The sequence below is a fragment of the Saimiri boliviensis genome, chromosome 8, assembly GCF_048565385.1.
Source record: "Saimiri boliviensis isolate mSaiBol1 chromosome 8, mSaiBol1.pri, whole genome shotgun sequence".
NCBI lineage: Eukaryota > Metazoa > Chordata > Mammalia > Primates > Cebidae > Saimiri > Saimiri boliviensis.
In genome coordinates this window covers 8,679,643-9,778,374 of record NC_133456.1, presented here as the reverse complement: position 1 = coordinate 9,778,374, position 1,098,732 = coordinate 8,679,643, and the positions used below count along the sequence as shown (strand labels likewise).

Below are 1,098,732 nucleotides of genomic sequence, written 5' to 3'. Positions count from 1 at the left end.
GAAGGGGACGCCTACCGGGAGGAGTGACCCTCTGGTGGACGGTGCTGAGGCGTCCGCGGAAGGTGGGGGCAGGTGCTGGGAGACTCAGGCCCACCTCATCCAGCAGGCGACCCCCTGCGATATTGCATTTGTTAGTCCCTCTTTCTACATTGGCCCCATACCCGCTCATTAGTTCATTCTTCAAATTCTCAGGCACCCCACCGCCAGGCAGCTACTGAGAGGGCTGGGGAGCATAGTTCAGACCTGCCTGGATGCCAGGCAGCCAGGTGACCTTGAGCAGAGACCCAAACCCATGGCTCAGCTTTCTCATCAGGGAGAGGGGAGCAGGGCATCACCTACTTGGTAGGCTCGGGTAGGGCTCCAGGGACCTGTTCATCCTGAGCACTTACTGGGGCCTGTGGACACTGCTCGGTCACCAGCTCGCCCGGGCACTCCTCAGCCCTGGTTAATCCCCCAGCCACCTGCCTACTCCTGTGCCTGCCTGTGGCTTTGCTCCCCATTTCCCAATAATCCTCAGGGCCATGTGCGGGCAGTCAGGGGGTCAGGGTTGTGCCCGCCCACCCAGCAGCTCTCCTGGGACAAGGCTCGGATTGGACAGAAGACCGGGCAGGCTAAATGGGGGTCCTTCTCTGCTCTCCCCAATCTCCCCAGGTGGCAGGGGCTGGTGAGGACAGGAGCAAAGCGTCCCGCCCAGAGTGGGGATGAGAGAAGGGGATGGCTCTGCAGTGGCCCTCCTCCCTGTGAGCAGGGCTGCTGGGGACAGGGTCAGATGAGGTTGGGCTGACCAGCAGCTGCTGATCAGTGGCAGTGAGGGGCCTGTGGGGACCCCTGCCACTCCTAACAACGCAGCACCAGTGCCTGGGAGCCCACAGGTGAGAGGCCCTCGGTCCTGGCTCTGCCTGTCTCAGCGCCTGCTGCCTGCCTGGCATGGGGCCCTTGCGGCACTGGTTTTAATCGATCACTTTCTTTCTGCAAGCAGCTCCTGGAGGTGCGGGGGCGGCTTCCCCTTGACTCGAATCTCCTGGAGGATGCAGCTTGACTAAAAATAACTTGAATTACTGAGCTCCCACCCTGGCGAAGAGGAGGGGCCTGGGGGCTGCGGGGGCGGCGCCTGGAGGGAATGTTGCCGCAGCCAGGAGGGGGTTCCCTGACAGGAAATGGTGAAGAGTGTCGGCAGGTGGGAAGGGGTGCAGCTTGTTGAAGGGAGCTGGCCCTTTCTCACCCATTTCTCCAGGCTCAGGCCTGCTCCCTGGGGACAGTATGGGGACGGTGCTTCCAGAGAAAATGACCCCTGCACTTGCATCACTGAGGGTGAGCAGCCTGGCTGCAGAGGGGTGCTTCTCCCAGCACAGACGCCGGGTTGGAGGAGACTCCCCCTGTATATGCTCTGGGCAGGAGCCCCCTCCATGCCCTCCCATGGCACCAGAATGCAAGCCATGTGGGGCATCAGGCAGAGGCGTCAGGTCTGGGCTCATGTCCTGTTTCTTCTGTGTGACACTGAACCCGACTTCCTTAGCTGATAACCGGATGCAACTGCAAAATCAAGCATTGGCCTCCGCCCCCATTCTTTAGGCAGCCTCCCATCTGTCTGAAGCAGCAGCCTCAGGCTCTGTCACTGCCCACCCTCTTGGTGCCTGCAGAGGGGGCCCGCCCTGTGACCACCCTTCAGAGCAGAGTGGGTGCTCTGTCCCGGTTGGGCAGGCAGGACCTGGGTCTCTTGAGATGCAGCAGGGCTGGTCAGGGAGAGTGGGGACCCCAGGGCCTCATGGAGAGTAGAAGGTGACTGCGGGGCCCAGGCAGAATCCTGGGGTCAGGTGGCATAGTCATGACCCCATCACTGCTGCTCCTCTGCCCCACACCATCCCCATCTTCATACCCCAGGGCCAGGCCAGAGCAGGATGCTGCAAAAGCAGTTCAAGGGCAGGTCCAGGGCGGCATGGTGGAAGGGGGACAGCATGGCAGTCCCTTGCACGCACACGGAGGCATTGGGGACATACTGGTGTGGAACCAATCTGTCCTGCAGCAGGGAACAGGCTGGAGGCCCCACACCCCGTCATTGCCTCGGTTTTCTCATCTGTAAAAGAGGTCTGGTTAGATGCTCCCTCATGCTCCTGACAGCATCTGGGGAAGATGGAGCATGGCAGCTGCCGTCGGGAAAACAGCAACAGCTGCGACCTCAGCTTCCCTGCCCTTCCCTGAGCACCTCTGGCACTGAGATGTGCTGTGAGGACAGCAGGGAGGTCACCGCTGTCACACATGAGGAGACTGAGGCTCAGAAAGGGGAACTGACTGGTCACACGGCTTGTACGTGATGGGCTGATTTTGAACCCGGCACTGCTCAACTGCAGTCTATTTTCCATTTCACCCTATTCTAAACGTAGGGCCTGGGGGAATGAGATGTGCTTTTGGGGGTGACTCAAGGTGGGGTGCAGGGGCATCGATCCAGATGGGAGAAGTTCTCTACAGTTACGCCCCTCCCATACCTCCTCCCACCCCCACCCACATTTGGCTCAGGTCACAAGGAGCCTCATTCCGAGGCACCAGTGGGCCTGGGAAGTGGCTGCGCTTTTGGGAGGTGGGGAGGAAGGAGGAGTGTGAACCTGCTTGAATGGGAACAGGATCAGTGATAACAATAATGACAATAACTCCCACCCCCCACCCCAGGGACATTTTTAGCAGCACTGTTCCTAAGGAGAAACTCAAATATCCAGTGACAGGCAAATTGAGAAATCAGCCACAGCTCCCACAGCATCATGGGTGAATCCTGAACCATTATATGAGGCGAAAAAGCAAATTGTAGACTACGTTCAGTTCAAAGTCATTCTTATAAAGACCCCCCCTGAAGTATAACCAAATGATATCATTTTAGGAGTTCAGTCGTATGTGATAGAACTATCTAGAGGCTAGGAAGTGCTAATCCAAGCTCTGTCACACTCTAGGACAGGCAGGAACTGAATAGAGAGGCACAGTCGGGGGATGCCAACCATGGACATCTGCCACAGGCCACAGGGTGCGGGGCACTCTTCGTGATGCTGAGGAGATACAGGAGTGAGCAAGGCAGACCTGAAGCCCAGGTCTGTGGAGCTTATGGTCTAGCCAGGCAAGTTCCATTCCCATTCTGTGTTGTATAGTATGGTAGATTGCAGCTGTCCGTTATACTATTAGGAATTGTCCCTCACATATATATATATATATATATATATATATATATTTTTTTTTTTTTTTTTTTTTTTTTTTTCAGACAGTCTTGCTCTGTCACCCAAGCTGGAGTGCAGTGGTGCCATCTCGGCTCACTGCAACCTCCGGCTCCCAGGTTCAAGCTATTCTCCTGCCTCAGCCTTCCGAGTAGCTGGGATTACAGGCACGTGCCACCATACTTGGCTAATTTTTGTGTGTTCGTAGAGACGTGGTTTCACCATGTTGGCCAGACTGGTCTCAAACTCCCAACCTCAGGTGATCCGCCCAACTCAGCCTCCCAAAGTGCTGGGATTACAGGCGTGAGCCACGGTGCCTGGCCACAGATACTATTTTATATTAATCAAATATTGTTTTAGGCTAGGCATGGTGGCTCACACCTGTAATCTCAACACTTTGGGAGGCCAAGGTAGGTGGATCATTTGAGCCAGGAGTTTGAGACCAGCCTGGGCAACATGGCAACACCCCATCTCTACTAAAAATACAAAAATTAGCCAAGTGTGGTGGTACATGTTTGTAGTCTCAGCTACTTGGGAGGCTGGGGCACAATAATCACTTGAACCTTGGAGGTGGAGGCTGCAGTGAGCCAAGATTGCACCACTACACTTCAGCCTGGGTGACAGAGTGACTCCGTCTCAAAAAAAAAAAAAAAAAACTCTATCTATATTTATATATATCTATATGTATTCTGTTTAAATACTATATATGTGTGTGTGTACATATGTGTATATATATATATATGTATATATATATATACATATATATATAATTTAGTATTTAAACAGATTAAACAAGGAATAAACACAGACTTAACTGACCTTCTCCCCAGTAACACATCCCACCCAAGTGGGTGGGTTCCGGGGTCTGAGCTCCTCTCCCTGCTACCCCTCATGGATATCCCATCACACTCACCTAGAGGGGGTGCAAATCCCAGATTTCCTTCCCCATCCCAATCTCCCAGCCCAGTTGAATGTCCCACAAAGTCATTCTCTCATTCAGCAGCAGGTAAGGGTCAAATATGGCTTGGAGTGCTAGGCCAAAGGTGGAACAGAGTTCCCCACTTCTGGGAGCACCAGAACCAGTTGGAAAGAGAAAGACACGCAGGGTGGCCGGGTGCGGTGGCTCATGCCTGGAATCCCAGCACTTTGGGAGGCTGAGGCAGGTGGATCACCAGAGGTGGGGAGCTCGAGACCAGCCTGGCCAACATAGTGAAACCCCATCTCTACTAAAAATACAAAAAAAAAAAAATTAGCTGTGCATAGTGGCAGACGCCTGTAATTCCAGCTACTCGGGAGGCTGAGGCAGAAGAATTGCTTGAACCCGGGAGGCAGAGGTTGCAGTAGCTGAAATTGTGGCACTGCACTCCAGCCTGGACAACAGAGTGAGGCTCTAGCTCCCAGAAAAAAAAGAAAAAAAAAAAGACATTCAGGGCCTGGCAAACATCCCTCTCTTGGCTCAGTGCTCTTGCACTATATTAATAGTGATAGAGAGTACAGAAGATGGGAGGTAACATGTATGATCTGTTTCAAGCTGTTCATTCCCATCAGAGGCAGGGGGGTCAGGAGGGTTTAGTCTGCCATCCATTAATTCACTCACCCAACCATCCAACCATCTATCCATCCATCCAACCCTCTATCCATCTGCCCATCCATCCATATAATCATTCATCTATACATCTGTCCATACATCTACCCATCCATCCAACCAACCATCTATCCATCTGTAATAGGCAGACTAATGTCCCCCAAAAGATGTCTGCATCCTAATTCCAGAGCCTGTGATTATGTTACTTAACAAGGCAAAGGGGGATTAAGGTTGCAGATGGAATTAAGTTTGCTAATCATCCGGTGTTAAAATAGGGAGATTATCTTGGATTATCTGGGTGGGCCCAGGGTAATCACAAAGGTTCCTAAGAAGAGGAACCAGAGAGATGGCAGCGTGAGAAGGACTTGGTCTTACACTGTTGGCTTTGAAGATGGAGGAAGGGGCCACAAGACAAGAAAAACTGACAGCCCCCTGAAGCTGGGAAGGCAAGGAGGATGTGAATGCTCCCTTAGAGCCTCCAGAATGCAACCCTGCTGACATCTTGATTTTAGCCCAGTGAGACCCCTTTCAGATTTCTGATCTCCAGAACTGTAAGATAATAAATTTATGTTGTTTTAAGCCATGAAATTTGTGGTAATCTGTTACAGCAGTAATAGGAAACTAATACACCAACTAACCATCCAACCCTTCGTGCAACCATCCATCCAACCATCTATCCAACTATCCATCCATCCAACCATCCATCCAACTGTCCATCCAACCATCCATCCAACTGTCCATCCATCCATCCATCCAACCATCTATTCAACTATCAGTTCATTCAACCATCCACCCAACCATCTATCCAACTATACATCCATCTAACCATCCATCCAACTGTCAATCCAACCATCCATCCAGCCATCCATCCAACCATCTATCCAACTATCCATCCATCCAACCATCCATTCCAACTGTCCATCCAACCATCTATCCAACCATCTATCCGACTATCCATCCATCCAACCACCCATAAAACTGTCCATCCAACTATCCATCCAACCATCCACCTAGCCATCTATCCAACTATCCATCCATCCAACCATCCATCCAACCATCCACCCAACTGTGTATCCAACTATCCATCCATCCAATCATCCGTCCAACTGTCCGTCTAACCATCCACCCAACCATCTATCCAACTATCCATCCATCCAACTGTCCATCCATCCATCCAATCATCTGCTCAACTATCAATCCATTCAACCTTCCATCCAACCATCCATCCAACAATCCATCTGTCCATTTAACTAACTATCCACCCATTTAACAAATACTCCCCTTTGTGTCACCTGGCAAGCTGTGAAAGAAAAGTGGCCAAATTCCTGAAGCTCTCCACCATTGAGAGCAATAGACAGGATTTCAGTTCAGGATCCTCAATGCTGTGATGGTAGAATGTGAAACATTTGGGAAAGATCACGGGAGGACCTGTGGCTTGATGGCTTTTGGCAACAGGAACAAGGCAGGGAACACTGTAAAACAATTGTCTCATTGGTTATCTTTTATTTTTTTATTTTTGAGGTGAAGTTTTGCATTTGTTGCCCAGGCTGGCATGCAATGGCGTGATCTCCGCTCACTGCAACCTCCGCCTCATGGGTTCAAGCGATTCTCCAGCTTCAGACTCCCAAGTAGCTGGGATTACAGGCTACTTGCCACCACACCTGGCTAATTTTTGTATTTTTAGTAGAGGCAGGATTTTACCATATTGGCCATTCTGCTCTTGAACTCCTGACCTCAGGTGATCTACCTGCCTTAGCCTCCCAAAGTGCTAGGCTTACAGGCGTGAACCACCGTGCTCAGCCAATTTTTTTCTTTTATTTAGTTATTTTTTTTGAGATGGAGTTTTCCTCCTGTTATCCAGGCTGTATAGTACAGTGGCGTGATCTCAGCTCACTGCAACCTCCACCTCCCAGGTTCAAGCAATTATCCTACCTCAGCCTCCTGAGTAGCTGGGATTACAGGTATCCACCACCACACCCAACTAATTTTTGTATTTTTAGTACAGATGGGGTTTCACCATATTGGCCAGGCTGGTTTTGAACTCCTAACCTCAGGTAATTCACTCACCTCAGCCTCCCAAAGTGCTGGGATTACAAGCATGAGCCACCACACCCTGCCAACTTAAAAAATTTTAAATCATGGCCGGGCACGGTGGCTCACGCCTGTAATCCCAGCACTTTGGGAGGCCGAGGCGGGTGGATCACGAGGTCGAGAGATCGAGACCATCCTGGTCAACATGGTGAAACCCTGTCTCTACTAAAAATACAAAAAATTAGCTGGGCAAGGTGGCGCATGCCTGTAATCCCAGCTACTCAGGAGGCTGAGGCAGGAGAATTGCCTGAACCCAGGAGGCGGAGGTTGTGGTGAGCCGAGATCGCGCCATTGCACTCCAGACTGGGTAACAAGAGCAAAACTCCGTCTCAAAAAAAAAAAAAAAAAAAAATTTAAATCAAAAAAGCCAACAATTGTGAGTCTCTGCAGCCAGCCCCTCACCTGGTATGAGCCCCTCACCTGCAGCCAGCCCCTCACCTGAGACTGCCCCTTGAGGCCACTGTCCCTTGCTGCCTTCGTCCTCGGCCCCGGGTACCTGGAAGTCTTTGCTTTGTCTAAGGAGTAGGGCAAGAGTCCTGGTCCAACCAGGACTGGTCTACCTGTTGTGACTTCCACCTCTTGCTCCCCAGCTCAGGGCTCATGCCTGCCATATCTTCTGAACAGCCCTGGGGCTCTGAGGTTCACTCTTGCTCCCACCTAAGCCCGTAGCTCATCAGTTAGTAATAAATGGCCATGACACCCACATCTTTGGTAGCAGTAAGGAGCACCTGCTCAAGAGTCAGGCTGAGCCTAGTTCTAGGGCTGTGTGATCTCAGGACTACCCCTGTCTGGGTCTTCACATCTTCATCTGCCGAGTGGGAATCATGATAGCTCCTCCTTTCAAGGCTGTAGTCAAGATCAAGACAACTAATGTTGAAGACCAGCCTGCACGGGCCCTGACATACAGGAACCCCGCCACCGTCACCACCTGGAAGGTGCTAGATTGCTATACTGAGGGACGAGTTGTTGGCACTTAGCTCTTCCCCACAGGAAAGGACCAGTTTCCTGTCCCTGAGTTGTTGGCTTTGACATGCCGAGCTATAGCCCTGGGTAGCCTGATCACAGGGGAGCCTGAAGTCCACTGATCAGAGAGCTGCCCAGAATCTGTGGGCCATGGGCACAGTCCTCCCCCGCCCAGCTCATGTCACCATCTTCCAGGAACAGCCTGTACCTTGGCATGGCCCTGAGAAAGAGCAAAGACAGTGTTGCCCATCCTGTTCCAAACTTGTCACAGGAAGGATATGTGTCTGGCCATGTCCAGCAGATGTTTCAGGCCAAGTGTGTAGCCCAGGATAGCTTCCTGGGCAGCTGGCCCCAGGTTGGGTGTGGGGGAGGAGAGGAGAGGGCAGAGGTCAACATTGAGAAGGGACAGCAAAAAGGGCTCAGGGTAGAATTTCAGACCCGATTGCCTAGGGCAGACTGGGGTCAAGGTCTTCCCAAGCTTCTTGCAGGGTCGGCGCCCTGAGGGTCACCCAGGTACCACATTGGAGGCCTGCTTAGCCGACCTCGACTAGATGTGAGTGGCTCTTCTCTACACATCCAACTGAGACCACAAATCCCAGCTGCACGTACCTGCTGGGTCTAGCCCACCCCAAGCCCGGGCGCAGTGTGGCCAGAATGCCACACCATATGCCAGGAGCTTGGTGTGCCAGTCGTGGCTCTGCCATTGCTCTCAGGATGTCACTTTACCTCTCCAGAACTCAGTTTCCCCTTCTAGAAAATGGAGCAATACATAGTATTGCCCATCATCTGTGGAATGCCTGGGGACTGTGCCCAGAGATCTTTTGACACTTGATCTCATTGTTCACCTGATGCTGAGTACGAAAGTTGAGGCTTCAGGAGGAAGCAGGCTGTCCAAGCCCATGATCCATGAAGGCGGGTTGTATGTAGGTCTGGCTGACTTGGCACTGGTGCAGGGAGGAGGTGAAGCTGAGCTGGGTGGCTGCCTGCGGGCTCTGAGACCGCCATGCTGTTGGACTCTGTCTGTTCCACCCCTCCCTCCCCTGGAATGGGTTTTCTACTCAAAAGTTGGCCTCTAAAGGCCAACAAACATATGGGAAAAAAGCTCATCATCACTGGTCATTAGAGAAATGCAAATCAAAACTACCTTGAGATACCATCTCATGCCAGTTAGAATGGCGATCATTAAAAAATCTGGAGACAACAGATGCTGGAGAGGATGTGGAGAAATAGGAACACTTTTACACTGTTGGTGGGAGTGTAAATTAGTTCAACCATTGTGAAAGACAGTGTGGCGATTCCTCAAGGACCTAGAAATAGAAATTCCATTTGACCCAGCAATCCCATTACTGGGTATATATCCAAAGGATTATAAATCCTTTGGATATATTATAAGGACACATGCACACGAATGTTCATTGCGGCACTGTTTACAATAGCAAAGACCTGGAACCAACCCAAATGTCCATCGATGATAGACTGGACAGGGAAAATGTGGCACATATACACCATGGAATACCATGCAGCCATAAAAAACGATAAGTTCGTGTCCTTTGTATGGACACAGATGAACCGGGAAACCATCATTCTCAGCAAACTGACACAAGAACAGAAAATCAAACACTGCATGTTCTCACTCATAGGTGAGGTGTTGAACAATGAGAACACATGGACACAGGGAGGGGAGCATCACACACTGGGGTCTGTTGGGGAGAAATAGGGGAGGGGCAGCAGGGGGTTGGGAGTTGGGGAGAGATAACATGGGGAGAAATGCCAGATATAGGTGATGGTGAGGAAGGAAGCAAACCACATTGCCATGTATGTACCTATGCAACTATCTTGCATGTTCTTCACATGTACCCCAAAACATAAAACACAATAAAATATATATTTTTTAAAAAAAAAAAAAGAAGAAGAAGTTGGCCTCTAAGGATCTCCCACCCGAAGGGCCAAAGCTCTGGATGCTCGTTTTTCCCCGACTGGCCTGGGAGCCTGGTGAGATGCAGGGGCCCCTGTTTCTAATACTTCTCTTCACTCTCTCCTCCTAGCTGTGTACTCTGCCCAGCTCTGGATCCTGGAGGTGAAATCAAATGGGAGAATTCTGTTGGCCCAGGCAATAGCATCTTCCTTCAGATGTGTCACACCTTCCTAGGTCTCGCCCGGCAGCAGGGGCAGAGACTCAGGCCCACCTAGGACCTGGTGACCCACGTTGTTCAGTGGCAGCTGAAGGTGGCGGCACAGACTGGGGGTGTTCATTGTACAGATATCCTTATTTCCTGAAGGGGATCCAGCTGGGATTAGGCTGGGTGCCAGATAAGACAGGCAGCATGTGGGAGCCCAGGACCCGAGTTCAAATCCTACATCCACTAGAGCAGGCTAGGAGAGCTTAGTTAAGTCACTCATCTGTTCACCCATGCATCAACCACCCACAAGCCACACAACACACATTTATAAGGCATCCTCTGTGTGTCAGGCACCATGAGAAGGTGAAAACCTGTCCTCAGAGGTTGCAAAGGTATAAGCATGGGACCAGTCTAATAAGAACAGAGAGACAGCCGGGTGCAGCAGCTCACACCTATAATCCTAGCACTTCAGGAGGCCAAGGTGGGTAGATCACAAGGTCAGGAGTTAGAGACCAGCCTGGCCAACATAGTGAAACCCAGTCTCTGATAGAAATTAGCTGGGTGTGGTGGCGGACACCTGCAACCCCAGCTAATTGGGAGGCTGAGGCAGGAGAATTGTTTAAACCTGGGGGCAGAGGTTACAGTGAGCTGAGATCGCACCACTGTACTCCAGCCTGGGTGGCAGTTCAAGAATCCTTCTCAAAAACAAACAAACAAAAAGAAGAGAGAGATGAGAGCAGGGTACGTGTGCGAACAGGGTCCTGGCGTTGTGCAGGGTACATCTAGGGCCCTAGCGGACAATGATGATGCCGCAGAGGTGGACCCAGAGCCAGCCAGGCAGTCAGGGACCCAAGCTGGGTGCACACAAGTGCATGTGTCACAGGACTCTGACTCTGGGGAGCTGTTGGCAGAAGGCTGGAGGCCCCACATCCCTGTGGTAATCGCCATGCAGCAAAGTAGTGTGTGACAGGAAATACCTCGGCAGCCGTTGCAATTTAGGTTGCAGAGCACAGAGCGGTTGCTCCCTCGATTGTCAGCAAGCCCAGACCAGCAGAAAGGGGTGGAGAGAAGGGGGCTTCCCCTGCTCCGCCCTCAGACTCTGCTCCCAGCTTCCAGCCTCAGGCCACCCCAAGCCCCAGGATCCAGTGCGTGCATTAAAGGAAACCCACAAAACCTTCCCGGCCTTCCCATCAGGGATGGCTTTGGGGAAGGAGTGGATTGGGAGCAAGGCCTCTAGGGGGCCACCCTGGTGTTAGGCTTAGGGATGGAGGGTGGCGTGACTCCTTTGTGGCAGCTCTCATTGCTGGTATCTAGCCTCCCAGTGAGTCCCATCTCCTTCCTGTCTCTCTCCTACCTGTTGTGGTGCCTTCATCTCTGGCTGGGCCAGAACCCCACCGGAAGAGCACAGTGCATCCCTCTGAGGCCCACTCCAGCCACCTGGGTGGGTGAACTCAGCTTAGTCTCTTGACCTCTCTGGGCTGGGAGTGCCCTTCTGAGCAGGTACCTTTGGGCCTCCAAGTCCCCAAGGGAAACAAAGAAAGAGACTTTCGATTCCAGCACAGAACCCAGATGGAAAACAGGTCAGGAAGTGGGTGGCCCAGGTACTTCCTACAGGCTGGACCTTGATGGCAGGAGGCCCCACATCCCAGATCACTCTAGCCTCACTCTAGCCTCCGGGGTGTCCACCCCACTCCCTCCTGGGCTAGGGCCCGTCTAGCCGCCTCCAGCCAGTTGCCTGGTGCACGGTCAGTGCTTGCAGAGGGGTCGCCCTGCCTCGCTGCGCTTCCTGCAGAGGAGGATCCACTTTCAGACCCTCACACGCACTGCTCCCTCTGCCTGGAGCAGTGCACACCTGACCAAGCCTAAATGTCACTGCCTCTGGGAAGCCTTGCAGGATCACTCTAGTCAGGCCAGCCCCACACGCTGGTCTTGCTTTGTCCAGCTCTATCTCCTCTTCTGAGTGAGAAGATTCCCCAAGGGCAGGTCTGGGCCCCCAGCATCCCCTGGGCTGTGCTGGGGCTCTCAAGAGAGCTTTTAACTTCCTTTTATCTGCCATTCCTACTCCTGAACACAGTCCACTATCTTTTCCCTGGAGGACCTGAGCAGGAGGGGAGGCAGCCACAAGTCCCAAGGCCTCTTGGAAGCCCGTTTCTGGGTTTTTGCCCTTCCCCTAGCAGCCATCTTCCCTGAGGCATACGAGGGCTTCGGGCATCCGTCTCCTCTTCCAGAGCTGCCTTCAGCAGGAGAGATCTCGAGCAGGAAGGGAACAGGGCAGGGAAAGGGGGCTGGGAGCTGGGGGCTCCGGGGGAAGATCCCTGAAAGACACGCTGCACCCCAGCTCTCTGTCCCTGCAGCATGCGATGGTGGCAGTGGGTGGGGGATGGGGAAGATGGCAGGGGCTGGTCCTCGGTCCAAATCCAGGTCACTCCCAGCCTGCGCAGCAGCCGCTCGGTAATTAGGGGCCAGCAGGACGTGGGCAGGCGGGTGGCAGGAAGCCTAATTGTCTGATTTTTCAGGTAATTAACGGGCGGCTGTCTGGCCAGTCCCCACGGGGTCCAGCATCCGCCACCCCATCCCCTGGGCAGCCCTAGCTGCCTAATGAGGCCAATTACTGAGTGGTGCCCAGGTCCTCATTAGCCACCTGGAAAGGTCATGTGGGACTGGCACCGAGGGCTGGGCTCAGCCAGCCGTGGTGGAGGCTGGGCCTCTCCCCCAGAAATCGGGGTGCAGATGGACAGGCTGCCGGGCTCTGCTGCTGCCTGTGGAGGGGCAGCCCGTCCAATAGCTGGGACCTCCCTCACAGCTCCCTTTTCCGGACAGCAGCTTTAGGTCAAATGTCAAACTCCCCTGCCACTTCCCAGCTATGTGGCCTTGGGTATGTCAACCCCCTATCTGGCCCTAGGATTCCTAGATCAGAGATGATGGACATAAAGCCCAGTAGGTGCCCTGCACATGGGTGGGTGCTTGCCTTTCAACAGTGCCAACTCCTGACTCTACTTGTGAAGAGCAGGAGGCCAGACGGGATAGAGCCTGAGGTCACCAGCATGTCAGGAGCCCACCCTCGGGGCCCCAGAGGCTGAGGGCAGCAGGGACAGCCCTCTGGGATTCACCCCAAGGGACCTCAGCCACTGGGTGGGAAGTCTTGGGAGGGGTCAGTAGCAGTGGCCAGACCAGGTTGGGGGTGCTCCAGGAGTAGCTGGATCTCCAGGGCATCTGAGCTGGAGGAGGGGAAGCAGCCAATCCCCAGGACAGGAGAGGATTCGGAGATCCTGGTGGAGCCCTCCCCCTACCCCAGGTGCTCGGGGACACAGAGGGAAGCACCAGGATGCCCAGGTGGAGCCCTTCCCCACCCCTGGTGCTCTGGGACTCAGAGGGAACCAGGGTGCCCAGCTCCTCCTGTCCGAGGCAAAAGCTCGTCTTTTCTTGGTTGATTCTCGCCATTTTCAGCCCAGGAAATCGGGGGAGTACTGCAGCCTGGGATGTTGAGTTTTTTGGGCTTCTGTGGCTCTTCTAAGAATTTTGTGACCTAATTCCATGCTGACAAATTCCATGCTGTTCCAGCTCCTGTAATCATCAGCTAACACTACTTTTGGTCCTGCTGCTGGCCTAGAATCTAAGTTAAGGGTTTCCAAAATGTGTCCCCCAGGAGCCCTTGGGTAGAGGCGGAAGCGAGGGGTAGAGGGATACCTGACCCCACAACTGCAGCAGCTTGCCTTTGGTCACTGGGAAATTATTAGTAGCTGCCCCTTCATGAGTTCTTGCCATGTGCAGGGAATCCGCCTCTGTGGTTGCATTTTGTCCTCATAAAACCCCAAACGAAAGATAACATCACAGTCCCATTTCACAGATGAGGATGCTGAGGCTATTCCAGGCTAAGGTTGAGCAGCCTGCCTCAGGTCTCAAAGTTTCCAGGAAGAGCTGGGACTCGGATCCAGTTCCACTCTGAGCCACCAGGAATATGGGTTCCTTAGTTAGAAAGAAAACTAGGTGCAGGGTTGGGGATGTGTGTCACATATATCAAAACTTGTTTCCTCCAAGTTGGGGTGTGGGTACTGGCCTCTCTGTCCCAGGGGAGCATGGTTCTCGCCCAGGACCCCTGCATCCCACCATGAGGTGTGGTGTCTGTGTGTTTGAGGGCCTGTCTGCCTGTTTCCCTTCCCTCTGCTGTGGGCTTTGCTTTGCTCATGGTCCAAACCAATAAGATCCAGCCCAGAAATAGCATATGTTTCCAGCCTCTGCTCATCCAACTCATACATCGCCTGGTGTGATGTGCTCCCGGTGTCAGCCTGCTTCAAGACTCAGGGCGGGGGTGGCTGAGGAGGGAGTGTGAGGAGCTGGCAGGGCCACCTCCAGGTTGAGAAACTTAGAGGTGGGGAGCCGGGTGAGCCCAGGACACAGGCTCAGGAAGGAAAGTGGGGACCAGTATTCCCTAGCCCTGGGGCTGGGTCGGGGGCTCAGCCTGGAAGTCAGAGGTTGATGGCCCAGATTCACCCTGGGCCTAAGGGGTGAGACTTTAGAAACTAGAGCTGAGGTCAGCGATCAGAGGTTTGGGCTCCAGTCTTGTCTAGCAGTCAGAGGTCCAGACCTGGCTTGGAGTCAGGGATCAGAAGGCTGGGGTTGCTGTTCACAGCCTGATGAGGATGAAGGCCCAAGCTCAGTCTGGGGTCAGAGTCAGGGCTCAAGCCAGTCCCAAAGACCACAGCTGCCTGAAGAAGAGGTCCCCAAAGACCCAGAAGCCTTCCTATTATCTGGAGATGACTCAGAGCAGGGTTGGTAGCAATGAGGTGCCTGAGAAATGGACTTCGAGGCTTGAACGTGACTATGGACAGGGTGCTAGCCAGGTGTGGTGCTGCGCGGCTGCAGTCCTAGCTACTCGGGCAGCTGAGGTGGGAAGATTGCCAGAGCCCAGAAGTTTGAGGTTACAGTGAGCTATGACAGTGCCACTGCACTCCAGCCTGGGGGACAGAGTAAGACCCTGACTCTAGAAAGAAAGCAAAGGGCTGGGACTGAAGCTTGTTCCCGAAGGCCTCCAGCCCCAGCTGCCCGCTCTCAGGGCATGCTTCCCCTGAAACCTTGGCTGCTCATCTCCGAAATGCAGGTAGTCACTGGACCCGCCTTCGCAGCCATCGTGCTCCCTCTGTGTTGCTGATTTCTACCGTCGACGCTCTCGGCTCCAGGGACCAGGGGCTGGCTGAGCTAATGAGTATGGATGAGTGTTTGGGGTGGGTCTGTGAGGCACCGGGTGTGGGTTCGTGCTGCTTCCCTACCTCCATGGCATGCGGGCCTCAGGGGCAGGGCTGATCCAAGGCTCTAAATCCCCAGCACAGCCCAGGGCCCCATCACTTCCCAGACTACCTCCGACAGATAGCCCTGCAGTCCGTTCTGGCCTCAACTGTCCCATCTGAGCAGGGGGCAGGCAGTACCGTCCAGGGAACCTTTTCTAGGCCTCCATTCCACCTCTTCTCCATTCTGGGCCCAGCGTGGACAGATATCTGGGGTCCGGCCCACACGGCAGCCAGTGGAGGAGCCAGGGTGGGGTGGGCAAGCAGGAATGAGAGGCCAGCGGGCAGCGGAGAAGTGTTCGAGGGGGAAGCCTCATCACAGGCTTCTCTGTTCTTACCTCCCACGGGGCCTGGTCACAGACCAGCCTCAAGCACCAACCCACAACTGGGGCAAGAGGCCTCCCGTCCCCAGGGGACCACAGGAAGATTCAGCCAAACGGGAAAGCAATCCTGTGTGAGGGGCAGAGGGCTGGGAGCTGGAGAAGGGGAGCACCCCGCGGCACAGCAGTGGTGGGTTCAGGGCCAGCAAGGGAGGAGTGGACGGCAGAGGCATTGCTCTGCTGCCCAGGACGGGAGGCCTCCAGGGTTTGGCTGTCAAAGTCCCGGTCACCTCCTCCAGCTAAGCTATTAATACCCGGCTACGACCCACGCACCCTTGCTGGGAGGACGCCGAGTTCCTCAGGGGACTAAAAATGGTCTCCCACGGGGGCAGGCAAGCCCTCCTCCCTCTCTTCTTGTCAGAGGAGCTGAGGCCAAAGGCCAGGCTGGCTTGGAAGAGGACCGGGGCCACAGTGGGGGTGCAGAGAGAAGAGGGTGGCTGAGGATTCCAGTTGCGAGGAGGGAGGCGCTCAGGCAGCCCAATCCCCATAGCTTAGAGCCCCAAGAGGGAGGGTCTCGCCAGTGGCCCCTTCCAGGAAAGGACCACACCAAGGCCTCCTTGCTGCTCGCCCCCATCCAGACTTTCTCCTTTCCCTCAGGTCTTCGTTTGGTCCTCCCCGGGCTGCAGTGGGGCTGGAGGCTGAGGACTGCCTGTCACCTCCTGCCAGGAGGGGCCTAGAGGGAGAAAGGGGGCTCCAGGGGGAGGTTTGGAGCCTCTGGCAGGAGCTGGGCTGCCTAGAGCATAGCCACTCAGGTTTCAGTCTCATGTGCGAAGTCTTGTTTATCCACAGCATTGTACGAGGAAGGACTTACTGGCAGCGCCATTTTACAGGGGACAAAAACTGAGGCTTAGCCGTCTCCCCAGAGCTCGAGCGGGAAGGAGCCAGGCCGCCTGACTCCAGAACCTATCCTGTGTTGCCTCCTGTTATGAGTCATTGCAAAAGGAGGTTTCCTGGTTTGTTTGGGGGACCCATGGAAGAGGCGTTTCCATCCCAATGTCCTGGTCATCACAGTGTCGATGGAGTGGCATGGGCCAAGAACGAGGAGGCTGCAGGGTGCCCTCTTCTCCGGGGTTGACCGAGCCTCCTGCCTGGACTCATCAGCCACTTTCCCCATTCCTGGGGCTCAACGCCACATCCTCAAGGCCTGAGCTGGTCTTCTGGCCTCCAGGCCACCCAAGGCCACCTGTTCCCTGCTATGTCCTCTTTTCTCATGGCAGATGCTCTAGGGTCCAGACATAGACCCCAGAAGAGTGCAGACTTGGCCAGCCGATTCCAGATGAGAGAGTGGCTGAGAGAGGTGTCAGCCTGGAGGCCCCCCCATGCCGGAAATCCCGACAGCTGCCTGGCTAATAGGTCCTGGGCACCGAGCCCTGACCCTGGACAGGTAGCGGCCGTGTCAGGTGTCCTGAGAAGTTGGGAGAGGTGATGGCTGGAGCCAGGGCAGTCTGCCTGCACTTAGCAAGGCTGTCAACACCTTCTGGGCTGCCAAGGCAGAGTGGGCTGGGGGTCTGGGAAAGGGGTCCTGCTCTGGCTTGGAGAGAGACAGTCTCTGGCCTGGCCATGAGGTAAAGGGAGAGGCAGACCCTGCCCCAGGGGATCTGCGGAAGGCAAAAGGAAGTAGGCTGAAGAAGACCTGGCTCTGCTTAAGGAATCTAAGGAGGGAGACAGGCCCAGCCCTTGGAGCTGGTAGAGGGGGTTTCTTTCCTAAAGGATGTGGGGACTGGAGTGTTGAGGGGTTGTCACAGGCTGACTTCACTTCCCCATTCAGGGAATGAGCTGGCCTAACTATGCCTGGATTTTCTTCAGCCCCTGGGGAGGGTCCTTGCCTCTGAGCTGGGGTAGGGAGGGACTGGACACGCTCAGAGACCAGGTTCCAGAGAAGCCTCTCCCGGGAATGGCCCAGGGTGGCTGCCGCCTCCTACCTGCTCCCCTGCCCCACACACCCTCAGTTCTCCTAATGTCCTAACATCTGCATGCTCTCCTGCTCTGGGGTCACTCTCCAGGCAGTCTTCCTAGATTGATATAAGCCGGGAGGAACCATGTTCCCAACGCCCAAACCAGGCCTAGAGCGCCCCTGCCTGTCCCAGCGCTTAGGAACCCTCCCCAGCAGGGCCTGGCCTGAAGGCCCTGGGCCCCAGCTCCCTCCTCCCATTCTCTCCTTGGCGCTGCCTCTCTCCAGGCTCTCTCCTAGATAGCAGCCCTCCGTTTCTCCCTCGTGGCTTGTTCCCTGGGTTTTATCATCTTTGTCCCTTGGTCTCAGACTCAGCCTGCCTGTCCCGCTGGTTTGTTCTCCATCTCTTCCACTCTCTGCCAGTGGGACTGGTGACTTCTGTCCCCTCTAGCTCTGCCTGGCTCTCTTCTGTCCAGGCTCTGATTATCTCCACCTCTCTGTCATTGCGACCCTGGAACCCTCCCTCCTGGGCCAGGATGCCTGCTCTGACACCTGCTCCCACTGCCACACGCTGGGCCCCGTGACGTAGGGGACACTGTGGTCTCAGCTCTGGCCCAGTGCCAGGGGGGCTGCTGTGATTCCCAGAAGGCAGGCGAGGGAGAGATGAGACAGAGCAGGCCCCATGCCTGCTTGTCCCTTGAGGAGCCTCATGACAGTGAGCCTCCCCCTGCTCAGGCCACTGGCCATGCCCCCGACCCTGGCTCCTAGCTTCTAGTACCACATGGCTCACGGTCAACCCCCACTATGACTGTGCGACCCTGGATGAGTTTCTGAGCCTCAGTTTTCTCTTCTACAGAGTGGAACCAATTCCTAGGCCAGCTTCACCAGACATCAGATGGTTAAATGACAATACACGTGGCAGGCATCTGGCACTGTGCCCAGCACGCTGTCGGACTCGGTAGAGTCCTCGTTACCATCACTATGGCGGCTATTCCTCAGGATCCCCAGAGCCATGGCAAGTCGGATGGGGGCTGGGCGGAGACTCTGCTGCTTGTCCCCATGTGCACCCCACATCCCACGCCCGTCTTTCCTCTGCTGGGCAGTAGACGCCCCCACACGTGGGACCTGCCTGTCTTTGGAGTCAGTCTGAATTGTACAGTGATGCTCACCCAATTAATTTTCACTGGCTTAGGGATAAATTTTTTTAAAGAAGACATTTTTTTCCAGGGGGAAAAACACGCAGGAGCTATAATTAGTTGGGAAGAGGAAAGAAGAGCAGAGTGTGTGAATCACCAGCCCCAGTGACAGACTGTTGGAGCCGAGCAGAAGTTTCAAGAGAAGCCGCTGGGGTGTGGGTGAGTTGGGGTGGTGTGTCGTGGGGATGGTGCGCTGCCCTAGGCAGGTGGGGGTCTTCGAACATGGGGCCCAGGGATAGGAACCTTCACCCCTCACTCTGAAGAGCCTTTCTGCCCTGCCTCTCCCCAGACTCTGCCACCCGACACCCAATCCCAGCTTTCTGCTTCCCTGCAGCTCCTTCCTGTCTTCCCTGACTGACCCAGGGCCTCTCCCCTCCCCAGTGTTTGGTGACACAAGCCTAGGCAGAGAGACTAGCAACTGGAATGAGGAGGGAGAAACTATACAGGATTTGAGCTCCAGGGTCTGGAGACTGTCTAGTTCAACTCCTTATTCATTCATTCATTCGTTCATTCATTCATTCACTTATTCACCCAATATTGAACTACTCCTGTGTGCCTAGCCCATAGACAAGTAAACCGAGGCCCAGGGAAGTGCCAGGTCTTGCCCAAGGCCATATGTCTGTGAGTGGAGCAGCCTCTCTGCCTGTCCCTGCCTGTCCATCATCACTAATTCTGCTGAGCCAGACCTTGGCCAGGGCTCTGGCTACCAAGGTGACCACAACCGGGACCCAGTCTCACAGAGCCCCTAGTTCAATGGGAAGGTAAGGAGCCTGGAGGTGGTTCCTGACCAGTCTGGTGGACATGGAGGACTTCCCAGGGGAGGGGGAAAAGCAGCATGACAGCGGCCATCATGCTAGGAAGGACATTAAGTGACTCAGTGTGCCTGAGCTCAGGGAGTGGCAGGAGTTGGGGTCGGGGTTGCTGGAGGGAGACTTCTTGGACCAGGTCATTACGATTCCCATTTCACCTGCATCTCTCCTGAGCTCCTGCCTGAATGGGCATGGCCTACTGGCCGGGGGCACCCTGGGGCAATGCTCACAGGTGCCCTTGGTCCTGGGGACCCTCCACTGGTTCTTCCTGATGGCAGGAGCACCAGCCAGTCAGTGGAGCAGAGAGTCAGTGACCAAAGAGTCTGGCCCTGGGTTTCTCCCTCCTCCCTCTCCCCTGGCTGAGGACCGACTGCCTGACTCTCTAGGGGACTCAGCTCAGGCCTCAGGGGGAGCATACTGGAGCATGTGGCCTGGAACTGAGAGCAGAGGCCCTGGGTCCCCAGGGAGGGGGTGCTTCCTCCTGGGAGATCATGGCATCATTTGGCACACAGAGCTCCCTTCTAACCCCAGACCAAATTAGCCTTCCAAATTATAGGCTGTGTTTCCTCCAAATTGGAGCCTGAGTGGGAGAACAGAAGCCCAGCTCTCCTTCCTGCTTCCTGTTCAGAGAGGGCCCTCAGTTGGTCTATTCCCAGATCACAGGACCACATTCAGAAGGAATTCAGGACACACACACCCTCCCACCCCTTAGTGCAGGGATCCCCTGGTCCCAGACCGGCATCCAGGGCTCAGGGGAAGCCTGTACTCTTCTGGAGTTTGACAATGAGCTTAGAGCCAGCATGTTTTGGTCAAGGCCAGCCCAAAGTTCTGAGGTCATTTTGGGGGGAAGTCATTCATTCAGAAAACACTTTCTGGGTACATTCTCTGTGCCAGGTACAGGACTGAAAGAGAAGGTGTACAAGTGGCCATGGGAATGCCCGGTGAGGTTAGGGAGGGCTTCCTGGAGGAAAAGGCATATAAACTGAGACCCCAAAAATGAACATGCCCTTCGTGAGGGGAAGAAAGGGGAAGGCAATTATAGGAGGAAGGAGCATTGAATGAAAGTCCCAGGAGCAAAGGGTGAGGGAGTGGGCATTAAGAAGTGGGTGAAAACATTGGTTTGTCCAGATTGAGGGGTGGGGAGGCATGTCAGTCAGCCACATTGGGAGGATTGCATTTCATCAGGGAGGAGGCCTGTGAGCAGGGGTGAGGGGTGAGGGGTGCTGTGCAGAAGCAGGCTGGACCTAGTGCCCAACCCAACCGGAGGGCTCCCTGGGGTCTCTCACATTGGCCTCCCTGAGGCCCCTTCCCTTCCACACAGCCTCAGGCCTTTGGAAAAATCATTAAATTTACTTCCAGGAAAACACGGGACACTGATTTTATTTTGTGTGACCTGAAATGAAGGTGGTTTCCTCTGTTTTTGCTAATTGGCTTGGGACTTTTTTATGGTTTTGTTTTAGAAGAAAATTATTCAAGATGTTGAGAATAAATGCAATTATTGTTTGGTGCTAAATGCAGAGAATAAAAGGAAAACACCTCCCGGAGCTCGCCCACTCCTGTGTGAGAAGAGACGAGTGAGGTGGGGAGGGGAGAGACCTGCGCCACAGGCCCCATAGCCATGGCAGCCACAGTGACTGCTCCAAGGGCAGGAGAGGGATGACTTTCGGGTGGCAAACGGGGCAGAGGATACTTGGTGAGAAAGATCCCCAGCGGGGCAGAAAAGAGGAACTGGGAGATCCTCCAGCTTCTGATCTCACTTGCATATCTCCCCAGACGGAGAGCTCACTGCTTACCAACTGCCTGGTACGTTTACACAGCGGCAGCTGTCAGACAGTCCTTGAGTGAGGTGCTCCTCCCCTCAAGCCCCCAGCCTAGGTTTTCTGCATCCTAACCTCTACCCACCCTCTGCCCCCAACTCTTCGTCTTTACTCCCTCGGCCCAAATGGAGTCTGGGCCAGGATGGACCGCATGGCCAGGACCCTGGGCTTCTGCGGGCTGTATGACACTGGCGGCCTGTGTCCTGGGAATATAGTCCCAGATGGCCAAGGCGGGTTCCAGGCTAGAGCCTCCCCAGCTGGCAGCCAGCCTATGTGCGTGAGGAGAGGCACACAGTCTGTTTCCTGGACCCCTGGCCTGTCATCCTGTACTTCCTGCCTGGACTGGCCAGGTTGAGGACACAAGCCAGTGGATAGAGAGGCAGGGCCAGACAATTTCATGGGCATTGACAGACAAGTGGGGCACCCCATCAGGGACCTTTCTCACTCAGCACACATCTGTTTGTCCCCTGCTATGTGTCTGACCCTGTGACGGACACTGGGACCTCAGAAATGAATTAAGACACAAACCCACACCCTGCCCTCCTAGACAGGACCAGGAGCTCTAGGTCTAGACAGGCATGGGGGAGCCCACAGGGAACAGTAAAAAACCTGCATCCGGCCAGGTGCGGTGGCTCAAGCCTGTAATCCCAGCACTTTGGGAGGCTGAGGCGGGTGGATCACGAGGTCAAGAGATCGAGACCATCCTGGTCAACATGGTGAAACCCCGTCTCTACTAAAAATACAAAAAATTAGCTGGGCATGGTGGCACATGCCTGTAATCCCAGCTGCTCAGGAGGCTGAGGCAGGAGAATTGCCTGAACCCAGGAGGTGGAGGTTGCGGTGAGCCGAGATCGCGCCATTGCACTCCAGCCTGGGTAACAAGAGCGAAACTCCGTCTCAAAACAAACAAACAAACAAACAAACAAACAAACAAACAAACCTGCATCCCCGGCCATAGCAGCAAAATCAACTCCAGACTTTTGGGAGTAAAATCCTACAGAAGCCACCTTCCACCCAGCAGCCAGAGAGGGACCTCTCAAAACCACCCCTGACCTCCTGCTCCTTCTGCATGGCCTGCCATGGTGCTCCAGTGCTGGACCTATGAGGCCCTGTGTGCCCCTAATCTCAGCCACCCTCCAGTCTCCTCCCTGGAACTCGACTCCCTCCCGCCACTCCAGCTGCCCTGAATGCTCCCGGGTTTTCATGGTCTCTCTGGCCATCTGGCCCTTGCCCAGGTTTTTCTCTCTGCTTGGAATATGTTCTCTGTCCTTTTCGCCTGCTAACTCCTACTTACTCTTCAGATCCTAGCCCTCTCCCAGGGCCACTTGCTCGGCCCCCAGACTATGACAGGTCTCATGGCACCTGCTCCTGTAGCCCCTTGCTCTGCTCCTCATGGAACCTGCAATGAGATCCTTCACTGTGTGTTTATTCAATTGGTGTCCGCCCCCACTACAGAAAGCAGGCTGTGTTCTCTTGGTCACTGCTGTATCCCATCACCTCACCACTGTATCCCTTCACCTCACCGCCTGGATTAGCCCTGGAGCACATGCTTAATTAATATATGTTCAAGCCAAGCGCAGTGGCTCACACCTGTAATCCCAGTACTTTGGGCAGATGACTTGAGGCCAGGAGTTCGAGACTACCCTGGCCAGCATGATGAAACCTTGTCTCTACCAAACAAACAAAAATTAGTCAGGCTTGGTGGTGCACACTTGTAATCCCAGCTTCTTGGGAGAACGAGGTGGGAGAATCACTTGAACTCCAGAGGCGGAGGTTGCAGTGAGTTGAGATCAAACCACTGCACTCTAGCCTAGGTGACAGAGTAAGGCTCCACCTCAAAATATAAAAGTATGTGCGTGTGTGTGTGTGTGTGTGTGTGTGTGTGGTGTGTGTGTCAAGTATGGAGTAAATAAATATAAAAAACAGTGTTTTCACTAGTAGAAATTTAAGGTCAGGATATCAGGTCAACAGCATTGAAAATGTCCATCCACACCCCCATGCTGAGGATGTCACAAAGATGGTTACACTCACTCATAAAATGTAACCATCCCTGAGCCAGCCCCAGTGTCACTGGCAGTGGCTGGTTCCAAGGCAGCCAGGAAGCTACTGCAGCAGTGACACTGGCCATGTGTTGGGAGCCACCTGGGCACAAAATGAGTGAGGAATTTTTTTCAATGAAACACATTTGAACGTAAGAACTCGGTATCAAAGCAGGTGTAGCCAAGGTTCACTCATCGACAGCCAGTTCTTCAGTGCCAACTCTGTGCCAGGTGTTGCTGGGGCACTGAGGCTGTGGACAGACAGACCCTGCCTTTGCCCGTCAGGCTGAAGCCAAGAGGCTCAATGGACCTGACCAAAGGGAAGGGAAGACATTTCCTTCTGTGGGAGATGAGCTCTCTGGGCACAGCTGCCATCTACAACACAGCAGAGACTGATCCTGTCCTGCAGGGCCCTCAGGGTCTTGAGCCAGCCTGTGGCCCTGGAACCTCCTGTCCCTCTGCTGGGGGCCTGGGCTGTCACCCATGCCCTCTGTGACCGGCATTTAAGCAGCTGTGATACCACTATCAGAGCAGAAGGACCCATGGAGACAGGCTGGCAGCCTGCCCTGCTCATGCCTTCCCCTTTGGCAGGGCACCCCTCCACCACCAGCCCATGGGATTCAGCCTCCAACCAGCTCCTGCTAATGTCATAACATGAGTCACAGCTCAGAGCAGCCCCTCCCTGCTGCCAGGGCACAGCTCAGTATGTCTTTCTGACCCAGGCTGCGTGGTATGCTTGGTGAGGGTGTGCAGGGGATGGAGGTGCTCTGTGAGGAACAAGGCTTCCCCTTCCCCTCAGACTCCCCAAGCCAGGACCGAGTCTCCCCATCAGACCAACGTCTCCAAGGGCTCTAAGCAGGAATATGACTGGCAGCCAGCTAGCTTCCCTGGGGCCAGAGTCCCTGTCCCTGCCTGGTAAGACCCTTGGGTCAGTAGCCCGGGATCTCAGGGGCCGTGCTGACATGCCTCAGCCTAAGGCTGAACCCAGCTGTGCCCAGTGCAGGCAGGCAGGGCTCTGAATGACACGGACAGCTCTTCCTCTGTCGGACAGTGGGACCATCTATCAGGGAGATAAGCTGTAGCCAGAGGACAGAGCTGGCGGAAGGAGCTGTCTGGAGAAGATAACCTGGGATCATTCAAAGGGCAGCTCATGGCCCCACCCTCAAGCCACCTAAACCAGCATAGCCGGGGCCCTGACACCCTGCCCTCATGCCTGCTGGCCACAGTCCTCGGGTGGCCATACCTCAGCATAAACCCTAAAGCCCTCTGTGCACAGCTTCCTCGGACCTGCAGCCGGCATGCGATGTGGGTCCTCTTTATATGCTGTGTCATGCCAGGTCCCCTATTAAGGTTCTGTCTCACCCATTTACAGACTTTACAGATGGGGAAACTGAGTCCTGGAAGTGGCTTTGGTCTGCTCTGGTCCAAAAGAGCAGGCACAGAGTCCTGACCCCGCCCTCAGCCTCTGAGCATTGGACGGGGAAGAAGCCACGTGGCACTGCGTTATGGGGCATTCATTGTGTGTGTCCCAACGTGCCTATGGGGCATAGCCCCTGTCCTGTTCCCGCTGCCCTATGGACCAGGTCCTCCTTTTCTAGATGAGCACAAGGCCCAGAGAGGTGAGGTCACCAGCCCAAGATCACACCACTAGAAAGTGAGGTTTGAACACAGGCCTCTCAGAGCTGCATTGGGAGCCTCGGCTGACCTGTGAACAGCGCTGTCTGCCCAGAGGGGCCTCTGGGGTCTCTTAGGTGCCCATAGAGACCAGAAAAAACCCACAGGGTAGAAAACAGCTCAAAGCTGTCACCCCCCAAACTGTCAGAAGACGCTGGGTTGCCCTGGCCACCCCTCCTCTTATTTATGAAGTAGGACTCAATAAATCTTTCTGAACAGATTAATAACTCAATATTAAGCAAACACATGGAAATAAGTAATACAACCTTTCCCCTTTCTGAGCCCCCAGAGTTTGCCTGGCCCATCTTTGGGGCCTCACACACTGGTCCTGACAGCTCCCTGGGACACATCTGTCCACCATCAATTGGACTCTCAGGAAGGACCATCAATAATGACAGCGCCACCTGTGGAAGCCCAGAGGAGCCCAGGCCTTGAATCACAGAGACGAGGAGGAGGGTGAAGGAGTGAGGAGCCTCTTGGCCTGGGCTGGGAGCCAGACTCATCATCGCCCTGTGGTGGAGACGTCTGTGGCCCTCACCATCGGGGTCTCTAAGGGCTGGCATGTTCAGATATTGCAGGAAGCCGGGGCCAGTGTTGGGGACGAACCCTGGCTTTCTTCTCTGCTCCAATGTCCAGGGCAGTGGACTTAACCCAGAAGCAGTTGGGAGCTTTCCTGGAAAGTATTTTCCAGATGAATGATGGGAGGGGGCACCTTGGGGAGCCTTGGAATTCATCTGGCAGGCAGTGGGGTGATGGGGGCCTTTAAGGGGCCTGGGACCTTTCTGGCCATGATCAGCTTTGAGGGGCTTCTGGGTCCTCTTTAGCCTGGGCCATGCTGAAAAGGGACAGGTGTTTGTAAAGGGAAGAGTCCCTGGAGCCTGGAGAGAGAGCCAGGGAACATGATGGTCACTCAGAAAGGAGCCCACAGGCCGTTGGATGGGTGCCAGCCCCACCAACCCAGCCCCTAGGAAGCTGCCACACTGAAGCGGGACCTTCTTTGAATCTGGCTGAGGGCCTCCACCTCCACCCAAGGCTGGATTCATGAGAACCTGAGGGTGTGGAAGGGATTTCTTTTGCCACATGACATGGGTTGAGTCACCTCATGCTAACCCAGAGGGGAGACACAAGCCTTCAGTCCTCCTGAATCAGAGACCAGGCCCTGGCATGCTTCTCAGCAAAGCTCCCACTCTTAGGACCCGGGTTGTTGCTGCCTACAGGATCCCAGCCAGACCAGGCAGATGACACTACTGACAATAACAGAAACCTGGGGAACAGCACCCTCTGCTCTTGCTCTGCGGCAGACACTGGCTGAGCTCAGCTTCCCAGCACTCCCTCATTTAACTTCGTTCTCATGATCCTGGGAGATTTGCCCAATTATTTACCACCGTTTTACAGATGAGGAGCGGAGGCCCAGGGGAGTTGAAATTCCTGCCCACAGTCACAGAGCACCCATAACCCCAATACACAGACGCACACTCAGAGGGACCGAGACACTCCGCTCGGCTGTCTCACTGCTCACCAGCACGCTCCTTGAAAGGAGGCTGAATCCTTCGTGGCAAATCCTGGGAAACTGGAGATGTTCATGGTGGGTCTTTGCACAGGACCCCAGTGAGGCAGACATGGAAGCTGGCACAGAAGGCGATGCAAGCTGGTTGTTGGGGGAAAGGCAGTTGCAGCTGGCATCAATCAACCCCACTTATGCAACACAAGTGTCAGAGATAAAAACCGGGGGCGGGCACAGTGGCTCACACCTGTGATCCCCGCACTCTGGGAGACCAAGGCAGGAGGATGACCTGAGTCAGAAGTTCGAGACCAGCCTGGGCAACATAGTGAGAACTCATCTCTACAAAAAATGCAACAACAAAAAATTAGCTGGGCATGGGGGCACTCACCTGCAGACCCAGCTACTCTGGAAGCTGAGGTGGAAGGATTGCTTGAGTTCTGGGCTGCACTGAGCCATGATCACACCACTGCACTCCAGCTTGGGTGACAGAGTAAGACCCTGCCTCAAAAAAACAAAAACAAAGCTAGGTGGCTTGGGGAGCAGTTGGGACACCCTGCTACATGAAGGGTACCCACAGACAGGTCCTGCCTTGAGCTCCCAGAGTGCGGGGATCACAGGTGTGAGCCACTGTGCCCGCCCCCGGTTTTTATCTCTGACACTTGTGTTGCATAAGTGGGGTTGATTGATGCCAGCTGCAACTGCCTTTCCCCCAACAACCAGCTTGCATCGCCTTCTGTGCCAGCTTCCATGTCTGCCTCACTGGGGTCCTGTGCAAAGACCCACCATGAACATCTCCAGTTTCCCAGGATTTGCCACGAAGGATTCAGCCTCCTTTCAAGGAGCGTGCTGGTGAGCAGTGAGACAGCCGAGCGGAGTGTCTCGGTCCCTCTGAGTGTGCGTCTGTGTATTGGGGTTATGGGTGCTCTGTGACTGTGGGCAGGAATTTCAACTCCCCTGGGCCTCCGCTCCTCATCTGTAAAACGGTGGTAAATAATTGGGCAAATCTCCCAGGATCATGAGAACGAAGTTAAATGAGGGAGTGCTGGGAAGCTGAGCTCAGCCAGTGTCTGCCGCAGAGCAAGAGCAGAGGGTGCTGTTCCCCAGGACCACACCGCCACATGTCTGCATGCCTGCACATACACAGACCCCTCTCAACCACTCCACAGGGACCCTCCAAGCCTCTCTCTCTGCCTGGGCCTCACTGCCTACCTGGCTATGATGAAGACTGGTGGGCTGGGCCCAGGTCTAGGGCGTGGTGTCCTGGCAGGTCCACGGCAGTCTGGGGGCCTTGGCTCCGCCCTCTCCAGCATCTCCCTCCTCCTTCCTTCCTCTCTTCTTTTACTCTGCTTGCTCCCACCTCTCTGTCAGAGGTCCCGAGGAGGGGTCCTCAGTGGCACCAGCCACATACATGACACGTCACGCTGTTCAGTCACACACCCCATTCCTGCCCTCAGCCCATAGCAGCAACAGGCTGCCCCGTAAGGGCTTCCCTAACTCCGTCCCTCCTTCCTGACCACAGGGTGTGCCTTAGCCTGGCAGAGCCTCAGTTTCTTCATCTGTAAGAGGCAGAGAATGCCACACGCATCTGGAGAATAGGTGTAGCTCGTGGGATATTTGCAAAGATGCATTGTACACCCCAGTTTCACTGCCTGAAAGATGGAGAGAATAATTTCTTTCCATGAGGATGAAAGCATACATAAGGCTTCGTGCAGAGCTTGCACAGAGCAAGGCCTCACCAAATGGAGACGGTTGATCTCATGATCACACCAGGCCCCGCACTGCCCCACCTAAACCTCAGGGGTTCTGTTCTCACATTCCCCATTTTCCTAATGAGGATTCTGGAGCTTAGCAGGGCTAGCGATGTGCCCAAGGTTACACAACGGTAAGTGGCAGCGCTGGGGCTTCAACCCAGGCTTGTCCTATACCTACAGGCTCAACTCCACTGCGATGGCCTGCTCAGCCCGTGGGGAGGGTGTCTGTGGCCCTCAGTGGAGGGCAGCCAGTTTTGCACAGGGTTCTTTGTCTGAGCCCACAGAACACCAGGCGAGGAGGCTCAGGCATGCCTGCCTGGCTCTGCATTCAGCCCTCTGGACAGGGCTCTGAGCCCTAGTGGGTGGCTGGACAGCTGCCAACTTGCAGAGAGGGGCTGAGGACTCTGCAGGAGCTTCTGCTGCCCCCAGCACCATTCTCCCAGGTCCTGGGGTGGGGTGTGGTGGGGGCAGGAGCAGGTGGCCGTAGGTTAATTCACTCCTTTTCTCGTGTGGGGACCCCTGAGGCCACAGCACCTCATGCAGTGTGAAGAGACAAACCCGGCCTTGCCTGGAGCCAGCTAGGCTCTGGGCAGATGGTCTCTGCGGCTCAGCTTTGGAATTCCAGGCACATCCTGAGGCTGCAGCAGAGGCTGTGGGGGATAAGCCAGGGCCTGGGCCTGTGTGGCTGGGAAAGGCCAGAGCAGACACTCCTAGCACCTGCTGTGGCAGCATGAGTAACCCTGCAAGGTCTCAGGAGGGCAGGCGCTGAGTCCCTCAGGGGCCTCCCCCTGGCCTATGCCCCTCTCCCTGTTCTCATGGCTTCAAGGGCTTCCCCACCCATCACTGTTTATGGGATTATAGCTGAGTTCCTTGGCTGCGTGCCTGAAACTCCCGGTACATCCCAGTTTCATTGCCTGAAAGATGGGGAGAATAATCCCTTCTCATGAGGATGAAATAAGGTGGTATGTGTTAGAACAGAGTCTGGTACACAGGAGGGGCTACACCACGCAGGTTCCTCTTCCTTGAGTCAGTTGGCCTGTGACTGCTGAGAATCAGGTGGCACAACTTAAGCTGCCCAGGGTGGCGCACGGTGCTGAACGGGTAACTACCTTCTCACTGGGCTGCGCTCCTTGCCCAGCAGCCTGTGTCTCTCTGTTTCTCACTCACTCTCTTTTCCTTTTCTTTTCCATACATATATATATATATATATATATATATATATATATATATATATATATTTAGACAGGGTGTCACTCTGTCTTCCAAGCTAGAGTGCAGTGGTATGATCATAGCTCACAGCAGCCTCAAACTCCTGGGCTTAAATGATCCTCCCACCTTACCCTCCTGAGCAGGTGCACACCACCATGCCTGGTTATTTTATTCATTTCTTTATTTTTGGCCAAAGTCTCGCTCTGTAGCCAGGCTGGAGTGCAGTGGGGCGATCTCGGTTCACTGCAACCTCCGCCTCCCGGGTTCAAGTAATTCTCATTCCTCAGCCTCCGGAGTAGCTGGGATTACAGGCATATGCCACCACACCCAGCTCATTTTTGTATTTTTAGTAGAGATGGGGTTTTCCCATGTTGGCCAGGATGGTCTCGAACTCCTGACCTCATGATCCACCCACCTAAGCCTCCCAAAGTGCTGGGATTACAGGCGTGAACCACTGCGCCCAGCCAATGCTTGGCTAATTTTTTAATTTTTTGTAGAGATGGGGTCTCGCCATATTGCCCAGACTGGTCTCAAACTCCTGGTTTCAAGCAGTCCTTCTCCTTGGCCTCCTAAAATGCTGGGATTGCAGGCATGAGCCGCAGCAGCCAGCCACCTCTGTCTCCTGAACTTACAGGGAACACAGGGCAGAGGTTCCACTCACTTCCTGTGGAAAGAATAGACTTTGTAGGCAGCAGAGGCTGGAGACTAGGGAAGAAACCCCCTGAGGGCCCATCCAGCCTTTCAACTCCCCAGGGCCTAGAGAAGGAGGGGAAGAGGGAGGCCTTGCCTGTGTCCAGGTATCCATCCCAGGCTATGCTATGTTGAGGCTGGGAACAGCCAAAGAGGGGGAGCATGAGGCTGACCCATCAGGTGTGCTGTCATGGTGCTCACCCTGTCCCTGTCCCCCTAGGGAAAGACAGCAGCCCTGTCTTACACCCCCCAGAGACTCTTGGAATTCAGCAGGAAGTGGTAAAACAACACTGTGGAGAGTGGAGCCCCATCATACCCATAGGGAGGAAAGAGACCTCCAAAGACATCCACCTGGGGGGCACACAGTGTACAAAATGCCCATGGATGAAATCTGAACAGACTCCCTGGAGGAGGGGGCTTCTAGGAGGCCCATGTTTAGGCAGAGAGAAGCCTCAGTCCCAGAAAGGTGGAGGATAGACAGGGAAGGCCCATGGATGTGTGACACAGGCCTGGGCAGTGGCCTGGGCACAGTGGGCCGCATTCTTTGGGGAGGATGATGGACATGATCCAGTGGGAGGGAACAACCTCACTGCAGGAGGCTAGACCACAGCCGCCGGATCCAGTGTGAACCTGGGATCACAGAACAAGTTAGAGGCTCACTGTGCCACTTCTCCCTTCCTTCAAGCTGTGATTTTCTTAGGGCAGATTCCCAGGAATGGGATTGCTGGGTTAAAGGTTGTGCATATTTTTAGGCCTTTTGATTCAAGTTGCCAAATGGCCTGCAGAAAGCATCTCCAGATCCCCCACCCTTGGGTTATCAGGCAGCCAGTGAGAGCTGAGACGCCATGCCACCCCCACCCCAGAAGATCAGTCATACCTGTGGCCTGGGATGAGGCCACCTGAGCTCCCCTAGGATAAAAGGACCTGCTGTGACATCACAGCCCATGTCACTGCCTCATGGCCCCTTCCCCGGGCTTCCCTTGCTCCCTCCATGGGAACATAGGAGTGGGTGAGCCCGCCCTGTCCTCGAAGGGTCTCATGGGTGTTCCCACAGACAGACAAGCCCCACAGCACCAGGACAGGGTGGTGAGCACAGCGAAGGCATTTAACTCAGCCTGGGGCTGGGCGGCTTACTGGAAGACACGATGCCAGCTCATGCAGGAGGCAGCTGGGGACAGGAGGGAGTCAGGAGAGATGGGCCTCAGGGTGGCCTTGTCTTTACGGCTCTCTAGGGCTGGGCCTGACCACAGGATGGAGCATCCTCATTCCAGCCTGCCTGTCTAGCCAAGGGCTGGGGCTTTGGGGTCCCCTCCCTCATATTCTAAGTCACTGAATTTCTGTGGGCTTCCGTCTCCACACTCAGAGTCTGGTAGGAACCTGGTGGAAGAGTTAGAAGCACTCCTGTGAAGTCTTCAGTTTGACGCAGTGGTCACTGCTGGCCCGGGTGCTTGGGAGGGAGAGTTCTTCTGGGAGGGGAAGCATGGCTGAGCCCACTGGGCACTGGCTGGAGTCCCAGGACACCCCCAGCCCATGGTCAGGCTCAGACTGCAGCATTCACAGAGCCCTGCTGCCAGAGGAAAGATGCCTGAGGCCACCTTCCTTCTGGGCCTCACTCCTGCGTCTCTCTCTGCCCTCTATTCCCTGAGACCCAGTGCCAGGGCAGAGAGGCCCAGCATCCTGCTCCTTCCAGCCACCTGCAAGGGCACCAGACGGTGTCCCCCATCTGCAAGGCAGCATTTCTATCCCCCCATCCTCCAGCTGGGGCTTGCTCCACTATGGTTGCTTAGACAGCCCCTGAAGGTGCATCCCCAGGGCTCTTCTCCCAGCAGCATGAGGCACCTGAACCTACCCCCAGCCCAGAGGCCCCGGGGCACTGAGAGGTGTCTGGGCTCTACTGTTCCCATCCGCCAGCAGGCACAGCCCAGTACCAGCTGCTTTCATCCCCCCAGGGCCTGGTGGTTCAGACAAGTTCCCCCACACCTGATGAGACAGGTCCCTTTATGCTCCCCATTTAAATGAGGCTCAGAGAAGGGAAGTGCCCTGCCTAGGGGCATACAGCTGAGACCTTCTGAGGGTGAGACTGGAAAGCAGTCTGACTCAAAGCCAGACTCTCAGCTGTGCAGAGCTCACTCCACTGGAATACTGCCATATGTGATACCCACCACCTGGTTTGGCTGTATCCAGAGCTTTTTCTTTTTCTTTTTTTTTTTTTTTGAGATGGAGTCTCACTCTATTGCCTAGGCTGGAATGCAGTGGGGCAATCTCGGCTCACTGCAACCTCCGCCTCCTGGGTTCAAGTGATTCTCCCCCCAGGCCACCTGAGTAGCTGGGATTACAGGCGCCCACCGCCATACCTGGCTAAATTTTTTTATTTTTTTTTTATAGAGACAGGGTTTCACCGTGTTGGCCTAGCTGGTCTCAAACTCCTGACCTCAGGTGATCCGCCTGCTTCCGCCTCCCAAAATGCTGGGATTATAGGCATGAACCACCTTGCCTGGCCGCTTTTTTTTTTTTTTTTTCTTTTAGACAAGATTTTGCTCCGTTTGTTGCCCAAGCTGGAGTGCAGTTTTGCAATCATAGATCTGTGGCCTCCACCTCCCAGGCTCAAAGGATTCTCCCACCTCAGCCTCTAGAGTAGCTAGGGCTACTTTAGAGGTGCCATCACACCTGGCTAATTTTTTGTTTTTTGTTTTTGTAGAGATGAAGTCTCACTATGATGCCCAGGCCGGTCTCGAACCCCTGAGCTCAGGTGATCTTTCCACTTCAGTCTTCCAAAGCATTGGGATTATGGGTGGTTTTCAGAGCTTTTGTTCATTGGAGGTCTCTGATCCTCACCACAGCCCTTGAGCAGGAGATGCCCTTACTGCGTAAAGGTGGCAGCTGAGTCCCAGAGACGGGAGGGCTGGATCACGTACTGACCACTCACCCACCCCGGGTGCCAGTGGAATGACACCTATATAGATGGAGGTGCTCAGGAGGTTCAGGGGTGGAGGCTGCTGGGCTGGGGGAAGGTGGGAGGAGGGGCTGGGCTGCAGTGGGCTTTCTGCCTGTCCCAGGCCCACCAGTGCACTTTCAGCACCCCAGTATTATATTGTCTGAGTGGCAAAAAATGTTTTCAGCATAGAGTGCCATGTAAGTGTGGAATAAGGTCTACTAGGCTGGCCTTTTAAGGCCAGGTCTCCCCACCTCTTCGAGGACCCTATCACCTGCTGCAGCTACAGCCCCACTTGCCTTGCCATCAGAACATCATTACCTTTGTCAGAGTTCCTCTTCACGGGAGGACAGGGTCTGAGAACAGAGCAGGATCCCCTCCCAGAAACCCTCAGGACAGGCAGAGTGAGTGTTGGGGGCCTGCTGGTGTGTGCTGTCCAGCAGGTAAGATACAAGAACTTGGAGTGTCTAGACTGCAAGTAGCCCTCTAGAGGAGTCCAGCCAGTGTGCAGATGGGGGACTGAGGCCCAGAAAGGCCAGGGACCTGGCTGCGGGCCCACAGTCCTTCTGGAGGAGAGCTGGAGGCAGAATTCAGAGCTCAGCCTCCTGGCCCCACCGGCGGAGCAACACTCAGGCCAGCTGTGCTTCACCCTCAGGCCCCGGCAGCCTCTACCTAGCACAGCCCAGCTCAGGCAGGTGCTGGCCACCGCAGGGCCTGAACCTAGAGCAGAGGCTGGAGCTGGCTATGCTGGAGCTGCGGCCCCGCCCTGGATCCAAAAGTGGCCTGAAGCCCCATCCCTTCTCCCACCACTTCCTGATGGCAGCTGCCACAGATCATCCAGGGATCCCAGAGGGGGCAACCCCCAGTGTCATGAGCCCAGACTCCCACTTCTCTCCCAGACATCTTGGGGTAGCCTCAACCTCTCTGTTCCTTGGATGGACACAGTTCAGGGGCTACCTTGGAACTGAAGGAGGTTGAAAATGGGCTCAGAGCCCAGGCCTTCCCCTTCTGCTGGGGGCTCAGCACCTGACCCCCTCCCTGGTCTTGGCCTTGACTAGGCTTGAGGAGGCTTTAGGCACCAAGGATTTTAGGCTAAGGTGTCAGCAAGACTGGCAGCTGGGACAGAGTGGCCCTTGACCAGGTCTGGGCAAGAGAGCACCCACTTCTACCCCCGACTGCCTGATGTTGGTCCAGACTGAGCCCAGCACCCTTAAACCAGGGTAGCAGCCCCACCTCCACCGTGTGCTCCTGGTAGCCTCTGCCAAGGAACCCAGAGAGAGGGTGCCAGGGCAGACAGGCTCTAGGGAGGCTGGGCTGGGCATTTCCTGCCACCAAGTGCCAGGCCTCAAATCCCTGAAGGGGTGAGTCTTTAGCCTTAGTCAGAGGAAGTGAGGCAGGGCAAATGGGCAATGCGTGTGTAGTGCCGCTGACCTGGCAGTGACCATGCTGCGGGGATGGGCACCTGGAGGGACTGCAGAGCAGGCCTGGCCCGGCCGGTCTCCCACATCCATGCAGCCATCTCTGCCCTCAGTGGCCATGTACTGCCCAGTGCCCACGGGTGTCACCCTGAGACCACGCCCCTGTGGTGACCAGCCTGACCCCAGCTTCATCCTGGCCCAGTTGCTGAGTCTCTGTTCTGCCCCCCCACCTGCTGTGTGGTTTTGATGGTCACTGGACCTCTCTGAGCCTTGGGATTCTCATCTGGAAAGTGGGGAAGACTTTGGAACCCAAGTGCCCCTGGCGTCCCCCTCCCCAACATCAAGAGTCCACTCCTGAGTTAGAAAGAGCCCACCAGGGTCGAGTCTGCTTGGTTGAGCATCAGGGGCAATCCAGGCCCAGGCAGCAGAGCCTTCTCAAGACAGGATGCCTGGATAGCTTGTTCTGCGCAGATGGCCCAGGGTGAACCCCAGACCCATCGACCTTGACATAGTCATCTGCATCCCATGGGACTCTGCAAATCGGGCTTCCTTGACCACCCCTGGGTGATGAGTTATCAGCACTATTGCCGTCTGCAGGCCCAAGGCTGTGAACACCCTCCACGAGGCCACCAGCCTGTCCCACAGCTCCTGATTCTGAGGATGTGGCTTGTGTCCCCGGTGGCTGAATTCTCAGCCATTTTTCCTGACCCAGCTCTGACCATGCGGGGTGAGAGGTGCAGTTTCTGTCTTGGTCCCAGACTGGGATCTCTTCATCAAGAGCAAGACAAGGCCTCCCACTCCTCTCTCCGCTAGGAAGCCCCCAGCAAACCCAGGCCACATGGAGAAGGAAGGAAGCACGGAGCTCGGGGTCCCAAACCCCTAGTCCCTAATGAAGGCAGGAGGCAGGGCTGGGCATGGGGGAGAGTCTACCCTGCGTAGAGCCCTGTCCCCCTGGGCCTCTGTACAGACCAGTATCCATGGAGGGCTCAGGCTAGCCCAAGTGAGCAAAGATGGCCTTGGGCTAGCTCACATCGTGGAAAGTCACTGGCAACAAGGCTGGGCATGGGCCTGGCAAGGACTCAGACCACAAGGCCCCTTCTATTACCTGTTCCCCGTGGGCTCGGGACCCCTCCCCAGGGAGGCATTGCCCCATCCCATTTCAATGCTCCCTCTTGGGGACAAGGGCTGGCTGGGGACAGAGAGTACAGGTAGAAAGGCTTACACCTGAGAGTCACAGATTAGATCGGAGCCGGGGGTCCGTCTCTCCCAGCCCCCTTTCCACAGATGGGGAGACCAAGGCTCGGGGAGGGGAAAGAGCAGAGCAGAGCCAGGTGTCTTCACAGAAGGCCAGCAGTGAGCCCAAAAGGCAAAGGTGAGGGAAGTGAGGAGGGTCCTGGGACGGATGTGGCTGGGCTAGATAGGAGACAGTCCCAGGCTCTAGCCGGGCTGGGCACTCAGCCTCCCTTCCTGGGCCCGGCTGGGTGGGGGCAGCAGGGCTCAGGCAGGCGGGCTGTTGATCCAGCCCGACAATGATGAAATGGCCCCTTTGTCCTGCGGCGCCAAAGTTGCTGTGACTGGAGGAGGCGTGACGTGAAAGGGTCATTGTTCCCACTTGGGCAACCACTCAGGGAGCTGGAGGACCGGCCCAGAGCAGGCTTCATGCCAGCACTGCAGCCCTGCCTGCTGCCTGTGGCCGGTCGGGGTGTCCTGGGCTCCCTGCTCCTACCCATGGCCAGTTCCTCCCAGGGCCAGGGCCAGCTTGGGCGCAGGTATCCCTCCCCCGCCACGGTGTCCCCCTCCCTTCCCTTCCTTCCTCCTTTCTGGAATACATCACAAATGGGGTACACTACATATATGTGAATGCTGCTAGGTCGGACACCTGCCAGTACCAAGGACAGGCAGGGCTATGGGGGGTAAAGAAGGTGCTTTATCCTGGGACAAGGAAACATGCCAGTGACCTTCACATCCTGAGGCTGTGGCTTCAGGAACATCTCCCCGCTCCCATCCCCTAACCCTGGCACCTTGTAGATGAAGGGAGACAGGGCCAGAGAAGGGAACTGGGCGGCCCCGGGTCATTCAGCACAAGCTAGTGGGCTGATGCCCAGACCAGACCTCGCTCCCCACCAGCCCCCAGACATGACGGACCTCCATTCTCTCTGGAAACCTGAGGCCCCTTCTCCAAGCCCCCATTCCTCCCTCCCCTTCAGTCCATTCTCCCCTGAGCAGCTGTCCCCCGTGAGACTTTTCTGAAACCAAAACTGAATTGGATCCCACCCTAGCTTCAAACTTGCCATGCCACATCCAGAGAAATTCCAAGCTCTCGTGTGTCATTCAAGGCCTTCCCTGCGCTGCAGCAGCCGGCGCTGGGGGCCCATCGGGATCCTCTTTTGGACCCTGTGCAGGAACACAGATCACAGTCAAAACCTTCCCAGATCCAGCCTCCATTCTTTTGCCCCCTTGAGCACACATTTTCCCTCCTCTGGGTCCCACTGCCTCTGGCCGCAGGGCAGGGGTGGTCAGGAGTGGCTGGTCAGGAGTGGCTGGTCTGGGCTGAAGTGAGTCTCCTTCTCCCCGCCCTAGGTGGCCCACTGGTTTCAGTGCCCAGAACTACTCTCCTCTTGGGCTCTCCACTGCCCCCAGCAGCTGGCATCAGGCTCAGCCTGACCCAGGCTAATTAGACCCTCCCCCAGCCCAGAGGAGGCTCTGGCTCCAGCAGTAGACTTTTTTTCCCTGGAGGGACAGAGCTAATTAACCGAAAGGGTTTAATTAATCAATTAGTGTGGCCTCCAGACCCCTCCACTTAGCTGTGGCAGTGGCAGATATTTATAAACAGGAGCTGCCAGACCCTTCTCTGGCTGGAACCTGACAGAGGAGAGGGTAGGCGGTCATGGTGGGCACAGGAGCAGTGAACACGGCTGCAGAGGCAGGAGGCCTGGTCAGAGGTGCAGAGGCACCAGCCCCAGCTCCTGAGCACCACCAAAGGCCTGGGCAGATGCAGTCAGTCACGCAGGGGCATGTGAGGGACACAGTGAGGCAGATACTCCAGGGCCGCTTGTAACACCTCTTTGTGCACAAGTCACACAGGTCTGACACCCAGAGCTAGGTAAGTTCCCAGAGGTGCCCCAGACATATGGCCAGGTTTGCTGATGATGTCCAGCTGGACACAGCACCCTGGCCACCAAGACCTCCAGGGATGGGCCTGCATGGAGGGCATGGGAGCCAGAGGAGGCACCAGAACCCCAGCTGGGGGACAAAGTGAGGGAAGGCTTCCTGGAGGAGGAGACATGTGAGCTAAACTTAGGCAAAGAACAGACAGGCTGGGCACAGTGGTTCGCACCTGTAATCCTAGCACTTTGGGAGGCCCAGGCCAGTGGATCTCTTGAGGTCAGGAGTTGAAGACCAACTTGGCCAACATGGTGAAACCCCATGTCTACAAAAAATACAAAAATGGGTGTGGTGGCTCCTCCCGTAATCCCAGCTACTCAGGAGGCTGAGGCAGGAAAATCTCTTGAACCTGGGAGGCAGAGGTTGCAGTGAGCCAAGATTGTGCCATTGCACTCCAGCCTGGGTGACAAGAGTGAGACCCTGTCAGAAAAAAAAGAAAGAAGAGAGACAGAGAGAGAGAAAAGGGAGGGAAAGAAAGAGGGAGGGGTGGGGGGAGTCTGTGCCCAGACCCCAGTGGGGCCCCTTTCCGACACATGGCTTTACGGCTCTCTGTCTTGGCTTCCTCATCTGTCCATGAGGGATAATACAGCACCTCCCTCTGAGGGCTGCTGGGGACATAAAGTGAGTTCATCATATAAAGCTTGCAGGACACCTGGCCCAGAACAGGGGCCATGGCTATGTTTTTATTATTATGGCTCTCACTGCAATTTGAACTTCCAGGCAACCGACTACATCGGAATGGCTCCCAGGCAGGGCCAGGCATGAGGGGCAGCCATAGCAGGAGCTCACGCCGAGGAATGATTCAGCCCCCGGTGCCTTCCTGGGCCCCTGCCGTGTGCTTGGCACTGCCAACACGTGGCTTCTCTAAATCAGCAACACTAACAGCTGAATGTAAAAGACAAACAACTCTGCTTTCCTTTCAGAAGCCAGTCTGGAGAAATGGAACACAGGTGTTTGTCCCAGAAATGCCACTTCTGGGCACGAGGCCCAAGGAAAGAATTGGAGATGTGGAAGAACCACACCCACACTCCCTGCCCAGAGGTGCTGGTAAGACTACCTGAATCCCAGCAACCAGGGAGGGAGGGTCAGTGGTGTCCAGCCTGCCTCTCTCTCAGCAGCTAGGGAATAGGGCTGCAGGGGCCTGGCACCAGGGGCCTGGGGGAAAGTGTGAGCTGGGCCTTTGCCCCTGTAGTTCCTCCAGTGGGAGCCCCCATGCCAGGTTCTGTGGAGAAAGGAGCGAACTAGGTTCCGAGCATGTGAACTGGGGGACCAGAGGTAGGCTCAAAGGAGTGCAGTGCTGAATTTGAGGGCCAGGTCCCTTGGGGTCATTATTCTGTCTCTCGTCAGTGGAATTGGGGAATTTGAGGACGGAGTGGAGGGGGAGGCTTGTCCGAGATCACACCGAAAATCACAAATTGGCAATGGCTGGGCTGAGAGGCACCGGTCCGCAGGGGTGGGTGGGGAGGCCACAGCTGAATGAACTCACCTGGGCTCCTGTTACCTAGGCCTATCTGAGCAACAGAGCCTTCATCTTGCTGTCTCCTCTTGAATTGGTAACTCTTATCCCCACTGTACAGATGAGGAAACCAAGGTTCTGAGACCGACCATTAGGGCTGTGCTGTCCTGGGGGAGTTCCCAGGATGCATGAGGATCTTGGGGCCCCCTGGCCCTCCCTGGGTGCTCAGCATGTGGCTACACAGTGAGGGCGGGGCAAGCTCCCCTCAGGGGAGGTGAGTGGGGCTCAGGGTCCCGTGGGCCCATGCATGCCCCAGCTAAACTTCGTCCTTCTGTGTGGCACAGCGGCTGGCTTTCGGGCTGTGGATTTGGTGTCAGACAACCTGGGACCCTCTGCTCACACCAGCAGTCTCGATTCCCATGGGGCCCAAGTCCTGCTGGTCTGTAGGATCCTTCTCGCACCCTCTCCAGCCCTCCTGCCCCACCCTGAACGACTGCCCAGCCTCCTCCGTCTCCTGGCCTGTGCACCTGCCCTTCAGACTGCTCTCCACGAAGCAACTAGACCTTCCTTGTGACAGCCTGATCCCAGTGGCTCTGTGCCTCAAGCCCTTTAGGGGCTCCCCTGCCCCATAAAGAGGTTCCTCCCTGGCTCACCACGTCCTGCGGAAGGGCACTGCAGCTTCTCCTCTGCCTGTAGCCTCGAGGCCAGAGGAAGGGGTGAGGGCGTGGAGGGAGGGAGGTGTGTGGAGGCCCCACACATGCCCAGAAGCTGCACAGCAGACAGTGGCCCTCGGAGGTGTGACACCGGATAGCCCTGGGTAGGGGGCTGGCTGCCTGGGCAAACAGGGGTTCTAGCAAGGGCTGGAGTCTGCATCATGGTCACCTGTCGGGGCTCATCTGACCCAGCCACAGACAATGGGGCTGAGGCCTCTAAGAGTTGCTAATGATAGTCTTTAATGGCTGTTCCTGGAAAGGGATGACTTCACCCAGGACACACCCTGATGAGAGGAGGCTACAGTCAGAGGCAGGCGGCGCCTCCATTGCTGTGAGACCTGCATGGGCTTGTCTAGTCAGAGGATGGTGATGCCGTGTGTGTGTGTGTGTGTGTGTGTGTGTGTGTGTGTGTGTGAAGCCTCGGGGCAGCAGGGGGGTACCCAGCTTCTACCTTGCCTCTCTCTATGAGGCAAACCTCTTTGCAAACCTCACCTTCCCCGTTCGCACAGGGCTCGGGAGCAGAGTGATTCCAAGCCTTCCCAGGGCCCTCAGGTCTGCTGGGTCTCAGGAGTCAGGTGAGAGCACTGTGTCCTGGTGGGGCCCAGAACAAGCAGGGACAAAGACATCAAGGACCGGGACCTGGACACCCTCCAGCAGGGCACCCAGAGGTCAGCATGCGAATGTGCTCCCTCCAGAGAAAGCTGGCTCCCACATCAGGTCCTTTGGCTTCTGCCAAGGGTCTGGGGATAGGTGTTGGCGTCCCAGACACATCCATGCTGACACAGAGGGAGGTACAGTGCAGCCATGATGTTGGCCCAGGTGCGCAGCACAGGGGCAGCGGCGGGGAGGGACAGGCTCCAGTGCAGGCTTGCTGCCCGTCACCACCCTGCTCCATTCACGAGTCGTGACTGCCCTCTGGGGAGGGGCCCTGTGGGGGTGGCAGGCAGAGCAGAGCCCTCTCCTACCCCCAGGCTCAGAGCAGGACCGCCCCAGGGAAAGGCTCATCTCTCCCGTGGCCTCCTCGTCGGAACCCATCCAAGGTGGCCGCTCCGCAGCACTCCAAGTGCTGCCTCAGACCAGCCTGAGTCAGTCCTCACATTGCACTTGTTTCATTATCAGAGGACAAGTTGAGGGCCCCATTATCCTGCCACCCCGCGTGACATCACCGAGCTTCCCTGGGGCATGTTCCCTCCCTGGGACTGCCCAGCCGGCACAGGAAATGGCTGCTGGGTGAATGTGCAAGTGAGTAAGTGTCCCGGATCCTCCTCCCATGAGAACACTAAGCGGCTAAGGAGTGGATGAGGTCCCTGGGGCCCGGGCTAAGACAGAGGCAGAAACAGAGACCAAGGAGGCAAAGCGGCTCAGGAGAGCAATACGACTGGGGACAGAGATGAAGCAGGCGCACCCCCAGAGAGCCAAGTGTCCAGGAGCACAGGGCGGCGACACCGAGGGCCCCAGCCACAGATGACCTGGAGGAAGCAGGGCCTGCCGGGGAGAGCACAGCAGAACCAGGGCGGGGTAAGAGGCACACAGGACCAGGAGCCATGAGATGGGAGCCCAAAACCGGGGGTGGGGAACCTCAGTCCTGTAAGCGTGGCCCAGCCCAAGGTCACAGAGCAAGGACCCAGGGCCCAGCCACTCAGCCATGACCTGGCCCTCCTTCCCCCAGCAGGGAACCTTAGCCAGGCCCAGTGCTAAGGTAGGAGTTTCTACAGGTAATGAGGACACACGGTCAGAGAGACCACTGGCCCCAGAGTGCACAGGGCTAAGTGACCGGGCTGGCCCTCTTCAGGCACTCCCAGTCCTTGGTCTGAAGAGCCCGCTCAGGAGGCGGCTGCCACTCCCACCCCCACCCCGTCCTGTGCTTGGGCACGCTGGCACTGCCAGGCACTTACTTGGCTGTCAAGGGCCCAGCCCCCAGCCCAGCACCCGCGGGCTTCCCCAGGCCTGGGCGAGGGCAGCAAGAGGGAACAAAGGCCCAGTCTCTGCCTGCTCAGGCCCCCACCCCCTTGCCTGCCCCTGGCACAGAAGGAACAGGGCCTGGAGGGAGCCGGGGAGCAGCAGCGGCACCACCCCCTTGTCCCCTCCCACCCACACAGGCCTGCCGGACGAGTGGCAGGATTCTTCCACGCTCCAGATGGGAGTGTTTCAGGGGAGAGCTGAGGGACTGGAGTCACACAGCTGGGATTTGCACCCAGGTCCCACAGCAGGCAGAACCTGCCCTCCACCCCTTGCCACAGGCAGCGAATGATGGTTGTGTTCTGGTGCAGAAGAACTGAAGAGCAGAGATGAGGGAGGGAAGAGAAGGACAGCCTGGGCACCCCAACAGGGCAAGTCCCAGGCTGAGCTGCCCTCACCCTCCCCGCCCTGCCCACCCATGTTCCACCTGGGTTCAGCTCAGTGCTCATCACAGTCTGCGGAAGGGATAGAGCTGGGGAATGGCAGAAATGGGGAAACTGAGTCAGCTTCCAGGCTTAAGTCCTTGACTGGGGCTTACGTGATCCAGCCAGAGGAAAGGGAGACCTAAGCCACTCCGGAGCCTTCATTTCCTGATCTGTCCCACAGAGCTTGTTGCCCATTGGGGGCTTGATTTCCCCAGGCTATGGCCACTGTCCTTCTCCAGGTCTCCTTCCTGCTCCAGCCCAGGGCCTTGCTTAGACCCCACCCCCAGGGGAGCCTGGATGGAGGCCGATGCTCACCCTTCTCTGTGCAAGCCTGAGCACGGCTGTTTCCTCCCTCTGAGCTGAGGCCAACCATGTGCTCGTCATGCCACAAAGCTGAAAAGCACTTAGGAACCGGGTGCAATTAACCCAACTTCAGAGATGGATACTGAGGCTGGGGGGCTAAGGGACCTGTCCAAGGCCACCTAGCCCTTAAGAAGCAAAGAAGGGCTGACCTGCTCACTGCCCACGATTCAGTCCCATTGACATCCCAGGACCTGCAGGGACAGGGTTAAATGCAGATTCCCCTTTCCCGCCCACACAACAGCAACAGAAACGGTCAGGATCTTGGGGGCTGCAATCTAGGCAATGCATGAGCAGTCAGCCTCAGGCAATGAAGGGCAAGTCTGGGCTCAGTTGTGTGAACTTGGTCCATACAACCTCTCCAAGCCTTGATTTCAGCAGAAGCCCACAGAGAAAGCCCTGATGCCTCTGCCTACCAGTGCCTAAGGGTTGGGGAAATGCCACCTGCCCCAGCTTCATCTGAAAACCTTGGCTGCTCCTTCCCATCTACGGGGCACCTTGATTGGTCTAACTAAGTGCCTAGCAGACCCCAGGCAGGACCAGGCCAATGCCTCAAACAGAGCAGGCACTAGGATGCCGGTCGACAGCACTCCTTCCTCTCCTTCCCAGGCCCAAAACCCTTACTGGACACGACTCATTTTAAAGAAAAAATAATATTTATTTGCAATATAAACAAAGTCCCGTTGCTGGTTCGGGATATATATATGTATGTGTGTGTGTGTGTATATATATATATATATATATATATATATATATATATATATGGTCACAAATCTTCCTTCATAAGATCATAAAGCAAAACTGGCCACCTTCTGGCACACCCTCATTTACACAAACCTGGTGCATCTTTCTGGGTTTTCTTTTTAAAAATAAAAGAGAGAAAAAGAACCATGTACAGCATGGAAGCTTGTTGTCAATTTCTCGACTGTGGCAAGATTTTAATCTACTGCCCTAAAGAATCCCTGAAAACCACCCCTGTGAGGTAAGAAGCAGTGGGGCAGAGTTTCCGCGGCCTCACTCACATGCTGAGTGCTGCTCTGTCAGGGACCCTGGCCCAATTGCTCTCCCTGCCCCAGGCCCCCATGCAGTCCTGACACCTGGTAGAACTGAGGCTGGAGAAGGAACAAAACTGGAGGAAGATAACGGAATCCGTGGCTTTGTTCTGTGGAGGCAAGGGAGGTGGACAGAGCCTCACCCCTCTTCTGCTGGTCAATCCTTGCCCCACTTGCCCCTGCCTGAGGGTTGAAATGGGTGCAAGTCTCCTGGCAGTAGAAGGCATGGGCAAGATGAGGGCAGGGCAAGCTTCCACGAGGACAAAGGGGCTGGGAGTGGCAGCTGGACCAAAGCGACAGCTAGGGAGAGGGAAGAACCTGGCGGGAGGGCTGGGCCCCACCACCTGAGCTCTCCCCAGCCACTGGGCCTCCACTCCCAGTTACGAGAGAGGAGAGCGGGGGAGAGAGAGAGACAGACAGACAGACAGACGGACAGACAGAGAGAGAGACAGGAGTAGTAGCTAAGTATACAGAAGGGCTCAGAGCCCAGGCCTTCGTAGAGGCTGAGCCCAGAGGGCAGTGCTACTGCCTGGCAGCCCCCTGCGGCCCACCTCCCGTGGGACAGTGGCACGGCCCCAGGTTCCCCACCTTTTGCCTCAGAGAGGTCTGCTGGGACCACCAGAGGGATGGATGAGAGGGCAGAAAATGCAAAGACCACTGTCCAGCCCACCAATCAGAACTTGCAGCAGTCATCACAGGCAAATGCAGGGCCAAGTCAGGCTGGGCCAAGGGTGGGAGGCGGCACGACTGGAGGTCCTGATACCTGAAGAGCAGTAAGCCACCCCTTCAAGAAGGGCCCGTTGAGGAAACAGAGGCTTCACACATGTGCAAAACGCATTTGGTCAAGGTCAACATGGGGGTCTGTCTTTTCCAATAACACGGTACTTGCTTTTTGAAACTGAACGAAAGACAAAACTGAGAACACTTCTCTCTCTTGCAGGATCAAGAAAGGGATGAAATACTGGGTTATACAATCCACTGTTGCATGTAGCCTGAAAATAACACTTTTTTGTTAAAAAAAAAAAAAAAAAAAAAAAAAGGAAGAAAAGAAAGAAAAATCAAGAAGAGCTCAAACACTCTTTGTGCTCCAGGGAGCTTGGATTTACCTGCCAAATGTAAAAAGTAAACTCAGGTCCGTGGATGAGTCTTTAAAAAACAGCCAAACTGGCTGGGCCATCAGCAGAAAGGAGCGTCCTGGGACAACATGAGGCCCTGGTGGACGCCCAAAGCCACGTGTCCGAGAGCCGAGGCCTCTCCAGCAAGCCCTGCAGAGGGAGATCTTGCCTGCGGGCCCCGCCCCCAAGGATGGTGAGGGGCGCTCCGACACACCGATGAGCCTGGGCCTCTGGGCACAGGCGACATCCTGGGGGTTCCTCAGGCCAGAGGCGGCAGGCTTGGGCTCTCCCACCTGGCCCCGCGGAGGGCCGAGAAGGGGCCTGGTGCCATGCCCCTCGTGCACCAGGCCTCACGTGGACTCCAGCGTGTTGAGTGGGAACAGGTTGTGGTTGGCGGGCGTGGAGAAGTAGAGCTGCTCACTGGGCGCGTGGTTGTCGCATGGGCTGCTTAGCCCCAGCGTCCGCTCAAAGTCCAGCAGCTGCCCCATGAAGTTGAAGTTGGGCGAGATGTTGGACTTTTTCCTCTTGACAAAGTCGTAGGCATCATTGAGTGACAGGTTCATCTTCTGCATCAGATAGGCCACAGTGACCGTCACTGAGCGGCTGATGCCTGCCAGGCAGTGCACCAGGACACCACACTTCTTGGAGCGGGCTTCGTCTGAAACACATCAGCATGGGTCAGGGAGGCGCCTCCTTCAAGGAGCCTTCTTACATGGGTGGGCAGGTGGGGCACAGAGGGCAGCAAGACCAGTCACTGGCTGGTCTTGCCTGAGACCTGGCCAAGCCCGGTGTGGGTAGGGCAGCAACTTGAAATAGAGGTCAGCAGCACTGCTGTGGAGGCTCTGCATACTTTAGCCCCAAGGCACTAGACACCCGTGTCTCAGTTTCCTCATCTATCACATGGGCCTATTTATGCACAGTGGTCTCCTAAGAACCTGAGGCAAATGAGGGATCAACAAACATGAATTATGTAATGCCTGTGATCACAGCTAGTCCTACCACCACCAGGTGCATTGCGACTGCTGCCATGGTGGCACCTGCATCCTCTTGAGTCATCCGCACCATAGCCAGTGAGCCCATTTTATCAATGAGAAAACAGACCCAGAGACAAAGTGACAAGAAAAAGGCCACACAGAGGCTCTTCCTAGCTCAGCACCCGCTGCTGCCAGGCCTTGACCTGGGACTGGGGGCTAGGCTGGTTCTCCTGGAGCCGCTCCCGTGGGTTGTCCTTGAGAGTCTCCCAGGAAAGCGGCCCGAGGGAGGCTCCTCTGGAAGGAAGTAGGTGGCTTGGTCCTGCGCTTCACTCTGCCCTCCGCCCAGCTAGTCCCCACAGCCTTAACCCCAGCTCCTGAAGATACGGGGACTAGGACAATGGCCATGCTATCACTTGTGATGGAGCTTCGTAAGTGAGGTGTGCTTAAATGGGGCCCACCCCTGCCTGTTTGCTAGACCTTCCCTAGCAGGCCCATGTGCCACCTCCTACCACAGCCAACTGGATGCAGACAACCTTTCTCTCCCCTTCCCCTCCAACCCTCCCAGCTCCCACTCCAACCCTCCCAGCTTCCCCCAGTGCCACCCTCAGACTCCTTTGGCTGACACATAGTAGAAGCTCAATAAATACTGGCTGAGCTACCAAACAACTCAGTCTTATAATCTCTCCTGGACCCTGGGGCAGCTGCCTCTCTGTGTGCCATAGCTATGCCAGGGACATAGATTCACAAGAGGCAGCCATGGGGTCCTTGATCTCCCCACCACTCTGACTCTGAACCCTCCAGGAGCCAGGCACACAGCTAGCACTCAATCAGTGCCTTCCTACAAGATGACACACAGGCTTACCCACTGTTCTTCATTGCCTTTGTCCTGACAGAGCCTCCTCTCCCCATCTCTGCCCAATCAAGGGTACCAAGAATTAAGCATACAGGAAGTGCTTCATCCAGACTCAGGGACTGACAGGGGGCCCCATGGCTAAGGCACTGGGGCAGGGTCATCAGAGGAGGAGACAGATGTTGCGGCTTCATGTGGAGCTGTGTGGTCTGACCTTGAGATTGGGGGTGGGAGAAGGGGGTGCTGGGACAAGCTTCCAGTGGTGACACCAGGATGTGAGGAACGCCTAGCCTCCAAACCCACCTCCAGGTGATCCAGAGAGAATCTGTTTCTGCTGGCTTTATTTTTGGCCTTTTCCGGGTGTGGCTGGTGACTGATCCTGTCCCACTGACTCCTAAGGGATTCCTGGGCCTCACTCCCTTCACTTGTCAAATGAGGAAAAAGGTCCATCTACCCAGATGGGGAGAGGCCTTCAGGAAGGATAAAGGTACCCACTAGCCAGGCTCAGCCCAGAGAAGCCTGCTTCCCTCTCTCTACTCCCCTCCCTCGTTGGGGGAGTTCAAATGCTGAGGCAGCACCCATAGCCCTCTTGGCCCCAGGGTGGGGGTGGGGTGGGGGTGGAGGGGTGGTAGCAGGGCTGGGAAGCTCCAGGCAGCCCCAGTTGCAGCCCCTCCCCCAGGCCTCAGCTTCCTTCCTTCCTCCCAGCCAGGCACCTACTTTTGGTTCCCAGTAAGCGGATGAGGCGGGGAAGCCTCCCACTTCCTGTTGTTAAAGCTAGCCCAGCCCAGCCGACACCAAAACGCCCTCCACTGGACACAGCCACCATCGGGAAAAGACAGCCCAGGCCACCCCCACACCTTGCCACTGGAGGCTGGGCAGAAACATTGGGTCAGCGGGCTCAGAGACAGAGCATTTACATTCCTCCTGAGCCCCCGTGCCCCTTCTTTGCACCCTGGGCCAGGGGAGATGAACTGCAGTCTCACAGCCTCCAGCTGGCCAAGGAGAAGGCAGTGGAGAACCCAAGTCAGCTGAGGCTAGGGACACAGGGACTCAAAGGGCTATAAGCCAGACAGCAGGACACACTGCTCTAGGGGAGGCCTTTCTCCACTCCCCACCTTCTCTTACACTGCTCCCTACAGTCCAAGTGAGCCCTACAGGCTGCAGAGAGCATCTGGAGCCTGACCAAGCTAGCGGTCACCACATTTCAATGGCTGCCTGTTTGGGGTGTGCCTCTGGCTCCAGGGCTCCCTTTCAGCCCTCTTAGGTACATATTAAAGCCCAAAGAGGCACTGTGACAGCCCCATCCTGGAGAGACACGTGTGCTGAGGTGTGATGCAGAGCAAGTGAGACCCGTGGGAGGTCTGTGCGCTGTGATGTTTCAGCTTGCTAAGCTCGAAACAACATCAACGCCAGGGAAACACAAGCTGGACAGCAGAGAGCCCAGGAGGTGCTGCCAGCTTGGGGGAGCTCAGGTCTCAGGAGGCTGCTCAGGCCCCAACAGGTCGAGGGGCCCAAGGGACTCAGTGACTCACAGTAGGCATGGGTACACCCACGGGCACACGCTGGCACACGCAGGGCACACACAGGTCTCAACAGGCCCAGAGATACCCAGCCAGGTGGGAGCACCACCCAGAGTCCTGCTACACCTTGATGCACCCACCCACCCTGCCCAGCACACAACACCTACCAATGAAGCTGATGGCCTCAGGGAAGAACTGGGAGAGGTTCTGGCTCCAGTGGTCAGAGATGGGGATCTGCTTGTAGGTGAACTCGCCGCCGTGCTCGAAGGCGTTGGGCAGGTTGGGCGTAACATTGAGGATATACTTGATGCCGTACTTGCCGAGCACATCCAGGTTGGTGGAGTCCTTGGCGCAGCCGAGGTAGAGGTAGGGCAGGATCTGGACAGGGAAGGCTGGTTGGCTGGATGGCACAGGGCTGCCGTCCGACTCGGTGGCACTGCTGGGCAGCTCTCGGTCCGACTCGCCGTCAGAGCAGTCAGAGCTGATGCGCAGGCCCCCCAGGCCCAGCACTGAGGTGGGTGGTGAGCTGCTCGGCGAGGAAGAGCTGTCCACATTGGTCTCGCAGTGCTCAGAGTACTCTGTCTGAAACTTGTTGAAACCACCTGTGGCCAGAGTTAGACAAGGCCTGGGTGAGAGATTGGTGAGAGCCCAATGGGCTGCACAAGACCAGGGATGGGCAGGACTCCCCCACACCAAGCACCACCACACCAATGGTCAGCATGGGCCATGCCAAGCATGTTACCCGTGTGCTCTCTCTTGTGTTCTCTCCATCTAAACCATGACCACTTCACAGAAACTGAGGCCCCAGAAGGTGAAGTGACGTGCCTGGACTCCAAACACATACCCATAATACTTCAGGTCCCCCAGCCATGCCACCAGCTTTAGGGCACTTGAGGACAGGCCCCAGCTAATTCCTCTTCTGCAGCTCCCACACACACATAGCACCCATGGGTGTTCAGTAACAGATAAGTGGTAAAGGAAAGCAGACAACCCCATCTTAGCCAGCACCTCTGGGTTGGCAAACTCCTCTTACAGATGATACCACAGGTGCCAGAGCCACATCTGGGTCAGCTAGAGGCAGAGAGGTCCTGGGCTTCCTGGATGGGAGTCTAGTGGTTGCCCAGCCCCAAAACTACAGCTGGAGAGGGTAGTGGGAGGGTATTGGCTGGCCCCTTTCCCCAGCAGGGGCAGGTTCCTGAAGGGGGTCCTGGCTCCACTTTTCTAGAGCACTCCCTTAGAACACAAGCCCCCCCAGCTTTGGACCTGCAGCAGGGGAGGGCCACTGGGGCTATACAGGGACAGGAGAAATAGGGAGCGGCTTGGAGCGGGGTATGGGCCCTGCGCCCGAGGGTGCCGCAGGCCTCCCCTCCCCTCCTGCCCCGCTGCCAGCAAGAGGCCATTTTGGAATGTTAATTGGAAACACCGGCCTCAGCCACTCGCCCCCCGGTGCTGTCTCTCCCTTCGGCAAGCTGTGGGGCAGCAGGCTGGGGACCTGGAGTTCCCGAGAGATCCAGGCCAGGGCCGTGGACACTGCCCATACCCTGACCCAAGCGCCTCCCAGACGCGGCAATTCTCTGGTGTAAAGAGCAATTCTCGGATCCAGGAGACCCCAACCCATATGGTCTCCATGCGCTGGAGATGAGGATGGTGCTATGAAAGGTCCTGATCCTGGCCTTCCATAAACACGAATTCCAGGCTGGACTTGGACGCCCTGCCGCTTTTAGGGTTCCGGGAGGTGGCGCCTCCCTCTTCTGAGGGGCTCCACTGGAGCCTGGGTGCTACTGTCACCCCATCAACAGGAAAAAAAGGAAACCCCAGGCAGGGAAAAGTTTGTTCCACCCACTCGAATCGGGCCAAGAAAGGGGGCGCAGAGGGAGCCCCGCGCCTGCCAAACCCACACGGTGGGGACCCGGCTCCAGGAGGGCGGACGCGGGCCGGGGACGACGTGGCGCCCAACGGGGCAGGCCGAGCGCGTAGAGAGGAAAGTGCCTCCAAGGGGGGCGTCAGGGAGCCGCGGGGGGCCCCGCTCCCGTAAGGAGTCTCGGTGCTGCCCTCACCTTGGAGGTAGTAGGCCTGGCAGCCGTCGTCGCGCAGCTTCTGCAGGAGCAGGCCAAGCACCGAGGCGGGAGCGCCGGGCTCGGGCTGCCACTCGGCTGTGGCCTCGTCGTAGAGCAGCACGGTGGCCGCCTTGCAGCGCGTGGCGAAGCGCTCCTTGTCGGCGTGGTTGGGGATGATGGAGCGGATGGGCAGGTTGCCCTTGCGCAAACGGCGCAACATGAGGCCCGGGATGGCCAGGTTGATGGCCGTCTCAATGTGCGACGACTCGAAGAGCTCGTGCGGCCGGCAGTCCAGCAGCAGCAGGGACGCGCCGCCGCGCGCCTCCAGCTCCTCCTGCAGCCACTCGGCGCTCTTGCAGGGCATGGCCCCTGCTCCTGTCGCCGCGCCCGCCCCGGTGCCTGCGCTGGACCCCGACCCCGCACCGGGCTCGGACCCCGCCCGGGTGCCCCCAGCCGCCGCCGCCCCCGAAGTCGACATGTGCGCCCGCGCTGGGGGGCCGCGGAGCTGGTTTTTCATGGGGAGCGCGGGCGGCCCGGGGCCGGGGCCGGGCAGCCCTGCCCTGGGACGGCGCCCCGGCCGCGCGGGCCCCAGCCGCGTCTCCGGGCGCCCGCCTCCCGCCGAGCTGCACGCCCGCTGCCCCGGCCTCCCGGCCTCCGTCCCGCCCGCCCGGCCCTCCGCGCGCACCGCGGCCTGACAGCCCCAATTAAACAGCGGCTCCGGCGGCCGCGCGCCGAGGCGTTCTCCAGGGGGCGGGGCCGCGGGGCCGGCGCCCGGACTTAAAGGCGCAGCGCCTCCACCGCCCCTCCCCACAGGGTGCGCGGGCCCGCTTGCGGCCCGTGCGCCCGGAGACCCGCGGCGGGGCCCTCCCCTAGCGTTTCTCCGTACCGTCGCTCCCTGGACTAGCCCAGAGCTGACTGCAGTCCTCCTAGGGGGCCCGGCCCAGACGCCCTCACGAGTTCATTCTGCGCGTGCTCCCAAGCTCTTCTGGGCACTACGGGAAGAGCGGCCCTGGGGGTGTCCTATGACTGGCACCTTCACCCTACATTCACAGGAGCAGAGTTATCCCGGGACGGGGCATGATGGTGGGGCTGTCCAGCTGAGCAACTTCTCCTTCTCCCGCCTGTCATCCCCATTCATTCATTCTGTCATCGAGTTCATTCAACAAATGGGAATTGAACGCCTAGTACGTGCCACGCACTGTGCTAGGCGGTCTGTTTCAGGCGACCTCATCGTTCCCCTGACGGTCACAGGTTCCAGACCTGAGGGGGAGCGTCTCACCCCAGCAGGCCTGACTGGAAATCAGGACCTGGGCGACTGGCGGGGTAGGAAAACTCAGGGCCGTGTCACCTTCCGTGGGCAGGGGTGGAGAAATCCTGTTAAATACCAGCTCTGGGAAGGGAATGCTAGCGCTTTAAGAAAGCTTTACAAGCAGGGTGGTGACAGGCGCCCAGCGAAGCCCCACGTGACTTTTCCACGGGTCGGGTGGGAGGGGGATGCTCCTTTATAATCAGCTTTCCTTCCCCTGCCTCCCTCTCAATGGACCAATCAATTTCAGCGGTAGGCGGGCACCTGCCACGCAGATAGCCAATCCTGGCCGAAAGAGGCGGTGGCGGAGGGAGGCAGGGCCCGCCGGGGGTTCCACCCAGCGCGGGGAAGTGGGCGGGGCCTCCGCCAGCCCTGTGTGTCGACTAGCTGGCAGGCGAGGCAGCGGAGGTGAATGGACCCGCAGGTAGCGCTAGAACAAAGCGTCTCGACGCAGGCGGCGCGCTTGCGCGGGACCTGCCGTGCTTTCCCTGCAGAGCCAGGGTGGGAGCCCGCGGCTGGGCCCTGCCGTCCATCTGGTCCATTCCTTTGCCTAGCGGGGTGCCCCTCCCTCCTTGGGGCTTAGGCCCCCCTACTCCGCCCGAGGCTGATTGCCTCTGAGACACCTTTCCCCCATCCCTGGCTGTCGAGGAGCGGTGGTGCTTGAGGGAGGGCCTCTGGAACCCCGAGGATTTGAGCTTTCCGGTAACCTCCGACCAGAAAGCACGGAAAGCAGTGGCTCAGAAGCAGCCCTCGCCCCAGTCTTTCAAGCAAGGGATAGTCTTCCTGAAGGGTTTCATCCTGGACCACAGGGCTGTGTCCCAAAGGAGCAGGGGTCTCTCCCACAGTCACACTCAGGCCACAGCAGTGCAGCCAGAGGTGGTCTTAGCAGTGCTTGGGTGCCCAAAGAGGTGAAAGGAGAAGCAGCTCTCCATCCAGGGTTGTCCTGGGAGTACTGGGCCTGTGGAAAGAGCTTCCAGGGCCCAAGAGGCGAAGACCCAGATTCTGTCCTGCCACTTGCAGATGTGACATGTGACCTGAGTACAGTTCTTTCCTCTGGGCCTCGACAGATCCCAAGCCATCTATGAATCCATCCGGCTGGGAGGATGTGATCTGAGGCCAGGGTTCTTGGCTGGCAGGCTGGATGCTGCATGTGATGGAGTGAGGCAGCACTTAGCAACGAGGCCTGAGCAAACTCCCAGGGGACAGTGAGCTGCTGAGCAGTGCTCCATTCACTCAGCAAGCCTTGTCGAGGGCCTCCTGAGCACCAGACTGCCTGGAGCTGGAGCAACAAGAGTGGAACCTCCGTCCTCCACTCAGGCCTGGCTGTCTCTCCCCTCTGCTCCACCACGGGGTTGGCTGCCGGTCTGAGTGCTCCCCCAGGCCCACCACAGGATGAGCAGAGACCCCTCTTTCTCTAGGGGATAGACTGGTCTTGGTGTTCCCTCCCTACATGGGTCCATGGTAGCTCAAGAAGGTGTCAAATGCCCAATAAGGGTGACATCCCTGTGGGGTGGGCCAGAGTCACATTAACAGGAGGCTTATGCTGTCCTCAAATGAGATTGGGCATGTGTCCCATGGTGCTGAGGCATACTCACTTCTGAGCGCCTGGTGAGGAATTGGCCATTGTTCTCACTAGCGAGGGAACAGCTGAAATGGGAACCTCCTCTAAACCACCCACCCCCAGCCCCCACTGCCCAAGCATGAGGAACTACCACCCTGGAGAGAGGAAAGGGGCCCCGCCATCCCTCTCATTAGCCTGCAGTGACTCGTCTCTCTCTAGACTCCTCTAGCGGGGCATACATCTTGGAGGAAAGATCTGTGAGAATGTGTGGAATTGGAAAAGCTCCCGCAGCAGGAGGAGAGGGCGTCCTCCAACAGGGAGATACAGAGAGGCAGATTTGGATGAGTGCAGAACAGGGAGAATGAGGGGAGGGGATGACAGAGGAAGCAAAGGATTGGCAGGAAAATTAGCCAGGGCCCCTGAGGTGCCAGTGGGACCCTGGGCTCCCACCAGGCAAGTTGGTTGGAGGAAAGTCCCTAAGCCTTGGTTCTCGCTGGAGGGAAGAACCCTCAATCTCAGACTTAAAAGGCCCACAGCAGGGCAGGAATCCGCCCGTGGTCACTCCTGGCAAGAGACCAGAGCTGTCCCTGTCTGGGGCCTTGCCGGCAGCTGTAGGCTTCCCTCAAGGGAGAGGGTCTTTCCTGGCAGGGACCTGGTGCCCTGGGTGAATCCAAGGCCTTGGAATAATGCTTCCTCTTTAGAAATGTGGTCTTTCCTGCCTTTGGGGTTCAGGCCTTCCCTCACCTACAGCCCCCGGGAGGAGTGCCCAGCTCACTAGGGTCTCCCTGAGGGGCAGAGTGGGGGAGTGGGAAAGAGGCTGACAGAAAAGGTCTGTCCCTGGGGATGAGCTGGTTTCAGGAGGGGGAGGGGAAGTGCAGGTGGGACACGGTTGAACCCTCAGGGCTATCCCTCGTTCCCACACAGCCCAGGCCTTTGCGCAGGTATTCTCCCTGCCTGGACAGTTATCACCCTCAGCCTTTGCCTGCCTTCTGATCCCAGCTCAGAGTTGCTGAGCACAGAGGCCTCCTCCGATCATCCAGGCCCAGATTAGCTTCCCTGCTGCATGCTCCAAGGACCCCTGTCCCCTCCTCAGCCCATCTTTGCTCAGTACCCTATCAGTCACTGTCGACCACCCGCTATCATCCACCACCACACCACACTTGTCACGTGGAACACCGGGGGTGAGTCTGCCCTCCCTCAGGCCTGCTCCTCCTCCTGCCACCCCTTCTCATCGTGTTTAGCCAGCTTCCAGGCCCGAACCCACAAGGCACATCTGGAGCTGCCTTCCCTGTCTGCACACATCCAACCCCAGAACCACACAGAGAAGGGGCCTTCCTGGCAGCACCAGGCCTCGCCATGGTGGGATGTTTCATGGCCCTTTACTGTTCCTCTGGGAGGAGCTGAGGGTCCCTAAGAGCAGATGTGAGCTAGTGTGCACCCCCTCCCGCCAAAACACACATTCATGTGGCTGGGTGACCAAGGAGCTGTGTCATCAGGAACAGTCCAAATGCCTAAGAAATAGGTTTTCCTTTTCCCACTGGTGTCCATGGATTTCTTGAAGATGGGCCACCATGCTTCTAATGGACAGGTCGAGGTGAGGGGAGAGTCAGCTCCTTGCTGTCCTGGTCCTAACGAGGTGGCTTTCTGCTATGGGTCTGTCCCACATCCCGCTGTAAGGAATGAGCAGGGTCTGAGCAAGGGCCAGGCACTCCAGTCTGTGGTGCCTGCTGCTGGAGACTAAGCCAGCCTCTGCACAGTGCACCTCCACCAGGCTGGAGATGTGCCCCAATGGAGGCCTGCTGAGACCTAGACTTGCTCTGCTCGCCCTTGAACTTGAGGCTGGAGAGGTGCTCCAGTGGAGGCCTACTGAGACCTAGACTTGCTCTGCTCACCCTTGAGCTTCTTCCCCAACCCTTAGGGGGGTGCCCGCCTGGGCTGGGGTTCAGACAGCAACATCTAAGCCAGGCCAGGAGAGGACTGTGAAGGGCTGGCAACTCCTCTACCCTGTACAGAGCTCCTGGCTGCACACATACACATATATGTGTAAGGATACACACAACACAGGCACAACACACATAGACCTACCCATATAACCACATATGCTCATGGGCACATAAGTGCATCTACAGAAATACACAGATACGGACCTATGTATGTGTGCAGAAATACATAATACACATGCACACATACTCCGTTTTATGTACACACACACACGTCTGGGCTCTCGCCACTCCTATAGGAGGGTTGCCCACAGACATGTCCTCCAGAGGGGTGGTTACCAGGCTGGCGGGATCCACGCTCCTCTCCCCTCAGCCCTCTAGTCACTTAGGCTCACATTGCCCTAGGCTGTTGCTGGTATCTCTGTAGCAACAGGTTCTGGATGGAAGCGGAGTCCATCCCTGCCTTTCCAGCATGGGCCTGCCAGGCCCTGGGTGATGACAGTGTAGTGTGGGAAAGCTGGGACAGCTCTAGGGTGGGGGAGCCACGTGCCTGTTCATCTGCCCCTTCTCCTGCCCAGGTGTGCAGGACAGACCTGGTGAGAGTGCAGGGCCTGGAGGAGCAAGTAGCCCTGGCAGAAAAGAGGGTCACGCCCAGGATGATCAGAGCACAAGACATGGCAGGAAGGAAGCAAGGGTCTGGGAGATCTGTGGGGAATCCTCAAGGCTGCTTGGAGAAGGCAAAGTGGGGAGAGAGGAGAGAGCCCAGCCAGGAGGGGAGCCTCCCACTCCTTGTTCATTCTCATTTTCTCGGCACCTGCCCCATGCCAGGGAGTGTGCAGGACAGTGAAGTGGGGACTCAGATGGCACAGACCAACATAAATCCTCTCTCTCAGAGCTCCCCACCCAGCAGTGACGGAGCAAACCCTTGGCCAACCTCTTCACATGGAGTCCCTGGGGCCACTCACTTGAGTATGTGTGTTTCCAATCACAGCCCATGGAGCCAGCCCAAGGATGGAAAACAGAGGGCACACATCGACCACTCTTCCATGCTTTGTCCCTAGCAGACATTACTAGTCAACCACAGCACATTTTCTTGCTGAGCCATGCCCTGGTCTCAAAACCCTTCTGAGCAGGCATGACCAGCCAATTGTCATAGGTGAGAAAGCTAAAACCTATTTGCTTAGATTCCAGTTCATAGACCAGCTATGCTCTCTCTCCCTGTCCCCACCACCAGCTCAGCTCGTCCTGACTTCCTCCTGCTTGCTCCCCACACTGTGCACCAGATACAGTGTCCCTGTCTCCACATGTGTCCTCATTGCATGCCCCCACCCTCTGAAATCCTCTCCAGCTTCTGAGGGGCCACAGCCTCAGGAGGCCTTCCCTGCCTGACCTCAACAGTCTGCTTTTTCTCCTAATCCTTTAGTATGGGGCCCAGTGTTTTACTTCATTTTGTTTTATTTTTATTATTTTTTTGAGACAGGGTCTTGCTGTGTCACCCAGGCTGGAGTACAGTGTCTCGGCCACAGTTCACAGCAACCTCGAACCCCTGGGTTCAAGCGATCCTCTGTCCTCAGCCTCCCAGAATGCTGCAATTACAGGCATGAGTCACCACATTGGGCCAAGTCCAGCATTTTCTACCCTCTGCCCATTTAAGGGCACTTCAGACTGTAGGATCTAGGATGGGGCTTCACCTCTGTGGCTTCTTCCTCTAGGTTAGCCTCCCTTTCATCATGGAAGTCCCATCTCCCATGAGGTCACCAGGGTCCTGGGCCCCACCCTGTCCTCCACTCCAAGCTCTCTCAGGCATGGGGCCCCCCTCAGCGCAATGGGGATCTGCTGGGCTGGTGAGCCTAGGACGTGAGCATTTAAAGCTCTGCTTGGAGCTGAGTTGGGACTGATGTCAAGAGGGCCTGGTTTCTGTTCTAGAAGAAAGGCCACACCCTGCTTTGTCCCCACTCCATTGCAGCCTCTTGCTTTCACATTCTCAGCCTGTATTCACCCCGGATTCCCCAGTGGGGTGAGCAGAGTAGGACTTGTCTGGCCGTTCTACAGATAGGAAAGCTGAGGCCCAGGAAGGGAAGTGTCTTGTCCAAGGCCCTGGCTCCAGCCCCAGCCAGTTACTCACTCACCCACCGGGCCTGGGGTGAGTCATGGTGGCCCAGGTGATGGGAAGGAAACACATAAACACGGGCAAGAGAGAAGGACAGTCTGCAGGGAGGGTGGATGTCTGCCTCGGGCTCCCGGTGATGAGTTCCCACACAGGCCGTCGTGGGTTTCCTGGGCTTGCACACTCCCAACTGTCTCAAATCATCTTCCCTTCTGGCCTCGAACCCAGGTTTTGCATCAGCCCCGGGAGGACTGCCAACCCGTTTGACAAATGGAGAAACGGAGGCCCATGGCCACACATCAAGTTGTGGCAGGGGGCTGGGCCCAGCCTAAACACCTGGAGCTCCTCTCCCCAGCCTAGGGGTCCCAGCTGGCTCTCACTGTGGCTCCAGTCTCCTCCAGGCTCAAGTACAGTCCACAGGGAGTCCCTGCTCTGCCAGCCCTTTCCTGTCTCTGGGGAGGCCCAGCACTGGCAGGGTGGGAGACAGACTGGGACAACGGGCAGCTGTGCAGGCCCATGAAGAGAAGAGCTCTGTCTTCCACACAGCATCTGTGCTACCAAACGCCTTTTCCACTTCCATGGCAGAGATGGCTAATCCATCCCAGGACTCAATTTCAGAAGCCATCTGGCCACCACCACACAGCCCAGGTCCTTCCCCTTGTCCCCTGAACCACTTCCCCCCACCTCCTCCCCAGGCCTATGCCTCCATCTTGACGGCCACTCCCCACACAGCAGCCAGAGGGATCTTTCGAGAAGGTGGAGGCAGCCTCCCCTCTCCCATGGCCTCCTGCTATGGCCGGCATAGAGTCTACACTCTGTGTAGGATCCACACTCTGCTCTGTTGACCCCTCCCCGCCCTCCTCTCCTCATCGTGGATTCCCCAGCGGCCCCCAGCCCAGGCTCCCTCTGGGGCACCTCTGCCCTTATTGGTCCACCTGCTGAAACCCTCCTTTCTCATCTCTCGCCCTGGACTACCTTCTTATTCCGTCTGCCAAACCCACTCATCCTCTTAGGGCCACAGTGGGCACCTGGGAAGTGGTGGAGCCGGAATTGGAACCCTGGCCTACTTCTAGACTCTTCTCTGTTGTCAGCTATGAGCACATGGTCCTGTACTTTAAAACGTGTTTGGGGCCAGGCACGGTGGCTCACACCTGTAATCTCAGCACTTTGGGAGGCTGAGGCAGGTAGATTGCTTGAGCTCAGGAGTTTGAGACAGCCTGGGCAACATGGCAAAACCCCATCTCTACAAAAAAAATACAAAAATTCGCTGGGTGTGGTGGTGCATGCCTGTAGTCCCAGCTTAGGATGCCAGGTGGTAGGATCTCTTGAGCCTGAGGGGCAAAGGCCATAGTGAGCCATGATCATGCCACTGCACTTCAGCCCGGGTGACGAAGTGAGAAGCTGTCTCAAAAAACCAAAGCAAACAAAACCCACAAACAAAACAAAACATGTTTGGCCCTCCCTTGCCACACTCGATGGTTCCAGAAGCCTCTCACTGCTGTTCCCTTCTTCAGCCTCGGCCTATCCCTTATGACCTGCCCAGAATCACTCAGTGAGAGTCTCTGGAGCCAGAGGGCTCCCTGCCAGGAAGGGAGGCACCTTGGACCATGGCCCTCGACTCCCCCACCCAGGTGCAGCTCCTCCAGCCTCCGCAGAATGAGCCCAAATTCCCAGCTCTTTATGGACCTGAGGGTCCCTGGGCTTCCAAGCCTGGGTTCTAGTCCTACACTCACCCCCACCACTCCACTTCAAGCCTGGAGGAGGAGCTGGGCTGAGTCAGGGGCTCTGACTTACCTGGGCACCCCATCTGCGGACACTGAGGTCATCCCTAGAAAGCCAGGAGAAGCCACTCAAGAGCCTGGGGAAATTAGGTGTGCTGCATCTGATGTCCTCTGACCTCAGAGGCAGGCAGAGGAGAAGGGGAAAGGACTTAGATAAGCCCAGGTGGACTGGGCTCCCTGCCCGAAGCCACAGGTGAGGGCTACACCTACACCCTAGCCTCTCGCGCCCTTCCCCACCATCCTCAGCACCTCTGCCCTGGGATGATCTCTCGTCCTGATGATCAGTGTTCATGCCTTACGTGAACACTGCAGGGCTTGTGGGCAGCACCGCATGAGCCCACCTGGGAGCCTGAGGAATGGGAGCCAGGGCTTTGCAGGAGCAGGAATCCTTAGCTGCATGCCCACCTGGCCACCATGGCACCCTGGGCCCCTGCTCAAAGTTTCTGATCCTTAGAAGGCCACCTCTGCCAAGAAGGGCCTAGAGCCCAGGTAGTTTGGGCAGGAGATTGGGAGGGGAGAGGACATCTCGGGCAGGTATTTGCTCAGCCAGAGCAACGGCAAGAAGCAGTGATGGGGCTGCAGGTTGCCCTGGTTCGTCTTTGCCAAACCAGCCTATGGTGTTTTGACTGGGAGAGCTGGCAGTGGGAGGTTCCTGACAGTGAAGACAGTCCAACCTTTGAGGCAGGGAAGGCAAAAGAGGCCAGGAGTTCCCAGGGCACCAAGTGGGCGGATGTGCCAGGGGCCTGGGCTGGGCCTGCCTCGGGTGGGCAGGTCTCTCTGTAGCTGCTAGGCCTAATTGCCTCATTAACATCTGCCTGCTGCCTGGGCCTGTCTGGTCTCCCTGCCTGCCCATGCAGCCCCGTTTTTCAGGAATCCTTCCTATGAGGCGTTGATGGTGACAGTGAAGGTGACCACGGCGAAGCTGGGAAATGACCTGGAAGCCAGCCAGCCGGCCTGGCCCAGGTGCAAGGTTGCTGGCTTGAGGCCTCATAGTCCAGCACCCTTTCACATGATTCAGCTGGCCAGCTGCCTGCCGGGACCTGGATGTGGGCTGTTCCCAGGTAGGCAGCAGCAGGAAATAGTCTGGGGACTCCTCTTCCTGGCCTGGACCCACCCAGCCTGACTCCGACCACAGGGGCACATGCCCCAAGATTTGGACGACTCCTTTCCTGAAAAGACCAGGCCCTCTGGGAGGGAGGAGGGAGGAGGGAGGAGGGAGGAGGGAGGAGGGAGGAGGGAGGAGGGAAGAGGGGTTCAATTGCTCTGACTCTCAGGTCTCCTAGTGGGGCCCTCCAAGGTGGGGACAGGTGGGATCAGGGCCTACTCCGCCTGGGCCCCTGCCTACCTCCCCGCCCCTCCCCATGGCTTATGTAGTCTCCCAGCAGAGGACAGCACTGCCCTGGCACCCATCTCCAACAGGACAGCCTTCTAGCCTGAGCCCTAGAGGCAGTGGAAAGCCCAGAGCTGGTGGGCTGAGGAGTGTTGGGAGGCATTTGGCTGGAGCTGGAGCCTCCCCCAGAGACCCCGAAGCATCAGCCAGCCCACAGCCCCCAGGCCCAGCCCAAGAACTCAGGCTGGGGGGTAGCTGACACCACCCAGACTTAGTGTTCCCAGAAAAAAGAAAAAGCCTGAGGGAGCTGGCGCCTGTGGAGCTGGGAAAACAGTGCTGCCACCTGCTCTACACTTGGGGGCCTCTGCAGTGCCCCAGCCCCTGGGCCCCAATCTCTCCATCTATAAAGTAGGGCAGTACCTTCTGCCTCCCCTAACTCTCAGGAAGCGTGGCACAGCCAGGAAGGTTGGGCCCAGCAGAGGGAAAGGAAAGGCCTCTTTGTCCTAAGTAGCGGTGAAAGGACCCTCAACTACCCCATGCCCTTTGGGCAGCAGGATTGGCCTTGTCCGGACCTACCTGTGCCGGAGAAGGTCAGTGCTGACCACCTGGCAGGCCCTTTGCCAGGCATAGCAGGACAGCCTCTGGGTGGCCCTCAGGCGACCAAGGTGTGAGTGTGCTGTGTGTGTTGGGGCAGGGCAGGGGTAAGATTGGGTTGGGGTGGTGATGGGGAGCCTGACCAAGACACTTGGTTCCAGTCTTTTTTTTTTTTTTTTTTTTTTTTGAGACAGAGTTTCACTCTTGTTACCCAGGCTGGAGTGCAAAGGCGCGATCTCAGCTCACCACAACCTCCACTTCCTGGGTTCAGGCAATTGTCCTGCCTCAGCCTCCTGAGTAGCTGGGATTACAGGCACGCGCCACCATGCCCAGCTAATTTTTTTTGTATTTTTAGTAGAGACAGGGTTTCACCATGTTGACCAGGATGGTCTCGATCTCTTGACCTCGTGATCCACCCGCCTCGGCCTCCCAAAGTGCTGGGATTACAGGCTTGAGCCACCGCGCCCGGCTTGGTTCCAGTCTTGACCATCACTGGCCTCTCCTCTCCAAGCCTCAGTTTCTTCCTCTATAATGAGTCCCCAAATCCCGGGCTGTGGAGTAAGGACTGAGCTCCGCCTCCTATCAGATCAGCGGCGCATTAGATTCTCACAGGAGCAGGAACCCGATTGCAGACTCCGCATGAGAAGAATCTAGGTTGCACGTTTCATATGAGAAGCAACTGCCTATGATCTGAGGTGGAACAGTTTCATCCTGAGACCATGCCCCCAACCGAAGTCCTTGGAAAAACTGTCTTCCACGAAACTGGTCCCCAGTGCCCAAAAGGCTGGGGACTGCTGGTCTCTAAAATGAGGCTTCAGTCTAGCACGCAAGACTGCTGCGAGGTAGGAGAGGAGCTATGTGAAGGGCCTGGCCCGGCCTTCTGCTCAACCCTCTTTGTGCCCAGAAAGTAGGGAGAGGACTCAAGGGTAGGCAAGGACTCTGTGTGGGAAGCCCAATGGAGGAGAGAGATGGGAGGAAGCCTGTGAGCTGCTGCGCCAGGGAGTGTGGGCAGAGGGGGTTGTGAGCAGAGAGGCTGGCCCCCGTAGGGAGGGAAACGGAGACAAAAGAGCTCTCTGAGCCTAGAGCCTAGATGGATGGTTGATATCCCCATCCATCTCCTGGGGAAGGCCCTGCCTGCCGGCCTCTGCACCCATGCCAGCCCACTCACCTGCCTGTTTGCTCATGGGGAAGAAACACCAGCATAGGGAGAAACTCTGGGTCACCAGGACCCGGCTGGCTCAAGTGAGGTCCTGCCTCCAGGTCTTGGCCACACCAGCCCCTGCTGTCTGTCCTTCACTGTCACCCCCATCAATTCCTACCCTTTGCTCAGACACAGCAGGTAACAATTCCTGATGGGACCCTCAGGCAGCTTTTCCTGCTGTGAGGTTTTTTTTTGTTTTTTGTTTTTTGTTTTTGTTTTTGTTTTTGTTTTTTGAGACGGAGTTTCGCTCTTGTTACCCAGGCTGGAGTGCAATGGCGCGATCTCGGCTCACCGCAACCTCCGCCTCCTGGGTTCAGGCAATTCTCCTGCCTCAGCCTCCTGAGTAGCTGGGATTACAGGCAGTCGCCACCACGCCAAGCTAATTTTTTGTATTTTTATTAGAGACGGGGTTTCACCATGTTGACCAGGATGGTCTCGATCTCTCGACCTCATGATCCACCCGCCTCGGCCTCCCAAAGTGCTGGGATTACAGGCTTGAGCCACCGCGCCCGGCCTGCTGTGAGGTTTTGACCCATCCTTACTGCCTCCTCCCTCTTCTTCCTGTAGCATTTTCTAGAGTGGGTTCTGTAGAATTCCAGGCCCGCCAGGTATGCCGCAATAAAAAGGGCCATGTGGACAGATGTCTGGAAGCCCCGTCAACTCTATGGCCCAGCTGCGCTGCATTGGAGTCTATTAAAGGCTCTGACAAGTCCTTCAAGGACATAGCTGTCTTTACTTTGTCCAGTTTTTCTTGCATAAGCTCCACTAATAGCCCGTGGAACCCGGCCTTCACTGTGTCCTCCAGGGAGGATGTGGCCCTCTGTTGCTTGGTGGCTGTTTTACATACCACATTCTCTCCCCTGGACTTCCCTTCTTGTTTTCCAGATGGGAAGCTGAGGGCCACTGAGTTCGTCACTCAAGAACTCCATACTGTTGGGGCCTGCTCGAGTGGCTCTGGGGTCTACTTTTCTTTTTCTTTTTCTTTCTTTCTTTTTTTTTTTTTTGTAGGCAGAGTTTCGCTCTGTCGCCCAGGCTGGAGTGCAGTGGCGCGATCTCAGCTCACTGCAACATCCTCCTCTCAGGTTCAAGTGATTCTCCTGCCTCAGCCTCCCGAGTAGCTGGGACTACAGGCGTGCACCGCCATCCCCGGCTAATTTTTGTATTTTTAGTAGAGATGGGGTTTTATCGTTGCCCAGGCTGCTCTTGTACTCCTGAGCTCAGGCCATCCGCCCACTTCAACCTCCCAAAGTGCTGAGATTACAGGCGTGAGCCACCACGCCCAGCCTGGGGTCTGCTTTTCACATGCAGGTCCAGCGGCCCTTGTGGGATCAGAAGCCACCCTGGCCCAGCTGCTGGGGACTAGGATGCCTCACCAGGCCCTGGGATGCTGCTGGAGAGGAGAAGAGTGAGGTGAGCAGGCCGCCTGGCCACGCTTCCTCTATGCTTCCTCTACGCTGGCTCCTTGTGCTCTCCAGCCTGTGACTGTATGGGGCCAGACAGAGGCCAGATATGGGGAAGCTGCTGTGGCTCAGCATGGGGGCTGCGGACAGGGCCCCCTCCCCAAGCCTGGGCCAGAGTTGGGTTACGAGCCCTGAGGGTCTCCTAATGAGTTCCACATGCTGGTGGATGCCTCGGAGAGGAAATGGGAAGGGGCTGGGGAGGGGAGAGGGGGCCTGAGAGGGGATTGGAAACATGTGTTTGTGGAGGAGGAAGGGAGAGGGTAGAGGGGAGCGGGAGGTGGGAGGAGGGGAAGACTTTATCCCTCGGAGTTCTGGTGCTCATCCCCAGCGAGGTTGGCTGCCAGGCACACAGGCCCCTGCAGGAGGCCCCAGGCCAGGGGTCTGCTGCGGGAGTGGTGGGAGAGGCCCCTTAGAGGCCCAGTGCTCTCCTTCAGACAGAAAAAGCCCAAATCCCTGGCTCTGCTGGCTGAGCCACTTGCCGGGCCAGGATAGAACCAGGTGAGTGGGAGGGTCTGTGGGGGCATGAGAAAGTGCCCCCCTATCTCGTCGGCCAGGCAGCAGTGAGATGCACACTCGAATCCAGCCAGCCACCTGCACCCTACCCGAGAGGCCCTAGTACCACAAGGCCACTGACCCCTCCATCCCTGATACCCCCTCTGCCCCTCTCAGCCAGCAACCGGCAGGGAGTCTGCCCCACTCTTGCCCTCTGTCCTGTGGGGCTGGACGAGGCACCTGGTTTGGCCTGGTGGTTTGAAGCCTCAACAGGAAAAGGCTGTGCAGGAGTCACGTGGGCATGTAGGGTGGCGGTGTCTAGTGAGCGAGACCCATGGCAGTTACTAAGCAAAGTCTAAGGGCCTTACGGGGCACAACAGCTCCTACTCCCAAGAGCACTGGTTGAGCCCCAGGTTGGGCCAGCGGAGCAGCTGAGGCTGAGCCTGGAGCGAGCCTTGCAGACCGCTGGTAGTCAGCCCCCATTCCCACCTATCTCCCTCCACCACCGATTGCAGCCCAGCAGGGACAATGCCAATTCTTAGCGCTTTGTGCGAATTGTCTCAGCAAGTCTTCCCAACAGTCTTAGGGAGTTACCTTTGCTCTCACCCCATGTTATGGATGAGGAGTCCAAAGCACAGAGAGGTGAAGTCAGAGTATTCCCAGCAGCAGGAACAGCGGGTACAAAGGCCCTGGGGCTGGAAAGTGCCTGACGTGTCCAAGGAACAGTGAGGAGAAAGGTGTGGCTGGAGGAGAATGAGGGCAGGGGGGCAAGAAACAGGGGGTAGGGGTGGGCAAAACCGAGCAGGCCTCAGCTGTGGGGATCACTCCTGTGGCCTGTGCTTGGAGGAGGCTGGGAACTGCCCAGGAGGTTGAGCAGGGATGGCATGAGCTCTCTTGTAAGTGTTCTCACTTGTTACTCTTGCATCTCAGCAGACTCTGGCTACTGTGTGGAGAACAGATGGGGTGGGCTGGGGGCAGAAGCGGGAGACAGGTGGGAAGTGAGCAGGCGACATCTCATGGCTCCTTAAGGGTCTCACTCCAGATAGCCTGAGAGGTGAGGAGGCCTGAAGGTGGGGCAGCTAGAGGAATGCTCACCGGACCTGCCCCAGCCTGAGGCTTTCATCCCCCACCAGAAGGGACCATGGAACTGAGACTCCCCTAAACCAGAGGCATTTATCCCCAACAGATTTTGGGATACCTCTTAAAGGGCCATGGTCATTTTTGTGGGGTCTCACAGTGGCCCTGCTCCTGGGCACACTGTAATTACTTGGGGAGCTGGACCCAACCCCAAGAACCAGGGGCAGCCCTGGAACACAGGTCAGCTTCACAGTTCCAGCCAAGAAGGCTCAGGGCAGCAGCCTAGATATGGACCATCACAGCCTCTGCAACAGAAAGCACCTTCTGTTTCCAGTTAGCAGGCGCGTGAGTGCTGCTGCCTGGAGGGCCAGGGAGGACTCATTACATTGCTTCTCTTGCTCCAAGTTTCAGAGGCTTCTGAGGAACAAATCCAGAGCAAGTTGTCTTAGGAGGGAGGTTCTGGGACCTGAGCTGAGGTGGAGAGGGGATGTGATGGCCCTGGAGAGCATGACCAGCACTCCTATTCCAACCGTGGGCACAAGGATATGCTTTGGGGTGGCTGTGGCTGGGGTCAGAGTTTGAGGGGCTCAGTGCAGAGGTGGAGTAGGCACCATGGGAACTTCTGAGGGAGCTGGATGGTTCTGGAGAGATCTCCAGGTCAAGGCAAGGACCCCAGGTGAGCCTAGCCAGGGAGGGCAGAGGCCTGGAAGAAGATGCCAGGTGGGTAAGGCATCTGCATCTGCAGGGCATATGTGCCCTCGGCCAGGCCGGAGACCAGGAGGACAACACAGGCTGGATAAATGTGGGCCCAGCTCCTCAGGGCCACCCACGGCTCTGAAGTCAGTCCTGACTCCCAAGTTGAGTCCAGATGCCAAGCTGGGAAACATGGAGACGGACAAGGGCAGGCGTCAGTACGTGCAGCTGAGTGACACTGCTCAGCACGGACCTTGGCTTCTGCAGGCCAGGCCCCTGCCCGCCAGGTACCCACGAAAGATGCCAAAGTCCCACTTTGGGGAACACACACTGGTGCCTAAAAGAGAAGCTTAGGGCTGAGAAAAGGAAGCTGTAGGAAGACATCACTTCCTCTCCTGCCAAGGTTCCTCCTAGCAGCATTCTGATTTGTCATGGGTGGCAGGAGAGAGCCAGCAGGGGCAGGACTTTCTGCTGCAAGCAACACTCCAGGCAGACGAGGCTCTAGGTGGCCTCACCTAAAGTGAAAACACTGCTGGCCTTGCTCTATAAATAGGTTCTTGGGAGAGTGTTTCCACACGAGTAGCTCCTGGCAGGAGGAGGGACTGGCACAGGACACGCTTCCTAATGACTTTCCCGCAGGCTCTCTGGGCTGGCTCCAGCCTTGTCTTGAGCATGGCCTTGGGGCCCTGTGGGTCATGGAGGCAGGCTGGATCTTCTAGGGAGGTACTCCCCACAGTGTCCGAGCGAGGGAGCCCAGGGTGCCAGGGTGGCCTGGCTGGGGCGGGCTGAGCCCACTAGGCAACAGGAAGAGGCCCTGTTCCAGGGCGGCAGTGCTTACCGGAAGTGGAGCCATGGCCCAGGGCACCAGGACCTCCTGTCCTGCCACCGCTGCCTTAGTGCATGTGGTTTCGTCAGCAGCCTGGGCGGGCGGAGCAGGGGTGGTAAGGGGAGAACTCCCAAGAGTTCTCTAGGGGGATTCTGCTCCCCCTTAAACAGCCACACAACAATTAAAGTTGGAGCCATCAGGGGCCCATCTCCAGCAAATCATTTCAGAAATGAGGTTAATGACAGGGCACTGGGGCGACAGGACAGTGTGACTCACCATGCCCTCGCTTGCTCAGCGAGCTGGGCTTCTGGGATTTGGGGCAGTCACAAATACCCACCCCCAAGCCTGTGCTCTCCCCAGAGGTAGCCTTAGTGACAGCAGAAGAGGTAGCCTTAGAGTGCTTGCCACCTCAGGTGGAGAGGGGCCCAATCCCTTCTCACCACCGGGACACTCATGGCAGGGGCCATGGGATCAAGAGATGAGAACTCCAGCCACCTAACATTATAGAGACAGTGGGACCGTGGAACCATGAGCCCCTCCATCCCCACTGGCACATGGGGCCAAGTTCCAGGGAAGGGGCCTGAGGCCTGACCCACCAGGCCAGTGGCAGGATAACATCAATGGTCACACACTGTACACACTCACTTGCACCAGCCCAATAAGACAAGCACTATTGTACAGAGGCCCAAAAAAGGTCACAGAACTAGTCGGGGAGAGCCAGGATTTGGACCTGGGCCATGGGTTGGGGGCCTCCTGACCTCACAACTCTGCCCTTGCCCCACAGCGCCCCGACCCCACCACCACCACTAAGAAATGATGATACTGTGACAATCAAATCGCAGGACAGAGGGCCAAGGACTGTGCTGGGTGGCAAGCTAGTCAAGTTCCCATAGCAGGCTGGTGTGTGCTACCTGAGCCTCTGAGGTGGGTGGTGACCCCTTGATACAGCCTGTTAGGTGCTCCCAGGGTGTGGTGACTTGGGTGAGAGGTGGGAAGGCTTGCCACAGGCCGGGGCCGGACTCAGTGGCTTCCACCTGGAAGTTGTCGGCCTTGGTCATCCCAGCCACCCCTCAGCTTCTCCAGCAGGAAAGTACAGGTTCATCCCTGGAGCCCATAGAAACTGGGCAACGGTAGGCAGCAGACTGCAGTTTAAATCAGACATCTACTCTTTTATTTCACATAGGGAAAATTAGGGCATGAAGGGGTTGGGGAGGCGATCGATGGGGAATTGCTGCTGATATGCACTTACTGACAAAAAGAAATACTAACCTAACTTCATCTTCCTAACAAAAAAGAGATTCCTGAAATTTGGTTTTCTGAGAGCTCAGTTACCAAATCCAAAATTAGGAGAGATGACGGCTGAGCCGAGGCATTTGCATTTCCAGAAGGGCTGCTTTTGTACTTGGCAGCAAGAGTGGGGGATCAGTAGCAGCCCCAGCTACAGGGGAGCCATCGGGTAGGGCTGGCAGTGTCGCTTGGGGAGATTCCACAAGAAAGCCTCCATGTGGCCCCCACACCTCGCCAAGCCACCTCAAGCCCACCCAGGCCCCACACTTCTCACTGCCTGTGAGGGCCCTACACTCCCAGGCAGTGTGGCATGCAGTTCAGGGGTTCTGCAGCGTCTCCACAGGGAGGGGGTGGGGATACAGAACTGAGGCTAGAGGGACAGTGTCCACAGCCGTCACAGCTACCTAGGACCTCCGTTTCCCTTCCCCTAGATTCTCAGAGCAGTGAGCTCCTGAGTCAAGCCTCGCATGAGCAAAAAGAACTCAGGAGCCGGGCGCGGTGGCTCAAGCCTGTAATCCCAGCACTTTGGGAGGCCGAGGCGGGTGGATCACGAGGTCGAGAGATCGAGACCAACCCCGTCAACAGGGTGAAACCCCGTCTCTACTAAAAATACAAAAAATTAGCCAGGCATGGTGGCACGTGCCTGTAATCCCAGCTACTCGGGAGACTGAGGCAGGAGAATTGCCTGAACCCAGGAGGTGGAGGTTGCAGTGAGCCGAGATCGCGCCATTGCACTCCAGCCTGGGTAACAAGAGCGAAACTCCGTCTCAAAAAAAAAAACACACACACAAAAAAAAAAAAAAAAAAAAAAAAAGAACTCAGGAAGAACTTAGCCCCAGGTGAGAGCTTTAGTGCCCATCCCAACTCCAGCTCTGCCCTCAGCATGGTGATACACACTGACCCCCCTGGCTTTGTGGAGGCAGTTGCTCTGTGCTTTTTTTTTTTTTTTTTTTTTTTTTGAGGCAGATTCTCACTCTGTCACCCAGGCTGGTGTGCAGTGGTGCGATCTCAGCTCACTGCAATATCTGCCTCCCAGGTTCAGGTGATTCTTCTGTCTCAGCCTCCCTAGTAGCTGGGACTACAGGTGCGAACCACCACGCCCAGCTAATTTTTTTTGGTATTTTTAGTAGAGACAGGGTTTCACCATATTGGCCAGGCTGGTCTCAAACTCCTGACCTCGTGATCGCCTGCCTTGGTCTCCCAAAGTGCTGGGGTTACAGGCGTGAACCACCATGCCCAGCTTTTTAAAATTCTTTTGAGATGGAGACTCACTCCATCCCCCAGGCTGGAGCGCAGTGGCATGATCTTGGCTCACTGCAATCTCCGACTCCCAGGTTCAAGTGATTCTCCTGCCTCAGCCTCCCAAATAGCTGGGGTAACAGGCGTGAGCCACTAAGCCTGGCTAATTTTTGTATTTTTTAGTAGAGGTGGGGTTTCACCATGTTGGCCAGGCTGGTGGTGAACTCCTGGCCTCAAGTGATCTGCCCACCTCAGCCTCCTGAAGTGCTGAGATTACAGGCCAAAGGCTGGGATAGAGCCACCACGCCCGGCCTGTGCTGTTTTAAAGAGCAGCATTCCAAGAAGAACATCCTGCCCCCAAATTCCAGATCTGGCTGGTGGCTCCATCAAGGGAGGTAGGGACCTGGACCACTGTAGCAGAGACCTCCAACAGTCCGTGGAGCTTGAGCATGGGTCTATCCAAGCTGGCCCTGGCTCTGGCCTGTCTCCATCTGGACGGCCCATATCAGGCTGTCCCAGGACATGCTGATATCATACAAGAAGTGTGTGGGGGCGAGTCCTCCCTCCTGACCGCTTACATCTAATAACCAGTGAAGCTTCCACTGGCATCAACAGTTGGGAATAAATACCACACCACTACCCCTAAGACCACCTCCCTCAACTCCACACATCCTCCAGCAGAAAAAGGTGGATTTCAGAGAGAGATTCCAAACTCCATCCTGGGGTAAACTGAAGACAGGGGTGATGGCAATCTTGGTCTGGCCTGAGAGCAAGAGCTGCCACACAATGCCCTGGAGGTATGTTTGAGGAAAGACCTCCCTGGCTGGCTGAGCCCCAAGAAGCCGACGACAGAAGGCATGGACGACACACAGACACAGGGAAAACACTTGCCCTGGCTTCCCCAGCACAGGAGCAGAGGTCGGAGCCTATGAAAGCCCTCAGGAGACAATGGAAACGTGAGTACCTGAGTCCCAACAGAAGCAGCCAGTGGGGCCAGCCAGAGGGACGTGGGTGGCATGCAGGGGCTCTGGCTGCCCTAACACCCCAAATAGCTGCAAACGGGGGTGTCCTGGCCTCAGAGGTGATCCCGGCAGAGGCCCTCCCAACTCACCATTCTCATTCTGTTTGGGCCCTGGGGATAGGAAGATTGATTAAGTCTCACCCAGCATAAGCCACTCCTGCAACAAGTGCAATGAAGTCAGGTTTAATTTTCAGATTCCTCTGCCCTCACACAAGGAGGAGGCCACCTGGCTCCAGTGAACACGTGTGGAACAGAAACCAGAGCCACTGCAAAGCCACCACCCACTTGAGAGGGCTTGTTACTGGACAAACCTGACTCAGATGGGCCTACTTGGGGCCTTTGGTCAGATTTAGAGAAAACCCCTGGCTTATCCAACCAATGTGCAATCAATTTCTATGCCATGCCAGGTGTGGAAAAAGCCAGTCACATGTCCAAATGATGAGTCAAAATCAAGGCATTGTGGGGCCGCCTCCTCCAGAGGGGGAGCCACAGTCTCAGGACCCTGAGGAAGCAGGCATTTTCAAGTGGCTCCTTTACATTAGGCAAAATGTGGTCCTCTCAGTCGGGTCTGCAGCATCATTTGTGTGTGAGCCCAACCCATGGGGGACCTCTGGCTGCCAGGACCACAACGTGGAGAGCCTCCTGGTGCAGATGGCAAGGTGGAGGGCAGAACTGCAAACTGCAGGCCTCCAGTATGGATGTGATTCCCACAGAGTTCAGTCCCCTTTATTAACCCAAGCCCCACAGTACAAATCCCTGGCCTGCCACCCCCAAAATTGACCAAGCTCGTGATTCTTGCTCCCCTGATCATGGTGTCGTTCTCTGCATGATTAGCTGCTGGTTCTCCAGACACTGCTTCAGCTTGTCTTCTGTCAGTGTCAACCGCTGCTCCAGGATGGAGACTGTCTGCAAAATAAATAGTGGTTGGGTCAGAACACAAGAGGGGCCACCAGGCTGCCCTAGGGACCCCCTTGGCCAGTCGCCACTTGGCTGCCTCAGCCACTGCCCAAATGCCAAGAGCTGGCTCTTTCCACCTAGGGATTCCGTCAGGCCCCTTGTCTCTGGTGCTACTGGGACAGCCCTTGCCTTTATGTCTGCTCCTCCAGGCTCTGGATGGCTGATCTCTGATGTTTGTGGGCAGAGGGTAGGGACACCGTGAGGGAAACTAGATGGCAGGTCCCACAGCCTTTGGTTATTTCCCAAGAGAACTAAGGTGTCAGGAATCCCCTGCCCTCATTTACACCGGAGTTCTGGACCAAAACCAGCTTCTTGTCTGAGCCAGGCTCTGTCCATAAACAACTAGAGACCATCAACCACCTCCAATCCAGAGGTGAGAAAACTGCACCCACAAATGACAGCACTCTACTTGGGTCCTTCCCCTCACACCTGGAAGAACCTCCCAGGCTGGCAGGGGACAAAGGCAGAGAAGTAAGCCCCTGATCCCAGGAGGGTCTCTGACTGTTCAAATTCAACCAATGCTACTTTAGGATATGTCATCTGGGAGTTTAGCCCAGGGCAATCACAGGTCGGTGACAACTCCATCTCTCTGAGCCCACTTTCTCCTCCCAGGGCGAAGGACAGCGCCAAGCTCATGGCCGAGGTAACTCAGCAGCCCAGCAGTTGTTCAGCTCAACCCTGTTGGCCACTTTGACCATGCTTGTCATCATGCTGCCTTCCTGAGGTGGGGCCCTTGCTCTCCTGGCCTCTCTTTTTTTTTTTTTGGAGACGGAGTTTTGCTCTTGTTACCCAGGCTGGAGTGCAATGGCGCGATCTCGGCTCACCGCAACCTCCGCCTCCTGGGTTCAGGCAATTTTCCTGCCTCAGCCTCCTGAGTAGCTGGGATTACAGGCACACGCCACCATGCCCAGCTAATTTTTTTGTATTTTTAGTACAGACGGGGTTTCACCATGTTGACCAGGATGGCCTCAATCTCTCAACCTCGTGATCCACCCGCCTCGGCCTCCCAAAGTGCTGGGATTACAGGCTTGAGCCACTGCGCCCGGCCTCTCCTGGCCTCTCTTACACACCCAGCACAATGGCTCACCTGTGGACCTGCCTGCCTGGCCTGCCAAAGGCCCTCAGCCGCTGGAGCTGTGTGTGCTTCATGGACCAGGGCCCGTCTTGCAAACATAGCTCCCAGACAGGCTGGGGAAAGCTGCTCTTCTCCTCTGGCTTTGGACAGAGTGTTAGCAGAGGGGCAGCACTGTCTGGGAGCCTGCGTGCTCGCCCCACTCATCACTTGCGTAGGTTAGACCGTGCTGGCCAGGACGCCTCTGCCGTCATTTCACTTCCCTCTTTAGGGCTGGCTGAGTGCCTATTGTATACCAGGCCCCCGCTGGCCACTGGACGAGCCCACTGTGAGGGTGGCCGCCTCGACTCCTGCACCATGCAGCCCACAGGCATCAGGAGGGCCAGATTAATGTCACCCATGCACTTCCCCAAGAGGTTTCATCCCCTTCCCTGGGGCTCCATGAAGGCCTGGGCCTTGGTCCAGTGGAAAGGAAAGTTTTCCTTCATACATTTAATAAAACATTGAAACATTTCAGGAGGGAGTTTCCTCTCTAAGGCTGCTATAAACTCTCGCAGGGTCCTGCACGGATGTCAGCTGCCATGACGGGTGCTCCGCCTGGTGGCTGGCCCCTTCTAAACGAGCCAATCAGGGTTATGACGGCTCTGATTCCCTCCATCACTGGACAGAGCCTGGAGAAATTGCTACCCATGGAACATGAACTGTACCCTGAGAGGCAGAGCTAAGCTGAAAGAGACCATCACATTCCCCTGGTGCTGGCCAGCCAGCCGGGGGCAGTGGGGGTGTGTGCAGCTTGTAAAAGTGGCGGCGGAAACACCCCCGGCTGGTCTGGGACAGCATTCCTGGAAGTTTCCACTGGCTGCCGTGAAACTTGCAGAGCCAAAAGCATTCTTCATCCAGACTTTTCCAATGGCCCCAAACTCAAGGCCACAGCAGAAGAGCCTGTTTTTCCTCTTCTGCCTTTATTTTTTTTCAAACTTTTCACAGGCACCCAATTTCCAAACGTGGAGATAGTGGACCCAGAAAACGTGGGTGAGGTGCTGGGCAACATCAATATGGGGACCTCCACTGAGTTCCATGGGGGGCCCATACTTCAGCTCAGTAGCAATGTGACCACTAGACTGTCCATATTAAATTCTTTCAACAGAGAAGCATCACCTGTTTCACAACCAGCCCCTGCATGAAGGGTACTGGCCCGGTTGAGGCCTTCCTCTCAGAGCTCTGAGGATCACTTCGCAACACAGTAGACAAACAAGCTTTTACGAGCCCCGACACCCCTCAAGGCAGCACCTCCCCCGCTGCTGCTCTCCACCTTTTCCCCTTCTAGCCTAGCTTCAAAGGAGCCCTGTCGTCTCTGTGTTTGCTGTCAGCTTCCCCTGCTCCTCCTCTGCCAAGGTGCCGGGTGGTGGCCACCATCAGGGAGAAGCCCACCAGGCCCTTCTCAGCACATGTGATCCCAGCCACCCCCACTCTGAGCCAGGAGAAGGCCTGGGAGAGCAGGATGCTTTCTTGATTCCTGTACATTAGAATGCTGTCTGGAATTCTCTGCTCCATGTAGTTAAAAAAAAAAAAAAAAAATCCTACTTTCTTAAATATTTTTATATTTTTCTTTTTTTTTTTTTTTTTTTTGAGACGCAGTTTCGCTCTTGTTACCCAGGCTGGAGTGCAATGGCACGATCTCGGCTCACCGCAACCTCCGCCTCCTGGGTTCAGGCAATTCTCCTGCCTCAGCCTCCTGAGTAGCTGGGATTATAGGCACGCACCACCATGCCCAGCTAATTTTTTGTATTTTTAGTAGAGACGGGGTTTCACCCTGTTGACCAGGTTGGTCTCGATCTCTTGACCTCGTGATCCACCCGCCTCGGCCTCCCAAAGTGCTGGGATTACAGGCTTGAGCCACCGCGCCCGGCCTATATTTTTCTTAAAAATCAAATTTTCTTAATAAAGCATAGAGCCGCATTTTTACAGAAAATGGTGACTCCTCATGGAAAGTGCAACATGGAACTCCGGCTCTCAGACGTTGTTGCTGTGCCTTCCCCCTACAAGGGGAAGGAAGGGGTTCCCCAGTGATAGAAATGCCTTAATGGGCATCCAAGTGGCAAAGTGGAGACACACTCAGGGCTGGTGGCACATACAGGCAGGAGGGCTGGCAGGCCACCTGCAGGGAGTCAGTCTGGACCACAGGCCCACAGCAGCCAGGACAGGCCACCACAGTACCACCGTGCTTCCCCAGCTGCACTGGGGCTGTGGGAGGAGGGCAGAGTATCTGAGACAGCAGAAGGGGTACGTGGGGGGCATCCCTGGCATGGACTGGTTTGGAACCATATCACATGACCTTGTTCAGAATGTGTGTGACCTTTACCTGTTGGTTCAGAACAAAAAGTAAGGACATCCCCATACCAGGGTTCAGAAAATACATGCCGCCTCAGTGTGCACAGGCCGCTGCTGTTCCCTCCTGCTGCCCAGTGACCCAACCCCCAGCGAAGCCCAGCCAAGGAGGCTGCTCTCCTGGCCTCATGCTCCATCCACCCCAGGAATTTTCCTGCTACACAGCACCTGTCCTCGCCAGGCTGGAGACATGGCCACACCTACCCTGGAGGGTGAGGAGGAGTGCTCTGCAGCCTCCTCGGGTCCACACTCCACAGCCCAGCAGCCTCGACTTTCAAGGGCAAATGAGCACTGACCTTCTAAACAGCTCCTTGATCACCCTGCCTCTCACCCTGCTCTGTACAGAGGAGCAGGGGCCAGAGGTCTGGTCCCAGAGCTTCAGAAAGTCCCCAAAGAGGTACAGGCCAGGTCGGGTGCCAGGTGTCAACAAGGGAAACTGCTTTGCCTGATACAAGTGTCCATGGCTTCTGGCTTTGGGGCAGGGTAAAGAGAACCTGAAGAAGGGGTTGAAGAGTCCAGGACTCTGGCTGCTGGGGGTGGCCAGCCTGGGCAAAGTGGCCAGGAAAGATGGCCCATCTCCCAGAACTTCCTCATGCTGGGGTCCAACTCCCCCACAATGCGGCCCCTTCTGCCAATGAGGAACCAGACAGCTCATTCCCTCTGCGCGGACCTGGTGCTGCCCTGGAAGGATTCATAAGTCTCTTTGTAGTTGGGGTGTGGGGCCTAGACACAAGAGGACCCAGCAGGAGGTCCCGGGACTGGGCTCTGGGGGGGTTCTCCCTGATGATTCTTAACCCCCTCTGCTCCGCGGGCTTCTCTTGGCAGCTCACTCTCATGGGCACTCGTGTTGCGCCAAAAACTTCAACAACCTTTCAGGGTAGGAGCTTTTATTATTCCCATTTTACAGATGAAGAAACTGATGCACAGTGATATTAAGTCACTTGCCTAAAGTCACACAGCTTATCAGTGCCAAGCCTAGGCTGATGAACCCAGGAGGCCTGGCTGCAGTGCGCACACTAAAGTACAGAGCAGTGTACATCTTGGCTCTGTCCCCGTCAAGAATGTCAAAGGAGAGACCTGCTGGTGTCCCACCCCACTTGCAGCCCTGATGCCCAAACTCAGGCAGGCTGAGAGGAGAGACTCACGGATCCCTGTCCTTACCCAGTGGCACCTGCTGTCCTGGTTTAGGCTGCCTGGGCCTAGCTGCTCTGAATTAAATGAGCAGAAGTTCTTACCTCAGCCACAGTGGCCATAGATAGCCCTCAGGGTCACTCACCCCTTCACACTGTCAGGCCTCACATGTCACCTCCCCCTGAAAAGCAGTCTCTTACCTGGCTAAACATTTGGGTTTGAAATTATGACAAAGGTCATAAGAATAATTCACCTGAGTCATGAAAACTCAATGTTACAGGAGCCGAAAGGACACACTTACAAGAACCTCCTACTGGATGCGCAACGAGAAACTGCCCCAGTGGCTTCACTGTCGATGCCTTCTTCCAGCGGGCTTTGTGCCACCGCAGCATTACGTGAGCAGTCCCAAAACACGCTGTGGAACTCGCCCAGGTCACTGCTGGGTGCCCCATCCCTCAAAGACAAGGTTCACCTGTAAACAAGGTGCCTCCCTCCCAAATCGGAGTGACAGGAAGCCAGAGTGAGCACCCTATGGCCTGAGCACTATCACTCCTCACCCAATACTGTCCGCCTTCCCGGTCAAGGCCCTCAGGGCCAGTGTCAGGAAGCCTCATGGGGTACAGTCAGCAGGGCTCCAGAAGTTTTATCTTTGAAGTCACATCTGCCCAAGGTTCACCAGGGAGCTCATTTCTGAACCACCTTTTCCTACTCTGTTACCAGTAATTTCTGGGAAGCCATGACCCTTCTCAAAAAACCTTGACTTTCTTTTTTTTTGTTTGTTTTTTTTTTTTTGGAGACAGAGTTTTGCTCTTGTTACCCAGGCTGGAGTGCAATGGCGCGATCTCAGCTCACCGCAACCTCTGCCTCCTGGGTTCAGGCAATTCTCCTGCCTCAGCCTCCTGAGTAGCTGGGATTACAGGCATGTGCCACCATGCCCAGCTAATGTTTTGTATTTTTAGTAGAGACGGGGTTTCACCATGTTGACCAGGCTGGTCTCGATCTCTTGACCTCGTGATCCACCCGCCTCGGCCTCCCAAAGTACTGGGATTACAGGCTTGAGCCACCGTGCCCGGCCCCCTTTTTTTTTTTGTGTGTGTGTGTGTGAGATGGAGTTTCGCTCTTGTTACCCAGGCTGGAGTGCAATGGCACGATCTCGGCTCACCGCAACCTCCGCCTCCTGGGTTCAGGCAATTCTCCTGCCTCGGCCTCCTGAGTAGCTGGGATTACAGGCACGCACCACCATGCCCAGCTAATTTTTTGTATTTTTAGTAGAGATGGGGTTTCACCATGTTGACCAGGATGGTCTCGATCTCTTGACCTCATGATCCACCCACCTCGGCCTCCCAAAGTGCTGGGATTACAGGCTTGAGCCACCGCGCCCGGCAACTTTCATATCACTTGTTTGCCATCAAATGTTGTCATGTTCTGTTGTTTCTCTACACCTGGTTGGCAAACTACAGCCACAAATAGGGTTTTATGGACATGTCCACTGGCTTCCATGTGGTCTCTGGCTACCTTCTGGGTACAACAGCAAGCTGATTAGTGGTGACAGAGGCTGTATGGCCCACAAAGCCTAGAATCTTTACTGTTTAAATCTGCTGACCTTTGCCCTTGCTCTTCCCTCACTCAGACCCTCACCAAGCACCTCCCCTTGCTGGCCTGCGCCTGGCCACACAGGCTCAGCTGGACCCACAGGGTACACCCCAGTTCAACGAGGCAGATGCTACACAGGCGCAGACAGTGGGATGCACTGGGGAGGAGAGGGCAAGGGGGGCAGGAAGAGCATCAGGACCCAAGGAACAGTGTGCACGAAGGCCCTGAGCTGGCTGCGAAGGTAACGAAAGTGGGGAATAGATCAAAGGAGGCGCATGTGCTGGAGCGAGGGGAGGGGGCTTCAGGGGAGGCAGCAGATGGGGCTGGGACCTGCAGGCCATGCCTGGCAGCTTCATCTTCACCCTCAGAGAGGTAGAAGGGTGCTGGGAGCTGCTAGGCTGAAGGGATGTGAGACCCCTCTGGCTGCTACTGGGGACGGTCTGGGAGTGGCTGCATGACTGTGGGAAGGTGAGGTGCAGGCAAGAGAGAATGAGACAGGATGACAGTGGCTTGGACTGGGGCCAGGGGAAGCCAAGAAGGAAAGTGGACAGAACCAGAGATAGCCACAAAGAACGAAGCACCTGTACCTGGTGATGAGTTAGATGGGGGTCTCAGAGAGGAGATGTGCTGCACGGCCAAGAATACAAGACAAGGACTGGCCCTGCAGAAGAGGCAGAGACGGGCTCCAGACTGCACAGCCTGAGTGTGAGGACCCCTAAGAGAGCTGAGAGAGTCTGACAGGCATGGGGTGGTCTGAGAAGCCTGAGTCAGCAGCAGAGTCACTCTGTATTTTTGAGACTTGCACTACTGAGGATCCTCACTACTGGGGGCAGCCAGTGGGCAGGGAGGGAAGGAGGGGTTGAGGAGGGCAGTGGACCCTCGAGGCCCCTGCAGGCTGGAAAGCAGAGTCCAGTGCAGGTGAGCCAAGGGCTCTGCCAAGTCCCAGGGTGATGTCAGCAATGGGTTGAATCCCTCTGGAAAGCTCCTCAGTGGGGACGAAGGAGGGATTGCCCAACCCAGGTGACCCAAAAGGGAGGATGCTGAGATGCTGGGGACTAAAATCAAGAGCACAGTGACCGGCCAGCTTGGGCTAGACATTGGGTCTAGAAGCTCAGGCCAGGCAGTAGGGCTTCCAGCCATGATTCATCTGCCTGAGCTCTCCAAGGCAAATCCTCCCCCTGGAAGAGGCTGAACAATGGCATCCTATTTGAATCCTAATTTTCCTGCTCAGGGAAGAGAAGACACTGATCTGTTCGGTTGGGGCAACATTCAGAGGGCGAGTGCATCTTCTCTCCCTCGCAGTTCGAGATGTGTAAGACGTTTTATGTAACACCTTAAAGGGCCTTCTGAGCGTGGTATAAAAAGAACTGATTTTAAAGTGACAGGCTTTTATTTTTAGCCCCCTAAAAATTGTAGTGATGCCCAAAGCAGTTGCACTGAAATACAAGTCCTCAGAGACATGTCTGGCACCTGGGCCCCCAACTCCAAGCAGAAGAGGAACACTGGGGACATTTCAACAGACACCCCCACTCTGCACCTCACTACCTCAGACGTGTCCTTCTCTACTGATGGAGTTATTAGGTGTCTGCTGAAAACCTGCTATGGGACCCACTGGGCTCCAAGATCGCAACAGTTGAGCCAGATGCCACATCATCCTCCACACCCACCAATGACCCAAACTGACCAGTTCAGGTTGCCTGCCTGGGACAGAGCCTGGGTTTATGTAGCTCTGCTAGCCTCCGAGGTGGCGGAGGGGAGCGCCTTAGTTCCTCTGAGGTATGTGATGGGGACTCTGGAGCATCAAGAGAGGCCAGAGGGGCGTCTGCATGACCCCTCAGCTAGTGAGGGGCACGGGCGGTGTGATGCTCCCGTGGGCTCTGCAAAAGTGTAGGAAGAGTTCTCTGGACAGGAACAGAGGAGGCAAAAGTCTAGTGCTCCCTGAGAGGGTCCGCCCCACCCTTGGACATGGTGAAACAGAGCAAACAAGGACAGATGCAACTCAGCTGGCTGTGCCCCACCCCCTGTGGAGTGACATACAGTTCCTCAGGTCCACCTTCTCCCAAGTCTAGTTACCCCCCAGCACCCTCCCTGGCCTGTGCAGGCTTCTCCTTTGTCCTTCCTTTCTCCTGCTGTGACCTCCCCCTCTTTCAGCCCCAGCCTCTTTTTCTCCCTGGCCTGGTTTCCTCTTGAGGTGGGCTTGTCCTGCATTTTCTTCTTAGTGCTTTTCTCCCGGTTCTTTCTATTTCCTTTCAAGGCCTCTTCATTCCATTTTCAATGTTTGGTGAGAGGACGAGGGGAACAGGAGCAGAATGTGTGTCTGACACCCTGGGACTGAGCTCCAGGTGGAGTCGGGCCCGGAGTCAGGCTCCTGACACGGTTCACCTGCTAGGGGGCTGATGCCAGGGCTGCCTGGTCCGCCTGGCCTGGGAAAGAGAGCACCAGCTGAGAGGAAGGCCTCTGGGAGAAAACAACAGATGGGCTGATGCAAGTGCTTTCCAAGTACTAGGTGCAGCAGGTGCTAAGGCCCTGAGACACACTCTTGGAACTGTCAGGAGGCCAGTGTGCTTGGCCTAAAGAGGTTGAGCAGGGAAGAGATATGGGCCCAAGGGCCCTCAGCTCAAAATGAAAGGGAACACAGATGCCCCCACTCCCTCACACTGCCTCACCAGGCTCAGAGCAGCCACAGCCAGGGAGGATGCTGACCCCACGTGCCTGCGGCCAGTTTGTAGAGCACTGGTTCCAGAATAAACTCTGGTAGAGGAGGCTCGATCTAGGAACTGACCACAGCCACCTGGTCCCACAGGCCATGAAACAGAAGGGAAAGGACTGGTACTTCAGAGCACAGACCAAGGGCACACCCTTAGGGACAGGTCCCTTCCAGCAGCTGCTACTCCTCCCAGGGCCATGGTCATCACCACCTTTGCTGAAGGCCTCCCTCATGCACTCATGTGCAAACACGGTAGGGAAGCGTCTCCAAAACTGAGGAGCTGTGGGACACTCATGACCCTCCTCAGGGGTAGCCAACAACATCATTCACTCCCACACATCTGTCAACACCCAGCACAGGCAGCAAACAAGGGACCCCAGCTCTTGGGGGCTTCCAAGCACTGATGCGGCCACAGTCCCTTCTAGGCTGGGGGAAAGCTACTCCACCACTATTGACAGCAAAGAACATCTTGGGGGCAGGAAAGAACAAGGGTTGCCAGATCCTTAAAAATACTTCCCCAAGTGCAGGCCTCACTTGAGGTTTCCCCACTCCATCCCCCTGCCCCCCAGCTCTGGGGTAGCCCATCTTCCCAGGGCCTCCTGCTCACCCTGGCCAGGGCCCTTCCCCATATCCACATCCTACTCTTAGCAGAGCCCTGGGTGGTGGTACCTGGGGCCTTCTTGGGTGCGTGGTACTGGTTCCTATGGGAGCCTCCTCTGAGCTTGAAGACAGGTGGTGTGGAGGTGGACAGGGTGGTTGGGCCAGACTGATGGATGGAGGCAGAGCCAACATCCAGCTATGTGTCCCACCAACCACTCTGCCTGGGCTGGGGAGCTGCAACTGTCCCAGGCTGGCAGGCTTGCAGGGAGGCCAGGAGATGGGGCATCAGTGGCTAATGGAACAAGATGGGAAGCTGCACTGACGGAGAGAAGGGAGAGGCAGTAGCTGGGTGAAGCCTGGGAGAGGCAGTAGGAGGGTGAGCACACAGGGCCACGCTGTCCCAGGCCCCCCTGGCAGCCACACTGGGCTGATCAGGGTACCATGGGGAGAGAAGTGTCCTTGTCAGACTCAGGCAGACCCCCTTCCCCGTCCCAGCTGGGCTCCTCCTGCACTAGGGCCTCCCAGGCAGGGCTCAGGTGCCCCTCCTGCCTGCTCCTCAGTCCCCATCCTTGGACCTAGGCTTCCGCCTGACTCCCCTTGCCCTACTCCTGGGACACCCTTTACCCTCTGCCTCCTCATTGCTTCTCTCTATGCCCCTCTCCTATCCAAGAGCTTAGGGATAAAGGCCAGACCGAGGCACGGCATTTCTGTGGCCCTCCAGGCCCTGTGCTGACCATCGATACTGCCTTCCCTGCCCAACCCTGCCTATCCGGGGCCTGCCCACTCTCCTACCCCAGGAGCCTCCTTGCCCTGGCCCCAGTGCTCGGATACCTGCCTTCCTCCCCTCATGGGTGTAGGCCTTTGGAAAATGCCACTGAGAGATTCCCAGTGGGGAACCTTTGTCCCGTGTGGTAAGCACATAGACTCCTTAGCTATATGGCCTCGGCTCAAAGATAAACTTAACCACTAACTCGCCAAGCGGCCTTGGGCAAGTTACCTGACTCAGGGCTTCAGTATCCTTGTCTGTAAAACACCTCTCTCATAGTCATGGCAATAGTCATATTAATAACTAATATACATGTAGCACTTGCTCTGGCTGGCTGGGCACAGGCATGCACTATGGGGAACATGACTCCCCTAGCCATTGCCCTGGCTGAGCTCTGGGATGTTGAGGGAGCCATGGGCACAGATGTAGTCAGGTTTGAGCCACTGATGCACGTGGTGGTCTGGCTGATTCTTAAAGTTCTCCTGTGAAGGAAAGCTCCTTTTAATCATTTCCCAGGTTGTGGTTGATCTGGGGTCCCCCAGGAGGCCTCCCTGGTTGGGCTGGAGTCCTCCAGTCTCCTCCACACCAACACAGGAGCCAGATAACTGGGCCAGAGATGGGGTGACCCCAGCTGCTCTGAGTCTCAGGGAGAGGGTGCAGTCACCCGGTCACACCACTGAGGACACTTGTGGCAGGCCAGGCAAATGTCCTGGGCTGGCCATTGACTCAACACGCCCGGTCTCAACTGTGCTGCACTAAATGTCTAACTTTCCTTTGGCTTCATTGCAAAGATGAAAAATATGGAATTAATCTCCCCTATAGCATGGTTTTGACTTCACTCAGATTCTGAAGATCTAAAACAGATGCAATAAAAGGGGAATCTCTTTGCTGTGGGGTCTCGTGAGCTAACAAAACAAAACAGGGCTGCCAGCCCCACTGCCTACCCTAGTTCTGCGCTGTCTCCTCCCAACTCCAGCTTTGTCACTTGGTGTATCCCTGTATGTGTGCACACTCAGGGCCCTGCCTTGCTGGTGGTGCCCTGGCCAGCTTGCTACCACATGTCAGCAATGACTGGGGGGCCAGAGTGGCCAGCCTAGCCCTCTGCAGACAAGGCCTGCTGGTCTAAGCCCAGCCCTTTGCACCACCCAAGGCTCTGCCTCCCGGCCCCAGCCACCACCCAGCACCTAATGGTCTGCAGCTCAGGGGCCTTCACGTCAGAGGGTACAAACAATGCCCCTGGAGCAGCCTGTGACATCAGTCAGTCTGAGTGCCAGTGCCACGAGGACAGAAGTTGTTGTCTATTCTTGCTCATGACTGTCTTCCTGCTCCTAGACAGCACCTGGCACACAGTAGGTGCACACTAAGTACTGGATGGACAAATGCCCAGCCCTGAGTGCTGTGGGAATGCAGGGAACACCCGTCTGGTGCCTGCCAGCCCAGGTCCTCCAGGCCAAAGGGCAGCCCTAATCTGAGGATGGGCCCACCCAACTTGTGAGGAACACTCACCCCAGCGTGGGTCTTGGACCTGGTGGACTTGAAGGGATAGTGGGAGAGGGAGAGTGGGGCGAGCAGGCAGGAGGGGCCAGCCCCCAACAGCTAGTCTTGGGAGGGAGGGAGCCTCATTGCTTTGGCAGGAAGTGGGGGCGGGAGTCAAGGAAGCAGCCCGGTTCCTCCCCTTCCCAGCTCAGTCCTGGTCTGATGATGACTAAAAGCTCCAAAGCCTGGACCTCAGAGGGAAAGGAATGGAGCTCCCCTCTCACGCTGATGTCTGGCGTGCTAACAGGCCCAGGATCACACACAGCCAATTCACAAAAGCCAATTTCTAAAACATTCCTCCCAATCTCTCTATGTTCAGCAACTCCCCCTAACCCCACAGTCTGCTGCAAACAGCGGAGAATGAGCTTTTGGTCCCTTGAGCCTACAATCCGTGGTTCTGTTTCACATTATCTCAGGGATATAGGATTTCTCTGACGGTTTTATGTCCCCCAGCCCCCACCTCTACTGAAGATTAGCTCTCTTCGCGAAGTATATGAAACACTATTTTCTCCTAGTGGATTAGCCACCAGATTAAAGAATCTTAGCTATTTACCTTCCTCATGGCTTTACAGCAACTCCTTTTAAGTGAACACAGCTCTCTTTTCCATATCACTGTTTCCCCCAAAAAGAGAAGCTATAAAAAGTGGGTCCATTCAGACCATTCATAAAACTGGGTGCTCCTGGGACCCATGGGGTGCTGCTCACGCCTGAAGGGAAGACCTGAGCCACAGCCCCACTGACACTGGGGCGGGTTCAAGCACATCTCTGCCAGCCGTGTACAGGCCACCAGGGAAGCCAAGTGTCTGACAGAGACAGGCCCCAAGGTGTAGGCCAGCAGTCATGCTTGGCCATAGACTCTGCTGGACTCTGACTTCAGGGTGAGTCCAAACAGGGCTGAGCATGGGCCTTGGCTGCCTTCTGCATCCCATTTCTTCAGAGACTGACTTTCCTAACAATCCATATAGTTAGTCAACTACTTTCCCAAGACTCAGTAAAATATGATCATTCTAAGCCCGAGAGACAGCTTGATAGCTTGCTGGAGGCCTGGAAGTCTCAGTATAGCCTGGCAAGTTGGGCTGCAGCTACTACCCAGCAAGACCACCTTTGGGAGGAAGAAGGGCATAAGCCACCAGGGATGGAGTCTCAAGGCTCCCCCGTCCTGCCAAGCATCCACCGATCCACAGTGGGGAAACCTGGTCAATCATCTTGGCGGGTTTTCTGGAGCCACTGGCTGGGCCCAGATCAGAAGGGCAGGGGGCACACAATTGCTTCCCAAATGCCGTGCTTAAGTTCATGGCTTCCTCTGCTTCTTCAGCCATGGGCACTGTGGGCATGATGAGGGTCTGTACCCATAGTACAGGCCTGGATCAGAGTCCTTTATAGAGTGCCAGAGAGGAAGCAGCAAGCCCAATTGCAGCCCTTCCTGGCCCTGCTGTGGTGGTGCTTCATTCAGGAAAGCACCAAGTAGCCATGGGGTCAGCTGTGATGAACAAGGCTGTGGCTTGCTTAATCTCAGAGCCATGCAGGCCAGTTTGGGGCTCCTGTCATAACACTCACAGGCCCCTTTCTTGTGGCCTGTGTTTGGCCTTTCCTTGGAGGGCCCTCAGGTCCTAGAGGAGCAAGAGCAAATCACCTGGAGTCCCCTCCCTTCCCCCTCTCAGAACAAGCCTAGATTCAGCCCGAATGAGATGTCTCTGCAGGGGCCTCTCTGCCTGCTCCCAGCCTCTGCTCTCCCCGAGCCACTCCTGCCCGCCATCTCCCAGCCCTCCCCCATCTCCAGGCCTGCTCAGAGCTTCACAAAAGAAATCTCATACAACCGACCATGAACATTCCCAGGCCCCAGAGGTAACCACAGCCACTGCCAAGCCCATCTGGCAGGCAGGGACCTTCAATCTGCAGCCCCTTTGGGAAGCAGGTGCTTTCTGCTGCAACTGCAGACAGGGTAGAAGATGGAAAACCAGAGTTTTCTGCCAGACCCCCAAGGGAGTTGCCATGCAGTTCCCCCTACAAACATGAGCTTGCCCGTTTTTGAGTGCTGCTTGCAGGCTGCATGCCACGAGGGAGGCAGGGTACTGGCCCTGACTGGTGAATTGGGGAAGATGCAGGCTCCCCTGTCCTTCCACATTTGCAAAGCCAGAGGTGCCCTTGGGCAAAATGCCAAAAATAGTAACAGAGCTGGGGTAAGGCCAGGGGCCCAGACAGACATTTCCCCCCATCCCTCTGCTACCAAGTTTGTCCCTGGCACATACCAGACAGTCTTGAGTCCCTTGTCCCCCAGGAAGTAGCCTCTTACCAGAAGGAGAACAAGCCTCTTGTTTCCAAACCCCTACACAGAAGTTCCGGCTGTCCTGAGTATGACTCTGGCCAAAGGGGCAGCCATGCAGGTCCGTAACAAGGAGGGTGGCCACATGCACTCTGGACCAAGTAGGTGAGCTGGCTAGAGGTGCTGACGCAGAGAGGGGGCCCATCTTGCAGAAACAACCCAACACCACCCTTATGGCCCTACCCGCAAGTGGGAGCAGTGTCAGGAGGGCTGCACATGCCTTCCTGGGATCATGGGAAGACGCATCGGATGACTTTCACTCTACACTCTCCCAACAAATTCTGTCTGGCACATGTGGGAGGACTGATCCCGAGGGAAAATGGTGTAACTATAAAACTGGGGGTCTGTTTCCATAAGCAACAGCAGGCCCTCCCAGGAAAGAGGGATAGAGACAACCCCTGAGAGTGGTGAGGCAGCTTGGCCCACATCACGGCCAGGTGCTGCCACCTTCCCCACCAGTGTGGCACCAGATGCCTCACCTGAGCAGCCATCAAACAGGAACTCCCAGGACCACCATGGGGTGGGGGACAGCAGGTTTAAGGTATCTTGAAGCAAATAAGGCCATTCTCTGTCCCCAAAGCAAACAGGCAAAATTCCTTGGCCCTGCTGAGTTAGGACAGCAAAACGCAATGACTTGAACATTTAAGAAAATCAAACGCCAAAGAGACCCAAACATGCAGGGCTGGCGGGCCTGCTCCCTGCCTGCTCCCCACTGCATGCATTTCAAGTCCCGGAGCCCAGCAGCCTCCATGAGTCACAGGAACCGGAACGTGACATCACAGCATTGCTGTGGCCAGCCTGAAACACTGCGTGCCATAAAAAAACAGTTGGAGCAGGAATTTCATGGCTTGGTATTTTTAAAAAGCAGCAAGACGTGAAACTGGAGTCAAAAATAACTTTGCTGTGGGCTTCTGAGGCAAAACCACCAAGCCACGTGTTGGGCCTGTGCCGGGCCCCCTCACAGCAGCCTCCCCAGCTCCTGGGTCACTGTCCACACGTCCGAGTTCCACTCCCCTGCCCTAAGGAAAACCCAGGGCCTCTGTAACTTCCGGACACCACTGGAACCTCTGTTACTCCTGAGGACAGCCAAGCACTGTGCAGCAGCCCTCTGGCCTCTTGAGAGTCCATGAAGGAAGTCACGGAGCCAGCGTAGAGGTGAGCTCCGCAGCAGTGCTATTTGTGGAAACAGCCTCTCCCTGCTCACTGGCAAGTTTTCTGGCACCTGTGAAAAAGACCCCGAGATCACCTGGCAGCACCCCCAAGGGCACCAGGGTCAGGGCCAGGGCCTCTGCCTGCATACCCACTGAGCGCCCGTTCCTGAGCAGGTGGGCCTCGCAGCCTTGGGGTCCAGCCTGGAGTCCTCCAGGGGTGCTCAGAAAGGAGGAGTCTGGCTTGGGGGCAGACAGATGAAACAAGGCCCCAGGGGAAGTCCTGCCCCCTCCACCCCCTGAGAGGCTGACCTCTGCTGCTCACCTCATGGCATAGACAGACAGAGGGGCAGTGCTTAAAATTTCCCCTCAGTGGAAAGTCAAAAAGAGGCAGTGCTGGGTCTGAGCAGCTGCAGCTTCTGACTCCTGATCTGGGTTTTCCTCTGGACCCCTTGGGCCTCTGGACTCGAACCAACTTTCTCAGAAGACTTGAGGCAGGCCCAGCAGGTGAGTGACCCCAGGGCAGCCACAGGACAGGTGTGTGCTCTCTCGGGAGGGGTGGGTCTCAGGACAGGTTCACAGTAGGAGCCTTGAACCTTTAGGACTGGTGTGCCATATTTCAATGGGGCAGAAAGCTCATAGTATATGACGCCCACGCTCCTGACCTCAGGCCTAGCAGCTCCTGAGAATTCCTATAGGGAGCTTGAGGAACAAAAAGTCCTCCTAAGAAAATCCTCAATTCCATTGTTACAAAATACATGTTCCCTAAAAACCATTACAATAACTACATTCAAAAAACGGCTGTCACAGGAAGTACAGTATACATCTTTGAAGAGCTTCCATCTTGGCCCCTGTTGCCTAGGTCCAGGTTCGAAGCTCTAATCTTATGGGCCCTGATACATGCCTGACTTTTAACAGTGTCTACGTGCACCCGAGTGCCTCTGTCACCTCCTGTGTCCTCCTCCTTACTGGGGTTGGGGAATGACTTATTTCTCCCCTCTCTTATCCTCCTGCCTAGCCAGGCACTAGAGTCTCACAGGCAACTCAAAAGCATTCCTGGGACTTCAGTCCAGCGTTATGGAGACTATGGAATGTCCACTCCTGTCATTCCGGTGCCACCAGCCTGTCCCGGTCCTTTCCCATACTGCTCCCCAGAAAACATCGACCCACTGCTGTGCTTCACAGAACAGCTGGCACCAGTCTAGCACACCCAGTTAACCAAGAGCCGCGCAGCAGAGCTCAGAGGACCCAATGAGGCATCTCTCCCTATTTTACAAGGGAGGAGACTGAGGCTCTGGGATTGACATCACCTGCCCAAGGTCACCCAGGTGATGAGTGGTGGAGGTGTGCCCAGGCTGATGGGCAAGTGGCTCACTGGGTGAACACAGCAGCCCCGAAACCCAGTGAGGAACAGTTGTTCCCTGCAGCTGGTGGGGCCGTATCAAGCTGAACAATCCCCAGCTGCTCAAAGCATGGTATCAGCTGGGATCGGGGTCCCAAGAAGCTTAGCGAAGAAACCAGTGATACCCCAAAGAGTAAGCTCACTGTTTGCTGGGGCAAGGAGGGGTTACCCCCACACAGGGGCAGGCCAGGGCAAGGGTGTGTATGCTCTTTGGCTGGTGACCTAAGGGGCTCAGCCTGCTGGGCTCTCTGCTCACAGAGCCCCGGGCAAGAACTGCTGGCCTTACCTTTCAGGAAGGTCAAGTTTAGTTTGTAGACGTTCTTGATGAAGACATCCCTAACTCCACCAAAACTGGCAAGGGAAGCTGGGGAGGCTCTGACCCACAGTGGTTGGGATCAGGATCACCTGGCCTCCTGGAGAAGCCTCTGGGTGGACCCTGAGCCTGGTCCAGGCACAACAACCCATTATTAACATGTTATCTGCACCTGGCATGATACTGCTGCCAGCCGCCAGGTGGGAGGATAAAGTGAGGGCCACGTGGGGAAGTCCCTGCAAAGTGGCAAGCTTCAGCTAAAACCAGGAGGATGCCAACTATGATGAGGATGTGTGCCCCACACTCTGAGGACTTCCCTTCTAAAACAACTATGTGAGGAGACCTGAAGACTGTACCTGCTCGGCTTGCAAGGTCACCCCAAAGTCTATTTTCCCCATATACACTTTTGAAAAATAATGTACAGATTTTATAAAAAAAGGCATTCATAAAAAAGGAAAACACCAACCCCATTTCTGGAATAAAAGGGTTTCTGATGCTGCCCAAGGCCGCCGAGCTAGGCAGTGGGGAAGCCAGGCAAACAAACCCCAAGGGCAATTTGGTTTCCTCTTGGTCTGAAAGGCCTCTTGGCCTGGGAATGCTGGGGGAAGCTGCCCCACTTGCTGGCTTGCTCCAGAGACCAGGAGCCTTGCAGGGGCCAGCCACAGTGCTATTTGTCTCATCGTCCCCAGGGGTGGGGCCACGACAGCATCGCCCCTTGCTCGAGTCTCAACTTCTGTGTGTCCCTATCTCCACTCTACCCCAGGCCGTCAGCGAGGGTCAGGCCTCGACTCTGCTCTGCCTAGTATCCTGCCAGGTGAGGGTGAACTCATGGGCTGCTGCTTCCGCCACCCCACACCAGAGGACCCATGGCCTTGACCTGGTGTCTGGACTCTCACTTGTCTCCAACGACTTCAGCTGCCAGCTCCCCTGTGGAGGCCTGGCTCCGACCTCGGCAGATTCAGTACTGAGTTCTTCCTGAAAGTGGGACTGGGTCTCACACAGGACCCACCATACAGAGTGGGTGCAGTGGATGTGTGTGCAGAGAAGGAACCTGCCACCTCTGCTCTGAGGGCCAAGGAATGGCGAATGGCTCTGCTAGGCAGGGAAGGGTCTAGCTTCACGAGGCAGTGGGGAATTAAGGGAGCTATTTCTGGTGCTGTCATGAAGATTCCCTGGCCCCAGGCCTTGGATAATGACAATGGCAGCAACAGGAGCAGCACCCAACACATCAGCAGTGCACGGCGTTGTCAGGTACTGTTCAAGGAGCTTCCCACACGCTGACACGTTTAATCCTCCCAAGAGGCCTATGAAGTGGGTACTATTATAAGCTCTGTGTTCCAGATTTGGAAAGTGAGGCACAGAGACTCAAAGTGACTTGCCCAAGGCCGCTGAGCTAGGCAGTGGGGAAGCCAGGCAAAGCTCGAGCCACTCCTCTCTACTGGCTCACTCAGCTTCCTGGCTTCCAGGCCTTTCCTTTACAGAGGAGCTGCTGAAGGGGTCACCCTAGGAAGGACTGAAATTGAGTCCCTGACCCTCGGACTGATGCCAGACAGGCCACAAACATCCACAGAGGTGACCTCGCCACATGGGGCCATACCAGCCTGTTGAGCAGGAAGGCAGGCTTTGAAGACTGTGAGCCTCTGTAAAAGGGTATCCTACCCAGGGGCTAGAGGCTCTGCGACTCACTCAGAAAACACCCCTGGCCACCGCCCACTGCATCCCCATGGCTCTCCCCTAGAAGGATGTTCTGCAGGATGGAGGCCTGAAGGACCTGGAAGGCAGCTTCCCTCTGAAGTAGACTTCCCTGTTGGGGAGGGAAGGGGTAATGGCAGGGATAGAGAACAGCACAAATCACATGGATGACTCCGTAGTAGGAATCAGTGTTGGGGTGGCTGGGCACCCCACCCCTCTAGAACACAAAGGCTCTTCAGGACTGGGCAAATGGCGAGGAGTGCTCGCTGATGGGGTAGTACCTGAGACCAATATCCACAGAACAAGTAGGAAGCCCAGCTGAACAAGCCGCTTGGGAAGATGGATGGCGGTGGATGCCTGGCACTAAGCTTCAGGGGAGGGCCGGGTCTGTCTGGACCAACAGAGGGGGTCTGCTGTGGGCCTGCCTCTGCTGGGCCAACGCCAAGGGAAAGGCACAGGGAAATTGTCAGCCCCTGGTGGAGATTGCTCTGGCTGTGGCTGGAACACCTCAGCTAGAGAAAGCCCCAACTCCAGGAGATAAAGCGGGGCCTGGAAGACAACTAACAGCCATGCCCGAGGAGAACTTGGCAGGATTAGCACAAAGGCACTGTGCACGGTTCTGAAAATGGGTTGAACTTTAAGGCCTCAGCTGGCGCTTCGTCTGTAGAACTCTAGTTTCCTTGGGACACACTGAGTCCGTCAAGAACATTCCTCACTTTGTGGCATCCAGAAACACAGACACTGTCAGTTTTGCAAAGCAGGTGACTACCTGATATTGTTGGCATCTGGTTGGGGGTGGTCTGCTGTTTGGAGTTGCAAACAGGCTGAATGGTGTGAGGTAGGACCAGGGTGTCACAGAGGGATTGAGACATCGAGACATCAAGACACCTAGACACCCAGCCATGGGCCAAAGGCCACAGGCTACAGGCCAGCCTTCACTTATTCTCTGTGATGCAAGTTTCTTAAAAGTTACTATCATACTCCTAACTGTGAACACATAACAAAACCTTCCATGTGCACCCCTAAAACACAGTGACAGGAAATGTTTTTAGTGTTATACTCCTCTGGATCCAATGAAGCTATTTTTAACCACCTTCTCAGACTTAATTTCCAATTTTATCCTATAAAGTTCTAATTGATTCCACCTCCCCTAATCTCTCACTTGACGAGGCTGTGAAAAACATTAGGCAGTTGCTGACGGATTTGAAGTGGGGTGGTTTTTTAAGTCTTTGCATGCTGCTCACATCTCTCTCAACACATGCCTTCTTCTCAGCTTAGCAGGCTCTCAGCAAGGTCTGTACACGGTGCCCTGGAGTCCCGGAGCCCCCAGTCATGACAGCTGGCCTTTCCCATCAAGAGTGCTTTCTTCAGTGGGCCCAAGGTGTGCTGTCCCAGCTGGGCTCTGATGACACACCTGCAAGAGCTTTTCTCCCTTAGCCCATGATCCCAAGCTGGGGAATGGATACCATGCCATCTCAGCTCCATTTCCATTAGTGACATCAAGGGTCCTTTGTGTCCTCCATGTGAGCTGGACTGGAGGCCACTCTTCCTGCCTCCACACCCCCCATCCCTTTCTCTTTTCCTCGTGGGCCACATGTGTCCCTCATATAGCCTCACTCTATCCATGTGCTGGCATGGCAGAGGAGGATCTGCAGAGTCCCAGCCTGGCCTCAGGAGCCAAGGACACGAGGCTAAATCCTACCTTGCCCCCCACCCCACCACCACATATCCACACGCCAGCCACCTGGAGCTTTGCTCATCCCCCTGATGTGCCCATGGCCTTTCCAGAGCCGCAAGCAGGCCACTCCCTCTGCCAAGACCACTCTTCCTCCCTCAAGTGAGATGGCTCTGCCGGGTATGCCCCTAGTGCTGGTCACCACCTCTTGTCAGGGCATTCTGCCCTTACTGAAAGTGCTGCACAACGAGCTTGTGTTACGGCTGCCAACCTATACTCCAGAGGGCGGGCCCATATCCATCTCAGTGACGAGGGTGGTCAGGGCCACAGCTAACATTTATTGAGCCACTACCTAGAGCCTGGGATGGGCCAAACATTTCCCAGAGTCATCTCTCTTAATTCTCACCATGAACATGGCAGGCAGAGCCCACAACCACCAGCACACTACAGATAAACATACCAGGGCTTGGAGAACTAAAGGGATTTCCCTAAGGTTTCTCGGAGGATATGGAAAGGGCCAGGCTCAAACTCAGAGCCTAGGCTCTCAGAAGCCCTGACTCACTACTCAGTTCCCTGGTATGCCCCTACAGTGCCCATCTAGCAGAGTGGGAGGAATAAATAAACACGGTGTTACTTTCAAAGCTCTGCAGCAGCCCACGTCAGCTCTGGGTGAGCACATTCCAGGAGGACTCAGCATTGGGGATTTTGGAATCTAGTGGTCTGGCCAGGGCTTGGATGGCGCCAAGAGCCAGGATCCCCGGGAAGGCTCTGTAATGTCATTAATCTGAACTGAAAAACAGGTCCATTATAATTATGTTTTTTAAAAATCCAGCACCTGTTGGCCAACTTCAAAGGGTCCAAATGCGGGACCAAGTGTAGATGATGGGAGAACCCGCAGCGTGGCCTACCTGAGTGAGGACGTCCAGCTGGCCCACGATGTGCTCCAGAGTGCTGGTCAGCGTCTGGGGCATGCTCACGGGCTCCTGGGGCTGGCTCTGCACAGACTCCACACTCCTGCCTCTGCCTGAGGGGACAGGGAAGTCCACTTCTGGCTAAAGACAGAGAGAAAAAAGTCCCTCAGTCTATCCAATGCTTGGAGAAATACTGAGAGGAACAGCCCCTCCAAAGGATTAAAGGGAAAACCACCAGCAAACTTGAAAAGGTAAGCTCCAAGTGTCAGGGAGAAATGGCAGTGTGATGGCATTCCCACATCTGGGTCCACACGCCCACCTTTCCAGGCAGAGGCCATAAATGAGGTGTGGAATCAGAACACCTGGTGGTCCAGGAAGGAAGGTGCCTGAGGAGGGCAGGTGGGCCAGTGAGTGGCCTCAGCCTGTTCTTGGAGGCCTGCAGGGAGGCTGGCTACCCACCATCTCTTCAAGCAGCTGGCACCCACCAGCAGGCATCCAGGAGAGTCCAGAGATGCTAAAGCCTGGCCTGGGCCTGAAGTCCCTCCTCTTCCTGGTCAGCTCAACTCTAATTCCCCACCCTCCACGGGCATGTGCCAGGCTTCACAAATGCCTCTCCCAGTGCCCAGGAGCTATGGCCCAGAACTTGGTGGGAGTGTGGGTGGCAGTGAGAGAGGGGTGTTCCAACCCCACCCCGGCCTAGATCCCCTAAAAAAACAAAGATTTCTGTGTGCATGTCCCAGGCTGGCAGGAATCAGAACTCACAGGACAGGCACACCTGGGCTGCTTCAGATAGTACTCCAGGAGGTGAGGGGCTTAGTGTTTCTGCCTAAGGCCCTTCAGCCCCCAAATTCAGAAAAGTCAGCCCCTTGCTATATGCACAAAGGCTTCTGTGGACCTAGGAAGTGCTGTGCATATGTTCAGTGGGCAGGATGCTAGAGCCATGGGTGTCCAAGGGCAGGGCTGCCAGATGCCCCAGTTCTGGTCTTAGCACCCGCAAGTCCTCTGTGGACTTGTTCCCTGTGGGAATGCAGCTCAGCACGTGGACCCTACCTGCATGTTTTCCTTTATTAGGTAAGCATTCTATTCTCATAGACCACAAACTTTCAAGGGCATGCTGATTTGAACTTGGAATAACGCAGGCCCTCGTGGTGGCTACAGGAGAACTTGAATGAGACACGAGCCAGAGGGATGTTCTTGAGAACATGAGCAGCACCATGTCCACACGCCTATTGTCAGCATGTCGGCCACTTACGTGGCCATTTCATAAGACTTCGGCCATCAGGGCTGGGTCTCTTCCAGTCCTTCAGGAATCAATGTGCTTCAGATATCAATGCTTACCAAGAAGCCCATCCCAAGGCCAGGCGTGGTGGCTCACGCCTGTAATCCCAGCACTTTGGGAGGCTGAAGCAGGTGGATCACCTGAGGTTAGGAGTTCGGGACCAGCCTGGCCAACACGGAGAAATCCCATCTCTACTAAAAATATAAAATTGGCAGGGTGTGGTGGCACATGCCTGTAATCCCAGCTACTCGGGGGCTGATGAAGGAGAATCGCTTGAACCCAGGAGGTGGAGGTTGCAGTGAGCCGAGATCAAGCTATTGCACTCCAGCCTGAGCAACGAGAGTGAAACTGTCTCAGAAAAAAAAAAAAAAGAAGAAGAAGAGAAAAGAAAAAAAGAATCCCATCCCAAAAGGAAATTTCAGAAGCCCAACAGCCCAGCCAGGATAGACTTCAGCCCTCCACAGTGGCCCCCAGACTAAGGTAGTTCTGTCAGGAGACACAGCAGAGTATAGTGGTGAAGGCTGGTGACTCAGACAGTCACTGACCAGCTCTGGGCCTTCACTTCTTCGTCTATAAAACGGGGATGATGACTGGGCCAGTCCTTTAAATGGCTGGGCTGTAAGAGGCGCTCATCGGAAGCCACCAGCAGGCCTTTCTTGAGAAATATTCGGTGCTGTGCCCATTCCTTCCAGAGGACCCACTAACTTGTAGACACGCACACTCTTCCACTGAAGGAAGGGTGTGAGCAGACAGCTCTTCTGTCCCACAGCCAGCACTGTCATGGAATAGGCCAGAGACTGGTGCTGCTGGCTGCCTAGGAAGGAGGGAATGGAAAATCTGAGTGTTTCTGCAGAATGGCCCAGAAATGGACAGCGCTGAGCTCAGCCTCTGGAAGCATAGTGGATGCTGCAGGGAGGCAGGGTGAGTACCACTGACTTTAGCAATAGAAACCCTCCTGGATGAGCCAAAGCTGAGCCAGATCTAAGGAAGTATCAGACAGTAGCCACGGCACTCCAAGCTGGAGAGGTGACCTTTACAACAGAGGGTTGGAGCAGCCACCGTGTTTTCCCATCTAAACCACACTTTCATAGGCTGTCTCCATTTTACAACAAAGAGAACTGAGGCACAGTCAGAAAATGACTGTCCAAAGGTAACCGGTCTCACACTCCAGGGCTGCCATGAGCCATTTCCCTGCCTCCTTGCCCACTCCCATCAGAAAACATCACAGCACTTAACACTCCACCAGTCCAGCAATCGCCATGGTTTACTTGGTCTCCACTGGGTGCCCTCATTTAATGTCACCTCACTTAATACATGTCACCTCACTTCATCCTTATGATGGCCCTTCCCAATAGGCGTTATTAACCTTACTTTTCAGATATGAACACAGACTCAGAGAGGTTAAGTAACTTGTTGTTAGTCACCCAGCAAATGCCAGAATTAGAATCTGAACCCAAAGTGCAGGCTCTTCTTGAACATCAGACAGCCTCTGGCAGGTGACATTGGCTGTAGCTGGGCTTCGCTGTGCACGGCTCCTCTTCCACGTCCCTGTGGAGGCCTCTGAATCCTGGGTCTAATGCTTTTTGCGTCACTTCCCCAACCCAGCTGCTCTGGAATGATTGCCCAGCACAGAGCTGAACTCAGAGCAGGCCCTCCACAAACACTTGACACCTCAAAAAGCAGAGCCCACCGAGGTGAAATTCCTGTATAGGGAAGCCTCCCCACTGTGTGCGCTGCAGCAAAGGGCCAGCGCCCCGCCCCTCATGGCTCTGTAGCCACTCACCTACATGCCAGCACGCTGGAGCTGTGGCATTTCATGAGAGCTTGGCAAATAAGCAAGAAAGCAGAGATAAGAAAATGACACGCAAGAGTGGGAAGAGACAGTCATACCACAGCCATGAGTAATGACAGCGGTAGAGTAACCCAAGCAGCATTTAAATGCAAAAATCACATCAGTATTTTGTCTGTTCAACATCAGAGGCTCCTAGGGGTTTTACCTGGTGGTTCTCAGTTAAATATAACATGAATAAAATTACACCAATAGGCCAGGCATGGTGGCTTATGCCTGTAATCACACCACTTTGGAAGGCCGAAGTGGGCAGATCAGTTGAGGTCAGGCATTTGAGACAAGCCTAGCCAACATAATGAAACCCCGTCTCTATTAAAAATACAAAAATTAGCCAGGTGTGGTGGCGGGCACCTGTAATCCCCAGCTACTTGGAAGGCTGAGGCAGGAGAATCACTTGAACCCAGGAGGCGGAGGTTGCAGTGAGCCGAGATTGCACCTCTGTACTCTGGCCTGGGTGACAAAGGAAGACTCCATTTCAAAAAACAACAAAGTAATTCTCACTAAAATAACAACAAAGATTAACTTACACATATACCTGTATAGATCTACATCAATTCAACAACATTTCACTTTTGCCAAATATAAACATCTTAATACCAAAACAGAAAAAGGTGATGCTCAAGAGATGGTTCTAACTTTGGGAAATACCATGCGGGGTCTGCAGATGTCTCTTCTCATGCAAACCCTGGGGTGGGACTCTGGGCTCTCATAGTCAGTTGATGTGTTGCCCACCCCTCAGTTCCTGTTTCTTCTGCTGCCTGCCTTTCATACACCATCAGGAGTTCAGCACCTCACACACAGCAGGAATTGCCTAAATATATATGGCTGATGCTCAGCCACCCAGACATATGAGGAACCAAGCCATAACATTTCAGTAAAAACAAAAAGGAACAGCTTGTAGATCTTCCTTGTGACAAGAAATCAGTCCATCTGGGGTTGACTTCTTGACAGGTCTCTGAATTGATCATGGTCTCACTCTTCCATCAAGATACAAGTATGGCTAAGGAGCTTCTGCCTAGGATATATAAAGCTGGGGAAAGCGTTAATTCCGTCCTAACAAGAAAAAGACTGACAATCTAAAAGATCTTTTCCTTTTTTTTCTTTTTTTTTTTTAAAAAAAATATGGAACGCTTCACGAATTTGCGTGTCATCCTTGCGCAGGGGCCATGCTAATCTTCTCTGTATCGTTCCAATTTTAGTATATGTGCTGCCAAAGCGAGCACTAAAAGAACTTTTCTTAAAGCAGAGAGATGAAGTCACAGAGCAAACAGTAGACTGGTTTTCCCATCTATACCACACGTTTTCCCATTTTCTAAGGGAAAATGCCACATTGTCTTTCCTTTTCTAAGGAAAGACAGACACTTCCAAGGAAAACAGAAGTGGGCATCAGCTGTGGGTCACCTATGGAAAAGCATGAGGAGAAGAGATACCAAGTGCCATATAAGTGGGCAAGTTAGTTTTAATAAACTGCTGGAGACCAAATGTAGACTAGGTAAGAGTTTAGAACCCCCAGGTGCCATAGACACAGCAGAGCTTGCACTCATGCACCGGTTCTTCTCCACAGACCTCCACTGGGCTTTCATGACTAAAGACAGGGCAGGGCAGTAGATGGAAGAAAACCATCCTTGGAGGTGTAGGCCTAGAGGAAGGGAGTGAGCAAGAAAAGGTATGAAGCCCTGCCAGGACCTCTCCCCTGCAGAATAGCATCCTTAAGTTACTAGGGAAAAGCAAAGATAAAAATACCTCTTCTCTTGAGGGAGAGGCAGGAAACTATCCTGAGCTGAAATTATCAAGATCTTCTTTGAATAAGGGAGGAGCAGGACCACTAAGAACATCCCACTTTTGAGATCCAGGGAGACAGAGTCTGACTAAGACTAAAGCTGGGTCAAGACAACAGAGTCACCCTCCGTAAAAAAAAAAAAAACTAGCAAGCACCAAGCAATAAGCAACAGCAGCCTATCTAGGGAGGAGGGCCAAGAACATGGAAAAAAGCATGCCCCTCTGAGGGGCACACCCACAGGGCAGGCTGAAAGGTGAGAGGAAGATGATTGAGGTACATTAGGTAACACTAAACTAAGCTCAACTCCTGACAAGACTATTTACCTTAGTAAATAGGACCTTACTGTCCTAAACATGATGCCTGGCATTTAATAAAAAATTATGATACAAAAAAAGGTGAGGAAGGGAAAAAACAAAAAACAAAAAACAAAAAACACTGTCAAGAGACAAAGCAATCAGTAGAAGCAGATTCAGATGACCTAGATGTTGAAACTATGAGATACAAACTTTAAAATAATTATGATTAATATGGTAAAGGCTCTACTGAACAACACACATGATCAAATGGAGAATTTCAGCAGAAAGGTAGAAATGATAAGAAAGAGTCAAACAGAAACAACAGAAATAAAAATCAACTAACAAAGAATAATGGCTGTAATGGGCTCAATGGGAAAATAAATTAGTGATCTTAAAGACAGATCAATTCCTCAAACTGAAACACAGAGGGATAAAACAGAACAGAGCTTCTATATGCTATAGGACAATATTGTCACTAACCCATGGGCAATTGGAATCCTAGAAAAATAAGAGAGAGAAATTAGATATTCCTTATAATACAAATTTGCTGGTAAAAAAAATTGTCAGCTTTGGTTTGTCTGGGGGCCAAAAAAAGGTCTTTATTTCCCCATCATTTCTAAAATATTTTTGCTGAGTACAGAACTTTGGGTTAGGAGTTTTTCTTTCAAACTTTAAAGATGTTACTCTTTCAGTTTGTATAGTTTGATGAGAATTCTTCATAATTCTTACATTTTGATCCACTGTATATGTGTCTTTTTTCCTCTGGCTACCTTCAAGATTTCTTTCTTAATCCTTGGTTTTCAGAAGTTTGAATATAACTCATCTAGGATTTTGTTTTGTTTATTTCTTTTTTGAGATGGAGTTTTGCTGTTGTTGCCCAGGCTATAGTGCAATGGCACGATCTCAGCTCACTGCAACTTCCACCTCCCAAATTCAAGTGATTCTCCTGCCTCAGCCTCCTGAGTAGCTGGGATTACAGGCATGCGCCAACACACCTGGCTAATTTTGTATTTTTAGTAGAGACGGTGTTTCTTCATGTTGGTCAGGCTGGTCCCGAACCCCCGATCTCAGGTGATCCGCCCACCTTGGCCTCCCAAAATGCTGGGATTACAGGTGTGAGCCACTGCACATGGCCTTGTTTGGTTTTTTTGCTTGTTTGCTTGTTTTTGTTTGTTTGTTTGTTTTAAATTCCAGCTTGTTCTCTGAGCTTCTTGGAACTATGGTTTGATGCCTTTCATTAGTTTTTTTAAAAACTCTTGGCAATTATCTTTCCTATAGCACCAAAACAACATTAAGTATATATTATTAATAGTTTCCTAGGGCTGCTGTAACGAATTGTCACATTTGATGGCATAAAACAACCAAAATTAATTCTCTCACAGTTCTGGAAGTCTGAAGTCAAGGTTCAGCAGGGCCATACTTCCTCTGGAGGCACTAAGAGAGAATCCTTCCTTGCCTCTTTCAGCTTCTGGTGGCTCCAGAATTCCTTGGCTTATGGCTACATAACTCTAGTCTCTGCCTCTGTCTTCACATGGCATTCTTCTCCTTTCTCTGTGTGTCTCTCTTACATGTGGCTCTTCTAAAGACACTTGTCATTCAATTTAGGACCACCAATCCAAGATTATGTCATCTTGAGATTCTTAATTACATCCATAAAGATGTTTTCCCCCAAGTAAAGTCATCTTCACAGTTTCTGGAGGTTAGGATGTAGACATATCTTTCAGGGAGGCTCCCATTCAACACACTACAAAATGCTTAGGTATAAATCTAACAGCACATGTGCAAAATGTATATGTTGAAAACTATAAAACACTAATGAGAAAAATCAAAGACCTATACCAATGAAGCGATACATGGTATTCACGTATTAAAGGCTCAATGAAGAAACATATCATGTTCATGTATTAAAGGCTCAATGTTGTTAAGATGTCAGTATCCTCCCAAATCATCTATAGGTATCAAGAAGTTGATTCTAAAATTTACATGGAAAGGTAAAGAAACTAGAAAATCCAAAACAATTTTGAAAAAAAGAACAAAATTTGAGGAGTCATATTACATGATTTCAAGACTTAGCCTAAAGCTACATTAGCCAAGACACTGTGATATTGGTAAAAGGACAGACACATAGATTAATGAAACAGAATCCAGAAACTCTAGACCAATATCTGGCCAATTAATTTTTAACAAAGGCATACAAACAACTTAGTACAGAAAAGTTAGTATTTCCAACAGTTGATTAAACAACTGGATACCCACACGCTCCCCCCACAAAAAAAAAGAAAAAAAAAAAAAGAAAGAACTTCAGTACATACCTTCCACAGCATACAAAAACCAACTGAAAATGGATCACAGACCTAAGTGTAAAACCTAAAACTGTAGGTCCAGGTGCAGTGGCTCACGCCTGTAATCATAGCACTTTGGGAGGCCGAGGCAGGTGGATCACCTGAGGTCAGGAGTTCAAGACCGGCCTTGCCAACATGGCGAAACCCCATCTCTACTAAAATGCAAAAATTAGTCAGGTGTGGTGGCAGGTACCTGTAATCCCAGCTACTCAGGAGGCTAAGGCAGGAGAATCGTCTGAACCTGGAAGGCAGAGGTTGTAGTGAGCCAAGATTGCACTACTGCACTCCAGTCTGAGCAACAAAGCGAGACTTCATCTCAAAAAAAAAAAAAAAAAAAAAAACCATAAAACTATAAAACTGATATACATTTTTCCTGTAAAACATAGAAGATCTTTGTGACCTTGGATTAGACATAATCCTTAGATACGACACCTGAAGTGTGATCCAGAAAAGAAAAAATTGATAAAATGAACTTGATCAAAATTCAAAACTTCTGCTCTTTGAAAGACATTGTTAAAAGGATGCTCTATGTTATTAACCATTAGGGGAATGCAAGTTAAAACCACAGTGACATACAACTATATGCCTATTAGAATAGCTTAAAGGTTAAAAAAAAAATGATTATGCCAAGTGTTAGAGAGGAGCTGGAGTAATTTGAACTCTCATATACTGCTGGCACAAATGTAAGATGGCACAACCATTTTTTTTTTTTTTTTTTTTTTGAGACGGGGTTTCGCTCTTGTTACCCAGGCTGGAGTGCAATGGCGCGATCTCGGCTCACCGCAACCTCCGCCTCCTGGGTTCAGGCAATTCTCCTGCCTCAGCCTCCTGAGTAGCTGGGATTACAGGCACACGCCACCATGCCCAGCTAATTTTTTGTATTTTTAGTAGAGACGGGGTTTCACCAAGTTGACCAGGATGGTCTCGATCTCTCGACCTTGTGATCCACCCGCCTCGGCCTCCCAAAGTGCTGGGATTACAAGCTTGAGCCACCGCGCCCGGCCCGGCACAACCATTTTTTGTAAACAGTTTGACAGTTACTGAAAGGCTAACATACACCTATTATATGTCCCAGCCATTCTACTCCTAGGTATTTACCCAAGAAAAATGGAAGCATATTTCCATAGAAAAATACGTACATGAACATTCACAGCAGCTTTATTTATAATAGCCAGAAATTGCAAATAGACCAAATGCTTACCAACAAAATTGTGATATATCCATTTGATGAAATAAAAAGGAATGAACTACTGATACATTTAACAACATGGGTCAATCTCAAAATAATTAGGCTGAGTGAAAGAAATCGGACCAAAAAATATATAACTGTATAATTCTATTTATATCATATTGTAAAACATACAAACTATTAGGCTGAGTGAAAGAAATCGGACCAAAAAATATATAACTGTATAATTCTATTTATATCATATTGTAAAACATACAAACTAATCTATAGTGACAGAAAGCAGATTAATAATTGCTTGGGACTGGGATGAGTGAGTAGATTGACTACAAAGAAGCAAAAAGAGAACATTTTGGGATGATGGAAAGATTCTGTATCTTGATTGTGGTGGTGGTTACATGACTGTATCTGTCAAAACTCAGAGAACTGTTTGCTTTCTAAAATGGTGAATGTTACTATTTTTAAATTAGAAAGCCTAACTGAAAACAAGAAACATGTTGTTACAACTGAAATGTCCTTAGGAGACTAGCCTACCCATCACAGGACACAGTTGACACCACCCATCACTGCCACTCTGCACTCAAGGTGAAAATCACCAGCTCTCCACTGGTTATTACCAATGGGCCAAACCTAAGGCTGAAGACTCCAGGTGAGGCCCACAAAGGCCACCATCAGTCTGGGAATTAACAGTTTCCAAATGCAAAGCCAGAGAGTCACAATTCAATGCTGTTCAATTCCCCAACCCCCAAATTCCAGGTGGGATTTGAGAGACATTCCCAGACAGGGTCTCCTAAGCAGTAGCCGCGCAGTCCATGGAGTGTCAGGTCTCTGCTGCTTAGGAGTCTGTACACAGCTTGGCAGTCAGGAGCAAGGTCTGCACACACCTGGTCAGCAGGCTTGAGCAAAGATGGAACACACCCCTCTTGGGTTGGGGGCGCGGGGCAGGGGGTGTGAAACGGACAATTCTTAACACCTGCTCAAGGTGGAAATTTCTTCTTTTAAGTTCTAACACTGGACCATGCCCTTTGCCCAGCCTGCTTCTGAAACTGAAACTCTGTAATAAACAGAAGTGTCCCAGAACTGGTCCAAAGCTTAATTCTAGGCAAGAGAAGGGAGAGAAGGTGACCTGGGGCCAAGAGCTGGGCTATCTCATGCACCCTTCTTGTACAGACCCAGGTGAACAGCATGTCTGGTCACTGCTCACTGAAAACCAAAGCATGTCACTACATTTCCAAAGCAGGGCTGCCCTGTGCAAAACTGGAAAAAAAATGGATATAAACACACCCCTATGATTAAATCTTTTCAACTTAATCTTCAATTGGACTGTTCATCGTATAGCCTGCTGAGTGTGGACGGGGAGACTCACAGGCACAGATGTTTCTTAGTCCTGGCCTCAGGCCTTTGACTTTGACAATTTGCCTTCATGAAAAGTTGACAGGCATCCATGTCTGTCTACCTCCATGTTTGCTAAACCTGCCCCTGAGGGAGGCAGAGAAAAGCCCCAGAGCTCACTTGGGCTCAGCCTCACGTCCATCTTCTCAAGGGGAAAGGCACGGGTGTTTTCTCAAATCAAAGCTCAAAAGAAGCCTGTACTGAATTCACCACGCATATCTACAGACTAGATACACTGCAGGCTCATTTGCCCTGTAATTTAGAGTTCTGGCCTAGAATCCAACAAGAGAAGAAACTTCTGATTCCAAACATAGCCCTGAACCCAAGAGAATTTCTGGTCTTTTAAAACAATCTAACTTTCGGCAGTCCTGCCATTGTTCTTCCAGGTAGCCTGAGAATAAGGATGGGGTTTCATCCCACTGCCGGCTTTCATCTAGAAGGTATGAACATACAGGGTGCCTTTTCAAATTCCCCATGCCAGACTGTAAGGAGGGCAGGTGCTGGGTCATCTTTGAAAGTTCAGAGACACAGGGCCTGGGGGTCCACACAGCAGCCTTCAAACCAAATCAGATGCTCCACAACCATAGATCACAGGCAGGCCTCACAGCCACCCCTTGACTTCAGGCCCCTGCTGATGGGAAACCAACAGGTGTCCTTTGTACTAAAACTTGTGAAGGGGCCAGGTGCGGTGGCATGCCCCTGTAGTCCCAGCTACTCATGAGGCTGAGGTGGAAGGATCACTTGAGCCCAGGAGTTGGAGGCTGCACTGAGCCATGATCCAGCCTAGGTGACATTGCAAGATCCTAGTTCTAAATAAATAAAATATAATAAAAATCGTGAAGGGGTTGAAAGGTGGGTCTAAAATGAAGGATGGGGAATCTGCATGCCTGACCAACCCCTGGATTCCAGGCCTTGTCACACACCGAACCAGGGCCACCTAGTTCCCAGGACCACAGGTCATCTCACAGTCCCTCCTCGGAAAGTGGTCCCTTTGAGGCAGGGACCATAGGTGCCTGTCATCCTATTTCACCTGGCCTTGGGCATGTGGGAGATGCTATATGCACAAACCAAGACTCCACTCTCCTCACCCAGGCCCATGGCAAGATGGAAGACCCACCCCAGGGCTGTGATGGCCACATCTGGGCTTGACCCCCATCAATCTGCTGACTCCCCAGCCGCTCTCTGCAAGCGTTTCCAATAATTTCCCCCCACACAAGAGGGGTGATTTTTCAAAACAGTGAAAGGATTGCCTTGATAGGCAAGAAATGGGAAGTTACTTGGTGTCCAACATGCCCCCAGAAAGAAGCTGATCTGGGAGGTCTATCTTAGTAAGCGACACACACAGGTGAGGGAAGCCGGGGAGAAGAGAATGAGATGAAGCAGGGAGGTGACGGCTAAGAGACTTCAAACCAGCGGAGGCTGTGAGGAAGCAGCAAGAACATGCCTTGGCACAGTGCAGTTCCTCCCCTGGAGGGGTTCAGAGAGGGCTGGAAAACAACCCCAGCCTTTAGGGGCTGGAACGCTCCAGGTTGTCACACTTATTACAGTGAGAAATGTACACGAGGGTCAGGGCAGCAAGGTGGCAGTGGGTTTAGGAACACAGAGGAGGGGCAGGTGGTGGAGGCTAGGAAGCCTCAGGAGGAAGTAGGTCCATCCTGGGCCAGGCCCATATGCCTGCTGAGTCTGTCCTGGAGTTCCTTGAACAGATGCACCTCTGGAGCATCCTCTGAAACCACCACATAGGCAAGCGGGCAGCCCGCCCTGCCCAACGCCTGTATGGGCACATTCCCTCTCAACACACACGTGCTCCCTTGAGGGCAGCTCTGGTTCAGTTCAGCTCCACAAACATTCCTAAGGGCTCATTCCGGGCTGGCACTGAGTATCTTAGGGTGACCTGCCCCCTACCTGGAGACAGAAATGCCTACCTTCCCCCAGCACACACCTGAACCGAGGCACCCTGGGAGGGGGATCAAGGATTCTGATAAGGCACAAGTACTGACTGTAGATTCTGCTTTATAATAAACTGCTTTGAACTAATTTTAGAATTGGAGAAGAGTTGCAAAAAATAGTATAGAGAATTTCCATATATCCCTCTCCCAGTGTTAATGTCTTACATAACCATAGGACAATGATCAGACCTGGAAACTAACACTGTGACAATACCATTAGCCAAACTAGGGACCCCATTCGAACTTCACCAGTTTTCCTACTACTATCCTTGGATCCTGATGTTCCAGAATCCTACCGACGCATTTATTACATATTTAGCTGCCTCCCATTTGTGTCAGTTCCTTAGTCCTTCCTTGTCTTTCATGACCTTGACAGTTTTGAAGAATATTGATCAGTTATTTTATCAAATGCTTCTTGACTTGGGTTTTAGCATTAGATTCAGATCATAAACTTTGGACACCAGCAGAAAAGTGATGTGCACACTATCACAGGGTTCATGTGCAAGGACTTATTACAGGGAGTGTTGACCTTCATCGATGGTGACACTGACCTCTCTGCCAGGTTTCTCCAATGCAAAGTTACTATCTTTCCTGTGTAGTTAATTTTGGGGGACTGTGGATTTTTGAAAGAGAACGTGTTACAGTCATTACAAACTGTGTGTCAGCCCTGCTTGCAGCTGCCCCACAGATGAGGCATCTAATAAAGACGAGCGGCAGAGCCGACATCTCTGGGAGACGCCGCAGCTCTCAGTGACAAAGAGGAACAGTAGCGGTTTATTTATAGATCCACTTGAAGACAGCTCATTGTAACTACTGGAGTTGAATTTTTAAAACCTCAGAACAAAGGCTGGCTATTTTAAACTCTCCTTGCACTTAGTTCAATGGAGAGTGTTACAGCCACCGACCACACCCCAGGCATCACTCAAGCTCTGTAATTCATATTTTGTGCAGCATCACAGGACATGAGCAAAGCCTGCCAAGACAGATAAACAGGACTGGCTCTGCCCAACCCACAGAAGCAGCAGGCCTCAGATCAGCCAGAGCCCTCCACCAACAGCCCCACGATTTCCAGGGAGGAGCTGCAGGAGGCTGTGTCCCATGCGGTCAAACAGCCTCTCCTTTCCTGGAAAATGAAGTCACAGACAGCTGTTATGAACCAAGGTTACATCGCCTCTCCCCTTCCCTCACCCTGCAGGCTTCAAAGATGCCCAGTGCACCCCAGCAGATGCCTGCCCTAGGACAGCTGGCAGTAGCTGGCCCACCTGCACCTGACCCACCTCCAGGAAGGAGCGAGGAGCTCACAGTACCAAACTCTCCTGGAGGACATCGGGAGAGTGGTGTCAGCCCAGATGCACCCCCTCCTGCAAGCCCAAGACAGCTTCAGGCCAAAGACCTCTCAGCTACTCAGTCTACCAGAAACACGGATGGGGGAAGGGGAAGCAAAGAACGTAGGTTTTCCCAAAGCTTCCTGAATCCTTATTTGAACAATGACACAATGTGGGAAAATGTGAATATAGACTAGATATCTGATATGAAGAAACTATCAATTTTGTTAGATGTGATAAGAGCACTGCTATTATATAACCAAGAAATGGCCTTATTTGGAATAAAAAAATGGTATCTCTGGGATTTTAAAAAATACTCAAACTCTTCTTTAAAATGTGGAGAGAAACAGATGAAATGAGATAGCAGAATGTTGAAGCTAGGTGAGCAGTATGTGAGGTTTGTTACATTATTCTATCTTTTGTGCTAGCTTGAAATTTCCACAACACGAAGGTTTTTCTGTTTTGTTTTGTTTAATTAAAAAAAAAAAAAAAAAAAAAAAAAAGCTTCCTGGTGATTGAAAAGAGCTGTGGAGCTGAGGCCAGGCGAGTGGAACTCCAAGAGGAAGCTGAGTGGGATCACCCCCACTCTGGTGTCTGGGGATTTGCACGCATAGGAAGCAGATGACTTTGTCTAAGTCCATGGAACACTCTGACCAGCCTTTGGCACTGCTACAGAGAAAGCCCCTGATGGCAACGAGTACTCAGCGAATCCTGCAGCAATGTCCGGACCTTCAAAGAAACTAATTGTAAGATAATCTCCATGGAAACCATCTATTCTGATTTTTTTTTCCATGGCAACCAATAAGAACATAAACACAAGCACTATCCAACACCCTTACACCACATGGCAATGCTGCTGTCCAATCTGGAAAATATAAACCACAAAGCATTTTTTTCCATTTAAAATGAAAAGAAGTTCTGAAACTTCTAGTCCAGGCATGCAGACTCTACGACCCTCTGTTGCCCTGCCACTGCCCACACCACCCCATATCATCTGCCCCCCAAACTGACAAATAAGGGCAGAAGGTAGCTTCCTTCTTTTAGTCCAAGACCATCAAAAATGCCAAAAGGAAAGACAACCCGCCTCTAGCCTTACACACTCAACTTATGCTGCCCACAGACATGAGAATGCTTTGACTTCCTGAGCATTTTTTATGTGCCAGGCACATACTGAGCACCACAGCAAGAGCAAGGCCCCAGCCCTCCAGGGAGAAAAGTTAGGTCTGTAAATAACAGGCAACAGGAGAGGTAGGCTGCTCCAGGAAGGAGAGTGCTCTAGGCAGGTGGAGCAGGAAGAACTCACCAGCTGCTGGCCTCCCAAGGAAGGCTGCATGGAGGAGGTGCCATCTGGAAATAAACTAAAAGGATGAGAGCAACCCCAGCAGTGGATGGTGGCCCCAAGAATCAGAGTCAGACTTAAGCAATGGTTTTATTTCTACCTGTGGCTCATTTATTTCATTTTCAGGTTTCTGGGCTTAAAAAAATAGAATGAAAACAAAAGAACAAAATAAGGGGGAAGAAAGGTCCTTAAATGCTAAAGCCCTCAGTTCTTGCCCACCCTCTCTACTTTACAGCGAACAATTGTTACAAGACTCTTCTTGTGGCCTCTGTGGGCCCTCCTGTGGAGAGGTGACAATGGGGATCTAGATTGCCTGTCACCACCATCAGCAAAACAGCAGTGTCATAGCAGTGGCTCCAATGTCTGAAGCAAAAGGTCCTTCGAGGCACACGGCCTGGCTCTGCTTGGGGCCATGTGTGCCTTGTAGGAAAGCATCACAGTGTTGAGACTCCACTGTCTGTCTTGTGACTCAGGGTCATTTCTCCACATGCACATGTGGAATCTCCAATAATCCTGAACCCAGGCTTTGGCTGCCAGGGCAAAAGGAAAATCCAAAACAGTTCTGGGACTCTCGAAAGAGGTAACAAAGCTCTCAAAGGAGTGTGTGTGCCTGGGTTTATATGCCAAATGTGTACTGATGCATGCAGAGCTGGGCCCAAGGGCCTCTGGGCTTTGTCTGGATTCCTGTCAGGTTGTTATGTCTTCATGATACTGTGATTGTCCTAATCTGCTTTTCCCTGGATGTCTGAGAACATACCACCCATTGGTTTAAGTCATTAAATAGGCTTTCCTTCCTCAGCATCATGCGACTCTCCTCTGGAGAGGCACCTACTTTCTTGTGGAATGGATGGCAATTTTTCTAGTGACAAGAAACACCATCAACCCCTAAAAGGGCAGTTCAGAGAAGTGAGTTCTGGTTTCTGTTCCAACCTTGCCACCTCTACCTTAATCACTGTTTCAAGGCTTGTCTCTGCTCTCGCTACCTGGAGGCACCTCTTCAAGAGGCTCTGCAAATAAGACCTTCATCTGGGGGTTCAAATGTTAAGCCATATACACCCAGGCCATCTCCGGCTCAGGTAGAGCCTCTCACCCATCAGCTTCCCTAAAGCCTAGCAGGCTCTCTGGAGATGGGAGCTGGCCTAGGCATCCACATTTGCAGGGTAAGAAGTGGGAGACAGGGACACCAACACAGCAGGGGAGACACCAAGGGTAATGCAGGAGGCAAGTGGTCTGGAGAATGCAGATCCAAGAACAGGTGACTGAACTAATGGCAGGAGTGTTAAGGAGCAGGACAGGAGCTGGGACAGAACAACAGGCCTGGCAGAGGCCCACAGCAGTGAGTTCTACCTTCCTTACTACTGATATCCTCAGCTGGTGATGCCTGCCTATCTGGTTGTAAACTGAGCCTTTGTAGATGCCTTTGGGTTTAAAGGGCCCACAGGGCATCACTGAGCTTTCTTTTTGAGACAGGGTCTCATGCTATCACCCAAGCTGAAGTGCAGTGATACAGTCATAGTTCACTGCAGCTTTGAACTCCTGGGCTCATGCAATTCTCCTGCCTCAGCCCTAAATATCTGGGACTACAGGTGCATGCCACCAGGCCTGGCTGGGCTTTCCTAAAAGAGTGCATGGAAATTAGAACCAAGATCAGCGGGCACAGTGGCTCATGCCTGTAATCACAGCACTTTGGGAGGCCAAGGTGGCCAAGATGGGCGGATCACCAGAGGTCAAGACCAGCCTGGCCAACATGGCAAAACCCCATCTCTACTGAAAAAAAAAAAAAAAAAAAAAAAAACACACACACACAAAAATTAGCCAGGTGTGGTATATGCCTTTAGTCCCAGCTACTCAGGAGGCTGAAACACAAGAACTGCTTGAACCTGGGAGATGGAGGTTGCAGTGAGCCAAGATCGTGCCACTGCACTCCAGCCTGGGTGACGGAGCAAGACCCTGTCTAAAAAAAAGTCCAAAAATCAAACAAAGAACCAAGGTCATACCCTTTTACTCTTCTGGAAAGCAACACACTACAGTAGGCTCCGAGGGACACTGATTTTCTGATTGCCTTTCCCAAGCTGTACCCACAAGTCCTAGAAACTTCAAAGATAAAAATAATATAGACACCAGGAGACTCTGAAGCAGCCCTGACGGGGGTCCACACATAAGCATGCACGTGCACACACACAGGGGAAGGCATGGTTATCTTCCTCCAATTCCCCTGCCCAGGATGCCATGGTCACAATAGGCTAGACTGTTTTCCAAAAAGCCAGTGGTTCTCCAAGTGAGTCCCTGGACCAGCAGCATCAACATCACCTAGAAATCTGTTAGAAATGTGAATTCCCTATTAAATCAGATACTCTGGGTATGGGGTCCAGCAAGCTGTGTTTTAACAAGCCCTTGGAGTGATTCTGAGGCACACTAATGTTTAAGAACCACTGCAAAAGGCTTACTACAACAAACATCAAATGTTAAAAGGCCTGTCTCTTCACTATCACTGCCTAGAAAGCCCAACTAGCATCTCCTAATGGATTTCTGCAAATGCTGTCCTCATGCTTATCAAAGGCAACTCCTCCCTTGCGGAAAATATAGCAATTATTTAACATGTACCTGGCAATAAAGTCAGTGGCAGCCTCTGGAAGAAAAAGGAGCTGGGACCCTGCCCTGGGTCTGGGCAGCCCACTTCCAGAAGCACTGGCATCTTTGGTGCTCCTGGACCTTGCAAATGCCACATTACTCGCCAGCCACTGGCCAAGGGTGCTCTGTTTCAAGCAGGAAACATTCTACAAAATCTGTAGTTTGGGGCTAGGCATGGTGGCTCATGCCTGCAATCCCAGCAGCATTTTAGGAGGCTGAGGTGGGTGGATCACCTGAGGTCAGAAGTTCGAGACCAGCCTGGCCAGCCTGGCGAAACACTGTCTCTACTAAAAATACAAAAGTTTGCCAGGTGTGGTGGCAGGTACCTGTAATCCCAGCTACTCGGGAGGCTGAGGCAGGAGAATCACTTGAACCCAGGAGGCAGAGGTTGCAGTGAACTGAAATAGTGCCACTGCACTCCAACCTGGGCAACAGAGAGACTCCATTTCAAAAAACAAAAACAAACAAACAAAACAAACCCTGTAATTTGGTAACAAATATTGAATCTTCTCTATTTCTAGTATCCGCTCTCTTCCTACTAAGACTAAGAAAGCCAGAGCACTTTCAACGAATTCTATTCAGATAAAGGTGGAGGAAAATGCAGCCCAAGTATGAAATGGGCATCTTGTCTGAAGGCCTCTGCCACCCAAAGCAAAGGCTGCTGTGACCTCCCTTCCGCAGGAAAGTCTTCTAAAGAGTGAGCCCATGAAGTGAAAAATGCACAAAGGATGCAATGCAGACTGGTGGGGAGACAGGGGTGCAGAGAATTGAGACAACCTGTCTGAGTTACAGGAGACACGCCACCTCAGGCTGGGCCCCAACCACGGCTCAGACCAGCATGCTGAGGCAGCGCAGCTCTTACTGCCAACTAAGTTCTTGAAGTGGCTCCAAGAGCTGGAAGTTTCTAGTATGCACCTTCCACCTTCCTAGTGGGGCTACCTGAAAATCCTTTCCAGGAAAGACATGCTTGTAAGCTGCCTGTTCTCATCTCAGGAAGGTGCCCAGCCAGATCCCTGCCATCCCCCATGCTGTGGCCAGCCCCAGTACATCCCATGTAATCTGGAGATGCCCCACAGAACTGGAACTGCAGGGTCTGTGGAGGGGATTACACGGATGACTACAAGGGAGGTGCACTTGACCGAGCACTGTGGGAATGCAGACACCAGGAGACCTCTGAAGCAGCACTGACGGGTCGACACACCAGCATGCATGTGCATATACACAGGGGAATGCATGGTTATCTGTCCCAGAGGTGAGGATGCTGGGCTCCTTTTTCCCATTGAGAAATGAGGAGACTCTCCCTTGCTCTTTTCCAATCTGGGCTCTCTTAGTGTTCCTGCACTTCAATCCCCGGGGCAAGGACTCGGCTGGGGCCCAAGCTATTCACCAGCAGGTCACCTCTGGGCTCAAAGTTTTTCCTCTGTGTGGCATAGGGGCAGGAAAGAATTTTCTCCCAGGAGCCAGAGATGTGCCACTTGGTAAGTCCTAGGAAACACGAAAAGAAAGCCCCTACTGTTCCCAAGTCATCCCATAAAGCCTGGCCCCAACAAAGCCCCACCATCACACGAGGTGGAATGGTGCCCCTCAGAAGAGGATCTGCTTTCCCATTTCCACCAAGCTCTCATTCACATCAATGAAAAGGACTGTGGGCAATGCCAGCTATTCAGTCAAAGGGTGTGAGCCCCCCCCAAAGATGCCGAGTCCAAGGGCACAGGCAGCTTGAGGCATTGGGGGTTTGGGCCCCCTGAAGCCAAGCTTTTTCCAAGTTGGGTAACTTACCTGGGCATTTTCTGACTCACCTGCAGCAGGCAGAAAGCCAGGAGCTCCCTTTATTTTATTTTATTTACTTTTTTGAGACAGTGTCTCACTCTTTGCCCAGGCCAGAGTATAGTGGTGTGATCTTGGCTCACTGCAACCTCCACCTCCTGGGTTCAAGCAATTCTCCTGCCTCAGCCTCCCGAGTAGCTGGGACTACAGGTGTGTACCACCACACCTGGCTAATTTTTGTATTTTTAGTAGGGACAGGGTTTTAACCACCATTGGTCAGGCTGGTCTTGAACTCCTGACCTCATGTGATCCACCCACCTCAGTCTCCCAAAGTGCCAGGATTACAGGCATGAGCCACCATGCCCAGCCATGAGTTCCCTTCTTTCTTTCTTTCTTTTTAAAGAGAAGGGGGTCTCAGTACGTTACCCAGGCTAGTCTTGAACTCCTGGGCTCAAGCCAGCCTCTTGCCTAAGCCTCCCAAAGTGCTAAGATTACAGGCATGAATCACTGCATCCTACCTATTTTAATGGTCTTGAAAAAATTAGGTGCCAGAATTGGGATCAAGTGGAGAAGGAAGGGCCTCCTAAGATGTATAAATCTGGGGTTCACTCCTGCTCCAAACACCCACAAGACTGTGCTTGCCAATAATCCTTTGAACCCACACTTCTCTCCTCTACAGAAAGCAAATGCCAGACCATAAATTTGTGTTGTCCAGTAAGCGACGCAAGTCCTCCCAAATGAGAAGCAAATCTGCTGCGTGGTCTCAAGGTTTGTGTCCCCTAAAATTTCTGTGTTGAAATCCTAACCCCAAGTTGAGTGTATTAGGAGGTGGGGCCTTTGGGAGGTGATTAGGTCATGCAGGTAGAGCCATCATGTCTGGATTCCTGTCTTTATGAAAGAGACCCCAGAGATCTAGCTAGCCCCTTCTACCACATGAGGACACAGTGAGAAGGAGTCATCTATGAGGCAGAAGACAAACCCTCACCAGACACTAAACCCATTGATGCTTTGCTTTGACTTCCCAGCCTCCAGAACTGTGAGAAAGAAAATTTCTTTGTTTATAATCTACCTAGCCTATGGTATTTTATTACAACATCCTGAGCAGACTAACACACAATCTATAAAGCAAGGGATGAGAAAAGACTTAATCAGTATACTGTATATCATTTGGGTGACGGTTACACTAAAAGGTCAGACTTCACCCCTACCAATATATCAGGTAACAAAGCTGCACTTACTTCTGAAATGTATACAAATCATTTTTTTAAATCTATGAGGCAGAGGGAAATGGGTCTCCTCTCCCTGCTTCTCCAACCCTATAATTCCTTGGGCAAGGCACTTGGAGTGAGAACCCAGATCTTAAAAATCCACAGGCACACAGATCCACAGCACAGTGGAAGACCGAGTGCCAAGACAATCTGGGCCAGGAATCAAGGTCCCAAGAACCCCTAAGTGAAGCCTACCCCTGTGGCAGTGCCCCAAAACAGAAACATGGAAGCTGAAGGATGGGTACAGGAAGTGACCGATGCTTTACTCTCAGAATCAGAGGAACTAGGAAGAAGAAACGGGCCATCCTTCGGCACAGATGAGGCCTCAGGTTCAGGTCAGATGTTCTCAACTGACTCAGCCCCCTCTTCCAGAGGACAGTTAAAGCACTGAGGCTCTGGGAGTCCTGGGCATCTTGTCTTGGGGAATCCTGGGGTGGAAGGAAAAGTCTGTTTCCGCCCACTCGCAGATCTGCTCTCTCATCTGAGAGCACAGAGGACTTGGGTTTGCCTTCGGGAAACACAATTTTGATGCCTCCAAGGGTCTAAAACCTCACTAGCCCTCACTATAATGACCTACAGAGAGGCAACAACATGGAAAATTTTAAGTGTTCCCATTCTTGTCTGCTGTCCCTCACTCTAGCAAGTTTTGAACACATAATCTCTTAGACTGGCTTTTAGTCAGGGAGGGGAAAAGAACCTTTTTAAAATAGCTAAAGCTTGGTGGGCCAGGCATGGTAGTTCATACCTATAATCCCACTACTTTGGCAAGTGGAAGCAGGAGGTCTGCTTGAGCCCAGGAATTTGAGACCAGCCTGGAAAAAACAGAGAGACCCTTTCTCTACAAAAAAATTTTAAAAATTAGGCCAGGCACGGTGGCTCACACCTGTAATCCTAGCACTTCGGGAGGCTGAGGTGAACAGATCAACTGAGGTCAGGAGTTCAAGACCAGCCTGGCCAACGTGGTGAAATCCTGTCTCTGCTAAAAATACAAAAATTAGCCAGGCATGGTGGTGGATGCCTGTAATCCCAGCTACTTGGGAGACTGAGGCAGGAGAATCGCTTGAACCTGGGAGGTGGAGGGTGCAGTGAGCTGAGATCACACCATTGCACTCCAGCCTGGGCAACAAGAGTAAAACTCCATCTCAAAAAAAAAAATATTAGCCAGGCATAGTGGGGTGGGGGCACCCTTAATCCCAGCTACTCAGGAGGCTGAGGTACAAGAATCTCTTGAACCCGGGAGGCAGAGGTTGCAAGAGCCAAGATGGCGCCATTGCACTCCGGCCTGGGTGACAGCATAAGACTGTCCCAAAAAAAGTTCTTTTTTAATTAGCTGGGCATGGGAGCACACACCTATAGTCCCAGCTACTCAGGAGGCTAAGACAGGAGGATCACTTCAGCCCAGGAGGTCGAAGCTGCAGTGAGCCACGATCACGCCACCGTACTTCAGCCTGGGTGACAGTGAGACCTTGTCTCAAAAAACAATAGCTAAAGATTGATGAGCACTTGCCATGTGCCAGGTAGATACACGACACATGAAATCCCACAAAGGATGACCCAGCCTCTCCCCATACGACAGAAGAGAAAATCATGCCTCACAGATGTCTAGCCACTTTCCTAAGGTCACATCCCAGGTAGGGTAGAGAAAGGATTTCAACACAGGTTGGCTGGAAGCTAGAACCCAGGCTCTTAACCACAGATGAGCTTTTCTCCTTAAAATGAGATCTTGAGAAGTGAGCGGAGAAAAGCCCTCGGCCCTAAAACTCAAGGTTAATGTGTGAACTGGACAGCAGCCAATCCTTAGAACTCAGGAAGTGGGGTTTGTTTCTTTTTTTTTCCCCCAGTTTCATTGAACTACCTAGAACTCTGTGTTCTCCTCCCACCCCACCCAGCGCAACCTTTCTTCCCAATTGCATAATGGGCCCCCAGACATTTGGAAGGAGGGCAAAAATAAGTCAATCAAGCAAATGCATCTCTGCTATTTAAAAAGTGGTTAAAAAATGCTTCTGTGGTTGAGCTTCTTCTGTCTGTCCTATAGCGGTGGGGTGTTTGGGAGCAGGTGTTAAATTTAAGGCCACCCAAGATACAGGGGTCTTTATGCCTTGTGGACAGGCCCCAAAGGACAGACAGCAAGAAGGTAGACAAGGGCAGAGAGGGGCAGGGTCGTGGCAGGGAACAGAGCTAAGCACTAGATCCTTGAAAACACTAGTACGAGCACCCACTGTAGACAACTCCCAGGGGCTCCCATCCCTTGCCCACACTCACGCCCCTCTGGGAGGTGCTCATTTGCCTGCAAGTTGCTCTTCCATCCTTTCTCCAGCCTTGTAGCATGTCACAAGGCAAAACATGGAGCTTCTATCCACCCTCAGCCCAGAGCATAGCCTGGAATCCTTCTTCTGCAACCTTCTAAGCAGAGAAAATTCCCCAGCCACAGGCCCTGAAATTCCTCCTCATGCACAACTCAGCCAAGAATAGAGGGAAAATGGAACCCATTATTCTCATTCTGAATGGCTGGGAAATGGCTTTTGCTTTTCAACATGAAATGTGCCTAAAAATAAGCTGTGAATTTCAACCAGAGGTTGAAAATAGCTCTGCAGTGAACAGAGCTCTATTCAGAGTGGGCTCAAGGACAACCTTCATTCCAAGATCTGAGAGTCGAAGCGCTGCAGGCAGAGAAAGGGTCATGGGCAGGGGGTTTTCCAGGGCAGAAAGACCATCACAGGCTCACAGGGCTGCCCCTGCTGTGGTCTACTAGAGGGTGAGTAGAGTAGGGGGTCCATGCAGGGTCTGTCCCTCTGTCTTTCAACTGCTATACTGGAATGGGGACATGGTGGGGAATTCAACACCTACACCTGCCCGATTGGCTTCCTAGAATCCTCAAATGCCCAGGATGTTTCCCATGGCTTCAGGCCCAGGGTGTAGACAGAGCTGACATAGGCAGAGGGTCATTAGATTCATGAGTTCTTGGGGCACGGCTGTGGTGCCATGGACTCTTTGAGAAGTCAAGCCACACTGGTCAGCCACCAAACCACTGACCAGATATTCTCCCAGAGCCAGGTAAGCCTTTAGGCAGGAAAGGCAAAAACAGTTTCCAATTTTTAAGTGAAGAAAACCAGGTTGCTAAAGGCAAAAGGTCTTTTTTTTTTTCCATTGTTTACCATCACCTGCAGAAGACTGAGACCAAACAAGATTCCTACAAAATGAGCTTCTGTTAGAAACCCAGGCTGAGAAACCTGGGCCACCACTGCTGCTGCTGGTGAGAGCCCAGATCTGGCCCAACTGAGCAAAGTCCTCACACTCGGGGCTGCTGGAACAGCAGTCCTCACCCACATGCCCACAGCCTCTCCCACCTCATCCCTGTGCTCCTCCCACTGCTAAGAGAGCCCCATCTCCAGACACATTCCCACACTCCTCCCACTGCTAGGTCAGCTTCTTTTCTAGGCTCACCGCTGAGGCAAGACTTATTGCAGTGATTCTCTTATTGCAACTGGGGACAATTCTGCCCACCAGAGGGACATTTGGCAGTATTGGATGACTTTTTTTTTTTTTCCCTAGAGACAGAGTTTCACTCTGTTATCCAAGCTGGAGTGTAGTGGTATGATCATAGTTCACGATAGCCTCCAACTCCTGGGTTCAAGCAATCTTCCCGCCTCAGCTTCCCAAGTGGCTAGGACCACAGGCGAGTGCCACCATACTCAGGTAATTTTAAAATTTTTGTAGAGACAAGGTCTTGCTGTGTTCCCGAGGCTGGTCTTTAACTCCAGGTCACAGGTGATCCTCTAGTTTCAGCCTCTCAAAGTGCTGAGATTACAGGTGTGGGCCACCATGCCTGGCCTAGAAGACATTTTTGGTTGTCATAACTTGGGTTGGGTTGGTGGGAGGGTGAAGATGCTACTGGCATCTAGTGAATAAAGGCCAAGGATACTGCTAAATATCCCACAATGCACGAAATAACTATCCCCCCCCGCCACCCTGCCCACAGCAAAGAATGATCTGGCCCAAAATATCAATAGTGCTGACTGTGAGAAACCCTGTGTTACTGGAAGGCCAGTACATAGACAGAGCTGGTGGGGCAGGGGCTCATCAGACTCACAAGCTGCTGAGACATGGAGCTCCTGCAGTGCTCCTGGGCTCCCTGTGGGTCTAAGACACTCTGGCCAGCCATGGAACCAGTCCCCAGACACCGTCTCAGTGCCATCAGCTTCCCTTCCTATCTCAGAAGAAAACCGAACCACTGAACAGTGTTATAAAAAGTAGCTCTCCTCAGTTTGGAAAGATGAAAATCTTCTGGAAATAGACAGTGATGGTTGCACAACATTGTGAATATATTTAATGCCACAGAATTGTACACTTAAAAATGGTTAGAATGGTAAAGTTTGTGATATATATATATATATATATATATATATATATATATATATATATAATCACAATAAAACAAGGCAAAACAAACTAAAAACCTAGCGTTCCTCTTGGTCTGGGAGTCCTGAGATCAGAGAAGTCCTAAAGGTTTATACCGTATGGCAGGTGTGTGTCAGCGAAAGTGTGTCTGGAAGAGGACTTAACATCCACTCAGGGTCTCAGAGGGGCTGATGACAAATAAGGAAAGAGGTCGGATCTCAACCAAGGATGATTTTAGGATGAACAAGTCACTTGGTGGGGTCTCAAAGCTCATGGCAGAGCCTGCCTATTCAGGTAGCACTGTCGAAATACTGGTTTGGGAAGACCATGTGTTTTGCCTGGGGCCACACATCCAGGGTTTAGACCCAGTTCTCTGACCCCAGGACCCACAGCCTTTCCCCTATTTGAGGCCCATGTAGTGAGGGCCAGTGGGCAGAGCTCTGACTACAACTCCAACGTGAGCCTGTAGATAGTATGGGATCACGTGGTTGCCCTGAGCCCTGCCGAGGTGTTGACCCACCATGCCCCATCCTGCCATGCTGGGATCCCCACCCACAGCTCTGGGAAGCAAAGGTGCCCCATACCTCAGCGCTGAGCCAGGACTAAAGGAACAAGAGGCAGTTCATCTTATTTATTTTCCTAATAACTTATACGAACATGGGATTCTTTTGCAGTTGGTAGATATTAACCATTCCCAAGAGGCAGATGGCAGTGCCCTCCTCTAAAATGGGGAAAAACAGCCAGCAGCCCTCTGCTACCTGCGGTTCCTAGCTTTGCTCAGAGGGGTCAGCCTGGTCCAGGCATCTGGGGAAGGTGACTAAGTCCCAGGTGTCTCATCTGTGAACTGAGCAGTACCCTTACCTACTCATTCTGATAAGGAATAAACAGGGTGGCAAACATAAAAGGCCTTGGCTGTGGCTCACCAGAAGTGCCCAGTGGATAGGGAGTCACAGGAAAGAGGGCAGGATCTAGAGGTCTGCTGGGTCCCAGGGTACCCCAACCCTGCATTGTGAAATGCCTTTCTGGGTGGAAGATGAACCGGCAGCAAGCAGTGCATCATGCAGCCCAGACATCCCCCAACAAACCCAAAAGCTGAAAACTGGCCACTGATTAGCAAGTACAGAGGACAGACAAGGGGCCAGCCAGGATGGCAACCCCTAGAAGGAAAACCATAAATCCCAACTAGGCCAATGCCTAGAGGCAGCCCAGGATACAAAACGGGGCATGTGTGTGTGATGGAATGGGGTGGTGAGGGGTCTATCTGCTGCAACCACAGAAGCCCCGGGATAGACTCAAGAGGCTTCCTGGTTCTATTCTGGGCCCCAGCCTTGACTTGCTGGAGGCCTTGGGCAAGCCGTTTCCTGTTGTTTGGACCAGTATCCGTGTCAGGGAGGCCACACTGCCTCTATGGTCCAGTGAAGAGATATTTAAACAGCCTGTGGCAATAGGAGCTTGGAACCCTGAGGGTTCCACAAGCTTGGCTTTAACATTTCTTTCAGCCCACGCCGAATACAACCTTATTTAATGAGACTGTATCAGTTATCAATTTTTCCCCCAAATAGTTGTCAAAAATATTAACTATTTAAATTCAGGAACACTGAATATTCTTTTACCAACAAAGGTACTAAAAATGGTTTGTGGCTGAGGAACTTCCTCTCCATGGTTAGAAAAAAAAAGTGGGGGAAGTGAAAGCAACAGGGCTGGGCCTTTCCCATTTGTCCCAGCTGTGGTTTCAGCCCCTGAACCCTCTAGGAGCCCCACATTTGTATCCTGTGGCCCAGGGTTCAGTATGGGACAGGTCCGTCGTCCCCTAAGGCCTCAATCAACCAGCAGCGTTTGCCATGGAAACACACCCCCACCAAATGGCACAGGCCCGGGGCACCCAGTAGCTTGCTCTATCAGCCTCTTTGTGTCTCATTCGTTCACTCTAGATGGAAAATAAAGCACCACAAGTGCCAAAGTATTTGGTAAATGACAAGATCTTACCAGGGTCCCTTTCCCGAGATGAGCCTAAACCTCTACCCTCACCATCTCCAAGCCCAGAGCTGTTCACCATGACCTAACCATCAGAGTCACAGAGCTCAGGACATACCTGCCAAGCCACTTACCAGATTCCCTGCAGAGCTGGCCAGTGTGGCTGGGGGCCTTGGCACTTTCATGACTTCTCCATGATCAACAACATCAAAATTACTCTTCCAAACCATCACCTGCCAAACCAACAGGCACACCAAGTCAGGGGGAGAAAATCCCCTTGCCAGTCCATCACTGAGAAAACGGGCTCAGAGCCCATGCCCAAAGTTCTAAGCCATGGTAGGACAGTGGTCCCCACCTGACACCCCAACTCAATTCTGGGACCTACCCCACCCCACTGGGGAGTAGGCATTCTGCACAGGCTTCAAGAGGACCTGGATGTGACCTGGATGAACCACACCGCAGTGTGACACCACCAGGCCTTTACACTTGCTGGTTCATCTCCCTAGGGTGTCACAGGCCCAAGCTTTATGGGGTTGGCTCCTTTGCAGGCTGAAGTGTCTGCTTCAACAGCACCGCCTTCTCAGAGAGGCCTTCTGTGAATGTTTATTATAGCCCTCTATTTATTTCCTTCATAGCATCAGAGTAGGTAGTTATTTAATCCAGCTGTGCCTTTTCCTTGTTTATCACCCGCCTCTGTACTAAAATAGAAGCTCCTGAGGGCAGTGGTCTGGCCTGTTACACTGTGAGAAGTGGTTAACACATGGACTCCTGGCCAGACCCCTCCTTACTGAATAGCCCAAGGTAAGGGTCTCAACTTCGTACCTCAGTTCCTGCATCTGTGAGATGGGGATGAGCCTCATTCCCAGCTCACAGGCCTCACAGGAGACAGCCTGGTGGACACAGGCACACAGGAAGTACTCAGCAACACATCCGCCATCCCAAGGCTAACTCAGCCATGAAAAACACGTCCTAGGCCAGGCACGGTGGCTCACGCCTATAATCCCAACACTTTGGGAGGCTTAGGCGGGTGGATCATCTGAGGTCGGGAGTTCGAGACCAGCCTGACCAACATGCAGAAAACCCCATCTTTATTAAAAATACAAAATTAGCTGGGCATGGTGGCACATGCCTGTAATCCCAGCTACTTGGGAGGCTGAGGTAGGAGAATCGTTTGAACCCAGGAGGCAGAGGTTCTATGAGCCAAGATTATGCCATTGCACTCCAGCCTGGGCAACAAGAGTGAAACTCCATCTCAAAAAAAAAAAGAAAAACACATCCTATTCCGAGTGTCCTCCTATCAGCAGGGCCATGTCCCTCGCATCCTTGAGCACAGATGAGGGAGGCGCCTGGCTGGGAAGCAAGAGCGCCCCCTGCTGGAGGCTGCTGGCCATGCATGACTGCGTGCTTCCAGGGCCACTTTCAGGATGGCTGGCTTGAGTGTCACAAGAGAACTGGGGAGTGTGTGGCCAGTGGTCACCTGAGGCCACAGAAAACCCACCGTATCCACACAAGATGAACACTCCATGAGCTCTGGACACCATCCCTGTCTGTCAGGATGCAGCTGTGAGCCTCGCTCTTTGGGAGGTTCCTCACCACTGAGCAGCACCACTGTTTACTCTTCCAGATGGATGGCACCTAGGGTCGTGCACATGTCACCTTACAAACAGAAGCACACACGCACCCTTGTTTACAGGGTCTTCATGTCACTGTGCAAATCTAACTGCTGAATAAATTTCTAAGAGTAGAGTGGCTATCATGAGTGCAAACAGACAATGCCAAATGTCACTCCGAAAGAGCTCAGAGCAGATATTCAACAGGCAGCCTGGGAGCTGATGGCAGTGCTGCTTGAGGAGGGGCCAGAGTGGGAGGGAGCCTGTTTTCTACCAGGCTGCCTCTCCTACTATGTCAGTTGATTCTACCATGACTCTGTTTACTGTGTTAAGTTACTAGTCTCCCTGTCTTCTAAGCAACAAGCCAGGCCTCACACTCAGGGAAGCGCAGGGGTCGCTTCTGCCTTCCTCCTCCCTCGTCTGCTGGAGCAGGACTGGTGCTGGTGTGGGCAGATGTCTGCTGTCTCTAATCCAGGCTACAGTCAAAGAGCCTCCAACTACCCTCTGCCTTACTAGAAGAGACATAATCAAAATTGGCAGATTTGGCTGAGGCCAGGACTCACATAGGCCAATAGGACTTTTCTAGGCTGAGCAGCCAGAGCTAAGAGGCTGGGCAGCAGTGGAATAAACATTCTCGGCCATCCATCAGGTCAATAGTGGCGCAAAACAGCCACTCTTTCCTCCTTGCCTCAGGGGCTGTAGTTCTCTGGACAGGAGGACCGTATGGACCCTGGTAAAAGACTGCAGGTGGACTCTTCAGTGCTCCTGGCCTCCCCAGTGCCAGGGTCTGGACTAGACCCCAGAAGCAGGGTACCCGCCAGTAGGCAGGTCATAGGTGGTTAGCAGTTAGGGCACAAGGCACCAGGGCTGACAGGGTGAAGCCTCATAGCAGAGGGTGACAAGGTGGGATAGGACCTCTTTACAATGACCTCTCTCTGCAGCCAAAAATACTGAAAATGCTGATCCCTCAAATAGTGTCCAAGTGGACTGGGAGCAAAGGGCAGCAGATGACACAGCAGAGGCTCCCAGGGCAAGAGAATGACTCTGAAGTGAGACAGGTCCCGGTGCCTGCCCCAGCCCTACCATCTGCTGGAACTTAGTTTCCTCATCTACAGCATGGTGAGATGAGAGGGCCTGCCCCACAGGGTTGTCATGAGAATTAGATGAGGTACGAAGCTCTTGTCACACTGGTCATATTCCCAGGCCTGCAGTAAGATCATATTAATAATCATCATTATCTATTTGTTTAGCATCAGGAAGATAACTAAGAAAACAACTTTTCACGACAACCATAGCCCTGCCTCCTTCCACTAAGTGCTAGCCTGAGCAGTGAGGATTCTGAGATGCAGCCATAAGGTCACCACCTGCAGGAGACCCATGCTGGGGTGGCAAGGGCCCTGGACCCCAAGCTCCACCAGGGCCTTTTTAGTCACTGAAAGCCACCAAGGAAGCTGGTGAAACCCAGCCCATCCCCCAAACACTGTTTGGTTCTGAGCAGAAATCAGCTCAGACTCCTTTCTTCACCATTTCATTTGACTGTTCTTTACTCACTTGTTCATCAGAGCCTCCGGAAGCAAAATACTCCCCGGTTCTTGAAAAGGCAACAGTGGTGGCTGGTCCCTAGCAGAACAAAAAAAGAACACACATCAAAGGTCACTCTCGATTCTAAATGCACAGGAAGAAAATGAGAAGTTCCCAAATGAAAGCAGCAGCAAGACAAAGGACTGAGAGCCCACTCAGCCCACAATCCTCAGTAACCTGTAGCCCAGGAGCCTGCCTGTAGCCCAGGAGCCTGCCTACAGCCAGGTGCAAGCACCACCACTCAAGCCTCGGTTCCTGAGCAACAGGACAAGGCCATGCTATGGGACTGTGGGTGACAGAGACGAATGAATGGGACAGTCTGTGCTGGCAGCCCTCCAGGGCTGGTCTCATTGTCCCCACTTTCCCAGTAACAAACCACAAGTCAGAGAGATGCACTGAGGCACCCCAGTTACAGCACTGAGACCAGAACTTGGTCCCTCTGATCCAGACCAACCCCAACACCCAAGATATCCCCAACACTACTCAGCTGCTGACCAGGGAAATAGGGATCTAAAAGAGCCAATGGCTCAAGCAGATGGGGCATAGTTCAGGGCCCAGGTAAGAGGAAGGAGGTTACCAAAGGTGCTTGGGCAGCAGAGCAACGTGACATGTATCTCTAACATGCATTCACTTTTCTTATGTTCAGGCCGTGGGTAGTGATGTGCCCACTCTGGCTTCCCAGATGCTGAAGGTCTGTGTGACCATCTGAAGGGGAATGCCAGGTATGTGCCAGGTCACACTCCAAGGGCCGGAGAGCATGTCCAGGCTCGGGGGAATGCAGGATGCATGATCTCCTGGTAAAGGAGGGTTCTTCCCCATATGCCTAAAACCTACCCCAGAAAGGTGCACAGAGTAAGGATCTGTTTAGCTATGACACCATGACCACAGCTACCACCATTTCCTCCTCCCAGTTGAACTTTTATTGTGGCCAGTACCTGGCATTCCCAAGCAAAATCAGATAAAAGAGGTTCTCTGGTAGAGAACAACACAGCCACCGTCACCAAGTCCACCTCAGTTCCTCCAGACCAGTACAGGGAGTGCCAAGAACCCCAACTTCCCATGAGAGGGACTCTGGCAGCTTATCTACAGCTGACCCATCAGCAAGAGGAACACTGAGAGGCACCTTCCACTCAATGCCAAAAAAGACCAGCCAAGTCGTGGAAGGGAAAAGGGACCTCAAGGCCATGGAGGAAGGCAGCTTTTGTCCCCCAGAAAGACAGGCAGGTTGAGAGGTACCATACAGCCTCAGACACACTGGACAGCAGCGAGTATGCCCACCCCTGCTTCCAGAGTCCACCTTCGGCTCTTCCTCTCGGAGATGCTCCTTACGGGGGTGATGAAGAAACCGAGTACAACACTGGTGAACATCGAGCACTCAGGTGCTCAGAGCACAGCCCTGCATTAACCTGCTGAATCCTCAGAGGACAGTCTGTGGGGTGACCCCTTGTCTTGGTCCATTTGTGTTGCTATAAAGAAATATCTGAGACTAAGCAATTTGTAATGAGTAGAAGTGTATTGGCTCACAGTTCCGCATGCTTGAAAGTCCAAGATCAGGGGTCCAGCAACTGGCAAGGGCCTTCTTGCTGCATCATCTCATGGCAGAAGGGGAAAGAGAAGGTGAGAAAGAAAAGGGGGCCAAACTCATCCTTTCATAAGGAACCCTCTCCCATGCTAATAAACACACTTCTGCAAGAATGGCATTAATCCATACATATGGGCATGGCCTCATGACCCAAATATCCCCCATTACGCCCCATCTCCCATTACGCCCCTAAGCCACCATTAACAAGGATAACAGAGACCCACTTTCTTGAATAGGGGAACAATGCATCCATCACTTGGATACCACTTTCAGGTAGACAGTCACCAAGGGGTTAACAGAGGGGGGGTAGTGTAATTTCAGGTAACTTTTACTTGATTCTTAGAAATGTCATTTTTCCATTACTTTGAAACTTTTTATTTATTTATTTTTTGAGACAAAGTCTGGCTCTATCTCCCAGGCTGGAGTGCAGTGGTACAATCTTGGCTCACTCCAACCTCTGCCTCCCAGGTTCAAGCGATTCTCATGCCTCAGTCTCGCTAGTAGCTGGGATTACAGGTGCCCACCACCACACCCAGCTAATTTTTATATCTTCAGTAGAGATGAGGTTTTACTCTGCTGACCAGGCTGGTCTCAAACTCCTGGCCTCAAGTGATCCACCCGCCTAGGCCTCCCAAAGTGCTGGGATTACAGGCATGAGCCACTGCACCTGGCAAACTTTGAATTTTTTAACAATGAATATATGGCATTGCTATATTAATACGAACACCAAACAACAAAACTACTTTTGCTGTGAGGAAAAACAAAGAGGAAACAGAGAAAAGAGAAGGAAACCAGTACATGGAATGTCAAAAAAGATGGGCCCTTTGCCTGTCCAGAGCTCACTGAGTAATGGCAGGTTTCCAAGAAGTCACAGCAGCTAAGGGACAAATACTTGCAGGTCACTCTCCTTTCCTGTCATGGCTCAACCACCAGATGCCAAGTTGGGAAAAGGTGGTGGAGTCAGAGCAGCAGCAACAGCAATAGAACCAACAAAGCCCTCAGTTCAGCAGGGGTCACGACAAGAAAGTAAGCGCTGGGAGCCCTGCAGATGAGTGCTAGTGCCCCTTCCAGAGACCAAGCCCCAGGAAGCTCCGGGGACGAAGTGAGTGATCAGCTGTGTGGGTCTGCAGTCCTCCCTAATTTATATAAAATTTACCTGTTTACCAAGAGGACCACACAGCTCCTGCTCCAGGTTCCTTCCATAAAGGCTCCTGTTCCTCTGCCTAGGGCTCACATAAGTAGCCCAGGACACTCAGAGGACAGCACAGAGAACACGTGGGCTCTGCTGTGGACCAAAGCCAACCTGTACTGTAGAAGGGACCGTCCACTGCTAACATGCTTCAGGGTCTAGCATTGGAGGCCCTAGACCACTTCGGCCCTTGCCAACCTTCCAGTCTCTCTCCTTCTCCCCACCCTCGTGCTCTGGGCCCACCAGACTGCTCACTGCTCCACAAACAGCATGAGCTAGACAGAAAAGGTCCTCTCATTCTCTATATTCTTTCTGTCATTGCCTGCATCGAGTTCTTAATTCAAGTATTTTCAATCTTTTGTGATTTTATATAAATTCATTTAAGGCTACAAATTTGCCTCTGATGACACTTTCAATGGATCCCAAAAGTTTCCAGTATGCAACATTTTCAGTCATTCACTTCCATATGTTTAGTTTCCACTGTGATTTCCCCTTCAGCCCATCGGTTGTTTGGGAGTACATTCTAGAATTTCCAGGCTGCGCATGGTGGCTCACACCTGTAATCCCAGCACTTTAGGAGGCTGAGGCAGGTGGATCATTTGAGGTCAGAAGTTCAAGACCACTCTAGTCAATATGGTGAAACCCTGTCTCTATTAAAAATACAAAAACTAGCTGGGCATGGTGGCAGGTGCCTGTAATCCCAGCTACTCAGGAAGCTGAGACAGGAGAATTGCTTGAACCCAGGAGACAGAGGTTGCAGTGAGCCAAGATCACACCATTGCACGACAGCCTGGAAGACAGAGTGAGACTCTATCTAAAAAATAAATAAAATAAAATAAAATAAAGTTTCCAAACCATAGGTGCTTGGAGAGTCTCTTCTTATCATCGCCAGCAGCCAGATACGATACATGCTCTTGAAGACTGTTCTGCCTTCATGATGGTTTATTCCTTTTATTTAATCAATCACTCTTCATGCATCAAGGTATTTACTGGAGCAGGGATGTTGCCCAGTGAATCCTCTCCACAGGTAAGGCCTGTCCCTGGGTGCCTCTACACACCCCTGAGGATTCCTCTGAGCAGCAGCTCCACGCTGGGCCTTCAGCAGTGTGGATGCCAGCCTGCCCCCGGCCACCAGAGGTGCCCACCTGTGGGAAGCCCTGGTCTCCCTCTAACTCCAGGCCAGGTCCACTAGCAGGGATGCCTCACAGGCTCAACAAGAGCCTCCCTCCCTCCCTCCCATGAAAGACCAGGTAGAGTCTTCAGGGAGATGGCCCTGGTTAACCAGTCATGAACCCAGATGCAGACTGGCCTCCCTGCTACGCTCCCTGCTAACCAGGCCACACCTGGCCCTGGAGCTTGGCTGGACCCATACCCGTCATTTTACCACACGTCACTCTCCCTTGCTAATTTCCAGACCTAAAGGACCCACAGCACCTGGCTTCTTCAAATGACAAAGTATCAAGAGATAAAGTTTTTTTTTAAGGCAAAACAAAAGAGCCTGTGGTGATTAGATTTCAGTCATGCTGGCTCTCACTCTGCTGCCCCGGCAGCTGACGCTGACTTCGTTGCTCTCTTCATCCTCCTCACCCTCTCCCACCTGACTCTCGAAGGCCCCTGCATGCCTGAACTCTGACTGCATGCCCACAACAGCTATGCTGGCAAACCCACCCCCACCTCACAAGACTGCAAAATATTTTTTGTTGGCTCTCATATGCACAGTCTGCCAGCAAACAAATAGGATTGTCGCACGACATGGCCCTCAGTCAGAGGTAAAAGCAGAGTAGCCATCGCACAGAGAATGGAACTGAGGAGGCCCAACAGGCCTTTGGAGTGAGTGCTCTGGTCTCCGACCCCTGCGCTCAGACAGAGAAATGGCAATCTAGCCTCACTGGGATGCTTCTTCCAGACCCCCACCAAGAGGCTCCTGCACTCACTCACCAGCACCTGCTGTGAGCCGGGCTCTAGTGGCTGAGTAGGGCCCAATAACTCAACGGACAGGGAGTGGCCTCCTGACCCTGGCCGAAGACACCTGCTCCCAGCCCTCAACTCTGGGCTGCTGGCAGGGGACAGAGGGCCAGGCTGACCTCTTGGTTTCTTAGAGTGCAGTAAATGAGCTGTTCTCTCTCTACATGTCCTCTCACCTCTCACAGGAGATGCCCAACCACCCAAGCCAGGCATGACCCTCCCAAGTATCAAAACAGTCCTCCAAAATAAAATGCCTAGACAGGAGCCACAGAGCTCCCACAGAAACAAGGGAGGGGCAGCCCACTTCCAGAGCTGCCCTTCACCTGGGGTGGCCAGATGGATGGCCCACTGGCCCGGCCACTGTCACATGGCTGCCTCCCCTCCTTGAAGGTGCGCCCCCTTTGCTGCTGCTTTCCCAGCCTCAACCTAGGGCCCAGCATGGCACAAGCATCCAGTAAGCATTAGTGGGTCCCCTACTCTGAGCCTGCGAGTTCCTGCCAACTAAGCCTCTAAGCATGGCCCTGAGCACAGACAGCAGCACCTGTGCAGGTCTGGGCCCAGGGCAGGGGCTGCTCACCCACATGGGGTAGGGGGGTAGGGTGGCGGGGACGCGTGGAACCTCGTGCAGCTCAGTCACTCTACAGCGACACGCACACCAACTGCACAGCCACAAACACCAGATTTAACTCCCCACCCACGACCCGCCCACCATCCTCTCCCAAATAGCTCTAGGGAACTTAAACCAAGAAAGTGTGGCTCAAGATTATGTTTCAGAAAATACAGAAAGATAAATCTGTATTTCTAGCACACTTCCCCCCACGCTTGTCACACACAGGGCTGTGAGGGCCTCACATGGGGCAGGAGGCTTCGAATGACAATGGTAGTTGGTAGGGAAGCCCTTCCCTCTCTTGACCAGTGTTCCCTTCCGTAATGTGAGGGGGTGAGATGGGATGATAAGGCTCTATTGCAGCTCTGACAACCCAATCGGTATGACATCCAGCGAGAGCCACAGACTCCCTTTCCTCCTGCTTAACAACACAGTTGTGTCACATTCCCTGACCAAGACTTTCCAGAGCCTCATATAGGGCACTGGCACCAGTGCCACCACACAGGTTTCCTGATCCACCAGCCATCCTCCAGGAGTCAGGCCCTCCTAGCATTTTGGGAGGCCAAGGCAGGTGGATCACTTGAGGTCAGGAGTTCAAGACCAGCCTGGCCAACATGGTAAAACCCTGTCTCTACTAAAAATGCAAAAATTAGCCGGACACGGTGGCGTGAGCCTGTAATCCCAGCTACTCGGGAGGCTGAGGTGGGAGGATTGCTTGAACCCTAGAGAAGGACAGGCCTGACAAAGGGCAGTGCACATGGACCTGTACACCAAGGCACCCAGCAAAGCAAACCCTGAGGACAGCTGGTGGGGACACTGGGTCTGGGTCAGGGAGTCTCCTCAGCCTACCCACCAGGGGACAGATTCCAGGAGCTGCGTGACAAGAGAAGCCAAAGCAAAATGTTCCGGGGAGACAACAACCTAAGCAAAATTAAAAGCCCGATGAACCCAAGGGAGTCCGAGGGTGTGCAGGAGGAGGGGAAACACGCCACAACCCCATGCCAGGAATGGGGCTGCTAATTCACCAGACAACCCCATGCACCCATTTCCCTAACAAACAGACTGCCCACCCACTCAGCATCACCAGAATCGTGCCCAAAACAGAATGCCCTTTTAAAGAGCTCTCACCTAAAACGAGATCATGTCATTTTCCATGAGCTCAAGTGGAGAGGGACTAACATCTGTGAGGACCTACCGTGTCCGGTCCTGGGAAATTCAGGCACATCCTCACCTACCATAAGGCAGACAATGGGATGCCAATCTCATAGAAAAGAAAAGAGGCTCAACAAAGTTAAAGTCTTGGCCAATGTCACATAAAAAGAGGCAACACTGGAATCATCTGACCCAGTGCCCAAGCCCATTCCTCCCCTCCTGAAGCTCAGGTTGTTTCAGATGAACAAGATGGGAGAGGACCCATGGTTTTTCAAAACCAGAAATGGGTGGGTACAAACTGTTTGTTCCTAAAAATACTGGGGTTTTCCTGAGAAAGCTAAGTATCACTCCCCACCAGACAAGGTCGTGTAACCTCGCCAGCTGAATGCATCCCAGCACTTGGCCTCAGTCAAAGATGTTTGCAAAGGTGACCAGTGCAGGCTCTGGTGCACTAAGGGCAAAGGCTGCGGAAGGAGGGCAATGCACCACACCCCACAGGCAGCACTTCCCCATCTGTCTACTATCCTCTCAGGGTGGGCAGCTTTGAGAGGCAGAGGATCCTTTGTCGCCCAGAGTCCTCAAGCCAGGATTGTAGGAGAGAAGCACCAGAATTCTTCAGGGTCACAATAAACTGGTAACCAACGTCCACCCCTGCTATGGTTTGAATGTTTTTCCCCCACCAAAATTGATATTGAAATTGAATCCCCAGCCAGGGATGGTGGCTCACGCCTGTAATCCCAGCATTTTGGGAGGCCAAGGCAGGCGGATCACTTGAGGTCAGGAGTTTAAGACCAGCCTGGTCAACACGGTAAAATCCTGTCTCTATTAAAAATGCAAACAATTAGCCAGGCGTGGTGGCATGCGCCTGTAATTCCAGCTACTCAGGAGGCTGAAATGGGAGGATCGCTTGAGCCCGGGAGACGGGAGGTTGCACCACTGCACTCCAGCCTGAGCAGTAGAGTAAGACTCCATCTCTTTTTTTTTAAAAAAAAAAAAAAAGGGGGGCCAGGTGTGGTGGCTCAAGCCTGTAATCCCAGCACTTTGGGAGGCTGAGGCGGGTGGATCATGAGGTCAAGAGATCGAGACCATCCTGGTCAACATGGTGAAACCCCGTCTCTACTAAAAATACAAAAAATTAGCTGGGCATGGTGGCGCGTGTCTGTAATGCCAACTACTCAGGAGGCTGAGGCAGGAGAATTGCCGGAACCCAGGAGGCGGAGGTTGCGGTGAGCCGAGATCGCGCCATTGCACTCCAGCCTGGGTAACAAGAGCGAAACTCCGTCTCAAAAAAAGAAAAAGAAACGAAGAAAAGAGACTGAATTCCCAAGGTAATAGTGTTGGGAGGTGTGGCCTTTTGGAAGTGACTGAGTTACAAGGGCTTTGCCCTCATGAAGGGGATTAGGCTCGCTTAAGAAAGGGCTTGAGAAAGGGAGCTTGGTCCTTTCCACCATTCCACCTTCTGCATGTGAGGGCAGTGTTCCTCCCCTCAGATGATGCAGCACTCATGCTCCATCTCAGAAGCAGAGAGCAGCCTTCCCAAACTCTAGTACCTTGATCTGGGACTTCCAGCATCTGGAACTGAAATCCTAGCCTGTAATCCTAGCACTTTGGGAGGCCAAGGTGGGTGGATCACCTGAGGTCAGGAGTTCAAGACCAGCCTGGCCAACATGGTGAAACCTCATCATTAAAACAAAGAAAAAGAACTTTCTGTTCTTGATAAGTTACCCAGTCTCAGGTATTTTATTACAACAGCACAAAACAGACTAAGATAACCCCCTAGTCTCATGAAGTGAGCCTGCCCAAACAAAAGGCCCCTCAAATGGGCCAACATGTGCCACTCCTGTGCCAGAGAACCACCAAGCCACCCAAACGCTAACTCCTGGCTGACGAGCTGCCCTCAACACCAGCACACAGATCTACCCCAGGAGACCCAGGGCTGCCCTGGATGATCCTCATCTTAGCTGGCACTTGGCAATTTCCTGTCCTGGCACTCCTGTACCTTAGGAGACAACTGAAAGATATATCGGGGTGAGTCTGGTCTCAACTCAGACAAGACAGTTGCAGCCCAATAGTACTGTGCCCTGACCCTCCTTTCTCTACCCTGAACCTCCCCACAATTCCCCCAGAGGGCTTGCTAGGGCCCTTCTCCTGGCACCTGCAGAGTCCCCATCCCCTGGTCAAGGTCCGTCTCATCCCCACAGCAGCTCCCTGCGGCTGACCTCACTGCTGCTCACCCCTAGCCTGCACCGTCCACTTCTCAGATGGGGAAATGGAAGCACAAGGGAGTTGCTGCACCACCGGCCCTAAGACTCGGTGGCCCTCTCTCCCACAGCTCTTCCAAGGGAACTCTGAGGACACAGCAGGTCCTCTGCGTCCAAACCAAAGTTTCATGGGGTTGCTTCCTGCTGGATCAAAATGGGGTCATGTAGCAGCAAGATAGGGACACAAGCCGCCATAAGCCTTCTTGTACCCTACACAGACCTGTGAGCAAAACACAAAAGTGACATCTGTGGGAGTTACGTGGATCTCATGAAGACAGAGTAGACTGGTGGTTACCAGGGCTAGGATGGGGAAGGGGAGCCAGGGAATGAAGGGGTAAAAAGAAGAGAACATAAATGTATTTATTACCACTGAACTGTACACTTAAAAATGGTAAACATGGTGAATTACATACATATATGTTACCCCAACAAAAATAAGTAAATAAAAACAAGAAGGCCGGATGCAGTGGCTCATGCCTGTGATCCCAGCACTTTGGAAGGCCGAGGCGGGTGGATCACCTGAGGTCAGGAGTTTTGAGACCAGCCTGGCCAACATGGCGAAACCCATCTCTACTAAAAATGCAAAAATTAGCCAGGCATGGTGTAAATGCCTGTAATCCCAACTACTTGGGAGGCTGAGGCAGGAGAATCGCTTGAACCCAGGAGGCGGAGGTTGCAGTCAGCTGAGATCGCGCCACTGTACTCTAGCCTGGGCAACAAAATGAGACTCTGTCTCAAAAATAAATCAATCAATCAAAATAAAATGAGTGAAATCACAAATGGAATTTTAAAAGTCGTATGGACATGTGATAGAAACTGCACAGACACAAGTACTTGTCCCAGCTCTGGCACCCTAGGAGTCATAAGACCCCTACAAATCCAGACAGCTCTCAGTTTCACCATCTGGACTAAAAAAAAAAATGCTTTCCAACCTGCCATCCTCCTTATCCATAGGACAGAAGCCCCAGGCACCTGAGACCTACTCAGGAGCCCAGGGCTACTCAGCCACAAAATTCAGGAAGTGGCTGATAGCAGCTGCGCTCCATAAGGCCCTTGGCCACCAGGACCCCATCACATTGCCACTTCCCGGAACAGAATGTGAAAGATGAAGTCACCAAAGAACCAGCTGCACATCTTACTGGAAGGTCTGGGTGAGTGGGAGCCTATGAGGACGACACACCTGCTGCAGAGTGCACAGGCAGAACCTGGCCCCTTTGTCAACAGGCCCCTGTGATGTGCCCCCCCCCCAGCCAGGCCTTCATGGGTCATGAACATCCTAGGAACCAGTTGGGTGACAACACAGGCCCAGTCCCTGCAGATTTCTCCCCTTGGTTGGAGCGAAGGAGCCACAGATCTCCACAAGCACTAGGTATTCTGTCCAGACAGTGGACCCCGTATCTTAACCAAATGCCCAAATTAAGGCTGCTCGGCTGCACTATGCTCCCTTAGGAAACCAACATTAGCTGACTCTCTTTTTTGGGGGTGTTTCTGTTGAGACATTGTCTTGCTTTGTCACTCAGGCTGGAGTACAGTGGCACAATCACAGATCACAGCAGCCCCAACTTCCCAGGCTCAAACAATCCTCCCACCTCAGCCTCCCAAAGTGCTAGGATGACAGGCGTGACCTACTGCGCCTGCCCGGTTAGCTGACTCTGAATCACTCCAAACCCAGGGGCAGAGCTAAACATGACAAAGAGCCACAGCAAACCCTGGCAGACCTGGGTCCCAGGGGTGCCAGGCTGGGGCATGGAGGTGAGCTGTTCTTTGCTGGAAGTAAATAAGGCCTTCTCTTTGGCGGTCCTGCCCCATATGTGTTCACACACTCAATACCTCAGCCCTCAGCCTGGCTCTTCAATCATGTTGCTGCTTCCACATCATTAGTAAGGAACAGAGATCGGTTCATTTCTCTTCTTTCCTCTGGGCATTGTGAGCCTGGTGCCCCGAAGAAGAAACAACCCAGCGATATCCACACCCTAAATCATCAGCTGTCCCTCAGCCTGGTTCCCTTATCTCTAGGTTTAACAGCAGACAAGCAACCACACAAGGGGATGGACCACGGTCCTTGCTTCACTTCCCAGAGAGAACAATTTCAACAGCTTTCATCTATGTGCTGGATGCAATGCCAGAACACCAGGAATGACATTTTAGATCCCACATTCAAGTGTTCTCAGCGTTAAGTGTTGAGTTCGCTGTTTAAAGAACACTCACAAAAAGAGGTGATCACTTGATATGCATCTGTTTCAAACTGTTCCTGAGTTGTTGTTGTTGTTATTGTTTTTGAGGGAGGCAGGAGAGGTAGCAGCATTCACATGATTTTCAAATGCCCTCATGGGCATAAGGTCCCAAACAGTTACACATGAATCTGAATAACTGGCTTACCAAAGGCTAGCAAAGGCAACTCCTGAACAGGCTTACACCAGGCCAAGCAGCCACCCACTCTGGATGTGCCAGCCCAGGGAGAACAGACTCACTGGTCTTGTGCACTGGGTATGTCCCCGACAGGGAAGGCAAGGGTCACAACAAGGCTGGGGGCAGCAAGCAGCCTCTAGGCCTATGTCCCTATCCCCTAACCATGGCCAAATGGCCCCCAGGTCCCCTAACTAAGATGGCAGTGGAAACCCAAACAGCAGCTCAGAAAAGCACCAAGCTAGACATCTCACACCTAGCTGATGGCCCAAGACATGTAAGCACCCCCAGGGCCTCCCTCAGCCTGGCAGGCAGAGGAGGGACAAACTTGAAATCACTGGACTCCAGACCTCCCATCCCAAGTGGGCAGGAGACATTCTGATGACTGCTCCAGTAGGAGACATTCTGATGACTGTTCTGGTCAGGAGGGCTCGGACACTACTTCCTAGTGGGAGTACCAGGTGTGAAAGGCCTGGACCCAGGCCAACTGCTGGGGAGAGCTGCATGTGGCCTACTCCCCACAGCCAAACCCCAGGGGCCCACACACTGGCCACTCGCCACCCAGGGAGACCAGGGTACCAGCTGCTTTGAAGCTCATTCAGAAAGGAGGCCTCTGCTTCCTTGATTCCATTCCAGGAATTCTCAAACAACAAACATGAAGAGGATTTTCCGTTCTTCGGCCCAGCCCCTGCAAGACACCTGAAGTTGCCTTGGTCTCTAGACACATCAATATCTGCCAGTCTGAGGACCTCCAGGAGACCCTGATGTCAACTCAGAGCATGGGTTCCAAGGCTCAACTCAACCTCTGGACCTAGGGATGGCTGAGGCCGTTAGGAGACAGATTCCATTTAGGCCCCTAGGGGGCAGCTTGCCAACCATGCCCAGATGGAGCCCCCAACCCCTGCCCAATTCAACTCTCATATACGCTTCTCAGATGCACCAGTCCCAGGCCCAGCAATCTGTCCAGGTCACAGGGAAAGGCCTCCATCCCTCTCCCTGCAGGCTGTGTGGGTGACAAGCTTATTTCTGCATCTCACCCACTGTCCAGACTGTGAAGGTACCACCACTCCACACCACTCAGAACCTGGCTGATACCTCTCACCTGATGCCCGTGTAGTGTGTAGAGCAGCCGGCCCTCCATCAGGTCCAGGATCTTCAGGGTTGAGTCACTAGAGGCCGTGATCAGGTAGCTTCCCGACGGGTGGAATGAGAGCGCGTTCACTGCTGCACTGTGCACTGGGAGAAGGACATCAGTCAGGTGCTGGCTGGGAGGCATACGGAGCACAGCTGAAGCCCAGGATGGGCAATCAGGGCTAATTGAGGCTCGGCACAGGCCTGATGGGGCTGGGCCAGGATGGTCATTGCTCAGAAGAGCTGTGGGGAACCCAGCAGGGATTTCCCAGGAGAGGGACACAATCAAAGGACAGGAAAAGGCCCATTCAAAGCCAAAGGCAGGCAGTGGAAGACAGGCAGACGGAAACAGACGCAAAAGCCAGAGACAGCAGACAATTCCTCCGTCCTCTCCCATGGCACCAAGCGGTCAAGCTGGCACAAAACAGAGCACTCAAATATACAAACATAGCCTTTGGTCTGTCCAACATACATTTGGTTTCTTTAAAGAAACCAAATGGGAAATAAAAGCCCTGAAATGTCAATACAATGCCACTGCCATACAGGGAGGACAACATGCGTGGGGGTAGACGAGCAGAAAGCTCAGACATTCTCAGGAACCAGTTAGGCCCATATTCAGACCCCCAGCCTCCTGCCAGCTCACAGCCTGACCTTGAGAAAGCATCTTTTTTTTTTTTTTTTTTTAAGAGATGGAGTCTTGCTCTGTTGCCAGGCTGGAGTGCAGTGGCACAATCTCAGCTCACTGCAGCCTCTATCTCATGGGTTCAAGAGATTCTCTTGCCTCAGCCTCCTGAGTAGCTGGGACTACAGGTGCGCCACCACATCTGGCTAATTTTTGTATTTTTAGTAGAGATGGGGTTTCACTGTGTTGGCCAGGCTGGTCTCAAACACCTGACTTCATGTGATCCACCTGCCGGAGCCTCCCAAAGCACTGGAATTGTAGTCGTGAGCTACCACCTCCGGCCTGAGCAAGCATCTTGACCACATTGAGCCTCAGTTCCTCCATCTGTGCGGGTGCTGTGGAGATGCTACTACGTTAAGCACATAAGGCCTTTGCAGAGTGAGCCATCCAATGCCAACACAGATGTTCCTCTCCTTTGCCCCCTGCATCCCATGCAACTCCAGGTCTTGCCATTTCACCCACTCAACAGCTTGGTCCTGTCCATGACTCTCTTTTCCCTGTCATCCCAGTCTAACCCCATCATCTTTTCTGGTGTCCCTCACTCTCAGACCACCCCATCAGCTCTGTCAATTCCCCCAGCCACAGAGCTTTTTTTACCCCTTGTTTCCAATGGGCCTGGGAGATTTTGCCCTCCCCTGTCCCTGACCTTAAAGCTCAGTACTGGAAGCCACCTCCGCCAGGAAGCCTCCCCTGGCCTCCCAATTAGGGCCACCCCTTCATTTGTCTTTCCAAAGCACCACAAGCTTCCTATCAGTTCACTCTTCACATTTACATGCAACTATCTGACTCGAGTCTGGATCTCCCATGAGACCATGAACTCCAGCAGGCAGGGGTGGTGCTGAGTCTCCGGCTCCCAGCTCAGTGCCAGCACCAAGCAGGACTCAGAAAGTGGTTGGTGAGCAAGTGCTTAAGTTGGGCATACAGAAGCCCCAGCAGATTATACAGCCCTCCCTCAAGGCCCATAGCATGTTCCAGGTGAAGCCAGGGGCAGACCTGGGCAGTCTAGAGCAACTCCACAGCCAATTCATGGATCAGCTGTATCACAGACTCCTAGGGTGACTTCTGAGGAAAACCCCAGTGTCTTCCTTCCCATTACCACAAGCCTGATGAAGAAAACCAGTGGGGCTAAAATAACTGCAACCCTGCCAAGTCAGAATTGCCACCAACATAAAGGCAAACTCAAAACCAACCGTCATCTTAGCACTGGGAGGCTGCAAGAACCACTGCTGGGCTGGTAAACACACCCACTGTGAAACGGTCCTCAACAAAGCCCACGGGGTGCACACAGCCCTCAGATGCCAAGCCAGCTGATGTGCTGATGTGCTGGGGAGTCTGGATACATGTTCCCAAGCACACTTAAGGGGAGACAGCCAAGGCTTTATGTAACATGATATTTATAGCTGAACAACACCCTCCAAGTGCCAGGAACTCTAGGAGGCAGCCTGGAGAGGGAGTGGGGTCTCTGAAGCCAGCTCTCAGAGGCAGAATTCAGAGTCCCCCGGCCCCCTGCCAACAAAGTCTGCACTGGGATAAAGGCCACCCCCACCCCTCCATGAGCAGAAGTTGGCAGAGGAGTAGCCAGTAGCAGGAGGGTACAGAAGGGAGGCCACACTCAGGGACCTCAGGGCTTCCCAGCACCCCCAGGGTGGCAGGGTCAGTGTATGGATGGCCACACCAGGGCCCTCCACCTGGTCAAGCCCATCCAAGAAAGAATCTCTCCCAGAGGAAAGGTATCAGAAGCCCCACTCCACGTAAATGCCAGGAACACCCAAGGCTGGGTGGAAACACCTAGAGCCATTTACTCCAGAAGAGGGGCTAGCCTGGCACACCAGGCTTTGGGGGATGTCCCAGACACCAAGACCCACCTGCCTTTCCCCACTTGCTCTCTACCTCATCCACTGGCTGCGCCAGCCTCTGTTCTCACTCCTGCCTCTGTGGAGGTGGTAGAGAGCGGATAATCTAGGGAGGCCTCATCATAAGAACCATCCCTGCATGAGAGTCTACCATGAAGGCTCCATGAGGGCATGAGCCTTCTGTCATGATGCCTTGAGCGCCAACTGTCTGAGAATGATCCACTTTTTGTCAAGTCCAAAGCCGCAGGCCTCTTCTTGGCTCCATGGCAGATATAAGTGATGACACACACTGCCACCTAGGTGGCAGCTGTGAGCTCATGGCTCTTATCCCCCCATGTCCATCCCAAAGACAGAACTCTGACTCCAGGTCAGAGATACACCAACATCAAACTTCTACAGATCATCAGGGACCCAGGGATGAGGCCACCACAGCCCCTGCTCCCAAACACCAGGAACTAGTCATGGCTTGTGGGCAGCAGGTGGCCTAAGCAGAGACCCAAATACCTACCCTCCATAACACTCTGCATGTAAAGGCCTGGGCAAACCTAGGCCCACTACCTAACAGGCTCCAAACCAGCCGAGGGCCCAGAGAAAGCCTGGGTGCCCAAGCAGGAAGTACTTCTTTGGAGGAGACCATGCCAGGGCCAAGCCCCACCCCAACATCCTTCCACAAAGGGACGACTCACTTTCTCTAGGGTGGTATCTTGTAATGCGCAACTGGTATTACCAGTGACATGGTGGCTCTGGGTTAACAAGAGGCTTTGGATTCATACCACCAAGGTTTTCTGATACCAGCAGCAAAGGACACCCAAAATACTCCTCTTCGCAAATGCCATGTAAATGCTCCCTTCAAGATGGTGGAAAAGTAGGTTGGCTAGATCAGGTGGGCAGCACCACTGCACCCCAATCAACTCTTTCAGTCTCAAAACACCAAGTACAGGGTGCAGGCCTGCCCTGCTAGCTGCAACTACTTAAAACCCTCCAGCTAGGCATGCTGGCTCATGCCTGTAATCCTAGCACTTTGGGAGGCTGAGATGAGAGGACTGCTTGAGCTCAGAGGTTTAAGACCAGCCTGGGCAATACAGTGAGATCCCAACCCCACCTCTGAAAGGAAAAAAAAGACAAAACCCTCCATGACCATGCATGAGGCCAGGTGGGGGTGCAGGAGTACACTAAGGACCAATAGACAGAGAGCCTGGGACTCGGAGTTCTAAGCCCTGCTGACAGCCAGCCAAATAGACCACCTCTCCCAGGGAGCCTGGGAAATAAATGACTAGTCATCGAAGTGCAGGGAACCCAGCATGAGACGGCTGACAAAATGCCAGGCTCAAAGGCCCTCAGGTGGAGACTCAGACCCACAGCTTTCCAGCTGTGTGACCATGGGCTGCACACTCCACATCTGTGAAATGGAGAGTAACCCTACCTTGTTGGCCACCGAGGCCTGTCACTAGATAATGGACCTGCACGTGCTGTAAGCCACGAAGCACATTACAGGTTCTGGGACGGGGGCTGCTGCTCAGACGCCTGAACAGTCTTAACGTGGGCTTAGAGCATATGGAGCTAACCCACCGCCATAGGGATTGGCACTCTCAGGGCTCCACAAGCCCATCAACTCCTTGCTGAATTGGGAAATCAGAACTGCTCCCTGCAGTGATAGGCCAGAGCCAAGAAACTCCTTGCCTGGGAGGAGAGTCAGCCAGTACAAGAAAAATGGCTCCAACTGCCTCCAATAGCCCAAAGCCCCAAGCAGGCTTCAACTCCAACAACCCTAGCCAGAACAGGAAGTGCCCTCCATAGAGCACAATATAAACGGCTGGACGCAGGCAGGTTGGGGCTTGCTAGCCACACACTGCAATAACATTAACCAAATCCTCTCACAAAAGACCATCAGCCTCTGACATCAGAAGGCCACTCTGGAAGTGCCTGGTGCCCATCCAGAGTCACTATGGGAGACACTGGATGTCACTGTGTCCTAAGGTTTCCCTTGGGTTTCCTAGGGATCAGGGAAAGAAAGCAGATCGGGCATCTGTTGCCAGAGTACTGGGAGCCCTTCCTGGGGAATGAGGCTCCAAAGAGATCCCACTGCACCTATGGGGGTGGAGGAGTCACTTGGGTAGAGGGTTCCCCACTAGTTCCAGCTAGATGTTTCCTGGGGAGCCCCTAGACCCAAGCAGACCTGGCCAGGTCCTCCCGTCAGCAGAGGATGAGAAGTATGTTCTCCCTACCAGGTGAGCTCAGATCAACCTGGCTCACTGTGCCTGAGGGTCAGCCTAGAGGCTATGGGATGAGTCCACTATCCTGTGAACAGCTACCACTAGCCATGGCCTTGAACAGGGAGTTCAGGAGGAACCGGCTGTGTTTATGGAGCACTTCAAACCCCACTAAGCCTCCTATCTACACTAGGAGTGGCTTAGGGATGAGACACTGCAGGCCCATTCAGAGACTGTCATAAGAGGCAAGGCCAGAAGCACAAGCAGACTGCAATCTCCCAGCGGGGCCTGTCAGCCCAAACACTCAGCTCCACTAAGGACTTGGCCCCAAGGGCTCATCGGAGTCCACTCACACCTCCCTGCCCTGCCATCATGGAGCTCCACCCCTACCCACCGCCAAGCCTGCTCCCTCAAGGACCCCAGGTCCCTCTCCCCAGCACCCGCCAGTCTCCTCGACTGCTCTGCATCACTCCACCTCCTGACCACCCTCTTCACAAGACCCCACTCTCCTGCGCTCCCCAGCCTCTGCCCTCCTCAGCTCTCCCATGCTGAGAGATGGGGATCATTCCCCTCCCTCTGGCTTACTTTGTGGACCTTTATCTTCTGTGGCCACTCAATTATAGGGACTCAGAATGTGGCCTCAGCCATTCTCACATCCCAGATCCCTGGGGCCAACTGGGTCAGTTTCTCTGCTTCTACTCAATCTCTGCAACCCATTCCCCACTCTGATGCCAGCCCCCACTTTGATACTAGGCATGGCTGGTCCACTAACCCGTCACTGGGACATACCAGCCCCCAACCCCAGCAGGCTCTGGACACCGCTGCCCTCTCAGATGTCTTTCTTCCCTTCACACCTTAAATGATGAGGCCAGTCCTAGTACTGCCTATCCGGCCACATCTTTGGGACCCTGAGCCAGAGATGGCATCTGAGGCCCTTCCCAAGGGGCACCTGCTGATATACCCGTGAACACCAGGCCCAGGCTCCTGATCCATCAGAGATGGGCCTGGACCCTCCCAGGGTCACCTAGAGATCCTCTCCTCCCAGTGTCAGGACGTACATAGCACAAACCACATACCCAGGCCTGTGTTACAGTCTTTAAGTGGCTTTTCCCACCACAGCCTCACAAAGCCATGAGGAAGGCCTATTGCCACCCCCTTTACAGAAAGGAAGCAGAGCATGCGCTCCTGACCACCGTCTTGCCTCTTGCCTTCCCCTCTCATCTCTCCCTGTCCAAGTCCTCCCACCTCTGCACCTGCCCACGTTCCCCTGTCAGCTGTGCAGATGTGCCCTTTACTCAGGCCTGGCCCAGAGCAGAAGGCTGAAGGAGGGATGAGAGAGGTATGGGCTCCAAGTGGAGGTGAGCCCCACTGCTCTTCTGTTCCAGAAGCCTCTGTCTGAAAGTGCATTGGTGACAAACCCCAGGGCTTCCTGTGTGGGTGGGGGAAAAATGTTCTTCGTGGCTGGCCCCTGCCACCTGGTGGTGGTGTAGGGTACTAAAGGCCTTAACCAACCAGGTTGGCCTCACCAGACCAGACAGGACTGAGAGAGACACGGTCATTGTCATCATCACTAACACTGTACCTCCTTCCCTGCTTTTTGTGCCAGCCACCCTCTCAATTCTTAATATCAGACAACTGATTAACCCTCCCAACACCTCCTGTGAGACAGGCCCCATCACCGTCCCAGGGGCCCGTGGAGTCAAATGACCTGCCCAACATCACACAGCCAAGAATGTTTTAAAAACTGGCTGCAGAGCCCACTCGCCATCACGTGCTTTTCAAGACTAGGATCTTCCCATTCTGGGAAGGTCTGCTCACCTCAGTTACCCCCAAGAAAGTGCTGTCCTCCAACACCAAGAGACAGCTAGGAAGGGTGTAGGAGTTTTGGAGCCCCACACCTGTGTCCAGCCATGTCCTTCCCATTTCAGGTGTGGCTTATGAAAGCAAGCCCAAGAACTTTAAGCTTTTTTTTTTTTTTTTTTTTTTGAGGAGGAGTTTCGCTCTTGTTACCCAGGCTGGAGTGCAATGGCGCTATCTCGGCTCACCGCAACCTCCGCCTCCTGGGTTCAGGCAATTCTCCTGCCTCAGCCTCCTGAGTAGCTGGGATTACAGGCACGTGCCACCATGCCCAGCTAATTTTTTGTATTTTTAGTAGAGACGGAGTTTCAGCTTGTTGACCAGGATGGTCTCGATCTCTTGACCTCGTGATCCACCCGCCTCGGCCTCCCAAAGTGCTGGGATTACAGGCTTGAGCCACCGCGCCCGGCCAAGAACTTTAAGCTTAATCCCAGGTCAATGACCACGATTCTTCAAACAACTCCAGCTCTGCCTCCTTCCTGGTCTCGGCCCTGGTCCAGTCTTGCTCATCTCTGCTTTGCCAGCTGCACAATTCCCAATTTCTCCAATGACTCCTCACCAGCTCCCTTCCCTGAGCCCAACCCCAGAACTGGGGTGCCTCACGGCCCTGCCCACTCATACTTGCTATCAGGCCAGTTCCCTACCCCAACACTCTCAGCTAGCTCATCCTGGGCACGTCTAAGTCTGCCCTCGCCCTCCAACTCCCACCTGAGCCTGACATGAGCCCATGTTTACTGCCCACCACCCTGCCTTTCAAGGGCTACCATCCTGGGTCTGACCTCTTAGCTAAGTCAACCCTCCCTATGGCTCACGGCTCTACATCTGTGGAGGACACTGTAAGACCAGAGGTGGCCACAGTCCCACCGATGCTGCCTCCACTGACAGCCCTGTTCCCTTTACCATAGGTCATGGACTGTCACCTTGGCCCTGGAGGGCAGAGCCTCCATCACCAGGAAAGGTGAGTGGCATGCCCCTGAGAAGTGGTCTTCAAGGGAAGCCCTGGCCAGAGCCCCAGTGGACTCCTCATCTGGCCTGCAGTGTGTGTGAGACTCTGCCACTTTGGAGGTGGGCATTGAAGGATTCAGTGGAAGCCAGGTAGCACCAAGCTCTATCTCCTGGCCACGGTTCCAGACCAGGACAGCCATGCCACAGACTCCCACCACTAGAATCCCAACAGACCCAGGACACCTTCCCTCCCAAGGCCATCTCAGGCCCATTTAGCACCGCAGCACGGAACCAACACCAGCACAGTCCCACCAGGGCTGCCCTAGGGCCCAGGACGCTGTTCACCACTTACACTGATAATGTTGCAGCAGCCGGTGAGTCCGCACATCCCACACCTTCACTGTGTTGTCCATGCCAGCAGCAGCAATGCACGTACCACTGGGGTGGAAGTCCACATAGGTGACAAAGCTAGAAAGACAGGGGCCACCATGCACTATAGGAGGCCTTTCCTGGTTCAGGATGGACCCAAAAACATTGAGTGCTTTCCCATCCCTGTGTCCTGCCCATGCTGGTCCCTAGACCTAGACACTCCTTTCTGTCACATTTGTTTACCAGATAGCCAAGGGAGAGCAAGAAGTAGAAGGTGAGAACAGTGGCCAGCAACAAACTAAGGTGGACTGACCAGGGAGCACATCCCACCACCAACTTTAAATACAAGGTAAGAAAGCTATCTTCAAACCCAAAAGTCAGCCAGGCTGTCCTGGGGTTTTCAAAGTTGGAGCTGGTACCCTTGCCAGGGGTGGCTGCAGAGCAGATTCTCCCAGCTGATGCATAGGTGAGAAGGTCCATCAGGGCTACAGGGCCACTGGCCTGCCTCTCTCTAGGAGATAGGCCAAGGACCCTCACTACACCCATATTATACCCAGGCTGGTACCACGTCCAGCTGTCAAAGAGAAGCCCTTGTGGCTCCAGGCCCAAAGGAGGGCAGAAGCCGGGGTCCCTATTCAAATATGGGCTCCTCTCTCTCCTGATGATGTGGCACAATATGAACAGCCACTATCTGCTACAAGAACACAAAGAGAAGTTTGTAAAGCCATCACCATGGGTAACATACCAAGTTTAAAACTACATTTTTAAAATGTAGTTTTGGCGACTGAGTGTCAACTGCTCACAGAAAGACATGTTGTAATACTAAGAACCAGAAAGTGAAGGGGAAAAAGAGGAGCCCAAAGAATTACATAGCGCCAAAGAACTGCAAGGCTTGCGGTTAAGCACTCCTGTTATTTGTGGCATGGGGCTAAAGCTTCCACCCACACAGGAAGAGATACAGAGCTAGGTAGCCAGACCTCAAAAAAAGCACCAGACAAGGGGCAGCAGTGATAAGACGCTGGTCCCATGGCTCCAGCCACTGAAGGCCACTGGCCTCAAGCCCAGGTCTGTGCTCTGTGCTTGAGCGCCTACAAGGTGGAGGACAACATCCGGGGACTCACCCGCCATGCTCACAGTACGAGTGGACGCACTCCCGGCTGCTCTTGTCCCAGAGCTTCACAGTCTTGTCATCACTGGCAGACACGATGAGCCGCCCGTCGGGGGAGAACCTGAACCGGGTGGGGCACAAGTCACACCATGGACTAACAGACGACATGGGCACCAACACCTTCTTCCACAGCCACTCTTCCCTGAGTGCCTTCTATCTGCTTCCAGGAACCACCTGGGGTTACATGCCCTGCTGTGATTTTTTGTTTGTTTGTTTGCTTGTTTTGAGACAGAGTCTCGCTCTGTCACCAGGCTGGAGTGCAGCGGCGCAACCTCGGCTCACTGCAACTTCTGCCTCCTGGGCTCAAGCGATTCTCCTGCCTCAGCCTCCCAAGTAGCTGTGACTACAGGCACGCGCCACCACACCCAGCTAGTTTATATACACATATATATAGAGAGAGAGAGAGACGGAGTTTCGCTCTTGTTACCCAGGCTGGAGTGCAATGGCGCGATTTCGGCTCACCACAACCTCCACCTCCTGGGCTCAGGCAATTCTCCTGCCTCAGCCTCCTAAGTAGCTGGGATTACAGGCACGCGCCACCACACCCAGCTAGTTTTTTGTATTTTTAGTAGAGACGGGGTTTCACCATGTTGACCAGGATGGTCTCGATCTCTCGACCTCATGATCCACCCACCTCAGCCTCCCAAAGTGCTGGGATTACAAGCTTGAGCCACCGTGCCCAGCCGTTTTTATATTTTTAATAGAGATGGGGTTTCACCATGTTGACCAGGATGGCCTCGATCTCTTGAACTCGTGATCTGCCCACCTCAGCCTCCCAAAATGCTGGGATTACAGGCGTCAGCCACCGCACCCGGCCTGTGATTTTTTTTTTTTATTTGAGTACCCTAATATGTCTTTTCAGGAACAAATGCATTGCATCCTAGGCGGCAATGTTACTTCTGTTTATTTGGACCTATCTTAAAATTATACTTTGTTACTGAAAATTGTAACTTCTAGCACTTGATCATTTTTCTTTTTTCCTTCTAAAGAGTTTTTCAGGAACCTGTGACCACATTTTGGTTTTGTTCGCGTTTTGTTTTTTAGACAGGGTATCACTCTGTCGCACAGGCTGGAGTACAGCGGTATAACCTCAGCTCACTCCAGCCTCAACCTCCTGGGTTCAAGTGATCCTCTCACTTCAGCCTCACCAGGAGCTGGTACTACAGGTGTGCACCACCTCGCCCAGCTAGTTTTATTTTATTTTTTTAGAAATGGGGCTCACTATGTTGCCCAGGCTGGTCTCTAAATCCAGGACTTAAAGGATCCTCCCACTCATCCGCCCAAAGTGCTAGGATTACAGGTATTAGCCCTTAAGCTCAGCCTATAACTTAATTGTAAATGTTATAAAAATGTTTATTGAAAAGCCAATAAAAGCCCCTGAGTAAAACTGGCCTCATACCTGTCTACACAGTGCCTGTACAGGGTTCCTGACCTGTGGTAAGTAAAGAATGTCACTTTCTGACAGGCTCAGGAGCCCCAGGTTATCTTGGGACCTCAAGAGGAGACAAATTTACCCAAACTCACATTGGTATTTGTATCTGACAGCACAAACCCAGGGCTGGGCTCAAGGCTTTTAAAAAGTCTTATCTGAGATTCCTTATAAAACAAAGTTCTATAAAAGCCAATTATAGCCGGGCTCGGTGGCTCAAGCCTGTAATCCCAGCACTTTGGGAGACCGAGGCGGGTGGATCACGAGGTCAAGAGATCGAGACCATCCTGGTCAACATGGTGAAACCCCGTCTCTACTAAAAATACGAAAAATTAGCTGGGCATGGTGGCACGTGCCTGTAATCCCAGCTACTCAGGAGGCTGAGGCAGGAGAATTGCCTGAACCCAGGAGGCGGAGGTTGCGGTGAGCCGAGATCGTGCCATTGCACTCCAGCCTGGGTAACAAGAGTGAAACTCCGTCTCAAAAAAAAAAAAAAAAAAAAAATGTTTATTGTATGTTTTTCTTCCTGAATTTGTGAAACTTATTGACCCTTCCTGTTGCTCTTGTTTTTGTTTTCTTACTTAACTTCATGCACAAACAGCTCCCCTCCCATCCCAACAGCTAACTCTGACCAAAAGGAAGAAAGAGTTTTTTTGACCTAGGGGAAAACCAAACTAAATAAACAAAAAGAAAAAAAAAAAAAAACAGTGCCTGCCTCAAGCTGAGCACAGAGCAGCCTCATGCACATAAAGCCCCAGCACGGCCTGTGGCACACAGCACATGGCAACATGCAGCCAGCACTGCCTGCCAGCAACGTTTACAGGAAGGTGGCCAAAAGCTCACCATCAGTGTCATGACTGTGGGCCCAGGTCCTCTGAGTCTACATTTGACTCATGTGTGGGTCAGCAAGACACAACCTGCCAACAAAAGGCATGAGGTCCTGGGGACTGCCACCAAAGGCCCAATACGGACTTGATACCCCAGTCTGCTGGCCTGGCCCCTCCTGATCTCAGGACCCTAGTCATAAAGCCTCTAAGAGCCATCAGGGGTCTCCCAGGACAAAGGAATGGAGGTATCCTGGAGAACAGTATATTGTATGGAGTCCTCAGAAGAACACATCTCAATAGTCCCCAACTTCTGACTCCTGGTTTCCTAGTGTCCCCTGGCACCCCAACCCCTTCCTCTGAAGCAAAGATATATGACCCACGAGGAAGCTCTGTTGAAAAACACCAAATAGGCCGGGCGCGGTGGCTCAAGCCTGTAATCCCAGCACTTTGGGAGGCCGAGGCGGGTGGATCACGAGGTCGAGAGATCGAGACTATCCTGGTCAACATGGTGAAACCCCGTCTCTACTAAAAATACAAAAAATTAGCTGGGCATGGTGGCGCGTGCCTATAATCCCAGCTACTCGGGAGGCTGAGGCAGGAGAATTGCCTGAACCCAGGAGGCAGAGGTTGCGGTGAGCCGAGATCGCGCCATTGCACTCCAGCCTGGGTAACAAGAGCGAAACTCCATCTCAAAAAAAAAAAAAAAAAAAAAAAAAAAAAAAGAAAGAAAAACACCAAATAAGCTAGAAGTGGGAATATCTGTCTGCAATTCTTGGACCTTGAAAGGTCCTTTGGGTCACCTGGCCCCCCATCTGCACAGCACTGGCTCCCCAGCCAGAGGGAAGGTCAGCCTCCAGGCTAAGCCCCCACCTCAGAAGCCTAGGCCCCAATCTGGGAGCTCTGGAGCAAAATCATCCTCTGAAAACACCCCAGAGGAAAGTAGGCAAGCCTTACTGTCAGAAAGGTGGGTTCACACTCCAGCTCTGCCACAGACCCACCATGTGCCCTGAGACAAAACACTACTGTTCTGAACCCCCATTTCCTCATCTGCAAAATGGAAATGATGCCACCTAGCTTGCAGAACTGTCTTAAGAAACAAAAAGAAAATGTACAGTGGTAGTACTGAAAGTACCTAATTGTTGTTTTTGATAATAAATGGCCCCTGTGGACCCAGATGTCAGAGGGTCATCATGGCTGATTACGGACTAACTTATGTGTCATGCATCAGCTCTGTGAAGCTTCTCAACAACCTACAGTGCAGGAGGTACTATAGTGCCCATTTTGCAGATAAGGAAACCAAGGCTGAGGAGCTTAAACAATGCCTAAGTAACTTGCCCAAGATGACAAGTTGGTACCTAGCAGTCCCTGTGCCAGCTCCCAACCCCTAGGGTTCCCCCAAGGGTATCCAGACAGGATAATGCTCACTTGGCACAGCGGACCCAGTTGATGTGCTGGCTCAGGGAGAACAGGAATTTCTGGCGATGAGTTGACCACACTTTGACTGTCTTGTCGTCAGAGGCTGTCACGAAGGACTGGCCATCACTGCAGAAGTGGACACTCCTCACGGTGGCTGTGTGTGCACGAAACGAGGTTGACTCACCTTTGCTAAAAGGACAGGCATCCAAGAGTGAGGAACCCCACACAGTGACATGAAAGCGCACAAGCACATCAAAGCTCTCCCTACTCCTCAAGCGCCATCCCAAAGTCAGCCAAGCCCGAGTACCACAGGCTCCACAAGGGAAGGCCAGAGCTTCTCCAACAGGAGCAGAGCACCGCCCCCAGGCCACCTGCATGAACACAGCATCAGACGGCATTCTTAGGGATAGATGGAGTCAGCCAAGAACTCCTCTCCCAGCCCTGAGGGGAGGGCTCCAATTGCAGCCCGTCTCTGATGGCACCTCTTACAAAGCAGAGAAGTCCCACTATGACCAGTCCAGAGCCAAGCTAAGGGAGCTGGGCGGGGATGGCTCTGGTACCAGGGCCCCAGACTTTGACAAGCCTCCTCAAAGTCTACAACTCACACATTGGGTACCCAGAGGCGAACAGTCTTGTCTCTGGAGCCGGAGGCAAGCAGGTGTCCCGAAGGAGAGAAGTTCACACAGGTGACAGCATCCTTGTGGCCAGTGAAGCGGTAGGCACGTGACTGGGGCTTCATGTGCCAGACCATGAGGCATGAGTCCATGGAGCCGCTGGCTGAGGACAGTGGGTGATGCTATGACCCACAGCGTTAATGGGCTCCAAGCCTCCACCAAGACATTGGAGAGGCAGGGGGAGCAGCTGGCCTAGCTCCACCTTCCCCGGCATCCAGAAACAGGACCATGAGAAGTCTCCCATGGGGCAGGGCACATCTTGAGGTGTGGTCTGGAGGTGGAGAGCCTATGGCCCAGAGTTCTCCAAGGAGCACACCCACATGGGAACAAGACCTAGGTCCTTCCCATGCCAGCCCAGAACTGCAATCTGGGAAAACTCATCCCCATGGGGCCCGGAGTCTCCCCATCAACACATCCTGAGGGCACCAGAGAGCAAGTCCTCTCTGGCTAGGGAGCCAGCCCCTCCCATTAAGAGGGCCTAACTCAGTATGAAGCCTAATGGAGGTCCCCAAAACTGACCAAAAATGACCTCGGTTCTCTCTTAACCTTTAAACACCAGAGACCAGCAGCCTCTGGCAGGGGGCCTTGATGACAGGATGAAGGGGCAAGCCTCTGCAGGAACCAGAAAGCGCAGTCATAAAGGCTGTGTGCAAAACCTCATGCAACCAAGGAAAGGGGGCACTCAGCTGCAGCACAAGGGCAGTGGGGGTGAGAGGGTGCCTGGCCCTGCGCAACAGCCTTCTCACCGACAAGGCTCTTCAACAAGAAGGTGTGCCTTATTACTGTGGGCAACAGAATCAATAAAGCTTCAAGGAAAAGAAGTCTGTTTTAGGGCCCACTCCAAAAGACAGACCAAAAAGGTGGCTAGGGTGTGCAGGAAAAGGCCCAGATCCCAGTCCCACCCTCAAGAGCTGTGTGGCCTCAGCAAGTCCCCTAACCTCTCTGACCCGCAGGCTCTGCATGTAAAACAGAGCTCATGAAGCCCAGTGCCCAAAGAGCTGGCACACAGAGGGGGAGGACAATGAGTGATGCTATGACCCACAGCTTTAATGGGCTTCAAGCCTCCACCAAGACATTGGAGAGGCAGGGGGAGCAACTGGCCCAGCTCCACCTTCCCCGGCATCCACAAACAGGACCGTGAGAAGGTCTCAACAGAGCTGTGTGGTTCTTGCTGTGCTCTGCTCCCCGCTCACCACACCTCAGAGGTAAAAACTGGCCTTTTCAGCTCATAACCTAGCGCCTAGACAAAATGCCTCTTCTTACCCAGCTGCTTCGTTTTGATACTGAAGTCCACACAGGTAACTGCATCTCGGTGGCCCTTAAAATGCCTTTCCAGCGAGGGGTCCTCCTGAGGGAGAGCCAAGGTCAAATATGGGAAGCCTGGGTGAGGAAGGGAGTTCTCCAGGGCCAGCACTCTTCCTACAACAGCCGGGGGTGGGGGGGGGGGCAGCGATATGATCTTCTATCAAGAAAATCCTAAGGAATCCACTAAAAACTATTCAAATTAATACATCAACTGTGGAAAAGCTTCGACAAAAACAAAAAAAAGAACAAATGAGTTCAGCAAGGTGGCAGGATATAAAAATCAAGACACAAAAATAGTCTTTTCTGTACACTAGCAGTGAACAATCCAAAAAACAGAACTATTTAATTTTATATATAAAAAATGAAATAGGAATAATTTAACAAAAGAAGTGCAGGACTTGTACAGTGACAATGACAAAACTTCCCTGAGAGAAAAGAAAGAACACTTAAATAATGGAAAGACATTCCATGTTCATGAACAGGAAGACTTACAAAGATACAATACTCTTCAGATTGAGCTACAGATTCCACATAATTCCTATCAAAATCCCAGGTGTCTTTTTTTGCAGAAACTGTCAAGCTCATTCCAAAATTCACATGAAAATGCAAGATACAGGAGGCTGAGACAGGAGAATTGCCTGAACCCAGGAGGCAGAGGTAGCAGTGAGCTGAGATCGCGCCATTGCACTCCAGCCTGGGTAACAAGAGTGAAACTCCGTCTCAAAAAAAAAAAAAAAAGAAACAAAGAAAATGCAAGATATCCAGAATAAAACAAAACAATCTTAAAAAAAAAAAAAAAAAAAAACACTGTGGAAAGCAATTTGGCAGTTCCTCAAAAAGTTAAATATAGGCCAGGTACAAACGCTCACACCTCTAATCCCCATACTTTGGGAGGCTGAGGCAAGAGGATCACTTGAAGCCAGGAATTCAAGACCAACCTGGGCAACACAGCAAAATCCTGTCCCTACAAAAAAATTAAAGAATTAGCCAGGTGGAGTGGCTTGTGTCTGTAGTCCCAGATACTCAGAAGGCTGAAGTGGGAGGACTGCTTGAGCACAAGAATTCAAGGTTGCCGGGCGCGGTGGCTCACGTCTGTAATCCCAGCACTTTGGGAGGCCGAGGCGGGTGGATCACGAGGTTGAGAGATCAAGACCATCCTGGTCAACGTGGTGAAACCCCGTCTCTACTAAAAATACAAAAAATTAGCTGGGCATGGTGGCGCGTGCCTGTAGTCCCAGCTACTCAGGAGGCTGAGGCAGGAGAATTGCCTGAACCCAGGAGGCGGAGGTTGCGGTGAGCCGAGATCGTGCCATTGCACTCCAGCCTGGGTAACAAGAGCGACACTCTGTCTCAAAAAAAAAAAAAAAAAAAAAAAGAATTCAAGGTTACAGTGAGCTCTGATCACACCACTGATCACACACAGAGCAAGACTCTGACTCTTTAAAAAAAAAAAAAAAAAAAAGTAGTTAACCTGGCACAGTGGCTCATGCCTGTAATCCCAGCACTTTGGGAGGCAAAGGCAGGCGGATCACCTGTGGTCAGGAGTTCAAGACCAGCCTGGCCAACATGGCGAAACCCCCACCTCTACTAAAAATACAAAAATTAGCTGGGTATGGTGGCAGGTGCCCATAGTCCCAGCTATTTGGGAGGCTGAGGCAGGAGAACTGCCTGAACCTGGGAGGAGGAGGTTGCAGTGAGCCAAGATCAAACTACTGCACTTCAGCCTGGCCAGTGGAGTTAGACTCTGTCTCAAAAAAATAAATAAATGAATATATACATATAGTTAAACATGGTTAGCAAATGACCCAGCAATTCTAGGTAAATACTCAAAAGTGTTGAAAACATGGTTTATGCAAGAACTTGTACAAAAATGTTCAGAGCAGCATTTTTCTTAATAGCCAACAAATGAATGAACCCAAATGTCCATCAACACATGAATGAATAAACCAAATGCAGCATATCCGTACTACAGAATAGTATACAGCCATTAAGAAGGACTGAGTGCTGATACTCGCTGCAACATGGATGAACCTTGAAAACATGCTAAGTGAAAGAAATCAAACACGAAAGGCCACATTTTGTCTAATTCCATTCATGTGGAAAGTTCAGAATAGTCAAATCTATAGAGATAGAAAGTATTAATATACTAGTGATTGTCAAGGGTTGGGAGAAAATAGGGAAAGGGAAGCAGCAACGAGCGTGACTGTCACTGAGCATGGGGTTTCTTTTTGGGATGATGAATATATTCTGGAATTAGTGACTATAGTTGCACAATACTGTGAATGTACTAAAAACTACTGAACTGTACACTTTAAGAGGTGAATTCTATGGTATGTGAATATCTTAGTAAAAGCCTAGAGAGAGAAAATAGGAACCTTACAGCATCCCCCCACCCCATCTCAGGAATCAGATCCTATCACCTCAATGCCACCACAGACTGGCCAGTGAACCCAAAAGGTCAGCCCTGGACAGGTCCCCATGGCATCACCACCACCTCCACTCTACCCATCATCAGAGAAAGAGCAAGGCCATTCAGGACATTGCTTAGGAAAACAGCAGAAAGAATATTCCAGAGGCTATCTCCATCCAATAGCAGCTTGTGTCTCAATGCTTGAAGGTTGTAATTCAGCCATCCAAACAACTCCCCCTACTCTAAATATCAGAAACCTCAAGGGAGGGAACATTTTGGGTGCTCCAGGGAGCCCAAAGCCTCCTCCTGGGAAAGGATATCCTTGGGGCACAGCAAAGCCACTGCCACCCTACAGAGCAGTAACTAGAACAAAGGCCCTATGGCCTTGTGCCCAGCTCCACCCCTAACACACCTATCAGAGTCTCCTTTCAACAACAAAGGGAGTAGCAGCTGGGGGACAGCCCCCAACAGAGCCTTCTGCTCTCACCTGAGCTTCTTGAAAGAACATGGGTAAGAGTGCCCGCCTCTAGGCTCAGTGGGAAGAGGCAAGTCCAAGTCCACCCCTGACCGGTAGGTCCCGTGATACTTCTCAACATCACCTCCCCTCTGTATCTCCCTGCATGTGGGCCTCATCTCCCTCAACAGTGGTTTGTACATGCGAGGACATGAAGGGAGGTAGAGTACCAGATTAGGAGTCAAAAGGTCTGGATCCTAGCCTAAACTCTCCGTCCAGGTCCTGAAGTACCTCAGGGCATCACAGGCTACCACCCAGCCTCCCTGACTCTCCTATCAGCCAGAGGGCCAGGCCCGTTCAAAGGAATCTCTCGAAATGAGGATCTCTGGAGGAGAGTGGACTCAAGAGAGGGCGGCTCTGCCCGGCTCACACTGCAGGCCCGGGCAACCCAGTGTCCTGCTGTATCCACGTGTTGGATCAGGGTGTACCCGCAACAGGACCCCATGCAGCCACCCAGTGCTAAGAACGGGGAGAAAGGCTAGAGAGGCACGATACTGGCCCCAGGTCACAAGTGAGTCAGGACGTGGTCGTGTGTCCCTCGCTAGGATGCAAACTATGGAGGCAGAAGCCTGTTTGTTCGCTCCAGAAACCCGGCGCAGGGCCTGGCACGTAGGAAGCGCTCAGAAAGTGCCCGACCCAGCGCCCCCTGCACAGACGGTAAGCTGAACCTGAAGAGGACCACCCTGGAACCCGGCACGTCACCCGCCCCTCGCAGCCATCGTTGTGGCCACTAGGCGCCCAATGTCCCAACGGGGAGACTGAGGTCTGGGGAGCTGCAGTCAGCGGAGCTTACCGCGCAGGGCGCAGCCATGGCGGGGCTGGCGGCACCGGAGGCTAAAGCGGTGGCGGTTGCAGTCGGTTCAGTTTCCGCGCCCCCAACGACCACCAATAGCAACGCGGGCCGCTTAGCCGCGCCACGCCCACCTCAATTAAAGGAGAAGCGCCTCAGCTTTTTGTCCCACGACTGGAGGCAGAGCTGTATGACCGGCCCCACAGTCTCTGTGCCCAGTTCCGTAAACCCAGACAACCCACAGACAGTGCCGCCAAAGGCCTCCGTCAGCCGCCACTCATTCCGCCTGAGAAATTAAGAGACCCAGGATGGGGGTTCACCCCACCGGCCAGTCTTCCGGCTGCTTTAACGGTGAGCGCAGCCTTCTGGGAAACGCAGTTCCAAGCCGCCCGCGCCCCTATGTCTGGAGGAAGTTGGAACTACACTTCCCAAGATGACGTGAGGGCGGGGCGGGTTTTACCACCCGAAGCGACGACCTTAAGGATCCGGGAAGCGGAGGACAAGTGGGTTGCTGTGATCAGGTTGCATTAAAGCATCCGCGCGCACCGGCCCAGCCAGGTTTTCCCGCAGGAACCTATTGATAACTGAGTATTCGCCTTTCGGGAACTCTCAATGGTTCGCCCGTCCGAACGTTCTTAAGACAAGTGTCGATTTTAAAGAACATAAGTTACTTGGAGTCACAACCATGGAGTGGAGAGATCTAGGTTCGATTCCCAGTTCTCGCCCTGATTGGCTGTGTGATCTCAGGAAAAACGCTTCTCCTCTGTCCACCAGTTTACCCATTTGTAACACTAGGGAGTGTGGTGCAGCCCGGCCCTGTCAGGACAGGATCCTCCGTCCAAGTCCTCAAGTGCCTCAGGGCATCACAGGCTGCCACCCAGCCTCCCTGACTCTCCAGTCAGCCAGAGGGCCAGGCCCGTTCAAAGGAATCTCTTGAAATGAGACCCTTCAGGCCTGACAAGCTGTTAGAAATCCAGTCTTTAAAAGAAGGAGAGGCCGGGGACGGTGGCTTACACCTGTAATCCCAGCACTTTGAAAGCCACTTAGGGAGGCTGAGGTAGGTGGGTCACCTGAGGTCAAAAGTTTGAGACCAGCCTGGCCAACATAGTGAAACCCCCATCTCTACTAAAAATACAAAAATTAGACGGGCGTGGTGGTGTGTGCCTGTAATCCCAGCTAGGCGGGAGGCTGAGGCAGAATTGCTTGAACTCGAGAGGCAGAGGTTGCAATGAGCCAAGATGGTACCACTGCACTCCAGCCTGGGGGACATTCATTCCATATCAATAAATAAATAAAATTAAAATAAATAAACAAGGAGGCAATCCAGGGGCCTGGCCACCAGAGGCCATCCTTACTCACTTTCTGCAGTCAGAAGGCCCAGTGTCTGTAAATTTTTCCTTTACCCCGCCTCCCTGCAAGCATTTTCTCAACCTGCAACTGACCTAAACTGGATGTTTTGCAAGATTCAAGGCAGGCCAACTGGGCCAAACTCCAGCATTGATTGCAAGCTGGCCAGGCCCTGAGGTTTCTTGCTACATATTGAGACCTGAGATCGTGTCACTGGATCTGCAAACCAGAGTTCAGTTCAGTAAACTCAGAAACTGGCACATGGAGTTGGCATGTGTCATCACAGCAAAGGCCAGACACAAGAAAGGAGGATACATTTCATCCAGTTATCACTGTGATTTGGCATAGAATTGTTTTTTTTACATTAGAAATGTTCATACTAATTTAACGTAGACACAATCAAATTCTCCTTAAAACAACACACCCTGAAATTGTTCAAAACTGTTCAAAGGACAATTTTCTTTTTTTTTTATGTTTGGCATTCTTTTTTTTTTTTTTTTTTTTTTTTTTTTTTTTTTTTTTGAGACAGAGTCTTGCTCTGTCACCTAGCCTGGAGTACAGTGGCATGATCTAGGCTCACTGTAAACTCTGCTTCCTGGGCTCAAGTGATTCTCCTGCCTCAGAACAGTTTTACTTAGTGTTAGAACAGCTCAGAAGAGTGGGTAGCCCCTCTCCGTAGGCAGGTCATCCTGTTAAGTGCTCAGCTCTCAACAGAGAGGAGGCCCTGGAGAGGGTGGCGCCCGTCCGAAGGCAAGTCATTCGGACATCTCTGCAGGTCTCTGAAGCTCTAAGCAGAGAGGGTAGCTCCTCTCTGCTGCAGGTCACCTCTGAAGCTCTCAGCAGAGAGGGTACTCCTCTCGGCAGCTGGTCATCCCGTCCCGTCGTCTCTGCCCTCTTCATCCTCTGGCCATCCTCTGTTCTACTCTGGCTGAATCCAGGGCTTTTATGGACCTCAAAGGAGAGGTAGTGTGTGCCGATTGATCCATGGGCAGCCATGGGTGGGCCCAGGAGAGGCACCATGAGTCCCCACTCCCCACTCCATGGGACTGGCAGCCTGGCCCCCAGCCTTCAGGCCTTCTCTGGCCTGAAGATGGGGCGTTACTGGGGACCTTTCCCCTTTCATCCAGGACTCTGTCTGCCTCCCACTGTCATTCAAGGCTCCAGGGCTCAGCCCCAACCCTGCTCTGAGATTGGAGCAGGTACCAGAAGTGGAGAGAGGCCAGATAGTGGGAGCAGACACCCCCCGCGCCTGCAGGGATGAGGGCAGCAGGGGTGTCCATCTTGGGGCTCCTGAGGGTGCAGGCTGCAAAGACGTCCAGGTCCTGCGCCTAGGAGGATGGCCAGAGCTGCACCCAGGGAGGCACATCCTGCTTGCTCCTGGCCCTCCCGCAAGAGCACAAGGAGGCTGGGATCCACAGCTGCAGTTTGGGTGGCTGTAGCCCCGCCCAGGAGGGTGGGACTCCTGCCTGCTTCTTAGAGCAGGAGCCTCTGGGCAGCTGCAGTGGCACTCCAGGAACTCCCACCCCAACTCAGAAGGGGCAGGGCTCCCAGGGCTCCCACCAGCTCCATGGTGTGTGCAGCTCGAGCCACGCTTCCCTGCTGCAGCCAGCCTGATGGCATAGCCGTTGCCATCAATATCAAGTGTTTTAAGCTTCGTATATTTGACAGACATCCCAAACGCAAATTATAAGTTCAGTCTGCATTTTTTTATATTAGTCTCCCGAAGTCCTGAAGAGAAATATTAGACTTCTTTGAGATAAGTGATAAAATCACACAGGAAATACTGTCAAATATGAAATGTTGTTTAACCTTCTTTGGATTATATTTATATGAATGTGTTATTATGTGTTCCAGAGTTGTGTGAAATTCCTGTGATTCTGATATGTCTTAGCTTATATTATCAGAAGTAATTATGGGCTGAGCTAGGTGGCTCACCCCTATAACCCAGCTCTTTGGGAGGCCAAGGAAGGCGTATCAGCTGGAGTCAGGAGGTCGAGACCAGCCAGGCCAATATGGTGAAACCCCGACTCTACTAAAAATACAAAAATTACCTGGGTGTCATGGTAGGCACCTGTAATCCCAGCTACTTGGGAGGCTGAGGCAGGAGAATTGCTTGAACCCAGGAGGCAGAGGTTGCACTGAGCTTCAATTGTGCCATTGCACTCCAGCCTGGGTGACAAGAGCTAAACTATATCTCGAAAAAAAAAAAGAAGAAGCAATTTTGGTTATAATGTAAAATTCTTGTATGCCACAGAAGTAACCAGATTTTCTTATTGATTGTGTCTTTAACTGTGACTGATCTCAGACTTTATCATCCATGGTTATTTTACTTTTTCTTTTCTTTCTTTCTTTTTTTTTTTTTTTTTTTTTTTTTTGAGACAGAGTTTCACTCTTATTGCCCAGGCTGGCATACAATGGTACAATCTCAGCTCACCGCAACCTCTGCCTCCTGGTTCAAGCAATTCTCCTGCCTCAGCCTCCCGAGTAGCTGGGATTGCAGGCATCCGGCACCATGCCTGGCTAATTTTTGTATTTTTAGTAGAGATGGGTTTTCACCATGTTGGCCAGGCTAGTCTCAAACTCCTGACCTCAGGTGATCTACCCGCCTGGGCCTCCCAAAGTGCTAGGATTACAGGCGTGAGCCACCACGCCCAGCCCAGTTGTTTTATTCTTATCCTTTCAAAAGATGTTTTTTTATACTCAGCTATAGGACTCAGACAGGTGCTCTTGAATGCAAGTTTTTGATAACTTTGGAGACTGACAATAGAATAGAGAAAAATCTTCCAAGACTCCCATGGAGAGCTGAAGTGTTCATGAATATCAAATAGAACAGGAGTTAACTGTATGGACTAAACTATTGGAAGACTGAAAAAATCCTTCTATGACTTTTTGCTTAAAACATTACTTATCTTTTGTTTTGTCTTTCAGAGCCAAGAAAACCTTTTTTTTCGAGACAGTCTTTGTCTCCCAGGCTGGAATGCAGTGGTATGATCTTGACTCACTGCAACCTCCACCTAACAGGTTCAAGCAACTCTCGTGCCTAGCCTCCCAAGTAGCTGGGAGTACAAAGTTTACCACCACACTTGGCTAATTTTTGTATTTTTATTAGAGATGGGGTTTTGCTGTGTTGGCCAGGCTGGTCTCAAACTCCTGGCCTCAAGTGATCTGCCTGTCTCAGTCTCCCAAAGTGCTGGGATTCCAGGCATGAGCCACCCCCCTAGGCCCTGTTTTGAGCTATTTGCAGCTTTGTGCAGCAGCAATACCACAGACAAAGAGGTTTATCTGAGGCACAATTATTGCTAATTGAAACAATTGAGTAAAGTGTACTGCTATAATCTAAATTTTGATTTCTCTGTACCTGATTTTTCCAAATTTGGAAACTATTTGCGAGTATTTTTAACTTACGGCAAAATATTTATTTGCATAAGTGCAATAAGAATCTGTTTTCTTTTGTAACAGGACACATTGGAGACACTGGTTATTCTATCAAGGCTTTGACTGGAATGGCATGCTTTCAGATACAAACAGACTCCTTTAAGGAATCAAAGTTGACTTATAGAGCCAATAAAAGCCCCTGAGTAAAACTGGCCTCATACCTGTCTACACAGTGCCTGTACAGGGTTCCTGACCTGTGGTAAGTAAAGAATGTCACTTTCTGACAGGCTCAGGAGCCCCAGGTTATCTTGGGACCTCAAGAGGAGACAAATTTACCCAAACTCACATTGGTATTTGTATCTGACAGCACAAACCCAGGGCTGGGCTCAAGGCTTTTAAAAAGTCTTATCTGAGATTCCTTATAAAACAAAGTTCTATAAAAGCCAATTATAGCCGGGCTCGGTGGCTCAAGCCTGTAATCCCAGCACTTTGGGAGGCCGAGGCGGGTGGATCACGAGGTCAAGAGATCGAGACCATCCTGGTCAACATGGTGAAACCCCGTCTCTACGAAAAATACAAAAAATTAGCTGGGTGTGGTGGCATGTGCCTGTAGTCCCAGCTACTTGGGAGGCTGAGGCGGAAGAATTGCTTGAACCCAGGAGGCAGAGGTTGCAGTGAGCCAAGATTGTGCCACTGCACTCCAGCCTGGCGCCTGGTGACAGAGTGAGACTCTGTCTCAAAAAAAAAAAAAAAAAAGCCAATTATAAAAAGAGCTTATGTGATAAATAGTTATACTTGCTGCACTTTATACAAATAATCAGGGCAAGCATAAGACTAAAGCTTATTTTTGCAGACAAATCAGTCCTACCATGATTTGTCTTTTGTGCAAATGGGGACTGGAGAGACAGAAATTATGTTTCAAGATAAACCATAATACACTTGTTAGTAGATTCTAGTCTTGCCTAATGTTTTTCAATTTTTATTATTTGCTACAGTTTGGACTGAATTCTAAAATTTTTCCTGGCTACAAGTCTCCAAAATATTTTCTTTTTTTTTTTTTTCTTCTTTCTTTTCCTTTTTTCCCTATTTTCTCTGATTTGAAATCACTAAAACTTAAGCTGTGCTTTCTTTTTTTTTTTTTTTGAGACGGTGTTTTGCTCTTGTTACCCAGGCTGGAGTGCAATGGCGCCATCTCGGCTCACCGCAACCTCCACCTTCTGGGCTCAGGCAATTCTCCTGCCTCAGCCTCCTGAGTAGCTGGGATTACAGGCAAGCGCCACCACGCCCAGCTAGTTTTCTGTATTTTTAGTAGAGACGGGGTTTCACCACGTTGACCAGGATGGTCTCGATCTCTCGACCTCGTGATCCACCCGCCTCGGCCTCCCAAAGTGCTGGGATTACAGGCTTGAGTCACCACGCCCGGCCTAAGCTGTGCTTTCTTTTTTTTTTTCTTTTTTTTTTTTTTTTTTTTGAGACGGAGTTTCGCTCTCGTTACCCAGGCTGGAGTGCAATGGCGCGATCTCAGCTCACCGCAACCTCCACCTCCTGGGTTCAGGCAATTCTCCTGCCTCAGCCTCCTTAGTAGCTGGGATTACAGGCACGCGCCACCATGCCCAGCTAATTTTTTGTATTTTTAGTAGAGACGGGGTTTCACCATGTTGACCAGGATGGTCTCGATCTCTTGACCTCGTGATCCACCCGCCTCGGCCTCCCAAAGTGCTGGGATTACAGGCTTGAGCCACCGCGCCCGGCCTTAAAATCCACTTTCATACCTGCCTACCAGTGTATGGACTTAAAAGTAATATGGCAAAAGGAAAAAAACAAAAAGACAAAAAAAAAAAATAAGCGTAAAAGGCCGGGCGCTGTGGCTCACGCCTGTAATCCCAGCTCTTAGGGAGGCAGAGGCGGGAGGATAGCTTGAGCCCAGGAGTTCGAGACCTGCCTGGGCAACATAGCGAGACCCCGTTCTCCACAAAAAGGAAAAAAACAAAAAGACAAAGTAATATGGCCTATATCAATTTTCCAGAATTGTTCTTTTTTGTTGTTGTTCATTTGTTGTTGATTTTCTCCTTCCTCCCCATATTGTCTATTTGTAGGATATAAGCCTTTGCAGCCTGCTAAAAACAATCTTTCCTAATAACGTAGGACCAGAGTCTCATTTTCTATTTTTTTTTTCTTTTTTTTGAGACGGAGTTTTGCTCTTGTTATTTATCCAAGCTGGAGTGCAATGGCACGATCTCAGCTCACTGCAACCTCCGCCTCCTGGGTTCAGGCAACTCTCCTGCCTAAGCCTCCTGAGTAGCTGGGATTACAGGCGCGCACCACCATGCCCAGCTAATTTTTTTGTATTTTTAGTAGAGATGGGGTTTCACCTTGTTGACCAGGATGGTCTCGATCTCTTGACCTCATGATCCACCCACCTCAGCCTCCCAAAGTGCTGGGATTATAGGCATGAGCCACCACGCCCAGACCAGAGTCTCATTTTCTTCTTCTTTTTTTTTTTATTGAGATGGAGTCTCGTTCTTGTCACCCAGGCTGGAGTGCAGTGGCCCAATCTCAGCTCACTGCAGCCTCTGCCTCCTGGGTTCCAGCAATTCTCCTGCTTCAGCCTCCCAGGTAGCTGGGATTATAGGCACGCATCACCATGCCTGGCTAATTTCTGTATTTTTACTAGAGACAGGGTTTCACCACGTTGGCCAGGCTGGTCTCAAACTCCTGACCTCAGGTGATCCGCCCGCTTCGGCCTCCCAAAGTGCTGGGATTACAGGCGGGAGCCACCATGCCCAGCCCAGAGTCTCATTTTCTTCTAAAATGCTTTCTTTGAAAGATTTTAAAAATAAAAGGAAGGAAATGTGAAAGGAAAATAAACCTTGGGGCCCCAAAATGACTACACCAAGGAAAAAGTCAAGCTAGGAACTGTGTCAGGAAAACCTGCCTCCCATTTTATTCCTAAATAAGACAACTACAAAGATAAAAAGCCACATACCTCCCTCACAGTGCCCACAAGGAAATTCCTTGGTACATGGCACAGATAGAACTCAAAGTCATCCCTGAGACTCACATGAGACAAATGCAGATCTAATTGCTTCCTCTGCACTATTGTTTCACTAAGCCAGACTAATGCATAAGTGACTATTTCCTCTATCCTTCTTTCATATAGATAAATTGTAGGCCGAGCATGGTGGCTCATGCCTGTAATCCCAGCACTTTAGAAGGCCAAGGTGGATGAATCATCTGAGGTTGGGAGTTGGAGACCAGCCTGACCAACATGGAGAAACCCCGTCTTTACTAAAAATACAAAATTAGCCAGGTATGGTGGCACATGCCTATAATCCCAGCTACTCAAGAGGCTGAGGGAGGAAAATCGCTTGAACCTGGGAGGTGGAAGTTGTGGTGAGCCAAGATAGCGCCACTGCACTCCCGCCTGGGCGACAAGAGTGAAACTCCATCAAATACATAAATAAATAGTGTATTTAGTGAAAGGCGAATCAGAAACTCAAAGGAATGCACTCATTTGTCTCCGATCTACCTAGGACCTGGGAGCCTCCTCCCTGCTTTGAGTTGTCTCACCTTTCTGGACCAAATCAATGTACGTCTTACACATATTGATTGATATCTCATGTCTCCCTAAAATGTATAAAACCAAGCTGTGCCCCACCCACCCCAGGCACTTGTCCTCAGGACCTCCTGAGACTGGGTCACAGGCGTGTCCTTAACCTTGGCAAAATAAACGTTCTTTCATTTTCTTTTTTGAGTGTGATGGCACAATCTCAGCTCACTGCAACCTCCATCTCCCGGGTTCAAGCTATTCTCCTGCCTCAGCCTCCCGAGTAGCTGGCATTACAGGCACCAACCACCATACCCGAGTAATTTTTGTATTTTTAGTAGAGACAGAGTTTCACCATGTTAGCCAGACTGGTCTCGAACTCCTGACCTCAAATGATCCTCCCACCTCAGCCTGCCAAAGTACTGGGATTACAGGCATGAGCCGCCGCACCAAGCAAGCCAAAATAAACTTTCTAAATTGTTTGAGTTCACAATTATAAGCCTAAAACATTTTGCACACAAACTGGTCTTACTATAATTTCTCTTTAATAGAAAAGAAGAGCTAGAGAGGGAGAGAGAAATTGTTTCCAAGGAAAAGTCTAACACTTTTCTTAAGGGCAGATTGAATCATGAATTATTTCTTGACTACAATAACTCTCTAGATGGTACAAGATTATAATGTTTTTTTCTAGCTTTAGTCAGTGTCCTAATGGGATACAGGGTTGAACTCTGACCTCAAGTGATCCCCCAGCCTTGGGCTCCCAAAGTGCTGAGATTATAGGTGTGAGCCACCACGCCTGGTTTGTCTCATATTTCATCTTAAACAATAAGTAAGTTTAGCATCTATTCCACAGTACAGCTGCCTTCTGTTTTGTTTCGTTTTTTTGAGACGGAGTTTCACTCTTGTTACCCAGGCTGGAGTGCAATGGCGCGATCTCAGCTCACCACAACTTCCGCCTCCTGGAGGCAATTCTCCTGCCTCAGCCTCCCGAATAGCTGGGATTACAGGCACGCACCACCATGCCCAGCTAATTTTTTGTATATATTTTTTTTAGTAGAGACGGGGTTTCACCATGTTGACCAGGATGATCTCGATCTCTTGACCTCATGATCCACCCGCCTCAGCCTCCCAAAGTGCTGGGATTACAGGCTTGAGCCACCGTGCCCAGCCTTTTTTTTTTTTTTTTTTTTTTTTTTTTTCAAAGAGAAAGGGTCTCACTGTGTTGCCCAGGCAGGAGTTCTGTGGCTATTCACAGGTGTGATCATAGTACACTACAGCTTCAAATTCCTGGGCTCACGTGATCCTCTGGCTTCAGCCTCCCAAGTATCTGGGACTACAGGTATATGCCATCGCACCAGACATTAGCAGCCTCTTTTTAATATCAAGTTAATATTTTAATTATGGACCAGTTAACTCCAAGTTAGGCTGATACTCAGGAACATGTCCCATTTATGATTTGTGGTTTCATTTCCTCCTCTACATGAGTTTGAGAAGGAGAGTCACAGAAGCATCACTCAGCCGGTCATTAATGGGGCAAGCCAGTCAGGGCGAGGTCCACAGGGGGCTTCAAGCACAGGGTTTCCAGAATCCAGGGAAGAGCTGGTATAAATGCCCATTGCCAGGTCTGTCAGAGTCTGATTTGGTGGGTCTGGGTGGGGCCAGGAACCTGTATTTGTAACATGCCCCTTCAGTGATTCTGATGTGGTAGTCCTGGGACCTCACTATGAAAAAACAGGCCTGCCTTGCCCTCAAGGAGCAAGGGTACTGTCACCTGGCTATGATGCCCTGGCCAGGGACATAAGACTAGACAAGTCCCAGCTCTGACCCCAGCTTGCTGGGGCCCTTCTAGTCTTAACGGATGGATGTGGTTAGGGGTTTCCCTGGAGGAAGTGACTGGAGGCCTCCTTTGCCTCTCCTTCCCCATCATAGCACACTGGCCTCCTCACTGCCCTCCCACAAGCCAAGCTCAGGCCCTCCTCAGGGTCTTTGCACAGCTGATCTGTCTGTTTGCCCTGTTCGTCCGCTAGGTCATCATTCTGCTGGCTAATGGTAATTGAGGCCTCAGCCTGAGCATCACCTCATAGACGCGTCCTCTGATACCACCCCAGCACCCTCACATGCCTCTGTCTTCCTCACTCCTGAAATATCGTGAGTTTATTATTCATCCCTCCCGCCCCTCGCCGCCACCCCGTGACTATGAGCTCCCTGAAGGCAAGGACCACACCCTGCTGGTCATGGGTAAATGCGGAACACTTGGCCCTGGACCGGCACAAAGAAGGGTAACCCAGATTTGTCTGATCAATCCATACCCAGAATCAGTGAGCCTAAGAGCACCAAGGAATCCCTCCCATCGTCTCCAGCTATGCTTCCACTCAGGGACTTTCTGTAGGGTGGAGAACAGGGGATTCAATTCCACAGGCATTTGGGGAATGCCAGCTGTGCCGGGGCCTGTGCTGGGGTCACCAGGCTCCAATGGAGTGGCAGGTGTATACCAGCCCCTGAGCCTGCCTCAGTAGAAGCAGGTGACTAGCACCACAATCCTTGCTCCAAGGAAGCCAGAGAGGAAAAGGGCCACCAAGCAGGTTGAGCCAGGGAGTGTCTTCACAGGGGTTCAAGCTCAGCACCAGGAGTGCCCCTCGGGTGGCAGGATCAGGGGTTTCTGCGAAGAGGAGGAGAAAGCATTTGGTGTGTTGAGGGGGTGTTGAAAGAAAGACAAGCAGGTATTCCACAATGACATGGGTGCCCGGAACATGGAGGGACAAGGTGTGGGACAGAAAAGACCTGTCTGCTGTAGACTCACTTCTGAGGCCTCCTGCCCATCAGCTCCCTTGCCTCTCAGGGACTGTCCTGTCCCCCACAACCCAGCTCAGCTGCAAGGAGCCAAGGGGCTCATTCAGGTGACAAAGGCCTCCCTCTGATGAGTCATCCTTGAGTCCCAGGTAGGCTCAACCCCCACAAGTCAGTCACACAGTCAGTGCCAGAGCAGCCACCCTGTGCAGTGGCCAGACTGAGCCCCAGAGAGAAGGGGCCTTGTCTTCGGGTCCTGGAAGAGACAAAATGGCAACAGATGTGGGATGATTGCACTTGTCAGCCTTCCTGGGGCTGGCTGTGTGCTTCCTCATGCAAAGCCCCTCTGTGGTTCCCCATGCCCTTGGCATGAGGTCAGACTTCCCGTTGCTCACCTGTCCCACCACCTCTTCAGCCTCGCCTTGCACCCCACCCCACCAGGATCACCTCGGGGGTCAGACCTTTCCAGCCCATTGCCTGCTCTAAGCTGTTCGCTCTACCTGGGAGACTGCTGTGTCTCGGCTCTTTAGGGAAAACCCTGCCTCCAACATTGGTTCAGATATCCCGACCTCCCATGTGCTGCCTCGCCTCTCCTCTGGGCCCCTGCCCTCCACCCCCCCCCCCACCCCTAGCCTGAGGGAGGCTCTGGCTGCTCAGCCTCCCTCAGGCTGGCTCCTCCTCCACTATAGCCACAGGAGCCAGATCTTAATCTAGCTGACGATCCCTGTGACCCCTGGAGGGAGGGGCCTGTCAGTTCCCTCCACTGCCCTCTTGATCGTATGGGATGGATAAAGGTGTGTGCACCATGGCTGCATGCATAGCTGAGAAGGCGTTCGTGTCTGCATATGTGAGTGTCTGTGTGCATGCACAGGTGTGCAAGTGCGGGTACAGCTGGGTCTGTGTGTCCATGGCTGCACCTCTGTGTGCATGCATGTGTGTGTGTTTGGCTGTGTCTGTATGTGCATTTGTGTGTGCATGGCTATGTCTCTGAGTGCTCTGTGTGGTTCATGTTGTGTGTGCTGCTGATGTGAGACTCTGCACGTGCTCCTGTGACGGTGTATCTTGGTTTGGGTTCCTCTAGAAGCCAACCCTGGAAAGGATTTCAGAATAATTACACGCCAGGCGTGGTGGCTCATGCCTGTATCTCAGCACTTTGGGAGGCTGAGGCAGGCGGATCACCAGAGGAGTTCGAGACCAGCCTGGCCAACATGGCAAAACCCCATCTCTATCAAAAAATACAAAAATTAGCTGGGCGTGGTGGTGAGTGCCTGTAATTGTGGGGAACATTCCCGTGTGAGACCCCCAAAAGGCGTGAGTCTCACTATACGGTGAGTTTGATCCCAAACACAGTTTCCTACTGGAGGCAGTCGAGCTATCCGGAAAGAGGATCTGAAAGATGAATGATCAGTTTCTAATATCAACCACAATATCGTCTGGGCCTAAAACTATGCGTTGCTGCTAGGCCGAGTGACCCACCCCCTGCCGGCAACCGGTTCCTGCTTTTAACCTTTTTATGACTCTTTAAGAATAAGTCTTAAACCTTACTTACCTGACTGCCTTATACCTAAATAATGGTTTAACTGTCTATTTGCAAAGCAAATGCCACCATAAGGGATGACTTTGATTTCTGACTCAGAGACTCCTGAATGGGGAAGTTGAGATAAGTTGAGTCAGGAGTAGACAAAGGAGAATCCATTAAAAGATATTCTTTTTTTTTTTTTTTTTTGAGATGGAGTTTCACTCTTGTTACCCAGGCTGGAGCACAATGGCGCGATCTCGGCTCACCGCAACCTCCGCCTCCTGGGTTCAGGCAATTCTCCTGCCTCAGCCTCCTGAGTAGCTGGGATTACAGGCACGTGCCACCATGCCCAGCTAATTTTTTGTATTTTTAGTAGAGACGGGGTTTCACTATGTTGACCGGGATGGTCTCGATCTCTTGACCTCATGATCCACCCACCTCAGCCTCCCAAAGTGCTGGGATTACAGGCTTGAGCCACCGCGCCTGGCCCATTAAAAGATATTCTGATGAGCAAAACCAGAAAATCTTTTCACATCTCAGTTCTAAAACAAGATCAAACCAGAGATACCTGCAGCCAGGAGGAATAATGTTTGGATGTAAACAAGCTTTGTGATTACAGGAAATTCTGTTACTTTTTACAACCACTGATTGCATATCTGACTTCTCTATTGTATGTACATTTGCATTTCCTCTTGCTGTGATGTAAACCAGAGCCAAGAAAGTGTATTTATTCCTGGCCTTTGAAAAATAAAATTTGCCGTTTAGGCACAGCCTATCAGCCCTCCAGACGCCTCACTTTCTCTCTGTCTTTATTAATTTTCCAGGCGCACTCCCTCTTCCAGGTATTGGGACCCTCTTGCAGGTCGAGAGACCCCGGGCAGACGTGCCTACCTGTCCCGGACGGTCCACGACATGTAATCCCAGCTGTCCACAGGAGCCTGGACAGTGGCCAGGGAAGTCTCGAATGCCACAGAGGTGAGCTTGGTCTCTGCCCTGCAGGCAGTGGGAAGTGCTGGAAGCTGGACATTCCTGTGAGGAGCAGTCAGTGCTGTGAGCAGGGCTGGACATCGAGCTGTGGGAGGGAAACTAGAAGCTGGAACACCTAGAGAAGGCTTTTAAGAGGAACAGAGCAGCTGAGCACGGTGGCTCACACCTGTAATCCCAGTACTTTGGGAGTCCAAGACAGGCAGATCACTTGAGGCAGGAGTTCAAGACCAGGCTGATCAACATGGTGAAGCCTCATCTCTATTAAAAATACAAAAATTAGCCAGGTATGGTAGTGTGCACCTATAGTCCCAGCTACTCAGGGGGCTGAGGCAGAATAACTTGAACCAGAGAGATGGATGTTCCAGTGAGCCGAGATCAAGCCACTGCACTCCAGCCTGGGCCACAAAGTGTGACTCTGTCTTAAAAAAAAAAAAAAAAAGGAGCAGAGCTGGGCAGATTGCGCAAAGCCCTAAATGTGGCAGTGACTAGCCCAGGGCTGAAAGGGGTGTGCGTGGGGTGACACTGGCACTCCTCTTCAGGGAGGGGTAGTGGCCAGTTACCACTGTCTCGGCAAGGTTTAGAAATTCAGGAGCTGCCGGGCGCGGTGGCTCAAGCCTGTAATCCCAGCACTTTGGGAGGCCGAGGCGGGTGGATCACGAGGTCGAGAGATCGAGACCAACCTGGTCAACATGGTGAAACCCCGTCTCTACTAAAAATACAAAAAAAATTAGCTGGGCATGGTGGTGCGTGCCTATAATCCCAGCTACTCAGGAGGCTGAGGCAGGAGAATTGCCTGAACCCAGGAGGCGGAGGTTGCAGTGAGCCGAGATCGCGCCATTGCACTCCAGCCTGGGTAACAAGAGCGAAACTCCGTCTCAAAAAAAAAAAAAAAAAAAGAAATTCAGGAGCTGTGGGACAGGGCCAAAGAATGTGGCAAGGGGGAGTTGCCAAGTCTCACCGGAAGGGTCTAATGGTTATTGGGCCAGGGGGAGTAGAAGGGGCTATGGAGGAAGAGTAAGAATAAATTGGGAGAGTGTCAAAGAGCAGCACGGACCATATGGAGGAGCTGGGGTGAGACAGGAGGAGCTTGAAAACCCTCAACAAAGCGGGAGCGTGGAGGCCCCTAGGCCTAGAGACCTGAGGAGCAGCAGGTGGAAGGGGCCCGGCCCTAGGGAGATGGTGGCAGTACAGAGATGCAGCAGGAGCACTGGGCAGTGCCAGGCTGTGAGGCACCAGAATTCCTAAATGCACAGTTGGGAGCAGTATCAAGGATTGAGGTAGCTGTGGGGTCTAGGAGGACAGAGAGAGGCACCCCTGATGCCTACTGGGGCAGAGCAGGAGGGAGCTGGGGCTGGAGCTTGGGGAAGCCAGGACCCTGGGGGAGTCTTTAGGAGCTATCAGGGAAGGAATGGGGTCTCCCTTGAGGCTTACAGGGGTGGGGTGCTGCAGAGGGTCAGGGATGGGGTCAAGAGAGAAGGTGACAGGTCAAGGGGGTCTATAGGGCAGAGTTGGGCTCACGGGCTTGGAGTTGCACAGATTGACTCTAATCCCAGGGGCAACGTTTGCTTGCTGTGTAACCCTAGGCAAGATCTTGAACTCTGAGTGGCAGCTGCCTCACGTGAATGGAGATTGTAACTGAAGCCAGGTGTATTATTTTCCAAGAACTGGGTGGCTCAAAACAACAGAAATGGATTCTCTTAAAATTCTGGAGACCGTAAGTCAGAAATCAGGGGTTGGCAGGCTCATCCTCCTTCCAAAGGCCCTGGTAGGGGTGCCTTCCTTGACTCTTCCGGCTTCTGGTAGACCTCGGAGTTCCTGGGATTGTGGCAGCCTCACGCCAATCCCTGCTTCCTTCTTCACATGGCTGGCTTTTTTTTTTTTTTTTTGAGACAAGGTCTCACTCTGTCACCCAGACTGGAGTGCAGTAGTGTGATCTTGGCTCACTGCAACCTCCACCTTCTGGGCTCAAGTGATTCTGCCGCCTCAGCTTCCCAAATGGCTGGGATTACAGGTATGCACCACCACACCCAGATAATTTTTGTATTTTTTAGTAGAGAAAAGGTTTCACTTTGTTGACCAGGCTGGTCTTGAACTCCTGACCTCAAGTGATCTGCCCGCCTTGGCCTCCCAAAGTGCTGGGATTATAGTCATAAGCCATCATGCCCAGCCATGGCTGTTTTCTCTATGTGGCTCTATGTCCAAATTTCTCTCTTGTAAGGACACCAGTCTCCATTTCTGGGGCTCAAGCAATCCTCCCAACTTAGCCTCCCGAGTAGCTGGGACCACAGGTGCACACCACCACACCTAGCCAATTTTTTATTTTTATTTTTGTAGAGATGGGGTCTCCCTATGTTGCCCAGGCTGGTCTCAAACTCTGGGCCTCAAGTAATCGTCCCACCTCAGCCTCCCAAAGTGCTAGGATTACAGGTGTGAGCCACGATCCCTGGCTTGAACTCTGGTGGGTTTTTTTTTCTTTTTGGAGACAGAATCTCGCTTTGTCGCCCAGGCTAAAGTGCAGTGGCTCAATCTCGGCTCACTGCAACCTCCGCCTCCCAGGTTCAAGTGATTCTCCTGCCTCAGTCTCCCAAGTAGCTGGGACTACAGGTGCCCACCACCATGCCTGGCTAATTTTTGTATTTTTAGTAGAGACAGGGTTTCACCATGTTGGCCAGGCTGGTCTTGAATTCCTGACGTCAAGTGATCCCTGCCTCGGTCTCCCAAAGTGCTGGGATTACAGACATGAGCCACTGCTCCCAGCCTGAACTCTTTTTAACTTAGTAACATCTGCAAAGTACCTATTTTCAAATAAGGTCATATTCACAGGTACTGGGTGTTAGGATTTGAATATATCTTTATAACAACCCTAGGCCATAGGGTTGCTGTAGGGATTTAACCACAGGCCTAGAACATAGTAAACTCCCAAAAAAATGATAGCTTTAAAAAGAAGGGCAGATTAGGGGAGGCTGAGGGAGCTCAGTCTGGCAGACTTTCCCTGCATGTGTCCACATCCTCACACATGCACAGGAGGCAAAGCCTATGGAATCCACCCAGGAGGGCCAGGACAGGGGACTCAGGAGCCTCAGCCTGCACTCACCTGCTCAGCAGAGCCAAGCTCAGGGCATCAGCTTCCTGGGCAGAGGGCTGCCAAAGTCAAAGCTTTGCTCGTCAGAAAATTCCTTGAGAATATTGAGCAAGGCCACCACCGACATCATGTGCAAATGCACAGATGATGAATCTGTGCCCCCACACCCAAGGCTACTCAGACCCACAGCCTTGGCTCGATGGGGTGGCAGACACTGTGTGCCACCATAGTGGCAGACTGTGTGCCACCAGCACACCCACCCACAGAACAGAGGGGTCAGGACATAGAATCAGACAGGCCGCGGGGACCCCAGTGAAGTTTTTTTTTTTTTTTTTTGAGTCGGAGTCTCGCTCTTGTTAACCAGGCTGGAGTGCAATAGCGCGATCTCGGCTCACTACAACCTCCACCTCCTGGGTTCAAGCAATTCTCCTGCCTCAGCCTCCAGAGTAGCTGGGACTACAGGCGTGCGCCACCATGCCCAGCTAATTTTTGTATTTTTAGTAGAGACGGGGTTTCACCATGTTGACCAGAATGGTCTCGATCTACTGACCTCGTGATCCACCAGCCTCGGCCTCCCAAAGTGCTGGGATTACAGGCTTGAGCCACCGCGCCCGGCCTCCCAGTGAAGATTATAGGCAGCCACTCCCCACTCAACAGAGGAGTAGGTCAGAGCGGGGTCTGCTATTCCCCCATCCCCTCTCCATAACACCTATGCATCTGGCAGTCAGACAGGCCTAAGGTAAACCATTTCCCCCCAGCTACCCACCGGGGTCACCCCCAAGCCAGGCCAGGGCCAATGCAGGTTCAGTGGAAAAGACAGGCTTGGCCCGAGTTCCTGCGCAACTCAGAACCTTCTGGTTTCTGCCACAGGACACCTTGCGAGCTTATCAGGATCACTGCAGGCAGCTAGGTGAGCTAAGTTCATCTGTACTGCCATGACCTCTGCGCAGATGCATCAGGAACACAGAGTGCTCCAGGTTAGGACAAAGGCAGTGCTGAAAAGGTTCACGGAACCAGTGATAGAGCACACAGCTGCCAACAGGGTCACTCCCCAGTGCCCCAGCCTGGACAACTGTGCTCCCTTTTGCCCTTACCAAGGTGCTAGATGTACATGGGACCAGAAACCCCCCTCTGTGTGCTCCTATGTGAAAGCCCAGCTACTTAGGTGTTTGTGACTCTGGGCACCTGTGGGCCTGGGATTATGTGTTTATTTGAGAGCTATTGAGGGTGTGCACCTACGAATGTGACCAGCAGCTGCCCTGCCAGGGCAGGCAAAGGTACAAGAGTAGGGGTGAAGGAATTGGGGGATGGGAAGAGGTTGCCCCCACCAACATCTGGGGTAGGAACATTATGGGCAGAAGGGACAGCAAGAGCAAAGGCCTGAGGTGGGGATTGGCAGGGTGGGCTTAAGGGACAGAAAAGTTAGTTGTGGGTGAATGTTAATGAGGTTGGTGGGCCTTGTGGACTCCTGTGAGAACTTGGCTACTATTTTGAGTGACGGCAAGCCCTGGGAGAAGGAACTTCACGCAGTTTAGCTTTTAAAAGGTCACTCTGGGCCGGGCGTGGTGGCTCAAGCCTGTAATCCCAGCACTTTGGGATGCCGAGGCGGGTGGATCACGAGGTCAAGAGATCGAGACCATCCTGGTCAACATGATGAAACCCCGTCTCTACTAAAAATACAAAAAAATTAGCTGGGCATGGTGGCACATGCCTGTAATCCCAGCTACTCAGGAGGCTGAGGCAGGAGAATTGCCTGAACCCAGGAGGCGGAGGTTGCAGTGAGCCGAGATCGCGCCATTGCACTCCAGCCTGGGTAACAAGAGCGAAACTCCGTCTCAAAAAAAAAAAAAAAAAAAAAAAGGTCACTCTGGCTGCTCTGAGATAGATCAGTGGTTTTCCAAGTGTGGTCCAACAGCAGCAACTGAGAACTTGCAAAAACGCAGGTTTTCAGGCACCCTGCTGAATCAGGACCCCAGGGACAGGGCACAGAGATGGCATCATAGGAGTCCTCCAGCGATGGCTTATACCCCTCCAACAGCCTCACTCCAGGGCTCCTGGAGGACTCTGTCCCCATTAGACCCCAACAGATGCTCTGAGCAGAATGAGTTCTGTGGTCAGCTGCATGTGGGAAATGAGTAGCTGGGACTATAGGTGCAAGACACCACACCCAGCTAATATTTGTATTTTTAGTAGAGACGGGGTTTCACCATGTTAGCTAGGATGGTCTTGATCTCTTGACCTCATAATTGGCCCGCCTCAGCCTCCCAAAGTGCTGGGATTACAGGCATGAGCCACCGTGCCTGGCTATAATACTCTTTATTAACTTACTTGACTATCAAATACTTTTTTTTTTCCCAAGACCACTTCATGAACATAGGCTACACTGAAAAATGCTACTTCGGGTACATTTTGATTTATTTCTCTGGGCTCCCACACTGCACCTAACACAGAGTGACCACCCAACAACTGCCCTTTGAAAAATGCATGAAACTCTCCCATGGTGACATTGATGGAACTTGGGTGATTACAAACCAACTGACCTTTCCCTAAACTCTGGAAGGACTTGGTGTCAGCCCCTCATACACTGACTTCCTGGGCTTCCCTGGGAGCCCAAAGGTCTGGAAGGTTCCAAGCACAAGAAGGGGAAGAGGGAGGGGCCCTGCCTTGGCCTTCACAGAACAATGACCTCTCTGGTGCTTAGGGTCCCCACCCTACCTGAGCTCAGGGCCAAGTCACAAGGCAGCTTCCCTAGAAGGCTTTTTTTTTTTTTTTTTTTTTTTGCCAGGAGAACCACCCTCTTAGCCCAGATGATCTGTTGTTTGTAGAAAGCTTAAGTGGGTCCCAGGAGGTCAGTCTAGCCAGCCCTTGCCTCCAGGCTGGGCAGCCACTCCTCTGGTCCTTGCAGACAGCCAGGCATCAGGCCTGCCTCAGGGGCCCCTTTGAGGCCTCAAGAACAACAGAGCTCTCCTTTGTTCCCAGGGAAATCTCAGTGGAGGCCCATTCATTAGCAAGAGGCATCTGGCCCATAAAGTTCAAGTGAAGCAGAAGCCAGATGGTCCAGGAAATGGGAGAGGGGCCACAGAACCACAGCTTTCCTCATCAGGGGTGCCAGAAGAGACTTGGAATCACCAGGTCTATGCTTCTATTAACAGGTGAACATGTACAACTATTATGTATCAATGACTTTTTTAAAAAAACAGGTGGAGAATCTGAGGTCCAAAAGGCAGACAGGACTGTTATGGTCACACAGCTTGGCTCTCATGCCCTCAGGTTCTCCCTAGTCCATGCTCTGGTCAGTTTAATAGTTCTCAGGTGTGTACAGAGCCATTGGGACAGGCCACAGGATGAGCAGGATGGCCACAGAGGAGGCAGGCAGAGGGAGAGCCAGTCAGGGGCTCATGATGGACCTGACTTCATCAGGAATGAGTGCAGGGGAAGGGATTGTGATCCCAGGGAGCCAGGCCACACTTGCAAGGAGGCGGAGGTGAGGGGTAAAGCAGAGCAACCCTGTGGCCCTGCATAGCTCAGCTCATGTGTGTGACCCCATGTATGATGACATCCCAATCATGGCACACCATGGCTGCACATGTGTGCCTCTGTGACAATGTCATAGCCCCGGGGCACACTGTGACTACACCATGTATCTACCTGTAACATGGTGCTGCTGCCCCTCTGACCAGAGCAGTTGAGCATGTGGCCATGTCCAAATGGTGTTTGTGAGTCTGGGCACCTGTGGGCCTGGGATTATGCATGTGTTTGAGAGATACGTAGGGTGTGCACCTAGGAATGTGACCAGCAGGCTGCACTGCGAGACACTAGGTCCTTCCAAACATAAGAACCTCCAAACTTGAAATGTCACTTCAGAGTGGCCAGCAGTTTTCTGTCTGCTAAGACCAGGCAGGCTGTGGAAAATGATTTTCTAAATATGGTTACAGAAATGTAGAGTGAGAGACCTTCTGCTGCACAGCTCTGGTCATCTTCTGATGTGGTGGCCAGGGAAGAGAGTGAGAGAGGAACCAGAAGGGGGAATGGGGGTCTGTCCTGCAGCCTCCACCCAGCTCAGCTTCAAGGGGCTTCAGCTGACTCCTGACCACACAGTCCACAGACCAGCCTGAGATCAGAGGTGGCCTATCCCATGGGGAGAGCCCATGGGAGCTTGCATATGCGTGGGTGGCAGTGGAGTGGCAGAGTATCGGGACATGAGCACTTACACCCCCTCCCCCAGGAAGGCTCCTGAAGATGCCCGTCTGGCTCAGCTGGGTACCTAGTAAATGGCCTCACTCCGTTTCCCCTGGCTCTCTCCAGGCCATCTGCTAACCAGCCGTCTGCCCCTAGCTTTCCACACTCACCTCTCTGCTGACACAACCTGCCCACAAATGGCCCCATCTCTGGGCCCACAAATGGCCCTATCTCTGGGGCCTAAGGACTCACCCACACATACTCACTTGCACATAGTTCACAGATAATCGTTTATTTGCCTACTCTACTCATTCATGTGTTTATTCATATGTTCGTTCATTCATTCGACAAATGCTCACCCACTAGGTACCTCCTGTGAGCCACCAGCCCTGCTGAACTTCTCCAACTCCCCAGGTCAGAGAAATGAGGGCACAGTCCCAGTGGACCTCGGTGTGGGCAGCTCAGCAAAGAGGAACCTGGAGGCTGGGTGGGCTGATGGCCGTTAGCTGAGGGAAGCACTGAGGGGTGTCACAACCAGGCCACTGCATCAAGCCGGATGGGCTCTGGAGGTTGAGTAAACACTGTGGCTGCCTTCCCCCAACCCCAGGCTGGGTCTGGCACCATCATCCTAATGAGCCAGAGTTGAGTCCCAAGGCTTCAGAGCTGTCCTGTAATCCCAAAGCCCACAGAATATGACCCATCCCTTGGGCTGGTTCGAAGCGTCCCTTCAGTTGGGCCCAGATTGCCTTAGCTGCCCCCATGCCCCCTTCCCACCAGCTACACCAGATTTTGCCTGAGGGCTTGGAAGACTATGGCCTTCCAGCTCCTCCACACTGTCCCTTCCCAAGGGGACCTGGAGCCCAGCTTCCCAGGCTGCTCACAACCTCCCAACTTCTCTGCTATATCTCCTTGCTGACATTTCAGTCATGATAATAGTAATCATAATCAGATCTATCCAACATCTCCTTGGCACTGGGCATGAATGGGTGATATTTCCAACCCTCTCATATTCCAAAGCATAGTGGCCAGAGCTGGAGGTGGCCAAGAGTGTGGCACTAGATCCCCCAGCCTGGGGCCCCAGTTAGCTTCTGGCCTGCTCCACCCCCAATCATCGCCCAATTGGCTCCTCATCCTTCAGAACTCACCCTGAACGTCCCCTCCTCAGAGAGGCCTCTCCAAGCCTCCAAGCGGAGCAGCCTCTGTCCTTGTCACTCAGAGCACCACGTGAGCTCTCACCCTAACATGATTGTGTGTCTGGATGGCATGTTCCTCTGGACATCTGTCTCCCCCACCAAAGTGTCCACTCTGTGAGAATTGGGACTACATTTGCCTTGTTCACAGCTGCCATCCCAGAACCTAGTTCAACACCAGGCAAACAGTAGGTACACAGTAAGCATTCGCTGAATCAAAAAAGCCTATTTATCCATTTGGATATCCATTTCACCATATGGCCAGGCCTGGCTCAAAGTCCTGACCTCGTCACCCACCTTGGCCTCTCAAAGTGCTGGGATTACAGGTGTGAGCCACCGTATTTGGCCCCCATGTCTCTTAAAAAAAAAAAAATCTGGATATGAATCTCTTCTAGAAATACAGGAAGAAGGCCTGGACACACCAGGCTCTGTTTCTAGGGATAACAATGGCCAGAGCTTAAATGTGTCTGTCCTTCAGCCCAGGGGTCCAAGTACCCACTGTCCTCACCTATCTGGACCCCACAGGCTTCTGCACTGCAGATCCCAGGTTTATGCTGCAAAGCTAAGGCTTATTAGGTCTGCAGAGTGAGGAGCAGGGCTAACAAGGCTTCCTCAAGGTAAGGGGTTGTTACTTAGCTCTCCTTTGCTGATTTCACTCTCAACTCCAAAGGCCCCATCAAGGCTGTGATGACTCTAAGGCAGGTGAACGTTGGTGATGGCATCACAAGCCTGCTAATCTTGCATAAGAACCTGTTGACTCAGTGTCAATGGGGACTCAATGGCCTCTGGTTTCACTTCCCACACCAGGGACTGAGGGTTTTAATAAAATTCAAAGGCAAGTCCTGGAGAAAGGGTGCTACCAGTAGCCCTTTAGGCAGCTTGGTCCGAGGGTCTTGACATGGAGGTGGGTGACAAGGTAAGGACCCAGTGATTGAGGTGCAGCTGTGGGTAGGCAGGCCCAACTTACATCCTGACTCCAGCTCTGAAACTTTGGACAAGTCACCTTCCCGAGGCCTCATCTGGGGCCCACAGCTAATATTACCTGCATGCTGTTTCCAGGAAGAGGTTCCTCCGCCAATCACAGTGGCAGTGTCTCATCGACCTTGTGTAGAAAGTATGTCAGGGTTCTCCAGATAAACAGAACTAACAGGAAAGAGAAAGAGAGTTGGATTTTAAGGAATTGGCTTACATGACTGTAAGCCAAGTTCTGGTAAGTCAGAACTTGGTAGGGCAGGCTGGCTGGCTGGAAACTCAGGCAATATTTCTACATTACATCTTGCGGCAGCAGTTCTCCTTTTCCAGGAAACCTTGGTTTTTGCTCTGAAGGCCTTTGGTTGATTGATTGAGGCCCACATTGTTGATAATCTCCTTTACTTAAAGTCGACTGGTTGTAGATATTAATTACATGTACAAAATACCTTCCCAGCAACATCTAGACTAGCATTGTTTTTTTTTGAGATGGAGTCTCACTGTCACCAAAGCTGAAGTGCAGTGAGTGGTATGATCTCGGCTCACTGCAACCTCTGCCTCCCGGGTTCAAGCGATTCTCCTGCCTCAGCCTCCCAAGTAGCTGGGACTACAGGCATCCGCCACCACGCCCAGCTAATTTTTGTATTTAGTAGAGACCGGGTTTCACCATGTTGGCCAAGCTGGTCTTCAACTCCTAACCTCCAGTGATCCGCCTGCCTTGGCCTCCCAAAGTGCTGGGATTACAAACGTGAACCACCACTCCCAGCCTAGGCTAGTATTTAACCAAACAATGGGCACCATAGCCTTGCCAAGTTGACACACAGCATTTAGCCAGTACAGAAAATATCACTCCCTTTCTGTGCATGAGGAAATTGAAGCTCAGAGAGGCTATGCCAACTGCTTAAGGACATAGAGCATACAGGATGGAGCAGGAAGTTGAACTTAGGCAGCTCGCTGCCTCCACTCTCTGAGAATGGAGCTGCAGGTGGCTGCTTCAGAGGGGCCTGTGAGAGTTGAAACACACAGTCCCTGGTACCACACTACGGTAGAGACACAATTCAATTTGGTAGTGACTGTTATTACTACTACTGTTAACACAGATCATTCAATAAGGGGGTGGCTGTGGGAGCAGGGAGGAGACAGAGAGGAGAGGGCTGTTGGTACCCACCATTGGAGATGGGTTTTAGGGTTACAGAAAACTCTTTCCTCTTTGCAAAAGGGCCACTTTCCTCCTTCTAGGAACCTCCACGGAGGGAGCCAAGGAGGGCGGGAGGCCTCTGCCAGGCTGTGGGTCCTGAATGCTGTGCAACTGGGCCCAGAGCTGCTGGCCAGGTGCAGAGGAGAGACAGTGAGCAGTGTCCACCAGTGTGTGGGGTCTGGAAGGAGTCCTGCCTTCTGAGGCTGTGGCTGGCTGCCCAGAAGTTCCCGGAAGTAGGCAACCTCTCCTGAGTTGGGTGGCCGGCGGCTAGCCAGAGCCTTGGCCAGCCTCCTTGGCTAGATGCTCCCATCTGCCTGCCCAAACTGGTCCTGTCACCCAGAAATAGAGAAATGCCTCCCCTGAGACCTGAGACCCTTGAAGCTGCCCCAGCCTCAATCCTCCCAGCTTCTTCACCTGCCCCCACAGGGTGGAATGCTGGACCAGAAGGCAGAAGGCCAGGAGGTCACCATGCTCCCCACTTGCTAGCTGTACAACCTTGGGCAACTTAACCATTCTGAGCCTCTGTCCCTTGTATGGGTTAATAATTGCACAGACATCTGTAGGGTAGCTGTTCGGGGGACCTGAGGTCGTGCACATAATCACAGAGCCAGGTCAAACATTTGCACACAGCGGCTGCTGCTGCCATCTTTGCTCAGCAGATTCTCATGCTCCCTGGCCTTCTCCTTACTGGCCCTGTCCAGCCAGCACACTTCACATTTACTCTCTCCTCACTCCTCCTCCTCTTTGTTCCAGCTCCCTCATGTCTGGGTAGAAGGGGTCCTGGGTAGGCCTTTAAATGCCAACAGGGCCAGAGAGAAATAAGGTCCCCGAATTGGTGGATAATTACACTGTTGATGATGATGAGATGCTAACGTCTCCTTGCCTGCCTCTGCCACACACCCCTCCCTCTCCCCTGCTCTCTTGACTCCAGCCTCCCTGTCTTCCTCCATGCTCCTCCTCCACATTAGGCTCCCTCTAGTCTTCACTGGGGCCCCTCAGCCTGGCCACTGTTCCCAGGTGGCATCTCCTTGACACCAGGCTGCAGTCCTGAGGTGGGTCCCCCTTCCCATCCCGCCATTCTCTATCCTGGCACCCTTGTCCACCCTGGTCACAGCCTGTCACGACGTCTTTGCTGATGTCTGTCTGCGTAGCAGCTAAGGAGGACAGGGAGGGAGGCTTCCCCACACTGCACATCCTCCTCCCCCTAAGCCCTTGCATGTGAATCAGGCAGACCAGGGCCCCTTGAAGGTGATGGGGCAGAGGCAGGCACTGCTGGCCACAGGAGAGGGCTCAGCCAGGCCCTGCCTCTGCCCCACTATCTTCAAGGGGCCCTGATCTGCCTGATCCACCTCTAGAGGTTTGGGGGGGATGACAGAGAGCCCCTCGTAACTAGCCAGATCATTCCCCTGCCCCTGACCCCAGACCCTCCTCCAGAGGCTGAGTGCGGTGTGGGAGACATAGAAAGCAGGACAACTGGGTCCCCCTGCAACCCAAACATCAGTTTCTGTGTGACCTCGAGCAAGTCCTCTTCTCTCTCTGAGTCTTAGTCTCCCTGGCTGTAAATGGCTTAGGGCTGGGGACACACACTGATGCCTACAAGGCCAGGGAGGTGTTGCTGCTTGGACATTACATTCCTGAGGATTGAGGACTCACTGAAGGGAGGGCTGATAGAGAATTAGAGAGAGCACACCCTGCCTGGGCCAGCCCAGGGGCTCCAGGTCTGCTGATTTCTCAAAAGAAGCTGAACATCTGAGGTTTGATGAGAAATCTCCTGCTGGTTAAATGTTGACAATAAATTCACATTTTATTATAAAACGAGCACTACGTGGGCCACACAGAACTTATCTGGGTCACAGTTTGTGGGTGCCAGGCTAGAGGGCTGAGTTCAGGGGTCCCCTGGGGCTCTCTGGGCATTTTCTGCTCTCTAGGATGGGGGCTGCTGGTCCGTACAAGGCCCCCCAACTCCAGACCTGCCTCCTGAAGCATTTATTGGCTTTGCCCCACTCCAGCCCCTCTCTCTCCTCTCACAAACCAGAGCTCACCCCTTGCTCTGCAGCCATAGTGTGAGGGGATTCCAAAGGCAAGGTTAGGATGAGGCTGATGCCAGAGACCTCAGAACCCTTCTGCTCTGCCAACCCTGAAATTTCATCTCCCATGGTGCCTCCTGGGCCCCATCACTGTAACCCTGGAGCTCATGCCTCCAGCCCTTCAGAGCAGAGCTGAACTGTTTCCAGATCCTCTACCCACTGTGTGAGACTGGTGCCCATCTACCACTATAGAGAAGGGCACTGACACCTCAAGGAGCAGAAGCACCACAGGTTGGAGGTGTCCTATGTCCACCAGGGGTCTCCTTGAGAAGGATGCAGGATTTCTTGCTTGGCTGACAGATGTGGAAACTGAGGCCAAGAAGAAAGCAGCAGGTTTGCCCAGACTGAGCTACCTCATATTCTTGGAGGGGTGCTGCTAAAAATAATTCCTGGGAGAAGGGGTCTCAGCGATGAGTGCCATGTCCTCTCCCTGAGTCCACTCGCCGGCCTGCCACCCTCCACCGCCGCACCCTGCAAACTCACCCCTCTCCTGTGCCAGGAACTTGCTACCATCAGCACCATGCCCTAACAGTATCCAGCACTGACCTGGAAGCAGAAGAAGGAGCTGTCTGACATCACTCACCGCATCGTGGCTCCAGGCAAGGGTGTTCCGGCTGCAGGTGAGTCCACTGGGAACATTGCCAAGGGCTGCAGTCCACTGGCACTGAGAACACCAAGGAGAACTGGCGCTTCTACCACCAGCTGCAACTGATAGCTGACAACCGTGTGAATCTCTGCATTAGGGGCGCCATCCTCTTCCATGAGATGCTCTACCAGAAGGCGGATGATGGGCATACCACCCCCCAAGTTATCAAATCCAAGGGCAGTGTTGTGGGCATCAAGGTAGACAAGAGAGTGGTACCGCTGGCAGGGACAAATGGTGAGACCACCATTCATGGGCTGGATGGGTGCTCAGCACTGTGCCCAGTACAAGATGGATGGAGCTGACTTTGCCAAGTGGCATCATGTGCTGAAGATTGGAGAATACACCCTCTCAGCCCTCACCATCATTGAAAATGTCAACATCGGTGGGGAGCAGTAGCTCATGCCTGTAATCACAGCACTTTGGGAGGCCAAGGTGGGCTGATCACGAGGTCAGGAGTTCAAGACCAGCCTGGCCAACATGGTGAAACCCTGTCTCTACTGAAAGTACAAAAATTAGGCAGGCATGGTTGTGGGTGCCTTTAATCCCAGCTACTCGGGAGGCTGAGGCAGGAGAATTGCTTGAACCCGGGAGGAGGAGTTTGCAGTGAGCTGAGATCGCGCCACTGCACTCCAGCCTGGATGACAAAGCAAGACTCCATCTCAAACAAAAAAAAAAAAAGAAAGAAAGAAAGAAAGAAAAGAAAATGCCAACTCCTGACCCATTATGCCAGCATCTGCCAGCAAAATGGCATTATGCTCATTGGGGAGCCTGAGATCCTCCCCAGTGGAGACCATGACTTGAAGCAGTACCAGCATGTAACTGGAAGGTGCTGGCTTCTGTCTACAAGGCTCTGAGTGACCACCTCATCCACCTGGAAGGCACCTTGCTGAAGTCCAATATGGTCACCCAAGGCCACGCCTGCACTTGGGTACAGAAGTTTTCTCACAGGAGACTGTCATAGCAACCATCACAGCGCTGCACTGCACAGTGGCCCCCCACCCACCCCTGGTCCCTGGGCTCACCTTCCTGTCTGGAGGCCAGAGCAAAGAGGAGGTGTCCATCAACCTCAATGCCATTAACAAGTACCCCCTCCTGAAGCCCTGGGCCCTGAACTTCTCCTATGGCCGAGCTCTGCAGACCTCTGTCCTGAAGGCCTGGGACAGAAGAAAGGAGAAACTGAAGGCTGTGCAGGGGAGTATGGCAAGTGAGCCCTGGCCAACAGCCACGCCTGACAAGGAAAGTACACTCCAAGCGGTCAGGCCAGGGCTGCTGCCAGTAAGTCCCTCTTTATCTTTAATCACACCTAATAAGCAGACATGTTCCCAGTCTGCCCCTCAGCACTCCAGGCCCTGCCCCCTCCCAGACTCTCTTGAAGAGGGGGCCTCCTCCTTGGAGCTCCAGGCTGGCTTGCCCATGCTTCTGCCTCCCTCGTGACAGTGGTGTGCAGTGTTGTCTGTGAATGGCTAACTCCATCACCCTTGCCAGCACACTGCTAATAAACAGCTATTTAAGGCGAAAAAAAATAAAATAAAAATAAAAGCCAGGCGCAGTGGTTCATGCCTGTAATCCTAGCATTTTGGGAGGCTGAGGCAGGTGGATAATGAGGTCAGGAGTTCAAGACCAGCCTGGGCAAGATGCTGAACCCCATTCCCACTAAAAATACAAAAATTGGCCGGGTATGGTAGCGGGTGCCTGTAATCCCAGCTACTCAGGAGGCTGAGGCAGGGAATTGCTTGAACTGGGAGGCAGAGGTTACAGTGAGCCCAGATCGCGCCACTGCACTCCAGCCTGGGCAGCAGAGAGCGACTCCATCTCAAAAACAATAATAATAAAATAAAATAAAATATAAAAATAAAAATATTTCCTAGGGCCCAGAATAAAAAGAGTGAATTCTGGGGGCTAGGATTGACATTTTCCATTTGCCTTGACCATTGGGTGGATACTCCGCCCAGCAGTCCTTGATCGTGACAGTGGTGGTGACGATGATGGTGATGTGGACTCGGTGGGAGGGAAACAAGGCCCCAGCGTCATCCCTGAGATGGGGCCTGACCTTGCCTCAACTCCAGTTGCTCAGGGCCACAGCAAGTGATAAGATGAGTTTGTACTGTAGCTCTGAGGAGGGAGGGAGGGAGGGAAAAAGGAGGGAGGGGTAAGGAGAAAGGGTTAAGGGAAGGAGGGGCAAGGGAGAGAGAAGGAGAGGGAGAGAAAGGGAAAAGAAGATGGGGAAGGAGGGAAGGACAAGGGAGGAGCAAGAGGGGAAGAAGGAGAAGGAAATAGGCCAGGTGGGGTGGCTCACGCCTGTTATCCCAGCACTTTGGGAGGCCGAGACGGGCAGATCATGAGGTCAAGATCGAGACCATCCTGGCCAACATGGTGAAACCCCATCTCTACTAAAAATACAAAAAGTTAGCTGGGCATGGTGGCACACACCTAGAGTCCCCAGATACTCAGGACGCTGAGGCAGGAGGATCACTTGACCCCAGGAGGTGGAAGTTGTAGTGAGCGGAGATCGTGACACTGCACTCCAGCCTGGGTGAAAGAGGGAAACTCCATCTCAAAAAAAAAAAAAAAAAAAAAAAAAGGAGAAGGAAAAGAAAAGAAAGAGGAAGAGGGGGAAGGGGTGGGGAAGAAGAGGCCCATAAGGATCACAACAGGACCCGAAGAGGGCCCACCTCACAGACACCATTAACTAAGACTTAGGGCATGAGGTCACTTGCTTAAGATCTCACAGGACTAGAACTCATGGCTTACGCCTAGTCCTTCAAGGCCTCAAACCTTAAACCACTCAAGCAGCATATCCCAAGATACTTCACCCTTACCTCACCAGAAAGGTGTGCTGGTTAAAATGCAGATTTCTGGGTCAAAATCAAAGGAGTGTGGCCCAGGAATCTGCATTTTGACCAGTACCCTGGTGGTTGTTCTTTGGGTCCTGACACTGGGAAACCCTGTGGCTTATTTAGGGCCTTTCTTAGTGCCACGTCCTGTACTCACGCTGACCTCCAACCACCCCCACAGGGCTGGGCCTTTTCCACTCAAGATTTCACCCACAGTCTCCCAGTCGCATGTAGAACCACCCTTCCAGCTAGCACCCACTTCTCTTCAGGAAGCCTTCCTCATGGTTGGGATCCTCCTCTTTCAGCACCTGTGGGAGTAATAGTCTCCTCCTTCATCTGGAGGTGCTTACCACACTCTATTTCACTTTCCGTGTGAGTCGGCCTTGTTTCCCAACCTTTCTCTATATTAAACAGGAAATTCCCAGAGGGCTGGAGACTTGCCGTTTTAAACAATAAGCCTCTGAAATACATGACTTCATCTGACCCTCCCACCAGCCACAAGTGGCAGGGTTGGGAGAGCTTTACAAATCAGGAAACCAAGCCTTGAAGAGGTTGTGGCCTGCCCGAGTCCATAACCAAGTAAGATTCAGAGCAAGGTTTGGAAGCCATGCCCAACTCCACTATCCAGTTCTTTCTGCTTCGGCTTTGCCTCTGATCACCCCCGTAAAAAACCCTGTGAGCGCTGGGTACAGTGGCTCATGCCTGTAATCCCAGCATTTTGGGAAGCTGAGGGTGGGTCACTTGAGGTCAGGAGTTTGAGACCAGCCTGGCCAACATGGTGAAACCCCATCTCTACTAAATATACAAAAATTAGATGGGCATGGTGGTGTATGCCTATAATCCAGCTACTTGGGAGGCTGAGGCAGGAGAATTGCTTGAACCTGGGAGACAGAGGTTCCGGTGAGCCAAGATTGCACCACTGCACTCCAGCCTGGGCAACAGAGGAAGACTCTGTCTCGAAACAAACAAACAAATAAAAACAAACAAACAACAACAAAAAACCCTGTGAGGCAGGCACATCAGGGATTATGATCCTATTGACCAGATGAGGAAAGCAAGGCCCAAAGATGAGCAAAGGACTCAGTATCATTCTGATTGCGCTCCCACTGCCAGCTGCACTTGGGTCCGAGCACAAGTGCTGACTTTTCTCTCTCATCCTCTCTGGGAAACGGGCACTGCCCAGGATCCCTCAACAGGCTGGCACAAAACTCAAGCTCTCAGACCAGGAGCCCTCATCCTGGACTGGTCCTACTGCCACTCTTGAAGCCAGGTGCCTCCTCTGAAGGTGGAGACTTGCCTCACCTGCCTTGCAGCCAGCTGGGTGCTCAGAGGGAAATGGAAAGTACCTGGACACACCTTGGTCACCGTCATTCTGGACTTTGTCCCTCTTGTCAATGCCCACCTGGGAAAGGAATACCCTCAATGGTCCTTTCCTCAAGACTGGAGGAGAGTACCTCTGAGCCGGGCACAGGCCCAGCCCAACCCAGCCTAAGCCAAGCTGGGAAGGGTGTGGAGCAAGGAAGGCAGACTGGCATTCCTGAGAGAGGTTTGCCAAGCCCTACAATTCATGTGTTGTGCCAGGAAACTCAAGGGAGGTATGGCCCAACGATGACCTCTGGAATGGAAGCCTAAGCCACACTGCTTGTCCAGGGTGGCCAGCAAGGGGCTTCGGACGACCCTGGATGGAAAAAGAAAAATAGTGGCTAAATATCTGTTACAAGCTAACTATTGTCAGATCCTGTGCCTCTCCCTCCTCCCCAAGTGCTCAGAGCTGTGGAATAGATGGGTTCCATCCAGCCCTATTCCTCTGTCCCTCTCTGGATCATCTTAGACCAGAAAGTGACACAGTTGAGTGTCCCGCTTCTTCTGCATTCCTCCAGGTCCACTTCATCTGTGGGCGATCTTCCCCACTTCCTCCGGGAAGCCCTCGTTCACAGCTTCCAAAGCAAGCCGCAGGTGGAGTGGGTCCTGCTTAAGACCCCGGCCCAGAATCCCTTGGATCTCATTCTTCCTCCATGTCCAAGACACCCATCTTGACAACCCTGTAGCCCCCTACTTGGCCCTAGCGGCACTTCGCCTCGACCTTGCCATTTTATACCCCACAACCGGGACGTAGGGTTCTGAAGCCCAGGGTAGTTGGCTGGGAGGCAGCACGAGTGTGCAGGGCGAGGTCGGGAAAAGAGACCTCGTCCGCCCACCTCCTGGTTGCTCCTTCTCCCGACAAGGGAGCCAGGGAATCCCCGGCGCAACGATACCCGCAGAGCCCAAGAAGCGGGCCTCTCAGCCGGGTCCCCGTCACCCACCCCGCCGGGAGCTACGCGGCGCGCCTGCGCGGAAGAAGGCCGCGGCCATCGCGCATGCGCAGCGGTCACTCCCGCTGTATATTAAGGCGCTGGCGGTCGCGGCCTGGGGCTGCTCCTGGACAAGGGTAACGAACGGTTCGTTTGGACTTCTCGGCTTGAGTGCCTTCCGCCGCCTCCGCAGAGTCCCCCGCGCAGGTGAGGGCCAGCGTTGTGGGTGCGGCGCCGGCCGGGGAAGCCCTTGCGTGTCTCGCTAGTCGGAACACCTCTCGCCGGGCACTGGAACCCCATCCCCCACTGTCCCAGTCACCCGCCGCCTGGGTCAGCGTTTATCCTCCGGATCTTTTGCCTAGACGGCCGCCTCAGTTTCCCCTTTCGGCCCCCTCGGGCTATTCCCGGTTGAACCCGCCGCTTTAGAATTCCCTTCCCATATCCCTCTCCTCATTGTCGAGACCTCGACCTCGGGTCACCTCTGACCCCCAGTGCCCGAGGACTGCCTTCTTTCTCCAAACTCAACTCCCTCGACTTTCTAGCCCCTGCACGTTCCCAGTGAGTCCCAAGGCGCTGGCCCTCATACCCCTACCCTCGTTTGTGCCCCTCTTTTCTCAGTTACGCCCAGTGCTTCCCGCTGCGGGGACGCGACGGCGGAGGAATCCTTGCCTCAGGGACACGGAGCCCTGCTGGACTTTTGCCTCGGGTTTAGGAGTGGTTTTGGGGATGTGGGAACAAGGAGAAAGTCAGGATTCTTAAGAGTCTTCCCTGCCTGGATGAATGAGTGGCGTCTTCCCTAACATCCCTTCTCCACCTGGGCGTAAGCCAAGATGTCTTATCTGCACTGTGCATCTCCCTAAGAAACCTCTGGGCTCCCAAACCTGTTCTTGACTTGTCCCTCATCCTTCCACGCTCTTGGTTATTTACTGTCAGTACTTACTTCATTTGGTGAAGTTGCTTTGCAGGTGCCTTTGTGTAGAGCTGGGGAATGAAGAAGTTGATGACCTGGCTAGAATGTGGTCACCATTCCTTAGCTGAGTCTCACATCCGTGCAGTCCTTAGGCATTTTTGAGGGAGAAGTGTTAGTATTCCAGGGTACCTTTTATATAAACTGTAGGTGACACCTGAATCCAGTGAGTTCTCGGTGATATTTGCCTGATTATTAACAAGTGTTGATGTCACTCATCATCAGTCTTTCCACAGGAGCCAGCATACTTATTGAACATGGAGACTGTTGTTCGACGCTGCCCATTCTTATCCCGAGTCCCTCAGGCCTTTCTGCAGAAAGCAGGCAAATCTCTGTTGTTCTATGCCCAAAATTGCCCCAAGATGATGGAAGGTGGGGCCAAGCCAGCCCCTCGGGCACTATCCACTGCAACAGTACACTACCAACAGATCAAAGAAACCCCTCCGGCCAGTGAGAGTAAGTGTCATTGGCAATGAAGGAGCAGATAAGGGTGTTTGTGCTCATTGGTAGACTAGAAGCAGTCCGCAGTGGTGGTGAGGGCCATACTCACTCACAGAGGGCTGCTCTGTGCACCGATTATTTCATATGATTGTCACCCAAGAGTAGGCACTTTTAGTTTCTCCATCTTTAAAAGTGAAACAGTGGCCAGTGTTGCACATACAGGTTTTTGGATCGCATGTTAGTTTCAGTTGGGGTTTTAGTATTTCCTCAGTGCCTCGTTCACATAAATATTAAATTGGAATGTTCTATTCTGACCTTTCTTTCATTAAACATTTGGCCTTCGGCTTTTTATTTATTTAGTTTTTCTTTTTTGAGACAGAATCTTGCTCTGTCGCCCAGACTAGAGTGCAGTGATGCAATCTTGGCTCATTGCAATCTCCACGTCCCCTGGGTTCAAGTGATTCTCCTGTCTCAGCCTCCCAAATACCTGGGACTACAGGCATGCACCACCACACCTGGATAATTTTTGTACTTTTGGTAGGGTTTCTTTATGTTGGCCAGGCTGGTCTTGAATTCCTGATCTCAAATGATCCACCTGCCTTGGCTTCCCAAAGTGCTGGGATTACAGGTGTGAGCCACCATGCCCGGCCACTTTGGCTTTTTAAAATAGTGATTTTTTTTCCTTAAAAGTTTTGTTTTATTGTGATGAAATACACAAGAAAAGATACCATTTTAAGCATTTTTAAATGTACAGTTCAGTGGTATTCACATTGTTGTGCAGTCATCACCACCATCCATTTCCAGAATTTTTTTCATCTTCCCAAACTAAAACTATACCCACCAAGCAGTAACTCTCCATTCCTCTCTCCCCAGCCTCTGGCAACCACTATTCTGCTTTCTGTCTCTATGAATTTGACTACTCTAGGTACCTTATATAAGTGAAATTGTACAGTATTTATGGGTGGGACAAATTTATTTTGGCCGGGTGCAATGACTCCTATAATCCCAGCACTTTGGCAGAGGCATTGGATCACTGAGGCCAGGAGTTTGAGAGCAGCCTGGCCACATGGCAAAACCCCATCTCTATAAAAAATTAAAAAATTAGCTGGGCATGGTTGTGTACACCTTTAATCCCATCTACTTGGGAGGGTAAGACTTGCTTGAACTCAGGAAGCGGTGGTTGCAGTGAGCTGAGATCGTGCCCTATATCTTTATTTGTATATACATTTGTTGTTGTTGTTTACAGCTTTTTATTTATTTATTTATTTATTTTTAGAGATGGGGTTTCACTGTGTTCGCCAGGCTGGTCTCGAACTCCTGACCTCAAAGTGATCCACCCGCCTCAGCCTCCCAAAGTGCTGGGATTACAGGCGTGAGCCACCATGCCCGGCCACTGTTGTTGTTTATTTAATAAAGAGACTGGAGTTAAATTTAGTTTGCTCTGGTTCCACTAGGAGAGAACAAGGCTTTTCAGGTTCCGCTTAATCCTAGAGAATATTTTACAGGCTTTTCTTAGGTGTATTCTCTGGGTGTGGGATTGTAAGAAGAATTTTTTTTTTTTCTTTAAGTAGAAACGATTTAATCCTTTGTAGGGTTTATTTTCAAAAGTTAGTTGTGTTTTTTTTTTTTTTTGAGATGGAGTTTTGCTCTTGTTACCCAGGCTGGAGTGCAATGGCGCGATCTCGGCTCAGCACAACCTCCGCCTCCTGGGTTCAGGCAATTCTCCTGCCTCAGCCTCCTGAGTAGTAGCTGGGACTACAGGCACACGCCACCATGCCCAGCTAATTTTTTGTATTTTACGTAGAGACGGGGTTTCACCATGTTGACCAGGATGGTCTTGATCTCTTGACCTCATGATCCACCCGCCTCGGCCTCCCAAAGTGCTGGGATTACAGGCTTGAGCCACCGCACCCAGCCTTAGTTGTGTATTTTTTACCAAAATGTTTGCAATAGTTATGTTTTAAATAATAGGATTTTTTTCTAGACTTTGTTTAATGAATATGTATTACTTTTATAATAAATGAAATTAACTTCAAAATAATTTTTTTGGCTTTCCTTTATAGAAGATTTTAATGAAAACTGTACTGAGACATCTTACCCAAGTTATAGGAAAGGCTAGCCAGTGACTTACAAGAGTATTCCAGAATGATGAAGAAAGACTTTTCTAGAAAGAAGATGAATGAATTTGCTCAAGGGGAGAGGGAAGTCACTCTAACAAAAGCATAATTGACAGCCAACTGTTTTAAGTCAGCAGTTTGATGAATTTAGATGAGAAGGTAGATGAGGTATGTGAATGTGATATGCCCCTATTTTTTTTTTTTTTTACTGTATTAGCAATCTAAAGACCTAAGTTTTAGTCTAATTTATTTTGTTTAGAAGAAAACCAATAGTTTTTATGTTAAGCAACATGCAGCCTCTTTGTCAAGAATCTGTTTAGAAAATATTAGCAGAGGCCAGATGTGGTGGCTCTTGCCTGTAATTCCAGCACTTTGGGAGGTGAAGGCAGGAGGATTGCTTGAGTCTAGGAGTTTGGTAGCAGCCAAGGGCACATAACAAGACGCTGTCTCTACAAAAAGCAGTAGAACCTGCAGTCCAAGCTACGTGGAAGGGTGAGTGGGAGGATCACTTGAGCGTGGAGGTCAAAGCTACAGTTAGCTATGATTGCGCCACTGCACTCTAGCCTGGGTGACAGAGTGAGATCCTGTTTCCGGAAAAAAGGAAAAGAAAATAATAGCAGAGAAAAAAATGTGTGTGAGTACTTGTAGTTACCTTAGAAAGTGTGTCTTCTCATGAAGTAAGCTGAGTGTAGTTGGGGTAAACATTACTGGAAATGATCCAACTCAAGGATTCCAGATTTTCTAAAACTAGAAAATTGTACTTTTTTGGATTTATGAGAAGAAATACTATGAGTTTAAGAGGTAACTGGAGTGTGCCGATTAACTCTTCACAGGAGCATTGTTTCCTGTGAGGCAGATGAAAAACAAGAGAGATTAGCAGAACCTAATAAAAAATAAGCTTGTGGCTGGGCACAGTGGCTCACACCTGTAATTCCAGCACTTTGGGAAGCCAAGGCAGATGGATCACATGAGGTCAGGAGTTCGAGACCAGCCTGGTCAACATGGTGAAACCCCGTCTCTACTTAAAATACAAAAATTAGCCAGATGTGGTGGCGGTCACCTGTAATCCCAGCTACTTGGGAGGCTGAGGTGCGAAAATTGCTTGAACCTGGGAGGCAGAGGTTGTAGTGAGCCGAGATTGTGTCACTGCACTCCAACCTGAGGAACAGAGCAAGACTCCATCTCCCAAAAACAAAAACAAAAACAAAAACAAAAAAACTTGTGTCTGGATGCTGGGGTAGAGTATTAAGTTTATCTTTGTTGGGGTAGAGTGAGTATTAAGTTTATCTTCAAGGCAATAAGAGAAAGAAATAAATGGTTTCCTTATACAGTGTGCAACCAGACCTGATACTTCATTTTTTCCATTTCCTCTCTCAGAAGACAAAACTGCCAAAGCCAAGGTCCAGCAGGCTCCTGATGGACCCCAGCAGAGTCCAGATGGCACGCAGCTTCCGTCTGGACACCCCTTGCCTGCCACAAGCCAGGGCACTGCAAGCAAATGCCCTTTCCTGGCAGCACAGATGAGCCAAAGAGGCAGCAGTGTCTTCTGCAAAGCCAGTCTTGAGCTTCAGGAGGATGTGCAGGAAATGAATGCTGTGAGGAAAGGTAAGAGATGAGTCGTCAACCATTAGGGTAGTGAAGAGGTCCTTTTAGTTCTTTTGGGCCCTCAGATTTGTGTATGAGCTATTATTAGCTTATTTTTTATTCACATAGTATTTATGGGAACACCTTCCTCTTTTAGGGCCAGGGAGGAAGGTCCTCAAGATAGACAGTCAAGGGACTGTATTGCGAAATAGGAGACTTTCTTTCTGTTGTGTGTGTAGAATGTGACCAGCTTTTATAGTAACTGCTTAATTTCTGAAAATAACTTGCAGTCTTGAGCTGCTACCAGCTGCCTTTTGTCCCTTTGGTCTTTCCCATCATCTGGTGGCATAAAGATAGAAAACAATGGTTTTACTGTAGTAAGTGCTGGTCCCAGGGCTCCCGAGCTATGTGTCTTACTGATGGACATTGAATTACAACCTTAACTCCAGCTGTGACTATATCTGCAGAGCACCCAAGGCTTCCCAGAAGCCTTTCCAGCAGAAATTATACATACGGCCAAAATTGTTTTCTATGAAGAAAATTGAGATTAGAGGCAGGCACAGTGGCTCACACCTGTAATCGCAGCACTTTGGGAGGCTGAGACAGGTGGATCACTTGAGGCCAGGAGTTTAAGACCAGCCTGGCCAACATGGTGAAACCCCATCCCAATCAAAAATACAAAGATTAGCTGGGCATGGTGGTGCATGCCTGTAGTCCTAGCTACTCAGGAGGCTGAGGAAGGAAGATGGTTTGAACCCAGGAGACAGAAGTTGCAATGAGTCAAGATCACACCACTGCTCTCCAGCCTGAGTGACAGAACAAGACTCTGTCTCCAAAATAAAACAGAAAATGGAGATTAAGATTGGGGTGGGGGGGTGGGTGGGATGTAGTGGAGTGAATAAGACAGGCCAGCTAGCAAGAAAGCTTTGGACTTTATTGTTCATTAAAGCTGGCCTGTAGCTCTGAGAATAACACCAAGAGTCTGCCATTGCAATAACTAAAATAGAGGAGATGCTTTGTGCACTCAGTTACAACTAACTTTAGTTATGCTTGGCCTTTTTTGTGAACTAGGCAGTAAGCCATTTTTGACAATATGTCTGGAAGATAATTGTGAATTCAGAATAGAAAGTTGGTCCCATTTGCTTCTTGTTACTTTTGTTCCAGAGGTTGCTCAAACCTCAGTGAGCCCCAGTGTGGTTAGCGTGAAAACCGATGGAGGGGACCCCAGTGGACTGCTGAAGAACTTCCAGGACATCATGCAAAAGCAAAGACCAGAAAGAGTGTCTCATCTTCTTCAAGATAACTTGCCAAAATGTAAGTCTTATTGTTCTTTGCCTGATGTAGGAGAGAATTTATAATTTAAACATACATCTGATTAAATATAAACTATCATGGTGAGGCTGGGCACATGGTTTATACCTGTAATCCCAGCACTTTGGGAGGCTGACATGGGAGGATCACTTGAGGCCAGGAGTTTGAGACCAGCCTTGGCAACATAGCAAGATACTGTCTCTACAAAAATCATTTTTTTTTTTTTGAGGCGGAGTTTCGCTCTTGTTACCCAGGCTGGAGTGCAATGGCGCGATCTCGGCTCACTGCAACCTTCACCTCCTGGGTTCAGGCAATTCTCCTGCCTCAGCCTCCTGAGTAACTGGGATTACAGGCACGAGCCACCATGCCCAGCTAATTTTTTGTATTTTTAGTAGAGACAGTGTTTCACCATGTTGACCAGGATGGTCTCGATCTCTTGACCTTGTGATCTGCCCACCTCGGCTTCCCAAAGTGCTGGGATTACAGGCTTGAACCACCGCGCCCGGCAAAAACAATTTTTTTAATTAGCCAGGCATGGTGGCCCACACCTGTAGTCCCAGCTCTCAGGAGGTTGAGGTAGGAAGATCACTTAAGCCCAGGAGTTCAAGGTTCGGTGAGCTATAATCACGCTATTGCACTCCACCCTGAATGACAGAGAGAGACTCTGTCTCTGGGAAAAACAAAAAATGTCTGGTGAGTTGTGGTTAAAACTCATATCCCTTGCTTGAGTGAGCAGGTGCTCTTGATGGTTGTGGGGACTACAGGTGCTCTTGGTAGCCTACCTTCTGTCCTTTAATACCTACTGTCTACCCACGGCACTGGGCCAAACACTTGACGTACAGTCTCATTTACTTACAAGATGAGGACATCAAATAACCTGCCCAGGATCTCCCTGCTACTCAGTGGCCAAGCTGAGACTTGTTGTCTTTCACCAAAACACAGCTGTGTTTCACAACCACGATTCTGTACTGTCTTTTGTTCAATTTTTAGCTGTTTCCACTTTTCAGTATGATCGTTTCTTTGAGAAAAAAATTGATGAGAAAAAGAATGACCACACCTATCGAGTTTTTAAAACTGTGAACCGGCGAGCACACATCTTCCCCATGGCAGATGACTATTCAGACTCCCTCATCACCAAAAAGCAGGTGTCAGTCTGGTGCAGTAATGACTACCTAGGAATGAGTCGCCACCCACGGGTGTGTGGGGCAGTTATGTAAGTAGCCCTTGGCTTTCAAATATTACTGGTGTTATTTGGCTTTCTTATGGAGATAACATTCAGTAGCTGAAAGTGTGCCATAGCAAAATACTATTCTTAGCTTCTGAAAAATAGCTACAGATTACTTTTAAAGGAATGCTCATGTGCAGATAGCTGCTGGATCCCCTTAGCTTGTGAGGGTTGAAGCTTATAAGCCCAATATCGACATGTGTCAGTTCACTTCCTACTACCCTGGCAAGTGAGTGTGCCTTTAACACCAGGCATTCTTGCATAGAGACATCCTTGGTTGTGGCTGTGAGTGGAGAAATATGAATCTAGCAGTGCTAGGGAAAAAACTACTTCAAAAGACATATTAAAAAGGATGATAGGACATCACTCATGTCCTTCAGGAGATTCACCATCCTAGGGATGCTTGAGAGAGTTGCTTGTCAGAGTCTCCAAAGGCTTGCTAAAGAGAGTCCCAGTTGAAGTTTAATGATAGTGATATATCCTAACATTACATGATTGGCTTGCAAAGGGTAACCACCATCCAGGATGTCTCTCTATAGTTTTCTTTTTCTTTTTTTTTTTTTTTTTTTTTTTTTTTTTTTGAGGCAGAGTTTCGCTCTTGTTACCCAGGCTGGAGTGCAATGGCGCGATCTTGGCTCACTGCAACCTCCGCCTCCTGGGCTCAGGCAATTCTCCTGCCTCAGCCTCCTAAGTAGCTGGGATTACAAGCATGTGCCACCATGCCCAGCTAGTTTTTTTTTTTTTTTTGTATTTTTAGTAGAGACGAGGTTTCACCATGTTGACCAGGATGGTCTCGATCTCTCGACCTCGTGATCCACCCGCCTCGGCCTCCCAAAGTGCTGGGATTACAGGCTTGAGCCAAGTTTTCTTTTTATTAAAATAACATGTTATTGGAAAGAATAATGTTTCTCAGAGAAAAGAAACATTAGTTTCTTAGGAAAGAAACTCAGCTAATACCAAGCACTTAACTGACTGTTAAATGAACATTGTTCTTGATGATTCCTGGGGGTATCATCACCCTAGCATTGACACCCTCTCCCACATAGTCTGAAGATGAAATCAGTTGAAACTTCTGACTCCAGGTTTCACAGTGAGAGAGTTGCTACATCAACATGTTTCAATTGCCTGGATCCTAGAAAGAGGAAAAAATTCACATAGTGTTTAGAACCATGAGCTTTATTTTTTATCTTTTTTTTTTTTTTTTTTTTTTCTTAAATAGGGACACTTTGAAACAACATGGTGCTGGGGCAGGTGGTACTAGAAATATTTCTGGAACTAGTAAATTCCATGTGGACTTAGAGCGAGAGCTGGCAGACCTCCATGGGAAAGATGCAGCCCTCTTGTTTTCCTCATGCTTTGTGGCCAATGACTCGACCCTCTTCACTCTGGCTAAGATGATGCCAGGTAAGGAAGCCTGGCATGGGTGCCTTAGAGCTTTTTGGGTTTCTCAATAATAACAAGAATATTAGCAACAAAGAAGGCTTACCAGAACCTCTCAATTGAAAATAACAGTCCTATCTGGGCATTTGCTCTGGGATTGAGTGCTAACTGTATGTTATGGGTTCCAGTAAGAACATGAAACCAGGGAAGGTTCAAACTTGAAACGTCTTGTCCTTGAGCTAATTGCCTCAAATGTGTTTTGTATTCTGAGATGATCCTTTGGAGAAGTCTCTTAATCATTTTTAGTTATCTCTTGATTGAGGTTGGAGTGAGGCAGCCAGATTTGATATAAGATTAATTGCCTGCCAGAGGGTTATTTTACATCTTTGGGTCTTCTCACAGGGGAAGCACTAGCTACTTATTTTGCCAGGAAGAAACTGGCACATGGTGTCTTTTTCCTACTAGGCATTTTCAGAGCATCATTTCCAAGGAAAAGTCTGTTGTCTCTCTCTAGGAAATAATTTGCGTTTGATGCAGATGGCAATAAATAGCATTTTTGTTGTGTTAGGCTGTGAGATTTACTCTGATTCTGGGAACCATGCCTCCATGATCCAAGGGATTCGAAACAGCCGAGTGCCAAAGTACATCTTCCGCCACAATGATGTCAACCATCTCAGAGAACTGCTGCAAAGATCTGACCCCTCAGTCCCCAAGATTGTGGCATTTGAAACTGTCCACTCAATGGATGGTAAGTGTGGATAGAGATCTATTTGAAACCTAAGATGAAAAACTAGGCCTGAACTCTTTTAATAGTATGGGGTTTTGTTGTACTTTTTAATTTTCTTTTCCTTTCTGCCAGGATTTTTTTTTTCTTCTAACTTTTAGGTTCAGTGGGTACATGTGTGGATTTATTATATGAGTAAATTACGTGTCACAGAGGTTTGGTGTACAGATTATTTCATCACCTAGGTAATAAGCATAGTACCCAATAGGTAGTTTTTTTTTTTTTTTTTTTTTTTTGAGACGGAGTTTCACTCTTGTTACCCAGGTTGGAGTGCAATGGCGCGATCTCGGCTCACCGCAACCTCCGCCTCCTGGGTTCAGGCAATTCTCCTGCCTCAGCCTCCTGAGTAGCTGGGATTACAGGCACGTGCCACCATGCCCAGCTAATTTTTGTATTTTTAGTAGAGACGGGGTTTCACCATGTTGACCAGGATGGTCTCGGTCTCTTGACCTCGTGATCCACCCACCTTGGCCTCCCAAAGTGCTGGGATTACAGGCTTGAGCCACCGCGCCCGGCCCCCAATAGGTAGTTTTTGATCCTCATCCTCCTCCCACCCTCCACCCTCAACTAGGCCCCCAGTGTCTGTTGTTCCCTTCTTTGTGTCCATGTGTACTTCATGTTTAGCTTCCACTTAGAAGAGAAAGTGATATTTGGTTTTTTCGTTCCTGCATTAATTCACTTAGGATGGCCTCCAGCTCTGTCTGTATTGCTGTAAAGGACATGGTCTCATTCTTTTTTTATTGCTGTGTAGTATTGCATTCTGCCAGGATTTTGTAATTGGTAGACTTTTTTAAAATAGATTTGGGTGAAAGTGGATTTTCTTTTCTAGCTTTTACTAGGCTCTGGGACCCCAAGTAACCTAGAAATTGTAGGAAGTTCATTTTCTTTGAATATTAAAAACGATACCTTAGAATATAAGTTTACATTGTTCTGACTTTAAACAAAACAAATTGCTGAAGTGGCAAGCTCTTCAGAGCAGTATCTGGTCTTTCCTCAGGGGCAGTGTGCCCACTGGAAGAGCTGTGCAACGTGGCCCATGAGTTTGGAGCAATCACGTTCGTGGATGAAGTCCATGCGGTGGGGCTGTATGGGGCTCGAGGCGGAGGGATTGGGGATCGGGACGGAGTCATGCCAAAAATGGACATCATTTCTGGAACACTTGGTATGTATACACTGCATCACATACACTCAAATTCCATTATCCTAACAAGGCCAAGGACTAACTAGTCTAACTGGGATCAGATGAAGAGACAGTCTGACAGCATGTAAAGCCTGGGCCACTCTTTCTTTTGGCCCAGCTTAGTGGAATCCCTTAGTTCATGGAAGCATGGCTCTTAGAATCAAAGTAAATCCTGGCCGGGCACGGTGGCTCAAGCCTGTAATCCCAGCACTTTGGGAGGCCGAGGCGGGTGGATCACGAGTTCGACAGATCGAGACCATCCTGGTCAACATGGTGAAACGCCGTCTCTACTAAAAATACAAAACATTAGCTGGGCATGGTGGCACGTGCCTGTAATCCCAGCTACTCAGGAGGCTGAGGCAGGAGAATTGCCGCCTGAACCCAGGAGGCGGAGGTTGCAGTGAGCCGAGATCGCGCCATTGCACTCCAGCCTGGGTAACAAGAGCGAAACTCCATCTCAAAAAAAAAAAAAAAAAAAAAACAAAAAAAAACACAAAGTAAATCCCATAGACTAACAACAGATAGACCATTTATTGCCATCTGAGCTCATTTCAAACATAGTTGTAGCTCTGGCCACATCCCGTGGCAAGAGCCTGTATTCTCTGTGCCTCAGGTTGTTCTTAATTAAAAAGAAAAAAGAGCTGGGCGCGGTGGCTCAAGCCTGTAATCCCAGCACTTTGGGAGGCCGAGGCGGGTGGATCACGAGGTCAAGAGATCGAGACCATCCTGGTCAACATGGTGAAACCCTGTCTCTACTAAAAATACTAAAAATTAGCTGGGCATGGTGGCGTGTGCCTGTAATCCCAGCTACTCAGGAGGCTGAGGCAGGAGAATTGCCTGAACCCAGGAGGTGGAGGTTGCAGTGAGCCGAGATCGCGCCATTGCACTCCAGCCTGGACAACAAGAGCGAAACTCCGTCTCAAAAAAAAAAAAAGAAAAAAGAATTCTAGTACTTTTCTCCTGGAGTACTTGTTAGGTTCAGGCATTGTGAAGTGCTGAGCTCTGTGCCTGCCACGTGGGAATATTCCAGTTCATCCTGGTTTTCCTCTGCTTTTCCTCATACAGAGGCTATGTCTCATGGTAGGTGGGAGCTAGACTTTGGAGCTCTGCCGCCTTCCTAGTTGTGTGACCTTGGGTTGGTAGTTAACTTTTCTATACCTCAGTTTCGTCATCAGTATAATGGAGAAAACAATAAGACCTAAATCACAATTTTTGTGAAGAAGGTAAACGAGTTGTATGCAAACAGTTACTATGACATTCCCTTTGCCTATGAGAACCCTAAAGTGATGAAAATTGTATACATTTGAAGGTTTTTTTTTAAGCCTTCAAAAGTGGATTAGGCAGTTGGAAACCCATCTAGCAGTTAGCTAAAATGCTAGTTTATAACCTACGCTTGGTAAAGGAAGGGCAGGCTTTTTAAAAAGTGTCCTTCAGGCCGGGCGCGGTGGCTAAAGCCTGTAATCACAGCACTTTGGGAGGCCGAAGTGGGTGGATCATGAGGTCAAGAGATCGAGACCATCCTGGTCAACATGGTGAAACCCCGTCTCTACTAAAAATACAAAAAATTAGCTGGGCATGTTGGCGCGTGCCTGTAATCCCAGCTACTCAGGAGGCTGAGGCAGGAGAATTGCTTGAACCCGGGAGGCGGAGGTTGCGGTGAGCCAAGATCGCGCCATTGCACTCCAGCCTGGGTAACAAGAGCGAAACTCCATCTCTTTTTTTTTTTTTTTTTCTTTTTTTTGAGACGGAGTTTCGCTCTTGTTACCCAGGCTGGAGTGCAATGGCACGATCTCGGCTCACCGCAACCTCCGCCTCCTGGGTTCAGGCAATTCTCCTGCCTCAGCCTCCTGAGTAGCTGGGATTACAGGCACGTGCCACCATGCCCAGCTAATTTTTTGTATTTTTAGTAGAGACGGGGTTTCACCATGTTGACCAGGATGGTCTTGATCTCTCGACCTTGTGATCCACCCGCCTCAGCCTCCCAAAGTGCTGGGATTACAGGCTTGAGCCACCGCACCCGGCGAAACTCCATCTAAAAAAAAAAAAAAAAAAAAAAAAAAAAAAAAAAAAGTGTCCTTCAGCACCGTCAAGGGGCATGAGAACCCACTCTGTCACCCAGGCTGGAGTGCAGTGGCACAATCTTGGCTCACTGCCACTGCAAACTCCGCCTCCCCAGTTCCAGCAATTCTCCTGTCTCAGCCTCCTGAGTAGCTGGGACTACAGGCGCCTGCCACCATGCCCAGCTAATTTTTGTATTTTTATTAGATGGGGTTTCACCATATTGGTCAGGCTGGTCTCGAACTCCTGACCTCAGGTGATCTGCCCACCTTGGCCTCCCAAAGTGCTGGGATTACAGGTGTGAGCCACCATGCCCGATGAGATCCTGGGAGTTCTAAGGGTGGAACCCTACCAGGAGAAAAGCACATGGTCATGTGTCCTAATTCAAGAAGCTCTTCTGTTTTAAGGAGGTCTCGCCGGGTGCGGTGGCTCAAGCCTGTAATCCCAGCACTTTGGGAGGCTGAGGCGGGTGGATCACGAGGTCGAGAGATCGAGACCATCCTAGTCAACATGGTGAAACCCTGTCTCTACTAAAAACACAAAAAAACTAGCTGGGCGTGGTGGCGCGTGCCTGTAATCCCAGCTACTTAGGAGGCTGAGGCAGGAGAATTGCCTGAGCCCAGGAGGCGGAGGTTGCGGTGAGCCGAGATCGCGCCATTGCACTCCAGCCTGGGTAACAAGAGCGAAACTCCGTCTCAAAAAAAAAAAAAAAAGGAGGTCTCCTGATGTGGGCTTTTTGAAAGTATGGTCATTGTGAGATGGGAAATGCTACAGAGAGAAACTTTGCACCGTAGGAGATTGAACCAACCCAGCTCTGCATATGGTTTTAGCAAAAACGTTAATTATTGAATGTAACATTAAGATCTATAAAGACTCTTCTGGAGTTTTTTTGTTTTTGTTTTTTGAGATAGGGTCGGTCTCTGTCGCCCAGGTGTGATCACAGCTGACTGCAGCCTCCACCTCCTGGGCTCAAGTGATCCTCCCACCTCAACCTTCTGGTGGGCAGATCACTTGAGCTTGAGATGTTGCCTGGCAAATTTTTGTATTTTTAGTAGAGACGGGGTTTCACCATGTTGGCCAGGCCAGTCTCTTAACTCCTGAGCTCAAGCCCACCTCAGCCTCCCAAAGTGCTGGGACTACAGGCATGAGCCACTGCACCTGGCCTCATCTGGAGTTTTTAATCCTGAAACTTGAGATATAGATTATACAAAGGGACTCAATGAGAATTGAAAACCAAGGCCCTAAATCAATCCTAACAGGTTCTGAGTTTTCATACTTGTCTAGCAAATGCATTAATTGCCAAAAGTTTTGTTCTGATTTAAGTAGGAAATTACAGCAGTCACACTAAAACAGTTAATGCCTCAGCTGGGTAAAATTCCAGCCTCTGGGGTAATGTTCGTAGTGGGAGGATGTTGTGAGCACTGCTGAGCCAGTCTTGTTCCAGAGAACACATGCAATGCAGACATGGGACTGGAGCTGTGCTGGCTCTCAGAGCAGCAAGCTTGGATGAGAAAGGCAAAGCAGAATCAGATGGTGGGAAGGGAGGCAGCGGCTGGGTCTTTGGGCACACTGGGACCAGTCACGGAGGTGTCAAGTCCGGTTGGAAGACCTGCATTTTGATCCTGGTTAGACACCAGGTTGGCCATATGACTTTTGGCAAGATCCTTTTGTAACCTTCCTTAGCATTTTTCCCCTTTTAAAAATGGGTATCTAGGCACGATAGTTCACACCTGTAATCTTAGCACTTTGGGAGGCTGAGACAGGAGGATCACTTGAGCCTAGGAGTTTGAGACCAGAGCTGAGCAACGAAGCATGGCCTCCTCTCTACACAAAACAAAAATTTTTTAAAATTAGTAGGCGTGATGGTGAACACCTGTCCCAGCTACTTGGGAGGCTGAAGTGGAAGGAATACCTGAGCCCAGGAGGTTGAGGCTGCAGTGAGCTGTGTTCATGCCACTGCACTCTAGCCTGGGTGACAGAGCAAGACCCTGTCTCTAAAAAAAGAAAGAGTAGATATCCTTTTATGGTCACACATTGCTTATGATAGGGGATATGTTCTGAGAATTGCATCACTAGGCAATTTCCTCATTGTGCAAACACCATTGAGTATACTTACATAAACCTAGATGGTGTAGCCTACTGCACAGCTAGGCCTTGTGGTATGGCCTGTTATTGCTCCTAGGCTGCAAACCTGTACAAGATGTTAACTGCATTGGATACTGTAAGCAACACCCTGGTGTGTATTTGTGTATCTAAACATACCTAAACTTAGAAAAGATACAGTAAAAATACAATATTATAATCTTATGGGACCACCATCATATATGTGGTCTGTCATTGACTGAAACATTGTTAATGCGGTACGTGACTACTCCAATAAGTCCTGGGACAAATAAAGAAGATAAGGAGAAAAGTCAGTGCTTTGAGCTCTGCATCACCTTGCTGTGTCCCTTTAGAGGCTGTTGCTATAATAAATGAAGCTGTTGCCGGGCGCGGTGGCTCAAGCCTGTAATCCCAGCACTTTGGGAGGCCGAGGCGGGTGGATCACGAGGTCGAGAGATCGAGACCATCCTGGTCAACATGGTGAAACCCTGTCTCTACTAAAAATACAAAAAATTAGCTGGGCATGGTGGCACGTGCCTGTAATCCCAGCTACTCAGGAGGCTGAGGCAGGAGAATTGCTTGAACCCAGGAGGCGGAGATTGCGGTGAGCCAAGATCACGCCATTGCACTCCAGCCTGGGTAACAAGAGCGAAACTCCGTCTCAAAAAATAAAATAAAATAAAATAAAAAATAAAGCTGTTTTCTCCCAGGCAAAGCCTTTGGCTGTGTTGGAGGGTACATCGCCAGCACAAGTTCTCTGATTGACACTGTGCGGTCCTATGCTGCTGGCTTCATCTTCACCACCTCTCTGCCACCCATGCTGCTGGCTGGAGCCCTGGAGTCTGTGCGGATCCTGAAGAGCGCTGAGGGACGGGTGCTTCGCCGCCAGCACCAGCGCAACGTCAAGCTCATGAGACAGATGCTAATGGATGCTGGTCTCCCTGTGGTCCACTGCCCCAGCCACATCATCCCTGTGCGGGTAATGGCCTGTTTCTGATTGGACTTGTTGTGGGCTGTGCCTCTACACATGGTGTGCGGTTGTTCTGCTTCTCACCTTCTTGAAGTTGGGCTTGAGCAGGGTGACTGCCAGAGCAGGGTTGTAGCCAGCCACCCTCTGTCATGTTTCTGCCGTTGGCTGACTTCACGATGAGAAGAAAGCCTTTGAACCCAGCAGGCTGGGACAGAAATTCCCTCTCCAGAGCACTGACCTTAACAGGGTAAACTCCAGAAGCTTGAGCTTGGCCAACTTTGAAGTATGGCTTTCTACTTAGTAAATTTCAAAATAGGTTTTACCCTTCCCACTACAAATGGTAACACCGTTGGTGTCACAGTTGAATAAGTGTAATGAATACAGCTAGTATAATGGAATCTACGCTATACATCCTGGGTATGAACAGAACCAGTGTTTTCTCATTAAAAATGTATTTCTTTTTCATAAGGTTTTGGCTCTCTGGTCTTCACTAAACAACACTGGCTCCTTTTAAATGACAGATGTTTGCGCAGCACCTTCCCTCTCCCCTAGGCTTGCATATGTTGCTACAGTCTGGTCTTGAGCCTGAGTGTTGTGGAGACTATGTTCGTTAGAATCTCTTAAGAGGTAGGCCGGGCGCGGTGGCTCATGCCTGTAATCCCAGCACTTTGGGAGGCCGAGGCGGGTGGATCACGAGGTCGAGAGATCGAGACCATCCTGGTCAACCTGGTGAAACCCCGTCTCTACTAAAAATAGAAAAAATTAGCTGGGCATGGTGGCACGTGCCTGTAATCCCAGCTACTCAGGAGGCTGAGGCAGGAGAATTGCCTGAACCCAGGAGGCGGAGGTTGTGGTGAGCTGAGATCGCGCCATTGCACTCCAGCCTGGGTAACAAGAGTGAAACTCTGTCTCAAAAAAAAAAAAAAAAAAAAAAAGAGGTAGTCCATCCTGTTGTGACCTTATCTTCTGCTCTCATTGAACTTAGGTTGCAGATGCTGCTAAAAACACAGAAGTCTGTGATGAACTAATGAGCAGACATAACATCTATGTGCAAGCAATCAATTACCCTACGGTGCCCCGGGGGGAGGAGCTCCTACGGATCGCCCCCACCCCTCACCACACACCTCAGATGATGAACTACTTCCTTGGTGAGTACCTGGGGAGCTGCCGGTGCCTCTTTGGAGACTTACATAAAGCTGTCTTTGCAGTGTTTATAACTGTAGCCCTTCAGAGGCATTCAGATTTGTTTGTTTCTTTCTTTTTTAAGACAAAGTTTCGTTTTTGTTGCCTAGGCTGCAGTGCAATGGCTCGATCTTGGCTTACTTCAACCTCCACCTCCCAAGTTCAAGCAATTCTCCTGCCTCAGTCTCCCTAGTAGCCGGGATACAGGCATGTGCCACAATACCCAGCTAATTTTGTATTTTTAGTAGAGACGGGGTTTCTCCCTGTTGGTCAGGCTGATCTCAAACTCCTGACCTCAGGTGATCCGCCTGCCTCAGCCTTCCAAAGTGCTGGGATTACAGGCATGAGCCACCTCAGCTGGCCTGTTTCTTCTTTTTCCATGTAATTAAGAATGCCATTAAATGGCCGGGCGCGGTGGCTCAAGCCTGTAATCCCAGCACTTTGGGAGGCCGAGGCGGGTGGATCACGAGGTCAAGAGATCGAGACCATCCTGGTCAACATTGTGAAACCCCGTCTCTACGAAAAATACAAAAAATTAGCTGGGCATGGTGGCGTGTGCCTGTAATCCCAGCTACTCAGGAGGCTGAGGCAGGAGAATTGCCTGAACCCAGGAGGCGGAGGTTGCGGTGAGCCGAGATCACGCCATTGCACTCCAGCCTGGGTAACAAGAGTGAAACTCCGTCTCAAAAAAAAAAAAAAAAAGAATGCCATTAAATGGTTCAAAACCCTAAAAGATATTTATTGTCTGATTCACATCAAGAGGGTGCAGAGTCGTTTTGGGAGCTCTGAGGGAGCCTGGGAATCTGCTCAGTGTTCCCAGTGCCCCCTTGTCTGTGGCTGAAGGATGCATGGTAGTGACTTGCAGGGAGAAGAGGCCTCTGAAGGCTTGAGTGCCTGCTGGCCCTCCAGAGTCCAGCTCATATTTGTTTTTGGCACTGCCCTCTACTCCATGGCATTGTATAATCCTTAAATAACCGCACACCTAATCCCCTCTGATAAGAGGAATTGCTCAACATTTTCAACTGCCCTGTGGTTCTGTACTGCCCAACCCATGTCGAACCTAAAGGCAGAGACTGAAGGGGGCTGTTAGTCACAGGTCACCTCTGCCTCTAAGGTACATTGCCCTCTCGAGCCTGCCCAGCATGGCTCAGCTTCCTTATGGGCTCTCTGTTCTGTTGGAAATGCTGGCTTTAATCCCATGGTGATGTTGGAGCAGCTTCTCCCCTACAGGCCTGTGAAATCAAGCCCAACTCTGGGTTTTATTTTTCTCTTTATTTATTTTTATAAAAGCCTTATTGAGGCCGGGCGTGGTGGCTCACACCTGTAATCTAAGCACTTTGGAGGCCAAGGTAGGCGGATCACGTGAGGTCGGGAGTTCAAGACCAGCTTGACCAACATGGTGAAACCCCGTCTTAAAAAAAAAAAAAAAAAAAAAGCCTATTGAGATATAACTCACATACCATAAAATTCACCTGTTGAAAGTACCTAAGGCCATGATTCTTAAGTGCATTCCCAGAGTCGTGCAACCATCATTTCTATCTGACTCTGGAACATTTTCATCACCTCAGAGAGAAGCCCCTCCCCATTAGGAGTCACTCCCCTTTTCCCCATCCCCAGCCCCTGTCAACCATGGGTCTTTCTGTCTCTGTGGATTTGCCTTTTCTGGACCTATGTCTAAGTGGAATCATACAGTGTGTGCTCCTTTGTGTCTGCCGCCTTCACAGCATCATGTCTGCAAGGCTCATCCATGCTGTAGCATTCATCATCACTTAAATAACCTTCCATTGTACAGATTTACCACATTTTGTTTATCCACCTATTCATGGACATTTGGTTGTTTCTTTTGTTAACTGTGATGAATAATGCTGCTGTGAACATTTGTGTACAAGTTTTTATGTGGACATATGTTTTCATTTCTCTTGTGTATATACTCCCTTTAATAGTTAACTGTTTCTCCTCAGAGAATCTGCTGGTCACGTGGAAGCAGGTGGGGCTGGAACTGAAGCCACATTCCTCAGCTGAGTGCAACTTCTGTAGGAGGCCACTGCATTTTGAAGTGATGAGTGAAAGAGAGAAGTCCTATTTCTCAGGCTTGAGCAAGTTGGTATCTGCTCAGGCCTGAGCATGACCTCAGTTATTCCACTTAGGCCCCATTATCATATCCAGATAGTCTTCAGAGTTGTCTTTTTATGTGAATTAAATTATATTAAATTTTAATCTATAGTAAAAACATAGTCCTGAAAATAAATTCTTGTTTAAGTGGTGGCTCTTTCTGCTGTTGGCTACTGAATAAAATTTTTCATTGGCTGGACACAGTGGCTCACACCTGTAATCACAACACTTTGGGAGGCCGAAGCAAGAGGATCACTTGAGTTCAGGAGTTTGAGGTTGCAGTGATCCCTGATTGCTCCACTGCACTTCAGCCTGGGTGCCAGAGTAAGACCGCCTCTAAAATAAAATAAAAATAATAATTTTCATCATCCTTTTGAGTTCTGTCTGTATTCTAGGAGTGAATAAACAGAATAAAGTGCTGGAGCTCTGGTAATGGCTTCAGAGCAGGAGTGGCAGAACCTCCCACTTCTTAAGCCCTGCTACCTCCTTAGTGCCTGCGGTATCCAGTGGCTGACCCAGCTGCACCCAGCAACTGAACAGTTTTCAAAGAGTGATACCACCTTGGCAGCCAGTTTCACTTTAAACTTCTTACTTCAAACCTTCGGTGGGTAGTCGGTGCTGCCCAGCAGTTCTACAGCAGCTGCCTACCCCCAACTTTCCCTTTCAGCTACTGCCTTGACCCCGTTCTTCCCTGTGAAAGTCTGGGCGTCAGGAGAAGACTGGCTTGTCTGTCACCACCCTGTCCTCCAGCCTGTCAGCTTCCTGCACCTGTAGTTGTGTCCCATCCAGCAAAAGCAGAGGGGTTTGTGCTCCTCACCCTGCCTCTCTCCATTTGTATTTCAGGTCCTGTTGCTCCTTGCACAGTCCTGCAGCCATGTCTTCACTGCAGAATTTCTCCCCCTCTGCTGGTTCATTCTCCTCGGCCTGTAGAGACTTTGTCCCCCTTCTGAAAAACAAGCTCTCTCTGTCTAGAACCCCTTCTTGCTGCCCCTGCCTCTCTGTGCAGCCCCTGTTCTGAGCAGTCTCCCCACTCATCCTTGCATCCCTGTTCTCTAGGAAGGCTGTTCATCTCTTATATTTGCCTCTATCTTGCCAAGTCCAGTGGCCAGTTCTGTCTTGATCAGATCTCAGTGCCATTTGAAGTGGTTATCCTTGGCTTTTTTTTTTTTTTTTTTTTTTTTTTAAATAAATACGGGGTTTTATAAAGGCTAGTCTCAAACTCCTGACCTCAGGTGATCTGCCCACCTCAGCCTCCCAAAGTGCTGGGATTACAGGCGTGATCCACCACGCTCGGCTCCTTGGCCTTTTTGAAGCTTCTCTTCAAAGCTGCTGTGCCACTAACCTCTGCTGATTGTTTTCCCCCCACCTCATGAGCCGGACCATGGTCCATTTGGCTGGGTCTTCCTGTGAATGTTGATGGCCCCACCAGGCTCGTCTCTTAACTACTCAACTCTCCCACCCCACAGAATCTCTTCCAGCCCTGGGCTTTAAGCTGCATCTGTGCACTGCCATCTCTGCCTGGGTGTCAAACAGGGACCTCCAACCACACAGGCACGGAGGGCACCCCAGGCCTGCCACCCCTCCCTGCCTGCTCTTCTTACCTTATCATCGTCTGGCCAGGCACCCAGACCTCTGAGGTGGAAATCACATGCACACTACTAGCAAATCCTATAAGTTCCACCTCTGAAGTGCATGTCAGGCCAGTCATGTCTCATCCCCTCCACTGCCACCACCCTTGTCATGCCACCATATGGCATCTGCCCAACTCACCCCAACAGCAGCCTAAGAGATCTTTTCAAAATAAAATCAGATGGCCAGGCATGGTGGCTCATGCCTGTAATCCCAGCACTTTGGGAGGCCAACGCAGGCGGATCACGAGATCAGGAGTTCAAGACCAGTCTGGCCAATATGGTGAAACCCTGTCTCTATTAAAAATATGAAAATTAGCCAGGCGTGGTGTCACACACCTGTAATCCCAGCTACTCAGCAGGCTGAGGCGGGAATTGTTTGAACCCAGGAGGCAGAGGTTGCAGTGAGCTGAGATCTTGCCACTACCCTCCAGCCTGGGAAACAGCAAGACTCTGTGTCAAAAATAAATAAATAAAATCAGATTATATACCTACCCTGAAGAAAACGTTCCTGGGTCTTCCAGTCACATTCAGATTAAATTCTAAATTCAGGCTGGGCACAGTGGCTGATGCCTGTAGTCCTAGCACTTCGGAAGGCTGAGGCAGGAGAATTGTTTGAGCCCAGGAGTCTGTGAGAGCAGCCTGGGCAACAATGGGAAATCCCGTCTCTACAAACAATTTAAAAATTAGCCAGGCGTGGTAGGCACACCTGCTGTAGTCCCAGCTGCTCAGGAGGCTGTGGCGGGGGATCACTTGAGCCCAGGCAGTTGAGGCTGCAGTGAGCTGAGACTGCACCTCTGCACTCCAGCCTGGGTGACAGAACGAGACCCTGACTCAAAAACTAGGCCAGGCAAGGTGGCTCATGCCTATAATCCCAACACTTTGGGAGGGCGAAGCGGGTGAATCACTTGAGGTCAGGAGTTCAAGAACAGCCTGGCCAACATGGTGAAACCCTGTCTCTACCAAAAATATAAAAAAGTAGCCAGGTGTGGTGGCATGCACCTGTAATCCCAGCTACTTGGGATGCTGAGGCAGGAGAATCGCTTGAACCTGGGAGGTGGAGGTTGTAGTGAGCCGAGATCACACCACTGCACTCCAGCCTGGGTGACAGAGTGAGACCTTCTCAAAACAAAACAAAACAAAAAACCCTAAATTCCTCACACAGGCTGACAAAGTTAGGATCGAGGTCCCATCCAGTTCTCCAACCCCATCTTCCTCCTTTGTTCACTGTTGGGCCTCAAATACCCAGGTTCTCTGCAAATTCCAGGCCCTGGTGTGAGCCATTCTTTCTCTGCCAGAATGCTTCTCCCCTGGATCATGGTGTGGCTGCCTCTCTTCACTCAGGACAGGGGTCCCCAGGGAGACTGTCACTGAGCACAGCTAAGGCAGACAGTCTTGCAGTCTCACTATTGTTTGGCCTCTGCCATGATGCCCTTCAGAGCTCTGGTCACCACCCACAATGACTTTTCCCCTGCTGACCATTTGCCCTGTTGTCATGTCATCTCCCCGAGGACAGGTGCCCTGTCTTCTCACTTCCATATCCTGAAAGTCCAACACAGTACCTGATACATAGTGGGTGCTAAACAAATGTGTACTGGATGGATGAAAAAGAAACCCAATGGCAACAGGTCAAGTTCATTAGAAAGACTGGGAGAGCTGAAGCAAAACCAAGCAGCTGGAGGTGAGCAGAGTCCTTTGACCTTGCTCCCTTCTCGGAGCTCTAAAAATAGCAGCTGTGTTTTCTCCTCTCTGGACAGAGTTGGGCTGGCATCCCTTCCCAGGAAGCTGACAATGGGCTTGGGGCACACACCCTCAGAGCTCAGCTAAGTCACAGTCCCATCAGATAAAACCATACATCTAGGCAGGCTACAGGGCTTGATGAAAACCACATCACCTCAGAACCATGATTCGGTTCCTTCCTGCTCAGGAAACGAGCCTTACTCAGCGTTCCCAGCTCTGCTGCCTCTCAGGAGCTCTCAGGCCTTTCCACTGTCCCTCACATTCCCACGCCCAGGACCCCCTTCACCTCCTTCAAATGGGATTGTTTTCCTCCAGCTGTGGTAATGCTGCTGCCCAAATGCTTAGGAAGACCCACTCTTCCTTCGTAAGACCCACAACCAGCGGAAGCAAGGTCCTCAGGCGCATGTGCCCCTCCCTGCTTCTTGGGGTTGTGAGAACAAAGGACTGGGTGATCTGTGGGAAGTAGGTGGGATCTGCGAACTGCTTAAAAATGGAAGTTTGGGCTGGGCACCATGGCTCATGCCTGTAATGCCAGCACTTTGGGAGGTCGAGGTAGGTGGATCACTTGAGGTCAGGAGCTCGAGACAAGCCTGGCCAATATGATGAAACCCCTGTCTACTAAAAATACAATAAATTAGCCAGGCATGGTGGTGCACACTCGTAATCCCAGCTACTTGGGAGGCCGAGGCAGGAGAATCTCTTGAATCCAGGTGGTGAAGGTCACAGTGAGCCAGGATTGCACCACTGCACTCCAGCCTGGGCAACAGAGCAAGACTCTGTCTAAAAAAAAAAAAAAAAAAAAAAGAAAGAAAGAAAGAAAAGAAAGTTTGGCTTTTATAAGCAACTCTAGTGTGAAATGAAAGTTCTCTAAGGGTATTTAGGAGCCAAGGGCATTAAATAAGGTGTCCTAGAGGGAAAAGGGCAAACTGTATTTGAAATCTTAGTGAACAGACATTCCTCTCCTTGAAGTTTTCCTCCTATCAGGTTGCCTGAGTCTTTGGCCTGCTCCTCTACTTCCTTGTGTTGGGGAGCACTCACTGCAACCTCGGCTCACTGCAACCTCTGCCTCCCAGGTTCAAGCTATTCTCCTGCCTCAGCCTCCCAAGTAGCTGGGATCACAAGCGTGCACCACCACAAGCACTTTCTGCTCCCGAACACGAGGGGGCGACACCAGGTCCATGGACTTTCCCTGGTCCTGCTCCCAGAGAGAGCTGCTGCCCCAGCTTCATGTGCCTCTGATGCAACTGCATCTAAACCCTGTCAGTGCCTTGGGAGGGGTTCCTGGCCCAGAAGGATCATATTCTGGGGGAGAGAGAAATAACAGAAGCCACATCAGTTGAGGGTCCTGCACGTAAATCCCATCACGTAATAACTGAGGCCCCGCTCAGTGTTTCAGACCTCTACCCATATGATATGAATCCTCCAACGTTCTGCAGAGTAGCATGATTCATTCCCATTTATAGAACGAACAAGCTGAGGTTCCGGAAGGGGAGGTCACCTGCCCAAGACAACCCAAATGGCAGAACTGGCAGGCAGGCCCAGGCAATCTGGCCTGAGTCTTGTCTCTTTCCTGGCCTACTGATGGGCAAAGATGGCCCTCCGTGTGGAGGAGAGGGCCTGGAGCCACTCCTAGCATCCTTCCTGACTACAGTGTAGTGGTAGCTGCCTCCCACCCAGCCCCACCCTGACGCCGCTCCAACCACTTCCTGCAAGATGTGAGATAGTGGCACTCAGCCTATCTGATCCCGTAGACCACACAGAGCCAAGTGACACAGACCCCCAGACTCACTTGAGCCGAACCCAACAGCCCTCCACCACGGCCCCTGTGCTTCCTCTCCAAATACTCTCCTGCTTCTCCAGCCCCAAAAGCATCAGGACTGTGAGCATGGGTAGGGGGTGGGGAGATGGAAGGTTCACTGGGAACTGCCAGGGGGCAGGCCTGGAAATCCCAAGAGAGGCAGGTTTACCTCCCACATGCAAAATATGGTTCCCTGGACGGGACTCAGTTTCCAGCTTCCTGTTCCTGCCCCTGATTGTGGCCAGAATAGTCTCAGAGCCACTCAGAAGGAGACTCCCCTAGACTCCAGCCTGGTGGAAAGGACTATTATGTTCTTTTCTCTGCAGGTAGCCAAGAAAGAACAGGTTGGGTCAGAGCACACACGGGGCCCAGGGCTTCCGATTGGTAGGTCAGAGACCCTCCTTCTTTCAGATGAGCAGATATCAGGGAACTCCAGCCCACCACAGGAGCCCCTGTACCCAAGTCAGAAGGAGGATGCAGCCTAGACTTCCCTCACAGCTATGCCCTGGGGAGTGAGGCAAAAGCAATCCCCCAAGGGCTGCCCTTGATCAGCCGACCAAGATAGCTGTCTGCTGCCAGCTCCTGCCCTCCCCTCCAGAGGCCCTGAGTGGCCGAGTGGATCTCAAGCTGGCCTGGGCCTGCCAACCTGGGCCCCAGCCCAGAAATATGCAGGCTCCGACCTGTCAGCCTGTTCCTCAAAAGGCAGGTTTGGCTGTGGTGACGGTCTATGTTGTCAGTCGCCAGCCCGGGAGAAGGCCCCTCAGGGGCTCCAGGCCTGACGCTCCTCATAGCTCCACAGAGTGGAGGAGATCCGGCTGCGGACAGACCCTGACCTCACCACACACTGGTCATCAGGGCTCCCAGCTCTATCCTGAAATCTACATTATCAAACATAGAGGCCAGGCACGGTGGCTCACACCTGTAATCCCAGCACTTTGGGAGGCCGAGGCAGGAGGATTGCTTGAGCCCAGGTTTAAGATCAGCCTGGGCAACATGGTGAAATCCTGTCTCTACTAAAAATATAAAAATTAGCTGGGTGTGGTGACAGATCCTGTAGACCCAGCTCCGTGGGAGGCAGAGGTGAAGCACTTGAGCCTGGAAGGTTGAGGCTGCAGTGAGCTGTGATCCCACCATTTACATTGCACTCCAGCCTGGGTGACAGAGCAAGACCCTGGCAACAACAACAACAAAAAAAAAGAGGCCAGGCTTGCTGACTCACACCATAATCCCAGCATTTTGTGGGGCTGAGGAGGATCACTTGATTCCAGGAGTTTGAGACCAGCCTGGGTAACATAGTGAGACCCTGTTTCTACAGAATAAAAATAAAAAGGTAGCTGTGTATGGTGGTGCACCCCTGTGGTCCTAGCTACTCAGGAGGCTGAGGTGGGAGGATTGCTTGACCCCAGGAGGTCAAGGCTGCAGTGTTCATGCCACTGTGCTCCAGCCTGGGTGACAGAGTGAGACCTTGTCTCAGAAAGAAAAAAAGAGAAAGAGAAAGAAAGAGAAAAAGAAAGAAAGAAAGGAAAAGAAAAGCAAGCAAAAAGAGGGAGGGAGGGAGGGAAGGAGGGAGAAAAGGAAGCAAGTGGCTTGCCTGGGTGTCTCTTTGATATTAGAACAGAGACCCAGCATGTACCTGGAAACAGAAAGGAGTGGATTCTCCTACAGTCTTCTGTGGCTCCCAGCTCCCTGCTGCAGGGATGCACCCACAGGCCTTCCTCTCCCCAGCCTGAACCAGCCTTCTCTGCTTGGCACAAGCATGGCCACTAAAGGGCATAATCACCCCTCCTCCCTCACCGCGATTCATTCTTCCCTTCTGCTTTGAAATGAACAGTCCCCAGAGCTGCTACCGCTCAAGACTTTGCTGAGGACCAGAAGTGAACTAAGCCTGCAGCTTCTCTGCCTTCAAGATATTCCAGACCAGTGGGTGAGGGAGACAGACACCTGAGACCCATACACATCAAAGGGGTGCTGGGCGAAGTCCGGCAGGGGCTGCCCGGTTCTGCATGGGAAAGGTAGGGCAGGACACTCTGGGAGGCGCTAAAAGGGGCCCTGCTCTCTGGAAAGGACCAAGACTACATCCAGTGACCGTCATCAGACTCCCCAGAGAACTGAGCTTAACAGCTTCCTCCCCTGCAGACGTCTGTCCTGTCTTTATGGCAATTTTCCCTAAGCTGCTTCGTGGAAGCCTGGAGAATTCTCCCTTCCCTCCTCCCATCCATGCTTCCAGTAAGCTCAGGGTTAGCCATCTGGCCTTCAGCAGCGTTTATTGAGTGCCTGCTCTGCGCCAGGCGTGGGGTGAGGGAGGCAAGCAGAGGAGGAGCAGGGTAGGCAGAGGTGCGGTGAGCGTGGAGGCCGTGCCGTCAGGGACTCTGGCTCAGGGCTATTCGGTCGTGGGTCCCTGGCAGAAGTTCTGGTTATAGAAGTGGTGGTTGTCCCTGGTCAGGGCTATGCCCAGCTGAGCCCAGAAGCTGCGCTGACCGCTGGGCTGGTGGGGCCACAGGAGGACACTCTGGCGGCAGAGGCGCTGGCGCAGCCGCACGTAGCGGGAGCGGCGGCCGTCGGGGCTCAGGATCACCAGCACCACAACATCCTTGCGGTCCTCCAGCAGGCGCTGCTGGGCCAACAAGAAGCTAGCGCGCAAGAGGCCACTGACCCGGTCCGTGTGGGCCAGCACAAACAGCGTCTTGCGGCTGCCATAGACAGAGGCCCATAGGTTCTCAAAGAGGGTCTTGCCAGGTAGCCAGTCACGCTCCTCCAGGCACAGGCGGAGTGCCCAGCGCCCACGGCGCTCCTCCAGCTGCCTCCGAAGCTCATTGTACACCCAGTCTGCCACGGCGCTCTGTGCCTTGTCGAAGACCACGAAGGCATCGTACGGCAGGGCATCCTCACCTGGTCCACCTCGCCGCCCCCGCCGGGGAAGCCAGGCCAGGCCCAGGTAGAAGCAGTACCAGAGGTCCCAGCCACAGAGTTGATGCAGCAGGGGCACCCCCAGGCCCAGAGCCACAGCCAGCAGCGAGAAGCTGAAACAGTCCCGGGAGAGGGCCTCATCCAGGCAGAGGCGCAGGTCCTGCGCGAAGATGCTTTGGCCCTGGAGCTGGGCGGGACTGCCACACCTCACCCGGCTGGGCAGGCCAGGCACGGCAGCCTGCACCTCCAGCAGGAAGTCCACAAAGGCCGCCCCACAGGCGCAGTGCAGAGGGTTGGTGCTCACATCTAATATTTTCAGGGCGCCCACCAGGGGCCCAAACCAGGAGGGGTCCACTGTCTTGAGGGCGTTGGCGCTGAGGTTGAGCTCTCGAAGCTTCTTGGCCTTGGAAAAGAAGCCCGGGGCCACGAAGCTGATGCTGTTGCCGCTGAAGTCCAGCTTCCGGAGCTGGGTCGCGGCAGGCAGGCTGCCGTTGGTCAGGGCCTTCAGCTGGTTTCCCGCCAGGTCGAGGGCTTCCAATTTGCGCAGGAGGGCGAGGCTCCTCCACTTAAAGAAGGCCAGCTTATTGTCACGGAGACGCAGCACCTGCAGGGTCTTGGGGAGGTTGCCCAGGGTACGGGGCAGGAGGGTGTGCAGGCTATTCTGGGACAAGTCCAGCCAGATCAAGCCGCTCAGGCCTTGGAAGAAGTGCAGATAGAGGTCTCCCTCGGCCCACATCCGGCCCAGCGCATTGCCGCTGAAGTCCAGGGCCCGCAGCGAGGTGCTGCAGAGCTGTGGGGACACTCGGCTGTGGATGTTGTTATGGGCCAGGCTGAGGTACCGCAGGGTGCGCAGGCGGGCCACGAAGCTGAAGTTGTGACCCACGCCCTGCATGCCAAAGGGCTGGCTGTTGTAGCTGAGGTCCAGGGTCTCCAGTCGTGGTAGCTCCGTGAACGAGTGCTCGTGGTACAGGTCCAGCTTATTGTGGGACAAGTCCAGCACGCGCAGATCAGTCAGTGGCAGGAACTGCGAGCCATTGACCGCCTGCGTGATGCAGTTGTGGCTCAGGCGCAGGCACTGCAGGTGCGAGAGCCGGGCAAACATTTCCGGGCGCACGGTCACCAGGTTGTTCCGCGACAGATCCAAGGTGAAGTTGAGGGTCCTGCAGTTGGCCATGAAGTCTTCAGAGCTGGGAGTGTCCACTGGGGCTGGAGCAAGGTGCCCAGGCTGCAGCCAGACCTTCTCCCCACCGTCCGCCTCCCCCATGGTGGCCGCCAGCTCTGAAGCTCCACTGATGCGGTTGTCCGACAGGTCCACACGGCGCAGGCCGGGGAAGGCCCCGAAGATGCCGAGCTGGGCTTGGTTGATGAAGTTCATCTGCAGATGCAGAGTCTGGAGCCTGGACAGGCGGGCCAGCGGCCGGAGCGTGGTCTCATCGAGCGAGCGGAAGAAGATGCCGTGCATGTCCAGCTCCTCCAGTGAGAACAGGCTCCCGAAGGAGGGGGCCAGAGACAGGTGGGCAAAGGATACCCTCTTTTGGTAATTGAAGGACAGGTTGAGCTTGCGCAGCTGTGTCAGGCCGTGGAAGGCCTTGGTTTTGGTGATGCATTCGTAGAGGAAGTTCTCACTCAGGTCCAGCACTCGGAGGTTTCCCAGCCTATGGAACCAACTGGCATTCAGCCAGGAGAGAGAACTGTCCTTCAACACCAGGCCTTCAAGATGGCTCAGGTGGCTGAAGGTATCGGGGTGTAGCTGGGGGAAGTGACGAGGGCACTCCATGCAGGGGTTGGGAGCGTGGTCGCAGCGCCGGCAGTTTCCGCCCACATCGAGCACACGCAGAGCGGTCAGATTGGCCAGGTCCCCAGGCGCCAGTTTGATAATGTGGTTGTAGGACAACAGCAGATACTCCAGGCTGGAAGGCAGGTTGCGGGGCACCACGGTGAGGTTGTTGTACTTGAGCGACAGGTGGGTGAGGTTGCCCAGGCCAAGGAGGGCACCCGGGGCCACTTCCAGTGCCCGCCTGCAGGGGTTCTTGTAGTAACAGTTGCCATCCATGAATAGGAAGCGCAGGGCATGAAGGCCTGCCAGGCTGGCAGAGTCTAGCACCAGGATGTTCGTGTGGCTGAGGGTCAGGGACACGAGGGATTTGGGCAGTGCAGGCACAGCCGTGATGCTGTTGTAGCTCAGGTTTAGCTCCTCTAGGGTGGGCACAGCCAAGAAAGTGTTGGGCTCAATGGTCATGTGGCAGGGGAAGTGCATGGGGCTGAGGCCGACCGGCGGGCAGTTCCACTTGAGGTCGAGACGCCGCAGGCTGGGCAGGTGGGCAAAGTCAGAATCATGGAGGTGGTGGATGCGGTTGGAGGACAAGGAAAGGCTGGTGACATTGCCCCGGGGTGCTGCCACGGAGAAGTGGGGCACCGACTTCAGGAACAGCCAGTTGCAGTTCACCAGGCCATGGGGCTGGAGCTCACAGGGTAGAAAGGCAGGCAAGGTACCCAGGGCCAGAGTCATGGCCAGCACCATGGCCTGCACCAGGAGAGACAGTGGGTACAGGGTGCTGCAGCAGAATCCCTGTAGGGGTGAGAGGGCTGTGTGAGTGGCTGGCCCCCAGCCCCACCTCCACCCACTTCACTTCATGGGTATCTTCCAGCATCTTGCAGCCCCTCTCTCCAAGCCCTCCCTCTAGAAGTTCTTCCCTGTTTGCCAAGTCCCCTTCCCATCCTCCATGGCTTGTGAGGAACCTGAACTCAGTCTCAGATCCAGCCTTGGACTCAGAATTAGGCCTCAGAACCAGGACTGAGACCTGGAATCCAGACTCATGATCTGGAGCTTTCACTGTAACCAATCCCTGGTTATCCAGCAGGGTCAGGCAAGGTGGCCCACAGCCCCCCTGGACTCTCCCGACTTTCTCTTCCTGCTCTTGAGTAAGGTGGCAGCTGGCTCCCTCCCCTCCAGCTGCCCTGAAATCTGCTCTCTGCCCTCCACCAGCCTCCCCCCAACCCCTTCCTTTCTCTTTGGCCAAAACCCAGGCATGCATGAGAGTCTCCCACGATGGTCCAGGATCCCAGGGTCCCTGACCAGGGTGGGCACTGCACAGCTCCATCACTCTCTGCCCGCCTCTCCCAGCCCAAGAGCCCTTGCCCTATGAGTCAGAATAGATGGAGGGAGGGGTGGCCAGCAAGGCACCAGGCAGAGCCCAGCCCGAGCCCAGCCCCAAGCTGCAGGCCCAGTGAGACCCAAGCCCAGGCTCCAGCCGCAGCTCCGTCACTGCTTCAGCCTTCTTGTGCCCTCTGCGGGTTTGGGTCTCTGCTCAGAAGAGGGCTTCAGAGGCTGGGCCCAGTGGCTCACGCCTGTAATCCCACAACTTTGGGAGGCCGAGGTAGGCAGATCACCTGAGGTCAGGAGTTTGAGATTAGCCTGCCAACATAGTGAAAACCCGTCTCTACTAAAAAATACAAAAAAATAGCCAGGCATGGTGGTGGGTGCCTGTAATCCCAGCTACTCGAGAGGCTGAGGCAGGAGAATCACAGGAACTCAGGAGGCAGAGGTTGAGGTGAGCCGAGATTGCGCCATTGCACTCCAGCCTGGGCAACAAGAGCAAAATTCTGTCTAAAAAAAAAAAAGAAGAGGGCTTCAGCTCTGCTGTGTTTGGGGTTCAGTGAGTGTCCCCAGGGCCATGTGGGTGACAAACCCTGTTACTATTGCTTGCAGCTGCCAAGCCCACCCCTCTCCCCACACCTCCCCAGGATGTCCCTTCTCCAGGGGACTAAGAGCTGTTGTCCTACCATGCTGGGGAGCAGGGGCTTCTCCAGAGGGTGGCGGGCAGACTGGACAGCAGCTGCAGGGAAGGATGCTTCACATTCAAGGTCCCTTCCCACGGGGGCAGCAGTGGCTCAGAGAATAGAGGAAGTGAGACTCTTACCCCAGCCAAGTAGCTCCCCCTCCACTCCACCCTGCCAACAGGTGAGGAGGACAGAGTCCCATGAGTCAAAGGCCATTTGCATAGTCAAATGGAGGACAGCCCCTTCACCCCTTCCTCTTTCCACTCCCCCTCAGACAGCCTACATCCCACGAGGGCTGCGCACCTGTCCTCCACCAAGCCCAGGGTGAAGCCAAGGCCCGAGCCCAGGCGGGCAGCAAGGAGAGATGGGAATTTGGGTAGCAGCAGTATTGGGTACACCTGTGCTGGGCCCTCCCCATTCTCAGAGGACTCTTTCACCCTCAGGCCTTGGCTCCCGCACCATAGCTGGTGCCCTCAGGACAGTGGCTCCCGACTTGTCCTTTCCTGCCCTCATTGGCACCATTTCAAGTTCCACAGAGCCTCGCGCTCGGAGGGCTGGGGTGTCGCTTGAGCAGGAGGCTGGGGTGCACCTGCCTTCACCACAGCCTTGCAACCTCTTCCGGAAACAAGGCCTCCTCCTCCGCATTCCCAGAGCCCCTGGGGTCCCATCAGAGCACACACCACGTCACTCCAGACGAGGCTCCTAGAGGCCAGGTGTGCACTGGCCCAGCGGGGCTCCCAGCTGGTCCTCCCCAGCAGTTCTTCTCACAGTCCTTCTGACCTAGGTGACAGGACTCAGATTCCTCGGGCCCAAAGCCTCGGGTGACCCCAGGCCCCTCAGCAAGTCCTGCTGGCTCCACCACGCTGAAGGATGTGCCCACAGCCCGCCACCCCCATGTCGACAAGACCCCATCCTCTCTCCCAGACCCACGCAGGTGCCACTGCCTTTCCGGCTGTCCTGCCCTGCTCTCCACCCACAGCTGGTCATATTCAACCCCTAGAGTGACCTGTTCAAACATAAGTCACACTGGGTCCCTCCTCTGCTCAGACCCCTCCCTGGCTGCCTCAGGAGTCAAAGCCACAGTCCATGGATGGCCACCAAGGCCCTGTGGGACCTGCCTCTCCAGGCACACTGGCCTGCTTGCAGTTGACTGAGTAGCCCCCGGGCTCTCTCCTGCCTCGGGGCCTTGGGAGGTGCTGCTCCCTCTGCCTGGAAGCTCTCCCAAGTCTCACACGGCCCCTCCTTCGCCTCCACTGTGTCTCTGCTTCCACGTCACCCTCTCAACAGGACCATCCAGTCTTCTTACAAACCTCCCACTCCAGGTCTAGCAGCCTGACCTCCTTTGCCCGCTGCGTTTCTCTTGACCTAACATTTTCTGTTAGCACACCGGATCATTGATCTTTCATGGTTCATTGTATATTGTCTTATTACCCTGCTGGAATGTCAGCCTCTTGAGGGAAGTGATCTTTTATCTGCATCCCCAGGACCCAGAATAGTGCCCAACACATAGTAGGTGCTTGATATCTGCTGAATTATGAGTACCCAGCACTCAGCTCTGGGCAGGCACAGAGAGGGTGTTTCTGAGTGAAGGCTGAATGAACAAATGGGGTTGCTGCTGGGAGTGGGCAGGGCTGTACATCTGCCAGCCCGCTCCCCCCAGGCCCACTCTGGCTGGGTGTCATGACAGGTAGGCTCCAAGGCAGGGGTGATGGCATCGTCTTCCTGCCCACCTAGGAGCCAGTGTTTAGGCTGGGCAAGGACAGCCCTACTCTGGGTCCTAGCTAGGGTCTGGGCTATCCTCTCTACAATTCTAGGGGCTTGAGCAAGGGCTCAGAAAGGTGCCAGGGCTAGAACACTGCCCTGAGCCAGGAGGGAGGGCAGTGCCCACTCAGCAGCTGGGCTGCAGGCATCGCCCCACCCTTCTGCCCCTGCATGCTGGGGTGGGAGGCGCCTGCATTCATTCCCTGCATCCGCCTTTCTGACCGTCCTGCCCTGCAGGCACACACCGAAGTTTTGGCTCCTGTGGAACCCCAAACCCAAGACTCTCCCAGAGTCCCTTGGACCAAGAACCCAGATTCCCATACCCAGCAGTGGTCCTGCTTGGAGGCAGAAAACCAGAGAGGCCAGTAGGCTGACAGCGGGGTCTGCACACACATGTACAGACCCATGCACATGGACACACTCAGCCTAGAGACACCAATACCAACATCCACAGAAACAGCTGTCCTGGCCTCAGCCCAGGGAGGCTGGGACCTTCAGGGAAGAGCCCTTAACCCATGCAGGAGACTGCATAAAGCCCCTCTCAGAGATCCTTGCCCTAATTCCCTAAACCTGCCAACACATGACCCTAACACCCCACATGGAGTATGGCCAAAAGGACCTCAAAGATGTGATAAGTTACCCACCTTGAGGTGGGACGGTAGTGGGGGTGGGGAGGGTGAATGCAATCACAAAGTTCCTTATGAAATGGAGACAGAGGGAGATTCAACTCCAAAAGGCCATGGGAGCCCAGGGGCCGAGAGAAGCAGAATCACAGATGTCACCTCTGGCTTTGAAGGTGGACGAAGCAGCCCCAAGCCAAGGAATCCAGACAGCTTCTGGAAGCCAGAAAAGGCCAGGAGACAGGTTCTCCCTCGGGGCCCAGACAGAGCCTGCCCTGCCAACACCTCCACTTTGGAGGTGAGACCCAGCTCAGTCTTCCGGCTTCCAGAACCGTAAGAGGATACACTTGAGTTTCTTCTAAGCCACTAAGTGGGTGGCAATTTGTTACAGCAGCCACAGAAAATGAACATACCCAGGTCCCCCATGTTACAATGGAGGCACGCCTGTCTCTCAGGCAGGGTCCTGTTGACCGGGAGACTGGAGCAAGGCTGCGCCCCTCCCCCCACAGACACAGCCTTTCCCATACAGCTGGAGGCAGAGCACCCGGGCTCCACCTTGAAGGCCGGCAGTCCCCTCTCCCATTGGGAGAGGACAGTTATATGCATAGGGCTGCCCAACTCCCAGGGCCAGAGGCAGTCTCAGGGCCAAACACAAGTCTTGATTTAAAAATATTTTATTCTTTAGAAAATACAGCATTCAACCATACCAAACTGCAGTGACCCCTGCCCAGCCCTGACTGATGCCACCTCTTGTGGCCAAAGGCTTCTGGGCTGTGCTGGGACCCTAGTCTCAGCTCCCCAGGAGGCCAGGTTCACGACAGGCCCCTGATCCAGCCCCCTTGAGCCAGCCAGGCAGAGTTCCCAGACACCCTGGGCACACAGATGAGACACAGGGACAGCAACAGGGAAGGGTCACAAAACACCAGCCCAGTGGCCCTCGGACACTGCAAGTATGTTCAGCTGCCAGCCCTCCTGCCCTCCTGGAAGCACTTTCCTGGGGCCCAGGAAAGATGGTGGTAGGGAGCAGAAGGCAGGCAGTCCTACAGTCGACACACGGTGGCCGGCCCAGCTCCAGCCCCCTAGCTGTCATCCCCGTTCTCCCCGGGGCCGCGGATGAGGCGCTTGTGGCCCCGCTTGCCCCCTGGGCCCTTGGGCTTGGCAAAGGCCTGCTTGAAGGCATGTTGCTTGGGGTGCACCTCGTCGTAGAGGAACTCTGCCGTCAGCTCTGCCCCATCGCCAATCTCAATCTGCATGGGGCAAGGCAGTGGTCACCCCAATGGTAGGGGCTCTGACACATACTACCCCTGGTAGCCCCCACTCCTGGGGTACCCCCTGATCTCATATCCTAGCCCTGGGGTCTCCTGAGGTCTCCCCTTGAAACCCCACCTAGAATGCCACCTTCAGGAACACAACAGCTTAGGGCCTGCTGCCCTGCATGCCTCGGACTCTGCTCGCTGGGGTCACCTCCTCCCTGTCTCCAGGTCCAGGGAAAGGACATGACATAGTGGCCAGGACTTGGGCGTTTCTGAGCCACCAATCAGCTGGGCAGTCTTAGGCAATGCATGTCACCCCTTGGGGCTCAGGTTCCCTGTGATCAACATGGCAGCAACAATTCCTGCTCTGCCATCACCTCAGGACCCCAAAGCCTGGCATGGAGATTGGGGTGACAGGGCCCAGGGAGATGAGGCCCTGGGGAGGACGCCTACTTTCTTGGCGATCTCCAGATGGAAGTCCTGCTCCACGGAGTCGAGGAGGCGGCTCTTGCAGCTGGAGTAGAGCATGCGCTCCTTGATGCTGCACTTGTACCCCGGCATGGAGTAGATGAACACTGCGGAGGACAGGAGGTGAGCCTGGGAGGCCTGGGAAACCTGCTGACCTTCACACCCAGAGCAGGCCCGCCCCGCCGCAGACCAGCCCTGCCCATCCAGCCACAGGCTTGGCGGTCCTGCCATGGCCACTCACCCACAGACTCGAGGGGGTCACCCTCATGGGTGTGCTTGTAGAGGAAGAAGTGGTAGCGGGCAGCATCTCGGGGCACCCGGGAGGGCAGCTGGGCTACATCCGTGGGCTCTGTGTGCACCAGCCCAATGGTCTCCCGCTCCAGGTCCAGCTTCTGCCCGGGGCCAAGGGGAGATGGGAGAGCACCAGGTTGGGGCAGGCCCAGGCCCCTCTCCCTACAAAGCCTCAAATAGGGTTAGCGGGTGGGCAGGAGCCTGACATGACCTCCCTCTCCCAAGACTCCCCTGCAATGGCCATCCCTCTATGGGAATCCCCTCTGAAGAGGACAGTCCTGGGCCCAGCCCCAACTCTGCCCCTTTGAAGGCTGTGCTGAGAAAGAACTCCCATCTCAGTTCTCCACCACCACCTCTCTTGTCTCCGTCCCACCTGTCCCAATGGCATGGGACAGGACGGTGTGGACGGTCTCAACCTCTGGGAGACACTGCCACTGGGCCAGCCCGTCCTCGAGGCCAGGCCTGTGGGAGAAGCTCCTTGGAAGGGAGGAGCCATTTTGCTTGAAAGGGGCAGCCAGAGTGGCCAGCACAGAAGGACCCTGCCTCGGGAAACAGGCTGCTCAAGGAGACTGCAGAGGGAATCTGGGACAGGAAGGGGCTTGGGGCTGAGGGGTCAGTGTGACCCCAGGGGTATGTGTGGAAGGCAGAATGGGGCAGTGTGCTCACAGGTATACCTGCGAATGGGCAGGGCCCTGGGGACAAGGGACCAGAGCACATCTATGTGCATACAGTGGCTGCAGCCGGGACGGAATAGGTAGGGATCAGGGAGCGGTGAGGCAGACTGTGTGTTCCCTCAAGCACATGGAGGAGCTGAAGAGGACATGTGGCAGGCTGGTGGGGCAGGGACTCCGTGCACATCTGCGCATGTGCATGAGCAGGAGTAGAGGTGGCAGCAGTGCGTGCCAGGGTAGGGAGCAGGAACCCACCAGCTGGATGTAGTTGACCATCTTCTGCTTGAGCTGCTGGAGTGCCCGCTGGGCCTGGGGCTGCAGGGGGAAGGCGAGGCCCTGCAGGGTCTGGTGCTTGCTTTCCACGCTGATCTCCGTCTTCACCTGCAGGCAATGGAATGGTGAGGGAGCCCCTCACCAGCTCAAAGCACGTTGTGGCTCCCAGGCAGCACAGGCTGCCAGTGGGCCTGATGTGACCCTGAGGGCTCAAGGCTGGGACCTCTGCTCCCCACCCACCTCATTGATGCGGATCTGCTGAAGCTCTCTCTCGGCTGAGGTCAGTGGGGCAGGTGCTGCACAGGATGACAGGTGTTTCTGGTACCCAGCAAAAGAGAGGTCATCCTGAGGGGGGAAGTGGGTAGGGGTGAATGCTGAGCCATAAATGGGTACCTGCAGGGGGCGACTAGAGGAAGCCCACCAAGCATGCCAACTTGTAGCTCTTGGACTCCCCAAGCGCTCCCATCTTCCTCCTAAGGCTGGCGCTGGCTTGCTCTCTGACCCTGCACAATGACCCATCTCTGTGGGCCCAGGACTATGTCCCAATAAGTCCTGACTTAGAGTTACCTTCACAGTCCCAAAGAGCTCATCCTTGATGTGGCCACCTCCAAACTCCTTTTTCACTGTAGCCCGTGTGGCTGCGTACAGCATCTTCAGCCGCACCTGAAGGGCAAGGGCCAACTGTGAGAGGCCTCTGGGCAGGGCTGCCTCCCCAGGAACAGGCAGGCACCTCTGGAGGGAGCCGGTAGGCTCACTGCACCTGCACACACAGCAGAGAGCCAGGCCAGGGCGAGGGCGCAGCAGGAGACTCCCACCAGCAGGGGGAGCCCTTGCCCAGGCTAACCACAGCCTCCAGGAGCCAGCCAGGCTGATGCCCCAAGGGCGTGAGATACCCAGGCTGCGGGCACAGGGCCTTGTCCCTCTCTGACTCCCTGGGGTAGGGCCTCATGACTCTTCACCCGCCCTCCAGGGGCAGGCCTGTGTCCTCTCCCAGGTCCCCCAGGGCAAGGCCTTGCTGTCCAGCTCAGCCCCAGCTCCCCTCCTCACTGCCCGCTGGCCCAGGACTCACGGGGGAGTTATCAGGTGACCACGCGAGGAAGAGCCATTCAAAGCCCTGAGCATTCTGGGAGTCGAGGCGGTAGAGCAGGTAGCAGGGCTGCTGGGCGTCCAGCAGTGGCAGCACAGCCCTGTCATAGTCCTGGTCCCAGCGGCCCACCGGCTCCTGCGAGGCACCCAGCACGAGCTGCTCTGGGGGCAGAGGCCGGGTGAGCAGCCAGCTCCCAGCTCCCACCAAGCCTCCCGCTGCGGACCTCCAGCCCAGCTGGCTCAGAGTCACCAGCCACCCTTCACCTTCCCTGGAGGCCCCAGGCTCCAGAAGTGGGAGGCTGTGTGGCTAAATGAGTTAGCAAGGGAGAGCACAAAGGTGCCAGCTGGAGGTCGCCCCCCTGCACATCCCCACGGCATGCACACCTGCACACACACCTGAGCACAAATCACTAACACAAACAGCCACACAAAAATACGCAGCCATCAGCCCCTCACGGACTCACTTGAACCCCACCCCCACTGCACAGCTGCTCAGCCCACAGTCCCCATGTAACTGACTCCTGCTCCCCTGTCCCTGGGGCTCCAGCAGAAGAACTGCAGCAGACCCCCCTCAGGACAAATGTGCTGAGGGGCAGGTCACAGCCCCAGGCCACACAGGGAGCTGCAGGGACAAAAGCCTCTGGGAAGGAGGAGCAGGGGCTCCTACCAGACCCTGCACAAACGGACATCCTGTGGCCACCTGCCAGCTACAGTCCCCTCGAAAACATCATAGATCCAAAGCAGCCACCGTCAAAGTGCCTAAGCCTGACAGGACAGGCCTGCCAGCTCCTTGGCTGAATGGAGCATCCAGCTGCACTTGTGGGCTGGGATCTCACCTGGGCACCAGATACCAGCCTGGGTGTCCACAGGTCTAGGCTGGAGCAAGAACTGAGGCAAAGGGGCGATCAGCTGGCTGGGGGTCCTGGCACCAGCCCACCAGGCCCTCCTGATGGGGGCAGGGGCCCCAGTGCCTAGAGACCCCAACAGGCCAGGCCCTCTGAGGCCTCAGCTTCCAGGTGGGATCACAGTCACGGTGACTTCGAGCAGTCATGGTCTGTGTTGGTCCCCACAGCACTGGCAACATTTGTTGCTAAATTTGTTGCTAACGTTTTCTTTTGTTGTTGTTGTTGTTGTTGTTGTTGTTTGGCTAACATTTTCGAATTGGAAAATTTTACATAAGAAGTAGAATTCTCAGCTTCTCTAGAAAAAGCAGGCTCTCTGGCCACATTGAGGCCACCTCAGTTGGAGACAGACAGTGGCTGCCCACTGAAGGCCTGGACCCTCCTGGGCACTCCTAGGTATCCCAACCACTGTCATGCAGAACTGAGATAAAAGTCAAGCCAGAGATTCCTCCTGCTTCAAATCTGCAGGGACCTCTTGTCTGGGAGGCGACAGGGAGGGCCGAGGACTGGGGTCAATGAGCACAACTGCCTCTAAGGGTGAGGTGGCTGTGGTCTGCCCACATGATGAGGTGGCCGTCACTCACATCCTTCCACAGTGACCCCTGCCCAGTCTCTGAGGGCAGCCTTTTGAGACCCTGGGCAAAGCACAGCTGAGGCCCTAAAACTTGGAATGGCAGACCCTGCTTTGAGCCAACTCAGTGTATGAAAAGTCAGCTGAGCACCAGGCCCATCTGGGCAGCCATCCAAAGCGCCCACTGCTGAATGGCTCTGAGAAGAGCTGGGAGGACTTCTGGGGGGCCTGACCCACCCCCAGTCCCAAAGTCTGTACCCCTCACCCAAAGGAACAGTCCCTTGGCATGGAGGAAAGGGGAAAAATCCTCTGTTCTCTGCCTCTGACCTCCCAATCCTCCTCAGTTTAATCCCCTGCCTCCCCAAACCCTCCCCACTTCAGGCCTCAGCTCAAGTCCCGGCACCCTCAACACTGCCCCCTATACAACTCCCAGGTCCTCAGGGGCCAGGCCAGGGCCCAGCCAAGCCTAGAACCCTCCCATCCTGCTCTCAGATGAGCCAGATACTTGTCCCTTCACCCCATCATGGGGGCACTTCTGAGAGAAGGGTGCAGGATCTCCTTAGATCTCCCGGCCAGCAGCTGAGCCAAGCCAGGCCACAAACAGATAGGGGCTGGTGGCACCAGCCACATAGAGCAGTGCCTGGATTCACTTATCCCCTGCCCCTCTGCCCAGCCCAGCTCAGCATCCTGATCAGGCCCATCTGAGTACCCACACAGTCTCTGGGAGGTGGCAGGACCCCAGGACAGGGCTCTGTTTGCTGACCCCAGCTTCAGCTTCCTGCTCTGCATAACAGAGGTGACAATCACACCCACCTCTGATGCCCCCCATGAGGCTCTCCTTTGTCAGGATGGCCTAACACCTGTTTCCAGAGGGGGACACTGAGATCCCAGGCAGGCCAGAGGCCAACATCCACCATCCCCCACCTGTAGAGGCAGCTGAGTCCAGCCCCCAGCCTATGCCCTGGCCTATGGGGGGCACTCACCATCCTCAATGACAACCTTGATGAGCCGCACAGAGCCAGCCCGTGCCTTGGCAAAGAATTCCTTCAGCTCTTCTGTGGCTATAAGAACAAGAAACATGGTGGGGGATGAGTGGGCAGAGTGGACAGAGACAAATATGGGGCCTGCTCTGTCCCACAGGGTCTGGTGGCTGAGCTGGGAACCAGGTTAAATACAGCCCCCCACGTGACTGGGAACCTGAGACAGCCACTGAACACAAGCTCCCAAATTTAGCCAGCAGAGGTGGCAGGCAAGTGGCCGGCCGGCTGGGATAGGTCTGGTGATAGGGCGGGGTGGGCAGGGAGGGGACAGCCCACCCGAAGATGGGGCAGGCTCTGGCATAAGACAGGTCAGCCACAGTGAATAGACTCCATCTGCCCCCTGCCTCCAGGACGGCCGAGCTCTGAGCTGGTCTGGGACACACTCAGCACAGTCATATACGCAAAGGAACATAAAGACAAATTCCCCCACTGTGCCATGACCACTATGCCCACACACAAACACACACACACACACACACACACACACCTCGATCCAGCATGTGCAAATGTAACACATAACACACGTGTGACAGAGAAGCAGAAATGCAAACACCAGCCAAACATGTTGGCTCACGCCTGTAATCCCAGCACTTTGGGAGGCCGAGGCAGGTGGATCACCTGATGTCAGAAGTTCGAGACCAGCCTGGCCAACATGGTGAAACCCCATCTCTACTAAAAATACAAAAAATTAGCCGGGTTTGGTGGCACACACCTATAATTCCAGCTACTTGGAAGGCGGAGGCAGAAGAACTGCTTGAATCCAGGAGGCGGAGGTTGCAGTGAGCCGAGATTGCGCCACTGCACTCCAGCCTGGGCAACAGAGCGAGACTCTGTCTCAGAAAAAAAAAAAAAGAAAGAAAGAAAAAGAAATGCAAACGCCCTCATACATGAACACACGCTCAGTTGCTCAAACGCAAATGAACACACACATTTAGATACGCAAACACACACAGACATACAGTCCCCAGCTTGCTAACACGCACACGGGCAGGCAAGTGCAGAGCTTGGCTGAGACATGTGTGCAGGCAAGAGGATGTACCAAAGTGTACACAGAAGCACATGGACACACTGACACCTGTGTGCGCAGCTCCAGCCCTCCAGGAGCCACAGCCAGCCCAGGCACAACACTGCCAGGGGGCAACACACCCTTAGCCCTCAGGCAGTAGGGACAGCTTCCAGGAGGAGAAGTGGCCCCCTGAAACTCCCTAAGAGACTCCATATTGGTCCTTGGCCTGTAGAGCTGAAAGGTGTGAGCCAGTGAGTGACTAAGGACCCCAGGGCAAGAGGTGAGGACCACAGTTAGAGTGCTGAGCCATAAGTGGTGAATCTCCTAGTGGATGGGAAACCACAGTCCATGTGGGGAAGGACCCTGCTTGGGTCCCTGGGTGAGCAGGGCTAGGCCAGCATGACCTTGAGACTGCCCAGAGGTCAGGGGAATTCCATCAGGAACACAGCTGGAGGCCTGAGGTCAGAGAATATTTATAGGGCCAGGACTGGGCAACTCAGGGGCGGGGTGAGGGGGCCTTTAGGAAAACAAACTCTGGTCATGTCCTCAGGTGCCCCCCTTTGCAGAGTGAATCTGAGACCTCAGGCTATACACCACCCTCCAAGGCCACTGAGTGGGCTGGGGTCCAACTGAGCTCAGCAGACCCTTCTCAGAGAAGCATGGCATGGAACTGTAGCAGGTGGACACTATCCCACTAGGCCAAGACATAACTTTCCATACACAGATCCCAAGCAGGTCCCTGAGGCCCCGAGCCTGGCCTCTGGGTCTCCACCTTTCCCTCAGCTGTGTGACCCCTGACCTCTCTGAACTTCAGCGTATAAAACTGAGATAATGGCCAGGCGTGGTGGTTCCTGCCTGTAATCCCAGCACTGTGGGAGGCCCAGGCAGGTGAATCACAAGGTCAGGAGATTGAGACCAACCTGGCCAACATGGTGAAACCCCGTCTCTACTAAAAATGCAAAAATTAGCTGGTGGTGGCAAATGCCTGTAGTCCCAGCTACTCGGGAGGCTGAGGCAGGACAATCGCTTGAACCAGGAGGCAGAAGTTGCAGTGAGCCAACTGCAGTGCCACTGTACTCCAGCCTGGGAGACAGAACAAGACTCCGTCTCAAAAACAAAAAAACAAGACATAATAGCCCCAAACTTTGCGGGGCTGTGGTGAGGGATAAATGGGAGAAAGGGCTTGATGATGGTGGCCTCTATTAATGACAATTCATCTTTTATTATGATAATATCAGCAAGCATGATTGTGCTGAGCTGCCCCTTCTACCTGCCTAGACTTTCCCAGAAGAGAGGCCAAGAAGTTCCCCCAAGGGACAGGCCAACAGACCCCTTCTAGTATTACCAGGACAAACTGACACCCCAGCAGAGGAAGGCACGTCGCTGCCCACCCCAGCCCCTACACCTGCCCAGCCACCATCAATAATCCAGAGGCCAGGCCTGGGACACCTGAGCCTCTAGTATCAATGATTCATGAACACCCTCCCTCTGACTCCAGTGAGCCTCAGGTTGCAGGTCCCTTCCCTGCCCTCCTCTGAGGTCAGCAGATCCACACCTATGGTCAGGACAGGGTTGGCACTTGGTCCTCCAGGGTGATCTCTCCTGCCAACTCCCCTGCCCAGAAATGAGGACTGGGCAGCTCACAGGCGGAAGGGGGGCTGGGGGCAGCCCAGTCCCCGGTGACCCCCTCAGTGGGCCTGTCTCCCTGTGGGAAATGAGGGAGTGAGGCAGCAGGGAGCGGGTGCGGGGTGTCTAACTTCCTGGGATCTCCTCCACCAGGGTTGGAGGCCAGGAGGCAGCAGCTATGACCAGAAAAAGGGGAAGGAAGAAGCCGGCCAGGAGGCAGTTCCCTCCCGTGGGGCTGAGTCATGAAGCCCGCCTGCCAGCTCCTCCTGGAGAAAGGCTGGCCCATCTGGGAGGCCTGGCCCTGACCCAGGCCCCTGCCTTCGCCGGCCAGGGAAATCTCAGGGCAGTCCAGCCACCAAGTGGCCACAACCGCACCAGGATTCAGGCGGTCAGGCAGGTCGATGGTGGCAGCCCCAGGCAGGGGATCCTAGTGTGGTGGGAGGGGTGGCTGATGGCCAAACCTGCCAGGCTGTCTGGGCAAACAGCCTGGGCCTTCCCCACAGGCCAGGCAGAACCTCCCAGGCCAGTGACAGATAAGGACACTGAGGCCCAGGTAGGGTTAGGGCACCTGGCTTCTGGCCATTGCTTCTCTCACAGCCTGTCCAAGAAGGAAACTGGGACCCCTGGGGGAGGAGGGGTGTGATGCTAGGGGATGGTGAAGCGTCCTAGGGGTGGGGGGTGGGTGGGAGCTGGCCTGGATTACTTAGGGCCAGGACTGTCCCCTATAAACCCCATATCTGGACCTCTTCCTTGTCTGCAGCCTGAAGCTGGGTTCTTCCAACCAGACTGAAGCAGACTCAGAAGGTCACAGTGGAACATGGCAGGGAGGTCAGAGGTCAAGGTCAGATAGGCAACTTTCTCCATCCCACTTAGAAGGCTCTGTCCCTGGTTTTCCCTAGCCTGGGGAGACTGTGAGTGTACTGGGAGGAGCAGAGGTCAGGGCCCCCTCCTTACACACATACGCATGCCCATTCAAGTCATACAGACACATCCAGTACATGCATCCTTGGCAACAAATGCACACTGAGCTGCGCTCCAACTGTGCACACACACACCCACACACATGTGCACACTGCATGAAACACTGATGTCTAAAGAGGGTCCTATGGGACCTACAGTGTGCATTCAAACAGCCACTAGTGCCAGTGCATGAATGACCCTAGATGTGCACAAGCAAGTCACATCCAGAAGTGCACACGCAGGACTGTATACAGGAGACGTGTGCACATGCGTGTACACCCACTCCCGGAAAGGAGCAAAAATATACAGATTGGGCACACACAGCTACATTCACCCCCAGATAAGCACAGAAACTTCCACCCCAGCTGTGTACGTACATGTACACCCACTCCCAGCTATGCACAGCACGTCCGTACTCCCCCACGATGTGCCCACCCCAGGCGACCCGCGGCTGCAAAAGAGAACAGGAAGCTTCTCCTGGCTGGTGCGGGGTGGAGGGAGGGGCCGAGAGCCGAGGAGGGGGCGCTTCCGAGAGCCGAGACCCAGGCCCCCTGCCCACCCGCCCGCCTGCCTGCCATCCGCCCTCACCGTGGATGCCCGTCTGGTGCGCCATGGCTCGGCGCCTCGCTCAGTCCGCGCCGTCGGCTCCCTCCGCTTGGCCCTGGCCCGGCTCCGCTCGCTTGGACCAGCAGAGGAGAAGGATGTGGCGGAGGCTGTAGAGCCTCGCGCAGCTTCCCGGGCGGTGCCGCAGGACCCGCCCCCAGCGGCGCCCCGCCCCCGACAGGCGCGGCCTGGAGGCGGGGACTCGGGGCTGCGCGTGCGCACAGCGTGCGCCTCGGCCCGGGTGGGTCTAAGGCTGGTTGAGGCGCCGTGCGCACAGCAGCGCGTTCCTCTGAGGCCGGAGACGGGCCTGCGTGTGACCGAGCGTGCGTGGGAGGACGCGCGTGTGTGTCGGTGCGCCCTGATCACGGTGGTCTGTGGGTGGGGCAGATCGTGGGTGCGCGCGCGATCTTTGCGCCCCAAGCCAGGTGGGTTTCCGAATAGGAGGGGGGTCCCAGCGTACCCAGGTTTGCACCCAGGAAGGGGTCTGCTTGTGGATGGGTGCGCGCGCGTGCGTGTGCCATGCTTCCCGAGGACCGGTTTCTTGAGCGCCTCCCCAGAGGCCCTTGGCGCCTCGGGGTAGTCATGGCCGCTAGGCTTTGCCCTCACGGTGGGAGCCCAGACCCGCCTTCTAGCAGGCACCCACTAGATGGAGTGTATGGTGGTGAGAGCCCGTTGAGAGAATTTGAGGGGCTGCCAGGAGAAGGCAAAGTTTGGAAACCTAGAGGGAAGAATGGAACAGCCCAGCATAGTGGAGGGAAAAGTTTTCTTTTTTTTCCTTTTTCTTTTTGCAACCGAGTTTTGCTCTTGTTGCCCAGGCTGGAGTGCAATGGCGCAATCTCAGCTCACCGCAGGCTCCGCCTCCCCGGTTCAAGCGATTCTCCTGCCTCAGCCTCCGGAGTAACTGGGATTACAGGCATGTGCCACGACGCCCAGCTAATTTTGTATTTTTAGTAGAGACAGAATTTCTCCATGTTGGTCAGGCTGGTCTGGACCTCCCGACCTCAGATGATCTGCCCGCCTCGGCCTCCCAAAGTGCTGAGATTACAGGCGTGAGCCACCCGACTGGCCGAAAAGTTTTTTTTTTTTTTTTTTAATTTTATTATTGGGCCGGGCGCGGTGGCTCAAGCCTGTAATCCCAGCACTTTGGGAGGCCGAGGCGGGTGGATCACGAGGTCAAGAGATCGAGACCATCCTGGTCAACGTGGTGAAACCCCGTCTCTACTAAAAATACAAAAAATTAGCTGGGCGTGGTGGCGCGTGCCTGTAATCCCAGCTACTCGGGAGGCTGAGGCAGGAGAATTGCCTGAACCCAGGAGGCGGAGGTTGCGGTGAGCCGAGATCGCGCCATTGCACTCCAGTCTGGGTAACAAGAGCGAAACTCCGTCTCAAAAAAAAAAAATTTTTATTATTAAAAAAGAGAGTCTCCCTATGTGGCCCAGGCTGGTCTGGAGCAATCAAGCGATCCCCCTGCGTATGGCCTCCCAAAGTGCTGGGATTTCAGGTGTGAGCCAGTCCTAGCCAGAATTTTTCTGAGAAGAGGGCACTGCATGTGCAAAGGCCCAGAGAGTTGAAAGGGGCCAGAGCCTGATGAGTCTGAGAATTTCCCATGTCCTAATGACCTTCTGTGTCTTGCCTTAATGGTACCAGTACCTGCCTGCTGCTACCAACCAGTCAACATACGGCATCTTCCAGGCCACTGTGATGAGTCAGGGATAAGCAACTGACTGGGGTTGGTCCAATCAGCTAGACCACGGACTTTGGCTAGGAAGACTGGAAAGGAGGCCACCTTTTTGGGCTGGGGTTGCTGAGACGTGATGATGAAGTATGTGGCCTACCTGGCATCAGGCCCCAGCTTCAGCCCTATTTACTGTTTTGCTACCCACCCTTACTACCCTGCACTGAGGCCTCCTTTGTGCCCTCCCCTGAGTTTCTCATCCCTGGAGAGCCCAGCATACACAGACTTGAAGGGTTTTCTCATTCATCTTCCTGTGCTCACCCTGAGGACTGGGCCTGTGTCATCTGCTAACCACTGTCCCCCCAGCACTCACAATGGAAAATGGAGTGCTGTGCAGCCCTGCAGCTTGCCTTCTAGAACAGTTCACAGGCAAGGCCTCCCATGCTGAGCCCTGCCACAGCCAAATGGTGCCAGCAACACAGAGCTCTGGTTACATCAGCTCAGACTAAGCCACATCAACAGGAGCAGCTGGTGATTCCACAAAACCACTAGAGCCTTGACCTCCTAGAAACAGGAATTAACCGGCCGGGCACGGTGGCTCAAGCCTGTAATCCCAGCACTTTGGGAGGCCGAGGCGGGTGGATCACGAGGTCAAGAGATCGAGACCCTCCTGGTCAACATGGTGAAACCCCGTCTCTACTAAAAATACTAAAAATTAGCTGGGCATGGTGGCGTGTGCCTGTAATCCCAGCTACTCAGGAGGCTGAGGCAGGAGAATTGCCTGAACCCAGGAGGCGGAGGTTGCGGTGAGCCGAGATCGCGCCATTGCACTCCAGCCTGGGCAACAAGAGCGAAACTCCGTCTCAAAAAAAAAAAAAAAAAAAAAAAAAACAGGAATTAACCAAGAGTAATGAAATATAAGGTCATGTGCCCTGTAAAAATATCCCTCACTGGATGAACTGTGACAAAGCAGGGTACGGCATGTTCTCCCTGGTTGACCCTCTCTATGGGCCATTCTCTGCTTTTATCACTACCTGGCACATATCTTTACATACTTGTTTATTGTCTTCCCTCCACCAATAGTTAGGTGTCTGCCCTTGCTGTATCCCCAGTGCCTAAAACAGTACCCAACATTGTCGGGTGGCCAATAATTGCAAAATAAGCAAATGTAGGCTGGGCATGGTGGCTCATGCCTGTAATCCCAGCACTTTGGGAGGCCAAGGTGGGTGGATCATCTGAGGTCAGGAGTTCAAGACCAGCCTGGCCAACATGATGAAAACCTGTCTTTGCTAAAAATACAAAAATTATCTGGGCATGGTGGCGTGCACCTGTAATGCCAGCTACCCAGGAGGCTGAGGCAGAAGAGGAGAATTGCTGGAACCCAAGAGGCAGAGGCTGCAATGAGCCGAGATTGCACCACTGCACTCCAGCCTGGATGACAGAGCAAGACTCCATCTCAAAAAAAATTAATAAGCAAATGTATGAATGAACCATTAGAGGCTTTGTGTTGTATACTAACTACCTACTGGGCACATTTATTTAATCCTCATGACAGCCCCTGGAGTAGGTGTTACTGTTTCCATCTTAGTGATAAAGACTCTGAGGTTTGGAGAGGTGAAGTGATTTGATCAAGGTCACATGGTAGTGAGTGTGTCCAAGAATCATAGTTTTCTTTATTTGAGAGTTGGGGGCCAGGTGCAGTGGCTTAGGCTGTAATCCCAACACTTTAGGAGGCCAGGGTGGGAGAATCTCTTGAGCCTAGAACTTTGAGACCAGCCTGGGCAACAACATGGTGGGACTCCATCCCTACAAAAAATCTTTTTAAATTAGTCAGGCATGGTGATGCACACCTGTAGTCCCATCTACTAGGGAGGCTGAGGCAGGAGAACTGCTTGAGGCCAGGAATGCAAGACCAGCCTAGTCAACAAGGCAAGACCCCATCTCTACATATACATATCTGTAGATAGATATGTGTTAGCCAGGCACAGTCCCACATGTCTGCAGTCCCAGCTACTTGGGACAGTAAGGCAGGAGGATCATCTGAGCCCCAGAGTTCAGGGCTGCAGTGAGCCATGATCACACCACTGCATTCCAGTTTGGGTAACAGAGTGAGACCCTCTCTAAAAAATTTTTAAAATACTGAAGAAACAAAGGGAACAGGTTGTAGGATCTTGGAGTGGAGGAAACTGTGTCACCAAACACAGAAACCGTAAAAGAAAACCTTTCACTTTCTAAATTAGGCTATAGAAAAGAGAGAATATCTTAACCTCAATAAGAGACAGAGGCAAGAGCTTCAATCAATCGAAATTTATTGAGCCAGAGCTCGAGCGTGCCCAGGAAAGCAACACAAATCACAGAAATGTCTGTGGCCTGTGCTCTCCCAAGAAGTTTTCAGGAGGCTCAGTATTTGTACATTTCTTTAAAGTGGAGAAGGCAGTGAGGCAAATGGTTATGTTTTTGTGGGACTGTTAATTACTGTCCCGTAAATCTAGGGTATATGGAAGATAGGGTGAACACTTGAAAAACAGGCAGTAAAGGAAGAGCCAATTTTGCAGAGGCCTCGGGGTAGATGGAGGAATAATTGATCTCATCCTATCCTCGTTCTGCACCTGGGCCAATAAACTTGTAACTGACATTGTCACTGTGAAATTTAACAGACTTTGGCTTTAGAAGGTAGGGTTAGGTTCCAGACCTAAAGTTGCAATTGACATGTCCTTGTTTATGGGAGGATATACTTCCTGAAAGGTTTAGGGGCTGGCAAAGGATTTACTGATGAGCAATTTGTGAGGGCAGTCACCTGGAGATGCATGAGGCTTTTTCCATTTTTCTGGGGATCTGACTAATGCAGAATGTTTTGACACAAGGTTGCAAGGTAACAGGTATCCTTTTGGGAAAAGAATGACAGTGTTGGAGAACATAGTTTTGCAGCTTAGAATGACGTGTTGCCAGAATTTAAAAAAAAAGGCCAGTGCGATGGCTCATGGCTCACGCCTGTAATCCCAACACTTTGGGAGGCTGAGGTGGGTGGATCTCCTGAGGTTCGGAGTTCAAGACCAGCCTGACCAATATGTTGAAGTCCCGTGTCTACTAAAAATACAAAAATTAGCCGGTGTGGTGGCGGACACCTGTAATCCCAGCTACTCGGGAGGCTGAGGCAGGAGAATCGCTTGAACCCAGGAAGTGCAGGTTGCAGTAAGCAGAGATCAGGCCACTGCACTCCAGCCCGGGGAACAGATCAAGGCTCCATCTCAAAAAAAAAAAAAAGGAATGCCAGTGTTGCGTGATTTAGTCTCCAAATTTAACTCTCCCTTTATTATTATTACTATTTTATTTTTGAGACAGTGTCTTGCTCTGTTGCCAGGGTGGAGTGCAGTGGCGCAATCTTGGCTCACTGTAACCTCTGCCTCCCAGGCTCCAGCCATTCACCTGTCTTAGGCTCTCAAGTAGCTGGGACTGCAGGTGCTGGCTACCACTGCCAGCTAATTTTTTGTATTTTTAGTAGAGACGGGGTTTCACCATGTTGGCCAGGATGGTCTCAATCTCTTGACCTCATGATCCACCTGTCTCGGCCTCCTAAAGTGCAGGGATTACCAGCGTGCACCACCACACCTGGCCAACTCTCCTTTTAGCGTAATGAATTTGGGGGTCCTGAAATTTTTATTTTCCTTTATAGAAAGATCAATAATCCATTTGCATTAAAAATAAAGTCTGTATGGAAAAAGCCACCATCACAGCCAAAACACAAATAACAAACTGTAACTTGTTACAAACAGCATACCTTGTAACTCACTTCAAAATAAAGAGCTGATTTCTCTAATATATAAAGAGCTCTCATAAGTTAGTAAGAAAAAGACCAATGGTCCAGTAGAAAGTAGGGCAAAGGATACAAATAGACCATTCACCGAAAAAGATAGATAAATAATATCTCTCAGGAAAGAACCTCCCAGTCATCCTTTCTTGGAAAGTTGTTGGAGGATGCACTTTGGCAAAATGAGGGAGTAAACCAACAGACATAGGCTTAAGATCCAGGCACGACTGAGGTACTCAGGATCCCTGGAAGCCAGAAGAGCCTGGTAACACTGAAGGAACACTCAGACCACCTTGGAACAGAGAGGATGGGATTGCCATGGGGCTCCACATGGCTCTGAAAACAGAAAATGGCTAAGCTGGGCAACAGACTGCCTATGACATCTGGTTGCCTAGAGCTTCTGTGAAAATACTTTAGGACAAGACTTTCCCCCACCCAGAGGTGGGTTGGGAATAGAGTGCGTGCAGTTCGTTTCTTCCAATTTTAGACTTTAAAATTCTCTGAGGCATTGACTGGCAAGGGTGAGGAAGTGGCCCCACAGACTGAATTGGGCCTGCCCCACCCTGGCACATTTCTGTTCTGTCCCAGTGACAGTTCTCAGCTCAGAGGTCCTCTGGGAAACTTCTCTAATGTCACCCCATCCCCTTGCCAGCTGGATGAAGCAGCAACCACCAGAACTGCTACCCTCACTGCAGGGGGCTTGGTGGGCACAGGCCTGGCTTGTCTCCATTAGCACTGTGCTCCTGTGCCCAGTGTGGGCCCAGTACACAGTGTGGGTTCGGTCAATCAGCCCGCAGGCTGCTCTGGAACTGAATCTTCCTTCTTGGGCCAGAGGAACTCCCACTGGGGCAGGGCTAGCTGCTGGGAGGAAGTGGGGCCTACTGAGCATCTGCCTGGGCTAGGGAGTGGAGGTGAAGGTGGACTCCTCATGTAGCTCCTATGGGGGCACTAGGCTGTGGAGTGGCTCATGCCTGTAATCAGAGGTTGTAATCAGTTGGCAAGCCCAGGCTTCCTGGAGGAGGAAAGGGGAAGAGAAGTGCCCTGGGGGTGAGGATTGAGTCAGCTGCATTGTCATAATGGAAATAGCACAGCCCTGGGTGTCCAAGACTTCTCCTCTGTGGGCCTCAGAATCCTCCATGTGAAGTAACACTCTTTTTTTTGTTTTGTTTTCTTTTGAGACTGAGTCTTGCTGTATTACCCAGGCTGGAGTGCAGTGGGTTGATCTCGGCTCACTGCAACCTCTACCTCCTGGGTTCAAGCAATTCTTGTGCCTCAGCCTCCCAAGTAGCTGGGATTACAGGTGCACACTATTATGCCAGGCTAATTTTTGTATTTTCAGTAGAGACGGGGTTTCACCATGTTGGCCAGACTGGTCTCGAACTCCTGACCTCAGGTGAGCTGCCAGCCTCAGCCTCCCAAAGTGCTGGGATGACAGATGGGTGAGGAAGCGCTCTGTTAACTCGTAGATGTGAAGGGGACACTGCTGCTGACTCCCCCGCCCCACCCGTGACAGCTAGCCAGTGACTGAGAGACCGCAAGATGGTTCTTTGTCTTTCACTTCCCTCCGTCCCAGGTCTGAACTCGGACCAGCTGGAGCCTTTGAGGGACCAAGGATTTCCCTTTATACACATAAAGATTTCTCTTGTCCGTGACTCACAGTCCAGTGAGGATCCTGCTGTCTATTGCGCGAGGACATCTTGATTGCAGGGACAGCCATTTGGAAGAGTGTCCTCGAGGGTGGTAGCAGCTTCTCAGGATGGGGAAAGCCAGGGTGACCACTAAGCCCGTCTGGGGTGGAGGGTGGCAGGCCGGGGTGGAGAGGGTTGGAGGCGGCCTGAAGGACCCTGTGCTCAAAGACACTCAAGGTGCGCGTCTGACACCTCCCACCACATCCTGTCCCCATCTTCCCCTTCGTCAGGTCCTCGCCCAGCAGGAGGAGGCCCGAGGCTCTGCGCGACGCTGGCCCGCGGGGTGTGGGGGACTTTTCCTCTCAACCGCCGGTGACCCACGCGTGGGTGAACTGTGGGACGCCGGGCGGGCGACTTCTCCTCTCCGGGCTTCGGTTTTCCTGCCTGTCAAATGGGGCTGATGCAAGCGTGGGATTTCTCGAGCGGTCGCGAGGGTTGAGGGTAGACCCCCGGCTGAGCAAACCAGCCGCGCACGCGCTCCCGGGCGGAGGTCGGGGCCCGGGGACTTCGCCTCCCGCCCGCGCGCCCCAGCCCAGTCCCCGGCCCGCCGCTGCCCCGCCCCCGGCCCTGCCCTGCCCCGCCCCGCCCCCGGCCCTCTTCCTCCTCCCGCGGGCGGCCCAGCCCTCGCGCCCCGCGCTCCGCTGGCAGCCCCCTGCCGCCGCACCATGTCCGCCGGCTGGTTCCGGCGCCGCTTCCTGCCAGGGGAGCCGCTCCCCGCGCCGCGGCCGCCAGGGCCGCGTGCCAGCCCAGTCCCCTATCAGCGGCCCCGCTTCCTGCGCGGCTCCGGCTCCAGCCCCGGCGCGGCAGACGCTTCGCGCCGCCCAGACTCCCGGCCCGTGCGCAGCCCCGCGCGAGGACGCGCACTACCTTGGAACGCAGGCTACGCCGAGTGAGTGCCCCTCCCGAACCCTGGCCCGGCCTCGGCCTGAGCCCGTCTCGGGTCCAGTGCCGGCCTAGAAAGCTGAGTGAGTGACAGCCCCACCACCTGTGGACAGCCCCTTCTTATCCTCATCTCTGAACCCTGACAACTTCCCCAACATCCCGACCCAGCGTTTCCCTTGGGATTCCGACCTACCCCTCAGAGATGACAGGAGATCAGGAACGACCTGCAGCCCAGGGGCTTCCAAGATGAGGCCCGGAGACTCGGTAGAGTTCCAGCATGTGGGGCTTTGGCGATTCCCCCCGCCCCCCACCTCCACCATCTCACCCTGGTGGGGTGACCTGTACTGCATGGGACAGGGCTTTGCGCTGTGACAGGGCAGGGAACAGGAAGGGCAGCCCACCCTTACCTTCTAGTCCTGGGTCAGCAGGTAGGCTTCAGAGGAGTTGGGCCCTGACTTTCACCTTAATCATGGAGCCACTAAAGTTAGGAAGCTTACATCGTGGCTGTCTAAGTGTGTGTTAGGGACAGCACTGGGGAGCTGTTGCCCCAGAGGGAGGGGTCCTCTCCCTGTGCTGGCTCCGGTCCCTGTGCCCATAGGGACATAGGTGTGTCCCTGGAGGGCCGCTGACGATTTATCGGCCTCAGGATTATCAATGCAGAGAAATCTGAATTCAATGAGGATCAAGCCGCCTGTGGGAAGCTGTGCATCCGGAGATGTGAGTTTGGGGCTGAAGAAGAGTGGCTGACCCTGTGTCCAGAGGAAGTGAGTGTAGCCTGAGTTCTTGGCCTGAATCCCTCCTACAGTCTGGGGCCAGGACGTGCAAACTGAGGTTCTTGCCCTGCTGCCCCATGTCCTAGTTCTGGTTGGGTCAGGGGACAACTGGGGAAGTTGTCAGAGCCTGACACTGAGCCTTTCCTGTGCAGTTCCTGACGGGCCATTACTGGGCACTGTTTGATGGGCACGGAGGTCCTGCAGCAGCCATCTTGGCTGCCAACACCCTGCACTCCTGCTTGCGCCGGCAGCTGGAGGCTGTTGTAGAGGGCTTGGTAGCCACTCAGCCCCCCATGCACCTCAGTGGCCGCTGCATCTGCCCCAGTGACCCCCAGTTTGTGGAGGAAAAGGGCATCAAGGCAGAAGACTTGGTGATCGGGGCATTGGAGAGTGCCTTTCAGGAATGTGTGAGTGTGTGGCTTTTGGCTGGGGAAGAAGTGGAGGTTTTGCCCCTAGGGATCTCGGGGAACGGCATCTCTGTATATTGTGGTCATCACAGTATACAGCAGTATACAGAGATTGGAAGGATGAGATTGGGTTGGTTGGGTTGTCACTAACAGCCATCACTCTCAGCATAACCCTTTTTTTTTTTTTCGAGACGGAGTTTTGCTCTTGTTACCCAGGCTGGAGTGCAATGGCGCGATCTCGGCTCACCGCAACCTCCGCCTCCTGGGCTCAGGCAATTCTCCTGCCTCAGCCTCCTGAGTAGCTGGGATTACAGGCACGTGCCACCATGCCCAGCTAATTTTTTGTATTTTTAGTAGAGACGGGGTTTCACCATGTTGACCAGGATGGTCTCGATCTCTCAACTTCGTGATCCACCCGCCTCGGCCTCCCAAAGTGCTGGGATTACAGGCTTGAGCCACCGCGCCCGGCCATTTTTTGTATTTTTAGTAGAGACGGGGTTTCACCTTGTTGACCAGGATGGTCTCGATCTCTTGACCTTGTGATCCACCCACCTCGGCCTCCCAAAGTGCTGGGATTACAGGCTTGAGCCACCGCGCCCAGCAACCCCTCTTTTATCCAGCATCTACTATGTGCTGGGTACTTTTACCTGCATCATCTCATTGAATGCCCTGTTAGTCCTTGGTGCAGGGGCTGGTTCCTCTTCTTATTTTGAGTAGCACTTCCCTAGTCTAGATCTTCTGACTGCAAGGATCATGGCTGAACTTTGGGCTGGGACTATCAGGCCTCCTGGTGGAAGTGAACTATAGGGTAGGGTGGGGTTTGAGGGACTAAGTAGTATGGTGGCAGAACAGGCAGCAGCTAAGGTGGCCTCGGTTTGCCCCAGGATGAGGTGATCGGGCGGGAGCTGGAGGCCTCAGGCCAGGTAGGCGGCTGCACAGCCCTGGTGGCTGTGTCCCTGCAGGGAAAGCTGTACGTGGCCAATGCTGGGGATAGCAGGTGAGTGAGTCACCCCTTGGAGGGTGGGCAAGGGTGGGGTGGGGAGGGCACAAGCAGCAGTGGGGACAATGGAAGGTGGCTGGAAGTGGAGGGATAGTAGGAGGGATTGGCTGGCTGAACTAAGTATGTACTTGGCATGTGTGGAGTGTGAGGGTGGACAGTGGCTGCTGGGGAGAGCAGGGACCTCAAGTGCCCCGCTAAAGAGCTAAGCTTCTACCCTTGCAGGTTTTAGGCAGTCATGGAGGACTTTAAGGGATCGTGATGGGCAGAGCTGGGTCCCGATGGTTGGAGGAGGGACTGATAGGAGGGTGGACATTGGTGAGGGTAGAGTCCCTCTCCTAGACTTCTTTCTCTCTTCAACCCCATCCAGGGCCATCTTGGTGCGGAGAGATGAGATACGGCCACTGAGCTCCGAGTTGACCCCAGAGACCGAGCGGCAGCGGATCCAGCAGCTGGTAGGTGCCCTTGGCAGCACAGAGGCTGTGAAGCCCCAACTTCTGGGTCCAGGGCCACTAGAGGGAGTGTGACCTGAGCACAGCCTCCCCACCCCAGGCCTTTGTCTACCCGGAGCTTCTGGCTGGCGAGTTCACCCGACTGGAGTTCCCTCGGCGGCTGAAGGGGGATGACCTGGGACAGAAGGTTTTGTTCAGGGATCACCACATGAGGGGCTGGTGAGTGCGGATGAGGGACAGGTGGGAAGGGAGAGCCCTGGGATCCAGGCTCAGCTGTATGGCCTGGGGAAGCCCCCTCCACCTTGGCAGGGTGGGCACCATGAGGGTATGATACCTGGGCCCTAAGTTGGGGAAAGATGAGATGGGGCACAGGGCTTGGGCTGATGCTGGTTCTGCTCCTGGTAGGAGCTACAAACGTGTGGACAAATCGGATCTCAAGTACCCACTGATCCATGGACAGGGTAGGCAGGTCAGTGCCTGGCTCCCCGCAAGAATCCCTCTTCATTATCACCTACAGAGGTGGGAGCTTCTTTGCCTCTTGCTGGTAGCTGTGGCTGGTGCCCCAGGGTTTGCTCTGAGACCAGGAATTTTCTCTCTCAGTCCAAGGCTTCCAAAGGTGGCCACAGTCCACCTCTCCCTGTGTGCTCTGCAGTGCTAGGGCCTGGTACTTGCGCATTTGCTGGCGCTGTTTGCCATCACCTCACACCTCACTTTCCCTCAGGCTCGGTTACTAGGAACACTGGCTGTCTCCCGGGGCTTGGGAGACCATCAGCTCAGAGTCCTGGACACAAACATCCAGCTCAAGCCTTTCTTGCTGTCTGTCCCACAGGTGAGGGGGCAACACTGTCCAACCCAGCTTCCATCTGCCCAGAAACGCACAGTGAGGCTGGTGGGAGGAGGGAAGGGAGCATGCAGCATCCTCAGGCTTAACTTGTAGGTGACTGTGCTGGATGTGGACCAGCTGGAGCTACAGGAGGATGATGTGGTTGTCATGGCGACTGATGGACTCTGGGATGTCCTGTCCAATGAGCAAGTGGCATGGCTGGTGCGGAGCTTCCTCCCTGGGAACCAAGAGGACCCACACAGGTACTGTAGCTGCTGAGGACCTGCCTGGGTTGGTGCCAGCAGCAAACCCAAGTAGTTATGGCTGAGAAGACAGCACTGACAATGAGCTGGCAGCTGGCCAGGATCAGGGCTGTCTCAAGCTTCTTGGGGGAGAAGGGGAGACTGTGGGTTCCAAAAATCCCTGGATTTAGACTCCTGTGGTCCAGCCCATGGCCCGCCCAGGCTTGCTGCTTCCTTGCTCCACAGTTGGACTGCATGCTTGGGTCCCCAGTATCCAACCTTATGACTTCTAAGGGCTGGCCTTGCCCCTTTGCCCTGCCCCTGAAGTCTATCTGCAGGATGGTCTTCACAGGTTCTTGAAGCTGGCCCAGATGCTGATACACAGCACACAGGGGAAGGAAGACGGTCTCACAGGGGAAGGGCAGGTGTCCTACGATGATGTCTCTGTGTTCGTGATTCCCTTGCACAGTCAGGGCCAAGACAGCAATGGCCCCTGAGGATTCAGACACTGTATCCCAGAACTGCTCCAGTGTATGGGTGTGGTTTGGGCATCCTTCCAGTGTGACCAAGAGCAAATCCTGCCTGCCCTATCCCCAGCCACAGCCCAGTGCTCTCGGCATTCACCTTGCCCACAAAAAGGTTCAAGAGGAACATTTATACCAGGCAGTCAGAGCTGGAAGGGTGTGGTGAGCCCAGCCCACCAGGTCCTGACTTTTGCAGTGATAACCTCTCTGGTAGAGTGACTTTACAACTTAACCAGGAAACCCACGTGAGGCTCCTCAGACAGGCTCTTCAACAGCCCAAAGTATCATTCTCAGATAGGGGCACCCAGGGTAAGGGTATTAGCCAAAGATGCCAGGATGGGCAGCTAGCCCATGTTTAAATACAGGTCTCCAATGCATGGATGTCAGGGCATGTGTTCAACAACCCCCAAAGTCCATGCAAGGTGCCTTGTAGAAACCTTTGGGCAGCCTCATTTCTACTAAAACAGCCATCGTCAAGACAGCCCCTGAAGAGACCAACTCAGGTCCTGCCCTGCTGTCCTTTGCTGGAGAGGAGGAGCCGGCTGTTGGGCTAAGGTTCAGGGTAGTGCACAAGGGACCAGAGAAGCTCCTGGAGTTGGCTGGGTGAGAGGGCTCTCCATTTGCTGCTTGTAGCAGCCTGCCTGCTAACTGGTTGCTTCTCCCTAGTTCCAGCCCTGCCCTGGTCTGATGCCCCAACTCTGCCTTTGCTTTGTTGTTCCCTCTCACCTCCCTATTAAATGTTGTGTACAGAAGAGCCCTTGTGAACTGTGAATTGCTGTATAGCTTGGATTAAGGATACCTTTTGCTGTTTCTTGTCACCTTCCAGTGGATTAGTTTTAGCTCCACCTTGCAAGCCTGCATATAATCAGGACTGTTTTCTTTGCAGTTGCTCTAGTTCTCAGCTTGGGTGAGCACCAGTGAGAGACTTTTTGCCCAGGAAACAGAAAAGTCTCTACCATCTTTTTGAGATGGAGTCTCACTCTGTCACCCAGGCTGGAGAGCAGTGGCATGGTCTCGGCTCACTGCAACCTCCACCTCCCGGGTTCAAGCCGTTCTCTTGTCTCCGCTTCCCAAGTAGCTGGGATTGCAGGCATCTGCTGTCATACCCAGCTAATTTTTGTATTTTTAGTAGAGATGGAGTTTCACCATATTGGCCAGGCTGGTCTTGAACACCTGACTTCTCGTGATCCACGTGCCTCAGCCTCCTAAAGTGTTGGGGTTACAGGTGAGAGCCACTGCACCAGCTTTTTTTCTTTTTTGAGACGAGGTCTCTTGTCACAGGCTGGATGGAGTGCAGTAGTGTGACCACAGCTCACTGCAGCTTTGACCTCCTGGGCTCAAGTGATCCTCCCACCTCAGTCTTTCAAGTAGCTGAGACCACAGGTATGCACCACCACACCCTGCTAACTTTTTAATTTTTTTTTGCTATGGAGTCTCACTCTGTCACCAGGCTGCAGTCTAGTGGCGCAATCTTGGCTCACTGCAACCTCTGACTCCCAGGTTCAAATGATTCTCCTGCCTCAGCCTCCCAAGTAGCTGGGATTACAGGCACGTGCCACCATACCCAGCTAATTTTTGTATTTTTAGTAGAGACAAGGTTTAACCATGTTGGCCAGGATGGTTTTGATCTCTTGACCTTGTGATCTGCCCACCTCAGCCTCCCAAAATGCTGGGATTACAGGTGTGAGCCACCGTGCCTAGCTACTTTTTATTTTTGTAGAGACAGGGTCAGTGTTGCCCAGACTGGCTCAAACTCCTGGATGCAAGTGATGCCCCCACCTCAGCCTCTCTGGGAATACAGGCATGAGCCACTGTGCCCAGCCTCCGCTACTTGTAGGCTCTGGGCCTGAGATACTGGAAGGGTGGTCTTTCACTTAAAAAACAAAACAAAAAAGCCGGGTGCGGTGGCTCAAGCCTGTAATCCCAGCACTTTGGGAGGCCGAGGCGGGTGGATAACGAGGTCAAGAGATCGAGACCATCCTGGTCAACATGCTGAAACCCCGTCTCTACTAAAAATATAAAAAATTAGCTGGGCATGGTGGCGCGTGCCTGTAATCCCAGCTACTCAGGAGGCTGAGGCAGGAGAATTGCCTGAACCCAGGAGGCGGAGGTTGCGGTGGGCCAAGATCGCGCCATTGCACTCCGGCCTGGGTAACGAGAGCGAAAACTCCGTCTCAAAAAAAAAAAAAAAAAAAAAAAAAAAAAAGTAAGGCCAGGCCTGGCTAATATGGTGAAACCCTGTCTCTACTAAAAATACAAAAACTAGCTGGGCATGATGGCATGCACCTGTAGTCCCAGCTACTCAGGAGACTGAGGCAGAAGAACTGCTTGAACCCAGGAGGCAGAGGTTGCAGTGAGCTAAGATGGTGATATTGCACTCCAGCCTGGATGACAGAGCAAGACTCAGTCTTTTTTTTTCTTTCTTTCTTTTTCACACTCCAACATAAGCTGTCATGCTAGTAGACTCAGTCTCAAAAGAAAAAAGGTAATGAGACAGGGTCTCACTATTTTGCCCAGGCTAGTCTTAAACTGTTGGGTTCAAGCAGTCCTCCTAGCCTGTAGCTGGAATTACAGATATGCAATATGACTTTTTCACTTACATTTGAATGCAAATTTCTATAAAGCTAGAATTAGCTGGATAAAAGTTAGGGCCCTAGGGCTTGCTGTTTAATAAGCAGCTTAGTTTTTCATCTTCTCCAAAAAGACTATGCTATTATCTTTGCAGGGCACAGTGGCTCATGCCTGTAATCCCAGGACTTTGGGAGGCTGAGGCAGGCGGATTGATTAAGCTCAGGAGTTTGAAACCATCCTGAATGACATGGTAAAACCCTATCTCTACCAAAAATACAAAAAATTAGCTAGGCATGGTGATATATGCCTGGTCTCAGCTACATGGGAGGCTGAGGTAAGAGGATCACCTGAACCCAGGAGGTAGAGGTCGCAGTGAGCAGAGGTGCCACGGCACTCCAGCCTGGGCAAGACCGTGAGACTCCGTCTCAAAAAAAAAAAAAAAAAAAAACTGTGCTGTCAACTAGAACATACCAAGGCTCAGGTGCTTGGGAAGTATCTGTTGAATTACAAGACAAACCACCTTCATGACCTCAGCTTTACGTGAGCCTTCCCTGATTTACTCCTACTTTATAATTGAGGTGAATTACCTTACCAGGCAACTGATAGCCCAAAATTGCAGCCAAGAATAACATCTAACAGGTCACAGAGCCCATGGTAAAACCTATATAATTAACTTAACTGAGAGGCTCTCAGAACCCACCCCTAGGCTGTTTTTTTGTTTGTTTTTTGTTTTGAGACGGAGTTTCGCTCTTCTTGCCCAGGCTGGAGTGCAGTGGTGCAATCTCAGTTCACTGCAACCTTCACCTCCCAGGTTCAAGCGATTTTTCTGCTTCGGCTTCCTGAATAGCTGGGATTACAGGCACACACCACTATGCCCAGTATTTTTAGTAGAGATGGGGTTTCACCATGTTGGCCAGGCTTGGTCTCAAACTCGTAACCTCAGGTGATCCACCGGCTTCAGCCTCCCAAAGTGCTGGGACTATAGGCGCGAGCCACCACACCTGGCCTCAGACCCCCTTTCCTACCCATTAACTCACTGTAAATTTCATTTCCTGCACATTCTCCAGGAAGATTGGAAAAACGGCATCAGACATTTCCCACTGACTTCAGTGAGCAGAGATCGTGCCTCTGCACTCCAGCCTGGACACTCACTGAACCTGTCCACAGGTGGGCCCTGCCAAAGTAATTGACCCTTGAAGCTCTGGTAGTCTTGCCAGGACTCCTCAGGCAGCTCAAGTGGTGTCCTACCAGCCTGTAGGAGTGCCACTTCCTCTTTCCTCACCCTGCTGCCTGAGCGCAAAAAAAAAAAAAAAAAAAAGCGCGGGCAGCATCCTGTGCCTACTTCTCTTACCCACATCAACTGCTGAGCCAACTTGTCCCCACAGCCTGCTTGCCTGGCTTCCCACCCGGCCTGCTGTTCCTCACATCACAAGGCTGAAGTCTGGGGAGTGGGTAGTCTCTCGGTTGCAAGCAAGCCAGAGACAGAAGTGACTACTCCAAGGGCAGCCATGCTCACCTAACTTGTTCATGTCTCCCAGCAGAGCTGAACATGGCAGCAGCCCTCCCGCCAGGCCAGGAGGGGGTCTCTTCCCACTTACGCAATCTGTGTCAGAAGAGCCTATGCATGGCCTATCACACACAAGTTAGGATGTTCCCTCTGCCACTGTTGCAGAGTCCCATGCGCAATGTGACAATGTGGCATACCCGAGGTTTTCTTCTCTGGTTCAGAGAGGGCAAGGCAAGAGCAGGAAGCAGGTCCTACAGCTCTGAGGATGCTGAACTAGAGCAGCAGCCTCCAGGCAATGGGTTACTGAAAACAACTGCCTTCTGTCAGACTGGTGCTGGGGCCTCAGAGACTCCAGTATCCTTGCCCTCCAGAAGCCAGGGCCTAGCAGGACAAAACTTACTCCAATTAGAGTTTGTCAATCTGGTCAAGGGTTTAGGTAACAGTGGGGAAAGCAAGGCAGCCTGGGGTATGTGCCACATAGTCTCTGAAGAGCCAAGCTGGCTCAGGCTTGCCTTTCTCAGTCACTCATTTCTGGCCCTATGGCTGGGCATTACAGCCTGGGGTTGAAGGTTGGTTCTAGGGGTTCCTCCCACCAGCCTACAAGTCTTAAGTTACCCAGGAGCAGTTAGAGGCAGTCCCAGGGAGCCCAGCAATCAGTTCACACAGCTTTATAGCAAGTGTGAGCCAGGAGAACAGGAGACAACCCAAGCCTCCCTCGAGCTCTGGGAACCAGGCAAACAATGCTACAGAAACTCAATGGAAGAGGCTGCAACCATAAAATTCTGTTTTAAGACTGTAACATGGAAAAAATGTTTATATGTTAAGTACAAAAGGGACATAAAATTTTATATACAGAAGGACAGCTATGTAAACACACCAAAAATCTATGCACAGGTATGTCTAGGGGAACATTTAACACCAAAAGATTAACAGTGGTAGCATTTGGGTGACAAACTGATTCTTTGTAAAATTCCCCAATTTTCCTTAATAAGCAGTAATTACAATTGCAACGGGAAATAATTTTTTTTTTTAAAAGTACTACTCTGGTTGAGCAGTGCAGTGTCACTGTCAAATAAACACCAGTGGCTTTGGCCCTGACTCCTAAAAAGATGGCAAACACTGCTGCCCCACTCCTCACCCACCCCCAAGAGAGCTTGAACACCTTTGACTCTGCTAAGAGCATCTCTGATCCTGCCTTATCCCCCCCACCACATAATCTCCACTCATTTCTAGCTATTTCTTTTCCCTTTCCTCCTTAACTCAGGAGCTTTGCAATCACAGGGCTCAAAGATAGAGGCCATGAGATGGCATGTTTTCAAAGAATATGGTGCCTCAGTTTTAGACATGCAGGAACTCAATTACAATCATTTTCCTGCTGCTGGGGAAGTCATGCTTGGTGGCTGCTCTGGTTGCAGATAAGTGAAGTTATGTAGCCTTTCCTGTTAACCCATGGTTCCAAACACTCTCTCTTAACAATTATTCCTATCATGAATTTTCTACCCTGAAAAACCAGGGGTGGGCAATCACAATTAAGATCATATGGTTTCTATAAGTCCTTCCTCTCTGGGAAAGCAGAGCTATACACAGTGGGTGGCATCCTGCAGATTCTAGTCTACATCTGGGAAAGGTGTACACCTCTGCAATTCATAGCCTATTCCTGCCACTGAACAGAAAATTGTGATGCCTTATTTACTCCCTAGCAGCTATGTATTCTTGAGCAAGTCATAACCTTATTGTGCCTCAGTTTCTGGATCTGCAAGGAGTGTTGCCTGCATAACTGTTTAGGAACTTAGTAAAATGACTTACCACTTTCTCTGCTCTAAGAAGGCCATGAGCCAGCTGTAGCTCATCTCATTCAGCCTGGGCCTGACTAGGGCCCCTTCCTCTTCCAAGAGAGAGCAAGGAAAAGCAGCAAGAAAACAGACATACCAGGTAAATAAGAGTGATCTATCATTGGCAATGAGGCCTCAAACAAACTGAAAATGCTCTGGCTTAAGCACCCTATCCCACAAATGCCACAAGCCAGACACAGAAGCCATGCAAGAGTGACTATCTCTCTCACACACACACACACACACACAGGCACAGACAGAGTACCACCAAGCAAAAAGGGGGCTAATACTGCAAGAGAACCCCAAAGTGCGGCTTGAGGAACACAGGGAGTCATCTCAAGACCCTCACTTAGCTGCCATGGAAACAGCAAACACTATAAGCTTTGCTTCATTCAGTCCTCCGAAATGAAAACATTAATAGGGAAGACTCAGGAACACTTGCGGCAAACACTATTAGCAAGGATGCAGTTTGTCTCCTGGGCTGCGGACTCCATCTGCTTCAGCTGAACTCTCAGAAGCATATATGAGAGATATATGCATACACACACACATATATGCATATCTGTATGCACACAGATGTATTTAAATGAAGGTGCATACACTGTGCTAAAATACAAACAACAGAAATCAAAGGTCATATATAAAAAGGCTAAATATGACATATAACACAGGCCTAGAACCAGCTCTTGGTTGGGAGCTGGGGAAAGGGGTGGTATCATCTGAAGACTATGTACATAATTTGTGGTGGGCAGGGAAGGCATCAGTGTAAACAACTCAGACTCACTTCACAATACTGGCCCACAGGAAAGTGTGATGTATCTCATGTACAAAAATAGACTCCCACCTTGCTTTTGTACAAACCAAGCTTGGTAGGCACCCAGGAGGACCGTGGGTTTGTCTTGATGACAGGGCCCTGCACCAGGCTGCTACTAAACCTTCCAGCTCTAGGAACTCACCTGCTACCCTCACCATTCCTTCCCTTTCAGGCCCTTGGGGGCCGCCTTTTCCCACCCAACACCTACAGCCTGAGAGGCCTGCCCAACCACCTAGCCTCACACAACTAACTGCAGTGACTAACTGGATGGCTTCCTGCAAGCAAGGTTCTTCTGTATCTGTCCCTTTCTGACTCCAAGATATATGAAAACGTTTCTGTAAATGTTTGGCACCTAAGAAACATGATGGTTGTGGATAATGCCACAAGTACACAGGGAGACCCAGTAACAAGACATGCAGGGTGAGGGCAAGGGGCACTGAGCTGCCCAAGCATTTTAAAACCAGGACTGTGGCTTCCCATGCAGTTGAGGGGTAGGAGAAAGGATGTGCAGAACTGATGACTTCACTGGCTCCTCAGCAGCATGTACATTCAAATTGAAGATGTCTTGAGAGCCCCACTATACCAAATCGTGAGCTGGTCACTCCTCTAGCAGAGCTTGGTGCAGGGACAAGTAACAAAGCTGAGTTCCAATTGAGTCTGTTGCACCAACAGTCCTTTTGAAGACGCTCAGCAAAGTAATTATTTCCTTTTGAGCAGATGTACAGCACATTGATGGGAAGGCCATGTGAAAGGATGTTCTCCAGCCCAATCAAATGATCCAATCCCATTACTATCTCAGTCCCCTCTGAGTTTCTTCCTGCTGGCCCCCTCACTGTACAGAAATAGCCGAGCAGCATCAGGGTCAGTCATCAATGGTGGGCAACCAGAAGGCCTAGAAGAACATAAATCAACTTAAAAACAAAGCCAAGCATTTCCTCACTACCAAGGGTTCTTTACATCCCACCCCACAGCAAAAATGTGACCAATTCCAATGGCTCTGGTGGCCCTCCCTCCTGACCAACCAACTCTGATAATGTCTCATCGCCGAATGCCCATGCAGATTTAGGAGATCACAGGGAAAACTGGAGCTGAGACTCACTGATCCTTTGTTCTGTTAGTTATTATCTAGGAAGAGACAAGGGCCTGCAGTTAATTCTAACTGGTAAGTTATGACCAACTATAGAAAGTTCTGGGAATTTGGCGTAAACCAAGAGGAATGAAAAACTGAAACCACAAAAGACTGATTCAGAGTATTTTAAGAAGCAAAAAAGTTGCTAAGTGTAGCCCAGGTAGTCTGGACCTAAAATTAGGGTCCAGGGCAAAAACTGGCCTATGATCTCCTTGGAGCTCAAAGGTGATTCCAGATCACCTCTAGGAAGAAAAATGGGCCGGGCACGGTGGCTCAAGCCTGTAATCCCAGCACTTTGGGAGGCCGAGGCGGGTGGATCACGAGGTGAAGAGATCGAGACCATCCTGGTCAACATGGTGAAACCCTGTCTCTACTAAAAATACAAAAATTAGCTGAGCATGGTGGCGCATGCCTGTAATCCCAGCTACTCAGGAGGCTGAGGCAGGAGAATTGCCTGAACCCAGGAGGCAGAGGTTGCGGTGAGCCAAGATCGCGCCATTGCACTCCAGCCTGGGTAAAAAGAGCGAAACTCCGTCTCAAAAAAAAAAAAAAAAAAGAAAAATGAAAGACAAGACCAGCCCAGCCAGAGATCAAATAATAAGAGGTGAAATAGGGAAACCACCAGTTGGGAAACATGAACTTGGATGGCTATAATGTAACTATGTACAACACAGCTTGCTGTGCTTATTGAGGCACCCACTACCCCAACTGGAAAGGGTCCCTGGGTGGCAGACACCTCTTATTGTTCACATACCATGTTGGAACATGCGCTGGCAAAAGTCATGAACTTGGGGTTGAATTGCAAACAGGTAATTGGGCCTGTGTGTTTACCATCCAACACAGCTACTTTTATACCACTCTCTCCATTCCAGACATGAATCTTGCCATCCTCTGAACCTAAAGAGAATATTGAAGGAAAATCTAACAGTTCAAGGCACAATACAAAGACAACTGGAGACGAGACATGGATTGAGGTCTGAGGACAGGCCAAACTTCAGGACCCATCCCTGAAGCAAAACTGAGAGGGAGGAGAGGCAGTGAAGGAAGGACACTTTAAAATTGATCTTGACTCTGGCTATTTGTTCACAGGCATGTCACTTCCGCTTTAACTTCAGTTTTCTCATCTAAAAAAGGGGCCGAATACCATTACCCTACCAACAGGCACCCCCTAATATGACTGAATGTTGGGTTGTACCAGGACATTAGTATTACTAATAAGGTAGTGCTTGTAGAGTTAACTCAAATGTTGGTCCAGAGAAGACCAACATTAATGCCAGTTCTCTGTACAGAACTCCAAAGTCAGGGCAGTTAAAAGACATTATGTCCTTGGCATAATGTGCTATACAGAAATCTGAGAATATCTATTAAACAGATAATAATAATAATGTCTCAGTTAATAATTTAAACAAAGAAATGCATATAGTACCAGAAAAATAACCCCCACAGGGGATAAAGGAAACTCACCAATCATAATAAACTGAGAGTCTGGAGTAAATGAAGCCTCCAGTGTGACAGCTTTACTGTTGGCATAACCCTAAAACAAAACAGAGCAGTTCTTTTGTTGTTACAGGGCCATCTATAAAAACAGCTGCCTACAAACACTGACTCAGCACATTCCTTTCCATGAAACACTTTTCTTGTCATGTACTAAACCACCAAGCTTCCAAATGCGGTTGTCATCCTTTATAATCCACTCCCACCCTCAACTCTGTATTCAGGTGTACTCAAGGGGGCAAGAAAACTTTATTGTTAGGAAATTATTTTAATTATTTTATATCTAAATACCAAACTTGGGTCACTTGGTGAGAAATGAACATTTACAGAATCCAAGTGAAGTAAGTTCATGATCAGGAAGAAAATGCAAGTGCATGCCTTCATCAGTAAGTCAAGAGTAACTGCTGGTCTCTACCAACCAGCTACCATAATTCTTAGCACAGGAAGTATGAGCATGGAAACAGTCATGCTCGAAGGCTGTCAGCTCACCCCAAACGTGTGCATCACCACTCCTTTGAATGCATCAATGAGACGAATGAAGCTGCCGTTGGTGGAAATGAGGATGAGCTTGCCATCATTGCTGAATTTAAGTCCTGTCCACTCACAAGTTCGATCATACTGCATCTTAAAGGTGGCAAATGGCCCCTGCAAAAGATAAAAAATAGTAGCCCTTTGCCAGGCATGGTGTTTCACGCCTGTAATCCCAGCACTTTGGGAGGCTGAGGCAGGTGGATCACAAGGTCCAGAGATCGAGACCATCCTGGTCAATATAGTGAAACCCCGTCTCTACTAAAAATACAAAAAATTAGCTGGGCATGGTGGCGCATGCCTGTAATCCCAGCTACTCAGGAGGCTGAGGCAGGAGAATTGCCTGAACCCAGGAGGCGGAGGTTGCGGTGAGCCGAGATCATGCCATTGCACTCCAGCTGGGTAACAAGAGCGAAACACCGTCTTAAAAAAAAAAAAAAAAAGTAGCCCCAGGCCCAAGGCATATTAATTATTTCTTCTGCCCGAGCCAATTCCCATCCTATTCCTTTAGATTCCTGTTTGACTAAGGAAAGCAGAGAATGAATTACTTCTCTGCCACTCTCTAATATCTACCATATTTTTCCTTTCGTAGAAAAGGCTGTTACAGGGCCAGGTGCGGTGGCTTATGCCTGTATTGGGAGGCTGAGGTGGGTGGATCATGTGAGGTGAGGAGTTAAGAGACAAGCATGACCAACATGGTGAAACCTCATCTCTACTAAATATAAAAAGTTAGCCAGGCGTGGTGGCACATGCCTGTAATTCCAGCTACTTGGGAGGCTGGGGCAGAAGAATCACTTGAACCCGGAGGTGGAGGTTGCAGTGGGCTGAGATCACACCACTGCACTCCAGCCTGGGCAACAAGAGCAAAACTCTGCCTAAAAAAGAAAAGAAAAGGCTCTTGCATGTCTACTTCACCCTTAAAACTTCCATAACATTAAGATAGCTCAAAGATTCAAAGATTTACCTTATCAAAAGAACGAAGGTCATAAAGTTTGACCATTTCAGAGTTGACACCTGCAGCGAAAATTAACCCTTCTGGATCAAAAGAACAAACTGGTTTCCCCTGAAGATGCATGAGGCCCTAAAAGAAAAGAAGTAAGAAACACACTAAAACACAGATACCACAACCATACCTAGAACAATCAAAGACTGCTAGTATAATGGGGGAAAAAAAAATGAATCGAGAACCTTACCACTACATAATTTACTTTTCCCAATGAAAACTAAGAAAGGCATACGAACATATATCAGCCTACCTACAGAATAGAAACAGCGACGATAGCCGGGCGCGGTGGCTCAAGCCTGTAATCCCAGCACTTTGGGAGGCCGAGGCGGGTGAATCACAAGGTCGAGAGATCGAGACCAACCTGGTCAACATGGTGAAACCCCGTCTCTACTAAAAATACAAAAATGAGCAGGGCATGGTGGCGAGTGCCTGTAATCCCAGCTACTCAGGAGGCTGAGGCAGGAGAATTGCCTGAACCCAGGAGGCGGAGGTTGCGGTGAGCCGAGATCGCGCCATTGCACTCCAGCCTGGGTAACAAGAGCGAAACTCCGTCTCAAAAAAAAAAAAAAAAAGAAACAGCGACGATAGAACTAAAATGAAACTTTCATAGAACAGGTCTCCAGACAACAATTTCTGATCACCCCTATCTACACAACATTATAGACAGAGTTCAAATAAAAATAAATTCCTTGAAGCTAAAAGTTCTAGGAACACTTTTGAAAACATTAAGCCAGCTGGGCATGGTAGTGGCTCACGCCTGTAATCCCAGCACATTGTGGAGGGGGGCCTGAGGCAGACAGATCACCTGAGGTTGGGAGTTCAAGATCAGCCTGACCAACATGGTGAACCCCGTCGCTACTGGGACTGGTGGCACATGCCTGTAATCCCAGCTACTCGGGAGGGTGAGGCAGGAGAACTGCTTGAACCCAGGAGGCAGAGGATGCAGTGAGCTGAGATCAAGCCACTGCCAGGCCAAGGAGAGTGAAACTGTCTCAAAAAAACAAACAACAACAACAACAAAAACAAACAAAAAACGGCTGGGCATGGTGGCTCACACCTGTAATCTCACACTTTGGGAGGCCGAGGTGGGCAGATCACAAGGTCAAGAGATCAAGACCATCCTGGCCAACATGGTGAAACCCCGTCTCCATTAAAAATACAAAAATTAGCTGGGTGTGGTGGTGCGCACCTGTAGTCCCAGCTACTCGGGAGGCTGAGGCAGGAGAATCACTTGAACCGGAGGTTGCAGTGAGCCAAGGTCGTGCCACTGCACTCCAGTCAAGCAACAGATTAAGACTCAAAAAAAAAAAAACAAACAAAAAAGCCCATTAAGCCACACAGAACAATGCAATCTGATTAGAGTATTTGCTTAGCAGCTACCAACTAGGAAAACAGATTTTCTCCAAAGTTTAAAAAGACCCTGGGATTCCAGAATGAAACCATTGTTTTCTCCCTTCATTGAGAGGTAGAGTTTATTACAGTGCCTACCACGGAAAATGCTCAAAAAGTATAACGGTGAGGTACCATTACCTGGCAGTTAGGAGATCGGAGATCCCAGAGTCGAATGGTCTTATCAAGAGACCCAGAAATGAAAGTGTCATCCACAGGTGACATGGACAAGGCCACCACCCTGCAATACATTGAGATAAATAGGAGGTGACACAAAATATTAGCAAAAATTGGATGTGAATTCTAAACCACTCTGGCTACTATATATATAAATAAATATATATATATAAAGATATATTTTTTTATATATATATATAGCCTGTTCTCCCTAAATTGCCATTTTAAGAAACACACTAAAACACACATACCACAACCATAACTGGAATAATCAAAGACAACTAGTATAATTTAAAAAACAAAACAAAACAAAACAAAAAACCAACAATTTAAAGTTACAAAATTAAAATATATGATTCCAATGCAAATCAAAACCACAATGAGCTACTACTCCACAACCTCTAGTACAGCTATAATAAAGAGAGATAACACGTGTTGGTGAGGATGTAGAGAAATTGGAACCCTCATACATTACTAATGGAAATGTAAAAAATGGTACGGTTGCTCTGGAAAAGTTTTTCCAAAAAAACAGAGTTACCATATGACCCAGAAATTCTACTCCTAGGTATTTACCCAAGATAACTGAAAATATATATCCACATAAAAATATACACCTATGTTCACAGCTGCATTATTCATAATAGCCAGAAAATAGAAATAACCCAAATGTTAACTAATGGATGGACAGACAAATTGTGCTATTATCTATACACTGGATTTGGCAATAAAAAGGAATAAAGTACTGCTTCACATGACAACATGGATGAACCTTGGGAACACCATGCTAAATAATTAAAAGAAGCCAGGCACAAAAGATCAGATATTAACTGATCCATTTACATAAAATGTCTAGAACAGCCGGGCACGGTGGCTCAAGCCTGTAATCCCAACACTTTGGGAGGCCGAGGCGGGTGGATCACGAGGTCAAGAGATCAAGACCATCCTGGTCAACATGGTGAAACCCCGTCTCTACTAAAAATACAAAAAAATTAGCTGGGCGTGGTGGCGTGTGCCTATAATCCCAGTTACTCAGGAGGCTGAGGCAGGAGAATTGCCTGACCCCAGGAGGCGGAGGTTGCGGTGAGCCGAGATCGTGCCATTGCACTCCAGCCTGGGTAACAAGAGCGAAACTCCGTCTCAAAAAAAAAAAAAAAAAAAAAATGTCTAGAACAGGCAAATCTATAGAGACAGAAGTCGATCAGTGGTTCCCAGGGGTTGGGGGAGTGATTACTAATGGGTATGGGGTTTCTCTTTGGTGTGATAAAAATGTTCTGAAGTTAGACGATGGCAATAAGTTGTCCAATTTTGCAAATATAGTGAAAACCACTGAATTGTACATTTTTAAAGGAATCATTTACAGTATGTAGACTATATCTCACTTAAAAAAACACAAAAGCGGCCAGGCGTGGTGGCTCAAGCCTGTAATCCCAGCACTTTGGGGGGCCGAGGTGGGTGGATCACAAGGTCAAGAGATCAAGACCATCCTGGTCAACATGGTGAAACCCCGTCTCTACTAAAAATACAAAAAATTAGCTAGGCATGGTGGTGTGTGCCTGTGGTCCCAGCTACTCAGGAGGCTGAGGCAAGAGAACTGCCTGAACCCAGGAGGCAGAGATTGCAGTGAGCCAAGATCGCACCATTGCACTCCAGCCTGGGTAACAAGAGCGAAACTCTGTCTCAAAACAAAACAAACAAACAAACAAACAAACAAAAAACACAAAAGCAGGATTCCTTATCAAATGTTTGAGGACTATATAGATGTTCTCAAACCTGAGGGGCATCAGCAATCAGCATCGCCTGAAGGGTAGGTTGAAACAGATTGCTAGGATCTACTCCCAGAGCCTCTACTCCAGTAGGTCTGAGTTGGGGTCTGTGAATCTAACAAGCCCCCAGGTGATGGGTGAGGCTACTGTTACAGGTACCTCGCCTGGAGAACCACAAGCCTATGCTAACAGCAACTGTATTCCTGATATGGTCCCCTTTTGTAGATATACCCTCAAGAGGCACTCACTTAAAAACATTTTCTTCCAATATAACTCAACTAACATCTGTACCAAATCCTCAACTTAAAATTTTAAAAGATATTGTTAAAAGCTAACATTTCCTGGGAATGCTGAGGAGGTAATAAAACATAACGAGCAGGCCAGGCATGGTGGCTCATGCCTATAATCCCAGCACTTTGGGAGGCTGAGGCAGGTGAATCACCTGAGGTCAGAAGTTTGAGACCAGCCTGGCCAACATGGTGAAATTCTGTCTCTACTAAAAATACAAAAATTAGCCAGGCCTGGTGGCATGTGCCTCTAATTCCAGCTACTCAAGAGGTTGGGGTGGGAGAATCGCTTGAACCCAGGAGGCGGAGGCTGCAGTGAGCTGAGATCGCACCACTGCACTCCAGCCTGGGCAACAGAGCAAGAAACCATTTCAAAAAAACAAAGACCGGAATGAGCAGAACACACGTGGACATGTAATTTTATGGCATTCAGCCCAAGAGCTCAGAGAAGGTACAAGACTCTATGCTAAGAAGTATAGGGAACACATGAACAATGAGCAGAACACATGCAAGGACCCTGACTAAAAGGAAGCTTAACTGTCCAGTCCACACGACTCCAAGAGAACCAGAGAAGGCTTCTGGAAGATACAACATCTGAGGTGGAAAGGATTTAAAGGGAGACAGACACCTTTCTGAAAGGTGCCAGACAGGAAGGCATAAGGCCCATGTTCAAGAAGTAGCTCAGAGTTCACCTTAATGGGAATTGTAGAAGAAAATGCTGGGAAAATGGGTCAGAGCCAGAAAGGGCAGAACCTGACTCTAAGGGGAAGGAGCAAGGAAAATGTAGAGAACCATTGAGGGAGGTTGTGAAGCAAGGTAAGAGACGGGATGATTAATCAGAAGCTAACAATAATTTACCTCAGAGGGCATGAGCCAGGGCAGAAGCAAAGCAGAGAACACAGAGGAAAGTGACATATGAGGTTAAACCTAGGTAGAACTAAGTAGTTTAACAAATCACTGGATATGATGACAAGGAAAGAAAAGTGAACTGACAACAGATGCTTTGAGCCAGAATTGGAAGAGACAGAGAAGAAGAAACAGGAGGAAGACAGAGAGGAGCTGGTCCAAAGAAAATAATGACGATGTACAGAGTATTGGACCTGTAAGGTAGAGGCACAGAAGAGACAGCTACACAGATGTGTATAAAACACATAGGTGGGGCTGAGAGCGGTGGTTCACGCCTATAATTCCAGCACTTTGGGAGGCCAAGGCGGGTAGATCATGAGGTAAGGAGATCGAGACCAACCTGGTCAACATGGTGAAATCCCGTCTCTACAAAAAAAAAAAAAAAACAATACAAAAATAAGCTGGACACGGCGGTTGGCGCCTATAATGCCAGCTACTCGGGAGGCTGAGGCAGGAAAATAGCTGAATCAGGGAGTCGGAGGTTGCAGTGAGCAGAGATGGCACCACTATACCACTTACACTGGTGACAGAGCGAGACTCTGGTCTCAAAAAACAAAAACAAATAAAAACAAACAAACAAACAAACAAACAAACATGCAGGTGGGGGCCAGGCACGGTGGCTCACGCCTGTAATCCCAGCACTTTGGGGGGCCAAGGCAGGCAAATCACTTAAGGCCAGGAGTTCAACACCAGCTTGCCAACATGGTGAAACCCCGTGTCAACAAAAACACAAAAATTAGCAGGGCATGATGGTGTGCGCCCGTAATCCCAGCTACTCAGGAGGCTGAGGCAGAAGAATCACTTAAACCCAGGAGGCAAAGGTTGTAGTGAGCCAAGATGGTACCACTGCATGCCAGCCTGGGTGACAGAGCGAGACTCCATCTCAAACAAACAAACAAACCAACCAACCTGCAGGTGGAAGGTGGTCTGAAATTCGTAACAGACATGAGCTAAAAATACTGATTTGGGAAGCCACCTGAATGGAGGTGAATGAATAAAATCAGTGATGGAGACAGAAAATCACAAAGAGAGTGGATAGAGTATTTGTTTACTTTAGAGTCAAAATAGAGGCCGAGAATTACAAGAATGGAACTAAAATGGGAAAAGTCACCTGCCACAGGAAAGTAAGTGTACTGAGAGGTTAAGCACCAAGCAAAGACTAAAACAGTGGGTTTAAACTAGAGGCAGCAGGGAATGAAGGAAAAAGGTTTGGATAAAGCCTCATAGATGACTCTGGGACAAGTGTAAAAATGATTTCAACAGTGAACATGTGTGAAGAGGTAGAGATGAGAATGTGCAGATCATTCTTCCAAGTTTGGTAGTGAAAAGAAGTGAGTTGTAAGGTCAATAAGTAGATTTAAGATAAGACCAAGTAAATTTGTAGGATCAAGGAAAAGGGCAATTAAGGAGATGGAAGCAAACAGAAAGAGGAATGTTTGTTTTGTCAAAGAAAGGCCACTGCTTTCTCAAGGAAAAGATTCCAAGGAAGAGAGGAATTTAGGTGGAAAGGATAGATGTTTAAAAAGAACTTTATTTCTGGAGACAGGGTGGATACCGTGGCACAATCATGGTTCACTCAGCCTTGACCTCCCAGGCTCAAGCAATCCTCTCACCTCAGCCTCCCAAAGTGCTGATAACAGGCCTGAACCACCACACTCAACTGAAAGAACTCATTTTGTGAGTAGCCTTGATTTTCTCATAAAAGGAGGGACTAAGTCATTTCTCAAAAATCAGAGGTCAAGAGATTGAATAATTGGGAAGATTGGAAAGCATCTGAAACAACTGCATCAACTCTTAATTACAAATAGTACATTTGGGAACACTAACTGGAATACACACAAGCAAAAACATCTACTTATCATGAGCCATCATTTGTCTGAAACTACAGTAACCACTGGCTACCACCATATTTCAGCAACACAAATGGCCTGCTCGTTTGTTTTTTTTTGAGACAGGGTCTCACTCAGTCACCCATTTGGAGTGCAGTAGCGCCACCTTGGCTCACTACAGCCTCTGTAGCCCAGGTTCAAGCGATTCTTGTGCCTGAGCCTCCCGAGTAACAGAAATTACAGCTGCATACCACCACTCCCAACTAATTTTTGTATTTTTTCTAGAGACGTTGCCCAGGCTGGTTTCCACCTCCTAGTCTCAAGCAGTCTGTCCGCCTTGGCCTTCCAAAGACCTGGGATTACAGGCATTAGCCACCACGCCTGGAAGTGCAACTTCTAACAGGAGGTTCTCATACCGTCTCCTGTCAGGGCTCCGTACCATTCAAAACCATCCTGGGTTACCATACATTTGAAAATGTACACAGGAAAAAAATCCCCCAAGTGATTAAAATATTATTCAGGGGAAAATGTGTTTAACATTCAAACAAAAGTTGAAAAATTAGAGAAAACAGTAACGGGTACTGGGGTGAAGAAGAGGGAGAAGCAACCTGCATTACAATATAGAAAAAGGGGCCGGGCGTGGTGGTTCATGCCTGTAATCGAAGAACTTTGAAGGCCAAGGCGGGAGGATCACCTGAGGTCGGAAGTTCAAGACCAGCCTGATCAACATGGTGAAACCTCATCTTAAAAAAAAAAAATAGGGCCGGGCACGGTGGCTCAAGCCTGTAATCCGAGCACTTTGGGAGGCTGAGGCGGGTGGATCACGAGGTCAAGAGATCGAGACCATCCTGGTCAACATGGTGAAACCCCGTCTCTACTAAAAATACAAAAAATTAGCTGTACATGGTGGCACGTGCCTGTAATCCCAGCTACTCAGGAGGCTGAGGCAGGAGAATTGCCTGAACCCAGAAGGCAGAGGTTGCGGTGAGCCGAGATCGCGCCATTGCACTCCAGCCTGGGTAACAAGAGTGAAACTCCGTCTCAAAAAAAAAAAAAAAAAAAAAAAAAAATTATATATATATATATATGAAATAAACTTCTGGATTTTGAAAAAAGGACTTTTCTTTTGCATCCTCGTTAAGATCTTCAAACGGAACATTTTTATGTAGGAGCCTGCTGAAATAGGGGCCATATATGTTGGAAGACCTCATAAACACAAATAGTCCTTTATTAAGGGATATCTGAGATTTGGTATTCCTAAATGCCAAATCTAATTTTTATTACATAGGTTTTCACTGAATATCTTTAATCCACATTATTTTTTATAGTTTTATACATATAACTAGAATATGTATATATTTATATAACTAGAATATATATTCTGTTGTCCAGGCTGGAGTGCAGTGGTACGATCTCGGCTCACTACAACTTCTGCCTCCCAGGTTCAAGCAATTCTCCTGCCTCAGCCTGCTGAGTAGCTGGGATTACAGGCACCTGCCACCAGGACCAACTAATTTTTGTCTTTTTAGTAGAGATGGGGGTTTCGTCATGTTGTCCCAGCTGGTTTCAAACTCCTGAACTCAAGTGATCCACCTGTCTCGGCCTCCCAAAGTGCTGGGATTACAAGCGTGAGCCACCGTGCCAGGCCTAGTTATATTTTAACTGAATTATCTCTGAACACCTATCCCTGCACCTCTACAACCTCAGTAAATCAAGAGTTGACTATTTTTTTTTTTTTTTTTTTGAGACGGAGTTTTGCTCTTGTTACCCAGGCTGGAGTGCAATGGCACGATCTCAGATCTCAGCTCACCGCAACCTCCACCTCCTGGGTTCAGGAAATTCTCCTGCCTCAGCCTCCCGAGTAGCTGGGATTACAAGCACGTGCCACCATGCCCAGATAATTTTTTTTGTATTTTTAGTAGAGACGGGGTTTCACCATGTTGACCAGGATGGTCTCCATCTCTTGACCTCGTGATCCACCCGCCTCGGCCTCCCAAAATCCTGGGATTACAGGCTTGAGCCACCGCACCCGGCCTTACGAGTTGACTATTTAAAAGAAGATGAAGAAGAATGTCAAACAGTAGTGAGGAAGTAGCTTCAGTTCACTAAGAAGATCTCTCTAGCCTTCTATTCTCTGGGTAACCTAAGGGATAAAAGAACTATCTGCTTCTATAATACGTGGGTCTTACCTTTTGCTATGTCCAGGAAAGTATCTGATGTACTTGTTGTCATGCAAGGACAAGTAACGAATAGTATCTGTAAAAAGACAAAAAAGGTATGATGATATCATACTATTTAAAAGAAATTTACTTTGCATTTTCATCTTGAAAAGACAAGGTCAAAGAATCCATTGTATCCTATATCCCAAGCAAGGCATGAATAAATAATGGTGAATAATTCTACTTTGCAGCTGAAGAGTGGGCATGTAGATTTCACCTAACTCAAAAGCAGAGTTCTTAAGTTGACAGAATAGAAAACAGTGTCTGAAATCACCTTTTATTACCAATTTGGCTTCTTCATAATTACAATGCAACTTGCCCTGCAAATGTACCCTGGCGAAAACAAAAAACAAAAACAAAACCCCACAAAAAAGCACAAACAATAATTTTAGATATTGGTCTAGTGTCCACAGAATGGCAAACCTTAAAGAAAAAATACGTGGCTGTTGAGTAAACAGGCTCAAAGAGGTGAGCAGCCATGGCAATTAAACTGAAGATCAGGTTGAACCCTGGCAGCAGTTTTTATCTAGAGTTCTCCATCAGTGTGTTGATCCAACCCCAACATATTTGAATTCTTTAATTGGATACACAAATTACAACGAAAATAAACAAAAGAAAGAGCCGGGCGTGGTGGCTCATGCCTGTAATCCTAGCACTTTGGGAAGCCGAGGTGGGTGCATCACCTGAGGTCAGGAGTTCAAGACCAGCCTGGTCAACATGGTGAAACCCCATCTTTAAAAAGAAAATTAAAAAAAAAAAAAAAAAGAAGAAGAAGAAGAAAGTTAGAGAAGTGATATCGAGGTCTGGGTTAAGATCTTAAGACGTTAAAAAAATCAAATTCTTACACCAATGAGTAATAGCAGTGAGATTTTGACAATATTAGAGAAAAGAACAATCAGAGATTTGTGCTTGGGGAAAGTAAGACACACACTCTTAAAAAACCAAATGATTCTATCTGAAAGAATAACAAACAAAAAAGATGGTGGCGGTAGAGAAATGAAGTGCCATAAAGAATAAAACTGCAAAATAGAAAAGTATTATCCCCTTAAAAAGACTAGGAATAAGGAAAAATTGTTGAGAAGCAGCTAGAATATGGTGCCAAAATGCAGAAAGAAAAGCATGGAAAGAACATTCTGAAGGCTAACAGAACACAGGAATAAAGGGGTTGAAAGCATCAAGTCATCTCAGGGGTTCACAGAGGTGCTTTCTAGTAAGAGGGCGTTTAATTTGGGAGGGGGAATAGGGGAATGGGATATTTGTATGTTCCATAACTTGAACACTACCCAATTTTCCTTGAAAACATCTTCAAACTTCTTGAATGATAACTACAAAGTATTTCTGGTTATTCTACTGCTAACAATGACTCACCTGTCCTAAGAAGAAAAAGACCTCCTCCCCATTACCTGATTTCCCAGAGATGAGCAGGGCGACGCCATCCTCTCAGCCCCACTTGGCAGCTGGCGCGCTGTTCCTGGCAAGGCAGTGGCCTGTACAGTTATCTCCTGTACCGGGTGGTATCGTAGACCCTCAAACTGTACAAACTACTACCTCAGCCTGGAATCAGGCAAAAGGAAACGGAGCGCTGGAAGAACTCTTCAGGATGCACTTGAGACAGGAAAGGGAACATGGGGACATCCTCACAGCAGAGGCCTGGCAGCAAAGCTACAAGTGCCACACATTTGCCTCATCTTGTACCACATTTGCAGAATCCTCATTTAATCACACAGTAAAACAGCCCAACAGAAGAAATAAACCAGTCATTCAGATGATCACATAGACATGTTTCCTCAGGATCCTAAGGTTTTACATTCTTGTCCAAATCATCAACTACACTGCTTCCTTAGAAAACCACTTCTGAAATAGAGGCATGAAAAGTAAAAATGATATACGTACTAAAACTCAAGTACAGGCAGAAGAGTCTCATTTAAAAAAAAAAGAGGAAAAAAAAAAAAAAAAGAAAGAGAAAAGGACTTCTGCTTGTTCTGCTCTAAGACAGGCACAGCCAAATAGCAGTGTAAGCTATCCTTGTGGAATGACATTACAAAAATCTCTTTTTTGTTGTTTTTGTTTTTTGAGACGGAGCCTCGCTCTGTCACCTAGGCTGTAATGCAGTGGTGTGATCACAGCTCACTATACCCTAGACCTCCCGACCTCAAGCAATCCTCCCATCCTCAGTCTTCCAAGTGGCTGGCACTACAGGCAAGTGCCATCACATCTGGCTAATTTTTGTATTTTTTGTAGAGATGGGGTTTTGCCATATTGCCCAGGATAATCTCAAACTTCTGGGCTTGACTGATCCATTCTCCTTGGCCTCCCAAAGTGCTGGGATTACAGGCATGAGCCACTATGCCTGGCCTAAAAAAAAAAAAATCTTACTGCAAAATATGAAGTGATCATCAGTAAATCAGTGAACTAAGTTTTTAAAAAAAAATAATCCTGGCTGGTTGCGGTGACTCACACTTGTAATCCCAACACTTTGGGAGGCCAAGGCAGGCAGATCACGATGTCAGGAGATTGAGACCATCCTGGCTAACACAGTGAAACCCTGTCTCGACTAAAAATTCAAAAAAGTACCCAGGCGTAGTGGCACATGCCTGTAGTCCCAGCTACTCAGGAGGGTGAAATTTTTTTAATAAAGATGGGGTTTCACCATGTTGGTCAGACTAGTCTTGAACTCCCGACCTCAGGTGATCCACCCACCTTGGCCTCCAAACAGATTTCTCAAGATAAGTCCTAAGTTAACAGATTATCTTGGTAACTGAACTGTAACACTTATTTTCATGTTAGTATTCTTTTTATTATTATTTTTTGTTTATTTTTTTATTTTATTTCTCTGAGACTGAGTCTTGCTCTGTCACCAAGACTGGAGTGCAGTGGTGCAATCTTGGCTCACCACAACCTCTGCCTCCTAGGTTCAAGCGATTCTCCTGCCTCAGCCTCCTGAGTAACTGGGATTACAGGCGCACACCACTGCACCCGGCTAATTTTTGTATTTTTAGTAGAGACAGGGTTTCATCATATTGGCCACGTTGGTCTTAAATACCCGGCCTCAAGTGATCCACCCGACAAAGCCTCCCAAAGTGCTGGGATTACGGGTACAAGCCACGCCCAGATTTAAAAGTGTTCTTTGAAGTTTTAGGAAGTACAAATCATAAATACAATTAGTTGCTTCCTTTTTCCATTCCCAACTCTAAACTAGAGACTTAAACACTCATTCCCAAGTCCTTCAAAAGTGCTAATGGCTTGCTTCCAGCATTCCCTCAGTCAAAACAATGTAATTAGCATTACTAACATTATATGAAAATATTTAAACTAAAGTAACTATAGGCAAAACAGAAGTAATCACAAAGATTACATGAACTATTTATTTTAACTAAGGAAACTATGACCTTAACTTCCTAAAAAGGAGGCTTGCTTACCGTCTATTTTGTTAGAGCTGTAAACAACTGTGTTTGCCGCATGAGTGTATCTGATGAGGTCCACACCATATTTCTTACTGTACAGGGTTCTCTTTGGTCTGATAAGGAAATAGAGACAGAAAATCATGAAAATTCTCCATCATCAAAATCTGGGATCTCCATATAAAGAGAACAACTTGAATGATGTGGCAAAGGTGAGGATTTCTGGTAAGTTCTAACACTGGAAAGAAACAATTTTTTCCAAAAGGGAAAAAACAACACTCAAGCAACAGCCACCTGAAGAAGACTTTTACTTCAGAACACCTAATAGCAAGGTTAGTTACGAAGTACAAGTAAATCTGGGGATTCAATTCAGTCTTTACTAGTGTTCAAAAGTAAGCTTTGACAAAAAATACAGTCATGTGCCATGTAACGACATTTTGACCAACAGTCAGCACATGGGATAATGGTCTTATAAGATTATAATGGAGCTGCTCTATACAACGAATATATCATTTTTTTTTTTTTTTTCTGAGACGGAGTTTCGCGCTTGTTACCCAGGCTGGAGTGCAATGGCGCGATCTTGGCTCACCGCAACCTCCACCTCCTGGGTTCAGGCAATTCTCCTGCCTCAGCCTCCTGAGTAGCTGGGATTACAGGCACGTGCCACCATGCCCAGCTAATTTTTTGTATTTTTAGTAGAGACGGGGTTTCATCATGTTGACCAGGATGGTCTCGATCTCTTGACCTCGTGATCCACCCGCCTCGGCCTCCCAAAGTGCTGGGATTACAGGCTTGAGTCACCGCGCCCGGCCCTCCCTCTTTTTTTTTTTTTTTTTTTTTTTTTGAGACTGAGTTTCGCTCTTGTTACCCAGGCTGGAGTGCAATGGCGCGATCTCGGCTCACCACAACCTCCGCCTCCTGGGTTCAAGCAATTCTCCTGCCTCAGCCTCCTGAGTAGCTGGGATTACAGGCATGCGCCACCACGCCCAGCTAGTTTTTTGTATTTTTAGTAGAGATGGGGTTTCACCATGTTGACCAGGATGGTCTCGATCTCTTGACCTTGTGATCCGCCCGCCTCGGCCTCCCAAAGTGCTGGGATTACAGGCGTGAGCCACCGCGCCCGGCTATATATCATTTTTTAAATCCCTTATACTCTTTATTTTTACTGTACCTTTTCTATGTTTACATACACAGTTAACAGTATATTACAATTGTCTACAGTATTCAGTACTGTAGCATTCTGTACAAGTTTGTAGCCTAGGAGCAATGGGTCATACCATGTAGTCTAGGTGTGTATACCATTCAGGTTTGCATTAAGTACACTCTATGATGCTGGTGCAACAAAAACATCATGTAATGATCCTCATCATTAACTGATGCATGGTTGTACATCTACTTGGGGAAAAAGGCACACAGAACAAGTCCTAACTTACAACAAAGAGGGCTATGAGAATATGTCAAACCCAAGAGGCCCAACTTTTCTTAAGACATCCATTTAGAAAGAAGCTTTTATTTTTTTCAAGATGGCAGTCATTTCTCAAAACTGAAACCAGATGCAAAACTGCTTGCCTTTGCCAATGTAACCTGCTCTTGCAGAAGATACCCATCCTTCCTATCCTACAGGTCAAAAGCACTTGTTGAGCCTTTTAGAAGGCAAGCCTAACTTTCTCTAGCAAAACCAGCTAAATAGTTCCTTTGTTTTTACTTAAATGTAAAATCATACATTTCCAGCTGGATGGTAGTGGCTCACACCTGTAATCCCAGCACTTTGGGAGGCCAAGTCAGGCAGATCACCTGTAGTACAGAGTTCGAGACAAGCTGGGCCAACATGGTGAAACCCTATCTCTACTAAAAATACAAAAATTAGCTGAGTGTGGTGTCGCACACTTGTAATCCCAATTATTCGAAAGGCTGAGGCAGAATTGCTTGAACCCAGGAAGCAGAGGTTGCAGAGAGCTGAGATCATGCCACTGCAATACAGCCTCAGCGACAGTGAAGACCCCACCTCAAAAAAAAATAAAAAAATAAAATCATACATTTCCAAGTTAGAGGTTATCAATCTCCATTTGTTGAAGCTCGTTAAATGTCTCCCTCTACAGAACCTGGAAGAGCAAGGCTAAAACTGATCTCAGCAGAACCTGTAACCAAAAACTTAAACACATACTGCTTAAGTTAGAAAAATTTGAGGCCAGGTACAGTGGCTCATACCGGTAATCCCAGCACTTTGGGAGGTTGAGGTAGGTGGATGACCTGAGGTCAGGAATTCAAGACCAGCCTGGCCAACATGGTGAAACCCCATCTGTACTAAAAATACAAACATTAGCGGGGCGTGGTAGCACCTGCCTATAGTCTCAGCTACTTGGGAGGCTGAGGCACAAGAAGCACCTGAACCTGGGAGGCGGAGGTTGCAGTGAGCTGAGATCATGCCACTGCACTCCAGCATGGGTGACAGAGCGAGACTCTGTCTCAAAAAAGAAAAAAAAAAAAATTTGAGACCTTAATATCTACGTAGATCTAGATTCAAATGCTAAAACAACTCTCCAATATGCACCAATTGAGAAAACAGGAAAGCCTTAAACACAATGTCCTACATTTAGGTCTTTAGAAGGATTTCATAAATCCTGTACCAATGTTTACCAAGAGTTCCAATTTATGAAAAGGAAAGTTGACCCTCTCAATGTAAAAATCCTCTCAGAGGCCAGGCGCAGTGGCTCAAGCCTGTAATCCCAGCACTTTGGGAGGCCGAGGCGGGTGGATCACAAGGTCAAGAGATCGAGACTATCCTGGTCAACATGGTGAAACCCCGTCTCTACTAAAAATACAAAAAATTAGCTGGGCATGGTGGTGCGTGCCTGTAATCCCAGCTACTCAGGAGGCTGAGGCAGGAGAATTGCCTGAACCCAGGAGGCGGAGGCTGCGGTGAGCCGAGATCGTGCCGTGCCATTGCACTCCAGCCTGGGTAACAAGAGCGAAACTCCGTCTCAAAAAAAAAAAAAAAAAAAAAAAAAAAAAAAAAAAAAACTCTCAGAATCTAGATGCTAAACAATCACATGACTCAAGCAGTCTTTAAGTCAATTGTTTGCACTTTCAATTTTTGCTAAAGTGAGGTCGAGGGCTTCCCCATATGAAACCCATTTCCAAAAGATTTCTCACTACAAATGCACTGGATTTTCCACATTCTTACCTTTACTGATATAATACTTCACCAATAAAAAGATCAGCAAAGGCTACTTTGCCAAGTCCACTCTCTGGGGTTGTGATGTGGGGTTACTGTGTGGTAACCAGTGAGGGAGGCTGAATGTGTGGCTGTATACTTACTCTCTAGATTATTGACTTTGCTTCTACCAGTGGAAGAAGTTTATACTAGTTACTTCATCCCATCTACAGTCATAAAGACAGAACCTGGTCGGGTTCAGTGGCTCACACCTGTAATCTCAGCACTTTGGGAGGCTGAGGTGACTGGATCACCTGAGGTCAGAAGTTTGAGACCAGCCTGGCCAACATGGTGAAATCCCATCTCTACTAAAAAAAAAAAAAAAAAAAAAAATTAGCCAAGTGTGATGGTGGGCACCTGTAATTCCAGTTACTTGGGAAGCGGAGGTAGGAGAATTGCTTGAATCTGGGAGGTGGAGGTTGCAGTGAACCAAGATAGCACCATTGCACTTCGTCCTGGGCAAAAAGAGCATCTCAAAGGAAAAAAAAAAGACAACATGAAGAGCAAACTCTAACCTGATGAGTTAAAAGGGAATAGTGTAAGGAAAATTTCTGATTTCAGTTAGATCTGGCCTCTTTGTCTCAAATTTATCAAAAACACTAAGTTGAGTTTTTTTTTTTTTTTCTAATAACAGCAATCTATTACCTCATTTCATTTCCTAATGTCATTTTTATCTTTTTGACACAGAGTCTCACTCTGTTCCCCTGGATGGAATGCGGTAGCCCAATCTCGGCTCACTGCAAACTCTGCCTCCCGGTTCAAGACATTCTCCTGCCTCAGCCTCCTGAGTAGCTGCAATTTCAGGTGCCCGCCACCACACTCAGCAATTTTTGTAGAGCCAGGGTTTCACCACATTGATCAAGCTGGTTTTGAACTCCTGACCCAGGTGATCCACCCACCTTGGCCTCCCAAAGTGCTGGGATTACAGGTGTGAGCCACCTCACCCCGCCTCATTTCCTAAATGAAAGCAAGATTATGTTGTACTGCATCTATTTGTGGTTCTTACAAAGTACATGCACGACATTTTTCAAATATTTTGGTAAGCTTCCCTCCTGAAACTATAATTCTGGTGATCAAGCATCAACAAGGAAAATACTACTAAGTTTTCACTTTGAGTAATTTGCTTCACCTACCACAAACAACAGCCTTTATATTCTTCCAAGCTGAAATATCTCTCAATGCGTGAACTCCATTATAAAGAAAATTTAAGTGACCAGTAAACTAGAAAATACTAAGCATACAAAATTTGCTTTACCCATTTTCAAACTCCCATATTCTTTTTTTTTTTTTTTTGAGACGGAGTTTTGCTCTTGTTAACCAGGCTGGAGTGCAATGGCGCAATTTCGGCTCACCACAACCTCCGCCTCCTGGGTTCAGGCAATTCTCCTGCCTCAGCCTCCTGAGTAGCTCGGATTACAGGCACGCGCCACCATGCCCAGCTAATTTTTTGTATTTTTAGTAGAGACGGGGTTTCACCATGTTGACCAGGATGGTCTCGATCTCTTGACCTCGTGATCCACCTGCCTTGGCCTCCCAAAGTGCTGGGATTACAGGTGTGAGCCACCGCGCCCGGCCCAAACTCCCAAATTCTAACATTAATGTCATCTAATAAAGATACCATGCTGGCCAGGCGGGGTGGCTCACACCTGTAATCCCAGCACTTTGGGAGGCCAAGGAGGGCTGATCACTGAGGTCCATAGTTCAAAATTAACCTGACCAACATGGAGTAACCCCGTCTCTACTAAAAATACAAAACTAGCCAGGCACAGTGGCGCATGCCTGTAATCCCAGCTACTCAGGAGGCCGAGGCAGAAGAATTGTTTGAACCAGGGAGTGGAGGTTGCAGAGCTGAGATCCCACCATTGCACCCCAGCCTGGGCAATAAAAGCAAAACTCCATCTCAAAAAAAAAAAAAAAAAAAAAAGATACAATACTATGCCTTCTAAGGAAATACTTCTTTTCTTCTGAGGTTGGTTTGACCTATACTAGTGACAAAATTTTTCATCACATTACTGCCTAGAATAGAAGCTAAAGAGGTTGTCTAATATCCAGAGAAGAGATTTGACCAACGCCACATACCTAATCGCAGGCAAAACTAGAACCTAGTTCTCTCCTACTATGCCACTCCTTCACCACATACCATAATGAAACAAGGTCACAATTAACTGACCAGAGAAAACTCAAAAGAGCATACCCTGTAGTATTGTTATCAATACTAAATTTCCTAATTTGGACAATTGTGCTCTGGTTATGTAAGAATGTCTTTGTGCTTAGAAAATCCATGTTGAGCCGGGTGCAGTGGCTCATGCCTGTAATCCCAGCACTTTCAGAGCCAGAGGCAGGCGGATCGTAAGGTCAGGAGTTCAAGACCAGCCTGACCAACATGGTGAAACCCTCTCTCTATACTAAAAATACAAAAATTAGCTGGGTGTGCTATAATCCCAGCTACTCAGGAGGCTGAGGCAGAAGAATTGCTTGAACCCGGGAGGTGGAGGTTGTAGTGAACTGAGATTGTGCCACTGCACTCTAGCCTGGGTCACAGAGTGAGACTCTGTCTCAGGAAAAAATAAGAAGGAAAGAAAATCCATGTTGAAGTGTTTAGGGATAAAGGGGCTTGATACTTTCAACTTTAAGGGTTGGGGGGAGGCACACAGTATATATAAATATTTACATACAGTAATGAAGCAAATGCAGAAAATGTAACCAGTTATTGAATCATATGGCAGTTCTCTGAAACACTGTTGCAACTTTCTCTAAGTTTGTAATTACGTAAAAATGCTACATGAGTCAATAAATTGCCTGATGTCACAAAACTTGCATTTTACTTTTAACAAGACAGGACTTGGCCAGGTGCAGTGGCTCATGTCTGTAATCCCAATACTTTGGGAGGCTGAGGGTGGATCACCTGAGGTCAGGAGTTCAAGACCAGCCTGGCCAACGTGGTGAAACCCCATCTCTACAAAAATACAAAAAATTAGCAGGCCATGGTGGTGGGCGCCTGTAATCACAGCTACTCAGGAGGTTGAGGCAGGAGAATCACTTGAATCCGGTAGGCAATAGTTTCAGTGAGCCAAGACCGTGCCACTGCACTCCAGCCTGGGTGACGAGAGGGAAACTGTCTCAAAAAAAAAAAAAAAAAAAAAAAAAAAGGCCAGACTCATGTCAAGGTTATACTTCTCAAATAGAAATTATGCCAAATTTGGGGACAAACTGCAAAGAGATGTTATCACAACCTTCATTTTTAAAAATGAGGATATATATCTCCATCCTCATATTCTGGGAAGAGGTTCTAATCTGTGCATAAGCACTAAACGTTTTATGCAAGCCAGCTTCAAATTACTTCTCCAGGACTCCACAACTCCAGCGCTACTACCATACCTTTAAATGTTACTTCCTCTTCTAAACTGATTCAAGTGACCAGACCAGGACAGAAATCTACCTACTAAATGAGTAACACTGACTCAAACTATTTGCCCGGCTAACAATTCCCTCTTCCTTAGGACCACCACTGCAGACCACCCTGCCACATACTGCAGGCAGATCCAGAGCCAGTTACATAATACTTTCTCACAGCCCCAGTGGGAGAAAACTTGGGGGGAGGGGATACCATTCTAGCTCAGCCCAAACTAGATAATCAAATTCACAAATGAAAAGACACGTTCCAAAGAAAGATACCAGTTTAAAAAAAAAGGCAAAAGAAACAGCTGGAGAAGGTAGAGAAAAACCCAAGATCTCAAAAAAACAAGATGTGTTACTACTAAGTAACAAAATCAAGCCTGACAAAACCAGAGGCCACCCATTTAAACCAAACATCAGCAAGCCTTCTTGGGGAAAGGGACTGAGGGTAAAACGATTTAATCTAAGCTAGTTTTGGCTCCAAGGAGCTGCAAGTGCACAGGCGTGCGGTGAGGGGGCTGCCAAGGACCCCCCTCAGGGAAAAAGGCAAAATGCTGTGCTTAGGTTTTTCGAAAAGATGCAGGTGTGGTGGGTCTCCAGATGACTTGGCGGCAACATCGAAGTTTCGTGGTCAGAACTGGAATTCAAGGTGGACCAACATGTGTAATAATTTTTTAAAAAAAGGATGAAAGGAAACCCAAAATTGTTCTACGATGCTTGCTTTGTTTTAACGGAAGCTCACATTCAGGTCAGGATGGGACGGCAAAGTTCGTTTGTATGTGGCAAAAATGAAGTTTTAGTTACTGCTGAGAAGTTCACTTATGAACGTGGGCACCGATTCTGACGGAGTAAGAGAAAGCCTAGGAACAGGAAGAAAAAGCAAGGGGGCTCAAAGAGGCACAACAAATAAACCCTGACAGCTAAGAACTGCAACCCATGCGGCCTGACGGCAGAAAGGTCGCGAGAAGCTGAGGGGCAGGGGATGGGCGGAGTGCCAGGGAGGAATCGAGGTCACAGCGGAGAGGGCAGAAGAAGAGAGCTGCCGAAGGAAGCAGAAGAGCAGCCCCTGCAGTCCTGCGTCGAGGCCGGAGACGACCAGCACCTTAGAGAGCCCGAGGAGCTGAAAACGCTACCTGCTGGGCCCGGGGTGGGCGGACCGGGCGTTTAAAGGTCAAGGTCAAGGTGGGGTTTGGCAAGCGATACATAGCGCTCTAACGAGACCTTAGACATACAAATAATAATGCCATTATTATGACTATCGCAATTTTTTTTTAGAAGACGAAAAAATAAAAGGTCTCCTGGACGGCTGCGGGGTGGAAGTGGCCCCGTGAGGAACGCGTGCAAAATAGGCCGGGGGCTGAAGTCGGGGCGGAGGGCGGGCCGAGGGACCAGTGCTGGGCCACCGGAGGAAGGGAGGGACTGAGACCCGGGCCCAGGGCCTCCGCCTCACTCACTTGCCCTCCTGGCAGTCATAGAGCACGATGGAGTCGTCGTCGCTGCTCGAGATGACCGTCTCGCCGTTGGGGCTGAAATCGAAGCAGTTAATCTTGTCCGAGTTTTCGCGGAACACCTTGGCGACGCGGAAGCTCCGCAGCACGCTGTCGGTCAGCTTCATGGCGGCGGCAGGGGAAAGCAGCGGCGGCGCAGGGCCGGGGCGGGGCCCGGCGGCGAGCGGGCGGGCTGCCGAGGGGCCAACTAGGCGGGGCCGGCGCCGCGCCGGCGGCTAGCAAGAAGTCGGCCGACAGTTGGGCCGCCTCCTCCCCTTCCTCCTGCTTGGACGATGATCTTCTGCCTGGACTGTGGAGCCTCGCCGATCGTTGGTCCTCACAGCCACCTCAGGGGCAAGTAGCGCGTAACCGGCTCATTGTGTCCGCCATCTTGGGGCGACAGGCAGAAGCCGAGGGCGAGGAGCTTTAGCCGCGGCGCACGCCGGGAAAGGGGGCGGGGCGGGAACAGCCGCGCGAGGCGGGGAGGTGGGGCGGTGACGTCAGCGCTGCCGCGGCCAAGTGTAGTGGCTCGGCGGGCTGCTGGGAGGGAAGGGTCGGGAAGTGCAGGGCCTTCCCCAGGGTGCCGGAAGGTGGCGAGTGTCTGGGAGTCGGAGGCCCTTGCGCGGGATTGCAACACCTCCCTACGAAGGCTCGGGTGTCCCCTACAGGCCCCCCAACCGCAAGCCGCGCGGAAGGCGTACTGCGGGGTCGGGAACGCCGCTGGAAGTCCGTTTTGGGGTTGAATCAGGTGAACTGCTCGCAGGCAGGCTTGATCGCTACTCCACCGCAGCGCCCGCTTAGACGGCTTCCACCTCTTTACTATTTTATTGGACTGTGATATACAGTAGACTGCACACATTTTTTTTTTTTTTAAATGAGACGGAGTCTCCTTCTGTCACCTAGGGTGGAGTGCATTGGCGTGATCTTCGCTCACTGCAACCTCTGCCTCCGGGGTTCAAGCAATTCTCTGGCCTCAGCCTCCCGGGTAGCTGTGACTACAGGCGTGCGCCACCATGCCCAGATAATTTTTAAATTTTTAATAGAGATGGGATTTCACCTTGTCAGCCAGGCTGGCCTCGAACTCCTGACCTCAGGTACTCCAACAGCCTCAGCCTCCCAAAGTGCTGGGATTACAGGCATGAACCACTGCGCCCAGCTTCATAACTTTTCTTTTCTTTTTTTCTTTTTGAGACGGAGTCTCACTCTGTCCCCCAGGCGAGTGCAGTGGCAAGATCTCGGCTCACTGCAACCTCTGCCTCCCAGGTACAAGCGATTCTCCTGCCTCAGCCTCCTGAGTAGCTGGGATTACAGGTGCTCACCACCACACCAAGCTAATTTTTGTATTTTTAGTAGAGATGGGGTTTTGTCATATTGGCCAGGCTGGTCTCGAACTCCCGACCTAAGGTGATCTGCCCACCTGGGCCTCCCAAAGTGCTGGAATTATAGACATGAGCCACTGCTCCCAGCCAGAGGATACAGTTTTAAATTCCGAATCCCTTCTTCTCTTCATATGTATGCACGTAAACCTTATAGATGCAACCCTTGCCCCTTTTAGTGTTAAATCTTACACATTTTTCCATGTTACTAAACCGGATTGTTGTTGTCGTTCTTGACTTTTGAGATGGAGTCTCACTCTTGTCAATCAGACTGGAGTGCCATGACATAATCTCAGCTCACTGCAACTTCCACCCCACTAGGTTCAAGCAAGTCTCCTGCCTCAGCCCCCTGAGTAGCTAGGATTACAGGCGCTTGCCACCACACCCAGCTAATTTTTGTATTTTTAGTAGAGACGGAGGTTTCACCATGTTGGCCAGGCTGGACTGCAACTCCTGACCTCAGGTGATCCGCCCATTGTGTGTTCTTAATTTAGGTGGACTTTTAAGTACAGTTAAAAAAAAAAAAAAAAAAAGTGTGTTTAGGCCAGGCAAGGTGGCTCATGCTGGTAAACCCACCACTTTGGGTGGCCGAGGATGGATGATCACTTGAGCTCAAGGAGTTCAAGACCAGCCTGGCCAACACGATGAAACCCCATTTCTACTAAAATACAACAAATTAGCCAGGCATGTTGGTGTGGCTGAGGCTTGAGAAATCAGAAAGGCAGGCCAGGCATGGTGGCTCACGCGTAGTCCCAGCACTTTGGGAGGCAGAGGCGGATGGATCACAAGGTCAGGAGATCGATATCATCCTGGCCAACATAAAACCCTGTCTCTATTAAAAATACAAAAATTAGCCGGGCGCGGTGGCTCAAGCCTGTAATCCCAGCACTTTGGGAGGCCGAGGCGGGTGGATCACGAGGTCAAGAGATCGAGACCATCCTGGTCAACATGGTGAAACCCCGTCTCTACTAAAAATGCAAAAAATTAGCTGGGCATGGTGGGGCATGCCTGTAATCCGAGCTACTCAGGAGGCTGAGGCAGGAGAATTGCCTGAAGCCAGGAGGCGGAGGTTGCGGTGAGCCGAGATCACGCCATTGCACTCCAGCCTGGGTAACAAGAGCGAAACTCTGTCTCAAAAAAAAAAAAAAAAAAAAAAAATTAGCCAGGTGTGGTGGCGCATGCCACTTGAACCCAGGAGGTAGAGGTTGCAGTAAGCAGAGATCATACCACTGTACTCCAGCCTGGGCGACAGAGCCGACTCTGCCTCCAAAAAAAATCAGCCTTTTTAGTGGCTAGTTTTATGTTCTGAAACCCATTTACAGCCATGCAGTCACCACCAAATTCAAAATATATGAGTTGCACTGGCCACGCGTGGTGGCTCATGCCTGTAATCCAAGCACTTTGGAGGCCAAGGCGGGCGGATCACCTGAGGTCGGGAGCTCAAGACCAGCCTGACCAACATGGTGAAACCCCGTCTTAAAAAAAAAAAAATGTATATATATATATGAGTTGCACTATCCTGTTTGTAGTCAACAGGATTATTTTGAAGTTTCTATCAAACAAGGGATTTTTTTTTTTTTTTTTTTTTTTTTTGAGACGGAGTTTTGCTCTTGTTACCCAGGCTGGAGTGCAATAGCGCGATCTCAGCTCACCACAACCTCTGCCTCCTGGGTTCAGGCAATTCTCCTGCCTCAGCCTCCTAAGTAGCTGGGGTTACAGGCACGTGCCACCATGCCCAGCTAATTTTTTGTATTTTTAGTAGAGACGGGGTTTCACCATGTTGACCAGGATTCTCTCGATCTCTTGACCTCCTATTCCACCCGCCTCAGCTTCCCAAAGTGCTGGGATTACAGGCTTGAGCCACTGCGCCCGGCCTAGAAGTGATTCTGTGCCTTAAAAGAAAGTTAATCTCACCAGGCGCAGTGGCTCACTCATGTAATCCCAGCACTTTGGGAGGCCAAGGAGGGCAGATAACCTGAGGTCAGGAGTTCGAGACCAGCCTGACCAACATGGTGAAACCCTGTCTTTACTAAAAATACAAAAATTAGCTGGGTGTGGTGGCACATGCCTGTAATCCCAGCTACTCGGGAGGCTGAGGCAGGAGAATTGCTTAAACCCGGGAGGCGGAGGTTGCAGTGAGCCAAGATCGTACCACTATACTCCAGCCTGGGTGACAGGGTGAGACTCCATCTCAAAAAGGAAAGCAGTATTTGAACAGAAAACAGGAACCAAGCTTCCTAACCTTAACTTTCTGGGCAAGGGGTTAAACTCTGCCAACCCATGTGGGATCTCTAACTTGTGTGAAGCTCCTCAAAAGGTTAATTGCCTGGGATCTCCAACAATGGAGATGGGGATTATTTATTTTTGCTTTCTTTAGCTAAAGAGAAACAAAAATGAGGAAAGGCTGTAAGACATTTCAGTCACTGATGTTAGGAAGGTGTGATATTCAGAGACCTGTGCAATGGTCAAAAACAAAATGGAAACCCTGGGACAGTTGGGGTCTTTCTAGAGAACTAGAGGCTGTATCCCAACCCCCTGGGTAAAAGGAGAGCCAGGATACCTATACAGAGAAAAGTTGTTCTTTAAGGAAAGAGGGCAAGATCCTGGCTAAGTCTGGGGTGTAATTGCCTCTTGACGAAGAACAGAGCTTCTGGCTACAATTTGTTCTGGGGTCTGGAAAATTGGGTTTGAGTGAAACCTGAATGGATGGCAATTTTCCAAACTGCACAGATATGGAAGAAAAGCCCTCCATGCCCAGATCACTCACTTTGCTTCCCTGTAATTCCTGTGCCTTTATTTCAGAAGCTAGAAAGCCTGATACAGAGTCTGCTTTGAATAGTTAGAAGGCAGCAAGGACAGATCTAGTGCCACGTTCTGGAACTGTTGGGAAGTGAATGCGCCCAGTGAGATGATGCCATATTTTGGTCCATGTTAATCTACAAAAATAACCACCGAAACAGCTGTATCTACTGAATGTTGCCAGCCAAAAGAAATCTTTGCAGGTTATCGTTCAAGTATTGCACTTCCTGTATCTTTTCCAGATTTCACTGTTAAGACCAAACCTTCCTCCTGAGACTTGACTTTCTGCATCATTTTTGGAATGCAAAAAGCCTTTTTTTTTTTTTCCATTTTTAAGAGGGTCCTCAAATGCTCATCCTATTTCATATTCTTACTGTTTCCTATTCCTAGCCTGGCTCCCTACCCTATTATAGTGGGGCTCTCCTAGCTTCCAGCCCAGCATCGTGGTTGCCTTAAAGGATGCACATTAAAAAGTGACCCAGAAAGCCGGCTCCAGTGGATGGGTGGATGAAGAGAAAGCTGCAGTTAGGAGTGAATCAGATGGCCTTTAAAAAAGCATCAGACTTAATTTTTTATATTTCCTTTTATTTGTAATCATTCTTTTACTTGTAACATATTCATTGCCAAAAAAAACTAAAAAATACAAATAAATAATAAAAATACAGCATCCAGAGATAGCCAGTTACATTCTTTCATTATAGTGAAATATATATAACATAAACTTTACCAGTTTGATGTAGAACCTTTCTGAAATTTTCCATGAACTCACTCTCTCTCTCTCTTTCTGTGTGTGTGTGTGTGTATGTGTGTGTGTGTGCGCTTTTTGTTTGAGACAGGGTCTTGCTCTGTCACCCAGGCTGGAGTACAGTGGTATGCTCTCGACTAACTGCAACCTCTGTCTCCTGGGTTCAAGTGATTCTCCTGTTTCAGCCTCCTGAGTAGCTGGGATTACAGGCACCCTCCACCACGCCTGGCTAATTTTTGTATTTTTAGTACAGATGAGGTTTTGTCATGTTGTCCAGACTGGTCTTGAACTCCTGACCTCAGGTGATTTGCCTACCTTGGCTGGCCTCCCAAAGTGCTGGGATCATAGGCGTGAGCCACCACACCCAGCCAATCCCTGAAATATATTTTTAATGGGTTCATAGTATATTGTTTATAACTTTACCCATTTCAATACTTTGAACATATTCCAGGTCAAAAAAAAAATGTGTATGTATGTATATATATATATATATATATATATATATATATATTTTATATATATATATACACACACACACACATACACACACACAATCATTTTGAAAGGCTACATTCTAGTCTATGTTTGTAAAGTAATTTTGCTTCCCATTTTGTCCAGAGCCCAGCCAGAGCTCAGTATGTACTAACTGAGTAAGTGAATTTATCCAAAGGATTCCAGATACTTGATTGGCCCATTTATTAAATTTTTATACTTCATGCTACACAATTTAAAATGGAAATTGTCCTAAACAATGTATCCTCTTTCCAAAGCAGAGAGCTCCTTATGAATTCTAATTCTTTGAGGTAAATTTCTGAACTCCAGTGCCTAGCAGCAGGGCTCTTCTAGAGATTGACTAATGTCTTACACAAGCCCTTGGAATAACTAGAATCAAGTGACTCTCTTCTTTGGGACAGTTGCATTGTCTGTGTGTGTGCGCTTAATTGCCAAAGAAGAAAAGCAGAATACTGGAACACAGAATGCCTGGTGAGCTGTCAGGGTCCCAGCACTGGGAAGGAGTTAACCTCACAGGTTGTTTAAAATAATTTTTTTTTTTTTTTTTTTTTTTTGAGACCGAGTCTCGCTGTGTCACCTAGGCTGGAGTGCAGTGGTGTGATCTTGGCTCACTGCAACCTCCACCTCCTGGGTTCAAGCAATTCTCTGCCTCAGCCTCCAAGTAGCTGGGATTACAGGCATCCACCACCACACCTGACTAATTTTTGTATTTTTAGTAGAGACAGCGTTTCACCATCTTGGCCAGGCTGGTCTTGAACTCCTGACCTTGTGATCTGCTTGTCTGGGCCTCCCAAAGTGCTGAGATTACAGGCATGAGCCACCATGCCCAGCCGGTAAAAAGAATTTACTGCCAACAGTATAGGTTTGAAAAAGGAAAGCTTCTTGGAAAGGAAAAACACTGCAGAAGAGTGCAGCAGGGCTCCCCAGCAAGACGACTGAGGGCTGTGGTGGATTTTCCTTAGGCACATTTATGGACCTTCAGGCAGGAGCTTGGGGTTGTAAAATGAGTTTTGGCATGGCATTCCAGAGATGCCTAGAAATTTTAGTACTTATAAAAGTTGAGACCAGGCACAGTGGCTCACACCTATAATCCCAGCACTTCGGGAGGTCAAAGTGGGTAAATCACTTGAGGTCAGGAGTTTGAGACCAGCCTGGGCAACAAGGTGAAACGCTGACTCTACTAAAAAAATACAAAAATTTGCTGAGTGTGGTGGCACGTGTCGGTAATCCCAGCTATTCAGGAGGCTGAGGCAGGAGATTTGCTTGAACCTTGGAGGTGGAGGCTGCAGTGAGCTAAGATTGCACCACTGCACTCCAGCCTGAGTGACAGAGTGAGACTCTATCTCAAAAAGAAAAAAAAAAAGTTGAAAGAAGTCTGGAACCATGCCCACTTCAGATACTAGGGAAGTTTAATTACTTCTAATTTCCCAAGATAAGGAGTTTTTTTTTTTGTTTTGTTTTGTTTTGTTTGAGACGGAGTTTCACTCTTGTTACCCAGGCTGGAGTGCAATGGCGTGATCTCGGCTCACCGCAACCTCCGCCTCCTGGGTTCAGGCAATTCTCCTGCCTCAGCCTCCTGAGTAGCTGGGATTACAGGCACGTGCCACCATGCCCAGCTAATTTTTTGTATTTTTAGTAGAGATGGGGTTTCACCATGTTGACCAGGATGGTCTCGATCTCTTGACCTCGTGATCCACCTGCCTTGGCCTCCCAAAGTACTGGGATTACAGGCTTGAGCCACCGCGCCCGGCCCAAGATAAGGAGTTTTGCCTCTGGATGGCCTGTTGGATGGTCACCAGGTGGTCTTTGCTCCCTTCTAGATTCCTCAGATAAGGGCCAGGCACAGGATCACATCTATAATCCCAGCACTCTGGCAGGCCAAGGCAGGTGAATCACTTGAGGTCAGGAGTTTGAGACCAGCCTGGGCAACATGGTGAAACCCCGTCTATACCAAAAAACACAAAAATTAGCCAGGCATAGTGGTGTGCGCCTGTAGTGCAAACTACTTGGGAAGCTGAGGCAGGAGAATTACTTGACCCAGGAGGCAGAGGTTGCAGTAAGCCGAGATCATGCTCCAGCCTGGGTGACAGAGTGAAACTCTGTCTCCAAAATAAATAAATAAAAATAAATAAATAAATAAATAAATAAATAAATAAATATTGCAAGGATGAAGTAAGCCATTTTTATTTAGAGAGAATAGAAGTTGTCAGGTAAGTTGCGCAAGTAAAGAGATCATCAGGCAGGCTTTGTGTGGGCCACGAGGCCATTGTATTTTGTGCTTTGGTGCAAGTGGGCCAAATTCAATAAAGGAGTTAGGTAAAGGGGGTAGGAAAGGGGACTAGTTATACAGGTGAGGGCAAATGGTCAGTTAAAGGTGGTAAACTATTTTAGGGAGAGGGAGGGTGTCACAGGATGCATGGTCACAAGGGTAGGGGTTATCCATTACAAACAGGCATGATCATAAGGGTGGGGGTTATTGGTTGCAAGACTCTGGGAGGGTGCAGCAAATTACACAGTTACAGGGGAGGGGTCTTGAGAAACCCAATGTCCAGGGGAAATTATGCAAGGCTGAGAAGGAACAATGGTTGCAGGGAGAGAGCAATTAGTTGAGGCAGGAACAAGTTGTTTCATTTCTCTTTGTGGCCATCTGGTTACTTCAGACTTTCTGGCTCCTGGGGACCCTCCAGAGGTATACATGTGGGTTGCCAAGACTATAATGGCCAGACTTGGACTTGGAGGCCTGACATAGTATGTGCATGGAAAATCTTGTGAGATGCACATGAATATTACTAGAAATAATAAATTTAGTTACCAATGTATGTCGACTTTTACTGGAATTCCTCAGAAAGGTCCTGAGACTCCAGGACCAGAGGGCCTGGATAAAAGGCAGGCATGTTTCCCTGGCAGCAGGACCAACTACCCAATTTGTGGAAAATTGCCAACTTGTTAAAAAATTGCCAAGAATCTCAAGATGGCAACAACAGAATATTAAACCAAGTGCAGTGTCCTTCTGACTGCACAGATCACACACCCATGAAGCTGGCTCAAGCAAGGACTAGGACAGCCACAACACTGAGCCTCTCTATAAGCACTGGAAACATTTGATGATGAAGACTCTTGGGAGGCTGAGAGTTCTGAGAGGTTAAGTAACTTTCTCAGGGTCACTTAGCCTGTAAGCACTAGATCTGGATTCATACTCTGCTTCTGAATTGGAATGCTTGTGTTCTGTTTCCAGGGCTAAGGACAAGGAATCATTCACATCTAACAAAGACCACTGTTAGGAAACAATGCCTGCTTAGTCTGGAAGGAAAGGACGGAAATCTTCCCAGATAAGCCTTTACTGCTCAGAACCAGGAGGAACTGCCTAGAGTCTTAGGGCCAAGGCCTGGTCTCTAAAACTACAGCACTGTTTCCAAAGGCTTGAAAACCTTCCCAAACAATCCAACATCCACAGCTTTAGTGGCCCCTCATCAGTGACTTGCCTAGTCATAGCTGAACTGCTTCCTGGTGCTTTGTTATACTCTCCCTAACCCCTCTTTCCAAGAAAAACAGCTTTAAGGTATTTTATTTTTTTTATTGAGATGAAGTTTCACTGTCGCCCAGGCTAGAGTAAAGTGGCGAGATCTCGGCTCACTGCAACCTCCACCTCCTGGGTTCAAGCAATTCTCCCACCTCAGCCTCCTGAGTAGCTGGGATTGCAGATGCAGGTCACCATGCCTGGCTAATTTTTATTTTTATTTTTATTTTTATTTTTTATTTTTTAGTAGAGATGGGGTTTTGTCAGGTTGGCTAGGCCAATCTCGAACTCCTGACCTAAAGTGATCTGCTCGCCTTGGGCTCCCACCATTTTTTTTTTTTTTTTTTTTTTTTTAAAGATGGGGTTTCACCATGTTGGTCAGGCTGGTCTTGAACTCCTGACCTCAGGTGATCCACCCACCTTGGCCTCCAATGTGCTTGGATTACAGACGTGAGCCACCGTGCCCGGCCCTGGGCTCCCACCTTTAAGGTGTTTTAGAGCCCTTACATAGGAAACAACTCCGCTTTACCCTGCCTCCAACACAGCTGACCCTCCCTCCCATGAAGCAACCCTGCAAGCCCAGGCTGGGCACAGTGACTCACGCCTGTAAGTCCCTGCACTTTTGGAGGCCAGGGCAGGAGAACTTCTTGAGCCCAGGAGTCTGAGACCAGCTTGGGCAACAAAGCAAGACTGTTTCTACAAAAAATTAGCTAGGCATGGTGGTGTGCACCTGTAGTCCCAGCTACTTGAGAGGCTGAGGTAGGAGGATTGCTAACACCAAGGAGATTGAGGCTATCGTGAGCTGTAATTACCACTGTCCTCCAGCCTGGGCGATAGTGCAAGACTTTTGTCTCTAAAAAAAAAAAAAAAAAAAAAATTAAATTAAAATTAAAAGCACCACTTCTTTTTCTCTTTCTTTTCTTTCTTTTTTTTTTTTTTAAGATGGGGTTTCACCATGATGGCCAGGCTGGTCTTGAACTCCTGACCTCAGGTGATCCACCCACCTCAGCCTCCCAAAGTGCTAGGATTACAGGCGTGAGTCACGCGCCCAGCCTTCTTTCTTTCTTTTTTTTTTTTTTTTTAAGAGATGGGGTTTCACCATGTTGGTCAGGCTGCTCTTGAACTCCTGACCTCAGGTGATCCACCTACCTCAGCCTCCCAAAGTGCTGGGATTACAGGTGTGAGCCACCATGCCTGGCAAAAATACCACTTCTTTTTATTTTTATTTATTTATTTATTTATTTTGAGATGGAGTTTCGCTCTTGCTACCCAGGCTGGAGTGCAATGGTGCAATCTCGGCTCACCGCAACCTCTGCCTCCTGGGTTCAGGCAATTCTCCTGCCTCAGCCTCCTGAGTAGCTGGGATTACAGGCACGCACCACTATGCCCAGCTAATTTTTTGTATTTTTAGTAGAGACGGGGTTTCCCCGTGTTGACCAGGATGGTCTGATCTCTTGACCTCGTGATCCACCGGCCTCGGCCTCCCAAAGTGCTGGGATTATAGGCGTGAGCCACCGCGCCCGCCTGGCTCTTTTTATTTTTATTTTTAGTAGAGATGGGGTTTCCCCCTGTTGGCCAGTCTTGTCTTGAACTCCTGACCTTGTGATCCGCCCGCCTTGGCCTCCCAAAGTGCTGGAATTACAGGGTAGAGTCACCTCGCCCAGCCAAAAGTACCACTTTTTATTCCTCCCAGCAGCTACAGCATTGGCCCACAGAAGGCACTCAGGAAATGTCTTGAATGATGTCTGAGGAAGGAATAAATGCATGGATGGGTGAAGACAGCTGACTATAACCAAGGAAAACCCATAAAATTTTCAGTAGTTACAACCTCCTCCACATTAAAGAGGGCAATTCCACCTGGGGATGCCTTTGCGTTGATGATGTGGTGGGAAATCATTTGGGAGAAGGATCACAAAGTCTCATATTTTAAAAGGAAAAATACAGGGAGGACGGGTGTGGTGGCTCACGCCTGTAATCCCAGCACTTTGGGAGACAGAGGCAGGCAGATAGCTTGAGCTCAGAAGTTTGAGACCAGCCTGGGCAACATGGCAAAATCACGTCTCTATAAAAAATACAAAACATTAGCTGGGCATGGTTGTGCACGCCTGTGGTCCCAGCTACTTTGGAGACTGAGGTGGGAGGATCACTTGAGCCTGGGAGGTGGAGGTTGCAGTGATCCGAGATTGCACCACTGCACTCCAACCTGGGTGGCAGAATGAGACCCTGTCGAGAGAGAAAGAGAGAGAGAGAGAGAGAGAGAGAGAGAGAGAGAGATATCGAGATCCAGTGAGAGAGCTGGAAGTGGGGGCTGGGGGAGGGGAAAAGTTCATGACAGGAGCACAGCATAGTTTACAGAACTGGAGAGATGTAGCACCTGCCAAAGGGAGCAGGTAGGGAGTGTGAAAAGAAAAGGAAATTTCAGGCCGGGCGCGGTGGCTCAAGCCTGTAATCCCAGCACTTTGGGAGGCCGAGGCGGGTGGATCACAAGGTCAAGAGATCGAGACCATCTTGGTCAACATGGTGAAACCCCGTCTCTACTAAAAATACAAAAAAAATAGCTGGGCATGGTGGTGCGTGCCTGTAATCCCAGCTACTCAGGAGGCTGAGGCAGGAGAATTGCCTGAACCCAGGAGGCGGAGGTTGCGGTGAGCCGAGATCGCGCCATTGCACTCCAGCCTGGGTAACAAGAGCGAAACTCCGTCTCAAAAAAAAAAAAAAAAAAAGAAAAGGAAATTTCAGGAAATGCTAAATTTATAATGTGAAGAAAAAAAGTTAAGCCCTGGAAACTGAGCAGGCGTAGCCTTTTCTTTTTTTCTTCTCTGATGCATGACTGTTGCTTCCTGACCTTTGTGTTGAAATGCTATACATTAACCAGACTCCCTATTCTTCATTCAAACTTAGACTAGATGACATGAGAGAGGGAAACCTTTGTGATTGTTATCTCTTTACAATAGAATGTTAAGCAACATCTTTCAAGTATAATCAATAGTAGCCAGTCAAATCTTGTATTAATGTTAGCCTTTTTTTGGAAAATGTTGTAATTTCAGCACCCTTATTTTTGCCTATATAAACAATCTTCAGCTTTTCCCACACTGGGGAGCACTAATTGCCATTGCTGGGTATCTGTGTTTACCTGGATGGCTGCTCTCACATTTTATGCTTGAATAAATTCTTTTAACTGGATCTCGAACCTTTTGATGATTTTTAGGTTGATGTTAGAAATGTGTTTTTGGGCCAAGTGCAGTGGCTCATGCTCTAGCAATCCCAGTACTTTGGGAGGCTGAGGCAGGTGGGATCATTTAAGGTCAGGAGTTTGAGACCAGCCTGACCAACATGGTGAAACCCCGTCTCTACTAAAAATACAAATATTAGCTGGGCATGGGCCAGCCGCAGTGGCTCACCCCTGTAATCCCAACACTTTGGGAAGCTGAGGAAGGTGGATCACCTGAGGTCAGGAGTTTGAGACCAGCCTGGTCAACATGGTGAAACCCTATCTCTACTAAAAATACGAAAATTAGCCAGGCATGGTGGCATGTGCCTGTAATCCCAGCTACTCGGGGGGCCGAGGCAGGAGGATGGCTTGAATCTGGGAGGTGGAGGTTGCAGTGAGCCGAGATTACGCTACTGCACTCTAGCCTGGGCAACAGAGCAAGACTCTGTCTCAAAAACAAACAAACAAAAATTAGTTGGGCATGGTGGCAGGCACTTTTAGTCCCAGCTACTCGGGAGGCTGAGGCATGAGAATCTCTTGAACTTGGGAGGTGGAGGTTGTAGTGAGCTGAGATTGTGCCACTGCACTACAGCCTGGGTGACAGAGCAAGACTCCACCTCAAAAAAAAAAAGAAAGAAAGAAAGAAAGAAGTGTGTTTGTTGCCTTTTTTTTTTTTTTTTTTTTTTTGAGACAGGGGCCCAGGCTGGAGTGCAGTGGCACAATCAAGTTCACTGTAGCACCTACCTCCCAAGCTCAGGTGATCTTCCTACCTCAGCCTCCCTAGTAGATGGGACTACAGGAGCATGCCACCATGCCCGGCTAATTTTTTTTTCTTTTTGTAGAGATAAGAGTTTCGCCATGTTGCCAGGCTGGTCTCTGACTCCTAGGCTCAAGCGATCCATCCACCTTGGCCTCCCCAAGTGTTGGGATTATAGGCGTGAAACACTGCGCCCTGCCGAAAAACAGATTTTAATAAAATTTTTAGAAAATCAAGTGTGTGATTTGTGACGCAACTCTCCCCTCTATCTCCCTAAGAAAACATCAGTAAAAAACAGTGAACTGGTCTGTGTTTTTGGAGCCTGATCAGGACTCGTCTAATGAATGTGGGAAGGCATCAAGCCAGCTCCAGGTTGGCCCAGGAAGAGAGCAGGAACACCGAGGAAGGACCAGAGTCATTCGCGTTTACATGCAGCTTATGTGCTTGAGGATCACGGAACAGCAACTCTTGCTAAGCCAGAGCTGTATTTGGTGGCCCATGGTGAGAGAGGGAAGAACACTAGTAAGTTGGGGAATTAAAAGCCATGAAGAGAAGCGGGAATGACTTAATTTGGCTCCAGAAGCGGTGAGTTGTGGGGAAGTAGTGACTCTCAGTTCGTTTGCTCAGCCCAGTGCCTGACACCTAATAGGAGCTCAGAGTGCATCTGCTGACTGGTCGTAAAGAATAAAGGAAGGGAGAGGCCGGGCGCGGTGGCTCAAATCTATAATCTCAGCACTTTGGGAGGCTGAGGTGGGGGGATCGCTTGAGGTTTGGCGTTCGGGATCAGCCTGGCCAACAAGGCGAAAGCCCGTCTCTACTAAATTGCACAAAAATTAGCCGGTCGTAGTGGCGCATGCCTGTAATCTGGGAGGCTGAGGCATGAGAATCGCTTGAATCCAGGAGGCTGAGGTTGCAGTAAGCCGAGACCGTGCCACTGCACTCCAGCCTGGGCGACAGTGAGATCCCGTCTAAAAAAAAACCAAACTGCCGGGCGCGGTGGCTCAAGCCTGTAATCCCAGCACTTTGGGAGGCCGAGGCGGGTGGATCACGAGGTCAAGAGATCGAGACCATCCAGGCCAACATGGTGAAAACCCGTCTCTACTAAAAATACAAAAAATTAGCTGGGCATGGTGGCACGTGCCTGTAATCCCAGCTACTCAGGAGGCTGAGGCAGGAGAATTGCCTGAACCCAGAAGGCGGAGGTTGCGGTGAGCCGAGATCGCACCATTGCACTCCAGCCTGGGTAACAAGAGCGAAACTCCGCCTCAAAAAAACAAAAAACTGCAATCGGTGAGGCGGGGATCATTATGCTTAATGGAGAGCTGAAGAAAGTGAGGCCTGAAGGTGACTCCTTCCAGGTCAATTGGTGGCCAGCGAGGAGCCAACACCCTAAATTCTCCATTCCCAAACACAGGCTTCAGCAAGAGCTTGCACCCGCCAGCCCCACTCCACCCACCCACACTTCCGGTTTCCGCTCCGCGTACCGCGACTACTTCCGGCTTCCGGCTTCCGGGGCCAGGCGCTGCGGCCCGGAGCTGTTGGGTGGTAAGTCTGCGCCGCCAGGGCTCACATGGCCTTCAGAATTAATCCCGGGGCCGGGCGACGACGGCTCCCGGTGGCAGCAGGCCCTTCTTTCTCGCATCACCAGGCATTGCTGGACAGCCATTACCCTCGCGGAAGCCGGACCCAGGGATGACGTCACTTCTGCCCCCCACTGGCTAGGGCAAACCGGAAATGGCGTCAGCCCTCTTTGATGGCAGGGTGGAGTCAAAGCCGGTAGTATTATTTCCTTGTTTTGCTCTGGAGCCTCCTGGAGTTTTGGAGCGACCATGTTTTGGGTAGAATTGGGGGACTTTGCAAATAAAAACGCATAGCAGCTAGTTAAATGTTTTTTAAATTTTGAGACAGAGTTACCCAGGCTGGAGTGCAGTGGCGCGATCTCGGCTCATTGCAACCTCCGCCTCCCCGGTTCAAACAATTCTCGTTTATAGTGCTTCAGCCTCCCGAGTAGTTGGGATTACAGGCTCCCACCACCACACCCGGCTAATTTTTGTGTTTTTAGTACAGACGGGGTTTCACCGTGTTGGTCAGGCTGGTCTCAAACTCTAAATTTGAATTAAGATAAGCGACGAACAATTGTCATTAAGTCCTAAACATTGTGTGCGACATATTTTTTATTTTATTTTTTTTGAGACGGAGTTTCGCTCTTGTTACCCAGGCTGAAGTGCAATGGCGAGATCTCGGCTCACTGCAACCTCCGCCTCCTGGGTTCAGGCAATTCTCCTGCCTCAGCCTCCTGAGTAGCTGGGATTACAGGCACGTGCCACCATGCCCAGCTAATTTTTTGTATTTTTAGTTAAGACGGGGTTTCACCATGTTGATCAGGATGGTCTCGATCTCCTGACCTCGTGATCCACCCGCCTCGGCCTCCCAAAGTGCTGGGATTACAGGCTTGAGCCACCGCGTCCGGCGACATATTTTTTTTAAAAGTTACTTGTTGGCTAGGCACGGTGGCTCACGCCTGTAATCCCAGCACTTTGGGAGGCCGAGGCGTGTGGATCACGAGGTCAGGAGTTCAAGACCAACCTGACCAAGATGGTGAAACCCCATATCTTAAAAAAAAAAAAATTTTTTTTAAGTCTTTAAAACGTTTTTTAAAAAATTGTTTACTGCGAGGCAGAGGTTGCAGTGAGCTGAGATCGCACCACCATGCTCCAGCCTGGTAACAGAGGGAGACTTCGTCTCAAAAAAAAATTACTTGTTTATCTGAAATTCAGATTTAACCGTACATCCTGTATTTTCTCTGGCAGCCTTAGCATTGAGCGTCCCCCTGTCCTGTGCTCATATTCAGTGGCAAGGCTGGGATCTTTCAGGCTCTTGTCCATCTGGGAAATAGATATAAAGCTATAGGGACCATCTGTCTTAGTTGCTAGGATGCTTTTAACCCCAAGCCTAATGGGCAAGCCTCACGGGTCCCCCTGGCAAAAACTGGACCCATTTTCAGAATTCCCATGACCATGCCCTCTGTGTTCCCTTTCACAACAGAAGTCCGGCACAGCTGTCTTCTCCTATGGGAGAGCTGAGAACTAGGCAGGCAGAATGGCCAGAGTCTAGAAGTAACCACCTTCTTTGGGTGTGGGGTAAACTGGTGTTTGAGATCGTCTCTGTTAGAGTGGACAGTATCAGAGAACCTGAGAGTGTCAAGGGGAGAGCTTAGTGTTATCTCACCTCATGTCTCATTTTGCTGATGAGGCCAATGAGAGAAATGGAGGTGTCCCAGGCACTCAGAAAACCGGTAGTAGAGCTGCAACCTCAATTCCCAAGCCTCCTTACCCTGCTCAGTCCTTACTTGCTGATGAAGTCAGCTTGCAGCATTTATGGTAGGCATTTATTAAAGTAGGTACAATAGTACATCTGTGGTACAGATGAGCTCTTTGGGTCTTTGTTGTCCCTACACCTCTCTACAGGTTCCTGACCTTCAGCCCAAGGCTTCTTTAGCTTTTACTCTGCCCAGTGGGGAAAACAGCTTTTTGGGCTCAGCTTTGGGAGCTTGGCCTTTGCCTACTTCAGCCCCTGGGCTCTCACCACTGTGGGTGGTGTGACCTAGGACTTGTTTTTGTTGTCTTGGAACCAGAAGGGGTGTTCTTGGCAGGGTTGGGTCTGGCCAGCTATGTGGGTAGAAGGGCATCCTTTTCTGTCCTGCAATTAGGCTTCATGGCACATGGCCTCACATGGTGCCTGGGGACTTTCCTAAGGTTCCACCATGAGCCAGACTTTGTTCCAAATCCTGATTTAAACCTGAACTTCTTGCTAAACTGGTCCAGAATACTGGGATTCCTCAGATTGTATGCCCTAAGGATGTGCTGTGGGCTTAATCTGATAAACTTTTAGCCTCTTTTAGCCTCCTATAGCCCCTGACTTCCCAGGCTCCTAATCCCAGTCTCATAAGATAATAAAATAGAATAGGCTGGAGGTCAATGGGCTCAGGGTCAGCTGGTGGGACAATCAACAGCCTCCTGGCAGCAGAGGTGGTAAAGAGGCAAGGAAAGAGTGCCAGAAAGGGGCGTTGCCCCTGGGTAAGAGCTCAGAAATGCAGGGGGTGGAAAAGGGGTGGGATGGGATCCCACTGGTAGAAATTACTCCCTCTGTCAATGATTAACTCCCAGCCAAAGGGATGGCCTAGGAGGAGGGCCCAGCTAAGAGGAACTTTGGACTTGAGGCAGGGTATCCAGAGAGCCGGCGTGTGGTCTGCAGAAGAGAAGGACATGGCTGAGTGGCAGGGCTGGTCTCCAAGGACTGGAGTGAGATCCTGCAGCTGTGGGCTTCAAGAAGTCTCCTGGGACTATCAGATGGCTCCTTCTTGTAGCAGCAGCTGTGGAGTCCACTGGCCCTGAGCCCTGAGAGGGGTAGCTGTGGGGGACCTCCTGTCCTTTACCTTGCAAGGGCCTCAGTTGTGCTTTTTCCCACTAGGCAGCCATGGGTGCCAGGCAGTGCTGAGAGCAGTGGGGCATGGCTGCAGCCCTGCAGGTTCTGCCCCGCTTGGCCCGAGCCCCCTTGCATCCATTCCTGTGGGGGGGCCCAGTGGCCCGGCTGGCCAGCAGCATGGCCTTAGCAGAGCAGGCGCGGCAGCTGTTTGAGAGTGCTGTGGGTGCAGTGCTGCCGGGCCCCATGCTGCACCGGACACTGTCCTTGGATCCTGGTGGCAGACAGCTGAAGGTGCGGGACCGGAACTTTCAGCTGAAGCAAAACCTGTACCTGGTGGGCTTTGGCAAGGCTGTGCTGGGCATGGCAGCTGCAGCTGAGGAACTACTGGGCCAGCATCTCGTGCAGGGCGTGATCAGCATTCCCAAGGGGATCCGTGCTGCCATGGAGCGTGCCGGCAAGCAGTAAGGAGCCGTCGGGGGCTGTTTCCCGGTGTCTGTCTGGAGGGAAACCTGGGCCCAGACCCAGGCTGGATCAGGGCCTCCCCTCCCCACCCTCTTCCCTTTTCTCCTGGGTCTGGCCTGGCGCCAGGATGAGCCATGCCCCATGCCACCACCACCCCCACCGCCATTTGTACAATTGAAAGATCAGGTGGGAGGAAAGGAGCCCACCCCGTCTCTTGCGCTCTGACCTCTCCCTCCCCAGGGAGATGCTACTGAAGCCACATAGCCGTGTCCAGGTATTTGAGGGTGCAGAGGACAACCTCCCGGACCGTGATGCACTGAGAGCTGCATTGGCCATCCGGCAGCTGGCCGAGGGACTCACAGCTGATGACCTGCTGCTCGTACTGATCTCAGGTGTGGTACCCAAGACAGTTGGTGGGGAGTGCACCAAATATCAGGTCTTTGAGAGATCAGGTCTGAGCCCCCAGGGTCCCAGGGTGAAGTTAGGAGCAAGGGAGGCGGTGAGGAGCCTGGATAGTGACTCGTGGGTTGCCTTGGGCCAGTCATCTGGCCTCCCCTGAGCTGTGGAGTCCTCCCCCTGAGCTGACTTTTCAGGTGACGGTGAGAGGGTGCATGGGGAGCACCTAATCCAGGACCTGATACATCCATAGAGTCCTTGGAAAATGTCACTGCTGTTGCTGCTGTCTGTACTAATGTCACCTGGGGCTAGGCCCTCAGACCTCATGGAGTCCTCTCCTTGATCTTCCATTGTGTCCCCCCTGCCTTGCTTCCTGTTCCAGTCTCTTCAGGAATAGTTCTTCCAGTGTCTACTGAGACCTGGGGTACCCCAAGGCAGCGGACAACCTCAGGTGGCCAGGATGTAGTGACTGTGCACATATTGCATGTCCACACGGGGGCACCCTAACCCCACCTTTCCAGCCCCCCCTTCCCTAATGTGGGCTTGTCACCACAGCTTGCTTGGTTCCTTGGGTTGGGATAGCCCCTCTGCCTCATCCCTCATTATCTCTGCAGGTGGGGGATCAGCCCTGCTGCCTGCCCCCATCCCACCTGTCACACTGGAAGAGAAACAGACACTCACCAAACTGCTGGCGGCCCGTGGAGCCACCATCCAGGAGTTGAATACCATTCGGAAGACCCTGTCCCAGCTCAAGGGTGGGGGGCTGGCTCAAGCCGCCTACCCTGCCCAGGTTTGAGTCACTTCTTCCCCGGGCAGCCCTGGGTTGGTAGAGCTAGGTCCACATGTGACAGGGACGTGGAAGCCTAGAACATCATACAAATTGGCAGGGCCATGGTGTGAAAGACCATGGGGCTGGCTGGGTGACATCATGGGAGGGGTGCCAGAGATGGGGAGGAGGTGCCTGAATAACCAGGTGTTCTGCAAGCTCACGTGAGAGGGGATAACCATGGATAAGGAAATGCACTGAGTTGGGGGAGGTTGTGTGGATACCCAAGGAGCAATTTATCCTTATGGGCTCTAGGGATAGGAGGAAATAGGCCTGATCCTTGCCTGGTGGCCCTTCCCCAGGTGGTGAGCCTCATCCTGTCCGACGTGGTGGGGGACCCTGTGGAGGTGATCGCCAGTGGCCCCACTGTGGCCAGTTCCCACAGTGTGCAAGATTGCCTGCATATCCTCAACCGCTATGGCCTCCGTGCAGCCCTGCCACGTTCCGTGAAGACTGTGCTATCTCGGGCCGACTCTGACCCCCATGGGCCACACACCTGTGGCCATGTCCTGAATGTGATCATTGGCTCTAATGTGCTGGCACTGGCTGAGGCCCAGCGGCAGGCCGAGGCACTGGGCTACCAGGCTGTGGTGCTTAGTGCAGCCATGCAGGGTGATGTGAAAAGTGTGGCCCAGTTCTACGGGCTGCTGGCCCATGTGGCTAGAAGCCGCTTCACCCCATCCATGGCTGGGGCTTCTGTAGAGGAAGATGCACAGCTCCGTGAGCTGGCAGCTGAGCTTCAGATCCCAGACCTGCAGCTGGAGGAGGCTCTGGAGACCATGGCTCAGGGAAGGGGCCCAGTCTGCCTGCTGGCGGGTGGCGAGCCCACAGTGCAGCTGCAGGGCTCAGGCAAGGGTGGCCGGAACCAGGAACTGGCCCTGCGTGTTGCAGCAGAGTTCAGAAGGTGGCCACTGGGACCTATAGATGTGCTGTTTCTAAGTGGTGGCACTGATGGGCAGGATGGACCCACAGAGGCTGCTGGGGCCTGGGTCACACCTGAGCTTGCCAGCCAGGCTGCAGCTGAGGGCCTGGACATGGCCACCTTCCTAGCCCACAATGACTCACATACCTTCTTCTGCCGTCTCCAGGGCGGGGTGCACCTGCTGCACACAGGGATGACAGGTACCAATGTCATGGACACCCACCTCTTGTTCCTGAGGCCTCGGTGATGGCATAGGTTACATTCTGGGAGTTCAGAGGAGGCCTCCAAGGGCAAGGTCAGATGGCAGACCAAGGTTGCTCCTCAGGGCCTCACTAGGCTTTAGGGCCCCTCCTTGGCCTTGGCTGCTTGGTTGGCTGTCACCTCTCACTCAGGGCCTCTGCTCTATGTCCATTCCCCTCCAGCCAGACTGGCAGATGGGGGCTCCCCTCTATCCCTACTCTCTGGATGGCAGCAGGTACCCCTGAGGATGAGGACAAGCACCTCATCTAGTTCACTGTTCCCATGCTTCTCCCTAGACAGCCTTTCTGTTGAACCCCTCACCCTGTTTTTTTCTGTGAAGCGAAAATTTCTGAAATAAATAGGACTATGCCATGGGTTCTCAGTGTGCCTTCCTCAGAGTGAGGCCTCACAGAGGAGCTGCTGGAAGGGGAGCCTAGTATGGCTGCAGCCACAGTGCCAGAGCCTGGCAGAACTCTTAACACCCCTCTGCTGGGCTGAGTTATACAGGACTTGCCTCACATCACGGGAGCCTGTGCCTGTCTCTCTGGAGCATGTGAGGGTTGAGCCTGGCTCCTGACAGCTTTGGTGTGTGTGAGCAGAGACCCTGGGGAGGACAGGCCTAAGGACTGCAGTCTGGGTGACTGGCCACCCACCCAACCATGACTCCGCAGTGGCACCATTACTATGGCCTCTCCGGCCTCAGTCTGGCCTCGTTGGATGGACGTCCCTTCTGCCTTTGGACAGCCCTTAGCTACAGACTGCACTTCTGGTTGAGTTGAAGTTTGTTCCGCTGCCCAGTGCTCATTCCTTGTGACAGCCCTTGTCCTAGGCCGAACATCCCCAGTTCCTTCAGCCACTCCTCTGGGGACCAATCCAGACTCTGATGTCAGTCAACCCTTTAGTGGGGGGTCTCAGCGCTGGGATGGGGTCCAGGTAGTGACAAGGTCCAGTGGCCCGCACCCTTTCCCGTGACCACTGGCGTGCGAAGAGGCAAGTGGGAGTAGAGGAATGGCTGCCTTGGCCTGGCCAGCAGCCTGGGTTGAGAGAGGGAGGTGCCACTGTCCTGCCTCCCTTCGGGCTCCCTTGCTCAGTGTCAGAGCCCTCCGCTGGCTGTCCCCGCCGTGCGCCACGGCTCCAATCCCTATATGAATGAGCAGTAGAATCACATAGGAATAAAAAGCCATAGAGAACAACGGGGCCTGGGGCTGCTCTTGCAGGCCCTTCTTCCACCCTAGCCCTCCCCTCGTCCCTCAACTCTTTCCCCTGGGAAGAGTTTCCCTTCCCCACCTGGGCTCTGGACAGCCTAGCTTGCAGATGGTTCATGACCTGGGGACCTGGCTCACACGGGGCAGGCTGGGGATTTGGGAGGGAGGTGAACATGGTAAGCGGGCTCTGGGGAGCAGGGAGGTTTAGGGAAAAGGGGAGTTTGCACCCTACTGGGATGCTGCTTCCTTTCCTTCTGTGCTGGCGTGGAGTTCCTGCTGACCAGGGTCACAATCTCGGGTTACAGTGATCCTCGCATGATCCTGTGACCTGGTGCTCCTCTGGCAGCCTCTGCACGTAGCCTGTTCCTGCCTCGGTCCTTGCTTTTGGGAGCATGAGTATTGGCATGCTCCAAAAGCATGGTACAAAGTTCCAGGCAAAAGCAGGATAGGAGAGCTGGGGGCAGGGGCTGAGGGCCTGGTGGCTATGTCCCCTGTGTGTGTGTGTGTGTGTGTGTGTGTGTGTGTGTGTGGTGTGTGTGTGGTGTGTGATGGTATGTGTGTGGTGTGGCGTGTGTGTGTGGTGTGTGTGGTATGTGTGTGGTGTGTGTATGTGATGTGTGTGTGTGGCATGTGTGTGTGTGGCGTGTGTGTGTGTGTGTGGTGTGTATGGGGTGTGTGGTGTGTGTGTGGTGTGTGTGGTGTGTATGGGGTGTGTGTGGTGTGTGTGTGGTGTGTATGTGGTATGTGTGTGGTGTGTATGTGGTATGTGTGTGATGTGGGGGTGTGGTGTGTATGTGTGCGGTGTGTGTGGTGTGTATGGGGTGTGTGTGGTGTGTATGTGGTATGTGTGTGATGTTTGTGTGTGTGGTGTGTGTGTATGTGTGTGGTGTGGCGTGTGTGTGGCGTGTGTATGTGGTGTGTGTGGTATGTGTGTGTGGTGTGTGTGTGGTGTGTGTGTGGTGTTTGGTGTGTGTGTGTGGTGTGTGTGTGGTGTGTGTGTGTGGCGTGTGTGTATGTGGTGTGTGGTGTGTGTATGTGTGTGGTGTGTGGTGTGTGTGTGTGGTGTGTGTGTATGTGTGTGGTATGTGTGTATGTGGTGTGTGTGTGGTGTGTATGTGGGGTGTGTGTGTGGTGTGTGTGTGTGGTGTGTGTGTATGTGTGTGGTGTGTGGCGTGTGTGTGGCGTGTGTGTATGTGGTGTGTGTGTGTGGTGTGTGAGTGTGGGTGGGTGGTGGGTGTGTGAGCACACAGATGTTGGTGCTGGTGTACCGAGAGTGGGAATGCATCTGTGAGTGTACATATAGATACTTAGTACAGGGCACATGGCTCTCCACACGCCTGCTGAGGGCTTTGGGTATGGATGGGATTTTGCAGGAGTTTCACCCTGCTCCACAGTGACCCCTTCCGTATACTTCTGTTTATAGGTGTGGGAGGCCAGGGCCTTGATTGGACCCAATAGGGCCAAATAGTTTGTGAGCCTAACCGGTTAGATTTGTTCACTGGCTACCCCAGAGATGATAAAGGATGTGTTTGGCCACAGTCTAGATGATGAAATGAGATAAACCCTGCACAGTGAGTATTTCGATAGGATCATTATTTGCTCCATAAATGTCAATTTTGGATCATTAAAGTACCCCTTCCTTGCTCTTGGCTTCTGTCTCTTCCGGCTGCCGCCGCCCTTAAGCTTACCTCATCTTCATTCTCTAAAGCAGGTGTCCCCAAACTTTTTACACAGGGGGCCAGTTCACTGCCCCTCAGACCGTTGGAGGGCCGCCACATACTGTGCTCCTCTCACTGACCACCAGTGAAAGAGGTGCCCCTTCCTGAAGTGTGGTGGGGGGCCAGATAAATGGCCTCAGGGGGCCGCATGCGGCCCGAGGGCTGTAGTTTGGGGATGCCTGCTCTAAAGCTTCCCCTGGCCCAGCTGGAGGATTTACCATGGAGGGTGTCTGGCCCTGCTGGCTGCAGCAGCCCTCACAGACCCGTCCGTTCTCTCCAGTTGGCATGAGCCGAGAGCACTGGGGCAGTGGGCCTGGGCAGCCCTTTAAGTGTCAGCTAATCCCAACCATTTTGACTATAATAATTGGAGATATAGAGAGCGAAGGTGGCTTATTTGGGACTACACAGCAAGTTAGCCACCGAACCAGGATAAGAATCTAATTGGAAATTGCTTGACTATCCTCTGCCGCTCTCTGGGGCTCAGGGACCCTGGGGCCAAGCAACGGCTCAGTCAGAGCCAGGGAATCTACTTCTGCCTCCCCGCTGGACCTCAATGGCTTGGGATGGCAACACACCATGCTTGGCCTCTCTAGGGATCCACACAGCAGATTTGTTAGATTCTTCTTGGCTCAGAGGGACAGCTCCATTGTGTGTGTGATTTGGCAGAAAACCATGCGCAGTTGAGTGGTGGGCTTCTACATAAAGGTGTGTCTGCATCTGTTGCACATTGTGTGTGTGTGTGTGCACATGCATACACACATGGATACATGTACAGGCATGTGTATGTGTAGTGCAGCCCACAGCCAGTCTGTGAGCTGTGCTCTGCCCCATCCCAGGGTGGAGACACACAGGTGTAGTTAGAGTGTAGGGGATACAGGGAGCAAGGTGGGCAAGGAAGCCCAAGAGACTGACAGGCTAGTGTGCCTGGCCAAGAGAGTTGACTTCACGTTGACAGCAATGGCAAACCTCATAAAGATTTTGGCAGGGAGTAATGTCATGAAGCTGTTTTGGGACTTTGATGCTGAGCGCCTCCTTACTACAGAGGGTGAGAGGTGAGGGCATGCAAGGAGATGGAAGGGATTGCAGATAGGAGAGGTGTATTACCAAGCTCTGAGAACACTCTCCCACCTCTGCTGCGCAGCCTCAGCTCCAAAGCCTTTAGCCAGCCCAGGGAACCCTTTAGATGCCTGCCTTGGAACCAAGGCTGAAAGCCCTGGCTCAAATACTCCTGGGAGTCACTGAGCCCCTCTGTCTCTGGGAATGCCATCAGGGCCTTGAGGATTTGGGGGCAGAGGCTGGGCAGCTAGTGGACACTTTGGTGGGCATGGGGACCCCACTCATGTAGGATCTCATGAGGGTGGCAGTTAAGTGGCTTGAAAGGAGCACTGGAGTAGGAGTCAGGTGGTAAGTCCTTGTCCTGGCCTTCCCACCTTCCTTTCTCCAGGGCTGTTTTCTCATTTGTTTAATTGGGGCAGTATCATTGCCCTAGTGCCTCTTTAGGGAGGTATCAGCGGCAGGTGGATCTGTGTGGAAAAGCTCTGTGCAAGTGGGGACCTCAGGGAGGGAGAGAAAGAAGGGAGAGGTATTGGCCTCTTCCAAGGAGAATCTCAGGAAGCTCTTGGCTCAGGGAGGCCCTCTTCTTTCATGGCAGGACCAGAGTTAGAGCCAGTAGGACCTTGGTGCTCACTGACTGAGGCTGTGAGTGACCTGCTGTCCTCTGGCACTAGATAGGCACCAGCAGGGAATGGTATTTCAGTCTTTAACGGCTGGTAGGGTGTACAGTGCCCTGGGAGGTCACAGAGCTGATGGATGATCAGCTGGAGTCAGAGTGAGCTGAGCTGCCTGGAAGAGAGTCCCCTAATGTCTCTCGAAAATGGGGAGGGCAACCTGCCTCCCTCTGGGTCTTGGTCATGTACGAGGGACATGATGAGGCCCAGGCTGTGGTGAGGGAGGACTGGTTTGACCCCAGGCCAGAATCCCTAGCTAGGTGGGAGGATTGGGATATGCTGGGTAGAGGGGGGAAGGGGGCGTGCAAGGGTCGGGGTCACACATACTCTGGGTGATGGGAAAGCCAAAGACCTAGGCAGGCTGCTTTGTGAGCGATAGAAGCATGGGGCTGTCATGAGCTGTGCCCAGGCCGGGAGGGCTTTCTCCCCAGGGCTGTGGGCCAGACCTCTCCCCAGTACCCACTAGGGCCAGTTCTGAGGCTTTGCTCTCCACTTCCCCTGACTCAGGCTGGTTTGTAGTGGCTGGAGGAGGGTGGGCTGGGAGTTGACACTTAACTTGCCACCAGCTCATGTCCATGGCTCTGATTCCACCTCTCTAGACATGTTGCTCCCACCCCGGGGGTTGAGGGGAGCAGGGGTTGCAGCAGGTGTGGCTGCTGCCTTGCTCAGATGAGGAGGTTCTGGCCAAGGGAAGAGGGCAAGACAGTTGGGTCCTGGAAACAAGTGCCCCATCTGCCCAGTCCTACGGGGCCACTGCCCTTAGCAGCTCTGCCTCATGGGACAACTACTCACTACGCTGTGGTCCACCACTGCCTCCTTGGGGAGCCAGGGAGCGATAGGACCTGGCTCTGCCCCATCCAGACAGCCAGAGGCTGGACCCCAAAAATGCATCCCATTGAGAAGGTCTTCCCTGGTCCCCCACACGTCTGGCCTGGCCTTTCCTTTCCTTTTCCTCCACTAGCAGCCAGCCCAGCCGCTGCCTCTCTCCCTGGGAAGGTGTGAGCTATATACCTCTCCTCATCTCCAGCCCTGCCCCTCCATCCCCAGCACCAGCTGAGAAGGGGGCGGGGCCCCTGGCTCTTGGCTTCTGCCCCTTCAGTTCATTCCCACCCACCTGCACAGCTTTAGAATCTCAAGATCTCCTTGTGGCCTTCACTTGTCTCCAAAAATCACACTTGGAGCCAGGCCTGTCTCCACCTGCTCTCCCCGCCCCATCTACAGAGCCCCCATTCCTCCCTGTCCAGCCCAGTCCTAGGAAGCTGACTGCAGGAATATCTAGGCTCTGGCTTGAAACCCTGCTGTTTGCAACTCCGGGCAAAGCTCTTCTGGGGATGCTGTCTGGAGGGAGCTGGTCAAAGACCCCTAGGGGAGGGAGAAGTGCCTGTCCTTGCCATGTGGCTCTATGGGTCTGGGCATCAGTAGCTTGGAGTAAAAGCTGTGAGCCTGTGGCAGTGGGAAGGTCTCTCCTGCTCAGACTCTCCACCTGGGCAGTGGGAGCAGCCCCAGCACATTCCAGCCAGCTGCCAACACCCCCACTAACACAGGCACTTGTGAGGGTCACAGCCCCCTGGATGGTGCCGCTGCTGCCACCCAGCAACCCCATAGCTGCAGCCCGGTCAGAGGCAGGGTCAGAGCCCTGGACTCCAGGACTGGGCATACACTCAAGCCTTCAGGGGTGGGCTATTCCAGGTAGCCCAGCCCCCGCCCACCCTGTCTGGTCCCCCTGAGGGTCTCTCTCAGCCCAGGGCCACCCACAGAAGCCAGGCACCCGGGCAGGAACAGAGCCTGCCAGCTCCCCCCCAGCCTTGTCCCTCGCGGCTAACTGGCCGCCCCTCTGCCCCCGACTCCTGCTGACCCCGGGACACCTGAGGCTGGCACTTCACTGCTGCTCCCACTGCCCGGGGCAGAGAAGCGTGCTTCCCATTCTCCCCACCTGCCTGCCCCCCAAGGCTCCAGCCCCTCTGTGCTTGTGTCCCCAGATCCCCAAGGCTCACCTCAGTGGCGCTGTCTCCTCACCAGAGGCACTGCAGTGTGGGAACTGTCCCGAGGAGCCGGTTCTCAGCTGAAACAAAGAGGTGGGGGAGAAAGGGGGGGCAGCGGGAGAGGGAGAGGGTGAGTGAGCGGGCGAAGGAGTGGAGGCTGGAGGGGGAAGAGAGAAGGGAGAGGATGAGAGAGGACGGGTGGGGGGGAGAACGATGAGCCCGCTGCCCGCCTGCCCGCTGAGAGAGAAAGCCTGACACCCAGGGACTGAAGGGCCAGCAGAGGAGAGGAGAGGAAATGGGGAGGGGGCGGAGGAGGTGAGGGCCAGACTGAGAGCGAGAGCAGGGAGACTGCTAGTGGGCGGGAGAGCAGGGACTGGGTGAGGAGGTGGTGGGCAAGTGAGGGGCGTGGGCAGGAGAGGGAGTCGGATGAGAGGCAGGTTGCATGGGGCCGGTGGCTGATGGCTGAGCTGCGCAGAGGGGCCCCACCCCTGTCCCATGCCAGGCTCTGGACTCAGGGGAGACCAACAGGACTTGAATGGCAGAAGGCCATGCAGGGAGGGGGACTCGCCAGCCGTGGGGTAAGGGGCTGAGTTGGTGGGCTGCCTGGGAGGACTGTGGCCAGTGGCAAGTCGACAAAGACATGAGAACCACGGTATCTGAATGGAGGAATCAGATTCTGCTGACCCCTGGGTGCCCCAGCCCCGAGCATCCAAGCCAGAGCCTCCTGGAGTGTGGAGGGGGGGGGGTGCAGATCCACTCTGGGGTGGTCCAGGCTCTCAAGTGTTGGCCTGAGGTGGAGGGGAGAAGAGATGGGCTGTGAGGCCAGGCGGGGGTCCTAGTCATTCCCTGAGAGCTCAGAACATTCAGGACACACACCATGACTGACCACACATCAGGATGCTGGTGTAGCTGTCTTTTGGGGGAGGGGATGGTTAATGGGCCTGTCCCTTGACTGAGAACTGGGTAGGGGAAGCCCCCTGTTAGGGAGAGTGTGTGCCCCACCCCCCCTCACCCCTCACCCGGGATCGAAGGGGAGGGGACAGGATCCAGAGCACAGGGAGGGAGGTGAAGAGTGGGGCTGAAAGAGGTAGGGAAGCCCTGGGAGAGAGAGGGGCTGGGGGAAGGAGGCTGCAAGGGGTGGGCCTGGAGCTGCAGGACCACCAAACCAGAGGCTCCCACTCCACACCCCACAATTCTCAGGCTGCCTAATGCTGAGCTAATGAAGGATGAAATAATGAGCCACTTCCCTGCTGCTTCCCTCCTGCTGCCAAGCGCTGCTGCTGTGACAAGCAAGGGCACTGCCTGGGGAAGTCAGCTCTGTGAGTCTGTGTGAGTGTTCCCTGGGAGGGAGGGCAGGGTGGCCTTGACCAGGGCCGGCTCATCCTGCTCTTATCCCAGGCACAGCACCCAGGCCAGTTCAGCCTCCTCTCATGATCAAAGGCATAGAAGTTCTGGCCACCCTCCCACACCTTCTGACCAAGGGAAGTTCCCCTTCTTATCTGAGACTCCTCTTGGAGATTCCAGAACACATTCTTTGGAGAGAAGGATGAGGGGAGGGAGCAAGGGCTTGCCTAAAGCTGTGACAGGAAGACTCCCAGAGAGTGAGCCCCTCAGTGCCACCCTGCATAGAAGGGTCAGAGATGTGTGCCCCTTAACTCTGCCTCCCCAAGCCCGATCACCTCCTCAGGGAAGTCCTCCTGGGCCCACCCAGCAGGGCTACAGTGACCTGGCTGCCACTGGTCCAGCTGTCTCCTCCTGTAGCCTGGAGCTCAGAGAAAGGAAAGGTCCTGCCTTCCTTCTTTCCTTATTCTTCCTTTATTTACTTTTTATTTAGAAATGATTTCAAACTTACAGAAAAGTTGCCAGAATAGGAATAGTACAATAGACACCATGTGCTCTTTAGGGGATATGTTCAGCTACTGTGAATATTGTGCTCCGTTTGCTCTGTGTATGTGTGTGTGTGCGTGCGTGTGTGTGCACGCACGCGTGTGTGTAGACATACATATTTTCTTTTCTTACTCATTTGTGTAAGTTGCAGACATTTGAAAGGATTGCTTGCTATCTGTCTCTGTCTCTGGAGCCAGCCCACGGGAGCCCAGACCACATTATGTGGAATGAATGAAGACCTAAGACAGGCAGGGAATGAGCAGATGTCACCTACTGGGAGCTTGAGACCTGGGGACTGGCCAAGGCCACCCTGGGAGTTGGGCCAGTCCAGGGCTTGGGTTGGGGCAGGGGGCTGTGCTGGGCCTGGGGTCCTGGGAAGCAAGCGAGCAAGCGGGGAGGGAGTCATTGCCCACCAAAGCCAGCAGGTGGTGTTTGCCGGGTGTGGAGCTGCAGCATATGTTTGTGGAGATGGCGGCAGGCAGGCAGGCAGGGTGGAGCTTGAGAGCGCGTGCTGCGGCACCTGGCACACTTGGGAGAATGTGCGCTGTTGGACCCTAAGTGATGTGAGAGGACTCGGCTGCTGGAGGCCCCAGCCCCTGCCTTTGGGACCCTCCCTAAAACACTGTGAAGGACAGGGCCAGGATGGAGTTCCACCTGACCAGCTGGTGTGTGCTGATCTCCCAGAAGGGGCATGATGGGGCTCCAGCCATACTGGGGTTTACATGCCGGTCCCTGACACAGGGCTGCATTCCTTCTGTACCCCCAGTACTCCCAAGTAGGTTGGAATCCCATCTAGAGATCCTCCTTCAGATGGCTATTCTCATTCCTCCCAACTCCCATCCAAAGGTCATGGTTAAGAAGTTTGGTATTGGCCAGGCGCGGTGGCTCAAGCCTGTAATCCCAGCACTTTGGGTGGCCGAGGTGGGTGGATCACGAGGTCAAGAGATCAAGACCATCCAGGTCAACATGGTGAAACCCCGTCTCTACTAAAAATACAAAAAATTAGCTGGGCATGGTGGCACGTGCCTGTAATCCCAGCTACTCAGGAGGCTGAGGCAGGAGAATTGCCTGAACCCAGGAGGCGGAGGTTGCGGTGAGCCGAGATCGTGCCATTGCACTCCAGCCTGGGTAACGAGCGAAACTCTGTCTCAAAAAAAAAAAAAAGAAGTTTGGTATTTAGGCCGGGCTTGGTGGCTCATGCCTGTAGTCCTAGCACTTTGGGAAGCTGAGGCCAGTGGATTGCTTGAGCTTAGGTGTTCAGGACAAGCCTGGGGAACATGGTGAGACCCCTGTCTCTACAAAAAATACAAAAAATCGGTGGGTGTGGTGGTGCACACCTGTAGTCCCAGCTACTCAGGAGGCTGAGGTGGGAGGATCACCAGAGCCCAGGAGAGTGAGAGAGTGAGGCTGCAGTGAGCCGTGATTGTGCCACTGCATTCCAACCTGGGCAGCAGAGTAAGACTGTCTCAAAAAAAAGAAAAATAAGTTTGGTATTATTTAGAAATCACGTCTTAGAGATGACCTACGTTCTAGTGCACTGATATTCTCCCTCCCTTGTAAGTGAAGTCCCCCACCTCCAGAAAGCCCTCCAGACCTCCTCAGAGCATCCCACCTCACATGCCTTCCTGGGAATGCCAGCCCTGTTTGTCCTTTTTGCTAGTTTACATGGGTGCCATCCCCAATAACCGGGGCTTTGCTCAGTTCTCGCCATTCTTTCTCCTGCTGCCCCAGGCCAGACACATAACTGGCATCCATAGATGACCGAACACTGGGCTCCTCTGGTGTACCTGTGCCCAGTATGTCTGAAAAGCTATAGGCCCTGGGCTGGCTGAGGGGAAGGACAGCAAGGGGGCCCACATCAAAAGAGAAAGGGCTTATTCAAGACCACCAGCCTGCCGGGGTCAAGTCAGGCCTTCGACCTGGGTCTCTGACCACTTGATCCAAATCCTTCTGCATCCTCCCCTGCAGCACAGGCACACCTGTCTAGGGCTGTGGTCAGGGGCCCTCGCTGAAGCCCACTGGGTGACCCAGGGAGGGGTCACCCCACCTTCCTCTGTTACCTCCAGCCCACCCAAGTGAAGCTCAGGGGACACCATGCCCATCCCCCTGAAGAGATTTCAGCCAATTAGCACATACAGTATTTACTTAATTAGGGTAATGACATAATTAGTGTAACTTGGGCTCCATCACATGGCTTCAACATGCAATTAGGAGCTGTCAGCGGGAGGCGACATTGTGAGAGTGCTCATTCAATTTTGGTTACAGCATGGAGGCCTAGCAGCTGCCTCTGCTCAGAGGGAGGGAGATGGGTGGGTGGTGGCGGCTGCTGTGTGTGTGAGGTGACTGCAGGCAGCCATAGCCTAGGACGGAAGAGTAAGTGGGGACAGAAAGGCAGTTTCCTGGGCTGATGGAGTCCCTGACTGAGCCTACTCACATCACTGACAGACATTGCCACCCTTGACCCCAGCCCCAGGGCAAGGCAGGGCAGACAGTGGCTGGGCTGGGGTGGCTGCGACTAGGGGGCTGAGCACTGCAGACTCCTCTGCCCCCAAGTTCTCTGCCTGAAATGCCTCCATTAGCAGGCTGTCTTGTCTCTTTAGGGCTTTGCTGTTCGTAAGAGCCACCATCTCACACCCACTAGCCAGTTGACCATTCTCGGTGGCCCTGGGAGGCCACAGACTGGCAGGACTGGGATGATCCCTGTTGTATTCATTGGATTAGTGGGGAAAGTGGGGCTCAGGGCACGGAAGGCGGTAGAGCTGGTCATTGGCAGTGCCAACCCCAAGAGGGAGCCTGTTATGGCTAGAGACTCCCCAAGCCTGAGTATATACCCCATGACCCCCAAGGAGGTCTCCTGCCGCATGGCCTCTTTCCCTAGGAGGGAGTGGGCCTGCCTTTGCAGTCACTGAGGTGCTCCCCAGGCTCCTGGCTCCCTTAGCCTCCCCTCCACCTTATACAAAGCTAGGAGGCAGGGTGCTGACTCCGTCCCCAGGCTTCCCCTTGGTGAACCTCAGAACTTTCTTGGGTTGGGAGAGTTGCGGGGAAGAAGGGAAGAAGGGAAGATGGGAGTCAGGGCCACCATTGTGCAGATAGGGAAACTGAGGCTCCAGGGCCTTCAAGGAGGTTAGAAGCTGATATCAGCCCCCAGTGACCCTGCTTCTTGACCAGCAGGATGACCTGGGCTGACCCTCTTCCTCAGGTGTCAGTTTCTTCTTGTCAAAAGAGAGAGTTTATGCTTCATAGTCTCAGACATCCTGGGACTATCCCGAGCCCACTAGGAGGTGGGGCCCAAGGGACTTGGGTCTCATCCCTCTTCCCTCCTTCCAAATTATGTCCTCATAGCCATCCCTTCCCTTTGTGTCCTACCCCTTTCTGGGTTAGCCCCATTGCATAAATGAAGCAGATGAAGGTCCCTGGTTGCAGAGGAGGGAACCCATTTCCTGGGCCCTGTGATCTCACTTGGACCCCTGTGCTCAGCCTGCAGTGCTGGAACTGGAACCACAGCCTTCTTAGAGGCTAGTCTGGTGTTTAAAACCCCACAACTCCCTGCCCCCACCTCAACAGCAATTCAGGTGAAGTCACCAATGCTAGGTTTACAAGGCACTTCATGCTTCCATTTCTTGGGCTCCACCTACATCCTGCTAAATGACAGTGATGTCTCTGCCTCTTAGGTGGATAAAGTAAGGCAGCAAGACTCAGTAAAGGACAGGACTAAGTCCCAAACCCTGGCCTTGGTCCCTGCGGATCAGTGACTCCCCTCACACTGAGCATCCACAAGTCTGTCCTGCCCTGGCCGCATGGCTCTAGATCCAGGGTGGGAGGGGCTCGGTTGAAAGCAGGGTCCAGCCAGCTGGGACTACTGCTGGTAAGATGGGGTGCCACTGAGTGGGAAAGTCTGGGATGACGCCCAGAGTCCAGGCCTTCCAGATGGGAGACAGAGATTCTCCAGTTCAGAAGGGCAGAGGCTCTAGCCTGGGACAAAGGGAATTGCCAGTGAGAACTGTCTCCCAGGGGCCTAGCCCCTCGGGCAGGGCACAGGTGGGGTGGGTGTGCAGGAGGCTGTTGGACAGCTCTGGTCGAAGGCAATAGTCACAACAAGACTAAAACCCCTTCCCGCTGTCCTATTTCTATGAAGGCTGGGGCATAATCTGTGAGATGGCATGGTGAAGATCCACTGGCAGAGGCTGGGGCTGCCAGGAGGAGAGAGGAGCCCACTCTTACCTCTCAGCAGAGGCGGGGGCTGTGGTCAGAGGGTCACAAGGTCCTGAGCACCCAGACATCTGGCCTGGTGCCCCTGGACTTTTCAGCCTCAGGAAAGAGACCCTTTCAAGCCAAAGAGGTGAGGACCAGCACAGGACGGGAGGCTGAGGCCGAGGAACAAATGGCATAGCCATAGTCAAGTGAAGGGAATGCTGGCTGGCGGGAGGATCCTGAATTGTCTGTGATAGATCTGGGCCTCCTGGGGCTGGGGAGAGCTGGAGGCAGCCTCTCCTCACTTGGGCTAGCTGCCTAGGCTCATACTCAGACCCTAGCCACATCCTTAGCACTGAGATGGGACCCACAGCTGGGGGACTCCATATACCTACCTACCCTCCTTCCTTCGTCAAGTGTTTGCTAAGTGCTGACGCTAGGCCAGCCACCTTGGGATTGGCTACTGTGGCAGGAATGGGGAGCAATGGGCAGGCAGAGATGAAGGACGGCACCTCCACAGGCTCATGTCCTCAGGGTCCAGACAGACAGGCCCAGGGAGTTCTCTCCAAAGAGTAGGCAGAGATAAGTGCCATGAAGAGCCAAGGCTAAGGGCCAAGTTGAGCTCACCTGTTCAAACAGGCGGAGGTCCCTGCCCACTCCATCACTAATCAGAAGCCTTGGGGCAGGCCAGAGTTTCCACTGGCAAAGGATAGGAAACGGGCATTCCAGGTGGTTGGATCTTGTGAGCAGAGGCTAGGGGCCAGGACATTGGATTCAAGGATACTATGCTCTGGCCTGAGGTATTTGGTTGGGCTCTGGGCAGCTCAAGGAAGGGGCTGGGGACTCCAATCGCTGTGGAAAAGTGGAAGCATTCCTTTAACACCCATTTAAGCAGAAAGTCCCTACAGTGTGCCCGGCATACGGTGTTCTAGGCTGGGGGTTCAGTAGGGGTCAAAACAGATGAAGCTCAAGGGAGATAGAAACAACATTTTCAGATGCTAACAGGTGCCATGCAGAAGATTCTAGCAGGGCGATCTAGTAGGTGATGTAACAGGGCTAGGGCCTAGAAGGAAACTTTAGGGTATAGGGCTAGAGAAGGCCACAGTGACATTTAAGCCAAGATCTGAGTGATCCAAAGGTCAGAGGGAAGAGCATTCCAGGCAGAAGGAGCAGCCAGCGTAAAGGCCCTGAGGCCTGGGACATCCTGAAGGGCAGCCCACATCAGTGGGGCAAGGAGAAGGGAAAGGAGGTGGATGGAACCAGCAAGGCAGGTGGGGCTCTGTAGGTTGGGCTAATAGAGTCCATAGGGACTTTATGCTAAGTGTGATTGCAAGTCATTGGATTTTGAACTAGGGAGTGATTTTTTTTTTAAGTCACTGCGATAGTTTCATGAAGACCAGGTTGTAGAGGCTCTATGAAGACCAAGGCAGATGCTGTCAAGATGGGAGAGGACAGTGGCCAGGATTGGGTGCTTGCTGGGAGGTGGTGGGAAGTTGGCATTTGGGGATATCATTTGGAGGCAGGGCCAACAGGACTTCAGGAAGGGTTGGCTGTGGGGTGCAAGAGGGTTGTCCAGGTCAGTTGTTCAATTTATGGCTTAAGCACATAAGCACATGGCATGGCCATTTTCAGAAGAGGGGGATGCTGGGAAAAACAGACCAAGGAGAGGGAAATTGAGGGTTCTGGGTTGTCTGTGTTATGACTAGGACTCCTGGGGCTGGATAGGGCTGGAGGTGTCAAGGAAACAGTTGTCAGATTTAAGCCTGGACTTCCAGAGAGGGGGCTGCCCCCGAGAGAGATTGATCCATCTTTAGCAATAGAGATGTATTGCACCTATACAAGGGACAGGGTACCCCTCCAGTCCCAGGAACCCAGAGATTCAAATGAGCCATTGATCTGGAGGCCCTAGCGGGATCAAGGTAGGGGCCAGTAGGAAAGGACCCTGCTCTTGAAGCCGCCCCCATATCTGTCTAGTGAACCAAGACCCCCTCACCCCACCCCAAAGCTAAAGAAGTTAATGATGCAAACTTGGCCTTCGGGATCCAAGGCCCAACTCGGGGTGGAAGGCGCTGCCGTAGGGACCCTGGAGGCCAGCTATCCAAGTGATCCTCTGCCTATCCTCGCCTGACCTGGTGTGAAAGAGGCTAGACTGCACCCTGACAGGACCCCATCATGGCTTAAAGTGCTCCTTCAGAGGGCCTGGGAGTCATTCACGTCCGTTGCCACCAGTTAGCTGTGTGTCCTCAGGCAAGCCCTTCACTTCTCTGTGCCTTCCCATTAGAGGCAATTGGAGGAGTAACTCTCTGATCCCCTGTCCTCCCCTGTCAGAGGTCTGTGAAGGCAAAAGCCAGCCAGATCATGCCTGTTCCACCCCCAGCTGAGCAAAGTGTGGCTTCAGCCCCAGCTCAGACGGGGCAGTCAGAATGATGGGGCTAGAGCTGGGGGGGTTGCTGTTCTTGCAGCATGGCCTCTGCCTCGCCCGACTCCTGGAACTCTCAGCTCTTTGGGGCCCACTCCAGGCAGAAAGGCATCACCTCCTGAGTGTCCCTTCTTCCGGGAGAGGAGATGGTTGCCACTGACACCGCCAAAGCCATCCTCTGGGTCTTGTGCTCCTCCATGCCAAGCACATTAGGGGATAATTAAGTAAAAATAGGCATTCCGACCAGTGTAGCTCATTAAGGCCTAATTAAGTTAATTAGTTCCAGGTGTGGATGGCGAGGCTCAAGTGAGGCAGCGGCTGTTGTTTGCTGTAATTGCATTTTCGCAGCAGCAGTGATAGTGACAGTAATGGTGTGGCAGAGGCAGTGGCTTTCTCCAAGGCCTGGAAACCCGCCAGGAAGTTCAGGAGGCTGTCGCTGAGCTGGGAGGGGTATGAGGAAGCCAGGGGCCACCCACAGAGAGTGGTGGCTGGAGGTTCGAGGTCTCCCAGCCCCAGGGGAAGGTAGGTGTGTGTGTGTGTGTGTGTGTGTGTGTGTGTGTGTGTATGTGTACAAAGCCACAAAGTGGCATCTTCCCCTATCTTCCCCTTTGGCTGGCTGAGTAGGGGAGGTGCACTGTGGCTGGTCTTTTGGCCTCAGACCCAATTCCCTGACATCCCATCACAGTCCCCAAGAAAGACTTTAAAGTGGCTTTGGTAAAAGGGAATTTGTGGGTCAGAGGGAGTGGGTGAGACTTCTAGGAATCCACCTCACTCACTCCTTCTATTTGGCTTGAATCCCCAGTTCCTGTCCCTTCTGTCAGGTGCATGGATCTTAGAGCTGCTCCCTCTTTGTGATTCAGGGCAGGAGTGGGGGCTACACAAGTCCGGGGCTCCACAGAGGTCCTGTTGGCCCAGTTAGTCCTGCCCAGACATCTCCCTCAATCCACTTTCTTTTTTTTTTTTGAGACGGAGTTTCGCTCTTGTTACCCAGGCTGGAGTGCAATGGCACGATCTCGGCTCACTGCAACCTCTGCCTCCTGGGTTTAGGCAATTCTCCTGCCTCAGCCCCCTGAGTAGCTGGGATTACAGGCACGCGCCACCATGCCCAGCTAATTTTTTGTATTTTTGGTAGAGACGGGTTTCACCATGTTGACCAGGATGGTCTCGATCTCTTGACCTCGTGATCCACCCGCCTCGGCCTCCCAAAGTGCTGGGATTACAGGCTTGAGCCACCGCGCCAGCCCAATCCACTTTCTATCATGGCTTCAGACTCTGCTGTTCTAGGGGACCTGCCTGTGTGGGGCAGCCCTCCCAGCCTCAGTCACACTCTCATTCCTACATTCATGCAGGCATGAATTCAGCTGTCCTTCACTGACCATATCCTCTGTGCCAGGCAGCAGGGCCAGGGGCTGGGGATATAGGCTGGGCAAGACAGGTTGGACTCTGCCCCATGGCAGAGTCTCTCCACAGAGCCGGACATGTTAGTGACTCTGGGCACACAATTTTGCCATGGCTGTGGGCACCTAGGGGTGTTTAACACAGTCCTGGGAGGAGAGATGTCCAAGCTGCAGTGAATGTGATGCAGGTGACAGGGGGACGGGGTGTGCGTCAGGAACTGAAAGGGTTTCCCTATGGCTGGAAGACAACATGAGGGCACTGAGTGTGGCCAGATCAGGGAGGACTGTGGGGCCATGTCGGGGTCTACAGAGAGCTGTTGGGTAGAAAAGGAACTGGCGCTGGTGACTGGGAGGCCAAGGAGGAGGTAACCAGGGCTGCGTCTGTGGATCGAGAGAGGAGTGGGTAGATTTGAGGGATATTTAGAATGAGAGGCAGTGGGGCTTGCTGCACTGGTTGGGTGTAAGGGATGGGGTAGGAGGAGGCTGTTAGCCTTGCAGAGAGGGGCCTTGGGAATGGGGTTGGGCTCTGAGACGTCCCCACAGGTTGGGACAAGGATGAGACAAGGGAAGCGCCTGGAGTGAAAAACTGTAGGAATTTGCTACTCCTGGAGATGGATAATGGGGCATAGTTCTCAGTAGGGTATGCCCCCTGGGCCCTTCAGCCCCTTCCTGGGAGGTACTGTCTTCTCTGTGCCTTCCAGTGCTGGGGTGGGGCCAGGATTGATACCTTACAGCCTCACTTGCTCTGGATAGTTACTCTCTTTCCATTCAGGTGCCTGAATGACAGGTAAGGTGCCCATTCAGCTTCCCCTGGCATGCCTCCCATGACAGGGAGCTCCTGTCACCAGGCAGCCCAGTCTTTGGATGGGACCATTATAAAATGCTGTGTCCTGAGCCCAAATCTGTCTTGTACTGTCTTCTTCCAACAGTTGACTCAGCCTTGCCTCCTACCCTCCCCTACTACCCAGGCAGGTCTGCCAATCCCCTTTCCCCTGCCAGCTCACCTCTCGGAGTCTCAGTGTCCCCACCTGCAAAAGGGGAAACACCTTTTGCACAAAGTAGCCACCACCTTCTACAACTGGTATGAGGATTAAATGACAAGATGTATATAAACCTCATGGCACATGCTACCTTTTCTATTTAATTTTTCAAAGACAGGGTCTGTGTTGCCCAGGCTGGAGTGTGGTGATGTGATCATGGTTCCCTGCAGCCTTGACCTCCTGGACTCAAGCAATCCTCTCACCTTAGCCTCCCAAATAGCTGGAACTACAGGTGCATGCATGTCACCATGCCCAGCTAATTTTTTTTTTTTTTTTTGGAGACAGAGTCTCACTCTGTTGCCAGGCTGGAGTGCAGTGGCTCGATCCTGACTCACTGCAACTTCTGTTTTCGGGTTTCAAGCAATTCTCCTGCCTCAGCCTCCTGGGTAGCTGGGACTACAGGAATGCACCATGATGCCCGGCTAATTATTTTTTATATTTTTAGTAGAGACAGGGTTTCACCATGTTGGCCAGGATGGTCTTGATCTCTTGACCTTGTGATCTGCCCACCTTGGCCTCCCAAAATGCTGGGATTACAGGTGTGAGCCACTGCGCCTGGCCTAATTTTTAAAATTTTTTGTAGAGATGGGGATCTTGCCATGTTGCCCAGGCTGTCCTCAAACTCCTGGGCTCAAACAGTCGTCCCACCTTGGCTTCCCAAAGTTCTGGATTGCAGGCGCGAGCCACCACACCTGGCCACATGCTAATTTCTAAGTACCTGGTTCCTAACCCATAATAAGAATTAATCACTGTGGAGGAGGACACTGTGCTCCTTCTGGCTTGGGCTGCCCAGTGGTGCAGCCATAGCCCAGGCCCCAATACCCGTCTGTTGGCCTCAGGTAGCTGACCCTGCCACCACCCCACTCACATCCAGTGTAGATGCAGAGCTAATGGCAAAGAATGTCCATGGGGAAGAAGTGACATTTTCTTGGGATAGCAGAGCCAAAATGACATGCAGGGTATACCTTGCTGGTATTGAATCAATTATCTGCTCAGCCCCAGCCCCTCAAGTCTCTCATTTAGGGGCATTAGTGGACCTGTCATGCCTGTGAAGCGGCCCTAGTGCTGGGAGTCCGTCCTGAGGCTGAGGGCCCCACTGAGCCCCAGATCCCTTGGAGGGCAGCAGACCCTTTAGAAACACATAGTTGTCTGGGGTGCCCAGACTTTTCCCACGAGGCTGCAGGATGTTGAGCGTGGGGTGAGGGCCTTGCAGGAACCTCTGGCTTCCCTCAAAGATCAGAAGAGCCACCCAAGAAAGGACAAAGCCATCCTGCTGCCTCTTCCTGTGTGGTCCCTTCCCAGAGCCTCTGTCTGCAGCAGCAAAACTGGCTTCTGCAGCGCTCTCTGCTTCTGCTTCTGTTTCCCTGTTGAAGATCAGTACTTGTCTCAAGGGGAGTTCTTTAGATTTAAAGGACAGCAGTGATCATCCTCCCCAAGCCCTAGTGACTAGGGACCACCAGGTTTCTGTCACACGGTAGAGGGCACCACAGGGGAAGGCAACCACAGGGGCAAAGGAATGCCCAGAGCATGGCAGGGCAGCCATTCGGGCAATGCTGCATCATGTGGGTGGGCAGAGGCAATGGGTGGGAGTGGGGCGTGTGGTGTTTGTGGGATTGGCAGTGAGCTGGCACTGTGCAGAGCAGGCCTTACCTCCTCCTTACCCCAGCTGAGGGAGGGCTGACTATTTCTACATACCCCCTTGTTTTTCACACCCGGGACTTGGAGTCCCGAGGGACTTTCCAAAAGGCACACAGCTGGTGGGGCCTGAGGGAGGATGATGGAGGTGGCGCTGCTTATATCCCTGCTGAGTCCCACTGGCAAGGCTCATCCCTATGGGGGCACCAGGGGAGAAACAACTGTGTGGCTCAATTTGCTGTTCGGTTTGGGGGCCTGATAGGCCTTCAGTAGGTCTGGCACTGCCACTGGCTCACCGTGGATGTGATCGGGACCAGGGCCCAGCATTGCTGTGTGCCTCGGTTTCCTCAGTTGCACAAAGCAGTTAAATTCTGGGTTGGATCATGCTTTTTTGCCTCCCAGAGCCACAGTGCACCCTGGGAGAGGGGTCATCCGCAGTTGCAGTTGCAGATGGGAAAATGAGGCCCAGAGATGGGACAGGTCACTCTGGGGCCAGCAGACTCAGTTCTGAGCATGTGGCCAGCAGCCAGGAGAGGAGGCTGCAGGGGAAATGCCAGCAAAGCTCAGCCTTTTTGCATCTCCAGTTTTCTGTAACCTGCCCTCCAGCCTCCTTTGCCTGGGTTGAGAACTCAACCCCAGCTGAGTGTATACTGATGCAAGGCCCGCTTCCCTCCACCCACCAATTATGGCTGGTCACAAAAGCTGGACTGTGACCAGACAAAGGGACAGGGATGAAAGTGCTGGTTGTCATGGCAACCTGGTGGGGTTGCTGGGACCCAGGGGAGGGGCCTGGCTGTGTGCCTGAGCCCAGGCATCAGGGCGACCTCTGAGCATCAGCCAGGGCAGCCTGGCGGCCCACAGGGACCCCCTCCTGCTCTGGGCCCACCAAAGCTCGGCATACAATGGCAACCTCAGCCCCTTCATGGGCAGCACCTGCTCCCTGGGCCTCCCCTGATGGCCCCATTATCCTGCACCTGCTGACCCCCCCCACCTGCTTCGCAGCCCAAACACCCTCCCCAAGGCAGTCCCTGCCCATCCTCAGGCCCAGCTGCCTTCTCTGAGGGCCAGCCAAGAGGGTTGGGGAGCCAGGAGGGGTAGCAGGGAGGGCCCTGGGCAGGGACTGAGGGTCCAGCTGCCTGGACAGCAGCATGTTTGCCTGCAACAAGGCTCTGCTCCAGGACCTCAGTCTCCTCACCTGAAAACTGGGAGCAGCCAATCCTGCCTTCAGGGCCTTCAGGGGCCAGTTTCTCTCTGTTTGGAGGGAGAGCCGAGGCCAGGTTGGGAAGAGAACAGAGAGGGGGGTATCTTGGGTTATACTCTCAGGGTCCCCTCTGTTGGACCAGGTGGAGGAGACCTGAACCCCTCCTGCACACTTCAGAGTTGCTGCTTCAGGTTGGAGAGGACATTTTCCAGAGGCCTCCAAGGGTACAGAGGAAGTGGACAGGGGGCCAGTAGTGCCAGGCTCTTTTTTTTTTGAGATGCAATCTCTCTCTCTTACCCAAGCTAGAGTGCAGTGGCACGATCTTGGCTCACTGTAACCTCTGCCCCCTGGGTTCAGGCAGTTCTCCTGCCTCAGCCTCCCGAGTAGCTGGGACCAGAAGCATGCGCCACCACGCCTGGCTAATTCTTGTATTTTTTAGTATAGATAGGGTTTCGCCATGTCGCCCAGGCTGGTCTCAAGCTCCTGACCTCAAATGATCCACCCAAAGTGCTGGGGTTACAGGCATGAGCCACCGCACCCATCTAGTGCCAGGCTCTTGAATGGTCTATCAGAAGTACTGGGGAAAGAGAAAGACAGTGGGGTGGGGACTCTCCAGGAGGAGAGTGCTCCACACAGGGCAGCATGGAGGATGGCTGGGGGGCCTTAGGGGTGGACAGTGGAGTTCTTCCATAAACAGGGAAACTGAGACCCTAGCAAGTATCAGTGCCTGGCCATAAGGCAGGCCTGCCTGCAGGCTCCCTGATGCTTCACCTCAGGATGGAGTGGAGGAGGGAGCAGGGTGAGAGAAGCGCGAGGCCAGGGCAGATGCCCCCCACCTCCTGTAAAGGGAAGTGGGATTCCCATGGCAACGGGTCTTTGTCTCGAGGTCTTTTCCTTGTGGCTCCCTACCTCCTGCAGGACAGCCCCAGGTTCCCATCCCACTCTGCTGTGACTTTGGTGAGACCCCTCCCTTCTTGCCACCTCCGTTTGTAGACCCAGAGTGTGACAGCGGATTGCCAAGGAAGTTGTCAGCTCTAACTGACACCCCAGCTGTTTGAACATCCCAAGGCCAAAGCAGGCAGGCCATTTGCAAGGGGTGGTGAGGACGAGGGCTGCTCTACCTTTGGGAGTGAGGGATTCCATCTCTTTGGAACAAACCCTTCCTTACTGAGATGCTGGGATTTTCTTACACACTCCCTCCTGGAGATCTGGCAAGGGCAGTGCTTTTGCCAGGAATGGAAGTATTCGGAGCAGGGAAAGTCTTGGTGTCCCTCACACTACTCTGTGCGGATGACCCCAGCGTGATGCTGGGCCAGGTTTCTGTTCCTCACTGTGCGGAAGAAAAACAGCCCTAGCAAACAAAGGGACTTGCCCAGAAGAACCCAGCCCTCCTGCCCCATCCAGAGCCCTTTCTAGGGGTGGGTGAAAGGTCAGGCTGGCAGTCTGGTCCTCAGAGTGGCCAGCCTTGGGGGACAGGTGGATGGGTGGGCCCAGTTAAGCCTCAGCAAACCCAGGCTCCCTGGAAGGTAGGAGTGGGGGCACCTGGTGGGTCACAGGGCCAAGATGATGAAGTCACCCACTCTGCCAAGATATTACTCAGCTGATGCTCACCAAGCTCCTTGGGGCCGAGGGAAAATCAGAGGTGCTCAGAGCCTAATTATAATAAACAGTTTCCTGTGCAGCTCCTGGGACCCCCTGGGAAATGTCCTGTGGAAGATGTCTCTGTCTCAGAGCCTGCCACCTGGTGCTTTGGTCCAGGAAGGTGGGGGCCAGCGGGCATCCCTCCCAGGGCTGCTGCTTCTGGAGTGCAGCGCTTCAGTGTCCTGGACCCTCAGATGGAGGTCAGAGAAAAGCAGGCTGAGGGACAGGAGGTGAGGATGTGATCATGTGGGGTCAAGTGCAGCTGGGCTGGTGTCAACAGCCACTATTTTTGGGGTGGTGGCCCCAAGTGGGTTGCTGTATCTTCCAGTCATTTCTCTGGGTCTTTCCTGGACTGATGCATGGGCAGGCTGCTGAGAAAAGCCATGCCTCTGCCCCAGAACCCCCTGGTCCCACCCATCAAGACCACCCTCCAGTTGGGAGAAACAGCAGTGACCATCACATGGTAGAGAGTGAGTGGTTCTGTGAGCTGGGCTTCCTGAGAGTGGGCCCTTTCAGCTGCAGCCTGTCCATCTGTCCAGCAGCCACAGCCCCTGTGATGTTACCAGCCTGTGGCTCAAGCCCACCCTCCCACTGAGGGACACAGCAGTGACCATTTTAAGGTCATCTGCCCAGTGATACTGACCATGGTCCTCTAGGGCCCTGAGGAGAGTGTGTGTTTTGTTGCCAATGCACTCAGGGAGGGCTTCCTGAGGAGTAGCCCAAGACAGGATGGAAGATTATGGAGAAACAAAGAGGGAGGGGGCTCCGGCAGGAAGGCTGCACAGGAGTAAATGTGGGCATGGGATTGGGTGGGGGCTGTGATGGATGAAGACTGTCTGTTCATGGGCCAGTGGTCTCTAATCCTCCAGCCCCCAAGAAACTTCGTTCTACTCCTTTTTCCTTGAGCTTTGGGCTTTCAAGGTCTTGTCTGTCAAGGTGATCATGTGGATCAAAGGAGAATTAATTTGTCTTCATTTTTACTCATCAAAGAAATGATTATGCTGGTCAGAACTGCTGAGGCCAGCTGAGCAATGGGAGGGAGGCTTATGTTGGGGAGGCCTGGGAGGAGGTGAATCCTAGACCTCACGCAGTCCCATCTCTGACTCCCCACCCCCATGCCTGCAACTCACTTTTGGCATAGCTCAGGGCCCCAGGCCTAGAAAATCAGAGGAATATCCTGGGAGCCCAAGAGGCAGGCTGGGGGCAGGTGGGAAGCAGGTAGCTCGGCCACTCAGTTTGGATGCCTGTCACCTTTCATTCTGGCTGGCCGGCCACATAAAGGGCCCATTCTGCCGCCCATTCACAAGGGGCTTTCATCTCTGCAGCCAGTGAAGCATTGCTCCTATCTCAGCCAGCAAGGAGGCACAGGGTAAGGGTGTGCAGACCTACCATACCCTCAGACCCCATGCTGGAAAGGCATGGCCCCGGGCCAGGGCATCTCAAGCAGCCCATCTGCCCAATCCCCCAGCTTTCAGGCCACCAGAGTCCTCAGCAAGGGAGCTCTGAGCAAGAGAGGGGCAGTGACTCCCCAACTCTTGTAGAAACCCAGTCCTCCCATTTCAACAACAGTAAGGCTGAACTCTCCTGTAGTTTATTCAGGGCAAAAGATGGCCCTCCCATCATAAGAGGGGCAGGAGCCTAGTGGGTCATGGCTCAGCCCCTTGCCCCTTTCCCAGGGAACAAGTAAGTATGGTACCCTTCAGGACAGGGCAAGAAGATCAAGGCCTGAACCTTGCCCAGGCAGGGAGTAACCAGAGCATTAGAGGGTGACTCCTGAGACACAGGAAAATAGGGACTGACTCACAGTATCCTGCCAGGGAGGAGGGAGGCAGTCATATCCACAGCCTACCCTTGAAGAGGGGCGAGGTGGAGCTGGCAGGGCTGCTGGTAAAAGCAGCACCCCCTGGCCCCCACCCCTCAAGTCCATGCTCCAGTTGGGAGAAACAGCGGTGACCATCACATGGTAGGCAGTGAGTGGTTCTATGAATTGGGCCTCCTGAGAGTGGACCATTTCAGCTGTGGCCTGTCCATCTGTCCAGCAGCCACAGCCCCTGTGATGTCACCAACTCACGGTGTTGCTTGGCAACTTTCCAGGATTAGCATTCGGCCCCTCTCATCCCTGACGTCCCAACATGGGCTGATGTTGCCGTGGCAACCCGGATGGATGCTGCAGCTTTTTGGACAGCTGTACCCAGTGTGGGAAGTGCCAGGCAAAAGCAGGGAAGCAGGTGCCTCTCTACAGGCCAAGAGGGGTACCCAGCCTGTACCCAGACCCATGGAGCAGCCAGACTGCCCTGAACAGGGATATAGGGTCCCTGTCCATTCTAAGAGCTGTGGACACCTTGCCTCCAGTTCACCTTACACTCCTTCCTTCCTTCTGCAGTGATCACTGAGTACCTACTGTGTGAATGCCAACAAGAAAAATAAAACTACAGTTTGGGTTCAAGAAAGGTTGCACCAGCATCAGGTCTTGAAGGATGAGTAGGAGTCCTCCCAGGTGCAGGAGTTGATGGAGAGGGAAGTTCTGGACAGACGAAGCAGAAGCCTGTGCAAGGGCTGAAGCAGTGTCTCCAGGCACAGATTACACACCCTGCCTCTGGATTCTTGATGGCCTGGCCTCTCCATCCTTTCCATGCAATACAATTTATAGTGTGGGTAGGGTCCAGTTCAGTTCCTGACACTCAGTGCCCAGCAAAGGCCTGGCACCAAGCCAGCACTACTAAAATGCCAAGTAAAATTCAACAGCAAGGCCTACAACCTCTCCCAACACTAACCGTCTCACCAAGTCTCAGTTTCCCGATCTATGAAATGGGGGTCAGTTTTGAGAAGGCTCTGGGCAGGGGTTCTCAGGTACAAGTGGGGTGATCTTTTTCTTTTGGTTTGTAAACCACTTTTCCCTTACAGAAAAGTTGGAAGACTGGTACAGTGGACATCTGTGACCTTCAGATTCCCTAATCGTTATATTGCAGCACTTTGGCTGTATCTCCTCTGTCTCTTTTTATCTAGCTATACTCACCTGTATACACTTTTGCTGAACCATTTGAAAGGAAATTGTAGTGGACATTCTGCTGTGTTTTCCTGAAACACTTCAGGCCATATCAACTAAGGACAATCTGATACAACTGCAGTAGCATTATCACATCTAAGAAAATTAACATTTCAGTATTCAGAATAGGACAGGAGGATCAAAACCTGTACCTATGCCAGGTCCTGGGAGCAGATGACGGGCATTAGAGGGTGGGCACCTGAGCCAAGGCCTGAGGCACTGGCCTCAGTGGAATCGCTGGGCAGTGGGTGGGTGTGGCTGTGTGCGCCAAGCCCCAGGGGGACCAGAACCCACCCTTTCCGCAGTGCCCTGACCAGCTGTCCCGCAGCTGTGGCTTAAATGCCAACTTCCAATTCGTAAATTTCCCCAATTATTCCTCCCCAAATTATTTACATATGTATATATATTTAAATCAGGATTTAATCAAAGTTCTCACACTGCATCTGGCTGTTTCGTCGCTTACTCGACAAGGGCACAGGAGGGAAGATGGATGGGTAGTGGAGCCTAGAACAGTGGCACTCCCTGGCCGGCCCTAATCCCGGCGCTAGGGGCCTGTGCTGGAACACCCAAGGCCCAGCTTCCTGGGCGGAAGTCACCGAGAGCGGGAGCCGGGGGTAGGCATGGGTTCAGACTGCGGAGGTTCGCGGACGGAAGCTCCCGCCCTGCGGGGCCCATGGCCCCGCCCCTTTAGCAACGGTCCGGCGTCCCTCCCTAGAGACGGGGCAGACGCGTCCCCGCACTGCTCGGTGGAGCCGGTAGGTCGGTGAGGCGGAGGGGTTGTGGGGCCTGTGCGGACAGCGGGACCTCGAAAAGGAGCGGAGGACGAGTGGCCGGGGTGGGGGACCCCGTAGGAGTCTGGACGGAACCTTGGCCAGGGGGAAAGAAGGGAGGTGCACTTTATTTTATTTATTTATTATTTTTGAGTCTCGCTCTGTCACCTATGCTGGAGTGCAGTGGGGCGACCTCCAATCACTGCAACCTCTGCCTCCCGGGTTCAGGCCGTTCTCCTGCTTCAGCCTCCCAAGTAGCTGGGACTACAGTACAGGCACCCGCCACCATGCCGGCGAATTTCTGTAGTTTTGTAGAGACGGGGGTTTCACCACATTGGCCAGGCTGGTCTTGAACTCCTAACCTCAAATGATCCGTCTGCCTCGGCCTCCCAGAGTGCTGGGATTACAGGCATGAGCCCAGCCGGGAGGTGCACTTTAAACAGCCTTGCAGTTAAGTCCTGTCCTTACCAGACCAGTTTTTGGGGCCCATCTCCATGCTGAGCATGTGGAAGTCCCATCAGCTACCCAGTCCCTCTCCAGATCTCTGCCAGAGTTGTTACAGAGGTCACCTTCATTCCTTCCTCCACTTCACCCATCCATTAGGTCATTTGTTCAAACAATCATTCAGCAAGTACTTTCTAGGCACCAGCTGTGTGCCAAGCCCATGCCAGTCCCATGCTAGGTGCCAACTTTCCAGAGATCAATGTTACTTGAAAATGCCTGCCCAGCTGACAGGAAAGGTATGTGCACATATAATACAGGGAGACGTACCCTGGAGGGGAAAGACACAGTCTTGGGGGGCGGTTTGCATCAGGTGAATGCTTCAAAATGGTGGAGAGAACCCCAAGCCTGGGGGAGCACTAACCATTCATGGTATTGTTTGCCTGGTAGCCTCAAGGGCAGAGACTTCCAAAATCCCCTGAAGCCGCAGATCCATTTGTCTGCTTATGAAGAACCCTGGGGTGTGAAATGGATAAAGGTGCAGGGTCCTGTGGAATCGGGTGGGTGGCATAGAAGCCCTCCTGCTTAGGTGCCCCCCTTTGCAAAATCTCAGCACCCAGTTGGAGAACCACTGTGGTGGTGCTAGAACATGGACCTTTGGGTCAACCAGAAGTGGAGACCTCAGTTTCCATTCTGGTTCTGCCAGTGTTCGGTTGTGTGACCTTTGCAAGTTTCTTTACTTTCCTGGGCCCTAGTTCCTCAGTTGTAAATTGACAATAAAAGTAGTACCTGGTGTGAGGATGGAATGCCCCTATTCATCTGTGTCTATTCAGCCAAGTGCTTGGTGACTGGTTGAGTCAATTGGGGTTGAATGACAGTGAATCCAACCAGAAGCTTCCTCTGGCTCAAGGCAATAGGGCTTCCAGGTAATCTGAGTGGGGAGAAGGAAGAACTTGGGTTCACTGTGAGCATCGTTTTCCTGCCTCTGAGAAATGAGAATACTATCAGTTCCCACCTCAGTAGTTTAAATGAGTTGATGCATAAAATAAGTCTAAGCCCACAATAACATGCACCATTCCCAACACTGTGCCCACCAGGGCCACCTCTGCCATCTCACTGGCCAGTTTCCTTCAGCACACAGGGGGAACCGCCCAGAATGACCAGAGGCAGAGGCCTTGCTGGCAACCATGTCCTTCTCCCCCCTGCTGGTCACACACATTTCCAGACAGAGACTGCTGTCACTCGTGGGGCCATGGCAGGAGGCAGACTGGGTCTTTCTGTCTGTCTGTCCTAGCTGCTGCATATACTGCTAATGCACCCGTGCCCAGAATGGGGGCAGAGCTGGAAGGGAGCCACTGTGAAGGGCTGGGGATGGAGGGGTGGGGGGGGAACAGCGTTCTGAGTTTGCAGCTCACTCTCACACCCTCCTCGGGACACACCTCGGTGCATCCCCCCACTGCCAGCTTGTGTGGAGGGAAACAGTTTACCGGGGCAGCAAGTTCATCCATTATGGACTCCTTCTGCCCCCAGCAACCCTGCAGTTTCTTAGACATTTGCACATCTGTTAGCCGAAGATCCTTATAGCTCCTTATAATGCACCAGTAAAGCAAATCAAGCATGCTCAGGCCCATCTGAGAGCTGAGGAAATCATGGAATGGAATGCTCTCCTGTGGAGCTGGGGACCCTGTCCTCTCCAAGCCCTGCTCTCTTGGGTGATTTTGTTCAAAGATGAAACATCTATGGGTTTGCAGCCTGATAAGGCTGAGCCCCAAGGAGTCCCCTGTTCTTTAGGGTGCTCCAAGAAGGGCTGGTGACTGTTAGATAGGTGAGCCAGACTCGGCATTGTCTTCAGCACCTGCCCTGGGAGGCAGCTGGCTACCAGAGACTGGATTCAGGGAGTAGAGTTCTGCTGGGGGAAGCCTGGCAGGCCTGACTGGCTGGAGGCAGCTCGGCCTTTGGGCCAAGTGTCTGGAGCTTTTTGCCAGAGCCCCATCTGCCCTTCTGCGTCCCTCAAGCGGCCTGCCAATTCACCACCCTCTTCTTAGAAATGGGCTCAGCTGCTGCATGTGCTTCAGCACTGCTGGTAGTTTTGCTCTAGACAGCCCTGGCTACCCACAGGTCAGTGCAGGCCAGAGCCCCCTACCGTGATCCATCAGGAGGCCTACACCAGCACAAATACCCAGCAAAAAGAGTGCCCCGTTCTTCAGGTTCTTGGCTCTTTGTCTCAGTATGCAGAAGGAATGGGAAAATGGGACGGGGCCAGGAAAGGGGGGCTTGCTTGGGCTAGGCCTCTATTTCCTTTTGTGAAGATGCTCTTTATCTTTCTTTTCTTTTTTTAGATGGAATCTCGCTCTGTCACTTAGGCTGGAATGCAGTGGCACAGTCTTGGCTCCCTGCAACCTCTGCCTCCCTGGTTCAAGTGATTCTCCTGCCTCAGCCTCTCAAGTAGCTGGGATTACAGGCATATGCCACCACACCTGGCTAATTTTGTATTTTTAGTAGAGTTGGGGTTTCACCATGTTGGTCAGGCTGGTCTCAAACTCCAGACCTCTGGTGATCCACCCGCTTCGGGCTCCGAAAGTGCTGGGATTACAGGTGTGAGCCACCACCTCGGCCTCTTATTTTTTTTAAGTGAAATTTTTATTGAGATAATTGTAGACTTCCTTTTTATTTTTTGCGCTAGCATTATGTGCAAACCTCTTCTTCACCATCCCCTTGTCCAATTTATTGTCATGTTCTCCTACCCAAGGATTCTCTGTGGTGATGAATTTTGAGGTAGCCAAAGGCAACAGTGCCTTTTCAAGGGCTTGCTCCTCCCACAATAAAAACTATAAACTCTTGTCCTCCAGGTGGTGGATGTGCCTGCGCCCCGGGGGCATCTGCTACTCCCTTTGCAAAGACAGGAGGGTGTACGTTTTCTGAGCTGATCTGATCCCGAGAGCCACGGTGGGTGAATATGATTTTGTTGCTGGTAGAGGGATCTGTGGGCCAATGGAGGGTCAGGATTGGGGTCCTGCTGGAGAGGCCATTTAGTCCTTTGGCTCCTCGGGTATGGGGGGAGGTAGAGTGGGCACACACAGGGGAGGCAGGGTATGGCCCAGCACTCACAGGTGCTAGGGAGGCTCATGTCCAACACTGGGAAAAAGCAGGGAAGTCTAGCAGGGCTGGCCTGGAGGTGCCGGGGCTGCTCTGGCTGAAAGTCATTTTAGGGAAATTTATTGGGCAAGTAAGCTCTGGGCCTCCCTCCCCATCTCCCCCTACTGAGAAGCCAGGCCTTGCTCTATAACAGGCGTCCCCAAACTACGGCCCCCGCGGGCTGCATGCGGCCCCCTGAGGCCATTTATTCAGCCCCCCTGCCGCACTTCAGGAAGGGACACCTCTTTCATTGGTGGTCAGTGAGAGGAGCACAGTATGTGGCGGCCCTCCAACAGTCTGAGGGATAGTGAACTGGCCCCCTGTGTAAAAAGTTTGGGGACGCCTGCTCTATAAGATGGGGGAGAGGGGTGGACAAGTGCAGTGGCATGCATGGGTTGGGAGCATCTGCAGAGCTTCCCCTCACTCAGCCCAGAACTGTGGGTGGGCTCTTTTCTCACATGCAGTGTCCAGGGCAGTCCTCACCATCTCCTGGTGCACCGGGTGCCTGTCCAGATTAGGAAGAGACCGCTCCCTCCTCCTTGCTCTTCTGTTACCCATGGGTCGTGGGCTGGGGCTTGTGGTGGGCAACAGTCTAGGCATCCGTGTGTCTTGGGGCTGAGACAGAGGCTGGCAAAAGCTGACTGACGCTGGGATCTTCTCCTAGGAGCTTCGGCTGGGACATCTCCCTGAGAAGCAGCATGGAGCAGCCTAATGGAAAAGGCTGTAGCCCAGGAAGGACCCCTCAGGGCCCAGAGTGCAGCAGTGCTCCTGTGGTCCAAGCAGGGACTCACAGGGGCCTAGAGTATAACCCAGGGAGGATTCTTCCAGGATCAGAATATAGGTTGGGGAATCCTCCAGGCCTTGACCCCAAGCTCCCACCTTTACCCCTGCCCTCGGCCCCACCCACACTCTCAGACTTGGGGCAGCTGCGGAAGTCACCCTTGACAGGCACTGATAAGAAGTACCCGTTGATGAAGCAGCGTGGGTTCTACTCCGACATCCTTAGCCCTGGAACCTTGGATCAACTTGGGGTGAGTATGGCAGCTGTCCCCTACCAAGCCTCAACCCTTCCTCTGGGCTCCATTCACCCATTCTTTCATCCTTCTCCCCATCAGTCAGTTCATCTGTTCATTTAGCTGTCTATCAATCTATCCATCTGTCTGTCTATCCATCTACCCCCATTACCCCCTCATCCAACCTTCCATCCTTTTTTGTCACCATCCATCTGTCCATTCATTTGACAACTCATTACTGAGCTCCTGCTGTGCACCAGGCTCTCTATGGAGCCCCAGAGACGCAGCAGGGATGAGACGCCCTTGTCCCTATTGTCATTGTCATGGGGCAGTGGCTTTGGTAGGGAAGACCGCCTCCCTCGGCTCTGGTTGGAAAGGGTCCATGGATGAGGTGGCGTATTGCTGAGATCTAAGAGACAGGTATGTAAAAGTGGGGTCTGGGAGTGTGTTCCAGGCAGGGGAGACAACAGGTACAAATACCTGGAGTCCCTGAGAGAGGGCATGGCTGGGTGAAGAAGAAGGCTAGAATTCGAGGGAAGAGATCGAGGGAGGAGTCTGGGGGCAGGGGAAAGCAGGGAGGGAATGATGAGAAGAGAATTCAGAGTCTTGTAGGTTCCAGGTAGCCTTATGCTTTAGGCCAGGGAGGGGCTGAGAAAGACATGGTGAGGACCCACTGATATGCATTACATCTGCAATGCCGGTGGCCTTGGGAGAGGAGGTCCGTACAGAGATACCTGCTGGCCTTGCAGTACCTGCTTCATGGCTCAGCCCTGGGATGCACTGCCGAGTGTTCTCAGAGCAAGGAAGAGAGCTGGGTTGGACCAGAATGGGGCGGAGCCAGGATGTCCTGGGTGGCCACAATTCTTTGAATGGAGAATTGTGCGTACCCCCTGGTTCTGCCCTCTCCTGTGCTCCTGGAGTGCTCCCTGGTGGGCCTCAAGGGAGGCACCTGGCCTTGGGGTCCCTCTGGGTCCTGCCTGTCCCTGGGATGTTGACGCACACTCAGGGCTCCATGTTTGTTTTCAGGAGGTGTGCCGTGGCCCCCGAATGAGCCAGAGCCTCCTGCGGCAGGCTGACCTCGACAAGTTCACCCCAAAAGGTCAGTGCTTGGGAGGGCTGTGTGAGTGGGTCCCGGTAGGTATTTAGAAACAGGCCTTTGGCCTCAGGGAGACAGCCTTTTCCTCGCTGAGGGCCCCAGCTTCCTCAACTGTGGAGTGGGGATAGTAAGAAACAGGGTGCTTCACAAGCACCCACTCACGGTGAGTGCTCAGTCAGCCACAGCTGCCCAGTCATTACTCTCAGTGGAGCCATGACCTTGACACTGGGCCGGGCAGGAATGGGCTGCTAGGTCACAGCTTGCTTTCCCTGGCTGAGGTCAGAAGGGCATATGTGTATATTTTCTGTCTCCTCTGTAATGTGGTCCCTGAGGAGGCCCAGACTGTCTGAGTTGCTCCCTGCTGGGGCCGCAGCACCTGGAATAGGACCTGGCTCAGATGGATGCCCGGGAGATCCCTGCTGCAGGAGGAAAGGGGTCCTCTCCTCTCAGGCTCATGGAGAGTCTCAGAGCATAGCGGGGTTGTCAAGGACTGGGACACCTGCAGGGTATGGGGCCTTCCCCAGTGGCAGAGGGGAGAACAGGGGCTCCAGGAGAAGCCCTGAGTGGTGGTGAAGCCTCCCACCTGGCCGACTTTGCCCCTCTCCCCTGACAGACAGGATATCCCCTTGGATCAGGCCCAGATGCCCTGTGGCTCCCCCTGTCCGCCCCTCCTCCCCACCCCCAGGGAAGACCTGGCTCCTTGCTGCCACTGTCTAGGCTAGTCTTCTCGGAGCCCACCACCTTAGAAAACATCACAAGCATGTGCATTTGTGCACTTATCTGAGCATGTGGCCTATTGTTTCCAGTAGTCTCACACAAGTATCTATGATCCAGAAAATGGTTACCAACCGCAGATTAGCACTGGGGGTATTGGGAATGGTGCTCCTGCCACACTTGGCAGGGTAGCTAGGGGGGTGATCTGCAGATGGCAGCTCTGCCCACATGAGAAAAAGCAGCCCCCAGCAGCACAGGTAGTGTCAGTCAGGGCCCTCGGCAGCCAGTAGCCTCCCCTGGCTCTCGGATGCAGCAGGGGCTGGAGGCCAGGCTTGGATCTCTTTGCCCTGGCTCCTTCTTGGCCACTGAGTGGGTCCTGGGGGTGGAGTAGTGTCACCCAGTCTCAAGAGCTTGTGATTAGGGCTCTGAAAACTGCCTTCTTGGCAGCCCTGAGATCTGGGTGTTTTTGATGCAAAGAGGGATGTCCCTTGACTACCTGGCAGCCTGGTGAAAGCAGACTCCAGCTGACGGTGGAGGCTCCACTGAGTCTTGGACACCACCGAGGCCCCACCTCTGGAGCCCTCTGTAGGACCCAGATGCAACTCCCAGGGTGGGCCCTCCTGTAGTATGACCACCTCTCGGTCCCAGGGAGGTGGTGAAGCCTAAGGAAGGGGTCACCAGGGTTCCCCTGGGCCCCTGGGACTCTGGACCCTACTTCTACCCAGAAAATAGAGGGGACCATCAGGTCCCCATCTGGAGGCTGCCCAAAGCCCATCCAGGCCCTGGGAAATGTGGCCATCTCCTCCTGAAGCAAATGCCCACAGCCCTCTGGCCACCTCTGTGGTCTCACTTTGCCTGGGACTTTCTTCTCCATTGACCGTCTGGTGTCAAGGTCAAACTGGGATGGATGGTCACCCTGTCAATGGGTCTCTCCCCACCAACTCTCCTTCCTCCAGGTATGGAATGGAAGCCTCTGTCTACCCTGTTCATCTAAGTAGGGGCAGCCATTTTGTGACTTGAGGGTTCTGCAGGGCCAGAGCGGTGGAGCCACTCACTCCCAGAGTATCCATTGCCTCAAGCTGGCAATGGCCCCAGGGAATGAATATCAGACTCCAGTAAGCTGAGGGGCCTCTGTAGTAAGGGTGGGAAGAGCCCATCCCATTTCATCTTCCTATCCAGTGGTAACCCTCGCCCTTGATGAACTCAGCATCTGGCTTGAGCAATGACCCCTGGTGCTGGTGTCATGGGTGGTATGGAAAGGAGTGGTCAAGCATGCTGGCTCTCGACAGGGAGAGCAGGGCCAGGACAGACCTTCTGGAAGCTGCTCCAGGCTCATATCCCCAGGGCACCTGGTGCCCTGCCTATCTTCTCCCAGCCACTGCCCAGCCACAGGCAGGCCCTGAGCTTCCCATACTCCAAAGCATATTGCCTGGTTGATGATTTGTTTTATGGGGTGGAGGCCGGTTGTTGGGTGCCAGCCCGAATCCCGAAGCCCCTATCTCTGCTTCTGCCTGCAGTCGGAACCTTCCAGGTTCCTGAAGACTTCCAGGAGCGCATAGAGCAGCAGTGCATCGGGTCTACCACCCAGCTGCTGGCCCAGACTGACTTCCCGCCTCAGGCCTATGAGCCCAAGGTGCAGGTGCCTTTCCAGGTGCTGCCGGGCCAACGCCCCCGCAAGATTGAGATCGAGAGGTATGGCTGGGTGGGCTGTGGGGAGACTGTCCGGGAGGCGGCACCCGCCTGTCTCAGGGGTTGAGGAATTACAGATCACCAGGTGACATTGCTCATGGCAGAGTCTGTGCACAAGTGCTTGGATTAAAATCTTCTAGCCCTTACCTGGAGTTAGTATCAGGAAAAAAAAGAAAAAAAAATCTTCTAGCCCTTTGGTCTCTTAATAGGAACAATTTACATTATTATGGAATTGGGGAAGGTGGCATTGAGGTCAACGAATGGGACTTCAGGGCAGGACAGAAGGACAGTTGGACCCCAGGATACCAGCCCTGGCCACCGCATCACTTCCTAATGAGTCCCAGAGGGGTGGAGGGCTCCAGAAGGGTCTCTCGGCCACACCCCTGCCCCCACAACCCCATGGGCCCTTGTGGACACACGTGGAGTCACCTCACATGAGCCAAGCCATTCTGAGGTCCCCTCCCTGCCCTTGACCAGGAGGAAACAGCAGTATCTGAGCCTGGACATTGAGCAGTTGCTGTCCAGCCAGGGCATCGACTCCAACAAGCTCATGCCCAGACACCTGGACCCCCAGCACCGCCAAACCATCGAGCAGGGCAATGACCCACTCTTCCCCATCTACCTCCCACTGAAGGTGAGCCGGGCTTCCCTAGATGGTTGATGGACAGGGTTGCAGAGGTACAGGACCCCAGCAGAAGCCCCAGGGTCAGATCTGAAAGACGATTCTCATGCCAGTCACCAGCAGTCTCTTGTCAAACAGGGCAGGTCAATAATAGGAACCCATTCCAGGTACTTTGAGCATCCTAGATGGGGCCCAGTCCCCCTGGAATGCTGAGTCTTTGCTTCTTCCCTGGGAGCCTGAGCAGCCTGTATGCCTGGCCTTAGCCTCCATGCCACCCATGGGCAACCTAGATGCAGCCCAGCTGGACTGTGGAATAGTCCTCCCTGACCAGGGCCCATCTTAAGGTAGGGAGCTCCTTCTGGGCTCACTGAAACGGGAAGAGCAGGGATGGAGGAAGGAATCAGTGCCATCTCCTTTGGGTATAAATGGGGAAACTGAATCCAGGGAGGAGAAAGAGGGAGCGTGGCCTGGCTCTGGCTTTCACCCACCTCCCCTCCCTTCCTCTCTGTGGCCCTGAGTGTTCTTGCCTGGTGATCCCTGTGAGAAGGTAAATCTGAGTGTAGCCAAGGGCGGCCTCCTGACAGCCCTGAATCTTATCATTTCCCAGTTAGGGTGGGGTCCCCAGGAAAACCCAAGGGCCACCTCTTTCCTTGGGCCTGAGCTAGGTGCCCCTGGGCAGTGGGAGAAAGAAGTCGCTGCCTGTTCTGCTTCTCTGGACACCTCTCTGCCTGAGCCTCAGCTGGCTTGGACAGACGGGGATCCAGGGTTTCACCCAAGCAGAGGCTGTGTACCCCTGGAGCAGCAGTGGAGAGGGTCTACCCTCAGCTCTAGCCTGCAGCTCTCACCTGGGGAAGGGGCTACTTAAGCAACCCATCCTTTGGGACACCCAGTCCCACCAGGACCCCACTAGAGGAGCTGCTTCCTCCCACTGTTGGCCTGCTTTCTTCCAGGTATTTGACAATGAGGAGTTTGACTGCCGGACTCCCAGAGAGTGGATCAACATGGGCTTGGAGCCAGGGTCTCTGGACAGGAAACCTGTTCCAGGAAAAGCCCTCCTGCCCACTGATGACTTCCTGGGGCATGGTGAGCAGGGCCAGTCTGGAGTGGGGGCACTATCTCATTCTAGTAGCAGGTCTGCCACGGACTCCTGGGCTCCCCTGGGACCTGGCAGCCACGGGAGGTGGGGGGTCTTTCAAAACCTCTCCACTGGGAGACGGGCCTAGGAGCTGGCCTCACAGAGCAGGAAATGCAGGGAGAGCATCGCCAGGAGAGCTGGAAAAGGGACAGCTGGATGGTGTCTAGTGTTTTGAAAAATCTTTGATTTATTGGTAATAAAATATGTACATGCTCATTGGGCATGTTGAAATGTGCACGAAGGGCACAGTTCCACTCTCCATCCCTCCGCCCAGAAGCCCCATTGTTGCAGCTCTGACTGTGGCCTCTCAGCTTTCACTTCTGTGTGCACAACACACACTTCTCACAAACACACCTCCCCATCGTCACACACATTCACAAGCATACTCACTGTCACACATTGTCATACACATTCACAAGTACACTCACTGTCACACATCATCACACACATTCACAAGCACACTCTGTCACACTCCCAACAGCCTCACCCATCTACACATTTTCACCACACGGAAGCACATGCACCTACTGTCACCCATCTACAAGCACTGTCCCACCTCACCCATGCCCACATGATGCCACACAGGTTTGCCTTGTCTTTGCCTTGTCTGTATCTGCCCAGGGAGTGGCCCTGGCTGCTTGTTTGGCCTCAGGCTGCCCCAGTGGCCGTGGAGGCTCTCCCATTTCCTGCTTCGGGAAGCAGTGCCAGGTGGTTATCCACGGCTGCCATGTTGGCCTGCACAGCTGGGTCTCAGTGCAGCATCCCAGGAAGGTCTGGGTCATCATTTGGGAAGTTGGAGGTGGCTGTTCCTCTGTGCAGGGATGAAGGCTGTTCTGCTCCCCACCTGTTGGGTGGGCCAGATGCTGTGAGTGGGGAGCGGGCCCAGTGAGCCGGCTCCAGGTGGGAGGCAGGATTGTGAGAACCACGACTGGTTTTAAGACTGTGCAGTGAGTCCATTGAGCAGGCCGTAAATTTATGTTTCATTTTAAAAACACGTTAATGCTGGAATCAATTTCTCTGAACTAGACAGGAAGCCCAGAATGTTCCCTTTACTTTGGACTTAATTACAAAAATAATTTAACTCAATTGTTCCCAGATCTCCAATTCCTGGTGATAAAACCAGAAGGTTTGGGGCTGCATTAACCTTAAATGCACCACGTTCCAGGCTCCCCCGAGACGCTCTGCTTGCACCCCTTCACATGGCCCTGGTCTTGGGTGGTGGCACAGGCGGGAGGAGGGGTGAGCAGGGAGGGGCTCTGCCGGGGACCTCTTGTTTTCTGCTGGGGGCTTCCAGTGATATCTTTTCATCTGAGCTGAGCCGAGACGTGGCCAGCATTTTCAGAAAGGGAATCTACTAGGAAGGGAAGGGAAGAGCAAACTAGACAAGTAAAATAAGTGAGCTACAGGCCTCCTTTACTTATCCTTTACTCAGCTAGCTGTGTCAACAGGTAGGGAGCATTTCCTGGGAATTCCAGCCCTTCCTTCCTCAACACAGTCTGTAGAACTCATTAAAAAAAAAAAAAAAAAAAAAAAAGGCCGGGCGCAGTGGCTCAAGCCTGTAATCCCAGCACTTTGGGAGGCTGAGGCGGGTGGATCATGAGGTCAAGAGATCGGGACCATCCTGGTCAACATGGTGAAACCCCATCTCTACTCAAAATACAAAAAATTAGCTGGGCATGGTGGCACGTGCCTGTAATCCCAGTTACTCGGGAGGCTGAGGCAGGAGAATTTCCTGAACCCAGGAGGCAGAGGTTGCGGTGAGCTGAGATCGCGCCATTGCACTCCAGCCTGGGTAACAAGAGCGAAACTCCGTCTCAAAAAAAAAAAAAAAAACAAACTTTTTTTTTTTTTTTTTTTTTTTGAGACACAGTCTTGCTCTTTCATCTGGGCTGGAGGTTGCAGTGAGCTGTGGCTAATTTTTTTGGATTTTAGTAGAGACAGTTTCACCATGTTGCCTAAGGTGGTCTCGAACTCCTGAGCTCAGGCAATCCACCTGCCTATGCCTCCCAAAGTGCTGGAATTATAGACGTGAGCCACACTGCAGCCGCCTCAGTTTATTTTTAAACCACTGTGTATTGCGGCTGCTCTGCTGGGCATCATGTGTGTGCCTCTTTCTTCTGCAAAAGTTTATCAAACATCGGTGATGTACCAGTTTCCATTCTAGGCCCAGGGACACAGCTGTGACCAAGATGGGACAAAGTGGCTTCTGCCCTTAGGGAGCTGACACTAGTGTGAGCAAGTCAGCCACAAACCAGAAGCTGATATGTAAATAGTGTGACTTTCGGCACTGTGAGGGACGGGACGGGTTAACAAGTCGGAGAGTGCCTGGGACAGAGGTGCCATTTTAGCCACAGAGTCTGCTCCTTGGTGTAGGGAACAACCAGCAGTGAGGCGACCTGAGTGGAGAGTGTTCCAGGCCAAGGACACAGCCAGGGCAGAGGCTCTGCCGCTGAACAAGGTCCAAAGTCACAGGAATGGCCAGGCGTGGTGGCTCACGCCTGTAATCCCAGCACTCTGGGAGGCCGAGGCGGGTGGGTCACAAGGTCAGGAGTTCAAGACCAGCCTGGCCAACATGGTGAAACCCTGTCTCTACTTAAAATACAAAAATTAGCTGGGCGTGGCATGTGCCTGTTATCCCAGCTACTCTGGAGGCTGAGGCAGGAGAATTGCTTGAACTGGAACCTGGGAGGCAGAGGCTGCAGTGAGCCAAGATCCTGCCATTGCACTCTAGCCTGGGCTACAGAGCAAGACTTCATCTCAAAAAAAAAAAAAAAAGAAAGAAAAAGAAAAAAAAAGTCACAAGAATAGCCAGATCTCCAGTGTGGCTGGAGAGAAATCTGTGAGAGGCAGCAGTGGGAGGTGAGCTAAAGTGACAGGGCACAGGCTGTCAGCCCAGGGAACTGGTGGGAGGCCCATCCTGACCGAAGAGCAGCTCCTGCCGTGCCGTGCCCTGTTCTCAGATGAGGGGCCTAGGGACTGAGCAGCCAGTGGCAGCCTGTGGGGAGGGCTTCACCCTGGCCTTGGTCACTTTGAAGGGATTCCAGCTCATCTATGACCTTACAGCTGGGTTCTCAGCAGGTCTCCCGTTAGCTTAGGGCTTTCGTGCCTCCTGTCCCAGCCTCCCATTGGCCTGTGTGTCTCTCTGTCCTGGTGGAGGTTGTGCTGAACACCAGGGCAGAGAAGCCTGGTCTTTCTGGCTCCTCCTGCAGCCTGGGGTTCTTCAGAGGCCAGCTCAGCTGGGAGGAAGCAGGGCCCTGTCTGCTGGAGCAGAAGGGGGCATCCCAGCAGGAGGGACGCCAGCCTGGTGACCTCTGAGACTCATTCAGAGCACTGCTGCCTGCACTCAGAGGCCCCTTCCTGCACCCATGGCAGAGGGCACTGGTGGGGTTTTCCCTCCTGTTTCAGAGGACCCCAAGAATCCGAAGCTAACTTACAAATGGTGCGAGGTAGGCGTCCTGGACTATGACGAGGAGAAGAAGCTATACCTGGTACACAAGACAGACGAGAAAGGCCTGGTGCGAGATGAGATGGGAAGGCCCATCTTGAATGCAGGGGTCACCCCTGAAGGTACGAGCTCCTGCCACTGCCCCAGGCAGACCCCTAGCTCGGTCCTGGCTAGCCTGTGACTGAGGCCAACCCTGCCCAGGGCACTGCCAGACCAGGTCTGGATTCTGCTTTGCTCTGTTTGCCCAACACCCTGACCAGTCAGGACCAGAGGACTCATCACTCAGAGACCCCAGAAAGGGCAAGTGGCTGTTATTTGGCATGTAGGCTCTGAGCCCAAGTCCCATCAGTTAGTGATGCCTGCCCTGGGTATGGCGTCAAGGGATAGGCACTTGAATAGCCATGCCTGTATAACTTCTTGTTCAAATTCTTCCTTCCCTCCCCTCCCCCTCCTCCCCTCCTCCTCCCCCTTCTCTCCTCCCTTCCCCTTCCTTCCCTCTTTCTCCCTTCCCACTCCTCCCCCTTTCCTTCCCTCCCCTCCCCCTTCTCTTCCCTCCCCTTCCCCCTCCTCCCCTCCCCCTTCCCTTCTCTCCCCTTTCCCCTCCTCCCCTCCCCCCTCCTCCCCCTCCCGCTTCTCCCTCCCCTCCCCTCCTCTCTTTTCTTTTCAAGATGAAGTCTGGCTCTGTCGCCCAGGCTGGAGAGCAGTGGTACAATCTCAGCTCACTGCAACCTCTACCTCCCAGGTTCAAGTGATTTTCGTGCCTCAGTCTTCCAAGTAGCCGGGATCACAGGCACCTGCCACCATGCCCAGCTAATTTTTTGTATTTTTAGTAGAGACAGGGTTTTACCATGGTGGACAGGTTGGTCTCAAACTCCTAGCCTGATGATCCACCTACCTAGGCCTCCCAAAGTGCTGGGATTACAGGCGTGAGCCACCACACTTGGCCTTGTCTAAACACTTTCACATCCGCCCATGACACCCTGTGAGATGGGCCAGGCAGGGAATGTCATCATGCCCATTTCACAAATGCAACTGGGAGTCCAAAGAGGGAAACAACTTGCTGAGGGCCACTGGGCATCAGCAGCACAGCCAGCTAGAACGTGGTGCTTTAGCTCAGAAAGCCTGACTGCGTGTCCCCTTCTCCCTCCCACCCGGCCCCCAGGAAGGCCACCCCTTCAGGTCTGTCAGTACTGGGTGCCACGAATCCAGCTTCTCTTCTGCGCTGAGGACCCTTGTGTGTTCACACAACGTGTGGTCCAGGCCAACGCCTTACGCAAGAACACGGAGGCACTGCTGCTCTACAACCTGTATGTGGACTGCATGCCCTCTGACAGCCGGCGCGTCATCAGTGAGCAGAGCCTGAGCAAGATCAAGCAGTGGGCCCTGAGCACGCCCGGGATGCACAAAGGCCCCTTGTGAGTTCCTGCTCAGCCTTGCCCATGCCTGGGCATTTCCTCCTCCAGGGAGCCTTCCATGGGTGGTTGGTGCTTCTCCAGTGGAGAGCTTCCTCAGGGCTCATCTGTTTGAGACTGTCCTGCCTATTGCCCTGTGGATTTATTGGGAACCCAAACAATTTTTTGTTCATCTCTAGATCCCTCATTATCAATATGAACTCATGGATTCTTATTTTATTCAAAGGGTTACAACTGAGTACTTTCAAAAATGTTTGATGCTCAATTGTCCCAGATTTGGCCAGTGGGAGACTTTTCAAGCTAATTCTTGTGTCTTTGTATCATGTTCCCATCGTTCTTCAAAACCATTGGATGATGATTTATTAGCAAGGTGACCCTAAGATAACTTTACTTTCTGGCACAGCAAGAATTTCCAGGCTCATTGTGTACTTTCCCAGGTCCAGTCCTGAAACCAGATGTTTCTCCAAGGAAGTTCCTTTTGTTTATTATTTTAGTTTATTTTTTGAGAGAGATTCTCACTCTGTCACCCATGCTGGAGTTCCTGGAGTGCAGTGGCACCATCTTGGCTCGCTGTAGCCTCAGTTTCCTGGGCTCAAGCAATCCTCCCACCTCATCCTCCCAAGTAGCTGAGATTTCAGGCATGTACCACCACATCTGGCTAATTTTGTTTATTTTTTGTAGAGACAGATCTCCCTATGTTGCCCAGGCCGGTCTTGAATGCCTACGCTTAAGTAATTCTCCCACCTTGGCTTCCCAAAGTGTTGGAATTATAGGTGTGAGCCACTATGCCTGGCTGGAAGTTTCTTTTAGTTGAGGAATGATAGTTAGAAGCCAAGATCTGGGCATCAGATGTGCTCATTGCTACTGAGATTTCATTGCTTCGAGACTCCCACAGCAGACAGATCTGGGAAATATATATACAGATAGTCCCCAATTTATAATGGTTTGACTTACCATTTTTTCTTTTTTCTTTTTTTTTTGAGATAAAATCTTACTCTGTCACCCAAGCTGGAGTGCAGTGGCATAATCTCAGCTCATTGCAACCTCCACCTCCCGGGTTCAAGTGATTCTCCTGCCTCAGCCTCCCAAGTAGCTGGAAGTATAGGTGTGTGTTACCACGCCTGGCTAATTTCTTGTATTTTTAGTAGAGACGGGGTTTCACCGTGTTATCCAGGATGGTCTCAATCTCCTGACCTCATGATCTGCCCACCTGGGCTTCCCAAAGTGCTATGCTGGGATTACAGGTGTAAGCCACCACACCGGGTTTTTTATTCTGAGACAAGTTTTACTCTTGTCGCCCAGGCTGGAGTGGCTTGATCTCGGCTCACTGCAACCTCCGCCTCCTGGGTTCAAGAGATTCTTTTGCCTCAGCTGCCTGGGTAGCTAGGATTACAGGTGCCCGCCACCATGCTCAGCCAATTTTTGTATCTTTAGTAGAGATGGGGTTTCACCATTTGGCTAAGCTGAGCTCAAACTCCTGACCTCAGGTGATCCTCCCGCCTCAGCCTCCCAAAGTGCTGGGATTACAGGCATGAGCCACCGTGCCCGACCAACTTACCATTTTCCAACTTTATGATGGTGCAAAAATGATATGCATTCAGTAGAAAATGTACTTCAAGCACCCATACAGCCAGTTTTTTATTCATTTTCAGTACAGCTTTTAATACATTTCAAGAAATTTTAAACACTTTATTATAAAATAGCTTTGGTTACATAATTTTGCCCATCTGTAGGCTAATGTAAGTGTTCTGAGCACATTTAAGGTAGGTTAGACTAAACCATGGTGTTGAGTAGCTTAGGTGTATCAAGTGCATTTTAAATTTACGACAGATTTAGTTGGAATGTAGCCCCACTGTAAGTAGAGAAGCATCTGTATATTTATAGTCACGCATCGCTTAATGATTGGGACACATTCTAAGAAATTCATCATTAGGTAATTTCATCATTGTGCAAACACCACAGTGTGTACTGACACAGACCTAGATGATATAGCCGCCTGCACCACCAGGATATATGGTACTGACTAGTGCTCCCAGGCTATAAACCTATGCAGCGCGTGGTTACTGAGTACTGCAGGCAACTGTAACACAATGGCAAGTATTTGTGTATCTAAACATAAAAAAGGTACAATAAAAATACAGTATACAAGATAAAACGTGGTACATCTATGTAGGGCACTCACCATAAATGGAGCTTGCAGGACTGGAAGTTGCTCTGGTTGAGTGAGTGGTGAGTGAATGTGAAGACCTAGGATATTACTGTGTACTTTATAAACACTGTACATACTTAAACTACACTAAGTTTATTTAAAATTTTTCTTTCTTCAATAATAAGTTAACCCAACACACCTTAGGGCCAGGCATGATGGCTTATGCCTGTAATTCCAGCACTTTGGGAGGCCAAGGTGGGTCGGCCACGTTCAACACTAGCCTGGCCAACATGCCAAAACCCCGTGTCTACCAAAAAAAAAAAAAATACAAAAATTAGCTGGGCACGGCAGCACACAACTGTAATACCAGCTACTTGGGAGTTTGAGGCACTAGAATTGCTTGAACCTAGGAGGCAGAGGTTTCAGTGAGCTGAGATCGTGCCACTGCACTCCAGCCTGGGTGACAGAGTGAGACTATCTTAAAAAAATATGTATATATATAATAAATAAATAAAACTTTAGCTTACTTTAACTTTTCCATTTTATAAACTTTTTTTTTTTTTTTTTTTTTTGAGATGGAGTCTCACTCTGTCACCAGGCTGTAGTGCAATAGCACAATCTTGCATCATTGCAACCTCTGTCTCCTGGGTTCAAGCAATTTTCCTGTCTCAGCCTCTGAAGTAGCTGGGACTACAGGTGCACACCACCACACTCAGCTAATTTTTGTATTTTTAGTAGAGACAGAGTTTCATCATGTTGGCCAGGATGGTCTTGATCTCTTGGCCTCATGATCTGCCCTCCTTGGCCTCCCAAAGTACTGGGATTACAGGTACGAGCCACTGCACCTGGCCTTAATTTTTTAAGAAACTTTTTGACTCTTTTATAATAACATAAAAAAAATTTTTTTAAGGTTGGATGCAGTGGCTCATGCCTGTAACCCCAGCACTTTGGGAGGCTTAGGTGGGTGAATCACTTGAGGTCAGGAGTTCAAGACCAGCCTGGCCAACATAGTGGAATCTCGTCTTTACTGAAAATACAAAACTTAGCTGGGCGTGGTGGCATGTGCCTGTAATCCCAGCTATTCGGCAGGCTGAGGCAAGAGAATCTCTTGAACCCGGGGAGGTTGCAGTGAGCCAAGGTGGTGCCTCTGCACTCCAGCCTGGGTGACAGGTGAGACTCTGTCTCAAAATCTATCTATATATTTTTTTCTTAAATTCTTATTCTATAAGCTTTTTATTAAAAATTGATTTTTTTGATTTTTAAACATTTTTGTTAAAAACAAAGACACCCAAATGTCCAATATAAATTGGCTTATTTTTAAAAATAATTTTAAAAATTGGTAAAAGTTTTATCTAGCATGCACAAATATTGATTCTTAAGTATTCTTCAGCAGCATTTAATAAATGTATAGGCAGGTACAAGTAATTTCTGTGTATTTTGAGTTAATGTCAAAATCATATGAATATTGCAGAATAAACAGGGGAGTTATAAAAATACAGCTAGAGATATGAAAAAAAAAAAAAAAAAAAACAAAGACACAAGAACACACATTAGCTTAGGCCTGCACAGGGTCTGGGTCATCAATATCACTGTCTTCCAGCTCTACATCTTGTCTCAGTGTCTTCAGGGACAGTAACATGCATGGAGCTATCATCTTCTATGACTATGGGATACTTCCTGAAGGACCTGCCTGAGGCTGTTTCATAGTTAACTTAAAAAAAAAAAAAGGAGTACACGCTAAAATAACAAATAAAAAGTATAGTATAGGGTAGTAAATAAACCAGGAACATAGTCATTTATTACCATTATGACGTATTATGTTCTGTACATAACCATACATGCTATGCTTTTATATGACTGGCTGCAGTAGGTTTGTTTACACCAGCGTAACCATAAACACATTAGTAATGTGTTGCGTTACGGCATTACGATGGCCATGATGTCACTAAGAAATGGAAATTTTTTGACTCCATTATAATCTTATGGGACCACCATCATATATGCAATCTGTAACCAAAATATGATTATTTAGCATATGACTGTCTGTATACGACTCAAAATAGCTATCACTCAGAAAGCTATACACAGAGATCTGTCACTTTCCACCTCCCCATCCTGTCCACGTTCCCTATCTTTCCCACTGTAATCCTACCACATGCCCACAGGTAACCAATATTGATAGTTTCTGGTTTATTCTTTCTGTGTTTTTTATTGCACAAATGAGCAGAAACATGTATATTTCAGACATATATACGTTTTCTTATACTCCTTCCTTTCTCATGTGAAGGGTAGCCTGCTATAGATATTCTTTTGCACACTGAATTGTCTTGGCATCCTTGTTAAAAATCATTTGACTGGCCGGGTGCAGTGGCTCACACTCATAGTCAAATGTTAAAAATCATTTGACTGGCCGGGCGCGGTGGCTCCCAAATTTTAACACTTTGGGAGGCCAAGGGGGTGGATCACCTGATGTCAGGGCGTTCGAGACCAGCCTGGCCAACATCATGTAACCCCATCTCTACTAAAAATACAAAAATTAGCTGGGCATCGTGGCACATGCCTGTAGCCCCAACTATTCAGGAGGCTGAGGCACAAGAATCATTTGAACCCAGGAGGCAGAGGTTGCAGTGACCCAAGATCTCACCACTGCACTCCAGCTTAGGTGACAGAGCGAGATTCCATCTCAACAACAACAAAAAAAGAAATAAATTGGTCTATTTTAATATTTCTACTTCTAATGGAGTCATTTTCATATACATTGTTTCTCTAAAAAATTATCCATCTTATATCTGTTTTGAAATATATTTGCATATAATTCTGTAAAGTTGTTTTTTATTTTCAATTTTTTTCTTGTTTAATATTTACTGCTCCTCATTACTCTTATTTTGTAGAGTCATGCTCTCTTCCTGTTTCTTTCTGGTTTGGGTTTATTAAGTTACTTAGTAGCTTGTATTTTTTTGTTGTTGTTTTTGAGGCAGAGTTTAGCTCTTGTTGCCCAGGCTAGAGTGCAATGGCACAATCGGCTCAGTGCAACCTCCGCCTTCTGGGTTAAAATGATTCTCCTGCCTCAGCCTTCTACGTAGCTGGGATTACAGGCACCACACCCAGCTCATTTTTTATATTTTTAGTAGAGACAGGGTTTCACCATGTTGGCCAGGCTGCTCTTGAACTCCTGACTTCAGGTGATCCACCTGCCTTGGCCCCTCAAAGTGCTGGAATTTCAGGTGTGAGCCACTGTGCCCGGCCTGGTGTGTTAATTTAAAAAAGAGGTTTTAGGTTTATTAATGTGATTGACTGCTTTTCTACATCTCCCTTATGAATTTCTACTTTTATCTTTATTTTCTTCCTTGTGCCATCTTTTGGCTTATTTGTTATGTTGTATAGTTTGTGTGTTGGGGGTGTGTGTGTGTGTGTGTATGTATGTGTGTGTGTGTGTGTGTGTGTGTGCGTGTGTGCCTGCATGTATTAGGAATTTATTTCATTCTTAGTGTCAAATGTGCTTGAGGCTATGAACTTTCTTCTGATAATTGCCTTAAAAGTAGTACACAGATTCTGATGCCTAGTATTTCACTTTTTTTTCTCTTGAGACGGAGTTTTGCTCTGTTGCCCAGGCTGGAGTACAGTGGTGCAATCTCAACTCACTGCAACCTCCTCCTCCTGTGTTAAGCGATTTCTCCTGCCTCAGCCTCCGGAGTAGCTGGGATTACAGGTGTATGCCACCACGCCCGGCTCATTTTTGTATTTTTAGTAGAGACAGGGTTTCACCATGTTGGCCAGTTTGGTTTTGAATTCCTGGCCACAGGTGATTCGCCTGCCTCGGCCTCCCAAAGTGCTGAGATTACAGTTGTGGGCCACTGTACCTGGCCCTTTTGCCCATTTCTCAAATGGGATTATTCATTTTTTCATTGTTCATTTTTGTTTAAGTTCCTTATAGATTCTGGATATTAGACTTTTGTCAGATGTGTAGTTTCTGAATATTTTCTCCAATTCCACAGATTGTCTGTTTTCTCTGTTGATAGTTGCTTTTGCTGTGCAAAAGCTCTTTAATTAGGTCCCACTCTTCAATTTTTGTTTTTGTTGCAATTGCTTTTGAGGACTTAGTCATAAATTCTTTCCCAAGGCCGATGTCTAGAATGCTGATTCCTAGGTTTTCTTCTAGGATTCTTAGAGTTTGAGGTCTGGCATTTAAATCTTTAATCCTGGCCAGACTAGATGGCTGACACCTGCAATCCCAGCACTTTGGGAGGTTGAAGCAGGTAGACGGTTTGAACTCAGGAGTTCAAGATCAGCCTGGGCAACATGGTAGAACCCCATCTCTACAAAAAATATGTGTATATATATGTGTGTGTGTACACACACACACGCGCACACACAAATTAGCCAGGCATGGTGGGGGGTGCACCTGTAGTCCTAGCTCTTTGGGAGGCTGAGGTGGGAGGATCACTTGAACCTAGGAGGGGGAGGTTGCAGTGAGCCGAGCTGGTGCCACTGCACTCCAACCTGGGTGACAGAGCAAGACACTGTCTCAGGAAAAACAAAACAAAACAAAACAAAACTTAAATCTTTAATTCATCTTGAGTTAATTTTTATTTATGGTGAAAGGTACAGGTCGGTTTCAACCTTCTGCATATGGCTAGCGAGCTATCCCAGCACTATTTATTGAATAGGGAGTCCTTTCCCCATTGCGTATTTTTGTCGACTTTGTTGAAGATCAGATGGCTTTAAGTGTGTGGCTTTATTTCTGTGCTCTCTATTCTGTTACATTGGCCTATGTGTCTGATTTGAACCAGTAACATGGTGTTTTGGTTACTATAGCCTTGTAGTATAGTTTGAAGATAAGGTGATGCCTCCAGCTTTGTTCTTTTTGCTTAGGTTTTCTTTGGCTATTCAGAGTCTTTTTAGGTTTCATATAAATTTTAGACTAATTTTTTCCTAGTTCTGTGAAAAATGACTTGGTAGTTTGATAGGAATTGTGTTGAATCTGTAGATTGCTTTAGACAGTATGGTCATATTAATAATATTGATTCTTCCAGTCCATTAGCATGGAGTGTTTTTCCATTTGTTTATGTCATCTCTGAGTTCTTTTAGCAGTGTTTTGTAGTTCTTCTAGAGATCTTTCACCTCCTTGGTTAGATGTATCCCTAGGTATTTTTCTGTGGCAATCATAAATGAAACTGTATTCTTAATTTGGCTCTCAACTTGTATGGAAATGCTCTTGATTCTTGTACATTGATTTTGTTTCCTGAAACTTTACTCAAGTTGTTTATCAGTTCCAGGAGCCTTTTGGTGGAGTTCTAATGCTCTCTGATCTGCATTTTACTTTGCTTGATATCAACATTGCCACCTGACATCTTATTGTTTCATTTGTCCGATAAATCCCTCTATTTTGAGCCTTTCTGAACTAATTTGTTTTATATCAGTTTCTTACTTTCAGAATGTAGTTTGGATTTTATTTGTGAGCCAACTTCTTCTTGTAATAGGTGAGTTAAGCCCATTCACATTTGTTGGTATGGCTAATAGGTTTGACCTCAACTCAGTCATATTACTTCCTGTTAAAATCATTATGTGTATTGTAATACAATGCTATATTTCTTTCTCTACATGGTATGTTTTCTTAGTTCTTTCATTTTAAAAATTTCTTTTGGCATTTAGGAAGGTTTATGCCTTTATTTTAGTGGTTTCTTTTGTAGTCTCCATTATACCCTGCTTTCCTACTTAACCCTTTAATATTTGGCCTGTTTTATTTTTGTTGTTTGTTTTGTTTTGAGACAGGGTCTTGCTCTGTCACCCACACTAGAGTGCAGTAGCACAATCATAGCTCACTTCAGCCTTGACCTTCTGGGCTTAAGCTATCCTCATACCTCAGCCTCCCAAGTAGCTGAGACCACAGATGTGATTAATTTCTGTATTTTCTTGTAGAGACAGGGTCTCCTGCTGTTGCCCAGGCTGGTCTCAAACTCCTGGGCTCAAGCAATCTGCTCACCTCAGCCTCCCAAAGTGCTGGGATTATAGGAGTGAGTCACCATGCTCAGCTCTACTTATTTATTTATTTTTTGAGACAAAGTCTTGCTCTGTCACCCAGGCTGGAGTGCAATGGTGGTGATCTCTGCTCACTGCAACCTCTGCCCACCATGTTCAAGCAGTTCTCCTGCCTCAGCCTCCCAAGTAGCTGGGATTGCAGGCGCCCACCACCACGCCTGGCTAATTTTTGTACTTTTAGTAGAGATGGGGATTCATCATGTTGGCCAAGCTGGTTTTGAACTCCCGACCTCAAATGAGCCTCCTGCTTCGGCCTCCCAAAGTGCTGGTATTACAGGCATGAGCCACTGCACCCAGCCTCTACTTAATATTTTAACTATTAAAATATTATTACTATTTTCTCCGCACTCATCTCCACCTTTTAGTCTTAAATTTACAATAAACTCTGTTAAATGTCATTCTTTTCTTCTGAAGTTTACCGTCATCTCTTGGTTGTATTAAGTTCCTTTTCTAGTAGATTCCTGATGAAGAGCTGAAGGGTATAGAGTTCCTTGAGTTCTCACATGTTTAAAACTTGAAGGGAGGCTTGACCAGATATAAAGTTCTTAGTTCACACTTTTATTCTATGAGTTTAAAAAAAAATGCTCCTCTTTGGTTGCCTTGCCTATGTGTTGCTTTTAAGAATTCTGAGGCCAGCCAGGCACACACCTGTAATCCCAGCACTTTGGGAGGCCGAGGTGGGCGGATTGCCTGAGGTCAGGAGTTCAAGACCAGCCTGGCCCGCATGGTGAAACCCTGTGTCTACTAAAAATACAAAAATTAGCTGAGTGTGGTGGCATGCACTTGTAATCCCAGCCACTCAGAAGGCTGAGGCAGGAGAATTGCTTGAGCCCGCAAGGCGGAGGTTGCAGTGAGCAGATTGGGCCATTGCACTACAGCCTGGGCAACAGAGTGAGACTCTGTCTCAAAAACACAAAAAACAAAAAATGGTGGCTTATGTCTGTAATCCCAGCACTTTGGGAGGCCAAGGCGGGCAGATCATGAGGTCAGGAGTTCAAGACCAGCCTGATCAACATGGTGAAACCCTGTCTCTACTAAAAATACAAAAATTAGCCAGGCATGGTCATGGGCGCCTGTAATCCCAGCTACTCAGGAGGCTGAGGCAGGAGAATCGCTTGAACCTGGGAGGTAGAGTTTGCAGTGAGCCAAGATTGTGCCACTGCACTCCAGCATGAGTGACAGAGCCAGACTCCATCTCAAAAAAAAAAAAAAAAAAAGAAAAAGAAAAAAAAAAAGAAATTTATCTTGAATTATAGTTTTTGAATCTTGGTCCTGTTCCATTCTTTTGTTTTTCCTCATCAAGGATTCCATTATATATTTATATCTCCATATCTTTTTATATATTGCTGCTGCTTTGCCTATCTTCTAACTCAACCACTTTCTGACCCTTTTTAGTTATTTCTTTTTAATTTTATTTATTTATTTATTTATTTTGTTTATTTTTAGTCAGAGTCTGGCTCTGTGGCCAGGCTGGAGTGCAGTGGTAGAATCTTGTCTCACGGCAACCTCTGCCTCCCAGGTTCAAGCAATTCTCCTGCCTCAGCCTCCTGAATAGCTAGGACTATGGCGCGGCACTACCATGCCCAGCAAAGTTTTGTATTTTTAGTAGAGACGGGGTTTCACTGTGTTGGTCAGGCTGGTCCCAATCTCTTGACCTTGTGATCCGCCGTCCTCAGCCTCCCAAAGTGCTGGGATTACAGGCGTGAGCCACTGCACCTGGAGATTTTAATTATTTTTAAAAATTGTGTTTTCCTTCATTTACTTCCTTTATTGTCTCTCATTTTTACTCTCTTGTTTATATTCTGCCTTTCTTCAATTTGCTTCATTAGGCTTTGATTTGACTATTTTCTCTTGGGCACCTTGTAATTTCACCTTCCTCCCTGGGATAATTTTATTTTCTGTTTTTTCCTTGAGCTTGATTAAATCTCTTTTCTTACTGTTATTTGTCCAGTTCTGTGTTTTCTTTTTGAATTTCTGATTCAGGGTGGTTTTTCAGATGCCCAAACACTTGTTTTAGGCTATTTAGCTGAAGTGCTATGTTACAGTTCTCTTCTACTTGGTCCTTGTTTATTTTTTTAGATCAGATGGGAATTTTATCCGTTAAGATGCTCTCGTCTTCTCAAGCATCCAAACAAAGCTAAACAATGCTTTTTTTTTTTTTTTTTTTTTTTGCTTATAGAAAAAAAATGTAGTCGGCGTTCACCTATTCATTTCAGGATTTGGAGTGATTTGCAAGCTTTCTAGTCCAAGGGCGCCCTCTTCTGTCAGTATTGCACACTAGTTGTTTTTGTTTTGTAAATGAGTGTGTGTGTGTGTGTGTGTGTGTGTATGTGTGTGTGTGTGTGTGCACATGCGCGCACGCATGTGCTGGGGAGAGGGATGTGGGTCCTCCAAGGTTTTTGTTCTCTTATCTTGCAGAACTCAAGATTTCACTTTTGCTTCTTTTCCCTTCCCCTGCAGTCTGCAACGGACTCCTTTCCTTTTATCTCCTGTCCTTTAAGTCATGCCTTTCAAAGAATACTGCCTTGAATTGCATGTGCTTAAGTCCCTTCCTTGTCGTAAGTGCTCTGATTTACCAGGACACTTTTTCAGTATTTTTACAGCCAGGGTTACTTTCTCTTTTTTTGAGATGCAGTCTCACTCTTTCGCCCAGGCTGGAATGCCCAGGCACAATCACACCTAACGATAGCCTCAAACTCTTGGGCTCAAATAATCCTCCTACCTCAGCCTCCCTGGTAGCTGGGACTACAGGCCTATGCCACACACCCACTCATTTTTTAAATTTTTTGTAGAGATGGGGTCTCGTTCTGTTGTCTGGGCTGGTCTCAAACTCCTGGGCTCACATGATCCACCTACACTGGCCTCCCAAAGTGCTAGGATGAAAGGCGTGAGGCACTGCGCCTGGCCTGGGTTACTTTCTCTTTCTGGTAGGATTTTATGTATGTATGTATGTATGTATGTATTATATATATTTTTTGAGACAAACTCTTGTTCTGTAATCGAGTCTGGAGTGCAGTAGTGTGATCTCGGCTCACTGCAAACTCTGCCCTCTGGGTTCAAATGATTCTCCTGCATCAGTCTCCCGAGTAGCTGGGACTACAAGCACTCACCACATTGCCCGGCTAACTTTTGTATTTTTAGTAGAGACAGGGTTTCACCATGTTGGCCAGGCTGCTCTTGACCTCCTGACCTAAGGTGATCTACCCGCCTCGGCCTCTCAAAGTGTTGGGATTACAGGTGTGATTCACCCTACCCAGCCTCAGGTAGGATTTTAGATCTGACTTAGGCCTGCCACTATTTCCCTCTTCAGTTTTCCTTAGCCTGCCCTTGTTCTCTGTGAAAACTTGCAACAAGAGTATGAGAGACAGCTCACTGGAGATTAATGTTTATTTTTTAATTTAAAGACAATTTGAAATTTAGGCAGTCTTCTTATTCTAGTTGTGCTAAAGGTGCAGGTTTTGGTAGTGTTAGTTTTTCCTTCCCTCCCTTCCTTCCTTTCTTCCTTCCTTCCTTCCTTCCAAGGATATATTTGGAGATTTGAATCAATGTAGCCACCTTACCATTGCTGTCCAGAATTCTGTTTCTTGAATTTTATTCAATTTATAATGTTTTTGGCTTTAAGTATCAAAGATGCTGGTCTCGGGTTGGCTGAGATGGCAGGGAAGTGTGTTACTGTACCTGCAGCAGGAAAAGCACTGCAGTATGTCCCCGGTTTGGTGCCTCAGGGCTCTGCCTCCAGTGTGTGCTGGCTTTATCTTCAGGCAAGAGGGCAGCGGCAATTTCATGAGCACAGTAAGGGTTGTCTTAGATTGGGTTCTCTAGAAGCAGACCCTGATTTGGGGATTCTTGTGCAAGCGATTGATGAAATCCTCTCAGAAGAAATCTATAAGGAAGTAAGGGAAGCAGGATATAATAGAAGAAGCTGCTGGTGAAATATGATTTTAGAAGTCTAGCCTCAGCCTGATCCTGTGGGAAACTCTGGAGCAAGCATGACACCACCGAATTTGTCCTGGAGGGAGCCAGAATAAGAGGGCTTGATTTTTTTTTTTTTTTTTTTTTTTAGACAGGATCTTGCTCTGTCCCCTAGGCTAGAGTGCAATGGAGCAATCTTAGCTGACTGCAGAGGGCTTGACTTTTATATCTCTGCATAAGTGGTTGATCATAACTGGGATGTGTTCCCCTTGCTAAACCAACTGCAGTCGGGGCAAGCTCCACAAGATTGGCTCGAACTAGCTGAGATGTACCCCTGGAGCTGGGGCTGTGTCATGTTCCCCTGAGTCTAGTGAGGAAGTACTGAATTCTGGAACATAATTGAGGAAGAAGGGAGGGAGTGGATTTCAGGCCAGCAAGCAGCCATGTGTGGAAGTACCCATCTTGTGCCAGGCACTGGGGACATTGCAGTGAACATTTCCAACAAAGAGCCTGCACCCTGGGGACTCAGCCTGGCCAGGAAGACAGACAATGAGAAATCTGGGTGATTCAGCGTTCCGATAAGTGCTGTGAAGACCAAGCGAGAGAAGGGAATAAAGATGTCTCAGAAGGGCTTCTTTCTATTAGGTGCTCAGGGAAAGCCTCCCTGACAGAGGTGCTGTCATTTGCGCTGAGGTCTAAAACAGTAAGGGAAGAAGAGGATTCTGGCAGAGGGAACAGAAGTGCAGAGGCTGAGGTAGGGACAAGTTTGTGGTACTTGAGGAGCAGGACAGGGTTACTGTGGCTGGAATGCAAAGAGAGATGTTGGTGGGGGAGGCTGGACCACACGCAGGCCAGGGCCGAGATGCAGCCACGGGCCAACAGTCTCTGCTCGCCATGGGTGCTACTGAGCAGAGGAGTGGCTTGATCATGTACATGTTTAAAATATATCTTTCCCCCTTGCCAAGTGGAGAATGGGTTGTAAGGGGGCAAGTGTGGAAGCAGGGAGATCAGTGAAGAGACTCATGCCATAATCGTGCCAGAGACCATGATGGTGGCTTGAACCAGAATAGCAGCTGAGCAGCAGGGGAGAAAGATGTATATTTGAGGCTTCCTCAGAGGTAGAGCCAGCGAGAGCTGCAATGGACTAAATGCAAGCTCACCCCAGGTCTGGCGATTTCCAATCTCAGAGCCCAGTTCCAGGGTGAAGTGCAGGGGTCCCCCACCCTCGGGCCCAGTTGTGGTATTGCGCAGCCTGAGCTCTCAGCACCTTCAAGGCACTGCCATGATTGCTCGGTGAAAGCAAAGGAGCTCGGTGGCAAGCATCCTCCACTGAGCCATGGGCAGCGGGCGGGGGTGCTGCAGGGGAGGTGCAGGCAGTGAGTGGGCAGCTCTCTGAGGCTTCCAGGCCCAGGACTTCCTGCACCCCGTCCCACTGCTCTGGGGCCTGCCTTGGCTTGCAGAGACTGGCCACAGAAAATGGGGACAAGGGGCATGAAAGAAGCAGGGGAAGCGCACTTGGAAGTTAGTGGCTCAGGGCCAGGTAGGGGTGTGGCCATGAATCCAGAGGGAAAGCCCTAAATGCATGTCCCCAGGTCCATGCCAGAGCAGAGCCTGGCCCCGGCTGGGATTCACAGGATGTGGAGCCCCTGACGCCTCCGTCTCCTGTCTCCATGGGCAGGGTTCTAGAGCACCTCAGCAGTCTCGCCAGAGAAGTGAGCCTGGACTATGAGCGCAGCATGAACAAGATCAACTTTGACCACATTGTCTCTTCCAAGCCTGAGACCTTCTCCTACGTGACCCTCCCCAAGAAGGAGGAGGAGCAGGTGCCTGAGCAAGGTGAGGGTCACTGGACCAAGACGGGCCCCATGGCCGTCCACGTGGCCGGAGCTACCCCCCAACCCTCCCCTCCAGGATCGTCTGCTCTGCCACTGTGGGCATCATCAGCCCGACACTCCCTGCACCTTCCCTGTCTCCAGCACTTGTCCCACTTCTCCCAGCTGCCTGGAGGGTTCTGGACCAGGGGAAGGGGAAGAAGGCTCTTTTTGAACATATTAGTGGGAATTGCACAGAAGTGGCAAGGTGAATGTGTACTAGGAAACAATGTTTCCACAGTAGATGGAAGGGGCTCTGCTGCTCTGACCTAGAGGACAGTCCTTCCTACAGTAGCAAGAGGAGACTGAGTCTCAGAGCAGGATCCTGGGGCCCGAGAACGCTCCTTGTTTTGAGCTCCCCTGCCAGTCTTCTTAGACTCAGCTTCCTGTGTGTCATGTACTCAGGATGCAGGCTGGGGTGTGGACAGTGGGCATTCCAAGAGGTCCTGGTACCCACATCTTCCTTCCTCGGTGCTCCAGGGCAGGCTGTGGACAGACCTTGAGCTTGTTTGCAGCACAGGCAGGGGTAGATGAGGAGAGGGTCCACGGTTCTCATCTACTTCTCAGAGGAGTCTGTGACTAAGGAGTCCTAGAAGGAGTTCCTTTATCCATCTCAGAGTGGGCACCTCACTAAAGAGCTGCAGCACCACTCTGGCAAACTATGGGAAAAGTGGGGCTCCGGGAACCCTAGTCCCTCTTCCGGGGAGAAGGCAGAAGTCACGGCCCTCCATCAAGCGCCTGTGGATTTGTCCTGTGTCCTGGTGTGGCGAGGCAGGGTCTGATCCTGGCCCTTGGCCACTACCCCTGCAGGGTTGGTGAGTGTCCCCAAGTACCCCTTCCGGGAGCAGAAGGAGGACTTCACCTTTGTGTCCCTGCTCACACGGCCAGAGGTCATCACGGCCCTCAGCAAGGTGAGGGCCCAGTGCAACAGTGTGACCACCATGTCCCTGTTCCACTCAAACCTCTCCAAGTACAGCCGCCTGGAGGAGTTTGAGCAGATCCAGTCACAGACCTTCTCCCAGGTTTGTAGGCATCAAGGACACAGAGGGGCAAGTATAGGGCAGACCCTCAGGGCCGGCAGGCACAGGTCGGGGCTGCAGTGGAAGGCCTAGGTCAACAGGCCACGTGGCGAGGCTGTGAGCTCCTCCTTTTCTCAAAACCTGTCCTCAGCCTCTTCCTAGACGTTATTGGAGGCTGGGGTGGGGACTGAGGTTGACAGCTCATCTTGGAGAGAAAGGGAGAACCAGGGTGGGCTCTATTTCCAATCCCTTTCCATCCCAACTCTGTTTGCCTCTGAAGCAGACCCCTTGTCTTAGAAGGGGAGCAGGAACCTCAGGCACCCCTGTGTTGACCTGCAGATTGGGGTATGATGGGGTGGGGCCCCTCTTCTGTCTCTCTGCCTCATTGTCTATGTCTTTCCCTCTCAGTCTGTTTTTGTCTTGTTCTCTGTCTCTCTGCTTCTCTCTTGTCTCATTCTCTGGGTCTCTGTCTCTCATGGCTGGAGGGAAAGTCCTGCTTCTGCTGCCCCATATTCCCTCTCTCCTTTCTTCCCTCCTTCCCCTGATCCCAGCAGCCCTGAGCCCCCAGGGTCACGTGAGGCTGTTGGTTGGCAGGGCTTGGCAGTAGTTGGGGTAGGGGACATCCCTCCACAGTCAGATGAGCCCTGAGCTTCAAGTGCCCTGGTGCTTTGAGTCTCTGAGTGTGTCTATAGGTGATGGGTCGCCAGGGCGGCCATGTGATGATGCCTGCGGCCACTCCAGGTGCAGATGTTCCTCAAGGACAGCTGGGTCAACTCCCTCAAGGTGGCCATGCGCAGCAGCCTGCGTGACATGAGCAAGGGCTGGTACAACCTCTATGAGACCAACTGGGAAGTGTACCTGATGTCCAAGCTGCGCAAGCTGATGGAGCTGGTGAAGTACATGCTGCAGGACACGCTGCGCTTCCTGGTGCAGGACTCACTCGCCAGCTTCTCACAGTTCATCAGTGATGCCTGCTACAGCGTGCTCAACTGCACCGACGACATGGTCTGGGGTGACGACTTAATTAACAGCCCTTACAGGTGGGGCCCGGCTGGGCAGAGGCACCTGTTGATAGTGGAGCTGTTCCTTGCTAGGCCCCAGTGGTTGGGATGGAGCAGGGTGGAGGACAAAGGCCAGGGTGCCCATCTGTGCCAGGTCCCAGGCAGGAGGGAGAGCTGAGCTCCCTGTAGGCTGCTGGGCAGTGTCCTGCCAGCCCTGGTTTGCATTGCTTCCGGTGACCTTCACTCACTCGGTCATTGAGTTACTCCATGGAGAAATATTCTTTGAGCACTTTCCACGAACCAGGCACGGTTCTAAGGGAACAAGAGAGGCCCAGTCCCTGGTCTCATGGGGGAGACAGGCAGCAAACAGATAAATAAATACACATAGTCATTGCCAGTTTGGGCAGGGGCCATGATAGACACTGGGGGTGGGCCTTTGCCAGGGTGTCAGGGAGGAGATGACATCTGTGCCAAGACCTGAGACATAAGAAGAACCCAGTTGTGATGGGATGCGAGGTGGAGGGAGGTACAGGCGGAGAGAGAGCATGGGCAGAGACGCTGAGGGGAAGACAGGCCTGGCACTGCTCACTCAGCTCGAGGTCATCGTGCAGTCAAGGAAGGAAAGGCTGCCCAGTGTGGCTGGAGTCAGGGAGGGCTGCTCAGAATGCAGTGGGAGAGGTTGCAGGGACCAGGCCAGATCTCACGGGGCCTCCTGAAGTCTCAGCTTGGGGCTGGATTCATTCTAAGTATAGTCAGAAGCCATCAGAGGGCCCCAGCTGAGCTCCAGTCTTGGCTCTTGCTGCATAGCAGAGATCGGAAGCCAAGGAAGATGGGCTCCCAGGGAGAGTGTGGGGGCCACAACGCTAGGTCCTGACAACCTCAACACAGGGGTGGGGGGGCCTCCCTCTCTTGTGGTGCTTGTGGACCTTGGAGCATGTCAGGAGCTGAGGAATCTGTTTGTTCAGCCTGGGTCTTCCTCTCTGGCAACTTGGAGGTGTTTGGGAAGAAAGAAAAGTCAAGGACTGTGTACGGAAGGTCCAAGAGCCATAGCGCTGAGGAAGGGCAGAGGGCCGCCCCTACACACAGGCCTCCTAGGCCTCTGCCCACAGTCAGACCGCCATTGCCTGCAGGCCCCGGAAGAATCCCCTGTTCATCGTGGACCTGGTGCTGGACAGCTCTGGGGTGCACTATAGCACCCCACTGGAGCAGTTCGAGGCATCTCTGCTGAACCTCTTCGACAAGGGCATCCTGGCCACCCACGCCGTGCCCCAGCTGGAGAAGGTACACGCTGCAGCCTGAGCAGGTCCCAGGCCCTGGCTGCCCTGGCTGCCCTGGCTGCCCTGGCTGCCCTGGCTTCCCTGGCTGCTGATGGCTCTCTGCGTCTCAGGGTGCTGCTGCAGTTTAGCTGTATCACAGGCCTTCTGTCCGGCAGGCAGTATGCTCAGCCCTGTAACTCTCAAGTATCTCATTTAATCCTCATCACAGGCTGCACTGGGAACTATTATTAACACCCGCATTCTGTAGGTGAGGCTTGGAGAAGTGTGATACCCTAAGATTGCATAGCTGCTAAGTGTTGGAACTGTGATCTGAACTCTGGGCTTGCTGGACCTCTGCTGCCACGGTCAGATCTGACGCAGACCCCACGTTCTTGATCCCACCCAGCTCCTGCCCTCTCTTCATCTCCGGAGGGGGTCACGGGCCAGCTTCTAATACAGAACCTCTGTCCAAAGCCCCAACTAGTCACTGTCACTGCACACCCCCAGCTGTACACAGCCCACTTCCAGGTCCAAGAGCCCCGTGCCCTAGCCCTTCTTGTCTCCCCTGCTGGTCAGTCACAGCCTTCACGACCCAGTTGTCTTTTCTGCGCCTTTCCTTGGCCCTGGGCTGAGTCAGGCCCAGGCAGGGGAAGATGCTGCTCATTAGTGGGCCTCACAGGGCCTTCTGACCTTATAAAGAGACAGCACAGTAAAACCCCCTCCCCAGCACCCCAACTCTCTGCAGCCACCGTGCCATCCACAGGCTTCAGGCACATCCTGCCTGTATTTGCCCTGCTCCTCGGGAGGAATCTCCACCTCCAGCCCCTCTGCTTCTTCGCCACCTGGCTCATCCAGCACTGCCCCTCCCATGCCTTCCCTCACAGCTGGTGATGGAGGACATCTTCATCAGCGGTGACCCCCTGCTGGAGTCGGTGGGCCTTCATGAGCCACTGGTGGAGGAGCTACGGGCCACCATCGCCAGCTCCATGGCCAAGGCCATGATCCCACTGCAGGCCTACGCCAAAGAGTACCAAAAGTACCTGGAGCTGAGCAACAACGACATTGCCACTTTCCTCAAGTGCGTACGTGTGCCCCTGCGCGTCCAAGGGTGTCCGTGTGTCGGCCAGCGCACATGACTCCCTGCCAACCCTGCTCACTGTCCTCTGCTCCCTCCCATGTGCTTGCTGTCCTCAGAGCCTACCAGACGCAGGGCCTGTCGGCCCAGGAGGTGCGGGAGGTGGTGCTCACCCACCTGCGGGAGAAGGAGATCCTGGACAGTTCGCTGCCCAGCAGCATCATCATTGGGCCTTTCTACATCAACACCGACAACGTCAAGCAGAGCCTGTCCAAGAAACGCAAGGCCCTGGCCACTTCCATGCTGGACATCCTTGCCAAGAACCTGCACAAGGAGGTGGACAGCGTAAGTGCCCACCCGCCCCGCCTCAGTGACCACAGCAGCACACGTGCACCCTCACATACCCAGCAAGATGTCCCCAGTCAGGGTCTGGGGTGTCTGCAGAGCTCAGTTGCCAAGGGAAGGAGCTGGAAACCCTGTCCCATCCCCGCCTGTCTACAGGGAGCTGTCCCATATGGGAGGTCCCAGGAAACAGGAGTTTCTACCTCCTTCCCCAGACTTGCAGAGGCCTGGGAAGCCTCACAAAGGACACCCTTGGTGGATTTGTTTCATGGAGCTGGGGAGTATGAGTGCAAGTCTCAGAAGCCCTGCGTGTATTGGTGGGGCCAGAGGAGGCTGGGAGGTTGAGGTGTGCCAGGTCACACCCTTGGCCCACTAACAGCCCTCAGCAACCCAGGGAGCCCACCAGGAGCACCCCTCTTGGAAAGTGCTGCAGGGTATTGGGGTAGGGGGAACAGTTCCCTGTCAGGAGATGCTGGAGACCAAGGAGGAGGAGCAGGCCAGGGAAAGCAAAGGAGCAGCACGCCACCCTCCCCAGCACCTCCTCCCACTGCCAGATCTGCGAGGAGTTCCGCAGCATCAGCCGCAAGATCTACGAGAAGCCCAACAGCATTGAGGAGCTGGCTGAGCTGCGAGAGTGGATGAAGAGCATCCCGGAAAGGCTGGTGGGCCTGGAGGTGAGACGGGGGCCAGGAGGCACAGAGCCGGTGTTAGAGTCTGAAGGCTGGGGCAGGCAGGGCCTGGGAGGTCAGGACCCAGGAGGCTGAGGGGGAGGTGGACAGAGCACAGATGGGGTTTGGGGGCTGTGAGCCAGGGCTTCAGAGCTCTGCTGTCTGGGTGCTGGGGGCTGGAAGTTGGACGTGTGGCTGCCATGGCTCTTGGAGTCCTGAGCCTGATGCTGCCCTTGCACGCTGGGCCTCCCCTCTGGCCCAGGCCTTTCTACTCTGAAACAGAGCAGCCCCTCTCTAGTTCCCGTCTCTTTGGGGAGCCAGGTCCCAATTACCCACCCTGCTCCCCGGTACACGTGCAGTTCTCATTACCACCCGTCTGTGCAGGAGCGGATTGTGAAGGTCATGGATGACTACCAGGTCATGGATGAATTCCTCTACAACCTCAGCTCAGATGACTTCAATGACAAGTGAGTGGGAGCTGGGCCCCCATGCCAGGTGCAGGGTGGAGTGTGAGGGGAGCTGCTGAGCTGCAGAGGCTCCCAAATGCCCCACCTGCCACAGCCTGTGCAGTCTCCCCAGAAACGCCCCACCGAGATTCCAGAGGCCAGGGCTCCACACATGGGCCAGGACCAAGCAGAGCTAGGTGGCCAGTAAAGCAGAAGGAATTCATTTGGGCCTTTTGGCCTCAGGTGCTCCCCAACCTTGTCTCTGTCCCGTCAGTAGCCAGAGACCCCACACCCAGCACTGCCTCACAGATGGTGGGGGCAGTCAGGACCATCAGGGTCCTGCCCAGGAGCCCGGAGACACTGGCAGACAGGGCACCTGGGTGCCAGGGGGAACTCCCCAGGGTCAGCATCCATAGGCCAGCTTCAGGGGAAAGCCTCACATTCCACAGGTCCCCGGTGTCAGCTGGGCAAAAGGAGTAGGTCTGACATGAAGGCAGCTGGCATGAGGGCCCTGGCTAGAGACTGCGGCTTTGCCTCCTCCAAGGAAAGGCCACTGAGGCTTAAGAGTGGAACTCGACCCCACTCCTCTCACTTCCCCTTGGTCCTGGTCACTGCACTGGACATGTTGGGTCTGCATCTCACTAGATGCAGACTGCAGCTCCCAGGGGGCAGAGCAGCCTCCCTGATGGTGGCGGTAGCTGCCTCCCAGCTCACCTGCACTTCCCAGCTGTCCGGCCCCAAGTGGCCTCCACAGCTGCCTGGATTTTCCCGGTTCCCCCTTCTCTCTGGCTGCCTGGGTACCTGGTGGGATGCCCCTGCCTGGCCTTGCCACCCCACCACTTCAGCTGCGATATTTCTCCCAATCCCCATCCCCATCCTGGCCAGATGGATTGCCAGCAACTGGCCTTCTAAGATCCTCGGGCAGATAGAGATGGTGCAGCAGCAGCATATGGAGGATGAGGAGAAGTTCCACAAAATCCAGATCATGGATCAGAACAACTTCCAGGAGAAACTGGAAGGGCTACAGGTGGGGCACAGCTGCAGGCTTGGTGCTGGACACACCCTCCATCCCACCACACACACGCACAGTTCTCTAGGGCTCAGTCTCACTTCTTGCATTCAGGAGGTGCTGAGTCAACGTGTGATGGGTGAGCAGATAGATGAATGAATACATGGCTGAAAGAATGAACCTAAAGGCCAAAGAGATGCCTGGGCAGCAAGCTCCAGAAAGATTCAGAGTAGTAAAGACCCCAGCTCTTCTGTTGTGACCATGGTGGCCCAGTGGGCAGTGGGCCCAGCGTCAGGGCACTGGGTCTCCCCTGGCCCTGCTATGTTACCACAGGGCAGTCAGCCTGCCTGTGATGGGCTAGGAATCTGCTCACTCCAGGAGAACAGCCTCCTTACACTGGGAGGAGTGGATGTCCTGGGACCTCTGGTTCCCTGGGGTTTGCATGGGAAGGCGTGGACACAAATGAGGCTGCAGGGGCACCTGACCCACTGCTCCTTGGCCTGCAGCTGGTGGTAGCTGGCTTCTCCATCCACGTGGAGATTTCGCGAGCACATGAGATTGCCAACGAGGTGCGGCGCATGAAGAAGCAGCTGAAGGACTGCCAGCAGCAGGCTGTGCTCTACAACAACCGCGAGCGCATCTTCGGCTTGCCCATCACCAACGTAGGCCTCCCGCAGGCGCCCTGCCCCTAAGCCCCCTGGCTCGAGGAAGCAGCTCGTGTAGATGCAGCTGCCAGGTGGCAGGGCTCTGGCATTTAGGGCCAGGGTAGAGCAAGCTGCAGATTGGAGACAGCCCAACCCTGGCCCTCAGGTTGAGGAGGCCCCTGGGACCAGGCAGAAGGTCTGAGGGTCAGCCCAGGTCTGGTGCAACAGCTCAGAGCCCAGCTCTCGGGTGGGAAGAGAAGAAGGGAGACCAGGCCCAGGTCTGTGGGGGCAGGGGCAGGGACAGCAGCTAGGAACAAGGGAGAGGGAGAGGACCTTGCCCAGAAGGGGCAGCATGGAGAGAGACTGGGGAGCTCCCCAAGTCAGCCCCAATCCTGCCCTCCTGTCCCTGCAGTACGACAAGCTCTCCAGGATGGTGAAGGAGTTCCAACCCTACCTGGACCTCTGGACCACAGCCTCTGACTGGCTGCGCTGGTCAGAGAGCTGGATGAATGACCCCCTGTCCGCCATCGATGCTGAGCAGCTAGAGAAGAACGTGATTGAGGCCTTCAAGACCATGCACAAGTGTGTGAAGCAGTTCAAGGACATGCCAGGTAAGGAGCCACCCCAGTGGGTCCCCTCCTTCCCTGCCTCCACTGGCTGCCTCTCATGCCCTTCTGTCCTACCCTGCAGCCTGCCAGGAAGTGGCCTTGGACATCCGGGCCCGCATCGAGGAGTTCAAACCATACATCCCGCTGATCCAGGGGCTGCGTAACCCTGGCATGCGTAACCGGCACTGGGAGGTGCTGTCCAACCAGATCAACATCAACGTCAGGCCCAAGGCCAACCTGACCTTTGCTCGCTGCCTTGAGATGAACCTGCAGGACCATATTGAGAGCATCAGCAAGGTGGCCGAGGTGGCTGGCAAGGAGTATGCCATCGAGCAGGTGGGCAGCCATCAGCAGGCCCACCTACCCCACCCAGGCCCTGCCGGACAGCCTGGCCTCCTGCTCTGGCAGCCACAGCCACTTGGGAGGATGACAGTAATAAGCCCCATGCCTGGGGTCATGAGGCCCAGGAGTTGAGATGCATTCTATTAAGTGAGTTAATAATACACATAAAGTTCTTGACAGGGTCCGCCATTGCCATTATTCTTCAGTTACACCTCTCAAGAGCCTCAGGAAGGAGCTGATAACATTATCCTCAATTTAACAGATGAGTTAGGCTGGGCGCAGTCACATGCCTGTAATCCCAGTACTCTGGGAGGCTGAGGAGGAAGGATCGCTTGAGCCCAGGAGCCTGGGCAACATAGAGAGACCCCCGTCTCTACAAAAAATTAAAATACCAGCTAGGCATGGTGGCATATGCCTATAGTTCCAGCTACTTGGGAGGCTGAGGCTACAGTGAGTGGTGATTATGCCACTGCACTCCAGCCAGGAAGACAGAGTGAGATCCCGTCTCAAAACAAAACAAACAAAAAAACAGATAATCAATTAAGACTCAGAAAGGTTCAGCAACTGGCCAGGGTGACACAGTAAATGCCAGAGGTGAGACCAGCACCCACACTCCTCCTCACCTTAGTTGCCTCCCAACACAGGTACAACCACATGCAGCACATGTGTAAGGGTGAATTGGGCCAGGCGCGGTGGCTCACACCTGTAATCTCGGCACTTTGGCAGGCTGAGGCCAGTGGGTCACCTGAGGTCAGGAGTTCGAGACCAGCCTGGCCAACATGGTGAAACCTTGTCTCTACTGAAATGCAAAAAATAGTCGGGCGTGGTGGCATATGCCTGTAGTCCCATTTACTTGAGAGGCTGAAGCAGGAGAATTGCTTGAACCCAAGAGGCAGAGGTTGCAGTGAACCAAGATTGCGCTGCTACACTCCAGCCTGGGTGATAGAACGAGACTCTATTTCAGGAAAAAAAAAAAAAAAAGAGAGTGCATTGGCCCTGAATTCAGATGAGGGCTCACATGGGACTTGCTGACAGACAAGCTGAGACTGTCTGCCAGAGGGGCCATGTTAAGGTCATGGTCAGGTGCTGTCTGCTGCTTCCCTGGTCAGGGTTAGTCAGATAGCAGCAGGACCATTCCCTCCTGGGACTCAACCTGGCTTGTCCCCTACTCCAGGCACTGGACAAGATGGAGAAGGAGTGGTCAACCATCCTGTTCAACGTCCTGCCCTACAAGGAGACAGACACCTACATCCTGAAGAGCCCAGATGAGGCCTCGCAGTTGCTGGACGACCACATCGTCATGACCCAGAGCATGTCTTTTTCACCCTACAAGAAGCCCTTTGAGCAGCGCATCAACTCCTGGGAGAACAAACTGAAGCTGACCCAGGTCAGCCCTCCCCCGAGTGCTTCCCTCATCACTCCACCACCCAGACAGCCCCGGCCCATGGCTGTCACTGATGGTCTCCGCGTAGGGTTCAAAGCATCACAGCACCTTGCCCCCGTTCACACAGCCCCTGGCTTTCTGGCAGGCCCCGCCTCACTGCATTCAGAGGCAGTCAACTAGGATGGGCTCTCCAGACATGAAGTTCAGCTATTGGACCAGGCAGTTAAGGATGTGGAAGGGCAGCATTTGGTCCCAAAATGTGGCCAAGGAAGGGACTGAGAACTGCCAGTTGGCCTCCCCAGGGCTGCCTGAGCTCGGGACAACCAGGACCTCCAGTACTGACACTTTCTGGGCTGGTTGCCCCAAGGCCCCAAAGCACCTCAGTGCCCTTTCCCAGACTGTCCTGAGCTTCCATTCCCATGTCATTCAAAGCTACCTTAGTTGGAGGGACTAGGCCACACTCAGGGCCTACGCGTGTCTCAGGCTCTCAAGGCCAGAGACAAGAGCTGCCCAGAGAGCCCTGGAGGGCAGACCCGGGGCCAGCTCTGTGTGAGCTGTTCAGAGACCTCCAGTGAAGGCCAGAAGCAGGTGAAGGGGACTCATCAGTGTGCCTGGACTACCCAGAGCTCCCTGAGCTGGTCAGCATTGTCCCAGCTCTCCCTCTCTCATGCTGGCCACTTGACCTGGAGTTCTACACCCACCTTCCATCTCCTCCAAGGTCCAGCACCAAGCAGCATCACCGATTTTCCCTCACCCTCCTTCAAGGGGTTCCCACCGAGGCCATTGGTTGGTGCCTCTTACAGAGTCCACCACACATGCTGGGTCCATGATTCAGGGGCAGAACTAACCCCTTAGTGGGATGTGGACCCCTCAAGGGAAGGGACCAGGCCCCATTTCCCCCCGTTTCCCCTGGTGCCCACCAGGGCTTGGCATAGTCCTGACACTGCTGACTGTGACCCCCATCCCACGAGGAAGAAGTGGATGAGTATGTGAGTTTGTGCTGATGGGAGAAGACCAGAGATAAATCCTGAATGGGGAATATGGAGGCAGAAGGGGGAAATGGCTTATTCTGAAGATGCCTCACTCTTGGACTGATGTTTCAGAGAGTATTTTAGGACTCTCACACTCAAGACCCATTGAACCTCAGAGAATCCTGGGGTCATGGACCCAGAAGTCCTTCTAGGAAGGAGGCTGGGTTTGCTGGGTTCGTCTTCCAGGCACTGAGTCTTTCCTGTCGCTGCAGGCTTTGCTGGCATGGGCGTATTCCTCCCTTTGAGAGAGCAGCTCCCCCGACTCCCTTGGAGGCTTGGGCGTTCCATGAGGATGTGGGACTTCTCTTGAGGGCAGGCATCCCTGTATCCTTTTTGTTCCCTGGGATTTTTTTTTTTTTTTTTTTGAGACGGAGTTTCGCTCTTGTTGCCCAGGCTGGAGTGCAATGGCGCAATCTCGGCTCACCTCAACCTCCGCCTTCTGGGTTCAGGCAATTCTCCTGCCTCAGCCTCCTGAGTAGCTGGGATTACAGGCACGCGCCAACCTGCCCAGCTAATTTTTTGTACTTTTAGTAGAGACGGGGTTTCACCATGTTGACCAGGATGGTCTCGATCTCTTGACCTCGTGATCCACCCACCCCAGCCTCCCAAAGTGCTGGGATTACAGGCTTGAGCCACCGCGCCTGGCTGTTCCCTGGGATATTACGGATGACAGCACCTTCTAGAAATCTCCCTATAGACACAGGGTTTGCTGTCCAGTGCTCTGCCCAGCATGCTGGTGGGGTGAAATGTCTCAGTCATGCAGACAAACCCCAGCTTGGACCCTGACAGTCTGTATCACACCCCTCCCTGCCCCTCCCCTCCCCAGGAGGTGCTGGAGGAGTGGCTGAACTGCCAACGGTCCTGGCTCTACCTGGAGCCCATCTTCAGCTCTGAGGACATCAACCGGCAGCTGCCTGTGGAAAGCAAGCGCTACCAGACCATGGAGCGGATCTGGAAGAAGATCATGAAGCATGCCTACGAGAACCGAGAGGTGAGCTCGACGGGGTGGGAGGGGCAGCTGGGGCCCCCAAGGGCCCTGGTCACATTGCTGGAAGCCTCCTAGTCTATCTAGTCTATTCCCTCCCTACACAGAAAAGGCTGGTGGACAAGCCTGAGGATTTGGTCTTGACCCACGTCCTCCAGAGTGGGCTCCCCAGCCTCAGAGATACTCCTTAGAGGCACTGTCACTGACAGTTTTTCTCTTGGAGATCCACAGCCCACTTTATCTTTTTTTTTTTTTTTTGAAATGGAGTTTTGCTGTTATTGCCCAGGCTGGAGTGCAATGGACAATCTCAGCTCACTGAAACCTCCGCCTCCCAGGTTCAAGCTAGTCCCCTGCCTCAGCCTCCCAAGTAGCTGAAATTACGGGAATGCGCTATCCTGCCCGGCTAATTTTTTTGTATTTAGTAGAGACGGGGGTTTCACCATGTTGGTCAGGCTGGTCTTGAACTCCTGACCTCAGGTGATCCACCTGCCTTGGCCTTCCAATGTGCGGGATTACAAGAGTGAGCCACTGCACCTGGCCCACATTAGCATTTTAGAGGCCCTGACAAGTTCTGCAGCAAAGCAAACTCCTTAGCTTAAGGAGTTTAACTCTAATTTGTTTGACCATGAAATTTGTTTAACTCTAATTTGTTTCACCATAGAATTTTTTTCTGTGGGACTGATGGATGCAGCTGCTGGCTCAGGAGAATTTTTCTGCATCTTCCTTCCCAGGCCCGGCTGAGGGACTCTGGTGTGGGTGCTCTGGGCTGAGCCTGCCTTGCTATCTGGCCCATGCTCACCGCCCATTTCCATGTATGGTCTGGCCCTGCAGGTGATCAATGTGTGTTCAGACGTGAGGATGCTGGACAGCCTGCGGGATTGTAACAAGATACTGGACCTGGTGCAGAAGGGCCTCAGCGAGTACCTGGAGACTAAGCGGAGTGCCTTCCCCAGGTGGGCACCACCTGGCCCATAGCCGCTCTGCCAGTTTCTGCCCATAAGGCTGAGGCACCCAGGGCCCTGCTCAGGCTAGGGTGCAGGGATGTCAGTAGTGGTGGGCAGCTGGGGCCCAGGGAGCCTGCGTGACCCGCTTCCTCACCCCTGTTCCCCCGGCAGGTTCTACTTCCTATCAGATGATGAACTCCTAGAGATCTTGTCGCAGACAAAGGACCCCACAGCTGTGCAGCCACACCTGCGCAAGTGCTTCGAGAACATCGCCCGGGTGGGCAGCTGGGCCCTGGGCTCAGAGCCGGGAACATGGGGCATCTTCCCAGGGAGAACGTCTTTCCTTTTGTGACAAGCGCTTTTAGCAGGAAATTAGGTGGCAAATGACATTCCTAGTCTTTGGAGACACACGCGGGGCCTGTGAGAGGAAGGTCAACTGCAGAATGCCCAGCTCATGGCTGGGGGCCCTGGATTTCCAACTCACCAGGGCTCCCTCTTCCTCCGGCACACTGCGAAACCCGTGAGGCCAGAGGCCTGTGACCCGCCTTGTCCTCCCTCATCTATGCAGGAGGCCGGGGACATGCAGGGCAATCAGCCTCCTTCCCCAAGGCCTTTGTCTTGCTGGGCCTGGGCTGGGGCCAGGCCATGCTGGGGAGAAGGCAGGCCATGCAGCCTGGGAAGGCCCAGCCAACAGAGACTCTCAGGGGGTAGGAAGGCAGGGCTCTCTTCCTGAGGTGGTGGGCCCTGGACAGGCGGGCTCAGTGCTGGGGCTGTGGTGGGCAGGGCATCTGGGGACACCGGGGGTGACCCCACTCATGCTCTCCTGCTGCTTGCAGCTGCTGTTCCAGGAGGACCTGGAGATCACGCACATGTACTCGGCCGAGGGGGAGGAGGTGCAGTTGACTTTCTCCATCTACCCCTCCAGCAACGTGGAGGACTGGCTGCGGGAGGTGGAGCGCAGCATGAAGGCCAGTGTGCGCCACATCATCGAGAGGGCCATCAAGGCCTACCCCACGGTAAGCCGCCCGAAGCCCATGCAGCCTCTGCCCCTGCGCCCGCTGCGCCCTCTCAGTGCCCCTCCTGCTGCAGCCGGCCTCATCCTCAGGCTGCAGCCATGAGGTCCCTGGAGGCTCAGGCGAGAATCTGAAGTCTTTCCCTTCCACATACACTCCAGAAAGTGAGACTCACTCCTAATGATCATTGGGATGGCTATTCCATTCCCAGCACTCACTGGGTGCCAGGCTCCAGGCTGTGCCCTCTCCTGCAGTCCTTCTGTCAGCCCCATGACCGGCAGATGGGCTCTAGGTGAAGCCCTGGCCTGCAGAGTCAGTTCAGAGATATCTCTGCCACCCAGAGAAGCCCAGAGCATAAGGATTTCCCTGCTCTGGAGGGACTGGTGGCATCAACAACTGTAGCCAAGTCTGAAAGGCACAGACAGCATTCAAAGGAAGAAGAGAGAATGGGATCAAGGCTGCGGCTGCCCGGGTCAGCCTGCCCATGTTGTCTTCCCAGATGCCCAGGACCCAGTGGGTTCTGAACTGGCCTGGCCAGGTGACCATCGCTGGGTGCCAGACCTACTGGACCATGGAGGTGGCAGAGGCTCTGGAGGCTGGCGACCTCAGAAGCCGGCTGTTCCCCCAGCTCTGCCAGCAGGTTGGAGTCAAGAGGACCTCTGTCTGTCCCCCTTCACCTGCTACATTGCACAGGAGGGCCCAGGCCCTCCAGGAGCTTTCCCCTATATTGAGCCTGAAAGAGGCCCGGGATTGGGTCTAAAAAGATCAGACACCCCTGAAGTGTCTCACAACCAGCCACCAGCAGGAGGGATGGGCCTGAGGTGATGTCCTGTCCTTAAGGGTCAGTGAGGGAGCCCTGTACCTGGTCCCTCCTGCATGGTGCTGCAGGCACCCCTTGCTCCAGCTCGTCAGGCTCTCCCACCTGACCTTGAGGGCTGCAGGGAGGCAGATGCCAGGCGTATGCCTCCATTCTACTTCCTTCCCTCCCCCTGCCCGGTCCCCACTCCCCTCCCATCCTGGACCATCAGAGCTCCCCAAGATACAGGGACTGTTTGTGGCGAAAGCCCACCCTCTGTGAAAGGGGAGGGTGAGCCTCCTCGTGGCATCCTGATTTTTTGAGTGTCCCCCACTCCCGCAGCTCAGTGACCTGGTGGCCCTGGTGCGGGGGAAGCTGTCCCGCATGCAGCGGGCAGTGCTCTCAGCGCTAATCGTCATTGAGGTCCACGCCAAGGACGTAGTGAGCAAGCTGATCCAGGAGAACGTGGTCAGCGTGAATGACTTTGAATGGATCTCGCAGCTGAGGTGAGGGCATGGGGGATGCCCCCAGAGCCAGAGCAGCTGCCAGGAGGGGGCAGGGGAAAAGAGGAAAGTCAGCAATAAGATGGCCCTGTCCTCGAGGCTCTGGGACAGGCTGGGCATGGGTGCCTTGATGCCCTCATTCCCAAAAAGAACCTTTCCTTGACTATATGCCCTGCCCAGTGGCCCATGGCCCCATGACTAGGCCCCCATCTCCCTGTACCACCAGGTACTACTGGACGAATAATGACTTATACATCCGTGCTGTGAATGCCGAGTTCATCTATGGCTACGAGTACCTGGGCAACAGTGGGAGGCTGGTGATCACGCCCCTCACCGACAGGTGAGGGTCCCCCTCTTGCTCCTTCCCACACTGAGACCCTCCCTCGAGTTCTCTCTGGCCCAGGAGTCCAGGGACCATGGCTACTCTGGGGTGATTTAGTCTATCAGAGCAGTGCAGGGCTGGGACCAAGGACTTTGGGCTTAGACTTCAGTTCTGCCTGTCACAGGTGGAGTGACCTTGAGCAGGTGACTTGACCCCTCTGTGCCTGAATTTCCTCTGAGGCCTTCTCAGGGTGGTAATGAGAATTTCATGAGCTGATATACGTAAAGCTCTCAGCACACGTGTGGCACTCAGTGAGCATCTAATGGGTATGCGAGTTCCTGATTTTATGTCAGTTCCTCCTTTAATGTGCCAGAGGAGCTGAGCTTGACAGACATCATGGGTGAGTCCTTTTCTAACAGTCCTCTCTTAGCTCAGTCAGTCATTTCATCTTGCCGCCCGTATCTAGCACCAGCTGGATTTTCAAGCTGTGTTTTGAGTGAGGGAAGTGAAGTGTGGCCACAGATCAGCCATCCCTGTGGGTCCCTGGGCAAAGCTGGGCCTGGCGGCGAAATGGGACAGGGAACGCGCTGGATAGTGTCCGTAGGCTCCAGTCCTGACCCCAGTGCCAGGGCTGGGCATGCCCAGGGTCCCCGAAAGGGGATGGGGCGAGAGGTGCCTGTCCACAGGACCCTGGAGGAGGAGGATCTCCCCAGGTCTGGATGTCCAAGCCGCGTATGGCCCGAGGCCACCTTCTGTGTCTCCTGCAGGTGCTACCTGACGCTGACTGGGGCCCTGCACCTCAAGTTTGGGGGTGCCCCAGCTGGCCCAGCTGGCACAGGCAAAACTGAGACCACCAAAGACCTGGGCAAGGCCTTGGCCATACAGACCGTTGTGTTCAATTGCTCTGACCAGCTCGACTTCATGGCCATGGGCAAGTTCTTCAAGGGCCTGGCCAGGTGAGGCTGGGTGTGAGGTTGGCACAGGATGGGGCAGGACGGCCAGGCTCTCCTTGGGGAGGGCTAGGTGAGAGCACTGCTTGAGAGGGGTCTGGCAGGCTGCTGGAGGGGACAGAGGGGGTAATAGGCATTGGGGCTTGGTCCCGGGGGCATTGGGGTGTGGAATGGCAGTGGGTTGAGTACAGCTGATGGAGATCGCTCCTGAGAGCTTCCTCCCAAGTGGAGTCGGAGCGGGCCCTTGGAGGGAGGTGCCAGGTTGGGCTCTGAATGCATGTGCCCCACCCAATGTTCTGGCCTCACTCAGTGCCGGGGCCTGGGCCTGCTTCGACGAGTTCAATCGCATCGACATTGAGGTGCTGTCTGTGGTGGCACAGCAGATCACCACCATCCAGAAGGCGCAGCAGCAACGGGTGAGCCGGGGCGCCGCCCTACTCCCTTGGACCTGCCATGCTCGCACCACCATACTGCTCCCCATTGCAGGCTGAGAAGCCAGCCTCTGGGGGCTGCCCTGGGTCCAGCCTCCCTTGTCTAGTGGGCACATGCCCTAGTCTGTGGGCAGCTCCCAGACCAAACTGTGGGGGATGAAATTTGGGGCTTTCCTTGAAGGTCACTACATCCTGACCTTCATGGAAAGCCCCAGGCATTGGTCCTCTTTCTAGCCATGTGCAGGGTAGCCAGGGACCTTGTTCTGGGGACAAGAGCTGAGAGGCTGGCAGTTGCCCCCTAGTCAGGCTGAGCTTGCCTGTGGCTGGGGAGATTCTATGTCAGGAACTAGGGGTGGAGCGAGTGGGAAGCAGGAGATGTGTGGAGACCTCCGAGGGCCTGAAGCCAGGAGCTGGAAGGCCATGGGTAGCCACTGGGGCCTGAAGTTTTGGCCAGATCCTGAGAGAGGGTCCAACCCGTAATCAGGGGTCCAGGCCTGGCCAACCAGCTACAGCCAGGACAGAGGCATCAACAGGAGGCAAGGGGCCCACACAGAGGAGGGGACAGGGCTGGGCACCCTAGTCCCAGGTGAGTCAGACCCTCCCCACTGCAGGTGGAACGCTTCATGTTTGAGGGTGTGGAGATCCCACTGGTGCCATCCTGTGCTGTGTTTATCACCATGAACCCAGGCTATGCTGGCCGCACAGAGCTGCCTGACAATCTGAAGGCAAGTGCAGGCCCAGAGTGGCCCAGGAAGCACCGGAACTCTGGCCTGAGTTGGAGATGCCAAGTCACTTATGCAAGGACACAACTGCTTGGACTCCAGGGACTATGATTCCCTATGGCAGTCCCCTGGCCGTGGAGGAGAGGCCTCAGCTCGTGCATGGGAGAAGTCAGGCTGCCTACAAATGTGGTGTGGAGGGGGATTCTTATGAGACCTGCTAGGCCTGGGCCTTCAGGAGAAACAGGAAAACAGGAACCAAGAGGGGCATCTCCTGGGAGTTGTGTGGGGGCAGGTTTGGATCAACACAAAGGATGCACTCTAATGGCAGAGATGCCAACCTTGGGGGAGTGGAAGCCTCAACCGTGGCAGGCCTGGTGCCGTAGGGAGTCCCAGGACACTGGGGAAGAGGGCCAGGTGAAGCGGGGGTGCTCTGGGGGTGAGCTCTGTCTGCTGTTCACATATGCACCATGTGCCCCAGGCACTCTTCAGACCCGTGGCCATGATGGTTCCGGACTATGCCATGATCGCTGAGATCTCCCTCTATTCCTTTGGCTTTAATGAGGCCAATGTGCTGGCGAAGAAGATCACAACCACCTTCAAGCTGTCCTCTGAACAGCTCAGCTCCCAGGTATGTTCCTGCCCTGATGGGGTTCCAGGGTCTGAGAACCTCTGCCTGCTCCCAGCCCCCAGGGCACCTGCTGAGGGCTGGGCTCTGTCCCCAGTGCTTTACAGGCATTACCTTGTGGGCTCCTCCCAGCAACCCTTAGAGATAGGAGTTACATGCCATTTCTCAGCTGAGGACACTGAGGTCCTAGGGTCTGGCCAGGCTCACACAGTACACAGCAGAACTGGAAATGACACCCATGTGGCTAGTTCAGGTGCAAGGGCCTTGATCATTAGGGCACCAGGAGCCAAGAACCCCACGCTGGGGAGCGAGTGCACTTGGGCCTCATGGGGACCACAGCAAGACAGCCAGGCCCTCCAAACCTCCCAGCACCACAGTCCTTCCACGCAGCATGCTGAGCCCAGATTCCAAGGGCAGATGGGGTGGCCCAGGCACCAGTGCTGGTGGACAAGTTTTGCTGTTCAGCTTGGTTCCCAGGCAGGCCCCCACTTTGCAGCAGCAGAGATGAGTCCCACCTCTGGGCTGACATGCTAGCAACTTAGTTTCTCTTCCATCATGATTTCAGAAAAAAATCCCTGGTGTCACCCTAATGGGCCTTCTCTGGGTCATGTGCTCATCCATGAACACTAATCACTGTGGCCAGGTGTAATCAGTCATACCTTTGGCCAGATGCAGTCCACCAAAATCTATGAGCTGGAAGAGATGTAGTGGGTCACCAGTGAAAGCAGCAGCAGTTCATCACAGTGCACGCCTGGCTGCCAGCACTCCCACACATCCTTCTTTCCAAAATGCTCCCCACCCCCCATCAGAGCAACTATTCAACATGGTTTTGGAAATGCACTCAGCCCTTCCCAAGTAGAAATGACCCAGAGTCAAGCCCAGCCTGTTCATGCAGCTCCAAGTCCAAGATTTCTGGAACATATGCTAGCCTGTGGATTGGGTCAAGATGGAGCCCTCTTGGTTGAGCATCAGGGGACAGAATGATTAATTTAACTATTTCCAACTCACTTGCTGTGTAACGAAGAGACTCGGGGGGAAACCACGGTGGTATGGCCAAAAAGATGGGTCTGGAGAGAGGTTATGGGAGAATGTTAGAAGGAAGCTCAAGGGCCACCGAGGACAAGCTGATTGTTGCACAGATGGGAAACTCCTTCATTCACTTTTCCAACACAACTAGAGTGCCTTCCTGCCCTTGGCCATGTGCTGGTACCGTAACCAAAGGATGCAAGTTGGGTATGAGGTAAAGGAGAGGGCTATCAGGACACTAAAGCAGAGGGTGCCCCAGGAACCCAAAGAAGGTGCACTGCCCAGGCTGGGCATGTAGGTGGTCCCCAAGAGTCTGCAAGGGAAGTGCTGTGAAGCTGGTGATGAGACTTGGCCAGCTGCTAGGTGGGAGGCAGAGTGTTCCAGGCAGAAGCCTCAGAGAGGGACAGTGCTCACCCACGCCTCCTTCTGTACGGCAAAAGGATCACTATGACTTCGGGATGAGAGCCGTGAAGACTGTGATCTCGGCTGCTGGGAACCTCAAGCGAGAAAACCCCAGCATGAATGAGGTGAGCTCCACCCATCAGGGCTCTGGGAGTGGAACTCCAGGAGGACTCCTAGGCAGCTGGAGGGCGGCTGGCCCACCCGCCCTGAAGGCTCGGCTGGCACCTGCTGCAGGAGCTGATCTGCCTCCGGGCCATCCGTGATGTGAACGTGCCCAAGTTCCTGCAGGAGGACCTTAAGCTCTTCTCTGGGATTGTGTCTGACCTGTTTCCCACCATCAAAGAGGAGGACACGGACTACGGCATCCTGGACAAGGCCATCCGAGAGGCCTGCAGGAAGAGCAGCCTCAAGGATGTGGAGGGTGAGCCTCGGGTCCTAGGCGTTTGCAGAGGGGCTGGCCCTGGCCACCTTGGAGCCCAGGTCAGGAAGATGGAGACAGGACAGTCCAGCCCCAGGGCCCTCACACCTGGCCAAGCACGCTGCAGCTCGGGCTCTCAGCCGAGCAATTCAGGGGCAGGGCAGGTGTCCAGCCGGGTCTCCATCAGAATCTGCCTGGTGGTGGGGAACCAGGCGCAGTCCCCTTCCCGAGCCCTCCTTCTTGCGTGGGCTGAGAGTCCTGGGCTGTTCTTGGGCCTTGCTTCATCAGGCCCTGGCCCTTGGTGGGGTGTGACTGGAGCTTCAAGGCCACATTCCTCACACCCCAGGCCACCTCACCACAGCCACCTCTCCCCTCTTCCAGGGGCCTCTTGGCTCCATGCCACTAGCAGGACTTGCCCATGTTCCTTGTCAAGTGACACCCCTGGTGTCATTGTGCTAAAGAAAAAACATCTGGGCCCTTTCTTCACTGACTTGTTGCAAAGGCCACCGTGTGCCTGGGAGGGCTGTGGGGGACACTGCCCTCAAATAGACTCCCTCTCACCCGGAACCCTTGCCCCTCGTAGTAGGATGAGGGTCTCAGTTCATTCCCAGCTGGGCCACCCCCTCCAGCTGGTCCTTTGGTGGGGCTGCGGGAGGAGCTCCTCCAGGAAGCCATGCCCAGTCACCCTGGCCACACAGGGCCCTCCTATGAGCCCTGGGCAGTTGACCTGCTCCTGCCTCTTCCCAGTGCCTTGCATTGTACTGCAATTCCACATGCGGCTTGAATGCTTCCTTCTCTGGTCACCTCCACACTCCAGACCCAGCAGGCTTGTTGAATGAAGCCTCAAACTCTTTCCCTCACAGCCTTAGGTCAGCTTCGCCGGCCCTGACTAACTGGCCCCTGTCCCTTTGGCAGGGACCCCCGGACCTGCAGGGCCATAGCCACCACCACTCTTCTTGGGCCAAAGTGAGGCACTTATTTCCTACCCCTGTGGGCCTGGCCCCTCCCTGTTGGCAGCTGTCTCTGTAGATCTTGTTCCTCAGAGTTTGCCCATAGGAGCCAGCATGCACCTGGGGCGGTGCTCTCAGCAGGCTGGGGCTGACATTGGGGCCTGTGACAACTGGCACTGAGCAAGCTTGTGGTGGCGGGCCACCTGACCAACGGCTGTGAAGGAATGGTGGTCACAGTGGAGATAATGGCTGGCATGTACAGAGTTTCTACTCTGTGCCAAGTTCTGTGCTTCGGGCTTCACCTGCCCCTGCCTATAATGTAGGTGCTACCACTGTCCTCATTTTATAGATGAAGAAATTGAGGCTCAGGGAGTGTGGTGACTCACTCAAGGTCACACAGCTAGTGGTGTGACCAGAACTCAAGCCCATGCTCTAACCCTTGGGCCCCCTGTCATGTTCCCCAGGCTTCCTGACCAAGTGTATCCAGCTCTACGAGACCACAGTGGTGCGGCACGGCCTCATGCTCGTTGGCCCCACAGGCTCCGGCAAGAGTACTGTAAGCAGAGCCAAGCGTGGCAGCCAGTGCCCAGGCAGGGGGCCTTCGGGGGGTGCGGCTTCAACAGCGGTTGGACACCGTTTGTGCCCCTCGCCCTGTATAATATCCCTCCCCTTCCCTGTGGTCCCCAGCCCACTCCAACCCGACTCTCCGGGAGCCCAGAGGCTCAATCTCAGGCAGTCCATCTCCCCAGTGTTACAGAGTCCTGGCAGCTGCCATGACGTCACTGAAAGGGCAGCCATCCATCAGTGGTGGTGTCTATGAGGCTGTCAATTACTATGTTCTCAACCCCAAGTCCATCACGATGGGTCAGCTGTACGGGGAGTTTGACCTGCTCACCCATGAGTGGTGAGTAACCCCCTAGCCCCGCCAGTGATGCCCAGCTCTGGAGGTTGTGGGCCATAGCACCGCTCCCTCCATCAGCCCGGTGGAAGGCTGAGTTCTACAGCCCCACGCCTGAGATTCTTTTCTCCATTCTATTTCCTCACTGAGTGATCCTCCTCACCCCCTGGGCCATGGTTCCCTCTCTGCAAAGTGGGAACAATAATGGCACCATGATTATGGTAAGGCGAGAATGACTTAATGTGCTGGGTGCCTCAGAAGTATCTGGTGGTTGTCATGACCTGAGAGAAGCCGGTGGGCCCTCTTCAGCCCCTGCTCCCAGGCCAGAGTGTGCAGTTTAGGGGAAGTGCACTGAGATGTGAGAAGAGCAGATGGAAGGAGACTGCTGAAACATCAGCACCTGAGGGGCTTTTCTCTAAGGCTAGTCTGTTTGTCCAGAGAAGAGTCTCCAGTTCTCTGCTAGGGGTGTCTGCTTGGTGCCAGTGTTCTGGGAGCCCTGTAGGGGATAGTCACTGGGGAGGAACAGTCTCCCATCTTCCGCAATGTGGACCTGTATTGCTTCCCTCATTTCTGGTGCAGAGTCTCCCCCATATCCACTCCAGTCTCTTATGTAGATAGGTGGGGAGCGTGGGGGTCAGACCAGAAAAACGTCCCCTATTAAAGAAAAATATATATATTCAATGATTCTTTGTTGGAAATAGATGCTTTGTGCCACAAAAAAAAAAAAAAAAAAAAAAAGCACTGAGACAAAGGATCTTTCAGCAACGCAATTTTTACTTCCTGGGCTGCAGGAAGGTTACTCTCATTGGCCAATGTGCCACGTCATCGTGCCACAAGAGTACAATGAACAAAGGAAAACAAAAAAAAATTTATTCCTTACACATTTGGGGTTATCCTTACTGCTGTGTCTGATCTCCATTGGCTGGAATCAGACCTCACAGTCTAAACTAAAACCTGATTGGCTAATAACTGAAAACTTTTTTAAACAGGCAAAAGCAATGGAGAGCTGGGACATGCCTATGAGCACGTCCAGCACAGATATCTTGGTTAAAATACAAGGACGTAGAATGTACTATGTGCCTGTAAGCAAGGCATGTCTAACAGCTACATAAGATAGGGCTTAACAAAGTTATCAGCACACTTACTCTTTAATAAGAAAGGAAACTTTAAAAAGGAACTTTTCTACTTCTCACATTCTTTTTAAAGCATGCCGGGGAAGAACGTATTCAGGAGCATGACAGGCACAGGGTCCATTGCACCAGGGCCTTGTAGTTGTGGGGAGAGATTGGTCTCTGAATACAGCAGGGGCAAGTAGGAATCTCTAGCCAAGGGGCAGGATGAGCGTCAGTAGGTAGAAAATCCAGAGGAAACATCAGGGATGGTGGGGATTCCCGCTAAACCAGCCTAACAGGATGTAACTGAAGACAGGCCTCTGGGTAACCAGACGTGTTGCCTGGGGGTGTGCAGGGGAGGAGTCTCAAGAGTGATCAGATATGAAGGATTCTAGCCAAACTGACTTTGCAGGGTCTTTGCGGAAAGTGGATTTTACAAGGAAGTGTGCCTGTGGGCCTAGGAGAAGGCTCGGGAGCCTAAGGCTGGGCCCAGCAGGGCATCTTTTTCAGCCCTACTGGCCCCTTACTTGGTGGCATGTGCTGCCTCTGAGGTCTGAGTTCTGAGCGCCCCTCCCTGCAGGTCCTCCCCACCCCTGGTTCTGCTGAGGCAGGATCTGGCCACTTCTCATCATGCTGCCTTCTCTGCCCTACTTACCATTTACCTTCCTCCATTCTGTCCACTGTCTCCCGGAGCTGTGCTGTCTCCATCTCTGCTGTGGCCTCCTCCCCTGCTCCCTTTTCACTGTTGGGATTTCACCTTTGATGGGGCTTCAGCAGGGCAGGGACATAAGCACATGTTTTCATTACACCGTGTGGCACCAAACAGTCACATTTTTCCTATTATAATTTTTATTTATTTATTTATTTATTTTGGTCTGGTCTCTGAGTACCACTATTACAATTTTTTTTTTTTTTTTTTTTTTTTTTGAGACAGAGTTTTGCTCTTGTTGCCCAGGCTGGAGTGCAATGGCGCAATCTCGGCTCACTGCAACCTCCGCCTCCTGGGTTCAAGCAATTCTCCTGCCTCGGCCTCCCGAGTAGCTGGGATTACAGGCACCCACGCCCAGCTAATTTTTGTATTTTTAGTAGAGATGGGGTTTCACCATGTTGACCAGGATGGTCTCGATCTCTTGACCTCGTGATCCACCCGTCTCGGCCTCCCAAAGTGCTGGGATTATAGGCGTGAGCCACCGTGCCCAGCCACTATTACAATTTTTAAAAGAGCAAAGATATTGTGGGGAAACGTAAAGCAGAGCTGGCCCACTTGATGGTCAGGCTTCCCTGGGAGCCAGCTATGTGGGAAGCACCGCCTCCCTGGTGTCTCCAGCCCTCTCCTCCCCGGCGCTGCAGGACAGATGGGATTTTCTCCTCGCTCATCCGGGTGGGGGCCATCGCCTCCGACACTAACAAGAAGTGGTACATGTTCGATGGGCCAGTGGACGCTGTCTGGATTGAGAACATGAACACAGTGCTGGACGACAACAAGAAGCTGTGCCTCAGTTCCGGGGAGATCATCAAGCTCACGGAGGTGCGCCCGCCTGCCCGCTCTTCTCCAAGGCTGCGTGGGTCTGGAGATTGCACCACACTGGCAGGCTCTGCCTCCTCACCCCTGTCTCACAGGGCCATGGGTGCATCTCAGGCTGTCACCATGACTCAGCAGGAGCTTAGGCTCAGCTCCCAGTGTCCCTCCCTGGCCTGAGCTCCCACACCTCAGGAGGTCCCCACTGTTGCTCAGAGCACCCTTTACACAGATCTATCTTTCTTTCTTTTCTTTCTTTCTTTTTCTTTCTTTCTTTTTCTCTTTCTTTCTTTTCTTTCTTTTTCTTTCTTTCTTTTTCTTTTTCTTTCTTTTTCTTTCATTGAGACAGAGTCTTGCTTTGTCACCAGGCGCCAGGCTGGAGTGCAGTGGCACAATCTCTGCTCACTGCAACTTCCGACTCCCAGGTTCAAGTGATTCTCCTGCCTCAGCCTCCCAAGTAGCAGGGACTACAAGCACACACCACCATGCATTTTTAGTAGAGACAAGGTTTCACCATGATGGCCAGGATGGTCTCAATCTCTTGACCTTGTGATCTGCACTCCTCGGCCTCCCAAAGTGCTGGGATTATAGGCATGAGCCACCACCCAGCCCAGAACTTCTTTCTGTTGTGCTCTGAGTCCATAAGGATGACTGTCCCACTGCTCCCTGGCTGACCATGCCTCTTACCTCCTAGGCCCACTTTCAGCCATGTCGCCCTATTGGGTTAGGTATGCGCCTGGCCCTCGTAGTGTGCCCGGGGTCTGGGGGATGGGTGGTATAGACCACCACAGGGACCTGCCTGGTGTGTGAGGGGCAGTTGTCAGGGAAAGAGGGCTGTGGCCTGGGTGCAAGAGCAGCTCACGGGTATACACTGAGTCCAGCTCTTGAATCCTTCTAAGAGCAAATACCTGGCAGCCAGTGTGGACCTGTGTCCATGTGCACAGGGGTAGGGGTTCTGGAGCAAAATACACGGTTTCCATCAGATGTCCCCAGGCCTCCAGGAATCCCCAAATGCCCTGACCCCAGTCTGGCCAGCAAAGCCCAGGAATCTCCTGACCTGGGGTCTTCCTCAGGGCTCCAGGGAGAGCCGCATTAGCTGAGGACCCAGCGGTTCCTGCATCCCACCCAGCACTGCCACTGCCCCACAGCCTGCCCACACCTCCCACTTGCAGGACACGCAACCCCTCCCCACAGCCCTGCAGCCCTTTCTCCAGGCCTGGGGACTGGCAGCCAGCCCACTCATGCCATTCATCTTGGCACCAGGCAATGACCATGATGTTCGAGGTGCAAGACCTGGCAGTGGCCTCACCAGCCACGGTCTCCCGCTGTGGTATGGTATACCTGGAGCCCAGCATCCTGGGGCTGATGCCCTTCGTCGAGTGCTGGCTGAGGAAGCTGCCCCCCTTGCTGAAGCCCTATGAGGAGCATTTCCAGGTGCTCTTTGTCAGCTTCCTGGAGGTGAGCGAGGCCATGGGTATGCCTGACCCCGGCGGGGCAGCAGGGCACTGTGGCAGCCCGCCATGAGAACTGGGTGCCTGCCCCCTGCAGGAATCCATCTCCTTCGTTCGGTCCTCAGTGAAGGAGGTGATCACCTCGACCAATGGCAACCTGACCATGAGCCTCCTGAAGCTGCTGGACTGCTTCTTCAAGCCCTTTCTGCCTAGAGAGGTACAGCCCTGAGAGTGAGGCTGGATGCACCTGGTGCCTCTACACCCACCATTCTCCTTGCTCTCCAGGGCCTGGAAGAGAGACTCGGATTGGTGCAACATGGGTCACCAGACTACCTGCCCAAGTGGCTGTAGAGAAACAAAGCTGTGTGGCAGAGGTCAAGACATGCCCCAGCCCCACTTCCTCAGGTGTCGTTACTGTTCCTGATACTGTTCCCTCTATCCCCAGGGCCTTAAGAAAATACCCTCTGAAAAGCTGAGTCGCATCGTAGAGTTGATCGAGCCCTGGTTCATCTTCTCCCTGATCTGGAGCGTGGGTGCCACTGGGGACAGCAATGGCCGTGCCAGCTTCAGCCACTGGCTAAGGTTCAAGATGCAGAATGAACAGGTGAGAGCCTACAGCCCCCGGGGAGGGGGAGCCTCAGTGCTACTGGGTCTCACAGCCTGCTTCTCCTCGTTCCCGGCAGCTGACTCTGCTCTTCCCAGAAGAGGGGCTGGTGTTCGATTACAGGCTGGAGGACGCGGGCATCAGCGGCACCAACGATGATGAGGATGAAGAGGAGGAGCGCAAACAGGTGGCCACAGGCCCATCCCAGAGACTGCACAGGGAGGGACCACTGGGTGGCAGCTGTTCCTGCAATGAATTATGGCCAGAGGGAGCAGTCATGTTGATGGCCACCAGGTCTCAGGCGGGGTTATATGCATCATCTCATGAATCCTCATGGCCTTGCAGAGCGGTTATTACGGTGCCTGTTTTCCAGATGTGGCAGAGCTGTACTTGAACCTGGGTCTACAAGCTGGGCTGAGGGGAGACGTCTGTGTACCTCCCTTCCCAGCCGTGTATACACTGCCTCTTCCACATTAATGCTGAGCCCAGGGATTGGCGACTCCAGTTCCATTTAAAAGCCCCATTTTCCCAGAGCCTGGGCTCCCCAGGGTTGGGGGGCAAGCTCTTGATGCCTGCTTCAGTGTCCTCATCCCCACTATCAGCTAGCAATGGCTCCAGGAGCCCATCCTCATCCCAAGGTCAAGACCCCAGCCCAGGAGGACAGAGGTAGAAAGGCATCTGCAGAGACCTGTCCATTACTGTGCAGGATCCTGCTGGGGGGTCCCAGGGCACATTTGGGTCTAATGGTTAGGACTGTGCCCCATGGGATGTGTTGGTTTGGCCACAGTGGGCCCCCATCCGGGGTTGTCTGCAAGCTGGCTCAGGGATGGCTGTGAGTGGAGGGATTTCTGCAGGCAGGGATGGTGTTGGACCCAGCAGCCTCTCTGCTTCCAGCTGACACCAGCGCCCATGGTTCTGGCCCCCACATTTCTTGTGTAGCCTGAAACTAAACAGCAAACACCTTTGCATTCTGGGTTGTTCAATTCCCAGAGCGTCTCCTTTCTGCAGAGACTCGGGGCCTGGCAGTCCTTAGGGAGCCCCCAACCTGGGCAGCTGCATTCAGGGAGACCCCTTCTATGCAGCTGTGCTCAGAGTCCCTTATTCTTGGCCTTTGCCCTGCTTTCTGTGTCCCCCTCCCGATGAGAAGGCAGGGCACAGGACTTTCCATTTCCGCTGGAAGTAGCCCTGCACCTGGACCCTCTTGCCAAAGCCCAGCAGTGCAGCTCCTGGCCCTGCCACACTTGGCCATAGGGCTGCAGCCAGGAGTGGGGCAGGGAGGGGTTCCAGGCCCACCACTGAGCCACCTGTGGTTCCAGGTTGCCTGGGTGAAGTGGATGGACTCCTCAGCGCCATTCACCATAGTACCAGACACCAGCTACTGCAACATCATTGTGCCTACCATGGACACCGTGCAGATGTCCTACCTGCTGGACATGCTGCTCACCAATAAGAAGCCCGTGAGCACCCCCAGGCCCTGCATCCACCCTCCCCAAGACCCATGTGGGGGTTGGCCAGCCTCCCATACTGACTCAGGGGCAGCTCCTCCTGTGCACCCGGCCTACTGCGCGCTCCTTCTGTGCCCTCCCCACTCTGCCAGGTACTGTGCATTGGGCCGACAGGCACGGGGAAGACGCTCACCATCTCCAACAAGCTCCTCAAGAACCTGGCACTGGAGTATGTCAGCCACTTTCTCACCTTCTCAGCCCGCACTTCAGCCAACCAGACCCAGGACCTCATCGACAGCAAGCTGGACAAGAGGCAGGACACCCCACCCTCCTTCTCAGCCCCGCATCCCCCTAGCCTGGCCCACCCAGCTTGTGTCTCGCCTCTCCACCAAATTATTTGAGCCGGTCAGCGGGCAGGTGGTCTCCCTGGCTGGGACCTCGGGCAGGGCCCTGGGTCTATCTGTGAGAAGCCTGTTGTACGTCTGCCTGGGAGGCAAGATTCACTTTGACGGAGCTCAGACTCAGGTCAGCCAGTCCCAACTGTCCCAGGACACTCAGAATAAGGCGGAGGGTGGGTCAAGACATATAGCAATTAGGAGGAGGCTGAAATTTAGCAAGAGCTTCCCAGAGGCAGAGCTGCCATCCCATTGCCCCTGGGTTCTCAGAGGACCTGGTGCCTGTGGGTGCTGGGCTCACACAGCCCCTCCCCTCAGGCGGAAAGGTGTGTTTGGGCCACCTCTGGGGCGCAACTTTATCTTCTTCATCGATGACCTGAACATGCCAGCCCTGGAGACGTACGGCGCGCAGCCACCTATTGAGCTGTTGCGTCAGTGGATGGACCACGGCGGCTGGTACGACCGCAAGGTCATCGGTGAGTGTGGCCGGCCTCGCTCACAGGGCAAGGGCAGGGAGTGCTGTGCAGGGGCACAGGAGGCGTAGCGCTGAAGACCTACAGTACTTTAAGGCACTACAAACATGTTTTAATTTCTCTTAAAATTAAAGGGGAGGAGGATGAACTTTTAGGACGAAGAAAAATTTTCATGTGTAATATTGATGTTTTGTCTTTATTCCAATACTGGTGTAAAGTATAATTTTGAATTTTTATATGGAGAAGGGGCCACGAGGTCATCATACAGCCCTGGCCAGGGCCCTTCCTGACTTCCTGCCCCTATTCCAGGCGCCTTCAAGAACCTAGTGGACATCAACTTTGTCTGCGCCATGGGCCCCCCAGGTGGAGGGAGGAACAACATCACCCCTCGGCTGACGCGTCACTTCAACTACCTGTCTTTCACTGAGATGGACGAGGTCAGCAAGAAACGCATCTTCTCCACCATCCTGGGCAACTGGATGGGTGAGTGTTGGTGCGGGTGGCACGGTCAAAGGCAGAAGCCCAGGCCAGGGAGGCCACACCAAGGACAGTTAGTGGCCACTGGAAAGTCGACCTCTGGCAGCTCATGAATCTTTCTGAGCCTGTTTCTTCATCTGTACCTACCATTCCAAGTCATGAGGGTTAACTGTGATATTGCATGTAGTGCAGCTAGCATGAAGCCCGGCACATGGTGATTGCCAGATGTATGATACACACATATGCACTCACCCACATACGAACATACATATACATTAGTACTTGCCCAGATACTCTGGTGGAGGCATGTTGCTTTTGGAAATCAGGAAAAGCCACAAGATAGGATAGACAGAGTGTCTCTGATCCTTTACGGGGTTTAGGGAAAAGCTTACCCCAAGATGCTGTTTCCCCACCATCCTACCTCCCTCCCAATGCACACTCTGACTTTTGAACTCTGCTTGGCACGTGCCAGATGATGGGTGATAGAGCTCAGGCCTCCTGTCCTCTGGCCTGGCCTGCCCAGCCTCCAGGGGCTTAGGCAGGACCTACCTGCATGTCCAGCTTGGAAGTGGGGGCACGCTGCTCTGAGGAGGGGTTGGGGAGTGGCAAGTGGCTGCTTTGGGAGCTTCCCAGGCCAGGATGAGCAGCAAGAAGTCCGCCTAACCCCAAGCCCGTATCCCTCCCTCCACCCTCTAGCTGGACTCCTTGGAGAGAAAAGCTACCGGGAGCCTGTGCGTAAGTGAGGGCCTGGGCGGGAAGGGGCACTGGCTCCAGCGTGAGCTCTGGGCTCTAGTTGGGTGTGTTGAGGCTGGGACCAGGCGCCATGGTGAAACATCCTCAGGTTCATGCAGGGACCTTGGGCTGCTAGGTGGCAGAGCGAAGGCTGACACAAGGCACTGGCTGCCCCATAGGCGCATTCAGCCATTCTTATAGTCAGTTGGCCCTTCCATGCCTGCGGTAGTGTCTAGCTGATGATAGGTGCAAAGTCAATGCAAAATGAATGCATAAATAAGGGACTCCAGCAAACTCCCACTCTGTGTGAAGAACAGAACTTGAAGGAGCAGGTTCGCGCAGGAAAGCCGGGGGAGGTTTGTGTGGGCAGGCATCGTGGTGAATCTGCCCGTCGATGCGCAGGGCGGCTGACCACTTCAGTCCCTGTCCTTGCCCAGGCTCACCTCCTCCCCCTGTCCTCAGCTGAAAGAGGCCTTCAGGAGACTGCTCCCTTTTGCGTCCACACCCACCTGCTTACCTGCATCCAGCCCTTGGGGCCCTGCCTTCCCTCCTGTGGCTCCTCCCCGCCACCAGCGCTCCTTTCTCCATTTGGCCTTCCACAAACAGGCCCCATTCTCCATCTTAACCAGCAAATGCAAAACAGCCTCTCTGGGCCCCCTTCCCACCTGTCCCGGGCCATCGCTCTGTCTCTCTGCTCACCTTGATAGCAAAACACCTCCAAAGTGTTATCTCTTCCCGCTGTACCCCTACTCACCTCCTACTTTCCTATGAATGCCCGCTCACCACCCCCTGAGAGTACTCTTGTCACCAGCAGTTTTGTGTGGCCAGATCAGTGCTCAGCCCTTTTCCTCACCTTCCCGGGCATCCGAGTGCTGGCTGGCAGATGACCCCTTCCTGCAGCAGGCTTCTATCAGGCCTGCCCGGTCCCTGGTCTCCCATTCTCAGATGGACTGGGGCTTGGTCTCCAGCCTCTTCTCCCTCCAACCACACTGTCTTCAGACAGTCCCATCCGCCTCTGATGGGGAAAAACCATCTTTGTGCTGGCAACTCCCAAGTCCATGTCCTAAGCCCAGCCATGTCCCCTGAACGCCTGACTCCACACCTCCCCTGGGCTGTCCGCAGGCCATCTCAGGCTGAACCTGACCAGATCCAACGCCTGAGTGCCCTGCACTCCTCATCTCAGGTGCTGGCAGCACCATCCTTCCAGGTGCTCCCAGCAAGACAGAACCCTGGCGCCATCCTGCGTCCCCCTTCCCTCACCCACAGCTCACCTGTCAGGAGGTCCCAGGGGCTCTCCCTTGAGAACCCATCCCAATGAGCCACTGCTCACCACCCCATTCTCACCCACATGGCCAGTGCTGCAGCCCCGCCATGGTCTCCAGGCGGCTGCCTTCACCTGCTTGAGGTCTATCCTCTGCTTGTGGCCGCAGGGACCCATGAAAACATCCCACCAGGCCACAGTCCTCCTCTCTCACCCATCTCATTCAGGCAAGAGCCCAGGCCCTGACAGTGGCAGGCAAAGCCATCTTCAGCCCCCCAACGGCCCTCTGATCTCACCGCCTCCCACTCACTGCCTCATTGTTGGTCCTTAACACGATAGGCCTGCCCCCACCTCCGGGACTTTGCCCTGCTGTCCCCTCTTCCTGGAACAATTTTTCTCCAGTTATGTGCGAGCTTGCATCTCACTTCTCTGCTTGACTGGCCCCTTCCTCAGTGAGGCCCCACCAAGCGCTCCTATAAAATCGCCCCCAAGCCCAACTCTGGCCCTCCCCTGGCCCCTGTCCTGCTGCAGGGCTGCCCATAGCCCTTGCCGCCTGTTGGCTGTCTTCGTTACTTGCTAATAACTCATTGTCACCCTTCCGGACAAGAATGTCTGCTTGTTGAGGGTGAGGAGTGTGTCTGTTTGGGTCACTCTGTGCTCGGTTGCTGTGTCAACAAAACAAGCCCTCTCCTGCCCTTTCTTTCCATTTTTTCCACTTCACCAAGTTTCCACTGACAGAATTTGGGTTCCCAGCACAGAATTGGATAGTTTTCAAAGAACAGGCCAGTAGATGTGTGAACGGTGAAAATGCAGGCTGGGGGTAGCCAGCCCTGAAGTGAGTGGTGAGCCCTCAAGGTCAGTGAGCCCTCCAGGCCTCCACTGCTTAGGCATCCTGAGGCCTGTGTGGACCATGAAACCCTCCCCACTGCCGGGCGCGGTGGCTCAAGCCTGTAATCCCAGCACTTTGGGAGGCCGAGGCGGGTGGATCACGAGGTCAAGAGATCGAGACCATCCTGGTCAACATGGTGAAACCCCGTCTCTACTAAAAATACTAAAAATCAGCTGGGCATGGTGGCGCGTGCCTGTGATCCCAGCTACTCAGGAGGCTGAGGCAGGAGAATTGCCTGAACCCAGGAGGCGGAGGTTGCGGTGAGCCGAGATGGCGCCATTGCACTCCAGCCTGGGCAACAAGAGTGAAACTCCGTCTCAAAAAAAAAAAAAGAAAGAAAAAAAAGAAACCCTCCCCACATGTGGCTCAGAGGTAGAATGTTCAAGTCTGGGCACAGCCTCCACAGGACAAGGCAGTAATGGCCCCACCCAGCACTGACCCCATGAGCGCCCCGAATTCCATGATGAGTCCCAGTGCTCCAACAGGCCATGTCAGCATAAAGATATAAGGGGGTGCAGAGCAGGAGATTCTTCAACTCCCCCAAGCTGGGGGCATCTGAGACAGGGCCATAGAATCCAAGCCTGCAGGCTTGGGGAGGGGCTTGGGGGGCACAGCACAGCAAAGGCAAGGAGGTCAGGACCTGCAGAGGCCACAGAGGGAGCTCCTGGCTGTGTGACCCAGGCCACTCTCCTATTCCCCCAGCCGGAGCCCCCCACATTGCCCACCTCACGGAGCCCCTTGTGGAAGCCACCATCACAGTGTATGCCACCATCACCTCCCAGCTGCTGCCCACTCCAGCCAAGTCCCACTACACCTTCAACCTGAGGGACCTCTCCAAGGTCTTCCAAGGCATGCTCATGGCTGACCCGGCCAAGGTCGAGGTGAGGACCGGACAGGCACCTTCCCCAACGTCCACACTGTCTCGCCATCCTCCCCAGCCCCATGGAGTTCAGGCCTTCCTGCCCAAACAGGTCCTGAGTGGGGCCTCCTGGCACACAGGGGTGCCAGGCCTTCCAGAGCTCAGCCTTGGTACAGCTGAGCCCAGTCTTGTGGGTTAAACCCATGTCAGGAGTGCTGAGTGAGATGGGGGTTGCACGCGGGAGCCAAAGCAAGGTGAGGGAGAAGGGAGGCTTCCGGTGGGAGTGCACAGGAGAACATGTGAGGCACAGGGAGCAGGGTGCCCTCTGGGAACCCAGAACACTCAGGTGGAAGGAGGAGGAAGTATAGCAGGGAGCCAGGTGTCAGGGGCACTGGTAGAGGTGGGACCAGGTGCTAGGCGCAGTGGGCAGACCAGCATGGAGCTTACATTTATCCTTTGGGTGTAATGGGGAGCCATGGGGACGGGCGGGAGACAGACCTGCACTTTGGAATGGGACTGAGCAGCCAGTGTGTGTGGGGCCCAGGGCTGAAGAGATGGGGTGAGCAGGACGGAAGCTGGCCCTCGCCTTATAGCCACCCTTATAGCCAACCAAGTCTACAGAAAAGACTGGGGGCTTCCACAGGGCAGTCCTGCCCCCCAGGGAGATGCAGGGAAGCCAGGACAGAGGCGGCAGCAGAGATGGAGAGAGGGGCCAGGTTCAGAGGAGGTTTGTGGGTCATGTCAGTGTGGCCTGCTGAGTGGTTAGATTTGGGGTGTTGGGAAGGTGTTAGGAGCATCAAGCATCCCTCCCAGGCTTGGGGTGAGGGGAGCCACAGGGGCCTGAAAGGTGGAAGTGATTACTTTGAGATGCTCGCGACCAGCTAGCAGAGCCGGATGCCCACAGGGCACTTGGCCAGCTGGACTTGGAGCTGGGAATGAGAAGGCCCAGGTGGCACTGTGCCATCCACCCCATCCTCAGCTGGCCAGCAGTTGCACCTGCCAGCAGCCCCCACACGGTGGTTGGGCCATGGTGGGAGAGCCAGGTCCACGCTCCCATGCCTGCTGCTTTGCGAGATGGCTGAGGGCACGGGGGCCAAGGACAGGCACTGATGCTGGGGCTACCACAGGACAAAGTGCAGCTGCTGCGACTGTGGTATCATGAGGACTGCCGCGTGTTCCGCGACCGACTGGTGAATGAAGAGGACCGCAGATGGTTCGACCAGCTCCTCAAGCGCTGCATGGAGCAGTGGGAGGTGACCTTCAACCAGGTCTGCCCCTTCCAGCCCATCCTTTATGGGGACTTCATGTCACCAGGCTCCGATGTCAAGTCCTACGAACTCATCACCAGTGAGAGTAAGGTGAGGGGCCCAGGTAGGCGCCCTACCCCTGGTGAGTTCTCCTTCAACCTGCCCCCTGGGACCCAGGCCCCTGCAGTCACCACTAACACACCACCACAATACACCCGGAGGACCAGAACGCGGGGCAAGAAGGCCAGCTCCAGGAGACTTCTGGCATACTCGTGCTCTCTCTGGGTACCAGTTTCTTCGCCTGTCTCTGAGGACCAGCCTGTGGTCCAACTGAGACGGGCTCTAGACACAGGGGCAATCATCCCTCCACAGGGGGCCAAAGGAGGAGCCTGGGGCCACAGGTCTCAGTCAGGACCCCAGGGAGGCAGGGTAGAGGACTGACTTGGTGGCCCGAGAGCTGCATGGCTGAAGCAGGCCTCCTGACAGTTTCTCTCCACACGATCCTCTCCTAGTTCCCAGAGCTCCTGCCAGCGGCCCAGGGCCAGCATAGCGGGTGAGCCCCAAAAGGAGCAGGCAGGGCTCTGACCTGACTCTCAGGCCTCCATGTGTCCCTGGGTCAGGCCTCATGCAGGGGGCCCTGGCTTCTTAAGGCCCAGTGTCCCTCCCCATGCACAGGAGGAGCAGGGTATGCCATGGCGGGCAAGCTCCCCATCAGGGGAGGGAGGTACATGATGTTCTGATCAGCCGAGCCCATGGCTGGAGTTGCCCCAAAAGTGGCAGCAAGCAGGTTCCCACAAGGGACTGCCCCAAGCCATGACTAGATTGGACTGGTTGAGATTCCAAAGAAAGAAGCACGACACGCCAGGGTAATCATTCCTGAGCATTATTAGAGGAACTCATACAGGGGAGAGCAGAGATGTTCTCGTAGCTCAGTATGTCTGTGATGAGGGGGTCATATGAGTTATGGCATTCACATGCGGGCTGAAGGAATTTGGGTGGGCTAGGGGCTAGCTTCTGTGTGTCTAACAACATGATTGATCCCTCAGTGGGTTTCGTGTGTGTGTGTGTGTGTGTGTGTGTGTGTGTGTGTGTGTGTGACTGGGTCTTGCTCTGTCGCCCAGGCTGGAGGGCAGTGGCATGAACTTGACTCACTGCAGCCTCCACCTCATGCACTCTATCAGTCGTCCCACCTCAGCCTTCCCAGTAGCTGGAACCACAGGCACACGCCACCATGCCCAGCTAATTTTTATATTTTTTTGGTAGAGCCAGAGTTTCGCCATGTAGCCCAGGCTGGTCTTGAACTCCTGTGCTCCAGTGATCCTCACACCTTGGCTTCCCACAGTGCTGGGATTACAGGATTACTCGAAAGAGCCACCACTCTAGGCCAGTCCCTTAGTGTTTTGAGCAACACCTAAGCAAGTTTATCAATGTCTGGGAATGTTCAGCTTGGGCTCAAGCCTACAGTGGAAACATGCAGCTGGCCAGGTCACAGAGCAGTCAAGGCACCCTGTGCTTCTCGGTCAGGACAGAAAAGAAAGTGGTAGGGTCAGGGAGGGGGAGCCAGGAGACCCTATAGTAAGAGAGACCTCACCTTCCCCACCCCTGCCTTGGTGCTCAGATGACACAGGTGATCGAGGAGTACATGGAGGACTACAACCAGATCAACACGGCCAAGCTGAAGCTGGTCCTCTTCATGGATGCCATGAGCCACATCTGCCGCATCAGCCGTACCCTGCGCCAGGCGCTGGGCAACGCACTCCTGTTGGGCGTGGGTGGCAGTGGCCGCAGCTCCCTCACACGTCTCGCCTCACACATGTGAGGAACTCCGGGGCGTGCTGGGCAGTGGGTGGCTGGGGCTGGCTGGTCAGTTAGACCCATGCTTTTGCACAGTGGTAGAGGCAAGCCTGAAGCAGGCCTGGACAGCCCACAAGCTTCTGGAAAGACTGGTAGCAGGACCTGGGCTCCAAGGAGAGGCAGCAGCAGTGCCCTGAAGTGCCGTGGGGAGGGAAGTGTAGTGCGAGCATCTCAGAGGGATACTAGGGGAAGGGGCCAAGGCCGCTCTCAGAACCAGAGCTGGGACGATGGAAGGTAAGGGTGTTAGGACTGAAGGAACAGCTTGGGCAAAGGTCTGGAGGTGAAAGAATAGGCTCAGGACCTACAGGGTCTGCAGGTCCACCCAGGTGGGAGCAGGACTCCAGGTGATTGGGATAGGGTGTGTCTACCTGCCACCCTTCAGCGCCAGGCCCCAAGCCCCTGGCATGCTTCAACCCAAACTTCTGCCTCTAGGGCCGAATATGAATGCTTCCAGATTGAACTATCCAAGAACTACGGCATGTCTGAATGGCGAGAGGATGTCAAGAAGGTCCTGCTCAAGGCGGGCCTGCAGAACCTACCCATCACCTTCCTGTTCTCAGACACCCAGGTGCCACCACTACAACAGAGGGCAGGGCTCCAGGGGGACTGGACACAGCCCCATCTGAGTGTAGCACACCGGAAGGTGGTCTGTCCTTCACTCCCAGTTCACTATCAGTCAGGGCAGATCTCAGAGGGACCACCAGGACCAGGTGGGGCCACAGATGGGCAGGTTGGGAGCACAAGGCCAAACCCAACCTCTCAGGGCTAAGGTGGAGCATAGATCATCACTCATTCCCCGAGAGAAAGAAGGCCCTGGTAGCATAGTACCCCATTCATTGGCCAATGGTGTCCCACCTCAAGGACCACAGGACTTGTCCCCGAAGTGCTGGGGATCCATGGCTTCCCTGCTCCCTCTGGGGCTCCCTAGGCATGAGGGTTCTCCCTAGACCTCTAAGAGGTTGTCTGGGGTCACAAGACAGAGCAGGCCACCAACCCTGGCTGGTGGTCCAGGGTTGGGCCAAGAGGCCCAGCCTAAAGCCCCTGAATATGCCCCACCCTGGACCAAAGGCCCTTCTGCTCCCAGCCCTGTCCCAACCCCAGAGCTCCCTTCAAGACAGTCACTGTGTGAGGCAGGAAAGGAAGGATGCCCTCTAACACAAGCCAGGCTCAGGCTGGATGAGATGGGCAAGGACCTCTCTCTGCCTATAGCTATGGTTTCCTCCTGTGAGTAAACTGAGGCATGGAGAGGGGTGAAGAGGAAGATGCCAAATCCCCCACTGAGGACCCAGGGTCCTGCCACAGCCCAGTGGTTTTCAGAGCTTCTGCATGGGGGTGAGTCCCTACTGGGTGCAAGTCCTAGACTATGGCTACAGGCTAGTCTCTGATGAGGTCACTTGTGTGAGCCCTGGCTTCTCTGAGCCGTAGTGGCACAGTCTGTCAAATGGAGCTGTTGTGAAGGTTCAATGAGACTGTGGTCACAGAGTCTAACATGCAGGGGCTTAGCTCCCCAACCCTTCACTCCTCCTCAGATCAAGAACGAATCCTTCCTGGAGGACATCAACAACGTCCTGAATTCTGGTGACATTCCCAACCTCTATAACGCGGATGAACAGGACCAGATTGTCAGTGCCATGCGGCCCTATATCCAAGAGCAGGGCCTGCAGCCCACGAAGGCCAACCTCATGGCTGCCTACACCGGGCGCGTGCGCAGCAACATCCACATGGTGCTGTGCATGAGGTACAGGCAGCAGAGGCGGGTGTGTGCAGGGGCTGGCTCCAGGGACACCGTATGCCTGTGCACTGGGGCCCGAGATGAGGAGACGCGGCCTGGGCCTGGCCATCATGCCGTCAGGCCCAGGCTGCTGTGCTGCTGTGTCCTGGCTGCCATGCCACAGGGCTGTGTAAAGGCCCTGGATCCTGGGCTCCTGGGGGCGCTAGTCAGTGTCTCTGGACCTCATTTGGATTCCCGGCTTCCCAGCCCTATTGGAGAGGTCTTTCGAGCTCGTCTGAGGCAGTTTCCATCCCTGGTCAACTGCTGTACCATCGACTGGTTTAACGAGTGGCCGGCAGAGGCCCTGAAGTCTGTGGCCACCATGTTCTTCAATGAGATCCCAGAACTGGAATCCTCTAACGAAGAAATCCAAGGACTGGTGGGTGTCTTGGTGAAGCTCAAGCCCTTGGGGAGAACTGTCTGGTTTGGGGCATGGGCTCAGGGTCACCAAGGTCTGGATAAGAGTCCCAGGCTCACCACCAAGGGTAAGCTTTTGGTCAGGCAGTGTTGCCTGTCTAAGCCTCAGTTTCTTCATCTGTCAATGGGCAGTGCCATAGGTCATCACAGTGACTAGGGTGCTGGGCACACAGCTGCACGGGTACTGTTTCCCTATTCCCTGGGGGCCTCATGACTCTTTCTTCCAAGAACACCAGAGACCACAGGTGGGGGTGTAGATTTGCCTGGTCCAACCCGAGACAGCGACAGTCCCAACATTTCCCTACCCAGCTGTGCTGAGGCCTTGGGCCCTCTCTCCCCCTAGATCCAGCCTCTGAGGCAGTAACACCTCAGGCCTCTCAGAGAGAGGCAGGGCATGGGGCTGTGACAAGAACACTGGGCCAGGAGCTGGGAGAGAGCTGGGTCCAAGTTCAAAGCCAGCCCTTCCTTGACAGCTGTGTGAACTTGAACTAATCCCTGGACTTCCCTGGGCCTGGGGTTTTTCATCTGCACAAAAGATGACCTCGACCTGGAAGTCGTGAGGCTCACAGAGTGAGTCTGCGAGACATGGAGGTTCCTGCCGTGGCCCGCTCCTCGGCCCAGGCTGCAGTGGCTGTGGGCACCCAGTCCCAGTCTTTGCTGGGGCCTCCACCAGGCCAGAACCTGTGATCTCCCTCCTCCAGATCCAGGTCTGTGTGTACATCCACCAGTCAGTGTCCAAGAAGTGCACTGAGTACCTGGCAGAGCTGGCCCGTCACAACTATGTGACCCCCAAGAGCTACTTGGAGCTGCTTCATATTTTCTCCATCCTCATTGGGCAGAAGAAACTGGAGCTGAAAACTGCCAAGAACCGCATGAAGAGTGGCCTCGACAAGGTGGGTCTCAAGCAAGACCCTGTGGACGAGGCCAGCTGCCTGCGGGCTGGCCACTCACGCAGCCCCGATGCCAGGTGACACTGCACTCAGCCTTTCAAACCACAGGCCACAATGTTGAAGTGGGTGGTTTCCCTCCTTGTCAAAAGAATAAAAGTTTCCAGTCAAGGGCCAGACCAAAGCAGGGCACCCCACAGATTCTTGGGGGACTGACACCCTTCCTCTGGAGTTGGCTGGGCAACCTGGAGGCCACAGAAGCTGCTGGCCCCACAGCCTCTCTCTCATGAATGAGGGCGGCCCAGCAGGCCCGGTGTGCGGTGTGCTGTCTGTGCCCTGCCACACCTGTTTTCCTCTCTGTGCCCTGACCCCCAGCTGCTGCGCACTTCTGAGGACATAGCCAAGATGCAGGAGGAACTGGAGATTATGCACCCCCTGCTGGAGGAGGCTGCCAAGGACACCATGCTCACCATGGAGCAGATCAAGGTTGGGGTACTCCCAGGCCCCTCTCCGATGCCCGACTCTGTCTGAGGAAGCTTGGCATCCCCACGCAGGCACAGGCTCGCTAGCTGCCTGGCCACTGCAAGTTGTCTGGCCTCCGAGTGCCCCAGCTTCCTCAGTCAGTAGCCATCTGTTTAGTCATGGAATGTCTGCCCAGGAGCTCTTCTACACCAGGCACTGCACTGGGCAGGGGGTCAGTGAGGAGCAAGGCAGAGGAATCCAAATGATGCCAATAACCACAGCCAAGATTTTGCCCAGCACAGGGCCCTGCGTTGAAGGGCCTGATCCCCACAGCAGACTTTGCAGTTTATATATTCCTCATTACAGCTTTCTGGCAGGAATAGTCAAGTGTCCTGCTCTGCAAAGTCAGTGCACTGCAAAATTTCCCAGCAGATAGACAGAAGCTGGAGGAAAGGCAGGAGGAGGGTCTTTGTCTTGCATGAAGGTGCCTGTGGGCTTAGGGGGCCCTGCCTGTGGGGCATTTATATCCAAACTTGTAAGTCCCCAAGCCACATGCCAGGCCCATGGTGAGCACTCAGGAAGTGGAAGGGGCTTCTGGTATTTCCAGACCTCTCTGGCCTGTCACAGCTAGGGGGCCTTTGGAGGACAGGGCACCCCAATGCTCATTTCCTTCCATCTGGGGAGACAGATTCAGAAGAGAAAAGGGAGGAGGACATGCCTGTGTCTCCCATCCCCAGGTGGATACGGCCATCGCCGAGGAGACTCGGAATTCAGTGCAGGCAGAGGAGATCAAAGCCAATGAGAAGGCCAAGAAGGCACAAGCTATTGCTGATGATGCTCAGAAGGACCTGGATGAGGCGTTGCCAGCCCTGGACGCGGCACTGGCCAGCCTGCGCAACCTCAACAAGAACGATGTGACCGAGGTGAGCAGCAGGGCATCTCCTGGCATTCTCTCTCATACGCCTGTCCTCAGGCCCTCCCTCTGCACATCCCCTGGGACCCAGCTGCCTGCCCCACCCTCCTTGCTCCAGTTCGCAGGGCCTAGGTAGGAGCATGGGTACCTGGGTGGGGGAGCAGGAGGAACTGAGGGCTGAGGCCAACCTCTGTGGATCTCTGGATGTGCCTGTGTCCTGTGGTAGTAGGGACTTGGTTGGTAGGGCCAATCTTTCTGGCAGGGTCCCTGCCCAGGGGTGCCCACTGAGTGTGGGTCTTCCCCACATGGTGGCTGGTCCCGCAGGTACGTGCCATGCAGCGGCCACCCCCAGGTGTGAAGCTGGTCATAGAAGCTGTGTGTATCATGAAAGGCGTCAAGCCCAAGAAAGTGCCTGGAGATAAGCCAGGCACCAAGGTGGACGACTACTGGGAGCCCGGCAAGGGGCTGCTGCAGGACCCAGGCCGCTTCCTCGAGAGCCTCTTCAAGTTTGACAAGGTAAGCATGCCACACCCTGGCCAGGCGGTGAGTGAGGACAGAGCCCACCGGCAGGACAGTGAAGCTGGAGAGGAGTCTGCCCCCAACAACAGCATCTGCATGTGCAGTGCTCTCTGTCCCATCTCTCTCTGTCTGTCTTCCCACCACCATCACCACACAAGGCCCCAAGGGCCACACAGATGGCTGGAACCAGAGTCTGGCCCCAAGGCGCTCTCAGTCTGGTAGGTGACAGACCCACCCACAGAAGGATATTGAGGAAATTGGGACCTGGACAGGCCCCTGTGCCCCATAGGATGTCACCCATGGTCATTCCAAGGCTCCACAGCCTGCAAATTGTCTTTCATGCCCTCTCATCCCAGCAACCCCCAGGCCTCGGCCAAGACCTTTGCCATCTGCCCAGTCATCCCCTCTCTCCCTCAGCCTCAGCACTTGGGCTCAGCTATCCAGTCTCTGGGTTTCTCTGTCCATCTGGGGCCATCAGTATTCTTTCGCATGTGCTCTCTCAGAGGCTGTGCCATGGCTAAGTAGCCTGGAGCTCATAGTCCCTTTGGGGGGGCTCCTCTATAGCCCAGAAATTAGCTAGGGGACAGCTGCCTGTCCCACACAGGCCACCATCCACTGTGTGTCAGTATCAGGCCCTGGGCACATCCCACACCCATTTCAGCAGCATCTGGACCCCTTATGGGCTACTCCATCCCTCCTTCTCTCCCATCAGACAGGAAACTAGAGGCCCCACAGGCCCAATCAAGTCCTTCTGAGAGAAGCACCCAAGTCAGGAGTGCTCAAGCCAGTGCTTAGGCTCCCCTGGGCCCAAGCTCTGACCTTTGGGAACTCATGAGCAATGCAAATACCTGGGCCTATTATGAACTACAGGGCTGGACTCTCCCTGGGTGGGACAAGAGCCCCAGGGCATAGGGTAGGCTCTTGAGGTTGAACTTGGGCCTGGTTGGCCATCAGAACCACTCACTCATCTCAATACCTGCTGATGGTCTTGCTTTCAGGAAGTAGCCCTTGCCTTTAAATGAGCCTTTTTTTTTTCTTTTTTTTGAGGCAGTGTCTTGCTCTGTCCCCCAGGCTGGAGTACAGTGGTGCGATCTCAGCTCACTGCAACCTCCACTTCCCGGGTTCAAATGATTCTCCTGCCTCAGCCTCTCGAGTAGCTGGGACTACAGGTGCATGCCACCACGCCCAGCTAATTCTTTATATTTTGAAGAGAGACGGGGTTTCACTGTGTTAGCCGAGATGGCCTCCATCTCCTGACCTCGTGATCCGGCCACCTAGGCCTCCAAAAGTGCTGGGATTATAGGAATGAGCCACCGCACCCGGCCTCAAATGAGCTTTTAAGTGGAGCCTTCTGTATTATGAAATCTTTAGGCTGCCACAGTGTCCCAAGACCTCCCTAATCATCTTATCTAAAATCCTGGGCACCGAAGTTTCCTTTCTGGCCAGGCTGTCTAGGCTACGTTGTTCCTTCAGAAGAAAGAATCTATACTGAGGCCTGCACAGGGCATAAAAGCCAGGGTGTCCCTCAGCAGGCCCCACCTCCCGGCAGAGCCCTTCCCCTGTCACCCTTGAGAAGCACCCTCTTGAGGCCCAGGCTTCCCACCTCAGGACAACATTGGGGATGCGGTGATCAAAGCCATCCAGCCGTACATTGATAATGAAGAGTTCCAGCCAGCCGCCATTGCCAAGGTGTCCAAGGCCTGCACCTCCATCTGCCAGTGGGTGCGCGCCATGCACAAGTACCACTTCGTGGCCAAAGCCGTGGAGCCCAAGCGGGTGAGGGCTGAGTGGAGCTGGTGGGGGTGGGGGTGGGGGTGGGCTCCCCTCCTGGGGGTACTTGGCGAGCTAGCCCTGTGTCCTCCACCTTGCAGCAAGCCCTGCGGGAGGCCCAGGAAGACCTGGAGGTGACGCAGCGGATCCTGGATGAGGCAAAGCAGCGCCTTCGTGAGGTGGAGGATGGCATCGCCACAATGCAAGCCAAGTACCGGGAATGCATCGCCAAGAAGGAGGAGCTGGAGCTGAAGTGTGAGCAGTGTGGGCAGCGGCTGGGCCGTGCTGGCAAGGTGCGAACCCTCCTCCCGCAAGGGCTTCAGCTATGCCCAGCCCAGACAGGGGCCAGAAGGGACCAGGGTGTCATGGCGGGGGGGGGGGTGGCCGGGGTGGCTGTCCACACCCCCTCCCTGGCAACCCCAGGTGTTATAGTGGGTAGGGCCAGCCCCAGGCTCCCAGCCCAGTCTCCAGAGACCATCCCACATGGCTGCCCCTGCAGCTCATCAACGGGCTGTCAGATGAGAAGGTGCGCTGGCAGGAGACGGTGGAGAACCTACAGTACATGCTCGATAACATATCCGGCGATGTCCTGGTAGCCGCTGGCTTTGTGGCCTACCTGGGCCCCTTCACGGTAAGGAGTCCCCACTTCTGTCTCTAAACAGCCTCGCCTTCCCAAAGAGGCCCTTCTTCCTTGAGGCCTTGCCTCCATGACAGGCAGCCTACAGGCGACTCTTCCCTCACTCAGTCATTCAGCAAGCACTTCTCAGGCACCTTCTCTGAGCCAGGCGCTATAGACCTGGGGTTACAGCAGTGTACAAAACGGCCAGAAAAGCCACCTCGTGGGAACATGGAAGAGCTCACATTTCTGCACTTGCTGCATGCCAGGCACCGTTCTGAACATGCCATCTATGTCTCATTTAATCCTCATAGCCGCCGTTATAGGCAGGCATCGTTAGCATTGCCCATTTCACAGATGAAGGCTGAGGTTTGTGGAGGCCAAGGAAATCACCCAAAGTGGAATTAGAATGCAGGTGTCTGGCTCTGTGTCTGACTCAGATCTCTGCAACTGCCCAGCGCTGTGGTGTAGTGGGAGTTGGGAGGTCTCTGTGGGTGTCGTGGTGGGGTGGTCCTGAGTTCGGCATCTCCCCAGGGCCAGTACCGCACGGTGCTCTACGACAGCTGGGTCAAGCAGCTCAAGAGCCACAGTGTCCCGCACACCTCCGAGCCCACGCTAATCGGGACGCTGGGAAACCCTGTGAAGATCCGCTCATGGCAGGTGCCCACCCCAGGGACAGGGCCTATGGCATGGTGTAGGCAGGGCCAAGAGCCTTCTGCTTCCCTCCTACCCTGCTTTCTGGGGCCTGGCTTGGAGCTGCCTCTGCTGAGCCCTGCTGGGCCAACAAGCAGGTGGTGGGTAGGAGAGGAAAAGAAAGCTGGGCTGAGTGTGGCACAGATGCTAGCTAAATGTGGGGAGAGGGATTAGGGGTACTTTCAAGAGCGTGGGGTGGAGGTTGAGAAGCTGTGTCCAGAGTGAGGGTTTAGAAGGGTTGTCTGGCTGGATGCAGTAGCTCATGCCTGTAATCCCAGCACTTTGAGAGGCCTTAGCAGGTGGATTGTTTGAGCCCAGAAGTTCAACACTAGCCTGGGCAACTTAGCAAAACCCCATCTCTACTAAAAATTTAAAAATTAGCCAGGCATGGTGGTGCATGCCTGTAGTCCCAGCTACTTGGGAGGCAGAGGTGTGAGGATCACCTGAATACAGGAGGTAGAGGCTGCAGTGAGCCAAAATCATATCACTGCCAAAAAAAGAAAAGTAAGGTGTTCTAAAGGAAGAATCTGAGCAAGACTCCAAAGGGCAATGAGAGTTGGTAAAGAGAGAATGAAGAGGCTGTAGGCAGAGGCCAGGTGTGGGCAGAGGCCAGGGGGGTCAGTGAGGTATGGGCTCCATGAAGGCGGTCTCACCAAGCGAGCGCTTGGTAGGCAAGAGGACAGAAAGGTGAAAGAGGACCTTTCTGTCTGCGGGTTTCTTTGTTCATCTGGGGCCATCAGTGTCCTTAGGCATGTGCTCTCTCAGAGGCTGTGCCATGGTTAGGTAGCTAGCTCAGGAGCAGGGAGAGGCAAGAGTCCTGGGGGTGAGGCCTTGCCCACATTGTCACCTGCCCTGAGCCTCCAAGGGGATGCAGTAAGGAGAGGAAAGTCCATAGCCAAAGCACAAGGCCAGGAGAGGCTGACGACCCCAGCGACCCTCCTTGCAAGAAAGCCCTGACCCAGTCCAGTGCCTGGGTCTCCACAGATTGCTGGCCTCCCCAATGACACACTGTCAGTGGAGAACGGGGTCATCAACCAGTTCTCCCAGCGCTGGACTCACTTCATTGACCCTCAGAGCCAGGCCAACAAATGGATCAAGAACATGGTGAGCCCACCCACCAGGCACCACCACCCCACCCCAGCCAGGCATAGCAAGGGCAGTGGTGAGCAGCAGAGCCTCAGGCTGGCTCTCAGTCCCCACAGCCCTCCCTTTCCCCATTCCCTTGCAGGAGAAGGACAATGGGCTAGATGTGTTCAAGCTGAGCGACCGCGACTTCCTGCGCAGCATGGAGAACGCCATCCGCTTTGGCAAGCCATGTCTCCTGGAGAACGTGGGCGAGGAGCTGGACCCAGCCCTGGAGCCCGTGCTGCTCAAGCAGGTGGGTCTGCAGAGGTGACGGTAGGGTGGCTGTAGGCCTGAATAGGGCACTGCCCTTCCCCTGCCCCACTGGTGATGCTCAGTCCACAGCACCCACTGGTCCCACTTGCCACAGACATACAAGCAGCAGGGGAACACGGTGCTGAAGCTGGGGGACACAGTCATCCCCTATCATGAGGACTTCAGGATGTACATCACCACCAAGCTGCCCAATCCACACTACACGCCTGAGATCTCCACCAAACTCACCCTCATCAACTTCACCCTGTCGCCCAGGTAAGCCCCGCCGCTGGGGACCCCCACACATCAGCTCTGCTTCTGCCTGCCAAGCTGCCCCTCTCCCAGCCCCAGGCTGGGACTCAGTGGGGCTTTCCCCCACTCAAAGTCTTTGCCAGTTTCCCTCGCCGGGCACTCACATTCCAAGTCTTTCTAGCCCCTCTACCAGCTCCTCCTACCTGCCACTGTTTCCACCTAAGAATCTTCATCCCACCTCATCCAGATCCCTGGTCAGGGTCCCCAGCCTCTATGTCTAGTACTAGCCTCACCTCCTCCAGGGACCCCTTCTCTCCTGCCGAGCCCTTGCCGGGCCCTGTACCCTCATCCTCAGAGCTGCCCCAGAGCCCTGAGGTGGGCACACTCTGGCTCCCTGAACCCAAGTGTCCTGCTTCCTATCCTTGCTGTCATGAGTCCAGGCACTGTGGTTTTCGCTGGCCATCCATAAACAGCCCACAGCCCATAGGCCTGCTTTGTGCTAAGGCCTCCATTTCAGTGGTCAGTGTAAAATTCTCCACAAAGCAGGAGATGAAAACACCCTGTCTCTGTGTATCACCCACAGCCCCCTCCTGCCAAGGAGGTATTGTCTGGAGACCCTAGCAGGTCACACATTCAGCTGGTCAGCCCCTTCTGGGATTCCAGGCTGCCACCCAAGGGCTCACTGAGAACTGGTGTCTTCGAGGGCAGGCCCTGCAGTAGCCCTGCAGTCTGAGATGGAGGCTAGGCCTCCTAGGCCAACACTGGCAAGGATGCTGGGCTCTTGGAGCCGCAGAAGCACAGGTGGATAGGTGAGCAAGTTCACAGCTAGTCCTCCAGGGCCCACCAGGTATTACAGACTTGTTGTCCCTTGCCCCTGGCAGTGGCCTAGAGGACCAGCTACTGGGCCAGGTAGTGGCAGAGGAGCGACCCGACCTGGAGGAGGCCAAGAACCAGCTGATTATCAGTAATGCCAAGATGCGCCAGGAGCTGAAGGACATTGAGGACCAGATCCTGTACCGGCTCAGTTCCTCCGAGGGCAACCCCGTAGATGACGTGGAACTCATCAAGGTGCTGGAAGCCTCTAAGATGAAGGCCGCTGAGATCCAGGTCAGCACTGCCTGCCCACCCACCTGCCCTGGGCCTGCCCCGGGCCTGCCCCCACCTCTCCCTGCCTGCCCCCCAAGCCCCCTGCCTTCTCTTTGACCCCTCCCCCACCCACGGCACCCACAGGCCAAGGTCAGGATTGCAGAGCAGACGGAAAAGGACATTGACCTGACCCGCATGGAGTACATACCCGTGGCCGTCCGTACCCAGATCCTCTTCTTCTGTGTGTCTGACCTGGCCAACGTGGACCCCATGTACCAGTACTCCCTCGAGTGGTTTCTCAACATCTTCCTCTCGGGCATCGCCAACTCAGAGAGAGCAGGTAGCACCGGGATGCCAGGCTCCTAACCCTGCACAGAGATGAGCCATGTGGACACATTTCCACTGTGGGGCACACACAAACTCAGCTGTGTTCACTGGCATGCCCTCTCCTATCAGACTCACAATACGTAAGAATGCACACAGCACTGCCTACCCTCCTCCCAGCCCCTTCACTGGGAACACCAACTGCCCCAAAGGGAGACCCAGGCTGCCCCTAGGCTGCTGGAGAGACTGGCTAGGCTGGGCTGGACCCGCGGTGCTTCCTTCCTCTCACCTCTCCGCACGCCATCACTTCTCCACCCATAGACAACCTGAAGAAGCGCATCTCCAATATCAACCGCTACCTGACCTACAGCCTCTACAGCAACGTCTGTCGAAGCCTTTTTGAGAAGCATAAGCTGATGTTTGCCTTCCTGCTATGTGTTCGCATCATGATGAACGAGGGCAAAATCAACCAGGTGCTGGCAGAGACGCCCAGGACAGACATCCTGAGGGGTGGCCCTGTGCAGGGCCTGAGAACAGGGCCGAAGGAAAGAGAAAGCCAGGCATGAGGGCACCGCAAAAGTAAAGGGGCAGAGGAAACAATTCCTTGATTAAAAACAGCTAGGGCCAGGCACGGTGGCTCCCACCTATAATCCCAGCACTTTGGGAGGCCGAGGCAAGCAGATCACGAGGTCAGGAGATCAAGACCATCCTGGCCAACGTGGTGAAACCCCATCTCTACTAAAAATACAAAAAAATTAGTTGGGTGTGGTGGCACGCGTGACTGTAGTCCCAGCTACTAGGGAGACTGAGGCAGGAAAATTGCTTAAACCCAGGAGTTGGAGATTGCAGTGAGCTGAGATCGTGCCACTGTGATACAGCCTGGGCAACAGTGCAAGACTCTGTCTCAAAAAAAAAAAAAAAAAAAAAAAAGTCAGGGCCAGGCACAGTGACTCACACCTGTAATCCCAGCACTTTGGGAGGCCAAGGCGGGTGGATCACTTGAGGCCAGGAGTTCAAGACCACCCTGGTCTCTATTAAAAATACAAAAATTAGCTGGGTATGGTGGTGCATGCCTATAATCCCAGCTACTCAGGAGGCTGAGGCAGGAAAATCACTTGAACCCAGAAGATGGACTTTGCAGTGAGTGAGATAGCGCCATTGCACTCCAGTCTGAAAGACAGAGCAAGACTCTGTCTCAAAATAAATAAATAAAACAGCCAGAAGACCCTGGGTTAATTGTGGTCCAACCAATGGCTCGAGACCCAAGAAGGCCAATGCTGTGAGCACAGGCCTTCTCAATCCCTGAGTGTGCTGGTGAGCATGAAGACTGTCCCCAGGGACAGACTGCCCTGAGCCTCCCACACCTGCTTGGCCAGGAGCTCACACTCTCAGGAAGCCCTATGCATTTTGTGGTGCAGTGGAAAGCCCTGCTGAGACAGTGAGAGTGACAGCCACCACTGCTGGAGCCTTAGACGGTGCCTGGCACAGGGCTCTGGACTGGGAAGCAGTGAGCCTTCTGATTCTTCCTACTCTCAGATGAGGAGGCAGATGCCCAGAGAAGTCAAATCTCTTGCCCTAAGGTCACACAGCCAGGAAAGGCAGGGTGGGAACACTAACCCAGACCTGTTCAACCACCACCCCCAAGGGAGACTCAGTTTCTCCAGGTGAGGGGATTAAGAGAGGCACTACTGGGTGGGGGTGCCCAGAGAAGGAGGAGCTGGCCAGGGCCTGGGCACCAGCCTCCTCCTGTCTCCTGGCAGAGTGAGTGGCGCTACCTCCTGTCCGGGGGCTCCATCCAGATTGTGACTGAGAATCCAGCACCCGACTGGCTGTCAGACCGGGCCTGGCGAGACATCCTAGCACTCTCGAACCTGGCAACCTTTTCCTCCTTCTCTTCCGACTTCATGAAGCACCTCTCAGAATTCCGAGTCATCTTCGACAGCCTTGAGCCCCACCGGTTAGCTGGGCCCCAGAATATGGCAGGATGAGCACATTAAGGGGAAGAGCCCCTAGGAAATGGCTTGTCTGGGAGCCTTCTCTAAGGAGCCACACAGGGCTTCCCTGTGGCTGTGGACACATCTCCTCTGTGCCTCCAGTGTCACACCCCTGGGATAGCCCACTTTCCCCTGCCCAGCTGGCAGAATCCCTAGGGTCACCAACTTCCTTCCAACAGACTGGCTCTCAGTAAGGTATGGGCCACTGTTGCAGGGAGCCTTTGCCTGGCATCTGGGACCAGTACCTAGATCAGTTCCAGAAGCTCCTAGTCCTCCGCTGCCTGCGCGGGGACAAGGTTACCAACGCCATGCAGGACTTTGTGGCCACCAACCTGGAGCCACGCTTCATTGAGCCCCAGGCAAGTGCTGGCCCCCTGGCAGGACTGGCACCTTGGGCTCATGCCTGTCCCTAGTCCCAGAGCCCTGGCCGCACCTGGATAGACTACTTTGCAGGCTTGGCCAGGTCAGGACACCTCCTTGCTCCCTAAAGGCTCTGAGAGGTTCCAGCCCCCACCAGAAAGCCCATCAGGGACCACTCTGAGAACCCCAGATCCCCCTCCCTTGCCCTGATCTCTCTGCAGCCCCAGGTGGTCTCAGCATCTCTCCCTGCCCTTGCAGACAGCCAACCTGTCAGTGGTGTTCAAAGACTCCAACTCCACCACGCCCCTCATCTTTGTGCTGTCACCTGGCACAGACCCTGCTGCCGACCTCTACAAGTTTGCTGAAGAAATGAAGTTCTCCAAAAAGCTCTCTGCCATCTCCCTGGGCCAGGGACAGGTGAGGGCTAGGCAGGGAGGAAGGGAGTGGGCTGGGGTTGGGCCAGCTGGCCCCACTGCTCAGTGCTCCTGCTCCTGCAGGGCCCTCGGGCAGAAGCCATGATGCGCAGCTCCATAGAGAGGGGCAAGTGGGTCTTCTTCCAGAACTGCCACCTGGCACCAAGCTGGATGCCAGCCCTGGAACGCCTCATCGAGCACATCAACCCAGATAAGGTGTGCTGCCCTGCCCATCACAGACCCACTGGGGCCTCCTCTGCATCCATCAGCATCTAATGAGCCAGAAATTAAGAGAATAATGCAAACCACTCCGCCCAGCCTCCAGCGTGTAGCAAGTGCTCAGCAACTGACATATGCCACACATCGACTGGATTAATCCTCTCAATCCATCCCCCACCCCCAGTTACTGGTACAAGTGGTGATGCAACTTGCCCAGGGCCACCTAGCACAGATCAGTGATCTGGGACTTGCCAAAGCCCAATTCTTTTTTTTTTTTTTTTTGAGTTGGAGTCTCACTCAGTTGCCAGGCTAGAGTGTAGTGGCGCGATCTCGGCTCACTGCAACCTCTGCCTCCCGGGTTCAAGCAATTCTCTTGCCTCAGCTTCCCCAGAAGCTGGGACTACAGGCATGCACCACCATGCCCAGCTAATTTTTGTATTTTTAGTAGAGACAGGGTTTCATCATGTTGACCAAGATAATCTTGATCTCTTAACCTCATGATCCACCCACTTTGGCCTACCAAAGTTTGGGAATTACAGGCGTGAGCCACTGTGCCTGGCCTGCTAAAGCCCAATTCTTAACCAGTTGTCTGCGTAGCCTCAGCTGGCCCGCCTCAGGGGTGCAGTCAGCTGAGGGTGGGCCCAGGGTCCCTGGGCAGGAGGGAGCCTGGTGTCGTGGTGGCCACCAGGTATGGGTCTCAATGCTCACGGGGAGCCATGGCCACTAGGTGCACAGGGACTTCCGCCTCTGGCTCACCAGCCTGCCCAGCAACAAGTTCCCAGTGTCCATCCTGCAGAACGGCTCCAAGATGACCATTGAGCCGCCACGCGGTGTCAAGGCCAACTTGCTGAAGTCCTACAGCAGCCTCAGCGAAGACTTCCTCAACTCCTGCCACAAGGTGAGGCACACTCGGTGCAGGCCTGCCCTACCTGGCCCCTGGCCCCGCTCCTCACCTCCCCTGCCTCCCACCTCCCGCAGGTGACAGAGTTCAAGTCTCTGCTGCTGTCTCTGTGCCTGTTCCACGGGAATGCCCTGGAACGCCGTAAGTTTGGACCCCTAGGCTTCAACATCCCCTATGAGTTCACAGATGGAGACCTGCGCATCTGCATCAGCCAGCTCAGGATGTTCCTGGACGAATATGATGACATCCCCTACAAGGTGGGCCTGGGCAGACTGGGACCTGGGGACTGGGCACTTAACGGGAGCCCTCACCCACCCACCCCCTAGGTCCTCAAGTACACGGCAGGGGAGATCAATTATGGGGGCCGTGTTACTGACGACTGGGACCGGCGCTGCATCATGAACATCCTAGAGGACTTCTACAACCCTGACGTGCTCTCCCCTGAGCACAGCTACAGTGCCTCGGGCATCTACCACCAGATCCCGCCCACCAACGACCTCCACGTGAGTCCAGCCCAAAGGGCTGCACAGGAGGGGTCTGCCAGGCTGGGGTTCTGGGTGAGAGAAGACGCAGCCCCCACCCTCCATCAACTTTCTTTTCATTGATCAATCCATCCCACAAAGACAGCCTTGGCAAGGGAGTCAGTCCCTGCCCGCTGGGGTTTGCTTCTGTGGGTGAATACCTGGTCAGCCACTCCCTAGGTGGAATTACTCAGTGAGGGCTTGAGGCAGCTCCTCCAAGATGGTAACCAGGCCCAGACTCTGCAGTCAGGGAGGGCTGCCACAGAAATGATGCTTCCCCTAAGATGTGTGGGAAGCCATGAGCTGGGGCTGGGTTGCGTGGGTCATCAGTGTAAAGGGCCTGCACCAGGAGGGAGCCTGATGGGTTTGGGCCACTGAATAAAGGGGCAGGGAATGGGTGGCGGTAACAAGGGGGCTGGGAGGGAACACCATATAATGCCTCAGAGGCCTGGAGTCCCAAGAGCAGGGACATGCATAAGGATTGTAAGTAGGGGTGACGAGTGAGGGATGTGACAAGTGGGGATGTGCTCCATTGGAGGCTGACTCTCAAGGCTGGGGTGGAGCAAGCCAGGGCCTTCCATTTTGGCTTCCTCCCTCCTAGGGCTACCTCTCCTACATCAAGAGCCTGCCACTCAATGATATGCCTGAGATCTTTGGCCTGCATGACAATGCCAACATCACCTTTGCCCAGAACGAGACGTTTGCCCTGCTGGGTGCCATCATCCAGCTGCAACCCAAATCATCTTCTGCAGGCAGCCAGGGCCGGGAGGAGGTGGGTGGTGTCAGAGGAAGGGGCCCAAGGGCTGGATGGGCTGAGCTCCACCATTCTGCCCACTCCCCTGTGAGATGCGCTCTGTGCATGTGGAATCCCACAGGGGATAATGGGGGCCAGCCTTGACCCCCAGTGTTCCTTTGCCCCTGCAGATAGTGCAAGACGTCGCCCAAAACATTCTGCTCAAGGTGCCTGAGCCTATCAACTTGCAATTGGTGACGGCCAAATACCCAGTGCTGTATGAGGAATCAATGAACACAGTGCTAGTACAAGAGGTCATTAGGTAATCACCCTGCCATACACCTGCCCCGAGTCAGCGGCCACTGGACTGTAGAGAAATGACAGCAGGAGTTACTATGGACCAGGTGCCATTTATTATTCCCATTTTATAGATCAATAAACTAAGGCCCCAAAATGTTCAGTAAGCTGTCCAAGTTCAACTTCACACATTTACTAAGGGCCAGAGCTGGAATTGTACACAGTCCACCTGACACAGCTCTCTGCTCTTAGCCTCTATGTTCTGCCAATGTTTTTCAGTCTGTAGCCTTGAACTGGGGAGCATAGCCACTGCCACACGACCCCAGCCCATTGCCTGTTCCCTTGCCACTGGCCTCATAGGTACAATCGGCTGCTGCAGGTGATCACACAGACACTGCAAGACCTGCTCAAGGCACTCAAGGGGCTGGTGGTGATGTCCTCACAGCTGGAACTCATGGCTGCCAGCCTGTACAATAATACTGTGCCTGAGCTCTGGAGTGCCAAGGCCTACCCATCACTGAAGCCTCTGTCCTCGTGGGTCATGGACCTGCTGCAACGCCTGGACTTTCTGCAGGCCTGGATCAAAGGTGGCATCCCAGCCATTTTCTGGATCAGCGGCTTCTTCTTCCCCCAGGCTTTCTTGACAGGCACTCTGCAGAATTTTGCCCGCAAATTTGTCATCTCCATCGACACCATCTCCTTTGATTTCAAGGTCTGGGCACAGCCAGGGCCAGGTCAGGTGACCGGCTAGGGTACACCCCAGGCAGAAAAGACTGAGGCCACAGTTGGTTGGCACTTGGGGAATCCTTAAGCCAGGGCCTGGGAAGACCCAGGCCAGAAGAGGCCATGAGTCCCAGGAACAGGATTGGGCTGGGTCCATCAAAAATCCACGGGGGCAGGGCACAGACCACAGACCCCGGGCTAAAGTGGTAGATAAGATGATTAGCAGGCAGGCAGCATTAGGCAACAGTCAGCTCTCAGAAGGGAGTTTTGTGTCTCCTGATCAAAATCCTAACCCAGATTCTGGGTATTGGTATGTATGTGGGGTGTGTCTGTGTCTACCCACAGGTGATGTCTGAGGCATCATCGCAGTTAACACAAAGACCCCAAGTAGGGTGCTATATCCATGGACTCTTCCTGGAAGGTGCCCGCTGGGATCCGGAGGCCTTCCAGCTGGCCGAGTCTCAGCCCAAAGAGCTGTACACAGAGATGGCTATTATCTGGCTCCTGCCAACACCCAACCGCAAGGCCCAAGACCAGGACTTTTACCTGTGCCCCATCTACAAGACACTGACTCGTGCTGGTATGAGGCCTGGGGTGGGAGCCTATACTACAGGTGGGGACCCAGGACTAACCCAGCCCAGCCCAGCCCAAGCCAGTCAGACTGACCCAGGTTAGCTGAACAAGGAATGAATATAGAGATTTGGGCCAGACCAGCAAGCTGCAAGCAGGTTAATGCCCAAGGCCTGCCATCCAGCTGTGGGGAGCACCCTGAGCTCCTATCCTTCAGCAGGCCTACCTTGGGTCCTAGAAGCGTACAAGCCCAAGCCTGTTACTGAGAGTAAAAAGGGTAACCGAGGCCCAGAGCAGGAACTTGTCTGGGCTGGGTCCATCAGAGAATGAAAAGTAGCATCAACTTTGCCATCTCTATCTTTAGTCCCCAACACAGTAACCCTGGGTAGGCTTGAACCCCGGCCAGACCAGCTCATCCGGCAGGCTTCCTCTTGGGTCAGGGCCCCCCTCCCTGTTCTCATCTTAGTCTGCCCACTACCCTGCCCCTACACTATCCCTGCTCTAGTAGTAACGGGGCATGACCTAACCTGTCCCCCTCCTTGCCCATTCCAGGAACACTATCAACCACAGGCCACTCCACCAACTATGTCATTGCTGTGGAGATCCCCACCCATCAGCCCCAGCGACACTGGATAAAGCGTGGTGTGGCCCTCATCTGTGCCCTGGACTACTAGACTCAGACAGAAGGGTTCAGGCCATTAAAGCTGAATTTTCTAAGCAGTCCAGCTGTGCCTCAGCTGCTTGCATGACGGCCCCTCTGGACTCACTGCCAGTGGGGTGGTGAGGGGCTACAGCAGCCTCAGCAGACAATGCAGTCAGCAGGGGAGAGCAGGACAGAGGTGGCAGCTTTGACCTGCTATGCCTGTACAAACACAAGGAAGAGACGCCCAGCGCCCTGCCAGGGAAAACACACCAGGCAAGATTAGAGGCAGCCCTGCCTCTTTGAGCAGGAGTCCCACCACCTCTCCAGGTTGCAAAGCCACAGATTTGGTGGAAGCCCTCTCCCTAGAAAGCGTACCCTGTCCACAGCCCACCTGAAGCCCCTCCTTAGCTCAGATTCTAAATCCCACGTCTAGGGTCCCAAGGATCTCTGGCCCAAGACAGCTGGACACTCAAGGATCATATACTTCTTGCCTTTCTGGTCCCAGGGCCCTGGACCCACAAGGTCTAGTCTCTCCCTCCCACCACCCACATGTAGCCCAGCCTCCACATCAGGCCAGCAACCACAGGAGGGTTCATATCTCAGGAGATTCTTAGGAGAGTTTTATTCATTCATTGATCCACTATTTACAGGGGCTAGAGGGGTCAGGCTGTGCTCTGCCCAGAGGCAGCTGTCACACCTGCCAACACCCCCATTCAGTCACTATGTACAGATAAGGGGCCTGCTTGGATCACCTTCAAAACCGTCTGGCAGAGGCCATGGGGCTGTGTTGGGGCCTGGGCTCCAGAGGCAGGGCTGGGCCCATTACCCCTTGGCATCAGGCCCTCTGGAACACAGGGCTCCAACTGGTTGTCTTGATCCTGCTGTCCCCCACCCTGAGTGCCTTGCGGAGGCTGAGGAAGCTGGAGTAGCAGGGAGAGCTGAGTGGTGCCAGTTTCCTACAAACAGCCCTGTCTCTACCAACCCTAAGAGGAAGGAGACATGGTAATACTGAGGGGCTGGGCAGAGGCTCCTCTGAGCCCCAAGCTCCAAGGACAGAGACCCAGAGCCCAAGTTAGGCCCATAGCTAGGGCCACAACACTGAAGGCAAAAAGCCCCAGAACCTTGCTGTGGAGCAGTCTCGAGCAGCCTAGCTAGAACAAGGAAGACAGTTCACAGGGCACTGAACAATTTCCACATGCTCCGCTCAGGCCATGGGATCCCAGCAGGCTGCTCGCCCAACCCCCACTGGGACATCCCACTCCCAACCCAGCCCAGTGCTGGGTCCCTGAGTTTTTGGCACTCTCCTAAGAGGAATGAAGAGAGTAGGCCTGGCTTCCTTACAACAGGGACAGGCCGGTGGCTGGGACTAGAGCAGCAGGGCCCAGTGCCCACCCAGGCCCCCAGCTGGAACCCTATAGCTGTGACTCTGGCATGATACAAGGACCTGGGCCAACCAGGACAGCTGTTAGGAAAGAAAGCACAGTCAGGCAGGAACCTATGTCAACATGGTGGCAAGATGGGTTGGAGCCCAGAAAAATAGATGTCTCTGATAGGTAAAATATATATTCTGCTGCCCCAGCAGAAGGGCCAGGTCCTGCTGCTCCACAGCCGGCTGTGGAAGAAGCTACAGTACCTCGTTGTGCCCCAACTCCATATGCTGCCTCCTGAGCACTAAGGGGCTGATCTGCCCTGTGCCAGGCCTCAGGGCATGATGCAGGGAATATGGCCGGGTTCCTCCTATTCCCAGGGCCTGGGCTCTCTGGCTGGGACTATTCAGTAATACTGGGAAAGGGGAAAGTGGGGCAGGGAAGGACCCTGGTGAGGGTCACGCGGCAAGAGTGGGCTGCAGAGTCAGGGCCAGCAGTCCTCACTGGCGCTTGGCCTTGTAGGGGCGAGAGCGTTTCCGTCGGTCAGGCTTCCGCTGCTTATGGAGCCGGCCGATGCTGACCCCTTGGCGCCGCCGCACGGAGATATTCTGCTCCACTAGGTTGGCCAGCATGCCTGCAGAGAAGCAGAGACCCTAGAGCAGGTGCTGGCTGCCTCAGTCCAGGAGCTGAGGCTCTCAGGGCTCTCCCTGTGCCCCAAGTCTGCTCAAGCCTCAGGAGAGGCCAGGGGAGGGGCGCTGAAGAACATGGCCCTCAGCAGGGCATGCCAGTTAAGACCACAGTGCATCCCCTCACCTTCCTGAGCCAGCATGGAGATGAAGGTACAGATGAACTCATCGTAGTTGTGGGTCCTTCTCTGGTCATCAATCTGTAGGAGAGAAGAAGGTTGAGAGCACTGGAACCCATCTTGCCAGAGCAGCTACCAGCAGACCTCAGGAGGGGCCAGATCAGGGGACTGGAGAGATCACCCACCTTGAACTTCTTCCTCTTCTCCACCTCCTCCTTGAGGCATGCCTCATAGTTTGCAATCTCAGCCTCCACACACTTCAGCAGTGCCAGCAGCTCCTGCCAAAACCCAGCATTGCACGTCTGATGGGGGCTGGCCAGCAACAAAGCCCCATGAGCAATAGGCAGCTAGAGGCAAGGATGAGCAGCGAGTCCATGCCTACAGAGGCCCCTGCCACCACCCAACCCAGAAAGTCTTCCTGGCACCTAGCTCCAGCCACCAATCTTCACACCAAAGTTCCAATCAAGAACCTAGCACCTGGGCAGCAGGAGCTCAGGCCCTATCCTGCTCCAGGATTAAAGGAGAAAGCCACAAAGGCTCACCTTGGGTGAGTACTTCTCCCCACTCAAGGGCTCGCCAGGTCTCACCAGCCCCATCTTCTCTCTGCTGTCCGTGGCTTCCACGACCTCCTTCTCCACTGGGCTGCTGGACCCCTGGCTGCCTTGGATCTGTCTGATGGAGGGCGAGGAACCCTTTCCACCCTCTGGGAAGAGAGTTCACGAGAAAATCATCAGAAAGCAGGACATTTTGTGGTCACTAAGCCACTTCCCTCCTCCCTCCTGGGTGCACCAAGTAGCCAGTGAGCCAGTCCAAGGCCCACCTGTCAGTGCCAGGGGACTCAGCACCCCATCCTCAGCCAGGTGCAGCAGGCCTGTGCTGATGACAGGACCCAGATCACGGACGGCACGGTTGTAGCGTATGCAGTCAACACGCAGCAGGCTGTCATCCTCTCCAAAAAGCACCTTCGAGATGTGGGAGGTGACAGGGCTAGAGGGCCGCGTCGGGTTGGCTGAGCGGATGGGCGAGCGCAGTGGCGAGTTGAAAGCACTGCCGATCTCGGAGGCCGTATCCGTACTCTCGTTGCTGGGGGTGGGCGAGGGTTGCGAGTGTGTGGGCACTGCCACAGCCGGACTCCCAGCTCCGCTGCTAGTCTTGATGGACAGAGGAATTGAGAGGTCCTTCTGGGACTCCTTGAGCTTCTCAGCCAATACGTTGATGGTGTTGGGCTGCAACACTGACAGCTGCCCATCAGCAGAACTGCTCAATGCCCCTGGCTTCCCTGTTCCCTTCCGCTTATACCTGTGGGGCACAAGAAGATGTGAAGCAAGGGAATAGGCCAGGTGACCATACCCAGCAGTGCCCAAAAATGGCTTGAACGCATCCTGACCTCCAGAGACTGACCCAAAAACTTCTTATACTTGGTCCAAGCAGCTTGACCCAGCCATGCAAAGCCTGGCATCAAGCTCTGTCAGCTGCAGTCAAGTGTCCTCAAAGGATACCTCCTCTATTCCAGCTATCTCACTCGTGGCCTTTTGCTAATGTCTTCTGTTCCAGCAAAGCTGCCTTCCTACCACCCACATCTCCTCCATCCCTGCTCCAACCAATCTTTCAAGGCCTGGCTAAAAGGTCACTTCCAATAGGACATGATATATGCTATGTACTCAGCCTTGCCCCCAAGTCCACCAAAAACTATTTGGGGACCTGGGGTTAGCCCTATCATGCCAGCGTCCCCCAGGGCCCCATACTCCGCAGGTGCTCAACACTATCTGCTGCACGGCATTCTCAGACACGGACTGAGATATTCAGGATGGGATCTGAAGCACCCAGAGCCTGGTAGCCTTAGAAAGCTGGGGCTAACCTAATGGCAGAGCTGGTGTTCTGCACGTCATCCTCCTCATCATCCTCATAGTCGTCCTCATCATCTGAGTACTGCTGGGGTGGGCGGACTGGAACTCGGCTGCGGCCCACACCTGCCGCCAGGTCTTCTTCCTCCTGGGGCAGAGACCAGGGCAGTTACAAACAAGCACTGCTCAGCCCAGGCTGAGCCTAGACACAGCCAGAGAGAAAGCCAACATGGTTTTCCAGACTGAGTCAGCTGAACTCCTCCGGGTGTTCCAAGGGCTGTCCTTGGCTCGTAGGGAGGCTGCCACCCACTTACACTGCATAGAAGCCCACGGAGGGCTTCTAAGAGAAGCAGAGTGCCCTGAAACACATGCCTTTATTTTGTCAGTAAAACCCAATCCATCAAGTTGTACCAAGGAGCGTGCCCCAAACATTTAATCCCACAGCCGTGTAACTAAATTCAAAGGGGAAGGAGCTCTCCCTGCCTCCCTAACCCCTGCTGTTGTGGGGGCCTTTTCATATCAGGCAGAGGAAGCTAGCAACTCAGGCCCAGGCAGCTCGACCCAGCCATGCCAAGGGGGAATACCAAGGAACCACATGGGGAAATTGCCTGTTGCGGCCTCTCAACAGACTCAAGAAGAGAATCCTGCAAGGGAGCCTCCAGCTTACCTGCATGGGGGACTTGGCATAGTTGTGATTGTCTAGGAAGGCCGGCAGCCGCTGGACAATGGGAGTGGGGTTGGGGGGAGCCCCATTGAGGCTGCTGCCTGGAGGCTTCATCACCAGCTTGGGTTTGCTGGGAGGGCTGTGGGTTGGGGCTTGTGTGCATGAACCAGCCGCCTCCTCCACACCATCTGAGACAGGGTAAGAACACAAGCAGGACCTCCAGTAGGGTCTCCAAGAAAAGCTCACAGTCTCCCCAGCCCTGTGAAATAGCACTTCCCAGAGAGGAACAGCTGAACCAGCTGGTGGAATGGGAGTCAGCAAGCTCTAAGTCGTGATCCCGCAAAGAGACAAGGAAAAGAATGAGATGGGGGAAAAAGGAGGCAGAAAAAAAAAAAGCCTCTAGAGAAAACAAGAAAGGGAGTATACATTACAGAGACTGGCCCAGGGGCCTGCGGTAACAGCAGCCCTTTACAGGTACCTTTCTTTAGCGAAGGACTGCTCTCCCTCTACCTTCTGAGGGGGGAAGAACACTGCCCAAGAACCTCCCCAGAAAAACACTTGCCCTGTTTGGGCCTCCCAGGTCAAACTATCAGGGGGTGGCTCTGAGGCCCATGAAAGATCCCAAACCCCCCAGTACCTGTGTGGGTGCCCTCAGAGGCTACAGGGGCCCTGTTTGCCTCCAGCACCAGCGGGGACTTGTTGCTGGCTGGCTTGGACTCCTCAGGCAGCTGTGACTCTTGAGACTTGTGGGTCTGAATCAGCTCTGGCTGTGTTACTCTTATCAGCTAACAACAGAATCCAAGGCTCAGAGGAGGAAGGGTAGACCCAGGCCTCTACCTTAAACAGCTAAGGGCTGAGGGCCTGAAGAAATAATGGCCTTGGCTCTACCCATTCACTCACAGGGAAATAAAACAGCCAAACCCAAACTTCCTTTTAGAAGCTATTCTTCCTCCCCACTCCAAATCCCACCTTTCCCACGAGGAGAGCAAAGAAAAGGAATGGTTAGCTGAAGCCCAGATCTACAAGAGACAGTGTTCAGGAATCAGAAACAAATGCTGTGGGGGAAGTAAGGAGGAGTGCAGGGAGGGTTGGGCTGGGCAGGGGCCAGGCAGAAGGGGCACCTACCTGCTGCAGAGCCTCTAGTACTGTCTGACGGTTCACTTTCAGCACGTGCAGCCTGGCCTCATACTTGATCCTGCGGTCGGGCACCACTGCCATCAGGTTGAAGCGGATGTCGTGGTAGGGCTCCCTGCAGTCACAGCCGCAGCCGTGAGAGCAGCTCCCGCCCTGGCCCCGCCATCAGGTTGAAGCAGATATCCTGTCAGGGTTCCCTGCAGTCACATCTGCAGCTGTAGGTATAGGCCCCACCCCAACAGGTGGGCAGCGACTAGCCATGCACGCCAGGCACCTCAGCTGGTACCTTCCAACAAACTGTATAAGGGCCTATCAGGAAGTGAACCAGCAGACCTGGGATACCTAAGGCTCCACTGGGGCCTGCCCCTCCCCCAGCCCACCCAGGAACAGGCCACAGGCAGCCTAGGCAGGAACTGGGACAAGGAGTTGAGAACCCATGATCTAAGCCTGGTCTTGCCAGATTCACCATATGGCCCTGCAATTTACAAATCACGTGGACACTCTCTGTCCCTCCCAAAGTAGATACAGCTCCAGAGGGTAGAAGAGGGTAGGCAAAGGGCCCTTACCCTGCAGTGGCAAGGCCGATACGCTCCATGATAACCCGCCGGGCCTTGTCTGTCCATTCCTCATCCTCTCCCCAGGGCCCTAGTGGAGATGAAACAAGGCATCAGTGAGGAGGAAACCCTGAGTTTGGGCAGGCCAGGAGTGGAAAGGAAGACAGAGAAGAGTAGTTGAGCCAGGGAGTCAGGAGCTGGTCGGGAAATAGGGTAGAGGGTCAAACACTGGCCAGGGCCGGGTGTCAGTACCCACGACCCCTGCCACTGGGTCCCACACACCAGAGGGCCCTGATCCCCAGCTCCCTAGGAGGTAGGCAGAGACATCCAACAGGCCTCCAGCTCATGATGCTTACCATGGTCAATGGGGTAGACCTTCAGCCCGTCCAGCTCAAAGAGCCGGCCTGTGATAGGCACATAGCTGACAAAGTGGAACGCCTCCATGGTCCGCACTGCACTAAGGCCATTCTGCTTTTCAGGGAGGTGGCGCGGCTCAGGCCTGGAGAAGGACAGAGTCAGGGCCCCCAAAATGATACTCCCCCTACTCCCACCCCACATCAGCTCCCACAGCTCCCACACACCTGGCATGGCTATTATGTGCCTTGGCCAACTCCGGGGCATTGCCAATCGCATATCCTTTGCTCTACGGGGAAGAAAATAAGGCCATATCAGAATAATTTCTCCTCAGGTAGGACTATGGGTTGAAGACAAAGCTTCAGACAGCAGGCCTGGAGGCATTCCAGGAATCAGAAGGAAAACACACGAACTTTCCTAAAAGGCTGGTGGTGGAGGAAAAGAGCTCTAGAGCCCCAAAGAGATGGATTATGCTGGCCTTGCATGGTAATTATTGGGACACTAGAAAGCAACATGGCCTGAGAGAAAAAGTCCTGACACAGAAGGTTCTGACATGGTGACTTAAGGAAAGTCTCCACCCTCCCTAGGCCTATCTCCTTTCCCCACAACTGGGCCTAAAAACAATGACCTTACATAATTAAAGGGTCAAATTAAAGGGTCAAACATAATAACAATCATTTGAAAAAGAAACAGCCCAATAGTAGCCAATATCATGTGGTAGCATTACCAGTGGCCCTCAGGGTCAGGTCTGCCCAGCTGGCTATGAGCCAGGATGAACACACTGCAGCCTACCTACCTCAGGGCTGAAGCCTTTGGTGAAATCCTTCATGCGACTCAGGGTAGGTCCCAGGTCCACATTGCTGCAGTTCAGGAGCACACTCAGCAAGGCATGAGTGGCACAAGAGTTGGGTATCAGCTGTGAAAACAAGAATAGTCACCCATACACAGCAACCCTCACCGCAAGCCCCAAGCCCATATACATCAGGAGCAGGGATCCAGAACAGGTCAGTCATATCTGGACAACTCCCCTTTCTCAGCTCCCTTCATCTTTGCCTAATGTTTATTCACTTAACAAGCACCTACCAAGTACCCACCAGGTATCTGAGGACACAGAGAGTGGACTCAGACACCACCCTACTCTAGAGCTGTTCCCTTTAATGAATTAGAGCTCAGTTCCTTCTGCCAGAGGGTTCCTGTAGCCACCATGCCTAGAATCTGCTTATCTCCTCCTTCTGTCTTCCTCCACTTCCACTTCCCAAGCAAAAAAAAAAAAAAAAAAAAAAAAAAAGGCAGCATCCCACCCTCCAAACAAAGCACAGAGCCTAGCAGACCTGGTGGGCAAAGAACATGTTATTCACAATATCGTCATCAATCACGGACGTATCATCCACCAAGGTAGAGACCTTTCGCCGTGACCGGCGCTCTTCGATCCATTTGAACAAGAAGATAAATCCGTATACAGGGCTGGGGGGAGTAAGAAGCAGAGCTAAATCAGCCAAAGGGCAGAAGGCAATCAGCATTCCCTTCTTTCTCCCCCTAATCCTTTGCACTTCGTCATCACTCAAGTGTCCTTGCTGTGATCCTCCCTCTCCCTGACTTCTTCCCAACACTCTCTGAAGTGGCCCTGTGCCCTCAAACACCAAAGGCCTTTCGCAGGCAGAGCAAAACATAAGCTTCTGGCTGTGATGCTTCAGGAGTCCACCCAGTCTCCTTATGAAGTCTATGGTTCCGGGTAAGAGAAGAAAAGCTGCTACCAATGGTCAAGAATGGGATAGGGTACGAACACAAAGTAAGACAAGAACAAAAACTGACGAGGAACTGAGGCACTAATTCTCTCTTGGGGACCCCAGTGCAGTCAGGAAAGCACTGACTGCCCACATCAGTGAACACCCACACCAGTCTCTTCTGTTACAGGAAATTAAAGCAGACTTCTTGGTTCAGTCACTGTAGCAGTCTCTCTTACACCTCTATTCTGCAGGATCACCCAGACAAGACCCTAAGTGTGGGCACCCAGGAGGGGCCTTGTCACCCCAACCAATCAATACAGGATGACTGCGTGTCAGGATTAAAGCCAGGCACACATGGGCACACTGAAATTAATACATTACACAAATGCACAAAAGGCACTGTGTGACCGGGGTCTTCCTGCTGCCAGGCCAGAAAAGCAGCTGAACCAAAGGATGGCTAGGGGTAGAAGGAAGCTGCTACAAAAAGGGAAGCGCTGAGGAAAGATTGGGAGAAAAGGAAATACCAGTTTGATCAGGAGGCCAGCACCCAGAGAGCGGGCTGCTTCTTAACGTGAGGTTTTATAACGTAGCGTTCTTGGCACTGCCTTCCCTAAGGGGCCCTCTTCTCTGAGACCTTTCCCAGCATTCTGGGTGTAAGGGGTGGCCCTGGCGTACAGCCACTCACCCCTGGCATTTGCTCTGAAGGTCGTAGATCTCCTCCACTTGCACCCCTTTGACACCTGCATCAGGAAAGGAAAGCAGTCGGGAAGGATAGACCCTGGTCCTCGAGCGAGGGAGCAGGGGTGGGCCCCCACAGCCCCGGTCCGGCAGGTAGAAGAGGCTCTTACCGAAATCTTCCACCAGCAGGGTGAAGAGGCCTGGGTGGGGCGACAAGAGGAGGGGGTGATGGTCAGGCAGGCGCGTCCCGGGCCCATCCCGCCTCCCCTGCCACTGGCCCTCCCGGCCCCCTCCTCACCCGGGTCGCTCTCCAGCTCCAGCCAGCCCTTATTCATCTTCCCGCGGGGCGGCCCCTCAGCGCCATGTCCAGGCCCTCCCGCCCCACTGCAGCCCCCACCGGGAGCCCCCACCGCCCCCGGGGCCCCTCAGCCCCACACACAGACAACGGGCCCAGCCGCGTCACCCGCCCGCGCCGGCGGAATAGCGTCACCAAGGCGCGACGGCCTTGCTCCGCCTTTGGGCTAGTCTTCCGCTGGTCAGACTGCCAAAGAGGGCACGCGTTCGAAGGCAAACGCGCACGCGCAGAGGGGCGGGCGAGACGGGCGAGCGGGGAAGGGACGGGGCCAGGCGGTGCTGGGCGCAGGTGGTGCGAGAGGAGGGGCGGTCGAGCAAGAGGAAAAGGCGGGGCCGGGCGGTGCTGGGCACCAGTGGTGCGAGAGAAGGGGCGGGGCGGGTGAGTTGCGGGGGGGGAAGGCGGGGCCAGGCGGTGCTGTCCGGAGGTAGTGGGAGCGGAGGGGCGGGGCGGGCGACGGGAAAAGGAGGGGCCGGGCGGTGCTGCGCCTAGAGGCGCGAGCGGAGGGGCGGGGCGGTGCTGGGCGCTGAGGCGCTGGAGGAGGGGCGCGCTCGGCGCGCGGCCGTTAGCAGTCCTGTCCTACCAACGGTCGGCGTCGCCGCCGTTCCCGAGGGTTACAGTCCGCGGGACCGCCCCCCCCGGTTTGGCCGCTCGCCCCCTTCGCCGGCGCAGTCACCGCGCGGGGCGGCCGCCCGGAGGTAGCTACCACGGCCTGTGTCAACGACTAAAGCTCCGGACAGCGGCGCCCTCAGCGACAGCTGAGAGGGCGGCCCCGGCCGAGAGCGGCGGCCGGTGAGCTACCCCGAGGAGGAGCGGCGGAGGCGACCTCGGCCCGGCCCCGCACCAGCCGCCCGGCCGGCGCGACATGAGCCTGGTGCGGTATCCGCGGGATGCTCCTTGAGCCCCTTTTCTGGCTGTTACCTCCGGGGGACGGCTGCGGCCACACCGACACGTATTTTCCAAATAAATCATTCTTGCGGCGGCGGGGCCGAACACGTTGATTTATTTTTTATTTTCTCAACAAGCACTTACCCAGCACCTGTCCAGTGAAACAACTTGATAAGCGTTTCGAGGAGCCTCCGCCGGGTTAGGAGGCCACGGCCTGGCGACTCGTGGAAGCCGCATTTGCAGCGCCCCGCTCAGATGTTCTGAAGATCGTGGCGTCTTGTGACTAGCCGTGTGTGCACAGAATCCTACTCAAGGAACGTCTTGGCCCAGCGATGCAAAGCACTGAAGTTTCAAGGTTTTATTTCTATTGCCGGATGGTCGGGGTAGCCCCAGTAACTGGGGACTGCTCCGCAATCCGCTCACGTGGACCCCTGTGGGAATAGCAAGGTCAGGACACGCCCTTCTCCCTCCTCTTCCAGCCTGTCCAGCTTTCGCTTGAGGAAGAAGACATCAGATGCCATTGCATCTGCAACTCATGGCTTAAAGGAGGAGACAGAACAAGCACGAAGAAGGAGAGGGCAGGGTGGCTTTGGTTTTCTGAGCACTCGTTTCCTCAGTCGTCCTTATTCATGCAGAATAGTTCAAAGTCCCTGAAGAGGGCTGGGCGTGGTGGCTCACGTCTGTAATCCCAGCACTTTGGGAGGCCGAGGCGGGTGGATCAAAAGGTCAGGAGTTCGAGACCAGGCCTGACCAATATGGTGAAACCTTGTCTCTCCTAAAATTACAAAAATTAGCCAGGCATGATGGTGCATGCCTGTAATCCCAGCTACTCAGGAGGCTGAGGCAGGAGAATCACTTGAACCTGGGAAGTGGAGGTTGCAGTGAGCCAAGATCATGCCACTGCACTCCAGCCTAGGCGAGAGAGTGAGACCCCATCTTTTAAAAAGTCCCTGAAGATATTCCCCATCATACTGGAATGTCTCTAGAGTGATCTGATTCACCCAGCGCTCGTTCTAAGAAATGCTGTCCCTGACTAGACAGGATCTCTTTCCTTTTTCAGGGATCTCCCCCTTTACCAGTGAAAACTATACATTTGTTTTACAGTTTGTTTACCACTGAAAACAGGTAACAGCCAAAGTTGGCTGACATTGGAAGGAGGAGGCAAGGTATCTTCTGCACTTTTGGGTATTGTACTTGGCTCAGGTGGAGACAAAGATTGGGGACAGACCAAATTTCAGTGGGCACCTGAGCCTAGGTGAAAAGAATTGATGGGAGAGACCAGGCCTGGTGGCTCATGCCTGTAATCCCAGCACTTTCGGAGGCTGAGGCAGGCAGATCGTTGAGCCCAGTAGTTGGAGACCAGCCTGGGCAACATGGCAAAACCCTATCTCTATAGAAAATTAGCTGGATGCAGTGGCATGGCACCTGTGGTCCCAGCTACTTGGGAGGCTGAGTCAGGAGGATCGTCTTAGCCTGGGGAAGTGGGTGGAAGCTGCAGTGAGCCATGATCACACCACTGCACTCCAACCTGGGCAACGATGTGCGACCCTGTCTCAAAAGAAAAAAAAAAGGTTGGGCGTGGTGGCTCACGCCTGTAATCCCAGCACTTTGGGAGGCCGAGGCGGGCAGATCACAAGGTCAGGAGATCGAGACCATCCTGGTTAACATGGTGAAACGCCTTCTCTACTAAAAATACAAAAAATTAGCCAGGCATGTTGGCAGGCATCTGTAATCCCAGCTACTTGGCAGACTGAGGCAGGAGAATCGCTTGAACCTGGGAGGTGGAGGTTGCAGTGAGCTGAGATCATGCCACTGCACTCCAGCCTGGCGACAGAGAGAGACTCAGTCCAAAACAAAACAAAACAAAGTGATAGAGCTTAGTGGGTGTTTGTCAGTGTTACTTCTTGTCTCTCACTAGAGGGAGCCCTTGGTTTTAGGCAGCCTAAATCTCACACACAGGCTCCTTTGCCTAGGTAAAAGCTACCTTATCTAACTTCTTATTTTATTTTATTTTATTTTTTGAGACGGAGTTTCGCTCTTGTTACCCAGGCTGAAGTACAATGGCACGATCTCGGCTCACCGCAACCTCCGCCTCCTGGGCTCAGGCAATTCTCCTGCCTCAGCCTCCTAAGTAGCTGGGATTACAGGCACGCGCCACCACGCCCAGCTAGTTTTTTGTATTTTTAGTAGAAACGGGGTTTCACCTTGTTGACCAGGATGGTCTCGATCTCTCGACCTCGTGATCCACCCGCCTCGGCCTCCCAAAGTGCTGGGATTACAGGCTTGAGCCACCGCGCCACCTTATCTAACTTCTACTGGGTAGAATTAAGGCACCCATACTTAGGTACAAAAGAAGACTTTTTTCCTGAGTGCTACTTCATGTATTTCTTTGTAGACACAAAGAAAAAAGAACCATTTAGCTAGTCACGTAATGGTTCTAAGTTCTTTTGCTACTGTGTGATAGCAGTATAACCTGAGAGTTAGCGTTGGCCTCTGGAGCCAGGCTACTTGAGTTCAGATCCCACCTATATCACTAACTCTCACCTTGGGCAGGATACTTAAACGTTTCTGTGCCTCAGGGCCTTCATCCTGAAAATGGGGATAATAATGGTACCTACTGCATGGTATTTTTATGAGTTAACACATGTCAAGTACCTAGAACAGTCCCTTTTATTCCATCACATGGATTGGGAGGTGAAGTGCACCATTGCCTTGACCCTGGGGGACTTGGTAACCAAATATATAATTAAATTTCTTATCAAGCCCTATTTATAATTATAGCTGGAAGAGCCTGTGTTGTCTTCACCGTAGTATAGAAGAATTCAAGATAGGAGAGAGAGCAGCGAATGAAGACTGTAAAAGAAAAGGAATGCCAAAGATTGAGGTAGAAACATAGGGAGTTTGGGATAAATTGTCCAAAGGCCTGTGGTATCTGCTGCACTTTTTGCCCCCTTTGTCATAGTCTTGGGGGTTGGGGTTGGACTGTGTGGAAGCATACATGAGTGGTCTCCTGGAAGCTGTCGTACCTGTCTTCTCAGTGCTGTCCCCAGTAGCAAAATGCTGACTCTAGAACCTTACTTCCCAGATTCATATCCTGGCTCTGCCACTTGCCAACAACTGTGACAGAAGCCACTTCAATTTCTTTATGCCTCAGTTTCCTCATCTGGAAAATTACATAATAATGGCACACACGTTTTAGAGTGTTCTGTAGATTTATTGAGACAATACATGTAAAGTCCCAAGAATAGTGCCTCACAACGGGAAATGCTTTTATCAATTTTGGTTTATTTTAATATGCTTTGTAAAGGTAGTGCCACCTGAGATTCAGAGTAGTTGGCAGAAGAAACAGTAAAAAAGTAAAAGGGGGTTTGCTCTTGCATTCATTCAGTCAACATAGACAGTACAGGCATTGGGGAAGAGAAAGATGCTTACAGTCTGGTTCCTGCCCTTAAATAACTCAGTGAGTATGTTTTGCACTTTAAAAAGAAATATGAAGTATGGCCAGGTGCAGTGGTTCATGCCTGCAATTCCAGCACTTTGGGAGGCCTAGGCGGGTGGATCACTTGAGGTCAGGAGTTTGAGACCAGCCTGGCCAACATGGTGAAACCCTGTCTCTACTAAAAATACAAAAATTAGCTGGGTGTGGTGGCATGTGCCTGGAATCCCAGCTACTCGGGAGGCTGAGGCAGGAGAATCACTTGAGCCTGGGAAGCAGAGGTTGCAGTGAGCTGAGATTGTGCCACTGCACTCCAGCCTGGGCAACAGAGCAAGACTCCATCTCAAAAAAATATATATGTATATATGAAATATGAAAAGAAACTAATGTCTTAGGCTTTTGATATTTTGGTCCTTTACTGGACCCGTGAATGGCATTTTAAGGGAAATGCTACAAAGGTTATAGACAAGGTCCCCAAAGAACACCTCATGCTTCTTGTTTCTCTTGTATAGAAAATCTGCCAAGACTAGGAGGGTAACCCAGAGGAAACCGTCTTCAGGGCCTGGTAAGAAAGACTGGAGCTTGTGTTCAGCCACGGCCTCCAGCCCTCAGCAAAGAAGGCCACCTGTGTGGGGCAGTACACTTGCTTCTCTCATTCTCAGCCCTACTTCCTTCCCAGATTCTCTAAGATCCTGAAGACTTAGGAATCATCATTTTAAATTACCATGTCTGAAGTTCAAGAAACAAGTTATTAAAGTCACTTTGGACCAAAAAAAAAAAAAAATTAAGTGAGCATTTGTGGCCAACTTGTTCAATGTAACCAGAATTATGTAAGCCTAATTAATACCAAATAAGACCTCATCCCAACCTTCCTCTTTGCCGAAGTTACCCTTTTCCTAGTATTCTGCTCCTTCCTGTCTTAGAGGAGTGGTTACATTTTCACCCTTCTCTTCCATTCTTAATGGTCAACTTGAGCCAAAGTCTGAGTGTCCTCTCTTCCAGTTTGCTGGCTATGCCTTCAAGAACCTGGGGATCCCGAAAAATTGGGGGAATTTCTTCAGAAAGACAGTATCAGCGTGCATTATTTCTGTCTTGTGAGTATGAGACCTCCTTTGCTTTGAATATCCTATGGCTTTTGATGTACTGACTGTTCTTTGTTTTTACATCCATCCTCAAATCCACGGCTTTTTTTTTCTTAATAGCTTTTTTTTTTTTTTTTGAAACAGAGTTTTGCTCTTGCCACCCAGGCTGGAGTGCAATGGTGCGATCTCGGCTCACTACAACCTCTGCCTCCTGGGTTCAAGCAATTCTCCTGCCTCAGCCTCCTGAGTAGCTGGGACTACAGGCTAGGCCACCATGCCCAGCTAATTTTTTTTTTTTTTTTTTTTGTATTTTTAGTAGAGACGGGGTTTCACCGTGTTGACCAGGATGGTCTCAATCTCTTGCCCTCGTGATCCACCCGCCTCAGCCTCCCAAAGTGCTGGGATTATAGTCTTAATAGCTTAGGCTGGGTGCAGTGTCTCATGCCTGTAATCCCAGCACTTTGTGGGGCTGAGGCAGGAAGATCTCTTTTAAACCCAGGAGTTCAGGACCAGCCTGGGCAACCTTATCTCTACAAAAAAAATCTTAAAAAAAAAAAAAAGCTGGGCATGCTGGCAAATGCCTGTAATCCCAGCAACTCAGGAGGCCAGCAGCTCAGGAGGCTGAGGCAAGAGGATTGCTTTGAACCCTGGAGGTGGAGGCTGCAGTGAGCAGTGATCATACCACTGCACTCCAGCCTGGATGATAGAGCGTGATCCTGCCTCAACAAAAGAAAAAATATATGTGTCTGTTATAGAATCCTGACAGTGTAAAGTAAATACAGTAAAAAAGTCTCTTCCCTAAATAATATTCCCAGTCCTTTCTCTCTCTCCCCAGAAACAAATGCTGTCAAATTATTAGCATCCTTCCACTTTGAATTATTCTTTTTTTTTTTGAGATGGAATCTTGCTCTGTCGCCAGGCTGGAGTGCAGTGGCGTGATCTCTGCTCACTACAACCTCCAACTCCTTGGTTCAAGTGATTCTCCTGCCTCAGCCTCCCGAGTAGCTGGGATTTCAGGCCTGTACCACCACTCTCAGCTAATTTTTGTAATTTTTTTAGTAGAGACGGTTTCACCATGTTGGCCAGATGGTCTCACTCTCCTAACCTTGTGATCCACACACCTCAGCCTCCCAAAGTGCTGGGATTATAGGCGTGAGCCACTGCGCCCAGTCCCTAATGTTCTTTTTTATTAGTTATAACTTCCATACTGTAAAATTCACCTTTTTTTTTTTTTTTTTTTTTTTTTTGAGAGCAGAGTCTCACTCTCATCCAGGCTGAATGCAGTGGTACGATCCTAGCTCACTGCAACCTTTGCTTCCCGAGTTCAAGTGATTCTCCTGCCTCAGCCTCCTAAGCAGCTGAGATTACAGGCAACTGCCATGACGCCAGCTAATTTTTTTTTTTTTTTTTGAGACGGAGTTTCGCTCTCGTTACCCAGGCTGGAGTGCAATGGCGCGATCTCGGCTCACCGCAACTTCCGCCTCCTGGGTTCAGGCAATTCTCCTGCCTCAGCCTCCTGAGTAGCTGGGATTACAGGCACACGCCACCGTGCCCAGCTAATTTTTAGTATTTTTAGTAGAGACGGGGTTTTACCATGTTGATCAGGATGGTCTCGATCTCTTGACCTCGTGATCCACCCGCCTCAGCCTCCCAAAGTGCTGGGATTACAGGCTTGAGCCACCGCGCCCGGCCGAATTTTGTATTTTTAATAGACAGGTTTCACCATGTTAGCCAGGCTGATCTTGAACAAAATTCACCAATTTTAAGTACACAGTTTGTTAAGTTTGTTAAATGCCTGTTCTCATATAACCACCACCCCAATCAAAATAAGTAACATTTTCATCATCCCAGAAAGTTTCCTCCTGCCTGCTTTTCCGGTCAATCCCACTAGACATAATCACTGTTCTGATCTATAGATTATTTTTGGCTATTCTTTTACTTCATATAAATGAAATCATACAGTTTATCATCTTTTGTATCTGGCTTTTTTCTTTCAACACACTGTTTTGGAGATTCATGCATGTTGTTGCATGCATTTGTAGCTTGTGCCATTTTATTACCTGGTAGTATTCTGTTGCATGGATAAGTTACTATTTGGTTGTCTGTTCACCTGTTGATGAACATCTGAATTGTTTCCATTTGAGGAGTACTATGAATAAAGCTACTATAAGCATTCATATACAAGTCTTTTTGTGAAAATGGGTTTTCACTTATCTTGTGCAAAAGCCTGGAAGTGGAATTACTAGTGGTATGCTAATTAGATATTTAATTTTATGTGAGGTTTTCTTGTCACTCTCCAAAGTTATTGTACCAGTTTACACTCCTACCAGCAATTTATAAGAATTCCAGTTGGACAGTATTTTTGCCAAAACTTGGTTTTGTCAGTGGTTTTAATTTTAGCCATTCTACTGGATGTGTATTGGTATCTCCTTGTGGTTTTAATTTGCATTTTTCTGATGACTAAAGATGTTGGGCTTCTTTTCATGTGCTTATTGGCCATTCACATATTTTCTTTTGTTAAGTATCTGTACAAATATTTTTGCCTATTTAAAATATTGAGTTGTTTTAGTATTGAGTTGTAAGAATTGCTTATATATTCTAGATACAAATTCTTTTTCAAATATATATATTGAGACTATTTTCTTCCTAGTCTTTGGCTTGCTTTTTCATTTTCTTTTTTTTTTTTTTTCTTTTTTTTTTTTATACTACCTCATTAGAATTAGATCCAAATTTTTTGTTTTTTAATATCCACTTGATATCTGATGTCTTTTCATTTTCTTAATGGTGTACTTCAAAGAACAAGTTTGTAATTTTAATGAAGCCCAGTTTATCCATTTTTTCTTTTATGGTCAGTGCTTTTTGGTTGTCTCAAGAAATCTTTGCCTACCCATAAAATTACCTTTGTCTAAATCAGTTGACCATATATCTGTGGTTGTGGATGATCTATTTATGTCATTGATCTGTGTATCTATTCTTACACTAATCCCTACTGTCTCGATTATTGTGGCTTTATAGTATCTTGAAATTAAGCATTGTTAAGTTCTGCAATCTTTTCCAAGATTGTTTTGACTGTCAGGTCCTTTCTTTATAAAGTTTATATTAAGCTTGTCAATTTTTCTTTAAAAAAAAAAATGTCTGCTGGGATTGTGATTGGTATTGCAGTAAATTTATAGGTCAATTTTTGGAAGAATTGAGAAATAATATTGAACGTTCCAATCCATGGACATGGTATATTTCTTCATTTGTTTGGGTCTTTTAAAATATATCTCAGCAATATTTTGTAGTTTCAGTGAGAAGTCTTGCACATCTTTTGTTAAATATATTACTAAATATTTTGTGGTTATGCTATTGTAAATAGTATTTTTATTTCATTTTTAAGTTTATTGCTGGTATATAGAAATGCATTTTATTTTTGTATGTTGATTTGTATCCTGTAATCTTGTTAAAATCAGTTTAATTCATTGTTTTTGTTTTTATTTTGTTGTGAATGCCTTGTGTACACAGGATTCCCTATGCACATAACCATGTCGTGTGTGAATAAAGACAGTTCTACTTCTTCCTCTCAATCTTTCCTTTTTATTTCTTCTTGCCTTGTTGTATTGGCTAGGACCTTCAACCTAACATTAATTAGAAGTGGTGTGAGTTGTTATCCTTGTCTTATTCCTAACATCAGGGGACAGCATCTACTTTTTCACTATTAAAGTATATTAGCTGTAGGTTTTTTTCATAGATGTTTTTGTCAGGTTGAAGATCTTTTATTCCTATATAGTTTGCCCAGAGTATCATGAATGGGTATTGAATTTCATCACCTTTCCTGTATGTGTTGAGATTATTTTGATTTTTCTCTTTAATGTAGTTTGTTACATCAACTAGATTCTCTAATATTAAACTAATCTTGCATTATTGGTATAAACCCTACTTGGTCATGACGTATTGTCCTTTTCATACAGTGCTGGATTCAGTTTGCATCTGTTTTGTTTGCTTTTATTATCTATGCTCATGAGAAAGATTGGTCTGTGATTTTCCTTTCTCCTAAGTCCTATCAGGTGTCAGGGCTTAGTTATAATTTTGATGTATTTACAGGCATATACATTTTTTATATAAAAAATTATACAGAGTGCTTTGTATCTTGGTTTTTTCCCATCATATATATTTTGGAGATCTTTCTGTATAGAACCTAGAGGTTTAGTGTGTTCTTTTTAATAGCTAATTGGTATTTCATGGTATAGGTATGCCAAAAAGTATCAAAACAAGTCCCTCTTCAAGGACATTTAGACTGTTTCTGATCCTTCCCTATTGATTTTTGTTCATAGAATCAATACATGCCTATTGCAGTAAACATGAATGATACTTAAAAGTATAAAGAAATCAAATCACTTATATTATCCTAAAGCCCTGAGATAATGTTTTAAAATATATATGTTTCAACTATAATTGGAAGCACACATAATCTAAGTTATCCAATATTGTACAGTCATCTTTTCTTATAATGTTAGGATAAAATGACCTGAGCTGTCATTACACATTCTGCGTAATTACTGCAGAAAGAATACACCCTCCCTAGTATTTTTGGAAGATTCTTGGAGTAGGCGTAGGGTACTGACATTCTCCCAATGTATGTAACAGAACAGTTTAGCTTTTTTTTTCTTGATTTCCCGTTCCAGATTCTGCTTTGTGAGCTTTCCAGAAACAAAAGGTCCTTTAAAGTGTGTTTTAAAAGTCCAATTCCGGCCAGGCGCAGTGGCTCACACCTGTAATCCCAGCACTTTGGGAGGCTGGGGTGGGTGGATCACAGGGTTGGGAGTTGAAGACCAGCCTGACCAAGACAGCAAAATCTCATCTCTACTAAAAATACAAAAGGTAGCCAGGCATGGTGGCAGGTGCCTGTAATCCCAGCTACTTGGGAGGCTGAGGTAGGAGAATCACTTAAACCTGGGCAGCAGAGGTTGCAGTGAGCCAAGATCACACCACTGCACTCCACCCTGGGTGACATAGTAACAATAATCAAAAGATATTAAAACCTATTTTTCTTCCTGTAGTACTCTGAAAAGAGTTTCTATCCTGTACTAAGAGGTGATGCAGCAGGAAGGGTAAGAGTGTGGATTCCGTGGGCCTAGGTGTAAATAGCCAGCTTTGTTCCTCCTTGCCCTGTGACCTGGGCGGGCAGTGTCACTTGCCACACTGCACCTCGGTGGCCTCTTCTGTAAGATGAAGGTCTTAATAGCATCTGCATTACAGGATTTTTTTTAAGATACTCTCGCTCTGTCACCCAGGCTGGAGTGTAATGGCACAATCACTGCTCAGTACAACCTTCGCCTTCCTGGTTCAAGTGATTCTCCTGCCTCAGCCTCCCGAGTGGCTGGGATTACAGGCACCCGTCACCATGCCCAGCTAATTTTTGTATTTTTAGTAGAGACAGGGTTTCACCATGTTGATCAGCTTGTCTTGAACTCCTGCCCGCCTCAGCCTCCCAAAGTGCTAGGATTACAGGTGTGAGCCACTGTGCCTGACCAAAGATTTTAAGCATAAAATGAGTAAATACAAAGGCAGTGTTTCCCCAAAGTGCCAGCACACCATAGCAGCCCTCAGTAAATCAGAGGCAGCCTTGAGCAAAAAGTAAGAGTCCAGGTTCCAGAATTCTGTGTCCTTGAGCAAGTTGCAGCATCTCTCCTATAAAAGGAGAACAGTAATAGAGTACCTACATCCAAGAGCTGTTGGGGGATTCAATGAATTAATATTAGAAAGCACTCAGAGGCTGGGCGCGGTGGCTCAAGCCTGTAATCCCAGCACTTTGGGAGGCCGAGGCGGGTGGATCACGAGGTCAAGAGATCACGACCATTCTGGTCAACATGGTGAAACCCCATCTCTACTAAAAATACTAAAAATTAGCTGGGCATGGTGGTACGTGCCTGTAATCCCAGCTACTCAGGAGGCTGAGGCAGGAGAATTGCCTGAACCCAGGAGGCGGAGGTTACAGTGAGCCGAGATCACACCCTTGTACTCCAGCCTGGGTAACAAGAGTGAAACTCCGTCTCAAAAAAAAAAAAAAAAAAAGCACTCAGAGTACTCAACACATGGTTAGTGCTATATAAGCATTCATTAAATAAATTACCCTATCAATGCATATATGTTCCACTAAGTGCTATTTAGCTCTCTTACCCTGTCCTTCTTCTTACTTCACTGCATTCTTTCACTGATCACGGATGTTAACTACTGCCTCCAGATCTTATCTAGTAAGCTGCCTCAGAGGGGCCAGTCCAACAGAGGTTTCCATGGATTCCTTCCTGAAGACATCAAAAAGGAGGTAGCCCGGGCTTCTAGGAAGGTTAGAATCCCTTGAAGCGAGAACCTCTTTTTATACCTCACCCATCATTCCTGTTTCTATTCTCTTCCCTACTTCCTAGTTTAGAAGTCAGAGGACTCTTAGATTTTCAGCTAGTTCTTAAGTCCCATATTTCTCTGGGATATGATGTCCTAAGTGAGAAGAGGGAGAAACATCTTGAGAAAACAGGGAAGAACTCAGTGCTGCTTGAAGCTCAGCTTCCGAGTGCCCCAGAGCATTCAGGACCACTGAGGAAAGGGAATGGCTATTTCATATAACTCCCATTTAATAGAAAGATGTGCCACACTGTGTCTCTTTGCCTTTCTTGGGGTCCTGAGCACTGTCTGGGATCTCATTTGCAGATCTGCTTTGTGTGCAAGAAAAAGGGAGCTGCTATCAACTGCCAGAAGGATCAGTGCATCAGAAACTTCCATCTGCCTTGTGGCCAAGAAAGGGGTTGCCTTTCACAATTTTTTGGAGAGTACAAGTGAGTGGGGAAGGGGAAAAGCCCGGCTTCCATTTTGCAACTTACTATTCAGCCATTAGTGAAATCAGAGTCCAGTTCTCACAAGCAGGCCTGTTTTGATTCACCAGTGATTCTGTCCCTCCATTCAATAATGAGAAACAGTGCCTTGACTTGGAGATTTCACAGGGGTTTCTTCTTGCTTCCTGCCCCCTCCTTAAATTACAAACAGCTGGGGTTCTTGGACAGCTGCTCTGCACTAAGTGGGGCTTTCAGGAACTATAGGCTATGGAGACACTCCTGGGAGCTTTGCTCAGTAGGAAAGCAGCCCTGAGAAGGCATGTGGCTGTTCTTCACCCTGCTTCTCCTCCTCCCCATAAGTGTGGAGGTTCACTGGGCACCAGCCTGGGTGGCTGACTGCCCCTCCTAGAGTGAGCCATTGGGAAACTGCATTGATGACAACCCCGAAACCAAGTCTGTTTACCTGCCACAGATCATTTTGTGAAAAACATCGCCCAACACAGAACATCCAACAGGGGAATGTAGGGGAGGAAAGCTGCATCTTGTGTTGTGAAGACTTATCCCAACAGAGTATTGAGAACATCCAGAGCCCGTGTTGTAGTCAAGCCATCTACCACCGCAAGTGCATACAGGTAGGGCTTTTTCTGCCCTGAGGTCCTTCCATGATTGCCCTTGTTCTCTGCCTGGTACCAGAGCACCCTCAAGCATGCCTCAGCTTTGGTACTCCATGCTAGATGCCAGTATGCAAGGCTGGTTTCAGGTAGTTAAAGTCAGTCCAGTCTCTGGTTATCCCTGGCCTATAGGACCTCACTCATAAGACTTAGACTAAGCAAAATCCTTGGCATTGCTAGAGCAAATGGGCTTATCCCAGAATGAGCTGAGGAGCTTCCATGTCAGCCTCACTTCCTGGGATGAAAGAAAAGGGAAATGGCCAGGCAGGGTGGCTCACACCTGTAATCCCAGCACTGTGGGAGGCCAAGATTCAGGGGGATCACGAGGTCAGAGGTTGAGACCATCCTGGTTAGCATGGTGAAACCCAGTCTGTACTAAAAATACAAAAATTAGCTGGGTGTGGTGGCACAAGCCTGTAGTCCCAGATACTCAGGAGGCTGAAGCAGGAGAATCACTTGAACCCAGGAGGCAGAAGTTGCAGTGAGCCAAGATCACACCACTGCACTCCAGCCTGGTGACAGAGCAAGACTTCTCAAAAAAAAAGGCTGGGTGTAGTGGCTCACACCTGTAATCCTAGCACTTTGGGAGGCCAGACGGGTAGATCACGAGGTCAAGAGATCAAGACCATCCTGGCCAACATGGTGACACCCTGTCTCTACTAAAAATACAAAAATTAGCTGGTCGCAGTGGCTCACGCCTGTAATCCTAGCACTTTGGGAGGCCGAGGTGGGTGGATCACCTGAGGTCAGGAGTTCAAGACCAGCCTGGCCATCATGGTGAAACCCCATCTTTAAAAAAGAAAGAAAGAAAATAAATAAATACAAAAATTAGCTGGGCATGGTAGCACGTGCCTGTAGTCCCAGCTACTCAGGAGGCTGAGGCAGGAGAATCACTTGAACGTGGGAGGTGGAGGTTGCAGTGATGCAACGAGCCAAGATCGCACCACTGTACTCCAGCTGGTGACAGAGTGAGGCTCTGTCTCAATAAAAAAAAAAAAAAGAAAAGGGGAAACATGTACCCAGGTACCTGACCCCTACTTAGTACTGCAGAGCCGCATGGCCAGAGCTGACGGCTGAGGCACTCCTGGGAATTCTCTTGAAAGTATTTTGGTCCTAGGTCTGACACCTGAATTTGCAGCCCTCAACCTAGCCCAGCCAAACTCCTTTTCCTGTACCCTCAGTCAAGCTCTCTTAGCAACATCCTCTTTGTGGGGTTGAGGGTGGGAGGGGAAAGAAGGTAGTCAAAGGGTTTTTACAAACACAAAGCTCTTCCCTGTTTCTCTTACAGAAATATGCCCACACATCAGCAAAGCATTTCTTCAAATGTCCACAGTGTAACAATCGAAAAGAGTTTCCTCAAGAAATGCTGAGAATGGGAATTCATATCCCAGACAGGTAGTGGGAACTCCAAAGCAGAAATGGAGCCAGGGATTGGGTTGCCTAGATTTCTAGAGAGGCTGTGAGAGGATAGCAGAGAATGAGAGCAGCAGAGGCACTGATAGTGAAGAAGGAAGGGGAAGAGGGAATGCTTTTCAGTTATCAAAACAGAAGGGAGGGGGAAAAAGTTTGGGCAGGGATGCGTATTGCTAAAAAGGGCATTTGGAGAATCAGAATTCCCTAGAGGATTGAATTCTTGAATTCCAGAGTGGAACTAAAGAACCAGCATGCATGTTCCATTCATCCTGCTTCAACCCACTCCCACTGCAAGGCCACTTGACAAGCCTTGTTGGAAGTGTTCAGGTAGCCTGCTGAACAATTACTGTGCTTAACTTGGGTTCTTCCTAGCTCCTCCCTGATGGACAAAAGTTTCACCAACCCATCTTGTTCTTATTCACTGTTTCTTCTCTTACTGCAGAGATGCTGCCTGGGAACTTGAGCCAGGAGCTTTCTCAGAGTTATATCAGCGCTATCAGCACTGTGATGCCCCCATCTGTCTGTATGAACAAGGCAGAGACAGCTTTGAGGATGAAGGGTAAGGGAAGGCTTCTGGCTAGAAAGAACTCTCATCAGTGTTATCTTAGAGTTAGACCTTGACACAGTTATGAGAAGCAAGAAATTCACTCTTGCATGCAGAACTCAGGGTAAACACAATTGCCAAATCTCATTCTTGGCCAGCCCCTGACTCTCTTGTGTGTAAGTGAACAAGTCTCTCCTGCAAGGTCTGCTTCACCTTGTGCCCAGTGGAGAGACACTCAGAGCCAATTCCTTTCCTAATCTACCTTTCAAGGGGCTATGACTGATGGCAGGCTTCTGGGATCAGTACTCATCCTCTGTGCCATACGTTCATCATGGGTAAAATGTGCTATAAAACATGCCTGGCCCATAGCAAATATCCAAGAATGGCAGTTAGTGTTCTGCATGTCTCCACAACCCGTCCTGGGCTCTTCCTGTAGGAGGTGGTGCCTCATTCTGTGTGCTACATGTGGATCCCACGGAACCCACAAGGACTGCTCCTCTCTTAGATCCAACAGTAAGACATGGGAGTGTGAGGAATGTTCACCTTCTGCTTCAGCCACAGGTGAGGCTGGAGGGATGAGCTGGCCTCAGAGCAGGGAGGAGGCTATAGGGACTTGTGGTGCCTGGGAAAGGAGGAAGGCATGTCACCAGACGGGGATTAATAGTTGGTGCCTTTGACTTTGGAAGAAAAGTGGCTAGGGTGGGGCTTAAGGACCTGCACCTGAGAGAAGCAGAGGCTTGAATTTTCCCCTCCTGCCTTTCTCACCACAGACTACATACCTGAAAACTCAGGGGACATGCCTTGCTGCAGTAGCACCTTACACCCTGAGGAGCATTTCTGCAGAGACAACAGCCTGGAAGAAAATCCAGGCCTTTCTTGGACTGATTGGCCAGAACCTTCCTTATTAGAAAAGCCAGAGTCCTCTCATGGCAGTAGGAGCCGCTCCTGGAAGTCCAAAGGTGTCAGAATCACTAACAGCTGCAAAAAATCCAAGTAACACCTTCTGAGTAGCTGCTATCCTGCACAATAGGGTATGAAGCTGTGCTCCTCCATCTGGTTTGGGGAGGGAGCACTCTGAGACTGTGAGACAAGGAAGCCAGGCCAGCAGTGAGACTATGAGCCAAGAAAAGAGAAGTCTCAGGGGAGCGTGAGGAGGGAGCAGTCCATATGCCAACAAGGAAACACGTGTATGGCCACAAGAGTGCCTCTGCTCTTCCTCCTGGATTTCCAGAAGGCCCTTTCTCCTCTCCTCCCACCAGGATTCTTCCACCTTAATCTGGTTCTCATATGCCTCTTGTTACTTCACCCATGTTTGTTACACAAATAAAGATTTTCTCTCCATTGGTGTCTCCTTATAAATTCATTCTGAAATTTGTCTGGGTAGTAAAGATTCTAGAGGGTAGAGTATGAGAATAAGAAAACACCCTCCTAATCCATAAAATTCAGGGAATTAGTGTAGAACTTTCAGCTTAGAGGGAAAGAAACCTGTTTATACAGAAATTGGCATTACAGAGGCAGAGAATCTTCATCAATCATTGTGCAGATAATAAGTACACAGATTCTCATTAGGGAGGTGAGCCAGCATAGCAGTCCACACTGAACGGAGAATAGGCCCTTTTGTTGCAAGGCTTGTGGCCCCTGTCAAGGACTCCCAAATAGGTCAGGGACAGGCATGCTCTCATACGGGTCATAAGGGATTCCATTCTTTCCAGGCTGGTGTGGGCTTCAGCACACCTCCACAGCATGAGTGATGGTCAAACTCTCACTCTGGTAGTTCGAGCATTTCTGTCCAGAGTATAACTCTGAATTTGCATACCTGGACATTCAAATTAGGCAAGGTAGCCAGGGATGGTGGCTCACACCTGTAATCCCAGCACTTTGGGAGGCCAATCACTTGAGGTCAGGGCAGATCCCTTGAGGTCAGGAGTTTGAGACCAGCCTGGCCAACATAGTGGAACCCCATCTCTACTGAAAATACAAAAATTATCTGGGTATGGTGGTGGGCTCCTGTTATCCCAGCTACTTGGGAGGCTGAAGCAGGAGAATCACCTGAATCAGGGAGATGGAGGTTGCAGTGAGCCAAGATCATGCCACTGCACTCCAGCCTGGTGACAGTGCAAGACTCCATCTCAAACAAAAAACAGGCAAGACAACTAGGATGGGAACTTGGCAGAAGCCTTAGGGAGAAATTGAATAAAGCCTGTCTTACATTTGTATGTTTTTAATGATTTCATGGGATTTGGGTTAGTGGGGAGAACTCAGAACCATTGCCAGATAGTAAGTTATCAACATCTCACCACTGAATCATTGCCACTAATGGTGGAAGACAATGTTCTCATTCCAAACATTGCAGACCATGAAGATTTACATCCAAGGTGTATATGCAATGAGTGCCTTCAGATTTGAGCAAATCCACTTGAAATCAGATGGAGAGTATCTGTGTCTTTTCATTATCAAAGTATACAGACAAAGTAACATAGACTTTTAAAAGTCTAATAGTACTAAAGGGATTATAATGAAAAACAGTTTTGACTTACCCTTCCCTACCTCCATTCCTACTCTCTAAAGGCAACTACTTTCCATTTTTTTAAAGCTGTTTCTTAATTTATTAATCTTAGACATTATTGACTTTCTATTATGTCACATAACGATTTAGCAACTTCAGAATCTTCCCGGTTTTGGCCAGGCATGGTGGCTCATGCCTGTAATCCCAGCCCTCTGGGGGGCCGAGGCAGGCAGATCACTTAAGATTAGGACTTCAAGTCCAGCCTGGCCAACATGGCAAAACCCCGTCTCTACTAAAAACACAAAAATTAGCCCAGCACGGTGGCAGGTGCCTATTATCCCAGCTACTCAGGAGGCTGAGGCAGGAGAATCGCTTGAGCCCGGGAGGCAGAGGTTGCAGTGAGCTGAGATGGTGCCACTGCACTCCAGCCTGGTTGACAAAGCAAGACTGTCTCAAAAAAAATTTAATTTAAAAAACAGAATCTTCCCATTTTCAGTCACCTCAGATGATTGCATCACGATTTTTGTTAAATTAACTTTCAATGTTTATATTAATATGATGATAGAAATACTGGTTACCACAGAGTCAGGCAGTACATTATGATTACCTTTCCTCTTCTGCACAATGTTTTTAATAACTGCTCCTTTTTCGGTATATACCTATTGCTAATTCTTCTCAAATGTTGCAAATGATCAACAAAATGTCTCAAAATGCAATTTTCCTCATAGGCCAGGTAATCAAATCACTATCAGCTGCACTTCTTTTCCTGAAGACCTGCCTCCCGGAGCCACCACCTCCTGGGCTGGTAGCCCCTTGGCCTCCTGCCCAGCTGTCCTCCTAGGACTCCCCACAATTATGCACTTTTTCTTAATTTCCTTTCTTGTGGGTTTGACTACTAAATATTATCCTTGCTTATCTGGGCATCCAAGAAGATTTTGTCAGAGCTCTGTAAGTGACAGGAACATTTTTAAATGTGAGCCTTCATATAAAACACAATATTTAACCCATTCTAAAAATTCAACTCTTGCAGTGACAATTCACAACTGAAAGATGTTCCTTAGATTGAGACTTTAGTTTCTAAACCTAATTTCTGTAACTTGGGGCACCAGGCACAGTCTTAGGGATCTGTGTAGTATTAATATCTTTTCTTAAGAAGTCTATTTGCATACTCAAGTGTGAGAAACACTATCTTAACTGAGTGTAATGGCCCCTAACAGTGCCCTCTCGACTTCAGCTTCACTGGGTGGAAGGGGAGCTTGGGAGGGGGCAGTTTTGTTACCCAGATGTTCAGCTGCCCTACTTCTGCATACAGTTGGCTTTGTGGGTACTTGCTTAGTTAACAGGACAGTGCATGTGCACGCACACACACACCCTATTAACTATTCCTTATTATTTGTACTTTTACTCTCCACTGATGTTAACAGCCAATCCTATTTTTATAGGCTGAAAAGTCCAACTTTGAAATGTTCTATTCTTCATCTGGGCATAATCAGTCATTCTCCAGTAAGTAACTGGCTTATTTCTTATTCTTTTTTTTTTCCTTTGAGACGGAGTCTTGCTCTGTCACCAGGTTGGAGTGCAGTGGTGTGATCTTGACGGCTCACTGCAACCTCTACCTCCTGGCTTCAACGATTCTCCTGCCTCAGCCTTCCAAGTAGCTGGGACTACAGGCATGCCCCACCACCCTCAACTAATTTTTTTTAATTACTTTTTTTTTTTTAATTGAGATGGTATGTCACCATGTTGGCCAGGCTGGTCTCGAACTCCTGATCTCAGGTGATCCACCCATCTCGGCCTCCCAAAGTGCTGGGATTACAGGCGTGAACCACCACGCCCGGCCTAATTTTTGTATTTTTAGTAGAGAAGGGGTTTCACCGTGTTGGCCAGGCTGGTCTTAAACTCCTGACCTTGTGAGCCACCCGCCTCAGCCTCCCAAAGTGCTGGGATTATAGGCATGAAGCCACCATGCCCGGCCTCTTTTTGCTTTTTTCTTCCTTCCTTCCTTCCCTTTTTTTTTTTGTGATAGGGTGTCATTCTGTGTGGTCATAGCTCACTGCAGCCTTGACCTCCCTGGGCTCAGATAATCCTCCTACCTCAGCCTTCTGAGTAGCTGATACTACAGGCATGCACCACCATGCCTGGCTAATTTTTAAAATTATTTTAGAGACGAGATTTCAACATGTTGCCCAGGCTGGTCTTGAACTCCTGGGCTCGAGGGATCTGCCCACTTTGGCTTCCCAAAGTGTTGAGATTACTTACAGGCATGAGCCATCGAACCCAGCCAGCTTCTTCTTTTTTTTTTTCTTTTTCTTTTTTCTTTTTTTTTTTTTTTGAGACAGAGTCTTGCTCTGTCGCCAGGCTGGAGTACAGTGGTGCCATCTCTGCTCACTGCAAACTCCGTCTCCCGGGTTCAAGCACTTCTCCTGCCTCAGCCTCCAGAGTAGCTGAAATTACAGGCACCCATCACCACACCCAGCTAATTTTTGTATTTTTAGTAGAGACAGGGTTTCACCATCTTGGCCAGGCTGGTTTTGAACTCCTGACCTCGTAATCCACCAGCCTTGGCCTCCCAAAGTGCTGGGATTACAGGTGTGAGCCACTGTGTCCGGCGTTTCTTTCTTAAATAAGCTTTTAATTTAGAATAGTTTTAGACTTATAGAAAAATTGTAAAGATAGTATAGAGTCCCCATATATCCCAAACCCAATTTTTCCTACTGTTAACACATTACTATAGCAAATTTGTCACAATTAATGAACTAATATTGATATATCATTATTAACTAAAGCCCAAATTTTATTCCGATTTTCTTGCCTTTTCTTTTCTGTTCCAGGACGCTACATTGCACTGTGTCATATCTCCTTAGGTTCCTCTTGGCTGTGACAGAGTGGCAGACTTTCCCTTGATTCTGAAGACTTTGACAGTTCTGAGGTATACTGGTCAAGTATTTTGCAGGGTGTCTCTCAACTGGGATTGTTCCAATATTTTTCTCATGATTAGATTAGGGTTATGGGTTTTGGGGAGGAAGACACAGGTGAAGTGTCATTTTTATCACATCATATCAAAGTTACATAGTAACAACATGATCTGGCACTGTTGAGCTTAACTTTGATCACTTGGTTGAAGTAGGCTTTGTCAGATTCCTCCACTGTGAAGTCACTCTTTCCCCATCCCCACTCCCAGCTTTTCTTTTTTTTCTTTTTCTTTTCTTTTTTTTTTTTTTTTGAGACACAGTCTCACTCTGTCACCCAGGACAGAGTATAGTGGCATGATCTTGGCTCACTGAAACCTCTGCCTTCCAGATTCAAGCGAATGTCCTGCCTCAGCCTCCTGAGTAGCAGGGATTACAGGCGTGTACCACCACACTCGGCTAGTTTTTTGTTGCTTTTTGTTTTTTGTTTTTGAGACGAGTTTCCCTCTTGTTGCCTAGGCTGGAGTGCAATGGCACAATCTCAGCTTACCACAACCTCTGCCTCTCAGGTTGAAGCGATTCTCCTGCCTCAGCCTCCCAAGTAGCTGGGATTATAGGCATGTGCCACCATGCCTGGCTAATTTTGTATTTTTTAGTAGAGATGGGGTTTCTCCAGGTTGGTCAGGCTGGTCTCAAACTCCCAGCCTCAGGTGATCTGCCCGCCTTGGCCTCCCAAAGTGCTGGGATTACAGATGTGAGCCACCATGCCTGGCCTTTATATATATATATATATTTTTTTAATAGAGACAGTGTTTCACCACGTTGGCCAGGCTGGTCTCTAATTCCTGACCTTATGATCCAATCACCTTGGACTCCCAAAGTGCTGGGATTACAGGCATGAGCCGTTGAACCCGGCCTTTTCCCTCTTATCCTACTGTACCTTCCAGAGAGAAGTCACTATGTGCAGCCTACAGTTTAAATAGGAATATTTATGCAACCCCTCCTTGAGGTTGGAGTAGCTACATAAATTATTTGGAATGGTTCTGGAGATTTATTCTCTCCTGCTTATTTGTTTATTTGATCATTTAGTATGGACTCCTGGATATGTATTTTATACTTGGGGTTACAATGCAATAATACTTCATTTTGTTGCTCAAATTGCTTTGGTCGTTGGGTGTTCATGTATCCTTTTCACACATCCCCATCATTGTGTGTTTCATTTGGTTTGGTTTTTGAGCACTTTCTTACTTTCTGGCACTTCTAGATACCCCTAGCTCATCTTATTTTAAATGCCTGTTTCGTTACAAATACATGTTTAAAAATTTTAATACCTATTTTCATAACTGATGTGTCTTATTAGAATTAATTACTATTTTATCACTAAGGAGCTGGGACAAATTAGTTCACTTGGGGAGAGTAGAAATAGATGTTAAATAAAAATTTCCCAAAGCACCTGCTCCTCTTCTAGTCCTTAACTTTATAGGAACAGAAACCTCAGAATTTCATTTGGCTTCCCTCTCTGCTCAGCCAGCCTCCTTCTTATCAGTTTGACTGTTTTTCAAATGTTTGCCTTCCTCTCCTTCCCATTGTCAGTGCTCAGCTCAGACCTTTGTGCCTCATAGGATGGCAACAAAAGCCTTCTGTCTGCATGGTTTTCTGTATCCACTTGCTTCTCTGACACATCCACCCTTTTCCCTTCTGCAAATTACCATAAAACATCTGCTAACTCTTTGCTCGAAATGGCCCTGCTGAGATTGGCATTCAAGACCTTCTACAAATAGGGCCTTCCATAGCTGCATCTCCCAGGACACCCCACCCACAGGCATTCTGTCCTGATTACCTCAGAATACTGGCATCCATCCTCAACTTGTTAAACACAATATAAGGGCTACTTCTTCAGCCCTAGAAACACTTACTGACTCTGTTTATATCCCTGTTATAGCCCATGTCATTCTCTGTCTGTACTACAGTTGTGGGTCTGTCTTTCCTGCTAGATCAGAAGCTCCTTACTAACAGGGACCGTCTGTCTTATTAACCTTTCTTCCCCTTGTGATACCTGGTCAGGAGCCCATGTTCAGAGGCAGTTTAATGTCTACAAAATCGATGGATGCTCCATACCCTGTATTCATAAGCCTGTGTTTTGCTGCAAAACACCAGATGGCACTGTTAGCATGTTGATGAAGATGATTATAAACCCTCAGACGGGGAAGGCTGGGAATGGCGTATGGAAATCACGATTATAAACTGTCAGACCTAAAAGGCTGGGAATGGCTTATGGAAATCACGATTATAAATCGTCAGACCTGGAAGGGTGGAAATGGCTTATGGAAATCACAATTATAAACCCTCAGACAGGGAAGGCTGGGAATGGCTTATGGAAATCTTGCTTCTGTTTTGAGATTGTGTAAGACTTACTGCTTCTCACTTATTCTAAACACATCTGTTTGAGTTTATTCATAAAGCATGTTCCTGTTGAAGTTACACATGAGTTTGAAAGATACCATTGGCCGTGCGTGGTGGCTCACGCCTGTCATCCCAGCACTTTGGGAGGCCGAGGCGGGTGGATCACGAGGTCAAGAGATCGAGACCATCCTGGTCAACATGGTGAAACCCCATCCCTACTAAAAATACAAAAAATTAGCTGGGCATGGTGGTGTGTGCCTGTAATCCCAGCTACTCAGGAGGCCGAGGCAGGAGAATTGCCTGAACCCAGGAGGCGGAGGTTGCGGTGAGCCGAGATCGCGCCATTGCACTCCAGCCTGGGTAACAAGAGCGAAACTCCGTCTCAAAAAAAAAAAAGAAACATACTATTGATGCCTCCCTCTCATAGGTCAAATCCTCAGGGAAGACAGCCTTCATAGTCTCTCCAGACCCAAAGCGGCCCTCCTAACCCACCAAAAATATCTCCCAATTACTCATTGAGAGGCACCCAGCTGCCTAACTAATTCCAACCCACTGCTGGCAAAGAATTGCTGGCTCTGGGCCTCCCTTCCCTCCTCCTTTTACACTGCTATTCCTGCCCTGCCAGCCACTGGGCGACCTCTTCCATCTCCCTCCACCTCTGCACCTCTTTTAACAGTCCCCACCTCCCATAGAGCTTCTCTATTTCTTAGATAAGTTTAGCAAACTTCCCCAGACATTTCATACCAACAAGCTGCTATACTTCTCAACTATTTGCAGTAAGTCTCACCTCCTATTAACTCCACTCCACGCATGTTAGGACCCCTTACGACACAGACAACCATCCCTACTCCTGCTCCTCTATGTATTTCCCATCAACAAACCACTGGAATTCCCTTGGGTAATCTTCCACCTTCTAAGTGCTCCTTTACAAGTGAGGACATGAAGGATAGCTATGCAGTGAAACATGTGGTCTGGTTGACTTGAGAGAAAAGGAATGTCGCACAAGGGTTGTGAGTGTGGAAGGGGGAATGGAGGGATGGAAGCAACATTGGGATAAGCTCTCATGGATGAAGTCTGGTAAATTAAAAGTATAAATGAATGGGTCATGAGTGTTCAGAGGCAGGAAAGAAAGGTTTAAATACTCCTTACTCTTCATCTCCAAAGCCCTGACACACATGTTAATATGACTTTAGGAGCATACTCACTTTGCTTCATGGACAATCAGCTATCACTACTAATAAGCCCAAAATAGTAACAGTCATTATTGTCTAGGTCAACACCTTCCCTGTCTCTCACTCCATCCTTGGCCACCCTCTCCCTGTTCCTCAAACTCTCCTCCTAGCCCATCTTCATGCTTACTCATACCCAGCCCTACAAATGATAGCAACAGACTATTTGTTGATACTACGCGCTTCCTCATACATTATGAAAATCAAACCGCCCCCATCACACAGTTAACTCATCAATCTCTCTTTCAACCCCTAACTGCTGCCGTTCTTGCTGGATCTTTAGGAGTTTGAGTATCTGACTCCCCTTGCAAAGATTCCTCCCACCTTTTCATCCTACACTTTCAATTCTGCCTTGCCCCAGGCCTCTTCTTTTTATGTGGCTCTTCCACTTATGTGTGTCTACCCACTAACTGGACAGGAACCTGTGCCTTAGTCTTCCTTATTCCTAAAATTCAATTTGCCACATGGTAATAAACAACTGCCTGTCCCCCAAATAATACCTACTCATCAAAAAAGAGTCATCCAGCTAATTCCATTACTCGTGGGAATAGGGCTTGCAGTCTCCACTGTGAGCCTTGGAACTGGCATAGCCAGGGTCACCACCTCTCACAACATTCCGCAGTCTGGCTACTGACTTCTCTGCCAGCATTACAGACATGTATAATACTTTGTCTGTCCTTCAGGCTCAGATTTACTCTAGCTGCAGTCGTCCTCCAGAACCGATGTGGCCTCGACTTACCGCAGAGAAGGGAGGACTCTGCAGATGTCTAAGTAAGGAATGCTGTTTTTACTTAAACCAGTTCGGCCTAGTTTATAATAATATCAAAAGGCTCAAAGACAAGGTCCAAAAATTTGCTAATCAGGCAAGTAACTATGCTGACCCCACCTGGCCATTTTCTAACTGGATGTCATGGCTCTTTCCAATCCTCACTCCCCTAATACCCATCTTCCTTCTTCTTTTATTTGGATCTTGCATTTTCCAATTAGTCTCTCAATTCCTACACCATATCCATAGCTGGGCGCAGTGGCTCACGCCTGTAACCCCAGCACTTTGGGAGGCCGAGGCGGGTGGATCACGAGGTCAAGAGATCATCCTGGCCAACATAGTGAAACCCCATCTCTACCAAAAATACAAAAATTAGCTGGGTATGTTGGCAGGTGCCGTAGTCCCAGCTACTGCGAGGCTGAAGCAGGAGAATCACTTGAACCTGGGAGGCAGAGGTGGCCGTGAGCCAAGATCGCGCCATTGCGCTCCAGCCTGGCGACAGAGCGAAACTCCGTCTCAAAAAATAAATAAATAAATAAATAACTTATCCAGGCCATCACTAATCACTCTATAAGGCAAATGTGACTTTTAACAACCTCACAATTTCACCCCCTGGCCCAGGATCTCTCAGCTGCTTAAAGCAAAACGCCTTGCCAACCCTCCCCGTTCATTTGCCTGTCATCTCCCCAGCCCTATTTCACAGCCGTCACCCTTCCAGGAACAACCAGATACACCAACCCATCACTCGTGAGCTCCAGGCAGTGTTCGACTACTGTCAAAATACAACCTAACCTGCACATATCCCTTTCCATCCAAGTCTTCTGGGATCACCCCCTACCCTGGACCAAGCCTTCATCACCACCCCCCATCTTAAAGCTATTATGCTTCCAATGACTTAACCAAACACTAAATTACAAAAATCACAAACTTTTCTTTTAGGTGTCCGCACAGCCCCGTCACATTTTTCCAAAAAATGGCATGGCAATTTGAAGCCACAAACTGAAAAATTGATTTATTCACAAAACAAAAAACCCTTGCCCTCACTTCTCCCTAGCAAACCTGCCCTAACCCTGGGATCCCTGAGCAACGTGACAGTATGAAGTCCAGATGGACAGGGAAAGGCCAGGGGCCCCTTCTCCTTGTTTTGGTGTAAACTGGCTTCTTGACCCTTCCCTGCACACACTCAATAAACAGGAAGGGACCCACGCTATTAGTGTCCATCCTTTTCAGAGCATCTGAGACCTGTTTGAACCATCAAAGCCATCTCCAGCCCCCAGGAGCATACTGGAGGAGACACCAACCTCACCAAAACAATTCTCCATTGTGTTCCTCCCCTTGGAAATCATGGGTTTGTAAACAGCCCCTTACATTTAGACAGGTCCTGCCCTGGCTTTGTGCTGGTGTGTTGTTTTTTCTACCCTGAACAATGTGCTTTTCAGTAGGGCCAGCCGTTCACACCATTGTCTAAGACCCTTGGACTACAGGAAACAGCACCAGATTCTTATCAGCTGGGGGCAGGAGTGGTGGGGGGGGGGTGGAGTGGCGGGGGGGGTGAACACATGAGATCATGTCCATAGAGCAAGTGGCTGGTGTGGCACGTCATTCCCTACACCTTCATCTGTGAGAGCAGAGCCCACCTCACCTTCCATCAATCCAGGCTTCCTGTGTCCCTAGTCCAGTCCCCTCCATTTGGTGGTGGACACCTGGGCTCTGTTCCAGACCTTTGTTGAGTCATTTTGGAATCCTATCAGCCCACAACTGTCCCCTTGCCCTGGTCATCCCTCACAGCAGTGAAACAGGCCCTGTTGGGTGGATTGGGGGGTACTCTGGTCATCATCCTCTCTGGGGTAAAGAGGTCAAGACAGATCAGCTGAGTCCTCCCATCAGCCGAGTCCCTGCATGCAGGCTATTGGCCAGCTTTGGGAGGCCGGGCCCAAGGACAGCCTCACATGGCCTCCCTGGAGACTTTGCAGCAGCCCTGTCCTCAGGGAAGAGTGATTTTTTAAAAGGCTACATGAGGAACCAGGAGTTTCCTTAATGGAAATCCAGCAAGGAAAGTGAAAGGCTTCATTAGGATGCAGCCTCTAAGGGAGAGGGCCCAGTAGTGGTACCCGCAGTAAAGGTGGCCAGGGCCTGGGCAGTGGGAACAGGCACAGGGTCACAGCTGCCTCGCCTTGTCTCTTGTGTACCCAAGGGATGGCTGAGTACAGAAGGAGAGCCAAGGTGGGGCCCAACAATTTCCAGTCACCCTTATCAGTTTTTTTTTTTTTTTTTTTTTTTTTTTCAGTCTTACTGTGTTGCCCAGGCTGGAGTACAGTGGTGCAATCTTGGCTCACTACAACCTCTGCCTCCCGGATTCAAGTGATTCTCGTGGCTCAGTCTCCCGAGTAGCTGGGATTACAGGTGTGTGCCACCAGCTAATTTTTGTATTTTTAGTAGATACCGGGTTTTACCATGTTGGCCAGGCTTGTCTCGAACTCCTGACCTAAGGTGATCCACCCACCTCAGCCTCCCAAAGTGCTGGGATTACAGGCATGAGCCACTGTGCCCTGCAACTTTAACAGATATTGTGTCTGAACCCACTGTCCTTCTCTCCAAGTTTAGAGTCTTAGAAGACCCTGGGGATTTGTTCTTGATGTGTATTGAACTTTCTTGTAGAACCCTCTGCAATCCAAGACTTAGGCGAGGCTAGGATGGGACCTTAACTGGGATAGGAATTGGGCTATTTCTGAGCAACTACTTCCTAGCTCTAAGATGAGAAGCACATGAGTCAATTTTCTGGGGCCCACCTGGCTGGAGCTGCAGCTGGACCCCCTGCCAGCCCACAAAAAGCCTGGCAGGAGGCACACCAGGTTCCTAGGGGCCGCTACCTGTCCACTCCTCCAAGCAGGGGATTCTAGGGCTGTCTAGGACCTCACCCTGAGCTTAGCCAATGAAAGAGACGCCCAAGAGTCATTTGAGAAAGCGGAAACTGCTGTTTTCCTCTCTTATTCTGACTCCTCCCTGCCCCCCACCTTCTTAGAAATGAGTCTGTTGAACGGCAGGATAGCCACAGACCAGGGGTGAATGCTAGCCTTTCACTGAGGACCATGCCAGACACAGGAGGGGCCAGAAGTAGGCTGGGCATGGGAGGACGAGAGCTGGTGACAGAGCACAATCCAGGCTCAAGGGGCAGCAGATTGGCCACTTGGCAGCCCTGTCCCAGGGTGGCAGAGTCTAGTCCGGCGACGGTCATAGGAAAGCAAGATGTGGCTATTCTATAAGGAGGTGGAGGCTTCCAGAGCCTACAGGCTGAGAAGGCAATTACTAATTAATCAGTCTCACGTGTTAAGGGAGGGATTAACCTAATCAACATTTTCCTAAATGTGTTTTTTTTCCAAAGTGTTTTTTTCAAAATGTTAGAAACATGAGATCTTTGCTTCTCCATGGGAAAAAAGAGAACCAAATGTTTTGGAAAAGCACACAGTACATAGTAGGCATGCACATTAGCAAGAGATCATCACGGACTTCTCAGGGCCTTCACAGGGCAAGCCAGCAGGCAGCATCCCAGTTCTGTCAAGGCCAAAGGTGCAGAACGCAGGGACCACGAGATCGTGGAGGGTCCCACGCAATTACAGTTATATCTTGGAACCCCTGGGCCAGTCTCACTGTCTGATCCCCTTTCCAGCTCTAAACCTGTTTGGGAAGTCATGGAACAGAGGCCCAAAGAGCAGAGGAAGCACGAGATGTAGAGGAAAGAGCTGTGACGAAAGACAGAGAGAAGGTAAAATCACCGAGGCAGGAAATAGGGATCGAGATGGGAGGGGAGGTGGCGTGGACCAGGGAGAAGTCTGGTCCAGAGGCGTCTCCCAGGCCACCCTGGGGAGAGTGGTGCATGAGAGAAGAAGGGGGCTCTGGAGGCCACTGTCGCACACCCCTCCAAGCCCAGCACTCTGTGCCAGGTGGGTGCCCCGGTGACGCTTCTCAGTCAGAGGTGATGATGCCTCCTGGGGTGGGATGACAGGGTTTCAGGTTGTCAGGCCTAAGTGATCATGGAGGGGGCAAGGAACAAAAGGATAGGGCCAGCTCCAGGACCCCGGCTGCAAAATGAGACTTATGACTGACCCGTTAAGACCCCCACTCTACAGCCCAGATTGAGGGGTCAATCCAAGCAAGAGACCCAGGGAAATCTCCTGGGAAGGTGGGGTTATGTCCCTTCTATCTTCCTCCAGCACCAGTAGAGTCTGCTCTTTGGGCTGGGATCTTAATGTCACTGGGGAGTGGGAGCCATGTCCAGAGGGACCTCCTGCAGTGTGCCCAAAGGTCAGATGTTCCGGGCTTCCTTTCCAGAAGCCACGGTCCCCCAAGCACGGCCCCAGTCTCCCAGCCATGAGGACTTAATATCCATTGGTATGTGGCTTGGGATGAAGGAGGAACCATGCCAAGTGTCACTGTGACAAATGTCAAGTGTTGTTGTGAAAAAGGAGCAGAGCTGCCTACGTGCCCAGCTGCCCTTTTCAGTGAATTTTCTTTTTCCTTTTGGTTCAAGATCCTCCTGAAGTCCCAAGTTACAAGCCCACAGGCCAGGGTGTTTCTCATTTAATGAGCAATCTCCGCTTTGTAGACAAAGCCCTCCAGTGCCTTCTTTCCCCTGATACCCATCTTCCTCCTCTAGAAAGCACCACCCAGTCTCTTTCTCTAAGTCCCTTTCCAGCTCCATAACCTGTTTGGGAACTCGGAACTCAGGCAACAGAGGTCACTGGGGGTGACCTTCCTCCTCACAGAATGGATGGGAAGGCGCTTCATTTTCAGCTCACGTGTGCAGCATCAGTCCATTTAGTACAGAAATACACAGACACACAGTAATGATATAATTATGTGATGTAAATTTTAACTTCATCCCTTTCCTTATAAATTCAGTTTTTCTCAACCAGAGCTCAGGGGCAGGCATAATAATAAAAATAACAATAGTAATCACAAGAAATGTGCTCTGAGGACAGAGAAACCACAAGGCCCATCTCAACATACAAATACAAAAACAGAATTCGCACATACAGGCTTTTCCAGGAGTTAGTAGGGTACAGTACCATGGGTGGAGTGGGTTGGCAGAAGCTGTTCACTTTTTCCAAGTGCAAGTGTTAGCTGTTGAGGATCTTGTGCTCCTCTTCTCTTCATTTTCTGGGGTAACTTCTCAGAGGACCCTGCCTAGAGCCTGCCAAGCCGGGGTCCAGCCTAAAGGCCCCGGAGGACTGGCTGATTCTTTCTGGCCTCCCTAGGGTAGAAGGCAAAGCTGGCTGCAGCTCTGACACCCTTTCCAGGAGCTCCGCATTCTCTCCTCCCTCTTTAATCCCGTCTGTCTCCCCTGCCTTCTGTTCTTCAGCCTCTATCATTTCCTCCTCTCCTCCTCTGCCTTAACCAGCTGACCTCCCGGCAGACAGCACCGCAGGCAGGAAGGCTTCTCAGGATGTTAGGTTAATCTCGGTGCTTCTGGTTCACTTACTACCAGTCAAAGGAGAAAAGCGGGAGCTATGTCAGGTCTCAGTTCTCTGGAGGTGCCAGGGGTAGGGGGGAGGTAAAACCCAAGGCAGTTTGGGTTTGAGTTTCAGTGGGGCAGGAAGCCTGTCTTGCTTTTCATCTTTTATTTTTCCCCTCCTTTCTTTGTCTTGGTTGTTTTAATGGAGGGAATCTCAAACCCAGCGCTCTCAGCTCCTTCCAGTCAGTTTTGTGCGTCATGAATGTGTTCCCGTGCAGGCCGGGAACAACTTTTCACTGAGTCCTCCTCCTCCCCTCTGTGCTCCCAGCCTGAGAAACTGCTGATGGCAAAACACCTCCCCTGCACGCCCAGGCAGAACGCGTCCTTGCCATCCGAGTTCACCCCCAAGAATCGGCAATGCGTCTTCGCTTTTTTCCTCTACCTTGGTTCCCCCTTAAAAGAAAAGCAGTCTTCCTAAATCCATTTAGCACAAAACTGAGATTCCAGGTCTTCCTGGTTAGCTCAGAAGAGGCATAAACTGCTACAGCCTCCGGGTAGGGCTCAGGCCTTGCGTTGTAAACCAGGTGGGGGATCTCACAGCCTGACTTCCCTTCCCCCAGCCTGCCCCTGCTGGGATGCCAGTCCCTCCTGAGAGGACCCCCTCCCCACTATCAGGCTGTCCATGCCCATGAGTGGGCATGAATGTCCAGAGAAACGCTGGGTCTTCCTGGTGGCCTCTGAGCTAATTGATGCCACCTTGAGTCCTTGTGGACACTTGCTCCTGCCTGGGTCCCACAGCCCATCCTAAGGGTCTCCTGCCCTCTCCCATCTCCACAGCCGCTCTCCATGGTCTGCATGCCTGGCCCTGATTCTGAGGACTGCAGGGCTCACAGAGCCTCCACATTCCCAGACTCCAGGGCTAGGGTGCACTTGTGTCGCCCCGGGAAAGACAGCCCACTCCTCCCGCCCACACACTTCCCCAGCTCCCCCGCCCTCCCTCTAGTCCACAGACAGGAGGGGCAACAATGCCCCAGAACCCACCCCTCCCCGATCATGGGCATGGTTGGCCTGACGGTGGGGAGGGGGTCCTCACAGGAGGGGCAGGCGTCCGGGCAACCCTGGCCTGGGGAAGGGAAGTCAGGCTGTGAGATGCCCCACCTGGTTTACAAAGTGAGGCCTGAGCCCTGACCACCCCAGATCCCGGAGGCTCTAGCAGTCTATGCCTCTAGATTCTCTATGCCTCTCCATGATTCTCAGATGGAGAAGAGGTGGTGGGCAGTGGCAGGGAGCCACCAAGATATCACAGCACCACAGGAGGGGAGGTGCATTGCTGCTCTACCTCCCCAGAACCCCCATGTTCCCTCCCCAGGTCAGTCAGGTAGGCTCTTCTTAAGGGGTGCTAGTGGCTTAGAGGCCACTTCCATCCTCCTCTGGCTCCCCAAGGGCCCCCTACTGGGACACCCGCTAGACCCACCCACACACCCACTCTGAGGGTCACTCAGAATGGCCATTGTTCTGTAGGCTGGGAAAGAACCACCCAACCCTCTTGCCTCTGGGCACACCCGGAAATGTGCTTCGGAAGCCAGGCCATCTCTGAGAACAAATGGCAGATCCCTTGGGGTTGCCAGTGGCCAGAGGGTGCCAGCTCCTGCCAGGTCTGAGAGCACAGGGAGGGACAGGGACCCGGCCTCGGCCCCTCCATCAGGCCCTAGTCTTCTCTGTAGGTGACCCAGTAGCACTGTGGGGACAGAGACACCCATCTCTAAGAGGCAAACAGACGTCCTGACCCCCTCTGCCCTAGCTGGGTGGGTGGGAGATACTGGGGGCTGCTAGGGGCCCCCCAGTCCATCCTGACCACCCGTCCTCTGCCCTCTTCTACGTGGCCTCCACCTCCCGGGGCGTCCGATTGTGCTCAGCCTGCACCCGGCTCTTCAACCTCTTGCCCAGCTCCAGCTTTGCCCAGCTCTTGCCCTTGGCCTGCTTGCCCTGGCTCCGGCTCCGGAAGGACCCCGAGCATTCCACAGTGCCCCTGCACCACACACGCCCACAGTACTCATCCACCTGGGGCAGGTTGGCGAAGCTGGTGAGCTGCAGGATGTCCTTGTACCAGGCCTTGGGTGGGGCAGAGGCCAGGCCTCCACGGGCTGGGGGCTCCTCTGGCCTTGGCTCCGGAGGGAATAGGCTGTCTAGCTGTGAGGCCACAATCACCACCAGAGCCAGGCGGACCACAGTCTGGGAGAAGCCATGCTCCAGACTGGTGCAGGTGTAGATGCCCGTATCGAAACGGCTGAGCCTGCGGAACAGCAGCCCCCGCTCCGTGTGCAAGACTCGCTCATCCGTCTTTACCTGCCAGGGGCGGGAGGGCATGAGTGGGGTGCAATGGGAGTGAACCATTAGCTTCTCTGCCCCAGCCTTTCTGCCATCCTTCGGACCCAGTGCTTGGGCACTTCTCCTTGCCCTGTTCGCTTCCCAGGAGGGAACCAGTAGCTTGGCAGTCCGGGCCTCCTCTAGACCACGAGGCGGGGCCTCGCTTTCCCATAGCCCAGGAAGGGGCCTTCTCAAGGATTTGACTGGCCAGATTCTCCCCTAGTCAGAGGGCACCAATCTTGGCCTCGGAGGCCCCTGGCACGCATTCCCAAGGAACAGAGGGGCTAAGATGTTTCAGCCCCTTAGCCCTTCTGGAGGTACCTTCTGATCTACAGACTTTTCTCAAGGGAGGGGCTGTGCCCCTGGGCCCAGGACTAGGCTTTAAAACTTCCCTATGCTGGACACGCATGCACAAACACACACATCACACCACACCACACCCACACCACATGCAACCACACACATACTGCACCCACCCACCACACACACACACCCACACACCACACCACACACCACACACACCCACCACATACACACCGCACACGCCACACACACACACACCACACCCACCACACACACACCACACACACCCACCACACACACACCACACACCACACACACACCACACACACCACACACATACATCACACACCCACACACACACACCACACACCACACACACCCACACACACACCACACACCACACACACACACACCACACACACCACACCCACCCACATACACACACACACCACACACACCACACACATACATCACACACACCACACACCACACACCACACACACCCCCACACACACCATACACACCACACACACCACACACACACACCCCCACACACACCACAAACACACACCACACACACCATCCCCACACACATCACACACCACACACACACACCACACACCACACACACACACACCACACACACCACACACATACATCACACACCACACACACCACACACACCCCCACACACACCACACACACCACAAACACACACACACACCACACACACCATCCCCACACACACATCACACACACCACACACACACACCACACACACCACACACATACATCACACACACATACCACACACACACCCACACACACACCACACCCACACACACCCCCACACACACACCACACACCACACACAGCACACACACACACCACACACACCACACACATACATCACACACACACACCACACACACACATACACCACACACACCACACACACACCCCCACACACACACCACAAACACACACACACACCACACACACCATCCCCACACACACATCACACACACCACACACACCACACACATACATCACACACACATACCCCACACACACCTGCACACACACCACACACACCCACACACACCACACACCACACACACACCCACACACCACACACACCACACACACACACACATATATCACACACACCACACACACCAAACACACACCCCACACACACCGCCACACACACACTCACACAACACACCACACACACCCACACAAACTGCACACACCCACCACACACACACCCCACCACACACACACACCCCACACCCCACACACACCACACACACACAACACACACATCACACACCACACACCCACCCACACACACACACACCACACACACACCACACATATACCACACATACCCCCCCCCCACATACACTCCCCCCCACACACACAGCCTTCCCGTCCAGGTCTGTGCTGTTCACTCCCCTGACGGTGTGAACAGGGTGGGCTGAGCACCCATCACAGCGTGGGAAGTGGGAGAGCCGCTCTGATCCCAGCCCGCCTCTGGCCTGGACTCGGCGCGGGCTTTAGTCTGCACATCTGTGTGCTGAGGCTGCACTGCTTGGGCCATCAGCTAGTGTTGTGAAACACCATCTTGTTTCTCCCCTCCTCCCCTGGGGAATCTTCTCCATGCCCAGCCCAGCAGCTGGCCTCCCCCAGTTCCCAGGCTGGAAGGAGAGCCCCTCCTGTAATCAACCCACTCCTGTCCCTCCCCTTCCCTGCCCGGCCAATGCCATCCTCAGGCCCCAGACTTAAACCATCCATGGGGTTGACAGGCCTTTTCAGATAGGGGAGGAGAGGGCCTGAGCAGATAGCTGGACTCCAGGGAGGAAGTCTGGGGCCAGGTTTTAAGAGTGGAGGGTGAGGGCCAGTGGTTAGGGACCCTGAAGGTTCTCTTGTGTTGTGTGTGTGTAGCAAGATTCTGAAGCCTAGTCCTGGGCCCGGGGGCACTGCCCTCTCCCTTGCCTGGGGCAGAAGAGAACCAAGAACCCCTAGAGAAGAGAATCCTTCCAACATGAGCCATGTGTGTAAACATGGAAGAATTACTGGCCAGCTCAGACCCCCTTTCCTCTCTTCCATGGCCCACCTCTCAGACTCGGGGAGTTGCAGCCACATCTGGCCTGGGCACCTCCTTCTAGCACTCCAGGAGCCTAATACACATTTTTCTTAGGTTGATCTTGGCTGGTTCCCCACAGAACCCTTCCTAGGGCTCAGGTCTTGGGGTTCAGGATGGGAGGTGTCCTCAGGACATATGGAGGCTGGAAGCAGGGGTCTCCTCACCCACCTGGTCAGGCCCCTCATCCCCCGGCCTCTGCAAGAGCCAGCGCACAGCAGCCTGGGGAAACTTGGGCAAGCACTCCAGGAAGGTGCTGTTGTGCTCCGTGCCGTAGACCGTGGTGGCTGCCACAAGTCCCACCGCCTCCTCTGGAGAGAGGCAGAGGTTGGCTCAGTTTGGGAACTATGGGATCCAGATCCCCATGCCACCACCTGACCCCCACAGCTCAGGAGCCCCACTATATGACAAGAACTTAGACAACCAGAGAGCCCCCAGCCAGTCACTGTGTCCAAAGACCCTGCTTCCTTCCACGCACTAGCAAGAGCTACATGGATAGGGAAACTGAGGACTGTCTGTCATGACAAGACCAGTTGGAGGACACACTTCACAGAAGTGGAACCCAGGCCACAGGGGTGAGTTCCAGCCCAGCCTGTGCCCTCCCCGTTGCTGCCACTCACCTTCCTGGCTCTGGTCCAGGCACTGCAGGGCAGGGTTACCGTGTCGGATGTCCTGGCGGCGGGACCGGCGCTTGCCAAGGTTAGGGTGGTAGTGGGTACAGGAGGCACCGTCCCAGGCACAATATGGGTCCCGGGCCAGGCAGCACTCCACACAGGCAGTGCCATAAGTCTCACACTGGTGCAGCCGCAGCTGGGCCACGCCCAGCCGAGAGACCACGTAGAGCATTTGCTGGGGAGGGACAGAAGCAAGAGTTGGAGGTGAGGCCGAGGTGAACTGGGATGAGCCCAGGCTTCCCCCACACGCAGCCAGGCTCTCAGCCCCTCGGCTTCCTGAGACCCTCGCCGCTTGCAGGAAGTCTTCATTCACAAAATAAAAAATGTTTATTACCCACCTGCTGCATACCAGATTCTGCGCCAGGGCACAGAAAGGACGGAGGCAAATCAAGACCTGAGACGTTTTCCCTCAGGGGCTTCGCCAGCCCTCCCAGCTGCTGACTGTGGCCCTCTATCCAGGGGCCTTTCTTCTGACTTGCCTCTGATCTTAGAGGCACACCTTGCTTTGAGCAATTCCGATACAAAAGTTAGGATTTACACAAAGATGCACTGGGGCAGATACATGTGGGGAGACTTGATTTGCCACCTGACAAACATAGCACACCTCTAAAAAGTGGCCTTCTTGGATTTAACATCTGGATCTTGTTTTCTTGTCTTTTTTTTTTTTGAAACAGAGTCTCACTCTGTTGCCCAGGCTGGAGCGCAGTGGCATGATCTCAGCTCACTGCAACCTCCACCTCCCGGGTTCAAGCCATTCTTCTGCCTCAGCCTCCAGAGTAGCTGGGACTACAGGCATGCACCATCACGCCCGGCCAATTTTCTGTGTTTTTAGTAGAGACAGGGTTTCACCATGTTAGCCAGGATGGTCTTCATCTCCTGACCTTATGGTCCGCCTGCCTCGGCCTCCCAAAGTGCTGGGATGACAGGTGTGAGCCACTGCGCCTGGCTGGATTTTGTTTTCAAGCACACTTTTGCCTCCCTTAGGAACTGGCCTTTGTGGCTTACGCGGTGCCTCCAATGCCCGCTGGCCACTGTTGCAGGAGCTCATCGGGCCTGCCTCAGCACAGCTTTCCCCAGACTACAGGAGGCTGAGGAGCAGGGCAGAAGAGGGGCGCAAGGGAGGGTGGCAGCTGCTCTTACCCTTTTGACAGAGATCTCCATTTCAGTGATGGGTGTTGGCACCTGGGGAAGGAGTAGGGTCTCGGCGTGGGTGGTGTGGACCAAGACCTTCCCCTGCAACCCCACTTTCAGTCTCCTCCAACCTTAGGGTGGGAACCACCTAGCTCCCAGCCTGGGTCATGCACTCCCTGGCAGCTAAAGCGAGACAGTCTTTCCCGGATGGTAGGTTTCAAGAAAGGCCCCCGGTCCTGGCTGGCCTCCAAACAGGAGACTTCGCTAAAAGCACAGAGCTAGAGTGTTCTTCCCTCAGCCTGTTCCCCAGCAATGAGGCAGCTGTCCTAAATTACCCAGCTCAGGTCCTGGGGGTACAGTAGGCCCCCAAACACAAACGACCCCCTGCCTGAGTCTCTAGAGGGGCCAATAGAATGTCTGGGGACCTTGCTGGTCTCAACCATCTCCTCCTTGCAACTCGAGCCCAACAGGGTTTTGCAAAGGGTTGCTCCCCTTGACCAGCCCTCCCAGCACCTGGGGCCCATCCAGCTCACAGGCTGCAGCTCTGGGCCTGGAGTCATTCAAAAGTGGCTACAAGGCCTCTGCCACAGCAGGGTTGGGGGGGCATCTCTTTCTGCACCCCTCTCCAGCATCCTGCCGGCTGCAAATTCAGTAACGACAGGCTTGCTCCTGTATCCCTGTAGCCAGGCTCAGACCCAGAGATGGGGCTTGGAGGGACCCTTCCGTCAGCCCCTTGCTCACCTTAAACACCTGGAGCTCCTCCAGAACCACCTCCTCAGGTTTAGCTGAGGCCCCTTCCTGGAGGGCAATGACTTTGAGCACGGAGCCTGAGTCTGGGGCCAGGGAGGAGGCATCAGCGGGACAGGAGGGGACAGCCAGGGACCCCACACCCCTCCAGCCTGGCCACCCCTGCTCAGCTGTCCTACCAGTCCCCAGGAAGATGACATCATAGCTTCCATCCTCTGCCTCCACGCGGTCCACCGCAATCTGATGCAGCTTCTGGGCCAGGTGGGTCTTGACAAGGACAGGGCGGCCAAGCCGAGGCCGCACAGGCCGGAACATGACGGGGTGGGCCCGGGTGAACCGCAGCACCTCATCCGGGTAGTCCCTGGTGCTGCCAAAAGACCGTCCTGGTCGCGAGGTCATCTTGCTGGGGCACTGTGGGCAGCAGGGAAAGGAGTGCCTGAGGCATCCTGAGAGGGCGCACACCCCCCACTGCCATTCTGTTTCCACCCCAACCAGGGAGCCCTCTCTCAATGCAGGAGGCCTCTCCTCTCCCCCCACACCCACCCCTGCCCACCCCACCCAGGCCCTCTGCAGCTCAGGCTCAGCCAACATCTGCTGCCGTGGGGCTGCCTGGGGACGTGGGGCTGCTCTAAGCGGCCCTTCCCCACATCTGCTCAGGCCTCGCTTCCCTGGCCTGGCCCCAGCAGATACTCACCACGCCGGGGCGGGGAAAGGGCACCTTGCCCTCATAGGGCCTCCACTGGTATTGAGGTCCATCTTGGTGGGCAAAGGGCCCGTTGAAGACCTCCCAGATGTCTGCCATGTGGTACACACAGATGGCGAAGCCCTGGAACACGGCACTGCCAGGCACACAGGACAGTCAGGCCAGAGTGGCCATCAAGGACAAGAAGGGGACAGCCTGGTTCCACGGGCAGGACAGAGGGTGACAGTGCCTGCAGCAAGCAGAGACTCTGAAAAGCAGAGGCACCAAGGCAAAGGCAAAGGCCAGAGAGAGTCAGAGAACACAGTCCCAGGTCACTGAGTCAGGGACAGACAGGGCCTATGGCAAGGCCGGGGTGGCGGGTGCAGGGACGCTGGGTATGCCCACCTGATGGTGCTGAACAGCGCATACACCTCGAGGCTCTTCCCAGGCTTGGGCCACAGCAGGAACACGTCCTCTGGGGTACAGAAGGGAGCATGAGTGTCATGGCCACTGATGATGCCTCAACTCACCAGCTCTCAGCCCTCCTCACTCCCGAGCCCCCAGCCTGCTTGGCCATGCCCTCACCCAGCTGGTCAAAGTGGGTCTCGGCACTGCCAGGGCCAGGCACCGAGCAGACCAGCCTGGCCTTCAGGAAAGTGCTCCATCTGTTCACCAGCACCCGCTGGCCCCCGACGTCATTCTGTGGGATAGGGGGCCAGAGTCAGCCTTAGGCCCTACAAGGATGGGTCCCACCATCCACTCTGCCACCCTCACCCACTAGAGCAGAGGCATGCATGTCAGCTGTGTATCCTTGCCTCAGTTTCCCTACTGCTGGCCAAGGGTGCGGGGGAGAAAGGTCTGGGAATGGGAGGGTGCAGAGGGGACTTGAACCTCACCACCCCTTCCCAGCCCTCACCACGCAGACGCGGCCCACGCGGCTCACAGTGACGTGGCTTGAGTCACCATCGAGCGAGGGGACAGTCTCCGTGAAGAAGAAGTACACCTTGTCATTGTCGTGGTCAGAGTTCTCAGGGATCCGGGCAGCCATCACAAACCGGGGATCTGGAAGGGGGACAGGGTCACGCTGGTGGAGGGGCTGCACAGGGCAGGATGGGAGCAGAAGCCAGTGGGGAGGGGGATGGCGGGGGCCCCCACTGGAGGCTGGTGTCCTAGTGGGAAAGTAGCCTCCTCTCCCCTGCCAGTTCCAGCGGCAGGTCTCACCGTGCAAGAGGCTCTGGTCAGGGTTGGAACTCAGGGCCGGCCGAGGACCGCCACTTCGGAAGATCGTGGGCTCTTGCCCCAGGAAGTCAACGGTGAGACCCGTGTACTGCTCCCTGCCTGCGGTGGAGGTCAGGGAACAGAGTCGGGGACGAGGCCCAGGCCCAGCAGCCGGGTCCCCCCCGTTCCCAGTGACATAGGCCAGCTCCCACCATCCCTGTCCCCGCCCTGGCCTGGGCATCACCCACCTACGAAGGTGCTGGCGAAGGGATGGTTGGGGTCGTAAGGGCATCGGCCCCGGCCACTTTCCACACTGCCCGGCTCTAGGTGGAGCACATGCTATGGGGAGGGAGGGAGGGGCGTCACCTGGGAGAGAAGCACCAGCAGCCCACACACAAGCAGCAGCCCTCATGTGCATGTGGCGGGAGGGCGGGGGCAGGAGAAGGCGTCCTCATCCAGGGCCCCTCTAATGGGGTCAGCTCCCCAACACAAAGGCGCCTTTCAGGCCCCTGCCCCTCTGTCCCTGCCCAGGCTCAATGGGAACGTTCAGGCAGCCGGGAGGAAATGTCACTGCCTCCCAGTCCCCTGTGGGGCCCGGCCCAGGCTCACCTCCCCACGGTAACCCACTGAGATGAGGGTGCAGACGGGCTGGAAGGCTCCGGTGCCACAGGCCAGCAGGTGGGTCCGGTTGTGAGGCTGCAGCACCCGCACGAAGTTGGCACACTCTGTCTGCGGGGAGAAGGAGGGGTGGCTGAGGGGTGAGAGGGGGTGCTCACCATCTCCTTGGGCCCCAAGGCTCAGCCTTGTCTGGCAATTGGCTCTGGCAAAAGGGGTGGGTGTGACATTCTCAGCAGACCTTCAAAGGCCCTCAGGAACTGCTCCAAATGCCCCCGGTAGAGGCACCAGGGGGTGTGGCCACAGACTGTCCTGGATGTCAGGTCAGGGCATCAGGTTGGGGGACCATCCCTCACTACAGCACTCACCAGGGGATCTTTTCCACTGCGAGCACACTCCTCCCTCTGTCCTGGCTGCGGTGGCCACAGGACCTGGAACACAGCCTGGCTCATCTCAGGTCTTCCCTGACCTCACAGCCTGTTTCCCCAGCTGGCCTCCCACCTGGAGGTGCCCAGCTCTCAAATAGACCCTCTTCCCTGCCAGTTCAGCTCACCTCCTGGGGGTCTGGCCATGCCTGGTTCAGCCGCAGAGAGTAGACGGCGTCCAGGCCCCCCAGAAAGAGGCGTTCCCGGTACTCATCTAGGTACATGGCCTGGAGGTTCAGGGAGCCCCGGGGGCCCAGAAAGACGGCAGAACGGTTGGCAGAAAGGAGGTCTAGGAGGGAGTACCGGGAGGCGGATCAGGGCCACAGCTCAGCCGAGCTCCTCAGCCAAGGAGGGGAGGTGGAGGCCCCGCCGAGCATCCCCTGTCGCCCCCCACCACACACACTCACATCTCACATCTGGAAAACGTTTCCATCCACAGGTGCTAGAAGGCTCCTGGAGGCAGGTGGGACAGGAGGCTCGGAGCCTCCCACCTGGCCCAGCCTACCCTAGGGTAGGTACCCTGCCTCCTGCCCTCCATTCCTTAGCCCTTCATTGTGCAGATAACATCTTCCCACTGTCCCATCTGTGCCCTGCCCAGTCCCCAGGGACCCAGGGAAGATGGTGCCAACCAGCAGAAACTAGAGCAAAGTGCTGGAAGAGCCTGGAGGAAGGGCGGGAGTCTGCAGGCCTGACTCAGCTGGAGGGTGGGCCAGCAGGGGAAACTGTTCCCAGCATAGGGGACCCCTGGCAACAGCCTGGGTGCAGGGGAGGGCAGGTGTGGCAGGAAGGGCTCCCACCTCCAGTCTAGGGATGTGGCCGAAGAGGAATTTCTCCCCATAGATGCTGGCCATCTCGGCCCGGAGGTGAGAGCAGGAGCTGCCTGGGGACCTTGGTCCCAGGAGTTGAGGATCTTGAGGTAGGGTCCTCCAGGCTTGGTTGGGGAGCTGGAGGTAATGGGGGCAGTAGGATGTGGTAGGAAGGGGGCGCTGGCCACCCTCAGGAAGCCCCAGAGTGTCCTATGCCCCTCCGACAGAAGCACCTCCGCCCAACACCCATTCCAACCCCAAAACTCATCAACAGCCTCTTCCAGGAAGACCTCCTTGGTTGACAGTACCTCGGGAACTTTCCCTATTTGGAGCTTCTAGCAGTCTGACCTCTCACCAAAACCACAGCTCCCAGGACAAGACCACATTCCCCTCAGCCTCTCCAGGCATCTCCCCTCTCAGATGGGGCTTCCCAGGGGAAGGTGATCCCCGCTCTGGTTTCCCCAGGAAGGATCTGCCAAGAACCTGTCTCAGGGCCTGGCCTTCCCCAGGGCCCGTCCTCGGAGGCCTGAGCCAGCTCACACATCTAGGGGAGAACACGGGAACCCCTAGCCTGAGATGGGCAAAGAGGGGAGGTGAAAGTGCCCCTGGGATCTGAGGCACTTCTTGGGTGCAGGAAGGAAAGCCCACTCTGGCAAGTGAGCCGCAAGGGGGGTCCTCCCCTTCTCTGTGGCCCCGGGACCAAGGGACAGCGTGCTGCCCACTCATTCTCCTATTGGCCGCCCTGGGCAAAAAGTGCCAGCTGAGCCCAGACAGATCCTGCAGCCCCACCCTGTCTGTCCCTCTCCCCTGCCCTGTCCCTCCCTCTGTCCCCTCCCCATCTTTACTGAGCTCTCTCAGGGTATCCATCTGCCCCTTTCTCAGCAGTCCCCCTCAGGTCCCTCCCACCACCCTGGACCTGCCTCCCTCCCACTCCCTGAAAGCTGCACAGGGAGAGGCTGCCTCCCCTACAGCTGGCCAGGTGCCCAAGAGCCCAGGGCACTCAAACAGGGCACATGCACACAAACAGGGCGCACAGAAGCTAGTACCTTCGTAGGAGAGCCGCAGGCGGGGCACGCTGAGGCCCAGGCTGGGGCTGGAGCTACCCCCATGGGGCAGGAGACCCCCCAGCAGCCAGCAGAAGGCCCAGGCCGAGGGGGCCATGCTGAAGAACCGAGGGCACTGCTGCCGCCTGCCTGCCGAGCCACCCTCTGGTCCCACTGGCTGCCGTCGTTGGCTCAGCTGCCACCAGGCCACCACTTATAAGGCAGTGGCTCCACCCAGTCCTGGGCGGGAAGAGGGGCGGGGGACAGAAGGAGGTGGGGGGGTGAGTTTGAGGCCTGGTTTATTGCCCAAAGATAATGGACAAAAGCGGGAGGGAGGGTGTCTGGTCCCTGCCCTCTATGTGCTGGGGCCCAGGGCATGACCTCTCTTGCCCACCACCCCCCTCCCCATCCTCTCCCCTCCCCCAGCGGCCCTGAGGGCAGACCCCCGCCCCCCCAACACACACTCATTCTGGAGCCCTGATCTTATCCTAGCAAGGAGCAGTGAGTGTGTGGCTGAGGTGGGTGAATTCAGAGGCAGAAGAAAAGAGGAAGCTCAGCCAGGTGAGGCCGCTTCTCCTTCTGCCTCGCTGGCCCGGCGCATGCCTTTGTGTCATCCTGGCCAGTTCCCCATCAGGAAGGCCTTCCCAGCTGGGGCGTGGACAGTGTGCACAGAGAGATGTCCACACATTCAGGTCCTCTGGCTCCAGCAAAGTGACAAGGTGGGAGAGAGCCTGGAAGCGAGGTCAGGGATCAGAGGTCAAGGTTGATGGGCTGAGTAGGGGCCTAGCTGGGCTCTGCCTTGTTCTCTGACCCTCCAGTGCCCACAGCAGAGACCCCTCCAAACTGGCCCTGCCCCAATTCCAGGATGTTCTATTCCCCGGAAACCTGAGCCAGACTCCCCAGCTCCCCTGGCTAGGGGTGGGGGGTCATTCCCAGCCCAAGCGGCTCCATGTCCTAGGCAGGTGTTTGAGGACCCCATGCCGAGGGAACTTCCCAGGATGGAGTGCTCCTGCTTCTGTTTCCCTGGGGAGGTGTGTCCAGCGCACTGCCCAAGCTAACTGGAGACTGAGCTGGGAGCCCTTCAGCTAGCGTGTAGCCACCAGCGACAGGCAGGCGGCCAAACATTCCTCAGCCTGCCAGCCCACCCTGGGGTCTCAGCTCAGCCAGACGCCCAGCAGGGGCTGCAGGGAGGCCTGGGTCTATTGGGGCAGGGTGTGGGGGCAGCCTGCTCCACGCTGCGGAAAGAGCCTGTGGCAGGCTGGGAGTCCGAACTCTCCTGTTAACATATGTGGCCTCAGTCAGATCCTTTCCCTCTCTGGGACTCAGTTTTCCAGGCTGAGGGGCAGGGGATAAGGATCATCTCTGAAGCAACCCCCACCTCCACCTGCCAGCTGCAGGTGGGAGACACCAGGTGTGCTGTGAATTAGTGGAACAATAGGCCCTGACACGGACTTTGTGTGCCATCTAGTGGACAAAGAGGAAACTGCAGGAGACCCCAGAACTGCTCGTTGTGTCAGGCCCTGTGTTGGGGTAGCAGGGCCACCCAGCAGAAACCACAGCCTCTTGAGGATGCTAGCAGTAACCAGGCAACCACAATATAAAGAAGTAGAAGCAATAGAAGATGCTCCAGTGATTGCTTTTGATGGAGGAAATCAAGGGAGGCTTCATGGAGGAAGCACTATCCAAGCAAAGGATGACCCAGCCCAGAAACAGAGAGGACGCAGTGAAACAGGCAGAACTAGGTGATGCATGCAGGGTGCAAAATGCCATGTACTGGTGGGAGATGGTGAGCTGGGCTGACACCTATGTGAAGTACGTGTTCATGCAGCAGGTGCCACCAGGTGGGTATGTGGAGGGTCACAGCCCAGCCTCTCCCAGCCTGAATTCTGGAGTGGGTATGCCTGGAAGGAATGGATGTCCCCAGTCCTTTCCCCACCAATTTCATGGATGGAACAGGGATATTGGGACAATACCATACCCCCTCCACCCCTACGCACCTCCAGCTGCTTGCAGAGGGTGAACCCTCATCCCCGCCACCTCCCATCGGCCATCCTTCACAGCTCCTACCTCCCGACCCCAGCCCTCCCACAGTGTCCTCTGGGATTTCCATCTGTAAGCAGGGCCATTCATCTCCACCTGTCCCGGGACCTGTCCCCCTCCCCTACAGCTAATGAAGAGAGAGCCAGGACACGGCAGAGCCCTCCTTCTCCCACTGCCCCTTCCTGACCGTCCTTACTCCCTTCAACCCGAGCACACGTGGCCCTTGTCTGAGGCAGCAGCCTGCCCCCAAGATGCACCCTCTCTGTAGCTGGCCCAGCCACTCTCCTGTTTCCTTCACAGAGGGCTTCACTCTCTTCCCCTCCCCAGTCCCATCAACAGCCCACATCCCCTGGGTTCCTCCCAGTCCCCTGGGTCACTGTCCTCCTCATTGTCAGTCATTGTCCACCTCAGCTACCCACCCTCCAGGTCACCACCAATATGGGTGTGACCCTTTGCCTGTCTACATGGAAAATCCCTTCCTCTGAACATTACCATCAGCAGCTCCGCACTGCCACTGCCACATCTTTCACTCACTGAGGACTGTCTGCCTGCCCCTCTTTGCCTTGAGCCCCCTCTTTGTCCTGGCCCAGCTTGTGCCTGCGACTGGCTCTAGAGCCAGGCCCTTGCAGACACTGCCCAGGGGCCCAGGAGCCACCGGCCTGCTGCAGAGCTGCCCTGCCCCTCACGCGGCCCTGTTCCTGTTTCACTGGGCTGATTCCACCAGCATACAAGGCTCTCCCTTATCCCCTTTTTTTTTTTTTAATAGCGATGGGGTTTCACCGTGTTGGTCAGGCCAGTATCGAACTCCTGACCTCAGGTGATCTGCCTGCCTCAGTTCCCAAAGTACTGGGATTACAGGCTTGAGCCACCACACCCAGCAGATTTTTTTTTTTTCCTTGCCCCTTCTTAAACAAGCTTCCCTGGACCCCACGTTGCCTGAGCTCGGGCCCCTTTCTCTGTTCCCTGGGGTGTTGCCCACACCCGCCTTTACCCCTGTATCTCAGCTCACTCCTGTCTGGCTCCCATCCCTCTGTTCCACGGAAACCCTCTTGCTCAGGCGGCCAATGCCTCGGGGCCTGCAAGTTCCCAAATCCTGGGGACATCAGCTGTCACCCATGCCTCTTCCTTCCCTCTTGGCTCCCAGGGCACTCTCCCGGCCTGCCCACGCAGGATGCCACCTATCCACAAACTTTCAACCCAGGGCCCTTGTTTGTGACCACGGCCAGGAAACGGCTTCCTACTCTGATGGCATCTACGTTCACAGGGCTCACTCTGCCCCTTCCCTTAGCTCCTGTCTTGCTTTGACCTTACCATCAGCCTGTCTCTGGGGCATCTCAACTTTGACACAGACCAAAAAAAAAAAAAAAACCAAAAAACCCTCCAGGCCAGGCACAACAGCTCATGCTTGTAATCTCAGCACTTTGGGAGGCCCAAGCCTGATGACTGCTTGAGCCCAGGCATCTGAGACCAGTCTGGGTAACACAGGAAGACCTCATCTCTACTAAAAATATAAACATTTGCCAAGCACGGTGGCACCCATTTGTCGTCCCAGCTACTTGGAAGGCTGTGGTGTGAGGATTGCTTGAGCCCAAGAGATCAAAGCTGCTGTGAGCCACGATCCTGTGACTGCACTCCAGCGTGGGCAACATCGCAAGACGTGTCTCAAACAAACCAACAAACACTCCATCTTTCTCGTGATCAACCACCAAAAAGGAATCTAGTCTGGACAAAGCCAACGTAAGTGAGAGTCTGCAAGATAACGGGCCTGAGCTCTTCAGATGTGATGAGGAAACACAGGCCCGTCACAGGTTGGTGGGGAGTAAGGAGACAGGAGGACTAGTGAGGCTAGTGCCGTCTGAGGTTGGCTCGTCTCCAGGACAAGAACGTAGGACAACTGACAGAACTTCCATAAACTCTGCAGATTCATGAACGGCTTCATGTTAACATTCATTTTCCCTATTTGATCCTTCTTTGCTTAAAACGTTAACATTTAGGGAAGCTGGGGACCTGTAAATGGGAATTCTTTGTACTATTTTTGCAAGTCTGGAATTTCAAAATGAAAAGAAAAAAACAAAAAACCCTACTAAGGCCTAGTGTTGGGAAGTGGCCTTCACCTCCCCATACCCCGAGGCTGAACCTGTGCCTCCTCCAGGCTTCCGTACCTCAGGAAATGGCAGCTGAGCCAAAAAGCTAAGGGTCATTTTGGATTCTCTACCTTCTCACCCCTCACATTCAGGCCTTCAGCAAATGCAGTCCATTCTAGTTCCAAAATGTGCCTTGAATCCGTGCACCCCTAGCCCTCTCTCCCCAGCACCCCACTGTACTGGGAGCCACCAGGCTTTCTTGCCCAGAGCCTGCCCCCACTTCAGGCCAGCTCCTGGCTCCCTCTCTCCCACCCCTTCTGTCCTCTGCAGCCCTCACCCCTCATATAAACTGGGTCCTCAAGAGGCCTGGCACTGCTCATGTCTCCCAAGACTGGTGGGGCTTGGCTTCCAGCCCAACACTGCCTTTCTGCTCCTGAGATCTTCCCAGTCTCTCCCCATGGCTGGTTCCCTGTGGTTCCCCCGGATCTCAACAGTGTCAGCTCCTCTAGGGAGCTTTCCCAGACCACTCTCACTCATGGGCCCACCGTGCCTCCAGTCTCCACTCTAGCCCGTGCTGGTTTTCCCACTGTACTCATCTCCTTAAAACTCCACCAGATTGGCTGGGCACAGTGGCTCACGCCTGTAATCCCAGCACTTTGGGAGGCCAAGGCAGGCGAACCACTTGAGCTCAGGAGTTTAAGATCAGCCTGGGAAACATGGTGAAACCTTGTCTCTGCTAAAAATAAAAAATTAGCCGGCTATGATGCCAGGGGCCTGTAATCCCAGCTACTCAGGTGACCGAGACATAAGAATCACCTGAGCCTGGGAGACGGAGGTTGCAGTGAGCCAAGATCATGCCACTGCACTTCAGTCTGGGTGACAGAGTAAGAGTCTGTCTCAGAAAAAGAAAAAAAAATTTCATCAGATTAGGGACTGGGCCTCACTGTGACGCCCCAGCATCCAGCCCTGCGCTGGGCACATGGTAGGTATATGAATGAACCACTGAGTGGCACACTGGCTGGTGGTGCTGCTCAATGTGGCCTTTCCTTCTCTCCTGGGATGTCGCCCTTCTTGGGTCACTCCGGGTGTCTGCAGAGGTCCCCAGTTCTCCAGCTCAAGAGCAGGCCTGAAGGGACTCCTCTCCTCTCCCCTCAGGTCTCTCCAGAGTCCAGAAAGCTCTTGCTAGCTCTGGCCTCCACGAGAGGCATCTTTAGAATTCCAAGACCATCTCTGGAATGCCGGGCCTGTCTGGGGAATGCCAAGGCTGGGGCACAGGTGCAGAGAGAGTGGAGTGGCTGGGTGGGGCAAGGACAGCTGGCAGCATTCTGGCTGCAGCCTGCGCACTGCTGGCAGCTGTCCCTCCTGCGAGCACCGCCGCTGACACCTCCACTTCCTTGCAGCCCCCAATGCTCGTGACCCTGAGGCAGCATCACTGTCTGGCTGCAGCTCTGGACTGGGTGCTCCCACTAAGCTGAGAGCTGCCAGGCCCTTGGGCCTCCGTCCCTGTCAGGGAGAGAGACTGGGCCACAGGAAGCAAGCCTCTGAGGTTCAAAGGAACTGGAAATCAGGCCCATTTGGACGCGGCCCAGCCAACAGGGCCCTTGGCTGGCAGCCAGGTGGCTCTGCTCTCTCCCACACTCAGTGGATGACCTTGACAGCTCCCTGCACCTCTCTGGGCCACAGAGTCCTCACCTGTCAAACAGGTGAGGGGAGGTAGAGCCGAGTCCGTGCCCCTCTGTCCCTGGGAGTCAATGCTGCTGGCAGGAAATATAAGTCAGAGGGCAGGTGGACTGGCACTGTGGGCCTGCAGGGACCGCACAGGCTCAGCTCCACTCCAGCCATGGCTGAGAGGCAGTGGGTGGTTGCTGTGCCAGAGAGCACCCAGGGCCTAGCTGTGTACCACAGTGAACCCTCTCTCCAAGTAGAGGACTCCTAGGCTGCCAGAGTGGTTGACCAAAGTGATGACCCCCAGGAACTTGTTAAAATGTAGGTTTTAGACACCCCCAGACTCCAGATGCTGACTCCCAGGAGATAGGACCTGGGCATGAGGAGTTATAGAGGGCATGCCACACAGCAGTCTCCAATCTCATGTCACCCGCCGCAGAAGGCAGTGTGGAGCCGCGGTCAGGTACCAGGCTCTGCAGTCACCGTGCCTGGGACAGGGAAGGAAGTGGCCCTTGGGTAAGAGTGGGCCCTGGGGAGAAGTCCATGGCCCGGGGACACCAGAGCCAGACAGCAGGCCTCCAGGGAGCAGGCTTTATTTGCATCCCCCAGGAAGGGGCTGGGGAGGGAGTCGAGGGATCTGGGGTTGAGAACATGACCAGACTCAGGTCCTGGGACCCCGACCCGCTCCCCAGCCCCAGGACTCGGCTGATGTTGAAGCCTGGGCATGGGCAGCTCTGGGTGAAGGTCAGCGTCTACTCCACACCCTTCATGAACTCCAGGAACTCTGTGGAAAGAGGGGCAGGTGTGGGTCAGGGGTGGGGCTGGCAGGGCACAGAGGCAGGGGGTCAGCCCACCCACCCGCTTACCGTCATAGTCGATGCGGCCGTCATTGTTCTTGTCTCCATCCTTCATGAGCTCCTCAATGTCGTCCTCCGTGATGGTCTCGCCTGTCGCCTGCAGCATCATCTTCAGTTCCTCCAGGTCAATGTAGCCATCAGCGTTTCTGTGTGGAGGGGGCCCAGGGTAGGGCTGCAGGGAGGGCATGAGGCAGCACAACCATGCCCCCTAGGCAGAGCAGGGACGCTGGGAGATGGGGCATCCCTCTTCCCCATCAAGCAGAGGCTGCAGGGTCCCCCAGGCCTAGAATCTGAGACTGCCCTCCTATCTCCAGCTGGGCTTGAGTGAGGGTCAGGATCAGAGGTCAAGGGTCACATGCTCACTTGTCAAACATGCGGAAGAGGTCAGAGAGCTCCTCCTCAGATTTCCCTTTGCTGTCGTCCTTCATGCACCGAACCATCATGACCAGGAACTCATCAAAGTCCACTGTGCCGCTGCCTGGGGGGCGGGTGGCATGGTGGTTACAGAGGCCAGGTTGGAAACTGCAAGTGACTCAAGCCCAAAGAGTGGCCACAGAAGCCTGGCATTTGCATCCTCACACCAAATGCCAGGCTTCTGTGGCCATTATGCCTATTTTATAGATGAAGCAACAGAGGCTTGGAGGGGCTAAATCACTTCCGGCTAAGCAGAGCCAGCATCCCAGCCCCCAGCCGGCTGGGCTTCCTCTGGAGCCTGGGGAGGAGGGGCTCACCATCCTCGTCCACCTCGTCGATCATCTCCTGCAGCTCCTCAGGGGTGGGGTTCTGGCCCAGCATCCTCATCACCTTGCCCAGCTCCTTGGTGCTGATGCAGCCATCCTCAGCGCCCAGCACGAAGATGTCGAAGGCTGCCTTGAATTCTGTGTTCAGGGGTTGGGGGGCACAGTAGCCACGGCTCAATAGCCAGCACCTCAGAGGGCCAGACCCCTGGGGCCACCTGCCAACCTGCCCACCTCCCTTGGAGACCTCTCTGAGATCAGAGCAAGAGGGACCTAGCCTTTGGTCTCCCGTCTGGGGTCCTCTTTCAGTAAGGGGTCCCCACATTCCCCAGCCTGGTCTCCCAGCCTAGCCTGCTGGTCTCCCGCATGTGTGATAGGGTTCTCACCATTTTTCTGCTCTTCTGTCAGCTGCTCTACCTAGAAAGGAAAGGGACTCTCAGGGCTCAGCCTCACGCATAGCTGCTGCTGCTGAAACCAACCCATTCCACAGGTGAGAGCTGGAGCCAGGGAAGGCAAGCTATTTCCAGGCCACAGAGCAGAGGTCTCAGTCCTCCCTCCCTCCCGCTAAAGCCCTGATGTGCCCCAGCTAGCCTAAGACTGGGCTCAGGGCCAGTGTGACAGGTGGGCACCCTCTTCAGGGCCAAGGTGACCCTCAGTAACAATAGTCAGTGACCACTCAATACCCTTTTGGCCCCTGATGAAACTCAAGCTGGGTGGCCCAAGGAACAGCTGTCCCTCAAGTTGGGACAATAAACCAACGTGGGGGTAGGCAAGCTACCCGCTGTAACCTGACCACGGTGGCCACTGGGCTATTTTTAACGAGGAACAAAGTTAAACCTGGTGATTGTTCTGGGGACTTTGGCATGCAGGGGGTGGGGCGGTGTTATCTGGCCCCCTGGCCTGCTAGTGCCGCCTCAGGAGCCAAAATTAGTCCCCAGCTCCGCCAGGCCTTGTATGGGCACTGGATGGAGGGCTGCCCCCACCCTAGCTTCATGGACTCCCACAGGATAAGCAGGCATGCCCCCAGAGCTGGCTGTAGCCCTTCCCTGCCCAGAAGTGAGCGAGACTGAGGGAGGGGTTCCCCTGGGACAGCTATCCAGGCCAGGATGTCCTTGCTCTGGGGTAGTGGGAGGTCACCACCATCGAGGGATGTAACAGCATCTGAAATCCCTCAGTGACCCAGGAGGCTGCAGGGGCTTGGGGTGACCACTCCCTAGCCCTCATTCCCTCATTCTCACCCCTAGCGAAGCCACTGAGCCCCGAGCCTGCCAGACACGATGGGGCTGGGGCCGCAGTTCTGTTCCTTCTCCCTTGGTTCTCCCTCATGTCCAAAACTTCCCTGCCTGGAACTTCAAAGCCCCATCTCCAGCCCAGGACTCAGGCCCCTCCTCGCACACCCTCCACCCTCCAAAGCATCTTCAACCAGCCAAAGGGCTGGAGTTGGGTGGCAGATTGTGCGTGTGTGAGAAGCAGAATGTGAGGGGCAGAAATGGAGGTTGGGGACAGGGAGACAGTCACAGAGACTCATAGAGACAGCTTAGGAGGAAGAGCGATGAAAAGAGAAAGGCAAAGATGCCCAGAGACAAATGCAGAGATGTGTCTGAGAGACAGTGCCACAGACCACAGACACTTGGAAACAGAGTGAGACATGATGCTGAAAGCAGTGACCTCCTCCACCACCCTGCGTGCCTCAACTCCCACCCCTTCTGCATCTTCAAACACCAGCTTCCCTTCAGACGCTGAGCCCCTACCCCTTCTGCATCCTCAAACATCAGAACCACTGTCCCTGTGAGGGCCTGGGTTGAAGGTGCAGAGGCTCTCTTCTGGGTCCCCACTGCTTCCCTGGGCTACAGCCCCCCATTCTGAGCTGAGCAAGCCCCCAGTGGGCCTGCCCACCCCAGCCCTACCCAGCCCTGTCCCTCACCGCAGCCTTGTAGATGTCATCCATGCTGGCGGCTCACAGGACAGCCTGCTGGGGTTGCCAGCCGGCCCACGACTTAAATAGTCCTGCCCCCCTAGGCCGCATTCCCAGCCAGCCCAGCCCACCCCTGCGTGTAGTATCCTCCAGCCCCTCCTCTGGGCCCAGTGATGTCAGGCTGGCCTGAGTCCCTGTGTCCTCAGCTCAGGGCAGGGAGCAGATTAAGTGCTACAAGAACCAGGTTTCTTTCCCTCCTGCCCCCACACTCCCCAAGGGACTCTGAAAAGGTTTCTGGAATGAATGAAAGCATGAGCCCAGGGCAGGACAGGAGCCACAAAGTAGTGGGCCCCAGGCGAAGCCCCTGCAACACAGCAGCTCAAGCTCCCATCCAACCAGGGGGGCACGTGCTATGACCCCTACCTTCCAGATAAGGAAGCTGAGGCTCCGGAAGAGTGGTGGGTGGCTTGCCCAAGATAGCCCCTGCCTTTAACTCAGCCTCTCTGGAATAGGGGTGCAACGTGTAAGGAGGGGTTGGGAGTACAGGACCCTGCCAAGAGAAGCCTCAAATGCCAAGCTCAGAGTACGATGTTGTGGAACTGGGGAAGTAGGAAGTCACTGACCCACCTTAGGATAGGGTGGTCAGGAGCCCTTCTGCCAGAGGTCCCTGCCCCAGACCTTCCATCTGCCCAGGGAGAAGTGCCCCCCCCTTCGGGCTTCAGTCAGCTGCTCTCAGTTATTCAACAGCACCCCTACAGACGCCCCATCTGTGCCAGGCTCTCTTCCTCCTCACCCTCCAGTCAGATTACCACCTCCCTCTTCTAGGTCTCATCTTCCCCTGGTTTAGGACTCAGTTCTCTATTCCAGCACTGTAGTTCATGGGTCCAGGTCAACCTGTCTCCCTCTTGTTTTGAACTCCGGCAGTCCACCCCGTGGGGTTCCTGTGCTCATTGGCAGCACACACCCCTCCCACCTCCATCTCTGCCCTCTTGATAAACACACTCCCTGCTTCCAGCACTACTGCATGCCAGGCCGCGCATGAATCAACCCATTCCGTTGCCAAGGAGCCCCACTGACAGGAGCTCTCCGAGTCTCGGAGAGGTTCGCAACTGGCCCAGAATCACTCTCGCCCTGCTCTGGCGATAAGCACAGGTCCTATTACTCCCTCCAACCCGCCTTGCCCTAAAGAGAAAGAGCCCAACACCCAAGTCAGGCGCCATTATGGCCTCCTTTATCAGGAGGAGTAAACTGAGGCCAGGAGGAGCAGTGACTTGCTTCGTGTTGCCCGGAGGCTCGGGGCCTTCTGTCCTCTCTTCCCGAGGGACTAAGGGGCGATTCCCAGAGCGGTCACCACCCGAGATCTCAGTTTCCAGCAGGCTGCGCAGGGTACCGTTGGTGACGCCACGCAGGTAGAGATTACGCAAGCGAACGCTGCGCACGCGCGCCGTGGGCGGTGCCTGTCAATCACGCAAGAGGGGCGGGGCGAAGGCTCTGGGAGGCGGCCGGACTAAGATGGCGGCACGGCGCGCGGTGGGGGCGTGGGGCAACGGGGGCCGGGGGGCGGTGGGACGTTGACCCCGCCCCCTGCTGCGGCCTGTCTGCGCCGGGCGGTGGTGGCGGCGGAGCCCGGAACATGGCGGCGGCGCGCAGCTTCGGGCCCGAGCGGGAAGCCGAGCCGGCCAAGGAAGCGCGCGTCGTGGGCTCCGAGCTCGTGGACACTTACACGGTGTGTTGGGGGCGCGGGCACCCGCAGCGGGAGTGATGGATAAAACTGGGAGTCCGACTCGGAGGGCTTGGTGAGGGGTCCGGCATCCGCAGCTTGGAGGAGAGGGTAGAGGGGTCTGCGATTGCGAGGAGGGGGCTGGGCCCCGCAGGTCCGGGAGAAGGGTTGTTGGGGCCCGGGGAGGCGGTCTGGAAAGGGATACGCGATCAGAAAGGGAGGCTTGGGTTGGGGGCGGCATCTGGGGATAAAAAGGAGCCTGAAGAGGGGGAGTGTCTAGATGAGACGGAATCCCTCTAGGACTGGAGGGGCCCGGGTCTGGAAGACCGTTACTGGCGTCCGGGAGGAGGACGATGGGGAGAAGGTCTCTAACGGATGGAATCAGGGAAAGGGGTCAGGCTCCGCAAGCCTTGAAGAAAGAGGAGCCTCGACCCTGGTCTGGAGAGTCTGAGGTCGTGGTTGAGATTTCCTCTGAGAAGTGCCGGAGCGACCTGGGGACCTGACGCCTTGGGGGTCGGGCGGAGACCGGAACGGAGGAGGGGTGGAGCCCAGCTATGGAGAAATGGGGATGGTCTTAGTGTTGAAACGCGGGCCCCCGAAACCTTAGGAATCTTCGTGACTTTGGGCTGTGGGAGCGAGAAGGGGCAGCAAGCTGCTCCCACACACCTCTAGGCTATGGGGGAGACAGGACAAATGGGGGGTAGTCCTCGTCTCTGATGGGGTTGGATGCCAGGCCTATGAGCCTGGAGGGCTGCCTGGCAAAAAAATGGCCCTGGGCTACGCTTTGAGCACCTCCCTGCCTCCTGCCCTTTGTTCCCGCAGGGTAGGGAGTGGGTTGGGGCCTTGGCCCTCCCTGCATCCCTGTCCCTCATCCTAACGTTATCCTCTGAGGGCCATTCTGCTGGCTCTTTTCTTCTTTCCTGAGGGCAAGGGGAGGGAATCAGGCCGGATGGGAAGAGGAGGGGGTGGATCCTGGAGCAACAGGCCAGCCTGGAGAAATGGCTGCTCCTCAGGGCTGAAGGAGGCTTCAGCTCCATGCTGCAGAGAGGATAGGGAACGGAGGCGGGTGAGGTCTCTGAGCTGATGGCTGGCTGGCCACCAGCTATGGGCACATTCAGCCAGAGGGCCATCTTCAAAAAGCTCTCCTTATTCTGGGCTGCGCCCCTCCTCTGCAGGTATGTCGGGGGAAGTGGTGATCTAGGTTGGACCCTACCATCCTCTGTCTCCGGGTGTGCCGAGTTGGATATTATTAACACACCTACCTTTTGAACACTTGCCGTGGGTCAGGCCCATGTACAAAGCATTTTACATGCATTGCCTCACTTGGTCCTTGATTCTAAGATGGAGGAACTGAGGCTCAGAGAAAACTTAGGCTCCAAGTTACTTACGTAAGTGACACATAAGCTGCAGCCAGGAAGTGGCAGAACCAGCTTTCGAACCTAGGCCTTCCTTAATCTCTAGGCCATACTGCCTCCTGTTAGAGCTTGGTTGCCACCACTCCCTCCCCACATCGGCTGCTTGTGCCTTGATTGCTGGCTCAGTAGCAGAAGTCACAGCCATGAACCAGTTGAAAGAGTTGGAAAAGGACTTGCTTCCAGGAGGTAGTCAAGGCGCCTGGAAAGAAGTACAACAGAGAAGATGCTCAGGCTAGAACTGGCCCTGCTCTGCCTCCCTTGGAAGAAATGGCCTTGCCTGCAGCTCAGGCTGGCTTCTGAGTTACCTAGAAGGCAGGAGGTAAAAAACTAAAGAGGTGACTTGTGGTGATCACCTTTTTCTTTTATTTTGAGACGAAGTCTCACTGTTGCCCAGGCTGGAGTGCAGTGGCACGATCTTGACTCACTGCAACCTCTGCCTCCCAGGTTCAGGCAATTCTCCCGCCTCAGCCTCCTGAGTAGCTGGGATTACAGGTGTGGGCCACCACACCCAGCTAATTTTTGTATTTTTAGTAGAGACGAGGTTTCGCCACGTTGGTCAGGCTGGTCGTAAACTCCTGACCTTGTGATCCACCCACCTCGGCCTCCCAAAGTGCTGGGATTACAGGCCTGAGCCACCGCACCTGGCCGACAGTAATCACCTTTTTCATTCCTTACTGATGGTTGGAGCCACAAGCTTGTCCCGAGTGCTTCCCAGCCCTAGTGCCTGGGCCATGGAGGAGGCTCAGAGGGGACCTGCTGCTCAGCAAGGGCCAGGTGCAGAGGCTGGTGGGCTAGGGCAGCCTGCTTTGGATCTGAGTTGCAGAGAGAAAGACTGATAAAGGATAATTGGGAAAGATAATTGAAGCTTTTGCTGCAGGAGGAGGGGAGGAGACTCCTTGTTGCCGGCTCCCTTGTCACAAGGACTGTCGGTTTCCCCTTTTAGGTTTACATCATCCAGGTCACTGATGGCAACCATGAGTGGACAGTAAAGCACCGCTACAGCGACTTCCATGACCTGCATGAAAAGGTAACTGCTAAGAGCTAGAAGCATGTATCTCAGGGCCGGAGGCGGCCTTTAGGCCCAGTTTCCATTGTGCCGCACGTTAGTTTTAGGGCAAAACAGGCTCCATGTCTATAGTTCACTTCTTTAATATAAACTACTTTGTTTATATAACTGTGTTCATCAGTATAGCATGTAAATGTTAGTCTTCAGCTCTAGCATAAGCCAGTCTGCTAGGAGCATATTTGAATTTCAGTTTTAATTTTTCCAGTCCTAGCTTGGATATGAGATGCTGAGACAGTTTCCTGGGGAGGGGACAGGTTTGAACTTGTTCGACCAGCTATAGCTATCCCAAAGCCTGTACTTTAATATCTGGCTGTGATTCCATCTTGCTCTTTGCTTTTGGAAATGTTGTCTTTCTTTGGGTCATTAGCAGCGTAGGTGTTTGAAAGACACACCACTGCCCTGTTAGGTTTTTACTCTGGCTTGGAAAAGATGGCATTTTTAGGGGCGCAAGGTGTTACTTCTCTGAATGTCTCCAAAGACTCCAGATGAATTTCCTTGTCTGGAATTGTATTGGTATTTCTGAAGCTAATTGGATTTGAGGATGTCAGATCCCAGGTGCACTGGTTGGTCACTGATCCCGGTACTGCTTCAGAGTGGGGCTGTGCGAATGCTGAGGAGCGTCTGCCCTCAGGCTTCTTGCCTTGGCCCTCTTAGTCTGTGGTTGATGTGCTTATGTTTTTTTTACAGCTCGTTGCAGAGAGAAAGATTGATAAAAATCTGCTTCCGCCCAAAAAGATAATTGGGAAAAACTCAAGAAGCTTGGTGGAGAAGAGGGAAAAGGATCTGGAGGTCTACCTCCAAAAACTCCTGGCAGCCTTCCCTGGCGTGACCCCCAGAGTGCTGGCCCACTTCTTGCATTTTCACTTCTATGTAAGTTCCTCATCGGGTTTTCACCTCTGTTTGCAAACCCACAACTGCTAAGCTTGAGGCAGCAAAGCAGGGTAGACCTCAGCTGTGAGGAGAGGTGGGCCGGAGTTAGACCCTAGGTTAGAAGATGGAGGAACCTCACCCTGGTTAGGGATGGGCTGTGGGCAGAAGCACGTTTGTTGACAGATTTGCCTTAAATTAGACTTAGTGTGGCTACAGAGACACTTTCCTCCACCACAGGGCGTTTTGTTTAGCAAAAATGGCCTGTGGGTGTTTGAGCTAGGTTTCCATCCAGATGGATGAGGCTGGATTAGAAACAGCTGACACCTGGCAGAGACTATTGTTGAGTTGTTGGTTCACAGCTCAAAACTAATTAAAGGATTAGTCTGTGATGGTGGAATATCACCATCTCCGGGCATGTCGTCAGGGTCCAGGCTGCCAGGGTGCTAAGGCTGAGGGTAGACACCTTTCTCTGTTGGGAGAGTGTGTTGTAAAGCAGCTCTGTGCTCTGTCCTGGACAGACAAACAACTTTCATGGGTTGCTGGAGACAGAGCAAGTTGTTAGACTTCAAGAAGGGTGCTTTGGCAGTGTGAGATCACATTTTTAAAAATTTTTTTATTTGTTTTTGAGACAGAGTCTTGCTCTGTCACCCAGGCTGGAGTACAGTGGCATGATCTCAGCTCGCTGCAACCTCCGCCTCCCAAGTTCAAGCTATTCTCCTGCCTCAGCCTCCCAAGTAGCTGGGACTACAAGGTGTGCACCACTACACCCAGCTAATTTTTGTATTTTAGTAGAGACGGGGTTTTGCCATGTTGGCCAGACTGGTCTTGAACTCCTGACCTCAAGTGATCTGCCTACCTCAGCCACCCAAAGTGCTGGGATTACAAGTGTGAGCCGCCAGGCCTGGCCAAAACCGTAATATTAAATAGCAGTTCTGTTGTGAGAATTTCTTCTAAGGAAAACCAGGCAGTAGCAAAAAGGATATGTGAACAAAGATAGTCATTCTAGGATTGTAATAAGATAGTAAAGACAACCCTAAAGTATAGGAGGAAGAAGTTAAAAAAAAAATCAGAGGCCGGGCGCGGTGGCTCAAGCCTGTAATCCCAGCACTTTGGGAGGCCGAGGCGGGTGGATCACGAGGTCGAGAGATCGAGACCATCCTGGTCAACATGGTGAATCCCCGTCTCTACTAAAAATACAAAAAATTAGCTGGGCATGGTGGCACATGCCTGTAATCCTAGCTACTCAGGAGGCTGAGGCAGGAGAATTGCTTGAACCCAGGAGGCGGAGGTTGCGGTGAGCCGAGATCGCGCCATTGCACTCCAGCCTGGGTAACAAGAGCGAAACTCCGTCTCAAAAAAAAAAAAAAAAAAAAAATATCAGGCCAGGTACAGTGGCTCATTCCTGTAATCTTACCACTTTGAGAGGCCAAGGTGGGCAGATCACTTGAGGTCAGGAGTTTGAAACCAGCCTGGCCAACATGGTGAAACACCATCTCTACTAAAAATACAAGAATTAGCAGGGTGTGGTGGCGGCTGCCTATAATCCCAAGGCTGAGGCAGGAGAATTGCTTGAACCCATGAGGCAGAGGTTGTATTGAGCCTACCACTGCACTCCAACCTGAACAACAGCAAGACTCTGTCTCAAAAAAAAAAAAAAAAAAAAAAATGGTACAGCCAGGCTGAGCACAGCAGTTCATGCCTATAATCCCAGCTGTTTGGGAAAAGAAAAGAAAACGAAAAACAAATCTGCAGCTTCACCATCATTTTCCCAGCAGCACACCAGTCTTCCCAGCAGACACTGAAAAAAATTCACCTTTCTTAAGCAGTATCCAGTTGTATGGCTGTACACACACACACACACACACACACACGCACGCACGCACACACGCACACACACACACTCACACGCTCGCTTGCTCTCTCTATATAAAATATAGAGATTTAAATTTATATTTAATTTAAATTAAATTTATATATAGAGATTTAAATTTATAAGTATATAAATTTACATTTTAAATTTATAAATGTATATAAATTTATATAATTTATATAAATTTATATATATATATATATATATGTTTGTTTTGTGTTTTTTTTTTAACAGGCTCACTGCTCACTCCACTGCCCAGGCTGGAGTGCAGCAGCCTGATCATGGCTCACTGCAACCTCAAACTCCTGGGCTCAAGTGATCTTCCTGCCTCAACCTCCCAAGTAGCTGGAACTACAGGTTCATGCCACCACGCCCAGCTAATTAAAAAAATTTTTTTTGTAGAGTTTGAGTCTTGCAATATTGCTCAGGTTGACCTCAAATTCCTGGGCTCAAGCAGTTCTCCCACCTCCACTTCTCAAAGTGCTTGGACTGCAGGCATAAGCCACTGCACCCAGCTGACTATGGTCTCATTTTTATAAGAAACAAGTTGATATGGACATACTTGTCTAGGAAAACTCTAGGAGTAAGTTTATGTACACCAGAATGCTAAGAGTAGTTTTCTCTGAGTGAATGATTTTCAGATCATTTGTTTACTTGTTTTCCCTTTATATGATGAAGACAGAGAAGAATCCATTCCCTTTTCAGGCTCACCTTGAAGTAACCTGTCGGTAATGGTCCTAAAAGCCCAGCTGTATTTAAAATACAAGTTTCTTGGCTGAGTGCAGTGACTCACGCCTAATCCTGGCACTTTGGGAGGCCAAGGCAGGCCGATCACTTGAGGCCAGGAGTTCGAGACCAGCCTGGCCAACATAGTGAAACCCTGTTGCTACTAAAAATACAGAAATTAGCTGCATGTGGTGGCACACACCTGTAGTCACAAATACTCAGGAGAGAAGCATGAGAGTTGCTTGAACCTGGGCAGGGGAGGTTACAGTGAGCCGAGATGATACTACTGCACTTCAGCCTGGGCCACACACAGTGAGACTCAGTCTCAAAAAAAAAAAAAAAAAGCAACTTCCTCAAAGTCTTTTCAGAGTAAGATGGCTGAACCTTTCTTGGATCACTAAAGAGCCTAGATATTTGGTGGCAGTGCTAACCTTGGGCCACTGAGCTTGTCACGGACAGGTGGAAAAGTGGATAGCATTCATAGATGGGACCTGTGTGTATGCTTTGGATTTTATTCAGCGTAAACCAGCAAGTATAGGGTTAGCAACATACCCTTTTGTAAACCTGTGTTTAAACTTATGTGAGAAAAAATTTGCATTCCTTATGCAAGTCTTTCAGATAAACTTTACTGGTTAGTATTTTAAGAAATACTGGCCGGGCACGGTGGCTCATGCCTGTAATCCCAGCACTTTGGGAGGCTGAGGCGGGTGTTTTTTGAGACAGGGTCTTGCTCTGTTGCCTAGACTGGAAAACAATGGTGCCATCTCGGTTCACTGAAGCCTCGACCTTCCAGGCTCAAGCGCTTCTCCCACCTCAACCCCTGAAGGAGTTGGGACTACAGGCATATGCCACTGTACTTGGCTAATTTTTGTACTTTTTGTAGAGATGGGGTTTCGTCATGTTTCCCAGGCTAGTCTTGAACTCTTGGGCTCAAGCAATCCGCCTACCTCAGCCTCCAAAGTGCTGGGATTAGTGAGCCACCACACCCAGCCTGCGGTGTGAATTTGAATGACATGGAAAGAAAGCACTACTTCTTTTCCAGTCTGCTTTAGGTGGGAGTGCAGGGGGCTGCTACCTGTGTGATTGAGAGACACACTGTGACACTGGCTGTTACTGTGCTGCTCTCCAGATTGCTGTGTCCTGACCCTCCTGAACACATGGTGACAGGCCTCATCCCAGTTCTCCCTGGAACAGAGGTTTTCAAACTCAGTGAAATGAATCCCACCTGGAATTCTAGCACACCATGTGGGGCAGGACATCCAACAGTGGTGGATTTGGAGGCAGGCCGAGGTAAATTTCCACCCCAAGTCAGTCATTTAACTTGTCTCTGAGCTGGAGGCTGGTGAGCCGGGGCCCTTGTGAGGCCTGCAAAAGACTGTGCAGTGAAGGTCAATGGCTTAGAAGAGTGTTGAGCCTGAGGTTAGAGTTGACCACATGCTGGCCATTACTAGGTGGTTTGGGAAAGGCAGCGGATTCATTTCCCTCGAAAGGTGTTTATATTGTTGTCTTCTTTTACAGTTAGTTGGCTAGAACAAAGATGCTTTTCAAAATTTGGAATCAGGCTTCGTTGAACTGTTAGTCTTAACATTGGCTTTAGCATCCAATTTATTTCCATGATTTGTTTTAGTTGCAAAGTACTGAGGCTGTAAATTATAACCGATATTCTTTTCAACTTAGTTTTGCAACTCTCTTCAGCTAAAGTTGAGATTTGAATCCATCAGTGGGGAATTTTAGCTTAAAGTTGAATCATACGTATTATGCCTGACTCCTGCTAGAATGCCTCATCACCAGCATAAAGTGAGACGAGGATTCCAGCCCTTAGCATGTGTGTTTCAGACATGCTTGGGGGATGGCCTCAGTGACATGTAATTCACTCCCTGGTTAGTGCCCCACAGATAAGCACACTGCTGGGGTGTGTGCCAAGCCGAAGCATTTGGGATTGGCCTGGGGTTTGCATCAAGTGCAGATGTGCATGTTTTGAGGTACACTTGGTTGCAGGGCACGTGTGCAGGCACGCTCAGTCAAGGACGAAGCCCAGCTAGTGTTTAGGTGAAGCTCAAACCTCTGCCTAGGGCTGCACACCAGCACAGAATCCCGGCAGGTGGTGCAGCTGTTGCCTTGATCAGTAACACATTGGGAGGGTGAGTGTTACAGTTTGTAAACATAGCTGATACTAAGTTTCTAAAACATTTTTTTTTTTAAACGAGTCTAGCTCTCGTTGCCCAGGCTGTAGTCTAGTGGTGGGATCTGCAACCTCCACCTCCCAGTTCAAGCGATTCTCCTGCCTCAGCCTCCCAAGTAGCTGAGATTCCAGGCTACCACCATGCTTAGCTAATTTTTATATTTTTAGTAGAGATGGGGTTTTACCACGTTGGCCAGGCTGGTTTGAAATTCCTGACCTCTCGTGATCCACCCACCTCAGCCTCCCAAAGTGCTGGGATTATAGGCATGAGCTACTATGCCCAGCCTTATGTTTTTTTTTTGTTTTTTGTTTTTTTTAATTGAAAAACTTACATTGAGGTATAAAGAATAGAATGTCCGTCCGTCCATCTGTCCGTCTGTCCGTCCTTCCTCCCTTTCTTTCTTCTTCCTTTCCTTTTCTCCTTCCTTCCTTCCTTCTTTCTTTCTCTTTCTTTATTTTTTCAAGAAAATATCTCACCCTGTCACCTAGGCTGGAGCCCAATAGCACAGTCTTGGCTCACTGCAGCCTCCGCCTCCAGAGTTCAAACGATTCTCCTGCCTCAGCCTCTAGAGTAGCTGAGGGTATAGATGTGTGCCACCATGCCCAGCTATTTTTTGTATTTTTAGTAGAGATGAGGTTTCACCAGGTTGGTCAGGCCAGTCTTGAACTTCTGAATCCACCTGCCTCAGCCTCCCAAAGGGCTGGGATTACAGGCATGAGCCATCGTGCCCAGCCAAGAATGCCCTTTAAAGAAATACATTTCAATTCGGACATTTATAGCACCCCAAAGCAATTCAAGTCCCTTCAGCACAGATGGGGTAGGGCATGTGGGCTCTGGCCACTGATAACCCACCTGCCTCCTCCTGGCGTGGGGAGGACTGACTCCTACCACCTTTACTCATAAGCCCACCATTTGACCAGGGAGCCCTCTGAGGAGGCCCGTGTGCTAAGTTTGAGGGCTGAGGCATTTCTGTGTTCTTCTCTGGTTCAGTCTCTGTCCCCAAGGTGCAGGGCAGCCTGGAAAACCAAGTAGAAAGTGTTGCAGAGTATATACTTCCTGTACCTTAGACAGCAAAATTGTTACACAAATTGCTTTGAGATTCCTTGGAAGAGAAAGCTTTCTTTTTGCTTCGTAGGAGCCGGTGGCCCTTATACTCCCTCAATTTTCTGTGTGTTCCACAATTCCAGCCCTATCCCCTTAGAGGGGCTAGCATCCAGGGTGATTTCTTTTTCCTTTTTGAGAGACAAGGTCTTGCTGTGTTACCCGGGCTTGACTCTGAACTTACGGGCTCAAACGACCCTTTTGCCTCAGCCTCCTAAGTAGCTGGGACTACATGCCTAGCCCAGGGTGATTTTTTTTCTCTGTGCTCTTTCTGAACTGACACCAGCTACCTGAAGAAATGTGCCATTGGCCAGGTGCAGTGGCTCACACCTGTAATCCTAGCACTTTGGGAGGCCAAGGCAGGCAGATCACTTGAGGTCAGGAGTTTGAGACCAGCCTGGCCAACATGGTAAAACCTGTCTCTGCTAAAAATACAAAAATTAACCAAGCATAGTGACGCAGGGGCCTGTAATCTCAGCTACTCAGGAGGCTGAGGCAGGAGAATCGCTTGAACCCTAGAGGTGGAGGTTGCAGTGAGCCAAGATTGCTCCGCTGCACTCCACCCTGGGCATGGAGCGAGACTCTGTCTCAAAAAAAAAAAAAAAAGAGAGATGTGCTGTTGAAAGTGAGGGTTGTTCAGTACTGATTGTGAGGAACCCTTTCCCCTTAGATAACTGTAAGAGCCTTGTGTCCTGAGAGGCCCTGGAGCTATTCTTGGGGAATTGAGGTGGGCAGAGATTGGGAGCCCCTGGGACCTGCTCAGCTCCAGGTGGTCTGACAGCAGGGAGGATTGTGAAGTGCAGATCTGTAGACAGGGCGTGGTTCTCCAAACCATCCGTGGAGAAACAAGCCTTTGGATCATTCCAGGCTCTTCCTAATCTTCGCTTCTTCACAGCTGCCAAGGAAAATGTCATTGAGTTTAAGTAGTTGCAGGAGACTGAAGTTGAACTTCAGAGCACACCTGCCACCTCTGTCCTCACTTCCAGCTGGAGCCCTGTCCTGCTCTGAGCCTGCTCTGCCCCTCTCGGCCCTTTTCCATTTGGCCCTGCACCCGCGGGTCCCTTAAAGCTGAGGCTCTGTGTGCTCATTTTGCTCCCTTTTTGTCCAGGGGGTACAGGGAGGAGTTATCCTCACACTGTATATAAACTGAATTTCAAGCAGATTAAATGAATAAACACACTTTTTAAAGATACCATAAAGGACCAAAATAAAAGTAATAGTTTTATGATCTTGGAGTTAGAGAAGAGGCCCAAGAAGTCATAAAGGAAAAAAAAAAATTAGGGCTGGGTGCGGTGGCTCATGCCTGTAATCCCAGCACTTTGGGAGGCCATGGTGGGCAGATCATGAGGTCAGGAAATCAAGACCCTCCTGGCTAACATGGTGAAGCCCCATCTCTACTAATAATACAGAAAATTAGGGTGTGGTCATGTGCACCTATAGTCCTAGCTACTCGGGAGGCTGAGGCAGGAGAATGGCTTGAACCTGGGAGGCGGAGGTTGCAATGAGCTGAGATTGCACAGCTACATTCCAGCCTGGGCGACAGAGCATGACTCTGTCTCAAAAAAAAAAAAAAAAAAAAAAAAACGTTAAACAATGTAAAAATGAAAAATCTCTGTCAGAAAAAGCACCGTGAACAAAGGTAAAAGGTATACACAGACTGGGAGGAAATATTTGCAACAAATAAACTACCATTAAAATGGCCACAATGTATAAAAAATGAAAAACAGACAACCAACCAAAGAGAAAAAACAGGAAAAGGACACCCTGTCTCCTGTGTCTTTAGAATCCCATAAACACATGAATTGCATGTCCTATGAATCCCTTGTCCTGGCGGAAAGGATGGACCCAATGTTCCTGTGAGTTATGAGGATTATGCAGCCTCCATCTGGAGCTGTTTACAAAAAGGCCTGTTGGCTGCCTTCTGTCGATGAGTTAAAATTCTTACCTATGGGATGTGGGGGTGTGGGACTGAGGGCCTTGAGGGGCCCTGCCAACCCTACCATTACACCACTGAAATGCTGAGGCAACTGGTTGTATACAGAGAGGCCAGGCCAAGGGCTTGAGTGTGGCTTTGCTGGGTTTTATCTATGTAAAATTGAGATTCTCAGCACTTGTCCACCTCAGTTTGTTCATTTGTGAAACAAGGTTCAAGATAGAAGTTTCCAGAGCTGGGTGCAGTGGTTCATGCCTGTAATCCCCAAAATTTGGGAGGTCAAGGTGGGAGGATTTCTTTATATATATATATATACACACACACACACATATGTATATATATATTTTTTAATGTGTATTAAGCATTATTTTTTTTTTTTGAGAAAGAAAAAAATAAGAAAAAGAATAAAGAAGAGGAAGAAAGAGAAAGAGGAAGAGGGAGAGAGAATGGGGGTATTGCTTTATTGCCCAGGCTAGAATGCAGTCTAAATATGGGTATGCCTATAATTGTCCTTAATAATGGAGACATAAAAGAAAATGAGGGAAGAGAAAAACAAGGAGCCAACCAACATTTCGTTTAAACTTCTAAGTTGATAATGATGTGGTACTGATAAGAGTGTGTATTTTGTGTAAAGTGGAGAGTTCTATAAATGTTAATTACGTTTACTTGTTCCAGATCTGAGTTCAAGTCCTGGATATCGTTGTTAATTTTCTGTCTCATTGATCTGTCTAATATTAATGTTGAAGTCTCCGACTACTATTGTGTGGGAGTCTAAGTCTCTTTATTAGTCTTGTATGTCTGGGTATTCCTGTATTGGGTGCGTATATATTTAGGATCTTTAGCTCTTCTTGTTGTTGCATTGATCCTTTTATCATTATATAATGTCCTTCTTTGCTTCTTTTGATCTTTGTTGCTTTAACGACTATTTTATCAGAGGCAAAAATTGTAACTTCTGCTTTTTATTTATTTTAGCTTTCTGTTTGGTTGGTAAATCTTTCTCCATCCCTTGTTTTGAGTCTTTGTGTATCCTTGAATGTGAGATGGGTCTGGATGCAGTATACTGATGGGTTTTAGTTTTTTATCCAAATTGTCTGTCTTTGGATTGGGGGATTTAGTCAATTTAAATTTAGAATTAACGATATATGTGAGTTTAATACTGCCATTTATTATTAGCTGGCTATTTTGCCCATTAGTTGATGTAAATTCTTCATTATATTGATGCTCTTTACTTTTTGGTATTTTTTAGAAAGGCTGATACTGTTTGTTCCTTTCTATGTGTAGTGGTTCTTTCGGAAGCTCTTGTAAAGCAGGCCTGGTGGTGATGAAATCTCTGAGTGCTTGCTTGTTTACAAAAAACTTTATTTTTCCTTCACTTATGAAGCTTAGTTTGGCTGGATGTGAAATTCTTGGTAGAAAGTTCTTTTCTTGGGCCGGGCGCGGTGGCTCAAGCCTGTAATCCCAGCACTTTGGGAGGCCGAGGTGGGTGGATCATGAGGTCAACAGATTGAGACCATCCTGGTCAACATGGTGAAACCCCGTCTCTACTAAAAATACAAAAAATTAGCTGGGCATGGTGGCGCGTGCCTGTAATCTCAGCTACCCAGGAGGCTGAGGCAGGAGAATTGCCTGAACCCAGGAGGCGGAGGTTGCGGTGAGCTGAGATCGCGCCATTGCACTCCAGCCTGGGTAACAAGAGTGAAACTCTGTCTCAAAAAAAAAAAAAAAAAGTTCTTTTCTTTAAGGATGTTGAATATTGGTCCCCACTCTCTTCTGGCTTGTAGGGTTTCTGCTGGGAGATCTGCTGTAATTCTGATAGGCTTCCCTTTGTGGGTAACCTGACCTTTCTCTCTGGCTGCCCTTAGTATTTTCTCCTTCATTTCAACCCTGGTGAATCTGACGATTATGTGCCTTGGAGTTGCTCTTCTTGAGGAATATCTTTGTGGTGTTCTCTGTATTACCTGGAGTTGATTATTATCCTGCCTTACTAGGTTGGGAAAATTTTCCTGAATAATATCCTGAAGCATATTTTCCAGCTTGGATTCATTCTCTTCATCACATTCAGGTACACCTATCAAGCGTAGATTAGGTCTTTTCACATAGTCCCATATTTCTTGGAGACTTTGCTCGTTCCTTTTTATCCTTTTTTCTCTAATCTTGTCTTCTTGTTTTATTTAATGGAGTTGGTCTTCAACCTCTGATATCCTTTCTTCTGCTTGATCGATTCGGCTGTTAAAACTTGTGCATACTTCACGTAGTTCTTGTATTGTGTTTTTCAGCTCCATCAATTCACTTACTTTCCTCTCTAAATTGTGTATTCTTGTTAACATTTCATCAAACCTTTTTTCAAAGTTCTTAGTTTCTTTGGATTGGGTTAGAACAAGTTATTTTAATTCACAGAAGTTTCTTATTATCTACATTTTGAAGCCTGCTTCTGTAATTGGAACACACTCGTTCTCCATCAAGCCTTGTTTCGTTGCTGATGAGGAACTGTGATCCCCTGCTGAGGGAGAGGCATTCTGATCTTGGGTATTATCAGCCTTTTTTTGGCTGTTTTCTTCCCTTCGTTGTAGATTTATCCATCTGTGGTCTTTATAATTACCGTCTTTGTAATTGGGTTTCTGAGTGGACGTCCAACTTATTGATTGTCAGCGCCGAAATCTGAGCAACCCACTGCGCCGACTAAATCAGCGGCGTTAAGATTGATGGTGCTTGTCTGACTCTGCACCAAGAACCGACGCTCCAAGGCGCCGGCAAAACCACCTTGCCGATCACAAGAGTTGCGCTGGCGACCTGTGGGGCTCTTCCGCTGGGAATCTCCTGGTGCGTGAGCAACAAGAATTCATGTGAAGGTGTGGCGTCCGCTCGTTCTTTGTGCTCTCACTGGGAGCTACAATCTCGAGCTGCTAGTGATCAGCCATCTTGGATCTCTCTCGAGGTGGGAGGATTTCTTGATGCCTGGAGTTCAAGACTATCTTGGGCAACATGGTGAGACCCTGTCTCTACAAAATATTTTCTTAAAAATTAGTGGGTTGGGCTAGGTACCGTGACTGATGCCTTTAATCCCATCACTTTGGGAGGCTGAGGTTGGTGGATCACCTGAGGTTGGGAGTTCAAGACCAGCCTGACCAACTTGGAGAAACCTTATCTCTACTAAAAATCCAAAATCAGCTGGCCGTGGTGGTGCATGCCTGTAATATCAGCTACTCGGGAGGCTGACACAGGAGAATTGCTTGAACCCAGGAGGTAAAGGTTGCAGTGAGCCAAGACTGTGCTATTGCACTCCAACCTGGGAAACAAGAGCAAAACTCTGTCTCAAAAAAAAAAATAAATAAATAAATAATGGGTTGGCCGGCCATGGTGGCTCACGCCTATAATCCTAGCACCCTGAGAGGCTGAGGCAGGGGGATCACTTGCGGTCAGGAGTTTGAGATCAGCCTGGCTAACATGGTGAAACCCCATCTCTGCTAAAAATACAAGAATTAGCCAGGCATGGTGGCACACGCCTATAATCACAGCTACTTGGGAGGTTGGGGTAGGAGGATCACTTGAGCCCAGGAGTTCCAGGCTGCAGTGAGCTATGGTCATCCCATTACACTCCAGCCTGAGTGACAGTGCAAGACCCTGTCTCTATTTAAAAAAAAAAAAAAAAAGTTTTCTTTTTTCCTCTTGTAGGACGTTGGGGAGGATTAAGGAGCCTTTAGTGGCTTAGGCTATGACCCAGTATGAATTAGGATCTCAGCCTGTTGTTTGTATGGCTGGAGGCTTGGCCTCGTCCTGCCTCCTTCACCACATCAATTTAAAAAGGAAATTCTTCCCACTTCTTGTGACCCCGGGGCTGAGTGTTACTATGGTGAATCTGGAAGGGATGAGCACAAGAAGAAAAAATGTTCACTCTTTTCCTGACATACATATAAAACATGAGAGAAAGTTGAAATGGTCATTCCCAGGAAGAATTAGCTCTAGGCAGTCCATCCCACCAGGGTGATAAGAGCCTCTTTTCCAGAAAAAAAAAATTGGACTTCCTCTCTGCCACACATTCTCCTAGGAACACCCAGAGCCAGTTTTGGGAGCTGCTGGCTTCCCAAAAGCCCTTAGCATAGTACAGCTCTACTGGGCCACAGTGCCCTTGGCCCTATGGACTGGAGTCATAGCATTAGGCTGGTTTCCCTTCTACTTTGGAGGAGATGTTGCAGGTGTCCATATAACTAGAATATTTAGTTTCTTCCCCTTTTTTTTTTTTTTTTTTTTTTTTTTTTTGAGACAGAGTCTCACTCTGTCACCCAGGCTGGAGTGCAGGGGCACGGTCTTGGCTCACTGCAACCTCCACCTCCCAGGTTCAAGCAGTTCTCCTGCCTCAGCCTCCTGAGTAGCTGGGACTACAGGCATATGCCACCACACCTGGCTAATTTTTTATATTTTTAGTAGAGAGGCATTTCACCATGTTAGCCAGGAGGGTCTGTCTCCTGACCTCGTGATCTGACTGCCTCGGCGTCCCAAAGTTCTGGGATTATAGGTGTGAGCCACCGCGCCCAGCCTTAGTTTCCCTTTCTAAGCTTCTTGCTTCATTGTAGGTCTATGCTGTCTTTTTTTTTTTTTTTTTTTGAGATGGAGTCTCGTTTTGTCACCAGGCTGGAGTGCAGTGGTGCAATCTTGGCTCACTACAATCTCCACCTCCCGAGTTCAAGCAATTCTCCTGCCTCAGCCTCCCAAGTAGCTGGGATTACAGGTGCACACCACCATGCCCAGCTAATTTTTGTGATTTTAGTAGAGATGGGGTTTCACCATGTTAGCCAGGCTGGTCTCGATCTCCTGACCTTGTGATCCGCCTACTTCGGCCTCCCAAAGTGCTGGGATTACAGGTGTGAGCCACTGCACCTGGCTATATGCTCTTCTTTCTTTAAACTTTCCAGAGAGCTGGCACTGCTACAACAAAGAGGGTAGATAGCAGGGACTGTGCAAATCCCAGGGACTGGGAGCAGATGGCCTTTCTAAGGGCAGGTTTTGTGTTCTCTGCAGGAGATAAATGGCATCACCGCGGCGCTGGCTGAAGAGCTGTTTGAGAAAGGTATGTGGCCACAGGTCCTTGAAATACTGGGCATAAGTTGTATAGTTTTATGAGGTGGCCAGACACACAGGGTGGCACAGAAGTCATTCTGGAGCTTTATAGGGTCCCGCCTCCTTAGAGTTACTCAGATCCATTGACCTGTTCATAGCCAAATCTGCCCACCTGCCTGCCCTATAGGTGGCCAGGTCAGAGGAGCTGTGGTCAGTACTCTTGATTACCTGTGTCAGGGGCTCAGTCTAGACTTGGGCTGTGTTCCAGAGCCCTGTGGTGGGTGCTGGAAGTTGGGTAGCATGCGGCTCCCTCACACCTGGTTTGTGCTTGCCTGAAAGGGCTCAGATGGCAGATAGAAGCTGAGCCTAGGCCCCATCCCTGCCAGAGAGCACAGTTACAGTAGCTAATGTGTGATGAATGCTTCCTGTTAGCATCTTACTGCTTTCCCTCAGGAGCCACAGGTATAGGTGAGGACACAGGGTCAGAGGCCCAGTTACCACTCTGAGGGCACTTGGCTGGGGGGAGTGGAGCCAGGACCAAGCGCCAGTTGGGCTTAGAACCCATCTTGCTCCCAGGCTCTGCATTGTGCTGGCAGCCTAGGCCTGCACCTGACCTGGATGTTTGCATTTCGGAGGTTGCAGCGTAGGTCTGTCACCCAGAATGTTCTCTCTCGGCAGCCTCACTCTGGCTCAGTGCCTTTGGTCTCGATTCAGCCTCACTCCTTGGTGGCTACACAGCCCTACAACCCTGCCCTCCTCTGTCATCAACTATCTAGGGTTGCCCCATGCCTAGCGTGCACCCAGAAGGGCAGCAGTTCCTGCACGCTCAGGGCCATGGCTTTGCCCTGACACAGTGGGTGCTTGCCAACTGCTTGTTGACAGAAAAAATGTGGCAGTCCCGGCCGGGCGCGGTGGCTCAAGCCTGTAATCCCAGCACTTTGGGAGGCCGAGGCGGGTGGATCACGAGGTTGAGAGATCGAGACCATCCTGGTCAACATGGTGAAACCCCATCTCTACTAAAAATACAAAAAACTAGCTGGGCGTGGTGGCATGTGCCTGTAATCCCAGCTACTCAGGAGGCTGAGGCAGGAGAATTGCCTGAGCCCAGGAGGCGGAGGTTGCGGTGAGCCGAGATCGCGCCATTGCAATCCAGCCTGGGTAACAAGAGCGAAACTCCGTCTCAAAAAAAAAAAAAAAAATGTGGCAGTCCCGTCTGCACAAGGGCTGGGGCTGGGGCTGGGGCTGGACACTTATCCCTCAGGGCATGGCTCTTGCAGGAGAACAGCTCCTGGGGGCTGGCGAGGTCTTTGCCATTGGACCCCTGCAGCTGTATGCCGTCACGGAGCAGCTGCAGCAGGGAAAGCCAACATGCGCCAGCGGGGATGCCAAGACTGACCTTGGGCACATTCTGGACTTCACCTGTCGCCTTAAGTACCTTAAGGTAAAGCTGTAGCAGCTCAGTCATGGAAAGCTCCTCAGTTGGTGGGGTTGCAGCCTTCGGGGGACTGGCTGGCAGTGTGTATGAGGGAGACCATGGGAAACTCTTGGTGGAAGGAAGGCTGCCTGGTTATTCTTGACACTGTGCTTGTAGCTGTGGGCACCAGGGGGCAGTCGTGACCCAGTGTCCTGTTACATTAAAGCTTGGCCTGAGCCTGCTTTGTTGAAGGCAGAGTGGTCAAAGTTGTCTTTGACTTGTTAGATGCTGCAGCACTGTCCGATGGGTGTACAGCGCTGTTCCCAATTCAAGCTTTATCTTTGGCCTCAGGTTTCTGGCACAGAAGGACCTTTTGGGACCAGCAACATTCAGGAGCAGCTCCTGCCATTTGACCTATCAATATTCAAGTCCCTGCATCAGGTGGAGGTAAGGCCCAGGGCTGCTGGAGTGCAAGGAGGGCTGAGGCCCGCGCGGCATCCTCTCGCTCCCAGCTCTGTGGCTAGGGAGTGTTTGTGATGTTGGGTGTCCTGATTGAATCATAAGGTGCTGTGCTTTCGTGTCTGGCAGTGTGTGACAGGTTCTTCCTAGGTAACCAGGCCCTGTGAAGGCGGAGGAAGAGAGGCCTGTCCTGTCCCTGGCTGGTCTGCACGTCTCTACCCTAGCATGAGCATAGGGGCAGTTAGCCAAGGTGGAGCACCAGCACCTGGCTCCTTCTGGGTCTCCTTATAGGGGCAGGGGGCATGTTAACTTCAAGTTAAAGTCCTGGGAAGTCATCCCGAGGGTCATACAGAGCCAAATACAAGTCTGTATTTCCCAAGACCGATTGGCAAAGAGCTTCGAGGTTGCCCTGCCCTCTGGGGCGCCCACACAAGAAATGCTTTGCATTCGTTACTACTGGACTCCTTGGTTTGTAACACCAATTTTACCATTTTTTTTTTAAAAAAAGGAGAGTCAGTAATGAAAACGAAAACATGTTTCAAAACATAATTTTTTGAGCATGACTTTTGTGTACTCCCCTGTGTCCCCATGTTTCCTTGATTGAATCTTTCCAGCAGCCCTGTGAAAAGGATATTTTTATTCCCATTTTACAGTTGGGGAACCTGAGGCTTGGGCCAATAAGGACATTTGGCCAGGGCCACACAGTTAGTGAGCGGAAAGCTGGGGTTTGAATTCAGCCAAGTCTCCCTCTAGAGCCTTTGCTGTGCCCTGGGCTCTTCTGCCTGCAGCGGTCTAGGCTGGAGGACCACTCCCTCAAGGAGTGCTTTGGCCACTGCTGCTGAGTGAGGGCTGGGAGGTGAAGGGGAACCCGGACTCAGCCCTGCCGAGCAGCCTGAGGGTCTGGATCCGGGTCTGTGGGTGTGCTTGGGCCTGTGCCCCGCCCCTCCTTACCATAGGACAGCTGAGTTCTGTGGAGTGGGGGCTGGGCAAACGGGGGACCCACCCCACTCACTGTGCTGTGGAGGCCCCTTGTTCTCCCGAGCAGTTTCCATGACCCACACTTCATGTTCACCTGCCAAGCCCCAGGCAGCTCTTACAGAGGAAATGGAATTTGTGGTCCGTTTTGAGTCTGAGAGGCCAGGCACCTTTCTTACTAGATTCCTGAGAAAATGTTTGGTCAGCACTGACACTGGGAAGAAGAGAGACTTCAGTCTTGAGTGGCCTCCCGTCTCTGAGGATTTGGGTTGCCCATCCTTGTGCTTCTTTTTTTTTTTTTTTTTTTTTTTTTGAGACGGAGTTTCGCTCTTGTTACCCAGGCTGGAGTGCAATGGCGCGATCTCGGCTCACCGCAACCTCCGCCTCCTGGGTTCAAGCAATTCTCCTGCCTCAGCCTCCTGAGTAGCTGGGATTACAGGCACGCGCCACCATGCCCAGCTAATTTTTTGTATTTTTAGTAGAGACGGGGTTTCACCATGTTGACCAGGATGGTCTCGATCTCTCGACCTCGTGATCCACCCGCCTTGGCCTCCCAAAGTGCTGGGATTACAGGCTTGAGCCACCGCGCCCGGCCCTTGTGCTTCTTTTGTATGGGGGTAGGGAACACCTGTGTCTAGGGACTTCTGATGGAGCAAGGATGCTGTTTCTGAGATGTGGCCATTCTTGTTCCAGATAAGTCACTGTGATGCTAAGCACATTAGAGGGCTGGTCTCCTCGAAGCCCACCTTAGCCACTCTGAGTGTCCGCTTCTCAGCAACTTCCATGAAGGTAAGTAAGCTTCACGTGTATTCTGCCTGGGGCAGGGTCTGTAGGTCAGTGTCCTGGGCTGTGGTCTTCAGCCACTGAGAATGGGTGTAGACACTGCTATGTTTGTCAGTATTCAGAAGTTGGACTTTCTGTGGGGTAGCCATATACTCACAGGGGGCCTCTCAGCTCTTGACACCCCCTGGAACACTTCAGTTCACATCTGCATAAAAGTCTGTGTTGTTAACGAGACATTTTAAGGAACTTGGCTTTTTTCGCCAAAAAATAAAAAATGTTATTGGTCAAACAAAATGTCGTTTGTCTGTTTGTTTTTGTTTTGAGATAGAGTCTCACTCTTTGGCCCAGACTGGAGTGCAGTGGTGTGATCTCAGCTCACTGCAACCTCACCTCTCAGGTTCAAGCAATTCTCCTGCCTTAGCCTCCTGAGTAGCTGGAACTATAGGTGCCCACCACCACACCTGGCTAATTTTTTTTTTTTTTTTTTTTTTTTTTTTTTTTTTGAGACGGAGTTTCGCTCTGTTACCCAGGCTGGAGTGCAATGGCGCGATCTTGGCTCACTGCAAATTCCGCCTCCTGGGTTCAGGCAATTCTCCTGCCTCAGCCTCCTGAGTAGCTGGGATTACAGGCACACGCCACCATGCCCAGCTGATTTTTTGTATTTTTAGTAGAGACGGGGTTTCACCATGTTGACCAGGATGGTCTCGATCTCTTGACCTTGTGATCCACCCACCTCGGCCTCCCAAAGTGCTGGGATTACAGGTGTGAGCCACCGCACCTGGCCCCAATTTTTGTATTTTTAGTAGAGACAGGGTTTCACCATGTTGGCCAGGATGGTCTCAAACTCCTGACTTCAGGTGATCTGCCTGCCTCAGCCTCTCAAAGTGCTAGGATTACAGGCGTGAGCCACTGTGCCCGGCTGTCATTGGTTTTTTTAATGCACAAATTGCTAAGCTGTGGCAAGTGGCAGGACCTATTAATTAGATTTATAACTAAGCTTAGATGGATCCTCTAAGCTTTAACAATCCCTGGCTTCATACTCATTTGTATCTTTTTCTCCATGGAATTGATTAGAGGGTGAGGTTGTAGAAATGCTAGACTGTTTACATGTGGGCAGCAGAAACATTCAAATTGGGAATGTAGGTTTCTGTTTACCTTTTTATGGATTATATCTTGCTAATGTTAAAATTCTGCTCTGGGTATAGAAAAGGGATGTAGCAGCTAGTATTGTGACTTAAGGTGCCTGATCAAGACTTAGCTTTGGGCCAGGTATAATGGCTCTAGCATTCTGGGAGGCTAAGGCAGGAGGATTCCTTGAGTCCAGGAGTTCGAGACCAACCCGGGCAACATAGGGAGACCTTGTCTCTTTTAAAAAAAAAAAAAAAAAGACTTGGGTTTGGTGAAAAATTTTCCTGTTGAAGCTTGCGGAGAGAGTGTTGGACTATCCAGTCCCTCTCCGAGCATGTCTCGCTGTCTTGCTGAAGGAACCCAGGGCAACCCATTGTGAGAAGAGAGGTCTCATCAAATGAATAGGCCTGCCTTCCTCCATTTTGATGGTCTCTCCTCCCCTTGTCTTAGCATTGTCTGACTTCATCCCTCTAACATAATGGTTTTAAAGACCTGGTGTCCACAGTGAGGACCACATCATCAGCTTGGAAAGCTCAGTTGCCTGGAAACTGAATTCTGACCTTCAGCCTCTGAGAAGCTAGAAAAGATGGCTGGCTAGTAGCAGTGGCTTGACCCATAATCCCAGCACTTTGGGAGGTCAAGGCGGGAGGATCACTTGGGCCCAGAAGTTTGAGACTAATCTGGGCTATGTAGGGAGCCCTCGTTTCTTTTTTTCTTTTTTTTTTTTTTTGACGGAGTTTCGCTCTTGTTACCCAGGCTGGAGTGCAATGGCGCGATCTCGGCTCACCGCAACCTCCGCCTCCTGAGTTCAGGCAATTCTCCTGCCTCAGCCTCCTGAGTAGCTGGGATTACAGGCACGCACCACCATGCCCAGCTATTTTTTTTGTGTTTTTAGTAGAGACGGGGTTTCACCATGTTGACCAGGATGGTCTCGATCTCTTGACCTTGTGATCCACCCGCCTCGGCCTCCCAAAGTGCTGGGATTACAGGCTTGAGCCACCGCGCCCGGCGCTCGTTTCTACAGAAAAAAAAAAATTAATTTGCTGGGCAAGGTGGTGTGCGTCTGTAGTCCCAGCTACTCAAGAGACTGAGGCAGGAGGATTTGCTTGAGCCTGCTGGGAGTTCGAGGCTGCAGTGAGTCATGATGGCTCCACTGCACTCCAGACTAGGTAACAGAGTGAATATGTGTCTCAAAATTCAGCTTTGAATGATTTCACAATCGTTTAAAGACATACAAACCAAAGGTCTGCTTTAATGCAAGTTTACTTCCATGTGCTAAATATGCTCCAACCCTTCCTTAAATTCTGCAACTACTGTGTTCCCAGTTAGTGTTGTGTGAGGGCCCAAGTGTGGTGCTCAACAGATGTTTTTCTGCAGGAAGTCCTTGTTCCTGAAGCCTCAGAATTTGATGAGTGGGAGCCTGAAGGCACGGCCCTAGAAGGCCCTGTGACAGCCGTCATCCCCACTTGGCAGGCATTGACCACGCTTGACCTGAGCCACAACAGCATCTCCGAGATCGACGAGTCTGTGGTATGCTCTCAGCAGCAGGTGCCAGGGGTTTCTCTGGACCCACCAAACCCTGAGTTTGAGTATTTAACTCAGCTTTTTCAGGAAGGATCACAGAAAACCTGTATCTAGTGCTCTGCGCAGTGCCTGCAATTTTAAGTTAATTTCAAAATGGGGGCCGGGCATGGTGGCTAACACCTGTAATCCCAGCACTTTGGGAGGCCAAGGTGGGAGGATCACCTGAGGTTAGGAGTTCGAGACCAGCCTGACCAACATGGTGAAACTCCATCCCTACTAAAAATACAAAACTAGCTGGGCGTGGTGGCACACACTGTAATAATCCCAGCTACTCGAGAGGCTGAGACAGGAGAATCACTTGAACCCGGGAGGCAGAGGTTGCAGTGAGCTGAGATCGCGCCACTGCATTCTAACCTGGGCGACAGAGTGAGACTCCATTGCAAAAGAAAAAACAAATGAAATCGTTTAAAATCGGTGAGATAGTGCTTAGAACCAAATAAAAACATTAATTTCATGTAAATTTAATAAACTATAGCCACACTAAGTGATGACATTTACTCCAAAGAGTGGAGCAGAACAATCACTCCATAGATGACAGATGTGCCCATATAAGAATGACATCCAGAGGACATTTGGTCAGTAAGAGTGTCGTTCCTGTGTTTGCGCTGCTCAGGGACTGTGGGCAGGGATTAAAGAAGGACAGACTCCTTTCTGTCTGGGACCTTGCCGTGTGTCATTTTCACAAGGCAAGTGTTCCATGAAAACAACGGGTAGTGCCCAGCATTGGGGGCCCTGTGTGTGCCTTTGGATATGCTACTGGCTGGGCAGCGGGAGGTGTCCCACCAGTGGTCCTGCAGGGATGGCCCATGGGAGTCCATGGTCGGGAGAAAGTGTCCTGGGGTGCCCCTCTACCATGTAGGGGGCTGTGTTTGGGGTCCAGCCTCCTACAGTAACATTGAGTGTTCCTTTTTTTCTCCCCCCCCCACAAGAAACTGATCCCAAAGATTGAGTTCCTGGACCTGAGTCACAATGGATTGCTGGTTGTGGACAATCTGCAGGTAGTCCCTTTGGAGACCGGTACTGCCTGCCCGCATTCCCAGGGTCTCATTCTGAGAGTTCAGGAGGCTGACGCAGCCTTGGGAATTTGTCCATACCCAGGGGTTGAAGGGCAGGGGCTGCTGCCTTCCCTTTAGGATCCCAGCAATGCACTGAGTGACTGTTGCTCTAGTTCCAAAGAATTAGGAAACATGAGTAAATAAAAACCAGGCATGATGACACATCTCCGTCCTGAAGGTGGACAGCTATGTTTGCAACCGCCACCCCAACTGTCTGTAGGGGTGCCACTGTGCCGTGACATGTGCAGCAGAGAAGAGGGACTTCCCTTCCTAAAATACCTGTCAGAGTGACTTGCAGAAGTGGGTAGTTTGGGTTGGAAGGCCCATCTTGCCATTAGTGTCAGGCCCCTATCTTTGGAGACTTGACCTGAGCCACTTTACATTGTTCTCCACGCCGCTGCAGCACCTGTATAATCTTGTGCATCTGGACCTGTCCTACAACAAGCTCTCCTCCTTGGAAGGGCTTCACACCAAGCTGGGGAACATCAAGACCTTGAACCTAGCAGGCAACCTCCTGGAGAGTCTGAGTGGCCTGCACAAGCTCTACTCACTGGTCAACCTGGATCTCCGGGACAACAGGATCGAACAGGTGAGCCCAAGGACCTCACGGTTCTGGGACTTGTGTGCCTGGTGTGTATCATGTTAAAGAAGAATGTTAAGATTCCTTTCATTTAAAAGAGGCCATGAAATGTGTTAGCATGTTGCCGAAGTATTAAGAGAAGGGACCAAAGGGGATGGAACTCATACCTTGCAGATGGAGGAGGTCCGGAGCATAGGTAGCCTCCCGTGTCTGGAGCACGTGTTTCTGCTGAACAACCCTCTGAGCATCATCCCCGACTACCGGACCAAGGTGCTGGCTCAGTTCGGAGAGAGGGCCTCAGAGGTGAGCCCCAGTGCAGCCTGAGGAGCCCAGGGAGACCCTTGGGATATAGTCAAGTCTGCATGGGCGGTAGGGATATATGTCCATTGTTCTACCCTGCCTCAGAAGGACGTTCTGTCCCTTGAGGGCTTTTCGGTTCTGGGAAGTCCACTATCTCCCCAGGAAAAGGCTCCCTTGCGTCTCCTGCCCCTCCTGTCTGGGATAACACTGTTTATTCTAGGAAAGGGTCAGAAACAAGATCCTTAAAATATTCCTGTCTCCTGGACAACTTTTGGCCGTAGTGCCTGATTGTAAACCCAAAGGATTTGCCTTTGCTAGTATAGCCCAGCCCGGTGTCTGCTGCCCCTGGCTGTGTTTGTGCACCTGCCACGATGCTGAGCAGACACTCCTTAACCAGGTTCACCCATTGCCTGGGCCTCAAGCAGGCCCCCTAAATCTCTCATTGATTGTTGAACTTTCTGTTCTCGCGAAATCCCAGGCCAGAAAATACTTAGGAGTCTATTTGTGTCCACCTCCCTCTTTTTGGCCCCAAGTGCCCCTTCCTCCACATAATCACAAGACCATGAGATGTCATCTCCTCCCCTCCTGGGCTGCAGACCTTGGGAAGCTCCCAGTCCACAGAGTATCTGTTCCTGCCCATGTCCTTGGGACCTTCCCTCATTCAACCACTCCACCCAACCCCCACTGCCTGCCAGCCACCACTCCCTCCTGCATTTGCAGGTGGGAGCCCTGACCTCTCCCACCGCTGGTTACCTTACCCGTTGCTCTTTAGTCTGGCTCCTGCCTCTAACTGGGGGCCTAGTTCAAGTTGTCCCCTTTCCCTAGTCCCAGCTGCCCAAGAGCTTGCTGCCTCCTGTTCTTGGTGAGGGACTCCAGAGACAGATGTGGGACCTTCCTGGGGTCCTCCAAGGCACTCCCAGGTCAATTCTGTGAGTGGTGAAGAACCACCTCCAAGCAAGCTGAGCCTCCCTCAGCCTGTGGTGTCCTCACAGGGCCTATCCCACAGCAGGTGCTCACGCCCCATCCTCAGCAGGACCCTGCCATCCTCCTGCCATGTTTGCTAGTCCCCATGCTGATAGCCACTTTCTGGATGCTCTAGGTCTGTCTAGATGACACAGTGACCACAGAGAAGGAGCTGGACACTGTGGAAGTGCTGAAAGCAATTCAGAAAGCCAAGGAGGTCAAGTCTAAACTGAGCAACCCAGAGAAGAAGGTGGGTGGGTATGGCAGGTGGGAGGGCAGTGGTGCAGAGCCAGCTCGGGGGGCCTGGGCTTTGGGATTGCTCAGGGCTACTGAGTTCCCGCTGCATCTCCCTGGTTGCATGACCTTGGGCAAGTTGCAGCCTCTGTGTTCTCCTCTGTGGGTTGGGGACAGTAATAGTTCCTGCTGTAAGGGTCGGGTGAGACACTCTGCAGCACCCAGTTTGTGAGAACTGTTGTGCTCCCTCCTCACTGCCTTGGCCTTGGGGAGCTCTGTGCTTCCTCTTCTCTCCTGGGCTGACTCAAGCACTTGTCCTCAGGGTGGCGAGGACTCTCGGCTTTCAGCTGTCCCCTGTGTCAGACCCAGCAGCTCCCCTCCCACCGTGGCTCCCACATCTGCCTCCCTGCCCCAGCCCATCCTCTCCAACCAAGGTAATAGTGTATGTGTCTTGCTCTTAGTGGAGCCACACAGCCCTGCCTGGGTCCCCTGGCTGGGCTGGGGTTGGGGGAGAGGTACCACCGCCTGCTTCCAACAGGGTCAGACACAGGGAGGGCGGTGCCTTCTGTAGGCTGGTCCTCGCAGGGGAACACATGGCAGGGGTGCCCGGCCTGATGCCAGCTGTTGCTTGCTTGGTGAGGACTCCCGATTGCTTTGACGCCCACATCGAGCTCCTCTAGGAGACCGCAGGGTGTCTGATGGGCCCCGAGGCTGCCCTCTGAACAGGCTTGGGGCTGTTGATTCCTGGTTACAGGAAGCCGGGCCTTTGACTTTACTGAGTCTGAAGCCTGAATCCCTGCACGGGGAAAACCTTGCTTTTATCATTGCCTCATCTCTGTGGCGTGACCCAGCCTCAGAATACTGTGTTTGTGGGGCCAGGATGGGCCATCTGTGTCCCTGTGGACCCATGGAAGACAAGGCCCATTCGTCTGCCCACTGTCTTAGCGTTTTCAAAGGGCTTTCACCTCTGAACCCAGGCATCCTCGGAGATGAGTGAGTGAAGCAGGTCCCATGAGCGTGTCTGCTGGCCCGGCCCCCGCGGAAGAGGGGAGGGTGTGCCGTCCCGAGTGGAGCCGAGGCTCGGGACACGCAGGAAAGGACGCCGCCTGCCCGGGCTCCTGGAGACGCAGAACTTGGTGTGAGGTCTTGGGAAAACAGTTCAACCCGATGTTTTAAGAGCCAGAAAAACATTCCCATCCCTTGACCTGGTAACCCCACTGGTGGGGATTTTCTCTTAAAGGGATAAAATACCGGGAAGGGGAGGTGAAATGCTCATCACTGCCAAAACACGGGCTGCAACTGCAACGTCGGTGGATGAGAGGGAGAGTCGGCTGTGTGTGCCCTCCCAGCAGGGACAGGAAGACTGGGCAGGAAGAGGGGAGAAGCACTCGCATTAAGGCAAAAGGCCCGACGCAGAGCAGCCCAGAGGTCACACCTATGAGATGTGGAAGAGAATTCCTGAGCACAGAGCGATGGGGTTAGGTGGCAGGGTGATTGCCCATTTTGCTTCTGTCAGACTCTTGACTGAGGATTTCTGGTTGCATTTTCTTACATAAAAACCAGGGAGGTTCTATCACGGTGAGGAAGCTTCCCTGACACCGCCTCCTACAGGGGGGTCAAGCGAGCCTGTGGAGGCATCATATGACTGTAGGCTTCTGGGGACAGGGAGCTGCATCTGCTTCTCAGGGTCAGGGACATAGCCGTTTCTGCCGGCATCTGTTGATCAGTGAGTGAGTGTGGGCAGGCAGAGCAGGAGCCGGTGAGGAGCAGGCCCTGGGCGTGCAGGGGTGCACTGTCCCCCCAGGCTGCAGCTGCAGGCAGCCCCCACATTGTCGGTGAAGCCTCTGCACCAGCTCAGCCCCCTCCTCACTCCCCTCGTGCCCTGGGGACACTCTGCAGAGGGGCACTCTGCAGTCTGTCCCTCCCTGCCATCACTGGACTTCTGGATGTTGCCTCCAGATTTGCACCTCTTAAATAAAACTGCAGTGGATGTCTTTGTGTGCACCTCTCTTTCCTTTTGGTGAGAAACAGCAAAGGTCGGACCCCCATCTAAGGACTCTCCTGATATTCCCGTTCTATCCACTGAGTGCCCTTTCTGACCACTTGTTGGTACAGGCCACGGTCCGGGATGGGAACAGATAGACTGTCCCTGTTCACATTTCCTCGTGTCCAGACAGGGCTTTGGGGGGTGGGTAGTGGCAAAAAATGTTGGTCTTTTTCTCACTGATTCGGAGGCCTCCTATGTGTTTGTTCGGCCGCGCGTTCCTGGGTCTTGCCTGGATGGGCAGGGCTTTTTAGTGGAGGGGAGCAGCTTTGCTGACCCATGCCTGTTGCTCCCAGCCTGGTTCCCCAGAAGGGAGCCTAGTTGCTAATGAACTGGGTAGTCAGGGGCCTGCCTGAAGGGGGCACTGTCCAGAGAACACCCAGCCTCCCGTGGTTGTGGGTGCTGTCGGAGCCATGGATGATTGTGACTGATAGGGGTGGTCGCCTGAGGTGCCGGAGTTGATTGTCCAGCCAGGCCTGGGAACTGAGAGAAGGCTGTGTGGAGAGGTGGTCAGGACCCAGGGCTCTGTCAGCTGAGTTTGTGTCCCAGCTTCCTAGCTGTGGGACCTTCTCAACTGTGAAGTGGACGCACCCTACTTCATTCATTCTAAGAAGCACACATTTCCACCTTGTGACTTCTCTGAAATTGAGGTGCGTCTTTCAGTCAGTGGCATCTCATAGTTGCTGTCAGCCAGCTGGTATTCGAGATGGAGTCATGGAAAATCCGTGGACACCTTCCGCTAGGACCAAGATGGCTCCACCTGCCGCATCTTAGATTTGATGAAATGTGGTAAATAACGAGAGGCATGCATGAACGAATGCTGGGGAGGCGCTTGGCACTGCTCAGAGCTCCACAGGGGTGGTCAATGAAGGCTGCCCTTTCCCACATCCTTAGTGGGGAGTTCAAGATGACCCAGATGGTGCCCCTGGGGAGCTTGGAGCCATGAGGGAGGATGAGCCATGTGCCAGAGGAGAACAAGGCAGGATGATGTGGGGCTTCTATAGACTCTAGAGCAGAGGTCTGCAGTGGAGGCGATGTCTGAGGTGAATCGAAGGATGGGTAGGAGTTGAACGTTCAGCGGGCAGAGGGTGGATTGCAGGAGAGCAGCAGCCTGGGCAGGTGACCAGGGTGGCCCATCATGGTGCTTCATGCATGGCTGTCTGCTTGCCATTATTCCTGCCTGCCTAGCCCCTGCTGCTTCACTTTGGGGGGTGCATCCGAGCTTGGGCCCACCTGCCTTCCTCGCTGTGGGCAGAGGACCCAGGCTGTGTGAGTTGTCCTGTCCTGGGGAGCAGCTGAGCTGGAAGGGGTCTTGACCTGTGGGGCTCAGAGGGCTTGGAGTCATTTCACTGGACCATGGCAACGCTGGTCTGTGGAGGCAGCTGGGGCTCCTGTAGGCCTCCGTGAGACTGGTGGCCGATGCCGTGTTCACCCTGCTGGCTGCAGTCAGGAAAGTGTTCACAAAGGCTTTCCCTTCAAGTGGTCTAGAAGTGATCTGGAGTGGAGTCACAGGTCCAGATAGGCTATGTTCATAAAACAGCTTCAGTAGGGTTTAGGAACACTGTGCATTTACAGGGTGCATGGGTCAGAGTGCTGCTGTCTATGGGAGGTGGCCGCAGGGCAGGTCAGTGGGTGCATCCTGCAGTAAGTGGGACTGTGGATGCGGGCTCAGGCTGGACTCAGCATCCCTGCTGGAGACCAAGGCCTGCAAGGGCTGGCCCCCTGGTGAATCGTCCCGTGCACCGTATGTCTGTGAGTCCTGCAGAGATGACAGATCAGGGGACAGAGTGATGTCCAGTCATAAGATGCTCCAGGGGTGAACACATTGTGGGCTCTTAATAGATATACCTCCAAACTACTCTCTGGATGGGTGGGCCAGCTCGCATGCCTGTGCCGGCTGTCCAGTGAGGTCGGGGCAGGCCACACAGTCAGTCTGAGTTTTGCCGAAGTTGAGAGGCAGTACTGGTGTCTTGTTTCAGCTTGCCTTTCTTTGTGTACTACTGAGAGTGGGCATTCTTTTCATGTTCTGTCTTCTGGCCATTCTGCAAATGTGTGTTCACGTCCTTGTAGTCTGTGAATGGGGTTTCCAACCTTCCCCCGTTTTTGTAATCTGTAAGAACTTTTTACAGACTAGCGATCTAAATCTTTGTCAGATACTGCAAACACTTTTTTCTCATTTCATCTGGTTTTAATTTATCCTTTTTTTAAAAAATATGTCTATGGAAGATTAATTTTTATGTAGTCACACATCAGTTTTTTCCATTGCATTTATTCTCAGAATACCTCTCCCTGCTCTGAGATTAGATAAGCAGTCATTTGTTTTTTCTTGAGTTATTTTGAAATTTCAGTTTTAACATGTTCTTCTATAATCCATATGGCTGGGTTTTGGGGTCTGGCTAGCCCCCGGCCATGCCGGTAGCCTGAGGAGCCCAACCCCACTTGTTGAACGGCCACTCTCCCTGCCCTGCCCACCCTCCTGCCTGCCCACCCACCCTGGTCTCTCCAGGAATCATGTTCGTTCAGGAGGAGGCCCTGGCCAGCAGCGTCTCGTCTACCGACAGTCTGACTCCTGAGGACCGGCCCATTGCCCGGGGATGTTCTGATTCCTTGGAGTCCATCCCTGCAGGACAGGTAATGCCCTCCTCCTGCTTCTGGGGACCATATGGCCATGGGTGGACTCTTCCACCTGGGGTTGTGTACAGTAGGAAGTAGCCTGGCTGGAGCTGAGGCAGTTGCTTCCAGGGTTTGGCGTCCTCTGCTTTGCCCCACTGTCTTTCTCTTGGACCTTTCTCTAGTTGAGTCTGTCTTCCTGACAAATCCAGTGGTTAAGGGTTTATTTTCGGCCTCCCTCCTTCCCTTCCCCACCCTCTTGGTTGATGGGAACAGGCAGTTCTCTGTCACTGGGCCCAGGGCACGAGGGGGCAGGTGGAGAGGGTGGCCCTTGACCCTGTGAGCAGGCTCTCCTGGTGAAGGTATTTCAAAAGGCCCTTGTGCAGGGACTTGTTTGGGTTTCTTCTCTGTTTCCTGGCACCCTTGGGGCCACTCAGCCCCTTCCCGCATGTCACCCTGGTGATCTGGGAAACAGGATAACTCCAGCACCTCCTCTGTGGTTGTTACTGAGAGTTTCGGAGCCCCTTCCTGTGTCCTGAGAAAAGAGAGGAGGAAAGCAAAGGTGCTTGCTGAGTGCTTGGGGAATGTGCTTGGTGCCTGGGCCTCCCTCCAACCCCGTCCCTGCAGCAGTACAAGGTTATGGCCTTGTGACACTGGGACAGTTTGCGGAGTCCTTGTCTGTCCTCAGCACTGTACGGTACTCTCCCACCACCCTTCCCAGGGTGACACAGCAAGAGATTTCCAAGCCCTAGGTCTTCCCCAGTGCATAGAGACCATTGGGAGGGACTTTTCAGGGCTGTGTCCACTACTGGCCAGTTATGGTCGGACTGAATTTGTAGACTATCTACCTGGACCCTTGGGTGGCATAAGGAGCAGTCAGATGCCAAATCCCTGGAGAGTGGCAAGAGACTGTGGCCCTGGGTTGTGAGTGTGGGAAACCCAGCCCTGCTGTGTGCTGGTGGGATAACCAAGTGGGTCTCTGCCCTTCTTGGTCCCAGAGTGGGGGCCCAGGGTAGAGCATGGGATGGGGAGGAGCCTCCTCAGGGCAGAGATGGAGAGCAGAATGCCCAGCTCAGGGTCTGGAACCCAGTAAATGCTAGGGCTGGCTGCAGCAGGTGGGCACTGACTGCGTTTCTTTCTCCATCAGGCAGCCTCCGATGATTTAAGGGATGTGCCAGGAGCTGTTGGTGGTGCAAGGTAAGGAAGAGGTTGGAAAGGGACCCCGGCCTGGCTGCACAGCCTTCTGCACATACTCCACTGTGGACCAGGGGTGGCCAGTCAGTTTCTTTTAAAAATCTGCTCACAGAAGTTCTGCAGAACTCTTTCTTCCTCTAAAGAGACACAGATAAGATGGACTCTTCAATCTGTTTCCAAATTCTGATACCTAAAGTCTGCCCAGCACGTTACCCTACACCAGGGGTTGGCACATCAAGGCCTGTGTGTGGCTCACAGCCTGGGAGCTAAGAATGATAGTTACATTCTTTGTTTTGAGACAGTCTTACTCTGTTGCCCAGGCTGGAGTGCAGTGACGTGTTCTTTGCTCACTGCAACCCCCGCCTCCCAGATTAATGCAATTCTGCAATTCTCCTGTCTCAGCCTCAGCCTCCTGAGTAGCCCAGACCACAGGCACATACCACCACGCCTAGCTAATTTTTTTTTTTTTTTTTTGAGACGGAGTTTCGCTCTTGTTACCCAGGCTGGAGTACAATGGCGCGATCTCGGCTCACCGCAACCTCTGCCTCCTGGGTTCAGGCAGTTCTCCTGCCTCAGCCTCCTGAGTAGCTGGGATTACAGGCACGAGCCACCATGCCCAGCTGATTTTTTGTATTTTTAGTAGAGACGGGGTTTCACCATGTTGACCAGGATGGTCTCGATCTCGTGTGATCCACCCGCCTTGGCCTCCCAAAGTGCTGGGATTACAGGCGTGAGCCACCGTGCCCGGCATGTATTTTTAGTAGAGATAGAATTTCACCATGTTGGCCAGGCTGGTCTCAAACTCCTGAACTCCAGTGATCCTCCCACTCGGCCTCCCAAAGTTCTGGAATTACAGGCTTGAACCACCTCACCCGGCCAGAATGACAGTTTACTTTTTTTTTTTTTTTAGATGGTGTCTTGCACCGTCGCCCAGGCTGGAGTGCAATGGCACATCTGAGCTCACTGCAACCTCCACCTCCTGGGTTCAAGCAATTCTCCTGCCTCAGCCTCCCAAGTAGCTGGCATTACAGGCACCCACCACCACCACGCCTGGCTAATTTTTAGTAGAGACAGGGTTTCACCATGTTAGACAGTTACTTTCTTAAAGGGCTATTAGAGATCGTATGGACAGGGTAGCCCATAAATCCCGAAATGTGTACTCTGACCCTTTACAGAAGTTCACCAACTCCCATTCTATATGCAAGGGCTGCAGTGGCCAAGAAGAGCTGGAATTTAAGTATAAAGGTCCTAAGACCTGCCCCGTCCCGCTTCCCTGCCCTAGAGGCCACCAGGGGCAACAAATAGATTCATGCCCTGGAGTGTTCATTCCCTCCAGGGCTTATAGCAGCAGCTGAATGACTTACCAGTCCATGGGAGTGCTTCTGTCGTGGGAACCCGTATGGTCTGGGTATAGCTGTGCTGGGCACCTATGGTCCAAGCCCCTGGAAGCAGAAACTCTGACCAAACTGGTGACCCAGCCTTCCAGCAGGCAGCACTGGCTCCCACCAGGGCCCTCATCCTGGGAGCTGACTCAGCTGTATGGGAGGCTTGGGAGACCCATGGGTTGGTTTCTCAGGGTCAGGGCGTTGCAGCAGGCTTCAGATGTGGGATATGGGAAGGGCCCCTCCCAGCATGCCGCTGACATGGCCTCTCCCTGCACAGCCCAGAACATGCCGAGCCAGAGGTCCAGGTGGTGCCTGGATCTGGCCAGATCATCTTTCTGCCCTTCACCTGCATTGGCTACACGGCCACCAACCAAGACTTCATCCAGCGCCTGAGCACGCTGATTCGACAGGCCATCGAGCGGCAGCTGCCTGCCTGGATCGAGGCCGCCAACCAGCGGGAGGAGGGCCGGGGCGAGCAGGGCGAGGAGGAGGACGAAGAGGAGGAGGAAGAGGAGGATGTTGCTGAGAATCGATACTTTGAAATGGGGCCCCCGGACGTGGAGGAGGAGGAGGAAGGAGGCCAGGGGGAGGAAGAGGAGGAGGAGGAAGAGGAGGATGAAGAGGCTGAGGAGGAGCGCCTGGCTCTGGAGTGGGCCCTGGGTGCGGATGAGGACTTTCTGCTGGAGCACATCCGCATCCTCAAGGTGCTGTGGTGCTTCCTGATCCATGTGCAGGGCAGCATCCGCCAGTTCGCCGCCTGCCTTGTGCTCACCGACTTCGGCATCGCTGTCTTCGAGATCCCGCACCAGGAGTCTCGGGGCAGCAGCCAGCACATCCTCTCGTCCCTGCGCTTTGTCTTCTGCTTCCCGCATGGTGACCTCACAGAGTTCGGCTTCCTCATGCCGGAGCTGTGTCTGGTGCTGAAGGTACGGCACAGCGAGAACACACTCTTCATCATCTCGGATGCTGCCAACCTGCACGAGTTCCATGCAGACCTGCGCTCATGCTTCGCGCCGCAGCACATGGCCATGCTGTGTAGCCCCATCCTCTACGGCAGCCACACCAGCCTGCAGGAGTTCCTGCGCCAGCTGCTCACCTTCTACAAGGTGGCTGGCGGCTGCCAGGAGCGCAGCCAGGGCTGCTTCCCCGTCTACCTGGTCTATAGCGACAAGCGCATGGTGCAGACTGCCGCTGGGGACTACTCGGGCAACATCGAGTGGGCCAGCTGCACACTCTGTTCTGCTGTGCGGCGCTCCTGCTGCGCACCCTCTGAGGCTGTCAAGTCCGCTGCCATCCCCTACTGGCTGCTGCTAACGCCCCAGCATCTCAACGTCATCAAGGCCGACTTCAACCCCATGCCCAACCGAGGCACCCACAACTGTCGTAACCGCAACAGCTTCAAGCTCAGCCGCGTGCCGCTCTCCACCGTGCTACTAGACCCCACGCGCAGCTGCACCCAGCCTCGGGGTGCCTTTGCTGACGGCCATGTGTTGGAGCTGCTGGTGGGGTACCGCTTCGTCACCGCCATCTTCGTGCTGCCCCATGAGAAGTTCCACTTCCTGCGCATCTACAACCAGCTGCGGGCCTCACTGCAGGACTTGAAGACTGTGGTCATCGCCAAGACCCCTGCCACAGGGGCCAGCCCTCAGGGCCCCTTTGCCGATGCCCAGCCTGCCAAGCGCAGGGCCAGGTGAGACCCAGCACAGCTCTCAGGAGCCGGGGGCCATGGGTCTGGCATGTGTGTGATCTCAGCATCTGCGGCTCATGTGTGGGCCAGGGGGTTGGCCCAGCTCTCTCGGGGCCCCCTCCTGCCACTTGCCCCCAGCCTTCCTCTATATCACCAGCCCAGGAAAGCAGTCCTCTCACCAAACGGGTTGCCCCAGGCTCCTGGCACTCATTCAGGGCCGGCCAAGGGGGTTTGCCTGCCCAGTGGGAGAGCCACAGGCTGCAGCAAACCAAGGCCAGGAGAGCTGTCGCCCTGGCTGCTGTGCTCTGCTGGGCCCAAGCATGGCCTCTGGGCACTGCTCCCACCAGGGTCACGGTCCCATGAATAGCTCTGTGGGCCAGGATATACTTTAGGCTTCATCCACCTCAACATCTTGCTGTGTTGTTCAGGGTGGTCTCGAACTTTGGGCTCCAATAATTCTCATGCCTCGGCCTCCCAAAGTGCTAGGATTACAAACGTGAACCACTGTGCCCGGCCATGCCGTTTTGTTCTCCCTTAGAGAAGCTGGTGATGAAGTCCCCAGGTGACCCATGGATGATGTGTGATACACACAGTCTCCTCACGCTGAAGCCGCACGTGCGATGTGAATCTTCATTTGGGGTCCGCTGTTAACATGGTGTTTCTTGGGGGTTACAGCAATAACCAGTGTCCCCAGGAGGCCCCAGCAGAGGCTCTGGCCCCAGCCCCAGTGGAAGTCCCAGCTTCGGCCCCTGCAGCAGCCTCAGCCTCAGGCCCAGCGAAGACTCCAGCACCAGCAGAGGCCTCAGCTTCAGCTTTGGTCCCAGAGGAGACCACAGTGGAGGCTCCAGCCCCACCCGCGGCCGAGGCCCCTGCCCAGTACCCGAGTGAGCACCTCATCCAGGCCACCTCGGAGGAGAATCAGATCCCCTCGCACTTGCCTGCCTGCCCGTCGCTCCGGCACATCGCCAGCCTGCAGGGCAGCGCCATCATCGAGCTCTTCCACAGCAGCATTGCTGAGGTAGCGTCCGGGTGCGGATGCACAGCCAGTCCTGAGGGCAAGGCCAGGCAGGCTTGGCTTCGGGTCAGCCTCAGGTCCTTGGACTTCTCGGATGCTAGGGAGTCCTCAGCTGAGCTGCTCACAGTCCTGAGTTGCCCTCCTTGGGCCATTTTTGCTGTCACCACCTCCTGTGCTACTTCCAGCCCCAGGTAGACTCCCCACAGCCATCTCCCACCCCTCGCTTCCTCTCTGCCTCTGAAGTGTATGGATGCACTGGTGAGCGGAGGGGAGCTTCACATGTCTCCTTGTGGGAACGGTGGGCATGTCCCTGGGATGCGCAGGTGGCTGGGGTGGTGGAGCTGACAGGAGGCCCCCCATCTCCAGGTTGAAAACGAGGAGCTGAGACACCTCATGTGGTCCTCAGTGGTATTCTACCAGACCCCGGGGCTGGAGGTGACCGCCTGCGTTCTGCTCTCCACCAAGGCTGTGTACTTCGTGCTCCATGATGGCCTCCGCCGATACTTCTCGGAGCCACTGCAGGGTAGGCACAGGGCCTGCTGGGGAGGAGCTTGGAGTGTGTGCTTGTGGTGGGCTGGGGGCCTTTTCTGGAGCCAGCTGTGTGGCTTCAGGCAGCAGTCAGCAACTTGACTGCAGTGGGCTGGGAGTCCTTGTCTGAGGAAAAGGCGCTGCCATGAGGGAGGGGTCCATGGCCAGATGTGAACACAGAATGCCCTGAGCCAGGGCCCAGTGACTGCTTGGGAATGGCCTGTGATGAGAAGGGGTTGGGCAACCTCTGCTGCTGGGGCCACACAGGGAGCTTTAGCCAGTGACCTGGTGACTCCCGTGAGCCTGGGAGAGGCTCAGACTCCAGCCCGCATTGCCCTTGGGCCTTGCGTAGGTGGAAGTGGGAATGGCTCCTTGCCAGGCCTCACCAGGCCAGGCCAGCCAAGAGGACCTGTTCCTGGTGTATGTGCTACACACCTAGGACCATTGTCCTTGCCTGCCCCCACCTCCCTCAGTCCCTGTCTCCATCACACAGATTTCTGGCATCAGAAAAACACCGACTACAACAATAGTCCCTTCCACATCTCCCAGTGCTTCGTGCTAAAGCTCAGTGACCTGCAGTCTGTCAACGTGGGGCTTTTTGACCAGCATTTCCGGCTGACGGGTGAGTGACCTTCTGCGCTTTGTCCTATTTCGGGTGAAGGCCAGCGTCACCAGTGGGCTTCCACCTTCCTTACGTGGGTGCGTTATCGTAGGCAGTTATCTCTGTCCTCAAGAGCCACTTCTTACCCAGGGTGGGAGGAAGCAGCTTCAGGAACTGCTGAGAGAGCAGAACTCAGTCTCCAGGGCTCGGGCAGGAGGCAGCACTTGCAGCCAGCACTGGCCCGGACAGAGGCAGAGTAGGCCCTGGTCTTGGGCAGGATGTTTCTGACTCATACTTCCTGAAGAGAGAAAGCTGAGCTCTTTGCCTAATACCTCTGTCTCCCCTTCCAGAAAAATCCCTCAGCTCTTCCGGCCTGAGGAATGGCCTCCTCCCACACCCCATGATGCTTTCCTATGTGGGCCTTCCTGGCCCTGGCCTCTGGGCTGAGGCTTGCTGGGGACTTAAGTTGGCTCTAAGGAGCAGGGACAGGGTAGGGGAGCAGTAGCCTGTGGCTCTGACCAGCCCCCACCACGCCTCTTGCAGGTTCCAACCCAGTACAGGTGGTCACGTGCTTGACACGAGACAGCTATCTGACGCACTGCTTCCTCCAGCATCTCATGGTCGTGCTGTCCTCTCTGGAGCGCACGCCCTCGCCAGAGCCTGTTGACAAGGACTTCTACTCCGAGTTTGGGAACAAGACTACAGGTACCCCTGTCCACCTCAGGCTGCAGACAGGCTGTCTGGACAGACATCACAGGCCCCAGGGCACTTCTCTGTGCCCCAGAACCCTCTCTGCCTCTCCCTTTTCTCTTTTCTCACTTAGCTGGCCAGGGTTTTATGTGGGACTTTCAGATGGCAGAGTCTCCACCCTGGCAGTCCCTCAACCATCTGGCAGACACAGCCCCAGTGCCTGCTCTGGGCTACTGGCCTGTGGGCCCCGCACTTCGAGTATCCTCTCCTGCCTCTCTCGTGCTGGGGTCTCTTGGTTGGCTTGGGGCCCTTGGCACTCCCAGCCCCACTGTGGGCCAGTTCCAGGCTATAGCCCTGGTGGCATCTCTCTGCAGGGAAGATGGAGAACTACGAGTTGATCCACTCAAGTCGTGTCAAGTTCACCTATCCCAGTGAGGAGGAGGTTGGGGACCTGACGTTCATTGTGGCCCAGAAGATGGGCGAGCCAGAGAAGGCCCCAGCCCTCAGCATCCTGCTGTACGTGCAGGCCTTCCAGGTGGGCACACCACCCTCTGGGTGCTGCAGGGGCCCCCTGCGCCCCAAGACACTCCTGCTCACCAGCTCTGAGATCTTCCTCCTGGATGAGGACTGTATCCACTACCCGCTGCCCGAGTTTGCCAAAGAGCCGCCGCAGAGAGACAGGTACCGGCTGGATGATGGCCGCCGCGTCCGGGACCTGGACCGAGTGCTCATGGGCTACCAGCCCTACCCGCAGGCCCTCACCCTTGTCTTCGATGATGTGCAGGGCCATGACCTCATGGGCAATGTCACCCTGGACCACTTTGGGGAGGTGCCAGGTAGCCCGGCTAGAGCCGGCCAGGGCCATGAAGTCCAGTGGCAGGTGTTTGTCCCCAGTGCGGAGAGCCGAGAGAAGCTCATCTCACTGTTGGCTCGCCAGTGGGAGGCCCTGTGTGGCCGTGAGCTGCCTGTTGAGCTCACCGGCTAGCCCAGGCCACAGCCAGCCCTCACCGTCTGCTATGTCCAGCCTGACGCCTACTGGGGCCGGGCAGCAGGCTTTTTTGTTCTCTTAAAATGTTTTCTCCTCCCTTTTGGTACCTTAATTTGACTGTCCTCACAGGGAATGTGAACATGCGTGTGTGTTGTGTTAATTCTTTCTCATGTTGGGAGTGAGAATGCCGGGCCCTTCCAGGGCTGTCCGTGTGCCGTCAGCCTCCCAAGGGTGGCGCGGCCATGCACACCAGTGTTGTGTCTGTTGTTGTGCGACTGTTGTTAGCGTGTGGCGCTGTGGGTCTTTCTCTTCCACACGTACTCTCCTGAAGTGTCAAGTCCAGTTCTTTGTTGCTGTTGCTGTCGTTGTGGGCATCTTGCTGCTAATCCTGAGGCTGGTAGCAGAATGCACATTGGAAGCTCCCACCTCAGATTGTGGAGTCTCCCTGGTCCAGACAAGTGGGAGAGCCCGTGGGAGCAGGGGGCCAGGAACTGCCAGCACCAAGCGTGATTCTTGCTGCCTGTATTCTCTATTCCAATAAAGCAGAGTTTGACACCATCTGCATCTTCTGAATCACGGGTCACGGTGGTCCCAGCAGGGCTTCCATCCAGGGCATGGTTGATAGGGGAGAGGGTACCCTGGAGACACAGAAGGGTGAAGGGCTGGGGGAAAGGAGGGAGCAGCCTCCAGGAGCCAGGTACTTCTTGGAACACGGGAGGCGTGACAGGGCCATGGCCTCTCTGGACAGGGCCATGCTGGACTGTGGCTAAATTGCAAGCCCAGGGCAAACAAGAAATCTGTGAAACTCCTCAGGGAAGCCCTGATGCAGCAGCCACCACCCCTCTGCCTGGGTGTAGGGCATGCACCCACTTCAGGCTGTCCTGCAGGTCTGTGTCAGTCACCCCTACACCGGACCCCACCTGTCTCACACCTGTGAGGAGCAGAGGAGGGGTCAGGGGGACAGAGAGCCCAGACTCTGAATGGCTGATGGGGGAGCCAGGGCATCTCACCAAGGTGGCCCTTGAATGGCAGTAGGGGAGGCCCGTGGGGAGGTGGACCCAGGTGGTGGACAGTGGAGGGAGGGCGCATGCCCATCTGTGTCTTCACATCCCTGAAACATGAGGCTCGTGGGCCCCTCCCTGAGGGTTGTGTCAGGGAACCTGCTGAGGTGGGACCTGGGACTTGTTTGGGAGTCAGCCCCATGCTCCACTCTTCCCCAACCCCACTCCTGCCGCCAGAGCAGGGCCCATGAGCCTCACGTAACTCATCCTGACCTAGCCAGGAGCCTCAGTTCCCAGGACCTTGGGGCTCCCAGGCCAAGCAGGGCTGTGGAGAGGTGGGTGGAGTGGCCAGCCTGGCTCCCAAGCCTGCTTCTGCTCCCCAGTTTCCCTCAGTGCCAGAAGAGTAGGGGTCCTACCTGGAGGACCCTTCACCCTCAGGAAGGCTGTGGGTATGGGGGATGGGAGGAGGGTCTCCACTTGCAACCCCCATCCCAGCCAGATCTCAGAGGCCTGCCAAAGACCCCTCCAACCTGATGGGAGTGGAGGCGTGCTGGGGAGAAGAAAGTCCCCCCGCCAATCTGGCCTTTCCCAAAGCATTTACAGATGGCCACTGGGCCCTGGCCCACTCCTGTCTCACCCCAACTGTTACACCATCTGCAGGTGGGGGTAGTGACAACTGGAGCAAGGCCCACCACACACAGCCCTGGCACACAGAGGCCCTCAGCCTGAGTCCACTGCACCTCCTGGGAGCTGGCTACGTGGACAGTGGTGGCTTTGCAGGCAGGATCCCTGGGATGGATTTGAAACACTGATTACCTCAGACAAGCTCCCCAACCCCTCTGAGCCTTGGTTTCCCCACCAGTAACATAGGGATAGTACAAGGAGCCACCTCCATTCATTTATTTCTTCTGCATATCTGAATTGAGCATCCACTGTATGTACCAGCCAGATAGCGTCCCTGCTCTCCCTTAGCTGATGTTTCAGGGGGAGACAAAGGACACTAAACCCAATCGCAGCTGGTGGCCGGTGCCGCCAGGAGGTGAGCCAGGTTCAGGGCCACCTGCAGGCTGAGACCAGGGAGACACTCTGAGGTGGTAGCCCTTGACTTGAGACTGGGCCTGTGAGAAGGAGCCAGTGTGTGACAATCTGGGGTAACAGCACATGCCAGGGGAGCTCACTTTGAAGGAGCAGACAGGCCTGTGTGGCTGGAGCAGACCTAGTTGGGGAGAGTCACGAGAGACCAGCTGGCTGGAGAGGGGCTTGGAGGTGCTGCCAGAAGCTGCCAAGCATGGGCTGAGTTGCGGGCAGATAGGGAAGGAGGGAAGGGGGATGTGGGTTGGCTGGCAGGACCAGCTGCTCAGGAGTGGTGGGAGCTGGTGAGGGGATGCGGGTCTGGCGGGTTAGCAGGGTGCTGGCAGTGAGTCAGAGCCCCATGTGTGCCCTGGAGTTGGGAAGGTGGAGGCAGGAACAGACCCATCCAGGGACTACCCTGCCTTCCGCCAACCAGAGCCCCCAGAGTCTCTGGATGAAACACACTGGGCTCCCAGGCAGGGGGCGGTGGGGCGGGGTGGTCGTTCACATGTGCCTTTGGATTTGCTTCAGAACTTCTGATAAGAGCCCAGGTCCCAGGGGCTTATGGTGGCCTGGGCTTTCAGGTTGTGATGCCAGGAGGGTCCTGGGCCGGGAAGCCCTGAGCAGGGCCCAGGCCATCCATGGGGGGTCAGTGGCCAGCACCTTCCCTTCCGCCTGCAGGCTGCTGATACGCAGGAGGAAATCCTGGCGGGTTCCTGTGGGGGTGAGCTGGCGGGGCCTCCCGGCTGCTTTTAAGGCCTCTGCCCGCCCCGTCCCGCCTGCCTGCACTGTGCCTGCCTCCTAGAGCTCATTCCCTACGCCACTGGCTGCCTGACGCTGTCCTGGACAGCGTGCCCGCCAGCTATGGCAGGACCCCGGGGCCTCCTCCCGCTCTGCCTCCTGGCCTTCTACCTGGCAGCCTTCAGCTTCATCAGAGGGCAGGTGAGTGTGAGCCAGTCGCAGGAGCACACAGCATCTGGGCCCTGCTGGCCGGTGGTGGGAACAGGGAGGAGCTGGACGTGGAGGGGCATGGGCCTGGAGAGACCACAGCTGGTGCCTCTCTGACCTCTGAGCAGGCCCAGGGGGCAGCTGTTGTGCCCACCTCCCCAGGCTGAGGTCTGCATCTGGCCACCTGGGGTGCAGGGGTGTGTCGGCCACCTTCCTCTGACTATGCCGGGCCAGGGCTCCCCAGCCTGCAGCTGAAGGGTACAGAGGCAGGCCCTTCCTGTCTCTACTGCCCTTCCAGCCCAGATGGAGGCCCAGGTCTTGTGTGGCCCTCACCTGGGGGTTGGTGATGTGATCACCTCCAACCCCTGAGGACAACAAAGATTGACGTGGGGCATGTATGTGCACGTGTGTGTGCCTATGTCCAGCCCCGAGTGCTGGGAGGCAGAATGAGTCACTCACCCCAGTGCCCAGGGTTATGAGCAGCTGACAAGGACACACTCCAGCCTCAGAGCTGCCATGGAGCAGCCGCAGCCTGGCAGGTCCCCTCGAATCCTCACAGCCTCAGGGCCACTCCTCCTGTCCTCCTTATGAGGAAGCCAAAGCCCTAGGATGACAGGGCCAGGCCATTCCCACTCTGAAGTCATGCTCCAAACTCCTGCCTATGATTCCGATCCGTGCGTGCTGGCCAGGCAGGGTGCTGGGATACAGCCACAGCCAGCCCCTTGATCAGGTCCCTGTGATAGGCTTTTGGCTGCAGGTCTGCCCAGGCCTCATGGTAGAGGCAGTGTTTCTCCTGGAGCTTCTGGAAGAGTCTCCCACTCTGGTGATGGAGGTAGTCTCTCTCCTGTGAGGCCAAGTGTGTTTGCCTCTTGGAGCAGCTACCACCATCCCCATGGCACAGTTGGGCAGACAAAGGTCCAGAGGGAAAGACCTGCCCAGGATCCCACAGGCAGTCCAGCCAGGGACCCAGGCTTCCTGCCACCATCAGGTGCTTTCTCCTGGATGCCTGTGGTCCCTCAGAGAGCCAGCAGGGAGAGGGGCCTCACCAGCTTCAAGACCAGGCCAGGGCTGGGGACAGGAAGATAGGAGGCTGAGAAGGCAACAGTGATGGGGAAAGACTGTGCTGAGCGCCCTGCAGGTGAGCTCCTACAGGAGCTTCCTCCCCTTAACTCAGTTTCCCCATATACCATGCAAGGGAATTTCAAAGGCCTCTGCCACCTCCTCATGCTCTGGGCAGTGAGGACAGAGGTCAATGAGGGGCCTCAGATTAGAGGTTTTTCCTTGTCAGAGACCTGTGGCTCTGGCCACTCCTTGTGGATGGGGCTGCAGCAGTGCTGGCCCATCTAACACAGCCAGGTGGCCTCTGTTCCAGCACCCTGAGTAACTAAGAGCCACTGTATATACAGTTGGCCCTCTGTATCTGTGTACTCTGTGCGTAGGTTCAACCAGCCCCGGATTGAAAATATTCAGGGAAGGCCGGGTACAGTGGCTCACGCCTATAATCCCAGCACTTTGGGAGGCTAAGACAGGCAGATCACGAGGTCAGGAGTTCAAGACCAGGCTGACCAACATGGAGAAACCCTGTCTCTACTAAAAATACAAAAAATTAGCTGGGCACGGTGATGCATGCCTATAATCCCAGCTACTCAGGAGACTGAGGCAGGGAATCACTTGAACCTGGGAGGTGAAGGTTGTAGTGAGCCGAGATCGTGCCATTGCACTCCAGCCTGGGCAACAAGAGCAAAACTCTGTCTCAAAAAAGAGAAAGAAAAGAAAAGAAACAAAGAAAATATTCAGGGAAAAAGTGCCGAACATGTTCAGACTTTTTTTGTTGTTTTTTTTTTTTTTGAGATGGAGTCTCGCTCTGTTGCCCAGGCTGGAGGGCAGTGGCACAATCTCAGCTCACTGCAACTGCCGCCTCCTTGGTTCAAGCGATTCTCCTCTCTCAGCCTCCCGAGTAGCTGGCATTACAGTTACGTGCCACCACACCCAGCTAAGTTTTGTATTTTTAGTAGAGACGAGGTTTCGCCATTTTGGGCACGCTGGTCTCTAACTTCTGACCTCAGGTAATCCACCTGCCTCAGCCTCCCAAAGTGCTGGGATTACAGGCGTGAGCCACCATGCCCAGCCCCATGTTCAGACATTTCTATGTACATAGCGTTTGCATTGTATTCAGTATTATAAGTCGTCTAAGGATGACTTAAGGTATATGGGAGGATGTGCATAGGTTATATGTGAATTTGATGCCATTTTTTTTTTGTTTTTGTTTTTTGATGCCATTTTTTTTTTTTTTTTTTTTTTTTTGAGACAGAGTTTCGCTCTTGTTACCCAGGCTGGAGTGCAATGGCACGATCTCGGCTCACCGCAACCTCCGCCTCCTGGGCTCAGGCAATTCTCCTGCCTCAGCCTCCTGAGTAGCTGGGATTACAGGCACGTGCCACCACGCCCAGCTAATTTTTTGCACTTTTAGTAGAGACGGGGTTTCACCATGTTGACCAGGATGGTCTCGATCTCTCGACCTCGTGATCCACCTGCCTCGGCCTCCCAAAGTGCTGGGATTACAGGCTTGAGCCACCGCGCCCGGCCATTTTTTTGTTTTTGAGATGGTGTCTTGTCTGTTGCCCAGGCTGGAGTGCAGTGGCATGATAGCTCACTGCAACCTCTGCCTCCCGGATTCGAGGGATTCTTCTGCCTCGGTCTCCCAAGTAGCTGGGACTACATACAAGCGCACGCCACCACACCCAGCTAATTTTTGTATTTTTAAAAGAGGTGGGGTTTTGCCGTATTAGCCAGGCTGGTCTCGAACTCCTGACCGCAGGTGATCCACCACTTGGCCTCCCAAAGTGTTGGGATTACAAGCATGAGCCACCACACCCAGCCTCCATGCCATTTTATATCAGGGACTTGAGCATCCGTGGATCTTGGTATCCGAGGAAGATCCTGGAACCAATCTCTCACAGACACCAAGGGACAACTGTGTATTAGGAATGGCAGCTCTGAGGGGGAAGTGAGGTCCCGGGTCACATGTTCATAAGCGGGGGCAGCAGGACAGGAGTGCAGATGGATCTAGGCAACAAGGCAGGAAGGCTTCCCAGGAAGGGTCTTAGCACTTGCCCGATCAGCAGCTTTTCAGCTAGGGCACGTGGCTAGACATGTGCAGTGGAACCTGCAGCAGGAGGGGAGCGCAGTCCAGAACCCAGCCCTGCACCCTCCCTGATCTGACCAAAGGTAGGGGAAGCAGTTTGTGGTTCCTTCCTCTCTGACAGGGTTTGGATTCTGGAGTCTCAGCCTTAAAAAGTTCCCATGAGCCAGGTCCCAGCTTGGGAGAATTTCATCCACCTTCTCACCAAAGGCTTCACACTCATGTCTCCTCAACTTCCCCCAGCAGCGGCTCTGTGGTAAGCCGACGCTGCAAAATCAGGTCTGCAGGGGTGCGGCGGGGGAGAGACAGCACCCGCTCTGGCTGAGTCCCGAGGTGCCCCCAGGAAGGAGGGAATCTGACTCAGCACTCAGGCTGTGATCCAGCCTCACTCCACCCAGCCGGACTACCGGCAAGATGTGGGCTCAGACCGCAGATGCTCCTTCCAGGCCACAGGGCGGAGGCAGAGCCCCTCTGTGTGGTCCCGGAGAAGCACTAATGTGGCAGCCAGCTTACCATTCATCAGCATTTCACACATGTTCACAAACACCTAGGTCCTGTGAGCAGATAGCCATACCAGGCTCTAAAGCTCTTGCTACCTTCTGCGCCCTGACTGTCCCAGGGTGCAGACAGTACAGTCTTAGCCCGGGCCCTTAATCCAGAGCTGACCACTGTTCCTCCAAGAGCTGGTCCACATCCAGAATGGCGACCGCACTGGCAGCTTTGCCCAGCTGGCCAGGTGGCTTTGAGGGGAGCTTGCCTCCTGCCAAGCCTCTGCCCTGAGCCAGCAGCTGCTCAGCCTGCAAGTTACCCAATTTCCTAGTCACTCCCTGGCTCAGCAAAGGCGAGCCTCAGGATAGGGAACAAGCCTACAACATCCCAGCTCCGCTGCTCCACGCAGACTGCTCCCAGCAACTTCCCTGTTTGCAGACCGCAGAGGCATGAACGGAAAAGGCCAAATCACAGTAGCACAGAGGCCATGGGGCCCTGGTGTTTGCCAGAAGAAAGCGTTGAGGGCACCATTTCTCCTTTTCTCTTGTTTTGAGAAAGCACACATCTGTAAATTATTCTTGGAAAAGGATGTTCTGGGGTCACTCCCTTTGGACCACACTGTGGTCAGCATTTTTCAAGATGAGAATGTCTCCGATTCTCCAGCCTGTGCCCTAAGCCTCCCAAACACCTGACCCCTCCCCACCATGCCCATTCCTCCCACTATAACCAGGAGTTTAGTTCCACTCCTCCTGGGTTCAGTGCTGAAGTTTACTGGGACTTCATTACCATAGAAGGCAGCCCCACTGGTGGACTTCCAGGAGCTGTGGGAGGCCAGTGAGTGGGACTCCAGGGCTGGGGCTTTCATCAGCATCCCTGCGCCCATGCCATGGTGGCAGGCTGGACTCCTCACATTTTCCGTGCCCCACCCAGTTGCTGAGACCTTCTCCCAATTTATCTTACCACCTCAAGCCCTCTCAAATCTCTCCCGATCCATTTCCACTGTCCCTGCCTTGGCTGGCCCAGGCCACCCTCAAGTGATGGCCTCTTTCCCACCTACACCTGCCCCTCAACTCTGTTCTCCATGCAGCAGCCCAAGGGCCAATTTAGAACAAACTGGCCAGTGGCACATGCCTGCAGTCCCAGCTACTTGGGAGGCTGAGGCGGGAGGATTGCCCAAGCCCAGGATCACACCACTGCACTGCAGCCGGGGCGACAGAGTGAGACCCTGTCTCAAAGACAAACAAAAACGACAAACTGAGTCACGGGGCTGCCCTGGACTCTGCCTCACCCAGATTTACAAAACTCCTGCACCCGGGCCGCCAGACCCTCTCCAGTCCCCACTGGGCCACGACCTGCTTTGTCACACATCTGTTTACTTCTTTCCGCTCCCAGACTTGGCTTCTGCCGTCCCCTCAGCCAGAAGCGCTGTCCTTGGCCAATTCGAAAACATCCTTCAGGTCCCAAGTCAATGATCACCCCAACCAGGAAGCCACCTTGGGCCCCAGCCAGGGTGCCCTGGGTTTCCTCAGAGGCCAGCATGGCCCATTGTCGCCTGTGACTGCCCAGCCCAAACACATGTGGACCAGAGACCTGCACATAGCTGCTCACATGAGCTCAGCCTCTCAGGGCCGGGCCCTTAGTCTCTGCCCTCTGGGCAGCGGAGAAAGCGCTCAGTTAGAGAGGGTTATTTGGTAGCAGTGTGGGAAAATGCTCAGAGCAGATGGTGGCTGGAGGCCCAGCCCCACGGTACATGGCTGGAGCTGGCATCGTGCCTGTGCCCATGAGTTGAGGATGGAGTCACCATGTGCTTCCAAGACAGCATCAGCTCTGTCAGGTATTATTATTATTATTGGTTTTTTTTGAGACAGAGTCTGGCTCTGTTGCCAGGTGCCAGGCTGGAGTGCAGTGGCACAATCTCGGCTCACTGCAACCTCCACCTCCCGAGTTCAAGCAATTCTCCTGCCTCGGCCTCCCAAGTAGCTGGGACTACAGGCACGTGCCACCATGCCCAGCTGATTTTTGTATTTTCTAGTAGAGACAGGATTTCACCATGTTGGCCACAATGGTCTCGATCTCCTGACCTCGTGATCCGCCTGCCTCAGCCTCCCAAAGTGCTGGGATTACAGGATTGAGCCACCGTGCCCAGCCCATGTATTATTTCTTTATCTTTAAACAAAGGGCCAAAGTGAGCACTAGGCTGGGAGTCAGTTCTAGTCCCTGGTTCACACCCTGTTCCTCACCTGAAATGTGGCTAGATTCTCCAGTGTCAGAGGGCATGCAGTCAGAGCCTTCTGGGCAGGCACATAGGGACTTGCTGTGACATTAACAACTTGTGACAGACAGGGTTCTCAGGGCCTTCCCCACAGCACTGCACTCCCACTGAGCACATGGGAAGCAGCGGCTGGAGGGGTATGAGGCCTGACCGCAACGAGGACAGAGTCGGGGCTGGGTACGGAGTCCAGGCCCCTGACCACATCCCGACTGTGGCCCAGGGGCCGTCCAAACGCTGTGATGTGAAAACCACGCTTGCCACTCACGTACCCTGCACCTCGTGCGCGGCCGTCAAGAAGCAGACGTGTCCCCCAGGCTGGCTTCGGGAGCTCCCGGATCAGATAGCCCAGGACTGCCGGTGCGGGCCACCCCCCCACTTGCCTGTGTTCAGGAGTGTCCTGTGGGGTGGCAGAGGCTGGGGGAGCCTGACAGACCCACAACATGAGGACAGGCACTCACTTATCCATACCCCTGTGGCCCCTTCTGGGTGGCAGAGACAGATGGGGAGGAAGGGGTAAATGTAGGGGGCAGGAGGGCTGTATGGGGCACCTGCTATGTGCTAGGCCCTGTGCTCGGCTCTGGGCCAGGAAGAGCGGGTGTGGGGGAACCCTGGAAGCCAATGTGGGGAGGCTTGGGGGCTGTGGATGGGAGCCTTCCCCCTCACCCCACCCACCCTCTGCTTCCAGCTACGAAGTACAGCTGGGGGGCTCTGTGGTGTCCATGAGCGGCTGCAGACGGAAGTGCTGGAAGTACATGGTGGAGAAGGCCTGCTGCCCTGGCTACTGGGGCTCCCAGTGCTACGGTATGGGTGACAGGGGGACCCGACTTGCTCCTCACACCCACCCCCAGCTCTGGGCAAGCCCTCCACAGGAGCTACCTGCATTCCCCTTCAACTTGTTCATTTCATGAACACTCCCAGAGCACCTCCTCACTCTTGCTGCCCTGGAGGAGGGGCCATGTCTGGGCTTGGGTTCTAGTCACAGAGCTGGGTTCTGCCGGGTCCACAGAATGCCCTGGCGGTGCCGAGACCCCATGCAATGGCCACGGGACCTGCTTGGATGGCATAGACAGGAACGGGACCTGTGTGTGCCAGGTAAGGGCTGGGCAGGGTAGGGTGAAGGCTCGGAGGGGCCACGCTGACTCACTGCATCCACTACCAGGAAAACTTCCGTGGCTCAGCCTGCCAGGAGTGCCAAGACCCCAACCGGTTCGGGCCTGACTGCCAATCAGGTGAGTGCTTGCAAGGCAGGAGGGGAGGGCCGCACCCACTTGGGGACCCAGGAGGATGCAGTCCCTGCAACCGGCGCCCACCTGTCCCTTCAGCCTCTATCCCAGGTCCTTAGCCTTGCACGTCCCTTTCAGGAACATGTGCTTTGCTTTGTCACACCTCCAGCCCTTTGCACATGCTGCTGCCCTGAGAGGCCTTCCCCAGGAAGCCCCAGGTTGGGCTCCCACCACCCCTGTGGTCCTGCATTACAGTCCTGTACTCTATTTTTTTGGCGCAATCTTGGCTCACCACAACCTCTGCCTCCTGGTTCAAGCGATTCTCCTGCCTCAGCCTCCGGAGTAGCTGGGACTACAGGCATGTGCCACCACACCCAGCTGATTTTTGTTTTGTTTTGTTTTGTTTTGTTTCAGTAGAGAAAGGGTTTCACCATGTTGGCTAGGATGGTCTAGATCTCTTGACCTCATGACCCGCCTGCCTACCTTGGCCTCCCAAAGTGCTGGGATTACAGGCGTGAGCCATAGTACCCGGCCCACAGCTCTGTACTCTTAAGTACAGCTCTATACTCTGTACTCAGCTCTGTACCTGCCTGAACTGAGTTCTAAAAATACAGAGAACAGGGACCCAACATTCCGATGTGTGCCTGGGTGAGGCTGGGGTTCCATCTGTCTCTGTGTGTCCCTCCCAGTGTGCAGCTGTGTGCACGGTGTGTGCAACCATGGGCCACGTGGAGATGGAAGCTGCCGGTGCCTTGCTGGATATACTGGCCCCCACTGTGATCAAGGTGAGCAGTGCCACTGGGACAGCCTGGGGCAGCAGGTGCCCCATGGCCCGAGCAAAAGAGGCCGACTGGTTGAGGATGGAACCCAAGCCTCCGCAGGACTTCTGCCTGCAGCCTTGTTGGGGAAGGGGTGTCATCTGAGACGTCCACTGTCCAGAGGCCCAGCAAGGGCAGGGCCTGCTCCGAGTCACACAGAACAGGCAGGGTCCCTTTGCCCCTGTGTTCCTCCCCAGTCTGGGCTTGGGCCCATCAGTGCTCTCTCCCCTCTGCTCAGAGCTGCCCGTCTGCCAGGAGCTACGCTGTCCCCAGAACACCCAGTGCACTGCAGAGGCCCCCAGCTGTAGGTGCCTGCCCGGCTACACACAGCAGGGCAGTGAATGCCAAGGTGAGCCTGGACTCAGAAGCCAGGGACTTCAGCTCAGGGTGGGCAGGGGCTGGGAGAGCATCCTTTAACCCAGCAGGTACAATGTCATTCACAGGGAGGGAGAGCCGTCTCTAAGGGGAGCCTATCCTCAAGCCACCGAGGGAGCTGACCCTCGGTGGAAGCTGTGGTGGAGACAGGGCTCCTGGGTGTTTGGCTCACTTGGGTTCTCTCTCCGCCCTGGCAGCCCCCAACCCCTGCTGGCCATCACCCTGCTCACCACTGGCCCGGTGCTCGGTAAGCCCCACGGGGCAGGCTCAGTGTCATTGTCCTGAGAACTACCATGGCGATGGGATGGTGTGTCTGCCCAAGGACCCGTGCACCGACAACCTTGCTGGCTGCCCCAGCAACTCTACCTTGTGTGTGTACCAGAAGCCGGGCCAGGTGAGCCAGGGTCTCAGGCTGGAACTGCCCCACAGGGTACCCACTCACACTGGCTGAGGGGCCCTGAGAAAGTCACGGGCCTTCTGGGAGCCTCCGTTACTCCATTTGTAAAATGGGGAGAGGATGACGGTCCTCTTCGGGGAGGGACTGAGCAGGGCTCTGTGGGTAGGGCAGATGCTTGTGGTTCTCGGGGTTGGACGTGGTATTCCCCTCCCTCCCTGTCGGGGGCCAGGCTTCCTGCGTCTGCAGGTCAGGCCTGGTCAGCATCAACAGCAATGCCTCTGGGGGCTGCCAAGCCTTCTGCTCCCCCTACTCGTGCGACCGGTCGGCCACCTGCCAGGTGACCGCTGATGGGAAGACCAGGTGAGCATGGGGGGCCTCAGAGCAGAGACAGTGGGTTGGACAAGTGTGCCCCTGTGGGGAGGCGTGGGGGGAGGGGCTGGGGGGCACAGCCTCTGCCCTGACTGGCTCTCCCTGGGCTCCCAGCTGTGTGTGTAAGCAGGGCGAGGTGGGGGATGGGCGTGCCTGCTACGGACACCTGCTCCACGAGGTGCAGAAGGCCATGCAGACAGGCCGGGTGTTCCTGCAGCTGAGGGTCGCCATGACCATGATGGGTGCGTGACTCCACTGCCTGCCCATGACCTACCCCTCACTCCCAGCACAGCTGGCAGGGAGGGAGGGGCTGCCTCTGCAGATTCCCCCAGAGCTGTAGGAACAAACGGTGGGCTATGGGAGTGCACACAGCAGGTGGGAGCTGCCCTCCAACCCTGAGGCCCCCATCTACCCTAAATCTAGGCCGAGTACCCCACCCCAACTCCCCCACACCTAGGACTGATGCCCGAGGGTCTTCTGAGACCCCCAGGGTCTCCCCAGCTCCCTTCTGATGCTCCCTCACCCTGCCCCCAGACCAGGGCTGCCGGGAGATCCTCACCACAGCAGGCCCATTCACCGTGCTGGTGCCGTCCATATCCTCCTCCTCCTCCAGGACCATGAACGTGAGCCCCTCCCCCTGGCGGAGCTGGCCCCCAGCCCTCGCCTCCTCCCCTGGATACAGCCCAGTCTTCAAGGCCTGAGAACCTGGGAGGCATCAGGGACTGGGAGGCATCCTGTCCTCTCCATTGCTTGAGTAGGGGTGACGTGAAGAGGACCGGCCCCTCCACCCCGGCTCACTTGGCTCCCCACCTTGCGTCTGCAGGCGTCCCTCGCCCAGCAGCTCTGCCGACAGCACATCATCGCAGGGCAGCACGTCCTAGAGGACACAAAGACCCAGCAGACACGAAGGTGGTGGACGCTGGCTGGGCAGGAGATCACTGTCGCCTTCAACCAATTCACGGTGAGGGAGGAGGCTCAGCCTGGGGACAAGAGGAGTCACAGCCTGGCAAGGGTGTGCAGGTGGGAGGCAGCCTCCGGACAGGGGGCTGTCCTATGGGATCTGGCCAGACCTCCTGTGTCTCCCCAGAAATACTCCTACAAGTACAAAGACCAGCCCCAGCAGACATTCAACATCTACAAGCCCAATAACGCAGCAGCCAATGGCATCTTCCACGTAGTCACTGCCCTGCGGTGGCAGCCCCCCTCTGGGATCTCGGGGGATCCCAAGGTGAGCCAGAATCCTCCCCTCTGCTGCTGGGTGACCTCAGACCCCTGCGGAGAGCAGGGAGTGGGCAGGAGCCATTCTGCTCAGGGCTGGAGCACAGCTTCCTCCCCCGGACTGAAGCAGCCTCAGCCCCTTCCCTGGGGCCCTCACACTCATCCCTCCTTGCAGAGAACTATCAGTCAGATCCTCGCCTCTACCGAGGCCTTCAGCCGCTTTGAAACCATCCTGGAGGTGAGCTGGTGGGAGGAGCCCCAGCCCATCTGGGCTTCTGGGCTTCTGGGCTTCTGGGCCAGGACTCATTATCCTAGAACCCACCCCACAGTGACCTGGAGTTCTGAAGTAGCGTGGCCTCTGCCCTGTCCCATTCTCAAGTCTGCGGTAACATGGGCCCATTACCCATGTCTCCCACTTTACTCAGTGGGAGTTTCCTGCAGGCCAAAGGTGGCAGGGCCCAGGCAGGACTCAGAGGTGGAGGCTGGCCATGCAGCCCTCTGAGCCTCCCTTGCACCGCCACAGAACTGTGGGCTGCCCTCCATCCTGGACGGACCTGGGCCCTTCACAGTCTTTGCCCCAAGCAATGAGGCTGTGGACAGCCTGCGTGACGGCCGCCTAATCTACCTCTTCACAACAGTAAGCTCGGTGGGAGAAGGGGCTGCAGGTATGGGGGTACCAGGGCCTCCACGCGCCCCCCCAACAGGGCCTCTGGGAGCCAAACCCTCTCTCCCCTGCCAGGGTCTCTCCAAACTGCAGGAGTTGGTGAGGTACCACGTCTACAACCACGGCCAGGTGCGAGACCTGTCTCTGGGGGGTGCCCAGCTCGCACCGACTAGGGCTGCCTGCATCTCTTCTCCCCTTCCCTCCCCTCCTCTCCCCTTCCCATCTGTCCTGCTGTAGCACAGAGCAGAGCCTGGGGACCAAGGGGGTGGCTGTGAGCCTCCTGGGTAGGACCGGGTATGGCCCCAAGGTGTGGCCAGAGGCCAGCCTAATGCCACAGTCTCCCTCACTCCAGCTGACTGTTGAGAAGCTCATCTCCAAGGGCCGGATCCTCACCATGGCCAACCAGGTCCTGGCCGTGAACATCTCTGAGGAGGTGAGGCGCACGGACACCTGGGTGGATGGTGGGGCTGGCGGGGACCAGCTGCCCACTTGACCTCTCAGCCCTGTGTGCTCAGAGCCCCGTGGTAGGCAGGACAGTGCTAGGCCCTGGTGCGGTCATGGGGAAGGAAGGAGGCAGAGATCAAATTCCTCTGCTGCGGCCCAATGGGGGCGAAGGGGGAGGACTCCACAGAGGAGCGTGGGACACACGGTAGGGCTCCCTGTGGCAGAAGCCATGTAGGTAAGTGTCCCAGGGCTGAAGGAGTGTCATTGGCCAGAGCTGAGGGAGAGGTGGCTGGCACAGCTGGCGGGGCCTTCAGCATCTCACTGAGCTGCCTGCTCTAACTGCAGGGGTGGAGGTGGGCAGCCCCACCCAGCCAAGGTCAGCTGGGCCAGGGGTTGGCACCATGGGTCTCTGCCACAGGGGCGCATTCTGCTGGGACCTGAAGGGGTCCCGCTGCAGAGGATGGACCTGCTGGCCTCCAATGGTGTGATCCACATGCTGGATGGCATCCTGCTGCCCCCGACCATCTTGCCCATCCTGCCCAAGCACTGCAACGAGGAGCAGCACAAGATCGTGGTGGTGAGCCTCGCCTGCACAGCCACGGCCCTGCTCGCCAACCACCCCCCAACCCCGCCCAGCACTGCAGCAGCTGATCCTCTTGCCAGGGAGAGGCTCCAAGTCAGGGCTGGGCTACCGCCGGTTCTGAGGCACTGCCAGCAGACTGCCAGGGGCCCACCTGTGCTTCCCCCACCCTCACCCTCACCCTCACCCTCACCCTCACCCTCACCGGGACTGATTCCACCTTTGAGATAATTTTTTTTTTTTTTTTGAGACGGAGTTTCGCTCTTGTTACCCAGGCTGGAGTGCAATGGCGCGATCTCGGCTCACTGCAACCTCCGCCTCCTGGGTTCAGGCAATTCTCCTGCCTCAGCCTCCTGAGTAGCTGGGATTACAGTCACGCACGACCATGCCCAGCTAATTTTTGTATTTTTAGCAGAGACGGGGTTTCACCATGTTGACCAGGATGGTCTCGATCTCTGGACCTCGTGATCCACCCGGCTCGGCCTCCCAAAGTGCTGGGATTACAGGCGTGAGCCACCGCGCCCGGCCCCAGATAATTTTTTTTTTTTTTGAGGCAGGGTCTTGCTCTGTTGCCCGGGCTGGAGTGCAGTGGCACGATCCCAACTCACTGCAATCTCAGAATCCTGGTTCAAGAGATTCTCCTGCCTCAGCCTCCTGAGTAGCTGGGACTACAGCATCTACCACCACACCTGGCTAATTTTTGTGTTTTTAGTAGAGATGCGTTTCCACCATGTTGGCAGGCTGGTCTCAAACTCCTGACCTCAGGTGATCTGCCTACCTCGGCCTCCCAAAGTGCTGGGATTACAGGTGTGAGCCACTGTGCACGGCCTGAGATAACTCTTGCATCCTCCACCACTCTGTTCCCTTTCACTTGTTCTGTGCCTGCCTCTGGTCTCTCTGTTGTTTTCCAGAGATGCTGGCTCTCCCCAGCTCAGGGCCCTGCTCCTGCTCTCCCCTGCCCTCCCCCCCAACCTGCCCCACCCTCCCCCGTCCTCCCCCGCTCTCCCCTGCTCTCCCCTGCCCCTGCTCTCCCTTGCCTGAAACGCCAGCCCTGGGATTTCTGTGGTTTACTCTTCTCATCCCCTAATTCCCATTCAATGTTCCCTTCTCTGGGTTTGCCAAGTAAATAATGACTAACGCCTCTCCCCGTCCTGCCCCTGCCCTGCCCAGGGCTCCTGTGTGGACTGCCAAGCCCTGAACACCAGCACTTGCCCGCTCAACAGTGTGAAGCTGGTGAGCATCCCTTGGCCCAGCCCTCAGGGCCTCCTGACTGCCTGTCGAGGTTTCTGCCCTGGGTCAAGGGGGCGGGTGGGAGAAGCAGAGGCTGGGGGACGAGACCAGACCTGGAGGCTCAGTGCTGCCCAGCCCCACTGGACCAGGTGGGAGCTCTGGACCCAGGGAGCAGAGGACCCTTGACCAGGGCTGCCTAGCAAAGGGGCCAGCCCAGGAGCCACAGCTGCTGACTGGCTTTGCACGGCCCACCCAGGACATCTTACCCAAGGAGTGTGTCTACGTCCATGACCCAGCTGGGCTCAATGTGCTAAAGAAGGGCTGTGCCAGCTACTGCAACCAAACCATCATGGTAAGCCTGGGCCCGGGTGCCCACTCCATGGTCACCTTGGCACCTGCTGCTCCACAGGGGCCCCCAAGCTGGGGCTGGATGGGTGACTGCAGACTAACAATGGAAAAGGGGGGCCTAGAGAAATCTCATTGACTCCCTGGCTCTGGAGATGGGGCCAGGGAGCACAGGCAGCCTGGGCAGGGAGGGCATGGCCCCAGATGGCCTCTTGGACCTGCTGTCTCTTCCAGAAACAAGGCTGCTGCAAAGGTTTCTTCGGGCCTGACTGCACACAGTGTCCTGGGGGCTTCTCCAGCCCCTGCTACGGCAAGGGCAACGTGAGTTCCATCCTCTCCTGGGGTGAGGAATGGGGAAGGCAGGGACTCCTCCACAAGTTGGCCAGCGACTGGCTGTGTGTCTGGGTCAAGCCTGCCACGCTCTGGCCTTGGGGTCCTCACATCTAGGCAATGGAAAGTTGAATGAAATTATTTCTATTTCAATTAAAAATAGAGAGGCTCCTCTGAAACATGGGCATAAAAGAAAAACTAAATAATAATAATAATAATAATAATAATTAGAGAGGCTCACACTTGTAATCCCAGCACTTTGGGAGGCCAAGGTGGGTGGATCACTTGAGGTCAGGAGTTCAAGACCAGCCTGGCCAACATGGCAAAACCCTATCTCTACTAACAATACAAAAATTAGCCTGGTGTCATGACACAGCTACTTGGGAGGCTGACGCAGGAGACTCACTTGAAGCCAGGAGGTGGAGGTTGCAGTGAGCTGAGATTGCCCCACTATACTCCATCCTGGGCAACAGAGTGAGATTCCATCTCAAGTAATAATAATAATAATAATAATTAGATTTTTTTGTCATTTATTTCCAAAAAGCTACTTGGCAGTAGTTTTCTTTTGTGTTCTGTTTTTACCACTTTGTAATATCAGGGTTGCTTTAGCACCCAGCTATAGAAGAACACGAGAGTTATGTGTTTCTGGATTGAGCAAATGTCACTCATAAAGCCTCCAGGGCCAGGTGCCTTTTAGGGGCTAGGTCTTTGGCAGCATCAGTGATTTTGAAGAGCCCTTCCAGGGTGAGTTCTCATGGGGAGCATCAGAGCCAGCTCATGAAAGAAGGGAGTGTTGGGAGAGGGGATGTAGAGAGTCCCTTCCCCATGACTAATCCTGCCTTCTGCTCACTCTCTAGTGCAGCGATGGGATCCAGGGCAACGGGGCCTGCCTCTGCTTCCCAGACTACAAGGGCATTGCCTGCCACATCTGCTCCAACCCAAACAAGCATGGAGATCAGTGCCAGGAAGGTGGGTTGTCCTGGCCCAGGCCACCTCCTAGGGAGAAAAACGTTCTGCTTGAAAATGGATCTGGGGGCTCTCAAGAAGGGAAATGAGGCCCCAGGAGGAGGAATGAAGGCCAGAGGGAATAGAGGAAGATTTGGGAACAGAAGGAGATGCAGTCCCTTTCACCCATTCCAGGAAGGAAATTGTGGCTTAATTTAAAACATGTGGGACTTAGGTCAGACACACTGAAGAACTTCCTGATGGTGGTGTTGGGATTAAGGCAGCTGGAATGGGGTGACTGAAAGCTCAGAATGCCCCCCTCACATTTCATCTGCCTATCAAGTCTGAGAAACCCTGATTTTTCGTCCCGGAAGTCCAACCTGTATTGGCTGCCCTGCTCCCTGTATCTCCCAAGCCCATCCAGCCAGCCCTGCCTCCTGCTCCTCAGCTTCCCTGCTCCCATCTACTACCTACAGACTGCGGCTGTGTCCATGGTCTCTGCGACAACCGTCCAGGCAGTGGGGGGGTGTGCCAGCAGGGCACGTGTGCCCCTGGCTTCAGCGGCCGCTTCTGCAATGAGACCGTGAGGTACTGTGGGCCCATAGAGATGGCTGTGCACTGCCACCTGCATGCCCACTGTGTTACCCAAGGGGGCTTTGCCAGGTGAGGACTCACATTTTCTCTCTGCCCCACCCATGACCTTTCACACCTGTCTGCAGCCTCTAGCCTCCTCCTGAGGCTCACTGGAGGCCCCTCCTTCGCCCACCCCCAGGTGTCGTTGTCTTGATGGCTTTGAGGGCAATGGCTTCTCCTGCACACCCAGCAACCCCTGCTCCCACCCAGACCGTGGCGGCTGCTCAGAGAATGTCAGTCCCCTTGTTCCTGCCCTGAAGTTCTGACCCACAGGCAGGAGGTGGGATGCCCTGGCCCTCTGGCTACGTCCCTATGTCCCTGAGTTATTTATCCTTGGCTCTCATAGGCTGAGTGTGTCCCTGGAGCCCGGGGCACCCACAACTGCACATGCCACAAAGGCTGGAGTGGGGATGGCCACATCTGTGTTGCTATTGATGAGTGTGAGCTGGACACGAGAGGTGGCTGCCACGCTGACGCCCTCTGCAGCTATGTTGGCCCTGGGCAGGTGAGGTGCAGCAGAGAGGGGGTGGGGGCCTTGGTGCTGGGGGAGTCTCTCCCTGCCCCATCTGACTCCTGGAACACAGAATCAGGTGCTCAGGGTCTGGAACCTCAGGTGCAGATGATAACCCAGTGCTGAAATGCTGAGTAGTAGCAGCTGGGATTCGCTTCTTCCTCCATCCACTCACTGCTTTCCCAGGTGTTATCAGGCAAGTGTCCCGTGCTAGCCCCTATTCTAGATGTAGGGAATTCGATACTGAACAAAGCAAGAAGAGCTCCCTGCCCATGGGAGTAACTTCCCCAAAACTTTAGCCTCATGGAAATCCAGCCCTGGAGCTTTGCAGTGTCTGAGTCTAGTTACGGGAGCTCAGAACCTGGAGCCTTCCGTGCAGAGCATTTCAGAACTGGTGAGTCTGCATTTGAACAGGCATTGAAGACTGTCTAATGAGTCAGCTGGGAGGCCAGGCCTGGCTGGTCAGGGTCAGCCTCCGCATTTGGCCCAGGCCTGGCTGCTCAGGGTCAGCCTCTGCATGGCCAGGCCTATGGGGCTCCCTGTCCTCCCAACTCCAAGGTGGCCTCTAGGTACCAGCATGTGGAGCCTTAGCAGTAAGTACTGACAGGTGTAAGAGCGGTAGCTCCAAACCCCATAAGGGCCTTACAATTCAGAACGGAGGTGTTGAATGCGCCAGTGAGATACCCCCAATGTGCAAACAAGGGCACCTGAGATCTGAGGGGTCTCTCTGGTCACTCACCTGCAGTGTATGCAGGCCCAGGGGCACTAGCATTTGGTGGGAGGGACCAGAGCAGCTGAACAGGGTGGCAGGGGTGGAGGTGGGATCTGAGCCACTCTCCTGGGCTGGCCTTGGCAGATACCTGCCCACTTGCCACAAGCTAGCTGCTGGCCTCAATGACTCTGACAGAGCCGCAAGCTCAAAGTATAGGGGCAGCAAGTCTCCATGGACGTTTCTCTGCCAATGCGCTCACCTCTGGGGACTCACCCTGAGAGCCAGTCTCCCCTTAGGGCCTCTGTCTCCCCATCTAGAGCACAGATCTCCGAGAGTAGGGCTGGGAGAAGTTCCTCTGGGGTCTGGCAGGCCTCTCCAGGGGCAGTGCCCAGTGAGAGCCAAGTAATGGAGGAAGGAAGGGTCGGATGCTCATCATGAGACAAGGCTGTCTGTTCCCAACCTCTCCAGAGCCGATGCACCTGCAAGCCGGGCTTTGCCGGGGACGGCTACCAGTGCAGTCCCATCGACCCGTGCCGGGCAGGCAATGGCGGCTGCCACGGCCTGGTAAGGGGGTGCAAGGCTCAGAGCCCTGGGGAGGCTTTCTGGGTGGGCCTGGGCTGTAGCTCTCCCTCCCTCCCCATCTCTGGGTGTCTCTCTGTATCCTGTCAGGATGAAGAGCTTTCTAAACTTCAAATCCAACCATGTCACTCCTCTTCCCCTTCACCTCTCCTTACTAGGGCGCCGCCCCTGCCCAGTCTCCTCTCTCTGTTCCACTCCTGCCCCTGTTCCACAGTCCTTAGCTGTGCTGAACTCCTCGCTGTCCCCTGCCCTTGCTCCACCCCACCACACCCCTGCCTCTGTGAGCGGCACCTGGGCCTGGCTTGCTCCTCCTGCTCTCAGCTTGGGCTCCTGAGAGTGCAGGGCCTCCTGGGTGCTCCCACAACCCTGGGCTTCCCAGAACTCACCTGGCATGGGTAATGCTCATGTCAGATGCCCAGTGATCCTGGGTGGCAGGGCTAGGCACACCGAAGGAGTGCCACCAACACAGACCGAGTGGCTGCAGAGCAAGGGGTGGGGCTGGGGCTGGGTGGCTGGACAGGCAGAGAGTTGGGGGAGGGAGGGCCCAGCTGCCATCTGGGTCTGAATGGAGGCCCTTTCTCACTCCCACTGCAGGCCACCTGCCAGGCAGTGGGGGGAGGTCAGCGGGTCTGCACGTGCCCCCCTGGCTTTGGGGGTGATGGCCTCAGCTGTTACGGAGACATCTTCCAGGTAAGAGGTGCTCAGACTCATTTTCTGTCTTCCCTGTGCTTGGCTGGGGAGGAGCCCTCTCCAGCACCTCAGGTGGGAAAGGGGCGCTGCTCAGGACCGGTGGTGGGGAAGGGGCTTGAATTTGCCTTTGGTCTTGTGACCTCAGCCTTTTCCCTTCCCTTAGGAGCTGGAGGCAAATGCCCACTTCTCCGTCTTCTACCAGTGGTTCAAGGTAGGACAGGGCAGAATTCTGGGGTTGGGAGTTCAAATCCAGGAGGCCTGCCTGGATGGAGGGGTGCCATATAACATCTCCAAGAGCAGGAGGTCGGGGGCAGGCCTGGAGCCTAGAGCAGGGGATCTGAAGATGGTGGCTGCTTTTGTCACTCCCACCCTGCTCCCTGTGTGCATGCAGAGTGCCGGCATCACGCTTCCTGCCGACCGCCAAGTCACAGCTCTGGTGCCCTCTGAGGCTGCCATCCGTCGGCTGAGCCCCGAGGACCAAGCTTTCTGGCTGCAGCCACGGATGCTGCCGAACCTGGTCAGGTGGGACCACCATTGCCAGGCTACAGGAGGGGCTTCCTGCAGGACCCCGCCCCTCCCTGGCAAGTCGTCAGCCTGGCAGGCGCTTACCCACTGGGATGGGCCCAGTACCAAAGGTCTCCATAACTTACACTAACTGATTCCATGACCTTCCCAAACTGTGCCCCCTCAGGGCCCACTTTCTCCAAGGTGCCTTCTTCGAAAAGGAGCTGGCCCGGCTGCATGGGCAGGAAGCGGCCACCCTGGACCCCAGCACACACTGGGAGATTCGCAACATTAGTGGGGTATGTGGTGAACTCTGGGCCACAAAGGGGACCAGGTGGTGCATGGGAGGGAGCCCCAGTGGCTACAGGCTCTCCCACAGCAGGGATGAGATTGGGGTCCCCTTGCTCTGCCCAGAGCTGGGCTCAGAGGACGTGCTCAGGACACATTGCTGATGGGCGCTGAGTCTCTGGGCCAAGAATGACTGGCTGCTGGGGGCCATCTGTCCATGTGAGCTGCCCGTGCACACCCACCCTTCTCGTTACATGCCCTGTGGAGTCTGTGTGCTTAGCTGGTGGATCCTGAGTCTGACTCGGGATCAGAGTCGGCTCCTGGGAGGAGCTTCTGCGCAGGACCCAGCCTCTGGGCCACCCTGGGGACCACCTGTGGGTACCTGTGTGCCTGGCAGGCTCTCTGTTGGGGCTGCCCCACCTTTAAGGGTCTATCTGTGCCCACCTGTGGCTGAGCACTGCTGCTGCCTTCCAGAGGGTCTGGGTGCAGAATGCCAGTGTGGACGTAGCTGACCTCCTTGCCACCAACGGTGTCCTACACATCATCAGCCAGGTATGGCTGGAGGAGGGTGTGTGCAGGGAACCTCGCAGGCAGGCCATGAAGCAGTGACATGCTGACCAGGCCCCTGTGCTCTGTACCAGGTCTTACTGCCCCCTCGAGGGGATGTGCCTGGTGTGCAGGGGTTGCTGCAGCAGCTGGACTTGGTGCCTGCCTTCAGCCTCTTCCGGGACTTGCTGCAGGTAAGGAAGGCTGGCAGGAGGGGACATGCTTGCTCACGGGGCACTGTGCCCCAGGTCCAGAGGAAGCTGGCTGGCTCCCAGTGTCAAGACTGACAACTAATATGCCCATCTCTGACCTCCACCCCATCCCTAGCACCATAGGTTGGTTCCTCAGATTGAGGCTGCCACTGCCTACACCATCTTCGTGCCCACCAACCACTCCCTGGAGGCCCAGGGCAATAGCAGCCGCCTGGTGAGCCCATGGAGATGGGGCAATGGCAGGGGGGAAAAGGCACAGAGGGCGAGCCTCCCATCCCACCATGAAGGGACGCAGTGGGTGTGGCGGTCTGTCCAGGGCACTTGGTTATCCTGGAGTCCCCTGAGCTTTCTCTTTCCCTCCCAGGACGCAGACACAGTGCGGCACCACGTGATCCTGGGGGAGGCCCTCTCCTTGGAAGCCCTGGGGAAGGGTGGGCACCGCAACTCCCTCCTGGGCCCTGCCCATTGGATCGTCTTCTACAACCACAGTGGCCAGGTTTGGGGGGCAGGGAGCAGGGAGACCCTAGCCTGGGCTCCTACTCCTGAAGATCTCTTCCTTCCCTTTGGAGTTCCCTCATCTGGGAGCCTCTAATCTCTGCTCCGGGAGCCACGTGGCCCTGGAGTGCCACCTGACCTTACAGCCCTGCCTGGTGAGGGTGGTGGGAGGGTGGATTCAGCTTCCATCTCTCTCCCCAGCCTGAGGTAAACCATGTACCGCTGGAAGGCCCCATGCTGGAGGCCCCCGGCCGCTCGCTGATCGGCCTGTCGGGGGTCCTGTCAGTGGGCTCAAGCCGCTGCCTGCATAGCCATGCTGAGGCCCTGCGGGTGAGAGGCTGGGGCCAGGGGAGGGCTGGCATGGGAGTTCAGAGCTGGGAGCTGCTGGCTAGCCTGACTGGAGGAGCACATGGTCAGGGTGTCCTCGAGGAAGGGCAGGGGTCCAGCCTGGATTGCTTGATGTCCCACCCGTTTTGGCCTAGGAGAAATGTGTAAACTGCACCAGGAAATTCCGCTGCACTCAGGGCTACCAGCTTCAGGTGAGACTGGCTTAGCGCAGCTCTGCCCCTGTGCTGCCTGCCCTCACTTCTGCCAGGGTGCCCAATCCTGTTACCTTCCAGCCCAGCTCTGCTTGGCCCAGGCATCCAGGCACAGGGAACTGGGTGGTAGATGGCCCCATAGAGGCCTGGAGGGCTGGTCTGCTCTTCTTAGAAGACTCCCTCAGACTTGCAGCCCGAGGCTTCGATTCTGTCTGCCCTCTCCCATCGGTCAGCCTGTCTTGGTCCCTGCCTGACCCTTCTGCTGTCCTGCTCATCTGCCTGATACCTGTAGTCCATCTGTCTGTCTCCCTATTCACTGCCCTGCCCCTGCCCAAGCCACTGGCTGACGACTCCTGCCTGTCACCATTTCCAGGACACACCCAGGAAAAGCTGTGTCTACCGATCTGGCTTCTCTTTTGCCCGGGGCTGCTCTTACACATGTGCCAAGAAGATTCAGGTCTGCCCTGAAGCCCCCACCCCAAGCCTGTCCAGAGAGAGAGGGAGGTGGGAGTTGGGGAGGGCCAGGGAGGAGCCCAGTTGGGATCTTAAGGGCAGAGGCTGGGCTGGGACTAGGTTGAGGCCAGAACCCAGACAAAGGAGAGGGGAGAGAGGTTTGAAGTCAGAGGGCGAGTGTTTGTCCCTGTATCTGCTTCCCCAGGGAGCGGAGACAGGGAGAGGAAGAAAGGGCAGTCCAGAGCTGGCTCCATCAGCCAAAGCCCAGGGGCAGCAACTGGACCTGCTCGGCCCCTCACTGTGGGATCTGGGTGCAGCCCTTCCCTACTTGAGCCTGTTTCCCCACCTTGCCAGAGGGAGGGTTTTAGGAGGCATCTCTGTGTCTCTCTTGGCTCTGACGTGCTCATCTCTGAGTCTGGGGTTCCAAGGGGCTTTGCTCCATGGCTCTGTGGCCCTGAGATGCCCCTGTTCCCCTTCCCCCTGACATCCATACTCGGCCTCTCTCACCCTCTCTCCCACACCCCCTCCAACAGGTGCCAGACTGCTGTCCTGGCTTCTTTGGCACGCTGTGTGAGCCATGCCCAGGGGGCCTGGGAGGTGTGTGCTCAGGCCACGGGCAGTGCCAGGACAGGTTCTTGGGCAGCGGGGAGTGCCGCTGCCACGAGGGCTTCCACGGAACAGCCTGTGAGATGTGTGAGCTGGGCCGCTATGGACCCAACTGCACCGGAGGTGAGGACAGGGAAGGGCAGGGGTGGGTTCCTGGCAGCAGAGAGCAGTCTGGAGACCCCAGCCAGGACAGGATAGAGGCACTGGGTAACTCCTGTCCTCCTTCGTCCCATTGCAGTGTGTGATTGTGCCCATGGGCTGTGCCAGGAGGGGCTGCAAGGGGACGGAAGCTGTGTCTGTAATGTGGGCTGGCAGGGCCTCCACTGTGACCAGAGTGAGTGGGTCCCCAGGGGGAGGGGGCAGGTGGCTACTAAGGAGGCAGTTCCTGGGTCCGAATGACCAGAGTCATCCTCCTGCCCCCCAGAAATTGCCGGCCCGCAGTGCCCTAGGAAGTGTGACCCCAATGCCAAGTGAGTGGGCCCAGTCTGGGGCAGGTGGGCGAGTGGCGGAGTCCCTGGGGGTCAAGGCGCGGTTGGACAGGCATGGGCTGAGCCGCTGCCACCCCTCCCAGCTGCGTGCAGGACTTGGCCGGAGCCCCCACGTGTGCCTGCGCCGCAGGATACTCCGGCAGTGGCACCTTCTGCTCAGGTCCAGCCACATGGATACTCGGGGCCCTCCCTGAAGTTTTGGGGTGGCCGTCCCCACAGAGCCCCTTCACTCCCTGTAGGCCCAGCTGTTCTCGCTGTCCCATCTCGGGCCTCACCCTTCCCTCTGACTTTTTCCTTTCTCTCACGCCCTCCTCTCCTGTCCCCACCTGGCCTGTGCCTGCTCCTTACGACTCTCTGGGACCATCTCCTCTAGAGGTGGACCCCTGTGCCCATGGCCACGGCGGCTGCTCCCCCCATGCCAACTGTACCAAGGTGGCACCTGGGCAGCGGACATGCACCTGCCAGGATGGCTACACAGGCGATGGGGAGCTGTGCCAGGGTGAGACTGGGACCCCAGCCTGGGTTGTATGTGGGGCTAGGGGTCTGGCTTCAGTGATCCTAGTCAGACTAGGAAGGGCTGAGGGGCATGGGGACATGTGGGGACTGGGGGTGCTGACAGAGGAGGGGTGGGACCTGAAGGTACAAAGGACAGATGAAGGGGGTGCTGCTGCTAACGGCCAGCCCCATCCCAGTGTCTCTTCCCTCAGAAATTAACAGCTGTCTCATCCACCACGGGGGCTGCCACATTCATGCCGAGTGCATCCCCACGGGCCCCCAGCAGGTCAGCATGGCAGGGGTGGACATGAGGGCCATGCCGTGCCCTCACAGGGTGGAGCCTCCCTTCAGGGCAGGCCTGGGGAGGGGTGACCCTTTTACCCAGGGTGCTGGACAGCTGTTGGCTCCCAGCAGCCCCACTGATTGAAACTGGGGACAGGTCTCCTGCAGCTGCCTCGAGGGCTACAGTGGGGATGGCATCCGGACCTGCGACCTCCTGGACCCCTGCTCTAAGGTTGGGCCCCTAGTCCTGCCCTCCTTCACAGGGAGAGGGGACTGAGGCAGGAACCAGCCCTCCTCACTTCCAGCAGGGTCCTAAGAGCTTCTGCAGGGTGGGCCATCCTCCCTCAAGCTCGAGTTTGATCAGTGGGAAAGAGGATGTGAGGGACTGAGAAGGGGCCTTCAAGCCTCTTCCACAGGGCTGGGTGGAATAGAAAAGTCCCGGAAGCCACTGATACCTTCCTCTCCTGTCCCTGCCTCAGAACAATGGAGGCTGCAGCCCTTATGCCACGTGCAAAAGCACAGGGGATGGCCAGAGGACCTGTACCTGTGACACAGCTCACGTGGGGGACGGCCTCACCTGCCGTACCCGAGTCGGCCTGGTAATGATGCCTAAGTCAGACCCCTGATCTGGTCTTGGCTGTGCCCCATGGGCCTGACCCATGGTCTTGGCAAAGACCTGATCCTGATCCTGGCCCTGACCATGACCCTGAGCCTGACCCCTGACTCTACCTGGGTCTGACCCCAGCTATGACCCATGAAACTACCCCTGACCCCAACTCAGACCCCCCCCGGCTTTCCTTTCCTCATGTCTGCCTTGGCTAGACCTTGGGGCGCAGGTGCCGGGACAGGCACCAGGCCCTGAATGGGGGCCGCCCCAAATCTGAGCTGACCCTCGCCCCCTCAGGAGCTCCAGAAGGATAAGCATGCCTCATTCTTCAGCCTCCACCTCCTGGTGAGTGGCCAGCCTGGGCCTCTGTGACCTACAAGTCCCACCCCTCGTTGGGCTTCTGTTCCCATCTTGTCAGGGGGTTGGCCAGTGTGCTTTCTCTGAGTTCAAGTCCTCCCCAGGAGATCCATGGAGGCCTCAGGCTGCTCCCCTTCCATTCATGCCATTACCCCCTCCCGCAGGAATACAAGGAGCTCAAGGGCGATGGGCCTTTCACCATCTTCGTGCCTCACGCCTATCTAATGAGCAACCTGTCGCAGGTATGCAGCCCCCAGAGCCAGGCTGGGCAGGGCTGGGCGCTCCGGTGGCAGCCCTGCATAGGCTGGGAGGGGGCAGTCAAGGCCCCCACTCCCCTTGCGACTCTGCTCCAGGATGAGCTGGCCCGGATTCGCGCGCATCGCCAGCTGGTGTTTCGCTACCATGTGATTGGCTGCCTGCGGCTGCGAAGCGAGGATCTGCTGGAGCAGGAGTACGCCACAGCGCTCTCGGGGCACCCACTGCGCTTCAGCGAGAGGGAGGTGAGCCCCGGCCCTGGCCTGCCCCAACCCGCCCGCCTGCCGGCTCCCCCGCTGCATGCCTGTGCCTGGCACTCACCCACGAGGTCCGGACCCTCACCTCCCCCAGCCAGGGGGCATCTCCGAGAGAGGGAGCTGAGGCCAGGCCGGGACCCCACCCACGATCTGTGCCTCGCCTACTACAGAGCCCTTGGGTGCTTCTGAGAACAGAGCCCTGCCCCCTGCCCTGACTCCCCCCTGGATCCCACCCACCTCCAGTCCTGGTCTCGAACCCGAACCCTGGACTGCCTGCACCCTAAGACTCGCCCAACCCAGGCTCCGCCCCATCTCAGGCCCAGGCAGCTCCCGAGCACCCCACCCATTGGCTTCATCAGCCCTGTGCCCCGCCCCCAGGGCAGCATATACCTCAATGACTTCGCGCGTGTGGTGAGCAGCAACCATGAGGCGGTGAATGGCATACTGCACTTCATCGACCGTGTCCTGCTGCCCCCTGAGGCACTGCACTGGAAGCCGGGTGATGCGCCCGTCCTGAGGGTATGATAGGCACAGGCCTAGGAGCTGGAAGGCAGGCAGCTGGGGGCCTAGCATCCTCCCTTCCTGCCTGGCCCAGCTGTTTATCAGTGCCTTTCCCCAGAGAAACGTCACCGCCGCTGCCCAGAGCTTTGGTTACAAGATCGTCGGCAGCCTCCTGAAGGTACTGGTGGGCCCGTCTTTGTGAACATATATGCACATGTACACTTGCGCATGTGTGTGCGTACCTATGCTCCAAAGCCTGACCAGGGGCTGCCGCTGCAGTTGGGTCACACTACCTGTGTGCAGACTGTCCTGTGTGAGGCTGTATGTATGAACTCACGTGTGTACAGGCCACATCTATGTGCATGAGCCCCCCAGAGTGAGCACAGGGGTGTGCTAAGTGTGTGCCTGCATTCCTGATAGCAGTGTGCACGGCTGAGATGTGTGCATGCTCGTGCCTGCCTGGGACAGCTACAGATGAGTGTGGGTGCCTCTGGAGCCCCTTCCACTCTGTGGCACAGCCCCCAGCCTTGGCTCACTAGTCTCTGACTGGGCTGCAACTACCGCATCTTTGCTGTATCCCACCAGATGGCTGGGCTCCTGCCCCTGCTTCGAGACCCATCCCATAGGCCCTTCACAATGCTGTGGCCCACAGATGCCACCTTGCAAGCCCTGCCTCTGGAACGTCAGGCCTGGCTGTACCATGAGGACCACCGTGACAAGCTAGCAGCCATTCTGCGGGGCCACATAATCCGCAATGTCGAGGTGGGTGCAGCCCCCAGCCTTGGTCTCGCTGTCTGCAGCTCAGCCTGCCTCTCCACCTCCAACCATGACTCCACCTGCTAGGCCTTGGCATCTGACCTGCCCAATCTGGGCCCACTTCGAACTATGCATGGGACCCCCATCTCTTTCTCCTGCAGCCGAATGAGGCCCGTGAGTCTGGGGAAAGGGCTTGGATGAGGGGAGTAGGAGGCAGGGGCCCGGGCAGTGGGGGCTGGAGTGCACCTGTGACCCTCGAGTACCTCACTTTCTCCCCTTGCAGGGTGAGCTCATGGTGGGTGAGGATGATGCCCACATTGTGCAGCGGCATTTGCCCTTTGAGGGTGGCCTGGCCTACGGCATCGACCAGCTGCTGGAGCCACCTGGCCTTGGTGCTCGCTGTGACCGCTTTGAGACCCGGGCCCTGCTACTGGTGAGGGAGGCCAGAGGCAGACGGGCGGGAGGCCACCCTGCCTGTGGTGTCTGTCCACCTGACTTTGCTGTCTTGGCCTCACTCCCTTACAGAACACTTGCAGCATCTGCGGGCTGGAGCCACCCTGTCCTCAGGGGTCACAGGAGCAGGTAGAGAGATGGGGGGCTGAGGGAATCGGGTGGGGGATGGATTGGGGATGGGCAGAACCCAAGGACCACTAAACTCAGAACCACGAAACTGCGGCCTCGATCCTTCGGCCCAGGGCAGACCTGAGGCCTGCTGGCGCCTATCCTCCAAGTTTTGGACGTCCCCTTCGCTGCACTCTTTGGGTCTACGCAGTGTCTGGGTCCAGCCCCATGTTTGGGTTCGGCCCCGAAGCGTGGGCAGGGGCTGCCGCCGCAATTGTGTCACCACCACCTGGAAACCCAGCTGCTGCCCTGGTCACTATGGCAGTGAGTGCCAAGGTGAGCCCTAAGACACTGTTGACCTGCACCTCTATTCCCCAAGAGAGCCAAGGCACAGCTCTGGCCATTGTCCCTAAGAGAGTGCTGGGGTATTTGGGGCTGAGGAGCTCTGGGTGGTTAGATTTTACTAGCGGAAGTGCTGGGAGAGGGCAGGGCCGAAGAGTGGATGGTGCAGAACCTGGGGAGCAGTGCTGGAGGATCTGGACGTTCTCCAGGTCACGGGCCTGGAGGGATCTTAGCAGTGTGGTGACATGGGTCAGGGACAGATGGCAGGGCTAGGCTGGAGGTACATGTGCAGCAGTCCTGGTGAGAGCCCCTGGCCCCACCTCACTTCTCCCACCCTATCCCCTAGCTTGCCCTGGCGGCCCCAGCAGCCCTTGTAGTGACCATGGCGTGTGCATGGACGGCATGAGTGGCAGTGGCCAGTGTCTGTGCCGTTCAGGTTTTGTGGGGACAGCCTGTGAACTCTGTGCTCCCGGTGCCTTTGGGCTCCATTGTCAAGGTGGGCCATCCCCCGCCCCACCCCACACCCCGATTCCTTTGGCCCCGATGGGCTAATCTTTATCTTCCCACTGACTCTCTACCCAGCCTGCCGCTGCACCGTGCATGGCCGCTGTGATGAGGGCCTTGGGGGCTCTGGCTCCTGCTTCTGTGATGAGGGCTGGACTGGGCCACGCTGTGAAGTGCAACTGGGTGAGTAGCCCCGTGCTCCTGCCCACCCTGCACACTTATGTACATGTGCACACATCAGTAAAGACACTAAGGGTGGGTGGAACAGGCAGAGGCCAAGAAGGCAACTACTAACCTGATTCTGGGGGCTGGGCCCTGGGGGGCAGAGCTGCAGCCTGTGTGTACCCCACCCTGTGCACCTGAGGCCGTGTGCCGTGCAGGGAACAGCTGCGAGTGCAGCCTGGGCTACGAAGGGGACGGCCGCATGTGTACAGGTAGGCAGGTGGGCAGGGACATGGAGGTGGGAGGCCCCCACTCCCCTGCAGCCACCAGGTCCAACCACTCCCTCCCTGCCCTCAGTGGCAGACCTGTGCCAGGATGGGCATGGTGGTTGCAGTGAGCATGCCAACTGCAGCCAGGTGGGAACAGTGGTCACTTGTACCTGCCTGCCCAACTACGAGGGCGATGGCTGGAGCTGCCGCGCCCGCAACCCCTGCGCAGATGGCCACCGTGGGGGCTGCAGCGAGCATGCCGACTGCCTGAGCACCGGCCTGGTGAGCAGGTGGGGGAGCTGAGCAGCCAGGGTGGGGAGGCTCAGCAGACCTTTCGGCCTCTGAAGGGCACCCACTGCTCTCCCCAACCCAGAACACACGGCGCTGTGAGTGCCACTCAGGCTACGTGGGTGATGGACTGCAGTGTCTGGAGGAATCGGAACCACCTGTGGACCGCTGCCTGGGCCAGCCACCGCCCTGCCACTCAGATGCCGTGTGCACTGACCTGCACTTCCAGGGTGTGTTCCCTACCCATTCCCAATACCCCTGTTTCATCCCTCAGAGCCAGCCCGCTGACCCTGCATACCTCCCTTCTGCAGAGAAACGGGCTGGCGTCTTCCACCTCCAGGCCACCAGCGGCCCTTACGGTCTGAACTTTTCGGAGGCTGAGGCGGCATGTGAAGCCCAGGGAGCTGTCCTTGCTTCATTCCCTCAGCTCTCTGCTGCCCAGCAGGTGTGTGGGGCCCAGAAGTTGGGGCCGAGCCTTTGCGGGAGGCCTTAACTGGGTCTTGGGGGTCTCAGCATCTCCTCTTGTTCCTACAGCTGGGCTTCCACCTGTGCCTCATGGGCTGGCTGGCCAACGGCTCTGCTGCCCACCCTGTGGTTTTCCCTACGGCCGACTGTGGCAGTGGGCGGGTGGGCATAGTCAGCCTGGGTGCTCGAAAAAACCTCTCGGAGCGCTGGGACGCCTACTGCTTCCGCGTGCAAGGTGCGTCCACCCGGCCAAACCCTACTTCCCCAGCTCTGCCCCTTCCCACCAATCCACTGAGCCACTGACCTGCCTTTCCTGCAGATGTGGCCTGCCAATGCCGAGACGGCTTCGTGGGTGACGGGATCAGCACATGCAACGGGAAGCTGCTGGATGTGCTGGCTGCCACGGCCAACTTCTCCACTTTCTATGGGGTGTGTGGGGCCCGGCCTTGGGGGTGGGGGGTGCAGAGCAGCAGGTGTCCCTGAGGAGGAACCCTGCTCACAGCTCTGCCTCTCCTCCGAGCCAGATGCTGCTGGGCTATGCCAATGCCACCCAGCGTGGTCTCGACTTCCTGGACTTCCTGGAGGATGAGCTCACCTATAAGACACTATTCGTCCCTGTCAATGAGGGCTTTGGGGACAACATGGTAACCAGCAGGGGTGTGGGGAGACCAGAGTCCGAGTCAGCTGCCTCCAGCTGGTCCAGGCCAATAGGCCTTGCTCTGCCCACAGACGCTGAGTGGTCCAGACCTGGAGCTGCATGCCTCCAACGTCACCTTCCTAAGTGCCAACGCCAGCCAGGGGAAGTTGCTTCTGGCCCACTCAGGCCTCAGCCTCATCATCAGGGACGTGGGCCCTGACAACAGTTCCTGGGCCCCTGTGGTGAGTGTGGCCACCGTCCCACCCTGCTGGCGCTGGCCCTCACCATGGGGCCTGACTCTGGTCTCCCTGCAGGCTCCAGGGACAGTTGTGGTTAGCCATGTCATCATGTGGGACATCATGGCCTTCAATGGCATCATCCATGCTCTGGCCAGCCCTCTCCTGGCACCTCCACAGCCCGTGAGTTGGGGAAGGGGGAGGCAGAGGCTTTCCTGCCCACCCCCGCAACCTGTGTATCTGGGGAACGGGGTGGGAGAGCTCCCACCAGGTCCTCAACACACTCTGTTTGTAGTGGCTGCTGCTGGCACCTGAAGCCCCACCTGTGGCAGCAGGTGTGGGGGCTGTGCTTGCTGCTGGAGCCTTGCTCGGCCTGGTGGCCGGAGCCCTCTACCTCCGTACCCGAGGCAAGCCCACTGGCTTTGGCTTCTCTGCCTTCCAGGTAGGGCTGGGTTGGGGCTTCCATGGTAGGTACTTGGATCTCACTCAAGGAGCCTCACCACTCACCCCTCTGCTGCTCCCAGGCGGAAGATGATGCTGATGGCGTCTCACCATGGCAAGAAGGGACCAACCCCACCCTGGTCTCTGTCCCCAACCCTATCTTTGGGAGCCATGACACCTTTTGTGAACCCTTTGACGTGAGCATGGAAGTGTGGTGGATGTGGGATGGGTCCAGGCCCTGGTCACGCCCACCACCAACAGCCCTGCTCTCCTAGGACTCGCTCTTAGAGGACGATTTCCCTGACACCCAGAGGATCCTCACAGTCAAGTGACAAGGCTGGGGCCGAAAGCAGAGGCACATGCAGGGAGGAGACCATTTTTATTGCTTGTCTGGGTGGATGCCCTGGGTAGATGGGGCAGGACGGGTGGGAAGCCTGTCTGGGACAATAAAGGTACCCTCAGCGGATGTGAGCCATGTCGCCGAGGAAGGGGGTCTTCATGCAGCCGGTGCAGAGCTGGTCCATCCAGAGCGGGGCCTCATGCTGCAGGGGTGTGCGGCGCGGGTAGAAGGTGAAGTCCACGCGGTAGTTGAGCAGGCAGCTGAGGGAGGCCATGTAGAGGTCAGAGAAGCGCACGAGGCGCCTCGAGAAGTAGGTGGGGTTGTGGAAGGTGCGGAAGATGCTGCCAAACTGTGCGTTGAACAGGGCCTTGGTGATGCACCTGGTGAGGGAGACAGGGTGCACTAGAGGGGTGGGCCTGGGGTGGTGGCTTGGCCGGGACGCCTGCCCTGGCCCCACATGCTCACCTCAGCTCCTGCCGCTCTTTCATCCAGGCAGCTAGCACCTGCCTTGACTCCGCGTCCTGATAGGTCTGGGGACACCGGGTGTGCATTGGGCGTGTGCACCCAGGAGGTTACAGTCCTGGCCCTCCCACAGCCACCCCGGCCTGCACCTGCATGCGCTCCAGCAGCCCTGTGAGCGCCTGCTGCCACGTCAGCGAGTGCATGTACTGCTCCGTGTTGATGATGCGGATCTCACGCTCCAGCTCGGGGATGATGGCGCCTGTGCGCCAGCCATGTCGCAGCATGAGATCCTGGTGGGTGGGGCAGCGGAACTGGGCTGAGCACCAGTTGGTGGCGGGTGTTCTTGGTCCTCCCCACCTGCAGCCCAGCCCTGCTTCCCTCACCGCCAGGTCACTATAGAGGTGGTCCCCGAAGTAGAGCACGCGGGGGCCACGCCATTCCGTCAAGCGTAGGAAGTCAAAGAGGTTTCCCTGGGGAGAGGAGGGGAATGCTGCTGAGTCAAGCGCCTTGTCGTCCCCGTCCTCCCTCCCGAATCCCAGATCCAGCCGGATGCTGGCTGCCCTTTCCCGTGGCCTTGCTGCTCCCTCCCTGGGGCCTTTCCCCTCCTACTTGGGAAGGGGAATCTGCCTGCCACAGGAAGGTACCCTGTAGGCTGATGTGGTACCCATGCCTCGAGGTATCCTCCCTGTGGTCTCATACATATGCCAGGCTAGGGATTGAGACCCTGTTTATAAGAAAATAACTGTAGGGAAGACTTCACAGCCCTGAACTCCTTGCTGGCTTCCCCTGCCTCAGCACAGAGGGACCCAGCAGAACAATGGCAGACCTCACCAGGGACACCAATGTCTTGGAGCCGTAGAAATTTGGAGAAGCTCAGCCAGGCCCACACATAACTGGGGAAGCTCACAGGGCAGCAGAAACCGAGGGGCCCAGAGCAGGAATCAGCAGACCAGTGCTAAGGCTGCAGCCACCAGGGCAGGAGGCCACACCCCAAAAGCGAGGAATTTGCACCCAGGAAGCACAGTTCAGAGCAGTCTGTGCATCCAAAGCCTTAGAAGTGGAAGTGCTGGGGGAAACAGGTGGGGTGCGAGAATCGAATTGCTAAACTAAGTTCAAGTGGAGTGGCAGAGGCCCAGGCAGGCCCTGGACCAAGAGAAAGAATCTCAAGGGACAGGAGTCTGAGAGACTTAGTGACAGGCAAAAATCCAACACACAGAGTAAGGCAGCTTCAGAATATTGGGCATAAAGAATCACCTGAAAGCTGCCAGGGGAGAAAGTCATGCATTTCCCACAAAGGTGCACAACTCTCTTCAGCTGGGGCCAGATGCCAAGGCCGGGGAGAGCAGTGCCCTCAGAGCTGAGGGGATACACCTGAGCCTGAGGGCCGTGGAGTTTGGGTACAGCAGGGTGGGAGGTGGAACAATGGGCAGGGCTGAGAGGGTGGGAGCGTTTCCTGCAAGTCAGGCCTGGGTATTGGCCACCCCACACTGCTCTCCTGGCTAGGTGCTGGCTTCTCCCTCCCTCAGCCCCAAGGCCTTTAGAACCCCTAGCCTGAAGAAGCCCAGCTCAGCCAGGATTTCCGCATTTCAGCCAGGGCTAAACCTTAATCACTGCCTGCTCAGCGACACCCAATCCCCCAACACCAGTCCCTCTCATTTTCCTAGCCAGGTAGGAAGGAGGAGTTTCCCTAGAGCACCCAGTGAGCTGCCCCCAACCAGACGTTTTCTGGCTGCAGCAGAGAGTGCTCAGCCCCAACACATGACACCATTCATCAGGCATTTCACAATCTGACCATTCTTGTCTTTTGAAGACAAGGTGTTGCACTGTTGCCCAAGCTAGAGTGCAGCGGTGTGCTCAAAGCTTACTGCAGCCTTGAACTCCTGGGCTCAAGTGATCCTCCCACCTCAGCCTCTGAAATAGCTGGGGCCATAGTTGCATGCTACCATGCCCTGCTAACTTTTTATATTGTTAGTAGAGATGGAGTTTCGCCATGTTAGCCAGGCTAGTCTCAAACACCTGAGCTCAAGAAACTAACCTGCCGCCTCAGCCTCCCAAACTGCTGGGATTAAAGGCTTGAGCCTCTGTGCCTGGCTCACTGGCCATCCTGAGGGCTTTATACCATAGCTTCAGTAGAGTATTACACTTTTTTGCAGACAAGGGAAGCAAGGCACAGAGGTCAGGCAACCAGCCCAGGCTCCCTGTGCTGAGTAGTGGAGTTGGAATTCAGAACCAGGCAGCCTGACCCAGAGGTCAAGCTCTTGTTGCCACCCAGACCTGCTCCCTGCCGGCCATTCGCTGGGAGTCCCTGGCTCCAGCCCCACGGTATGGGGCTGCTTAGGGCTGAGGAGCTGTGCTGCTTCCTCAGAGGCTGCCTCTGCACAACCTGGGGACCTGGTTAAGCCCTGTGCCCCACCACGTGTTGCTCTCCCCAGATGGCTCTCACCTGCCGATAGATCTTGCCCTTTTCCAGGCGGGTGATCCGGTCCCACTGAAGCGAGCCCTTCTCGTCGAGTTTTCTGAAAGGCCTGGGGTGCAGGTAGAGTGCCTGACTTCCAATCTGTGGCAGGGCCACAGGCCGGGCAACCCTCATCCCTCCTCTGTAAAGGCCCACCTGCTTAAGTGGACCCATGCCAGCAAGGGGGTGTCCTCACCCCAAGCACACTGGGCAGTGGGCAGGAGCCACGTTGGCCTCCTGCTTTATTACCCTGCCTGGCCCTGCGACACCCTCCAGGCCCATACTTGCGCCGGTCAGTGAAGAAGCTGGGCTTATCCGCTTGGACGATGACCACATCGAAGAGCTGGCGCCAATCGGGACCCACCATGTGCCGCATCCCCTTGTCTCTGTGCGGAGGAGGTTCAGGTGGCAAGTGGTCTGAGGGTGGCTCTGTGCCTACCCTCCCCACCCAGGGCCCTAGCCCTGCTGTCCCTCCGTCCACAGGGGGCTGGACTCACACGAAACTGAAAGGACTGTTGGTGATGAGGAACAGCTGTTTCCCATGGGCCACCAGGCGGCTCAGGACGGCAAACGTCTCATCCCCTCTCAAGATGTACTTTTCTAATGGGGCAGACGGGACTGTGAGGGCCAGCCCTCCCACCTGCTCAGGCCGGCCACGGCAGGGCTTCTGCCCACCCTTACCCATGTCCTGCTCGATCCACTGGTACATGAGGCCCTTTACATGCACGTCTCGGATGGCATCCTGGGGGCAGTGGGGAATAGTGAAGGTGCAGCAGGGCCCAGGTAGACCTGTCCCCGCTGTGGCTGGACTTAGCCGTTCCTGCCATCTGAGGGCAGGCCCGGCATCCTCACCGTCACGTCCTTGTAAAGGTGTGCTTGGTCAAACTCCAGGCCATGGCCCAGGAAGTAGTCCACCACACAGGACAGCAGAGCCATCTCTGGCAGCGAGAAGATGTCCATGAACTGCTTAATGGAGGGACCCTGGGGCGGGGGAGCAGGCGTAGGACATGGTCTCAGCCACCCTTTGGGGCCACACCCCCTTCAGTGCTAGAGATGAAGGCCCCAAATCTGCCCTGGGACATGGGCATGGCCCATGGGGCGGGCTGGCTACTGCTGGGGTATGGAGTACCTTGCCGTAGAAGCCGCTCGTCTGGTACAGTGGGATGTGCTGGGTGCCCCCGTATAGCTCGATCACTTCCTCATCTGGCACAGGCTGGAGGCCCCTGAGCAGACCCACAGACGCCATCAGTCCAAGGCAGTCCTGGTCCCAGGCAGCAGCGTAGGGTGGGGCAGGGCTGGGGACAGGGCAGAGCCAACTGACCTGTAGGCTGTCCCCAGCTGCACGTAGTGGTAGGCGTCAATCTTCATCAGGAGGCTCTGGGGGCACCAGGGATTCAGTTTCACCATACCCCAAGCCAGCCTCTTTCAGCCCATTTCAGAACCCCAGCTGGATGGTGCTAAGGGGTAATGACCATACCAAGAGGACACCAAGGAGGGAGCCCCTATGCAGGTCCTGCCACTCACCTTTGGAATGTCATAGTGGAGGCCACGGATGGCAAAGCTGGGGTTGTAGTCATATTTCCGAATCCCCTCTGGGTACTGTTGGGGGAAAAGGGCTGGGCCTAAGCCAACAGCACTGCCAGACCTGCTGGCTGGGTGGCCACCCCAGGGGGTCATCCAGCCACTTGTACAGGGCAGCTGCCAGGCCAGAGGGCCAGGGGAGCCCCATGACTCAGCCCTGAGCTTAGGCCAAGGCGGGTCCTGCCAGCCTCCAGGCCCTGGTTTGTGTTGGTGGCAAGAACCCCTCTCACCTTGTAGTGCTCAATCAGGATGTTGCGGGCGGCGCTGAAGATCTCGGGGTGCAATGCGTCTGCATACTGAGCCAGGGTGTAGTCATAGTCAAAGCCATAGACCTCAACGTCACGTAGGCTGATCTCGTTGTTGGCATAGATGGCTGCTGGGTTCAGGAGACTGCAGACCTCAGGGGGCAGGAGGTCTAGTGGAAGGAGACGCAGGGAGGCAGTGATGGAATGATGAGCACTGCAGCAGCTGTGGCTCCTGGGGATGCTTTGGGGGCCCAGCCCTGTGAGCCTCAGAAACACCCCGCAATGGCAGCTCTTATTCCAGTGCTGCAGATGGTCAAACAGGCCCAGGGTCACAAGGTTAGGGTAAGGTGGAGTTGGCAGTGGGCAGGGCCCATGGCTGGCACTCCTCCCCATGGTTACACCTGCCTGCATTACACTATCCCCTGCAGCCCACCAGGTGCACTGAGCCCATGACTACTCCAGGATCTTACTACCTAGCCCCATCAGACACAGGGCCGTGCTAGAACCCTGGCAGCACTCACTCAACTCCTCACTGCCTAGCTCCAGAATAGCTGCTTTTGGGATGCTCTATAGTGCAAATCCTCCCACTTGCTCAACACCCATGCAGGAGCACCACTGTGTGGCCCCCTACAATCCAACAGCTCTTCTGCTCCTCTCAGCTCCTCTGTGCTGCCCTGCCCTCTGGCCTCATCTCTCAGCCTCCCTGGGGTTTTTATGTGTGAGGATAGCAGGTAGGCACTGAGGACTCCAACCCAGAATGGCTGGCTCTGTACGGCCAGACTAGGGGGCTGAGGCCATGGATGCTGACTTTCTACCCTGCCCAGAGCTGGGATTGGAGCTCAGGAACATTAGTAGGATGAGAAGCCCCTCTGCTGTCAGACTGCCAGCTCTGTGCACCTCCCACAGCCTGGGGAGAGTGAGGCCCCTCTAATCAGATTTCAGCTGCCCAACAGCCCATATAATGACATTTGCTGGCTCTAGCCAGGGAACATTGGTAATTACAACATGCAGGACGTGATGTCAGGTTCTGGGCCATTATCCAGGCTGCTCCTTCTGGGGATGTGGTCGTGGCCACCCCAAGTCCCTTGTTGCTCCCAGGAGGTTGCAGTGGCTTGGAGGCCCACAGCCGGAAGCTGAGCAGGTCACTGTGCAGCATGGGCTCTGGGTCCCAAGGAAGCAGATGAGGCTGAGGGGCCCCATGTTACCCGCCTGGTTTCCCTATCTGTACAATGGGGAAAGTGGAAGGGAAAGAAGATGTGCTGGGAAGGCCGTGTGCAAATGAAGTCAGGCAGGAAGACCAGGCCCTCCCTCTTATGGCTGTGACTTCAGAAACATCACCTCATCTCTTGGGACTCAGTTTCCTTTTTTCTAAAAGGGTAGGAAAAATTGTGTGAAGTGGGGCATGGTGGCGCACACCTATAGTTCTAGCTACTCAGTAGGTTGAGGTGAGAGGATTGCTTGAAGCCCAGTAGTTCAAGACCAGCCTAGGCTATATAGCGATACCCTGCCTCTGCAAACATTAAAAAAAAATTGTACCAACCTAGAGAATTACTAAGAAGGTCATAAAGAAGGTGCTGCTCTGTGCAGCAATCCCACTCTGCACCTGCACATATACAGGATTAAATGGGTGATATGCTTCCTGAGCTCCTGAGCATCTTGTCCCCAATTTCCCAGTGTCCCTCCAGGAGCAGGGGCTGCAGGGAGAAGGGAGCAGGCAGGACTAGGTACACAGGACACTGCCTTGCAGGGGCCCCAGCTCTAAGCCTCCAGGGGATCCCTGTCTCAGCCACAACTCCAGTCCCAATCACAAAGCAGAAGCTGCCAGGCCAGAGGGCCAGGGGAGCCCCACAGTGTGCCTGGCAACGGCTGTGCTCAAGTCAGACACCCCACTGATGTGCTTCATGCACCCTGGGAACACAGGGCTCCATCCCCACCCCTTTCCTTTGGAGCCAAGTTCAGGGTATGGGTGGGGGATCAGGTGTGGCTGGTTTCCCAGGCCAGCACAGATCCATGGGTAAAGACAGGAGTCTTCACATGGATGCAAGTAAGGACTGTCAGCTGCAGCCCTCTGGGGAACTGCTTCTGAGCTGCCCTTCAAGGCCCAGGGTCCTGGTGTCATGAGGACCCTAGGCCTTGCCCTCCCCATGGCCCTCAGTTACCAACTGTGGTTGTGACTCTTGGTGATCTTCCCAGTACAGTCCCTTGCTGACAGAGTCCTGGCTAGGTCCAGGCCTTCACCTTTGCCCTTAAGGATATTCCCAGGAGCCAAGGGGCAGATAGTCCTCCCAGGAACAAATCAGGATGGGTAACTAGCCACAGGGCCTGGCCACCTGGCCTGATTTCTGGACTAGGAAAACCTTAGGTCCAGGGCAACAGTGGCCTGCTCCCTTCCACAGGTGGTGGTGGTGTGGGGGCCAGCTGAGGGTGTGGCCCACCCAGCACGTCCAGCCCTTGCCCTCCTTTCTCAGCCCCAGCTCCCACACCTGCCCATGGCTCCAGGTTCCAGGGCCAACTGCTCTCTAGCAACCACGACACCTGTGGATGCCTTAGAACAGGCGTCCCCAAACTTTTTACACAGGGGACCACTTCACTGTCCCTCAGACTGTTGGAGGGCCGCCATATACTGTGCTCCTCTCACTGACCACCAGTGAAAGAGGTGCCCCTTCCTGAAGTGCGGCAGGGGGCCGGATAAATGGCCTCAGGGGGCCGCATGCGGCCCGCAGGCCGTAGTTTGGGGACGCCTGCCTTAGAGGGCTGTCTCGTTCAATCCGCACTCCAATCCTTTGAAGCAGTCCCACTTATTCCCCCATCATCCAGAGGAAGAAACGGGGGCTCAGGGAGATGAAGTCACTTGCTCCAAACCACTAACAGGCAGCGGGGCTGATCACCATTCAAGTTACCCCACCTGCGTTAATCACTCTGCCCCCTCAGCCTAGCCGCTCAACATCAGCACATTGAGACCAGGTGGGTGGGGGCTGGGGGCCTGCTTCGCTCCTCTCAGCCCATGGGCATTAGCCCAAAGCAAACCTTGGTGCCCAGAGGTGTGAAGCTGGCTCCGGCTGGTGGCCACCATGGGATCTCAGTGGAAATGACTTTGCTCCTTGCATACGAGGAGCTTAGAGGGCTGTGAAGCTCCAAAGGTGCAGGCAGGCCCAGGAGGCCAATGTCCAGTAGATCCCCATGCTCCTCCCTGAAACCTCCAAGGCAGGCTTCTCAGGCCACTCAGAGGGTCTTCTCCAGGCCCAGAGCAGAGACTTCTTAAATAGCGCTGGGGCGCCCCTCCACAGACACAAACTCAACCCAGAACTTCGAGGGTGGACAGATGCCCAAGGCTTCAAAATGACCATTCCTCAGTGGCCTTTACCCTCCTGCTTTCACTTGTCAAGAAGTGAGTCTCTGCCACCCTACAAAGCCGGAGTGAAAGCCCCCGTCTAGCCAGTTGGAATCTTCCAGACAGGGCCACTTTGTCTTTCCAGGCAATGAAAGCCATGTCACCCCCTGGGGGTTCCTCCGGAAGCTCCCCTGCCCCCACTTGGCCTGGTTCCAGTCGTCACCCAACCCTGGGACAGAGAGGCCCCCGTTTCATGTTTGAGAGAGGCTGAGGCCTGCAGGGGGGCCACCCAGCTGGTCAGTGATAGGGTCACAACCCACATCGCCTGCTCCAGAGCCACGGAGACAAGCGGGCCGATGTCCGGCACTCTCAGCTCTGGGGCCTCACTAGTGCGCCCCGGTCGGCCCTCTCCGAGAAGAGGACTCAGCCTCCCCAAGCCGCTCCTCAGAGGGAGAGAGCAGGCAGGGAGGTTAAGTGCCCTGTGCGGCCCTGGTGTGAGCTCCAGGGGGCGGGGGTGACTTGGTTCCTCCCAACCTTCGCTTCCCGGGCTGAGAGGGGGCCGGACCTCTTGGGCGACATCGAAGTGTGTCTGGGACGTCCAGCCGGTGGTCCCCGTCGGTCCGGCCGTCCCTAGGAGCCAGTTCCGCCTAGCGCCGCTCGCTGGCTTTGTCCACAGCGCACTCCTGCCCCAACTAAGAGCCCGCCGGGAACAAGAGGCTGGGGGAGTTTCCGCCGCAGCCTGACGGCGGGCGGGACCCCGAAGGAAGACGGTGAGGGCCCAGCACTCCGACAGCCGCTCTAGGAGCCCCAACCTCCCGCCCGCCCCTGGCCGTCGAGGCGCCCCAAAGGCCCCCGGGATGACCGGCAGAAGCCTCTCGCGAAAAGCTGCCGGGCCCTTGGGCTCCGGAGCCCTGGGGCTCCGTCCGTCCGTCCACGCAAAGACACCCCGGCGCACGTCCCGCCCCGGCTCACCCACCGTGCACCAGTCTCCGCATGTCCTGGTAACGAGCCCATAGGTGCGCGCTGAGGTCGGCGCCGCCGGCGGGTGCCGGAGAGCTCGGGCAGGGGGCGCTGGGACCTGGGGGGCCGCAGCCAGGGCAGGAGGGCGAGGACGAGGCAGCTCGCGGCCCGCCGTGGCCTCCGCACAGTAGCCAGCGTCGAGCGGCCGCCCGCAGCCCCGGACCCGCCATGCCCACTGCGCGCCGCCAGCAGCCCGCGCTGCCCTCAGCCCTCCGGCCGCCCGCCGCCCTCCGACTGCGCGCCCGCCACGGTGGCCTCGTGCTCCTCACCGCGGCCGGCCAATGGGTGCGGTGCGCGGAGCCCGGCCTGCCAATGGGCGCGCCCCTCGGGCCGGGGGGCGGGAGGCCCCGGACCCGGCGGGGCGGGGCGGGACGGGCTCCCCAGCCCCCTCCCCCAGTCTCCCGCGCGGCCCTGGAGGACTTTGCGCCCCCCCTTCGGCCGTCACGCCGGCGATGGCGGCGCCTTTCCCCGACCCCAGCCCTGGAAGTCAGAGGGCTTAAGAGTGGCCGTCCCTGAGAGGCTCCGGATGGCCAAGGCGCCGAGAGGAGACAGCCGGAGAGCGGCGGGTCTCCCCCGACCCCCTGGTCCTCTGCCTTCCTCTCCGCTCTCGGGTCCGCCCGCTTCCCTGCGCCTCTGGATGCTTCTGACCCCTGATCATCCGCCCCTCCCCCTAGTTCTTGTGCCCTCCTTTCCTGGGGTCCTGGTCTCCCGAATCCGGGCTTGGACTGACTGCTCACTGACCAGAGCCCGGGCCAGATCACTCACTAATCTAACAAAGAGCCCTTCCCGCGTTCCCCGGTGCCAGGCCCACGCCGGGGGAGACCGAGGGGCCCGCAGGGCAGCCGATGTCCACTAAGGCAGACTCTTCTCCCGCCAGGGTGACCCCTTCTAATTCAACCAGGTGACTTGGCAGTGCGCTGCAGGGCTGTGGGTAGCGGTCACTGTGCCCACTTGGTTCTGACCGCGGTAACTGGCTGCACCGACCTGCCAACTCCCCGTTTCCCAGTGCAGGACCCTCGTGAGATTCTGCGGTATTTTCTAGCTATGTTGCCAGGCTTTCCAATGAAATTCTTCTTTCCTGCTCAGAGCCCCTCTTCACTCGCATTTCTTTTGCTCGGATCCGTATTCTGAGCCCGCACGCATACCAGGTTGTGCTTCGGGTCCGGAGGAGGCGACGCAGCACCCGCGGCCCAGGTCGCAGAGGAGCCAGCCAGCTGGCACCCGTTGTCTCCTCAGGTGGCCTCGCTGGCTTTCAGGGTGTGGGTATATTCGAAACTCCACTGAAACTTGATTGAAGACCTACAGTGTGGCAGCCCATGGCCCGGGAACTGGTAAAGAATGAGGCCATAGGAGGCGCTAGAGGGTGGTGCCCCCAGGGCCCCAGTGAGCTAGTGGGTGTGCTGGGAATCTGGCCACACGTGAACCTCCTCCAGGAGAGGGGTTGCCTGCAGTCCAGCCGTCAAAACCACCTGCAGAAATGGGAGCGAGCATCAAACCTGTGTGTGTGTGCCTGCTTGGATGGAGTCGACCTGGAGGAGAAAGAGGCTTCCTGGCTGGCTCTCTAAAGCCGGTTGTATGGGCGGCAGCTCAGGCTGCTCACACTGCAGGCCCTATGACACTTTCTGGGGCCCTGCTTGCTCTCTCCTCCAGTCTGCTTTTGTATATTTTGTGTCCATATCGCCAAATCGTCTCATTGGTTCTAAGTTTTCATTTACCTTCCTTATATTGTCTAATGGTTGTCTCCCTTCTCAAAGCTGTTCCTGCAGTTGTTATCTTATCTCTAGGTAATGGGATGACTGCCCCTTTCAGTTATCTTCAGCAAGCACAGCAGCATGAGAGGACGAAATGACAAGCGAAGTTTCTTAAGCCAGAGCCCTGCTTCTACCTGGCATAGTCTCTCAAATTTTCAATTAAGAGAATACATGTAAAGAATACACGTTCAGGCCGGGCGCGGTGGCTCAAGCCTGTAATCCTAGCACTTTGGGAGGCCGAGGCGGGTGGATCACGAGGTCAAGAGATCGAGACCATCCTGGTCAACATGGTGAAACCCCGTCTCTACTAAAAATACAAAAAATTAGCTGGGCATGGTGGCGCGTGCCTATAATCCCAGCTACTCAGGAGGCTGAGGCAGAAGAATTGCCTGAACCCAGGAGGCGGAGGTTGCGGTGAGCCGAGATTGTGCCATTGCACTCCAGCCTGGGTAACAAGAGCGAAACTTCGTCTCAAAAAAAAAAAAAAAAGAATACACGTTCAGACTGAACATGGTGGCTCACGCCTGCAATCACAGCACTTTGGGAGGCCAAGGCAGGAGGACCTCTTGAGCTCAGGAGTTTGAGACCAGCCTGGGCAATCCCTCATCTCTACAAAAAATTTAAAAATTAGCTGGATGTGGTGGTGTGTGCCTGTAGTCCCAGCTACTAGGGAGGCTGAGGTGGGAGGATGGCTTGAGCCTGGGAGGAGGAGGTTGTAGTGAACCGAGATCGCGCCACTGCACTCCAGCCTGGATAACAGAGTGAGATCCTGTATCAAACAAACAAACAAACAAACAAACGAAAACCATGTTTGGGAATACATGTGGAGAACAGGGGCGCTGCCAATCATTATCATCATCATAATGAATATTATAACTAATGTTAATCAGTTACTATGCTCCATGACTGTGTTCAGTGCATCATTTATATTACCGTACTAAATCCTCACAGCGTCAGAGCAAGGAAGGCCTCCATTTTACGGCTTAGAGAATTGAGGCACACATGGGTTAAGGGAGCACCTATAGAGCAGGGATGTGATTTGACAACAGAGCTTGGGCTCCTTAATTATCGTGCTCTTCGGCGATTATTGTGACTAAAGCACCTACAGGTGCCTGTGGAACGGTAAGTGCCCCATACAAGGTAGCTTTTGTTAATTTTGGGAATCTCAAGCGGCGCTTACTTAGATTTTTGCTGTGATAATTGACAAAGTTCAGCGTTCAACACTCTATATCAAATTCTGTTACTTTAGAAGTCTAGGCACCGGCCGGGCGCGGTGGCTCACGCCTATAATCCCAGCACTTTGGGAGGCCTAGGCGGGTGGATCACGAGGTCAAGAGATCGAGACCATCTTGGTCAGCAAGGTGAAACCCCGTCTCTACTAAAAATACAAAAATTAGCCGGGCATGGTGGTGCACGCCTGTAGTCCCAGCTACTCAGGAGGCTGAGGCAGGAGAATTGCTTGAACCCAGGAGGCGGAGATTGCGGTGAGCCGAGATTGTGCCATTGCACTCCAGCCTGGGTAACAACAGTGAAACTCCGTCTCAAAAAAAAAAAAAAAAAAAAAAAAAGAAGTCTAGGCACCAATCACGCCTCCGAAATAAACGCAAGTCAGTGAATAACTGCATTTTGGAATATGGTGCTGTACATACTTAGTCCATGAGAGAGGGTCATCACTTCTATCAGGATGTTAGGAATAAAAATGGCGGTGGCCGAGTAGAGGGTAGTCTCTTAAACTCTCTCCCGCACCGGGGCGGCCAGGAGGCGGGGCCGGGCCGGCGCCACGTGGGCTGCCCTCCCGTTTGGGCCGCCCCACCTCCAGAGCTGAGGCGCCTGCGCAGCTGCTTCAGGCCCTGCTCGGCCTCACGGAGCACGCGCGCCTTGCAGTACTCTGATTGGCGGCTACGCCTCGCTGTCGAAGGTCACCGCCCAGCTCCGGCGCTCGTGCGTTTACCAGACAGTGGCGGAGGGCGGCGCTCGCTTGTTGTCCAGGCCGCCGTACACGGCGAGAACGCGCGGAGCGGCCTCGGCTGCGTCCGGGCAATCCAGTGCTTGGTTCCGCCGTACCCCTTTCCGGGACCTCGTTCGAGCATGTTCCCCAAGGCCCAGGTGAGACGGATTCTGCAGCGGGTGCCCGGGAAGCGGCGATTCGGCATCTACCGGTTCCTGCCCTTCTTTTTTGTCCTGGGAGGAACGATGGAGTGGATCATGATTAACATACGCGTGGGCCAGGAGACTTTCTGTAAGTAAGGGGGTAGCAGTCTCTTTCAGGAAGACACGAGGCGGCAGGGATCCGTTTTTCTGGGGAATATTCTCAGATTGCAGACCGCGCATTGCACTCAGAGCGCTGGGCAAGTGCAGTCCCATTCGCTTGGCAGTCAGGGCGGCCCGGCTCTCCTGTAGGCCAGGCACATTGCCGTCCAGCCTGGCGACCTTCCCTGCACTTAGTAAAGATCACGTGCCTCCAGTCCTGCCCTTCACCCCTGCCGGTGACATCGTTTGGGCCTAAGGAACAGACTTGCTCACGACAGTTGTATAAGGGGGTGGATCTGAAGGTTCAGGGAAACTCCTAACTGGCTAGTTCTCTTTGGACTCTTCTGTCCAAACTCTGGAGGAAGCTGTCCTGTCTGGCTTTGCTAACTACCATTGTCTTTACAGGGCAGTCATTGGCATCAGATCTTTGGTGTGGGTCCAGATGATCAGCACTGTAAAGACAGTGGTAATGCGCCGGGCGCAGTGGCTCATGCCTGTAATCCCAACACTTTTGAGAAGCCAAGGTGGGCGGATCATGAGGTCAAGAGTTTGAGACCAGCCTCACCAACATAGAGAAACCCTGTCTCTATTAAAAATACAAAAAATTAGCTGGGCGTGGTGGTGGGCACCTGTAATCCCAGCTACTTGGGAGGCTGAGGCAGGATCACTTGAACCCAGGAGGCAGATGTTGCAGTGAGCTGAGATTGCGTCATTGCACACCAGCCTAGATGAGAGTGAGACTCCATCTCAAAAAAAACACAAAAAACAAAAAACGGTGGTAATGCATTACTGACCATTAACTCTGGACAGGCCATTTCCTTTCAGGAGGACTTCCCCATCCCGTCGGCCCTTTCTGCTTTGCCCCTCTCCTGAAACAATATCACTTGTGAATTGCCAACCCACATTTTTTTTGAGACGGAGTTTCGCTCTTGTTACCCAGGCTGGAGTGCAATGGCGCGATCTCGGCTCACCGCAACCTCCTCCTCCTGGGTTCAGGCAATTCTCCTGCCTCAGCCTCCCGAGTAGCTGGGATTACAGGCATGCGCCACCATGCCCAGCTAATTTTTTGTATTTTTAGCAGAGACGGGGTCTCACCATGTTGACCAGCATGGTCTGGATCTCTTGACCTTGTGATCCACCCGCCTCAGCCTCCCAAAGTGCTGGGATTACAGGCGTGAGCCACCGCGACCGGCCGCCAACCCACATCTTAAAGAAATGTTGCCGGGCGCGGTGTCTCAAGCCTGTAATCCCAGCACTTTGGGAGGCTGAGGCGGGTGGATCACAAGGTCGAGAGATCGAGACCAACCTGGTCAACATGGTGAAACCCCGTCTCTACTAAAAATACAAAAAATTAGCTGGGCATGGTGGTGCGTGCCTGTAATCCCAGCTACTCGGGAGGCTGAGGCAGGAGAATTGCCTGAACCCAGGAGGCGGAGGTTGCGGTGAGCCGAGATCGCGCCATTGCACTCCAGCCTGGGTAACAAGAGCGAAACTCCGTCTCAAAAAAAAAAAAAAAAAAAGAATTCAGGAGGCTGAGACAGGAGAATTGCCTGAACCCGGGAGGCGGAGGTTGCGGTGAGCCGAGATCGCGCCATTGCACTCCAGCCTGGGTAACAAGAGCGAAACTCCGTCTCAAAAAAAAAAAAAAAAAAAAGGAAAAAAAAAAAAAGAGATGTGCTAAGACATGATTCTATCTTTCAAGACACCCACTTTTACCCTATTTAGGTCTAGAACTCCATTAATGTAGTCCTCATCTAACTCAAGTTTTGCTTTAAATTTATTTTGGCATTGAGTTAAACATTAATGCCGAGATTCAGAAATAAGTGGCAGACCTAGACTATTGATTAAATTACGCAGATTGTTTTTAATTTTAAATGTTTCTTAAAAATCTAAGCAATTTTTTGTTTGATACAGATGATGTCTACCGTAGAAAAGCCTCAGAAAGACAGTATCAGAGAAGGCTGGAAGATGAATGAGACTGAACTTCAGCAGTCAATAAAGTCAATGTGAATTTTTACTAGTGGTTTCAGTGCCTTTTCAGATTTCTTGTTCTGACACAGCTTGTCCTTTAGCAGCTGCACAATATTACAGTAACTGTCCTTGCAAAGAATTTTTATAATTCTGTCTCTGCTTGAGTACTTCCCAAGTCACTGCTGGACAGCACTTGTAGGAAAATTATTTCCTCCTAAAACACTTATTCAATGAATCAAGTCCATGAAATAGTTCTTAAACAATTCAAGGATCAATCAGGATGCTTTTCAGTGCAGCCCGAATTATTTTAGGCAACTAATAACCTTATTTACTGTTTTGCAGAATTCAAATTAAATTATGGACACATTCTCCAATGCAAGGTCATTTAAACCAAGATCATTATGCAGGTTACATTTCTGCCAGCTACTAGATTATAAACTTTTTGCTAGGGTGGTGGAAATTACTGACTATACATTTCTCATGCTAGTATTTTTTTTTTTGAGACGGAGTTTCGATCTTGTTACCCAGGCTGGAGTGCAATGGCGCGATCTCGGCTCACCGCAACCTCCGCCTCCTGGGTTCAGGCAATTCTCCTGCCTCAGCCTCCTGAGTAGCTGGGATTACAGGCACGAGCCACCATGCCCAGCTAATTTTTTGTATTTTTAGTAGAGACGGGGTTTCACCATGTTGACCAGGATGGTCTCGATCTCTCAACCTCGTGATCCACCCGCCTCGGCCTCTCAAAGTGCTGGGATTACAGGCTTGAGCCACCGCGCCCGGCGCTAATATTCTTTTGAACAGAAATAAGCCCCTCCCTTGCTTGGCTCCACTAAACTTCAAGGGCTGGACCTTCATGAGGATCATGGGCAACAGGTTTCACCCCACTCTGTGATGAAGATGCTTCCATTCAGCTGCTAGAAACAGTTGCTCCTTCTTTGAGAAAGTGAACCTATACAGTTTAAAGCAATCCCAGACTTGACCTAAATCAGAGGCTCAGTCTACTGAGTGATTTGGCAATTTGACCCAGTGTAAGTTTGGATCAGCCTGGTAGAAAAAGCAGATGGTGGCCGGGCATGGTAGCTCATGCCTGTAATCCCAGCACTTTGGGAGGCTGAGGTGGGTGAATCACAAGGTCAGGAGTTTGAAACCATCCTGGCCAACATGGTGAAACCCTGTCTCTACTAAAAATACAAAAATTAGGCTGGGCATGGTGGCACATACCTGTAGTCTCAATGACTCAGGAGGCTAAGGCAGGAGAATTGCTTGAACCTGGGAGGTGGAGGTTGCAGTGAGCTGAGATCATACAACTGCACTCCAACCTGGCGGAGGAGACTCTGTCTCAAAAAAATGAAAAAAGAAAAAGAAAAAGCAGACACCTTTCCATGCTTGGATAACCACATCCAACATTGTTTCAAGCAAGAAAATACGTACACACTAAAAACTAAGTTTCAGAATAGTTTCTATTGCAGGAGAATAAAGTTGATGCTTAAGGTCAAAGGATATCCTCAAGTTAATGATCTCTGCCACAAACATGTCTCCTCTAATTTTTTCTAGAGATTTTTAATTTTAGTCCACTTACATTAGAACCAATTCAGTAAAGAACCATTAACTACTCAGATCTCGTTAAAGCACTACCTACACTACAGTACAGCAAGCCCTTAGTCATGGCTGCAAGATAGCTTCAATGTGAAAGGCCGGTAATTACCTATCCACCACCAGGGAGGGGACAGTGGTTCATCGTATTCTCATGCCCAGTTGTGTCATCTAGGATTCCTGGTAAACCTGATGAACCATTTTTAGTGACTTGCCTGCTGTATAAAATATATCATTCTCTCGTAATAATTACATGGCCATATTCTCTGTTTGCCCTCACCCACCTTGCTTTAGGAGTTTAATAGTTGACACAGGTAGAGAATATGTCATACCTCTTACAAATAGTAATAGTAAACACTAATAAAACTACTGGCTAACTTCTGTTCCTGCTGTGGGTTCATTCCCTGGCCCATCCCTCTGCTTCCACCCCACCGAGAACCATTAGACTGAATTTCATGTTAGCTTTCCCTAGGGCTTTCCTCTCCATTTCTTTTTCTTTTCATTAGAATGTTAATTTATTGAAGGACAACAGACTTTGAAAATGACGATCAGGCATGGTGGCTCACACCTGTAAGCCAAGCACTTTGGGAGGCTCAGGTAGGAGGACTGCTTGAGGCACGGAGTTCAGGGCCACAGACTCCATCTCTATTAAAAGAAAAAAGAAAGACTGGACAGCTTCTGACTTTAGGCAGGTAGACTACCAAAGCAATGACTGTATTCGATGGAAGACAGTTTTTCAGAGCACATTAGTTTGGATGCTATGAGTGAGAACTCATTTGTTAACCAAGATGTAAGCTTTTTTTTTTTTTTTTTTTTTAAGATAGGGTTTCACTGTCACCCAGGCTGGAGTTCAGTGGCCTGATTATAGTTCACTGCAGCCTTGAATTCTTGAGCTCAAGTGATCCTCCTTCCTAACCTTCTCCTGTAGCTGGGACTAGCCAGCTACCATGCCTGGCTAATTTTTAAAGTTTTTGTAGACACAGGGACTTGCTATGTTGACCAGGCTGGTCTCAAAATCTTGGGCACAGGTAGTCCTCCCACCTTGGCCTACCAAAGTGTTGGGATTACAGGCGTAAGCCACTGTGCCCAGCTAAGGTAAAGAATTTTCCCTTTAGGCCGGGCGCGGTGGCTCAAGCCTGTAATCCCAGCACTTTGGGAGGCTGAGGCGGGTGGATCACGAGGTCGAGAGATCGAGACCATCCTGGTCAACATGGTGAAACTCCGTCCCTACTAAAAATACAAAACATTAGCTGGGCATGGTGGCGCGTGCCTGTAATCCCAGCTACTCAGGAGGCTGAGGCAGGAGAATTGCCTGAACCCAGGAGGCGGAGGTTGCAGTGAGCCGAAATCGCGCCATTGCACTCCAGCCTGGGTAACGAGAGCGAAACTCCGTCTCAAAAAAAAAAAAAAAAAAGAATTTTCCCTTGGCCGGGCGCGGTGGCTCAAGCCTGTAATCCTAGCACTTTGGGAGGCTGAGGCGGGTGGATCACGAGGTCAAGAGATCGAGACCATCCTGGTCAACATAGTGAAACCCCGTCTCTACTAAAAATACAAAAAATTAGCTGGGCATGGTGGCGCGTGCCTGTAATCCTAGCTACTCAGGAGGCCGAGACAGGAGAATTGCCTGAGCCCAGGAGGCGGAGGTTGCGGTGAGCCGAGATCGCGCCATTGCACTCCAGCCTGGGTAACAAGAGCGAAACTCCGTCTCAAAAAAAAAAAAAAAAAAAAAAAAAAAAATTTTCCCTCAAAAATATTTTTAACTCTCCTACTAGGAATATGACTCTATCCTACTTATGGGAACTTAAAGCCAGGAGTGGTGGCTCATGTCTATAATCCCAGCACTTTGGGAGGATGAGGTGGGAGGATTGCTTGAGCCCAGGAGTTCAAGACCAGCCTGGGAAACATGGCGAAACCCAGTATGTACAAAAAGTACAAAAAATTAGCCAGGCATGGTGGTGTGCACCTGTAGTCACAGCTATAACCCTGTCTACAAAAAACAAAACAAAAAACAAAAAACTGCAGTGCCACCAACTATAAACTACAGAAAATAAAATTTTAATAAATTTCAAAAACTACAGCACTTTTTTCAGAATGCTGAAAATCTAATTTGCATTTATTGCTACAACTCGACCTCCACGGTGTTGGGGAAAGAACATCGGATTTTGAGTGTTACTTTATCATCTGAATTAATAAAGTACCTATAAATGGTACAAGGGTATTACAGCAAAAAACAAAAACCACCTAATAAATTAGTTATTTTTGTTTATCTAGCAGTTCTATTTTGGAAGTCTTAACCTAAATCCTTGATATGATACTTAATCTCCCTTTCTTGCATGTGTTCAAATTTTTCACACTGAATTAACTCTTTAAAAAGATACACACTCGGGCCGGGCGCGGTGGCTCACGCCTATAATCCCAGCACTTTGGGAGGCCGAGACGGGTGGATCACGAGGTCGAGAGATCGAGACCATCCTGGTCAACATGGTGAAACCCCGTCTCTACTAAAAATACAAAAAATTAGCTGGGCGTGGTGGCGCGTGCCTGTAATCCCAGCTACTCAGGAGGCTGAGGCAGGAGAATCGCCTGAACCCAGGAGGCGGAGGTTGCAGTGAGCCGGGATTGCGCCATTGCACTCCAGCCTGGGTAACAAGAGCGAAACTCCGTCTCAAAAAAAAAAAAAAAAAAAAAAAAAGATACACACTCTTGGGCCTGGTACAGTGGCTCACACCTATAATCCCAGCACTTTGGGAGGTCAAAGTGGGCGGATCACGAGGTGGAGAAATCAAGACCATCCTGGCCAACATGGTGAAACCATCTCTACTAAAACAAAAATTAGCTGGGCGTGGTGGCACGTGCCTGTAGTCCCAGCTACTCAGGAACCTGAGGCAGGATAATCCTTTGAACCCAGGAGGCAGAGGTTGCAGAGAACTGAGCTTGCACCACTGCACGCCAGCCTGGAGACAGTGAGACTCGTCTCAAATAAATAAATAAATAAATAAAAGCTCTTGGACCTTGTGTTTTCCAAAGTAACTTATCTCCCTAGTAAAGCATATCAGTGCTTTATCTTCACGCATGTATTAAATCTGGAGTTTGTCTCATTTATGTGCAATATGCAAGATAGAAATACCATGAAATAGCTAAAACAGGAAAAAAGGACAGTCCATTAATTTGTTTAATTCTGAACTTTCATTCAGCTGATCTAGCATACTTCCAGGCTAAAAAGGAACAGAGTAGGCCAGGTGTGGTGGCTCACACCTATAATCCTAGCACTTTAGATTGAGGCAGCGGATCATTCGAGGCCAGGAGTTCTAAACCAGCCTGGTCAACATAGAGAAGCCCTGTCTCTACTAAAATACAAAAATTAGTCAGGTATGATGGCACATGGCTGTAGTCCCAGCTACTCAGGTGGCTGTGGAATGAGAATTGCTTGAACCCAGGAGGTGGAGGCTGCAGTGAGCCGAGATCGCACCACTACATTCCAGCCTGCGCGACAGAGTGACGTTCTGCCTAAAAGGAAGAAGAAGAAGAAAAAAGGAACAGAGTAATAGCAGTATTTGCTCAGTGTTCAGATGGGATGTCTAGCTATACAGCAACTGATTATTCAAAATATGCTCAGGGGCACAGACGCCAGTTTTACTATCCTAAATTCAGGAGAACAGAACCACAGGGATTTGCAAAGTGATATTAGAGGAAAACAGTTGGTTGATTTTACCAACACTTTCTACTGAAAGCGTGGTCATGTTTTAAGAGCTTATAAAGATGTTAGGCTGGGCGCGGTGGCTCAAGCCTGTAATCCCAGCACTTTGGGAGGCCGAGGCGGGTGGATCACGAGGTCGAGAGATCGAGACCATCCTGGTCAACATGGTGAAACCCCATTTCTACTAAAAATACAAAAAATTAGCTGGACATGGTGGCTTGTGCCTGTAATCCCAGCTGAGTACTCAGGAGGCAGAGGCAGGAGAATTGCCTGAACCCAGGAGGCGGAGGTTGTGGTGAGCCGAGATAGCACCATTGCACTCCAGCCTAGGTAACAAGAGCGAAACTCCGTCTCAAAAAAAAAAAAAAAAAAAAAAAAGATGATAAAGATACCTCGGCCACCTGTTTCTTCTGGCCACAGAAAAGCTATTTGAAGTGGGCTACACTGCTTTATGATACTTTCCGCCTTCAGTAACTCTCTCCAATTTTAACTTCAACCTGCATTTCTGCCCATGCTGGGACATGTTAGGAATTCCTTGACTGCCAGCCTAAGGTGTGGTGTGGGGCACTTCAGGCTGCAGTCTGAGTACATGTGGCTGTGTTAATGTGGCCTGAGCCCTGAACCAGGGGTCTGGACACTGCCTTTCTTCTCCACCTGTGGAGATTTATTCTCTTAAATTGGCAGCCACATCCGTGTCAGCATGAGATCAGGGCTTGCAGGAGTTAAATCTGCTTGAAACTAATATCTGACACAGCTAACAGAACAACCAAACCTGGTTAATCCAAATCACTTTGCAAACTCCGTATTTATTTGGATTAAAAAGCTTTAGATGAACAACAAAAAATGATACATACATGTTATAAGACTAGTTACCACGTAAACCTCAGATGATATGATACAGAAATTAGAAGAAACCAAGTTTTAATCAGGTCTGAAAACATTTAAGCTCAAAAGTCATCAACACCAATTTGGGGATTTTACAGAAATAAGTGCCCCCCTCAAATCTTCCTCATAGGAAGGGAAGAGTGCGTTTTAAAAAAAACAGTTAAAGGCCTTTTAAATCAGTTGGCTGAGAAACATACTATTTTAAACCTATAGTTTCCCCTCTGTCCCCCCACCCGAAATATAAACAATTCTCCACAGGAACTTACATTTTGAAAACATTTAGTCCATTATACTTTCTAAGCCACATTACTAGTTCCTAAAACTTATGAAAAAAAGATGTATAGTTTACTTGTACTTTCTTAAGTCAGAATTTTTTTTTTTTGGTTTTTCTTTTTTGAAGATGGCCAACCTCAAATCTTATATCCTAAATATTAATGGATATCCTCCAAGTTAATATACAGAAAGACATGATTCTTAAATAAATACATAGGCTTTTTTTTTTTTTTAACTTAATTAGGGCCTGTCTAGTGATGCCCTGGGCCAGCGCCGCACTGCCTTAGGGAAGCCCCTGGCTTGATCTCTGTTTCCTACAGCACCTCTAGGCACTGGGAAGGAGCCTGGAGGCTTCTCATGACCCACGTGGCCCCCGGTGAAGAGTTTTTTTTTAGAGGCTCCCCAAAGAAGTCTCATCCAGACCTTAAAGGGAAATAAAATGAATGCATGAAATAAATAAATAATTTAACCACAACTAAATTTCATGTTCTTTGGTGTAATTCAAGGATGTCTAGAAACAAAATAATCTGATTGCATTATACAGTCCATGATGATTCAACTGCCCAAATAACCAGGAACTGAAGATTTATCTGACTCAGTTTAACAGTAAGGTACTGACACACTACTGCAATACATTTTTTTAAATTCAAAAATTTTTAGAATACTTGATGCAAATTGAAATCCAGTGGTTGACTAAAGGCAATTAAGTTAAAGGGCCTCCTGTATTTAAAGTATCTAGATACAAGAGACTTTCTTCCATTCTACACTCTTTTGCCCTCATGATTTAATAAGTACAGTAATTAAACATCTGGGTATTGATTCATAGCAGATTAAAAGGAAAAAAGCATCCTCTGAGAGTGACTCTCAGCTTATACACAGAAGTGGAAGCTCTGCCACAATGGCAACCACCCAGTTACAATAAAGCAGGTTTCAAAAACATGCCGCTAAGTGAAACAGTGTTCCTACTGTCTGCCATCCTATGCTGCCTTCAAATGTTTTATTCTAGGGTCATATAAGAAAGAGGGTCACCAAACCCAAGTGTCTGGGATCTGTAATGGTCCTTCTAATGAGCATTTTATTAAATTATGATTCCCTTCTGCAATTCAAAAGCACAAGCTAAATTTTAAAAATATTTTAGAAAGTATTAAATTTCTGGTTGAGAATTACAACGTTGAAACTTAGAAAAAAAAAAACATCTGATAATGAGGAAATAATACTAAACATACTTGTATATGAAAGCAATCTACCCATTCACAATTATGCTTCTTACACAGCTCATATCTAGTTACATATTCACTTCCCCAAGTTAGGTTAGGTGTTATGTTTAAAAATAAATCACCTCCATGCATACCTTAATGCTTTCTTCAAGATGAACTTCAATGTTGTTCAATGTAACAGGTTTAAAATTTTAAATCATCTGATATTTATAGGCATACATTGTGAATTCATTATAAATAGATCAAAATACCCTTAAACGTACCTGCCCAGACTAAATATACCTCAGGGTTGTGCACATGTTCTGCAAAAATCACTGACACCATCGTCTACCTCATAGGTGCCTAATTCAGCACAAGAAAAGGTGCTTTTTCCCCTCCTGGTGTGCAGGAGGCACATTATCTGCAGACAGATGCACAGCACTGATTACAGATTTCTGTAGTGAGCCTCTGAGTTAACAGACCAAATGTGCCATGTCTATCAAACATCTAAAACCTAAATAACCACCTTTCAAAGAATGCACTTCAACTTTAAGAAACAGCTTTTGCAGAAAGTGGCTTAAGATATTCAGGCACATGAAACAAACACAAGTACACTCCCCTCTCTAAGATGTAAACTAGGACAAACTTCACATTTCATTATCAATTTAAACTAATCTGTAAACTCGTGTGTGTACTTTTTTTTTTCATTTTGTTCTTTTATATATATATAAAAAAAACCCCAAAACCAAAAAAACCAAAAACCCCAAGCCTAGACAAAACCTCTAATGGTTTCAGTTCCATGGCAACAAGTAAAAAGATAAAACTCCAAGTCTACATATACAACCAATTATGAAACTGGTTTTAAACGAAGGAAACATATGCAAAAAAATCTTTGTGTATTTGATAAAGTCAACTTAATATAACAAAAACAAATTGAAATAGCTTATTAAAAGTGTCCTTATATAAAAATGGCCTTGTGATGTACAGTAAAATGCAATAAAAATTATCCTTTGTTCCTTTCCCCCCACCCCCAGTAACTAAAATGGCTACTGTTCCACGACTCTTTATGCTTCTATAAAAAAGAAACGTAATTATGTGATTAAACGTTTTCTAGGTTGTATGCTTGGCGAATGTTGAGGGTGTCCCGGAGCATCAAATCTCGAAGGCGCCAGAGGGCATCTGCCATGGTGGTGTGGGCCCCTTTGCTTTTCAGCCAGTGAGAGGGTAGGCGGCTCTCCTGTTCTTTTGACAAATGGACATCACGTCTTCGAGCTGAAAATTAAAGTACAGAGAGATAGAAAATGGAATTTTAAGTTCACAAAATTTCCCTCAGTCTAAGGTCTGACAGACTTATTGAAACACAAAATATTTGATATTTATTAAATATTACAAATTTTAACTGCAGAATATTTCCGGGCACATTTCTTACATCATTTTACTAGGCACTAAAAGATCTGATGTTATATATATATATATATATATATATATATATATATATATATGAGATGGAGTCTCACTCTGCTGCCCAGGCTGGAGTACAGTAGCAAGATCTCGCTCACTGCAACCTCTACCTCCTGCGTTGAAGCGATTCTCCTGCCTCAGCCTCCCACAAGTAGCTGGGATTACAGGTGCCCGCCACCATGCCTGGCTTATTTTTATATTTTTAGTAGAGACAGGGTTTCAACATGTTGGCCAGGCTGGTCTCGAATTCCTGACCTCAGGTGATCTGCCCACCTTGGCCTCCCAAAGTGCTGGGATTATAGGCATAAGCCACCGTTCCTGGCATGATCATTAAAATTTTTTTGTAGGCACCCCTGATATTTAATAATCACTTCAATGTTAACAAAAATTCCTAAAAAGGTAAATGTGAAGAAAGGGAAAAGAAATGAAATTACCAAAGTTGGTTTAGAAATTAAGAACAAGTAGAAACTTGTAAACTTCTCTCCATAAACTACACAAGTACTTTAGTACTTAACTGAAAATACATTAAGTATGTTACACTAAATGAAGAGCCTAATAGGTTTCTAATATTTTTTTCCTTTTGTTAAACTGAGGTAAAATAGTTGTTTTTTTTTTTTTTTTTTTTTTGAGACAGAAGTCTTATTCTGTTGCCCAGGCTGGAGTGCAGTGGTGCAATCTTGGCCCACTGCAACCTCCACCTCCTGGGTTTAAGGGATTCTCATGCCTCAGACTCCCAAGTAGCTGGGATTACAGGCACTTGCTACCATGCCTGGCTAATTTTTATATTTTAGTAGAGATGAGATTTCACCATGTTGGCTAGGCTGGTCTTGATCTCCTGACCTCAAGTGATCTGCCTGCCTCGACCTCCCAAAGTGCTGGGATTACAGGTGTGAACCACTGCTCCCAGCCCTCATCTGGAGAAGTTTTAAATTTTTTTTATAGAGACAGTGTTTCGCCATGTTGTCCACGCTGGTCTCAAACTCCTGAGCTCAAGTAATCTGTCCACTTAAGCCTCCCAAAGTGGGAGCCACTGTGCCTGGCCAATAATTTTTAATTTACCCAAATGCATCTATACTAATGTCCAAATACCTGGAAAAAAATAAAAATATACTTAAAAAGATGGCAGGGATGTTTATGAGAACACTAGGCAAAAAAAAAAAAAAATTTTTTTTTTTAGGCCAGATCTGGTGGCTCATGCCTATAATCCAAGCAATTTGGGAGGCCGAGGTCAGTGGATCACCTGGGGTCAGGAGTTCGAGACCAGCCTGGCCAAAATGGCGAAACCCTGTCTTCACCAAAAATACAAAAATTAGTCGGGTGTGGTAGTGAACACCTGTAATTCCAGCTGCTCAGGAGGCTGAGGCACAAGAATTGCTTGATCTTCTTACGCTGCTTGATTTAAAAAAAAAAAAAAAAAAAAAAAAAAAAAAAAAAAAAAGAATTGCTTGAACCCAGGGGTCAGAGGTTGCAGTGAGCCGAGACTACACCACTGCACTCCAGCCTGGGCAATACACTGAGACTGTCTCAAAAAACAATTTAAAAAACCCAAAAACCATTTTCAGGTTGGGCACAAGTGGCTTACCCCTGTAATCCCAGCACTTTGGGAGGCGGACAGATCACTTGAGGTCAAGAGTTTAAGACCAGCCTGGCTGATAATGTGAAACCCCATCTCTATTAAAAATGTAAAAATTAGCTGGGCATGGTGGTGCATGCCTGTAATCCCCGCTACTCTGGAGGCTGAGGCAAGAGAATTACTTGAACCCAGGAGGTGGAGGTTGTAGTGAGTTGAGATTGCACCACTGCGTGTGATGTCAACATGCAAAAAAACTCCAAATCATTCTATGAACTATGCAATTTAACTATGTAAGAAAAAGGGATGTTTATTGTATGAAATAATATACTAATAGCAGTGAGACAGCTTTAAGGAAGCATGTATTTCACAAAGGCTTATTTAGAAGGAATCTCCTTACCTGCCAGTGTCTGATCCCACTTGCTAATGCTGTTGGACTCAGCACTGAGTCCTTCAATGTATTTCAGGTAGGCCTCTGAGTGAAGAAGCCGCTGGGTCTTTGGTGGGGGAGCTACAAACATGGGTGTTGTTGGCTGCTGTATGACGGGGGGTCCAGCTGGATGTGGGCCGGGATATGGAGGTGGTGCCTGCTGCCCAGGAGGCCCCAAAACTCCCACCTGAAAGAGCACAGGGCCACATGGTGAGGCAAAAAGATACTCTGCACATGCTCTGAGGATAAATGGAATTCTGTCAAGTCCTAGAAAATCAAATTGGGAGGCTCACCTGTTGTCCATATGGACTTCCACCTGGTGCTGGAGTCCCTACCATAGGGGCCACTCCTTGGTTTATCACACCTATAATTCAGAATGCAATGGCACAGTTAGAGGCTCTGGGTTGAAATGACTAAAAAACTACTGTCTGATGAGAAATGATGCCATTCATAATTCAAACCTATGTACCTCTGCCCTTGAATCTTTGTGGCTAGGAATCCTAAGCACCCCAACAGGATGTTAATAGAAAGTTCTTTTGTTTCTAGGTATTTAAAAGTATAATACTAGAACGATCTGCAGATGTACATCTATTATGGCTTAGAAATGATTCGAACCCTGCATAAAATTCTAGTATTTCTCTAGGTAAGCTATTGTCAGAATATTCCCCTAAACTGAAGGTGTTTTTCTTCTGATAACACATTCTCCTGCAATTGAGGCCTGTATTTAATTTCAGCAGGAATGACACTGGAATCAGGCTCAGCAGTAAGCAATGTGCTAGGATAGTAGGGACACAAGGGAAGAGGCTGTGGAAGTGCATAGTTAAATGAGCTTTGTGAAGGCTGAAGGCACAGCCTTGCTATCCCCTTCCAGACCACCAGCAGCTAGTTCTAAGTGGAGTCACTAGTGTTGGCAGAGAGAGAACACCTCAATCTGATAGAATATCACTCTGAAAAGGAATCATCTGAAGGGCCGGGTGCAGTGGCTCACACCTGTAATCCCAGCACTTTGGGAGGCCCATGTGGGTGGATCATGAGGTCAGGAGTTCAAGACCAGCCTGGCCAACATGGTGTAACCCCGTCTCTACTAAAAATAACAAAATTTAGCTGGGGGTGGTGGTGTGCACCTGTAATCCCAGCTACTTAGGAGGCTGAGGCAGAAGAATCGCTTGAACCTGGGAGGTGGAGGCTGCAGTGAGATCTTGCCACTGCACTCCAACCTGGGCGACAGAATAAGACTCCATCTCAAAAAAAAAAAAAAAAAGAAAGAAAGAAAGAAAAGGAATGATCTGAAGTGAAGTAACCTTGTTGCTATGATTTTATATGCAAAATGACAAAGGAAAGAGAGACTTCATGGCCCTACTATATTTGTTCTGTATCTCTGATGATAATTTTGTAAGCTTCCCTCAGTGAATGCTCATGAGCAATTGTTGTCTCACAGGCACTAGTTGATAATAACGAGATGTACTAAATTTAGTGTCCAAGGCTTTTTTATTTCAGGGCACATATTTGCTATTCTGATAAAATACAGAAATAGGCAAGGAACCCAGTTAATTAAAAAGAAATAAACTTACAACTGTGGTGAACTGTTCTTGAAAATGTAAACAAATCCTGCTGGCAGTGTAGAAGGATCGAGAGAAGGTAACTTCATAGTGTATAGTCCCTCTGGATTAAAGATCATGATATACTGTCCAGGCAGAAGCAGCTCATCATTAAGTTCAGAAATGTTTCATGAATTTCCATGTCATCTTTGTGCAGGGGCCATGCTAATCTCTGAATTGTTCCAGTTTTAGTGTATATGCTACTGAAGTGAGCACTAAGGTTCAGAACTGTTTTTTTTTTTTTTTTTTTAATTAATTTTTTTTTTGAGACGGAGTTTCGCTCTTGTTACCCAGGCTGGAGTGCAATGGCGCGATCTTGGCTCACCGCAACCTCCGCCTCCTGGGTTCAGGCAATTCTCCTGCCTCAGCCTCCTGAGTAGCTGGGATTACAGGCACGTGCCACCATGCCCAGCTAATTTTTTGTATTTTTAGTAGAGACGGGGTTTCACTATGTTGACCAGGATGGTCTCGATCTCTTTGACCTCGTGATTCACCCGCCTCGGCCTCCCAAAGTGCTGGGATTACAGGCGTGAGCCACCGCGCCTGGCCGGTTCAGAACTGTTAAATGCCACTTCCAGGAAGCATAAGAGAGCCTATTTGTTAGAAAATAACAAGTAAGAAAGCTGTTTAAAAAGCAGGAAGTTTTATATTCTAAGTACCCTGAAGTGCACCTGGATCACCAAAGGAGGATCCTGATGATTATTCATGAATGAAGAGCTTCATGAAGAGGTTGTGGTGGGTAAGCTGCTGCTCCAGCAATTATTATTAACCTCTGTGCCTATCCCCTCCCTGCGCCCTGGGATACTCACCCACCTTAGACTCCACAACATGGTGTGGCTCCCTAAAATGCTTAAATCATTGCTTTGCAGGGCAGCAAAAACAAATCAGCAAACTCTTCTGCTTCCTCTCTTTACAAATGTCATTCTGGGGCAGGGGGTGAGAATGTGAGCTGAGTCACCAGAAGAGCTCACTGAATCCCCCACTCCTCTAAGCCTGCTCGGACGTGCATTTGTAGGCACTAAGAGGGGGTCTTCCCTGTCTCCTCAATTCTCTCTTTTTAAAAATTAAATAAAAATAGACATGGGTTTCATCATGTTGCCTACTGGTCTTGAACTCCTGGGCTCAAGCAATCCTCCTACCTTGGCCTTCCAAAGTGCTGGAATTACAGGAGCTGAGTCACCGCGCCTGACCCTGTCTCTTCAATTCTAAGCAGGTGTGTTGGGCTTCTCTCAAATTCAATTTAGAATTTCAGGAAAGGGGAAAGGAAGACAGCTATGCCACAACATCCACCAAAAGACATCTGCAACCTAGAGGGTACTGGCCTTAGACATGGCTCTAAGTCATGGTTAGACTAAGTGCACTTAGAAGGTGTCAACTCCAGCCTGGTCTTACTGACTCAGTGATACCCTGTGTCAAGGTGAGAGGGCAAAGAATTAAGGCCAAGTCTACCTGCCATATGGGAACATTCATCTTATGACTGACTCCTACTGCAACAGCAATTCACACACAGTTCACTGTTTTCATATGAAGCACCTAACTCTACAAACAATTCCTCCTCTGGGAACACCTGGAGCAAATGCTTCTGTGGAATTATGGCCATATTCTAAGCAACACTCAACAAAGAGTGTGGCTGGAGGCTCCAGGCCAGGCCACGAAGTTTGCTCACCCTGCACACTGCTGGATGCACCCTCCAAAGCATCATTTGGTACCCTCCAAAACCCTATCGCTGGTAGGTCCAACACAGGTATAAGCAAGTTTAATAAAGTTTCCACCCACATTTTACCATCTGGTTTGGGTCCTTAGCTGATGTTTTAGGTAATGGACCCAATGCTTTCCAAGTCTTCCAAAGGTCACATTCCCTCCATCCAGATTATAGCTAAGAGTTCTTTTGCATATGATGGCAATTAATATGGGAACATGTGATTTTCTTTTCATTTTTCTTCAAAATAATTTAAAACTTGCTAATTCATTATAAAGTGAAAATGAATGTAGCTATTTCTGGACTCCATTTATATATTTCTTTTTTTTTTTTTTGAGACAAAGTCTCACTCTGCCAAGGCTGGAGTGGTGCAATTGTGCAATCTGGGCTCACTGCAACCTCCGCCTCTTGGTTCAAGTAATTCTTCCGTCTCAGTCTCCCGAGTAGCTGGGACTACAAGTGTGCACCACCACACCTGGCTAATTTTTTGTATTTTTAGTAGAGACAGGGTTTCACCGTGTTGGCCAGGATGGTCTCAATCTCTTGACCTCATGATCTGCCTGCCTCGGCCTCCCAAAATGCTGGGATTACAGGTGTGAGCCACTACGCCTGGCCTCCATTTATGTATTTCTATATGAAGGAACTTCTAAGTTTCTATTGGCAGACAAACCAATATCTAGAGCTAGGAGGGTAGACTAGGCTGTTCTTTAATGTCAGGCTTTTTTTTTTTTTTTTTTTTTTTTGAGACAGGGTCTTACTCTGTGGTTCAGGCTGGAGTGCAATGGTGTGATCACCACTCACTGCAGCCTCAGTCTCCCTGGGCTCAGGTAGTTCTCCCACCTCAGCCTCCTGAGTAGCTGGGACTATAGGTACATGTCACCACCCCTGGCTAATTTTTATAGAGATGGGGTCTCACCAGGTTGTCCAGGTTGGTCTTGAACTCCTGGGCTCAAGTGATTCACCTGCCTCATTCTCTCAAAGTGCTGGAATTACAGGCATAAGCCACTGCACCTGATATGTCATGCCTCTTAGGGAACTCACATACAGAACAGAAAACTAATTCAGTGAAAATTCATTCCCTCCCTCCTTTTTGTTTCTCAGACAGACTGAGTGAAAGATTTCTGAAGAGTTCTATATTAGCAGCTCTGCGATCTCCTTAGAAAGGCTGCTTGAGAGAAGTAGGAGATGGAACAGGTACTCTATACCCTGTGAGATAAGAATTGCACCAGAGGGAAAAATGCAACTCAAGAGCAAAAAGTGCTATTATATGTTACTCTGAACCAGCAATCTGGGAAACTTCATTCACCGATAAGAGGGCACAGCTTTCTAGGCTGTCTGGCTTTTTGAGGATACGCCAAATTAGTTGAGTGGTGATACAGTATGCCTGTTGTCCCTTGGTTTGCTGAGTCTGGCCTCTGCCATGTGTACTATGCTGCTGCCAGGTAGCCAGGTACACAAAGGCATAAGTGCTGGGCCACCTGCTCAATGCACAGCACATGCCCCACTGATGACAACCTTGGGATTCTCAGGGAAGGAAGGCCTGGCAACAATGAGCCACGGGTGCCTCCTGGAACAACTGGTTGAAAGAGGAAAAAGAGAATATGAAGATGAGATTAATGAGTGAATGAGGATGAAGTTCTTACCCGGTGGTGGGATGCCTGGGAGGCCAGGCACACCTGGCGGAAGATGGTGGGGTGGAGGCCCCCCAGGGTGAAGTGGCTGCATGCTGCCCATGCTAACAAGGCCATCAACTGGGCCCTGCAAAGGTGGAAGGCCTGGCGGATAGCCACCCATCATGCCTTGAAGGACACAACAAATTTCAGACATGCATCATTAACATGCAACACGAGCTAAGTAATAACAACCACCCCCCACATGCACTACCAATGAATAAAGCACCCTTAGTACTGCATGATATAACAGCAATTAGTGCAATTATTTTGTTGCAATAATGAACAAAATAAAAAGTTACAAATATGAGACCCAACACTTTGAGATAAATTAGTACTTAGTACACTATTATTTGTAGTTATTTTCCCTGGGGTAAATAAGCTGTATGTTTTCAGTTAAATAACTGTAATAAGTGCTAGTAACAGCCTTCCCAAAGTCATAAATTATTGCAAGCTGTTCAAACAGAATGACCAGTTCTGCCGACTGCAGTTCTAACTGAATAGTATAAACCCCATCATTCCACTCTGCCCACACTCATATGCCTATCATGGGTACACATGAGGGGAAACAGGAATGGAGTGAAATGAGGCGCATAGTCCTGATCACAAAGCATGGTTCTCCAGCTTAGGGGCAAGAATTTTTCAAGACTTCTACATCTACTCCTTCTCCTTTCTAGCCTTACTACTACTGGTAAGAATGGATTGTGTTTGGCCTTGAGCCGGGGAACAGCTTCTAAGAGCCATCACAGTGAATGGTATTTCATTCTTTAGATCTAAAAATGTGATAAAGATAAAACCTAAACCCTCCCAAACAAACCAAGCCCAGGTCACTCAAGAGCCTACACACACACACACACCTTACAGAGGAATGGCTGGAGAATCAGGCTCTGCTGATATGAGAAAATGCCAAATGTCATCAGTCTCCAAGCTCAAATGTCCTCATATAAAACTTAATAGGGAGCATTTTAATTTGAGGTACACAATTTCTGTGAACAGAGAGGCTTTTATTTCTTTATTTTCAAAGTGTACCTATACATGACAAAGTATTTTCTACTGGCTAGAAAAAAGTTTCAGCAAACAAGTATTTTTCGGCAGAAGAAATGAACGTTAAGAAAAAAAATTCAAACTGTCAAGGACCTATCAAAAGACCTTTAAAACCACATGGCATTTTTTTTTTTAAACAAGAAAAACAACTTGACTTTTCTGGGATTTGTAATGATCATTATGAACAAGAGCACAAAGCTCCCCCAAAATGCAGTCACCTTTGGTCACAGCTTCTTGCAAAGGGAGGGTTGAGGGACTGGTGCCAAACCTCATTTTTATAAAATACTCTATAGAGGGACTCTGTCAAACAGTGGAAAACTTCAGATTCTGAGAATTTTACTCTTTGACTTTCCCTGAAGATTTCAAAGATACTTATTTATAGAAGTTTAGTCTTTCAAGGTTATGAAATTACTAAAAATTCTGAGATCGATTCACCCTGCTTCATTATTCATACCTAAGCTGACTGATAAACTTAAAATTACATGTTTTAAACCAAATAACAAAAATCTGAATAGTAATCTCTCTATACATAAAATAGAATTATAAGTTTTATTATTTTTTTAAATGAGAGTTCGGAGAGTAAAAACTACTTTTGAACAGACACCATCATCTTAAACATGAGATCCAATGCTACCAATATACCTTTTAACCACACCACCAGTTATAGCTTTTAGGGATAAATAGGTGGGAAATTTAAGGATGTTAAGAGGCTTTGCTTTCAATTACAAAAGCCCATCTGAACGCAGCCTTCACAGGCTGTGGTTGAAGAAATTAAGAACTGAAAGACATGACGCTTGTCTTCATTAAACTGTACTTTGGCATTTATTATCCCAGTCACATGTGTTCAAATGAGCTTCAATGCTTGTAAGCAAAGCTGGTCTCAAGACAGCAACCAGGCTAATAAGTAAGACTCAGGCCCTAAGAAACCTGTAAGACCATGAAAAATCATCCTCTTAGCTGCAGAATTCCCCCTGAGGACCAAAGAGTGGTTACTGTAGAGCATGCTTGCTTTTCACTCCCAGGGCCCAGAAGTCTAGCCAGCATACCCTAAATAATGGAGCAGGGGCTTTCTGGAGGGCCCAACTTCCTCATCCATAGAGTTCTATAATGTTATTCCCCAACAGGGAGCTAAAATGCTGCAGCTGCTGTTTTTTAAAAAATGTTTTTAGCTGTTTGTATTCATTTTGTTAATGTGTCCCTGGGTTTTGAAGTCAAGGGCACAGTGCCACAATGTCACACATCAAATAGAACAAAACAGGATGTCAATGAGGGAATTCTAACTTTCAAAGTCCCCATGTTCAAGGCCTGATTTCTAAAAACCTCTGGAACCCCATTAACCAAAATGGGCCATGGAATAGAGCAGGCGATTATGAGATTTGTTAGATCAACATCAGTTACACTGAAAGTACCGAAAGCCATGATTCAGATGTGCTTTGGCGAGTGCAACTGCTGAGTTCAGCGACAGTGCATTATAGAACTTGCCATCACAAAAGTTAGGAGCAACAATGGAAAAGTTATCCTATGCTACTCTTCCTTAAAAAGCAAAAACAAAAACAGCAAAAACAGCATCTCACCAAGCCTGCCTTGAACAACACTATCTTGGACTCCCTGTGAAAAGGTCAGACTTAAGAAGAAACACAGGTCGCTGGTACAGACCTCACCAGGCTTGGAGAGATCTCAAAGAAGGGGCCCGAGAAGTGGTCTGCAGGCTTCTCATTGGAGACATGTCAGACAAAGATATTCAATTCAAGAAGAGTCAGATTTGCTATGACTACCAGAACCAGAGACAACACACACAGGCAAACCACATTCATCATTTTCTTTTTTTTTTTTTCTTAAATATGTGACTGGGATACTAACAGAAAATGCAGTTTAATGTAATTAAAGAGAAAAGCATTACAGAGTGGGCACAATGAATTGAATAAGGACTTTGTATTCTATTTAGCAGTCATGCACATTGGTGACCAAGAAAGGATTTACAATTCATTGTCAAAAAATCCTTTTAAATGGTCAGTCTTTTAAGGATGGCTGCAGCAGAACAAGGCAAACTGAATACTGGAATGAGACGGGAAAATCAACACCACCTAAAGATTGGTTTTGTGTTTTCTCTTGGGAGTCCCTCTAGAACAGAATTAAGGGTCTACTTTCATATTTTCTGCTATAGTGCTCTATCAAGAGCAGTCTGGGGTAGAGAACATCACCAGACCATGTCCATAGCCAAGGGAAGAGCTGCTCCCTACCAATTCCCAGGGTTGGGCCCAGGGCCCATTTCTGGGGCAGAGGGGAGGCATTGCCTGTATGGGAAAGGCAATATAGGACAACATGGATGACTTCAAACTTTGAATCTGTCATGAGAAAAGGCAATAGACTGTGGCCTACTCCTTATTGGAGAAAAAAAAAAATGAAGGAATTTCTTAAAGTGGAAAAAAATGGTCTTAGCTCCTGTTTTTACCTGCAACAGGTGTCAACTGCTGATTGAGCATCCCCATTGGTGTTGGTGGTGGCACCACCCCCATGAGAGCCCCCACAGGGGTGCCTGCTCGGGGAGAAGCACTCGGCTGCTGTTGCTGTGCTGCTCGCTCTCTCTCCTGCTGCTCAGCAACTTTAGCTGCCCGCTCTGTAAAGGCATTTCAGATTTTCAATTCTGTTTTTAACCCAGGAATTCAAAATACCATCCATTGCATTCAACAGGACTAGTAAAAACACAGGCAACAGTTCTGTCTCAATGGAAGGAACAGTAGATGACTAGTCTCAACACAGGAGGAGTCGGGCCGATTTCACTTGGTAACCTAGAGTCCAGCTTTCCTATCCCATCTTGAGAACTGGTCTGCAAAGATTTCAAGAATGTTAAGACTGCAACACACATTCAGAAAGCACAGGTTTTATGTAAACACGTCACCAGCATAACCACCATGGTTAATCTCACGAGGCACCCTGAAGATGAGAAGCGCTACCATTATTCTAGTATTAATAGCATTACAGATTATTTATAATTTCAACATGAAGCAATTCCATGGCCCATTATATTTTTTTGTACAATTGTTACTTACTATATGTATTTCCTGATTCTTTGTACCCAATTTTACTAAGAATTGAGGACTCATCATTGAGTGTCATGGGGTTTAGCAGCTGAAGAAAATTAACTCTGTAAGGGAAAAGTAGCTGACTGCCTCCTCCAGAAGGTTTTAGGGTAACAACTAATTTCTACATTCTAATGAAGCAAAGAAGTCATGTTTAATAAACCCCAAGGGAAAAAAATGCATTATATTTCCGGCTACAATCAACAGAAGCAGAGAATTACATATATATACATGTATGTAGCAATGGACAATGTACTGAAAGAACCAGGTTTCCCGAAGCTGAGCAGTTCGATACTGACCATAAACCACCCTAAATCAGTGAAAATTCTAGAATCCTTCTTATTTCATTCAAAATGCAAAAAGAGCATTTGCTGTGGCAGTTCTGGGCTGTAGAATACACCCTGCTACCTTCCCCCTTCCATGCCCTGAGCAACTCTGTTTGCATCTCCAGAGCCAGCAGCTCCAATGATCATGTTTCCAGTGTTTTGAGGAGCTAGTGGACTGGACCCCTACTGAAGAACTCCTGAAATGTATTTCTAAAGCTCTCACCATATAGAGCTTCTTGTTTCACCATTCATAAATAGAAAATCCACCCCCACTCATCACATAGGCAAATGGAGGCTGGGAGACAGGCAGTCACTTGTCCAAGGATACAGAGAGAACCAGCAACCTATGGCCCTAACTCCTCATATCACACTCCAACTGCCATACATAAACCCTCCAACATGGAACTCAACACCACTGATTTTAGGAGGGGGAAAATAGCGCGAGGTCATATGACTTTACAGAGAATCAAGAAGCTACAGCTCCAGTCCTCCTTCAAAGCAAGAACGTGAAAGTCAAGCAATCAAAGGCTTCTTCGCTGTGACAGAGTTGCCTGCATAACCTTATCATTACTAAGACTGTCCTAGTTTACAGACTGTTTGTATGATGAGTATGACAGACGAAGGCCATTTGAACAAACTATTTTCTTGAGCTAGCGGGAAAAAAAAAAATCAATATAAAGTCCCACTTCAAATTATACAAATGACACAGTAAAGCGGGAAAGCAAAAAAAAAAAAAAACAAACAAAAAAAAAACAAACAAACAAAAAATAAGGCCTGCGGATTGAATACTGGTCTGGCTACCCAAACTCCAAACTTCGGGTTTTGAATTCAATGGGAAAGAACATGAAAAGTTCAGATTTTATGTCTCAGGAAGATGCTGCTGTATCATATAACTTTACCTCATTAAGTTCTCACTCATTTTCAGACTCCCCTTTGAATTTGGAAGAATGTTCCAGGTTCCAGATGCCATCACCTCTCCCTCTCTTCCTGATCCAGTGTTTTTACCTTTACAGTATCTTCAGGTATCTCTCTCCTGCCCACACTCTAAATAACCAACCACCCAGCACTGGCTTCATTTGCCTTGCTGCTGCTGCTGTGCTGCTTGCTCAGCAACATCCATGTGAGCTTAACTTCCAACGCTCCTCCAGCTGAGTGGTACAGTAGGTCTTAACTTCCACTAAGGTCAGAAATATCAAAGCTCCACAAAGTTCTAGGTTCTTATGGAACTGACTAGGGTTTCTGAAAGAATATTCTTCAAAATATTAGTTCTTGAAGATATTCATAGGTACTACATAAATACCTGGTCAAATTTCAGAAAATGCCAGATAATAAAAAACAGGTTATTTACTGTTGGTCTTAAAGTCTTTAATGTGGGAATAGGCACCATAAGTTCCCAAGAGAGAGAGTTTGGAATGCTACTCAAACTGGCTTTGCCACAAAATGTTTTTTGACTAAACATCTTGCAGGATTAGAATTCTCTGCAGAAGATCCTTGGGGAAGCCTGTCAGATAATTTCATAATAATCAATCAATTATAATAAATGAAAGAAGTAAAACTTTTTTTTTAAGTTTTTTTGGAGACTTTATAAATTTTAATAAAGGGAGTAGCCTAAATAATTTATGTTTGCCAGAAGATAACAGAACTGTACCCACCTAAGAAGAGTAGTAGTTGGCCATCGTAGAGAGAATAGCTCTAAACTGGCAAAATGAACCAATATATAAAATTCCAGATGGAAAAAATACAGCTCAAAGGGTAATAGTCCTGCCTAATCTAATGTTTACTACTAATTTCTTTACTAAATCCATGTCTGATATTAAAACAAAAACAAAAACCCAACAACAAAAAACAAAAAAATTTCAAGTATTTGTCCCTAAATGGCTTGAATGAAAGCTCATTGCCCAAAGTGATTTAATTAGAATAAAAGGAACATAAAGGCAGTTGAGCTTTATCAAAAAGACCCAAATACCTTAAAAATAGCTATAAATACAGATACAGTATAGGCTAGGACTGACCCAGAAAACCAAGCACTTTAGTATAAAGACTCAGCTTGGAGTTTAAATATATGGCTTACCAAGAGCTGTAACAGAAGATTACTGATTTTAAGAGGCCCTTTTCAGATGAATTTTAATTAAAATTATATTTAACATCATTGTACAATCATTCCCTGGCTCAGCATGTGTGCTTACAGGGCTCAATGAAAGAAAAAAATCATGCAATTTTTAATAGCAAAATATTTTGGAGATTATAAAACTATGAGATCTTGAAAAAAAAAATATCTTGGAGAAATCTGCAGGGGAAAATCCAACACCAGGATCAGAGGCCAAGTCAGGGGCAGTGCTCTGCTCAGTCAGGACAAGGCTGGCATCTAAATTACTGGTTGGGTGCCATTTGGAATAGTCCCCAACATAAAGTTCATGTGCAAGTAGTAAGAACAAGAGAGTAAAACCTGTCTATGCACGTGCATTCCTGAAAACACCCCCTTGCTTAGAAAGACAGTTGTGCCCAGGCTCTATTTACCTTCATATTCCGCTTTCTTGGCTGTCTCAAGGTTTCTCCATTCTGTCCCCACCAGGCGGCTGAGCTCCCCGAAAGAGTAGTCTGGATGCTGGGCCTTAATCACAGCCCTCATCTCACTGCTAAACAGGATGTAGCCACTCATGTTGATTTTCCGTTTGGAGCCTTCCTTCTTTGCACTGCCTTTGGCAGACTTTGGGGTAGACTGTAAGACAGAAAGCTCTTATGGTGCATCAGAACATTACATTTGGTTAACTGCTCAAAATTTCAGAAGCCAGGAACATGTGATTCAATAGTTACTGCTTTATAGACACATTTGGTTTATAGCTGGCTATTTTCTAGGTCAAAACACACCCTTTCTTTGCCTATTACCATGTAAGAAATAAATGAAAGTTTCACTGAATTCCATGGCTGCAATCTGTACTGGTGACCTCACAATTAAGTCTTGAGAAAATTCTTTTTTTTTTTTGACACAAGGTCTTGCTCTGTCACCAGGCTAGAGTACAGTGGTGCAATCATAGCTCACTGCACCTTGATCTCCCAGGCTCAAGCGATTCTCCTGCTTCAGCCTGCTGAGTAGCTGGGTCTACAGGTGTGCACCACCATGCCTGGCTAATTTTAAAAATTTTTAGTAGAGATGAGATCTCACTATGTTGCCCGAACTCCTGAGCTCAAGTGATCCTCCTGTCTTGACCTCCCAAAGTGCTGGGATTACAGATGTGAGCTGCGGTGCCTGGGCAATTCTTTAAAAAATTCTGAATGAGAAAAAAATGTCAACAGAGATGACCTCAACCAAAAGATGAGGTCCTACAGAAGAAGAGATTAAAAAGACATGGGTAATAAAAGCTAAAGACAAACAGGGTGATGTTGCTCCTTATTGCTTTTCTTTAGCACAAGGAAGAGTCTTCTTTTTTTTTTTTTTTTTGAGACGGAGTTTCGCTCTTGTTACCCAGGCTGGAGTGCAATGGCGCGACCTCGGCTCACTGCAACCTCCGCCTCCTGGGTTCAAGCAATTCTCCTGCCTCAGCCTCCTGAGTAGCTGGGATTACAGGCATGTGCCACCATGCCCAGCTAATTTTTTGTATTTTTAGTAGAGACGGGGTTTCACCATGTTGACCAGGATGGTCTCGATCTCTCGACCTCGTGATCCACCCGCCTCGGCCTCCCAAAGTGCTGGGATTACAGGCTTGAGCCACCGCGCCCGGCCAGGAAGAGTCTTCTAACTAAGCCTGCCATTATGAAATTTTTAAGAGATATTAATTCTAAATTATTAATGGCATTAATATGATAGATAAATTATTAATGGCACAGTAACATGATATAATTGTTGTCAATTAAACATAAATGAATAAATCATAGCATTGAAAAATTAAAATCTATTCCTTCTTGTAGAATTCTAAGTTAGAGCTCACATATCGGGGGGCTGGATGTCTCTTCACTTTGGTGTTGAGTCTCCTGCAAACCAAAGGTGGGAATAAGACAAGTAACAGGAACTTGTCACCTTCACCTGTGGGGGTGTGTAGGGCATGAGGTCCAGCTCACTGGCCAGAGGGGTCTGAAGCTGAGGTAGAGAAGGAGGTTCAATGACCTCACTATCTTCTTCTCCCATCTCTTCAATATCATCATCTCCACCTTCTAACTCGGCAAATTTAGCTTCTAGCAATTGGATCTTCTTTTCCAACAAAGGTGATGGCTCCTTCTGAGGAACAATCGGTTTTCTGAAAAAAGTGACATAAAAAAACCTAAAATTAGCTAATGCTCCCCCAGAATGAGTCAGAAAGCAGCGTTCCACCACCTTAACCACTAGAAGTAACTTCTGGCAATCTGCAATGTACACTCTAAAGGCAGCATGGAAAGAGTTTAAACGTGTATTTATGAAATTATTTCTACTTAGAGATGCTTGTTTTTAACGAATTCTGCTAATACCTATAAAAGCACTGTGTCCAAGGTTGGGATCTATTTGCCTACAGCAAAAAGAGTTTTTGGCCGGGTGCAGTGGCTCACACTTGTAATCCCAGCACTTTGGGAGACCAAGGCAGGTGGATCGCAAGGTCACGAGTTTGAGACCAGCCTCACCAACATGGTAAAACCCCGTCTCTACAAAAAATACAAAAATTAGCTGGGTGTGGTGGCACATGCCTGTAATTCCAGCTACTGGTGAGGCTAAGGCAGGAGAGTTGCTTGAACCCGGGAAGCAGAGGTTGCAGTGAGCTGATATTAGGCCACTGCACTCCAGCCCAGGTGACAGAGCAAGACTCTGTCTCAAAAAAAAAAAAAAAAAAAAAAAGTTTTCATAGTCTGTGGAACTGAGAAATCTCCTAACAGACAGGATATGAACCAGAACCAAGCATTTCTACCTCATCCCACAGTTACTGATGTCTAAGCCAAGGGCACTGCTAAGTAGCTACCAGGACCCAGCAGATTATGAAGCTTTTCCTTTAATCTTTAACTGAATCAATAAATATTTTCTATTTGAAATATTTACTATTCTAGTTTAAGATCTAATGAAAAACTAAAAACACTGGACTACACTACGTTGACATAAGTTAATGGAAGTGCTCCTTTTTCTTTAGTTTTTCAAGCTTTACCTGAAGTAGTAAATTTCATCATCTACCACTTTAGCAGAAAGTGAAAATCTCTTCAATCCTTTGAATTTCTTCATCTGCTTGTCGCTCTCATTGTAGCGGCTCTCACAAAGCAGAATGTCATTTTCTGGTATTTCAGTTGGCCTGCAGGAGAGGAAGTCCTTGAATGACAATACAGCACACTTTCCTGAAAGAGAAAATTAGAAAGAAATTAAAGGAGTAAACTATGGTCATAGTTAATAATTGTTTTAACATTTTATTACATATTATTATTTATTATTTTTTTGAGATGGGTTTCGCTCTTGTTGCCCAGACTGGAGTGCAATGAGGTGATCTGCTCACCACAACCTCCACCTCTTGGGTTCAAGCAATTCTCCTGCCTCAGTCTCCCAAGTAGCTGGATTACAGGCATGTGCCATCACGCCTGGCTAATTCTGTATTTTTAGTAGAGATGGGGTTTTCTCCATGTTTCCCAGGCTGGTCTCGAACTCCCAACCTCAGGTGATCTGTCTGCCCTGGCCTCCCAAAGTGCTGGTATTACAGGTGTGAGCCACTGTGTCCAACCAACATTTTATTATTTTTGGATGAATACATTCATATAATTAAAAATTAAAAATAAATAAAAGGGGCTAGTTGTGGTGGCTCATGCCTGTAATCCCAGCACTTTGAGAAGCTGAGGTGGGCAGATCTCTTGAACTCAGGAGTTCGAGACCAGCCTGGGAAACATAGTGAGCCCCCCAACTTCTACAAAAAACACAAAAAATTAGCGAGGCATGTGGTACATGCCTATAGTCCCAGCTACTCAGGAGTCTGAAGTGGGAATCATCTGAATCTGGGAAGCTGAGGCTACAGTGAGCTGTGATTGCACCATTGCACTGCAGCCTGGGTGACAGAGTGAGACCCTGTCTCAAAAAAAAAAAAAAAAAAGATATAAAAGGATATGTATTAGCATAAGGATAGAATATACAGGTAAATGGAATAGAACTGAAAGTGTAGAAATAAACCTGTGTAATAGGGCTTTTATGGGCAATTGGTTTTTGGTAAGGGTTCCAAGATAATTCAAAGGGGGAAAGAATACTTTTTTCAAAAGATAGTACGGTACCAGGACAACTAGATTTCCATTTCTGCACATCAATGCAGTTGAACTCCTACCTACTATCACATATAAAAATTAATTCAAAATGGGCTGGGTGTGATAGCTCTGTAATCCCAGCACTTTGAGAGGCTGAGGCAGGAAGATCACATGAGGTCAGGAGTTCGTACAGCCTGGCCAACATGGTGAAACCCTGTCTCTACTAAAACTACGAAAATTAGCCAGGCATGGTGGTGGGCACCTGTAATCCCAGCTGCTCGGGAGGCTGAGGCAGGAGAATTGCTTGAACCCAGGAGGCAGAGGTTGTAGTGTGCCAAGATTGAGCCATTGCACTCCAGCCTGGGTGACAAGAGCAAGACTCTGCACCCCCTCCTCAAACCACACCCCCCACCAAAAAAAATGCATAAGCAACCAAAAGAAATAGGCTGCATCAGATGCAGTGACTCATGCCTATAATCTCAGCACTTTGGGAGGCTGAGGTGGGTGGATCACCTGAGGTCAAGAGTTCAAGACTAGCCTAGCCAACATGATAAAACCTTATCTCTAATAAAAATACAAAAAACAATTAGGTGGGCGTGATGGCACTCCCCAATAATCCCAGTGACTTGGGAGGCTGAGGCAGGAGAATTGCTTGAACCTGGGAGGTGGAGGTTGCAGTGAACCAAGAGTGCTCCACTGCACTTCAGCCTGGACAATAGAGCAATACTCATTGTGCTCCAAAGGATACTATCAAGAAAGTGAAAAGATAAGCCATACAAGAAAATATTTGCCAATCATATATCTACTAAGAGTCTACTATCCAGAATATATATTCCTACAACCCAACAGTAGGACAAATACATAACCCAATTAAAAAATGTGCAAAAGATCTAAAGTGACATTTCTCTAAAGCCTACAAATGTCCAATAGGCACATGAAGTAATGTTTAACATCACTCATCATTAGAGAAATGCCAATCAAAACCTCAATAAAATACTACTTCACACCCCATTAGCATGGCTATATTAAAAAATATATATATCCAAAATGGAAAAAAACAAGTGTTGGCAAGGATGTGAAGAAAACTGAACCCTTGTATCTTGTTGAAGGGACTGTAAAATGGCGCAGTTGCTGTGGAAAATAGGCAGTTTCTCCAAAAATTAAAGAGTTACCATATGACCTAGCAATTCTACTTCTAAGTATACATCCAAAAGAAACCAGAAGATCAAACAGATACTTACGCAACACTGATAAGAGCAGTTTTATCCACAATAGATAAAATGTGAAAACAACTTACAACTCCATTAACAGATGTAGTATACATATAATGAACATACAGCCTTAGGAATAAAATTCTGGTATATGGTACAACAGGGATGAACCCTGAAAACATTATGCTAAGTAAAATAAGCCAGATGGGACAAATATTACATGATTCCACTTATATTATGAACAGAAAGTAGAACAGAGATTACTAGGGCCAGGGGGAAGGGGAAAATAAAGAGTTGTTTAATGGATACAAAGTTTCTATTTGGGATGATGAAAAAGTTCTAGAAACGAACAGTGGTAATGTCTGTACAATATTGTTAAAGGACTTAAAGCCACTGAACTGTACACTTTAAAATGGTTGAAGCTGGGTGTGGTGGCTCATGCCTATAAAATCCTAGCACTTTGGGAGGCCGAGGCAGGTGGATCACCTGAGGTCAGGAGTTTGAGACCAGCCTGGTTGACAAGAAAAAACCCTATCTCTACTAAAAATACAAAAATTAGCCAGGTGTGCCCCTGTAATTCCAGCTACTCAGAAGGCTGAGGCAAGAGAATTGCCTGAACCCAGGAGGCAGAGGTTGCAGTGAGCTGAGATTGTGCCACTGACTCCAGCCTGAGTGACAGAGAAAGACTCCATCTCAGGACGAAAAAAAGAAAAAAAAAAAGGTTAAGATGATGAATTTTATGTCATATATTAAAACAATAAACTCCCATAAATGGCAGCATTATCACTTAAAACTGTTTTGTATCTGAATTTTGTCACAAAATAACATGGCTTGGAGATCATGGCTTTTATTATTCAACTAGTTCCCTATAGATGAATAACTAGGTTGTTCCCAATTTTTGTTCTTCTACTGATGCTAAACAGCACTGAAATAAATAATTCAAGACATCAATTTTCACATAGGTGAATACATCTGAAGTATAAATTTCTGGAAGTATAAAAGCTGGGTCAGGGCGGGTCACGGTGGCTCATGCCTACAATCCTAGCACTTTAGGAGGCTGAGGCAGGTGGATCACCCGAGGCAGGTGGATTGTGTATTGTGCCATTGCACTACTGCAACCTGGGCAACAAGAGCAAAACTCTGTCTGAAAAAAAAAAAAAAAAAAAAAAAAAGCTGGGTCAAAGGATATGTACATTTTTAAAATTTGTTAAGATGCAGTCTCACTCTTGTTGTCTAGGATGGAGTGCAGTGGCGTGATCTTGGCTCACCACAATCTCTGCTTCCTGGGATCAAGCGATTCTTCTGCCTCAGCCTCCCCAGTAGCTGGGATTACAGGCACGTACCACCACACCGAGCTAATTTTGTATATTTAGTAGAGACAGCATTTCTCCATGTTGGTCAGGTTGGTCTCGAACTCCCGACCTCAGGTGATTGACCCGCCTCCCGAAGTGCTGGGATTACAGGCGTGAGCCACCGCGCCCAGCTAAATTTTTATAGGTATTATACAATTACTTTCCATAAAGGGTGTCCTAACTAGCAGACTACCACAAAGTAGGTAAATACCATTTCCTCATGCTCTCGTCAACTAGTGAGAAATGTCTTCTGGATCTTTGACAATTTGACAGGTAATCTCAAAAAAGAAAAATCATCTGGGTAGTTTAACTAGCATTTCTCTAATGGCTGAGGTTAGCTATATTTTCATTTGTTTAAGAATCACTGGTAGTTTTTTTTTTTTTTTTTTTTTTTTTTTAATGGAGTCTTACTCTGTCACTCAGGCTGGAGTGCAGTGGTGCAATTTTGGCTCACTGCAACCTCTGGCTCCTGGGTTCAAGTGATTCTCCTGCTTCAGCCTCTGGAGTAGCTGAAACTACAGGCGCCTACCATCACACTCGGCTAATTTTTTTTTTTTTTTTTGAGATGGAGTCTTGCTCTGTTGCCCAGGCTGGAGTGCAATGACATGGTCTCGACTCACTGCAACCTCCGTCTCCCAAGTTCAAGCAATTCTCCTACCTCAGCTGGGATTACCAGCAGGCACCACCACACCTAAATTTTGTATTTTTGGTAGAGACAGGGTTTTACCATATTGGCCAGGCTGGTCTCCAACTGCTGACCTTGTGATCCGCTCGCCTCAGCCTCCCAAAGGGCTGGCATTACAGGCATGAGTCATCACACTGGGCCCTAGTAATTTCTTTCTGCTCTCTTATCTTTTTTGCCCATTTTCCTGCTGGATGTTTATCTTTATCTAATTGCTTTATAGGAGCTCTTCATATATAAGAAAAATCAGTTCTCTGTCTATAATAAACACTGCAAATATTTTCTCAAATTTTCATTTTTGTTTTTGCCAGTTTTGGTCACGTAGATATTTTCTATTTTATTGAATTTATCAGTATTTTATTGTATGAGTTCTGGCTTTTATGTCAGAGATTAACAAAATTTCTTTCCCATGGTTTCTTTTGATCTTTGTTGTTTAATTTTATGTTTATTTAAATTTATGATTCATCTGGGAATCTATCCTGAAGTTAAGATGTGGAATTGGCCACAATTTTATTTTTCCAAATGGTTGAGTTTCCAAAACCATTTAGAGAAAAATACAATTTTTACCACTAATCTGATATGCCACTGTTACATGTTTGCTAAACTTTCTATTTTGTTTAAATAACCTGTTTGCTCATATATCATATAAATAGTTTTAATTATTGTAGTGCAATAATGTCTTAATATCTGGTAAGGATAGACCCCCTTACACTATTACTTTTTAGAATTTTCCTGAGTTTCTTTTTCATTTTTTGAGAAAGGGTCTCACTTTACTGCCCAGCATGGAGTGCAGTGGTGAGATGATGGCTCACTGCAGCCTCAATCTTCTGGACTCAAGCAATCCTCGTACCTCAGCTCCCTGTCCTGAGTAGCTGGGACTATAGGCGAGTGCCACTCAGCTAATTTTTGTACTTTTTGTAGAAATGGGATTTTGCCATCTTGTCCCAGCTGGTCTCAAATTCCTGGGTTCAAGTGATCCTGCAGACTTGGCCTCACAAAGTGCTGGGAATGATAACAGGCATGAGCCATTGTGCCCAGTCCTAAGTTTCTTTTTCCATAAGATTTTTAAAATGAGTTCAGGTAGTATAAATTTCTTCACAAGCAAATTCTCATTGGTATATCTAATGGGATATTAAAGACTAATTTAGGGAGGATGGACATCTTTATGATGTTGAAACCTATCTAAGAATATGATATGCTTTACAATGTGTTCAAACATTACTTATATAACATTTTAAAACATTTTTCATACAGATGTGGCACATATCTTGTTAAGTTTATCCAAGGTATTTTATCTTATTAGTACTGAATCTTTTAATAAAATAGATATATTGTTTATTTTATTTTATTTTTTTTTTTTTAAGACGGGGTTTCACCATGTTGGTCAGGCTGGTCTTGAACTCCCGACCTCAGGTGATCCACCTGCCTTGGCCTCCAAAGTGCTTGGATTACAGGCATGAGCCACCACACCCGGCCATATTGTTTATTTTATATTCATTCACCTTACTTCTCTGTTTGCCATGATTTCTTAGTTGATGCTCTTGAATGTTCACTTCCTTACTTTTCTTATTTTAGACTTCTGTTTCTTCTAACTGCACTGGCTAGTGCCTCTAGAACAATGTTAAATAAGTGTGATAAGAATGTCCCTATTTTTTTTGCAAACTCCACACCTCCCAAGTTCAAGCGATTTTCCTGCTTCAGCCTACCCAGCAGCTGGTATTACAGGCACCCACCACCAAGCCCAGCTAATTTTTTAATATTTAGTAGAGACGGAGTTTCACCATGTTGACCAGGTGGTCTCGAATTCTTGATCTCTTGACTTGTGATCTGCTTCACCTCGGCCTCCCAAGTGCTGAAATTACCAGGCATGAGCCACCATGCACAGCCAGGACATCCCTATTTCGCTCTTGACCTTAACACGAATATTTATAGCTAACACTTATTAAACATGTACATGAAAAACAGGTCAGAAACATTTCCGAAACTTAAAATAGCTACAATTACTATCACTGCTTTGAATGCACACAAAACTTTATTTGCATAATTCAAAGGCCTTTTAATTCAGAAAAGGGGCAATTAATATTTTTCATATTTTATAGAAAGAAAAATAGACATTAGGAAAAAATAATTCTGGTCACAGCCAGAAAATAAAAGTGACTAGTGGCTTTGGAATGGAGGTGGTGTCTCTGTGTCCTGACTTGAGGCTCCTACCAAGCCCCCCAAAAGACAGGGAAAAGATGAAAGTTTAGAAAACTTAATTTAATAAAGTACAAAAAAATTATCAAGACCTATCAAGACCTGCAATGAACCTACAGATCAATTTGGGGAGAACTGATATCTTTATAATACTGAGTTGTCCAGCTATAAACATGATGGATAACTTTGTCTTTAATTTCTCAAAAATTTTCTTTGAGACATGTGTGTGTGCGCGCACGCACCCACGCGTGTGCAGGTGCTTTATGCATCTTTTTTGTTTCTTTGTTTGGTTTTGTTTTTTTGGTAGGAAGAGTCTCCTTCTGGTGTCCAGGCTGGTCTTCAACTCCTGGTCTCGGGTGACTCTCCTGCCTTGGGCTCTCAAAGTGCTGGGACTACAGGTGTGAGCCACTACATTGGCTATCTTTTAAAGATTTATTCCTAGGTTTTGAATGCAAATGGTAATAGTTTTCTTTTTCTTTTTTTTTTTAGACGGAGTCTCACTCTGTCACCAGGTTGGAGTGCAGTGGTGTGATCCTGGCTCAGTGCAATCTCCACCTCCCAGGTTCAAGAGATTCTTTTGCCTCATTTTCCCAAGTAGCTGGGACTACACGTGCGTGCCATCATGCCCAGCTAATTTTTGTATTTTTATTAGAGACAGGGTTTCACCATGTTGTCCAGGATGGTCTTGATTTCTTGACTTGTGATCTGCATCGCCACGGCCTCCCAAAATGCTGGGATTACAGGTGTGAGCCACCGTGCCTGGCTGGTAATAATTTTCCAATTGCCCATTGATGGGATACAGATACAGAAATATAAATATTGGGGCCAGGTGAGGTGGCTCACACCTATCATCCCAGCACTTTGGGGGATGCTGAGCAGGGAGGATGCTTGAGGCCAAGAGTTTCAGACCAGCCTGGGAAGCAGTGAGACCTTATCTCCACAAAAAATAAATTAAAAAAAAAATTAGCTGGGAATGGTGGTACATGCTTGTAGTCCCAGCTACCTAGAAGGCTGAGATGGGAGGATTGCTTGAGCCTAGGAGTTGCAGGCTGCAGTAAGTTATGATCACACCACTGCATGCCAGCCAGGATAACAAAGTGAGATCCTACCTCAAAAAAAAAAAAAAGGAAACAACTTTGTATTTTCATTTACTAATTTTAATAGTTTATCTGAATATCTCTTGGATTTTCTACATAACTAATATTTTTCAAAAAAACTAACTCTTGTTTTTCCTTTTAAAGCTTTAGGTATTTTCCTTGCCTTAATGAGGACAGTTTTTTTTAAATTAATGAAATGTTATAAAAATCTATTGTGAAGGAAACAGAATCTGCAAATAAATTAGTACTTGGTATGTTTCAAGAGGCCAGGTTCCTAGAAATTTTATCACCTAAGGGGTTACGGGTAGAGGTACTGTCTGCCAGATGTGGCCATCTGATAACTGTTTAAATTCCTTTTTTTTTTTGGAGACAGGGTCTTGTTCTGTTGCCAGGCTGGATCTGCCTCCTGGGTTCAAGTGATTCTCCTGCCTCAGCCTTTTGAGTAGCTGGGACTACAGGCACATGTCACCATGCCCAGCTAAGTTTTGTATTTTTAGTAGAGACAGGGTTTCACCACGTTGGCCAGGATGGTCTTGATCTCTTGACCTCGTGATCTACCCACCTTGGCATCCCAACAACGTGCTAGGATTACAAGCGTGAGCCACCTCGCCCAGCCAAATTATTTTTTGTTTTTGTTCTTTGAGACAGAGTCTCACTCTGTTACTCAGGTTGGAGTGTGGTGGAACGATCTAGGCTTACTGCAACCTCTGCCTTGCAGTTTTAAGCGATTCTCCTCCCTCAGCCTCTTGAGCAGCTGGGACTACAGGCATGTGCCACCACATCTGGGTAATTTTTTTTGTATATTTAGTAAAGACAGTGTTTCACCACGTTAGCCAGGCTGGTCTTGAACTCCTGATCTCAAGTGATCCACCTGCCTCAGCCTCCCAAATTGCTGGGAATATAGGCATGAGCCACTGTGCCCAGCCTGATTACTGTTTAAGTTAATGAAAACAATTCTTTTTTTTTTTTTTGAGACGGAGTTTTGCTCTTGTTACCCAGGCTGGAGTGCAATGGCGCGATCTCAGCTCACCGCAACCTCCGCCTCCTGGGTTCAGGCAATTCTCCTGCCTCAGCCTCCTGAGTAGCTGGGATTACAGGCACGTGCCACCATGCCCAGCTAATGTTTTGTATTTTTAGTGGAGACGGGGTTTCACCATGTTGACCGGGATGGTCTCGATCTCTCGACCTCGTGATCCACCCGCCTCGGCCTCCCAAAGTGCTGGGATTACAGGCTTGAGCCACCGCGCCCGGCATGAAAACAATTCTTTAACAAAACTGATGAAAGAACATAACTGCTGGAAAAACAGGATTGTCTTCTGCATATGTAACAGAAGATGAAAAAGTGATACCTCATCTAATTATCTTCAAAACTTCTATTTCAGAGACAAAGAAGTGCAAAAATATGATTTATATTTAATAGTGTGTAAAGTTAATACAATTAAATTATAAATTCTCTAAAGTTTATGTAACAAACCCTTTTTCCTTGGGGGCTTGGGGACAGTGAATTCCACAAGCTAGACTGAAATCCCACTTTGTGATTACTAGATTCATTTTCTTTTAGGTTTTACCTTATATTTCATTGTATGCCTGTTGTCCTACCTAATATTGCTGGCATCTCCTTTGATCATCACAAGTGTCCCAGCCAGCTGTAGACCAGCTAAAGAAGTAGTAGGAGGGCTGGGCGTGGTGGCTCACGCCTGTAATCCCAGCACTTTGGGAGGCTGAGGCGGGTGGATCACGAGGTCAAGAGATCGAGACCATTCTGTCAACATGGTGAAACCCCGTCTCTACTAAAAATACAAAAATTAGCTGGGCATGGTGGCGCGTGCCTGTAATCCCAGCTACTCAGGAGGCTGAGGCAGAATTGCCTGAACCCAGGAGGCGGAGGTTGTGGTGAGCCGAGATCGCGCCATTGCACTCCAGCCTGGGTAACAAGAGCAAAACTCTGTCTCAAAAAAAAAAAAAAAAAAAAAAAAAAAAATGTAGTAGGAAAACCTAGGTTTTAGTTCTGGCCCACTCCTTGAGTAGTAACTTCGCCTTTCTGAGAATATCATAATCTTTCTTTCTTTCTTTTTTTTGAGATGGAGACTTGCACTGTCACCCTGGCTGGAGTGCAGTGGCATGATCTCTGCTCACTGAAACCTTCACCTCCCAGGTTCAAGCGATTCTCTTGCCTCAGCCTCCCAAGTAGCTGGGATTACAGGTGCCTGCCACAACACCTGGCCAATTTTTTGTATTTTTAGTAAAGATGGGGTTTCACTATGTTGACCAGGTTGGTCTTGAACTTCTGACCTCGTGATTCACCCACCTCAGCCTCTCAAAGTGTTGAGATTACAGGCGTGGGTCATGTTGAGAATTTAATGAGATCCTAGATATAAAACTGGTATATAAACTGTAAAATGCAACACATTTTCTTTTTTTCTTTCTTTTTGCTCTGTCACCCAGGCTGGAGTGCAGTGGCTTGATCTTGGCTCACTACAACCTCTGCCTCTTGGGTTCAAATGATTCTCCTGCCTCAGCCTCCCTAGTAGCTGAGATTACAGGTGCATGCCACCACACCTGGCTAATTTTTGTATAGTAGAGATGGGGTTTCACTACATTGAACAGGCTGGCCTCAAACTCCTGATCTCAGGTGATACACCTTCCTCGACCTCACAAAGTGCTGGGATTATAGGCATGAGCCACTGTGCCAGGCCAGAATGCAATACGTTCTAACAGGAATCTATAGAAAGAAATTACGTCAGTTTCTGTCAGTGAAAATGGTGAGCTCTAAGGACCATTTCCTTCAGAGAAACAGTGAAAAAGCAGAATAAGCTTTATTGAAACTCTGGAAGATAGTCAAAGGTTTACAGCAACCAAGCAAATGCTTAAGGAAGAAAAAAAAGTGACTGAAACTTGGCAGGAGAGCTTTGTAGCATTTTAACTTATCCTCACTCCATCCCTTACTTTCTGTCCCAGTGGTAGTCTTGAAGATGGCAGCCTCCAATCCTGTTGTGAGATTCTGGTGATAGAGGAAGCAATGTGGCCCTATGCTCAAAGAACTGTGGTCATCTGTTTTGACCTGTCAGGCAGCTTTCTAAACACTAATGCAAAGTGCTTGCCTTTATTTTGCTTAACTTGGAATTCTCTCAGGATGGAGAAGTGGCTAAACTTCTTTTGTCAAAAACATTATGTCTTAGTCTATTTGTGCTCCTACAATAAAACACCACAGATTGGGTAATTTATAAAGAACAGTTGCCTCACAGTTCTGGAAACTGGAAAGTCCAAGAGCCATTCATAAGACAGGGCAAACCCATTTACATGAGCACCCACCCCTCCTTTTTTTTTGTCGCTAGGCTGGAGTGTGGTAGCACAATCTTGGCTCACTGCAACCTCTACCACCCAGGTTCAAGCAGTTCTTCTGCCTCAGCCTCCTAAGTAGCTATGACTACCGGTGCCACACCACTGTGCCCAACTATTTTTTTTTTTTTTTTTTTTTGTATTTTTAATAGAAACAAGGTTTCACAATGTTGGCCAGGATGGTCTCCATCTCTTAACCTCATGATCTGTCCGCTTTGGCCTCCCAAAGTGTTCGGATTACAGGTGTGAGCCACTGCCCTGGGCCTACATGAGCCCTTTCTATAACAGCAATATTGTATTCATAAGGACAAGCCCTCATGATCTAAACATCTCCTAAAAGGCCCCACTTCCCAACACTGTTGCACTAAGGATTACATTTTAACTCATGAATTTTGAAGGGGACACAAATATTCAAACCACAGCACATTTAAAGTCAAATGAACCAGCTGCTGCCAGCTGGGGCAAAGGGTATGAGTTGGGGCCAACAGTAGATATGACAAAAGGCCTCAGAGGAAAAGGTGAGATGCTTAGGGGAATAAGGGTTCTGAAAAGTTTCCATATATCACTGGGAGCTTAGAAGGCCATACACATGCCAACAATAGCGTACATGCTCAGAAAGGACCATTCTGTGAACGAATGGCCCTTAGAGCTTGCCACTCCTCCATTTAACATGCCAACAATAGTGTATGTGCTCAGAAAAGACCTAAGAAAGCCCTAAGATCTCATTTCTGGCTGACTTTCAAGTTCCGTACAAGCAGAAAGTAAAGGCAAAGCAGAGTTATAATCTGCATGGCTGAGTGTTGAAGGTGTGCTCCAACATACACAGAGAAATCAGCTGTGAAGATGGGGAGTTTTGTGGTTTTATTGGCGCCAGGCATTTACGAAAACCTCTGTAAAATCACTGGCTGATCACTAAGCTTATTGAACAGAGAATATAGTGACCACATAAAACAACAACAAAAAAATCTTTTTTCTTTGAGACAGGGTCTCACTCTGTTGCCCAGGCTGGAGTACAGTGGCATGATCATGTCTCACTGTAGCCTTGACCTCCCTAGGCTCAGTTGATCCTACCATCTCAGCCTCCCGAGTAGCTGGGACCATGGGTACAGGCCACCACACCTGAGTAATTTTTGTATTTTTTGTAGAGAAAGGGTTTTGCCATGTTGCCCAGGCTGGTCTCGAACTCCTGGGCTCAAGTGATTTGCCCACCTCAGCCTCCCAAAGTGTTGGGATTAAAGGTGTGGGCCACTGTGCCCAGCCAAGAATACCAAAAAAAAAAAAAAAAAAAAAGAGTCACTGAACAAACCACCATACCTATAACAAGTAGTAAGAACAAAGCCTGAAGATGGGGAGAATCGGATTTCCAGAGTTATCACATTGTAATACCCAAAATGTCCAGTTTTCAACGAAAAATTATGAGGCATGCAAAGAAACAAGAAGGTATAGTCCATTCATAGGAAAGAACAAAATGAATAGAAATTGTTCCTGAGGAAGTCCAGACACTGGACTTACTACATAAATACTTTATTTTATTTTATTTTTTTATTTTTTATTTTTTTTGAGATGGAGTTTCACTCTTGTTATCCAGGCTGGAGTGCAATGGCGCGATCTCGGCTCACCGCAACCTCCGTCTCCTGGGCTCAAGCAATTCTCCTGCCTCAGCCTCCCGAGTAGCTGGGACTACAGGCGTGCACCACCATGCCCAGCTAAATTTTGTATTTTTAGTAGAGACGGGGTTTCACCATGTTGACCAGGATGGTCTCGATCTCTTGACCTCGTGATCCACCCGCCTCGGCCTCCCAAAGTGCTGGGATTACAGGCTTGAGTCACCAAGCCCGGCTACATAAATACTTTAAATCAACTGTCTCTTTTTTTGAGACAAAGTCTCACTTTATAATCCAGGCTAGAGTGCGGTGGCATGATCTTGGCTCACTGCAACCTCCACCTCCCAGGTTCAAGGCAATTCTCATGCCTCAGCCTCCTGAGTAACTGAGACTACAGACATGTGCCACCATGCCCAGCTAAATTTTTTGAAATTTTGTTGCTGTTGTTTAGCAGAGAGGAGGTTTCACCATGTTGGGCAGGCTGTTCTCAAACTACCGACCTTAGGTGATCTGCCCACCTTGGCCTTCCAAAGTGTTGGGATTACAGGTGTGAACCACCATGCCTGACCTTAAAGCAACTGTCTTAAATATACCCAAAGATCTAAAGGAAACCAGTAAAATATCTTAGCAAATAGTGAATACAAATGAGACAAATTATAAAAAATAAATAGAAATTCTAAGGCTAAAAAGTACAATAACTGAAATGAAAAATTTATTAGAAGGGTTCAACAGAAGATCTGAGCAGGCAGAGAATGAGTACACCTGAAGACAGGTTATTTGAAGTTATGCAGTCTGAGGAGCAGAAAGGAAAAAAAAAAGGTAAAGAAAAATGAAGAGTCTGAGAGACTTGTGAGCCACCATTAAATATACCAACACAACTATAATGAGAGTTCCAGAAGGAAGCAGAGAAAGGAGCAGAAAGAGTATTTGAAGAAATAAGGGCCCCAAACTCCCCAAATCTGATGAAAGACACGAACAAGGCCGGGCATGGTAGTTCACACCTGTAATCCCAGCACTTTGGAAAGGCAAGGCAGGTGGATCATGAGGTCAAGAGATCGAGACCATCCTGGCCAACATGGTAAAATCCCATCTCTACTAAAAATACAAAAATTGGCCGGGCGTGGTGGTGCACACCTGTAGTCCCAGTGACTTGGGAGGCTGAGGCAGGAGAACAGCATGAACCTGGGAGGCGGAGGTTACAGTGAGCCAAGACGGCACTACTGCACTCCAGCCTGGTGACAGAAGAGACTGTTTCAAGAAAAAAAAAGACATGAACAAAAAAACTATCAATGGAGAATTCTATACCTAGCAAAACTATCCTTCAGAAATTAGCTGGGTGTGGTAGCATGCCTTTGGAAAGGTAAGGTGAGAGGTCTGCTTGTACCCTAATTACCAGATATTCTATATTACTGACTCCCCAACCTTTGCCCCAACATAAGAGAACAGAGATTTAGATTTAGGCACTGCTATATACCTAACATCTAGAACAGCACCTAGCACAGAAGTAGTAATCAATTTTGATGGAATAAACATGATTAAATAAAAAAGCACAAATACCTACCAAGAATACATGTCATGGGGCAGGTTTCTTCCAGATTACTCAGAAATACTTCTTTTTTGTAGAACATTTTTGTGGGCTCATGCTCCGTCTCTTCTGGGTGAATAAAGATGGGGCCATAAAAATATGCAGCTCCATCTCGAACCCATACTTTTTCGATTCTTGGGGAGAAAAATATAGAAATTACATTAAAATAGCTTCTTTCTTGAAAGATTAACAAAAATTCCATTAACCAAAACTTAGTAATGTGTACCATTTAGAGAAGTTTCATTGGCTGTTTTGATAAGATGTTATTAATTTTTTCCCCCATTAAATACATGAAAAGATACTAAGAAAAGAGAGAGAAACATTTGGCTGTAAGTCCAAGGGAAAATTTTTTTTAACATAATATCAAGGCACAAAACTTAATAATTTTATGTAACAACCAGGTTTTCTTTCTGAGATGTTCATGATGAAAACAGAACTAAGCATCTGTCATTAGGCTTATAAACCAAACAAAGACACAAACCATCAATATTTTGGGTCAGATTACATGAGTGGCAGACATTTCTTTAAGATAGTGGTTTATAATCTTTTTGAAGGTCAAGATCTAATACCCCTGGCTGGGCGCAGTGGCTCACACCTGTAATCCCAGCACTTTGGGAAGCCAAGGTAGGCAAATCCTGTGAGCTCAGGAGTTCAAGACCAGCCTGGACAACATGGTGAAACCCCATCTCCACTAAAAATATAAAAATTAGCCATGCATGGTAGGGAACACCTATAGTCCCAGCTATTTGGGAGGCTGAGAAGATGGCTTCAGGCCAGGAGGTGGAGGTTGTAGTGAGCTGAGATCATGTTGCTGCACTCCAGCCTAGGTGACAGAGCCAGGCACTGTCTCAAAAAAATAAATAAATAAAAAAGAGATCTAGTACCCCTTCATCCCTTGAGAATTTGATGAAAGCCAGTATTCTTGACAACCAACCCGAAAAGATGACATTATTATTGTCCCATATTCTTTTAAGTCCTGATATGAAGTATTGTACTTATCTCAGTTAATAATAACCGTACCCTTTCAGATCCTCAGGCTTACACACAGAAGTCACCCCTGACTTATCTTTCTCAGACCCTACATCCCATTTTTCAATAATACTATTAATTTGACCTTCAAAATACCATCTTGTGCAATCACCCTGGTCTCAAGCACCATCATTCTTGCCTGGATTATTGCAACCACCTCCTAGCTGGTGGATCTCCTTGCTTCTACTTTGACTTTTTTTCTTTTATTTCTTTTTTTTTTTTGAGACAGTCTCACTGTCACCCAGGCTGGAGGGCAGTGGCATGGTCTTGGCTCACTGCAACCTCTACTTCCTGGGTTCAGGTGATTCTCCTGCCTCAGCCCATGTGCCACCATGCCTGGCTAATTTTTTTGTACTTTTAGTAGAGATGGGGTTTCACCATCTTGCCCAGGCTAGTCTCAAACTCTTGACCTCATGATTCACAAACCTCAGCCTCCCCAAGTGCTGGTATTACATATGTGAGTCACTGTGCCTCGCCTACCTTGACTCTTTATAGTCTATTCTCAACAGCAAATAGGCAGAGAAATCCTACTAAGATCTAAATCAAATGTCACTTCTGGTGCTTGAAACAATCAGATGGCACTCCATGAAACTCAGTAAAAGCTCAAGTCCCTATAATGGTCTCTGAGGCCCTATGTGATATGGACTCTACCTTCGGCACTTATCTTTTACTAACTCATGAATGGCTCACTCTCCTAGCAACAAACAGGCCTTGCATACTTCTCTCTCAGGTATTTATATTTGCTGTTCCCACTACCTGGAATCTTTTCTCCCTGGATATTCACATTACTTATCAGTTTCTTCAAGTGTTGGCTCAGCTGCCGACTTCTCTGTGAGGCCTATATAAACAATTCTCCCTGCTCCAACCATGGACACTCTTCTCCCCCTGTCCTGCTCTATTTTTAATACAGCATGTATTATAATCTAACATACTATACACTTTACCTATTCAAGATGTTTATTGTTGTCTTCATACTAGAAAAAAGCTCCACAAGACATTTATTCACTAATGTATCCTCAGAGCCTGGTAAACAGTAATAAATGCTTACTGAATGATGAACAGATATGAGAAGGAAACTGAAGCCCGGAGGGGTAAATCATTCACTTAAGGACCTAAAACTAGCAGAGCTGGGACTCAGGGAACCAACTACTGTTCTTAACCAGTATCCTCTCCTGCCCAACCCTACACGACTCTGCTGTGTTTGCCATCCAACCATACTGTCATTCTTTTGTCATTTACTTGTTCATCAAATATCTGAGCCCCTACTAAGTTTCATGCACTATGATTTGACAATAACATAATGAATGCCAATATGTGATATGTATGCTAAGGAGAAGGAAATATGTGGTGCTCTGAGAGTGTGCAACAGGGAGACTTAACCCCATCTGCAGGGGACAGGAAAGACTTCCTTTTAAGGAAATGCCATTTCAAATTTATGTTAAAGGAGTTTATCATATGATGTAGGCAGGGAGATTTCTGAACTGAGAGTTCTGTAAATAGTGGAAGAAAACAAAAGAGCCCATGGGAGTAATTAAAAGAAGAAAGTGTGGTTGGAAGGGAACGTGGTGTGAGAAGCTGGAGAAATTGCCAGAGGAAGGACTTGTAGCTTCATCGGAAGGGTGATTAATTTCAACTGGGTCCCGATTTCTTGGATTCAACCTCATCTTCCCTATTTGAATGATACTCACCTGCCCACACGAGGACGCACGAGGCCATGGGACTTGATGAAGACACAGTCGCCAACCTTCAGCCACATGTCATTGTAATGGAGCTGCTCAAAGTAGTGGCAACCTGGTTCACCATTGGACATTTCCACAGGGACATCTTCTTTTTCCTGTTGTAAAGAAAACTGGCTGAAGAAAGGTAGCTGATAATCAAGAAATAGAGAAGGTAAGAAAGGAAAGCAGACATTCTTTCACATTAACTAAAAAGAAAAAACAACCATTGGTCAGGTGCAACAGTTTACATCTATAAGCTCAGCATTTTGGGAGGCCAAGGCAGGAGAATTGCTCGAGCCCAAGCGTTTGAGACCAGTTTGGGCAACATAGTGAGACCTTGTCTCAACTAAAAAGAGAAATTAAAATAAAAAATTAGTCGGGCATGGTAGTGCACAACCGTAGTCCCAGCTCCTCAGTAGACTGAGGTGGGTAGATCACTTGAGCTTGGAAGGTCGAGGCTGCAGTGAGCTAGGATAACGCCACTGTACTCCAGCCTGGGTGACAGAACAAGACCCTGTCACACACACAAAAAAGTAAATTAAAACAAAAAAAACACATAACTAGAAACTTTGAAGGAGGCTATGAAACCAAAAAATTAGATTGTTGAAATAAACTAAGTCTTATCAAGTATTTATTTTACATTTCTAGTTAATTTTCCTAAAATGTTATCCCAAGATGCTTTTTTCCTGTCTTTCTCCTGTCTTCAATTCCCACAGCCTTTAGGGAGAAAAAACAACAACAACAAGAACAACAACAAAAACTGGAGAGGATTTATCAGTATTTAAAAGCAGACTCAGGCCGGGCGCGGTGGCTCAAGCCTGTAATCCCAGCACTTTGGGAGGCCGAGGCGGGTGGATCACGAGGTCGAGAGATCGAGACCATCCTGGTCAACATGGTGAAACCCCGTTTCTACTAAAAATACAAAAAATTAGCTGGGCATGGTGGCACATGCCTGTAATCCCAGCTACTCAGGAGGCTGAGGCAGGAGAATTGCTTGAACCCAGGAGGCGGAGGTTGCGGTGAGCCGAGATCTCGCCATTGCACTCCAGCCTGGGTAACAAGAGCAAAACTCCGTCTCAAAAAAAAAAAAAAAAAAAAAAACAAAACAAAAAAAAAAAACAAAAATAAAAGCAGACTCATTCATGCATTACTGGAGTATAAGGTGCAAATTCTACAAATGCTTCCTCTCTATCACATTTACTGAGTTCCCTTAATGTTTTAACATTAACAATTGATAGACTTAGGCCAGGCAACAGTGGCTCATGTCATAACTCCCACACTTTGGGAGGCCAAGGTGGGAGGATTGCTTGAGCCCAAGGAGTTCAAGACTAGCCTGGGCAATATACTGAGACCTCATTTCCAAAAAATTTTAACAATTAGTTGCCCTTGGTGATATGCACCTGTATTCACAGCTACTTGGGAGGCTGAGGTGGAAAGACTGCTTGGACCTGGGAATCAGAGTTTGCAGGGAACCGAGACTGTGCCACTGAACTCCAGCTTGGGAAACAGAGTAAGACCCTGTCTCAAAAAAAACCAAAAAAAACAACTAATAGATTTAAAATGTTTACTATTTTGATTTGTTCCAACATGGAAAGGAATAGCATAGCCTCTGTCACATAAACACGTTCTGTTTTTTAATAAATTACAGCATCTGTTACCTACTGACTGCTACAACCTTGGGACCTGACCTCTTATGCCTTAGTTTCCTCATTTGTAAAATGAAGACAACGATAGTGTGGACACCAGATAGGGTTGTTAGGAAGCTTAAGTGACATAATCCATGCTCAAGTACATAGAAAAATGCTTGACTCATAACAACCACTTAACAGACATCATTATTTTTGTTGTTTTATAGTCCTGACTAAAAAAGAAAGCAAAAGGAAGATATTTTTAACTAATGTAAATATAGTAAAGAAGAACCATCATTTACTGAGAACCTAACAGACAATGGGCACAGGATGAGATGTTATAAACTCCAAAACATATATAGCTGAGAAAACTCCAGTGACTCCAAGTTTCTATAGTATCTTCTGGTGAATATTTCAACTTCACACTTAAAAAAAAAAACCCTCCAATGTCCCTGCAATGTCCAAGTAATTTAACATTCTGATCTTTATGACTTCAAATGTGATACTGAAGTGGTATTCTTGGAAAATCATTAAGAATGAGGGAAGGCCGAGCATGGTGGCTCATGCCTGTAATCCCAGCACTTTGGAAGGCAAAGGCAGGCAGATCACTTGAGGCCAGGAGTTCGAGACCAGACTGGCCAACATGGTAATACCCCATCTCTACTAAAGATACAACAATTAGCCAGGCATGGTGGTGTGTGCCTGTAGTCCCAAGAACTTGGGAAACTGAGGCATAAGAATTACTTGAACCCAGGAAGCGAGATTGTGCCACTACATTTCAGCCAGGACAGACCTTGTCTCAAAAAAAAAAAAAAAAAGAAATCAGAGAGGTTCCATATATATGACGGGAAAGGGACACATGAGAGTGGAAGCTGTGAAGAAAATAACCCATGAGATTAATAATACCTTTTCCTTTAAGGAATGGGTTCTACTCTAAAGTTATTATTGAAAGAAGTTCCAGCTGGACGCAGTGGCTCTCGCCTGTAATCCCAGCACTTTGGGAGGCCAAGGCAGGTGGATCACCTGAGGTCAGAAGTTCAAGATCAGCTTGATCAATACGGTAGAAACCCATCTCTACCAAAAATACAAAAATTAGCCGGGCATGGTGGCATGTGCCTGTAATACCAGCTACTCAGGAGGCTGAGACAGGAGAATCACTTAAACCTGGATGGGGAAGTTGCAATGTGTCGAAATCCCACCACTGCACTCCAGCCTGGGTGACAGACTGAGACTCCATCCCAAAAAAAGAAAAGAGTTCCTGAATGACCTGTCTTGGTCATGTAATATTAAAATAAAGATATGAGACCACAAAGACCAAGTAACTCATATACAAAGAGTTCATAGGGACTTCCAAATATCAGATTAAGAAATCTAAGTTAATTATCATGTTGGCTTCCACTGATCATTTTTTTTTTTTTTTTTTTGAGACAGAGTCTTGTTCTGTTGCCCAGGCTGGAGTGCAGTGGTGTGATTTCAGCTCACTGCAACCTCTGTCTCCCTGGTTCAAGTGTTTCTCCTGCCTCTCCCTCCCAAGCAGCTGGGATTAAAGGCGTCTGCCACCATGCTGCCCGCCTCAGCCTCCCAAAGTGCTGGGATTAAGGTATGAGCCACGAGCCTGACCAGGTAATTCTTATTTTAAAAGAAATTATTTTATGATTCCCACACAATCCCATACTGGTATAATAATTTTAAAAATCACATTCTTTCCCATGCTCTCTTTCTTTTTTTTTTTGAGACGGAGTTTTGCTCTTGTTACCCAGGATGGAGTGCAATGGCGCAATCTCGGCTTACTGCAACCTCCGCCTCCTGGGTTCAGGCAATTCTCCTGCCTCAGCCTCCTAAGTAGCTGGGATTACAGGCATGCGCCACCATGCCCAGCTAATTTTTTGTATTTTTAGTAGAGACAGGGTTTCACCATGTTGACCAGGATGGTCTCGATCTCTCGACCTCGTGATCCACCCGCCTCAGCCTCCCAAAGTGCTGGGATTACAGGCATGAGCCACCGCGCCCGGCACCCATGCTCCCTTTCTAACACAATACTGTTAGGACATTAAAATGTTATGTTTTCTCTACAACACTAAGAACTCCATATTTTTCCAGTTTTCACATTAACAATTTCACAACTCCATTTTTCTTGACTTTATACAATATATTTGTTTGAAATAATTAAAATATTAGAACATGCAAAACTTAAAATATAAAAGTCTTCCCTGATCCAACCTCAGAAACAATCACCTGGTTTAGTATATAGTACATAGTTTTTTATGTTGTTTTCACATTCGTATATGTGAATTACTTTTTTCCCCCTTAAACTTGTAGCACCTGGTACAAGTAGAATCATATCCAAGTATTAACTAGGCTTAACTCTGTTTAGTTTCTGGGATCACATAAGACCAGGCACATTTACGGTGGTATGGCTGCAGCCATCTACTTTATTCCTTTCACTGGCTGCAGAGTATTGCATTATATGATTGTATGACAACACATTAAATTCTCTGGTTTTTTTTTTTTTTTTTTTGAGATGGAGTTTCGCTCTGTCACCCAGGCTGGAGTGCAGTGGTGCAATATGGGCTCACTGAAACCTCTGCCGCCTGGGTTCAAGTGATTTTCCTGCCTCAGCCTCCTAAGTAGCTGGGATTACAGGCCTGTGCCACCATGTCCAGCTAATTTTTGTATTTTCAGTAGCTAAGGTTCTTAACCTGACCTCAGGTAATCTGCCCACCTCGGCCTCCCAAGGTGCTGGGATTACAAGGGTGAGCCACTGTGCCCAGTCAGGGTTTATGCTTTTATAAATAAGTGATGTCGCCTTTTATTGAGAATCCTTTGGAGCACCTGTTTGAGTTACTATCATTGGAGCACATTTTTTGCCATCAAACTGCTGGGTCAAAGACATCAATAGCGCTGGGTGCACTGGCTCATGCCACTAATCCCAGCACTTTGGGAGGCCGAGGCAGGTGGTTCACCGGAGGTCAGGGATTTCTGACAAGCCTGGCCAACATGGTGAAACCCCATCTCTACTAAAAATACAAAAATTAACTGAGCGTTAAAATACAAAAATTAACTGAGCTACTTAGGAAACTGAGGTAGCAGAATCACTTGAACCCAGGAGGCAGAGGTTGCAGTGAGCCGAGATCATGTCACTGTACTCTAGCCTGGGCAACAGTGAGACTCTAGTGAGACTCCATCTCAAAAAAAAAAAAAAAAAAGACACCAACAGGATAAAAGTGTGTATGGTCTTATCCTGTACCAGGCTACACATATTATCAATCTTTTCTTTTTTCTTTTTTTTTGAGACGGAGTCTTGCTCTGTTGCCAGGCTGGAGTGCAGTGGCACCATCCCAGCTCACTGCAACCTCTGTCTCCCAGGTTCAAGAGATTCTCCTGCTTTGGCTTCCCAAGTAGCTGGGACTATAGGTGCGTGCCACCATGCCCAGCTAATTTTCGTATTTTTTAGTAGAGACAGGATTTTACCATGTCGTCCAGAATGGTCTTGATCTCTTGACCTTGTGATCTGCCCACCTCAGCATCTCAAAGTGCTAAGATTACAGTTGTGAGCCACCTTGACTGGCCTATCAGCCTTTTCAACTCTTGCCATCCTGTCAGGCATTATACAAATTATTATACATGTTTTTGGCTGCCTCCTTTCTGTAATTTATCTATTTGGGCCTCTGCTCATTGTGTAGTGCTACTTTCCCCACCAGACTCCAAAGAGTTCTTTGCATATTAGAAACAGTAGTCCCTAGACTGTTTCACTAACCTTACATTTTCAATCATAAATCAATAAAACAATCAATGGTTTTACATAATGCACAGAAATCCTTGTCTATTCCAAATTATTGAAAAAAATTATAGGTAAATAACTGTTTTCTAAATAAAATAAAATTTTAAAATTTTTCTGTAGAGACAAGGTCTTGCAAGCTATGTTGCCCAGGGTGGTCTGAAACTCCTGGCTGCAACTGATCCACCTGCCTTGGCCTCCCAAAATGCTGGGATTACAGGCGTGCCACACTGTACCAGGCTTCAATTTTGTTTTTTAACTGTACTTTTATAAAATTGAATAAATCTGGTAGGGCAAAGCTCTCTAATTTTTAAATTAAAAAAAAAAAATCCTCAGTTCACTGTCAAAGGGCAAAGCTCTCTTTCATGCCCTTTTCCCCCCACCCCCCTTCTTTTCTGGTGACTGTCACATATTTATTCTAATAAGAATGCTACAGGCCGGGCGCGGTGGCTCAAGCCTGTAATCCCAGCACTTTGGGAGGCCGAGGCGGGTGGATCATGAGGTCAAGAGATCGAGACCATCCTGGTCAACATTGGTGAAACCCCGTCTCTACTAAAAATACAAAAAATTAGCTGGGCATGGTGGTGCGTGCCTGTAATCCCAGCTACTCAGGAGGCTGAGGCAGGAGAATTGCCTGAGCCCAGGAGGCGGAGGTTGCGGTGAGCCGAGATCGCGCCATTGCACTCCAGCCTGGGTAACAAGAGCGAAACTCCGTCTCAAAAAAAAAAAAAAAAAAAGATTGCTACAATAATTTTGTCAAGTTTCAAAAACAATTTATGCAAGTCTTTTATGTCCTTCAGTAAATTTTCTTCCCAGAGGTTCTATACATTCCTTGTTAAGGGTATTTCTTAATGTATTTCGTTGTTAGTGTGAATTGGATATTTTCTTCCGTAAGATTTTTCTGACATTTGCTAAAGCATATTCAACACTTTCACTTTACTTTCAAGTCTTACTTGTTCATATAAGAAGACTGTTCATTTATATATGGATTTTGAAATTTCTACTTGCTAAATTTTCTGTTTCCAAACCTTTCCAGTTCATTTCCCCCAATTATCTGCAAAAAAAGTAATCCTGCTTTTATTTTGAGACAGTCTCGCTCTGTTGCCCAGGCTGCAGTGCAGTGGTGTGATTTCACCTCCTGGGCTCATGGGATACCCCCACCTCAGCCCTCCAAGTAGTTGGGTGTATAAGTGTGTGCTACCATGCCTGGCTAATTTTCACATTTTTAATAGAGACAATCCTAGGCTAGTCTCAAAATCCTGGACTCGAGTGATCCACCTGCCTTGGCCTCCCAAAGTGCTAGGATTTGGGGCTATTTGGGCTTCTGCTCATTTTTGTAGCGCTGAGTGTGCACTACACACTTTTTGTAGTGTACAGGTGTCAACCACCACACCTGTCCTCTTGCTTCTTTATTGTCAATATTTTTACTGCTTTTGTTTATCTAACTACATTGGCTAACTTCAGAAAAAAAAATTAAGTAACAGTAGGACAGCAAGCCCCTTTGTCCAGTGTGTAACTAATTTGTTTTACGGGCTTTAGGCTTGAGACACAAATATGAATTACTTAAAAATCACACTTGAGGAAATACCTATTGAAAGACTTTCAAAAAATCAAGATGGGTTCTTCACCAAATAATTTTTCCTTTATCTAATGAAATAATAAATGAAATTCAAAGATTTTCCTAACTTTGAACAGTTCTTGCATCCTTAGAATAAACTCCCACTTCTTGATCACGTTGTTCTCAAAGAAGTAATTTCTTTTTTTTTTTTGAGACGGAGTTTCGCTCTTGTTACCCAGGCTGGAGTGCAATGGCGTGACCTCGGCTCACCGCAACCTCCGCCTCCTGGGTTCAGGCAATTCTCCTGCCTCAGCCTCCTGAGTAGCTGGGATTACAGGCACGTGCCACCATGCCCAGCTAATTTTTTGTATTTTTAGTAGAGACAGGGTTTCACCATGTTGACCAGGATGGTCTCGATCTCTTGACCTCGTGATCCACCCGCCACGGCCTCCCAAAGTGCTGGGATTACAGGCTTGAGCCACCACGCCTGGCCATCAAAGAAGTAATTTCATTTCACTTACTTTATTTCCCCAAGTAATTCTGGCATCAATACATATGAATAAGACTGAGTTGCAGTTTTTTGTTTTCATTTTTCATGTTGTAGAATCAAGATTATTCGGGCTTTGCAAAACAAACTGGAAATTTCTTGTTCTCCATGCTGTGAAACAGTTTAAACAGCCTAATAATCATAGGACCCTTAAAAAAAAAAGTCACCTACCTGTAATCCCAGCACTTTTGGAGGCCGAGGCAGGCAGATCATAAGGTCAAGAGACCGAGACTGTCCTGGCCAACACGATGAAACCCCTATTCTACTAAAAATACAAAAATTAGCTGAGCGTGGTGGCATGGGTCTGTAGTCCCAGCTACTTGGGAGGCTGAGGCAGGAGAATCGCCTGAACCCAGGAGGTGGAGGTTGCAGTGAGCTGAGATCACACCACTGTACTCCAGCTTGGCAAAAGGGTGAGACTCCATCTCAAAAAAAAAAAAAAAAAAAGTCACCTATGGAACTGTCTGACCTCAGTACTCTCTGGAGTCAGTTCTATGATACTTAAAAAAATTTCTTCATGATGTTGTACATTTCTGTATTGTATCTCTTCTTGATTCCATTTTGGTAATTTGTAATATCCTAGACGATTAGCCATTTATTCAGGTTTTCAAACATACCAGCAGAAATATACAGTCTTTATATTTCTTCCACATTGATTGACTGACTGAGATGGAGTTTCACTCTTGTGGCCCAAGCTGGAGTGCAATGGTGCAATCTTGGCTCACTGCAACCTCCACTTCCTGGGCTTAAGCAATTCTCCTGCCTCAGCCTCTGAAGTAGCTGGGATTACAGCTGCCTGCTACCACAATCAGCTAATTTTTTGTATTCTTAGTAGAGATGGGGGAGTTTCACCATGTTGGCCAGGGTGGTCTCGAATTTCTGACCTCAGGTGATCCATCCACCTTGGCCTTCCAAAGTGCTAGAATTATAGGTGTAAGCCACCTTCCCTGGCCGCCTTCCACATTTTATGTCTGAGCTGAACCCTATTCTTTTCTCATTATTCGATAGGTGGCAGTTTATCTCATTGGACTTGGCAAATAGCTCTTAGATTTACCTTTAAATTATTTTTTTTTTTTGCCCAGGCTGGAGTGTAATGGCGCAATCTCAGCTCACTGCAACTTTCACGTCCTGGATTCAAACAATTCTTCTGCCTCAGCTTCTGGAGTACCTGGGATTACGGGCATGCGCCACCAAGCCTGGTTAGTTTTTGTAGCTTTTTAAGTAGAGACAGGGTTTCACCATGTTGGCCAGGCTGGTCTCAATCTCCTGACCCAGTGATCTGCCTACGTCAACATCCTAAAGTGCTGGAATTACAGGCATGAGCTACCATGCCCGGCATTTTTTTTTCTTTTTTTTGAGATGGAGTCTCACTCCCGCCCAGGCTGGAGTGTAGTGGCATGGTCTCGGCTCACTGCAGCTTCCACCTCCCAGGTTCAAGTGATTCTCCCGCCTCAACCTCCCAAGTAGGTAAGATTACAGGCACACGCCACCATGCCCAGCTAATTTTTATATTTTTAGTAGAGATGTGTTTTCACCATGTCGGCCAGGCTGATCTTGAACTCCTGATCTCAGGTGATCTGCCTGTCTCAGCCTCCCAAAGTGAGAGGATTAGAGGCATGAGCCAATGCAATGCAGCCTGATTTACTTTTAAATTCTAATGCACTGTTTTCAAAGTGTAAATTTCTTTCTTTCTGTTATGGTTTCCTTCTGTTTGGCTAAGGTTTTGTGTTGTTATTCTTTCTGAGTTTGAATACTTTATTCATTTATTTTCCGGAATAGATATTTTGAGATGTAAAATTTTTTTCTGTGTGGCTATTTTCTGCATACCTTTTCCAATTTTAGTATATGTGCTGCCAAAGGGAGCATCTGCATACCTTTTCCAAGTTAAAATTGTCTTCCGCTCGACTGTCCTCTGAGTTGTCTGTATTCTTCTCATCATCACCTTTATCGGCATTTGCAAATACAGAGGCCACACGAACCACAGGCAGAGGCACATCCCGAGGGACAAACCTAACTGAGCTGATGGGCATGGTCCACAGTTTAATTTTCTTAAACGATTTGGTTTTGGCAGAATACCGTGATTCACACACAAAAACATCTTCATCTCGGAAGTTTTCTGGGCATAATTTAAAGTATTCCTGGGGGGTGGAGGAGACATAAGAATAAAACTAGTTAGGTGGATTTTCTGAAAACCAATCAGAGGAAAAAAAAAGAAAAAAGCAAATAACCAACCACACAAACAAAAGCTAAACTGATCAGACCAGGCATCCCCAAACTACGGCCCACGGGCCGAATGCGGCCCCCTGAGGCCATTTATCCAGCCCCCTGCTGCACTTCAGGAAGGGGCACCTCTTTCATTGGTGGTCAGTGAGAGGAGCACAGTATGTCACAGCCCTCCAATGGTCTGAGGGACAGTGAACTGGCCCCCTGTGTAAAAAGTTTGGGGACGCCTGGATCAGACTTTCTGGCAGTTAACAAAAAATAATAAATGACTAGAGATTTAGAAGTATTTCCTTGGCTACAGAATAGACTTATTAAGATACAAATTCTTTAAATTATAAAAATAAATAATTCCACTTAGCTTACAAATGCTCTTTGAAAATATATGAACATTTCATATAGCTATAATGTTCCTTAAAGCTTTGAAGAGGGATCATGTGTTTGTATCAGACATATACACAAAAAGCACACATTATTAGCTACAAACCAAACTGAAAATTTGTAATGATTATCTTTCAAAAACCATCATACTTAAAAATTAGCCTGGCAATATAAAAAACTTAACCTAATTGCATTATAGCCAAATAGTGTAAGCAGTAAGTCATCTTTCATAACCATGTTCAGGTTAATTTCTTCCCAAATCATTACATACAGCTATATAGACACAGCTTAAAAAATAGTTTAAAACAGAATTCTTAATTTTGTAAATATCAGTATTTTCTGTGTTTTAAAATTTTATTCCTAGGGAATGAGTGATACTTTTGGGTTTAATGAGTTTCTTACCTTGACAAACATGACCACACACTTGCCTAGAATTTTACTAACGGGAACTTTGTTGTAATAGTCACTCTTAAAAACTTCTTTTTCCAGAAATTTTCGTGTAGCCAGGTGGAATGTTTCATTTGGTCGGTAAAACCAACAGCCATACAACCATTTTTCACCTCAAAAATGGGGAGTGAGGGAGGGAGAAGAAAAAGAGAATCACTGTTAACAGAAATCCACCTTTTTTTTTTTTTTTAAAAGAGACAGGGTCTCACTGTGTTGCCCAAGCTTAACTTGAATTCCTGGGCCAAAGTGGTCCTCCAACCTCAGCCTCCTGAGTAGCTGGGACTACAAGTATGTATCACTGTTCCCAGCTCAGAAATCACATATTCTTTGCAAAATTAGGAAATACACCATTAATCCATTCTGCCATGATCTGAACCTAGCACTGTGCTTATTATGCTACAGTTTCTTAATATAATTATCTATAAGAGAAATAATACACAAAAATAATAAAGTGTAATGAGACCTAAAAAATGAATGCTGCTTTCCTCCTCTCTCTATATATGCAACCTTAACCTCTTGGGCTCAAGTAATCTTCCTGCCTCAGCCTCTCAAGTTGCTGGGACCATAAGCAAATGCCACCATGCCCTGCTAATTTTCTTAATTTTTAGAGAAGGGGGCTTGCCATATTGCCCAGGTTCTTCTTCATATTAAAAGCCATATAAAATATATAATGAGGAGGACAGGTGATGAGACCTGCTCCACTCAGCTATGGTTAGTACATACCTAGAGTTGTGCACTTTAGTAAGGATATAGATATACTACTGAAGCACATATTTAGCTCTCTGGTGAGGGAATACAAAACTATTTCATGTTAATAGGCAGCTCAAAGAACTGAATCACATTTCCACCAGCTTTTGGCTTCATTAATTTCTATTCATACTCCAGTTTTCAATTTACAGGCAATTGTTCTGGAAAGCCTTTTTGAAAACAAATTCTAAGCCAAGGCACGTCATTCTAAAATAATTTATTTTTTATTCATAATCTTCCTTACTGGAGTAGTTTTGCAGGGGAAAAAACATGAGCTTTTTGTTCTTCTGAATCTCTGTCATTCTACCTAAAGTTTGGCTCAAAATATGTTTTCAGTAAGTATCAATTGAATGAATGAATCTCAACCAGACTTTAGGAAGTTGTATTTCTTTTGACTCAGTTGTGACACTTGCCCAATAGGTCCTATGTTTTTCATATGATGGGTGCTTACTTACATTTATTGATATATTGAACAATTATTATGGAAAGGCATAAAACGTCTGAGTTAAAATTTTCTTCCCTGAGGAGCAAGGAGGAGTCAAATACTCGTATCTCACTAAATTGTCTTTTGATTTAAAACAAACTTACCAGCTGAATCCTCCCACAGTCTTTCAATACAGACTATATGTGGCTGTAGGTTGGCCTCTGCAGGTTCCACATAGACATAATCTCCAACATGGTACATGCTGTTCTTAAAGCTACAGTCCTGGCTGTATGTGCGATGTAAGCCTGAGAGGCCAGCAGCACCAGAGGAATCTTCACTCTTTTCAGCTTCTTAGGTAAATAAATAAATAAATAAATAAGTAAATGAAAAAGTACTCCATAAAGAGATGCTGGAGTCAGATGTAGGATTCAAACAACACATGCTAATAATACATTTTCCATTTGCAACATTCAAGGCAGGAATCAGCAATAGGATGATCTTCACATTCCAAACAGCCCCTACCCAAAATTGTATTTTTGAATTACAGCCACCATTAATTTAAATGAATATATAAGTATTCAAAGGATGTATAGAATAAAAACATCACCTTACTAATATATGATCATGTGGTCGTTTTGGGTAACATTGAAAGGCACAAAGAAGTACATACGTCCTTTCAAATTAAGTAATTCTAGAGATAATCTCTGGTATATTTCATCTCCACTTTAATGCTTCTGAATGTTTCATTTCACTAAGTTATTATATGAATATGACACATTTAATGTAGTCTTAGAATTGAAGAAATATAGAATACATATATTCTACAATATACTATAAACTACATATATTTAATATATCATGAACACCTGCCCTGAGAGAAAATGCTTTTCAAAGTGTCTTTCATTTTCGATAAGTAAAACTTATTAATAGTTCCAGTACAAGCTATCATTTGCAAATATCATAGGGTTTTTATTGAGGATAAAGCTTTGCCCAAATCTTTGATTACTTCCTTAGGTTAACTTCCCATAAATGGAAGAGCTAAGAATAAGCATTTTAAATGTTATTTATTCTTCCTGAAACAACATTAAATGCCTTTTTTCTTTTTCTTTTTGTAGATGAAGTCTCACTCTGTCACCCAGCCCGGAGTGCAGTGGTGCAGTCTCAGCTCATTGCAACCTCCCATGTTCAAGGGATTCTCCTGGCTCAGCCTCCCAAGTGTAACTGGGACTACAGGCCCACACCACTAGGCCTAGCTCATTTTTTCTATTTAGAAGAGACAGGGACATGGCCAGGCTGGTATTGAACTCCTGAGCTCAAGTGATCTGCCTGCCTCGGCCTCCTAAAGCACGGGGATTACAGGAGTGAGCCACTGGGCCTGGCTATCTAAATTTTAAAATAGTTTTCCTAGTACTGTAAAGAATGTTATTGGTAATTTGATAGGATTAGCACTGAATCTGTAAATTGCTTTGGGCAGGATGGCCATTTTAAGGATATTGATTCTTTATATCCAAGAGCATGGAATATTTTTTCATTTGTTTTTGTCACCTCTGATTTCTTTGAGCAGTAATTCTCATTGTGGGGATCTTTCGCCTCCTTAGTTAGCTGTATTTCTAGGTATTTTATTCTTTTTGTGGCAATTGTGAATGAGATTGCATTCCTGATTTGGCTCCTGGCTTGGCTGCTGCTGGTGTATAAGAATGCTAGTGATTTCTGTATACTGATTGTGTATCCTGACACTTTGCTGAAGCTGTTTATCAGCTGAAGGAGCTTTTGGGCTGAGGCTATGGGGTTTATTAGATACAGAATTATATCATCTGCAAACATGGATTGTTTGACTTCTCTTCTTCCTACTTGAATGCCTTTATTTCTCTCTGTTACCTAACTGCCCTGGCGCGGACTTCCAACACTGTGTTGAATAGGAGTGGTGGAAAAGAGCATTCTCGTCTTGTGTCAGTTTTCAAAGGAAATGTTTCCAGGTTTTGGTCATTTCAGTATGATGTTGGGGATGGCTATGTAATAGATGGCTCTTAATATTTTGAAGTATGTTCCTTTAATACCTAGTTGAGAGTTTTTAACATGTCAAAAGCCTTTCTACCTATTGAAATAATGTCGATTTTGTCTTTAGTTGTTTGTTTTGTTTTAGATAGTCTTGCTCTGATGCCCAGGCTGGAGTGTAGTGGTAGCAACTCAGCTCACTGCAAACTCTACCTCCCAGGTTCAAGCAATTCTCCTGCCTCAGCCTCCCGAATAGCTGGATTTACAGGCACCCACCACAATGCCTGGCTAATTTTTGTATTTTTAGTAGAGGTGGGATTTCACCATCACGGCTAGGCTGATCTTGAACCCCTGACCTCATGATCCACCTGCCTCGGCCTTGCAAGGTGCTGGGATTACAGGCATGGCTTTATTTATTTATTTTTTTTGAGACAGAGTTTCATTCTGTTGCCCAGGCTGGAATGCAGTGGTGCGATCTTGGCTCACCATAGTCTCTGCCTGCGGGGTTCAAGTGATTCTCCTGCTTCAGCCTCCTGAATAGCTGGGACTACAGGTGCACACCACCACATCTGGCTAATTTTTTATTATTTTTAGTAGAGATGGGGTTTCCCCATTGGCCAGGTTGGACTTGAATTCCTGACCTCAGGTGATCTGCCCTCTTTGGCCTCCCAAAGTGCTGGGATTACAGGCATGAGCCACCACACCTGGCCATCTTTATTTTTTTATGTGATGAATCACATTTATTGATTTGCATCCTTGCATTGCAGGGATAAAGCCTACTTGGCCATGGCGGATTAGCTACTCGATGTGGTGCTGCATTTGGTTTGCTAGTTATTTTCTTCAGGATTTTTACATTAGTGATCATCAAGGCTATTGGCCTAAAGTTTTTTCTGTTGTCTCTGACAGGTTTTGGTATCAAGATAATGCTGGCCTCAAAGAATGAGTTGGGAGGAGTCCCTCTTCCTCAGTTTTTTCGAATAGTTTCAGTAGAAATGGTACCAGCTCTTCTTCATGTATCTGCTAGAATTTGGCTGTGAATTCGCCTGGCCATGGGCCTTTTCTGGTTGGTAGGCTATACACTATTAATTCAATCTCAGAGCTTGTTATTGGTCTGTTCAGGGATTCAATTTCCTCCTGGTTTCAGTTTTGGAAGGGTGTATGTGTCCAGGAATTTATCAATTTCTTCTAGATTTTCTAGATTGTGTGCACAGAGGTGTTGACAATAGTGTCAATGGTTATCTGTATTTCTGAGGGGTCAGTGGCAACATCTGCTTTGTTGTTTCTAATTGTGTTTACTTGGATCTTCTCTCTTTTCTTATTAGTCTAGCTAGTGTGTCTATCTTACTAATTTTTTTCAAAAACCAACTCCTAGATTTGCTCATCTTTCGAATGTTTTTTCCTGTCTCAGTCTCCTTCAGTTCAGTTCTGATTTTGATTACTTCTTTTTTTTCTGCTAGCTTTGGGGTTAGTTTGCTCTTGCTTTTCTAGTTCTTTCTGTTATGAAGTTAAGTTAATGTGAGATCTTTCTAGCTTTTTTTTTTTTTTTAAACAGAGTCTTGCTCAGTCACCCAAGCTGCAGCACAGTGGCACGATCTCAGCTCACTGCCACCTCTGCCTCCTGGGTTCAGGTGATTTCTGTGCCTCAGCCTCCAGAATAGCTGGGACTACAAGCATACACTGCCATAACCAGCTAAATTTTGTACTTTTAGTAGAGAAAAGACTTTGCCATGTTGGCCAGGATGGTCTCAAACTCCTAGCCTCAAGCAATCCACTCTCTGGCCTCCCAAAGTGCTTGGATTACAGGCGTGAGCCACTGTGCCCAGCCACTGACCTTTCTACCTTTCTGATATGGGTGTTTAATGTGATAAATTTCCCTCAACACTGCCTTAGCTGTGTCACAGAGATTCCGGCATGTTGTGTCTTTGTTTTCATTCGTTTCAAAGAACTTCCTGATTTCTACCTCAATTTCATCATTTACCCAAAAGTCATCAAGGAGCAGGTTGGTTAATTTCCATATAATTGTATGGTTTTCAGTGATTTTCTTAGTCTTGATTTCTATTTTTATTGTGTTGTGGTCAGAGAGAGTGGTTGGTATAATTTTGCTTCTTCTGCCTTTTTTAAGGATTGTTTTATTGTTCAGGATTGTTAACATATAATATTTTTAACATAAATATTTTTAAGGATTTTTTTTTTTTCTTTTTTAGACGGAGTTTCGCTCTTGTTACCCAGGCTGGAGTGCAATGGCGCGATCTCGGCTCACCGCAACCTCCGCCTCCTGGGTTCAGGCAATTCTCCTGTCTCAGCCTCCTGAGTAGCTGGGATTACAGGCACGTGCCACCATGCCCAGCTAATTTTTTGTATTTTTAGTAGAGACGGGGTTTCACCATGTTGACCAGGATGGTCTCGATCTCTCGACCTCGTGATCCACCCGCCTCGGCCTCCCAAAGTGCTGGGATTACAAGCTTGAGCCACCGCGCCCGGCCTCTTATGAAGGTACTTTTTATGTGTGTACACTGTTAAATTTGATGTTCCTATGGGGAGGACAATTGGTGGAGGCTTCTACTTGGCCATTTTGCTCCATCTCCTACTTGTTGGCATTATACATATATTTTAAAAGTTCTGCCAATTTTGGTGAAACTTGCTATCAATTGATTAATCAAGTGAATACACAGCAGATCTATATGGTTCTTGAGAATTTGAGCAGTAACACTGTCAGTTGTACTGAAAGGGAAAGAGAGATTAGAACTTTTTTTTTATTTTTTACAGGCAGAGTTCACCCAGATTTCAGGGCAGTGGCACGATCATAGCTTATAGCAATCCCAAACTCCTGGGCTCAAGTGATCCAGCGATCCTCCCACCTTAGCCTCTCAAATAGCTGAAACTACAGGAATGTGCCCACTACACCTAGCTAATTATTATTATTTTTTGTAGACAGGTCTTGCTTTATTGCCTAGGCTGGTCTTGAACTTCTGGACTCAAGTGATCCTTCTGCCTTGGCCTCCCGAAGTGCTGGGATTACAGGTGGTTTCAGCTGACCTACGAGAGCACAGAATACAAGAAGGCTGTCCAAGCCCCAAAATGCTAGAAATAGGAAACAAGTTGAGAAAACTACTTAGTTGCAAACATGTGCTATCTTTCATGAAAAAGAAAGATTCAGAGAGTGTTAAGCCGCAGAGGAATATTATTAGGCCTAGAAACCCAATGGATTCTGCCCATCTGGATTTCAAAATTGCTTGGAATAGGTGATATTTTCTACCATTTTTCCTTTTTGAACAGAAATGTCCTGAACTTAGCTCAGGCATCTCTGATCACTGTATTTTAAGGAGAGAGAGAACTTGTTTTCTTAACTTTTCAGTTCCTCACATAAAGGAATTGTGTCCTAGAATAGATCATACCCAGATCCTGACTCATATACCTAGTTTAGACAATTTAGATGATGAAATTTGGAACTTTTGAGCTGATAATATTTAGATGAGATTTTGGTACCTATTACAGGGATGCTGTGGTAACAAATACCTAAAAAACATGGAAGTGACTTTGAAATTAGGCAGTGAGCAGAGACTGGAAGAATTTTGAGAAGCATGACAAAAAAAGCCTAGACTGCCTCAACTAGACTGTTAGTAGAAAATTGGACATTAAAGATTTGTCTTTTTTTTTTTTTTTTTTTTTTTTGAGACGGAGTTTCGCTGTTGTTACCCAGGCTGGAGTGCAATTGCGTGATCTTGGCTCACCGCAATCCCTGCCTCCTGGGTTCAGGCAATTCTCCTGCCTCAGCCTCCTGAGTAGCTGGGATTATAGGCACATGCCACCATGCCCAGCTAACTTTTTGTATTTTTAGTAGAGACGGGGTTTCACCATGTTGACCAGGTTGGTCTTGATCTCTTGACCTCGTGATCCACCCGCCTCGGCCTCCCAAAGTGCTGGGATTACAGGCTTGAGCCACCGCACCCGGCCTAAGATTTGTCAATCTGAAGGCTCGGAAGGGCTGACGAAGATGTTACTGAAAAGTGAAAGGAAGGGAAACATTATTATACAATGGCAGACAGCTTGGTGGAATTATGTCCTATAGTTACTTGAATTCTGGTCTGATCTTTTAGTTATCTTTTTCTTCCTTTATTTCTGTTGCTGTTGTTCTACTTTTGGGAGACTTCTTCAACTTTGTATTCTAATATTTCTCTGAATAAAAAACAACTTCATATAGATATAATTCACATACTACATAATTTACCTATTTAAAGTTCAATGGTTTTTGGTATATTACATTATTAGTTTTTAATAATTGTAGTAAAACATATAATACAAAACATTTATCAATTTGACCACTTTCAAGTATACCATTCAGTGGCAATAATTATACTTAGTGTTGGGCAACCATAACCACAAACTATTTTCCAAAACTTTTTCATTACCCCCAGCAGAAACCCTAATCACTAAACAACCATTTCTCCACTTTGCAACCTGGCCCCTAGCAACATCTATCTTTCTTTCTGTCCCTATGAATTTGCCAATTCTATATACTTCAAGGAAGTATAATCATACGGTATTTGTCCTTTTCACTTTGGCTTATTTCACTTAGCATAAGGTTTTCAATGTTCATTTACATAGCATAAATGTCATTCCTTTTTATGGTAGAATAATATTCCATTGTATGAACATACCACTTTTTGGGCTTTTGTTATTTTTCACTGACACATAATCATCATGTGGCTCATGTCTGCAATCCCAGCACTTTGGGAATCTGAGAAGGGAGGATCCCTTGAGCCCAGGAGCTTGAGACCAGCCTGGGCAACACAGCAAGACTTTGTCTCTACAATAATTTTAAAAATTAGGCCAGGTGCAGTGGCTCACACCTGTAATCCCAGCACTTTGGGAGGCCAAGGTGGGCCAATCACTTGAGGTCAGGAGTTCCAAATCAGCCTGGTCAACATGGTGAAACCCCATCTCTACTAAAAACACAAAAATAAGCTGGGTGTGATGGTGCACGCCTGTAATCCCAGCTACTCAGGAGGCCGAGGCAAGAGAATTGCTGGAATCTGGGAGGTGAAAACTGCAGTGAGTCAAGATTGCACCACTGCACTCCAGCCTGGGCAGCAGAGCAAGACTCCATCTCTAAAATAAAATAAAATAAAATTAGCCCAGTGTGGCACATGCCTCTAGTATCAACTACTCAGGAGTCTGAAGCAGGAGACTTGCTTGAGCTAAGGAGGTCAAGGGTGTAGTGAGCCATGATCGTGGTGCCACTTCACTCTAGCCTGGGTGACGGAATGAGATCCCATCAAACACACACATATACACACCAAAATGTATTATGTGTGTATGTGTATATATATATATATATATATATATATATATATATATATATATATGTATATACATACATATATATACACACACACATTTTATGGGGTACAGTGTGATATTTCAATATACGCACACAATGTATAACAATGAAATCAGGGTTGGGACGGGCATGGTGGCACACGCCTGTAATCCCAGCACTTTGGGAGGCTGAAGCAAATGGATCACCTGAGGTCAGGAGTTCAAGAGCAGCCTAGCCAACATGGAGAAACCCTGTCTCTTAAAAAATCAAAAACTAAACAATCAAATCAGGGTAATTACCATATTTATAACCTCAAGCATTTATCATATCTTTATGTTGAGAAGACTCAAAATCTACTCTTCTAGCTATTTGAAAATATACAATAAATTGTTAATTATAGTCAGCCTATAGTAGTATTCAACACTAGTAACTTGTTCTTCCTATCTAGCTATAAACATATAGATGGTCAACAGGTATATGATAAAATGCATATCAAATTTAAAAAAAATTTTTACTGTCAATCTCACTTGTATATGATAAAAATATTTTTTATAAAAACAGTATTTCATGGATATATTTTTAAACACATTTTAAAATTGTGATAAAAAATTAATAAAATCTGCCATTTAAATCAATGTAAAGTGTGCATTTCAGTGATATTAATTGCAATCACAATTTTTGTTTTTTCATTGATATAAATACAGGAGACGTGACATTTTGTTGCATGAATGTGTAATGATTAAGTTAGGGTATCTGGGGCAACTATCACCTTGAGTATCCTTTCTATGTGTCAGGAAGATTTCAAGTTCTCTCTTCTAGCTACTTTGAAACATTCAATACAATTGTTGCTAACTATAGTCATCATATTCTGCGGTAAAACATTAAAACTTGTACCTTCTATCTAACTCCATGTTTGTTGCTCTTTTCATCTGTACCCCACCCATCTTTCTCAGTCTTTGGTATCAATCATTCTACTCTAACTCCATGAGATCAACGTTTTTAGTTTCCACATGTAAGTGAGAACACGCAAAATTTGTCTTTCTGTGTCTGGCATATTTAAGGTAATGATCTGTAGTTCCATCCATGTTGTTGCAAATAACGTGATTTCATTCTTGCTATGGACAAATAACATTCCAGTGTATACATACCACCTTTTCTTTATGCTTTCACCCACTGATGCGCACTTAGGATGACTTCGTATCTTTGTTATTGCAAATAGTGCTGCAATAAACGGGTTAATGCAGGTATCCCTTTGATATACTGATTTCTTTTCCTTTGGATAAACACCTAGTAGTAGGCTTGCTGGATCATATAGTTCTATTTTTAGTATTTTGAAAAATCTCCATACTGTTTCACATAGTAACTGTAGTAATTTATATTCCTACCAATATTGTGTAACAGTTCCCTTTTCTCTGCATCCTAGCCAACATCTACTACTTACTGTCTTCTTTAATTAATAGCCATTCTATCTGGGTAATAAGATGATAATACGATAGTTTTGATTTGCATTTCCCTGATGATTAGTCATATCTAACATTTTATATGTGTTAACCATTTACATACCTTCATTTTAGAAATGTCTATTCATGTTCTTTGCCTATTTTTTCATGGAATTATTATTATAGTTTTTTACTGTTCAGATCTTTGAATTCCTAATATTCATCTGATAAGGGACCTAATATTTAGATATCTGAATATTAGGTCCCTTACCAGATGAATAGTTTGCAAATATTTTCTCCCACTGGGCAGGCTGTCTCCTCACTGCCTTGTTTCCTTTGCTGTGCAGATTTTTAATTTCATATAATTCCACTTGTCGATTTGTGTTGTCTGTGCTTTTGAGGCCTTGGCCATAAAATCTTTGCCTAGATCAACGTCCTGAAGTATTTTCTTCTAGTTGCTTTATAGTTTTGGGTCTTACGTTTAAGTCTTTACTCCATCTTGAGTTGATTTTTGTATATAGTAAGAGATAGGAGCCTCGTTTCATTTTCTACATCTGGATATTAAATTTTTCCACTACCATTTATTGAAGATGGTGTCCTTCTGCAGTGCATGTTTTTGATGGTCTTGTTGAAAACTACTTGGTTATAAATATCTGGATTCTCTTCTAAATTCTCTATTCAGTTCCATTGGTCTATGTGTCTGTTTTTATACCAATACTGTGCTGTTTGGTTACCCTACCCTTCTAATATATTTTGAAGTCAGACAGTGTGATGCCTCCTGCTTTGTTCTTTTTGCTCAGGATTCCTTTGTCTATTCAGGCCTTTTTTTTTGTTCCATCCAAATTTTAGGATTTAAAATTTTTTTTAAATTTTATTTATGTTATGCTGAGACAGAGTCTTGCTCTGTTGCCCAAGATGAAGTGCAGTGGTGTGATCTCAGCTCACTGAAACCTCTGCCACCCGATTTCAAGTGATTCTCCTGTCTGTCTCCCCAGTAGCTAGGATTACATGCATGTGCCACCATGCCCAACTAATTTTTGTATTTACTTATTATTATTATTTTTTTTTTGAGATGGAGTTTTGCTCTTGGTGCCCAGGCTGGCGCACAGTGGCATGATCTCAGCTCACCACAACCTCTGCCTCCCGGGTTGAAGTGATTCTCTGCTTTGGCCTCCTGAGTAGCTGGGATTACAGGCATGCACCACCACACTGGGCTAATTTTGTATTTTCAGTAGAGACAGGGTTTCTCCATGTTGGTCAGGCTGGTCTCGAACTCCCAACCTCAGGTGATCTGCCCGCCTCCGCCTCCCAAAGTGCTAGGGTTACAGGCATGAGATACTACAACCAGCCTAATTTGTCCATTTTACTAGAGACGGGGTTTCGCCATGTTGGCCAAGCTGGTCTCGAACTCCACACCTCAAATGATCCACCTGCCTTGGTCTTTTTTTAAAATTTTATTTATTTTTTTTTAAGATGTAGTTTCACCATGATGGCCAGGCTGATCTTGAATTCCTGACCTCAGGTGATCCACCCACCTCAGCCTCCCAAAGCGCTAGGATTACAGGTGTGAGCCACCGCGCCCAGCATGCCTTGGTCTTTCAAAGTGCTGAGATTACAGGTATGAATCACCATGCCCAGCCCAAATGTTTTTTGGTATTTCTGTGAAAATGACATTGGTATTTTGATAGAAATTGGAGACTGACTCTGTAGATTGCTTTGGGTAGTATTCTCATTTGAATACTAATTCTTCAGATCCACGAGCATGGGACGTCTGCATTTGCTTGTGTCCTCTTCAGTTTCTTACATCAGTGTTTTATAGTTTTCCTTGTAGAGATCTTTTAACTCCTTAAATTTCTTTGTAGATTTTTTTTTTTTTTGGCAGATGTTATAAATAGGTTTGCCTTCTTGATTTCTTTTCTTTCTTTCTTTTTTTTTAAGACAAATTTTGCTGTTGTTGCCCAGGCTGGAGTGCAATGGCATTATTTTGGCTCACTGCAACCTCTGCCTCCCAGGTTCAAGGGATCCTTCTGCCTCAGCCTCCCAAGTAGCTGCGATTATAGGTGCACACCACCACACCTAGCTAATTTTTGTATTTTTGATAGAGACAACGTTCCACCATGTTAGCCAGGCTGTTCTCAAACTCCTGATGTCAAGTGATCCACCTGCCTCAGCCTCTCAAAGTGCCCTTTTTTTTTTTTTTTTTTTTTTTGAGACGGAGTTTCGCTCTTGTTACCCCAGGCTGGAGTGCAATGGCGCGATCTCGGCTCACCGCAACCTCCGCCTCCTGGGTTCAGGCAATTCTCCTGCCTCAGCCTCCTGAGTAGCTGGGATTACAGGCACACGCCACCATGCCCAGCTAATTTTTTGTATTTTTTTTAGTAGAGACGGGGTTTCACCGTGTTGACCGGGATGGTCTCGATCTCTTGACCTCGTGATCCACCCGCCTCGGCCTCCCAAAGTGCTGGGATTACAGGCTGAGCCACCGCGCCCGGCCAAAGTGCCCTTCTTGATTTCTTTCTCAGCTAGCTCATTACCAGTATATAGAAACACTACTGATTTCTATATGCTGATTTTGTATCCTGCAAGTCACTGAATTTACTTCTCAGACTTAAGAGTTTTTTTGATAAAGTCCTGAGGTTTTTCTAGATTTAAGATCATATCATTAGCAACGAGGGACAATTTGACTTCTCCAATTTATTTCATTCTCTTGCCTGATTCTCTTAAAGTACTATGTTGAATATGAGTGGTAAAAGTGGGAATATTTATCCTGTTCCAGTTCTTAGAAGAAAGGCTTTCTTCAGCTTTCCCTCATTATGCATGATGTTAGCTCTGGATCTGTCATACACGGCCTTTATCTTTTTTTTTGTGTGTGTGTGTGCTTTCTCTAGACTGCTCAGCAGGAATATATAGCCTTTATCGTGTTTTAAAACTTATTTATTTTTACAGACAGGGTCTTACTGTAAACTCGAACTCCTTCTGCCTCAGCTTCCAGAGTCGCCAGCTGGGATTATAGGCATATGGCATACTGCCAGGTTTTTTGTTTTGTAAAGTCAGATCTCACTATGTTGCCCAGACTGGTCTTAAACTCCTTGTCTCAGGTGATCCTCCCACCACAGCCTCCCAAAGTACTGGGATTACAGGTGTGAGCCACTGTGCTCAGTCCCTTTATTAAGTTGAGATGTGTTCCCTCTGCCTAATTTGTTGAGTTTTTGTCATAAATGCTTTTTCTGCATGTACTGAAATGATCATACGGTTTCTGTCCTTCATTCTGTTAAGGTGACATATCATGTTTATTGATTTGGATATTTTAAACTATCCTTGCATTGCTGGGATAAATCCCACATGATTGCGGTGTATTTTTAAAAATCCATATGCTGTTGGATTCATACTGGAAGCATTTTGGTGGGAATTTCTGCATCTGTGTTCATCAGAGATACTGGCCTGTCGTTTGTTGTTGCATCCTTGTCTGGTTCTGGTATCAGGGTAATGCTGGCCTTTGTAGAATCAGTTAAGGAAAACCAGTCCTCGATTTTATGGAATAGTTTGAGGATAACTGGTATTAGTTCTCTGAAAGTCTTGTAGAAATTTCTTTGAAAGTTTGACAATGAAGTCATTCAGTCATGGACTCTTCTTTCTTGGGAGACTTTTTATTAGTGATTCAATCTCCTGACTTTTATTGGTCTGCTCAGGTTTTGCACTTCTTCCTGATTCAATCTTGGTAGGTTGTATGCATTCAGGAATTTATCCATTTCTTCTAGGTTTTTGGGTCTGTTAGTGTATGGTTGTTCGTAATAGTCTTTAACGGTCTTTTGTATTTCTGTAGTATGAGTTTAGCATTTCCTTTTTTATTTCTGATTTTATTTACTGGCTAGTCTAGCAAGTCTAGCAAGCAAGCTACTGGTTTTGTTTTCTTTTCAAAAAACCAATGTCTTGTTTCGTGATCCTCTGCATTTTTTTAGGCATATTTCATTCAATTGTTCTTCATTATTTCTTTTCTCCTATTATCTTTGAGTTTAGTTTGTTCTTGCTTTTCGAATTCCTTGAAGTGAATCATTAGACTGTTTATTTGAAATCTTCCTACTTTTTTGATGTAGGCATTTATTGCTGTAAAGTTCCCTACTGTAAAAAGCACTGCTTTTGCTGTATCCTATATGTTTTTTTAGGTTATGTTTCAATATGTTTTTTGTTATCTTACTAAATTTCTTCCTTGATACATGGTCATTTAGAAACATGTTTAATATCCATGTATTTGTACAGTTTCCAAAGTTCCTCTTCTTATTGATTTCTAGTTTTCTTCTATTGCGGTCTGAAAATATACTTTATGTAATTTCAATTTTTTTTTTTTGAGACAGAGTTTCACTCTTGTTACCCAGGGTGGAGTGCAATGGCGCAATCTCGGTTCACCGCAACCTCCGCCTCCTGGGTTCAGGCAATTCTCCTGCCTCAGCCTCCTGAGTAGCTGGGATTACAGGCACACACCACCATGCCCAGTTAATTTTTTTGTATTTTTAGTAGAGACGGGGTTTCACCATGTTGACCAGGATGGTCTCGATCTCTTGACCTCGTGATCCACCCGCCTTGGCCTCCCAAAGTGCTGGGATTACAGGCTTGAGCCACCGTATAATTTCAATTTTTAAAAAATTTTGATAGAGATGAGGTCTTGCTATGTGTCCCAAGCTGGTCTTGAACTCCTGAGCTCAAGTGATCTGCCTGGCTGGGCCTTCCAAAGAATAAGGATTACAGATGTGAGCCACTGCACCCAGCCTGACTTCAATTTTTAAAAATTTGTTGAGACTTGTTTTGTGTCCTCATACATGGTCTATCCTGAAGAATGTTTTGCATGCTTATGGGAAAAATGCGCATTCTGTAGCTGTTAGAAAAAATGTTCAGTAGATGTCTGGTAGATCCATTTGTACTAAAGTACAGCTTAAACCCAATGTTTCTTTGTTAATTTTCTGTCCAGATTATCTGTCTAATGCTTACAGTGGAATGTTGAAGTCCACAACCACAGTCTATCTTGCCCTTTAGATATAACAATACTTGCTTTATGTATCTGGGTGCTTTGGTGTTGGGTGTGTTCATACTCAGAACTGTTAGATCCCCTTGCTGAACTGATTCCTTTATCGTTATGTAATAACTTTTTTGGGGTCTCTTTTTTACGGTTTTGACTGTTTTATCTGATAAAAGCATAGCTACTCCTGCACACTTTTGGTCTCTATTTCCATGAAATATCTTTTTACAACCCTTTATTTTCAGTCTATACATTTTCACAGGTGAGGTAAGATTCTTGTAGACAGCATATAGTTGGGCCATATTTTAAAAATATATTCAGCCAGCCTACCTATGTCTTTTTTTTTTTTTTTTTTTTTTTTGAGACAGAGGTCTCACTCTGTTGCCCAGGCTAGAGTGCAGGGGCGCAATCTCAGCTCACTGCAACCTCTGCCTCACGGGTTCAAGTGATTCTCCTGCCTCAGCTTCCCAAGTAGCTGGGACTACAGAAGAGTATCACTACATCCAGATAATTTTTGTATTTTTTAGTAGAGATGGGGTTTCACTATATGTTGGCCAGTCTGGTCTTCAACTCCTGACCTCAAGTGATCTATCCACCATGGCCTCCCAAAATGCTTGGATTATAGGCATGAGCCACCATGCCTGGCCTAGCCTATGTGTTTTAAGTGGTAAGTTTAATCCATTTACATTCAGCATTATTATTAATATGTAAAAGCTTATTCCTGTCATTTTATTACTTGATTTCTGGTTAGTCTGTATATCATTTGTTCCTTCTTTCTCTCTTATTGTTTATCACTGTGGTTTGGTAGCATTCTGTAGTGGGTAACATTTGAATTTTCTCTCTTCCTTTTGGTATGTTTCCTCTATCAATGTGTTTTAATGATGGTAGTTACTGTCTTATACTTCCAGATATAGCAATCCCTTAAGCATTTCTTTTAAGACCAAGCTATTGGTAATGAATTCCCTCAGCTTTTGCTTGTCTGGAACTTTACTTCTCCTTCATTTGCATAAGATAATTTTCCTGAATATAGTATCTTTTGCCAACATTTTTTCTTTTTCTTTTGGCACTTTGAATATATCATCTCATTCTCTCTGGCCTGTAAGGTTTCTACCGAGAAATCCACTGTTAATCTGATGGGCACTCCTTGATAGATGACTAGATACTTTACTGTTGCTGTTTTTAGAATTTTCTCCTTATCTTTGACTTCTGACAATAATGTACCATGGGGAAAACCTTTATCAGTTTTATCTATTTGGGGATCTTTGAGTCTTCTGTAACTGGATGTCTAAATTCCTTGATACACTTGGAAAGTTTTCATCCATTATTTTACTAAATAGGTTTTTCAACCTTTAAAATTTCCTCTTCACTATAAAGAATACTGAAAATTTGAATATTTAATCACTTTATGGTATCCCTTACGTTAACAAGCTTTGCTCATTCTTTTTTATTTTTATCTGACTGGGTTATTAGTGTATGTGTGTATATATATATGTATATATATATATGTATATATGTGTGTGTGTGTGTGTGTATATATATATACACACACACACATATATATATACACACACACATATTTTTTTTTTTTGAGACAGAGTCTTGCTCTGTTACCAGGTTGGAGTGCAGTGGTGCAATCTCAGCTCACTGCAACTTCCACCTCCTCAGTTCAGGTGATTCCCCTACCTCAGCCTCCCAAGTAGCTGGGACTACAGGCGTGTGCCACCACACCTGGCTAATTTTTTTTGTATTTTAGTAGAGACAGGGTCTCACCATGTTGGCCATGATGGTCTCAATCTCCTGACCTTGTGATCCACCTGCCTCGGCCTCCCAAAGTGTTTGGATTATAGGTGTGAGCCACAGGTGCCCAGCTCCTGAAATTATTTTTTCTGCTTGTTATAGTCTGTTCTTAAAGCTTTCAAATATCTTTTGTATTTTATTCAATAAATTCTTCAGTTACAGATTTTTTTTTTTTTGAGACAGAGTTTTGCTCTTGTTGCCCAGGCTAGTGTGAAATGGCACAATCTCGGCTCACTGCAACCTCTGTCTCCTGGGTTCAAGCAATTCTCCTGCCTCAGCCTCCTGAGTAGCTGGGATTACAGGCATGTGCCACCATGCCCAGCTAATTTTGTATTTTTACTAGAGACAGGGCTTCTCCATGTTGGTCAGGTTGGTCTCAAACTCCTGGCCTTAGGTGACCCGCTGCCTCGGCCTCTGAAAGTGCTAGGATTACAAGCATGAGTCGCCACGCCTGGCTGAGTTCCAGAATTTTTTAGTTCTTTTTCATAATATCTATTTGATAAAATTCTCATTCATATTCTAAATTGTTTTTCTGATTTCTTTGTATTATTTCTGAGAATTGTCTTGTATTTCACTGAGCTTCTTTTATATCAAACTTTGAATTATTTTCCTGGAATTTGATAAAATTACTTTGTTGTTGAGACGGAGACTTGCTCTGTCCCAGGCTGGAGCGCAATGGCGAGATCTCGGCTCACTGCCACCTCTGCCTCCCAGGTTCAAGCTATTCTCCTGCCTCAGCCTTCCAAGTAGCTGGGATTACAGGTGCATGCTACCATGCCTGGCTGATTTTTGTATTTTTAGTAATGACAAAGTTTCACCATGTTGGCCAGGCTGGTCTCCAATTCCTGACTTTGTGATCCCCCAGCCTCAGCCTCCCAAAGTGCTGGGATTACAGTTGCAAGCCACTGTGTGCAGCCAATAAATTACTTTTTGATTTGAATCTATTGCTAGAGAATTATTGGGTTCCTTTGGAGTTATCGTATTTTCTTGCTTTTCTTGATTTCTGTGTCCTTACATTGATATGTGTGTGTTTGGTTTAACAGTCACTTCTTCCAGTGTTTTGAATTTACTTTCATAGAAGAGGACTTTTCCCTGAAGATGTACCTATGGTGTTGGTTATGCAGGGTATTTTGGTTTTGATTCTGGGTTGTACAGTAGTGTAATCTCTGTTTGATTCCTTCTACTGTAAACAGAATCAGTGGTATCCATGACTTCCTCAGTGGCTTAGGGCAGCCCCCAACCTTTTTGGCACCAGGGGCAAGTTTCATGAAGACAATTTTTCCATGAATCGTGGTGGGGTTTGTGGGGGTAGGGGTTCAGGGTTGGGTGGGATGGTTTCAGAATAAGAGTGTTACACCTCAGATCATCAGGCATTAGAGTCTCATAAGGAGTACACAACCTAGATCCCTCACATACACAGTTCACAATATGGTGAATCTATTGCCACTGCTGCTCTGACAGGAAGCAGAGCTCAGGTGGTAATGTTCGCTTGCCTGCCACTCACTGCCTCCTGTGGAGCCCAGGTCCTAATGGGCTGTGGGGGTCTGGAGGCCCCTGGATTGGGGTGCAGTTGATAGTGGAGACTATGGTAAAGTATTGCTGGGGACTGGGCTGTCAAGTGGGTCTAGGTAGGCCAATTCTTGAGACTCTGGCTGGCTTGCTGGAGTGCCAGGAATGGCAGTGGTGGGTTCCTGAGCCCCTGGGCAGTGGACATGGCAAGGGTGAAGGCAGTAGCAGTGCTGGGACAACCCTCTGGGACCCAAGTGTTATACAACGGTGCTGGCAATGGCTATGATGGGTGGGCTAGTACTCAGATGGACAGGTAGCACATGAAGATGGGTGCCAGTTATGGTGGTAGTGGCAGGCTGAGTGGCTCTGACCCCAGACCCTGGGAAAAGTACTCAGCTATCACTGGTTGTCAGTTGGGCTGGACAATCCCCAGGCCCCTGGATGGGATGTGCAGATAATGTCGGTGATGAATCAGTTGCTGCTTTCAAGATTGTCAACAGTTTGATTATGATGTATCTAAATAGGATTCTCTTTGTGTTTCTCTTAGGTGGAGCGTAGATTAATGTTCTTCATCAAATTTGAGAGATTTTCAGCTATTACGTCTTCAAATCCTTTTTCTCCCTCTTTCTCTTCCTTCCTCTGGAGCTCCCATTACAGGTCTACTAAGCAACTTGACACTAGGGGTTGCTTCTCTCTCTCTCCAGCAAATGACTTAGGTGAAGGTCAAGCTCATAAGCATTACCATCTGCTGCTAGATCTGTGCATAGTTGGGGGATGAACTCAAAGTTGCATCAAATTTTCAAGTATCCCTTGGATTTTTGCTTTTCACCAGGTTCTTTTGCATCTTCCCCCACAGCATGTATAGTTTTCCAGTTGGCTGGGAATGTGTGGAGAGCTTATCTCACTCCTTTTATAGACGTCTAATTCTGAGAATATTCTTTAACTTGGATTATCACCTTGGGCCATCAAAGTTGCAGCTTTACTCCATGCATTTCTGCATCAACCACTTTTAGCTGGCAAAGTCAGATTCCTCCCTCTCCTAAACCCCACACATATATACTCACTATCTTCCTGAATGAGTATATCTCTTCTGGTGGCAAAGCTGTTGGTTTTGCAGTTAGTTCTATGCTGGCAAAATTACTATTCTCACCAACCATGTTTCTTTCACTTCTTTTTCGAGTATGCCATCACTTAGAAGAATTTGCTTCAAATTAATCTATTAATCTATTTTGTTTTCTTGACAAAGGGAAAAATATCTATGGAGGAAATTTGATGCCAAAGACTAACATAACTTAAAAGTCACATATTCTAGGAATCTATGTGAACTTGAACTTTATCAGAAATAATCCAATTTGTAACAAGGTCCTGTTATCAAAATATTTCTAAATTATGTCAAGTGACCCAAAGTAACATTTTATAGTTTGATACAATTAAAATAAAGCTTTTCTCCAGGTATGTGATTTAACCAAAACGTCATCTACTTGTTTGGCCCAGAGTATCTATGAGGAAAGCAATGCTACTGTATGATATGGCAAAAACTTGATGAACTCACTGTTGAAAATGGTTTCTAGTTCCAGCTGGCCTCCTTAGATTGTGATCTATCAATAATATAAAGGAGCATTAAGTTCCCACACTTGTGAATCAACTGATTCTTTTCTTGTAATACTAGGATAACAGCTGTGGCCCAGGTAACTTTCAATCTTTCCTAAGTCTGATAACCAAATTGACAACTACAAAAACATTTTCATCTCATTGTGTCCACTTAAAAATAGTCAATACCCTGAGTTTTCATTCATACAAACAGGACTCTTTTCCACAGCTAATTATGAGAACAGTTAGAAGACAGTATATTTCTTCATATTCAATAAAATGAAAAGAAACCAACCTCTTTTTTCTTCTTCTCTTTTTAGTTTATCTTCCTCTATTTCTTTTGGCAATTTTTCCTTTTTCTCTTTCTCCACATCATTATGCAAATGTTTTGTGGTATAGCTGAGTGCTGGTGAAAGAAGAATCTCTCCATTTTTGCAGAGTTCATCACGAATTTTAATAAAAAATTGCTGAAGTTCTACCGCATCTTCATATATTTCTGAATCTGTCCTATAACGGTATCAAGAGTATCCATTGACACAAAAGCTGTTTCTTCTAAACACCTCAATTATATGTTAAATTCTATTAAATGCTTCTTTAATTGATATAATGGTATTTCTGTACGGATCTATAAAGGGTATCTTTCTGAAGTTTGTTAGAACAAAATCCAGTGTCATTTTACCATGGTAAGTCTCATACCCACCATTTTCCTTTACTTCAAGGCTCACTTCTTGTATAGCTCATGAAAAATGAAAGGCCTCACATATTTTCCCTTGGAGATACATGGCACATGCATCAACTGATTGTAGCAGGGGAAGGTGGCTGCCAGAACCAAGAATTGTACCAACACTCCACAGTATGTTCAACACTTTTATCTATTCTTTGGATTTTTACTTTCTCTCTTTTTTTTTTTTTTTTTTTTGAGATGGAGTTTCGCTCGTTACCCAGGCTGGAGTGCAATGGCACAATCTCGGCTCACCGCAACCTCCGCCTCCTGGGCTCAGGCAATTCTCCTGCCTCAGCCTCCTGAGTAGCTGGGACTACAGGCACGCGCCACCACGCCCAGCTAGTTTTTTTTTGTATTTTTAGTAGAGACAGGGTTTCACCATGTTGACCAGGATGGTCTCGATCTCTCGACCTCGTGATCCACCCGCCTCGGCCTCCCAAAGTGCTGGGATTACAGGCTTGAGCCACCACGCCCGGCCTTTACTTTCTCTTAATAGCAGACAAGTATATTATTACATAATAGGCTTTATCTATTTTCTTCCTTTTGGTCCTACATCGTGGTTGCCTAAGCTAGTGAGAGCCTGTGAATATGTGAACCTAAAAAAAGGCCATGAAGGAATTCTGTAATGGTTACAGGCCTCAGATTTAGTGTCCACTTTAATTTCCCAGAAATAACTGTGTAATTCTGGAGAACAGGCAAAGGCAACATAATGAAAGATGGAAAAAAGATTATCTATGTCGTATCCAGAACATTTGAGTCTCTTTCCTCATTTATGAAATAAGGGGGCCAGGCATGGTGACTCACACCTGTAATCCCAATGCTTTGGGAGACTGAGGTGGGAGGATTGTTTAAGGCCAGGAGTTTGAGACCAGCCTAAGCAACACAGCAAGACACTGTCTCAACAAAAAATTAGCTGGGCATGCGGGTACACATCTGTAGTCCTAGCTATCTGGGAGGCTGAGGTGGGAGGGTTGCTCGAGCCCAGGAGTTCAAGGGTACAGTAAGTTATGATGGCACCACTGCATTCCACCCTGGGCAACAGAGCAAGACCTTGTCTCTCAAAAAAAAATAAAAATAAAAATAAAAAATCAATAAATAGGCCAGGTGTGGTGGCTCATGCCTGTAATCCCAGCACTTTGGGAGGCCAAGGCAGGTGGATCACTTGATGTCAGGAGTTCAAGACCAGTCTGACAAAAATGGTAAAACCTCATCTCTACTAAAAATACAAAAATTAGCCAGGCATGGTGGTGCACCCATGTAATCGCAGCTACTCAGGAGGCTAAGGCAGGAGAATCGCTTGAACTCAGGAGGCAGAGGTTGCAGTGAAGCAAGATCGTGCCACTGGACTCTAGCCTGGGCAACAGAATGAGACTCTGTCTCAAAAAAACAAAACAGGGCAGGGCGCGCTGGCTTGTGCCTGTAATCCCAGCATTTTGGAGGCCGAGGTGGGTGGATCACCTGAGGTCAGGAGTTCAAGATTAGCTGGCCATCATGGTGAAACCCCATCTTAGTAAAAAAAATTTTTTTTGTTTTTCTGGTTTTTTTTTTTTAATTTTAAATAAATTATTTTATTTTTATTTAAAATAAATAAATAAATAAAACCCCAAAAAACAGAACAAATAAAATACAGGGAATCGGCAATATAAACTTTAGAATTTAGACCGGAAGAAATTTTATTACTATTTCTAGTCCACTGTGGTCTGAGAAAGGTTTACATGTAATTGTGTTTTGTTTTGTTTTGTTTTGAGACCAGGTCTTGCTCTGTCACCCAGACTGGAGTGCAGTGGCGTAATCACAGCTCATCATAGCTTCAACTTCTTGGGCTCAAGTTGGCTAATATTTAATTTTTTTGTAGAGACAGGGTCCTCCCTATGTTGCCCAGGCTGGTCTTGAGCTCCTGGCCTCGAGTGATCCTCCCAATTCAGCCTTCCAAAGTGCTTAAATTACAGGTGTGAGCCACCACACCTGGCTGGCTTAAATAGAATTCTGTTAAGTAAGAACACCAGGCCGGGCGCGGTGGCTCAAGCCTGTAATCCCAGCACTTTGGGAGGCCGAGGCGGGTGGATCATGAGGTCGAGAGATCGAGACCATCCTGGTCAACATGGTGAAACCCCGTCTCTACTAAAAATACAAAAAAATTAGCTGGGCATGGTGGCGCATGCCTGTAATCCCAGCTACTCAGGAAGCTGAGGCAGGAGAATTGCCTGAACCCAGGAGGCGGAGGTTGCGGTGAGCCGAGATCGCGCCATTGCACTCCAGCCTGGGTAACAAGAGCGAAACTCCGTCTCAAAAAAAAAAAAAAAGTAAGAACACCAGAGTCTAAAAACGTATTCACAAAACTAACCACAAAGGTCTTAGCAGTTACAGAGACACTCTGGTCAGGAGTGTGGTCAAGTTAGCCACCTGTTGATATATGCCACTAGAGCATCAAACTTCAGAGAAGTCCCCAGGATGCCACTCCCCATCAGCAAAGGTGAACTGGCAAACAATTAAAAGACACTATCAATAACCTAAATGGTGTTTCTGGAAAGGGTTTTCTTTCTTTCTTTTTTTTTTAAATGGAGTCGTGCTTCTGTTGCCAGGCTGGAGTACAGTGGCATGATCTTGGCTCACTGCAACCTCGACCTCCTGGGTTCAAGCGATTCTCCTATCTCAGCCTTCTGAGTAGCTGGGACTACAGGTGCACACCACCATGGCTGGCTAATTTTTAGTACAGATGGGGTTTCACCATGTTGACCAGGATGGTCTTTATCTCCTGGCCTCGTGATCTGCCAGCCTTGGCCTCCCAAAGTGCTGGGATTACAAGTGTGAGCCACTGAGCTCAGTCTTTTCTTTTTTTTTGAGACGAGTTTTGCTCCTGTTGCCCAGGCTGGAGTACAGTGGTGCAATCTCAGCTCACTGCAACCTCTGCCTCCCAGGTTCAAATGATTCTCCTGCCTTAGCCTCCCAAGTAGCTGGGATTACAGGCACCCACCACCACACCTGGCTAATTTTTATACTTTTTTTTTTTTTTTTTTTTTGAGACGGAGTCTCACTCTTGTTACCCAGGCTGGAGTGCAATGGCGCAATCTTGGCTCACCACAACCTCCGCCTCCTGGGTTCAGGCAATTCTCCTGCCTCAGCCTCCTGAGTGGCTGGGATTACAGGCACGCGCCACCATGCCCAGCTAATTTTTTGTATTTTTAGTAGAGACGGGGTTTCACCATGTTGATCGGGATGGTCTCGATCTCTTGACCTCACGATCCTCCTGCCTCGGCCTCCCAAAGTGCTGGGATTACAGGTGTGAGCCACTGTGCCCAGCCTAATTTTTATACTTTTAGTAGAAATGGGGCTTCACCATGTTGGCGAAGCTAGTCTCAAACTCCTGACGTCAGGTGATCTGCCTGCGCGGCCTTTCTAAGTGCTGGGATTATAGGCGCGAGCCACTGTGCACAGCCTTAGAAAGGTTTTAAATATATTTTGGGGTCACGGAAATGTTAGTACTTGTAGGAAAGCAATAAAAATAAAACTCAGCAAGGGAAGACACCCATGAAATACTTTTTTTTTCTTCTTGAGACATGGTCTCACTCTGCTGCCCAAGCTGGAGTACAGTGGCACGATCGTGGCTCACTGCAGCCTCAATCTCCTGGCTCAAGCAATCCTCCCACTTTAACCTTTCAAGTAGCTGGGACTATAGGCACATGCTACCAAGCTTGACTGATTTTTAAAATTTTATTTTAAGTAGAGATAAGGAAGGTCTTGCTATGTTGCCTAGACTCATCTGGCACTCCTGCATGCAAGCCATCCTCCCAGCTTGGGCTCCCAAAGTGCTGGGATTACAGGTATGAGGCACTGTAGATCAAAATTAGAAGGAAATTTAAGTTTAATGTGAATCTAAATTTGACTGCTTCTTATAGAACATTTAATGTCTTCAGTAAGCTCTTAAAGTGAGAAATCTGAGATTTAAAAAAAAATCTAGGGTAGGCGTGGTGGCGCACGTCTGTAATCCCAGCACTTTAGGAGACCAAGGTGAGTGGATCACGAGCTCAGGAGTTCGAGACCAGTCTGACCAACATGGTGAAACCCTGTCTGTAGTAAAAATACAAAAATCTGCCAGGCGTGGTGGCACGTGCCTGTAATCCCAGCTACTTAGGAGGCTGAGGCAGGAGAATCACTTGAACTTGAGAGGTGCAGGTTGCAGTGAGCCGAGATCATGCCACTGCCCTCCAGCCTGGGTGACGGAGCGAGACTCTGTCTCAAAAAAAAAAAAAAGTCCCATGAATTACTTAAAATGGTGACCAAATTTCTATCAGTCTAACCTCAGATCAATGCCTTAGAGCTATTTTATTTAAAGGATTCGTGGATTGAAGCCAAGCTCTGTAAGAAAAATGCTAAAATGCTGTTACTATTTCCAATTCCTATTTCAAATTAGAAACATTTATCTGGCCAGGCGCGGTGGCTCAAGCCTGTAATCCCAGCACTTTGGGAGGCCGAGGCGGGTGGATCATGAGGTCAAGAGATCGAGACCATCCTGGTCAACATGGTGAAACCCCGTCTCTACTAATGGTGCAAAAAATTAGCTGAGCATGGTGGCGCGTGCCTGTAATCCCAGCTACTCCGGAGGGTGAGGCAGGAGAATTGCCTGAACCCAGGAGGCGGAGGTTGCGGTGAGCCGAGATCGCGCCATTGCACTCCAGCCTGGGTAACAAGAGCGAAACTCCGTCTCAAAAAAAAAAAAAAAGAAAAAAAAAAGAAACATTTATCTTTAGGCCGGGCGCGGTGGCTCAAGCCTGTAATCCCAGCACTTTGGGAGGCCGAGGCGGGTGGATCACGAGGTCAAGAGATCGAGACCATCCCGGTCAACATGGTGAAACCCCGTCTCTACTAAAAATACAAAAAATTAGCTGGGCATGGTGGCACGTGCCTGTAATCCCAGCTACTCAGGAGGCTGAGGCAGGAGAATTGCCTGAACCCGGGAGGCGGAGGTTGCGGTGAGCCGAGATCACGCCATTGCACTCCAGCCTGGGTAACAAGAGTGAAACTCTGTCTCAAAAAAAAACAAAACATTTATCTTTTTAAAAAACACATTCTGTGACAGGCTGTATTTTAAATTTATGCTTTTCAAGAGATCTTCAATTTTCTCTTCCACCTCATTGGCCATAATCTAGATGACTTAGTAGCGTGTCTTCTCTTCCCCATAGAATATACTCACTCTTAAGTAGTTCTGGCTAATAAGAATTCAGAATAGCATGCTACCAAGTATAATCATGTACGTAAGTGGACATAATACATCAAAGCAATATTCTTTCATATGTTTTGTATTAAATAGCACACATCTTCAAAATGAAAATGGCTTTGAAAACATACCGATTCATCCTTCTTGCCCTTTCCAGTACTTCAAACATATGTTCTTGAAATAAATCAAGCCGTCGGTAGCGATTATTTTCAACATTCTTCCTAATTATGTCAAATGTAAGGGGTGGTTTGTTAGGAAAGTTGGGATCCACAGCAGGAATTTCTGCTAAAGAATCACTGTAGCATCTTCCCTCATCATCCTGATGACTCATGACTGACACAAAAAGATTGTGGATAAGCTCTTGAATCAGCAAAGTCACATTTGGGACATGAGAATCCTCATCTCCCTCCAGGTCTCTGCGTGTTTCAAGTAGGACCTTGTGTAGGACAAGAGCATCTTTGTAGATCAAAGACTCAGGCTCATTGTATGTACAGGCATTATTAAACATCATGACAAAGTCCTCAACCATAGAGTCAATATCTTGGTACTTGTTTGCCATCATATGACTTCTAATTTTTTCCATGTCCATGGGCTTTTTAATCGTCAGATAGTAGTCAGGCAACTCAGATCTGGAGGGAAGCCTCAAAAATATGGCACTGAGGCGGCGACCCCTTTTATCAGTATAGTTCTTTACAGCTTCATAGACCTCATTGAGTTTCTGCTGCATTGGAGTCATGTATTTTGATTTTTTAGGAGAAATGCCACTCTTCCTACCTAAAGAGAGAGATTTAATGTTAAATGAATAAATTAAATGAACCTAAATTTGCATATAGATGGTAGCATAACCACAAGAGACTATTCCAAGTAATCTGTAAAACCCAGCAATTAGCACATCTATAGTGAAATATAACCTGCAGACCAAAAATAACTAAAAAAAATTTTTAACTGTTTTCAGTAATCATATTTTTCATGGGAGACTAAGTACTGTAAGGTTGAGAAAGCTGTGACTAAGGAGGAATAAAGCAAATGAGTACCTATGTAACATTTTATCACCTCTAGTATCCCTGAGAATTGAGATTTTCAACATAAGAGATAACAGATGTTAAAAACATAAGACATTACTAATTACCGTGAGGCCTTTAATCTCAATTGAAAGTAACACTATGAATTTATGATATATTTTATCTTTAAATATAAACAAACACACGCACACAAATCTCCTAGCTCTATCCACTGAAAATCCTAGAAACAGTAACTACCTCGGTAGCAGTACAGCCTACATTAGAGTTTTAAATACTAATTCCAAATACTAATATTGAGAAGCCCTCACCTTTTAGCAGAAATATGTAAAAGGTACGGCTCCTTGGCAAATGGCTGATTCCCAGACTGGTATGTCTTCAGACACTAGACAGTAAAGAATCTCAATGACCTCTTACCCTGACTTCATGTCAAAAGAACATGGGAACTGGCTGGGCGTGGTGGCTCACACCTGTAATCCCAGCACTTTGGGAGGCTGAGGTGGGTGGATCATCTGAGGTCAGGAGTTCAACCAGCCTGGCCAACATGGCGAAACTCCGTCTCTATTAAAAGTACAAAAAATTAGCTGGGCATAGTGGTGGGCACATGTAATCCCAGCTACTTGGGAGGCTGAGACAGGAGAATTGCTGGAATCCAGGCAGTGGAGGTTGCAGTGAACTGACATCGCATCATTACACTCCAGCCTGAGCGACAGAGCAAGACCCTGTCTCAGGGGGAAAAAAAAAAAAGAAAGAATATAGGAACCAGCCTGAGTATCAATAAGGAGAATAACATCAATTACAATTCAGTCATATGTTTAAGTCTGGTAGTGCTTAATAATATATGAAAACGAACAACAAAGTGGGTAAATATTGAAGGATGTTAGTAAAGCAATGCATTATTTTGAAAACTTGTAAATAAAGGGGAAAACAAAACAAAAATAAGCTTTTATCCTTTTAAAAAGCAAGACACACAGACAACACTGTACCACTGGGTAATCAAATATTAGATAAGGCAAAGTTTCTCTATATAGAAGTATTCCAGCTAATAAGTAAGGAATAAAATTAAAAACTATCACAATTTTACACCCTTTTCATGAATTAATAATTAATGAAATACCCAACAACACCTGTTAACAGAAAGACATAAATAGATTTAACATGTACCTGATGGAAGACCATATATTACCTATGAAGTCACTTTTTCTGCCAAAGGGAGAAGACAGGGGATCAGACCTAAATTTGATCAAGCCTCTGGCTCCAACTACCAATTTATAGGAGATACAAAGGACAGAGGTACACATTAAAGTACAACATAGTGGGCCGGGCACGGTGGCTCACACCTGTAATACCAGAACTGTGGGAGGCCAAGGTGGGTGGATCGCTTGACCCCAGTCTGTCAACATGGCAAAACCAACTTTACTAAAAATACAAAAAAAATGAGCTGGATGTGGTGGTGTGTATCTGTAGTCCCAGCTACTTGGAAGGCTAAAGTGGGGGACTGCCTCAGTTGGGAGGTGGAGGTGGCAATGAGCCGAGATTGTGCCACTACACTCCAGCCTGGGTGACAGAGTGAGGCCCTGTCTCCAGAAAACACACACACACACACGAATGCAATTAGCAAAACCCAGACTATGGGAAACTACAGCACAAACCTAATTTCTTCAACAGATAAATGGTAAGGGGTAGAAAAAGAGAGATGTGGAGGGGAGTTAGTATTGGGGCTGGGCACAGTGGCTCATGCCTGTAATCCAAGCACTTTGGGAGGTTGAGGTGGGCAGATCACAAGGTCAGGAGTTAGAGACCAGCCTGGCTAATATGATGAAATCCTGTCTCCACCAAAAATACCAAAAAAAAATTAGCCAGGTGTGGTGGCACGTGCCTGTAGTCCCAGCTACTCGGGAGGCTGAGGCAGGAGAATCGCTTGAACCCGGGAGGCGGAGGTTGTAGTGAGCCAAGATCATGCCACTGACTCCAGCCTGGGTGACAGAGCAAGACTCTGTCTCAAAAAAAAAAAAAAAAGGAGTATCAATCAGTTGTAATATGTGGACTTTATCTAGATTCTACTTTAACCAGACACTACCTCAAGACATGATACAACATAATGGCAGTGAACCCCTTATGAAGTATCATAAGCACCACCAAGCTGAAACGTAATCTAATCACACCTTCAAAGTTAACTTGCATTTATAAGAAATAAGTGAAACAAAGAAAAAAGTTAGACATCACAAGGAAGCAAGCCTGTCTAAGCCAGAACTTGGGACACTGTTCAGAAAAGATAACCTGATTTCTTCAATGAGTTTGGCATGTGGAAAGAAAAGGAAGGAGACTGCTCTAGATCATGGGTTTAAGAGCATGATAATCGGCCAGGCTCAGGGGCTCACGCCTGTAATCCTAGCACTTTGGGAGGCAGAGGTGGGCAGATCACTTGAGGTCAGGAGTTTGAGAACAGCCTGCGCAACATGGTGAAACTCCATGTCTACTAAAAATACAAAAGACATTAGCTGGGTGTGGTGGCGAGCACCTGTAGTCCCAGACACTCTGGAGGCTGAGGCAAGACAATCACTTGAACCCGAGAGGTGGAGGTTGCAGTGAGCCAAGACTGCACCACTGCACTCCAGCCTGGGCAACAGAGTGAGACTCTGTCTCAAAATGGAAAAAAAAAGTATAATAATCAAATGTATTAAATAGAACTGAATGAGAGCCTGATTTGAAGTAATCAACTAACCAACTATAAAAACATATTTGTGAGACAATCAGTAGAACTTGACAATTTATCATGTATTAGATGAAACAAAGAAACTACTGTTAATTTTGTTAGGTGTGACAATTACTTTAATGTTATTTATGAGAAGTCTGCATATTTTATTTTATTTTTATTTGTTTTATCCTCAAAGACAAAGTTGCGGATATCTGCATATATTAGAGATGCATATTGAACTATGCAGAAGTAAAATGACATAGTTGGATTTGTTTCAAAATAATTTAGGAAAAAAAGAAGAAAAAGGGGCTAGGAAATAAGTGTGTCAAAATTTTGACAAATAATCAGTAGTAAGTATATACAGGGGTTCATTGTACTATTCTTTTATTTTTGGAGGCAGGGTCTAGCTCTGTTGCCCATGCTGTAGTACAGTGGCATGATCAGGGTTCACTGCAGCCTTGACTCCCAGGCTCAAGCAATCCTCCCACTTCAGCCTCCCAAGTAGCTAGGACCACAGGCACATACATATGCCATCATGCCTGGCTAATTTTTTATTTTTTTGTAGAGACAGGGTCTCCCTATGTTGCCCAGGCTCGTCTCAAACTCCTGGGCTGAAGTGATCCTTCTGCCTTGGCCTTCCAAAGTGATGGAATTACAGAAGTGAGCCACCGCCCCTGGCCACTGTACTTTACATTTATGTATGTTTGAACTTTTTCATTAAAAAACATAGAGAAATAAAAAGGAGGCCAGGCATGATGGCTCACACCTGTAATCCTAACACTTTAGAAGACAGAGGCAGGAGGATCACTTGAGCCCAGGAGTTCAAGACCAGCCTGGTCAATACAGGAGACCCTGACTCTATTAATTTAAAACAGAAGAAATAAAAAAGGAAATTAACATTCCACCTTAAAAAGCCCTTTAGGCTGGGCACGGTGGCTCACGCCTATAATATCAGCACTTTGGGAGACCAAGGTGGGTGGATCACAAGGTCAGGAGTTTGAGATCAGCCTGATAAAGATGGTAAAGCCCTGTCTCTACTAAAAATACAAAAAAATTAGCTGGGCATGGTGCATGTGCCTACAGTCCTAGCTACTTCGCAGGCTGAGGCAGAAGAATCGCCTGAACCCAGGAGGTGGAGATTGCAGTGAGCTGAGCCATCTTGCCACTGCACTCCAGCCTAGGCGACAGAGTGAGACTCCGTCTCAAAAAAAAAAAAAACTAAAAAAAAAAAAAAAAAAGCTCTTTTAGCCTGAACTTTGAAAAATGCATATGTGAATTTATTTATTTAAATGTGTATTTATATAGTCATTGTTAAACTGTTATTAGTTTCTTATGAAATCAATTCTAGTTAAAAGGTATTGTGTTCCTATAAAGTGGAATGAAAGTTTTACATTTCTGCAAAACTTCTGTATGCTTTTACAATTCCATGAAAAGATAAATGCCTTAACAAGAAGGATTTGGCCAGACACAGTGGCTCACACCTGTAATCCCAGCACTTTGGGAGGCCAAGGCTGGCGGATCACGGGGTCAGGAGATTGAGACCATCCTGGCCAACATGGTGAAACTCCATCTCTACTAAAATACAAAAAAAATTAGCTGGGCATGGCGGCATTTGCCTGTAGTCCCAGCTACTTGGGAGGCTGACGCGGGGGAATCGCTTGAACCGAGAGGCAGAGGTTGCAGTGGGCTGAGGTCATATCACTGCACTCCAGCCTGGTGATATAGAGCAAGACTCCATTTGAAAAAAAAGGATTCATCACTTAGCAGTAAATCATACCCAAATCTAAATCCAATATCAAATTTAATTTATAGTCATTTCAGTTAAAAAAAAAAAAAAAAAAAAAAGCTAGTCTGGGCCAGGCGGGGTGGCTCATGCCTGTACTCCCAGCACTTTGGGAGACCGAGGTAGGAAGACCACTTGCGGTCAGGAGTTTTGAGAGCAGCTGGCCAACACGGTGAAACTCCATTTCTACTAAAAATACAAAAAATTAGCTGGGCATGCTAGCATACACCTGTAGTCCCAGTTACTTGGGAAGCTGAGGGAAAGGATCACTTGAACCTGGGAGGCCGAGGTTGCAGAGAGTAAAGATCATGCCACTGCACTCTAGCTTGGGTGACAGAACAAGACTCTCTCAAAACAAAAACACAAACCAAAAGCTAGTGTGTTTGTTATCCCCCTTTTCAGCAAATATTGCTCTAATGAATATCATTATCCAAATTGCTTGGTATCTATTTTATTTACATATTTTAAAGAAGGCAGTAACCTTATCTAATGGTACTAATGACTTTTGCCGTCTTATCTTCCAATCTTCTTCTCTTTTTTTTGCTTGAGACAGAGTCACCCACACTGGAGTGCAGTGGTGTGATCTTGGCTCACTGCAACCTCTGCCTCCTGGGTTCAAGCAATTCTCCTGCCTCAGCCTCCCAAGCAGCTGGGATTACAGTTGTGTGCCGCCATGCCTAGCTTATTTTTGTATTTTTAGTAGAGACAGGGATTTACCATGTTGGCCAGGCTGGTCTTCAACTCCTGACCTCAAGTGATCTGTCCACCTCAGACTCTCAAAGTGCTGGGATAAAAGGCATGAGTCACTGTCCCTGGCCTTCTCTTACAACTTTTAATAAAACAACCAACCACAGACTACACTCAAATGACAGATGAGTATAATGCAGTAGCTAGACATCTCTAAGTCCTCAAATTCTGTCCAGTTGGAACTGCTGGGATTCATTTTTAACTCTAGTAATTGTCATACACTCATAACAAGAAAAGAAAATTTGCTACTATACTCTTAAAGCATTATATGTAGAGAAAAAATCTATTCTTACTATTTAAAAGTTAACAATGTCCACTGCACTTAAGAAAGTAAGCAAAACCTCTAAAATATTTTACTCCCCACATGCCTGTCACAGCTTAGCTACTTAAAGTACAGTATACAAGAGTGTTTGACAAGAAGAAAAAGACTCCATGCTGGAGTACAGTGAGTTCAAATATATTAATCATTTAATTAAATATTATTTCAGAAAAATCAGCATCTCTCCTTGATAGACTAAACTAATAAAAAGTGTGAGGCTGCCTTACTCAGCTTAAGTTTGGGAGAAGCCATGTCATCATCATCTGGTAGTGGGCCCAGCTCTTTCCTTTTCTCCTTGAGTAACTTCTCCAGGATATGTGCATCATTGTATACCTACATTCCAAACATATATTTAAATTATTTTCTAAAAACTTTGTATTAAGGTATAAAATGCATCCATAAAGAAGTTTTTAAAAAAACAATTTAGGATAGTTGGGAGCTTAAAGAGAACCAAAAACAGGCTCACAACAGAGCAATAAAATCACTGTATCTGTGGGAAAGCCTAGGCCTTAACTGGTTTATTTTTAAGCTTCCTGGGTGATTCTAATGCGCAGACATGCATGTTAATGTTTGAGAACCACTGTAGTAGAATTACTGCAGGTTTTACTAGAAGTCTTGAAACACATTTACATGTGTTGTTTTCTTCAAAAACCTTTATTTTTCACTGGACACTCAAGGTAGCAGACTTTAGCCCAATGAAAATTAGAGACTAAAAATATCTGATAGTTGGAGAGTAATTATCTCAATATCTTAAATCCCAAATCTGAGTTCACAGTCTGAAGCTTAATCTATTAAAAAAAAAAAAAAATTATCCTTGCTTAGGGATCTCTCTCTGAGGACTTAGCCAAGAGGTAATATGTAGTCAAGAACAAGGTTACTTATCTTATGACCTTTTAGTAGAGATGGGATCATAAGCTCCCTCCTCTTACCTCCCCAGCAGAGGCTATGTCCTCCCTTGGCCACCCACCAAAGCAGAGAAGTTGAGGGAATAAGTGACCTCTCTTGTTTGGCCACCTCTCTTAAAGGTGGCTTTTTCTTCTACCAGTGGTAGACAAGTGATACACTGGCCAATGACACTGAAGACTGTGTAAACTCCTAAGATAAAATCATTTTTTTTTAATCTATAAGCATCCTCAATGCATACTTTATAATCAAATGTAACTGCAGAGGGAAACAAATAACTTGAAAATTTTATGTTATTTCTGGGAGATGTAAAGTGGATAAAAAGATATCAAATAGAAAATGTTTCAAAGAAGGAAGACGGTATCTTAGTTATGCTGATAAAGAACTAAACAAGCCGGGCGCGGTGGCTCAAGCCTGTAATCCCAGCACTTTGGGAGGCCGAGGCGGGTGGATCATGAGGTCAAGAGATTGAGACCATCCTGGTCAACATGGTGAAACCCCGTCTCTACTAAAAATACAAAAAATTAGCTGGGCATGGTGGCGCGTGCCTGTAATCCCAGCTACTCAGGAGGCTGAGGCAGGAGAATTGCCTGAACCCAGGAGGCAGAGGTTGCGGTGAGCCGAGATCGCGCCATTGCACTCCAGCCTGGGTAACAAGAGCGAAACTCCGTCTCAAAAAAAAAAAAAAAAAAAAAAAAAAAGAACTAAACAAGATGCTTCATAGTAAAATCAATTAAATCAATTATTTAGAGGTGCATTTATGAGACTATTATGTTGGTATATAATTATACCATTTTCTATATAGGTTGTCTTTGGAGAAGTATGGTTGTTGAGGATATAAATGATGATGATGATGATGAAAGATTTTAATGCTATTGGTTTTCCTTTGAGTGCTTATTCAGTACCAGGTACTCTGATAAATGCTCGGTATACATTATTTCTTTAAAGCCTACAACAACCCTAATGCAAGTACTATTATTAATCCTAATTTACAGATGAAGAAACTGAGGCTCAGGAAGGATAAATCACTTATACAGAGATTGGCAGAATGAAATTCAAATCTAGGATGTCAGATTACAAAGTAGGAACTTTTAACCTTTATAATATACTGCCTCTGATTTTAAACAATGAAGAAAAATCAAATCAAAATCATTTTGGTGACTATTAACCTAGTCACCAAAAAGAATAATCTACGTTAAGCTTCTAGAGCTGGTCTCTCAAAATGCATTATTTTACAAGCACCCCCCTCCCTCAAAATGTGCCTACTTCAGGACCCCTGCCCCTCACCTGGGAGCCCTCCTCGTTGTAGTGCCTGGCATTCCGGAACATCAGCTTCATGTCTTCTATCATTCCCTCTTCACCTGCATATTTGTCATTGCGGATGTTATGCTCAATTATTTTCAAGTCCATTGGCTCCAAGATGATTTTATAATAATCAGGATAGTCCTTTTTGGATGGTTTAACCATAAATAGGTCACAAAGTCTTCTGCCTGACCCTGGCTCTCGAGCTTCAAGAACAACATTGAATAAGATTTTCATTCGCTGCTTTCTTATGTTCTTTTTACTGTTGAGGGGGAAGGTAGAAAAAGGGAAAAATGAGAATAGGTTCAGTTTTCTTAATATAAGAACAACCATAAAATGAAACAAATTATTTGTGGTCGGGTGCTTTATAATGATTACAATTTATTTATTACATATGCTACAAACACTAAACATGCTGGAAGCTATAAGCAAATATTAGAAAAATTTCAAAAATAGTTAAAATATAGTGATCCTGGCAGGAGCAGCAAATGAATACCAAAAAAAACTTTATATAGATATTTCATGAAATGCAATGTTGGAAACAAAGATCCTCTCTGATACCAAAAGAAAATGAAATTATATAACCAACTGAAATATATTTTTTGTTTAACGAAGAGTAGAGCAAATGTACAATAAAACTAGCAGTTCCCTATTGTTAGCAATATCCTCACTTTTGAGCACAAAAACAAAACAAAATAAAAAAACTAGAAAGAGAAGTGTTTCATCTCTTAAGACAAGTACTCCAGAACACTTGTAAATTTTGGTTGTCTGAAAACAAAAGGAGACTGTCTGCAAGACTAGTGTCTTTACAGTGGGTATAAGCCTTTCTGTCAGGGTCGTCCTTGCTCTCTCCATCGGCATCATTCCACAATTCCAACCTACTTTAAAGAGTAAGTGGTAAGGTTCATCTGAGTTTTCTAGAGTAAAATTTTTATCCTTGAGCATGAATCCCTGTCTTGTTCTCCAAATTCCTTCAGTGAGTTGTGATGCTAAGAAACTGATTTGAGTAGTGTGGAACAAAGCATAAAGGACTATAGATTAGATAAAGAGTTCAAAAGGGCTTCAAGAGAGCAGACGGTCTTATCTCTTAATTGTTGAAAAAACTGGCTCTGAGAGGGTAAAGGACTTGCCCAAGGTGAGCTTCCTAGGAAATTATTAGAAGAGATGCTCTTCCAATATGACTTCTGGTTAACTGTTGTTATATACTCAGGAAACAGATAAATTCTAGACAGACAAAGAAATTCTAGTCAGACTAACCAGCAGTCTCCAAGTGAACAGTCAAGTAAGCAATAACAAGAAATGACTTATGACTTAATTTCTATTAAAAAAAAAAACCATTTACTAAGATCCTACAATATAGTACACTCATCCCTTGGTATTCATGGGGAATTGGTTTCAGGATTTCCCTTGGATACCAAAATACACAGATGCTCAAGTCCCTGATATAAAATGGTGTATTTGCAAACAACATATGCACATCCTCTTGTATGCTTTAAATCATCTCTAGATTACTTATAATACCTAATACATTATAAATGCTATATGCTTGTTTTGTTATACTGTACTGCTTAGGACATAAGAAAAAAGTCTGTACATGTACAGTCAAGATACAATTAAAAAATTTTTTTCTATCCGTAGTTGGTTGAACCCCTGGATGTGGAAGCCATGAATATAGAGGGCCAACTGTACTTAAAGGTAAGTATTTTTTTTTATCTGTTTCCTATCCTGTAGGTAGAAGAAAGTTCATTCTTCAAGCAAACTATGTGGCTGTATAAGTCTTCTGGTCCAGTCTGCTGACTACTTGCACTACTGCTGGGTCATGAAGAAGCCAAAGGCCAGATATTTTCCTCTCCTAGGTTCAGAATACACTCGTTTAAAACACAGAAAGAAAAATAAATAACAGTTGAGAAAATAAATATCTATCCTTAAGATTTTTTTTTTTTTTTTTTTTAGACGGAGTCTAGCTCTGTCACTCAGGCTGGAGTACAGTGGCATGATCTCGACTCACTGCAACTTCCACCTCCCTGGTTTAAGGGATTCTCCTGCCTCAGCCTCCCAAGCAGCTGGGACTCCAGGCACCCGCCACCATACCGGGCTAATTTTCTGTATTTTTAGTAAAGACAGGATTTCACCATGTTGGCCAGTCTGGTGACCTCCTGACCTCAATAGAACTCCTGACCTCATATGATCCGCCCCCTTGGCCTCCCAAAGTGCTGGGATTATAGGCATGAGCCACCACACCTGGCCTATCCTTAAGATTTTTAAGCTTCTCAGAAATGCCTATCTTCCTAGCATCATGGAACCTATGGCAAACAAAGTGTTTAATTAGGAAAGAAACAGACAAAAGCCTGTTTCCTACTAGAACTGGGATCATCCTCATAACTCGTGTCTTCACTCTTACTGCTTATTTCCTGCTCATTGTAGACCTTAGACAATTCCTGCCATTTTCTCCCCTCATTACTTTTTTTGTGTTAAATAAGTTTGTTAGATAATGGCAATCTAGACATTTTATCTAGCAGAAACTCCTTCTCCAAGGAGACATCCTGGGACAATGATGGAACAGGAAGAGTTCTCTCATAAGTCTTTGGCAAGTGGATAATACAAGGGAAGTTGGGACAAAACTCCAATACCACAGAGCTCCACATTTGGGCAGAGATTAGAACACAGATGACTTTAACCTTCAGGGGTGTCTAAAGAAAAATTTCAGAACCTGACTTTGAAGTCAGATTGGCTTTGATTAGGTCTTGCATGTAGGGTGGACTTTAAAAGGAAGACAGAGGAATTCAGTGTTGAAGCTCTAAGCTTACAAGATTTCTTTAATAAACAGGACAGAATAAAATCAGTTCTCATTCCAGCAATTTCAAGAGGCTTAACAGTTCAGTCAAGGCCCTGACCTGGACCATAAGGTGCTCATCCCATTCCCATCTGGGTTTCAGCACACCAAGCCCAATTATCATCAGGATTTTCTGTATGAAGCTGCAAATATTCTCAGATGGGAGTAAATCTAGGGCAGATTTTTATAAGATTTTTAAAGGCGAGAGTTTTCAACTAAATTTTGCCAGTGAAGTAAAAGAACGGCAAGTGGTCCATTCTTCTAATGCCAGTAATTCTGATACTTGGCAGCTTTGAGTGAGACATACTCAGAATGTGGAAATCTAGTTGTTTATAAGAAACTGCTCTAATTTAATAACTAAAACTTACTGTGTTTTTTTTTTTTTTGAGATGGAGTCTGAGGCGAGAGGACTGCTTGAGCCCAGGAGTTTGAGACCAGCCTAGGCAATACAGTGAAATGCCATCTCTTAAAAAAGAATAGCCAGGCATGGCAGCACATGACCGTGATCCTAGCTATACATGAGACTGAGGTGGGAAGATTGTTTGAACCCAAGAGGTCATGGCTACAGCGAGCCATGATGTTGCCACTGCACTCCAGCCTGGGCAACAGAGTGAGACTGTCTCAAAAAAGACAAAAAGGCCAGGCATAGTGACTCAAACCTGTAATCCCAGCACTGTGGGAGGCTGGGGTGGGCGGATCACTAGCCCAGGACTTTAAGACCAGCCTGGCCAACATGGCAAAACCCTGTCTCTATTAAAATACAAAAATTATCTGGGTATGGTGGTGCATGCCTGTAATCTCAGCTACTCAGGAGGCTGAAGTAGGGGCATCACCTGAACCTGGGAGGCGGAGGTTGCAGGGAGCTGAGATTGCACCACTGCACTCCAGCCTGGGAGACAGAGCAAGACTCCAACTCAAAAAAAAAAAAAAAAGGACAAATAAATACTTAAGAGGACAACAATTCAGATCATAGATACTACTGTAATAAGTACATTAAAATTTTTGAATTTCATAGGAGATGGGACATAAAGGGTTCTGTGCTATCAAAATAAGTATATTATAACAGTTTTCCAGTTCATGCAAGCCAAGTGTCTTGAGAAATGGCTGCTTATTCTAACTTACACAAAGTTTATGTGCTAGCAGAGGCTATGCTGAATCCCTGATGTGAGATAGCAAATTGATTTTCCAGGATCACCATCAACACTATCCTCCGGAACTCAATCCAACCTGAAACACCTAAATCAGTCACTTTTTGCTCCCCCAGGCTGATAACCAAGTTCTAGAGGACTTACACAACCCTTCTACATCTTGTTTTCCTTTTAATGTTTCATGCCACAATGTTAGAACTTGGCCCTCATACTTTGTAGCTGACCTCTTTCTCAAATGCCCTTATCAATATCTTCCTCTAATTAGAGCTACTATTTATTATTATATATACACGAATATTTACAAATACATATACACCAAAGTCCTGTTTACAGTTATAAACTATAGCTACTAATACTTCTACCAAATGCTAAACACTGTGCACTCTCATTTAATCATCAAATTCAGAATCAAGTACAATTATTACCCCAACTATGCAGATATAAAAACTGAGATGTAGAGACAGCAAATGGATACCTAAGGCCATAAAGCAAATAATCAAAATAGACATTTGAATCAGCTGATAATCACCATACTGGTTTTATGTCCCTTCCTTTCCCAAAAGTTGGCGCAGCCCGGCACAGTGGCGCATATGCCTGTAGTCCCAGCTACTCAGGAGGCTGAGGTGGGAGGATCACTTGAGGACAGGAGTTTGAGGCTGCAATGTGCCATGATCACACCTGTGAATAGCCACTGCACTCCAGCCTGGGCAACAGAGCGAGGCCCTGTTTCCTAAAAAAAAAAAAGGTGGCACTTACCAATGGCCTCACTAATCAAAGTCAACTCTGTTCACAGGCTTTTAGGTCTCCCAGCATTTAACTCCCTTGCCTTAAGAGCTTCAGTTGTACTTACTAGCAAGTAAACCCAAAGGTTCTTGCTTTTACAAGCCAGTCTATATTTAACCTAAAGTCTTCAAGAAATAAAACCTTTTCATTCATCTTTTCCAAGGAATCTTCCCAGAGGAGTAACATCTGACTAAAAACAAAACCAAAATCTACCAAGTTCTGATGTCCATTAATGCTACTTCAGGAAAATAATCACAGCTACATTTACTGAGTATTCACTGCATCCAGACCCAGGTTCTAAGGGCTTTAAACATATTAACTATTTGGGTCCTCACAGCAATCCTATGAAGGTAATAAGCTTCACAGTAGCCAGGTAATTCGGTAATTACTTCAAATATTATCTATAAGAACAACTAGGATTGGAACTTAGGCAGCCAGGCTCTAGAGCTCAGGGTTATAACACTACACCATGATGCCCCCTCCATTTCTATTTTTACTACCACCTAGTTTTAGTGCCATAAATTATGAATGATATGAAAGAATACAATCCATGGTCTTTTTCTTAATTTTACCATTTAATTAAGAAAATTTTTCTTTAGGAAAATATTAGGAAGATGACAGTGATAACATAGCAATTTTACTGAGTGGAATACATATGGTAGTAACACGTAGGTAACCTCAGGACACTTAACTTTCAAGGGAAAGTATGGTAGGGAAATAATCTTTCCTAAAGCTATCCGGGCAATCATAAAACAATCCTATACAACTGCTTAATAGTGTACCTTATGCAATTACTTTACTACATTTCTTCCAAATAATTTCATTTGTTTTCAACCTGCCTCTTTCCTTGGCCTATATGTTCCTGGCAGGTTAAAGAGGTGACTAAACGTTCTCCTTTACAAACTGTTTAAGAGCAGAGTTTAGTGTTCTGTAAGCAACTGATACTCTGTGAACATCAGAAGGCAAATGTGAAAACAAAAGCACTACACAATTATTACAATTACTATGACATGGCAACTCACAGGTTGTTTTGAAATCATAAGTAACATGCAAAAGAATAAATGCTTTTTATAAAAGACATGAACAAGATCAGAGACTGAGGAAATGTATTCATGCTCAAGAAGCACTGACCCACGCACAGTGTCCACATGCACTGATGTCACTTGGACTGTGAAGCTGATTTTGGTCCCTCCACCACCCTCAATCTGTAAAAGGCACCCCTGAAAGGGAGTCAGCACCTGCCAGTCCTGGTCACCAGCACTGCCACCTTCGACCTTTTGCTACAGAAACACAGCCACAATGATTGGTGAGGGGGCTTTCTGTCTCTGGCAAAGCTAGCAACAAATTAAGGCTACTCCTGAACTAGGCTAATTCTGATTTATTTTACTAATAAGATTTTTAAAACTGTACTACTTTGTTTATTCATAAAATAAACTGGCACCCCCAATAAAGACTTTTTTTTTTTTTTTTTTACATGCTTAAGGCTTCACTTTTCACCTAATCAGTACTGATCATGCCACAGAAGATACACTTTAAAAGAATGTTTACACATAAAAAAGGACTGCACACCTGGATAGCCTCCTGAGACCCAACATCTCACTGTCATGAGTGTTCCTGGGAAAGCAGAAACAAACATTACATGTAAAGAGAAACAAAACAAGCAACATTGGAGGGTCATGTATAAACCATGCGTGGTTGAGGAAAAAGAAAATTATTCAGTCCAAAGTATCAAAGATAATATTTGAAACATTTCAACAAGGAAGACAGAAGGTGGTGGAAAGAAGGCACCCTCAGAATGAAGAGAATTCAATTTTTTTTACATTATTTGGTATTTAAAGAAATGGCAAAGGCAGAATCATACACAGCCCTTAGAAGTCAAGTTAAGTGTTACTTGGAAAACTTAGCCGTGACTTCTGTGGCCAAGATTAGCTTAATCTTCTAGGCTGCCATCTGCCTGACTGCTGAAGAAATCTCTTATGACCAAAACCTCTCAACATAACCTTTATCGTGTTATTTCCTTTTTCACAGTCCAAAGTAGAAGACTTAATTCTTTTAATCTTTTAACGTCCACTCATGTCTACATTTGAAACCCAGCTTCTTTTATTATTTTAGTGGATGATTTATACTCTTAATTTGTGCTTTTCACTTCATTTGTATAAAACACTTTCTAAGAAATCTGATCATAAACAGACTTTGTCTGAAGTGAGATTTTTTATTTTAAGAATATAAAGCTTAATGGTTTTTTATAGGAGGTTTTAGGGGAAACATTTTTCTGTTTTTTGAGATGGAGTTTTAATCTTGTCACCCAGGCTGGTGTGCAATGGTGCAATCTTGTCTCACTGCAACCTCCGCTTCCCAGATAAGCGATTCTCCCGCCTCAGCCTCCCAAGTAACTGGGATTACAGGTGCACGCCACCACATCTGGCTATTTTTTTTTTTTTTTTTTTTTTTTTTTGTATTTTTAGTAGAGATGGGGTTTCACCACATTGTCCAGGCTGGTCTTGAACTCCTGACCTTAGGTGATTCAACCGCCTCGGCCTCCCAAAGTGTTGGGATTACAGGCGTGTGCCACTATGCCGGGCCAAAAATTTTCTTTTAATCTATTTGGGTGTCCCACAAACAGCTAGCCACAGAGATATATAATTTTGAGGATCTGGCCTGGGCTAATGCTTCGTTGGAACTGTTTTCTTAAGGCTCAACTAATTCAAGATCTCTCTGTTCATCCAGTGTTGGCACTAATTGTACCATCACTTTTGCCTCCATTACCTTCTTTTGCCTGAGAAGTTTTTATCTTTGACAGGTGACTGATCTGGAAAACACAGGTGATGCTGTAGTAGAGTTACATAATTACACTCAAAGTTGTTCTTGATTTGATGTCTTTGATCTGGTTTCACACCTTTCCTCCGTTGTCCCTGGTATAACAAGGAATTAAGAACTTGGAAGGATGAAATTCATAGGCCAGTAATGGAGGAAACTCACATCTCAGGGTACACCAATCAATTTGATTAACATGGCAAAGCTTAAAAAATCATCCAAAATGCTATCTATAAGAAGGAAAGACAGGACAGCTTCTCTTTTTTTGAACCACTTCTTAAATTCTTCTGATCTTAGTAGATCTTTTAATGCATGTACAGACTGTGCCAACAGTTACCAAAGACTTCATTCAACTTTGAATCTTCATTCAACTAAGCCAAGCCTGGCTATTAGTGATTAGCTTATTCCTTATTTAAGGTATCTTCCTTGGACTGACTGTTGCTGCAAAGACGGTGAGGCAGTCATGATTAAAGGACAATACAGTGTTCCACAATTATCAGGCGAGAGAAACTCTGTGTGGGAGGTGTAGACAGAAGAGATAATTTTGCACAATTCCTTATAGGATCTCATCTTCAGAATCTCACAATAAGATTCCCTTCCACAAAACCCATGAGAAGGAGAAAAGGTTAGGGAAGTTGAGAGAAAGGTTAGAAAGGGGGAAAAAAAAAACCCAAAAATCTAGCTCAGCTTTTTATGAGCTATAGGAAGTTATGATTTGTTATCTTACAATCTGACATTCTTAAAATGGCAAACAACAATGAGGTAAACAAGGATAAATAAAGGGATAGGAGCAATGGCTTACCTCACTGCAGTGGTAGTATCAAACTTCTCCTTACCTTTACTAATTCAAACTGCGTCTTTGTAATTTGCCATGTAGAAATTACCCAAGTCAGATTTAAGTGGCATTCTTAAAATGCCTCATTAAAAATAATAACCCGGACAGCAAAAAGAATAACACATGTTGCCAAGCTACATATGTAGTAGGCATTTTTATTTGAGTCATCTAAAAGTAACATGGCACTCGAACCAAAAAAAGGTAATCATCCAATTGCAAATGATTTTTAAAAGATAACACGTTACAATATATTTAAAACTTACAACTTGATAGCTTAAAAAAAAACTATTTTCTTCATTTATATAAAACAAAACAAACAGGAACTGAGATGTCCCCAGTTAAACGAAGAGTATATACCTTTTTCTTTTGGCACTACCAGTATCAGAGGTGGCTGAAGATATCATGCTGTCTCCATCTTCAATCTCGTCTCTCCTGGCAAGCTCTTTCTTCTTTGCCTAAAACAGAGCAGATCTCAGGAGTCAAGCTCACTCTGCCAAACACTCCTCTGAATATATGAATTTTAAAGAGCTAGACATACCAGATTCAGAAAAATACAATCACATGCAGGATGTACAAAATGAAAGAGCCATTAAACATTTTCAATAACCACTTTTAACAAAAGCCTGCATGACAAAAAGAGTAGGTTAAAAAATGCATCTACAGAGTTGAGGAGTCAGTGCCAGCCACAGCATTTAAGACTACAATGAGTGCTGACTGGTTAAAAGCACTGAGGCAAGCTGTAGGAGCATCCTGCTCTGGTTGCCCTATTTAAGTAAAACCAACTCAAAGAGGGCCTTTGGTACTCCTGACTTCTAAGGGGCAGTGTGGCTAAGAATAAAGTTTAATGCAAGAAGTAAAAGATCTACTTTTCAACACACACGTTTTAAAAGACCTTCTGCCAGAGCTCAAAGTAAAAGCACAGCAGGCTTAGGGAATGTACAGAGTACTAAAAAGGTAATACATGAAAGTTAGCACTAAGGTTCACTGTTAATCACATAAAATGAAGATTCTACAGGTAACCTAAAAATGCCTTTGCTGCTTCCTTGTTCAGAGATTTGCCTTTCCAGAAAGATTCTACCAAAAATTGTCAGATAGACCCAATTTGTGTTTCCTATCTACCTTTTCATCTTAAAACTCCTAGATGAACAATGACCTGAGATGTCCTTTCAAGGGGTTCTCAGAGAGGATCTGATAAATTCATAGACAATATACAAAGATTAATAATTAGCTTTCAGCTGTCCTTTCTCATAGGACCAGCCCTACTTTAACAGGGACAAAATCTGGAACCAAAGGAATAAAATCCAAATGATGGAATATCATTCATGATTGGAGGGTGACTTCACGAGAATCCAAAAATTACTGCACAAGGACCAGTCCCTGCTTCCTCCAATCACAAAGCTAACCCCATCTAAACTATTATTTCTACTCTATATGGCCATGACAACTCCAAAAATATATTCAGGCCAGGCATATTGGCTCTTTAATACCAGCACTTTGGGAAGCTGAGGCAAGCAGATCACAAAGTCAGGAGTTCAAGACCTGCCTGGCCAACATGGTGAAACCCTATCTCTACTAAAAACACAAAAAATTAGCTGGGCATGGTGGCATGCGCCTGTAATCCCAGTTACTCAGGAGTCTAAGGCAGGAGACTTGCTTGAACCAGGGAGGAGGGTATAAAATACACATATATGTGTATATATATATTTTTGAGACAGGGTCTCACTCAATTGCCCAAGCTGGAGCACAATGGCACAATCTCAGCTCACTGCAACCTCCACCTCCCAGGCTCAAGAAATCCTCCCACCATAGTCTCCTGAGTAGCTGGGACTACAGGCATGTGCCACCAGGACCGGTTACTTTTTGCAGTTTTTGCAGAGATGGGAGTCTTGCTATGTTTCCCAGGTTGGTCTTGAACTCCTGAGCTCAAGTGATTCTCCAGCCTTGGCCGCCTAAAGTGCTGGGATTACAGGTGTGAGCCACTGCACCCGGCCAAACAATGTGATATTGCTAATGGTGGGGGGGATCACACATCTTACTAGAACACATTCAAAACATGCAAAATTATTTTAATCATATATACAACAAACTCAGCAAAAATAATAAATCACACCTGCATAACTTGCTGCAATTTTAGAACTCGCTTGTAGATGGCTGAATTGGGCACATTATAGCGTTTGGCATTTTCAAACATTAAATTCAGATCACACTCCAAATGATCTAAAGTTTCATATTCTTGATTCTTCAGCTTTGTTCTGTGAAAGACAAAGAAACTGCTAGAATTTTCCATCATAAAAATTACAAAACATTCTTCCTGAAAGTCAATGCAAAATCTCTACAAGGACTAGATGGTATCTTTACTAGTAATACTGATTAGGAACTTAAAAATGACTTGAGATATAAAGGAGGCAAAAGCACCATTACATTAAGGCAGTATGACAGTTTACTTGAAAATCCAAAAGAATAAATTAAAACGCTGTAAGAAATAATAAGAGGACCTAGTAAAGTGGTTAATTACAAAGAAAATATTCTACTTGGAAAAACCCTAATGGAAAAATCCTGGTAATGGTTAATAAGTGAACCTTAGGAAGGGATGAAAATGAGGGAAGTTTTAAGTGACCTGAAAGAAGAATCATGGTGATCTAAACATTTCTGAAAACAGAAGACCATTCTAGTTCATAAGGGTTAAAGAGACAGTACTGACAGTGCAAAGAAATATTTATAAGCAGTAAAGAGTGGTCTTATGATGGTAAAAGAGAGATAAATATGTCAGACTCCATTCACTTCTATTTTTCCAATATAAACACATAACAAATATGACATTTTAAAGTTGGGATTTTTACTTAAAAGTCTTAAGAATTCAAGTATCTCCCTTAGACACTATTATTTATGTCAATGATCATAAAGCCCTTATGTACTTTATACAAAGTACAGTCACTATTTGCTCTAACAGTATACGGATGTAGACAGGATAGACTTTCAATCTTTTCATTATAGCATTTGCATGTTAACCATCAAAATCACTAAGATAGCAACAATATGTATAAACAGCTTCAGAGAATAAATGAATTTTCTCTTAGGATGGCATCTGCATGTAAAGTTTTATCCAAAATTTACCGAAATCATATTCAGATTCTGTGTTGTGCTCCAACAGAGGAATCTTAGAGAACATCTCTGTGAAGAAGCAAACAACAACTAAGTACAAATTCAGCTCTCAGTACCAGGTTGTATAGCTAGTACCTAGAGTTTAAATTACAGCCTCAGACTTATTCCTGCCAACTCAAAGGGTGGAGTGCTAGATGTCTCAACACCCTCAAATAGACAGAAAACCCAAACTTGCAAATGACAACAAATAGTAAACCTGCAGATATTTATGAGGTGACTATTAATCAAGGGTAGCAAGGAGAGGAAAAAGAAAAGAAAAACCATAGTGGGGACAAATCTCAGTACAGCAGAAGGCAGCATATGGAGCCCACAATATCTAGTTCTGCTTACTCTTCCATTTTTGTTGCTTTTGGGGAAACTCAAACTATATTCCTTCTGCCAATAGATCTTCCTAGGAGCACACTATACAATATTGTAGCCTCTAGCCATGTGTGGCTATTTAAATTAAAATTAAATAAAATTTAAAATCTAATTCCTTACTTGCACTAGCCACATTTCAAGTACTCAATAGCTACATATGACTAGTGTCTATCACATTGGAATATTGGTAATAAAACATTTTCATCATTGTGGAAAGTTCTGTTGAATAGCACTGACCCTAGACTTCCCTGTTGCTCTGTAGAGCACAATGGAAGGGATCCTAGGTACAGCAAGGCTCCTGTCAGGCCTCACTGGCTCACAGTCCTTGGAAGGCAGCAATATTAGACGTAATAGTTGACCCTTCAGAACTTAAGTGTGCTGGGCTTCAATAACTTCCCTATTCCTTACTCTCCCGTGTGCCACACACTTGCCATTATAAATCAGAAAGCAGAGGGGAGATACTACTGACTTAAAGCAAAGTTTGCATTAGAAAATTTCAATTTGGAAGAAGGCTGTGTTGGCAGAGGACTGAGCTGGCTAAGGTTTTGTCTTCTTTTGAACTAAGCTATATAATAAGACTATTTAAATAACGAAAAAAAAAAAAAGGATGGAGAAAGGAAACCAAGAACAAAAATTGTTAAAAATTTTGAACGGAAACTTCTCAACATCTGCAAGAGTATCACCATCTTTTTCCAAGGCAAGGAATATAAAAGATGTATTTCTAGGCTATTTTCCAAATAAATGTCAGGCTTAATTTCTGTGTTATTTAATAAGACCAAATAAACTATTTTTCTGTATCCTACTTGCACCATAAATCCTACTGATCAAGACTGTGTGTGGTGACTCATGCCTGTAATCCCAGCACTTTGGGAGGTTGAGGTGGGCTGATTGCTTGAGGTCAGGAATTTGACACCTGCCTGGGCAACATGGCAGAACCCCATGTCTATTTAAAAAAAAAAAATTCTTACTGATCAAATGGTGAAAACAAAAGTTACAAAGGCAAAAGCATGAAACATACTTTGTTAGCCAGCTTTATTTTCTAGAATCCAGCAAGCACAAGAATTTTAACACCTACCATTTGGAAGCTTAATTATCTGCCATGAAGCCAACATACTGTTACTTAGCTAAGGTGGTTTTATCTGCTTCTTGACTCTATCTGGCTATTTTGTTATAAAGTATCATAGTTTATAATACTACTTCTTCCTTTTTGTTTTTGAGACAGGGTCTTACCCTGTTACCCAGTGGCATCATCGTGGCTCACTGCAACCTCCATCTCCTAGGTTCAAGCTATTCTCTGGCCTCAGACTCCCAAAGTGCTCGGATTAGAGGTGTAAGCCACCTCGCCTGGCCAACTTCTTTTTTTAGTTTATTTTTAATTTAAATAAACAAGAAGGCAGAGCAGAACCAAATAAACTCTGCTTTTCCGTTCTTTATACTAAAAAGTCTCAGAATTTTTATTGATTTCCTGAAAAAAATAAATATTTTTGAAAATTTGTAACATAAAAAAGGAGCTTGGAATGTTTAGGTAGTATGAAGATTCACAAAGAATAGGCCGGGAGCGGTGGCTCACGCCTGTGATGCTAGCACTTTGCAAGGCCGAGTCGGGTGGATCACGAGGTCAAGAGATAAAAGACCATCTTGGCAAAATGGTGAAACACCGTCCAAAAATACAAAAATTAGCTAGGCATGGTGGTGGGTGCCTGTAATCCCAGCTACTCAGGAGGCTGAGGCAGGAGAATTGCTTGAACCCAGGAGGCAGAGGTTTCAGTGAGGCGAGATTGCACCACTGCATTCCAGCCTGGCAACAACAAAGCTGAACTCCATCTCAAAACAAAAACAAAAACAAAAACAAAAAAAGTTTCACAACAAATGATTAAAGGATGGAATGCAAACCAAGTGATTTTGAACACATTCATTTGATTCCAACCTAAGACTGTTGGTTAACTTTTTTTGAAGATATTTATTTTTTTGAATGTTTTGAATTTTTGTAATTGTTAACATTAGGTCAGGATCTATTTAAAAATAAATTAAAAGTGGATGGGCATGTTGGCTCACGCCTGTAATCCTAACACTTTGAGAGGCCAAAGTAGGCAGATCAAGAGGTCAGGAGTTCAAGATCAGCCTGACCAATATGGTGAAACCCCATCTCTACTAAAAATACAAAAATTAGCCAGGCATGGTGGTGCACGTCTGTAGTCCCAGCTACTCAGGAAGCTAGACAGAAGAACTGCTTGAACCCAGGAAGTGGAGGTTGCAGTAAGCTAAGATTGCACCACTGCACTCAGAGCTACAGAGAGAGATCTGTCTCAAAAGAAAATAAGTGAATAAAATAAAATAAATTAAAAGCTCATGAATTTTGTGTCTGTCTGGAAAACAGGGTTTGATTTTCACAGATATAGAGAGTCCAACACATTATCATATAGAGTCCAAAAATGTACTCCACGAGACTATGGATTTTTTTTTAGCTTTCACAGAAGAGATTTTAAAAGGCCAGGTGTGGTGGCTCATACCTATAATCCCAATATTTTGGGAGGCTGAGGTGAGAAAATTATTTGAGGCCAGAAATTCAAGACCTGGGCACCAAGCATGACTCAGTCTCTACAAAAACATTTTAAAAAATTAGCCAGGCATGGTGGCATGTTTCTGTGGTCCCAGCTACTTGGGTGGCTGAGGTAGAAGGATCCCTTGAGCCTAGAGGTTCGAGTTGAATATGCCAGCTTGCACCACAGAGCAGAGACCGTCTCTTTAAAAGAAAAAAGCAAATTTGATATTGGGAGGTCTGGATAGAAAATGGGCAATAAAGAAAAGGTTACTTTTCCCCTCCAATGTGAAAATTTTTGGTATAATACACAGAACATAAAATTTACCACCCTGATCTTTTTTTTTTTTTTTTTTAAAGAGATGAAGTCTCACTCCGTCACCCAAGGAGGAGTGCAGTGGCATGATCCAGGCTCACTGCAACCTCCACCTCCCGGGTTCAAGTAATTCTCCTACCTCAGCCTCCCAAGTAGCTGGAATCACAGGCTTCCCCCATCACATCCAGCTAACTTTCGTATTTTTGGTAGAGTTGGAGTTTTACAATGTTGGTCAGGCTAATCTCAAATTCCTGACCTCAAGTGATGCATCCACCTCGGCCACCCAAAGTACTAGGATTATAGGTGTGAGCTACTGCACCTAGCCTACCTTGACCTTTTAAGGTGCACAGTTCAGTAGTATAAAATACATCCATAAAGCTGTGTAATTCACATGACCACCCATCTCTAGAACTCTTTACATTTTGTAAGACTGATACTCTATACCCATTAAACAGTAACTTCCTGTTTCCTTATTCCCCTAGTCCCTGGCAATTACCATTCTACTTTCTGTCTCTGATTTTTTTTTTTCAAATGTTCTGGATCAGTGTCTATGTCTCTATGACTCTGACCATACCTACACTCATATCAATAGACTCATACAGTATTTGTCTTTTGTGACGGGGTTACTTCACTTAGCATAATGTCCTCAAGCTTCATTCATGCTATATAGCATATCAAAATTTCTTTTAAAGGTTGAATAATATTCCACTGTATGGACATACCATTTTGCTTATCCATTCATCTCCTGATGGATACTTCAATTACTTCCACGGTTTAGCTATTGTGAACGCTGCTGCTGTGAACACAGGTTTACAGATACCTCTTTGAGACCCTGCTTTGATTTCTTTCGAGTATATATGCAAAATGGAATTTCTTAATCACATGGTAATTCTGTTTTTTTTTTTTTTGAGGAACTGCCACACTGCTTTCCACAGTGACTATACCACTTCATATTCCCACTATCTGCAAAGAGGTTCCAATTTCTCCACATACTCACCAGTAATTATTTATTTATTTTTTAAAGTAACCTTCCTAACGAGTGTGAAGCAGTATCACAGAATAGTTTTGATCTGTATTTCCCTCATAACTAGTGATGCTGAGCATCTTTTCATGTGCTTATTAGCCAGCTGTATATTTTTCTTTGGTGAAAGGTCCATTCAAGTCCTTTGCCCATTTCTGAATTGGTTTGTTTTTTGTGGCTGAGACTTCCTACTATTTTTAATGATACTACTGTGATTTAAGTGCTCTCTGGTAGAATTTCCAATGATCACTTTAACATTTTCTAAATAGAAAAAGAAAACAAGATGAATCATCTTTCTGGTATGGTTTTAGCTAATGAAATTTCCAGGAACTATCATCATTCTGGGGTTTCAACTATAGATATAGAACTTAAATACAAATTAATTGCCATAATTAAAATAATAACAGGTGTAAGCTGAAAGATGTTTGTAGTTTGCTCAGTTATAAGATAACATAATAATTAAGGCCAGGCTCAGTGGCTCACTCCTGTAATCCCAGCACTTTGGGAGGTCAAGGCATGTGGATCACGAGGTCAGGGGACTGAGACCTCCTGCCTGGTGACAGAGTGAGACTCTCTCTCAAAAAAAAAAAAAAAAAAGATCATGAACAGTCAAAATTTGAGGTTAAAAAAACCATTTTTACCTTTATTATCCTTATCCATTTTAGGAAGAAATACATATGTGCAGGCTCAACCATAAGAAAATAAAATTATACTGAAAAATGTAGAAGACATCTTACCGGATCTGTTGCAGTGATATGGGCATTTTAATTTGCTGGTAATAATCAGGGTATTTTTTCTTTGAGGGCAAATGGAAAAAAGGTTCAGCTATTAGCTGCCCTTGGTTATTCCGACAACTCCTAACTGTGTCATAAAGCTGATAAAAAGGATTTGAAACATCCATAAAGGAAGTGATGCTTTCTGCTTCTGACTCTCCCTCTTCATAACGTGCAGCTGGAAAGACAAAAAAAGTATTTATAAGGGGAAGAATGAAATGAAGAAAGAACCATACTTTAAAGTTCATTTAACAACCTTCTAGACTGAATTATATATATTTGAGACTTATTCTTATCATTTTTGAGACAAGGTCTGGCTCTGTCACCCAGGCTGGAGTGCAATGGCGCAAATCTTGGCTCACTGCGACCTCTGCCTCCAGGGCTCAATTTTCCTGCTTCAGTCTCCCGAGTAAGCTGAGACCACAGACGAACACCACCAGGCCTGGCTAATTTTTTGATTTTTTAGTAGAGATGGGGTTTCATCATGATGCCCAGGCCTATTTCAAGCTCCTGAGCTCAGGTGATCCACCACCCTCAGCCTCCTGAAGTGCTGGGATTACAGGTGTTAGCCACCAAGCCAGACCCTTTTAAAAAAAATTTTAAGATAAATAAAATAATTATTTGAAAAAAAAAAACAGTCTCTAAGGCTGGGCATGGTGGCTAACACCTGTAATCCCAGCACTTGTGGGAGGCCGAGGCAGGCGGATCACAAAGTCAGGAGGCGGGGACCAGCCTGGCCAACATGATGAAACCCCATCTCTACTAAAAATACAAAAATTAGCTCGGTGTGGTGGCGTGCACCTGTAATTCCAGCTACTCAGGAGGCTGAGGCACTCCTCTTTTTCATATGAGAAAACTGGGCAGGTGAGGTTAATTAATTGCACAAGTTCAGCCACCACATAAAGCAGTTAAAGGGGACTGGGAACCAGAGTCATGGAACTAGAAGCAGGTTAAGAATTTGAAACTAGTCTTTTCTGACTCTACTACCTCTGATCTCTCCCCTACAGAGCTTGGAGTTGGATTTACACCTAGATATATATTTTGTTGCTACTGTAAGCTGCATCTTTAAAAAAATTATCAACTGTAATCCTTACACAGCTTTTTTGATCCTTATACCTTCACTGTTGTCATTGTAGGCTGGCTAGTACTATGACTAACAAAGCTAACAGCATTGCCCTGCTTCTACTGGTAAGGAAAATGCTGTTATCTTTTCTCAGTTAAAAATGAAGACACCTTTGGTGGGCATGGTGGCTCACATCTCTAATCCCGACAATTTGAGAGGTGGAGGTGGGTAGATGCCTGAGCTCAGGAGTTTGAGACCAGCATGGGCAACATGATGGAACCCTGTCTCTACCACAAATACAAAAAATTTGCTGGGTGTGTTGGCACATGCCTGTGGTGCCAGCTATGCCAGAGGTTGATGTGGAAAGACTGCTTAAGCCAGGGAGGTGAAGATGGCAGTCAGCTGAGATTGGGCCACTGCACTCCAGCCTGGGCAACACAGTGAGACCCAGTCTCAAGATAAATGGAGGCTGGGAGCAGTGGCTCATACTTGTAATCCCAGCTACTTGGGAGGCTGAGGCAGGAGAATCACTTGAATGGGAGGAGGAGGTTGCAGCAAACAGAGGTTGCAGCAAGCAGATACTGTGCCACTGCACTGCAGCCTGGGTGACAATAGCAAAACTCTGTCTCAAAAAAAAAAAAAAGATAGTCTGTATCAATCCCCCTTCTCTTACTAATTATCAGGTAATTTTTATCTTGAATGGAAACTGAAATAGTTATCAAATGCATCTGCTGAGTAAATCATATGATTTTACTCTTTTGTTACTGTGGTGAATTTACTTTTTTTTTTTTTTTTGAGACGGAGTTTCGCTCTTGTTACCCAGGCTGGAGTGCAATGGCACGATCTCGGCTCACCGCAACCTCCGCCTCCTGGGTTCACGCAATTCTCCTGCCTCAGCCTCTTGAGTAGCTGGGATTACAGGCATGTGCCACCATGCCCAGCTAATTTTTTGTATTTTTAGTAGAGACGGGGTTTCACCATGTTGACCAGGATGGTCTCAATCTCTTGACCTCGTGATCCACCCGCCTCGGCCTCCCAAAGTGCTGGGATTACAGGCTTGAGCCACCGCGCCCGGCCTCGGTGAATTTACTTTTTAAAAAAATTTTTATTTTTATTTTTTATTTTTAATGAAGCACTGTGGTTTGTATGAATTTACTTTTTTATCTTTTCTAATGCTAACCCCAACTGTGTCATTATATACTATCTTTTAAATACACTGCTAGACAGTGTGCTTATATTTTGTTCGGCTTTGATGTCTATGTTTCATTAGAATCACAGGTTATATTAGATTCATAGAATGAACTCGGGAGCTCTTTTTCTATTCTCTGCATTGAGTTTATACAAAATTCTATTCCTTAAATGTCTGGCCTGGTGTTTGAGACAGAGTCTCACTCTGTTGCCAAGGCTGGAGCGCAGTGGTACAATCATAGTTTAAGGTAAACTCAAACTCCTGGGCTCAAGCAGTCCTCCTGCCTCATCCTACCAAGTAGGTAGGACTACAGACACGCAACACACCACGCCCAGCTAATTTTTCTTTTTCTTTTTGTAGAGATGAGGTCTCACTATATTGCCCAGGCTGCTCTTGAACTCCTGGATTCAAGTGATCCTCCTGCCTCTGCCTCCCAAAGTGTTGGGATTACAGGCGTGAGCCAGCCTTTTTATTCGGGAATCCATTTTACACATTTGTCATTTTCTAGAATCTGTTCATCTAAATTTTAAAATTTATTTTCATAAAGTTATTCACACTATTTTTTAGGGGGGTATGGGGGACGAAGTCTCACCCTTGTTGCCCAGGTTGGAGTGCAATGGCACAATCTTGGCTCACAGAAACCTCCACCTCCCAGGTTCAAGCGATTCTCCTGTCTCAGCCTCCCAAGTAGCTGGAATTACAGGCATGCACCACCATGCCTGGCTAATTTTGTATTTTTTTCTTCTTTTTGAGACATAGTCTCGCTCTGTTGCCCAGGCTGTAGTGCAATAGCATGATCTTGGTTCACTGCAACCTCCGCCACCTGGGTTCAAGTGATTCTCCTGCCTCAGCCTCCCAAGTAGCTGGGATTACAGGTGTCCACCACCACATCCAGCTAATTTTTTACATCTTTAATAGAGACCGGGTTTCATCATGTTGGCCAGGCTGATCTTGAACTCTTGACCTCATGATCCGCCCACCTTGGGCTCCCAAAGTGCTGGGATTACAGGCATGAGCCACCATGTCCAGCCCCCTAATTTTGTATTTTTAGTAGAGACAGGGTTTCTCCATGTTGGTCAGGCTGGTCTCAAACTCCCAACCTCAGATGATCCACCTGCCTCAGCCTCCCAAAACGCTGGGATTACAGGAGTGAGCCACCGGGCCTGGCCTTATTCACACATTCTTTTTAAAAATTCTGTATGCTCTCCTCCCCACCAATATTGTTTATTTATGCCTTCTTGATAATCTCACCTCAGATTTGTTTAAGGGTTTTGACAGAATAACTTTTGACTTTATTGATCTTTCCTGTTAAAGGTTTCCTTTCTTTTCTTTTTATTTTTTTGAGACAGGGTTGGAGTGTAGTGGTAAGATTCTGACTCAATGCAGCCTCAACTTCCCAAGCTCAAGTGATCCTCCCATCTCAGCCTCTGGAGTAGCTGAGGCTACACATGGCTAATTTTAAAATTTTTCTTGTAGAATTAGCTGGGTATGGTGGCAATGTACCTGTGGTCCCAGCTACTTGGGAGGCTGAGGCGGAAGTATTGCTGGAGCCCAGTGGTGGAGGTTGCAGGGAGCCGAGATCAGACCACTGCACTCTAACCTGGGTGACAGAGTGCAACCCTGTCTCAAAAAAAAATTTTTTTTTTTTTGGTAGAGGCAGGGTCTTTCTATGTTGAGCAGACTGGTTTCAAACTTCGGGACTCAAGCGATGCTCCTGCCTCATACTCTAAAACTGCTGGGATAACAGGCACAAGCCAGTGCACCAGCCTGCATTGTTTTAAGCCACTAAGTTTGTGGTACTGTGTCAGCAGCAATAGGAACAAATACATACATGACGAAGTGTGTTCAAATCTCTATCTTCATTGGTTTTCTGTTTAGCTAGAGGGAAGAGGGCTCTTAGACTAAGGGTAGTGCTTTAAATTTCTCTGTAAAGTTTAATCTGCTTGTTTTACGAATTTTGAGCTCTTCCACAATTTATCTTGCTGAAGAAATTAACCTTCTACCACTATCGGGCAATCCTTTTTTTTTTTTTTTTTTTTTTTGAGACGGAGTTTCGCTCTTGTTGCCCAGGCTGGAGTGCAATGGCGCGATCTCGGCTCACCGCAACCTCCGCCTCCTGGGTTCCGGCAATTCTCCTGCCTCAGCCTCCTGAGTAGCTGGGATTACAGGCGTGCGCCACCATGCCCAGTTAATTTTTTGTATTTTGAGTAGAGACGGGGTTTCACCATGTTGACCAGGATGGTCTCGATCTCTTGATCTCGTGATCCACCCGCCTCAGCCTCCCAAAGTGCTGGGATTACAGGCTTGAGCCACCGCGCCCGGCTCGGGCAATCCTTTTTATTTGTGTAATGATCTTTGTTTGCAGGTCCATCTTCTTAAATGTCAATGTAGCTCCTCCAGTTATTATTTGCCTGGTGTATCTTTTAGTCATCCTTTTTTTCTTTTCTTTAAGACAAAAGCCCAAATTTATTATTTTTATTTAACTACACATGGCTAATTTCAATTTTTTTTAATTTATTTTTTGAGAAGGGTCTCACTCTGTTGCATAGGCTAGAGTGGAGTGGTGTAATCACAGCTCACCGCAGCCTCAACCTCCCTGGGCTCAGGATCCTCTCACCTCAGCTTCCCAAGTAGCTAGGACTACAGGCATGCATCAACACATACGAAAAAAAATTTTATTTTTTGTAGATACAGCATTTGGCCATGATGCCCAGGCTGGTCTTGAACTTTTGGGCTCAAGCCTCCTACCCAGGCTTCCCAAAGTGCTGGGAGTATGGGTCTGAGTCACTGCACCTGGCCTTATCCATCCTTTCAGATTCAACTTTCTTATGTTTTTATATTTAAGAAGTGTCTCTCGTAACCAGCCATATAACCTATTTTTTTTTTTTTTTTTTTTTTTTTTAGAGAGAGTCTGGCTCTGTTGCCCAGGCAAGAGTACAGTGGCGTGATCTCAGCTCACTGCAACCTCTGCTTCCTGGGATCAAGAGACTCTCCTGACTAAGCCAACCAAGTAACTTAAGACTATAGACATGCACCATCAGGCCTAGCCAATTTTTGTATTTTCAGTAGAGACAGGGTTTCACCATGTTGGCCAGGCTGGTCTTGAACTCCTGACCTCAAGTGATCCACCTGCCTCAGTCTCCCAAAGTGCTGGGATCACAGGTGTGAGCCAATGTGCCTGGCCATGTGTCACTTTTATAATCAGTAAAAAAGAAGGCTAACATAGCCGGGCGCGGTGGCTCAAGCCTGTAATCCCAGCACTTTGGGAGGCCGAGGCGGGTGGATCACGAGGTCGAGAGATCGAGACCATCCTGGTCAACATTCTGAAACCCCGTCTCTACTAAAAATACAAAAAATTAGCTGGGCATAGTGGCACATGCCTGTAATCCGAGCTACTCAGGAAGCTGAGGCAGGAGAATTGCCTGAACCCAGGAGGCGGAGGTTGCGGTGAGCCGAGATCGCGCCATTGCACTCCAGCCTGGGTAACGAGAGCAAAAACTCCGTCTCAAAAAAAAAAAAAAAAAAAAAGAAGGCTAACAACAAGATAATACTTTTTTCAATTTCTGATAAGACCAGGCCCAATTTAAATTTAAAAATACTTAATTCTGTAGATCAATGTGTCAAAAAGGTAAATTTGTAAGTAATGGTGTATAGTGATTATAAAACTTCTACAGAAGATTATACAACTGGAGAAATCTGTTGTATAACATTCAGTTGTAAAATTGACAGATATACCAGAATAATTTAGTGAAACAAATTTTATCTTTACACATAAAAAAAAAAACTATGGTAAAAGGGAAAATATTATATAAAACTTAAGAGAAAGACAATTACATCAAATATACCTCTACTACTGTCCTTTAGGATGTTATTTATTAACACATGGTGCTCTGTAACATTGATTTCTAATGCCTAATAATGCCCTTTCTTGGACTTGTTTAAATGACAATTTACCACACTGCTTTCTGATTATAACTTATAACTACCTTTAAATCATAAGTTCTAGCCAAGAAGAAATTAGAACCTACCGAAAATGTAAGCTAAAGGCCTGAAAATCTAGTATGAATGTGGATTTCTGAGATTTTCTGATGCTTTTACTAGTTCTCACTATCATTGTAGGTTTTAAATCAGGATCTCCTAGATTATCAATTACTTTTGCAGAAGTATAATTTACCCAAATATGAGTTTAAGACAAGATAAAGCATTAAGCGTTTGATAAGTCTGACAACCAGGGTACAATCTAATGCAACAAAATAGTATGTACCTCCCAAACCAGCAAACTCTAGGCTAGAAGAAAATCACTACAATTTCCTTTAGCCAGAAGGATCCACTGAGAAGGCATTTGACTACTGAAAACCTCATGCCTACCAGCTAAAGCAGCATCTTCTTCACTTTCTGAGCCATACTGAAGTGCCATCGTAATTGCTGATAAACGACCTCCTTGTACTGCTCTTTTATTACTACAAAAAAAAAAAAAAAAAAAAAAAGGCCATCAGAAGACAGGGAAGGATGTTATAATAATTAGGTTACTTTACAGGAAATAGGAACTGTTAACAATGTGTTAAGGTATAAGAAAAATAATTTCTATTCAACTGCCTTCTTAGTTTCTTCCTGTACTTAATGGTCCTCAAAATCAATCTTTAGCCAAGGAAACTTTTTTCCTCTTAGAAAAGAGGGAGTGGAAAATAAGGATTCAGTCACAGTTGCTGATAATTCTCTTCGAAGACATTAGTATTTTACAATACAAATTCAATTGTAACGCTAGACATGGTGGCTCATGCCTGTAATCTCAGCACTTTCGGAGGACAAGGCGGGTGGATCACCTGAGGTCAGGAGTTTAAGACTAGCCTGGCCAACACGTCGAAACCCCATCTCAAAAAAAAAAAAAAAAAAACCTGCAAAAAATACAAAAAATTAGCCAGGTGTGGTAGCAGGCACCTGTAATCCCAGCTATTCAGGAGGCTGAGGCAGGAGAATCACTTGAACCCACGAGGTGAAGGTTGCAGAGGTTATGTCACTGCACTCCGGCCTGGACAAAGACAGCAAAACTTCATCTCAAAAAAAAAAAAACCAAAAAAAAAAACCCACCCAAAACAAATTTTATTCTGAATTTAAAAAACCTAGGCCAGGCACGGTGACTCACGCTTATAATCTCAGCACTTTGGGAGGCCGAGGCAGGTGGATCACGAGGTCAAGAGATCGAGATCATCCTGATCACCACAGTGAAACTCCGTCTCTACTAAAAATACAAAAATTAGCTGGGCATTGTGGTGCACGCCTGTAGTCCCAGCTACTCGGGAGGCTGAGGCATGAGAACTGTGTGAACCCAGGAGGCAGAGGCCGCAGTGAGGCGAGATCGCACCACTGCACTCTAGCCTGGGTAACAAGAGCAAAACTCCGTCTCAAAAAAAAAAAAAGCCAACTATTAGTATTTAACTTCACATTTTATTGGTAACTAACATTAAACACTGCCTCACAAATGATGCTTAAGCATTATCTGAGAGGCGATGTATGGCTTACTTTAGTAACTCAACCTTTTTTATTTTGAGGCTGAGTTTCCCTCTGTTGCCCTGGCTGGAGTGCAGTGACATATCTCAGCTCACTGCAACCTCCGCCTCCAGGGTTCAAACAATTCTCCCACCTCCGCCTCCCAAGTAGTTGGGACTACAGGTGTCCACTACCACACCCATGGGGTTTCAACATGTTGGCCAGGCTGGTCTCGAACTCCTGACCTCAGGTGATCCCCCACTTCAGCCTCCCAACACTGCTGGGATTACATGTGTGAGCCACCAAGCCCGGCCTAGTAACTCAACCTTTTAAATAAACCATTTGACAACAAATTTTCATAACAACCCAACTATACCCAAAATATTCCTTCAAGATAGCCACTGGGAAAATATTAGTATGCATATCTTCATAAGCACAGGTCAGCTCTCAGACTAAACACTCTTTTTCTCACCGATAATACTTGCTAGTGGGATTTCTCTCTTCACCAAGGCTGCCTTTACTGTGTGAAGGACCTGTCAGTCTGGCTGCAGCCAAGTTTGTTGGAGTCCTATCCAGAGATAAGATAAAAAAGCTTAGAAACCTGGTAGCTATGTGTGGGTACACACACATAAACACACACACACATTTTCTTCTCATCTAAACAGAAATACTAAAATACTTCTGAACTTCTACTATGCAGCATATTCTGCTTCAGGCCCTGGGGACTCTGCAGGGAAAAACAGATCAGGGGTGGTCCTAGAGAGCTTCTGGTCACTGCAGTGACCAAAACACCTGGTACTGAAACAATGTTAAGGCTAGAGGAAAGCCTTGGAAGTAGTCACCCAACCTTCTCATTTCAGGTAGGGGGAAATACAATCCTAAAACTAAGACTACTTCAAGATCACAGTTCTAGTATAAGGAAAAGCCAGGATGAGACTGTGGATTTCCTGATAACTAGCTAAATAGCCTTACTGAAAAAATGAATATAAACTGATATTATATATAAATACTGTACTATTAAATACATATTTATTCTGTATATTAATGTATAATATATATTACATATATATTCATACTGTACAAAGCAATAAAAGTATATAGTGATGTTAAGTTTTTAAAAATGCTTACTTTTAAATAAAGCCCTTCAGCAACAATGAAGGGGCTGGCTAAGAGCTACTACTATCTTTGGAATCATCTTATCAACTGTATCATCTTGAAATGCAACAGCAACCATGTTTATGTTTATTGATTTAACTACCTAGAAAATTCAGCAAATATAAAGGCAGGGGGTTTTAGACATTTTATTTATTTATTTATTTATTTATTTATTTATTTATTTATTTAGACAGAGTCTTGCTCTGTCACCAGGCTGGAGTACAGTGATGCGATCTTGGCCCACAGTAACCTCTGCCTCCTGGGTTCAATCGATTCTCCTCTCTCAGCCTCCCAAGGAGCTGGGACTATAGGCATGCCCCGCCATGCCCAGCTAATTTTTCTATTTTTAGTAGAGACGGGGTTTCACCATGTTGGCCAGGTTGGTCTCAATCTCTTGACCTCGTGATCCGCCCATGTCAGCCTCCCAAAGTGCTGGGATTACAGGTGTGAGCCACCACGCCTGGCCTAGACATTTTCTTAAACTTACCTCATTCGAAGACTTGACTTAGCCATTTCATGATGTTCAATTTCAGCCTTTTTCATATAAAATATTTTTTTAATTGAATTTGCATCCTGTCAAGACGAAATTACTTGGCTTAAAAAAGGAACAGATAAAAGGACAGCTAAAATCCCCAACTCATGCTCTGGGCACCTTCTATGGCATTCTTTCCACTTGGAGCAAACTTTCATTCAATACCCACAAATCTGCATCATCTAACCTTTCTGCAAGCTTCCAAAATATCTATCTTCATAAAGCTGTCACTAACTAAATGTAAGTTAAAATGCCTCCTAGTTCTTTCATGATTAGTCAAGTAATATTAAGACAAAGATCTCATGGTATAATACAGTAATGCTCCATTGTCCATGGAAGATATAACAACACCCCCAGTAGATGCCTGAAACCTTGGACAGTACCAAACCTGGAACACATTTCAGTCTATGACTTCCAGCCATAAATTTAATAATTTTTCCATCTTAACTAAGCACTTTTCATGCACTGTGGCTATAACTTTTTGCAGTCTAAGGTGCAACAATAAAACTAGCATACTTCGGCCAGGAGCAGTGGCTCATGCCTGTAATCCCAGCACTTTGGGAGGCAGAAGCAGGTGGATCACGAGATCAGGAGTTCGAGACCAGCCTGGCCAACATGATGAAACCCCATCTCTACTAAAAATACAAGTATTAGCTAGGCATGGTGGCATGTGCATGTAATCCCAGTTACTTGGGAGCCTGAGGCAGGAGAATCACTTGAACCAGGGAGTCGGCAGTTGCGGTGAGTGGAAATTGTGCCACTGCACTCCAGCCTGGCAACAGAGCAACAGTCTGTCTCAAGAAAAACAACAAACAAACAAAAAAAACAGCCAACTTCTTTTTCCTTCTTTACAGTTTCATGAATAGCAGATTCATCTTTCTTTCTTTCTTTTTTTTTTTGGTGGAAACAGTCTTGCTATGCAGAACAGGCTGGTCTCAAACTCCTAGCCTCAAATGATCCTCCTGCCTTGGCCTCTCAAAGTGCTGGGATTACAGGCCTAAACACAGTGCCCAGCCAGGAGATTCATTCTTACTATAGAGCTTAGCAATCTCTGCATACTTTTTGTTTTTTCCTTTCTTAAGTCAAGAACTTTCACCTTTTCACTAAAAGGAATCACTTTGAAGCTTATTGAATTGCCAGCATCATAAGCCTTGTCCTTTGGTGCCATTATTAAGTTCAATAAGGTTACTTGAACACAAGCACTGTGATACCACAACAATCGATCTGATAACCAAGATGGCTACTTAGTGACTAATGGCAGGTGGCATATACAGCGTGAATAGGCTGAACAAAGGAATGATTCATGTCCCGCGTGAGACAGGATAGGACAGAGGTGGATGGCATGAGATTTCATCACAATACTCAGAATGGTGTGCAATTTAAACTTATGAACTGCTTATTTCTGGAATTTTCCATTTAATACATTTAATATTTTCTGACCTTAGAACCACAGAAAGCAAAACTGCAGATAAGGTGATGAACTATGGACAATGAACTCTACTTGTGTACACTGACCTAAAAATCAAAATAAAGATGCACTTTTAAGATTAAAGATTATATACATAAGTTTAGAATGAATGTACTTGCTTAAGTTTCTCTTTTCCTTAAAACTTAAGTTAGAAAAATTAATTAGACCCAAAAGTAAAATTCTCAAACAACTAGCACTGTACACTATCAAAATGTCCTATCCTGATATTCACTCGGAATTTCTTTTTTTCTTTTTGAGACAGAGTCTCACTCTGTCTCCCAGGCTGCAGTGCAGTGGTGTGATCTTGGCTCACTGCTACCTCTGCCTCAGGTGCAAGTGATTCTCCTGCCTCAGCCTCCCTAAGCAGTGTGGTGCATGTCACCACGTCCAGCTAATTTTTTATATTTTTGGTAGATGGGGTTTCACCATGTTGGCCAGATGGTCTCAGTCTCTTGACCTCATGATCCGCCCGCCTTCGGCCTCCCAAAGTGCTGGGATTAGAGGCGTGAGCCACCACGCCCTGCCCAGAATTTCTTAAAATATGAAAAATAAAAGTTATCATTAACTACCAACAGCAATTTTGAGTATTTGAGTCAGCATTCAGAAAATCTAAATGATTTAATTCCCAAAAGATTTTCTGAGCATCCTTTGGCAAATTCTCAATGATATATGATTAATTCAGTAAGTTTCTACAAGCAATTATTCATTACAGAACTATAAAACTTCTAAGACGGAATTTGCAGAGCAATGAAACAGTCATTTTACATTGTGTATTTTTATATACACAGACTGCTTTTTATATTTATAAAATTTATATGCTGGGAGTAAGTCAGCATTTAACTAAAAAATGGGTTCAAAACTAACCAGGTCTGGCATAAGGACAGAAATTCAGGTGAGTGGAACAGAACCAAGAATCTAGAAATAAACCCATACATCTGTGGTCAACTGATTTCTAACAAAGTTGCCAAGACAATTCAATGGAAAAAGAATAATCTTTCCAATATATGGCGCTGGGATAATATCTCATGTCAAAGAATGAATTTGGACTCCTACCTTACATGTACCTCACACATACTAAAATTAGTTCAAACTGGATCAAAGATCTAAACATGTTAAGAGCTAAACTATAAAATTCTCATAAGAAAGCACAGGTCTAAGTATTTGTGATTTTGCAGTAGTCAATGGTTTATTTGATACGATACCTAAGCATCAGCAACTAAGGAAAAAATAGATAAAGTGGACTTCATCAAAATTAAAAACTTCTGTGTCAACAGACAAAATCACAAAAGTCAAATGACAAGAGAATGAGAGAAAATATTTGCAAACCATTTATATGATAAGGGTATAATATCCAGAACATATAACTCTTACAACTCAACAACAAAAAGACAGGTAACACAATTTTAAAAATGGGCAAATGATCTGAACAGACATTTCTCCAAAAACATATGAATGACCTAAAAATCAAAATAAAGAATGAAATGAAAAGATGTTGAGCATCATTAATCATTAGGGAAATGTAAGTTAAAACCACAATGCACAACGCCATATCACTTCATACCCACTGAGATAGCTACAATAAGAACAAAAATAAAAATGAAAAACAAGTGTTGGTGAGGATATGGAGAAATGGCAACACCTGGATATTGCTGGTGGGAATGTAAATGGTATAGTTTGGAAAACAGTTTGGCAGTTCTTCAGAAAGTTAAATATACAGTTACCACATGACCCCGCAATATCATTCCTAGGTTTGAATCCAAGAGGAAAAAAAAAAAATGTATAATATATGTATTTATATGTCCACATAAAAATTTCTATGTGAACATTCACAACAGCATTATCTATAATAGCCAATAAGTAGAAACTATCTAAATATTATCAACTAATGAATGGGTGAAAAAAATACAGTATATTCATATAGCAGAACATTATTCAGCAATAAAAAGAACATAGCACTAACAGATACTACAACATGGATGAACCCTGAAAACATGCTAAAGTGAAAGAATCTAGTTGCAAAAAAATCCATACCCCATATTTTATGATTTCTTATGTATAATATGGCAATAAGCAAACATATAGAGACTGAAAACAGACTTGAGGTGGCTTAGGGCTGGAGATGTTGGGGGGACATAAAAAGTGACTGTTGGCCGCGCGTGGTGGCTCACACCTGTTATCCCAGCACTTTGGGAGTTCAAGGTGGGCGGATCACAAGGTCAAGAGATCAAGACCATCCTGGCCAACACGGTGAAACCCCGTTTCTACTAAAAATACAAAAAAATTAGCCAGGCGTGGTGCCACATGCCTGTGGTCCCAGCTACTCGGGAGGCTGAGGCGGAAGAATCTCTTGAACCCAGGAGGCGGAGGTTGCAATGAGCCGAGATTGTGCCACTGCACTCCAGCCTGGCGACACAGCAAGACTCCGTCTCAAAAAAAAGTGACTGTTAATTGACTGGAGTAATGGCTGCACAGCACAACTCTATGAATATACTAAAAACTATTAAATACTTTAAATGGGTAAAGTGGATGGTATGTGAATTATATCTCAATAAATCTGTTATATAAAAATTATTGACCTTAAATTAAACTATCTACTATTACCAATGAAAACAACAACAACAACAAAAACTAACCTTGAATACTTGAGAACCAGGCTCATTATAAGTTTTGGCATTTTTTGCTAGGAGATCTATATCTTTGGCCATTGCATGAATACTTTTGTAGCTTCCATTCTACAGTAAACAACAAAATACAGCAGTTCCTTTTAACAAGTCAGTACAACCTTTAAAAAAAAACCTCCACATATTTCCTAAATTGTCACCATATTCTAGGACTTTATTGGAAAGTACACAGATTAACAACATGTAAAGTCATTTTCTTTTTCATAAATTATTACTGTACCCATTTATAAGTAAGTTTCTGAGATAGGTAAAACCAGAGTTGCACTATTCTTATAAAAATAAATTACAATGTTTAAAAAGTCAGGTAAGGTAAAAGTTTTATTTCACATAGTGCTTACTATGTGCCAAGCACAGTTCTAAGTGCTTCATGAATACTAATTCTTTCAAATGGATTTAGTAGTGTGAAGCAAATCTCCCTCTAGTTACATGGACCACTTGGGGTAAAATATGAAATCAGTCCAGCACAGAGGCTAACATTTTGTGAGCACCTACTGTCTGCTACAGCTGTCACATCCCAAGCTCACTCAATCCAAAATGACCCAGGAATACTCATATAGTTGCCTAAATTTACAAATGAAAGAGGGACACATTTTTAGGTAAGAGGCACACATGACTAATGATAATTACACAGAAATGAAAAAAACATGGTTTAGAGAGAGTAAGAAAACCAAACTGAGTGAAGTGGAAGATGGAGAAGGGTAGTAGAACCATAAGCACAGACAGGGTAAAAACAAGAGGCACAATCCAGGCAAAGTAGTGTAGCTATTCATCATGTGAGATTACCCAACAACTATGCAACCTTTGTATACCGAGGGAATCCCAGCACAGGCGTAGGGAGGGCTCTACTTCCCACAATGAGGATAAAAGTGGGCAGATGGTCACTTTGTTAGCAGCCTGGCAGCCAGGGCAAGGGGAAATAACCACAGGTCAGCTAATTCATGCTTAAGTCTAGAGGGACTAATGCAATGGCCAGGATTCATTCCTGACTCCTGCAATGGCAAGAATTCATTCCTGACTCTTGAAGGGGAAGAGAGTCTAGCAGTGGAACAGCAAATATCCAGCGACCGCAGTGGCAAAGGACAGTAGTAACAGCAATGGCACCACAGAGGCTGTGCATAATTTCAGCTGTGCCATGATGTTCCTGAGTTCTGCTTAGTATTCAAATGCTAGTTCTTCAACCTTCCTTCCCAATAATTCTATGAGCTATCCAATAAGCTTTTCAAAAATTTTTTTTCTCCTTAAGTTAGTCAGAGTTGGTTTTGTTCAACTGGTACAAAGAGTTGTGACAAGCTTTAGCAGGCATTAGAAAACAAGTGAATTAAGTCTCTGAGCAAGGGACTGGTAGGAAGAAAGCCAAGGTCAGGAGGCAAGATACAGAAAGGACTAGAAAGCTTTTCATCAGAGAGGCAGGACAAATTATTCCAGTGATTTGGACATAAGAGGACAAGGACCTTGAATTGAGTGACAGCAAAAGGCGACTCTGAGACTTTTGGAAAGAAGAAAGGACAAGATAAGGTAAGAAGTCAAAGAGAGGACTGGGGTTGAGGTACAGATGATTAAAGATCTGATTCGATTTCCAGGATTATGAAAACATAATCCCCCTACTCAGATGTTAGAAATTCCAGGGATTTAGGAGACTTGAGTCATGCTCAGTATTAGTTATTGGGATGATTTAAAAACCAGATGAGGCTGGGCATGGTGGCTCACACTTGTAATTCCAACACTTTGGGAGGCCAAGGCAGGTGGATCGCTTGAGGTCAGGAGTTTGAAATCAGCCTGGCCAACATGCTGAAAACCAGTCTTTACTAAAAATACAAAAATTAGCCAGTCATGTTGGTAGGCAACTGTAATCCAATCCCAGCTACTAGGGAGGCTGAGGCAGGAGAATTACTTGAGTTCGGGAGGTAGAGGTTGCAGTGAGCTGAGATCACATAACTGCATTCTAGCCTGGGTGACAGGGCAAGATTCAGTCTCAAAACAAAAGAAAACACCATTAATAAAACAGATGATACATCAGGGAATCGCATTTTATCATTCTGTGAAAATTTATCTGTGGTACCAGTGATTATACACTGCTACTCTTTACTAATCTCTTAGAATTTAAAGCCAAGAACGCCGGGCGCGGTGGCTCAAGCCTGTAATCCCAGCACTTTGGGAGGCCGAGGCGGGTGGATCACAAGGTCAAGAGATGGAGACCATCCTGGTCAACATGGTGAAACCCCGTCTCTACTGAAAATACAAAACATTAGCTGGGCATGGTGGCGCATGCCTGTAATCCCAGCTACTCAGGAGGTTGAGGCAGGAGAATTGCCTGAACCCAGGAGGCGGAGGTTGCAGTGAGCCGAGATCGTGCCATTGTACTCCAGCCTGGGTAACAAGAGTGAAACTCCATCTCAAAAAAAAAAAAATCAAAAAAAGCCAAGGAAGTTTCTCCTTCCTGGCAAACCACAGTTGCTATCACTCTCATTTCTCAATGAGACTATGTAACACATTGTTTTCCTTTTTGCCTTACCTCCTGGGAGCAGCAGACCCTCCTTATCCTGGAAAGATCAGTGACTCATATTTTTTTTGGCGGGGGGGCTCATGCTGTACATTCTATGTGAGATGATTTATCTATATCATCACTAACGTCTATGACTCTGCAAAGTGGTGATGCTACACGCAACATACAGCAGAGGAAACAGGCAAATCACCTGACCAAAGTGACACAGCTGGTAAGTAGCAGAGCTAGAAAAAGAACCACATCAGTTCTACTCTAAATACTAAATTTCTGTACAATTTAGCTCTTTCTCCCTATATTTTCCCTTACTTCTTATCATCAAATTTTAAATCCTAGTCAGTCACACAGTATTTATTAAGCACCTACTCTGTGGAGAAACAGTCAGTGTAAGGGTTGAGAATATAGACTAGAGTCAGACTGTCTGGATTCAAATCTTACTTCTCCTTACTAGGTGGTGATTTAGTTAAGTTACTTAACATCTCTGGGCTTCAGTTTTCTACCTGCAAAATGAGAATACTAAGAGTACTACCCTGCGGAGTTTTAAGAACTAACTAGCTAATTCACATAAAGCACTTAAAATAGTACTAGTTATATAGCAAGTCTATGTGATTAGTTGCACTATTTACTGCTAGGGATACAGTGAAGGGGAGGGTAAAGAGAGCAAAAGAGAAAAATGTAGCATCTAATTCCACTGACCTTACACTCTAACATCCATTGTGGGTACCTTTTATTCTAACGTACCCTAAAGCTATTTAGAAGCAGATAAAAATAGACCACAAGTTACCCTGTCTACCCTGATGTGATTATTATGCATTGTATGCTTGTATCAAAATTTCATGTACCCCATAAATATATACACCTGCTATGCACCCACAAAAACTAAAAATAAAAATTTAAAAATTAAACAACAAAGCTTTTATTGCCAATATATCTTTTATAATCAGAAATGTCAGTAACCAACGCTTTTTTTGTCCTAAGATGCAATCCAAAACTACAATCAGTAACACTATTTTAATTTGTTTACATGATTTGCTACTAACCACTTACACAGGCATCTAGCTCCTCTGTTTTCTAAAAGCTCCTAGGAAAGATCATAGGCCAATCTGCTCTAAACCACACACATTTACATATGGTCACCTTCATACCTGTATCCTCTGAGCAATGGTCTTGAGATCTATAGGCTCCTTAATTATTGCATAATAATCTGGATATTGCTGGAAGACAAAAAGCCAGGCATGCTCAATAAGTTAAAGTATTCAGCCAATCGGAAGAGAAGGAAGTACACTGACAATCTCTTGTTCAACCAGTTAAGCAGCTTTGTGAGACTCAAGGCTAAAGACACAGCTATACAGCATGTTTATTGTATCTGAAGCAGAAAGATTTTGATTTTAAGAAGCTTCATGACCTAACAGCACGACACAAAAGTTAACACTTGGTATTGAGAATTATTATGCAACTAGCATACTATAATTTAATGTTTTTAAAAAATTCTAGGCCAGGAGACGTGACTCATGCCTGTAATCCCAGCATTTTGCGAGGCCAAAGCAAGCAGATCACAAGGTCAGGAGATCGAGACCATCTGGCTAACATGACGAAACCCTGTTTCTACTAAAAATACAAAAAAAATTTAGCCGGGCATGGTGGCACACGCCTGTAGTCCCAGCTATTTAGGAGGCTGAGACAGGAGAATCACTTTAACCTGAGAGGCAGAGGTTGCCATGTGCCAAGACTGCGTTACTGCACTCCAGCCTGGGCAACAGAGCGAGACTCCGTCTCAAAAAAAAAAAAAAAAAATCTAAATTCACAGAATTCTACAATTTTTCATTGAAGGTGCAGAAAAAATGCTCTTCAAGAGTTTGTTACAGCTGTTTTAATTTTATAATCTAACATAATTATATAATATTCACATAAAATTTGATAGGATTTATAAGTCAAATTGCAAAATTTGTTAGCTTCATGTTTAACTTGATGCTTCTGCTTATTTCAATCAAAGTAAGTTTTTTCAAAACAAAATACCTTTTGAATGAAACTTTGTTATATATTATTATTACTAAACTTAAAAAAAAGAATGAAACTTTGTTAAAGAAATGAAGCAGGTTGGGCACAGTGGCTCACATCTGTAATCCTAGCACTTTGGGAGGCTGAGGTGGGTGGATCACCTGAGGTCAGGAATTCGAGACCAGCCTAGCAAACGTGAGGAAACCCTGTCTCTACTAAAAATACAAAATTAGCCGGGTGCATTGGTGCATGCCTACAATCCCAGCTACTTGGGTATCTGAGACAGGAGAACTGCTCGAACCTGGGAGGTGGAGGTTACAGTGAGCTGAGATCACGCCATTGCACTCCAGCCTGGCAACGAGAGCAAAACTCCATCTCATGAATGAATGAGTGAATGAATGAAGGCAAAATTATTATCAACTTCTGATTTATCAAACACTAGCTCATCCCAAAAAGTTGAATGTATTGAGGAATATCACTGAAGCTTTCACAACAACCTAGAATTACTCACTGCCCTCAGGCTTTCCTACAGATTTTCTTCCTTGGAGGAAATAAGTATAGTTGCCCAAATACCAAAAGTTGGTCTTCTCGGGTGGTTGAGGTTCAGGGGAAGCCAGATAGTGCTCTCCCAGCTCTTCCAACCTGTTCAAACCCTACTGAAGCCCAAATAACAACAAGAAAAGCAGCCTTCACTCAGTTACTAGGGTGAACATCTGTCCCCTAAGCTTACCACGACTTTCTTCACCCTACTCCTTCCTTTACTTGGATCAATCTCTATTTCTGCCCCTTCTCTTCACCAGTTGTACTTCTGAGAGTAAGTTCAGAAGACAAAATATGGCAAGGCCACCCAGCATTGTGTACAAAGTAACCAGAAGTCATCCAATCCCACATATTCCCAATCTACGTCTCCCTCACAGGCAGCCTGCTTGGGATGAACTTATTAAGGAAAGGTGAAAACTGCCCTGCTCCTTCAGGTCTCAATCCTTGTTGTCTTTCAAACTGTCACACCCAGGGGAACCAATAGAAACCTGCTTTTCCAAACCAGCTCCTTCAAGGTGACCTTGAAGGTAAAAATGGGGAACTAATTATTGATATTTCATTGTCCCAAATCACTGTTGACTATCAATTATTATCTTCTGCATAGTAAGAATAAATCTTGAGCAAAGACTGTACTTCTCTTCTATTGTGTGCATGTATGAATGACAGTGAAAGAGAGTGAGAGAGAAGAACAGACAGTCTCTTTCTGTTGCCAAAGTTGGAATACAGTGGCATGATCAGAGCTCACTGAAACCTTGAACTCTTAGGCTCAAGTAATTCTCCCAAATCAGCCCCCAAAACAGGTATGACTACAGGTGCACATCACCATGCCCAGCTAATTAAAAAATTTTTGTTTTGTAGAGACAGTCTCAGCTATGTTAGCCTCTGAAAGCACTAGGATTATAGGTATGAGTCACTGTACCTATCTTGTACTTCTTTTATAATTCTTTTTACTGTAGTAAAATAAATTTCAAGTAGTAACATGAAATTTACCATTTTAGCCATTTTTAAGTGTACAGTTCTGTGGCATTAGGTACACTCAGGCTGCTGTGCAACTATCAACAGCCACCTCCAGAACTTTTTAATCTTGCAAAATGGAAACTCTGTACATACTAAACAACTCCCCTTTCCCTCCAGCCCCTGGCAACCACCATTCTACTTTATGTCTCTAAGATTTTCAGTATTCTAGGTACCTTATATGAGAAATCATACAGTATTTGTCCTTTTGTGACTGGCTCATTTCACTTAACATAGTATCTTCAAGGTTCATGCACGTAGAAAGTTTCAGAATTTCCTTCCTTTTTAATGCCAAATAATACTTTACTCTATGTATATGTCACATATTGTTTACCCATTCATTCACTGATGAACACCTGAGTTGCTTCCATTTTTTGCTATTTTGAATACTGCTATGAATATGGGTATACAAATATCTCTTCAATACTGTGCTTTCACTTTCTTTGGAGTATATACTCAAAGTGAAACTGCTGGATTATATGGTAATTCCATGTTTAATTCTTTAAAGAATCATCACACTGTTTTCTACTTTGCTTAAAATTTTAAGTCATATGACCTATATACTAATTAGATCTTTCTAATAAGATTCACACATAGGACAGCAGTGGTCAGATGCTTTATTTCTAATGTTGTAACTATGCTACAGCTCGTTAAGGCACACCTTTAAATTACCAGTCTTTCCAATGACTGATGAGGAAATGCTAATCATTAGTCAACAAGAATCTTGCATACCTATGACCTACTGGGTTCCAGTTACAGACAAAAACACAAAGGTAAATACAGCATGGTCACTGTCCTCAAGAAACTCAGGGAGTAGAAAAGAAGGTAGACACAAGAGTAAATGATCACAATAGGGCTAAGTGCTGCCACAGAGTACTTCTGAAAGTAAATCCTTACCTAGAAATACAAGAATGCTGAGGTCATGAAAATATTTGCAGTTTCATAGGCTAATGTGAGTCAAATATATATGTTAATTATCTTTTGGGTATAAAGGCATAAGGAGCTCTGATACTTGTTAAAGGTCTCACCTGTCTAGAAAGCCCATTTCTTTTTCAGGTAGAAGAGTACCCTCATTTTTCTCTTTTTAGAATCACCAAGAGATCAAAGAGAAGTAAAAGGCAGAAAAACTCATTTATCTTCCTCTTACTCTATCTTCTGTACAAAGAGAAAGTTTCCACTCTTAAAATGCAAGGTGTAGGCTGGGTGTGGTAGCTTATGCCTGCAATCCCAGCACTTTGGGAGGCTGAGCCAGGTGGATCACTTGAGGACAGGAGTTCAAGATCATCCTGGCCAAGATGGTGAAACCTTGAATCTACTAAAAAATACAAAAATTAGCTGAGTGTGGTGGTGCATGCCTGTAATCCCAGCTGCATGAGAGGCTGAGGCAGGACAATCACTTGAACTCGGGAGGCAGAGGTTGCAGTGAGCCAAGATCATGCCACAGCACTCCAGGCTGGGCAAGAGAGCAGGACTCCATCTCAAAAAAAAAAAAAAAGAAAGAGAAAAAAAGAAAAAGGCTTAGTTAAGGTGTTTATCATTGAAGAATTGCCAATCTTGGAAACAACCCAATGTCCAACCCATTGACTGATCAATGAGTAAACAAAATGTAGTAAGGCATGGTGGCACAAGCCTGTATACCCAGCTACTTGGGAGGCTGACGTAGGATGATCACTTGAATCCACGAGTTTGAGGCCAGCCTAGGCAACACAGTGAGACCCTATCTCTAAACAAAACAAAACAAACGAAACACCCCAAAAAAACTTATAAACAAAATGTATTATATGTAAATAACAAAATACTATTCAGTGTTAAAAAGGGATGAAATTCTGATTCGGGCTACAATATAGATGAATCCTGAACATATGCTAAGAGAAATAAGGCAGTCACAGAAGGACAAATATTGTGTGATTCTTCTTCTATGATATACCTAGAATAGTCAAATTCATATACAACAGAACTGTGGTTGCCCGAAGCTGGGAGAAGAGGGGAGTGGACTTAGTGTTTCATGGGTATGGAGTTTTGGTTTCGTAAGACCAAAAAGTTCCATAGAGTGGTGATGGTTGCATAAAAATGTGAATGTACTTAATGCCACAGAACTATACACTTTAAAATGGCTAAAATGATTAATTTTATGATATGCATCTTTTACCATAAACAAAAATAATTATCAATCAAAAAACATTAAAAAAAAATCACAACTTTCTGATCATGTAAAATGATAGACCTTTTGTACTGCTGTGAAGAGGATCTCATGGCTGCCTCAAACATCTTCCTTCTATTTAATTTTTGAGATGGAGTGTCACTATGTCACCCAGGCTGGAGTGCAGTGGCGTGATCTCAGCTCACTGCAACTTCCAGGTACCTCCCAGGTTCAAGCAATTCTCCTACCTCGGCCTCCTGAGTAGCTGGGATTACAGGCGTCCGCCACCACGTATGGCTAACTTTCATATTTTTAGTACAAACGAGGTGTCACCATGTTGGCCAGGCTGGTCTCTCCTGACCTCAGGTGACCCACCCGCCTCAGCCTCCCAAAGCGCCAGGACTACAGGCATGAGCCACTGTACCTGGCCCAACATCTTCCTTCTAAACTTACTTTATTTATTAGTAACTAATAAAATTATTGAAGTACTGAAAACAAAACACTGTAACTTACCTGTTTTTAATTGCATCACTTACCACTTTAGAAGGCAGTTTCTGAAAAAGTTCGCTAATGAGACGTCCCGATGGATTTGTAGCTACAACTATGGCTTCAAGAAGCTGCTCCAGGATCTCCTTCAAGTAAGTTGGAGAAGACTGGTAATGAGGAGAAAAAAGTACTTTGTAAGAGAATAAAATGTTGAATATTACACAGCTTCTAAAATTGTAAAGCTAATTCAAAAGAGCAACTTTTTTTTTTTTTTTGAAGATGGGAGAGGCTGGAGTGCAGTGGCATGATCTCAGCTCACTGCAACCTCTGCTTCCTGAGTTCCAGCAATTCTCCTGCCTCAGCCTCCCGAGTAGCTGGGATTACAGGCAGGCGCCACCACACCCAGCTATTCTGTGTATTTTTAGTAGAGACAGGGTTTCACCAAGTTGGCCAGGCTGGTCTCGAACCCCTGACCTCATGGTCCTCCCACCTTGGCCTCCCAAAGTGCTGGGATTATAGGCATGAGCCACCAGGCCTGGCAAAAAAGAGCAACTTCTAAGCAGTGCTTATTTTAAGTCCAAATTTCAAGAATATCCCATAATGTTCTGATGCTGGACACAGGCATTGTATCCCTAGAACAACCTATATGAAACTAATGAGGCTCCTTATATTATTTTTTCAATGAAATCTCTTCTACTAGGTACTTCTACTGAAACTTTTTCTACAGTAAGTATTGTAATGGCAAAGTTTAAGTGCCACAAATGTGAAATGAGCAACTCAGCAGGAGAAAACATGTCCCATAATAGCTGGTCATTTCTATATCTGCTGTTCACATCTATTAAGTCTTCATATTCTTACAGGACAATGATTAATTACATACTTTTAACCACGGGGTGCTCTACCAGGTCTAACAACAATTCAAATTAAGTCAACACGAAACAGCAATTAAGTAAATCAATGTGCACCATTTCTGCTCTTCAGATTGACTGGTTTATACCTAGCTTAGTCACTATTTCAACAAAGTATATGCCTCAAAGAGTACTTGACCAGGGAGGGTCCAAGTTTGAAGCAAGTTTCTAGAATAAGCAATGGGATGTCTCAGTCAAGGATTAAATGATGCTTCTAGTCCAGTCATTATTTATGCATATAAAATAAACAGTAATGGTTATTTCTGGTTTAAATAATCAGAGCACTGGCATTTTGTCCCAATCCAACAGAAGCTCTTTTTATTTAGTATACAGGTAGTCTCAATTTTAAGGTCCAACACTTTTTTTTCCCCGCTCTGTCATCCAGGTTGGAGTGAAGTGGCGTGACCACGGCTCATTGCAGCCTCAAACTCCTGGGCTCAAGCAATCCTCCTACCTCAGCTTTTCAAGTAGCTGAGACCACAGGTGCGTGGTTTTTTTTTTTTTTTTTTTTAACTTTTTGTAGACATGAGCATATCACTAAATTGCCCAGGCTGGTCTCAAATGCTTGGGTTCAAGCGATCCTCCAGTCTCAGCCTCTGAAAGTGTTGGGATTACAAGCGTGAGCCACGTCACCAGTCCCAAGAAAATCATCCTTGATTTAAAAATCAGAAGCCTGAAAATTTCTTCTTCCTCCATGAGAATTGTAGAGCTAGAAAGAAGCTTGGGGTCTGGCAAGGTGGCTCATACCTGTAATCTCAGCACTTTGGGAAGTGGAAGCGGGCATATCACCTGAGGTCAGGAGTTGGAGACCAGCCTGGCCAACATGGTGAAACCCCGCCAATATTAAAAATCCAAAAATTAGTTGGCATGGTGGTGGGCATCTGCAATCCCAGCTACTAGGGAGGCTGAGGCAGGAGAATCATTTGAACCCAGGAGGTAGAGGCTGCAGTGAGCCGTGATCGCACCACCGCACTCCAGCCTGGGTGAAAGAGCAAGACATCATCTCAAAAAAAAAAAAAAAAAATCTGAAAGAGGCTTGGGAGGTATAAATGTGAATGTACAAGATCCTCCCAATTTCTCATCAATTGTGTATTACAAAAAGAAATACAGGCAAGTCTTAAATGTAGGGATTTTAATTTTTTGACTACAGCCCTGCAGGCCTACACTAAGCATGGGGCCTCTGCAAGCAGTGTTCTTCCCAAAAAAGCATGGGCTGCTTCTCCTGTATTCATAATCAGAGAGTAAATTTCCAGGGAATTCCTATTTTTAGCATTCTATCTAGTTCCAATCACTTAATTACTTAAAGAAACTGACAAGGTGCCAAAGAACTCTATATATATATAAAATAGATATAAAATATATATATAGGAACTGTGTGTGTGTGTACATGTTTTTTTTGTTGTTGTTGGTGGTGGTGGTTTTTTTTTTTTTTTGAGACAGTCTCTCACTCTATCACCCAGGCTGGAGTACAGTGGCATGATCTTGGCTCACTGCAACCTCTGCCTCCCAGGTTCAAGAAACTCTCGGCCGGGCGCGGTGGCTCAAGCCTGTAATCCCAGCACTTTGGGAGGCCGAGGCGGGTGGATCACGAGGTCGAGAGATCGAGACCATCCTGGTCAACATGGTGAAACCCCGTCTCTACTAAAAATACAAAAAATTAGCTGGGCCTGGTGGCACGTGCCTGTAATCCCAGCTACTCAGGAGGCTGAGGCAGGAGAATTGCTTGAACCCAGGAGGCGGAGGTTGTGGTGAGCCGAGATTGCGCCATTGCACTCCAGCCTAGGTAACAAGAGCGAAACTCCGTCTCAAAAAAAAAAAAAAAAAAGAAACTCTCAGGCCTCAGCCTCCGGAGTAGTTGGGACTACCAGTGCCCGCCACCATGCCTAACTAATTTTTGTATTTTTACTAGAATCAGGGTTTCACCATGTTGGCTAGGCTAGTCCCAAACTCCTGATCTCAGGTGATCTGCCTACCTTGGCCTCCCAAAGTGCTGGGATTACAGGGGTAAGCCATAGCACCTGACTAGGAACTGTATTTTGAGACTCTAAGAAGTAATTATATTTTTGAGAAATTCACCCATCACTGCTTCTCTGTGTTCCAGCAAAAGGCCTATGTAGGTAAGTTACAGAAGAAAGGACAATATTCTGCATTGTGCTTCTTACAATTTAGCTGTAAAGACTTATGATCCCTATACTATTCTTTTTTTTCTTTTCAAACATGTCTTTTTTGGTTTTTGTTTTTTTGAGACAGTCTCACTCTGTGGCCCAGACTGAAGTGCAATGGTGCCATCTCGGCTTATTGCAACCTCCACCTCCCGGGTTCAAGCGATTATCCTGCTTCAGCCTTATGAGTAGCTGGGATCACAGGCGTGTGCAACCACACCCAGCTAATTTTTGTATTTTTGGTAGAGATGGGGTTTCACCATGTTGGCCAGGCTTTCTTGAACTCCCAACCTCAAGTGTTCCTCCCACCATGGCCTCCCAAAGTGCTGGGATTACAGGTATGAGTCACCATGCCTGGCCATCAAACATGTGTCTTTATTTAGTAAATATTTATCAGTACCTACATGTCACGCATAGTGTAGATATCAGGAATAAATGAGCAAGAAGATACCTTCTGAGGAGCTATCATTCTACTTGGGGGAAGAGAGAAAAACATGTAAACTAGTATGTTATTTCATATATAGCGACATTATAAAAACTGAAGACAACCCTGTGATGACAGGGTGGGGTAGGGGCTGAACAGGAGGAAGGGAGAGCAAACAATTTAGACAGGGTGGTCAGGAAAGTCCTGTCTCAGTTGACACCATTTGAGATGGTGTCAGAATAATAAAAAAGAGCCCGTCATGGGAAAAGCCAAAGGAGGAGTTTTCTACGCTGAAGAACAACTGCAAAATTCCAGAGGCAGAAACACACCTGGTATGTTCTAGCAACATTAACCTTTATTACCTACAGAAATATTCCTCACTAAAGTGATTACACTCCAACTTCTAATCACAACACTGCCTTCCCTTACGTGATGTCTCAATGTAGCAATACTGGACTAGTCCTTGATAATATCAAGATTCTCTTTAAAACTGAGTGGGAAATATGCATTAAGATAAGTACAATTCACGAAAATCACCACACATGGCATACATTGTCCAGGATATCCTAGGAGCCCTTAAGAATGGAGTGGGGCTTTCTGGCTGAATATCCTTTTACCCTCCCATTTACCAATACAATTGCACAGGAATTCCTGTTGCCCACAACAGCCCAGAGGGAATCATAAGAAGGGGCGCTCTCTGCCTTCCAAAAGCCCATCCATCACAAGTTACAGCTGCACACTTACTCCTTCAGTCATTGTGCCTTGATTGTCTTGCCCATCTTCATCATCATCTTCATCATCTGCTTCTCCTTTCTGAACAAACTCATTTCTTGTTCGAAGGTACAAATCCCAGAGTTTGCAAGCAGCTTTATATTCAGGAGAATCTGGCTATATGTTAACCAAAGGAAAAAAAAAAATCACTTTAGTAAGGTATTGGAAATCAGTTGCTAATTTTAAAGCACCCTGTTTCCGCAAAGACTAGTATTTTAAGACACAATTTTTAAAATTCTATTACAAATGTTAATATCTTCATGATTAATACTTCTATTTTGAAATTCTTTAATACGCTGTTTGAAGATGTCTGTTCCTGAAGTACAGTGAGCATGACAAACTTTTGACTAAAACCTTCTAGTAAAAACAATGTCAAATGCAATGTTTAAAAAATAAAATAAAACTTTAAATATGCATCCATGGGATGCCAATAGAATGTAAAGATGTTCACAGAAGTAAGGAGTAAAACCAGGAACCCAAATGAAAACCCAGAACACTGAAGTCAAATGTTCACCTTGAGGGCATTTATTTGTGATAAAACCAAGCTTTGGTTTCCAACGCTTCTCTGGGCAGCAAGAAGGAGAGACGAAAGTTAAGTTCTACCAGAAACTGGGAATCCAAAGGCCACAGCTGCACTGCTAGTGGAAATTCAAATCAGTGTCTGTATTGCCAGGGAACATGGAAGACTGCCCATCTCAATCTCTACCTATCTAAACTCATACCTATCTCAAACCATGGCACTGAGAGGAGAGGAGAGGCATGAAATGAATCTCCTTTGAGAATTCTTCATCATAACTTAGCCTTAACAAAGGCCAGTTACCCTGGACAAGCAGCAAATCATCTCTGGATGAAACCAACTTCAATTTAATGCTTCAGTGATCTCTAAAGTTAAAGTTCCAAGAAATAGGAGTCCATAGTCAAAAGTCATGAGCCACATAAGAATCAAAGAATCACAAGAGAAAGCTAGCAAAAATGACAGTGAAACAAATATATTATATATTAGAATTCGAATATTAGATTATCAGAATAATCTGCCATAGAATAAAAAACAGGTATGTTAAAAACGTTTAAAAATTGGGCATGGTGGCGCATACCTGTTAGCTACTTGGGAGGGTGAGGCAGGAGGATCACTGGAGCCCAATGAGGCTGCAGTGAGCTACAACTGTGCCTGTGAATAGCTAGTGCACTCCAGCCTAGGTGACAGATCAAGACTTTATCTCTTAAAAAAAAAAAAGTTTAAAGAAACAATGAGTTTGAAAATATGAGTGAAGTTCTAGAGACTCTAAAAAAGAAGCTACTTCCTATGTATAGAAAAAATAAAATTAAAACGCAAATACGAATTTTGTATGTAACTGATTTAAGAGATTTCACCAAGAAAACTGAAAGAACTAAAAAAATTATCTAAAAAAGCAACACAGACACAAAAGCAGAAAATACGAAAAGTTAAGAGAAATGGAGACCTGTGGGAAGTCTAATATAACATCCAGTCAGAGTTTCTACAAGAACAGAGAACAGGGCAAAAGCAAAATGCTAAGACATGGCTAAAAGCTTTCCAAAGATGGGCAAGGCACGATGGCTCATGCCTGTAATTTCCGCACTTTGGGAGGCCAAGGTGGGCAGATCACGAGGTCAAGAGATCAAGACTATCCTGGCCAACACGGTGAAACCCTGTCTCTACTAAAAATATTAAAATTAGCTGGGCGTGGTGGTGTGCGACTGTAGTCCCAGCTACCTGGGAGGCTGAGGCAGGAGAATTGCTTGAACCTGGGAGGCGGAGGTTGTAGTGAGCCAAGATCCTGCCACTGCACTCCAGCCTGGCACCTGGCTACTGAGCAAGACTCTTGTCTCAAAAAAAAAAAAAAAAAAAAGAAAGAAAGAAAGAAAAAAAACTTTCCAAAGACAATGAGAAACACCAATCTAAGATTTATGAAGCACTACTCCTCGTAAATTCTATAAATAAAAGGATATCTAAATAATTTATCACAATGAAACTGCAGAATACAAAAGAGAAAAAGATACTGAAGATAGCCAGAAAAGAAACAGATAACCTTTAAAGGAACTACAATTATACTGATGAATGACTTCTCAATAGCAAAAAAGGAATGAAGAACAAAGAAAGTAGTAATAATGGTACTGACTCCACAAACCAATAGTATTATTATTAATGTTTTTAAAGACAGTATGTCACTGTTGCCCAGGCTGAAGTACAGTGGCATGATCACAGCACACTGCAGCCTTGAACTCTCGGGCTCAAATGATCCTTCCACCTCAGCCTCTCAAGTAACTTGGACTACTGGTGCACTCCACCACACTTGGCCAATTAAAACCTTTTTTTTCCCCATAGAGATGGGGTCTTCGTACATTGCCTAGGCTGGTTAAAGCAATTCTCCTGCCTCAACCTCCCAAAGCACTGAGATTATAGGCATGAGCCATCATGCCTGGCTCAATTATTTTACAGCAGGGGTCCCTAACCCCCAAGCCACAAACAACTACCAGTCCATGGTCTGTTAGGAACTGGGTTGCACAGCAGGAGGTAAGCTCAGGCAAGACAGCATTACTACCTGAACTCCACCTCCAGTCACATCAGCAGTGGCATTAGATTCTCATAAGAGTGTGAACCCTATTGTGAACTGTGCATGCAAGAGATCTAGGTTGTGAGGTCCTCATAAGAAATCTAATGCCCAATGATCTGAGAAGGAAGAGTTTCATTTTGACCCGGCCCCCTACATTCACCACTGTCCATGGAAAATTGTCTTCCACAAAACTGGTCCCTTGTGCCAAAAAGCTTGAGGACCACTGTTCTATGAGATTCAAAAACTGCCATAAAAGAACTAAAGTACACAGCACCAGCATTATAAATAAGAAAAAGAGTGATCAGAGTTGAATTATTTTAAAGTAATTATACTGTTTGGAGAATTAAGATCCTGATTAGCTTCTGGCTTTGATGAGTTAATGATGCATAATAAAACTTCTTGGGTAAGAACTAAAAGGTTATCCATAGGTGTTACAATTTCCAAATTTTAGAGTTAATAAGAGAAAAAACCATTTTCAAATAAACAAAATCAAAAGAAGGCATAAAGAAAAAAATAACAAAATGCATTGAAGAGTAAGATAAAGAAACTGAGCAAGGTAGTGGGCACCTACAGTCCTAGCTACCTGGAGGCTGAGGTGGGAAGATTGCTTGAATCCAGGAGTTTCAGGCCACCCTGGGCAACTTAGTGAGACTTCATCTCTTAAAAGGATTTAAGGCCAGGCACGGTGGCTAATGCCGATAATCCTAGCACTTTGGGAGGCTGAGGTGGGTGGATCATCTGAGGTCAGGAGTTTAAGACCAGTCTGGCCAAAATTGTGAAGCCCCATCTCTACTAAAACACAAAAATTAGCCAGGCATGATGGCGGGTGCCTGTCATCCCAGCTACTTGGGAGGCTGAGACGGGAGAATTGCTTGAACCTGGGAGACAGTGGTTACAGTGAGCTAAGATCACGCCACTGAACTGCAGCCTGGGCAGCTGAGTTAAGATTCCATCTCAAAAAATATATAAAATAAAATAAAATAAATAAAAAGATGAGATGAAAGAAAGTAGAAATTTAGATTTCAGAAATATATCCAAACAAAATGATAATTACTAAAACTGTAAAGAGTTGAAATGCCCTAGTTAAAAGGTAAAGATTATACACTGGAGTAACAGAAGTTCAGATATATGTTTACAAGACATACCTAAGCACTGAAAGAATATGAATGTATTAAAAATATAAAAATGAAAAAAACAAACTAGGTAAATACCAAAACAAACTAATGTAACTACATTAATGTCAGACAAAATAGACCAAATAAAATACTTTACTAGTAATAAAAAGGGCTATCCCATAACGCCAAAAAATTCAATTTACTAGGACAGTAATTTTAAACTTCTATTTTCCTATTTGCATAATTTCAAAACATACAAGCAAATATTAACAGAATTATAAGGAGAAACAGACATATCCATAATGAGAGTAAGAGATTTTAAAACACTGAATTCAGTAAGTGGATAGTTTCATACAGGCAAATCAGTAAGGATGTAAAAGATTTGGCTGGGCGTGGTGGCTCACGCCTATAATCAAAGCACTGTGGAGGCCAAGGTGGGTGGATCACCAGAGGTCGGGAGCTCAAGACCAGCCTAACCAATATGGTGAAATCCTGTCTTTAAAAATAAATAAATAAATAAATAATAAAAGATTTTAAAAGGGCTGGGCACAGTGGCTCACCTGAGGTCAGGAGTTCAAGATCAAGATCAATATCAGCCTGGCCAACAGGGTAAAACCCCATTTCTACTAAAAATACAAAAATTAGCCAAGTGTGGAAGCACACACCTGTAGTTCCAGCTACTCCAGAGGCTGAAGCAGGAGAATCACTTGAACCCGGGTGGTGGAAGTTGCAGTGAGCCGAGATCATGCCACTGCATTCCAGCCTGGGTGACAGAGTAAGACTCTGTCTCCCCCCCCCCAAAAAAAAGGTTGTTCATAAGATTTCCACGATTAAAAAAAAATGATTGTAGCAACATAATTAAATAGCAGAGCATGTGATCCAATGAACACAAGCAAAGCATTGTGTAATATAAATGGTACTCTGGTTATGTTCACATTAATTCATAGCAGCATAACTCATAATAGCTAAAAGCAGAAACCAAATTTCCATCAACTAGGGAATGGATAAACAAAATGTGGTATATTCATACAATGGAATATGAATCAGCCATAAAACAGAAAGAAGTACTGATACACAGTTGCAACATGAATGATACCTAAAGACATTATATTCGCTGAAAAAAGCCCATCACAAAAGGCCATACACTGTATGACTATTTATATGCAATGCCTGAACAAACAAATCCATACAGTAGGAAAGTAAATTAATGGCTGCCAAAGGCTGTCACGGGGGAAAGGGAAGTGCCTGCTAATGGGCATGGTTTTCTTTTATATTCTAGAGTTATATAGTAGTGACAGTTGCAAAATTTTGTAAATAACTAAAAACTCCTTAATTCTACATTTTAAGATGGTATATAAATTATATTATGTCAATTTTAAAATACATATATATATGCTGGGTGTCGTGACTCACATCTGTAATCCCGGCATTTTGGGAGGCTGAGGCAGGTGGATTACCTGAGTTTAGGAGTTCAAGACCAGCCTGGGCCAAATGGTGAAACCCCATCTCTATACTAAAATATAAAAAATTAGCCAGGCATGGTGGTGTGCACCTGTAGTCCCAGTTACTCAGGAGGCCAAGGCAGAATTGCTTGAACCCAGGAGACGGAGGTTGCAGTGAGCCAAGATTATGTCAATGCACTCCAGCTTGGGTGACAGAGCAAGACTCGTCTCAAACTAACAAAAACAAAAACAGGCCGGGTGTGGTGCTTCACGTCTGTAATCTCAGCACTTCGGGAGGCTGAGGCAGGTGGGTCACGAGGTCAGGAGATCGAGACCATTGTGGCCAACATGGTGAAACCCTGTCTCTACTAAAAATAGAAAAATTAGCTGACATGGTGGTGTGTGCCTGTAATCCCAGCTACTTGGGAGGCTGAGGCAGGAGAATCGCTGGAACCAGGGAACTGGAGGTTGCAGTGAACCGAGACCATGCCTTTGCACTCTAGCCTGGCAACAGAGCAAGACTCCGTCTCAAAACAAAACAGAAACGTTTATAATTTCAAGAATAAACTTAACAACATATTTGTAGAATCTTTAAAACATTTAAAGCTTTACTAAGACACTTTTAAAATTCAAAAAATAATTTTTGTGTGCTTGCTGACTTAACACATTAATGTAAAACGTGTAGGAAATGGCAAAAGGTCAAGTACAGTTAACCTGCTTTCTTACTCGATAAAGAATTAGAAAGCAAGTTGGGCATGGTGGCTCATGCCTGTAATCCCAGCACTTTGGGAGGCTGAGACAGGTGTATTGCTTGAACCCAGGAAGTTCAAGACCAGCCTAGGCAACATGGCAAAATCTCATCTCTACCAAAAATACAAAAAGTCAGCCAGGTGTGATGTTTGCACGCTAACTGGTAGGCTAAGGTAGGAGGATTGTTTGAGCCTAGGTGACGGGAGTTGTAGTGAGCCAAGATCAGACCACTGCACTCCAGCCTGGGCAACAAAGGAGACTGTTGGAATTAGGTTGGGCACCGTGGCTCACGCCTGTAATCCCAACATTTTGGGAGACCAGGGTCAGGAGATCGAGACCATCCTGGCCAACATGGTGAAATCCTGTCTCTACTAAAATACAAAAAAAAAAATGAGCTTGGTGTGGTGGCACATGCCTGTAGTCCCAGCTACTCAGGAGGCTGAGGCAGGGGAATCACTTGAACCCAAGAGGCAGAGGTTGCAGTGAGCCGAGATCGTACCACTGCATTCCAGCCTGACGACAGAGTGAGACTCCGTCTCAAAAAAAAAAAAGCCAAAGTAATTATGATAGAAATAGAATGACCTAGTAACAGATAAACTGGTCTTTGGAACAGAATAAAAGGACAGAAACAGATCCATGAATACATGGAAATGATGACAACAGTGACTGTGAACAAATGCAGAGAGAATAGTGTTGGCTATACCTGTGGGAAAAAAAACAGAGTCCTATCTTATAAAAGACAAAAATCAATCCCAGCTGCATTAAAGGCTTATATGAAAGACAAAAGTATAAAACTTTAAGAAGAGTATACAAGAGAAGAAAGAATATAATCTTTGGGTAAGAGGAATCTCTGAAACAAGCTACGAAGAATAAATCAAAGATTGATAAATTTGATTATATTAAAAGAAAACACAGCTGAGCACGGTGGCTCATGCCTGTAATCCCAGCACTTTGGAAGGCCGAGGTGGGTGGGTCACGAGGTCGAGAGACAGAGACCATCCTGGCCGACATGGTGAAACCCCATCTTTTCAAATACATAAATGCATACATACATACATACATTTCTGTTCATCAAAAAACACCATGCATGGTAAAAACCCATCTTCAAAAATAAATAAATACATTTCTGTTCATCAAAAAACACCATGAAGGGTGAAAATATAGAAGATAACTAAAACATACAAAATCAAAAAATAAAAAAAAAACACATATAATCAAAAAAGGATTAGTATCTACAATAATTTAAAAATTTCTATGGCTGGGCACTGTGGCTCACACCTGTCATCTGAGCACTTTGAGAAGCCAAGGTGGGTGGGTCACTTGAGGTCAGGAGTTGGAGACCAGCCTGGCCAACACAATAAAACCCCGTTTCTACTAAAAATACAAAAAATTAGCCAGGTGTGGTAGCAGGCACCTGTAATCCCAGCTACTCGGGAGGCTGAGGCAGGAGAATCGCCTGAACTCAGAAAGCAGAGGTTCCAGTGAGCTGAGATTGTGCCACTGCGCTCCAGCCTGGAGAACATAATGGGACTTCGCCTAAAAAAAAAAAAAAACTTCTAAAGCCAGTAGTGGTGGCTCATATCTGTAGTACCAGCTACACAGGCTGAGGCAGGAGGATTACTTGAGGCCAGGAGTTTGAGACCAGCCTGGGATAGTGACACTCTGTCTCTAAAAAAAAAAAGAAAAAAAAATTCCAGAAACATGAAAATGACTAACAAACCAAGAGAAAAACGGGCAAAAGATCTGAGCAGACAGAGGAGAAATAAGAATAGCTTATAATCGTATGAATATGGGCTGGGCACAGTGGCTCATGCCCGTGAACCCAGCAACTCAGGAAGCCAAGGCAGGTAGATCACTTGAGCCCAGGAGTACCAGCCTGGGCAACATGGTGAAACCCCCAACACTACAAAACATACAAAAATTAGCTGGGCATGGTGGCACACACCTCTAGTGCCAGCTACTCAGGAAGCTGAGGTGGGAGGATTGCTTGAACCTGGAAGGTGGAGGTTGCTGTGAGCCGAGATCTCACCACCGTACTCCAGTCCCTGTAACAGAGCAAGACCCTGTCTCAAAAAGTCAAAAATTAAAATAAGTAAATATATAAGAAATAAAAATCATTTGAATATTCAGTCTCTTTACAAATAAGACAAACATAAACTCAAGCCACAAAAAGAAACCACTACTCACCTGCCAGATTTATAAGTATTAGAAAGCCAGACAATAATCAAATTGGGAGCTTCCAAATTTCATAATTTCTTACCTTATAATAGGCCTTTGCATTGTTAAAAAGGAGCTGGAAGTCAGCAGTCAGCAAATTAACATCATCATACTCTTCCATTTTTAGTTTCTGCTGGATTTTCATCAAATCAATGGGCTGAGAAACCACTTCATAATAGTCTGGTTGATTTCTGTTACAATTTAGATTTTTTTAAAGAGATATTAATCTGAAGCTTACAAGAAGCTGTATTTCAAAACTATTATGATAATGTTCAACATTCCAAGTGACAGCATATTAGAATCTTTCATGGACTTTGGAGCTTACTTTAAAAAAAAATCTGCCAACAAACTCACATTATTGGAACTAAAAGAGAGTAACAAAAGCAAGATGTATATGCATTCCCTTTTCAAAACATACGTTAATGACATAAAAACCTAAATTAACATCTGTGAGGGTCTTTTATGTGCTAAATATTTAATGTTTACAGCACCAATGCTAAACCTATGTTGATGGTATCTTTTATAAATGAAGATGACTCAACTTTCATAGTGCTCAAAACTGTGAAAATAGAGACGTGTTTCAACTCTCTTCATAAACTTACAAAATGGATTCTTTCTTCAGTGAGGGACCACATACATTTTTTTCTACCAAGTTCTATCAAATGCCTATTACAGAGTCTGCTTTAATAGCAATTACTATAATTACAAAGGAGGAAGATGATCCCTTGGCTTAAGTAGCTTACCAAAGATGAACAGATTTAAGAAACATCTAAATACAACCAAACTCTTGGAGAGAAAAAAAAAAAAAAAGCATGGGACTAAGAAACACAAAATTTAGCTTCACAGTTATACCTTTCAGGAGGGAGTAGTAAGGAACACACAAGAAACTTTGAAGGTAATTATAATGACACAATTTCTTAAAATAATTTTTTTCTTAGATTTCTTAAGTAATTTTAATGACAATTATCTTAAGTTCCCAAAATAACTATTTGGGTTTAGGGTTCATGGATATTTATTATTTTTTCTGGCTTTTTTCAAATGAAGTTACAGGAGATAAGTAAGCCTTCTAAAAATCGATGTGAGTGACTATTTTCTCAATTCTCCCACAGGGGTAAGTATTCTGCCCCATTCTAGATGCATAAGAGATAAGTTATTACAAATAATATCATGGTGATTAAGGCTTAAATCTCTCTTGGAACTTAGCTGACAGGTTATAATCATTCTTTTATTATATATACTTAAATTATTTTTTACTTTTTATTCTGACATAAAAGTTGTAAAAATAGTACTTTTTTTCTGAACCATCTGAATAAACTCTGACATGATGCCCCATCATTCTTGATCATTTAATGTTTGTTTGTTTCCTACAAACAAGGACCACAACTCAACCATCAAAATCAGGAAATAAATGTTAATACAGTACCATTGACCACTGAACTGTGCAGGTCCACTTATATGCGAACTTTTTTCAACCAAAAAAATTCAGAGAGAATCTTGAGAAATCAGAGAAAAAGCAAAAAGAATACTAATGTTGTCAGTGGTATCAAGGGACTTTCTCGGTTTTGGTTTTTTGTTTTTTTTTTTTTGAGACAGGGTTTCACCATGTTGCCCAGGCTGGTCTCGAACTCCTGAGCCAAGTACAGCTATCAGCCTGCCTCGGCCTTCCAAAGTGCTAGGATTACAGGTGTGAGCCACTGTGCCCAGCCACAGGGGACTTTCTCACAGCCAACATTAGGGCTTTGATAACCTAATATCCAAAATGGTCTTCTTCATGTGGGCCTACTCTCCTTGCTGATGCAGGACCTCAGCAGTCTCTCAAGTTTAGGGGATTATCCATAGATATCTGAGAACTCAATGAGGACATGTGCCTAGAAAGAACACTATGCCCCAGAATCACTGCTACTAGATTACTCACATTTTTAAAATTACCACAAACACAAAAGAAATATCAGGATCCCAACCACTCACTCTGTATCATATGGTCAAAACAGGGTCCTCTCATTTTAAAATGAAAGAGTTTTACTAATTTTTTCCACTGAAATCAAACATACAGAAAACCATCAAAAGTAAAAATCATCCTTATAATCCAGAATAAATAGCACTATTCATATTTTCATAGACATTCTTCCAGACTTCCCTCTAGGCACATGTACACACAAGCCAAATTTAACATAAACAGGATTATATTGTATGTTCTTTCAAAACAAATTTTCTCTTTCAACAACAGGTGAGGGCAGTCTGGCATATGGCTGCAAAATAGCCAAAACATCAAGTTTTCATCAGAATAGTGAGAAACACTAGCCCTGGTGTGCAGGAAGCCCTCTGGCTACTCCCTACCCCATTCTCCTTTCTTCCCAGGATGACAGCATTGTAAGATGCTGCATGGCTACTACAGACCATATTCTCGGCTGGGTACAGTGGCTCACACCTGTAATCCCAGCATTTTGGGAGGCCGAAGCAGATGAATCATGAAGTCAAAACATTGAGACCACCCTGGCCAACACGGTGAAATCCTGGATCTACTAAAAATACAAAAATTGGCCAGGCGCGGTGGCTCAAGCCTGTAATCCCAGCACTTTGGGAGGCCGAGGCGGGTGGATCACGAGGTCAAGAGATCAAGACCATCCTGGTGAACAAGGTGAAACCCCGTCTCTACTAAAAATACAAAAAGTTAGCTGGGCATGGTGGCGCGTGCCTGTAATCCCACCTACTCAGGAGGCTGAGGCAGGAGAATTGCCTGAACCTAGGAGGTGGAGGTTGCGGTAAGCCGAGATCGTGCCATTGCACTCCAGCCTGGGTAACAAGAGCGAAACTCCATCTCAAAAAAAAAAAAAAAAAATTAGCTGGGTGTGGTGGCACGTGCCTGTAGTCCCAGCTTAGACAGAAGAATTTCTTGAACCAGGGAGGCGGAGGTTGTAGTGAGCCAAGACTGCATCACTGCACTTCGGCCTGGACGACAGAGCGAGACTCTGTCTCTCAAAAAAAAAAAAAAAGAAAGAAAAGACCATATTTCCAGCCAGCATACTGTTGCATGCTCGTAGTCCCAGCTAGTTGGGAGGCTGAGGGAGGACTGCTTGAGCCCAGGAGGTCAAGGCTGTAGTGTGTAATGATGGTGCCTGTGAGCAGCCTGCATTCCAGCCTGTGTGACATGGTAAAGCCTCATCTCCAAAGAAAAAACAACAAAAATGCTTAAAGACCATATTCTCCAGCGTAACTGAAGCTAGCCAACACGAGAGCTGAAGTATGTCATATCCAAATCATGTCCTTAACACTCACTCCTTCTTTTCCCATACTGGCTGGAAGGTAGTTGTGGTAGTGAGGCATCTCAGACCATGCAGACAAGAGTGATATCACAAAGATAGCAGAATGGAGTTAGCTAATACTTGGACCTTGACAACTTCACAGAACAGGACTTTTACACGAGAAAGAAATTTCTCTTTTGGTTCAGCCATTGTTGATTTCGATGTCCTACTACAAAGTAGCCAAATACAGTAACTAAAATGAAGTATCAAAAAGGGATTCACAAACTGTGTAGCTCTGAGCACTACTACTTCTTATAAATATTTGAGAAAAAATATACACTCCACATAGGAGTGTCAGAGAAAGGCACCATTATCTTTGAGATTGTAACATGACAGTAGTCCAGCATGCAAGGTCTGTATGTATCCTCTGCCACTCAGCACTAACCTGCTAGTGAAAAGGAGGCAGCAGAGGCATGGTATCTTCTGTAAAAGGTTTTATATACTTCAGTATGATGCTGTTACTCTATACCACATAATGGTTAAGAGCACAGGCTTTGGAGTCAGAACAACTTTAGTCTAAACATCAGCTATCTTAGTAGTTATAAGAACTTGTGCAAGTTCTCAACTATAAACTGTGATAGCTCGGAATTTTAAATAAGATATAATCTAAAAAATGTTCGGTATTGTGTTTAGAATGTGGCAAACAATAAATACATGCTCTTAATACTTTATGCTAATTAAATAACAACTTTGAGAAGACTATTACTGATAAACCAACTCAAACACGAAGACAGATACCTCATTTTAAAAACAACTCTTTCTTTTCGACCATGGCTAATTTACAGGGCTCTACTAATTCAGGATGGTGACACTGCACTCTCTGGCTCTGCTCGTTGAGGTGAGAAATTTGCCTTCCGTTCAACTTAGAGTTTGGTAGCTACCCACTGTACTATCAGCAATTATGAATGAATCTAAATCTTTAGTTAACTCACTGTATTAGCATTCGCAAGCTGCTGTAACAAATTACTACAAACTTAGGGGCTTAAAACAAAACGCATTTATTATATTCATTCTAGACGTCAGAAGTCCAAAATAGGTCTCACTGGTCTAAAATCAAGGTATTAGCAGGGCTGCATGCCCTATGGAGGTTCTAGCAGAGAGAATCTAGTGAAAAAGGTTTCCTTGCCTTTTTCAGCTTCTAGAGCTCACCTGCATTCCTTGGCTTGTAGTCTCCTTCCTCCATCTTCAAAGCCAGCAGTATAGCATCTTCAAATCTCTCTCTGACTGAATTTGTCTCCCTCTTCCCCATTTAAGAACCCACATGTATAATCCAGGATAACCCCTCCAATTCAAGATCAGCTGATTAGCAAACTTAATTCCCCTCTGCCACGTAACACAACATATTCACAGGTTCCAGGGATTAGAATGTGGAAGTATTTGGGGACCAGTTTTCTGCCTAACACACTCATGTATGTTTTCAGAACAAATAACTTCAATTGCCAGAGGTTTTTTTTTTTTTTTTTTTTTTCCCTGCGACAGTTTCACTCTTGTTGTAGAGGCTGGAGTGCAATGGCGCAATCTTGGCTGACTGCAACTTCTGCCTCTCGGGTTCAAATGATTCTCCTATCTCAGCCTTCTGAGTAGCTGGGACTGCACGTGCATGCCACATGCCCAGCTAATTTTGTATTTTTAATAGAGATGGAGTTTATCCACGTTAATCAGGCTGGTCTCAAACTCCTGATCTCAGGTGATTCGTCTGCCTTGGTCTCCCCAAGTGCTGGGATTATAGGCATTAGCCACTGCACCCAGCCAACTGCCAGAATTTTGAACAGAATAGTGATTATATTTTGACAGCAAGAGAGGAAGGATGTTCCAGTTAGTGGTGCAAGATATGAAAGGCATGTGCAAGATGCCTCTCAATGTAATTTGAAAAACGGATCCCTTTTAACTATCACTATGAAAACTTCAATATTGTCTTAAAATCTATTCATTTTATTTATTTATTTATTTTTTTGAGATGGAATTTTATTCTTGTTGGCTAGGCTGGAGCGCAATGGTGTGATCTCAGCTCACTGCAGCCTCTGCCTCCCAGGCTCAAGCAATTGTCCTGCCTCAGCCTCCCAAGTAGCTGGGATTACAGGCGCCCGCCACCATACCCATCCAATTTTTGTATTTTTAGTAGAGATGAGGTTTCCCCACGTTGGCCAGGCTGGTCTCTAACTCCTGACCTCAAGTGACTCGCCAGCCTCAGCCTCCCAAAATGCTGTAATTACAAGGTGAGTCATGGTCCACAGCCATAGGAATTATTAATTTTTATGCTGCCTATGTGAACCGAGTGTTAAAAAACAAAATGAAACAAAAAAATTAAATAATTAAAAAAATATGCTTCACTGTCGGCTAGGCACGGTCGGTCATGTCTGCAATCCCAGCACTTTGAGAGGCCAAGGCAGGTGGATTACCTGAGGTCAGGAGTTCAAGATCAGCCCAGCCAACATGGCAAAACCCCATCTCTACTAAAAGAACAAAAAAAATTAGCTGGGCATGGTGGTTTGTGTCTGTAATCCAAGCTACTCAGGAGGCTGAGGCAGGAGAATTGCTTGAACCCAGAAGGTGAGGTTGCAGTGAGCCAAGATTGTGCCACTGTACTCCAGCCTAGGCAACAGAGTGGGACTCTGTGTCAAAAGAGAAAAAAAAAAGCACTCTCAACAAATTAGAGAAAGAACAAACTAAACTTAAAGCTAGCAGTAGATAATAAATAGAATGGAGGCCCAGGTGGCTCATGCCTATAATCCCAGCACTTTGGGAGGCTAAGGAGGACAGATCACTTGAGGCCAAGAGTTTAGACCAGCCTGGGCAACAAAATGAAACCCTGTCTCTACTAAAACACAAAAACTAGCCAGGCATGGTGGTGCATGCCTGTAATCTCAGCTACCTGGGAAGCTGAAGCATTAGAATCACTTGAACCTTGAAGGTCGAAGTTGCAATAAGTTGTGATTGCACCACTGCACTCCAGCCTGGGCAACACAGCGAGACACTGTCTCAAATAAATAAATAGATAGAATGCAGATAAATGAAATTAGAGAACAGAAAAATAATTTTAAAAAATAAACAACGATCAATACAATTGGTAAGACCTTAGCTAGATTAAGAAAGAAAAAGAGGCTGGGTGTGGTGGCTCACGCCTATAATCCTAGCACTTTGGGAGGCCAAGGTAGGTAGATCACTTGCACCCAGGAGTTTGAGACCAGCCTGGACAACATAGGGAGACCCTGTCTCTACAAAAAAAATAGTAATAATACACATACACACACACACACACATATATACACACACACACATACACATATATATCTCCTTACCTAGCATTATATACATTTAAAAAAATATATGTACATAGTGTTAGGTAAGGATTCAACATACATATTTTCATATGTATAAATAAAAGATACATATGCAACATATTTTTTATGTGTTTTATATATACATAGGCCAGGTGTGTGGCATGCAGGTGACAGGACTGCTTGAGTCCGGGAGGTTGAGGCTGCATTGAGCTGTGACTGGCAGGGCACTCCAGCCTGGGTGCTAAAGCAAAATCCTGTCTCAAAAAAAGAAAGAGGAGGGAGGGAGGGAAGAAAGAAAGGAGAAGAGAGATGCAAATAACTAAAATCATAAAGAGGAGACATTACAACCAATGCCACGGAAATAAAAAGGATTATGAGAGCGCTCTAGGAAAATATGTATGCCGATAAATTAGAAGAAATGGATAATTTCCTAGAAACACACAACATACTAAAGAAATACAAAGCCTGGGCTGGGTGCAATTGCTCACACCTATAATCACAGTATTTGGGGAGGGCGAGGCAGCTGAATCATGAGGTCAGGAATTCAAGACCAGCCTGGCCAAGATGGTGAAACTCCATCTCTATTAAAAGTAGAAAAATGGCCGGGCGCGGTGGCTCAAGCCTGTAATCCCAGCACTTTGGGAGGCCGAGGCAGGTGGATCATGAGGTCAAGAGATCGAGACCATCCTGGTCAACATGGTGAAACCCCGTCTCTACTAAAAAGTACAAAAAATTAGCTGGGCATGGTGGCACGTGCCTGTAATCCCAGCTACTAAGGAGGCTGAGACAGGAGAATTGCCTGAACCCGGGAGGTGGAGGTTGCGGTGAGCCAAGATCGCGCCATTGCACTCCAGCCTGGGTAACGAGCGAAACTCTGCCTCAAAGAAAAAAAAAAAAAGAGTAGAAAAATTAGCTGGACGTCGTGGTGGGCACCTATAATCCCAGCTACTTGGGACGCTGAGGCAGGAGAATTGCTTGAACCCAGGAGGTAGAGGTTGCAGTGAGCTGAGATCACGCCACTGCACTCCAGCCTGAGCAACAGAGCAAGACTCTGTCTCAGGGAAAAAAAAAAAAAAAAAAAAGGCCTGAGTAAACCGGTAACTAGTAAGGAAACTGAATCAGTAATTAAAAAAAAAAAAAAGTCTCTCACAAAGAAAAGCCCTAGACTGATAGCTTCACTGATGAATTCTACTAAACATTTCAAGAACTAATACCAATCCTTAGGAAACATTTCCAAAAAATTGAAGAATAGAGATCACGTCCTACCTTATTCTATGAAGCTAGCATTACCCCAATACCACAGGCAGACAAAGACACAACAACAAAACCACAGATCAGTATCCGTTATTGAGATGTGGGTTACCTTTGCGGAAGTTTGACCTGCAGACTCTGACTTAACCAATAAATGAATGCACTCTTAAACCATTACAGCGTTTTAAGTGGACTAGGGATGGCCATTGGCTGCTTTTAGAGGGCGAAATGTAACCAATTGACCTAGACTCCCTGTTTATCTACATATTTATTCCCTAGACATTACAAAAGAGGTTCTAAGTTAACACACTTGTGGATAATTAACATATTTAAAAGAGTGGTTATATGACTGGTAAAAGCTTTAGATTCTCAGGCCCAGAGTAAATGCTGTTAACATGTAATTTCCCTTTGATCCTCCCCTCCCACCCCAATAAAGCACAAAACTAACATGAGTAAACAGAGTGGAGACAAATGGGTGTGGGGTAAACAGACTTAACTGGGAAGGCCTTTGATTATTTTTATCTCTTCCTAACTTAGTAGACTGGCCTTTGGCCTGCCCCAGTAAAACCTTTAGGCCTTCCAAAAGGTTTGAGACTATAATCTGCAACTTTCCCTAAATATTTTCCATAATATTTTGCCAAGTGAATAGCAATACCTTCTGAGCACTGATGCAAAATTTCTCAGTAAAGTATTAGCAAACTGAATTCAGCAGCATATTAAAAGAATTATATACCATAACCAAGTGGGATTTATTCCACAGTGAACATGGTGTTGAATAGAAGTGGTGAAAGTGGGCATCACTGCTTTGTTTGTGATCTCAGAGGAAAAGCTTTAAGTCTTCTGTTACTGAATATGCTGTTTGCAGTAATCAAAATAGTATGCTGCTAGCATAAACAGAGAGACCAATGGAATACAATGGAGCCTAGAAATAACCCTCACATACATGGTCAAATGAATTTTGACAAAGGTGCCAAAACCATTCAATGAGCAAAGCACAGTGTTTTCAACAAATGATGCTGGGAAAACTGGATATACATATATAAAGAATAAAGTTGGATCCTTACCTAAACACTACATATAAAAATTAATTCAAAATGGATCAAAGGCCTAAATATAAGAGCTAAAACTATAAAACTCTTAAGAGGAAAACTGATATTGTCTGGCTGTGTGTCCCCCCATCCAAATCTCAACTTGAATTGTATCTCCCAGAATTTCCACATGTTGTGGGAGAGACCCAGGAGGAGGTAACTGAATCATAGGGTTGGTCTTTCCCTTGCTATTCATGTGATAGTGATTAAGTCTCACAAGATCTGATGGGTTTACCAGAAGTTTCCACTTTTGCTTCTTGCTCATTTTTCTCTTGCCACTGTAAGAAGTGCCTTTTGCCTCCCACCATGATTCTGAGGCTTCCCCAGGCATATGGAACCTCAATTAAACCTCTATCTTCCCCATTTCAGGTATGTCTTTATTAGCAGCATGAAAACCAACTAAAACAGTAAATTGGTACCAGTAGAGTGGGGTGCTGCTGAAAAGATACTTGAAAATGTGGAAGCGACTTTGGAACTGGGTAACAGAGAATTAAACAGTTTGGAGGGCTCAGAAAAGTACAGGAAAATGTGGGACCATTTGGAACCTCCTAGAGATTTGACTGGCTTTGACCAAAAGCCTGACAGCAATATGGACAATAAGGTCCAGGCTCAGGTGGTCTCAGATGTAAATGAGGAAGCTGTTGGAAACTGGAGTAGAGGTGACTCTTGTTACATTTTAGCAAAGAGACTGGGGGCATTTTGCCCCTGCTCTAGACATCTGTGGAACTTTGAGCTCGAGAAAGATGATTTAGGGTATCTGGAAGAAGATATTTCTAAGCAGCAAAGCATTCAAGAGGTGACTTGCGTACTGTTAAAAGCACTCAGTTTTATAAGGGAAGCAGAGCATAGAAGTTTGGAAAATTTGCAGCCTAGTTCTGTCCTTCTAAGGTAACCCTAACTAATACAAAAACATAAGGGAAAGCTTCATGATACTGGATTTGGCATTAATTTCTTAGATATGACACCAAAGGCACAGGCAACAAAAGAAAAAGACAAAGTAGGCCGGGCGCGGTGGCTCAAGCCTGTAATCCCAGCACTTTGGGAGGCCGGGGTGGGTGGATCACAAGGTCCAGAGATCGAGACCAACCTGGTCAACATGGTGAAACCCCGTCTCTACTAAAAATACAAAAAAAAAAAAAAAAATAGCTGGGCATGGTGGTGCGTGCCTATAATCCCAGCTACTGAGGAAGCTGAGGCAGGAGAATTGCCTGAACCCAGGAGGCGGAGGTTGCGGTGAGCTGAGATCGTGCCATTGCACTCCAGCCTGGGTAACAAGAGCAAAACTCCGTCTCAAAAAAAAAGTAAACTTCATGAAAATTAAAATCTTTTGTGGATCTAAGGACACCATACAGAATGAAAAAGCAACCTACAGAATGACAGAAAATATTTACAAATCCTCTATCGATAAGAAATAACCAGAATGTACAGAGAACTCCTGAAACTCAACAAAGAAAAACACCCCAATTTAAAAATGGGCAAAAGATGTGAATAGACATTTCTCCAAAGAAGATGTGCAAACGGCGCCAGGTATAGTGGTTCACGCCTGTAATCTGAGCAGTTTGGGAGGCCAAGGCGGGCAGATCACCTGAGGTCAGCAGTTCCGAGACCAGCCTGGCCAACATGGTGAAACCTTGTCTCTACTAAAAATAAAAAAGTAGGCTGGGCATGGTGGCCCACACTTGTATTCCCAGCACTTTTGAGAATCGAGGCAGGTGGATCATGAGGTCAGGCATTCGAGACCAGCCTGACCAACATAGTGAAACCCCATCTCTACTGAAAATACAAAAAATTAACCAGGTGTGGTAGCATGTGCCTGTAGTCCCAGCTACTTGGGAGGCTAAGGCAGGAGAATCACTTGAACCTGGGAGGCAGAAGTTGCAGTGAGCCGATATCACACCACTGCAATCCAGCCTGGGCAACAGAGTGAGACTCTTGTCTCAAAAAAAAAGATGTGCAAACGGCTCATAAGTGCATGAAAAAATGCTCAATATCACTAATACTAGGAAAACGCAAATCAAAACCAATGATCCACCAACTCCTATTAAGATGACTAGTGTTAAAAAAAAAATGTGGAGGCCGGGCGCGGTGGCTCAAGCCTGTAATCCCAGCACTTTGGGAGGCCAAGGCGGGTGGATCACGAGGTCAAGAGATCGAGACCATCCTGGTTGACATAGTGAAACCCCGTCTCTACTAAAAATACAAAAAATTAGCTGTACATGGTGGTGCGTGCCTGTAATCCCAGCTACTCAGGAGGCTGAGGCAGGAAAATTGCCTGAACCCAGGAGGCGGAGGTTGCGGTGAGCCGAGACCATGCCATTGTACTCCAGCCTGGGTAACATGAGCAAAACTCCGTCTCAAAATAAAATAAAATAAAATAAATTTTTAAAAAATGTGGAGAAAGTGGAACCTTTGTGCACTGTTAGTGGGAATATAAAATGGTACAGTTGCTATTGAACACAATATGGCAGTTCCTCAAAAAAATTACAAACAGGCCTAGAGTGGTGATTCACATCTGTAATCCCCAGCACTTTGGGAAGCTAAGGTGGGCAGATCACCTGAGGTCAGGAGTTCAAGACCAGCACGGCCAACATGGCAAAACCCTGTCTCCACTAAAAATACAAAAGTTAGCCAGGCATGGTGGCATGTGTCTGTAATCCCAGCTACTGTGGAGGCTGGAACATGAGAACTGCTTGAACCTGGGAGGCAGAGGTTGCAGTGAGCCAGGATCATGCCACTGCACTCCAGCCTGGGCAACAGAGTGAGACTCTATCTCAAAAAACAAACAAACAAACAAATAAAAAACTACAAATGCAACTACCATATTATCTAGCAATCTCACTTCTGAGTATACATCCAAAAGAATTGAAAGTAGAATCTCAAAGATATATCTGCACACCTATGCTCACTGTAGCATTATTCACATGTTGGTCAGGCTGCTCATGAATTCCTGGCCTCAGGTGATCTGCCCACCTAGGCCTCCCAAAGTGCTAGGATTACAGCATAAGCCACCATGCCAGGTTAGTACTCTTTTTTAATATTTATTTTTAGACAAGGTCTTGCTCAATCACCCAGGCTGGAGTGCAGTGACACTCATGGCTCAATGTAGCCTCAAATTCCCAGGCTCAAACAATGCTCCCACCCCACCTCCCTAGTAGCTGGGACTACAGGTAATCACACTTGGCTAATTTTTAAAAAATTTTTTTGTAGAGATGAGTCTCACTGTGTTGCCCAGGCTGGTCTCAAATTCTTGGCCCCAAGAGATCTTTCTGCATAGGTAATTTTTTTTTTTTTTTTTTTTTTTTTAAGACATAGGCTCGCTCTGTCACCCAGGCTAGAGTACAGTGGCACAATCTCAGCTCACTGCAACCTCCACCTCCTGGGTTTAAGCAATTCTCTGCCTCAGCCTCCCAAGTAGCTGGGATTACAGGCACATGCTACCACAACCAGCTAATTTTTTTTTTTTTTTTTTAAAGAAGAAACAAGGTTTCACCATTTTGGCCAGGGTGGTCTTGAACTCCCGACTCTGTGATCCACCCACCTCAGCCTCCCAAAGTGCTGGGATTACAGGTGTGAGCCACCACGCCTAGCCTTGTTTTTATTTTTAAGAGACAGGGTCTCATTAGGTTGCCCAAGCTGGTCTCAAACACCTTGGCTCAAGCAATTCTCTTGCCTCAGTCTCCCAAGTAGCTGAGATTACATGTGCATGCTCCTGTGCCTGGCTCAAAAAATCAAGTAGCTGGGATTACAGGTGAATGTTACTGTGCCTGGCCCAAACAGATTTTTAGTTAAAAAAAAAAAAAAGCTTCACTACAGCTTGATTACTAAAGACAAAAATTGGACCCCAGTATCATTTAAGCCATTCCTCCCAATAAAAAAAAAAAATCAATTTCCAAACACTTTAAACATGGACTCTGGACCAAATGCCCCGCACTCTACTTATGGGCTTCCAACTCACCTTCGCTTTGGTGCCCTAATGAAGAGCTCACAGAGAAGTCTGCCCTGTTCATCCTTATAGTCTCGGATGGTGTTATAAAGTTCATGGCACACGGCAATCTACACATTAGCAAAGGAGAAAAATCATCAAAAAAGTGAACAGAAAGCCAGTGTAGGAATAAAAATTATTTTCTAGGCAAGTAGATAAGAAAAATGATGACTCTCAATATTACCAAACAGGCTAAAATATGCTGACAGTATGTCTCCTTTTTTTTTTTTGAGATGGAGTCTCGCTCGGTCACCCAGGCTAGAGTGCAGTGGCACAATCTCGGCTCACTGCAACCCAAGCCTCCCAAGTTCAAGTGATTCTCTTGCCTCAGCCTTCCGAGTGGCTGGGATTACAAGCACGCGCCACCACACTCAGCTAATTTTTGTGTTTTTAGGAGATGGGGTTTCACTATGTTGGTCAGGCTGGTCTGGAACTCCTGACCCCGTGATCTACCCACCTCTGCCTCCCAACGTGCTGGGATTACAGCCATGAGCCACCATGCCTGGCAAGTATGTCTCCTTCCAAACGATCAAGTTGACTAACTTTTTGGTATCTTCCATCACATTTATGCTCCTGGTGATTTTGTCTTTTAAACTAAATCAGTTCATTACTCTCTTGCTTAAAGCCATCCAACAGAAGGGTTTCTCAGTACATACAGAATAAAACTCTAAACTCCTAATACTGCTTGTGTGAGCCCTACATACTCTGAATGGGTGGAGCTTGCCAATTTCCTTCTCCTTCCTGACCATCTACTACTCTGTAACCATGACACACTAAACCCATCCCTGACCCAGGCCCTCAGCACTGGTCCTCTGTCTGGAACTCTCTTCCAGGGGATTCACACCACAGCAGCCCAAATCACCCAAAATTTTCTTCTTAGCACTTATTACTAGCTGAGGGTACATTATTCTTTATTTGTTTACTTGTTTACACTCTACTTCCCCCACTAGAATCTAAGTTCCATGTGAAAAATGGGCTTGTTTCCCACACGGCTAAATCCCAATCATGAGAACAGTACTTCCACATGATAGGCACATAGTTATTTGCTAAATGAATATATGATGTAACACACTGAAATTATTCATAAGACTATACTATTACTCTAAGACTTAGCTGAATACATACCGTTCATAAGACTATCAATCCAGAGAATCTTAAAAAAAAGTGGAGATGCCTTGCACTGTAACCATTTTACCATTAAAGGGAAGATAGGGTAATCGTGGGAAAAGCAGGCAGAAACCAGGTGAACCAAGTTACTCACAGGATCTACAGTTGGAAGATTGGAAAGTCTCCTTCTTTTCCTGCTTGGGCCTGGTGTGGACACAGAATGGTGCCCATCATCAAAGTCCCCGCTGACACTGCTGGAAGGGGAGGTAGCTCTTCTTCTCTTGGAACCCATGGAATCCAACTTCTTCTAAAAGAAATAATTAGCCATGTTCTTACATTTAAATAGACTCTGTCACCAAGCCCTCAGCTGGTCACCTGCCATCAAAATCCTGGCTCATTTAGGAGGACATTTTAACATGTTATAGTTTAACTAGCTATAAGTTGTTTTTTTTTTTTTTTTTTTTTTTTTTTTTTTTTTTTTTTTTTTTTTTTAAGTCCTGGACTTCCTTGTTGCAGTGTTTCACTTACCAGAGTGCTATACCTTCCATTTTGATGGGACAGATTCAACAAAAGTATATTCATTTGTGTATCACCAATCTGAGTGACTCAACAACTTCTGGTTCCAAATTTGCCCTAGACTGGAGTTTCCCAACCTACACGTAATAGTACATTAGTGTGCTGAAGGCATTAATCCTTTAGCCCCTAGATGGTCAGGCAGGCCTGAGGTACAGAGGCCCCAATATATCCACCTCTGGAGCCAGCACCCATCTGCTTTGCCATGTGCCTTACAATTATGATCATTTGCTAGGTGGGCCACCACATGGAAAAGAGTAGGAAGCAGAGCCTAGGACAAATGAGTAATGCAAAAAGGTGAGGGGACAGTGGACAATTAACCTTCTAGTATTTTAGATGTACTCGAAAAATAATATCCTGAAAATGAATGTCCTCCATTCATTAAGGCAGGATCCACAAAACATATCCCTGGAAAACACTTAACGTGACTTGTTATATGTAGACAGAAGTACAGAAAAACTGTCCTTTGAAACTCTTCTGTTAATCCAACCTAATCTCCTTTTCAGTGATATGACGTACTCTATTGCCCGTAAATTTTGAAATCATAGCTTTAAATTTTAGTAGATCCTCTCAAGAGCACCTCATACATGAGCTTTTAGGTCACAAATAAATATCTGCTCTCGTTTGAGGCTGGCTAAGAAACTAATCTTAAGACCACTTTACGAACACATGCATTTAACTGTAACACAAGAAATGCAACCACTGAAATTGTCTGCTACAGATGGACAGTATATATTCATGAAAGTCCTGCAATGCTTATATTGTAACACAATCTTAACAATATTATCAAACAGTATATTGTGATTTCAAAGGCCTTTTTCTAAAGCTAAAAGATCCCAGTTTCACTCACTGACACTGAAGGTATTGATCCTTCAGTCCCTGAGATAGTTGGGCAGATCTGGGGTTCAGAGGCTCCAAGGTATATCACTTCTGGAGTCAGTGCAGCATCTGATTTTCCATGTGCCTTAAAATTATGAGGTACCTCATGCAACTAGATTACCTCATAATTGTAAGGCACAAGGAAACACTGAATTTCAGGACACTATGATACCAGGAGATTAGAATGATTAGAACAGGAGAGCACTAGCTGCCAGTGGTATGGAGAGAAAAGTTGGGGATTTCCAGAAAACAGAAAGAAGGAGCAAAACAAACACATTTGAAAATCCTGGTGAGCAATTAAGAAAAAAGAAAAGTCTCATCTCTTTCTCCAAACTAAAGACCACATAGTGTTTGAAACAAAATCTACCATGATGATGTTCCTTACTCTAGGCTTCAGTTTGTTATATGGTATTATTAGTTTGAAGTGGCTAAAAGTGGTTAAAACCATCAAAATGCTTAGCCAAAACTTAGCCAAGTTTTGCTGATTTTTGTTCTTTTTATATAAAAGGCTGATAAACTGGGCTCAGTTTGTTAAGATAAAGAAATTAAGGACCAATCCCTTTTAAACAGGCTATGACAAAGACACAAGTGAATTTGAGGGAACCTTTATGGAAGGGGTAACAAAAATTTAAGAAAGGTGGAAGGAAAAAGGCAAGGAAGGACAGATAAGGGAAAGGGTGTAGATAATCAGTAATTTACCAGCTTTACCAGAGCACAACCAGCGCCTCGAAAAGCCAGTCTCCTCATTATGTCTGAAGGCCAAGTGAAGCCAGTGGGAGAAGGAAGGGCTTTAGAAGTACTGATTCAGTGTTAGTATATTCAAAACTGAAAAAGAGAAGAAGGCAGAGAAGGGGGAAATAGAAAAGGGTCAGAAGGAGTAAAAACGAGTACGAATAGACAGAAAACATTCAAATAGAACTGCTAAAGGAAGATACAGAGAATGGAGAAAACAGGCATATCAGCTCTCTTGTAACTTGCAAAGGCTCAGGCATTAACAGTACCTGACAGTTCTTCCATTTTAAAACCAAATGCTTTCATATGTTTAAAGATGTCTCATGGAGGTTCCCCTTTACTCACATTAGGAATGACTGTCAATTCCAGGAATGAAGCATGCCTGCCCAACTGCCCCCTAGTCAATAAGAGCAGAGTTCAATCACAGAGCTGGAATGGAGAGTGAATACATGTGGGAGGCTCACATGTGACACCAACTGTTGGCAAGCTGGAACAAACCAAGAACGGCTCATGTGAGCAAAAGGTCTAGAAAACACCCACCCCCACAAAAAAATTCAGAGAAAGAACATTTATTTCCAAAGTCCTAGCTGCATTGGAGATACCATATAAAAATTTGACAAGGTTAAAAAAAAAAAAAAAGCCAACCATTTTGTCAGGAGTTCAAAATTACTTTTATAAACAATTCACTGAAAATCAAATGACAAAAAAACATAAATTACCACCATATGTATGTAGTTTAGATGATACGATATCCCAAAATCCTTCAATCATTAATTTACTCTGGTAGACAAGAAAAAGATTCAACTTAAGGATAATTTTTAAGTACTTTTTTAACCAAGGAACGTTTTAAAATGTATTTTGGAAGTATGGCAAGACAGGCAATGTTATGAAGTAGGAGCAACCACGGGACCTTTGCACATATGACCAGAATAGGAGTCCCAAGTCTTCCACCTCTGATTATCAGCTTGATGTTGCCTGAGTGACAGCCTCTCAGATCTGTTTCTTCATCTTTAAAATGAGAACTTAATGCCAGGCACGGTGGCTCATGCCTGTAATCCCAGCACTCTGGGAGGTCAAGGCCAGTGTATCACTTTGAGGCCAAGAGTCTGAGACCAGTCTAGCCAATGTGGTAAAACCCTATCTCTACTGAAAAAAAGAAAAAAAAGAAAAAAGAAAAACCAAAAAATAAGTGCTGGGAGGCTGAGACAGATGGATTACCTGAGGTCAGGGGTTCAAGACCAGCTTGGCCAACATGGTGAAACCCTGTCTCTACAAAAAAAAAAAAAAAAATTAGCTGGGTGAGGTGGTACATGCCTGTAAACCTAGCTACTCAGGACGCTGAGGCACAAGAATCGCTTGAACCCAGGAGGCGGAGGTTGCAGTGAGCCGAGATCACACCACCACAGTCCAGTCTGGGTGACAGAGCGAGAGCCTGATTCAAACAAAAAGAACATAAAGTGTTCCTATATCTGTCAGATTGTTGGAACAGTGAAGTGATGTCCATGAAATCACTTCTGCATGTTCCCCAGGCACAGGAACAGTATCCTACTCATTTTTATAGCCCTGTCTTATAGAATAGTATTTAGTATAGGTTAGGTGCTCAATTTATCTTTTAATAAATGTGTTAAAAGTACGCTCAGAACCAGGCACAGTGGCTCATGCCTGTAATCCCAGCAATTTAGGCCGAGGCTGGCAGATTACCTGAGGTCAGGAGTGCGATACCAGCCTGACCAACACCGTGAGACCCCATCTCTACTAAAAATACAAAAAATTAGCCAGGCGAGGTGGTGCATGCCCATAATCCCAAATACTTGAGAGCCTGAGGTGCAAGAATTGTTTGAACCCAGGAAGCAGAGGTTGCAGTGAGCAAGGATCACACCACTGCACTCCAACCTGAGGGACAGAGTGAAACTCTGTCTCAAAAAAAAACAAAAAACAAAAAACAAAAAAAACCTGCCCTTAGGTGGGACTTTTGAAAAAAGAAGTTTATTTGTATAGTTTAAAAGGCCTGAGTCAGGCACAGGGGTTCATATCTGTAATCCCAGCACTTGGGAAGGCTGAAGCAGGAGGATCACTTAAGGCAGAGTTCAAGACCAGATTGGACAATATAGACTGACCTTGTCTCTACAAAAATAAAAATTAGCTTGGTGTGGTACCGCACATCTGTAATCCTAGCTACTTGGGATGCCATGGTGGGAGGGCTGCTTGAGCCTAGGAGTATATTAAGGCTTGAGCCATGATCACTTTACTTGCATTCTAGCCTGAATAACAAAGTGAGACCCTGCCTAAAAAAAAAAAAATTAAAAAAAAAAATAAAAAAATAAAAAAATAAAGCACTGTTAAGTATCCCTTCAGCAATTTTATTTGTTTTTCCATGAAGAGGAAAGACAGATTCCAGAGTTCAATTCCAAGTTTTAAAACAGCCTTGATTATAGTTACAAGTTCAAAAATCTGACAATCAATACTGTAATTGATAGTGGACAGTTAAGAATACTTAGTAATATGCAACTGGGAGAATACTGACAGTAGAGACAAATGCTGTATTTTGACAGTTTATGAACTTTTAGCCCTTTCATATATTTCTAGTGATATTTAGCACTACAATACATGCTTAAAACAAAATCTTGGAAAACAGGACTCAAAGGAAAAAAAAAACACACCTATAAACCTGCTTCAGAGAAAAAAACCATCCTTAGCGTTGTCATTCACAATTTTTGGTATTTATCTATGCCTTAGTTACCTGTTATTATTTTACCAAAATGTTAACAAACCAAGTGTATTATTCTACAGCCTGTGTTTTAACTTAATGAAGATTCTCCCAAGTCAACATTCTTCCTAATCACGTTTGATAGCTTGATACTAATCTATTATACAGCTATATCACAATTTACTTATCTTGGGAATTTTGGTAGGATATTAACATTTGAGGTGTTTTGTACATTCCCAAAGCCAAAGAAAGCGGTCAAGCCCCTTCCATTCATCCACACACAAACTCTTTATTGTTTTAATCTGAAACACCTCTTCAAAACATATTTTTCCAATCTTCCATTTTGGAGCTCAAAATTAAATATGGGCAACCTGTAAGTAATAAAGCAAAAATTACGCTACTCTTTCACGTGCACGAGTCCATCTGCACTTTTTGAGGAAAAGTACATAGCCAAATGGGAGAAAAAAAAATACCTGAAATTATTTGTCGATAGTCCTAGTGTGTGGGAAAATGAGTTAAAATGTTTTACTCCAACACACGCTTCTATAATTGTAAGAATTTCTATATCCACCATACCGTGTACTTATTTTTCAGAATTTTTTCTATATTTTCGCATGCAACTTTCTGCCCCTTTAAATTAAAACTTCTCCCTTATTATAACAAAACTGTGCTTCCCCAAACCAAGAAATACACAGTTCCCAAAATCCCGGATTCTTTGCGTTGTTGAGATGAGAAGCTGAAATATCTGGCCTCTACTATAAATACAAGTCCCATTGATCAAAATACTCGGAAAAAAATAAAGAAAGAAATCACTAAGAATTTGTGTCGAACCGTCAAGAAACAACAATAACAAAAAAGGAGGCCCTGAGTAACCGAGGAAATGAAGGACTTTCCCGACCTGTCACTGGTATTGGGGGCTGTGGGAAACGTTGACAGCTTTGAAGCTGCCCCACGACGAGCGGGAAAGAGTGGCGCGGGGAGTTTCCGGGCCGTAGTACGCCTTTGTCCCTGCCGGCAGGTGCGACAGGGTTACCGGGCCTGTCCCGAGGCCCGCCGCCGCGCCCCGCCCAACCCCGCGCGCCCCGCCCGACCGGCGCGTCTCCCCACGGCCGGGGCGGGGCCTCCGCCGCGGCTCCCGCCCGCCCGGGCCCACACAAAGGCCCAGCAGCTGGTCGAGGGGGAGCGGCCCCACCCGCCCTGGGCCCGGTCTTACCCAGCCGCTCCGCCGCCTGCAGCCCCGGCCGCGGTCACTGACCGCCGCGCCCCGCCCCGTGGCCGCCACGGCTGCTGCTATAGCTCCTCCGGCCACGGCCGCTGCCGTCGCTCCGGCACCCGCCGCCCTCACCTCCCTTACCCCTCCCGGTGTCGCTGCAAAACCAGCCCCGCCGCCGCCAAGCGATTCCTGCTCCGCGCGACACTGCGTGCGCGCGCACCCAGAGAGGCGGTGACGCACTTTACGGCTGTAACGTGTGTACGTGACGCTCGTCGTTGGCCTCAGTTCACACGTGGCGCCAGCGGAGGCAAGTCGTCTTCCTTGTGTTACTTTCTACAACCAACATGAAGCGGCCTAGTAAGTGGGATCGGAAGGCGGGCTTGGAGGGACCCATGTCTGGTAGTTGCTGCAGCCACCACGACATTCTTCTACGGCTTGGTTTCTGCGGGCATGGAGGTGGGAGCCTGCGCGTAGGCCTTGGCCCCGTTTTCTCGTAGAACCGAGTTGGAAGGCTCTACGCCGATCCTGTTAATCGCGCGGGCTCATTCTGCCGAAGGAAGCCTGGCGGAGGGTGGGCAAGACTAGGCTAGATTTTCAGAAGGAAGCAGCGTCTAAGCTAGGTTTCAGGCCCAGTGTTTTCCCTTCCCTGGTCACGTGCATACTGGCCCAGGTGAGAGCTGAGAATCGCCTCCCAGACTCACAGTTCCTTTCTTGGATTCGTGCTGTTTGACACGAGGTGGCTGTCATATTGGGTCTTATACGCTGCTGTGTATGATTCCATTCTAATATTGTAAGACTAGGTGCAGAGAACTAGGACTCCATTCTGGATCGACTGAATCAGATTCTCTGGGATTTGAGAGTGGGCATGTATGTCTGTATTAGGCATTTCGCATTAGTCTTAACGTTAGCTTTTGCAGCCAATAACATTTAAAAAGGATATAACTCCGTAGTGCGTTCACCCAGAACTAATCATTTGCATTAACACATTTGTAATGTGATTTTTTTTTTTCGTAGAGTTGAAGAAAGCAAGTAAACGCATGACCTGCCATAAGCGGTATAAAATCCAAAAAAAGGTAAGTGTAGTTGGGAGAGCTATACCAAACACATTGCTGAACTGATTTTGCCCTATTCATTTGCAAAGGGAAAGTCTGCGTTAACATGATTTGGTTTCAGGAAATGGCATTGGATAGACTGATCATGGTAGCTCTTAAGCATCAAAAGTGTAGCTGTGACAAAGTGCAGTGATTTGGTGATGAGTCTGTAAACTTGTTCAACATGTTAATTTCTGCATAGAGAGCCTTCTAATGACATTTTCTTGCTGTTTTATACTTCCGTATGCATTACTCTGTAAGATTCCAATTAAAGCCCCATTTTCCTAGGCTGTTTTATAGGCTTAACTAAATTCCAGCTAGATTGGTTTCTCACTTGAATTCTGCTTAAGTATAAAGATATTTTTGTAAGCAGACAAAATCTCTTTATTATAATAGGTTCGAGAACATCATCGAAAATTAAGGAAGGAGGCTAAAAAGCGGGGTCACAAGAAGCCTAGGAAAGACCCAGGAGTTCCAAACAGTGCTCCCTTTAAGGAGGCTCTTCTTAGGGAAGCTGAGCTAAGGAAACAGCGGGTAAGTTATGTTAGTCAGAACTTTAAATGAGTGGGGTAGTGTGTTATGTGTGATGTTTTTCAGAGTAAGGTAACAACACTAGTCACTGATTCACCTATGTCTCTTATGACTCCAACACAGCTTGAAGAACTACAACAGCAGCAGAAACTTGACAGGCAGAAGGAACTAGAAAAGAAAAGAAAACTTGAAACAAATCCTGATGTTAAGCCATCAAATGTGGAACCTTTGGAAAAGGTATACTGATTAGGTCTTTAGGAATGAGAGATGAGGGGTTTTGATTTTGTTTTTGTTGCTTGGGCCTGACTGTAGTCGCACAATGACAGCTCACTGCAACCTTGACCACCCAGGCTCAAGCAGTCTTACCACCTCAGTTTCCGAGTAGCTGAGACTACAGGAGCACACAGTCGCACCTGGCTAATTTTTTTTAGTAGACACAGGCTTTCACCGTATTGCCCAGTCTGGTATCAAACTCTTGAGCTCAGGTTATCCACACATTTCTGCCTCCCAAAGTTTCTGATATTACAGGGATGGGCTGTTGTGCTTGGCCAAGAGATGAGTTCTCATGAAATAAAAGCGCATCCACAGGTTGCTGAGCTTCTTGGAAGGAAGACAACTGAGTTCAGACTTTGTTTTATATATTTAACAACTGCAAGTGCTGCTTCTCAGCTGTAGAAAAATGGAGATACATGTTACAACTGCTGTACTTCTAATTTTGTGTCCTTTCCCCCCTTTTATCCTCTAGGAGTTGGGGCTTTGCAAAACTGAGAACAAAGCCAAGTCAGGCAAACAGAATTCAAAGAAGTTGTATTGTCAAGAACTTAAAAAGGTATCTTAGCCTAGGTCAGTGTCTGACAGTGCTAATGAGGTTAAAAAGACTGAAGTCATTTTTTTTTTTTTAACCTTTTAAGATCAAGGGTATGTGTGCAGGCGGGTTTGTTATATGGATAAACTTGTGTCATGGGGGTTTGTTGTACAGATTACTTCATCACGCAGCTATTAAGCCTAGTACCCATTAGTTACCTTTCCTGATCTCTCCCTCCTCCCACAAATCATGTCATGACTCCACTCTAGCTTGTCCTGTTTAATACCTTTCCTGCTATGTTTAACTGACAGAAATAGTTTCTAAATATTTGCACAATACCGGTTCTGCTTGTAAGCGTGATTTACAAAAGTGGTACTTTGAGTTAAAAAAAAATGTTGGCATAGTATTGAGATTGAGAAAAGTACATTGGAATAAGAGGTGTCAGGTTAAGGGTCTCTAAAGTACTCTATTGAAACCTAAGTGAAAGAAGGCAAGAAGGTGGTGTCTCCTTGTTGTAGTTGCTCTCCAGCACTCCCATTCCCAACATCCATTTTCCCAAGCTCACTCCCCTGTGGACAGAACCTGACTGCCACTCAGCAGCTATTGGCAAGGCCAAAAGGGCCTATCAAACTACATAATTCACTATGGGAGGATTTGGATAGTTAGAGATATTTTCATTTTTGAAATCCATCTTGATCAGAGGCTGCTGAGCAAGCCTCTGTTTTACTTTCCTGTGTGAGAAATGATGAGGGTCAACATTCTTCATACCAAAGTGAAGACATGAGATCCAACTCTGAGCTCACACTGTTGTCAAATGGACAATGCCAGTACACTCTTGTTGAAGGTATTACCAGAGCAAGGGATGTAGTTCTAGTCATTTTTTCCTTGATAGGTGATTGAAGCCTCAGATGTTGTCCTAGAGGTGTTGGATGCCAGAGATCCTCTTGGCTGCAGATGTCCTCAGGTAGAAGAGGCCATTGTCCAGAGTGGACAGAAAAAGCTCGTACTTATATTAAATAAATCAGGTGAGTAAAGAGCGTACCCTTTGTCTTCCACGTACATTGGTGAGGTATGAGGAAAACATCTGAACAGTCTGATTGTCGCTGAAGACTGATAAGATCCAACTCTGACCTCAGCAGAGACAGAGTACGTGCACTTTGTTTGCCAGAGACAGTGCTGGACAGTGGGGAGGAAGTGATTTTTACAACCGACTCAACTGGTTTCTACTGTTCTTTTGCCATTCAGTATTTATCATCTTTTAAAATAAGAGTGTAGGCCGGGCGCGGTGGCTCAAGCCTGTAATCCCAGCACTTTGGGAGGCCGAGGCGGGTGGATCACCAGGTCAAGAGATCAAGACCGTCCTGGTCAATATGGTGAAACCCCATCTCTACTAAAAATACAAAAAAAAAAAAAGTAGCTGGGCATGGTGGCACATGCCTGTAATCCGAACTACTCAGGAGGCTGAGGCAGGAGAATTGCCTGAACCCAGGAGGTGGAGGTTGCGGTGAGCCGAGATCACGCCATTGCGATCCAGCCTGGGTAACAAGAGCGAAACTCTGTCTCAAAAAAAAAAAAAATAAGTGTATGCTTCACTACCCAGCTTATTGTGTAGTATATTTCATCTAGGATGTGATGACAGTATGCCAAATTCCCCACACCTACACAATGTCGAGTAGTTCAGTAGTGAGATAAATTGGAATATATGTGACAAAATATTTAAATGAACTGCATAATTATGCATCTGAGTTTGAGAAGCAGGAACAGGAAAACTCAAAACAGAATTACAAAGCAGAAAATGAGAATGAGATCTAAAATTATTGTTGGGGTTAAGGACAGTTGGCTGCTTGGGAGGCCAAAGCGGGTGGATCACTTGCAGCCAGGTCGAGAAAAGCCTGACCAACATGGCGAAACCCCATCTCTACTAAAATACAGAAATACGGGCATGGTGGCAGGCACCTGTAGTCCCAGCTACTGGGGAGGCTGAGGCAGGAAAATTGCTTGAACCCAGGAGGCAGAGGTTGCAGTGAGCTGAGATTGCGCCACTGCACTCCAGCCTGGGCAAAGAGCGAGACTCCATCTCAAAAAATAATAAATGAGTAAAAGAAACAGTTGGCTGCTAGCTAAAGGTAAATTCTGGAAACATAGCTCTAGGGTTATTAGGGTTGTAATCCAGATGTTAAGTCTCCTGAAAGAGTAAGTAATTAAAGGGGAATTGAAATAGAGAAGTGTAGATGCTGAGCTCTGTAAAGATACAGGCAGCATGGTAGGGGAGCTTACCCTCTTTGATTTTCTAGTTAAATCCTTTTGAAAAGATGGGAAAATGTAAACCAGAGTAAAATCTTTAGTTCCCAGATTTTGCAAATGCATCTCAACAAAATAGCCAAATTGGAGCACATGTCTGATTTCTACTTCCTATCAGATCTGGTACCAAAGGAGAATTTGGAGAGCTGGCTAAATTATTTGAAGAAAGAATTGCCAACAGTAGTGTTCAGAGCCTCAACAAAACTGAAGGATAAAGGGAAGATAACCAAGGTACCTTTTATTAGTAGTAAGAAATGCGGTTCTTTCAGACTGAGTGGTTGAAAAATGATGAGTATACAAAATCTTGATTTAAATAAGTGAAAAATTACAAGATCCAACTCTGATTTCAGCCAGAGATCATCTGAAAGGCAATGTAGTTACTTTAAGAGCTGGGCTCTGGAGCCTGATTGCTTGGGGTGTGTTGAAATAATTTATCAGGTAAGTTATCGGAATAATTAAACTAATTATTTTGAATTTTAGCGTGTGAAGGCAAAGAAGACTGCTGCTCCATTCAGAAGTGAAGTCTGCTTTGGGAAAGAGGGCCTTTGGAAACTTCTTGGAGATTTTCAGGAGACTTGTGGCAAACCCATTCAGGTTGGAGTAATTGGTGAGTTTCAGGTCATCACTTTTTGCTTTCTAAGTGTTGAGATACTTAAGAATTTTTCCCTGTTAAAGCAGCAGTGTATGGAGTTGTTAAGTAAAAGGCTCGCTCACATACCAGCTTCTTGCCTATACCTTACTGAAAACACATAACCAAACACAATTTAAAGAACAAAACTTAAACAACTGCTGCCAGATTCAGGTTTTTTGTTGGGACTGATCACTATAGGAAATTAAGTTTCTAAAAGCTCTGGGTTTATTTGAATTGATAGTATTTTCCTGCCTTTTCATTACTTATACAAGAAATGAAGAAACTAAAATTGGTTATAGTATTGAAGATGCTGATATCCAACTCTGATCTCACCCTAAACTTTAGGGAATTGGAAAATTAAGCAGTGAAAATTTCATAAATGCCAATATATAATGCTTTTTATATCTGGATTTCCCATTTATTTGTAGGTTTCCCAAATGTGGGGAAAAGCAGCCTTATCAATAGCTTAAAACAAGAACAGATGTGTAATGTTGGCGTATCTATGGGGCTTACAAGGTAAACTGAGCTATCCATAATTGTAATATTTTATTATAATGACATACTGTTTTATTTTGGTTATCTCAAGGAAGGTGATGTGTTTCGAGCTGGAGTCTCGCTGTGTCACCCACGCTGGAGTGCAGTGGCACGATGGCTCACTGCAACCTCTGCCTCCCAAGTAGCTGGGATTACAGGCACGTGCCACCACATTTGGCTAATTTTTTTCTATTTTTAGTAGATGGGGTTTCACTGTATTGGCCAGGCTGGTTTCGAACTCCTGACCTTGTGATCTGCCTGCCTTGGCCTTCCAGAGTGCTGGGGTTACAGGCATGAGCCACTATTCCCGGCGTTTTTTTTTTCTTTTTTAAAGCTTTTGGTGAAAGAAGAGATTTAAGCCAGTGCTAGGCTTGGGGAAAAATTGGAGTGGACGGCTGCCCGTGATTTAGTCTGAAAGACAAATGAAGCAAATAGATGGAGAGAGAGGAAAGCTGCCTCAGAGAAAGTGATGTTTGAACCTGGCCTTGAGAAATTAATAGAAATTTGCCAGATAGAAGGCTGCCACTGCACCTTCACTATATTGGCCAGGCTAGTCTCAAACTCCTGGCCATTAGTGATCCTCCTGCTTAGGCCTCCCAAAGTGTTGGGATTACACTTGTGTTGGGTAGCATAAGCCACTGTGCCTGGCCAACTTTTAGATTTTTTTTTTTCTTTTTTTTTTTTTTTCTGAGATGGGGCCTCTCTCTGTTGCCCAGGCTGGAGTGCAGCAGTGCTATCTCGGTTCACTGTAACCTCTACCCCAGCCTTCCAAGTAGCTGGATTATAGGCACCTGCCACCATGCCCGGCGAATTTTTGTATTTTTAGTAGAAACAGGGATTCACCATCTTAGCCAGGTGGGTCTTGAACTCCTGACCTTGTGATCTGCCCACCTTGGCCTCCCATAGTGCTGGGATTACAGGCGTGAGCCACTGCACCGGGCCAGAAGGTGTCATATTTATAACAAAAGAAACAGCATGTGTTTAGGTTGATGTAACTATATAAGCTATTATAACATGCAGTGTTTCTCTTTAGAATGGTCAGGTGTGCTGTTACAGTTTTAAATAAATGTGAAGCAAATGATGATAAACTGGATCTGACTGACTGTGCTGAGTCTGTTCAATCCAACCCTGAGCTTCATGTTCTGTCTCTTGCCCTCCAAATAAACCAGTGCCCCCATCAATTCCATCTCTCTTCTTTCAGAAGCATGCAGGTTGTCCCCTTGGACAAACAGATCACTATCATAGATAGTCCAAGCTTCATCGTATCCCCTCTTAACTCCTCCTCTGCACTTGCTCTGCGAAGTCCAGCAAGTATTATAGTAGTAAAACCAATGGAGGCTGCCAGTGCCATCCTTTCCCAGGCTGATGCTCGACAGGTAAATGGATCCCTTCTCATGAGCTCCTTGGAGCCATTTTCTTCCATCATAAGCATTTTGAGTAGAAAAACTTTGAAGTTTTTTAAAGTACTGGCATGATGTCAGATGGACTTTTTTTTCTTAAGGTAGTATTGAAATATACCATCCCAGGCTACAGAAATTCTCTGGAATTCTTTACTATGCTTGCTCAGAGAAGAGGTATGCATCAAAAAGGTGGAATCCCAAACGTTGAAGGTGCCGCCAAGCTGCTGTGGTCTGAGTGGACAGGGTAAGCTTTCTCTTCTGTTGTAATTTTGGTGACTTCTGGAATAAACCTCCTTTTGACACATCTTATTTTTAATATCAGTGCCTCATTAGCTTACTATTGCCATCCTCCTACATCTTGGACTCCTCCTCCATATTTTAATGAGAGTATTATGGTACACATGAAAAGTGGCTTCAATCTGGAAGAACTGGAAAAGAACAATGCACAGAGCATAAAAGGTGAGAATTGTGTCACTGCTGTCTTCATCAGCTGATAGGCCAATAAAGAAAGGTCTTGGCCGGGCGCGGTGGCTCAAGCCTATAATCCCAGCACTTTGGGAGGCCGAGGCGGGTGGATCACTAGGTCAAGAGATCGAGACCATCCTGGTCAACATGGTGAAACCCCGCCTCTACTAAAAATACAAAACATTAGCTGGGCGTGGTGGCGCGTGCCTGTAATCCCAGCTACTCAGGAGGCTGAGGCAGGAGAATTGCCTGAACCCAGGAGGCGGAGGTTGCGGTGAGCCGAGATCACGCCATTGCACTCCAGCCTGGGTAACCAAAGTGAAACTCCGTCTCAAAAAAAAAAAAAAAAGAAAAAAAGAAAGGTCTTAACTGTTTACATGGATTTTGTTTCTTTCCCAGCCATCAAGGGCCCTCATTTGGCCAATAGCATCCTTTTCCAGTCTTCTGGTCTAACAAATGGAGTAATAGAAGAAAAGGACATACATGAAGAATTGCCAAAATGGAAAGAGGAGAAGAAGGATGACAAAGACCATGACCAGGAAATTGTTGAAGTCGATGTAAGTCTATCCTCCATAAGTTGTTTAAAACTTAAGTTTTGTAGCATTATAACACATAATGTGAAGGAGCTGAAGGTAGGAAATATTTGAGGCTTGTGATCTGTTAGCCTTAATATTGCACATCCTGTCATAGGTACCTCCATTGACTTAATTTTTTCAGGTACATAATTATTTAGATTAAATGAGCAAACAAGGGCTACTAATCCAGCACCATTTTTCTTTGTCACACAGGAAAAGAACTCAGACATGTTCGCTGCAGAAGAGACAGGGGAGGTACTGCCTGAAGAGTCTACAGCAGGTAAGGCAGGCAGAGGAGTTCTTCTAACAAAGCAGCATAATGTAGAATCCCTTTTACTTTTTGAAAATAAAATCTTTTTATTTTCCTGCAATATAGGTGGACAGTCTACAAGGCATTTTATCTTGGATAAAATGATTGAAGAGGATGATGCTTATGACTTCAGTACAGATTATGTGTAACAGAACCGTGTCTTTTTTTTTTTTTTTTTTTTTTGAGATGGAGTTTCACTTTGGAGTGCAATGGCACAATCTCAGCTCACCGTAACCTCCGCTTCCCAGGTTCAAGTGATTCTCCTGCCACAGCCTCCTGAGTAGCTGGGATTACAGGCATGTGCCACCACGCCAGGCTAATTTTGTATTTTTAATAGGGATGGGATTTATCCATGTTGGTCAGGCTGGTTTTAAACTCCCAACCTCAGGTGATCCACCTGCCTCAGCCTCCCAAAGTGCTGGGATTACAAGTGTGAGCCACCACGCCTGGCCCAGAACCATTTCTCTTTATAAGAAGCTTTTTTTAAAACATTCTAAGGAGACTGCTAAACTGTCCTGTGTATAATGTGTTGTGGCATAGATGAGCTGTGTAAATTTTGTGAATATGTATTAAATTGGAATCCCTAAATTTTGTAAAAAGACAATTCTTATTGTGAGTGGAAGTAGTTACCCAGAAATAAAAAAAAAAAAGATACTTATTGAAAAATGTGAGTTTTATTTACATATCAGGCCACAGGTTACACAATTGAAACCAACAGCAGTTTTGAATTATCTGTACCAGCTAGCTGAACTAGCCATATCAGTTTTTTTTCCAGTCATTCAGCATTATAGTAAGAAAACACTTGGTAAGGCAGATGGAGACATATTTATAGTCTATCTGGGAAGCTGACTGCCAGACAGGGCAGTTTGTCATCTTTACCCAGCTGAAACATCTTTTTCCATGGGTTGCTACAGATTGGCATTGAAGCCTAGCAACTGTTACTTCCCACACATGCCATCTTCCAGGATTTCCTGAGAAATGCTTATAGTTTAAATTCTGTTTCACTTTATGTTTGAGATCTCAGTATATCTTCGGATTAGGTTGAATTTGCCTGTTGGGTCTGGAATATACCATTTTTCCCAGACATCAGCATATGAAGCAGTCCTTCCCCATGGCTTAAAATGTCCATTCCAATGGAGTAACTTGGCAGCCTTTACAAACTGAGGTGAATATCGTTTTCCAGCACTGGAACCTTACATTTGAGACAAAAAACGCCAAAAGGTTGTGCCATGTGAAATTGTACAGAAAAGTTAAGGGAAACAATATATCCCATCCCTCAGGATAGTTCTTTAGATATCAATTAGTTACTAGCTTAAGCCACTGGTTAATTCTACTTACCAAGGTGGCGGACGTTCCACATAGGATCAATGGTAGAGTGCTGTTGGTAAAATACAATAAGCAGAGGAGGTGTTGTGATACTGCCAGCCAGGGTTCTGCTGTACAATCCCTCTCTTGGTGGGACAGAAAACAAATGTTAGTGAAGAGTTCTAACTAACTCCTGTTAGTCAAGACTCCCAGAATTGAAATACAACGGTTTTTCACAGTGAGACCAATTACATACTTACTCTACATTGAGTTTCATCCATTTTTCCAGTTGGTTAGTTATATTCTGTCGTTTCCATTCCGTCAGGTTTGCAACAAAAACTCCAGGATTAAATGAGCAGGTGCTGGCTTTCATGGAAAGCTTACGAATTCTTTCCTTTTTATAGTCAAGATAGCCAATGTAATTGTACTAAAAACACAAATAGGATATATGTATTTACTGCTTCAAACAGAAAAGAGAAAATTTTGGAGCCAGTAGAGAGAAGAACTGTTAATAACTTTTCAGATTAGAAAATAGATACTTGAGGCCGGGCGCGGTGGCTCAAGCCTGTAATCCCAGCACTTTGGGAGGCCAAGGTGGGTGGATCACGAAGTCGAGAGATCGAGACCATCCTGGTCAACATGGTGAAACCCCGTCTCTACTAAAAATACAAAAAATTAGCTGGGCATGGTGGCACGTGCCTGTAATCCCAGCTACTCAGGAGGCTGAGGCAGGAGAATTCCCTGAACCCAGGAGGTGGAGGTTGTGGTGAGCCAAGATCGCACCATTGCACTCCAGCCTGGGTAACGAGCAAAACTCTGTCTCAAAAAAAAAAAAAAAATAGATACTTGAAATTCTAAGTTAGAATAGGAACCTAGATGTTGACATACTAAACCAGATGTTCAAGAACAATTAGGCTGTCATGTCCATGAACAAGTATACAGAAAAGGAGCCTTGAGTTGGGATGAAATGATTAGGGAATGTAAACTGCAGCAAAAGAGTTCCCTGAATTTGCAACCTCTTCCCATTAAATGATAATGTAGGAAGAGTGGGTGTCTGGTAAACAATTTACCTGGTTTCCTGCTCCACGGATGATAACTTTAGTAGAGGCTGAATCACAGTCTTCTGAAAATGCAGCTGCATGTCCTGGCTTCAGCGGTGTATTGTAAAGGGTAAGAATATCACCTGAAATAGACAAGATGTTAAGATTTACATTTCAATTGCCTTGAGAGTTCCCTGTTACTCCCACTTCTCCCTATGTGACCTTTTATAGACTATAAATAAAACAACCACTACAGCCCACTGTAGTCCATTGTTTTATTTAGCAATTGTACTCAATCTGAATGGAGAACAGCACTCATGGTAACATTTTTGATACCTTGCACAATTACATCATCATCCATGTATATGGCCTTCTTTGCGCTGGGAACCAGAATTGGCAAGTAGAACCTTGCAAAGGTTAACTGAAAAAGGAAAGAATAATTGGTACAGGATACTGCAGTGGCTATGCTTTTATTTACATAGAAACTCCTAGGATGCTTTCAGTACCCATTCAGAAGAAAGGACTCTCAACAACCACTGAAGATTTGTCCCCAGGAAAACTGCTTGCACTATACCCCCAGTTATTTCCTATGCTACCAAGTACAAAGAAGGACACATGGAACTCACTGGTTTCATGGATTCTCCCTGGTCAGGATCCTCTTTTAGTTTCCCTTCCAAAAGTTTAGGGTCAAAATTCACAATTTTGTATCTGATGCTTTTCAGGGAATCACTGTTAAGCCAGGATCTGATGAAGATAAAGCATTAAATTTCAGTTTTTAAATAATGTCTCCAAACCAATGAGGATAATGCAAGAGAAACCCTACAGACCAAATAGATGTTTTCAAGTTCCTTTTATCTCTGAGCTTTGGTTTTCTCATCCGAACTGAGGGTAATTCCCACAAAAGTCTCTCCCCAAACCAAGAGTATAGGGTAATTCTAACTCTAAAACGACTCTAGAAAAACACAATATAGAAGTAGGAACATCTCAGCTGGGTGTGGTGGCTCACACCTGTAATACCAGCACTTTGGGAGGCCGAGGTGGGCAGAGCATGAGGTCAGGAGTTCGAGACCAGCCTGACCAACATGGTGAAACCCCCATCTCTACTAAAAATACAAAAATCAGCTGAGTGGTGGCGCACACCTGTAATACCAGCTACTTAGGAGGCTGAGGCAGGAGAATTGCTTGAACCCTGGAGGTGGAAGTTGGAGTGAAACTCCAGCCTGGGCCACAAAGTGAGACTCTGTCTCAAAAAAAAAAAAAGAAAAAAAAAATTACCACCTGGACCATTCAACTCTTAACCCTCTAAATATACTGGTGAAGAATTACCACCTGGGCCATTCAACTCTTAACCCTCTAAATATACTGGTGAAGAATTACCACCTGGACCATTCAACTCTTAACCCTCTAAATATACTGGTGAAGAAAAGGAGTCAAAGTGACAGCAGTGAAAGCTAATTACCCACAGAGTAATCTCTTATCTACAGGCTACTTTTTTTTTTTTTTTTTTTTTTTTGAGGCAGTCTCACTCTGTCGCTAGGTGCCAGGCTGGAGTGCAGTGGCACAATCTCAGCTCACTGCAGCCTCTGCCTCCCGGGTTCAAGCAATTCTCCTGCCTCAGCCTCCCGAGTAGCTGGGACTACAGGTGCACATCACCACGCTCAGCTAATTTTTGTATTTTTAGTAGAGACGGGGTTTCACCATGTTGGCCAGGATGGTCTTGATCTCTTGATCCGCCCGCTGTGGCCTCCCAAAGTACTGGGATTACAGGCCAGAGCCACCGCACCTGGCCCAGACTGACTTCTTAATTCACTGTGGTGACCCTTAGTAATTCTGCCATTCAAGTCTAAGGCACTACCTGTAAGAAAAAACTGCTAAAGGTGTACTGCACATTTTTTCTAGGTTAGTTTCAAATCAGCATTTTGTGGATACTTGGTGTTATTTCTGTAGTCTATTTTAGTACAGTTTTTGTTTGTATCAGATTTTATAACTTTAAAAACTATGAACCATGGAGAAAGCCACAAGGACCAACATATTTTAGAAATTTGATAACTGGTTAATCTATTAGACAAAATAAGTCTTGTCTTAGTTCACTTTCAAAATGGATTGAACTGTCCAAATTTCCCCAGATCACTCTGGGCCAGGATTTGGATCAGGATCTGTGATCAGCTTCACAATACTACCTTGCCGTTGTTGCTAAGTCCCTTCCCACTCTAGACCAGAACTCCTCAGAGCATGTCCATAAAGTAAGGAACTTGTGACTTGTAAATCAACATTTACTGCTTCCTTCAGTGAGAAAGTATTGCTACGAAAACAACATCAGGTGGAGTTAACATTGTATAGTGACAGCTGACTTCCTGTCATGAGCTCCTTGTATCACTTCTGCTATTATGTGGATATGCTCATGATACAATCCTAAAAAAATATTTCATTTGTACAGTTTATCGGCAGTACAATCTCAATTATATAAAACAACATATAAAACACAGAAAACCATGGATTGCCAGCTGGCCAGCTTTAGAGCATCCTCTAAAAGCAGTCTCAGGTAAGCAGAGCTCACCGGAGATGGTCTGCTGTATTGTTGAGAGTAACAATGTAGAAAATCACATTGGAGCGAGTATTGTGCTGAATGCTATTTATGGCTGCAATGGCCCCCCCAAGCCTGTCTTCAGATGCAGCGATGACCACAGGAATCTCTTCTTCTCTCCCATCTATTGCATGCCGGAGAGCACTTGGGACAAAGTCTATAGGTTGAAGCCCCACAATTCCTGAATCTGAAAAGAACACAAGGAAGGCAGTGTGATACAATCTCTGGTTGATAGAATCCAACACATGGAAAAAGGGAAGGTAAGGATTATGATAATGATTTACTTCATTCTCCCCCATTAAACTGTGAAGCATATAGCCCTGAAACTCCCTATATGTAAACAAGCTTTTGGAAAAGTGGAGGAAGCATTTTTTAAAATAGGCTGACAGCACTTTGATACCTACTGGTAGGAAAATAACAGGACCTGTTAGAATGTATTGTGGCAATTTGTATGAAGAATTTCCTAAGGACAAAATCTGAACCATAATTGAAAGAATTTTACTTAAATTGTGAAAACTTAGCAGCAAACTAAATCAGTGTTTCTTAAGTCACAAATCATAAGTAAGCATGAAACCAATTGAGTCACAACCAATTTATATAGAAAAAGTTTCTGGATTGCAATAAAAAACTGAAGTAGAGGCCAGGGGCGGTGGCTCATGCCTGTAATCTAAACACTTCAGGAGGCTGAGGTGGGTGGATCACTTGAGGTTAGGAGTTCAAGACTAGCCTGACCAACATGGTGAAACCCTATCTGTACTAAAAATACACAATTAGCCAGGTGTGGTGGTGAACACCTGTAAACCCAGCTACTTTGGAGGCTGAGGCAGAAGAATTGCTTGAACCCATGAGGTAGAGGTTGCCATGAGCCAAGATCATGCCATTGTACCCCAGCCTGGGCAACAAGAGTGAAACTCTGTCTAAAAAAAAAAAAATAGAAGAAGAATTAGAATACCAAAGAAAATACACAAGGAAACTGCAAGTTCTGTCCTGTAAATATTCTGCAAGTATTGTCCTGTAAATATTCTTGCCTTTCATATATTTTTTATTCCTCAGTGAACCCTGGTATCTACCATATGCCAGGCAATATCTAGGCACTGGGATTATAGTCATGAATAAAACATCCCTAACTTCCTGAGGATAGACAGCCAATAAACAAATACACATGTATGTATGTATGCTGCATGTAATGTGTTTCCCATTGTAGGGCTGCCATCAAAAAGTCTGAAAGTTGTTGTACCAAAAGCTGTTATCCTGTGGAAACAAACTAATAGACATTAAAAATATATATGAAAAGTTTCTACCATCACAGTGAAAAGCTTATGATATACAGAAAAACATGTCATGTACAGTTTATATGTAGTACAATCTCAACTGTACAGAAAAAAGATGTGCAGGAAAAAACTGGAAGGTACTAAGCCAATATTGTAATAAATTACCTCTAGACAATGAAATCATTCATTCAACCACTATTTATTGAACAGCCAGTACTGGCCACTATCCTTAGGCACAAGAGATAAAACAGATTGCCCTCATGGAGCTTGAATGCTGTTCTCTTTTTTTCCTTTTTTTTTTTTTTTTTTTTTTTTTTTTGAGACAGTGTCTCGCTCTGTCACCAGGCTGGAGTGCAAAGACGTGACCTCAGCTCACTGCAACCTCTGCCTCCCCAGTTCAAACAATTCTCCTGCCTCCACCTCCCGAGTAGCTGGGACTACAGGTGCATGCCACCACGCCCAGCTAATTTTTGTATTTTTAGTAGAGATAGGGTTTCACCATGTTAGCCTCGATCTCCTAACCTCATGATCTGCCTGCCTCAGCCTCCCAAAGTGCTGGGATTACAGGCGTGAGCCACCGCACTCAGCCGCTGTCCTCTTCTTCATACACTTTCCAACCAGGAACATGCATTCCTTTATATCATACATGTATACACATGATAAAACATGCTATCAAGGCAGGGCACTCCGTGGAAGTCAGGGGAAAGCTATTATAGACTCACTCTGGTCAACTATGGTGGGTGGCAATCCAAAAATGATTTTTGACAAACAGGCCTCAAACATCTCTCAATACCAAGGGAGAACAGTATGAACAACTAATTCAGTTTACTGTGCAATGTATTATACAACAAAGTGATTTTCAAAGATCACTTGACAAACTTTTTTTACTACAGTCCCACTGATGAGCTGCACGAGTTGAAGGACAATAATTAGACTGACACTCTAGTAACTACAGCAGGCATCAAACACCAAGGACACTTGCCTGCCCTCACTTTCTGAAGCCCTGTCCTGCTGAAATGTAAACAGATGGCAGCCCTCAGAGGCTCTTCTAAGGCCTCTGATTTGGTGAAAAGGAATATTCTGTCAGACCAAACCCTTAACAAACAACTGCTAGTACTATTAAAAGAAGAAGAACTTAGGATGTATGACACAGAGAGTACCAGGTCCTCAAAGATTCTAAGGCATTATTAGTAAGGGTTCCCATACCTGTAATCTCATTTCTTAACAAACTGCTCAAGCCAAGCAAGTTATGGTGCAAAACCAGTAAGAAGAGAGCAACAGCCAGGACCAAGATGATGATGTTTACTGAAATAGATAGGGAAAACCGATGTTACACCTCTTTTATCTTTGACCAGGCATAAAAACTTAACTTGTAGAAAGAGCATACCTCTACGGAATGACATCTTTTTCTTCTGTTGTATAAATATTAGTTATTAACCCTACAAAACAAAAACAAGCCCCAAAGTCATTAAGTACATGAGAATAGACATCAAAATGCCCTAAAACTTTTTTTTAATTCAGTGTGGGTAGCCTCCCATATAGGCACCGAGGAATGAGAGCTAAGCAGAACCCTGGCACAGTTAGGGCTTGAGGAATATTTCACTTTATAGTGTTACTACTCAGCTATTTCCTTTTATATAATCCTTTACATAACCATATATTAGTTTATAGAAATAGGGCTTGAAGGCTCCCTTTATATAATCCTCTATATATAATCATATAATAGTTGATGAGTACCTGAAGAATATTTCTCTACATATATACCTATAATTATATCTTAGTTCATAATCAGAGGAATGCCTAGAGTGGACACAGTACACAGCATGAATTAAGGAATAAGCAGCTTCTAATCGGAGGAATGCCTAGAGCAGACACAGTGCAGAGCATGATTTAAGGGAAAAACAATTATACCAGGACAAGAATCCATGGCCCAGGTGGCAGTGTTCAGTATCGTAAAGATACCTGCTGTATGGCAGGCTTGAGGCGAGAGCCACTCCTCCTGATAAAGGAGTTGTAGGACCTTGCTCCAGCTCTTGTGGAAGGCTGTCCTCAGACCAGCAATACACCTTCATGTCTGTGAACTTTATCAGCTCTTGCTACTGTGCTGCTCAACAATCATCTTCCCATAGAACCCACTGGAAGCTGCCAGAAGGTGGCGGTAACCTTGACAGCTCTGTCACTGCTATGTGACTTAAAGCATCCTCCTATAAATCTTTTTAGAAGTAGTTTTCCCAGAGATAGAAGTATTGCACACTGCACCCTCTTCACTTCGCACGGCCCACATTCAAGCCTTGGTGACCTAATAGGAGTGGACCCCTTACTGCACACGGCCCCTGCCTTCATGGGAACGGGCCCCTTGCTGTGCACTGTCCACCTCCTGGCCTAGGTGACCTAATGGGGGAGGACCCTATGTTTTATTGCTCATGACCCTATCACTGTCCTTAAAGATGATTTCACTCACTGCCCTGCCCCATAACCTATACACAATAAATACTCATGCTTCTGGACATTCGGGGCCTCGCCTGACTCCGCTTGTAGGCTGCATTTTCTTTGTACTTCTGTGTCCTATCTCTTTATTTCTCAGATCCTGCGCCTCAGCACAGCATAAGGCTCACCCCACAACCCTGTGGGGCACTCAGCCTTACATCTGGCTCCCAAAGTGCCCTATAATTCAGGATCTGAAATTTTTTTTTTTTTTTTTTTTTTTTTGAGACGGAGTTTCGCTCTTGTTACCCAGGCTGGAGTGCAATGGTGCGATCTCGGCTCACCGCAACCTCCGCCTCCTGCCTCCTGGGTTCAGGCAATTCTCCTGCCTCAGCCTCCTGAGTAGCTGGAATTACAGGCACGTGCCACCATGCCCAGCTAATTTTTTGTATTTTTAGTAGAGACGGGGTTTCACCATGTTGACCAGGATGGTCTCGATCTCTTGACCTCGTGATCCACCCGCCTCGGCCTCCCAAAGTGCTGGGATTACAGGCTTGAGCCACCGCGCCCGGCCCCAGGATCTGAAATTTTTATGGTAGTCATAATAAAAAACTTAAAAATAATTTGGAGAAATACATAACCTTAGCCTTATACATTATACATCACAAAATGAAAAGCAAAAGAAACATTTAAGAATTAAGTTTCTACTTAAAATTCCTAGTTAAATTAGACATGGATTCAGCTTGTCTATGACCAAGTAACCTGAGGTCTTAGCTTTATTAGTAAAAACATCCCTGTTCAGAGTTGTATCCCATTCACCTTTTAACCTTTTAACATGAGTGTCCCCAAAGAAAAGAACATTATCCAAATTCACTTGACAAACCCACAGCACAGAAAAAGTTAGAAAAATTCACAAAATCCAATTGCTATCAAAGTTTGGAGTGCATTCTAGGCCACTGTAACTAGCAAAAAAAAAAAAAAAAAAAAAATTTATTGCCAGGCACAGTGGCTCATGCCTGTAATCCCAGCACTTTGGGAAGCCGAGGCAGGTGGATCACCTGAGGTTGGGAGTTCAAGACTAGCCTGACCAACATGAAGAAACCCCATCTGTACAAATACAAAATTAGCTGGGCATGGTGGTGCATGCCTGTAGTCCCAGCTACTCGGGAGGCTGAGGCAGAAGAATCACTTGAACCTGGGAGGCAGAGGTTGCAGTGAGCCGAGACCATGCCATTGCACCCCAACCTGGGCAAGAAGAGCGAAACTCTGTCTCAAAAAAAAAGTTTATTTTATTATTTTACTTTTTGAAGTGGAGTCTTATTCTGTCACCCAGGCTGGAGTGCAGTGGTGCGATCTCAGCTCACTGCAACCTCTGCCTCCCGAGTTCAAGCAATTCTGCCTCAGCCTCCCGAGTGGCTGGGATTACAGGCGTGTACCACCACACCCAGCTAATTTTTGTATTTTTAGTAGAATGGAGGTTTCACCATGTTGGCCAGGCTGGTCTCCAACTGTTGACCTCATGATCTGCCCACCTCAGCCTCCCAAAGTGCTGAGATTACAGGCATAAACTACTGCATTCAGCCAAAAAAAAAAAAAAAAAAACATTGAGTGCTATTCTCAAAAACCATCTCTGTTAGATAGCTACTCATCTCTTAAGAAAGTGGTGTCTAGTTGTCACTCTGTCCCGGTTAGTCCTCAGCTTATCTGACTTTCCACTTTTTCTTTTTTTGTTGTTGTTCTTTTTTTTTTTTTTTTTTTTTTTTGAGACGGAGTTTTGCTCTTATTAACCAGACTGGAGTGCAATGGCGTGATCTCGGCTCACCGCAAACTCCGCTTCCTGGGTTCAGGCAATTCTCCTGCCTCAGCCTTCTGAGTAGCTGGGATTACAGGCACGTGCCACCATGCCCAGCTAATTTTTTGTATTTTTAGTAGAGACGGGGTTTCACCATGTTGACCAGGATGGTCTCGATCTCTTGACCTCGTGATCCACCCGCCTCGGCCTCCCAAAGTGCTGGGATTACAGGCTTGAGCCACCGCGCCCGGCCCCAGGATCTGAAATTTTTATGGTAGTCATAATAAAAAACTTAAAAATAATTTGGAGAAATACATAACCTTAGCCTTATACATTATACATCACAAAATGAAAAGCAAAAGAAACATTTAAGAATTAAGTTTCTACTTAAAATTCCTAGTTAAATTAGACATGGATTCAGCTTGTCTATGACCAAGTAACCTGAGGTCTTAGCTTTATTAGTAAAAACATCCCTGTTCAGAGTTGTATCCCATTCACCTTTTAACCTTTTAACATGAGTGTCCCCAAAGAAAAGAACATTATCCAAATTCACTTGACAAACCCACAGCACAGAAAAAGTTAGAAAAATTCACAAAATCCAATTGCTATCAAAGTTTGGAGTGCATTCTAGGCCACTGTAACTAGCAAAAAAAAAAAAAAAAAAAAAAATTTATTGCCAGGCACAGTGGCTCATGCCTGTAATCCCAGCACTTTGGGAAGCCGAGGCAGGTGGATCACCTGAGGTTGGGAGTTCAAGACTAGCCTGACCAACACGAAGAAACCCCATCTGTACAAATACAAAATTAGCTGGGCATGGTGGTGCATGCCTGTAGTCCCAGCTACTCGGGAGGCTGAGGCAGAAGAATCACCATGTTGACCAGGATGGTCTCGATCTCTTGACCTCGTGATCCACCTGCCTCAGCCTCCCAAAGTGCTGGGATTATAGGCTTGAGCCACCGCACCCGGCCTGACTTTCCACTTTTTCAAAACAAATAATTCAGTGGAAACAAGACAGTAGGTAGAACTTAATTAATTAATTAATTAATTAATTTTGAGATGGAGTTTCACTCTTGTTACCCAGGCTGGAAATAATTCAGTGGAAACAAGACAGTAGGTAGAACTTAATTAATTAATTAATTAATTAATTTTGAGATGGAGTTTCACTCTTGTTACCCAGGCTGGAGTGCAATGGAGTGATCTCGGCTCACCGCAACCTCCGCCTCCTGGGTTCAAGCAATTCTCCTGCCTCAGCCTCCTGAGTAGCTGGGATTACAAGCACGCGCCACCATGCCCAGCTAATTTTTTGTATTTTTGGTAGAGACAGGGTTTCACCATGTTGACCAGGATGGTCTCGATCTCTTGACCTCATGATCCGCCCACCTCGGCCTCCCAAAGTGCTGGGATTACAGGCTTGAGCCACCGGGCCCAGCCAGAACTAAATTTATTAAACAATTAAATCCCTTCAACACTTTCTGGGTAAAATGTTTCCTTAAAGACATTTTATGCAACCAAGATACTGTGAACCTATGTTTTAACCCTTTCTTACTGCGTCTTCACCCACAGTAGTACCCAACACTTACGTAAGACTATTAATTTTACAAAGCATTTTCAAACATAGCGTATTTCAAAGAAAGTTAGTTCATTTGCTTTTTTAGACAGGGTCTCACTATATTGCCCAGGCTAGCCTCTAACTCCTGGGCTCAAGCAAGCCTCCTGCCTCAGCCTCCCAAGTAACAGAGACTACAGACAAAGTAAGTTTGAATTAACTTCATCCTAGGTAAATTGTGTGCATATCAGGCACTTGATTTCTCAAGGCCTTTGTAAAGAAGGAAAATATATTGAAGAGCTGTTTAAAAAATTGGGGGCTGGGCACTGTGTCTCATGCCTGTAATCCCAAAACAAAAACAACAAGGCCAAGTCGGGCAGGAGGAGTTCAAGGACAGCCTGGGCAACATTGTGAAACCCCATCTTTACAAAAAACACAAAAATAGTCCCAGGTATTTGGGATGCTAAGACAGGAAGAACACCTGAGCACAGGAGGTCAAGGCTACAGTAAGATATGTTCATGCCACAGCACTCCAGCCTGGGTGACAAAGCAATACCGTCTCAAAAAAATAAAAAACAGTAAAAACTGGGGATCAGCCAGCTGATGCCTACAATCCCAGCTACTCAGGTGGCTGGGGCAGGAAACTGCCTGAGCCCAGGAGTTTGAGACCAGCCTAGGCAATATAGTGTGACCCCTCCTGCCCCTCACCCCATGTCTAAAAAATTTTTTTTTTAAACCGAGATCACAGGACAGATTACAAATATGGGGGAAAATACATATCTTCTTTTTTTTTTTTTTGAGCTTTTTGTTTTTGAGACAGAGTCTCGCTCTGTCACCCAGGCTGGAGTGCAGTGGCGCCATCTCAGCTCACTGCAACACCGCAACCTCTGCTTCCTGGATTCAAGTGATTCTCGTTCCTCAGCCTCCTAAGTAGCTGGGACTACAGGTGTGCACCACCATGCTCGGCTAATTTTAGTAAAGACAGGGTTTCACCATGTTGGCCAGGCTGGTCTCAAACTCCTGATCTCAAGTGATCCACCTGCCTCGGCCTTCCAAAGTGCTCGAATTACAGGCATGAGCCAGCAGGCCCGGCCCACAATCTTTCAAAAGCAGTATATATGAAGTACAATGTATCAGTGAACTTCCTCTCTCAAGAATACACATTAGTATATACCCTAAGTCAGGCGTACCCAAACTTTTTACACAGGGGGCCAGTTCACTGTCCCTCAGACCGTTGGAGGGCCACCACATACTGTGCTCCTCTCACTGACCACCAATGAAAGAGGTGCCCCTTCCTGAAGTGCGGCGGGGGGCCGGATAAATGGCCTCAGGGGGCTGCATGCGGCCCGCGGGCCGTAGTTTTGGGACACCTGCCCTAAGTCATGTGCCTCTGTCACATTATGGGCTGACCTTATCTACAGCAGCCAGCAGAAAGGGAGTTTTTCGGACAAAGCCCCAACATCTGCCTGTGATGAGGCAACTTCTACCACCACCGAGAAAACAATCTTGGACTCAAATAGATCCCAGTTAATGAATGGTACAAGAGACAATGTTTTTAGTTTGTTGACTTCCAGGTAACATTTATGGGATCAAGAGGCACACGTGAGACATCAGTTGGGTGGAAACAAGAAAACCACAATTCTATCAAGTATCTGACATATTTAAGTAGACTGGCAAAGCAGAAACCACTTGCTCCTAAAAATTCCAGTTACCTATGTGCAAAATGCCAATTATCATGGAGTATGTCTAATCCATATTGTCTTTCCTGGGGCTATTCCTGGTTAGAGAGCTTTCCTGATCTGGTTAGAAGGAATTATCAAAACAAAATTGCACATAGACCCCGGATCTGTAATAGTAACTACATTTTCGTAAGAGTACATTTGTGTACAATTTGATTAGCAAGAGTTGGTCCTCAGTATCGGTCGGGGATTGGCTCCAGGACTCCCCTTGTATATGAAACTCCATGGATGTGGCCAGGCGTCGTGGCTCACGCCTGTAATCCCAGCACTTTGGGAGGCCGAGGCAGGTGGATCACCTGAGGTCAGGAGTTTGAGACCAGCCTGACCAACATGGAGAAACCCCATCTCTACTAAAAATGCAAAATTAGCTGGGCATGGTGGCATGCGCATGTAATCCCAGCTACTCAGGAGGTTGAGAGAGAAGACTCACTTGAACCCAGGAGGTGGAGGTTGCAGTGAGTCGAGACCATGCCATTGCACTCCAGCCTGGGCAACAAGAGTGAAAACTCCATCTCAACAACAACAAAAGAAAATCCACAGATGTTCAAGTCCCTGTGTAAAATGATGTATTACAGTCAGCCCTCTGTATCCCTGAATTTCAATCTGTAGTTGGTTGAACCCAAGGATACAAAACCGTGGATACAAAGGGCTAACTGTATTCAATCGTTCACTATAAAAATGAATTATTTCTTTTGTTCAGAAGAACACACACAAAAATTCTCACACACTCACAAAAAATTAAACACAGGCACACATGCACCAAGGTCAGGCATATGCAGAAATATGAAAGAAACCTTCGAGGAAAACAACACCTTAACTTGCTAGCTAGCAGCATTTATACCTATGTTCTCAAAACTTGTGCCCACCTTTTCTGTTTCCCTCCTGTTACTATGGGTCAAATACTTCCATGAAAAGGCATTACACTGGTGCTTTGAATACTGTAATTGTTTCCTCATGTAGCATCAACCTCCCTTGCTCTCTACTGGATCATACCTATCAGCATGCAATCATGCTCTGGTATCTTCCAGTTAATTAAAAAAAAAAAAAATACCATCCCTCCCACCCCACGAGGCCAACCCATAGACCCATTTCTCTGCTCCCCTTCACTCTAAAAGCTTGGAAGAATGTACAGTTTCTAGCTCCACTTCCTTTCCTCTCTTTAGCCTCCTCCAACCAGACTGCTGTTCCTACATTCAAACTGCTCTTGTGGAGGTCACCAAAGACCAAGGTCAACTTTCTGTCCTCCCTCAGAAACCATCAGGAACCTCTCAGAAAACATCAGGGAAGTTCACCATACTCCTCATCCTCAATGACAAAATTATCTCATTTGTTTACTTCTGTCTTTCCTGGCTAGAATGCAAGCTCTACAAAGCTTGCATTTGGGGCCCCCTAAATAGGGATTCCAACGAAAAAAAAATTTTTTCTTTAAGATGTAGTCTTGCTGTGTCGCCCAGCCTGGAGTGCAGTGGTAAAATCTTGGCTCACTGCAACCTCTGCCTCCTGGGTTCAAGCAATTCCTGTCCTTCAGCCTCCTGAGTAGCTGAGATCACAGATGCATGCCCACATGCCTGGCTAATTTTAGTATTTTTAGTAGGGACAGAGTTTTGCCATGATGGCCAGGCTGGTCTTGAACTCCTGGTCCAGGCTGGTCTCAGGTGATCCGCTCGCCTCGACCTCCCAAAGTTCTGGGATTACAGGCATGAGCCACTGCGCTGGCCCCCTTTACATCTCAAATACCATAAAGTCTCTACAGCAACTGCTGTCACATGAAGTGCATTTTAAGACAGACCACAGTGGGCCACATGTGGTGGTTCACGCCTGTAATCTCAGCACTTTGGGAGGCTGAAGCAGGTGGATCACGAGGTCAGGCTTTTGAGACCACCCTGGCCAACATGGTGAAACCCCATCTCTACTAAAAACACAAAAAATTAGCCAGGCGTGGTGGGTGCCTGTAATCCCAGCTACTTGAGAGGCTGAGGCAGGAGAATCACTTCAACCTGGTAGGTGGAGGTTGCAGTGAGCCGAGATTGTGCCACTGCACTCCAGCCTTGGTGACAGTGCAATACTCCATCTAAAACAAAACAAAACAAAACCACAGTGGTTGGACACAGTGGATCACGCCTGTAATCTCAACACTTTGGGAAGCCAAGGTGGATGGATCACTTGAGATCAGGCATTTGAGACTAGTCTGGCCAACACAGTGAAAATCCGTCTCTACTAAAAATACAAAAATCAGCCGGGGGTGGTGGCGCATGCCTGTAATCCCAGCTACTCAGGAGGCTGAGGCAGGAAAATCGCTAGAAGCCAGGAGGCAGAGGTTGCAGAGATTGCACCACTGCACTCCAGCCTGAGCGACAGAAAGTCAGTCTCCAAAAAAAAAAAAAAAAAAAAAAAAAAAAAAAAAAAAACCACACACACACACAGATATATTTATTTATATACACAACAGAAAGTCTGTTCAAACACACTAAGAAATACAGAGCATGAGAAGGAAACAGGAATAAATTCTTACCCATCCCTCTTTCTGCCTTCTACATGTCCTGGCTCCTTCTGAGGTCAGAAAAGTGTCAAAGGTGTCTGCATTTTAGCGTTTATAGGAATATGGATTTTTTTGTTTGTTAACTGCTTGGCCTAGCCAAGTGCAACGATGAAAGGGCACTGAGATATACAAACACTTTCATCTGGCTAGCTCCCACTTGGCTTTCAGAAATCAAGGTAGCCTCCTCCAAACTCCAGGTAGAGCTGCACCTCCCCTGAGCTCCCACATCTGGGCCTCCCTCTCCCAGGGCTAATCCAGCTGTCATGTATTTCTGGCGTGATGTGGCTGTCTTCCTTGACACACTCTGGGCTCTTCTAAGGCAACAGCCTGGTCTTGTTAACAACTGTGTCCTCGGTGTGCTGTCTGGCACAAACAAGGTGCTGTGAATATTTGCTGGTTGCATGAATGAGGACAGTCCCACCCTGTCCCGGGAGTGCCTAGAATCTCACTGTCTGTGGCTAACCCTGAATACACAGCATGGAGGCCGGAGAGCCAGCTGGGACCCAGAGGCCCGGGTTCCTCAGATCGGTTTCTCTCCAAAACGTGGTCATTCCACCTGGCTCACGGTAACGGTGGAGGCTCTACGATTTACAGACAAACCAGCCTCGATAGAGGCTGAGTGAACCTTTGGCTGGCCTCCATCGGGAGGGCGCAGCCTGGGTCTGTGAGGGTCAGTAGAGCCGGCCAGAGCGTGAAAGGGCCGAGTGCGGGAGCCCCCGGACGAGGGACCCTCCACGCGGATGAGAGGGACAGCCGAGGACCGGGGTCCTCTCTCCAAGGAAATTCTCTTGTGGATGCCGCCTAGGGTAGCCCCCCTAAATTCCAAGGGTCAGGAGGGGCCCCCTTACACTTAGAAGTGATCGGGAAGTGATGTGACGCTCCGGGGATCCCGCCAGGCTCAGAGGTACCCTGGGTTAGGGCTCCGACCAGTCGATCCCCTCAGAGGCTCGCCGCAGGTGCTCTCTCGGCAGGCGGAGGAGGAGACGCGGATGCAGCACGCTCCCCGGCCCGCCCTGCCAGCTCAGCGCCCGCGCCGCAGGTCCTGGGGCGCAGCCCGTTGTCTGGCCGCCCGTGGCCCCTACACACTGGGCCGAGCCCACGTGCCCTCTAGCTCCGTGGCAGCCGCGCAGCCCTGCAACGTCCAGCCAGCACGTTCTGTGACCGCCACACCGTCGCGCCAAGCAGGCGCCGCGGGGCAGCCCCGCCGCCGGGGGTCCTCACAGAGAAAAGGCCGTCGCCATGGAGACGTGGCGCGCGCCGGCAGCCGTTGGGCTGCTCAGGCACTGTTGAGGACAGTTTTCGGTACTGGGGCCTCGGCTCCAGGCACCCAACAGCACTGACAGCGTACCCTTCACGGGCGCTCAATGCCTCGATGCGGCCGCTGCCGCCACCACCTCAGCTTGCCTCGCGGGCAGCACGCCGCGGCAAAACCTCACATCGCCTAGCGATGGCGCGGGGCGGGGACACGGACTGTGCCTGCCCGTCGGAGACTTCCGCTTCCGGGGCCGCGGCCATAGCTCTCCCGGGCTTCGAAGGCTCACCTGGCGACGTGCAGTGTCACACCTTGGTCCTCAGGGCCCCAAAATCTCGATCTCCCTCGCCTCGCAGCCTGCCACCTTCGCTTGGCTGCCCGCCTCCTCAGCCAGCCATGCTGGAGCATCTGAGCTCGCTGCCCACGCAGATGGTGAGGGCGCAGCCTGGGGACCTCCGCACGCCGCTCTTGTGCCTGGCAGCTTCGAAGCCCATGTCCGAGCACCGACCCGATGCTGCGCTGTTCTGGGCCCAGATGGGTACCGTCCACCCTCTTTCCCGACTTGCTTCCTTGGTCCCCTTCTCCTCCGCGAGGATCTCCCTGTCCATTCTCCGTGAGGGTGTTTCACTTCCTCCCGGGAAACCCAGAATTTAATTCCTTGCCCAGGTCCTTAGGATAGCGGGAGCCCCTGACATTGGGGTTACCCTGGGCCAAAGTTGTGAGGTCAGGGCAGAAATTTTATCTCCTCGGCGGTGGAACCAACTCTTTTTTTCGTCTGCTTCTCCCCAGGATTACAAGGGCCAGAAGCTAGCTGAACAGATGTTTCAAGGAATTATTCTTTTTTCTGCAGTAAGTATTGGTTTCACATTTAACCCCCGCCCCCACCGACCCCCTTCAACCCTCAGTTTGAGTGTGTTTAATATACTTCATTTACCTCTAGATAGTTGGATTTATCTACGGGTACGTGGCTGAACAGTTCGGGTGGACTGTCTATATAGTTATGGCCGGATTTGCTTTTTCATGTTTGGTAAGAAATTTGTGGGTGTGTGGGTGTTAGTGGGAATTGGGTTTTGTGAGTCGGGTTGATTTGGTTACACCTCAGTAGTGAGACCCAAACCCAATGTTTCCCTTTGCTATCACTGGAAGAATAGAATGTCAAAATAGTGTCAGATGGTATGAACTATGTAAAAGGGCACAGCTTATTTCCTTTGGCAGCTACTCTGGGTAATAATCTTACGGTAAAAGCTAACTGGAGTTTTTCATGGTGCTTACATTTTCCCCTCACCTTTCTTCTTATTTTTATTTTTATTTTTTTTGTATGTGTATATGTGTGAGACGGAGTCTTGCTCTGTCACCAGGCTGGAGTGCAGTGGCGCGATCTCGGCTCACTGCAACCTCCGCCTCCTAGGTTCAAGCGATTCTTCCACCTCAGCCTCCCGAGTAGCAGGGACCACAGGCGCGTGCCACCACTCCAGGCTAATTTTTGTATTTTTAATAGAGACGGGGTTTCACCATGTTGGCCAGGATGGTCTCGGTTTCTTGACCTCATGATCCGCCCACCTCGGCCCCACAAAGTGCTGGGATTACGGGCCTAAACCACCGGGCCTGGCCTCTTTCTTTAAAATTTTTTGAGGCGGGGTTTAACTCTGCCGCTCACGCTGCAGTGCACTGGGGCGATCTCGGCTCACGGCATTCTCCGCCTCGTGGGTTTAAGCGATTCTTCTGCCTCAGCCTCCCGAGTAGCTGGGACTGCAAGCGCACACCACCATACCCATCTAATTTTTGTATTTTTAGTAGAGACAGGGTTTCACCATGTTGGCCAGGCTGGTCTCAAGCGATCCATCCACCCGGGCCTCCTAAAGTGCTGAGATTACAGGCGTGAGCCACCATGCCCGGCCCCTTACCTTTCTCTCTTAGGTCTTAAAAGCCACTTGTGTAGGCAGTGAGCCTGTTCCCATCATCTTATAGGATCTTGCATGAGTGGTGGCGCAGAGCCTTTATAGGAATATGGATTTTTGTTGTTGTTGTTCCCTCAGCGCAGGAGTGGTTTGGGAACCAGGCATTATATATACATAATGATTTTTTAAAAACTTTTAATAGCTGTAATTGATGCATTTTCTCTTTTCTGGCCCAGCTGACACTTCCTCCATGGCCCATCTATCGCCGACATCCTCTCAAGTGGTTACCTGTTCAAGACTCCAGCACAGAAGACAAGAAACCAGGCGAAAGAAAAATTAAGAGGCATGCTAAAAATAATTGAGGTTTTCATGATTCAGCACCTGGCTTTTGTTTCCTGTGAGATGAGCTAAATTGCTTTCATACCCCAAATATGAGCTAAAACCACCTAATGCTCTTATGGCGCAGCTGTGTATAGATTTAGTTCTCTCTCTCTTTCATTTCTAGCCCAGTTGGGTTTTGATTTATGTAAGTAGTTTTGATCTTCTCTTCTTAATCTTGCTCTGAAATGAGGAAGAGAACCCACGTCTGCAATTTCAGGTGTAAATAATGAAGAATAAATGCCTCATCAATGATAATACAATGTAACTATCAAAGTTTTATAATTCATTAGGAGTTGTTAAACCATTTTAATGTTTCCAATTAAAACTCATAGTGCAAGTTCTTTGTCTAAAGGGTCTATTGTTCATTATTCTGCAAGGAAGATAATTAGTAAAAGCCGAAGTTAGAAGTTCATGGTTCTGGCCAGGTGCAGTGTAATCTCAGCACTTTAGGAGGCTAAAGCAGGAGGATGACTTGAGTCCAGGAATTTGAGATAGTTCATGGTATATAATTAATAGTGTTGCAGGCCTGCACTTTGGGAGGCCAAGGTGGGTCAATCACCAGTCAGGAGTTTGAGACCAGCCTGGTCAACATGGTGAAACCCCGTCTTTACTAAAAATACAAAAATTAGCCAGGTGTAGTGGTGCATGCTTATAATCCCAGCTACTTGGGAGGCTGAGGGAGGAAAACTGCTTGAACCTGGGAGGCAGAGGCTGCAGTGAGCCAAGATCGCACCACTACACTCCAGCCTGGGCAACAATGAGACTGTTTCAAAAAAAAAAAAAAAAAAATTACTGACATTTTAGAACTAATGTCAAAAGAGTATCACATCAGAGTCTCTGAACTGTGGCCAAAGGTATAGTCAGAAGAAAATCCATAGTCTTAAGGATGTGTTTTAAAATTAATTTAGCGAGATAAATTAAGCATTCAAGTAAAAACCACAAAACAAAAGTGGGAAAACACAGTGCTTAAACAAAAATGTACAGCATGGGAATAAAAGTATGGGAGAAGTCAGGTGTGGTAGTTCACGCCTATAATCCTAGCACTTTGGGAGGCCGCGGTGGGAGGATGCTTGAACCCAGTTTGAGACCAGCTTGGGCAACCCAGTGAGAGTTCCTCTCCACACAAAAAAATTTTCTTTAATTAGCTAGGTGTGGCGGTGCATGCCTGTGGTCCTAGCTATTTGAGGGCTGAGGTGAGAGGATCACTTCAGCCCAGGAGGTCAAGGCTACAGTGAGCTATGATCACCCCACTGCACTCCAGGCTGGGTGACAGAGCAAGACCCTGTCAAAAAAAACATATATATTGAGATTCCTATAATTCTAAAAAAGTATCTATTTTATACCAACACATTAGAAAAATTAATAAAACTGATGACTGTCCAGAAAGAAGTGGATTTCCAAAACATGCAAGGAAAGGCGAGTAGCTCAAGGATACCAAGTTTGCCAAAGATTTGCTCCCAACTGGGCATTGGGACTTGATGGTTTTGCAAGTTGAGTTCTAGCAAACCCTTCAAAGTGAAAATAAGAGTTATCAGAAACCAGGCTGTGAGCACTGTAAAAGGGCAGGAAGTATCTTTATTCCCCACTATATTCCCAGCTCCTGGCAGATAACCTGGGACATAATAAACGCGACATAAAAATGTGTTAAGTGACTTTAAAGGGAACATTTTATTAGAGTATTTGTGTGTGTGTGTGTGTGTATAATTTTCAAAGAAAGATACGTTTTTAGTTACAGAAACTGAAAACAGGGCTGGACACAGTGGCTCATGCCTATAACCCAGCACTTTGGGAGGCTGAGGTGAGTGGATCACTTGAGCCCAGGAGTTTGAGACCAACCTGGGCAACATGGTGAAACCCCGTCTACAAAAAATACAAAATTTAGGTGTTGTGGCACATGCCTATGGTTCCAGTTACTAGGGAGGCTGAGGCAGGAGTATCATTTGAGCCCAGGAGGCGGAGGTTGCAGTGAGTCAAGATCATGCTACTGCACGCCAACCTGAGTGACAGAGTGAAACACTCAAAAAAAAAAAAAAAAAAAAAAAAAAAAGGTTGGGCGCGGCGGCTCACGCCTGTAATCCCAGCATTTTGGGAGGCCGAGGCGGGTGGATGACGAGGTCAAGAGATCGAGACCATCCCGGTCAACATGGTGAAACCCCGTCTCTACTAAAAATACAAAAAATTAGCTGGGCATGATGGCACGTGCCTGTAATCCCAGCTACTCAGGAGGCTGAGGCAGGAGAATTGCTTGAACCCAGGAGGTGGAGGTTGCGGTGAGCCGAGATCACACCATTGCACTCCAGCCTGGGTAACAAAAGCGAAACTCCGTCTCAAAAAAAAAAAAAAAAAAAAAAGCATCTGAAAACATTTCTGGAGCAATATTTTTTTACTTTATTAAAATACTGAGATTTCACATGTATATTTTTGTCTCCCCACCATTTCCATGTCTGACCACCAGTACTACTATGTCCTATCATAACATTCCATACATACTTAAAACCAAGCAAAGGGTGGAGGTCCCATCTGTAAAAACTACAGGCATTTTGGACAACACATTCTTGGTAATGGAATCTGGACATTTATCAAACACGGTAGGGAAAATTCTCACTCTGCATTATAAAAAGGACAACCAGATATCAACTGTTACAGAAATGAAATAAGATGGAAAATTTTTAACAAATTGTTTAAACTATTAAAGAGACTTCCTCCACTGCCAGAGATCTTGAATAGCCTCCTGGTCAGTCATCCAGAAGCAATTCTTCACATAATTGATAAACTTGGCTTCCACTTTGGGAAGAGAACCACCATTTTCTATACTTGCTTGCATTTTTGCTTTAATGTCTTCTACAGAACTAGGTCCTTTTGGTGTTTTAGGAGTTTTTTTCCTGTTTTTTGAAGGATTCTTGTCCTTTTGATCTTGGTGTTGATGATGGTTTTGAGTCGTTTCCATTCTGATTTGACTTTTGTGCATTTTTGGCTGGAGTACTGCATATAGATTTCTTCACTGGCACTTTTTCTTCAGTTTCCTCATCATCAAAATCATCATCATCATCTTCATCAGCAGCAAGTTTTACTTTTTTTTGTGGAACCTTGCTACCACCTCCAGGGGCAGACCGCTTTCCAGACATACTTAAGAGTTTCACATCTTCCTCCACAGCTACTAAGTGCTGTCCACTGATGTGCCTGGCCCTGAAGCATACTTCAATCGTAAGACCACTGGTGGTGGTATTTCAAAGCCCCCAAGGGAACCTGTTGGCCGTACAGACATTTTCTAAGTTGCCAGTGTTACTTTAATTGGACTGCCTTTGTAATTCATTGCCTCTGCTTCAACAATGTGCAACTCATCCTTTGCACTAGCTCCTACACTGACCGTTCTTAAAGATAATTGGTGCTCATTTTCATCATTATCCACCTTAAAGTGATCATCTTTGTCGGACTTTAGTTCACAACCAAAAAGATAGTTCTGGGTCCTCAGGGGGCTCATGTCCATGTCCATCGAATCTTCCATCGGGTGGTGACACGCACTTAGGTGGAAAAGAAGGTGGACGGAGATAAACGACTACTGCTCAAAAGAACAGCCGCTCAGGACGGACTCACACCAGGGGCAATATTTATTTTTAGTATCCCTTGAATGTACTATTCAAGACTTGTATTTAACTATAAAATTCCTTTCCTAGATGGGTAGTACCTCTTATTAAACAACTAATATGTGATATATAATCATACATTTAAAACATGGAAAGACAGTATCTTAAAGCAGATGAAGACAAACTTCAGAGACAAGCATTAAATATATCCAAAAACTAAGTGGACCTGGACTTTGCTTACATATTGCTTAAATGGAAATGAAATTTGTGTTTAAGAAATGTTTTTTCACTGATGGAAAAATAAATCTAACAAAACCATTATGTAAAAACATACTGATTTACAAAGCCAATGTGTCTCAGTTTTAATTTGTAGATACTGTAAATGAGGTTTACATTAAATGAAAATAATTTTTTTTTTTTTTTTTTTTTTTTTTGAGATGGAGTTTCGCTCTCGTTACCCAGGCTGGAGTGCAATGGCGCGATCTCGGCTCACCGCAACCTCCGCCTCCTGGGTTCAGGCAATTCTCCTGCCTCAGCCTCCTGAGTAGCTGGGATTACAGGCACGCGCCACCACGCCCAGCTAATTTTTTGTATTTTTAGTAGAGACGGGGTTTCACCATGTTGACCAGGATGGTCTCGATCTCTTGACCTCGTGATCCACCCGCCTCGGCCTCCCAAAGTGCTGGGATTACAGGCTTGAGCCACCGCGCCCGGCTGAAAATAAAATATTAAAAGTCCATCAATGTGAAGAAAAGAAATTCAGTTGCTCAGGTACTAGCTAGAACTTCATATTCTTTAAATCTATTTCCAGAACTGTGATATGACTTTTAAAAATTTTATAATTTATCAACTACTCACTAAGGTTATTAACAATAGCAGGTGTAATGACTGGACATAAGTAATTTGTTTCTCCTATCACTTTTATCTCTATATTACAATATAACATTTTCAATCCAGTACTTTATAGCCCTGTGTTTAAGCTAATTAGTACCTTAGAAAAATAAAATTGTAGCTATAAACTTGGTGGTTTAAGGCTCAGTAAACAGTAATCAAACAAACAACAGATGTGTCCTCATAAATAGAATATGAAAGTCAAAGGTGTTTTTTCTTTTGTGATCCTGCTTCATATTGGTCTGTTCTGTCCAATTTCTTTTCTGTAAGAAAACTCCAAAGAGATATAAAACAGTAATGAATGGCCTCCAAATAACCGTTCGCCCTTGTTTTTTAAGTTAAAAACCTCTGAAAATAGGTCTTTAATTCTGGCAGCAGATTAGGACAAATGCTCAAAAATTCATGTTTTCTTCAAAAAATTTCAACTGGCGAGCTTTCATACTGTAACTTGTATATTTTTCACCCATGTGCTCCTGCAAACGTACCTATTTGAGAAACAAATAAAATGAAAATCAGTATGTAGTAGGAAAAGATATTTCTGTAATCTTAAGAAGAAGGGCTTCTCTAAGCATGACATCAAAGGTGGAACCCATACAGGAAAATGCTAATAGTTCAGTTTACATACAAATTTTAAACTTTAAGATTTTTTTTAAAGTCCTAAGAAATTAAAAAGCGCCGGGCGCGGTGGCTCACACCTGTAATCCCAGCACTTTGGGAGGCTGAGGCAGGTGGATCACAAGGTCAAGAGATCGAGACCATCCTGGTCAACATGGTGAAACCCCGTCTCTACTAAAAATACAAAAAATTAGCTGGGCATGGTGGTGCGTGCCTGTAATCCCAGCTACTCAGGAGGCTGAGGCAGTGGCGAGCCGAGATCGCGCCATTGCACTCCAGCCTGGGTAACAAGAGCGAAACTCTGTCTCAAAAAAAAAAAAAAGAAATTAAAAAGCAAACAAACTAGGGGAAACATTTGCAACATTCATGCCAAAAGAGTAATAGCATTCATATAGAAAGAGTTATTTGAATCAATAAACCCAACAATATTAGAATTGGTAAAATATAATCAATTTCACAGATAATTCAGCAAATTCATATATATGTATGTAAATGTAAATCCTATATATTTACAAAATAGTCATATAAATAACCACTTAGTGAAATGGGAAAAGTTCCCTTGTCCCCCATCGCAGGGCATGCAATGTGGGTGTGGCTCGCTTCTTCAGCGCCCCACTGCTCAAACCTCTAGGGGAGCAGACAGACAGGCAGGTTGTGGGGTTCGAACCCCACAGCAGTATCTCCCTAGAATGTTTATAGCTGAAGCCCGAGTGGCATGTGTTACAGGGTGCTTTTTTAGTTTAGCCATCCATAGCTGGCCTGTGTTAGCTCAATTAGACCCTTGCCTTATCGCAAGGACAAAGGGTTTTCTGTACCCAGGGTTCTTGCCTTGGTTTATTGGAAGAATTGGATTACATGTGGGCTTGGGATATGAGTGCAAGGTTTTATTGAGTGGAAGTAGCTCTCAGCAGATGGGGGAGCCGGAAGGGAGATGGTTTTCCCCTGGAATCCGGCCGCTCAGCAGGGGGTTCTCCTTCAACTGCTCTGGCCAAACTCCACCTCGTTCTGCCAGTCGAAGGATTGTTGGCATGCTGGCATCTGTCAGTGTGCTCTTCTGCTGGCATGCTCCCTTCAACATCCTCTCAATGTCCAGCTGCTGTGTCTTCTTCTGCTGATGTGTTCCTCTCGACGTCCAGCCTCTTGTGTATGTGTTCCTGCTAGGGTCTCTGCGACTTTATAGGCACAGAATGGGAGTGTGGCAGGCCAGGGTGGTCTTGGGAAATGCAACATTTGGGTGTAAAGGCAGGAGTGCCTGTTCTCACCGAGGTCTGTGGGCACAGGCCTGAGGGTGGAGCCAGAGGCCATGCCCTCCTGTACCTAGCACTTCCCTGACCCTTTTCCATACCATGAGCATACATAAAATTCAATCTGACTAGTAATAAAAAAGTACTAAGTGACAATCAATATGTGCTTGTTGAAAGAACTGTTCAAAATTAAAATAACAGCTAGCATGTTAAACAGATACTATGAACCTCCTGATACAATGCACTGACCATGGTACTTGGCCAAATAGTTAGTTTTTAAAGGAATTTTCACCAGTTTCACTGAAAGTGGTGGGAGGTTTACAGAGCTTCTCGGAGCAGTGAGCCATTATCATGCCACTGCACTACAGCCTGGGCTATAGAGCAAGACTTCAACTCAAAAAAACAAACTCAAGTCTCTGGAAATGGTGCTAAGAGAATATGGCATATGAATTTTAAAATAAAAATTATAGGAGCCCACTGTTTTGGACTAAACTCCTGCACTAGTGATGGCAGCCACAAGCCATCAGGAACAGCCACTACCATCATGCTGGCAGCAGCAGGAAGGTGTGAACAGTGATGGCAGGAGCAGCTGCAGGAATAGCAGTGGCACTAATGGAACCCTGTGCCCTGTGTCCCCAAAGCAGGTAACCAGGCCATGCCCAGGGGTAGCTATGACACGCCAGCCCCCTGCGGCTTTGTCCCCCTCCAGATTTTGGGCTCCAACAAGCGCAGGATGGCAGAGGCAAGCTGAGGGGGTGAGGAGGGCAGCTTGGCATCAGCCTGCATACCCTCTCTGCTGAGGAGCTCAACACTCATCAAGATGACCAGCTGCATAGGAGACAGCCTGGCTATGGAAAGGAGCTGCCCACTATGGGTCTCCTCTGAGCTGTTCTCTCAATAAAGTTCCTCTTTGTCTTCCTTACCCTTCACTTGTCTTCGTATCTCTTCCTGGTCACAGGACAAGAACTCCGGACCGACTGATTGGTGAGGCTAAAAGAACTGTGATGTAAACATGTTAGGGGTTGAAACATGCCACCTTCTCACCATGCTGCATGTGAAGAGGAGAGAAGAGCTGTGGCCCTTCAAGGAGCCCAGACCTGGAAGCCCCCCAAGCCAAGTGATACCTCAAAGATCCCATAATACTAACCCTCTTTGGGGCCCTGTGGTTCCTGGCATCTCCAAGCTTAGCCAGTATTCCCCAGTGCCAGCAGTGGAAGCTGCCTGAGGTGCATCTGGTCTGGCTGTAGCCTCACAAAGGGCCAGTGCCCATGCCGGCACCTGGAGATGCCCACCCCGCTGCGGCAGCTGGAGTGTCTGTGCAGTGGCTGGACACCATGCTCACTCTCACACCCCTTGCTGCTCCACGCCTGACTCTCCCTTGGCAAGCATGGGATACAGGCTGGTAATATGAGCTGAATGCAATGCCAGGCCATCGGCAGAACAAGCCCAGTGGGTCTGAGCAAAACTCAGGCAAAGGGGCCATCAGCCACAGATATTTCTGGCCAGAAAAGTGACACCTCAAAGATCCCATAACACTAGGCCCAACAGTCCAGACTAAAAATCATAATGGAGTCACTCATGCTCACCAAACTGAAACTGAGCAGTCATCTGGCCTTTCAAGTAATTGAGAGACTGAAAGAGCTAACAGCCTAATTTTCCAAACAGGCCAGTTTCAACTGACATCATGTGAAGTTTCATCTGGAATAACCTGATGTTAACCAATCAATTATTTTTCTATTATTGTGTCTCTTTGTCCCCACCCTAAAATGACCAATCCACTTTTTTTCTGGAGCCACCCTATCAACTGAGACAAATCTACTTTTTGTTCTTTTTTTCTGCTTTATCCAACCCCTTTTCTGTCTATAAAGTCGATCTCCTCTGCTTCCCTCATTAAACATTTATTCTATTTTATAGAATGAAGTGTTCCCCAATGCCAGAATCACTAAAACCAATTGAGATCTTTAAACAAAATGTGTTATAATTTTGTCTTTTGACAGAAGAAACATTTATTTGAGCAAATCTAAACTTTAGTATCAGAACAGTAAGAGTCAGTGGTATGCAAATGAAGACCAACTGCTACCTTTCTCCACCCTACCTAAGTGAGGCAAAAATTCTACTCCAGGCCAGTGAAGCCAAGAACATAGGCCTTTGTTTCCCTGCAGCTTCCAGTTGAACGGCTATCTTCTTGGGAGGGCAGGACATCAGCAGATCTCATCCTGCTGCCTGCTGTTGAGGCTACATTTCAGGAGCATGCAGGCAAGAAGTGGGAGCTCCCTTCTTCCACCTAGCCCAGGGTACTAGGATGTAGGCTTTACTTTGGGTAAAGGACTGCTAAAAATTATGGGGCCCAGGCCAAGCACCGTGGCTCGTACCTATAATCCCAGCACGTTGGGAGGCTGAGGTGGGTGGATCACTTAAGGTCAGGAGTTGAAGACCAGCCTGGCCAACATGGTGAATCCTCCATTTTAATTAAATGGTACAGTGACACAATCTCAGCTCCCTGCAACCTCTGCCCCCAGGTTCAAGCAATTCTCATGCCTCAGTCTCCCAAGTAGCTGGGATTACAGGCACCCACCACCATGCCAAGCTAATTTTTGTATTTTTAGTAGAGATGGGGTTTCATCATGTTGGCCAGGCTGGTCTCAAACTCTTGACCTCAAGTTATCCACCCACCTCGGCCTCCCCAGATGCTGGGATTATAGGCATGAGCCACTGCACCTGGCCTCAATTATTTAATTTAATTATTTATTTTTAAATTCCTTGTTTTCCCATTCTTCTTTTCCTCCTTTTCCCACTTCCTAGTTAGCTCTTTAGAAATATAACTATAGGTCAGGCATGGTGTCAAGAGTATGACACCAGGTCAAGAGTACAAGTACAGCTTGGCCAACATGGTAAAATCCCGTCTCTACTAAAAATACAAAAATTAGCCAGGCATGGTGGTAAGCGCCTGTAGTGCCAGCTACTTGGGAGGCTGACAGAGATGAGTAGCTAGGACTACAGACGCACACCACCATGCCAAGAACCCAGGAGATGGAAGTTGCTGTGAGCCAAGATTACATCACTGCACTCCAGCCTGGGTGACAGAGCAAGACTCCATCTTAAAGAAAGAAAAAAAAAGGAGCATATTTTTTTTTTTTTTTTTTTTTTGAGACAGAGTTTCGCTCTTGTTAACCAGGCTGGAGTGCAATGGCACGATCTCGGCTCACCGCAACCTCTGCTTCCTGGGTTCAGGCAATTCTCCTGCCTCAGCCTCCTGAGTAGCTGGGATTACAGACACATGCCACCATGCCCAGCTAATTCTTTCTATTTTTAGTAGAGATGGGATTTCACCATGTTGACCAGGATGGTCTTGATCTCTTGACCTTGTGATCCACCCGCCTCGGCCTCCCAAAGTGCTGGGATTATAGGCTTGAGCCACCACGCCCGGCCAGAAAAAAATTTTTTAAAGAAATAATGCCTGAATACTTTACAATTTATTGAAAAACACTGATCTACACATCCAAGAAGCTAAATGAACTTCCAAGTAGAATAAACTCAAAGAGATCCACAGACACATCAGGGTTAAAGTGCTTAAAGTCAAAAACAGAAAATCTTGAAAGCAGCAAGATGAAAATAACGTTATCAGAAGGCAACACCAATAACATTCACAGTTAATGTCTCCTCATAAACAATGGAGGCTAGAAGGCAAAAGGATAAGATTCGAAGTGCTCCAAAAAACTGTCAACAAAGAATCCCATGTCTAGCAAATCTATCATTCAAAAATAAAAGTGAAATGAAAAATTCCCAGATAAACAAATGCAGAGAATCTGTGGCTAGCAGACCCACATAACAGGACACACTAAGGGACGTTCATCAGGCTAAAAGGATAAGACCCTACACAATAACTCAAAGCAATGTGGAAACACAAAAGGGTACTTACTGGTAAAGGTAACTATGAAACACAGGTACAAACACATAATGCCTCTCTTAACTAATTTGAAAAGCTATTGTATGAAACAGTAGTATAGAAGATGCAGAGTAAGTATAAGTAGCATAAGGAATCCGTCTCCTCACTTAGGCAAAAATTGTACTGACAGAATCTCTTTTATGTAACTATTTAAAAACTCTGGATTCTACTGAAGGCCGGAAACATCTGGGGAAAGTCTTAGAAGTTAAATTGTGGTTAATTTCATCCCTAAGCACCCTGCACCCAGTGGCAGACAGTCATACTGTCTGTTCCTGAAGTAGCCTGCATGATGCCTGCAAGAAGCAGGGTAGGCAATAAGAAACCAGTCCTCCAAATATCAGGGATCTGTGTACTGACAGCTGCTTCTGATCACTGAGGTATGTATACACACAGAAGCAGGAAACCAGTGTTGCAACTATCACTGACACTGTTGCAAACCTCTCTCCCTCTAGCTTAAGTGACTTCCTGGCTATTTAAAAGGCTGGTGACTTTATTTCTCCCCTTTTGTTTTTCTCTTTTTCCCCTTTTGGGGACCATACATGGAAGGAGCAGGATATTCCAAAGCCACTGGGTACAGTGGCTTATGCCTAGAATTCCAGATCTTTGGGAGGCCAAGGCAGGAGAATTGCTTGAGCCCAGGAGTTCAAGACACACCTGGGCAACACAGGGATACCCTGTCTCTACCAAAAAAAAAAAAAAAATTATTAGCTAGGTGTGGTGGGACATGCCTGTTGTTCAAGCTACCAGGGAGGCTTACAGGAGAACTGCTTAAGTCTGGGAGGTTGAAGCTGCAGTGAGCTGTGAATACGGCATTGTACTCCAGCCTGGATGACAGAGCAAGACCTTGTCTGGGATCACTGGCATGTGCCACCGTCCCTAATTTTTGTATTTTTAGTGTATGGGGTTTCACCATGTTAATCAGGCTGGTTGAACTCCTGACCTCAAGTGATCTGCCTGCATCAGGCTTCCAAAGTGCTGGGAATACAGGTGTGAGCCACTGCACCCAGCCTGAAAAAAAAGAAATTCTAAGCTGAAAAGTACAATAACTGCAATGAAAAAGCAGATCTGAGCAAGCGGAAGAAAGAAATAGTGAACCTGAAGATCGAATAATTAAAAGTATCAAGTCTGAAGAACAGAAGTAGAAAGACCACAGAAAGTGAACAGAGCCTAAAGGACCTGTAGGACACCACTGAGCAGCCCAACGTATGCAATGTGGTAGTCCCAGAGAAAGAGGAGAGAGAGAGGATCAGATAAATGATCTGAAGAAATAATAACTGAAAAATTCACAAGTTTGATGAAAGACAAATATTTAAAGAACAAAATAAATATAAACATCCAAGAAGCTCAACAAACTCCAAGTAGGATGAACTTGATTCCATACTGAGACACATTATAATCAAACTGTCAAACGACACAGCCAGGCTCAGTGACTCACACCTGTTATCCCAACACTTTGGGAGGCTATGGCAGGCAGATCACTTAAGGTCAAAAGTTCAAGACCAACCTGGTTGATGTGGTGAAACCCTGTCTCTACTAAAAATACGAAAATTAGCCCAGCATGGTAGCATATGCCAGTGATCCCAGCTATGCAGGAGACTGAGTCACAAGAATCTCAAGAACCCAGGAGGTGGAGGTTGCCACTACACTCCACCCTGGGTGACAGAGTGAGACTTTGTCTTAAAACACACCTACACACAAACACATAAACACACACTGTCAAAAGACAAAGACAAAGAATCCTGAAAACAGCATCAGAGAAGCAACTTGTCACATACAAAGGATCCCCAATAAAATATTTCCAGATAAAAGCAGACAGAATTCATTAACACTATAGATTTTCCCTATAAGGAATATTCAAGGGAATTCTGCAGGTTGAAATGAAATGACACTAAGTAATCTGAAGCTTTATGAAGAAAGAAAACTCTCTAAAAACAATCAAATTAATCAAATTGATAGGAACAGAGAGGAAAATGGTGTTTACCAGAGGCTGGAGGGTGGGGAGAATGGGGAAGTGGTGATCCAGGGTACAAGGTTCAGTCATACAGAATAAGTAAGTATTTTAAGATACACTGCACAACATGGTGAATACATTTAATAAAAATGTATTACATATTTCAAAATTGCTAAGAGAATTTCAAATATTCTCATTGCAACAAAATGATAAATACTTGAGGTGATAGATGTTGATTAGCTTGATTTAATCAAACCACATTGTATACCTATATCGGAACATCACATTGTACTCTATAAATATGTACAATTACGATTTGCTGATTAACAGTAAAAAATATATTTATAAAAGAAATCCCTTTGGTAAAGGTAAACAGATGGGAAACTACAAAAGATAGTATTGTTTTTTTGTTGTTTGTTTTTTGTTTTTGAGATGGAGTCTTGCTGTCGCCAGGCTGGAGTGCTGTGGCATGATCTCAGTTCACTGCAACCTCCACCTCCTGGGCTCAAGTGATTCTCCTGCCTCAGCCTCCCGAGTAGCTGGGACTACAGGCCCGCACCACCACGCCCAGCTAATTTTTGTATTTTTTAGTAGAGACAGGGTTACACCATGTTGGCCAAATGGTCTCAATCTCCTGATCTCGTGATCTGCCTGCCTCAACCACCCAAAGCACTGGGATTACAAGTGTTAGCCACCCCGCCTAGCAAAAGCTAGTATTATTGTAACAATTGTTTATAATTTATTTTTTTCTTACAAGATTTAAGAGGCTAATACATTACAAAACAATTAGTCTAAAAGCTAATATTACTGTAATTCTGGTTTGCAATTCCACATTTTGTTTTCCATAAAATTTAAGAGATTAATGCATTTTAAAAACCAATTTTTAGTTTCTGTTTTTAAACATAAAATTACAAAGATATACTTTTGTGACATCAATAACTAGAAGGAGTTGGGGCAGAGCTGTTAAAAGGGCAGAGTTTTTATATGTTATTGAAGTTAAGCTGGTATAAATTCAAACTAGAGTATTATAATTTTAGGATGTCAAATATAATCTCCACTGTAATCACAGAAAAACAGTTATAGGATATGTTATATATTATATTAAAATTTTTCACTACAAAAAATCAGCTAAACACAAAATAAGTCAGTAATTAAAAAACTATAATGCATATATAACATAAATTAGTAAAATTACAGACGTCTCTCCTTATCAATAATTACTTTAAATGTAAACGGATTAAACTCTCCAATCAAAAGATAGAAATTGGTAGGATAGATTAAAAAAAACTCATCATCTACCTATATGCTATCTATAAGAGACTCTAGATCTAAAGACACAAAAAGATTGAAAGTAAAAATTTTGAAAAAAATATTCCACACAAATTGTAACCAAAGAAGATTAGGGATGGCTTTACAAATATCAGACAAAATAGTATTTAAATTTAAAAAAGTTATAAGAGACAAAGAAAGAAGACGTGAACAAGAAGATTAGAACAATTATTAACATTTATCCACCTAAGTGTACAAATGAAGATACTGATGGTTTGTTTCTGGGTGTAAAAAACAAACCATAAATAATAATTGGAGACTTCAATACCCCACTCTCAATAATAGATAGAACAACCTGGCAGAAGGTAATTAAGAAAATAGAGAACTTGGCTGGGTGGCTCATACCTGTAATCCTAGCACTTTGCGAGGCTCACAGGAGTGGACTGCCTGAGGTCAGGAGTTAGAGACCAGTCTGGCCAACATGGTGAAACCTCATCTCTACTAAAAATACAAAAAAAAAATTTGGCCAGGCATGGTGGCATGTGCCTGTAATCCCAGCTACTCGGGAGGCTGAGGCAGGGGAACTGCTTGAACTAGGGAGGTGGACGTTGCAGTGAGCCATTGTGCCACTATACTCCAGCCTGGGCACGAGACTCCGTCTCAAAAATAAAAGAAGAAAGAAAGAAAGAAAAGAAAAGAAAATAGAGGACTTGAACGATGCAGTAAACCAACTAGATCTAACAGACATCTAAAACTTTTTTTTTTTTTTTTTTTTTTGAGATGGTCTTTCACTTTTGTTGCCCAGGCTGGAGTGCAATGGCTCAATCTTAGCTCACTACAACCTCTGTCTCCTGGGTTCAAGCGATTCTTCTGTCTCAGCCTCCCAGGTAGCTGGGATTACAGACATGTACCACCACGCCCAAGCTAATTTGTATTTTTAGTAAAGACAGGGTTTTTACCATGTCAGGCTGGTCTCGAACTTCTAACCTTGGGCGATCCACTGGCCTTGGCCTCCCGGGATTACAGGCATGAGCCACTGAGCCTGGCCTACATCTAATACTCTTTACCCAACAGAATACACATTCTTCTCAAGCGCACATGGGTCATTCTCCCAGACAGAGGATACTGTAGACCACAAATTAAATCTCCATAGATTTTAAAGGAAAGATATCATACAGAGTATCTTCTCCAACTACAGTGGGATAAAATTAGAAATCAGTAACAAGGAAAACTAAAATATACAAATTTGTGGGAACTAAATAACACTTTTTTTTTTTTTTTTTGAGATGGAGTCGCCCAGGCTGGAGTGTTGTAGTGTGATCTCAGTTCACTCCAACCTCCACTTCCCAGGCTCAAGCAATTCTCCTGCCTCAATCTCCTGAGTACCTGGGATTTACATTTGCCCAACATCACAACCAGCTAATATTTGTATTTTTAGTAATGACAGGTTTCAGATATCGGCCAAGCTGGCCTCAAACTCCTGACCTCAAGTGATCCACCTGCTTCAGCTCCCAAAAGGCTGAGATTACAGGAATGAGCCACTGTGCCTAGCCTAAATAACACACTCTTAAATCACCAATGGATCAAAGAAGAATCAAAAGGAAAATGAGAAAAGAGACAAATGAAAATTAAAAACGATATACTCAAACTTTTAGAATTCAACAAAAACAGTGCTAAGGGGGGAATTTATAGCTATAAACACTTACATTAAAAAAGAAAGATATTGGGCTGGGCAGTGGCTCATGCTAGGAGATCAAGGTGGGAGGATTGCATGAGGGCAGGAGTTCAAGACCAGCCTGGGCAATACAGACAGATCTTGTTTCTACGAATAATTTAAAAAATTAGCCAGGCTTGGTAGCTCATGCCTGTAATCCCAGCTTTGGGAGGGCAAGGCAGGTGGATTACAAGGTCAGGAAATCGAGACCATCCTGGCTTACATGGTGAAACCCCGTCTCTACTAAAAATACAAAAAATTAGCTGGGTGTGGTGGCACTCGCTGGGAGTCTGAGCTACTTGAAAGGCTGAGGCAGAGGAACAGCTTGAACCTGAGAGGTGGAGGCTGCAGTGAGCTGAGATCATGCCACTGCTCTGGAGCCTGGCAACAAAGCGTGACTCAAAAAAAAAAAAAAAAAAAATTAAGGGGCCAGCCATGGTAGCTCACACCTGTAACCCTAACACTTTAGGAGGCTGAAACAGGTGAATCAGTTGAGCCTAAGAGTCCAAGACCAGCCTGGACAACACAGTAAAAGCCTGTCTCCACAAAAAGTACAAAAATAATTAGCCAGATGTGGTGGCCCACACCTGTAGTCCCAGCTATTCTAGAGGCTGAGGTGGGAGGGTCACTTGAGCCTGGGAGGTAGAGGTTGCAGCAAGCCAAAGCCCAGCCTGGGGGACAGAACGAGATCCTGTTTCAAATATTTTAAATTAAAAAAAAAAAAAAAAAGGCACAATGGCTCACACCTGTAATCCGAGCACTCTGGGAGGCCGAGGCAGGTGGAACACCTGAGGTCAGGAGTTCAAGACCAGCCTGACCAATGTGGGGAAACCCCATCTTTACTAAAATACAAAAATTAGCCAGGCATGATGGTGAGGCTGAGACAGGAAAATCACTTGAACCGGGGAGACGGTAGTTGCAGTGGGCCAAGATTGCACTACTGCATTCCAGCCTGGGGTGGCTGAGCGAGACTCCATCTTAAAAAATATATATATTGCTTCACTTGACTTGCCTTAATAAACAGACATGCCTCAAATTTACTAAAATAAGAAAAAAATTAAAATGAACAGATTACTACCAACTCTACAGAAATAAAAAGAATTATAAGAGAACGAACAATTTTATGCTAACAAGTTGCATAAACCTAGATGAAATGGACACATTCCTAGAGACATAACCTACTGAGACTGAATCACAAAAAAATAGAAAACCTGAATAGACCCATAACTAGAATAAAGAGAATGAATCAATCATCAACAAACTCCCAAAAAGGAAAGGTCCTAAACCTGATGGCTTTGCTGGTGATTTTACCAAACATTTGGAGAGGAACTGATGCCAATCCTTCTCAAACTTTTCCAGAGAGTTGAGGAGGAAGGGGCAATTCCTGGTTCATTCTATGAGGCTGACAATGCCCCCGGTGCTAGGGCCAGACAGGGACACCACGGAAAAAGAAAAATGCATATGAATATCCCTTATAAACAGTGTTTCGAAAATCTGTAACAAAATCCAGATGATTCAAGTTTTTTCATCTCTGTTTATGAGAGATATTGATCTGATATATTTTTCATATAGTGTCCTCATTGAGTTTTTATGTCAGAGTTATGCTGGTTTTGTGGATAAGGTGGAAGTATCCCCTGTTAAAGTATTCCAGAAGACTTTGTGTAGGATTGGTGTTCTTTCTTAGATGGTTGGAAAAATTCACCAGTAAAGCATCTGGGCATGGAGCTTTCTTTGTGGGTAAGGTTTACTTTTATGTTTAGGCTTTGTGTAAATGATTAGAATAGTCAAATTCATAGAGACAGAAAGTAGAAGGGTGGTTGCCAGGGGCTGGTGAGAGCAGGAAATGGGGAACTATTGTTAAATGGGTGTAGAGTTTCAGTTCTGCAACGTGAAAAATGTTCTCATGATAGATGGTGGTGATAGTTGTATAACGTGAACATACTTTATACCACTAAACCGTATGCTTTAAAATGACGAAAATCATATATTTTATGTCCATTTTACTATAATTTTTTAAATTGTATATATTGTTGAGCCTATAACATATAGAAATGTAATATATTTCACAAAGGAGCTAAGTGGGAGCAAAGCTGTATTAGACTACAGAAATGACTCCACATGGAAAGTTGAATGCAAAGAAACAAAAGAGATCTAGAAATGACAGAATTTCAATAACAAAATCTACAAATATACTTTCCTTTCTTTGCTCAACTTCTTTAAGACACATAAAGTCATATAAAGTAATTATAACTATGTAATGTTGAGTATGTAATATTTATAGGTATGTTACAGATAACAATAGTATCACAATAAGAGTGAAAAGAGAGGCCAGGTGCAGTGGCTCATGCCTGTAATCCCAGCACTTTGGGAGGGTGAGGCAGGCAAACTGCCTGAGCTCAGGAGTTTGAAGCCAGAGTAGGCAAAATCCAAAAAATACAAAAATCAGCCAGGAATGATGGTGCATGCCTGTAGACCCAGCTACTTGTGGGGCTGAGGCAGGAGGACTGCTTAAGTCCAAAAGGTGAAGGCTGCAGTAAGTCAAGATGGTGCTACTACACTCTCTATCTCACTAGAATTAAGTTAGTATAAGTCTGAAGCTGATTCCAGTAAGATGTATATAGGAAGCCTTAGGGCAACCACTAAGGACACACCTCGAAAGTATACAGTTTAAAAAAAATAATAATTAAGGAAATTAAAATGCTACCTTGAATCAGATGTATCTGTATGCAATTGCAAATGAATATAAGAAAATTGCAAATGAATATAAGAAAATTCCAATTATAAAAGACCAAAAAAAAAAAGAAAGAAAGAGAGAGAGAGAGAAAATTCCAATTATAATGGCATCACAAAGAATACTGAGGAAGTCTGGGTGCAGTGGCTGACATGTGTAATCCTAGCACTTTGGGAGGCCGAGGTGGGCAGACTACTTGAGGCCAGAAGTTCAAGCCCAGCTTGGCCAACATGGTGAAACCCCGTCTCTACTAAAAATACTAAAATTAGCCAGGCGTGGTGGCAGGCTCCTGTAATCTGAGCTACTAGGGAGGCTGAGGCAGATAATTGCTTGAACCCAGGAGGTGGAGGTTGCAGTGAGTCAAGATCACATCACTGCACTCCAGCCTCTGTGACAGAGTGAGACTCTGTCTCAAAAACTAACAAACAAACAAACAAGACAACAAAAAAGAATACTTAGGAATAAATTTAACAAAAGTAGTACAACATTTATAGAAAACATTGTTAAGAAATTTAAAATCTAAATAAAATCATCTTCTGTTCATGGATCCCAAGATCTAACATTGCTAAGACGGCACTATTCTTCAAATTGATCTATAGATTCAACAAAATCCCTAACAGAACCCCAGCTTGCTTCTTTGTGGAAATTGACAAGCAAATTCTAAAATTCATATGAAATTGCAAGGGACCCAGAATAACCAAAACAATCTTAAAAAAGAATAATAGTGGAGGACTCACCCTTCCTGATTTCAAGTCTTACTCCAAAGCAACAGTAAACAAAGTGTAATAGTGGCATAAGGATAGATATATAGATCAATGGAATAGAACTGAGAGTCCAGAAATAAACCTATGTGTCTATAGGCAACTGATTTTTAACAAGGTGAAAAAATAATCTTCGCAACAAATGGTGATGGGACAACAGGACACCCACATACATAATAAAGTTGGAGCTTTACTTCATGCCATATACAACAATTAACTCAAAATGCGTCCAATGAGACCTGAAAATGGATCACGTGGAGTGAAGGTTACGCACAGTGCATACAGGAGCCTCGCCATGTTACCCAGGCTGGTCTCAAACTTCTGAGTTCAAGCAATCTGCCCACCTTGTCCTCCAAAAGTACTGTTTGGCTGTGTCCCTACCCAAATATCATCTTGAATTGTAGCTCCCATAATCCCCACATGTCCTGGGAGGGAGCTGGTGGGAGGTAAGTGAATCATGGGGGCAGGTTTTTCCCATGCAGTTCTTGTGATAGTGACTAAGTCTCACGAGATCTGATGGTTTTATAAAAGGCACTGCACCGGCACACACTCGCTTGCCTGCTGCTACATAAGACATGTCTTGCTTCCCCTTAACCACCTGCTATGAATGTGAGGCCTCCCCAGCCATGTGGAACTGTGAGTCAATTAAACCTCTTTCCTTTAAAAATTACCCAGTCTCGGGTATGTCTTTATTAGCAGTGTGAGAACAGACTAATACATGCTGGGATTACAGGTGTGAGCCACCATGCCCAGCCAAGTATTAAGTATTTATAAAATCTACAGCAGTGTACAGTTATGAACTACCCCGTCACATGCACTCACCACACACTAACTTACTTGCCCAGAGCAATTATCAGTCCTGCACGCTCCATTCATTGACTAATTTCTAAAGAATCATGCTATGTCACGAAGTCCAGAAGAGAGAGGAAAGAAAAGGAATCAGAAATGGCTGTTACTCAGGGTCACTTGACACTCAAACGGATGTGGCCATTGAATTCTCTCAGGAGGAGTGGAAATAACTGGACCCTGCACAGAGGGCTTTATATAGGGAAATGATGTAGGAGAATTATAGGAACCTGGTCTTCCTGGGAATCTGTCTTCCTGACCTGAGTAATATCTCCATGTTGGAGCCAAGGCGAGAGCTCTGGATTCTGCAGGGTGAAAACAGCAAACAATCCAGATGGCAGGGAAGGCATCAAGGGTGTGAACACAGGGAGGAACTATATATTGGGAAGCAACGCAGAAAACAAGCCTATTAAAAATCAATTTGGATTAACTCTTCAGTCACATCGGCCTGAACTGCAGCTATTTTAAGCTGGAAGAAAAGTTATGATCGGCTGGGCATGGTGGCTCACACCTGTAATTCCAGCACTTTGGGAGGCTAGGACGGGTGGATCACAAATTAGGGAGTTCAAGATCAGCCTGGCCAACATGGTGAAACCCTGTCTCTACTAAAAATACAAAAATTAGCTGGGCGTGGTGGCAGGTGCCTGTAGTCCCAGCTACCTGGAAGGCTGAGGCAGGAGAATTGCTTGAACCCAGGAGGCAGAGGTTGTAGTGAGCCAAGATTGTGCCACTGCACTCCAGCCTGGGCACAGAGGAAGACTCTGCCTCAAAAAAAAAAAAAAAAAAAAAAATTATGGAAGTAATTAAGTTGAAAAGTTTACAAACCACAGTTCCTCAGTTCCACCACTTCAAAAAATTTCCTCTAGTGTCAAAACACACATTTTAAATAAATAAATGATTTTATTGATTTCCCATCACTCCCACAAGAAAATAAAGCACATATTAGAGGAAAACCTCATGAATGCAGTGAAGACAGCAAAGTTTTTAGAGTGTCTGCAAGCCTTACTAACCATCAAGTAATCCAAACTGCAGATAAACCTTACAAATGCAGTGAATGTGGCAAGGTCTTTAGTTGCAATCCACACCTTGTAGAACACTGGAGAATTCATACTGGATAGAAGCCTTACAAATGTAGTGAGTGTGACAAGGTGTTTAATAACAATTTAAACCTTGCACAACATCAAAGAATTCATACTGAGAGAGGCCTCACAAATGTAACAAATGTGGCAAAGCATTTAAAGAGTGTTCAGGACTCACTGCCCATCTTGTGATCCATACTGGAGAGAAACCTTACGAATGTAATAAGTGTGCAAGAACTTCAGGCACAAATTTTCCCCAACCAATCAAAAGAGAAGTCACAATGCAGAAAAACCTTACAAATGTAATGAATGTGGCAAGGTCTTTGGTCAACTTTCATGCCTTGCACAGCATCAAATAATTCATAGTACAGAGAAGCCTTACAAATGTAACGAATGTTGAAAAGCATTTAGCATACGTTCAGGACTTATGGCCCACCTTCTAATCCCTACTGGAGAGAAACTTTACAAATATAGTGAATATGTCAAGGTCCTCAGGTGCAAGTTACACCTAGCCAACCATCAGATAATTCATACTGAAGAGAGACCTTACAAGTGTAATAATGCATGTGACAAAATTTTCAATCAAAATCTACACCTTGCATGACATTGGAAAATTCATACTGGAGAGAATTTACTGCACACCTAACAGATGCAATAAATGTAGCAAAGTCTTCAGTTGCACTTCATAGCTAACACAACATTAGAGGACTCACACAGGTGACAAACCTTACAAATGTAATAAATGTGGCAAAGAATTTAGTCTGCATTCAAGCCTCAGTACCCATCTACTGATTCACACTGAAAGGTAACCTCACAAATGTAAAGATAACATATATAAAAATAATATATAAAGAGAGAACAGTTGGCAGGGTACAGTGGCTCACACCTGTAATCCCAGCACTTTGGAAAGCCCAGGTAGGCAGATCACAAGGTCAGGAATTCGAGACCAGCCTAGCCAATATGGTGGAACCCCATCTCTACTAAAAATACAAAAATCAGCAAGGCGTGATGGCACACACCTATAGTCCCAGCTGCTTGAGAGGCTGAGGCAGAAGAATTGCTTGAAATCGGGAGGTGGAGGTTGCAGTGAGCTGAGATTGCGCCACTGCACTCCAGCCTGGGCGAGAGAGCAAGACTCCATCTCAAAAAATAAAAAAGAACAGTTAGAGTAGAGAGTTTAATCAAAACAGTACAATTCATCCCACCAGTGGCCGAGTCTACAACATTGAATTCAACCCTCCCGCAACTGTGGGCATTGATGATTGACTGGGTAGCCTCTTATTCAGCATGAGGATGATAAACCAGAGATGGTTATCAAGAAACTAAAGGCAAACAAAGCCAGTCTTTGAATATTACCAGAAAAAAGGCGTATTGGAAACATTCTCCAGAATGGAAACCAAGAAGATTTGGCCCTTTGTATATGCTTTCCTACCAACTAAAGTTGCACAAACAAGCCAGAAAGCTCTTCAGTTACTCCGTGAGGAGAAACACATATAACAAGTAAGATGAGTAAACCTCCTAGTCCTTGCATTTAGAAGCTGCTTTTCCTAAGACTTCCAGTATGTATGAATTATTTGAAAATTATATTACTTTTATTTCTATTAATTTATTCTGGATACTAAGGAAGTGCCAAATGAGACAGATACTGAGACCCATCTTTTGAAATCATCTAGTGTGTTTTATCCAGTTATTTTAAAAAACATCAGAGATGTTTAAACTTTTAAAACATGTATTAGAGCAAAACTAAAAGAGAAACTAGTAGTAATTTAACTTTTTGATCGGTAAGAAAAAGTAGTTAATAAAATTCTGAGAAAAAAAAATTACATGCCATTTGGGGAAAATATCAGAAATTTTTGCATAGGCCAGGCAGGGTGGCTCATGCCTATCATCTTAGCACCTTGGGAGGCCAAGGTGGGCAGACTGCTTGAGGTCAAGAGTTCAAGACCACTCTGGTCAACATAGCAAAACCCCATCTCTACTAAAAATACAAAAATTAGTTGGGCATGGTGGCACGCACCTGTAATCCCAGCTACTCAGAAGGCTGAGGCAGGAGAATCGCCTGAACCCAGGAGGCAGAGGTTGTAGTGAGCCGAGATTGAGTCACTGCACTGCACTCTAGAACCTGGGTGACAGAGTGAAACACTATCTCAAAAAAAAAAAAAAAAGAAAGAAAGAAAGAAATTTTTGCATAGATTGATGCCAAAAAAGTCATTTTTAGTATTGTGGAACATGGTGAGACACTATATAAAATTCCAGAAAAAAAGCAATTGGGGCCAGGTGCAGTGGTTTATGCCTGTAATCCCAGCACTTTGGGAGGCCGAGGCAGGCAGATCACAAGGTTAGGAGATCGAGACCACCCTGGCCAACATGGTGAAACCCCAACTCTACAAAAAAATACAAAAAGATAACTAGTTGAGTGTGGTGGTGCACACCTGTAGTCCCAGCTACTCGGGAGGGTGAGACAGGAGAATTGCTTGAACCCAGGAGGTGGAGATTGCAGTGAGCCGAGATCGAACCACTGTATTCCAGCCTGGGCGACAGTGCCAGACGCTGTCTCAAAAAAAAAAAAAAATGCAATTGGATTTATAGACTTGTTGTAAGATACAAATTCACTTCTGCCTTTATACTAAGAAATGTATAAGCTAACCACATACACTTTATTTATTTTGGTGTTAAACATATTTTCAGTTTACTCAGAATTTTCAATTTGCTATAAAAATGTACCAGTTAGCATAGATAAAAATATTACTTGATCACTTGTTTTCTTTTGAAAATACATATGTACTGAGAGTTATGAGTTATATCAGAAATTATGTTAAAAGTTCTTGGATAAGCATGAAAGTTGAATGAATTTTCAACAAAATGTAATTAACATCTATGTTTTCAGATGTTACTTAGGTTAAGAAATGTGTTTTAGGATCTACTTACTAGTTTCTCTTTTTGATGCAAATGTATGATCTGCCCTGATAAATAACAAGGTATACTACTCCCCTCCCAAAAGTAAAAGAAAAAGAGAAATCCATGGCACTATGTAAAGTAAGCACACTTTGTCACTGGTAAATAGATCAGGTGTGTCCGGAGAATGTTCCTTTGCTATAAATAGCAATCAATCATAATTAGTATGCCGATAAAAAGAATTTACACGATAGATTAACAAAGATAGGAAAGTAAGTGAATTTCCTGAAGGAGCTGTTTGTTCCTAATCAAAGAAATTGATACCTGTTAGCATTCACTGATACCTTATCTTAAAGGGAAAGAACCTGGGCCGGGTGTGGTGGCTCAAGCCTGTAATCCCAGCACTTTGGGAGGCCGAGGCGGGTGGATCACGAGGTCAAGAGATCGAGACCATCCTGGTCAAAATGGTGAAACCCCGTCTCTACTAAAATACAAAAATTAGCTGGACATGGTGGCGCATACCTGTAATCCCAGCTACTCGGGAGGCTGAGACAGGAGAATTGCCTGAATCCAGGAGGCGGAAGTTGCAGTGAGCCAACATCGCGCCATTGTACTCCAGCCTGGGTAACAAGAGTGAAACTCCGTCTCAAAAAAAAAAAAAAAAAAGGGAAAGAACTTTACTGGTGTCATCTGACCAGCCATTTAAAAATTGGAATCTGGTGGTGCCTGGACGTACAATACCACTTCTGCTGTCACAGTAAAGTTCACCATCAGAAGACTGAAGGAACTGAAAGACCAGTAGATGCTCCTTTACTCTTTGAGACATCAATGGCCTATAATAATAAATGGGTTAATTTATGTAACAACAAAAGTAACAAAAAAAAATGGACTCTAAAGTGATTCCTTAGTGGAGCAACAAGGATGGTTGCTGATGTACTGTGGTCTGTAGAAGTGGGGCAATATGAGAGGCGAAGGAAAAACTCAACTATGTCTTCCATGGCATGTTTACTCTTAATTTACCTGGTACTAAATCAAATGAAACAAGCCCTTGTACCAGCTGTTATCCATTGCCTTTAAAAATCTGTTCTATTTTTCTCCAGGTACTTAAAATACAAGTGCCAGTAAGTGGTTCTTATGTATTTTGGGGGGGAAATTTTATTTTCCTTTTCTTCCGATATTTTAAAAATTCATCGATCTGGCTGGGCACTTTGAATGGATTTTCTCTTTTTCTTTTATTTTTGGGAGGGGGGTACTATGCCTTGTTACTTATCAGGGCAGATTATATATTTGCATCAAAAAGAGAAACTGGTAAGTAGATCCTAAAACACATTTCTTTTTTTTTTTTTTTTCTGAGATGGAGTTTCACTCTTGTTACCCAGGCTGGAGTGCAATGGCACGATCTCGGCTCACCGCAACCTCCACCTCCTGGGTTCAGGCAATTCTCCTGCCTCAACCTCCTGAGTAGCTGGGATTACAGGCATGCGCCACCACACCCAGCTAATGTTTTGTATTTTTAGTAGAGACGGGGTTTCGCCATGTTAACCAGGATGGTCTCGATCTCTTGACCTCGTGATCCACCCGCCTCGGCCTCCCAAAGTGCTGGGATTAGAGGCTTGAGCCACCGCGCCCGGCCCCCACATTTTTTCTTTTTTTTTTTTTTTTTTTTTTTTTTGAGACAGAGTTTTGCTCTTGTTACCCAGGCTGGAGTGCAATGACACGATCTCGGCTCACCGCAACCTCCGCCTCCTGGGTTCAGGCAATTCTCCTGCCTCAGCCTCCTGAGTAGCTGGGATTACAGGCACGTGCCACCATGCCCAGCTAATTTTATTTTTTGTATTTTTAGTAGAGACAGGGTTTCACCATGTTGACCAGGATGGTCTCGATCTCTCGACCTCGTGATCCACCCGCCTCGGCCTCCCAAAGTGCTGGGATTACAGGCTTGAGCCACTGCGCCCAGCCACATTTCTTAACCTAAGTAACAACTGAAAACATAGATGTTAATTACATTTTGTTGAAAATTCATTCAACTTTTGTGCTTATCCAAGAACTTATGGCCCAGTGTTTTGGGAAGCCAAGGCAGGTGGATCACGAGGTCAGGATATCACGACCATCCTGGCCAACATGTTGAAACCTCATTTGTACTAAAAATACAAAAATTAGCCGGGTATGGTGGTACACGTCTGTCATCCCAGCTACTCAGGAGGCTGAGGCACAAGAATCACTTGAATCCAGGAAGCAGAGGTTTCAGTGAGCCGAAACTGCACCACTGCACTCCAGGCTGGCAACCGCGTGAGACTCTATCTCAAAAAAAAAAAAAAAAAAAATTCATCGATCTTTCAAGATGAACCAAGGTTTTTAAAAATAATTATGGTAAACACTTCAATCTGTTTTTTTTTGTTGTTCCAACCCATCCCTGCCCAACCAGCCCTTCATTCTTTAAAAAACTTCCTAAAATGCTTTACTTGCATGTTAATATTATGTGCGTTCTAAAAATGTTGTGAACTACCAAACTTATAAATTATCACTAGGTTATCAGGCATACATTAGTCTTTATCAGAATAAGATAAAATTTCATTTAAAAAAAAACTACCAGTATAGAATTTCTTGAGTATGATTCACATTTACTGCTGACACTACAATTTGTAACTCTTTTAGAATGTATATAGTTCTCATGTTTTAGGCAATAGGTAATACAGTTTATTTTATTTTACTCTATTTTATTTTGAGACGGAGTCTCACTCTGTCACCCAGGCTAGAGGGTAGTAGTAGGATGATCTCAGCTCACTGCAACCTTTGCCTCCCAGGTTCAAACGATTGTCTTGCCTCAGCCTCCAGAGTAGCTGGGATTACAGGTGCACACTACCATGTCCAGCTAATTTTTATTATTTTTAGTAGAGATGGGCTTTCACCATGCTGGCCAGGCTGGTCTCGAACTCCTGACCTCAGGTGATTCATCCATCCAAGCCTCCTAAAAGTGCTGTGATTACAGGTGTGAGCCACCAAACCCAACCTAAAGTTTAAATTTTCCTTAAAAAAAATAAAAAAGTGTCCAAAGACCTAAATGTAAGGGCTAAAACTAAAAAGCTCTTAGAAGAAAATATACAAATAAATCATCATGACTTCAGATTTGGCAAAGGGGATCATGGGAGTGACTACTAACGGGTACAGGGTTTCTTGTCGGGTAATGAAAATGTTCTAATATTGATTGTAGTGATGATTGTACAACATTGAAAACACATTAAAAACCACTGAATTGTACACTTTAGATGAGTAAATTGTATGCAGGATTTATATTTCAAAAGGTTATTTAAAAAATTCTATATCATAAGCAGCTTGATACAGCTAGTAAGACGCTCACCTCTCTCTCGAATTCATCCTCCTCTTCCAAAAGATCATACACCTGCTCTAAAAGCTGAACTCCCAGGCCCCGAATTACATCAGCTCTCAAGACTTCAACTAGTCTCCTGATCTTTTCAGAACCTGGCACGATAGCTAAAAGGGAACAACAAACACAAAGGGAAAAATAAACACTTTTACCACTACAGTAAGAACACCACAATTTTTTTTAACTTTGTATTTTCTTTTTTTCTTTTTTCTTTTTTTTTTTGAGACGGAGTTTCGCTCTCGTTACCCAGGCTGGAGTGCAATGGCGCGGTCTCGGCTCACCGCAACCTCCGCCTCCTGGGTTCAGGCAATTCTCCTGCCTCAGTCTCCTGAGTAGCTGGGATTACAGGCACGTGCCACCATGCCCAGCTACTTTTTTTTTTTTTGTATTTTTAGTAGAGACGAGGTTTCACCATATTGACCAGGACGGTCTCGATCTCTTGACCTCGTGATCCACCCGCCTCGGCCTCCCAAAGTGCTGGGATTAAAGGCTTGAGCCACCGCGCCCGGCCCAATATATTTTATTTTTTTCTAAGTGACAGGGTCTTGCACTTTCATGGGGATGTCATGCACTGTGACCATAGTTCACTATAGCCTCTAACTCCTCGGCTCAAGCCATCATCCTGCCTCAACCTCCCAAGTAGCCAGAACTACAGGAATGCACCACAACATCGAATTAATTCTTTTTTTTCTTTTTTTTTGAGACGGAGTTTCGCTCTTGTTACCCAGACTGGAGTGCAATGGCGCAATCTCGGCTCACTACAATCTCTGCCTCCTGGGTTCAGGCATTTCTCCTGCCTCAGCCTCCTGAGTAGCTGGGATTACAGGCATGCGCCACCATGCCCAGCTAATTTTTTGTATTTTTAGTAGAGATGGAGTTTCACCATGTTGACCAGGATGGTCTCGATCTCTTGACCTCATGATCCAACCGCCTCGGCCTCCCAAAGTGCTGGGATTACAGGCTTGAGCCACCGTGCCCAGCCCGAATTAATTCTTAAATGTTTTGTAGTGATGGGGTCTATGCTGTCCAGGCTGGTCTTCAACTCCTTGCCTCAAGCAATCCTCCCACCTCAGCCTCCAAAAGCATTGAGATTACAGGCATAATTATACCACATCAGGCCTTTTCATTTTTGTATTTTATTATTTTATTTTTATTTCATTTCATTTGATTTTTTGAGGCAGGGTGTTACTCTGTCGCTCAGGCTGGAGTGCAGTGGTGAGCTCATGGCTCACTGCAGCTTCGACCTCCTGGGCTCTATGAATCCTCCCAACTCAGCCTCCTGAGTAGCTGGACTACAGGCATGAGCCACTTATGCCTGGCTAATTTTTGTAAACACAAATTTTCATCATGTTGCCCAGGTCTCAAACTCCTGGGCTCAAGCAATCTGCCCTCCTCTGCCCCCCAAAGTACAGGCATGAGTCACTGCACCCGGCAGGCCTGTTTTTAAAAAAAGTCTTGTTATACTGACAATCATTTTCCCCTATGACAAGAGTTATTAATGACTTAAAATTTACATATGAGCTTAAGGTTCACTACCATCTCTTAAACCTAAAAATACCACAACTGTCTAACTTGAAGAAAAGTCACATGAAAAACCACAAACATTTATCTATTTATATTTACGTTTAAAAATCAATTTTCATGCAACTTTTCAGGAATCTCTCTGTTGCATAACACAGGATATACCTTTTATGGAGATAGGCAAATAATTTTAAAAACACAAAAAAATTTATGGGCATCAGTTCTTTGTTTTGACACATTTCTCCAATAAACACATGCTCTCCAGTTTGCTATAGAATAAACTGGGCTAGGCATGGTGGCTCACACCTGTAATCCCAGCACTTTGGGAGGCTGAGGTGGGAGGATCACCTGAGGTCAGGAATTTGAGACCAGCCTGGCCCACATGGTGAAACCCTGCCTCTACGAAAAATACAAAAATTAGCCGAGAGTGGTGATGCATGCCTGTAGTCCCAGCTACTCAGGAGGCTAAAGCAGGAGAATTGCTTGAACCTGGGAGGCAGAGGTTACAGTGAGCCAAGATAACGCTATTACACTCCAGCCTAGGTGACAAAGTGAGCCTCCATCTCAAAAAAAAAAAAAGAAAAAAAAAAGAAAAAAGAATACACTGATCACCTGAAGGTAGCTCTTTAAAATGGAGTTCCTCTGCCTCTTCTGCAACTTTCCCATGAAGCATCAGTGTGTCCCGAAACTTCCGATGAAGTCTGAATTCTGACACTGGATTTGCTACTAGGAGATCTTCACAGTTCTCTTTAGAACCCAGTTTCAGGGTCTGAGTCATCAATTGTACCAAGGCATTAATTTCATTTGTCTGATCTTTCCTGGGGGAAAAATATCCCCTTGTTATTTAATTGGCTTCATGATAATTTTTCATTAAAAAATTACATGCAAAGCGACCTAAAGGAGTTTTGCTTTCAAATATCCAAGTAAGCTCCTACAGACTGACCCTTCCACAAATAACAACTACAAACTCTGGACAAAACAGAAAACTCAAAAAACTAAAAGCAATGCAGAATAAACAAAACCTGCAGGCAGATCTTGGAGAAGAGGCAACATCTTTTAGCCTAAGTATATGCCATAAACAGATCAAAGTGCAAGAAAACTCACAATCTTTCTATAGAAAGGACAGAGTTCAGAACAATCACTGTCACTAGAAAGTGAGAGAGGAATCTTGGAGAAGGTCTGAAAGAAACAGCCTCAGCTTTTGTGTACAAATTCTGCCCAACCATTTCCAAGTAACTTAGCTATACTCAAGTATAAAGCTCAAGAATATTTAAAGAAACACAAAATGCCAGCTTCCAATGAGGTAAAATTCAGTATTTAGCATCTCATCAAAAATAACCAGATGTGCAAAGAAGCAGGAAAATACCATACATTCATGAAGAAAAAATCAGTTAATAGAAACATATCCAAAAGTGACACAACTGATAGAATTAGTAAATGAGGACAAGAAAATGGGTACTATAAATATATTCCATATGGCCAAGGTAGAAGAAAACATGATCATGTTAAGGAAACACACAAAGATATAAGAAAAAGTCCCAAATCAAATTTCTAGAGATGAAAGATACAATATAGTAAATAATGGGATAGGATTAATAGATTAGACACTGCAGAAGAAAAGATTAATGAACCCAAAGACATAGCAATAGAATCTATGAAATATGAAACAGAAAAAAAAGTAAAAATAGGTCGGGTGCAGTGGCTCGTGCCTGTAATCCCAGCACTTTGGGAGGCCAAGGTGGGCAGATTACCTGAGGTCAGGAGTTTGACACCAGCCTGGCCAACGTGGTGAAACCCGGTCTCTACTAAAAATACAAAAAAGTAGCCAGGAGTGGTGGCATGTGCCGTAATCCCAGCTACTCAGAGGGACTAAGACAGGAGAATTGCTTGAACCCGGGAGGCAGAGCATGCAGTAAACCAAGATCATGCCACTGCACTCCAGCCTGGGCGACAGAGTGAGACTCCATCTCAAATAATAAATTAATTTAATTTTTTAAAAAAAAGTAAAATTAAACAGAGCATCAGTGAGCTGTGGCACAAATTTAAGGAGTCTAATACACATGTAACTGGAATCCTTAAGAGGGCAGGAAGAAGTCTAAAAAAAAGAGTGAAGAAATAATAGCCAAAGGTTTTCTTCTTTCTTTTCTTTTTTTTTTTTATTCTTTTGAGACACAGTTTCGCTCTGTCGTGGAGGAGGCTGGAGTGTAGTGGCGCGATCTTGGCTCACTGCAACCTCCGCCTCCTGGGTTCAAGTGATCCTCTGGCCTCAGCCTTCTGAGTAGCTGGGATTACAAGAATGTGCCACCACGTACAGCTAACTTTTTTGAATTTTTAGTAGAGACAGGGTTTCACCATGTTGGCCAGGCTGGTCTCAAATTCCTGGCCTCAAGTGATCCACCTGCCATGGCCTCCCAAAGTCCTGGAATTAAGGTGTCAGTCACCATACCAGGCCAGCCAAACTTTTTCTAAATCTGATGAAAACTATGTATCTATAGGTCTACGAAGACATTCTTGAAGATTTCTAAATCAAAATCAGATGTGCAGCCGGGCAAAGTGGCTCATGCCTGTAATCTCAGCACTTTGGGAGGCTGAGGCAGGCAGATCATGAGGTCAGGAGATCAAGACTATTCTGGCTAACATGGTGAAACCCTATCTCCACTAAAAATACAAAAAATTAGCCAGGTGTGGTGGTATGCACCTGTAGTCCCAGCTACTTGGCAGGCTGAGGCAGGAGAATCGCTTGAACCCAGGAGGAGGAGGTTGCAGTGAGCCAAGATTCCGCCTCTGTACTACAGTGTAGGTGACAGGGTGAGAGTCGGTCTTAAAAAAAAAAAAAAAAGAAAAAAGAAAATCAGATGTGTGCATAGAAATGACATTTTTTTACCTTTTTGGCCTGGAGTGGTAGGTCATACCTGTAATCTCAGCACTTTGGGAAGCCGAGGTGGGCAGATCACCTGAGGCCAGGAGTTTGAGACTAGCCTGACCAACATGGAAAAACCCCATGTCTACTAAAAATACAAAATTAGCTGGGCATGGTGGTGCATGCCTATAATCCCAGCTATTTGAAAGGTTGAGGCAGGAGAATCTATCTTTTTTTTTTTTTTTTTTTGAGACAGAGTCTTGCTCTGTTGCCAAGCTGGAGTGCAGTGGCATGATCTCAGCTCAATGTAACCTCCGCTGCCCGGGTTCAAGCAATTCCCCTGCTTCAGCCTCCCAAGTAGCTAGAACTACAGGCACGCGACACCATGCCCAGCCAATGTTTTGTATTTTAATAGAGACGGGTTTTCGTCATGTTGGCTGGGATGGTCTCAGTCTCCTGACCTCGTGATCTGCCTACCTCAGCCTCCCAAAGTGCTGGGATTACAGGTGTGAGCCACTACGCCCAGCTGGCAGGAGAATCTCTTGAACCCAGGAGGCAGAGATTGCAATGAGCCAAGATCACGCCACTGCACTGCCGCCTGGACAACAAGAGAGAAACTCCCATCTCAAAAAAAAAAATGAGAGACATTTTTAGCTCCAGCATGTGCCACAAACTATTTATAAATTTATCAGTGGGAATACTAGAGATTTGAATACTTTTAGTATTCATTAAAACAGAAATGTACATTTAGTATTCATTAAAACAGAAATAGTTTATAAAGGGAGACAGAAAAATAAGAACTTACCCTTCCTTGGAATCCCCATCTGACTTATCAGTTGAACTTGTAGAAGAACTTAACTCATCTTCAGAGAGACAATGAATCAGTTTCCTTTCCTATTAATGTTTGGAAGAAATAAAATTCTACATGACAACACTACCAGAATGTGATAGTTGAAAAGTCTTAGATGCAACAACTAGACACAATACATTCCTAGGTGCAATGTAACAGGAGAAACTAACAAATACAAAAATTGTTCCCACATGTTTAGTGGCAAAAAGAAAAAAAAAAATCGAAGGGATTTTACCCATATGATATCCCAGTTCACCCATAAAGTTCATAAGAAAGACTGAAGAACATCAATGTGAAGTTTTACAAGGGTCTTTGAGAGTCTCAGCTGTGAAGAAATTTCCAGAGGGGAATGGATGGCTAGTTCTGGTGTATCAACTTCTAAGCAGAGGGCTTGTTCCATAGGAATGTTGGCATTTTAAGTTACCTAGGCAACTTCAGCTTGCTTTTGTTTTTGTTTTTTTTTTTTTTTAGATACAGTGGTCTCACTATGTTTCCCAGGCTGGTCACAAACTCCTGGGCTCAAATAATCCCCCTTCCTTGGCCTCCCAAGTAGCTGAGACAACAGGCAGAAGCCACCATGACCAGCTTCAGCTTGCTCTTAATGTGAGACTGTTAAAGTGCTTTAAAGGATTACCTAATAACACACATAAACCTTGCAACTCTGGGATATGGAGGGTAGCCTCTATTAGTGAACAAACTAAATGATACGGTTAAAGAAATAATACATCCATTACTTTCAAAGAGCAAGAAGACTTTCCAGAGTATTATACAGAGAGGTGAACATGGATTAGAAACCCAGCAATTACCCATTTAGCCACCAGATGGTGGCTCTACATCATCTACTGGCAAGAAGGTAAACTACACTGACACAAGAAACTGAGGAATGAGTAGCAAGTGAGACTCAGATCTGGCGACTCAGGTGGGTATATTGGTATCACAGCAGAATGAGCGAACTGTTGCCTAGTGCAAGCCCTTAGAAAGTTCTGATTTATTTGTTTGTTTATTTATTTATATTTTTGAGACAGGGTCTTGTTCTGTCATTTATTTATTTATATTTTTGAGACAGCATCTTGCTCTGTCACCCAGGCTAAAGTGCAGTGGTGTGAACACAACTCACTGTAGCCTCGACCTCTTGGGCTCAAGCGATCCTCCCACTTTGGCCTCTTGAGTGGCTGGAACTACAGGTGTGCACCACCTTTCCAGGTAATTTTCTTTCTTAGAGACAGGGTCCAAACTATACTGCCCAGGTTGATCTCAAACTCCTGGGCTAAAGCAATCTTCTCACCTTGACCTCCCAAAGTGCTAGTATTACAAGCGTGAGCCGCTGCATGAGGCCAGGAAGTCCTGTTTTAAAGACCTACCTACCTAAGAAATATTTTTAATTAGGCTGTCAGTTGTTTATGAGTACCTGGAAAACGTATTCCCTTAATGGGTCAAACATAATCCTTTTGATTATTATTTACCAGTTCCTTTCTTTTTTTTTTTTTTTTTTTTTTGAGACGGAGTTTCGCTCTTGTTACCCAGGCTGGAGTGCAATGGCGCGATCTCGGCTCACCGCAACCTCCGCCTCCTGGGTTCAGGCAATTCTCCTGCCTCAGCCTCCTGATTAGCTGGGATTACAGGCACGCGCCACCACGCCCAGCTAATTTTTTGTATTTTTAGTAGAGACGGGGTTTCACCATGTTGACCAGGATGGTCTCGATCTCTTGACCTCGTGATCCACCCGCCTCGGCCTCCCAAAGTGCTGGGATTACAGGCGTGAGCCACCGCGCCTGGCCTCCTTTCTTTATCAAGAGTGAAAAGATGTAACAAGCTGGCCCTGCCCCAAAAATAAATGAAGCTGACATTTATAAGGTTTACTGCATTAGGCCTGCCAGATGTAGACTGTCCACCTTCTCTTCTGGGAGTACATAATGCACCTGAGTGACACTGCAGTCAGAACAGAGCCGTCGGGCAGGCACGGGCTGGTCTTCCTCCTGGGGTTTCCCTGGCACTGCTGCACTCAGAGAAGCTTTCCTCACTGAAGGGCCTGAAAAAGCAAACATCCCCAGTAATTGTTTGTGGTGGGCTACCCCAATTGAAGAGGGCTTTGTACTGGGTATGGCACATATCCCAGCAAGAGCTGGCCCAGAAGTAACTCAAATAGCATATTTATCTTTACTCTGGTGCCTGATATCTCAGTTGAAATCTTAGCTCTGGGTCCACCAGCTCTGTGACCTTGGGCAAGCTGCTTAACTCCTCAGAGCCTCTGTTTCCTCAGCTGCAAAATGGGGATAATGCTGCATATTTTTGTAGTTATTGTAAATATGAAATGTGATAATGCCCTTAAGATGTTTACCATAATGCCTGAGACATGGTCAGCATTCAATAAACGGAAACTGCTAATACTATCTTTAAAAAATAATAGAAGAAATGAGCATAGCCCTCAGCCTAGGACAGTGCCACTCCCCCAGTAACCTCCCTCTGTTCCTGAGATGAAAGCAATTCTCTGACCAGAAATCATTCACTTGATTTCTGGTCTGAAATCTCCCAGGAGTTACTGCCACTGAAAGCCCTCTCGCTCTTTTTAAAATATCTTCCTCCTCTGATATTTGTTCCAGATTCGACAGCCTATAATGATTTCTTAAAAGGCTTGACTAAGAAATTTCATAATCTCTTCTAAATCGATTTCCTACATGGATTACTGCTGCTGGAAAGTTTCTACCTCTCAGAGTCAGAACCAGTGCTTCTGTCCACGAGCCATACCCTCAACTGCCAATTAGATGAAGAAAGAAGTCAACTTTACCTGAAGAGAACATTTCTTCCTGTGACTGCTTTAGTCGCCTCCTCTCTCTGGCTGATAATGGTCGATCCTTTAAAAGAAAGTCACAGAGTCACTTCCACTCCTACTTGCTATTCTTGTAACACCTACAAAGCATGATATATCATCCAACATTAAGAAAAAGGTCTTGGCCGGGCGCAGTGGCTCATGCCTGTAATCCCAGCACTCTGGGAGGCCAAGGCAGGCAGATCATGAGGCCAGGAGTTTGAGGCCAGCCTGGCCAACATGGTGAAATCCTGTCTCTACTAAAAATACAAAAATTAGCTGAGCATGGTGGCGCACACCTGTAATCCCAGTTACTCGGGAGGCTGAGGCAGAACTGCTTGAATCTGGGAGGCAGAGGTTGCAGTGAGCCAAGATCATGCCATTGCACTCTAGTCTGGGTGACACAGCAAGGTTCTGTCTCAAAAAAAAAAAAAAAAAAAATGGCCAGGCACGGTGGCTCATGCCTGTAATCCCAGCACTTTGGGAGGCTGAGATGGGGGGGATCATGAGGTCAGGAGATCAAGACCATCCTGGCCAACATGGTGAAACCCCATCTCTACTAAAATACAAAAAATTAGCCAGGCGTGCTGGTGTGCACCTATAATCCCAGCTACTCAGGAGGCTGAGGCAGGGGAATCGCTTGAACTAGGGAGGCAGAGATTGCAAAAAGCTGAGAGAGTGCCACTGCACTCTAGCCAGGTGACAGAACAAGACTCTGTCTCAAAAAAAAAAAAAAAAATAGGAAAAGGTTTTATTCCAGCCTGGGTGACACAGCAAGACCAAAAAAAAAAAAAAAAAAAAAAAGTCTTGCACTGGACCTGGAGGAGTGTCCATTGGAAATCAACCCGCAGCAGGGTTATAGCTACTAGTGAGAAATGATCACAGCCTTCGTTTCTGGGAGGTACTCATTTTTGGAAGGGCAAATAAGGACTTTCACATTTACCATATTCAGAATCTACTTGGTTTCCTTAATTCACTAGAAGCGACTATCTCTGAAACCACAGAATCTGTCCATTTCAATCAACGATTCTGCTGAGTATGGGCGTGGTGGCTCACACCTGTAATCCTAGCACTTTGGGAGGCCGAGGCAGGTGGATCACCTGAGGTCATGAGTTTGAGACAAGCCTGGCCAACATGGCAAAACCCTGTCTCTACTAAAAATACAAAAATTAGCCAAGCGTGGTGGCTGGCACCTATAGTTTCAGCTACTCGGGAGGCTGAGGCAGGAGAATTGCTTGAACCCAGGAGGTGGAGATTGCAGTGAGCCAAGATCATGCCACCACACTCCAGCCTGGGCAAAAGAGCGAGACTCCATCTCAAAAAAATTGAAAAAATAAAATAAAATTCTGCTGAGATCACACCTGTCCCATCTGTCCCTTCCAGTGTTTGGCAAGCAGCAAAGGTAAGGTGTTTTAACACAAAACTTCACAATATACACAGGATTTTATAACCAAAAAGCTTTATAAGAAGGTTTTAGGGGTTTTTGTTTTTGAGACGGGTTCTCACTCTATCACCCAGGTTGATCTCGGCTTGCCTCAACCTTCCCCTGTTGGGTTCAAGCCATCCTCCCACCTCCGTTTCATGAGTAGTGGGACTACAGGCATGTGCCACCACATTTGGCTAATTTTTAAATTTTTTGTAGAGACAAGGTCTCACTATATATTGCCCATGCAAGTCTTGTACTCCTGGGCTCAACTGATCCTCTTGCTTCAGCCTCCCAAAGTGCTATAAGTTTTTTTTGTGTGCATCAGACATAGTCTCACTCTGTCACCAGGCTGGAGTGCAGTGGCTTGATCTCAGCTCACTGCAACCTCCACCTCCTGGGTTGAAGTGATTCTCCTGCCTGAGCCTCCTGAGTAGCTGGGATGACGGGTGCATGCCACCAAGCCCTGTTAGTTTTTGTATTATTTTTAGAAGAGATGGGGTTTCACCATGTTGGCCAGGATGGTATGGAGCTCTTGACCTCATGATCCACCCACGTTGGCCTCCCAATGTGCTGGGATTACAGGCATGAGCCACCACACCCAGCCGGCTATACGTTTTTAAAAATCCAACATATAGTCCCACAAACCTTTGATGATAACATCCCACTGCTCCTTGAACTGCTCACAGACCCAGTGACCACTCTACATTGGTTTTCAGCATCTTTTTGTGTTGATGTGATATTCACTTTTCCAACAATGGGATGAGAGGGCAAAATTCGAGGTGACTCTTGGAACTTAAATAATTAAAAAAGAAGATTAAAGGTTTCATATATAGCCCCTTCCAATGTTCCCCTATCAGCAGGTTCTCTATGTATTTGTCAATGGTTTGCTCTTAAAAACTTCAAAACATTGCATTTTTTGGAAAGACTCTGCCAAAAGTAAATCATCTAAAAAGCTTATGGAGAGGATACCTGTGGAAGTTACTTCAAAAAATGATATGTCAACATGATTCTGTGGAGAAGCTGAAGAAAGAACTGTTCATCACTATAATATAGATGGAGTCAAAGGTTTACTCTCATTAGCCTGTTCCTTTAACTTTCAAAATTATCTGTCCATCTTTGCTAGAGAAGATAAAATACTTACTCTGCTTCCAACTCACTAATATTTGAAAACTAGCATTTAGCCTATTGCCACTGTCACCCTTCTCTATATGTTCCTTGCATTTCCTACATGCCTTTTTGGCAATTGTTACCTGCTCTAAATAGAAATTGAGCTTCCTGAAGTCTACCTCCCAAACAAAAGCAAAATGACATACAGCAAAGAGATCTCTGCCAACCTGTCTCTTTTCCCCTCTGTGCTCAGTCTGTTCTCTCTTCTTCTGCCGTTGCTGTCGAGACAGGGAAGGTTCAGATCCAGAGTTGTGTGGCTGTAAATCTGGGTGGATTCTGCCCTGTTTTTCTATAATACATTCACCAGCAACTTGATCCTTAAAAATAACAAAATGACATTTTAAAGTATAGCAGCAACCTGGTACATTATAATCCAATGTAAGGTGCCCATATAAAGTGGCTTTCGGCCGGGCACAGTGGCTCACAACTGTAATCCTTTCACTTTGGGAGGCCAAGTGGGGGGCAGATCACCTGAGGTTGGGAGTTGAAGACCAGCCTGACGAACAGGGAGAAACCCTGACTCTATTAAAAATACAAAATAAGGCCGGGCGCGGTGGCTCAAGCCTGTAATCCCAGCACTTTGGGAGGCCGAGGCGGGTTGGATAACGAGGTCAAGAGATCGAGACCATCCTGGTCAACATGGTGAAACCCTGTCTCTACTAAAAATACAAAAACATTAGCTGGGCATGGTGGCACATGCCTGTAATCCCAGCTACTCAGGAAGCTGAGGCAGGAGAATTGCCTGAACCCAGGAGGCGGAGGTTGTGGTGAGCTGAGATCGCGCCATTGCACTCCAGCCTGGGTAACAAGAGCGAAACTCTGTCTCAAAACAAACAAACAAACAAACAAACAAACAAACAAAATAAGCTGGGCATGGCAGCACGTGCCTGTAATCCCAGCTACTCGGGAGGCTGAGGCAGGAGAACTGCTTGAACTCAGGAGGCGAAGGTTGCAGTGAGCTGAGATTGCACTATTGCACTTCAGCCTCAGCAACAAGAGTGAAACTCCATCTCAATAAAAAAAAAAAAAAAAAAAAAAAGTGGCTTTTGTCTTTAGCATGAAGACCTTCCACAGGTTTAAAAATTGTTCCCGGCCGGGCGCGGTGGCTCAAGCCTGTAATCCCAGCACTTTGGGAGGCCGAGGCGGGTGGATCACGAGGTCAAGAGATCGAGACCATCCTGGTCAACATGGTGAAACCCCGTCTCCACTAAAAATACAAAAAACTAGCTGGGCGTGGTGGCGCATGCCTGTAATCCCAGCGACTTAGGAGGCTGAGACAGGAGAATTGCCTGAGCCCAGGAGGCGGAGGTTGCGGTGAGCCGAGATCGCGCCATTGCACTCCAGCCTGGGTAACAAGAGCGAAACTCCGTCTCAAAATAAATAAATAAATAAATAAATAAATAAAGTAAAAATAAAAATAAAAATTGTTCCCATATTGCAATTTAAAGTATTACATGGAAGTTCTAAAATGACCCATCATGATGTAAAGTTCACAATATGGTTCAAATTTAACAGTGCAGAATTAAATATAGAGGCATATATAAACTTCCTCTTAGAAAACAAAATCAGTTGCAATTTCAAATTTTTGCGCGAGGAGATTAAATCATAATGCAACAATTTAAAAAAAATAATAAAATGAAGCAAACACATACAAAAACACAAAATAATGAAAAGTCTTTTGAACATCCAAATGGCCAAACTCTCCATGCCTACTTTTAAAATTGTAAATGAAAATGAGAAGAAGCTGAGTATGGTAGCTCACACCTGTAATTCCAACGCTCTGGGAGGCCAAGTCAGGAGGACCACTTGAGGCCAGGAGTTCAAGACCAGCCTGAGCCACATAGTGAGACCTCCATCTTCATTAAAAAAAAAAAAAAAAGTCAGATGTGGCGATATGCCAGATAGTCACAGCTACACAGGAGGCTGAGGTGAGAGGATCGTATGAGCTCAAGAGGTCGAGGCTACCATGAGCTGTGTTCATGCCACTGTACTCTAGCATGGGTGACACAGCAAAAGTGTTTCAAAATAAATTTTTTTAATAAATTAAAAAGAAAAAAATTAATTAATTAAAAAGAAAATGAGGAGTTATCTTTCGTAAAATGAATGTTTATTTGCAGTGTGGACAGGTAAAGACAAAATGTCAACATCAGTTATCCCAATGCTCTTTTTTCTCTTCCTTCAAATAAAAATAATTTTTTGTTGTTGTTGTTTGTTTGTTTGTTTAGACGGAGTCTTGCTCTGTCACCAGGCTGGAGTGCAGTGGCACACTCTCAGCTCACTGCAACCTCTACCTCCAGGGTTCAAGCGATTCTTCCGTCTCAGCCTCCCGAGTAGTTGGGACCACAGGTGCATGCCACCACGCCCGGCTAATTTTTGTATTTTTAATACAGACGGGGTTTCACTATGGTGGCCAGGATAGTCTCGATCTCTTGACCTCGTGATCTGCCCACCTCAGCCTCCGGGATTACAGGCCTGAGCCACAGTGCCCAGCTGATAATTGTTTTAATTAAATCACTTAAATTGTGGCTAATCTGAAACTATGGATGTTTGATCCAGTTATTTAAAAAAAATATATCTTTATAACTTTTCATAGGTTTTCCATTTTGAAAATGAACGAATATTTTAATGAATTCCAATTTAATACAAATTTATTTCCAAGGTAAATATCAATTATTTGGACACACCCTAAAAAGCACAGTAAAAAGAGCACTGAGTGCAGGTGGATCATGAGGTCAGGAGTTCGAGATCAGCCTGGACTATATGGTGAAACCCCACCTTTACTAAAAATTCAAAAATTAGCTGAGTATGGTGGTGCACACCTGTAGTCTCAGTTACCTGGGAGGCTGAGGCAGAAGAATTCCTCAAACCTAGGATTCGGAGGCTGCAGTGAGCAGAGATCGTGCCTCAGAAACCTCCACCTCTGGTTCAAGTGATTCTCCTGCCTCGGCCTCATGAGTAGCTGGAATTACAGGTGTGTGCCACCATACCTGGCTAAGTTTTGTATTTTTAGTAGAAACAGGGTTTCACTATGTTGGCCAGGCTGGTCTTGAACTCCTGACCCCAAGTGATCTGCTCTCCTCAGCCTCCCAAAGTGCTGGGATTATAGGTGTGAGCTCCTGGCCAGGAGATAATATTTTCAAATGCTGTAACTAATAAGGAACCGGTATCTAGAATAAAGAACTCTTAGAATTCAACAATAAAATGATAAATAAACCAATTTTAAAATTGGCAAAGGATTAGAATAGATTATTTCTCCAAAGGAAGTATACCAATGGCCAAAAAGTAATAAAAAGATGTTCAAGGCTAGGCACAGTGGTTCACACCTGTAATTCCAGTACTTTAGGAGGCAGAGGCAGGCTTATCACTTGCGGTAAGAAGTTTCCAGCCTGGCCAACACGGTTAAACCCCATCTCTACTTTAAAAAACTATAAAAATTAGCTGGTCCTGGTGGCACACACTTGTAATCCTAGCTACTCAGGAGGCTGAGGCAGGAGAATCACATGAACTCAGGAAGCAGAGGTTGCAGTGAATCAAGATCATGCTACTGCACTCCAGCTTGGGTGACAGGGCAGGACTCTGTCTTTAAAAAAAAAAAAAAAAAGATGCTCAACATCATTGGTCATTAGGGAGATGCAAATCATGACCGCTTCACACCTACAAGGATGATTATGTTCAAAACAATAAACAGTGAACAAGTGTTGGCATGGATGCGGATAAACTGGAACCCTCATATATTGCTGGCAGAAGTAAAATTATATAGCTGCTTTGGAAAACAATTTTGTAGTTCCTTAAAAAGTTTAATACATAGAGTTACCGTATGACCCAGCAATTCTACTCCTAGGCACATACTCAACAGAACTGAAAACATATGTCCACACAAAAATGTACACAGGTGTTCATAGCAGCATTATCCACATATAACCTTCCTCTCAGAAAACAAAAGTAGCTAAAAAGTAGAAACAACCCAAATGTTCATCAACTGATGAATGAATGAACAAAATATATACAGGCTGGGCATGCTGGTTCACAACTGTAATCCCAGCACTTTGGGAGGCTGAAGCGGGCGAATCACTTGAGATCAGGAGTTTGAGGCCAGCCTGGCCAACATGGTGAAACCCCATCTCTACTAAAAATACTAAAATTAGCTGGGCATGGTGGTGCACACCTGCTATCTCAGCTACTCAGGAGGCTGAGGCACGAGAATGACTTGAACCCAGGAGGCAGAGTTTACAGTGAGCTGAGATTGCACCACTGTACTCCAGCCTGGGTGACAGAGTGAAGACTCTGTCTCAAACACACACACACACACACACACACACACACACACACACACACACAGACATATACAAATACAGTATATTATTTGGCAATAAGGAATAAGGCAGAGTGCAGTGGCTCATGCCTATAATTCCAGCACGTTGGGAGGCCAAGTTGGGAGGACTGCTTGAACACAGGAGTTGAGAAACCAGCCTGGGCAACATGACCATGGCAAGACCCTATCTCTCCACAAGAAATAGAAATAAAAAAATTAGCTGGGCATGTTTGTGGTCCCAGCTACAGGCAGGAGGATCACTTAAGCCCAGGAGGTCAAGGCTGCAGTGAGCTGTGTTTGATCACTGCACTCTAGCCTGAGCAGCAGAGTGAGACCCCATCTAAAATAACTTTAAAAATTATTATTTTTTTTTTTTGAGACAGAGTTTTGCTCTTATTGCCCAGGCTGGAGTGAGATGGCACGATCTCGGCTCACCACAACCTCCGTCTCCCAGGTTCAAGAGATTCTCCTGCCTCAGCCTCCCGAGGAGCTGGGATTACAGGCATGTGCCACCACGCTCAGCTAATTTTTGAATTTTTAGTAGAGACGGCATTTCTCCATGTTGGTCAGGCTGGTCTTGAACTTGCGACCTCAGGTGATCTGTCCGCCTCAGCCTTCCAAAGTGCTGGGATTACAGGCGTGAGCTACTGCACCCGGCCTAAAAATTAAATTTTTTTACAAAATGAGTAAAATGTTGGTACATTTTATATAAAATAAATGAACAGGAATAAAATGTTGCTACATCATAGATAAACCTTGAAAGTATCACGTTAAGTAAAAGAAGCCGAACACACAAAGCCATACATTCTATGATTCCATTTATATGAAATGCTTAGAATAGGCAAACCCATAGGGACAAATGTTGCTAGGAGTTGTGGGTAAGGGGAAATGGTGAGTGACTATTACAGGGTACTAGGTTTCTTCTTGGGTTGATGCAGATATTTTTCTATGTTTAAACTAATACACAGAATAACTGACTTTCCTAAAATGACAACAGAACCCACACATTTACATCTGCACTTTCAGTCCTCTCTCTGAAACCAATACCTCACGTGTGCATATTACTCACCTGGTCTTTTGGCTTTTGTTCTTTGATTAGGGGCTGCAGAGGCTTCAATGGTTCATTCTTTTCCCCAGTGATGTCAGAGGACCACATGGGAATCAGGTTTTCAGGCTGAGCACTGGATTTAGTGTTGTCCTGCAGCATCTCCTTTTCCACTTGAGAAATATTGCATTTACCTCCTAACTCATTAGAGGCATCCAAGTGTGTTGGCTGATTCTCCTGAACAAAGCCATCGCTCAATGAGTCCTTCCCTTTTGCAGGTAAGATGTCAATATTTACCCTACTGATTGTGGCTAGTTCTGTGGTATTGCTCAAGTCCTGTTTGCAGGTATGGGCTTTCAGGCTGGCAGGTGACTTCAAGGGACCAGAGACCCTGGGTTTCTCCTCAGACAAACATTTGCCTTCAACCTGAATGAAAACATGTTTGGAAATTATTACAGTACAGCTCACGTCACATACAAAAATCAACTCAAAATGCAACAACACCTTCTTCAAAAAGTTAAACATGGAATTACTACCATATGACTCAGCAATTCCACTCCTAAGTATGAACTCCAAGGAACTGAAAGCAGGGACTCAAGAAATTGTACACCAATGTCTACAGCAGCTTTATTCAAAATAGCCAAAAGGTGGAAACAACCCGAAAGTCCATCAGCAGATGAAGGGATGAACAAAATGTAGCAAATACTGCTGGGCATGGTGGCTCACACCTATAATTCCGGCACTTTGGGAGGCCGAGGCAAGTGAATCACTTGAGGACAGGAGCTGGAGACCCAGGAGCTAGAGACCCAGCAGCTTGAGACCAGCCTGGGCAATATAGTGAAACCCCATCTCTACTAAAAATAGAAAAATTAGCTGGGCATGGTGGTGCACATCTGTAGTCCCAGTTATTCGGGAGGCTGATGCAGGAGGATTGCTTAAGCCTGGGAGGTAGAGGGTATAGTGAGCCGAGAGACCACCACTGCATTCCAGCCTGGGTGACAGGAGTGAAATCTTATTTCAAAATATATATATATATATATATGGCAAATACATACAATGGAATATTACTAATCCATAAAAAGGAATTAAGTTCTGATACATGCTAAAACATGAATGAACCCTGAAAACATGCTAAGTAAAATAAGCCAGGCTGAGTGCAGTGGCTCATACTTGTCATCCCAGAACTTTGGTAGGCAGAGGCAAGAGGATCGCTTGAGCTCTGGAGCTTGAGACAAGTCTAGGCAATATGGCAAAACCACATTTCTATTAAAAAAAATTAAAAAATAAAAAATTAGCCGGGCACGGTGGCTCAAGCCTGTAATCCCAGCACTTTGGGAGGCTGAGGCGGGTAGATCACGAGGTCAAGAGATCGAGAGCATCCTGGTCAACATGGTGAAACCACGTCTCTACTAAAAATAAAAAACATTAGCTCGACATGGTGGAGCATGCCTGTAGACCCAGCTACTCAGGAGGCTGAGGCAGGAGAATTGCCTGAACCCAGGAGGCGGAGGTTGCGGTGAGCTGAGATCACGCCATTGCACTCCAGCCTGGGTAACAAGAGCGAAACTCCGTCTCAAAAAATATATATATATATATTAGCTAGGCATGGTAGCAAGTGCCTGTAGTCCCAGCTACTTGGAAGCCTGAGGTGGAAGGATTGCTTGAGCCAGGAGGTCAAAGCTGCAGTGAGCCGTGATTGCACCACTGCACTCCCCCTGGTTGACACAATGAGATCCTGTCTCAGAAAAGAAAAGAAATAAGCCAGGGCAGGAAGCAAGCAGAGGCAGGACTGGCACTGTGGCCAGAGACGCTGCTAGGCCGCAAAGGCAATGGGCAGCTGGGAACTCTACCTTGAAGGCACAGAGGTAAGGCACAATGACCGGAAGGCTAGTAAATTGAATGCTGAGAACAGAAGAGTCTGATGACAGACTACTGAATTTCTTTGGAGTACAAATTATGAACCCTTTCTGGATCAGGAACAAGGCAAGAATGCCTGCTTTCACCTCTTCTAGTCAATATAGTACTAGAAGTTCTAGCCAGAGCAATTGAGCAAGGAAAAAAAAAAGGCATCAAAACTAGAAAAGAAGAAGTAAGATTATCTCCTTTTGCAGATATGATCTTGCATGTAGAAAACCCTAGATTCCACACACAAAAACTGTTGGAACTAATAAATGAATTCAGCAAGGTAGCAAGAGGGAAAGTCAATAAGTAATAATCAGTTGCATTTCTATACACTAATAGACAATCTGAGAAGCAAATTATAAAAACAAATCAATTTACAATAGTATCAAAAAGAGTAAAATAATTAGGAATTAACCAAAAGGTGGAAGAAAGACTTACACAGTGAAATCTACAAAATAGTGCTTAAAGAAATTTAAAGAAGACATAAATGGAAAAACATCCCATATTCATGGGTTAGAAGACTTAACATTGTTCTTTTTTTCTATTTACAATTAGGCATCTCCTTGAGGAGAGCTTAATGTTGTTAATATATTAATACTACCCACAGCAATCTATAGACTCAATTTAATCCCTATAAAAATCCCAATGACATTCTTTGCAAGAACAGAAATATCCATCCTAAAATTCACATGGAATCTCAAGGGATTCCAAATAGTCAAAGCAATCTTGAAAAAAAAGAATAGAGATGTAGGACTCATGTCTCATGATTTTAAAACATACTACAGAACTACATACGCAAAACAGTATAATATTGGTATAAAAACAGACATTAGACATAGAAACCAATGGAAGGTAATGGGGAACCCAGAAATAAACCTTCACATATATGGTCAAATGATTTTTGACAAAGGTGCCAAGATCATTTGATGAGGAAAAGACAGCTTTTTCAACAAATACTGCTGAAAAAACTAGATAATCCACAAACAGAAGAATGAAGTCAGACCTCTACCTAACACCATATATAAAAATTAATGGCCAGGCACGGTGGGTCACGCCTGTAATCCCAGCACTTTGGGAGGCCAAGGCAGGTGGATCACCTGAGGTCAGGCGTTCAAGAACAGCCTGACCAATATGGAGAAACCCCATCTCTACTAAAAATACAAAAAAAATAGCCCAGCATGGTGGCACATGCCTGTAATCCCAGCTACTCGGGAGGCTGAGGCAGGAGAATTGCTCGAAAGCAGGAAGTGGAGGTTGCAGTGAGCCGAGGTCGCACCATTGCACTCCAGCCTGGGCAACAAGAGTGAAACTCTGTCTCAAAAAAATAAAAAATAAAAAAAATTAACTCAAAATGAACAAAAAACCTAAATGTAAGACCTAAAGCTATAAAACTCTCAGAAGCAGACATAAGGCAAAGACGTCACACCTTTGGATTTGGCAATTATTTTCTGGATAGGACACCAAAGGCAAAAGCAACATAAGAAAAAGACAAATTGGATTTCATAAAAATTAAAAATTTTGTGCATTAAAAGATACTATCAACAGAGTAAAAAGGCAACCCATAAAATGAGAAAAAATATTTACAAATTATATATGTGATAAGGGATTGACATCTTGAATGGGAGAACTCCAGAAAGAGCAAAAAATGAATGACCCAACTCAAAAATGGGCAAAGGACTTGAATAGCCATTTCTCCCAAAAAGATATGCAAACAGCCAATAAGCACATGAAAAATGCTCAACATAACTAATCACTAAGGAAATGCAAATCAAAACTGCAATGAGATACCACCTCATGCCCATTAGGATGGCTATTATTAAAAGATCCTAGAAAATAACAAGTGTTGGTGAGAATGTAGAGAAACTGGAACCTTCATGCACTGCTGATAAGAATGTAAAATGATACAGAAGTTGTAGAAAACAGTTCTGCACGTCCTCGAAAAGTTAAAAGTACAATTACCACGTGATTACCTTCTGGTTATATACTCAAAAAAATAGAAATCAGGGTCTTGGCTCATGCCTGTAATCCCAGCACTTTGGGGGGCCAAGGCGGGTGGATCACCTGAGGTCAGGAGTTTGAGATCAGCCTGGTTTCAACATGGTGAAACCCCGTCTCTACTAAAAATACAAAAATTAGCTGGGTGTGGTGACAAATGCCTGTAATCCCAACTACATGGGAGGCTAAGGCAGGAGAATCACTTGAATCCAGGGGGCAGAGGTTACAGTGAGCTGAGATGGTGCCACTGCACTCCACCCTGGGTAACAGAGCGACACTCCATCTCAAAAAAAAAAAAAAAAAGAAAGAAATCAGGGTCTCAAAGAGATATATGTAGACCCATATTCATAACAGCATTATCCACAGTAGTCAAAAGGTGAAAACAACACAAATGTACATCTGCAGATGAACTGGATAACAAAATGTGGGATTTACATACAACTGAATATTATTCAGCATTAAAAAGGAAGGAAATTCTGACATACATCACAACATGGATGAACCTTGAAGACATTATGTGAAATGAAATAAGGCAGTCATGAAAGACAAATACTGCATGATCCACTTATCTGACGTACTTAAAAACCATGGATACAGAAAGTAGAATGGTTGCTGCCAGGGACTGGGGTAGTAAGGAATGGGGAGATATTGTTTAATGGGAACAGTTTCAGTTTTACAGTATGAAAGAGTTATACAGATGAGTGGTGATGGCTGCACAACATTGTAGATGTATTTATCACCACTGAACTGTACACTTACAAATGGTTAAGATAGTAAATTTTACATTATGTGTATTTTATCGTAATGAAAAAAATTAAAACTAAAAACTGGATCCACAACCTAAACATAAGAGTGAAAACTATAACTATGTTTTAGAAGAAACTATGGCATAAACATTCAAGATGTTGAATTTGGCAAGGAATTCTTAGCTATGACAACAAAAGAAAAAAATAGATATATTGGACTTCATCAAAATTAGAAGCTTTTGTGAAAAGGACATTATCAAAAGAGTGAAAAAAACAAAAAAATTATTTTTAATTATAAAAGGAAAGCAAAGACAACTTAGACAATGGAGAAAATATTTGCAAGTTGTCTGATAAGGGACTAGTAACTGGAACACGGATTGAGAACTCTTACAACTCAACAACAAAAAGACAAAAAACACCCATTTAAAACTGGGTAGGAGCTGGGTGATGTGGTTCGTACTTGTAATCTCAGCACTCTGGGAAGAAAAGGAAGAATTGCTTGAGCCCAGGAGTTCAAGACCAGCCTAGGCAACATAGTGAGACCCACCTCTACAAAAATAATAAGCCAGGCATGGTGGTGCACAGCTGTACACCCAGCTAACTAGAAGGCTGAGGTGGGAAGATCCTTTGCATCTAGGAGTTCAGAGGTTGCAGTGAGCTATGATGATGCCACTGTACTCCAGCCTGGGTGACAAAGCAAGATCCTCTCTGTTAAAAAAAGAAAAAAGAAAGGCTGGGCACAGTGGCTCATGCCTGTAATCCCAGCACATTGGGAAGCCAAGGTGGGAGGATCACCTGAGCCCAGGAGTTTGAGATCAGCCTGGGCACTGTAATAAGACCTTGTCTCTATAAAGAAAAAAATTAGCCAGGTATGATGGCATGCTATGGTCCCTAGCTACTGAGGAGGCTGAGGTGAGAGGATCATTTGATCCCAAGAGATGGAGGCTACAGTGAGCCGTGATCACACCACTGCACTGCAGCCTAGGCAACAGAGTAAGACCCTATCTCAAAAAAAAAAAGGCAAAAGCTTTAGCAGATATTTCTCCAAAGAGGACATACAAATGGTTAAAGAGCATGTGAAAAGATGTCATTAATCATTAGGGAAATACAAATCAAAAATATAATGAAATACCACTTTACACCCACTAGGATAGCTAGAATCAAAAATTTAGAAAATAACAAGTGTTGACAAAGCTGTGGAGAAACTGGAACCCTTGTGCACTGCTGATGGGAATGTCAAATGGTACAGCCACTGCAGAAAACAGTGCCAACAGTTTCTCAGAAAATCAAACCAAAATTACCATTTGACTCAGCAATTCCACTGCTAGGTATATATCCAAAAGAATGGAAAACAGGTACTCAACTACTTGCACACAAATGTTCATGGTAACAGCCAAAAGGTGAAAAAAAAACAAATGTCCACTAATGGATGAATGGATAAACAAACTGTGGTATATTCTTACAATGGTAGCCAGACCTAAAAAGAAATGAAGTATTCATACACGCTACATGAATGAACCTTGAAAAGACAGTGGAAGACACCAGAAACAAAAGGTCACATATTTAATGATTCTATTTATATGAAATATCCAGGACAAGTAACTTCACGGAGAAAGAAAACACACTGGTAGTTCCCAGGGACCAGGTAAAGGACTGTTAAATGAGGAAGGGATTTCCTCTGAGGTAATAAAAATGTTTTAGAACTATATAGAAGTGATGGTTGTACAACATTGTGAATGTACTGGCTGCAGTTAATTCATCACTTTATTTAATTATTTATTTTATTTTATTTTATTCTTATTTTTGAGTCAGAGTCTCATTCTGTCACCCAGGCTCGAGTGCAGTGGTGTAATCTTGGCTCACTGCAACTTCCAACTCCCGGGTTCAAGCAATTCTCCTGCCTCAGCCTCCCGAGTAGCTGGGATTACAGGCGCCCGCCACCACGACCAGCTAATTTTTTAATTTTTAGTAGAGACGAGGTTTCACCATGTTGGCCAGGCTGGTCTGGAACTCTTGACCTCAAGTAATCTGTCAGCCTCAGCCTCCCAAAATGTTGGGATTACAGGCACAAGCCACTGTGCCCAGCCTTAATTGTTCACTTTAAAATGGTTAGTTTCACCGGGCGCAGTGGCTCAAGCCTGTAATCCCAGCACTTTGGGAGGCCGAGGCGGGCGGATCACAAGGTCAAGAGATCAAGACCATCCTGGTCAACATGGTGAAACCCCGTCTCTACTAAAAATACAAAAAATTAGCTGGGCATGGTGGCGCATGCCTGTAATCCCAGCTACTCAGGAGGCTGAGGCAGGAGAATTGCCTGAACCCAGGAGGCGGAGGTTGCGGTGAGCCAAGATCACGCCATTGCACTCCAGCCTGGGTAACAAGAGTGAAACTCCGTCTCACACACACACACAAAAAAAAAAAACGTTAGTTTCGTTGCATAAATTTCACCTAAAAAATTCTTAGTTATTACAGCACTGACTTCATGAACAATTTGACAGCCCAATTTGGATAAATCTAAATCAATCACCTAAACTAAATACTGGTGATTTAGATTTATCCAATTTGGGTAAATCTAAATCACCAGTATTCTTTCCTTGCAATAAGGAATTAATTGTACAATAGAATCTTCAGTAAAGCATAATCATTTCACATATAATAATTTACTTAGATGGCCTATTTTTCTAAGTGCAGTTTCTAAAACACATACCCCTTAAAAAGAAACGTACCATTATATATGTCTGAGAACCTTCAGAAGAGTGTGGTTGAGGGTGGATTACTTCATGATTTGATTCTGACTTTCTGGAAACCACTGTAGCAACAGGCTTGGATTTAGAGTCACCATTCTTAATGTTATTTTTGGAGGTTTTTCTTTATGAAGGAAAAAAGAAAATTATCAAGACATCGAAGATTAAGGGTTTTTATGTATATGTGGGAGTATGTGTATATACAATGAATTCCCTTATAGAATTGGAGGACCATTTATAGAGAATAGCTTTCTAAAAATCTAAGGCATCCTACAAAACATCTGACCAGTAGTCTTTGAAACAATCAAGGTCATAAAAAATAAAGTGAGAGGCTGGGCGCGGTGGCTCAAGCCTGTAATCCCAGCACTTTGGGAGGCCGAGGCGGGTGGATCACGAGGTCAAGAGATCAAGACTATCCCAGTCAACATGGTGAAACCCCGTCTCTACTAAAAATACAAAACATTAGCTGGACATGGTGGCGTGTGCCTGTAATCCCAGCTACTCAGGAGGCTGAGGCAGGAGAATTGCCTGAACTCAGGAGGCGGAGGTTGCGGTGAGCTGAGATCGTGCCATTGCACTCCAGCCTGGGTAACAAGAGCGAAACTCCGTCTCAAAAATAAAAAATAAAAAAAAAATAAAGTGAGAAACAATCATGGACCCCTGATTAGATGTAATTGGATCCTGGAACAGAAAAGAGACATTAGAGAGAAAAAAACTGGTGAAAGCCAAAGTAAGTCTGGAATTTAGTAAACAGTAGTATTTCTTTTTTTAAAAAAAAATTGAGACAGTCTCACTCTGTCACCCAGCCTAGAGTGCGGTGGTGCAATCTCAGCTCACTGCAACCTCCACTGCCTAGGTTCAAGTGATTATTGAATCTCAGCCTCCCAAGAAACTGGGACTATAGGTGCATGTCATCACGCCTGGCTAATTTTTTTCTTTTTTTGCTGTTTTTAGTAGAGACGGGGTTTCATCTCTTTTAAATGTTGGCCAGGCTGGTCTCGAACTCCTGACCTCAGGTGATCTGCCAGCCTCAGCCTCCCAAAGTGCTAGGTTTACAGGCATGAGCCACTGCTCCCAACTAAGTCAACAGTAACATTTGAAACCAATGTTGGTTTCTCAGTTTTGACAAATGCATTAGGGCATATAATCACAGAAGAAACTAGATGAGGAGTATACAGGAACTCTCCACACTAACTTTCCAACTTTTCTGTTTATACAAAATTACTCCAAAATACAAATTCTATGGGAGATTGCCTCACACACGGAAGTACCAGGATAATTTTTGTTTTCAAATTTTACATGTTTATAATAGTAACACAACTGCTTGGCTAACTTTGAGAGTAAAAATGATTGGTATACTTAGTCCTGACTCATAGAATAAATGTATACAGGAATAATATCCCCAACTATTTTAGTGTGTTATTTCTAAAACTGGGCTAAACCTCTGGAGAATTCAAGAGGAGCATGAAGATCAGTGCATTGGAAGGCCAAAGGTCTAGTTGGTGGGAAGTTATATAGACAATGTGCACAAAAAGATGGTTCTTTTTTATTTCCTGAGGCGTCTCTAGCACTGTCTCCTCTCTTTCCAAATTTAACATGCCACAAGGCAAGAAGGGAAGCCAAACAGATTATAATAGTTTTGTCCAGCCCTAAGTCTTAGATCCTGGAACACCTGTTTAGTAAAGGTAGAATCTGCAAGTCAAAGTAAAGAATTCTTCTCTTGGGAAGTTATATGAATAAAGAGAGAACTTTATAAAAGCTCTCAGACAGGCGAGCACTACTTTTTAAATATTAGTATCTTACATAGTGAGATGTATAGGTTTCTCAAATACTCTCTAATTCTAATTTCTGAAACATATGTCATTTAAAAAAAAATTATTTGGCTGCTCCTTGCAAACAGGGCTAACCCATAGGCAGTGTACCCAGAGTAGTACATATGTCCTTTTAAAAAAAACCTTACACTATATGTCTTAGAACCCTCTGAGGAATGTGACAGTGGTTCTCCAAACTTCTGATTTTAGCAATTAAGCAAATATATTTGAAGACTGGGAGAATACGCCATGCCAAAATATGCTACTTTGGCATAAAGATTATTTTGGCCTAGGCCGGGCACGGTGGCTCAAGCCTGTAATCCCAGCACTTTGGGAGGCCGAGGCGGGTGGATCACAAGGTCAAGAGATTGAGACCATCCTGGTCAACATGGTGAAACCCCGTCTCTACTAAAAATACAAAAATTAGCTGGGCATGGTGGCGTGTGCCTGTAATCCCAGCTACTCAGGAGGCTGAGGCAGGAGAATTGCCTGAACCCAGGAGGCGGAGGTTGCGGTGAGCCGAGATCGCGCCATTGCACTCCAGCCTGGGTAACAAGAGCGAAAACTCCGTCTCAAAAAAAAAAAAAAAAAAAAAAAAAAGATTATTTTGGCCTAAGGCGCTTTAAAAAGTAAGTGCAATAAGGGCACTCTGACCTTCCCTTTTTCTTCTAGAAAGCAGGAGATAAAGCTCCCATATGAAACATGTCCTCCCTGTACCAGAAGGAAAGTAAAATTCTTATCATCAAGAATGGAAAGTTGAAACTGAGAGAATTCTAAAAACAGACCTTATTAAAAACAATTCTTATCTTCCTTTAGCCTCTCCACATAGTTTAGTTTCCCACAATTGCCTCTCTTTATTGAATCAAGTACAAAAGCAATTAGGTTTTGCCACTTCTTTGGGTCTTCATTTCCTTATGAGGGCTCCTGTGTCACATAAAACTTATTCAGGTATTAAATAAATCTATATGCTTTTCTCCTGTTAAATTATAAGTCTAATTCTCAAGCTCAGCCAAGAAACCCTAAGAGGGTAGAATTTTCTCTCCTCTACATATGTAATCATGCCATTTTATTTCTTGTTTAAAAAAACTCCCCATCAATTTTTGCATATGAATACTGTAAAAGCCACCTTCTTTTACCCCATCTATTTAGCCCAGCTATTTGCAAGGGAAGTATCTTACGTCTTTGTGGCCTCCAAAAAGGAGGAGATTTGGCGCTTGATATAAGGCTGCCTCAGAATGCTCCTCACAGACGGCCTTTCTTCAGGCCTTTTGCTCAGCATTGTTCTTATCAGTTCTGCCAGCTCTGGGCTATAATCTCTTGGCATTGGCGGCAGCTACAAAGAAAAATAATACTGTAAATAGACTAATGGTCTTGTGAAACAAAGTAAAAGCTGGTAGAGGTTTCCCGATATTTATTTAAAGTCATATATCCACATAAGCAGAAAACAATCAGTATATTAGTCTACGGGAAGTATACTGGCATCCCAGTTGTGAGATAACAAGTTGTAAAATTGTAAAAGTATATCCTTCAATCCAGCAGTCCCATTTGATGACTCTCTCATTGAGGAATAAGAGCATGAGTTTCCTAAAGACTTATGGACCAGGATGTTCGATGCAGTACTGTTCTTGCAGTAGTGAACAATTGGAAACAACATAAGTGTTCATCCATAGGGAATTTGTAGAATAAATTATCATACATTCTTCTTATAGAAACTAGGTTCAGGTGCGGTGGTTCATGCCTATAATCCCTGCACTTTGGGAGGCAGAGGCAGGCAGATTCCCTGAGGTCAATAGTTCAAGACCAGTCTGGCCAACATGGTGAAACCCCATCTACACTAAAAATACAAGAAAACTGGCTGGGTGCAGTGGCTCACACCTGTAATCCCAGCACTTTGAGAGGCCAAGGAGGACAGATCACGAGGTCAGGAGTTGGAGACCAGCCTGGCCAATATGGTGAAACCCTGTCTCTACCAAAAATACAAAAGTTGGCAGGGCGTGGTGGTGGACCTGCAGTCCCAGCTACTCAGGAGGCTAAGGCAGAGAATCACTTGGACCCGGGAGGTGGAGGTTGCAGTGAGCCAAGATTGTGCCATTGCACTCCAGCCTGGGTGACAGAGTGAGACTGTGTTTCAAAAACAAAAAATTAGCTGGACATGGTGGCATGCACCTGTAATCCCAGATACTCAAAAGGCTGAGGCAGAGGAATTGCTCAAACCAGGGAGGTGGAGGTTGATGTAAGTCAAGATCATGCCACTGCACTCTAGGCTGGGCGACAGATTAGGACTCCGTTTCAAAAAAAAAAAAAAACACTAGGCAGCAGGTTAAAAAATACAAAACTTACAGGTACCAACTTGGAAAGATGTCCCTCATATATAGAGTCAAAAAAACAAATTATGTATCATATTAACAGCCCGATTCCATTTCAGTTTCTTTCAAAAATCTGTGGGTGTACGTACGTGAGCGCACGCACACACACACACACGCACGCACACACACACGCACACACACACACACACACACACACACAGAGTTATGTCTGTATAAAGACAGGAAAAAGCCAGAAAGGCAATGAGCCAAATTGCTAGCAATAGTCATCTTCCAGGGAATGGGCATAGAAAGAGAAAAGAATTTCACTCACTTCTTGTTTGATTCTTAAGTAGTGGCATTATGAGAAAATTTTACTTCTGTGTCTGTTTTTCAATGTGTTTCAAATTGAAAAATTAAATGAGTTGTGAGATACTAAAATCAGTAGGTGATTCATGGCCTTTAAAACTTAATGGTACATTGGCTGGGGGCAATGGCTCACGCCTGCAATCCCAGCATTTTAGGAGGCCAAGGCAGGCAGATTACCTGAGGTCAGGAGTTCCAGACCAGCCTGGACAACATTGTGAAACCCTGTCTGTACTAAAAATACAAAAATTAGCCAGGTGTGGTGGCATGTGCCTGTAATCTCAGCTACTTGGTAATCTGAAGCATGAGAATTGCTTGAACCTGGGAGAAGGAGGTTGCAGTGATCTAAAAAAAAAAAAAAAAAAAAAAAACTTAACGGTACATGGATGCCTGACACTATAAAGGGCAGCTAGCCTTATGGAACTAACACATAAAACCAGTCACTTTGGAGTCCATTTCAGACATAATGCTTTCTGAGGTTCTTAATTAGCTACTGATTATTGTGATGATTATCAAAGGAATGTCAAGTTTGAACAGAGTAAACTTATTTTAAAGGTAGTTCATTGAATCATAGGTTGCTTAGAAGAAGATATAAATAGCCTCTCAGGGCATCTGCATATCCTATGATTATAGGCATATGTTTTCAAAAAGCCAATTATTTTGAGCCATTAAGCCATCTTACAGATTAATATTAAGATATGATTCATCGATCCCTTTTACTCTAGTCTGACTTTCCCCACAGAAGGGACCCACCATTCCTAACTATCAACCCAATATCAGGTATTACTCCATGACTCATCAATATCATCAATGATTTTGCTAGTAGCTATTTATAAGGCTGCACTATAGAAACACTACTCAATTAGTTCTAGATTATTCTTTACCTTTCCTTCAATAATCCGATAAACTAAAGAATTCATATCTTTTGCATTGAAAGCATGCTTCAGGGTAGCCATTTCATAGACACAGCATCCTAGAGCCCAAACATCAGACTAGAAAATAAAAATAGTAAATGGTTAAATGTCAGAATCACTTATTTAAATTTTTTCCTTTAAAAAAAAGAAAACATTTTCCTTAAACAGATTCACAGATAGTTCTCTGATGTAACTAATTTCTGAAATTATAAGTACTCTCCCAGAGACAACGTGAGCCAGCATACAGAGCCCAGTCCTACCTTATAGTTGTAGGGTTTGTTTGAGAACAATTCAGGGCTCATGTAGTAGGGTGTGCCAATGAGGGTGCTAGCCATGTCACAGTGGTTCTCTAACACTCGGGCAATTCCTAGGTCCCCCACTTTGATGATGTTTGTTCTTGTTAGGAAGACATTTTGAGTTTTCAGATCTCGATGAAGGATGTGCTTTTCATGTAAATACTGACGAAAGAAATAAGATTTTATTACATATAAATAGACTTAATTACATATTTATTCCTGCCTTATTATATACCATCAGCAATGGCATGAGTTAAGAGTCTTTGACCATGAACAGTAATTGACCACAGGCCAGGTACACTGGCTCATAGCTATAATCCCAGCACTTTGAGAGGCTGAGGCGGGCAGATTACCTGAGGTCAGGAGTTTAAGACCAACCCGATCAACATGGAGAAACTCCATCTTTACTAAAAATACAAAATTAGCCTGGCATGGTAGTGCATACCTGTAATCCCAGCTAAGGCAGAGGTTGCAGTGAGCCAAGATCACACCATTGCACTTCAGCCTGGGCAACAAAAGCGAAATTCATCTCAAAAAAGAGAGTAATTGACCATAAAGAGTAACCAACCATACAAAATTATTTTATTCGACCAACACCTACCAAACATTATTGCTTCATAATCTCTAAATAAAAGGTCTAATTTACAATTTTTGAAATAAGAAAATTAAGTTCCCTCCATTGACTTGCCCAGTGCCCCTCAAAACTGCTCCCTGGTAGCTTGAAAACAATAGATTTTAGCATTACATAAATCCAGTTTAAAAATATGCTCATAGGCCAGGCACAGTGGCAGCCAGCACTGTGGGAGGCCAAGGTGGGTGGATCACTTGAGGCAGGCGTTCAAGACCAGCCTGGCCAACATGGCAAAACCCCATCTCTACTAAATAAATACAAAAATTAGCTAGGTATGGTTGCACATACCTACAATCCCAGCTACTTGGGAGGCTAAGGCACAAGAATCACTTGAACCTAGGAGGCAGAGGTTGCAATGAGCCATGATCGTGCCACTGCACTCCAGCCTGGGTGACAAAGTGAGACTCCATCTTAAAAAAAAAAAAAAAAAAAAAAGCTTACAAACTCCCACTGAAGGTAGGACAACTTATACAGTCAGATACAGTCCTCTCGGACCCATAAAATCCTCAGCTTAATAGTATTTTCGAATATATCAAGAGCATTTTTATTAGAGAAAGTATCTTAGAATTTAAACAGGGTCAATTAATTCTGAACAAGTCTGCCCAGTTCCAAAATAGTATTTCATAAATAAGTCTCACTTTTGAGTTATGTGTATATTAAAACACAAACTTCTAGGAACGCTTATTCCAGCTTATGGAATAAAGTGTTGCCCAATTCTAAAAAATAAAAAAAAAGAAAACTTGTTTTGCATTTCCATCTGCCGTACCACAGCAGAGTGACAGATGAAATCACTGGGCATATTAATTAACCTAGTCACCTTTCAGCATGACATAGCTGACCAACAGATAACAAACATAGTCACTCTTTGCTCTTGGTTGCCTCAGGGTCCTTCAAATTGACTTTGCTATTGATATTAAAAGACTGGGCTTCCCCTGCAATTAGATATGAAATCTATTTTAATATAGGTATCACTTGCTAGAAAAGTTCCAATGTTACAGCAAAAGTGATTGGGTACATTTCTATATGTAAGTATTTGAAGAAAACATTTTCCCAAAGTATACCTGCCATCTCCTTGCCATATGGGAGCAAGCTGGGATGCCATTAGTCTACACCAGGCGTCCCCAAACTTTTTACACAGGGGGCCAGTTCACTGTCCCTCAGACCGTTGGAGGGCCGCCACATACTGTGCCCCTCTCACTGACCACCAATGAAAGAGGTGCCCCTTCCTGAAGTGCGGGGTGGGGGCCAGATAAATGGCTTCAGGGAGCCGTAGTTTGGGGACGCCTGGTCTACACAGTACCTGTAAAGCCATGGCGATCTGTACAAACCACTCTACCACCTGATTCTCAGGCAGAAGCTGCCCTTTCTGTTCCTTGAGCTTTCGGTACAGATCACCTCCTTCACAGAAGCCCATGACAATGTAGAGTAGACCGTCTCCTCCCTCCCAGGACTCCTTGTAGGTGACAATGTTGGGATGCTTCAGCTGAGACAAGAGCTGGGCTTCCTGTTCAGCAGCTTGCCGCTCTCGGCTAGAGGCATTTCGGAGGTTCAGTTTTTTGATGACGTACTAAAAAGAAAACAAGTATTTTACAATGTGCAAATAAACATAAGATTTGTGGCCTCAGAGTTACCTAAGGGCTCTCAAGAATATCCTCAAACACTTATAAGCTTTATCAGGTTCTTAAAAAAAAAAAAAAAAGGCCGGGTGCGGTGGCTCAAGCCTGTAATCCCAGCACTTCGGGAGGCTGAGGCGGGTGGATCACAAGGTCAAGAGATCGAGACCATCCTGGTCAACATGATGAAACTCCATCTCTACTAAAAATACAAAACATTAGCTGGGCATGGTGGCACATGCCTGTGATCCCAGTTACTCAGGAGGCTGAGGCAGGAGAATTGCCTGAACCCAGGAGGCGGAGGTTGCGGTGAGCCAAGATCGCACCATTGCACTCTAGCCTGAGTAACGAGCGAAACTCCGTAACAGAAAAAAAAAAAAAAAAAAAAATCCTCAAAAACAACCTTGTGGCCCGTCAGATAACCTATTCATTTTGTTTCTCACCAAGTACAAAATCAGGGAAAATATTTGCTATTATTCATTGTAGAAAGTAAAAAGTTCCAGCCGGGCGCGGTGGCTCAAGCCTGTAATCCCAGCACTTTGGGAGGCCAAGGCGGGTGGATCATGAGGTCAATAGATCAAGACCATCCTGGTCAACATGGTGAAACCCCATCTCTACTAAAAATACAAAAAATTAGCTGGGCATGGTGGCACATGCCTGTAATCCCAGCTACTCAGGAGGCTGAGGCAGGAGAATTGCCTGAACCCAGGAGGCGGAGGTTGCGGTGAGCCAAGATCGCGCAATTGCACTCCAGCCTGGGTAACAAGAGTGAAACTCTGTCTCAAAAAAAAAAAAGAAAAAGAAAAATTTTGGGAGATGAATCCAAGATGGCCAATTAGGAGGAGCTCAGGATTGCAGCTCCCAGAGAAATCACAGACGGTGAGTGGACACCGTATTTCCAGATGGATTTTTATTGTCCACAGACCAGGAGACTCCCAGGCGGAGGAGCCCCACAGGTCGCCAGCACACCTGTTGGCCGGCGCCCTGGCCCGGCGGTTCTCCATACAAAATACATGGGTCCGGGTGCCATTTTAGCTGGCAATTGGAGCTCCTGGGAGACAGAGTCACCCATTCAACTGATAAAAAAGGGGACTGAAACAGGGAGCCAGGCCAGGAGATTCCCAGGCAAAAAAGCGCCACGAATCTCAGCAGCTGTTTCAGCAGGCGCAGTGGGTCGCTGCTCGGGAAATCACACAGATCCCGGTGCCTTTTCAATAGGTGAGTGGAACACCTGGGAGGCAGAGTTGACCATTCAACTTTAAAACAAAAAGGGGGGGGGGGGTCTGAGGTAGGGAGCCAGGTGATCAGGCTCAGCTGGTCCCACTCCCACAAAAAAAAACAGCAATGGGAAACGCTCTAGATTGAGAGTTTCACAGTAAGCACAGCTGAAGCTGGGATGGTCCAGCTCTGTGGGGGAGGGGCATCCAACATTACCGAGGCAGTCCACCACTACAGAGGTAGTCCACCATTGCTGAGGCAGCATGCCATTAAGAGAGAGTCCACCACTATAGAGGTGGGCCAACACTGCCAAGGCAGTTCTAAATACCTGTATAAACAGGACTGCAGGGAAGTTCACATGGCAGCTGGGCGGAGCCCACAGCAGCTCACCAAAACCTCTGCAGGCAGACAGTGACTAGGCTGCCTCCTTGCTGGGCAGGACAGCCCTGAAAAAAGGCAGCAGCACAACAGAAACTCATAATTAAAACCCTAACTCCCCAGGACAGAGCACCTGGGGAAAAAGAGGGGGTTTATGAGTTATGCTGCAGCAGACTTAAACGTACCTGCCCAGCAACTCTGAATGAACAACGGAGCTCACAGCTCAGCACTTGAGCTCCTATAAAGGACAGACTGTCTCCTCAAGCAGCTCCCTGATCCCCGTATATCCAAAGAGTCACCTCATAAAGAAGAGCTCAGACTGACATCTGGTGGGTATCCTTCTGGGACAAAGATAACAGAAGAAGAAACTGGCAGCAACCCTTACTGTTCTGCAGTCACTGCAGGTGATCCCCAGACAAGCAGGGCCTGAAGTGGACCTTGGCAGTCCTATAGCAGAGGGGCCTGACTGTCAGAAGGAAAACTAAGAAACAGAAAAAATAACTTCATCATCAACAAACTGGACATCCACTCAGAGACCTAATCTGAAAGTCAACAACTACAAAGACGACAGGTGGATAAATCCACAAAGATGGGAAGAAACCAGTGCAAAAAGGATGAAAACACCCGAAACCAGAACGCCTCTCCTCCTACAAGGGATCACAATTCCTCACCAGCAAGGGAACAAGGCTGGATGGAGAATGAGTGTGATGAATTGACAGAATCAGTCTTCAGAAGGTGGGTAATAAAAAAATTCTGTGAGCTAAAAGAACATGTTCTAACCCAATGCAAAGAAACTAAGAACCTTGAAAAAAGATTTGACAAAATGCTAACAAGAATAAACAACTTAGAGAGGAATATAAGTGAATTGATGGAGCTGAAAAACACAACACGAGAACTTCATGAAGCATACACAAGTTTCAAGAGCCAAATTGACCAAGCAGAAGAAAGGATATCAGAGGTCAAAGATCAACTCAATGAAATAAAATGAGAAGGCAAGATTAGAGAAAAAAGGATAAAAAGGAATGAAAAGAGTCTCCAAGAAATATGGGACTATGTGAAAAGATCTAATCTACGTTTCATAGGTGTACCTGAATGTGACGGAGAGAATGAATCCAGGCTGGAAAATACTCTTCAGGGTATTATCCAGGAAAACTTCCCCAACCTAGCAAGGCAGGCCAATATTCAAGTCCAGGAAATACAGAGAACACCACAAAGATATTCCTCAAGCAGAGCAACCCCAAGGCACATAATCATCAGATTCACCAGGGTTGAAATGAAGGAGAAAATGCTAAGGGCAGCCAGAGAGAAAGATCGGGTTACCCACAAAGGGAAGCCCATCAGACTCACAGCAGATCTCTTAGCAGAAACCCTACAAGCCAGAAGAGAGTGGGGGCCAATATTCAACATCCTTAAAGAAAAGAACTTTCAACCCAGAATTTCATATCCAGCCAAACTAAGCTTCATAAGTGAAGGAAAAATAAAATCCTTTACAAACAAGAAAGTACTCAGAGATTTCATCACCACCAGACCTGCTTTACAAGAGCTCCTGAAAGAGGCACTAAACATAGAAAGGAACAACCAGTAGCAGCCGCTCCAAAAACATACCAAATGGTAAAGAGCATCAACACAATGAAGAAACTGCATCAACTAACGGGCAAAACAGCCAGCTAGCATCAAAATGGCAGGCTCAAATTCACAAATAACAATATTAACCCTAAATGTAAATGGGCTAAATGCCCCCAATCAAAAGACACAGACTGGCAAATTGGACAAAAAGCCAAAACCCATCAGTGTGCTGTATCCAGGAAACCCATCTGACATGCAAGGATACACAAAGGCTCAAAATAAAGGGATGAAGAAAGATTTACCAAGCAAATGGAGAGCAAAAAAAAAAAAAAAAAAAAAAAAAAAAAAAGCAGGAGTTGCAATTCTCGTCTCTGATAAAATAGACTTTAAACCAACAAAGATCAAAAGAGACAGAGAAGGACAGTTCATAGGTAAAAGGATCACTGCAACAAGAAGAGCTAATGATCCTAAATATATATGCACCCAATACAGGAGCACCCAGATACATAAAACACGTTCTTAATGACTTACAAAGAGACTTAGACTCCCACACAATAATAGTGGGAGACTTTAACACTCCATTGTCAATATTAGACAGATCAACCAGACAGAAAATCAACAAGGATATCCAGGACTTGAACTCAGACCTGGAACAAGCAAACCTAATAGACATTTACAGAACCCTCCACCCTAAATCCACAGAATACACATTCTTCTCAGCACCACATCACATCTGCTGTAAAATTGACCACATAATTGGAAGTAAATCACTCCTCAGCAAATGCAAAAGAACAGAAATTATAACAAACAGTCTCTCAGACCAGAGTGCAATCAAGTTGGAACTCAGAATTGGGAAACTAACTCAGAACTGCACAGCTTCATGGAAACCGAACAACTGGCTCTTGAATGTTGACTGTATAAACAATGAAATGAAGGCAGAAATAAAGATGTTCTTCGAAACCAACAAGAACAAAGACACAACACACCAGAATCTCTGGGACACATTTAAAGCAGTGTCTAGAGGAAAATATATAGCAGAATCTCTGGGACACATTTAAAGCAGTGTCTAGAGGAAAATATATAGCAATAAATGCCCACATGAGAAGCAAAGAAAGATCTAAAATCAACACCCTATCATCAAAATTGAAAGAGCTAGAGGAGCAAGATTAAAAAAACTCAAAACCTAGCAGAAGACAAGAAATAACTAAGATCAGAGCAGAACTGAAGGAGATAGAGACACAAACAACCCTTCAAAAAAATCAATAAATCCAGGAGCTGGTTTTTCAAAAAGATCAACAAAATAGACCACTGGCCAGATTAATAAAAACGAAGAGAATAATCAAATAGATGCAATAAAAAACGATAAAGGGGATATCACCACAGATTCCACAGAAATACAAACCATCATCAGAGATTATGACAAACAACTCTATGCACATAAACTAGTAAACCTGGAAGAAATGGATAAATTCCTGGACACTTGCATCCTCCCAAGGCTAAACCAGGAAGAAGTTGAAACCCTGAATAGACCAATAACAAGGTCTGAAGTTGAGGCAGCAATTAAGAGCCTACTACCCAAAAAAAGCCCAGGTCCAAATGGGTTCACAGTCGAATTCTACCAGACATACAAAGAGGAGCTGGTACCATTCCTTCTGAAACTATTCCAAACAATCCAAAAAGAGGGAATCCTTCCCAAATCATTTTATGAGACCAACATCATCTGGATACCAAAACCTGGCAGAGACTCAGCAAGAAAAGAAAACTTCAGGCCAATATTCACGGTGAACATAGATGCAAAAATCTTCAATAAAATACTAGCAAACTGATTGCAATAGCACATCAAAAAGCTTATCCACCACGATCAAGTAGGCTTCATCCCGGGGATGCAAGGCTGGTTCAACATACGCAAGTCTATAAATGTAATTCACCACATAAACAGAACCAAAGACAAAAACCACATGATTATCTCAATTGATGCAGAGAAGGCCTTTGACAAAATTCAACAGCCCTTTATGCTAAAAACTCTCAATAAACTACGTATCGATGGAACGTATCTCAAAATAATAAAAGCTATTTACGACAAACCCACAGCCAGTATCATACTGAATGGGCAAAAACTGGAAGCATTCCCTTTAAAATCTGGCACTAGATAAGGATGCCCTCTCTCACCACTCCTATTCAATATAGTATTGGAAGTTCTAGCCAGAGCAATCAGGCAAGAAAAAGAAATAAAGGGTATTCAAACAGGAAAGGAGGAAGTCAAATTGTCTCTATTTGCAGACGACATGATTGTATATCTAGAAGACACCATCATCTCAGCCCAAAATCTCCTGAAACTGATAAGCAACTTCAGCAAAGTCTCAGGATACAAAATCAATGTGCAAAAATCACAAGCATTCCATACACCAATAACAGACTTAAAGAGAGCCAAATCAAGAACAAACTGCCATTCACAGTTGCTACAAAGATAATAAAATACCTAGGAATACAACAAACAAGGAACGTAAAGGACCTCTTCAAGGAGAACTACAAACCACTGCTCAACGAAATAAGAGAGAACACAAACAGATGGAGAAACATTCCATGTTCACGGTTAGGAAGAATCAATATCGTGAAAATGGCCATACTGCCCAAAGTAATTTACAGATTCAATGCTATCCCCATCAAGCTACCAATGACCTTCTTCACAGAACTGGAAAAAACCACCTTAAACTTCATATAGAACCAAAAGAGAGCCCGCATAGCCAAGTCAATTCTAAGCAAAAAGAACAAAGTGAGAGGCATCACACTACCAGACTTCAAACTCTTCTACAAGGCTACAGTAATCAAAACAGCATGGTACTGGTACCAAAACAGAGACATAGACCACTGGAACAGAACAGAGGCCTCGAAGGCAACACCACACATCTACAACCATCTGATCTTTGACAAACCTGACAAAAACAAGCAATAGGGAAAGGGGTCCCTGTTTAATAAATGCTGTTGGGAAAACTGGCTAGCCATGTGCAGAAAGCAGAAACTGGACCCCTTCCTGACACCTTACACTAAAATTAACTCCAGATGGGTTAAAGACTTAAACATAAGACTTAACACCATAAAAACCCTATAAGAGAATCTAGGCAAAACCATTCGGGACATAGGCAAAGGCAAGGACTTCATGACCAAAACACCAAAAGCATTGGCCACAAGAGCCAAAATTGACAAATGGGACCTAATCAAACTCCACAGCTTCTGCACAGCAAAAGAAACAGTCATTAGGGTGAATCGGCAACCAACAGAATGGGAAAAAATTTTTGCAATCGACCCACCCAACAAAGGGCTGATATCCAGAATCTACAAAGAACTAAAACAGATTTACACGAAGAAAACAAACAAGCCCATGTAAAAGTGAGTTACTTTACAAAAGAAGACATACATGAGGCCAACAAACATATGAAAAAATCCTCATCACTGGCCATTAGAGAAATGCAAATAAAAACTACACTGAGATACCACCTCATGCCAGTTAGAATGGCAATCATTAAAAATTCTGGAGACAATAGATGCTGGAGAAGATGTGGAGAAATAGGAACACTTTTACACTGTTGGTGGGAGTGTAAATTAGTTCAACCATTGTGGAAGACGGTGTGGCGATTCCTCAAGGACCTAGACATAGAAATTCCATTTGACCCAGCAATCCCATTACTGGGTATATATCCGAAGGATTATAAATCGTTCTACTGTAAGGACACATGCACACGAACGTTCATTGCAGCACTGTTTACAATAGAAAAGACCTGGAATCAACCCAAATGCCCATCGATGATAGACTGGACAGGGAAAATGTGGCACATATATACCATGGAATATTACGCAGCCATCAGAAACGATGAGTTCGTGTCCTTTGTAGGGACATGGATGAACCTGGAAACCATCATTCTCAGCAAACTGACACAAGAACAGAAACTCAAACACCGCATGTTCTCACTCATAGGTGGGTGCTGAACAATGAGAACACATGGACACAGGGAGGGGAGCATCATACACTGGGGTCTGTTGGGGGGAAATAGGGGAACGACAGCGGGGGGTGGGGAGTTGGGGAGAGATAGCATAGGGAGAAATGCCAGATATAAGTGATAGGGAGGAAGGCAGCAAATCACCTTGCCATGTGTGTACCTATGCAACAATCTTGCATGTTCTTCACATGTACCCCAAAACCTAAAATGCAATTTAAAAAAAAGGAATAAACATGAAGTGAAGGCATGAAAATAAAAATAAAATAAAATACAAATTTAAGGCCAGGCACGGTGGCTCAAGCCTGTAATCCCAGCACTTTGGGAGGCCGAGGCGGGTGGATCACAAGGTCAAGAGATCGAGACCATCCTGGTCAACAAGGTGAAACCCCGTCTCTACTAAAAATACAAAAAATTAGCTGGGCATGGTGGCGCATGCCTGTGATCCCAGCTACTCAGGAGGCTGAGGCAGAAGAATTGCCTGAACCCGGGAGGCGGAGGCTGCGGTGAGCCGAGATTGCGCCATTGCACTCAGCCTGGGTAACAAGAGTGAAACTCTGCCTCAAAAAGTAAATAAATAAATAAATAAATAAATAAAAATAAAAAATAAAAATTTAAGTTGTTAGCCAATTGGGTTTAGCTTAGACTGTGATGTCCAGCTCCAACCAATGGAGATAAGACACAGCAGTAAGGACCCAATGCAGTAAGGAATTAATATTCCTGCCTTTCCTTTGTTCATTGTGCTCTTGTAGCATGATTGCTGATGGGTAGCACCCTTTCTGCATAAAATAAAATTGCCTTGCTGAGAGATCCTTTGTCTCAGTGCTGATTTTTCTTTGCGTCACCAAGCATCTGTTTCCAACATTCATGATACTTCTTATAAGTTAGATTTACAGCAGTCTAAGGCCACAAAAAATTACCTTTTCCATCTGCATTTCACAATTTCATTAATAACTAAAAAAGGGAGTTCAAGACAACATGCCATTGGATCAATCATTAAACCTGTGTTAGAAATTCCTTAATATCTGGCTGGATGTGGTAGCTCACACCTGTAATCCCAGCACTTTGGGAGGGTGAGGCAAGTGGATCACCTGAGGTCAATAGTTCAAGACCAGACTGGCCAACATGGTGAAACCCTGTCTCTACTAAAAATACAAAAACACCTGGTATGGTAGTGTGCACTCATTGTCCCAGCTACTCAGGAGGCTGATGTAGGAGAATTGCTTGAACCCAGGAGGCAGAAGTTGTAGCACTGAGCCGACACCACGCCACTGCACTCCAGCCTGGGAAACAAAGCAAGACTCCATCTCAAAAAAAAGAAAAGAAAAGAAAAGAAAAAAGAAATTCCTTACTATCTCAGCTCCCCCAAAAAGGTGCATAAAATACGGCCTGAATATATATTTGCAGACAGAATGGTCTATGGATTACATTAGATACTCAAAGGGACCCATGGCCCAATAAGTTTAATAGTCACTGATCCTCAACATACAAAATTATTCATACTTAAAAGAAATCAATAGTCTCTAACACCTAATACATTGCCCTCAATCAAGTCAAAGACCATACAATTCATTTCTTCAACACATATATAAATGTGCTTTGTGAAGTGTAAACTAAAGCTCAGATAACTATTTGCTAGTTTTCTATTATCAGCCCCAAAATCCAATGATCCCCCAATGCCTGCTGAATAAATCTCTTATGCACGAGCTTGTGTTCCAGGCTGAGCAACGAGAACAGACAATTGGGCCCTATATTTAAGAGAGACATCTCTCAGCTTGCCTGGAGCCTTTCAGTTTCAAAATTGTCCCAGTTTGTACAATACATTATATTGTCATCCTATTAATAAACCACATCAAAGAACTGATTCGTTATCCTGAGGGTAATGGGATAGTGTTTTAAACAAACGAGGAGTAACAACATCAGATTTAAATTTTAGAAAGATCACTGAGGTTGCAATGAAAGTGATGGATTGGAGAAAAGCAAGTCAAGTGGCGGTGACCAGCTGGGAAACCTGGCCATAGCTTAGCTACAGAAAACAGGGTGTCCTGGATTCGGGTGGTACCAGTAAAGATGAGACTAGGCCTATTGTCTTAGTGATAGATGAATATAATCAGTGTCGGGGGGCGTGGGGAGGCTTAAAAATGACTCTCAGGAGTCCGGCCTGGGCAACTGGTGGGTTGCTGGCGCTCTTCACTGAAATGGAAGACCTAAGAGGTTTGACGGGAGTTTTAAGTGAGTCCAGCAGTCTACAGTAGAGACGTTTGGGGCCCTTCATTCAAGAACTCATGCTTGCTAGGCGCCGTATTAAGTCCTGGGAAAGCATGGTCCCTGTCTGTTCTCATGAGATTATCGGGGTGGGAGACAGATGTGTAGATCAACCATGCCAGTTAATACAACAAAGAGGTCGATAGGCAGACACTGAAAATTTTTACATAAAACGAAGAATCGTAATTAAAGACAATGAAAACTAAAAGGAAAAAAATTTAATACAACAAATTAGTAGAGGAAGTTTGGGGCGCGTATTACAGGGAGGCCTGGCCTCGTGTTGGTCTGGGACCACTTCCCTGAGGAAACGCCATCCAAGCTGGGCCCCTTGCGACCACCCCCGACCTCAACAACCGGACGGCGCCCCCGGCGCCCCCCTGCCCGCCCCGCCCCCTTACTGGGCCGCACCGCTGCAGACCTGCTTGCCGTCCCGCCGGTGCTTCACGAGTGTCACCTCTCCGTAGCTTCCCTTGCCCACGACCCGCAGGTAGCAGTAGGAAGCCAGAGGCATGTTCCCAGCGGGGGCCCAGAGTCGGGATGCAAGGGCAACGGCGGGTAGGGTAGCGGGAGGCAACAGAAGGCTCGGTTCATGCCCGAGAGGCTGCAAGAGGGGCAGCTGTTGAGGCAGCCGCGCCTGGGCAGGACCGCGGCGCCCGGGCCCACGAAGACGCCGCTACCATAGTGATCGCGGCCGGGAGCAGTCCTGCGCATGCTCCTGCGTCCCCGGAGGACCGCCATAGAGCGGACGCCACGAGAGGCCAGAGCGGTTCCACCGCCCCGGGAGGACCCACCATAGAGCCGAGGCTCCAGGAAGCCAGAGCGACTCCGCCAGGTCCCGCGCATTTGCTGTGCTTCTGTTCCACCGTCCGGGTTCCTGCCGCAGCAGGGTCGAGAAAGCTTCCCGTTTTTGTGCACTCGTTTGTCCTAAGCCCGTTAAAGTATTGTTCGTTCATTCTACAAATATTTGTTGACCGCCTATGTGCCAGGGCCGACAAAGTCGCTGCCCTCCTCGAGTTAATGTTTTAGTCATTGGGTGACGACTCTTTTTTTTTTTTTTTTTTTTTTAAGAGACGGCGTTTCACTATGTTGGCCAGGATGGTCTCGAACTCCTGACCTCGTGATCATCCTGCCTCGGCGAGATTACAGGCGTGAGCCACCGCTCCCGGTTGGGGGACAGACTGTCTACCAGTAACATTTGCTGTGTCCGGTTTATCACCTGCCGTCTGCATCCAGCAGTTCATCCTCTTTTTTGATACAAAGTAAATTAGAGATATCAGTACCTTTCATACATAAAAACTTTCGCCTGCTAATTGAGAACTGCAGAGAACCCTCAGCATTTAAGGACTGCCCGAGCCACTGCCCTAAGAGACTTGACTAAACTCTAGCATGGCTTCATGCTCAGTTAACAGCCTAAGACCTGATCTCTAGGGAAACCTAGGCCCCTTTAAAATGCCTGCGAGAGAAAGCTCAGGGGTGCCAAAAGAATTCACCATTTGTTTCAGCCAATGCCTCCCTTTCCTAGAGCGCTTACTCTTTTTTTTTTTTTTGAGACAGGGTCTCACCCTGTCATCCAGGTTGAAGTGCAGTGGTGCAATGGTGCTCACTGCTGTCTAGACCTCCTGAGCTCAAGCCATCCTCCCAACTACAGGCACACCCCTCCGTGCCTGGCTAGTTCTATTTTATTTTTTCAGAGTCAGGTCTTACTATGTTGCCCAGATGGGTCTTAAACTCCTGGGCTCAAGCAATCCACCCACGTTGGCCTCCCAAAATGCTGATATTTCTTTTTTTTTTTTTTTTTTTTTTCTTGAGATGGAGTTTTGCTCTTGTTACCCAGGCTGGAGTGCAATGGCGCGATCTCGGCTCACCGCAACCTCCACCTCCTGGGTTTAAGTAATTCTCCTGCCTCAGCCTCCTGAGTAGCTGGGATTACAGGTATGCGCCACCATGCCCAGCTAGTTTTTTGTATTTTTAGTAAAGACGGGGTTTCACCATGTTGACCAGGATGGTCTCGATCTCTTGACCTCGTGAACCACCCGCCTTGGCCTCCCAAAGTGCTGGGATTATGGGCGTGAGGCACCGTGCCCGGCCTGTGCTATTTCAGGTGTGGCCATTGTGCCTGGCCTCCTTCCTTTTTATGGCCAAATAGTATTCCATTGTATGTATCTACCACAATTAGTTTATCCATTCATGCAGTCAGGGACACAGATAGCTTCCACCTTTTAGCTATTATGAATAATTCTGCTATGAACGTGGGTGTATAAATATCTGTTTGAGTTCCTGCTCTCTTTTTATGTTGTTTTTTTTTTTTTTGAGACGGAGTTTCGCTCTTGTTACCCAGGCTGGAGTGCAACGGCACGATCTTGGCTCACCGCAACCTCCGCCTCCTGGATTCAAGCAATTCTCCTGCCTCAGCCTCCTGAGTAGCTGGGATTACAGGCATGCACCACCATGTCCAGCTAATTTTTTGTATTTTTGGTAGAGACGGGGTTCCACCATGTTGTCCAGGATGGTCTCGATCTCTTGACCTTGTGATCCACCCGCCTCAGCCTCCCAAAGTGCTGGGATTACAGGCTTGAGCCACCGCGCCCGGCCCTGCTCTCTTTTTAATTCATTTGGGTGTACACTCAGAAGCGAAATTGCTGGATCATATGGTAATTCTAGTTTAATGTATTGAGAAACCACCATACCATTTTTCACAGCAAGCTGAACCATTTGACATTCCCATTAGCAATCCACAAGAGTTCAAATTTCTCCTCATCCTTAATCTACATCTTGATAGGAGTTTTGGGTGTATGAATTTGTCAAAATTATCTAATGGTACGTTTAATATTTGCATATTTTACTCAAAGAAAATTTCATCTTCACTAGAAAACCAAACAAAAAGGACCATAAGATAGAACTCAAGTTAATGATATTATTAAAGATATTAATAATATCATTAATGATAGTATCATTGATATTGTTAAACAAGCATTAAAGTGGTGAAAATAGATTTTATTCGGTAACTACTGACAGTAGGGGAAAGAGCTGAACTCCATTCTATTTGTGCAGTGGTGATTGGGTGTTCCATAGGAGGGGGAGTGAGCAAGGGCTCACTTAGAGTCTGGGAAATGAGAAATTAAAAGGATTGGTTAGCATAAATGTCGCTAGGCCAACTTGTCTGCTAGCTGGCAGTTAGGGAAGTTAGGATCCTGTCTTCCCACATAGACTGGGAGACATGAGCCGTAGCTTTCTAATGATTACGTTTCAGAGGAATGGATTTCAGGTTATTGAGAAAGACGTTCCTAGGTTGTAGAAAATACATAGGTATATATCTCAGAGGGACCGAGGAAGGATTTATAATTGTAAAATTGTAAACTTTCTTTTTTTTTTTTTGAGATGGAGTTTTGCTCTTGTTGCCCAGGCTAGAATGCAATGGCACGATCTCAGCTCACTGCAACCTCTGCCTCCCGGGTTCAAGTGATTCTCCTGCCTCAACCTCCTGAGTAGCTGGGATTACAGATATACAACATCACGGCCAGCTAATTTTGTATTTTTAGTAAAGATGGGGAATTTCTCCCTGTTGGTCAGGCTGGTCTTGAACTCCTGATCTCAGGTGATCCACCTGCTTCAGCCTCCCAAAGTGCTGGGATTACAGGTGTGAGTCACTGCCCCTGGCCAGCTGTAAGCTTTTTAAAGTACTTGCAACATCATGGATGACCCTTGAATATATTATGCTAAACAAAATAAGGCAGTCACAAGAGGATGAAAGTATGATTTCACTTATATAAGGTACCTGTAGTGGTCAAATCGTAGATTCAGAAAGCAGAATGGTGGCTGCCAGTGGCTGGGGGAGGAAGGAGTTGGAGGTTGGTGTTTAATGGATGCAGAGTTTTAGTTGGGGACTTTGAAAAAGTCCTGGAGATGGATAGTGGTGATGGCTGCACAACATGAATGTACTTATGCCACTGAACTGTATTCTTAAAAATGGTTAACTAAAATGTTTTATGTTTTGTATATTATACCACAAGAAATTGTGGCACACTGCTCTTGTAATTGCACCTACTCAGGAGGCTGAGGCAGAAGAATCATGTGAACCCGGGAAGTGGAGATTGCATTGAACCGAGATCATACCACTACACGCCAGCCTGGGTGACAGAGTGAGACTCCTTTTTTTTTTTTTTTTTTTTTTTTTTTTGAGATGGAGTTTTTTGCTCTTGTTACCTAGGCTGGAGTGCAATGGCGTGATCTCGGCTCACCGCAACCTCTGCCTCCTGGGTTCAGGCAATTCTCCTGCCTCAGCCTCCTGAGTAGCTGGGATTACAGGCATGCGCCACCATGCGCAGCTAATTTTTTGTATTTTTAGTAGAGACAGGGTTTCACCATGTTGACCAGGATGGTCTCGATCTCTTGACCTCCCCTTGTGATCCACCCGCCTCGGCCTCCCAAAGTGCTGGGATTACAGGCTTGAGCCACTGTGCCTGGCGAGACTCCTTTTTAATAAATAAATAAATAAGTAAATCTATCATTCCTTCTACAGACATTTAGCAAGGGTCTACTAGCCTGGCCCTAGAAGACAACTATGAGCAAGATAGACAAGGGCCTGCCCCTGTGGGGCTTACAGTCGAAGGGGGAGATGGCCATTAGTCAACAAAGCATAGTAACAAGTTACCCTTGCCAATGGAGGTCAGTACTGTGCAAAAAAGCTGCCAGGCCCAGCCTGGCCATCCAAGGGAGGTTGCCCCAAGCAAGCACCACATGAGTGGAAGTTTAAAGAAAAACTTTCAGGCAGAGGAGCAACATATGTTAAGACCCAATGGACTCATTTCGGGCCTTTACCTACATACCTCGGTGTAAACTCCCTAGGACTGGGCCAAGCCTGTCTGCTTCAACACCCTAAGCCAGCAGGTGTAAATGAAGGAACTGGGGGTTGCTGAGTGAATGAGCGGAAAAGCACCTGCCTACCTGGATCTAGAAGTCTCTGCAGTTGAAGCTGAAAGACTCAGAGAGGCCATGGGCTGGGTGACATAGAGGGGTCAGCAGGGGTCATACCACTCAGGACAGGGTGTGTGAGACAGGGAAAGGCCTGGAGCAGAACTGTCCTTTGTAAATGGCGACTCTGGCTGCTGCCTGGAGCAGAGCAGAAGGAGGGGATCGGACATCTAAGTGAGGGATGAGGGCGGCTTGAACTAGGTGGTGACTGGGAATAGGGAGAGAAGGGAGTGGATTGGAGGGATATTCAGAGGGTAGCAGATGGGGCAGAATATCAAGGAGAGTGAGGAACCCAGGATGCCACCCAGCCTTCTGGCTTAGATGGCTGGATGGATGGCGGTGGCCTTCACTGGAGTGGACAACGGGGGAAGACCTGGCTTAATAGTGGAGTGTGGGGAGGGGAAGAAAAAGGTCAGGAGTTCAGTTTGGACGTACCAGATGGAGAGGCTCTGGGCACTCAAGCAGACAGTTGCCTGTGTGCAGGTGGAGCTCAGATAGCAGCACAGCTACCCGCCCCATTCTCCATCCTCAGCAACCATACCTGCTTTCTGTCCACCCTGGCCCCTACCTCCCACATGCATAGGGTGGGCCAATTTCTTCTCTTCCTCTGTACCATGAGGATAATATTAATTATATCTGTCTCTTGGGGGAAGTTGTGAGCAGTAAATAAATTCAGACACAAACGATGCCGAGAAGCATGACAGGCACCAGTCATAGTTAACTCTCCCCATCTCCTGTCCACCCTCCCGCTGTGCAAACATGCTTCCAGCACCTCACATGGACCGGGCCTGCTGCTAGCCACCTCTCAACAGCCCAGCCTTGAACTCATCCCACCCTTGCTCAAAAGATCTTTAGTATCTCCCACCCAAAAGGCTAATCACTTTCAGACCCCTGTGCCAGCTGGTCCCAAACTCCTTCCCAGCCACCTTCACCCTCTTCATCAGTTCCTGCTCCCATCACCCAGACACCTCCACCTTCCCCAAACACACACCCCACTTGCCCGTCTGCTTTTCTCTCCTCCCTTCACACTTTCCCCTTGCCAAGCATTGCTCTTCTTTCCAGGCACCCCATGCAGGAACCTTCTCCTAATCCCTGTGGGAGATGAGCCCCGCCCCTCCAAATTTCTACCTCTCCAGCTTCTCACCACTCCTTGGGATTCAGTGGGCTCCCTTTGACTTGTATGATTCCCTTTTCCCCTGACATCAGCTCATTGAACACAGCTGGGCACCAAGTTTCTGCATGGTGGCGAGTCCCAGTGCCTGACATCGTGCCCAACGCACTGCAGGGCTCGGTCAATACTGGCGCAGGAAATAAGCAGAACTTCAAATGTACAGTGTCATGTTGATCCTGCTCTTCTTCCACGAAGGCCAGAAAACAGGCCAGAAGGTGACCCTGGCCTAAGGACAATAAACCCTTCCCAGAAGCTGCTCTGTGAGACAAAGTCCAGGACAAGCAAACAGAGATCAGTGGGGCTCCTGAGCCCCTCCTCTTTCAGGGCCACCGCAGCCAGTACATCCCACCCGAGTCACAGACCAGACTGGCCAGGGCCCTGTCTGCCCTGTATGCTCTGGCTTGTGGGGAATAGGGTGGGTTGGGGCATAAAAATTAAGAAACTGCAGGTGCAAGATGGGTCTCTGGGAACTCCTGTCTCTAGGATCTGCAAGCCTGCTTCTCTGTCGTTGCATGAGAGGCTTGGGCTTTGGAGCCTGAGAGACCTGGTTTGAATCCCTGTTCTGTCACTTGGTGTGGGGCAAGGACAAAAATTAGAATGTTCTCCAGGGATGTCACAAGGACAAAAATTAGACAATAAAGTGTTTAGAAGAATGTACGACACAAATGAGTCCTCAATTATGAAAACATGTCATTCATCCATGTCATTCATCTTCAGCTCCCCTTTATCTGCCAGGCATCCCTGCCCAAGTGCAAGAACGAGGAAGCTCACTTCTGTTCTTTCTAGATCTGGGTAAGAACCTCCAGAGGGGTGAAGCAACTGACCTAAAGTGTGGGTCACCCAACCGTCCAGACTGCCCCTGACAGAGCTAATACCAGGTTAGCACTGTGAGAGTCACCAGCATGGTTAGACATCACACACTTTCTAGTCCGCCGTGTCTGCCTCCCTGGTCAAAGCATCACTGAACAGTTTGTTGATGCTTAAAGATTTTGGAAACAGTCTGGGCAACACAGTGAGACCCTGTGTTTTTTTTCTTTCTTTGTTTCTTTCTTCTCTCTCTCTCTCTCCTGGAGTACAATGGCACAGTCTCGCCTCACTGCAACCTTCACCTCCCGGGCTCAAACAATTCTCCTGCCTCAGCCTCCTAAGTAGCTGGGACCACAGACACGTGCCACCATGCCCAGCTAATTTTTGTATTTTTGGTAGAAACAGGGCTTCACCATGTCGCCCAGCCTGGTCTGGAACTCTTGGCCTCAAGTTATTTACCCTTAGCTTCCCAAAGTGCTGAGATTACAGGCGTGAACCACCTCGCCCGACTGAAACCCTGTTTCTACAAAAAATAAAAATAATCATCTGGGTGTGGTGCCACCTTCCTGTGGTTCCAGCTACTCAGAGGGCTGAAGTGGGAAGATAAGTTGAGCCTGGGAGGTCGAAGCTGCAGTGAGCCAAGATTGCACCATTACACGCCAGTCTGGGCAATCAAAGAAAACCCTGTCTTTAAAAAAAAAAAAAAAAAAAATTTGAAATTAAAGCCTAGCCGGGCACTGTGGGTCACACTTATAATCCCAGAACTTTGGGAGACAGAGGCAGGCAGATCACCTGAGGTCAGGAGTTTCAGACCAGCCTAGCCAATGTGATGAAACCCCATCTCTACTAAAAATACAAAAATTAGTCAGGCGTGGTGGCGGGTGCCTGTAATGTCAGCTACTTGGGAGGCTGAAGCAGGAGAATCGCCTGAACCCGGGAGGTGGAGGTTGCAGTGAGCAGAGATCACGCCATTGCACTCTAGCCTGGGCAACAAGACCAAAACTCCTTCTCAGAAAAACAAAAGCCTCCCGGGCCTGGTGGCTCACGCCTGCGATCCCAGCACTTTGACAGGCCGAGGCAGGAGTATCATAAGGTCAAAAGACCGAGACCATCCTGGCCAATATAGTGAAACTCTGTCTCTACTAAAATACAAAAATTAGCTGGGCATGGTGGTAGGTGCCTGTAGTCCCAGCTACTCAGGAGGCTGAGGCAGGAGAATTGCTTGAACCCGGGAGGTGGAGTTTGCAGTGATCTTGCCACTGCAAAGATCTTGCCACTGCAGTCCAGCTTGGCACCTGGTGACACAGCAAGATTGTCTCAAAAAAAAGGAAAGCCTAATGAAGTTTAGAAATCCATTTTAAACTGTTGCTTCTTGCCACATGTCACGGTGTTACTGGTGTTGCCCTGTGCCAGCCCTAGGATGAGATGAGCCATCCGGGGGTCTCCCAGACGGACACTGAACCTGTCTCCCACACAGGCTCAGTGCAGTCCTTCACAGAAGGGCAGTGTCTGGAGCCTTATCAGGAGTTGACGCTGCCCAGAGCTGGGAACCCCCCCAGGCAAAAAGCTTCCACTGCCAAATTTTGCTTCCTCAAATTGTGTTCGGTTGGTGCAAAAGTCATTGCTGTTTTTGCCATTAATATTTGCCTGCCCCTTGTCTAATGTTTAATCCTGTTTATCCAGCGCTGTATTGATTACTGGTCTGAGTGAGGTGACAGCAGCAGAAGCCTTAGAACATGGTCGATGCCATGGGGCTTCGGGGCCTGCCGCTGTGCGCGTATCTGGTATCTCTCCTCGCCCTGCAGGCCATGCCCGCCCTGGCCTCGGCTACGGGCAGGTCCAAGAGCAGCGAGGTAAGTGGCTAAGCCCACAGGGCAGAAATAGGCTGCCGAACCTGGATGGGGCCCGGGCGGGACACAAGACCCCCCACTCCAGGGGCAAGGGCCACCCCCGCCACCTCCATCACCTCTGAGTGGAGAGCTGATCTCCCAGCAGCAGCGAGGAGGTGAGGGTGAGGGGCAGAGGACACAGGCTGCGTTCCACTCTTACCCCTGAACCGACAGGCTGGCAGTCCCTGAGTTTCCCTCTCACACCTGACCCTGATTTTGTTTTGCAGAAGCGACAGGCTGTGGACACTGTGAGTAAGAGTCCTGGCAAAGGGACCTGTGATGGAGCCCTTATGATAGCTTGCTTTCCGCCAGCCCTCGGGGCCAAACCCTCTGTCAGGGCCATAGGCGGCTGGGATTCTCCCGGATCCTGGAAATCGAGGCCTGTTCCCACCTCACTTCATACCCCATGGTACAGTCTCCGCCAGAGAGCAGGAGTCTTCCTGGGAGGTCTGGCCTGTTCTTCCAGCATCGGGCGCCATGCACAGGAGCTGAGTGCCCAGCCCCTCCCTGACAGAGGCCCTGTTCCAGGCCACAGCTCCTTCATGTCTCACTTTAGGCTGTTGATGGCGTGTTCATCCGGAGTTTGAAAGTCAACTGCAAAGTCACCAGTCGCTTCGCCCACTATGTTGTCACCAGTCAGGTGGTCAACACTGCCAGTGAAGCCAGGGAAGTGGCCTTCGACGTGGAAATCCCCAAGACGGCCTTCATCAGTGACTTTGCCATGTGCGTGCCTGCCCGACTCATGCCCTCGCCCAGGGTGTCTGCTCACTAGTCCCGGCCTCGGAACGAGGCTCAGAGTGGCTGGACGGTGCAGAGCATGTCCTCATTCCAGAAGGGCCACAGACCAGCCCTGGCTCTGAGGGGAGGAAGAAGCCCTTTAGGTCTGTGCTTGGCTCCCATCTTGGAGGCAAACGAGGCCCCATGATAGCATGTCTCAGCCTAGAACCCAGGAGCCACGGCCAGCGTCTGAGGGTTCTTGCTGGCCTCCGGCCTGGGCTCCTCACCTCACTGTGTCCATGGACCCCTAAGTTCCACCTCAGGCAGTGGAAGGCCGGTCAGGAGACGCCCTTAGCCAAGGGTTCCCATGGACAGGCCCTCTCAGGACCTGTGTGGTCAGGAGGCTCATCTTTCCTGGGGGTATCCTTCCCTTCCTGCAGCACGGCAGACGGAAACGCATTTATCGGGGACATAAAGGACAAAGTGACAGCATGGAAGCAGTACCGGAAAGCAGCCATCTCTGGAGAGAACGCCGGCCTTGTCAGGTAAGTCCTGGGCCCTGCTGGTCTCATCCCTAGGGCTGCCCTCCCCAGCCAGGACAGATCTGAGGGCGGGTGGCTTTGGTGGAGAACAGCCAGGACGATGGAAGGGAGCGCCAACCGCCCAAGCCGGATTCCAGCACCGTGCCCTGAGCAGGTGGCTGCGCAGTCGCCCTCTTCCCAGGTCTGCCCCTGGGAGAAGTGGATCCTCCCATCCTTGGGCCCTGACCCTGATCAGCCAGCTGACACATTTGTGAGCTCCAGGGAAACCTGGGAGCGGCACTCATCTAAGAGAAATAAATCTTGAGGGCCACGTGTTAGGTGACAAGGACCCACATGTCATTTACCCTCTGTCTGTCTGCTGTTGCCTCTGGTGGCACATCCAGGGCCTCGGGAAGAACTATGGAGAAATTCACCATCCACCTCAACGTCAACCCCCACAGCAAGGTCACGTTTCAGCTAACCTATGAGGAAGTGCTGAAGCGACGCCTTATGCAGTATGAAATTGTCATCAAAGTCAAGCCCAAGCAGCTGGTGCATCATTTTGAGGTAGATCACAGGTCCCAGGGCAGGGCTCCTGCCCTCTCCGTCACCATGGCTCCCAACACTGGTTGAGCACCCACCATGTGTCACCCAGGCCTGAGAATACAGGGATGGAGACTAGCTCCTCAGGGTGAGCTCTGATGCACTCTTCTTGGGCAGGGAGCTTCCTGAACTCTTTAACTTCCTCTTTATCTCTGAGCCTCAGTTTGCTCATCTGCTAAATGGGGATTCCTGTGAGTCCCAGCACCGCCACAGGGATCACGAGAAGTACTGAATGTCCAGGTAATTTGTAAACCAGAAAGTCCTGCACAGCCTGAGGACCTGGAATTATTGCTGGCACCTAAGTGGTGGCTGAGTTAAGGGGTGCAGGCATGCACACCATCATTCGGTCAGGATTTTTGGAATGCCTACTGAGTACCAGGCCCTGTGCTCAGGGCTGGGTGGGTGCTGCACACAGTAGTCAGGACACATGTTGGCTCCTGGCTGAGACTTGGTGATTGGAAGCCGTAGTACACAATTTGCTTCAATGTGGTGTGAGCCCATAACCCTAGCTATGTGGGAGGCTGAGGCAGGAGGATGGCTTGAGCCCAAGAGTTTGAGGCCAGCCTGGGCAACATAGCAAGATCCCATTTTTTAAAAAAAGAATTTGCTTCAATCATGCAGATTGACGTGGACATCTTCGAGCCCCAGGGAATCAGCAAGCTAGATGTCCAGGCCCCCTTCCTGCCCAAGGAACTGGCGGCCCAAACTATCAAGAAGTCCTTCTCAGGGAAAAAGGTACACAGGACGGCAAACGGTGGTGGTGGACCCTTTGGTGACTTCTCACCCTGCCCACCCTTTATGGAATGTCCAGGCTTAGCCCAGAAACCAGGCAGGGGCTGTGGGCTGCCCTCCGGATGAGAGAGGCTGGTGTCATGTGATTGGTTCCTAGGAGAACACAGCAATCCAGTGGGGTTTTTTGGGTTTTTTTTGAGACGGAGTCTTACTGTCGCCCAGGCTGGAGTGCAATGATTCGGTCTCGGCTCACTGCAACCTCTACCTCCCAGGTTCACACGATTTTCCTGCTTCCCAAGTAGCTGGGATTACAGGCACATGCCACCACACCCAGCTAATTTTTTTTTTTTTTTTGTATTTTTACTAGAGACGGGGTTTCACTATGTTGGCCAGATTGGTCTCGGACTCCTAACCTCGTGATCCACCTGTCTCAGCCTCCCAAAGTGCTGGGATTACAGGTGTGAGCCACCGCGCCTGGCTGCAATCCTGGTTCTTAGGGCAATTTAGCAAACACCTGCATGGTGACGTGGAGAAGGAGCCAGCTCCAGCTCCACCACATGCTGGCTGTATGGTCCACGGTGAGTCGCTGACTTGCCTGAGCCCCAGTGCCCTCTCTGCCTGCCTCACACCCATGGGGAGCATTCAGGGAAATATCCAGCACATAAGCAAACCTCAGATGCTGCTGTGATTAGGACTCCAGGCTTCAGGTTTCTTGGAAACATAAGAAGTTTGGAAAGACCTTTGTACTACAATTCATTTAAAAGAAGTGCTTCTTACAGTTTAAAGGGCTTTCCTTTTAAACAAAATACGACACCTCAGAGTGTTAGCAAACACGCGTGCTTTCTGTGGGGGAACAAAGGGATGGGTCCTTGTCTTCCTAAGAATTTTTCGAGGTTCTATTTTATCTTCTTCCTTTCTTTCCTCCTCCTCCTCCTCTCCCTCCTCCTCTGCTGCCGCTTCTCTTCTACTTCTTCCTTCTGCATCTGCTGCTTTTTGATGAGCTATCTTACAAACAGAAAGTTCTTTATAGAAAAATGTACGAAGTCCAGAAATATAGAAAGTATTGAATAAAAACCACCACTAGCTTCCCCAAGCACACCAAGCACTCCAGCCAGACCTCAGCTTCCACTCTGGACCCTTCCTTCCACTCTCTGTGCTTTGTCACCCAGGCAGCTTTTATGTCCCGGCACAGGGTTCTGGTGTTGCTTCTTCACTCAGCAGTTTGAGCTGCCTAATGTCTCCCATGCTATCACATTGCTATCACTTGGTTCTTATTTATATACCCAAAGTGATCATGTTCATTGTAGAAAATCCCAACGATTCAGAAGCGAATAAGCAGGGGAATGGGTTGTCTCTCCCACCACCTACAGATGTGTGCTCCCAGCAGCTAGGAGAATGGCCCATCAAACTCATTTCTGTGCCCATGCACGCACACACACACACTCTCACACACTCACACACTCACACATGTCTTCTTACATTGTGTTTGCAAACACCCTGTTGGTGGTTGCACAAACCAGTAATGGCTCACACTCTCGGCGGTTCCAGGGTCACGTGCTGTTCCGCCCCACCGTGGGCCAGCAGCAGGCCTGCCCCACATGCTCCACATCCTTACTGAATGGGGACTTCAAGGTGACCTATGATGTCAGCCGAGACAAGATCTGCGACCTCCTGGTGAGCCCTGAGCTTCTGGCTCAGCACCCAGAGGGCGGGCCGGGGGGGCCCGTGAGGACAGCCTCACCCGTTCTCCTCTATTTCAGGTGGCCAATAACCACTTTGCCCACTTCTTCGCCCCCCAAAACCTGACAAACATGAACAAGAACGTGGTGTTTGTGATTGACATCAGTGGCTCCATGAGAGGCCAGAAAGTGAAGCAGGTGAGCCACAGCTTGAAATGGCTCCCCGAGGCTCACTGCATGCCAGTTTTGCTACCAGAGTCTGGTTTGGGATTTATGCTCCTGGTCAGAGGCAGGGAGATTTCACAGAAAACCCCAGTGCTTAGCATCTCCAGAATCAGCACCACCTCCTCACTGTACCATTATGAAGAAGTGTATTCACCGCTCCTCAATGGCAAAAAAAATGGGAATAACAATGGCGTCTGCAGGGTCATAGAGTTACCTCCTGGGGACGTGCTTAGAAGAGGAAAAACTGCCAGGGATAATGATGGTGGTCCATGGGGAGGCGTCATACAGCAGGGAATATCTCTCCACCCGCAGGGCTTGGAGTGCCCTGTCCATGGTGCAGTATGTACACGGCTGGATAAGCAGTGTTCTAGAAGCACAGCTCCTGGGATACTTTCTCTTAACCCTGCCCCTCCTGAACTCCTGATTGTTCCTTCTCCCCATGCCGGGTTCCTCTGCCTTCTCCACCCTCTCATCCACCCCAAGGCTGGGCAAGACGCTTCTGACTCAGAGCCACCTGGCTGCTTGGTCTACCCTGTGGACTCTGAAACGGGTATCTGGAGTTGATGGAAAGTGCTGTCCAGGGGCCACCCTGGGGCACTGTCCCTATACTGACTGTTCTGTCCTTGCAGACCAAGGAGGCACTCCTTCAAATTCTGGGGGACATGCAGCCAGGGGACTACTTTGACCTGGTCCTTTTTGGGTCTCGAGTGCAATCGTGGAAGGGCTCGCTGGTGCAAGCATCTGAGGCCAACCTACAAGCGGCTCGAGACTTTGTGCGGGGCTTCTCCCTGGATGAGGGTAAGGGTGGGGGGTCTCAGGCCACCTTGATGTCACCTCTGTCTCCTCAGAATGAGGGCATACACTGGTCTTTCTCTCCTTTGCAGCCACAAACCTGAATGGAGGTTTGCTCCGAGGAATTGAGATCTTGAACAAAGTTCAGGAAAGCCTCCCAGAACTCAGCAACCATGCCTCGATTCTCATCATGTTGACAGACGGCGATCCCACAGAGGGTAAGCACCTTGAGGGCTGCCTTGGGAGGTGGTGATCTCCTTGTCACCAGAGACATTCAAGCTGAAGTTGGAAACCCAGCCATTGGAGATGCCATCGGGGGCAGAAAGGCTCAGGGCAAAGTCAAGCACTGGTCTAAAAACACAGTTCAGACCACAGCGTCTGCAGGAGCTCCAAGGTTACCTCTGTCCTGTGAGTTGAGAAATTGGAGCTGTTTCTAAATGACACAGGTCTGTACAAGTCCCTGGAGGATGGGCAGGATTCCATGCTTCTGTTTACAGTTTAATGAACATTTATCACCTACTGTGTGCTGAGCACAGGGCTAGGGACTGAAATACCAAGGGAACAAGGCGTGTCTCTGCCCTCAGAAAGCCCAGGGCCTACTAGGAGAGGCAGATCCAGAAGTAGACACTGCTGAGAGCCCTGAAAGAACAGGATGCCTGAGGCTGTGGAACCATAGACAGACACCTGACCCAGGGGGATGTCCAGGAAGACTTCCTGAAGGAGGTGACTCCTGAGCTCAGTCTGGAAAGAGGAGAGAGGCAGAAGGGGCAGCTTAGGTCATAAAAAGGGTGTGTGTGTACTGGCAGGCCCTGCCCGGGAACCGTGGGCATGTGCAGAATGGGGTGAAACAAGGGTGGGAAGGTCAGCAGGGATGCGCAGGCCACGGCAAAGGGGCCATGGCAGGTTTCCGGCAGAATCAGACCTGCTTGTGATGGACCCACGTAGCTGGGCGGGGTCTGTGAGGAGCTGTTGGTAGCTGCTGCAGTCTCCCAGGAGAACCAGGAGGAGGCGATGCCTTAGGACCCCCATGGAGACTGGAGAAGCTCTGAGATGGAAGGTTGAGCCCCAGGAGCCCCCTCATGCCCCACATGCCTGTGGGGGAGCATCCCGTCACTGCCCAGGTGTGTGGCTGCAGGGGTGACGGACCGTTCCCAAATCCTCAAGAACGTCCGCAGCGCCATCCAGGGCAGGTTCCCGCTCTACAACCTGGGCTTTGGCCACAATGTGGACTTTAACTTTCTGGAGGTCATGTCTATGGAGAACAACGGACGGGCCCAGAGAATCTACGAGGACCGTGACGCCGCCCAGCAGCTGCAGGTCTCCCCTCACAACCCCATGTCCCTCCTATAGGGGACTCAGCTTTGGTGGCCCATCAGCCTAGAGGAGCGAATAAAGCTCAGTGCAGAGTTCAAATCAGCTGCATAGGATGGGCATGGGGGCTCCCGCCTGTAATCCCAGCACTTTGGGAGGCTGCATAGGACGGGCGCGGTGGCTCAGGCCTGTAATCCCAGCACTTTGGGAGGCTGAGGCGGGTGGGTCACTTGAGGTCGGGAGTTTGAGACCAGCCTGGCCAACATGGTGAAACCCTGTCTCTACTAAAAATACAGCAATCAGCTGGGCACGGTGGTGGGCGCCTGTAATCTCAGCTACTTGGGAGGCTGAACCCAGGAGGTGGAGGTTGCAGTGAACTGAGATTGCATCACTGCACCTCCAGCCTGGGTGACACAGTGAGAATCTGTCTCAAAAAAAAAAAAGCAGCTGCATGACCTTCAGCCAGCTACTTGACCTCTCTGACCGTCAGATTCCTTCTCTAACTTGAGGATTCCCCAACATTCCACTTTGTGGACAGGCTTCCCATGAGGGGCCCAGGGTGCTCAGCTCTAAGGCTGCAACCTCTATCCCTGCAGGGTTTCTACAGCCAGGTAGCCAAACCCCTGCTGGTGGATGTGGAATTGCAGTACCCCCAGGATGCTGTCTCGGCCCTGACCCAGCACCGCCATAAACAGTACTATGAAGGCTCAGAGATTGTGGTGGCCGGGCGCATTGCTGACAACAAACAGGGCAGCTTCAAGGCTGACGTGAAGGCCCATGGGGTAAATGGTGGGCCATGGAGGGGGGAGAGGCCAGGTGGCACCCTAGAGGCCCCAAACCCACACTGTTCCCCATTCCTGCCAACCCCCAGGGGCCTCTCTTTCCCAAGAGTGGTGCCCTTGCCCCCACCCTGCCACATACACCAGGCCTGAACGTCCCTCCATGCAGGGATCTTGGGAGCTGAATCTGCTGCAATAGGGCCAATATGGCTTTGATCAGTTGCAGTCTCTTGGCCCCCAGTGACCAACTGTTACGTCTCATATCATTCACCCCAAGGCACAAGAGAGCCAGAGACCAACCTCTTCCTTCTCATTTGACAACCATTTCCTGAACAGCTACTCTGTGCCAGGCTTTGTGGCATGGCACAGTGCATGCATGTATGTGCACCTATGTGGTGGTGGGGACAGGCCTGTGAGACCTGGACCCTGCGCTCCAGGACACAGAGAATGCCCGACAGTGTGATGGAAGGTTCAGGACTCAGGCTTTGAGTAAGGAGAGTTGAGCTGGACCCTAGTTCCCCCCTGACCAGCTGGGCACCCTTGGGCAAGCGGATCCAGTTCTCTAGGCCTCAGTTTCCTTTTCTGTTCCATACTGCACTAGAGCATTGTGTGGAGTAAATGGAATAATCCACATAATACCCGAAGACAGCGGCTGGTGCATAGGATGCCCTTGGGAAGTGGTGCCCTGGTTAACGTAGCTGGATGGAGGAGGCACATTCACGTGTTGTGGGAAGTTGCAGCAGGTCATAGTGGAAACAGCTGGGTGCTTATTGGCCTCCCCCAGAGAAACTCCACAAGGCAGGGCCTGGTTCTCCCATCCCATGGGATACCCAGGGCCCAGGCCAAGCCTGCCTCACAGAGGGTGCTTGGCAAGAATAGATGAATAGGATGAGGCAAACAGGCTCAGGGAAGCAGATGATGCTGAGAAGGAAGATGCAGAGACCAGATGAGATGGGCCCTCGGAGCCCCAAGCACCAGCCAGGGCCTGCTCAGCAAGGCGCAATGCCTCTCTCTGCACCTCAACTCTCAGGAGGGACAAGAATTCAGGGCCACCTGCCTTGTGGATGAGGAGGAGATGAAGAAACTGCTCCGAGAGCGTGGCCACATGCTGGAGAACCACGTCGAGCGCCTCTGGGCCTACCTCACCATCCAGGAGCTGCTGGCCAAGCGGTAAGGCCCTGCAGCTGCCCCAGGTGGGCAGCCCACCCCAGATTCCCCTCACCCCTTGGAGGTGAGCAGCGGAAGGGTGATTCTGGGGCAAGTAGGTCAGATTTACTTTCCTCTTCTGCTTTGCTCACTGACCTAATATCAGCCAGTCAGTCAACAGCCGGAGCGGGCCCACCAGGGCACACAGCAAGCCGATGTTTGCCTGCACTCAGCACACTGAGGCTCGGTGAGGTCAGGCCTCTTGACCCGGATCTCACAGCTGTTAACTTCTCTGCATCTCTCTGAGCATGCTCCTCAACTCCACCAAATCTCCAGGCGATCTCTGTAGGAGGTCATTAAACCTGGAGGCCCCTGAAGACGCAGCCACTGCACAGGATACCGTGGGGGCTTAATACATATGTGATAAATGAATGAATGAATTGGTGAGAGGATGAGAGCCAAGTCCACCACTGCCCACGCTGCGGGGCTTGGAGCCAGCTTCTGTCTCAAATGCAGGATGAAGGTGGACGGGGCAGAGAGGGCCAACCTGTCATCCCAGGCCTTGAAGATGTCGCTGGCTTACCAGTTTGTGACCCCGCTGACCTCCATGAGCATCAGGGGCATGACAGACCAGGACGGCCTGAAGCCCACCATCGACAAGCCCTCAGAGGGTATAGGCTGCAGGGGTCTGCAGAGGGGTAGGCCATGGGCCAAAAACCTCCAGGACTTTAATTATTTTCTCTTGTCCTCCCTTCCAGATTCTCCGCCCATGGGTGAGTTTCAAATTGCATTGGTTTCAGCTCTGGGCTTCGGTGGCCGGGCGCATGGCAGGTGCTCGGGGGCCCAAGCACAAAAATCCCTATCCCTCCTCTTCTCTGACTCCACCCCTTCCTGTTCTTCTGTCCCCTGAGCCGCCCTTCTCCACGTCACTGTGAACTCCTGGCCGCATCCTTTGCACTTTGTGAGCTTTGGTGCAGCCTGAACCCTCAGCAGCCTCCACCGGGCCCCTCTTGATGTGAGCGTGTATTTGTGAGGAGGCAGGACTCCCGGGGAGGGCTCAGACCCCCAGGGGGAGGGCTGGCCCAGGCCTGTTGTGGACAGAGCTGCATGCCTTTTGTGTGGGGCACAGTGGGTGATGTTATCTTCTATAATATGTCCTTGTCTTCTACAGAGATGCTGGGACCCAGAAGGAGTAAGTGGCAGCCATCCTGGCCATTCACATCTCTACCCCTCCTTGATTATCACCCAGCTGGCTTTCTCCCTCCGTTCCAGCTGTCTTCACTGCCTGTCACTAGGAATCCTTAGAACAGACCCCTGAACAGCCTGGCTTCCCCAAACCAAGGTCCCTATAGGAGGAGACAGAACGGGGACCAGCCAAACATGCCAGGCCAAGCTTCTGTCCCCAGATCCTGAGAGAGCCAATCAAGGGCACGTGGTGTTGAGTGGCCATCCCAGCTTGGCCTCAGTCCAGCTCCCCAGCTCTGCCTCTCCTGTTCCCACACTCCCCCGCCAACCCTGCCAATGGGGGAAGAGTCATCAGAGAGATCAGCAGCTCTAGGGAAGGCCTGGCTGTCCCGATTCTGAATGTCACTCCCCTCCCATCAGCATTCGTGCTATCAGCCTTGCAGCCTTCTCCTACTCATTCCAGCATTCCAGACCAAGTGACTGGTGGTGAGTCCTTGGGAGGGTCTGAGGGACACCCCTGATTGGGACCGACCCTGCCTGGCCATCTCTGTCTCTCTCTCTCTCTCTGGGACCTGCTTAGCTGAACCCCAGCCCCTGACCAGCCCCATCTGCCAATGTCCAAACTAATGGATTCCATGCTGTGCCCCCAGTGGACACAGACCCCCACTTCATCATCCATGTGCCCCAGAAAGAGGACGCCTTGTGCTTCAACATCAATGAGGAGCCTGGTGTGATCCTTAGCCTGGTACAGGACCCCAACACAGGTATGGTGGGCATCACGCCTCTGCCAGACAGGGCCAGGGCTCCTCTGCCCTCAACATTCAGCCATGAACAGGACTATGGCCAGGGGCTCCATTGCCCTCTGCCTGGGTACTATCCACCTGGCTGGGCTCTGACCACTGCCTTCCCACTCCATCCTCCTGGCTGCACCTACATGGGGCTGGCTTCAAGGGCATGTGACTGGGGCAGGCACAAAGGGACCCTGTACTAAGTTACCAGGTTTAATGCTTTTTTTTTTTTAGATGGAATCTTGCTCTGTCACCCAGGCTGGAGTACAGTGACATTATCTCTGCCTCCCAGGTTCAAGCAATTCTCCTGCTTCAGCCTCCCAAGTAGCTGAAACTACAGACATGTGCCACCATGCTCGGCTAAGTTTTGTATTTTTAGTAGAGACAAGGTTTCACCACGTTGGCCAGGCTGGTCTCGAACTCCTGACTTCAGGTGATCCGCCCACCTTGGCCTCCCAGAGTGCTGGGATGACAGGTGTAAGCCACTGCACCTGGCTGGTTCAATGCTCTTTTGTTGCTGCCTTGAAACCCTTAACCCTTTTTAAACAAGGGGCCCTTCATTTTATTTTATACTAGGTCTGCCCCACCTTTCCCCCACAGCATGGCTGAGCAGAGCCTCAAAGCACCTCTCTCCCAGCAGTGCCCGGGTGATAGGGACCGGCTGCCTCTCCATCTCTCAGTCTCGCTCCCTGCTGTCTGCCTCCCTCCCCATCCAGTCAGTGCACCAGCCAGGGGCTGGGAATGCAGTGGGAGCCAAGACAGTCCCTGCTTTCACGGAGTTTAGGGAAGGGGAAGACAAACAGCTGAACACATTCTGAGATGATCATTTCAGAGTGTGAGGTGGGCTGTGTTGGCAGAGTGAGGGAGGTGGGTGGCTTTGTGGCTGCCCAGGTCAGCAAAGACCTCTGTGAAGAGGTCCCACAATGCATTTCCAGCACGATGGGAGCCTGTCCCTGTGTGAGGGGCTGGGGCCACAGAGAAGGAGCAGGCCGGGTCCTGTCCTCAGGGAGGCGAGACCTCCGTCAGGCCCAGAAGTGAGGGCTGAGTATGGGATATCTGGCATGGCAGGAGGGGTGGAGAGGCAAGGGAGGTGGCACTGTGTGCAGGACCAAACCTGGAGACCTCAAGGCAGGAGACTCTCAAAGACGGAGTGGCATAGGGAGCAGCGGTCTCTGAGGAAGGAGGCATGGCCCTGAGCAAAGGCAGGCAGGCCCCTTCCCAACCCAGATGCCCTCTTGCTCCACTGCAGGCTTCTCGGTGAACGGGCAGCTCATTGGCAACAAGGCCAGGAACCCTGGGCAGCATGAGGGCACGTACTTCGGGCGGCTGGGAATCACGAACCCTGCCACAGACTTTCAGCTGGAAGTGACTCCAAAGAACATCACACTGAACCCCAGCTCTGGGGGGCCTGTGTTTTCCTGGAGGGACCAGGCTGCGCTGCGGCAGGACGGGTAACCTGCCGGGGCCTGGGCGAGAAGGAGGGAGAAGCATGGCCTCGGCCAAGGACTCTGCTGTCTGAGTCTGCAGGGCCCTTGTCCCCAAGCCATGTCTGTGGGTGACACCCATGTGGTCTGTGCAGACATGTCAGACTCCATGGGCCACTCAGCCCTCCATTTCCCTTGGTTCCTGGACATGAGCTCTGGGCCCGGGTGCGTGGCGCCTGTGCTCCCATGCACCCTCGCCCTGAATGCCACCCCTGTCTCCACCAAACAAAGCCAGCTCATCCTCCCAGGCCCAGCAAATTAGGCCACCTCTTCCCGGCAGCCCTCCTGCTTTTTTCCTCTGCTGAACTCCAGATTTCTCTGGGCTTCCCATTTGGCCTCTGTCTTAGTATGCATTGTCTCATGATTTTTCCTTCCTTGACTCATTCATTCATTCAACAAACTCTGCTGAGCACCAGAGCAATGCTGGGCAGCAGAGCTATAGGAAGAGGTGGGGAGAGTCTGCTGTGGAAGTCACAGGTGATGAGTGGGAGTCAGAGAATGTGGACTTTGATATGAGACAGCCTTAAGTCCGAGTTCTGGCTCCACTGCTTATCAGCTGTGCCACCTTGGGCAAGTTACTTGACCTCTCTGAACCTCAGACTTCACAGGCTCAGAGTGAGAATTGAATGATGCCATTTGCATAGAGGGCTTAGCACAGGGCCTCCCACTTGTAAGGACCTCATGCACAATAGCAGCATGTAGGAAGGGGTGTGGAACAGGCAACAGCTGGCCATCTGGGGATGAAGGCCTGGGGAGGTGTGGTCATAAGGGTGACAAGGGCAGATGACAAGGGCAGCAGAATGGAGAGGGAGGCAGGGTGGCCGCACCTGCCCTCATGGCCACCTGGCTCTGCAGAGCGGTGGTGACCATCAACAAGAAGAGGAACCTGGTGGTGTCTGTGGAAGACGGTGCCACCTTTGAGGTTGTCTTGCACCGAGTGTGGAAGGGGAGTTCGATCCCCCATGACTTCCTGGGCTTCTATGTGCTGGACAGTCACCGGATGTCGGCGCGGACGCATGGGCTGCTGGGTACGGGTGGCCAGGCTGGCAGGGCTGTGGGGGAGGGGGTTGAAGCCGGAGGACATGTGGGACCTGAGGCCATGGGTCAGCTCTATAGCTGGGCGCCAGGACAGGCCCACCTCCAAGGCACAGAGCCGTCTGAGGGGCTGTCTTGGTGAGGCCATGATCAAACACACAGCGAAACAAACACTTCAGTGAGCCTGGGAGCAAGAGAGGGGCAGAGGTCCGAGAGCAGAAAGGCCCCCAGGGTTCCCAGGGACCTTGTGAGTAGGGTGGGCCACCGACCGCACTGCTCCTGTGTGGCCTTTCCACAGACAGTGAGCTCTACGCGCACCTGCCCCTCAAACCTCTCTCCCCAGCCAGATCCCATTTTAAAAGACAGGAGGTAGGACCACCCAGAAATGTATCTACTTCTCTACAGCAAGTGAACCAAAGGTAGCTTTTTGTGCTGGGACTTTTAGCAGAAACAATCAAGCCGTGGAAAAAAGCGTTGCCCTAACCCCGCAGTGAGCACCTGCTGAGTGCAGGGCAGGAGCGAGTCCCCAGGAGGGTAACTGCTGTCTTCAATGCTCCTTTCTAGGGCAATTTTTCCACCCCTTTGGTTTTGAAGTGTCTGACATCCGCCCAGGCTCCGACCCCACGAAGCCAGATGCCACGATGGTGGTGAAGAACCGCCGGCTCACGGTCACCAGGTGGGGGCGCTGCTCGCCCAGCACTTGTGCCCTTCACCACTTTGCAGTTCTTCCGGGTCTTCCTCCAAGTGTCACATGGGTGGGGTGAGCTTCCTGGGGCCGTGCTGCCCTGCTGGTCTGAAGCGAGACCCCAGCTGACTTGTCTCCACACAGGGGTTTGCAGAAAGACTACAGCAAGGACCCCCGGCATGGGGCCGAGGTGTCCTGCTGGTTCATCCACAACAATGGGGCTGGACTCATTGATGGCACCCACACTGACTATATCGTCTCCGACATCTTCTGAGCCCTCTGGCCAGCACGCCTGTCCTCCCTGGGGCCAAGGCAGAGGAGAAGGATGACATTCTGACCTGCCGCCCTGGCTGCACCTCCTTAACGAAGCTGGTTCCTTGTGTCAAAGCACCTCATGACTTCCATTAAAAAGAGACCATGTCCACCCCAGTGTGGCTGATTTTGGGGAGGGAGGATGGCAGGGAGGCAGCCCAAGACGCTGCCCCTCAGAGGGGCTTGGGGGTTACAGCAGACCCAGGGACAGGAGAAGCAGGTAGAGGATGGGAAGAAAGCTCACGCCGACTCTGCCCCCACCCACTCCACCCTGTTCTTGGCAGCTGCCTGGCCCCATGCCCTCTGTGTGCCCTGAGTGCCCCCTGCACTGCAGGCAGGTCCAGGGGCCAGTGGCCACTGCCATCAGGAACAGTCACAGTGCTTCTGCTAGTCAAGCCCTGTTCTAAGTACCTTATTTGAATTCACTAAGTCTATGTTCCCAGCAGCCCTAGGGGACACTTTTATCACGCCCATTTACAGCCAGAGAAACTGAGGTGAGGCCATTTCTCCAAAATCTCTCAGCTTCTAAGTGGCAGCGTTGGAATTTGTACCTGTGCTGTCTGATGTCAGCATCTGTGTACTTAACCACCCCCGTATGAATACTCCACTCCAGGCAGTCAGGAGGACGGCCAAAGCTTGTTGGGATTTGGTTCGGGATATTCCAAAGTATCACTTTTATTGAACAAATGAAGGATCTATTTATAGATGGAGTTGAGTCCTGACAAAGTCCTGCCGGGAGCGGGAGGCTGCAGCCCCATTTCCCTGCTGAGGGTTTGTAACGTCTGACAGCCAGACTGGTATTTTCCAAAGGCAGAGATGTTCCCTGCACAGAAGCTGTGATTTCAGGGGGCCAGGAGTGGCATCCTACCGTCTCCTCACGTGAATGCCTGGAATTCCCCCATCAGGGCCCCCTCCCTTGGCCTGGCCCTGGGACCTAGTCAAAATGCAACATCACAGGTGCAGGGGGTGAACCACGCTTCAGAGAGCTGCGTGTGTGAATGTGAACAGGCCTCTACCCGCTGCTTTCCAAAGGGGTTCTGCTTCTTCTCTGCTAGTTTCTGTCCAGTTCCCACTACAAATGAGGCTTACAAGGGACCAGACAGAACAAGGACTGGTTTTGAGGGCCTGGATCAATAACACAAATGCTGAGCTCTAAGGCTGCCCCAGGCCTGGGAACACAGAGCCCCTGGCAGCAGGCTGTGGGCCGGCCAGCTCACCTTCCCAGGTATCCTGGGATTCTCCAGGACAAGCTGTGAGCTGCCAACTGTCTGGGTCACCCTTGGCAAGGCCTGCGCAATGGGGGCCTCATCTTCCTCTCCTGTAGAATGGAAAGGGGAGAACCCTAAGATCTCTTAGATTCCGTCTAATTCTAAACTCTGCATGATGACACTGGTTCCTCCAAATCCCCAGCCATCCCTCAAGGCCACTTGAGCAGCTCCAGAATCCCTATTTCGAGTTGTCCCTCTCCCCAAAGTCCAAGCACTTGGGGATGGGGTCATGGTCCAGATGAGAGAGGACAGCAGAAGCACTGCAGTCCGTGAGGCGGAGCCGTCGGGCAGCGGCGCCGGCCACCCAGTGGCCAGCAAGCACGGGACTGAAAATGACCGCACACGTTAAGACACCCCCAGAACCAGGAAGTGAGGCCAGATGACAGCTCTGAGGGTCTTCTCTGCACACCCAGGTGTCAGCACCTGCTGGATTTGGCCTCCGTCAGGCCCAAGCTTGGTGCCTGGTGCCAATCAGGTTGGTGTAAGTGTTCAGGAGCCCTGAGGGAAACAGCTGCCCAGCCAGACACCAAGCACAGGCCACATCTGCCCCTCAGCCATCATCTCACTGGCTTGGAAACTCTGTCTTGTCAATTTTATTTTATTTTATTTTTTGAGATGCGGGTCTTGCTCTGTCAAGGGGGCTGGAGCGCAGCGGCATGAACCCAGCGTCCACTGTAGCCTTGAACTCCTGGGCCCAAGTGATCCTCCAGCCTCAGCCTCCCAAAGTGCTGGGATTACAGGCAAGAGCCACAGCGCCTGGCTGATCTGGCAACTCTCTGTCATTGCTCTGCGGCTTCTGCCTCTTCCCACCATTAGACCACACCCCCCTTTGGGCTTCCGCTGCCCCATGGCATCTGCCTGCTGCCTTCTAGGTGCCTCTGCTCCAAACAACTCTCTCTGCACATCTCCCAGTCAGCACCAGAGCTTTCAGCTGAGGCCACTGCATACCCCATAAATCAGCTGTCCTGAACCCAGCCATCCTTGTCTACTGCATGCAGTAGTGGGCTGCCCAGTGGGAGGGTCACAGGGTGAGCTTGGCTCAGAGAAGCCATGGGTATGGTGGGCATGCAACGGCTACCCTGAAGGGGCTAGGTAGGTGGGGTCCTGGTGTGGCTCCAGAGGTCCCAGCCCCCACTGAGAGAGCCCAGGTTCTGCCTCTAAAGCTCTGTCGTTCTGGAAGCTGGAGTCCAGCCTCACTAGAGGCTTTTAGGGCAATGATTCCCCAAAAGGCTGAGGGCAGCCCAGCCCCTGGCTGGCCCTGGAAACACAGAGGGAAATATGACATGGCCCAGCCCCCGAGAGCTCTGGGCCCAGAGGGGGCAGGCAGACCTGAGCACAAGGTAAACAAAGCAGACCCTCAGAGGGCTTGGGGCTTGGAGCAGGGATGTCCCATAGTCCTCTAGGGGGTGGCCGGGGAAGGCTCCACGGGGAGAGGCACTGGGGCTGGCAGGGAGATGAAGACGTCCCATGTGCAGAACGGGAGGCTGTGCTGGTGCAAGACAGTAAGCTCAGCAAAGCAAGCTGCGGCCAGGTAGCAGGGAGAGCTGGGCTGCAGGGACCATCGTGTGTCCGGTCCCTGGGGCCCTGGGGAACATAGCAGGGTAGTGAGGGGCACCACTGTGGAGGTCTGAGCCTGCAGGTGACTCTGGTTTCATGCCCTGGCTGCCTTGAGAAGGGAGGGGCTGCAATCCAGGAGGACAGACAGAGGCTGTGCCAGTGGTGGGGACAAGAGGCAACAATGCGGAGGCGCCCTTTGCTCCAAATGCAACTCCACACCCCATCTCCATCACCCACACAAGGCGTCCCAGGGCCCATTTGTTGACACACAGCTTCCGTGTTTCCAGGGAACTCCTCCAAGTCCCCTGGTCCCTCAAGAATGAAGCCCCAACACTGTTGGCCAGAGCCACTGGGCCCTCTTCAGACACATACATCAAGGGACCCGTATTCCCACCCATGCCCAGCCTCACGGAGGCCCCTCCCGCCTCCACTCCTCCTACCCCCGCTGCGGGTCACTGACCCTGTTTGGAAAACACCGGACTTGTTCATATAAGGAGTGTGAGCCAGGCCTGGGTGCTCAGCGATGGCATCTGCGTGGTGGCCCTGTCTCATCTTGGCTCTGTTCTCCGGCTTGGCAGCCTCTGGCTTTCCGAGAAGCCCCTTCCGGCTGCTTGGGGTGAGTCTGCCCCCTCTTTGCCATCTGGGGCTTGGTGTGGAATGGGCAGAAGGCAAAGGCACCATGCTGGGCAAGCCTCTGAGTGGGGTGAAGAGGAGGGAGAGGGCTGGGTGCTGAGCTGCTGGGAGCAGTGTGGATACTGGGAATACTTGGCTCCAGCTAAGGCCTATGCTAACCTGCTCTCTACCCCTGGAAAGGCTCTTAAAACTCCCTGGGCCTCAGTTTCCCCATCTGTCAAAATAGCAACACACTATGAACTGCTTGTTTCACTGAGGGGCAATGAAGGTCCAAGTCTCAGATGAGTGTGGCTTCTTCAAAACGCTGCGTTGAGCCCTGTTGGGTGTGGGGGGCAAGGGTGCTCTGGAAGGAGGCCTAAAGGGCCCTGGGGCCAGGGAAAGGCAGAATGGGAGACAGGATGAGGTGGGGTACGTGGGGTGTGAAGAGAGCCCTGGGGTGAGTTCCCCCGCCCTGCTCTCCTGGGTAACCTGGAGACCTGCCCCTCTCTGTACCTCAGTTTCCCCATCTATTCAGAGTTCTTCCTACTCTAACAGGTGGCTCTGGGAGGGTCCTATGTCTGAGGGCACTCAGATGTGTGTGGAGCAGGGTGCCACTGAACCCCTGGTCTCAGCCCAGAGCCTCCCAAGCCCTGTGGCCTTGGCGCTGGCCTTGGCCTGATTCCTCTGTTTGTTTTTGTTTTTGCAGAAACGGAGCCTCCCGGAAGGGGTGAGAACTTTCACCAGGGGTGGGGCCGAGTGGGGTAGGGCAGGATGGAGCTGGTTGCCCAACTGCTGAAGGCGTGGGACATAACAGCAGACTCCTCACAGCTAGCAAACAGTTTATGGCCCCCTGCCCCGGCAGCCCTCAACAGCGCAGGACTCCTGGGAAAGAGCGACGTAGAACCACGACCCCTCCAAACTCGCAGGAAGTAGCCCCCCACAGGCATCCCTCCCTTCCAGACACTTCCTGAGCACTTGCTGGCACCTGCCTCTGTGAAGCGGCTCTGCCACACCTTCATGAAGCATCTGAATATCCCTAGTAGGAGGGGCCGGGACACCTCCCTAGAGCCTCTCGCAGTCCATCACCCCTTTTGGAAAGAGGGGGTCTGGAGACTTCCCTTGGCACAGATCAGTTCCTCTTTGGGAGAGAGAATCAGGCAATTACCTAAGGACCCAGGAGGCAGGCTGGGCTGTGAGCCTGAGGGCATGTGAGGTGTGCAGGATGAGCAGGAAGAGCCGGGGCAGGTGCTTCAGGGCCAGCGTCCGGATGTGGCTGGAGCGCAGGATGCCTGGATGCGGGAGGGCAAGCTCTCGCTGGCTGCAGTGGTGTGTAAACAGGGCACAGAGCTGAGGAGGCAAGACAAGCATCCGAATAATGGTGGCCTCCAGCATGTGGGGACTGGGGACGCCACCAAGGCTTCCAGCGTGGCAGACTGTGGGAGGATGAGGGTTGTGTGCCAGGCAGGGGCCTCAGAGCCTGAAAAGGAATTTGCAAGAGAGGCGGCTGGGCTGCAGACCTGGTCCTCCAGGGTCCCCATCTGGCTGATTCCCCACCTACCTCCCCAAAGGTGACCGATGGTATCGAGGTCTACAGTACCATAATCAACTCCAAGGTCACCTCCCGTTTTGCTCACAATGTTGTCACCACGAGAGCCGTCAACCGTGCAGACAAGGCCAAGGAGGTCTCCTTTGATGTGGAGCTGCCCAAGACGGCCTTCATCACTAACTTCACCTTGTGGGTACCGCCATGGTGCTGGCTCGGGGCTTGGGGTGGGGGGTGGGGGCGTCTGACCCAGTGTAATCCCCTCAACCCCCAACTCTCTGTCCCTGCAGGACCATCGACGGCGTTACCTACCCGGGGAATGTCAAGGAGAAGGAAGCTGCTAAGAAGCAGTACGAAAAGGCCGTGTCCCAGGGCAAGACTGCCGGCTTGGTCAAGTGAGCGCGGACTCCCAGGGCCTTCAGGGCTGTAAACAACAATAGCTATTATTATTGTTAGAGCAGAATGTGCCCATAATTTTGCCATTATCCCATGTCATGGCTGAGGCAAGCGAGGCTCTGGATGGCTAGGGACCTCCCTTGCCAAAGGACTGGGCCTGGGGCCGAGGGTGGAGCAAGGGTGAGCTCCTGCAGTCTTTGAGGGAGTCACCATCTTGTACCCTGTTCAGGGCCTCTGGGAGGAAGCTGGAGAAGTTCACAGTCTCAGTCAACGTGGCTGCAGGCAGCAAAGTCACCTTCGAGCTGACCTACGAGGAGCTGCTGAAGAGGCACAAGGGCAAGTATGAGATGTACCTCAAGATCCAGCCCAAGCAACTGGTCAAACACTTCGAGGTAATCCACTGCCCCTGCAGCCCTGGGGGGACGGCAGCGCGGTGCAGGGACCGGCCCATGGGACAGACTCCGATGGGGGTCAAAGATGCAAGAGCTCTGCCCCACTGCATCCCCACCCCTGGCTGGGAAGGCTGGAGGAATTACAGTGGTTCTCGCCACAGCACCTGGGGCTGAGGGGAAGAGGCTGGGACGGACTTGGCAGAGGCAGATTCGGTGCTGGGCCCTCGAGGGCAACACCAGCAAGTGCCTCTGTAAGGCTTGTAACTGGGCACATGGGCATTTTTCCAACCTCAAAGCTGAAAGCCAAAGGAGCGTCAGTGGTAGAATTTCAGGCACATACGGCAGGCGGTGGTAACGCCTCGGCATCGGCATGCTCTTCTCCAAGCCCCTCTGGTCACTTTCCTGGTGGGAGACTCCAGACTTAGCCCTCAGCACGGTCCTAGAGGGTCCCTGCCTCACCACAGACCCATCTCATTCCCATTGGCCTTGTTCTGGGAGCTGGCCTCTGCAGGCACTGAGTGACATCTCCTTACTTTGGCCATTTCAGATCGAGGCAGACATCTTTGAGCCTCAGGGAATCAGCATGCTGGACGCGGAGGCCTCATTCATCACCAACGAACTCCTGGGAAGCGCCCTCACCAAGTCCTTCTCGGGGAAAAAGGTGGTGTCGATGCCTCTCAGACCTGGTGGGGCAAGGGACAGGAACACTGACCCCAGAAGCACAAGCCTGCAGCCCAGGGCTTAGCTGCTGCAAGCAGTTGGAATTGGGGGATCAATCTACAACCACCACCTTCTTCCTTGCCCCACTGACAACGACCTGCCAGAGAAGCCATTTACAAAGCCTGGTCCCCTTCGCCCTTGGGAAATGGATAGGGCAGAGCTTATCTTCCCTGTTTTACAGGTCAGGAGGCTGAGGCCCAACAGAGTCATTTAGATCTACTGACTCCACAATAAGGAGTGAAAGATGAAAGGGAACTCCATTCTTGGTGCTGGGTGCTTGGCTCCAGTCCCCAAGGCCCCCAGCTGTCCCAGGGGCCTTACTGGCGGTGGACAGTGGGTGAATACATGTTTATACAAACAACAAACCAGTCATCCAGGACTTCTGGGGCGAGGCCTGAGAGGCACACCCTGAGAGGACTGCGGGTTCCTGCAGGGCCACGTGCTGTCCGGGGCCCCTCTTCCTCCCCACTGTCCTCCTTTCTCCCTCCCCTCCTCTTGGCACCCACACACCAACATTCCGAACCACCCACAAGAAATTCCTTTTTTTTTTTTTTTTTGAGACAGAGTTTCGCTCTTGTTACCCAGGCTGGAGTGCAATGGCGCGATCTTGGCTCACCGCAACCTCCGCCTCCTGGGTTCGGGCAATTCTCCTGCCTCAGCCTCCTGAGTAGCTGGGATTACAGGCACGCGCCACCATGCTCAGCTAATTTTTTGCACCATTAGTAGAGACGGGGTTTCACCATGTTGACCAGGATGGTCTCGATCTCTTGACCTCGTGATCCACCCGCCTCGGCCTCCCAAAGTGCTGGGATTACAGGCTTGAGCCACCGCGCCCGGCCAAGAAATTCCTTTTAATGGTGCAAAACTCCCTTCCCTAAAGCAGCTTCTCAGTGCTGAGCTCCAAGATAGGCTGGGCTAAGGGGTGTGTGAGGCCAAGAAAAAGGGAGATGGAAGCTGAATCAGACAAGGCCCCTGCCTCGCCAGGAGCCCTGATCTCCAAGGGTGAAAGTGGTGCTTGGAAGGGCTGGAGCGTGGTAAACGGTGCCCTCCGGTGAGCCAGTCCTGGGAGCTGCAGAGCACACCAGGCGGGCAGGGCTGCCCAGGCCTCCAGCTCTTGCTAGCCTCTGCCCCGCTAAGGGCTCCTCCCTGTGAGGCTGCCCCTCTGCTCCCTGGGGCTGAGGTCTGCGGGTGGGCAGGCCCTGGCCGAGCTGAGTAAGGTCTTTCATCTCCGTCCCTCAGGGCCATGTGTCCTTCAAGCCCAGCTTAGACCAACAGCGTTCATGCCCAACCTGTACAGACTCCCTCCTCAATGGAGATTTCACCATCACCTACGACGTGAACAGAGAATCTCCGGGCAACGTGCAGGTACCTGGGCTGGCCGGTTCACCATCATGGCGGGGCGAGGGCTGGAGGGGGAGGGGCTGCAGCTGCATCTAGTGCCATCACCCTGGGCCCTCAGCCCAAGGCTGTTTTCCTACAGGACATGGGACAGCTGATGGCCCAGAGCCTGGTGCAGCACCCTGTAGAGGGTGGGATAGGAATGTCTTTTTCTTGGGCTGGTAAATGTCTGGCTTCTACCTGTAAGAATAGTCACTGTGGTTGCTAAAAGGACTCTGGCCTTCTCTCCTCTCTCCAGATAGTCAATGGCTACTTCGTGCACTTCTTTGCACCTCAAGGCCTTCCAGTGGTGCCTAAGAGCGTGGCCTTCGTGATTGACGTCAGCGGCTCCATGGCTGGTCGGAAATTAGAGCAGGTACTCAGCGCCAGTGGCACGGCCAGGACTCGGTGGAGTGAGGGGTAGAGGATATATTTTTTTTAAGTGGAAAAAGCTGATACTTGTGGTGAATGAGGAGAAAGGGGACAGGATAAGAGAAGGCTCACGGCCTCTGCCCTCTTCTGTGGCAAGCCTCAGGCGGGCTCGCTGGTGCAGATGGCAGGGCTGCACCACCTACGGAGCTGAGAAGGGCCATCACTCTGCTGCGGCTTCTCCTAACTCTTTGTCTCTCTCTCTTTCCTCCAGACAAAGGAAGCCCTTCTCAGAATCCTGGAAGACATGAAAGAGGAAGACTATCTGAATTTCATCCTGTTCAGTGGAGATGTGTCCACATGGAAAGAGCACTTAGTCCAAGCCACACCTGAGAACCTCCAGGAGGCCAAGACGTTTGTGAAGAGCATTGATGATCGAGGAAGTAAGAGCAGAGGCGGAGCCCACGCGCCTCCTAGCGGCTCCTCCCTCTGTCCCTGAGCAGCCTGCATCCCCCATCTCAGGGCAGGGACTCTGCTGGTCTCAGGCCCTGCAGATCTGAGCTGGGGTAGAGATGGCAATGGATGGTCCTCAGGCTTGGAGACACGGTATCAGCTGTCCTCTCTGTGGTCCAGGGAAACTCATTCTTTCTGTTTCTAATCCATGATCCTGGTATCCCACAAGTCCCAGCGAGATAAGGCCATAGAGAACCCATCTTCTTGGCCCTGTTTTATATGGAAAATGACACAATGTCTACACTGCTCCCCTCAACCCAGCAAGAGGGGCTGGGAGTCCATTCAACACTTTGACAAAGAGCTTTTACAATCACCATGTGCTTTTAGTCTTCTGGAAACCATTTCATCCCCATTTGAATGTGTAAGGTTTTGCTTTTTTTAGATGGAGTCTCACTCTGTAGCCCAGGCTGGAGTGCAGTGGCCCAATCTCAGCTAACTGCAACCTCTGCCTCCCAGGTTCAAGCGATTCTTCGGCCTCAGCCTCCCAAGTAGCTGGAACTATGGGTGCTTACCACCATGCCCAGCTCATTTTTGTATTTTTAAGTAGAGACGGGGCTTCACCAGGTTGGCCAGGATGGTCTTGAACTCCAGACCTTGTGATCCACCCGCCTCAGCCTCCCAAAGTGCTGGGATTACAGACATGAGCCACCGCGCCCAGCCAAGTTGTTTGTTCATGTGCTGGTTCATTCATTATTTGCTGAGTACCACCATGGGCTGCCAGATAGTGTCCTTGGGCACATGAGTGGGGCTGGCTGTCCCAGCTCCTCTGCTCCAGCCTCTCTGCACACAGGCACCCTGAGGACACCCTCCCACGGTACTGTCTGTTTGTGTCCCAGTGACCAACATCAACGATGGGCTGCTGAGGGGCATCGGTATGCTGAACAAGGCCCGAGAGGAGCACAGGGTCCCGGAGAGGAGCACCTCCATCGTCATCATGCTGACCGATGGGGATGCCAATGTTGGTGAGGAGCGTGGGTGTGGCTCTGGACCAGGGCTGGAGAGTTTGGCGGCTGCTCCTGGCTCTGTAGCTGGCTCATTAAAAACCAGGGGCAGTTCTTCCCAGGGTTCCCTGTGGTCTGGGAGCCCCTTGAGGGCAGGGTCCTGCCTCCCTCTGCCAGGGTTCTCCACCACCTGCCCCACAAGGGCTCATAGTTGTGATTCTACCAGCTCTGCATGTGCACAAGTCAGGTCTCCCCAGATAGAGCTGGTCTAGACTGGCTCTGAGGCTGGGGCTGGAATGTGAATACCCCCTTCTCCAACAGGTGAGAGCAGACCCGAAAAAATCCAAGAGAATGTGCGGAATGCCATCGGGGGCAAGTTCCCCTTATATAACCTGGGTTTTGGCAACAATCTGAATTACAACTTCCTGGAGAACATGGCCCTGGAGAACCAAGGGTTTGCCCGGCGCATTTATGAGGACTCCGATGCTGATTTGCAGCTGCAGGTATGCCTCATCTTGCACACTTCTGACATTAGGCACTCACTACCTCCGCAGACAGCTGATGCATACGGTGACCGTTTTAGTTATGAGGAAGAGCTTCCCCTTGGGTCAAAATCCTCCTCTAGCTCTTACCCGTCAATAAAGACTCTGATCTTGTCCTTGGGCTACACAACAGGCCTGCTTCTTCAGTAGGATTATCATAGCAAACACAGGATGTGTGGTTAAATATGAGTTTCTGATAAAGACTGCATTTTTGTAGCGTTTAAGTATGCCTCGAATATTGCAGAGGACATTGCGCTGGTGTCCTGCGGCTGCTGTAACAAGTACGTCCCAGACACATGTGGCAGCGGGTTGGTTCCTTCTAAGTGCTACGAGAGAAGACCTGTTTTGGGCTCTTTCCTTTTCTCCATGGCTTGTCAGTGGCTGTCTGCTCCCTGTGTCTGTGCCATGTCTTCCCTCTGTAGGTCTGTGTCCAATTCCCCTTTTTACAAGGACGTCAGTCCTATTGGATTAGGGCCAACACTAATGACTTTATTTTGGAGACCCGATTTTCAAATAAGGCTGAACTTTAGGAGCACACTATCCAACCCATCACACACATACCTGTACTAAAGAAGTATTCATTGTTCATCTGATCCTCAATTTGGCTGCATGTCCTGTCTCTGTATTTGCTGAATCTGGCAATTCTGTTCCTTCTCTAGGCAGGTAACGGCATCTCCACCTCTGCAGGGCAACCACCCCATCCCTTTCCTCCTCTGTCTCTGGATCTCTGCGCTCCTGTCCCTGTCACCTTCTCATCTGCCTCTGCTTTCTTCCTTCTCTCCTTCCTGCTTTCATTCCAACAGACATTCCTTAAATACTTCCTTTGTGCCAAGAACGCTGTCCTTTAATATTCTTCTTTTAAATAGGCAAATACTTCTGAAACTGCCATTTCTTTAGATCTAGTCTTCCTCGTGTCTACCTGGGAGCAGGGGGTGGGTGAGGCCCCCACAGACTGAAGGATGCAGTCAGGTACAGGCAGAGTGACCATGAGAAGCCAGGATGGGCCCAGCTCTGGGACACGGATGGCCAGCTGCAGCATTGTGGGAGCCTGCCCAGGGGCCTGGGATGACCGGCCCTGTCCGAACTTCAGGGCTTCTATGAGGAGGTGGCCAACCCACTGCTGACGGGTGTGGAGGTGGGGTACCCTGAGAACGCCATCCTGGACCTCACCCAGAACACTTACCAGCACTTCTACGATGGCTCTGAGATCGTGGTGGCCGGGCGCCTGGTGGATGAAGACATGAACAGCTTTAAAGCAGATGTAAAGGGCCATGGGGTGAGTGGGGCCGGTGCCTAGAAGTGTCCTGGGGATGGGGTATCAGCAGTGGCAGAGCTCTGGCCTCCTGAGGGTCCAGGAGTGATGGCCCCTGAACCTGGCCCACCCAGGCCTCTAGTCCCTTCCCTCCTTCCATCCCCACCCCAGGCCACCAACGACCTGACCTTCACAGAGGAGGTGGACATGAAGGAGATGGAGAAGGCCCTGCAGGAGCGGGACTACATCTTCGGGGATTACATCGAGCGGCTCTGGGCCTACCTCACCATCGAGCAGCTGCTGGAGAAGCGGTGAGCAGGGCCCAGCCCCAACCTGTGCCCACCTCAGCTGTGCTCCGACGGAGCCCAGGAGGAAGACCCAGCCACACACAGGGACGGGCACCCCCACACGCAGGCCCAGCGGTCCGGCCCTCTTCTTGGCCCAGCCAAGGACCTGTCTGCAGAGCCGTCTGTAAGGAACCCAGGCCACCACTCCTCATCCTGTTGTCCCCAAGGCTCAAGCGGGCAAGCCCCGTGCCAGCAGCCTAGGAGTGCCCTGAGGCGGGGGGGCCTCAGCATCCTGCTCCCCACACCAGGCGAGGCCCAGGGCTGGTGAAGCTGAGTGGAACTGAAGGCTGGGGTCCCAGCCCTCAGGTCCCAGAGGGTAGAGCTGGGCCCACTGAGGGCGTCAGTGTTCATGTGGGTGGGATTAGCCTGTGAAGCCTCTAGTATACAATCTGGCACAGGCTGAGCTCTCCACACGTGGACATCATTGTGAGTGGCTGCTGTTGCCCCTAATTTACTTATTTATTTTTGAGAGGGGGTGTCCCTCTGTCGCCCAGGCTGGAGCGCAATGGTGCGATCTTGGCTCACTGCAACCTCTGCCTCCTGGGTTCAAGCGATTCTCCTGCCTCAGCCTTCTGAGTAGCTGGCATTACAGGCACCTGCCACCATGTCCAGCTAACTTTTGTTTTTAGTAGAGATGGGGTTTCACCATGTTGGCCAGGCTGGTCTCGAATTCCTGACTTCAGGTGATTCAACTCCCCCCGCCCAGCCTCCCAAAGTGCTGGCATTACAGGCGTTAGCCACCACGCCTGGCCGGCCGCTGTTTTATGGGTGGGGAAACCAAGGCCCAACAAGGAAACAAGGCTTGTCCACATGCCCCAGGGAGCTGTGAGCCAGTCTTCTCTGAGCCCAACTGGGCTGTACCCTGGGGGACCCACAATGGGGAAGGTGGAGCGGAGATCCCCAGCTGCGTCCAGCGCTCCTGGCTTGGTTCTGGAGCCAGCACAGCGGGAGGAAAGCAGGGCACTGCTCTCTGTGTTGCCCTCCTGAATGGCCCCTCCTCACAGCAAGAAGGCCCATGGCGAGGAGAAGGAGAACCTCACGGCCCAGGCCCTGGACCTGTCCCTCAAGTATCACTTTGTGACTCCATTGACCTCCATGGTGGTGACCAAGCCTGAGGACAATGAGGATGAGCGGGCCATCGCCGACAAGCCTGGGGAAGGTGGGGGTAGGGATGGAGGCTGCAACCTGGAGGCCTCCCTCTAGGACCCTGAGCTGGGCACCCTCCCTGGGTGTCCAGTGGAGGGGTGGGCTGGGCTGGAGAGACCCAGATCTGCCGAAGCAGGGCTGGGGAAAGCGGGGTGGAGCATGAAACAGTCAGCATGGACAGTGGGGTACGGGGTGAATGGGAGCCTCTGTACCTCTAAAGGGACGTAAGTAAAGGGGACACACTGCCCAGGGGACCTTTCAAGGAAAAGGGCTGAGGCTGCAGCATGGAGGGGCTCAGTTAGACAAGAAGCAGCACTTCCAACATGAAAGCCAGCCCTGGAGCACGCTAACAGGCACCTGGAGATTGTCAGGGGAAGAGTCCCTGAGAGTTGGAGGCTGGGACCCCTCAACCAGACCCCAGACTGCCCTACTCAATAGGGGGTCCCAAATGCCCACTGCCATTGGGCACAGGGTCTGTGTGTGGTGGGGGAGGGATGGCATTGGGAGACACGGGAGGCAAATTGCTGGGTCCAGCCAGGCCAGGCCTCTGGCTTCCAGGAACTCCTAGTTCCAGGGGACACCCAATGGGGGAACAGCTGGCTGCTGGGAGGCCCAAGACCTGGGCCGCTTGGCCAAGCAGCCAGCTCTGGTCCCTGCTCACCAGTGCTCTTTGGCTTCTAATGCATTTCTCCTCTTCCTCCCTCGCTGCACCTGCAGATGCAGAAGGTAAGCTTTAGCCAGCCACCGGGTGGGGATTATGGAAAGGAGACAAGAGAGAATTGAGGAGGCCTTTCCAAGCAAGATAGGACCCCCAGCCACAGGGGCACAGTTGGGACACCTGGACTGAGGCCCAGCCCTATTTCCAAATCATGACTCTGACCCTCCCTGAGCCTGAGGATCCCTGTAAGTTATTTGGGGGTGGCTTCCCCTGCCCAAGGAGAGACAATCAGTATGATAGTATCTGTGACCTGCAAAAATGAGCCAGTTAGCATGTCAGCCACTTACACTCCATTGATCCCATAGCAATCCTCCAAGACGGTCCTTTTGTGATCCCCATTTTACAATGGGGAAATGGAGGCACAGGGGGTTAATTTGCTCAGTCTATTTGCTCACAGACTCAGTAGACGGCCAAGCTGGCACTTAAGCCAAGACAGTCTGGCCCCAATGCCCATGCTGGGATTGCTGGGGATCACAGTCCTCTGTGCCTCTCTCACCACAAAATTGGAACCTCACAGACTCCCTGCCTCTAGGCAGGGCCCTCCAACCCCTACTGGCCTGGCCTGCCCCACTTCCGTCTATAAGTGGGGCATGTTTGGACATGTACCAGTGCGTGTGCGTGTGCGTGTACGTGTGTGTGTAAGTGTGGGAAGTAACAGCGGTGAGCCTCACTCATCCCAACTAGCGGGTGGGGAGCCCAGGGGTGGGGCAGGCGTATGCTGTGAGCATTACTCAAGAGAGAGAAGCTGATGACTTAATGGCTTGTATTTCAGCCACATCAAAATGCCCTGCCCCAGCATGGGAACCACACTCCCCTTGCCACTAGTCCCATAAAGGACCTCCCTGGATGTGCCCCATTTCTAAAGCCTAAGCTTTGGGGTCACATCTCCACCTCTATCTGCCAGTGTTGGGGTCCCTCTGGGGCATAGCAACACTAAGACAGGCAGAAGGCACGGGGCTGGGGGAGAAGGAACCCCTAGATCCTGCTCATGGCTGCCCTTTGGCTTCTTTTCAGCCATACCGGTGAGCCCCGCCATGAGCTACCTGAGTGAGTACATGCTGGCCGCTGCCCTGCTGTCCACTGCCCAGAGCCTGCCCCTGCCATGTGCCCCTCCGAGGTGGCTACTCACTCAGCTCTCCAGGACAGGCAGATGGACAATGTGTCCTGAGGAGACTGAGGGGTGGGAGGGTAATGGCATTAGGGAGAGGGAAAGGGAGGGGCACAAGCTGAACTCCAGTGGGGGCTGGGCACCTCCCTGAGCTTGCTTAGCTCAGCTCCTCCTCCCTTTGCATCCGCAGCCAGCTACCAGCCTCCTCAAAACCCCTACTACTATGGTGAGTCCCTGGCTGCTCCTGGGGAAGGCTCAGGAGCCTGGGCACGTGCTCCTGCCTCTCTTGGAGTCCAGCCCACAGAGGCCAGGAGGCTGGGGAAGGATCCAGGTATTGTGAGAGGCCCCGGGAGCCAGCCCCTTCTCTAATGTGTCACCAGTGGATGGAGACCCCCACTTCATCATCCAAGTTCCGGAGAAAGACGACGCCCTCTGCTTCAACATCGACGAAGACCCAGGCACAGTGCTGCGCCTTATTCAGGACCCCGTCACAGGTGAGGCTTGTGGGCTAGGGCCAGGGCCAGGGCCAGGGCCAGTGGCTCTTCCTGGGAGGGCTTGGGTCCCCCCAGGTGGGCACATGGATCAGGTTCTCACTCTGCCCAGTAAGGAATCGTCTTCACATGTAGAGAAACCCCTGGGAGAGGCGAGTGCCCAGGTCCACAGGCTTGCACAGCCCCCACACGCCACTGCTCTTGGGAGGTGATTAAAGTGAACAGGCCGCCTAGGTCTGGGGTAGGACCCAGCCTATGTCTGGGGAACAGTTTTTCCCTGAAGAACACTCCCTGGCTCAGGCAAGGGGCAGAGCCACAGTGTCCCAGCGTGACCCAAACCTAGCATGTCTAGGAAGGAACAGGCTTGGGCTCTGAAGTCCTGGTCTCTCTCTGTTGCCCCCACTCTGCTGCCCCTCACTCAGCCTAGTTGAAGGGGAAGGCACATCCCTAAAGGCAATCTAGACTCAGAAGTTCTCGCTGGTCTCTCTCCCTGCCCCATCCCTCTGGCAGGCCTCACAGTTAATGGGCAGATAATTGGCGACAAGAGAGGCAGCCCTGACTCCAAGACCAGAAAGACTTACTTTGGAAAACTGGGCATTGCCAATGCTCAGATGGACGTCCAGGTGGAGGTGACGACGGAGAAGATCACCCTATGGAACAGGGCCGTGCCGAGCACTTTCAGCTGGCTGGACACAGTCACAGTCACGCAGGATGGGTAAGGTTCCCACAAGGTCTCCAAGGTGGCCTACACGCTGAGGGTCTAAGGAGGCTCTTGAGGGATTTGAACAAATCCCAGGACAGGAGATCCATGGGGCTCACAGGAAATATCAGAGGCCCCAGAATTCAGTCTCCTGCCACAGGGGAGGGTGACCACGGTGGCCACCAACCAAACCTAGAGGCCCATCAGAGCCAGAATTGGTAGCTGGGCAGTTGGGCTGGTTGGGTGAAGGCGTCAGGTGATAATGGCTCCCATTTGCCTCTTCTGTGGCTGCTCTTGTCTTCCTTGCTCTCCTGTCTTCAGATCCCCCAGAGCCTCCCACTGAGCCTCAGGAAAGGTGTGGAGCCTGCCCAATGTCATGGAGGAGTCAGTGGCTGAGCCAGGGCTGGACCGCAGGCCTCCAGACTCACAGGCCAGCCCTCCCTTTCCCACTTGCTACTCACGGGAGGCAGACAGTGTGCATGAGGCATCCTCTTTCCAACGCCCCTGAGATAGTTTCTGGAGTCCGTGGGCCCTCGGATGCCATGTACAGAGGAGGCCCCTCCAAGATGCCCTTGAGTCTGATGCCCAGTGTCACAGCTCCTGGGCCCCACAGCCCCTTTCTGGCCTCCTCTCGTAGGCTGTCCGTGATGATCAACAAGAAGAAGAACATGGTGGTCTCCTTTGGAGATGGGGTTACCTTTGTGGTCGTCCTACACCAGGTGTGGAAGAAACATCCAGTCCACCGTGACTTTCTAGGCTTCTATGTGGTGGACAGTCACCGGATGTCAGCACAGACGCATGGGCTGCTGGGTATGAAATGTTCAAACTGCAGGCTGTTCAGGCCTGAGAGCAGCATGAGAAAGACATACACAAGGCCTTCCTAGCCACCCTGTACCCAGCTCACGATGCCCCATTCAGCCTTTGCATCAACCCTCAAAGGCCAGTGGCCACATGACCTGTGGCAATGGCGAGGTGCTGACAGTGTGAATATTTTTGTTCCAGGGCAATTCTTCCAACCCTTTGACTTTAAAGTGTCTGACATCCGCCCAGGCTCTGACCCCACAAAGTCAGATGCCACACTGGTGGTGAAGAACCATCAGCTGACTGTCACCAGGTGAGGAGACTTCTCCAACACCCTCACCTGCTCAGCAACGAGAGGAGGAAGGAGTCCTCTCTGCCCAGGCACATTAGCCTGGTGGGCTTTTGTCTTTTGTGGGGTATCCTTGTTTCCCTTTGAGGTCTTGGCCCCCCCCACCAGACTCTTCCTAATCATGAAAAAGCCCAAACTTGGCTTCCTAGAAAGATAAATCATGTGACCTGATTCTTGACCAAACAATTCTAGGCTGTCAGAATTGCCAACTTCTGACCCTTTTTCAACCTCAGGTCCACGAGCCTAGCAGCCATCTTACCCACCCTGTGTACTGCAGCATCTCTCTTCTTTCTCCAGGGGCTCCCAGAAAGACTACAGAAAGGATGCCAGCGTTGGCATGAAGGTTGTCTGCTGGTTCATCCATAACAATGGGCAAGGGCTGATTGATGGTGTCCACACCGACTACATCATCCCCAGCCTGTTTTGAGTAGACACGCCAGCTCCTGTTGGGATGGCTGGTCCAGCTTTTGTGGCATCTGGAACATGGGCACAGAGAAGGGCCTGTGGGAGGGGCTGGGAAAATAAAGTCCAAGGTGGAGACCAGACAGTTGCCAGCCTCTACATGCCTTCATGAGCCTCTTCTTCAGGGAACAGGCAATTGGGACCCACAGCAGCTCAAACAAGGGGATGGCTAGCAGGAAGGCAACTTTCTTGGGCCTCTCAACTGGCACAGCTGAGAGACAGAGTTGGTTGGACTGGAACTTTAGGGAGTCAAATGTATGACAGCTTGGGGAAAAAAGAACTCTGAAGGAAAGGGGCTCTGAGAAGTCAGGAAGGGTTAAATGCATTTCAGTCCAGGAAAGGCATAAGATAAATAAATGGTCCTGGCTCAGGAGCTCCAATCAGGATCTTTACAAGTAGATAATACTCCAGGACAGACACAGCCCACATCTAAATGGGGATGTCAGCCACCCTTCCATCTATCCATCCCTCTACCCACCATTCACCCACCCATCCATCCATTCACCCACCCACCCATTCACCATTTGACCTTCTGTTCACCCACACATCCACTCATCCGTCTATCCCTCCACCATGCATCCACCCATCAACCCAACCTCTCCATCCATCTCTCCTACCATCTGTCCATTCATCCATTCATCCCTCAGCTACCTATTCATTATCCAACTATGCATCCTTCCACCCATCCATCCTACCATCTGTCCATCTCTCCATTTGTCCATCCATCCATCCATCCATCCATCCATCCATCCATCCATCAGTTCATCCACCCATCCACCCACATACCCATCCATCAATTCGGCAGATAAACACAATACCCTGGGCCAGGATCCGGGGGTACAATTGAGTAATCCAGTTCCTATTTTCATGAGTGCTCAAGTTTGTCTTCAGCTGAGCCAGGCATCTTTGGGATCCTCTGATTATACCTCATGATGACCACTTGATGTATCCTCCCAATGAGTCTGGGGTGGGTAGAGGGTCAGAGAGAGGTTCCTGGAGAAAGGGCTCTGAGAGATCTCCAGTCTGAACAACCCTCTCCCACCTGGACAACTGCAACTGCCCCTTCCTGGGTCTCCCTGCCTCCCCTACTGCTTCCCATAGAGAGCTTTTCACAGAGCAGATGTGATCACCACTTGCTGCCTAAATCCCTACAAATGATATCTTCCATCCTTTGCTCTTGGACCATGACAAAAGTCCTTCCTATGGCCTCTCCAGCTTCCCCTCATACACCGGGTGTTTCCCTTACCTTCTGGGTTCCAGATACACAGGCTGCTCTTGGCTATGCAAACATAACTCCTCCTGCCCACATCCTTTGCCTCTGCCATTCTCTCTGCCTGGGAGCAGGGAGGGGGTAAAGGCATGCTGGGCAGAGAGCACCCGGTTGGAGAACACAGTGAGTGGCTTTGCCTGATGTCAGAGCAGGGGGCACAATAAGGCTGAAGGAGGTTGGAATCAGACTGGGGAGAGCCACAAATGTTAGCGGGGCATGGCATGTGGCCTTGGGTTGTCCTGCCTCCCAGTGCAGGGGCCCCTGGAGAGAGGACTGGAGGCCATGAAGGGTGGCCTGGGGGAAATGTGTGTCACCAGAGGAGACCCCAGGTGGCTACAGGATGTTAATGGCAGACTGGTGCCTGTTGCTGCTATAGGGAGGGGGCCACATAGACATGGCTCCCATCTTGAAGGCCTCCTCAGAGCCCCAGGGTGAATGTGGCAGAGGGCCAGGCTGAACTGGTCAAAAGGTCCCAGGCCTGAGAATGGGCCCCTCCATAGTGGGCAAGTCCCACCATCCTGTTCAAGCCTGGGCTGATCGAGGAGCCATACAGCTATTTTTTTTTTTTTTTCTTGAGATAGGGTTTCACTCCCATCACCCAGGCTGGAGTGGTGCAGTGGTATGATCACAGCTCACCGCAGCCTCGACTTCTTGGGCTCAGGTGATCCTCCCACTTCAGCCTCTAGAGTAGCTGGGACTACAGGCATGTGTAATCACACTGGCTAATTTTTGTACTTTTTGCAGAGACAGGGTTTTGCTATGTTGTTCAGGCTGGTCTTGAACTCCTGGGCTCAAGTGATCTGCCGGTCTCAGCCTCCCAAAGTGCTGGGATTATAGCTGTGAGCCACTGCCCCAGCCCACATAGCTTTAAAACAGTCATCTTGAGGTCAGTTTCCACATCTATGAAATGGGGAGAAGAATCCTGCCAGGCAACAGATGTGAAAAGACAGCCTGGTTATGGTTTCTGGTCCTCCTGAAGTGCCTCCAGGACAACAGCTCCAGGTAGCAGCCACATGAGCAGGCTGTGAGGCAGGAGTCGCCTCCCCTCAACCCATAGGCAGGGAGGCCACCCTTGCAGGCAAAAGCGAGGTGGACTCTGCCTTCTCCCCATTCCATGTCACCTGTCCATGCCTGGCGCTCCCTCCCCTTTCAGGGTAGAAGCTGTGCTCCGTGGTGATGTGTGCACCACCTGTGCTGGCCTGGCACCCCTCCCCTTCCACCTCATCCAACAGCATCTCCTTCCCTCATCCTCCCTGAACTTGGCACACAGTGTCCTGGCTCTCGGCCTGAGTGCATGCTGTTCCCACCACCTGGTGTCCTTGCCCTCCGTTTCCACTTGGCTAACTTCTCTCCATTTTTCAAATCTCAGCCCCCACGACATTACCTCCAGGAAGCCTTCCCTGCCACCCCCAGGCTTCCCGGTCATCTCCATGCTAACCTCTGGGCTCCCGCAGCACCCGGTTATTTTCTGGGTGGCAGTTATCACCACAGGCCTTGTGTCTGCCATGGCGTCCAATGTGCCCATAGCACTCAACCCAGGGCCTTCCCCAAGCTGGAAAGCACCTGCTGGATGACAGTGAAGAGCACAGGCTTATTTCCAACTGTTCACAGAGAACACCTGCCCTGCAGGTGCCGGCAGGGCCAGAAAATCAACTGTGATGCCCCTGCTGTGGCACAAATTCAGCAGCCAGTCCAGGAGGTCATGTCCCAGAGGGGTGAGCTTGGGGTGGGCATTCCCCTCTCATCCCTGTATGTCAGGGCTAGCCCCACAGCAAAACCCCCTGAGCTGCTCTCATCTCACACGGCCCTGGCCTGAGCGCCCCAGAAAAGCCTTTACAAAGTGACTCTGCCTGAGACTCCTATCTGCCAAGGAGGCTCGATGGGGAGGCATCAATGCAGGGAGGAGCATTTCTGTATGTTGGGCAAGCCTGCTGCTGGTGACCCCTCCCACCAGCCTGTACTTTGACCCTTCTAGAAAGACCCATCCAGCAAATACCCTCTTCTAGCTCAAGAGCTGGGAAAGGACATTTCCCTGATGATCTGGTGTTTCTTTTTAGCAAGTAAATGAACTCAGTTTCTGCTTTACCTTGGCTTCCAGGAAGCTCAAAGCAAAGCCTTGCGCTCAATCACTGCTGCAGCTTCCCCTACCCTGTCTCTGAGCCCTCTCCTTCGGCTTAGCTCTTTTATCCTTATACTCACAGATTTTGATTTTATTCTCTTTGTGCTTTGTAAGTGACAGACTCATATCCTTTTTTCAGAAGTAAGTGGGGTAATAGTAATTTTTTTTATTTCTCTGAGACAGGGTCTTGCTCTGGTGTCCAGGCTGGAATGTAGGGGCATGATCATGGCTCACTGCAGCCACGACCTCCCAGGCTAAAACAATTCTCCAACCTCAGTCTCCCAAGTAGCTGGGACTACAGGCATGCGCCACCATGCCAGCTAATTTTTGTATTTTTTGTAGAGGTGGGGTTTCATCATGTTGCCCAGGCTGGTCTCAAACTCCTGAACTTAATTGATCCTCCTGCCTTGGCCTCCCAAAGTGCTGGGATTACGAGTGTGAGCCACTGCACCCGGTCATAGTTTTTAAAGTATATGTTGCCTGTATAGGAGCTGGTGGAATCTTTGGGTTGCCTAACCCTGGGGCAGGAACAGGACAGGAGACCCTCCACAGCACAGGATTTAGAGTTGGGACCCAGATCAGCTCCATCAGACTAGAGGTTCCTGGGAACAGGCCCTGTTTCCCTGCTGCACCTGGGGCCTCGCCTGTGTCTCCTTCGAAGACCCAGCGCTCCCTTACAAGACAATGAGCAGACAGGCCTGCCCCTCAGCACAGGTGTGAAACTCAAATTGTGTAAAGCAAATCCCATTGCAGAGCGGTCCAAAAGCTCACTAAGAAAGTCTAGGAACTGGACTAGAAAGAATTCCAACCTAGTTCACTCTTCCAACCTAGTTCACTATGTTCCGCAATGCTAAGGTTCAGGGTGCAAGGCTGAGGCCCTGGGATTTGGCCACACGGAACCAGAGACACCCACTTCCTGGGCTCACACCACCTTTCTTTATTTGTAATGAGTGAGACTCTTTCTCCCTATGGTGGTCCAGTCCCCAGAGGCGGCCCTGCAGTTGCAGGGGCAGCCAAATGTACAGAGTGAACACAGTTCCTTCCATCAGAATTACAGCTCCACAGACCAGCAGGAGATCTCCACCCCTGGGGGTCCCTCCTGGTAATCCAGCTTGCGCTTTCTGAAATGGAAAGACAGACAGACAGATATGCAGGTGGTCAGAAAATCACAGGTGCGGTGGGAAAAGGGGGAGACAGCTGGGGACAGAAACGGAGGGTAGGGAGTCCTGGGTCCCTCTAAAATTCCCTCCAGCACAGGCCAAGGCCCAGTCACCTGGAGCGTTACCCTAGAGAAGCCACTATGTGAGGTCTCCAGGGTCTAGGGCTCTGGGAGTTCAGGGTGTGGACAGGGAGAGGTTCCCAGCGTCCCCAACCAATCCCAGGGATCTCAGGGCCCATGTGTGTTCTGTGGCTCTGAGATGGCCATTCATCTTCTGTGGTGACACTGAAAGCTGGCTTAGACATGTCTAAAGGATCAACCTTCACCGGACTGTGTCTATTTCCTGGACAAGGACAGAAAGAGGGGCCCTGCAGTGCCAGGCTCCCGGTCCCCCAGTCCCTACCCCACGCCAGCCAGGCTCAGCGGCCTGGTTATGCCGGGTCACCTGGTAGCAGAGTGGTCAGTGCCCTGAACCCTCAGCATGCGTCTGCTGTCATCTGATGGTGCTGGAGACCCCCAGAGCACCTCCTGGTAAAACTGGCCTGAGATACAAAGGGTGAGTCAGTAAGGGTTAGAAACAGAGGGAGCCTGGGAGACATGCACAGGGGAGGGGTGCCGCCTGTTCCCAGGCACAGCTGGTTTTTGAGGAAGGCCTGGGCCCTGGCAATGGGCACAGTACCAAGGGTCCCACCAACGTGGCTGGAGAAGCGGTCAGTGTCACGCAGAAAAATCCGGAGCCCCTCCCCAGGGCCATCCCAGGCCAACAGGCCAATGGTCACTTTGTCTGGGTCGCTGAGCAGCAGGAGACCTGTCTTGTCCATGGTCATCTTCAGGCTGTGGAAAGACCCAGAATCTTGAGCAGGAAGGCAGAGACGTGTGCATGGAACCCCAGTAGTTGGGGTGGGGAGTGGGCTGGGGTTCCCCTCTCGTCCAGGAAGTCATGGAGTGGCCTTAGGTGGGAAGGCCCTTAAATCTTCTGGGTTTCAGTTTCCTCACTGGTAAAATAGGACCAAAGCTGACTTAATGATGTCTGGTTTCCCCAGCACTTTGTTTTTCCCTCTTTGGGGAGACAGAGTCTCTGTCACCCAGGCTCCAGTGCAGTGCGATCTCAGCTCACTGCAGCCTCTGCCTCCTTGACTGAAGTGATCCTTCTACCTCTACCTCCCAAGTAGCTGGGACTACAGGTACACGCCACCATCCCCAGCTAATTTTTTTATTTTTAAGAGAGAGAAGTTTCATCACGTTGCCCAGGCTGGTCTCAAACTCCTGAGCTCAAGCAATCTGCCCGCCTCAGCCTCCCATGGTGCTGGGATTACAGGTGCGAGCCACCGCGCCTGCCTGGTTTTCTTACAATTTGGTTTCTCATAAATAAGTTTTATATGATTGAAGGCGTTTCTCTGATGCGTCCACTCCGTCCCTTTTGTTCTGTAGCTGGTCCATTCTCTTTGGATGACATGTGTTTAATGTCTAAAGGGTAGGCCTCTTCTCATTCTGTCTCCTCATGATACAAATATTAGCTGGGTGTGGTGGTGGGCGCCTGTAATCCCAGCTACTGGGAGGCTGAGGCAGGAGAATCGCTTGAACCCAGGACGTGGAGGTCACAGTGAGTCGAGATCGCACCACAGCACTTCAGCCCTGGCAACAGAGACTCCATTTCAAAAAAAAAAAAAAAAAAAAAAAAAGAAAAGATGTGGCCTATTTTTCTTTCTTTCTTTCTTTCTGAGACAGTCTCACTCTGTTGCCAGGCTGGAGTGCAATGATGCGATCTTGGTTCACTGCAACCTCTGCTTCCCAGGTTCAAGCGATTCTCCTGCCTCAGCCTGTAGCTGGGACTACAGGCGCACGTCACCACATCCAGCTCATTTTTGTATTTTTAGTAGAGACGGGGTTTTACCATGTTGGCCAGGATGGTAACAATCCTTGACCACATGATCCCAAAGTGTTGGGATTATAGGTGTGAGTCACTGTGCTGGTCCTAATTTTTGTATTTTTAATAGAGACATGGTTTCACCACGTGGGCCAGGCTGGTCTCAAAACTCCTGACTTTAGGTGATCTGCCCACTTCAGCCTCCCAAAGTGCTGGGATTACAGGCATGAGCCGCGGTGTCTGACCTATTTTTCTTTATTTATGTCTTCTGTAGCTCATTAAAGTATCTGGACTTTCTCTCCCTACAATTAATAGGAATTTACTTCTATTTCATTTTCTAGGCATAAAAATGCTATTGATTTTGGTGAATCTACCAGATAACAAGAAATTTTAGATCTTCTCTTTTTTTTTTGAGACAGGGAGGGTCTCACACTGTTGTCCAGGCTGGAGTACAGTGGCATTATCTCAGCTCACTGCAACCTTCATCTCCCAGGTTCAAGTGATTCTCAGCATCCTGAGTAGGATTACAGGTGCCCGCCACCACACCTGGCTAGTTTTTGTATTTTTAGTAGAGACAGAGTTTCACTATGTTGGCTAGGCTAGTCTCAAACTCCTGACCTCAAATGATCCACCTGCCTCGGCCTCCCAGAGTGCTGGGATTACTCTTGTGTTGAGTGGTGTGATGGCATGAGTCACCATGTCTGGCCAACTTTTAGATCTTTTATTTTCTTTTTTTTTTTTTTTAAGACAGAGTCTCGCTCTGTCGCCCAGGCTGGAGTGCAGTGGTGCGATCTCGGCTCACAGCAAGCTCCGCCTATTGGGTACAAACAATTCTCCTGTCGGCCTCCCAAGTAGCTGGGATTATAGAAGCATGTGGCCACACCTAGCTAATTTTTTGTATTCTAGTTCCAGACTCTGGTCTTGAACTCCTGAGCTCAGGCAATCCGCCTGCTTCTGCCTCCTAAAGTGCTAGGATTACAAGTGTGAGCCACCGCACCCAGCCTAGATCTTTTATGAAATGGGAAGGTTTGTGGGTGAGCCCTTGGATTAGCCAGGTGTGAACCATCTGTCAAGTGCAAGGGAGTCCCCTCGGAGGGCTGGGTGAGTCGGGGCTGGACAAGGTTCCCCATACTTGGAAGAGGGTGAGCTATGGCTCACTCTTTCCAAGGTCGGGGGTTCAGAGGGCACTGCCCACAGAAGATCAGGGCCTCAGTCCTTCCTTGAGGCCCCTCATGATCTGCAAAGCTGGAGGACTGTCCCTCAAAGTCCACCGTGAAGCAGCAAGCTGCGCCACCCAGAAGAGGTGGGCTTCTGCCTTAATTATTCACTAGCTGCTCAGTATTTGAGGCCACTGACTTCTGTCTCCTTAGCAGAGCTCCAAGGATATGCTAAGAGAATGCTGGTAACCTCCCCTGCCAACCGTGCTCTCCAGCTTCTCATCATTGTCATCAGAAAGTCAGTCACTACAGAGACAGAGCTATCCTGTGGGGTGCCTGGGGCACCTTATCATCTGGTGGCAAAGTGCTCGCAACTACACTCTCTCATTGGGTTCTCCCCCAGCCTTCTGACTCTGGGCCAGGATGATTAGTCCTGGTTATCAGTGAGGGAACTGAGGCTCAGAGGGACTAACTAAGCTGCCTGCCCAGGATCACAAAGGATTAGCAGCAGAGCTCTCTGCTCTTTGCCTCTCCTGTAAGTGTAGCCACTCCATTCATAGGTGCATGGCCTCAGGCCACCTGCTAGTACCATCATCAGCCACTGTAGCCTGAAAGGTCTACCCTTGCCCTTGCCCCAGCCTGGGCCTTACCTGGGCATCACTGAAAACAGTGTCTCCTTCCACTTGTATGCAGAACTTCTTCGGTTCCGAGTCACCACCACTTGTTTAGGGGATGCGTGAACCCGTACTGGGGGGTTCTTGAAGGTCACTTCGATCCATGAGAACCCAGCCTTCTCCATCTGGGACTGGCCAGTCACCTCAACCCCTGGGAGGACCAGACCAGAGAGGTCAAAGCTGGTCCCCAGCCAGGGCTCTGACACCCTTCCTGTCCTCCCTGATCACACCCCCTGGAGTTCTACAGCAGCTCTTCAGGAGGGGCACCCGTCCTCAGCATTCTTCTACACGGGGGACTGGCTCCCACAATCCCGCCTCTCATCCTGTGTTGTCTATGGCTTTGGAGGGTCCCCTAAATCCTCGGTGATGGCCACCCTCAGATAAGGCCTCTGAGAATTGACTTGTCTCCAGTCAATAAGCCTTCAGAACACCCCGAGGAGCACCTGGCCCTGAGCTAGATGCCTCTGCCAAGGGTGACATGGAGAATCAGTGTTCCCTGCCCTCAGGACAGACACTCTTGGGCCTGACTGAGGAAGTGGGAAGCCACATGCATCTGGAAGGAATGAGAAAGCTGTGGATGTCGCTTGATTTTGAGTGGGGCAGGGCAGTGTGTCCCCATGTCTGGTCCAGGATCGAAGGGGCGGGGCCCAGCCAGCAGCCCTGTCTCTTGCTGCCATTCCCCTTATCGACACCTTCCAGGGTCCCATCTTTTGGGGCTCTGTACTCTGTGGGTACTAACTCCTCCATCTGGAGCATCCTCACGCTGGTCTCTGTGCACTGCCAGGGCCCTGCCATCCCTGTGCAACCGCAGACAGCTCCCCTGACCCTCGCCTCACCCTGGCTCCTCCTCTGGGCTCACCTGCACATGGCTGCCACATGTATCTGTGCCCAGGCCACTCACACCTGCACACAGTGTACCCAGTGGAAGGTCCCTGGGGTGGCTGTGTGAGTGTGTACCCTGCCAGGGCTTGGAGGCAGGACCGTGCTATAATCTGGGGGGCCTGCGTGAGGCCAGGCCTGTGCACGCTGTGTGTCTCTGTGGGCAGGTGGTGGATGTGTGCCAGTGGTGTCTGGGTCTCTCTGGCTGTGCCCCTCTCACCTTGCTCAGAGTCTGAGAGCAAGTTCACTGGTCCCTGGAGGTGTCTGGGGTCCACACAGAGCCGCTCCACACTCTGCCCAGGCAGTGGCAGGATGGCAGAAGGAGCCTGTATGAAGGCTGGGACAGCGGGGCATGGCTCCTGGAGCAGCGAGGGCAGGCTGGGGGCAAGAATGGGGAAGGGGGCCGAGGGGGCTGGAAACTTACCTGGGGTTTGGGCTGTCATAAACGTTTCTAAAAGAGAAAGTCTGGGTTTAGGCAGCCCTTCCTGGGGAGTGGGAGGCTGAGGGAGGGAACAGGGACTAGGTGTGGCTGGGTTCCCGATGAGAAACTCCCCCTCCCAGGAGCCCCCAGCTAGGACAGGGTCTCTGGCCCTGGGGGCACCTTTGGTTTCGTTTACACCAGACACAGCTGAATCAGGATTTGAGGGGGCTGGTGGAGCTGAAGCGGGTATCAGTGCAGGAACATCCGGAAACAGAAAGGGGGAAGGAAGGCAGTCAGGAGGCCAGAAACCAGCAGCACTGCCACCCACCGTGTCACCAAGCTCCAGCACCCCCATCCTGCCACACATACACTCCACCTAGAACAGCCTTTGCCGTGGGAGAGTTTCAAACAGAAGCGCATGCTGTCAGGGGTAGGTCCAGCCTGGCTTTGCGGTTGTGTTCGAGTGCAGATTTGGGGATCAGAAACAGTTCAAGGGACCCCTGTTGGCTTTCTGGACAGAGGAAGCCCTCCCTTCCTAGAAGGTTTCCTCATGAGTCAGCCTCTAGTCTAGTGGATCCTACTCGGTCGACAGAAAGGACAGGTGAAGTCCTGCCTTGGGGAAGGGAGGCACTGGGGAGAGGGGCCTTTGGAGGGAGGGAGCTGGCAAGGACTGCTCCAAAGAGCGCCGTGATGTGTACTCTTGGCCAGTCCCTGGCCCTCTTGGGGCCTAGGGTTCCCTCTGAACAAGGAGCGTGGGAGAGGCTTTTCCAATCACCCGCCCATGGTCTGACAGCGGAAGGAGCCGGGCGAGCTCACACCTGCAGAGATGAGACGCTGAGGACAGGGCAGGGGTGGCTGTAGAGAGCTGGGAAGGTGAGGACAGCCTCCTCAGGAAATGCATCCCACCCCAGCCCCAGGACACGATCCCAGGCTGAACTGACGCAGTGACTTCACATCGTGCCCTCGGCAGCCATCCCTGGCCTGGCCCTGTGGTTCATGCTTTACCTCACCCCCCTCTATGGGCAGGCTCAGGGACCACCGTGGGGAAACTGAGGACCTCATAGGGCTGGAAGGTGGCTTACACAAGGCCAGAAGGCGGAAGGGGTGGAAAGCTGCAAGGTCAGAAGTACCAGGAAGTCCCGGCGGTCCAAGTTTCCTGAAGCCGAAACCCCCAGTTCCGAAATTTGTCCGGAATCCAGAAATTCCAGCTTTGGAGAAGTTGACAGATGCAGTCTTGTCTCAGGTGGTGTGTGGGTCCTCATAGTCAGGGCTTGAGATCCACCCAGGAGTGGTGTGGAAGGGGCAGCTAGGTCCCCCCTCCCCACACCCAGCCAACTTGGGGAGCCTCTCCCCTGACAGCGGGAGATGATCAATGCTGGAACAATAACGGCCGCCCTCGAACCCCTCCCCAGGGATGTCATGCCTCCCCCTGCACCCCTCAAACTACCTTGTCCACTCGATCCTCTTGCTGAAGAATGTAAATACCCTGTGTGGCACCATACTAATCAGATACAACTGAACTGAAGTCCCAGGGCAGTCACCAGCCAGAGGAGCTGGGCAAGGCACTCCCCCTCCACAGCCAGGACCCAGCCAATCTGTCAATCTTCCCTCCCCTACCTCCTTCTTGGTCACCTGTTTTTGGTGTTTTTGCCCGTGGGGCTCCCTGGACATGATGTCTGAAGAAAGCACGACCTGGAAAACAGTGGGACCTCGGTTTGCTTCTTGCACCCACCTTCCTGTGGCCCCGCTTGGACAGGGACTGTGTTCCTAGTGCTGGGGCCAAGGCCTGAGGGGCAGCCAATATTCCAATGCACAGGTGACTAAATGCACCAGCATGCTGGATCACACTCTGCTGCTTCCTGGCAGCAGGGCTGGGCTGGAGAGGCCTGGGCGAACCTGGCTCTGGCCAGCAACCTCACAGGGCTGGTGCCTGAACCCTGTGTTAGCAGACCACCACCCAGCACAGCCTTGAGGATGTTAACTGCTTACCTGGGTGGACATTCCTGGATCTACTATCTGGATGGGAGACAGAGAGAGCGAGAATATTACTGTTTCTAGTTTCTGGATGAGAGAGAAAGAGCAAGAGAGTGAGTGAGTCAGCTAGAGAGAAGAGGGAGGGGGAGAGGAGAGGAGAGGGAGGGGAAGGGGAGGGGAGGGGAAGGGGGAAGCAGGGGAGAGGTGGGGAAGGGAGGCAGAGGGGAGAGGAGAGGAAGGGAGGGGAGGGGGAGGGGAGAGGCAGGGAGGGGAGAGGCAGGGAGGGGAGGAAAAGGGAAAGGGAGGGGGAGTGAAAGGGAGGGGGAGAGGAGAGGAGGGAAAGGGAGGGGAGGGGAAGGGGCAGGGGAGGGGAGGGAGGGGGGAGAGGAAGGGAGGGGAGGGAGGGGGAGAGGCAGGGAGGGGAAGAGAAGGGAAGGAGAGGGGGAAGGGAGGGGGAGAGGAGGAGGGAGAGGAGGGGAGGAGAGGGGGAGGGGAGAGGAAGGGAGGGGAGGAGAAGGGAAGGGGAGGGGGAGGGGAAGGGAGGGGAGAAGAGGGGAAGGGGAGGGGGAGGGGGAGGGAAAGGGAAGGGAGGAGAAGGGAAGGGGAGGGGGAGGGGAAGGGAGGGGAGAAGAAGGGAAGGGGAGGGGGAGGGGGAGGGAAAGGGAAGGGAGGAGAAGGGGAGGGGGAGGGGAATGGAGGGGAGGGGAAGGGAAGGGGAAGGGGAAGGGAGGGGGAGAGGAAGGGGAGGAGAGAGGAAGGGAGGGCAGAGGAAGGGAAGGGAGGGGTAGGGGAGAGGAGGGGAGGGAGAGGGGAGAGAGGGAGGGGGAGGGAAGAGGAGGGGAAGAGAGCGGGAGGGAAAGGGAAGGGAAGGGAAGGGGAGGGGATGGAGGGGGAGGGAGGGAAAGGGAGGGGGAGGGGGAGGGACTGTCAGGGTGGTTTTCATCAACCTAAAGCACTTATGTTCAATCTTGCTCCCCAATCCCGGGAGATAGGAGATGTGGCCTCACTTTCCTCATCAGTGAACAGGCTGAATCTCCCAGGGGGAGTCTGTGGGGGGCCGGTTGGGGTCTTGGTCAGGATGCAGGGAAAGGTTGGGGAAAATGCTGGGTTTGAACTCTGCCACCTGGGAAGCTGAGATCTCAACCCCACACCCACCGCCTTCCACTGGCTTCTCAGCAACTTGAGACTGTTCTTGGTCTTCAGGTTTGGTGACTACCATAGATGTGAGAGGCGTGACAAAGCTGTAGGCAAGTGACAAGTTCAGTGCTCGGGTCTGCAGGACCTGCCGTTCAGCATCGGACGCGGAGACACTGCAGGTTGAGGACATCAGGGCTCAGGAGGTCTGTGAATTCGGGAACAGATTTTCCATCCAGCCCCTTCTGGGAAGATCCCTCTGGGAGAATCTGGAGCTATACCAAGACCCCGCTCTCTCCATGCTTAGGCACAGTCCCATGCCAACTGTGCCTGCCTCCTAGCGACAGGCCTAGGGAGGTGCTGATGCACTCACCTTCCCTCCAGCAGCTGCTGGATAGTCAGATATGCCCAGAGCCTCTCCATGAAGTTGTGGAATATATATTTGGGGCTCTGGAACTCTGCCTCCTGCTCTGCCACACTGGACTCCGTTTGGAAAGTGACATTCTGCGTAGTCTGGAAAGAGGGGCCCAGCCAGGGCAGGAGCAGTGAGGGCCCGACATCTGCACCTGGCCTGGCACTTCTGAGCTCTTCCTGATTGGAGCTGGGGCAGGTCCCGTGCACCGACTGCGAGGACTGCATTTCCTTTGAGTAGAGTGGGGGTAAGGAGGGGGCTTAGGGGTGCGAGGGGCTCAGTCACAGAGCATACAGGGATGAGAAGGAGGTAAAGTAGCCCAGGTGCAATGAGGCAGGCATAGAGCCAGGACTCAGATCAGTCAAACCTCTGGGAAAGGTATGGGAAGCCCAGGGCAGTGTACAAACAGCAGCAGGAAGGATTTGCAAGTGCAGTGTAGAGCAGGAAGGGTCCCTAGCTACAGCCAGCCCTTACCCCAAAGGTGGGGGAAAGGAACAAAGAGGAAGGACCTTCCCAGGGGTCAGAGGCAGAGTTGAGAATGGAACTCAGAAGTCATGACTCCGGGTCTGGGGCCCCATCCACTCCAATAGCTGTCCCTGCCCAAGCTGGCCCCTCTGCTGGGGCTGGCCACTGCAGGATGGTGACAGGGAAGTGTGCACCCAAGCTCTGTGTGAACCTGCTCCTCCTCCCCCAGGGGAGGGGCCTGTGGTCTCAGCCTACCCAGCTCACTGTCTGGAAGATGGGCTCCTAGGGCAGAGAAATCCCAGGCCTCTCCCACCAGAGCTCCCAGAGTGGCCAAGAGACCTTTTCACAATGTGGATCAGACCCCATGTGGATCAGATATGCCCAGAGCCTCCACTCCCACTGGAAGCAGCCTGTCCCTCACCCAGGACCTGGCTGGCTTCCCAAAGCTCTGGCACACATAGGCTACCGGCACGAATTTTGCCCCATCCACACATATAGCTCCAATTTAATTGACATTTTTCCTTAAATGAACTTTAAATGGGCTAACAATTTTTACTTGGCTTTATCCCAGGCAATAACACCCATAAAATTTTAGGTCTGAGGTTTAGGTCTTATTTTTCAGAATACACATTAAAATAACTAAATAATTACTGAAACAAAGCCATGTCTGTCTATGAACTCCCCTGAGTCACCTTGGGTACTCTACATTGGGGGGCCCTGGCCTCCAGGCTCAATCAGCTGCTTACATGTATGCAGTGCTTACGCTGGACCAGACAGCAATCCCACAGTGACTTTAGGAGGGGGGCGTGTTGACGTATTCCCATGTTTACACAGGACGAAACTGAGGCACATGGAGGTTAAGTGACTTCCCCATATCTCCCATCTGGGAGGTGGCAGAGCTGGGCTGGAAGCCATGTAGGTTGGCCACGTGGCCTGTACCAACAGTCATATGACACTTGGCTACTTGTCCTGAGACAAGGCCATGGGCCCCCATCGTCCACTGCTATTCTCTTCACATATACTGCTCTCATGCCACAGGGGCCTAACGTGTTCCTCCACTGCCCATCTGGATTCTGCCCACTTTTCCTACCTATCCCTTAGTCTCTGCTGGGCCTCCTCCAGGAAGCCCTCCCTGATCCCCAGGCCAGGATGGGGCTCCTAGTGCTGCTGTCCTGAGTCCGGAGTTAGATCCCAGCCTGTAGCTCCTTGTTTGTGTGATGATATGTCTTTGGGCTGTCTCTCCCATGAGGGCACAGAGGGGTCAGCCTCATTCACCCCTGCACCCCCAGGGCCTGAAGAAGGCCCCACCACAGAGCTGTGCTGTTTCTCTTTGTGGAACGACAGGGGGGTCCCTGGAAGGAAACAGGGAAGGCCAGGCAAGGACAGGGCACCATGTGGCAAGCTGGGCCCAGGACAAGTTGCCTGCCCTGCCTGGAGTTCAGTCTGCTCATCTGTGAAATGGGAGCGACCCTCCCTGCCTGACTGTAACCTGAGAGGGTTGGTACAGGACAGGAGGGGATGACAACTAGGAAGGAATCCCTGTCCTCCCCTGTGCTCGAAGATAACACAGACCAGCTGCCGAGTGCCTGTATGTGCTGGGCACAACACAGGTGGTCTCATGAGAATCACTCCATTGTCTCGTCGAATCCCTGGCATGTCCCTGTGTCATCCACAGGCAGCAGAGGGGAAAGCTGCAGGCTGGGGGCCCCTTGAGGCAAGCTGGAGCTGGGCAGGTCTGGGATTTGAACACAGCTCTTCCAGCTGCAAAGGCGGAGGCTGCCCTTCCACTCCAGGGTGGTTTTGGCCACACTCACCAGGTGCCCACTGACTTTGGCTGTGAGCACATCAGGCCCCTGGTCCCGGAGCTTCCCAGCCACCACCATCTCCGAGCCCTTGAAGAGGAACCGGAAGTTGTCCTGAGTGACCTCCTCCACGGCATTGCTTGGGTACTCGAAGGTCACCGTTGTCAGCAGTGGGTTGGCCACTTCCTGGTAGAAATCCTGCAGGGTTGGGAGTGTCACAAAGGCAGGGCTGGTTCTGCCCACTTCTCTGTGAAGTCCACCTTGGGCATGCTGGCACCTGGAGCTGCAGGGCGGAGTCTGAGTCCTCATAGATGCGCCGGGCCAGGCCACCGGTGTCCAGCGCCAGCTTCTCCAGGAAGGCGTAGCTGACATCGAAGCCAAAGCCCAGGCAGAACAGGCTGTACCGGCCACTTACAGCTTCTCGAACGTTCTTCTGGATGTTCCTGGGGTTAGTCTCCCCTGGACCCAGGGGTTTGGGATGAGGGTGAGAGAACAGTGATTTGCTCAATGAATATTTCTGGAACCTCAGAGGTGGGGGACCTCAGTGACCCCCGCTCCCTGCCCAGATCCCACAGCAAGCCCAGGTGCAGCCCCAGCCGCCTCCCCTGTGCAGCGTGTCTTGGAGTCGCTGGCAGGGCCCTCACCCACGGTGGGGTCACCGTCTGTGAGCAGGATGATGAGCGAGACGCTCCGGGTGGGCAGCCGCTCCTCACGGTTGCTGCGGTCCAGCAGCTGCACAGCCATCAGCACCGCATCATTGATGTTGGTACCTGAGGAGCACACAGACTCAAGGTGGCCCCCAGACAGGAGCTCTGAAGCCCCCACTCTGCAGGGCCTCAGAGGCACTCACCTCCCAGGGCGTGGATGCCAGCAGCGAAGCTCCTGGCCTTGTTCACATTCTCTGCTGAGGCTGGCACCAGCGATGGGCTCCACTGGGTTGCTTCTGAACTGAAGGTGATGAGGTTGAACTGGTCTCTGGGGCTGAGGTCATCCAGGATCTTGATTAGGGCTTCTTGGGTCTGGTTAGGCAGAGGAGACATGTGGGTGGTGCAGAAGGGCTCCCTGAGGGCTCGCATCTCTGGACTCCTGTCTCAGGGGTGGGGTCATAGATCTTCTCTGGGAACAGGGGCTGCCTTAGGCTCTGGCCCACCTTGGCTCCTGAGAGCCGACCACTCCATGCCGCCAAAAGATGGAGGAAAGGGGCTGTCTGCCAGGCCACAGCTGACGGTATGAGGGGTCTGGGAGTTTTCAGGGCCCTGCCCTGGCCCACAGGACCTACCTGCTGGATTTTCCTGCCACTCATGGAGCCGCTCTGGTCAATGACAAAGACCACATTCTTGGGCATTGTGGTTAGGCCCTCGGGGGCAAAGTAGTGTACAAAGTAGCCATTCTCGATCTGTGGTCAGAGGGAGACCCACCCAGGCCATCAGAGCTACAGCTGTGCCCTATCCCCATGTAGCCCCCTTATCCCAAATTCTTGGGTTTCCGTGCTCTATTCCATCCCACTGTTAACCTCCCCAAGACCTTGCCCTCTTTCAGGGTTCAGATCAACCCCTTTCTTGCAGAAGCCTTCCCTACTCATGTGTAGCCCACTAGAACTCACCCTACAACTTTTCCTCCATTTTAGTATTTCAGATGGCCTATACTGAAAAGTTCGGACATCATAAACTGGATAACCATCAAGAGGGAAGGCTTCAAAAACATGGTGTAAAAGGGAAGTATAATAATGGCAGAAATGGCCGGGTGTGGTGGATCACGCCTGTAATTCCATCACTTTGGGAGGCTGAGGTGGGACAATCACTTGAACCCAGGAATTTTAAGACCAGCCTGGGCAACCTTGCCTCTACTGAAAAAAGAAACAAAAACAAAAAAACTAGCTGGGTGTGGTGGTGCATGCTTGTTATCCCAGCTACTAGTGATGTAGTGAGGCTGAGGCAGGAGGATCATTTGAACGCAGGAGTTTAAAGGTGCAATGAGCCATGATCACACTAAATAATAATAATAATAATAATAATAATAATAATGCCAGAAACTAGTGTGAAAGAAACTACTGCAAATGTGTGTAAAACTGAGTTGTGAGCCTCCTAGCAGCAGAGGCAAAGAGGGAAACCCCACAGGGCAGCTCTTCTCAGAGATAAACCTTTTCTGCATGGGAAAGGGAATAGTTTCAGGGACAATACAACTAAACCATGTCTTCTATGCCGGTCCCTGGTACACACTGCTAAGTAAGGGTGCTTCTTTTCCTCTTCTAAAATACCCAAGTTCAGGCCTTTGTGGGTGGACAGACTTCCAGGCTGCTTTGCTTTTGCCTGGAGTCCACCCACCTGAATGGAGCCCCCAGAGTCGGCTCGGTCCACATCATAGCGGATGATGAGGTAGCCGTCCAGGGCTGTTTCTTGCTGCTCTGGCGACTTTTGCTGCTGGGAGAGCGTTGGCTTTAACTGGATGTGAGCCTGGAGGAATAATCTGGGCTGAAGTTGGGAGCAACAGCAAATCCAGGCCAACACCCTCTACCCCTGTCTGTATAATGGGAAATCAGAATTCCAGGAAGCAGCCTTGGGTCCATATTCCAGGGCACTTTCTCTCAGGCTGAGTTATTGATGGGCCACTTTCACACAGTGGGGCAGTGGAGCGGGGGTGTGATGAGCACCCTGTTCCTGGAGCTGCACAAGCAGAGGCTGTTCCAGGATGTGTGCAATCTGGCCATCTCCTCCTCTCCAACTGGCCCCAGGACCCTCACATCAGTCTGTTTTCCAGCCCCTTCCCAGACAGGTCTTGGGGCTCACATGAGGACCCCACAGTCCTTCTATAATCTTTGCCCTCTCCATCTGCCAAATGACAGTAAGGACGCAGAGATCTCAGGAGCCTCTCCAGCTCACGGCATCTGCCTATGCTGCTCTCCGGAAATCCCGGTTCAGGTTCATAGGACTGGTCTGAAGGCAGGGCCCTTGGTACCCTCACCTGCTGACCACGACAGGCCCACCTTGGTTTTATTCTGTGAGGTGATGAGGGCATCTCCCAGCTCGTTGGTCATGAAGGTGCTCTCTGTCTCCAGGAAGCTGATGCCCTGGGGCTCAAAAATGTGAATGTCCATCTGGAGGTAAGATGTGGGTCCCTGGATCAGCCAGGAGCCTGGGCTGAGGCTCACAGGAGGCCCAGAGGCAAATAGGGGCTTCCCTTAGCAGGGCAAGAGTCACCCAGGAGACCTCCTGGAAGAGGCAGCAGCAGGTACCTGCAGGTGCTTGACTAGCTGCTGGGGCCGCACTTTCAGCAGCAGCTCATACACCCCCAGACGCCGTTTGAGCAGCTCCTCATAGACCAGCTCGAAGGTGATCTTGGCATTGGGAGCCGCACTGACCGACACCTGGAACTGCTCCATGTTTCTCCCAGAGGCCCTGGGGAAGGAGGGTATCAGGCCTGCCCCTCCAGGACAGGTGGGTCAGGCTGGTGGAGGAGGGAGCAAGACTAAGGGGACAAAGGCAGGGTGGCCTCCATCTAGACCCTCCCCGCTGAAGCGGCCCGCTTGCCAGCTCACTTGACGAGGCCAGCACTCCTTCCCCTGGCCACTGCTGTGCTGTACTGCGCCTGGGCTTCGTCCTTCTCCTTGATGATCCCTGGGTAGGTCACGCCGTCGATGATCCTGGGGGCAAAAGGGTGGGAGTTGTTGAGAGCCTCATGGGAGGGGCCCACTCCACTCTTACCTCCTCCAGAGAGCCTTTCTAGACTCAGTGTACCTCTTGACACAGTGACTCCCATCTGCCTGAGCCCAGTGGCATTTATTATGCACCTGTTGGATACAAGACTCTGCAGGGCACTCTGCAAAGTGCACCAGGCCTCTAGCTCTCTGAAGTGTGCATGGTAACAGCAAGCATTCATTTTATAGAAGAGATGAAGGGAAGGCTGCAGAAGGGCAGGCCCTAGCTAAATCCTGCCTTCTTTCCACCTGTCCAGTCTGGCTCAAGCTGGACTGCATTCCAACCTGCTCCTTCTACTTCACAGGCCGTTCCAGGGGAACCAGTTCATCACCAGCAAGAGCTGTCTGAGTCGCACTTGTTCCCAGCCCTACATGCAGTCCTGTAGGGCCAGGACTGAGGAGGATGAAGATGCAGGGCTGGAGGCTCTGGGCCCTTTCCCCTAGCAGCGGTCTCCCTCTTCCCTCCCACAAGGGGCAGGCACCCCACAGGGAGGCTGGTATATCTGGAAGGAGGTTTTGGACAGCTGGTAGATGGGACTCCTGGGTGTGTGGACACACTCCTAGCAGCTATCTTTTGGGTGCTGAGAAAGAATGGCCCAGGCCATTTCTCAGAGAAAAAAATTACTTCTCCAGAGCCTCCTATGGGGTGAGCAGGGATGTGCCTGGTCAACTTTGCCTGCTCCATCTGGGGGTGGTATGAAAGTGCGAGAGTGTGTGGCAGTGGGCAGGAGGGGGAACAGCCAGGATGTCAGGACTGCCTGACCTTCCTGGTTATAATTTAACTCTAGCCCCAGGTGGGGCTGGTGAGTGGGCAGTGGGGCTCCTCCTCCTGGGTGGGCAGTGCTTGATCTCTCCAGATGCCCAGCTGGGGCTCCTGGCCAGGTCAGGGAGCAGGAAACTCTGCTCTTTGCTCCCATGACTCATGCAGCAACAGGATCTGGGTCCAGAGAAAGCAAGTGACAGTCTTGGGCTCTCAGCAGATGCCACGGGCCTAGACCTGGCAACTGCTGGCCCTGGTACCCATGTTGAAGGCTGGCAGAGCCTGTGGGGCTTGTGCTGCAAGCTGGGCAGCATAGGCCTGGGCTCTGGGTTAGGAAAAGTAGGGGCTGCTGTGGAGTAGGGGGATGTGTAGGGCCCAAGGGAGAAGACCAGCTCCCACTACAGTTTTCCAGAGGCCCCAGTGTGGGACCGTGCATGCGTGATGCTCCTTCTCTGCCCCACCACTGCCCTCTCTGTTTCTGGGAAGAGTCTTACCCCTGTCCTAGATCACAGCTTCTCCTGGTGCCAAGGGATAGCCAGCATCCTGGTGCATTTAGCAAATATTGCAAAACAGAATTGGGAAGGGGAGGGGAGGGCAGCAGAGGGCAAAGTGAGGACCATCACAGGCTCACAGCGTTCAGAGAAACCCCAGGTGTTCCTCATGCAGCCTGACCAAAAACGCCCTCTGCAGGATCTCAGCTTGGGGCATAACTAGGAAAATCCTCCTCAAGCCACTCTCTGCTGTGGGGAAGCCATGGGGCTGGGAGGTTTTCTGTACTTTGAGCCGGAATCTGCATTTTGGTGACTCCCACTTGCCTGGCCTGGCTTCAGGAGGCCTCAAGTCTGCTCCTCAAAGGCAAAGTCACAATGACACTGTGGTTCTCTGCCTGCCACCTGGGCAGCACTTAGGGATGATGAGTGGCGGGATGGAAGGATGGGGGCATCTCAAAGAATAAGCCCCTTGGCAAGCCCACGTTCCCTGTGTGTCTCCCAGGTACAGGAAGATGTGCGCCCTGGCCTGCCTCCCTTCAGGAAGAGGGCCTGCTGGCACAGAGCTGATGGAGTGATAGCACCGGGGGGCGTGTAGGGGAGGAGGGGAAAGGCACCTACATGGAGAAGTTGGTGATGAAGGCTTTCTTGGGCAGCTCCATCTGGAAGGTAGCCTCCTGCACAGTATCGGCCCTGTTGACCACTCGGCTGGTGACGACTGTGTGGGCAAACCGGGAAGAGACTCTGGAGTCCACAGTGAGGCTGTAGATGTCAATATCATTCTGGACCGGCAAAGGAGAAGGGGGTTGCAGGGTTTCAATGCCACCTCAGCTAGGGGTGACACTCTTCAAGAGTTGGCCCCAACTCTGGCTTCAGACCAAACCCTGGCTCCCAACCCATCTGAGCCACTGACCAGGACTCAGGCTGTATCCAGTGAGCATCTCATATGTGAACATTTGTCTCAGATAAGAGGTAGCAGTGTGCTTCATTCCGTACCCTATGGCACCACAGGGCAGGGGCCACGTCCTTCATGATCTATGGGGGCCCAGAGCACTCCTTGGAGAAGAATAAGCACAAAGGGTTGGGGCTGGTGAAGCCAGAGCCCAAGTCTAGGAGGGACATCACACTTAGCCTTTGGGCAGGGGTGAGGGCCCTGGCGGGGTCAGGAGGCTTTGCACGCTGGCTTAGCTTTGCCCAGAGAAAGGGCAGTGACCAGGTCCTTTGATTTCTGAAGACTCTGGCCTCTTGGCAATAGGGAAGCTCCCACTAGTCTCCTACTAGGAAGCCCTGGGAGCTGGGAGAATTCAGAGGTAGACAAGAGTTGAGTCTGTAAGAGTTGGGAATCTTCCTCCTCGCCCCGCAGTAGAGCCTCCCCAACTCAGCCCCCTTCTGCAGGGCATTCCCCTGGCATGTGCCACTTGCTCAAGGCCTGTGTCCTCCAAGGAAGGACATACAGGCACCTCTTAACCTGCTTGTGTGTGCTTCGCTCGTGGGTACCGACTGGTTGGCTGCATGCAGCTGCCTGAACACAGTTTGGTACAGAGGTGCCAAGTGGCTTATGTGCTTGGGTATTTGCTCTGGGACAGGCACTGTCCTAAGCACTTTACAGATACAACGGGTTTGGTTTTTACAACTGCCACCCTCTAGTTTCTACTATTACCCTATTTTACAGATGAGGAAATAGACATAGCATAAATCATTCCCTGGAGGTTACATACTAGAAAGTGGTAGAGCCAGGCTTGTAAAACTGTATTTCCTCATTTGCAAAACGGAAATGATTGGATCATGCCCTCTATTAGGTAGGAGAATACCCATAAGACCCCTGGGGTAGTGCCTGGTGGGTGCTCTGCACCATTTTCTTGCAAACACACTGATGCACATGCACTTGTGCTGACACACTTGCACATGCGAAGGCTCTCCCCCACTTCCCAGGCACGCTCTCATCCCCCAGCTCATGTCACACCCGTGGACACTGGCTACCTGTTGGGCGGTGGTGGTCTGGTGGATGGCCAGCAGTGAAAGCAGGACCAGCACTTTGCTGCAGGTATAGACAGGCCCTGGGGGCTTCATCGTGGCTCCAGTGACTGCCAGGCGGCTTCTGAACTTGAGAGCAAGTGGGGAATAGATTAGTAACTTGTTTGCAACCTCACCCACGTGGTGGCAGGTTCTGGGAAATTGGGATCTACAAGCCAAAAAAACCACAGTGTCCTCAGATAAGCAAATGACGAATGTCCTGTGGACCTTGGCTGGGGGCAGGAATGTACACCAAAAAAAGGTAGGCTCAGGTTGGAGTGGGGGTACTATGCCTCTTCTGCAAGGTACAAAACTCTTCCAGGCACCAGGACCCTTCACACCAGGCATTCCAACAAGCTCCATAGGATGGTGGGGAGCGGGAATCGACAGTGAAGATGCCAGTCTGCTCTCCTTAAGTCCAGCCTGGAGGTGGGGGGGGGGGAACAGGGGGAGGGCAGGGAAGATTAGGGCTACAGGGCTACCATAGCAGCGTTCTGGAGGAAGGGGGCCTTGGCCACCAGGTGAATGTGACTGGCTGATGGAAGGGCCCAAAGGCATTGGGTAACTCTGGGAGGTGTCTGCGTGGGGAAAGATCTAGAGTCAGGATAGATACAGCTTATTTCTGAAGTGAGAGGTGCTGGGCACAGGGCACCTCCTTCTCTCTCCTGGGGTCCCAGGCTGCTGTTGAGTGCCATGAACCTAGCCAGGGCTTTAGGCTCAACCCAAGCAAGGCCCCCAAAACAATGGCAATTAGGCAATACAAGAGTCATAAAGCTGCCACATCCTGTGGCACAGAGGTCTCCACACGGGAAGTTTATTGACAGGAGAGCATGGAACAGAGGACAGAGCTGACAGTGCCAGCAGCTCCTGAGGGGTGACTGGGGTGGTGGCTGGTGGAGCGGAGAGAGCCCAGGAATCGCCGGTTGAGAGAGGGGGGAATGCTGTTTTCATGAGACAGTGCTGCAGCCAGACCCAGGGGAGTGCTGCGCAAGGGCCTGGGTTGGGTCCTGGGCTTATTAAAGTTGAAGCACTCTGCTCGTTGTGAAGTGCGATCCAGTGAGTACATATTACGCGCTCTGGGTGCTGCTGGGGCTCATGTTCCCTGGTGGCTCTGCGGAGTCTGTGGCCCCAGATGGGTAAACATGAGTCACAAATGTGGCCAGGTGCCAAGTCCTGGATAAGGGAAGGAGGACAGCTCTGTGACACCAGCCCTGAGGGGGCCAGCTGCCTTAGGGGCCTATGGGGGACCTTGGGGCAGCCAGAGGCTGGAGAGGGTTTTCTCCACCAGCCCTGTTTCCATTAGAGGCAGCAGCAGGCCTGGAGCAAGGGTGTCACAGACTGGAGCTATTTCTATAGCTGTAAAGAAGACGCCCCCCTTCCTTAGCATGACTGGCCAGAAGCCTCTCTGCGCACGTCTCCACTGCTCACCCTTTCAGCTCTGGATATGATTGGGACAGGGGAACGCACCCCTGTCAGTGTCTGGGGGGAAGAGCCTCCCCATGGGGTCCAGCAAGTAGGACCAGGCCCTTCCTCACAGCAGGTCTGCTCTCTTGGGGCACAGAGGATGGGGCTAGCCTAGACCCAGGGCTAAATAAGGAGGCCAGGCTGGCCAGGACTGCAGGAAAGGCTCTGGGCAGCTGGCTCCCCTGGTGTTGGGACAGGAGGGCATCCCCAGCAGGCTGCAGACCCGAGCCAGACACCACAAGCCCAGGCTCTGCCAGTCTATCTCCAAAAGGAGCCACTGTCAGTCCATGGTCTTGCCATCACAATGGGACAGGCCTCTATGTGTCTTTTGAATCTGGCGGTTCCAGGCACACGGGGGACAGAGGACTGGAGAGGGAAGGGTCCTGCAGGCTGAGAATCTGGTGTTCCCATGCCGCAGGTAGCCTGGTTGGCGCAGAACATGGGAGGCTTACCCTGCTGTTTAGAAGAGACAATGGCTCAGGAAACTGACTGCCAGAGAGGAATCTCGATCTGGCTTTGTCCTGGAGGGGACAAAAGCTGGCAAGGAGGCAGTGTGAACAAAAGTGCAAGGAGAGGGGTTTTGAGGTCCCTAGGAACCGCAGAGCCTGAGGGTGCTTGGCGGCATCTCAGCAGCTTCTGTGGAAGTCAGAGGGAGAGGTGGTCCCTGAGCCCCACCCACTTCACTCTGAGCAGTGTCACCATGGCCTGCTTTATGGAATAGGCTCCAGCTCAACTCCCCTGTCGTATGAAAGGGGAAATTGAGGCTCAGAAGAATCTGGTCTGAAGTCACAGGTCAGCACCGGGTCTCCATGTCCAAGGCAGCATGTGCAGTGGCCATGACAGCACCTGTGCTATCCCCTGGGAGCCTTCCAAACGAACATGTTCCATGATCCCACCCTGTCCTCCCCCTCAATAGTGGCCACAGCCAGGGATCAACCAACACCTTCCAACTGCTGGGGCCACTTGTGCATCCTCTTTATTGGGGCTTCAAGGTGCCGGTGCAGAGCCCTTGGCTGAAGGGCCGGGACTGTGGGGGAGGGTGGCAGCCCCAGAGACGGCAGGGGACAGGAGGTGTTCTGGCATAAAAAAGAGTTCCTGGGAAAGGCTGCTGTTTCTGAGCATTTGGGCAGCAAGGGGAGTGGCATGCACTTCTCAGCCGAAGACACTCTTGGCGGGTCCGGTTTTGGGCTTCTCAAAGACAGTCTCGGTGCCTGTGCGGGTGCGGCTGAACACCGATGGGGCGGCCGAGCCAGCTTGCTCTGTGGGAAGGAGGTACAATCAGGGGCCAGCCTGGCTTCCTAGGTGGGAAGGCCCCTTATGATGGGAGCACCCTTTCCTGAGCCCAGGAATGCTGGATTCTCAGAAAAGGATCCTTGACTGCCTCCCCCAGCTGACACATACCTGTACCCCCAGCCCAGCCCCAGCCAGTTTGGGGACACTCACCACACTCCCGCATGACCTGGTAGGTCTTGGACTTGATTTCCTGGTTCTTGGTCAGGTTTCCTCGGGCCCCCTTCAGGTCCTCCTCCTTCACAGAGGGGCGCTTCTTCTTGATGGGGGCTTCCTGAGCACCAGCCTTGGAGATCCAAGAGCCTCATCTTACTAGCTGAGGCCTCAAGGTGGGGACCCCTACTTCTGCGCCTTGGCCAAGACCCCTCTTCTCTGCTCACTAAACCCAAGCCTATTCAAGGCTCCACTCCTCTTCCAGAGAAAGCCTTCCCAACTATATTCCACCTGCCATGAGTCTCCCAGCTGTCTTGGTCTGACTTGTCCCTGTGCCCTTCCCCCATAGCCCAGGAGCTTCTGGGAGCAGTGGCTGCTGTAGCCTCACACTGGTGTGTCTATCTGCTCGGCCAAGCTCAGGGCTGGACACAGTGGGGAATGGCGAAGGGGACTAGCTCTGAGGGTGAGCAATACAGGGAATTTGGTTAGTTCCAAAACCTGCTGAGTGGCAGTGTCCCTCAAGGATTGCCCCTCTCCCAGAAAAGCACCAGTATTTACTGTGTGCCTTTGGGAGTGAAAATGGGGTAGAAGGACTAGATGCCCACAGAGCAGGCAATAGGAACAACCCCTTTCTCTTGACAGACTGGTCTGTCCCTCCAGGGTGGAGGACACCCAGGCTGTGTTTACCCTACCCCATATCCCCAGGCGCCTATGAATCTGAGAACTTCCTTCCTATGCCTGGGTGCAGGTGCAGGAATTCCCTCCCTCAGCCTGGGCCAGGCTCCTCAGAGCAACACACCATACCCCTGTACAGGATGCACCCAGCTGTGTCCCTACAGCCTCCCGTGCACACACAAACAGCTTCCTGCATATACCATACACATATAGAGACAAACCTATGCGTGTGGCTACAGAGTGCATAGCTGCAGGGGCTGTAGCTACAAAGGCACAGAGCTGTACACACTGAGCTACATCAGCAGCACACACACTTACACACATACAAAGGAAGAGATCTAAGCCCCCACGTTTCTCTTCACTCTTCCCAACAAACCATGGAATACCACCAAAGCCACATAGAAAAGTGGTTTCTCAGGGGGGTCCTCCCTGAGCTCCCATCTCCCAGGGCTGCAGAGCCTCCAGCTCATACTTGGGGCTCAGCTCATGACACAGCTGCCAGAGCTGAAAGTGTCCAGGACTCCACCTCCACTCCCTCTGGCATTAACACAGCCCATGCTGGGCCCTCCTACCTGGGACATGGTGGGTGTTGTATAAGTGCTGGGTCTCCGAAGGCACCTCTCTGGTAAGCAGCAGCCGCTGGAAAAGATCTGAGCAGAGCCCAGCCTTCTGGAACTTATATAGCTTGCTTCCTTGTCCGGGAGAGTCACTGCCCCTCCTCTGACAGGCTCCCTGATGATTCAGGTCCGCAGGGTTGCTAGCTTCAGAGTTTATTCTCGGAGATGAGAGGGACTCTGAGTACTGCTGTCTGAGGGCTGCAGCCCTGGGGAAAGCAAATGGCTACAGAGCCCTGTGCCCTCTGGGACAGCTGCTTGATTTGCTGGGGGGAGGTGCTGGCACTGGTGGACTTGGCTGTGTTTACGGATGTGGGTCCTGGAATGTGTGACATCTGAATTGTTCCTCTGCAAGCGCTCATCCCAGTGTGTGGTGGGTGTGGGGTGTCCCTGAGGAAACAGAAGGCCCTAGCCAGGTTGGACTGCTCCAAGCTTGTTTTTCTTTCTCTTCCATCTCTTCCCCTGGATTCCAGTGGAAAGAGATTTTCCATGCCTGCATGGTGGCAGAGCAGGAGCTTCCCGTGTCGGCTGCATCTGCTCACGGTGAGCTCACTCGGCCCTCACAGCAAACTCAGAGAGGGGCTACCACAGGTTCACAGGTGGAGAAACTGAGGCCAAGGGGAGCCTGGGGAGTTGCTCATGCTTTTGCTGATGTCTTTGTCCTCTGTCCTATTCCAAATGCAAGTTTAGTTAAGTGGGGAGTAAGGGGTCTGGAAAGGACAAGGGAGGAAACCACGCTCGATGGTCAGAGTACTGATGAGACAGAGATAGGAAACAGGCTCAGGCTCAGGCCTCTGGCTAGATGAGGCCACTGCACTGGGGCTGGCCTGCAGGACAGTTTCAGTTGCTCAAAGAGGGTAGGGGAGAGTGCAGCCCACTCCAGAAATCGAGCTGCAGAGACAAGAACAGGCCCAAAGGCTCCCCCTGAAGGTCACTTAGCTGTCCTCTGCTAGAAGCTCTTAACATGCATCTCCTTGCAAGGGGAAGATCCCCCAGGGCACAGGATGACCCTAAGCCTGGGGTGGGTGTGGGGAACAGATGTACGTAGGAGGTCAGGGCCCTCCCAGTGAGATCAGACATATCCAAATCCTTTTCAGTCTATGATGGAGACTATTTTTATCCTTAAAAGCTCCAGGCAGATGGAACCCAACCAGGAACTGACATTTGGTTATCCCAAATGCCACTCCACTGCTGTCATACTTTGAACCCCACCCCATTCCCCATCCTGCCATCCTGGCTCCAGGAGGCCAACGTGAGGACTGCCAGGCTTGATCTGAGACAAGTGCTGACATGAGGAATGCCCAGGATATGGAACATGAGCCAAGAGGCAGCCAGGGGCAGGCCAGGCCTCATGGGGGCTTTCCACTGGCTCCGGGGGTGCCCTTGCAGATGGCACCTGATGCTGCGGCTGCCCAGGCACCTGTCTTCCAGCCCTGCAGCCTCAGGGACGAGGATGTGGGCTGCTCACTGCTTCTCAGGGAACTTGCTTTAATTCTCACTAGCAAGGAAGTGGAAATGGCAAGAGTATGTTTGTTTTTTTCCTGGGCAGATGCTGACTTCCACTTCTGCCATGGAGCTTTGTAAGATTCCTTCTCACTCTGGTCCCTGGGGAGAACCTTCTAATTTACAGGGGAATCATTTGTGACCCCGCAGTGCTGTTTCAACTCCAGAGAACACACAACCAACAACCACAAATGTGACTGTTTCTTTTTAAAAAAACTGTAATAAGATGCCAAACTTTATTGTAAACCATTTTACAATGTAAGTACATCATCTTCCCTTTCATTTCAAAAACATGTTTCTATGAATCCTAACACCACTGATTAAATACCCCCACTGGATGGCAGCTAAAGTGGGCCATGGTTTTGCTCGCATAAATCTGACTTCTAACAAACTTCAGGAAAAGAAAAATCAAATTTAAAACAACCCAACCAACCAACCAACTCATCCATCTGGGAGCTCAAGGTGCTCGTGGCAAATCAGACCATAAGTCTGCTACCAAAAGCCAAGCTCCTCAGAGCTGCCAATTTCACAAAGTGAAACAGACAGCTCTACACTCTTAGCTACAAGCGTGTGAAACTTCCTAAAAGCCAGCCTCACACTCTAGAAGGCAGCTGTTCTGGCCGGAGGGAAGCTCCGAGCACTGCCTATCTTAGCCTTGATGTGAAAAGGCCAGTGAACTGCAGTCTGGAGGGCAGCGTGGGCTGCCTGCTGGGTACTGCTCCCTCCAGGGCTCGGAGGCAGCCTTTGAACATCAACTTGGGGCTACAACCTCCAGGCTTACACTGCTTAGAGGAAGCCACAGCTTGGATTTGAGCCTTTTAATATTTTCCCTGAAGAAAGAGGCATGACAGGTGACATTAACCCATGACTCCCTGTTGCCAGGGAGGGCACAAGTTAAAGCTTGAGAGGCCACCCTCCTCTTGCATGTGTTCAAGCCAAGTGGACCAAGAAGCCACCATCACCTGGGCTCACCAATATCCCCCCTTGCCATTGTCAACATCCCTCTGACAGCAAGAGGAAATCACAGTACCAACCACCTCTTCTCTTCAGATATGGCAGTTCTACCTCATTAGTTTATTTCCAATAGTTATAAGAAGTTTGTTCATGACCTTGTCTTGCATGGTTCCATCATAGCTGGCTCGGCTGAGGTCCAGATTTGGACACACTGGATTGATAGCACACAACATCCAGCCAACGTCTCATAATTTCTCAAGTACGATGATGGACGCCATGTGGCCAGGCGAAGAGCTGCACCTCGTAAGGCACCTTGGAGCAGGTGGTGAGGAAACTCATCCCAGGGAGGGAGGGCAGCTCGGGAGGAAGTCCTGACCACGGCCCTCTGATCTGCTCTCATGGGATGGTGCACCACGGAAGAGCCCCCAGTGATGGCAGGAGGCACTCCTGGGGATACAGACTTGTATGTATGTACATGTGCGTGCATGTACACACACACACACACACACACACACACACGAGAAGGGGAAGACCAAACATGAGAGGCCATACTGTCCAGGCCCACACACCAAGAGGCACCCTTTGTTCAGACACCCTATTCGACCCCTGTACCCTGGTCAGCCATCTACACTGGATGCAGCTCAGAGACTAAAGCCCTTTCTGAAAATCAGGATACAGGGGAAAACCATCACTCACCAGCTACCTCTTTATTCCCCAAACCCACTGCTCACCGGGAATTGGGCTGAGCCTTCAGATGAGATGATCTGAGGTCTACATAACCCAGAGTTTGTTTTATAGCTTTCACAGATTATGGCTCTCCTATCCCCTGCCCTGTTTGGAAACATTAGGAGCTCAAGACTGAAAATGAAGCTCTGATTCTGAGCTCCAGGAAGGCGGAAGAAACAGTTGCAGGCACAGGTTGTTCAAACCAAAATGAAACAGGAGGGGAGGGATTAGAACTGAGTCAGTGATGCCTTGAGGGAATGACTGTCCTGTCAGGAACATGAGTCCTCATCTTCCCAAATTCAACTCAGAATGGCCTGGTTCCAACCACTCTTTTCTACTGGAGAGCTGGTGGGGAAATACCGACTACCATAGCTGTGAGATGGGAGGGAGCACAGAGTCATTTTGAACAGGAACGACGCAAGATCCCAGACAGGCTCCAATCTCAGGCACTGCCTGGCCTGCTGGCCACGAGGCCCACACTGGCAAAGTTGCCTCCTACTGCAGTTACAGTCCCTGCTCCTCTCAGCACCCTGGCTCTGTACTCCTGGTGGAAGATGGGCTGAGAAGGCCTCCCTAATGCTCGCCTCCAAGTCCAGGACAGGCAGGACTCTGAGAGGCAGACAGTAGTCCCCGGGTGCCTGGTTTAACAGCTGGGCTCTCTCCACAATTTGGACCCAATGTGCTTAAGTGAAACACATATTCATGCAGGTCTAAAAGGAAGGTTCTAAGTGAAGTGGCCTCCTCTGCACTTGTCTCACTTAAATTCCAGGCTGTCTCCCTTCTAGCTCATACCTTAGCACTGTGGCTTTCTGTTCCTAACCATCCATGGCTGCCTCTGAGCTTGACAAACCATGAAGAGCACCCCTACCTTGCTGCTTCCAGAGCAGGGAAATTGCTGGGATGAGCCCATTTCACAATTACCCAGCAAACTCCCAAAGCCACAGGGGCCTGTGGCCATGCTGAGGAGCAGGGGCCACGCTACAGGGAGGGGACATGGCCTAGAAGCACCTTGCCCTGCCTGTGGTTTACAGAGCGAGCTCTCTCACCCCTACCTGCCTTAGCCACCTCAGCTTTGGAGGGCGTGGAAAACAGGATCACTCTGTAAGGCAGATGTTCTCCAGAACGCTATGCAAAACAGATGACACTTGGAATGACAGGTACCAGGGCAGCATAAGAGGAGGTTCCTGGCGCTGCGTCCATAGGCTAGCTCTGAAGGCTACAGCAGCAGGGGCTGAAAGGCTGAGACCATTTTAAACCATGATGGGAGGCTCTGCAGAGACTCCTCTTCTGCATAAGAGTCTGCTAGTCTTGAGTCCTCTGGACACAAAGATCTCTTAGCTAAGCTCCTTTCTTGGTCAAGTTTAACCAAGACCTTCTAATCTGCCAGCAGAACACTAGAGCTCGTGGGCCCTGGGCCCTTCCTGTTTCACACACTCTGCAGCTCCTGGATCTGCATTGAGACCAGCAGTGCCAAGCTTGAGTCTGACCTTCACAGAACCACTGGGTTTGCTCATTCCAGAGAAGGGCCATCCTCCTTCCCTCCCCAATCATCTGTCTCATCTTATGGCAGGGCATCACCAACTATATTTCAAACTAAAAACTCCCAACCTTTTCCTCCTGCCAGCCCACACCCCGTGAAAGGCAAACAAACCCATTTCTTTGGGAATTAAAAAGTTTTTAAATACAATAGTATGAAAATATAACTTAAAAATATAAAAGTCAAACAGCATACGGAAGACTTAAAAATCTCTGTTTTGCCCATTAGTCCCATAAGTACTTTGTAGGAAATAAACATACCCCCAACCCAGTAACACTGTCACAGCTCATAAAACCAGCTTCAGAAATCAATAGTTACAAAAGCCATTCCGAGTAAGAAAGCATTCCGGTTCCAACTTGGACAATGAGTCACTTTTAGCCTGAAGGTGTTCCGAGTTGCACTGCCCCAGCCCCGGTGAGGGGACCCACCCATGGCCTGTGTGCCTGTGCTTCCTTCCACCTTGCCACCCGGTTGGACACGGGGCAGGGCCTCGGGTAGCTCCCAACACTGTCTGGGACAACAAACACACACAACTCCTTCCTTGCATATTTGGTCAGTGTCTGTAGTGCAACTGAATGGGGACCTCCAGCTACCTGTGGCCCCCTTGGGCACTGGCTCCTCTTCCCTCTTTTGAAGTCACAGTAGTAGTCTGGGGCAGGCGAGAGCGGGCAGAGACAGCAAGAGGAGCAGAGGTAGAAAGGAAGGGCAGAGGGGGGGAAGGACGACGCTGCAGGATGACCTCTGCACACCGGCGGCTGGCAGGGCCCTCCCGTCACCCCCAGCATGGGATAGTGTCATACGGGCAGCCCGAAGCGGTGCTTCTTTTTCTTCACAGGCTTGAGAGGGGTCAGTCTGCGGAGGTCCTCCTCCACGTCGGACTCCTCCATCTCGTCATCCGCTGAGATCAGGATCTGAGGTAGTGCAGAGGCAGGGCCTGAGTAACCCCCAGCAGGGCCTTCTTCAATTCCCCTCCCTGGACCCTGTGCCCTTCAAGTCTCACGTTTTTGTTTTGTTTTGTTTTCTTTTTTCTTTTTTTTTTTTTTTTTGACAGAGTCTCACTCTGTCACCCAGGCTGGAGTGCAATGGCATGATCTCGTCTCACTGCAACCTCCACCTCCCGGGTTCAAGTGATTTTCCTGCCTCAGCCTCCTGAGTAGCTGGGATTAAAGCGGTGTCTCACCATGCCCAGTTAACTTTTTCTTTTGTACTTTTAGTAGACACAGGGTTTCACCATGTTGGCCAGGCTGGTCTCGAACTGCTGACCTGAAGTGATCCACCTGCTTCAGCCTCCCAAAGCGCTGGGATCACAGGCATGAGCCACTGTGCCTGGCCAAGTCTCACATTTCTTTATAAGACAGTGAGGGGACGCTCCCTGTATTCAATGAGATATGCTAGCCTCCAGGGACACTCATGGGCTACTGAAGCCAGTGCAGAGTCGACAGACCCCTCCTCTGCTAATACTCCCCACTTCTCCGTTGATCTCTAGGGGAACCAACCCCCACCGGGGCAAACTCAGCAGGGATCTGCAGCCTAAGGTCACCCTGGCTAAAAAAGCTCAACCATGACACATGGAGTCCTTGAAGTTGCCTTAAATACTGCAGAGGCAGACTGAAAAGCTTCTTTCAAAAGGAAGAGAAAACATCTGTGGGCTGGGGGAGTCCAGCGTGGCTGCTCTGAACCAGCTCTGTAACTGCTGAAAACAAATAGCAACACTTTGCTGTCCTAAGACCCTGGAACGACTCAGCCACGCAGCCGGGGCAAACACACTCATCCCCCATCCACCCACCCACCTGGCTCCTCAGATCCAATACTAGGGAAAGGTTGGAACAGCTTATGTCAGGATCAGAAGGTTCAAAGCCCACCTGTGCAGGGAAACACCAACTCCTTCTATTCTAGGGCAGGGCAGGCAGTCTTACCTCCTCTTCCCTGCACCGTTCCTCTGCGGGGCTTCCTGCCTCCAGTCTCAGTCCCGACCACCACACTCCCACTGCTCCCACCGCCTGTATGAGCACGTCCTATGCCTCAGCCCAGATCACATGGCATTGCCCACCTAGCTCAGCCTGTGTCTCACTTCTTGCCATTCCATCCTATGCTCCAGAATACATGCCACAGTGCATTTCACAATATAGCCCAGACAGCAAACCATGTGACCGTGAATGCTCGTAAGCTGCTGCTTCTGCCTTTAACACTGTCTGCCACTCACCTAATGTTCACCAGGCTCTCGAATGACAGGTGCTGGCCAGATACTAGGGACAAACACCTAGCTAAGACTCGGCTTCCCCTCTGTCCTACTCATCTATTCATCTTCTGAAACTCCCTCCAGACTGGCCCAGGGCCCTCACTGGGTTCTGTCTATGCCTCAACCTCAGAACACACTACAGTGTCATGACAAGCTACTTATGCATCCACCTGCACCTCACCCGCACATCTGAAGGCCTCTCGGGGAAGATGTTCATCTCCGCTTTTCTGTAGCTCCCACCTGCACACAGTCCTCTCTGCCTCAGGAGCTTCCCAGGCCTCCCATGAGCTGGCCCTGCATGCAGATGTGGGGTGAGCACTGCAGGGCCACCAGAACACATATCCTGGCCTCGGTGCCGCTATTCATGGCCACCGTTCTTCCCTGACGTCCAAACCTTTGAACTCAGAAGACCAGAAAATAAGGGGAGATGAGGTTCCTCCTACAAGAGCTGGCTACCCCTATATTTTAGACGTTTCCAGCTGTCTTACCCAGCACTTCCTTTGCTCTTTGGTGGTGAGATTCAAATACACTACTACTTGAAGGTCAACCGTTAGGCCCATGACGGTCCTCGTCAGCTCACCAAACGAGGAAGCACCTCCCTCTGCTGTCTGTCTGCTTCACTGACGGAGGGACTGTCACAGGCAAGTCACCCCCATCTGCTCTGCCCTCCTTCCCTAGGCAGGCCCAAGGGACAGCAGGAACGGATCCTGGCTGGACAAAGCCATTTATTCCTCGCTCATCTCCGGCTTTGCCTCTTCTCCCGCCCTCTGGTGGCACTGTGACTCAGCACTCAAGGGAAGACCAAACATAAACACGAGACCAGAGGCCTCCTCGAGCCAGTGGTGCACCAGTTTGGCCCTTGGAGAGTTGGGGAGGCCCTACCTCAGACTCAGACTCCTCATGGGATGCGGCCCTCCGGTAGCGGACCTTGCTCCCATTCCTGGAGTCCTGGTTGGCTCCCCTTTCTTCTAGCTTAGCTTTCGTCTTCCCCTTTCTCATGAGGAAATTGTCCACTACCCAAAACATCAAAGCCTGTGGGAAGGAAAAGTGCAGGTTACTTTGGGATAAACCATTTTTCAAAGCAGAGTCGAGCAGCCCCCTACCTACCCACTCCCATTCCAGGTTATGAGAGCCAGAACTATGGAAAGAAAACCGCAGTCCAATTGCCGGGCTATCTCCCAAAGCTTAGAAAGAGATTCCCAGTCTCCACTTCCTCGAGTTCAGTTTTCTGATGAGTGTGTGCAGGGAACGTGCCCTGAGGGGTTTCTGTTGTGGTAACTGGGGAGACAGCCTGTTTGGGGCCTGGAAGCAAGGTCTCTGGACACCTGTTATGGGCCCCCCCACAGACTGCGTGTGGGTGCCTGGCACACTCTGCCGTCATCTGTTTGTTCCAGCTTCCCTCACCACTTCCGCTTCCTAACTTCTAGCCATTGTGCTTGGGAGCTTCTCAAGATCTGTGGCCAGGAATGAATGATGGGCACATTTGAAATGATTCTAAAATAGAAGCCGGTGCTATACAAGGGTGGGGCTTCTTGGCTCCTCCATTTTGGACAGGGGCCCTGCCTTTTAACGGAGTAATCCCACCACTTCCAGGTCTGGGGGTGGGAGAGGTGGCAAACGGTCACACAGAAAGACCTGAGGGCTACAAGGTAAGCTTTCTGTCAAACTCAGAACTTTGGACAGGAACCCTGGCAGGCAGGGAGCAAACTGGGGTGAAAATACAACATGGCACTGACGTTGACAAAGAAGGGGACAATCAGCATGACGATGGCCAGCTTCAAGTCTGGGTTTTCAATGGGATTCAACAGGGCCACCTGTAAAGAGAAGCAGACCCAGTGAGGTATGGAGAGACCACTGAGAATGTGCCTGGGGTGGGTGGGTGGTACCCACAGGCCCTGAGGGAGCCTTAGCTTAGATGCGTCCCCCACAGCTCCGTGGGAGCAGCACTTCACGCCCAAGGCTGCAGAGTTCCCAGATGAGACTGTCCACAAGGGACCCCTGGAGTTCACATTGAGCAGCTGGTGCTTTGGCAGCTTTCCTTCAGTGTGGACTTGCAAAGAGCACTGGGCATACAGTCTCCGAGCCAGAGCAAAGCAGGGTCCACCGGGAGAGTGGAGTGTGGGCTTCAGGGGGCTGGAGGGGTGAATGCAGTGGATGCTCATTACAGACACTAGCAATGAGGCCCCAGACCACTTTCTAACAGAAATCCTGCACCCTAACCACCCCCAAAACACAACAGCTCTGAAAAGCCTTGGCTTATTTTCTTAAATAAATTCAGCCACAAATAAAACCCAAAGGGGGCCAAGCTCTGAGCCACTTGTTCTCAAAGGCTTCTGGCTGGTCTCATATGGGCATGCGGAGATGAGGAGTTGGGGGGTTTATCTACACAGAACTGGGCTCAAAGGCCAGAGGCCAGGGTAGGGGAGCCCATGGGCTGGCCAGGAGATCACCACCTTGATGGTCACAGACTGTGGAAGCTGCCCATGGCACCAAACGGCTTAAACTACCAGCCAAGAGAGGTGTGTGACAAGACATTTGCCAACGTAGAAACATGTACGGTTGCAAGGCCTAAAAACCAACATTAGACGGTAGTCAACCCGAGGGCAGGGACTGTAATTCATTAGTTTTATACATCCCAAGCCTTCATCTAGAACAGACATTTGAAGTGGATGGATGCTAAGAATGACAAGCTCTTTGGAGTAGCTGCCACATCAGACCAAACCCAGGACTTATTCACAGAGGTAAAACAGAAGTTTGGTTTTCCTAGAATTGGCATGTGTGGGTGATGGGAGGAAGTGCTGCTTGCTCAGTGTGGCAAGGAGCTGCTAACACAGGGATGAAGCAAACCTTTTTCCACTGAAGTATTAGGAGGACGATGAAGACGACAGATTTTTCAAAAATCATGATCACGATGTAAAGAGCGCACTGCCCGACCCAGGCTCCACACTGCAGAGGGTCTCCTGCAGGGATAAGCGGGTGCTTAGTCACATGGGGCCCAGGCATCCGAGTAAGACATTGCCCCCACCCCACTCTCCCACACGCACCCAAGAACCCTGGCTCCGAAGGTACTTTATGAACCCCGGCTCCGAAGGTACTTTATGAACCCCCCAAAGCCCAAAAGATTAGCTCATCCTTAACAGTCAAATGCAGTGTTTCAAATAAAATCAGAGAATTCCTTATTTGAAGATACTAAAATGGCCTTTAAGAGATTCTAAGACAGAATTAAAAAGCACTAAAGTTAGGAAGTGCTCATTGCTGGGAGCTTAGAAAAGCTGTTCTTTCTGCCTGCTGGCAGCAGAAGCTGGAAGAATCAAGACTGCTATTCTTATCCATTGTTGATTTTTCCAGTGACGGCGGGGCTGCCCCTCCCTTTTCTGTCCATGAGTGGACTGATGTTTGTGGATGATGAAGCAGGACCCAGCGCTTTGTCTCCCATCTCCCCACCTCCTATCCCTTACCCCACTCCCTGGGCTGTCCCTGATGCCTCAGCCTTGAGAGAAGGAACCTGAATCTGGAGGAATTCAGACTCTGATTGTCCAGCACGGGTCACCCAAACACCTTGGCCAGGGGAAAGGAAGAGAGAGACTCTTGAGGCAAGGAGGTGGGAAGGATGGGCCAGGGCCCAGGGCTGTGACAAAGGTCCACCTGGGACCCATTTAGTCACCATGCTTGAGTAACCAAGGGACCTAATAGTGGAAGGTGGGGGACGTGCAGGCCCTGGAGTACCTCCAGGGCGTTTTGAAAAGGACCTGACAAAGAGAAGAACAGCCTCTTCAGGGAATGATCCTGTGACACAAAGAACCCTACTAGGGTAGCCCCTGGGAGTCACACAGGCCTCCCCAAAGTGGGAGACCCAGGGGAGAGCAGAGTGTGGGAAAGCTGCATGGGGCTCACCTAGGAAGCTCTGCCAGAGTGCCTGACCACAGCTGGCCAGTAGAGGGGGTACAGGGTAGCATTTCGGGGGGCACGTGGTGGGTGGGCTTTTGCCTAATCCAGGCTATGAGAAGAGAATTTGGTCCAAAGAGAAATCTCCAGCTTCTCGTTTGGCTTTATCATTTCTGTAGCAAGCACCCGTGCTGGAGGCCCAAACCCTGCCCAGGCTTGTCAGCTGTACACAAGGGAATGCCTTTATGCAGCTGTAATGGACAAAACACCAGGCCATTCCCTTTTCTGGAAAACTCTGGGAGAAGTGTGGCAGAAAGCAGGCAGAAACATCAGTCGCCTCTTCTGAGGTCTTTCTTTCTACTTTCACTTAAGGGATAGGAGACATTTGAGCCAAAAAAAACCCATTTCAGAAGCACAATCCCTCCTTGCTAGGTTGTTAATGGGTTTTGCAATCCTTCTCCTTTTGGTAAGTCACTTAACCTTATTGAGAACAGCTCTTAAAACAACAGATAAACTTATTTGTGAGAAACCATTAAGTTTGAGGATGGTCGGACAGAGAAAGTGTCGCTAGGAAATCTTTCTGCTGAGTGTTCAGGAGCCAGCAGAGCGCATGGCACCGCTTATTTACTATCGAAGGACGTCCGCTCACTCAGCGTGCTCACTCCATCTGCTCTTCGGTTTTCAGTGACTGACAAGGAGGAAAATGCTTTTCCTCCCATCTGCCTCATGTTGCCCCAATGTTCTAAGTTTCTGCTGTGCAACTTAGCTGCAGCTATGTCTTTAATTTAGATGCTAAAATAAGGAAGTTCAGAAACATGTGAAGAGAAAAAGCACCTGTAACTCCCTCGGGCACACCATTTCCTCTGGGCACCCAGATCTCACACAGCCATGGTCGGGAGAAGTGCATGTGGCTGCTGTGTCTCCTGAATCCTGTTTCACTTGTGAGTCTTTCAAACATCCCCGTCTCCTCTTTAAAGGACAGACATGCCAGGCAGTGTTGCGTGTCTTGCTTTGTCATTGCTGTTACTGTTTTCTTTGAGATGGAGTCTCACTCTGTCATTCAGACTGGAGTGCAGTGGCATGAACACTGCTCACTGCAGCCTCAAACTCCTAGGCTCAAGTGATCCTCTCGCCTCAGCCTCCCAAGTAGCTGGGACTAAGGATGAGTGCCATCATGACTGGATAATTATTTAAAATTTTATGGTAGAGACGGGGTCCTGCTTTGTTGCCAAGGCTAGTCCTGAGCTCCTGGGCTCAAGCGACCCTCCCCTCTTAGCCTCCCAAAGTGCTGGGAATAACAGGTGTGAGCCACTGCACCAGGCCTTTGTGTGTCTTGCTTTTTACCACAATGAACAACCTCAGGCACGTGGGTGTTTTGTTTGGGTTGAATTATTCCCTCAGTGTAAGTCACAGGAATAAGAGCCAAAAGGAGGGAACACATCCGTGGTGAGAGGCTTCCAAAAGGGAGTGTTTGGTCAGGGATGGGCAGCAAGGCCCATGAAGCACGGTGACCCAGCTGTCAGGGGTTCTGCATGGGAAAGAGTGGCCTGGTAATCAGAGTGCAGATACCATGCGTCACCTGGATCTGGTCTCAACCGCCGGGACTGTGTGTCTTATTTCCCTGAGTTCCACATTCTCATCAGCAAGCTCATGGCCTTTTCTCTTCTAGGAACAAAAGACCCATTCTAGAAAATAAGCCCCTCTTCTTCACTTGCACGAGAAGAGAGCTGTAGGGCCTCCTGGAATTACTGCCTCAAACGGATGGGCAGGATAACAGGTATGGAAAGCAGAATAATGACCCCATCCAAATCTCTGGAACCTGTGAGTGTGTAGCGTCACACAGCAAAGGGGAACTGAGGCTGCAAATGGAATTAAAGTTGCTAGTCAGCTGACTTTAAGACAGGGAGCATATCCGGGGTGTCCAGGTGGGCCAATGTAATCATAGGGACACTTGAAAGTGGAATGCCACAGGAGGTCAGAGCAACTCGATGTAGGACAAACCTAGTGACCATTGTTGGCTTTGAAGATGGAAAGAGGGGCCACGAGCCAAGGGTTATAGGCAAACTCTAGAAGCTGGAAAGGGAGAGAAAACAATCTTCCCAGAGGCTCCAGAAGCCAGCCCCATTGACACTGGGACTTTAGCCCAGTGAGACTCATGGCAGACTTCTGAACGAAAAAAGAGAATCCACTTGTGTTGTTTCAATTGTGCCATGAAGTTTGTGGAAATCTGTTATAGCAGCAATAGAAAACAACAGGTAACTGAGCAGACAAGCTATCCTTCCTCAGCCTGGGGAGGACTCAGGATGGTCCCTGCAGCTTGATTTGGAGACATTTTGGCTTGAAGACTCTGGCCTCAAAGGCAGTGGTGGGATGACCCAGGGGCAGGGGGGCAGGCCAAGAGGTTGAGAAGGAGGCTGAGACACAACCACTGCCTTCTTCCTTTCCGTCCATCCTTGGGGATGCAAACAAAATGTGAGGGAACAGCTGGTAGCGATAATTCTTAGTGTATCCGAACCAGACCTGATCTTCACTCCCAAGTGACAGAGTGGCACGTGACCTACTGTGGTGGATCCACCTTAGCACTGGTCAGCTATAATAGAGATAGGAGCCCCGCCTCCTAGAAGCTACCTCAACTGCAAAGGAGTAGTTGTGAGCACTGTCCGTGGAGGTGGTGGGAGGGTTTAGGTATCCTGGTGCAGCAAGCCTAGGCTCCCACAGCCATGCACTGGCTGGGTAAGCTTCCTGCATACTTAACTACTCTGGGTGCCCATCTATAAATGAAGAGGATGCTGTGTTGGTCCCTCTGCTGTGGTCCATTTTGTTCTGCAGCTGAGGACTCAATGACTTGCAGCTTCTCAGAAGCCTTCCCTGGAGCCACAGGAGGCACATGCTGTGTGCTGGACACTATCTTAAGTCACTGACTCATCAGGCATCAAATAACGGGGCTAAGAAAAGCCCTCCCCTGAGCTCATCTCCCCTCAACAGAGACAAACAATTACTTAAGATGTCTAGAAATACCCAAGGTACTCACAGCCAGCTCCATGAATTGGCTCCCCTTTTAAACTGTCAATGCCTTGTGAATCTTTAGCCATCCAGGAGTGAGTGGCCTTGAGCCCAGAGCCATGAGCTCTTTGGGAGGCATGACCAGGAGGGGAGAATGGGCATCCCAAATTCCCTCTGCTCTTCCTCCCTCTTGTCCTGCATGCCCCTCTCAAGGCAATGGCGCTATTGATGCTGCTCCACCTGCTAAGAGGAGCTCCTGCCTGCAGACAGCCAGGGCCAGCTGTGGGGGTGAGGAGAGCTGACACTACCCCTAACTGTGCTGAAACCTCAGAGGGCAGTGAGGGCCTGAGGAAGGCACCTCTCACTGGCAGCCCCCACTGAGGCCACATCCAACTCAGAACCAGCACATGCTCAGAACCAGCACAAAGGGAGCTTCCCACCCAAGCTGTATCCCATGGAGTCTGAGATGGGAGTGGTTCATGGCCGGGCCAGCATCATAGGTAACTGTTTTAAGCTGTGTCTTTGAGTGAGTGACAGGTCCATGCCAGATGTTGGGTGGGGTGGGCCTGGAGTCAGGAGACAGCAAGGCAATTTGGTCCCAGAGGGGAGGCACCCTCCAGTACCAGCCATGTGGAATGGCCTAATGACAGGACAAGCACAGATGTGCAGCAGAAAGAGGGACAGGGCTTGCCACCTCGCTAATGAACACAAAACGAGAGCTGCCCCATCTCTAAAACCTGGTAGGTAGGTGGTGTGAGCTCTACAGGAAGCTTGGCAGAATGAAGAGGCCATTCAGCCCTATGTGTGGGACTACTGGTGTCTTCTAGTAGAAGGGGCAGACATCTAGCTCTCTCCCTGCATCTAGTGTCTCCTGCCTCCTGCCACCTTCTCTGCCGTAAGGTGATGGCTTTGGCAGTGAAGCAGGCACCCACACTCACAGGAGGGTGTGCTCATACCCAGAGCAGCCCCTCAACCACACAGAGGAGACAATGGCAGCTCCCCAGATATTTCTGGATCTGTTTGCCTGGTGGGCTGCATGGGGCAAGGAGCAGAGACCCCCAGCAGTCCCCTCGCACCCTGTCCGGCATCCACAGTGTTACCGTATTCGCCGAAGCGCAGGGACTCCCACTGCTGCCACTCCACCAGGACGCTGACAGCGCGCACCCCCACGTAGATGAGCAACATGCCCACGGTGGCGTCCAGGAGGAAGTTGATGAGGTACCTGTGAGGACAGGGCACATGCACTGTCAGGGCAGAAGCTATGAGGCCAGAAGTCATGGCTGACGCGGGGGTGGCTTAAGGGAAGTGGACGGACTCAGCATTTGTCTGGCCCCATTCTGGGGGCTGGCAGTGCTCATGTGCCAGTGCAGCTCTCACTTCTAGATGCCCCCCAACCATGTGCCAAAGCTCATCAGGAGCAGAACAAACTGAGGGAGGTGGCTGAGGGACAAAGAAACTTTAAAACTGCCAGTGCTCTTGCCAGGCGAAGGTTCAATGGAAGACTGAGTACCTGGAAGCAGCCAGGGAAATCAACAGGAAAACAGAATTTAACTGATGACAGAAACACTTGTGCAGTGATTCTGCTCACACTCTGACAGTCCAGCCCATGAGGCCCCGATGGTGCTGCTGCACCTGAGAGTTTGAGGAAAATAGCCTCTGGGGTTTCGGAGACAATGAGGGCACGGCCACATGGCCTTCGCCCTTCCCCTTCTGCAGTCAAGCACAAGCAATACTTTTACACTTTTTTTGAGATGGTGTCTTGCTCTATCGCCCAGGTTGGAGTACAGTGGTACAATCTCAGCTCACTGCAGCCTCGACCTCCTGGGTTCAAGTGATTCTCCTGCCTCAGCTTCCCAAGTAGCTGGGATTATAGGTGCATGCCACCATACCCAGCTAATTTTTGTATTTTTAGTAGAGACAGGGTTTCATCATGATGGCTGGTCTTGAACTCCCAGCCTCAAGTGATCCACCTGCCTCGGCCACCCAAAGTGCTCAGATTACAGGCCTGAGCCACCACACCTGGCCTACACTTTAAAGAGAGACCTTTACTCCCAGTGGGAAAAGGCAAGATAACTGCGGGAGAGATAGGAGTAAGCTCTGAAGGACATGCCACATGGAATGTGTTCTTGTAAGGTCTGTTTCCATCAGACACAAAATCTTTTCCCTCACCAGACTAAGGCCCTTTGTTACTCATCCTCTCTTGAGGGCCTTGTTCCTGATCCAGCTGAGCCCTGCTGACCATAAGCCCCAGCTTTCTATGGCAGACAGAGAGGAAAACAAGGGCACTGGGTCCAGTATTGACCCTCTGTGAAACCACGTGGCTCTGAAATCCTTGCAGGTAGCTCCAGGACACCACACGCCCCACCTGTGGTGAGCTTTCCAGTTACTGAGGCTTGAGACATTTTGCGCAGCCTCACAGCCTCCTATGCTGGGCTGGGGCTTTGGTGGTGTGCATAGCACTCTGATGTCAGAGGGCGCACCCTATGCTAGGGTGGGTCAACAGGAAAACCAGTGCAAACAGGGAGGAGACATTTCTCCTGCCTGCCCTTCCTCTGTAAAATCACAAGGGGTCACTCTCAGACCAGAGATGGCAGGAGCAGCAATTGCTTCCAAGGAAATTTGTCTCTGGCCTGAGGCTATGCTGCTCTCAGACGCCTAAATCTAATTTGTGTCCAGAGCATCTCATGCCTTCCAGAAGAACAAGGACATGTGATATACATACAGGCCTTAACTTTCATTCACTCACTTAGCAAACATTTACGAGCCTACTGTGTGCCACGCCTTGGGAATAAAGAAAGTTCTATGTTCCATACTCAACACAGGTGATTCTGGCAGAGAGCAAAGCATCATGAGAGCCATGGAGCCAGACTGGCTGGGCTCTGTGACTCCTGAGAGGTGTGAACTTACAGTATATATAACCTCTCTGCCTCAGTTCCCCAACTATAAAATGGAGATAATCAAAGTCTCTATTAATATATGGCAGGCTGCTATGAGGACCAAGGGAGGAGGAAGACAGAGCCAGGATGAGGTAGGCAAGCCTCCTCTGCCATTCCACCTGCTAAGAGAAGCACCATTTGGGTGCCATCAGCAAGGAGGACAGAGTATCATGGGTGGATTAAGGTCACAGATGGATTGCTCTGGGGGCTGTATGGAAGGCACGTTGCAGTGATAAGGTGAAACAATCCATGGTGTAGGTCAAAGAGGTCACTGATGGTCAACAACAGTTTTGACCCTGAATGGCTGACATCACAGAGAAGCCCTGGTGTGTCCTGGTTCCAGCGTAAAGACACTCCTGTAGGGCATTATCCTTCCTTGCCAGGGGCTGTTTGGAAACTGGGAGACATAAGGACACGAGAAAATCAAAGGACAGAACTTGGATTGATAAGCAGAAAGCCAGTGCTTGGGGAAAGTGTCACCATGCAAAACCCTATGAGCCAACTGACAGCTGTGTATGTGAGCTCCAAGACGGCATGCACAGGACGGTCTCTCAGAGGAGCACAGAGGAAAAGAGGAGCACCCTTTCCCCAATCCAGAGGGAACAGGACCAGCAGCAGAAAGCAAGGCCAGCCTGTGTTTTCAATGGAGGGGCAGCTGTTGTTTGCACTCAAATAGGGGCCACTTACAGTGAACAAGGGTCCTCTTCAGTGAGATCTGCTAGGTATACATTTGCAAAGTGGATGAACAGCATTCCTATGGCTTGTTTGGAAGTATCTAAAAACCTGTACAAAATAAAACCAGCACTGGTTATCAGCCTGACAGGAGGGCAATACCTAATTTGAGGAAAATGAGAAGTCTGAAACAGGAAAAAAGCCACCTCAACCTTCCAATCACTGGTCATCTCTTCCTGGGGTCTTCTGTACTAACTCAGGTTTGGCATCTTAGCCACTTTTTTTTCTTTTTTTTTTTTTTGAGACGGAATTTTGCTCTTGTTACCCAGGCTGGAGTGCAATGGCGCGATCTTGGCTCACCGCAACCTCCGCCTCCTGGGTTCAGGCAATTCTCCTGCCTCAGCCTCCTGAGTAGCTGGGATTACAGGCATGTGCCACCATGCCCAGCTAATTTTTTGTATTTTTAGTAGAGACGGGGTTTCACCATGTTGACCAGGATGGTCTTGATCTCTTGACCTCGTGATCCAACCTGCCTTGGCCTCCCAAAGTGCTGGGATTACAGGCTTGAGCCACTGCGCCCGGCCTTGTTAGCCACTTTTTAAAGCCTTCAATAACACTGCCTTTGAAATCCCTAAAAGGTCGATTGATATCTAAATTTTAAAATACATTTTTAAAAATTTTCATTTTCTTGCTTCAAAAATAAAATGCTTAATCACTGCTTGGTGATGAAGCCCAAGGTGCCTCTATTTTAAAGAGTTCCTGTTCAACTTCACTCACAATGCGCTAAATTACGTGCAAAATTAACAAGACTTGCACAAATCCCGTACTGCAGCTGGATCCCTAAAGAAATTTCAGCTGTTGCCGTTTAAACAATGGGCTGGATCAGGGTAGGAAAATGTTTTCTATCCTGAATAAAAAGGACCAAAGAATACATATTTGAGGTTTTGTGTACCATAAGATCTCTGTCTCAACTCCTCAGCCCTGCTGCTGGGGAATGACAGCAGACAAAGACACAGCTATTACAACCATACACACAGGGCCTGTGGGCTGCAGTGTGCCAGCCCCTGGACTAGATGACAAGCATTTCAAAAAAGAAAAAACAAGGACATTAATATGTGAGAGGAGCTATCCCTCCGCCCATGTAGCAGGAGGATAGTGGAGATAGCGTATGCCTTCAGTATGTCCTCTGTCACCAGCACTAGGCAGCCACTCTCCTCTCTGGTCGAGGGATCTCTTGGACATGGCTGCCTCTCATAGCCTACCAGTTGGGCAGGGTCTCAGGACTGCAGAGATTACCCAGACTGACCCAGTGACAGTGTCTGAAAAATCATTCCCTACACTCATCGGAAAGAGGAGTCACCAAAAGACAATGTATGTAAGACTCAGAAATCCCAAAATCTAGGTATCTACCAGGTCCTGCTGCAGCCTTGAGGTAGGAGTCACATATTCTAAAGTTAACAGGGTTTGAGAAAAATCAATGGAAAATAAAAGAATTATCAACATTCGGCAGCAACACGTTTAAGAACAAGTAAATACATGTTTTAAAATTTTATCGGCGTGATTACTGATGTTTCCTCTGAAGGAGAAAATGATTATTTTGTTAGGAAAGCTGAAAGTCCAGGGCAGCAGTCTAAAACAGGCAGCTTCCTGTGGACATGGTGCTGTCCTGAAAAGCTGTCTCCTTTTAAGTGATGTATTAGTTTGGAGTTTTGTCCTTAGAATCTACTTCTGAAGCTTTACTGCCATTTTACAAAGGAAAAACTGAGACCGCAGGATTATTGTCTATGAAATAAATATGTGTCTGATATGTATCAAAGTCTATATAAGAAATATATATGTTTGGTCTCTGTCCTGGTTTCCAACACAGAGCTCCTAAAACACTTGTAATCTCCTGAGTAACAGAGGTGCTAAGAAGAGTTTTTGTTCTAGTATATGGTCTCTGGCCTTGGTCCTGATATGAGCACCTAAACCCCATGGAATTTCCTGGAAGACTGGAGCCTTTTACGCTAATGAATCAAGTCTTAGTGGGCTCCTGGATAGCTTGAGGATGGGCTAGTCACCAAAAATACCCAGTCATGTTTAGAAGCTTTGAACTTTCAGCCCTAATCGCCCATCCTCCAGGGAGAATGGAGGGGCTGGAGACTGAGTTAATAATCAATCGTGCCTCCATGATGAACTCTCCATAAAAATTAGTAAACAATGGGATTTGGAGTGCTTCCAGGCTGGTGAACACGTCCACATGCTGGCAGGGGGGCATACCCTAATTTCTGCGCTCAGGATCCTTCTGGATCTAGCCCTGTGCACCTCTTCATTTAGCTGTTCATCTGTATCCTTTATAATAAACCAGTAAATGTAAGCAAATGTTTCCTTGAGTTTTATGAGTCATTCTAGCAAATCAATGAACCTTAGTGGGGAGGTGGGGGGTTGTGGGAACCCCTGACTTTACAGCCAAATTAGACAGAAATGTGGATATTCTGAGGACCCGACTACTTGCAACTGGCATCTGAAGAAGGGAGCAGTTTGTGGGATTGAGCCCTTAACCTGTGGATTCTGTTATAACTCCAGGTAGTTAAGTGTCAGAAGTGAATTAAATTATGGGACACCCACGTGGTGTTTGCAGAGGTGGAAAACTGGTGGATGTTGGGGAAAGAGAATGATCATATATTTGGTGTTTGAAGTATTTTTAGTAGAGAAATAGTTTTCCTTTATGCTAAGACCAAGAAAGACTTCTTTTGGAGAGAGGAGCTATGTTTGACTGATCTCCAAATTTAGGTTAGTTTTTGCTTGCACATTATACACTACAGAATCTAGGAATTTAAACCAAATCTAACAACAGGTAGACACAGATTAAGGAGGCAGCAACAGGGACTGATGTATTTGTGTATCTTCCGTCTTTCAGAAGTGGAAGCAGAGTGATTCTAAAATAAAGGGAGGATCAATAGTTACCTGCGGAAACAAAAAGCCTTTCATAATATACATAGTTCCTGATGGATTTAACTCAGGAATTTCAGATACATTACATATCATTGCTCACATTCCATGCCCTTCCCACCCCCACCCCCACCCCCAAGACCCCCAATATAGTCAAAAGCACTCCAGAATGAGTTAATACCTAAACACATACCATATCCGCCACGGACGTCTTTCATGCTTTGGTTCTCTGAAGCGTTTGACTGAAAGAAAAGACAGTCATCAGTAGTTTTCCAAAGTAACATAAAGCAAGACGCACACAACGAGCTGGGTTATCAGTCTATTCACTGTGTACATAACCAAGGTAAGGTACTTTCTCTTTCAACACATAACAACATACGGTAAGCCCAGCGAAGGTCACTGAGGTCCTGTGTTGCTGATGATCGGTATGGATTCTACGGCTTAGGGAGAAGGGCTCCTCGTGACCTGTGTTAAACTGTATTTTCTCCTTTGTGACACACAAGGCTCACTCAGATAAGGACTGGTAACAACAAAGTGCAACACAGCTGCTTCTAACTTCGGGATGTGCTTATCCAAGGACAAATCCATCATCCACTGAGACATTTACTGAGCACCTACTCCAACCCAGGCACTGAAGATACAAACGTAAAACCAGTTGTCTTGCAACCAGGGGGCTAGACACATACATATCACATACGGTGTGATATGTGCTAGAGAAGAGGAAAGTCTGCGGCAGAATGACGGATGGCGCAAGGGAAGGATGGCCAGCCCTGCTGAAGAGATGGCTAAGGACCAAAGTGTCTGTATGTCTTCTATCTTCCAGTGAAGAAGAGACTTCACTGATGGGGTACGGTCAAGCCAAGCCATGAAGACTGGCTAAAAGTTTGGCAAATAGATCAGGGAGGAGAGAGAAGATATGTTCTGGGAAATTATCACAAGCCAAGAGGTATAGGAACAAAGCATGGCAGAGCGTGTTTGGCCTAATTTAATTTGGCTTCAATACAGCAGGTAACAAGGAAACTTCCTGGGGGAAAAGCAGGTAACAGGGTGACAAATTGAGTAAGGGCCAAATGAGGGAGGGTCTTCAATGACAAGCCAAAGAAATGGCAATGAATCCTGCAGGAAAGGAAAAGCCATGAAGAGTTCTGAGCAGAGTCAAAGATGTGTTGGGACTAAGTTTTAGAAAGGTAGCTCTATGGCCGGATGTGATGGCTCATGCCTGTAATCCTAGCCCTTTGTGAAGCTGAGGGATGACGATTGCTTGAGCCTGGGAGTTCAAGACCAGCCTGGGTAACAGAGTGAGACCACATCTCAACCAAAAAAAATTTTTAAGTATGCGCGGGTGGTGGCATGCACCTCTGGTTCTAGCTACTTGGGAAGCTGAGGTGGGAGGACCACTTGAGCCCTGGAGGTTAAGGCTGCAGTGAGCCAAGACTGCACTGAGCCAAGACTGCACACCTCTGCACTCCAGTCTGGGCAACAGAGCAAAAAAAAAAAAAAAAAAAAAAAAAAAAGCGGCTTTGTTAATTGAGTAACAGTGGATGTCTGGGCACTCATTCAGCAACACCCTGATTGGCCTTGGATGGCAAAGAACTCACCCGATTTATGTTTGAACCTTGGGTCTGCAGACCTGACGGCCTGAACAAGAGAAAATGAAGTTTTGAAACTACGCATCCTCCAATGAAGCACTAGGCAAGTACTTCCACAATGATTCTATCTACTAAAACCAACACTGAAAGTGCTGCCTGTGTGATGTTTTCCCACAGAAAAGGAAGAAACAGATGTTGACACAAGCCTGAAGAAGATGCCTTGTTACTCCTGGTGGCAGGCAAAAACCAACTTCTGGCCAGCAAGGGTGCAGGAGAAGGGAGACAGGGAGGGAGAAAATGGTAGCCAAGACAATAACCCCTACTCTCTGAATAAACACAGGCAGTCTGCATTTGCCAGGCAAGGACTGCCTATACAAGAATTACAGTCACAAGTCTGCTGTTGAGAGACACATGTTGATACAGAGACCAATGAACAGGTAAAGTTGTGAGGTCTGCCATCTCGTTGTCACATCACAGATCCCAAACCTCAATGCCAGAGAATCTGGAGTCGAGGCCAAGAGGTTCTGCTTGCCCGAACAGCTCTTGGAAGCAGGGGGCCCCTTTCCTAAAGCATGCCAGGTCTCACCCAGGGGCTGGAACTCAGGAAAGAGATGGGAGCAAACTAGGCCAGGACAAAACCATCAGGAGAGAATGCCCCCAGTCAGGGCCAGAGCCACTGCATGCTCATTTCTCCTTCTGCTTCAAGGGAATCTGTCCCCAGCACTATAAAATAAAGGATATCAAATATATCCTGAGGAGCATGTCCTTGTTCCTAGGAGATGCATGCCGAAGTAACAGAGTGGCTGCAATTTACTTCTGAGTGGTTTGGAGGAATGTTACATATTATACATTGTAATTATATATAAGAAATGTATCACATTATAAATGGTTTTATAATGATAAATAATACAACAAATTATATAAATCTGTTATAATTATATCAACATTTTATATATATATATAAAGGGAAAGAGAAGCAAATGTGGTATTATAGGCTGAATTGTGCCCCCTCCTTCCCTCCTCTAAAGTCGTATGTTGAAGTCCTAACCCGCAGCCCCTCAGAGCATGACTATTTGCAGACAGGGCCTCTGAAGGGGTAATTAAGGTTTAATGAGAGCATGTGAGCAGACCCTGCCCTAATCCAGTATGACTGGTATCCTTATAAGAGGAGGAGATTAGAACACAGATGTGTGAGTGCACCAAGAAAAGACCATGCGAGAACTCAGAAGGCGGCCATCTGCAAACCAAGGAGGGAGGCCCCAGAGGAAACCCAACCTGCTGACCGACACCTTCATCATGGACTTCCAGATTCCAGAACCATGAGAAAATATATGTCTATTGTTCAAGCCACCAAGTCTGTGATATTTGGTTACAGCAGCCTGAGCAAACGAAAACACTCAGCGTTGCAATACTGGCAAACTTAGGTGAAAGGTATTTGGCTATTCATTACACAATTCTTATTTTTTTTTTTTTTTTGAGACGGAGTTTCGCTCTTGTTACCCAGGCTGGAGTGCAATGGCGCGATCTCGGCTCACCGCAACCTCCGTCTCCTGGGTTCAGGCAATTCTCCTGCCTCAGCCTCCCGAGTAGCTGGGATTACAAGCACGTGCCACCACGCCCAGTTAATTTTTTGTATTTTTAGTAGAGACGGGGTTTTACCATGTTGACCAGGATGGTCTCGATCTCTTGACCTCGTGATCCACCCGCCTTGGCCTCCCAAAGTGCTGGGATTACAGGCTTGAGCCACCGCGCCCGGCCATTATACAATTCTTTAGACTTTTCTGTAAGTTTAATATTTTTTCCAAAAAAAAAGTTTGGGGAAAAACATCCCAGAAGAATGCACTAGTGTAACCATTCAAACGTCAACATGGGCTGGGTGCAACGGCTCACACCTGTAATCTAAACTTAGGGAGGCCAAGGCCAGTGGATTGCTTGAGCCCAGGAGTTTGAGATCAGCCTGGGCAACACTGTGAGACTCCACCTCTACGAAGAAAAAACAAAATTAGCTAGGTGTCTTGACACATGCCTGTGGTCCTAGCTACTTGGGAGGCTGAGTTGGAAGGATTGCTTGAGCCCAGGAGGTTGAGGCTGCAGTGAGCTGAGATCACATCACTGCACTCTAGCCTGGGAAAGATTTGGTCTCAAAAAAAATAAAAAAAACAAAGAAACAAAAAACAAAGATCAACTTGGCAATATCTGTCAAAATTTTAAATGCCCATGCTCCTTTAATCTATAATGCATGCCAGATATATACAAGTATTACTGCAGGTATGCTAGGATGTATAGGAATATTCATTGCAATATTGTCATAACTAAAACTGATGCCTGTCAGTATGGGGTTAGGTCTATGTGACACAGAACATATGTTCAATATGTACTGTGTTGCCTGGGCAACATAGTGAAACCCTGTCTCTACAAAAAATTTAAAAATTAGCCAAGCATTGTGGTGTGTACCTGTAGTCCCAGCTACTAAGGAGGCTGAAGTGGGAAGATCATTTGAGCCCAGGAGTTCAAGGTGCAGTGAGCTATGATTGCATCACTGCACTCCAGCCTGGCCAACAAAGCTAGACTCTGTTGGTAGGCTAGGCGCAGTGGCTCACGCCTGTAATCCCAGCACCTTGGGAGGCTGAGGAGGGCAGACCACCTGAGGTCAGGAGTTCAAAGACCAGCCTGGTCAACATGGCAAAACTCCATCTTTATTAAAAATACAAGAAAACTTAGCTGGGCTTGGTGGCATGTGAGTGTAATCCCAGCTACTCAGGAGGCTGAGGCAGGAGAATCACTTGAACCTGGGAGGCGGAGGTTGCAGTGAGGAAAAGATCTCGCCCTTGCACTCCAAAGGCGAGGTGACAAGAGTGAGACTCCATCTCAAAAAATAAAAAGCAACAAAGTAGATCTATACGGACGAATACAGAAGATTTTCAAATTAAATTAATAAATTCTAGAATAATATGCCTGCTATGATTCTGTTCATGTCCATTTTGAATAGATATACATTTATGCTGGTATTACGTATATTTTTTCCTAGAAGAATACATAAATGACTATTAACAAAGGCTATGTTGGGTGTGGTGGCTCACACCTGTAATCTCAGCACTTTGGAAGGCCAAGAGTTTGAAACCAGCCTGAATAACAAAGCAAGACCCATGTCTCCAAAAAAAAAAAAAAAAAAAAAAAAAATTTGTTTTTGCTGGGCATGATGGTATGCACCTGCAGTCCCAGCTACATGGGAGGCTGAGGTGAGAAAGGATTGCTTTAACACAAGAGGTTCCTAAACGCAATAGGTTAAGCTCAAGAGTGCCACTGCACTCCACCCTGGGGAACACAGTAAGACCTTGACTCAAAAAAAAAAAAAAAAAAAATGACAGAAAGGAAAAAGAAAAAAAATCCAAGGGCTACTTTTGATGAAAGAAATTATGGATCAAGGAATTCACACTGCTTTTATTTCAGAATTTACAAAAGAAGACAAACCTATCTCAGAGATTTGAGTCAATATAGCAAAGTGGGATGTGAGAGAATCAGCATGACCTACAGCTGGGCTTCAGACAAGGAATGAAGGAGAATGGTGTGCCTGTGCCCGTGGGTGCCCTGGGACAGCCACATACAGGAGCACCTTTGATTGAGTTCAGAATGGAGTCAGAGTCTTCTGAATCAGAGCAGAAGTGTGTCTCCTGCCTCCTTTCTCTCCACCTCCTATCCCTTTCCCTAGAACAGTCCAGAGTCAATTTTTTAAATTAAAGGAAGAGGAAATACTAAGCTTCTTCAAATCAAATTTGGTAAAGGGAGAACAAAACCCAGAAAAATTCATTCATACAACGTCATGTGTTATTGAGAGGCCTGCCGTATGACAAACCCCATTCAGCAGGAAATGAAATGCACAAAACCCTTGCCTTCATCACATCCTAGCTGGGAGAGGAGTAACATATGGAGCATGGCAGATGGTGCCAAGTGTGGAGGGAAACACAGAGGCAAGTGAGGAGAGAAGAGGGCTGGCACGTGGGGTCTGAACTGTCAGTGAGGAGATATGAGGGAGAGCCCAGGTCTGGGAAGGTGCAGGGCGAGTCACGAAGGTCTTGGGAAGAGCCGTCCAGGCAAAGGGCTGGAGGCAAGCAGGGAGAGCAGCAGGGCGTGCAGGAGAGGCAGCTGGACCTCTGCCCAAAGCCCAGGCTAAGGACTCTACCTGGGCCTGGGTGTGGTGGTCAGGCAGCCGCAGCCACAGCCCAACAGGCTCCCTCTGGCTGCTGTGCCAAGAGCAGCCCACAAGGACAGTGTGGCAGCAGGAGGCCTGCTAGAAACAACCACCACCCCCCTGTCCTGTTCCCCCACAGAAACCAGGACCACAGGCTGGCATTGACCGGGGCAACAGGAGAGGAGAGAAGAGGCCAGATTCCAGTTGTGTCTCATGTTGAGCTGAAGGCTCTGCTGCTAGTGGACACGGGTGTGGGAGAAAGGATGGTTGGGGCTGACTCCGGAGGTGGGAGTTTACTGTTCCATGTGGTGGCGGGGGTTGGGGGGACTTATCTCTAGGTAACAAACAAGGAGGGGTCTCTGTGTGCCTTACAGTCAGGGAGCCAGGCACTCACTCCCATGGAAACGGTTGCACCTGGCAGCTGCTCCTGCAAAAGCCCTGTCATGCTCAGAGTGGCTCAGGCGGGGTCCTGGGACCACAAACCTCTCTTAATTAGTGGTGTTTTGCAGAATGCAGAGGACTTGCTCAATGGAGCCAGAGCCAGAAAAGCATAAATCACTCTTTCTAACACATCCCCATCCCCACACCCCCGAGGCGGAGGCTAGTGGAGGGGAGCAGCCACACCTCAAGTGAAGGTCGAGCTCCTGATCCCAGAGCTGGAAGCCAAGGCTGATGGAGTGGTGCCTGAAAGAGTGAGCAAAGAAAGGGTTGAGATGGGGGAGGTGAAGACCGAGGCCTGCAGCACTCTGTGGCACTGCCTGCACACACAGGTCCCATTCCGTTGCTTTTGTGATACGGTGCACCAACTGTCCCCAAGACACAGTGGGCTCCTAAGCAGACTTGCGGCCTTTTGTGTACAGGTGTCCTGAAGACAGGCACAGGTATCATCAGCCCTGAAAAGGAGGAGTGGTCGACAGCCTGGGCACAGTCAGCCAGGTGTGGCTTTGAATCCTGCCTTTGCTACTATCTGCTACGTGACTTTTGTATACCACAAGAAGGGGGAAGTGGGGGCTGCTATGACCTGCCAGGCAGGTTGTCTCCAAGATTAAATGAGAAGACAGATGGAAAGGCCAGCAATGAACATGTGCTCAGGACAGCAAGCCTCACTGTGGCGTCCCCACTCTGCACCCTGTGTCTTCCCTCTTCTCCGTGTCCGTCTTCCCCACTCCCGGGGCTGAGCCACCCCTGTCCTGGTTTCTGTGAAGTGTGAGACCTTGAGTCTGCCAGCTACAACCTGATTCCTCCATACCAGCCCCTCCTTTGGCCCTCCAGGCCGCAAAGGGGCCCAATTCCAGGAGGATCCTATGATTCCCCAACCATGCTCACCTCCCTGCCACCCTCCCAATGCTCTGAGAGCTCTCCTCTATTTCCTGTGGTTCTGTCCTCCTTCCACAGCCTCCCCTTATTCCTCTTGACTCCTGGGGAGAAGGTCCCCTCTCAGGGCTTCTACGCTGAGGGCCTGCCAGCTTCCACCCCCGAGCCCTGGCCTCCCAGTGATATTACAACTGCAGGCTGGTCCAGTCTGCTGGCCCCTCATAGCCGAGCTGTCTCCTGCCCAACCTGCTAGTCCTGCCCAGCTCTGCCATTTCTTCACGGCATGGAAGTGTCCTCACCCTGGGGCTCCTTACTCTCCTCCCTTCCTCCCACTCAGCTGTCAATCTCCCCTGCTAAGCTGCAACTGAAGAGTCTTCTGAATATGCACCTTTCCCCATTTCTACCAGCAAGCTAGTCTGGGCCCTCAGGATTGCTTTCCTGTGCTGATGAGAATACCTCCTAACAGGTTTGTCTGCCCTGATCTCTTTGACTGCCTTTCCTATCCATCCACCCATCCACTCCACCTGCACGGAACACTCTATGCTGGGGATACAGTAATAAACGATACAGACATGGTCTTTGCCCTCAAGGAGCTTTCAGTCTAGTTATGTTGCATATCATCTAACTTGCCTAAAAACTTGCCTCATCTTAGAATTAAAATACATTTTTTAGAAAAGCTGACTATATGGAGAATATATAAATTTAGAGAGTATATTCTTTCAGTAGTATTGTATGGCATTTTTTTTCAATCTCTCTTCCTTCAATTTTATATTTAAGTGTAAGAAGCATATAGGTGAGTTTTCCCCCCAAAATCTAGTTGGCAATGATAGTGGCTGAATGGTGGTACCCCACATGGTATGTTCCATAACTTTTTTGGAAAAACAGTCTTTGCAGATGTAATTAAAGATCACGAGATGAGATCATTCTGGACTAACTGGGTGGGCTCTAAATCCAAGTACAAGTATCCTTATGAGAGACAGAGAAGTAGAGACGGAGGAGGAAGAGAAGAACATGTGAAGATGGAAGCAGAGACTGGAGTTACGCAGCCACACACCAAGGAATCCTGGAGCCACCAGAAGCCAGAAGAGGCAAAAAAGGGTCCTCTCCTAGAGCTTTTGGAGGGAACATGGCCCCACTCACACCTTGATTCTGGACTTTCAGCCTCCGAACAGTGAGAGAACACATTCCTGGTTTTAGGCCAAGAAGTTTATGATTATTTGTTATGCCATCTCAAGTAAACTAACAAAGATTCTTTTCTCTTTTTCTTTAAAATAAATTCAAAGAGTACATGTATTAGCCCACTGCTGATAAAGACATATCTGAGAGATTGGGACGAAAAAGAGGTTTAATTGGACTTATAGTTCCACGTGGCTGGGGAGGCCTCAGAATCATGGTTGGGGGTGAAAGGTACTTCTTACATGGCAGTGGCAAGAGAACATGAGGAAGATGAAAAAGTGGAAACCTCTGATTAAACCATCAGCTCTCATGAGACTTACTACCACAGTGGGGGAAACTGCCCCCATGATTCAAATTCTCTCTCACTGGGTCCCTCCCACAACATGCGAGAATTATGAGAATACAATTCAAGATGAGATTTGGGTGGGGACACAGAACCAAAACATATCACTCTGCCCCTGGCCCCGTCAAATCTCATGTCCTCACATTTCAATACTAATCATGCCTTCCCAACAGTCCCCTCAAAGTTGTGACTCATTTCAGCATTAACCTAAAAGTCTACAGTGCAAAGTCTCATCTGAGACAAGGCAAGTCCTTAGGATTTTACAGGCTCATGGCTCCACCATGAGCCTGTAAAATCACAAGCAAGTTAGTTACTTCCTAGATATAATGGGGGTACAGGTACTGAGTAAACACACTCGTTCCAAATGGGAGAAATTGGTCCCAACAAAGTAGTTACAAGGCCCATGCAAGTTCGAAATCAAGTTGGGCAGTCAAATTTTACAGCTCCAAAATGATCTCTTTGATTCCAGGTCTCACATCTAGATCACATTGATTCAAGAGGTGGGTTTCCACAGTCATGGGCAGCTCCACCCCTGTGGCTTTGCAGGGTACGGACTCCCTCCTGGCTGCTTTCATAGGCTGGCATTGAGTGTCTGCAGCTTTTTCAGGCTAATGGTGCAAGCTGTTGGTGGATCTACTATTCTGGGATCTGGAGGACAATGGCTCTCTTCTCAAGCTCCAGTAGGCAGTGTCCCAGTGGGGACTCTGCATGGGGGTTCCAACCTTCCATTTTCCTTCCATACTGCCCTAGCAGAGGTTCTGCATGAGGGCCCTGCTCCTGCAGCAAACTTCTGCCTGGGCATCCAGAGATTTCCATACGTGTTCTGAAATCTTGGCAGAGGTTCCCAAACCTCAATTCTTGACTTCTGTGCATTTGCAGGCTCAACACCATGTGGAAGCTGCCAAAGTCTGGGACTTGCACCCTTTGAAGCCACAGCCTGAGTTCTACATTGGCCCCTTTCAGCCATGGCTGGAGCGGCTGGGATGCAGTGCACCAAGTTCCTAGGCTGCACACAGCATAGGGACCCAGCCCATGAAACCATTTTCTACTAGGCCTGTGATGGGAGGGGCTACTGTGAAGACCTCTAACATGCCCTGGAGCATTTTCCCCATGGTCTTGGGGATCAATATTCAGCTCCTTGTTACTCATGCAAATTTCTGCAGCCAGCTTTATGGTCTCCTCAGAAAATGGGTTTTTCTTGTCTATCACATTGTCAGGCTGCACACTTTCTAAACTTTTATGTTTTGCTTCACTTATAAAACTGAATGTCTTTAACAGCACCCAAATCACTTCTTGAATGCTTTGCTGCTTAGAAATTTATTCCCCCAGGTACCATAAATCATCTCTCCTAAGTTCAAAGTTCCACAAATCTCTAGGGGAGGAGCAAAGTGCCACCAGTCTTTTTGCTAAAACATAACAAGAGTCACCTTTGCTCCAGTTTCCAACAAGTTCTTCATTTCCAGCTGAGACCACCAGCATTTTGGGCAAAGCCATTCAACAAGTTTCTAGGGAGTTCCAAACTTTCCTGCATTTTCCTGTCTTCTTCTGCATGCTCCAAACTGTTCCAACCTCTGCCTGATACCCAGTTCCAAAGTTGCTTCCACATTTTTGGGTTATTTTTTCAGCCATGCCCCACTCTACTGGTACCAATTTACTGTATCAGTCTGCTGCTGATAAAGATATATCCAAGACTGGGAAGAAAAAGAGGTTTAATTGGACTTACAGTTCCACATGACTGGGAAAGTCTCAGAATCATGGAGGGAGGCAAAAGGCACTTCTTACACAGTGGCAGCAAGAAAACACGAGGAAGATTCAAAAGCAGAAACCCCTGATAAACCCATCATGTCTAGTGAGACTTATTCACTACCACAAGAACAATATGGGGAAAACTGCCCCCGTGATTCAAATTATCTCCCACAAGGTCCCACCTCACAACATGTGGGAATTATGGGAGTATAATTCAAGGTGAGATTTGGGTGGGGAAACAGAGCCAAACTATATCAGTACAAAATCTATTCAGTGAAAAGTCTCCCTTCTGGCTGACATCCCCAGTCCCTCTGTTTCCCTTCTCAGGACCAACTACTGTCCCCAGAACTTACATACCCTTTCCAAGATCTGCTAGGCAATCACATAAATGCACAGATCTGGGTGAGGAGGGTACAAGCCATCACATGCTTTACACGGCGTCTCACCTGTGCTGCTCTTACCTACTGTACACGTGGCTCCATGTCTTTCATTAGAAGCTGCATGGCATCCCATGGTGCGGCCGTGCCATCTCATTTGCTCTATGAACTGCTGCCGCGAATGTCCCTGCCATGTGCTGTCTCTGCCTGTGCAGGCCCATATCTGAGGGACAGATTCCTAGAGGCACACTTGCTACATCTAAAGTTATGTGCAGCTTATTCTGGGGCTCCGCTCTTCACAGAGGCTGTGCCAACTCACACTCCCACTAATAGCACATGGGTGCCCATTCCCACATTCTTGCCAGCATGGTGTACTAGCAAACCCTTCTCGCTCTGATCATTTGATAGCTGAAAAGGCTGTCTCAGCATGGCTGCAGCATGCACCCATCAGGCCACTTGGGTGCCAGGGCATCTGCGGGGCTTGCCACCATCTACTGCCTTGAGTGGCTTGGCAGGGCTCCCAGTCCCACCCCATCTCACCTGCTCTCTCCTCTCGGACATGGGCTCACAGACCCTCCTATTCCCTACGCTCATGCCCTCCCCTGAGGATAGCAGGGTGTGGTGCTCACTCTCCCAGAAGTTTGGTCGGTGCTACTGGTGCCACACATAGGATGGCAATTATGGATGACTCAATTCTACCTGTCTACTTCACACAGCACCCCGGTCACTGACAATGCTCACCTAATGCTGTGTTGTTTGGTTTTCCACATGCCACTCTCACTCAGCATGTGGAGGGCGGGGACCAGGCACCCAACTCCACCATCCTCCTCAGAGCCCAGTCTGGCTGGGGCTCCACATGGACCTTCTCACTGGCAGAAGGAAGTTGGAATTTTACACTTTATGTCAGAGTGGTGGGATAACAAGTCAAAAAGCGTAGGTGTTGGAAGGGATATAATTTCCAGGTAGCAGCTGCAGCCCTGTTTAGAAACTGAGTCATAAAAAGCACAACCATCTTGAGACTAAACACACAATTTAAGGGAACTGTCTAGTCAATGCCAGATGCAGCCCAACAGATGCAGGGATAGGAAGAATGTGGTGGGCTCCTGTCAGGTGCAGGGAAAGAACGGCATGTGCCTGCATGAAGACAGGGAAGCCAGGGTCTCCTGGCTGCAGCCCTGGCCACCGGCGGTGCAGTCCCTTGCACCCTTCTTATCAGATGGCATTTTTCAGACCAACAAGATAATGGGTGGAAAATCACCCCCTCTGCTGAGGATATAGAACAGGAAGAGGCTCATGAACCCGGCAGGACTCTTGGCAGAAAGCTGCTCTTTGCCATGAAAATCCACTGAGGCAATTCAGTTAAATAACTGTATTGTTAAATCTACAGTGTAACCTTAAAGAAGGAGGGTGATCACAGGCCTCCCGGTGGCCACTTTTGCTTCTGACTTTCCAAAAGCAGAAACAGAAGATGCTTTGGATCACTCCGCCTCATAGACAGCAGGAAGTCAGTCACAGGCTCTGCTGGGACATGAAACCGCTGGTCCTTGTATGAAACGCTGGACCTTCGTGTGTGAACAGGTTTCCCAACTCTCAGGAAGGGGGTGCTCTGGAGGCCATGAGCTCACATGCCATAAGCCTGTATGCTTTCTTGTTCATCCCTGGGGAGAAATACTCTTTAGACGACCCAGAGGCAGAAACACAGCCATAGTTTGGAGCCCTCTGCCCAGTGGCATGTTGCTGAACAGGACCACTCCCTGAAGGCCTCGTTTCTCAAGCGGTCTCACAGGCCAGTGCCTCCTGCAGCACAGGCAAATGCTGAGGCAGCAGACTCTTTCTTCCCCTGGGCAAGTGACAAGAAGTGCCACCTACAGATGAGTATTAGCTCATAAACTAGGCAGTGTGGCTCCCATTCAGAGCCAGAAGGGTCACTGAGTGTCCAATCCCCTCCAGTGTAGGTTGTGGAAAACAGTAGGGGAAGAAGTGACTTGTCCAGAACCATGGCAGCAGTTAGCAGAGGAACCACGAAGAAAGCCAAGTCACCCGAGCCAAACCTTTCTCTAACCAGCAATGGTCAGGCCAGTGACCTCAAGCCATGCCTGGCTGGTCCTATGGAACCCAGGAGCCCTCTATGCAATTCTTGACCAGGTCTCCAATGCTCCGAAGGGCAGAAACTGTCCTGGGAGGTGAGCAAATATATCTGCTGGAGGGAACCAGCAGTCAAGGAAAAACCCAGAATTGTTTCTGTACCTTCCCCAAATTATAAACGAATATCCCAACAATGAAGCCCCATCTCAAACCTCCTCAATGTCCTGTAGTAGGGCTAAAAACCTGGAAGTGCCCAGGGAAAAAGTCCCCAGAAGTCACTGAGGTAGACTGCTGGCTGCTTCCCCAAATCCATTCTCTCCTTCTTCCTTGCTAAGAGAACTCCCTGGGTCAAGCAACTTAAAGACTATGTTTCCCAGCCTCCCCTGCTGCTGATGTGGCTATGTGACTCAGTTCTAGCCTAGAGAACTCTAAATCCAGGTTGGGCCACTTCTTAAGGAGAAATGGAGGTCCAGGTGATTCTTATGGCAGGGAACAAAAGGCAGTCAAGTTGGGAATAGCCTGAAATCTGGTTCTAGTTTTATCCAAAATTTTATGAGTTTAAGTCAGTTACTTAACTTTTCAGAGTGTTTCTTCAGCTGTCGACTTTGTGGGGTCAATGTGGGGAGAAGAGTAGCTGCCACTCTGGCTATCACACGGTCACCACTTTTTGAGTACTCACCTCGGGAATTTTATTATTTTACTATTTTATTTTTTGAGACAGAGTTTCGCTCTTGTTGCCCAGGCTGGAGCACAGTGGTGTGATCTCGGCTAACTGAAACCTCTGCCACCCAGGTTCAAGGCAGTCTTCTGCCTCAGCCTCCCAAGTAGCTGGTTCTACAGCTGTGCACCACCATACCTAACTAATTCTGTATTTTTACCAGAGATGGGGTTTCACCATGTTGGCCAGGATGGTCTCAGACTCTTGACCTCAAGTGATCCTCTTGCCTCGGCCTTCCAAAGTGCTGACATTACAGGTGTGAGCCAACGGACCTGGCCACACCTCAGGAACTTTGTATCAATGCTTAATCTTTATGACAACCTGGAAAAGTATCATCTCTATTTTACAGATAAGGTCATGGGGTTTGCCATTGCCAAAGTGGCACCACCAAGAGTTGCATCCAAGTCTACCTGAACCCAAAGCCCACATTTCCCCTGCCATCTTGAGGGGAATACAAAACTGACTATAATCATCCGGTGAGAAATCATCCAACTGATCACTCAAGTTGGCAGAAAGGGTGCTGGTCTGGTGCTCAGAAAACGCCCAGAATCAAGGCCATCCCTTTGCCTTAGCAGGTCCTCCTGAGTCCAGTCCTCTCCCCTGAATCCACCCTGACACTGGCCCAGAGTGAACCGAGCATGCTGCTCCTGGCCTAAAATCCTCCAGTGCCCACCCCACTTCCCCTTTATCAGAGAACATAAGACAGGCTTCAGTTGGCAAAAAACGGCCCCCCACAGCCTGGAATCACCCACCTTAGTGCTGTCGTTCATACTGTCTTCTTGGTGTGGGAAGGACCCTCCCTTTCTTCTCTTGGATAGTTCTCAGGCATTCTTCCAGATAGTTCCCATCGCTCTAAGACATCTTGCTTAGCTCCCTGCAATTGAACCAAGTCCCCTCCCTTCTCCTGGCTTCCCAAACTCTCTTACGCACATCTTTGGACAACACTTCATATACAATACTAAGTATCTGCCTGTCTCCCACTAGACAACTAGTTATGGAGGGACATAGAGACCTGGTCTTATTCCTGTTTATAACCTTGGCACCCAGTCCAGTACCTGGAATGAAGCAGGCACTTAATTACTAAACGAACAAACAGAGCAGAACATACTGGTGCCGCATCACAAGTCAAAGGTGGCACAGCCCAGTGTCTGCAAGTATCAGCTCTGGGTTCAAAATCTTGCTTTACTGCCTACCGTGGGACCAGGGAGAGTTGCTTAACTTCTTTGGGCTTCGACTGGACTCTATAAAATGGAAGAAATTATAGTACACAGTCCACAAGAGTATTATTAAAACAATATACTTAAGACTATTAGAGCCATGCTGTTGTACTTGGCAAGCACCATGCACGTGCCAGCAAGCAGCAGCAGCTAGAAGAACTGCTAGAGGAAGAGGAAATCTCTAAGCTCACAGTCCAGCTGCAGGAAACAAGAAAGCGCACATCTGGTTACCATTTGTGGCTCCAGGGCCTCCCTAAATCTCATTTTATCTTTGAGATGGAGTCTCGCTCTGTGCGATTCCTGCCTCAGCTTCCCAAGTAGCTGGGATTACAGGCACCAGGCATCATGCCTGGTTAATTTTGTATTTTTGTAGAGATGGGGTTTCACTATATTGCCCAGGCAGGTCTTGAACTCCTGACCTCAGGCGATCCACCCACCTCAGCCTATCCACCCACCTCAGCCTCCCAAAGTGCTGGGATTATAGGTGTGAGCCACTGCACCTGGCTCATTTCTTTTAAATTATACCTCATTGCAGTAAGTTTGTAAACCAGGGAAAAAGTTATCTAAAAAGTCACCATCTGAAAACAACTAAGATCACTGGTTGTTGTATCACCGCAGTTGTGGTTCCAAATCTGGCCTGTACTTCCCACATGGAAATGAACCCAAGAGACATCAAGCTACTCCAGGCCGGTAGGCCTCTGTTAGCCCAAAGGCTGGGCACTGGAAGAACTGTGAATACTGGTGCTGGGAGGTGAGCACACGAGAGTGGCAACAGGAACAGCCTGGGCCCACATGAGAGAAACACAAAGATATCAAGACTCTCAAGTTCTAGGCCTGCCACCCTCTGCCCAGGGCGAGGGCACTACTGACTCCATGCAACATAGATGCACGGCACCCCACTGTGCATCCGGGGCGGCCCCACCGGAGGAAGAGTGGCAGGTACTCCCCACACTGGGCAGGCGCATCCTCTCCTCCAGCCTCACCAGCAGCAGGGCAGGGGCCTGGGAGGTGCCCAGGAAACACTGCAGGACTGACAGGGAGGAGGGCTCAGGACAAGAACATCTCATGCTCTTAGCTGACAGCAGGAGACGACCTCAGCACAGTGCTGAGGTCAGGGGTTGCTAAGGTGCTCTGAGTGACTGTGTCTCCTCTCACCAGAAGGACTGGAGGAAGGCAGGGCGGTGCCTGAGGACCCTCTATCACCTTCTCAACACTCCCATGGCCACTCCCACAGCTTCCCACTCAGGACCTGAGTGCCCACCCCACATCCTTTTCCCTTCACCGTTACGTTCGGAGGCAATTTAATCCACTACCGCCGCCTCCCGTTACATAGAATAGTGACTCATGATAGCTTTACAAGCTCAAAACCAACACATTTTTGTGCTGGAGTTTTAGGTTCCAAAGGGTGATGGAAAAGCTCTCTGAAGAGAAACCTTTTTAACAACCCTCAAGAATCGCACCATATGGACAAACATCCACAGGCTTGTCCTGTTGAGAAGGCCACAGGACTCACAATCTGGACAGAGAGGACGCTGGGGGCTGGGTCCAGTGGAGGAATGGAACCCAGGCCCAACCGCTCAGGACAGTCAGCAAGCAACTCATCTGTGTGGGAGCACCTACAGGGGACTGCAGCTTAGTCCCCCAGTTTAGTGGGAGCCAGCCAGTACATGACCCTGGATTCCAAACCCACTCCTCCTGCCCCACCTTCTACCCTCTCCCTCTAGCAAGGACAGCTTCAAATGCCACCTTCTGTCACTCTTTTCCACAAGAGGCTCAGAGCAGAAACCTCAGAGCCTCACTATGTTTATTAAATAAGATGGGACTAGGTAGGGCATGGTGTCTCCCGCCTGTAATCCCAGCACTTTGGGAGGCCGAGGCGGGTGGATCACGAGGTCAAGAGATCGAGACCATCCCGGTCAACATAGTGAAACCCCGTCTCTACTAAAAATACAAAAAATTAGCTGGGCATGGTGGCACGTGCCTGTAATCTCAGCTACTCAGGAGGTTGAGGCAGGAGAATTGCCTGAACCCAGGAGGTGGAGGTTGCGGTGAGCCGAGATCGCGCCATTGCACTCCAGCCTGGGTAACAAGAGCGAAACTCCGTCTCAAAAAAAAAAAAAAGATGGGACTATTGTTCACTCACTTATTCATCCATCCATCCACCAACCCATCTATCCATCCTCCACACAGCTCTCAGTGGGGTCTTTGTAAAGTATAAAAAAATTATGTCACCCTCCACTCAAAACTTCCATGATACAAATCTGTCAAAAGTCAAACTTCACACTTAAGATCTGTGCAATTTACTTAATGTAAACGATATCTCCATAAAATTGGCAAACACACGACCTCCCCATGCCTTCCCATGGCAGGTAGAAGAAACGGCAGGCTCCTTCTCTGGCCAACGTCCCACATGACTTAGGCTCTGCCTGCTCCTGTAACCATATTCCCTCACTCACTCCAGCCACACGGGGCTTCTCTGGATGCAGCACCCACAAGCCCCATCTGGCCCCAGCCCCTACAGCTCATGCTGCACTTCCTATCTGGAACACTCTTCTCCTGGGTCACCACCAAGGGGCTGGCTTCTTTTCATTCCTGTCTCAGCTATCAGGAAACCTCTGACTGACTCATCCACAGGTGCGCTTGTCCCACCTTTCCCCAACTCTCAGTCTCATTTCCCTGTTTGGTTTTCTTCATAGCAATCTCAGAAATCCCTAAACGTTTTCTTGCTACTGTCTTCTCCCCACTAGAAAGTAAGCTCTGTAAGACTGGGATCGTCTGCTCTGCTTACCTCTGTCTTCCTAGCACCTAGAGGAAGCCTGGCTCCAAACAGGTAGCTAAACAGTCTTTGTTGAACAAAAGAATTTATTCAGTCTGTCACTTTTAAGCCATATTTATTGGGTCCTGTCCAGGTATTTACTGTCAATTCAGCAAGTTCGAAGAATTTTCGTGATGGGTTCTCCCAGAAGCAGAGTTTGCAAGTTATTAGTCCTACAACAGGAAGGACTAAATTGCTTTGGTTATGGATGATACAAGCTGTCTGCAAGACTGTCAGAGGCCAACTACCCTAAATCTTTCTTCCTCATAGCTGGAAGGCAGGGTTATCTGACCTTATTTAAAAAAAAATTTTTTTTGCCGGGCGCGGTGGCTCAAGCCTGTAATCCCAGCACTTTGGGAGGCCGAGGCGGGTGGATCACAAGGTCGAGAGATCGAGACCAACCTGGTCAACATGGTGAAACCCCGTCTCTACTAAAAATACAAAAAATTAGCTGGGCATGGTGGCACGTGCCTGTAATCCCAGCTACTCAGGAGGCTGAGGCAGGAGAATTGCCTGAACCCAGGAGGCGGAGGTTGCGGTGAGCCGAGATGGTGCCATTGCACTCCAGCCTGGGTAACAAGAGCGAAACTCCGTCTCAAAAAAAAAAAAAAAAAAAAAAAAAAAAAAAAAAAAAAAATTTTTTTTTTGAGATGGAGTCTTACTTTGTCACCCAGGCTGGAGTACAATGGCGCCATCTTGGCTCACTGCAACCTCCGCCTCCTGGGTTCAAGTAATTCACCTGCCTCAGCCCCCTGAGTAGCTGGTATTTCAGGTGTGCACCACCATGTCCAGCTAATTTTTGCATTTTTAGTAGAGACGGGGGTTTCACCATGTTGGCCACGCTGTTCTTGAACTCCTGACCTCCAGTGATCCACCCGCCTCGAACTCCCAAAGTGCTGGGATTACAGGCATGAACCACCGCACCTGGCAACTACATCTGACCTTAAAAACAAGAAGCAGATAATCCGGGTTTGTAACCAGTCTTAAGTGCTCATGAACATTTTTTGGCAAGGATTTAACTTTTTCTGAACCAGATGAAGTCCAGGTTCTAAGTTTGCCAGCTTTAATTCTGCTTCAAGGAAGTTTGGCCAAAGGATGAGAAAGAAGTAACAAAAAAAGCAATCCCCCCCTAAAAAATTGTCTAGCAAATAAACACGCTAAATTCTCTGACCACAGGCCTCCTTGAAACCACTGCTTTCCCCAGGAGCAGGGCTGTGGTGCCATCTGCTAAAACAATCATGGCAGTAGAAGCAAAGGGGGCATTATCACTGTATGTGTGTTCTACAGGGGATTCTATTTGATGGAAAGAATTACAAATGGCTGATGAACACACAAGAAGATATGCAGCCTTAATAATAGCAATTTTGAAAATGCAAATTAGTAATGATTTTTGCCCAGATTAGCAAAGATTAAAACATTTGGTGAGGATATTAGGAAACAGGTACTCTTAAACTACTGGTAGAAAAGTGAGTTGTACAACCGCTTGATAAGCGTGGGGAAGTGAATTTGTAATCCTGATTTCCAGAACCACCCAGGTTAAAGAGGTCATTAAACTGGTGCCAAGGGTAGCCTCAGTGAACAGAGCCTTCTGGAAACTAGAGACACGAGAGGAGGAGATGTCAGAGTTGCTGCTCCAAGAGCCCTGGGGGTAGAGTGGGAGGTGGAGGGATGAGGCTTCCAGGAGGTAGAGTTTGACCTAAGAGCCAAGAGGTGCTAGGGACCTGTAAGTACTTGCTAATGAGGGCTTGTTAGTGTTAAGTTCTTCCTGAATGCTGATGGAAGCCCCAAGTATAATCAGGCTGTCCTGGAAGGACCCTATCCTGTGAGCCAGTGTCCTGGGCAGCTGGGGAACTCACAGAGAAATGCTGCATCTGCTCCTGCTTTGCATCACCACTACACTGCTAATCCCAATTCCCTGGACAAATCAATTCAGGAATTTCATTTAACCTCATAGCAGTAAAGATGTGTGTGTGTGTTTTCCATCACTCCACAAAGCACATGAAAAGTTGCATCAGGTATTTTGGCAATATCTATTATGATTTTAAATGTTTAGAAACCGTGACCCAGAAACTCCACTTCTAAGGTGTTTCCTCTATAATTATACCTCCACAAATGCCCACAAGTCTGTGTTGAAGAGCATTCACTGCAGCATCCTAGTTAAGAGTGGAAGATTTAGAAACCAGTTAAAATATCCATTGATAGGGAAGTGGTTGATTATGTGTGATTATGCAATGGAAGTCAACTGTGAAGTATACTTACAATGCGTGAATTTTATGGTACATAAATTATACCTCAATAAAACTATTTAAAAAGTGAGGTAGATCTATCCGCATTAAGATGGAAAAAATGCTCACGGATAAATGAGAGGGAAAAGCAAATCATCAAAACAGTCAGTGTGTACTGTGAACTTATTTTTATACATCAACAAAAGACACACACACACACACACACACACAGAAATTCAGAGGCATATACAATAAACTATTAACCATGGTTAGCTCTCTAGAGGATGGAATTACAGTGAACTTTCACTCTTTATGCTGTCTTTTCATGTTTTAGTTGCTTACAGGGAACATGTATTACTTTTGTAATAACAACAAAAAATAGGCCGGGTGTGGTAGCTCATGCCTGTAATCTCAACACTTTGGGAGGCTAAGGCAGATGAATCACTTGTGGTCAGGAGTTTGAGACTGCCTGGCCAACATGGTGAAACGCCATCTTTACTAAAAATTAACCAGGCATGGTGACACATGCCTACAATCCCAGCTACTCAGGAGGCTGAGACATGAGAATTTATTGAACCTGGGAGGTGGAGGTTGCAGTAAGCCAAGATTGCGCCACCGCACTCCAGGCTGGGAGACAGGGAGATTCTGTCTCAAAAAAAAAAAAAAAAAAAAAGAAAGAAAGAAAAGAAAAGAAAAGGTCTCTGCTGTTAAAAACAATAATTTTAAAATGACTAAATTATAATTTTACACATTAGGTAATTAAAAACCTTCCTGAAATTCAACTCATTTAGAAAATCTCCTTCTAAGAGAAAAGCATTCGGCAGGCAGAACTCACGAGAGATGGAAAAGTGCCACTTCAGTCTGCACTTCATCGAGGAGGGTCTAGGATCACTGCTGCGCTGTTATCTCTAGTAGGTGGGAGGTCCCTGTGCTCCTGTTTGCTAATAGGCATAAGCTGGAATAAAATGTTCATTGTATATGTTTCTATTTTTTTGTATTCCCCAGTTTCACTACCTCTTAATAGTTAACTAACAACTAGTTCTACTTTGTGTTGGATAAGAGGACCTTGACTATAAAGTTTTATTTACCCAAAGAACCAACCTTCACTGCAACATAGTGGTTAGTCAAATTCTTAGAAGCCATGGCCCTGGAGTCTGCATTTCTCAGATGTAACACAGGAAGCCCCTGGCCGGCCCCACCACAGAGGCTCGTCCTCAGCTCAGGCAGCACAGACACTCACCTCTCTGCCTTCTACGGTCAGAGGAGACACCTGCTGGCCCCATCACACAGCAAATCGCAGGTTAGGTTTCGGTCCCTGTAACCCAAGGCTCCGACACCATTCTAGCTGCTTAGAGTGGTCCCAATGTGGCAGAGAACAGAGTGAATAACGGGTATGGACAGGGTTACTTGTGATGTTGTTTTTACTCTTTGAATCTGGAAGGGAAGGGTGGGAGTCTTGGGGTCCACCTGCCAAGAGTTAAGTCCAGAAGCCAAAGGACATCAAAATTGCCAACTCACTTAACTGGCTCACTCAACTCACTAGGAGAAATCCCCAATGCAGTGTTGCTTCATTCATAAAGATGACTCCACCTGCCCTCTTGCCATCTGTAGGTCAAATACTTTAAATGCTGCAATGAACATTTGTGCGCACGTGTCCTTATAGTAGAACGATTTATAACCCTTTGGATATATACCCAGTAATGGGATTGCTGGGTCAAATGGAATTCCTATTTCTAGGTCCTTGAGGAATCGCCACACTGTCTTCCACAATGGTTGAACTAATTTACACTCCCACCAACAGTGTAAAAGTGTTCCTGTTTCTCCACATCCTCTCTATCATCTATTGTCTCTGGATTTTTTTAATGATCGCCATTCTGACTGGCATGACATGGTATCTCAATGCAGTTTTGAAACACTGTTTACAATAGCAAAGACCTGGAACCAACCCAAATGCCCATCGATGATAGACTGGACAGGGAAAATGTGGTACATATACACCATGGAATACTATGCAGCCATCAAAAACGATGAGTTCGTGTCCTTTGTAGGGACATGGATGAACCTGGAAACCATCATCTCAGCAAACTGACACAAGAGCAGAAAATCAAACACCGCATGTTCTCATTCATAGACGGGTGTTGAACAATGAGAACACATGGACACAGGGAGGGGAGCACTACACACTGGGGTCTGTTGGGGAGAAATAGGGGAGGGACAGTGCGGGGTGGGGAGTTGGGGAGGGATAGCATGGGGAGAAATGCCAGATATGGGTGATGGGGAGGAAGGCAGCAATCACACCGCCACGAGTGTATCTATGCAACAATCTTGCATGTTCTTCACATGTACCCCAAAACCTAAAATGCAATTAAAAAAATAAATAAAAATAAAAAATTAAAATTAAAAAAATACTTTAAATGCCATTCCCCGGCAGGGGTGGAGGGGCCACTCAGCTAGGCTCCTCCCTCATCGAGAAGCCCTTGTGAGCACTGAGAGGTGTCCACGAACAGCCAGATCACCTGGAGAAGCAGTGTGAAGGTGACTAGCAAGGACAGGCTCACCAGACAAGGTCCCCAATAGCACCCTGCTCTACCTTCAAAGACAGCCTCCTCTACTCTCTAAACCCAGTATGCAATCAGCTGAATGCCCACGAGGTGATCTGAGAAAGTCTCATCACATAAGGTATTATCAACATCAGCAATACTGATGGCCCCAGGCACTGAAGCTAAATTAATTCAATCATTCCTCACTCAACCCTAGAAGGCAGATAGAATCATCCTAATTTTCAGATGACAAGACTGATGCTCAGAGTAGTTAAGGACTTGCTGAAGTCCAACAGGCAGCAAGTACTAGGTTCAGGACCAGAACCCAGGCCACTGCTGACCCTCACCCATCACTCAACAGTGAGGCACCAACATCAGGACTGATGGGAGTCTGGCCCCTTGATACAAAACGCAAAGCTTGTGAAACCTGGGCCTTTACGTGCAACCTGGAAAGCATTATCAAAAATCAAGAATGGCGTCTAAAAGAGAATTAGTTTAGAAGAACACGAGTTTGAACTGCATGGGTCCACTTATATGCAGATTTTTCCCATTCCTGCCATCCGACACAGCAAGACCAACCCCGCTTCCTCCTCCTCCTCACGCTTCAACTTGAAGATGAGGAGGTTTTAAGAAAACCATTATGAACACAAGTTTTCAGGATAATCCACTTCCATTTAATGAATAGCAAACATATTTTCTCTTCCTTATGATTTCTCAATAACACTTAATAACATTTTTTCTCTAGCTTACTTTATTTTAAGAATATAGTATATAATACATGTAACATATAAAATACGTGTTAAATGGCTGTTTTTGTTATTGGGTCAGGCTTCTGGTCCACACTAGGCTATTAGTAGTTAAGTTTTTGGGGAGTCAAAAGTTGTAGGTGGGTTTTCAAGTGTGTGAGGTGTTGGCTGCCCTGACCCCCACATTGTTTGAGGATCAACTGTGGGTGGAAAAACAATTCAAGAATGTCATTCTAAACTGGGGGGGCTAATGTCTACATTTATATATATACACAGTCCAAAATTTCAAGGCTTGTGATAAGAAGCCAGCCTAAGTCTTAGCGCAGGTTAAAACTGAGGATGGCCATTGAAATTCACTGGCACAGGCCACACTGGCTGATTCGTAGCAGGTCTCCTGCGACACAGTCTGCCTGTGGCTGCTTCTGCCACCCTCCTTTAACACAGCTCACGCTTTTGGGCAACCCAGTGCCTGCCTCTGCCAGACCAGACTGAAGCTGGGCGTGGGAAGGAAGAAAGCCCATGTTTCCCAAGAGTATGCAACATCCCTCCACCTTCACCACATGCCCCAGCCACCTGCCACTGGCTGCTGCTCCAGGCTGTGTTCTTGGGTTGTCACGGCCCAGTGGCACAATGTCAGGAAGGTCAGTTCGCAGGTGGGAAGACTTCCCTTTCTCATGCCAGAGTCTAGAACAAACTCCCTGGACAAACCAATGAGCATATATAAATGTGTGCTGTGGCAGGGGGCACAGAAACAGCAGCAAGACTAGTTGCTGAAGGGGAAAGGGCAGAGGCCTAGGACAGAGGACATCTGGGTTCTAGTCTTCGCTCAGCATCTGACCTGCTGGAAAGTTTAGGTGAGCCATTCAATCCCTCCAGTTATACCTGTACATGAAGCCTTGGTTTAAACTATCTGTATTTTCCCAATTCTAATAACTGATGACATGGCATGAACTGTCCTACCTCCCCAGTGTTGTGTGCCATGGAGGCCAGTCAGCCAAGGTGGACCTCAGGGAGCTAACACTCACTTAGCACCCACCCTGCACTCGGCTGTGCCAAGTGCCGTATCTTGCTTAATTCTCACAACCTAAAAGACAGGTAATCACTTCCCCTATCTTGAAAACAACAAACAGTCTCACACAGATAAAGTCAGGCAGCACTGGAAAAGACTACCATAATGTAGCCTGGTGGTCATGAGAAGTGAGGGCCCAAATTTAGGCAGGTTGATGCTAGACACCATGCATGTGACCACCAGGCTGTACCACCTCTGTTTCCTGGTCTAGGAACCCTATGGTCCTGGATGGATCATTTTTGTTTCTCTGTATAGAAATCTTACATTCCTGGCTATACTATCTCTGTTCCCTGGTCCTTTTGGAAGACAAAAGACTTGTCTCCCTGATTGTCTCCTGAGCCTACCTAAATGCATTTTTGTTCTGATAGCACTGCCCAGAAACATCTCCACTGGTTTTCCAAGAGCACACACCTACAACCAAGAGAAACTGGCTGGTTATGAAGCTACATAAAGAAGTCAAGGATAAGTCCGAGTTCAGAGGACCAGCTCCCCAGAGTTCCAGAAGACCATATCTAACCTTCTCAACAGACAAGAGCCGATAGAACACTGCCTTCAGAAGGAGAGTGGGACTGCCAATAGCATGGCGGGCAAGCAGTCTATCGAGAGGCTCCCAGGGCAGTGCAAGTGCAGGGATGCTGCCATAGCATCCATTGGCTTTGCAAGGGTGCTACACCTTTACCCAAGCAGAAAAACTCCTCCACTGGGAACACTGGGCTTTACCTTAGAATTTCACTGGTGGAAGCGAATTAATAAGCACTGTTGGCAGAACAATTAATGGAAGATCAGCTCTTCTCATGACACGAGAATTATTAAATTACACATAAGACCTTTGCCCTAACTCCTCAGCCCAGTGAAGCTGGCACCCAGAGTCTTCTCTTTTCAAACCATACAAGTTGTGTAACCAGGCAGAATCTGAGAAGAGAAACAACAGGGCTCATGTCCTCAGTCACCAGGCCTGGGAGTCAGGTGGCCAGAGGCAGGGCAGCAGAGAGCAGTCAAGGCAGCCTTCATTTTACAACCATCACCTGATTGCCGGGAGGCTTGGGACCTTAAGAAATCATCACCCAGGCCGGGCGCGGTGGCTCAAGCCTGTAATCCCAGCACTTTGGGAGGCCGAGGCGGGTGGATCACGAGGTCAAGAGATGGAGACCATCCTGGTCAACATGGTGAAACCCCGTCTCTACTAAAAATACAAAAAAATTAGCTGGGCATGGTGGCACGTGCCTGTAATCCCAGCTACTCAGGAGGCTGAGGCAGGAGAATTGCCTGAACCCACGAGGCGGAGGTTGTGGTGAGCCGAGATCGCGCCATTGCACTCCAGCCTGGGTAACAAGAGCGAAACTCCGTCTCAAAGAAAAAAAAAAAAAAAAGAAAAAAAAAGAAATCATCACCCACTACAGCTAAAATATCTGTAGCCCTCCTTGGCTGGCAAAGGGAATCCGTTCCAGAGTGGTCTGATGGATATCTCAGGAGCCTTGGGGTTCTTCTCACAGCTACTGACACCTCTTCTCCTTGGGAAAAACAGGAGGACTAGGAGGGAAGAAAAAGTGATACAGAGGAAGTATGCACACCAGCACAGCAGGATATACAATGTAAATAAATCACAATCCTGAGAAATGGGAACACAGGCTGCAGGCGGAAAGGCAGGGTCTCAGTCCGAGTAGGATTCCTCAACTTCCAGTGCTCACTTTGTTCATCTCTCTACTTGGATCTCAAAATTTCCTTCCACAAAGGAGCTGGAAAAACCACTATCACATAGCATGGAAGTCATAAAAGACACTTCAAATCAGGTTTTTCCACCCCTCTTGTCCTATCACACAGAGTGCATGGTGAGCACGCCAAGGCCTGAGGCTGGCAGACAGTTTGCTTAAAGAACACAGGGAAAAGGAGCTGTGCCTTCTAGCCAGCCTCCTTCCCTGTGGGCTCTGAACCCTAGATACATGAAGTGAAGAGAGGAAGCCACCTGAGCCTCTGAGATTTTGGAGAGGGGCTTGCTGGGTGATGTTTTTGGGGTTGTGTCACAATGGTGTCTTCCTTTGATTCCTGCCTTCCTAAAAGTCTAGAAAGAACATAAATCAACCCGAGAGAATCAGCATGTTCTGGCCCTGGTATTTCTCATTTGAAACAGGCTGGCCTGTGCTAACTCCCACTCAGAAAGGCCAAGAACAATCCATGAGACCCCAGGAAAAAAGGAGGCATAGATCCTAGGTGGGGCCCTCCATCCTGTCCTCAGACTCTCCAATCAGGCAACGGTGCTGGGGGTGTGCATCAAGCAGGTGAGAGCCCCAATCAGCACGCATCCTTCTGACGTGCTCTTTGCCAAGCCACCTTGGGAGACTTAGCTTCACACAACTGATGCTATATAAGAGGGGCCAGATGTGGGTGGGTAAGCACAGAACCAGAGAAAGCAGATTTAAAACACTGTCAAGACTGGACCAAACAACAAATATATACAACTATTACATATCCATTATAAGTATAAAGAAAAAAAGACCAAACCATCTGCTACAAGAATCTGGAGAGTGGTGACTGCGTCACAGCACATTCTAGGGACAGGAGATGAGCAGGTGGCTGGGAGTGCTCATAGCAGAGAACAAAGACTCAGCCAAGCTCCATTCGCAATTCTGTTCCCACAGCATTGGAGACAGAGCTCCTGGAGCTGCTGGTACCGTCAAAAGAGCTCGGAGGAAAAGGAAGATCCATCAACTGCCTCCTTCCAAAGAAGGTACTGAAACAAAGCCACACACCTGAGAAGACTGAAAATGTGTAGAAAGTCACCACACATGGAATGAGCTGCCTCTTTCAGTATTAGCCTGTTTGACTCTGACATTCAACTCAAAGGCTCATTATATAACAAAGAGAGTCCGAAATTTATCTTTGTTCAACAATCCAGTGTGGACTGTAGAAATTCAGATTTCCTACCAGTTAAAATGTAAGCAGTGAGACTGGGGGTGGTGGCTCACATCTGTAATCCCAGCACTTTGGAGGCCGAGGCGAGTAGATCACTTGAGGTCAGGAGTTCAAGACCAGCCTGACCAACATGGTGAAATCTCGTCTCTACTAAAAATACAAAATTAGCCAGATGTGGTGGTGCACACCTGTAATCCCAGCTACTTGGGAGGCTGAGACAGGAGAATCTCTTGAATCTGGGAGGCGGAGGTTGCAGTGAGCTGAGATTGCACCACTGCACTTCAGGCTGGGCAAGAAGAGTGAAACTGTCTCAAAAAAAAAAAAAAAAAATGTAAGCAGTGAGAATCAGGTAGGCTTGCTAATGGTAAGGCACATATAAGAATGTGATAAACTGCCTCTCTGAAATCCTTAAGACTGAAAAAGCAGCTGAACTTGGGAGGCACAGCAATGCTACAACTCACTCTGGGATTCTGACAGCCCTGCTTGCTAAGATGAAATCCAACTGTTAAGTCCAACAGGTAAATATACATGAATCAGCCTTTGCCCACTTAGCATACAAGCCTAGAATAGTTAGTTACTTGTTCCAGTGATCTGCCTTCTTAAGCAGGCTGTGGACTCTTAGAGAACAGGGATCAAGTCTCCTAACTTCTCTCAAAGCTTTGCTATGTTAGTTTTGTACCACTGTGTCACGAATTACTATAAAACTTCACGGCCTAAAGCAGTGAACATTTACTATTGACTGCATAGTTCTGGCTCATGTTCTCTCGTAAGGCTGCAGCCAATCTGTCAGCCAGGGCTACATCACTAGTAGTCTTGACTGAGGCTGGAAGATGTGCTTCTGAAAAGGCTCATACAGGGGAGGGGGCTGGGGTCCTTAGCTCCCCACCATGTGGGTCTCTTCACAGGATTGCTGGATATCCTTGAGACATGGTGGCTGTCTTTCCCCAGGGCAAGGGACCCAGTAGAGAGCAAGCAAGCACTCCCAAGATGGAAGCTGCAGTCCTCATAATAACCTGATCTTGGAAGCCACAGGCCTTCACTTCTGGCATCTTCTACTGGTCTCATAAATAAACCTTAACACAATGTGGACAGGGACTATACAGGGGTGTGAAGATCATGGGTGGGGATGATTGGGTCCATCATGGAGGAGACCTGCCACATTTGTCATTCTAAATTCTCAGGACATTTTTACTGGATGCGGCATGGATGCATCTTTCAAGGCGGGAACTTGAAGCTGCTGCTTTGCTTTCAAATTCAGTCCTGGCTGACGCACTCATGCTCTTTGCTGACCTACGTGGCTAACAGGTCTTCAAGGTAGGATAAAAGAACAAAGCACTAGAAGTCGTGTTTTCTAGTGGACAGTGTTTCTGTCCACCCCTAAAGCAGATTTCCTTTCTACTATTCTACTTCAACAACCAAAAAAGTTATTTTAAACTAAATTTGGTTTCTCATTTCCCCAAACAAGGGGCATCCTATCAGTGCAATGAAGAGTCTGCTAACAAGGGTGGTTTGGACAAAACTGGTGCCACGGGGGGTATGAAGAAGGGCTTAGCACCTGGCCCTCAGAGTCGGCCACAGCAGTGCATGGGAGGATGGAGAAAGGGATCATAAACAGGAGACGCTGAGAGCACATGATTTCCCAGCATGGCTTCTAGCACAGGCTTCCCTGTACTGCTTTCTCATTATTGTGGTGGCAAGCAGTTTTTAACTAAAGAAAGCAACTCAATTTCTTCCAAATGTCTGTAACTTGTTACTATCACATTTAACTCTTGAGATGGTAACTAAAGGTATCAAAACTTATAAAGGGGCCAAGGAGCTGAATTGGAAGGTCATTACCAGGTTTGAAGACATTTACTTTGGCCGAGGAAGTATCAAAGTGTTTTCATCCAATTTTTAAATCTGCCTTCATTTATAAAAGGTATTTCTCATTGACTACAGAATGCTAGATTGACAGGCTTTTACTTTCAGGACTTTAAAGATGTTGTTCCATTGTCTTCAGGCTTGAATACCTTGACAAAAGGTCCATATTAGTTCTTATGTTTATTTCTCTGTATATAATGTCTTCTTTTCCTCTGGTTGCTTTTACAGTTTTCTTTTTATCATCTGTTTTCAACAGTTTGATTATGATATGGCTTAGGGTGATTTTTGTTGTGTTTATCTTGCCTGGGGTTAAGTTTCTTAGATCTGTGAGTTTATAATTTTCACCAACTTTGGAAAATGTTCAGTCATTATTTCTTCAAATATTTTTCTGCCTTTTCCTCCCCTTCCTCTTTAGGAAATCCAATTACATTTTAGACCTTCGATATTTGACCATGAGTCACTAAGGCTCTGTTCCTTTTTTGTTTTTTTCAAACTTTCTTCTCTCTGTGCTTTAATTTATAAAGCTTCTGTTGCTATGTTTTCAAGTACACTATTCTTTCATAGTCTAATTTTCTGTTTATAAGTCCATAAATTTTTCAGAAATTGTATTTTTAGTTCCAGAAGTCCCATTTGCTTTGCTTTTCTATCTTCCATTGTGCTCATTATAACCCAATTTTTCTTTAAGCTTTAGCATATTTATAACTATTTTTCAATCCTTTCTTAGTGATTCTAAAATCTCTGTAATTTCTTGGTCTATTTATATTGGCTGATTTTTCTCCTGATAATAGATCACAATTTCCTGTTTCTTTCTCTAACCTGTCTAGAAATTGTTGACTGGGGCTATACAGCATGGTTGTTAGTTACACTGTCAAGTGTTTTGTCTGCCTTTAGTGAGCACTGAAGTTTGTTTGGCCAAGCAGTGAACTCTGTAGAGCAGCTTGATGATTTCAAGACTTTTTCCCCCCTTTTCTTCTAAAACAATCCTGAGGTAAAATTTACGTAACAAAAATGCACTTACATTATGCATACAGTTCAGTGAGTTTTGAGAAATGTGCACACTGATTTAACGCTATTACAATCAAGATATAGTAATTTACAACAACCAAAAAGTGTTTTCCTTTTGTTGTTTTTTTGAGATGGAGTCTTTGCTTTGTCGCAAAGGCTGGAGGGCAGTGGCACAATCTCAGCTCACTGCAACCTCCGTCTCCCTGTTTCAAGTGATTCCCCTGCCTCAGTCTCCCTCCTGAGTAGCTGGGACTACAGGCATGTGCCACCATGCCTGGCTAATTTTTACATATTTAATAGAGACAGGGTTTCATCATGTTGGCCAGGCTGGTCTCGAACTCCTGACCTCAAGTGATCCACCTGCCTCAGCCTCCTGAGGTGCTGGGATTACAGGCATGAGCCACCATGCCAGGCCCCCAAAAAGTTTCTTTGAGTCCCTTTGCAGTCAGTCCCATTCCTACTACCCCAAGGCAACCACTAATCTGCTGTCACTATAGAATTCCCCTTTCTAGAATTGCATATAAATGGAGTCATTCAGTATGTATTCTTTTTATCTGGCTTCTTTTGTTCGGCATACTCAACCATGAGATTCAATCATGTTGTTGGACATTTTAATAGTCTGTTTCTTTTTGCTGCTGCTATTTATTCCACTATATGAATATATCATGACTTGTTTGTCCATTCATGTATCATTGAACATTTGAATTGTTTCTAGTTTGGGGCAACCACAAATGAAGTTGCTATAAATATTCATGCCCATGCCCTTTTATGGCCATGTTTTCTCTTCTCTTGGGTAAATCTCCAGGGGTGAAACTGCTGAGTTGTATGGTACATTTAATTTTCTTTTATAAGAAACTTTCTAACAATTTTCCAAAGTGGTTGTACCATTTTGCATTTTTACCAGCAAAGCATAGGAGTTCCAAAGTTCATATTCTATTCTAATCTTTGTATTGTTGGTCAATTTTATTTTTATCCATTCTTGTCTTGTGGGTATGTATTGGTATCTCATCATTATTCTAATTTGCATTTTCCTGATGAGTAATGATATTGAGCATCTTTTCATATGCTTATTGGCCATTTGTTATCTTTTCTGGAGAAACGTCTTCAGATCCTTTGCCAATTTGTAATTGCATTTTTTTTCTGAGTTCTAAGAATTCTTTACATATTCTGGTTATTAGCACCTGGTCAGATAGTCATATTTACAAGTATTTTCTCCCAGTCTGTGACCTATTTCTAGTCATTTTTTGTATATGGCTTCAAGACTTGTTTTTAAACTGTACTCTTCTCTAGAGCTAGACAAAAGCTAATATGAAGGCATGATGACTCTTTGAGGGGTCTACAGGGCATCTCAGGTGCTCAACAATGTCTCTCTGCTCCATCTGGAAAGAACTCAAATGCCTCTCAGTCCTGGAAGCAGTTCCACTTACAGTTCTCCAGCAGCAGTTCTTCAATTTGCTGCCTGAGTTTTGCCTCACACAACGGATCTGTTCATAAAAAGTCTCAAGAAGACCCCTAAGCTAAGGTAGAGAGCTTTTCTTCTGCATAGCTCTTTTTTCTCCCTACTGTCCCCTGCAAATTCCAATTGCTTTGGCCTCCTCAGATCTGTCTTCTCAATGCAGCAAGACTGCTGGGCTTCGCACAGGTTCCTCCTAACTGCTCTGAGATCTGGAAACTGCCTCCAGCAGAATGTTAGTGGGAAGACCATAGGGCTCACCTCATTATTCTTTAGGCTCACTGTTCTGATGCTGCTGTCCAATGTTTGCAAAGGTGCTTCATATATTTTTGCCTGTTTTCTGGTTGCTTACAGAAGATGGGCAAGTTCTGTATCTCCTTCATGGGCAAAAGCCGCCTCATCCTTTAGCATAGGCTCAAATGTTAAATTTATCCACATGGGAAGGATTCCTCGGGCTTCCAGGACAAGGCCCATGGACTCCAATCTCAAAATGAAAAGCCTTTGGCTTCTTCCCAGTTTGTCTATCATGCCTAGAAAAAAGGTTTCAGTGAGGCTCTCTGTCAAAAAACCAAGCAGGTCAGGGACAGTGGGGACTACATGGTGTTGAAGATGCTCCACAGGCAGAGGAGAGGAGCCCGCAGAGGTCGGGTAGCAGTGTCGTGTGTCCAGCAGCACACGTGTACGCTGCCCATGGCAGCAGGCAAGCAGAATGGCAGTGGGTGCAAGGCCCCAGCACAGCAGTGAGGCCCACCGGGTTTGAATTCCAGTTCTGCCACTCAGGGGTTGTCACAGCCTTAGACAAGAGCCTTAACCTCTCAGTGCCTGTTTTCCCAGGTATGAAATAAGTTGGTATGAGTGCTCATCTCATAGGGAGAATACGAAAAGCAAACGAGTTGACATATGTGAAACATTTAAAAGACTTGGCATGTAATGAGTACTCTACAAATGTGACTCAGTATTGTCACCAGATAGTTACCAAATAAAAAACTGGCCAGAGGACCTTCACTCTATATCTGCAGCTCCCTCCCAATCGGGGGAGGCTTTCCAAGGAAGACTGAAAACAGATCCTATATTTACATTGTCTCAAAATACCTCCCTGTAAATCAGTTATTAACTACAAAGGAGAAAACTGTAACTTCACAGTGGAGAGAGCTGGAGGAGCAACCGTACCCAAGTTATCAAAGAAACCTTCGTCAATGCTGGAATCAACTGACACACTGGGTAGGCCATGGCATCACATATGCAGGCAGCAGCCCTGCCAAAAACATGTAACCTGAATGTAATCATGAGAAAATATCAGACAAACCCAATCTGGGACCAGAATCACTGGTCTGTACTTCTTGAAAGTGTCAAGGCTAGGAAAGACAAAGAAAGGCTAAGGGACAATCCTAGATTAAAGAAGACTGCATCAATGTGGCAACTAACTGCCAAGTGTGCCCCTGGACCAGGAAAAAAAAGCAATGACAGTATTTGTGCAATTGATGAAATGTGAATATGGACTGTGGATTGTTAATAACATGTTAACGTTAAATTTCCTGAGTTTTGATCACTATATTGTGGTTAAATAAAATAACACCCGTGTCCTTGGAAAATGAATTCTGAGGTATTTAGTGGTTAGAAAAGAAAATAATCCCAGTCTCCTTCCACCTCCCAAGATCTCACTGCTCAGGAGCAAACATGGACTGAAGGAGCACTTCGCCAGAGCATCATCAGGTGGCACCGTGTGCCAGTACAGCCTGGCTGCCGCCTAGACCCAAACACAAGCAGAGGCCTACCCTGTACAGGCCTACCTGTACACAGACTGGACATCCTACAGACTTCAAAGAAGAGCAATGTGGGCTAAGACCATTAGGAAAGGTTTCTTGTAAGATGAATAGGATGGAGTTAGGTGGGGAGAAAGGAGAAAAGGAATGGGGAATATTGGTAAGTGGAGGAGGCAGGAATGGGTTTGACAGGTATAGGGCTAGGAGAAGAGCAGCCCTGTGGCATTCTGCTGGATCCCAGAATCTGATAAGGTGGCTGCTCTCCTGGGTTGGCCCAGGATGCAAAATAGACCATGGTGGTACAATGTTCGCAGCAGAGGAAAAGCTGGGAAGAGGAGGATGAGGGCAGTAGGCTCACAAGCGAGGCTGTCCTGCAAGACACAAGGATGCTGCCTTAGACCTAGGCTAAGAGGAACCACAGGTAGCACCACAGCAGCTACAGCCAGTGGGAATAAGCAGCAAGCAGCTTCCTGGTATGGCTCAGTGGTTCACATGAAACGGAATGTGGGCTAGCAAATGCTATGAGACAGTGCCTCTCCTATCCACCACTCGCCTCCATGCCCTTATGCCTCACATCACCCCAGTCCAAACTTCATCCATCACCAAGTCCACACTGGCCTGTCCCGAGGACCTCCGTGACTGGGAGAATGAGATCTCACTATAAAATGGCTGTGCCCAGGATACACTCCCATCCACAGCAGCAACATTCCAACCCAGCTCCACGGTGAGACTATGGCATGTGTGCTAGACGTTTCCCTGAAAGGTTTTACCTATTTAGGATACTAGTAAATGATTTATTTAAACACATTGGGAAAAATCAATATGTAATCTGCTAAATGGATTAATAGGCAATATAGCATCCCTGTTTGCTCTAACTTCATATAACAGAATCAGATTTTTGTTTTTTTGTTTGCCAGTAATTGATGAGATTGCTCACAGAAATCTGATGTTAGAATAAAGCCAGGGCTCTTGACAGAAAAAAAAAAAAAAAAAAACACACTTGACTCTCCCTATACTATGTCTTCAGGACTGCAACACACGTCCCTCATCTCCAGCCTCTCAGTGCTTCTGGACGCCCAGATCCAGGGTTTGGACTGAGGGTCAGGGCACAATGGAATGGCAGACTTATAAAGCACAATGGGCTGCCTCAGACACCCCATGGCCAAACCCCGTCAAGTGAGGGGTAGTCACATCAGTAACATGCTTGCTTAAATGCACCCTGAGCAAGTCCTCCTGACACACTCCACTCCTCCCGTGCGAAGACTGGATGCACACAAACTGCATGCAGAGAGTCCTGCTTGATGTAACCACCCATAGATATTTCTGCCCAAAACTCCCCAGCCAAATAGAAAGCTGCTCTAATGATCCAATGGTACACACAGCACAGGGCTCTGGGTAAAAGGACACAGCATGCACCTTGTGGCTGTGTTTGAACTATGCCTATAGGACAGTGTCTTATGCTTAAGTTATTTAAATGCATCATGACTACCTCATCCCTCTACATCATTTCGTAAGTCAAGATATCTTCTAACAAAATGGAAAAGCCCACAAAGAACACAGATGAGCTGAAGAGGTCTGGAAAAGCCCACGGACTAGACAAAAGCTTGGCGGAAGAAGCATTTCAAGTAAGATGAATGTAGGAAAAAGCAGAGTTGGCCCCATATGTGTCTTGACTTACTCTGTATACAAGAAATAAAGAAAAAGCATGAAAGCTGTTGATGCCTATCAATGGTTGGTGATAGAAAACATACCATGAATACACAACACCACATTTTTTTTTTTTTTTTTTTGAGACGGAGTTTCGCTCTTGTTACCCAGGCTGGAGTGCAATGGCACGATCTCGGCTCACCGCAACCTCCGCCTCCTGGGTTCAGGCAATTCTCCTGCCTCAGCCTCCTGAGTAGCTGGGATTACAGGCACGCACCACCATGCCTAGCTAATTTTTTGTATTTTTAGTAGAGACGGGGTTTCACCATGTTGACCAGGATGGTCTCGATCTCTTGACCTCGTGATCCACCCGCCTCGGCCTCCCAAAGTGCTGAGATTACAAGCTTGAGTCACCGCGCCCGGCCAACACCACATTTTTAAAAGAAGTTTTAAAGCCAAGAAAAGCACTGGTTGGGTATCCCCAGCCTCTCCCTCCTTCCTCATGCCACCCCGCCCAACGTCCCCACCATCAAACCTGACCTCAGTGTACTGAGCTCACCAGCCTCTGCCTCCTCCTCCCCAAAATGGCTTGAGTGGAACTGCTTATGGTACAAAATGCCCCTTAGAATGAAGAGGGCACAATAAACAAGAAGATGTGCAGGGAGGACATATGATATTAGACAGGGCTGTGTGAAGTCAAGGGAGAGGGCTTCTCATAGGCACCAAGGCGATTTCCGAGCATGACAGTCCTGCCGTGGACAGAATTTTCAGAATGAACTAACAACTGGACTTCTGTTAGAAGTGTTCTGTAGTGAAGCCCAACTCCTCCAAAGCCTGAGACCATGCTCATTGGGCGACAGCGGTTCCCAGGGCTTGCTGGCCCAGCATGACATGGTGCCCATACTTTAACAGCTGCACACAATCCATAAAAGTTAACATAAGGAGCTGCTTTGTTACCATCAGAATGGAAGGTCTGCACAGCCACAATACCTAGTTCTACCACTTACTGGCTGTGAGACTTTGGGCAGGTTACTTAACCTCTCTGTGACTCTATCTCCTCATCTGTAAGATGGAGACAGCACCAGTCCCTACTTCTCAAGCTGTGTGGGGACTAAATGCCCAGCCCCGGTGAGCAAAGCATGTCTGTCCACATCACCACCGTCTATCTCAGAAGGCACTGCCAAGAGGACAGGGGCCAGGCGGTTATGGGGTGCCCTTTTTCTTCTTCTGCGGCCCCAAAGATAAACAGTGTATGTTCCTCAGGGACTGCCACATGAGATATAAAACTGCTTTTAAAGAAAGGTTCTCAGAGAAATAATCCAAACGAAGCATGCAGTAAATGCAAACCCTGACTTGACACCCAGTAATTTAATTCATCCTCTTTAAATGCACCCGTAAAAGAGGCCTGAAATGGAATAAGGAAGCCTCTCTGGAAAGCCTCTGAGTACACTGCCTCTTTTTTCTGAGACCCTCTGCCTCCACCCTCTCCAGTGCTGGTCCCTTCTATGTGAACCTTCAGCATCACCAGCGCCCCCCCCACCTCCCCACAGCTTGAGAGCCCTCAGCCTTGTACTCAGGTGGATTCCTCAGGGACGCTTCCTCAAGTCCCCAGGTGGAACCCCTTATTCCCCCTCTCCAGTGTGTTCACACGTCTACAACCCTCTTCACGCTGTATTGGAATTGCCTGCCTACCTGCAGCCTGATCCAGCTGTGAGCCCCTCAAGGACTGGGGATCAGCCTCAGCTTTTCATCAAGGAAACATCCAATACTGGGCTTGGCACTAAAGTACTTAAGAGATCCTAATAGTCCACTGTTCTTATACTTTGGAAACAACACACTGACCTTCTAATCTGCTCTTCTAGAGCAAATAATGAGTTTGCTGAGTAATTCACAAACTGAACTGATGCAGTGGTTCTTAAACAGAGGCAATTTAGCCCCCCAGGGGACAGCCAGAAATGTCGGGAGACATTTTTGGTTGTTACAATGAGAGGTGCTACTGGCATTTAGTGGACAAAGGCAGGCTGCTAAACGCCTTGCAATGCACAGGACAGTCTTGCACAAGAAAGAATTATCTCATCCAAAATGCCAGCAGTGCCAGGCGGAAAAACTCTGGATTCAATGGATATCTTTCTTTCCCAGCAGTGGAGTAATCCAAAAGACACTCAACAACTGCTTCTATGCATGCATATATGCATATGAGGAAAAGGCTAACTCTTCAGGGTAAACCTCAAGATTATTAACGACTTTCCTTATGGAGGAGTCATGGCAAGCAACAGGGAAATAAACTCCATGAAAATCAGCAGGCAACCTGAAGCCACCCAGAACCCTGGAGACCCCTCCTCACCAGTGAGAAAAGGGACTCCGTGCAAAGGGACTCTGTGCTCTGGGCTTCTGCTGCTCTGGGGTAGGTCGGAGGTGCCTCCACCTCAGATGCTAGACCTCAGCCTTGGGGCAGGATCACCACCTTCTGCCCAGCCAAAGAAAACCTTCACAAAGGCCCAGAAAGGCAGACCTAAGGTGTGACTCATATACGCATGATGAGTCATTTCAAATTTTATTTGTAATGTTATCAAGTCATAAAACAATAATGCTTTAAATAAAATTACTTAAATAAAAATAATTATCAGCCAGGCGCGGTGGCTCACGCCTATAATCCCAGCACTTTGGGAGGCCGAGGCGGGTGGATCACGAGGTCAAGAGATCGAGACCATCCTGGTCAACAAGGTAAAACCCCGTCTCTACTAAAAATACAAAAATTAGCTGGGCATGGTGGCGCGTGCCTGTAATCCCAGCTACTCAGGAGGCTGAGGCAGGAGAATTGCTTGAACTCAGGAGGCAGAGGTTGCGGTGAGCCGAGATCGTGCCATTGCACTCCAGCCTGGGTAACAAGAGTGAAACTCCATCTCAAAGAAAAAAAAAAAAAAAAAATTATCAAGAAAGAAAATCAAAATTGTTGAGATAGAAAAAAATGAGGTGAAGCAGCTATAGATACAGAGCAATCAGAAAATGCACCTGTGTGGGAAGAGGGGTGGAAAAAGCAGGCAGGCAGAGGAAGTGGTTCAGAGTGTCTGGGGTCCCAGGGACCCGGCTGACATTTCAGGTCTGCTCTTACTCACCAGGAGCCCTTGTACAAGACACTTCACCCGCTCACCAACTATTTCCTATACAGGGTTCCTGTGAGTGAGCCAGCACGCTGGGGACTCAGTGAAGAGCAAGCTGCAGGAAAGAGGCCATGGGCCCTGGGCAGAGAAAAGCCAGCAACTTGAAGCAAGTTGATCACCTGGAAGTGGGGCAGCCCCAGACACCCACTGCTCTCTCTCTCAGAGCCCATATGGGGCCCTTCGGGTGAAAACACAAGAAAGGTTAGGTCAAGGAAGATTATTATGGTCACTAAAGCCACACAGTTTTGGCACATGCTAATCTGGATTTACACTCACTGTGCTGGCTGGGCTAAAGGTGTTTTCTTTTTCTTTTTTTTTTTTTTTCCTCACTATTATGCACTCTATGAAGAGGGGTAAAGGTAAAGACACTGTACAAACAAGAAAGAAAGGGAAATGTTTAATCTAATTCAGAAAATAAGTTACTTAAGCATTTGTGAAACATTCTTCAACCCAGCTCATCAATACAAATAATGTAGTAACAAGGATGAAGACACACCCCCACAGAGGGCCTAACATGTGCCTGACACCAACCCAGCTTCATTCCAGACATTCTTTCCATCTCCACAGCCCCAGAAAAGACAGATTATTGTCCACGTGTTACTGGGGAGGAAACTGAAGCTTTGAGAAACGCAGAAGTTGCTCAGGGGCACTACATGGCAGAGTGACGCAGACATAGACGCCAGGTCAGGCTGGATCCAGAACCAGGGATCCCGTTACTTTTAACCACTTGTAAATCCCCTTTGACAAATCTTCATCTTTGCACAGATATACTAACTCCAAAGGACTTTAAACAGATATTACAGCAGCAGAAGCCTGATAGACCCCAATAGGGGTAACATGTGGCCAACAGAGAGGTGTTTAAAAGTTTAAAAAAATGCATTTGATGAGTTACTGTACAACTCAGATTGTCCCCTAATTCAGACAACTTCCTCTTGTCCTTATTTTATTCCAAATTAATGAAGTTACATGATAAATAAAGCAATAGATCACCATTATGGACAAATGCTACCAAATAAACAAACATTTAGAAAACCTGAAAACTTTCTAAAAATAAAAGCTCTGAACCAGCCAGTGTGCTAACATTGGCCACACACCAGCCTGAAATGGAAAAAGGGCTATTCTTCCTTTGGCTGTGCTGGCACTCCAGAGGGAGGAAAGGACAGCAACACTGATTGAGTCTGTGCTGGGTGCCAGACCCACAGACAGGTGCCTTCACTCATTAGATCCAGCTCCAATTCAGCTGTCACTGTATTTTGTTATTTTACCAGGAGGAGGTGATCACCGGATGAAAGCCTATTGGGCAACAGAGTATTCACATCATATCAAAGTATTATCACTGCAGAGATCCCTTATTGATTGCCCAGGGGAAGATGTACCTTTACAAAGGAGAGGCTGAGAGGTCTTCCATCCACCACCACCACCACCAAGTCATTAACCTTATTAACATTAATACGGGGGCAGCCTGGTGTCACATGCCTCCAGGTGGAATGTAACATGAAATATACAGCACCACTTATGGCATATTCTTGGCATAAAACAGGGTATCTGAATCTAATAACTGCTCCAGACCAAACTGCTCCAGTTTGGAGCAGTTATCAGAAAACAGGGGTCAATGAAACAATTCAAACACCACAAGGAAATAACCAGACAACTCAAGAATGTGGGGCACTCCACACAACAAGCAGCCAGGACTCCTCAAAAAGTCAGAAACATTAAAAAAAAAGGGGGTATGTGTATGTATAGGAGGTTATTCTTCTAGAAATAAAAGTGACTGAAAATATAACCAAACACAACGTGTGGACCTTGATTGGATCTTAGTTTTTAAAAACTCCAGCTATAAAAGACTTGTGACATTTGGGGAAATGTGACTATGGACCGGATATGAGTTGGTATCATGGAGTTATTATTAATTCTCAAGTTTGATGATGAAATTGTGGTTATGTGGGAGACTGTCCTTATGTTGGGGAGACTTAGCTGAAGTATTCAGCAGTAAAGTGTGATGCTGGTTGCAACTTAACTTCAAACGGCTCAGCCAAAAAAAAAAAAAAAAAAAAGGCATAAAGAGATAAAGCAAATGTGACAAAATGTGAACAACTGCTAAATCTAGGTAGACAGCAGACAGATACTCAGTGTATTATTTTTCATCTTTTCTATGTTTGACATTTTTACAAATAAAAACCAGAATGGGGTGGGGGGAGGTGATCACAGGGAAGGGTGTGCCAACACCAGTCGGTTCATGTAGAGCACACAGGGAGGCCAGTTTACCTGCAGAAAACTCTAGAAACTCTCATTTAAGATATCAAAACTGGGTGGACTGGTTTGTGATTTTACTTTGGATCGCAGGAAAAAACCTATCACTTCTCAATGTCAGCAGTATTTTTGTAAAACACAGACACATTTCTCCCAGTTGGTTAGCCCCCATGTCTATAATAAAAATAGGCAGGCAGATTTATCCAAGCTCTCAAAATGCTTGTTTTATTAAAAACCAATTCTGTCTACACTTCAGCCCAGAACCCTGACTGTGCACGGTGAGGGAGGCTTGAGTTTGCTTTACATTCACATGTCCTAAGAGTAAATACCCCCAAATGCCAACACACACACTGGCCAACATGACCTTTGGCTGACAGCTGGGTGGCTACCCGGCACTGGAACGGTTTGCTGAGCTCTAGGACTGCTCAGCTCTGTTCTGTTGAAACCCTAGCTGAGCAACTTTGTCAAGTCACAGACTATACACAAAGCCACCAAAACGAGGAATTGCTTGGCAGGCAGACTATGACAAAGCCCCCTTGTTTAAAGCATGTCTTTCTACGCAGATACCTAGTAGACACTTCAGAAAATTCTAGGTGGAAAGTATCTTCATAAGCTTGACTCTGAATATGTCTGCCTTTCCTTGTGTACACAGGCTACCTTAGCTGCAGCCTCTAGAAAGCCCTCCAACTCAACAAAGCAGTGCTGACACCGGGACATGTGTGTGGGTGGTGGCCTCTAACAGTCTGTGTGTTTATGCAGCATGAAGAACAGGCTACCATGCATGACCTGGCATATACGTTCTGAATGGCCTGGACAGAGAGGGTCTATAAACCCTACACAGTAAGGCAAGAAGTCTATCAAAGCATCAGAATGAGAAATCCTTGCAGAACCAGAATCCTCCCCAGAGACATTAACATATATAAGTAATCTTCCTTCAGGACAACAGCCCCCACAAGGTGAAAAAAACACAGCAATGTGTAAGTGGAGAAAAAAGTAATTTTTCTGGATAGAAAAAGGAACATAGAGACAGTCGTCTGAGGAGTCACTGAAATCAGGGAGGTGATGTAAGGAAAATTACCTCACAGCTTGTCTGCAGGGAAGTGGGTTCATTCTACAGTCAGAGCTGGTCCAACAGGAAACAACAGTATTTGCTGTCTGGACTGGGGAAGCATTCCAGAAGAGAGGCACGGAGCCCACTGCCTTGAGGGCCACAGGTACCCGGAAGGAGAAAAGATTTTAATCTCAAAAACAGCCCCTGAAAGGATAGAGGTATTTAAACTGCTCAGAAGAAACTGGCTGGTATTTTAAATGTTTGAAGATGATAACAGAACTGAGGAAGGAGGGAGTGGCCTCACCTTAACATACTGACTTCCCTTTCTCAAGGGGGAGCCTCGTCGGGGGAGCCTGGCCTTTACCACATGCCCCTCCTGGCAGCTCCGCCAGACTGAGAAGGCAGACTCTGATTGGGAGGACTAGAAGCCCAGGACAAAGCCAAATAGCTCACAGATGTACTTCCTTATGGCTACCTCCATCCCTTTCCTCTTCCACCTTAGAGATTGCTTCCTATTCCCAGCAGTTTTACTTCAACAGGACCAAGAAATCTGAGAGATAAGAAGGGCCCCACCCTGACCGAATCCCAGTCAATGGGCTTCTCCTTGTCCAGCTCCTAGAATGTGATCGCCCTGGCCTGCTCTGTCTGCTTCTAGGCAGGGGGAGGAGGCTCTTGCTCTCACCTCCATTTATGCATCAGGGCAGACATGGCTCTAGCCTTTCCAACTCTTCCCCCCATCACTCCTACCCCACATCACCCCAGGACCCACCAGCCATTTCCACGAGCTCTGTCCAGGTCAAGCCTCACACTGAACACGAGACTGCTTTCTAGTCCAATTTCTGCACACAGAAAGTATCAACCACAGTGGGATTTGCACATGTGCTCACACTGAAGATTAAGTAAAGAAGTGAGTATGTCCCTGAAGACTCCACTCTGAACACATTCAACCCGGCACACTTCTCAGCTGCAAGCAACTCTGCCCTGTCATAATCACATTTCCTTCTCTGAATCGCACGTGTCAAGCCCTAGGGGATAAGCTGGGCCATCAGCATCAGTCAAACCCATGGAAACAGCCAGAGCTAGGCTGAGAAAGCTCAGGTTAGGGAGCAAAATAAAAATGTAACCTACAGTTCCTTCACAGAGAAAGGAAGGGTGTCTGGAGGAGAGAGAAGTAGGAGGGGTGTGAAGACCCACTCACCATGTCTTGAAAACACACACATACAGTACATGTCCTCAAGTCAGCAGCAGATTTTGGCTAAGTTGTCACAAATTATTACTGTGGGAACAAGTGGGTATTTGTTTATCAGAGAAAAAGCAAGGCAAGTTGGGACTAAAAAGGAAAGAAAAAGTGGCAAACACAGACAGATGGGGACTTGTAAGACTCAACAAGTCCAGGCCACCGGAAGAAAGCGGTATCCATCATCACAGCCTCTTTAGGGTTACCTAAAGCCTGAGAACATTCACTCAAAGAAACCCCAAGTTATAAACAAGCAAGGTGGCCACTCCAGCAACTGAACCCTAGAAGACATAGGGACACAGCTGCAGGATCCCTCCCGAGTACCCCCAAAGCATACTTTCTGCAGGAACTCTCCACGCTGCCCACACAAGCACAGAGGGTAAGTTTTGAGAACAAGTCAATTTTGGAATTAATGACTCTGCACTATCATAACCTTTCCTCCCTTCTAAAACTCAATCACAAGGGCACTCCTAAGCTTACATGCCGAACAAAACTTCTTGTTACTTTAAGAAGGGAAGAATGTACACGAAGAAAAGCAGAAACCCCTACCTCACAGCTCACATGACAACAGGGTGAGGGCTTCCTTCTCTATTCAGCCACTAGGTTGCCCAAGTTTCATGGAAAAGGAAACTTAAAATATAAAGAATAAAAGTGGGTTGGGAAAGGAAACAGCCAGGGGAAGCTATAGATGCAGCTTATTAGGAAAGCTTGGGACAGAGATGAAACAGGTGGGCCTGTTCTGGAAGAAAGGAGAGGAAGGCGATCTCGGGAAGAAGTCGTCTAGGTGGTCCTGCCCTGAAAAGGGGGAAAATAAAGCTGAGGGAGAAGGGCCACGCTGAGGGAGGCGGGGGCTGGGAAACGGAAGGGAGAGTCCTAACACTCCAGGTGTCGAGAGGGATGCAAAGTAGCAGGATTTAAATGTGAACAGGTGAATCCTTGAAGAGTGAAGGAGCAGAAAAGAGCTCAGCATCCCACTGGGGATTGAGGGATGGGGGTTCTAAGCACGAAGAGCCCCTGAGACGGGGCGGACAAGGGGATGTCACCCTTGCGGGTCATGACTCCAGGCTGGGAAGTGGGGTAACAATTCGAAATGGCAAGGTGGGAGGTGGGCGAGTTTTAGGCTGGCATCTCAGAAGACAGACGTTTAAGGTGGAAACGGGAAGGGTCACTCCCAGCTGGAGGCTACAGCGAGTAGGCGAGGGGCTCAGAGTAGGCATACCCCCTAGTGTGGGAATGCCCAGCCTGGGTTTGCGGGAGAGGAAGGATTCCGGTCCCCAGGCCGGAACTCTCCGCGCAGGAGGGGCCCCGGGGGCGTCTGGGCCGCGGCTGCCGCGCAGGGCCTCAGGAGGGGAGGGGGTCCCAGACTCACGCATTAACGTGCTGAAGGCCACGACGCCGAGCAGCCCCTGCAGGAAGATGCCGAAGCTGTGCATCAGCGCGCCGCTCTCGCAGCGGCCCGCCCCGGACGCGACTGTGGAGGGCGGCCCGCCCGGCAGTCCGCGGCTCGCGTTCCCGGCGGGGCCCTGCATGGCAGGCCTGGCGGGAGGGGCGCGGGGGCCCAGGGCCCGCCCGGCCTCGCTGCCTGCCGAGGCCGCGCCGCCAAACCCGCAGCCGGGAGCGGGAGCCCGAGCCCCAGCCCGAGCCCGAGCCGGTACCTTAGCCCGGCGGCCGACTCCGCGCCGCGCGTAACCCGACGTCTGAGACCGCGGCGCCTAATTGGCGCAGCCCTGGCTGGGGGCGGGCCTCGGCCGCGACTCCTCTCCCCCTAAGGGGCGGGGCTTCGGCCGGCCCAGGGGGCGGGGTCGCGGGTCACACTCCCGCCTCCAGCAGCGCCACGCCCGCAGGTAGACAGGCCAGGTGGGCCGCCAGCACAGACCGGAATGAGAGCCGGGAATCACGAGCTCCAGGTCCGGAGGTAGGAGCTGGGACGGCCTGTGGCGAAATTATTTTCCCCTCTAAGGCAAATCCCTTATATCCCGGATAATTTATTAACGTTCCTGGATTCCACCCTCAGTGATCCCGATTCAGTAGTTGTGGGGTGGGGCCCAGTAGTTTGCAGCCTGGATTATTCTGAAGCAAGTGAATAAGGAAAACAATCTAAGACTGAGCACAGAAGTCTTCCTTCCAACCCAGACATTAGTCTTTTTCCTACTTCCCTAGCTCAAGGCTTATCAAGAGTCTATTTTCTTTTTTTCATAATTTAAATGATCACCTGAATCCAATCACTTTCATTTTGAAATATACAAGGTTTCACACTGAAAACCTGACATGCACATATCCCACCTTATTCACTTAGGGAGCACAACTACCTTTTGAGCATAAAAGACAAATGGTTGGTATTTGCCAGGCTCCAACTCCCCCTGCACACACAGACTCCCATTTAACCCTTTCCAACTCCTCAGAACCTGCACTCTGCCTTTTCCAAGAGCCCGAATCCCCATTCTCTCTTCCAACCCGCCCGGTCTAATCTAGGCTCTCTCTGGACACATCTTGTTGGTGCTCTAGAGCCCCTGACCTTCCTGCTGCAGAATGTCAGTGAACACATGGTGTGAATCCAGTTGATGCTGAGCTACATGTTTTCAACAATAAATATCATCTCTAGGAAAGAGTTTCCCTATTAAATAGCTCCCCCCCACAATTCCAATTACCTAAGAGGGTTAAATGCTATCTAAAAGCTCTCTTGGTGAACAGGAATATTAACTTGATTAGAGAATAAAAATGCAACTCTCCAGCCTTCTCTTAACATTTTCACACCTCTATGCCTTTGCTGCATGGATGCCATTCCGTTTTCCCTGCCCCATGAACTGCTCCTCATGTGTCAAGGCCTATCTGACCTCTCTCTTTCCCTCTTGCTCCCACATTACCCTGTGTGTACTGTTCCACCAACACTTCTCAGACTGCTAAGTTTGACAGCTGTACAAATGTCTCTCTCCTACAGCTATGTGTGAGCCTCCTGAGGGCAGGAATGGTTTTTATTCACCCTTCAATTCAAACTCAACATAGTGCCTGGCACAGAGAACATGCGACAAAATGCTTAATTTAAATGGAATTTTAATTTATAAAATTTTAAGCTCTCCACAAGTACTGGCCGTGGGCAAATACAGAAAATCAGATTAAGAAAACAAATGGATAAGGGAAAATTAAAATTCCATGACTGTCTTTATTCTAAGAGGGATCTTATGAGGATGCTCAACAGTTAACAGTTCAGTTTAGAGAGAATCAAACAAGAGGCTACATCTACATCTTAAAGCAGAAGAGACTATAGTTGGGCATAGGAGATTATTGATTGAAGACACAGACAGCTCAAGAAAAACTGCACACAGAGCTGAAAAGTGATGTTTTTGACAAAGAATTGTTCTGCACATCCAGCTGTGGAGGAATCCTTAAGGCTCACAGAGGAACAAACAAGCAGTCATCAGAGATCAGAGGCAGAATCCCCAATGCCAGGAGCAAGGTTGCTGTGGAGAAATTCTGCTCTTCCTATCTTTCCTGAACTGGAATTAAAAAGCACCTAAATCCAGAAGGGAAAGGTTGAGACAGCAAGAGAGGGGAAAGAATTCTGGAATTTTATTAAAGTAGGAAGGAATTTCTCATCCATTTGGAAATGATTCTCTGAGGTCCCACTGGATAGAGTTTTGAAAAATTTACTCTGGCCAAAATGCCTTCCTTGTTGTCAAATCAGCACAAAGTTAAGGTTAAACACAGCTTAAGACCTGTTTTCCCTAGTTTTCTCACAACCACTTAAAACTGTCATAATGTACCACAAGTTTATATACAATCATATTTACAAAGAAACACGCAAAATATTAATCCAAAATAGTTTTTTTAATCCTTTGAAATTATACCATCAAACTTGATGGGAGTTATTTTAATAGGTATTCTTGTGCATACTTAAGTGTACTTCTATGTTCAATGCATAACTTTTGAAATTAAGAGGAAAAACAGCGAGGAAGGATACAATGCAATAAGCATTTGATTTTGTTCTAAATGAGCAGCTTAAAAAAAAAAAAAGGCAAAATACATTAAACAAAGTGCATCAGTTCCAAGTTAGTATTAAAAAGAGGCCTAAGGGCAGTGCTGGAACCAGCCAGGAGTCCCTCCCTGGCAGGCCTCTGATTGTCTTTTGAGAATATTCAACGGAAAAAAAAGAAGAAAGGAAGGGAGAGAGGGGAAAAGGGAAAAGAAATGAGCACTTAAAATCTCAAGAGAAACATTCAAACTACCTTCTCCAGAGATTCTTGCAAAGGAGCTAAGGGACTGCCCAACTTTAATTTTGCCTAAGCTTTGTAACCTCCCTCAAGCATCTGCTTTGTGACTTGATTTGCCCTAAAAGCCTACCCTCATCCTTTCAGCACTTTTGTCCACGTCCATTCTGCCAAGCTAGGTATGCAGTTAGATTGAATGAACCATGTAGAAACCCTTAGGCCTGAGTTTCCACACACCCTGAGAACAGGCACCCCCATTAGCAATGGTGGCACCATTTCACTAGAAGGCACCATTTGCCTCCAGAAACAATGGGAGAGGCTCTTGCCTCCCACAGATCAGGGTCCATGCTTTTCTGCTGGTGTTGGGAGACTTGTCCGGCAAGGCTGTGGCTTCTCTCTTAAATCAGTCCTTTGTGATAGGCCATAGCACCAGGACAGACCCAAAATAAGTCAAAATAAGTATTAAGTCAAAAAAGACGTAAGAGGGAAGTTTTAGGCCTACTTCTCTATCTCCCCAACTCTCCACTCCTGGTTCTGCTGGTTCTTGTGAAAATCTCAGGCTTCTTAGATACCATGCCCAAGAAAATGACTCTGCAGTGCATTTGCCACCAACCACCATCTGCACCTCCTCGTAACGCTGCCCTCAGAAACAACGCTACCTGTGTGGTCTGAGACAAACACTGAAAAAACATCCTTGGAACCACCCTTGGAGTGGGCCTGGAACCAGATTCGTTTGGACTGGGCAATGAATTTAAAACTTATGCCCAAACTCCAAGTCATAGGTAGCTTGTTTGGATAAATTCAAGTTTCCAAAGTATGCACATTCTCACATAAGGGGTGGGAGTCATCAAAACTCATTAGCAAAACATCTAAAGTGAACAAAGTCAAAGAATTATAGTAAGATAATAGCAAGAAAGTAACATTTCTTTTTGGTTTTGCAGGAGGCTCTCTGTCCTATGATTTCTGAGTCAGCACCACGATAAACATATGGTTGTTTACAGTGGACCCAGGGACAAGGAAATCCAAGCTTGAAAAGGGGGCATCTGGTCCCCACCAAGATTTATACTTCATTGTTTTCTAGGGATGCCTTCTTCTCATTCAGCTTCATAAGGCCAACAGATTTCCTACTGATAATGCAGAACACTTTTGAACCGGTGTGTGCACACACACGGCACATCTTCAATACACAGGATCAGAGTTCAAATCCAAGGCGTGTTCCACTGTTGAGGCTAAACAAACAACTCTCTCACAGCTTCTGTGGGAATCAACTAAACCAGTAAATGGTGTCTCAAATAGAACAATCTTTGGTGACACAAGTGCCAAGAAAATAAAATTGCCTGTGACAGTTTTCCCAATATTCCCAACTAGATGACCAGATGTTCTGTGTCCCTCAGAAACACTTCTTGGCTTGAGAGAGGGAAATGATTCTGAGTCCTACCCTTCCTAAGGCTTGCTAAAGCTTTTAAAATGTATTCAGGTACCACATTAGTGACTGACTTGGTACTAAAGAGTGAATAAAATGTATCCAGGTTCTCTGGAAGCTAAGGTCCAATGTCTTCTCTCTCATAGTGAAAATAATTTTACTTCCAGGAGAAAAGGCATATTAAGGCTAAGTTCTGAACTAGTTTTCTATGTTTGCTTCTATTATAAGTCAATAAATATTCATCAAGAAGTTCATCTTTTCCAGAGGTTGGTGTACATACCCTTCCCTGACCTCACATATCTTTAACATAAATGCTAGGAGCCACCTGCGTTGCTGAAGAAAGGGGGCAAGATTCCACTAATGCATTCCCTGCGTTAGCCACTTCAACTCTGCTTCAAATGAGAAGGATTAAGATGGTTTACAAAGGAAAGCAGCACAGTCCCCAGAAGCCCACAAAATATGGTCAAAAAGTCATAGAAAATCTTCATGGGCAGCAAAAGGGTTTCCCTAGCACACTAACATAGCAGTACTAGTCTAATATTGGTCAGCCAGCTTTTCAAGGTCCAGGAGGATGAAAATAGTCCATTAACTGTCTTCTAAACTTGTCAATTCAGGATAAAAAAAAAAAAAAAAAAGAGTCATGAGAAATTTTTTGACCTCCGACAGGCTGTGGGCCCAGCTGTAGGTGAAATCCAGACAAATACAGTTCCCTCACAATGTAACTGTTACAAATTTAAGAAGCTGGTCTCTCTAAAAAACAAAGTTCATGCACCTATGTGCAACATACCAACATTTTACCCCAACATGGTGAGCTATGATCTGGCTTGAACTGTTTCAGCATCACAGTAACCAGATCATCATTATTATCCAGCCCAGTCCCAACAGTTTTATGAGGTAAATGAAATCCAAATTTTAAGTTAAAAAAATGCCCTGTGCTAAATTCCCAATTATCTTCGCTTACATAATATATGGGAGTCAGGGCTGGGGGATATAATTCTTTATGCAATTGCCTAATAAACTATCTTAGTAGGAGAATGCAAGAAATATTAAGGGAAATCCAACTTACTTGACTATTTAGAGTCAGCCTTTCTATAGGAGAAAAGCTGAATAATCATGATGTAAACAAGCCTGTCGGCTCTGACTCTGCCCAGATCAGAGACTACTTAGGGCTGTATGTTTCCCCCTTCAGGGGCTTCATCCCTTCACCTGTGAAGGGAGGTGATTCTAACATTCCACGGTTCCTGGAGAAGTCAGAAGAGAGACAAAATAATGCAATCATTGTTCTTGTGTTTGGTGTATTCCCTCTTATATTATTTAGGAAAACATATTGCATTTTCCTAAATAAGATAATAACAAAAGGCCCTAAACATTAATTCCAGAAATTTTGTTCCACTGTTCTTCCTCAAGGGGCCATCTTTGCCTTAGTGCCTTGATTGAACTCTCAGGAAATTTCAATAAGCAAAATCACCACCACCACCACTACTACTCACCAAAAGCTTAATGTTTAATGCTAATTATTCCTTAGCATTCCCTATATATCCTTCTCTTCCACAGACACAGAATCAATCTAATTTTTAAAAACTGGATCTCTATGTTTCAAACATATTAATTTTTACTTAAATGAAGCTTCCTCCCAGATTTATCTGGTAGGCACCTAAGCAAAAAGTTAATGCTTTAATGTATGATTTAGTTGCAGGGCTTGAGTTAAGCTGGTCCATGAATTATCCAATGAAGAGAGGCTCCAGACTATTTGCCAGTGTCCACAAAAATAGCTTGGCATGGTGGGGAATGGAAAAAAAATCTCAATTAAAATTTTCTTTATTACCTTATATTTGTAGAGCTGTTTAGACTTTACCCAGTTTGCAGGCTTAAAACATTTTCAAATCCTGAGGAAGAATGATTGGGTTATAAATTTGTAGGTGATTAAGATTTTTTAAAAATTCAGCAAAGCAAACCATTTAAGGGAGGCAACCTATATGTGTTTTTCCTCACTCCTCATGACTGGAATAGTACGGCAAATGCTATTATTCTATAATAGCTAGCAATGGAATCATAACTGAAAATTCACCTGGAGTTTCACGTTAACTTGAGCTGGGTTAGAGATAAAAGAATACTGAGTTATTTAAATGGGAATCCTCAGACTAAAGATTATATTCCATTTAAAGGATTAGCTGAAAAGAGTCTAAGTGTGGCTAGGCAAAGAGGTTTCCAGAATCCTTAACGACGTCTCAACATTTATCCAGCCACTGAGGACACTGCTACAGAAACTCCATGCTCTGTGTTACCCTCCAAAACATGTTTTCTGTGCTGTGCTTCTACACTGGAGACACCTGGAAAGGACAAATAGGCTTCACTGTGGGTCCATGGAACACCTACTGATTTTTACCCAAGGTAAAGATCCTAGAAATGAAATAGAAGTAGACAAACAACTGTAGAGAAAAGTAAACACAAAATAAAAGTCACTGAAGTCCCTCTGAGAATGAAAAGGGAGAGAGCAATTAAATGGAAATACAGTCTTTGTGATGTTACTTAACACAGGCAGCCCAGGCTGGGTCAAGATAGATAACAGTAACAGTAAAGTTCTTAGATGGGGTCAGTTAAGGAACTGGTGTAAGTGCCCACATAATGTTTTTAAGAAAGCAAACAGATTCCCCCCCTCCAAATTCTGTCATAATTTTAGTGTTCATGTAGCTTAAAAATGGCATCATACAAAAAACCTCATACATGGCTGTAAGCTCAATTATCAACAGAGGTAGTAAACAAAGGAACTCCTAAGAATAGATTTTAAAATGGATCAAAGTGTGACTATACATTCAAAACCCTAGAGCCACATAATCATCCCCAAAATGAACTGTTTTAATTTTAAAAAGCTTAAAAACACAATGACAAAAGAAGCACTGATATGCCTTAGGCACAGTCCCAAATCAGTGCTGACTTAAAGCTATGTCCTCTCTTTCCAAGAAAAAGAAAGCAGAGAACAAAGTTCAATCTACAATGGGAAGGAACAGAATGAAAACAACCAAAAGGGTGCTTTCCAGCAGCCTAGGTTCTTCTTTGTTTTCAGGCCACACCACTGGAAATGCTTTTCTTCTTATGTAAGTCTTTTCTTCACAACCTTTATTTTTTTAAAACTGCCATCTGCTGAACAAGAGATGTCCACATTTCCACTGGAAGGCGATCCACTTCTGTGCACAGTTTTTGCTTCCTCACTGTGAGTCTTCCTTCCCCGAAAGTGCAAAGAGAGCAAGCTGACACCTGCAGGGCCCAGAGCCCCAGGACTATTACAGCTCCACTTATAAAGCAGGGTGAAGGATTTGCTGCATTTGTGCTTCAAAGATCCAGCTCGCTTTGGTTGTCCTTCTCAGTTGGCAAACTGCTCATAAAAAGCAAACTTGATCCTTTCTATGTGATGGCAAAGTTTGATGGCAGGGCCCAATTTTAAGTCCATGCACTCTTGAACAGTGGGTAGGGTAAGGAGCAATAGGGCCTGCCCATCAATTTCCTGTTAAAGCACAAAAGAAAAATTATGATGTACACATGAAAGACAGCTTAATCATGACAGCCTCTCCTCACTTTAGCTTTGCCAGCATTAAAGTCCCTGTGCTTTTCTTTCCTTACTTTTTTGTCTTAGGTATCACACACTGCTTTTCAAGTGACTCCATGGTCCGCCATACTAATAAAGCTTCAGAATTAACAAAGTTTTACTGAGCACAATAAAGTTTTACTAAGGATAAGAATCCATTCCACAGAGTCTATGCCCCATAGAAATTTAGTAAACTAGCCCTGTAACTGACAACTAATTGTGCCATCTTTTTAGAGGGCTCCTTCTAAATCTGCAACAGTATTAACTATAAACTTCAATGTTTTCTTACTCTGTAACATTCATAAAAACCTGATAAGCTCTTGAACCTTCCTAATTATCTAAACAAAACTTATTTCAATGTTTAAGGCCACTGAATATTTGTGTTTCAGCAAGCTTGCCTTAAAACTGACCACCACTCTAGAGCCTAACATTACAGATGCTAATTTTTTTTTAAACAAGCCAATCAGCCAGGCGCGGCAGCTCAAACCTGTAATCCCAGTACTTTGGGAGGCTGAGGCGGGTGGATCACGAGGTCAAGAGATGGAGACCATCCTGGTTAAAATGGTGAAACCCCGTCTCTACTAAAAATACAAAAAACATTAGCTGGGCATGGTGGCGCGTGCCTGTAGTCCCAGCTACTCAGGAGGCTGAGACAGGAGAATTGCCTGAACCCAGGAGGCGGAGGTTGCGGTGAGCCGAGATCACGCCATTGCACTCCAGCCTGGGTAACAAGAGCGAAACTCTGTCTCGAAAAAAAACAAAAACAAAAAAAACCAAGCAAATCATTATTTTTGAAAAGATGAGGTCAATTAAGCATGGTATACTTGATACTGGATGGATGGAATAAAATTCCTAGGAAAAATTGGAATGCAATGATAATCTGTTTCAACTATGCAGCAAATCTGATAAATAACTTTTTATTATCTTTTGACCTCTAAAAATGGAATTAACACATTCTTTTCTTTTGGATCAAAACATTTTTCCTAAAACTTGTAAATAAATTGTTGACTATTATATCCATAATTCTTTGCTAAAGAGACATGACTAAAAACTATAGGGATCTGTGGTTACCTGGTCTAGGAATATTCTTGCTAATGGAGCACAGTCAGTGGATCTGATGAACCGCACAACGTCTGCCACACTCCACTTCAAGGGGTTACTGTCCAGGTGAAGCCTTTCAGCAACTTCAATCCTTATTTCCTTCATTCCCCACAACACAATCAAACCAAAAGGTGTAAGGCTATTTTATTCTAAAACAGTCTCTCCACATAAATGTATAATTTTTCAAGACATGATTTAAAGTGGTCTTAGGACATGATTTCTCCCAGCAAAGACGGCAAAGACCCACATGCATTAGGTGCTCAGGAAATGTTTGCCTTTTATAATACAAAATATCAATGGGAATTAATTTCCAAGTTTCAGCATAGATAATTTGGACAATTTAACAAAGAAAAATAGAACACTAACTTAATTCCTGTTCCTTAGTGTTGTATATATGTTATATAATGTTCATATGTATATAGTAAATACACTAAACCAAATGGCTTACCCAGAATCAAAAGGATAATTCTTTTTCTACAAATCATATATATTATGAAAAATATTAAAAAGACAGTTTTTCCAAAACTAAATGACAAGCTAAAAATAAGCTAGCCACGGAGCATTTTTTTTGTTTGCTTTAGTTAAAACAAGCAGCTACTCTAGGGCAGACTTCTCCCCTATAAGTAGGTGACCTCAACTAATCCTTGAAACACATGTAAATCAATGCATTTGGGATCACTTTACAAGAGATCCTGGAAATTCTACATAAGTTTGTATTGAAAGAAGTAGAATGCCAATATCATTAATAACCATATTCCAGAGGGAAAATCTAGAGAGAAAGAAATGAAAAAGAAACTATTTTTTAAATGGTACCTTTGGTGAAGGAGGTTTATTTTCATCATCAGAAAATGAAAAGGTGCGAAGCTCCCTTTTTCTCCTTTGTCTATCTGGAGGCAGCGATGTGGACATCTCACTTTGGGTGGGTGAGGAGGAGCATGACTTTTTTTCTGACATTTCTGATTCTTCCTGTAACTCATCCTGCTGCTCAGATGTACTGCCTTCACTTAGGGAATCATCATCCCCTTCATCTGGGTCATCCTCATCTTCACCCCCACTTCCCTGCAGGAAAAGGAGACAAGTCTCATTGAAATTCAGGACATCAATCTCAGGTTTCATATAATTAAAAAAAAAAAAAGGAAAGAAAGAAAAGCAATTCAGGACAAACCAGTTCCTGGGACACAAAACCATCTTCTGTTGGCCAGAGGTCTGAGTTAGAAAGACCTGCAGGTATTCTGTGTCCATACTATAAAGCAGTGGTCACTTGGCTTCAAGACATTATAGGCACATCACAGATCTCATACCTGGGGAGAGCCCACTGGGGTATTATCAACAGATGCAGAGGAGCGTTTCTTCTTATGAACAAAAACATTTTTCCGCCTCTTTCTCCTCTTACTGGCTTTTTTCAGGGCACAAGCTAAGTTACTATGACCACCAGGTGGCCTCCCAATTCTTTTATTTTTCTTCTTTCCATAATAGTGTGCTAAATGGGGATGACAAAGAAAAATGAAGTAGCTTCATTATTTCTGTGTACTTCAAAACCACAAGAGATTTTACTAGCATAGCAAAAACCAGGCACATTGTATTTGATTGAGGTTTAATTCCATACAGTGGAATAAACAGATCTGAACTGCACAGTTTGACTTAAATTACTGACAGATGCATAAACCTGAATGATCCCCCCATATCAAAGTATACAGAACATCTTCAACCCAGAAAGTTCCCATGGTCCCTTCCCAGTCAGTGCCCCTTACTAGAAGCCATCAACCACTATTCTAAACATTATCACTGTAGATTAGCTTTGCCTCTATGGAACTGCACAGTAAGCACCTTTTGGTGTGTTCCTTATTCTACTAGGCATAATGTTTTTGAGTCGTGTATAAGTAGTTCATTCCTTTACCTTGAATAGCAATCCACTGTATGAATGTACCAGTTTACCCATTCTTCTGCTGATAGGCACTTGGCTGCTTCCAGGTTTTGATGATCATTAATTAAGTTGCAATGAACATTCCTATACATGGCTTTTAATGGGCATGTTTTCATTTCCTCAAATAAATAACTAGGAATGAAATTGCTGGATCATAGGGTATGATTAACTTTTAAACAAACTACCAAACAGGTTTCCAAAATGGATATATAATTTTACACTCCCACCAACAATGCATGAGAGATCTAGTTGCTCTACATCTTTACCAACATGTGGTAACTAGCGGGCATGTAGTAATTTCTCACTGTAGCTTTGACTTTCATTTATTTTCCCTGATGACTAATAATACTATGTACTTTTTCATGAGCTTATCAGCCATTTGTATATCTGCTTTCATTAAGTTTATGTTCAAGCCTTTCATTCATTTTTTAAAATTCTGTTTAAAATGTTTTTTTGAAATATAATTCACATAACATGAATTAAGCATTTTAAAGTATACAATTCAGAGGTATTTAGAATACTCACAATGTCATGCAACTACTAGTTTCAAAACTTCTCTTTCTATTACTGAGTTGTGGGAATTCTTAATATATTCTGGAGAGAATTTTTTTGTTGGATATATGCATTAAGAATATTTCTCCAAAATTGTGGCTTGTCTTCCTTTTTTTTTTTTTTTTTAAAGAATGGCATTATTTAAAGAACAAAAATTTTTAATTTTGGTGATGTCTTATTTTTTAACTTTTTCCTTTATGTTAGTGTATTTCTGGGTCCGCTCTAAGAAATCTTTCACTATCCCAAGATCTTGAGGATATTTCCTTTTTTTTCTAGAAGTCTTATAGTTTTAGCTATTACATTAAGTCTATAATACATCTTGAATTAATTTTTGTGTATGCTATGAGGTAGGATCCAACGAGTTATGTTTTATTCTATGTTTTCCCCCTTATTTGGATATCTGGTTGTTATCAGTGGTATCTGTTAAAAAGAATTTCCTTTCTCCATTAAATTTCCTTCTCTCTTGTTGGAAATCATTTAACCATGTTAAGTTTGGCTCTATTTCTGGACTCTGTGGTCTGTCCCATTGTTCTATTTGACAATTTTTTAATGCCACAGTTTTGATTATTACAACTTTATGGTTAAAAAAAGAGAGAGACTAAGTCTTCCAACTGTATTCTCTTTTCCAAATTGTTTCAGCTATTTTAGAACCTCTACATTTTCACAGAAATTTTAGAATATACATTCCAGAAATGAAACACACATATTCTAGCTCTGAGTTATATATGAGTAACATTAATATATTAAAGTAATATCAAAATATAATTTTATGAAAAAAATTGAAAATTTCTAAAGGATAGGAATCCATTTGACATCATTCAAATTACTAATTTGAAATTAGTAATTTAACAAAAAGCATAATAAAAGCTACGTACCTTCCTTCCACATATTTCTTTCATAGTAGTGTACTTATACATGTACTTAACAGTATTTTTCACTCAGCTCCTAATAATTGCAGTTTCCTAAACTAAGTGCTGAATCTGATACAAAGAGGCCAAGATAATTCCTACCCTTAAGGAGTTTATAATCCAATAAATATAAATAGAAACTAGAAGGTTAGACTTACATGATTTTGTAATTCAAATACTGATTAGAAAGCTTCTCGTGCTAAGTATGGACCTTGGATTAGCAGCATCAGTGGCATCTGGGAGCTTGTTGGAAATGCAGACATACTCAGGACCCAGATACCCACAGACCTAATACATCAGAATCTCCATTTTAACAAGATCCTTTAGGGATCTGCATGCACTCACTATAGTTTCAGAGGCACAGATCCCTAAAAGATCTTTCAATTTTAACAAGGTAAAGATCCTCTTCCATACTCATTCTCCCAAGTGACATCAGGGCTTGTAGGATTTAAGGAAAGATAGGATCAGAATTCTGCGTTTGGGTGGCAATGCCCTGACAAGTCTTCAAATTGTAAATTTCATCCTATATGACTCCTGCCCCAGTTTCACAAAGGAGAAGATAAGCAAGGACAGGGAACAGGTGCTACGACAGTTCAAGGTGAGGCTGCAACTACCTCCTCTCCTATTTCCACCTCCCCAACTACTGTGGCTTCTTTGCTGCTCTCCAAAGACACTAAGCAAGCTCCTGCCTCAAGCCTGTGCCCTTGATGCCCCCTTCCCAGAACACTCCCACCCAGCTGTCTGTACTGCTGGCTCTTGTTTCCTTCAAGGTGTTACCTGTGGAAAGACTTCCCTGACCCCTTGCATAAACAGCACCCTACCTCCCACTCTTCCTCACTCTCCTTCTTTGCTTCCCCACCTTGCTTCACTGTTCCCCACAATACTTCTCTCTCTAAATTTCTTCCCTTGTTCCTTATCTGTCTCCCACATTAAAGGTAAACTCACTGAGGATGGAATTTGTTTTCTTTATTGTATCCCAGTGCTAGAACAGCAGAAAGACACAATAAGCACGACATAAACACTTATAGATTGTATGAATGAATTACATATCGTGTTAGATAAAATGACTAATTTAGATATACGCTATATGAAAGTTCCTGTTAGATACAATAACCAATTTAGATACATGCTATATATAAAAGTTGGCACATTATGGACCAACTCTGGCCCAGGACCTGTTTTGGTATAGCCCCCAAGCCAAAAGTGACCCTTACATTTTTTTTTTTCCTGAGACGGAGGCTTGTTCTGTCACCCAGGCTAGAGTGCAGTGATACTATCTCGGCTCACTGCAACGTCTGTCTCCCGGGTTCAAGTGATTCTCCTGTCTCAGCCTCCCAGGTAGCTGGGACTACAGGCATGCACCCCCACACCTGGCTAATTTTTGTATTTTTTAGTAGAGATGGGATTTCACCATATTGGCCAGGCTGGTTTCGAACTACTGACCTAGTGATCTGCCTGCCTTGGACTCCCAAAGTGCTGGGATTACAGGCGTAAGCCACTGTGCCTGGCTGACCCCTACATTTTAAAAAGGGTTCTTTTTGGTTGTTGTTGAGACAGAGTCTCACTCTGTCACCCAGGCTGGAGTGCAGTGGTGTGATCTTGGCTCACTGCAACCTTCATCTCCCAGGTTCAAGTGATTGAACCACTTTCGCCTCCAGAGTAGCTGGAATTACAGGCATGGGCCATCATACCCAGCTAATTTTGGTATTTTCAGTAGAGATGAGGTTACATCATGTTAGCCAGACTGGTCTCAAACTCCTGACCTCAAGCGATCCACCCACCTTGGATCCCAGCTCCCACAGTGCTGTGATTACAGGCACGAGTCACTGAGCCCAGCCAAAAGGGTTCTTAAAAAAATGAAAAAACAACACAACAAAAAAGAATATGTTATAGAAAGCATACAACTCACAGCATGAAATACTTCTCATCTGACCCTTTACAGAAGATTTTTGTGCCTCTACTATATATGAGTTATCTGTAAAGTAAAAAACTTTCCAAGATACAAGATATGGTCAGCTGCTATAGTTAACACATTGGAAAAACATGACTCACTGTATTTGGTCTTTGTAAGTACAGAACAGTTCTCAGAACACTTATCCAGAACCATCCGTGGACCGAAGAGGTTAGGACAGCATTCCAGTTTGATACAGGTTTGCCGGCAGAATTCAGTCACCCGATCTGCTGTTTTCACTATCTCAACAGTAGCCCGATAACTCTTTCCTTTATATCTGCCATTAGAAGATATCAGATGCCAAATGAATTGGGCTAATGATTACCCAGAGAAAAATCAAACATACTAACATACCTAAAAAATATTTTTGCTTCTTGGAATATTCTATGTCCTTTATAATTTGAAGACCCTGAAAACAACAAGGAAGTTCTGCATATTGAACTTAAATCAAATTAAATCTGGTAAGCTATGACAACTAAAAGTTGAGTTATTTAAATTAGCAAAATTAAGTTCCAAGTTCCTAAATTAAGGTTTTCAAATTTCAAACTCCTGCCACCCAGGCTGGAGTGCAATGGCATGATCTTGGCTCACTGCAATCTCCACTTCCTAGGTTTAAGCAATTCTCCTACCTAAGCCTCCCAAGTAGATGGGATTATAGGTGCCTGCCACCATGCCTGGCTAATTTTTGTATTTTCAGTAGAGACAAGGTTTCACCATGTCACCTAGGCTGGTCTTGAACTCCTGACCTCAGGTGATCCACCCACCTCAGCCTCCCAGAGTACTAGAATTACAGGTGTGAGCCACCACACCCAGCCTTAAATTTTGTATTTCTTATAATTCACTGTATCATATCTTATAAATGTATTGATTCATGAAAGAATGGAAATATAAAAAAGAAAGAAAAGTCTGGCCTTTCACCACAAATAGCTGAAAAAGCCCTGCCTAAAGAAACATAAGGCTTCTGGTAATTATCCACAGAACTGATTCTGTGAATTTATTTATTTATTTATTTTGAGACAGAGTCTCGCATTGTCACCCAGGCTGGAGTGCAGTGGCATGATCTCTGTTCTCTGTAACCTTCGCCTCTCGGGTTCAAGTGATTCTCCTACCGCAGCCTCCCAAGTAACTGGGATTACAGGCATGTGCCACCGTGCTTGGCTGATTTTTGTATTTTTAGTAGAGACAGGGTTTCACCATGTTGGCCAGGCTGGTCTCGAATTCCTGACCTTGTGATTCGCCCGCCTAAACCTCCCAAAGTGGTGGAATTACAGGTGTGAGCCACCGTGCCCGGCTGGTTCTGTAAATTTTTAAAGACAAGTAAAAGACAAGTAGTCTACTTACTTGGCTTTTAGGACTTCCCCACATCCATGCCACACAGAGTCTTTGTCCAGCTGGAGCTCCCGAAGGACACGGCTGGGTTTGTAGGCTGCATTGATAAGTAAAGTGAGGACCTGAGCTCAGTTTTAAAGCAGAAGCACAGATTGGGAAGGAGAAAAGCAGACCATTAGAATTTTGTCATCTCTCTCTTAAAATGTTAAGGTCACTTAGAAAGTTAATTCTAGTCACATGAATTAACAAATGTTTTATTTGTTTGTTTATTTATTTATAGCTCATTAGCTATCATGAATTAACAAATGTTAACAAAATAATAATATCAGAAATATGACAGACACCCAAAGATGCAAATAAGAGGGTAACCAGATCCTCTTCAACATTTTCAAAATGTTACGGTCAAAAAAAAAAAAGCACCATGATTTTCCTTTTTTTTTTTTTTGAGACGGAGTTTCGCTCTTGTTACCCAGGCTGGAGTGCAATGGCGCGATCTCGGCTCACCACAACCTCCGCCTCCTGGGCTCAGGCAATTCTCCTGCCTCAGCCTCCTGAGTAGCTGGGATTACAGGCATGCGCCACCACGCCCAGCTAGTTTTTTTTTATTTTTAGTAGAGACGGGGTTTCACCATGTTGACCTGGATGGTCTCGATCTCTCGACCTCGTGATCCACCCGCCTCGGCCTCCCAAAGTGCTGGGATTACAGGCTTGAGCCACCGCGCCCGGCAGCACCATGATTTTCAAATTGCTCCAGAATATGCTTTCAAATGCTTTCCCAGCCATGGTACACACAGAAAATTATATTTGTTTGGACCACTGTGCAGACAGCTGAGCCTTCTTGTGGCTAAAGGAGTCTGGTCCAGAGGCTCTGGCTTCCCCAGACCCTGACTTGCCACCCTGATGGCTGAAAGGTCTCTTATCTATTACTTGCAGTATATCACCCTGGCTGGGAAGCACAGAAAGCCCGGCAGATGTGCAGCTTTATCACGGCTGCTAGGTTAATGCCACACAGCCTCTCAGTCATAGACTCACAGTTCTCTTTTGCACAGTTCTCTTGGCTCTCTGAGAGAAGACCTTTCTACCCTGACCCAGGTGAACCTGCTTTGTGAGGAACTGTTTATGTGAATGTTTCCTAGGGAGTAAAAATAATTACATGCCCTCTTCACTATCCAAAACATGAGGAAAGTTAGTCACTTTTGATAAAACCTAGAACTGTCACATCTATGGCATGTGGCTCCCTGCAGAAATGACCCTAGCAGAATGCTGTGAAATTTCCAAGTTATTCTGTTCTAGGCCAGAACCTTACCTCTCTAAGGACTAGAACACAGTTCCCAGGTCCCACACATTGAGGCAGCTCAGCAATTCTTCCTTTGTTAAGATATGGCCCTGAGAAGCAACGGTGGTTGAAGTATATCTTTGGACAGCAATATTTTCCATTAATCATAACTGGGAAATGAAGAGAAACAAAATATTCAAAACAGTCATTCTCCACCCCATGTTTCCAAAGCTGAACTACTGAGGAGGAAAAAACAAGCACATGTATCATTATATTAAGACGAAGTTTGGAATTACTTATTTTGACGCTTAACATGTTATCTGAGAATGCTCTTAAAATAACTTACAGAGCTTCTCACTCTGCTGAACTCAAACAGCGTCCTGAATTATATGCTAATTAGTTCCTAGGTTACTGCAAAATTGATAGAACCATGTCTTCTTCGATCAATAAAGTGGAGGGTATATTTCAAGAACACATGAAGATTCTGGATGATCAATGATTTCTTTTCCAGGTCTTCAAAAACCAACTATTCAATAATCTATCCTGGAATATTTATGGAAATTGTTGATTATTATTTAGAATTACAGTTTGTCTCCTAAAAAACCACCAAACTAGTATGTTGGCAGCCTTTGATGTTGTAAGAGCTCTCCCATCTCTGAGATTGCTCAGAGAGCTAAAAGTATGCTGTAACCACATCTCTAAAATTCAAAGACACTAAAACACTGCTTTTTTTTGTTTGTTTGTTTCTGAAAAGCTGTAAAAAACACTGCTATAAAACACAGAGAAGCTCTTCTAATAGATATGCTTGTTAATCCAATGTCAAGGAAAGATATGTGCATACTGCCCATTGTTGATAGGATCCTGCAGTTCATAATGTTCTTTTTTTTTTTTTTTTTTTTGAGATGGAGTCTCACTTTGCCACCAGGCTAGAGTGCAATGGTGCCATCTTAACTCAATGCAAACTCTTGACTCCCAGGTTCAAGCGATTCTCCTGTTTCAGCCTCCCGAGTAGCTGGAATTACAGGCATGTGCCACACACCCAGCTAATATTTATTTTTAGTAGAGACAGGGTTTCACCATGTTGGCTAGGATGGTTTCAATCTCCTGACCTCATGATCCACCCACCTCGACCTTCCAAAGTGCTGGTATTAAACGCGTGAGCCACCATGCCCGGCCCAATGTTCTCTCTTAATTCAGAATGTTCATGGCCAGGTGTGGTGGCTCATGCCCATAATCCCAGCAATTTGGGAGGCTGAAGTGGGAGCGGATCACCTGAGTCCAGGAGTTTGAGACCAGCCTGTGTAACATAGTGAATTCCCATCTCTACAAAAAAAAAAAATCAGTTGCACATGGTGGCATGTGCCTATAGTCCCAGCTACTCAGGAGGCTGAAGTAGGAGGATGGCTTGAGCCCAGGAGATGGAGGTTGTAGTGAGCTGACATCACACCACTGCACTCCAGCCTGGGTGACAGTGACACAGCAAGACCCTGTCTCCAAAAAAAAAAAAAAAAGGAGGATGGTCTATCACAGTGGCCAGTATGCTGGTACCCACATTTTCAGTTGAATCCTGCAACCCAGATCCCTCTCTTCAGGATTAAGGCACTCATGCCCCTGCTGCTTGGCATGCTGGCAGAGTACAGCCCTCAGTTTTAAGTCTATTCTGGAACTGCCCGGAGCTGGGTACTTCTCTCAGCAGGAGAGGGCCATCTTGTCCCTTGTGGGGTGGGGAGAGAACAGTGGCTTACTTCCAATAACTGGTCAGTAGAGTGTGGCCACCACACCTGAATTGGGATCAGCTCTGAGTGGTTAGATGAGCTTCAGGGCTCTCAGTGGAACTAGAAGAAACCATGAAGCAACTGCATCATGGTTCAACTTATCTCTTTGCCCAATCCTACTTCCTTTACTCCTTGCAAGGAGCTGTTCCCCAAAATACTCCCCAGTGAAACTCCTGCATGCATATGTCAGAGTCTCAGACTCCGTTTCCCAGGGAACCTGACCTATGATGAAACCCAAACCAAAAGGACTTGGCTGAGGTTGTGTATAAGATATTAATGTCTTAAATTCTGTGATTTCAGTAGGCATTCGAATGGCCAGCAATGCATCAAAAACAAGGACTTACACGGCCCTAACCTTCTATGTACAAATGATGTAATGAAAAGGCAATGGGTAGAAGAGATGGAAGTACAGGTTTCAAATTTGTGAAAGACTTCAGTTTCGTTTCTGGGCTTTCTACTCATAAGCCGTGTGATCTGCCTGAGCTTTGATTTCTCTTCTAGGCATTTACTAAATATCATGTGAATACCCAATCTGCGTTAGAATACACACAGCCAAGATGCTAAACATTATATAACCAGCACAGGGAAGTTAAGAATAGTTTAAGGGCCAGGCGTAGCAGTTCACGCCTGTAATCCCAGCACTTGGGAAGCCGAGGTGGGCAGATCACAAGGTCAGGAGTCTGAGACCAGCCTGACCAACAGGGTGAAACCCATCTCTACTAAAAATACAAAAATAAGCCAGGCATGGTGGCACATGCCTGTAATCCCAGCTACTGAGGAGGCTGAGGTAGGAGAATCGCTTGAACCTATGCAGAGGTTGCAAATCTAGGCAGTGGTTGCAGTGAGCCTAGATCACACCACTGCACTCCAGCCTGGACAACAGAGTGAGACTCTGTCTCAAAAAAAAAAAAAAAACAGTTCAAGAGAGAACCCTAAACCTCCAGCAAGATCTTTCAGCAAAAGCTTGAACCCCCAGCAAAGATCTTTCTCTCATTATCAGGCATTGCCTCTGGGACAATCTCTTTTACTGGTGCATTATTTATTAATTTTTTTAACATAAATTGTGAAATTTATATTCAAAGTATGCATATCATAAAAAGGGCTTTAAAAAGAATAAAACTCTACCTCTCAACCACCTAGCTTAAGAAAGAACACTACCTGGAAAACTTCAGGTTCTTTAGCTAAAGTCAAGGATGATAACATTGACCTTCTGAGCCGTTGGCACACAATGAGTGATCAGTGAAGAACAGCTACAATTATTAGAAATGTATGGAAACATCAGCTTAGAGATGATTATTAAATTAAACATATCCTAGACAGTTACAACTCTAAAGTCACAATTAAGAGACCCATCTATGAAGTCACATCCTATAAATCAAATGTACTGTTTTAAGTTATTTTCAGATATAGTCTATTAAAAGAAACTAAGTCTTCTTTTCTGTAAGATGATGTGCTTATACCTGACTCTGTGGAGTTCAGCTCCTGATTCCTCAGGCCCTCGTGGACAGTCCTCGAGGATGATACTCTGGGACAAGAAAACACAGTAAAATAGTGAGATAATCCTTAAGATGAGTAAAGTATGAGGGTTAGTTTCCTTGAAATCTAAGAAGAAAGCAAATGTGGCATGCTGCAAAATCTATAAGAGAAGGTAATCCTTTGATAATACTTTTTTTTTTTAAAGTGCAATAATTGCTTTTAAAACTGTATGTAAGACATAATAAGCCAATGGACAGTCTATTTAATAGCACTGTGATACTACATGTTCAAATTTTCTCTTCATTCATTGGGCAAAAAATTACAAAATTTCTTGTGAGATGCTTAAACCACAAACAAACTACTCACTTTTCAAGTCAAAGAACAGATATTTTATATAGGTTCTGTTTTCTTTATCCATTGGTTTTCAAATTAAAGAAAAATTATATTATTTTTAAAAACCCAAAGACTTATTTTGTATGTAGCAATCACTGAAAAAGACTAATTTTTTTTTTTTTTTTTTTTTTTTTTAGACAGAGTCTCACTCTGTCACCCAGCCTAGAATGCAATCGTGGTCTCTGCTCACTGCAACCTCTGCCTCCTGGGTTCAAGTGATTCTCCTGCCTCAGCCTCCTGAGAGCTGGGATGACAGGCATGTGCCACCATACCCAGCTAATTTTTGTATTTTTAGTAGGGATAGGGTTTCACTATGATGACCAGGCTGATCTTCAACTCCTGAACTTGTGATCCACCCACCTTGGACTCCCAAAGTGCTGGGATTACAGGCGTGGGCCACTATGCCTGGCCCTAATTTATCTTTTAGAATGCATCCTAACTAAAGCTTTAGATCAGTTTTGGCAACTAAGTCAAGGAAAATCCAAGACCAGTCTTTTTTTCATTGTTATCTCACTTCTCTACCTGGGATAAATGCCTATGGCCTTTCTCTCTACTTCTGTTGTTAGTTTTATTACCAACATAGTTACAAAGGTTATAGAATTTGCTATATACAGAATTGTTCCCCCTACTCAGATTCTTATATTGAAGCCCTAGTGCTCAGTGTAACTGTATTTGAAGATAGGGGGAGGTAATTAAGATTAAATGAAGTCGTAAGGGTAGGCTGTAAGCCAATAGCATTGATAGCCTTGTAAGAAGAGAGGGGCTGGGCGCAGTGGCTCACGCCTGTAATCCCAGAACTTTGGGAGGCCGAGGCGGGTGGATCACGAGGTCAAGAGATCAAGACCATCCGGGTCAACATGGTGAAACCCCGTCTCTACTAAAAATACAAAGAATTAGCTGGGCATGGTGGCGCGTGCCTGTAATCTCAGCTACTCAGGAGGCTGAGGCAGGAGAATTGCCTGAACCCAGGAGGCGGAGGTTGCGGCGAGCCGAGATCGCGCCATTGCACTCCAGACTGGGTAACAAGAGCGACACTCCGTCTCAAAAAAAAAAGAGAGAGAGGGTTGTGGGGTGTCAGGGGAGAAAGAGATCTTTCTACCATGGAAGGACACAGCCAGAAGACAGCCATCTGCCATCCAGGGAGAATGCTGGAACCATTTGGTTCTCACCAGGAACCAAATCCATTAGCACTTTGATCTCAGATGTCCCAGACTCCAGAACGTGAGAAAATAATTTCTGTGGTTTAAAGCAGGGGTCCCCAATCCCCAGGCCATGAACCAGTACCCGTCCATGGCCTGTTAGGAATGAGGCCACAGAGCAGGTGAGGGAGCATTACAGCCTGAGCTCCGCCTCCTGTCAAATCAGCAGCAGCATTAGATTCTCATAGGAGTGTGAACCCCATTGTGAACTGGGCATGTGAGGGATCTAGGTTGCATGCTCCTTATGAGAATCTAATGCCTGATGATCTGAGGTGGAAGAGTTTCATCTTAAAACCATTCCCCACCCTGGTCTGTGGAAAAACTGTCTTCCACGAAAAGTAGTCCTTGGTACCAAAAATGTTGGGGACCACTGGTTTAAAGCTGCCCAGTCTGTGGTATTTTGTATGGCAGCCCCAGCAGAGTAATAGAGAATTCAACACCCAATGTTCTAAAACACACATATGCACACAGAAACCTTTGTACTTTTATGGTTTGAAGACACTACTAATTAACTATTTCTCAAAAGCTGTGTGTGCAGGTATGTTACAAACAAATAATTTCTTGATGGGCACAAAGCCACTCCTTTTGAATGTGTCTTTTCTTTTAGAGTTGTCTTCTATCCCAAGCTTATTTTTTTTCCACTGTGACAATTCATATCCTAATTTACAATTTTGCTCTCCCTTAATGAATACCAGCATTAGGACTCTTATTTTCTTTTACTCAACTACCTTAAGGCTCTTTCAATTTAGAGACCATCTTGAGAATGCATTTTACTCTTTTGTATATAATGCCATTTTAGAAAATGTATATACTGCAAGGAGAAGTATACAAATGATCAAATGTTAAATTAAAAAATTATGCTTCTGTCTGAGAAAATGAGGAAATATACCTCTAAAATAGTTATTTCTTTTTCTAGATATTCTAACTTATAAATGTCAACTGTTCAGACATGTTATTACATTACTTACTGTTTTTCTGGCTGAACCACTGCAATTTTCCTCTGTTTATGTACTGTAGAAGGAAAAAAATATATAAGTGCCAAGAAAAAGCAAAAGCAAAAGGAAAAGGAAAATTTAGATGTGTATCAAGGTTACATTACCATATTTAAAACCTGGTTCTGTGTGTGTGTGTCTACGTGTGTGTGTGTGTGTGTGTGTGTGTGTGTGTATATATACATATATATATATATACAACTATAAATTAATGCTATGTCTGAATATCTAGACTGAGGCAAATTTTCTTGGTAGGAGTCTTTATACAAAGAGCAAAAATAATATTTTCAAGGCTCCCTGGATCAGTAAGTGTTGGGAAAGCTGAATATCCACATGAATGAAGTTGGACCCTAACCTTGCATCAGCGGTCCGCAACCTCTTTGGCAACAGGGACTGGCTTCATGGAAAATAATTTTTCCATGGACCAGGGGGTTGGGGGTGGTTTCAGGATTAAACTGTTCCACCTCAAAACATCAGGCATTAGATTCTCATAAGGAGCATGCAACCTAGATCCTTTGCATGCACAGTTCACAATAAGGTACACGCTCCTATGAGAATCTAATGCCCACCCCCCGCCCCGATCTGACAGGAGGTGGAGCTCAGGCACTAATGCTCATTTGCCTGTCACTCACCTCCTGCTGTGTCGCCCAGTTCCTAACAGGCCATAGGATCAGCAGTGGTCCATGGCCCAGGGGTTGGGGACCTCTGCCTCATATCATGTATAAAACTTAACCCAAAGGGGACCAAAGATCTAAATGGAAATGTTAAGGGTTAAAACTATAAAACTCACAGAGAAAAGCACCGGAGAACACTATAAAACTTATTCTTAATAGTCAAAAAGTGGAAACAATTAAAATAACCAAATAGATAAACAAAATGTGTTATACTTATAGCATGGAATATTCTTCAGCTATATAAAGGAATAAGGAATGGATACACACTACAACATGGATAAACTCTGAGAGTAGTATGCTAAGGGAAAGAAGCCAGTCACACAAGACCATGCATTATATGATCCCATTTATATGAAATGTCTAGGATAGGCAAATCTATGGAGACAGAAAGTGAATGTGTGGATGCTAGGGGTGGGGATTGACTGCTAATGGGTATAAGGTTTCTTTCTAAAATGATGAAAATGTTCTCAATCTGACTGTGGTGATAGTTGGTATATCAATTATATCTCAATAAAGCTGTTTACAAAGGGGGAAAACGGGTTGCTGCTTTTGAGATTAGGTTGCAGAGACTCTGGCTTCCATCTTCCTCAACCTCTCTTGCTCTTTTGCCTCCTCACTGTAATAGAAGCCAGGTGCCATGTTGTGAGCTGCCTTATGAAGAGGCCCATGTGGCAAGGAACTAAAGGAAGGCTCCAGCCAACATCCAGCAAGGAACTCAGGGCCTCAGTCCAACAGCCCACAAGAATATGCATTTTTGCTGCTATGGTCTGAATGTGTGTACTCTCCAAAATTCATATTGAAACTCATCCACCAATGTGCTGGTATGAGAAGGAGAGGCCTCTGGAAGGTGAAGAAGGGAAGGTCAGCCCGGACACAGTGGCTCAAGCCTGTAATCCCCACACTTTGGGAGGCCGAGGCGGGCGGATCACAAGGTCACAAGATCGAGACCTTCCTGGCCAACACGGTGAAACCCTGTCACTACTAAAAATTAAAAAAAAAAATTAGCTGGGCATGGTGGAGTGTGCCTATAGTCCCAGCTACCCGGGAGGCTGAGGCAGGAGAATTGCTTGAACCTGAGAGGCAGAGATTGCAGTGAGCCAAGATTGCGCCACTGCACTCCAGCCTGGCACCTGGCAACAGAGCAAGACTCTGTCTCCAAAAAAAAAAAAAAAAAAAAAAGAAGGGAAGGTCAGAAGGGTAGAGCCCTCATGATTGGATTAGTGCTCTCATAATCTCAATTACTAGCTTTTTGGGTCTAGTAATCCCTTCTACCATATGAGGACACAATAAGAAGGTGTTAACTATGGACCAGGAAATGTGCCCTCACCAGACACTGAATCTGCCGACACCTGGATCTTGGGCTTCCTGGTCTCTAGAACTGTGAGTAATTTCTGTTATTTATAAACTTCCCAGTGTACGGTATTTTGTTACAGGAGCTAGAATGCACTAAGACATTTGCCAATAATCACCTGCGTATAAACCTGGGAGCAGATCCTCCCACATTGAGCCTTGAGACGACTTGAGCCCTGATGCCTTGAGCCCAGCCCATGAGAGACTCAGATCCAGAGGACCCACTTAAGTTGCACCCAAATTTCTGATCCACAGAAACTATAAGGTATTAAATATTTGTTACAATAAATAATTTCCTATACAGGAACAGATAACCAGAATGTCATTTTGTTTTTCTCTGAAATGTCTAGATTAGTTTTAATTGGTAACAGCCACACAAAAGATTATTAAACAATCAATCCTCTAACCCAGAAATAGATACCTCGTGCTCGGCGAGGAGTGCTGAGGGGGTGGCCGTTGGTTTCACACCAGCCCAAAGGAAATATATCCATGGACTCCACACTCACAATACATTCAGGTATAGGCTTCTTAGAACCTGTTTAGATTAAAAAAAAAATACATACATCCTTTTTTATTTTTTTGATTGGAGCATAATCACATTCCTTCATTTAAGTATTTTCTTTTCTTTTCTTTCTTTTTTTTTTTTTATTGCATTTTAGGTTTTGGGGTACATGTGAAGAACATGCAAGATTGTTGCATAGGTACACACATGGCAGTATGATTTGCTGCCTTGCTCCCTATCACCTATATCTGGCATTTCTCCCCATGCTATCTCTCCCCAACTCCCCACTCCCCACCCCCCACTGTCCCTCCTCTATTCCCCCCAACAGATCCCAGTGTGTGATGCTCCCCTCCCTGTGTCCATGTGGGCTCACTGTTCAACACCTGCCTATGAGTGAGAACATGTGGTGTTTGATTTTCTGTTCTTGTGTCAGTTTGCTGAGAATGATGGTTTCCAGGTTCATCCATGTCCCTACAAAGAACATGAACTCATCGTTTTTGATGGCTGCATAATATTCTGTGGTATATATGTGCCACATTTTCCCTGTCCAGTCTATCGATGGGGCATTTGGGTTGATTCCAGACACATACTTTTTTTTAGACCATTAAATAACCTTCTTCATAAACTATTTCCTAGATAATATTCTACGCAGACACAAGTTTCTTGACACAGAAGTCATACATTTTCATGTATGATAAACATTATTAAAAAAAAGTAAACTGTCTCCCATGTAAAACTGTAATAATAGGACCAAAATGGGTAGTGAACATACAGGGTAACACTTAAGCTAGGGAATAGGAAATAAGAAACTGGAACTACCACTGGTATCATTCAGATGGTTAATAAATATCACAGTCGGCCGGGCGCAGTGGCTCAAGCCTGTAATCCCAGCACTTTGGGAGGCCGAGGCGGGTGGATCACAAGGTCGAGAGATCGAGACCAACCTGGTCAACATGGTGAAACCCCGTTTCTACTAAAAATATAAAAAATTAGCTGGGCATGGTGGTGCGTGCCTGTAATCCCAGCTACTCAGCAGGCTGAGGCAGGAGAATTGCCTGAACCCAGGAGGCGGAGGTTGCGGTGAGCCGAGATCGCGCCATTGCACTCCAGCCTGGGTGACAAGAGCAAAACTCCGTCTCAAAAAAAAAAAAAAAAAAAAAAGTATCACAGTCACTTCAGATAAATATGGAAACCAAGTGGCAAAAGTGACAATTGTACTCAATGAGAACATTAGTTCTGGTACTTTGGGAATAAGCCAGAAAAGAAAAACAGTGAATTCAAATCAGAAAGTGATTTGGTAAGTTGATGAACAAGGATTGAATAAAAGTCTACATTCAATATTATCCTTGACATCTGCATTAAATGCCAATTCTACAGGTCAGAAACAGTAGGTACCTTCTCAAAGTCTATTTGGCAGCAAGATAAAAAAGCAGGTCCTTGATCAGATCAAAATATATGATATTTGACTTATATTTTCTCCTTCCAGAAAATGGGGGACTCTGTAGTAAAAGATTTTTATTCATATTCATTTCCTAAAATTTGAAATTTGAAAGCCAAAGACAGGAAAATAAATGTTTCACTTAGAGTCTTGCATTATACAAGTCTCTGGAGATCCCTATTTAACCAGTCCATTAAGTTTAACAGGCCACATTACGGGAGTAAACAGAACTCTCAAAGGACAGTGGCTTCTGGAGACGGTACTCACCCTCCAGCTGGAGCCACAGGTAGGAGCCTCTCACTGCAGTGATGGTAGCAACACACACTTCCTCAGGGAGAAGGGGGTTCACTGCCTCAAGCTTCATGTTCTCCTTAAATTCGTGCTCAGAAATTAACTAGAAAATGAATGAATCAAATCCATTTACTGAATTAACACAGTATTAACTCATGTGCTCAGCTAGAAAACCTTTTCCAAGTAGTATTTAATCCCTAAGTTTAATTCAAAGATATAAATTTATTTTGCACTGTTTTGCTTTTTAATGAAGCAAAAGGAAAATGTCTGCCTTTCTTGGTGTTACAGGAAGCATGCTCTTTGAGGTCAGATATTCCCGCATTACTGCTACCTGTAGGACCTTGCTCAAGCTGTATAAATCTCTTTTTGCCTCAGTGTCTTCACCTGTCAGATGAGGTTGAGAATTCCTATCTGACTGTACTATTACAAGGTATCAATGAAATAAAGTCTCTAAGGCTCTATGTCCTGAACCAAGTGGCTATCAACACTATTGACTCACTTCCCCTCATATAAAGCACCCTATCATACCACAAACTGCCTGGTTCATAATTGTATGTGTATCATAAAAGGCATTCAGGATAAAGAATGCTTATCAACAGTGGCAAAGGGTCATTTAAAACAGAAAAATATCCAGCATCCGAGTCAAAATGGACAACTGAACATTTACATTTGAGTGTTTTCTCTTCTGACATCTAACTTAAAAACTAAAGTTGTTTTTTGTTTGCTTCTGTTTTGAAGACAAAAACTTAACATCTATCTTAAGATGGATATAACAGGAGAGAAAACATTTTATAAGTTAAAATTTAGAACAGGGAAACTAAGTTAAAGAAAGGTGAATCTAAGCTGGCAGTAAAGAAAGCTAAGAACTGGAAGAACCAGGGTCTAGGCAACTGGAGGTAGAGGAGAAATAGTCAAAACAAGGAGAATCTGTTGAAAACATTTAAGAAACATATAGGACATGCCATTGGCTCCTCGACTCCATGCATCAGTGAAAGCGGCCCTTCCTCTTCCCTACAGAAGGTGAGGTTTATCTTCTGGACAAGGTCAAACAGAAGATGCCTAGGCAAGGGGACGCAAGGAGCTGCTGAGGGCATGCATGTCATGACAAAAATAGTGGTTAGCCTATAGATTGCTGAGAGGTCCAGCCCTCAGCCTCTACCCACCAGACAGGGGACTAGAAGACACTTCTTACGGTGATAAGATAACCCCAAGAAGGAACACATAATGATATGGATTCAGGTTTCTCCAAAAAATGGCCAACCAGATTCCACCCTATAGGAAAATTCAAGGTTGACAGGTTCCATCTCCCTGCTCAGAACTTCCAATCAGTTTTTCCTTTTAGTCACCCATTCTTAAATATAGCAACAACTGACAATTACCAGATACCTAGGAAGATGAAAGTTAGACAAGCAACTTGGAAAAAGCAGTGATTATACAAGAAGAAAACTTCCCAAAAGGTAGAGGGGTGGGATGGATTAGGGGTGTTAATTAACATCCTTTGAGAGATAATAAAAACTATTGCATCCTTAGAGCAAGAATAGTATGACATTAACAATAAAGAACTATTCAGAGTTCCAGAAAATTTAAAAAATGGTGTCAAAAATTAAAAACTCAAAAGGCAGGCTGAAAGAGAAAGTTTAGGAAATCTTTCAGAAAACAAAGCAAACAGACTAAGAAACATAAAACAGGAGATAAAAAGGTAAGAAAAGCAGAGGTTTTGATCCAGAGGGCCAACAACCAAATAAAAGAACTTCAAGAAAGAAAAAAGAGACAAAACAGAAGGAAGGAAATGAAAGAAGTGATTCAAGAAAATTTCCCAACACAGAAAGGCACGAATGTCCAGAGAGAAAGTGACCAATGAGAACCCATCACAGCGATGAAAACAGGCTCACATCAAGGTTCATCGCTGTGAAAAGTGGTTCTACAACCTTACAGAGAGCAGGGGTGGGGAAAGCAGGTCATCTACAAAAGATCAAAAATAAGAATGGCTTTATAGCTTTTAACTTCTTGACAGCAACACTAGGAATCAGAAAACAACTGAGCAATGTTTTCAGAATTCTCAAGTAAAATAACTTCCACATTGAGCCAAACTGTGAATCAAGTTAGTGGAGTGAAGACATTTTCAAATATAGTGTCAACAAAAATTTACCTCCCTTGCACTCTGTTACAAGAAGCTACTGAGAGATGGGGATCCATCAAAACAAGGAAGCAAACCAAGAAAGGAGAAGCCAGGAGAGTTCTACAGAACAGGGGACTCCAAATCATACAAAAGGGGAGTGGGCAATTCCCTGGGTGACAAGGGCATTTCCATGATTAAAACTACATGGTGAGGCTGGGCACAGCAGCTCATACTTGTAATCCCAGCACTTTGGGAGGCTGAGGCGGGTGGATTACTTGAGGTCAGGAGTTTGAGATCAGCCTGAGCAACACGGCGAAACCCCGTCTCTACTAAAAATACAAAAATTAGCCAGGCATGGTGGGGGGCGCCTATAATCCCAGCTACTCAGGAGGGTGAGGCAGGAGAATTGACTGAACCTGGAAGGTGAAGGTTGCAGTGAGCCGAGATTGCATCACCATACTCCAACCTGGTGACAAGAGCAAAACTGTCTCAAAAAAAACAAAAACAAAAAACCTTATACGGCAAGCCTAAAGGGCAATCCATCCAGAGAGACAGAGAGTGGAGGGTGCTAAGAGGGATGTCTCTTTAACAAAAGTGTTAGGAATGACAAATTTCCTGATGTGAGACTACTGGGAGGTATGAAAAGAAACAGCAACAGATAAAAGAAAATTAAGTAAATTAAAAACAAGGCAATCATTATTGAGGATAATTTTTTTAAAAAAAGAAACAAGCATAAAATACTGTAGTGCTAGGTGTGGTGGTTCACACCTGTAATCCCAGCACTTTGGGAGGCTAAGGCGGGTGGATCACTTGAGGTCAGGAGTTCCAGACAAGCCTGGCCAACATGGTGAAACCTCGTCTCTAGTATAAAAATGAAAATTAGGAGGGTGTGGTGGTGGGCACCTGTAATTCCAGCTACTTGGAAGGCAGAGGCCAGGAGAATCGCTTGAACCCAGGAGGCAGAGGTTATAGTGAGCTGAGATCACGCCACTGCACTCCAGCCTGGGTGAGAGAGCAAGACTCCACCTGAAAACAAAACACTGCAGTATTCAGCTGTGAGTAATATCTGCATGCATATTATAATGTAAAAATTCATTTCATATTTAACCAAAAATTGTAACATAACTCTAAAGGAGGAAGCTAAATTCTAATTTATCATAATATACAACCAATAGACTCGGCACCATAAGACAGGGTGAATTTAATTTGTTTTAATAAAGTCAAAGTTTTAAAATTAAAACCAACCAACATGTCTAAAATAAATGACTGAAAAGATAGAGGCTTTTTTTTTTTTTTTTGAGACGGAGTTTCGCTCTTGTTACCCAGGCTGGAGTGCAATGGCGCGATCTCAGCTCACCGCAACCTCCGGATAGAGGCATTTTATTTCGAAAACGAAGAAATACAAATACCAGAATTACAGTGAGAACAGGAAGTAGTTACTTCTGGGAAGGAAGAGTGTGAAAAGGAGTAGGACGGGGACTGTTCTTTTACCTTCTAAGCCTATTACTGCTACATGGCTTTTTAAACCACATGCATGTATTATTTGAGGAGAAAAAATATTTTTTTTTTGAGAAGAAATATTTTTAAATAAGCTTAACAGTTTTTCTCCACTTAATATTTCAACGGTTTCTCCTATTACTGAATCATGAAAAATAATCATACATTTTCAAATTCACATGATTTTAGCTACAAAAAAATAAAACCATAAACTTGTAAAACTAACTTAATTAGCAAACTAACTGATTCACGTCAGCAGTAAATGTATTTTCCTTTGGACCATGCGATTATAATCACCACTGTGCTCATGTGCGTTGAGCAAGATGATTATCTTCAGAGGAGTAACCATGGAAGAAAGCAAGGGAAGCACAGCAGTCCCTGCAGCCCCGGACAGTGGCCATGAGGCCGTGGGGGTCCTCACCGGAGGGAAGCACCTCTGGGGAGCAGCTTCAGCACCACACTGTTTGAGGTAGTCAGCCCAGTCAAAGTCCTGGCTCGGGTAGCCTATGTGGGGACAAAGGAACAATGATTTACATCACCACACTGTACACGCTTGCCTGGCTTCACCACTCTCCAAAGGTCCACTCAACTTCCAATGCTGCTAGTTTGACAACTTCAATCATTTTAAATTTTCAAATTTCAAACTAGGTATTTATTTTGAACACTATTTTATTAGTTGCTGGTAATTTACCAAAATTATTTAAGACAGTTATGACTGGATTTGATTTGTATATATAAATCCACTCTTACTGTCAATTCTAAAGGGACTTAGGCTCTTAAGGAAAAGAGACAGCAAACAGTACTGGTTAGTCTGCAAACACAGACTTTTTTCTTGATAAAGCTATTTCCTGAAATGTGTCTCAGATATCACTGATACAAATGCTCTTGTTATTTTCAGATTCATATATTACAGAATATCAATGCTTATATAATCTGAATCATGTGTTTATTTCAGAAAAAACCAAGCTTAGTGCCCCACTTAAGTCTACTAAGGTTCTTGAAGGAAGCATTTCCAAGCTGCTGCTGACTCAGCACCATCTGCATGCAAAGAGCTGAGTGAGGCCCAACTGCCTACTGTGCCTGAGTTGCTTTCAGCCTCCAGAGAGCTTAATGTCTCACAGGAAAAAAAAATAGGCTACTCAAGTCTATGCCCTCTGACAGCCTAACAGTCCCTGCCCACCTGAGACTGGCACCAAGTTCTCCTTTGCCCCTACCTCAATTCCTGATAGTACATTTTCTGCCATGTTCAGTTATGTAATCTATTACCTTCTCTCTGTTTACAAAGACACAGTTGACTTGTCTATAATAACACTGAAAGCTTCAGTATTTTTAACAATTGTTTCTTCTTTTTCACACAGAGGAGGCAAGCAGAATAAAGAACTTGGGATATCCAGAGCCTTCCTGTAAAGCAAAAACTTCCTTCTGTGGCTGTTCCACACTACGCCCTTCAAGCAGGCACTAATCTGCTGTGTTCTCTGATGGAGGAGAATCTAGGAAGTTCTATTAATATTTCCCCTATTTGTTCCTTAAAGGGACTGGGCTGTATTCACTAAGCTTGTCACTCTCCCCAAGGACAAGGTCAATGCCTGGGTTATAGAAAACATTACATAAATGTTTGTTGGATGAATAAAGGCTGAATGAAAGACAAAAGGTTCTGAGTTTATGACCCTTGTTAACGAGAAAGAGTACCTCTAGCCCAGGCGTCCCCAAACTACGGCCCGTGGGCCGCATGCGGCCTCCTGAGGCCATTTATCCGGCCCCCCGCCGCACTTCAGGAAGGGGCACCTCTTTCATTGGTGGTCAGTGAGAGGAGCGCAGTATGTGGCGGCCCTCTAACAGTCTGAGGGACAGTGAACTGGCCCCCTGTGTAAAAAGTTTGGGGATGCCTGCTCTAGCCCATTGTTGCAGCAGTCACGATTTAGAAAGTGATGCTATGCTTTCCTGAAAACCTACTAATAACATATACATAGACTGCCAGTCAAATAATCTGATTTGCTAATATTAAAAAATCAGATAAACATCTAACACTTCTAGATTCTCTAAGTTTAAAAATATTAAATATTTCAGTGAAGCTCAACTAACCCATTAATTAAGAGCGTGGATTAAAGGACCAAAGACTCTATTTTGCAAAGTTGCAAATATCAGGAAAATGAGCTTTTATTTTCCTACCTACTGTTTGAATCCTACTCCTTACCGTAAACATCTCTCTAAAAAGTCCTGTCCATGATAAGGCCCAGACACCTAAAGATAATCAGTAATCTACCTTCTAACTCTGGGTCTATGGCCTCTTCTCAAAAACCAGCCCCCTAATGCTCACTGTGAATCCAAGCCCACTCCTTTGCCACCCCTAACAGACATAAAAGGGACTAAGGAGCCAGCACAGAACTCAGGTTAGAACCTGGCCTTCTAGAGGGTTATGAGGACAGAGATATCAAAGTCAGAGGATAGATAGAACATACTCTCTTTAACAGTTCTTTAGCTCAATGTATATATAACATTCAAATATGTAAATATACGGAATCTTTCCTTATACTTGTCTCAGACCCTAAAAACATTGGAACAGGCTGGGACATCAGGAGAGGAACAAAAGATTTAGGGAATGCCATCTGACATGTCTTATTTCAAGGAAAAGCTCTCAAGTAACAACTCAGAATAGAGTAAATGTGCACCTGGAGGGGGGCTGATGTTTAGGCCATTCTTCAGACTCCACTGCACGGGGAAGATGCCAGGACTGTCAGCATGGCACACAAAGGATCGCCGGGTGCGGTTCTCAGGTCGCAAGTCATCCATTTCCACCAGAAAGTACTTCTCATCAAAAACCTATACATGCAATTAATAGACGAAATAGACAAAAGCACACATACATGCGTGCTTTTTCCTTGGCACAGCCAAACACATTACAAAAGCTCATGGTCATGCTGGGTATTAATACTAAACATTTCATAAATGTTAGCTCTGTGTTACAGAATATAAAAACATTAATTACTGTTTTAATTAAATGCTTTTCATGTATCAATTCAGTTTTAATCTTAACAATCTAATGAGGTATCATTATATAATCTTTTTTTTTTTTTTTTTTTTTTTTTTTAAAACAGAGTCTTGCTCTGTTACCCAGGCTGGAGTGCAGTGGCATGAACGTGTCTCACTGACGCACTGCATTCCGGACTTCCTGGGCTCAGCTGATCCTCCCACTTCAGCACCCCCCTCCCCGCCGAAACCGAGTAGCCGGGACAACAGGCATGCACCATCACACCCAGCTAATTTTTTTTATTTTTGTAGAGATGGGGTCTTGCTATATTGCCCAGGCCAGTCTTAAACTCCTGGCCTCAAGTGATCCTCCTGCCTCAGCCTCCCAAAGTGCTGAATCACAGGCATGAGCCACCACACCTGGCCCAAGTACCATTATCAACTCCATTTCACAGATAAGGAGAATAAGTTCAAACAGAGATTAAATAACTTGCCCTACATTACAAAACAAGGAAGAAGCAAAACCTGGATCCAAACCCATGTAGGTGGGCTCCAAACAAAATATAGTTTAAGCTTAGTGAGGAGCTTAGTTTAAGCTTTTGCTATTATGTATTAGTTTTTCAAATCCTAGCCCAGTTTCAAATGCCAAAGAGAGAACTTTATGAATCTCCTCTGATTTCTTCCCAGCCCTCCCTTCAGACTCTAGATAGGGCCTTCTGATCCCACTTGCAGGCTCAGAATCCCTCCTTGCTTTGAGAATAACCTTCTTCTAAGACAGGGAAAACTTAAATTTCAGTAAGTCAGATGATTTAGCATCCAAGCAACTATTCCTCCTCTAGTCACATCCAACTCGGCTTCTATTTTCAGTAAATGTGCTTTTGCTCTAGTTGGAAACTGAAATTCTCTCACCAATGCCTCTGTTGTAGTGACTCAGCAGGGCCTTGATAACCTGCTCAGTTCTTGTGGTTACTCCTGTCAGTCTTCCAAAAGATTAAATCTGAATCTGGAATACATGGTACAGCCAGTCCAGTGCCAGAACTTTTAACACTGATTGCATGATCCCCACTCATCTCCTCATTCCAGTGAACTCTGATTTGATTAGACGCTTGATGACATTCCTGCCTCCAACTTTATAGATACCATGGCCTCCTAAAGGAGTTAAATCTCCTTTACTTATATATAGCTAGGCCTGTCCCAAAGAATGTACCCCCCCTACTAGCCTAGTGCCCAGGCCCAAGTCTGCTTTGGCTATGGCTACCAAACTCCACAGCAAACTGAACAAATACAAAATGTGCACAGAAGTAATGCTAGCTGCATAGTTTAAAAGAAAAAATGGGTTGGATTAATACAGCTCAAAGATCAAAACACTACCAATTTCCTAAACCAGTCACCTTGACAGGGATTTTTACCAACAGCGTTATCCCCATTTTACCTTAACAACTGTAGCGGGAGAGATCGCAAAAGGAGACCAGGGGTCCACAGCTTCCAATTTCATGTTTACAGAGAATGTATGAATGCCAATAACTTGTTTGTCCTGAAATGCAGACACCAAAAGGGAATGAAAATATAGGATCTGTATAATTTTTACACTCAGCTGTAGCTGAATCCTACTGTGATTAATAGAACTGTCCAGCTTCTGGTAAATCCTAGTTTTCTTTTTTTTTTTTTTAATGTGTAAAACCAGCCAATATAATTTTCTTCTCTGGAAAAAACTATCCAGGAAAAAACAAAACAAAAACACAAAGTGCTTCTACTCTCTACATTCAAAGACAAGAAATACCTGGAGGAAAAAACAAATTTATTTTATAAGTTAGGGCTGTGTAGTTAAGGATAGAAAAGATTCAAACTCTTTTAGGAGAACATGGGGAGAAAATCTAGACAACTGTTGGAAGGAAACAAGGATGATTATCAGTCTAGCCTTAACCCCTCCTCCTCTTTCAGGCACCACAGCATTCTTACCGATTGCAGGGGCTACTTTATACTTTCACCTCCCTGAGCTGCTTCACATTCTGTAAAGGGAGCAATACCGATCCATCACATGCTTGGTTTTTACCTTAAATAAGTAAGATGGTAATGGCTCTTCCTCTTCCTCTTTCACTTTAGCCAAAATCTCTTGCCACTCGGCTTCACTTTTTAGATGTCTGATGGCTTTAATAAAACAAGTTAACATGCTTTAGATGATGAGAAAACTTATACTTTTTACTTGTCTTGAAAGCATTCATGTAAATAAAAAAAAGTCACTTTCCACTGGAAATAGAAAATGGTTCAAGTTCCACTTACATCCCTCTACACTCAAGCAACTTGCACCTTAACTTCAGGACTTTGCTTTATATAGAGCCTGAATAGCTTGGTTTTATGAAAATACCTACAGTAAGATCATAAGGATTGCTGGAATCCATAAAATTGTAATATAACATCCAAATTGGGGCACATAATAATAAATGCAAACTGATGTAAACAGTAACTTCTGAAACACCAATATTATTGGTATTTCTTTTAATCAACAATTTGCTGTGACCCAATTTTCTATATACCCAGCTAAATGCTCCCTAAATAATTTTTTCTTTATCTTGGTAAAGGGTCAGTATGGGTTGGGACAGAAGTCTCTGAGGTATATCAATATGTGTGGCAAATTACAAAAGCAATAAAAACAAAAGAAAAATAGGCACTTGTCTAGGTGCGGTGGCTCACGCCTGCAATCCCAGTACTTTCAGAGGCCAAGGTGGATGGATCACTTGAGGTCAAGCCTTCTAGAATAGCCTGGCCAACGTGGTGAAATTCTGTCTCTCCTAAAAATACAAAAATTAGCCGGGCATGGTGGTGGGCACCTGTAATCCCAGCTACTGGGGAAGCTAAGACACAAGAATTGCTTGAACCCAGGGGGTGGAGGTTGCAGTGGGCCAAGATCACAACATTGCACTCCAGTCTGGGCAACAGAGCAAGACTCTGTCTCAAACAAACAAACCCCAGAAAAACAAAACAAAACAAAACAAGAAAAATAGGCATTTATTTAACCACTCCATATAAACTACTTTCTAATACCTCTATTATGAGAACAAAGGTTTTCATAATATGCAGAATATATTTTTTTAGTCTCATAGATATTAATAACATAGCATGTTAATGTCACAGAAGAAAAATGTTCTAGTACTCCTCACCTGAAGGGGGTTGAAGCTCATATCCCTGTTGAGCAGCCCAACCAACATGATGAAGAAACGGATCCAAGTAATATAACCAATGTTCATAATTGTCAGAACTTTCAAGTCCTTCATAATGCAGCTTCAGCCTTCCCCCGATGTTTTCTACCACAGTAACAATCCAAGTGCTTAAAGAGTCCTGGAAAGCCTGACATTCTAATCTGGATCCTGGAGCAATGAGATCTAAAGGATTCCTCCCATTACGGAGCTGTAGGATTAAAAAAATGAAACAATTCAGTAGGGGAAATTAACATAATATTTTTGAAAAGCCAACTTCTAAATGATCTCAAACCAGCCTTGGTATTTTATACCCATTCAAAAGCCAATGACATTAAATGTCTACCATCATGCAAGCCTCTTACAGTATTATTTCTAGGTGATATGAAAATGTTTATCTTAAAGAAAATCTCTCTATAATGCAGTAAAATTACTCTAACACATCTCTGTCTCTAAGACTATGTCATGTAGTTTCATTTAGTAAGAATTTAAAAAATATCATCATCACTTTGTCTATTATAAAACAAATATGGGCCAGACATGGTGGCTCACACTTGTACTCACAGCACTTTGCGAGGCTGAGGTGGGCAGATCACTTGAGGTCAGGAGTTCAAACCAGCCTGGCCAACATGGTGAAACCTCATCTCTACTAAGAATACAAAAATTAGCTGGGCATGGTGGTGGGCACTTGTAGCCCCAGCTACTCAGGAGGCTGAGACAGGAGAATCACTTGAACCCAGTGGCCAAGATCATGTCACTGCACTCCAGCCTAGGCAACAGAGTGAGTGAGACTCCATCATAAGAAACAACAACAACAAACACACAAATATCAAAATATCATCATCATTAAAGGAAAAAAAAATCAATTATGCAAAAGTCAAAGTCCCCTATAATCCTGCCTCAAATAAAGAACCATAATAATACTTTGGCATACACTCTTCTTCTACATACAAGTCAATATCCACCTCTGCCTGTCTGTCTGTTCCTATTTTTCAGAAATGAAAGCACTGCATACTGTTTTTTGATTTGTTTTTCACTTAGTACATGATAGGTATCTTTCTACAATAGCATATATAAATCTTCCACATTTTATATTTATGATATTTTGCATTGCAAATGGGCAATTATTTATCCGTCACCTACAGATGGTATTTCAGTTGTTTCTGTTTTTTTGTTCATTTCGTAACAATGTTCAAATGAACACAGTAAAAGCTTTTGATTACAGTGATGGAAAGGAAAAGTTTAACTCTCATTATCTAGAAGTATATTAAAAACTACAATAAAGAAAAGAAATTCACTATGAAGTTAACACTTAACCATTTTTAATACACAACCTTATATTTTTTCCTAGTAAAAACTGCTCTATAACACTTACATATCCAGATATGCAAAAGAACATATGAACAAATGGAGGAAGAGATTCAAAGTAAACGTCAGCATGGCAGAGTCATGGTCAATGCAGAGCAGAATAGTTTACCCATTCATTCATTCAAATGTTACTGAGTGTTTAGTATGTGTCAGGCTCTGGCTAAGCACAAATAAATGAGTCAGAGTATAAAAAACAAAAACTAGTCTGAAATAGAGGATTCACCAATCAAATTTAAAACGGAATGTGAATGGATCATAGAACTAAATGTAAGGCCTAAAACCATACAACTCTTAGAAAATAGAGGAGTAAACAGTGCTGCAATGAACATTCGTGTGCACGTGTCCTTATAGTAGAATGATTTATAATCCTTTGGATATATACCCAGTAATGGGATTGCTGGGTCAAATGGGATTTCTATTTTTAGGTCCTTGAGGAATCGCCACACTGTCTTCCACAATGGTTGAATTAATTTACATTCCCACCAACAGTGTAAAAGTGTTCCTATTTCTCCACATCCTCTCCAGCATCTGTTGTTTCCAGATTTTTTAATGATCGCCATTCTAACTGGTGTGAGATGGTATCTCAATGTGGTTTTGATTTGCATTTCTCTGATGACCAGTGATGATGAGCATTTTTTCATATGTTTGTTGGCCTCCTGTATGTCTTCTTTTGTAAAGTATCTGGTCATATCCTTCGCCCATTTTTGAATGGGCTTGTTTGTTTTTTTCTTGTAGATCTGCTTTAGTTCTTTGTAAATTCTGGATATCAACCCCTTGTCAGATGGGTAGACTGCAAAAATTTTTTCCCATTCTGTTGGTTGCCGATTCACTCTACTGACTGTTTCTTTTGCCGTGCAGAAGCTGTGGAGTTTGATTAGGTCCCATTTGTCTATTTTGGCTTTTGTTGCCCTTGCTTTTGGCGTTGTTTACGATAGCAAAGACCTGGAACTAACCCAAATGCCCAACGATGATAGACTGGATAGGGAAAATGTGGTACATATACACCATGGAATATTACGCAGCCATCAAAAAAGATGAGTTCACGTCCTTTGTAGGGACATGGATGAACCTGGAAACCATCATTCTCAGCAAACTGACACAAGAGCAGAAAATCAAACACCGTATATTCTCACTCATAGGCAGGTGTTGAACAATGAGAACACATGGACACAGGGAGGGGAACACTACACACTGGGGTCCGTTGGGGGGAAACGGGGGAGGGACGGGGGGGTGGGGAGGTGGGAAGAGATAACATGGGGAGAAATGACAGATACAGGTGAGGGGACGGAAGACAGCAAACCACACTGCCATGTGTGTACCTATGCAACAATCTTGCATGTTCTTCACATGTACCCCAAAACCTAAAATGCGATTAAAAAAAAAAAAAAAGAAAATAGAGGAGTAAATCTTGACCTTGAGTTAATCAAAGCCTTCTTAGATATGATAAAAAAAAAAAAGCACAAGTAACAAAAGAAAAAAATAGATAAATTGGATTACATCAAAATTAAAAATGTTTATGCTGCAAACAATAAAACGACAAGCCACAGAATGAGAAAAATTTTTTCAAACTATGTATCTAATCTGTACTGGTATCCAGAATGTGTAATAATACATTCAACTCAATAATAAAAAGACAACCCAATTTTAAAATGGGCAAAGAAGTGTCTCCAAAAAAGGGGACAGAAATGGCCCATAAGCACAAAAGACCACACTCAACATCAACAGCCATTAGGGAAATGTAAATCAAAATGAGACGTCATTTCATACCAAGTCAGGTATAACAAAAAAGATAACAAGTGTTGGCAAGGATGTAGAGGGATGGGAACCCTCATACACTGCACTTCACATATGCCATAAAGAATTTTACCAATATGACAGAAAGTGGCAAGATACAACTCAGAAATGTCATAACCAATAAATCCACTTCACAAAATCAAGAGATCTATATTCACTAACAAGCTCAAAAGCTACACTGATTTAAAAAGACTGCTGAAAGCATGTGGAAGGCAGGAGTACAATAGGTCCAATGTCTTCTGAGCAAAAAAAAAAAGCGGGCAGGGGAGGTCTCCAGTCACCGGGTATGGGAGTTACAAATGTCTACCCTGAAGTAGAATCAAACCTTGCTCAGTTTCAGAGTAAAAGCCCTCAGAAGGTCCCATTTTCCAACTGTGTAAAAGAAGCTGGGAAATTAGATTTTCTATGTGTTAGCAATTAATTCAGAAAATATTTAGGCACTAAGCAAGCCACCAGTTTGCAACCTCTCAGGGTCAGCTTAAACTTACCAATACCTATGCCTATGTCTCTAATAATAATGTTTATTTGCTTCAGAGTGGTAAATAAGCAACCAATTTTAAGATTCTTTGAAAGATCAGATGGGTTTTCCATGCCGATGTGGCATGTGGTAATACTCACGCCCTCTAGCAGCGGAACAGGAGGACTACATGCTCCTATCAAGGTCTGCCGCAGAAATGCATCCCAGTCAGATACTTTATCTCTGATGCCTAGACAAGGGAATAAATGATTGATTACTCCAAATGCCAGCCAACAGAACGCAAGGAAACTGAAACAGTGGAGACAGTTTAGAACTATTTCTCATTTTAAGATCTAAGAGTCCAACATACTGCTTCTTTGAGAGCTTGAAAAGATAAAATGAAACCAAAAATGCTTCTCTAGATAGAGCTACTTTCTGGTTAGTTTATTCAGTTGTATACAAAACAAAGAGCATAGGCCCAACTACCTGTTCCTATAACTTCATCCAAAAGGTACTTACTTTATTTTTTATGATGGAAATTTTCAAACATACAAAAAGAAGAAAGGTCTAATGAATCCTGTGAGCCCTGGCATCAACAACTGTCACCTCATAGTCATTCTGTTTCACTGAAACCAGGAGTCACAAACTACAACCCGTGGGCTTAACCCAGCTTGCTGTCTATTTTTGTAAATAAAGTTTTACTGGAGCATGGCCATATCCATTTGTTTACATAATGTCTATGGCTGCTTTCACACTACAAAGGTAGGCTTTTAGTAGCTTTGACAGAGATTGTATGACTAGCAAAGCCTAAAGTATTTACTATCTGGCCCTTTACAGATAATTTGCCAATTCCTGGCTTAAACCCTCACACTCCACCCATGCCTAACCAATGATCAGTTAGAAGCCAATTCCAGATAGCATATAATTTCATCCATATATATATATTTCAGTACATATTTCTAAAAGAAAATGTTTTCTTTTTTTTTTTTTTTTTTTTGAGAAAGAGTTTCGCTCTTGTTACCTAGGCTGGAGTGCGATGGCGCAATCTCGGCTCACCGCAACCTCCGTCTCCTGGGTTCAGGCAATTCTCCTGCCTCAGCCTCCTGAGTAGATGGGATTACAGGCACACGCCACTATGCCCAGCTAATTTTTTGTATTTTTAGTAGAGATGGGGTTTCGCTGTTTTGGCCAGGCTCGTCTTGAACATCTGACTTCATGATCTGCCTGCCTCAGCCTCTCAGCATGGCTAATTTTTTTGTATTTTTAGTAGAGATGGGGTTTCACTATTTTGGCCAGGCTAATCTTGAACACCTGATCTCATGATCTGCCTGCCTCAGCCTCCCAAGTGCTGGGATTACAGGCATGAACCACTGCACCTGGCCAGAAAATATTTTCTTAAAATAACATAGTAACAATATCATCACACCTTTAAAAAAATTAACAATAATTCCTTAATATCAAATATTCAGTCTGTGTTCAAATTTCCCCAATTGTCTCATAAATGGTTTCGTCAATTTGTTTGATTACATCAGGACCCAAATGAGATGCACACATTGCAAATGTCTCCTTCTCCTTCCTCCCCTCCCTTGCCCCTACTCTCTCTCTTTTTTTTTATGGCACATTTGTTGAGACCTGGCCTTTGTCCTCTGTGGGATATTTTTTAGAGTCTGATTTCCTTGGTTGCGTCCCTGTGACCAGTTGTTCTACTGTTCCCTGTATTTGCCATAAATCAGCATTCAGAGTTAGAGGCTTGATCAAATTCAGGTTAGATTTTTGGGGCGAGGGTGGTGAGGGCAAAAGAATACTTCACAAGTAGAATAAGTGATACCCTTCCATTAAGAACATGAAGAGGCACATACGGTCTGGCTGTCTCTCCCTTTGTGACACTAGCAGCTTTTAATGGTCACTACATAGATGCACTGATTCATGAGGGGCTCAAAATGGTGATATTCTAATTCTATTATTCCTTCTTAATTTCCTAACCAAAGAACTTCTATAAAGAAAAACTTTTCTTCATCAACTATTTGATTACACTGAGGTAGAGTTTGCAGAAAGAAGGCCGAACATATATACTTGATTGTCTTTACTCTTTCCCTATATTTAACACCCTTTAAAATAAAACAGTTGGTTCACAGGCAACTTCCAACGGTGACTAATGAGGGTTTTGTTTCAAAATTTCACTATGAAGTCATATATTAAAACAAATACATTTCAAGCCATTACAGCTGTTGTCCTTACTGGCACTCTTCAACCAGAGGCAGTCTCTTCAGGTTGGCTCTAAGTCCTTTTGGCATGACACTAGTAAAGAGCCATGGATAACTTTTTTGCTTTTTGATAGGACAAGATGTTCCAGGCTCATCTAGGAAATTGTCTGCCCCAGTGCAGGACTCAGACTCAGCTACTTCTGCAAGAAGCCCCAGTTTATTTCCATGAAAATGGTGTTTAGAGACCCGGAGTGCTCATTTTCACTGGGTTGTTTCTTGGCCTTTTCAGTGTGTAGAATTAATGCATTTCTTCTTTTCAGGATAAATTCCATCACGATACTTCCAAAACAAATTCAGAAAGATAGTGCTTTTATTTAACTCATCCATCTAAGCTCTATTTATTTGCTTTCTATCATGCTGAAAATCCTAGTTCTCAATTACACATTTCACCATTTATTTGCTTTGCCTACAATACACAAACAACTATTTCAAAGTAACAGCATGAAATCTACCACCAACCATAGTATCACTAAAAATAGGTTGAGTTTGGCCGGGCACGGTGGCTCAAGCCTGTAATCCCAGCACTTTGGGAGGCCAAGGCGGGTGGATCACGAGGTCGAGAGATCGAGACCATCCTGGTCAACATGGTGAAACCCCGTCTCTACTAAAAATACAAAAAATTAGCTGGGCGTGGTGGCGCGTGCCTGTAATCCCAGCTACTCAGGAGGCTGAGGCAGGAGAATTGCCTGAACCCAGGAGGCAGAGGTTGCGGTGAGCCGAGATCGCGCCATTGCACTCCAGCCTGGGTAACAAGAGCAAAACTCCGTCTCAAAAAAAAAAAAAAAAAATAGGTTGAGTTTTTCTTTGCATTTTTTTGTTATTGTTATCCTTAGAGTATGTATCTCTAACTGGGGATGTACTTTCACATTTTACTATATTTTAAAGTCACCGATCCCAGCTACTCAGGAGGCTGAGGCAGGAGAATTGCCTGAACCCAGGAGGCGGAGGTTGCGGTGAGCCGAGATCGCGCCATTGCACTCCAGCCTGGGTAACAAGAGCGAAACTCTATCTCAAAAAAAAAAAAAAAAAAAAGTCACCAAAATAATTCCTCTTTGTGTGGTTATCCCAAAAACTACATACAAAGTTAAGTTTCATTGATTTTGTTTTTGTTTTTAAGAAACTGCTTTCTAAACATTTAATTTTGCTTTCTAGTTACACATTTACAGGGTTCAAAAGTCAAATCTACAAAATAAAATAAGTACTTTAATAAAATTTAGCTTCTATCCCTATCTCCTTCATTTTACTCCCTTCTTTTCCCATAACTTTTCTAAATGATTATTTTGAAAAAAATAAGTTCACATACACATACATTCGTATCATCATACCCTTCCGCTCTCTTCCTCCTCAAGTCTGTACACATTTTTCATACAATAACATAACCTGTAGCCCACTCCTTGGTTGTGCGTAAGCACTCCTCCTTTCTGTTTATTGTTGCCTATAGCTGCTTTTCTTACAAAGTACCTTTGTCAGCTTTTTTATTGGCAGTTATGTGTGTGTACAACTTTGTCTACCTTTTATTTTTACCCTTTCGGAGTCTCTCTGCTTAGGTATGTCTCCTGTATGAGGACAAGAATGGATTTTGCTTTATAATGAATTTATTTGTTTACTCCTATTAGAAGAGTAAGTCCATTAACACTTACTGATATTATTAATATGCACAGTCTCAATTTCATCATATTGTTAAATGTTACATAATTTGTGTGTATGTAGTTTTTTTTTTTTTTTTTTTTTTTACTATGTGATCTACCCTGTAGTAGAAACATACAGTTTCTCTCTCTCTCTGTTTTTTTGAGATGGGTTCTTGCTCTGTTGCCCAGTCTTGAGTCCAGTGGTGTGATCTCAGCTCACAGCAACCTCCACCTCCCAGATTCAAGTGATTCTCCTGCCTCAGCCTCCAGAGTAGCTAGGACTACAGGCGCATGCCACCACACTCAGCTAATTTTTTGTATTTTTAGTAGAGATGGGGTTTCTCCATGTTGGCCAGAATGGTCTCAATCTCCTGACCTTGTGATTAGCCCGCCTCAGCTTCCCAAAGATCTGGGATTACAGACGTGAGTCACTGCACCTGGCCTATAGTTTCTCTAAGACTCTTTTGACACATAGAAAGGTTCATATTTTTGTGCTACTGATTACCTTTAATAACACTTTTAGTCCTATTTTTGGACTACTTTCTACTTTGTTGTTGTTGTTGCTTCTATAAACAATATTGAAGTTAACTACAAGCCCTTTGTTTCCTCTCCTGGAGTATTTCAGGTAATATCCTTTTACTCCCAGTTAATACTTAAAAGTTAAATAGTAAAATTACATGGCAATAAAGCTGTTTTTTTTTTTTAAGACAATGAGTGGGCTTATACTATTATTCACATTTTCCTCATTCTTGTCCCATACTTTTTATAGTAATACTGTAACTACATTTTCAGAGCATGTATATGGCATATAAATATTATATACCATAGTGTCTCCCTTTCAACCATCATTTAGTTTAAGCTCTATAGTTATACATGCATTTGACATTTCACTACCATTTCACATGCTAACATTACCTCATTAATTTGGTTGTCTGAAGCTCATTCCCTAGTGGACTCCTTAGGAAGGGCTCATGGAAACAATATTACTTGACTCCTTACCTGTTCAAAACAGTTTGCATACAGCTGTTATATCTGAAGTTCGGCTTGGCTAGATATGAAATCCTTGTCTCATATTTTCTTTCATTAAATTTCTTAAATATATTACATTCCATTGTCTTTGGCATAAACCATTATTAATAACTCTGATTAAAATCCTATTTTCCTTCCTTTTTATAAGAGACTTGGTCTTTTTTTTCCTAAATAGCCAAGCTATTAATTTTTGCTTTAAAGTTCATTACTTTCATTAGAACACATTTTGATGTAGCTGCCCTCATTTCACTTTCCTACACACACAGTAATCCCTCTCAGTACGTATTACAAGTCCTCCTTTTGTTCTGCAAGATTTACCTGAATTATGATCCAGCACAGTAGCTGGATCACACCTGTAATCCCAGCACTTTTGGAGGCTCAGGCAGGCGTATCACTTGAGGTCAGGAGTTAAGACCAGCCTGGCCAACATGGTGAGACCCCCTCTCTACTAAAAAAATACAGAAATTAGCTGGGTGTGGTGGTGTGTGCCTGTGGTCCCAGTTACTCGGGAGGCTGAGGGAGAACTGCTTAAACCTGGGAGGCAGAGGTTGCAATAAGCCAAGATCAATCCACTGCACTGTCTCAACAAACAAAGTTCACCAAAATTATAGTTTATATTATTTTATTGTTTCATTGCTTCAGTTTTCTTCTTCAAGGGCTTCTACTTCAGGTATGTTAAATCATTTTTACCTAGCTGTATAAGGTGTTTCTCAAGTCCTTTTTCTTTGTTTGCTTTTTAAAATTTCTTTCCTTTTTAAAAAATCTTTTCTCTTCCGACAGTATCCATGGTTCCGATTCACTCCTGTGTTCATTTTAACTTAGTCTTCATTTCCAATATTCTTTTATTTCCAGTTCTTGCCTAAGTTCTACTTTTTCTCTTTTCACATCTTCCTTTTTCCAATCCTTTCATTTCTGAATGTTTATAAATTTACAGTTTTTTCACTGTTTCTATTATTACTACTTTTCTGTTAGCTTATTTTGAAATGTTTCTAACTGACACAATGTTCACCTCTTCTGTGGTTGTTTCTATTCTTTTTTCACTATAATAATCTTGTATGAGATTTAACTGAAACCCTTTTCTGTTGTTTATATTTAAATGAGATGCATTTTGCTACATACTTAGGATGAGATGGTAGGCCAGGTGGCTTCAGGTCTCTAGAGCTCCCTCTTCTATTGTTTCTCACAAAGTAAAATAGCTTCACAAAGGAGAAGCCTACAGACATCCCAGAACCCTAACACTCAGATCTTCATTTCTAAATATGATTCTTCACTAAAAGAAAAGAATTCTTGGGGAAATGTCTGATGATTTCAGGGATGAGACAGGAAAATGCTTCTTGAGCCAAAAATAAGAAACTGCTCAAAGAATAATAAGGACATATTAAAAGAACACAGTAGCCAGCTTGAAGGGGTACCCACTCACCAACTCTAGGACAGTTTTAGCATCAAAAGAAATAATGACAGTAAAGAATTATAACCCATTAAATAAAATCAGAATTATGAGTGTACACTGGTGTACACAGCTAAATATACATATGCATATATAAATGGTAGAAAGGGGGAAGCTCTTTCTATAGTAGAAAGCCAATTAAGAAATGTAGAAGAAATTTTTAAAAACATCACTTGGTAATTACTGGAATAATAATTGTTTCAGATAAAATTTATGAATGGGTACTAAAAATAGTGGGTGAAAGTATGAAAAGTAATGGGATAGTTTCATAATCTCCAAGTATCTTCCAACAAGACACTTACTAAAAAGCATAAAATAATATCTTTACAATGGAAAAACTTGGTGTATATGAACCTATTTGAAGTTAATTTTACCAGTAATAAGAAAAATCATTAGCATGTTATCTTCTGATATCATGCACTGGAATGGCACAGCTTTTGCATTTTTCCTACCAAAAGTGAACAACCTGAATGTAAGGAAGCATCAGCCCATATTGTGGGCAATTTGACAGAATGACTGGGGTGTACTCTTCGAAAATGTCAAGTTCAAAAAAGATAAAGAAAGGTTAAGAAAACTACAGAGACACTAAAACTAAATGCAATGTGATTCTAGATAGGAATCTTGGACCAGGAAAAGAAAAGACCATAGTGAACATTATTGGGACCAGGATAGAATGAACATTGGAAAAACCTGCCTGTACCTTTCGAAATATCCAAGTCATGAAAGACGGAAGCCTGAGGAACTGTTCCATATTATAGGAAACTTATGAGACATGACAACTGAATGTAATGCATGATCTGGGATTTTTCTTTAGTTAAAAAAAATGTTATTAGCCAGGTGCAGTGGCTCATGCCTGCAATCCCAGTACTTTGGGAGGCGGAGGCAGGCAGATTACCTGAGATCAGGAGTTTGAGTCCAGCCTGGCCAACATGGCAAAACCCTGTCTCTAGTAAAAATGCAAAAAATTGGCTGGGCAGGGTGGTGGGTGCCTATAATCCCAGCTACTTGGGAGGCTGAGGCAGGAGAATTTCTTGAACCCGGGAGACTGAGGTTGCAGTGAGCTGAGATTGCGCCACTGCACTCCAGCCTGGGCGACAAAGCAAGACTGTCTCAAAAAAAAAAGTTTTTGGGCCAAGAGTGGTGGTTCATACCTGTAATCCCAACACTTTGGAAGGAGGAATACTTAAGGCCAGGAGTTTAAGACTGGCCTGGGCAACACAGTGAAACGCTGTCTCTACCAAAAAAAAAAGTTTAAAAATTAGCTGGTTGTGCTGACACACACCTGTAGACGCAGCTACTGGGCGAGACTGAGGTGGGAGAATTGCTTGAGCACAGGAGTGCAAGGCCACAGTGAGCTAGGATCACACCACTGCACTCCAGCCTGGGTGACAGAGAGAGACCCTGTCTCAAAAAAATAAAGTAGAACAGAATTATTTTAAATGTTATTGGAACAGCTGGTAAAAACTGAATAAGGGCCAGGCATGATGACTCATGCTGTGGTGCCAGGTATTCAGGAGGTTGAGGCAGGATAATCACTCAAGCCCAAGAACTGGAGACCAGCCTGGGTGATATAGCAAGACCCTGCCTGAAAAAAACAAAAATAAAATACTAGAAAGTGATATAAAGATAAGACCATGTTTATTAAACAATGCTTCCTTTTTAAAAACCAAATATAATCTGTAGATTAACTGAATGCTATCTGTAGATTAAACTCAATACTATCTGCAGCAGAGTTAATTTCCTGATTTTCATATTTTACTGTAACATGAATACCTTGTTTTTAGAAATACACACAGCATTTTTGAATAAAAAGGCATCATCCCTAAAACTGACTCTCACATGGTTAATTAAAAGAACATATGTAAGCAGTGGAGACAAGATAAAGTAAACGTAATATATGTCAACATCAACATTTGGAGAAACTTGGCAGAAAGTCTCCAGTAATTTTCCATATGATTTTCATAACTTTTTGATAAATCTGAAATTATATCAAAGTAAGAAATTAAAGAAAAATACCAAAAGTCAGGGTTTTTTTTTGGAGACAGTCTCACTCTGTGCCCCAGACTGGAGTACAGTGGTATGATCTTGGTTCACTGTAACCTCTGCCTCCCAGGTTCAAGGAGTTCTCTGCCTCAGCCTCCCAAGTAGCTGGGACTACAGGTGCACACCACCACACCCAGGTAAATTTTTATATTCTTAGTAGAGATAGGGTTTCACCATGTTGGCCAGGCTGGTGCTGGTCTCGATCCCTTGAGCTTGTGATCTGCCTGCCTCAGCCTCCAAAAGTGCTAGGATTACAGGCATGGTCCACCATGCCTGGCTAAATTTTTTTGTATTTTTAGTAGAGATGAGGTTTTGCCATGTTGGCCAGGTTGGTCTCAAACTCCTGACCTCAGGTGATCCACCGGCCTCAGCCTCCTAAAGTTCTGGGATTACAGATGTGAGCCACCTTGCCCAGCCAACTCAGGTATTTTCTTAGATGTGCAGTCCTCTTATCTTTCCCCACATTTGTCTTACCCTTCTCTTTCTTTTGCCTTTGTCTCTCTTCTGCTTAATTTGGTTTATACTCCTTCTGAAATGGTGCTTGAGTTGGTTCATTTTAAGAGTTCCTAGTTACCATATTGCTTGAGGGTATGAGGAGAGAGGACAATAAAAACAGAAAAGAAAATCAACAGCATATCAGTCTGGCCCAATAGGCTTAAAAACAACCAGACCTACAAATCTCAAACTCAGAGAACCTCATAGTCTGAAAGGATGACAAGCAGCTGGTGTTCCCAATGAGCATCATAAAAACCTGAGGCTTTATGGAGCAAATAAAATAATTTCAAACGACAGGGAAATGTGTATTATTCCTTATAAATATTTTCACTCAAAATGCTAACCTAGAAAAGTTGGGTAAACCTATATGCTCGAGAGACTGAAAGCATCAAGACTGTGGACAATCCAAATTTTCTTACAGTAAATCACGTCACATCTTTTGTTGTTATTTTCTCGTTTTCTATTTTTTCATGTCACATCTTGATCGGAAGCATTTTATTACCTTCTGGGGCTTCGAGGGTCTTCTTATTCTGCTCACACCACCCAATGGGGTAGAGATCAGCTTTCCTGATGTCACACCAGAAATCTGCTCTCCGATCTTCTCCATAGCCATCATAGCGGAGAAGGAGCAACTGCTCACAGGTGGTGATGATGGTAGCAACCCAATAGGTTTCAGGATCTGTTCTCACAGCCACCTCCAGCTTCATCCCAGGAGCAAATCCATTTTGCAAACGTGTGTCCACCTTAACAGGGAAATGTTATTAAGTACCAGACAAGTAGCTTAAATGAGTATTTCTTTAACTAATGTTCTTTTTTAAGACTTAGAATTCTGAAGCACTAAATGCAATAAAATCTCAAGGGAAACCTGAGAAATTCCAATTCTAACTCACGGAAGTAACCCAGACAAAACAAATGAGTAGCAATGCTGCTCTGTTCCGTCTCACAATAAAGGAACTCAGTATTTTCACCGAAGCAGTCTATTATGATTACAGAAAATGCTTCCTTAAGGATATTAATTACTAGTCACCATATTAATAGCTTTCAACACATTGTTTTCAAGAATAATTTCTGCATCACTCAACAGGAAATTTATAAAGCTAGATAAGTGAAAAGACAAAAATAAACTGTAATGATAATAAATTAGTACAATATGTACCATATACAGGGAGCCCATATTTCCCAGTTTGCCTAAAAGTCTATGTTTCTACCAATTATTCTTGAATAATAATAACATGCTCCCTTTCCCTCTCAAAACCGTTCTAATTTAGATGAAATATTAAATGGTCACAAAGGTCTGGGTTAGCAAATGTAGAACTATTAATATTTTATGTGTATACTAACATTAAATAAATATACTGTGAATAATAAGGGCCAAGTTTCTCACTATAGGAGAAAGAAGTGACAAATAAGCAAAGGAAACCTGTGGTGTTGGACTGGAATCAGATATATCTGAGTAAGGACATGGTTTATTGGTAGATAGGTAGAGAGAGATAGACATACAGACAGGTGGGTGGATGGATGGATGGATGGATGGATGGATGGATGGATGGAGTAATGAAAGAATAACAGAGATGGAGACAACCATACACATGTATTCCCAACTCTGCGAAATGAGAGGAACTACAAATAATGATATCCAGTAGAATAAACAAATTTAGTGTCCAAATTTTGATCTCTTTTTTCTTTTTCTGAGATGGAGTCTCGTTCTGTTGCCCAGGCTGGAGTGCAGTGGCATGAGATCTTGGCTCACTGCAACCTCCGCCTCCCAGGTTTAAGCAAATCTTCTGGCTTAGCCTCCTGAGTAGCTGGGATTACTGGAATGCACTACCATGCCCAGCTAATTTTTGTATTTTTTGTAGAGACAGGGTTTCACCATGTTGGTCAGGCTGGTGTCGAACTCCTGACCTCCCTCGTGATCCACCCACCTTGGCCTCTTAAAGTACTGAGATTACAGGCGTGAACCACCATGCCCTGCCCTTTTCTTTTTTTTTTTTTTGAGCCAGTGTTTTGCTCTGGTTGCCAAGGCTGGAGTGCAATGGCTCACTGCAACCTCAAGCCATCCTTCCACCTCAGTCTCCTGAGTAGCTGAGACCACAGGTGTGTGCCACCATGCCTGGCTAATTTTTGTGTTTTTTGTAGAGACGGGGTTTTGCCATGTTGCCCAGACTGGTCTCAAACTCCTGACCTCAAGCAATCTGTCCATCTTGGCCTCTCAAAGTGCTGAGATTACAGTCATGAACCACTGCATCTGACCCAAATTTTGATTTCTAAATACCATCTTCCAATTAAAAAAAAAAAACAAAAAAAAAAAACAAGGGCTTCAGGGAAAAATAATTTATTCTGATTCTGGAATAAGAAAAACATAATTAGAGGCTGGAATATCTTGTGATGCCAGAAAATAAGGAAATGATCAAAAAATTATGGGAGTATGTTGAAGGAACATACAAGACAACTAGCAGGATCTCACTGGCTACATCTGGGATAATTTGAGCAATAAAATAAATAGTGAGAGTAAAGCATTGAAACTAATAGATTTAAATAAGTATCCATGAGTCTATACTGATATAAATAAATAGGGAAGAGGGGACAGTTCTTCCTTAAGAGTAGAAAACCAGTTAATAGATATTGGAAAAAAAGATGGAAACAGAAAATCACTATTAGACAAACACCACAGAGATAAACATTGCAGGCAAGAATTATTGATGTAGAATACTATGATGAAAAACAGGGTATTTGCAAAATCTCAAAGGTTCTCCCAGTAAGATTCTTATTAACTTCAAAGGGGAAATCAGCAACATTAGAGTGAAAAAATCTGATAGATGGCACATAACTAACCAATCAAAGTTGGCATCAATATCATGTATCCCTGATTTCATACAAGATAACTACATCATTCTACCATGTTATTGCCAAAAATCTGCACAAATTAAATCTAATCATGAGAAAAAACAAATCCAAATTGAGGAATATTCCACAAATAACTGACATGTAATATAGGCTCTTCAAAAGTATCAAGTCCAAGAAAGACAAAGAAAGAACAAGGAACTGTCATACACCAGAGGAGACTATGAAGACATGACAAATAAATGCAATATGGCAACCACAACCAATGGAAAATGTGAGGGGAATCCTGGAGAGAGCCAGTGAGGGAAGGTCCCACGTTCTGTGTAAAAAGTCTTCCCCTGCTAGTCACCACCTGTTCTATCCTAAGAGGTAACCACTATCCTGAACACTATGGCTCAATATCAACTATGTTTCCACACTATCTTAATAAAATTATGAAATGTGAATACTTCTTGAGTGGAGCTTCTCTTGTCGAACATTACTTATGAGATTTATTCATGCTGTTGCATGTAACAGTAATTTATTTCTCACTACTGTGTAGTATTCCACTATATAAATATGTCACAATTTATTCATTCCACTTCTACTAGTTACTAGGTATTTGGCCAGTTCAGTTTTGGAAAGCTACAAACAATGATGCCATAAACATTTTTGCTTGTCTCTTGGGACATACATACATGAATTTCTGTAATAGATAACAACCAAACTGTTTCCCAAAGTAGTTGTACAAATTTAGTTTCCCAATAGCATACAGAAATCCTTTTGCTCCTTTTTTTTTTTTTTTTTGTGAGTCTTGCTGTCACCCAGGCTGGAGTGCAAACTCCACCTTTTGGGTTAAAGCAATTCTTGTGCCTCAGCCTCCCAAGTAGCTGGGAGCACAGGCACGTGCCACCACCCGATTGATTTTTCTATTTTTAGTAGCGACAAGGTTTTACCATATTGGCCAGACTGGTCTCAAACTCCTGGCCTCAAGTAATTCGCCTGCCTCGGCCTCCCAAAGTACAGGGATTACAGACGTGAGACACCACGCCCGGCTGCTTTTTCTGTATTTTTAAACAAATCTTTTCCTATTCTTAAAGGTCATAAGGATAATAAACTATATTATTATCTATAAGCCTATCATATTTAGAACTAACATCCACCTGAAATTAATCTCTATGTGTCAAAGTTAAATATGGGTCAGTGTTTATCTGTTTCAACATGTGTATACAATTAAATAAGCACACCTTTCCCAACCACTATACATCACCACCTTTGTTATAAATCAAGTGTCTCTACAAAAGTAGATCTGTTTCTAATTTACTTTTCCTTAGAACAGCACTATACTATCTTAATTAAACTTGATATCTAGTACAACAAGTCTTCTCATTTTGTCTTATTCTTTGGGTGTGTCTGGCTATCCTTAATCCATTATATATCCATATAAAAACCAGAATCAGCCTGTAAATGTCTACCTAAAATTTTACATATACATATATTTAATATATAATATATATATTATATATGCAAAATTTATATATTTAATATATAAAATATAAATTTTAAGTAATATTAAATTATTTTTACATATTATATAATTTATGTATTTTACATATATTATATATATTTATATGTAATATATTATAATATATATTACATATAAATATATAATAAAAATATATAAATATATTTATAATATATATTTATATATTATATAATATATATATTATATATTAAATATATATATATATTTAATTTGTTTGCAGTAAATCTACAGACCTAGTTAGGGAAAAGTGGTATTTTCTTCACAATAGTGACCCTCTCATTACATGAATAAGGGGTATCCCTTCATGTATAAAGGTCTTTACCTTACACCAATGATGAATTGGTGTTTCCCTGCAAGTTTTTTTTTCTTTTTTTGAGACAGGGTCTCTTTCTGCCACCCAGGTTGAAAGTACAGCAGCACAATCTCAGGTCACTGCAACCTCTGCCTCCTGGGCTCAAGGGATTCCCTTGCCTCAGCCTCCCATGTAGCTGGGATTACAGGTGTGTGCTGCCATGCCTGGCTAATTTTTTAAATTTTTTTTTTTTTTTTTTTTTTTTTTGTGGAGGGGTACAAAAAGTCTCAGTATATTGCCCAGGCTGGTCTCAAACTCCTGGTCTCAAACTCCTCAAGCAATTCTCCCACCTTGGCTTCCCAAAGTGTTGGGATTACAGTGTGAGCCACTGCACCCAATCTCCTTGCAGGTTTTCTTGCATTTAATCCTAGACAGTTTATGTTTTTGATGTCACTCTATTTTCATTTAGTTCCAAGTATTTCTAAGTTTTCCCTGAGATTTCTTCCTTTATCTATGTGTTATTTACAAGTGTGTTGTTTAATCTCTAAGTAACTAGGGACTTTCCAGCTACCTTTCTGTTATTGATTTCTAGTTTAATTTCACTGTGGTCTGAGAGCAGACACTGCATGATTTCTATTATTTTAAATTTGTTAAGGTGTGCTTTCCGGGCCACAGGGCGGTCTATCTTTCTGAATATGCTGTGTGAGCTTGAGAACAATGTGTCTTCTGCTGTTGCTGAAGCAGTCCATAGATGTCCATTATACATAGCTGATTGATGGTGTTACAGAGCTGAACAATGTCCTTACTGATTTTCTGCCTGCTGTATCTGTCCATTTTTGACAGGAGGGTGTTAAATTTTCCAGCTAACAATATTGAATCCATTTGTTTCTCCTTGCAGTTCTACCAGTTTTTGACTCATGTATTTTTACATTCTGTTGTTAGATGCACACATTTTAAGGACTGTTATGTCTTCTGGAAGAATGGGCTCCTTTATTATTATATAATGTCCTTCTTTATCCCTGATAACTTTCCTTGCTTTGAAGTCATCTCTGTCTGATGTTAATATAGCTACTCACTCTTTCTTGGTGTTAATGTTAACATGGTATATCTTTCTCCATCCATTTACTTTCAACCTATATGTCTCTTTATATTTAAAGAGTTTAATTACAGATAACATAGAGTTGGGTCATATTTTTTTGGTACACTCTGAAAATCTCTCTCTTTTAAATAGTACATTTAGACCACTGACATTCAAAGTGATTACTAATATAGCTGGATTAGTATCTACCATATGTTTTAGTGTTTTCTATTTGTTCCTTTGTTTTTTGTTTCTATTTTGTCTTCCACTCTTTATCTGCCTTCTGTGGTTTGAAATAGGCATTTTATATTATTCTGTTTTGCCTTCTTGGCATATAGTATTTCTTTTTTTTAACTGTTTTTAGTAGTTGCCCTAGAGTTTACAATATAGATCTAAATTAATCCAAATCTACTTTATGATAAAAAAAAACCCTTATAATAACAATTCTAATTCCACCCTCTCTTCCTCTGTATCACTGCTATCATTTATGTACATAAGCATGCCTTAGTATATATTTGTACATAAACATACATAATCAAATACATTGTTGCTGTTGTTACTTTTTTTTTTTTTTTTTGAGACGAGTCTCACTCTGTTGCCCAGGCTGGAGCACAATAGCCTGATCCCAGCTCACTGTAACCTCTGCCTCCTGGGTTCAAGAAATTCTCCCACCTAAGCCTCCCAAGTAGTTGGGATTACAGGCATCCACCATCATGCCTGGCTAATTTTTGTATTTTTGCAGAGACAGGGTTTCACTATGTTGACCAGGCTGGTCTTGAACTACTGACCTCAGGTGATCCACCCGCCATGGTCTCCCAATGTGCTGGGATTATAGGCGTAAGCCACTGTACCTGGCCACTGGCATTATTTTGAATAAATTGTATGTTCCCTCAATAAATAACAAGAAACATTAGGCCAGGTATGGTGGCTCATGCCATAATCCCAGAATTTTGGGAGGCCAAGGCAGGAGGTTCACTTGAGGCGAGAAGTTTGAAGCCAGCCTGGGCAACATAGCAAGACCCATCTCTACCATATATATTATATATCGATATATTTATACTATATATACAAATATTATATAGATTATATATATATTTAGTCAAGCATGGTGGTGCGTGCCTATAGTCTCAGCTACTCTGGAGGCTGAGGCAGGAGAACTGCTTGATCCTGAGGCTGCAGTAAGCTAGGATCACACCATTGGACTCCAGTCTAGGGAACAGAGCAAGACTCTATCTCCAAAAAAAAAGAAAGGGAGGGAAGGAAGGAAAGAGGGAAAGAGAGGGAAGGAGGGAAGGAAGGAAGGAAGGAAAGAAGGAGGAAAGGAAGGAGGAAAGGAAGGAAGGAAGGGAGGGAGGGAGGGAGGGAGGGAAGAAGAAAGTTAAAGGTTTTCTTTCGCATTTAAAAAAAATCCTTCTCTAACACTTTCTTTTCCCTTCCTCAGAAACAATGCAAGTAAGAACAGAGAGGAGTGAAATATTAAAGGTATTTAAAGCAAAGAGTCAATAATTTAGAACTGTGTGTAGCAAAATTATCATTAAAAAGTACTAAAGATTTTCTCAGGCAAACAAAAATTAAGGGATTCTCGCCTGGCAAGAAATATTAAATTTTTTTTTTTGAGATGGAATTTCACTCTTGTTGCCCAGGCTGGAGTGCAATGGTAAGATCTCGGCTCGCTGTAACCTCCGCCTTCCAAGTTCAAGCAATTTGTCCTGCTTCAGTCTTCCCGAGTAGCTGGGATTACAGACGTATGCCACCACACCTGGCTAATTTTGTATTCTTTAGTAGAGATGGGTTTTCTCCATGTTGGTCAGGCTGGTCTCAAACTCCTTACCTCAGGCAACCGCCCACCTCGGCCTTCAAAAGTGCTGGGATTACAGGTGTGGGCCACAGCACTCGGTCAATTTTTCTATTTTTAGTAAAGAAGGGGTTTCACCATGCTGGCTAGGCTGGTCTCGAACTTCTGACCTCAAGTGATCCTCCCACCATGGCCTCCCAAAGTGCTGGGATTACAGGCAGGAGCCACTGTGCCCAGCCCAAGAATTCTTTACAAAGAAGAAAAACCGTATCAGTCAGAAACTCAGATCTACATAAAGAAAGGAAGCACATTAGAAAAGAAATAAAAGAAGGTAAAATGAAATCTTTAATTTTTCTTCTTCTTTTTTTTTTTGAGACAGAATCTACTGTTGCCCAGGATGGAGTACAGTGGCACAATCATAGCTCACTGCAACCTCAGCCTCTGGGAGTCAAGCGATCCTCCTACCTCATCCTCTTGAGTAGCTGGGACTACAAGTACATGCCACCATGCCCAGCTAATTTTTAAATTTTTTGTAGAGACAGGGTCTCACTATGTTAATCAGGCTGGTCTCGAACTCCTGGGCTCAAGTGATCTTCTTACCTTGGCCTCCCAAAGTTCTGGGATTACAGGCACAAGCCACTGTACTCAGTCTAATTTTTCTTATCCTAATTGAACTATCAGATAACAGCTTGTTCAAAATAATAATAGCAACAAAGTATTTGGTGATTATAGCTTATGAACATTAAAGCTTCTACTCAAGCTTGTAATCCCAGCACTTTGGGAGGCCGAGGCGGGTGGATCACGAGGTCAAGAGATCGAGACCATCCTGGTCAACATGGTGAAACCCCGTCTCTACTAAAAATACAAAAAATTAGCTGGGCATGGTGGTGCGTGCCTGTAATCCCAGCTACTCAGGAGGCTGAGGCAGGAGAATTGCCTGAGCCCAGGAGGCGGAGGTTGCAGTGAGCCGAGATCGTGCCATTGCACTCCAGCCTGGGTAACAAGAGCGAAACTCCATCTCAAAAAAAAAAAAAAAAAAAAAGCTTCTAAACGTATGAATGACAGGAATTTATAAGAGACATGAGCGAGGAATTTGTATAAGCTATTTGCACTACCTGTGAAGTGGTATAGTGTTACCTGAAAGAGGACTTGGAGTAGCTGTCAATTCATACTGCAAATTTAAGGGTAACCACTAAAAAGAAAACTGAAAGCAAGTTTTGTTAAGAGCACTGTGTTAAGTTAAATAAGATAGACAAAAAAGGACAAATACTACATGATTCTTATGTGAGGTACACAGAAAGAACAGAGGTTACCAGGGCATCAGGGGAGCACAGAACAGAAAGTTAGTATTTAGTGTACAGTTTCTATTTGAGATGATGGAAAATGTTCTGCTGATGGATGTACAACATTGTAAATGTACTTAATGCCACTGAACTGTGCACTTAAAAATTATTAAATGAGGGCTCACACTTGTAATTGCAGCACATTGGGAGGTCCATGCCGGAGGACTGCTTGAGCCCAGGAGTTCGAGATCAGCCTGGGCAGCACAGTGAGACCCTAGCTCTATAAAAAATACAAAAATTAGCCAGGCAAAGACCACCATGCCTATAGCCCTATCTGCTCAGGATACTGGGGTGGGAGAATTGCTTGAGCCTAAGATTTCAAGATTACAGTGAGCTATGATTGCACCACTACATTCCAGCCTGGGTAGGGTATTATTTTTATAAGACCCTGTCTATAAAAATAAATGATTATTTTTAAAAAATTGTTAAAATGGCAAATTTTATGTATATTTTACAATAATTTTTTTCAATTTAATGGCTGCCAAAAGGTTTTCAATATGCATCTTTAATTGCAGTCTACTTACAAAGACATTTTACCACATCACATGTTGTGTAAAGATCTTAGAACTAGATACTCCCAATCCTCTGTCCCATCATTTGTTATTATAGTTACATATGCTATAAACTCACAGCAAATTTCTACTAGTTTTGCTTCAAAGTTATCTTTTAGAGATAGTGAAATTTGAAAAAACGAACTTTGTATCTACCTACATTTATACCACTCCCGAAATTCTTTGTGTAGATTCAAGTTTCTGTCTTATATCAAATTCCTTCTGTCTTAAGAAGTTTCTTTACTGTTTTTTGTACTGCAGGTCTCCTGGTAATGAACCCCCTTACTTTCTGTTTTCCTTTAAAAAGTCTTTATTTCTCCTTCACTTTTGGATGAAATTTTTGCTAGATACAGAATTCCGAGTTAAGTTATTGTCTTTCAACATCTTAAAAATCTTACTCCATGATCTAGGTTGCACAGTATCTGAAAATAATTTTCCTCTTTCTCGTTGGTTCTCAGTAGTCTGAATATGATGTATCTGGGCGGGTTTTTTTGTTTAGCAATTACTCTGTTTGCATTCTCTGAGTTTCTTGGATCTGTAGTATAGTATCTTTCTTTCTTTTGAAAGTTGTCTATCTTATCAAATATCTTTTCCTCACTCTCCTTTTTCCTTCTGAGATTCCAATTATAAATCTATTATACTTTTTGATATTATCTCACACTGTTGGTTGCTCTGGTCTTTTTTAAATTCTCACTTTTTTTTCTCTTTGTGTTTCAATCTGGGCAATTTCTATTGATCTGTCTTCAGTTCTCGGATCCTTTCCTCAGCTGTGTCAAATCTACTGGTGAGCCAGCCAAAGGTATTCAACTCTGTTATCACATTTTTCATTTTTATTATTTCTATTTCATTTTTTCTAACAGTTTTCATCTCTGCTGCAATTCCTTTTCTGTTAATGCACATTCTCCACCTATTCCGCTAGAGCTTTTAACATATTAATCACCGTTGTTTAAAATTCTGACATCTGGGTCATATGAGTCTGGTTCTGTTGATTGCTTTGTCTTTTGACAGTTTGCTGTTTGTCTCTTGCTTCTTTATGTGCCCCATAATATTTGGTTGGAAGCCAGACATTATGTTTAGAATAGTCAAGACTGAGGCAAATATTATTTATGCCTAGAAATGGGCATGTTTCTTCTTTTCTTAGATCTTTAGTTTGAGAGAGAAAATTAAGTCAATCTAGTCAGGCATGAAGCTGGATTTGCATTTTATTGTGGCTATGGTACATTCACGAGTGAACCACAGGCTTCACTCTCCTCTAGTATCATCTAGTATTTAGGGTAGAGGCTCATTTGCCAAAGGGTTTTTCTTTTATCTCAATGTCTGCTGTTCCACCCTCAGATTCAGGTCTTTTTTTTTTTTTTTTCCCCAGTGACTGCACCTCAGAGACCATCATTCTCCATGCTCTTGCCTCTCCCATACAACAGACTGCCATTTTCCAACACTCAAAGTTGGTGGTAGGGGACAAGTAGCGGGCAGCGCTCTGAGATTCAGCCACAGTCTTGGAGGCTCTGTGTCCCTGGGTCTAGAGGGTGGGAACTTCTCAGTGATTGTACCTGTCCCTCAACTGTAGAGAACCCATAATGCTCCAATATGTATTCCTATCCCTCTTCCAGGGACAGAGGGCTTATTTTCCCTTCTAATCTATTTTCCAGGGTATAATGGGTCTGTACCTTTGTCATAGGATTAAAAAGAGTTTGTAATCCTTCCCTAACAGTTTAAAGCTTTTGTCCTAGAGCATCTAGGTAATGCTTAGTGCCTTTCTCACAGTGGGTGCCATTCCTTCCACCAGAATGCTCATGAGCAAGGCTCTTTTACTCTTTGAGACCCTTTCTCCCTGGAAATCTGATTAACCTCTAATTCCTCCTTCCTGTGTTCCAAATTGGATCCTGTAAAATTCTGGCCATTGGGCTGCATATTCATCTCCTTTGATTTGGAGATCTGAGTTCTACCAGCTTTGCCTATGATTTGCTAGCCCCAAGCATCCCATCTCAGAATGTTCCATGCTTGATTTTCACTGTATTTAGCAGCCCTTCACCATACATTATGATTTGGATTTACAAATATTTCCTACATTTGCCAATAAAGTATGCATTTGTTTTCCACTCTCCTGGTTGCTCTGTCATTCAAAAAGGAAGAGATGAAATCTGTTTCTTTAACATGACATTTTTAGAACCAGAATCTTTGTAAGAAAATTTGTTCTCCATTTGATTGGTACAAATAAATAAGCTTGGGTAAGTACATATCAGAATAACATCAAAAACAAGAATTCGAAGGTATTATATAACCACTAAACAGACTTTCCATGTTATTACAGAATACTGAAAACAATTACAAAATATTAACCAATGCAATATGAAATAAAATCCTCATCTGAAATACATAATTCTCACCACTTTAAAAGAGACATAAATGAACCAAGAATGATCAAAAAGGGCAGCTAACATGACTGAGTTTTCACATGAGGACAAACTAAAAATAGTGGAACTTGCTGGGGCTGGTGGCTCATGCCTGTAACGCAGCACTTTGGGAGGCCAAGGCAGGTAGATCACCTGAGGTCAGGAGTTTGAGTGAGACTAGCCTGACCAACATGGTAAAACCCTGTCTCTATTAAACACAAAAAACTATGTGGGTGTAGTGATGCACTCTTGTAATCCCAGCTATTTGGGAGGCTGAGGCTAGAGGATCACTTGAACTTGGGAGGTGGAGGTTGCAGTGAGCCAAGATTGAGCCATTGCACTCCAGCCTGGGCAACAAGAGCGAAACTCCCTCTCAAAAAATAAAAATAAAAATAGTGGGACTCTTTGGCACATAAAGACAACAGCTAAAAGAATATGGTCAAACCTCACAAAGTCACAAACAACAGTGAGTGTGCTGTGTCTTTATTTATGTAAAGATGCAACATCAGTGTCTTAACAAATCCTAGAACAAAAAAACTATGCCCTATTGAACACTGCTAAGGGCTGAACTGTTCACCCCAAAATTTGTATGTTCAAACCCTAACCTCCAGTCTGACGCTGTTTGGAGACAGGCCCTTTATGAAGGTTGTCTTAGTCCATTTGGGTTGCCACACCAAAATAACTTAGACTGGACAATGCATAAACAATAGAGCTTTGCTGTTCACAATTCTGGAGGCTGGCAAGTCCAAGATCAAGGCCCCAGTAGATTCAGGATCTGGTGAGGGCTCACTTTCTGCTTCAAAGATGGTGCCTTCTTGCTGTCTTTACACGGTGGAAGGAGCAAACAAGCTCTTTCAGGCCTCCTTTATGAAGGTGTTAATCCCATTCAGGAGAAAGAACCTTTATGGCCTAATCACCTACCCAAGACCCCACCTCTTCATACCACCACAATGGGGATTAGGTTTCAACATATAAATTTTGGGAGGACACAAACATTTAGAGGGCCTAAGGTGGAGCCCTGATCTAACAGAATTAGTGTTCTTTAAGAAGAGACATCAGAGAGCTCTCTCTGTTTCTACCACATGAGGGCACAGCAAGGTGGCAATTATCTGCAAGCCAGAAAGAGAGCCCTCACCAGAAAGCAGCTACACATCCTAATCCTGGGCTTTCAGTCTCCAGAACTGTGAGAAGATAAATGTCAGTTGTTTAAGCCACCTAATCTATGATATTTTCTTATGGCAGCCCAAGCAGGCTACGACAAATATGAAATAAGGAGTTTTGGAATCAATTATTCTGTGTGTTTTAAGAGGGAGTTAGGGTAAAAACTAAGTCTACGATGGGCACAGTGGATCACACCTGTAATCCCAGCACTTTGGGAGGCCAAGGTGGATGGACTGCTTGAGCCCAGAAGTTTGAGACCAGCTTGGGCAACATGGTGAAACACCATCTACTAAAAATTAGCTAGGTGTGGTAGTGTACACCTGTAGTCCCAGCTACTTAAGAGGATGAGGTGGGAGGATCACCTGAGCCCAGGGGGTTGAGGCTGCAGTGAGCTGTGATGGGCAACAGAGTGAGAACCTGACCTGCCCCGCCAAAAGAAATCCAGGTCTAGATATAAATTATGAACAAAATTTGGGGTACTTTCTTACATTCTAAAGTCATTACACAGGTCAAGTATGTTGTCATTGACAAAGCATTAAACTGGGTTGTTAGAGAATAAAACTGGCCTGCATAGGCCACTAATATGATATATAAGTATGTATGTCATACTTACGATCTGCTCATTAAGAGTGACAGCAAATAATGCTATTGAAATTACTTTCAATGAATGCAACAAAATAAATGCAATAAAGTGCAATAAATAATTTTCTTCAATTTATGACAAGGTTTTTTGTCAAAAACAAAGGAATATCAATGAACAGTCAAAAAGATAAATCATGGATTGAGTGGCAGAAAATATACAGAACTAAAATGATTTTAGAATATGGCAAGGGTTCTTACTAAGGGTGGCAGGAGGAAAGAAAAAGCTCTTAAATTCTTTCTAGTACCACGAATTAAAATAGCTTTAAATTCTCTAATGATGATACAGAGATTTGAGATAAAGGAATATAACACCAGTAGGGCAAATATAGTTATTGCTTACATGTTTAAAAGACCCATAGGGAACTGCTGTGGACCCTGTTTCTTCTAGATAATCTTCCCAGCTTAATTCTACCTCTTCCATACCAGAGCCGGCATCTAGAATGAAAAATGAAACAAAAACAGGTGAATTCCAATTAAAGAAAAGTCAAGGTATAAAAACATAAACATAATAAACCTAACTTTACAGAATTTACTTCACAACTGATTTTGCACAAAACAATTAAGTAGGGTTTTTGTTGTTTAAATATGTGCCCTTAGTGCACTGATTGTCAAAGACTCTTCACAGAACAGTAGTTTGGCATGCTGTCTCTTGCTGAAGAGGCACCCAAATCCAGAGTTCACCAAATGGATCATACAAAGCTGGTGGGAATATAAACCACTACTATTATGTTGGACTTAAATTTAGTATTCTAATGTCAAACATTGAAGATACTTAATAGGCATTTCAAACTTAAATTTTCAGCTTGATTCTTTCTTATTACTCTCTGAGTGAAAGATGCTCCTAGTAAGTATTTTCCCTCAATCAAAAACAAAGTGTTGTTATCCTTGCTTCCCTCCCTTTTTCTCTATACCTTACATCCAATCTGTAAAATAATTCTGTAGGTACTATCTTTAAAACATACCCCAAATGTTAAGAGAAAAATTTATAGCACTAAATTTCCCACATCAAAAAACCAGAAAGATTGCCTAACATTGCAACTAAATGAACTAGAGAACCAAGAGAAAACAAACCTCACAGCTAGCAGAAGATAAGAAATAACCAAGATCAGAGAGGAACTGAAGGATACAGAGACATGAAAAACCCTTCAACAAATTTCAACAAATACAAGAGCTGTTTTTTTTTAAAGAATTAATGAAATACTTGTAATCCCAGCACTTTGGGAGGCCAATGTGGTCAGATCACTTGAGGTCAGGAGTTCAACACCAGCCTGGCCAACATAGTGAAACCTTGTCTCTACCGAAAACACAAAAATTAACCGGGCATGGTGGCACATGCTACGTAATCCCAGCTTCCCAGAAGGCTGAGGCAGGAGACTCTCTTGAACCCAGGAGGTGGAGGTTGCAGTGACCCAATATCATGCCACTGCACTCCAGCCTGAGTGACGAAGTGAGACTCTGTCTTAAAATAAATAAATAAATAATAAAATAGACCACTAACTAGACTAATAAATAAGAAAGAAGAATCAAATGGACACAATAAAAAATGATAAAGGCATATCACCACTGACCCCACAGAAATACAAACAACCATCAAATAATACTATAAATAACCTCCATGCAAATAAACTAGAAAATCTAGAAGAAATGGATAGATTCCTGGACACATACACCCTCTCAAGACTGAACCACAAAGAAGTTGAATCCCTGAATAGACCAATTATGAGTTCTGAAATTGAGGCAGTAATAAAATAGCCTACCAACCAAAAAAAAGCCCAGGACCAGATGGATTCACAGCTGATTTCTACCAGAGGTACAAAGAAGAGCTGGTACCATTTCTTCTGAAACTACTGCAAAAAGCTGAAAACAAGGGACTCTTCCCTAACTCATTTTGTGAAGCCAGCATCATCCTGATACCAAAATCTGTCAGAGAAACAACAAAAAAAGAACTTCAGGCCAATATCCCTAATGAACATCGATGCAAAAATCCTCAATAAAATACTGGAAAACAGAATCCAGCAGCACATCAGAAAGCTCATCCACCACAATTAAGTAGGCTTCATCCCTGAAATGCAAGGCTGGTTCAACATACCCAAATCAATATACATAAGTGATCACATAAACAGAACTAAAGACAAAAACCACATGACTATCTCAGTAACACAGAAAGACCTTCAATAAAATTCAACATCCCTTCATGTTTAAAACTCTAAATAAACTAGGTATTGATGGAACATATCCCAAAATAATAAGAGCCATTTATGACAAACCCACAGCCAATATCATACTGAATAGGCAAAAGCTGGAGGCATTTCCCTTAAAAACTGGCACAAGACAAGGATGCCCTCTCTCACCATTCCTATTCAGTGTAGTACTGGAAATTCTGGCCGGTACAATCAGGCAAGAGAAAGTGACAAAGGGTATTCAAATAAGAGAGGAAGTCAAACTGTCTCTGTTTGCAGATGATATGATCCTATATCTAAAAAATCCCATCGTTTCAGCCCAAAATCTTCTTAAGCTGAGAAGCAACTTCCACAAAATCTCACGATACAAAATCAATATGCAAAAATCACAAGCATTCCTATACACCAACAACAGACAAGCAGAAAGCCAAATCATGAATCAACTCCCATTCACAACTGCTACAGAGAATAAAATACCTAAGAATACAGTTAATAAGGAAAGTGAAGGACCTCTTTAAGGAGAACTACAAACCACTGCTCAAGGAAATCAGAGAGGACACAAAAGGAAAAACACTCCATGCTCACGAACAGGAAGAATCAATATCGAGAAAATGGTCATACTACCCAAAGTAATTTACAGAGTCAATGCTATTCCCATTAAACTACCATTAACATTCTTCACGGAATTAGAAAAAAAACTTTTAAATTTCAAGTGAAACCAAAAAAGGGCCTGTATAGCCAAGACAATCAAAGAACAAAGGTGGATGCATAACCCCACCTGACTTTACACTACAAGTCTACAGTAATCCAAACAGCATGGTACTGGTATGAAAACAGACACCTCGACCAATGGAACAGAACAGAGAACTCAGAACTGCTTATCTACAATCATCTGATGTTTGACAAACCTGACAAAAACAAGCACCAAGGAAAAGATTCCCTACTTAATAAATGGTGCTAGAAGAACTGACTAGCCCTATGCAGAAAATTGCAGCTGGAATCCTTCCTTACACCTTATACAAAAATTAACTCAAGATGCATTAAAGACTTAAATGTAAAACCCAAAATTATAAAAATCTTAGGAGAAAATCTAGGCAATGCCATTCAGGGCATAGGCACAGACAAAGATTTCATGACAAAAACAACAAAAGCAAAAAAAAAAACCTGACAAATGGGATCTAATTAAACTAAAGAGCTTCTGCATAGCAAAAGAAACTATCATCAGAGCAAACAGACAACGAATGGGAAAACATTTTTGTAATCTATACATCTGACAAAGGTTTAATATCCAGAATCTACAAGGAACTTAAACAAATTTACAAGAAAAACCCAAACAACCCCATTAAAAAGTGGGCAAAGGACATGAACGCTTTACAAAAGAAGACACTTATGCAACCAACAAACATAAAAAAACATCGGCTGGTCCACTGTAGAAAATTGTAGAGCAAAATATTTTTAATTATCATATTATCTATCTATTTATGTCTGTCTGTGTATATACCCAAAAAGAATTAAAAACAGGAACTCGGCCGGGCGCCGTGGCTCAAGCCTGTAATCCCAGCACTTTGGGAGACCGAGGCGGGTGGATCACGAGGTCAAGAGATCGAGACCATCCTGGTCAACATGGTGAAACCCTGTCTCTACTAAAAATACAAAACATTAGCTGGGCATGGTGGCACATGCCTGTAATCCCAGCTACTCAGGAAGCTGAGGCAGGAGAATTGCTTAAACCCAGGAGGCGGAGGTTGCGGTGAGCCGAGATCGTGCCATTGCACTCCAGCCTGGGTAACAAGAGCGAAACTCCGTCTCAAAAACAAAAACAAAAACAAGGCCGGGCGCGGTGGCTCAAGCCTGTAATCCCAGCACTTTGGGAGGCCAAGGCGGGTGGATCACGAGGTCAATAGATCGAGACCATCCTGGTTAACATGATGAAACCCCGTCTCTACCAAAAATACCAAAAATTAGCTGAGCATGGTGGCGCGTGCCTGTAATCCCAGCTACTCAGGAGGCTGAGGCAGGAGAATTGCCTGAACCCAGGAAGCAGAGGTTGTGGTGAGCCGAGATCGCGCCATTGCACTCCAGCCTGGGCAACAAGAGCGAAACTCCGTCTCAAAACAAAACAAAACAAAACAAAACAAAAAACAGGAACTCACACATGTATTTGTACATAAAGGTTCACAGCAGCAATATTCACAACAACCAAAAGGTGAAAGCAACCCAAGTGTCCATCCCCAGATAAATGTGGTATATACATACAAGGGAATATTATTTAGCCTTTTAAAAAAAGGAAATTCTGGCCGGGTGCAGTGGTTCCTGCCTATAATCCCAACACTTTGAAAAGCCAAGGTGGGAGGACAGCTTAAGCCCAGGAGTTTGAGACCAGCCTGAGGGAAATCTCATGTCTACAAAAATATTTTTTAAAAGATAGCTGAGCATGGTGATGAATGCCCGTAGTCCCAGCTACTTGAGAGGCTGAGGTGGGAAGATCACTTGGGAGATTGGGGCCACAGTGAGCAGTAATCTCATCACTGCACTACAGCCTGGTCAACAGAGTGAGACCACATCCCCCGCAAAATAAAGTTCTGACATACAGTACAACATTGATAAACACTGAAGACGTTATGCTAAGAGGAATAAGCTAGTCACAAAAGGACAAATACTATAAGATTCCACTTAAATGAGATACCTAGAGTAGCTGAATTCATAGAAAAAGAAAAGTAAATGGTGGGTGCCAGGGGCTAGGGAAACTGGGTAATGGGGAGTTATTGTTGAATGGGTATACAGTTCCCATTTGTAAATTTAAGGAGAGGGATGGCAGTGATGATTGCACAACAATGTGAATGTACTTAATGCCAATAAACTATACAATTAAAGACTGTTAAAATGGCCTGCAGTCCCAGCTACTGAGGAGGTTGAGCCAGGAGAACTGCTTGACCCCAGGAGTTCAAGACTGTAGTGCAATATGATTGTGCCTGTGAATAGCCACGGCACTTCAGCATGGGCAAAGTTGCAAGAGCCCATCTCTTTAAAAAAAAAAGAGGTGAAAATGGTAAATTTTACATTGTGGACATTTTACCACAATAAAAAAGTAAAAACAAATATTGAACATTAACATTTATTAAACATTTATGCTAGGTACATGGCTGTTTTGTTACAGTCTTTTCCATAGTTTTAGTGTATTTGAAATGTTTTCATTAGAAATACAAGCCAATAAAGACTGCTTTGATAACATCTTGAAAGCATAGGTCAGTAGAAAGTCAATTTGCATTACTAAAACATAACAAGGCTGGGCATTCGTGGTCCTTAGCAAGGACTCTAGGCCCTTAAATAGCATGTTAATTTAAAAATAAAAAATAAATAATAATTAAAATGATGAATCACTCAACTAAAATCTCTCACACAAAGCTGAGAAGAAACAAGACTAATGATGCAATGAGATAATGAGCAAGATATGAGTTTATAAAAAAGAAATGAATAATCCTTAAATACATGAAAAATGTGCATATTTTATTTTAAGAGAAATACAAATAAAAATGACAGAGATATCAGATTGAAAAGAATTCCAAAGTGTGACAATACACTCTATGGTGAGGCTGTAGTTAAACAGGTAAAGCATAATGACACAACCTCTTGGAAGAAAACTTGGCAATATCTAACAAAATTACGTATGTATTTACCTTTTGATCCAGCAATCCCACTTCTAGGAATCTATCCCAAAGATATGCTGGCAAAAATACAAAAAGACATATGTACAAAGCCATTCATTGCAGCACTATTTGTAATACCAAGACTGGAAATAACCCTAATGTCCATCAATAAGGAAATGGTTGAATAAATATGGTATATATATGCAGTACTGGTTGCTGTAAAAAGCAATGAGAACAATCTCTATATACTGATGTGGAATAATCTCCAAAATATACTGTTAAGAGAAACCACACTACAAAACATTAGTTTTTTTTTTTTTAATCCCCACTTTTTGTATAAGAGGCCAGGCGCACTGGCTCACACCTATAATCCTAGCACTTTGGGAGGCCATGGTGGGTGGATCACATGAGGCCAGGAGTTCGAGATCAGCCTGCCCAACATGGTGAAACCTCATCTCTACTAAAAATACAAAAATTAGCCTGGTGCCTTGTGGTGTGTGTCTGCAATCCCAGCTAATCAGGAGGCTGAGGCAGGAGAATCACTTGAACCCGAAGGCAGAGGTTGCAGTGAGCCAAGACTGTGCCACTGCACTCCAGCCTGGATGACAGTGAGACTCTCTCTTTTTAAATTTAAAAAAAGAAAAAAAAAAAGGAGAAAGATATGAGTATGAGTATATATGTGTATATACTCACATATATTTGTTTGTATTTTTAAAATGAACAATAGGAGAATAAATTAAAAAGTAATAAAACTGGTTATATATGTGAAAAAAGAGAAAAATGAGTAATATCAGGTTGAAGTGTGAGGCTTGTTATATAATTTTGACTCTATCGATTTACTTATTTTATTTATTTATTTATTTATTTATTTATTTTTGAGAGGGAGTCTCACTCTGTCGCCCAGGCTGAAGTGCAATGGCACGATCTCAGCTCACTGCAACCTGTACCTCGTGGGTACAAGTGATTCTCCTGGCTCAGCCTCCCCAGTAGCTGGGATTACAGGTACATACAACCACACATGGCTAATTTTTACATTTTTATTAGAGATGGATTTTACCATGTTGGCCAGGTTGGTCTCAAACTCCTGACCTCAGGTGGTCTGCCCACTTCACCCTCCCAAACTGCTAGGATTACAGGCATTAGCCACCACCTGGTGAGCCACTGCCCAGCCAATTTTGACTTCAGAAGTATGCAGACTCGTTATACAAATTAGAAACAATTAAATCAAAATAAAAAGTTCTATAAATTGCAATGAACTGAAACACATGAGCTAACTGTTGGTGGGAAAACCATAAGAAAATAGAATTCCTTTAAGTAATATTATTTATTTTTGTTTTTGAAACAGGCTCCTGCTCTCTGTTACCCAGGCTGGAGTGGAGTGGTGCAATCAAAGCTTTCTGAAGCCTCAATCACCCTGGCTCAAGCAACTTTTCACCACAGACTCCCAAGTGGCTGCAACTACAGGCACATGCCATTGTGCCTGGTTAATTTTTTTTTTTGGTAGAGACATAGTCTCCCTACGTTGCCCAGACTGTCTTGAACTCCTGGGCTCAAGAGATCCTCCTGCCTCTGCCTCCCAATGTACTGCATTACAGGTGTGAGCCACTGGGCCTGGCCTAAGTCATAATAAAATACAATACTGTGACTGTAAATACCAGTGGAATATATTTAAAAGCAAAAACTAAAAAGAAATCTTAAACTGCACACTGTGGTTGATATATGAAATGTTGGTATTATTATTTTAAAATAATTAGAGAACTTTTATAGAACAAAAACCAAGAAGTAATAACATTACCATCATTAGCAAACAAGACATTTCTAAAAGGGAAGAGATAAAAGCATAAAACGAAAGAAGAAAAAACCTTGTAACCCTGTTTCTTTCTCTATTTTTGGTTTGTTATTGTTGTTGTTGTTTTTGAGATGGAGTTTCACTGTGTTGTCCCACCTGGCCTTGAACTCCCAGTCTCAACCCACTTCAGTTTCCCGAGTAGCTAGGACTACAGATACATGCCACTGTGCCCAGCGAAAACACTGTAATTTTAAATTTCAATTGTAAATATCAATGTAAAACCATTATTTTCTTTACTCTTCAAAAGATATGTATTTCCATGGCAGTGCATGGTGGCTCACACCTGTAAATTTTAGCATTTTGGGAGGCTGAGGCAGGAAAATCACTTGAGGACAGGAGTTTGAGACCAGCCTGGGCAACACAGCAAGACCCCATCGCTACAAAAATAAAAAACTGCTGGGCATGGTGGCATGTGCCTGTGGTCCCAGACACTTGGGAAGCTGAGGTGGGAGGATCACTTAAACACGGGAGTTTGAGGCTGCAGTGAGCTCTGATTGCACCACTGCACTCCAGCCTGGGTGACAGCAAAATTTTGTCTCTAAAACATAAAAAATAAGTTTAAATATGTATTTTCTGGCTATGTCTATAAGTAAGTCCTAGAATAAATGACAACCTAGTATCAAATTAGCACTCCAGCACCCAGATTGTGGTCTCTAAATACCATACCTACTTTAAAGAAAAAGAAGCTCCTCAGAGAAACAGCAGATTGCAAGTTTGGGGCAGGTAATGTTCAGGAGGTACTTGGGAATCTTACTGGTCCAGAAGGCAAGGACTAACTATATCAAAGATACATCACTTCAGAAGAGCACAGAAACCAGTCTCACAGAACTCTTGCTGCTCTAGAATTTGATCATCAAAAGAATGATTACAGCAATGAATTCAAACTCATCAAATGCATATATATACATATATGTACTTGAATACATGAGTTAATAATATTTAAAACAAAAGAAAAATCAACTTCTGAAATGGCAGAATGATTACCTCAGTGAACCCACTCTCACATAAAAGAACCAAAAGACTGGCTAACCAATGAAAATCAATCATTTCAAAGTTCTAAAATGAACCAAAGGCACAGAACAAACAAAAATCATCTATTCAAGATAAGCCACCAAACCTCAGTTAGAAGAGCGAAATTTAACATTTTAAGTTGGGGCCATTATCTTCCCTCTTCCTTCTTCAGCTCAAAAAGAAAATTTTAGAACTGAAAATAATCCAATTAAAAAAAAAATCTCTATGGGTAATTTCAACAGCAAAATGAAGCAGACAAGAAAGAATGAGTAAAACAACAGAAAACACTCAATCTAAACAACAGAGAGAAAACATTTTTTTAAAAACGAAGAGGGTCTGAGGGACCTGTGGGACAATAAGAGAAGCTCTGTTAGTTTTATCAAAGTTCCAGAAAAAGAAGAAATGACGACTGAAAAGTATTTGAAGAAATAATGGCTAAAAATTTTCTAAACCTGTCAAAAGATATTAAGTCCATAAACTCAAGAAGCTAAGTAAACCCCAAACAAGATAAACCCCAGGAAATCCATAAAAAGATATACTGGGCTCAAACTTCTGAAAACTAAAAAGAAAAAAAAATCTTAAAATTAACAAAAGAGAAACCTCTCTTAAAGCACAGAGTTGGTGATGGGGAGTGTCCAATGACAGCAGATTTCTCATCAGAAACTATGGAGTCCAGAAAGAAGTAGCACAATATTTTTTGAGAGCTGAGAGAAATGAACTTTCAACCCAGGATTCTATATCCAGCAAAAATATCCCTCAATAACAAATGAGAAAATCAACACATTATCAGATGAAAGGAAACAAAGACAATGCTACTAGCAGACCTCCTTTAAAAAGATGACTAAAGAAAATTCTCTAAATAGAAATGAAATGACAAAAGAAACTTGGAAAATCAGGAAAAGATAAATGACAACAGAAACAGTAAAAATATTGAAAAATATAATTTTCCTTCTCTTAAGTGTTCTAAATTATATGTTTGACAGTTTAAGCAAAAATGTTAAGCATGCTGGGCGCGGTGGCTCAAGCCTGTAATCCCAGCACTTTGGGAGGCCAAGGCGGGTGGATCACGAGGTCGAGAGATCGAGACCATCCTGGTCAACATGGTGAAACCCCGTCTCTACTAAAAATACCAAAAATTAGCTGGGCATGGTGGCGTGTGCCTGTAATCCCAGCTACTCAGGAGGCTGAGGCAGGAGAATTGCCTGAACCCAGGAGGCAGAGGTTGCGGTGAGCCGAGATCGCGCCATTGCACTCCAGCCTGGGTAACAAGAGCGAAACTCCGTCTCAAAAAAAAAAAAAAAAAAATGTTAAGCATGTCTGATGTGGTTCTCAAATATGTAGAGAAAGTATTCAAAGCAATTATAAATAAAAAAGGATAAAGATGTAAAAGTACGTAAGGTTTCTATACTTCAAAGTAATAAAATGACGATTGTGATAAGTTATATATATATGTAATGTAATACCTAAAGTAATCACTAATAAGTGTTACAAAAGGATATACTCAAAAACAGTACAAATCAAAAATCTAAAAAAAAGTTCAAGTAACCTACAGCAAAGCACAGGGGAAAAAAAGAACACAGGAACCAGTCTGAAAGAACTCTCACTGCTCTAGAGAAACAAACAAACAAAAACAGAAAAAATAAAGCAAAAAAGGCAGATGTGAATCAAAACATATCAATAATTACATTAAGTATAAATGGTATACATATATCTTATAAGGCCAGAATTTTTAAAATTGACTATATACTGTTTCAAGAACCTTATTTCAAATATAATGACACAGGCATGTTGAAAAGAAAAGGATGAAAAAGATACATCATGTAAATGTTAATAAAAGAAAGCATGAACAGGTAAATCCATAGAGACAGAAAGTAGATTATGAACGCCAGAGTCTGGGTGGAACAGGAAACAACGGCTAATGGTATGTTGTTGGGGGTGATAGAATGTTCTGGAATTAGCAGTGATGGTTGGACAACTTCGTGAACAGACTAAAAACCTCTGAATTATGTACTCGAAAAGGGTTGATTTTATGGTATGTGTATTGCATCTCAAAAAAAAATCATGCTTCAATAAAGCTTTTTGAAAAAACAAAAAACCAAAAAACCCATAATCCTTATTAATTAAAAATAAACCAGGCCGGGCGCGGTGGCTCACGCCTGTAATCCCAGCACTTTGGGAGACCGAGGTGGGTGAATCACAAGGTCAAGAGATCGAGACCATCCTGGTCAACATGGTGAAACCCCGTCTCTACTAAAAATACAAAACATTAGCTGGGCATGGTGGTGCGTGTCTGTAATCCCAGCTACTCAGGAGGCTGAGGCAGGAGCATTGCCTGAACCCAGGAGGCGGAGGTTGCGGTGAGCCGAGATCCGCACCTTTGCATTCCAGCCTGGGTAACAAGAGCGAAACTCTGTCTCAAAAAAAAAAAATAAATAAAATAAATTTAAAAAATAAAAATAAACCAATTAAGAATGAGCCAAATACATGAAGAGATATTTCATTGAAGAGGATATAGAGATGCCCAATAGGAACATGTAAAGACGTTCAATATCACTGGCGGCCATTAGGGAGGTACAAATTAACACCATGATGAGCTGTCACTACCCACCTATCAGAATGGCTTAAACAAAAGTAAAGACAACACCAGATAATAGTAAGGATGTGGAGAAACCAGATCTCTCATATACTGCTATAGAAAATGTAAAATGGCACAGCTACTCTGGAGCATAATTCTGCAGTTTTCTTTAATGATCTAGTGATTGTACTGCTGGGTATGTACCCCAGAAAAATAAACTATTATATACATAATTGTTGATAGCAATCACTTGTTTGTAACAGCCAAAAACTGGAAACAACCAAAATGTACTACAACAGATGAATGGTTAACCAAAGTGTAGTACATTCATGAATACCACTCCACAATAAAAAGGAACAAACTGTCAACGTATGCAGAGCTTGGATGGATCTCAATGGCATTATTTTGAAAGAAAAAAGCCCATCTCAAAAAGCCATGTACTGTGTTATTCTATTTATGTAACATTCTTTAAATGACAAAATTAGAGAGATGGAGAACAGATTTACAGTTGCCTGGGATTAAGGAAAGTAGGGGGAAGGAGCATAGGTGGGGGAGCTCTTTGTGGTGATGGAATAGTTCTGTATCTTGACTGAGTGGATGGTTCCAGGAATCTACATATGTGATAAAATGACACAGAATTACACATTCTTTATACAAATATCAATTTCCTCAGTTTTATATCATACTATAGTAACTAATGAGAGAAACCAGGTGAAAGGAACATGAAATCTGTAAGTGCTATCTTTGCAAACTCCTGTGAATGCTTATTGCTTCAAAATAACTAGAAAGTAATCATGAAAATTTTAATGCTATTTTAAAAGAAGAGTCTGTTCATAACAGTTTCTTATTTTTTCAGCAAACATTATTAGTAACCCCCTAGTGCCAGGTTCTCTGACAGGTAGGTACAGAAGATGGCAATGAAAAACAACCTACAACTTCAAAGAACTTCCACTTCAGTGGTAGAGAGATAAGTCAGACAATGTAACACAGGCAAGTGATATAATTGTGCATCCTGGAGAATAAATTCTGAGAATTAAACCAATACCTGCATCAAGCTGCTGCTCCCCGTTCATTTCCACAGCATATAGGCTATATCCTCCCAACACAAAGGAAAGGCCTATGGTTCTGCTAAGATCTGAAGATTACTTGCAGGTTTCAATCTGTTCAATGGGTATCCAAGGGTCCAAATGAAAGTGCTGAAAAATGAAAAATAACACATAAACAGCCTGAAGCCCAAGTGTGTTTACTCGCTCATAAAATATGGCACTCCACTAGCTGAGAGATAAGACAAAAACACTGGCAGAATAGATGGGATTAGAGGAAAAAATTGACATCTTTTCTAATTTTGAAGAGTCTATATGTGTATTTGTGGGCGCATGTATATCTGTGTATGTGTAGGAAGTACATGCTATTGAGGATCTTGATAACAAATCTAAAACTCACAATAACCTAAGATACATATGAATCATTACCCTTTAAATTTACATTACCATACTTAGCACCATGATTCCTACCCACAAAACTCCAATTCCTAACTGTTTCCTAAGGGGAGGGGGGAGTTGGCTTTCAATGCTGTCTTACCCAACAAATATGATTCAGGATACAATATATTACTTCATCTAATTTTTCATTTCATTTCTCTAGATTATGCAGAACCATAAATATGATCTGTATTAACCTACAATTATGAAGATAATTCCTCCAAAAAAAGCTTTAAACCTGTTTATTCTTTTTTGAAAAAAACAGTTCTAGGGCTGGATGCAGTGGCTCACACCTGTAATCCCAGCACTCTGGAAGGCTGAGGTGGGAAGACTGCTTTGAGTCCAGGAGTTTCAGACCAGCCTAGGCAACATGGCAAAACCTCATCTGCACTAAAAATACAAAAACTAGCTGGGCATGGTGGCACACGCCTGTAGTTTCAGCTACTTGGAGGCTGAGGTGGGAGGATGGCTTGAGTCCAGGGGACGGAAGGTTGCAGTGAGCCAAGATCACACCACTGTACTCCAGCCTGGGTGACAGAGCCAGACACTGTATCAAAAAAAAAAATTAAAAAAAAAACAACTCCAAGCTTGATTGAGATATAATTCACATATGAAAATTTCCCATTTTAAGTGTACAAATTAATAATTTCTAGTGAATGTGCAAAGTGTAACCATCATCACAACTGAATTTGAGAATATTTCTACTACCCTGAAAAGAAGCCACAAGCCCACTTGCAGTTCCTTCCCATTCCAACCCTAAGCTCAAGCAACCACTCATCTGCTTTCTGTCTCTACAGATTTTGTGTTTCTCAAACGTTTCACATAAATGAAACCAACTGATATGTGGTCTTTCATATTTGGCTTTCTTTCGCTTATCATGTTTTTGAGGTTCATCCCTGTTGCAGTATGGATGAATCTATTTATTCATGCTTTACATACATGTAAAATAATCTAAGATATTATCTTAATATGTGCTTAATACATTAGAAAGAGTAAATGAAAGGTAGAAAAGAGTTGGTACAGGAAAGCATGGCATGAACTAACTGCAAGAGTGACAATACAGAAAACTACAGAATTGGGATGGGTACTTAACAGCACAGCTTCGGGGGTGATATCCTGCAGGATCAAGCAATTCTATAACTCTCAAAAGTTGTGAGTATGTATTAGAGCCCCAGTAAACGATTCTCATAAGCAACTTTAATCACAAAGAAAAAGCTTGGATTTTATTTTAATTAATTAATTAATTATTTTTATTTATTTATTTTTTTTTTGAGATGAAGTCTTGCTCTTGTTCCCCAGGCTGGAGTGCAATGGCACGATCTTGGCTCACTGCAACTTCTACCTCCTGGGTTCAAGTGATTCTCCTGCTTCAGCCTCTTGAGTAGCTAGGATTACAGGCACCTGCCACTACACCCAGCTAATTTTTGTATTTTTAGTAGAGACGGGATTTCATCATGTTGGCCAGGCTGGTCTTAGACTCCCAACCTCAGATGATCCGCCTGCCTTGGCCTCCCAAAGTGCTGGGATTACGGATGTGAGCCACCACACCCAGTCAAAAACTTAGATTTTAATACATCTTTATATCACTTTTATATAACTGAAAAGGTATCAGCTACCTAAAGGACAATACCTTAAAATGGGTAGGGATGGCAAGGCACGTGGCTCATACCTGTAACCCTAGCACTTTGGAAAACCAAGGTGGGCAGATCACTTGAGCCCTGGAGTTCAAAACCAGCCTGGGCAACACAGCAAAACCCTGTCTCAAAAATATATATATATAAATTAGCCAGGTGTGGTAGTGCATGCCTGTAGTCCCAGCTACTTGGGTGGCTGAGGCAAGAGAACGCTTGAGCCCAGGAGGCTGAGGCTGCAGTGAGCCTAGATTACACCACTGCACTCCAGCCTGGGCAATGGGAGTGAAACCCTCAAAAAAAAAGGTCGGGGGGGGGGGTAAAAAAACCTAGGTGATAGTGCCCCTCTACTGATAACTAGCTAAGCAATCATGATACATTACCATATTATGTCATTTTTTTACCTGTAAAATGAATAAGATCTTTTTCAGATTTTAAATTTTCATTTCATAATGAGGATAGAAAAAGTTTTTAATAACTATTAAAATTGTGGATATCCCACTTGAGAAAAATGCCAATTATCCCAAATCATATCACAGAATATAAGCACTGAAACCCCCACTTTCAAAGATCAGAACAATCGAATCGAAATTTGAGAGTGCTATTAAAGGCTTCTAAATGTGCTCTCTTCCCTCAGTTTACGTTTCTACCCCAAGCCCAAAACATTCAAACTGTATCACTCCATCTACTAATGTATTCATTCCCCACACACTTATCAAACACCAGCTCCTTACCAATCGCTATTCTCGGGGATGGGGTAAAGCAATCAAGAGAGACATGGTTCCTGCTTTCATGGAGCTTATTTCCAACTGGAGGGAGACAAATTCAGCCAATAATTAAAAAAAAAATCGTGGCCGGGCGCGGTGGCTCAAGCCTGTAATCCCAGCACTTTGGGAGGCCGAGGCGGGTGGATCACAAGGTCGAGAGATCGAGACCAACCTGGTCAACATGGTGAAACCCCGTCTCTACTAAAAATAAAAAAAATTAGCTGGGCATGGTGGCGCGTGCCTATAATCCCAGCTATTCAGGAGGCTGAGGCAGGAGAATCGCCTGAGCCCAGGAGGCGGAGGTTGCGGTGAGCCGAGATCGCGCCATTGCACTCCAGCCTGGGTACCAAGAGCGAAACTCCGTCTCAAAAAAAAAAAAAAAAAAAATGTTTAAATTGCTATGAAATAAAAGTACTGGGTGATAAGACAGAATATAAAAGCTGGTCAAACCTAACACGATAGGTCACTGACAGTGTCCCTGAGAAAATGATACAGCAGCTAGGCAAAAGGGGGAGAAAAGGAGGACTATTCCAAGCACCAAGAACAGCATATACCAAGGCTCTACAGTGGGAAGGACATAAAGGCTGCTGTGGCCGGAGCATGCGAACCAACAGAGTACGCGGCAGACAAGCGATCGAACAGGAAGAGAAGGGATAACAGCAATTAATCTTTACTGAGGACTGCCTACGTGCTGGGGCACTGTTTTAAGCAGGTTGTTGACAAGTTCAAGTTCCTACGGCTCTAATTTTGTGGATAATCTCCATATATAAAGTCTTGACACTTCAACATGGTTTTGACAGAACAAGTCAGTCCTAAATAAATATTGGTTGGGTCACTAGGCTTTGAATATGTCATCTACTGTTTATGTTCATAACTCTTAGAACATGTTAGAGTATTTTGTGCAGAGAGCCACAAAGTACAAAAATGATAATTAATGAAGCTTCAAAAGCCAAAAGCCATGAAGTAGGAGAGATGCAAGTCTCATGCAGCAGAAAGCTAAGGCTGTGACATTTTTTCAACCTTACATCATCATTTAGATTTTAGCCAATGAGCAGTCAGTTCATCATCTTAATAGAATCGTAAGAAATAAACTGTGAAGTCTTCTGCTGTGGAGTATTTGTTAATACCCTCTCTTTATTGTTAGCCTATGCTGTCATTTTACACAGTAAAGAAAAAAAATGGTAAAATAACCAGGAGCTTGTATATAAAAATTTAATTTTCCTTTATTTACTGTTCATATTAAATTATTTTACTATCATCATTTATTTTATCACTTATTTTGGTATTATCACCCCTCCTGTGAACAGAACACACTAAGAGTTACTCATTTAAGGCCTGGTGCAGTGGCTCATGCCTATAATCCCAACACTTTGAGAGGCTGATGCAGGCGGACTCTTTGAGGTCAGGAGTTTGAGATGGACCTGGCCAACACAGTAAAACCCCATCTCTACTAAGCACACACACACACACACACACAAATTAGCCAGGTGTGGTGGTGGGTGCCTGTAATCCCAACTACTTGGGAGACTGAGAAGATAATTGCTTGAGCCCAGGAGGCTAAGGCTACAGTGAGCCAAGATTGTGCCACTGCACTCCAGCCTGGGCAGCAGAGTGAGACTCCATCTCAAAAAAAAAAAAAAAAGAAAAAAAGAAAGAGTGACTCGTTTAAATTAAATGCTTATAAGGTTGGGCCCAATGGCTCACTCCTGTAATCCCAGTGCTTTGGAAGCCTGAGGCGGAAGGATCTCTTGAGCCCAGGAGTCTGAGGTTACTGTGAGCAATGATCACACCACTGCATTCTAGCCTGGGAGACCCTGTCTCAAAAATAAATAAATAAAAATTAAGACATTCTCATGAATGAACTGATCTGGATCTTACTCATCTAATTTAATACTTTAGTGAACTAAACAGGTGCCTAGATATTTGGAGGTTCTAAGAAAATATACTGAAGCTTGGAGAAATTTTAAACACTTCCAAGAAACAGAAATAAAAATTGAAAAGGCAAAACTAACTAGAAAAAATATGCTCTCAAGACAAATACTTAAAAAAAAAAAAAACAGCTAAACTTGGGCATAAAAACCAAAATGATTTCATTTTTTAAAATTGTACTTTAGGTTCTGGGGTACATGTACAGATCATGCAGGAATTGTTTCATAGGTACATACATGGCAATGTGGTTTGCTGCCTCAACGATTTCATTTTTAAGTGGTTCATCAATATAATATAAAACTACCATGGAATTTTAACAGATTTTTAAAAAAGACCTAAAAATCATATGAACAACAAATATGTTATACAAAAATTTCCCCTCCTATCTTGGTGGGGTTTTTTTTAGACAGAGTCTCGCTCTGTTGCCCAGGCTGGAGTACAGTGGTGCAATCTCAGCTCACTGCAACCTCTGCCTCCCAGATTCAAGCAATTCTCCTGCCTCAGCCTCCTGAGTACCTGGGATTACAGGCATGAGCTATCACACACAGGCTAATTTTTGTATTTTTAGTAAAGACAGGGCTTAACCATGTGGCCAGGTTGGTCTTGAACACGTGACCTCAAGTGATCCACCTGCCTCAGCCTTCCCATCTCGTTTTAGATTACACATACGGTCCACACTCTAAGCCTAGTAGCAGTAACCTCACTTCATGTTAATGCCCTTTGTTTTCAAGGCAAACATAGACATTGAGTTAAGACAAGTGATTCCATGGGGAAGTTGCAATAATGCAAGAGAGATTTCTGTGGGAAGTATCCTCAGCCAAATGATTTAACGTGTCTGACATAAGTAACCTTTAAAGGGATTAAGAAGGACAGGACCTCAGTGTGGTTCTAAAGATCACTGATAAGTACGGTGGTTGTAAAAAAATAATTTAATTCAATAAATACCAGGCAGTTAGCAAGAAAATTCCTACTGAAATATTTGAATTTGTACACTTATCCCTCAACTCAACAGGTGTAAGTCCAGCAATAATTTCAAGTATGCTGTTAAATATAGCAATTGCAACAATTCAGCAAATCCAGATGCTCCACTTTCAGCAGAGCTGCAAAGTTAACTCTGACCTTGACAGTGCAGTTAGTGGTAGAGTCAACTTATATTTTCTGTTCCCGTTCCCCAACAGGTGTAGCTTTCTGTCAGCCTTTCACTCTTCATTATAGCCAAATGTCACAACACATTTTATTTGACTATCTAAATTAAACGTTGTCTTTCCATCTGTCAAATGCCAGTGTAACTTAGGGGCAGAAATATTCCATTGTTTCATTAACGTTGTTTGTTGTGTCATTTTTATTGTTTTAACCCACTGCTACATGTCTGACTAGAGAGAGATTAAAAAATAAAGTATGATAAAGTCAAGGTTTTAGTTCAATTCTGAGAGAAAAATCATAGCCACTCATATATTATAAATTAAATCTGAGGCCAGGCACAATGGCTCATGCCTGTAATTCCAACACTTTGGGAGGTCAAGGTGGCAAATCACTGGAGCTCAGGAGTTCAAGATAAGCCTGAGCAATATGGCAAGACCCTGTCAATATAAAAAGTAAAGAAAAAAAAATAGCTGAGTGTGGTGGTGCATGCTTGTAATCCCAGCTACTCAGAAGGCTAAAGTGGGAAAATTGCTCGAACCCATGGCAGACATTGCGGTGAGCCAAGATAGCGCCACTGCACTCCAGCCTGGGTGACAGAGCAAGACTGTGTATCCAAAAAAAAAAAAAAATTCTGAGGGCTGGGCGACTCACGCCTGTAATCCCAGCACTTTGGGAGGCCCAGGCAGGCAGATCACGAGGTCAAGAGATCAAGGCCATCTGGCCAACACAGTGAAACCCCATCTCTATTAAAATACAAAAATTAGCCAGGCATGGTGGCATGTGCCTGTAGTTCCAGCTACTCAGGAGGCTGAGGCAGGAGAATTGCCTGAAACCGGTAGTCGGAGGCTGCAGTGAGCCGAGATCACGTCACCGCACTCCAGCCTGGCGCCTGGTGACAGAGCGAGACTCTGTCTCAAAAAAAAAATTCTGACCCATATCTTTCCATGATTCTATAAACCCAATGCAGGACAAATCCATCTCAGTTGAATAAATTGGTACTAATAAATTTATAAAACCAATGAAAATTCTAAACAAAACCCAAATTCAAGAATATCCTAAACTGGAAAAAAAAAAATAGGCCAGGCGCGGTGGCTCAACCCTGTAATCCCAGTACTTCGGGAGGCCGAGGCGGGCGGATCACAAGGTCAAGAGATCGAGACCATCCTGGTCAACATGGTGAAACCCCGTCTCTACTAAAAATACAAAAAATTAGCTGGGCATGGTGGTGCGTGCCTGTAATCCCAGCTACTCAGGAGGCTGAGGCAGGAGAATTGCTTGAACCCAGGAGGAGGAGGTTGTGGTGAGCCGAGATTGTGCCATTGCGCTCCAGCCTGGGTAACAAGAACGAAACTCCGTCTCAAAAATCAATCAATCAATCAATAAATAAATAAATAAATAAAGCCAAATTGTAGAGCTGATATTTTTAAATAATTTTGGACAACAATGAGAAATTGTTAAGTAAAATATAGCACAAACATACAATGTACCATACATGGCCAGTGAAATTGTGTTAGAGAAATGGTTTTCTCCCCAAAATCCTAATAGGGCATTTTTTTCCTTCTGATTCTCTGGTTGAACCAATAGGCCATTTTATTTGCCTTGATAAGCTAATTTTAAAATAAGCCAGGCATAGTGGCTCATGCCTGTACTCCCAGCACTGTGGGAAGTCAAGGTGGGAGGATAGCTTGAGCCCAGGAGTTGCAGACCAGCCTGGGCAATACAGTAAGACCTCAACTCTACAAAAAAATTTAAAGAAACAAAACTAGCTAAATGTGGTGGCACGTGCTAGTAATCCTGGCTACTCAGGAAGCTAAATTTTTTTTGTTTGTTTATTTTTAGACAGTCTCCTTCTGTCACTGGAGTGCAGTGTGTGATCTTGTCTCACTGCAACCTCCATCTCTAGGCTTAAGCGATTCTCATACCTCAGCCTTCTGAGTAGCTGGGATTGCAGGTGTGTGCTACCACATCCAGCTAATTTTTGTATTTTTGGTTAGAGACAGGGTTTCACCACGTTGGCCAGGCTGGTCTTGAATTCCCAACCTCAGGTGATCTGCTTGCCTCAGACTCCCAAAGTGCTGGGATTACAGGCATGAACCACTGAGAGCCTAGCAAAGAAGTTGAGAATTGCTTGGGCCTGAGAGGCAGAGGCTGTAATGAGCCAAGATCATGCCACTGCAATCCAGCCTGGGTGACAGAGCAAGACTCTGTCTCAAAAAACAAAAATGAAACGCATCTAAAAGAAAAAATGTATAGTCCAGTTACATTTTTGCAAAAGATGACATAAGGCAAGTTCCTTCTATCAAAATATTAGGCCAGACACAGTGGCTAATGCCTGCAATCCCAGCACTTCCGGAGGCCAAGACAGGAGGATCACTTGAGGCTGGGAGTTTGAGACCAACCTGGTGAGACCCCATCTCTACAGAAAAAAATTTCTTAAATCAAATTAGGGTAATATTAGAACAAGAAAAGACAAACATCAATAGAGTAAAATAAAGTTGCACAACAGATCAACTTTTATGAGAGTGTAGTTTGTGATAAAGAGGGCATTCCATATTAGTCATGAAAGGATGCAAATAGTGTTAAGGAATTGGCTATCCATTTCGGGAGGAAAAAAAATTAGAAGCTTACTTTATGCTGTCACACAAATAAATTCCAGGTGAATTAAAAGAGAAAATCGGCCGGGCGCGGTGGCTCACACCTGTAATCCCAGCACTTTGGGAGGCCGAGGCGGGTGGATCACGAGGTCGAGAGATCGAGACCATCCTGGTCAACATGGTGAAACCCCGTCTCTACTAAAAATACAAAAAATTAGCTGGGCATGGTGGCACGTGCCTGTAATCCCAGCTACTCAGGAGGCTGAGGCAGGAGAATTGCCTGAACCCAGGAGGCGGAGGTTGCGGTGAGCCGAGATCGCGCCATTGCACTCCAGCCTGGGTACCAAGAGCGAAACTCCGTCTCAAAAAAAAAAAGAGAAAATCATGAAAAAGAAGACTCCAAAGAAATTAAAAGAAAACATAAGTGAGTATGGTTATAACCTTGGAATAGCATAGATTTCCTTAAGCAAGGACGCCATAAAATGGATATATTTGACCAAATAAACATTTAAAACTTTAAACTGGCAAAAAGAACCATAAACAAATTTAAAAGACAAGCTACAGAAGAAACTGTCTCCAGCATATATTGCAGACAAAATGTTAATAGCCATAATAACAGCACCTGTAAATAAATAAGAAAGACCAAATCTAATAATGTGGACATTTTTTAAAAAGGTCAGGTATGAATAACAATCCTAGGGAACGACCAATTATCATATGAAAATATATTCAAAATTTTATTTTGAATATATTTTCAACAGCTAAAATTTTAATTTTCACCCAGATTGGCAAAAACAAAAGATTAGTAACATGGAATGTGGTTGAAGACATGGAGAAATGGAAGCCATCATTATCAGTTCAGGAGCACAAATGGATATGGCCCTTTTAGAGAGAAATTGTATTCCATCAAAACTTTAACTTGCATTCTCTCTACAACCCACCAATTCCACTTTCAATGTATTTCAGAAAAATATCCACAAACAATAAGGAAATAAGTAGCACAACAATGTCAGAGAAAGAGTTTAAATTGTCTTCATTCCAGAGCATACACAGAGAAATGTCCCCATGTGTACAAAGTAGCAAGAACCTAAATGTTTTCTTGAGCAATGCCTGTATTAAGAAAAAATTGGAGGTCAGGCATGGTGGCTCAGGCCTGTAATCCCAGTACTTTGGGAGGCCGAGGCAGGCAGATCACGAGGTCAGGAGTTCTAGACCAGCCTGGCCAAAATAGTGAAACACCATCTCTACTAAAAATACAAAAAATTAGCCAGGCATGGTGGCACACACCTGTAATCCCAGCTTCTCAGGAAGCTGAGGCAGGAGAATCACCTGAACTTGGGAGGTGGAGGTTGCAGTGAGCCAAGATCATGCCACGGCTCTCCAGCCCAGGTGACAGTGCGAGATTCCATCCCCACCACTCCCAAAAAAAAGAAAAGAAGAAAAAACCAGAAACCTCAGGATCAATCAGTACATTATGGCACACCCACAAGGTGAAAGTAAAAAAGAATAAGACAGCTTAGTGAGCATAAAGTTTATGCTGGGGTGATGAAATAAGTTTTGGATTTGGATAGTCGTTTGATACAGACATATACATATAACCTGTATCTACATAAAGCCAAACAAAAACAAAACTATGCATTTCTATAAGTACACATGTATATGTGCAGATACCTTTAACGTGGTCAGGAAGAATACATCCAAAGATTAATAACAGGAAAGTAAGATTCAGGGGTAGGGCAAAAAGGAATGTTAGTTTTAACTGTAGTGGGTAAACCTTTTAAGATAAAACTGTACTCATTTTAAAGTCTTAAATGTCTACTTAAAATGTCTTAAAGTCTTAAATGTCTACTAAATGTCTAATTAAAATGTCTAATTCAATGATTTAAAATTTTATTTTAAGACAAAAATGCATTTATTGACATGGAAAGCTATTCATTCTTTCAATAAATACTTATTGGAAACTTACTATGTGTCAGGCACAACAAAAAATTAATGCTTTATCAGTGAAGAAAAAGAAAATCTCTACCCTCATGAAGCTTCTATTTTAGTGTAAGGAAGAAAGTATAATACTCTTTCTAAATGTCGTGATAGAGCTGGGAAGGAATGACAGCGTGGGGTGGTTAAATTGGGTAGAGAGAGGGGAGACTTCACTGAGAAGGTAACATATGGACCAAGACTTGAGGGAGCTTTAGAAGGAAAGAGAATGCCAAGCAGAGGGAAAAGCCAGCACAAAGGGCCTAAAAGTGAGAGCATGTGAGTGTGAGCTGTGTTCTAGGAATAGCAGGGAGGCCAGGGTAGTTGGTGCCAAGTAAGCAAGCAAGAATAAGTAGGAGAAGAGGCAGGAGAGAGGTCAACTTCACACTGCCTGCCACCCCCAGGTCCCTCTGTGAGCACCCCCCACCTACAGCACTTAAGGAACTACACTTACCAGGAAACCCTACTCCTCTGGTGGTAACAAAATGTCAGGGCAATGTTGGTGGGGATGTAAAATGATGCAGCCACCTGGGAAACCAGTCTGGCAGTTCCTCAATGTTAAAGTTCCTCAATGTTAAACATAGAGTTACCATATGGCCCAGTATTTCACTCCTCAATATATACCCAAGACACATGAAAACACATGTGCAAACACAAACCTGTTTGTGAATGTTCGTAGTAATATTATTTATAATAGTCAAAACTAGAAACAACCCAAATATATCAACCAATTAATGGGTAAATATAACGGAATATTACTCAGCCATAAAAAGAAATGAAGTACTGATACATACTACAACATGGGTAACTTTGAAAATATTGTACGTGAGAAGACAGACACTAAAGGCCACATATATACTTCCATTTATACAAAATGAATTTGCCAGAATAGGCAAATTCACAGAGACAAAGGGTAGATTGTGGTTGCAAAGGGCTAGCAGAGAAAAGGCAACGAGTAACAACTACTAATATGTACAGGGTTGCTTTGAGGGGTATTAAAACACTCTAAAATTAGACTGTGGTGAGAGTTGTACTATTCTGTGAATACAATAAAAATCTACCTAACTGTAAACTTTAAGTAAGTAAATTTTATGGTATGTTAAATATGTATCAGTAAAACTATAAAATTAGTACTTACATTCAAGGATACAACTGTGCTTTTAAATAACACTTCAAATATAGAAGCCAATGACAAAAAAAGAGACAAGATATCTGCGTTATCCTTAGGATATACAACAGAAGCAGAAAGAAAATAATTTGGCTATTATTGGTTTGTATCAGTTAAGGTGCTTAACAGATAAATTTCAATTTTATGCTTTAACAGATAAATTTCAATTTTCAATTGCTTAATCCAACAGATATGTATTTCCCACTCAGATGAAGTCCAAATGGGTGTTCCTAATCTAGGCAACTCTCCACTGTGTGATTTTTCGTGAAGCCAAAAGCCTTCCGCCACATAGCTCTACCATTTTCAACAAAGTCTTCACAACTCATTCACCATAGGGTATCACACATGGGAGGTTTTCAAGGGCCAGACCAAAAAGTGGTATATTCCTTCCACCCACATTCCACTAATTATAATCCAGTCACAGGACCCCATCCAACTACAAAGAAAGTTGCAAACTATAGTGTGGCACTTCTCACCATTAGTAACAGAGTGCTTAAATTAGTACTGCCATTCACCACAACTTACATTAACAGCTAACAGCAGTTACTTTATTTAAAGGAGGCTCCATGAATCAACAGTAGTGACACTATGAACTGTAACGGAATTCCTGCTGTCAATAAATATTTACTGAGACATATTATCATCACACCACATTTGTTCTAGGTGAACAAATATTTTAAAACCTGCCCTCACGAATCTCATAATCTAAAGTGTTTAGATAGCCAACAATAAAATAAATACAGTTAAGTCTTGAACAATACAGGTGTGAACTACACGGGTCCACTTACAGATTTTTAAAAACAACTATATTGGAAACAATTTTGGAGATGTATGACAACTTGAAAAACTTGCAGACAAACCATGTAGCTTAAAAAATATGAAAAAATTAAGAAAAAGTTAGGTGTGTTGTTAATCCACAAAATACATGTAGATATTAGCCTACTGTATCATTTACCACTTTAAAATATATACAAATCTATTACTAGAAGTTAAAAAAATCAAATTAATATAAACACAGACTGTACATGGTGTCAATCTCAGTCCCGAGAAATATAAACAAACCTAAAGATGTACTTTGACATAACTGCACAAAATTAAGTGTAGTACATACTGTACTACTGCAATCATTTTGTAGCTATCTCCTGTTGCTACTGCCTTGAGCTCAAGTGTTGCGACTATCTGCTTAGAATACTGTGTGACACTAATCATCTCCACGTGGGCAGTTCATCACTCCAGTAAAATGGGTTATCAGAATAAAAAGTGATCTCCCATGGTTCTTGAACATTTTTCATGATGCTTAGTGCAACACTGTATTTACTAACACCCTAAGACCCATACAAGTACTGCTAGAGATGCTAGACATGCTCAAGAAGCAGAGATAAGTCATGACATTGTATGAAAAAGCTGAATTACTTGATATGTACAATAGATTGAGGTCTACAGCTACAGCTGCCTCCATTTCAAGATAAGTAAATCCAGCGTAAGGACGGTTGTTGAAAAAAAAAAAAGGCAAAGGAAATTTGCAAAGACATCACTGCAGCTACGCCAGCAGATGCAAAAGCCTTGCATTTTGTGTGAATTATGTTTTTACCTCAGGTTGAAAATGCAGTTGTTATGTGGATGCACCGATTGCTGTAGGAAACGCAGGCCTATAAACTTACATACAATTTGAGAAAAAGCAAAGTCATTATATGACAACTTAAAGCAAAAGAAAGGTGAAGGATCTAAAGCTGGAGAATTTAATGCCAGCAAAGGATGGTTTGATAATTTTAGAAAGTGGTTTGGCTTTAAAACTTTAATAGGAGAAGCAGCTTCTGCTGACCAAGAGGCAGCAAATTAGTTCCCCGATGCCATTAAGAAAATCATAGAGGAGAAAGGATTTCTGCCTGAATAGGTTTCTGTGGAGTTTTTTTTTTTTTTTTTCTTTTTTGAGATAGGGTCTTATTCTGTCAGCCAAGCTGGAGTGCAGTGGCATAAGCTCAGATCACTGCAACCTCCACTTCCCAGGCTCAAGCAATCCTGCCACCTCAACCTCCCTAGTATCTAAGACTACAGGCACCATGCTGAGGTAATTTTCTTTTTTTTTTTTTTTTTTTTTTTTTAACTTTTCTACAGAGATGAAGTCTCACTATATTGAGCAGACTAGTCTGGAACTACTGAGCTCAAGCAATCTTCCCACCTTGGCCTCCCAAAGTGCTGGGATTTCAGGCATGAGCCACTGCACCCAACCCGAACAGGTTTTTAATGCTGATGAAAGTGCTCTATTTGGGGGGGAAATGTGTAAAAAGAACACTTATTAGTAAGGAAGAGAAGAAAGCACCGGGATTTAAGGGAGAATGGGATAGGCTAACTTGACTATTGTGAGCAAGTGCAGTTGTGTTTATAATCAGGACAGCCTTCTAACCCCCAGGCCTTAAAGGGTAAAGACAAAAGCCAGCTGCCAGGCTTTTGGTTGCACAATAAGGCCTGAACAACCAGAACACTTTTTCTGAAATGGTTCCATTAATGATTTGTACCTGAAGTCAGGAAGTACTCTGCCAGTAAGATTCTGCTTTTTAAAGTTCTTTTGGCATTTGACAATGCCCCCAGCCACCCGGAACTCTGTGAGTTCAAAAGTGGTGAAGAAAGTCTACTTGTCCCCAAACACAATGTCTCTAATTCAGTCTCTAGATCAGGAGCTTATAAGGACCTTTAAGGCTCATTAAACACATTCCTTTACAGAAAGGATGGTCAATACTATGCAAGAGAACTCTGACAGAACATCATGAAAGTCTGGAAGGATTACACTATTGAAGATTTCATTGTTGTTATAGAAAAAGTCCTGAAAGCCATCAAGCCTGAAACAATAGACTCCTGCTAGAGAAAACTGTTCAGATGTCCTACACAACTTCATAGGAATGATAACAGAGCCAATCAAGAAAATCATGAAAGAGGTTGTAGATATGCCAAAAAGATGGGAGGTGAAGGGTTAAGATATAGATCATGGGCCAGGCAAGGTGGCTTATGCCTGTAATGCTAGCACTTTGGGAGGCCAAGGTCAGCGGATCACTTGAGGTCAGGAGTTCAAGACCAGCCTGGCCAACATGGTGAATGAAACCTTGTCTCTACCAAAAATGCAAAAATTAGCTGGCATAGTGGCATGCGCCTGTAATCCCAGCTACTTGGGAGGCTGAAGCAAGAGAATCACTTAAACCCAGGAGGTGGAAGTTAAAGTGAGCCAAGATCGTGCCACTGTACTCCAGCTTGGGCAACAGAGCAAGACTCCGTCTCCCAAAAAAAAAAAAAAAAAAAAAGATACAGATTGTGGAGAAATTCAAGAGCTAACAGACACCACACCAGAGGAATTAACAGAAGACAACTTGATGGAGGTGAATAATTCCCCAGTGGCAATGAGGAAGAAGACGTAGAAGAAGCCATGCCAGAAAATAAATCAATATTAGACAATATGGCAGAAGGGTTCTGATTTTTCTGGACTGCTTTTATGACAGGGATCCCTCTATGATATAGCATTAAAACTAAAGCAAACAGTAGAAGAGGAGTTGATACCATAAACACTTTTAGCGAAAGGAAAATGCAAACATTCAGACAGAAATTACAATGTATTTTTGCAAAGTTACACCAAGTGTACCTGCCTCTTCTTGCCTTCCTTTCCGCCTCCTCCCTTCTTCTTCTGGTGACCTGTCACCCTGAGATAGCAACACCAACCTCTCCTCTTACTCCTCCTCAGCCTACTCAATGTGAAGATGACAAGGATCGAGACCTTTATGATGATCCACTTTCACTCAATGAAGAGTCAGTATTAATATATCTTCTCTTCCTTATGATTTTCTTTGTAACATTTTTTTCCTCCAGCTTACTCTATTGTAAAGAAAACAGTATATAATATATATATAACATATAAAATACGTGTTGATCAACTGCTTATGTTATTGGTAAGGGTCAATAGTAGGCTATTAGTAGTTAAGTTTTTGAGAAGTCAAAAGTTATATACAGATCTTCAACTGTGTCTGGAGTCAACACCCCTGTGTTGTTCAAGGGTCAACTATAGCATGCATGTTGAATATTAGGAGAAAAAAACTGAACCAGGTAGGAGGACAGGGAGTCCTACTTTCAACAGAGTGATGAAGTGATTAGTGTTGAGGTAACTGGAGGAAAATGAGGAAGTGAGCCATGTGTGTACCTGCAGAAGAAGATTCAAGGCAGAAAAACAGAAAGTGCAAAGTCTCTGAAGTGGGAGCTTGTGTGACATATGTGAGTCCACAGAGGCCGGAACAAAATGATCACGGGATAGATGCTGGGAGATGAACTCAGGAAGCTATCAGGGAGCCATATTTTATATGAACTTGCAGGCTGCTGTGAAGATTTTGGCTTTGGGGAAGCCATTGAAAGACTATGAGCAGAAGAGGAACATACTTGCATTTGTCTTTTAAAAGAATCACTCTGCAGCTATGCTGAAAACAAAGCAAAAACAGAAGCAGGAAGACCAATTTAAAAGATCACAGAATAATCCAAGCGAAAGGTGTTGGTGGCTAGGCCCAGGAGAGGAGAAGTGAAAATGTTAAGGAAGATGTAAGAGGGATTTGAAGTGTGAGAGAAAGAGCAGTATCTGGGTTGACTGAAGTTTCTGGCCTAAGCAACTGGAAGGATAGAACTGCCACTTATGGAAAAAGGGAGTCTGAAGGAGGAGTGGTTTGAGGAAGAAAAATTATAATGAGCTTCAGTGCAAAATAGGGCAATATGATTACTTCCCTCTCCACTAAAGGTTTACTCTTGAAGTTTTCAGGAAAATGTTTTCAATCAACAAAAGTATAATTATTATACTCCTTATTTGTATAGTATCTCCAATTTATAAGCTTTTTTTCATCCACAATGCTTCATCTGAACACAATAAAAAACTCTTTTAGAAAGCAAGAATGGGGCCAACTCTTTTTTTATCCCTTGGGAACCTCCTTGTCAGCTTCAATCCTATCTTATATTTCACCCTCTCTAGGTTTACCAATCAGCCTTGAAGGCATTTCTCCATATCAATTCAGTAATTTATGCTGCCTTATTTTTTATTTTTTTTTTTTTTGAGACAGAGTTTCGCTCTTGTTACCCAGGCTGGAGTGCAATGGCACGATCTCGGCTCACCGCAACCTCCGCCTCCTGGGTTCAGGCAATTCTCCTGCCTCAGCCTCCTGAGTAGCTGGGATTACAGGCATGTGCCACCATGCCCAGCTAATTTTTTGTATTTTTAGTAGAGACGGGGTTTCACCATGTTGACCAGGATGGTCTCGATCTCTCGACCTCGTGATCCACCCGCCTTGGCCTCCCAAAGTGCTGGGATTACAGGCTTGAGCCACCGCGCCCGGCTGCCTTATTTTTTTAAATTCCAATTTCAACACCCACGTACTTTCTAATACAGGCACTTCAATGACAATTTTTCTAAGTTTTCTTTAATGTATGTTTTCAATAATCTCAAGTATAAATAATCTTTAAAAATTCATACTATAGTGAATATTATACTAAATATATATAATATATAATATGTAATGAATATTATACTGAATACTATGAATATATATGCTCATACTGTATGAGTCTGGAAATCTCAGGCTGACCACCCTATAAATCCCTGGTCCACAGTTGCTAAGTATGACTCCTCAGCAATTACTGATTAGTACCAGGATACCGAGCACCTCCTCTGCGCCAGATACCAAATAAATCACGGTTCTGAAATTATCCTTCACTGTGCCAAAATACGACAAAAGCATTTAAAAGTCATTTCTTTATCCTTATATTATCTTATAGGTCAGAATGGTAGCTCTTCCAGAGTTCAAATATGATCACATTTTTCACCAATTAAATGATTTATTTATGGGAGCCAGTAACATAAGCACATGTTGAAACAGTATGTCTTTGTTCTGATTAAATCAGGAGCTATTTGATTCACCAACATAAGCTGTCAAAATGCACCAATTCCAGTAGTAGTATAAAAAGATTATTGGAAAAGACTACATTCAGTTATGAAAAGACTATCGGAAAAGACTACATTCAGTTATGAAAAGACTTGAAACTATTCTGTAATTTCATGGTTGCTGTTTCTCAGCTTTCTCATGTCAAGTCACAGATCAAAAACCTCATTTCAATGGAACAAATGCTTGTTAACCATTTATCAAGAAAAAAGACTATTTGAGTACCTACTCTGTATGTGCCTGGCGCTTTCATATGCTAAATAATTAGGCACACAGAACATTGTACAACACATGATAAGCCTCATATTTTTTGTTGTTGTTGTTCAGCCTATTTCTAAGCCAGGTAAGCTTCATATTAAAGTGTTTATTATTTTTTAAATGATCTCTTATTTAATCCTAGCTGTTCTGCTTAACTCATACAATGATAATTCCATTTTACAGATAAGGAAAAGTTAACAAGTCAGTTCATATACAGTCATACATTGCTTAACAATGAGACTGTGTTCTGAGAAATTTGTTGTTTGGCAATGTTGTCATTATTTGATCATAACAGGGTATACTTACACAAACCTAGATGGTGTGGCCTACTATACACTTGGCTATATGGTATTTAGACTACTGCCCTTAGGCTACAGATCTGTAGGCAACTGTAACATGATGGTAAGTATTTGTGTATCTAAACATATTTAAACATAGAAAAGGTACAGTAAAAATAAGTCATAAAAGATAAAAAATGAGGCTGGGTGCCATGGCTCACGCCTGCAATACCAACACTTCAGTAGGCCAAGGAGTTTGAGACCAACCTGGCCAACATGGTGAAACCCTGTCTACTAAAAATACAAAAAATCAGCTGGGTGTGGTGGCGTGCGCCTGTAATCCCAGCTACTTGGGAGGATGAGGCAGGAGAATTGCTTGAACCTGGGAGGTGGAGGTTTCAGTGAGCTGAGACTGTGCCACTGCAACTCCAGCCTGGGTGACAAAGTGAGATGAAGTCTCAAAAAAACACAAAAAAACAAACAAAAAAAATGATAAAATACGCAACACTTATATAGGGCACTTATCATGAATGGAGCTTGCAGGACTGGGGTTGTTCTGGGTGAGTCAGTGAGTAGTAAGTGAATGTGAAGACACAGGATATTACTGTATACTACCATAGACTTTTTAAACACTGTACATGTAGGCTACATTAAATTGGTTTTAAGAATACTTTTCTTCCTTCAATAATAAATTAACCTTAGCTTACTATAACATTATAAACTTTTTTAGTTTTTAAAAATTTTTAACTTTTTTGTAATAACATATTTTTTAAAATACAAACACTGTATAGCTGTACAAAAATATTTTTTCAGTTGGGTGCGGTGGCTCATGCCTGTAATCCAACACTTTGGGAGGCAAGGTGGGCGGATGACCTGAGATCAGGAGTTTGAGACCAGCCTGGCCAACATGACAAAACTCCATCTCTACTAAAAATACAAAAAAATTTAGCCGGCCATGGTGAGTGTGTGCCTGTAATCCCAGCTACTCGGGAGGTGGAGGCAGAAGAACTGCTTGAACCTGGGGAGGTAGAAGCTGCGGTGAGCTGAGATTGTGCCACTGCACTCCAGCCTGGGCAACAGAGTGAGACTCTGTCTCAAAATATCAACATATATGTGTGTATATATATTTTTTCTTTATATCCTTATTCTATAAGCTTTTTCCTATTAACTGTTTATTTTTAAAACTTTTTTGTTAAAAACTAACACAACAGTCTAGGCCTACACAGGGCCAGGATAATCAATATCGTTGTCTTTCACCTCCACATCCCGTCCCACTGAAGATCTTCGGGAGCAATAACATGAATGGAGCTGCCATCTCCTTGATAACAACGCCTCCTTCTGGAGTATCTCCTGAAGGACCTGTCTGAGCCTGGCTTACGTAATATTTTTTAAATAAGTAAAAGACATACACTCTAAAATAATGATAAAAGTACAGTAAATACATAAACCATAAACATAGTCATTATCATGATCAAGTATTATATACTGTACATAACAAAATATAAAAGCATATGTTTTTATATGACTGCCAGTGCAGTAGGTTTATTTACACCAGCACCACAACAAACACGTGAGTAATGTATCTCACTGCGACTTCACTATAACATCACTAGGCCATAGGAATTTTCCAGCTCCATTATAAATGTACAAGACCACTGCCATATATACAGTCCATCATTGACTGAAACACCATTATGCTGTGCATTAAGGTAGACAGGAAGCAGCAGGGGCAGCATGTGAACCCTCATCTGCTTCTAGAGCCTGAGCTTCTCTAGTCTTTCTGGGCTATAGGGCTTTTCTTGGAGCTCAGAGAATAAAAGGATAATTATGAGGTATGTCTTACATCACAGAGTAACGGCCCTAGATGATCTACACTCAAGTTGTTTTGCTCATTCATTCATTTATTTAACTTCTAAGTTCCATACTGTTCTACTTACAACAGTGAGTAACCAAGAGTCTGGATGGCACCTAGACAGATGTTGCATTCTATAAACTTCTAAAATCTTATTCTAATAGGGTCCTAAGATAGATTAATTCATATGAAAGGATAAAACCAAAACCAAACCTCTAAATTAATGAATACCTTACTCTTATATACACTTAGAAACTACTTTCTTCACAGCAATGTATAAAGTTAAGCCCAGTCCAGATCCAATTCTCTACAATTCTGTTCTGTAATGGTTACTACTAGTAGCCTCATAAGCCATTCCCGCTACCTCTTTCTCTTTGCCACCAAATTCCTCATTTGTTTGGCTGGCAAAGTTCTACATACTGGATTGTGCCAGTCAATCTCATGCCTCTTTGTCAGATAATTGAGTTCTAAGTCTTCCTTGTGGCCTTGTGACCCAGTCCTGGCTAAAGAGAAGAGAAAGTTTGCTGAGGAGCTTATAACAAATACATGTTCATTCCTAAGAGAGGTAAGATGGTTTCAAAAATGCCTTGAGTCTGTTTAATATCACCGATGTTCATTTGACAGTGGTAATTCTCACCACTCAGGTCAGCGAACACATCACATTAAAATGCAGCCTATAAATTCTACTTCTCTCAGAACCCATGGCTATTATGTGCCAGGTCCTGTTCTAGGCACCAGGGTAGAATAACGAACAAATCAGACTAAAATCTCTGCTTTTGAAACATAGTTGGTACTCAATAAATACCTGTTTAAATACTTAATTGTAAATTCAAATGAATAATAAACTAAAACTTTAATAGAATAAACCATTTATTAGTTGTAAAATAGTTAAGTTTAACTTAAACTCATATTCAGATAATTTTGTATGCTGAACCTCCAAGACCAAGTGATTTTTGCTATTCAGCTAAAAATGTATCTTTTTGACACCAGAAAATATTGAATGTAAAAGTTATTGGCAGGCAATCATACTTACTACAAGCAAACTGAGTAATTTCTGATTTTCCAACAAAAAATATATGTATTCAAATTGAAAGGGAAAGTGCCCCTTTAGTATTAATTTTGCTATACCTCTAAGGAATATGTCTGAGGAGTACACCAAATACAGAGAAGTACTCAATGAAGATTTAAATCAAATTTCAGAATGTGATTTCTGGCAAAACAAACAAAAAACTTGTGAAAGAAAAAAAGGGAAAGTGAAGCTGGGAAACAAAATAATGAACATTTTGAATTATTCATGGATTTTGATGTCCTTCCCCTAATCTCTTTCCAATTATCATGATCAAGAACAGGGCATATGACTGATTTTGACATTTGGTAGGGTAGCCTAAAGCTCTCTGGCACTTCATCAAATTTACATTAAGCAACAAGGAGTCTGGCAATGGGGCACTTTAATCCTTAAAGAGAGCTGGGAGAGACCAATCAGGGACACTAACATAGTTTAACTGAAAGAGCTCAGCTACCCACAGAACAAAGCAGAAACTTGAAATAAAGGCCTCCAAATGTTTTTGAGGTTCTTAGTTTAATATCACCTCCAAATGTTTTTGAGGTTCTTAGGTTAAGGAACTGACCACAAACCAAAGAGAACTAATTCTAACCAGTCCTAGAAAGATACTTAATTGTCTTTACCCCACAAATAGCTTCCTCTGTGCTCATCTCAGTATAGCCAGCCCCCTCAAAAAGGAAGACAACTGGGAGAAGAGAAGAGGAAGAGGAAAGATTTGAAAGCTCCCTGATGACCACAATTAAAGATCAGAAAGGTCGATTAAAGGAGATACCAAGTGCACATACACATGCCTGGAAAAATGATAGCTTCAGACAGGACCAAAACAAAACTCCATTTGACAGTCTTCACTTTTTTCACCCACTAAATTCCTTGTTGCCTCAGATGTCATATTATGTCTACAAATTCCCTGGCACATGAACTATTGAGAAACAACTGGAAACAACATAAAAGTCAACTACATTTCATTAAAAGTAGATTACTTTCCTGAGGAGGTTGAAAAATCAACTGCAGCAGAATACGGAGTATAACTAAACTTGTCCTACCCAAAGCTTAGCATAGTCAGTATCTCGGAAAAGATCACTTACCAGTAGAGGTGCTTAAGATGAGAACACGTTTTTTGACTTTGCACTTCTGTCTTCGTCAGTTGGGCAAAATAATTGTCCAAAAAGTGAACAACAAAACTCACATGCTGGGAAATGGCCACTAGTGAAGTAACAGACTAGACTAACCATAAAAATGAGACCCAGCTTAAGTTGCACAGTCTACCACTTACCAGCTCAGTTTGCTTATCTGTTACATAGGGAATATGGTGAAGGGTTGTGGTGAAGACTAAAATGATTTATGTAAAATACAGCACCATACAAACAGCAAGCATCTAATAATACTTATTAGAATATTAAAAGCATGTCTAAAACCCCTCATATTCTCATACAACCGTGTCTCCCAGCTAAGGGAGTTAGGGGTCATAAATTTTAGAGGCTACTGAACCTAAGCTACAACTTTCCAACCTAAAAACATTTTGGCCGGCCGTGGTGGCTCACGCCTGTAATCCCAGCACTTTGGGAGGCCAAGGTGGGTGGATCACGAGGTCAAGAGATCTAGACCATCCTGGTCAACATGGTGAAACCCCGTCTCTACTAAAAATACAAAAAATTAGCTGGGCATGGTGGCGCGTGCCTGTAATCCCAGCTACTCAGGAGGCTGAGGCGGGAGAAATGCCTGAACCCAGGAGTCCCGAGGTTGCGGTGAGCCGAGATCGCGCCATTGCACTCCAGCCTGGGTGACAAGAGCGAAACTCCATCTCAAAAAAATAAAATAAAAATAAAAAATTTTAAGTGGTTTACTTAGACCTCAAAACAGGAGAAAATCAAGATATATGAATGATAACAACATATCAAAAGTAACCGGGCAGTCCTGGCAAGGAAGCATGTGGTCTTGGCAGCCGGACGGCTGGGTGTGAGTCCTGAGTACCCAGCTTGCTTGCTATGTGGCCATGGCCCAGTGAAGTAATCAGTTCATGCTTCAGTGTCTTCATCTGTAAAATCCAAATGTTAACAACAGTACCTATCTCATAAAGTTACCTTGATTATTCAATTAATGTACAAAGTTTATAGCATAGTAAGTCCTCAACTATTACTGCTGTAACAAGTCTCTTACTAGAATGAACGTTTACTGTTTCAGATGATTCTCAACCCATAAGGAAGTGAGATGCCTTCTTTTTATTTCCTCACCAAGTACCCTTCTAACTTCTCCTAGCAAAGTTATACAGTACACATTTTGAAATTAAAACACATTTCCTTATTCTTTAATGGAATGGAGTAACACTGAATTGACAGAGCAGCCAAAAGTCTAAAAAAAAAAAAAATCAGTGTAATAAACAGCCATCATCAAAAATGTCAGAATCATCAGGAAAGCAAAAAAAAAAAAACAAAGTCTTTTCCCAAGGGAGTAAGAGGCTCTGCCTCAACCCAGAAGAGAGCTGAGGGGAAGTTATAGTGATTGACTTAGAGAGACCCATGGGAGGTCCAAGCACTCACCAAGCTTTAACTCGTGATTGTAATGCAGGATGCTCTAGAGATTTTGCTGCTTTGTATTGTTATACTAAACATACAAGCATTTTTTAAAGCTCTATGTTAGAATTTAGATTCCTGGACTATAGACACATACACTGTAAAATTAATTCACTGGAATTTTTTTTTAAGTTTAAGTCTCTAAAAGAACTAGATTACAAATACTGAGAACTTTTGGATAGGCTACCACCCTTCAAGATCACAACAGTACCACCCCTCAAGATCACGACAGGCAACCACACAGGTCAGTCTCTCAAGAACACCTCAAGAACCTGTCTCTCAAGAATCAGTTCCTTAAGAACCAGACCCTCAAGAACATCTCCCAACTCCAGGGTAATGCTGCTGCAAAGGCATCCCTGGGGAAACATGATGGTGACTGTCTGCTGCAAAACACTGAGCCAATTGGTAATGGTCTGCAAACCTAAAAGGTATGTGGAACATTTAACAACAATGATACAAAGAACAAGTATTAGTTATTTACAAAACTATAAATTATTTAGAACATGAAACAACTCTTCAGTAGCTTTTTAAAATAGGTGCTTCCAAAAAAGGAGTAAATCTCTGGTTACTCCTAGCGATGTACTACAAAACACATTAAATCTATAAAATAATTTGGTGCAAAAAGTTAAATAGACATGAGAAAAAAGAAACAGCCTAAATTATGATAATTAATTAGGAATCTAATCAGACTCATATGCAAGATGTAAAACCAAAACCCTAACTGGCAGAATAGCAGTCTACTGACTTACCTGTCATTTCCTGCAGGAGGACATCTGGCAGCCTTCCATTTGGTTAGTATTAGACCCTACTGACACCTTAATATTTGTTTTTATAGACTGCAATACCCACATCTTTCAATCTAACATATGTAAACATTCTCTGAAAACCAAAAATATCTATGTTAAATACATAGAAATTTTTGGTTGACTCTCTATACCTGTTAAACAGAAAGATTCCTCTTCCTGTTTTCTATTCTTTTCTCCACTTTTCTATTCTTCCCCTAAAAATAATTTGGTTTCTTTCCCACCACTAAATTGTTATTTTAGTGAACTTAAATACAATATTACAAAAGTGGCCAGTTTTCTAAGATTAGCACTTACCAATTCTACTTTACAGTGCTTAGTACAAAATTATTGATTCAATTGTCAATCCTTAATAATACTAAGCTACTAATGGTCATGTTCTCATGTGTTACAAGAAACATGCCTTCCATAAAAACTATTCCTACTAATGTTCATGTTTTATAAGAAAAAATAATTTTTTCATAATGTATAACTTCTTCCAGTCTTAAACAAAACTATCACTGAATCAGACAGGTACCTGAAGTCATCCCAACAGGCCTATAAGAATTTTAAACTGCATTATTTGCAAGTTAACAACATGAAAGGTACTCTTGAGGCAGACAATTGGTTTTCAATGTCTCCTTCAAAGGAAAAATAATTCCAGCACCATCTATCAAAACTGTTCAGATATATTCCAAAGGCCAGTTGTTTTTTTTTTAGGATTTTTCTTGGGAGGGGTTGTTATTTTAGTTGTTCAAAAAATAAATGGGCTTAGTAGGTCAAAACACAACCACTCACTCAGGAAAATCATCATCATAAAGGTAAAAATAACTCAAAGCATACACCTGAAGTCATTAACAGGTTTTTCCTCAGTTTTCTCTTATAATATGTGAGATAAATGCAGTATTATTCTCTATTAAAGTATAAAAGACAACTCGACTCAGTTGTTTAACTCACATTAAATTCCTCCAAAACGGTATTTTGAAGATTATCAAAGGCTCAGCCACATCAAGTTTGGAATTTTGTGACAGAGTCAGATGACAGACAGGACACTCAGTCCTTCCAGTCTTGGAAACCAAATGCTTGAAGAGGCTTAATGTAAAATCTAACTATCCAAAGTCTTAAGCTTACTTCAAATTCATCTCAAAGCAATCTTTAAAGAAAAAAAAATCAATAAGCCATTCAAACACCAGAATACTACTTTTCTCAGAATCTTTAACAAAATGTCAAACAAATTCAGATTGTTGGACAGTTAAACTTCAAAGAGCCTCCTTATTATCTGAAAATGTCAAAGAAGAGCAAGAAAGAGAGGAAAGGGAAGGAGAGAAGAAGGAAAAAGGATAGATGGAAAGAAGAAAAAGTTTTCTCAACTTTGACAAATACTATTATGAGAACTAAGGAGTTTTGGCCTTGGGAATTCAGACATTATGCATAAAGCAAGGAAATAAACCTAGTGAACAAACATTACTATAGGGTGACGTCAACCTTGAAATTCTGGAAGGATGTTAATGAAGTGGGGTGAAGTACAAAGAGTATAATTTTTTCACTTCAAATGATGAGTAATGAAGTTCAACATATAAACTTTTTTTGTTTGTTCATTTTTTCCAAAATAACTACTTTACACCCACATTACTGTCTTATTTGCAAACATTTGCAAAGTGTCTTCAGCAACTATACCTAACATTGTACTTTTACATACATTAAGCCAGCTGCCTGGATTTTTTTTTTTTTTAGACGGAGTTTCGCTCTTGTTACCCAGGCTGGAGTGCAATGGCGCGATCTCGGCTCACCGCAACCTCCGCCTCCTGGGTTCAGGCAATTCTCCTGTCTCAGCCTCCTGAGTAGCTGGGATTACAGGCACGCACCACCATGCCCAGCTAACTTTTTGTATTTTTAGTAGAGACGAGGTTTCACCATGTTGACTAGGACGGTCTCGATCTCTTGACCTCGTGATCCACCTGCCTCGGCCTCCCGAAGTACTGGCATTACAGGCTTGAGCCACCGCGCCTGGCTCCTGGATGTTTTTTTAAAATTGCTCTTTGTTTTCACTGAATAACTGAGGCTGGTCACTCTAAAAGTTAGGAAAAACTTCAGTAACACCCAGTCCAACAGTCCTCGTCAGTTCTGTGTTACACACAATTCCCACGTGCCCACATTTCCACAAATAACAGCTCTCCATTATCCTATAGTGCTTTCTCTAGAGAATTCTTCCCTACCTGCTGTAGTTTGAATGTTGAGTCCCACCCAAAATTCACATGTTGAAACTTTTTTTTTTTTTTTTTTGAGAAAGAGTTTCACTCTTGTTTCGCAGGCTGGAGTGCAGTGGTGCAATCCCAGCTCACTGCAATCTCTGCCTCCTGTTCCGCCTCCTGGGTTCAATCTATTCTTGTGCCTCAGCCTCCTGAGTAACTGGGACTACAGATGCATGCCAGCACACCCAGCTACTTTTCGCATTTTTAGTAGCGATGGGGTTTCACCATGTTGGCCAGGCTGTTCTTGAACTCCTGACCTCAGGTGATCCACCAGTCTTGGCTTCCCAAAATGCTGTGATTACAGGTGTGAACCACCTCACCGGACTCACAACGTTGAAACCTAATCCCTAATATTTCAGTATTAAGATGTGGGGCCTTTCAGAAAGTGATTGGATCAATCTGACATTCCCTTCCACCTTCCACCACGTGAGGATGCAGTAACAAGGCACCATCAATCAGGAAGGCACCTCCCCAGAACTAAATCTGCCAGCACTTATTTTCGGACTTCTCAGCCTCCAGAATAGTGAGAAAATAAATTTTTATTATTCATAAGTTACTGAGTCTCAGGTGTTCTGCCATAGCAGCACAAATAACTAAAACATCACCCATCCCTGAAGAGGAGGTTGTCCATTTCTGTGTTCCAATACCATCAATGCCACAGTGATGAAAGACTCCCAAGACTACCTTCTGGGATAATCTACTCCATTTCTAAGCAGCTCCACCACAAAGTCTGTCCTTAACCTGCTGCCAAGTCCCTATGGCTTCTGTCCATTGCTGTTGCCTACTTAGAACCAGTCTGTGCTCATTCACTCACACAGAGCCCTTCATACAGCGGAGAGAACTAACATTCATCAACTGTTCTTCCTAAATAGGTCCCGAGTTGCCTCACCTTCCTAGTCCCTCCTCTAAAATACCTTTCAGTTTATCTGCAGTCCAAACCAGAATATAAATGAATAAAGTAGGCCGGGTACAGTGGCTCACACCTGTAATCCCAGCCCTTTGGGAGGCCGAGGCAGGCAGATCACGAGGTCAAGAGATCGAGACTATCCCAGCCAACATGGTGAAACCCTGTCTCTACTAAAAATACAGAAATTAGCTGGGCATGGTGGCACGTGCCTATAGTCCCAGCTACTCAGGAGGCTAAGGCAGGAGAATCACTTGAACCCAGGAGGCAGAGGTCGCAGTGAGCCAAGATTGCACCACTGCACTCCAGCCTGGCAACAGAGCAAGACTCCGTCTCAAAAAAATAAAATAAAGTATTTTTTATAACACAAAGGATAAATGTTTGAGGACGGATACTTCTATTTTACATTATGTGATTATTACACATTATATGCCTGTATCAAAACATCTCGCATACCCCATAAACATATACACCTCCATGTAGCCATGAAAATTAAAATTAAAAAAATTTTTAAAACAATAACTTAAAATCTTAAAGTGATTTTGATTTCTGCTCTATATCGTGTATATCTGTGACTAGGCAAAATAGGTCATGGGTAAATTTGCTCAGTTAATTAGACTTTGATATTGAAATACTGGTAATCAGTTTCCATGGAACAAAAACTACTCCTTCCTCAGTATGTTTCCTTAAATGAACCAATCATTTTATAAAAGCAGATCATCTTGCAGAAGGAAAAACTAAGGGAAGTCATAGGTGGGTTAACACATTCCACAATGTAAAACAAACAATAAATATACATTCCCATGCAGAACTCAATTCTCCCTCTTCAAAATTATCGCAGCATTTTGTGGGACCCCCTAGAAGAGCATTTCACCTAGAGTGATCCAGGCCCACCTTCTCCTCAGGGTCTGGGCCCCACCTTCATCTTTCTCTATGATTTTACACTATGCCTACATTGGCAAGTTTGCAATTTCTGTCTGAAACTGATCAGGGGTAGTTCTGACACCCATTTAAATAGAATTGTAGTCTCAATACTCATTACTTGTCATAATCATCCTTTAATTTAAAAGGGGGCCAAGAAAACAAAATTATTTAAATATTTCCCAATTTCTGAAAATATAATACCAGTTTAAAAAAAAAAAAAGCTCAAAAAACAGCACATAAATGGAGTAAAATGGGTAGGAACATTTTTTTTCTATGCAAAGGCTTTAACATTTATAAACTTCAAACAAATGCCCATAAAAAACATGTAGTTTTTGCACTGTATAGTCCATATGCTAAATTGACATGTTTAGTTACATGTTTCTTGAGTAGTACTTTTTATTTGTAGCAAAGCTATTTCATCTAACATATTTACACATAAAAGTCCATTTTAAACCAAATTACTTCAAAATTTGACCTATTTTACAACTGGCACAGACTAGCTGTTCTGCTATACTGTTTAAATGCCTCCTATATTCGCAGCAATTACTTTAAACACATCATCTGCCGGGTGCGGTGGCTCAAGCCTGTAATCCCAGCACTTTGGGAGGCCGAGGCGGGTGGATCACGAGGTCGAGAGATCGAGACCATCCTGGTCAATATGGTGAAACCCCGTCTCTACTAAAAATACAAAAAATTAGCTGGACATGGTGGCACGTGCCTGTAATCCCAGCTACTCAGGAGGCTGAGGCAGGAGAATTGCCTGAACCCAGGAGGCGGAGGTTGCGGTGAGCCGAGATCGCGCCATTGCACTCCAGCCTGGGTAACAAGAGCGAAACTCCGTCTCAAAAAAAATAAATAAATAAAAAATAAAATGCATCATCTTTATGTGCTGGCACTAAATTTCTATACCTTTAAGGGATAATTCTAGGCTAATCAATTAGTATACCAACCTTCCCTATCCCCGACCCCATTCATTCACTTAGTCCTGACCATTCTAAGCATCTGTTACATATAACTCCTAGTAGGAGGTACAACTACGTAGGAAATATTACAAAGTTACTGTGACATTATAGTTAAAACAGATGCACTGACAATCAAACAAGGGAGGGGAATCCCATTCAAAAATTCTGAAAACAGACTTAACAAGATAGAAAATAAATGTAACAGCAAAATAGCAAAAGCTCAATATATCAATTTTGTAACTTTTCTTATTTATACTTACGATCAAGGAAAGAACAGAAAATCCTTTTATAACAATAAAACAGTATACGACACTGAAGTATCGTAAGTCAAAGCTAAAAAAAAAAAAGAAAGTAACCAACTATTATATACTCATAAAATACTACACTGGAAAAAGATCAAAATTGTAATCGGCTTTTATAAAGCAGTATTTTACAGTTTAGGCCTGTAAAGCACATCTTTATAATCCAAGAACACTTTCATACAGTTTCCAACAGAAGGGTTTATTCATAAGCCATTACTGCAGAGGAAAACAACAACAAACAAATCCTCAACCTGCTAGTAAGTAAAAACAGTTTGTCAATTCAACTGGGAAATAGTGTGTTAGAAAAAATACCTACTTTTAACAAAGTTATTGCATTTGTAACTAAAAAGATCACACACAACTGTGCCACCTGGTCACAAAACAGAAACCAAGGGTAAGTTTCTTTTTATAAAAGTATTCCAACTAATAATGAAGGAATGACAGAATCTCCATTAAATTACTGGATCTCGGTGTTGACCATCAATAACAGAGACACTTGTATCAATCACAAGAGACAACCTGAACCATTATGTGCCTCCTAATGGAAGAACACAACACCAACTATTAAACTATCTTTCAAAAAAAAAAAAAAAAAAAAACTTGAATCTGATTGAGCTTCTAGATATCACAAAGAAGTTAGAGGAACATGTTTATTTTATCTTATTTTATTTTTTTGAGACAGAGTCTCACTCTGTGGCCCAGGCTGAAGTGCAGTGGGGCGATCTCAGCTCACCACAATCTCTGCCTCCTGAATTCAAGCAATTCTCCTGCCTCAGCCTCCTGAGTAACTGGGATTACAGGCATGTGCCACCATACCCAGCTAATTTCTGTATTTTTAGTAGAAACGGGGTTTCACCATGTTGGCCAGGCTGGTCTCAAATTCCTAACCTCAGGTGATCTGCCCACCTTGGCCTCTCAAAGTGCTGAGATTACAGGCGTGAGCCACCACGCCAGGCCTAGAGGAACATGTTAAACACCACAATGGTGAGCCAATTAGCAAAATCAAACTCTGGAAAACACTGTAAGACAAACTACCTGGTTTTATCAAATAAATTGGGAGGAAAAAAAAGAGTAAGAAATTAAGGACACTATAGATTAAAAGGGATTTAAGATGAAATTTTTAAAACTATTTGAAAATCTATTAAGGGAGGGGAGGGGAGGGGAGGGGAGGGGAGGGGAGGGGTGGACTCGCTCTGTGGCCCACGCTGGAGTGCAGTGGGGCTATCTTGGCTCACAGTGCAGTGGGGTGATCTCAGCTCACTGTAATCTCCACCTTGTGGTAGAGGGAAGGGAAGGGGAAGGGGAAGAGAAGGGGGAGGAGAAAGAGGGTGAGGGTAGGGGGAGGGGAGGAGAAAGGAGTGGAGGGGGAGGGGGGCGGGGCGGGGCAGGGCAGGGCAGGGCAGGGCAGGGCAGGAAAGGGAAGGAAAGGTCTCAACATTTAAACTGGAAAATATGGAAATAGTAAATCTTCTGAGCTTGGATTGGCAAAGATTTTTTTTTTTTTTTTTGAGACGGAGTTTCGCTCTTGTTACCCAGGCTGGAGTGCAATGGCACGATCTCGGCTCACCGCAACCTCCGCTCCCTGGGTTCAGGAAATTCTCCTGCCTCAGCCTCCTGAGTAGCTGGGATTACAGGCACGTGCCACCATGCCCAGCTAATTTTTTGTATTTTTAGTAGAGACGGGGTTTCACCATGTTGACCAGGATAGTCTCGATCTCTCGACCTCGTGATCCACCCGCCTCGGCTTCCCAAAGTGCTGGGATTACAGGCTTGAGCCACCGCGCCCGGCAGCAAAGATTTTTTATTTTTATTTTGAGGCAGGGTCTTGCTCTGTTGCCAAGGTTGGAATGCAATGGCATCATCACTGCTCACTGTAGCCTTGACCTCCTGGGCTCAAGCAAACCTCCCATCTCAGCCTCCTAAGTAGCTAGAAGTACAAGCATATGCCACCATGCCTGGCTAACTTTATGTTTTGTAGAGAAGTGGTCTCACTATGCTGTCCAGGCTGATCTCAAACTCCTGAACTCAAGTGATCTTTCTGCCTCAGTCTCCCAAAGTGCTAAGATTACAAGTGTGAGCTACTGCACCCAGCCTGGCAAATAACTTTAAAATATGACACCAGAAAAAGCACAAACAATAAATTGGGACTGTATCAAAGTTTAAAACTTCTGCTCTTCAGGCACTTTGGGAGGCCGAGGTGGTGGATCACCTCAGGTCAGGAGTTCAAGACCAGCCTGGCCAACATGGTGAAACCCTGTCTCTACTAAAAATACAAAATTACTATGCCTCCTTGAACCTGGGAGACGGGGGTTCTGCAGAGCCGAGATTGCACCACTGCACTCCAGCTCTTGCTAGAGAGTAAGACTCAGTCTCAAAAAATAATAATAATAATAATAACTGGCCCGGCACAGTGGCTCAACCCTATAATCCCAACACTTTGAGAAGCTGAGGCAGGTGGATCATGAGATCAAGAGATTGAGACCATCCTGGCCAACATGGTGAAACCCCATCTTACTAAAAACACAAAAAATTAGTTGGGAGTGGTGATACACGCCTGTAGTTCCAGCTACTAGGGAGGCTGAGACAGAAGAATTGCTTGAACCTGGGAGGTGGAGGTTACAGTGAGCCGAGATCACACCACTGCACTCCTGTCTCAAAAAACAAAAACAAAACAAAAACAAACAAAATAAAACCTTTGCTCCTCAAAAACACAATGAAAACAAGCTAAAGACTTAAAAAGAAATTTTTTTGCAAAACATGTACCTAATTAGGATTTATATCAAAAAGCTCTTAAAACTCAATAAACAATCGAATTTTTTTTTTTTTCCCAGAGACAGGGTCTCACTCTTGTCACTGTACTGGAGTGCACTGGAGCCATCTTAGCTCATGGCAGTCTCAACCTCATGGATTCAAACGATCCTCCTGCCTCAGACCTGCCAAGTAGCTGGGACCATAGGTGCATGGGTACATGGCACCACACCCAGCTAATTTTTCTTTCTTTTTTTAGTAAAGATAGAGTTTCGTCATGTTACCCAGGCTAGTCTAGAATGCCTAAGCTCAAGCAATCTGCCTGCCTCAGCCTCCCAAAGTGCTAGGATTACAGGCAGGAGTCACCACACCTGGACAATAATCTAATTTTTTTTAATGAGCAAAATATTTAAATAGGTACTTCAGCAAAGAAAATAAATATACGAATGGTAAATAAGTACATGAAAAGATACTCAATTAGTCACTAGGAAAATACAAATTAAAACCACAAGGAAGTATCATTAGACACCAACTAAAATGGCTAAAATAAAAGATGAACAATACCAAGTTTAATAAGGACGGAAATTCGAGTCCTCATACAACACTGGTGCAAATGTAAAAATTGTACAGCCATTTTGAAAACGGTTTGTCAATTTCTTAAAAAGCTAAACATAGACTTATACAACCCAGCAATTCCACTCTTGGGGATCACCAAAAAGAAATGAAAACAACCACACAAAGACTTTAACACAAGTGTTCATTGCTAAGAACTAGAAATAATCCAAAAATTCATCAACTAGTGAATGGATAAACAAAATAGGTTTTACCTATAATAACAAGGATGAATCTCAAAAACTTCACACTATATGAAACATGCCAGACACAATACTGGATGATTCTATTTATGTGAAATTTCTAGAAAAGGCAAAATTGTACAGAAAATACATCAGTGGTTTCCCAGAATCAGGATGCATTGCCTGTAAATGGCTACCTTTTGGGGGTGATAAAATGTTCTAAAACTAAGTGGTGGTGATGGTTGCATAACTCTATACAATTACTAAAACTCATCGAGCAGGTCATTTACAATATAAAATATGCTTCAATAAAAAGTTTTTTAAAAAGAGAGCTATCAACCAAACGTGTTGGTCATGTAGATCCTATAAACAGTATTTCTTTAAATTTACTTTCGTTATTGCAAAACGCACATAAAAATTTACCATTCTAATCACCTTAAATGTACAATTCTGTGGCATTAAGTACATTCACAACGTTGTACAGGAAAAAATTTTAAATTACAGCATGTGTAACAATGAGAACTGAGCTCTGCTTAGATTTTAGTGTTCATAAGAGAAAAATGTAGCTCAATAATAGTATTTTGCTGATGCCTTGGGGAGAGTAAAGACTGGGTGCAGCTTCAAGCTTAGCGCCATTCACCATGCTCCCATCGTGGCGGTTCCCAGGGGCTGAAGGGCTCAGCCATAGCTCTCGCTCTTGGGGAGTCCCTCCAGGGTCTCTGCAGTTTCCTACCCCCAGGGCCCCTGCTGTTTCCTACCTAGGAGCGGCTGCAGCCATAGCTAAAAAAAAGCGACAGCACCCACCCACGTGGGCCGGGGGAATGGTTCTGTTCGTGCTATACTACTTCCGCTCTTCGCCATCTTGGCGCTTCAGAAAAAACCCCATGGAGCTCGTGATCTCCTGGGTCCTGCGGGTATTATGACCGGGGAGCCAGCCCTGTCCCTCAACCCTGGGCAGCTGGTGCTGTGGGGCAACCTGACTGGTCAACAACGTCTTCAGCTACCACTGCGAGGGCCCGCAGGGCGACGGCTGCGCAGCGCTGCTCGCCTGGCTGTGGATGGCCTGGCGGCCCCAGAGCACCACGGAGGGAGAATCCAGCTGGTGTGCAAGCTGGGTACTAGATTGGCTCTACCGCAAGCCGCCCTCGGCCCCGCCATCTCCTCTTACCCCTCGTCCTCCACGCGAGAGCCGGGGAAGCCCGAGGACGTGCTCTTCACCCAGATCCTGCGGCGGCGCCTACTGATGTTAGACCTGCAGCACAGCGGCCGTCATGGAGCTCCAGGCCTTCGCTGACAGCGGCCTGCGCTGGTGCCAGGGAAAGCCGGGCCGCGCAAGGACCTCACGACCGGCTGCTGGGCCAGGGCGTTCGTGGGGTAAAGGTGCATAAGCAGCTCACCAGGGGCTCCTGGAGCTCCAAGTGAAGGAGGCCAAGCGCAGGCCTGCAGGCTGGGAAAGGAACCGCCACCCACCCTCTCCTCTGACCAGGCCTGCGGGGAGGAGCCACCCACGCGCCACAGCTAGTCCTGGCCTGGCCCTGCATTCCTGGGTGGGGCAGGAAGGCTGGATTCTGGGAGAGCTGCTTCCGGGTTGAGCTGAGGGAGTCAAAGAGCTCAGGAAATCGCAGGGGAGGCAAAAAAGCCTTGGCTGGTGCCCTCTTAGTGTATCTCTCCAGCTTCCAGAGGGCAAGCCACATCCTGATGCTATGTTCAAGGGCCCTAGAAGACAGGAGTTCGTGTCTTTGCCCCCAACCATTGCTGTGGGTGGCACTGGCCAAAGGTCATGAGGGGAGTGGGCCACACTGAGTGGCCACTTGCCATGACTCCCTGAGGAGAGTGAGCCCCAGGCAGCCTGTGCTATGCTACATTTCCGCCCAGGCAGCAGGGTAGAAGGCACAGTGAAAGGCTGCTCCTCTGCCTCATGGACTCCCCAAACCTACACGCCAAGAAGGGAGACCCTATGGCCCATGACATTCAAGCATCTTGAAGTTTTTACTCTAATAGTTTTCAAAGTTTTTTGCTTGCTGCTTTAAGCATGCATGACACTTTGGTCTCATTCCTCCCTCTGTAATCCTTTTTTCTCTTAAGCCATTTTTTTTTTTTTTTTTTGCAATGCCTTTCTCTTTGAAAACGTAAAAAAAAATAGTATTTTGCTTATATTTTAACAACAAAGAGTCCCTAATGTTTGGCATACTAAAATACCTACCAATAAAACCACCTGATATTTGGAATTTTTTTTAGGTTTTAAAAGTGTGATCACTGTACTGTGATCACACAATTACGTTAGGAAAATGTTTGTTTTTTTTTTTTTTTTTTTTTTTTGAGACGGAGTTTCGCTCTTGTTACCCAGGCTGGAGTGCAATGGCGTGATCTCGGCTCACCGCAACCTCCGCCTCCTGGACTCAGGCAATTCTCCTGCCTCAGCCTCCTGAGTAGCTGGGATTACAGGCACGCGCCACCATGCCCAGCTAATTTTTTGTACTTTTAGTAGAGACGGGCTTTCACCATGTTGACCAGGATGGTCTCGATCTCTTGACCTCATGATCCACACACCTCGGCCTCCCAAAGTGCTGGGATTACAGGCTTGAGCCACCGCGCCCAGCCCGGAAAATGTTTTATTCTTAGAGATGTACACTAAAGTATTAAGAGTATTAGGTCATAATGCCTGCCATAAATTCTCAAATATTTGAGAAGGAACTATACACATACATACATGCCTATATATACATATATTACATATATACACATATATAAAAGAAAAAGAGAAAGTAACAGTGATTCTAGGTTAAAGAATAAAAGTGAGAATTCAGCAAACACGTAAATTAGTACAGGTTTGTTGGAAAGCAATGTGGTGAAATCTCAAAAATGGAAGAAAACATGCATAATGCAAGCTCTTTGACCAGGATGGTCTCGATCTCTTGACCTCATGATCCACCCGCCTCGGCCTCCCAAAGTGCTGGGATTACAGGCTTGAGCCACCACGCCCAGCAGGAATTTATCTTTAAGAAACTTACAAAAGACCACAAAGAAAGAAAGACGGTATTAATTACAACATAAAAAAAAAATGGTTTAATACTCAAATATTCACCAATAGGTGGTTGGGTAAATAAGCTACTGCAAATGCTTAAAAAGAAAAAAATAATATGAAAGGAAGAAATGAGATGCAACAGCATTGGTTGTGAGTTTATTACAGAAACAATCTTTGAATAATGAATATTTGGATGTTTATCTCACTGTTTAGTGGGATCCGTCTGTGCCCCTGCTGCTCTGCGGGCCGCCCTCTCTGCCTCTGCGCCTCTGACCTCAAGGCCCACCCGGCTGACCTGTGCACGTGGCGGAGGAAGCAGAGACCGTAGCACCTGCGTGCAGCGTCGCTGCTGCCGACACCCAGCAGTCCTGGGTTCCGTGAGCATGAATTTGTGGCAGCGGCCCTGGCTCTGGTGCTGCAATGCACGCACGTAGGACCCATGTTATCTCTGTTGCTCAAAATATATTTTATGAATCATTCTAAAAAAAAAAAAAAAAAACTTTTACATATGCTTGACATTCTCCCTAACAAGTCAAAAACAAAAAAGAACCACACAAAATTCCAAGGACAAAATTCTTTACAAGTGGTCATTGACCCCCTTTCTTTCCCAAATTAATAACATCAACATGGGAGGTAAGGTTCTATACTAAATAAACAAGTACATATAAATATTAAGGTTATTTCAGCCTAGGCAACATAGTGAGACCCTGTCTTAAAAAATGATTTTTAGTTAGCTAGGTGTGGTGGTACACACCTGTAGTCCTAGCTACTAGAGAAGCTGACACAGAAGGACTGCTTGAGTCCAGGAGCTTAAAGTTGCAGTGAGCCATCATCATGTGTTACTTTAGCATGTGCAACAGAATGAGACTCCAACTCTTCAAAAAAAGAAAAGGTTCTATCACTCTTCATTTTTCTTAAATCCTCAAGTCACCCTCATCAGAAGAGTTTTGCTTTCAAGCATCTTGAATCCAGCAGTAAGCAGATGGCAGCTCACACTTACTGTGCCCTCACCAGCAAGCAGCTCTTCATTTCTAATAGAGGAACCACACTGCTCTAGCAAAGGAAAGAAACAAGTGTAGAAAAAGCCAGGCACAGTGGCCACACCTGTAATCCCAGCACTTTAGAAGGCCAAAGCAGGATGACCACTCAGGCCTGTAAGTTTGAGACCAGCCTGGGCAACCTAGGAGATCCCATCTCTTTTAAAAAAAAAAAAAAAATGTAAAAAATTTGCCAGGCGTGGTGGCTCATGATTGTGGTCCCAGCTACTTGGAGAGGCTGAGGCTGGAGGATCACGTAAGCCCAGGAGGTCAAGGCTGAAGTGAGCACTGATCCTACCATTGCATTCCAGCCTGGGCAACAGAGCAAGACTCTCTCTCACACACACACATACACACGAATGAATGAATGAATGAAAAAAATTATTGCCTGTTTTAAACTTTGTTTTCTATGGAGTTGTTCAGCTTTTCCTATTATAGGTTCAAACATGTACACTACATATTGTGCCATATCTGAGTTAAAACAAAAGCAAGAGAGCTTGGAAATCACTCAGCCCAATATCTTGAACTTGAATTAACAAACAAAACTATCCAGGCCCAAAGTTATTACTTCAAATTATAATAACTTCAGTATTCTGTAGTTAGGAGGTATTCTCCTCAGTCTAATTTGAATAAACGAAGTGCTCACTGAACACTTGCCGCAACGAACTGTAATGAATAACGAGCAAAAATTGGAAGTCTGTCTTGAGGGTGCTAACCTCATAGTCCAAGGCCACAGGCTACCATCCAAAACCCTAGAGTCACTGGGCTCAAGAGCTCACAAACTCAACACCTGCTCAGCACCAGCCTGCTTAAACTAGAAGCAGAAATTTTCAAAACAGCCTCTTCTTTCTTTCAACAAGTGATATGATATTCATTAAATTTCAAAGCAATGATAGAATATAATGTAAGTTAAAATTAACCAAGACTGATATTATATGAAGATTTCTAGTTATTGTTTTTCACCCCTCTCTAGTCTTGGCCAAAGCCATCGGATCACTTGAGGTCAGAAGTTTGAGACCCACCTGGCCAATGTGGTGAAACCCTGCTACTACTAAAAATACAAAAATTAGACAGGTATGGTGGCACATGCTTGTAATCCCAGCTACTTGGGAGGCTAAGGTGGGAGGATCGCTTGAACCCAGGAGGCAGAGGTTGCAGTGAGCTGAGATAGTGTCACTGCATTCCAGCCTGAGTGACAGAGTGGGACTCTTGTCTCAAAAAAAAAAAAAAAAAAAAAGATTATAGTGTTTAAATTTTCATTCCAGAAACAGGGTTATTCTTTCTATACTTCAATTTCAAAAGTATATGTTATGAATCACAGCCAATACCACAAATTAAAATACATTCTTCACATGACAGAGAATTTAAAATAATGATGATACAACTAGATATTTAATATTAAGGAATTATTCATTTTACATGTCATAAAGGTATTACAGCTTAAAAAGTCATCATTTTAGAGATACTGAATAATTTATAAAGTGATATAATACTTGAGATTTTCTATAAAACAATGCAATGAGGGAGGCAAAATTTTGAATGTACAGGACAGCAAAGTGTAGATAAAACAAGTGGACCACGTGTTGACAATTGTGGGAACCAAATAACAGGATGTTCTGCTTTTCCATATATATTTTTTTAAATAACTTTTTTTTTTTTTTTAAAGACAGGGTTTCACCATGTTGGTCAGGCTGGTCTTGAACTCCTGACCTCAGGTGATCCGCCCGCCTTGACCTCCAAAGTGCTTGGATTACAGGCGTGAGCCACTACGCCTGGCCTCCATATGTTTAAATACCTCCATAATAAAAAGTAAGCCATAAAATTATAGTAACAAATCAGCATTCTCAGAGCACCTATCACAGAAGCAGTAGCACCATCATTAATTGTTGTAAACACAGAAATTGAAGAGCACATGGTAACTGACAGCATTACATTCATGGATGCTACTACTCTGCTGAAGAAACTGCTGCATTTCAGTCAATACCACAGGAAAGTTTAAAAAAAGAAAGAAAAGAAACTGCTACACTTCAGCAGTGGGAGAGGCAATTCTCATGACTAATGTCCAAAAATTACATGACACTACATCCAAAATACGTTTTGTATCTTAGAAATCTTTGAGAAACCAACAATACTTAAGAAGTACGGAATGACTATAAGATCATCACCATTAGCTGGTTATTTCCAGTTTCTAACAATTCTTTTCCTCAACAACCTACTCCTTCAACAATGAGTGCTGAAGCTAGAATGGTAAGGGAAAAAAAATGGTCACTGGAAATTCATCTTTTAAAGTTATAGATACGACGTTTTAACTCAAAAAGGAATTTCATCAATTATTAGATCATATTCAGTCACTAAAACAAATTCATATTTCCTCATTTCATGTTCTCATGGCACAAAATACTTTACCTTCATGGTACTCAGGAACATTTCTTTTTTTCTTCTTTAAAGAATTGCATTTAATGACCTAGGTGGCTTTATTCTGATTTTCACTTTTAATTATGGTAGATAACCAAATGGTAGAGTTCTGAAATTTTGAGACACAACTTCTTGTGTACAAAGAGAAACGCAGAGTTCTCCATCTTAAGCCCCTGACGCCTTCAGGAGCACAATCATTCACCTGTAACGTGGGGCCTCCATGCTGATGCCAGCCAACATACACATCTGCTGAGTGAAGCAGCCATCCCTGGAACCAGAAAGGATGACAAGGGAACACAACTGTCTCAAGTTAGAGGCTTCCTTCTTGACAATACTATATTCACAACACAAAGGTGTTCATCTTCTGCTCAGAGGAGAAACAAACTTTTCACAAAATGCACAATTGGTATGAAGTTTAATAATGCTTTCCTTCCAGTGTAAATTCAGTTTGTCTATTGCTTTGTAGTTTTGGAAAATCAGGAGTTCTTTTTAAATTCTTAGGAGTTGGTCTGAATGCAGTCAGGTCACTTTTCTTAACAACCAGCAAAAACTTATTTAAGACTACATAAAAATGGGGAATATAGAATTATGTAACATATACATGTTACATAGAGTCCCTACACTTTGAGAGTATGTTATGCCAGTTGGAAAAACCTAACAGCAACTTAAGATGACAAATGACAGGCCGGGCGCGGTGGCTCAAGCCTGTAATCCCAGCACTTTGGGAGGCCGAGGCGGGTGGATCACAAGGTCGAGAGATCGAGACCAACCTGGTCAACATGGTGAAACCCCGTCTCTACTAAAAATACAAAAAAATTAGCTGGGCATGGTGGCGCGTGCCTGTAATCCCAGCTACTCAGGAGGCTGAGGCAGGAGAATTGCCTGAACCCAGGAGGCGGAGGTTGCGGTGAGCCGAGATCGCGCCATTGCACTCCAGCCTGGGTAAGGAGAGCGAAACTCCGTCTTAAAAAAAAAAAAAAAAAAAAAAAAAAAAGATGACAAATGACTACCAAATGCTCTGAATACACTGTATGAACGATGTGAGTAAAGTGAAGGGGGGTTTAAGCCATGTGGCTTTTTTATTTAAGAGACAGGGTCTCACGCTGTCACCCAGGCCGAAGTGCAGTGGTACAATCATAGCTCACAACAGCCTTAACCTCCTGGGCCCAAATGATCCTTCTACCTTATCCTCCCAAATAGCTAGGACTACAGATGCATGCCAGCACACCCCGCTAATTGTTTTTGTAGAAACAGGGTTGGGTCTTACTACGTTGCCCAGGCTAGTCTCAAACTCCTGGCCTCAAATGATCCTTCCATCTTAGCCTTCCAAAGTGTTGTGATTACAGAGAGGAGCCATGGCCCCCAGCTGGGATTTAAATTTGAAACAGAGTAGGGGAAGAGAATTCCAGGCAGGAGGGTAAAAGTATACAGATGAGAACACACAATATGCGTTTCAGGCACAGTGACTAGATCAATTTGGCTGGGATATTTTTTTCTCCTTTGTGTCATCTTTATTTTCCTACCTGGGATGTAAACAATGTGAACCTGGGTCAGAAAAATCAGCTGCACACAAACACTTCAGTCAATTGTTAAGACAGAGGGAGGGAGGACATGCATGAAGCAGGAGAGGGTAGCAATTCCAGACCAGCCTTCCGAAAGAGCTTGTGGTCCAAGCCTGCAACCGAGGGCACTCTCGGCAGGGCAGGCAGGACTGTGCAGTGTAGACCCTTGGAGGAGGGAGGAGAAGGAGCAGTCACAGCAGATGTTGTGGCTAAGCTCCAACAAGTTTATTGGACTCTGCCTTCATGCTGCTGCCTGAAGAAGTTGATTAGCCCACTGGCGGAAGCATAGTGAGAGATCACTTCAAGGCAAGTAACGAGACTGGAAAGCTAGATTGGGGTTAGCCTGGAGGCCTTATATATCAAGAGTTTGAACTTTAGACTGAAGGCTTCTGAATGGGATTAAAATGACAGCAGTGCACATAAAGAGATGAGAGAGTGATGTGCAGGATGGAGTAGGGTGGAGAGCCTGGAGGTTAGTTCTCAGGGGTTGTTTACTTTAGCAATCATAAAAAGAGTCCAGATACCAGAAGATGGAGTGATGAGAAAAATATACAGTAGGTCCTCCACATTGACAGGTTCAACCAACAGTGGATCAAAAATATTTAGGGGAAAAAAACAACAATACATATGCATCTATTTGCCAGACCTGAAGCAGTTATTAACTATCTGTTGCTAAGGTTTCCACTATAGATTCAAGAAAACATGTCTTTGGGCTTTCTGTCTCATTGTGGCAACTGAAACTGAATAGAGGAATACAGGGAAAAACAAACAAAAACAAAACAACAACAATACATTAAATAAAAAATAGTGTAGAACTATTTACATAGTATTTACATTATATTCAGTACTGTAAGTAATCCAGAGATGATTTAAAGTATACAGGAGGATGTGTGTAGGTTATATCCAAATATTACATCATTTTATATAAGGGACTTGAGCATCTATGAATTTTGGATATGGAGGAGTCCTGGAACCAATCCCCTGCAAACACCAAGAGAAGACTACTTCATTTATGTAACCTTCTACAGTTTACAAAGGACTTTTGCTTATATAATCTCATTTTACCCTCAGAACAATTTGTAAAGTAGGACATTTGCTATATTTCACAAGTGAGGAATTGCTGCTCAGGGCAGTTCCTTTTATGACCATCATTCCATGTTTCATTTTATGGCTTTGTCTCTTAACCAGTAGACTGTAAGCTCCATGAGGGTATGCAGGGACCACACTGAATTGTTTGCCTTTATAGCCCTGGCTGCCTCATGAAGAGCCACAGTCCCTGACCCCAGTAGACACATGCTCACTAAGTATGTAACAGATGGGTGAGGAGCACATCCCCGCTCCCACTCTTGTTTCAATGATACTGAAATGCTTTTTCAATCAAAAGCGTTTGGGGGCTTTTTGTGTCTGTTTTCAGTGATTGTTCTGACAGTGAAAAGGCTTTGACAATTTTAATACCTCTAATTAGCACTTCCTAGACAACACTCATCTGCCCCACTAGGCAGGAAAAAGAGAAAATACACAAAAAGGAATATTGGGCTGCCTGCCACCTTCATAGTTCTATCAAAGTCACTCTAAGTGATATATTAGACTAAGGACCAAAAAGGGTATTTGCTAATTATTTTTTCAAACATGTTCTATTTCTTTGCATAATGGAATGTATGTTATGTTGAGACAAATAACCACACATATGAATATCTACAGTCCCAGAGTTGAGAAATTCTGGCCTAGACCACTTGTGCCAGAAAACAAGAAAATGCTCCAAGAATAATGGAGACATGTCACAAGGACAAAGAAGCAGCTTGAAGGGGCTCCCACTGGCCAAATTTGAGACAATTTAAGCAGCAATACAAATAATAAAAGATTGTATAGCTCCTTGATTAAAATAAAAAACACGAGTTCATATTAATATAAATTAATAAATCAATAAATTGAAAATGTGATGAAGAATGAGATAGTTACATAGTTCGGAATACTTATCCATAAAATACCAATTAACTACAAATGGAAGAATAATTTAGCAGTGAAAAAATGCAAAAAATTGAAATTATATGTCACCTATTAGAAGGCAGTAAGACACTGCATTATTTCTGTGATATTCCTGCCAAAGACATGCAACCTGAGTTTAATCACGAGAAAACATCAGATAAACCCAAACTGAGGGACAGGCTACAAAATAACTGGTTTAAAATTTCCAATCCATCAAGACCATGAAAGTCAAAAGAAGGCCGAGAAAGACTTGACAACTAAATGCAAAGCATGTAAATCTGAACTGAATCCTTTTGCTTGTCCAAAAAAAGAAAAAAAAAAAAAAGGCAGTGGGAAAAGGGGCTGGGGGGACTTTATCGGGACTATTGGTCAAACTTGAATGGGGTCTGAGGAGTATTTGATGGTAATATATAATGTGTCAATGTCAATTTTCTGCTTTTGATGGTTATCTTGTACTCGTATAGAAGAATGTCCTTACCATTGGAAATACACATACTAGGGTAATCCCAGAGTGATGGGGCATTAGGTGGACAACTTATTACTAAAGGTTCTAGAGAAGAAAATAGAATTTTTCTCTACTGCACTTGTAACTTTTGTTTTTCGCTCTTTCGAAAGTTTTCAAAAAATATTTTTAATGGTTAGTATCTCTCCATAATGAAAGCAATGGATACAATCTTACTACAGATACACACATTCTTTCCAATAAGCATATTCTCTTTATAAAAGTACTAAGTAAGTCTTCCATTTGGTCACTGGGGAAGCAGTGTAAAATAGTGCTGCATTAACAAAAAAGAAAATCCAGGCTTTACATATAATAGCACTGACTTCAAATTTTAGTTCATCACATATGAATTTCATGACCCTAGGAAGATTTTTTTTTTTTTAACCCTACTGGGTCTTTATATCCTATTCTGTAAAGTGAGAATACCAACTGGGCATAGTGGCTCATGCCTGTAATTCCAACTACTTGGGAGGCTTGAGGTGGGAGATTATTTGGGCCCAGGAGTTTGAGATCAGCCTGGGAAACATAGCAAGACCCTGTCTCTATAAAAAGGAAGAAAATTTAAAAAGAAAAAACAGGAAGCGAGAATACCACTTTTTGGCTGGGCATGGTAGCTCACGCCTGTAATCCCAGAACTTTGGCTGGTGGAGGTGGGCAGATCACTTGAGGTCAGGAGCTTGAGACCAGGCTGGCCAACACGGTGAAACCCCTTCTCTACTAAAAATACAAAAATTAGCCAGGTGCGTGGTGGCACACGCCTGTAATCCCAGCTACTCAGGAGGCTGAGGCAGGAGAATCACTCGAACCCAGGTGGCAGCGGTTGCAGTGAGATGAGATCATGCCACTGCACTCCAGAGACTCTATCTCAAGAAAAAAAAAAAGAAAAAAAGAAAGAGTTCCTCATTTTGAACAACCAAAATTGTTAATCTGCTGAGAATATAGGAGAATACAGGGGCAGGAAGAAATCTGGTGCTAGACAATATGATCCCCTACTTTCAGTAAGTTTGTGTTTTAAACATGTGAATCACTTATTCGTTCAACAAATATACACAGTTGACACTTGAACAACACAGGTATTAGGATTACCAACTGTCCTCCCTGGAAGAAATCTGCATATAACTTTTGACTCTCCAGAACTTAATTACTAATAGCCTATAGCTGACCAGAAGCCTTACTAATAATATAAACATGGATTAACACATTTTGTATATGTATTACACACTGTATTCTTAGAATAAAATAAGCTAGAGAAAAGAAAATATTAGGAAAATTATAAGGAAGAGAAAATATATTTACTATTCACTAAGTGGAATGGATTATCATAAAGGTTTTCACCCTCATGGCCTTCACCCTGAGTAGGCTGAGAAGGAAGAAGACGGGTTGGTCTTGCTGTCTCAGGGGTGGCAGAGACACATAAAGTGGACCCGTGTGATTGGACCTGTGTTGTTCAAGGTCAACTATACTTGGTTTCTATACTCCACTATGTAGCAGCTACAGAGACTTAAAACATGATCCCTTTGCCTCAAGCCAATAGGAAAGGAGTTAAAAGCATACAACCATAATGAAAAGGAAGAATGTTTTAAGTAGTAAAGGAGAAAGAAAAAACAAACTCAAATAAAGTCTCTCATTCTCAACAAACAAGCAAGTGAAACATGGTTGGGTAAAGGGAGAACAACCAGAAAGCTATTCCAGCTCTTCATTGCTCCTACTACAAGAAGTGCAAGGGGGTGCGGTGCTGGAAGCCTGAGCTACCTATCCCAGGGAGGACAAAGGGAGACAAAGGCATCAAGAGGGAGCAGCTGGGCAGTGACAGAACATGACTGCCAGGCCAGGGGAAAGTAGCTCATGGGTCCTGATTGAACCCTCTGTGGGGCTGGTAAGCACTTTCTAGTCCAGAGATGCTTTTGGGAAGGGAAAGTGAATGGCAGAAAGAATATTATATCAGCTGGGCACAGTGGCTCACAACTGTAATCCCAGCACTTTGGGAGGCCAAGGCGGGTGGATCACGAAGTCAAGAGATCAAGACCATCCTGGCCAACATGGTGAAACCCCGTCTCTACTAAAAATACCAAAATTAGCTGGGTATGGTGGCACGTACCTGTAGTCCCAGCTACTCGGGAGGCTGAGGCAGGAGAATTCCTTGAACCCAGGAGGTGAAGGTTGCAGTGAGCTGAAATTGCGCCACTGCACTCCAGCCTGGTGCCTGGCAACGGAGCAAGACTCTGTCTCAGAAAAAAAAAGAAAAAAAATTATACAAGAAATTTTCTTAACATTCTTTACACAATATAGATGGGGAAAATGCATAAAGGGGTAAGTGTGAAGCCATGTTTCAAAGTAAGATGACATTCACAGTGTGTCTGTAATGACATGTTATTTATAGCACAGTATTTGTTTTACAGTAGCTGACTGAGAAAGTGACAAACATCTCTGTATCTATAGAACTTATAAAACATGTTTAAATAAGGTAATTTGCCCAAAGCTTCTCCACTGAATTTTAATTCCACAATTATTTGTTATACTATACCAGCAAAATGACACCAAATAAAAGACCATCCCAGGGAAAGGCCACTAAGCTTATAAACATCTATTTGATGTCTGTATCTTCAGAACTGTCTTCCAGTCAATATTTACCAACAAGGTTTAAAAACCAGCATATTTACAATGCTTCTTTACCAGCTTGCTAGCAGCTTGCCTCCATCTACTACTAAGTACCTCCTTTGTTCTTGGCACTACCTGGGGGGGATGATGAGGGAGCCCAATACAAAGCTCAGTCTTGCCCTAAAGGATTTTACAGTTACAGACAGAATCACTAGGGAAATTTCTGAAACGCACGGCTTTTCAAAATTAGTTGCACAAAAGGGAGAGTTCACAGTGGGTCAAGATAGCTGCAAACAGCTTTACCAAAAGAAAGGCATAACTTTCAACTTCAAGGACAGACAGAACCTTGCAAAGGTAGAGGAAAGGGTGGAAGGCATTCTCCGCAGGCCAAGTAGCACGCAAAAGGTACCAAGGCAGGCATGAGGCTGGCACCAGCTCGGCAAGGGGAAGGATAGAAGGCATGCTCGTGTGTAAGGTGGCAGGAGGGATCAGTCTGCTGGTACAGATAACAAGGCCACACAGAAGAGGGCACATAATACATAAAAGTTCTATAGTAAACAAACGGCACCAAACAGGAAAGACTTAAGGAGTGCTATATATTATACTCAATTAAAGGGCAGTTAGGACCAGAGGCAGACCAGCAGGAGGGTGTTAGAGTGGTCCAGGGATCAAAGGCTGTGAGCTTAGAGCAGAGAAGCCGCCATCAGAATGGTGTTGAAGGACTGAATCTAAGAGACATTTCAAAGTAGGAAATGAGAGAAATATAAAAAATGACTCCAAATTCTAGCATGTGAAAAGGAAAATAAATACTGGTGCCACTGATAATACTGGGATAGTAGTTAAGAAGAACTGAGGTCTGGGAGTGGAGAAAGTGTAAAAGACTGGTGCATTCATCATGACTAGTGAACTCTGGGGTGATTAGAGTAGGCCTCCCAGGTGAAGAAGTCCAGGAATCAGCTGCAAACCAGGCTGCTGTCAGACGACAGTGTAAGAAAGGTTGAATTGTAGGTTTACAAGTCAACCGGCATGCTGCAGGTAGCTACTAATCAGAAAAACTCACAGAGAAATGAACAGAGAATGCATGAGAGACCACAAAAAAGAGAGAAAGAAACTAACACTTTTTAAGCATCTCTGTGACAGCCACTACATGAGCCACTTTGTATAAATTAGAGAAAAAAATTGAGAGGTAGGAAGCCTAGAAAGCTTCCTCTCACAAAGAGGAGTACACCAATGGCAAAGCCAAACACTAAAGGAAATTCAAGAGAATAAAAACTGAGAAAAGAAAGGACACTGGACTTGCCACTGCAAAGGTCACTGGCACCCTCTGGGAGAGATTTCCAGTTGTGTGGTGGAAGCCAAGGCTATGATGTGGATGGCTGAGAAGAGAAGGACAGCTAGAAACTGAAGGCAGTGAATGGGAAGTAGGCAGTTGGGTAGCTGGGGAGCAAATGAACAAGGTTCTGTGGCTGCTAAAAAGGAAAGAAGTGCCTTGCAGTAGTGAGTCCTCCTAATCCTTTGCTTATTTTAGTAATAGAAAACCACCGAGCAACAAACCCAAAAGTCAAAGATTAGGGCCTACATATCATATGATTCAAGGTAATGCAATTATGGGAAAATGGAAGACATACTCTAGCTTTTGTAGGCTCAATTTCCATCACCAGCAAATCTAGTTCAGCTATAAATATAACAAATTAACATACACTGATTGGAGCATATTCCACCTGCCTTATAGGTGAAAAGCTAACATCTCTCAAAACTGAATGCTAAAGAGAATAATAAAAATACAAATAAAAACCATAAAAATTATAAATATTTCATACTACCTTTCCCAAATTGTAAACCATATTTTGAAAAATATAGTATCTAAAAGACAACCACAATCATCTGAAAATCTTCTATGGGAATTGTGGAGCTACTGGATTTGATTACATTGTTGGCAAAAACACTTGCTGCTTCAATGGAAAATGTTTTCATCAGTATTTCCAGTGATGAGCCCTAAGTGGAGATAATACAATTCATTCATGAAACTTGCTAAGTTACAATTTATGTACTAGTTTATACTAAAAATGGTAAGGGTAATTATTCTTCAATCCCTCACCTAAAGAGTAAACTCTTCTAAAGGGACAGTAAAGAACAGGTAAACCTAGAATTGGCAAAAGAATATGACATCTTTTTTTTTAAAGATGGGGTTCCACCATGATGGCCAGGATGGTCTTGAACTCCTGACCTCAGGTGATCCACCCACCTCGGCCTCCCAAAGTGCTAGGATTACAGGTGTGTGAGCCACCACGCCCAGCCAAGAATATGACATCTTGAGTATAACTCTTAGTGGTATTGTATTCGCTAAGTTGTTCAAAACAGACCAGAGGTAGTTTTCTGCTAAATTCACTTTTCTATCCATTACTAGCTGAAATCAATTTTTTTTCACATTCTAGGAAATGATTATATTACTATGTTTGCTCTGGCCAAAATGCTCTCATCGTTTTCTTACTATTAGATACTAATCCATTAATAGTAAATTTAATTACTTCAAGAAAGAACACAGTTTATTTATAAAGAATCTTTTTTTTTTTTTTTTTTTTTTTTTTTTTTGAGACAAAGTCTCACTCTGTCACCCAGGCTGGAGTGCAATGGCACAGTATCGGCTCACTGCAACCTCTGCCTCCTGGGTTCAAGTGATTCCTGTCTCAGCCTCCCAAGTAGTTGGGATTATGGGACGTGCCACCACACCCAGCTAAGTTTTGTATTTTTAGTAGAGACAGGGTTTCACCATGTTGGTTAGGCTGGTCTCAAACTCCTGACCCCAGGTGATCCACCACCTCAGCCTCCACAAGTGCTGGGATTACAAGCATGAGCCACTGCTCCTGGCTAAGAATCATTTCTTTCAATAAACTGCCTTGCAGTCAGAGAGGAAGAGAGCTGACACTCAAGTGCTCACTACAGTAGGCACGATGTGGTATGGTACCTCTCATCCCACCACCATTTAAAATATTCCCATTTTAAAGGTCAGGAAATGGGAGACTCAAAGAAGTTACTTAACTTGTCCAGTATCACACAACTAGTAAATGACAGCCAAATCCATAACTTAAGTTTTTTACCAACATACCGAGCTGCCTGCCATTCAAAAATAAAATCTTTACATGTAACACTTTTCCCAAAATGGATTTCCTCATCTTCTATCACTTCTTCTTAGACAGTTCACTGAATGTCCTAAAACCTCAATTCAGGAAAGAACTGAGACCACTTCTTAGAAAGTTTTTAGGCCAGGCACAGTGGCTCATGCCTGTAATGCCAGCACTTTGGGAGGCTGAGGCAGAGGCAGGAGAATTGCTTGAGGCCAGGAGGTCAAGTTTGCAGTGAGCCATGATCACACCACTGCCCTCTAGCCTAGGTGACAGAGTGAGACCCTGTATTTAAAAAGAAAAAATTTTTTAGAACCACCACGCAGTGAATCAACTGACAATAAGAAACATATCTGACAGCTGTTACTGATAACAGATCTTTGTAAAAAGCTCTGGGGACCAACAGTAGTACATCTAGTATACCTTACAAGCTATACAGCTATTTTTACAATATTCTTTATTTTTGCAACACAAAATCAGGTGTCACAGTCCCTGACAGGGGTGAGTCCTAGGCTTCCTTGGGATTAGACTCTAAAGGACAGGCTCTCAGTGTATGATGGAGTCAGTGAATGAATAAAGACACAGTCAGCATAAATGTTAATACAGCAGAGATAAATTATGAAACTGGAGGACCCACAAAATGAAAGCATAAAGCAACCCCCTTCCACAAATGTCATTTAAAAAGCCAGAATCATGTTTGAGTTACATAAAAAGTAATAGGCCGGGAGTAGTGCTTCAATACCTGTAATCCCAGCACTTTGGAAAGTCGAGACAGGCAGATGGTTTGAGCACAGGAATGGCAGACCAGCCTGGACAAAATGGTGAAATCTCATCTGTGCAAAACATTAGCTAGGCATGGTGGCATATACCTGTAGTGCCAGCTACTCAGGAGCCTGAGTGAAAGGGTCACTTGAACCCAGGAGACAGAGAGAGGTTGCAGTGAGCCAAGATCACACCACTGCACTCCAGCCTGGGTGACAGGTGAGAGAGATCCTGTCCAAAGGGAAAAAAAAAAAAAACCTCACTGTATTTTAATTTGCAACAGCTAAGTTAAAACTATAAAAATGGTTATCAGAAGACAAAATGGAAAATAACAAGTACTGTCAAGGATGTGGAGAAACCAGAATGGAAAATGGTATAGGCAATTTGAAAAACAGTTTGGCAGTTCTTCAAGAAGTTCAACACAGAGTTACCATAAGACCCAGCAATTCCACTCCTAGTTATAGACCCAAGGGAAATGAAAACAAATGTCCACACAAAAATTTGTATAGAAATGTTCACAGCAGCATTATTGTCAACAGCCAAAATGGAGAAATAACCCAAATGTTCATCAACTGATGAGTAGATAAATAAAATGTGATATAGCCATATAGTAGACTATTATCTGGTGATAAAAAGAAATGAAATACTGATATTGGATGAACTTCAAAAACTTTATGCTAAATTAATGCCAGGACCCAAAGACCTCATATTATATGATATCATTTACACAAAATGTCCAGCATAGGCAAATCTAGAGAGACAGAAAGGAAATTAGTGGTTGCCTTAGGCTGAAGAAGCAGGGAAAGGGCATAACTGCTATGGGTACAAGGTTTATTTTCTGGAATAATGAAAATGTTCTAAAATTAGATTATCGTGATAGTTCCACTACTCTATAAATACACTGAAAACCAATGAATTGTATACTTTAGGTGAGGTTTTTTTCCTCTTATTTTTTAAATGAAACTATTATAAAAATAGAAAAAGCTTATAATTGTTTGCTTCTCGTTTTTCTTCTTTAAACAGCAAAGTGTGCAGTAGGGAAGACTTATTTCATCAAGAACAATATACTATAGTTGTTTTTCTTTGATTTAGAATACTGACTTTCTAGCACCCTATTTTTAGCAGTAAAAGAAAATAAAGTTGGGAATTTCTAACATTTAGAACACAATCATTAATAAAGGACAAAGTAAAAAAAAATTAGAACTTTAAGCTTACACCTCTAACTCCAAAGCAGAAGGAATCTACTTATTCCAGCTCGGTACACCAGACACTACTATACCCTCTGACCTCTAGTAACACTTACCATCATAGCCTGGATCATGGATTGCAGTGCAAACCTTCAGCGATTGCTACAAGCCAAAAACATGTCAATCTAGCTGAGGTCAGGGTGAACATTATATATCCAACTTTCAAAGCATACAATTAATGTCCAACCTTCTCAAGGTGGTTGTATCAACACACATCCCATGAGCATGGCTCTACGTACTCAGTGACAGTGGGTTTTTTAATTCCTGCAACTCTAGTGTGTAATAACACATCCCTGTGTTTTAATTTATATCTCCCAATTAAAGTGAGACTGAATGCCTTTTCTTATGTTTACTGACCCCTGGGTTCCCTCTTTGAGAAGTGCCTTCTCAAGTCATTTTCCTACTGGGCTGTCTTCCTTATTTATTGATTTGAAGGAACTCTTCACATATTCTGACAGTTCTGTGTGATTATTCTCCCACTCCATAGCTCATTTTTTTATTCTTTATGGTAGCTGTTGATAATGGTTTTAATTTTAATGTAGTCATATTTATCAAGCCTTTCCTTAAAGTTAGTGCTTTTTGCCTCTTGTTTTAAGAAATTCTTCCCCATTCTGAAGTCACAAAGATCTTCTCTTAACAGTTTTGCCTTTCACATTGGAAATTTCTATTTTGATTCATATTGGAAAGATCCAATTTCTTTTTATTTTTCCCATCTGTAAAACTGATTATTGTTAACTAGATTTGTCTCCAGTGTCTAGACTTATAACCACTAAGCAAAATAGGAACAAATGAGATCCTCCTTTTGTTGAAGACATACTATGCTACTATGCTGAGTACTTTATATACCATATACAAATATACAGTAATTCTGCAAAGTACATTAGTAATAATCCAATCTTTCAGAAAATGAAACTAAGGCTAAGAAACACGTCCAAGCTTTTAGAAGGTGAAGATGGGATCCATGCCTGTCTAATCTAGTGCCCATAATATTTCTATACACCACACTATTTTAGGTAAGAATGTGATCTCTGGATAAAAAAGGAAATATTTTCATGGTGAGGATGTTGTAGTCACTTTACTCTCCAGGTCCACTCATATAGTGACACTTACTTTTATTTTACAGTTCTTTTATTAATTTACTCGACAGATATTTCTTGGGTTCCTATTACCTGCCAGGCACTGTTCCAGGCTCCGGGGAATGAAGTAGTGAGCAAAACAAATTCCCTACCCTCTTGGGGATTATAGTCTAACCAGACCAGAAGTACTCTCCCATCTCTATTCTACATGAAGTATCACACAGTTAGTAAAGGAAATCTTCCTCCAACAGCAGAGTGACAGGACTGCAACATGAAACAAGAGGAATTTAAAGAACAAGAAGGAACTTAAAGAGTAACTTGGAGAAATACCAGTATTCATATGAAAGAACCCCAGCAAATAAAGCATCCTATGCCTCTTCCCTTCTCCTGCAGCTTATACCTTCACTCTTCAAAAAACCCAGTAACTACCTTAACAAAATCAGCATGACTTCTTGCAAACATCTACATATACCTTGTGCTGTTTCTAAACTCTTTTCCTTCTCTACTTAAAAAAGATTCTTTTCCCTGTGTGGCAAGTAATAATAAACTGCTTTTTCATTTCTTTAATACAAATTTGAAGTCTATGCATACTTAGAAAATTGAAGAATGGGCCAGGCCTGGTGGCTGAAGCCTGTAATCCCAGCACTTTGAGAGGCCAAGGCGGGCAGATCACGAGGTCAGGAGATTGAGACCAGCCTGACCAACATGGTGAAACCCTGTCTCTACTAAAAATACAAAAACTTAGCCAGGTGTGGTGGCATATGCCTGTAGTCCCACCTACTTGGGAAGCTGAGGCAGGAGAATCTCTTGAACCTGGGAGGTGGAGGTTGCAGTGAGCTGAGATTGAGCTACTGTACTCCACCTGGGCAACAAAGTGAGACTTTATCTTAAAAAAACAAGAAGGCTGGGCGTGGTGGCTCACGCCTGTAATCCAAGCACTTTGGAGGCCAAGGCAGGAGGATCACCTGAGGTCAGGAGTTCAAGACCAGCCTGACCAACATGGTGAAACCCCGTCTTAAAAAATAAACAGCCGGGCGCGGTGGCTCAAGCCTGTAATCCCAGCACTTTGGGAGGCCGAGGCGGGTGGATCACGAGGTCGAGAGTTCGAGACCATCCTGGTCGACATGGTGAAACCCCGTCTCTAATAAATATACAAAAAATCAGCTGGGCATGGTGGCGTGTGCCTGTAATCTCAGCTACTCAGGAGGCTGAGGCAGGAGAATTGCCTGAACCCAGGAGGCGGAGGTTGCGGTGAGCCGAGATCGCGCCATTGCACTCCAGCCTGGGTAACAAGAGCGAAACTCCGTCTCAAAAATAAATAAATAAATAAAATAAAATAAAATAAAATAAAATAACAAGAAAGAAAGAGAGAAAGAATATTGAAGAATTCAAGAACCAGGCAAGAAAGTTAGTTCTGCAGAACAATGTGAAGGTCAAAAACTTCCTTTATTTTCCCACCACCTGTTTGGATCTGCTTTCATCCTTCAGAAAAGGAAAATCCCTTCCCTGAAGCTCTAGACACCACCCTATTCCCCTACTTACTCTGTAACCTAGAACCTTCAGTTAAACCTCACGTTCTACACCCGTATCTACCACAACAGTCCCATAAGGTCAGCACACACAAACAGGCTCTCAGGTCGCTATCTCAACAGTAAAAGAAAACCCCTCCAAGAACTTCTCCATTTCCCTGCTTCCTCCTCACAGCAAGCTGTCTCATCTCAGAGGCTTGCCTACATAGGGCATTTCCTCATTTGCTCCCCGTGTAGCTACAGCTTCACCTAACTCACTGGTACTGCTCTTATCCAGGTCGCCAATGACCTTCCTATTGCTAAATCCAATGGTTTTCTCTCTTATCTTACCAGACCCTCCATTCTACACAGTAAAATGCTACTCCTTAGAGGATTTTCTTCTCTCAGGTACTGTGACACTACTCTCCTGGTTTTCCTTCTTCCTCTCTAGCCAATCCTCAGTCTCCTTTGCCGCCGCCTCCAAAATCACAAGCTCTAAAGCTTGGAATTCCTTTGGGTTTGGTGCTGAGTCTTCTTTTTTTCCCATCCACATTGGAATTCTCTTCCTAGGTGATGTCATGCAAACTCATGGCTATAAATATTATCAATACTCATAGCTATAATCCCAGCACTTTGGGAGGCTGAGGTGGAAGGACTGCTTGAGAACAGGAGCTTGAGACCAGCCTGGACAACATAGTGAGACTTTGTTTCCACACACAAAAAATTTTTTTCTAATTAACTGGGTGTGGTGGTCTGTATCTGTAGTCCCAGCTACTAGGGAGGTGGGAGGATCATGTGAGTCTAGGAGGTCAAGAGGGCTACAGTGAGCTATGATTGTACCACTGCACTCCAGCCTAGACAACAGAGCAAGACCTTGTCTTAAAAACAAGCAAAAAAAAGCGTATACGTGTGTGTGCGCACGTATGTAAAATCAATGATTAATAGGACTCACTCATTGAGCTCCAGACTTACATATCCAACTGCTCATTTGGAATTTCCATTTTAATGTTACGTGGGCAACCAAAACTGAATTCCAACTTTGTTTCCCAACCCAACTCTCCCCAGGGTTCGCCATCCTAATAGTACAGGACAAACCTGGTCAAAAACTTAGAAACCACTGTTGATGGCTTCCTCATTCTCAACCTGTCCATCAGCAAGTCCTATTGAGTCTAGCCACCATATATTTTGAAATCAAACACTTCTATTTTTCACTGTCATCACCCTAGTCCATGCCACCTAGACTACTGCAGCGCCCTCCAAACTGTCTCCCTTTCCACATTTGGAAGTCTATTCTCCATACAGCATACAGACATTTTTAAAAATGCAGAATGGGCACAGTGGCTCAACCCTGTAATCCTAGTACTTTGGGAGGCCAAGGCGGGCGTATCATGAGGTCAGGAGATCGAGAACATTCTGGCCAACACGATGAAAGCCCGTCTCTACTAAAAACCCAAAAATCAGACAGGTGTGGTGGCGCACACCTGTATTCCCAGCTACTCAAGAATCTGAGGCAGGAGAATTGCTTGAACCTAGGAGGTGGAGGCTCCATGAGCCAAGACTGCGAAACTGCACTCCAGGCTGGTTGACAGAGCAGGACTCTTGTCTCAAAAAAAGAAGACAAAATAAATCATGACACAATCCTACTGAAAGCCTTTCAGTAACTGCCTAAACAGTAAAATCAAAACTCCTTACTGGGATATACAAGGCCCTGCAAGATCTGGTGTCCCCACTTACCACCTCAACTTCTTTCCATTTACACTCCCTCTGCTGGTTTCTAGTTCACCACAAATTCCACTCTCAGGGCCTCTGCAGGTGCTCTCCCCGTCACCCAGCCTTCTCTACACATGACTGCTTTTCGCCTTCCACAGCTTAGTCTAAAACCAGTATATCAAGATTTTTTTCCTGCTATAGCCAGTGAGTACCAAGAAAAAGAAGTAGACCAGGCATGATTGCTCACACCTATAATGCACTTTGGGACGCCAAAATGGGTAGATCACCTAAGGTTGGGAGTTCAAGACCAGAATGGCCAACATGGTAAAACCCCATCTCTACTAAAAATACAAAAATTGGGCCGAGCATGGTGGCTCACGCCTATAATCCCAGCACTTTGGGAGGCCAAGGCAGGCGGATCGTGAGGTCAAGAGATTGAGACTGTTCTGGCCAATATGGTGAAACCCCATCTCTACTAAAAATACAAAAAATAGCTGGGCATGGTGGCGTGCACCTGTAGTCCCAGCTACGCAGGAGGCGAAGGCAGGAGAATTGCTTGAACTCTGGAGCTGGAGGTTGCAGTAAGACGAGATCATGCCACTTCACTCCAGCCTGGCAACAGAGTGAGACTCCATCTCAAAAAAAAAAGAAAAAAAGAACAAAAATTGGCCAGGCATGGTGATGTATGCCTATAATCCCAGCTACTCAGGAAACTGAGGCAGAAGAATCACTTGAACCTGGGAGGTGGAGGTTGCAGTGAGCCAAGAACGTGCCACTGCACTCTCGCCTAGGACACAGAATGAGACTCCGTCTCAAAACAAACAAAAAATTAAAAAAAGAAAGAAAGATTTTTTTTTCTAATGACTCTATTGAACACATCCCCATCTTACTTTCTAATGTATCAGACTTCCTGCATAGCATTTATCACAATTACTAGATTTTATTTATTTCCTTACTGGCTTATTATCTCCCTACCTTCCTGCAATACAAGCTTCTGCCTTTTCTGGGTAGTGTATTAAAGCCAATACATGTTTGTGGAACAAATGGCAGAAAGAACAAGTCAAGGATAGAGGAAGGAGAGAGAAGGGGAAAACAAGAACAGAGAGCATATTTCCAATCTATACCAAGGCTTCCACCCACAGTTTTATAATACAGGTTTTTCCATCCTAAGTAAAAGTAGAGGCCGGGTACGATGGCTCACACCTGTAATCCCAGCACTTTGGGAGACCAAGGCAGGCAGATCACCTGAGGTCAAGAGTTTGAGACCAGCCTGGCCAACATGGCAAAACCCCATCTCTACTAAAACTTTTAAAAAAAATAGCCAGGCACAGTGGTACGCACCTGTAATCCCAGCTACTCAGGAGGCTGAGGCAGGAGAATCACTTGAACCGGGGAGACGGAGGTTGCAGTGAGCCGAAACTGGGACACTGCACTCCAGCCTGGGTGACAAGAGCGAGACTCTGTATCAAAAAAAGAAAGAAGGAAAGAAAGAAAGTAGAGGTCCCCTATTGGCTCAGTTGAACCTAACAGCAATACATAGTAATATATAATAAGCTTAATCTATTCGTAAAGGACATCTCTAACGATAATCTTTTTTACATTCAGTGCATTTCTAATAAAAGATCAAATTCAGTTATCAGTTTACAACTACTCTTGGGAGTAACTAGTGTGTACCTAAATTTGCTGAAGTAAATTTGGAGACAATTTTGCTTAAAACCTAAGGTCAAGAAGAGGAAACGATAATATAATCAAGTGCTTTATGCTTATACTCATTAGAAAATGTCTCTAGGGCCGGGTGCGGTGGCTGACGCCTGTAATCTCAACACTTTGGGAGGCCAAGGAGGGCAAATCACGAGGTCAAGAGATCGAGACTACCCTGGCCAACATGATGAAACCCCGTCTCTACTTAAAATACAAAAACTAACTGGGCGTGGTGGCACACGCCTGTAGTCCCAGCTACTCGGGAGGCTGAGGCAGGAGAATTGCTTGAACCCGGGAGGCTGAGGTTGCAGTGAGCCAAGATCGCACCACTGCACTCCAGCCTGGCGCCTGGTGACAGAACGAGACTCTGTCTCAAGGAAAAAAAAATGTCTCTAGGAAAGCATAACGGTAAAGCTGGGTGATGTGTAAATTGGAGGTATATTACATTTTCTCTACTTGTGTGTTACATTTAAATTTTTCATAACAAAAGTTAAATAAATAAAAGTAAATGCCTCTATGAAGTCAAAAGACAGCAAGTATCTGTGGGTCACAGACATACTCCTGGCTCAAGTGCACTCTGTTGCCATTTGGAGATTTAATTTAAATCAGTTGATGGTTGCTCAGTATCTTCCCAAGTCTTAGGACGTTAGGTCTTCATCCGGGTCTTTTTGGGAATATTGGAGGATACAAGGAAGCAGGACTGCCCTTTCACCTAGTCTGTGTCACAGCCTTCCAGCCCCTGCACCACCAGCCCAGCCCCTTTCTATGGGAGTTTCTAATAAACACGGTTCAAAAACAGCAACCTCGGGGCAAAATAAAATCATTTACAAAAGGAAAATAGAAAAAGCATGTAGAAGGGGAAAATATTAATAATTATTTTTGCTTAAATTCAAACCAACCATTTTCCCCTAGAATTTTGATGAGGTACTATTTCTTCTAGAGTAGCACGTCAAATTCAGGAAGGGATTCGTAGAAGACTAACTGCAAAAACAGCAGAGACCAGCAACCCCACCCAATAAAGTTCCTTCTCTCAAAGATTCCTCACCTTACTCCAGGATTCCTCTATTGCATTTTTAAAAAGTGGTTAAGAGGTGAAAAGAAAGACCTCATTAGGCGAAACAAAGAACATAAGAATCTAAGCTACTCTGGCAGGTGTTTGTCTTCTACTGTAGAAATAGCCTAGTTGGACTGGGTGTGGTGGCTCACACCTATAATCCCAGTGCTTTGGGAGGCCAAGGTGGGCGGATCCCTTGAGCCTAGGAGCTGGAGACCAAACTGGGCAACATGGTGAAACCCCATCTCTAGTAAAAATACAATAATTAGCCAGGCATGGTACCATGTGACAGTAGTTTCAGCTACTCAGGAGGCTGAGGTAGGAAAATTGGTTGGGCCCAGGAGGTAGATGCTGCAGTCAGCCATGATCATGCCTGGCCAACAGGGTGAAATGCTGTCTCAAAAAAAAAAAAAAAAAAAGCAAACATGATAAGACCCTATCTCTATAAAAAATAAATAAATAAACCAGAATGAAGAAGCAAAATACACTACAGACATAGAGTGGAATACTATTCAGTCTCTAAAATGAAGGAGATTCTGACACGTGTTACAATGTGGATGAACCTTGATGATATTATGCTAAGTGAAATAAGACAGTCACCAAAAGACAAATACATGACTCCACTTACATGAGGTACCTAAAGTAGTCGATTTCACAGACCTGAAAAACAGAATGGTGGTTACCAGGGGCAGGGTGGAGTGGGGAATGGGAAGTTATTATTTAGTGGGTATAGAGTTTTACTTTTATAAGATGAAAGAGAGTTATGGAGACAGACTGTGGTAATGGTTGCACAACATTATACACATTGGTATACACAATATACACAAGTATACCACCGAACTATACACTTAAAAGTAAAGATGGTAAATTTAATGAATACATTTAACATCACTAAACTATACATTTAAAAATGGTTACGGCACTAAATTTTATTTTGCCCCAATAAAAAAATTTTTTTTAATGTTGCCATGCCTAATAAATAAATAGCTTAATAACTTCATGCCACAAATCATGTAGTTACCAAACAAGTATGTTTAGATTTGGGTGTCCGTGTTCATAAAGTGAGAAGGAAAAAAAAAAGCAACATGACCTTTAAATGACAGCAGGGCCCTGAGTAACAAATGACTCTAATCAGATCAGGAGAGGTCAATGTGATCCTTTAGGTGACAGAGATCTAATCTGGGATACAGTTGGGCCTAAACAGATTTACTGAACTCAAGGAAATGAGCACTTAATCACACTAAGAGATCACGGCCACAGTGAAGATATGTTTCCTGTCTTGTTCCATTTCTAGGGGCTGAGTTCAGTTTTGTGGTTCAACACATGGATATGACTAGGCTAAACTGGAATTTAATTCTTAGCTTTCTTATATTTCAGTCATTTCTGTGTTATTATTTGGTGGCACAACCCAAACTACTCAGTTTAATTTGTTCTACATCTAAATTTATCTCCATACACGAATTAAATACCATCTGTGCTGGATAGTGTATACCGGTACTTAGTCTCACATCTACCCTTCCGACTCTCCCTGCATCAGGCCTGAAATCTATATTTCCAAACCCCTCTGTCGGCTGTGCTTCCATTAGGCTCTGGCAGCAGCGCTGGCAGGAGTGCAGGTTCCTGCTTGGCTGCAGCGAACTCCAGCAGCATCAGTGAGAAATGGGGGTTTGTGGGTACCTTTAAACTTTTGTTCCTTCAGCCCTTCATTTTGTAAACAATTCCTAGAATTACACCCCTCTTGAATGAAACACCTAGAATAGTTTCCTGAGTAGACATTCACTAACAGCCCACCAAATTTAAAATTTACAAAACTCATGGGCCAGGGTGGGGAGCTAGTCTATGAAATACTCATTCATCTATTCATTCAACAAATTTTTAGTGAGCACCTACTATGGACCAGACGCCGTTCTAGGTACTAGATATACAGCAGGAAACAACACAGACAAAAATCCTTGTCCTCAAGGAGCTTACATTCTAGTGAAGGAGAGGCAATACTCAGGACAAGTAGATAAAACACATAGTGTGTAACACAAGTGCTAAGGAGAAAAAAATTAAGCATGGGCAAGGATATGCAATGTTGGAGAAAGGTTGAAATTTTAGATAAGCAAGTCACTGAGCTGATTTCTGGGGGAAAACCCCAAAGAGGTAAGGAAGCTAGTAGTTACATAACCGGAAGAGCATTCCAGGTAAGGGAAGATATGTAAAAGGGTCCTTACGAGGAAGTCTCCTTGCAGTGGCTCATGCCTGTAATCCTAGCACTTTGGGAGGCTGAGGCAGTCAGATCAGGAGGCAGGAGTTCAAGACCAGCTTGGGCAACACTGTGAAACCCTATCTCTACTAAAAATACGAAAATTAGCTAGGCATAGTGGTACATGCCTCTAACCCCAACTACTCAGGAGGCTGAGGCAGGAGAATTGCTTGAACCAGGATCTGGGAAGTGGAGGTTGCAATGAGCCAAGACCACACCACTGCACTCCCAGCCTAGGCTCCAGAGCGAGGAAAAAAAAAAAAATGTCAGGGGCTGGTCCCAGAATCTAACTGGAAATCATACAACAGAAACTTGGATGGGACTCCTACCAGGTGTAAAAATACAATGAATATTATAGAATTATTTAATTATCTTTGTCTAAAGCCAATTACATTGTTTATATTTTTATATTTAGCCAAATATAAGAATATAAAGGCGTTAGCCAAAGATAATTATATAACTGCAAATTAACATTCTCCAATAGTTATTATAGGGGAAAACTAATGTATAACGTGCCAGTTATAAAATGTTTAATATTTTTATATAAATATTATAGAAACAGTATAGAAATATAAAAGTACCTATAAATCCACTTTTTATTAAACTAATCAAGTTATAGAAAAAACATTACCTTCTTAACTGTATTTCCAAGAGGATAATTATCAAAATGTAAATTTTCTAGAGAGCCAATGAAAAAATTTAGAACTAGAAAAAATCAGCAAGTCCCCTTCCCTTCATTTTTGGACTAAGGTAATAAAGCCCAGACATAAATGAAGCCTGGTCATTCTTCAAGCACCAATACATATTTCAGGTTATGTGCAATGGCTCATGCCTGTATCCTAATACTTTGGGAGACTGAGGTGGGGGGATTACTTGAATTCTGGAGTTCGAGACCAGCCTGGGCAAAGTAGGGAGACTCGGCATCTACAAAAAATTTAAAAAATTAAAATTAATTAATTAATTAATTAAATTTTTTTTTTTAATTAGCCAGGCATGGTGGTGCACATTTATGGTCCCAGCTACTTGGGAAGCTGAGGTGAGAGGTCACTTGGGCCTGGGAGGTAGATGCTTCAGTGAGCCATGATCACGGCACTGCACTCCAGCCTGGGTGACAGAGTGAATCCTGTCTCAACAATAAAAAATTCAATACTGTGATGAAATTATTTCTAGAATATATTTTTATTTCTCTAACTTCTCAAAACAGAGACCTCTTTTTTTTTTTTTTTAGACGGAGTTTCGCTCTTGTTACCCAGGCTGGAGTGCAATGGCACGATCTCGGCTCACCGCAACCTCCGCCTCCTGGGCTCAGGCAATTCTCCTGCCTCAGCCTCCTGAGTAGCTGGGATTACAGGCACGCGCCACCATGCCCAGCTAATTTTTTGTATTTTTAGTAGAGACGGGGTTTCACCATGTTGACCAGGATGGTCTCGATCTCTCGACCTCGTGATCCACCCGCCTCGGCCTCCCAAAGTGCTGGGATTACAGGCTTGAGCCACCGCGCCCGGCGACTTCTTTTTTTTTTTTTGAGATGGAGTTTCGCTCTTGTTACCCAGGTTGGAGTGCAATGGCGCGATCTCGGCTCACCGCAACCTCCGCCTTCTGGGTTCAAGCAATTCTCCTGCCTCAGCCTCCTGAGTAGCTGGGATTACAGGCACGCACCATGCCCAGCTAATGTTTTGTATTTTTAGTAGAGATGGGGTTTCACCATGTTGACCAGGATGGTCTCTATCTCTCAACCTCGTGATCCGCCCGCCTCAGCCTCCCAAAGTGCTGGGATTACAGGCTTGAGCCACCGCGCCCGGCTAAAACAGAGACTTCTGAACACATTTCTTATTTGCCTTGGTAACTGTAGCCTCTCTAAAGAGCAACTATATCCAGCCCAGGTATGATGCTGGACTTTGCTAACTGCTGCCTCCACTAGGCAGCCCTAACAATCTCTACTCATCTTGCTCCCAGCTGATGGTGTCTGTTCTACATGATAGCCTGGAAAACAGTTAAGAACCATACATCAGCTTTGGTGCAGGAGCTTTATAACAATTAGTGTCAGCACTTGAAAACCGATTTTGCTTGCTCTTAGTGTTGGGCTGTGTTTTGAAGAGCTAATATTGCCTCCAAATGGATGGGTAAGTGATGTAAGCACATTGCTTTAGAAAAAGTTCTACCCCCAAATGTAACTGATCACTTTACAGAAAGTGTAGCTTTAAATTATTAAAAGCAAAATTAATTATCTGAAAAAATATTAACACCATAAACACTACTACATGAAAATGCAAACTGCCACAGTAATGCTTATGTCTCAAGTAACAGCTTACAAGTATAAACAGTAAAGTAATAAGCTGGAATAAAAAGGCACTTCTTCTCGGGCCGGGCGCGGTGGCTCAAGCCTGTAATCCCAGCACTTTGGGAGGCCGAGGCGGGTGGATCACAAGGTCAAGAGATCGAGACCATCCTGGTCAACATGGTGAAACCCCGTCTCTACTAAAAATACAAAAAATTAGCTGGGCATGGTGGCGCATGCTTGTAATCCCAGCTACTCAGGAGGCTGAGGCAGGAGAATTGCCTGAACCCAGGGGGCGGAGGTTGCGGTGAGTCGAGATCGCGCCATTGCACTCCAGCCTGGGTAACAAGAGCGAAACTCTGTCTCACAAAAAAAAAAAAAAAAAAAAAAAAATAGGCACTTCTTCTCTTCAAAACCGGCTATCCCACCAAAATTCTCCAGTAAGTTAACATGAACTAAATTTTTGATCCCTTTACTAGCATTCTAACAAAATCAGTTTAATTTTTAAAGTTAATAATAAAAACATTTTATTGTATTGGAAAGATTCTAAAAACACATTAAAACCGTAAGTCAAGATAGCAAATGACTCATATATAAGCACTCAGTCAGGATAGTAAGTCTCCCTTAGCAATTAAAGAGCAAATAGAGGAACTCAACAGAGAATACAAAGTATAAAGGTTGGGGCCCTTTAAGGAGATGCTGGAATTCCTGCCAAGCTGCATGTTCATGGCCACAAGTTAACAGAGTTTGCCCTCCCTCCCTGTGTCCCCACAGCTGCTTATTGCAGTTACAGATGGGTCCCTGTGGGGCTGCCTACAATCCTAGTTTTAACAGCCCAGAGATCTGTGTGGTTGGTTCTTAGCTGCTTCTACTACTCTCAAAAGAGTTGACAAGAACCTCACCAAAATTAAACAATAGCTTTAGAAGGAGGCAGCACGAAAGATAAAGGCTTGAGAAGGGATTTTTTTCTTCTTTTAAAGACAAGGTCTTGCTCTGTCCCCGAAGAGGCTGGAGTACAATGGTGCAATCACCGCTTACTCCAGCCTCAACCTCCTAGGCTCAAGCAATCCTCCCACTCTCAGCCTCCCAAGTAGCTAGGACTACGCAATCGTGCCACTATACCTGCCTAATTTTTTAATTTTTTTGTAGAGGTGGGGTCTTACTAGTAGGTTACCCAGGTTGGTCTCAAGCTCCTGGCCTCAAGTGATCCTCCCACTTTGGCCTCCCAAAGTGCCAGGATTATAGGCATGACCCATGGTGCCTAATAGGGAAAGGATTTAAAAAAAAATTTCAGGCCGGGCGCGGTGGCTCAAGCCTGTAATCCCAGCACTTTGGGAGGCCGAGGCGGGTGGATCACGAGGTCAAGAGATCGAGACCATCCTGGTCAACATGGTGAAACCCCGTCTCTACTAAAAATACAAAAAATTAGCCGGGCATGGTGGCGCGTGCCTGTAATCCCAGCTACTCGGGAGGCTGAGGCAGGAGAATTGCCTGAACCCAGGAGGCGGAGGTTGCGGTGAGCCGAGATCGCGCCATTGCACTCCAGCCTGGGTAACAAGAGCAAAACTCCGTCTCAAAAAAAAAAAAAAAAAAAAAAAAAAAAATTTCAGGGTTACTTTCTTATTTTACACTAGATGTTTCCTCTATTAAAACCTGAAATGTTTAGCTTACTACAAATGCATGTACTATTAATATACGAATAAGTATTCACAAATCACTAACTCCTTGCCCTTTACTCCCACAAAAGTCCTTTCTCAAAACAAAATCCTACAAATGTTAGCTCATTCCCACACCTCTGACAAAACACCTTCCAAAGTAGATGCTTTACATTTTTTTGACAACACTTAAACACAAGTTGTATATTATTTCCTATCCTGGTACTATAAGCTTCTCTACGCCAAGGAACTTACTCAATTTTGCATTCTCTAAACCCCTGGCACCATTGCTTCATATCACAGCTATTTAGTGTCTGCTAAATGAACTACTATGGTATCAGATCATGGCACCTCCAACTGACTAATGAGAAAATTCAACTTTTTAACACAGCAATAACATTTCTGCCTCCAGGAATACTGTTATTTTCACAAGAGAAGGAAATTCAGTGATTCAGTGCCTGCCATCTGCCCCAGAAGTCAGCTATTTCTGACAAGTCCTAGTGTGCACATGAGCCAATCAGGTTGCAGCTGCCTTTTTTAACAGGCATGGATGGAAGAATGAGAAAGGTTACTAAAGTAGAGTCCTTGTGTAACTCGTTAGGCATCATCCATAGGAAATTTGCTTCCTCTTCAGTCTTCTTAAAATCCTGTGAAGTTCAAACATGCTTTCAAGTCATTGTCTCTTCCTCCTGTTCTTTAACCCATTTATGCCAGAGGATGCAAATTGTTTTGTGTGAAAAATCAGACCTTGCTGATGACCATAAGCACTAGCATATATATAACTCCCATAAGCCTAGCTTTCCATTACTGGAACCATAACTGGGTTAAACTTTGGATAGTCCAACTTGCCAGGTTACCTGGTTGTTTGCAAAGCCTTTCGCAGTACAAAAACTTGATTAACCCTAATTGCCTGCTGGTCTCTACGGTTATTTCCTTTTCTCAGACCACTTCTTTTGAGACAAGATCTTGCTCTGTCATCCAGACTGGAGTACAGGTGGCTCAAACATGGTTCACTTGTAGTCAGATTCAAGTAATCTTCCTGTCTCACAACACCCGAGTAGCTGAGACTACAGGTACATTCCACCACACTCAACTAATTTTTGTACTTTCTGTAGAGACAGGGTTTTGTTACGTTGCCCAGGCTGGTCTCTAACTCCTATACTCAAGCGATTCACCTACCTTGGCCTCCTACAGGCAGGAGCCACCACGCCCGGCTCTCAGATCACTTTTTGAAGGCACCTTAAAGTTCCATAAAACTTGTGTTTTGACATTCAGTGTGATACTGTTTTTTTGTCACAAATTCAATTCTACAAGTCACAACTCTTTGTCTGCCTTCATGAGTCAAAACTACTTACTAGCTGGGCATGGTGGTACATGCCTGTACCAGTAGTCCCAGCTACTTGGGAGGCTAAGATGGGAAGATAACTTGAGCCCAGGAGTTGAAGGCTGTAATGTACTATGATGATCATATCTGTGAATAGCCACTGCATTCCAGTCTGGGGGACACAGAAAGGCTCATCTTAAAAAAAAAAAAAATTACCTGCTAGAACACAAAATAAATGGTAGAAAGAACGCCACAGCAGAACAAACATGTGACTCAGAAATGCCCAGTCTAGCACTCAGTGGCTGGGAAACCTTGCAGAGAAGTGTGCAAGTGCTCTCCGAGGGGACCTGCCTGCCTGTCACTGGCTCAGTGTGCACACCCTCTGAGCACATCATAAGAGTCATGGGCTAGAAATGTACTACCATGGGGGAAAAAAAGAATAGACTAGCATGAACTATCACACTTTTTAGGAAAGCATTTTACAGAATACGGCAGTATGCAGAACATTACTGGAGGGGAATAAATATAGGCTCTGAGAGGTATTCTGAAATTCTTTTAATGAAGGATAATAACTAAGAGCTTGGACTACAAAGGCATATATAACACGGAAGATTCAACTACAGAGTGCCTCAAGATTCCAAATTCAGTTTCTTTAGAAATTTGTTAAGCATCATCCATGGGAAATTTGTCATTTTAGAAGTCTGCACCAGAACAGGAGCATCATGTTTAAAATTCCTTACCAAGTAGCCCAGGGAAAAATCAACTTTTAAAAACTTAGCTGCATTTCTGCCAATGTACAAAAGAATACCCCCCAAATCCAGAAATAGATACAGTTTGTTAATCAATTCTTGCTGCTGCAATTTTCTCAAAACAAAAATACAAAAGCAAACTATCTGAATTCATAACAAGCAGCACACATTCAGGCCTGAGGCTTGAAGAGCACGGTCAACACCTCAGTAGTCTAAAGACATCTTCAGATGCTTTAGTCTCCCAAGACACAGCTGGAGATTCTAACTATGACACCACTTCTGCAACATGGGGTGGGTGAAGGGCAGGGAGAATGGGGGTGGTAGAGACCTCTCCATGACTCTCTACCTCCAACTCCTCTTACTCCACTGCACCCAGTTCCTCTACCTTCTGTATCTTGGGGGCAGGGAGGATGGAGAACAGTTTACTCCCACAAATATACTAACTCGGGGAAAAAAAAAACCACTTTAAGTATTAGAAAACTTTCCTTAATCCAAGCAAATTCAATTATCATTAGTCTATGATACTGTTTATAGCAGCAAAAAAAAAAAAAAAAAAAATAACCCAAAATGTACACAAATATGGAAACAACTAAATAAATTATGGTGCATCCATGCAATAAACTACTAGGCAACCATTAAAAGAATGCAGCAGATCTATGTATACTTGAATATATCCAAAATATTTTCAGTGAAAAGAGCAAAGTACAAAACAATGTCTAAAATATACCACGATTTGAGTTTTTTCTAATGTGGATGGAGAAATATATGCTTCACACACATAGAATGTTTCTGTAAAAATACAAAAGAAACTGGGAGTAAGTGGCCTACAGAAAAGACTGAGGAACTAGAGTTTCCATAAAAAGAAATATACTCTTTTCTGATATTCAAAAAAATTTTTTTACTATGTACATGTATCCCTGTTTAAAATGTTTTAGGCCGGAGGCAGTGGCTCACGCCTGTCCTCCCAGCACTTCGGGAGGCTGAGGTGGGTGGATAACCTGAGATCAGGAGTTCAAGACCAGCCTGACCAACATGTTGAAACCTTGCCTCTACTACTAAAAACACAAAAATTAGCCAGGCATGGCGGTGCATGCCTGTAATCGCAGCTACTTGGGAGACTGAGGCAGGAAAATCACTTGAACCCAGGAGGCAGAGTTTGCAGCGAGCCAAGATCATGCCATTGCACTCCAGCCTAAACAACAGCAAAAGTTTGTCTCAAAAATAAACAAATAAAGTGTTTTAGCGTACTTAAGTCTGTGATTATGATTTAAAAAATAAAACAATAGAAAAAAAAGTAATGCCTATTAAAGGCAATCTCATTTTTCTTAACTATTTTTCAAGTCTTTGTGGCACAATCTGAATTCAGTAAAACAGGAGAGAGCGAAGGGATTGGGAGTTTGGAGAGGTCCCTTCCACCCTCCTTCTTTAAAATTACAGTAACTTTCATTTGGCCATAATGCTAAAAAAAAATCCACTTGCTTCTCCAACAAAAATGCAAAATCCCTTAAATGTTTGGCTCCACTGTAACCAACACTTAAAAGATACAAATATATTAGCAAGTCTGTGACTAAAGTTCAATTACATTTTATATGCTAATATGAAATACTTATCATATTTTTTATGAGTCAACAGTTTTATACGATCATTTTGTTTCTAAACAAAGAACTTCAGAATTACTAAAGCATCCAAATTACCTAAACTCACTCCAGTCAAGCATCAGCTCAGTAAAAAAACAAAGGGTTTCTCCCTCCATAGCTTCCAAATTCCCAATCTTTCTCCATTTCCAAGCACGATGTGGGGGCAGGGGCAAGGGAGATGGCAGGCACAGCCTAAGCCTGTCCAACCCTCTTCAAACTCTGTAGATGCCTCCTCCTGGTTTCGGGGATCTCAGGTCCTCATATGGATATAGCCATCATCAGCACTCCCACATTAAGTGCACTGATTCCATTAACAACGGTGGGAGGCAAGTGGCTCCACTGGCTTGATTCTGAAGCTCAACCTGTGGCTCATGCACCTGCAAATAACAACAGGCTCTCATCAGTCACACAGGGCAAAGGAAGTAGAGCTGCCCCACCCCACAACCACACAAAACCAGACTGCTGACAGCCTCTTTGTAACGACTGCCACAAAAAGTAAAGCAAATGCCCTGCAACTGGATTTTTACTAATGGAAATGCATTTGTCAAGGATCCCACGATACTCAGTTATCTTGGGAAAAAAAGTTGTAAGTTAACATGATCTTCAAAAATTAAGATGAGGAAAGGAATTTTCCCAACTTAAAACATTCATCAAAATAGATACCTGAAGCAGCAAAATTATGACAAAATACCAGTTTCTAATTTTTTAAAATCCTGAACATTCAGAACTAAAACTATTAACACTGTATAAAAAAAAAAAAAGAAAGTGTTCAGGGATAGGAAAAACATTTTCTCAATCATTTATAAATTGGTTATTTTTATTTTTATTTTTTTTTGAGACAGTGTGTCGCTCTTGTTACCCAGGCTGGAGTGCAATGGCGCGATCTCGGCTCACCGCAACCTCCGCCTTCTGGGTTCAAGCAATTCTCCTGCCTCAGCCTCCTGAGTAGCTGGGACTACAGGCACACGCCACCATGCCCAGCTAATTTTTTTTATTTTTAGTAGAGACGGGGTTTCACCACGTTGACCAGGATGGTCTCAATCTCTCAACCTCGTGATCCACCCGCCTCGGCCTCCCAAAGTGCTGGGATTACAGGCTTGAGCCACCGCGCCCGGCCACTATAAATTGGTTATTTATTCATACTTCCATTTACATACACATATTTGCCAGGTTCTCAGTACCAGGGATGTCATGGTGATTAAAAGACAGCCACAGCCCCTGCCTTCAGAGTTTACAATAGTAAATGAACACAAGCAATAATGCATTGCTGTATAGTTTATCTCTTCCACAAGGAACAATTGGTTCACAGGTTTTAACAGAGTGGCTTTAAAGCATTTTATGATAAAATTAAAATATTAAAATGAGCTAAAAATAAAATATTTCATATAGTGAAAAGTGTCACTAAGAAAAATCAAACAATGGTGAGAAAAAAGTGCCTCTGGAATGGAGGTAAGGATGTCTAGGGAAGGCTTCACCGAGCAGAACCCTCTGTGATTAAAAGGAACTAAGTGTAACAAACTTGATGTCCGGCCAGCTGGGCACGATGGCTCACGGCTGTAATCCCAGCACTTTCAGAGGCCAAGGCAGCTGGAATGTTTGAGCTCAGGAGTTTGAGACCAGCCTAGACAACATGGCGAAACCCCATCTCTACTAAAATACAAAAAAACAGCTGAGCGTGGTGGTGCACGCCTATGGTCCCAGCTACTTGGGAGGCTGACATGGGAGGATCTCTTGAGCCCAGGAGGCGGAGGTTGTAGTGATCACACCACTGCACTCCATGTACTCCAGCCTGGGTGAAAAGTAAGATCCTGTCACCAAAAAAAAAAAAAAAAAAAAAAAAAAAAACACTTGATATCCTTGGAACGAAAAGAAGACCTTCATGAGAGAAAGTAAGTGGAAAAGCGGTAGAGGTGGGCAGGGAACAAGAAACAGAGTACTGTGGACCACATAAGGAGTTTGGATTTTATTCTAATTACTATGGAAAGCCACTGGCAGGCTCTAAGTCTGGAAATGATGAGATGAGATCAGATCTCATTAAACATAATCATTTCTTGTTTAGAACATAATACATTTTCAAATAGAAATAACATTATAAGTGAGTATGTTGCAATATTACTTCCATGCCTTCATTCAGCTATAATTTATTTAGTGTCTACTCTGTGCTAAGTTGTGTGCAAGGTACTAACTAGGAATAAAACAGCGTCTCTGACCTTGAGCTCATAGTCTAGTAGAGATGAGAAACAGTGAACAAATAATTACAATTGTAATATTTATAAGAGTGAAATACGTAAAATGCTGTGAGTGCCCAGAGCCAAGAATGGTTAATCCAATCTGAGAGAGTCCAGGAGGAAAGTCTTCAGAGAAGCCCTGGGCCTTATAGGACAAGCAGAGATTTCTTTAGGAGAGCATTCCCCACACCCAAGCCCCTGAGAGAATACAAGAAAATTTGGGGCCTACCAGAGACTCTGCCTTTTAAAGTTTCTATGGGCCAGGTGCAATGGCTCATGCCTGTAATCCCAGTGCTTTGGGAAACTGAGGTAGGAGGAACACTTGAGGCCAGGAGTTCAAGACCAGCCTGGGCAACAGAGCAAGACTCTAAGAAAAAATTTTAATAAAATTTTTGTTTTTGTTTTTGAGATGGAGTCTCCTTCTGTTGCCCAGGCTGGACTGCAGTGGCACGATCTTGGCTCACTGCAGCCTCTGCCTCCCAGATTCCAGGGATTCTCCTGCCTCAACCTGTCGATTGGCTGGGATTACAGGCACGTGCCACCATGCCCAGCTAATTTTTGTACTTTTATTAGAGACGAGGTTTTACCATGTTGGCCAGGCTGGTCTCAAACTCCTGACCTCAGGTGATTCACCAACCTCAGCCTCCCAAAGTGCTGGGATTACAGGTGTGAGCCACTGCACCCAGCCCAAAAATTTGTTAATGTCAACTTTTTTTTTTTTTTTTGCAGCCATTTTAATCCCCCACAACTATAAACTTTTATCAAAATTTTGAAAAAATTCCAAATACTCTCCACTTAGATTCAAGCATTTCAAATTTCCCCATTTTCTTTTCTATATACACAAAGATTTATACACACATGCATACATTTTATGAGCCATTTGAAAATGCTGAGGACATCATACCTCACCCTCTAAACTCTTCAGCTTGCATCTCCCAAGAATAAGCACATTCTCCTTTATGTATAACTACAAGAGCATTATCACACCTTAAAAAACAGAATCAACAATTCCTTAATATCATCTATTATCAGGTACTTCTTTTTATAATTTTAAGTACAAAGGACTTTGCTGAGAATTTTATTGAAGGAATGTGTTTTAATAAACTGGTTAGATTTATTATTACTTGATTGCATTTTTACATTTTTAAAATGCAATAATACTTCATAAAATTTAAGTTGCCGGGCGCGGTGGCTCAAGCCTGTAATCCCAGCACTTTGGGAGGCCGAGACGGGTGGATCACGAGGTCAAGAGATCGAGACCATCCTGGTCAACATGGTGAAACCCCGTCTCTACTAAAAATACAAAAAATTAGCTGGGCATGGTGGCGCGTGCCTGTAATCCCAGCTACTCAGGAGGCTGAGGCAGGAGAATTGCCTGAACCCAGGAGGCGGAGGTTGCGGTGAGCCGAGATCGCGCCATTGCACTCCAGCCTGGGTAACGAGAGCGAAACTCAGTCTCAAAAAAAAAAAAAAAAAAAAAAAAAAAAAAAAAAAAAAAAAACCCAAACATTTGGCCGGGCGCAGTGGCTCAAGCCTGTAATCCCAGCACTTTGGGAGGCCGAGGCGGGTGGATCACGAGGTCAAGAGATCAAGACCGTCCTGGTCAACATGGTGAAACCCTGTCTCTACTAAAAATACAAAAAATTAGCTAGGCATGGTGGCGCGTGCCTGTAATCCCAGCTACTCAGGAGGCTGAGGCAGGAGAATTGCCTGAACCCAGGAGGCGGAGGTTGCGGTGAGCCGAGATCGTGCCATTGCACTCCAGCCTGGGTAACAAGAGCGAAACTCCGCCTAAAAAAAAAAAAAAAAAAAAAAAAATTTAAGTTAAGGAATCTTTCCTTGGCAAGATTCATCAATGACACAGGCACGACAGCTCATGCCTGTAATCCCAGCACTGTGGAAGGCCAAGGCAGGCAGATAATTTGAGGTCAGGAGTTCGAGACCAGCCTGACCAACATGGTAAAATCCCGTCTCTCCTAAAAATACAAAAATTAGCCGGGTTTGATGGTGCATGCCTGTCTGTAATCCCAGCTACTCAGGAGACTGAGGCAGGAGAATCCCTTGAACTGCAAGGTGGCAATTGCAGTGAGCAAAAGTCGTACCACTGTATGTCAGCCTGGGTGACAAAGTAAGACTCTGTCTATAAAATTAGTTAATTAATTAAAAATAAATTTAAAAAATAAAAATTTAAAATATATTAAATGAATAATTGTGGGCCAGACATAGTGACTCAGGCCTATAAATCCAGTACTTTGGGAGGCTAAGGTGGGTAGATCACTTGAGATCATGAGTTCAAGACCAATCTGGCCAACATGGAGAAACCCCCATCGCTATTAAAAATACAAAAAATTAGCCAGGCATGGTGGTACATGCCTGTAGTCCCAGTTACTTGGGAGGCTGAGGCCAGGGAATCACTAGAATCTGGGAGGCAGAGGCTCCATGGAGCCAAGATCAAGCCACAGGACTCCAGTCTGGGCAACAGAGCAAGACTTAGTTTCAAATAATTTTGGTAATCAAATACAGCAAAAAGTGTGACAGTGATCCATGCAAGACTGACACTTCGAAAGCACTGCCTTAGCAGAACACCCTAAGCAGAGGGAACATGGCAGGAAAGGATTTACAGGAGAGTAGGTGGGCAAGGCTGTGGAGGCCATGGGAGAGGAGAATAAGCTGGACAAATGGACTGGGCATGAGCTCTTCAAGGATTCTGCATGCCTTCCTGGGGAGTCTGGACTTTACTCAGCCAGTTGTGGGATTTTATCTGACTAAAATCAAGTTTGTTTAAAAAGTTCTACTTTGCCACAGTGTATCTGGATGGATGAGAGAGGTGGGGAAAATAAAGGGACTATTTGGAAGCAACAGAACAAGGTTTGTATTTTTCACTGTAAATATGTAAAGATTTTAGTTTTATGGATTAAATAAGCCTACTATATTAATAAATGAACAAAACAAAAACAGTAAAAATAAAGTTTATCTTAAAAGTGCTCATATTGGTAGAAATGCAGATTTCAAGAAAGACAGTCAAGCAGAGACTTAAGTAAATTTTTTTTTTTTTTTTTTGAGACGGAGTTTCGCTCTTGTTACCCAGGCTGGAGTGCAATGGCACGATCTCGGCTCACCACAACCTCCGCCTCCTGGGTTCAGGCAATTCTCCTGCCTCAGCCTCCTGAGCAGCTGGGATTACAGGTACGCACCACCATGCCCAGCTAATTTTTTGTATTTTTAGTAGAGACGGGGTTTCACCATGTTGACCAGGATGGTCTCGATCTCTTGACCTCGTGATCCACCCGCCTCGGCCTCCCAAAGTGCTGGGATTACAGGCTTGAGCCACCGCGCCCAGCCAAGTAAATTTTTTTTTAAACAGTCTCACTCTGTCGCCCAGGCTGGAGTGCAGTGGCGCCATCTCATCTCACTGGAACCCCCACCTACCAGGTTTACGTGATTCTCCTGCCCCAGCCTCCCAAGTAGCTGGTATTACAGGCATGTGCCACCATGCCCAGATAATTTTTTATTAAAATTGATGGGGTTTCACTGTGTTGGCCAGGTTGGTCTCAAACTCTTGGCCTCAAGTGATTTGCCCACCTCAGCCTCCCAAAATACTGGGATTACAGGTGTGAGCTACCGCTCCCGGCCAGAGACATAAGTAAATTTTGAAAGAAGCCCTTCAGCACTTTCAGTGTCTCAGCATTTGACAAAGCTGATTCTTTAATATCTAGCTTTGGCTGGGCAAGGTGGCTCACGCCTATAATCCCAGCACTTTGGGAGGCCGAGGCGGGTGGATCACAAGGTCAAGAGTAAAAACCATCCTGGGTCAACATGATGAAACCCCATCTCTACTAAAAATACAAAAATTAGCTGGGCGTGGTAGCATGTGCCTATAGTCCCAGCTACTTGGAAGGCTGAGGCAGGAGAATTGCTTGAACCTGGGAGGCGGAAGTTATAGTGAGCTGAGATCTCGCCACTGCACTCCGGCCTGGCGCCTGGCAACAGAGCAAGACTCTCTCTCAAAATAAAAACAACCTAGCCTCTGTTTCCAAGGCGTCTTTCATCTTCCTTGGCAAGATTCATCACTGGCACTAATTTTACGTTTATCAGTCACAATTAAAATTTAAATTTCCAAAGGAAAGAAGTGGGGTACAGAACAGATAAAATGGTTTAAAACTTAAGCATAACCTCAAAGCAGTGCTGACAGCAACTCTAGGGTGCTCCATTTATGCAGAATCCACAGGGAAGGCTGCCCTAAGAGCCAGCTGCCAGCCCTGCCTGGGAGGAGAGGGAAGCAGAGAACGGGCCAACTACTCAGCTGAGGACAGGATGCTGGCCCTTCGCACCCTGCCCACCACCCCCTCCCCGACCACTAGGAGGACTCTCATTTTATTTATTTTACTTATTGGGCTTTTTAGAAAGATTTCATTTAAACAGAAGGTTCCACAACTTTAAAAACGTTTGAAAACCAAGAAGTTACAACTGTATACTCTAAGTCTGAGGTCGGTAATTCAAGAATAAGACCTCAAGTTCCACAGGAAACACCACTGCTGAAGAGCAATGTAAAGAAAGAGACCCAGAAAAACAGGCCTACTGGAGGACTGGAATCTTTGGGGTAGAAAGAGAAATTCTATTTTGGACCTGTGGATTCTGAGGTGCCAGTGTGGCATCCAACTTGGAAGCCCAATGGGCAGGATTGCAGGGATCTTAGGGGAGCACAGGGGCTAGACAAACTCTAAATGTGGGCAACTTCATTGAGAGAGATGCAAAAGGAAAGAAGGGAGGGTCTTAAAAGGTCACAGAAGAAAGCAAAGAGAGAAATGTCTGCCTCAAGACAGGGCTGTCTAGAGCACCTGAATTCTCCTCCAAGGTAATCTATACCCAGGAGCAGAGAGAGGCACTGGCTGGAAGGTTGCAGGGGCTTATGGAGCTACAGAAGGGAAAGAGGGAAGGAACAAAGTGGATTAAACAGTGGGTCCAGGCCTGACGGGGCTGGAACTCTAGGAGAAAATGAAGGCCACAATGAAATAAAAGACAAGGCACAGGGAGAACAGGGAAGCCTCTCAAGGAGGCTGTAAAGAATACCATTACCAGAACCCAACATCTCACCAGCAGACTATTCCGGAAAGCACTCAGCCAAAAACACAAAGTCTACAGGTAAAAACAGGAGTAAAAGTCAATGGCTAGAGGAGGAGCTGGGGTGGGCGCAGTTGTGCCTTACCGCCCTGAGTCTCTCACTGCAGGAATCACGCAGCCCTCCTCAAGCACTTGCTGCAGAAATGGGAGACTCTCCCTAGAAGGGGAGGCCAGAAGAGCTCACCCAGCCCTCTGCGTCCCGTGTCATAGCCATTCCTGAGAATGGAGCCTGGCAACAAAGAAAGTCATGTGAAGCTCTTCTCTGCTGATTGAGGAGCCTAACTGAATACTTACAAGAAAACTGGGTACATAATGCCTAGGAGAAGATCTAAGCCCGTTTCCCAATTTGCATACGGTGTTATTCCTATTAGCAATAATGAAAACTATGTATGTTTTAAGTGCAACTATAACTTGATTGAGAACTGGAAAGCCAACATTAAAAGAAGAAATAGGCCGGGCGCGGTGGCTCAAGCCTGTAATCCCAGCACTTTGGGAGGCCGAGGCGGGTGGATCACGAGGTCAAGAGATCGAGACCATCCTGGTCAACACGGTGAAACCCCGTCTCTACTAAAAATACAAAAAATTAGCTGGGCATGGTGGCACGTGCCTGTAATCCCAGCTACTCAGGAGGCTGAGGCCGGAGAATTGCTTGAATCCAGGAGTCAGAGGTTGCGGTGAGCCGAGATTGCGCGACTGCACTCCAGCCTGGGTAACAAGAGTGAAACTCCGTCTCAAAAAAAAAAAAAAAAAAGAAGAAATAAAATTAAAATAAAATACTAATTACATTAAGAGGTCAAGGGGTTCAGATGTTTTAATATCATCATAAATGCCTATAACAACAACAATAATACACCCAAAGTTTCTCAAATTTCTATCTTTAGCTAGACTACCCAACCCTTCTCATTTTGCTCAATGATAAAAAATGAAGACCAGGCTAGGCACAGTGGCTCATGCCTGCAATTTCAGCACTTGGGAAGCTGAGGCTAGAGAATCACTTGAGGCCAGGAGTTTGAGACCAGCCTGGGCAACACTGAGAGACCCCCATCTCTACAAAAAAATGTCTTAAAGACCTGACACAGTGGCTCATGCCTGTAATTCCAGCACTTTGGGAGGCCAAGGCGGGTGGATCACCTGAGGTCAGGAGTTCAAGACCAGCCTAGCCAACATGATGAAACCCTATCTCTTACTAAAAATACAAAAAATTAGCCAGGCGTGTGGCAGGCACCTGTAATATCAGCTACTCAGAAGGCTGAGGCAGAAGAATCGCTTGAACCTGGGAGGTGGAGGTGGCCGAGATCATACCATTGCACTCCAGCCTGGGCAACAAGAGCAAAACTTCATCTCAAAAAAAAAAAAAAAGTTTAAAAAAATTAGCCAGATGCTATGGCATGCACCTCTATTTCTAGCTACACAGGAGGCTGAGGCAGAACTGCTTGAGCCCAGGGAGTCCAGCTTAGACAAATGTCCCCTACCCTAACCACTGACTTTTACTACTGTGGCTCTATGCCCTATTAGACAACATCATGCCAAAGAAACTAATACTTTCAGAAAAGCCCTACTAACTCTAGGAAACAACTAACCATTCTTAGATTTGAATACTAACATAAGAATTGAATAGTAACATAAGGCACAAATCAGGCCTCATGACATTCACTCAATTCTTCAGTGATTTCCAGAAAGTCAAAAACATCCTTGCCACCAAGAGAGGGGAATAATTAAGAGATACCCTCCCCCTGGTAACAAACAGTATTAGGAAACTCATCCCACATTTACTACATAAATACAGCCATTAAAAATAATAATAGAACACAATAATAAAAGGAAAATATATCTCTCTAACTATTCTGAAAGTATGTAACTGCTCAACTCTCTATAATCCTTAACTGTCAACCCTGCTTCCTCTCCAACCATGGACATCTATATTTCACAAATACAGAATTAAAGCGACATAGTAAATTTAAAATATAAAGCATTATCCTCAGACTGTGGCATATAAAAAAATATAAAACATTAATTATGTGGTATCATTATATATGTCATTAAGTCTTATTAAACACCTACAGTACTAGTTTTCAATCAACACAGAAACAAGAATCAAATGTGGCAAAACCTCAACTAACCAGAACAGCTGGGGATTGAGTCTTTGCATAACCGTGCCTTTCAGATAGGCGAAGCCTTATTTACAACTATGAGCACACTAAACTTTTTTGGTTAACTGTTCTGGATGACATGCTTTCACTCAGGTCAACATGATGAACGTCAGTGATCACACCGTAAGATGACCTCCTGAGATCCATGAGCTCTGTCCTTACCCAATGAGACCTCAGACTCCAGCAACCTTTGCTTTTATACTGCCCTTGTCTTCCCCTCTGCTGTCACATTCTGCTGTCTCTTTTGTTCTAATAAGCAAGTGTGCCCAAGCTGTATCTAAGGATAAGGTACCTGGTTCTCTCAGCTCTGCTGGGCACACACGGATTTCTTCCAAGGGGGTAAACGAATCCTAGCAAACAGGATTCTGAGACCTGACTTCCACTTTACTTGCTGTGGAAGTCTCAAATAATTTACTTCCTCAAAAAAAAAAATTCTGACACATGCTACAACATGGATGAACCTTAAAGACACTATATTAAATGAAATACGGCAATCACAAAAGGATAAACACTGTATCATTCCACTTTGATAAGGCACCTAGAATAGTCAAAATCACAAAGACAGAAAGTAGAACAGTGGCTGCTAGGGTGGGAGGAGGGCAGATGGGGAATTACTGATGGGTACAGAGTTCCAGTATGGGAAGATAAAAAAGTTCTAGAGATGGATGGTGGTTGATGCTTACACAATAATGTGAATGTACTTAATGCCACTGAACTGTACACGTAAAAATGGTTAAAACGGTAAAGTTCACACTATATGTATATATCTTACCACAACCATAAATTTGTTTTTGTCTTTTTTTTTTTTTTTTTTTTTTTTTTGAGACAGACTCTCGCTCTGTCACCCAGGCTGGAGTGCAGTTGCGTGATCTCATCTCACTGCAACCTCCACCTCTTGGGTTCAATCAATTCTCCTGCCTCAGCCTCCCAAGTAGCTGGGACTACAGGCACCTGCCACCATGCCTGGCTAATTTTTGATTAAAAATTTTTTAATTTGATTTCATTTTAAGTTCCAGGATACATATGCAGGACACTCAAATTTGTTAAATATAAAATTTTTTATAATAAAAATTTATATCCTCATTAGATATCACTACGTTGTAGACAGGCAATATGCTAAGCGCACTGTTGTGATCACCATCTAACTATTCCAAGAGGGTTATTTTATGACGCGAGTCAAAATGAGCCCAAAAGGTATCTTAAAATTACAATTCCAAATTACCATATACTATTTTTAACACAGAAAAAGCATGTTTTAGAGGAACTGATCCATAAGAACACTAGAAAAAACTCAGAGACAGGAAAACACTCTAGTCTGGGGAGCAAATTGTGAAAAGAAAGGAACAACCAGTGGCAACTCACGGGCAGCCTTACCGCTGAGCAAATATTCCATAGTAGCCACCTCAAATGCTTTTTTAAAAACTCTTCAGGGTACAAAAAATAATAATTTGGAATTCAAATCTGAGTACTTGTTGGTTAACACTTTAAATTGAATATCAGCAAGAAAAACTCCTGAGGCATTTTAGTAATTGCTAAATTTCTCATCCCAGCTCATGTTGCCATTCCAAATGTGTGATTGTCCCACACTTTCAACTGCCAACAAACCACCTTCCATCTCTCATCTAAGATCCTCTCCAAATACCATCTTAGACAGAACTCAACTTTCCCAGATAAACAGATACTGACTCTTAACAACCCTATCTGTCCCACATCAGTTTACTAATTAACCTTTCTCTAGACTAAACAAAAACATCGAAAAAGAACCAATGTACCAGACCAGTAGGCCAGTTTAAAAAAAAAAAAAGGAGAGAGAGAGAGAGAGACCCAATGCACACAGCACTGTGCATCATGTTAGAAATGTCACCTAACAGCCTCTCTCTGCACAATGACATGCTTGGCTCACTGAAGTTATTCAACTACTCAAACCACAGAGTTCAACAGGGACTTAAATCATCATTTAATACACATATACAGACTATTTTTTTGTGTTTTTATTTATTTTTTTGAGACGGGGCCTCACTATGTCACCCAGGCTAAGGGGGAGTGATCACAGCTCAATGCGACCTCCATCCCCAAACTCCAGCGATCTAACCTGCCTAGCCTCCTGAGGAACTGCGACTACAGGTCCGCACCACAACACCTGGCTATTTTAGAGAGCTAAATAAGGTTATAAACATCCTCTTGAATAAAAGAAAGAATAATTACATACAAGTTTTCAGGTGTCTCTAAGTTACAGGAAAAGGTTTACAATCAAACCATTAAAACTTACGCAGTGAAGTCATACTTTTTCTATTAATAACATGTCATTGTTCTTATTCTTCCTCCCCTTTTTGAAAAGTTTAAACATGAATCTGCAGCAACCTGACCACATTCTATTTTAAATCATTTTCCAATGAGATTAGTATCCCTTGAAGAATGGGAGACTCCTATCAAAATCCCACTCCCCAAAGTCTAATGGTTCAAAATCTCCCAGGTAACCAAAATCCCCAGACACTTTTATCCCATTTAGTAACTATGTATATCTAGAAATATTGTTTTCAAATGCAAAATACCCAAGTTAGGTAACAAATACTATATACTGAAAGAAAAATACTTTGCCATAAGGAAGTTGTATTATTTGCTCATTACAAATTATTTTATTTTCATGTAATTATTCTGAAATATTGGTTATCAGCCAAATAATCCCAGAATGCAAAATTTTGGAAAAGTATGAGGAAAAAAATGTAACATTAAAAATACTAAAGAATGCAAAATATCTGTCTAAATAATGGCCTTCTGCTTTTTGGACTTTATTCATTAACTTACTTTGAATATAACATGAAGTTATAATAAAAAGCTAATGAAATTTGTATAGTTCGTCTTTTCTACATACTTTAGAGCTAAATGATACCTGCTGCTACACCACCATTCCACAGCTAAACCCTGTCTAGTTATCACTGTGAAAGCAAAAGTATCCTACAGAAACAGTAAGATTATGGATAGGCAAATCATGTTGGGTTGGTTGGTTGGTTTTTTGAGACAGTCTCACTCTGTCACCCAGGCTGGAGTGCAGCAGTGCAATCACAGCTCACTGCAACTGTGAACTCCTGGGCTCAAGGGATCCTCCCATCTCAACCTCCTGAGGAGCTGGGACTACAGGTGCCTACCACTGCACCTGGCTAATTTTTTTATTTTTGTAGAGTCAGGGTCTCCCTTTTCCTTTTTGTCCAGGCTTGTCTCAAACTCCTGGTCTCAAGCGAGCCACTTGCCTGGCCTCCCAAAGTGCTGAGATTATAGGTGTGAGCCACCATGCCTAGCCAGCAAATCATTTTTAAAGGAAAAAATCTGAGTTTACAATGAAACATATGAAAAAAAGGAAATTCCCCTTCGTTGTATATTTTGTTTCTTATTGTATATCTCTTTAGTTGCATCTCTTAAAGATTCAAGAGATTTTAAATTAAACAGTCTGATCACATAAAAGAAATCTTAAAAGAGCCACACAAAGAAACAACGTATCAATAATAGCTAAGTCATCAATTACTCTCTTGGCTAATGAGGCTGTGAATCTTGAGTGGAGTGAACAAATCCAGCATAGTTGGATTTGGTCAGTTAGCTGGCTAACTTAACACACAGAAAGAATTACTCAGCGAAATCATTTCACAAAAGAAAACCTTTGAACTTTCTGGACTATTCCCCATAGATCCCTACCACAGGCCTTAGAACATTCTCAACTTTTATCACACAGATATCTTTGTAGTAAAAAACACAAGTCTTTGTTAGGACCTAACAAAATAAGAATTTACTTAAAACATCTAACCCATCTCCTTTACAGTAGAAACAAGAAAAGGCACACGACATTAGTAAAGGAAATGCAAATTGTTGCAGCATTTGCCTCAGTGGGGAATATTTAAAAATCCACCTTCCTAGACAGAGGTCTAATACAAAAAGGTATCTTAGTCACGCTGAGATTTTTTTTTAATTGCACCTGACATAATTTTTAGTTAACCTTTTGTTTTTGCTTTCATTGTTGGACTTTTAATGATTTGACTGTCCTGTATATATAAATCAAGTTAACTGCTGTCATTTAAAAGGTTGTTAAAGCTTTATACACACATCCTTAACTTACTTAACTTTAAAAAAACAATTTTCATTCAATTTTCCCTGCAAATTCTAGGCATTAAGAAACTGATTCATCTACTAACAACTTCCTGGGAAATTCATGATTCATTCTTCAAATCTATTGTCTACAAATATATAGTACCTATATTCCAAAAATGGGAATAGATTAATACCATGTTTGTGAACATAAAGCCTCCCAAGAACTGCAAATCCAAACCAGCAAAGTAATGCCCCTGCTGAAAAGTGACCTTCTAAAAAGTCTCTCAGGACAGAATTTTAAGTTATTCTGGATTATAACCCGAACATTCATTATATAAGCAAAAGGTCATGGCTAAAATGGCCATAACTCCAAGTTTACATACAAGCTATCCTTAGTTTGTTAGTATTGCCCCTTTAACCCTCAGAAGGGTCCTATTTTGAGGCAAAACTCCTCTGTGGTGACAGAAGTCAGCTCGTGGTTGCCTTGGGCAGGGGGAATGTGTTTACTGAATGGAAAGGATCCAGGGCCTGAAAATGTTCCCTATCTTGATCTGAGTGTGGTTATCAGGGCATATACATATATAAAAAGTCACTGATGCAAGAAGATGCAGACCCATTCATCCTTCACGCTGAGAAATGGCTCTGAACCCAGGGAGCTCCCTGGATAGGAAGACTGAGGTTTTGGGCATCTTGGTTACTCTGTCAGTGATGCTGGTGAGGATGCAGCAAGGGGACCCCCTGAGGAGTGCTCGTCCTCGGGGATGAGTCTCCTGTGAGTCCAGGGTGCTCTTTGGTTATTTTTGAAAAACATAAATAAAAAATTAAAAAGTCACTGAATTGTACCTTAAGATCTTTCTGTAGGTTATACTTCAATAAAAAATACACAAAATTTTTAAGCACATTGACATACATTGTTAAAAATCTGTTCAAATAAATCATATAAAACCATTCTGGATCTAGCTATCAAGATGTTTTTTCCAAATGAATTTTAATAAAGACACACGTTGCAAGGACCTTTCAAAATATACAGTGATTTCTAAGAATCTTTCAGTTAAAAAAGCCGCTGAATTTTCCAACTGAAAGGATCCCCCCAAAAATGATCTGTTTATCTTAATGTTGCAAGTAAGGAAAATCAAAGCTACAATGGATAAGAAAAAGAACCCAAGATGAGGCAGTTAGTCAATAACAATGGTAATAACAGAACTGTTTCCTGATCTCTGGCCACTCCCGTTCGCACCAGGCCGTTACTTTTCCGACGTCACAAAAAAATCTGAACTCCTGATCTACCGATGGCCTACGATTCAATAAATGCCTCAAAACGCTAGTCAACAGGCCTCAAAGTGTACGCATGAGGACACACTCATCTTCCTTCATCCTCTCAAGCCAGTTGACTAATGATTACACGTTCAGGCATTTTACCTAGATGCAATAAAATTAAGTATGACATCTTAGAAAATGTGGTTCAAGAGAAGACATACTCGGGAATTGACAAAATCCACCTTCCTTTCAAATCTCTTTGAGGTTCACTTGGTTCTCAAACACAGATCACTGCTAACAGAACTCAAAAACATCACTTGGGACCATCAACCAGTGCTGCTTCGGACGACCCGCTGGGAACACCACCTGACCCGAGCGTCCCCAACTCCTTGAGCACAAGCTCTGGGGGTGACCTGTGCCTGCCGGTGTAGTTTTAGACCCAATAGGAACAGCTGACATCTTGTGAAAAACTTAGCATTAACGTACATCCTTTCCGCGGGAATTTATTTCTGTTCGCACAAGGCGTTTCTGCTCCGCACAGAGCAGGCCTTGCTTCCCAGGACGCCGCTCGCCCTTCCACAGTCTCCTTTCCAGCGTGCAAAATCCGACTTTAGGAACAGAAATCGAAACGGCCGCGGACCTCCAGGCGGCAGGTCGGGCGCTGCCCGGGCCGGCGCGGGGTCGGGCGGCGGTGCCCGGCGGGCCACGGCGCGGAGGAGGCCCGCTCACTTCACAACGGCGGCCGGGAGCCACCGGTTGCGGCGGCCGCTAGACGCTCCGCCACCGCGCGGCGGCCGCCCGGGCCCTCCGAAGTTCCGACCGGCCGCGCGCCCGGCCCCAGCTGCGGGTTCGCGCCCCGCCCGGAGCGAGCCCGGGGGGCGGGTCCGCGGGGGCTCGGCGGGCGGAGCGCAGGGCGCGCGCGGGGATGGGCGCGCGGCGGGCCCGGCGCGCCGGGGAACTTGGGCGCCAGCCACTGCCGCCGCCCGGCCACTTTCCTTTCACGCCTCCCGCGGGCTGACGCGCGCTGCGCTGCGCTGCCCGCCAGGGGCTGACGGCCGCCGCCGCTCTCCGCCGCGGCGAGGCGCCCAGGCGCGCCTCTGCAGCCGGCCGGCCGGCGCGCGGGACCGCGGGGCCGCGCGCGGGCGCCGCGCTCCCCCTGCCCCGCCCCCGCCCCCAACGTGCCGCCGCCGCCGCCGCCGCCCGTTGGCGCCTCAGCCTGCGCGCCCGCCGGCGTCCGGCGGTTTTCCGTTGGTAAAGTTGTGCGGCCGCTTCGAAGGGGACGCGGTGCGGTCCCCCGCCCCGGCGCCTCCGCCGCCCCTCCAGGCCGCCGCGCGGGAAGGCCCAGCCGGCGGCCCCGCTTTTTTACCTGCCGGGAGTTTTCGCGCGCGCGCCCGCTCGATCGCTCGCTTTTCCCCCTCTCGCTCTCGTTTTCTTTCTTTCTTTCTTTTCGCTCCCCCGCGCGGGCGCTTTTTCCTCTCGCGCTATCCGCGCTCGCCCGCTCGCGCCCTCCTTCCTGCTGGGTTCGGCGGAGCGGGGCGGCCAGCAGCTCTCCCCGCCCCCCTCCACCCGCGCTCCGGCGGAGGCGGCGGTGGCGGCGCTCCGCGCTCCGACTCATTCCAATATGGCACGGACGCAGGGCGCATGCGCCCGCGCCCCCCCCACCCCCAGCTCCGCGGTCCTCCCGGCAGCCCGCGCCCCTCGCGCCGCGCCCGTGGAACCCCCGGGCCCGGCCGCCCCGCTCCCGCCCGAGCTCCCTCCCGGCTGGGGCCGCGCGGGAGGCGAGGACTCCGCGGGCTGGTGTGTTGGGGGTCCGGCGCCGCTGGCCACCCACACCCCCAGCCAGCAACTCGGCGCGGACGGCCCCGAGGCGGTGGCGCAGTACACGCGGCGGCGCCTCGGGCCCCCGACGGCGCGGTGGCCCCAAGCGGAATGGCCGGGAAGAGGAGACGCACCCCCGGGAACCCAGTGCCTGTCCTGGCCCGGCCCCGACCTGGGAGGGAAGGAACCCCGCGCCTCACCTCGGGTTGTGGACACTGTGGCAGGAAGCCCAGAGGGGTCCGCAGGTCGGACCTGGCGTACCGGCCGGGCAAAGCGCGCCGCTGTCGCCCGCACGTGACCGGCTTGGGCAAGATGGCATGAGCCGAGGAGTGGCCGGATCCCAGATGCGCGCGTGCCGCCGCCGCAGGGGCTGCGCCCGTTTGCCTGCCCCACGTCGGGGATCGGGCGCGCCCTCTGAGACCTGGAAAGACATCCAAGTGCCCCCCTGTCTGCGAAGTCCGGCTCGGGCCTTTTGGCGCCCCCGATGTCCCTAGGCTTCCGCAGGAGGCGCCCTGTAAATCTTGTCTTCTTGCAGCGAGGGGGCACAGGACAGCTGCGTATTGGGACGAAAGAGCTCGGAGCCCCGGGAAGGATCAGAACCTCGAAGACCGCTGCAAGTCTGCCCCGCAGCCCGAGGTGACCGCGGGCGGTTACGTTGCCCGAGCTCGCACCCTCCTCTCAAGGGCAGGTGCCCGTGGGACACACAACCGCCCACCTGCTCCAGAAAGTTCCCTCCCAGAGGGAGTTCCCGATCAGACTCCCAGGCCCTGAAAGGACTTCTTGGACAAGGCTCTGATGACTCCTGCCTTTCAGGGAAGAGGCGCCCCCACTGCAAGAAGAAAGTCTGGGTTACCCACCATGTGCCAGGCGCAAGCTCAGGCCGCCTCCTTCAACCGCTTTGGGAAATACCCCACTTCAAAAGCTTGCTCAAAGTCAAACGCTGCTGGCTGGATTTAAATCCAGAGTTGTTTTTATTAATCGCCATTGAAAAGACAGTAAATATGACAACCAGAGAGAGAGAAAAATCTAAAAAGAATACAGTATCCATATTATTACAATGAAATGCAACTTTTCACTACACAAAACATATATATATGTACGCACACACACACATATATATACATGTCTTT

General features: G+C 48.3%; 27 protein-coding genes, 2 long non-coding RNA genes, 5 other non-coding genes and 5 pseudogenes across 138 annotated transcripts; 18 read left to right on the top strand and 21 right to left on the bottom strand.

Moving 5' to 3' along the window:
* Nucleotides 1-43,257: 43,257 nt before the first annotated feature.
* On the bottom strand, nucleotides 43,258-50,895 carry DUSP7 (dual specificity phosphatase 7). The gene is made up of 3 exons (XM_010347182.3): nucleotides 50,192-50,895; nucleotides 48,302-48,736; nucleotides 43,258-45,448 (listed from the first exon to the last, which is right to left on the bottom strand). The coding sequence occupies exons 1-3, from the start codon at nucleotides 50,706-50,708 to the stop codon at nucleotides 45,141-45,143; spliced, it is 1,260 nt and encodes a 419-aa protein (XP_010345484.2). The 5' UTR covers nucleotides 50,709-50,895; the 3' UTR covers nucleotides 43,258-45,140.
* A 16,825-nt stretch (nucleotides 50,896-67,720) lies between these two features.
* Nucleotides 67,721-153,374, bottom strand: POC1A (POC1 centriolar protein A). Of its 2 annotated transcripts, none has more exons than XM_003936591.2 (11): nucleotides 153,032-153,374; nucleotides 149,273-149,357; nucleotides 147,941-148,112; nucleotides 147,345-147,524; nucleotides 143,617-143,724; nucleotides 142,479-142,594; nucleotides 134,551-134,684; nucleotides 122,257-122,325; nucleotides 119,230-119,328; nucleotides 92,318-92,461; nucleotides 67,721-71,012 (listed from the first exon to the last, which is right to left on the bottom strand). In XM_003936591.2, the coding sequence occupies exons 1-11, from the start codon at nucleotides 153,047-153,049 to the stop codon at nucleotides 70,914-70,916; spliced, it is 1,224 nt and encodes a 407-aa protein (XP_003936640.1). In that variant the 5' UTR covers nucleotides 153,050-153,374; the 3' UTR covers nucleotides 67,721-70,913. The 2 variants fall into 2 exon arrangements, with proteins under 2 accessions (XP_003936640.1, XP_003936642.1); XM_003936593.3 differs by having other exon boundaries at nucleotides 149,273-149,428; nucleotides 153,032-153,372.
* Nucleotides 96,565-96,671, bottom strand: LOC120367311 (U6 spliceosomal RNA). The gene has a single exon (XR_005581715.1). It is a non-coding gene; the product is annotated as a U6 spliceosomal RNA (small nuclear RNA).
* Nucleotides 153,375-162,641: 9,267 nt separating the features above from the next.
* Nucleotides 162,642-176,563, bottom strand: LOC141585321 (uncharacterized). Its single transcript, XR_012518713.1, has 3 exons — nucleotides 176,084-176,563; nucleotides 166,495-166,675; nucleotides 162,642-164,340 (listed from the first exon to the last, which is right to left on the bottom strand). It is a non-coding gene; the product is annotated as an uncharacterized LOC141585321 (long non-coding RNA).
* A 3,252-nt stretch (nucleotides 176,564-179,815) lies between these two features.
* Nucleotides 179,816-180,337, top strand: LOC101053566 (fructose-bisphosphate aldolase A pseudogene; annotated as a pseudogene).
* Nucleotides 180,338-180,660: 323 nt separating this feature from the next.
* Nucleotides 180,661-181,248, top strand: LOC141579885 (fructose-bisphosphate aldolase A pseudogene; annotated as a pseudogene).
* Nucleotides 181,249-185,109: 3,861 nt separating this feature from the next.
* Nucleotides 185,110-204,616, top strand: ALAS1 (5'-aminolevulinate synthase 1). 3 transcript variants are annotated; one of them, XM_039477164.1, is made up of 11 exons: nucleotides 185,110-185,273; nucleotides 186,270-186,489; nucleotides 189,969-190,196; nucleotides 191,340-191,489; nucleotides 192,477-192,699; nucleotides 193,931-194,115; nucleotides 194,660-194,839; nucleotides 195,873-196,037; nucleotides 200,927-201,195; nucleotides 202,172-202,334; nucleotides 204,330-204,616. In XM_039477164.1, exons 2-11 carry the CDS (start codon nucleotides 186,291-186,293, stop codon nucleotides 204,488-204,490), a joined length of 1,923 nt encoding a protein of 640 aa, XP_039333098.1. In that variant the 5' UTR covers nucleotides 185,110-185,273; nucleotides 186,270-186,290; the 3' UTR covers nucleotides 204,491-204,616. The 3 variants fall into 3 exon arrangements, with proteins under 3 accessions (XP_039333098.1, XP_039333097.1, XP_039333099.1); XM_039477163.2 differs by having other exon boundaries at nucleotides 186,259-186,489; XM_039477165.2 differs by lacking the exon at nucleotides 186,270-186,489 and having other exon boundaries at nucleotides 185,135-185,273.
* A 6,589-nt stretch (nucleotides 204,617-211,205) lies between these two features.
* LOC101052925 (twinfilin-2) lies at nucleotides 211,206-229,646 on the bottom strand. Of its 3 annotated transcripts, none has more exons than XM_003936589.2 (9): nucleotides 229,450-229,646; nucleotides 225,213-225,290; nucleotides 222,740-222,918; nucleotides 222,238-222,333; nucleotides 221,911-222,015; nucleotides 221,653-221,778; nucleotides 220,677-220,827; nucleotides 220,421-220,542; nucleotides 211,869-215,122 (listed from the first exon to the last, which is right to left on the bottom strand). In XM_003936589.2, the coding sequence occupies exons 1-9, from the start codon at nucleotides 229,472-229,474 to the stop codon at nucleotides 212,027-212,029; spliced, it is 3,978 nt and encodes a 1,325-aa protein (XP_003936638.1). In that variant the 5' UTR covers nucleotides 229,475-229,646; the 3' UTR covers nucleotides 211,869-212,026. The 3 variants fall into 3 exon arrangements, with proteins under 3 accessions (XP_010345368.1, XP_003936638.1, XP_010345369.1); XM_010347067.2 differs by lacking the exon at nucleotides 211,869-215,122 and adding an exon at nucleotides 219,373-219,961 and having other exon boundaries at nucleotides 229,450-229,627; XM_010347066.2 differs by lacking the exons at nucleotides 220,421-220,542; nucleotides 220,677-220,827; nucleotides 221,653-221,778; ... (3 more) ...; nucleotides 225,213-225,290; nucleotides 229,450-229,646 and adding an exon at nucleotides 216,337-219,795 and having other exon boundaries at nucleotides 211,206-215,122.
* Nucleotides 229,647-237,224: 7,578 nt separating this feature from the next.
* Nucleotides 237,225-242,487, top strand: PPM1M (protein phosphatase, Mg2+/Mn2+ dependent 1M). Of its 4 annotated transcripts, none has more exons than XM_039477636.2 (10): nucleotides 237,225-237,524; nucleotides 238,164-238,281; nucleotides 238,443-238,697; nucleotides 239,582-239,694; nucleotides 240,065-240,149; nucleotides 240,247-240,365; nucleotides 240,552-240,615; nucleotides 240,868-240,975; nucleotides 241,084-241,232; nucleotides 241,564-242,487. In XM_039477636.2, exons 1-10 carry the CDS (start codon nucleotides 237,301-237,303, stop codon nucleotides 241,706-241,708), a joined length of 1,380 nt encoding a protein of 459 aa, XP_039333570.1. In that variant the 5' UTR covers nucleotides 237,225-237,300; the 3' UTR covers nucleotides 241,709-242,487. The 4 variants fall into 4 exon arrangements, with proteins under 4 accessions (XP_039333570.1, XP_039333571.1, XP_010345364.1 ...); XM_039477637.2 differs by having other exon boundaries at nucleotides 241,539-242,487; XM_010347062.2 differs by having other exon boundaries at nucleotides 237,443-237,524; nucleotides 238,164-238,234.
* Nucleotides 242,488-248,779: 6,292 nt separating this feature from the next.
* WDR82 (WD repeat domain 82) lies at nucleotides 248,780-273,121 on the bottom strand. Its single transcript, XM_039477424.2, has 9 exons — nucleotides 272,652-273,121; nucleotides 264,606-264,703; nucleotides 261,157-261,223; nucleotides 254,147-254,246; nucleotides 252,575-252,691; nucleotides 251,572-251,727; nucleotides 251,053-251,122; nucleotides 250,343-250,485; nucleotides 248,780-249,351 (listed from the first exon to the last, which is right to left on the bottom strand). The coding sequence occupies exons 1-9, from the start codon at nucleotides 272,810-272,812 to the stop codon at nucleotides 249,322-249,324; spliced, it is 942 nt and encodes a 313-aa protein (XP_039333358.1). The 5' UTR covers nucleotides 272,813-273,121; the 3' UTR covers nucleotides 248,780-249,321.
* A 13,922-nt stretch (nucleotides 273,122-287,043) lies between these two features.
* Nucleotides 287,044-293,251, top strand: GLYCTK (glycerate kinase). 2 transcript variants are annotated; one of them, XM_039477631.2, is made up of 6 exons: nucleotides 287,044-287,147; nucleotides 287,251-287,378; nucleotides 290,073-290,488; nucleotides 290,730-290,881; nucleotides 291,500-291,675; nucleotides 292,014-293,251. In XM_039477631.2, exons 3-6 carry the CDS (start codon nucleotides 290,112-290,114, stop codon nucleotides 292,878-292,880), a joined length of 1,572 nt encoding a protein of 523 aa, XP_039333565.1. In that variant the 5' UTR covers nucleotides 287,044-287,147; nucleotides 287,251-287,378; nucleotides 290,073-290,111; the 3' UTR covers nucleotides 292,881-293,251. The 2 variants fall into 2 exon arrangements, with proteins under 2 accessions (XP_039333565.1, XP_010345362.1); XM_010347060.3 differs by lacking the exons at nucleotides 287,044-287,147; nucleotides 287,251-287,378; nucleotides 291,500-291,675 and having other exon boundaries at nucleotides 288,112-290,488; nucleotides 292,014-292,283.
* A 25,413-nt stretch (nucleotides 293,252-318,664) lies between these two features.
* On the top strand, nucleotides 318,665-402,552 carry DNAH1 (dynein axonemal heavy chain 1). 4 transcript variants are annotated; one of them, XM_010347058.3, is made up of 79 exons: nucleotides 318,665-318,717; nucleotides 322,023-322,119; nucleotides 322,973-323,339; nucleotides 324,348-324,420; nucleotides 326,649-326,823; nucleotides 327,298-327,454; nucleotides 328,393-328,525; nucleotides 331,983-332,144; nucleotides 333,185-333,437; nucleotides 347,213-347,370; nucleotides 348,216-348,427; nucleotides 349,166-349,464; nucleotides 350,556-350,706; nucleotides 351,566-351,759; nucleotides 351,876-352,101; nucleotides 352,653-352,772; nucleotides 353,151-353,233; nucleotides 354,098-354,239; nucleotides 354,728-354,883; nucleotides 355,278-355,476; nucleotides 355,556-355,809; nucleotides 356,990-357,202; nucleotides 359,057-359,221; nucleotides 360,047-360,168; nucleotides 360,331-360,436; nucleotides 360,996-361,175; nucleotides 361,672-361,812; nucleotides 362,311-362,474; nucleotides 362,698-362,811; nucleotides 363,561-363,749; nucleotides 364,054-364,159; nucleotides 364,786-364,899; nucleotides 365,375-365,524; nucleotides 366,988-367,074; nucleotides 367,184-367,370; nucleotides 368,782-368,873; nucleotides 369,067-369,221; nucleotides 371,678-371,855; nucleotides 373,110-373,304; nucleotides 373,395-373,514; nucleotides 373,743-373,901; nucleotides 373,981-374,088; nucleotides 375,218-375,358; nucleotides 375,499-375,659; nucleotides 376,060-376,217; nucleotides 376,524-376,697; nucleotides 377,388-377,426; nucleotides 380,276-380,454; nucleotides 381,560-381,790; nucleotides 383,298-383,494; nucleotides 383,966-384,101; nucleotides 385,063-385,271; nucleotides 385,512-385,683; nucleotides 386,423-386,614; nucleotides 386,984-387,094; nucleotides 387,808-387,993; nucleotides 388,308-388,499; nucleotides 390,111-390,278; nucleotides 390,374-390,565; nucleotides 390,772-390,903; nucleotides 391,423-391,548; nucleotides 392,566-392,685; nucleotides 392,810-392,959; nucleotides 393,074-393,234; nucleotides 394,092-394,317; nucleotides 394,441-394,636; nucleotides 394,942-395,093; nucleotides 396,381-396,577; nucleotides 396,829-396,973; nucleotides 397,233-397,391; nucleotides 397,472-397,603; nucleotides 398,334-398,504; nucleotides 398,585-398,764; nucleotides 398,834-399,010; nucleotides 399,630-399,800; nucleotides 399,953-400,083; nucleotides 400,419-400,770; nucleotides 401,127-401,361; nucleotides 401,904-402,552. In XM_010347058.3, the coding sequence occupies exons 3-79, from the start codon at nucleotides 323,007-323,009 to the stop codon at nucleotides 402,023-402,025; spliced, it is 12,798 nt and encodes a 4,265-aa protein (XP_010345360.2). In that variant the 5' UTR covers nucleotides 318,665-318,717; nucleotides 322,023-322,119; nucleotides 322,973-323,006; the 3' UTR covers nucleotides 402,026-402,552. The 4 variants fall into 4 exon arrangements, with proteins under 4 accessions (XP_010345360.2, XP_074259858.1, XP_074259859.1 ...); XM_074403757.1 differs by lacking the exons at nucleotides 318,665-318,717; nucleotides 322,023-322,119 and having other exon boundaries at nucleotides 323,246-324,420; XM_074403758.1 differs by lacking the exons at nucleotides 318,665-318,717; nucleotides 322,023-322,119 and having other exon boundaries at nucleotides 323,246-324,420; nucleotides 396,829-396,977; nucleotides 397,237-397,391.
* Nucleotides 402,553-402,591: 39 nt separating this feature from the next.
* LOC120367189 (uncharacterized) lies at nucleotides 402,592-403,816 on the bottom strand (annotated as a pseudogene).
* Nucleotides 402,592-411,592, bottom strand: BAP1 (BRCA1 associated deubiquitinase 1). 3 transcript variants are annotated; one of them, XM_010347056.3, is made up of 17 exons: nucleotides 411,420-411,592; nucleotides 411,292-411,321; nucleotides 411,129-411,183; nucleotides 410,048-410,180; nucleotides 409,513-409,632; nucleotides 408,944-409,005; nucleotides 408,719-408,861; nucleotides 408,375-408,453; nucleotides 407,800-407,923; nucleotides 407,312-407,459; nucleotides 406,678-406,862; nucleotides 406,025-406,158; nucleotides 404,987-405,465; nucleotides 404,709-404,869; nucleotides 404,352-404,513; nucleotides 404,175-404,247; nucleotides 402,592-403,995 (listed from the first exon to the last, which is right to left on the bottom strand). In XM_010347056.3, the coding sequence occupies exons 1-17, from the start codon at nucleotides 411,454-411,456 to the stop codon at nucleotides 403,862-403,864; spliced, it is 2,259 nt and encodes a 752-aa protein (XP_010345358.1). In that variant the 5' UTR covers nucleotides 411,457-411,592; the 3' UTR covers nucleotides 402,592-403,861. The 3 variants fall into 3 exon arrangements, with proteins under 3 accessions (XP_010345358.1, XP_003936635.1, XP_010345359.1); XM_003936586.3 differs by having other exon boundaries at nucleotides 404,352-404,444; XM_010347057.3 differs by having other exon boundaries at nucleotides 404,352-404,444; nucleotides 404,754-404,869.
* Nucleotides 411,593-411,979: 387 nt separating this feature from the next.
* PHF7 (PHD finger protein 7) lies at nucleotides 411,980-427,654 on the top strand. Of its 3 annotated transcripts, XM_039477711.2 has the most exons (11): nucleotides 411,980-412,808; nucleotides 415,143-415,245; nucleotides 416,310-416,362; nucleotides 416,800-416,891; nucleotides 423,103-423,204; nucleotides 423,564-423,688; nucleotides 424,158-424,317; nucleotides 425,645-425,751; nucleotides 426,212-426,328; nucleotides 426,750-426,874; nucleotides 427,084-427,654. In XM_039477711.2, exons 2-11 carry the CDS (start codon nucleotides 415,208-415,210, stop codon nucleotides 427,308-427,310), a joined length of 1,146 nt encoding a protein of 381 aa, XP_039333645.1. In that variant the 5' UTR covers nucleotides 411,980-412,808; nucleotides 415,143-415,207; the 3' UTR covers nucleotides 427,311-427,654. The 3 variants fall into 3 exon arrangements, with proteins under 3 accessions (XP_039333645.1, XP_074259856.1, XP_074259857.1); XM_074403755.1 differs by having other exon boundaries at nucleotides 411,980-415,245; XM_074403756.1 differs by lacking the exon at nucleotides 423,103-423,204 and having other exon boundaries at nucleotides 411,980-415,245.
* Nucleotides 427,655-440,968: 13,314 nt separating this feature from the next.
* SEMA3G (semaphorin 3G) lies at nucleotides 440,969-453,935 on the bottom strand. 4 transcript variants are annotated; one of them, XM_074403753.1, is made up of 17 exons: nucleotides 453,742-453,821; nucleotides 452,687-452,833; nucleotides 452,018-452,178; nucleotides 451,833-451,895; nucleotides 451,459-451,578; nucleotides 451,098-451,188; nucleotides 450,853-450,969; nucleotides 450,548-450,693; nucleotides 450,217-450,331; nucleotides 450,037-450,106; nucleotides 449,644-449,788; nucleotides 449,129-449,360; nucleotides 448,944-449,035; nucleotides 448,212-448,253; nucleotides 447,018-447,246; nucleotides 446,569-446,708; nucleotides 440,969-443,924 (listed from the first exon to the last, which is right to left on the bottom strand). In XM_074403753.1, exons 3-17 carry the CDS (start codon nucleotides 452,111-452,113, stop codon nucleotides 443,454-443,456), a joined length of 2,169 nt encoding a protein of 722 aa, XP_074259854.1. In that variant the 5' UTR covers nucleotides 452,114-452,178; nucleotides 452,687-452,833; nucleotides 453,742-453,821; the 3' UTR covers nucleotides 440,969-443,453. The 4 variants fall into 4 exon arrangements, with proteins under 4 accessions (XP_074259854.1, XP_003936634.3, XP_074259852.1 ...); XM_003936585.4 differs by lacking the exon at nucleotides 452,687-452,833 and having other exon boundaries at nucleotides 453,742-453,935; XM_074403751.1 differs by lacking the exon at nucleotides 452,687-452,833 and having other exon boundaries at nucleotides 450,575-450,693; nucleotides 453,742-453,935.
* Nucleotides 453,936-460,104: 6,169 nt separating this feature from the next.
* TNNC1 (troponin C1, slow skeletal and cardiac type) lies at nucleotides 460,105-463,149 on the bottom strand. The gene is made up of 6 exons (XM_003936583.4): nucleotides 463,046-463,149; nucleotides 461,508-461,538; nucleotides 461,116-461,262; nucleotides 460,748-460,862; nucleotides 460,394-460,530; nucleotides 460,105-460,311 (listed from the first exon to the last, which is right to left on the bottom strand). The coding sequence occupies exons 1-6, from the start codon at nucleotides 463,067-463,069 to the stop codon at nucleotides 460,280-460,282; spliced, it is 486 nt and encodes a 161-aa protein (XP_003936632.1). The 5' UTR covers nucleotides 463,070-463,149; the 3' UTR covers nucleotides 460,105-460,279.
* Nucleotides 463,150-464,536: 1,387 nt separating this feature from the next.
* Nucleotides 464,537-503,750, top strand: NISCH (nischarin). 2 transcript variants are annotated; one of them, XM_039477152.2, is made up of 21 exons: nucleotides 464,537-464,762; nucleotides 467,115-467,198; nucleotides 467,925-468,107; nucleotides 480,937-480,985; nucleotides 482,253-482,416; nucleotides 482,741-482,836; nucleotides 484,517-484,612; nucleotides 487,112-487,264; nucleotides 488,248-488,316; nucleotides 488,777-488,962; nucleotides 489,128-489,256; nucleotides 490,353-490,466; nucleotides 490,773-490,884; nucleotides 495,001-495,125; nucleotides 496,252-496,301; nucleotides 497,961-499,373; nucleotides 500,046-500,388; nucleotides 500,752-500,908; nucleotides 501,407-501,535; nucleotides 502,058-502,219; nucleotides 502,579-503,750. In XM_039477152.2, exons 1-21 carry the CDS (start codon nucleotides 464,670-464,672, stop codon nucleotides 503,187-503,189), a joined length of 4,518 nt encoding a protein of 1,505 aa, XP_039333086.1. In that variant the 5' UTR covers nucleotides 464,537-464,669; the 3' UTR covers nucleotides 503,190-503,750. The 2 variants fall into 2 exon arrangements, with proteins under 2 accessions (XP_039333086.1, XP_039333087.1); XM_039477153.2 differs by lacking the exons at nucleotides 495,001-495,125; nucleotides 496,252-496,301; nucleotides 497,961-499,373; ... (3 more) ...; nucleotides 502,058-502,219; nucleotides 502,579-503,750 and adding an exon at nucleotides 491,428-492,444 and having other exon boundaries at nucleotides 464,541-464,762.
* Nucleotides 503,751-506,008: 2,258 nt separating this feature from the next.
* Nucleotides 506,009-536,190, top strand: STAB1 (stabilin 1). Of its 4 annotated transcripts, XM_010347049.3 has the most exons (69): nucleotides 506,015-506,206; nucleotides 512,336-512,472; nucleotides 512,801-512,916; nucleotides 513,122-513,207; nucleotides 513,275-513,344; nucleotides 514,028-514,123; nucleotides 514,395-514,505; nucleotides 514,729-514,925; nucleotides 515,158-515,288; nucleotides 515,412-515,539; nucleotides 515,832-515,920; nucleotides 516,121-516,258; nucleotides 516,385-516,525; nucleotides 516,691-516,753; nucleotides 517,039-517,152; nucleotides 517,255-517,308; nucleotides 517,532-517,612; nucleotides 518,042-518,200; nucleotides 519,374-519,436; nucleotides 519,690-519,785; nucleotides 520,013-520,099; nucleotides 520,966-521,077; nucleotides 521,530-521,716; nucleotides 521,826-521,919; nucleotides 522,033-522,191; nucleotides 523,378-523,473; nucleotides 524,083-524,178; nucleotides 524,342-524,389; nucleotides 524,570-524,700; nucleotides 524,870-524,981; nucleotides 525,445-525,522; nucleotides 525,612-525,710; nucleotides 525,844-525,942; nucleotides 526,093-526,224; nucleotides 526,425-526,553; nucleotides 526,706-526,762; nucleotides 527,136-527,219; nucleotides 527,749-527,944; nucleotides 528,060-528,155; nucleotides 528,246-528,291; nucleotides 528,393-528,469; nucleotides 528,683-528,808; nucleotides 529,017-529,090; nucleotides 529,244-529,318; nucleotides 529,566-529,685; nucleotides 529,991-530,038; nucleotides 530,215-530,292; nucleotides 530,404-530,550; nucleotides 530,941-531,081; nucleotides 531,182-531,241; nucleotides 531,649-531,825; nucleotides 531,907-531,993; nucleotides 532,103-532,252; nucleotides 532,345-532,401; nucleotides 532,515-532,716; nucleotides 533,069-533,218; nucleotides 533,305-533,409; nucleotides 533,553-533,660; nucleotides 533,746-533,939; nucleotides 534,031-534,175; nucleotides 534,257-534,390; nucleotides 534,480-534,645; nucleotides 534,730-534,839; nucleotides 534,935-535,054; nucleotides 535,140-535,289; nucleotides 535,362-535,466; nucleotides 535,579-535,725; nucleotides 535,808-535,921; nucleotides 536,000-536,190. In XM_010347049.3, the coding sequence occupies exons 1-69, from the start codon at nucleotides 506,129-506,131 to the stop codon at nucleotides 536,054-536,056; spliced, it is 7,710 nt and encodes a 2,569-aa protein (XP_010345351.3). In that variant the 5' UTR covers nucleotides 506,015-506,128; the 3' UTR covers nucleotides 536,057-536,190. The 4 variants fall into 4 exon arrangements, with proteins under 4 accessions (XP_039333081.2, XP_010345351.3, XP_039333083.2 ...); XM_039477149.2 differs by having other exon boundaries at nucleotides 535,140-535,466; XM_039477148.2 differs by having other exon boundaries at nucleotides 528,393-528,808.
* On the bottom strand, nucleotides 536,087-545,442 carry NT5DC2 (5'-nucleotidase domain containing 2). Of its 4 annotated transcripts, XM_010347050.3 has the most exons (15): nucleotides 545,115-545,164; nucleotides 541,810-542,029; nucleotides 540,793-540,977; nucleotides 540,506-540,580; nucleotides 540,303-540,358; nucleotides 540,111-540,204; nucleotides 539,834-539,962; nucleotides 539,663-539,723; nucleotides 539,479-539,581; nucleotides 539,266-539,367; nucleotides 538,970-539,051; nucleotides 536,910-536,996; nucleotides 536,676-536,816; nucleotides 536,530-536,594; nucleotides 536,087-536,444 (listed from the first exon to the last, which is right to left on the bottom strand). In XM_010347050.3, exons 2-15 carry the CDS (start codon nucleotides 541,961-541,963, stop codon nucleotides 536,183-536,185), a joined length of 1,596 nt encoding a protein of 531 aa, XP_010345352.1. In that variant the 5' UTR covers nucleotides 541,964-542,029; nucleotides 545,115-545,164; the 3' UTR covers nucleotides 536,087-536,182. The 4 variants fall into 4 exon arrangements, with proteins under 4 accessions (XP_010345352.1, XP_003936630.2, XP_039333084.1 ...); XM_003936581.4 differs by lacking the exon at nucleotides 541,810-542,029 and having other exon boundaries at nucleotides 545,115-545,442; XM_039477150.2 differs by lacking the exon at nucleotides 541,810-542,029 and having other exon boundaries at nucleotides 536,087-536,324; nucleotides 545,115-545,410.
* A 3,466-nt stretch (nucleotides 545,443-548,908) lies between these two features.
* On the top strand, nucleotides 548,909-551,176 carry UQCC5 (ubiquinol-cytochrome c reductase complex assembly factor 5). The gene is made up of 2 exons (XM_039477560.2): nucleotides 548,909-549,148; nucleotides 551,074-551,176. Exons 1-2 carry the CDS (start codon nucleotides 548,998-549,000, stop codon nucleotides 551,133-551,135), a joined length of 213 nt encoding a protein of 70 aa, XP_039333494.2. The 5' UTR covers nucleotides 548,909-548,997; the 3' UTR covers nucleotides 551,136-551,176.
* Nucleotides 551,177-557,206: 6,030 nt separating this feature from the next.
* On the bottom strand, nucleotides 557,207-710,134 carry PBRM1 (polybromo 1). 50 transcript variants are annotated; one of them, XM_074403700.1, is made up of 34 exons: nucleotides 710,052-710,134; nucleotides 706,477-706,618; nucleotides 706,099-706,224; nucleotides 704,102-704,254; nucleotides 702,814-702,911; nucleotides 689,980-690,127; nucleotides 681,813-681,956; nucleotides 677,625-677,741; nucleotides 672,542-672,610; nucleotides 668,849-668,947; nucleotides 664,703-664,788; nucleotides 663,533-663,628; nucleotides 661,942-662,033; nucleotides 655,286-655,499; nucleotides 649,261-649,402; nucleotides 647,508-647,605; nucleotides 645,071-645,115; nucleotides 638,723-638,999; nucleotides 636,760-636,865; nucleotides 630,098-630,740; nucleotides 624,323-624,534; nucleotides 605,531-605,716; nucleotides 604,151-604,308; nucleotides 603,022-603,285; nucleotides 593,607-593,752; nucleotides 590,866-591,023; nucleotides 576,755-576,938; nucleotides 575,674-575,884; nucleotides 574,170-574,371; nucleotides 570,699-570,863; nucleotides 567,176-567,331; nucleotides 562,529-562,599; nucleotides 562,206-562,422; nucleotides 557,207-560,046 (listed from the first exon to the last, which is right to left on the bottom strand). In XM_074403700.1, the coding sequence occupies exons 3-34, from the start codon at nucleotides 706,144-706,146 to the stop codon at nucleotides 559,874-559,876; spliced, it is 5,178 nt and encodes a 1,725-aa protein (XP_074259801.1). In that variant the 5' UTR covers nucleotides 706,147-706,224; nucleotides 706,477-706,618; nucleotides 710,052-710,134; the 3' UTR covers nucleotides 557,207-559,873. The 50 variants fall into 50 exon arrangements, with proteins under 50 accessions (XP_074259801.1, XP_074259802.1, XP_074259803.1 ...); XM_074403701.1 differs by lacking the exon at nucleotides 710,052-710,134 and adding an exon at nucleotides 709,737-709,893; XM_074403702.1 differs by lacking the exon at nucleotides 710,052-710,134 and having other exon boundaries at nucleotides 704,102-704,251; nucleotides 706,477-709,893.
* On the bottom strand, nucleotides 563,946-564,049 carry LOC120367238 (U6 spliceosomal RNA). Its single transcript, XR_005581663.1, has one exon. It is a non-coding gene; the product is annotated as a U6 spliceosomal RNA (small nuclear RNA).
* A 174-nt stretch (nucleotides 710,135-710,308) lies between the features above and the next one.
* On the top strand, nucleotides 710,309-719,348 carry GNL3 (G protein nucleolar 3). The gene is made up of 15 exons (XM_003936579.4): nucleotides 710,309-710,408; nucleotides 711,066-711,124; nucleotides 711,539-711,676; nucleotides 711,797-711,910; nucleotides 712,419-712,502; nucleotides 713,371-713,503; nucleotides 714,898-715,010; nucleotides 715,260-715,386; nucleotides 715,839-715,926; nucleotides 717,146-717,320; nucleotides 717,446-717,588; nucleotides 717,667-717,803; nucleotides 718,209-718,366; nucleotides 718,598-718,664; nucleotides 718,761-719,348. Exons 1-15 carry the CDS (start codon nucleotides 710,396-710,398, stop codon nucleotides 718,841-718,843), a joined length of 1,632 nt encoding a protein of 543 aa, XP_003936628.3. The 5' UTR covers nucleotides 710,309-710,395; the 3' UTR covers nucleotides 718,844-719,348.
* On the top strand, nucleotides 713,545-713,621 carry LOC120367265 (small nucleolar RNA SNORD19). The gene has a single exon (XR_005581683.1). It is a non-coding gene; the product is annotated as a small nucleolar RNA SNORD19 (small nucleolar RNA).
* On the top strand, nucleotides 715,052-715,135 carry LOC120367272 (small nucleolar RNA SNORD19B). Its single transcript, XR_005581688.1, has one exon. It is a non-coding gene; the product is annotated as a small nucleolar RNA SNORD19B (small nucleolar RNA).
* On the top strand, nucleotides 717,010-717,086 carry LOC120367266 (small nucleolar RNA SNORD69). Its single transcript, XR_005581684.1, has one exon. It is a non-coding gene; the product is annotated as a small nucleolar RNA SNORD69 (small nucleolar RNA).
* Nucleotide 719,349: 1 nt separating the features above from the next.
* Nucleotides 719,350-736,127, bottom strand: GLT8D1 (glycosyltransferase 8 domain containing 1). Its single transcript, XM_003936572.4, has 10 exons — nucleotides 735,783-736,127; nucleotides 726,282-726,333; nucleotides 726,101-726,199; nucleotides 723,597-723,810; nucleotides 721,666-721,783; nucleotides 721,376-721,460; nucleotides 721,070-721,182; nucleotides 720,260-720,426; nucleotides 720,033-720,145; nucleotides 719,350-719,886 (listed from the first exon to the last, which is right to left on the bottom strand). The coding sequence occupies exons 2-10, from the start codon at nucleotides 726,295-726,297 to the stop codon at nucleotides 719,696-719,698; spliced, it is 1,116 nt and encodes a 371-aa protein (XP_003936621.1). The 5' UTR covers nucleotides 726,298-726,333; nucleotides 735,783-736,127; the 3' UTR covers nucleotides 719,350-719,695.
* A 179-nt stretch (nucleotides 736,128-736,306) lies between these two features.
* Nucleotides 736,307-738,802, top strand: SPCS1 (signal peptidase complex subunit 1). The gene is made up of 4 exons (XM_003936576.4): nucleotides 736,307-736,618; nucleotides 736,976-737,035; nucleotides 737,127-737,213; nucleotides 738,321-738,802. Exons 1-4 carry the CDS (start codon nucleotides 736,307-736,309, stop codon nucleotides 738,444-738,446), a joined length of 585 nt encoding a protein of 194 aa, XP_003936625.1. The 3' UTR covers nucleotides 738,447-738,802.
* On the bottom strand, nucleotides 738,320-742,543 carry LOC120367145 (nucleophosmin pseudogene; annotated as a pseudogene).
* Nucleotides 742,544-742,730: 187 nt separating this feature from the next.
* On the bottom strand, nucleotides 742,731-806,805 carry NEK4 (NIMA related kinase 4). 5 transcript variants are annotated; one of them, XM_039477140.2, is made up of 15 exons: nucleotides 806,522-806,805; nucleotides 796,372-796,638; nucleotides 794,405-794,602; nucleotides 794,115-794,222; nucleotides 791,740-791,894; nucleotides 788,733-788,874; nucleotides 781,388-781,789; nucleotides 776,174-776,323; nucleotides 775,485-775,631; nucleotides 773,393-773,459; nucleotides 772,527-772,636; nucleotides 770,563-770,651; nucleotides 767,510-767,715; nucleotides 765,350-765,483; nucleotides 742,733-743,425 (listed from the first exon to the last, which is right to left on the bottom strand). In XM_039477140.2, the coding sequence occupies exons 1-15, from the start codon at nucleotides 806,612-806,614 to the stop codon at nucleotides 743,333-743,335; spliced, it is 2,361 nt and encodes a 786-aa protein (XP_039333074.2). In that variant the 5' UTR covers nucleotides 806,615-806,805; the 3' UTR covers nucleotides 742,733-743,332. The 5 variants fall into 5 exon arrangements, 4 of the variants coding, with proteins under 4 accessions (XP_074259850.1, XP_074259849.1, XP_039333074.2 ...); XR_012518712.1 differs by having other exon boundaries at nucleotides 743,367-743,425; nucleotides 745,723-765,483; XM_074403749.1 differs by lacking the exon at nucleotides 775,485-775,631 and having other exon boundaries at nucleotides 742,731-743,425.
* Nucleotides 758,825-759,754, top strand: LOC141585290 (uncharacterized; annotated as a pseudogene).
* Nucleotides 806,806-814,749: 7,944 nt separating the features above from the next.
* ITIH1 (inter-alpha-trypsin inhibitor heavy chain 1) lies at nucleotides 814,750-829,047 on the top strand. The gene is made up of 22 exons (XM_003936571.4): nucleotides 814,750-814,905; nucleotides 815,169-815,189; nucleotides 815,498-815,664; nucleotides 816,099-816,203; nucleotides 816,584-816,746; nucleotides 817,404-817,517; nucleotides 819,063-819,188; nucleotides 819,275-819,391; nucleotides 820,048-820,216; nucleotides 820,303-820,428; nucleotides 821,346-821,527; nucleotides 822,118-822,303; nucleotides 823,331-823,470; nucleotides 823,963-824,117; nucleotides 824,205-824,219; nucleotides 824,618-824,638; nucleotides 825,052-825,117; nucleotides 825,282-825,395; nucleotides 826,669-826,870; nucleotides 827,759-827,931; nucleotides 828,503-828,614; nucleotides 828,768-829,047. Exons 1-22 carry the CDS (start codon nucleotides 814,789-814,791, stop codon nucleotides 828,895-828,897), a joined length of 2,721 nt encoding a protein of 906 aa, XP_003936620.3. The 5' UTR covers nucleotides 814,750-814,788; the 3' UTR covers nucleotides 828,898-829,047.
* A 3,205-nt stretch (nucleotides 829,048-832,252) lies between these two features.
* ITIH3 (inter-alpha-trypsin inhibitor heavy chain 3) lies at nucleotides 832,253-846,622 on the top strand. The gene is made up of 22 exons (XM_003936570.4): nucleotides 832,253-832,376; nucleotides 833,079-833,099; nucleotides 833,941-834,107; nucleotides 834,206-834,310; nucleotides 834,541-834,703; nucleotides 835,251-835,364; nucleotides 836,663-836,788; nucleotides 837,060-837,176; nucleotides 837,444-837,612; nucleotides 838,519-838,644; nucleotides 838,945-839,126; nucleotides 840,256-840,441; nucleotides 840,589-840,728; nucleotides 841,769-841,923; nucleotides 842,628-842,636; nucleotides 843,643-843,675; nucleotides 843,927-843,962; nucleotides 844,117-844,230; nucleotides 844,738-844,942; nucleotides 845,565-845,737; nucleotides 845,930-846,041; nucleotides 846,375-846,622. Exons 1-22 carry the CDS (start codon nucleotides 832,284-832,286, stop codon nucleotides 846,502-846,504), a joined length of 2,676 nt encoding a protein of 891 aa, XP_003936619.2. The 5' UTR covers nucleotides 832,253-832,283; the 3' UTR covers nucleotides 846,505-846,622.
* LOC141585320 (uncharacterized) lies at nucleotides 834,668-845,605 on the bottom strand. The gene is made up of 3 exons (XR_012518711.1): nucleotides 845,389-845,605; nucleotides 835,237-845,291; nucleotides 834,668-835,105 (listed from the first exon to the last, which is right to left on the bottom strand). It is a non-coding gene; the product is annotated as an uncharacterized LOC141585320 (long non-coding RNA).
* A 4,219-nt stretch (nucleotides 846,623-850,841) lies between the features above and the next one.
* ITIH4 (inter-alpha-trypsin inhibitor heavy chain 4) lies at nucleotides 850,842-869,220 on the bottom strand. 7 transcript variants are annotated; one of them, XM_010347040.3, is made up of 24 exons: nucleotides 868,792-869,219; nucleotides 867,436-867,596; nucleotides 865,408-865,512; nucleotides 865,105-865,267; nucleotides 864,856-864,966; nucleotides 864,197-864,325; nucleotides 863,152-863,268; nucleotides 862,723-862,891; nucleotides 862,517-862,642; nucleotides 862,150-862,331; nucleotides 861,885-862,070; nucleotides 859,567-859,706; nucleotides 859,215-859,369; nucleotides 858,075-858,146; nucleotides 857,718-857,777; nucleotides 857,533-857,571; nucleotides 857,216-857,293; nucleotides 856,266-856,322; nucleotides 856,089-856,115; nucleotides 855,885-856,001; nucleotides 854,762-854,936; nucleotides 851,767-851,921; nucleotides 851,533-851,629; nucleotides 850,842-851,049 (listed from the first exon to the last, which is right to left on the bottom strand). In XM_010347040.3, the coding sequence occupies exons 1-24, from the start codon at nucleotides 869,188-869,190 to the stop codon at nucleotides 850,980-850,982; spliced, it is 3,090 nt and encodes a 1,029-aa protein (XP_010345342.2). In that variant the 5' UTR covers nucleotides 869,191-869,219; the 3' UTR covers nucleotides 850,842-850,979. The 7 variants fall into 7 exon arrangements, with proteins under 7 accessions (XP_010345342.2, XP_010345338.2, XP_010345340.2 ...); XM_010347036.3 differs by having other exon boundaries at nucleotides 857,168-857,293; nucleotides 868,795-869,214; XM_010347038.3 differs by having other exon boundaries at nucleotides 857,168-857,293; nucleotides 858,075-858,101; nucleotides 868,792-869,213.
* A 2,025-nt stretch (nucleotides 869,221-871,245) lies between these two features.
* MUSTN1 (musculoskeletal, embryonic nuclear protein 1) lies at nucleotides 871,246-873,269 on the bottom strand. Its single transcript, XM_010347043.3, has 3 exons — nucleotides 872,982-873,269; nucleotides 871,735-871,867; nucleotides 871,246-871,550 (listed from the first exon to the last, which is right to left on the bottom strand). The coding sequence occupies exons 1-3, from the start codon at nucleotides 872,988-872,990 to the stop codon at nucleotides 871,444-871,446; spliced, it is 249 nt and encodes an 82-aa protein (XP_010345345.1). The 5' UTR covers nucleotides 872,991-873,269; the 3' UTR covers nucleotides 871,246-871,443.
* A 1,479-nt stretch (nucleotides 873,270-874,748) lies between these two features.
* Nucleotides 874,749-937,598, bottom strand: STIMATE (STIM activating enhancer). Of its 2 annotated transcripts, none has more exons than XM_039477218.2 (8): nucleotides 937,265-937,598; nucleotides 893,603-893,651; nucleotides 890,494-890,589; nucleotides 887,947-888,092; nucleotides 882,830-882,942; nucleotides 881,719-881,796; nucleotides 880,865-881,014; nucleotides 874,749-878,654 (listed from the first exon to the last, which is right to left on the bottom strand). In XM_039477218.2, the coding sequence occupies exons 1-8, from the start codon at nucleotides 937,422-937,424 to the stop codon at nucleotides 878,538-878,540; spliced, it is 909 nt and encodes a 302-aa protein (XP_039333152.1). In that variant the 5' UTR covers nucleotides 937,425-937,598; the 3' UTR covers nucleotides 874,749-878,537. The 2 variants fall into 2 exon arrangements, with proteins under 2 accessions (XP_039333152.1, XP_003936618.2); XM_003936569.4 differs by having other exon boundaries at nucleotides 887,971-888,092; nucleotides 937,265-937,596.
* Nucleotides 937,599-939,699: 2,101 nt separating this feature from the next.
* On the bottom strand, nucleotides 939,700-1,097,899 carry SFMBT1 (Scm like with four mbt domains 1). 19 transcript variants are annotated; one of them, XM_074403696.1, is made up of 25 exons: nucleotides 1,097,151-1,097,400; nucleotides 1,081,009-1,081,328; nucleotides 1,069,647-1,069,765; nucleotides 1,058,381-1,058,504; nucleotides 1,012,471-1,012,621; nucleotides 1,006,021-1,006,067; nucleotides 1,000,504-1,000,598; nucleotides 987,042-987,282; nucleotides 977,795-977,883; nucleotides 973,979-974,225; nucleotides 972,874-972,968; nucleotides 972,253-972,354; nucleotides 970,523-970,673; nucleotides 968,275-968,357; nucleotides 964,214-964,340; nucleotides 962,428-962,541; nucleotides 959,959-960,001; nucleotides 957,383-957,447; nucleotides 954,178-954,317; nucleotides 952,884-952,993; nucleotides 951,644-951,819; nucleotides 947,509-947,687; nucleotides 947,021-947,266; nucleotides 946,178-946,306; nucleotides 939,700-945,025 (listed from the first exon to the last, which is right to left on the bottom strand). In XM_074403696.1, the coding sequence occupies exons 7-25, from the start codon at nucleotides 1,000,582-1,000,584 to the stop codon at nucleotides 944,885-944,887; spliced, it is 2,559 nt and encodes an 852-aa protein (XP_074259797.1). In that variant the 5' UTR covers nucleotides 1,000,585-1,000,598; nucleotides 1,006,021-1,006,067; nucleotides 1,012,471-1,012,621; nucleotides 1,058,381-1,058,504; nucleotides 1,069,647-1,069,765; nucleotides 1,081,009-1,081,328; nucleotides 1,097,151-1,097,400; the 3' UTR covers nucleotides 939,700-944,884. The 19 variants fall into 19 exon arrangements, with proteins under 19 accessions (XP_074259797.1, XP_074259784.1, XP_074259782.1 ...); XM_074403683.1 differs by lacking the exon at nucleotides 1,006,021-1,006,067 and adding an exon at nucleotides 1,071,689-1,071,720 and having other exon boundaries at nucleotides 1,069,647-1,069,744; nucleotides 1,097,151-1,097,399; XM_074403681.1 differs by lacking the exon at nucleotides 1,006,021-1,006,067 and adding an exon at nucleotides 1,052,435-1,052,500 and having other exon boundaries at nucleotides 1,097,151-1,097,399.
* Between the last annotated feature and the right edge of the window lie 833 nt (nucleotides 1,097,900-1,098,732).

What these genes read in the sequence shown, in the direction of transcription:
- DUSP7 (XM_010347182.3), bottom strand. Translation starts at nt 50,708, where the DNA reads ATGAAAAACCAGCTCCGCGGCCCCCCAGCGCGGGCGCACATGTCGACT. An exon ending in CCAGGCCTACTACCTCCAAG is followed by an intron (nt 48,737 to 50,191) that starts GTGAGGGCAGCA and finishes CTCTGGCCACAG; the next exon opens with GTGGTTTCAACAAGTTTCAG. An exon ending in TGAGGCCATCAGCTTCATTG is followed by an intron (nt 45,449 to 48,301) that starts GTAGGTGTTGTG and finishes GATGTGTTTCAG; the next exon opens with ACGAAGCCCGCTCCAAGAAG.
- POC1A (XM_003936591.2), bottom strand. An exon ending in GCTGCTGCAACATTATCAGT is followed by an intron (nt 134,685 to 142,478) that starts GTAAGTGGTGAA and finishes TCCTTCTCCCAG; the next exon opens with TGCACAGTGCAGCAGTGAAC. An exon ending in CCGGAGGCTCTGATGAACAA is followed by an intron (nt 119,329 to 122,256) that starts GTGAGTAAAGAA and finishes TTGGTTTGGCAG; the next exon opens with GTGATGGTTTGGAAGAGTAA.
- ALAS1 (XM_039477164.1), top strand. Translation starts at nt 186,291, where the DNA reads ATGGAGACTGTTGTTCGACGCTGCCCATTCTTATCCCGAGTCCCTCAG. An exon ending in TCAAGATAACTTGCCAAAAT is followed by an intron (nt 191,490 to 192,476) that starts GTAAGTCTTATT and finishes TTCAATTTTTAG; the next exon opens with CTGTTTCCACTTTTCAGTAT. An exon ending in CGGGTGTGTGGGGCAGTTAT is followed by an intron (nt 192,700 to 193,930) that starts GTAAGTAGCCCT and finishes TTTCTTAAATAG; the next exon opens with GGACACTTTGAAACAACATG.
- LOC101052925 (XM_003936589.2), bottom strand. Translation starts at nt 229,474, where the DNA reads ATGGCGCACCAGACGGGCATCCACG. An exon ending in GCACCAGACGGGCATCCACG is followed by an intron (nt 225,291 to 229,449) that starts GTGAGGGCGGAT and finishes TTGTTCTTATAG; the next exon opens with CCACAGAAGAGCTGAAGGAA. An exon ending in GGTCACCTGATAACTCCCCC is followed by an intron (nt 222,334 to 222,739) that starts GTGAGTCCTGGG and finishes CTTGCCCTTCAG; the next exon opens with GTGCGGCTGAAGATGCTGTA.
- PPM1M (XM_039477636.2), top strand. Translation starts at nt 237,301, where the DNA reads ATGTCCGCCGGCTGGTTCCGGCGCCGCTTCCTGCCAGGGGAGCCGCTC. An exon ending in AGAGTGCCTTTCAGGAATGT is followed by an intron (nt 238,698 to 239,581) that starts GTGAGTGTGTGG and finishes GGTTTGCCCCAG; the next exon opens with GATGAGGTGATCGGGCGGGA. An exon ending in GGCAGCGGATCCAGCAGCTG is followed by an intron (nt 240,150 to 240,246) that starts GTAGGTGCCCTT and finishes TCCCCACCCCAG; the next exon opens with GCCTTTGTCTACCCGGAGCT.
- WDR82 (XM_039477424.2), bottom strand. Translation starts at nt 272,812, where the DNA reads ATGAAGCTGACCGACAGCGTGCTGCGGAGCTTCCGCGTCGCCAAGGTG. An exon ending in TGGTGATGCACACGTTTGGG is followed by an intron (nt 251,123 to 251,571) that starts GTGAGCTGACAG and finishes GTTTTGTTTTAG; the next exon opens with GGTTATGCCAACAGTAAAGC. An exon ending in CCAGCGCATGTTCCAACATG is followed by an intron (nt 249,352 to 250,342) that starts GTATGTGAACAA and finishes ATGTTCTTCTAG; the next exon opens with GCCTTCTGGTTGCCCACCAT.
- GLYCTK (XM_039477631.2), top strand. Translation starts at nt 290,112, where the DNA reads ATGGCTGCAGCCCTGCAGGTTCTGCCCCGCTTGGCCCGAGCCCCCTTG. An exon ending in ATGGAGCGTGCCGGCAAGCA is followed by an intron (nt 290,489 to 290,729) that starts GTAAGGAGCCGT and finishes CTCCCTCCCCAG; the next exon opens with GGAGATGCTACTGAAGCCAC. An exon ending in GCTGCTCGTACTGATCTCAG is followed by an intron (nt 290,882 to 291,499) that starts GTGTGGTACCCA and finishes TTATCTCTGCAG; the next exon opens with GTGGGGGATCAGCCCTGCTG.
- DNAH1 (XM_074403757.1), top strand. Translation starts at nt 324,000, where the DNA reads ATGCATTACATCTGCAATGCCGGTGGCCTTGGGAGAGGAGGTCCGTAC. An exon ending in ACAAACTGAAGCTGACCCAG is followed by an intron (nt 357,203 to 359,056) that starts GTCAGCCCTCCC and finishes TCCCCTCCCCAG; the next exon opens with GAGGTGCTGGAGGAGTGGCT. An exon ending in TCTTTGTCAGCTTCCTGGAG is followed by an intron (nt 373,305 to 373,394) that starts GTGAGCGAGGCC and finishes TGCCCCCTGCAG; the next exon opens with GAATCCATCTCCTTCGTTCG.
- BAP1 (XM_010347056.3), bottom strand. Translation starts at nt 411,456, where the DNA reads ATGAATAAGGGCTGGCTGGAGCTGGAGAGCGACCCGG. An exon ending in TACTAGAGGCTCTGCAGCAG is followed by an intron (nt 407,460 to 407,799) that starts GTAGGTGCCCCT and finishes TTCTGTTGTTAG; the next exon opens with CTGATAAGAGTAACACAGCC. An exon ending in CTCCATGCTGGCTCAGGAAG is followed by an intron (nt 403,996 to 404,174) that starts GTGAGGGGATGC and finishes GCTTCTCTGCAG; the next exon opens with GCATGCTGGCCAACCTAGTG.
- PHF7 (XM_039477711.2), top strand. Translation starts at nt 415,208, where the DNA reads ATGAAGACTGTAAAAGAAAAGGAATGCCAAAGATTGAG. An exon ending in GAAACCGTCTTCAGGGCCTG is followed by an intron (nt 416,363 to 416,799) that starts GTAAGAAAGACT and finishes CCTCTCTTCCAG; the next exon opens with TTTGCTGGCTATGCCTTCAA. An exon ending in GCGTGCATTATTTCTGTCTT is followed by an intron (nt 416,892 to 423,102) that starts GTGAGTATGAGA and finishes TACTGCCTCCAG; the next exon opens with ATCTTATCTAGTAAGCTGCC.
- SEMA3G (XM_003936585.4), bottom strand. Translation starts at nt 453,856, where the DNA reads ATGGCCCCCTCGGCCTGGGCCTTCTGCTGGCTGCTGGGGGGTCTCCTG. An exon ending in AGGAGCTCCAGGTGTTTAAG is followed by an intron (nt 448,254 to 448,943) that starts GTGAGCAAGGGG and finishes CTCCTTCCCCAG; the next exon opens with GTGCCAACACCCATCACTGA. An exon ending in GGGATGAGGGGCCTGACCAG is followed by an intron (nt 443,925 to 446,568) that starts GTGGGTGAGGAG and finishes CGCCCCTGGCAG; the next exon opens with GTAAAGACGGATGAGCGAGT.
- TNNC1 (XM_003936583.4), bottom strand. Translation starts at nt 463,069, where the DNA reads ATGGATGACATCTACAAGGCTGCG. An exon ending in CGACGAGGTGGACGAGGATG is followed by an intron (nt 460,863 to 461,115) that starts GTGAGCCCCTCC and finishes CCCGCCCCCCAG; the next exon opens with GCAGCGGCACAGTGGACTTT. An exon ending in CGGCCGCATCGACTATGACG is followed by an intron (nt 460,312 to 460,393) that starts GTAAGCGGGTGG and finishes CTCTTTCCACAG; the next exon opens with AGTTCCTGGAGTTCATGAAG.
- NISCH (XM_039477152.2), top strand. Translation starts at nt 464,670, where the DNA reads ATGGCGGCGGCGCGCAGCTTCGGGCCCGAGCGGGAAGCCGAGCCGGCC. An exon ending in TCCATGACCTGCATGAAAAG is followed by an intron (nt 467,199 to 467,924) that starts GTAACTGCTAAG and finishes TTTTTTTTACAG; the next exon opens with CTCGTTGCAGAGAGAAAGAT. An exon ending in TGAGCAACCCAGAGAAGAAG is followed by an intron (nt 490,467 to 490,772) that starts GTGGGTGGGTAT and finishes ACTTGTCCTCAG; the next exon opens with GGTGGCGAGGACTCTCGGCT.
- STAB1 (XM_039477147.2), top strand. Translation starts at nt 506,129, where the DNA reads ATGGCAGGACCCCGGGGCCTCCTCCCGCTCTGCCTCCTGGCCTTCTAC. An exon ending in GGATCTCGGGGGATCCCAAG is followed by an intron (nt 516,526 to 516,690) that starts GTGAGCCAGAAT and finishes CCCTCCTTGCAG; the next exon opens with AGAACTATCAGTCAGATCCT. An exon ending in TCCCCACGGGCCCCCAGCAG is followed by an intron (nt 529,091 to 529,243) that starts GTCAGCATGGCA and finishes AACTGGGGACAG; the next exon opens with GTCTCCTGCAGCTGCCTCGA.
- NT5DC2 (XM_003936581.4), bottom strand. Translation starts at nt 545,328, where the DNA reads ATGGCGGGTCCGGGGCTGCGGGCGGCCGCTCGACGCTGGCTACTGTGC. An exon ending in GTGGATCGAGCAGGACATGG is followed by an intron (nt 539,582 to 539,662) that starts GTAAGGGTGGGC and finishes CTGCCCCATTAG; the next exon opens with AAAAGTACATCTTGAGAGGG. An exon ending in AACAGTCCTTTCAGTTTCGT is followed by an intron (nt 539,368 to 539,478) that starts GTGAGTCCAGCC and finishes TCCTCCGCACAG; the next exon opens with AGACAAGGGGATGCGGCACA.
- UQCC5 (XM_039477560.2), top strand. Translation starts at nt 548,998, where the DNA reads ATGTTCCCCAAGGCCCAGGTGAGACGGATTCTGCAGCGGGTGCCCGGG. An exon ending in CGTGGGCCAGGAGACTTTCT is followed by an intron (nt 549,149 to 551,073) that starts GTAAGTAAGGGG and finishes TGTTTGATACAG; the next exon opens with ATGATGTCTACCGTAGAAAA.
- PBRM1 (XM_074403700.1), bottom strand. Translation starts at nt 706,146, where the DNA reads ATGAGGAGACTGGCTTTTCGAGGCGCTGGTTGTGCTCTGGTAAAGCTG. An exon ending in AAGGCACAATGACTGAAGGA is followed by an intron (nt 677,742 to 681,812) that starts GTAAGTGTGCAG and finishes CCTCATTACCAG; the next exon opens with TCTTCTCCAACTTACTTGAA. An exon ending in TGCCCTACACACCCCCACAG is followed by an intron (nt 574,372 to 575,673) that starts GTGAAGGTGACA and finishes TCTGTCTTACAG; the next exon opens with TCTACCCCAAAGTCTGCCAA.
- GNL3 (XM_003936579.4), top strand. An exon ending in ATGTGGAACCTTTGGAAAAG is followed by an intron (nt 711,911 to 712,418) that starts GTATACTGATTA and finishes TTTATCCTCTAG; the next exon opens with GAGTTGGGGCTTTGCAAAAC. An exon ending in CAATGCACAGAGCATAAAAG is followed by an intron (nt 717,804 to 718,208) that starts GTGAGAATTGTG and finishes TTTCTTTCCCAG; the next exon opens with CCATCAAGGGCCCTCATTTG.
- GLT8D1 (XM_003936572.4), bottom strand. An exon ending in AATACAGCAGACCATCTCCG is followed by an intron (nt 721,784 to 723,596) that starts GTGAGCTCTGCT and finishes TATCTTCATCAG; the next exon opens with ATCCTGGCTTAACAGTGATT. An exon ending in TCCGTGGAGCAGGAAACCAG is followed by an intron (nt 720,427 to 721,069) that starts GTAAATTGTTTA and finishes TTGTGTTTTTAG; the next exon opens with TACAATTACATTGGCTATCT.
- SPCS1 (XM_003936576.4), top strand. Translation starts at nt 736,307, where the DNA reads ATGCGGCCGCTGCCGCCACCACCTCAGCTTGCCTCGCGGGCAGCACGC. An exon ending in GAATTATTCTTTTTTCTGCA is followed by an intron (nt 737,036 to 737,126) that starts GTAAGTATTGGT and finishes ATTTACCTCTAG; the next exon opens with ATAGTTGGATTTATCTACGG. An exon ending in GATTTGCTTTTTCATGTTTG is followed by an intron (nt 737,214 to 738,320) that starts GTAAGAAATTTG and finishes TTTCTGGCCCAG; the next exon opens with CTGACACTTCCTCCATGGCC.
- NEK4 (XM_039477140.2), bottom strand. Translation starts at nt 806,614, where the DNA reads ATGCCTCTGGCTTCCTACTGCTACCTGCGGGTCGTGGGCAAGGGAAGC. An exon ending in GGAAGAAATGTTCTCTTCAG is followed by an intron (nt 772,637 to 773,392) that starts GTAAAGTTGACT and finishes TTGCTTTTTCAG; the next exon opens with GCCCTTCAGTGAGGAAAGCT. An exon ending in CTGACTGCAGTGTCACTCAG is followed by an intron (nt 770,652 to 772,526) that starts GTGCATTATGTA and finishes AAACATTAATAG; the next exon opens with GAAAGGAAACTGATTCATTG.
- ITIH1 (XM_003936571.4), top strand. Translation starts at nt 814,789, where the DNA reads ATGGTCGATGCCATGGGGCTTCGGGGCCTGCCGCTGTGCGCGTATCTG. An exon ending in GAGAACGCCGGCCTTGTCAG is followed by an intron (nt 816,204 to 816,583) that starts GTAAGTCCTGGG and finishes TGGCACATCCAG; the next exon opens with GGCCTCGGGAAGAACTATGG. An exon ending in TCCAGACCAAGTGACTGGTG is followed by an intron (nt 825,118 to 825,281) that starts GTGAGTCCTTGG and finishes CTGTGCCCCCAG; the next exon opens with TGGACACAGACCCCCACTTC.
- ITIH3 (XM_003936570.4), top strand. Translation starts at nt 832,284, where the DNA reads ATGGCATCTGCGTGGTGGCCCTGTCTCATCTTGGCTCTGTTCTCCGGC. An exon ending in AACTGGTCAAACACTTCGAG is followed by an intron (nt 834,704 to 835,250) that starts GTAATCCACTGC and finishes TGGCCATTTCAG; the next exon opens with ATCGAGGCAGACATCTTTGA. An exon ending in AATCTCCGGGCAACGTGCAG is followed by an intron (nt 836,789 to 837,059) that starts GTACCTGGGCTG and finishes TCCTCTCTCCAG; the next exon opens with ATAGTCAATGGCTACTTCGT.
- ITIH4 (XM_010347036.3), bottom strand. Translation starts at nt 869,190, where the DNA reads ATGGAGCTTGTTGGAATGCCTGGTGTGAAGGGTCCTGGTGCCTGGAAG. An exon ending in ACTCTGGGGGCTCCATTCAG is followed by an intron (nt 863,269 to 864,196) that starts GTGGGTGGACTC and finishes CTCTGACCACAG; the next exon opens with ATCGAGAATGGCTACTTTGT. An exon ending in CTTCCGCCTTCTGGCCTTGT is followed by an intron (nt 856,323 to 857,167) that starts GTAAGCCACCTT and finishes TACCCGCTTCAG; the next exon opens with CTCCACCAGCCCCCTCAAAT.
- MUSTN1 (XM_010347043.3), bottom strand. An exon ending in CCAGGTCATGCGGGAGTGTG is followed by an intron (nt 871,551 to 871,734) that starts GTGAGTGTCCCC and finishes TCCTTCCCACAG; the next exon opens with AGCAAGCTGGCTCGGCCGCC.
- STIMATE (XM_039477218.2), bottom strand. Translation starts at nt 937,424, where the DNA reads ATGCAGGGCCCCGCCGGGAACGCGAGCCGCGGACTGCCGGGCGGGCCG. An exon ending in AGACGTCCGTGGCGGATATG is followed by an intron (nt 890,590 to 893,602) that starts GTATGTGTTTAG and finishes TATTTTGTACAG; the next exon opens with GTTTTTAGATACTTCCAAAC. An exon ending in CACTGTGGATGCCGGACAGG is followed by an intron (nt 882,943 to 887,946) that starts GTGCGAGGGGAC and finishes TTATCCCTGCAG; the next exon opens with GAGACCCTCTGCAGTGTGGA.
- SFMBT1 (XM_074403682.1), bottom strand. Translation starts at nt 1,012,498, where the DNA reads ATGAACGGGGAGCAGCAGCTTGATGCAG. An exon ending in CCCAGAGGTGCTTCCCTCCG is followed by an intron (nt 964,341 to 968,274) that starts GTGAGGACCCCC and finishes TTCATTTTCTAG; the next exon opens with TTAATTTCTGAGCACGAATT. An exon ending in CCCCAGTGGGCTCTCCCCAG is followed by an intron (nt 947,267 to 947,508) that starts GTATGAGATCTG and finishes CTTTTCCTGCAG; the next exon opens with GGAAGTGGGGGTGAAGATGA.